Source organism: Eschrichtius robustus, chromosome 13, assembly GCF_028021215.1.
Source record: "Eschrichtius robustus isolate mEscRob2 chromosome 13, mEscRob2.pri, whole genome shotgun sequence".
Classification (NCBI taxonomy): domain Eukaryota; kingdom Metazoa; phylum Chordata; class Mammalia; order Artiodactyla; family Eschrichtiidae; genus Eschrichtius; species Eschrichtius robustus.
In genome coordinates this window covers 69,650,527-70,803,959 of record NC_090836.1, presented here as the reverse complement: position 1 = coordinate 70,803,959, position 1,153,433 = coordinate 69,650,527, and the positions used below count along the sequence as shown (strand labels likewise).

General features: G+C 36.6%; 1 protein-coding gene and 1 pseudogene across 2 annotated transcripts; both read right to left on the bottom strand.

The window, feature by feature from the left end:
• Positions 1–223,581: 223,581 nt before the first annotated feature.
• On the bottom strand, positions 223,582–1,116,268 carry TMTC2 (transmembrane O-mannosyltransferase targeting cadherins 2). Of its 2 annotated transcripts, XM_068561154.1 has the most exons (14): positions 1,116,081–1,116,268; positions 1,115,506–1,115,615; positions 960,517–961,087; positions 916,171–916,999; positions 893,659–893,773; positions 857,466–857,551; positions 856,799–856,983; positions 855,640–855,718; positions 829,197–829,318; positions 797,441–797,522; positions 775,234–775,348; positions 763,852–763,915; positions 280,337–280,402; positions 223,582–223,655 (listed from the first exon to the last, which is right to left on the bottom strand). In XM_068561154.1, exons 1-13 carry the CDS (start codon positions 1,116,156–1,116,158, stop codon positions 280,370–280,372), a joined length of 2,469 nt encoding a protein of 822 aa, XP_068417255.1. In that variant the 5' UTR covers positions 1,116,159–1,116,268; the 3' UTR covers positions 223,582–223,655; positions 280,337–280,369. The 2 variants fall into 2 exon arrangements, with proteins under 2 accessions (XP_068417255.1, XP_068417254.1); XM_068561153.1 differs by lacking the exons at positions 223,582–223,655; positions 280,337–280,402 and adding an exon at positions 706,785–709,424 and having other exon boundaries at positions 1,116,081–1,116,267.
• Positions 806,627–806,727, bottom strand: LOC137775961 (U6 spliceosomal RNA; annotated as a pseudogene).
• Positions 1,116,269–1,153,433: the final 37,165 nt, after the last annotated feature.

Here is a 1,153,433-nt window from a genome sequence, read left to right as displayed (position 1 = left end):
TTTTAAAAAGAAGCAAACTTTTTTTTTTTTAATTTATTTATTAATTAATTTATTTATTTATTTATGGCTGTGTTGGGTCTTCGTTTCTGTGCGAGGGCTTTCTCTAGTTGCGGCAAGTGGGGGCCACTCTTCATCGCGGTGCGCGGACCTCTCACTATCGCGGCCTCTTGTTGCGGAGCACAGGCTCCAGACGCGCAGGCTCAGCAATTGTGGCTCACGGGCCTAGTTGCTCCGTGGCATGTGGGATCTTCCCAGACCAGGGCTCGAACTCGTGTCCTCTGCATCGGCAGGCAGACTCTCAACCACTGCGCCACCAGGGAAGCCCACCACCACTTATTCTTTAATCTTCTTATTTATACTTCTCTGTTCTAATGCACTAATTAAATTTATTTTTTTCTGCTTATTGATTACCACGTCTTAAACCGACTTGAATAGGAATTCCATGAGGTCAGGAATCTGCCCTCTTGGCTCATTTGTTCACTGATTTTCCTCTTTCATTCACTGGTGAATCTCAAAAGATGCTCAATAAATGTTTTTGAAATAACAAATAAGTCCAAGGGAGGTTCTGTCTCAAGCCCAAGATAGAATAGGGGTACAATTCAAAAATTAAAATTGCTGGATTTTCCACTTAACTATTTCAGTCTAAATCTTCCTCTGAGTATAGTTTATATGTAATTTTAAATTTAAGTTTGTCTTTATTTTCTCCATGTATGGTTTATTCTATTCCTCAAATAAGTTATTTTATAAAACTGAATAAAATACAGAAATAAATAAATAATAGATAAAATCAAGACAGGACCTCCTCCTGGTGCTGCACAGAGAATGTCATACACAATCTGGTCAGCCACATGATATGGCAGTGGAAGGTAACTACAAGTTAGAATTGAAAGTCAGTGGAGGGGAGATTAAAATTCAGTGACTTAGAAATTCACCCCTATAATCTGTGAAATTCTTTGTATCTGCCAGTCTTCACAATCAGACTATACACTTCTGATGGTAAGAAGTATACAGTACACATTTTAGTTTTATAGTGGCTTTTTGATAGTCAAGGAATTAATATAGCATGTTATGAAGAAATACTTTTTACTATTTGTAAGAAGTGCTAGCTAGCTCTGTCAGTTACTTACTGTGTGACTTCTTTCAAATTAGGTTGACAATAATGCTAAACCTTCCTTTAGTGAGATTCAGGAGAGAATTACAGTAGTTAAGAACCAGAACTCTGAAATCAAACAGTACTGCAACTACATCTTGGTTGTGGAATTTACTACAGGAGTCAGACAGTTTATTCATCAACTGATAGGCTTAGTTTCCTCCAAAATAGTTGATGATAGTACCAACCTTGTGGGATTACTGCAAGGATTAAATGCAAGATTGGACATAAAGCATTTGGCACAGTGTCAAGATCTTAATACACACACACACACACACACACACACTCTTATTAGGAATTTTTAAGTTACAAACTCAGAGGGTTGTAGATATTAAGTAAGATAACGTGTGTCAGTCACCAACGTAGAGAAAGTGTTCAGCAAATGGCAATACAAGATTCATGTGAAATATTCTACACTAAATAATACATGCTACTATAAATAAAGAGGAGATAGGGAGAGAGAGGAGGGGAAAGATTAGAGGAGAGGAAAGGAAGCGATAGAGGGAGGGAGTAAAAGGAGAGGAGACAGAGGAAAGGGGTTTATCATCACATTTCAAGGATGGGAAAAATGTGATTTTAACACTGAAACTTTGTTTTACTCTCATTTTGCTAACTTTTAATTTTTTCCCCTTTATCATCTTTTGTAATTTGCTGGCCAATGACTTCAAGTAAGAGTATTCCTTTGTCGTTGTGACCCTTAAAGATCCTAGAATTTAATAAATTTCAAAGCAGAATAAGAAATAGAAAAATCAAAATCAAAGGCAGAATTAAAACTTAGAATTATATTTTGATAAACCCATCATCAAAACAGGACTAGATACTCTTGGGTCATGTACCTACAGTTATGATATTTCAATATGCAAAGTCAACTACTGAAGCAGTGGTGGCACAATATTGGCCTAAAAGTTAGATGACTTATTTTTTCAACATGGCTTTTTCTTTATATATAAAGAAACATTACTTTCTTCCAGTTTTATTGAGGTATAATTGACATACAGCACTATACAAGTTTAAGGTGTACAGCATAATGTCAAACAACTTACATACATCGTGAAATGATTACCACAATAAGTTTAGTAAACATCTATCCTCTCATATAGATATAGCATTAAAGAAAAGAAAAAATAATTTTTGCTTGTGATGAGAATTAATGATTTACTCTCTTTTAATAACTTTCAGATATACCATAGAGCAGTGTTAGTTATATTTATCATGTTGTACATTGTCTTTTTGATGCCATTCTGACGGGTGTGAGATGATATCTCATTGTGGTTTTGACTTGTATTTCCCTGGTGATTAGTGATTTTGAGCAACTTTGCATGTGAATGTTGCCCATGTGTGTGTCTTCTTTGGAAAAATGTCTATTTGGACCTTCTGCCTACTTTTTAATTAGGTTGTTTGTTTATTTTGATGTTGAGTTGTATGTACTCTTTCTGTATTTTGAATATTAATCCCTTTTTGGTGATATCATTTGCAAATAATTTCTCCCATTCAGTGGGTTGTCTTTTCGTTTTGTCAATGGTTTTCTTTGCTGTGCAAAAGCTTTTAAATTTAATTAGGTCCCATTTGCTTATTTATGCTTTTATTTCCTTAGCCTTAGAAGACATATCCAAAAATATATTGCTACAATCGACATCAAAGAGTGTTCTGCCTGTTTTCCTCCAAGAGCTTTATGGTTTCCAGTCTATATGTAGGTCTTTAATCCGTTTTGAGTTTATTTTTTTATACGGGGTGAGAAAATGTTCTCATTACATTGTTTTACATGAAGCTGTCTAGTTTTCCCAGCACTACTTATTGAAGAGATTGTCATTTCCCCATTATATTCTTGCCTCCTTTGTTGTAGATTAATTGGCTATAAGTGTGTGGTTTTACTTCTGGGCTCTCTATTCCATTCTGTTGATCTATGTGTCTGCTTTTGTGCCAGTAACATACTGTTTTGACTAATGTACCTTTGTTTTATAGTCTGAAGTCAGGAAGCATGATACCTCCAGCTCCATTCTTCTCTCTCAAGATGACTTTGGCTATTCGGGGTTATTGTGTTTCCACATATATTTTAGAATTATTTGTTCTAGCTTTGTGAAAAATACCATTGGTATTTTGATAGGAATTGCATTGAATCTGTAGAGTGCCTTGGGTAGTATGGTCATTTTAACAATATTAATTTTTCCAAACCATGAATGCTGTATATATTTCCATCTGTTTGTGTCATCTTCAATTCTTTCATCAGTGTCTTATATTTTTTGGAGTACCGGTCTTTTGCCTCCTTAGGTAGATTTATTCCTAGATATTTTATTCTTTTTGATGTGGTAGTAAATGGGATTGTTTCCTTAATTTTTCTTTCTGATACTTCATTGGTAGTGTATAGAAATGCAGCAGATTTCTGTATATAGTTTTGTATCCTGCAACTTTACCGAATTGATTAATGAGCTCTAGTAGTTTTTTGGTGGCAACTTTAGGATCTTCTATGTATAGTATCATGTCATCTGTAAATGGTGATAGTTTTACGTCTTACTTTCCAATTTATATTCCTTTTATTTATTTTTCTTTTCTGATTGCTGTGGCTAACACTTCCAATACAGTGTTGCATAAAACTGCTGTGAGTAGGCATCCTTGTCTTGGCCCTGATCTTAGAGAAAATGCTTTCAGCTTTTCAGTCTTGAGTATATTTTAGCTGTAGGCTTCTCATATATAGCTTTTATTATGTTGAGATATGTTCCCCCTATACATACTTTGTTGAGAGTTCTTATCATAGATTAATGTTGAATTTTGTCAAAAGATTTTTCTGCATCTATTGAGATGATCATATTTTTATTCTTCAATTTATTAATGTGTTGTTATATATTGATTGATTTATGAATATTGTACCATCCTTGCATCCCTGGGCTAAATCCCACTTGATCATGGTGTTTGATCCTATTAATGTATTGTTGAATTCAGTTTACTAATATTCTGTTGAGGATTTTGGCATCTATGTTCATCAGTGGTATTGGTCTATAACTTTCTTTTTTGTGATATATTTGTTTTTGGTATCAAGGTGATTACTGGCCTTGTAGAAGGAATTCAGAAGCATTCCCTCCTCTGCAATATTTTGGAATAGTTTGAAAAGGATAGATATTAACTCTTCTCTAAATGTTTGGTGGGAGTCACCTGTGAAACCATCTGGTCCTGGAGTTTTGTTTGTTGAGAATTTTTCTTTTTTTAAAATTACTACTTCTATTTCATTATTGGTAATTGGTCTGTTCACATTTTCTATTTCTGCCTGATTCAGTCTTGGGAGATTGTACATTTCTAAGAATTTGTACATTTTTTCTATGTTATCCATTTTATTGGTATAAAATTGTTTGTAGTAATATCTTATGATCCTTTGTATTTCTGTGGTGTCAGTTGTAACTTCTTTTTCACTTCTGATTTTATTGATTTGGGCCCTCTTTTTTTCTTGATGAGTCTGGCTAAAGATTTATCAATTTTATTTATCTTTTCAAAGAACCAACTCTTAGTTTCATTGATCTTTTCTATTTGTTTTGTCTCTATCTTATTTATTTCTGCTCTGATCTTTATGATTTCTTTCCTTCTCTAAAATTGGGTTTTGCTTGTTCTTTTTTTAGTTCCTTTAGGTTAAAGGTTAGGTTGTTTAATTGAGATTTTTCTTCTTTCTTGAGTTAGGCTTGTATCCCTATAAACTTCCCTCCTAGAGCTGCTTTTGCTGCACCCGATAGATTTTGGATTGTTGTTTTTGTTTGCATTGCTCCCCAAGTATTTTTTTATCTCTATTTTGATTTCTTCAGTGATCCATTGGTTGTTTAGTAGCATATTGTTAAGCCTCCACATGTTTGTGCTTTTGCAATTTTTTTTCTTATAGTTGATTTCTAGTCTTATAGGGTTGTAGTCAGAAAAGATGCTTGATATGTTTCAGTTTCTTAAATTTACAGAGACTTGTTTTGTGGCCTAGCATGTGATCTATCCTGGAGAATATTTCATGTGCACTTGAAAAGAATGTATATTCTGCTGCTTTGGGGTGGAATGTGCCATATATATATATGGAACATTTGATCTAATGTGTCATTTAAGGCCAGTGTTTCCTTCCTGATTTTCTATCTGGATAATCTGTCCATTGTTGTAAGTGAGATGTTAAAGTCCCTATATGGTTGGTGTTACTGTCAATTTCTACCTTTAGGTCTAGTAATGTTTGCATCATGTATTTAGGTGCTCCTATGTTGGGTTCATGTATATTTACAATTGCTATATCTTAGGTTGGTCCTTGATCATTATGTAATATCTTTGTCTTTTGTTACAGTCTTTGTTTTAACATCTATTTTGTGTGATATAAGTATTGCTATCCTGGCTTTCTTCTGATTTTTATTTGCATGGAATACCTTTTTCCATCTCTTCTCTTTCAGTCTGTGTGTGTCTTTAGATATAAAATGAGTCTTGTAGGCTGCATATATATGGAACTTGCTTTTGTATCCATTCAGCCCACTCTATGTCTTTTGATTGGAGCATTTAGTACATTTAGATTTAAAGTAATTATTGACAGGTATGTACTTATTGCCAGTTTTTAAATTGTTTTGGGGTTGTTTGTGTAGTTCTTTTTTGTTCCTTTCTTCTTCTTTGGTTCGCTTCCCTTGTGATTTGATGACTATCGTTAGTTTATGTTTGGATTACTTTCTCTTTTGTATTTGTGTATCTATAATAGATTTTTGGTTTGTGATTACCATGAGGTTTATATACAAATATATGTGTGTGTGTGTGTGTGTGTGTGTGTGATTATTTTAGTTGATGATCTCTTAATTTCAGATGCATTTTAACAGCCCTACATTTTTTACTCCTCTCCCCTCATAATTACTGTTTTTAACATCATATTTTACATCTTTTTGTTTTGAGTATCTTTTAACGATTTATTGTGGAAATAGATCACTTTACTATTTTTGTCTCTTAACCTTCCTACTAGCTTTGTACGTGGTTGATTTCTTCCTTTACTGTATACTTGCCTTTACCAATGAGATTTTTCCTTTTGTAATTTTTATATTTCTAGTTGTGGCCTTTTCTTTTCCACTTAGAAAAGTCCCTTTAAAATTTCTTGTAAAGCTGATTTTTGTGGTGCTGACCGTTTTTACGTTTTGCCTCTCTGTAAAACTTTTGATCTCTCCATCAAATCTGAATGAAAGCCTTTCTGGGTAGAGCATTCTTGGCTGTAGGTTTTTCCCTTTCTTCACTATAAATATATAGTGCCACTCCCTTCTGGCCTGCAGAGTGTCTGCTGAATAGTCAGCCGATAGCCTTATGGGAGTTCCCTTGTATGTAACTTGTTGCTTTTCCCTTGCTGCTTTTAATATTCTCTCTTTATCTTTAATTTATGCCATTTTAATTACAATGTGTCTTAGTATGGTCTTCTTTGGGTTGATCCTGTTTGGAACTTTCTGTGTTCCCTGGACCTGGAGGAAAGGTTTCAGCTATTATTACCTTCAGATATGATCTCTGCCCTATTCTTTTTCTCTTCATTTTCTGGGACTCCTATAATGCAAGTGTTAGTACAACTGATGTTGTCACAGAGGTCTTTTAAATTTCCTCATGTTTTTAAATTTATTGTTTCTTTTTCTCTGTTCATCTTGAGTGATTTCCTCTATTCAGTCTCAGTTCGCTTCACAGTTCCTCTGTATCACCTTATCTACTGTTGACTCCTTCTAGTGTAGTTTTTATTTCAGTTATTATATTCTTCAGCTCTGTTTGGTTCTTCTTTATATTTTCTAATTCCCTGTTAAATTTCTCACTGTGTTCATCCATTCTTCTCCTGAGTTCTTTGAGCATCTTTATGATCATTACCTTGAACTCTTTATGGGATAGCTTGCTTATCTCCACTTCCCTTAGTTCTTCTTTTGGAGTTTTATCTTGTTCCTTTGTTTGAACACGTTTTGCCTAATTTGTTGTTTTTATTTCTACGCATTTGGTAGGGTGTTTATGTTTCCTGATCTTGGAGAAGTTTCCTTTTTTAGGAGACATCCTATGGGGCCCAGCAGCACACTGCCCTCTGGTTACCAGAGCTACATGCTCTAGGCATGCCCTCTATGTGGGCTACATGTGTCCTTCTGTTGTGTGGGCTCACTACTGTGGGCATGCTGTTAGGTGTGGCTGGCTCCCAGTCCTGTTGGTTGCCAGGCCCTGCCTACTGGTGGGCAGAGCCAGGTCATGAGGCAACTGGCTGTGGAGCCCCTGAATTTCCTGGGAATAGTTCTGGCCCACTGGTAGGTGGAACCAGATCCTGGGTGATGGGCTTCAGGTCCAGGTGTCCTGGAGCTAGTTCCAGCTTACTAGTGTGTCTTGCCTGGTCTTGACATGGATTACTGTGTGGCTGAGATGGTTTTGGAGCTACTGTTGGCCCATTGGTAGGTGGAGCCAGTGCCCAGGGGGTCCCCAGGGCTGGTGCCTGCCCACTAATGTGTGAGGCTGGGTCCCTGGACTAGTGCTGACCTGCTGGTAGGCAGGTCCATGTCCTGGATCTGCTTGTGCCTAGGAGGTCCGACAGCAGCTGGCTTGCTGTGGGTGAGGCTGTTTCCTGCCTAGCTAACAACTTGGCCTGGGGTGACCCAGGACTGGTGCTGTCTGGCTGGTGGGCGTGTCTGCATCCCATCACTAATAAGGTAGACGGAGGATTTCCAAAATGCACTTGCCAGCAGCAGTGTCCCCATAGTGGGCTGAGCTCCCCCAAATGGCTGCTGCCAGTGTCTGTGTCCCTGGGATGAGTCCCTACTGCCTCCTGCCTCTCCAGGAGTTTCTCTAAGATCACAGGTGGGTCTGAGCCAGGCACCTTTGAAATTATTGTTTCTGCCCTGGGTCCTGGAGCATTTGCAATATTGCATGTGCCCTTTAAGAGTGGTGTGTCTATTTACCACAGCCATCTGGGCCTCTGAAAAGTAAGCTCCACTGTCCTGGAAAGCCAAACATTCTGGGGTTCATCTTCCTGGTGCAGGATCCTGGGGCTGGGGAGCCTGAGGTGGGCTTGGAGCCCTTGTTTCTTTAAAAGAAACTCTTTAATAGCTACTCCGTAAATACTTGTAATTTTGGTGTGCCCATGGGAGAAGGTGAGCTCAAGGTCTTCCTCATCTGCCATTGCAGCCAATGATCTAGAGTGATCTAAGTTAAAAAATAAAATGAAACTGTATTTAAAGCATTCTAGTTAACAATCCAAATTTGTGTGTAAACCATTCCAAAATTTTGTCACATAAAATGACAACTATTTTACTCTCGTTATGGATTCTCTGCATCAGGATTTAGACAAAATACAGAAGAGATGGTTTATCTCTGATTCACGATGTCTAGGGCATCAGCTGCCATTTCTCAGATAGCTAGAGGAGACTCTCACAGCTGGAGAATCATCTGTAGGTTTCTTCATTCACATGTCTGGTGCCTCGGCTGGGAATACTTGAAGGCTAGGCTTAGCTGGAACTATTAACTGAAATGCCTACATATGGTTTCTTCTTATGGCTTAGGCTTCCTCACAGCCTCAGAATAGTTGTATTGTACGTTGATTTTTACTTAGATATAATAGATATAACATTGTAGTAGTTTAGGTGTCCAATATGATGACTCAATATATGTATATATTGCAAAATGATTGCCACAATAAAGTTAATTAACATCCATCATCACATATAGTCATACGTTTTTTTCTTGTGATGAGAACTTTTAAGATCTACTCTGTTAGCAACTTTCAAATATATAATACAGCATTGTTAAGTACAGTCACCGTGCTGTACCTTACATCCCAGGACTTACTAGTTATATAACTGAAGTTTAAGGAGGTCATTAAGATTAAATGAAGTCGTAAGAGTGGGACTGTAATCTGATAGGATTGATCTCCTTTTAAGAAGAGGAAAGGACACCAAAGATCTCTCATGCACACACAGAGGGAAGTCCATATGAGGACAAAATGAGAAGGTGACCTTCAGCAAGCCAAGAAGAAAGGTTTCACCAGAAACCAGTGCTGCCAGAATTCTTGGACATTCAGCCACCAGAACTATGAGAAAATAAATTTCTGTTGTTTAAGCCACCCAGTCTGTAATATTCTGTTGGCAGCCCCACAAACTAATACAGTAGGGAAATATTGGAAGATTTTAAGTAGGGAATTGACAGATTTACATTTTAAAGTGGTCACTGTGTCATATGAAAATTGGAGAGTGAAAGCAGAGAAAATTTTAAGGGTTTGGAAAAATGATAAGAATAAAAATTGGTACAATCATTTTGGAAGGCGGTTTGGCAGTGCATATAAAATGTTTATAAATGCATAAAAATTGTTGAAGAAATTCCATTTTAACTTCTTTACAGATGAAGTCGCACAATTATCCAAAGAAATTTATAGCAAGATGTTCATTGAAGCATTATTTATAATGCAAAACTGGGTTTATCTAAAACTCTAAGAAAGCAGTTAAACCAATTATTGTATAACCATAGGGTACAATAAAATACAGTAAATGAAAATGATTAAATGATTTTTATTCCTCTAAATATACATATATACATATATAAGTCAAAGTCTACATAAGATATTGTTAGCAGTTGTTACCTATGGGAGATGGAAATGGTTAGGTGTGTGAGTATAGTGAATCAAGAAATTCAGCAATCAGGAAATTGATTTTCCTTTAATGCACATCCACACTCTCTTAATTTCTTATGAATATGATTTCCATTAAATAAATTGATCTACTTTAAACAATGAAATATTAAAATTATATATCAACCTTTTCTGTGTAGTTAGGGTCCTTAAATATCTGGGTTTGTATGCATTAGCTACATAATGATTTGGTTTCAGTTTTGCTGTGTACAGTACAACAACAAAAAACCCCCATATTTATGGAGAAATTTGTTAGCCAGACAGCTGGTAAATAGGAATGCTTGACTACATAATGAATATGATTTTAAATTGACAATGCAAACAATGAAGCAGGTGGAAAACACCATATCATTTTCATAAATTTTTAAAAGACTATATAGTTACTTTTTATCAGAGGACCTTAAATAGGATGCCTGTGTGACTAATTGCCTCGTTAATCACTAGGATATTACCTGTGATCTTTATTAGGGACTTTTTGTACTGCTTTATCATCTTAAATGGAACATGTTTCTTAATTTCTCAAGACAATTACTTAATTTAAAAAAGACAACTGTGTTTAAGACAGTAAAACTTCTACCACATATTTGAAGCACTATAACCAATGTGGTTAAATACATCTGTATCATTAAATCATTCTTAGTGATCATACCATGATGTAGCAATTTATTAATTTAATAAGCTGAATGATTACTTACTCATTAATCTTCGTTTGCTGTTATCTATTAATATAGCGTCCGTATTGTCAGCCTAAGTCGTAGTGATATGGGTCATCATTATTTTAGAATAAGATGATGCTTCAAATTGTATTGTTCTCCTGTTTCATGTCTACTCTCATTTTCTTTGTGATAGCACGTTTTTCTATACCTACGTTGTTCATTTTATTGTTCAATTTCTTCTCTTGCATTGCCTCATTTTAAAGACCCTAACTTACGTGTGTATAGTAAATCTCCACACCATCTTCAGTAATCTTCTATGAGCCATCTTGTGCAGTAAAATACATTTGCCATACGATATTATATTGTGCTCATATTTTATCTGAAAAATTTTTCTGGCTATTGAACATTTGTTAACATTTGATGGTAAATAGACCAGACATTGTTTCTTTCTTTTCTATCTTTATCGTTCTAGTAGAAGACAGTATAATTGGATATTTGAGAGTTCCTTAGGGATGGAAACACATGCCCCCTTATTCTGCCTTTCTTCCTGAGAGATTGTATTATTTCAAAATCATAGTATTTTTAGTAATTTTGATGTAGATTGGGAAGTCATTAAACTGTCTACTTGTCTTGGTACTCATGCTTTAAAGTGTAATAAAAATTGTAATTTTGCCTGTGTCTATAAAAACTCCACCTATGTACACATTGACAGGAGGCTTTAATATACAGTAAAAATGCACCCAACCAATTTGTCCATTTGTCCACTCTTTGCCCATGTGGCTAGCCATTTAATTTAGGGATTAGTAAATTATGCTTTCTAAAATTATGACTAAAAGGAGACCTTTGTTGTTTATTATACTATTCCAAGGATCCCTGGGGGAATCCCTTAAGGAAATTTAAAACTATAAGCTATGTTGTACCTGCTTAATTAAAATGATCGTTATAGGTTTTATCTATGCCAAATGCATGCTAATTTATGGTCATTATCATTTTCTAGTACTAAGTGTTATTCTAAATATATTATGCTCCCATTCACTATAATGATTTCTCAGGTGTTATAATCATGATCTTTGCTTAACAAGTCTGTATTAAGTGGGATATATTAGGGTGAAACTAAAGTAGATGAGGTCTGTCTTGGGCACTTATACATCTCTCTTTGATAAACCATTTGATCTTGATGGTGCCTATATTCTCTGGTATAAGGTATCTTCTTCAATTTCTTTGCTATTGCTGTCTTTTACGCCTCTATCTATAACCTTTCCCCTGTGATTTTACTACTCATAGGTCATAGAACTCTTTCTATGGCAAATAATTAGATACAGTCATTCACATCTTAGACATTTAGGCAATATAAACCTCAGAAGAGAGGCCTTTCTTGGCAAATATGGAAAATATAGAGAAAAAAATGAATCATTCATCCATTTTTGTTTTCCTTCCTACCATGGGCTAAGCACATATTTTAATTTTTCTAAATAAAATTTACATCTTAAGGTAAAATATGAAAATTGATGTACTTAATTTAAAACTTTTAGAAAATTGGATAAAATTGAAAAAAGATTGTAGAAAAATTCTTAAACCTGTAGAAGATACCCCTGATCATCATCCTCTTTTTCATCTTTTCTTGTATATTGCTGCCTAAATAAATTTTTTGTAATAAAAATTACATTAGAATCTTATATGCTTACCATGTACTGGCATGATTCTAGTTAAAACAATTCTAAAAATTATAAATATTGTTTTAATTATTTATTTCATTGTTTATTGTAAAAACTTAGAAACGACTGAAAAATAGAATAAAGTAGGGAAAAATTTTTAGCTAAATCCTATTAATCAAAGTCAACCACTGTTTTCAATGTTATAATTTTCTCATTTTCTATCTTTGCAAAATAAATAGTTTATATATAATTGTGTATTTTTCCACTTATCATTAAAATGTCAGTTTTATCCCATGCCCTTAAAACTTAAGTATGACTTCTAGTAGCTACTTAGTAATCTATTAAATAATAGTAATCTATTAACTAAGTAAATATGATATAATTTACTTAAATAACTCACGGGTAAGTTTATTTTTATTTTTTTTTTTACTATTTTACCATCACAAATAATTACATAATGAAAGTGAGCTTGCATATATTTTTGCTTATGAGTTATATTCTTTTATTAGAATTTACAACTAGAAGTAGAATTACTGGGATAATATGATATGAATGATTATAAGATTCTTGATATATGTTAACATAATACTTCAAAGAAGACTTTTACAAAGTGCATATGGTCAAATTTATTGATAATTTTCTTTGTGACTTTCTCCAGACGTTAATTTTAAAAGTATTTCCCTGTCATATACCCCTTCATCTCAGATTTGGTCTAATACTTCATGGGCATCTATTTGTTTGTGAATGGGAACAATTCAAAATAATGTTTATTTCAAATTTAAAAGATCAATTACCTAGAAATATAAGTTAGTTTTCCCTTTTGATTAGGTATTTCATTTTTCAAATATTAAAGTTATTTTTTTGATTAACAGCTTTAAAGAAAGATAATTCACATCCCATACATGAACAATTCAATGGTTTTGAGTATATTTACAATGTTGTGCGACCAACACCACAATCAATAAAACATTTTCACTACCCGAACAAGAAACCCCATACCCTTCAACAGTCACTCATCATTTCCCCCAAATCTCAACTAGCCCTTAGCAACCACTAATCCATTTTCTGTCTCTAGAGATTGGCTTATTCTTTATATTTCATTTGAATGGAATCATACATTATGTTGTGACTGGCTTCTTAGAATGTTTTGAAGCTACATCCATGTTGTAGCATGTATCAGTACTTCATTACTTTTTATTACCAAATAATCTTCCTTTATAGAGGTATAACATTTATTTATCTACTCATCAGTTGATGAACATTTGGAGGTTTTCTACTTTTTGACTACTAGTATAATGCTTCTTATAGATATTCCTGTACAAATTTTGGGGTGAAAATATGTTTTTGTTTTACTTGGGATATACCTAAGTGTGAAACTGCAGGCTCATATGGTTACTCTATGTGTAACCTTTTAAGGAGGTGTTAGTTTTTCAAAGTGACTGCACCATTTTATGTTCCCACCAGCAGGGTATCAGGGTTCCTATTTCTTTACATCCTTGCAAATACTTGTTATTGTATGTGTTATTTGTTATAGCCATCATTGCAGGTGTCAAGTGGTATCTCATCGTGGTTTGATTTGCATTTCCCTGATGGCTAAAAAGTTGTGTTTAAAGTTTATATTCTATTTCTATTATTCTGCCACATTTATATATCTTTCCTTGCCCCTGATATATATTTTGATTAATTACTATAGTTCTATAATATGCTTTAACGTTTATTTCCAGTTTCCAGTATAACCCTTTTTATACACATTTCTTGTGTATACATCCTTGTTTCTTAATTGTTTTAGATTAACATTAGAACTATTTCTTATGGTTTGAAAAACACAATTGCCAATTCTACTTCCAAGTATTTATCCAAAAGAAACAAAAGCAGGAACTCGGGTATTTGTACACCCATGTTAGTAGAAGCACTCTTCACAACAGCCAAAATGTGGAAGCAACCCAAATGTCTATCAGTTGATGAACGGATAAAGAAAATGAGGTATACACATAAAATGGAATATTATTCAGCTGTTAAAAAGAAGGAAATCTGGCACATGCTACAACATGGATGAGTCTTGAAGACATGATGGTAAGTGAAATAAACCAATCACAAAAGGATTGTATGATTCCAATTATATGAGGTACCTAGAGTAGTCAAATTCATAGAGACAGAAAGAGAATGATGGTTTCCAGGGACTTCAGGACAGAGTTTCAGTTGAGGAATATGTAAAAGTTCTGGAGATGAATTATGGTGATGGTTGCACAACAGTGTGAATGAACTTAATGCCACAGAACCGTACACATAAAAATGATTAAAGTGGTAAAATTTCTGTTATGTATATCTTACCACAATAAAAAAAAAACTAGGAAAAACAAAATTGGAAACTCCAGTAGAATTTCATGAAAGCAATTAACCTAAGAAAAAGAGTTGACATGTTGTAAAATTAGTTTTCACTCTAAGGAAAATTCTGTCTCATTTGACATTGAATTTAGTTTTGTTATTGAAGTTTTGTAGTAGTTTTCCCAATATTTCTTTTATTATGTCTATTCCAATCTCTTTTACACTTATATTGCTATTATAAATAATATTTTAAAATACAGCTTCTAGTAGTCTATTGGTAGTATAAATAAAAGATTATTCTTGTCTGACTACTCATTAAGTTTTATATTTTAAACTTATATATCTTGAATTTTCCTGAAGCTTGTTTACTCAAGAAAATTCTCAATGTTATATGGTCATCAATTGAAAACTGTAGTTAAAACAAGAGATCTTAAAAATAATACACCTATATTTAAACATTCTAATGAAAACATACACATGGGCATTTACTCACCACTCCATTTAGATAAGGCAAAGGTCATATTTCTTAGTGTGGATCCGCCTATTTTAGTTTTGTATAGTCTTTCTTACCTAAATTATAATCCATCACATATTTTTTTTGAGTGTGGTTGTTGAAAATCATCTGGCCATGATGACAAGAATCATTCTAAATTCAGGTTCATTAAGCTCAAGTCAGTCTTTTGTGCTGCCCAAGAGTCCTATAACATTGCCTGGTCCAGGTACTTTGCCACTCTCTCAAAAAACTCCTCTCCCTTCCAGCGTCCAGTATTGCCTTCTCATCCATGCTTCCAAGTGATGACTAAGCTTTCTCTTTCATTGAAAAATAAAGAAGAGAAATGATTTGCGTTTCCACTGCCACACCAACCAATTTCTTTCCATAGAACACTCTTCTTAGTGTGAAAACTAAATTTTACAAGATGTCAACTCTTTTTCTCAAATTAATTGTTTTCATGAAATTCTATTGACATTTCCAATTGTGTTTTTTATTCTGGTAAAATAGACATAGAAATTTACCTTCATCTTTTTCTCTGTACCTATGGAATGGATGATCTCTCCATTCTGCTAGGACCAAACTTATCACATGTGCACCAGATCTCTCTTCCTTATTCAAGAGCATCCCTTCAGCAACTTTTCCTACTCTAACCTAAATCATCCATTTTTCCTTCCCATTGATTGGATCATCCCTATGAGCATATGAACCATTTGTTATTTCTTTCATCCTACGACAACCATCTTTTAGGCTCACATTCTTCTGCAACTACCAGCGTCTTTAGTTTTTTTGCTTTCTGTTTAGAGAAAGTAGACAAAACAAAATAAAACTTGAATGAGTTGCATAAGCCAGTTTCTAATCCAGGGCCACCTGTCGTTCCTGATTTTTATGTCTGATAAATCCCTTTTAATTAACATTAAGCTTTTTTAAATGTAAATGACTATTGAAGAGACAAGGCTAGTTTTTCTGCAAAAATATATATCTTTTTACATTTCTAAAATTTAGTCATGGAAAGATGTGAGCATGCAACTAAGTGACTCCTATGAACAAGGCTTTTTCATTATTTTGTCCCTAAAAAGCACATTCTACTTGAAATTAAAAATTCTTTTGGTAAATGTGGGTCTTATCTTTTTTGTTCTTATAGTCGGTGGGCAACATCCACGGGCAGGTGAGAATAATGATAAAATAAAACATTGAAAACTTTTCTAGGCATACGTCAACAGATCAACAAAAATCTCTGTTTAGCCGTCTGGATATTTACTCTTTATAAGGTGTGTTTTTCAATTTGTGTGAAATATAAAGAGCTCTTTTTATTTTCTCCACAGCATGATAGTCAGGGACAATTCTCTTGCTAATTCTGTGGTTTTGACCTCTTAACCTAGTTAGTGTACAGGGAATAAGGAATAACAACATGCAGACCTTTGAGAACTGAAGCCCAAAAGACACATCTGGTCATCAGAAGGGAATATAGTATGCCAATAGCAAATAGTCACACTTACATGATGCCATCTGCTTTAGCAGAACTAATGGAGGAATGAAAAGAGATAATTTGAAGTAAATGACATATAAGTGGATTGCTGATCCAAATAGAATGGGGTGAGGGATGCCACTTTCCCATATTTGGTTCAGTTTAATATGTGGGCAGTGACTTTGATAACCTGAGTGGTGTGCACTCTTCAAGTTCAAGAAGATTTCAAGTGATAAACATCTCAGGAGAAATCAAACCTTTGGAAGAAGCAAGTATGTCTCTTAGCATGAGCCAAGAAACTTGGGATTTTAGAACAACAAACTTATTTAGATTTTGAATAAGTCAATCATCTAGTCAAGTAATGCTTAGAAAATAATAATTTTTCCAAGATGATGATGTTCATCACCATCAAAAATACTATCCTTTTTCTCTGGAAATGTGAAAAGTTGGCAGAATATTTCTGACATATACAAAATTTTTGGCAGCAGGGAATTTTTTTTTTTTCTGAAAATAGAGTGTTGACCCAGCCCCATTTTCACTCAGTTTAGCTGTTTCAACTTCTTTAAAAGTGAGATAAAATATGTGAAAGTTGAGGTAGGTTAACAGAAACTCCTATGTGACTTAAAAGAGAAACAGATCATTGAGTACCTTGGACGGAAAATAAAGTTTGAAGCATTGCCTTCTTGAACATTCTGTTGACGATTTCTCCAGTGAACAATTTTATTTGGAGTTTAAGAAACGAAAAGTCTGCTAAAACTAGCTGGTTCTGCAACAGTAATATTTAGGCCTCAATATTCTTAGAGCTGTAAGAGTCAATGAAAGTGTCAAAGGATTGCACAGATTTTTGAGTCCAGCCAAAGAAGTTTCAAGAGACCCTCTGGCATTGTAACGGTGGTGTTTGACATTGATTTAGCATTCGCTGCAGCTTCTTACATGTATATAATCATATATGTTAACAACTCACAAAACTTTACTAGAGCCCTAGTATTAGGGCTCTGACAATAAGAAGATTGGATTATTTTTTCCCTTATAGTAGCAATTAACTATTCATTCTCTGTCTTCTTGCTTTATATCATGAAATTGCTTCTGGATATTATTCCATTAATCAATACTGAAATATGATAATCTTGCAGTTAGAGAGCCATGCTAAGTGCATGTCTTATGCCATGATCCATGCACACTTAGCAAAGAGCAAGCTCCCTAACCATTTAATCCCTAAGACATTTGAGCCTCAACTTATTTTTAGGCAGCATACTGATACGTAAACAGCATGGACATTGTCTTAAAGTATAAATAATTTTTTCTTTCTTTTGCATTTCTCTGTAGAACCAAGTGCATTGCCTGGCCCAGGGTTGGCACATTTTGAATATGTGTAGTTTAGCCTTCCTTTATTTTTTATTTAATATAACTTCATTTAAAAGTGTTATTCATTTGACCTTTGTTATGCTAGTGTGTTGGGGATTATTTTCTCAATACCTATTTTAATAGGGCTTATATTATTATTCACAGATGGGGGAATATCATGTCTTTGAAACAATGTATTACTCAATGGATCTAAAATGCTGTAAAGGCAGTTATGTTTCTCTGATATATATAGATTTAAATTTGGTGAACATATGTAAAAGCACATGAAACCACTGTAATAACATACAGGCAGATGCTAGAAAATGCTCCCACTTACATTAGAGGACAAGAAGAATTAATTTGTAACATTTTTGAACTTTTAGAATATTTTTTGGAGATAGGTCCCAATTTTGAACTTGTATATATGTGACTTTCAAGGGCAACTTTTCAAAGTAGTTATTTTGTACCCTTTTTTCTTCTTTTGGTGTGTCTGGCAACAATTTTTCCCTAGTTTTTTACAGTTTCTAAAAATATATCTTGAGATTCTCAAAATACATGAAAGCAAATTCCCAGCTAGTTCCTCACTTGAGTATATTTGCAATGGTGGTATGATTCTAAAAATAATATTTATGTTTAATGTATCCTGCTTTGAGATTTGTATGAGGTTTTATAGCTTTGTGAGTTGTTAGCATATATGATTATATAAATTTAAAAGCTGCAGCCAATGCTAAGTAAATGTCAGTGTGGTTGTGAGGGGAAAATGTAATCATTTACATCAGCTACCAAGTCTAAACATTGTATAAATATGGTAAAACCTTTTAAGAACTGCTCCTGATAAAGAGGACAGAATTTTGCAGCTATAGATTCTGCAGAGGATGAAATAAAGGACTAAACTAATTTTCCCTGATTTGGGAAGCTTTGGCAATCTCAAGTTATGAACTTTAAATGTAGAGAAAATTAAACTCAAATGACACTTGAAAAATAAAGCAATAGTTTCATACACTTAGCAAAGAATAAAGTGTGTCACAGATTCTTTTGGTGCCATACATTTTCATGTGTAGCACTGTTATGGCCATTTTTCATTCCCTCATTTTTATTCATTACTTTTGATGGTAAGAGTTTCCTCTTCAATCTCAAATCTTGATAATAAGGAAGAAGTAGAACTCATTGCCATTCCTAAAAAATAGGGCAACTTAATTATTGTTTAACTTGAAAACTGACCTGTTCATTCTATTCTCCAAGCAAAAAAAAAAAAATAGATTTCTTTTGTTGTTGATGATGATAATTTTTGTTTCATTTTTAACTGTTTACTCTGCAGCACGATTTCTCAAGCATGGGACTATTCATATTTAGAATCAAATAATGATTTATTGTGGCAGGCAGTCTTATGTGTTATAGGATGTTCAACATCATCCCTGATCTTTACTCAATAGATGCCAGTCCCACAGAGTGTGACAATCAAAAAATGTCTCCAGACATTGCCAAATGTCACCCAATGGACGTTGAGAACAAATGATCTTCAGGATAGTTTGGGACTTCGGGGGCTTACAGTACTAGACAGAAATGTAAAGGGAATATAAACACAGCATTTTATTTTACAATAGAAAACATAACCCTAAAAGTAAGAAAATCAGTGTAGCAGTTGTCATATATATACAATATCCCTGTGTTCCAAACATGTAATTGTCACAGATAACTTACTAAGCAGAGAAGTACTTGTCAGGACAATGAGACATTTGAAATCTAGATTCTCCTAGCATGGCAAATATGTTAGGCTTTGCTTCTTTTTACCTCAGGAAAGAGTGAAAGAGTAGTGGGGTAATTTATGATTTTTTGGTCCATTTATGGTTTGCTCTTGCCTCACCATAGGTACTTAATACTCTATTTTCATAATATATGTGCAGTATAGTATGGTATTTTAGAAGTCTATTGATACAGAAACATCAGGAAATGAGCTCACCTTTGCACAAACTCAATTATTAGCTTTGAGGTATTCTATTATGTAAAACAGTTTATACTGTATGCTAATATTGTTAAAAATATTAAACAATGTAAAAAATCTACATTTCTATGTTGACAATTACAGAGCATTAGTTGATTTTATCTGTTGAAAGACATGAATTAATAAAACCATGTTTCCATGACAACAATGAATCGCCTTTGCCCTAATAGCTGCAGTTTTAATTATAGCTTATATTCTCCTAGTGATAACTCTTCACTGTTTCCTCACTACTTTCTATACTGAATGTTTTATCTTGGTGCCTTAGCCATTAAAGGTCCAGTTTACCAAGGCTAAATGTCAGGTTAATACACGTTAAAGCTGGATTTATCTCTTGGATACTACACCTTGACAATTAACACTAGAAAGAGTGACATTAAAGCACATGGATAGTTTCTAATGTAGAGTTCTCTATGTGTATAGCATTATTATTGAGATTTCAACATTTATTTGTTGCTTCCACTGAGCAGTAATAAAATAAAAATTAAGTACATTATAATATGATTTTAATAGTGTATACTTCAGACTATCAAGAAAATCTTTACAACAATATTTAGAGAAACTTTTGTTTTAAGTTAAAAAAACTATATTTGGGTAGACTGTGTCTTTTGGATGACCCCTTTGGACAAAGAATGTCACTGCCATATCAGTAAACAAAGGATGTTGCAGCCATCAAGCCATCAGCCACTGCAGCCATTGCTGCCCCTAACCCCCTAACTCATGAGGGGATTCAGGATGGAGAAAGCAGGATAGTGGTCCTAGATAGTTAAGGTATATATCAAAGAAATGATTTCAATGAGTCCAGGCTCTTGCATCTTCCCTTACATAGAAAAGTGCTAAATGCATTACCTTGAGATGTCTGGATTTTCTTTAATTAACAGTAATCTTTTGATGTTCTGACTAACTGTTTTTTTTGTTTGTTTGTTTGTTTTCAAAAACTCTATATATCCTGACGCCTCCCTTACCTCTTTCGAACAGTCCCTCAGAGCTATCTGATTGGCTGTCTCCTGGGCTTAAGTCCTCAGTATGTCTGCTCAATAAAATAAAACTCTCAACTTTTAGGTTGTGCGTTATTTTTCAGTTGACACTCCCTAGTCTGTGTCTTTATTATTTTGTTATTAGGCCTCCTCTGCTTTCTCACGTGTCACCCTGTCATCCAGGATTTCTCTGCTTTGTTCCAGGTATTATGTTGCTCTCCCAATGTCAAGAGTTTGAACCTGTGAGCACTATCTAGGCTTGAATTCATTTCCCCTGCCTCCAGTGCTTCATTATCAGTGTGCCTATACCAGGTTCAAGATTCAACAATAGTAAGTCCCAAGTATTCTTGGGCGCTTTCACAAATCATCTTACCTCATCCTATCAGCCTCTAAGCTACTTAGTGCCACTTTCAATTTGATGATGATGAAGCTGAGGCTTTGAGTGTTTTGACTCACCTGGCCATGGGCACACAGCTTTTTCCTCTGAGCCTTTCAGAGTTTGACTCACCCATCTGATAAATTCATCTCTGCTACTGTGGCCACTAAAGACCACCATGCCCCTTTTGGTAGAAATATTTTTCATGGTGGGGGGGTGGTGGTGGGATGAATTGGGAGATTGGGATTGACATATATACACTAATATCTATAAAATGGATAACTAATAAGAACCTGCTGTATAAAAAAATAAATAAAATAAAATTAAAAAAAATTTTTTCAGAGAATCTTTTAAAATACTGTGACTTAGATTTTGTTTAACCAAAAAGGAAAATAATGGTGCTAATCTCAGATCAGGTGAGAAGGACTCTGTGGCTCTGAGAAGCAAAGAAAAGAAATGCTAAATCACAAATGACAGATCTTCTCTGGGTTTTGAAAGAAGTTATATTCATATGTTGTGATGCTAATGGCAGTTTAACTCACAGAGATGGTTGCAATGTTTTATACCAAAGTTCATGGAATTACAATTAGAATGGCATGTTCTAAAAAAAAGCACTTGCAATTTTTGAATCCTTGATAAGTCAGATTAGCTATGAACTATGTATGAGGCATATTTAATAATTAAGGGCCCATTTTGTCCTTGGCTTTTCTTCTGGACAACTCAGCCCTTGGAGGTACATTATAAAGTATGAATAGATATTAAAACTGTAATTTTAAAGTAGAAATGAAGTGAGGCCTCTGCCTAGAAGGTGACTTGTCTAGGTTTATTATTCAGATAGTTAAAAAGCATTTTATTGAGAATACAAAAGGTAAAAACCCTGATTTTTAAGTCTCTCTCTTAGAAATGAATAAAATATTGATGTCCCTACAAAAGGATAATGGTGGAAATGTTAATCATATACATTATTAATTTTATGAAATCAATGTAGTTATTTTGGGAAATTATAGATTTTTATGGAATATCCCTTACTAGATTACAAAATTTATGAAGTCACAATACACATTATGGAATTAGGAGGCTTGTTCAAAAATAAATTCTGTTCCTCTTCAGAAAATGAAGGCCCAAAGCATAAGGATAAAGAGTAAAAATTCTATTATTCAAGGGCATAATAACTATCATGTCAGTTATAATTATTTGTGGGTAAAAAAATTTAAAGACATCTGAATGGTCTTTAAAATTTTTTTTGTCGACATATATTACTGACCTTAGGCACAGATTGCTGAAATGAATATCAGAACATTTGTTAAGGGTGGTAAATATTATAAACTGATGTAAGAAAAAAAATTTAAGTATATTAGAATAAATTATATTAGACAAGTTTGCTAATTACCATAATTTTCAGGTAAGCTACTCCAAGTCACAATCTCTCAGAAGGCGTTACAGAGAAGTGTAAAATAGGAATAGCAAATTGCACTTTACAAACTTAGTATATGGAAAAATTCTACAATGGCACTAATAGTATAGGCCATAAGAAAGCAGCCTAAAAAGTTAAACACAAGTCCAGTGAATTCTATTCTGGGGAGGTTTGAACATTAGGTACAAAAATTTATCAAAGAATTCAAAAACTTCTGCATAGTGACATGATTTTCTAAGTACCAGCCAAACTATTGGCAGTTGTTTTTCTCAAACTGAAAATTGTTTTTGTCCCATCAGAACAAAATCAGATGCTATAAAACTCTATTTCCCATAATAGTGCATTGAAAGAAATGCAGAAGTGGGCATATACAAGGATAATGGTGTGAAGTAGAGAGCCTTGACCCAGAGCTAGAAAACCCATAGTGTGTGAGTGTGTATGTGTCTCTCTGTGTGTGCGTGTGATAATAAGCAGAGGTATAGGCATTTTCAGTGCTACTGAAAAAGAAGTTTATATTCCAATATTATATGAATGCATAAATCAATTACAGAGAAATAGTTAATCAAGGATCTTTTAGAAAACAAATTTGGAGGACTGATGTGATAGCAAAACAATAATTTGCAATTGATATTAGAACCCATGCTATAATTTCTCTCCCCCTGCACCTCCCTGCCCTGCTAGATGCAGCCAACCAGTGATCTGCTTTCTCTCACTAACAGATTAGTTTGCATTTTCTGGAATTTGATAGAAATGTAATCATATCATATATCTTTTTAAAGAATTTTTTTGGTATAGGCTAGAGTGGGATGTAGACAATGTGGACATAGGTTTGTGCATGATGTCAAGATAGATTGCAAAAAAAGAAAATCTGATGGAGAACAGGACAGTGATATGAAGATACTACCTGGATAAAAATTTCCACAACTCTTTGTAAAGGAGCAATTAGAATTTACTATCAGAACAACATTGTGTATTACTTTTACCTTGTTTATAAATATTCATACTTCCTTTAGTTATATATTTAAATACATGTATTTTTGTTTTTATAGCCTAGGTTCAGAGGTCCTTCTAACAGTTTGGTAGAGCTAGCATAAAAAAATACCACAGACTGAGTGACTTAAATGACAAAAATTTATTTTCTGACGGTTCCGGATGCCAGAAGTCTGAGATCAAAATGTCAGCAGGTTTGGTATCCTCTGAGGCCTCTCTCCTTGGCTTGCAGATGGCTGCTTTCTCTCTGTGTCCTCACACTCTCTTCCCTCACTCTGTGTGTATCTGTAATCTAGTCTCTGCTTTAAGGACACAAGTCATATTGAATTAGTGCCCACCCATGTGTTCAAATATAGTCACATTCTGAAGTACTGGGAGTTAGGACTTCAACATATGAATTTTAGATCATTAAAATCCTCAATTATCTTTTTCTTAACCTTTACAAAATGCTAAATTAAAGGAACCTAGACCTAGATCACAACCGACAAATTCAATTGAAAATCTTCTGAGCTTTTAGAAGGATGCTTCTAAGACTTGGATGTGATGATTATTACAATGAATGCTTTCTGCTACAGGAAGTACTTGTAAACTATAAAATATGTGTCATTTTCATTTAACCCGCAATTAGATTCTTCTGTGTAGTAGTGACTGCTATATAAAATGTATCGCTTTGTTTCATCTTTGTTCTGGGAAGTATGTTTACAAATGGTTCATATAGAGAATATAGTTTTATTACTAATTTTGTAAATTATCACTATTGCATCTCTAAATAATTTATCACTGTATTTTCAGGTAATGTCATTTTTCTAACTTTTTATTTCCTTTGATAACCATAAATACTAACTCTTCTCTCATTTGGGGGGTAGCTTTAAAAAAATTCACCAGAATTAAAATTTTTAAATGTGTCAAGTTTTTCAATTTCAAATTTTAAGACACTAAGTCTGAAAACTATGATCTTTCTCCAAAAGATATAGTTGGCTGTCTTTTTGAGACAACACAGTTTGTTTTAAAAAAAGGAGATACTTTAAGTTGTTTAATATCTGTCTGTGATTTTATAACATCAAAAATGATCTAAGATTGTGATCACAGTCATTTATAATGAATGCCAAATATTTTTTATTTTCTATAAATACAGGATTGTAAGTGGGTAAATAAAGCACTTTCCTCTTATGCATTGCATCAGATATTTTACATGTTTAATGAGATACATGGTGCATTTACTTAAACCATCCATTATTTATTCTAGGCATTGTGCTTTATAATCTCTAATGTTTGTATATTATATATATAATATACATATATATCCAAATAATAAACTAAAAATTTCCAGCAAATTTAAGCACACATGGTTTCAGAAGTCCAATTCTTAAAACTTACATTGTTTGCTTTAAGTTTAATTAATAGTTGATCTTATTGTTTTAGACACTGTGAAAAGAATGGTTACTATTTATTATGAAACCGATAAAACAAAAGCAATCACTTAGTACAGTATACATTACTAAATTTAATCTACAAAACTTCAGATACTTGACTATAGTAGTGAAATGATATGTGCCTAAAAGCCACATGAATAACAACTGCATATTGCACAGATAGTGCAATCACTTTGTGATAGATTTTGTTATGGGATGAATTGTGTCTCCCCAAATTAATATGATTAATATGTTGAAGCCTCAACCCCCAGTACCTCAGAATGTGACTGTATCTGGATCATATTTTTAGTGAAAAAATTTAAAGTGTTAATAGCAGCTTTCTATAGCAGTGGATATATGTGCAAATTGATTTGGCTTAATCCAGTAAATAAGCAAATCACCTGTGTCCTTTGAACACACACACACACACACACACACACACACACACACACACACACACACACACACACACACACACACACACACACACACACACACACACACACACACACACATCTATTAGGTTCCCATTATGCTAAGCCTTTCAGCTGATTTCTTCATCTGTTTGATGGCTGATTTTGAGAGGTTTTAGGGGAAATCTAATTAGAGAGAATGTGTGAAGAGAAACGTGCAAACCAGGCTTTCCTTGCTAAAGCTAAAAAGACTATGCTTTGCTAGTGAACAATGTGGGATGGAGAGTCTGCTGTTGCCGACCCTTCACCTCTCTGACTCTGGTGGTCCTGAACCTTTCTTTGAGCATTGAGCCACTCTGTTCTGATGGTGATTTCAGGGCTGCCTACCTGCTCTCAGCATCTGCAGGCAGTCTGCACACAGGAGACTTTGCTTGCGCATAAACCACTACACCTTTCAAAGTGAGCACAGATGTCCTACACCACCCCACCTTCTGTTTGTTCTGGGTGAATCTTTTCATCCATTTCTCACATGACTTGGTCACTTATTCACAGTAATAAATGATAGGAAAAAAACTAGAATTGCTTCTGGGCCACATCCTAGGCTTGAAATGTGTGTGATTTTTACACGATAGTTTATAATAGATGATTGATTTTAAAATACATGTCTCACTTATACTTTGACATGAAGACTGGCAATTTCATTTTCAAATCTTCTGTATGGCAAAATTAGAAATTGATTTTAAAATTAACATATGCTTTCCTATAAAGATCTGATAGGTGTGTTTAGGTTACTTTCAGGATGGTAGAGACTCAGAACAGTCCTTTAGCAAAGTGTTACAAAATGCACGTATACATTCCATACTTTCTGACACCTAAGAGTTAACATATACTTGTCAAGTCAAACCATGACTTCAATTTGAGACTTTGAGTTGTCTTTGTAATTTATCTTGTTGATGTTAATTCACATAGAATGATATGGGTAGGTTAGTCTTTGGAAAGTAATAGAAAGGACTTGGGTGTTTTTATATCCTTTGTATGTTAAAAATACATTATGACATGATTAAGTATTGCTTTTGTTCTTTCAAGCATTCTAAGGCTGGGTTTCTTAACAGCAATACCTTCGTTATTCTGGGCTGGGTAGTATTTGCCGTGGAAGGTGTTCTGTGCCTTGTAGGATGATCAGCAGCAACCTTACACTGTATTCACTCGATGCCAGTAGGACAGCCTCCCCGCGCCCCACCCCCCCACCCCGCGCACATACACACTGTGTGGTAACAACCAAAAGTGTCTCCAGCCATGCCAGTGGCCCGTGGGGAGAAAAACCACATGCAGTTAAGAACGATGGCTCTAAGGAATTTATTGAAACATCATAGCATATTAGAAAACAAGAGTTTTTAGTCTGTATAACAGAATTTAATCTCAACTTTGCTACTTACTAGCTTTGACTTTTAGTGTGCCACTTTATTCTTTGGGATTTTATTTTCTCATTTAAAATTTGAGGGCTCCCTTCATCCACTGCTTAGAAAATTTAGAATCAAATGCTAACTCCTTAATGTGGTTTTGAAGGAAAACACAATCTATGATTAGGGAAAATAACCCAAGGAAACTAATTTAATTTCGTTGGTCAGAAAGAAACCTCTCAAAGGTGGCACGTAAAATGAAACATGAAAGAATAAAAATGCAAGTCTTGGGATTAAGAGGATGAAGAGTGGTCTGGGGAGAAAAAAAAAAGCAAGTACAAAGACCTCAAGGTCTTTGTCTAAAAGTACATGTGATTTTTCTCCTATTCTATAGAGATTTTGTCTGTTTGTTGAAGGAGATCAGAGTGTCACACTGAAATTTGCTACTTTGGCATATGGATTACTTTGAGCTGATGGAAGTTGAGACACAGGAAGAGCTCTATGCCCTCCCCTCATCTGCCTAAACAGGACATCAATTCCCCTTGTGAAGATGTCCTCCACTCTCCTATAACAGGAAGAGGGGAACAGCTCTTATCACCAGAGAGGGAGGCAGCACGGAGATGACTCTGCATGAAGTAACCATACCAAATAACCCTTATTTACCATTAGTTTCCCTCGTATATTTACCGTCCCACAATTTACTACCCTGATAAACCCAAACCCCCTTTCCTTTTTCTAGTCACTTGTCCACAATTTATCATTCTTTGTTAAAAAGATATATGAGCTCTCGTGTCTGACCACTTCTTTGAGATTTTCACTTTTGTGAAGCCTCTGTGCACATAAAAATATATTAACATTAAGTAAAATTGGCATTCTTTTCTCCTGTCATTCTGTCTTTTACCAGTATGAGTCACAGGCCCCATTTATAGAACCTAACAGAGTAGAAGAAAAGCTTTTCCTCTCCTACAGGCATGATATGTCTACTTACCACCAGAGATTCTGGCATATATTAGGGTCTCACTAATTACTTGTTGAATAGATAAGTGTATGAGAATAATATTGACATTTATTTCTAGGCCTGATGTCAAAGGAGACACTGCATGTGAAAGAACTACAAGAATTATATAGTGTCACACATAGCTGATGGTTATTATTACCATTTTTGTTTTCACAGTTTATTATATTGATATTACACAAGCCAGTATAATACATATAGTGAAGAAACTTTTACTTCATTAAGTTTGGATTGGCATAATTTTGAATTTAGGATTACAGATAGAATCTTACCCTTCTATGTAACGTGGTTCCAACCACATTCCTGTTATATTTCATTCTTGGTTTCTAATCGAGTAACTCATCAAAGTTTATGCTTAAGAATGTGATTCCCATATTCTAGAATAGGCATGTTATAGTTGCTGTAATTTTAAAAACTGTAAACATACCGTACTCTGTAAAAAACACAAACTTAGTCAGGAACCAATTTTGGTTCTTAAATAGCATGTTTTGTTAAAGAATCCCAGGCTTTTCAAAAACATTACTTGTATTTAACATATTTAGAGAATTAACTCTTATAGGCTATGTAGCATTTACCACCTTATTGATGCTACTGAGCTACAAATATAACTATGAAAATTTCATTTTTCATATTAAGTTGGCTTTGACCATCCCTTTGATGTCTAATTGAAGTGTTATTTTTGCCCTAAACTCCTGATTTTGTCTCCATGTTTTCTCCTTGAGTTTACTATTCCTTATGAACCTTTTCAGCTGCTAATAATTTTATATAAGTGTTGAAATTAAAGATATGCAGCTTATAAATCTTAATAATTAATTCACCTAAGACTGTTTCTCTATATGGCATGATAAAACCATTGCGTGATATTTCCAAGTGTAATGTTATGAATGGGAAGATAAAACATATTGTTTACACATTCAAAGACAAGAAAGAATTATAATTTCAGCCACAGTGGTTATCTGAGAGTTATGCTGTATGGACACTGGCAAACTGAGGCTAATCTATTCCTGAATCTAGATACTGATATTCTATTTTATCTATATCTAGAAGTAAGTAAGAGAATGGACCCTAACTGCTGCATTAAGCCTCCAGAGACAGATAAGGTAAATTAAATAGCATACTTCCCAAACAAATACATTTGTTCGATAATATACCTGTATATCCTGGGCCCAAGTGGAAATTTCATAAATAAACATATTTTATTAGGCACAAATTAAATATAAGGGGAAGTTAAGAATTATTTTCTCTATGGCCAAATAAACAAAAATACTGAGTCAGAGGATAAGATGGTTTCCGATTTCTGATGCTTCATCTTTTTAATCATTGTTATTGGAAGTACCTGATCTTAATCAAGTTATAGGATTTACAGTTGAGTTCTGTAAAATAAAAGGAGATTGCTATGATATTACTAAGCTTTACTATATCTTCCTAAATTCTGTATTTACATGAGAAGAAAAAAATCATGAGATCTAATTTGTTTCCATAGTCACAAAAGATTTACTAATTTCTTTGCCTAAAATTATCTTCAGTTCACATCTTTTTCACTTTTACACTGGAAGAGTCTTATCATATTATGATACCTATTTTTTGGTGTCTGTGGTAGGCAGAATTCGGAGGTGACCCAAGTTTCCTGCACCTTTGTGTAATCACCTTTCCTTGAATTTGTACAGAATGACAAATCACTTTGTGATTATGTTTGGTCATATGAAATTTTGCAGACGTAACTTAGGTTCCTAATCAGTTGACTTTGTGTTAATCAAGAGGGAGATTATCCTGGGTAACCTGGTCTACTCAACTCAGGTCTTAGAAGTGATCAGAGAGATCTGAAGTGAGATTCTCTTGCTGGCCTTACAGGAGCAAACTGCCATATTGTGGAGAAGGCTATGTGGCTAGGACCTGAGAATGTCCCCTAGTTGGCATCTAGCAAGAAAACAGAGACCTCAGTCTTACAACCACAAGGAACTAAATTCTGGCAATAACCAATGACCTTGGAAATGGACCCTGAGCTCCAGATGAAAATATAGCTAGAATGACACCTTGAAAAAAGAACCCAGTTACAACATATCTGGACTTCTGATCCATAGAAAAATATGAGATAATAAATGTGTGCTGTTTTAAACCCTACTTTGGAGTAACTTGTCTAAAGTCACTAGGTTTGAGGTAGCTTGTTACACAGCAACGGAAGACAAATATTGTATCTTTTCTCTAATAACTCCCATTTCTAAAGTGTAACAGAAACTCAATGAAATTTGGCACTTCAAGGAATCATTATCCCTGTCAGTTCCCAGTTTTATGTTCAATCTTGAACATGTGTTTAAATGTAGTAAAGGAGAGAATAAAAGGCCTGGATCTATCCTGCTTAGAAGTATGTAACATCCTAGAAATTTAAAGAGGGGTCTTAACTTATATTGGGTCAGACACTCAGTTTACAAGGGAAAAACTGAAGGACCTGAATTTATTTTTTAATCAACACTTCAAAAATTTGGGGTAAAAATATAAAGTAAGATTAAAAAATTAGTGCAAATAACCAAGTAATTAAATTATTTTCAAACACATTTGAATTCTATTATGATTTACCTATAGGTGGATTATTCAGATCCATTTGTTTCTTATCCTTGTACTACTTCTTTCTTCTTTCTTCCTGATTTCTGATTATATCATTGCCTGTGAGCAGAAGTGAGCAGTGCCAGAGAAATTCTCTGTGAATATCTTTTAAAATTTATTAGCATCAGTGATCAAAGATTTAGTGAAGGACAAGGATGAAATTAATGCTTAAAAATTAAGTTATAGTACTTTGGGTAATATTGCAAGTAAAAACAAAACAAATCATAAAAATTTTAACTTTGAAACATGGTACTGCAAATCCTTTTCATAAAAGCTGCAAAATGAGAATTTTTAGCTAATGAGTGAGACTTGGCAGGACATAAATGGAAATATGTTTCATTGGCCAACATGTTCTGGAGGCATATGAGTGTTTAAATAGATGACGCTCAAAAGAATATTTTTGGCATCAAAGTGCCTCTAAACATTTTGATCAGGAATTTGATTGCCATATGTCCGTATCCTCCAACTTAAATGATGAACATACTTCAGGTCTCTTGGGATTTTTTAGTTCCTGGCAGTACTGACTATTTAACCATTAAGAATTTTGTCTTGCAAAATACGTTCTTTTCCTCTCTTTCATAATTTTCCTTGTACATTGATCATTTCAGTATAGACTGTCTGGAATTCAAGTTGAAGCAGTGATTTTTGAAGCTCAGTATTGAGAGAAGCAGCCATGTTTAGGGTTTGCTTTTGAACAGTGCTTATGAATTCCACTGTCATGACACTTAACCATTAAGCTTCCATATACAGATTCATCTTTAGTCTTAGATGTTCATTTTTTTAAAAAAAAATTTTATTTATTTATTTGGTTGCACTGGGTCTTAGTTTTGGCAGGCGGGCTCCTTAGTTGCGGCAGGCGGGCTCCTTAGTTGTGGCATGCGAACTCTTAGTTGCAGCATGCATGTGGGATCTAGTTCCCTGACCAGGGATGGAACCCAGGCCCCCTGCATTGGGAGCTTGGAGTCTTAACCACTGCACCACCAGGGAAGTCCCAGATGTTCATTTTTTATCTAAACTCCTAGATTATAAATGTTAAAGTGCATAATATGTCATTTTCATCTTTGTTCCCCCACAGAAACTTTCAAAAGGAAGGTATCAGAAAATATTTGCAAATACATTACTGAGTGCCATATTCAGTAATGCTAGATATTTCATTTGTTTCAATAAATCACATTATTTTAATAAAACATGCAAATGTCACCAAAGGTAGAGATCTGAGTTTGGGGGGAAGATAATTGGACCTGAAACTTTTCATTTCGTTTTCTTTTGCATTAGAAATCCTCAAATTACTTAAAATGTATGAGGAAGGAAACATTTTGTTAATATTTTTCCAATTCACCTCACCATTTTCTTCCATTTTTTTTGGATACCATGAATATATTTAACATTTGTGTGTATGCACAAGTAATCCTGCAATATGGAAGTTAGGAGTAGCCATTTTTTCAGCTAACTTTCTAGATCCGACAGTTCTAGATATGCATTGTAGGCAATTGATGGTTGTATGTTTTTTAAATGAATAGACTTTATTTTTTTAGAGAAGAAGTTGTGAGTGCAATCCTCTTTATGACACGATGTTAATTAAGCCAACTATTCTCTCAATAAGAATGTCTGCAGGTTATATCCTACAGCCATCCATCCTACCATTCATCCATCTATCTATCTATCTATCTATCTATCTATCTATCTATCTATCTATCTATCTATCTATCTATCATCTATCTACATACCTACCTACCTACCTATATCTTATCAATCATCTATTTACCTAAATCTGTTTTCCTTAGACGTACCTCCTGTAAAATCTTTCAGTGTTTCTTCATTTGCCTCTACTAGCTACCAATTTATCTTTAAAGGTTTTTTAATATTTTGCTGCATAGTACTAAAAGAAATGCCACTTCTTTCAAGAAAAGACTTACCATTTTCTCAAGTCTTATTTCATCTCCATACCTCTCTATGGCTTCTCCATTATATCACATACTAGACTATCTGTCTAGTGTTTTTGCCTTATTTCCTGACTTCCTAAACAGATTTAAGATTCTTCACATCAGAGACCATATTTTATTTGTTTTTGTATCCTTCATTTTTCCTCACTTAGTGCCTTGTGAATAGTCAGAGCTAAATAAATATATACTGTGTTAGTGATAAAGAGTATCATTTACATTATTATGCTAACTTACTTTAGAATATAAATATTTTTGTGCATCTATAATAACTCATAGTTGTGAATAAGACTAATAATCATGAGTTCCTACTACGTCAGGCTCTGTGCACATACTTCATACACATTGTTGCGTTGGTTTCTGAGCTGGGAGATTCAAAAGCATAAGGAAGCTGAGGGTTATGGAGGTTAAGAGACTTGTCCAGATTCAGGGTGTGGTACAAATAGGATTTAATTCCTGAGCTTTAAGGCTCCCCATATAGGGTTTGTAACTATTGTACTATACTTTGTTGTAACTGCTTGAGTTGGGCATGTGAGATAGTCATTAAAATGTTCATCATTCTAGCCATCTTCCTTGTGGACACATGATCCAATTGACTTTTCCCACCCCACTTGATTTTAGCACGGCTATGTGATTTCCTATGCCATAAAACATAAGCAGAAGCTATGGTGCCCTTTCTTACAGAAGACTTGAGTGCCAGTTTGTGATCTGTCATGTTCTCTTACCACTGCTGACGTGACTTTGGAAAATTCCATCAGTCTGAGCCTTTGAGTAACTACAACAAGCATAGCCCTAACGCTGGTCTATGTTGTGCCTGTACCATGAATGAGGAAAAAAAAATTATTGTAAGTCACTGACATAATGGGGTTGTTTATTACTGCAAATTAACCAAGTCCATCCTGATATAACAAGAAATTCTTCTTCTTGTAAAAGATCTTTTTCCATGCCTTTTTCTTCAGTTACCTGTTTCTTGTTTGAACAGCAATCTATTTATGGACAGATACATGATTACAATGTTTTATTCACTGATATGCCACAATAGTTGGAAGGCCAATTCTTATGGAGAATTGAGAGACTTGAGGACCCTTTTACCAGAATCATCTGGGAGCTTTTAAAAAAAATACAGAGTCTGCAATCCACCCTAAATCTACCAGATCAAAATCTCTGAGAGTGGGCCACTGAATCTTGATATTCACTGATACCTTAAAGGAGTGTTACATACAGTAAAGTTTGAGAATAAATACCATGGTTAGTAGAAGGCAACATTTTTTTCCATAGCTAAGTCCTGAGCTCAGTTTCCTTCTTGAGGCATGGCAGGAGTTATTCCGAGGCTTTGCCTTAATATCTTTTTGGTAAATGGCAACCATAAGCAACAACAAAAAATTAACTTGCAATGCAAATTAGAAGTTTAAGAACATTTCAGTATTTTCAAGGTAAAGTGAGCAGGATGTAATGAAAAAGCATATTTAGAGAAATGAAATTGAGATTCAGAATGTAATTACTTTCAGATCATGTTCCTTGAGCAAGAATCCAAGTAATATGCTTTCATTATGGAAAATATATGGATATAAACTACAGATAAGAAAAATATGAAAGAAATAAAAGTAAGCTATAATGTGGTATGTCTTTCCAGACTTCTTTTTTTTCTTCTTTTGCTATGATATCTCTACTGGATATATAATGGCACCCATATAGCATAAGTGATATCATACATTATAATACTTTTATTAACTATTCTGTGAGATATTGTTTCCTTTTATTATTTTATTGTTTTTAATAATATTGTCATGCTTATGATAGTGAATACTGTTTAATGTGTTTATAATATATTCAAGTTTTATAATCTGCTATTACCCTCTATAATTTCTCAGTTTGAAGGCACCTGGAAGATATGGCTTTGAAGGCAGCTCTGCTACTAATACATGTGACCGTAACTGAGTCACTTAAATCCTCTGAGCAATCTGTATATTCCTGGTACCATACAACCCTTACTTGTCCTCTTCAGTCCTTGCCGCACCCCTCTAAAATAAGTATCTTTATCTCTTTTCATAGAGGAGGACAGAGTACTCTAGAGACGTCACGGAGCCAGTAATTAAAGTTGTGTTGTCTACTTCTAATGCGTCCAGACTTCTTCCCACAGCTTCAGCATGAGGCTAGTTGTCTTGATTGTCTTTTTTTTTTTTTTTCTTTTTAATGGACTCTGCCTTCAAACATGAGAAACACGTCATTGTAAAAGTTAAGAATGTCTTGTTTCCTCTTTGGATGGTATAATCAAAAGGGTACTGTCTTTGGAACAAAAAACTCCCAGGATTCAAATATTCCCCTCTAGCACTTGCTAAGCTCTGTGGCCATGGTCAAGTCCCTTTTCCTGTACAAAGGAATGTACAGAATGTGGATTGTCAGAATGTAGCTTGGTTGAAAGATTGGCTTGATTATAAATAAGGAGCATGCTCTTTGCATTAAATGGTGTATGGCTAAGCAGGCTGGATTCATTTGACTTCCCAGACAGCCAGAGTTGGATTCAGAAGCAGCTAATTGCCTTGGGGACCTTCCTTTGGCATCTTGCCCAATGTACTCCTCGTGGGAGAAGCAGCTTCACACAGAGTGCCTCGAAGCATCTGGGTTGCTGCTGTTCTGAATGCTACTGCTGACAGATTTACCATCTGCCTTTGAGAAAGACAGCAGTCTGGGGAACTTTGATACTAAGCATTCACATGATAGCCTTTGACAGTCAAAAGCCCTCATTAAATAAGATACCAAAATATGTTCCATCTAAGCTAAACAAACAATAAAACACCAGCTTTATTTTGCTTTTCATTCTTTACAAACGTAACGTGGAAATTCACTGATGGCAGCACATTTACTGAACACTAACTTTGTTCCTATGCTAAGTGCTTCACATTTTCATGTTTAATTTATAAACACAACCACAAACTTGGGTAGGTAAAATTTTTATCTTTGTTTTGAAAATAAGGAAACTAATACTTAGAGAATAAAAATTGTGTCCAAGCTTACTTTAGATAGCGTCAGAGCAGGAATTTGAATCCAGGTAGTCAAAGTCGGTTTACCATAAGCTTCATCTCTGCATATACTACATTTTTAACCATTTTCTCCTGGAAGTTGATGTTCTGGATTACCTTAGCATAGGTTGATTATTTAATTAATGATGCAGTTGCATAGTATATTTCTATTACAGTAGATTATACAGTCAGGATAGATTACTCAGAATGTGGTTATATTGAGATCAAGGTTGCATCTGATCTTTTCTTGACTCATTAGCTTCTCCAGAAGAAAATGTTATTCAGTGAGAGATGGTATCCCTAATCCTTAAAGATGCATGTCAAAGGTCAGACCAGGTTGACAAAAGTGCACTTTGCCTTTAAAACAAACAGAGTACTTGTCACAGTGATGTGAAAGTACTTAAAAAAGTAAAAACTGGGAATTCCCTGGTGGTCCAGTGGTTAGGACTCAGTGCTTTCACTGCTGTGAGCCCGGGTTCAATCCTTGGTCAGGGAACTAAGATCCCGCAAGCCATGTGGTATGGCCAAAAAATACAGTAAAAGCTCTATGTAATTTTAAGTTATATCATATCTGAAAGATGGCACATTTGGTTAGCCTAATGTTTATTAACACTTGCAATTTACAGAATAGCTTTTTATCATCATTATGTCTTGCTTTCTTAGAGGACTGATAAAATATATACTCTTAGCAAGTGAGATGTGATAGGCATGTATAATTATATTTGCACACAACTGCAATTACATACACTGCTTTGCTTAAACATGCTTGGCCTGCTCTTTAAACACTCAAAAGCTGATGATCTCAATGCCATTAATATCTATGTTAACTTTAAATGGCAATTTAATTTAAAGTCCCTAAACAGAAATGCATGGATACATTTAAAATTGAATTGCATCTTTTAAAATAGCTCTCTGTGGACATTTCTTTATGTTCCTTAAAAGTCGGGCACATTCCAGCCCTAAGCACTTGCAGTTGGAATGCATGTCATGACGGATAGTTGCCCTGCTTTCTTTTCCCTTCGGGAAATCCACCAACCTGGTTGCAGACTGTCAGTAGGAAGATAGGTAGAATGATTTATAACCAGCCTGTGGCTGTTTATACTACAGTGCATATAGCCAAAGCACACTGGAGGGGAACATGGAGTGGAAGATATTGATTCATATTTTTTAGGACCAGCTCTAAACCCTATAAGCACAATCAATATTGAGTCTATTAACTTATATGTAGTACACTAATGAATAGTAGAAAAACTTGAGAGCAATAATCTTAAATGTAAAGGGAATAATACAACATACAAAGATGACGTGCATGAGTCTGAAACTCATGATTTAAGATTACTCTGTATAAATGAAATATACTTCCCAATTATATTTGAAGACTCTGGATCCTTTTCTGGTATCGGGCAAAGAAAGAAGTTAATTTATTTGTTGGATATAAAAGTTTACAATAAATCAAGTCAGAGATAAAGGAAAAGAGAAAATGTCTGGATAAATTAAATCTAAGGTAATGTGTATGCATATGCACTAATCCACAAGAGTGTGGTATAGTGACAAGAATTGTGTCATATGAGTCTAGTTTCACCAATGTGGGAAGAATTCTAGGATTTGAAGACAAATACACGTGAGGACAAATCTTGATTTGGCCACTTGGTAGATGTGCATCTCTAGATAAGTTGCTTAACTTTGCCTCTGATTTCTCTCTAGTTGCAAAATGGGATAACACCAATTTCGTATTTTTCTTGTGAGGTTTTTTTTTTTTTAATTAATTAATTTATTTATTTTTGGCTGCCTTGGGTCTTTGTTGCTGTGCGCCGGCTTTCTCTAGTTGCAGGGAGCAGGGTCTGCTCTTCGTTGCGGTGTGTGGGCTTATTGTGGTGGCTTCTCTTGTTGTGGAGTACGGGCTCTAGGTGTGCTGGCTTCAGTAGTTGTGGCTTGCAGGCTTTAGAGCGCAGGCTCAATAATTGTGGCACACAGGCTTAGTTGCTCTGTGGCATGTGGGATCCTGTGTCCCCTGCATTGGCAGGCAGATTCTTAACTACTGCACCACCAGGGAAGTCCCTCTTGTGAGATTAAGATAAGAGGAAATGAATTGGTTGCCACATTGAAAGCAGTGAATCGGTACCAGTTTCTGTCTTTGCTCCATATTTCATTCCTTACTGAAAATGTCTTAGTCTCATGTTCAAGGCCTTTCCTAACCTGCTTTTACCCATTCCTCCAGCTTGATGTCCTATAATGCCCCTTTCAAAAGTGATACTTTCACTGGATTGGTTGGTAAGTAGTCCTTGACTTTCTTACATTTTGTACAATTCCTGCTTTTTCACATTAAAAGTGAAAAGGTGTTTAAATCTTTGTCAATTTAAAACCAGTCTTTCTGTAAGTCAGCTGACCAACAATCATTTTGAGTTGTTTAGAAGAGACTACCCGTCGGTAGATTTCTGTTAGTCAGAATGCCTATGTTTCTTGGGTTTTTGGTTTTTATCTCCTTTTTAAAAAAACAATTCTACAGAATTTTTTAAACTGGATCTTCAAAATATGTTCAAGACCGTAATAAAATAAAGATTTTTCTCCTGTTCAGACCACATTCCAGTGGCCTGAAGGGATAGGAGCATATTTATGTAACTTATATATCAGGCTTCTGTGTAAGGTTTCCCTTACTAAAGGAAATTAAAAGAAACAAACAAAAAAACCAAACCAAAACAAAAAAATTGTGCCTTGAAGGAGTTCCATATAGTGGTCTAGAAATTCATATCAGCAAACTGAGTAGATAGGTTCAAACCTCAGGAATTTTTGGCCTTATATTAAAACTATTTAGATCAATGGTCCCAAACACAAGTGTTTTCAAGGTTAAGAAGAATAATATAATGGAGGGCAGTAGACCAGTGTGATATGACATGGAGTGCTGGCAACAAAGGCATATTGGAGAGTGGAGGATCCACCTATATTTATAGCTCTGTGTCTCAGTATCTCTGCTTCTCTACCTCTGTATCTATCTATCTATCTAGCCATCCATCCATATAATTGTTCATGCCAGTTCAAACTTTATCTACAAGACAAATTCTTCCAGAGTCCAGCCAGTTTGTGACCTTTGTACTAGTGCAGATAAAGAAGCTACACTACAACAAACATACACATACACACATTCATAAATTTACTTGTAATTATTGAATTTTAAAGGGAAAAGTATTTTGCCTTGAGATGATATAAAAAAGATTGAATCAAAATTGGAAGTCATATCATTCCCCATACTCTCCTCTTCCTGTCTTCTTCTTTTTCTTTTTTCTGTTCTTCATCATATACATCTTCCATGATCTGTTTTTTCTCCCATATTCCAGCAGTACCCAGGCATATCCCTTTTCTAGGGCAGAGTGGAGAGAGGGAAAGAGAAGGACCCTCACTAAGGGAGCGGGATGTCCAGGCAGTGTGGGTGTCCTATCAGGGGAGACTGTCCCCTTTTTAGAATAGTTAACAGAATCTATAAGACTAGCCAGTGGGGATGCTTTCTGATCACTGCCCTTATTGCTTAAGCTTGGCCGAGCCATTTCAAATATTGCTGAAACAGAATTATTTTGTTAAAATAGTATGTTAAATGCTATTATATATGTACACATATTTGTTTCATTTTTATAATATATAAATCTACTGTTCAACTTTTATACTTTTGGCTTTCAGACAGAGTTTCAAGAATATGTTGGGTATAAAGTAGAGGATTTCCTAAAGTTCCCAGACTTTCCCTCTCTGTCTCTGACAATCAAATCCTGTATATGTCTCCCAGACCAACTCATTTGCCATTTGACTCCACAGATTTTTTCCTATCTAATCAGAGCAAAAAATTGCTGGCTCCTCCCGTAAAGCACTATATATATTTTTTTACCTTTTTGTGGCACTTATTTGATAGTTTATATCATAATTACTTGTGATTATGCTAATCTCTATTCTAATGCCACCTTTTCAGAGACCTTAGACATCTTTCTAGCCCACCCTGCAGATGCTTTGTGCTCTGTGCTGAAGCAAATATGAAAAATAATAATTGGCTGCTATAATACTTTTAGAAATTGGTAAGATTAGTCAAATTAGATTATCTACAGGATTCTTTTAATAATAGTATGATGTTTGATGAGTTTTCATCAATATTAAGAATCAGTTAATGCATTTCGAGTCAAATAAGAAGTTAACAGAAATAAACAAAGACAAGATATGCATAATGTATCTCATGCATTCATGGTCTCTTTAACTTTAGACCCCCAGGTATTCTAGAGCAAATTTCCTAGTATGTATATTTTTTCCTCAGTGATCCATAGCTGTCTTCCATTCAAATTTCCAAGCATGCTTTTGTCTGCTATTCACTCCTTAGCACACTCTGACACAGAAATTACAGGAAGGTATTTCCTCTATTTTTATCCCAATTCAAAACAGAACCTATATTATTGCATCCTTCTGTCTGTCTCCTTTTGTCTATGTATAAGTTTAATACATTCAGGACTTGATGTCATCTTCACGTCTTACAATTTATTACTACACGTTGGCTTAACTGCTAAAGCCATTAGGTGAGGTGTGCATGCATTTGAGGAGAAAATGTGGTTGTTAATCTCAAAAGGGATATTCATCAGCCTCTTTTTTTTTTTTAATTCAAAATTTTAGCAAGGTTAGTACTACATAAGTTCTAGAAAAGTAATTAAAATCTTAAGGACAGGGTTATAATTATGATTTCTTGAGGAATACCCGTATAAATTCAGTTGAGTATTTTCCAAATCTTGAGATTTGCATTAAAAATAATGCTTCTTTTTGACAGAAGGTGTCAATAATGAAATAAAAAATAGTTACCAGTTTAATCTTCCCTGTAGGAAGCAAATTATCTCGTTTCTTTCTCTGAAAATTAATAGATTTGAAAAGCAGGCCTTGTAAAAAGCCTCACTTGCATTATTAAAATGGGCATCTAAAATTGAAAAATAAAAAAGTACTTTATAAAAATATTGATGTGGTAATGGCTTTGCAATTTTGGAGCACGATAGAAAAATCTCTTCATATAGCTACTATTCCATTTTGCATTGTTGCATCACAGTTTTAAAAATACCTAGTGCATTTCAAAAACACACAAAGCAAAATCATGTTAAGAGAGGGGGAAGTAAATTAAGGAAAATCAAGGAAGCATCTGTTGCATGACTGGAAACTTTCATGACTGTTGTTAATAATGTGAAGGAAAATTGAAAGGTTGTAAGCTTTTTACTGAGGATATGGTGAGTCATATCATGCTTTTCTTACATTATTTTATCCCATCCCCAAAGTAAATTGCTAAATTGAGTACTGTCCAGTTTTACAGAGAAAAAAAATGGTGGCCAGGAGATATTAGGGTGTCATTTGCACAAGATCACGCATATAGTAAGTTGCAGGCCAGGAATTAAACCCATGGCTCTTCTTTTCTCACTGTTTTTAAATATTTTTTTTAATATCTTTATTGGAGTATAATTGCTTTACAATGGTGTGTTAGTTTCTGCTTTATAACAAAGTGAATCAGCTATACATATACATATATCCCCATATCTCCTCCCTCTTGCGTCTCCCTCCCACCCTCCCTATCCCACCCCTCTAGGTGGTCACAAAGCACCAAGCTGATCTCCCTGTGCTATGCAGCTGCTTCCCACTAGCTATCTATTTTACATTTGGTAGTATTTTTTCTGAATACCAAAGCACATAAAGATATTGCTGAATTGTTAAGGGTCAGTAAATACCAATGGAATTATTCATCCCAATAATGTGATATCAGAAGAGCAATTTTGCAAGATTGAAATATATTATAATAAGGCAAAGAGGATGATATGTATTTACTTTTCAAATATGTTTGTCTATTTTCTATGTCTATGACTGAAGAATATAATATAAAGGTAAATGTGGTAGGTTTTTAAAAATATTTTTTGAAAGTAAGGATTATTACTTTCTTCACCTATTTCCTAAAGTGGTTTAAAGGGTTTTCTTGGGAGATTAATTTTCTTTCTGTTTGTCAATGTAATCAAAATATGGCTGCATGTAAATGGAGAGGATTGACAATAGCACAGACTGTTTCAGAAACATGGCTCTATGGTATATTATTGTATATCAAAAACTCAAAAATTTTTAAATCAAAGTTTACAATACTTTACTGAGTCATCACTGTATAAAAATATTTCATCACTCTTATTTTTATGTTCCTTTAATATTTTTTAAAATTTAATGTTACCTATAGAGCTTTTTGTTTTTGTTCTTGTTTTTGTTTTTTTTTTTTTACAAACTATCAATTATTCCATTAAGCTTGCTCTACAGGAAGTAAAATACTTATTAATTGATTAAAATATTTAACAGGCACCAGAAAATGCACTATTCTAGGGTTTGGGCATATCCACAAATCAAAAGAGCAACAAATTGTATGCTCATGGTGTATGCTTTGTAGTGAGAGACAATTTTCCCTGGCAATTATGCCTAACTGTCATTACTATCATTAACTGTCATTAATTTAAATATTTTAACTATTTCCTTTGATCTGACTCCAGCTATCAAAGGCCTTAGCCTTTACAAGTGTGGTATTCCCAGAATGCACACTTGGGAAAACAGCTGTAAATAACCTAGCCACAGGATAGAAATATTCAAAGTATAAATGACAAAATTTAGATTTTGTTTTGTGTTTATTTACTGGTTTGTTTTGGTTTGGTTTGTGGCAGTTGTCTGTGGGTTTTATTTGCATTGATTTACTTTTGTAGGCCTTGCTTGGCCAGAACAAGATTTGGACATAATGGTTTCATCAAGGTAATGCCACCCTGTGAAACATGACATGGCCAGATGGTAGGCCTTTCTTAATCACATTGCTTCCCCCCATCATGGCCTTCAAACTGCAACATTAACTATACTGTTTAAACTTTTACCACATGTTCTTCCATAATGTTTTAAATAAATTGTCTGTTAAGTGGGCTTCGTGTTGGACGCTTCTCCAGATACAAAGAGAATTGCATATGTAGCCCTAATAATTAATTTTAGCCAATTGATATTCAGTAAAATTGTTAAAATGACAGAAATAAAATTGTTCTAAATTCTTGGTTTTTAGGTAGTTAGTCTGATTGTTTGGAAAATATTAAATGGTAAGTTTAGGACAGTGTTATGAAAAACTGTGGTGTGAAATAGCATAATTTAATAAATTCATTGCCTCTCTAAGGCCATTTTATATCTGAATATTATTGCTAAGTATTATAGAATTGCTTCCTTTTGAAAATGTTTAAGGGTATGCTAAAGAATTCATTGAGAATGCAATTAATTTCTTTTCAAAAATTGCTAAAGTATGGGCTTAAGGACCCTTGATTATGGTTCTAATTTTTTCAGTCAAATTTCCAAGATCAGGAGTAGAGTCTGATGTCAGTATCTAAGTTCTTAGTGGGTCATTCCAACTGTAATACCATGAACTACTTTAAAATTGCTCTCTGGTGCTCTGACATTGAATGCAAATAGAGTAAAAATTATATTACCTCTATTGAGCTTTGTCATTTCAGAAATTTTGTTAATTTTATGTATTATCTTATTTAATAATAATAGAAGTGAGAGACCTTAAGTATGCTGAATTATTCCATACTCTCAGCTCCCTTGCAAAATATTATTATTTCCATTTTACAGTTTAGGATCAAGTAAAGTAACTTGCTAATTATCAAAGAGGTAAATTTACTTGCCCCAAATTGCACAGCAAGTATTGAAATTACAATTCAAGCCCAGGTCTGTTAGATACCCCTTTGTTTCATAACTATGCCATGTTATCTTAGTACAAATAGAAAGAGCCAGAAGGTAAAATGTAGAAGATCCTTTGATGCCAGTTTAAGGAATTTGGTTTTATCTGGAAAGCAATGGGGAAACCTGAAGCAGAAATTCCTCACTTTCTCTGAAGCCTCATTGTGTATCACTCTCTCTTTTTCTGAGTGTGCTTCAACGTTTTCAAGCCCCTTTGAGTCTCTGGGTCTTTTCTAATTCTATTGTTCCTGTACTTACTTGCTACACATTCTTTAAATCTCAGCTCTAATATTATTTCTTACATAAAGTCTTCCCTCACCATCAGGTCTCCTGTAAGCCACTGTATTTTATTTTTTTGTTTATAGCAATTAAATATATATGTTAATGAACTAATAAATGAATGAGGTACATATTATGAGTGCAAAGTAGAATATTAAGAAGAGGTGATTCTACAAGAGTATATTTCAAGAGCTAGAGAGACAAAGTAATGGTTTTCATCAAAACTGGAAGGCTTGACTGCAGTGGTTGAAGAGGGAATTGAAAGGAAAGGATGGGTAAGAAGGATGTGATAAGGGATGTTATATCAAGATTTAAAAACCTAGGAAAATAAGAGACTTATGGCAAAAAGAGAAATAATCTTAAAGGGTTACTACTTCGACAGTAAAAAGAATGATTTTGGTTTAGGACATTGAGGTAGCAGGCGTGTTGAATTTAAGGAATTTGAATATACAAATTGTACTGCTCAGTAAAGAATTAGAATTAATGAGGCAAAATACTTATAAATATCTTTTAATTTTTCAGACTCTAAGGAATTCAAAGCAAATAATTTTAAACCACACACATTATTGAGTGTGTGTATATGATTCAGTGTCTTGCACTTGTGCAACTTGGTGGTAAAGTAAGAAATCTCAAATCTGAAGTGTTTGTGAGTGAATTCTAGATAATTGTTCTAGCCTGGCAGAATCATTATTTGGCCAGTAATACCGTGTGTTCCACTATTTGTCAGTAGTAGTTGTGTGTGGTTGGGGACTAAGTGCTGAGGTTTGAGGCAAATAAATGGCAATGTTAAAAATATTTCAGTCAATCAACAAGTATATATTAAGATCTTTTTGTGTGTGTGCCTAGCAATGTGTTGTTTGCCTTTCATAGACATAGTCCACGGTGTTTATTAGTGAACCAAAACACAGTCCAAGGATATTCGTTCAACCATCTCAAGTAATGATTGTGTTTGTTTGATGACAAAAATGATGCTACTTGGTGAATCAGAAAGCATAAAGAAATGTTTCAAAATTATGCTGGTGAGGAAATGGTAACCTAGATCTCTTGAATCTATTTCTCATTTTACACAGGCTGTCTTTGAAATCCTAGTGCTCCCTAAAGGCAGAGGTGAGAATAAGTACATTTCATATTATCAGGTCCATTGCTTTGATAAGCTATCTATATTATTCCTTCTTTTTCTCAAAGAGACCAAGATGGTCTTAATATTACTGCACTACCCTCCATTTTCTTTTACCTATTTTATCATATGCTATATTTATGATCAGAAGATCTTATCATAGGTACGAATTAGAAATATCGTCTAGGGGAATTTTAACAATTAAACTTAAAAGATCAAGCTCATTCTAGCTTTTTCCCCAGATATATTGCTAGGATAAGAAAAGCAGTGGTATTATGGTGATATTATGGTTGGTATTACGTTGCTACCAGAACTAACCAACACACACACTGCAGCATAACCCCTGACAGATTTTTTTTTTCTTTTTTGTAACACAAGTGCCTGACTTAGGCTTTGATTGCAGATGCATCTGTTCAACGGGGCAGCCCCTTCAAAGACTGAACATACTGTCAGCTACAGGACTAGACAAAGGGCAAGTTGCCTCCCCAGTCTGAGCCTCTTTTATTTTAGAGATCTTGGCTGATTTTACTAACGGACCATTTGGGCTACTTGTTTTTGGTTCTCTTCCCACACATTAAATTATTGCTCTTATGTTTTAAATTCATCAATAAAGAGTGAGGCCATGAAACCCTAGACCACCACCCTCAACCCCAATAAAAGCAGAACTCTAGGCCCATGTGCTCTCTTTCTCTCTACCCTTGACTTTGTTGTGTGGCCCCAGGTGTGCTCTGTAATTTCCAGGTCTTGTAAGTAATAAATCTCAATTTGTTTTTCAAAGTTTCCTGATGGTTCTTAACTGAAGGGCATCTCACAATCATAATAAGAACCGCAAGAGCTGGTCCAGCCACAGCATGTTATTGATAGGCTGAAACCAGCACAATAGGGACACACACACACATACACACACCCTGAAATATCCAGTGAAGTCTATTCTCATCTGATAAAATATTTACACTCCCCCCACTCCCTAACATAAATTGCAGAGTCTGAGGTAAATTTTTCTAAATGCTAAATATTTAGGAAAATTGATTTCGAAACTAAATATTCAAATGGGCTAAAGAACACACTGCTACATTATGTTGCAACAGCAGTTATTCTTATTTGTGAAATCAATATGATACACTGGGTTGGCCAAAGAGTTCATTTGGATTTTTCCGTAAGATGTTACAGAAAAACCCAGACGAACTCTTTGGCCAACCCAATACTTTGCTCAACATTTCACATTCAGTAGTATACTCTGATGATCCTATAAACTTTTCTAATGCTATAGAAACCTTCTAATTGTCTGAAAAGGAAAATTCCTGAGACTATATTCATTTGGGTAAAAAATTATAAATTATTATATGGGCTTTGTATTAGTTTTTAAATGTATTGATGTGAGGAGTGCAAAGAGAAAAGATAGTGTATCACATACATGTGACATTTTCCAGAATTATGGGTCAATGGGAAATTCTTAACCTCTCTGTGTCTCAGATTTATCATCTGTGAAAAGGAAAAAGTCATGCCTACTTCAAATATTAAATTATTTCATGCAGGGTGACTGGAGGATAGGGGAAAAGGAGAATTACTATCATTATTCTGTTACTTTTTAAATTGGTTTCCACTTTAAACATATGCTACCCATTACAGGGAGTTTTCTCTATCACTTTCCTTTTTTCTTGCTTTTTATTCCTTCTTTATATGTTGCCTTTATACTTATTCTTCAAAGCCATTTCACAGGAAAGAAGGGATGGAAAAATCCAATATGAGAGTTGGTCAGAGTTTGAAAGGGCAACCACTTTCTTTATCCTCCGTAAGTCCAGTAACAATAGTGACAGCTAAAATATTATGTTCTTCATTGTTTAAGAAATTCTTTAAAAGCTGACTCAGTCTTTGAATTATGAAGGATGTTTTTATAATGCCTCACAATATAGTCAATCACAGATGTATTAAAGCAAAAATGGAGTGTTAATTACATAAACCATATAGTGTGCACTCTGGCTCACCAACTAAGCTCCCATATGCCATTCCTCCATCCTAACAGAACTCTGACTTTTTCTGGATTTCTACTCTTCTCATGCAGAATCTATTTGGCTCAGGGGAAATCAGCCCCAGGAGTTAGCCTCAGATGGTTTCAGCGAATTAATCATTGCATTACCTTAAAGTCACAGGTTCAGTAGAGGCATATGGCCAGAGCGACCTATAAAGTTAAGGATGCTTGATTGGAACACTGAGATTGAAGCATTCTCTCTATTTTTCCTTCTTCTGGAAGGTGTTATACATGAAAGTGGGACTCAAAATGGCTGCAGTTATTTTATCACCCATGTGAGGACAAAGCCAATACACAAAGAAAACAGACTCAATAAAATCATAGGAACTAGAGTCAGAATCTGAGATCTTCTATCCCTCTGGACTTCACGTTATATGAAAGAGTCAAATTTCTAATTTTAAAGCCAATTTGGGTTGGGTTTTCTATTACTTACACACAAAGCCATCCTAAATAATAAAGGATAGGATTTGAAAATTTTAACGTAATGAGAAAAATTGAGGCTTGGATTAAGCAATGTGATGTGTCAGGTCCAACAGTTAAGTTGTTTGTTGCAGAATTAGAAGTTGTCCTCAGATCTCCTCACCCATTGTTATGCTCTCTCACAGTAAGTGCCTTGCAGTAAAGCTCATAAAAAGAAAGTATAAACAATAGAGTTCCAATGTTATCATATTTTTCCACTTTGCTAAGAAACAGATAAAAACCCTCAGTTGATTTCAAAGGGAATCGTGTCTCCTGTTCTTGTCTCCATGGACTTAATTACATGCTTACCACTTCAGAATTTATATCTTAAGTCCAAATATTTCAGCTGAACTCCTCACCGACATACTCACATATGTCGTTTAACTTAGGCAGTGTGTTACTGAGACTAGTAAAACCAGCTGAAATACCAGTATAAAGAGGAATGAGAGGACTTGTGATGTGTGAGATTGTTTATACCCCGACCCTTTGGAGATTTATTCCTGACTTGATGCACTAATAATTGTTCTTCAATTTTTTTTTAAATACCCCAAATTTAAAACATGTTTCTGGCTAATTTCTTTGACTTACAGTTCATAAAACTGTTAATCAATCTTCTAGACACAATAATGTGTTTGATACCCTTCCTGACCATATTAGTTATTGCTATAATGTGCTACCCAAAACTTAGTGGCTTTTAAAAAAAGCAATTAAACAAGTAAAGTAAGAGAAACAATATTAAAATTTAAATTACAATAAACAAAGAAAATGAAGAAATAAACAAAGCAACAAAAAGAAGAACTAAATACATAAAAAGGAGAAAAAAACAAAAAAAGAGACAAAAGAAATAAAAAGAAGACAACAATGCTTGTCTTTATTTATGAGGCTACATATTGACTGTACTGTTCTGCCGATCTGGGCTGGATCACCAAACTTTTTGTCCTTCTTCATGCATCTGACATCTGGACAGTGAGAACATCAATTGGGATGATTGATTCATCTCATCTTTTAGGAGAATAGTCTGGGTTTGTTCTCATGGCAGAGGCAATATTCCAAGAAAGAACAGAAGAGCTCTAGACCCCTTGAGGTCTAGTCTCAGAACTGGCATAATGATTTATTAGTCATGTATTTTAAATTTGCTCAGTGTCCTAGCATAAATTTCTTTATCATCAATTTTTTTTTTTTTTTTTTACAAAGTTTAGAGTCATTAGACCGGCATTCATCTCTCTTTATAAGATGAATAGGCAAAGAACCATAGCATAAGGACTGCCCCCATCAATAACAAAACAATGACAACAATAAATCATTACTCTGAAGACAAAACACTGTTTAAGTTCTGGAATATTTGAACTTCTCTTTAAAATACATTTAGGAAAGGATCGAACATTTTAGGAAATACTAGTTCCTTGCTCCTGAAAAGATTTAAGATGATATTATGAAGAAAGAACAGGATGAACTAAATAAAAATTGTTAGAGTGAGAATTATGACAGAGGCCCTATGACCAGCCACAGGTTTAGTGCTTTGCTTAACAGGCTCACAGGACTCAGCATATAGTAATACTGAATGGCTAAGATTTATTGCAGTGACACAGCAAGGATACATAGCTGATTCAGTAAGGGAAAAAGACACATCAGGCAAGGTCTGGATGAATTCATGGGCAGACTTCCCAAGCACTCCCTGAGAGGGCCTCACAGAGCGCATCCTCCCTTCCAGCAGCGAAATGTAGTTAACACATGCACAGTGTTTCTACTCAGGAAAGAGCTGTTTGATTCTATTGTTTTCACTGGGAGCTGGTTACACAGACACAAAATCAACCGTAATTACTGCAATTCTATGCTCCCAGAAAGGAAAGCAAGTGTTTAGTGCCCCAAACTGTTCAAAAGCCAATGTCCCAGGGAGCCAAGGACCATCCCTATAAGCAGGTGTTTCTAAGGAAAACAGCCCACCTATTACCTAAATTAAAAGATCGCTGGAAGCCAAATAAAATAGAATCAGCAATGTTCCAAAGGTAATCAGTGATTTGGAAAACAAACTTGAGAAGAATGCCTACAATATTTAATCAACAAAGATAAGAGACTGTGGAAAACATAAAAATTGAAAAAGTAAAACAGAAAGTAGAAAACAAAATGCATGTAAATTTTTAAAAAAAAATCTTTACTCCCTTATTTTTCATAAGAGAGTAAAATAACAAAATGTAACAGAAACAATGATCTAACTTAAAATAGGGGGGAAAGGCTTTTCTAATGTAATACAGGTCATTAGTTTGAAGGTCACCATGTTTATGGCAAAATTTAAGAAAATTAAAAAAAAATTATAAATATATTAAAATTGTGAATTCTAAGAATAAGAAAGTAAATACTTGGTTTTGTAGAAATATGAGGGTGTTTATGTTGCTTTTTTCATTCAAAGAAATGAAAATATCTTTAAAATTTTTTTAAGAATGAGAGTATGAACATGACAACAAGCTTGTATATAATAAATGCATAAATATATCAAAATTTGGATCTAAAAGATGATGGCATCCATCTCTTATCTTGAGCACAGTGTACCTTTGGATACAGAATTAAAAGGCTACAAAAAAGTCCCACTAAATTTTCTTAAACTTGGTTCGCAATGAGTCAGGTTACTACTGAGAGCAGAGTGACAGTCATTCTATACTAGGATGAAGGGGGAGTATGCAATGCCGCTTGTTTTTTTAAAATCAGCTTCCCTATAACAATAGACTAAAAATGGTTCTGTTCTAAAACTGGCGCCAGAATTGAAATCCAAAAGGATTCTCACATAGAACCAGAGGGCTAATTGCAGAGTATTCATCAGATTTTGTGGGAACATTCAATTATTAAACATCATATTTCTTCTGCCTTGCTTCTTCTTCTCTTTGACCCTGCCTATCTTCTCACCAGTTCCAATGCTGAAGGATCAGATAACTGTTCTCACTTTCCTGATCAAGTTCCAAGGATAAAATTAAGAAAGCATTTCCATAAATGAAGATAGGACTTAAAGAGAACACACACATAAAGTCCCAGAGAAAATGGCATATCTGGATATAGCCATCCCCATTAAAAGATAAAGAGTGCTCAGAAATAAATCCAAAATGGGGTCTATCATAAATGGCATTTTAAAGCAACACACACACACACACAGAATAAAAAGTAGAGAAAAATAATAGCATCAAAGGCCTAAAAATTATTTACTTTGCAAGAAGAATTTGTCTAGGAAATTAAAGACAGTTTTAGATTGAAACCTTTCTACTTTCTAAAATAAATTTTAAAATAATACAGGCTTTTTAAAACAAAACTAAGCATAAAAGAAAATAAAATCTAAAAGGACAGATGAAAAGACAATGGAATGAAATGATAGCTGGTGGTACAAATTAAACATAACGAAGAAAACATTAAAACCATTCCAGAAATTAAATAAAAGAAAAATTAGAAGCAGCAAAATGTAAAGTCACATGATAAAAATAAAGTTAGTCATAGAGGATAACTTTGAGAAAAATGGGAAAAGATCAAAAAGCTGTCAAAATTCAGTAAAGAAGTATGAAAAGCTCAAAATGAAAGTAGAGAAAATGATACATGGAAGGCAGACAATGATATAAACATTTAATGCATAAAAGTGCGTATTTTAAAAAAGCAAGAATAAAATATGAAAAAGAGATATTAAAATATATAATGGAAGAATATTTTTTTGCAAATTTAAGAGAGAGTTTTACAGGAGATTTAAAGGGTATAATGTGTATTAGAAATGAGAAAAAATGAAAGGAACAGTAAACCACAAACAACACGACATCCTGATGAATTTACTGAACCTTAAAACAAAAACAAAAGAATACTATAAACATCTAGACAGAAAAAACAGATCATTTACAAATATAAAAATGTCAGTGGTATCTCGTATTTTTATACATCCACAGTGAGGGCATAATAGAGTGTTGTAAATTCTAGGCAGTTTAAAATTTTTAAAAAGAATGTGGCATAATTTTTTAGTTCTTTTAGCCACACTATAAAAATTAGATTTACAGGCAGTATCAGGAAGGCAGGCCCAGGAATGCTCTGCCCTTTCATTATCGGTCCAGATTTGGGGGCTTGGCCTCTGTGGTCCATGCTGGAGGAATATGATTTGGGGTCTGTTATATTACTTGTCATGTGGGAAAAAGCTCCTGAAATGAGGAGAAATAAAACCAAGAAGGGCTAAGGAGTGATTGAAGTTGGATATAAGGAAATACTGGCTAAGCTGAATCTTAGTTTAGTCATCAAGGCTACATTTTGGTAGCTGCTTCCTCAATCCTGTGAGTTGCACTTGTTCTTTGGGCCAAGAAATTTTCTTTTATCCTTCAACTAGTTAGACTTATTTTGGTACTTGCAAATGCAGGAGTCATGGCTAATAACCCAAGTAAATGCTTTAATATTAGAAACTAACAGTTGTGATATTAGTATTAAAAGTTTTGTCTACAAGGTACAAAACGCTCAATGAAACAAAGAAAGTCACTTTATCATAACCAAGAGCAAAATGAACAATGGCAATATAGGTGCCAAGAAAGTTTTGGCAAGAGTAATTCCAGAGCAAAATATGTAAAGCAAGAACTATATAACATATAAAAGAGAAATCAAGAGGTATAGAGTAATTTTGGAGGAAATTTAAATATATTCCTCTCAACATTTGGCCAAATCAAGTAGGTATGAAATAAGAAAAGTCATAAAGGCTTAGAATTATATAATTAATAAAGATGATTTATTAGATTTTAACTGTATGTGTATATATATATATATGTTTATAAATATAATAGTGAACTTTTAACTTTCACTCAGAAAATTTAAGCTTAATCCATGATTCGAGGAAAATTTTTTAGTTTTACATGCATATATGAGAAAAGGAGAAAGATGAAATTCAGTGATCTAAGCATCAGTCTCAAGAAGTTAAGAAAAGGGCTTCCCTGGTGGCGCAGTGGTTGAGAATCTGCCTGCCAATGCAGGGGACACGGGTTCGAGCCCTGGTCTGGGAAGATCCCACATGCCGCGGAGCAACTAGGCCCGTGAGCCACAATTACTGAGCCTGCGCGTCTGGAGCCTGTGCTCCGCAACAAGAGAGGCCGCAGTAATGAAAGGCCCGTGCACCGCGATGAAGAGTGGCCCCCACTTGCCGCAACTAGAGAAAGCCCTCGCACAGAAACGAAGACCCAACACAGCCATAAATAAATAAATAAATAAATAAAAAATTGTATAACTTTAAAAAAAAAAAAAAAAAGAAGTTAAGAAAAAAAATCCCAGCAAATTAAGTTTAAAAAAAAAAAAGCCAAAAAAATAAATAAAGGCAGCAATCAATGAAACAGCATCAAACACACAAAAGAGAGGATGTACTAATAAAATGTGTAAAACTTCCTGGCAAGTCTGATCAATAATATTTTCCTTGAGAGAAGACTGGTTTTTGTTTATGGCCTGAAACACTTGAGGCGAATTATCCTCAGTCCGAAGATGGACTGAGAGGGTTACATACTCTACTCCTGCTGACAGCTAGTCTGTTTCTGGTTCACCCTCATTCCTTTAGGGCGCCCACTAGAAGCCTGCAATTTTTACCAGGGGCCCTTCTCCTTCTCAGACTTTTGACTTTTCTCTCAAGCCCTATGAGACCTCTAAAAACTCCACTTGGTTTATTATCTTTTCTGACACCAATTTCACTTTTAGAATCAGCAGTTGCTTAAGGGGAAAAAGTGGCCTCAAGGTTTGAGTTAACTTCTCTCATCTTCTCTTCTCTTCTTAGCCCAGAATATTCTCACTGTTGGTAATTTCCTGAGGCTTCCAAAGAGATTAAAAAACATATTTTGTCCAGTTTATTGAAATATTCTCAGCATGAGCTACAGTCTCAGACAGTCTAGCCTATTATTTTTGAATGTGAGATCCCATCTAAGTAACTTTTAGGTCAGATTAAATAAAAATAAAACTGCAGTCCATGGTACCGAGACAGAAACTATGAAACCGCTTAAGAACTTTCCCTGTTGGATGAATTTTATTTCCCTATTTTACATCTTTATGGAGCCACAGAGGGCATTGAATTTTCTATCTTCTCATTCTGACCCTGACTCCATCTCTACATTTCATTATCTCAGTGCCTGTCCTTGTTTCTCTGAAATTATCCCGGTGTCTGTCCTTGTTCACTAGCTAGCACCAGTCTATCAGTTTGCATGCTTCAGAAACTGACATCAGACTCCCTGCAGAGATCTGACAACACATTGTAATCAGTCCTGGACAATAGATGAACTATGGCCTTGGAGCTTTGTTGCCACCAGTGGGTACAAACACTGATTTAGTATTAACATTCCGGCTGCTTTTATTTAAAGGCTATCTTCCTAGTCTCTTCTTTATATAGGCTGAAGGTATGTAGTTGAAAGGGTGATGTGTAAGGGCTTAGCTTGGCTACATTTTAGTGACCCTAGATGAAGTATTTTGGCAGTTCCTTGACACTCTGTGGAGTTATTTTGTGACTATTGATAATCACAATTTTGGAGCTCTACAGAAATTTCCAGAGTAACAGGAAAAATTCCCTACATTTGCTTGTATTAAATTTAGTTAATTTTGGTTTGAAGTATCTGCTGAATTCATTAATCTGAGACTTCAGAAAATAATGCAGAATCCCAAACAAGACTCTGGAAGTCCTACACAGATATGCTTTTTTGCAAATGTAGTCATAACTAAATATTTGTTATACAGCCCTGATGCTGTTTGACTGCCGGTTCCTTTATACTAAGAATCAGTGTCTCTCCAGAACATGGTTAGTGCTGTGATTCTTTATTTTTTCCGACAAAGAAGTACTTAGAGCTAAGGAGAATGGGCAACTATCCCGAGAATTTTGCATTGTATTTAAATCTTATGCAGCTTGTAGCACTCCCTCACTTCATACTACCCAACATTTGAATAAAACTGCCTCACCAGAAAGAATGAAGTGTTTATCTGGTGTCTTAGTGAACCTTCCTCCTCTGTGTCCCACAGTGACTGTTCTCTTTGAGAAGAGCAATCTCAGAATAACCAGTCACTCTAGGGTGACTGCATATCAATATCAAATCATTTAATATTTACAAAAGCATTTAACAAATGAGGAAACAGAGGCACAGAGATGTTGACTAAGTTTGCCAGCATGGTAAATGGCAAACCCAGAGTTCCAGGAGCCATTCAGTCTCCATATCTCCTGCTCTAAGCCCCTGTGCTATGTGGCCATGGTTCTGGTACTAGTCCTTAACTGCCCTACTGTTCCGTACACTGCCCTTCCTCCTGCCACAATATTTTTTTCTGGTATATAGGATTCTCAGACTCTTACAGCATTTGCTTATCCTTTAATTTTTAACAGCATACTTTTTCGTTTACACAAAACATGTTGGGAGAGTCTCTGTCGATACCTAAACTTGACCACTCTTTCTTTGATGTACCTCTGTACACTTCTATCATAGAAACTAGAGCACTTTTATAATACACTTAGTGTTGCCCCACTAAACTGTAAGATCTTTGACTCCTAGGACCATGTCTAATTTAACTCTATGTTCCCCACACCCTGCATTGCATCTGATACCTTCAGCCTGCTCAACAGATGCTCAAAGAATTAAACAATTCAAATGTGCTTTACCCCTAAAATCTCTCTGTACTCTTGTTTCTGCTCTTTCGGTCATCCGTTTCACTGCATTCTCTGCACTTCATACTTCTGTACATTAGGTCTCGTCATGCCGAGACTTTCTGTGAGGATTCTTTGTCATGTGGGAGAGCTAGAAAGCTGCATTTTCTCTTCTGACACCTTCCTCCAACGGTAAGATTATAGACAACCGGTTCTAGTCATATTATCATTGCATGATGACCTCCTGCCTTCCAGAATTTCCCCTTGGGCCTAAGGGCATTGATGCTGTTGGTCAAACTTTTGTCTAGTATGATTATGCAACTATTCTCAATATACTGGTTTTATTGGCCCTCTGTCATGTCCAAGGAATGTGCACTGACAACACTGCTATCTCTTCTGTCTATAGAGTCTCCACATGATTGAGTTTGTCACCGTTCTGCAAATGAGAAGGGAATTCGTTCATATTCTGCATCCATCACTAATTAGGAAATGGGCCCTTACCAGACACTGGATCTGCAAGTGCCTTGATCTTGGACTTCAACCTCCAGAACTGTGAGGAAATTAATTTATGTTATTTAAACCACCAAGTCTGTGTTTTTTATATGGCAGCCCTAGAAAACTAATATAGAATTCAGTTTTTATCATTCATCGCCATTATCATATATTGTTGCTTAGAATTATTATTACATCTTTCCATATGCACAGCTTGTCTTCCCAACAGATTAATAGCATTTTCAAAGGCAGGAACTTACCCTGTACTTTGTTACTTTCTTAACAATATTACACAATACAATGCACAAAACAAAAACTTAATGATTATTTTTGTTAAGTCAGTTAATGACTGACTTGGAGTAACATTTATCTTACTGGTAAAAAGTTTGACTAATTCACAAAACATGGAAGTGAAATATTTCATATCTATCTCATTTCTACCTTTATATTTTATTTTTAATAGGGAATGAGAAAGGAAAATCAAGAAAAATTGATTGATCAGGCTTTCATACTTTTACATTTATGTCATAAAATTTATCTTTACCCATACTTATTATAAAACCAAGATAAAGAAATGAAGCAACAAAAGAAGAAAAAAATTCTCCTTTTAGGAAACAGCTTTAATTTTCACTGGTTTTCTTCCTTAATTCCATCAAGACTTCAGGGTATGGTAGTGTCTGAAGAACAATAGAATATCAGCTTTTAGGTCACTGGAGTATTATTTAATGGAGAGAAAATGTAATTTTCAAGAGAAAACAGTATACTAATCTGGTAATGACAAATGTTACTGAAAAACAGTAAGTTTTGTACTGTCTGTAACAAAATGGAGAGCACGTCATTTGAGCTCCTCAAGACTGAATCAATTTACTCCTTTAACATTGGTGAATAGTTTGGAGACTTAAAGACAAAGCAACATTAATTGGTATAAGTTACCTACGATGCTTTACGTTGTTCATTTTTATGTCAGTAATGATATTTCCTAATGGTTGTAACTGACTTTATTTGGTGAACAAATATTAAATGAGCTAGCAACAATGGTTCTATGATTTAATTCCAAGCATAAGTTACTCAATTATGGTCGGCTAAAAAGGCTATAAATGTATATATCCATGGCTAAATCAGACCTGGCACTAAAAATTTCATCCTGATTAACTTGAGTTTGTCCTATTATCATGTGTTCATTAGTCCTAGGATTGTTATTCATATATTGAGCCATGGAATTGAGTCAACCGTGATTTTACTTAATGTAATTTATATATATTCTAAAGTCATCTGTTGTCTTCGAGTATATAGTATCTTTTAGTATCAAAAAAAAAAAGGATAAAGAAACTAAAGATCGCCAGCAAACCACCAGAAGCTAGGGAGAGGCAAGGAAGGATTGATTTTCCTCCTACAAATCTCAAAGGGAGCGTGGCCCTGGCAACATCTTGATTTTGGACTTCTAACCTCCATTTATCTTACAAATACATTTGTAAGACAATACATTTCTGTTGTTTTAAAGCACACACAAAGAAAGTGGACAGAGATTCTGAATTGTGGTAAAACAGAACATAATTGTGGTAAAACAGAATATAAAAAAATAAAATAAAACCAGTGAGTCAACATGGTAATTAAATAAATGATTGGTGTTGAGTGTGTATAACCACAAATGAAAGTGAAGACTCAGCATCTATTCTCAAATAAACTTTTATTTTTAGATGGCAGGCAGAATATAAATGCATGAAGCATATTTAGTATAAATATATTTAACGTAAATATATTTATCCTATATGAATATATAAATGCATGAAATATATTTAGCATTTATAAAATTACAAATGTGTGAGTTAATTGGACACAAATTTAGTAGGGACATTGCTGATGAAACTGAATAATCAGTCATAGCTTTCTATATGAGGCCACCTTGATGATTCTTTTTAAATTGTATTGTGACAAGACTTTCAAGAAGAACATTTTTAAGTAATATCTTTGGTGGCTACATAAATATAAGATCTGAAGATAAAGGTATTCCTGCCAAAGCTTTTGATGATTAAATTTGTATCAGCTTCTCTCTCTCTCTCTCTCTCTCTATATATATATATATACACAGAACCCTACTTTACTGCTATTTCTTCACCTTCTTATGATCATTCACATTTATATTCTAATTAGGAAAACACAATTAACAACAATATCTAATATGAGAGATTAGTAAAATAATATAATGCTCTGTGTACTTCCTTTTCCTCTTTTAAGACCAGTGCACCTGTTGCCTCTGTGAGTAGGAATATTGGCTTCTTATAACTTATAGGTGCATCTTTCTGGAAATTGCCCTTGGCTAAAAAGGAGCTATCTTGCCCAAGACACAACACGTACCCCAAGAGAAACCTGTATCCAGTGACAGGCCAATAGTGAGGTACAATGCTTGGCCATTTGTCTTGGTTGAGAACAATTCCAAAGTACTGATCTTTCTCCAGAAGTCACTGTGGGATGGGCTGAGGGTGCTGCTGTAACTGCTTTACAATTCAGCTTTTCTTGCTGGCCTCTCCTCCTTCCTCACAGGTGTTGCTCCTGAGAACATTCCCCAAAATACCTGTGGCATTCAACTCCTCTCCATCTCAGAGTCTGTATCCAGGGAATCTGGCCTAAGATTAAATGAAGGTGGTCTATTATCATACTTACAATTTGAATACTTGAGAAATAGAACTCCTTCTTTGTGTACAATATTTGGGGAAAGAAACAAAAGGTTTGCAGTTTTGGAAATAGTATGCATATATATTTTTAATGATTAGAGTCGGTATGTGGACACATGGGAGCCAAGGGAGAAGTAAAACAACATGAAGAGTCCTGTCTCCTATCTCTAGATATTTGGCATCTCTCCTACTTTATTTTATTTTATATTTTATTTTTTAAGTGAGATGAAAATTTATTGAATGGACACTAGCATACTTCATAGAATTGAAGGAAGAACTGTGGGCATCAGTGCATTTCTGAAATACTGAAACTTGATACTCTCAGGATGGTCTCTGCTGTCTCTCTCTCTGATTTTCTTCTTTTGCAGCTTCATACTCTCTGTGTGATGGGGAAATGTGCTCTGGGGTTATATCCATACAGCTCTATGACCATAGAAAAACAAGGTATCTCTACCCCACTCCACATGCATGGACATGCAATACCTCCAACCCCATTATACAGGTACATTAATTCCAGTTAAAAATCAGGGAAATGACTCCAATTGTCCTTTCTTGGATTATTATGTCTACCTCTGGACAAATCTTTTGAAGCTAGTTTATAGATTTTGAGTCTTCCAACTTAGGTCACATGCCTGGGGTCAGGGATTAGATTCTGTCACCAGAAGAAGAGAGGAGGAGTGCTGGGCAGACAAAGACAGTAGGCACCACAATAACTGAAATGAACATGTTAATTAGAATAATTTGAATAACTGCTTTAGTTCTCTATTTTTTTCTTCCCTCTGGGCAGAGGTATTAGAAATAATTTAAGTATATACAAGCTTTGGCATTCACAAGGGCAAGGCAAGAGGGAAGTGGGCATGGAGAGAGCCTAGTGAATCTTTGGGAACCAATTTAATTTCAAAACTGTTGTAAAAATTGCCAGTACTTTAATGTTTATTCAAGTATTTGCAATATTTTGCAATTTTAAATTACATTAAATGAGACCTTACTATTTTTATGTTTACAAAAATAGACCATGGGTTTGTAAAGGTTTAGAAAAGTGATGTAACAGGACTTGTTCTGCTGAAGAAACATAAACTTTGAAATTGATCCCAAAATAATGCTTAGAAGTAAATTTGCTAAATGTCAGCAATGAACAAGGCTTAACTTTCCACTTACTTACCACCCCATGTCTAGTGAATACTCAGTAAATCTTTTGGATATTGCTTCATGAACTCTAATGTCTCATTGAACTTTAGATAGCATCTCCACTCTCTCGCCTTTTGTCCTTACCACTTCATTACTAAGAAGGACAGAAAGTACAATATTAGCAGCGTCCCCAACAGATGTGATTTTCAATTTTTTTTTCAATGGAAGAACATTCCTTGATCTTCTCTGTGAAATTTCCAGTACTATCAATTTAATTTAACTTTTACTTGTTGAAGACATAAACTAAGGGAAGGACTTTAATGAGACAATCAATCTCCTTAAATATTTAATAAAATTTTGTGCCTGTGGACTGTGCTTGTTCGTGCATACACATATATAGAAAGAATTTCCAAGGCATCTGTGAATCAAAAATATTTTAAAATGGCAGTAAAGGATGTGGGAAACAAACAGTTATTGCTTATTTAAATAAAAATATTTCAGCAATTTTCACACTTAAGACCTGGTTCATTCCATTGGCGGTCTACTATATACACTGAATAATAGTAGTAACACTATATGCAAAGATATATCAAGGACTTGCTCAGAGCTGAGCTCTGTTCTGAGCACATTCCATACATTACATAATTTAATCATCCCCATACTACAGTTGAGAATATTGCAGCTTAGAACAGTAAGACTTGCCCAGAGTCATATAAGAGTGAATGAAAGAGTCAGAATTGATATTCATTTCTGGTTCTAAAACCCATTTTTTTTTTTTTTTTTTTGCCAGGAATAAGGTAGACACTAAAAAACGTGAATTGAATTAGATTAAAATTTTGATACAAGAAATGTGATAAAAGAGAAATGAAACATATTTACCATTTATTAAACTGTCCTTCAAGTAAGTAACTTATAATATTCCTTCTGCCCATCTCGATCCCATAATTTTTTTTCTAATAGCTTTAAAATATGTGATAAGGGATTGCTCTCTTTAAGCTTCACTTATTTATTCAAAAAATTATCAAACTACCATTGTATGCCAGGCATTTTATTGTGAATTCAATGGGGGCATAAAGAAGACATGTTCTTTGTCTTTTGAGGACCTACAATCAAGCAGGAGAAACAAACAATAAACAATTTTAAAATAAACAAACCACGTAGCTTTAGCTATAGTGTTCAAGGAAGCCCTATCCTTTTTATTATTTAAAATTAATTATTAAATTGCACTAAACTTATCAAATGAGTTCTTCAGTTTCTAAGGGACTGTATGCATTTTTTAAAGAGGAAGGATTTTGAATGTATAAATCTAAAATCATCTCATAAATATCTGTTCAATACTTTAGACAGAAAGTGAACTGTGTAGTTCATTTTGTTCAATCTTTTCTTTTTAAAAATGAGGAAACAGGGTTCCTCATTAGTTAAAAGACTTGGGAATTACATAGCCAGAACTGGGACTAAAAGCCTAGTGTCATGTATTCTGGGCTAATGTTTATTCTGTGACACAGCAGAGTCTTTGTCTAAGGTCTTACGGAATTGAGGAGTTCTGAAAGGAAGCTGGGCTTTGCCTAATGAAAATCACAGGAAAGAATGAGTGAAAATAATTTTTCATTGGCTTTTCCTTCTATTCCTTTAAGTGTCTTGGGACGTTTTTTTAGAACCCTTGTGCTTCTCCAGGTACATGGAGTTCCAAAGAGAATGGTCTGGGATTTACCACATTGGAAATGATGTCCTGGAGAAAAAACTAGAGCCATCAGATTGCAGAAAAGAAAAAAGAAATAACTTTAAAGTCATATAATGCATTGCCCTCTTTTACGTCTAAGAAAATCAATATGCAGAGAGAGAATGAATGATCCTCTACAAATTTAGGCTAAGTCTAAGGACTTTTATGAGTGCCTTTATTGTGACAAACATAGTCCAATGTTTGATGTAAATAGATACTTAATGAATGTTGAAAAATGGATGGACTGTTAAATATTGGAATGATAAAAATTTCCTTAAGCTAAAATTTAAAAACAAAAACGATCAAAGTTTTCATGTATTCTAATGTCTCAGAGTGGTTCTTACCTGAGGTACAAAGAATAAATGTAATAGTTCTTATAGAATGTTTTATATTATTCTTTGTTTCTTATTCTGTTTTCCTTTTGGGTTTATATAAACCTTGGTCAACCTAAGTTTTTATGGAACATGTGTAGTATACATATATGTACAATGATTAATCTTAACCATTTCCTGATTTTCTGCAATGAATTCTATTCCTAAGCCATTGCTATGCTTATATTCTCTTGTCTGATAGAAACCTTTCCTACTATGGAATATTTAAATGTACAGGAACAAATTTAAACCTTTCTTTGATTTAATATTCAACATGGGGATTAATGAAGTCATAAATTAGAATAGAATTTGGGCAAATAGCTGTTCCTATGTTCTAAATTTTCACTTATATAGACACATGTACACATATACACACACATGCACATGTACTTTATGCAAATTTTAGCTTATCTAGCTATTTTGGATCACATTTCTTTTCAAATGGTTTGGCTTAAGAAAATTGTTTTAAAGTGATGTCAGAGTAATGAAGCATGAAGGATGTTTAAAAGAAGAGCAAAGTAAGAACACTGAAGACCAAGAAATAAAATAGTCATCCTACTGGATAAAAAGTGCACAAAGATATTTGGTAATTTTATGTATTGATGTCCTTAAATAAAACATTTTAGGACTGAATTTCCTGAGTAAGTTTGTAATACGTGATGTTTTGCTTCCATGTTGCTCCTGACCAAGTGGTTTCAAGGGTTCTTACAAACCACTCTAGGGCACTCTCTTGCACCAGTTTTGTCTTAAAGTATACGAATACACGAAGAGAAGGTATGAGCAGAGCTTAAGTACAGTCAATAAAAGTTCAAAGATTTGATAATGGCACACAGAGATGTCTCTCAAGTGACCTTTTTTTTTTTTTTTTTTTGAATGAGTGTTATTAAGAGCCAAAGCAGAGTCAAGGAGGTAACGATACAAGAGCACAGCATGAACACTACAGCCCAAGAGAGCCATAGGTTTTATGTTAGATGTAAAGGAGTACACAGAAACTTGTGACAAGCAAGGAAATGAGCCTAATGACATACAGGAACAAGTGATAGAGATTTGACATATGAAATAATAAGCCATTGCAACTTAGCCTCCCCTACATTTTTTTTTTAATGAATGTTATTTAGAGTCAAAGCAGAGTCAAGTAGGTAATGATACAAGAGCATGGCATGAACACTACAGCCCAAGAGAACCATAGGTAGCACCACCTATGGTGCTACTGTAGCACCATCATGCTACATTAACAGTGAACGTTTGAGGGCCTCATGGCTTAGCTAACAGGTTTTAGTGGTAAAAATTCAATGAACTTCAAAAATAGATAAATTGTGGTTAAGGTAAGGAGTGTGTGGTCACAAATCAAGGCAGATATGTTTAGGAAAAAAAAGAGGTTTACTTAGCTACTCTGGCCTTGTAAGCATGTGGTATGCTCCTGCCAAGCCTTGTTTTAAAATTAATCAGAGAAATATTTCTTTTGAATTTAAAGAAGATGCACCAGAAAAGCCAGTATATTCCAGTTATGTTCTAGCCAAACTGGGGTGGCTTTGATGTGGCATTTTGTGGGTTTTGAAAATACAGTCAAGTAAGTGCCCATTTACAAATATTGTTAAAAAGCTCAACCTATCACAGTTGAAAAATCTATTTAAAGGAAAAGAAACAACAAAAAAAACCCTGATGTTGAACAACCCACATACTGATTTAATACTTGTGACAGCTCTTAGAATCTGTTAACATTGCCACTTTATCTTAGCTTTCCTCAGAGTGGGTATATAATATTAGCTATGTGTTGTGGCCTGATGATGAAAACTGTGATAAGTTTTGGGGTCTCTTAAACCTTAAAAGATAAATTTAATCTTTATTGTCTTTAAAAAAAAAAGAAAAATGTCTAAAGCAAGTGGGAAAAAGCCATATGGTACTCCAAACCACAAGGGAAATTATACTTCTTTATATGAAGCATTCCCACTAGAAAAAAGGGTAACCCTTCTGTTTATCATTATATTTTATGAGGTAACTTCAATGAAATCATGGAAGCTTTATCACACGAACAGCAAAGGATAAAATCTCTTTTGCCAGGGTCCTCAAAGGATAGGAAATTTGGAATATGGCACAATTGGAACTTATTTTCCACACTGCAAATGAGGTTCAAGATGTGGTGTGGGTGAGTGACAGAAGGTTTCTTGCCATCAAAGAAGATGGTCAGCATTTTCAAAACTTTCATGTGGTATATGAGGGTATATTTTATGGGCCCAATACAGGAACTAAAATGTACTTTTAATACAGTTTACGTTGATATTTTATGTGGGAAGAGTTTGTTGACTCAAATGTTCCAATGTGTGAAGGAAGTATCAGCAAACATGCACAGGGAACTCACTAAAAAAATTACATGTAGGGATGGTTTTTAGAGGAAAATTGATGAAGTCATAGCAAGGGTATTTTCCATCAGATGAAAACTACCAGTGCTGTCTATTCATTTCCTTTGGAAAATAGAAGATCAAAGAAAATATTTTAGTAGAGTGTTTCTTTTCAAATATAACAAAGATTCTTTTGCAGTAATAATGTCTCTTTCTCCTTTCCATATGCTCATTTATGCCCTCATCAAATATGTGCTATGTGACACACACTGTGCCATATTATAGTAACAGCAGTCAGCATTTACACACCCTTTATTATGCCACTTAGCAAGATCAGTGCTCCATGCCAATCTATAGCCACAAGAAAACTGAAGGAAGTGTTCATGTTTTACAGCTGAGGAACGTACAATTTAGCGAGGTTTTGGAAGTGATTTTAAGCCTTATTATGGAACCAATATTTGAATTCAGGATATTGATTTCATAGCCCAAACCTTGATGACTTCCCTCCCCATAAATAACTTGTGTCTCAAGAGAGACAGAGATTATTATTCAGTCATCAAAGACATAGAACATTTATAGGTAATTCACAAGGAAATAAAAGGAAAGTGCTTTGAAATCCATAAAAAAAAAAGGGACATGATAAAATCCGGCATGCCAGAGTCACTTTATTAATTATCATTATTTTTAAAAATAATAACTTGTATAAGGTAATTCACTACATTAATATACTACATGCACTAAAGCAAATAATTTATTTTCCACTTCCTTCTACAGCTGTACCAAAATGCACAATGTGGTATGACTGACTCTTTGATTTGAGCAGAACCTGTATAAGTAGACCACTTGAATGGCTACAGAGCATAAATATTTAATTTCTGACTCTTTGATTTGAGCAGAACCCGTATAAGTAGACCACTTGAATGGCTACAGAGCATAAATATTTAATTTTCTCACTCTTAAGCAAATAAAGCTCTATGTACATAAAAATTAAATTTACCCAGCACCAAAACCAGTTTTAAATATGGAATAAAAATAAGTCCCTGGATTGAAATAATTATAAACTGACCAAAAAAGGTTTTCATCTAATTACAACCATAAAAATGTTGCACAGGTGAAGTAGTGACTTCATCTGAGAAAGAACTAAGTATTTAGGATCAAAGTTACATTAATTATCACTTATTGTGAGCAGTTTCCTTGAAAATACATACATTTTTACCTAGGAAAACTTTTTGTCTCTCTAAATCACCCTTTAACCAGACTCCAATAGCATTGTCTCCTCATCTTCAGCTTTTAAGTGACAATTCTCTATAGAAAACACTGTCCTGAATAAATTATTCCATTACCTTATAAAAACTCTTTGTTCTTTAGAATTTGGAACCTAAATAAATTTTTTGAGAATTAGAGGAAAAAAACCCTTTCTCTTTCCTAAAAAAAATTGTAAACTGTTTCATCATTGCTTATGAGAATGCAGAGTTGTACGTTCATCTTGAAAAATATATTGACAATTTCTTACAAAACTAAACATTCTCTTGCCATATGATCCAGCAATTGTACTCCTTGGTATTTATCTAAAGGTGTTGAAAAATTATGTCCACAAAAAAACTCCTGCGCACAAATGTTTATAGCAGCTTTATTCATAATCACTAAAACCTGGAAGTGAACAAGATGTCCTTCAATAGGTGAATGGATAAACTGTGGTACATTCACACAATGGAATATTATTCAACAATAAAAAGAAATGAGATATGAAGCCACAGAAAGACATGGAGCATATTTAAACGCGTATTGCTAAGTGAAAGAAGACAACCTGATGGCTACATATTGTATGATCCCAATTATGTGACATGGTAGAAAAGGCAAAACTATGAACACAGCAAAAACGATCCGTGGCTGACTGAGGGTCTGGGGAAGGGAGGTGATGATAAATAGGTAAAACACAGAGGACTTTTCAGGCATTAAAGCTATTCTGTGTGATACTTTAACAGCAGATACGTGTTATTATACATTTGTCAAAACCCATAGAATGTATAACAGAAAGAGTGAATCTTAAGGTAAACTATGGATTTTAGTTAATAATGACGTATCAATATTGGCTCATCAATTTTAATAAATGTAGCACACCAACGTAAGATGTTAATGATAGGAGAAACGGGAGGTGGGGAAGAGGAATATATGGGAACTCTATACTTTTTGCTCAAGCTTTCTGGAAACCTGAAACTGTTCAAGGAAATAAAGTCTGCTAAAAAATTGTAATGGAAGAAACAAAGGTTTGATCTCAAAAAATATACAGTTAATAATTTGAACATGGGTCAAATCAGTTATATAAGATATGATTCAATAGAAGTCTGCTGTGAATAAAATCTGTTAAAATTAAGAAACTTCCCACAAGGCTAAGGAAAAAAAAAAAAACCAAGACAGGAAAATGCATGTTCCCTTTACTGTTTCTGTATGGTTAAGCGAAAGTAAGGTTTAGTGTGCATTACACTTAGGATTGAAATAAACATTCAAAGGGGATATTTTGTCTTTTAATTGTGATATCTATTCTAAATATAATTTCTTACTTTAGTTATTTGATTTATAGCACTAAAATTTTCAGTATTATTTTGAAAGTGGAGTTGTTCACAATATTTCTTAATAGATTGAAGTAAAATTTGGTAGTGGTATTAACTGGAACTTATATTTTGGTAAAGGTAAAAACATACAATGAAAAATAAAGTCTAATAATTACTGAACATTATCCATGTTCCAGATATTGTGAATATCTCATTTACTCTTAGTTGGGTTAAGTACCTATTGGGTTGTGTTACTACATCTTCCTTTTCAAAGATGGGGAAAAAAAGCTTAGAGAAGTTAAGTAGTAACTTGTTCAGTGTCACAAGGTTCATAATTGATGCAGTTGGAAAGTCAATTTGACACAGTCCCTACTTGACAGGGAATTTGACACAGTCCCTGTTCTTAAAAATAATTTCCATTGTTGCTATAGAAATACTGCAGAAATAAAAATGTTATTATCATTTAGCAATGCAAGCATGCATTTCTATTGCACAAACAATATAAAAATCTAAATTCAAAAATCACCTCTGTATCACAAAAATATCACTAACAAAATATGACATAGAGAACAAACATATGGATACCAAGGGTGAAAGTGGGGGTGAATTAGGAGATTGGAATTGACATATATACACTATTGATACTATGTATAAAATAGATAACTAATGAGAACCTACTGTATAGCACAGGGAACTCTACTCAGTGCTCTGTGGTGACCTAAATGAGAAGGAAATCCAAAAAAGAGGGGGTATATGTATACGTATAGCTGATTCACTTTGCTGTACAGTATAAACTAACACAATATTGTAAAGCAACTATACTCCAATTTAAAAAACTAAAAAAGAAAAAAATATATGAACTGTATGGAAATACATATATACCAAAACCTAGCTTCCAAAAATGTAACTTTTATGTAAGTCATAGAACAAAAGTCTCATGGTTGATTTGCCAGTATGCATGGGCTAATATGATCATTCAGTAAATAAAAAAATACGTTCAGTATGTAATGTTAACTGCAAATTTGCCTAATAAGTGGTAATTAAACACATTTAACTAATAATTAAAACACATTTTAAGTGATTCAGAATTTCTTTGAGTTATAAAGTAATATAGTCTGATAATGCCAAGTATCACATTTATATGATAGTTATATGTGTGTGCAAAATCTAGTTAACAGGCCACATTGATCAATTATAGAACAATATATGTCTGCCTGTAACTCATGGCATTTCCATATTCAGACTATTAATTGAATGCAGTTATTTTTAGCAGTTGTAAATTACTTTGTTATTTAGACATGTGTTAACTTCATTATGTGATTTAGATAATTTCAGGCTCTGAAAAATTTTTAATGAGAACACTATAATTACATATTCTAACATGAGGCAGTTTCTTTTTAAAATATTTGTACACACTGCTGTATTTAAAATAGATAAGCAACAAGGACCTAGTGTATAGCAGTGGGGAACTCTGCTCAGTATTCTGTCATAACTTAAATGGGAAAAGAATTTGAAAAGGAATAGATACATGTATACGTATAACTGAATCACTTTGCTATACACCTGAAACTAACACAACACTGTTAATCAACTATACTCCAGTATAAAATAAAAATTATAAGTAAATAAATGGAAATTGAAAAAAAATATAAATACAATATTTGAGCCTTAAAATTTTGTTTTTGTTTTTGGTAAGAGAGACAGTTCCACTCTTAACTCCCAGTAACTTCCATTTCCAATCATGATCATTCATAATGAGCCCCAGGTGTAATAGCTTTAGCTGTATTCTTCAAGCCCTCACCTACCTGCATTTCTTTAAGGAAATCTAAACTCCTAAATTAGGTCTCCCTTTGATGGCATAAAAAAATTGAACTTTGTGTATTCTATAATGTAGAATTTGAAAGAAGTCCTTGTGACACTTTAGAGAATTTTGTATATTAATATTTCCTTAAGAATATCACAGGGTAAAACATTTTAATGTTCTATGTTTATGTGTACGTCAAATATGTGTTTCATTTAAATAAACAAAAAATCCAGTGTCTATGCTACCATGTACTTTGTAGTGATATGTCTACCTTTTATCATAATCTATTCACAAACTTTCTTCTTCTTTAACATTTCAGGTATTAATGTCTCCCCACTAATGGTAACATTGGTAAATTACTATGACTACTTTTAAACCACATATTTTCCTTTGTGGTGGGACCTTTAATGCACACCTCCTATTTTTGTTTTGTGTTCTCCTACAATATTTATGTTATGTGTTTGAAATAATGTAATTCTTTAATACAAATACCATGTATGAAATTTATTCTCATAGTTGTCTCTACTAGAACGTGTACTTTGGAATCAGATAAAAACCAAACAAAACTAAAAATGGGTTTAAATCTTTAATCTACAATTCACTAGGCACATGACCTTGGGTAATTTGCCTAACTTCTCCAAGCCTCAGGTTTCTCATATAAAAGAGAGATAAAAATTCCTAAACTATAAAGTTGTAAGCATTAATGTCTTATCAAGAAAATATCTGGCATAATTATAAGCTTTCAATAGTATTTTATTTTTCCACCTCCTCCTTCTCTTCATCTCTTTATCCTGAACATTGAAATGACACCATAAAACCTTTTCTCTATACTCTAAGCATTCATTTAGCTATGATACTCTCCCTCTACTTCTGGGCAAGAATTACACCTTCACCAATAATAGTATCATATTGTAGCAGGAAAGCCCTAAGCAAGGGAATAAGATTAACATAACTCACAGAGAAATCAATTGTAGAAAAGAGAATTGAACTTTTGTGCATTTTAGATTCCATTCTTGAATTTTTAATTGTGATGACTGAGTTTATCAATTAATTAGAAGAAAAATGTCATTTTTAAATGCTGAGTCATCTCAGTGAGATGACTCAGCATTTAAAAAATGACAATTTGAGTTTGTTTTATACATTTGAGCTTGTCTTTTTCATATCAAGAAACTGTAAAGATCTTGCATTATATAGTTAGCATTATTTCTGTGCACATTGATGTCTTTATTTCCTATAGGAATAAATTTTTTCCTATTATATTTTAAATACCATTGTCTGTGATTAAAAAGTTATTGATATGGGTCCACCTGATTTTGTTTTTCTGGTCACCTAACTGAAAAGTTTAAAAGAACAGATAATTCATAGATTTTTGTATTTTCCAGTAAAAAAAAAAAATATTGTCTACAACTCATGATATCTTTGTCTCTTAATTTCCAATCTTGATCTCTTATTTTCTTGTCTTATATCAGCCAGATCCCCACTATGATATAAAACTATGCAGCACTACTGATGCTTGTCTTATTTCTCAATTTAATGGAATATCTCTGATGTTACACCATTTTGCAAATACTTTTCTGGTATATAGATATTTTAATTGTGGTAGAAAATACATAACATGAAATCTACCTTCTTAACAAATTTTTAAGTGTATAGAACCATATTGTTAAATATACACATATTGCTGTAGATAGATTTTTAAAGTACATTTCTATTTCTAGTTTGCTAAAATTCTTTTTAATTGTGATTTGAATTTACTTTCATTAAATTCTTAACCTGTATTTATTCAAATAAATATATATATACAAACATATTTAAATATATAAACACATTTCTATGTATATTATATATTTCTCCTTTGATCTATTAATAAGATATATGAATTGATGAAATATACATATTTTAATGTTGAAATATCTTTGTATTATTGAGATAAACTCAATATGATTAGGATTTATTATTCCGTTAGTTTACTGCTCGATTTGATATGCTAATAATATAAGGGCATTTGCAAAGGTAAAAGTTATTTAACATTTTTGTGTCTATGTCCTATTCTTCTCTAATACTGTATCTGTGTCAGTGTCTTAAGATGGGTTGAATAACTGCATGACTTCTTTTTGTTTTAATGTTTTATTTCTTGAAAGTTTCATAGACTTCTATGAGCCTCTCTGGACCTATAGTGTAGGTAGAATAATGACCTCTCAAAGTTGTCCTTAAAAGGACATGAGGGGGCTTTGGTCAAGATGGCGGAAGAGTAAGACGTGGAGATCACCTTCCTCCCCACAAATACATCAGAAATACATCTACATGTGGAACAACTCCAACAGAACACCTACTGAACGCTGGCAGAAGACCTCAGACCTCCCAAAAGGCAAGAAACTCCCCACGTACCTGGGTAGGGCAAAAGAAAAAAGAGAAAACAGAGACAAAGGAATAGGGATGGGACCTGCACCAGTGGGAGTGAGCTGTGAAGGAGGAAAGGTTTCCACACACTAGGAAGCCCCTTCGCGGGCGGAGACTGCAGGTGGCGGGGGGGGGGGGAAGCTTTGGCGCCACGGAGGAGAGCGCAGCAAAAGGGGTGCGGAGAGCAAAGTGGAGAGATTCCCGCACAGAGGATCAGTGCCGACCAGCATTCACCAGCCCAAGAGGCTTGCCTGCTCGCACGCTGGGGTGGGTGGGGGCTGGGAGCTGAGGCTCAGGCTTTGGAGGTCGGATCCCAGGGAGTGGACTGGGGTTGGCTGCATGAACACAGCCTGAAGGGGCTAGTGCACCACAGCTAGCCGGGAGGGAGTCCGGGGAAAAGTCTGGAGCTGCCGAAGAGGCAGGAGACTTTTTCTTGCCTCTTTGTTTCCTGGGGCACGAGGAGAGGGGATTAAGAGCACCGCTTAAAGGAGCTCCAGAGATGGGCGCGAGCTGCGGCAATCAGCATGGACCCCAGAGACGGGCGTGAGACACTAAGGCTGCTGCTGCAGCCACCAAGAAGCTTGTGTACAAGCAGAGGTCACTATCCACACCTCCCCTCCTGGGAGCCTGTGCAGCCCGCCACTGCCAGGGTCCCGTGATCCAGGGACAACTTCCCCGGGAGAACACACAGCATGCCTCAGGCTGCTGCAACATCATGCCGGCCTCTGCCATCGCAGGCTCCCCCCGCACTCCATACCCCTCCCTCCCCCTGGCCTGAGTGAGCCAGAGCCCCCGAATCAGGTGCTCCTTTAACCCTGTTCTGTCTGAGCGGGGAACAGACGGCCTCAGGTGACCTACGTGCAGAGGCGGGGCCAAATCCAAAGCTGAACCCCAGGAACTGTGCAAACAAAGAAGAGAAAGGGAAATTTCTCCCAGCAGCCTCAGTAGCACCAGATTAAACCTCCGCAATCAACATGATGTACCCTGCATCTGTGGAATACCTGAACAGACAATGAATCATACCAAATTGAGCAGGTGGACTTTGGGAGCAACGATGTATATATTTTTTTCCCTTTTTCTCTTTTTGTGAGTGTGTATGTGGATGCTTCTGTGTGTGATTTTGTCTGTATAGCTTTGCTTTTACCATTTGTCCTAGGGTTCAGTCTGTCCGTTTTTCTTTGTTTTTCTTTTTGTTTTTTGTATAGTTTTTAGTGCTTGTAATAATTGCTGGATTTGTTTTTTAGTTTGGTTCCTCTCTTCTTTTTTTTTTTTTCTTTTTTTATTACTTTTCAATTTGTTAAGTTTTAATAATTATTTTTTATTCTAAAAACTTTATTTTATTTTACTTCTGTCTTTCTTTTTTTCTCCCTTTTCTTCTCAGCTCTATGGCTGACAGGATTGTGGTGCTCCAGCTGAGTGTCAGGACTGTGCCTCTGAGGTGGGAGAGTTGACTACAAGATATTGGTCCACCAGAGACCTTCCATCTCCACATAATATCAAGTGGCAAAAGCTCTCCCAGAGATCTCCACCTCAGCGCTAAGACCCCGCTCCACTCAACGACCAGCAAGTTACAGTGCTGCACACCCTATGCCAAACAACTAGCTAGAAAGGAACACAACCCCACCCATCAGCAGAGAGGCTGCCTAAAATCATAATAAGGTCACAGACATCCCACAACACTGGACACGGACTGGCCCACCAGAAACACAAGATACAGCCTCATCCACCAGAACACAGGCACTAGTCCCCTCCACCAGGAAGCCTACACAACCCACTGAACCAACCTTAGCCAATGGGGGCAGACAACAAAAACAGCAGGAACTACAAACCTGCAGCCTGAGGAAAGGAGACCACAAACACATTAAGTTAAGCAAAATGAGAAGACACAGAAACACACAGCAGATGAAGGAGCAAGGTAAAAAATTTACCAAACCAAACGAAGAGGAAATAGGAAGTCCACCTGAAAAAGAATTCAGAGTAATGATGGTAAAGATGATCCAAAATCTTGGAAATAGAATGGAGAAAATATGAGAAAATTTCAATAAGGAACAAGAAGAAATAAAGAGCAAACCAACAATGATAAACAACAAAATAAATGAAATTAAAATTTCTCTACAAGGAATCAATAGCAGAATAACTGAGGCAGAAGAAAGGACAAGTGACCTGGAAGATAAAATAGTGGAAATAACTACCACAGAGCAGAATAAAGAAAAAAGATGAAAATAATTGAGGACAGACTCAGAGATCTCTGGGACAACATGAAATGTATCAACATTCGAATTATAGGGGTCCCATAAGAAGAAGAGAAAAAGAGAGGGTCTGAGAAAATATTTGAAGAGATAATAGTTGAAAACTTCAATAATATGGGAAAGGAAATAGTTAATCAAGTCCAGGAAGTTCAGAGAGTCCCATACAGGATAAATCCAAGGAGAAACACGCCAAGACACATATTAATCAAACTATCAAAAATTAAAGACAAAGAAAAAATATTAAAAACAACAAGGGAAAAACAACAAATAACATAGAAGGGAATCCCCATATGGTTAACAGCTGATTGTTTAGCAGGAACTATGCAAGCCATAAGGGAGTGGCAAGACATATTTAAAGTGATGAAAAGGAAGAACCTACAACAAAGATTAGTCTACCCAGCAAGGATCTCATTCAGATTTGACAGAGAAATTAAAATCTTTACACACAAGCAAAAGCCAAGAGAATTCAGCACCACCAAACCAGCTTTACAACAAATGCTAAAGAAACTTTTCAAGACAGGAAACACAAGAGAAAGAAAACACCTACAATAACAAACCTAAAACAATTAAGAAAATGGTAATAGGAACATACATATCTATAACTACCTTAAAAGTAAATGGATTAAATGCTCCAACCAAAAAGACATAGACTGGTTGAATTAATAAAAAAACAAAACCTGTATATATGCTGTCTACAAGAGACCCACTTCACACCTAGGGACACTTACAGACTGAAAGCGAGGGGATGGAAAAAGATATTCCATGCAAGTGGAAATCAAAAGAAAGCTGAAGTAGCAATTCTCATATCAGAAAAAATAGACTTCATAATAAACACTATTACAAGAGACAAAGAAGGACACTACATAATGATCAAGGGATCAATCCAAGAAGAAGATATAAGAATTGTAAATATTAATGGACCCAACATAGGAGCACCTCAGTACATAAGGCAAATGCTAACAGTCATAAAAGGGGAAAACAACAGTAACACAATCATAGTAGGGGACTTTAACACCCCACTTTCACCAATGGACAGATCATCCAAAATGAAAATAAATAAGAAACACAAGCTTTAAATGATGCATTAAACAGGATGGACTTAATTGATATTTATAGGACATTCCATCCAAAAACAACAGAATACACTTTCTTCTCAAGTGCTCATGGAACTTTCTCCAGGATAGATCATATCTTGGGTCACAAATCAAGCCTTGGTAAATTTAAGAAAATTGAAATCGTATCAACTATCTTTTCTGACCACAATGCTATGAGACTAGATATCAATTACGGAAAAAATCTGTAAAATATACAAACACAAGGAGGCTAAACAGTACACTACTTAATAACCAACAGATCACTGAAGAATTCAAAGGCGAAATCAAAAAATACCTAGAAAAAAATGACAATGAAAACACAACGACCCAAAACATATGGGATGCAGCAAAAGCAGTTCTAAGAGGGAAGTTTATAGCAATACAATCTTACCTCAGGAAACAAGAAACAGCTCAAATAAACAACCTAACCTTACACCTAAAGCAATTAGAGAAAGAAGAGCAAAAACCCCCCAAAGTTAGCCAAAGGAAAGAAATCATAAAGATCAGATCCAAAACAAATGAAAAGGAAATGAAGGAAACAGTAGCAAAGTTCAGTAAATCTAAAAGCTGGTTCTTTAAGAAGATAAACAAAATTGATAAACCATTAGTGGGACAGATCAAGAAAATAATGGCGAAGGCTCAAATCAGTAGAATTAGAAATGAAAAAGGAGAAGTAAAAACTGACACTGCAGAAATACAAAGGATCATGAGAGATTACATCAAGCAACTATATGCCAATAAAATGGACAACCTGGAAGACATGGACAAATTCTTAGAAAAGCACAAGCTTCAGAGACTGAACCAGGAAGAAATAGAAAATATAAACAGACAAATCACAAGCACTGAAATTAAGACTATGATTAAAAATCTTCCAACAAACAAAAGCCCAGGACCAGATGGCTTCAGAGGCGACTTCTATCAAACATTTAGAGAAGAGCTAACACCTATCCTTCTCAAACTCTTCCAAAATATAGCAGAAGGAGGAACACTCCCCAACTCACTCTATGAGGCCACCATCACGCTGACACCAAAACCAGACAAGATGTCACAAAGAAAACTACAGGCCAATATAACTGATGAATATAGATTCAAAAATCCTCAACAAAATACTAACAAATAGAATCCACCAGCACATTAAAAGGATCATACAATGTGATCAAGTGGGGTTTATCCCAGGAATGCAAGGATTCTTCAATATACTCAAATCAATCAATGAGATAAATCATATTAACAAATTGAAGGAGAGAAACCATATGATCATCTCAATAGATGCAGAAAAAGCTTTTGATAAAATTCAACACCCATTTATGATAAAAACCCTTCAGAAAACAGGCATAGAGGGAACTGGCCTCAACATAATAAAGGCCATATATAACAAGCCCACAGCCAACATCGTTCTCAATGGTGAAAAACTGAAAACATTTCCACTACGATCAGGAACAAGACAAGGTTGCCCACTCTCACCAGTATTATTCAACATAGTTTTGGAAGTGTTAGCCACAGCAATCAGAGAAGAAAAAGAAATAAAACGAATCCAAATTGGAAAAGAAGTAAACTGTAACTGTTTGCTGATGACATGATACCATACATAGAGAATCCTAAAGATGCTACCAGCAAACTACTAGAGCTAATCAATGAATTTGGTAAAGTAGCAGGATACAAAACTAATGCACAGAAATCTCTTGCATTCCTATACACTAATGGTGAAAAATCTGAAAGAGAAATTAAGGAAACACTCCCATTTACCACTGCAATAAAAAGAATAAAATACCTGGGAATAAGCCTACCTAAGGAGACAAAAGATCTGTATGCAGAAAACTATAAGACACTGGTGAAAGAACTTAAAGACGTTACAAACCGATGGAGAGATATACGATGTTCTTGGATTGGAATAATCAACTTTGTGAAAATGACTGTAGTTCTCAAAGCAATCTACAGATTCAATGCAATCCCTATCAAACTACCACTGGCATTTTTCACAGAACTAGAACAAAAAATTTCACAACTTGTATGGAAACACAAAAGACCCAGAATAGCCAAAGCAATCTTGAGAAAGAAAGATAGAACTGGAGGAATCAGGCTCCTGGGCTTCAGACTATACTACAAAGCTACAGTAATCTGGACAGTATGGTACTGGCACAAAAACAGAAATACACATCAATGGAAGAGGATAGAAAAGCCAGAGATACACCCACACACATATGGTCACCTTATGTTTGATAAAGGAGGCAAGAATATACAATGGAGAAAAGACAGCCTCTTCAATAAGTGGTGCTGGGAAAACTGGACAGCTACACATAAAAGAATGAAATTAGAACACTGCCTAACACCATACACAAAAATAAACTCAAAATGGATTAAAGACCTAAATGTAAGGCCAGACACTATCAAACTCTTAGAGGAAGACATAGGCAGAACCCTCTATGACATAAATCACAGCAAGATCCTCTTTGACCCACCTCCTAGAGAAATGGAAACAAAAACAAATATAAACAAATGGAACCTAATGAAATTTAAAAGCTTTTGCACAGCAAAGGATACCATAAACAAGACGAGAAAACAACCCTCAGAATGGGAGAAAATATTTGCAAATGAAGCAACTGACAGAAGATTAATCTCCAAAATATACAAGCAGCACATGCAGCTAAATATCAAGTAAACGAACAACCCAATCCAAAAATGGACAGAAGACCTAAATAGACATTTCTCCAAAGAAGATATACAGATTGTCGACAAACACATGAAAGAATGCTCAATATCATTTTTCATTAGAGAAATGCAAATCAAAACTACAATGAGGTATCACCTCACCTCATACCAGTCAGAATGGCCATCATTAAAAAATCTACAAACAATAAATGCTGGAGAGGGTGTGGAGAAAAGGGAACCCTCTTGCGCTGTTGATGGGAATGTAAATTTGTATAGCAACTATGGAGAACAGTAGGGAGGTTTCTTAAAAAAGTAAAAGTAGAACTACCATACGACCCAGCAATCCCACTACTGGGCATATACCCTGAGAAAACCATAATTCAAAAAGAATCATGTACCACAATGTTCATTGCAGCACAATTTACAATAGCCAGGAGATGGAATCAACCTAAGTGTCCATTGACAGATGAATGGATAAAGAAGATGTGGCACATATATACAATGGAATATTACTCAGCATAAAAAGAAATGAAATTGAGTTATTTCTAGTGAGGTAGATGGACCTAGAGTCTGTCATACAGAGTGAAGTAAGTCAGAAAGAGAAAAACAAACACCGTATGCTAACACATGTATATGGAATCAAAAACAAAACCAAAAACAAAACAAGGTTCTGAAGAACCTAAGGGCAGGACAGGAATAAACACGCAGACATAGAGAATGGACTTGACACGGGGAGGGGGAAAGGTAAGCTGGGACGAAGTGAGAGAGTGGCATGGACTTACATATACGACCAAATGTAAAATAGGTAGCTAGTGGGAAGCAGCTGCATAGCACAGGGAGATCAGCTTGTTGCTTTGTGATCACCTAGAGGGATGGGATAGGGAGGGTGGGAGGGAGATGCAAGAGGGAGGAGATATGGGGATATATGTATATGTATAGCTGCTTCACTTTGTTATAAAGCAGAAACTAACACACCATTGTAAAGCAATTTTACTACAATAAAGATGTTTAAAAAAAAAGAATATATGCAATATTCCATTTATTTAATGTTCAAAGCAGCTAAATCTAAAATATATATTTTAAGATCATATACATGAATGTTGAAGAATACATTGATTGCTGGTACTATTTGATGCCACTGCCTTGATTTTTGCAAGGGGCCAGTTGATTAACTCACTGTGGTAGCCAGCCTCCAGAATGACCCTCCATGCTTCTCATTTTCTGCTATTAACACCATTATGGTAGTACCTTTCTTCATTGAATAGGGATGAAGTGTATCAGAAATAGGATATTGTGAAAGTGATGGTGTGCATCTTTGGAGGCTAGATCGTAAAAGACCTTGACATTTCTAGCAGGTACTATTGGAGAAAGCTAGCTGCCATGTTGTGAGGACAATCAAACAGCCCTGTGAAGAGGCCCACATGGGGAGGAATTAAGGTCTCCTACCAGTAGTTGGCACCATCTTGCTAACCGTGTGATTGAGACTTTTTTAAAAGAGCATCCCCCCAGTCTGAATCAAGACTTCATGGTACATAGCCCTGTCCAACAGCTGACCAAGTTTCATGAGAAATTAGCCAGAACCACCCCCCCAAACCACTCATGAATTCCTGACCCACTGAATTGTAAGAAGTAAAACATTGTTTTATTTAACGACTAAGTGTTGGAATGGTCTGTTACACGGTAGCCAACATATTCACCATCACTTTAGCACTATCAGTGCAAATGTCAACACAATGAAAATTACAGCATCTCATTATTATTATAAAAATAATTTTAGCATTGAAAACCCATGAAAGGATCTTGGAGGCCTTAAAAGTCTGCAAACCACATGTTGAGAATTTCTTCTATGATATATTAACTTTTCTTTTTTTATTTGAATCTACTACAACATATTTAAATATTTCCCCACTGGTAGACTTTTTTTTTTAACATCGTTTTTGGAGTAAAATTGATTTACAGTGGTGTGTTACTTTCTGCTTTATAACAAAGTGAAGCAGCTATACATACACGTATATCCCCATATCTCCTCCTGCTTGCGTCTACCTCCCACCCTCCATATCCCACCCCTCTAGGTGGTCACAAAGCACCAACCTGATCTCCCTGTGCCATGCAGCTGCTTCCCACTAACTATCTATTTTACATTTGGTCGTATATGTAAGTCCATGCCACTCTCTCACTTCGTCCCAGCTTACCCTTCCCCCTCCCCGTGTCCTCAAGTCCATTCGCTACGTCTGCATCTTTATTCCTGTCCTGCCCCTAGGTTCTTCAGAATCTTTTTTTTTTTTTTTTTTTTTTTTTAGAATCCATATATATGTGTTAGCATACAGTATCTGTTTTTCTCTTTCTGACTTACTTCACTCTGTATGACAGACTCTAGGTCCATCCACCTCACTACAAATAACTCAATTTCATTTCTTTTTATGGCTGAGTAATATTCCACTGTATATATGTGCCACACCTTTTTTATCCATTCAGCTGTCGATGGACACGTAGGTTGTTTCCATGTCTTGGCTATTGTAAATAGTGCTGCAATGAACACTGTGGTACATGACTCGTTTTGAATTATGGTTTTTCTCAGGGTATACGCCCAGTAGTGGGATTGCTGGGTCATATGGTAGTTCTATTTTTAGTTTTTTAAGGAACCTCCCTACTGTTCTCCAAAGTGGCTGTATCAGTTTACATTCCCACCAACTATGCAAGAGGGTTCCCTTTTCTCCACACCCTCTCCAGCATTTATTGTTTCTAGATTTTTCAGTGATGGCCATTCTGACCGGTGTGAAGTGATAACTCATTGTAGTGTTGATTTTCATTTCTCTAATGATTAGTGATGTTGAGCATTCTTTCATGTGTTTGTTGGCAGTCTGTGTATCTTCTTTGGAAAAATGTCTAGGTCTTCTGCCCATTTTTGGATTGGGTTGTTTGTTTATTTGATACTGAGTTGCATGAGCTGCTTGTAAATTTTGGAGGTTAATCGTTTGTCAGTTACTTCATTTGGAAATATTTTCTCCCATTCTGAGGGTTGTCTTTTCATCTTGTTTATGGTTTCCGTTGCTGTGCAAAAGCTTTTAAGTTTCATTAGGTCCCGCTTTTTATTTTTGTTTTTTATTTCCATTTCTCTAGGAGGTGGGTCAAAGAGGATCTTGCTGTGATTTATGTCATAGAGGGTTTTGCCTATGTTTTCCTCTAAGAGTTTGATAGTGTCTGGCCTTAGATTTACGTCTTTAATCCATTTTAAGTTTATTTTTGTGTATGGTGTTATGGAGTGTTCTAGTTTCATTCTTTTACCTGTAGCTGTCCAGTTTTCCCAGCACCACTTATTGAAGAGACTGTCTTTTCTCCATTGTATATTCTTGCCTTCTTTATCAAACATAAGGTGACCATATGTGTGTGGGTGTATCTCTGGCTTTTCTATCCTCTTCCATTGATGTGTATTTCTGTTTTTGTGCCAGTACCATACTGTCCAGATTACTGTAGCTTTGTAGTATAGTCTGAAGCCCAGGAGCCTGATTCCTCCAGTTCTATCTTTCTTTCTCAAGATTGCTTTGGCTATTCTGGGTCTTTTGTGTTTCCATACAAGTTGTGAAATTTTTTGTTCTAGTTCTGTGAAAAATGCCATTGGTAGTTTGATAAAGATTACACTGAAACTGTAGATTGCTTTAGGTAGTATAGTCATTTTCACAATGTTGATTCTTCCAATCCAATAACATAGTAGAACTCTCCATCTGTTTGTATCATCTTTAATTTCTTTCACCAGTGTCTTATAGTTTTCTGCATACAGGTCTTTTGTCACCGTAGGTAGGTTTATTCCTAGGTATTTTATTCTTTATGTTGCAGTGGTAAATGGGAGTGTTTCCTTAATTTCTCTGTCAGATTTTTCACCATTAGTGTATAGGAATGCAAGAGATTTCTGTGCATTAGTTTTGTATCCTGCTACTTTACCAAATTCATTGATTAGCTCTAGTAGTTTTCTGGTAGCCTATTTAGGATTCTCTATGTATAATATCATGTCATCAGCAAACAGTGAGAATTTTACTTCTTCTTTACCACTTTGGATTCCTTTTATTTCTTTTTCTTCTCTGATTGATGTGGCTAAAACTTCCAAAACTATCTTGAATAATAGTGGTGAGAGTGAGCAACCTTGTCTTGTTCCTGATCGTAGTGGAAATGGTTTCAGTTTTTCACCATTAAGAAAAATGTTGGCTGTGGGTTTGTTATATATGGCCTTTATTATGTTGAGGCCAGTTCCCTCTATGCCTGTTTTCTCAATGGTTTTTATCATAAATGGTTGCTGAATTTTATCAAAAGCTTTTTCTGCATCTATTGAGATGATCATGTGGTTTTTCTCCTCAATTTGTTAATACGGTTTATCTCATTGATTGATTTGAGTATTTTGAAGAATCCTTGCAGTCCTGGGATAAACCCCAAATGATCACGTTTTATTATCCTTTTAACGTGCTGTTGGATTCTGTTTGCTAGTATTTTGTTGAGGATTTTTGAATCTGTATTCATCAGTGATATTGGCCGTACTTTTCTTTCTTTGTGGCATCTTTATCTGGTTGTGGTATCAGGGTGATGGTGGCCTCGTAGAATGTGTTGGGGAGTGTTCCTCCTTCTGCTATATTTTGGAAGAGTTTGAGAAGGATAGGTGTTAGCTCTTCTCTAAATGTTTGATAGAATTCATCTATGAAACCATCTGGTCTTGGGCTTTTGTTTGTTGGAAGATTTTTAATCACATTCTCAATTTCAGTGCTTGTGATTTGTCTGTTTATATTTTCTATTTCTTCCTGGTTCATTCTCTGAAGCTTGTGCTTTTCTAAGAATTTGTCCATGTCTTCCAGGTTGTCCATTTTATTGGCATATAGTTGCTTGATGTAATCTCTCATGATCCTTTGTATTTCTGCAGTGTCAGTTGTTACTTCTCCTTTTTCATTTCTAATTCAGTTGATTGGAATCTTTTCCCATTCTTTCTTAATGAGTCTGGTTAATCATTTATCAATTTTGTTTATCTTCTCAAACAGCCATCTTTTAGATTTATTGAACTTTGCTATTGTTTCTTTTGTTTCTTTTTCATTTATTTCTTATCTGATCTTTACGATTTCTTTCCTTCTGCTAACTTTGGGGTTTTTTTATTCTTCTTTCTCTAATTGCTTTGGGTGTAAGGTTAGGTTGTTTATTTGAGCTGTTTCTTGTTTCTTGAGGTAGGATTGTATTGCTATACACTTCCCTCTTAGAACTGCTTTTTCTGCATCCCATAGGTTTTGAGTCATTATGTTTTCATTGTCATTTTTTTCTAGGTATTTTTTGATTTCCTTTTTGAGTTCTTCAGTAATCTCTTGGTTATTAAGTAGTGTATTGTTTAGCCTCAATATGTTTGTATTTTTTACAGGTTTTTCCTGTAATTGATATCTAGTCTCATAGCATTGTGGTCGGAAAAGATACTTGATACAGTTGCAATTTTCTTAAATTTACCAAGGCTTGATTTGTGACCCAAGATATGATCTATCCTGGAGAATTTCCATGGGCACTTGAGAAGAAAGTGTATTCTGTTGTTTTTGGATGGAATGTCCTATAAACATCAATTAAGTCCATCTTGTTTAATGTATCATTTAAAGCTTCTGTTTCCTTATTTTCATGTTGGATGATCTGTTCATTGGTGAAAGTGGGGTGTTAAAGTCTCCTACTATGATTGTGTTACTGTCATTTTCCCCTTTTATGGCTGTTAGCATTTGCCTTATGTATTGAGGTGCTCCTATGTTGGGTGCATAAATATTTACAATTGTTATATCTTCTTCTTGGATTGATCCCTTGATCATTATGTAGCATCCTTCTTTGGCTCTTGTAATATTCTTTATTTTAAAGTCTATATTTTCTGATTTGAGAATTGCTATTCCAACTTTTTTTGATATTGCATGCAATATCTTTTTCCATCCCCTCACTTTCAGTCTTTATGTGTCTCTAGGTGTGAAGTGGGTCTCTTGTGGACAGCATATATACATGTCTCATTTTTGTATCCATTCAGCCAGTCTATGTCTGTTGGTTGGAGCATTTAATCCATTTACATTTAAGGTAATTATCGATATGTATGTTTCTATTAACATTTATTAATTGTTTTGCATTTGTTATTGTAAGTCTTTTCCTTCTCTTGTGTTTCCTGCCAGAGAATTTCCTTTAGCATTTGTTGTAAAGCTGCTTTGGTGGTGCTGAATTCTCTTAGCTTTTGCTTGTGTGTAAAGGTTTTAATTTCTCTGTCGAGCCTGAATGAGATCCTTGCTGGGTAGAGTAATCTTGGTTGTAGGTTTTTCCCTTTCATCACTTTAAATATGTCCTACCACTCCCTTCTGGCTTGCAGAGTTTCTGCTGAACTATCAGCTGTTAACCTTTTGGGGATTCCCTTGTATGTTATTTTTGGGTTTTCCCTTGTTGCTTTTAATATTTTTTCTTTGTCTTTAATATTTGATAGTTTGATTAATATGTGTCTTGGCATGTTTCTCGTTGGATTAATCCTGTATGGGAGTCTCTGAGCTTCCTGGACTTGATTGACTATTTCCTTTCCCATATTAGGGAAGTTTTCATCTATAATCTCTTCAAATATTTTCTCAGTCCCTTTCTTTTTCTCTTCTTTTTCTGGGACCCCTATAATTCGAATGTTGGTATGTTAAATGTTTTCCCAGAGGTCTTTGAGACTGTCCTCAGGTCTTTTAATTCTTTTTTCTTTATTCTGCGCTGTGGTAATTATTTCCACTATTTTATCTTCCAGGTCAGTTTTCCATTCTCCTGCCTCCGTTATTCTGCTCTTGATTCCTTCTAGAGAATTCTTAATTTCATTTATTATGTTGTTAATGATTGTTGGTTTGCTCTTTAGTTCTTCTAGTTCCTTGTTGAACGTTTCTTGTATTTTCTTCATTCTTTTTCCAAGATTTTGGATCATCTTTACTATCGTTACTCTGAATTCTTTTTCAGGTAGACTGCCTATTTCCTCTTCATTTGTTTGGTCTCATGGGTTTTTACCCTGCTCCTTCATCTGCTGTGTTTCTCTGTCTTCTCATTTTGCTTACCTTTCTGTGTTTGTGGTCTCCTTTCTTCGGGCTGCAGGTTTGTGGTTCCTGCTTTTTTGGTGTCTGCCCCCAGTGGCTAAGGTTGGTTCACTGGGTTGTGTAGGCTTCCTGGTGGAGGGGACTAGTGCCTGTGTTCTGGTGGATGAGGCTGTATCTTGTCTTTCTGTTGGGCAGGTCCGCATCTGGTGGTGTGCTTTGGGGGGTCTGTGACCTTATTATGATTTTAGGCAGCCTCTCTGCCAATGGGTGGGGTTGTTTTCCTGTCTTGCTAGTTGTTTGGCATAGGGTGTCCAGCACTGTAACTTGCTGGTTGTTGGGTGGAGCTGGGTCTTTGCGTTGAAGTGGAGATCTCTGGGAGAACTTTCGCCACTTGATATTACATGGAGCTGGGTGGTCTCTGGTGGACCAATGTCCTGTACTCGGCTCTCCCACCTCAGAGGCGAAGGTCTGACACCTGTCCAGAGCACCAAGACCCTGTCAGTCACATGGCTCAGAAGAAAAGTGTGGAAAAAAGAAAGAAAAAATAAAATAAAATAAAGTTATTAGAATTAAAAATATTTTTTAAAAATTTAAAAAATTAAAAATTAAGAAAATAAAAAAGACAGCAGAGAGCAACAAAACCAAAAACCAAATGTACCAATGATAACAAGTGCTAAAAACTATCCAAAAAAAGAAGAAAAAAATGGACAGACAGAACCCTAGGACAAATGTAAAAGCAAAGCTATACAGACAAAATCACTCACAGAAGCATACACATAGACACTCACAAAAAGAGAAAAAGGAAAAATATATATATAGTTGCTTCCAAAATCCACCACCTCACTATTGGCATGATTCGTTTTCTATTCAGGTATTCCACAGATGCAGGGTACATCAAGTTGATTGTGGAGATTTAATCCGCTGCTCCTGAGGCTGCTGGGAGAAATTTCCCTTTCTCTTCTTTGTTCGCTCAGCTCCTGGGGTTCAGCTTTGGATTTGGCCCCACCTCTGCCTTTAGGTCACCTGAGGGCGTCTTTTCTTTGCTCAGACAGGACTGGTTAAAGTAACAGCAGTTTAGGGGGCTCTGGCTCACTCAGGCCAGGTGGAGGGAGGGGTACAGAATGCGGGGCGTGCCTGCAGTGGCAGAGGCCGGCATGACGTTGCAAAAGCCTGAGGCATGACGTGTGTTCTTCCGGGGAGGTTGTCCCTGGATCATGGGACCCTGGCAGTGGCGGGCTGCACAGGCTCCCAGGAGGGGAGGTGTGGATAGTGATCTGTGCTTGCACACAGGCTTCTTGCTGGCTACAGCAGCAGCCTTAGTGTCTCATGCCCATCTCCAGTGTCCGCGATGATAGCCGCGGCTCATGCCCTTGTCTGGAGCTCATTTAGGCGGTGCTCTGAATTCCCTCTCCTCGCGCACCCCGAAACAATGGTCTTTTACTCTTAGGCAGGTCCAGACATTTTCCTGGACACCTTCCCGGCTAGCTGTGGCACACTGGTCCCCTTCAGGCTGTGTTCACTCAGCCAACCCTGGTCCTCTCCCTGCGATCTGACCTCCGAAGCCAGCACCTCAGCTCCCAGCCCCCGCCCGCCCAGGCGGGTGAGCAGACAAGCCTCTCAGGCTGGTGAGTGCTGGTCAGCACCAGTCCTTTGTGCGCAAATCTCTCTGCTTTGTGCTCTACATCGCTGTTGCTGCGCTCTCCTCCATGGCTCTGAAGCTTCCCCCCCATCACCCCCTGTCTCCGAAGGGGCTTCCAAGTGTGTGGAAACTTTTCCTCCTTCACAGCTCACTCCCAGAGGTGCAGGTCCCATCCCTATTCTTTTGTCTCTGTTTTTTCTTTTTTCTTTTGTTCTCCCCAGGTACGTGGGGAGTTTCTTGCCTTTGTGGAAGTCTGAGGTCTTCTGCCAGCGTTCAGTAGGTGTTCTGTAGGATTTGTTCCACATGAAGTTGTATTTCTGATGTGGGGAGGAAGGTGATCTCCATGTCTTACTCCTCCACCATCTTGAAAGTCTCTGATAGACATTTATACTTTTTCCAAAGTCTTCCAGACAATGTCATAAATATATCTTTTCTTATATTTATTTTTAAAATAATCTTAGCGTAAAATTGTGTTTCCCAAACATTATATTTGATTTGTTGGATTTTTAGCTTCTTGGAAATATTAACACAACAACAACAAAAAAACACTATCACAAATTTGCATCATTAGATATATTGAATCAGACAGTTTGAGATAGATAACTACAGAGAAAGAGAGAGAGTGAGAGAGAAAAAAATGCTTTGTTGGCTCAGCTGTATATAGATGACAGCAGACAAGTTTTCAAATCTAGCTCAATTAGTTACTTGCCAGTTCCACTTGAATAAATTTCTCTACGTTTTAGTTGCTTCATCTGTGAAACGGGGAAAATAATAATTCTGCATAGCTTGCACTGTATAGGTTTTAAGTATGCTAATGGATGTAAGTACCTGTTACAGTGTTTGGAACAGAAGAAATATAATAATTGTACATAAATTACCTCATTACCTCCACAATATGAAGTCTTATTCTAGTTTTATACCCGTTATGGGTTCTGACTGGGCCTCAGATAGGACTCAGGGTCTCGTTTTATTGAACACCCAGTGGACTGATGCCACTGGGTACCAATTCACCTTAACTGATTTTCCATAGGTATGGAGGCCTGTAAAGAGGAGGAGGATAAAATGAGGAGTAATGGGAGAGGACAGGGACAAATAGTCCTACAGAGGGCACCAGTGGGAACCCCACTCTAGTCATTTTTTATTTGCAGTGATATCAAATCATGAGAAGACTAGAGGCCAACAAATGTAACAATTATCTTCATAAGCACAGTTGAGACATTCCTATGGTCTCCAAAAAACTGGGGAAGACTGAAAAGGAGCTAGATGTTCTGTAGTGCATGAACATGAGCAATTATCCAGAAAATAATTGCTAGGGAAATACAGTTACACACAGACAAGAAACAGCACCTCCAAGTAGGAAAATAGTTTATCCAAGTATATACATCTAATAAGGGCAAATTTTCAATCTCAGGTCTTTCTGTGTGCAAAGTCTATGCTCCTAAACATGAAATTAGCCACAAAACACCTTGCCTCATTGTTCAAATACATATATGTGCGTGAGTATTGTTCAGTAACAGATTTCTGCAAGAGAATACTGGCTTCTTCTTGAGAATTTTGCTTTTAGGTGATGCTTAAATAAAACATGGAACCAACGTAGGATTATCATTCCCAAGATATTTTCTTGGGGATTATTTCAGCATCTCAATCCCTTCTACATCTAATTGCCCTCATCCTCACAGCTTCATAGAGTCAAACTTTTTATTGTGAACCTCCAGAGTCACCTGAGAGACATCTCCCTAGAGTTTTTGGATTTGTCTTTCATTCTCTGAAGAAGAAACTAACAAAAAACCTCACATAGCATAAATAAGGATGAGATTATTTGGGAGCTTCCATCAAAGCAACTTCAGGCAAAAACTACTCAATCAGATTTAAGGTAGGAGCACTGGATATTGGTAACAGAGAGATGAGATTCTGTGAAATTTGGGGGTTGAAGGAATACAGTATAATTTAAAACCAACTATGGATATTTTATATCCTACTCTGGGTAATAGCATAATTTTACATATAAAATAATGTTTAAGATGATTTGGAATCAAGCTTACTTTATTTTATTTAAGATAAATCTAGAGCTTTGAAAAAGAGTTAAGCTGTCTTTCTCAATATAGTAAATTGCCATCATTTATTTATTAATTTTTATTTCATTTGGTAATCACTGACGAGGTTTCTAAAAGTAAATATTTCTTCAATATCTGGTCTTGATAGTAGGATATTAATTTTTGCATAGCTTTAAAATTTGCAATTATGGGAGCCTACTAATAAAAATACTCTAAAAATATAAGATTCTGAATGTGGGAAATTGTGCTTTGTGTTTTCCATTTAAAGTCAAAAGGCCAGAAAGGGCATAGAGTTTTTAAACAAATGACCTTTATCATAATGTGTCTCGTAAACTGAATTTCAAATAGAACATGCTGGTTGAAAGGCAAAGAAATGACTGTCATTGAAACACAGGAGTCATCAAGTTATAGTGTCAACTTAGTAAAGAAAATGCTTTCCTACGTTCTTGTCAATTGACAGGCTGTCATCACATATTAAAATCTGACAAGGCATTGATGAATTAGGTTGTTTTTAATATGTCCAAAGCAACTAACCTTCAAAAAAGCAGAGGGTATTGCTCATCGGTTAAATATACCATTTTTTGACTTTATAATTATTTTAAAGAAAAAAAAGTATTTAGATGAACTTGTAGAATTCTAAGTAGGTGTAGAACATAATTATACATTATTAAATTGTTTTAAAGAGCTTAAATACTAATAACTGTGAAATTGAACACATATCACATGTATCAAAGAATATGGATATTGATGATAGAGGAGGAATATAAAGCTTAATTTAAAAACAATAATTCTATTCTTTATAAAACATTTCTATAAACTACAAAGTACAAAATGTTTGGCTATTTAAAAAGTCAGTAATTTGTTTAGCTGATACGAAAGAAAATACAGTGAAAGAAATTCAAGAGTAGACAAATAAAATTTCCAGTGTACTGGAAATTTCTTTCACCATTTTGATGCTAGATTTTTTGATACCTGGCGCTATATCCATTTTCTTAATTTACTCCCTTAAGATGGTAAAACATATCTTCCAGTATCCTTTTAAGAAGGTATTCACACATAATAAATTGTTGATAGCATGATGTTTAAAAATGCCTGTTTCATCCTTACACTTGGTGAAGTGTAAATCTAAGTAGAAATCATTTTGCCTCAGAATTCTGAAGGCATAGCTCTATTGTCTACTAGCTTTCACTTTTGCTGACGACTGAAGCCTTTCTGATTTTTGACATACTGTTTATGGTCTTTTATTTTTCCTCAAATAAAGGATTTGATGATTCTCATCTTTATATTTCTTGATCTGAGTTTTCATGAAGAATGCATTGGTGTGGATCTAGTGTTTATATTTCTGTGTGTGTGTGGGTACATGTGTAGATCTTTTTAATGTGGAGCATTATGTTCTCTAGGTGTTGGAATATTTTTTTTCTATCTTTGATTATTTCTTTCCCTCCATATTTTTGAGCTCTTATTAATTAATTCTAATATTTATATATCAAAACTGCTAAATGACAGTCTGTATTTCTTTTTTCTAATATTTTTAAAAATCAGGTTTATAGTGATATAATTTGCATACAGTAAAATTTACCCTTTTTAGCTGCACAAATCTATGAATTTTAACAAATATATAAAGTTGTGAAATCACCACTACAATCAGAATACAGGATAATACTATCACCTCTAAAAGTTCCTTCATACTGCTTTGCAGACAGTTGTCTCTTCCCACCCAAGACCCTGGCAACCATTAATCTATTTTCTGTCTCTATAGACATACCTACTTTGGACATTTTATATAAGTGGAATCATACAATACATGGCCTTTAATATTTAGCTTCTCTTAATTAGAATAATGCTTTTTAAATTCTTCAATATTATTATATGTTTCAGTAGTTCATGTCTATGTTTCCTCAGTGGAATTTACTTGCATAGATATACAGCAATGTTTTATTCATTCACCGGTTGATGGCCATTTTGACCGTTTCCAGTTTGGGGAAATTAAGAACAAAGCTGCTATAAACTTTCTTTAACAGGCTTTCTGTGGACATATGATTTCATTGCATCTTCTGCAGCAGTGTCTGAGAGTTCTCCCTGCTTACTACACATATTTGTCAGCATTCAGTACTTTCAATCTTTTCTTACTCTTTCATTTATTTCAGTTTATTTCAGTTTGGTTTTATGTTTAGCCATCCTAGTGGGTCTGTAGTGGTTTCACATTGTGGTTTTAATTTTCATTTATCTGATGATTAAAGATGTTAAGCATCCGTCCATTCCTTCTGTGTGCTTATTTGCTATTCTTATATCTTCTTTGATCTGTCTGTTCAAAGATTTTGCCCCTTTGAAAATTGCATTGTTTGTTTTCTTATTAATGAGTTTTGAGGTTTCTTTATATATTGTTGAAGTGAGGCTTTAACCCTATATGGATTTTGCAAAATTTTTTTCTAGTCTAAGGATTGTATCCAGACTTGCTAATAATGCTTCTTAAAGAGAAGTTTTTTACATTTTGATCATACCCAATTTAAAAACTGTTATAGTTTATTTCCTATCTAAGAAATAATTGCCTATTCCAAGACCATAAACATATTCTCCTGTATTTCTTCCAGAATTTTAGGTTTTACATTTAGGTCTATAATCCATTTCAAATTAATTGTTGATATTTTTAATGTGCAAGTTTTATATCATTGATTTTTTTCACTATTGCCATTATGTTCTTAGTTTCATTGATTTCCTTCTAAATATTGTAGTATCTGTGCCCTGCTGTGATATTGTGATTTATAAGAAGAAATATATATATTTCCTCTTCATTCCCATTTCTAGGACAAAGTTCCTAAAACCCTTGGAATTTCCTAAGTGATAAGAGCAACAAAGGTGTCTTTTGTTTGTTAATGAGGTGACTTTTGGATTCCACCTAAGGATGGGGGCTGGTTGCCAGGGGATTACAAGGTAGGAACTTTAAATCCTACTCTCCTGACCTCCAGGGAGAGGAGGGGGGCTGAAGGTTGAATCAATCACCAGTGGTCAGTGATTTAACCAATCATTCCTTTGTAATGAAGCTTCCATAAAACCCAAAAAAGGACAGGATTCTGAGAGCTCCCAGTTGGTGAATTGACTGAAGAAAGTGGTGCTCTGAGAGAGCATGGAAGTTCTGTGCCCTTTCCTCATACCTTGCCCTATCCATTTCTTCTATATGGCTATTCCTGAATTACAGCTGACTCTTAAACAACTCAAGGGGTTAGGGGCACTGACCCTCCATGCTGCTGAAAATCTGATTATAACTTTACAGTCTATATCAGTTTTGTAGGATGGAGCCCTTAACTGGTGGGATCTGATGCTGTCTTCAGGTAGGTAGTGTCAGAATTGAGATGAATTCTCAGACAGCCTGATGGTATCCAAGAACTGCTTGTTGGTGTGAGGAAACCTCCACATCCACCCCCTACTCCCACACACACAGGTTAGAACTGGGTCCCAGAACCATAAGACCTGCATACTTTATATGTTGTTTTTATTTTTACTCAATTCAAAATATTTTTTAAACTAACTTTGATTTTCTCTTTGATTTATGAGTTATTTAGAAGTATGTTGTTTAGTTTCCAAATGTTGGGACATTTTAAGATATCTTCCTGTTACTGATTTACAGAATTTAGTGATGATGAGAGAAAATAAATTGTATAATTTCAATTATTCAATTATTTTAACTTTGTTGGATTTATTTTTATGGCACAGATATGGTATATCTGGTAAATTGTTCATTTTAGTGTCCTTGGATTGCCTTATATTCTGCTTTTCTTGGGCAAGGTGTTCCATAAATATCAATGCCAAGTTGATGATGTTTCAGTCTTACATAGCCTTATTATTTTCTGTTTGTTTATTCTAGTGATTTTTCAGTGAGGCCTGTTGAAATCTCCAAATATAATTGTAGATTTGCCTATTTCTCCTTTCAGGCTACCAGTATTCACTGCATGAATTTTGAAGCTCTGTTGTTAAGAACATACAAATTTAAGATCATCATGCCTTCTTGGTGAATTGATCCCATTATCATAATGCAATGTCCCTCTCTATTCCTTATAGTGTTGATTGTTCTGACTTCTCAATATGATCATTCCAAGTGTATTATTTAACAAATATATTGTATACTTTATGAGTCTTACTGTATAAATTAAGTACCTGAAAATACGGTCTAATCCTCTAGTTGTTCACCATCAACTCTGATGTAAGCCAGGTTCCAAAATGGATTATAGTAGTAATATACTGTCAACGGACAGCTAGTGCTGTATAATTTATTCTGCCTAGAGAAATCAGAGAAGGTAGCACAAATAGATGATATCTGAGTTAGACTAAGTAAGGGAGCTATCGCATTCCAGACAAAGGAAGGTAGCTGTAAATGGAGAGCTATTCAAGGGATCAGTACAACAATTACCTAGGGTCCATGGTGGAATGGCATAAAATCATGAAGTAAGCCTGAAAAGTAGTAAGCTATTTACTTCTATCTTCTTCCTAACTGTCTGACTACTTGGACATTAGTAAAAATGATTAAGTTTTCCTTTTTTACTCTGTAAAATAGGAATAATAAAAGCTACTTCTCAAGATAGATGTAAAGTTTAAAGAAGAATTAAGTATATATATAACATCTTGCACAGTGCCTGGCAGTTAAAAATTATACTATCTTCAACTGTTGTTTTTATGTTTGTTGTTGTCATTATTGTTACTATTATTGAGGTCTCCAAAAATTTAGGATCTTCCTTGCAAGAGTTTTTCAACATAGAGCCTCATTTTATTATTCCAATTTTATAACAGAAGTAAAAAATAAAAACAAAGATTTTCTTAACATATTCCAAATGAATAGTAACTAACCCTCATAGAGCATGTATTATGGGCTAGCTGCTGTTCTAAGTGCTGAAAGGTGGCAGAATATGCCACCTCAATGTATGTCACTTTGGCATAAAAACTATTTTGATCCAAAGGCACTTAATAAAATAGCAGATGCAGGAAGGGCACTCTAATCTCCCCTTTTCTTCCTGAAAGCAGGAGATTAAAAACTCCCATGTGAAAGATGCCCTTTCTGTACCGCGAGAAAAGAAACATTCTTCGATACGAAGTCAAAGCCAAGAGAATTCTATACAAACAGACCTTGTTAAAGTAATTCTTATCTTTCTTTAGCCTCCCTGTATTTTAGTCACTTTTCCACAATTGCCTCTCTTTGGTCAATCTGGTATAAAAGCATTTAGGTTTTGCCACTTGTTTGGGTCTTTATTTCCTTATGAGAGCTCTTATGTCACCTAAAACATATAAATGTGAATGCTTTTCTTCTGTTAATCTGTCTTCTGTAAATTTAATTCTCATGTCCATCTGAAAAGCCTTAAGAAGTTAGAGGTAAATGTTACCTTCCCTACAGTGCTTTACAAATTTTGTTCATTTAATCTGATACTATGGAGGTAGGTACTATGGTTATCATCATGATCACTATTTTTCTCAGGAAGAGAGACTCAAGAATTTTAAAGAACTGTCTCAGTTACATAGGAAGTAAAAGGGCCTGGTTTTGAACCTAGGAAGATTAGGTCCAGAATCTGTGCAGTAAACATTCTGCTATATTGCCAAGCCCAAGAATTTTGAAGGGAAAGAGGAAAGTGGAGACATTCAATAAAACTCTTAAATCAGTTGACAAAATGATTCAACATGATGGCTTAACTCTTATCCAAAGACATTATCTTTGGCTCCTCTTTCCAAACTTAAGTTCCAATGAAAAGATGTTTAGAGCGCTCTCTCTCTCTCTTTTTAACATTCATATATATTTTTCCTTTGGAATCAGGTATTCTCCTGGTAACAAATTCATTTTAAGGTGAAGTAGGTGAGACATAATCAAATTCTCTAGAGAGGGTCTATGGTTTGGGTATGAATATAGTCAACATTATTTCTGTGCTTTGTTATGTTACAGGATTGCCTCAGTCTCCAGGGAATGAACATATCATCCATCCTCTAAATGGTATTTCAACGTGTGTTTTGTGTGTCTACTTTAAAACCCTAAAACACAAACTGCTACAAAAGGAGGATTTTTGTCTATTAAATAGCATTAACATGAAATCTCTTTGGACTTGTTTAATAATAACCTCTTAGTAAGGTTGAAATGTGAAAATACAATTCAAGATTATTCCAAAATCGTTTTTCCTTTCACCAAAAAACACTAATATGAAATAGAAAAGGGGTGGTTTACATCACCAAACCCCAAATTCTATGTAGTAATTTTATTATCATGTGTCATCAACAAATATCATTATCAAAAGGAAATCTACTTCAAATTAGTGTCAGATTTAATTGGATATCCTACAAAATAATCTTTAGTAAATTTATAAAGATCATTATGAATCATGAGTTATTCTCTGAATATTAAGTAGAATGTTGTTAAATCCTTTTAAAATTTAAATCTGAAGTGTAAGTGTTCCTTCATAATCCATCAAGATATGAAATCTACCCAAATGAAATCATCCTCTTTCTATGCTGTTTATTTCAATCCAAACAAAGTCAGTCTCCAAGAAAAAAGAAAAGTTGAAAATTCAATTAAAGGACAAGTTCTAGGTGATTAAATGGTGAGGCATTTTGAATCAGAGACTCTCCTACTGCAGAATGCCTTTCGCAGGCTCAGTTACTTTTTTGAATCCTGTTGTAATTTTAAATTATTTTAACAAAGGACAAGGGCATAGGAACTGGTTCTCCTTTTGTTTTTATGACCTCAAATAACAGTGTAGAATACTTAAAAGGAAAAATGTTGGATTTTTTCAAGAAAGCTTTTCCAAAATACTGACTGAAATATGCTTGAGGATCTGGAAGAATGATCATTGCTTACTAACCTATAAGAGGGGAGTAGTCTGTACAGATATTTCTAGCAAAGTTTATTATTTTCCCTGCAATATCTGTTCTTTGACAAAGGTGAATATTTCATGGCAATGATGTTTGTTTGTTTGTTTTTCTTGGGAAATAACATAACAGGCTATGACATAATGATATTCGATACAACCTTATTTTTAAATGTTAGGCAGACTATAAAGAGGCAATAGAAATAGTCTTTTGAAAGAGACAGTGATTTCTTTGTCATATACTTCAAATAATTATTTGAAGTTAATACTTCAATTGATTGTTGTTCTTATTTGATTCTCTCAAACTTCTTTCCATTTATCTCTACATTTAGTCACTAATTTCCAAGTTTTATTTTTTTTCTCATTTACTTCTTCTGTACCTGGTCAGCATCAAACAAGAATTTTCTTTAAACATGAATTTCGATGGACTTTAGACCTAGTTGAAAAACTTTTTATAACAAAAGTGAGACTAAGTCAAAATCCCTGAATAGATACTCTTTATTCTTTCTGAAAAATTCCTTTCAACATATATTTTCAATGATCAAAGTAGTGCAATTTCATGGAATCAGCAGTTCACAGATTTTTAAATTAAAACTCTACTTTTGTTACAATCTAATTTTCTGACTTAGTCTCAGTTTTAAAATGAGAATTAGAATAAAAAGTATAAATGACCCAATGAAATCTTAAATATGGTGCCAAATATTAGGCAGTTAAAACTAGTGTCTTAATATGTATTGTCCCAATTTTAATTTAACTGTTTCTTTAATTACAAAATGATAGGAATTCTTTATATATTTGGTATACTAATTTTTTTCTCATAATATATAATCCAGATATCATTGCTTGTTCTTTGGCTTATTTTTTCACTCTTTAATATATCTTAGGATGAATATAATTTATTAATTTTTATGTTGTCTAATTTATCAACATTTTCTTTTATGGGCAATACTTTTTGTTTTTATATTAAAAGATTTTCCTTAAATCAAGGTGATCAAAATATTTTCCTGGTATTTTATAAAGCTTTATTGTTTTGCCTTTCACTTTAGGCTTGTAATATTTCTAAATTTAACTTTGAGATTTAAGTCTCTAGTTTTACTTTTTTTATACTGATAGCCTCTTATGCCAGTGACAATTTTCAATTTTTAATATATTTTTAAAATATCTACCTTCTTTCTCCCACCCCCCAGTAAATATCCATGGATGTTAATTTCTTATATATTCTTCTTTGTATAATTTTAATGCACATAGAGGTAAATAGAAATATAGATTCTTTCCTTCAGCTACTTTTACATAAAATGTAGATTACCATATCTACACTGTCCTTCAACTTATTTTTCTTAACAAATAATATATCTCAGAGGTCTTTCATATTAGTAGAAAATGTTTTTATTATTTTAATGACTACATATTATTCCCCTATATCAGCATAATTAATGGAAAATTCTGCCTGTTTTGCACCACTTTGCAGTCTCTGTCACGTCACATAATGACAAATGTATGGAACTGCTTCTTTTTTCTCCATATGTTAAGTTGGTTTATTTTTAATCTCTTCACTAATATCCCATTCTCTTAATACTGTAATTTTAAAACAATTCTTGGTATATGAAAGAACAAGGACCTTTTATTATTTAATTAGCTGTTTAATACCTACTTTAAAGAAGTATTTTTGCTTTTTATTTATCCCTCTATTTTATTTATTTTTTAAATTTCATTAATTTAGGCTGTTAGGTTCTTATTTCTTTCCAACTACATTTGTTTATTTTGTGCTTGCTTTCAAACATTTTAAGGTGGTCAGTTTGCTTGTTACTTTTCAGCTCATGCTCTTCCAATGTTAATTTTAAAGCTATAGCTTTTCTTCTAGACACAGTTTTAGATGCAACCCACAAGATATGATATGTAGTATTTTCATTAAAATTCCTTTATGCATTCTCCTTTGACCCATGGATTATTTAGATGTATATACTTGCAAATATATAGTGATGTTCAGTTATATTTTATTGTATATTTCTAACTTGATTGCATTGTGGTTTGTAAACATGTGTACACTTTCAAAATCCTTTGAAATTTGTTGAAACTTACTTTATACCCTAGCAAATGATCAAATTTTTTATGTGTTTGGTGTTTGCTTAGAAAAAAATGGTATTCTGCAGTTGTTGTGGGTAGGATTCTAATTATGTTCCTTAGCTCTTGTTTTCATCAAGTTAATCAGACCTTCTAGATCTTTCCTAAAATTTCTTTTCTGCTATTATGAAGTTTTTTTCATCTGTTACTGAGCAAGATTACCACTTGATTTTGGATTTGGCTGTATCTTCTTACATTCCTCTAAGTTTTTGGTTATTAGAGGCTATGTTATGGGATGCATACAAATTTAAATTTGATATATCTTTCTGGAAAGTTAAACATTTCATCATTCTACCATGTTTCTCCTTATCTCTACTTTTTAAAAATTTTAACTTCTAAATGGTCTTTAAAATGTCTACAAAAAGATATATCCTCTATCCATCTTTTAACTTTGTCCATATTTTCCATATTTTAATGATCAAACCTTCTGTGTCCTTTGTTTTAGGTATGCCTTTTTAAAACAGCATTCAATTGGATTTGGTTTTTAGCAGAGTCTACAACCCTCTTCCTTCATAGCAAAATGTTTAGACTGCTAATTACTGCTATATTTGGATTTAAGTCCACCATCTTATTTTCTATTTCTATTGGTCCCTCTCTTGGACATATTTTTTGCTGTTTTTTTAACCTTTCATTGAATTAGTGTACTAATTTTTATTAATGTAATTTTCCTGATATCTATCTGTTGACCTAAATTCAAAGCAAATATTTTGAGAGGATACAAAATTGTAAATAGAACTTAATCAGGGGATTAGAACTGCACTGAAAGGTAAAAAGGAGCTTCAAAATTTGATGTTTACATTGTTTGGTTTGATTTTTTTTTTACACTGGGCATATATTTTTATACTGACTTTTGGAAACCAGATCTGCAGACTACAGTAATTCCACTAAAAGATAATTCGAAAAATGCATGCAAAAACAAGTAGAAATTGTTTATTCCTTGAATACTTTAGACTATCTGTTCAGCTTTTCCCCACTATCTACTTACTCTCATGCCTAATAGCATAAATGTAATTTACGTAGCAAAAACATTCACAGAAAAATAATGTAGCTTTTATAATATGTTTCTCAGCATATCATTGAGTGTTTTTTATGCAAAGTGGCTTCACTGGGTTCTGACATAGGGTCTTCAGAACTGCTCTGGCCTTTGCATGACCCCTTGTTTTCATTAAGTGATGAGCTCTTAGTAAATGTGATATAGGAAGAAAGGCTAGAGTAGTGAAAAGATCACAAAAAAGTTTGGGGTTTTTCAGTTTTTTAATTTTTGGTTTGTTGGTTGGCTTTTGTTTTTGTGTTTTGACCTTTGTCAAGTCTTGATACATCTGTAGGCTTCATCTGCAAATAAAAGTGTTAAACTAGAGTTGTATGATTTTAGGCCCCCTACCAGTCATAAGTACATAACAATGGAAATATTTTGAAGACAGGCAATCTAGTCTTACTTTCACATTCTGCTCCTTCCTAGCTCTATGATTTCGACAGTTACCTGATTTCTTTGGAATGTGTTTCTCTTTAATACAACTTGAGTTATTCTGAGTAAATTCCCAGTAAATCACTGAGTTATTCCCAGTAAAGCACTTGGGGAAAATCTAAGTTCTGTCCTATAGAACAGAATTATTATTATTTATTTTCATCTTTCTAGCAGATAGTAGGCAAGGGATGATTATTAGTTTCTACTTCTTACTGACATCCTAGAATTGTAAGGAAATTGCAAATTAGTTCTATGAAAGATTGATGTAATATTTCATTGTCTAACCTGGAATTTACAAGTGCTCCCCCCTTGCACATTAATAAAATGTGAAATATTAATATATATTATATAGAACAGTTTTCAACAAAAGATGTGAATCCTTATGCATCCATGACTCTACATTAAAACTTTAACAAGTTTACACATTTAAGTAGTGATATAATCTTATAAACAATATATAAATGGTATATTGGCAAAGGCAATATAAAGAATCAGGAAAAACACAACCAAGTAGAAAATTGAATGTAAAATTACTTGAGATTAAAAAAATCTTACTACCATCATAACAGCTTTTTTTATCCATGTCATTTCTTATTTTGTATTGTCATGTCACAATTATGATAAATTTTACTACAAAGTGGTCAATATCATATTTGAAGGTCACTTTGGTCATTGGAAGTGAGTCTCCCAAAGTGATGGCAATTAGAAAGCACAACATTTTACTTTCATGAATGCAATGATTTAGCTCTTTGACCTCTAGTTGGTTAAGCATGATATATAGTAGAACATTTCACTTCTGATATATGCACGTGAAACCCTGACAAGAATTAAAGGCAGAGTGCAGATTTAAACTGCTGGCATCCCTCACTCTGCTTGAATAATTGCTAAAGTTACTTTCAAGTACCTTAGAAAGAGAAAAAAAAGAAAAAAGAGAAGGAAGGAAACGAGAAATGAAAGAAACATCAGAACAAAAAAAAGAGAGGGGAAAAAAAGGGAAAGAAGGAAAGAAGGGAAGGGAAAGGGAGGGAAGAATGTAAAAAAGTAGTCAATTTGCTTATTTTCCTTTCTACACAAATAGCATCCTAAAGAAAAAAATATATATTTGAAAGGCTTTTAATGTAAACATGGACAGCTGTTTTAGACATTGTAACATGTGCACATTTGAAAGACACATCATGAAAAAAAATTCATGCTGAAATGTCAATTTTATAGCTCTAAGATAGAGGTCCTAAGGTTTAGAAGTTAAAAGTAAGTTAACTCCTTGCTTATTCGAACATTAAACTGTCAGCATGGAAGTAAATTTAAGACTTATGATGGTCCGAAAATGTGGTGCTAAGTGAAGTCTGAAGACCTATTAACCTGCCTGAGATGTAAACCAGGAACTATTACACTCTGCTCTTCAGCATGTATTCAAGTACTTTCTAGTAGTGTGTGAGCTATTAAGAGGTGAACAAGGAAGCTGAATAGTATCTCTTTTTTCCTAAATGTAATGATAATGTTAGCTATTTTCAGTATTCATTTAGGAATTGCATGCATGTAGGAAATGGAATACTTGCTTAAAAAGGATTTCTTCAGTTTTTTTATTAGTAATGCAAAATTGACAATCCTTTAACAAATTGGCCAATAATCAATTTTTCCTTTGTTTTACGGCTTTATAGGGATTTAAAGGTAAAACACAACATTTGTAAAGATACATGTAGGTGGTAGACACTTTAGATAAGCACTTTTGACAAATTATTCATTTTTTTTTACTTTCGTTAAAAATTTTTTTCATTATGTTAATAATAAAATATTTTAATGAATGAGCTCCTTAAAGTATTTAAACTTAATAAATTCAATATGAGATAAAAATAATAGTAATTAAATTAGTTAGGTAAGGAATATGATCATCTTTCCTTTTGCAGTTAAAATGTTTCTACTTAATATTGTTATGTCAAACAAATATACTTTTAAAAAGCTTCACTAGGACATTTATCAGTTATTTTAAGATAGCATATCAATTATATATATTTGATTTACATTTGAAAAGGCAGAATGGACTAAATCTGAATTACCTCAATTAAAATTAATGGTGAAATAAGCCTACTGACTGAGAAGACATATTTTGTTATGAAAATATCCTTTTCCCAGACCGCCCTGTTTATGGGTTTTTTAATTCAAGTGGGAAAGACAATAACCATTTTTGTTCCATACAACACTGTTAGAAATATATTTTCAAAGAGGATTACACCAAAATATTTGAGTAAGAAACCAAAGAGTTTCTTTTTCTGGTTACTAGAGAACATTTATTCCTGTCTTATAATAATTAATTATTCCTTAATTAATCTTAAGACTTAATCTTAAGTCTTACAAGCATTGTTTTAGGTGTTACGGAGTAAAGCAAGAGAAGGCTATGACACACTTGTTCCTCACAGAGGTTATAATCAGCCTGTGGAGAAGAGATAATGAAGGCAAAAAAAGATAATAAAAGATATTAGCATTCCAGGGCCTAAGTACTTGATACACACAATAGGTACTAGGAAATGTGAGAAGGGAAAAGATGAATCTAGGGCACCATAATGTGACCTAAACTGGACTTTGAAGAATAAATGAGACTGTTGTCTCCTACAGAATTGACAAGGAATTGGTCTGTGATTTCATCTGGTTCTGGAGTATAACAAAATGTGGAAAGTACTGAAAATGTGGAAAGAACCTCAATGACATCTGAGCTTTGATCTTGTGTCAGCCCCTTTGTTCTTTGATGAGTGTTTGATGCCCACCAGCAGGTCTAGAACATGGATAAGACACCTAGTTAACACTTTTAATTTGCTGAATGGCTTTGTTGTCAGCCTCTGCTTCTCAGTAAATTGCTCATTTTGTGTGGGCAAAATGTGCATTTATTTGATTTTGCATTTATTTAGCTACCTCCTGTCTTACTGCAAAAGTAATTTAAGAAAACTTTTTAAAAAGATGAAAAAAAAAAGGGTAAGGAAAGTAAAGTTGAGGTTGGAAAAAAAATAAGAGAAGAACAAAGCTTGTGTATTTAAATACACAAAATAACTTCTATGTACTCCAATATAGTTTTCCAGCCTCTCTGCCATAAGTCCCATTCCTTTAAAGTTTTGCTCTCTTCTAAGGAACAGATGAATACTATTATCTTAGCAAGAATTAACTTGACATGGACTTTAGAGGGCAATGCCATAACCTAACCCCCAGAAGAAACATGAATTCAGTTATGATGGGTACAAGTGTTTTAGTTCTATTTAATCCAAAGATGTCATAGAAAGTAATTATCGTAAGTATTTATATGAGATATCAGACTATGTAGTTACAAACATTCCACTTACTGCTCATTGAGTAAGTGATCTAACTTCTCTGTGCCTTAATTTCCTCAACATTACAATGACATAATCATTTAATTTATCCCAGGGGGTTGTTGTCAAGAATAAATGAGATAATCCATATGACACACCAAACTTAATATCTGGAACGTCTGAAGCAATAAATAAATGTTAACTCTTTTTAATTTTATAACATCATAATAAGAATAAATGAGATAATCCATATGACACACCAAACTTAATATCTGGAACATTGAAGCAATAAATAAATGTTAACTTTAAAAAATTTTATAACATCATAATAAGGTAAATTTTTGATTCGCTTGTCTTCTAAGTTTGATACAAGTATCACTCCAAATGGAGTATCGAAGAAAGTTATATCTTTCGGACTTCAAAGTGTCCATATCATTATTCTGCTAAGAAGCAAGTGGAGTAAGTGGCAGCAATACTGCTTTTCTCAGTCCACTTGTTCCTGTATCTTCTTTGCTGCACTCTGACCCTCAGGACTGAGTGATACTAGTCAAAATTCTACTCATGACTACCTCCTTTCCACCCAGAGTTCACCATAAAATATGTATGTATTACGCCATTTTGATGCTGTCATGGAAAGTGGAATGTGAATTATTGCTTCCCTACTCAAAATGTGGTCCATTGACCAGCAGCATTAGCAACATTTGGAAGTCTGTCAGAGATACATATCTCAGCCACTCCCAGCACTTGCTGAATCAAAATATGCATTTTAACAAGAGCTCCCGCTGATTCAATGAATATCAAAGTTTGTGTTGTATAAGATATCCTACCAGATAATGCAGATTGTTGGTAATGAGAAATGGGAATTTGGTGGTGGCAGTGGTCATGGTAGCACTTTCAAGTGCCCACATTTCTGATTGAAGAGTGATGATCAAAGTAATTGTCTCTGTTTTAATCTCTCTGAAATTAGAGAATACTATTTTTTTTTATCTACTAGAACATATCCTATGTTAATTTCAAGTGAGATCCTCCACCTCTCTCTCTCCATGTTTCCCATTTAAAATTATTATTTTTAAATGTATTACTTAACTTCAGAGTTCTCCATAGATGAATAATTAGTTCTCCTCAAGTGTAATTTTACTTAGTGATATACCCTTGTTGTCTAAATAAGTGCTATTTTATAAATATTAGATGTAAATGCTAGACATATTAATGCTAATGATTTCATGGGCCAGGAGGTTTATTAACAGGAAAAAGGGAATAAAACTTAGCTATGCAATGTAGGCAAATAAGGTTAGAGGACAAAGATCCAAATATGGGAGAAAAACTTCACATGAATTAGCCAAAACAAAAATAATTATGTTTTAATAAAATAGGGACTGAAAAGAACCATTGGGATATTAAGTCAATAAGCCTATGAAAAGATCTTCTTAATAAATATTTTTTTGTGTGAAGTTTATTTTTCTTATGGTATAAAAAAAAGAACAATAATCTAGAACAAAACTGGGTATTTCTAATGTTGTATTATTATAACATGACAAGACTTTAAGAGACTGTTAAAAATGTTGAGACTGTTAAGATTTCTATAGCCTGTAACAATGTTCTTCCATTCTCACACATTATTCTTTCCTTAGGTAAATTTGTTTCAGGCAAATTGATTTCTTTCAGTTTCTTGAAGAAGGCATGCTCCCTGTGACCACAGAACCTTTGCATATACTATATCATTTCCCTCTGCAAAGACTGTCCAACCATTTTCATTCCTGAACTCCTGCTCAATGTCCAGATTTCAGCTCAATTATCAATCGGAAAAGTCTAGATCAGGCTCCACTTTTACTGAACCTTGCCTCATTGTGTATTACTTTTCCTCAGTTTTCTACCTCATAGGGTTTTATGGAAACTAAACAAGTAATACTCTTAAGGCACTTTCCACAGAGGCAAGAACACAGAAAATGCTCACTAAATATTAGTGATTTTAAACATGGCTTATACTGCTTGCATCAGGTAGTAGTTTCCTGTATTTTAATAGATCCCTAAGTAAGATACCAAGCTCTTTCTATAAAGAAACTGCCTTCCCACAGCAATAATTCAAATTTATTCCAAACTTCTTAACACGTGTGTTGTTAAATAGATTTCACTTCCCTGGATCAGGCAGATCTAGGCATTTATTGCCTCTTGTTTCTCAATAGATTTTTTTTCACTACTTCTGTGACTCTGGGGCCTTCAGTACTTCTCTAATCTCTGTCCTCTATTCCTTTTAGTTTGATGCTTTATTCTCCTTCCTATCCTCCTCCTCCTCTTCCTCTTCTGCTGCTCTGCCGCCTTCTCATCTGCCTCTTCTGTCTCTTCTTCCTACTCCCCCTTTTTCTTGTTTTTCGCCTTCTTATGTTGCAAGAACAATGGAAGATAGTATTCCGCAGTGTCTTCTGATTTTGGATTACATTCTAGGTTGGGTATGAGTTATATATAAAAACAGACCACCCATTACACAGAAATATTGATGCCATAACTTTCATATGCAATACCATTAAACATCTCCTTTGGTTATCTCAGCATTGCATTTTATTGTTTTGCCTGTTTACTCCTTTACAACGTAGACAATAGTTACCTTGGGCAATTTTATATTGTCAGAAATAATAGTTTTTTAAAGGCTCCTCAAGCCATATAATATTCATAGTTGGAACAACATTCTTAATTTTACAGATTAAACTATCTTTTCTACAGACAATTAAACTACTTTTTGAGGATAGTTATAAAACCTGATATTTTAAAGAAAAAACTCTAGAGAGTTGATTGATAGTTGCCATCAGACATGAGATCATCATGATAATAATCCATCCTTAAATTTGAAGAACTTTGCTTCAACTTTTCACTACTATGCACCTGCGGCTTGTTGATTAGATAAATGCAGTCTTTCCTGGCTTGATGCTTAATTCGAAGTGATCATCGTTACAGATACAGATATCGGTATAAATCTTATAGATATTGCTATAGATATATTTGAATGTGAGTTGTAATTAATACTGTGCAATTCATGATATTTTATCACATCACCAACAACATTTTCCATATCACCAAAGTCAACATTTTTTTATTGTTCTGAGTGGTTGGCTGTCCCATTCTCCATCCTATTTCTATATATAGATTTAAAAAGGAATTTTTGGCCCACTAAGTTTTCTCATGGTGACACATGTTTACTTGAGTCGACTGTCTATCGGAGTTTCTTCCCTAAGCAGATGCAGAATCATTGCAGAGATAATGTCCACTGTGCTGGGTTGGAGTTTAAAACTCTTAGCATGATTTGAAAGGGAATGGTTGGTGATGCTTTCTGTAGTTTCTGCAAGAGTTTCGCCAGTGATGGAGGCAGGGCAGTGCCATCACTGTTGCCGTAGTCAGCTTTCCAACTTTTCATGTGGTAAAATATATGTAACAACGCTGCTCCCAGTCTGTCACACAACTCAGACTGTCATGTGAATCAGATCTTGTCATGGTGTCCCAACTTTCTTCTCAGCTTTTCACATATATGAAACAAGATTTTGCTAATGGAATATTGTACAAAAGTACAGAAAACTGTCACTACCTCTGGAGTTTATAGGTGTTAAAGCACTATGTAAAGTGTCAGATTTCGCAGGAGGAAGTTTATACACCTGGAAGGAGCTATTCTATACCCTGTAATTCTACAAAGTCATAAAAGTTGAGTTGAGACAAGTATTATTATTTTGATATATAAATGTCCTGTGACTTTCTCAGAAGAAATCACATACTCAGATATTCATGACCCACTCTTACAATTAAATGCACTGTAGAACAGACTGTATAGTTTAGGGTCTTGTTCTACTAACATGATTCCTTGTTTTCTCAGTGGAAAAGAGGTCAGTGTGCCTGTAAATACCAGTTCACCTTGCTTTAGTGAAACATATGGGCAACAGTTTCTTTAAGGAACTTTTAAATTTTAATCTCTTCACAGGAATGAGAATGAAATCTAGGTGTAAGAACAGTGAGGAAAAAAATAGCGGTAGAGAAAGGTAATAAAAATCACTTTTGAACAGGATATTCATTTAGGCAAAAATAAAGGTGATTAGACTGGTTTATGTGAAGGAATTAGAACTGCAACAGTGCATGCTTTCACATAAATCTCCTAGCACATATTTAAACACATAAAAATAGGGAAAAAAGATGGTCTTTAAAATTCTACTATAATTTCAATTTTTACTTATCAATAATGGAATAAAATAAAAAATAAAATTTTCTCTTTATTATTAGATATATTAATTGTATTTTATCATAAATAAAATGGAAAATACTTCACAATATTATCACTATTTTCTCCTTTCACCTCCTAAACACATACCCATACACAGAAACATATAACCATCCAGGGAAAGAAAAGAAGTATCTTTCCTGAAGTTAAATTGTTTTCTTTAAAAATAAAGTGCACCATTAATTCATCCCTGGAATGTTAAATTTAAGATAATGCAATCCTCTTTAGGCAAGTAGCCTCCTTCAGAAATGCTTTAAAGAATCCGTTAAATCTATTCAAGGTCTTTTATTTCCACGAAAGTTGCAACTGCTTTATTTCACCTGTTAAACTGTCCCCCAGGATCCATTCTCACCCTTTTTCATTCTAGTAGTGGAATCTGCCCCTCCCTTCTCCCTCTTCACTTGCTCCCCGGCCTCCCTGGGTTTGAGCTGGGCTTATTTCCCAGCCTCTCTTGCAGTCAGGTGTGTCTACCTAAGTTCTTACCAATGGTATACAAACAGAAGTGATGTGCACAATTCACTGGTCTTTTTCAACTTAAAGGCAAGTTGTGTGCCCTGACTCCTCTTTTCCCTCTTCTTCTGACCAAGGAACCACAACTGCAGATGTAAACTTTGATACAGAGATGGAGTCATGTTTTGTGTAGAGCTGGCTGGCCCAGAAGTAGTCATCAGCCAGAGCCTGCCTACACTTATATTGTAAAATGAGAAAGGCACAAACTTCTAGTTTATTTACTCAACTGTATTTTTAGGCCTCTTTCGTATAGTAGCTGACTCTGTATCCTGACTTATAACACACCAAAGTATAAGCTTAGAGTAATTGTGTTCTTGAGGCTTAAGTTATTGGTGCATAAAACTGATGTGAAAACAGTACTTTAAAAAGTGGAATGCAAAGCAAAATCAGCATTTGCTTTTCTTTTCCCCCAGAGATCTTCTCAGCAGTTTGTACACTTAGTTTGCATTCCACGAGGAGTACTGTATAGTCAAAGTAAATCATGTATCTTGAGAATAATAATACATATCTATTGCACAGTTGAGAAGAATGAGCAACGTACACTATATACCTCTAAGATCACAATGCACATGTGGTGAGCATTGGAATGAGATTCTTCATAGCATTCAATAGCCATTCCTCTGTGCTTTGCTTCATCATTGTAAATCCATTAGTGTTCATATCTGTGGTCCTCAAAGTGTAGTCCCCAAACCAGCAACATTACAATCACCTAGGAAAGCATTAAAAATTCAGCACAGATGTATTGAATTAAAAATACCCAGTAGGGCCCAGAGATCTGTGGTTCAACAATCTCTCCAGGTGATTCTGGTGCATGATAAAAGTAGAGAAAAATGGCTGTATATCAACAAGCTAGTAAAGTAGAATTGGCAGTCATTAATAGAAGACATTTGTCGAAATTATATTGATTTTAAAACACTGATCTCAATGTGTGTTTTCAAAATGTCTCAACCTGAGTGATTTTGACTTCTGACACTCAATTTATCTTATTTAATTCTATAAAAATTCTGATTTTTTAAAGTTTCTAAATATTGCAAATGGCAAAATGCTTTATTTTTTCAGGTTGGAATAGGCAACACTACTTAAATACTATATTTATTCTCATTCATGTATTATGTCAAGACTTTCTCTTTTCTGCTATATATATAAATGGTACTCTTAAAATTCCATTAAGCTCTACTATATTTTAGAAAATACACATGATTTTTATCACCATACTTTCATGTTTATGTGATTGCCCTTGCGTTCCTGTATAATATTCAGAAATAATAACTTAAATTGTTTAGTATTTTACCTTACACACATTTTCATACTTATTAACTAACTTGAGGGTGCTGTTGTGTTAGCTCTGTATTCATGTAAGAGCAAACAAGAAATTTAGAGAAATTGTGAGATTTACCTAACATTACACACCTAGTAAATGAAACAGCCAAAATTAACATTAAGGACTTTTGAATCCAAACCTAAACATTGTACTTGCAAGGAAATAAAAATAATAAGTAAGATACAAATTCAGTCTCATAAAGGATAGTGTCCCTATAATTAGTGTTGCAAACAAGCATATTATTACAAAGGAAAGTACAGCTGGGGCATTGCTAGACCTCATCTTTCTTATGATCTCTCATAGATCCGCTGCAAACCAGCTGAATCATGGTGGGTAATTAATTTCAGTGAACTTCTACATCTGGGGAAAGAAGAGGATTCTGGGAAAAAGCTACTATGGAAGGTGAGAAAGAAGTAAGTCGACTCAGCAAGTTTGTTTGTTTATGTGATACAGCTAGGATATCCATTTGGCATTCTCTAAGAAAGATCAATAAATATTTAACTTGCTTTTCCATTGCATTAACTGACAGTAAGGTATGTCTTTGAATGCAATTCAGTTCCAAGGTTAATACCAACGTGAGAGCAAACTTATCTTTTCCTGATTAAACTGATATTAAGTCAAAAATAAATATATTAGGCAGTAAAATACCAACTTACAATGAAAATTTAGGATATATTACGCTATTTCAAAGGAATATCATGCTTACTGCTGCATTGGATTTTGTCCTCAGACTTCCTGCTGCAAAAATTCACTCTCTTCTCCCCTTGAGGAATCCTGGTGGAAACAGGTAAGAGGCCTTGGGCCAAAGATTTATAATATGATTTAAAACACATAAAAATTCTTTATGTGATTATTTAAAATATTTTTCAATACGAAAGTGAAATTATTGCTATAAACTGGAATCAACCTTCAAATACACCTACTCATTCATGAATCAGAATAAAAATGCTATTTTACTTGGTAGGTGGGATTATTAGTTGTTTCCATCAAATGTCCAAGACCTTGTTTCCTACAAGTGTAATGTAGTCAGTATAAGGGAGCGTGTCTCCTCCACCGTCCTACTGAATTTGTACAGGTAACCTTGTCTACCCATCCTTCAGCTTAGTGGCAAGTTTTTTATCTTATTTTGTAGGTTGCTCTTCCCTTGGCTCATTCATATGCAGAATTGACTTTGTATGTGTTTATTTCTGTCCACTTTTTATGAATATGTTGGCACTAATGAATCCAATAGTGACCCAGTTGAATCGAGTCTGCTACCAGCTGTGCCACCACTGTAATAACTGCCAAAAAAAATGCATTTCTCTCTTTCATTCACCTGGGAGTTGGTTACTTCCTACCATCCCTGAGTTCACAAGAAGAGGCAGGTACTAATTTTCTATTATCTCAGTGCCACATTACAAGAGTAGCATTCCAAATGAAGATGAACAAACCTGGACTCATCATCTTTGTATAGAAAAGTGAAAGATGTTATGGAATTAGCTGGTATTAATCTTTTAGGAGGCTTGCCCCCATCCACCCAAATACTTTGAAAGTCCATTTTGGATGAGGAGTTTTGATCCCTGAACTGACGGTTTGTAAAGATGATGTGTAAACAGTGTTAAAGTTCTCTTTATAAAGAGTTAAGAAGAATGTTGGTACTGGATCAAACAGCAAGAGGGGAGAAGGTAGAAGAAAAGGAGGTCACCAAGCTGGAGTGGGGAAAGCTGGTACTCATGGTAAATAACGGAGAGTAAGAAATTCATTATGATGTGGCCAAAGAATCTATTAGAATCCATAGATTTACTATTCAGTATTAATTTATACATGCAGGTACAATAAAAAGTCCTTTTGTCCCAGTCTTTAATGGAGTATACCAATTAAGCACATGCTTTGTATGAATGATTTGGGGGAAATCAAGGAAAAATTCTTATATTTTAGTGGTTCTGAACATATGTGCCTGGAACAGCAACATCGGCATCACCTGGGAAATTGTTAGAAATGCAAATTATCAGGGCTTAACCAGACCTAGTGAATTAGTAACTGAGTAGAGCTTAGCTTTCTGTGCTTTAAGGAGCCCTCTAGGTGATTCTGACACAGGGTATGGTGTGAGAACTACTGTCTTATTCTGTATCTAGGTTTATGTGGAGCAGAAAGAAGGGGACAGTTATAGGAGATGAGATGCTGCAGAAATTAAGAAATCTGTCAAGTAGGAATCTGGTGTTAAATTACTAAGGACACACGAAAACAAAGTAAGAATTATGAAGTTCTTGGGAAACGCATGGTGGCATATCCTACCATATAGTAGGTAGTTTAAATCTATATAACCAAATATAAAAATTTTAAAAGAGAGGCTGACTCTAGCTTTGGATAATATTTTTAAAATATAAAATTATTCATATTCGATGCTAATAATTCTCCTGTTGTGTATAATAGATTGGTGGGAAAACTTCCAAGAGCACCAAATGATTTTTATCAAGGAAAAGTTTTGACAGGTCTATCAGTTCCTATATTGTCTACCATAACAAGCTGGAAACGTCTTTTGAAGAATATTTAAAGTTTCTTTTAATGTTTTAAGATCCACATCTTCCAACCTTTCTGCAAACAGTAATAGGCATTCAATTTTAAGGCACAGTTAAAACTACCTTAAATATTTGGATGAAATACGTATTTTAGACAAGAATATCCTTTTCTTTAACATCTTTATTGGAGTATAATTGCTTTACAATGGTGTGTTAGCTTCTGCTTTATAATAAAGTGAATCAGCTATACATATACATATATCCCCATATCTCCTCCCTCTTGTGTCTCCCTCTCACTCTCATTATCCTACCCCTCTAGGTGGTCGCAAAGCACCGAGCTGATCTCCCTGTGCTATGCGGCTGCTTCCCACTAGCTATTGGTTTTACATTTGGTAGTGTATATATGTCCATGGCACTTTCTCACTTTGTCCAGCTTACCCTTCCCCCTCCCCGTGTCCTCAGTTCCAGTCTCTACGTCTGCATCTTTATTCCTGTCCTGCCTCTAGGTTCTGCAGAACCTTTTTTTTTTTTTTTTTAGATTCCATATATATGTGTTGGCATACGGTTTTTCTCTTTCTAACTTACTTCACTCTGTATGATAGACTCTAGGTCCACCCACCTCACTACAAATAACTCAATTCCATTTCTTCTTATGGCTAATATTCCATTGTATATATGTGCTACATCTTCTTTATCCATTCATCTGTCAATGGACACTTAGGTTGCTTCCATGTCCTGGCTATTGTAAATAGAGCTGCAATGAACATTGTGGTACATGACTATTTTTGAATTATGGTTTTCTCAGGGTATATGCCCAGTAGTGGGATGGCTGGGTCGTATGGTAGTTCTATTTTTAGTTTTTTAAGGAGCCTCCATACTGTTCTCCATAGTGGCTGTATCAATTTACATTCCCACCAACAGTGCAAGAGGGTTCCCTTTTCTCCACACCCTCTCCAGCATTCGTTGTTTCTAGATTTTCTGAAGATGCCCATTCTAACTGGTGTGAGGTGATACCTCATTGTAGTTTTGATTTGCATTTATCTAATAATTAGTGATGTTGAGCAGCTTTTCATGTGCCTCTTGGCCATCTGTATGTCTTCTATGGAGAAATGTCTATTTAGGTCTTCTGCACATTTTTTGATTGGGTTGTTTTTTAATACTGAGCTACATTAGCTTTTTATATATTTTGGAGATTAATCCTTTGTCTGTTGATTCATTTGCAAATATTTTCTCCCATTCTGAGAGCTGTCTTTTCGCCTTGTTTATAGTTTCCTTTGCTATGCAGAAACTTTGAAGTATCATTAGGTCCCATTTATTTGTTCTTGTTTTTGTTTCCATTCCTCTAGGAGGTGGGTCAAAAAAGATCTTGCTGTGATTTATGTTAAAGAGTATTCTTCCTATGTTTTCCTCTAAGAGTTTTATAGTGTCTGGCCTTACATTTAGGTCTCTAATCCATTTTGAGTTTATTTTCGTGGATGGCCTTAGGGAGTGTTCTAATTTCCTTCTTTCACATGTAGCTGTTCAGTTTTCCCAGCACCACTTATTGAAGAGGCTGTCTTTTCTCCATTGTATATTCTTGCCTCCTTTATCAAAAACAAGGTGACCACATGTGCATGGATTTATCTCTGGGCTTTCTGTCATGTTCTATTGATCTATATTTCTATTTTTGTGCCAGTACCATCCTGTCTTGATTACTGCAGCTTTGTAGTATAGTCTGAAGTCAGGGAGCCTGCTTCCTCCAGCTCCGTTTTTCTTTCTCAAGATTGCTTTGGCTATTCGGATTCTTTTGTGTTTCCATACCAATTGTGAAATTTTTTGTTCTAGTTCTGTGAAACCTGCCATTGGTAGTTTGATAGGGATTGTGTTGAATCTGTAGATTGCTTTGGCTAGCATAGTCATTTTCACAATGTTGATTCTTCCAATCCAAGAATGTGGTATATCTCTCCATCTGTTTGTATCATCTTTAATTTCTTTCATTAGAGTCTTATAGTTTTCTGCATACAGGTCTTTTGTCTCCTTAGGTACATTTATTCCTAGGTATTTTATTCTTTTTGTTGCAGTGGTAAATGTGAGTGTTTCCTGAATTTCTCTTTCAGATTTTTCATCATTAGTGTATAGGAATGCAAGAGATTTCTGTGCATTAATTTTGTATCCTGCTACTTTACCAAATTCACTGATTACCTCTAGTAGTTTTCTGGTGGCATCTTTAGGATTCTCTACGTATAGTATCATCTCATCTGCAAACAATGACAGCTTTACTTCTTTTCCGATTTGGAGTCCTTTTATCTCTTTTTCTTCTCTGATTGCTGTGGCTAAAACTTCCAAAACTATGTTGAATAATAGTGGTGAGAGTGGACATCCTTGTCTCGTTCCTGATCTTAGAGGAAATGGTTTCAGTTTTTCACTGTTGAGAACAATGTTGGCTGTGGGTTTGTCATATATGGCCTTTATTATGTTGAGGTAACTTCCCTCTATGCCTGTTTTCTGGAGGGTTTTTATCATAAATAGGTGTTGAATTTTGTGAAAAGCTTTTTCTTCTTCTGTTGAGATGATCATATTGTTTTTATTCTTCAATTTGTTAATATGGTGTATCACATTGATTGATTTGCGTATATTGAAGAATCCTTGCATTCCTGGGATAAACCCCACTTGATCATGGTGTATGATCCTTTTAATGTGCTGTTGGATTCTGTTTGCTAGTATTTTGTTGAGGATTTTTGCATCTATGTTCATCAGTGATATTGGCCTCTAGTTTTTTTTGCTGTGACATCTTTGTCTGGTTTTGGTGTCAGGGTGATGGTGGCCTCGTTGAATGAGTTTGGGAGTGTTCCTCCCTCTGCTATATTCTGGAAGAGTTTGAGAAGGATAGGTGTTAGCTCTTCTCTAAATGTTTGATAGAATTCGCCTCCGAAGCCATCTGGTCGTGGGCTTTTGTTTGTCAGAAGATTTTTAATCATAGTCTCAATTTCAGTGCTTGTGATTTGTCTGTTTATATTTTCTATTTCCTCCTGGTTCAGTCTTGGAAGGTTGTGCTATTCTAAGAATTTGTCCATTTCTTCCAGGTTGTCCATTTTATTGGCATATAGTTGCTTGTAGTCATCTCTCATGATCCTTTGTATTTCTGCAGTGTCAGTTGTTACTTCTTTTTCATTTCTAATTCTGTTGATTTGAGTCTTCTCCCTTTTTTTCTTGATGAGTGTGGCTAATGGGTTATCAATTTTGTTTATCTTCTCAAAGAACCAGCTTTTAGATTTACTGAACTTTGCTACTGTTTCCTTCATTTCTTTTTCATTTGTTTTGGATCTGATCTTTATGATTTCTTTCCTTTGGCTAACTTTGGGGGGTTTTTGCTCTTCTTTCTCTAATTGCTTTAGGTGTAAAGTTCGGTTGTTTATTTGAGATGTTTCTTGTTTCTTAAGGTAGGATTTTATTGCTATAAACTTCCCTCTTAGAACTGCTTTTGCTGCATCCCATAAGTTTTGGGTTGTTATGTTTTTATTGTCATTTATTTCTAGGTGTTTTTTGATTTCCTCTTTGATTTCTTCAGTGATCTCTTGTGTATTAAGTAGTGTATTTTTAGTCTCCATGTGCTTGTTTCTTTTACAGAGTTTTTCCTGTAATTGATATCCAGTCTCATGGAATTGTGGTCAGAAAAGAAACTTGATACGATTTCAATTTTCTTAAATTTACCAAGGCTTGATTTGTGACCCAAGGTGTGATCTATCCTGGAGAATGTTCCATGAGCACTTGAGAAGAAAGTGTATTCTGGTGTTTTTGGATGGAATGTCCTAGAAATATCAATTAAGTCCAACTTGTTTCATGTGTCATTTTAAGCTTGTGTTTCCTTATTAATTTTCATGTTGGATGATCTGTCCATTGGTGAAAGTGGGGTGTTAAAGTCTCCTACTATGATTGTGTTACTGTCAGTCTCCCCTTTTATGGCTGTTAGCATTTGCCTTATCTATTGAGGTGCTCCTATGTTCGGTCCATTAATATTTCCAATTGTTATATCTTCTTCTTGGAATGATCCCTTGATCATTATGTACTGTCCTTCTTTGTCTCTTGTAATAGTCTTTATTTTAAAGTCTATTTTGTCTGATATGAGAATTGCTACTCCAGCTTTCTTTTGATTTCCATTTGCATGGAGTATCTTTTTCCATCCCCTCACTTTCAGTCTATATGTGTCCCTAGGTCTGAAGTGGGTCTCTTGTAGACAGTATATATACTGGTCTTGTTTTTGTGTCCATTCCCCCAGTCTGTGTCTTTTGATTGGAGCATTTAATCCACATACATTTAAGGTAGTTATTGACATGTATGTTCCTATTACCATTTTATTAATTGTTTTGGGCTTGTTATTGTTGGTCTTTTCCTTCTCTTGTGTTTCCTGTCTAGAGAAGTTCCTTTAGCATTTGTTGTGAAGCTGGTTTGGTGGTGCTGAATTCCCTTAGATTTGCTTGTCTGTAAAGATTTTAATTTCTCTGTCGAATCTGAATGAGATCCTTGCTGGGTAGAGTAATCTTGGTTGTAAGTTTTTCTCTTTTGTCACTTTAAATATGTCCTGCCACTCCCTTCTGGCTTGCAGAGTTTCTGCTGAAAGATCAGCTGTTAACCTTATAGGGATTCCCTTGTATGTTATTTGTTGTTTTTCCCTTGCTGCTTTTAATATTTGTTCTTTGTGTTTAATTTTTGATAGTTTCATTAATATGTGTCTTGGCATGTTTCTCCCTGGATTTATCCTGAATTGTACTCTCTGCCCTTCCTGGATGCTTTCAACTATAATCTCTTCAAATATTTTCTCAGTCCCTTTCTTTTTCTCTTCTTCTGTGACCCCTATTATTCGAATGTTGATGTGTTCAGTGTTGTCCCAGAAGTCTCTGAGACTGTCATCAATTCTTTTCATTCTTTTTTCTTTATTCTTTTCTGCGGTAGTTATTTCCACTATTTTATCTTCCAGGTCACTTATCCGTTCTGCCTCAGTTATTCTGCTATTGATTCCTTTTAGAGAATTTTTAATTTCATTTATTGTGTTGTTCATCATTGTTTGCTCTTTAGTTCCTCTAGGTCCTTCTTTAACATTTCTTGTATTTTCTCCATTCTATTTCCAAGATTTTGGATCATGTTTACTATCATTACTCTGAATTGTTTTTCAGGTAGACTGCTTATTTCCTCTTCATATTTTTGGTCTCGTGGGTTTTTACCTTGCTCCTTCATCTTCTGTGTGTTTCTCTGTCTTCTTATTTTGCTTAACTTACTGTGTTTGGGGTCTCGTTTTTTCAGGCTGCCGGTTCGAAGTTCCTGTTGTTTTTGGTGTCTGCCCCTAGTGGCAAATGTTGGTTTAGTGGGTTGTGTAGGCTTCCTGGTGGAGGAGACTAATGCCTGTGTTCTGGTGGATGAGGCTGTATCTTGTTTTTCTGGTGGGCAGGACCGCGTCCAGTGGTGTGTTTTGGGGTGTTTGTGACCTTATTATGATTTTAGGCAGCCTCTCTGCCAATGGTTGGGGTTGTGTTCCTGTCTTTCTAGTTGTTTGGCAAAGGGTGTCCAGCACTGTATCTTGCTGGTCGTTGAGTGGATCTGGGTCTTAGTTTTGAGATGAAGATCTCTAGGAGATCTTTCGCCAGTTGATTTTACGTGGAGCTGGGAGGTCTCTGGTGGACTCGGCTCTCCCACCTCAGAGGCACAGGTCTGAAACCTGGCTGGAGCACCAAGACCGTGTCAGGCACATGGCTCAGAAGAATAGGGAGAGAAAAAGAAAAAAGAAAGAAAAAAATACAATAAAACAAAATAAAGTTATTAAAATAAAAAATACAAAAATTATTAAAAATAAAATAATTAAAAATTAATTTAAAAAAAGAAAAAGAGAAGGAAATAAAGAAAGAAGGGATCAACCGAACCAAAAAACAAATCCACCAATGATAACAAGCGCTGAAGACCATACTAAAAAAAAAAAAAAAACAGGCAGAACCCTAGGACAAATGGTAAAGCAAAGCTATACAGACAAAATCACACAAAGAAGCATACACATACACACTCAGATAAAGGGAAAAAGGAAATATATATATATATATATATATCTATATATAAAAAAAAAAAGGAAGAGAGCAACCAAATCAATAAACAAACGTACTTATGATAATAAACTCTAAATACTAAGCTAAGATAAACATAAAACCAGAAACAAATTAGTTGCAGAAAGCAAACCCCAATTCTACAGTTGCTCCCAAAGTCGACCGCTTCAATTTTGGGATGAATCGTTGTCTATTCAGGTATTCCACAGATGCAGGGTGCACCAAGGTGATTGTAGGGATTTAATCCACTACTCCTGAGGCTGCTGGGAGAAATTTCTCCTTCTCTTCTTTGTTCGCACAGTTCCTGGGGTTCAGCTTTGGATTTGGCCCTGCCTCTGTGTGTAGATCGCCTGAGGGCATCTCTTCTTTGCTCAGATAGGACTGGTTTAAAGTAGCAGCTGATTAGGAGGCTCTGGCTCAGTCAGGCTGGGGGGAGGGTGGGGTACAGAATGTGGGGCAAGCCTGCAGTGGCAGAGGCCGGCATGACGTTGCAACAGCCTGAGGCACACCATGTGTTCTCCCTGGGAAATTGTCCCTAGATCCTGGGACACTGGCAGTGGTGGGCTGCACAGACTCCCTGGAGGGGAGGTGTGGATAGTGACCTGTGCTTGCACACAGGATTCTTAGTGGCTGCAGCAGCAGCCTTAGCATCTCATGCCTGTCTCTGGTGTCCATGCTGATAGCTGCAGCTTGCGCCCATCTCTGGAGCTTGTTTAGGCAGTGGTCTGAATCCCCTCTCCTTGTGCCCCCCAAAACAATTTTCTCTTGCTTCTTAGGCAGGTCCAGACTTTTTCCCAGACGCCCTCCCAGCTAGCTGTGATGCACTAGCCCCTTTCAGTCTGTGTTCACACAGTCAACCCCAGTCCTCTCCCTGGGATCTGACCTCCGAAGCCGGAGCCTGAGCTCTCAGCCCCCACCTGCCCCAGCAGGTGATCAGACAAGCCTCTCAGGCTGGTGAGTGCTGGTGGGCACCGATCCTCTGGGTGGGAAGCTCTCCACTTTGCCCACTGCACCCCTTTTGCTGCACTCTTCTCAGTGGCTGTGAAACTTCCCCCCAGCCACCTCCCATCTCTGTCAGTGAAGGGTCTTCCTAGTGTGCGAAAACTTTTCCTCCTTCACAGCTCCCTCCCAGAGGTGCAGGTCCTGTCCCTATTCTTTTGTCTCTGTTTTTTCTTTTTTCTTTTGCCCTACCCAGGTACATGGGGAGTTTCTTGCCTTTTGGGAAGTCTGAGGTCTTCTGCCAGTGTTCAGTAGGTGTTCTGTAGGAGTTGTTCCTCATGTAGATGTATTTCTGATGTATTTGCAGTGAGGAAGTTGATCTCCACGTCTTACTCCTCCACCATCTTGAAGGTCTCCAAGGAAATCTTTTAAAATGGAGTATGTGTACTCTCTTTAATATTTCATCTCTGTATATGTCTAGAACTAAATCATTATTTCTATTACAATACTCTTTTGCTGATGCTATTAGAACAAGTAAATGACCAATTTATTTTTTTCAGAAACTAAACTTTATTTTTTATTTTTTATTAGGGTAGGGTTGATTTATAATACATTAGTTTCAGGTATACAATATAGCAGTGTAAAATTTTTGTAGATTATACTCCATTTAAGGTTATTATAAAATATTGGCTATATTCCCTGTGCTGTACAATGTATCCTTGTAACTTATTTTACACATAAGAGTTTGTATTTCTTAATCTCCTATCCCCCATCTTACTCCTTTCCTCTTCTGTCTCCCACTGGTAACCACTACTTTGTTCTCTATATCTGTAGTCTGTTTCTATTTTGTTATATTCATTTGTTTACTCTTTAGATTTCACATATAAGTGCTAATGCACAGTATTTATCTTTCTCTAACTTATTTCACTAAGCATAATACTCTCCAGGTCCATCTCCTTCCATGTTGCTGCAAATGGAAAAATTTCTTTTTTATGGTTGAGTACTATTCCACTGTGTGTGTGTCATTCATTTTGTTTATCCAGTCATTTCTTGATGGACACTTGTGTTGCTTCCATAGCTTGGCTATTGTAAATAATGCTGCTATGAACCTTGGGGTGCATGTATCTTTTTGAAATAGAGTTTTTGTTTTCTTTGGATGTATAACCAGGAGTGGAATTGCTAGATAATATGGTAGTTCTATTTTTAGTTTTTTGAGGAATCTCCATACTGTTTTCCATAGTGGCTGCACCAACTTACATTCCCACAAAACAGTGTGTAAGTGTTCCCTTTTCTCCACATCCTTACCAACATTTGTCATTTGTGGTCTTTTGATGATAGCCATTCTGACAGGTGAAATCTCAATGTGGTTTTGATTTGCATTTCTCTGATTAGAGATGTTGAGCATCTTTCCATGTACCTGTTGACCATCTGTATGTCTTCAGAAATGTTTGTTCATGTCTTCTGCCCACTTTAAAATTTTTTTTTATATTGAGTTGTATGAGGTGTTTATATATTTTGGATATTAACCCCTTATAGGTTTTATCATTTGCAAATACTTTATCCCATTCAGTAGGTTGATTTCTCCTTTTGTCAATGGTTTCCTTGGCCATGAAAAAGCTTTTTAAGTTTAATTAGATCCTGTTTCTTAATTTTTGCTTTTGGTTCCTTTGCCTTAGGTGAGACATTAAAAAATATATATTGCTACGATTCATGTCAATGAGTGTTCTGCCTGTATTTTCTTCTAGGAGTTTTATGGTTTCAGGTCTTACATTTAGGTTTTTTTTAATCCATTTTGAGTTTATTTTTGTATATGGTGTGAGAAAATGTCCCCATTTTATTCTTTTACAAGTATCTGTCCAGTTTTCCCAGCACCACTTATTGAAGAGACTTTTTCCCCATTGTATATTCTTGCCTCCTTTGTCATAGATTAATTGACCATAAGTGTGTGTATTTATTTCTGGACTCTCTGTCCCACTGATCTATGTGTCTTTTTTTGTGCCAGTAGAATACTATTTTGATTACTGTAGCCTTAGAGTATATTCTAAAGTCAGAGAAAGTGACTCCAGCTCTGTTCTTCTTTCTCAAGATTGCTTTGGCTATTCATGGTCTTTTGTGTTGCCATACAAGTTTTAGAATTATTTGTTCTAGCTTTGTGAAAAATGCCATTGGTATTTTGATAGAGATTGCATTGAATCTATAGATTGCCTTGGTAGTATGGTCATTTTAACAACATTGATTCATGATCACTGTTTATCTTTCCATCTGTGTTGTCTTCAGATTTTCTTAAATCAGTGTCTTATTGTTTTCCAATTACAGATCTTTTACCTTCTTAGATTTATTGTTTTCTTAATTTCTCTTTCTGATAGTTCATTGTTAGTGTACAGAAATGCAACAGATTTCTGTAAATGAATTATGTATCCTGCAACGTTATAGACTTCATTGATGAGCTCTAGTAGTTTTGGGTGGCATTTTTAGGGTGAATAATCAATTAATTTAGAAACAAAGATTGAAATACAGGATAAAAAGTATTCATGATCAAATAGTTTATTTTATCTTAAAATGTAAAAATGTACATTTTATTTATCAGTTGTTTTATGAATGGTCAAGATTTCTTAAAAAATATGTCTGTTGATTAAAAAATTCTGTCATCCTTGGTATGTAAACTACACCCACAATTGCACTCTTTTTTGATTTTTCACAGCAGACCCAGGATCTTAAGATACAATATAAAACAATTTGCATGCAGAATTATTTTATCACTTTTAATGGAAAATCACAAATTTGCTTGTTATCCTTGTAGAGAACACATGTGGAATTATTTAAATATTTTATTTTTCTCAAACTTTTACGATTATGCCACCCACACCTAATTAGATAGCAATTTTAAAATTGGCTCATCTTTATTAAACCATTCCAAAACATTCAACTTTGTTACCATAGAAATAACATTTTTAGTTAAAGTAGTATTAATTACAATATGTAATTAGAATAACATGTTTATCTAATATAAAACAGTTTGAGGAACACACATAACAGTGTATTAATTGCATTCAAGTCAGCTGGAGGCCGCTGAGTTGTATGGACAGGCTGGAGAGCCACCGCCAAGGTCAAGGCACTGAACGTATAGTCAGTATCTCGCATAGTGAGAATGGAGAGGGCTAGTTAATCTAGAGTCAAGAATGTGGACTAAAAGTGGTTCTTCATTGATATTTCCATAATCTAAAGTTCTGATATTTATATTTTTAAAAGCCTCTAAGTGAGTAAAGGTTATTACTTTTAAATTATATTTTGATTATTTAGATAAATCAGGTTTAAATAAATATATTTTATTTAAGTATAATTACCTCTAAATTATAATGTCCTTTGAAATCATACTGACTTTTTGCATCTTTTATGGAAAAAAATGGTTGTTGGGATGAATTGACAACCTTCTGAGAGATCTGTGCTTTACATGAGGTATTGCCACTGTTCAAAACGTGCTACAAGACCTGCCACACAATCTTCTGACTAGAGAGGAAGTCTCAAGGCCAGGATCAGTATTTTATTTGTGCATATTTCGTAAGTGCCTATTCCAAAGAGGAGCAATGAGTAGGCACTGAGTAATTGTTGAATAAGCAAAAAAGAAAGGGAGAGATTCTGTGATATGATTTTTTTTTCTTACTACCCTTCTGATTTTTTTCTCCTGATTTCTTTCCTTTTATTTTTTCTACATGCTATCTTATTTTTAATGTAATATTCCTTTCTTCATATTCTAATCACAAGATAGTTATTCCACCTTGTTCTCTTGTTCTGAAGAGACATAAAAGCAGAGATAGGCTATACCTTGCCTTGTAGAATAAGAATAGAAAAATGACATTCTGTGAACATCAGTTTATCATATATCCTACGTGTGCTGTGTCTTGCTTTGTGGTCTGTCATCTAAAAAGCAATTTTTATTTAGAAACATGCTTGTTGGAAAAATAAAGTATTATATAAGGTAACTCACAATATTTATAGACTTAGAGAAGATTTGGAGTAAAGAAAATGCATGTTTGATTAAAGGTATTTTTCTAACTTTAGATTGAGGATTCAGAAGCAATTTATAAAAGGTATCAAACATTAATTTATAGAAGATGCCAAAATATCTGACTTTTGAAACCTAGAAACAAATATTTCTTTTCCTCATCTTATGGAAAGTAATGAGATCCATAGAACAATATGTCAAATAGTTCTGGTACTCAAATATTCACCTTGAAACATTATTTAAATTTTTGTAAATGTAGTCATAATTAAAGCTATATCACCTTTTAGTTTTCACACTCACTTCTCTGGCCTCGTCATATGTTAATAAAATTCACAAGTGGATTCTACACACGTGGCATCTATTTCTACGTCATGAACTTCCTCCATAATCTCTTAAAATATGCTTTCTCTTCTTAATCTTAAAATTTAATTTAGTTGTATTCAATTCGAATAATACATAGTATATTTTATAAAAAGTAATTTAAAAATTGTTATATTGAAATATTTTTAAGAATTAATTTTGAGAGTAATTGAGAATTATTATGCAAATACTTGACCACACCAACTGAAAAGTTTAGGTGCATATGTAATCTAGTGGTCTAGAGCTAGAGATGCCCTGGTTAAAGGCCTCATTAATATGCATCTGCTCTGGAGGGTAACAGCCCAAGTCAGGGGAAATTAAAGATTTTGACTTTTTTTTACTGGAAAGATGCAACATTGAGGTTATTCAGATATTTTTTCTGCCTCTATAATTATTTTCACCTAATTTATTCTCTACACAGCTTAGGGAGTCAGGGCTGGCTATGCATAAAGAAATGCAAAGTGATATAAGCCCTGATTCAAAAAAGAAAAAAAAAAACACTCAAAGGTACTAAAACGTAAGACATTTCCCTCTAAAAACATGTCATAATTTGTAAACATAATAGAGGTAATAGGGGTACATGAATAACAACATAAACCTACAAGTCGCCCCCCAGACCTTTGGTATGTGTATCCACCTCACCGTCCTCCTCCTGACTTGGAATCTTTGCTAGGCTTTTCGACATTCTGCTCTCTCCATTTGTTTAGCATCGATTTATCCTCCAGGTTGCATTTTAAAAGTCACTTCCTCAGGGAACTCATTATTTACTTTACAGAAGCATCTTTTATTTTTCATTCAGACACATCATAATAACTATTTATATAATCATTTAATGTTCTGTACCCCATTGGATTGTCATCTTCTTGAGGGCAGTACACATTGTTTTGTCATTCACTCTCCTCTCAGGGCCTGGAGTAATGCGTATTGTATATTTTTATTTTTAAAATGCCTATGCATGCTGTGAGTTGAACAAACAATTGAATGGATAGAGGCCCCAATATATAATACTTGGTGAAGTGTTTGTTACTCTCCATGAGGAGGCTGTCAATCAAGGGAGCAAATAACCACCGCTGTGACAGCTGCACAGCCCCACTTCCCACTCTGTCAAGGCCGGTATTTGACATTGTGGAATAGAGCGTAAAAAAAAAAAAAAAAAAAATCTGTGACTCCAAGATTGCTCATTTTCAGCTTTATGAATTGGGAAGTAAAAATAGAGCTGAAGAGATTCAGATATGAACCTCCCAATCTTATTTAATTTTGGGCCTAGACAGAAATGTTGATTGGTAGCTCTACCATCTCCAAGGGACAAAGACCAAATTACTGGCATTAGGAGGTTAGTGAAAGTGTTGAGAAGAGAATAATATCTTGGCTGTGATACCAGCTACTATGGAGGTAAAGGAGTATCATTAGTGAATTCTGTAACCATTGCCCTAAAAAGGAAACAGTGAGAGCCTGCAGTTGGCCTTATAAGCAAAAGCCTAATGCCCTCAGGTGTAGATAAAGATGCACGAATACAAGCAGCCAGGGAAATGTCAGAGATGTAAGATTAAATTTGGGAATTTATGAAAAACTAGAAACTAGAGTTTCTGGAATAAGAAATTGGGGGTATAGAGTTCTCCTAATAAAATAAAGTAAGAAAAAATTGGATTATTTGGTTGATACCAGCCTTTTAAAAGTAATTAACCCATTAAAGTTGAGTCTGTTATAAAGAATATGACAATGGAACTTACTTTGGAACATTACCAGCATTTTATATAACCACTATAGTTTGTTGCAAATGCTTGTGATAAATATTACATATTTCAGATCCCATGATTATTTCAAAAGAAATCATTGTTTCAATTATTTTGTAAATTTTCATTGGTACTGTTATCACATGTATTGCCACACTTTTCACAGAAGCAAATAAACATTTCTCAAAGAAATGGAAGATTTTGAAATGATTTAAATTTAGAGGACCTAAGAATAAAGAATGTTAAACCTTTCTCTTGCCTGCTACTCAGGACTAGAATACTGGAAAACAAAGGCCTTGATTTTTGATCCTATCCTTTTATGATTAAAATGAAAAGGACAGCTGTACAAAAGAGATTCCTTTTTCACACATCACTTCTTTTTGATATCTTTCTAGTTGTGACTTTGCCCTTAGATACTTTAGAGCAGCTTCAATAAGGGTATGCATTCCTGTTAGGTGTTTCCTTAAATGCAGACAGCTCTGGGACTAGACTAAAGGAATCTCTGCTTTACAAGCCTACACCTCTTACCAAGTGGTGAGAACAATAAGCAGGATTACCTCCTGAGGCCAATTAATCAAGAAGAAATTGGGTAGCCTGGAGCTTTCTTTCTAGCTGACAGCACAAAGTAATAATTCATCTTAAGCAGTTAGAACCTTCTGATTCTTTGCATTTTTCCTCTATTTCCTTAGTTCCTCTATTTGTCTACTATATATATAGTTTCGTAGTTACACAGATTTGATTTTCCCCATGTATTTAGAAGGGTCATATATAACTATGCTAATTTTATAATTTAATTCTTGATACGCTTTGCAATTTTCTGATATGGTATTTGGAGCCACATCCTATTTTAATTTTTTGAACATTGTTGTGTTTCTAATTTAATGATTTTATTTTCCAGTATCAGCTTTTCAGTCTTAGGTAATGACATCAAAAACAGAGGTCCAGAATTGGTCTTTAGATGGGGTCCATCTGACTTAAATCTTGGGACTTAAATTTTTGCTGCCAGAGCCATGACTTTTCTATTCATTGGAGGAGGAATTCATGCTATTTCTAGTCCCCATAAAAGCTAATTAAAACTTTCTGAAAATAATGTGGCTATGTATTGCCATGTCTTAATCTCTACATCATAAGATTGAAAGGGACTTAAGAATTTCAGTGACCATACATCCTTTTTCACTTGAGGCAGTCCAGATTTACAATTATTGCCCATCAGAATAATTATTGTGCTCCCATTTAGTCTTTTTCACTTTTCCCAATGTGAATGAAAATTTATTTGGCCCCCTCAGTTAGATGTCATTTTTCCCTTCTCTCACATGTCAGAAATCTCTTCATGGGATCACTGATAGGTAGTTAATTTTTGCTTGAGAAATTCTAGAGCTACAAACCATTACTTACATAGAATGGCCTGCCTTCCTTGTATAGCTCCATCTGAAGTTATTTCTTATATTGAGTTTTCATTAAGCTAACTACTATTAAGCTGAGTTTTAAAACAAAATACTGTAACTCTTTGAAAGAGTGAATAGGGACTTCTAATTCCTGGTTCCAAGGAACTTGGAAGTTGCCACTCTGTCCTAATCAGTAAAAAGCTGAACAGGCCGAAAAATCCACAACTCTTCTTAGAGCCATAAGAGAAGTGAGTTTACAGGGCAAGCCACTGCCCCCAAGATTGTACAGGCAGTCTGTCTTACCAGAGCAGAGTCTCATGATTGGAAATGCCCTAGGGAACTAGTGCGGGAGTAGGAAAACCTGAACTGTAAGTGACAAATTGCTAGAGGCTCAGTGCAGACAGCAGTGAGAGTTAAAAACAACGGGGGACCCACTCATAGAGGGTCCACAATATACTGAGATCCACCTCCAGGAGCTTTACCAGATTCCGATAGTAAATATTAGAGAAAAATGCCCTCAGCCTTCTGGAAGGGAGAAATGAAAAAAAAAAAAAAAAAAAAAAAAATTTTGAAATATGCCAGAGCACTCTGTTCTTTTTAACAAGGCTTGCATTAAGAGAAACTAGTTAACCAGAGCCTAACCTGCTGAGGTATTATCAGAGCCTAACTGATCTGAAGAAGAGGAATACCCAACTCCAGCCATCCTACCTACCTACGGGGGGAGAAAAAACTGAGAAATGCTTTTGAAGTTCATAATTAGACACACAGGCTCAGTGAAAGACTAAGATCTAATCAAGGACTCTAGAACACGTTCCTCCCCCCACACCTCACTACCACATTACTAAGGGCTATTTTTTTTTTTTTTTTTGGCTGCACCTTGCAGCTTGTGGGTTCCTAGTTCCCCAACCAGGGATTGAACCTGGGCCCTCAGCAGTGAAAGTGCAGAATACTAACCACTGAACTGCCAGGAAAGTCCCACTAAGGGCATATTTACAGCAGCTCCTTTTACCCAGTACATGATTTTCACCTATCAAGAAAAAGTTACAAGGTGTACCAAAAGGCAAAAAACACAATTTAGAGACACAGAGCAAGCATCAGAAACAGACACGGTAGGAATGTTGGATTTTTCAGGCCAAGAATTTAATACTACTATGATTAACACACAAAGGGCTCTTGGATCAAGTAGACAGCAGGCAAGAAGAGATGAGCAATATAAGCAGAGAGAAGAAAATCCTAAGAAAGAAACAAAAAGAAATGCTAGAAATTTAAAACTTAACAGAAATGAAGAATGCCTTTACTGAGCACATTAGTGACTGGACATTGGATGAAGAAAGAGTTTATGATATAGAGGATATCAATAGAATCCTCAGACTGAAAAGAAAAGAGAGCAAAGACTGAGAAAAATCAGAACAGAGTATCCAAGGACTGTGGAGTAACTACAAAAAAAAAAAAAAAAAATTGTAACATACACATAATGGGAATACCAGAAGGAGAAGAAAGAAAAGAACAGAAATATTTGAAACTATAATGCCTAAGAATTTCCCCCAAATTATAGTCAAACACTAACCACAGATCCACAAAGCTCAGAGAACATCAAGCAGGATAAATACCCTGCCCTCCCCCACCCCCGAAAAAAGCCCTACACTTAGGCCTGAGGAATATCATCTTCAAACTACAGAAAATCAAATTAAAGAAAAAATCCTAAAGGAAGCCAGAAGGTAAAAATACCTTTACCTATAGAGGAAAAAAGTTAAGACCTCTACCTTCTCCTTGTAAGAAGGGAGTGGAGTGAAATATTTAAAATGTTGAGAGAAAAAACCCCCCACCAACCTAGAATTCTGTACACTGCAAAATTATCCTTCAAAAGTGACAGAGAAATAAAGACTTTCTCAGCAAATAAAAATTGAGGGAATATGTTGCCAGTAGACTTGTCTTGCAAGAAATGTTAAAATAAGTTCTTTAGAGTGAAGGAAAATAATATATATCAGAAACATGGATCTAATTAAACAAAGGAAGAGCATTGAAGAAGGAATAAGTAGAAAAGTAAAATAAAAACTTATTTTTCTTACTCTTAACTGACCTAACAGAAAAGTTTGTTCAATTATGTAGCTTTAGGTATATATCTTGTTTGTATACGTTTATGTATATATATATATATATATGTATATATATATGTATACTTATGTAGGCTTATATATAAGTAAAATGAATGACAGCAATGATACAAGAAATGGGAGGAAGGAATTAGGATTATTTTGTTATTATAAGTTACTCATACTATCCATGAAGTGGTATAGTGTTGTTTAAAAGTGTACTTGAATTAGCTGCAAATATATATTGCAAATTTTAGAGCAACTACTAAAAATTTTTTTTAAGTATAACTGATATGCTAAGAAATGAGAGAAAAATGTAATCATCGGAATTCTCAATTCAAACCGCAAAAGGAAGAAAACATAGTGAAAGACAAAAATAGGAACACGAATAAGGGGAACAAATAGACAACAGTAATGAATATGTTAAATTAATCCAACCCCCTCAATAATTGCTTTTAATGCAATGATGTAAATGCACCAATGGAAAGACAAAGATTGTCAGAATGGATTAAAAAACAATACCCTCCTATATGCTGTCTAAAAGAAACCCACTTTGAATATAAAGACACATATGAATTAAAAGTAAATGGTTGGAGAAAAATGTACTATGCTAACACTAGTCAAAAATAAAAATAAAAACAGGAGTGGCTATATTATTTTCAGGCAGAGCTGACTTCAAAATAAAGAAAGTTATCAAAGAAAGAAAGGTATTACATAATAACAAAGAGATCAATTCTCCAAAAAAGACGTAACAATTCTTAACTTATATGTGTCTGACAACAGAGCACAGACTACCTGGGAGAAATACTGATAGAATTTCAAGGAGAAAAATAAGAATCCACTTTCATAGTTGGAGACTTCAACACTCCTCTCTCAGAAATGAATAGATCCAGCAGGCAGAAAATCAGTAAGAACATAGTTGAACTCAACGACACCATCAATCAACTGTATATAATTAACATCTGTAGACTGTTTCATCCAACAACAGCAGAAAACACATTCGTCTCAAGCTTTCATGGAACTTTCACCAAGATAGAACACATTCTGGGCCATAAAACACACTTGAACAAATTTAAAGAAATAGAACTCATACAGTGTCAGTTCTTAGATCACAATGGAATTAAACTAGAAATCAATAAGAAAAAAGAAACTGGAAAATTCCAAATATATGGAGGTTATACATACTTCTAAATAACACATGGGTCTTAAAAGAAATCTCAAGGAAAATTGTAAAATATTTTGAGATAAAATAAAAATACAAGTAATCAAAATTTGCGGGGTGCAGCAAAAGCAGTGCTTAAAGGGGAATGTATAACATTGAATGCTTATATTAGAAAAGAAGAAAAATCTAAATTCAATCATCTAAGTTTCCACCTTAGGAAACTAGGGGAAAAAAAGAGCAAATTAAATCCCAAGTAGGAAGATTAAAATAATAATAATAATAATAATTAGAGGAGAAATCAATGAATTTGAAAGCAGAAAATAGAGAAAATCAATGAAACAAAGAGCTTGTTCTTTGAGAAGATAAGTAAAATAAATGAGTCTCAAGCCAGAGAAAGAAAGAAAACAAATTACTAATATCAGAAATAAGAAAGGGGACAACACTGTAGATCTTATGGAAATTAAAAGGATAATAAATGAATTTATGAACAACTCTATGCCCACAAATTTGATAACCTAGATGAAATGGACCAATACCATTACTAGTTATTGTCTTTCAGGGATTATCAAGCAAATGTTTCTGCATGTAATTATCAGGTGATTGTATTATAGATTTCAGTTTCTTACAATGGAAAGGAAAAAATCAGTGCATATGTTTTCATTGTAAACTTGGTCTTTGTTTTCCCTTTTCTGTTCCCCTCATTTCCCCATCCTCTCTAGCTCATGTCTGTCTCTTCCCTTTTGCTCCTCTGCGCCAGATTCTCTTTGCCTTACCTTGTGAGTACACATTCTGATACTTAGTCTTAATTAATGCCCAGACAGTATAGGGTTGGGGTGAAAAGTGTGGGGGCCTGGAGACGAACTTCCTGAATGTGAACACACATTACATCCCTTGCTAATTTTTAATTTTTCTTGCTTCCCTGGGAAAACTGCTTAAATTGTCTGTGTTTGAGGTTCCTGTAAGATGGAAATATTAGTCATACCTACCTTGAGGGATATTGGGAGGAATAAATGGTTTCGAATTTTCCTATTCTAACACAGTCCTTAGACCACACATCTGAAACACACACTGGGAGTGTGTTAGCAAGGAGCTCCCTAGAGACTTACTGAATCAGAATCTCCATTTTTACACAATCCCTAGGTGATTTGTATGTATGTTAAATTTTGAGATGTACTGGTAGTACATGTAAAACATGACTGTGTTTATATATAATGTGTCCTTACTAAGTGCTGTTCTAATTATACTATAAAAATATGGATAGAGAAAAAGTGTGGTATTATTAATAGAAACAAACTTGTTCAAAGCTTTTTCTTATCCACTATCTTGTTATTTACACTAACGTTATACAGTTTAGGGTTTGGGTTGTGAGTTGTGCATGCACACATGTGCATGTATATGTGTTTAAGAAAGTGAGGAAGAGAGAGGGAGACAGGGAAAGGGAAAATATAAGACTTCATAGTCGGTAAGGGAAAAAAAATGTTATTGTATTGATTCCAATTATTCTCTTTAGAAAAAGATTAGTGAATGAGTGTCTTAAATTGCCCTTAAAATTCCACCTATACTACTTTTAAAAGAATCATCTTATCATTTCTCTATTTTGTCAGATGTGTTGAATCAAAAGTTTTCACGTGATGACTCTGGTGTGGATACATTATTTAAAGCAAAGTATCCACACTTTGGTATAGAATTACAGGAAGTAATATACACTTGTATTTCTGAAAACTTAAGATTGACAATATTCTTATGGTTGTACAAATCTTAATAGGAAAGACATTGACTCCTTTTACCATAAAAAGAGTTTATTTTCTTTTTATCAAATATATAAATAAAAACAGGGTTTAAAGCATTTTAAGAATAAATCATCTAGTGTGCTTATGTACCCTCTACCACAGAGAATGAAAAGAAGGAAAGCATCCATTTTTAAATTAAACTTTTCCGAAATACTGTTCACACAGGTTACTACATTGGTTAACAGCCTGTTCAAATTAAGGTAAGGGAGCAATGATAAATATTCATTTTCTACTTTCCCACTGCACCAAGATGTAAATATAGCTAACTGTGGCCTGTTAAATGCAATTATTAATCAGTTTTGCAGCAACATGTTATTTATGCCCAGATGTATGCAAATATTCAGGTTCACTCTTCCTCCAGATGATGTTCATTAAGTTCAAGTAATCATATAAGCAAGTGCTCTACCGTGTTGTTCCCTCTGTTCACAGGAAGGGAAAAGCAAAACAAAACTAGCATCCAACAGCCCTGAATTGCTTAATGTTCTTGATGCACTAGAAATTTTAAGAAAATTAAAAGACCCAGAGTCGTCTGAACTTTCAAAAGCTAGGCTGTGAAATGAAGTAACCATACTGCAATAGTACCCACACAATAAAATTTCATTCCTTCTGAATTCCCAGATAAAAAAATCAGACTAATGCATGAAGAACAATACTTTCTAGTTGTGATAAGCAGTCATACTTTGTTATCTTGAGTATAAGATTATCTATATTTCATCTTTTAGTTTGAATTTTCTTCGGTTTTGAAGTTTTTAAAAATAATTTTGTTACCATTTCATATTTGGGAGCAGAATAAATTAATCCTGTCATACCTATTTTAGTTGAAATGTAAAACAAAGATCTGGAAGACCTGCAGTAATAAAATAACTCAGGTTTTCATAACAAAATACATTAACTTCAGTATACAGGAAAATTTCCCATGGATATTTCAAAGTTAACTTGACACAAAAATATTTGAAAATTTTGTAAAGGACAAACAGGTAACAGCATATTTTGAAGTATATATGTGTGTCTTCATTGCATATTTCATAACTCTAATGATTAGAAAAAAATTTGAATCTCTGAATCCTATTAATAATAGGTTTTAATGCCCTTTGCCTAAATTATGTAGGTTTAACTATTTTATTCATGAGAGGGAAAAAATAACACACCTCTTTTATAATGCTTTTATAAGCTCCATGAGGATAGTGATTATTTCTATCATTTATTTTAACCTTTCAATAGCAATGAGTAATGGTAATATTTAGTGAGTAATAATTAATTTGAATTTCATCTCTCAATTCCTACCATAACACTATAAGCATGGTGTTATTTCCCTTACTTTACTTGCAGCATTTTCTTTATTGTTGTAAAAACTTGATTTCAGAGAAGTTAAATAATTTGATGAAGTTAAAAGACTAACAAAAGACAGAGACAATTTTAAATCAAAGCATTTTGACAATAGAACCCATACTCTTAACAATTACCAAATCAATTCACCTCCTTCTTTCTGATATTTGATATGTAAATCAATCTGTAGTCATTTAAACTGTAGGGTGTTCCTAAGTAAGTGCCGTTTTTTTCGTTTTTTGGAGTCACGGATGAGGAGACTAACGCACTCTGAGGGCTTAAAGAAAAAGATGCCTTAAGGAAGTTGATGACCTACGGTTAAGTTGATTTGTGACCATATTTGCCTTTTTACTTAATTAACAATATTGGTGACCAAAATGAAATTAATTTAGAAGCACGACTTAGCTGAATTAAAAGTAAGGTTTCCATATCCATGTATGCTACCCTGGTTATTACTTTTAGCTTTTTTTTTTTTTTTTTTTTTTTTGCTGTGCTGCATGCGGGATCTTAGTTCCCTGATAAGGGATCAAACCCGCCCCCTGCAGTGGAAGTGCAGAGTCTTAACCACTGGACTGCCAGGGAATTCCCTACTTTTAGCATATTTTTTGAAGTTGATACTCAGAAGAAATCAAGCTTTCATCTTTGTCCTTTATTATATAGTATCGTTTACTTAGTAATTTAAAGAATAAAAAAGTTACTACTTCTGTAATACTTCCTTTGTGCCAGGCACTGTTCTAAAATATTTATACATGTTATTTCATTTAATTTTCACAGTAACACTTTGTGTTGCATTATATTATTCTCATTTCCATTTTATACAGAAATAGGAATGTTTTTAGGTTGAAACTATCTGATAAGCTATTTGAATATTTAGTGTCTAGAAGCTCTTACTACTGCATTATCTTTAATAGCCTTCCCAGATATTTCCATTTACTGGTGATAGGAAGGAAATAGTCACTCTTAAATTTTCATTATAAAAGAAAGCATGGAATTTTAAGGAATATGGCATAGCACATTTAGTTTATCTAATTGGCAGTGTTACATGTTCTCTTCTATAGTCTACAGGAGCACAGGTTTTTCACTTATCTAGAGAATTACTGGATTAATACAAATATTTGCTTGATGAATTTGCCCAAAGAAATTGTTTCCCATGTAAGTGATGAAAATGAAATTGGTCACACATCATCTGGGAAAGATGCACCCTGTGTTAAGTTCTAAATGCTTTGTAAATTGCTATTCCTTATTGGGGTTAGATGCCTTTTTGGACACTTGGTTAAGTAAGTTATTTAAGTGACCCATAAACTGTCAGACATAGCAACAGGATGTACACACAGGAGGTATCTTAGTTTGCTATCTATCTCATCAGTAAGCCCAGGTATACCATCTGTAAGATATTTGGTTTCCAGCAACTAAAGGAGTTGTCTCTACTTTCTTTGGCTTGAAAAATACCGTTCCTAGGAGAGGGAAACTAAATGAGATCTACTCTTTAAGCTACTATTTCCTAGGTTTCCTGAAACCCTTTGTTTATTCCTTGGTCTCAGAACTTAGAGACTGAAACATGACTGGCTCTCTTCTACTAGACTGTGAATATTTGGAGGACAGGAATTTTTATTCATCTTTGTATTTCAGCACTTATTTAAGTAACTGACACATAATCAACTCTCAGTATTGAAAAACTAAATACAGTAATTAATGAATAGTAAATGACTCAGAAATATAAAAGATATGTGAGTGTAACCAATTAATATAAGCTGAACTAAATAAGCAATCCCAACTATTAAATTATGTGGATCTTTCTGTTGAGCTCATTATAAATGACACAAATGGGTTCATAATTTTTGTAGCTATTAAACTCAGTTCTGATTAGGTTACATTTTCTGTACTTTCCCTTTTCTCAATTTCTGTGATACACTCAGGTTTTTAAAATATTTTCTCAGAGACCAGATATTAAAGTATTTTTCAGCTTTTGCCATGAAACATTCCCTATTTTATTTGAATTGCTTTCTCTTAGTCACTGCAAATCTTTGTTCATTGAATACCTTATAATGAGTTACATTCCCTCTGTTTTCATTTTGCGGGTTAGACATCCGTGCTCAAGTTCAAACTTTCCCTTGATGATTTGTTTCCCTAAATGATAAATTTCAGGTTACTGACTATTCTGTAGAGTTCCACTGTGGTCCAATGGTCAAGAGGTAGTGATTTCACTGCTCACATCCTTCTGGTATGAGTTTGTTCAAAGATGTGGTTGTGCTGTCCAGCTCCCTTTCACTGGCCATAATAGATAATGGTAATACTCGCTCCCACATTGTGCTGAACACATTTCTAGTCTAGACTAGACATTCCTAAGTCCCGTTTTTAGTTTTTTTCTATTCTCATCACTAGCTAACTACACTGTATTTCTCCAAGAACATTATCCTTGTGATTTGCAATTGCAAACAAGAAGAATACTACCAGAAAGATAAATGTCTTAGAAAATATTGTTTTGTTTTAACACTCAGTTTCTTCTGCTATCTTCTCTCATAATTCTATCATAGCTATGCCTGGCTGAAACTCTACCAGTGCTATGGGTTGAATTGTGCCCCCTCCCACCCTCAAATTCATATGCTAAAAAGTCTTAATCCTCAGTATTTTAGAGTGTGAACTTATTTGGAAACAGGGTAATTGCAGAGGTAAGGAGTTAAGATGATGTCATAAAGGAGTAGGATGAGTCCCTAATCCAATATGACTAGTGTCCTAAATAACTCCTAACAATGAATATTTTGGACTTTAGGATTGTGGTATGGAAACCAGGAATATGACATGCTATTACCTATTTTCCACTTTACAATTTCTAGAGAATAATACTTGCCTTTCTTGTCTTTCACTTATCTCTAACCACCAAATTAGCCATCATATATTAAGGAAAGAAAGCCTCTCTAATAATTTCACAAATGAGATACCTAAATTAGCTTTCAGTTTGATTAACTTCAATTATAACAAATTTCATTTTCAAATGTGATATTTTCACTTCTTCAAATATGTGTTTTACCTATTTTCTTTGTTTTTTGCTCCGTACTAAGGTTTCATTGGAAACACGGTATCTGATGCCAAAACACTTGAAAAACCAATGATCTGGTTATTTACAATGTATAAATAGTATAAATGATAAATTTAAAAACAATACACAAAAGCATACTTTACCTGAATTTTTATGTTAATTTATGGACTTTTAGATATAATAGGATTATGGAGATTATTAACATCAAATGCAAAGGCCTACAAGAGGAAGAAATAGTCAAAAATTTTAGCTGTCTTGTACAAGGTCCCAGAGTGAATTAATGATAAACTAAGGATTAGGACCCAAATTTTCTGATGATGTTCTTTTCAAAATACAATAATGCTTGTGTCTGTAGTAATCATAGTTTCCTAAATAATGAACTGGTCTTTGGTCAGTACCATTTTATTACTTTGCATGTTTACTTTTACAGAAGAAACTTTTAAAGCAAAACATTTGTGATTGAGTTTCTTTATTCTGACTTCACAGGAGGAAATGTTGTTTGGGGTGGTTTTCTGTGATACACCTTAAAATAAGCATTCTAGTCTTAAATTGAACATATTGCATTTATATTCTCAGTTATCAAAGCCTTTATAAATGGTCAGTTCCCTCCTGCTAGGAAGTAAAAGGGATTTATTATTTCAAATTGGGAGGTTTATTTAAATTTCTAAATTAATTCATCACTTTTATTTAGCAGAGCTAAAAACTGGCTTTACATAGACATTACAGAAAAATTTTGATATTCTTCAGTTGTCAAATTCCTTAACAAAATATACTTAAAACCAAATACTTGCTAGAGCCACTTGAAATCAAAAGATAGACACTATGAAATGATCCAGACCTTAGCTCAATGAATATGCTGGCATTTATGACTGGGGAAAGGGATGAAATTAATGGTTTTATGGCAATCACAGTAAATTAAAAGGAAAACAACTGGAGAATTTTTTTAAATGATTACAAGTATAGAAATTATATAATATAAAAAGTCAGATGATTTTTAAATAAGTTCTTGTCTGCGTTTTACATCCTGCTCAATATTTAAATAATTGAGGCTAAATATGACAATGACCTATTGAACACAGTCCTCAAAATTTTTGGATTTGGTTTCCTGAGTGTATGATACAACCTTTTTGCCATCTGGCATTTCATTTGGGATCATAGCCTTTGCATGAAGAGGAGAATTATCACAAGCTAAAATTATAGTTAATATAGGGTAAACTATAGTAACATCTGTGCACATGACAATTTATATTTAGTTGTATCAAAACTTCTTTGGAATTCTAATGACCATGTTGAAATTTTACTAGTTTGTAGGCTAAAATAACATTTATTTTCCAAGGAAATTGGTTTTCTTATTTATCTTCTCTGATTTCAATATAGTATATGAGCAATCAACTACAGATTGACTTTGAAAATGTTCTTTGATTGTTGCCAATTCTTTTTAATCTTGAATTTAGGAATTTTTTGAAATAAATGGCTCTTTGCATTTATCCCCATTACCAAATACCCTGAGTATTTTCACATCGAACTGGCACAAACATGTCTTATCTCCTCACTACTGCTGAATTTACATATTATACTATTTCACATCACTTTTTAATTTATTCATGTAGCAAACATTTAAAGTGTACAGATCATGAGTGTATACCTTGGCAGATTTTAGCAAAGTGAATATACTTGTGTAATCATATTGCCAAATAGAAATTTGTAATTTTATTCTATTTCATACTAGAAATAGCTTCCTAAGAAGTGCTTCATAGGAGCTCTCTTATACTCCATCCCAGTCACTATTCCTCTCCTTCCCAAAGTTTGTCACTATCCAGACTTAATTATCAATTGCTTTGTGTTAGAGCTCTAGATAAATGGAATTACAAAATAGGCATTATTTTGAATCCAGCTACTTTCACAAAATATTATATTTGTGAGATTAATTCATGCTGTTGTGTATAGCAGTAATTAATTTTGTATAGTATTCCATGGTATGAATGTAAAACAATTTCTCTTCTTTTGATATACATTTGGATTGCTTCCAGATTATTACAAATGAGATTGATAAAACCATCATTCCTGTGTTTGGCTGACATCTATATGCATTTCTATTAGTAATATACCTCAGAGTAGAGTTCTTCAGAGGTTCTATATTTGTCCAGAAAATTGATTTTCCAAAGTGTTTGAAAGAGTTCCAACTTATTTACAAATATGGTTGTATAGATTTACTTTCCCATCAGTAGAGTGTGAGTTCCAGTCACTTCACATCCACACCAGTACTTGATAATATCAGTCTTTTAAATCTTTCTGGTGTATGTGTTGTGATATCACTTTGGAAAGAAACTTATTGCAGAGAACATTCTCCTAACTGCTGTGCTATGATATTAATTTTCTGATGTTCAACATATATCAGGATCTTATATCTTTACCACTTTCACTTCTAATCCACAAAAGCAAAGAAACCTGATTAAAATAAAGGCAAGGAAGCTGACTGATGTGCTATATGATGTATATATTGATTCTTGCTCTGATTTTTTAAAAAAATTCAACCTTTTAGTTAAAATTCTGGATGCCATTCATATTTATGAGACTTCAGCAAACTACTATGTACCACCCTATGAACATGTTGAAGTATCAATTATCTTAATAACAAACAACAAAAAGGAAGTTGTTTTATCTGTTTCTCCCATTTTTCATGTTTTTACTTATTTTCTACTCACCATATTTCTTATAAGTGAAGTTATCTTCCCTTCTTGAACATCCATCCATTCCTGGATACAGTGTAGTCTGGTTTATGTCACAACTACATTCAGCTATGTCATGAATGATATTATGGTAGGTAGAATAATGGCCCCCAAAATGTCCACATCCTAACCCTTAGAACTTGTCAATATGTTTTGATACATGGCAATAGGGAATTAAAATTGCAGATGGAATTAATCTTGCAAGTCAGCTACCTGAAAATAAGAGATTATCCTGAATTATTGGGGTGGGGCCAATGTAATCACTAGGACCCTCTAAAGGGAAGAGGGGAAAAGGATTAGAACCAGAGAGATGACATCATAAAAAAACTTGAGTGGCCATAGCTGGCTTTGAAGATGGAGGGAGGCCATAAGCCAAGGAATGCAGGCAATCTCTAGAAGCTTGTTTAAGGCAAGAAAATTAAATATTCTCTACAGCCTCCACAAATGAATGCAACCCTATCAACACCTTAACTTTAATCCAGTGAAATTCCTCTTGGATTTCTGACTTCCAGAACTGCAAAATAATACATTTGTATTGTTCAAAGTGACTCTATTTGTAAGGAATTAATATTGCAGCAATAGGAAACCAATATAAATTCTGGTTTTTGAAAAGTGGGGAGCTGCTGTAACAAATACCTAATAGTGTGGAAGGGACTTTTGGTTTGAGCAATTGGCTCTCAAATTTTGAGGAGCATGGTAGAATAAGCCTAGATGGCCTTGAACAGACCATTAGGAGAAATATGGATATTCATTCTGCTAGTGGTAACTGAGAAAGAAGTGAGAAGATTTTATATTCTTGTCCTATTTTCTATGGCAGCATTTGATAATATTGAACACTCTTTTCAAGAAAATCTTTATTCCTTTAATATCTTTACATGTTTCTTTCATACTTCTTCTTCAAACCTGACTATGCCTTTTTGATTTTCTCATTTAATTCTGTGTATATTGGGCACACTTTTATCTTCTGCAAATCTACATAGTTTCCCTAGATAATAGTATCTGCTATGAATGACTTCATCTGTTCCTACACAGAAATGATTCACAAATATTTGTCTTCAATACAGACCCCCTCATTGAACTCCTGATTGAAAATCCAATTGCCTAATGAACAAACTTAATTAGGTGTCCCTCAGGTAATTCAAAATCAACATGTTAAACAATGACCTTATTATTACCTTTCAAATTGGTCTCCCTCTCTAGATTGGTGCTGCTATCATCAGGCCAAATAATGGAACAAGAAATTTGAGGTTATCTTCTACTCATTATTCTATGATTTTCTTTATATCCCCCAAACCAACAGATTCTGCTTTTTAATTTTCTTATAGATATTGATCACTTATCATGCGCCAGTTACAGGTTTTCAAAGAAAAACACATGTACTAATTATTTCAATTCTAATAACAATCATATGAGGTATGTTCTATTGTCATCCTCATTTTACAAATAATCTGAGACAAAGGAAACCATTACCCAAGGTCATGCAGAAGTGAGTGGACAAGATGGGATTAGGAGGCAGGGAGCCTGGCTATAGGGCCTATGATTAAATAATAATGCTGTACTGTTATCTCTTGAATACACCCTTTATTTCATTCAGAAAATAGTTTCTTGCTTTTCTAATCTGAATTTTTTCTTCATTTTTTTTCTGCCCTTGTTTCTGCCTCTCTCTCTCTCTCTTCCTTCCTCTTCTTTCCCCTTCTCCCTCATCCTCTTTTTTCCCTTTCTTTTTGTCTTGCCTTCTTTTCTTCCCTAAAAGGCTATCTCAATTTTAGTCTATCTCTACTGAGATTCAAACACTACACCACTGTCCAAGCAATTATTTTAAAATAAAAATCTAAGTCACTCCCTTGCTTGATACCCTTTAGTAGTTTGACAGTGCCATCAGAATAAAATCCACTATTTTATACAACATTCAAAAGATTCAACAGATTTCACCCCGTCTTTAATCTTATTTCCTCTCTCTTTTCCTTGCATCTTGCTATTGATTTTCTTAGTTGCTAGTAAATGCCACATGGGTTCCTTTGCCTTTCCAACTTCATATGTCAGTTAATAACTTCTTTATAATTTTTATCTCTAGATGATATGATTTGTGTGTTTGTTTATTGTCTCTCTCTACTACTAGAATGTACCCTACCTGAGGACAAGGATGATATCTGTCTTATTCACTGCTTTACCCCAGCATGTAAAACAATTCCTGGTATGTAGTTGGTGCTCAATAAATGTTGAATCCATATGTTGAATGGATAAATTAATCAAAAATCAACAGAAAAGCATGGTGCTTTGTCTTCTTTGTAGTAAGACTGAAATATGTAGCTGCCCCAAATAAGAGTTACTTTGTTACAGTTGCCATCACTCAACATTGTGCAGGTACCTATTTGTTTTATCATATTCTTTACAATAATTGCTATGATTTCTTTACAACTATATCTCCCCTACTTGATAGAAAACTTCCTAAGGATATGATGCTCATCCTTTCTTTCCTAATCATAACTTAAAATCTCCAATCGTACTCTAATATTTGACTTAAGATAATCAATAAATATATTGTATATATAGCTAAAGTGATACCAGTTCCATTTAATTTTAGCAACATGTCTTCTTTTTTAACCTCATGAAAATTTTTTTATACTTACCTACTCAGATGATAGTGCAATCTGATTTTTCTTTCAGGTATTTGTTCAGTCCAGTTTAAAGAATAGCTTGAAGAGCCTCTCTAGCTTCTCCTAATCAAATGTTAATTTTAGGAATAAAATACTTCTAAATAAATTGATAATTTTTCATAAACAAGGACAATGTCTTTTGTTCTTTTAAATCTCTAAATATTAATTAACATTGTTCAAATTTAATACATAGTAATGGTAAAGAAAACTGTGTTACTGGCCGTGACTACAATATTCTGTTTTCCTCTTTCCAAAATGACCATTTCAAACCCCCTTTCTTCTCTCCTCATGCTCCTTTTATTCTCACTCCCCTTAACTCACAGGTAAAGCAAGTAGACATAATAAACTCCCTGATCTTCATTGTACCTAATCTACTATCATACCGGCATCTGTATTCAAACTCCTTGCCTACCTGTCTGTTGCCCTAAAGGTAATATTCACTGACTTTTTAAAAAAATTTTTATTGGAGTATAATTGATTTAAATTGTTGTGTTAGTTTCAGGTATACAGCAAAGTGAATCATTTATACGTGTACATATATCCACTCTTTTTTAGTTTCTTTTCCCATATAGGTCATTACAGAGTATTAAGTAGAGTTCCCTGTGCTATACAGTAGGCCCTTATGAGTTATCTATTTTATATCTAGTAGTGTGTACTTGTCAGTCCCAGTCTCCCAATTTATCCCTTCCCCCTTATCCTCTGGTAACCATAAGTTTGTTTTCTACATCTGTGACTTTATTTCTGTCTTGTGAGTTCATTCGTATCATTTTTAAAAATTCTACATATAAGTGATGTCATATGTTATTTGTCTTTCTCTGTCTGACTTATTTCACTTAGTATCATAATCTTTAGGTTATCCATGTCACTGCAAATGACATTATTTCATTGATTTTTATGGCTAAGTAATATTCCATTGTACATATGTACCACATCTTCTTTATCCACTCCTCTGTCAATGAACATTTAGGTTGCTTCAATATCTCGGCTACTGTAAATAGTGCTGCAATGAACATTGGGGTGCATGTATCTTTTCAAATTATGGTTTTCTCTGGATATATGCCCAGAAGTGGGATTGCTGGATCATATGGTAGTTCTACATTTAGTTTTTTCTTTTTTAAGGAATTCCTTTATTTTTATTATTTATTTATTTTTAGCTGTGTTGGGTCTTCATTTCTGTGCAAGGGCTTTCTCTAGTTGCGGCAAGCGGGGGCCACTCTTCATCACGGTGCGCAGGCCTCTCACTATTGCAGCCTCTCTTGTTGCGGAGCACAGGCTCCAGACGCGCAGGCTCAGTAGTTGTGGCTCACGGGCCCAGTTGCTCCGTGGCATGTGGGATCTTCCCAGACCAGGGCTCGAACCCGCGTCCCCTGCATTGGCAGGCAGACTCTCAACCACTGCGCCACCAGGGAAGCCCGACCTTTAGTTTTTTAAAGAACCTCCATACTGTTCTCCATAATGTTGTAACAATGTACATGCCCATCAACAGTGTAAGAGGGTTCCCTTTTCTCTGCATCCTCTCCAGAATTTATTGTTTGTAGATTTTTTGATGATGGCCATGCTAACCAGTGTGAGGTGATGCCTCATTGCAGTTTTGATTTGCATTTCTCTAATAATTAGTGATGCTGAGCATTTTTTTTATGTGTTTTTTTGGCCAATAATTAGTGATGTGGAGCATCTTTTCATGTGATTTTTGGCCATCTGTATGTCTTCTCTGCAGAAATGTCTATTTAGGTCTTCTGCCCATTTTTTTGATTGGGTTGTTTGTTTTTTTGATATTGAACTGCATGGGCTGTTTGTATATTTTGGAGATTAATCCCTTGTCAGTTACTTCATTGCAAATATTTTCCCACATTTTGAGGGTTGTCTTTCAGTCTTGTTTATGGTTTCCTTTGCTGTGCAAAAGCTTTTAAGTTTCATTAGGTCCCATTTGTTTATTTTTATTTTTATTTTCATTACTCTTGGAGGTGGATCCAAAAATATATTGCTGCAATTTATGTCAGAGAGTATTCTGCCTATGTTTTCCTCTATAAGAGTTTTATAGTGTCTGACCTTACATTTAGGTCTTTAACCCATTTTGAGTTTATTTTTGTGTATTGTGTTAAGGAGTGTTCTAATTTCATTCTTTTACATGTAGCTGTCCAGTTCTCCGAGCACCACTTATTGAAGAGGCTGTCTTTTCTCCATTGTATATTCTTTCCTCCTTTGTCATAAATTAGTTGACCATGGGTTTATATCTGGACTTTCTATCATGTTCCATTGATCTATATTTCTATTTTTGTGCCAGTACCATACTGTTTTGATGACTGTAGCTTTGTAGTATAGTCTGAAGTCTGGGAGCCTGATTCCGCCAGCTCTGTTTTTCTTTCTCAAGATTGCTTTGGCTATTCAGGCTCTTTTGTATTTCCATACAAATTGTAAATTTTTTGTTCTAATCCTGTGAAAAATGCCCTTGGTAGGGATTCAATATAATCTGTATATTGCTTTGGGTAGTATAGTCATTTTCACAATGTTGATTCTTCCAATCCAAGAACATGGTATATCTCTCCATCTGTTTGTATCATCTTTAATTTCTTTCATCAGTGGCTTATAGTTTTCTGCATACAGGTCTTTTGTCTCCTTAAGTAGGTTTATTCCTAGGTATTTTATTCTTTTCGTTGTAATGGTAATGGGAGTGTTTCGTTAATTTCTCTTTCAGATTTTTCATCATTAGTGTATAGGAATGCAAGAGATTTCTGTGCATTAATTTTGTATCCTGCTACTCTACCAAATTCATTGATTAGCTCTAGTAGTTTTCTGGTAGCATCTTTAAGATTCTCTATGTATAGTATCTTGTCATCTGCAAACAGTGACAGTCTTACTTTTTCTTTTCCAATTTGGATTCCTTTTATTTCTTTTTCCTCTCAGATTGCCATGGCTAGAACTACCAAATCTAGTGACTACCAAAAGTGGCAGGAGTGGACATCGTTGTCTTGTTCCTGATCTTAGAGGGAATGCTTTCAGTTTTTCATAGTTGAGAATTGTGTTAGCTGTGGGTGTGTCATATATGGCCTTTATTATGTTGAGGTAGGTTCCCTCTGTGCCCATTTTCTGGAGAGTTTTTTATCATAAATGGGTATTAAATTTTGTCATAATCTTTTTTCTGCATCTATTGAGATGATCATATGTTTTTTATTCTTCAGTTTGTTAATGTGGTGTGTCACGTTAACTGATTTGCCTATATTGAAGAAGCCTTGCATCCCTGGGATAAATCCCACTTGATCGTGGTGTATGATCCTTTTAATGTGTTGTTGGATTCGATTTGCTAGTATTTTGTTGAAGATTTTTGCATCTATGTTCTTCAGTGATATTGGTCTGTAATTTTCTTTTTTTTGTGGTATCTTTGTCTGGTTTTGGTATCAGGGTGATTGTGGCCTCATAGAATGAGCTTGGGAGTGTTCTTTCCTCTGCAATTTTTTGGGGAGAGCTTCAGAAAAATAGATGCTAACTCTTCTCTAAATGTTTGATAGAATTTGCTTGTGAAGTCATCTGGTCCTGGAGTTCTTGGGGGAGTTTTTTTTATTATAGTGTACATTTCAGTAACTGTGATTGGTATGTTCATATGTTCTTTTCCCTCCTGATCCAGTCTTGGAAGGTTATACCTTTCTAAGACTTTGTCCATTTCTTCTAGGTTGTCCATTTTATTGACGTATATTTTCTTGTAGTAGTCTCTTATGATCCTTTGTATCTCTGCAGTGTTTGTTGTAACTTGTCCTTTTTCATTTCTAATTTTGTTGATTTGAGCCCTCTCCTTTTTTTTCCTGATGAGTCTAGCTAAAGGTTTATCAATTTTTCTTATCTTTTCAAAGAACCAGCTTTTAATAGTTTCATTGATCTTAGCTGTTGTTTTCTTCAACTCTATTTCATTTATTTCTGCTCTGATTTTTATGATTTCTTTCCTTCTACTAATTTTGGGTTTTGTTTCTTTTTCTTTCTCTTGCTGCTTTAGGTGTAACATTAGGTTGTTTATTTGAGCTTTGTTTCCAGAGGTAATATTGTATTGCTATAAACTTCGCTCTTAGAACTGCTTTTGCTGCATCAAGTAGGTTTTGGATTGTTGTTTTTTCTTGTTATTTGTCTCTAGTTATTTTTTGATTTCCTGTTTGAATCTTCAGTGATCCATTGGTTGTTTAGTAATGTATTGTTTAGCCTCCATATGTTTGTGTTTTTAATGTTTTCTTTCCCTGTAATTGATTTCCAGTCTCATAGTGTTGTGGTCATAAAAGATGCTTGATATGATTTCAGTTTTCTTAAATTTACCGAGCCTTGATTTGTGGCCTAAGATGTGATCTATCCTGGAGAATGTTTCATGTGCACTTGGGAAGAAAGTTTATTCTGCTGCTTTAGGATGGAATGCCCTGTAAATATCAATTAGTTCATCTGGTCTAATGTGTCATTTAAGGTTTGTGTTTCCTTACTGACTTTCTCTCTGGATGATCCGTCCATTGGTATAAATTGGGTGTTACTGTCAGTTTCCCCTTTATGGCTCTTAACATTTGCTATATATTGAGGTGCTCCTATGTTGGGTGCATATATATTTACAATTGTTATATCTCCTTCTGGGATTGATCCCTTGATCACCATGTAGTGTCCTTCCTTGTCTCATGTAACAGTCTTTATTTTAAAGTCTATTTTTTCTTATATGAGTATTGCTACTTTCTTTTAATTTTTATTTGCCTGGAATATCTTTTTCCATCCCCTCACTTTCAGTCTGTATGTGTCCCTAGGTCTGAAGTGGGTCTCTTGTAGACATCATATATTTGGATCTCGTTTTTGTATCCATTCAGCCAGCCTACATCTTCTGGCTGGAGCATTTAATCCACTTACATTTAAGGTAATTATTGACCTGTATGTTCCTATTGCCCTTTTCTTAATGGTTTTGGGTTCATTTTAGTCAGTCTTTTTCCTTCCTTCCTTCTTTTGCTCTCTTCTCTTGTGGTTTGATAACTTCTTTAGTGTTTTGTTTGGGTTGCTTCTTCTTTTTTGTGTCTGTATCTGTTGTAGTTTTTTTGTTTGCAGTTCCCATGAGGTTTTGATATAGCAGTCTATATATGTCCAAGGTTGTTTTAAGTTGCTGGTCTCTTAATTTCAAATGTAATTCCTATTGCTGGCATTTGTACTCTCCTCTTGTCACAGTTCCTGGTTTTGATATCATATTTGTTACTACTACTTTTTTACTACTACTACTACTTTTACCGTATGTTTGCCTTTACCCGTGAGCTTTCCCATTTGTGATTTTCTTGTTGCTTCCCCCCCCACCCCCAGCCTATAGAAGTTCCTTTAGCATTTGTTGTGATGCTGGTTTGGTGGTGCTGAATTCTCCTAGCTTTTGCTTGTCTGTAAAGTTTTGGTTTCTCCATCAAATCTGAATGAAAGCTTTGCTTGGTAGAGCATTCTTGGTTGTAGGTTCTTCCCTTAAATCACTTGAAATATATCAAGCCACTCCCTTCTGGCCTGCAGAGTTTCTGCCGAAAAAACAGCTGATAACCTTATGGGGATTCCCTTGTATGTTATTTGTTGCTTTTCCCTTGTTGCTTTTAATATATTTTTTTTTTTGTATTTAATTTTTGTTAGTTTAATTACTTTGTGTCTCAGCATGTTCCTCCTTGGATTTATCATGTTTGGGACTCTCTGCACTTCCTGGCCTTGGGTAACTGTTTCCTTTCCCATGTTAGGGAAGTTTTCAGCTATAATCTCTTCATATATTTTCTCAGGCCCTTTCCCTTCTCTTCTTCTTCTGGGACTCCTATAATGCAGATGTTGGTGCATTTAATGTTGTCCCAGAGGTCTCTGAGACTGTCCTCATTTTTTTTCATTCTTTTTTCTTTCTTCTGTTCTATGGCAGTGATTTCCACCACCCTGCCTTCCAGCTCACTTATTCATTCTTCTCCCTCAGGTATTCTGCTATTGATTTCTTCTACTGTACTTTTCAATTCAGTTATTGTGCTGTTCATCTCTATTTGTTTGTTCTTTAAATCTTCTATCTCTTTATTAAACGTTTTTTGTACCTTCTTGGTCTGTGCCTCCATTCTTTTTCTGAGATCTTGGATCATCTTTACTATAATTATTCTGAATTCTTTTTCAGGTAGATTTCCTATCTCCACTTCACTTAGTTGTTCTTCTGGGGTTTTATCTTTTTCCTTCATCTGAGACATATTCCTCTGCTGTCTCATTTTGTCTTAACGTTGTGTGATTGGTGTTTCAGTTCCTCAAGCTTCAGGGTTGTAGTCCTTCTTGCTTCTGCTGTCTGTCCCCTGGTGGGTGAGATTAGTCCAGGGGCTTGTGCAGGCTTCATGGTGGGAGGGACTGGTGCCTGCCCTCTTATGGGTGGGGCTGGGTTTTGTGCCTCTATTGGGCAGGGCCATGACGAGGATTGTATTTTGAGGTGGCTGTGAGCTCAGTACAACTTTAGGCAACCTGTTTGCTGATGGGTGTGGCTGTGTTCCCTACCTTGTTGGTTGTTTGGCTTGAGGCGTTCCAGCACTGGAACCTGCAGGCTGTTGGTTGGGGCCAGGTCTTGGTGCTGAAATGGAGACCTCCAGGAGAGCTCATGCCGATCAGTATTCCCTGGGGCCTCTGCTCACAGTGTTCTTGCCCCCACAGTGAGCTACAGCCAACCCTCGTCTCCCCAGGAGACCCTCCAAGACCCTACACCTAGGTAGGTGTAGCCCAGTTTTTTATGGAGATACTGCTTTGTTTTGCTCCCAGTGCATGTGAGACCTTGTGTGCACCTTCCAAGAGTGGGGTCACTGTTTCTCCCAGAAACAGTGTGGCGTGTGGAGCTCCTGCACTCAAGCCCCGCTGGCCTTCAAGGCTAGATGCTCTGGGGATTCTTCCCTCCAGTGCCAGACCCCCAGACTGTCTTGGGTATTTTTATGTGGGAACATCCCTGTGTAACCTGCATGGGTTAATATTTTTTGGTGCAAGGGCTGTTTTTAGTATGGATGTTTGCCACCTTTTTCCTCAGTGTATGCTGGCCGTTATCCCCTTGATAGGAGGTGTGACTGATGTGGTGACCTGAGCCAGCACTGGATATTGAGCAGCACCGCCCCTTTGCTCTGTTGTTGTCACTGCCCTGTCAGAGATGGTGTCTGCTCCCTAGCTGTTGGAGTAGAGGCTTGCGTTGAGAATACAAATAGTAAGATTTTAGGGTCATAGGATATGCATAAGTTCAGAATTAGTGGATAATTAAACAGTTTTCCAGAGTGTTCGTAGAAATATACACTTTCACCAGCAATATATGAATTCCAGTTTCTCCACATTCTGGCCCAAACTTGGTATTTTTCATTTTTTTCATTTTAGTCACTCTAGTGTGTGTAGTTTCCAGTACAACTTAACTTTTTTTTAGCCTTCTACCATGTCAATCCAATTTATGGGTTTTGATTTTTTGTCATTTTTTTGCTTGCTTGTTCTCTGCCATTATATCTATGTTACATTACCCATCATGGGTTAACACGTTTTAAAAACTTCTTTAATGTTATTTATGAGGGTTTTGACAAGGGATGGAGTTAAATGTATGTGCACAATCTATCTTTCACTAGATGTCCATTAAACCATTTTCAGTTAAAAAAGAGATGCAGTAAAAATGCACTTACCTTAAAAACAATGCAAGTATCATTCTTAAGTGGAATACTTTGTTTTTTCAAATGAAATACTTAACATTAAATATACCTTTCCTTTCCTGCTCTAGCAAAGTCCATTATATTAGGTAGAAATAATTTAACTTCCTATATTTTAGGGATTCTGAATTACTTTAAACTTATTTTAGTCTATGTGCATTTATTCCCAATAGATCCATTACAATTGTAACAATATTTTAAATTCAGGAAATCTAGAACTTGATAATGCTCTGTTTTTTGTTGCTAATTTTAACATACCTACAATGCAATTACGTCCTTCAGGTTCACTTCTCTGATCACACAAATGCAGTATACTGAGTCAAATAAAACAATTTCTTGGTCTATGAAATTCCAATTAAATCAGTTCTGATTTTAGAGCCTACTTTTGAAGACCACACTGTATAACAATTTATGACTGTTTTAATTTCAAAAAGTATTATCTTTAATGTGATGATAAAATTTTCTGGTGAGTGAACAGAGCAATCAAGTAATTGGCCATGGTAAACAAATCATTTTGACATTTTAATAAAACTCAATTTTAAGCACTTCCCAGTTATATTTTTAAAGATACCCTAAATTCTATCTAGCCATGAAGTTTTCCTTATTCATGAGCACATGGAAAATAGATGCTGTGTTTTTATAATAGGCCTTCTTTAGCAGACACTTTAATAGAAAATATAATATTTATTTTTAGGGGGTTTAGGGAAAGTATTGAAGCCCAGACCCTACTTCTTATTCCTTTTCTTCCAAATTTCTCTGAGTCAATAAACAAAAAAATATAACGAATAAGATAATACTTTTATAAATCACCAAACAATTTCCCAATATCCAATATTCCAAGTGTAGACTTGAGATACAGTTCATATAAGAGACCTAAGCAGGGTTTCCTAATTTATTCTGATTTAAAATGAGAATAAATGCATCTGAAAGACAGACTAGAGTTCATTTTTCTGAGTAGCAGAATGAACAAGTATGAGCAGACTTTTTAAAGGGATAAAAGATGTATGCTTATTACAGGGGTGGCGGGGAGAGAGCACAGAATGCATGAACACTGGCTTTGACTAGAGTGATATAGCTTGCTGGTAAAACACAGCATATACTGAAATTGAGAACAAATTCATTAATTTTATTTTCTGGAGGAGAACCATGAATAAAACATCAAAAGTTCTTTCAATTGTTTCCTCCAAACAAAAGAGGGTGTATTCATTTGCTAGGGCTGCCATAACAAAATACCAGAGACTAGGTGGCTTAAACAACATACATTTATTTTCTTGCAGTTCTGGAGGCTGGAAACCCAAGACTGAGATGATGGCAGGTTTAGCTTCTCCTGAGGCCTCTCTCCTTGGCTTATAGACAGCTGCCTTCTCTCTCTGTCTTTACATGGCCTGTCTCTGTTTGTGGACATCCCTGGTATCGCTTCATCTTTTTTATAAGAACACCAGTAGTATTAGATTAAGGCCCATTCATCTGACCTCATTCAACAGTTATTACCTCTTTAAAGGCCCTGTCTGCAAGTATAGTCACACTCTAAGGTACCAGGGGTTTAGGACTTCAACATATGAATTTGGGGGGAGGGTAACACAATTCAGTCCATAAAAGACAAAATTTTGGATAGATGTTTTCTATTTATGAGGTAGGCATGCCCCTTTTCCCTGTCTCTTAATATATACAATACTAATTTGAATACATGCTTCCATTGCATCAATGGATACATGCAATGTATACAATTAGTTGTATTCCTTTTATCAATAAATCACTCTGAAAGGGAAAGCAAAGCACAAACTATCTATGGCTAATGAAATTTCTTCCAATAATTTTAAACTATGGAGGTGGACAGGAAATTAGAAATATGATTCCTGTGGGGCAGAAATAAGTGTGTAACTGATCTTTTAACCCAGACAGAACACTTTGTCTAATACATACTAAATACTGATATCTATTTTTCTGGTCAATGATAGTGAAATGGAGAAAAAGGTAGAAAAATCCAGGTGGTATAGTAAAAATCTTATTTATTCTATTTAAAATCTACCAAATATCCATGGGCACTTCAAAGTCATCAGTTTCCACCTATACCATGGTTACTCCTCCCAAATTCAATTTCTTAGGGAATGGAATCACGATTCCCTCCCTCATGCCTGTCAGGAACTTAGGAACCATTGTTAACTTCTTAAACTCACAATTCCAGTCATAAAGCCCTTTAAATTCTACCTCCAAAAAATTGTCATGCATATGTTTCTCTCCATGCCCAATGTCACTGTTTGTATATACTATTTTATATATAGTATTTTAACCTGCTTTACTACATTATTTACCCAGCTATTATACCAACCTCTATCTCTGATACCCTTATACCAACTTCCCAGTCTGTTTCTATTTGTCAAACAGAAATCTGATAATACCAATAATTAACTCCTCTTGTGGCATACATATCTTGTCACCCAGCTCCCTGTTTACATTTCTGACCCTTGTCATAGCTGGACATCTGTCATGCATATATAATAAAGTTATACTAAATATTTTATAGACTGGGTCCTTAGGTTTTATATATTAATCCCTCTGTCAGGAAATATACTTATTGACATTTTCCTTCCTGTCTATCTCTTCCTTGTCCTTCAGAATGAAATAGTTTCCTCCTCATAAGAAATTGTTCGCATTACTACCCCTCCTTTTAGGACTTAATTACTTGCTTATTATATTGTTGTTATTACTTGTTTCCTATAGAAACCCCATGTATATCTCTGCTGGATTAACACTGTACCACAGTTGTTTGCTAGCTTGTCTGAATCTCCATCTAGAATGTGTATTCCCTGGACTCAGGATTAATATTTACTGTTTTTATTTGTTTGCTTACATTATTGTTTGTCTTTCTTTTTTTTTCAATAAATAAAAACTGGATAAGAGCAATAAATATTTGACAAGACAATACTTGGAAAACTCACTTCCTCTAACAAAATAAATCTCAGTTCTATTGCATGATACAAGTTTAAATTCTAGGTTTCAAAATTTCTAGGCAAAGTATATAGAAAATATTACCTATATTCTAAACGTAAAATAAACAGATCTTCAGAGGTGGAAAATGTAAACAGATCTTTATAGGTGGAACTTTGAATGACGTGAGGAATACTCATAAATTAGAAGGTTGCTTGGATTGAACATAAATGCATTATACATAAGTGTATCATACTTAAATACATGGTAATGAAACTTTTTTGGATTCTTACTATTTTTGTTATCTATTTATTGGTGTATCACTTAAAATAACTTCCATTTATTAGCTGTCATAATTCTCTGGAATTGACTGGGCTTAGGTGGACTAGTCTTGTTTGTTCCATATACAAATTGTCCCCAACTTACAGTGGTTTGACTTTATGATGGTGGGAAAGCAGTAAACATTCAGTAGAAAGCATACATCAAATTTTGAATTTTGATCGTTTTCCAAACTGGCAATACGAGGTACATACTTTCTCACGATGCTGGGTAGTGGCAGCGAGCCACAGCTTCCAGTCAGCCAAGTGATAACGAAGGCGAATAACCGATACACTTGGTAATGGCAATGGTTGTACCCATACAACCATTCTGCTTTTCACTTTCAGTACAGTACTCAATACATTACATAAGATATTTAACACTTTATTATAAAATAGGCTTTGTGTAGATAATTTTGCCCAACTGTAGGCTAATGTAAGTGTTCTGAGCACGTTTAAGGTAGGCTAGGTTAAGCTCTAATGTTCAGTGGGTTAGGTGTATTAAATGCATTTTCAGTTGACAATCTTTTCAGCTTATGATGAGTTTATCAGATGTAACCTCACTGTAAATCGAGAAAGATCTTTTCTACCATCTGGACTGCTTTCATCTAGTGGCTTAATCAGGGCTGAGACATTCAAGATGACTTACTCATGTAAGTTACGATTGGTGCTGGCATTGGCTGGGGGTTCAGGCATGGTTTCTATGAGAGAGCTTTGATTTACACAGTATGGCTAAAATAGGTAAATGAGAAAATCTGGTTTAAAAAATTAGATCATAGACAGCTTGTATGTCATGTTCAGGAATTTGACTTTTAATAATCATTTTAATTATCATTGGAAGGTGATGAAATATACTAAGCAGAAGATTGACTTTTAAAATGTCATTTTTTTTATGAATGTAATTTTAACAACTGGATAAAAGATACTTGGGGGTAGGAAGCATGCCATTGACATGTATTAGTTGAGCGTTTACAAAAGACAGATATAAAGCAGTAACATTTTTGGAGGAAAAAAAAGAACATTGAAAGGCATCATATCAAAATAAGAGGATTCCATTGACGGTCTCAGGGAGAAATAGGAGAGATCATGTTTGAGGATGAGTTTGAAGCTTTAAGCTTGGGGAAGTAGATAGTTCTGACATCGTTCATGGAGACAGAAAACAGAAGAAGGCATAAAATTTGGGGGGGAAGATAACAAGTCCAGTTTAGTTTTTAACCAAATCTGAGGTGGCTTTGGTACATCTGTGTACTTTGAAATATGGCTCTCAGCATGAAGAGAAAGAGGGGATAGAAATACAGATTTTGCAGTTACCAAGAATGTGCTTTGGAAAATAGCGTTACTCAGGATGAGACTGGCAGTTTTATATATTACTGTAGGACTGTAAATTTATTCAACAATGTTCTCAAATAAATTAGATAGCATGAAAAATGTTCCCATTAGAATAAGTAGGGGGGAAATATCCTAAGCTAAATATGTAATATGTATTCAACAATTGTCTTTTAGTTCATTGATTGAGAGGCCGCATCTTGTGTTTCTCCTCCTTGCTGCCTCCTTTTGAGCTAAATCACATATTCTGGGACAGTGTGGATAATGAAAATTTGCTTGTATGAGTAAATTGTACAGCGCTTCAGGCCTACTTTTCCAGTTGCTCTTTGTATTAAACAAAATGTAGATTTTTAAAGATATAATGAATGTATAACAACAGGCTTTTTCATTACAAGTATCAAAGTAACCACTGAAGGAAAAAATTAACTTTTGATTCCTTCTTTTTGTAACTAGACATTTGATGATCAATTCGAGGATTAGTATTAAGGGACCCAGAAACCATTTGCAGAAAAATTTTAAGGAGTGCTTCCTCAAAATGTCAATATAATAGCCTGAAGTGTTTATAGCAGAGGGCAGAAAACCTTTTCTAATATTCCACATAATAACTACCTCCAAGCCAGATTTTGACTATAACACCAGGACCAAAGCTCAGGATGAAAACCATAAAGCTAGGATTCATTAATAATAGGTATATAGAGAGAGTTTAAAATAAATATCAAAAGTAATAAAAATGAAATTATAAAAACTTCCAAAAAATAAATTTTATATAAGATAGAAACATTTCAATATAGCTAAAGAAATGTGACATGTACATTTTTAATGTTTTTATTAAGCCAAAACATTTTTTATGATTATATGAATATACTAATATTTTTTGCTGAAAACTCTGAAATTACAGAAAAGCATAAAAAGTGAAATTAGTCATTCATCATCCCCATATTTAAAGGAAATCTCTACAAAAACTATAGCTATGTATATTACCATATGCAGTATAATGATTATGCATATATATTATGCACAATGTATTATTTTTTTTTACATTTATGACAAAAACTTACCAATGAACTATGAACATTTTCATATATTACCAAATAATCCATTTATCTTCACAGAAGTCAATTTTATGGCTTTATCATAATTTATTTCTTAATCTTGAGAAAGTATAATTTAAAATTATCAGATGGCAGGCAGTGATATAGTAGTGTATGAAGCAGTTATCAAAGAAATTGTCTCGAGAACCAAAGATACTAAAAGCAAAATGAGAATAAATTGACCATAGAATGTTTGTATGTAACAGTGATTAGCTAAAGCTGGTGGGAGGAGGGAGAATAGGTGGGGAGAGTTAAAGAAGGACTTTGAAAGCCACACTTAAAGAGTTCACATTCTATCCTGAGGGCATGTTTGTGTACAAAGGCATACTTTAATAAAATCAATGTTTTTGAAAGTTTAATCAACTGGCCATATGTTATGGGAGTGGAGTGAGGAGAGACTGAAGACAAGCAGACATGTAAAGTGGTTACTGTATTAATCCCAACAAGAGATGAAAGGGATGGCATAGGGAATGGAAAGAAAAAGACAGATTAAGAGAAATGTTTTGAGTAACAATGTCACATAACTGAGTCCCTCTGATCGGAGAGGAAAAGCAAACATTACATTGGTTTTGAACAGGAAATTTGAAGCTATGGCAAACCCCCAACTCAAAATTGTGGTGGCTCTTTGGAGTATAGTAAAAGAGTCTGTTGCAGTTCTGAATAAGTAACAAGTGAATTTAACTGTACAGAAGTTACCTGCAATATTGGAGCCCTGGGCAAGAATAAGCTAAGGATAAAAGGAGTGAATAGCAAAAGTTTAAGAAGTACATGGAGGGAATGTCCATAGTAAGGAAGGCAAGAGGAGGAAGATAACCAGGAACTTTTGATCCTTCTGCCATCCCCAGGATAAATGGAAGACATAATACATAGAGCACCGGTTAGCTGAGGGAGAAGCAGGCATGCTCACACTGTCTGTACAGAGCTTCACAATTGTGTATCACACTCTCTGAGAAATTTCCTGGACTCTTTTTCTTCCCTATGATCCAGTGTCTAATCTCTGTTGTAGCAGTTGGTTATATAGCACTTTGACATTTAGACAATATCCTTTATTACAATATATAAGATTTAGCATATATTTGCATTTCTAATTATGGCATAAGGTTACTGATGTAAATTTAAAAATGTATATAGCCAAAGGTGTTGTAATGAAAGAGAACTGGACATAACTTGAAATACGTGCAGTGTAAACCAGCAACTGCCCCTTAATAAATGTGACAGTTTAACCCCTTCAAACTCTATTGCTCTTTTCAGTCCTACATCTTTTCATTATGTTTGGTGTTTTCCTTCATTTCCTGAGACTTGTTTGGCCTCTTTCCAATTTATAATTTGTAAATTCTCACTGTGATAACTTAGTGGCTTTCAGCCCAGGAGACTCAATTTTTCTTCTAAATACATATCAAATAGTATCTCAGTAGGCTGCCAACCTGTTTAAGTTTAAATTCTAGGGAGACTGTGATCACTAGGCTCTTGCCACAGATTCCTGGGATCAAAAACTGATTAATCCATTCTTTTCCAAAGTCCGCTTCACATTGTAATCATCTGGGAAATCTTTTTCAAATACTGATTCCTAGCTCTCACTGCATACATTGTAATTTAGTTTGTATGGAGGGTAACCTGGGAATCAGATTTTTTTTTGAACTCTCCAGATGATTCTAATGTGCAGAGAAGTTTGGAAACCACTGGATTACCCTTTTGTCTCTGTGTCTTATAGTGCACATGCACCCACCTTATCGCTGAGCATAGAATCATGACACCTGATTTCTACCCTTCTGGGATCTCCTTTTTCCTCTTGAGATAGGGGAACCAATGCATTTAAACATTTCCCACTGTCATAGCTTGCACGATAGAACTAGCACGGAGCTCTTCAAATATTCTGGTACCCCAGCCTTGCCCCAGTCCAAGGTATCTCTTAATGCTTTAGATAAGGAAGTGTTTTCTGGACTTTCTTAGGGTTGGAGGGGCAGGTTACTCAAAAAAAGCCTGCTATTTCAGCAGCCTATGAACTCCTTTGCCAATCCTGTGCTTTTGAAATTGCTGCATTTCAACCACATTGATTGTAAATAATTGCTTAGTCCAGGCTTTGCTCGCCAATCCAATAGACTATTAATAGTAACATCAATCACAGGTGCTTACAACAACACATTAAAACCCAAATTCTCAATGAGTGCTTACCAAGTTAACGAATTCATCCTGATCAAGTCATGATATATGATCATGATGTATGATTATGTCACGTATCTCTTCTTCCATACAGTACAACACTTTTAGATTGCACTCCATAATACTCCCCAGTTTCCTGCAGATACAGATGCTTAGAGCTTAGAACATTTTTGGTGTAATAGCTATCTCTTTCCAGGTAGAAAAGCGTATCTGTTTGAATTAAATAGGACTCTAAGTCTATATATACACCTGAAGACAATACTCTGGAAAGAGATTATCTTGAGGAGATTTGGCATTAACTTATGAGGTATCTTTCTCAGAGTTAACTATGGAATGGCTTTTAGGCATAGGAGAGCAGCTTCCTGGGGAAGAGAAGGGCTGCCTTGTCCAGGAAGAACTCAAGAGAATCTAGAAGTTGTCAGACTCTTCCATGTATGCCCCCAAATCCCTATCCCACATCCCAAGTTCTGTTCCCCTACCCAATTAGCACTGTAAATCTGCCACTGCTGCAATCCAATCTAAACTTCTTCAGCCATATCTGCTCTTCTATTACTGGAGATAGGATGCTTTGTCAAAGGTTTCATGCAGGGCTTCCCTGGTGGCGCAGTGGTTGAGAATCTGCCTGCCAATGCAGGGGACACGGGTTCGAGCCCTGGTCTGGGAAGATCCCACATGCCGCGGAGCGACTGGGCCCGTGAGCCACAATTACTGAGCCTGCGCGTCTGGAGCCTGTGCTCCGCAACAAGAGAGGCCGCGATAGAGGCCCGCGCACCGCGATGAAGAATGGCCCCCACTTGCCACAACTGGAGAAAGCCCTCACACACAAACGAAGACCCAACACAGCCATAAGTAAATAAATAAAATATTAAAAAAAAAAAAAAGGTTTCATGAAGGCTCTCTGCTTCTTATTTTAAGATTGTAGATTTTAGTTCTCCTTTTCCCTGTGTAAACTCTCTAGAGCTATGGGAAACAGCCAACTGATTGCACAAGCTTTATAACCACTACTTCTTGTACCTTCAGGAACTTGTTCTCCCAACCTTCTTTCTTTCATCTATGCTTCCACTCATGCCACAAGAGATAATAATTTAATTGGATCTGATGCCACTTCTTTTTTTTTTTTTCTTAACATCTTTATTGGAGTGTAATTGCTTTACAATGGTGTGTTAGTTTCTGCTTTATAACAAAGTGAATCAGTTATACATATACATATGTCCCCATATCTCTTCCCTCTTGCATCTCCCTCCCTCCCACCCTCCCTATCCCACCCATCTAGGTGGTCACAAAGCACAGAGCTGATCTCCCTGTGCTATGTGGTTGCTTCCCACTAGCTATTTTACGTTTGGTAGTGTATATATGTCCATGCCACTCTCTCACTTTGTCACATCTTACCCTTCCCCCTCCCCATATCCTCAGGTCCATTCTCTAGTAAGTCTGTGTCTTTATTCCCGTCTTGCCACTAGGTTCTTCATGACCTTTTTTTTTTTCCCCTTAGATTCCATATATATGTGTTAGCGTACTGTATTTGTTTTTCTCTTTCTGACTTACTTCACTCTGTATGACAGACTCTAACTCCATCCACCTCACTACAAATACCTCCATTTCATTTCTTTCTATGGCTGAGTAATATTCCATTGTATATATGTGCCACATTTTCATTATCCATTCATCCGATGATGGACACTTAGGTTGCTTCCATGTCCTGGCTATTGTAAATAGAGCTGCAATGAACATTTTGGTACATGACTCTTTTTGAATTATGGTTTTCTCAGGGTATAAGCCCAGTAGTGGGATTGCTGGATCGTATGGTAGTTCTATTTGTAGTTTTTTAAGGACCCTCCATACTGTTCTCCATAGTGGTTGTATCAATTTACATTCCCACCAACAGTGCAAGAGTGTTCCCTTTCCTCCACACCCGCTCCAGCATTTATTTTTTCTAGATTTTTTGATGATGGCCATTCTGACTGGTGTGAGATGATATCTCATTGTAGTTTTGATTTGCATTTCCCTAATGATTAATGATGTTGAGCATTCTTTCATGTGTCTGTAGGCCATCTGTATATCTTCTTTGGAGGAATGTCTATTTAGGTCTTCTGCCCATTATTGGATTGGGTTGTTTTTTTTTTGTTATTAGCTGCATGAGCTGCTTGTAAATTTTGGAGATTAATCCTTTGTCAGTTGCTTAATTTGCAAATATTTTCTCCCATTCTGAGGGTTGTCTTTTGGTCTTGTTTATGGTTTCCTTTGCTGTGTAAAAGCTTTTAAGTATCATTAGGTCCCATTTGATTACTTTTGTTTTTATTTCCATTTCTCTAGGAGCTGGGTCAAAAAGGATCTTGCTGTGATTTATGACATAGAGTGTTCTGCCTATGTCTTCCTCTAAGAGTTTTATAGTGCCTGGCCTTCCATTTAGGTCTTTAATCCATTTTGAGTTTATTTTTGTGTATGGTGTTAGGGAGTATTCTAATTTCATACTTTTACATGTACCTGTCCAGTTTTCCCAGCACCACTTATTGAAGAGGCTGTCTTTTCTCCACTGTATATGCTTGCCTCCTTTATCAAAGATAAGGTGACCATATGTGTGTGGGTTTATCTCTGGGCTTTCTATACTGTTCCATTGCTCTATGATTCTGTTTTTGTGCCAGTACCATACTGTCTTGATTACTGCGGCTTTGTAGTATAGTCTGAAGTCAGGGAGCCTGATTCCTCCAGCTCCATTTTTCATTCTCAAGATTGCTTTGGCTATTCGGGGTCTTTTGTGTTTCCATACAAATTGTGAAATGTTTTGTTCTAGTTCTGTGAAAAATGCCAGTGGTAGTTTGATAGGGATTGCACTGAATCTGTAGATTGCTTTGGGTAGTAGAGTCATTTTCACAATGTTGATTCTTCCAATCCAAGAACATGGTATATCTCTCCATCTATTTGTATCATCTGTAATTTCTTTCATCAGTGTCTTGTAATTTTCTGCATACAGACCTTTTGTCTCCTTAGGTAGGTTTATTCCTAGATATTTTATTCTTTTTGTTGCAGTGGTAAATGGGAGTGTTTCCTTAATTTCACTTTCAGATTTGTCATCATTAGTGTATAGGAATGCCAGAGATTTCTGTGCATGAATTTTGTATCCTGCTACTTTACCAAATTCATTGATTACCTCTAGTAGTTTTCTGGTAGCATCTTTAGGATTCTCTATGTATAGTATCATATCATCTGCAAACAGTGACAGCTTTACTTCTTCTTTTCCAATTTGGATTCCTTTTATTTCTTTTTCTTCTCTGATTGCTGTGGCTAACACTTCCAAAACTATGTTGAATAATAGTGGTGAGAGTGGGCAACCTCGTCTTGTTCCTGATCTTAGTGGAAATGGTTTCAGTTTTTCACCATTGAGGACGATGTTGGCTGTGGGTTTGTCATATATAGCCTTTATTATGTTGAGGTAAGTTCCCTCTATGCCTATTTTCTGCAGGGCTTTTATCATAAATGGGTGTTGAATTTTGTCTAAAGCTTTCTCTGCATCTATTGAGATGATCATATGGTTTTTCTCCTTCAGTTTGTTAATATGATGTATCACGTTGATTGATTTGCGTATATTGAAGAATCCTTGCATTCCTGGAATAAACCCCACTTGATCATGGTGTATGATCCTTTTAATGTGCTGTTGGATTCTGTTTGCTAATATTTTGTTGAGGATTTTTGCGTCTATGTTCATCAGGGATATTGGCCTGTAGTTTTCTTTCTTTGTGACATCTTTGTCTGGTTTTGGTATCAGGGTGATGGTAGCCTCATAGAATGAGTTGGGGAGTGTTCCTCCCTCTGCAATATTTTGGAAGAGTTTGAGAAGGATAGGTGTTAGCTCTTCTCTCAGTGTTTGATAGACTTCGCCTGTGAAGCCATCTGGTCCTGGGCTTTTGTTTGTTGGAAGATTTTTAATCACAGTTTCAATTTCAGTGCTTGTGATTGGTCTGTTCATATTTTCTATTTCTTCCTGGTTCAGTCTCGGAAGAGTGTGCATTTCTAAGAATTTGTCCATTTCTTCCAGGTTGTCCATTTTATTGGCATAGAGTTGCTTGTAGTAATCTCTCATGATCCTTTGTATTTCTGCAGTGTCAGTTGTTACTTCTCCTTTTTCATTTCTAATTCTGTTGATTGGAGTCTTCTCCCTTTTTTTCTTGATGAGTCTGGCTAATGGTTTATCAATTTTGTTTATCTTCTTAAAGAACCAGCTTTTAGTTTTATTGATCTTTGCTATTGTTTCCTTCATTTCTTTTTCATTTATTCCTGCTCTGATCTTTATGATTTCTTTCCTTCGGCTAACTTTTGGGGTTTTTTGTTCTTCTTTCTCTAATTGCTTTAGGTGCAAGGTTAGTTTGTTTATTTGAGATGTTTCCTGTTTCTTGAGGTAGGCTTGTATTGCTATAAACTTCCCTCTTAGAACTGCTTTTGCTGCATCCCATAGGTTTTGGGTCGTCGTGTCTCCATTGTCATTTGTTTCTAGGTATTTTTTGATTTCCCCTTTGATTTTTTCAGTGATCACTTCGTTATTAAGTAGTGTATTGTGTAGCCTCCATGTGTTTGTATTTTTTACAGATCTTTTCCTGTAATTGATATCTAGTCTCATAGCGTTGTGGTCAGAAAAGATACTTGATACGATTTCAGTGTTCTTAAATTTACCAAGGCTTGATTTGTGACCCAAGATATGATCTATCCTGGAGAATGTTCCATGAGCACTTGAGAAAAATGTGTATTCTGTTGTTTTTGGGTGGAATGTCCTATAAATATCAATTAAGTCCATCTTGTTTAATGTATCATTTAAAGCTTGTGTTTCCTTATTTATTTTCATTTTGGATGATCTGTCCATTGGTGAAAGTGGGGTGGTAAAGTCCCCTACTATGACTGTGTTGCTGTCGATTTCCCCTTTTATGGCTGTTAGTATTTGCCTTATGTATTGAGGTGCTCCTATGTTGGGTGCATAAATATTTACAATTGTTATATCTTCTTCTTGGATTGATCCCTTGATCATTATATAGTGTCCTTCTTTGTCTCTTGTAATAGTCTTTATTTTAAAGTCTATTTTGTCTGATATGAGAATTGCTACTCCAGCTTTCTTTTGATTTCCATTTGCATGGAATATCTTTTTCCATCCCCTCACTTTCAGTCTGTATGTGTCCCTAGGTCTGAAGTGGGTCTCTTGTAGACAGCATATATATGGGTCTTGTTTTTGTATCCATTCAGCCAGTCTGTGTCTTTTGGTGGGAGCATTTAATCCATTTACATTCAAGGTAATTATTGATATGTATGTTCCTATTCCCATTTTCTTAAATGTTTTGGCTTTGTTATTGTAGGTGTTTTCCTTCTCTTGTGTTTCTTGCCTAGAGAAGTTCCTTTAGCATTTGTTGTAAAGCTGGTTTGGTGGTGCTGAACTCTCTCAGCTTTTGCTTGTCTGTAAAGGTTTTAATTTCTCCATCAAATCTGAATGAGATCCTTGCTGTGTAGAGTAATCTTGGTTGTAGGTTTTTCTCCTTCATCACTTTAAATATGTCCTGCCACTCCCTTCTGGCCTGCAGCGTTTCTGCTGAAAGATCAGCTGTTAACCTTATGGGGATTCCCTTGTGTGTTATTTGTTGTGTTTCCCTTGCTGCTTTTAATATGTTTTCTTTATATTTAATTTTTGATAGTTGATTAATATTTGTATTGGCATGTTTCTCCTTGGATTTATCCTGTGTGGGACTCTCTGTGCTTCCAGGACTTGATTAACTATTTCCTTTCCCATATTAGGGAAGTTTTCAACTATAATCTCTTCAAATATTTTCTCAGTCCCTTTCTTTTTCCCTTCTTCTTCTGGGACCCGTATAATTCGAATGTTGGTGCGTTTAATGTTGTCCCAGAGGTCTCTGAGACTGTCCTCAGTTCTTTTCATTCTTTTTTCTTTATTCTGCTCTGCAGTAGTTATTTCCACCATTTTATCTTCCAGGTCACTTTTTCGTTCTTCTGCCTCAGTTATTCTGCTATTGATCCCTTCTAGAGTATTTTTAATTTCATTTATTGTGTTGTTCATCGTTGCTTGGTTCCTCTTTAGTTCTTCTACGTCCTTGTTAAATGTTTCTTGCATTTTGTCTATTCTGTTTCCAAGATTTTGGATCATCTTTACTATCACTATTCTGAATTCTTTTTCAGGTAGACTGCCTATTTCCTCTTCATTTGTTAGGTCTGGTGTGTTTTGACCCTGCTCCTTCATCTGCTGTGTGTTTTTCTGTCTTCTCATTTTGCTTATCTTACTGTGTTTGGGGTGTCCTTTTCGCAGGCTGCAGGTTCGTAGTTCCTATTGTTTTTGGTATCTGTCCCCAGTGGCTAAGGTTGGTTCAGTGGGTTGTGTAGGCTTCCTGGTGGAGGGGATTAGTGCCTGTGTTCTGGTGGAAGGGGTTGGATATTGTCTTTCTGGTGGTCACGTCCACGTCTGGTGGTGTGTTTTGGGGTGTCTGTGGCCTTTTTATGGTTTTAGGCAACCTCTCTGCTAATGGATGGGGCTGTGTTCGTGTCTGGCTAGTTGTTTGGCATAGGGTGTCCAGCACTGTAGCCTGCTGGTCGTTGCGTGAAGCTGGGTCTTGGTGTTGAGATGGAGATCTCTGGGAGATTTTCACCATTTGGCATTACATGGAGCCGGGAGGTCTCTTGTGGACCAGTGTCCTGAGGTTGGCTCTCCCACCTCAGAGGCACAGCCCTGATGCCTGGCTGGAGCACCAAGAGCCTTTCATCCACATGGCTGCTAGTGTTGGAGGATCTCCTGCAGAGGCGGAGAGTGGCTGTGTCTCACCATGAGGATGAGGAGACTGGCAGTGGAAGTTCTGGGAAGTACTCCTTGGCATGAGCCCTCCCAGAGTCCACCATTAGCCCCACCAAACAGCCTTGTAGGCTCCAATGTTGCCTGATGCCACTTCTTGACATAGATTATGCATGGCCCTTTTCTCCACCCTACCCTCCACTAGCAGTGAATTTATGCCAGTAATTATTTACTCTTTAACGAATCCAATCCCAGAATGCCATTATAAGTGTCTCTTTCCTGGGGTCAGTTCATGTACCAATTACCCTACCAATCAGGGCCTCAATAGGAGATTGTTGGCACATTCAGGATCATTTGAGGATAGTTTGTTTTCAGAGAGACTATTTATAAAAGTCTGCATGTGGTAGAACCATGAGGGTTAGTGCTGGACTTAGTAGTATCACTCCTCTTACCATTCCTAGTCCCATTGGAAAAAGGGATAGGGGTAGTGGTTTTGGGAATCTGGAAGTAAATAATTCTATAGAGTTAGCATGGGCCTTCAGTCAAAGGAAATAGCCAGTTCTCTGCAGAGAAGGATCCAGGGGAAAATAACCTGGCCACTTTGTTCTCCTATTAGGCTTTCCTGTTGGCCAAACCCAATCTGAAACCAAAAGACATGGGAACTTGCTAATGTAGTTCTTACAAATGTGCCTCACAGAGCAGAGAGCAAGGTTTAAGAGAGTTGAGAGCAGATATGAAGATTAAGATGCCCCATCCACTCTCAATTTAGAATAACTGCTTGGAACTTATACATTTCATGCCTACGAAAGAGATTTTTTAAGAGGAAAGAATTGTCCATATTTTAATAGTAGAATTATTTTCAAAGACATCTTAATCAAAGTTTTACTACTTAGGATTTGCATAATAATGAGCTATGTTTTATTGAGTGTGTCCTATAGGTCAAGCATATTCCAAATTTATTTTATTTATTGTCTAATTTGATTGTCAAACAATTCTATTGCTATGTATCCATTGTTAGGGTACTGTTGTGCCACTTTTGTGGGTTTGGAACTGGTGCTTGATGAGATTAGCTTGTTTTTAGTCAGTAGATTGTAAGTGGGAATTTAGGATATGACTTCTGCTTTGTTTGACTCCAAAGCCAGAACACTACATTAGTTGGTATAATATTGGGGAAATTTTTCAGCGATTATCTCTTCCTATGTACACTTTACAGTTATTCACTGGGCATCTTCTATGAGGCAGACAATTTAACAAGGATCACAGTACATATGAAGAAGGATATAACACAGACCTGGTTCTTGGCATGAATATGGTGTTTTGGAGAGTCAGTGTGCTTGCACTGAAGAAATATATGTGTAAGAGGCATGGGTGGCAATGTTGTGGTCATAGTGTGACCTGCAGCATTATATCAGAAAAGCTTTCAGTGACCAAGGAAACAATTCCAGCTTCCCTGAGTAAGGACAACAAGCCTCAGAAAACCAGGTAGGATTTAGATAGGTTCCTCTTCTAGTAGGATGACAAATAAAATCAAGAACTCAATATGCACTTGAAGGTATAAATAAGCCTTTAGCTTATTACTAAATTTGTAATTTTAAAAAGGAAACAGGGACTTCCCTGGTGGTGCAGTGGTTAAGAATCCACCTGCCAATGCAGGGGACCAGGGTTTAATCCCTGGTCTGGGAAGATCCCACATGCCGTGGAGCAGCTGAGCCCATGCACCACAACTACTGAACCCGCGTGCTCTAGGGCCCTGTGTCACAACTACTGAGCCCATGTGCTGCAGTTACTGAAGCCTGCACACCTAGAGCCTGTGCTCCACAGAAAGAGAAGCCACCACAATGAGAAGACCGCCCACCACAACAAAGAGTAGCCCCCGCTCACAGCAACTAGAAAAAGCCTGCACACAGCAACGAAGACCCAATGCAGTCAATAATAATAATAGAGATAAAAGCAGAAACCAGTAAAGCAGCAACAACAACAACAACAAAAAAAGGAAACAGTCCAAAATTATCTGGCATTTGAAGAAATTTCAGAGAGGGTAGGATAGGGACATCATTGAGGAAGAGTGTCCAGCCTACCCTTGGTACTCTTGTTTTCCCCTCTCTCATCTTCATGACTTTGAGTCACACCCACCTAACCCAGTTAACAAGAATGTAAAATGAATGTACCTGTAGTTTCAGATGCACTCATTCCTCATTTAGTCATCTCAGATCTTTACAAAGAGAGCTCTGTATTTACCCTGTAGTATCATTGCTTTTGGAAAATATCTGAAAGGGTAAATCTCAAATACTCAATGTGAAAAGTGTGTGTTTTATTTCTCATCATTCAGTAATGGGTTGGCTACTTGCAGATATTGAAGAAAAAATGCAATTATTTTGAAATATCCGTTCTCATAATCATTTAGGAAAACACATACACACACACACACATTGGTCTTAGTGACAAATTCAATGATAAGCAATAAAGACAAACTCTTTCTTTTAAAAGTTTATTCTCATAAATTAGCTCACAAAATTACCAAATATATGTTGATGTAGTATGTTCTTGCTTAATTTCCTAATATCCATTTCATCCCCAGTGATTAATCAAAGCCCATCCTGGCATGACTATTTTATTGGTGATAATTGTCACATGATCCAACCAGGTTATATGCATGATACAACCCTGACCAATGAGAACTAAGGAGAAATCTGCTAAAGGTTTCTAGGAAAGGTTTATGTACTTCTGAAAAGGAGAGGTGAAAAAAAATATGTACATGTTCTTCATATGGACACTGACAAATAAAGATGTTCAGCTTGGAAGTTCCATGGCTATCTCACTATCAACCCAATAAAATAGCCACACACAAGGAGAAGTACAGACCAACAGGAACACTGAGGAGTGGGAACTGTGTACCAGCAGACCCTGCGTGGAGCTCCATTAACTGTCATTTATTTTTGAGTTTATACATTTCCTTGTTGCTTAAGTAGGCAGAATTTTCTGCTACCAGGAAATGTACCCACGTAAAGCTGTAGACATAAATCAAGGATGTCTTGAGTGAGATTGTTTTCACAAATAGACACTACAGAAAATAATTCCAGCATTTACTAACTGTGCTCAGAGATCATATAGAGGTGCCTGTATTTCACCTCCACAACTTTTCTGCCCACACATATTCTGTAATATCTGGTACTACTCAAGAATAATATCTTGTTTTTTGTATGACCTGTATTTACTACATAGTCTCGCCTGACAAATCTTCAACAAAAAATGCATCATATGCAGTTCTTTGGGGAATGTGGGTCATTCTGTCTTTTGACAACTACTTTGATTTGGAGAATGCACCAATTCCCCCATGTAGCATTTGCCTGTCATTCCCTAAGACAATAGGGGCACATGGGGGAGATTAGAAGACAAGGATATAATGTTCTATGGGAGAGCTGGGCATACAGGTGAGAGATAAAAGGAAAGGAAAGTATGTGAACCGCAACAAATAAGTGGTTTGTATATATGTGTAAATAGGTAAATAACATTTTACAAAATAAATAAGTCAATAAAAATTGCCAGGAAGTACAGAATCTTCACTGGAAAAAAATAACATAAAAATTCCAAGTTCAGAGTTACTGTTTATTATTTCGATGACAATAGATTAATTTCTATTGAAATATCTCCTAAGACTGACTGAAAGTTGCTTTTAAAATAGAAAAAAGAATTATAGGCACTAGTATTTTATATTTCAATATCATGTGTTGATAGCTTTCTAAAGTGATTAAAAATTGAGTGGCTATCATTTACCCTTACTGTGATTGAATGGCTCTGGAAATCATTGTAATGTTACATGGATTAAGGCTATGATCCAATTTATAACATTCTACCATAAGTAATAAACAGAGATGAATTTTCATAATGGCAGGTGTACAATAAAAGGGACCATTTTACTTCTTTCATGGCTTCATTTCATTTTCATCACATTCAAATGACTAATCATGCCTTTTTTATTAATAAAGTCCATTTTGAAGACATTTTGCAATCTGTTAAATGGACAGAATAAACTTGCTTAGGACAATTTGGTTGTTTTGTTTATAGTGAAGTTAACAAATAAATATCAACTTCAAGGAGTTTCTAAAAATAATACTCATTACTTAAACAGTATAAGAATAATTACCTAGTAAAGGTGGATACATTGAACAGCTCTCTAAATGGTTATTCATAAAACACAACTAAGAACACACTCAGAATATAGACATTACTAAAGACATTATTTCAGTAGATGGGATTACATTATACTAGATACATTTGAGTTTCCTCCAACTCTTTGATCCTCTGTCACTTTATTAAACACAGAATTATATTGTCTTCCCTTGAAACCATCCAGTTTTTAGTTTCTACATTTTGGAATATGGGTACTCTTAGAATAAAACTTAATTGAGATATTTTGTTTAATTAAGATTCAATTTTTGAGAATAAAATGTGGGGTAAGGAGAATCTCAAATTCTGTCTCTGGCTTCTGTTGGTGAAATGACAGCCATTTTTATGAATTTATGAAAGCTACACACACACACCCGAACACAAGAGACCTTTCCTCAAGCAATATATAGTCTATTGGTGACTGGGGCAGTTATGTAGGGTAGTTGGTGTTATGGAAGACATACAAGCAGAAGAAGAACTCTAATGCAGATTCAGTGAGTCAAAGAAAGGTTCTTTGGGGAAGGGATTCTGAAGATAAAACCAGGAGGATATATTAGAATTAATCAAAAAAAGCATATTAGCAGTATAGGAAATGATGGATGCGAGTGTTACAGATCTCCAAGGATTTGAATCCAGATGAAGAATAAAGAGCAAGGGGAGGGAAATGGAGTGTAGAGGCAGGCTAGAAATATGCTATGGAAGCCTTTGATGTCTTAATAATGATGCTTTCCCAAATATTTTCAGGAAGTATTGGAATAATTCAAAACAGTGAAATAACCTGTTCAGATTTGTGTTTATGAAAATACATGTGGATAAAATAATGCAGGTAAATTGGAAAGGATTAACTATAAATAAAATTTGGGGAGCTATTCTGGGCAAGAAAATATGTAATTGTATTGAGGTTTGTGATATTGGAAATGAGAGAAAAGGATGAACTGCAGCAAACTTAAAGAAATATTAAGAAGACAGAACATAGTGATTGATTCTGTGAGAGAAAGGTGGGAATTAGGAGGGTGGGTTAGGAAACATAAAATTCGTACCAAGGTCTGAGGATATCCATAGGGATAATGGATATGGTTATGACATTCCCTTAGATGATTTTTAAGTAAGTTTCAGAATACCTCTGTGACTTTTCCAGACATGCTCAGTAAATAAATGATACCTGAAATGTAAGGAAGATATTTGACTCAATTATTCATAGATAACATAGTCAATGAAGTACAAGTTAGCATTTAAAGAGTCTCTGAAGATTAAATGCTGAAATTGTCTATTTAAACAAAGTTTGATGTGGAATCTGCATGTCTGAAACCTGGTATTTCCCTGAACATCCATCAGGTATTGCTGTATAACAAAACACACAAAAGTGTGTATAATACATACGTAAACTATGTGCCCTGACAATGACACACTGTTTCTTATGTATGAAGCCAGTCTGGTTATGGTACAGACCTGGATTTCTGAAGCTTTCAGACCTCTCAAGGCCATGGTCATGGCATTCTCTTTGCTATGGGATGCTGTCTGCCATAGGCAATGTTCTACCTTTGCAGCCTGAGCTCATAAGAAGCACCTTTTCATAACTGATCCACCACTGCTCTTTACTTTCTCTTTGATGTTGCATTAAAAATAGCATTTAGCTAAAGCTTTTCTCCTTAGATATTTTGGAGCTGTAGTAAAAGGCACAAATTTTAGGAGGAATGACAGGGAGGGAGGGGGATTGTGTGTGTGTATATATGTATGTGTTTGTGTGTGTGTGATGGGCTATGGTAAGATGCTTGTAAATTATATTTTCTCTTTTAAACAAAATTCAAAGACCTTCCATGTCCATTATCTCTGCTGGGTGTCTTTTGGTGGACTGATTACAATGGTACAGATTTTCCAACCTTCCCTGTATTCACAAATTTTGCAATGTGAAAAATTTCTCCTGTTCTTTCCATTATGAGCTGGAGTTTATCTCCCTGGTCCTTGAATCTGAGCTGTGACTTGCCTAGGCCAGCAGAATGTGTAGGAGTGACAGTGTGCCAGTTCAGAGCCTAAGACTCAAGAGTCCTTGCATGCTTTTGTTCTCCCTCTTGCTCTTCTGCCTTCGCTATGAGAATAAGCCTGTATTAGCCTCCTGGAGGATGAGAAGGCACATGGAGGGGAGCTGATTTGCACAGTCAATGGTAGACTGATTCCAAACATGTGAGTGAGTCCAGACAAAATTAGCACAGCTGCATATCCGTCCCACAGCTAACTACAGATGCATGAGAAAGCCCAGATAAAACCAGAAGAACTGCCAGCCATAGGATAGACTAGTAAGCAATAAGGCACAGGTATCATTTTCAGCCACCAAGTGTTTGCATGGTTTGTACAACAACAATAGCTGACTGATGAAGTTCTTTATGTGCCAGAAGTATAGAGGTACCATCTTAGTACCATCACTTAGGTGGATGAGATTACTGTGACTTTATAGGTTGGTTGTACCCTGAAAAGTTTTTCAGATTCCATGAATCATATCTTCTTGGTTTATTTAGTCACTCCTAATTGTATCCCAAATTTTTCTGCTGATGGGTTATGGCTAACAATCCAAGTCAATTTATAAATGCTATAAAGATAATGTCCTTTGCCTTCACCCTTAAGGAAACAATATTAAATGTATTTACACATGTTTATTTAATTTATTTATTTAATTTATTTTTTTAACATCTTTATTGGAGTATAATTGCTTTATAATGGTGTGTTAGTTTCTGCTTTATAACAAAGTGGATCAGCTATACATATACATATATCCCCATATCTCCTCCCTCTTGCGTCTCCCTCCCACCCTCCCTATCCCACCCCTCTAGGTGGTCACAAAGCACCGACCTGATCTCCCTGTGCTATGCGACTGCTTCCCACTAGCTATCTATTTTACATTTGGTAGTGTATATATGTCCATGCCGCTCTCTCACTTCGTCCCAGCTTACCCTTCCCCCTCCGCATATCCTCAAGTCCATTCTCTACGTCTGCATCTTTATTCCTGTCCTGCCCCTAGGTTCATCAGAACCACTTTTTTTTTAAGATTCCATATATATGTGTTAGCATACGGTATTTGTTTTTCTCTTTCTGACTTACTTCACTCTGTATGACAGACTCTAGGTCCATCCACCTCACTACAAATAACTCAATTTCGTTTCTTTTTATGGCTGAGTAATATTCCATTGTATATATGTCCAATATCTTCTTTATCCATTCGTCTGTCGATGGACACTTAGGTTGCTTCCATGTCCTGGCTATTGTAAATAGAGCTGCAATGAGCATTGTGGTCCATGACTCTTTTTGAATTATGGTTTTCTCAGGGTATATGCCCAGTAGTGGGATTGCTGGGTCATATGGTAGTTCTGTTTTTAGTTTTTTTCAGGAACCTCCATACTGTTCTCCATACTGGCTGTATCAATTTACGTTCCCACCAACAGTCTAAGAGGGTTCCCTTTTCTCCACATCCTCTCCAGCATTTATTGTTTGTAGATTTTTTGATGATGGCCATTCTGATTGGTGTGAGGTGATACCTCATTGCAGTTTTGATTTGCATTTCTCTAATGATTAGTGATGTTGAACATCCTTTCACGGGTTTGTTGGCAATCTGTATATCTTCTATGGAGAAAAGTCTGTTTAGGTCTTCTGCCCATTTTTGGATTGAGTTGTTTGTTTTTTTGATACTCAGATGCATAAGATGCTTGTAAATTTTGGAGATTAATCCTTTGTCAGCTGCTTCATTTGCAAATATTTTCTCCCATTCTGAGGGTTGTCTTTTTGTCTTGTTTATGTTTTCCTTTGCTGTGCAAAAGCTTTTAAGTTTCATTAAGTCCCATTTGTTTATTTTTGTTTTTATTTCCATTTTTCTAGGAGGTGGGTAGAAAGGATCTTGCTGTGATTTATGTCAAAGAGTGTTCTTCCTATGTTTTCCTCTAAGAGTTTTACAGTGTCTGGCCTTAAATTTATGTCTTTAATCCTTGTTTATGTTAATTACAATTTAATTTTTTTAATTACATGTTCTTTTGCTAAAATATACTTTGAGTAACAGGCCCATGCATCCCCTTTTATCCATTACTGATGTTTTTCAACCAAAAGAGCTCAGACATTTTTCTCCTGAAAATATATTTTGAATCTCTACCCCAGTTTTCCTTTCTGTTTCATGATATTGAGAATGCCAAAACTTTTACAGAGTGTCAAACTATTGACACCTTGTTGGAACCATCATCAATATTTCTCAACACAGCCATTCCCTTTGTGAACTAAATCAAGATTGTTTAATTCTAATTCAATGTGTTGTTCTCTTATGTGAAAAGTGATGATGTGCGTAAATACACGTGTGTGTTTATTCCAAAATATGCCTGACCACATCATATAATTATAACATTTTACCTAGGTAACCCCTAATAGTGTTCTCTCTATATTTAACAACATATCTCTATTGTTTAAAACTATTACTCTTCATCTACTCTTTTAATCAGAATGACTAACAATTAATAGTGATTAACTGATATAAGCCATGAATGTATCTTTTCCTTACAGTATGAAAAACTTAGCTTACAATTTTTTCTATTTGACTTCACTAACCAAGATAGTTTTTTTAACTACCAGGTAGACATTACAGACCTGTAGGTGTGGGCGAGAAGGAGAGAGGGGGGTGGGGTGGAGCAAGAGAGAGAGGGAGGGAAGGAGACAGAGGGAGAAAGAAGAACTCTTGAGAACTATCTAAAAGGTCATATTGAGGTGATTACAATGAGAGACATGTTCCATACTGCTGGCTCTGTGGATGAATCTTGTCTGGAGATGTGTTTTGTTTGGCATACACATTTTTTAAAACGAACTTGAATTAATTGTCACAATTAAAAATAGGGGAATTTCCCCAAAATGAAAAAAATTTATCTTCTCTTGAAAAATCAGAAAATACATCCACACTGGGCCTACATGCTTGAATTACAAATGTCTGCTGGAGCCTAATAGTAGCTGCACCCTCTGATGGGGGATGAACTCTCCAGATCCATCAACGTCAAGTGTTCTATTGTTTATAGCATTTGGCTAAGACTTAGAAATTCTTATTTTTTAACAGTAATATTTTTATTCTTTTGCAGAGACAAAATTTAGAGATTTAAGGGCTTTGGAAAACCAGGAAGTAAGGGGGTGAAAACTATTGTAATATTTACCTGGCTAGTTTAACCCATTTGCTTGCCTGGTTCCTCTAGGCCTTTTGGTTTCAATCCCTGATTTAAGGTTTTATAAGGACTGAAATAGTTAATACTTTGGGGTCATAGGTGGCAGGAACCAACTCAAATTTCTTTAAACAAACAAAAAGTGGGAAGTTAATGCTCACATTATTTGTTCTAGCAGTCATCAGTAATCTATTTCTTTTGTTCTTCATTTACTGATGCCGTTGTGCTCCCTGTTGGCTACATTCTCAGTCTGGTTCTATCTGTGAGATGAGAAAGACAACTGGTCCCCCCAGGCTTACAGCATCTTTAATTTCCATAATTCTACATGGAAGGAGAGTATAACCCAGTAATTCCAAAGTGACACCTTGGAGGGCTTTCATTGGCCTGTGTCAGGCCACATGCACAACCCAACCAATCAGTATTGCTATGGGGACTGTGGTATTTTCATTCACCAGGTCCAGATTCTAGGTTATCTGCTCATCTCTGAGGCAGGATCAAGAAGACTTAAAACTCATGAAATAATATGCCCATAGTAAAGAAGATTTCTGTTTATAGAAGAAGGGGAGATTTAAGTCAGGCAAAATGACTCCAAGATAATTGCAAATTAGGTTACAACACTAGGTAACTGTGTAGTTATTCAGGAATGAATATTTGAGTTGCTAAATGAGTTGATAAAATAAAAATGTTACTCACATGTATTTTCCAAGAAATAAGGTATTTATAAACATATCATATATCTTTGTACAAATGGGCCACTGAGGAACATAAGAGTTGTTATTAAGGAAGTTAAATCAATCATATTGTAAAAGAAAAAAATAATGCAGTAGGAGACAGATATTGTAGATACTATCACTGACAGTGTTACCTTAACTATGCCATTTATTCCTTTAGGACCTGAAGTTTCACATTTTAAAAAATTGTCGTAGGAATAGATAGGAATGTACAAATGTACACACATACTTTAAAAATAATAATAAAGCAAACACCCTTGTTACTACCACTCGGTTTAATAGTGAAAATATTACCCTTCACTTAGAACCCCCTGAGATAACCTCATATATATTATATATCCCTAAAAAGGTCATTTAGTTTTTTTTTTTTTTAAACATCTTTATTGAAGTATAATTGCCTTACAATGGTGTGTTAGCTTCTGCTTTATAACAAAGTGAATCAGTTATACATATACATATGTCCCCATATCTCTTCCCTCTTGCATCTCCCTCCCTCCCACCCTCCCCATCCCACCCCTCTAGGTGGTCACAAAGCACCGAGCTGATCTCCCTGTGCTATGCGGCTGCTTCCCACTAGCTATCTATTTTACATTTGATAGTGTATATATGTCCATGACACTCTCTTACCCTGTCACATCTCACCCCACCCCCTCCCCATATCCTCAAGTCTATTCTCTAGTAGGTCTGTGTCTTTATTCCCGTCTTGCCACTAGGTTCTTCATGGCCTTTTTTTTCCCCTTAGATTCCGTATATATGTGTTAGCATACTGTATTTGTTTTTCTCTTTCTGACTTACTTCACTCTGTATGACAGACTCTAACTCCATCCACCTCATTACAAATACCTCCATTTCATTTCTTTTTATGGCTGAGTAATATTCCATTGTATATATGTGCCACATCTTCTTTATCCATTCATCTGTCGATGGACATTTAGGTTGCTTCCATGTCCTGGCTATTGTAAATAGAGCTGCAATGAACATTTTGGTACATGACTCTTTTTGACCTATGGTTTTCTCAGGGTATATGCCCAGTAGTGGGATTGCTGGGTCGTATGGTAGTTCTATTTGTAGTTTTTTAAGGAACCTCCATACTGTTCTCCATAGTGGCTGTATCAATTTACATTCCCACCAACAGTGCAAGAGTGTTCCCTTTCCTCCACACCCTCTCCAGCATTTATTGTTTCTAGATTTTTTGATGATGGCCATTCTGACCGGTGTGAGATGATATCTCATTGTAGTTTTGATTTGCATTTCTCTAATGATTAATGATGTTGAGCATTCTTTCATGTATCTGAAGGCCATCTGTATATCTTCTTTGGAGAAATGTCTATTTAGGTCTTCTGCCCATTTTTGGATTGGGTTGTTGGTTTTTTTGTTATTGAGCTGCATGAGCTGCTTGTAAATCTTGGAGATTAATCCTTTGTCAGTTGCTTCATTTGCAAATATTTTCTCCCATTCTGATGGTTGTCTTTTGGTCTTGTTTATGGTTTCCTTTGCTGTGCAAAAGCTTTTAAGTTTCATTAGGTCCCATTTGTTTATTTGTGTTCTTATTTCCATTTCTCTGGGAGCTGGGTCAAAAAGGATCTTGCTGTGATGTATGTCATAGAGTGTTCTGCCTATGTTTTCCTCTAAGAGTTTGATAGTGTCTGCCCTTACACTTAGGTCTTTAATCCATTTTGGGTTTATTTTTGTGCATGGTGTCAGGGAGTGTTCTAATTTCATACTTTTACATGTAGCTGTCCAATTTTCCCAGCACCACTTATTGAAGAGGCTGTCTTTTCTCCACTGTATATGCTTGCCTCCTTTATCAAAGATAAGGTGACCATATGTGTGTGGGTTTATCTCTGGGCTTTCTATCCTGTTCCATTGATCTATATTTCTGTTTTTGTGCCAGTACCAAACTGTCTTGATTACTGAAGCTTTGTAATATAGTCTGAAGTCAGGGAGCCTGATTCCCCCAGCTCCATTTTTCGTTCTCAAGATTGCTTTGGCTATTCGGGGTCTTTTGTGTTTCCATACAAATTGTGAAATGTTTTGTTCTAGTTCTGTGAAAAATGCAAGTGGTAGGTTGATAGGGATTGCATTGAATCTGTAGATTGCTTTGGGTAGTAGAGTCATTTTCACAATGTTGATTCTTCCAATCCAGGAACATGGTATATCTCTCCATCTATTTGTATCATCTTTAATTTCTTTCATCAGTGTCTTATAATTTTCTGTATACAGGTCTTTTGTCTCCTTAGGTAGGTTTATTCCTAGATATTTTATTCTTTTTGTTGCAGTGGTAAACGGGAGTGTTTTCTTAATTTCACTTTCAGATTTTTCGTCATTAGTGTATAGAAATGCAAGAGATTTCTGTGCATTAATTTTGTATCCTGCTACTTTACCAAATTCATTGATTAGCTCTAGGAGTTTTCTGGTACCATCTTTAGGATTCTCTATGTATAGTATCATGTCATCTGCAAATAGTGACAGCTTTACTTCTTCTTTTCCGATTTGGATTCCTTTTATTTCTTTGTCTTCTCTGATTGCTGTGGCTAACACTTCCAAAACTATGTTGAATAATAGTGGTGAGAGTGAGCAACCTTGTCTTGTTCCTGATCTTAGTGGAAATGGTTTCAGTTTTTCACCATTGAGGACGATGTTGCCTGTGGGTTTGTCATATATGGCCTTTATTATGTTGAGGAAAGTTCCCTCTATGCCTACTTTCTGCAGGGCTTTTATCATAAATGGGTGTTGAATTTTGTCGAAAGCTTTCTCTGCATCTATTGAGATGATCATATGGTTTTTCTCCTTAAATTTGTTAATATGGTGTATCACATTGATTGATTTGCGTATGTTGAAGAATCCTTGCATTCCTGGGATAAACCCCACTTGATCATGGTGTATAATCCTTTTAATGTGCTGTTGGATTCTGTTTGCTAGTATTTTGTTGAGGATTTTTGCATCTATGTTCATCAGTGATATTGGCCTGTAGTTTTCTTTCTTTGTGACATCTTTGTCTGGTTTTGGTATCAGGGTGATAGTGGCCTCGTAGAATGATTTTGGGAGTGTTCCTCCCTCTGCAATATTTTGGAAGAGTTTGAGAAGGATAGGTGTTAGCTCTTCTCTCAGTGTTTGATAGACTTCGCCTGTGAAGCCATCTGGTCCTGGGCTTTTGTTTGTTGGAAGGTTTTTAATCACAGTTTCAATTTCAGTGCTTGTGATTGGTCTGTTCATATTTTCTATTTCTTCCTGGTTCAGTCTCGGCAGTTTGTGCATTTCTAAGAATCTGTCCATTTCTTCCAGGTTGTCCATTTTATTGGCATAGAGTTGCTTATAGTAATCTCTCATGATTGTTTGTATTTCTGCAGTGTCAGTGGTTACTTCTCCTTTTTCATTTCTAATTCTATTGATTTGAGTCTTCTCCCTTTTTCTCTTGATGAGTCTGGCTAATGGTTTATCAATTTTGTTTATCTTCTCAAAGAACCAGCTTTTAGTTTCATTGATTTTTGCTATTGTTTCCTTCATTTCTTTTTCATTTATTTCTGACCTAATCTTTATGATTTCTTTCCTTCTGCTGGCTTTGGGGGTTTTTTGTTCTTCTTTCTCTAATTGCTTTAGGTGCAAGGTTAGGTTGTTTATTTGAGATGTTTCCTGTTTCTTGAGGTAGGCTTGTATTGCTATAAACTTCCCTCTTAGCACTGCTTTTGCTGCGTCCCATAGGTTTTGGGTCGTCGTATCTCCATTGTCATTTGTTTCTAGGTATTTTTTGATTTCCCCTTTGATTTCTTCAGTGATCACTTCGTTATTAAGTAGTGTATTGTGTAGCCTCCATGTGTTTGTATTTTTTACAGATCTTTTCCTGTAATTGATATCTAGTCTCATAGCGTTGTGGTCGGAAAAGATACTTGATACGATTTCAATTTGCTTAAATTTACCAAGGCTTGATTTGTGACCCAAGATATGATCTATCCTGGAGAATGTTCCATGAGCACTTGAGAAAAATGTGTATTCTGTTGTTTTTGGGTGGAATGTCCTATAAATATCAATTAAGTCCATCTTGTTTAATGTATCATTTAAAGCTTGTGTTTCCTTATTTATTTTCATTTTGGATGATCTGTCCATTGGTGAAAGTGGGGTGGTAAAGTCCCCTACTATGATTGTGTTGCTGTCGATTTCCCCTTTTATGGCTGTTAGTATTTGCCTTATGTATTGAGGTGCTCCTATGTTGGGTGCATAAATATTTACAATTGTTATATCTTCTTCTTGGATTGATCCCTTGATCATTATGTAGTGTTCTTCTTTGTCTCTTGTAATAGTCTTTATTTTAAAGTCTATTTTGTCTGATATGAGAATTGCTACTACAGCTTTCTTTTGATTTCCATTTGCATGGAATATCTTTTTCCATCCCCTCACTTTCAGTCTGTATGTGTCTCTAGGTCTGAAGTGGGTCTCTTGTAGACAGCATATATATGGGTCTTGTTTTTGTATCCATTCAGCCAGCCTGTGTCTTTTGGTGGGAGCATTTAATCCATTTACATTCAAGGTAATTATCGATATGTATGTTCCTATTCCCATTTTCTTAAATGTTTTGGGTTTGTTATTGTAGGTGTTTTCCTTCTCTTGTGTTTCTTGCCTAGAGAAGTTCCTTTAGCATTTGTTGTAAAGCTGGTTTGGTGGTGCTGAACTCTCTCAGCTTTTGCTTGTCTGTAAAGGTTTTAATTTCTCCATCAAATCTGAATGAGATCCTTGCTGTGTAGAGTAATCTTGGTTGTAGGTTTTTCTCCTTCATCACTTTAAGTATATCCTGCCACTCCCTTCTGGCTTGCAGAGTTTCTGCTGAAAGATCAGATGTTAACCTTATGGGGATTCCCTTGTGTGTTATTTGTTTTTTTTCCCTTGCTGCCTTTAATATGTTTTCCTTATATTTAATTTTTGACAGTTTGATTAATATGTGTCTTGGCGTGTTTCTCCTTGGGTTTATCCTGTATGGGACTCTCTGTGCTTCCAGGACTTGGTTACCTATTTCCTTTCCCATATTAGGGAAGTTTTCAACTATAATCTCTTCAAATATTTTCTCAGTCCCTTTCTTCTTCTCTTCTTCTTCTGGGACTCCTATAATTCGAATGTTGGTGCGTTTAATGTTGTCCCAGAGGTATCTGAGACTGTCCTTAGTTCTTTTCATTCTTTTTTCTTTATCCTGCTCTGCAGTAGTTATTTCCACCATTTTATCTTCCAGGTCACTTATCCTTTCTTCTGCCTCAGTTATTCTGCTATTGATCCCATCTAGAGTATTTTTAATTTCATTTATTGTGTTTTTCATCGTTGCTTGGTTCCTCTTTAGTTCTTCTACGTCCTTGTTAAATGTTTCTTGCATTTTGTCTATTCTATTTCCCAGATTTTGGATCATCCTTACTATCATTATTCTGAATTCTTTTTCAGGTAGACTACCTATTTCCTCTTCATTTGTTAAGTCTGGTGTGTTTTGACCCTGTTCCTTCATCTGCTGTGTGTATTTCTGTTGTCTCATTTTGCTTATCTTACTGTGTTTGGGGTCTCCTTTTCACAGGCTGCAGGTTCGTAGTTCCTATTGTTTTTGGTATCTGTCCCCAGTGGCTAAGGTTGGTTCAGTGGGTTGTGTAGGCTTCCTGGTGGAGGGAAGTAGTGCCTGAGTTCTGGTGGATGAGGCTGGATCTTGTCTTTCTGGTGGGCACGTGCACGTCTGGTGGTGTATTTTGGGGTGTCTGTGGCCTTATTATGATTTTAGGCAGCCTCTCTGCTAATGGATGTGGCTGTGTTCCTGTCTTGCTAGTTGTTTGGCATAGGGTGTTCAGCACTGTAGCTTGCTGGTCATTGAGTGAAGCTGGGTCTTGATGTTGAGATGGAGATCTCTGAGAGATTTTTGCCGTTTGGTATTACATGGAGCTGGGAGGTCTCTTGTGGACCAGTGTCCTGAAGTTGGCTCTCCCACCTCAGAGGCACGGCCCTGATGCCTGGCTGGAGCACCAAGATCCTTTCGTCCACACGGCTCAGAGTAAAAGGGAGAACAAATAGAAAGAAAGAAAGAGGCTATAATATAGTGAAGTAAAATAAAGCTATTGTAAAGCAAAACTATACAGACAAAATCTCACCCAGAAGCATATACATATACACTCACAAAAAAAAGGAACAGGGGAAAAATTAATATATCCTGCTCCCAAAGTCCACCTCCTGAATTTGGGATGATTTGTTGTCTATTCAGGTATTCAACAGATGCAGGCACATCAAGTTGTTTGTGGAGTTTTAATCCGCTGCTTCTGAGGCTGCTGGGAGAGATTTCCCCTTCTCTTCCCTGTTCGCACAGCTCCTGGGGTTCAGCTTTGGATTTGGACCCGCCTCTGCGTGTAGGTCGTCTGAGGGCGTCTATTCCCCGCCCAGACAGGACGGGGTTAAAGGAGCAGCTGCTTCGGGGGCTCTGGCTCACTCAGGCCGGGGGGAGGGAGCGGTACAGAGAAGGCGGGGCGAGCCTGCGGCGGCCGAGGCCGGCGTGACGTTGCACCAGCCTGAGGCGCGCCGTGCGTTCTCCCGGGGAGGTTGTCCGTGGATCACGGGACCCTGGCAGTGGCGGGCTGCACAGGCTCCCGGGAGGGGCGGTGTGGAGAGTGACCTGTGCTCACACACAGGCTTTTTGGAGGCGGCAGCAGCAGCCCCAGCGTCTCACGCCTGTCTCTGGGGTCCGCGATGATTGCCGCGGCTCGCGCCCTTCTCTGGAGTTCGTTTAGGCGACGCTCTGAATCCCCTCTCCTTGCGCGCAGCGAAACAAAGAGGCAAGAAAAAGTCTCTTGCCTCTTCGGCAGCTGCAGACCTTTTCCCGGTCTCCCTCCCAGCCAGCTGTGGTGCGCTAACCCCTTCAGGCTGTGTTCATGCCGCCAGCCCCAGTCCTCTCCCTGCGATCCAACTGAAGCCCGAGCCTCAGCTCCCAGCCCCGCCCGCCCCGGCGGGTGAGCAGATGAGACTCTCGGGCTGGTGAGTGCTGCTCGGCACCGCTCCTCCGTGCGGGAACCTCTCCGCTTTGCCCTCCGCACCCCTGTGGCTGCACTCTCCTCCGTGGCTCCGAAGCTTCCCCCCTCTGCCACCCTCAGTCTCTGCCCGCGAAGGGGCTTTCTAGTGCGTGGAAATCTTTCCTCCTTCACAGCTCCCTCCCACTGGTGCAGGTGCCGTCCCTATTCTTTTGTCTCTGTTATTTCTTTTTTCTTTTGCCCTACCCAAGTACGGGGGGAGTTTCTTGCCTTTTTGGAGGTCGGATGTTTTCTGCCAGCGTTCAGTGGGTGTTCTGTAGGAGCAGTTCCACGTGTAGATGTATTTCTACTGTATCTGTGGGAAGGAAGGTGATCTCCGCGTCTTACTCTTCCGCCATCTTCTCTCCTGGTCATCATTTAGTTTCGTATGATATTTAAATTTATAAAAATGGAATCATAGTATAGGTTTATCTCTATGACTTATTTTGCTTTACATTTATATGTTTAAGTATCATTAATGCTAATGCTTATAGCTGTTATTAGGGTACATAGACATTCCACACTGCACTATCTTTCTCACAAATTGAATTTTTATTTACTATAAAATGAAACTCTTTATCTTTGATAATGCCTTTCCTTACCTTCTGATCTCTCAGTAAATCTTACAGCAACCCCTGTTCCTTTTGGTTAGAATTTTCTTGACTCATCTCTTTCCATTCTTTTACTTTCTATATACATTGATTTTTTAAAAACTTTTTCTTTTTTTCTTGCAGTTTTATTGAGATATAATTGATATATAGCACTGTGTAAGTTTAAGGTGTATAACATAATGATGTGACTTACATACAGCATGGAGTGATTACCACAACAAGTTTAGTGAACATCCATCATCTCATATAGATACAATATTAAAGACATAGAAACAAAGTATTTTTTCTTTGTGATTAGAACTCTTAGGATTTACTTTCTTAATAACTTTCATATGTAATTTTTGGCAGTGTTAATTATATTTATTATGTTGGACATTACAGCCCTAGTGCTCATTTAACCTATAACTGGAAACTTGTACCTTTTGACTACCTTCATCCAGTCCCCCCCCAATCCCCACCTCTGGTAACCACAAATCTGATCTCTTTTTATATGTTTGTTGGTTTATTTGTTTTTGAAGTATAATTGATCTACAACATTATGTTAGTTCCTGGTAAACAATATAGTGATTTGACATTTCTATACATTTCAAAATGATCACCATAATAAGTCTAGTTGTCATCTGTCACCAAGCACAGATATTACATAATTATTGGCTGTATCCCCACACTGTACATTTCATACCCATGACTCATTTATTTTCTAACTGAAAGTTTGTACCTCTTAATCTCTCTCATTTACTTCTCTCCTCCCCTCCCCCCTTCCCCCAACAACCACCTATTTAATCTATGTATCTATGACTCTGTTTTCTGTTTAGTTATGTTTGTTCATTTGTTTTTTAGGTTTCACATATAAGTGAAATCATACAGTATTTGTCTTTCTCTGTCTGACTTATTTCACTTAGCTTAATTCCCACTAGGTCCATGCATGTTGTCGCAAAAGGCAAGATTTCACGCTTTATGGCTGAGTAAAATTCCATTGTGTACATATACCACATCTACTTTATCCATTCATCTATTAATGGGCACTTGGGTTGCTTCCATATCTTGGCTATTGTAAGTAATGCTACAGTGAACGTAGGGGTGCATATATATCTTCAAATTAGTGTTTTCATTTCCTTCAGATAGAAACTCAGATGTGAAATTGTTAGATTGTATGGTAATTATATTTTTAATTTTTTGAGGAATCTCTATACAGTTTTTCATAGTGGTTGCATCAATTTATATTCCCAGCAACAGTACACAAATGTTCTCTTTTCTCCACATTCTTGCCGACCCTTATTTCCTTCTTTTTGACAATAGCCATTCTGACAGGTGTGAGGTAATAACTCATTGTGGTCTTAATTCCATTTCCCTGATGATTAATGATGTTGAGCATCTTTTCATGTGTCTATTGGACATCTATATGTCTTCTTTGGAAAAATGTCTATTCAGGTCCTCTGCACATTCTTTATTTGGGTTGTTTGTTTTTTTGATGTCTAGTTGTATGAGTTCCTTGTATATTTTGGATAGAACCCCATGTCAGAGATATTGTTTGCAAATATATTCTCCCATTCAGTAGGCAGCCTTTTAATTTTATTGATAGTTTTATTCACTGTGCAAAAGCTTTTTAGTTTGATGTAGTTCCATTTGTTTATTTTTGCTTTTTTTCTCCTTGCCTGAGGAGACAGATCCAAAAATATTGCTAAGCTCAATGTCAAAGACTGTACTGCCTATGTTTTCTTCTAGAAATTTTATGGTTTCAGGTCTTATAATTAAATCTTTAATCTATTTTGAGTGTATTTTTTTTATAAGATGTGAGAAAGTAGTCCAGTTTGATGATTTTGCCTGTAGCTGTCCAGTTTTCCCAGCACTACTTATTGAAGAGGCTGTCTTTTCCCCATTGTATATTCTTTCCTCCTTTGTTGTAGATTAATTCTGATATATGTGTAGATTTATTTCTGGGGTCTTCATTCTGTTCTGTTAATCTATGTGTCTGTTTTCGTGCCAGTACCACACTGTTTGGATTATTATAGCATTGTATTATAGTCTGAAGCCAGGAAGCATGATGCCTCCAACTTTGTTCTTTTTTTCTCAGGAGTGGTTGGTTACCCAGGGCCTTTTGTGTTTCCATCCAAATTTTGGAATTGTTTGTTCAAGTTCTGTGAAAAATACCATTCATATTTAGATAGGGATTGCACTGAATCCATAGATTGCCTTGGATAGTATGGTCATTTTAACAATATTGATTCTTTCAGTCCATTATCATAGTAATCTTTCCATCTGTTTGTTGTCTTCAGTTTCTATCATCAGCATCTTACAGTTTTCTGAGTGCTGGACTTTTACCTCCTTAGTTAGATTTATTCCTAGATATTGTATTCTTTTTGATGCAACTATAAATGGGATTATTTTCCTAATTTCTCTTTCTGATAGTTTATTTTTATAGTATAGAAACACAACATATTTCTGTATATTAAATTTGCATCCTGCAACTTTACTGAATTTATCAGTGCAACATAGTGGAAGACACAGTAGTGGAAATCACTGAAGCTGAACAGAAAAAAGTAAAAATAATTTTTAAAAATATGAGGACAATTCATGTTATAGGGGTCCAAGAAGGAGAAGAGAGAGAGAAAGGGGCAAAGAACATATTTGAAGACATACTAACTGAAAACGTCCATAACCTGGGAAAGGAAACAAACCTTCAGGTCAGGGAATCTTAAAGAGTCCCAAACAGGATCAACCCAAAGATAACCACATTAAGACACAATGTATTAAAATATCAAAAATTAAAGATAAAGAGAAAATATTAAAAGCAGCAAAGGAAAAGAAGTATTACACACTAGGGAACTCCCATGCTACCATCAGATGACTTTTCAGCAGAAACGCTACAGACCAGAAGAAAGTGGCACAATATATTTAAAGTGATGAAATGGAAAAACCTACAACCAACAATCCTCTACCTGGCAAGGCTTTCATTCAGATTTGAAGGAGAGATCAAAAGTTTTACAGACAAGCAAAAACTAAAAGAGTTCAACACCACAAAACAAGCTTCAGAAGAAATGTTAAAGGGACTTCTTCTCTAGATGGAAAAGAAAAAGCCACAACTACCACAGTGTGAAAATTACAAATGGAAAAATCTCACTGGTAAGCCAAGTATACAGTAACAGTAATAGCTCAGCCACTTATAAAGCTGGTAGGAAGATTAAAAGACAAAAATAGTAAAATCATCCCCTTATATCCACTATAAGCAGTTAGGGGATACACAAAACAAAAGGATGTAAATATCGTGTAAAAACAGTAAAAATTGGGGGGAGGGCAGTAAAAATGCAGGATTGTTAAAATGTGTTCAAACTTAAGAGATCAGCAACTTAAAATAATGAGGTATATATTGCTAAATAGAGCCTCATGGTAACCACAAACCAAACATCGATAATAGATACAAACACAAAAAAACAAAAAGAAACCCAAACATAACACTAAAGACAGTCATTAAAACACAATAGAAGAGAGCAAAAGAAGAAAGGATCAAAAAACTACAAAAACAACCCAAAGTCAATTAACAAAATGGCAATAAGTACCTACCTATCAATAATTACTTTAAATGTAAATGGGAAAATGCTTCAATCAAAAAACATAGAGTGGATGAGTGGATACAAAAACAAGATCCATATATATCCTGCCTATAAGAGATTCATTTCAGATCTAAAAACACACAGAGACTGAAAGGGGATAGAAAAAGGTATTCTAGGCAGATGGAAATGAATAGAAAGCCAGGTTAACAATACTTATATCAGACCAAGTAGACTTTAAGACAAAGACTGTAACAAGAGATAAAGGACAATACATAATGATCCAGGGATCAATCCAAGCAGAAGATATAGCAGTTGTAAATATACATGTATCCAACATAGTAGAACCCAAATATATAAAGCAAATATGAATGGACATAAAAGGAGAAACCAACAGTAACACAATAATAGTAGGGGACTTTAACACTTCACTTACGTTGATGGACAGATCATCCAGACAGAAAATCAATAATGAAACACTGACCTTAAACAACACATTAGACCAGATAGATTTTATATATATATATATATAAACATTCCACCCCAAAGCAACAGAATACACATTCTTTTCAAGTGAGCATGGCCCTTCTCCAGGATAGATCACATGCTAGGCCACAAAACAAGTCACAGTAGATTTAAGACTGAAATCATATCAAGCATCTTTTCTGACCACATGCTTTTAGACTAGAAATCCACTACAAGAAAAGATCTGCAAAAAAAAAGCAAACACATGGAGGCTAAACAATATGCTATTAAACAACCAATTGGTCACTAAAATCCAAAGAGGAAATCAAAACATACCTAGAGACAAAAGAAATTGAAAGCACAGTGATCTAAAACCTATATGACAAAGCAAAAGCAGTTCTAAGAGGGAAGTTTATAATGATACAAGCCTATCTCAGAAAACAAGAAAAACCTCAAAAACAACCCAACCTTACACCTCAATGAACTAGAAAAAGAAGAGCAAACAAAACCTAAAGTTAGTTGAAGGAAAGAAATCATAAACATCAGAACAGAAATAAATGAAATAGAGATTAAAAAACAATAGAAAAGATCAATGAAACTAAGAGCTGATTCTTTGAAAAGATAAAGAAAATTGATCAACCTTTAGGCAGACTCATCAAGAAAAAAAGGGAGAGGACCCAAATCAATAAAATCATAAATGAAAAAGAAGTTACAACCGACACCACAGAAATACAAAGGATCATAAGAGATTACTATGAACAATTATATGACAATAAAATGAACAGCTAGAAGAAATGAACAAATTCCTAGAAAAATATAGTCTCCAAAGATTGAACCAGGAAAAAAAAGAATAGGAAATAAGAACAGACCAATTACCAGTAATAAAATTGAATCAGTAATTTAAAAACTCCCAACAAACAAAAGTCCAAGATCAGAGAGTTTCACAGGTGAATTCTACCAAACATTTAGAGAAGGGTTAACACCTATTCTACTCAAACTATTCCAAAAATTTGCAGAGGAATGAATGCCTCCAAATTCATTCATGAGGTCAGCATCACCCTGATACCAAAATCAGACAAAACACACAAAAGAAAATTACAGGCCAATATCACTGATTGAATGTAGATGCAAAAATCCCCAGCAAAATATTAGTAAACAGAATTCAAAAATACCTTAAAAGGGTCACACATCCTGATCAAGTGAGATTTATCCAAGGGATGCAAGGATGGTTCAGTATCCACAAATCAATTTGTTGATTCACCACATTAACAAATTGAAGAATAAAAATCATATGATCATCTTAACAGATGAAGAAAAAGCTTTTGACAAAATTCAACATCCACTTATGATGAAAACGCCAAACAACGTGATTACAGAGGGAACAGATCTCAACATAAAAAGGCCATACATGACCGACAGCTGACATCATACTCAATATGAAAAGCTGGAAGCATTTCTTCTAAGATCAGGAAGAAGACAAGGATGCCCACTCTTCCACTTTTATTCAACTCTTATTGGAAGTTTTAGCTACTGCAAAACTTATATTGTCCTTCCAGAACAATATAAGACCCACAGAACACTTTAATTTATCTTCCTCTTGACAAGTTTTTCCTGTTCTGTATTTGAAATCTATGTATATAATCCCATTAAACATTGTATTATCTCTTTGTTTCAGTAAGTATTTGTTTAAATTTATTCACGTGTTTGTTACTTCCTGTGCTTTTCTTCCGTTCATTTCAGCCCCTTCATCTGGGACCTCTTTCTGTTTACATAGTGTATCCTATAGATTTCAGTGCAACTCCACCTGTGATCAACTTTATTAGTTTTGTCTGAAAGTATCTTTATTTTGCCTTCGTACTTAAAATAAGTTTTCAGATTCTCACTGAAGGTATGAATCTCCACTCTTGTAAAGGGGAGAAATCCTTGTAGGGAGAACAAGTATCATTGAGTTATGAATATTTGGGTTTTATATACTTAGTGAATCACAATAAGGTGGTCCTAGCTATAAGTGAACAGGCTTGTTGTTAATCCTACCCAACTGGTTGTGAGATTTACCTGTATGTAAATCAGGCAACTCTAAAGTGTTAACACTTGGTGTGATTTATGTACATCTGGCTCTTATACCCCAGCCACCTAGCTCCAGTTTTGTTTTGTTTTGTTTTGTTTCTTAGCTCCAGTTTTATGTACATGCAAAACTGGCAGACATTCTATGGTGATGTTGATTAGATGTGATGTCTTTTCGTGGTGGCAGTCAGTACTTTTGTGTTTGTATTGATATAGTGAGACTGAGATTTATCTCACATACACACACACACACACACACACACACACACACACACACACACACACACACACTCTATACACTCTCAACTCTGCTATTGCCAAATCACTTTTCTTAAAGTCCCTTGGGATGGGTTTACTCTCGACTCACACTACACTTACATTGAGAATAGCCTTTGAGGTACTAGCTTTCTTGATGGAGGTATATAGATGTCTCCTGTTACACTCCCTATCATAGGAAAGCCTAGGGCTTTGGGTTTTGGCCATGCCGCGTGGCATGCAGGAATCTTAGTTCCCTGACCAGGGATCAAAATCATGCCCCCTGCAGTGGAAGCATGGAGTCTTAACCACTAGACCACCAGGGAAGTCCCAGGCTTTGGGTTCTGTTTCAGTGTCTTATGAGATCAAAAAAGCATCAGTACAATATTATCATGGTTGGAAAATATCTTTAGGGATAAAGTGGGTTTCTGTGCTCTGCTTGCTTCTCTGTGTAATTTTATACTAAGATTTTGACACGTTAATTTCTTTTATCTCTATTCTATGAAACTTGAAAAATAATTTCTTAAAATATTTTAATCAGCCTTTTAATTGATTTCAGAGGGAGGAATAATCTGAATAGGAATTCTGATGGTTACCAAAGACAGGGTGACAATTTTTTACATTGTCAATATCTCATAGTAGGGTGGATTGGTAGGGCTCCAGCTCTGTAATTGTGTGACTCAGTGATTAGGTGGAATCCAAAGATTTGCTTCTTCCTCACTCTTTTTAGCTCCACTATAGAGTACACAGAATTTCTAAGACAGTCTCTTCTCTTGTTCTAGTAGTAACTAGCAAAAACTAGAGGTTGACATCATTGCTTGGTAGCTTAGAAATTTCCCGTAATCACTTATTATAGAAATTCCTGTACTTCAGAGACTATTTTCTCTACAAATAAAATTATATGACAAAATATGGGTGGTATTTGGCTGATGAAAATTAACCACAAAAATCTGTTACCAAGATGTGAAAAGCCTTAACAGTACTAACTAAATTCAAAATCATATTATATTTTTGCTGGTTTTATATTTTAAATTATGCATTATAGCTTAGCAATATTTAAGTGCTATTCTCTTCTTCCTTAGAAGGAATTTTACACATTAGCTATAGGATTAATTTTTGCTGATTATTCATTGTAGAAATTTGCATGATGCATGTGTTCTTGTTGTATATTGGGTTGGGGGTAGTGAACATGAACCAACTTAAAATGAAGGTCATTGGGTATATTTTATGAACATGTCTCTGATATTGAATATATGAGGCAGTTTTATACACTAATATGCAATTTTATGATGTTTTGCATTAATATTCTATACTATAATAATATTGGGCTTTATTTAACAGCTTTTGCTGCAAAAGGGCTCTGTAACAAATAACCTTTGACTTTCAGTGGCTTATGTAACTGTAGATTTATTTCTCTCTCACATTTTATGCCAGTGCCTGTGGGTTAGATGCTGACTCTTGTCCAAGTTCAATGTCAGATGTAGGTCTGCTCCAATATGTCCTCTAATTCCAAGACCAGCATGATGCAGATTCCCATATGAGATGTGATGTTTTCATGGGAAAGTAGACGAATACAAAAGGGGCACAGAAACTTGCCCTACCTTTCACAGCTTTTACTCACATTGTACTGACCAAAGCAAACCTTATGACAAAGGGGCACATGAATGTGTTGAGAAAGATATTCTTCCCATGAAGTGTGGCAAGGGGATAGTGAAGATTTGCAAGTAAGAAAATCTACCTTAAGGACACTTTGGTTATTGTTTTTGTTTATTTTTTAAAAATTTTTAATATTTCTAACAGAAATAAAACTATAGAGAAATAACATAAAAACCAATATGCCATCCAACAGGTTTTAGCAAGATTAAATATTCTTCCATGTCTGCTATGGACATTATTCTTTAAAAAAGCAAGCCTTCCAGAGATGGTTGGAATCCATGTTTAACTGTTTACCATTCATACCATTATCATCTCTTCTTTCCCAGAGTTAATTACTATCTTGAAATTAATATTTCACTTTTTCATGCATATGTACACATTAACTAGATATGAGTACTTAAGCGAGAAAGTACAAATGTGAAATTTTTCATCAATATAGAAATATTATTGTATGTATAGCATTCTACAAATTGATTTTTTATCCTAAAATATTTTCCATGTTAATATACATAATTCTAGTTTCATTCATTTTAGCTACTGTGTAGTATTCCATTGTGTGAACAAGTGACAGTTGTTTAATCCATTTACACAGTGTTGAACATTTAAAATTTTCTATTTTTAAAAACTGATTTTGCTTGATTTGCCTTATCTTTGCTGTTATAAATGTTTTGGTAAACATTTTGTGCATGTCTTCCAGTACAACTATGTGTTATTAAAATATTACACTTCAAGTGGATTTGTTAAGTCAAAGGGTATGTACATTTTTAACATAGAGTTTTCCTTTCCAATTTTTATAATTTTCCTTTCTTATCAACTTGACTGGAACATCTATTACAAAGTTGAATAAAACTGGTGCTTTATTCTGAGCTTAAATAGCTGGCTTCTAAAATTTTACCATTAAGAAGGATGATTTTTGTATGTTTGGGAATAAATTTATCAGATTATAAACATTACATTTTTTCTTAGTTTGCAAAGGCTTATTTTTAAAATCATGAATAAGGGTTTGATTTTATCAAAGGCACTGTTTTGGACATTTTTGGATAGAGTTTTTCCCTTTGTTAATATGCTAATTTTTATTCAATTTTCTGATGTTGCTTGCCTTTAACATTGTTGACTATGGTCTACTGTTTTAAGTTACTGCTAGATTAAATTGCTTTGCCTTTTATTTAGATTTTTTTATATAGTTTCATAAGTGGGATTACTCTGAATACATTTTCTCTTTGATGTGTTCATTTCTGTTGTTTGTTAGCAAAGTTTAACTTGTAAAATTAGTTGGAACACTTTCCTTCTTTTCCTATTCTCTGGAAAAACAAAATGTATATAACATATGTAATATCTACTCCTTGATGATATAGAAAACTCCCTTATAAAGTTGACTGGGCCTGTTTTAGGGAATAGGGGCCACAGAATATATTTGAAAATGGATTTGATTTCTTTAATACTTAGTGCTTTATTTAGATTTTCTGTATCATTTTGAATCAACTTTGGTTATGTTTTTTAGAAAATTATGTATTTTATCTAAAACATAAAATTTACATGTTTCATTTATGATTGTTTAATGTCTAGTTAATCTGTAGTTATAGCCTTCTTTTCATTCTTAGTGCTATTTTTTTGCTATTCCTCTTTTTCCTAGTAATTTATAGTTTGGGGGGGAGGGTGCTGTGAGTTTCTCTCTGATTTGTTTTTATTTTTTCCCCAATAAGCAGCTTTTGGTGTTAAAATTTTGTCCACTCTTTTATTTCAAGTTTAGTTTCCATTGTTTCATTTCTAGTTTATTTTGTTTCTTAATCTTTGCTATTTCTTTTAATTAAAATTTTTTTCTTTCATTCTTTTTTTCATAAATTTTGTGTAGAGCATATAAGTATTATTATATGCTTTTAAGCCTATACATTCTGATCTTTAAAAGGCTTTTCCCTTAAATCCTACAAGTTTTTATATTAAGAATTTTTAGTCTTCTAAATATTTTAGAATTTTAGTCTTATTTTTCTCTTTAACCCCTTAGTAATTTAGATTTTACCCTTCCAAACTCATGGATGTTTTTAGGTATAATATACTTTACATTTTTAAATTTCTAATCAATCACATCATGATATCCAGGTATTAAGGACTTTGCAGACCCAGTCTTTGAGACAGTGGGCACCTTGGTTTAATTGTTGGTCTTTTTGCTGACAAAACCCCAGTCTTGTCACTGAAGGCTCTTTTCTTTGCTTTCTTTCATTGAGCAGGATTGGGATCAAACCCTGCTCAAATGCTTGGGCCTAGCTCTGAGGTCCTGTCTGACCAGAAGCCCTTTTAGTTCTCTTACCCAATATGGTGGTTCAAATTTCTGGTGGCCACTTCATGCTTCCAGAACTTGAACCTAGCAGGGCTGTGGCAGTAGCCTTGCTCTTTACTTTCCATTTGTGGTCTTTTTTAAGTCCAGTGAGAAAACATAATCTTATTTTTAGGCGCAGATATGTCCTACTGGCTTTCCATTTTTATATATATATATACTTTTAATTTATTTATTTATGTATTTATTTATTTATGGCTGTGTTGGGTCTTCGTTTCTGTGTGAGGGCTTTCTCCAGTTGCGGCGAGCGGGGGCCACTCTTCATTGCGGTGCGCGGGTCTCTCACTGTCACGGCCTCTCCCGTAGCGGAGCACAGGCTCCAGACGCGCAGGCTCAGTAGTTGTGGCTCACGGGCTCAGTTGCTCCGCGGCATGTGGGATCTTCCCAGACCAGGGCTTGAACCCGTGTCCCCTGCATTGGCAGGCAGACTCTCAACCACTGCGCCACCAGGGAAGCCCCATTTTTATATTTTATTCCTCACTGCTTTGTGTCTGGAACAGATTGTTTCTGATTAAATATTAATTCACTGTACAATATCAAACAGAAATTACACCCCTTCTTAACATATGCAATTTTATGAAGCACCCGTGTTTTGACATTCCATGGATAATTAGTGCCAAACACATAAATCAGTCATTTCTTTAGCAATATTTTTAAACATGTATTTTCTTTTTAAAAACATTTATTTATGTATTTTTATCAAAGTATAGTTGATTTACAATGTTGTATTAGTTTCAGGTGTCCAGCAAAGTGATTTAGTTATACACACATATATGTTTTTTCAGATTCTTTTCCCTTATAGGTTATTACAAAATATTGAGTATGTTTCCCTGTGCTATACAGTAGGCCCTTGTTGTTTATCTATTTTATATATAGTAGTGTGTATATGTTAATCCCAAACTCCTAACTTATCCTCACTTTCTCCTTTGGTTACCATAAGTTTGTTTTCTATGTTGTGGGTCTGATTCTGTTTTGTTTATAAGTTCATTTGTATCATTGTTTTTTAGATTCCACATAGCGATATCATATGGTATTTGGCTTTCTCTGTTTGACTTACTTCACTTAGTATGATAATCTCTAGGTCCAACCATGTTGCTGCAAATGGCATTATTTCATTCTTTTTTATAGCTGAGTAATATTCCATTGTATAAATATACAACATCTTCTTTATCCATTCATCTCTTGATGGACATTTATGTTGTTTCCATGTCTTGGCTATTGAAAACAGTACTGCAGCAAACACTGTGGGCATGTATCTTTTGGAATTACAGTTTTCTCCAGATATATGCCCAGGAGTGGGATTGCAGGTTCATATGGTAGTTCTATCTTTAGTTTTTTAAGGAACCTCCATACTATTTTCCATAGTGGCTGTACCAATTTACTAACAGTCTTCTGAAAGATGTTACTAGTATTTCTTAGGTCACTTCCATATGTATTATGTACAATGAATCCATTTTTAAATACTTGTCATGACTCAAATATGGTTCTCTCCTCAAAGAACTTAGGCTGTTGTTGAAAAAGAGAATTGAAAAGAATTAGGAGAGTATGTTGTTAAGAAAAAAAAAAGGTCAAATTAACATCCTTAAAGAACAGAAGATGCACCTGGTCTTCCAAGGCTGGAGAAAAGGCAGTGAGGGCAGATACAGTTGTAGAGGACGGCAATTTAAATTAATTCAATTTAACAGCCATGATTGTTTCAGTGAATGTAGAAGGTAACCAGTTGTAAGAGGTGAGGCAGCACGGAGAATTTGTGGAGATTATAAAAGTTTTATCTAGAGACATAAAATTTATGTGTTAAAAATTATTTTTTAAAGTTGAGTGCCAACTGGCTAATGATACTTGAAATCAAGTGCTTGAGAGGTGTTCACAACTAGTAAATATCAGAGAATTGGTGATTGGACTGCCTTCAGTCTCCAGGATTGTATGCAGTTCTGTAACATCATCCAGAAGCCCAGATTTAGGAGCAAGGGAAATCGAATCACATAAATTAGAAAGTGTAGCATTTTGTGAGACAAAAAGGCAAAAAAATGAGGACATAGAATGTTAGCAAGAGTGACTGTGGTGTTGCATTTTATTGACTAGGGAAGGTGAGGAAGAAGGAGAAGAGATTATTAGTCACTTCCATTTCTGTTTCCTATGCTTGATTTTGAGTAATTTGAGATCAGAGTTATATTTCTTTTTGCTATGTATCCACAGCACTTTCTCTGACATACAGTAGGATTTAATAAGTGGTTATTGAGTTGAATTTAATTTGTACAAAGATACTTTTGTTCAAAAATTGGCAAATGAAAACTTCCACAATTCATAAAAAGTGTCTCTTTGAACACTGAAAGTGAATTTAAACCCCAGTATCCAGATAATCTTTCATAACCAGGTATTTGTGAGGCAGTGGAAATTGCTTTCTGAAATGTCACAATGATTTCTATTTCCAGGCAGAAGTCCACTGACAGTCTAGAATTTCTCACCTGGATCTCTCCAAAACCATGCATGTTTAAACTGTTTTTGGAAGTTTTTGAATAAAGTTGTCAAAAGTAGAAAGACTAACATACAAAAGAATGACATGATACATTATGTTAATCTTTTTCATGTGTGAAATGTAATGGAGGTAGAAAGAAAGAATAGTCACTGATAATATTTAACAAAAACCAAGTGAGAAACCTTAGTGTGGGTACATTTAAAATTCCTAAATATGAAAGCAAAGTAATTACCCATCATGAAGTTAACGTCTTCTTTGTTCTGCTTCTGCTTTCAAATACAGCATGTGACGTTGTTCTGCAATAATAGGAGACTTAAAAGAAACATAGTACTTGAAGCAGAGCTTTCAAATTTGCCCATTGAAGAGAGCATTGTGTTTGCTATGTTTTTTTTTTTTTTTTCTGGGTGTATTTTAGTGGCATTTTACAATACAGCTAAAGGTAATGTTCCCCCAATATATAAAAAATAAATAGATCTATCAAAAGGCAACTCTTTTATAGCATTAATATTTTGTAACAAAATAACTGAATTATATTGCTGTATTCTATTTTATTCTAGTAATTATAATGTTAAATTAATACAAGTTTATTCTCTATCTGATTAACTTTAAAAGCTCAAATTTATTATAAGAATTCTAAAAATTGTATGTTTGTCAAGGAGAGGTAGATTTCTACAATCAGGGTGAAAATGTTCTGAGAAATTAGAGTATATTTTTCTCTCCAAAATATCTTATTTTTATTTCTCTAGTATCAAATTTGGGTTTTGTTTCAAAATGTTCTTTTTTAAGAAATTTACAAGAAATCAGGAACATATTCATTATGTACATTTTATTTAAATATAGATTATATAGAGTCATTAGGTATTAAAGATAAGAGTTCTTAAAGATCATCTAGAAAAATTCTTTCACAGCTAATGAAACTGTGGCTCAGAGTGATAAAACATTGGAAATACATTGATGTATTTTTAAAATATTTGAAATTTCTGCCTATTTATCCAAATAGCAGTTGATGTAAATTAGTTTCTGAGACAAAAAATGGTTCTAAAGAACAAAACATACATAAATTGAAAAATTAATGAATACAAAATAAATAATGAACTTCTATCAGTGAAGAAATAATATTGCTTTGAATCTGATCAATTTGATGTTCTGCTTTAATAATATTTCCAATGAGTTAAGTCTGTTTCAAAATGTTAATTTGAATTCTGAATAATTCTATCAAGCATTACCGGATTAGCACTTTCATTTGGTAAAACTTCTTTCTAATTTAATTGGGGAAGGTGGTACGGTTTTAAGCATTGTTTTATCCCATAGCTGACATGTGATTTTCAGGAAGTCACTTAATTTGTCTAAGTCTCAATCTTTAATTCTGTAAAGGAATGTATCTCATTTCTTTGGGGAGATTACCAATCATGTCAATAACAGCTTCTTCCTCTGCCTTCCCTTGTTTCCCCAGTTCATTCATATTGGTGGGATTTTTTAATTTTAATTTTATAGAGAGAAGGTTGTCAAGAGAGGGATTCATGGGGAGAAGAGGAAGACACCATGTGTATATAATAGAGTACCTACCCCCCAGCAGGTTTCTTATACTGGTTTTTGAACCAGGGAATGTAGGGATTAGGTATGTTTAGAGGCAGAGCTAATAGAGCATTCAAAATTTTTGTTATAACTGGGCACAGAAGAGCTTGGGGCCAATGGTGACAATGGACACAGAAGAGACCCTCCCCCCTCTACTTTTACATGCACACCAGCACTATTTTGGTACCGGGAAGAATAGAAAGTTGGGGACCATCAATACCAACAACCGCAGCTGAGATGTCAGAATTCTCCTGATGGGCTCTGATGCTAATGAAACTTCTTTAGCAAGCATCTCAGGCAGCAGAAACGAGTCAGCGAGACCAGAGAAGGATGAAGCACATTAGGGCAAAATCTGAGTTGTGACATTAGGCACCAAACAGATCTGTAGATCCGTGTGTGACATCTGTTGGGGATGTCCAGAAGTAACTCTGAATCCTCAAATCCAGAAGAATCTCTCTCTGTTTCGGGTCCTGATTGCATGTATGGTCAGAAGTCTGCCTTTCAGTACATCATATATGCTAATATCCTCCATTTAACAAGAACGTTAGCATCTGGAAGGCAGATTAGTTTCTTAAACTTTTATGTCCCTTAATATCTAGGAAAAGGGGAAACAAAAGTTATATAACTGATATATAAGTATGGATATATTTTAAGGTGGCAACAATGATATAATTTATTTTCACAAAAGTGATATTGTGGCAAACACCATACTATATACATTAGGTTATGATTATTTTATTAACCTGAGGAGAAGTTTCAAGGAGGGGAATATAGGAAGGTGTTTGTGAAGAGAACAATAACATTAGTGCCTCAATGTAAAATCTAAAAATAATTACATGCCTGCCTCAATCTGGCTGAGAATGTACACTCCTCCTGAATTTATCTTGGCAATAGTGTGAGAAAAAGACCCTAAAAGACAGATGTTTGAGGTGGAAATGGAAATACTTCTGGATTAAGAGAGAGATGTTTTAGTCACAATTTTAGCTGTGCCGTTATTATTCTCAGATCCTTGATAAATTGCTTTCCCTCATCATGTAAGATTTTCTTTGTTTGCATTTGTAATTCATTCTTAATTTGAATAATGGTTAGCTATGGCATAAGTCATGGGCAGTGGTTGATAGGCCAAAAAGGCTTCAGGGCACTTATTTTGACTGTGGTCTGAACTTTCAACTTGATATTAGACTAACTCAGAAAACGCTCTGTTTCTCCAATTGCAGAGTGACAAAATTATGTCAAGGAGATGTGATTAAAAATGGTAACATAACAAAAAATAGTAGACAGAGGATAAAAGTACGTTTGGAAAATCTTTGTGCTCTTATGGACAACAAAAATAGATTGACTCCTTACTTTTGATGTTTTTCTGAATTAAAAATTAGAAAAAGCAAAATGGACTGATATGGTACAATACTTCCACACTGCTCCTTGTCAGATATTTGGAATTATAATTATGTGTTAGTATACCTTTCTATATTTCCAGTTTTTGAAAATATGAATATAAAGCATACTTGCATATATGGGTTAGTTTAACTATACTTTTTGACTACTTATCCGAATACTTTTTAGAAAGTGAAGAGGAATAATGTCAGTCAAGTTTACAGTTGCTTCCTCAGTGCCTAGAATTGTGCTTGGCTTTGAGTAATAGTTTAGAAAGAATGAGTAAATGTTTAAAGGCGGAAAGATAAGCAGGCTCATATATGGTATACATTCATTATATCTAACAACAGAAGGCATCTTTCTAAAGCTTAACCAAGTTATAGTGTCCCTAACCCAATATATTTTTTTAAAAAATAATTATCATTAGTTAACATTCATGATAGATTTTGAGCTTATTTTAATGCTGAGGTAAACAATAGAACCATTCAATTTAAAGGAACCTGAGGTCATCTAGTCTCACCACATCATTTTGTAGCTGAAGCTGGAGGCCAACACCAGTATGTGACTTATCTGTGATTATCCAGCTAATTGCAGAGAATGGGGACTCTTGTCCTCTTCCTCTTTCCCACTCCAGTGTTCCTTTCACTAACCAACACTATAGACAAGCTAGAAAGCTCTCATTTTCCCTCTAATTCTAGCTTATTTCCTGTTGTCCTATTCATTTTCCCACATAAGCCAGAATCACTAATGTTTTTTTTAAATGGTCTTCAACTAATGGGCATCTACCTAAAGGCAGTTTGGCTAAAGTAGTTCTTGTAGGCAATCTTAAGTCAAATGCACATAGCTATCATTTTTTATTATTGAGCACTTACTGTAGGCAGACCCACTCTGAGGGACATAACACTACCCTTTTCTTTGACTTATTCCTCATTCTAACCCTATGAAATTAATTCTGTATCATCATCAATATTTTGACTAAAAGAAATTGAGAGTGGCTGGGGAAAAGTTAAATGGCTTGTCTGAAGTCACTGTTAGTAAATGGGAAGACTAGGATATGGTTAGTAGAGCCAGTTACTTCCAGAAGCGTTTGAGAAGTTTCCTTTGTGTAGCTAGCTTGGTCATCAAGTCACAGGCCAGATGTTTCACACCCTGAATGGATCTCAACCAGTTCCTTTAACTCTGTTCCAGCCCAGCCCTACACAGGATGCTTGGGTGGCAGCTAATGCCATATTATTGAGACCTATTTTGCAATAATATGTAACTTTTACACAGTTTGAACACAATGAGTGTTATAGAATATCATATTTTAAGGTAAATTCATGAATTTTTATTATTTCAAACAGAATTTGCCCACCTGGGTCAATGTAAAGAAAATTGAAAACACTTTATAAACTGGTTATTGACTTCTTGGACTGCTCAGAGCTCTTACAAAACACCATTTAAATAAACTAAGTGTAAATATACTGGAAACATATGAATTAAATTTCCCTTGAAATGCACTGGGTTTAAAAATTGGGAGGAAGAGCGCTTGGCCAAGGCATTTTATGTTTTGCCAAACCCCAAATGTTTGAAAAAATAGTTTTAAAACATTTTATTGAATCAAAATGCTACTGAGTATACACATTCCTTAAAAAATCTGTGTTTACTTATTGAATCATAAGCCATATTACGTTGGTACAAATTAAGTGATTATGGGGCAATGTGTCAAACTATTCAGAACATTAATGTAAAGTGTTTGATAACTTAGCAGTGGTCAGAGATTGACAAAGCTATACAAAGTGTCCTCTGCTCGACCTAATAGCTATAGAACAGCACAGCCACAGAATTATTTTCCAGAGAAGTAGCATAGATAGTCATTTTAGAGAACAAAAACATGTTCTCAAACTTAATGACTCTAATAATTATGAAAAGAACTTTAATTGACTAAAGGGGAAAGGAAACAATTTTAAGAATGACCTGGTCACAGCAGAACATTGATCACTGTGTGTGTGTGTGTGTGTGTGCGTGCGCGCAATTTACTCAAATTAGAACCAAACACATTTTTTTGTATAAATAATCAACAGATTTCAAATTCCTTCAGTGTGTAAGTCTCAATTTTATATGAACCCTAATGGGAAAAGATTTACAAAACTAACTTCTGTAACAGTGGGTGGGCATGACCTACCCAACTCACTCTTGCTGGGTGATCCATTAGCGCGTCAGTCCTTTGAATCTGAATGGATTTATGGTCTTCTTGTGTCCACTTTTAAAATAGAATTACCCCAGGGTGTTAGATCATTGCCATCTAGTTCCTTAGCAAGAATTGTTTGAAACTATTGGTGGTTGGATTGATAGCTAGCTAGCTGGAAACAGAGCTTTGTGGGAATAGGCTTTAGCCCAAGAGTCAGATGGGAAATGTCTGAGACATCTAAAACTGCAAGTATAAATGGTATGCAGTATGAGAAAACTTGCCTGGCTCTTTTAGTCAGAAATCCATCAAAAAGTTCTCCATGTGCTCCTCTTGGCTCTTTATGGGACACAGTACTTTCCCATGACTGCATCAGGGTACACACTACAATGTTCTTTTCCCAACACTGATCTTAGCCAGCAACTTCATTCTTCTTTCACTTTTCAGATTAAATTTTGCCTACCGAGTAAATAGCTGGATGACTGACTCTCTCTTAAGTAGGTCCTCAGTTATCTTCTATTTTAGCTTCTTTTTTGTTTCCTTTATAGCATTTACTAGAATTTTGAATTATTATATTTATTGCTTAAGAATTTTAAATTTACCTCCCTCACCAGAGGAGTTCTATGGAGAGAGGTAATGTCTGTCAAGTTCACAGTTGACTCCCTAGTACCTAGCATTGTGCTTGGCATTGAACAAATACTTCTGAATGAATAAGTGTTTGATGGCAGAAAGATGAACAACAGGCTCATATGTGGTATATTCATTGTATTTAGCAATAGCAGTCATTTGCTAAAATTGAAGCAAATTATGGTGTTACTGCAATGCAGGAAATTAGCAAATTAACTTTGAATGAACTGAGCCAATGGCTGCTGATATGATACTGTATTCTATTTCTTCACTCAAGGTATGAGCTTAATAAAGCTATCTCCTGGAAGGAGTTTCAAGAAGGCTGGGAGATTTCCTAATAAGGAAAGCTAAAATGAGAGAAGAGACTGAGTAGGGCAGTGGGGAAGTGTGGGGGAAATGCTTCCTCTAAAATTTTCTGAGTATTCGTCTACTTTTGAAAACAATATATGTCCTTTCTGAGCTGAAATCAGCTCATTTTCCAGGCAAAGATTTCATAGGAAATGGTGGCCAAAAATAAGTGAGATTTGATGGAGCCTTCTTGCCATTAGAACAAGCTCTGATTATTCTCTCAACATAAGGTCTATTTGGACATTCAACTGAAAAATAAATTCTGAGGGTTTTTTCTCTAATTGCCATAGTCAAGATCTGTCTTCTAACTCTTTCTCCTATATCTCACCCCAATTTTATACTATTGTCTGATTTCCTCTCTTCCTGTCTTGCAAATATTATTTTAGCATCTATTATGTATCCAGAAATTGGGAGTATAGTAAAAAAAAATAAGATGTGTTCCCTTTTCTCAAGGAGTATATACCCTTTCCTATGAACCTCCACTACCTACCAATATATTCATGGGTTGGAAAATTAGAGGCAGCCTGGTTTTTTTTAATAATTTCACTGGTTTTGAGATTGGTCCTTGTACTTCTTACATTGAAAGGGCTAGATGCAAAGAAAGAATCAGGGAGACTGCCAAATTCGTGCATAGTGTTCTGTGTCATTTTTCTGTTGCCATAAAAGGAAAAACATAGCCCCAGTGGGTGATGAGCAAGAGTGCAGCAAGGACATGTCAGTGACTATGTGTGGTGTTAGGAGGTGCCTCTAAGAACAAGTTGGCAAGGAAGCCAGCGTCCTCTCCATCCTTGGCAATTAGATTGCCAGCACTGCCTTGAGTTTTCTACTAGCATTTCTATCCCTCTCATGTTTCTATCCTCAGTTTTTTCCTAACTTATGATTCTTAGAATCCATTTGTCATATTTGAGTTAGAAATTCAAATTTTGATCATTTTCTAATAAAAAATGTTACAATTTCAGATTGAACTGAAACTGGCTCTTAGATTCTCCATAGAGCATCATACAGTACCCCTGGTATATGTTTTGAGATGCCTGAAATCACATAAGCAATTGAAAGAAGAGGCCAAAAGTGTAAGGAAGAGGCAAGAACTCTTAGTGGCTTCTCTTTATAGCAGTTGTAGTGAAAGCTAAAAACCAGTTAAGATGGAAAATGTTGATTTGTCCCATAAGAATGCCTTTATATCAGGAATTTACTAGATGTTTAATACTTTTGATTGGCATGCAATTTATAGACTATAGTAGGTCAACAGTAACATTGGAGTTAGCAAATATCATCAAAATGACAGGGGTGGTATATATTATAAACACTTTTTTGGTATAAGTGAGATGGATGTGTTAAAAAATAAAATATTTGCCAATCTGTTCTTTGTATAGTCTTACAATCATTCTGCATCTTGCAAATATATATATATATTTGCCACTGTTTTTCTCATTGGCCACATGAACTTGCTGAAATTTAAGCTCATTATAGCAATAAAAGGCTATTTTACTTGCTTATTAGTCTTGTTACTAGTTTAAATTCCTTTTTTTCCCCCTGAAATGGAAGAATTTAACCATTTCTAAAAATATAACATAAGGGACTAATAGAATGGGAATTTGCTATGGTATGCCTGACAGGTCCACATGTATGTATTAAGTTTGTATTCAAATTAATTTAAGTGTATTTTATCAATGTATGGTATTGAGAGGGAAACCACCTCTCTCCTCCACTCAGAGAAGAGCTTAGAGCAATACTTGGCCTCTTTCCCCATTACTCACATGCTCATCTCTATAAGCACAGAATGAATTATCTGCTAAATTTTGTAGTAGGAATTATACACATTCAATCCCTCTCCCTTTCCCCTCTCTGTTTTGGTGCCAGCCTCAAAAATAACAAATTTTTGTGCCTTTAGTATGAAGCTTGCCAGGGGAAGCTTTGAATTTTTCAGATCTATTCAAGTATGTTTAATAATAGTTTGAAGTACTAGCAGGCCCTCTATGCTGAAGATTTAAAGCAAATTCTCTAAACAGCCTTACTGTGATTAAAAGCTGATATTTTCATCTCAGTGTCTTTGACTCTTATGCTTTATTATCATAATCAATTCCCAACCCAAGAGGGGAAGAAAAAGATGTTATTTATTCAAACTTAAAAACCCCAACACAAAGAAATAGATTTCAGTTTTACTTTTTATTTACAGTACTATGGTGAATATTTCACATATTCACCTAATGCACATGTGGAAACACTAAAATGTGTGTGTGTGTACATACACAGGCATCCACACACTTAGGAATCCACATAAAAATTTTCTATGAGATAATATTTTTCCATTTGAAGAAACTCTCAGTTGAACAATAAGTTACAAGTTTCTGTTCTGATTGAAACTTGATTTCCATAGATTTTGGTTATATATAACTTAAAGGTGACTTTATTTTCCTTCTGCCTGAAATGTTTGAGATACTTTCATAGCAAAGATTCCATGTATTTAAATTGTACTTAGGTTAAGAAGATGAAATAAAAGAACTTAGATGAAAATATACTTAAGAAGAACTTCAAAGAGAAAATTGATCCTTCAGTATAATCTTCATCTTTGTAAACTATTTTAACTAAATTTACTTAAATTATTTTACTTAACCTAATTAATATCTGTCTCTGGTTTTCAAGAGATAACATTATATTAAAACTGTGTATACTAATTCACAAATATTTTTCAAAGATAAATCTGTGTTTACATAAAGCAATTGTTTTGAAATTCTTAAACCTCAAAGACCTGTATTCTTAATTCTCCCTCACAATTTTTTTTCATTGAAATCAGTTTATTAATGCTTAGATGCTGAAGAGTTGATAGAATTTATCAATTAATTATCCAACAGAACACTTTTACATTAAAAAAATGGCAAAAATTACATTAATAGGTTAAGTTGGAAACAAACATAAATATGGAAGCTTCTTTATAATAAATAAAATGGACATTTCAGGTTTCAATTTATTTTATTTTTAGCAGCATTTGACTTATTAAATATTCTCTCTCATTTGGATTCCTCTTCACCTGCATTGGTGGAATTATATCGGTTTTCCTCCTACATCTCTGGTGTCTCCTAGGTCGTCTACTTTGTAGGCTCACTGTCTGCTACTTGGTCATTAAAGTTGGACTTCCTTAAAGGTTAGTCCTAAGTCTCCTTTCTCCTCACTTCACATTCTCTTTCTTAACCATATGCACGTATTCCTCATGAACTTCTCTAGCTGAGGAAGATTGCTTTGTATTTCCAGCCCTAATCCTTCCTCTCAGCATGGATGGATATAGTCACCCCTTGTTTGGCATTACTGCCCAGTTATTTAAAGTAACCTCACACCTCATTCTCTTTCACTTTTCCACTGAGCATCCCCACTATTCCTTCAGTTTCACATTTCAGAAAGTGAGTCCTCATTGACAACTTACTCTTCCTTATTCTCTGTATCCAATCTTTTATAAATCTTATCAAATGTGTCTTTCAAATCTCTTTCATCCATTCACCTTTTCATTGTGACCATTCTAGTCCAAATTCCCATTATTTCAGACATTAATAATGGTGATTTAATGTGATATTAATATTAATTATTAATATCTATTTTAAATATTTATAAGTTAATTTCAGTAAAATATAAAGAGAAAGCTACACAGAAGACAGACAATTTTGGTCATGTAATATTATGTCATTAATATGATTTTAGTCAGGAAACTGGGGAGTACTAATTGATTCATTTCTCAAGAGTAAGGATTACTATGGACCATAAGTAATCCATAAATCATTTATTGTTCTGGTGACTTCTTAGGCCAATATCCTATAATAAGTTTACCTAGATGAAGATCTTTGGTTATATTTAAAATGTAGTAGATATTTCACTAAAGACCTTAATTATTATATTTTATTTATTATTATTAGACTTTCTTCTCTCCGTGTATCCATGGCATTTCTTGGAGGACTTTGTGACTTACCAACAATGTGTTTCAGGAGAGATCACAGAGGGATGTGTTAAGTAGTGAGAAAGAGCTTTGCATTTGAATTAGATCAGAATTTAAATCCTAACTTTGGTCACTTAATTTTGTCGAAACTTGCATGCCTTCTTTAATTTCCAGCTCAATTTCCCCATCTGTAAAAGGGGGACAATAATACTTTCTCTTGGCTTATGAGGAATATCAACTAAGATACAATTCATGAAACACATTATGGGGCTTACATCATGACCTCATATGTTCTTGGACAAAACTAAAACTATATGTTATGGGAAATATTTTAATTGTCTTTAGCTGTACTTTACATAAAGATTAGAACCTAAATTTAGCCCTAAATAATCTGAATTCCATGAATAAAAGCATCTGGTGTGTGGTTTACTTCATTAATATATGCTTATTAACTTATTGGATATGATCCTTTTAAGTTACTTTAAATTCTTCGTGGGAGCTATGTAGTGCATACGTTGTAAACTAATGAATTAGATAAAATCTTGCTCCTGTTTTTTGCATGATTCCTAGTCTGTCATACCTGTGTAATAAGTTACCTTAGAAAGTGCAACTCATGTAACGCATGCTTATCCTTACAAACCAATAGTAAAAGACCAATTATGTAATTTTTTGCTGAATCTTTATCACCTGAATTTTGAATCTGGAAATTTAAACCTGAAAAGACCAATTAAGTATAATTCGCCTGTTCAGATGGAAAATTCATGCAATTGTTCTGCTTACTTTTTTCTAAGTAGACAGTTTCGTGCCCAATTTTCTCCATTCAATGCATTTTACACAGAGCATATGGAATAGCTTTTTTACATCTTCCATCAAGCATGTGGAGGTTGGTGAGAAAATAGATCATAAGAAAACATTAAAAAAATACATGAAATACATTCAAGATGTATAAGGAAAACCAAATGCAGATTTTTCATGGCCTGGCATATTTAGGAGTGAGAAAACCATTGGATTCAAAGCCTTGATTTCACTTTTGCTCAAACTACTAAATATGAGTAAATAGAAAAAGAAATATTTATTTTTCCATAATTTTCATGAGACAAGAAAAAATAATCCAATTAAGAGTTGAGTTAGGTTACTGATTATATCTATATTTCAAGAGTCTAATAATATTTATTTACATCAAGCAGAAAAAGCAAATCTAGTTCCTTTGGAGCAACACCTGTATAATAATCACATATCATTAGAGATTAGAAATGATAGAACTTACCAAACAAATAATAAAACAAGAAGCAGAGAAAATGCAGGGGAAATTTTTGAAAGTATTTCATGTTCCTTTAGCATGGTTTCTGAACATGCTAAATAATGTTTAATTGTAAACTTTTGTAAAAATAAATAGCATATTGATCTCTGTAGCTTTTTAAGTTCAAAGTTCTATGCTAATAACTTTATGTACTTTTTATCATTTAACTCTTATAGCATAATTATATGGTGGTATGGTATAATTAATAAAATTTCTTTTTCTCCAGTCAAAGAGACTGAGGCTTAAAGATAATAAGAATTATGTCTAAGATCACACTTCTATAAATTGGTAGAGTTGGAATTTGATTTCAGTCTTTGGATTTGAGAGCTTAGATTTTAAATCACTAATGTATACTACTTTTTATATGAGAGCATTTTGATAACCTGAGAAAAGTTATTATATCTTATTACTTTCACATACAGCAACATATCTGTAATTACATATACTATATATTTTCTCATTATATTCTCATTATATTTTTAAAATGATCTGTAACTATCTAATCTCAAATGAGTTTTATAGATAATACAATTTAGATTTTAAGCTAGATTTGTTTCAGATCAAATAGAGAGTAAGTAGCAGAGTTGAAATTTAAGCTTAAACCCTCCGATTGGAATGTCTTGGAATGGGTTGTTATTCTAGTTGTATGAGTTGTTCATTTTATACTGATTCATATATATGCCTTTGTATATTTCTTCCTTTTGAGCATTCCATGCATTTATAAGATTACTAGGTGACATTTTTTTCCCTTTATTTCAACAGAACTGTGTTTACTTCCTACTATTTGCCAGATATATATTGTTATGGATATAAATTTTTTTAAACCGAATCTAGCCTTCAAAACCATAAAGCCCAATAAAAAATACAAGTAAACAACCAGTTGTAATGCAGTGGGTTAAGTACTTTCCTTAGCAGTATAAAAAAACTGTTATGGAAGTGGGGCAGTCCTCATTCTGCCTTGCTTTGGAGCAGCCTGGAAGAAGAGATTATACTGAAGCTCTGGGATAGAGTAAAGCTAATTAATTACTAATTTGGCCTAATAAATAGTGTGTGCCTATCCTTTGAGTTAATCAACTACAAGATTACTCAGTCAATACATATGCTTTAGGCAGCTCTGTTTGAGAAATCTTACAAATGGCTCTGTTGGTCTGTCACTTGGCTGCTGCCCTCAAAGAGTTCACAATGAAGCCAAAGAAATGAGAGGCCACACTTCAAAAAATGTTTGTTCCATAAGGACAGGGGATTTTCTGCTCTGTCCATGAGTATATTCCAAGCTATTTGTAAAGTCTGGTTCCTAATAAGCAGTCAAATAATTATTGAGTGAAGGACTAAATGATTGAATGAGTGTGAAGGAAAATGTAGACTTTGACACCTGGGTTCAAACCATCATATCCTCCAACTACTAACTTTTTGACTGCAGGCCTTTGAGGAATAAATGCATCTAACTTATATGGTAGTTCTGATGATTAAAAATAATGTATGTGAATTATAGGTTTGGGGGTAATTATTCGTAAATATGTATAAAAATTGTTCAGCAATATCATGAGAAAATTGTAAACCCCAATAAGTTGTAGAGAGGGTTGTGCTGAGTGAGTCGAAGAGACAGTGGGTGAACTGAACTTGAGCTTCATGGATAGAACTTCGTTATGTTTCTGGTTTCTGAATTTCCTGCTTCTCCTTCAAGCACGTTGTTTGACTTTGCTATAAAGCTTAGATAGTAATACTTACCTTACGGGGATTAAAGATCTGGAGCATGACTAATGCAGGGATTTCATAAAAGGTATCTAGCTAGTGATCATTGTGGATTGGAACAGCTAAGGGAAGTTTTACACAGGAGAAAAAGGTAAATCAAATTAAAAACAAAACAGAACAACAACAAACCTAGAAAAGTACTCAAATAGAGAATGGAGGCACATAATAAATTTAGCATACTTGTACAGAAAAGTTAAAGTGTTTATGTTGCTTAAAAATTTATGGACGTAAGAAGCAGCAGCGATTTTATACAGTACTACGGCTGTTCTGCAGCCATAGCTAGCTTTGCTTGAAAAAAAAATGTATTAATTAATTTGTGATATATATATTATATATAAGTATAATATATATTATAATTTGAAAGCCATTCCATTATCTATAAGAATTCAGATGCTAGCCCAGTTTTTTAACATCATATTATGTAAGTTAACTAGGTTGCCTTCAGTTTCCTCATCTACGAAGGAGAGAAAATAAAAGTATCTGTTTCATACAATTATTTTGAGGATTAAATAAATAGGCATGTATAATTCGCTCAGAACAGAGTCTGGAAAGTTTTAGTATTCAATAAAGTTAGCTACCATTATTATTTGTCATTTCGTTCAAGATTTCCTTGAGCTAGAATGGGCCTCAGAGACCAGTTTATTCATTTTAATCATTACTCTCTTCACATTAATTTTCTAAGACTGAAGAGTCCTAATCTTCTGGTTTTTCATGGAGGCATTCCATCATCTTGGCCATTTAAATTACATCTTCCTGAGCTGCTTCTATCTGCATTACATCTTTCATTTCACTAGCAATCACAGTATAGAACATTGCAGGGGAGCCTCGCAATAATTTCAGAGTAGGATAAGCTTATGTTTGTGTCAGTTCCTTACCTTTCCTAATGCTGCCCAACCTTTTTAGTCTTTTTGTGCACCCTAAGGAGAAAAAAAGCTAAATCATTGTTTCCTTTTCCTGGATTGGAACTAAGAGTTCAGAACCCATCATCTAAAAAAATAGTGCTTACACTTGTTTTCTCTAAATGCATTATCCTAATTAAAATAAAAATAATTTATATTCTTATCGTGCTTTATGATTCAGAAAATCCATTTGATCAGAAGCCATAAAGGTACCATCTCATTATGTATTTTTACTGTTATACAGCATTTCTTAAGCACACACACACACAGATATAAAGCCAAACCAAATATTTTTTACCCCTCATTCCAAATCTTACTCTACAACTAATATGAGGTGGGATTTAGAATGATTTCTGTAGTATGTACATCCTGTATGTAAAACCCCCCAGAATTTTGGAGGTATTTTTTGAAATGTTCAGAATAAAATGTATGTATCATCAATTACTAGTTTGGATTAAACCAAAATCTCCTGATAACCAATTACATTCTTAAAATTGTGCTCAACTGAGTCTTGGTAGAGCCACAGAGATGCCCCTGGACAGCTCAGCTCATGAGGGTGGGTAGAGCAGTGAACTCCGAGCAACCAGCCCCTTTACCAGAATAACCCAATTTCAAGTGTTTTTATCTGGCTTACAATTTCACTTGAAGAAAAGATGCCATGGTTAAAACTGGATTGAAAACCACTATAGTGGGTAATAGACAAAGGGTTTTAAAAAACTCCCCATCCTCAGAAATCAGATCGACAAAAAATTTAGTAAGTCTAGTTAACTGACAACCCTAAAATCTCAGGGGCTTAAAACTATGAGATATATTCAGCAGAGGGCTGTGCTCCATTTTGTCCATGTTTAGAGACCTTCCTATGGCATCTCTGTTTACTCTGACAGAGAAACGTAGATGGCAAATTAGTCACTACCTTCCAAGGGTGACATTGCTGAGTGCACCTGCTGACATTTCATCAGCCAAGAAAATCACACCGTCATGCCTAACTTCAAAACATGTGAAAGTTTGCTTCTACTCTGTGTGTGATGGAGGAAAACTGGAGGGATGAGCAAACAGATGTAATGACCACCACAGGAGCCAACTTTATGTAAGCGAGTAGGCTGAATAAAATGTAAAATATAAATACCTACACAATTCCTAACCTCACAGATCTTAGAGAAGTAAGTAGTTCTGTTGGTACAGGATTTATAGATAAATCATGTGCTTTCACCATAATATGGACATATAGAAGCAGAACCAACCAGAATATAAAAAGTGGACCATTATGGAAAATGAGACCTTAAAGGTCATTGATCATGTGTGCCATCATAAAATCCTTCAACCTCTCTGTTTCCCACTCTCCTTGTTATAAATTGTAATTAAAATTAGTAGGACAAATATGACTATGGTTAGAACAATGATTTCAACTTTCAGAAAGAAAATTCCATTTTTATAAATATACTCAAATATTTTATAAAATATCAAGTAAAAGATGACTTTTTTTAAACGAGTGCTTAATTAGCTTTAAAAACCACATTCTTAGATTAACAATTCATGTCTTAAGCAAGGAAATAATTGGCCTTTTTTATATACTTTCTGTAAGCCTGTGATTAATCATTTATCAATTCCACAAACCTGAACCAAGTGAACACATTTTGATATCTAATCCAAGAAGAATTGTAAGAGTCACTCATTCATCAAAATTTCTTCCAACATTATTCTAATTGCCAGTCTTGAGGCAACAGAGGATGATATAATTGAGCATGATAGATTTTTATTACAAACAAATATCTCAGATGAACTTACTACAAAGTTTTAAGAAAGGGAAGTCTGATCTCCTCAGACAGTGGAGGAAGGGTACTTCTGCTGGTACCCAACTTTTTTTAGACTTGTCCGTCTTCTCAGCTTTTCTCATCCCACTCTTTGGGCTCCACTCCTTCCAAGGCAATGCCCAAATCTTAACATAAAAATCATGGCAATGGTGAGCATTTGAGTTCTGTTTTAATTCCACAATCAGCCTAATTCAATTGTGGGTAAGACTTTGAACCATGACTGCCTTATACTGACAAAGAAAAGAAAAAGGATATTTAAGGCAACAATGGAAACTCTCTCTTGTTCTCTGATTTCTTGAGATGAAAGTCTGAGTTTATCTTTTTAAAAGGTGTTCATAATTGTTAGAAGCAGCCAACAAATACTGGACACCTCAAAGCTTTTCCCTATATTGGTATTTCATCTCAAATAACTAAAAATAATAATATGTGATAATATAGATAATCCCCATGCATCTGCAAGCCATAGATATCAGCAATGCATTTTTCTTTAGCCAAGAAAGCTCTTATGCGGTCAAACTCCAAGAGGAGAGAAATCCAATCCCAAAATCCCATGTTGAGAGTCTCCTGTGGAGCTATTCCTGGTACTAAGCCTGTATTAGTAAAGGTTTAATTAGCAAAACAGCCCGTCCTAAGTAGTTCAACAGAATGAATGAATTACAGAAAGATAGATGTGCTGGAAAACCAAAGGATGGTGAGGTAACCAACAATTACTAACAGCAGGAGACCATGATCACTTTGGAACTGGAGAAGCCGAAGTGGGAGATGGTGTGACCAGAGTCAGGTCCAGCTAGTGGAAATTGGAACTCTGAGGGAGGCTGCCTGAGGAGAGCTGGAAAAATGGAGTAGAAGCAGGAAGTGCTGGTTATTTCCTTCCTCAAGTCCTCCAAATTCCTTATTGTGTGTCTATTGGCCAAACTCAACTAGAATCCTCTTGGTAAATGATCCTTAGAAAGATAGTGTGAAGGATTCAGTGCCAGTCAATTCAAATTAGGTTGGGAGAAATTCAGGAAATTAACTGAGAGCAAATGGGGGAAGTGACAAGCATGCTCATTGTCATGACCACTTTCAAAGATTAAAGGATAGTAATATATTTGAGTTTGTAAGAGATGGTCACAACCTTTTATAATTTAATTTTTTAAATCATTTTGTTCTGGAAGAAAGATTGCTTCAAAACTTTCCTTGGTAATTAGCTACACGGTCTAATCATGGCTCCTTGAATCAGGGAGTTCTTAGTTCTGATTCTTAATCATTTGAAACCAATATCTATTATTTTTATCAGTTAAGAAAAATGATTATGAAACACAGCCATGTTCATTTTTATCCTTGACTTCTTAGTGTTGGTACAGTAGTGCTTTGCACGCTTATCTGATATATGTGTTGTATCTTAAAATAATCAATACGTATTCTGGAGGCTCCCATTTTCTCTCTAATGCTTTTCCTGTACTATTTATGATTTCCTATATTGATTCTAAATTACAGTATCTGCCTTTATGAAATAGACATCACATACACGAAATTGTTCAAATGGAGGTTTCAGTTGGTCTGGCAACCTTGAAACACAGCATAGCAGACTTACTAAAGCTCAGCATAAGCTTACCCTATGACCAACAATCTCCCTACTCAATAATGTTCATTAAAAGACACGTGAAAGAAGACTCATAGCAGTGTTATTTGTAGTAGCGCAAAACTGGAAACTATCCAAATGCCCATTAGTGATAAAATAGATAGACAAATTGATTTATAACACAATTTATTATTGTACAACAATATGAATTATCTATAGTTATAGAAGCTAATTGAAAAGAAACTAAACACGAAAGAGCATATGATATATGATTCCATTAATATAAAATAAAAGAGGAAAATATTGAATCTATGCAAACAGAAATCAGCATATATTTCCCTTGGTAGCACAGGGGTAGTGGTCAGAAGGGAACATAAGAGGGGCTTCTGTGGTGCTGGCAATGGTGTGGTTGTGTGTGAAAATTTTACCAATCTCTACATGTTGTTATGGGCTGAATAGTATCCCCTCTAAATTTATATATTGAAGCCCTATAACCCTTAGTACCTCAGAATGGGGATGTATTTGTAGATAAGGCCTTTAAAGAGGTAATTAAGTTAAAATGAGGGCCTTACGCTGGACCCTAATCCAGTTCGATGGACGTTATTATAAGAAGCGGACATTAGGTCAAGCAGACACCAGAGCACAGTGAGAAGACTATGTGAGGGCACAGGGAGAAGGCAGCCATCTGCAAGCCAAGGACAGAGGTCTCAGAAGAAACCAAACCTGCCAACACCTTGGTCTTGGCCTTATAGCCTCTAGAACTGTGAGGAAATAAATTTAGGTTGTTTAAGCCGCCCAGTCTATAGTGTTTTGTTATGACAGCCCTAGCAAACTAATACACATGTGTATTATTCTTTATGTATATTATACTGCACCTTTTAAAAAACTTATTTTGACATGTATACCACTTACTATGTAATACTCAGGAAAGTCTAGGGTAATACTCTTTAACCACATTGATAAATCTATAGCAAACCATATGGCTATTCAGACTAAGTGGGATAAATAAAAGTTATAAATAGCCTCACTTCTGTTTGTGTCAGATTTAGCTGCTCCATGAATTTTGGCATCAAACTAACAAAAAGAAAAATTTTTTAATCTAAAAAAAAATTTTTAATGTTTTTAAACTAAAAGTCCTTTAGTTTTTAGAGCTCTGTGGATTTGGAACTGTGGATAAGTCATTGTGGATCTGATCTACAATCATTTTAAAATAAATGTGCAATAATGTCTATTTCCAACTGCTGTTCTCCACTGTAGTAACATCAATTGCCTTCTAAAATAGTCATGGAGATTTCACATTGTCATTTGAACTACAGGACCCTTAAAATGTTTTAAGCAGCTTGAATTAGAGCACAGTAAATATAAATACAGGGTCTTTGTGAGGACATAGGATCTACTCTGAACCTCATAGTATAATACAGCCAATATATTAAAAAGGCCAATAAAGTAAGGCTGAAAGAATAAAATAACTTATAAAGTACCATGAAATATGCCCCTGGAAATTATACTCCTCTGAGTCCAACTTCAATTCCTAGTAAAACTATGGCATTAACATAAAATAGTATTGGGACTATTAAATAAGTTTAAAAATATCATGATAGTCTTTTATAGAGATAAAATGAAGCTGATAGAAAAAAAACACTTTTATGCTTACTCAGAAAGTCACTTGATGATGTCTCAGGGCAAATGCCCTGATCTCGTTTCAGGCCAAAGGAGGCATATGCCATCCTAAGCACCAATAATTAATAAACGTTCTGCTGGTTTTATTTTCATCTTACATGGTCAAATCCATGTGATACTGAAAACAATTTTTACTTTTATTTGCTGTACTGTATGTTTCCTGTATAAATGAAAAAGTTTCACAAATCAAATCGGCATTTAAGTAAAATACCAAATACTTGTATGTGTGGCTCACAAACTGTGTGGGTTGTTTTTCTTCTGGGAAGTGAGACGGTGTTGAAAATATCTGTGAAGACCACTCTAAAATAGAACTTGTGTTTCCTATGGGAGGAGAATACTAGAAATCTAAGTTAAAGAAAGGATCATGAGAGCAAATGACATTTTGAGAAAGAGAGATGATATTATGAAGTTTTATCTGATATCCTTCTGCCCTCTTTAATTCATGCATGAGACCATTTTTGTAACAGGCATATTCTAATGGCAAAATCATAGCGTATGTTTATAGCAACAAATTTGTGGCTCAAATTTCAAAAGTTGAGCTCCAGATGTAATATAAAAAATGTTGGAAGAATGCATGATTAGGCAGAATCAGACTGCATATTCCTCCCATATCTTTCAGTTTGGAACAGGGAAAACTTGACAGGAGTTGCCCTCAGTACCATATTAGATTGCAAATGACTGAGACAGTTGTGAAGGCAAAGAACATTCTCCATCTTGCACTGGTGAGAGAGTAGACTACATATCTATAATTGATCTATTCACTATTATGTCTACTATGTACTGTGCGTTGTGCTGAAAATTTACATAGAGTATCTTTAATTTATAAAGCATGGATGTTTAGAATAATTAAGCAACTTGCCCATGTTTCCCTAGCATGACATTGACAAATCTGGAATTTGAGCCTGGCTATTCTGTCTTTAAAACTCATGATGAGAATATATAAGAGGAGAGGTGGATATTTAGAAATGAGCAGCAGTTTATGGGAGTTTGGGAAAGATGGCTATGGAGTCAATTCTAACAAAGTGGGCAAGAAAGAAAATTCACGTTGAGAAAATTAAATGTCAGGCACATTTTGCTCACTAACAGAAATGTTAGATCTAGAACAGGAAGTTGAATTTGAAACAAAGAGATAATTGAGGTATTCTTGAAGGTAAGGATTGGATCATGTTTTGCTCTACTTTTTCTGGTACTCTTTGGATATTTCATATTCTTGTGGAATGAATCAACAGGCTATGAGTATTTTATTGGAATATCAGGCATATATTTAAAAAGCTCTGTTTGGAGAAGCTAGATATTGGAAAAAGAATTTTAATGTTTCCCTTCCTTGGGATAAAATATACTCTTATTATTGTTAGAAGTCAGAACATGTTCTTTCATGGTTTGGTTCTCTGAGAAACCTCACAAATCCCCAATGATAAGCTTCACTTATTTCTATATATTCTTCTAATAACATTTATCTTAGCCTACTCTGTTAGGTGCCATATAGTAAATACTAAAAATATCCAGAATATGTCCTCTACTTTTTAAGCTATTTTCCATATTTCTAGATTATAGTATGGAGGAGGGGTAAGCATAAATCTCTACAGTACTTCTGACATGAAATGCAAATATAACTAAAAGAGGAAATGAATGGATTTGCTGAAGCCCTCACTTAGAAGGCTCTAGAAAAGAACGAGGTACAGAAGAGGAATGGAAATTTTGATAGTGCTGCCAAGAAAGGGAACCCCATGTAGAGCCACAGAGAAGGTGGTGTTGGGAATTATAAAATCACAGCACACTGCTTACTTTACAACCATTTAGAAAGTTCAAATATCTAGCTCGAGGTTATTAAGTTAATAGATCTTACGTTAGACCACAAAACAAGTCTTAATAAATTTAAGAAGATTGAAATCATATCAATCATCTTTTCCGACCTCATCGTTTTACATTCTTGCAAATCTCTTCAATGTTCAGCTTAATAGAAAATGAGTGGAATCTCGTATCTGCTTCCTTCCATCTCTTGCAATAAGACACATCATATAGTCTCTAGAAAACTCCATTATACATTCATAGAAAATGAAAGATAAAAGAGCAAATGACATCTTAGTATTTTTGTGAAATTAGTTTTGATTTGTAAAAAGTTTTTAGAGGCCCCCAAAGGAACTCAGACCTCACTTTGAGAACTACTTCTGTAGCAGATATTTAAAATAACATTCTGGCACTTTTCTATTGCTTGTGTAGGAGGCTGTAGCCAAAATATGTTTTTCTTCCTATATCTGAGTTCTTTTACATAGCTAAATGTGTATAAGATTCTTTCTTTGTACTTGAATTTTATTAACTTCACCAAGATATGCTTTGTTATTTTTTGTTCTTTATCAGTTTATCATGACTAAGCTCTGACCTTTTAGACAACAATTGAAGGCCCTCTTTCATACAAGACACTTATTCCTTTATGTTTATGTCAGACCTTCTCTGTATGTCATAGTTACTTAAGAATTTCTGTTGATCTTTTAAATTTTTTATGGTGATATATTCTGCAAGTCTGTCATCCATAATTGACTTTGCAGGCAACCCATTTCTCCTTGTTTCTAGTGTGTACTCATTTTTGGTAATGACAATGTTGTAATCTACAGTTTGATGAGCACTGCTCTCTGTTCTCACGTTTGATGTTATTCTTTTATCTTATTAGTTGTTCTCTGAGCAATATCTTATGGAATCAAGGGATAGCTTATTTTCAATAGTTTTAAGAATTTAGGGTATTATTTGCTTCTAAAATGTCGTCTTTTCCTGGAACAACTTTCTTTTTTTTTTTTTTAGTGTTCTGTCATTTACGATACCTCCTTTTTCTGTTAGTATATAGAAGTAGATATCATGTTGAATCCTTATGCTTATTATTCATATACAAATGGAAGGGGTTTTTAACCACTTTATTGAGGTATTATTGACAGGTAAAAAGCTGTATATATTTAATATATACAACTCAATGAGTTTGGATATAAGTATACACCCAGAAAATCACCACCACCATCAAGACCATAAACATATCCATCACCTGCCAAAAATTTCTCCTACTCCCTTTATCATCATCATCATCATTATTGTTTCTGTGTGGTAATAACACTTAACGTAAGATTTATCCTTTTAGAAAACATTGTGCCCATAGGTAATAATAATAATAATGCTATCGTAACATTTTAAGTGTACGATAGCATTATTATTATTATTACCTATGGGCACAATGTTTTAAAGTAGCTCTCCAGAACCTATTTATCTTGCATAACTGAAACTTTGTACCCTTTGACCATCACCTCCCCATACCCGCCTCCCCACAGCCCCTGACAGCCATCATTCTATTCTGTGCTTCTAGGAACTTGACTATTCTAGATTCTACATATAAGTAAGATTATAGTGTTTTTCTGTGTCTGATTATATCACTTAGCATAATGTCCTCCAGGTCCATCCATGTTGTTGCAAATGGCAGTATTCCCTTCCTTTTAAATGTTGAATAATATTTCATTTTCTTCTCCTCCTCTTCGTTATTATCATGATTAATATTATTATATTTCACTGTATTGTGTACCTCAACATAAAAAAAGGCTATATACAAGAAGCCCACAGCTAACATTTTCCTCAACAGTGAAAAACTAAAAAAAGGATACCCTGTCTGGCCATTTCTGTTCAATGATTTAGTGTTTATATTTATCTGATCAGCTGACTTGGGTTAGCAGGTGGGAGGCTGACTACAAGTTTCTTTCTGTTCTGTACTTTTTTATCTTCAGCCTGCTTCTCATGAATAATAGTTTGAAGAGGGGAAAAAATAGTGTATCTATAGCAGTTCCAATTCTCAACTTTGCAGTGAATTTAGTTGTTTCTCCTATAACTTCTCTCCCATATCCCTACTCTTTATAACTAAATTTAAAAGTTTCTTTACATCTTTCAGAACTTAATTAGTTTTATAAAAATTTTTATCCTGCTAGAGATCAAAGTGAACTGTATTATTTTTTTATATTGATAAGATTGAATACACTGCATGTTTTTGTTTTTGCAAAAAGTGTCTAGCAATACTGCACATGTCTTGAGGGTAAGAATTGTGGCTATGGACGCTTGAAGTCTACAAATATTGCAATTATTGAAGCATAGTATTATCCTCGTAATATAATACGTTTCCTAAGTTCATTAGCAATGAGAAAAGTAGCCATCTGAAACAGGGGTTAGAAAACTACAGCTCATGGGCCAAATCCTGATCATGGCTTTTTAATAGATAAAGATTTATTGGTACACAGCAACACATTTATTTACATGTCATCTATGGCTGCTTTTCTTTTACAACAGCAGAAATTAGTAATTGTGACAGACCCATGGCCAGCAAAACCTATAGTATCATTTGTCCCTTAACAGAAAATAATTGCTGACCCCTGATCTATAAGAAGAAGGTAAAATGAAAAGTTATTGAAATTACATGAAGATTCTTCTCCTGCTCTACTGAGCTCAAAAATTTTGTATATCTAAGAAAGAGGAGAGCTCAAGATTTCAGGAAAACCTTATTAAAAAAGGAAAAACTAGTAGATCGTTATAGGCAAAGATTCTAAGCATGCTAGGGGAGACACATGTATATTGGCATTCAATTTGAAAGAATTTTTGTGCAAAAATATAGTATAAATAAAAATAACTGAAATGTGCAAATATAGCCAAGGTCAAAATGGAATTGGCAAGCTCTGAAACATCAATCACAAAATAATTTTCTGTACAAGAAACAGAAATAGCTAAATAAAAGGCACATCTCACATATAGGATGATGTTTCTAAGCCTTTCCTTAAGTCTCCAATGTCTTTTTAACAAACAAAAGCAAATCCTATTTCAGATGGAAAACAGTATTTTCCTGAAATAAGTAATAGGATTGTTTACAACAAAAAAGGAATTCAATGGAAATGACAAAATAAGCTTACTGTTTAAGGAAGCAGAACATTTACTTCTGCTCTCCTTAGAGACCAAGTTTATAATTTATTTTCCTGCATGTAAAAAGCAGAAAAAGATAAAGTAAAATTCACATATACTTTATTACTAGACAGCCATGAACTATATGCATAATTTACAAGAACAAAACAGCAAAATATATTTTAAAATCCCAATATATGGGTATTAGATTTAAGCTTCTAATGTTGAAAACAAAAGGCAATTTCAAGTTCATTCAAGAGGTTTTATTTATTTTTCTGAATTTTTGAAGTTTATTTTATTTATTTTTTTATACAGCAGGTTCTTATTAGTCATCCATTTTATACACATCAGTGTATACATGTCAATCCCAATCTCCCAATTCATCACACACCCACCCACCCCCACCCCCCGCCGCTTTCCCCCCTTGGTGTCCATACGTTTGTACTCTACATCTGTGTCTCAATTCCTGCCCTGCAAACCAATTCATCTGTACTATTTTTCTAGGTTCCACATATATGTGTGGAACAAATATACGATATTTGTTTTTCTCTTTCTGACTTACTTCACTCTGTATGACAGTCTCTAGATCTATCCACGTCTCTACAAATGACCAAATTTCGTTCCTTTTTATGGCTGAGTAATATTCCATTGTATATATGTACCACATCTTCTTTATCCATTCATCTGTCAGTGGACACTTAGGTTGCTTCCATGACCTGGCTATTGTAAATAGTGCTGCAATGAACATAGGGGTGCATGTGTCTTTTTGAATTATGGTTTTCTCAGGGTATACGCCCAGTAGTGGGATTGCTGGGTCATATGGTAATTCTATTTTTAGTTTTTTAAGGAACCTCCATACTGCTCTCCAGAATGGCTGTATCAATTTACATTCCCACCAACAGTGCAAGAGAGTTCCCTATTCTCCACACCCTCTCCAGCATTTGTTGTTTGTAGATTTTCTGATGATGCCCATTCTAACTGGTGTGAGGTGATACCTCATTGTAGTTTTGATTTGCATTTCTCTAATAATTAGTGATGTTGAGCAGGTTTTCATGTGCCTCTCGGCCATCTGTATGTCTTCTTTGGAGAAATCTCTATTTAGGTCTTCTGCACACTTTGGGATTCGGTTGTTTGTATTTTTAATTTTGAGCTGCATGAGATGTTTATATATTTTGGAGATTAATCCTTTCTCCGTTGATTAGTTTGCAAATATTTTCTCCCATTTTGAGGGTTGTCTTTTTGTCTTGTAATGGTTTCCTTTGCTTTGCAAAAGCTTTTAAGTTTCATTAGGTCCCATTTGTTTATTTTTGTTTTTATTTCCATTAATCTAGGAGGTGGATCAAAAAAGATCTTGCTGTGATTTATGTCAAAGTGTGGTCTTCCTATGTTTTCCTCTAAGAGTTTTATACTGTCCGGTCTTACATTTAGGTCTCGATCCATTTTGAGTTTATTTTTGTGTATGGTGTTAGGGAGTGTTCTAATTTCATTCATTTACATATAGCTGTGCAGTTTTCCCAGCACCACTTATTGAAGAGACTGTCTTTTCTCCATTGTATATCCTTGCCTCTTTTGTCATAGATTAGTTGACCATAGGTGCGTGGGTTTATCTCTGGGCTTTCAATCTTGTTCCATTGATCTATATTTCTGTTTTTGTGCCAGTACCATATTGTTTCGATTACTGTAGCTTTGTAATATAGTCTGAAGTCAAGGAGTCTGATTCCTCCAGCTCCGGTTTTTTCCCTCAAGACTGCTCTGGCTATTCGGGGTCTTTTGTGTCTCCATACAACTTTTAAGATTTTTTGTTCTAGTTCCGTAAAAAATGCCATTGGTAATTTGATAGGGATTGCATGGAATCTGTAGGTTGCTTTGGGTAGTATAGTCATTTGCACAGTATTGAGTCTTCCAATCCAAGAACATGGTATATCTCTCCATCTGTTGGTATCATCTTTAATTTCTTTCATCAGTGTCTTATAGTTTTCTGCATACAGGTCTTTTGTCCCCCTAGGTAGGTTTCTTCCTAGGTATTTTATTCTTTTTCCTGCAATGGTAAATGGGAGTGTTTCCTTAATTTCTCTTTCAGATTTTTCATCATTAGTGTATAGGAATGCAAGAGATTTCTGTGCATTAACTTTGTATCCTGTACTTTACCAAATTCATTGATTAGCTCTAGTAGTTTTCTGATGGCATCTTTAGGATTCTCTATGTATAGTATCATGTCATGTGCAAACAGTGACAGTTTAATTCTTCTTTTCCAATTTGTATTCATTTTATTTCTTTTTCTTCTCTGATTGCCATGACTAGGACCTCCAAAACTATGTTGAACAACAGTGGCTAGAGTGGACATCCTTGTCTTGTTCCTGATCTTAGAGGAAATGCTTTCAGTTTTTCACCATTGTGAATGATGTTTGCTGCGGGTTTGTTGTATATGGCCTTTTTTATGTTGAGGTAGGTTCCTTCTATGCCCACTTTCTGGAGAGTTTTTATCATAAATGGGTGTTGAATTTTGTCAAAAGCTTTTTCTGCAGCTCTTGAGATGATCATATGGTTTTTATTCTTCAATTTGTTAATATGATGTATCATTGATTGATTTGCATATATTGAAGAATCCTTGAATCCCTGGGATAAATCCCACTTGATTGTGGTGTATGATCCTTTTAATATGTTGTTGGATCCTGTTTGCTAGTATTTTGTTGAGGTTTTTGCATCTATATTCATCAGTGATATTGGTCTGTAATTTTCTCTTTTTTATAGTATCTTTGTCTGGTTTTGGTGTCAGGGTGATGGAGGCCTCATAGAATGAGTTTGGGAGTGTTCCTTCCTCTGCAATTTTTTGGAAGAGTTTGAGAAAGATGAGTGTTAGCTCTTCTCTAAATGTTTGATAGAATTGACCTTTGAAGCCATCTGGTCCTGAACTTTTGTTTGTTGGAAGATTTTTAACCACAGTTTCAATTTCATTACTTGTGATTGGTCTGTTCATATTTTCTGTTTCTTCCTGGTTCAATCTTGGAAGGTTATACCTTTCTAAGAATTTATCCATTTCTTCCAGGTTGTCCATTTTATGATGCTTTGTATTTCTGCGGTATCTCTTGTAACTTCTCCTTTTTCATTTCTAATTTTATTGATTTGAGTCCTCTCCCTCTTTTTCTTGATGAGTCTGGCTAATGGTTTATCAATTTTGTTTATCTTCTCAAAGAACCAGCTTTTAGTTTTATTGATCCTTGCTATTGTTCTCTTTGTTTCTATTTCATTTATTTCTGCTCTGATCTTTATGATTACTTTCCTTCTGCTAACTTGGGGTTTTGTTTCTTCTTCTTTCTCTAGTTCCTTTAGGTGTAAGGTTAGATTGTTTATTTGAGATTTTTCTTGTTTCTTGAGGTAGGCGTGTATAGCTATAAACTTCCCTCTTAGAACTGCTTTTGCTGCATCTCATAGGTTTTGGATCATCGTGTTTTCATTGTCATTTGTCTCTAGGTATTTTTTGATTTCCTCTTTGATTTCTTCAGTGATCTCTTGGTTATTTAGTAACGTATTGTTTAGCCTCCATATGTTTGTGTTTTTTACGTTTTTTTCCCTGTAATTGATTTCTAATCTCATAGCGCTGTGGTCAGAAAAGATGCTTGATATGATTTCAATTTCCTTAAATTTACTGGGGCTTGATTTGTGTCCCAAGATGTGATCTATCCTGGAGAATGTTCTGTGCGTACTTGAGAAGAAAGTGTAATCTGCTGTTTTTGGATGGAATGTCCTATAAGTATCAATTAAATCTATGTGGTCTATTGTGTCATTTACAGCTTGTGTTTCCTTATTAACTTTCTGTTTGGATGTTCTGTCCATTGGTATAAGTGAGGTGTTAAAGTCCCCCACTATTATCGTGTTACTTTCAATTTCCCCTTTTATAGCTCTTAGCAGTTGCCTTATGTTTTGCGGTGCTCCTATGTTGGGTGCCTATATATTTATAATTGTTATATCTTCTTGGATTGATTCCTTGGATTGATTGATCATTATGTAGTGTCTTGTCTCCTGTAACATTCTTTATTTTAAAGTCTATTTTATCTGATATGACTATTGCTACCCCAGCTTTCTTTTGATTTCCAGTTGCATGGAATATCTTTTTCCATCCCCTCACTTTCAGTCTGTATGTGTCCCTAGGTCTGAAGTGGGTCTCTTGTAGACAGCATATATATGAGTCTTGTTTTTGTATCCATTCAGCAAGCCTGTGTCTTTTGGTTGGAGCATTTAATCCATTTACGTTTAAGGTAATTATCAATATGTGTGTTCCTATTACCATTTTCCTAGTTGTTTTGGGTTTGTTTTTGTAGGTCCTTTTCTTCTCTTGTGTTTCCCTCTTAGAGAAGTTCCTTTAGCATTTGTTGTCGAGCTGGTTTGGTGGTGCTGAATTCTCTTAGCTTTTGCTTGTCTGTAAAGCTTTTGATTTCTCCATCAAATCTGAATGAGATCCTTGCCAGGTAGAGTAATCTTGGTTGTAGGTTCTTCCCTTTCATCACTTTAAGTATATCATGCCACTCCCTTCTGGCTTGTAGAGTTTCTGCTGAGAAATCAGCTGTTAACCTTATGGGAGTTCCCTTGTATGTTATTTGTCATTTTTCCCTTGCTGCTTTCAATAATTTTTCTTTGTCTTTAATTTTTGCCAATTTGATTACTATGTGTCTCAGCGTGTTTCTCCTTGGGTTTATCCTGTATGGGACTCTCTATGCTTCCTGGACTTGGGTGGCTATTTCCTTTCCCATCGTAGGGAAGTTTTCGACTTAACTCTTCAAATATTTTCTTGGGTCCTTCCTCTCTTCTCCTTCTGCGACCCCTATAATGCGAATGTAGTTGTGTTTAATGTTGTCCCAGTGGTCTCTTAGGCTGTCTTCATTTCTTTTCATTCTTTTTTTTTTATTCTGTTCCGTGGCAGTGAATTCCACCATTTTGTCTTCCAGGTTACTTATCCGTTCTTCTGCCTCAGTTATTCTGCTATAGATTCCTTCTAGTGTATTTTTCATTTCAGTTATTGTATTGTTCACCTCTGTTTGTTTGTTCTTTAATTCTTCTAGATCTTTGTTAAACATTTCTTGCATCTTCTCAATCTTTGCCTCCATTGTTTTTCCAAGGTCCTGGATCATCTTCACTATCATTATTCTGAATTCTTTTTCTGGAAGGTTGCCTATCTCCACTTCATTTAGTTGTTTTTCTGGGATTTTATCTTGCTCCTTCATCTGGAACATAGCCTTCTGCCTTTTCATCTGTCTATCTTTCTGTGAATGTGGTTTTTGTTCCACAGGCTTCAGGACTGTAGTTCTTCTTGCTTCTGCTGTCTGCCCTCTGGTGGATGAGGCTATCTAAGAGGCTTGTGGAAGTTTCCTGATGGGAGGGACTGGTGGTGGGTAGAGCTGGCTGTTGCTCTTGTGGGCAGAGCTCAGTAAAACTTTAATCTGCTTGTCTGCTGATGGGTGGGGCTGGGTCCCCTCACTGTTGGTTGTTTGGCCTGAGGTGACCCAACACTGGAGCCTACCCGGGCTCTTTGGTGGGGCTAATGGCAGACTCTGGGAGGGCTCACACCAAGGAGTACTTCCCAGAACTTCTGCTGCCAGTGTCCTTGTCCTCACGGTGAGACAGAGCCACCCCCCATCTCTGCAGGAGACCCTCCAACACTAGCAGGTAGGTCTGGTTCAGTCTCTATGGGGTCACTGCTCCTTCCCCTGGGTCCCGATGTGCACAGTACTTTGTGTGTGCCCTCCACGAGGGGAGTCTCTTTTTCCCCCAGTCCTGTCGAAGTCCCGCAATCAAATCCCATTAGCCTTCAAAGTCTGATTCTCTAGGAATTCCTTCTCCCGTTGCCAGACTCCCAGGTTCAGAAGCCTGACGTGGGGTTCAGAACCTTCACTCCAGTGGGTGGACTTCTGTGGTATAAATGTTCTCTAGTTTTTGAGTCACCCACCCAGCAATTATGGGATTTGATTTTATTGTGATTGTGCCCCTCGTACCATCTCATTGTGGCTTCTCCTTTGTCTTTGGATGTGGGGTATCTTTTTTGGTGAGTTCCAGTGTCCCTGTCGATGATCGTTTAGCAGTTAGTTGTGATTCCAGTGTTCTAGCAAGAGGGAGTGAGAGCACGTCCTTCTACTCCACCATCTTGAACCAATCACATTCAAGAGGTTTTAAAAGGCTATCTGTGATCAAAACTCTGAAAAGCTTACACTGCAAGTGTATAGTTGAGCATATTTAGCATAACTGACAGTGTTATCACAAGTTGAAAAAATATTCAAATTGAATATACAAAAATAATAACAATTTGCCTATGTGTTAGGATACATTATTCTGTTGTACACTACAGAAGTCCAACTCAAACTATTTTAAGCACTAAAAAAAAAAAAGGAATTCACTGACATATAAATAAAGTAATCCAAGATACTGTTCAAAGTCATATGAAAATACTTGGATTCAGGTGACGTCATCAGAATTTAGATTTTCCTCAAACATGTCTCTTTGTGTTAGATTTATTTTGCCCCCCATAGGGAACCCTGGCTACTATAGGCTTATATGGCCTCCTTGCTCCACAGTATAAGAAAGAGAGCTTCTCATTCTCAGGAGTTCCAGAAAAGGTCCCTGCGTTACTATAGTCCTATCAAATTCCTAGAGTTTAAACAGTTAAAATTCTCAGTGCTGGCTAAAGCCTAACAAATTGCATTGTTTATGGGAATGGAAATTAGCAGAACCATTGCAAAGAGTAATTTTTCAGTATCTGAGAGGGAGGCAGGATATTATGAGGAACATGAGTAAACTTCTTGAAGTCAAATAGCATCTTTAAACTTAAGAAACTTTGGCCAAAATATCCAATTTCTGGAATATAATCTTGAGAAATAATCAGAATAAAAATATTTATTCATCAAAAAGTTAATCAAAACCTTATTTATCATTAGATGAAAGAGCTTCAAGGGTGCTATTATAATACTGTTTTCTAGAGTTATACATATAAAAGGTTATAGCCATCTAAAAATATCCAAAATATTTTTTAACTTCATAAAGAATAAATGATCATCTAAAATATAAATATTAATATACTTTAAATAAAATCCTTATAATTTCAAAAATTGGAAACAAAATATTCAATAATATGGAAACTTTAAATTGTGGCACATGCTTTCAAAAAATATCAATACTGTCATAGCACTAACTATTATGTATTCTAATTTTTATTTTGCCATTGATCTAAATATATAGATACAGGTATCTTTTTGTTGTCTTTTTATCTAATTCTGTAGTGTTATTTCTTTTATTACCCTCCTTCCTGCTTGTGAATTTCTTCTTCTCCTTTCCTATTTTTTCTGCATTTTTTTATACTACTATGCAGTTCATCAAATAGATCTTATTTTCTATTCAGCAGTAGATTATATTCTGAGGATTTTTTTCCTTTTAGATTACTGAGTGCTTTGTCCAATATCTTTCCTTATACCCATGGCACTTTTTGCTCATGGGCCCTATGTTGTTTTGTGTTACTTTTCTTCTTACTCATCGTCAGTCAAGACTCAGTGTTTGCCAACAGAAAGAATGGAGAAATTTTTCTTGATCTCAGTCTACATTTGTATGGTGGTCCATTTTCAGATCTACAATTGAACTACCCAGGGGTCCATCCTATCATTTAGCAATTGCCACTTCAAACCAAGAAGTTTTTCTGTTCTTTGTTTTATTGTTATTTTTTTAAATTTGAAGACTCTGCATGTGTGCAGCAATCATTTCTATGAGAGCTGAAAATAACAGTGTAGAGGGTGCACCACCATCACCAAACAGTTGTTGAGGAATAGAAAGAAATACTTTGTGTTCCTGAGTTAGAAATTGACTCCCAACCGTGTGCGTTTTTTCCAGGCAATCTCTGTACATTGATCTGTTTTTGCTATGAAACAAACAACCTCAGTATCTCAGTGGCTTAAAGTAACATGTAATTTGCTTGCTTCTTGGTTCATTGGTCAGCTGGGTGGTGCTGCTTCAGTCCTGTTCCATGTGTCTCCCACCATCCTTGTATCTAGCACATGTCTTTCTCATGGGGACTGATAGAAGTGTAAAAAGAACAAGTAGAAACAGTATACTTCGTAATATCTTGGTTTAGAAGTGGCACATTGTCATAACTGTCCACATTTCATTGGCCAAGGCACGTTACATGGTCAAGTTCAAAATAAATGGGGCAGAAAAAGATACTTTGCCCATTCTAGTGAGAGCAACCTACTGCAAAGTCAAATAGGAGCATGCATCAATTAATTCTATTATAGAGAGGGAGTGAAGAATTGGTAATCAATTGGCAACACCTACCACATTCTGTTTCATGAAGCAAACCCAAGCTTCATCTTGTGTTGTAGCATAAGCAGATTTTATTGTTAATAAATCTAATCTGCTTTATAATGTATGTCAATTTCTTTCAGATTCTCTCATTAAATTATCTGTCAATCTGGGCTTTTTGTGCTGCAAGGTTTTATCTTACTCTGTGTGTCCAATGGTATGTTACTGAGAAAATGAATGAGATCTTGTTGGACCTTGTTAGAAAGTCATAAGGTTGAACTGATGACCTGCATTCTGTTTTGTTTTTTAAAACTGGAGTTGAACTAGACTTCTGTTTAAGAAGGATACAAAAACAATTTTCAAGTTATATGTGGAAATATATAACTTTTAATCCTATAGATAGTACAAAGCAACTTTGTAAACTGGGATAAGCCTAGATTCTCTCTTAGCTTCAGTAGTTTCATCTGTAAAGAAAGAAAATTAGAGTTATTGAATTTAAAACTTGTGTAATGGCATATTCTTCAGTAATGTAGTAAACAAATATTTTCCAATAAATTGTTAATCATGTGCTATCAAACAAATGAACAAATAACACTTTCTTATCTGTAAATTATATCTTTGGAAAAAATCTCATAATTGTTCAATTACTCTAGTTATTAAAATGCATTAAAATTAAAATTCTAATTAAAATTAAAATTCTAATATTATTTCTGATTTGTCTCCTCTGGGAAGAGGCTGGAGGGAACCTTATAGGGTATGGAAATATTCTATGTCTTGATAGAGATGTGGGTTACATCGGTGTATGCGTTTGTCAAAAATAAAAAAAAGTGTACATTTAAAATTTGAACATTTCACTATATGTAAATTTTATTATAAAAAAAGAACTACAAACAATTTTTTAATTAGTAAGTTTGTTTTTAACAATGGCATGGGTTATCAATTCTGAAACTACTTTTTGTATATCATATAGGTTTGAACAAATAAGTAAATCCATTAAAAATAAGAGGAGTCAGGGAGAACATTATTGAAGAATTTTCCTCAGCTTGTCCACTGAGAGGGTATAAAACAGTGACATACCAATAACAATGGGCATATTCAGAACCCAGATCTTGGTTTCCAACAGTCATTTTCCAATAAAGGGAAACAGGGCTCCTGGAAAATAGACTCAATCTAAGTACAGGAAAAGTGAATCTTTCCTGGAACATTTTGTTATGCCATAAGTGAATAAAATGTCCAAATAATGATGGGAACATATGAAAAGTATATAAATGCTAGCTTTAAGGCATTTAAACTGGACAATCTAGGATATTTTGAACATCAAAATGTGTAAATAACAATAAGGAACTAAAACCCATTGAATAAAACAAGAATCCATGAAGCCATGCAGACAGGAAGGAAGGAAGGGTCGTTCCTTGAAGGAGACTGTTCACAAATAATAACAGAGGAAGTGATGGGCTAGAGGCAAAAGAATACTTGGCAATGCGGGAAACCTTGAGAAGCTCACTGAGGCTTCCAGTGTAGACTGTGAAGTCTGACTGGATGAAATGAAGGTAAAGAAGTAGGTAGTAGCCTAAAGGGTCCTATAGGCTGAGTTAAGGGTCTTGGATTTTTTTTTTCCTTTAAGAGTCATGGAGACCCACTCAAGGACTTTAAGCAGGGCATTGGCATGATCAGATCTGTACTTTAGAATTATCATATTCATGTCAATGTGAAGCACAGAAGATTCGCAAAGAAGCTACTGCAGGAACATTGCTGAGAGTTGATAATGGCCCAAGTTGAACTAGTGGCAGTGTGAATGGGTAGGCGGGGACAGATTTATGGCTGTTAGGCAGCTGGAATTTATAGGACTTGGCATCTGACTAGATGTAGGGTAGAGGGAAAGGTGTTCTGGTTTTCTGGTTTGGACAGCTAGATTGACAGTGAGTACTACTCAAAAGGTAGAAAACACAGAAAAAGGAGTGAGTTTCTTAATCTGTGTGTTTCTTTATCTGTGAGGTTGGCATTATTTTAATTATCTTGTAGGGTTGCCTATACTACACTAAGAACTAAATCCCTGGCACAGAGATGTTCAATAAACAGCAGCAATTATTTTTATGTACAAAGTTGCATAGAAGCAGTTAGCCATTGGCAGCGGGAGACAAAGTGGTTACCAGGCATGTCAGAGAAGGCATTGCAGGGCTATTGAGCTGGGCCTTAAATGATGAGTAACAAATCACCAGGGCATAAATGGAGGGATGGGTGATGGGAAACCAAGATGAATGTTCTTCCTCTGTGATCCCATAGCACCTGGGCATCCTTTTCTCTTTTCCTGTGAGATCTTTGGGACCAGGGTCTGTGGACTTACTCACTGTTGTATCTGTACCTAACACAGTACCTGCCACAGAATAATGACATGGAATAATCATTTGTTGAATGCCTGAATGAATCAAAGAATGAACAAATGGACAAATGAAAGCAAAACTAAAAAAAAGGCAGCTTGAAGTATTACAAGAGAAGGAATTTAGAGGTTTATCACACACATACGCTTGCCTTTGTCCTCTAGGTCAAAAAACATTGTCCTTTCAATTCTCCGAAAGCACTACACTAACTCCAACTGCAGGGCCTTTGCACCTGCCTGAAATACTCTTTCCCCTTCTACCCAGAGTTAATGCCCCTTATCCTTCACATTTCAGGTCAGTCACCCTTTCAGCAGGGAAGGATTCTTGCCAATACAAAGTCAGTCCCTCTACTATTTTACCCTCCTAGCACCAGGCATCTGTACTGTATCATTCTCACTTAAAAGTAGCTCTATATTTATGTCTATGACCGTTCATTTAGTAACTGTTTCCTTCAGTAGACAGTAAACTCCAAAGGACAGAATCATGTCTGTTTTTTATTCACCATTGGATTTCCAGTGCCTAAAGTACAGTGCCTGACACATAAAATAAAATTTGTTAGATACATGAATTAAAAATGGTCTCATCAGCAGTTAGTTGGTTCATTTCAGCACTCTGTATACAGTAGGGCTCAGTAAGTAAGAGTTGTTTGTTAAATGAAAGATTAGAACTGATTTTCTTTCCCAAATTTGTAAGCAGTTGTTAACTAGTATGCTTGAAGTAAATAAATTCATTCCTACAAATTAAAAAAAAATAGAAATGATGGAATTAGAAAATCAATGAATGCTAAAATGATTGAGTATAATTTTGCTAAGAAAAATGGTATTTACATAGTTTCAAAATATCTCCTCACAAAGTATTTAATAATTATGAAGGGGAAAAGGAAATATAGTGACTTCATAGTAGATAAGCTTTGCTGATAACCTTTAACCATATGATCAAATTAATATCACATGCCTTTTACATGATGCCTTGAGTAGGACACAATATCCCTTCTGTGATATTCCTGACAAAAATGTAATAGCTGAAACTGATCATAAACATCAGACAAATTCATGTTGAGGTATTTCACAAGATAGTGACATATATATGTGTGTATACACACACACATGCATACACACTGTGTATTAGAGAATTATGTAAAATGTTAAATATCCTGATCTTGATAATTATTCAATCATTACGTAAGGGAATGTTTTTATTCTTAAGGCATAAAAGTGGAAGGATTTAGTGGTAAAAGAACATGTGGATATACAGCAAGGTCCTACTGTATAGCACAGGGAACTATATTCAATATCCTGTGATAAACCATAATGGAAAAGAATGTAAAAGAATGTATGAATATGTATAACTGAGTCACTTCACTATACAGCAGAAATTAACACAACATTGTAAGTCAACTATATTTCAGTAAAAAAAAAACATGTTTCCAATTTACACACGCACAAATACACACAATTTATTCTGTTCTCCACCTTAGGCAAGACTCATGGGTTAAGGAGTTTGAAGTAGGAGCAGGAACACAGTCTATACTCTCATTCCTCCTTTTTTCTGCAACTGGCAAGGAATGGTCAGAATAAGGGAGGGGATAGTGTTTGGCTAATAGTTGAGTGTGGCAGGGTTCATTGTACAGCCTCTTAACAAATCCTGAAAAGTAGTTATGTCTCCAGTTGTTTGTTGGTCTCTTTAGAAAGCCTCTGTTTTCAGCTGGGGCCCCATCTGTCTATTAAGAAGGAACAAGAAATATCCCATTTATCATTCTGTGATATCAGCTTACATGTCTAACATTCAAAGTCTGGGTGAAGTAATTACATCCTTATATAGTGTGTGTAAAATACAGATTCTTTACAAGGTTGCACTCACTACATACACTGACCCTAACCTAAACATCATTCCACATTTTTATATATATATATATATAATATATATATATTAAAATATGAATATGTATGTATGCATATATATGTATATTTAAAAATAAAGCCTATATATATATATATATATATATATATATATATATATATATATATATATATAGGCTTTATTTTTATATATACAGCCCAGGTCTGATATTTGAGTCAATTAACACTGCTACTAGAAATCTTTATTTATAAAGCAAAATTTGTGTTGTTCCATAGACGTTACATTTCCCGGATACTCTCATGGTCCTTAGAGAGCCACTGGCAAAAACTATTACCAAGTAGAAAGAAAGCTAAAGAAGTCACTGAAGCGTGGTGTCAGAGAGCTCTAAATAAACAAGGAAAACAAAGACTTATAGAGTAACTGTGGAAAGAGAACATGTGGGTGTGAAGAATAAAATTGGCTCTGGAGGTTTCACTACAAATATATTGCCACCAATTTTTCTGGAGAGGAGGTAGAAGATTGCCTGATGACATTAAAATGCAGTGCAGATTGAAAGCAGCAAACATGTAGGAGACCAAAATAACCCCAAAATAAAACTTTACCTCATTCATAATATTTATATCTATATAGCCGTGAACCAGCAATCTACTTGCCAACTGCATTTTCCTTTCGTAACCAGATGATGTGTGTCATATAGACATCAAATTCCACCCAGAATTAGGATATGTGACTCTACAATCAAACACTTAATATTTGGAGCAGAAAAGGTTATGTTTGTCTTCTGTACAAAGAAAATAATGTTTCTCTGAAACAGTCATGCAGTCATTCAGTATGTAACATACAACGGCCGCTATGAAGAGAAAATATACTAAACAAATAACCATTAGGCCAAGCAAAGTAATCTGCTTTGGATTCTACTACTCATAGTCCCAAGACTGTAAACAAATAACTTTTTTGTCTTAGTATACTTATTTGTAAAATAAGATAATTTCAGGGTCATTTTTGTCATTTCTAACAATTGTGAAATTCTGATTTCAAATACTGGTAGAAAATACCTTTTAGAGCCTCTTATTCCAGAGAGAAAAATAGTCAATTTTAAATTCTTTAGGTCATTATGAACCCATTGCAGCTTTTTTTTAATTAGCCTACTACAACAAAGAAGGTGATTTGTTCAAAATTAAGAATATGCAAGGTCCTCAACTAAGGCAGGCACCTTGAAAGATGATGCTTGCCATTCTTAAAACCTTACCTTTCCTTGTTTCTAGAGCAATAACTGGGGGCAAGTCTCAGCATGGCCTAACTAAGGAAATACCATGCCTAGGGCGGGGGGGTGGGTAATTTTTTTTTCTTTGCTCCATCTGTTGAAAAGGTCTATTATTATTATATAATAATAAGAACATCTACAGGTCAAATATATTTTTCTAAATACAATTCTCCACTAAAAGGAACCCTAGGCTCCTTAGAAGAAAAGACTGATTTTAGGGCTGAGGAAGGGAAGGTACATGAGACTGGAACATTTTCTCATGCTAGAAAATAAGAAAATGCTCTAGGAATGATGGGACATGTCAAAAGGACACAGGGATTATCTTGAGGGACTCATACAGGTCACTCTAAGAACAACAAACAATAATAACAATAGATTTTAACTCATTCAAGAAACAGTGGTCCATAAGTCCATAGTGACTTACATGCATGCATGGATGTGTTTTTTTTACTGAGGTTGAATGCCAAATAAAAAGTATAGAAAAAGTTGATTCTGTGAGAAAATCATCAGTGGATACTTAAACAAGAGGGTAAAAGTTAAATGAAGGATAGAATAATTGCATAAAATCAAAGTCTATATCTCTCCCACATTACCTAAGAACAAAGGAGGAAAGTGGAATTTTATAGTGGAGAAACGCTTATAGGCAGATGCCACCTTAACCACATGATCAAATTTACTATACTGGAGCAAATTAATACCATGCATTTCCTGATATAATGTCATGAGAAATATTCCACCCCTCTTCTGTCATATTCATGTCCCCAATACATAATCTAAGTCTAATCATGAGGAAATATTAGAAAAATCCAAATTGAAGGACATTCTACAAAATAATTGCCCTCTACTTTTCACAAAAGTCAAATTCAAAAATGACAAAGCCTGTGGAACTCTTTCACAGTAATGGAGACTAAGGAGAAAGGATACTAAATGCAGTGTATGTTCTTGCATTAGATCCTGGACTGGAAGATATAACAGCTATATATGAAAAACATTATTGAGACCACATTATGGAGATGGAATCTGCATATGGTGTCAATTTAATATCAGAATTATATTACTGTCAATTTTTATTTTGATAGTTGTGCTATGGTTATTAAGAGAATGTCCTTGTTCTTAAGAAATAAACACTTAAAACATTTACATTAAAGTGGGTGCATTATCTCCAACTTACTCAAATAATTCAGACAAAATTTCACACACACATGGAGAGAGAAAGAATAAAAATGCAGTGAGAGCAAAATATAAACAATTGGTGAATCTGAGTAAGAGGCAAATAAGAGAGCTTTGTACTATCCTTGCAACTTCTTCTTAATTTTTAAAAGTATGTAATAATTTTAAAAATACAAAAAATGTCAACAATGTAGCAACAGAGAGATGATATAGTTTACTACAATGGAAAATAATGAAACCCTCCCCTAGTCTTTACAGTTGTCTCAGTTCTCAATCTTAGAGCCAATCAAAGGGGTGGCTGTGTTCTCTCGAGGAAGAATCCTACAATGCCCAGCAAGTTTAGGCAATACTGATCACTTTCACATTTTCCCAGAGAGACCTATGGCAATTTACCAGAATAACTGTCTCTGTGGAAAGGAGAATGATCAGATTATTCAATGGCTGTTGCTTACAAGAAATAAGGTGATATATACACACACACACATATATATGTATACATACATATATGTCTGTATGTATATTTAAAGGGAAGAGAATGGGTCATGGTGTACTGGTAGGCTAGCTTTCTGGGGGAAAAAAAATTCCTAATTTATAGTGTTTGTTGATTTTTGAGGCATAAATCCTCCCACCATGGCTAATTTCAAGCTACCAACAGTTAACAACTGGCTTATAAATTTTAAAAAATTTTTTCTAATTTTTAACTTTTCAAATATTTTTATTATTGAGGTATAATTGACATAAACCATTATATTAGTTTTGGGTGTATGACATAAGGATTTGATATTTGTATAAACTGCAAAATGATCCCCACAATAAATCTAGTTGACATTTGTCCCCATACATAGTTACAATTGTTTTCTTGTGATAAAGATACTTTTAAATTAATTTTTATTGAAGTAGAGTTGATTTACAGTGTTGTGTTAGTTTCTGCTACACAGCAAAGTGAATCAGTTATACATATACATATATCCACTCTTTTTTAGATTCTATTCCCATTATAGGTCATTACAGAGTATTGAGTAGAGTTCCCTGTGCTATACAGTAGGCTCTTATTAGTTATCTATTTTATATATAGTAGTATGTATATATATGTCAATCCCAATCTCCCAATTTATCCCTCCCCCCACTTCCCCTTTGGTAACCATAAGTTTGTTTTCTACATCTGTGACTCAACTGCTGTTTTGTCAATAAGTTCATATTTTTAGGTTCCCCGTATAAGCGATATCATATGATACTTGTCTTTCTCTGTCTGACTAACTTCACTCAGTATGACAATCTTTAGGTCCATCCATGTCACTTCAAATGGCATTATTTCATTCTTCTTTATGGCTGAGTAATATTCCATTGCATATATGTACTACATCTTTATCCATTTCTCTGTCGATGGACATTTAGGTTGCTTCCATGTCCTGGCTATTGTAAATAGTGCTGCATTGAATATTGGGGTACATGTATCTTTTCGAATTATGTTTTTCTCCATATATATATGGAGGAGTGGGATTGCTGGATCATATGGAGCTCTATTTATAGTTTTTTAAGGAACCTCCATCTTGTTCTCCATAGTGGCTGCACCAATTTACATTCCCACCAATAGTGTAGGAAGGTTTCCTTTTCTCCACACCCTCTCCAGCTTTTATTGTCTAGATTTTTTTTTGATAGCCATTCTGACCAGTGTGAGGTTATACCTCATTATAGTTTCAACTTGCATTTCTCTAATAATTAGTGATGTTGAGCATCTTTTCATGTGCTTTTTGGCCATCTGTATGTCTTCTTTGGAGAAATGCTTATTTAGATCTTCCACCCATTTTTTGACTGGATTGTTTGTTTTTTTGATGTTGAGCTGCATGGGCTGTTTGAATATTCTGGAGATTAATCCCTTGTTGGTCACTTCATTTGCAAATATTTTCTCCCATTCTGTGCGTTGTCTTTTCCTTTTGTTTATGTTTTCCTTTGCTATGCAAAAGCTTTTAAGTTTAATTAGGTCCCATTTGTTTATTTTTGTTTTTACTTTCATTACTCTAGGAGGTGGATTGAAAAAGATCTTTCTGTGATGACAGAGAGTGTTCTGCCTATATTTTCCTCTAGGAGTTTTATAGTATCCAGCCTTACATTTAGGTCTTTAATCCATTTTCAGATTATTTTTGTGTATGGTGTTAGGGAGTGTTCTAATTTCATTCTTCTACATGCAGCTGTCCATTTTCCCCAGCACTACTTATTGAAGAGACTGTCTTTTCTCCATTTATTTTCTTGCTTCCTCTGTCATAGATTAGGTGACTATAGGTGCATGGGTTTATCTCTGGACTTTCTATCCTGGTCCATTGATCTATATTTCTATTTTTGTGCCAGTACCATACTGTTTTGATTACTGTAGCTTTGTAGTATAGTCTGCAGTCAGGGAGCATGATTCTGCCAGCTCCGTTTTTCTTTCTCAAGATTGCTTTGGCTATTCGGGGTCTTTTCTGTTTCCATACAAATTGTAAAAATTTTTGTTCTAATTCTATGAAAAATGCTGTTGGTAATTTAATAGGGATTGCACTGAATCTGTAGATTACTTTGGGCAGTACAGTCATTTTGACAATATTGATTCTTGCAATCCAAAAACATGGTACATCTCTCCATCTGTTTGTGTCATCTTTGATTTCTTTCATCAGTATCTTATAGTTTTCTGGTACAGGTCTTTTGCCTCCTTTGGTAGGTTCATTCCTAGGTATTTTATTCTTTTTGATGTAATGGTAATTGGGATTGTTTCCTTAATTTCTTTCTCATCTTTCATTATTAGTGTATAGGAATGCAGGAGATTTCTGTGTATTAATTTTGCATCCTGCAACTTTACCAAGTTCATGAGCTCTAGTAGTTTTTTGGCAGCATCTTTAGGATTTTCTATGTGTAGTATCATGTCATCTGCAAACAGTGACAGTTTTACTTCTTTTCCAATTTGGATTCCTTTTATTTCTTTTTCTTCTCTGACTGTCGTGGCTAGGACTTCCAAAATTATGTTGAATAAAAGTGGAGAGAGTGGACATCCTTGTCTTGTTCCTGATCTTAGAAAAATGCATTCAGTTTTTCACCATTGAGAACGGTATTTGTTGTGAGTTTGTCATATATGGTCTTTATTATGTTGAGGTATGTTCCCTCTATGCCCACCTTCTGGAGAGTTTTTTTTTTTTATCATAAATGGATGTTGAATTTTGTCCAAAGCTTTTTTCTGCATCTGGATAAAGACTTTTAAGATCTACTCTCTTAGCAATATTTGAATATGCAATACAGTATATTATATTAACTGCAGTTGACCCTTGAAGAACACAGTTTTGAACTATGTAGGTGCACTTATCCATGTTTTTTTTCAGTAGTAAATTTGACAGTACTATGCCATCTGTGGTTGGTTGAATCAAAAAATGCAGAGTTGCGGATATGAGAAACTACAGATATGAAGAGGTGACTATAAGTTATAATGTGGATTTTCAACTTCATGCGGTTTTGGTACCCGTAACCCCCGCATTGTTCAAGAATCAACTGTATAGTCAGCATGCTATGCATTACATCCCCATGATTTATTTATTTCATAACTGGAAGTTTGTACAATTTGACCCCCTTCCCCTATTTTACTTAACCCCCATGCCCCCACCTCTGTATCTGTGAGGTTGTTGGTTTTTTTAGATTCCATATGTGAGATCATAAGACATTTTTATGTCTTTGACTTATTTCACTTGGCATAACACTCTCAAGGTCTATCCATGTTGTCACAAATGGCAAGATTTCCTTCTTTGTTATGACTGAATAATATTTTATTGTATATATACATGCCACAGTTTCTTTATCCATTTGTTAACTGATAGACACTTAGGTTATTCCTGTATCTTGGCTATTGTAAATAATCCTGCAAGACTGTGAGGGTGCATATGTCTTATTGAGTTAGTTTTTTTCATTTTCATTGGCTACGTACCCAGAAGTATAATTGCTGCTTCTATTTTTTACTTTTATTGAAGAATCTTCATACTGTTTTCCATAGTGGCTGCACCAATTTAAATTCCCACCAAAAGTGCACAAGGGTTCCCTTTTCTCCACATCGTCACCAATATCTGTTATTTCTTGTCTTTGATAATAGCCATTCTTACAGGTGTGAGGTAATATCTCATTGTGGTTTTGATTTGCATGTCTCTGAGAATTATTGATGTTGAGCATCTTTTTATGTACCTGTTGGCCATCTGTATTTCTTCTTTGGAAAATGTCTATTCAGATCTTCTGCCTATTTTTTAATTACATTGTTGCTGTTGTTGCTATTGAGTTGTATGAATTCTTTGGATATTAACTCCTTATCATTATTTTCTCCCATTCAATAGGTTATCTTTTCATTTTGTTGTTTATTTCCTTTGGTGAACTGTCTCAATTTCCTGAACTGTGGATTAAGAGCTATTGTGATACAAAGTCCAAGTGGAAAGCCTTAAAATGCACACATTTCCCTTGCCAAATAGTAAGAAGTACAGTTGACCCTTAAACACCACAAGGGTTAATCCACATGTAATTTATAGTTGGTCCTCCATATCTGCAGTTTCTCACATGTGCCAATTCAACCAACTATGGACTGTGTTGTTCTGTAATATTTACTACTGAAAAATATCTGTGTATAAGTGGACCTGCACAGTTCATACCTACATTCAAGGATCAACTGTGATATCATATTCCAGGTGTAATGGCAGAGATTAATTTTATCACCCTGTAAAGTGTCACTAAAGTGTGCATGAATAATTGTCCCTATCATAATGCTCTTAATTTACTAGTATAAACCCTGCAAAATCCAGAAGAATAATGGTGGTAATGGTGAATGTATTAGATATTTATTGCTGCAAGATGAATCACCACAAACCTAGTGGCTAAAAACAACACACATTTATTATCCACAATTTCTGTAAGTCAGAAGTCTGGGCACAGTTTAGCTCGGCCTTTGGTTTCAGGGTCATAGGAGGCTATAATACATGTGTAGGCTAGAGGGTCAGCTGTGGAAATATCTGCTTCACAGCCCCTTCAGGTTATTGGCAAAATTCATTTCAAGTGTTTGCATGACAGAGGTTTCAGTTTCTTGCTGGAGAATGCTATTCCACAAAGGGGCTACACACAGTTCCTTGGATGTGGGATTTCTAACATGGCCTTTACTCCATGGCAGCTTGCTTCTTCAAGCCAACAAGGGGGTATCTCTAGTACATTGGTTAGTAAGATGGAGTTCAAATATACCATAATTACAGTAGTGACATCCCAGTATCTTTGCCACGTTTCATTGTTTAGCAACAAGTAAAAGGAAGAGCTTATATAAGATCATGAATAGCAGTAAGCAGGAATCGTTGGGAGTTACCTTAGTGTTCAGTAGAGTGGACTTCTTAACTTTCTTAATCATAGCCACTGTTATACTAGCTATAGTATATTTGCTTGAACAGAGAGGGATATTTCATAATGATATAGGAATTTCCTCTCAGGAGGATATTATAATGCTAAATCTTTATGTACCTGATAACATAGCTTTAAGTTGAAGCCTACCAAAATTCTTATAAACAACAGAATGGCTAAATTATGGCAGAGCCACACAATGGAATACTACAATGCAATGAGACTGAACAAACTCCAATATGGTATATTTCAAAATGTTTCTAAAAACCTATCTAAAATAGTTATGCATGTGTATTTTTACAGAAATGAGAGAACAAAAACATTGACTTCATATGAAACAGAAATCCAGACAAAAATTATATGTAGTTTATTTTTACTGCTAAAAGTATGAACTACCATGAATATTTATCTTTTATGACACCAGATAACTTCAAAACATAATAGCAACAGTTTCAAAACATGACAACTAAGAGTACACAAAGAATAAAGCCAATTTAGTTTTAGCTTAAAGCAGTCCCTTTAGTATTTCTTTCAAGACCAGTCCAGTGGTGATGAACTCCTTTAACTTTTGCCTATCTAGAAAACTCTTTACCTCTCCCTCAATTCTGCAGGACGACCTTGCTGGATATATTATTCCTGGCTGGCACTTTTTTTCTTTCAGCACTTTGAATATATTGTATTACTCCCTTAAGACATGCAAAGTTTCTGCTGGAAATTGTGCTGATAGTCTAATGGGGTTCCCTTATACATAACAAGTTGTTTTCCCTTGTTGCTTTAATATTATGTGTATCCTTGTAAGTCTTTGGGGTTTGCTAGATCTGGATGTCTATTTCCTTGATCTGGTTAGTGAAGTTTACAGTTTTTATCTTTAATATAAGTTTTCTGCCCCATCTCTCTCTCTTCTCCCTCTAGGACCCCTATAGTTCAAATGTTGTTCCATTTGATGTTGGCCCCTAAATCCCTTAAGCTATTTCACTCTTATTTATTTACTTATTTATTTTTTATTTTTGCTTCTTTGATTAGGTAAGTTCTACTGCCCTCTCTTCCAGTTCAGTGATTCGTTGTTCTGCTTCAACTGGTCTGCTGTTGAACCCCTCTATTGTATTCCTTATTTATATATTTTAATTTTTATCTTCTATTGGAGTATAGTTGATTTACAGTGTTCTGTTAGTTTCCGGTATACAGCAACATGATTCAGTTACATATATACATATATCCCTTCTTTTTCAGATTCTTTTCCTATATAGGTTATTACAGAGTATTGAGAAGAGTTCCCTGTACTATACAGTAGGTCCTTATTAGTTATCTATTTTATATATAGTAGTGTGTATATGTCAATCCCAATCTCCCAGTTTATCCCTCCCCCTGTCCTTTCCCCTCTGGTAACCATAGGTTTGTTTTCTACATCTGTGACTCTATTTCTGTTTTCTAAATAAGTTCATTGGTATCATTTTTTTAGATTTCACATATAAGTAATGTCATATGATATTTGTCTCTGTCTGACTTACTTCACTTAGTATGATAATCTCTAGATCCATCCATGTTGCTGCAAATGGCATTACTTCATTCTTTTTTATGGCTGAGAAATATCCCATTGTATATTTGTACAACATCTTCTTTATTCATTCCTCTATTGATGGACATTTAGGTTGCTTCCATATCCTGGCTATAGTAAATAGTGCTGCAATGAATATTGGGGTGCATGTATCTTTTCAATATGGTTTTCTCTGGATATATGGCTGGGAGTGGGATTGCTGGATCACATGGTAACTCTATTTTTAGTTTTTTAAGGAACCTCCATACTGTTCTCCATAGTGGCTGCACCAATTTACATTCCCACCAACAGTGTAGGAGGGTTCCCTTTTCAGCACACCCTGTCCAGCATTTGTTCTTGGTAGATTTTTTGATAATGGCCATTCTGACTCCTGTGAGGTGATACCTCATTGTAGTTTTGATTTGAATTTCTCTAATAATTAGTGATGTTGAGCATCTTTTCTTTATGGCCATCTGTATGTTTCTTCAGAGAAATGTCTATTTAGATCTTCTGCCCATTTTTTGTTTGGGTTGTGTGTTTTTTTGATATTGAGCTGCATGAGCTGTTTGTATATTTTGGAGATTAATCCCTTGTCATAGCATCATTTGCAAATATTTTCTCCCATTCTGTGGGTTGTCTTTTCATTTTGTTTTGGTTTTCTTTGCTGTGCAAAAGCTTTTAAGTTTACTTAAGTCCCATTTGTTTATTTTTGTTTTTATTTTCATTACTCTGGAAGGTGGATCAAAAAAGATATTGCTGCAATTTATGTCAGAGAGTGTTCTGCCTATGTTTTCCTCTAAGAGTTTTATAGTGTCCAGTATTACATTTAGATCTTTAATCAGTTTTGAGGTTATTTTGTGTATGGTGTTAGAAAATGTTCTAATTTCATTCTTTTACCTGTAGCTGTCCAGTTTTCCCAGCACCACTTATTGAAGGGACTGTCTTTTCTTCATTGTATATTCTTGCCTCCTTTGTCATAGATTAATTGACCAAAGGTGTGTGGGTTTATTTCTGGACTTCCTATCCTGTTCCATTTATCTATGTTTCTATTTTTGTGCCAGTACCATACTGTTTTGGTTACTGTCGCTTTGTATTATAGTCTGAAGTCAGGGTGCCTAATTCCTCCAGCTCCATTTTTCTTTCTCAGGATTACATTGGCTATTTCGGGTCTTTTGTGTTTCCATAAAGATTAAAAAAATTTTTTTTGTTCTATTTCTATGAAAAATACTATTGGTAATTTGATAGGGATTGCATTGACTCTGTAGATTGCCTTGGGTAGTATAGTCATTTTGAAGATAGTGGTTCTTCCAATCCAAGAACATGGTATATCTTTCCATGTACTTGTGTCACCTTCAATTGCTTTCATCAGCATCTTATAGTTTTCAGAGTACAGGTCTCTTGTCTCCTTAGGTAGGTTTATTCCTAGGTATTTTATTCTTTTTAATGCAGTGGTAAATGGATTGGTCATGGATGGTGAATGGATGGTAAATGGGATTGTTTCCTTAATTTCTCTTTCTGAACTTTTGTTGTTAGTGTATAGAAATGCAAGAAATTTCTGTGTATTAATTTTGTATCCTGCAACTTTACCAGATTCATTGATGAGCTCTAGTAGTTTTCTGGTAGCATCTTTAGGATTTTCTATGTATAGTTAACATGTCATCTGCAAACAGTGACAGTCTTACTTTTTCTTTTCCAATTTGGATTCCTTTTATTTCATTTTCTTCTCTGATTGCCATGGCTATGACTTCCAAAACTACGTTTAATCAAGGTGTCTAGAGTGTGGACATCCTTTTCTTGTTCCTGATTTTAGAGGAAATGCTTTCATATCTTCACCATTGAATATGATGTTAGCTGTAGGTTTGTAATATATGGCTTTGATTATGTTCCCTCTATGCCTCTATGTTTTTATCATAAATGGGTGTTGAATTATGTCAAAAGCTTTTTCTGCATCCATTGAGATGATCATAAGGTTTTTATTCAATTTGTTGATGTGGTGTATCACACTGATTGATTTGTGGATATTGAAAAATCCTTGCATCCCTAAAATAAATCTCACTTGATCATGGTGTATGATCCTTTTAATGTGTTGTTGATTTGGTTTACTAGTTTTGATGAGGATTTTTGTGTCTATGTTCATCAGTGATATTGGTCTGTAATTTTCATTTTTTGTGGTATCTTTTTCTGGTTTTGGTATCAGGGTGATGGTGGCCTCGTAGAACGAGTTTGGGAGTGTTCTTTCCTTTGCAATTTTTTGGGATGGTTTCAGAAGAATAGGTATTAACTCTTCTCTAAATGTTTGAAAGAATTCGCCTGTGAAGACATCTGTTCCTGGACTTTTGTTTGATGGAAATTTTTAAATCACAGTTTCAATTTCAGTACTTGTGATTGGTCTGTCCATATTTTCTATATCTTCCTGGTTCAGTCTTGGAAGATTGTACCTTTCTAAGAATTTGTCCATTTGTTCCAGGTTGTCCATTTTATTGGCATAAAATTGCTTGTAATAGTCCCTTATGATTCTTTGTATTTCTATGGTGTCCGTTGTAACTTCTCCTTTTTCATTTCTAATTGTACTGATTTGAGCCCTCTCCCTCTTTTTCTTGATGAGTCTGGCTAAAGGTTTATCAATTTTGTTTATCTTTTCAAAGAACCAGCTTTTAGTTTCATTGATCTTTTCTAATGTTTTCTTCATCTCTGTTGTATTTATTTCTGCTCTGATCTTTATGATGTCCTTCCTTCTACTAACTTTGGGTTTTGTTTGTTCTTCTTTCTCTAGTTGTGTTAGGTGTAAGGTTAAGTTGTTTATTTGAGATTTTTCTTGTTTCCTGAGGTAAGATCATATTTCTATAAACTTCCCTCTTAGAACTGCTTTGCTTTGTTCCCATAGGTTTTGGATGGTCATGTTTTCATTTTCATTTTTCTCTAGGTATCTTTTTGATTTCCTCTTTGAGTTCTCCAGTGATCCACTGGTTGTTTAGTAATATGTTGTTTAGCCTCCATGGGTTTGTGTTTTCTACAGTGTTTTTGTTTTTGTTTTTTGTTTTTTTGTAGTTGATTTCTAATCTCATAGTGTTTTGGTCTGGAAGGATGTTTGATGTGATTTCAATTTTCTTAAATTTATCGAGGCTTGATTTTTGGCTCAGCATGTGATCTATCCTGGAGAATGTCCCATGTACACTTGAGAAGAATGTATTAATATATTCTGTTGCTTTCAGATGGAATGCTCTATAAATATCAGTTAAGTCCATCTGCTCTAATGTGTCATTTAAGGCCTGTGTTCCCTTATTAATTTTCTGTCTGAATGATCTTACATTATGTCCATTGATGTAAGTGTGGTGTTAAAGTCTCACACTATTATTGTGTTACTGTTGATTTCTCCTTTTATGGCTGTTAGCATATGCCTTATGTTCTGAGGTGCTCCTATGTTGGGTGCATATATATTTACCATTGGTATATCTTCTTCTTGGATTGATCCCTTGATCATTATGTAGTGTCCTTCTTTGTCTCTTTATTTCAACGTCTATTTTGTCTGATATGAGTATTGCTACTTCAGCTTTCTTTTGATTTCCATTTGTATGGAATACCTTTTTCCATCCCCTCACTTTCAGTCTGTATGTGTCCCTAGATCTGAATGGGTCTCTTGTAGACAGCATATATACAGGTCTTGTTTTTGTATCCATTCAGCCAGTGTATGTCTTTTGGTTGGAGCATTTATCCATTTACATTTAATGTAATTATTGATATGTGTTCTTATTGCCATTTTGTTAATTGTTTTGGATTTGTTTTTGTAGGTTGTTTTTCTTCCCTTCCTCTTTTGTGATTTGATGACTATCTTTAGTGTGTTTGGTTTGCTTTTTCTTTTTTGTGTATCTGTTGTAGTTTTTTAGTTTGCATTTCCCATGAGGTTTTGATAAAGCAGTACAAGATTGTTCTAAGTTGCTGGTTTCTTAATTTCAAATGCATTTCCAATTTCCTGAATTTTTACTCTCCTCTTCTCACAGTTGCTGGTTTTGATATCATATTTGCATGTGGATGATTTCCTACCTTTCCTGTATGTTTGCCTTTACTGGTGTATTTTTACATTAATAATTTTCTTATTTCTAGTTGTGGCCTTTTCTTTTCCACCTAGAGAAGGGCCTTTAGCATTTGTTGTAAAGTTGGTTTGTTGGTGCTGAATACTTTTAGCTTTTACTTGTCTGTAAAGCTTTTGATTTATCTGTCGAATCTGAATGAGAGCCTTGCTGGGTAGAGTATTCTTGGTTGTAGGTTTTTCCCTTTCATAACTTGAAATATATCATGCCATTCCCTTGTGGCCTGCAGAGTTTCTGTTGAAAAATCAGCTGATAACGTTATAGGAATTCCCTTGTATGTTATTTGTTGCTTTTCATGTTTTCCCTTTGTTTGTAATTTTTGTCAATTTGATTAATATGTGTCTTGGCATGTTCCTCTTGGGTTAATCCTGCCTGGGACTCTCTGTGCTTCCTGGACTTGAGCAAGTGTTTCCTTTCCCATGTTAGGGAAGGTTTTGGCTATTATCTCTTCAAATATTTTCTCAGGTCGTTTCTCTCTTTGTTCTCCTTCTGGGACCCCCTACACACCCCCCCATGGTGTGTTTCATGTTGTCCAGAGGTCTCTCAGACTGTGTTCATTTCTTTTCATCTTTCTTTATTCTGTTCTGCAGCAGTTAGTTATTTCTACCAATCTGTCTTCCAGCTCACTTATTTATTCTCCTGCCTCATTTATTCTGCTATTGATTCCTTTTAGTGTATTTTTCATTTCAGTTATAGTATTGTTCATCTCTGGTTTATTCTTTAAATCTTCTAGCTCTTTGTTAAGCATTTCTTGTATCTTCTCAGTCTGTGCCTCCATTCTTTTTCTGAGATCTTGGATCATCTTTACTGTCATTATTCTGAATTCTTTTTCAGGCCGATTGCCTATCTCCACTTCACTTAATTGTTCTTCTGAGGTTTTTTATCTTGTTCCTTCATCTGAAACATATTGCTCTGCCATCTCATTTTGTTTAACTCTGTGTTTGTGGTCTTCATTCCACAGGCTGCAGGATCATAGTTCTTCTTGCTTCTGGTGTCTGCCCACTGTGGGTGGAGCTTGGTCTTGTCTATCTGGTGGGCAGGGGTGTGTATAGAGGTGGCTGTGGGCTCCAGACGACTTTAGGCAGTCTGTCTGTTGATGGGTGGTGCTGTGTTCCCTACCAGTTGGTTGTTTGCAGAGGCATCCCAGTACTGGAACCTGCAGGCTGTTGGGTGGGGCCAGGCCTCAGTGCCAAAATGGCAACTTCTGGGAGAGCTCACACTGAGGAATATTCCTTGGGGCCTCTGCCATCAGTGTCCTTGCCCCCACAGTGGGTCACAGCCAACCTGCACCTCACTAGGAGATCCCTCTAAGGCTCACAGGTAGGTCTGGCCCAGGCTCCTATGGGGCCACTGCTTTACCATGGGTCCCAGTGCATGTGAAAACTTGTGTGCATCCTCCAAGAGTGGAAACTCTGTTTCCCCCAGTCCTGTTGAGCTCCTGCACTCATGCCCTGCTGGTCTTCAAAACCAAATGCTCTGAGGGCTCCTTCTCCCATTGCCAGACCCCCAGGCTGGGGAGCCTGCCATGGGGCTCAGAACTCTCACTCCTGTGGGAGAACCTCTTTGATATAATTATTTTCCAGTTTGTGGGTCACCCACCCACTGACCATCACGAAAGTGCCCCTCCTACCATCTCATTGTAGCTTCTTCTTTGTCTTTGGATGTAGAACATCTTTTTTGGTAGTTTCCAGTCTGTCTTTTTTGTTGATGGTTGCTCAGCAGTTAGTTAGTTGTGATTTTGGTGTTTCCATGAGTGGAAGTGAGCTCAAATCCTTCTACTCCGCCATCTTGTCTCCCTTCGTCTATTGTATTCTTTAGCTCTGTGACTTCTATTTGGTACTTTCTTAGATTTTCTCTATTCATCCATTCCTCTGCAGAGTTTGGTTAGCATCTTAATGACCATTATTTTGAACTCTTCATCTGGTAAATTACTTATTTCTGTTTTATTAAGGGTTTTTTTTTCTGTAAAGTGTTATTTTGTTCTTTAGTTTGGAACATATTCCTCTATTTATATTTTTCTTGACTTTGTGTGGCTCTTATGCATTAGATAAAACAGCCACCTCTCCCTGTCAGGAAGGAGTGATCTGATGTAAGATATAAACCTTACCATTCAGTACTGCCCTAGCTCTTGGTTGTCTCTTAAACCTCTGTGACCCTCCAAGCAGCCTATTTTATTTACAGTGATTCCCAGTAGACGAGGGTGTGCCAAGACATGTCAGTGTCCCAAAGGGGAAGATCTCAGTTGGCACCTAGATTATCTTTCTACATTTTTAAACTCCTTACTATCAACAAATATTAGTTTTATTTTTTTTAAAAAGTATTCACTCTTTTAAAAATGTTCTTCCTATACACCAAATAAAACATCCATCTATTTTTGCTAAAACTCAAAAGATATTCACATACATTTTCTGCCATCTTAGTCATCTCAGACTGAGAACAGTCATATCTGTTTAATATAGAGATAATTTATTGACTCAAACACAGGTCTATTATAAATGACTGCATGGCACCTGACTTCTTTGATTAACATAATTTTGTCTATGGAACAAAATCAACAACAAAAAAGGACAAATTAGTTCATACCAGAAGATACTAAAAACATATAACATTATAAATATTTATAAGAATGAAAACATTTCAAAATCAACATCACAAAACAACAGCCTTTTTTACTTGAAATGAAAAGGTTGCATTCTAGTAGTTAATGTATAAAATAACTTATTTTCACAGTTAATGTTTCCTGCTTAAGATACCTCAGCATCTCCAATTATTCTTTAGGTAAAATCCTTATCTATTTTGTTACTATACTCATCTGAGGAATTGCTCATAGAATACCTTTAGAGTATTTAGCCATTAATAAGAAAATCAGGGTGAGCCTCTGAATTCCATTTCTGATATAAAATTGTTAAGTCAGCAGGAGTAAATTTATGTTAACTAGGATGTGCATTTATGCTTCTTCAGGGAACAGAAATAAAGACATCAAGAGTTAGCTACGTGAAAGAGAAAAGAATGCTATTAGAGTTCCCTTTGACACACTGAGTGGTTGCTTAGAGAAAAAGATCTGATGTCTTTAGCTTCAAAAAACTAAATGAATGAGTCATGTCCTTTTCTTTCTAACAAACACCTCACACCCAAAGATATGACACTGGTAATATTTTAGTTAAATCAATTGGAAAAACTTCAATGGAAAAATCTGTAGATTCTGTACTTCAAGGAATATTACTTATTTTGGAGTAGATCAGACCTGCTAGTCAAAATAACAATATTTATTATAGCTAATATTTGAGTGCCTACTACCTGTAGACATAATTATCTCTTACTACAATATTACCTATTTAATCCTTATCAAAAAAAAAAAAAAAAAAAAAAAAAAACCAAAAACAAGAAGAAGAAGAAATCAAGGGACAGGTACAGGGAAGTCAGAGGGAAGTCAGAACTTATCCCAGGTCACATGGCTTTGAACGTAAACAGATTCACTCCAGAGCTGGAACTGAAAATGGGCATCCTATAAGCAAAGCTACAAAAATAGGATTATAAGACTTAGGTGTAGAATAAGATATTTTGATTCTTTATGCTTTTTTTCAATTATATGAATTTTATATAGGGGAGTTGAAGATACAGGATAAAAGTTTGGCCAAAAGTTTGGAGCTGACATTATGATGAACCAATTATGGACTCTGGAAAATAATAGGAACCAGGGAAAGCTTTCCAGCAGAGGAACAGTAAAATCAAAGTGGTGCCTTAAGGAGAAAGAAGACTAAAATTTAAATTAATGTCAACGATTAAACTGCTGTTAAACTATAACCTTGGAATCACATAAGATGTGAGAGTATTGAGTATGCTTTTGAGAAATAGCATTACTTCATGGTTCCACTCAGATTTATAATGAATAATGAAGCACATTTTGGCACCTGTTAGGTATCTTATGAATAATCTGCAACTGGATAAATTACTTGGATGGACTTCTTGGGTAACAGATACATAATGTAAATCCAAACTAATATTAATAATATCCTGATAACATTTAAAATTTATTAATTAAAAAATTAAATATCCTATAATTCCCATCATTTTCCATTTCTATTATCACTAACCTAATTCAGGCTGCTACAACCTCATGCACCAAAACAGTGCATCAGCCTCCCTAACAGTGTCTAAGTTTCAATCTATCACCTTCTAATTTACTATTTATCTCTACAACTAAAATCCCATGATTCTCCTCAAAAAGTTTTGACTCTCAATAACTTACCAGTGTAATTTCAAACTTCTTACTCTGGCATTTAAGATTTCCAAAGTGTCCCTCAACCTGTCTGTTCAGTTTATCTCAAATTACTATGTCATTGCCAGGTTATTCTATAAGATGGTTATCTTGCTTTCTCTCCACAGAAAGAAAAGAAGGATAAAATTTGGGAACAGAAATGAGTTTGATTCTCAGTCATTTACCCTCTTGAGCCACAGTTTGCCATTTTATTAAAACAGGTTTTTCATACTTCACTCAACAAGTTATTATAAGGATTAAAATAAATTTAAATTATTAAATTAAAATGTACTAAAATACATGCATTTTTCCAACAAACAACATTACTGTGTTCCAGGATTTGGAATAGGCACTGTGGCTGCAATGACAGTGTTCTAGAGACTGGTATATAAAAGAACATGGACTAATGTTAGAATTTGAGAGGATATAATAATTATACCCATTTTCCCCTTCTAATCTCAGAACCAATGCAGACATAAAGAGGCCAAAATATCAATTTTGTTACTAATAAAATTGTGAGAGGGTAACTTAGTCTTAAAGTCCAAAGACCAGTCCTACCATTCTCTGCACCTATAGGAATATACATCAGATGCCTGTCCCATCTGAGAGGTATTTTGCTTCTAGAAACAGACATATTTGCCCAATAAAGCTGCCTTCCATTAATATGTGATGGACTATCCAGTCCTAGTGGGTATTACATTCAACCTATGTATTTAGGCAGGAATATTTCACTATATTGTGTTTAAATTCCTGGCAGAATCCAGTAAAAGTATTAACAGTGGTAGATATTTCACTGGTGGCCTAAGTAGTAATCTAATTAACTTTTCTGTCCTCTTCTCTCCAGGAGGGAGTTAATTCCCAAGTATTACTTGCCACTTCCCTATTTACTTCCAAACAACTATCTTTAATTCCCTAAGATGATAGTCTGTTTATTTCCTGATCTTTATCCTCTGATGTGGACATTAATAGAATAATTCTATCATTTGCTTTATCGTTGATGGCCTCCTTCATACATCTATTGAAATTTCCTGACATACACCAGAAAATGTAAAGAATAACAATCATATCAACTGTATAAGTTGCTCCCAAATGCAGTTTTGCACTGCCATATGTTTCAGGTGTATAGACTAACATTTATTTGCTAAATCTAATTCATTTCCCCAGGACTTTCCCATTTATAAAAATTTCCCATTTCAATTTCTGGCTACCATGGAAGCAGTTGGATTTGGTATTTGCTTTAAGTCCTCTATAACTGCGTGATAACCAAATGACTTGTCTTCTAAAGAGGGACCCTTCTAAGAGTAAAACATGGCTGTATTAATAGTCACACAGAAACAAGAGTAAGACAAGACAGACAGTCCCAAACTGGGTACAAGATTACCCTCCCTAAAAATTGAACATAAGTCTCTAAAGTCCCATTTGGCTTCTGTACAGACAGACAATTGAGTCAATATATGGTGCAGGAGCAAGAGATATCTGTCCTTTTTTTGTATATCCATTTCAATTATTGATTCTTATGATACACTGTTCATGGTTCATTGGACGGCCTCCTAGAACTTCCACCTATATAAAGGAGATGACCACTACTGGACCCAGACATCTATTTCTTTACATGGTATTCATCTGAAATCTCTCTCAACTTCCCAGGATTTAATAATCATGGATGCACAAGAAACGGGTATGACATTATTCAACCTCTATCAATTTGTCTGTTGCACAAATCTATGATGATTATTAATTCAACTAGACCCCTAACAATTATTAGGCTAAGAGGACCTCACAAGCCTACATCTTCTACATTCAGGTTTAAATTTGCCTCTTTGAACTAGATATTGTGAATTCTCATCCTGTCTTCAAGGAATCTTTCTAATATTAAAAGATTTAACTGTGGAAAGTAAAAACTCAGTATCAACAGTAAAGTCCCATAGATTTCACTGCGTTTAAGGTAGACACCCCAGGCCTAGCAAAGTGCAAGGGCCATAGATCTGGTCTGCTTCCTCTCTCATTGGGTTTATGTTGTCCCAGTTGGACTCTTACCAGTTCTTAAAAACACCGATTTCACCTGAGTGGGGTAATTTATAATTACAGTGGATACTTGAACAACACAGGTCACTTATATGTGGATTTTTTTCAATATTTACTTCAGTACTACAGGATCTCTAGTTGTTTGAATCCACATATGCAGAACTCCAGATATAGAGAAAAAACTAAATTTATACACGTATTTTCCATTGTGTTGAGGGTAAGTGCCTCAAACGCCACATTATTCAAGGGTCAGCTGTATAGCAGATAATTACATTGACAACATTTATAGCTCTAAAACTTGGACAACCCCAATCATTTATTGCCTAAATAGTGCTCTGACCTCACCCAAGCATTCATGGTTATCTTCAGTTTCCCAAGGCCTCTGAATTCCATCAATTTTATTGTATTTATTCTTCTCCCTTGGAAAGAGTGTTCATCTTTTGGGTCCCTCTGATCTACATTCCTGCTCTCTACTTAGAGAGATGTGCACAAAGTTTAATGATAAATGATCTGGCTCTGAGTAAACAGCCAGATCAGAAGTATGAAGAACACAGGTCACAATTTCTTGCACCAGTAGACTAGGTGATGGGTCATTTCATCATTTAAGGGTACTTTTTTGCATCTCAGTTACAGTTTCTGTGTTTTACTTCTAATGCATTATGAGGTTAACACCTGGTCTGGTCATGAACTACCACTCATAGTTCAGAAACATCTTACCTCTTCTGGGTAGTTGGAGCTAGAGGAAATCCCCTCATTCCAAAATCTACCCCAGGATTTATTTCTACTAATTGTAGCCTTCCCTGTTTGCCCTTTACTTTTACATCATGCTCCTATAACTTCTCTTAGATTTCTAATTCCATAAATGTCTTGAACATTTTTCCTCAGGGCACAAGCAACATCTGAGTTTCAATAAATGTCAATTTGGGGGGACATTTGTTTCTTCTGGGTTATTTATTCCAGGTTTCCCATGAGCTCTCCCCTTTCTTTTCTTGGATCTCTTTGAGTTATCATTGACTGCCCTAACTGAGCAACCATTAAAATTACTTCTTTCTAATGATAAGACCATTAAGGGGTTAATATCCAAAATGTATAAACAAACAGCTCATACAACTCAATATCAAAAAAGCAAACAATCCAATTAAAAAATGGGCAGAAGACCTGAATAGATATTTTTCCAAAGAAGACATACTGATGTTCAATGGGCACATGAAAATATGCTCATCGTTGCTAATCATCAGAGAAATGAAAATCAAAACCACAGTGAGGGCAGGCAGAGTCAAGATGGTGTACTAGGAGGATGCAGAATTTGCGTCTCCTCACAACTAGGGCACCTACAAGGGACTGGTGGGGGACCACGAAGAACTAAGGGGACGGGAGGAACCTGCAGCAACCGGGTAGGATGTGGGGCGTGGGTGGAGTGAAGGGGGAGGAGAAGTGGAGGTGAGATGGGACTGGCGCCCCTGAGGGGAAGGGATCCCAAGCCCAAAGGAGGAAATAGGGGAACCATTGGGAGGGCAGAAGATCAAAAGGGAGTGTGGCCAAGTTTCCCCTGCCCCGTTGGACCCCCAGGAACCTGTTGAGATCCCAGGCCTGATCCTCTGCCCACTGAGACCCCTCCAGCTGCACAGGTCCTGAGGGAGTGAGAGGGAAGGGGCTGCAAAAGTAAAGGCTGGACCTTGGGGACTGGCACCGCTGAGGGGTGGCTGGGGAGGGGAGGAGTTCCTACACCCAGTGGGAGCCACCCACAGTTAGGGGTCCAGCAGTGATGGGGGAGTCCCTGGGGGAGAGGGTGGGGGAGGGGCATGAAAGAAGGGAAGGGAACAGGGCCAGCACTTTCCCTGTCCACTTAGGCACTGGGGAGCCTGTTCAGCTCTGGGCCTAATCCTCTACACTCAGAGCCTCCCTCCTTCACAGAACCCAAGCCCCACCCCTACACTCAGAGACACCCCCCCCCCAACGAGCTGGGCCTGAACCCCACCCACACACCCTCACTCAGGGCCCTACCTCCAAACTCGGGAGCTCCACTCTCCAGAGGCCCTCCTTTTGATGTGCTGCCTCTCCCCTTCTGTGCAGGTCCTAAGCAGAGGCCCCACCCCATGCTTGAACGTTGCCCCCAGACCTGCCTAAGTCCCGCCCCACCCAAAACTGTGCCCAGGTTCCACCCACCCCCACCTAAACTCCACCCTCACAGCCAAGGCTTTTTTCTCTTCTTTTCTGTTTTCCTCTTTTAGATTGGGGGTCCTGTTTTACCTTGTTGATTCATTGTTGTTGATTCTTTTATAATTTTATTTTTCCTAATCTTTTATTTTTCTAATTAATTTTATTTTATCCATTATACTTTGTTTGTGATCTCTTTTTTGGCTTGTTTCCCCCTGCCCTTTTTTTTTTCTTTGTGGTTTTATTTTACCTGTTGCAATTGTTACAAATGTAGTTTTATTTTTCCTAATATATTTTTTATTTTTCTAATTTTATTTTGTTTTTTATTCTTTTCTTTGATATTGTACTACTCTTTTTTTCTTCCTTTTTTGTTTTTTACTGTGCTACAAACTTTTCAGGATCTTGGTTCCCAGGCCAGAAGTAGGGCCTGAGCTACTGCAGTGGGAGCTCAGAGTCCAAACTGCTGGACTAACAGAGAACCTCAGACCCTGGGGAATATCAATCAGAGTGAGGCCTCCTGGAGGTCCTCATTTCAGCACCAAGACCCAGCTCAATCCAACTGTCTGCAAACTCCGATGCTGGACGTCTCAGGCCAAACAAACAAAAAGATAGGAATACAGCACCACCCATCAAAAGAATAAACAATGAAATGACAAAACAAATTCTTACACACAAAGGAGCAAGGTAAAAACCTGCAAGACGAAATAAATGAAATATGCAACCTACCTGAAAAAGAATTCAGAGTAATGATAATAAAGATGATCCAAAATCTCATAAACAGAATGGAGAAAATACAAGAAACATATAACAAGAATCTAGAAGAACTAAAGAGCAAACAGTGTTGAACAACACAATAAATGAAATAAAAATTCTCTAGCAGGAATCATTAGCAGAATAACTGAGGAAGAAGAATGGATAAGTGACCTGGAAGATAAAATAGTGGAAATAACTACTGCAGAACAGAATAAAGAAAAAAGAACGAAAAGAATTGAGGACAGTCTCAGAGACCTCTGGGACATTAAATGCACCAACATTCGAATTATAGGGGTCCCAGAAGAAGAAGGGAAAAAAAGAAAGGGTCTCAGAAAATATTTGAAGAGATTATAGTCGAAAACTTCCCTACCATGGGAAAGGAAATAGTCAAAGTCTGGGAAGCACAGAGAGTACCAAACAGGATAAACACTAAGAAAAACACACCAAGACACATATTAATCAAACTATCAAAAATTAAATACAAAGAAAAAACATTAAAAGCAACTAACATACAAGGTAATCCCCAAAAGGTTAACAGCTGATTTTTCAGCAGAAACTCGGCAAGCCAGAAGGGTGTGGCAGGACATATTTAAAGTGAAGAAAGGGGAAAAACCTACAACAAAGATTATTCTAGCCAGCAAGGATCTCATTCAGATTCGACAGAGAAATTAAAACCTTAACAGATAAGCAAAAGGTAAGAGAATTCAGCACCACCAAACCAGCTTTACAACAAATGCTAAACGAACTTCTCTAGGCAGGAAACACAGGAGAAGGAAAAGACCTACAACAACAACCCCAAAACAATTAAGAAAATGGTAATAGGAACATACATATCAATAATTACCTTAAAAGTAAATGGATTAAATGCTCCAACCAAAAGACATAGGATGAGTGGTTACAAAAACAAGACCTGTACATATGCTGTCTACAAGAGACACACTTCAGACCTAGGGACACATACAGACTGAAAGTGAGGGGATGGAAAAAGATATTCCATGCAAATGGAAATCAAAAGAAAGCTGGAGTAGCAATTCTCATATCAGACAAAATAGATTTTAAAATAAAGACGTTTACAAGAGACAAAGAAGAACACTACATAATGACCAAGGGATCGATCCAAGAGGAAGGTATGACAATTGTAAATATTTATGCACCCAACATAGGAGCACCTCAATACATAAGGCAAATGCTAACAGCCATAAAAGGGGAAATCAACAGTAACACAATCATAGTAGGAGACTTTAACACCCCACTTTCACCAATGGACAGATCATCCAAAATGAAAATAAATAAGGAAACACAAGCTTTAAATGATACATTAAGCAAGATGGACTTAACTGATATTAATAGGACATTCCATCCCAAAACAACAGAATACACTTTCTTTTCAAGTTCCCATGGAACATTCTTCAGGATAGATCATATCTTGGGTCACAAACGAGCCTTGAAAAATTGGAATCATATTAGGTATCTTTTCTGACCAAATGCTATGAGACTAGATATCAATTACAGGAAACAAACTGTAAAAAACACAAACACATGGAGGCTAAAGAATACACAACTAAATAACCAAGAGGTCACTGAAGAAATCAAAGAGGAAATCAAAAACCACCTAGAAACAAACAAATGACAATGAAAACACAACAACCAAAACCTATGGGATGCAGCAAAAGCAGTTCTAAGAGGGAAGTTTATACCAATACAATCCTACCTCAAGAAACAAGAAACAGCTCAAATAAACAACCTAACTTACACCTAAAGCAATTAGAGAAGAAGAATAAAAAAGCCCCACAATTAGCAGGAAAGAAATCATAAAGATCAGATCAGAAAGAAATGAAGGAAACAAGAGCAAAGCTCAATAAAACTAAAATCTGGTTCTCTGAGAAGATAAACAAAATTGACAAACCATTAGCCAGACTCATCAAGAGAAAAAGGGAGAAGGCTCAAATCAATAGAATTAGAAATGAAAAGGGAGACGTAACAACTGACCCTGCAGAAATACAAAGGATCATGAGAGATTAGTACAAGCAATTATATGCCAAAAAAACACAACCTGGAAGAAATGGATGAATTCTTAGAAAAGCACAATCTTCAGAGACTGAACCACAGAAAATATAAACAGACCAATCACAAGCACTGAAATTGAAACTATTATTTAAAATATTCCAACAAACAAAAGCCCAGGACTAGATGGCTTCACAGGTGAATTCTATCAAACACTTAGAGAAGAGCCAACACCCATCCTTCTCAAACTCGTCCAAAATATAGCAGAGGGAGGAACACTCCCCAACTCATTCTACAAGGCCACCATCACCCTGATACCAAACCAGACAAAGATGTCACAAAGAAAGAAAACTACAGGCCAATATCACTGATGAACATAGATGCAAAAATCCTCAACAAAATACTAGCAAACAGAATCAAACAGCACATTAAAATGATCATACGCTGTGATCAAATGGGGTTTATCCCAGGAATGCAAGGATTCTTCAATATACGCAAAACAATGTGATACGCCATATTAACAAATTGAAGGATAAAAACCATATGATCATCTCAGTAGATGCAGAAAAAGCTTTTGACAAAATTCAATACCCATTTATGATAAATAGCTCCAGAACGTAAGCATAGGGGGAACTTACCTCAACATAATAAAGGCCATATATGACAAACCCACAGCCAACATCGTTCTCAATGGTGAAAAACTGAAACCATTTCCTCTAAGATCAAGAGCAAGACAAAGTTGCCCACTCCCACCACTATTATTCAACACAATTTTGGAAGTTTTAGTCACAGCAATCAGAGAAGAAAAAGAAATAAAAGGAATCCAAATAAAAAAAGAAGTAAAGCTGTCACTGTTTGCAGATGACATGATATTATACATAGAGATCCCTAAAGATGCTACCAGAAAACCACTAGAGCTAATCAATGAATTTGGTAAAGTAGCAGGATACGAAATTAATGCACAGAAATCTCTTGCATTCCTATACACTAATGATGAAAAATCTGAAAGAGAAATTAAGGAAACACTCACATTTACCACTACAACAAAAAGAATAATATACCTAGGAATAAACCTACCTAAGGAGACAAAAGACCTGTATGCAGAAAACTACAAGACACTGATGAAAGAAATAAAGGTGATACAAACAGATGGAGAGATATACCATGTTCTTGGATTGGAAGAATCAACCTTGTGAAAATGACTATACTAACCAAACCAACCAACAGATTCAATGCTCTTTCAAACTACCAATGGCATTTTTCACAGAACTAGAACAAAGAATTTCACAATTTGTATGGAAACACAAAAGACCCCAAATAGCCAAAGCAATCCTGAGAAAGAAAAACAGAGTCAGAGGAATCAGTCTCCTGGACTTCAGACTAAACTACAAAGCTACAGTAATCAAGACAGTATGATACTGGCACAAAAACAGAAACATAGAGCAATGGAACAGTGTAGAAAGCCCAGAGATAAACCCAAGCACATATGGTCACCTTACCTTTGTTAAAGGAGGCAAGAGTATACAATAGAGAAAAGAGAGTCTCTTCAATAAGTGGTGCTGGGAAAACTGGATAGCTACATGTAAAAGAATGAAATTAGAACATTTCCTAACACCATACACAAAAATAAACTCAAAATGGATTAAAGACCTAAATGTAAGGACAGACACTATAAAACTCTTAGAGGAAAACTTAGGAAGAACACTCTTTGACATAAATCACAGCAAGATCCTTTTTGACCCACGTCTTAGAGAAATGGAAATAAAAACAAAAACAAACAAATGGGACCTAATGAAATTTAAAAGTTTTTGCACAGCAATGGGAACCACAAACAAGACGAAAAGACAACCCTCAGGATGGGAGAAGATATTTGCAAATGAAGCAACTGACAAAGGATTACTCTCCAAAATATACAAGCAGCTCATTTTGCTCAATATCAAAAAAACAAACAACCCAATCCAAAAATGGGCAGGACATCTAAATAGACATTTCTCCAAAGAAGATATACAGATTGCCAACAAACACATGAAAAGATGCTCAACATCACTAATCATTAGAGAAATGCAAATCAGAACTGCAATGAGTTATCACCTCGCACTGGTCAGAATGGTCATCATCAAAGTCTACAAAGAATAAATGCTGGAGAGAATGTGGAGAAAGTGGAACCCTCTTGCACTGTTGGTGGGAATATAATTTGGTACAGCCACTATGGAGAACAGTATGGAGCTTCCTTAAAAAACTTAAAATAGAACTACCACATGACCCAGCTATCCCACTACTGGGCATATACCCTGAGAAAACCGTAATTTAAAAAGAGTCATACCACAATGTTCATTCCAGCACTATTTACAATAGGCAGGACATGGAAGCAACCTAATTTTCCATTGACAGATGAATGGATAAAGAAGACTTGGCACATATATACAGTGGAATATTACTCAGCTATAAAAAACGAAATTGAGTTATTTGTAGTGAAATGGATGGACCTAGAGTCTGTCATACAGAGTGAAGTACGTCAAAAATAGAAAAACAAATACCGTATGCTAACACATATATATGGAATCTAAAAAAAAAAAAAAAAAAGGTTCTGAAGAACCTAGGGGCAGGAGAGGAATAAAGATGCAGACGTAGAGAATGGACTTGAGGACATGGGGAGGGGGAAGGGTAAGCTGGTACTAAATGAGAGTGGCACGGACATATATACACTACCAAATGTAAAATAGATAGCTAGTGGGAAGCAGCTACATGGCACAGGGAGATCAGCTCAGTGCTTTGCGACCACCTAGATGGGTGGGTAAGGAGGGTGAGAGGGAGCCGCAGAGAGACAGGATATAGGGATATACATATGCATACAGCCTATTCACTTTGTTATACAGCAGAAATTAACACAACACTGTAAAGCAATTATACTCCAATAAAAATGTTAAAAAATATATATATGCACCTCAGATATGGAAACAACCTAAGTGTTCATCAACAGATGAATGAAGTTGTGATGTATGTATATATATATATATATATATATACATATACACACACACACACATATACACAAATTAATATTACTCAGCCATAAAAAAGAATGAAATTTTGCCATTTGCAGCAACATGTATGGACTTTGAATCCTTTATGCTAGGTGAAATAAGTCACACAGAGGAAGAGAAATACTGTAGAATATCACTTATATGTGGAATCTAAAAACTACAGCACACTAGTGAAGATAACAAAAAAGAAACAGACTCATAGAGAGCAAACTAGTGGTTACCAGTGGGGAGAGGGAAGGGGAGAGGGGCAATATAGGGATGGGGGAGTGGGAGGTACAAACTATTGGGTGTAAGATAGTCTTAAGGATGTATTGTACAACATGGGGAATATAGCCAATACTTGTAATAACTGTAAATAGAAAGTAACCTTTTAAAAGTGTATAAAAATAAATTAAAACCTTTAAAAATTATATAAAGAATTTATTTTAAATAAGTAAATAAACAAAACTATGTGTAAACAACCTATTCTAAAAAAAAACAAAAACAAACCACAATGAGATATAACCTCACACCAGTCAGAATGGCTATCATCAAAAAGAACACAAATGTTGGCAATGATGTGGAGAAAAGATATCCTTTGTGCACTGTTGGTGGGAATGTAAATTGGTGCAGCCACTATGGAAAACAGTATCGAGATTTCTTAAAAAACTAAAAATAGAGTTACCATATTGATACAGCAATCCTACTTGTGGGTACATATCTGACGAAAACAAAAACAGTAATTTAAAAAGATACATGCACTTCAACGTTCATAGCAGCATTACTTACAAAAGACAAAATAAGGACGCAACCTAAGTGTCTATCAATAGATGAATGGATAAAGAAGATTGTGTATATACAATGCAATTCTCCTCAGCCATACCAAAGAATTAAATTTTGCCATTTGCAACAACATGGATGGACCTGGAGAGTATTATACTTAGTGAAGTAAGTCAGACAGATAAAGACAAATATTATATGTTATCACTTATATTCATTCTTCTGCCTTATTTTTAGATTCTACATATAACAAAAAAGAAACAGAATCACAGATACAGAGAACAAATCAGAAATTACCAGTTGGGGGGTGGGCAAGATAGGAGTAAGGGCTTAAGAGGTACAAACTACTGTGTATAAAATATATGAACTATGAAGATATTACACAGCACAGGGAACATGGCCAATATTTTATAATAACTTTAAATGCAGTATAATCTATAAAAATTTTGAATCACTTTGTTGTTCACCTGAAACTGATACAATATTGTAAATCAACTATATCTCAATAAAAAAGCACCATAAAAATGAATCTCAAAAATAATATTTACTTCTTTCTAGCATTATTTCTAAAATTACATCTAGGTATATTTTAAAAGCATGTATCTTTTATTTTTTTTTAAACATAGGATTGATTGGCTTTAAAATCTGAAGTCTCCTATGAAGTTTATCAATTTTTTCTATATTCCTCAACTCCTCCCAAATGTATTCTTTACTATTTCCAGAACAAAAGCATTAAAAAAAATTATCCTAACAGCCATCTATTTCATTAAAAATAGTGGTCCTCAACCTAGAGAGGTGACTAGAAATGTGGGAAACACTTTTGATTGTCACACTGACCGAGGGAATATTTGACATATGCAGAGTTGGGGTAGAATGTCAAATACATTATCATAAATAGGATTCTCTCTCATATTGGGACAGTTTCCTGACTAAATGCAGGTACCAAGTACACATCCATGGAAGAACACTAATCTGAAAATAATCAGGTTTTTAATCGTCTAAGTATATTCATTCCTTGTAGGACAATCTAAATTCCCAAACTGTGATATCCCAGATACAGATACATTTTACTTATTTGTTTTGCATTTTGGTTTGTAACGATTTAGCTTTCTTTCTACCATTGTTCTAATAAGAAAATATTCCCAATGATATAGGGGTCCAAGGTAGTTTTATTTGTGGTTATAGCCCTCTATATTTATGTGGGTAAAAGTCACAATCTAGTGTTCAAGTTTCACAACCACTATTTACAGGGAAGAGTAAAGTCTCAAAGAATACGTGGCTTAGTCTGTAATTTCTACATAAATCTATTGGTCTTAAAAGAAAATGATCTTTTAATGAAAAAAATATTTTGTAGTACAAGAGACATGGCTGAAAAACAAACACAACCACAGAAACCAAATGATTCTATCAATGAATTTTTAGATACTCAGAAGCAAATTCTAAATGAGTCTAACCAACTCATAATGACTGTCAAATATATCCAGAAGGGGATTCTGGAAAGATGGCAGAGTAGGTAGGACAAGATAAGGATGCCCACTCTTGCCACTTATTCAACGTAGTTTTGGAAGTCCTAGCCACAGAAATCAAAGAAGAAAAACAAATAAAAAGAATCCAAATTGGAAAGGAAGGAATAAAACTGTCACTGCAGATGATATGATAATATACATAGAAAATCCCAAAGATGATACCAGGAAACTACTAGAGCTCATCAATGAATTTGGCAAAGTTGAAGGATATAAAATTAATACACAGAAATCTGTTGCATTTCTATACACTAACAACAAAATATCAGAAAAAGAAAATAAGAAAACAATCCCATTTACCATCAAATCAAAAAGAATAAAATACGTAGGAATAAACTTACCTCAGGAGGTGAAAGACCTATACTCTGAAAACTATAAGATGCTGATGAAAGAAACTGACAACGACACAAACAAATGGAAAGACATACTGTGTTCTTGGACTAGAAGAATCAATATTGTCAAAATGACAATACTACCCAAGGCAATCTACAGGTACAGCTAAATCCCTATCAAACTACCAATGGCATTTTTCACAGAACTGGAACCAAAAATTTTTAAATTTGTATGAAAACACAAAAGACCCCAAATAGCCAAAACAATCTTGAGAAAGAAAAATGGACCTGGAGGAACCCTGCTCCCTGACTTCAGACTATGCCACAAAGCTACAGTAATCAAAATATGGCACTGGCACAAAAACAGACATGCCCAGAAACAAACACATGCACCTATGGTCAGTCTATGACAAAGGAGGAAGGATTATACAATGGAGAAAATAAGTGGTGCTGGGAAAACTGGAGAGCTACATGTAAAAGAATGAAATTAGAACATTCTCTAACACCGTATACAAAAAAAAAAAAACTCAAAGTGGATTAAAGACCTAAACATAAGATCAGATACTATAAAATTCCTAGAGGAAAACATAAGCAGAACACTCACGTAAATCATAGCAATATTTTTTTGGCTTCATCTCCTAGAGCGAAGGAAACAAAAGCAAAAATAAACAAATGGGACTTAAGTAAACTTAAAAGCTTTTGGACAGCAAAGAAAACCATAAACAAAATGAAAAGACAACATACTGAATGGGAGAAAATATTTGTAAATAATAAGACTGACAAGGGATTAATTTCTAAAATATAAAAACAGCTCATACAGCTCAATATGAAAAAAAGCAAACAACCAAATGAAAAAATGGGAAGAAGACCTAAATGGACATTTCTTCAAAGATGACATACAGATGGCCAACAGGCACATGAAAAGATGCTCAACATCGCTAATTATTACAGAAAGGCAAATCAAAACTACGGGTCAGATGGCTATCATCAAAGTACAAATAATAAATGCTGGAGAGGGTGTAGAGAAAAGGGAACACTCCTACACTGTTGGTGGGAATGTAAATTGTTGTAGCCACTATGGAGAACTGTATGGAGGTTCCTTAAAAAGCTACAAATAGAGTTACTATGTGATCCAGCAATTCCACTCCTGGGCATATATCTGGAAAAGACAAAAATTCTAAGCTGAAAAGATACATGCACCCCAATGTTCCCAGCGGCACTATTTACAAGAGTGAAGATATAGAAGCAACATAAATGTCCATCTACAGAGGAATGGATAAAGAAGTTGTGGTATATATATATATCACACACAATGGAACATTACTTGGCCATAAAAAAGAAAGAAATAATGCCATTGGCAGCAATATGCCTGGACCTAGAGATTAGCATACTAAGTGAAGTAAGTCAGAGAAAGACAAATACCATACGATATCAATTATGTGTGGAATCTAAAATGTGATACAAAAAAAATGTGTTTCCAAAACAATAATAAACTCACAGACATGAAAACAAACTTACGGTTACCAAAGGGGAAAGGGGGGGGGGGGAGGATAAATTAGGAATTTGGGATTAACACATACACACTACTATATATAAAACAGATTAACAACAAAGACGTACTGTATAGCACAGGGAACTATACTCAATATCATGAAATAACCTATAATAGAAAAGAATCTGAAAAAGAATATATATAGATATATTAATATATGTATGTATAAAAATCACTTTGCTGTACACCTGAAACAGTAAATCAACTATATCTCAATAAAAAATGTTTAAAACCAGAAAATCATCATTTAATGAAAAATATATCTCATAGTACAAGAGACGTGGCTGAAAAACACAACCACAGAAACAAAATGATTCTAACAACAGATTTTTAGATACTCAGAAGCTAATTTTAAATGAGTCTTACCAACTAAAAATGACTGTCCAAGTCAAAGAAATAATCCAGAAGAGGATTCTAGGAAGATGGCAGAGTAGGTAGCACCAAGAATCTGTCTCCACATCTGGACAATTCCACCAGAAGGATGTATCTAATGTAATTATTTAAACTCTGGGGGCTGTTGAAGGCTTGCACTTCCAGGGGAAGACTTGGATGGAAAATTGCAATTAATTGAGTTCAATTTCAGCTCCTAGCAAAGTAGCAGCTACCTTTCCTCCACCCCCAGCCATGTGGCAGGCAGCTGTGCTCCACATTACTAGAAAAGCTGTACACAGCTTGCTGGAGCCAGGATGGACAAAGAAAGGAACCTGGTCTCCAAATACTGGGGATCCCTGCTACTGATCACAGAGGTACAGACAAAAAGTGGGTGGCATCATTGTTGTTGCACCACCCACACTGATGCAAGCCCATCTCCCTCCAGCTGAAGGACTTCCAGGGGATTTAAAGTTACAGCACCCCTTTTTCCTCTTTCAGGAGCCAGATATTAAAAACATGGACATTCAAAAGCAACAGCATATACAGAGAAAATCAGAAAGTACTTGTGCATGCCCAAAAAAAGAATGAAAAAATACACAATGAGACCTTAAGTTAACATCTGCGGCTGATCCACAGCACAGAGACAGTCTAAAATAATCAAAATAACAAAATCAATAACAACAACAAAAACAGTAAAACCTGGGGAGGGTAGATAATCTGATGTCCAGAGTTACCACAATGTTAGAGTCAAATGTCCAGTGTTCAAGAAAAAAAAAAATCACAAGGCATGCAAAAAAAAAAAAAAAAAATGAGTATGGCCCAATTAAAGGAAAACAAATCAACAAAACTATCCATGAAATAGTAGTAATGGCAGATGTACTAGAAAAAGACTTTAAGTATCAAGTATTGTTTCTGACCATAATGCTATGAGACTAGATATCAATTGAAGGAAAAAAAAAAACTGTAAAAAATACAAACACATGGAGCCTAAACAATGCACTACTAAATAACCAAGAGATCACTGAAGAAATCAAATAGGAAATTAAATAATACCTAGAAACAAATGACAATGAAAACACGATGACCCAAAACCTATGGGATGCAGCAAAAGCAGTTCTAAGAGGGAAGTTTATAGCAATACAATCCTAACTCAAGAAATAAGAAACAGCTCAAATAAACAACCTAACCTTACACCTAAAGCAATTAGAGAAAGAAGAACAAAAAAACCCCAAAGCTAGCAGAAGGAAAGAAATCATAAAGATCAGATCAGAAATAAATGAAAAAGAAATGAAGGAAACAATAGCAAAGTTCAATAAAATCTGGTTCTTTGAGAAGATAAACAAAATTGATAAACCATTAGTCAGACTCATCAAGAAAAAAAGGGAGAAGACTCAAATCAACAGAATTAGAAATGAAAAAGGAAAAGTAACAACTGACCCTACAGAAATACAAAGGATCATGAGAGATTACTACAAGCAACTATATGCCAATAAAACAGACAAGACAACCTGGAAGAAATTGACAAATTCTTAGAAACGCACAACCTTCCGAGATTGAACCAGGAGGAAAAAGAAAATATAAACAGACCAATCACAAGCACTGAAATTGAAACTGTGATTAAAAATCTTCCAACAAACAAAAGCCCAGGACCAGATGGCTTCACAGGCGAATTCTATCAAACATTTAGAGAAGACCTAACACTTTTCCTTCTCAAACTCTTCCAAAATGTAGCAGAGCTAGGAACACTCCCAAACGCATTCTATGAGGCCACCATCACCCTGATACCAAAACCAGACAAAGATGTCACAAAAAAGAAAACTACAGGCCAATATCACTGATGAACATAGATGCAAAAATCCTCAACAAAATACTAGCAAACAGAATCCAACAGCACATTAAAAGGATCATACACCATGATCAAGTGGGGTTTATTCCAGGAATGCAAGGATTCTTCAATATACGCAAATCAATCAACATGATACACCATATTAACAAATTGAAGGAGAAAAACCATATGATCATCTCAATAGATGCAGAAAAAACTTTGACAAAATTCTACACCCAGTTGTGATAAAAACTCTCCAGACAGTAGGCATAGAAGGAACTTACCTCAACATAATAAAGGCCATATATGACAAACCAACAGCCAACATCATTCTCAATGGAGAAAAACTGAAACCATTTCCACTAAGATCAGGAACAAGACAAGGTTGCCCACTCTCACCACTATTATTCAACATAGTTTTCAAAGTTTTAGCCACAGCAATCAAAGAGAAAGAAATGGAAGGAACCCAAATTGGAAAAGAAGTAAAACTGTCACTGTTTTCAGATTACATGATACTATACATAGAGAACCCTAAAGATGCTGCCAGAAAACTACTAGAGCCCAGCAATGCATTTGGTAAAGTAGCAGGATACAAAGTTAATGCACAGAAATCTCTTGCATTCCTATACACTAATGATGAAAAATCTGAAAGAGAAATTAAGGAAACACTCACATTTACCACTACAACAAAAAGAATAAAATACCTAGGAATAAACCTACCTAAGGAGACAAAAGACCTGTATGCAGAAAACTATAAGACACTGATGAAAGAAATAAAGGTGATACAAACAGATGGAGAGATATACCATGTTCTTGGATTGGAAGAATCAACCTTGTGAAATGACTATATAACCCAAAGCAATCTACAGATTCAATGCAATTCCTCTCAAACTACCTATGGCACTTTTCATAAAACTAGAGCAAAGAATTTCATAATTTGTATGGAAACACAAAAGAATCCGAATAGCCAAAGCAATCTTGAGAAAGAAAAATGGAGCTGGAGCAATCAGGCTCCCAAACTTCAGACTATACTGCAGGGCTACAGTAATCGAGACAGTATGGTACTGGCACAAAAGTAGAAATATAGATCAATGGAACAGAATAGAAAGCCCAGAGATAAACCCACGCACATATGGTCACCTTATCTTTGTTAAAGGAGGCAAGAGTATACATGGAGAAAAGACAGCCTCTTCATAAGTGGTGCTGGGAAAACTGGACAGCTACATGTAAAAGAATGAAATTAGAACACTCCCTGACACCATGCACAAAAATAAACTCCAAATGGATTAAAGACCTAAGTGTAAGGCCAGACACTATAAAACTCTTAGAGGAAAACATAGGCAGAACACTCTATGATATAAATCACAGCAAGATCCTTTTTGACCCACCTCCTAGAGAAATGGAAATAAAAACAAAAACAAACAAATGGGACCTAATGAAACTTAAAAGCTTTTGCACAGCAAAGGGAACCATAAACAAGACAAAAAGACAACCCTCAGAATGGAAGAAAATGTTTGCAAACAAAGCAACTGACAAAGGATTAATCTCCAAAATATGCAACCAGTTCATGCAGCTCAATATCAGAAAAACAAACAATCCAATCCAAAAATGGGTAGAAGACCTAAATAGACATTTCTCCAAAGAAGACATACAGATGGCCAAAAAGCACATGAAAAGATGCCCAACATCACTAATCATTAGAGAAATGAAAATCAAAACTACAATGAGGTATCACCTCACAGTGGTCATAATGGCATCATCAAAAAATCTACAAACAATAAATGCTGGAGAGGTTGTGGGAAAAAGGGAACCCTCTTGCACTGTTGGTGGGAATGTAAATTGATACAGCCACTATGGAGAACAGTATGGAAGTTCCTTTAAAAACTAAAAATTGAACTACCATATGACCCAGCAATCCCTCTACTGGGCATATACCCTGAGAAAACCATAATTCAGAAAGAGTTATGTACCACAATGTTCATTGCAGCACTATTTACAATAGCCAGGACATGGAAGCAACCTAAGTGTCCATCAACAGATGAATGGATAAAGAAGATGTGGCACATATATACAATGGAATATTACTCAGCCATAAAAAGAAATAAAATTGAGTTATTTGTAGTGAGGTGGATGGACCCAGAGTCTGTCATACAGTGTAAAGTAAGTCAGAAAGAGAAAAACAAATACCATATGCTAACACCTATATATGGAATCTAAAAACAGTGGTTCTGATGAACCTAGGGTCAGGACAAGAATAAAGACACAGACGTAGAGAATGGACTTGAGGACATGGGGGGGAAGGGCAAGCTGAGTCAAAGTGAGAGAGTAGCACTGACATATATACACTACCAAATGTAAAATAGATAGCTAGTGGGAAGCAGCTGCATAGCACAGGGAGATCAGCTCAGTGCTTTGTGATCACCTAGAGGGGTGGGATAGGGAGGGTGGGAGGGAGGTGCAAGAGAGAGGAGATATGGGGATATATGTATACATATAGCTGATTAACTTTTTTATACAGAAGAAACTAACACAGCATTGTAAAGCAATTACACTTCAATAAAGATGTTAAAGACGTTAAAAATAAAGACCTTATAACAACTACCTTTAAAATACTCAAACTAAAGACATAAAGTCAAGAAAATGACATGTGGACATAGTGGAAATATCAATAAGAGATAGAAAACCTAAAACGGAATGAAAAAGAAATTCTGGAATTTAACAGTACAATATCTGAAATAAAATATACACTACAAGGATTCAAGGTAAATTTGAGCAGGCAGCAGAAAACTTGTAGAAATATGGAAATTATTGAGCCTGAGAAACAGAAAGAAAAGTAAACAGAGCCTAAGGGACCTGTAGGATACAATTAAGCAGACCACATACTCATCTGAGAGTCTCAGAAGGAGAAGAGAGAAAAAGGGGCAGAGAGAATTTTTGAAGAAATAATGGCTGAAAAGTTACCAAATGTGACAAAAGATATGAATGAAGCTCAGCAAACTCTAAGATCAACTCAAAGAAACCCACACTGAGGCACACTATAATCAAACTTTCAAAAGCCAAAGGGAGAATCTTGAAAGCATCAAAGAGAAGCAAATCATCATATACAAGGGATCTTCAATATAATTATCAGATTTCTCATCATACTCTCTGGGGGTCAGAAGACAGTAAGCCAACAGATTTTTATTTTAGCACTTTGAATATATAAACCCAAAATCCTATATACAGCCAAATTGTCCTTCGAGAGTGATGGAGAAATTATGACAGTCTCAGATTAACAAAAGCTGAGGAAAGCTGCTAGACCTGCCCTGAAAGAAATGCTCAAGGAAGTCTTGCAAGATGAAATGAAATCACAGTAGTCTGAAGCCATATGGAAAAATAGCTATCTTAGTAAATATGTGGACAATTATAAAAGTTAGTATTGTTGTAACCATGGTTTGTAACTTGTGCCTTTTGTTTTCTACGTGATTTAAGAGACTGATACGTTACATGGAAAAAACAAAACAAAACAAGTATTAGTTTGAAAGCTAGTATTACTGTAACTTTGGTTTATAACTCCAAACCTTGTTTTCTACATAATTTAAGAGACTGGTGCATTTAAGAGAATTATTAGTTTATGTTTGGGGGCACATAATGTATAAAGATGTAATTTTGTGTCATCAATAACCAAAAGGGGTGGGGAAGGAGCTATAAAGGAGCAGAATTTTTGTATGTAATTGAAGTTAAACTGGTATAAATTCAAATTAGAGTATTATAATTTTAGGATGTTAATTGTAATCCCCATGGAAACCACAAAGAAAATAGCTATGAAATGTACACAAAAGGGTGTGAGAAATCAATTTAAATATTTTACTACAAAAAATTAACCAAACACAAATGCAGCACAGTAATGTAGAAAATGAGACACAAAAGTGCTATAAAGTATATAGAAAATAAATTTCACAATGACAGAAATAAATCACTTATTATCAGAAACTACTATAAATACAAATAGACTAAACCCTCCTATCAAAAGACAGAGTTTGGTAGATATAACAACTATGAACATGTATGAACCTAATAACAGACCATCATAATATATGAAGCAAAACTGACAGATTTGAAGACAGAAATAGACACTGCTATAATAATTGTTGGAGACTTCAATATCTCACTCACAATAATGGATAGAAGAACCAGACAGAAGATTAATAATAAAATAGAGGACTTAACACAATACACCAAATGTAACTAGCTGACATATACAGAAAACTCTACACTACAACAACAGAATGCACATTCTTCTCAAGTGTACATGGGACACTTTCATGATAGCCCTCAATATATTTGAAACATTTAAAATATTAAAATAAATATAAATAAATATTGAGATGTAAGTCTCAATAAATTAAAAAAGATAGATATCATGCAAAGTATCTTTTCCAATCACAGTGCAATAAAGTTAGAAATCAATAACAATGAAAAGTGGAAAATTGTAGAAGTTAAATGACGTACTTTTAATCAATCTATGGATCAAAGAGAGAGAAATGAAATTGAGAACAAAATATACCAAAACTTATGGGACACAGTAAAAGTTGCACTAAGGGGGGAATTTATAGCTGTAAGTGCTTACATTAAAAAATAAGAAAGATTGAAAATCAACAACCTAACTTTACAACATAAGGAATTAGAACAAGAACAAACAAAACCCAAAAGTGGCAGAAGGAAGAAAATAATAGAAAAAAGTAGAGAAAATCATTGAAATCAAAAGTTGGTTTTCAAAAAGATCAACAGAATTGACAGACCTTTAGCCAGATGGACTAAAATGATAGAGAAGATTCAAATTACTAAAATTAGAAATGAAACTGCAGTTGTTACTATCATTTCTACAGAAATAAAAAAAGATTATAAGAAAGTATTATGAACATTTGAATGCCCACAAATTGAATAACCTAGATGGAATAGACAAATTCATAGAAAAACGAAACCTGTAAGATTAAATCATGATGAAATAGGAAATCTAAATAGATGCATATGTAGTAAGAAGATTGAATCAGTAATCAAAAATCTCCCAACAAAGCCACTGGCTTCACTGGAGAATTCTACAATGTACTTAAAGAACTAATGCCAATCCTTATCAAACATTTCTAATATTGAAGAGGAGGAAACAAATCCTAACTGATTCTGTGAAGCCAGCATTACCTCAATACCAAAGCCAGAGAAAGATACTATTGATGAAAGAAGGGAGAAAGAAAGAAGGAAAGAAGAAAAGAAAAAGAAAGAAAGAAAGAAAGAAAGAAAGAAAGAGAGAGAGAGAGGAAGAGAGAAAAAGAAAGGAAGGAAGGAAGGAAGGGAGGGAGGGAGGGAGGGAGGGAGGGAGAAAGAAAGAAAAAGAAAGGAAGGAAGGAAGGAGGGACGAAAAAGAAAGAAAGAAAAGAAAGAAAGGAAGGAAGGAAGGAAGGAAGGAAGAAAGAAAGAAAGAAAGAAAGAAAGAAAGAAAGAAAGAAAGAAAGAAAGAAAAGAAAGAAAGAAAAAAGAAAGAAAGGAAAGAAAGAAAGAAAGAAAGAAAGAAAGAAAGAAAAAGAAAAAGAAAAAGAAAAAGAAAAAGAAAAAGAAAGAAAGAAAGAAAGACTACAAACCAGTGGTCAAATGATTGTTGGCAAGGGTGCCAAGACCATTCAATGAGGAAAGAACAGTCTTTCAACAGACAGTGCTGGGAAAATTTGATACCCACATGCAGAATAATGAAGATGGACCCTTACTTACCACCATATATAAAAATTAACTCAAAATGTAAGACTAAAACTATATAGCACTTAAAAAAATACATAGGAAAAAGCTTCATGATACTGATTTGGCAATGATTTCTTGGATATGACACCAAAGGTACAGGTGACAAAAGAAAAAATAACAAAATGGACTTTATGAATATTAAAAATAATTTATCCACAGAATAAAAGGCAATCTCCAGAATGGGATAAAATGTTTGCAGATAATATAAGGGATTAATATCCAGAATATATAAAGAACACTTAAAACTCAACAACAAAATACAAACAACTCAATTCAAAAATGTCTATTCTGTGTCTATTTCTCAAATGTTATAGTGAATATACCAAGTGTTGGAAATAAATAATATCTTTTTTCAGAACCAATTGGGAGAGAAATACAATAAAAATCAACATATATTCTTTTTTCCTATTAAGTTGTTGGAGAACATGAACAGTGAGACTCATGTGGGTTAGTTGGCTCTTCTTGAAACACTCATCAATTTAAAAATAGCCACAGGAAATTTTGGCTCCATAGAGCAAATGCACATAGCCAGAGTGGCTGCTCACACTAATCGGAGGTGGAAAGAGAAGTCAGAGACCAAATCCATAATGCTCATATCTTTTACACACGTTAGCTCTACCTAAGTGAAAAATATGTACTGACGCTTGGCATTCCACAACTAAGAAAGTCACTCCTTCATGAGGGGGAGTAAAAGTGGAGCAAGAGGTCCTGAGTGTTGTTCTGGTGGGGAGCCTTTGCATGTACGACAAGCCTTTCTACCTTAAAAGCTGTAGAACACCAATGCTTATTGCAAAGCTGAAATAAAGTTGCAAATGATCGATTTTTCTTGAAGGAAAGCATGCTAGAGGAGGTTGCATAAATTTCAGAATTCTAAAGTACTATTAGAAGTCCATCAGGTGGCCCATGCAGAAGAGTCCTTCACAGAAAGAAACTGACATGGGCAAAGCATGGAAGCATAAAATAGCAGTGTGTGCATGGGGCACTGTAAGTAATTTGGCATGACTGTTGAACTAAAAACACAGTTGGCGGAAAGATTTGGCAGAAATGCACTAAAACAAGCAGGAGGAGGACAGTTCAGTTAAGGCCTTACATGCCAGCTAAAGAGTTTGAGCATTATTGCAAAGGCCATAGGGGAAAATTACAGTTTTTAAGCTGGCTTGAAAATCAGATTTCAATATTAGATCATTTTAATTCCTTTATGAATGAGGGATAGAAGGTTTGGGGGACTGAGAGTGTAGTAATGAAAATTAGAAGACTACTCCCAGGCCCAAAGGAGAAATGATGAGAGTCTAGACAAGTCAGTGTTGATAAGGAGTTAAATTTTAAGAGCTGTTTAGGAGGTGACATAAGACTTGATCAGAGGAAGGAGTCTTGGCTTACTTCTAGATTTCATTATTTATGATTGATTGAATGTCAATGCCTATGGGCATAATAAGGAGAAATGGAAAAATGTGGGGAAAATACAATGAGTTTGTAAATAAAGCTATTGACTTTCAAATGCTTCAGTAAATGCAAGAAAAGCTATTCAGTACGATCATTTTGGATCTTGGAAGATGGGACCCAGGTGGCAATATAGATTATTAGCATATGGGGTTATTAGCATATGGGGTTTATGAAAGGTAATTTGGAGAAAACAGAATGAAAAGAGAACATAACCAAGAAAATGTTATCATTTAAGAATGTGGTTAATAAGACACTGATGAAAGAAATTAAAGATGATACAAATAGATGGAGAGATATACCATGTTCCTGGATTGGAAGAATCAACATTGTGAAAATGACTCTACTACCCAAAGCAATCTACAGATTCAATGCAATCCCTATCAAACTACCACTGGCATTTTTCACAGAACTAGAACAAAAAATTTCACAATTTGTATGGAAACACAAAAGACCCCGAATAGCCAAAGCAATCTTGAGAACGAAAAATGGAGCTGGGGGAATCAGGCTTCCTGACTTCAGACTATATTACAAAGCTTCAGTAATCAAGACAGTTTGGTACTGGCACAAAAACAGAAATATAGATCAATGGAACAGGATAGAAAGCCCAGAGATAAACCCACACACATATGGTCACCTTATCTTTGATAAAGGAGGCAAGCATATACAGTGGAGAAAAGACAGCCTCTTCAATAAGTGGTGCTGGGAAAATTGGACAGGTACATGTAAAAGTATGAAGTTAGAACACTCCCTGACACCATACACAAAAATAAACTCAAAATGGATTAAAGACCTAAGTGTAAGGGCAGACACTATCAAACTCTTAGAGGAAAACATAGGCAGAACACTCTATGACATACATCACAGCAAGATTCTTTTTGACCCAGCTCCCAGAGAAATGGAAATAAGAACACAAATAAACAAATGGGACCTAATGAAACTTAAAAGCTTTTGCACAGCAAAGGAAACCATAAACAAGACCAAAAGACAACCATCAGAATGGGAGAAAATATTTGCAAATGAAGCAACTGACAAAGGATTAATCTCCAAGATTTACAAGCAGCTCATGCAGCTCAATAACAAAAAAACCAACAACCCAATCCAAAAATGGGCAGAAGACCTAAATAGACATTTCTCCAAAGAAGATATACAGATGGCCTACAGACACATGAAAGAATGCTCAACATCATTAATCATTAGAGAAATGCAAATCAAAACTACAATGAGATATCATCTCACACCAATCAGAGTGGCCATCATCAAAAAATCTAGAAACAATAAATGCTGGAGAGGGTGTGGAGGAAAGGGAACACTCTTGCACTGTTGGTGGGAATGTAAATTGATACAGCCACTATGGAGAACAGTATGGAGGTTCCTGAAAAAACTACAAATAGAACTACCATACGACCCAGCAATCCCAATACTGGGCATATACCCTGAGAAAACCATAGGTCAAAAAGAGTCATGTACCAAAATGTTCATTGCAGCTCTATTTACAATAGCCAGGACATGGAAGCAACCTAAATGTCCATCGACAGATGAATGGATAAAGAAGATGTGGCACATATATACAATGGAATATTACTCAGCCATAAAAAGAAATGAAATGGAGGTATTTGTAATGAGGTGGATGGAGTTAGAGTCTGTCATACAGAGTGAAGTAAGTCAGAAAGAGAAAAACAAATACAGTATGCTAACACATATATACGGAATCTAAGGAAAAAAAAAAAAAAAAAGGCCATGAAGAACCTAGTGGCAAGACGGGAATAAAGACACAGACCTACTAGAGAATGGACTTGAGGATATGGGGAGGGGGTGGGGTGAGATGTGACAGGGTAAGAGAGTGTCATGGACATATATACACTACCAAATGTAAAATAGATAACTAGTGGGAAGCAGCCGCATAGCACAGGGAGATCAGCTCGGTGCTTTGTGACCACCTAGAGGGGTGGGATGGGGAGGGTGGGAGGGAGGGAGATGCAAGAGGGAAGAGAAATGGGAACATATTGTATATGTATAACTGATTCACTTTGTTATAAAGCAGAAGCTAACACACCATTGTAAGGCAATTATACTTCAATAAAGATGTTTAAAAAAAATTAAAAAAAAAAAAGAATGTGGTTAGCAACAAATAACATAATAGGATACCCAATAAATAGTAACCTTTAAAAAGGCTTCCAAAATATGCAAACAGCTCATACAATTCAATAACAACAACAAAAACCCATACAACCCAATTGAAAAAGGGGAAAAGACCTAAATAGACATTTCTCCAAAGAAGACACACAGATGGCCAATAGGCACATGAAAATATGCTCATCATCACTAATTATTAGAGAAATGCAAACCAAAACTACAATTAGGTACCACCTCACACTGGTCAGCATGGCCATCATTAAAAAGTATTCAAATAATAAATGCTGGCGAGGGTGTGGAGAAAAGGAAACTTTCTTACACTGTTGGTGGGAATGTAAATTGGTGCAACCACTATGGAAAACAGTATGGAGGTTCCTCAAAAAACTAAAAATAGAGTTGCTATATGATCCAGCAATCCCACTCCTGGGCATACACCCGTTCCTCTGTTGATGGACATTTAGGTTGCTTCCATGTGCTGGCTATTGTAAACAGTGCTGCAGTGAACATTGGGGTGCATGTATCTTTTTGAATTATGGTTTTCTTCAGATATATGCCCAGGAGTGGGATTGCAGGATCATATGATAGCTCTATTTTTAGATTTTTAAGGAACCTCCATACTGTTCTCCATAATGGTTGTACCAATATACATTCCCACCAACAATGTAGGAGGGTTCCCTTTTCTCCATACCCTCTCCAACATTTACTATTCATAGAGTTTTTGATGCTGGCCGTTCTGATCCGGGCACACACCCAGACAAAACTGTAATTTGAAAAGATACATGCACCCCTATGTTCACAGCAGCAGTATTTACAGTAGCCAAGGCATGGAAGCAACCTAAATGTCCATTGGCAGATGAATGTATAAAGAAGATGTGGTATATGTGTACAATGGAATATTACTCAGCCATTAAAAATAATGAAATAATGCCATTTGCAGCAACATGGATGGACCTAGAGATCATCATGCTAAGCGAAATAAGTCAGAAAGAGAAAGACAAATACCATATGATATCACTTATAAGTGGAATCTAAAATACGACACAAATGAACATATCTACGAAACAAAAACAGACTCACAGAAATAGAGAACAGACTTGTGGTTGCCAAAGGTCGGGGTGGGGGAGGGATGGATTAGGAGTTTGGGATTAGCAGATGCAAAATATTATATATAGGATGGATAAACAACAAGGTTCTACTGTATAGCGCAGGGAACTATATTCAATATCCTATGATAAACCATAAGGGAAAAGAATATGAAAAAGAATATATATATATGTATAACCGAGTCATTTTGCTGTACAGCAAAAATTAACACAACATTGTAAATCAACTATACTTCAATAAAATTAAAAAATAAAATAAAAAGGCTTATTCCTCTCACATAACTAGAAATCCAGAGACAACCACTCCAGGGGTTTTGCAATGGTTTAACACCACCTTCAAGAACCTGGCTTGTTTCTGTGTTTCTACTCTGAATCTACCAGTGTGTTGGCTTTCATGTTCACACTTGCTTCTTGATGGTTGTAAGATGGCACTGCCTCTCTGTCTCATATCCACATTCTACACAGAACAAAAGAGAAAGAGGCACTTTCAATATAAGAAGAGGAAAATATGTTTTTCAAAAAGTCTAAGATACACTTCATTAACCAAAATCGTCATATGACTATACCTGAAAGAAAGGAAAGCACTCTATTTTGATCTCAGCACATTGCTACTCAAAGCCACTTCCATTATTAAGGAAAAGAGTAGGCAGTGCTAATGGTAGGCAATTCATAGTCTCCAAAAAAAGTAAAAGAAATTTGTTCCAACAATTAGCAGAAGAGGCAGCCCTTGTGAAGTATATTGAAAAGGAGTAGCCCAAAAGACCATGAGAATCTTAGAATTATGACATATAATTCAAACAAATAGGAAGTGAGCAGCAGTATATATGTGTGTGGAGTTCATGTACAAGAGAACTGATGAAAACGTATGTTGAAAATGCTCTGAAAAGAGTAACTTGTTGTCTTGATTGCTCTATTTAATTTGCACATGAACTGTCCTTCACTTTGAAAAACTGCTCTTTTATCTCTATCTTTTGAAATCCTGCATATTTTCCAGGTTCTGCTCTACTTGTTTCTCTGTCTTCTATGATGATCTTTACTTCTCTAATGTCTTAGTGAACTAAATATATTTAATCATGTGGGTCCCTATAATCGCTTCTTTTGAAACACTTTGATAATTTATTTGTATCATCTGACCTTGAACATAATAGCATATTGGAGATTGTGGGGCCTCTCGGAACTAAAACACGTGTTCGTCCTGATGCTGAGCAGGTAACTGAGACCAAGGCAGACATTACGTTTATCTGAAAAGTGCCACCTCCACCAAGGAAGCTTGCTTTCAGTGCTTGATGTGGGTTATAAATATTCCCCCTTTTCTGATCCCAATTCTAGACAACTCTACACTGCCAACTCAGCTCCAGAGCTCTTCTTACAATCACAGACTGACTTCTCCCTTGACCTAATGCTGCTTTCTTCACTTGACTCCCAGGAGTTTACCTTGAGAGTACTCTCCAATAAACTTCCTAACCATTAGTCTTCATCTCAGATTCTGCATCCAGGGGAACTCGTAAGTATTTCATTGACTTTAAAAATATATACTGGTCTCTGATTGATTCCTTTCTTTCTTCTTTCATCCAATACATATATGTGTGAAGCACTATTGTCTGTCAGGCAAAATTCTTTTGCAATAAGGAAAGAATAAAACAAATGACATCTCTACCTTGTGATGCTTATGTTTTAGTAGAGGAATACAGATAATCAGTAAATAAAATGTAGTTGTACTGTCTGTCTAGACTGTCAGATAATGAGAAGTCCTGTGGGTGCCACTGCCATGAATTGAGATACCTATTAGGCATCCAACTATAAAAGTTGTATAGGCAGTTGGATAAAGAAATCTGGAGTTCAGGGTGAGATCTTTATTGAAGATGTGTATTTGGGAGTCAGCAGCACACAGATGGTATTTAAAATCAAAAGAGTAAATATTAGTAGAGATCCGATTGAGTCTTGGGCCATCACCGTCTACAGAGAATAGGGAGGTGAAGAATCAGCAAAAGAGCCTCAGAAGGAGTGACTAGTAAAATAGAAAGAGAACCGAGAGAGTATTGATCCAGAAGGCAATTTAGACTGATAGGTGAGTGGAATACAGAACAGTGTAATGGAAAAAGAGTGAGGAGGTAAAATGGATTAAAAATAATCACAAAATTCTTATTCTCTGGCAGTAAGCAGTTAGAGAAAGGAGAGAGTAAGTGGAACTGGAAAGTCGTGAGAAATACTGGGAGAAATAAATTGATGCCGCTTAAATTTGCATTGAATTTTGGATAAGAGGGTGAGAAATAAGAGTTATGCCTTAATTGTTTTTATCTGTCCTCACGCTCTGCACACTGTTTTGGTCATCCTGGGTAGGTGATGAATAGTTGTTGAATCTCTCTCTTCAAACAGCTCCACCTCTAATTTTCCCATTTTGGTTAATGATTTCTTTGTCACTAACCCTCATTAACCAAAATGGGAGAATTGGAGGTAGAGCTGCTTGAAGAGAGAGATTCAACAAGTATTCATCACGTACCCAGGATGACCAGAACAGTGTGTTAAGCACAAGAACACATAAAGACAATTAAGACCTAACTTTTCTTCCCATGAAGATCATATCAAGTCAAGGGTATGTATGTATTATGTAAAAAATCTTCAGTGAAAGAATAAAACAGATGGCTTAACAGAGACAAATTCAAAGACTGTGTTGAACATGAACAATTTGTATACCATTTTATCATGTCCTAAGGATACCAAGATGAATAAGTTACACAGTCAACTACTATCAATAGAATTTCAATCCACTTAAAAAAGGGATAACGTGTATTTATGATGATGGCCACCTTATGTGTAGCAACAGCCATTTGCTTTACAATGTACACATTTAGTCTCTGTTCTTGCAATGTGAAATATAGGATTTCTATCTCCATTTAATGGACAAAGAAACAGGGCTAGAATTAACTATCCAAGATGTTGAGTAATGGTATGAAGATTTGGAGCCAGAGATATCGGAGCTCAACCCACATTCTTTCACTATGCCATATCCCTTTTAGTCACAATGTGAATCTGTGTATTTTCCAGAGGAAGAGATGGTATTCAGTTGGATGTGTCAGGAAGGAGTCAGGAATTAAGAAAATATTTGTGAGTTACCACAGCCATATTTACGCTTGCCTTTGTATTATTCTATTTAAAATATTTAAACAATCCATATACTAAATTTTAAAGAAACTTTGGAGATTGCCTACTTGTGGCTACTTAAAATTTTCTATCAAGACATTGGGACATCAAAGGATTGTGAGAAGGTAAACCCAGGACCCACCACAAGTATCAAACTTTTTTCAAGTCAATCTTTGGTCTTAAAACTGTATATACTCTTTCATTTTACTCCATAATATGACTATTTCTATAAGTACAGAATTTTGATTTCAAAACATAAACATATATCCAGCATTATGCTTCACCTTGGTGTCTCATATGCCTTGCTAGCTCCCTCTTAATCCAAGAGTTAGATTTTCCATAATTGGAAGAAAACTCAGTTGGGTTACCAGTCAGAGAGCCTTGCAAAGTTCAAGGTACTAGAATTCGATTCCAGTTCAAATGCGCTTATCTGTGAGTGACCAAGAGTCCATTGTTATCATCTGAGTTTGGGCTGTATTAATAATTAAAATTATTTTAATTGGGAAGTGAACAAAGTTTCCTCAGAAAATTATCCATGCAATTTAGATAATATGAATTATAAAAACTGAGTTGAAGTGTGAATGAAACGTTTATCTGTGATATTTTGATCTCTTTCTGTGTGGGGCAGGAAACATCACATACTTGTATTTTATCCTCTCTTAACACTCCTTTAAAAAAACTCTCATCCTAAATGGAAAAAAAAAAAAGTTCTCAGCCAAAAGGAGTTTATTTTGTTTCTGTCTGAGTTTTGAGGGAGATGTCTAGTGGTGTTTATTGTTTCTAAAATTTTTGGCAGGACAAAGAAAAACATTTTTGCTTATAAAAACCATAGGGGAAATTTAAATTAATAAAAAGAGAATGAGAGCAAGTTTAGGCCATTCCTTTGAAGCTGGCTAGGCAATTCAAAGTCACAGGGTAGGGCATCAAAGAACCACTGCCTAGAAAGGCCTCTCTCCACCAAATCAAGATTAAATATATTTGGAATAAACTGTATATCCAATACAATAAGCTTAAAATATTTTATTTCATGTTGGCTGGGGTTGGAGTTATTGTCCTTTTCATTACTTCAACGTCATTTCTCTTTGTGTCTTTTTCCTCCCTGGTTGCCCTAGTTGATCTTTTCCAAGTCCCTTGTACATAAATATATCCTTCTCCAAGTATCTTCCTTCTCACCTCTGCTACCTCTGCCTTCTGATATTTTTTTGCCACTGATTTAACTCAAAAAATGATATGTACACATTGTCATATACACAACACCCCACACCTTTGTGTTGGTAAATTTGACACAGAATTCCAACCAAATAAAAGCAGGCAGAAAAACAACATATTTTTTAGCTTTAAAAGATAATGTGTTCAAGAAAACTTAATCTGTAAATCTGTGTTCTGTAAACCTAATCCACTGGCATTTTATATTAAATGTGTCAAATTGCACAATGAAAATGATAACAGATAAAGAACTTCTTTTGACCTTCTCTTCAGGTTCTAAGGCCCTTCATAGAGGGATTTGACATAAAGAGGTCAGAGAAAAGTTCTTAGAGGAAGTGATATGTAAACTCAAAGTTGTAGGATGAGTAGAAAATATCTAGTTAAGAGTGGAAAAAGGAGTGTTCAAACCAAAAGGAGCAATATATGCGAATAGTGAGTATGAAGGATGGGAAGAAAGACAGTTGGGCTGAGAGGAAGTAGAGGAAGACTGGTACAAGATGAAGCTAGAGCAGGAGGTAGAGGTCGCATGACACAGGGTACTGATGGCCATGGTAAGAATTCTACCCTTTATCCTGAAAGCAGTATGTATCATTAAAGGGTAGCAAGCAGAGGGGGGAACACGATCAGAAACATATTTGGACAGATCACTCTGCAATACAGTATGGAGAATGGATTAAAGGAAAGTTTAGAGAAGTTTGGGGAAATCAGTTTGTGGGCTATTGAGAATCCCAAGATTGCAATAAGTACAGAAGGGAATGTTGTGTTGGCCATGCACATGAAAAAAAAAAAAATCTGAGATATATTTAGGAAACGTGACTGACAGGACTTAGTGATGCTTTAGATTTGGAAGGTGAGGAAGAATGCTGTGTCCAAGATGACAGCTGTTATTTGCTTGTAAAAATAAAAGGATTGCAGTGCCATTCATGGAGATCAGGAAAGCTGAGAAAGGAATAGAACTGAGGGAGAATATTATGAGTTTATTATTTTTCATATCCTATATCTGAGGTGATTTCGAGATTGCCAAAAAGGGATATCAGAGAAGGGGCCTGGGTAAGTGCATCTGTTCTCTCTGTATAGCTAATAATAATTGAAGTCATAAAGTTGAATGAAAACATAAGAGGTGAAAACAGGAGAGATTCTACCATTAAGCTTAAGGAACTTCAATATTTAATGGCCTATAGTGATGAGCCTTACAACAAATACAGTGAGGTAGGAAGAAAATCAAAGGGTACTGTTGCAAGAAATTCAAAAGATGAGAATTTCACAATGCAAGAAAGTAGAAGATAGAGCTGAATGTTATTGAAAGCAGACTGAGAAGGGTATTAAAAATATTCTTTGGATTTAGAGACAGGAATGTGATTACTGATCTTCTCAATAACTGTTTTGGTAGAGACGAGGTGCCTGATGCCAGATCAGTTTGAGGAGTAAGATAATAAATGAATGCAGCAATCATACACACCTCGTTTGAGAACACTGTATTAGGATTTTCTTGCTCTACATTTTGGTGAAATGACACCAAAACTCATACCCATGTTAGAAACATGAGTGTTAATCAAGATTCATATTTCTAATTTACTATTCTATTCTCAGTTTGCTTTGAAATCTGCAAAGTTTTGTCCTTAAAGACTTTCATGGCAAGCAGCATCTTAGACTAGAAGGAATTTTAGCCATGGATTTGAATCCCAAATCTATCAATGACTAGCTGTAAACCCTGAGTAAGCTACTTAACCTCTCTAAGCCCTTATTACCTCATCATAAAACATAACTAATAAAATCTCTCTCATAGAACTTCTTACAAATTAGAGAGATTACTGTAAAGTGCTTATTAAAATGATAGTCATTTTAAATACTAAAATTAGACATCTTTTACCCTTGTCTCCTTTTCCTTCCCCTATCAATACTTACGTTCGGGTTTTCATCAACTTTTGCCTGGTTTACTTCACTTTTCTCCTAACTAGCCTCTCTTCAATTCTCTTCCAGACTGTTGCCAGGATGAACTTTCTAAAAGGCAAGCATTATCATATTGCTGCCTGGCTCAAAGCCCTTCAATAGTTGCCACTAACTTCCAGAATAAAGTTCAAATTTATCAGATTATCATCCAGGGTCCATCATGTCGTGATGCTTGCCCTAAAATCCTAGCTCTGTTTCCTGCCATTTGCCCATGTGAACACTTCCAATCAACCCCACAGAACTTCTTGCCATTCTCAAACAAATAGACTGTATTCCTCACATTATCACACAGGTAGTTCCCACTGTTCAGAGAGCTGTTCTTCCTATTCCTTCTTCAAAACTAAACTGAATCTCCACTGTAAAGATTTTCTTGAATCTGATTGGTATGGATTTTCTCTATGCTCCAATAGCATCCTGTGCATTTTCCTCTCTTGTATATGGGTTAAAGCACAGACATTGGGTAGATTGCCTGGGTTCAAATATTGGCTCTGATATTAGTTGTGTGCCTGTAAGCTAATTATTTTACTCTCTCTGTGACCCACTTTTCTCATCTGTAAAATTAGGGACATATTAAAAAGGTCACCTTTTTGGATTGTAATAAGGAATAAATACATGTAAAGCATTTAACACTCAACTGTTAGATGTTAATATGGAGGTAGCATGACAGCTGTTAGCTGTTAACACAGAGGTCTTGATAGCCTACTATACGATGAGCTCCTTGGATCAAAGGCCTTCTATTGTTTGCTTTTATAATACCAATATGTCACAGTTGCTCTAATGTCTATTGCTGCTCAAGTAATACTGAATAATGAAATAAGTAGATGTAATAAAGAATAAATTTCAGTACATTTCATCTGAGATCTGAAAGCACCTATATGAAACAAGGACTAATATGGACACTGAGAAAAATCTCTTCCTTTGTATTAATAAATTAAGGAAAAGTGCCTTTCTAACATGGCTGTATGCTACATCCCATTATTTACTGTTTGCAGAAGAAATGAACTATTGTAAATACCAGAAATAAACATTCCTTGAAGAGAGATAAATTACGTTTTATGGGAATTTGAATATGTCTTAATTGTAAATTTACTGTTATTAACAGAATAAATAATCATTCTTAAAGCATCATTATTCATATAAATTAGATATATTTTCAATAAAAAAATCTAGCTTCCATTTTTAAAAGATATTCTATTATTATATATATATAGTTTGCTAATATGTATTATATATTGTATTATTATTATTAAATTTTCTTGTGTGTTCACATGAAATATTCAGGTGTTAATTAAGCATATTATGAATGGACCAAAATGTGGTATGCATTGTGGTCACTAAAAATATCAGTGTACTTTCTTATATAAGAATAAATGGAATAAAAAATGGTTTGGTTTCCTAATTTATTTTATATAATCTGAACTGAGCCCAGCAGTTCAGAGCATATTCTCTAATTTCTAGTGAATCAATTTCAACAATCTGTCATTCTTCACAGTAAGGTCAATTCTCAGGAATCAGAATTATTTGTTTTACAAATTACAAGAATAATTTATGAGTGACCATCTTAGAAGATTTTGCTCTCACCAAACAACACAAACTGATAAGTGACCATGAGCTAACTTACCTGTGTGAAGCATAGTGAATACTTCTCAGTTCCTATTTTATAACTGTCTTTTGTCATATACTAGAAAATTTTGCAAAGGAAAAATGCAGTTCCAAAGTTTTTAATTTAAGAAAACAGAATCATGATCCACAAAGCCAAAATAGCAACACAAACTTTTTTTTTAATGGTCACTTATCAGTATAGAATCTAAGGCCGTACATAACCTTTTGAAGATTCTTTTTCTCCAAATAACTTTTCTATTCTAAACCTACCTATGACCTGGTTGACATGGACCCTTGCTTCAAAATCATAATCCACTGAGAAGAGTTTTGACCTCTTTACCTTGCTCATGGCCAAGTCCTGGTGTTTTCCATATTCTTCCCTTGAGTTCTTGAAACTTCTAGTCAATTTGATATTTTATCACTTGCTTCACGTACTATTGGTTGCTCTATACTCAACTTTCATATCTGACATTAAACATTACTCCCCCTTGTAATGACCAAAATTCCCAAATCTGATTTACCTTGCTCCTTGGAACTGTGCCTGCTGTGGTCACTTATCCAGCAAGAAGCCTAGCAGAACTCCATCCCTGGGAATAAAGATAAGATAATTTTTAAAGACAGGGAATAGAGAGTTTTGAGTATGCATACATTTCTAGACATAAAGTATATTAAATTACTTTTCTCCAAGTTTGAAACATACTGATTTAAGCATTAATACTGAAAGGCAAGTTTAGATTTTAATATTCACCTTAAGTAGTAAAATGCATGTTTTAAAAAATAACTTTGCAGGAGTTTGAAAAATTGAGAATTATTCTAATAGATATGATCTAAGACTACATAAATATGAAAAAAGGTATTCCACATATTTATCCATTAAATGCAGAACTTGAGCAAAGTAAATATTAAGACTGAAAAATTAGATCAAAAAAGTTTTAAAAAAAGCATTCAAATCAACGTTTCAGCTATGTTGAGCTGAGCAAGCTAGACCTAGCCTTTTATGGGTACTTGTTTTCAAATTATATCCATAATTATCACCAAATGTTTTATATTCCTGAATAGGAAAAAATAAATAATCACACAAGTCACTTTAAAATATGTGTTCTTTACTAACCAGAAACAGAAGCTGTTTAAAGTAGAAGTATGGATATCAAAAATATAAATAATTCTGCTCTAAAATATAAAATTACCCATATTTTATCATAATAGGTATAATGTGAGAAAATTTATCCTGACTCCATTTTTCACAATATCAATCTCTAAAACGATTTTATTAGTAATAAAAACATTAACTACACAATTCTATCTTGTATTTTTCTCCCAAGAAAATGCTACAGTATCTTATTTTAATATTTTGAAATTTCTCAAGCATCTGTTGAATTTGGAAAATATGGTCTAAATATGCCAGGGACACATATAACTGTCTATAGTCAAAAAATGATAAGAACTCAAAGGAAACATGGTTTATGGAGTGTGATATTTCAGCCATTCTTTCAATTAATACTAATGGATTTGGTTTGAGCTATAATCATAATTATTAATATTAAGCATGATCATTGTTTCTTACTCAAAATCACCTTATGATTTTGACAGAATCATCAAAACCTTTTGGTTGTTTTCCTGAATTAGGTAGATTTTGACATCAGTAGTATCAAGACCATAGCAACCAAAATGGATTGATTACCTGCTCATTTTTACAGGCAGAACCAGATTCCATTTCAGAAACAATGTGTTCTTTAAATTTGGGTACTGGAATATATTTAAGGGACCTTGGGTATATTTTCATTTATTGCACTTTCTGTGTCTACTTCTTTCACAGTAGATAGCGAATACAGTCAAAAGTTCACAAAATCAGATACGTAAAATACAACTTTGTTTATAACTGCAGTTACTGTTATTGAGATCCCAATTCCATGGATGTCAAAAATGTTTAACTCTACCAGTTCATGGTAATTAAATTATCCCCGTTTTAAAAATGAGTCTTGGGCTTCCCTGGTGGCGCAGTGGTTGGGAGTCTGCTTGCCAGTGCAGGGGACATGGGTTCGAGCCCTGGTCTGGGAAGATCCCACATGCCGCAGAGCAACTAGGCCGGTGAGCCACAACTACTGAGCCTGCGCGTCTGGAGCCTGTGCTCCGCAACAAGAGAGGCCACGATAGTGAGAGGCCCATGCACCGCGATGAAGAGTGGCCCCCGCTTGCCACAACTAGAGAAGGCCCTTGCACAGAAACGGAGACCCAACATAGCCATAAATAAATAAATTAATTTTTTAAAAAATTCATTAAAAAAAAAAAAAAATGAGTCTCTCGGAATTCTACCACCCACACACACCACCACCATCACCAAGCACACACAAACATACAGAGGTGTGGTTTGCCTTAATTTCTCACTGAGTCATCAAAATCCTAGGGTGGAGCTATATATCATCCCAGCATTAGAATCGAGGCATCTGGTCCTCATGCCTCTGGCTTCTCTGGTCTACACGGAAATGTAGTTTACATTCATCTGGCCCTCACTACTCTATTACCTTCACTGATCCAGTTCATGTCTCCATAACACTGTTTTAATTGTCAGAACCATATAATGCACATCCTCTTTGTCCCAAACATAAGTCTTATTCTGGTACCTTGATCCTCCCAACAATTCTGAACCTTTGGTGGGGATTGGTTGCTCAGGAACATTGGTTATCGTCCCACACTACTCTGGGAGTTCATGACTTTCTATAGTTGAACTCATACTGATGTGACTAATAATCTCCTTCAATCACTGCTACACTAATCCTGGGTGCCATTTGGATAGTGGGTTTTCCCATAAAACTTGCTGATTTCTTTATTATACTGTGGGAAGCCAAGTAATTAGTCTTTTCTGGGGGTTTACATCATCTCCTCCACTCTCTGGGGCTTGGTCCAAAACTCAGGGGATGGGCATTTCCCAGAGAACCATTGTTTCTAAGGTCTAGTCACATTCCTTTGTGATCTCTCTTGCCATAAGCTAATCAGTCTAAACCTCCCTTTCCTACCCTAAGATATCAATTCTTGGCTCAAATTCCATCAGGCACTGGCTCTTCATACTTAAATGGAAGCTTCTGGCAGTGAAAGAAAAATACACATTTCTACCTCAAGCACAAATTTCTTGCAATTAAAATCCAGTCTTTTCAAAACATTGTCTCCACCATAGGTTTTCAGACATTGAGAGATGAAGAATTTGACTCCTGTTTTTTTTCCCTTTTGTTTTATTCTTATCATCTCTGCCCTGAAGATACAGTTTATAGAAACACTTCCTGCTGCCTCAGAGGCTGAGCCCATGAGAAAGGAATGGAAAAACTTGGTTTCAATATCAAAACTCTGCCCAGTGCACTTGCCACTGTCAAAGTAATTTAGACTAGACTCGAAAGCGTGGGTATTTAACGGCCCACTCACATGTGCTTTTTGCCTCTGTAGTTGTTCACAGGATTCCCTCAAGTTCTTCCCTCCAGGTTTGTATATTCAAATCCAAGCTATTCTAAGCTCAAGTCAAATGCTGCCTCTTCCATGAAGCATCTCTAGTCAATAGAAAGAGTCAAGATGGTCTCTTCTTCACTAGAAATTATTATGGTGTCATATCTGTACCACTGTTATGAAGTAGAAAACTTCTCACTTATATTGGAATACTCTTGTTATGTTTTTTTCTTATATATTTCTTTAGTAATATTTTAAGTCCCCGAAATGTAGTAATTGTGTCTGAGTCCTATATTTATCACTAGCCATGATTGTATCTGAATGAGATATTATATCAGTTTACTTCATAAATTGATCAAACCATTTAGTTTTCTCCAGGGCCTATTAAAATATACAGTATGTATTCTAATATTAAAATACATAATTATATGTTAGTTTCCTAGGGCTGCTGTAACAAAGTATCATAAACTACATGGCTTAAAAGAACAGAAATTTGTTCTCTCAATAGTTCTGGAGACAAAGAAGGCCAAAATCAAGGTGTCAACAAGGCCATGCTTCCTCTGACACCTGTAAGGGTGAAATCCTTCCTTGCCTCCTAGTTTCTGGTGGTGGCCATTAATCCATAGTGTTTCTGGGCTTCCAACTGCATTACTTCAATCTCTGCCTCTGTTGTCACATGGCTTTCTCCTTGTCTGTTTCTGTCTTCACATGGCTATCCTCCTTTTTGTGTGTGTCTTTGTCCAAATTTCCCTCTTAAGGACACCAGTCATCTGAATTAGGGCCCACCCTAATGACCTTATCTTAATTTGATTATATCTGCAAAGACCCTATTTTAAATAAGTCCACATTCCATAGAAACCATGGATTTGGACTTCAACATATCTTTATGGGGAGATACAATTCAACCCATAACAACAGCTGGTGATGTTTGACACATAGTAAATATTTAAAATATATTTGAAGAATAAAAAAAAGTTGGTTTAAAAATGAGCGTTTTCATAATTTAACAGTACCTACCTTATATATGCCAGCTTATCAGCAACATATAGCAGCATGATCCTTGCATTAATCAAATGGTCCATTTGAATTTAAACAAGTCTCCCTCTATATTACTGCCTAGTAGTTCACTTTCTCCCTGAAAGCGTCCTTCATTTTTATTTTAAAGCTTCTGATCTGAAACTGACTGCTATTGTGAATTTCCTGTTAAAGGTCCAAATCAAATCCATTTAATCAGTAATGGAATTGGGCCCATTAATCTACTTCATTACACATCACAGAGAAAAATCAAACTGAAAAGAAATAAAAATGATGCTGTACAATATATTCACTTGCCTCTCTTAACCCAAGCCCTTGGTTCAGCTGTTCAATTTCATTGCAAATGACTGAAGATAATGGATATGTATCAGCCTTATATTTTGTCTAGATAGTTGTTGAAGCATCTCTATGAGATACACCACTGTACTGACATAAAAATATTAAAAACCTAGCTGTGAAAACTGAATAGCACTGCACCACATAAATGGTATTTGTGTTTACTGATAAGATATAAACATTCAAGGGTGAGTAATTAATATTGTGGATGAAATGATATCTGAGTGGTGATCTCAATTAAAATTGCTTAAAACAAAAGAGTGAATGATTAAATATTATCACATTCCTACTGCAAAGTACTAAATTCCCACAATATTAAGTTCTTTCCAGTTGTATCACTTATATTTGGCATTATTTTAAAATACCATTCAAAATAATTTAGGTGCTGGGAAAACTGAACAGCTACATGTGAAAGAATGAAATTAGAACACTCCCTAACACCATACACAAAAATAAACTCAAAATGGATTAAAGACCTAAATGTAAGGCCAGACAATATAAAGCTCTTGGAGGAAAACATAGGCAGAATACTCTTTGACATAAATCGCAGTAAGATCTTTTTTGACCCACTGCCTAGAGTAATGAAAATAAAAACAAAAATAAACAAATGGGACCTAATGAAACTTAAAAGCTTTTGCACAGCAAAGGAAACCATAAACAAGACCAAAAGACAACCCTCAAAATGGGAAAAAATATTTGCAAACGAAGGAACTGACAAGGGATTAATCTCAAACAGCTCATGAAGCTCAATAACAAAAAAAACAAATAACCCAATCCAAAAATGGGCAGAAGACCTAAACAGACATTTCTCCGAAGAGGACATACAGATGGGCCAAAAGCACATGAAAAGATGCTCAACATCACTAATCATTAGAGAAATGCAAATCAAAACTACAATGAGGTATCACCTCACACCGGTTAGAATGGCCATCATCAAAAAATCTACAAACAATAAATGCTGGAGAGGGTGTGGAGAAAAGGGAATGTTCTTGCACTGTCGGTGGGAATGTGAAGTGATATGGCCACTGTGGAAACAGTATGGAGGTTCCTTAAAAAACTGAAAATGGAACTACCATTGACTCAACAATCCTACTCCTGAGCATATTCCCAAAGAAAACCATAATTCAAAAAATTACATGCAGCAACATTCACTGCAGCTCTATTTACAATAGCCAGGACATGGAAGCAACCTAAAGGTCCATCAACAGAGGAATAAATAAAGAAGATGTGGCACACATATACAATGGAATATTATTCAGCCATTAAAAGGAATGAAATTGGGTCATTTATAGAGAGGTGGATGGACATAGAGACTGTCATACAGAGTGAAGTAAATCAGAAAGAGAAAAACAAATACCATACATTAGCACATAAATGTGGAATCTGGAAAAATGGTATAGATGAACTTATTTGCAATGCAGAAATAGAGACACAGATGTAGAGAACAAACATATGGATACCATAGGGGGAAATAGGGAGTGGGATGGATTGGGAGATTGGGACTGACATATATACACTACTGTGTATAAAATAGATAACTAATGAGAACAGACTGTATAGCACAGGGAACTCTACTCAATGCTCTGTGGTGACCCAAATGGGAAGGAAATCGAAGGAAGAGGGGATGTATGTATACATGTGGCTGATTCCCTTTCTGTACAGCAGAAACTAACAAACACAACACTGTAAAGCAACTATATTCTAATAAAAAAAAATGCTTTATACCCATGGCAGGAGATCCATATGGCATTTACAACATAGCAACGCATGAGAAAGTAGCACAGAGATAATGTTTGATATAAATAATTTCGAAAGCATTTCCACCTGCAAGTGTAATATAACTCTTAAAGAACCACAAATAAAGTGTCTTGAATATTCATATTAATTCTATACCTTAGTGAGAAAATATACTGGTAAAGAGTAAAAAAGGAAGAATGAGTCATAAATACATTTCACAACTGAACTTTTTCATACGACAATACAAAATAAATGATGACATGTTTCTAAATATCTCATTTCATTTCACAAAGTATGTATTGTTATTCACCATTATAAAATTTGAAACTGATGACAAAAACAACCGAAATCTCTTTTTTTTTTTTTAGGTTTTTTTTTTTAACATCTTTATTGGAGTATAATTGCTTTACAATGTTGTGTTAGTTCCTGCTGTATAACAAAGTGAATCAGCTATACGTATACATATATCCCCATATCCCCTCCCTCCTGCATCTTCCTCCCACCCTCCCTACCCCACGCCTCTAGGTGATCACAAAGCACCGAGCTAATCTCCCTGTGCTATGCAGCTGCTTCCCACTAGCTTTCTATTTTACATTTGGTAGTGTATATATGTCAATGCTACTCTCTTACATCGTCCCAGCTTACCCTTCCCCCCACTGTGCCCTCAAGTCCATTCTCTACATCTGCATCTTTATTCCTGTCCTGCCCCTAGGTTCGTCAGAAACATTTTTCTTTTTTAGATTCCAAATATATGTGTTACCATACAGTATTTGTTTTTCTCTTTCTGACATACTTCATTCTGTATGACAGACTCTAGGTCCATCCACCCCACTACAAATAACTCAATTTCGTTTCTTTTTATGGCTGAAGAATATTTCATTTTATATATGTGCTACATCTTCTTTATCCATTCATCTGTTGATGGACACCTAGGTTGCTTCCAAGTCCTGGCTATTGTAAATGGTGCTGCAATGAACATTGTGGTATATGACTCTTTTGGAATTACGGTTTTCTCAGGGTATACGCCCAGTAGTGGGATTGCTGGGTCATATGGTAGTTCTATTTTTAGTTTTTTAAGGCATCACCATACTGTTCTCCATAGTGGCTGTATCAATTTACATTTCCTCCAACAGGGCAAGAGGGTTTCCTTTTCTCCACACCCCCTCCAGCATTTATTGTTTGCAGATTTTTTGATGATGGTCATTCTGACGGGTGTGAGGTGATATCTCATTGTAGTTTTGATTTGCATTTCCCTAATGATTAGTGATGTTGAGCATCCTTTCATGTGTTTGTTGGCAATCTGTATATCTTCTTTGGAAAAATGTCTATTTAGATGTTCTGCCCACTTTTGGATTGGGTTGTTTGTTTTTTTGATATTGAGCTTCATGAGCTGCGTGTATATTTTGGAGATTAATCCTTTGTCAGTTGCTTCACTTGCAAATACTTTCTCCCATTCTGAGGGCTGTCTTTTCTTCTTGTTTATGGTCCCTTTGCTGTGCAAAAGCTTCTAAGTTTCATTAGGTCCCATTTGTTTATTTTTGTTTTTATTTCCATTTCTCTAGGAGGTGGGTCAAAAAGGATCTTGCCGAGATGTATGCCAAAGAGTGTTCTGCCTATGTTTTCCTCTAAGAGTTTTATAGTGTCTGGCCTTACATTTAGGTCTTTAATCCATTTGGAGTTTATTTTTGTGTATGGTGTTAGGGAGTGTTCTAATTTCTTTCTTTTACATGTAGCTATCCAGTTTTCCCAGTACCATTTTTTGAAGAGGCTGTCTTTTCTCCATTGTATATTTTTGCCTCCTTTATCAACGATAATGTGACCATATGTGCGTGGGTTTCTCTCTGGGCTTTCTATCCTGTTCCATTGATCTATATTTCTCTTTTTGTGCCAGTACCATACTGTCTTGATTATTGTAGCTTTGTAGTATAGTCTGAAGTCAGGGAGCCTGATTCCCCCAGCTCCGTTTTTCCCTCTCAAGATTGCTTTGGCTATTCGGGGTCTGTTGTGTTTCCATACAAATTGTGAAATTTTTTGTTCTTGTTCTGTGAAAAATGCCATTGGTAGTTTGATAGGGATTGCATTGAATCTGTAGATTGCTTTGGGTAGTAGAGTCATTTTCGCAATGTTGATTCTTCCAATCCAAGAACATGGTATATCTCTCCATCTGTTTGCATCATCTTTAATGTCTTTCATCAGTGTCTTATAGTTTTCTGCATACAGGTTTTTGTCTCCTTAAGTAGGTTTATTCCTAGGTATTTTATTCTTTTTGTTGCAATGGTAAATGGGAGTGTTTCCTCAATTTCTCTTTCAGATTTTTCATCATTAGTGTATAGGAATGCAAGAGATTTCTGTGCATTAATTTCGTATCCTGCTACTTTACCAAATTCATTGATTAGCTCTAGTTGTTTTCTACTAGCATATTTAGGATTCTCTATGTATAGCATCATGTCATCTGCAAACAGTGACAGTTTTACTTCTTTTCTGATTTGGATTCCTTTTATTTATTTTTTTTCTCTGATTGCTATGGCTAAAACTTCCAAAACTGTGTTGAATAATAACGGTGAGAGTGGGCATCCTTCTTTTTCCTGATTTTAGAGAAAATGTTTTCAGTTTTTCACCATTGAGAACAATGTTGGCTCTGGGTTTGTCATATATGGCCTTTATCATGTTGAGGTAAGTTCCCTCTATTACTGCTTTCTGGAGAGTTTTTATCATAAATGGGTGTTGAAATTTGTTGAAAGATTTTTCTGCATCTATTGGGATTATCATATGGTGTATACCCTTCAATTGGTTAATATGGTGCATCACATTGATTGATTATATTAAAAAAAAAAAAAAACAAACTAAGCAGGCTGTTTTAAAGCTCAGATGGAAAATATAATAAATATGGATAACCAGGAAAATTCTTTAAAAGAAAGCCAATGAGGGCCATTAGCCCACTAATATAAAATATAATATAAAGCTTTCATAATTAAAACAAGACAGTACATTAATAGACTGTTGGAGTAGATGAAAACATACAGAAATACACACACACTAACATGAACATGATATTTTAATATATGAAAAAAGTTGGATCTCAAATTAGTGAAGAAAAAATAGCTCATTCTATAAAAGGTTTTGGGAAAACTGGGTAACCATCAATACAAAAATAAATCTGGAACTGTATTTCATATCATACATTAGAAAAAAATTCAAAATGAATCAAATACTGAAATGTCAAATTTTAACAATGGCATGTAGTACAGCTGCGAAATGAATGCCCCTAATTTGGTCTTGCAAAACCAGAATGACCTAATTACAGAATCCCATTTTCTAATTCTTGAACCACTGGACATATTTGAACATTTTGCAGCTATTCATTTCCATTTGAAACACTCTAATCTTTGGCTTCAGTGACTTCATAGTTCAGTGCAGACTCAGGTCAGGCAGACAGTTACTTGTTCAAGATGCCAGTACATAAAGAACACTAAAATATCACTGAATAAGTGATGAGAAGAAAAATTAATTCCCAAGATATTTCCTAGGTATATTATTGATTAAACTGCTTGAGTCTGAGGGAAATTCTTCCTTGACTCACCTTTCATAAACAATGTTTTACAGAGGTAGGTTTTTAAACTCCAAGGTTTGTTTTGCTGAGGATTAAGCAAACTGAGGCATGTCTTTTCCATCATCCTCCCATTCAAGGATTTAGCCTCTTCTCTGAATAAATAAGAAACAGCCACTTACAGAGTGACATTGGAATAGACATCCAGCTATTGTCTTGTATTGTAGACACTAAATCTTCAGATTTCCCTGGTCCTTTAAAGTCTTCTTCCCTGGGGTCTTTAATGTTTTTAAATATTACTGTTTTCCCCAGTTGGGTCCCCCCCTTCAGAGATCTCATCTACTCTCATAATTCAAAAATAAAAAAATATAAATTGGCGACTCCAAAAGCTGTAATTATATCTTTAGTCTAGAAAACTTTTAGCTCCAAACCATTATTACCAATTTCCTGTAAATTGTTGTCTCAAGTCAGAGACAACCACATGAAGGCAGTTTAACATAGTAGTTAAGAGCTTTGGAGCCAGACTGCCTGGGTTAAATCCCAAGTCAGCCAATTACTAAATATGTGATCTTGCACAAGTTGCTCAGTTTCACTGAGGTTCAGTTTCTCCAGATAGTTAAATCATTTAATATTTATAAACCATGTATAACAGGTTATAAGACAGAGTAAGAGCTATTTAAGTGTTAAATAAATATAAATAATAAATAAGGAAAATTTACAATGGGGACCTCCAAGGAACTTATCCATGTGCTTCATTAGAAAGCCAACAGTTAGATATCTGTCACCCAGGACTTTGATGACCCATCAGCCTTAAGGAAGGTGACAGTAAAAGAAAGAGTACTGCTCATGCAAGCCCTATAAAGAGACTTGTCTCTTTATTATCTGTTCCTAGAGCAGCTAGAGACATAAAAGCATAAGATAGAAGGTGGGGAGGTGTCCTAAGAGACATACTATCACCTTCCATTTGACTCCTGGTGAGAGTAAGAAAATGAGAGAGCAGACCACACTTCCTCCCCACTCCAAGTCCTTTGGCCCCAAACCAGGGCTGAATTGTGATGGGGAGAGGATATGAGATTAGAGTTGTAAACTAGACTTTTTAATAACTTAAAGTAGAGAGAAGTTCTAGAATCTGCCCAAGACATCATTAAGAAATCTGCTACCCAGCAGAGAAGGAAGATTTGACATCACACAGTTGGGAGCAATGATTAGAGAAAATATAAATCCTTTTCAAGTGTGTACCCTATAAAGCTCAGACTCTCCAATAAACCTGTTATACTATACACAGCTATAAAGAGCTTTGACATGTGAGAGGCAGGCTGTGGCACTCAAATGGCTCTGGATGGATAAACTTCTGCAAAATTTAAAATATTTTCATCAAGTCAAAAAAAAATCAATAACATTTGACAGAAACCAGGAGTCACTTAAAATGGCTTATGCTATAACTGATTTTATTGCTGTAACAAAAAAGTCTACTATTAAAAATGACTCTTTTGCCCAATATAGTTTCATTAAACTCAGGAATTTCTAAAGATATGTCTTAACACACACACAGTCATACACAAACGTAGTCAAAATTTGGAAACTAAGTCATATTTTTAGCAAAATAAAAATTATGTTCTTAAATATTCCCCTCTTCATTCATTGTTTCATATGAATTACGTTATATAAGGAGGATACAAATAAAAGTGATAAAAAAAAAAGGTAGGCAATAAAAAAAGGGTGGACAACCACCTCCACAGTGCTGTTTGAAAAATGTCAAAACTTCTACAGATGCAGAATTATATTTTTCCTATTCCATTTATTGAATAATAAATTGATTTTCTCATCTTTCAGCGTTGCTATTAACACCACTCTGGGATTAGAATAATAAAGCTGGGGTGGGGGAGGCATTATTTCAAAAAGACAAATTAAATCAGGTTGTTAACATATAAAACACTTAGTAGTGCAACAAACATTAAATATATGTACCAAGCATTAAATATATGTAAATTTTTGGCTACTATGGTTAATGGCGGGGATGTGGGGGAGCTTACATATTTCCATCAAAGTCCATTAATTTATTAATTTTGATGGTTGAGACTTTTGCTTTTCTGAAGAACTGTGACAGAGAATTGAAAACTCTCAATTTTAGATTAATGAAAGAGTAAAGAACATAGAGCAGACACATGAGACAACATGAGGATATTAAGAAATAGATCACAAATGATCCTCTGCAAAAAGCTAGTCTTTGGGGGAATCACACACAAAGGAAAGGAAGACCCAACTAATTCCTTCACCACTTAAGAGATTTTTACCAAAAGAGTTTTGTTTTCAACTTAACTTTCATAATAACACCAATAGAAGACACAGAAACAACATGAAAAATGAATGATACAGGGAGAATGCCATGTGATGGCAGAGGCAGAGATTAGAGTGATGCAACTGCAAACCAAGAAATTGCAAGGATTGCAGGCAATCTAGAAGCTAGGACAAGGCGAAGAAGGAGCCTGCCTTTCCCCCATGTTGATTTGGGGTTTCTACCCTCTAGAACTATAATAGAATAGATTTCTGTTGTATTAGCCACCAAGTTCATGGCACTTTATTAAGATGACCCTAGAAAACTAATACATATTTTGGTTATAAGAATCTGCCTGTTATATAAAGACCTCTAATCACAATGGAGATGGAAGATCTCTGCTTTGTGTTAGTTTCTTTAGGTCTTTCTCATGCCCCCAATACAGTTGATCCTTGAACAACACAGGTTTGAACTGTGCAGGTCCACTTATATGTGGATTTTTTTTCACTAAATACATACTATAGTACTACATGATCCAGGGTTGGTTGAATTAGCAAATGCCGAAGCACGGATACAGAGGGCCTACTGTAAAGTTATATGTGGATTTTCGACCACACATGAGGTGGATGGGTCAGCACCCCTAACACTCTCATTGTTCAAGGATCAACTGTAATCCTCTCTAAATCTGAATCCATAAATACAATAGAAAAATTTACTGTAAACACCAATTTTTCCAAATCAGCTTCAGCTGGTTCCTTCAGGCATTTCAGGCATTCTGTATACTTTTAGAATCTCTACAAATGTCAGCACCCTGGTTGTTCCAAATCCTCTCCCCCTTCTTCCTCCTCCTCCCTGTCCTTCTCCCTATTCTTTTATCTTTGTCTCTATCTCTACCTCTTTTATTGTTGCCACTCCTTTCTTAGTTTGTCAAATTTTAAGTATGAAATATTGCCCAGAAAACACTTCAGGACAGTTTCTCTGACAACTGCCCACTTCTCCAGCTAGTATATACAGCTAGGAGGGCCCAGGTCTCACCCCTTAACCTGTTCTATAGAAAACTGTCACCCCAGTTTCCCAAGGTCTCTCTGGAAGAAAGTCAAACAACAGAAGGAGATGGCCATCATCCAGACATTCTATAGATATGTGGTTCACAAATTGTGCCCCAGACTAGCAGAAAAAGTAATACTTGGGGGTAAGTGAGGAGTGCAAAATTTCTAACCACATTCCAGACCTGCTAAATTAGAAGCTCTGGGGTTGAGGTCCTGCCATTTTTGTTTTAATAAGCCTCCAGGTGATTTTGGTGTATGTTAAAGTTTAACAATTACTGCTGTAGATGATGTTCAGCAAAGTAACTCTCCATGTATAAAAGCTAGTTAGTAGATGAGTCAGAGGAATGATCTAGAAATAAATCAACACAGTTAATTAAGAGAGAAACAGTGAAAAGGCTAGACCTATGTACTGTAGTTCCTTTCCTGATGTTTATTCAAATGGCTCACAGAGGTAGAAGGGGAAATTGTACTTTAATTAGAATAAGTAAAAGGATCATTATCAACTAGTTATGATGAAAAGATATAAATTTCTATTTATGGTTTGATATAGTCATTTATTTACTCAGCAAATATTTCTTGAAACTTTTTCTAGACAATGAGAATACTGCAGTCAAGAAGACAGAGACCTTACTTCATAAAGTTAAATCCTAGTAGGTATAAGGAAAGAACATCCCTTCCATCCTCTTCGAGTCTCCGGCTAAGCCTAAGAATTAAACTGACATAAGATGGATTAACAGGAGAAAAGCATACAAGTTAAACCAAAGTTTTACGTACACATGGAAGCCTTTACAAGAGAATGAAGACCTGAAGAAGTGACCAGAACAGAAAGCTTTTATACCTTATAGACAAAGAAAATAAATTTGTGAAAAATTGACAAGACAAAGGAGTTTGGGCTACAATAATAAACTGTTGAGAAGTGATCAGAAAGTAAGGGTTAATTTAACAAGGCTGGTTTGTACAGATTTTTCAGCCTCAATTCCCCATCTCTGGTGATAAAAATGTCTTCCTTCCTTGTGGTACAGGAAGGGTACCTTTCACATGGGAGTTTTATCTCTGGCTTTCAGGAAGAGGAAAGGAGGGTCAGAGTACCTTTCCTGTACCTGCTGTTTCTCAAGTGCCTTTAACTTAATCACTATGCCAAAGCAGCATATTTTGGGGTGATATGCTCTGAATTCCTTCATAGCAAAGAAAGAAAAACTAAATATTGTATAATTTTAGGGAGTGGTAAAAGCGATAAAGGAAACTTTGTAAGGGATTAGTGATGACTGGAACTAAATGATGGATGAGCAGAAAAGACGAATATTTAAACAGAAAAAGGAATGAAGTTTGGGATGTAGACTTCAGTTTGGGGATAATAGATTCTGGCAGAGAAAACAGAAAAATGCAAATACCTTGGACTGGACTGAACTTATACATTTCAAAGAACAGCAAGAAGGCCAGTGTGGCTGCAGCAAATTAGCAAAAGGGGAGAAGGTAGGAGATAGAAGTAGAGGGAAGGGCCGAATCATGTAAGGCTTTGAGGACATCACCAGGATTTCAGATTTTATTCCAAATTTGTTGTGAACTCATTGGAAATTTTTCAATGGGAGAATTGACATGATTTACTCAACTGCTGTGTGAAGAAGCTCTAAGTGTAACAAAAGTAGAAAAAAGGTAAGACCATTTAGAAGTCTAGTGTAGAGGTCAAAACAAGAGTAGGTGGTAATTTGGATGAGAGTGGCAGCAGATGAGATAAAAGGAACAGTCAGATTATAGGTGTACTTCAAAGGTGAAACTAACAATTTATGGATGGATTGGGTGTGAAGTGTGATAGAACAAGGATATAAGGATTACTTATAGGTTTGGGGGCTGAAGAACTGCAAACCTGATAGTGCCTTTTATTGAGCTGGGAACCAGTATGGCAGCAGCAGGCTTGGAGGGGGATATTGAGGTCAATTTTGGCATGTTAAATTTGTCCATCCAAGTAGAGATGTCGAGTAGAGAGTTGGATATATCATGCTGGTGCTGAGGGGAAAGACAAGACTAATGAGAAAAACTGGGAGGAATTCATGATTTAAGAGAGAATAGTTCTGAAGACAACACAATCCATAGGAGGAAAGGAGGGAAAGAGTTTGTAGGTAATTAGGGAGATACTGAACTTTTTTGGTGTGAAAGTAAATGTTCACCAAGAAACTGAGAGCAGGATTTCAGGTAAGCACCCAATAATATTTGTTGACATCTGTTCACATGTGTGACTCTGTTCACAAATGTGTGTCTGCCTAGTTTGATAAATTACTAGACCAATAGGACCTCAGATTTTCTCTCCATGATCACCTTTCAGTGAACTGCAAAAATTCACAGAGATTTTCTACCAATTAATCAGGGTTGGTAACATTTTAATTCAAAGACAAAATAGGGAAGGAAAACTGCCTCAAAGGAAAAATAGTCTAATTTTAGATGTGTGTTTTTTTATGTGGAAAAGGGCTAGAAGAGAATATTTATAGCAAATATACTATTATTAATTAAAAAACTTACAAAAACCCATAGATCTACAGCCAAGCTTTAATGATTTATTTAATGTATTACATATTGTCAAGAGAGTTTAATAAATATGTTCTATTGCCCATTAATAGAGTATGCAGAAAAAAATAAAATGATTTAATATATTTTCTTAAAATGTTTCTATATATCTTCCTGGCCAAGTTATTAAAATAACTTGTAACTCTAAATATTTCTTCCATTATAGCCTAAAGCCAGAGAATCTATTTTTGTAAACTTGTTGAAATGTACATATTAAATGACTCTAATATTTGTATTTGAGAAAATTAATTAATGAATATTTGTCCTAAATGGTATTTGAGCATTGTAATTTCAAACAGCTGACTTTTGCTTCTAAGGTAGAAGAAATTTATAGTAACCATAAAGAAAACCCCAGAAAATATAAAATTATAGCTAAATAAGAAAGCAAAAAACTAATAGTGAAAAGTCCAATTAACATCATGGCTTTTTCCAACAAGTATATTGGAATATGTAAATCAGTTTTTAAAATATTGAAGGGGAAAAAATTCTTTCATAAACAATACTTTTTGGTTACAAATTCACACTAGTAATTTCATAGCAAATCTATAACACGTGAACCACCATGAAGACAGGGCATGCTGTAATCAGGCTGATTTGTGAATTTACTATAACAAAATGATTAGACACTGGATTTAATCATGCCACATCTGGGATTTGGCATTCTAACTGTAGAATTTGGCACTGTAGCCCAGCTGCCAGCCCTGCCACAGTGGTAGAAACTTACCAGTCCTTTGTAATAAGCTTCTCTGGAGCTACTCCTTTGATTATTTTCAAGAGAGAGAGAGAGAGAAAGAATTACGTATATCTCCTACATGTGCAGAGGTGGCATGACTCATTTGTGACTGGAGGCTTTCTTACATATCTTACTACCCAATGATATCCGTATGAGTGATCACTGCCGTGAACTCAGGAAATGAATATCTGGATAGTTTTCATGATGATACTAATAAATTATTCTAGTGAATTCTGATGAGCAGGAACTAATACAATAATCTCACAAATTTCAAATCATATTATGCTGGACCATAGAGTAGCTTGCTGTAGCCTTAGCCAGCTGCCTTTCCAAGTTCTAAAGTGATGTACTATAGTATAAGTATTATAATAAGGAATTTGATTTTGCTGCCAAATCATATCTGCTAAAATGTAACAACTGAATGTATCAAATACCTGTAAAAGAGTTAATTCTCCTATGGTCGGATTTTGAAATGCCCCTGTTCTCAGTCTCACCAAAATCCCAAACTAGAGAGGTTACATCATATTTTCTTTTTTGACAACTAACTTCTGGAATGATGTTGTTAACAGAAAAACAGAAATGTTGCAAAGGAGAACTGATTTGAGGGGAATGTTAAGATTCCGTTTTGAGACTTTAGAATTTTAATTAACATTATATTATACAGATAAAGATTGAGGAGATAATTTGTAATTATCTTACTGGTGTGCCTGAAATAAAGTAAATGATGCTAGCTGCTGTAATAACAAATCTGAAAATCTTAGCAGCTTCATACAGTGTATGTATTCCTTGCTCCAATGCAGATATTCCTGTTGGCAAGCACTTCAGGTGATTATTCAGGGGCAGGCACTTTATATCTTCTTGCTCAGACCATGTCGAGTATCTCCATTTATTTGCTGAATAAAGATTAGGAAAGTCAAGTATTGTGTATGAAAGATTTTTAGAAGCTGGGTTTTGAAATGACATACATGAATCACCCTTGTCCACCACTGTGTAAAACTGTAAGGAGGTTGGAAAATATAGTCTACTTGTGTGCCTAGGAGTAAAAGGTGAACACACAGACTCTCTGCCACATTTTGTTTGCTTAAGAGGTGAGGAATTGTGATGTGAACCTGAGCCGCAGAATGGAAGTGACCGTGAAAACTTGATGATAGGTGGGGATTTTGAAAAAGTGTGTGTACGTGAAAAAGCCAAAGTTTAAACAGCATCTTATAATTCTTTGATACATGTGGGGAAAGAGTAGATATAATTTTTAAAGTATATTAGTATTAAACTAATCTTTGTAAATATGAATCATATTAACTAAGCATTTCTGCCAGTAAGATAAATGAGATCAACACATTGAACTGGTTGAAGGGATCCAAGTTCTTTTCTTTAGTTTTGTTCATCACTTAATGTGACTTCTGGGAAAACATTCTTTTTTTCTGGAAATTAAATTTATTTTTTTCTAGTTTGAGCCTCTGTGGAGCTATAGCTTCATGTTAGACCTGCAAAGGAGGACTCTTTATTTTAAATCCTACTTTCCGCAATATTAAATACCGCTCCTACACTTTTTTCATAGATAATGTTGTAGTTCCTTGTTGTGTTAAGTCAAAACTATGCAAAATAAGAGACTAGTGATATTGTTTGGCAAGGCAAACAAACAGAATCCATAAATAGATATAGTCAGCATTTCAAATTAAATATCACATAAAAGTAGCTTTGCTCCTACCGTGTGGTGCAATACTCTGCACATTTCATGGTAAAGATTGTTAACTGAGATTTACAGTGGAAATTTATCTCAAAGTCTGTTTTTTTTTTTAAATGACATATTTTCCAGTATATGAGTGGGTTTTTTAACTGGCACATTCTAATATGCTCAATGTTCATTTCAATTATAGACATATTACTCTGACAGATGTTTCCAAGGGAAATGTTTATTTCAATATTAGCAGAGAAACATCTGCTGTTGGAAGGAGAAAGAATGCCATTTTATTTCTCCAAATCTTACAAAGGCCAGTGGCTCATTACCAAAACCGTCTACCATCCATCTTAAACAAACATATTTATATTATTAGCAGTGAGCAGCAATTTCCTTAATATTTCCTGGAACTCCAATTGTGTTCTGCTGAGATACATAAAAATGATTTTTGCAATTCTATAATCTTTTTATTTGCCTATATTCATACAACCCAAAACTAACAGGGGTAAGATAGACTTATAACTCAGTGAAAAACCATTACAAATAGAGTAATGGAAAGAGAATACCTACAATATAAAAGGCAATCGACCTTTTTATTGATACTTATCCATCTGAAAATAACTTCAGACTTGGAAGAGGTTTTTCTCATTATAAATTAAAGGTTAGAAACACATCTGGTGTTTTCTTGAGTTCTGTGGTTGTAGAGAGAAGTTTTATCTTGACCTGATTTTTATCTTGTAAAGAGTTTTAAAAGGAAACGGAATTGCATAACCCATGGCATACACCTTCCTATCACTACTTTTTAGGAGAAAATCAAACTTGGTAAGCTTTTATTTAGTAAATACCTTACAAGTAATGATCATTTTTTAATAAGTAAAACCTAATGTTCCAATATAAAGACTCTTAAATATGACTGCTAACTCTCTAATGAACTGTGACATAATACTAAAGAGGAAAAGTTTACATTTATCATCGCTTCCAGCAGTAGAATATCTGAACATAACAGAAGTAATAGCTGTATTGATTTGAGTCCATGTGTTTTTGTCTAAGCCAAGTAAAAATTAATAACATCATTTTTGCAAAGTAAAAATTGTTTTTCCAACCCAAGTAAATATGATGATTATATCTCTTTACACAATGTATTCTTTCCCCTCAGAGTTACGACTAGTCCCCAAGAAGCCTAGAGGGTAAGACTTGTGTGTAACGTTGAGAAAAGGAATTAACAATTGGTTCAAGAAATTCAAGTAGTTCGTAGCAATGGCTGCTTTGACATAGGAAAAGCGATGATTGCAGCAGGAAGTTTAACAAGAGAATTTGTTCTCAAGTTTACTTACAGAAATTCAAATCCCAATTCAACAGCTGTCTAGCTCTGTGACTTAGACAAATGACTTAACCTCTCTATTCTTCACCTTACTTATCTGTAAAATGGAAATAATGATAATATAATTTGCGGTATTGTAAGTACTAATTTTGCAAAGTCCTTACAACAGTACATAACATATAGTAAGCTATTATTGTTATTAATTTTCTGTTCAAGTAAGAGAGATTGTAGGAGAGCACAAAAGAAATATATAACCTGGTGTTATTCTTCTATTTTAGATCAATGAGATTAAATTACATTACACATGAATTTACTCACCTATTTAATAAATTTTTTGATTCTTTTTTAATTGAGGTATAGTTGATGTGCAATATTATATAAGTTTCAGATGTACAACACAGTGATTCACAATTTTTAAAGGTTATATTCCTTTCATAGTTATTATAAAAATATTGGCCATATTCCTTGTGTTGTACTATATATCCTTGTAGCTTATTTATTTTACATAGTAGTTTGTACCTCTTAAACCCCTACCCCTTTCAAGTCCCTCCCCCCTTCCCTTTCCCTACTGGTAACCACTAGTTTGTTCTCTATATCTGTAAGTCTGTTTCTTTTCTATTATCTTCACTAGTTTGCTGTATTTTTTAGATTCCACATGTAAGTGATATCAGGCAGTATTTGTCTTTCTCTGTCTGCCATTTAATACTTTTTAGTCATAGCCTGTATCAGGCTATTTATTAGGAGCTTCAATTCTAGCAATGAACAAGACAGAAGTGGCCTGGCCCTCAGACAACTCAGAGAATTCCACCACTAGAGAGTATTATACAATTGTATGCAATTAAGAGTTACAACTGCCTTGAAGCAACCACTATGTGCTATGTCTTTATAATTAATAAACATAGCAATACTGTGTTAATTTTAATCAACAGTTATTTTACATTTATATCTCTAACTTTACAACAACCATAGGGTACCTATTACACCCATACTATAAATAAGGACCTTGAGATCGCACAGAATTTAATGGCTTCTCTGAGCTCATGCAACTAGTAAAATGACAGGGCCAGAATTCACGTCTCTGCCCTCATTCACTGCACTAGCTATTATAAAGCAGAGGTCTCTTAGAAATCCCTAGACTCTGTACTCTGCACAGTTTTATTGTTTTGTTTTGTTTTTTGTGTGTGTGTTTTGTTTTGTCTTGTTTTGTTTATGCTGAGTGCTTTCTTCCCCCTCAGGGAACCATTTTCTATTTTCACCCCAAATCAAAACGCAAATTTTTTAACCAAGCTATTGGTTTTCAAACCTCCCTGCACATTGGATTAACTCTTAAAAAATACTGATATATTGTTCCTACCACCAGATTTAATTGGTCTAAGATATTGCCTGGATATTGAATTTTTTTAAGTCCCTTGAGCGATTTTAACATATTTTGAAGGTTGATAACCAAAGAACTAAGATATAAATAACTTCGTGGGTGGTGCTTAAAATAGGGATCAGAGATATAAATTAAGGGACTAAGTTTATATAATTTGGAGAACTATAGTGAAAAATAAAATAATAAAAATTACAAATTCAATTTTACAGGAAAATTATTTTGTAGTATTTCTATAAAGATTAGAAAGATAATTAACACATATTTTCTTACTATTGATAGGTTCAACAAGACAAAAGACATAAAATCTCCCCATATATTTTATATGTTCTATGATTAGATTTTCCACAAACTAGCTTCTGCCTTCACACATTTCAAACTTGTATTTCCTCTACTATACACATTCTTTGGGGGGCACTGAGAGCCATAGTATGAGTTCACAGTTCAGTACCACCTCTAGCCCTGTCAGGATGCTCTGGCAGATTTGTATAATGGGCAGTAGTAGTATTCCTGAAAGCTATTCATACCTGGCACAGCTAGCCATTATTTAGCTATACACCAAAGATACCATGAACTGTTCAAGTACATCCTGCTAAACCCAAAGTACATTTATCCCCAACTCAACTTTCCCTTAACTAGATCCCAATAAGCCTGTGCCTAATCCACAGGTACTATACTAGGGAAAATGTAATGGAGGGGAAAGTCATGTAGTGAAGAGACAATGGTCTCAAATGATTGTAGTTATTATACTACTTTTGAAAATCTTACCAAAAATTCATGACCCTTAAGGGACCTGTCTGAGTGAGGGATCCTGACAATTTAGCTTTATGATATTCATGGTAAATCCATCTCTAAATATTAGCCGCTATTATTGTCAATAGCATCTCCATCATTTCAATAGAGGGTAATAATCTGGTTAGAACATGTAGATAAAAACTAATATTAGTAAATGCCATTCTAAACATTTCACAGATATTAATGCGTGTAAGCCTCACAGGAACTTTGTGTAAGTAATATTATGATCACCAGCTCTCAGATGAAGAAGGTGAGACCCACAGAGGTCAATGACCTTAACTCACAAAGCAAGTAAATGGCAGATATGATGTGAACACAGGCAGCCCGACTCTAAAGGGCATGTTAGGGATCTCTATAAAGTTCAGCCTCTTAGATTATTCTTGAAGCTGAAAATGCATAGCCCTTTACCCTAGTTTGAGGAACCATCAAATATTTATTTCAAATAACTGAATAGGGAATGTGGTAGCTGATGAAAATTGTGGAAAACTGCTTGCTTGAAATGAAAGATAGGTGGGTCTATGGGGTCACTATGGGAGTCTGCCATATACTGTTGAGGCAGCTCACATAACACATAAAGGAAAACTTTAAGGTGCGCCTAACAAGGGAAAAGGGAACAACTGACAGAAATGCCAAGCGAAAGGAAAACTGAGTCAATGTCTTACCTTGTGTCGAAGCAAAAGCCCAAAGCAAAGAACATTTACAATGTGGTTTACAAAGATACACAGGATCAATGTGCAAGACAAGTTCCATATTTGCTATTAAGATAGATACATCATAATGTAAAGGCATTACAGGTCCAATCAAAGAGCTTACAAAGTATGGAATGCAGTGTTAATTGTGGTTCACCCAATCAGAAATCAAGAAGTGGAGTGTGTTGTGGATAACTGTATCCGTTCAACGTAAAATGTGTAATAGTTATGTTAACTGTGTGGTTTGAGAAGGTAAGAGGGGAACTGGGACTAAATTGAGGTTCAATGTCACTCTGAGAGAGAAATTTAACAGACTAATTCCCATTTATCCTAATTCAATTCAAAAGTCAGGAGACAAAATCAGATCCACCAAACCCTGACACACTGCCTGTTCCTCGTCTCTGTCTCTGTCTGTTTGTCTCTCTCATAACTTATCAGAGCATTTAGCATTTATCATAATCATTTAAGTGCTTATTTATTTGCCTGTCTCCTCCAAAACATAGAGACCTCACTACTGGCAGATCTTATCTTTTACTTCTGTGTTCTGGTCTTTTCACCTTGGAAGTGTTCCATAAACCACAGAGTGATGAATGAACAAATCAGTGGGGGAGGGAATAAATGCAATGTCTCACGTCCTGCTTACTATACGTCACAGGGTTTTAAATTCAGCACCGTTGAACACAACACTGAGCAATGGCCAGGAATGTGACTTCCAAAACTTTCCACAAATATTGTACACTTCCAACCACCCTTCGAACACTTGGAACACTTTTATTCTCTTATAATATTTATCATATCCATTCTCCAACAAATATATATATATTATGACTATGTGATAAACACTATTTCAGGCAATAGTGTAAAAGTGTTGGACAAAATGATTCTACTTTGTGTTCTATTTATAGAAATACTGTTCCTGTCTAATTCTTCTATATTAAAAAAATTCTTATGGCCTACTCAACGTTGTATCACCTATAATACCTAATAATTCATCTAAAACATAAGTCCCCTTTTTAATTGCTAAGTGAATTTATACTGAATAAAAGCAAAACTATGTGTTCAAATCTTGCAAGCTAAATTCATAGTGAATGGATATAGTTATGCCCTCACTAGTTCCATGGGAAACTATTTATTAACTGCAGAATAGTCTTTCCTGAGGAATCTGTGTGTGTGCACTGCTGCTACTGAATCAGAACCTATGATTTAACAAAAGATAGGATATTACAGAAGCACTCTTCTGAGATATCACCCCATCGATATACAAAAATCCTTGATCTGCAGATACTGAGGTAGCCAAGCACCAAATAATGTGGTATAATTTTTGAGCACCCCCTAGTGTAAACAGTAACTTCCTCACTAAGTCTGTGGAATCAGAATACATCATATGTTATTACTGAGATCTGAAATTCCAATTTCTCCATCAATTTAAATAATTTATTTCTAGGCTATGAAACGATGGCCTGATAATACTTTTAAAATCCTTTTTTGTTTTATTTCAATAGTGTTTTTTAAAAAAGAATTCTGAATTTTTATTTTAAAAAAATTACTACGTTTAAAACGTGCACTTTCAAGCATTCAAACTCTCAATCAATTTATGAGCACTGTCTCAGTGTTCCTGCCGTTCAAGTCCTGCCAAATGTTCTTTTGTGTGTTCTTTGAGAAATGAATGCTGTCTTCTCTAACGGGACCAAAAAGTTTTCCTGTGAAGTCAGTGTTCATTTCATTGTTTTGATTTTACCTCCCCACTTCCCCCAAATGCAAATATAGTTTTATAATTTTATTTATATCTAAGGTTTCGCTTGTTCCTTCTAGGAATAATACATGGAAAAAACAAGGTTAAAAAAGCTATATGTTTTACAATTAAGTAAATATTGCTAGGAATTTAGAAGACTAAGAAACATGAACTCTGAAACATTTTAATTCTTACCATCCCTCCTATTTTGAAATACATATAGTACAATATGTAATTCTATTGAGAATATTCTCTCCATGTGGTAAAACTCAACATTAATTAACTCCTTACATGTCTATAGATATAACTTTTAGTAACTTTCCTTTCCTATAGTGGAATTTAAGCAAATTGAGTCCAGTCTAAAGATGAGGTTCTACAATGCCTTATCTACTTCATATTGCTTATTAGTTATTCTTTCTTGAAATACTCGCCAAATTATTGTTTTTTTAAGAAAAATGGATATATTTTAATGTGTGACTTTGGGCAAGCTGGTAGGCTTTTCAAAGTCAAACATTAACTAATATTCTCTCATCTTCTCATTTTACATTCCTACTCATATTCCTTCATGTGCATACAAATTCCACTAAGATTAAGGTGTGTCAGTTCATATCTATTCATCTCCATTAATTTCACTATCTTTACCTAATGAAAGGATTAACTTCATAGTTTTAATATTGCTAAAATCATAATTGATTTAGGCCATGGATAACTTTATGGAAATCAGAAATATGTCTGCTTTACTCATTGCTTGAAAAAGACTTAACATTTATTCAGCAGTAGCAAAGGTGGAATTTATTTCTTCTTTATAAGTAAAGATATGAAGCTCATTTTTCATATTTCAATACCTGAATCAAGAATGCTAATGAATTCCTTAAGATGATTCTACAAGTAAGAAAACTTCTAGAATCTAACAGAATATTTAACATTGCGTGAAAAGAAAGAGAAGGTCAAAAAACAGCCCAAATTCTAGCGACATCCTAAAATGGTACCTTGGAGAAATCACTTGTACTTTAATAATTTATGAAGGTCTAAATCCATAGTAAGCAAATGTTAATAACAAACTCCCATGCTGTGCTCAAGAACAGCTCAAAAAGCATTTTATACAACATATTGCTGTAAGTCAGACTGAAATCCAGAGTTAACATGTGCTTTGTTTTCAAACTAGAAGATACAAAAACATAAACGCAAAATTAAAATATTGTTTTACTGGCTGCCTCTGTTAGCAAATTGTTTTGCTCCAAGGGAGAAAATAAAATGTGTGGGTTTTGTGTGTGCTTTCTTTTAAACCTCTTCTTAACATTCTAAGATACTTTAGTATCATTACAACTTTAATATTACTACTAAAGTAATGTTTAAATAATACTACTAAAGTATTATTACTTTAGATTTAGATTTGGGAGTGACCAACTAAGTACATGGTCATTAAAACCTTCAAAGTAAATGCAAACCCTTAGACAAACTGAAAAAAGCATAGTGAGAAAAGAGGTGAAAGGAGAAATTTGGGGAAAACTATTTTTAGGGGTCAAACAAAACAACAAACAGAAAAAGAGACAAAGCTAATGAGCCAGTAGAGAGGGCCAGCGAGTTTGAAGATACAGAGAAAAAAAGGAGTCGATTGATTCAGGAGTGTTTTGGAGATGGAAAGGAAAGGGGTTTAGTCATGGGAGCCAGAGGATAAAGTATAGAAATTAACCTTGACTAGAAGGAGAAATACCTCATCTGCATAGAAACCATTTAAGCATGGATGGATTTGGATGTGGATGTTGCCTTGCAGGAATGGCAGTAGAAGAATTCAGAAAAAAAAAAGTCACACACATTGTCATGTTGGTGATAGTTAAATCATTATCTATTTTAAAATATCTATAGTAAGAAATAAAATGGGAGTTTTCTAGGAGCATGTGGATGAATATGAGTGTGGAAGACTGTAGCCATAAATAGACTTCACTTTCCAAGATATCTGTGATGGAGAAACAGATTGATGTTTTTTTACTGATTAAGAAGTTCAAAGACTTTTCTTTGTTGTTTGTCATCATCATTGTTGTTCTGCTGTTGGGGCATTTCAGAGGGAACAGAGCATGAAAAGATGAAGAATGCAATAAAAATAGTAGTGGTGCAATTTTAGATACATGGGATTTTTAAATAGGCTAGCTTGCTTTTCTCATGTGTAAATCCTTGTGCTTGACCTTCCTCCATTCAACCACAAGTATCTTGGAGAGAATTAAAATTGATAACGAAAGGAAAAAGTTAATGAACAGCTTTGCCTTTCAAATTCTTTTGTGGGGCTTGCCTGGTGGCGCGGTGGTTGAGAGTCTGCCTGCCAATGCAGGGGACGCGGGTTCGAGCCCTGGTCTGGGAAGATCCCACGTGCCGCGGAGCAACTAGGCCCGTGAGCCACAACTACTGAGCCTGCGCATCTGGAGCCTGTGCCCCGCAACAAGAGAGGCCGCGATAGTGAGAGGCCCGCGCACCGCGATGAAGAGTGGCCCCCGCTTGCCACAACTGGAGAAAGCCCTCGCACAGAAACGAAGACCCAACGCAGCCAAAAATAAATAAGTTAAAAAAAAATTGTCTTATGAAGCTCATTTCATTGAGGGACAAGTAACAGCAAAAAAAAGTTTTATTTTGCAACAGCAGAGATCGTCAAGAAGGAAAAACAGGATGAGGATCGAGCATCAAAAATCAAAGCCCTGAAGGAACATAGCATTAACTTGATTCATAAACATAGTTTTAAGAGGTAGATGAAGAGCAGTATTTTATAGTTATTCTTTGATAGTGTTAGTTCTGACTGAAAGGCCAGGAAAACCCATAAGGCAGAAAAGGGAGAGTCTCCCCAACCAAAGTGGACCATTCTTGTTAGGGAATCCCCACTTCTTCCAAGAGCAAGTACTATCTATACTAGCCCCGGTAAGAGGGAGACATTGCCTTGCTGAGGAGCTATGTAAGCAGTCCTTCATACTGCAGGTAGTAAGGGGAAGATAGCCTTTATAGATACCAGCGTGATGCTGGCCAATCTTCAGCAGGATAAATTCCCACCCCAACTATTCCCATTAGACAAGCTGTTCTTCAATGTCCTACAGCACTGACATGCTCTCCAAATAGGATAAGGTCCTGGATAACCAGAGAGGCACTGGAAAGTAGAGGGAAGGACAAAGCACCATATGCCCCTGGGCTTGGAGGGGGATAAGCAGAGCCAGTTCCAGAGTCCCCACATTCCCCAACAGGGGCAGTGTTGAAGTCTATTCCAGTTACACTTTTTAAAAAGAGGACAATTGATGTAAAAAGATCTTAGGAGGGACAATCTAATCAAGAGCAAAGGTATATGTCAAGTCACATATAAGGGAGCAGGAACATGCTTCTTCTCAGGTGGGAAGGAATCAAGGGGAATTAAAATACAGAGGAGCAAATAAGGAAAGTGAGGGGACTATCAATATATTCACATAAATATAGGAGACTAGATAATTTATGAGAAGATGGTGTTGGGAGGATGGCTGGTCTATGTTTTGGGGTTTGAGAAATTTAGGGAATCTTGGATAATGTGACATGCTTTAAATAAGACATATTACAAAGGTCCAGCTGAAATTAGGTAGCATAAATTTGTAGTTTAAAAATCATTAATTACCAAATTATAGCAACATTCACCGTGGTTCAATTTATTTTGGTTTAATTTATTTCCCTAGTAACAGATGTCCATGTTATGTGCTAGTTGCCAAACCACATGATTCTGTTTTGATAATAACTCTGGTGCTTATTTAAAAATATGATTTGTGTTATTAGACATAAACTGAATATTTAAATGTCACAAAGTAAAAAATTTTTTGAAAACGAAGGCTACAGAATTCCAGTGAAATTACTCACACTTCTCCCATCTGTTATGCAAAAAAAGTCCAGGCTTAAAAAATGTTAGTATATATAAACACTTGACTTGCAGCATTTGCCTATATACTGTGATTTACTAAATTGTTACTTTAAAAGAACAGAAATAATAAAATGAAAAGGGAACCAGCAGTAATAGACAAGTTTTATTAGCCCAGAGAGGCATCATACAGAAATGTCAAAATGACCACCTACTGAAAATGGCTGGAACCCTCACTTATTTCTAAATGTCACCAACTGTTCAAAATAAACACTATGGATGATGTATTAGCAGCCTTATATGATGTTCTTTTAATGTTATCCATACTTCATTCACTCTTTTTCCCTCCAAACTTCAAGTAACACTGCATTTTATTTTGCTTTTTCCCTAGCAGCATGCCATAAAACTCTTGCTTTCCTCTCCTAGATGAACTTCTGGAACAGTCTCCTTCAATAAATCCATCCAATCCTTCAAGGCCCACTCCAGCTCAACATGAAAAGGCACAACATTTAAAGTCAGAAAAGTTGAGTTCAGAATGCACCCTTTGCTAGTTATGTGGCCCTTGAGCAAGTCTCACTCTGGACTACAGTTTCCTCCTCTGTAAAATGAAAGGATTCTGAGTCTCATCCTTCAACCTTTAACAGTCTGTGATTCAAATACATAACCCATTAATACTAAGAAGCTCAGAGAAGCAGCAATATACAACCAAATTAGGATCAAAAAGCATGCCAAAACTGTCATAGAAGGGAAACCTGGGCTTCTATACCAATATTTTTCTACCAAATTCCCCAGATTTCCCCTTTTGGGTTTAAACTTTCACATGAGTGAGACTATCATTGATAATGTCAGGAAAAAAAAGATTAATTTGTGTATATATATATGTGTATGTGTATATATGTGTATGTATATATTACATATATATGTGTGTGTATATATATATATATATATATATATTCTAGAAACCATCTTACAATTCACTGAAGTCAAAAGGCATTCACAAAGTACTGGTTGGCAATGTTAAGATTTGCTTACTTGATAAACCATATCCAACCATATGATTGCTAGGAAAGCAGTCATATAAAAACATCGGGTATGTTATTTGTATAAAAAAATATGCTTTGAATCATAAGAACAAACTAGTGCCAAGAACTTGTTATGATTCCTAAATATTTAAAATTATTTTCATGTAAGTGTATGCCATTTAGGAAATTACAATAAATGTGCATTTACGTTATTTTTTTTAAATCTCTGAAATAAAACTAAGCTATTTTGTTTAGTATCAAGAAGGAATGTTTACAGAGTATTTTTCCAAAATAACTAAGTTCAATGAATTTGCTATTTAGTTTCTGCAAAAAGTACCATTTATATGCTCATATATGTATACACATGTAGGTAAAATAAGTGATAACACCATAACATATTCATCAAACTCCCATAACTTCTTAATATTTCATCAATCATTTCCATGTACTGAGAATGCATTTTAGAGCAAAAATCAAGAGTCACAGCAAAAATTTTTAAATGCACTTTTGAAGCTTATAAATGCATAAAAGCTATAGGCAAGGCCAAGGGCTAATTTATAAAGATCACCAAAATAAAATTAAGCAGGACAAATCAGATCAATTCTAAGAATCATTTTGCACTGATAAGATATTGGTTTAACCACTGTCTCAAAATTATCAAAACTCGTTAAATCATCTCTTACTGTATTGTCTTCATGTGTGTCAATGTTTTGCGGGGTCCTATATATAAAGACAACTTTGCACATTAATCCTCCAAGCCTTTATGGCTTCAGTAAAAAATTATTCAAAATTGAGTTATGGACTAGATTTTTAAAAATCACATTAATACGGAATATCTCAATGAAGAGCCATTTACACAAGAGTATACACTTTTACCTTTATCATTATTTTAGAGTTTACAAATGCCATCTCAAAAACAAGGTTCATACGACATGTGAATTGCACATTCATCTTTTTAAATTATTCATATGAGAAGGAAGAATGTTACCTCTCAGTGCAGGCCGCTGCAGTGGCAAGTCCAGCAGCTTATGACTTAGAATCCTGTAATAGCTAATTTACAGTATTCTTCTATTTCAAAGTGCTTATTTCTTAGATGGGTTCATACCTCTCAACACAAATTCTTATGTTTCCAGCTCACTTAACTCTAATCATTAGTCCCACTCCAATAACTCTTCAACCCATTGGGAACACTAATTTATTTATCTATCACTCTTTCATTGGCAACCAGCCCCTCATTTTCTTATTTTTTAAAATATCCAGTTTAGATTCCTGGTCCACAACTCTCATCTAGTCTTTGAACAAAACCTGAGCTCCTGAGCCGGAGCTTCAAGATGGCAGAAGAGTAAGAGGGGAAGATCACCTTCCTCCCCACAGATACATCAGAAATACCACTACGTGTGGAACAGCTCCTACAGAACACCTACTGAACGCTGGCAGAAGACCTCAGACCTCCCAGAAGGCAAGAAACTCCCCATGTACCTGGGTACGGCAAAAGGAAAAAGAAAAAACAGAGACAAAGGATAGGGACGGGACCTGCACCAGTGGGAGGGAGCTGTGAAGGAGGAAAGGTTTCCACATACTAGGAAGCCCCTTCGCAGGCGGAGACTGCGGGTGGTGGAGGGGGGGAGCTTCGGAGCCACGGAGGAGAGTGCAGCAACAGGGGTGTGGAGGGCAAAGTGGAGAGATTCCCACACAGAGGATCGGTGCCAAGCAGCACTCACCAGCCCAAGAGGCTTGTCTGCTCACCCGCCGGGGCGGGCGGGGGCTGGGAGCTGAGGCTCGGGCTTCGGAGGTCGGATCGCAGGGAGAGGACTGGGGTTGGCGGCGTGAACACAGCCTGAAGGGGCTAGTGCGCCACAGCTAGCCGGGAGGGAGTCCGGGAAAAAGGCTGGAGCTGCCGAAGAGGCAAGAGACTTTTTCTTTCCCCTTTGTTTCCTGGTGCGCGAGGAGAGGGGATTAAGAGCGCCACTTAAATGAGCTCCAGAGACGGGCGCGAGCCGCGGCGATCAGCGCGGACTCCAGAGACGGGCACAAGACGCTAAGGCTGCTGCTGCCGCCACCAAAAAGCCTGTGTGCAAGCACAGGTCACTATCCACACCTCCCCTCCCGGAAGCCTGTGCAGCCCGCCACTGCCAGGCTCCCGTGATCCACGGACAACATCCCCGGGAGAACGCACAGCACGCCTCAGGCTGCTGCAACATCACGCCGGCCTCTGCCGCCGCAGGCTCGCCCTGTATCCATACCCCTACCTCCCCCCAGCGTGAGTGAGCCAGAGCCACCGAATCAGCTGCTCCTTTAACCCCATCCTGTCTGGGCAGGAACAGAAGCCCTCAGGCTACCTACACGCAGAAGCGGGTCCAAATCCAAAGCTAAACCCTGGGAGCTGTGCGAACAAAGAAGAGAAAGGGAAATCTCTCCCAGCAGCCTCAGGAGCAGCGGATTAAATCTCCACAATCAACTTGATGTGCCCTGCATCTGTGGAATACCTGAATAGACAACGAATCATCCCAAATTGAGAAGGTGGACTTTGGGAGCAAAGATATATTATTTATTCCCCTTTTTCTCTTATAGTGAGTGTGTATGTGTATGCTTCTGTGTGTTATTTTGTCTGTATAGCTTTGCTTTCACCACTTGTCCTAGAGTTCTGTCCGTCCGTTTTTTTTTTTTTTTACTCTTTAAAATTTTTTTCTTAATCATTATTTTTTATTTTAATAACTTTATTTTATTTCATTTTACTTTATTTTATTTTATCCTCTTTCTTTCTTTTTTTCCTCCCTTTTATTCTGAGCCGTGTGGATGAAAGGCTCTTGGTGCTACAGGCAGGAGTCAGAGCTGTGCCTCTGAGGTGGGAGAGCCAACTTCAGGACACTGGTCCACAAGAGAACTCCCAGCTCCATGTAATATCAAATGGCAAAAATCTCCCAGAGATCTCCATCTCAACGCCAAGGCCCACCTTCACTCAACGACCAGCTGGACACCCTGTGCCAAACAGTGCTGGACACCCTGTGCCAAACAACTAGCAACACAGGAACACAGACCCATCTATCAGCAGAGAGGATGCCTAAAATCATAATAAGGCCACAGACACCCCAAAACATACCACCAGACGTGGACCTGCCCACCAGAAACACAAGATCCAGCCTCATCCACCAGAACACAGGCACTAGTCCCCTCCACCAGGAAGCCTACACAACCCACTGAACCAACCTTAGCCACTGGGGACAGATACCAAAAACAACGGGAACTACGAACCTGCAGCCTGTTTAAAGGAGACCCCAAACACAGTAAGATAAGCAAAATGAGAAGACAGAAAAACACACAGCAGATGAAGGAGCAAGGTAAAAACCCACCAGACCTAATAAATGAATAGGAAATGGGCAGTCTACCTGAAAAAGAATTCAGAATAATGATAGTAAAGATGATCCAAAATCTTGGAAATAGAATAGAGAAAATACAAGAAACGTTTAACAAGGACCTAGAAGAATTAAAGAACAAACAAACAATGATGAACAACACAATAAATGAAATTAAAAATTCGCTAGAAGGGATCAGTAGCAGAATAACTGAAGCAGAAGAATGGATAAGTGACCTGGAAGATAAAATAGTGGAAATAACTACTGCAGAGCAGAATAAAGAAAAAAGAACGAAAAGAACTGAGGAGTCTCAGAGACCTCTGGAACAACATTAAATGCACCAACATTCGAATTATAGGGGTCCCAAAGAAGAAGAGAAAAAGAAAGGGACTGAGAAAATATTTGAAGAGATTATAGTTGAAAATTTCCCTAATATGGGAAAGGAAATAGTTAATCAAGTCCAGGAAGCACAGAGAGTCCCATACAGGATAAATCCAAGGAGAAACTCGCCAAGACACATATTAATCAAACTATCAAAAATTAAATACAAAGAAAACATATTAAAAGCAGCAAGGGAAAAACAACAAATAACACACAAGGGAGTCCCCATAAGGTTAACAGCTGATCTTTCAGCAGAAACTCTGCAAGCCAGAAGGCAGTGGCAGGACATATTTAAAGTGATGAAGGAGAAAAACCTACAACCAAGATTACTCTACCCAGCAAGAATCTCATTCAGATTTGATGGAGAAATTAAAACCTTTACAGACAAGCAAAAGCTGAGAGAGTTCAGCACCACAAAACCAGCTTTGCAACAAATGCTAAAGGAACTTCTCTAGGCAGGAAACACAAGAAAAGGAAAAGACCGACAATAACAAACCCAAAACAATTAAGAAAATGGGCATAGGAACATACATATCGATAATTACCTTAAATGTAAATGGATTAAATGCTCCCACCAAAAGACACAGACTGGCTGAATGGATACAAAAACAAGACCCGTAGATATGCTGTCTATAAGAGACCCACTTCAGACCTAGGGACACATACAGACTGAAAGTGAGGGGATGGAAAAAGATATTCCATGCAAATGGAAATCAAAAGAAAGCTGGAGTAGCAATTCTCATATCAGACAAAATAGACTTTAAAATAAAGACTATTACAAGAGACAAAGAAGGATGCTACATAATGATCAAGGGATCAATCCAAGAAGGAGATATAACAATTGTAAATATTTATGCACCCAACGTAGGAGCACCTCAATACATAAGGCAAATACTAACAGCCATAAAAGGGGAAGTCGACAGTAACACAATCATAGTAGGGGACTTTAACACCCCACTTTCACCAATGGACAGATCATCCAAAATGAAAATAAATAAGGAAACACAAGCTTTAAATGATACATTAAACAAGATGGACTTAACTGATATTTATAGGACATTCCATCCAAAAGCAACAGAATACACATTCTTCTCAAGTGCTCATGGAACATTCTCCAGGATAGATCATATATTGGGTCACAAATCAAGCCTTGGTAAATTTAAGAAAATTGAAATCGTATCAAGTATCTTTTCTGACCACAGCGCTATGAGACTAGATATCAATTACAGGAAAAGATCTGTAAAAAAATACAAACACATGGAGGCTAAACAATACACTACTTAATAACCAAGTGATCACTGAAGAAATCAAAGAGGAAATCAAAAAATACCTAGAACAAATGACAATGAAGACACGATGACCCAAAACCTATGGGATGCAGCAAAAGCAGTTCTAAGAGGGAAGTTTATAGCAATACAATCCTACCTCAAGAAACAGGAAACATCTCAAATAAACAAGCTAACCTTGCATCTAAAGCAATTAGAGAAAGATGAACAAAAAAACCCCAAAGTTAGCCGAAAGAAAGAAATCATAAAGATCAGATCAGAAATAAATGAAAAAGAAATGAAGGAAACGATAGCAAAGATCAATAAAACTAAAAGCTGGTTCTTTGAGAAGATAAACAAAATTGATAAACCATTATTAGCCAGACTCATCAAGAAAAAAAGGGAGAAGACTCAAATCAATAGAATTAGAAACGAAAAAGAAGTAACAACTGACACTGCAGAAATACAAAGGATCATGAGAGATTACTCTAAGCAACTGTATGCCAAAAAAATGGACAACCTGGAAGAAATGGACAAATTCTTAGAAAAGCACAACCTTCCGAGACTGAACCAGGAAGAAATAGAAAATATAAACAGACCAATCACAAGCACTGAAGTTGAAACTGTGATTAAAAATCTTTCAACGAACAAAAGCCCAGGACCAGATGGCTTCACAGGCGAATTCTATCAAACATTTAGAGAAGAGCTAACACCTATCCTTCTCAAACTCTTCCAAAATATAGCAGAGGGAGGAAGACTCCCAAACTCATTCTACGAGGCCAACATCACCCTGATACCAAAACCAGACAAAGATGTCACAGCGAAAAAAACTAGAGGCCAAATTCACTGAAGAACATAGATGCAAAAATCCTCAACAAAATACTAGCAAACAGAATCCAACAGTACATTAAAAGGATCATACACCATGATCAAGTGGGGTTTATCCCAGGAATGCAAGGATTCTTCAATATACGCAAATCAATCAATGTGATACACCATATTAACAAATTGAAGGAGAAAAACCATATGATCATCTCAATCGATGCAGAGAAAGCTTTCGACAGAATTCAACACCCATTTATGATAAAAACCCTGCACAAAGTAGGCATAGAGGGAATTTTCCTCAACATAATAAAGGCCATATATGACAAACCCACAGCCAACATCGTCCTCAATGGTGAAAAAGTGAAACCATTTCCACTAAGATCAGGAACAAGACAAGGTTGCCCACTCTCACCACTATTATTCAACATAGTTTTGGAAGTTTTAGCCACAGCAATCAGAGAAGAAAAAGAAATAAAAGGAATCCAAATCGGAAAAGAAGAAGTAAAGCTGTCACTGTTTGCAGATGACATGATACTATACATAGAGAATCCTAAAGATACTACCAGAAAACTACTTGAGCTAATCAATGAATTTGGTAAAGTAGCAGGATACAAAATTAATGCACAGAAATCTCTCGCATTCCTATACACTAATGATGAAAAATCTGAAAGTGAAATTAAGAAAACACTCTCATTTACCATTGCAACAAAAAGAATAAAATATCTAGGAAAAACCTACCTAAGGAGACAAAAGATCTGTATGCAGAAAATTATAAGACACTGATGAAAGAAATTAAAGATGATACAAATAGATGTAGAGATATACCATGTTCTTGGATTGGAAAAATCAACATTGTGAAAATGACTCTACTACCCAAAGCAATCTACAGATTTAATGCAAGCCCTATCAAACGACCACTGGCATTTTTCACAGAACTAGAACAAAAAATTTCACAATTTGTATGGAAACACAAAAGACCCCGAATAGCCAAAGTAATCTTGAGAATGAGAAATGGAGCTGGAGGAATCAGGCTCCCTGACTTCAGACTATATTACAAAGCTACAGTAATCAAGACAGTATGGTACTGGCACAAAAACAGAAACATAGATCAATGCAACAGGATAGAAAGCCCAGAGATAAACCCACGCACATATGGTCACCTTATATTTGATAAAGGAGGAAAGAATATATAGTGGAGAAAAGACAGCCTCTCCAATAAGTGGTGCTGGGAAAACTGGACAGGTACATGTAAAAGTATGAAATTAGAACACTCCCTAACACCATACACAAAAATAAACTCAAAATGGATTAAAGACCTAAATGTAAGGCCAGACACTATCAAACTCTTAGAGGAAAACATAGGCAGAACAGTCTATGACATAAATCACAGCAAGATCCTTTTTGACCCACCTCCTAGAGCAATGGAAATAAAAACAAAAATAAACAAATGGGACCTAATGAAACTTAAAAGCTTTTGCACAGCAAAGGAAACCATAAACAAGAACAAAATACAACCCTCAGAATGGGGGAAAACATTTGCAAATGAAGCAACTGACAAAGGATTAATCTCCAAAATTTACAAGCAGCTCATGCAGCTCAATATCAAAAAAACAAACAACCCAATCCAAAAATGGGCAGAAGACCTAAATAGACATTTCTCCAAAGAAGACGTACAGATTGCCAACAAACACATGAAAGAATGCTCAACATCATTAATCATTAGAGAAATGCAAATCAAAACTACAATGAGATATCATCTCACACCGGTCAGAATGGCCATCATCAAAAAATCTAGAAACAATAAATGCTGGAGAGGGTGTGGAGAAAAGGGAACACTCTTGCACTGTTGGTGGGAATGTAAATTGATACAGCCACTATGGAGAACAGTATGGAGGCTCCTTAAAAAACTAAAAATAGAACTACCATATGATCCAGCAATCCCACTACTGGGCATATACCCTTAGAAAACCATAATTCAAAAATAGTCATGTACCACAATGTTCATTGCAGCTCTATTTACAATAGCCAGGACAGGGAAGCAACCTAAGTGTCCATCAACAGATGAATGGATAAAGAAGATGTGGCACATATATACAATGGAATATTACTGAGCCATAAAAAGATACGAAATTGAGTTATTTGTAGTGAGGTGGATGGACCTAGAGTCTGTCATACAGAGTGAAGTAAGTCAGAAAGAGAAAAACAAATACTGTATGCTAACACATATATATGGAATCTAGGAAAGAAAAAAAAAAAGGTCATGAAGAACCTAGGGGCAAGACAGGAATAAAGACACAGACCTACTAGAGAATGGACTTGAGGATATGGGGAGGGGGAAGGGTAAGATGTGACAAAGTGAGAGAGTGGCATGGACATATATACACTACCAAACGTAAAATAGATAGCTAGTGGGAAGCAGCCGCATAGCACAGGGAGATCAGCTCGGTGCTTTGTGACCACCTAGAGCGGTGGGATAGGGAGGGTGGGAGACGCAAGAGGGAAGACATATGGGAACATATGTATATGTATAATTGATTCACTTTGTTATAAAGCAGAAACTAACACACCATTGTAAAGCAATTATACTCCAATAAAGATGTTAAAAAAAAAAAAAGAATATTACAAGAATAAAAAAAAAAAAAACAAAAACAAAACCTGAGCTCCTGTACTTAAGCCGTCACCGGTACTTACTTGAAGAAAAAGAAAAAAACCAATCCTCAATCCTAATTAAATCCAACTCTCTTATCATACCATGCCTGTACCCACCCTGCTCAACATGACTTTAGAAAGCACACACAATCACATGGGCTAGTCTCACTCTGGACCTCAGCAGTGCTCTGGAATTCTAATATACATCCCCAGTGAGTTCACTCTCCTAATTACAAAGATTATCTCATACCACTTTTCATCTCCTCAAATTTTCAGCACCCACTTCTTCTCCCCACTCTCAGGTGATAACCACATTCTTAATTCACTGAACAAACTGAAGCAACCAAAACAGACCATCTCCTCCTCCCATGCCTATGTCTCTATTGATGAATCCTGAAGATCCTTTTTGTTACACTGGATGACAAATCTCTGCATCTATCTAAGGTTAACCCATTCACTTATATGCATTTCAAACTTGTCTCCATCTCAAGGACTTTGTTCCTTTAGTTATCACTTCTCTCTCAAACATAAATTTTATTTTTTCTCAGATTACTGGATGGTTTCTATTTGCACACCAATGTTCTATAATAACTTTCACTAAAGAAAAAAGAAAACTATACCTATGTGTCATTTAGTCACTGCTTAAATTCTCTGCTTGCATCTTGGCAAACTTTCTCAAAGGGTTTATTTATGTTTGCTGCCTCCTTTTGATCTCTTAGGGCTTTGATCACAACCATTCCATTGAAATTGTTTTATTCAAGGATAATGACAATCTCCATGTTGGTAAATTCCATGGTTATACGGTCTATATGTAGTTTTAATTTTACTCAATGTTTCAGCAGCTTTTGACTAGATATTTCCTCCTTCTTGAAACATTTTCTTGTCTTCAGTTACAAGACACTACATAATCTTGGTTTTTATTTTACTGTTTCTGTTCAGACCATTCTCTGTATTTTCTTCCTCTTCCTGACTATTAAGTACTGGAATGACCTAGAACTCAATCTTTGCCTCTGCTTTCTCTATCCACCCTCACTTCTTAGGTAATGTCATCCAGTCTGAGGGCTTTGGAAACCATCTATATAATTTGATAACTCCTAAATTTATATCCTCATCTTAGAATGTCCCCACTATCTCTTGACTGTTCATCTAACTGCCAAATCTCTCTCCTCACTTGGATCTTTAATAGACATCTCACACTTAACGTTTCTAAAATAGACATTTGATTATTTCTATCCCTTCAAACCTGGCACCACAAGTTGCTGTGGCCAAAAACTTTGGAGCATTTTTTTTTTTTTTTACATCTAAAATTCAAATCCTAAATCATGAACAATTACATTGTGCTCAGTCTTTAGAATATACCTGAATGTACTTTTTTTTTTTTTTTTTTTAACCTCCACTGCTAGCACCTTAATCTAAGATATTACCTTCCACAGTAGCTGGAGGGATCTTTTAAAAATCTGATTATGACACTTCTTATGTCAAAAACTCCCAATGGCTTCCCATCTGGTTCACCTTGGGGACCTTACATCATGGTCTAGTATATTCTCTATGACCTCTGTCTTACCTGTCCCTTTAACCTTATCTCCTAATGTCCCTCCCCTATTTTCTGAACTCAACATATTTACACTTATTTCCTCTTCCTTAATTCCTTTCTTCCTTATATTGAGAAGACTTGTTCATTCACTTTATTCAGGTCTTTTGTCAAATTTACCTCCCCAGAGAATCCTTTCATGAACATCCTTTCTAAAATAATCTTCCCGTTTTATTCTCTACCTTTAATCTGCTTTATTTTTCTTCATAACACTTATCTCCAAGAAATATTATAATAGTATACATATCTACGTATTTGCTTAATTATTGACTAACTCTTCCAATGGACTATAGACTCTTAAGGACTTACTCTCTGTCTTGCTAATTCCCCTGTCCCTAACACAGTACTTGGCACACAGTGAGAGCAAAATAATCATGTATTGAATGAACAAATGATGATAAAACAAACGAATTTAGATAAATCCATTACAAAATTCAACAATTCAAACTTATTCTATTTAAGATTCTATTACCTATTCTCATGTGTCATAAGTAGTGCATCCTTGGTGGCTTAAGTGAAATGTTCTTTAGTATTTTTATCATTAACTATGAATTTCAAATATAGGAGTTATCTAGAGTTTCTTTAGTCTCGCTACTTTAGCATGATATTCAAAGATGAATCCCATTCAAATATCATGACATTCACCCTAGGGTCTCACCTGCCCTTGTTCTAGAATAGTATTTCATTGTAGTTTTGTGTCAAAATACCTGACCTCCAATACAGACTCAGCTCATTATTAGTTGTGTGACCTTAAACAAATGATTTAACCTCTCTGTGCCTGTTCCTTCATCTGTACAATGGAGAAAATTCCCATAATATAAATAAAGGATTAAGAGATATAATGCATATAAGGTACCTACATATAGTACCTGGTCCCCAGCTTGCACTCAAAAAATCTCAGGTATTATTACACATATATTTCAGAAGGTCTTGACTGCTTTGCCCCTGACTTAAGGTAAAATATTTCTGGGGACACTGGCTTCCTTCTCACTATAAATTATTTTGTGAACATAGGTGGTAGACAAGGATTGAAAAAAAATCAGGAGTTCTAGGATTAAAACTTGCCAGTGTTACTTGGTTATGATATTAGGTTCTGAATATCTGATCCTCAGATTCTGAATTCTGCTTACCTTTCTACTTCAGAGATCTGCCAACTTCTCTCTATTCAGGAGCCCTCCCAGGACTTGCCTACTTTCCTTTATCTACCGAATACTTACTTACTTGATAGTCAAACACCACTGCCTGCCATTTGCCAGATCTTTGTACATCTTAAATCTAGCACCTTTATCTCTCTGCCACAAACTTTGTAAATCATATTTCTGGCTCTGTTTCTGACTATGTTTCATTACAAGTTTGTGTATTTATTCTGATAGGTCAATATGATATACTTCTTAGCATAATTTTATATTATGCTCTTTGGAAAATTTAGTCAGAGATAGAAAAACAACTAAATTCAAACTAATGTCAGCATCTATGTTAATGTTTCTTCATCTATTTTATTTTTATTTTTCAGAGGATTCTTTTCTCCTTTACATAAATTTTATCCCTCTACATATCTCTAAAACAAATGCTCTTTATTGAATACAGTAAATAATTTACATGATTAAAAATCAAGAGGATTTTTCTATTAAAATGGATTTCATTTGTTATTTTCATAATATTTTATGAGAGGGCAGTTATTCTCAAGCAACTAGCTAGTTCCTCCTAAAATCTAGTATGTGCTATTATGTTGTGTTACACTCCTTGATTTAAACTCTAAACTAGAAGTGAAACAAATAAAATAGTTATAGGTTATTTACTAAATTAAAAATGCAGTCTTTCAAAATATATTTCTATTGCCACTCTTAAAGTTCAACAACCCTGTCTTATTGGATAGATTTGAAACATTCAGTCAGAACAAGGTAATAAAGAGGCATTATTTTTCATGTTTAAGTGAGCATATTACTTGAAAATTTGAAAAAAAAGACTTTAGCATAACTATTTCAATGTATACACTACCCGCTGATGCTTGTCTCTAAATTTTAAAACTCTTTACATATTTATAAATTTGAAGGTCAAAAAAGTAATGGAAGCTTTAAGAGTGAAAAGAATAAAATTCACCTTATATTTTACACTAAGATTTAATACCTTCATAGTGCTAAATTACAGTGTGAAAATGCAGGCATTTGGTACTTTAACTGGATTAGCAAACAACATACAAGTAGACAGCAGAAATGAAACTGAATGCATATCAAATACAATACCCAAGCAAATAAATAAGAAGAACAGTGTGTTGTAAATCTCCCCAAATGAAACTGACGTATGGAAGGTCATGCTGACTTACATGCTAAATAAATATAAATCAGTAGTGTGATTCAGCATTTAAAGCTAATGAGTTATGGAGGTGCTTTTATAGTATTTAGAATAGCAGCGCAGATGTAAAGTGAAGCTTTCTAAATTACCTAAGCAAAGAAAAACATACAAGGGTTAGTAAGGAGTCAGAGGAAAGATCTAGAATAAAAGTTTGAGACATTAGAAAGACTTCATAATACATCAGAGAATCATGAAAAATTGTTCCTAAAGTAGATTGCAGAATGATCAAGATATAAGATAAAGGAATAGCACAAGATGGTCATATAGTGAAATATTTTGACAATAAGGATAGTTAAACACAAGACTAACTTTAAGTTGTGGAGTCATTTGCTTAGAGAGATTTTAGCATGGACTAGGTCTTCATAGATGACATAGCTGGAACATAGTTCTTTCAAAAATGCTAAAGTGTTCACCAGACCACTTAGAATATGTTTGCAATTCCAAAAAATAAAACTTGGAATTCAGCGTCAGTGAACCTGATTCTGAATTCCAGCTGAACCAGTGTTTCTTCTCACTCATCATGGCCGAAGTATAAAGAAGTAAAGTTTGTTAGTGAGAAGAAAGAACACAGACATGCACACTTATGTCACGGAGAGAGACAGACACAGACATACACATCCAGGAAGCCACAGCCATTACCATTCATTAAAAAATACGTATATAAACACATATAAATGTAAACATTTAAAAAAATAAGCTCCCAGCCTTTGTGATATGCATATTGATAGGAGGGACACAAAGTCTTCTATATAAATCACAAATAATGTCTCATTATTTTATTAATGTATATTTATTTATTAAATACATAATAATACAAAATTTAAACATGATTATTAATACTGGACCAAATTCAAAAGCAGATATCCCAGTCCAGAAAATCATAGTTGTGAGATTTAGAAGAGGAAAAAGTAGAATTCAGAAGAATAATCTCAATCATACCAGAATTGGGACCAGTCCCTTGGTTCTGAGGTTAATAATTATAAGTACTTTCCAGGTGGGAGGAAACTAGAAGTTGATTTCAAAATCCCAATCTATAGACACCTAGTTATTCACCATGATACCTGAGTAGAAAATATGCTTATTTCTTATTCCTTAATGGGTTCGGTCATTGCCAACAAATCTTTTTGTCATCTTCAATAAATCCTAAATCTAAGAAGAAAAAAAATACTCTCCAGGTATTGCTATACGAATATCCATGAGTTAGATTATCTGTTCCCAAATATTTTAACCTGAAGTAAAATATAATAATAATAACAAAAGGTAAATACTCTTTAAGAAGACCATCTTAAGCAGGCTTAACTTTGTTTGGATGATCCACAAATGACAAAATTAAGATTAGTAGTTCTCGTATTTGGTAAGTATCTGAAGAATTTAGAAAGAACTATAAAGCTTTATTTAAAATACCAAGTTTCAGTATTTAGTACTAGAAATTTTAAGATTAAAAATATGGGATGGCACTCTTTAATGTTTACTGTATGGCTCCCAATTGTTTGCGATACACAATTAAGATACACAAATACAAGTAAATATGTATTTAAAATTAAAGCCATAAAGGAGAATTACTCAAGGATTGAAACATTTATTTCCTAATATCTTCTACAAATATCATGTTGAAATATATGAAATTGTCATTTTTGTAGTGCAGAAGTAGTTGAATATTGGCGATTTCATAATGTTAAATTTAACATTTATTCAATCACATTTGTTTTTGAGGATCAGTTACAGGCACTGAAGATACAATGTGAGCAAAATTAGAGTCTGATGTGTAAATAAATTAACCTTCTTCAGTTTTCATGGCCTTTTAGTATGTCTATATCGCTCATGGATGACTGTTTTCAGTCCATCCATCCATTGGTTCATCCATGCATTCATTCTACAAATGTTTATTTGGCACTTGATACATGCCAGGTATTTGTCTAGGTATTAAGCACACATTCATTATCAAAAAAAAAAAAAAAAAAGCCCACACATAATCTCTGCCCTAATGAAACTTAAATCTTAGGAAAACAGACATCAAAACAAACAACCCTCACAACATTATGAATATAAACATTGTGATAAGTATATTAAAACATATGTATAAGTGGCTTTATGAAAAGAGTAACCAGGAAAATCTTGTCTGATTTTTGAGGTTTCACATTTTGTAATCAGTAGTCCACATTCTTTGAGACATCTCAAAACTGCAAGGGGGGAACCTGTAATAATGCTTAATAGCCAATGTAACTTGGGTTAAGTGCTTTACAGATGTTTTCTCATTTAATCGTCACAGCAAAGCAGACACAATTCTAGTCCCCATTTTACGGATCAGGAACCAAATCTTAACGGGTTAAGTAATTTGCCTAAGAGCACAAAGCTAATGAATGATCTCAGAATTTGGACTCTAGCAGGCTTTCTCTCCATTATCTCTGTTTTCAGCCTTTGCTTATGTTGCCTCCTATAGCTCAACTCTGATTTATCCTGTCTGGCCTGGAACTCCAGGGCTAATATAACAGCCCCAGGACACAACTTTTCTAGAAAATATCCCTAGGATTTTTCAACTAAGCCCTTTTCTTTGTGTGCTGAGATGTAATTGGGAAACACAGGGCAGGAGAAGGGTGAGTTGATCTCATGGTCAGTCAGCTGAGAAACGACTGAAACTAAGGTGTCTCAAGCAGTCATCATCTCTGTTCACATAATCCTATGAAATGTGATCTGAAATTCCCTTTTAGTTTAGGACTGATACCTGATATTCAACAGTTATGAATTGAAGCAACCTTTACTCAAACCCAAAAATGCATACTCCAAAGATGCTAAAGTTTACAAACAACTGTAACATAAAATCCTCAGAGTCTCACAATGCCTCTTTGTGTAGCATTGAAATGGAAAAAAAAAAAAAAAAAGAACATCAGCTTCAAATTTTAGCAGACAGGGTTAAAACTTAAGAACTAGGTGAAATACACAATGTTAAATCCTTAAGCAAATTTAACATAATTTGGACAAGTGAAAGACATCTCAGAATACTTGACAGGAATTTTTCTATTAAATTTCATGGCAAATGACCCTTATTTACCTCTTCTCATCACTCCTGATAAAGAAGTGATACTGTGAACACTACCATTTAATGCACTTACTCTGAAATATAACATTAAAAATAACCTAATTATGATTACAGTCAGTAAACACCAACTATAGAAGACAAAATTTCCCATACCACCAAATTCCCTCTCTTTGATTATCCACCTCTCCCATAAGGCTAAGAATAGGAATTTAATCTTTACCATTTTCCCCTAGGCCTCATTTGTAGGAAGCATTTCCACTATGTCCAGAAACCATAAATGCATATTTTTTATGGATGTCTTCATCTGTATGAAGCTGCCAAGTTTACTTTGAAATCTACCACACTCAACATAGTAAGATGAAACATTATTTATAGCACTGTAAAAGTTGTTACTAATGTGTGGTATATGAGTTTATATATGACACAGGTTTCTTTGGTTGCAAGCAACAGAAACCAACGTGGACATTCTAATGAAAAAAGGAATGTGTTGGAAGAAGATACAAGAGCTCACAAGATCCAGGGAAGGTAAACAACCAGATTTAAAACTGACAAGAAACAGGCAACTACAAATCCTACCAGACCTTCCAAGTCACCACTGCTGCTACTAGGATCAAATGCCAATCATTTGTTCTGCTTTGAATTACTCTGCTCAAGTTTCAAATCCACCCCAGCCCCCAAAAGAGAGAATCTGGCTGAATAAGCTTAGATTATAGACCTCTATCTTTTTCCTAGAGAAAGGAGAATTCTAGTTAAGTCCTAGTAAAAAAGCCCCCAAAGGCCCCTTCTGTTTCTGGAGTAGGAAAACTTGATTTATTGCATTAAAAAAAACTACATACTGATGGTGGATCTTTCTCCAAAAGGAAATCAGAATGCAGTTAAAATGACAAATCACTGTTGATTGGCAGAAGACAAGAAAACTAAATAAAACAATTTTTCCCCTAAACTGTAGAATATATGCATCCCCTTTGACCCAACAATAGCACTCCTAGACATTCACCAAAAAAGAAATGCATACATATGTTCACAAAAAGTATGTACAAGAAAATTCAGAGCAATATTCTTGGTAGTGGGCAAAAAATTGAAAATTATTCAAATGTCCATTAACAGTAAAAAGGGTAAACACTACATGCATAACAAGGTGAACCTCACAAGTATTCTGTCGAGGGGAAGAAGCCAGTACTAAACAGAACCTGGTGCGTTATCTGATGCATTCTTCTGTTATCAAATTAAAAACAGGCAAAACTAACCTGAGATGTTAGAAGTCAACATATGAGTTACTCTCAGGGAAGGCAGGAACTAGAGGGGACAGGAGGAAGTTTCTAGGGTGCTACTGATGGTCTGTTTCTTGATCCAGATGCTTCTAAATGCTGTATTCAGTTAGTAAAATTCTATCCACCTGTGTATCTTTATGATTGGAGCACTTTTCGGTGTGAGTGTGTGTATCACTGTATATCTACATAAAATTACATAAAGGAAATAATGGTGACATAAATTATAGAACAAAAATAGAAAAGATTAAAGGAATCCATATAGCCATCCTAATGCAGACATGACCAAAAAACAAAATGGAAGCAGCACAATATGTTCATTAGTTTGCATGTAATATTTATTGTGAATCACATACATGGCATTATGCCTTTTCAGGAAAAAAGGCAGACTTGAAGTGATTTGCCTAAGATGGCATTACTAATAGTGGCAGGCACATGGAATAGGCTTCCTGAATGCCTGATGACAGTTTTCTTTTGTTCATATCACACCTCTCCTATTAAGCAGTTCCCAAAGTTTATACAGTTTCCATTTACAGAAAGCAGGATAAATGAGGTCCTACAATGCCAAGTGTAATGACATAGAGCCGAATGGATGTCCCTGCTTACAGCACACCTAGAAGGAGAAGTCACATGCCTGTGACCAGCAGCTGCTTATGTACACTTAACAAAGAGGAATTGCCATTCAAGTCCACACTGATCATTGATTATATCATTGCACTTAGGGGGCCTGTCAGGGTGATGCCGCCTCTTAGGTAGAGGCAAGGGTCATTTTCTAAAATCAAAGTCTTAAGTGAAAGCCACATGTAGGTAAACATTACCTCGGAAAAAAATTCTTATCACCCACGACTTAACAATATACATATTCTCTGTGTGTGCTCTTATAGAATAATTCTTGATAAAGAATTAAAGTCTAAACTAGCATAAGATAAAGTCTAAACTAGCATAAGAAGAAAATCTAGGTATAGCAGCCAGAAACTCAAATAGTTTTGACTATTATGTATTGATCATATTCCTAGTAGCAAATGAATGAGGGGCAAATTGAGAACTATGAAATATCCCTGCTTGTTTCATTTTATTTTCAATATTAAACCTCTAAAATGTAATCAATTTGTTTGTTATGATTTTATAAACTAGTGTGTTCACACATTGGAGGGTGAAATCGGTTGTTAAGACAGTGTGAAATGAAATGAATTCATGACAGATGTCTTATGATGATGTCATCATAGTATTGAGCTTTAAAAATACCTTGAGCAGAATATGGTGTATCCTCTGCCTATAGTTCACATATTCCCTAGACTTCTCATGAGATGACTGAAATGTCTCTAGGAAATGCAAATTGTAAGCCTGAAACCACAGTTGCCATTATAAATAAAACAGATTTTTCCACAACCAAACACTCCCAATACATAAATCAGAGAGCTTCGTAATCTAGACCCACTGGGAAGATATGTAATATATAGAATATGTGCCGGATTACATTAAAAAATCTAAGTCACAGTTCTAAAAATCTTCTGAATTCTGAAACCCATCTGAGCCCAAAGATTTCAGATAAGGAATGATAGACCCTTATAATTTAGTAAATTATATAACTGCAGATTTAAAAGAGTATAATATTAGATTGATGAAATTATTCTTTGTGTAGATCAAAATAATCCAATATCAACACTTTTATATGGTTCAAACTAGTTGTTCCTCATTCCTCATACTTTCAATTATTGGTGTAACAAGATATTAGAATGTACCTGGTTCTCAGTTTCAACTGAGGCTCCAATAATCAGTATGGGTCAGACTCACCTTACCGCCCACCCAAAGGGATTTTAAAATAGGAATGCAAGAGAACCTATTCTGTGGTCCTTGGGACACCTGATCCAGATCAAAGATATTTATTAAAGAGGAGAGAACGGAAGGCTGCTTAAAAGTCATGAAATCCTACTTCTAACTCCTAGCACTAGTAAGATGAGATAGGGCTTCAAGTCCCCTACCTAGGAAAATTGTTTTTGAAATATGTTTGCTGAAATTGTTGGATACAGAGAGGGCTGGTACTTGGCTCAAGCTTGAGAAGTCTAAACTATAAATGGGATGTGGCTCCTCCCTATAAGAGATGTGCTCCATCTTTGCTTAAAAGATGAAGCCAGGAGAGTGAGACTTTAGAAGGATCAGCTTGCACTTCAGAGTGTGGTAGGTCACGAGATCCAAAAAAAAGTGTTACCTACAGACAAGTGAAGGCCATACCAGGAAAAGAGCAGGCAAGGAGCCATCTTGGGTCTGTCCCTATAAGGCTGTCTGGAGGGGCCAGAGACCTCTGGAGAAAAAGGCCAGAGTTATAGCAGTGGATGCTCAGAGGCCAAAGAAGTCATCTAAGGGACCTTTCTCAATAGAGAGGTTTCCTCCACAGAAAAGGGGGACCAGAAACGAACCTGGGAGGAACCCAAAAGCATACCCCACTGTGCAAGCCATGGTGCAGGACAGAGCTTATTACCAGATCACACCAACCGAAAGTTGTTCTTGTCCTAGTCCCTGACCAAATCTTCCTTCCCCTTATTAAGGTCAAAACAGCAATTGTTAGAAGGAGAAACCTGTCTCACTGATCATCCCTGCTCCCTTTTTCCTGATAATTTCCAGTCTGAAACAGACCTTTGCAACAGGGAAGGGGGGTAGGAGAAAAGATTTAATACATGCAAATTCAGTGTTTAATTACAGGTATTGAACATTCTAACCTGGGTTGAGATTATATGCAATTTAGAGGGACTAAGGTCTATGCAGAAAACCCATGAGGTATGTTTCTTAAGCATATTTGTTTATATTTATTAAGCAAGATATAAAATGAATAATAATAACTCAATCATGGACTAATCACATGAATATGTAGACAAAATTTGATTTTTCCTAAATAACTTTTTCCTGTGCAAAAAGAACAAGAAGGACATACAGTACAATTTCTGTGAATGCAAGAGAAACTCCCAGAAATGCTGCATTAAGATTATTTTTTAATTACAGTATGGAGGTTCCTTAAAAAACTAAAAATAGAACTATCATATGACCCAACAATCCCACTCCTGGGCATATACCCAGAGAAAACCGTAATTCAAAAAGATACATGCACCCCAATGTTCATTGCAGCACTATTTACAATAGCCAGGACATGGAAGCAACCTAAATGCCCATCGACAGATGAATGGATAAAGGAGACATGGTACATATATACAATGGAATATTACTCAGCCATTAAAAAGGAACGAGGTTGGGTCATTTGCCAAGATGTGGATGGACCTAGAGACGTCATACAGAGTGAAGTAAGTCAGAAAGAGAACAACAAATATCGTATATTAACCCATATATGTGGAATCCAGGAAAATGGTATAGATGAACTGATCTGCAACACAGAAATAGAGACACAGACGTAGAGAACAAACATATGGATACCAAGGGCGGGGGATGGATTGGAAGATTAGGATTGACATATATACACTACTATGTATAAAATAGATAACTACTGAAAACAGACTGTATAGCACAGGGAACTGTACTCAATGCTCTGTGGTGACCTAAATGGGAAGGAAATCCAAAGAAGAGGGGATAAATGTATAAGTGTGGCTGATTCACTTTGCTGTACAGCAGAAACTAATACAACATTGTAAAGCAACTATACTCCAATAAAAAATAAATAAATTATTGTTAAATTATAATTATTAAGAGTAGAAATACATGCAGTTAGTAATTGCATACAATTAGTAAATATCAACTTTAATTCCATAAACTATCTTCAATATGAAATGATCATAAAATATTGGTCATGAGTCAAATGTTTTAAATGTATCTAAAGACTTAGTAAGGCTTTGCATCAGAAAATAAACACAAGGTAATTCAGACTGGAAACTTCATTTCCTGTTAAGGTTTAAACTTCTATGAGAAACATAACCACATATTTCAAGCCCACAGCTTGAAGATTTTTATCTTATATTTATCTGCACTCAGAGCTACTGTGTTTATGTATGTAATCTTCTCAACTAATGCCTCACATTCATTAATTCATTCTACACATATTCTGAATACCTACTTACATTTCAGATGTTCTAGCCAATGGGTAGATATATAATAGTGAACTAGACATGAATGTGTAGACTGCTCTCAGGAAGCATTGCACAATTAATAACAAGTATGACACATGTCACAAAATGGTAGAAAGCATAAGAATGCTTCAAGGAGTGATGCATAGTTCTATTGGGGAGCAAAGGAGGGTAAAATGTCGCTCATTATTTTTGTGCACAATCAGAAATGTGGTCACTGCAATAGATTCACTATGCTCTTAAAATGACAATCAAAACATAATAATTGTGGTACTGATAAAAAAAATAATGTATATATGGGACTAAATGAATGATTTCAAGTCTTTTTTTGGCATTATTTTCAAACAATATTTTCAAAGGTGGCTCTGCTATATTTTAATCCGAAAGTTCAAAAGAAATACAGTTGACCCTTCAACAACACGGGTTGTATAAATACTCGAGTCTACTCAGAAGTGAATCTTTTTCAATAGTAAATACTACACTACCACACGATCCATAGTTGTTTGAATCCATGGATGTGGAACCATGGATATGGAAAAAAATGTGTATAAGGAGGGCCAACTATAGGTTGTACTTGGATTTTCAACTGCAGGGAGCGTCAGAGTCCCTGACACCTACTTTGCTCAAGGGTCAACTGTATTTTATTTTTCATTCTGTGTGATGTCACAGAAATTTTACTTGGAGAAATGTACGCCTTTATCTCACAACAGTTCACTCAGACTATTATCCTCATTGCTGATTCAACTTTTCGACATGCTTCTGTATTATTTTTGTTTTATTTTTTCTTAAATTCCCTAAACATATGGCTACGATCAGCACAGTTTTTTCTGTCCATCTCAGTGACACAGTCAGAAGATAAATAAAGATACGAATGACCAAACATGCATCCACTGAAAGTATCTCAAAGGAGGCATATTTTAAAAGGTACCCCAAGGCACACGGGAAGTTAATTTTGGATTTGAAAATACTACTTCAGAAAAGCAATATTGTTTATTTGGAAGAAAAATTGAAGGAAAAGAACAATGGGTTAGGTGGAGAGCAAAACAACCTACTATAAAAATAAGCATCAAAGAGAAAAGTAAAAATATGTCATGCGGAAACACATATTTCCCCAATGTGTTGTGAAAAGTAGCAAATACTGCTAAATCATACTGAGGAAGAGACATTCTGTCCTAGTGATTTTCTACAGATGTCAGCTGTGGCAGGCCACTAATTTATGTTTAGAGAAATAAATAACAATAGGTTTAGTTGAAGAATTTTTAGGTTTGATGCTTAAGTTTTCTTGGAAGGATCACTGGTTGTTTGTTATGCATAAAGAATACTTGCAACCAACAAGGACCTATTATATAGCACAGGGAACTCTGCTCAATATTATGTAACAACCTAAATGGAAAAGAATTTGAAAAAGAATAGATACATGCATATGTATAACTGAATCACTTTGCTGTACACCGGAAACCAACACGACACTGTTAATCACCTATACTCCAATATAAAATAAAAAGTTAAAAATAAAATATGTATTCTAGGCAAAAATTAATTAATTAATTAAAGAATACTTGCAAACACACACTCGAAGTAATCTTATTTGTGATATGAAGGCAGTAATGATCTGTAAAAGGTGCATGCATCACTATGGTAATAAAAACAATCAACCTCAGTCTCTCTTCTCATCCCTTCTTACCCTCCACTCACACAGTAGTTATTCGTTTTCCTGTTTCTGCTAATGGTATCACTATTTTCCTGCCTTCCAACCCTGATAGCAGCAGTTTAGATCACAGGTTTGGAATTAGACAACCACCCGAGGCCCAGCTATGTCACTAGCTGGGCTAGTTACTTAACCTTGAGCAAATTACTTAACCTCTCTCAGCCCCATTTCTTTACACAACAGAGATCACAATATCTTGCTCACTCCGTTTTTGTAAAGATCACAATAATACATGCAAACCAATATAGGAAGCATTCATTACATGAGCTAGTATCACTATCACCATGATTATCCACCCTTCCTTAGCAACACTATGATATTTATCCTTCCTTCTCCTTTCCTATTCATCTTCATTCTGTCACCGAGCCTCTGACCCTCACTTCCTACTGTCTCTATCTCCATCTCCCAGTGTTCTTCTACCCTCCTCATAAACAAAACCAGAACAGAAAGAATATTCCTCCGTTGTACACCTGGTTTCTGCTACAAATACAACCTGTCCCTTCCTTCCCCTTGCGAAGCCTGCTCAAATGTGACACCCCATCTGCATGAAATCACAGGCTAATAGGCTATCCAGCCTAAAATGTTTTCGGATGGGGAAGCCTAGAATTACTACCTATCCTATCTGGTAAGTAGAGTCTTGTTCTTTCTGAACAAGATTACTCTCTGACATGAGGCATTTAACCTCTGTCAGTACCTTTCATCAGGAGTTCACCAGACCTCCACTCATAGAAGCCCTGGTACTCATTGTAAAGAAGAAAACCTGAGCAGAGAAAAAAGGGAGTTTCTCTTTTTCCACAGATATTACAGTCTCAACACGTATGCTGTAAGTGTTCCCTTTGGTTCCTTACCACAGGCTCCTTGGAGGACAAGAGGTCATGTTGAGCTTTGGGTTTTTCCCCTCCCTTTCTTTCCCTTTCCCTCCTCTCTCTGCCTCCTCTCCCTCTTCCCTCCCTCTTGTCCTCCACTCCTCCTCTTCTTTTTCTCCCCATTCTCCCTCTTCCTCATCATTATACCTGGATGCCTAATGTTTTTTTCAGATGATCCTAAGCATGTCTGAGTACATCAAAGTGCATCTGGCTTGAGCAATACTCTGTCAATCACCCAGCAGAGCATCTAAAATCTCCTGTTCTGCATGGATGACATAAAAATAGGGCAAGGTATAAATATTCAGCCAGCCAGGTTGGATAAATGGAATTTAACTCTGTGTGTTTTATTTCTGCCTTAACCGCCTTAGAAAAACTAAACCCATTCTAAGAGAAAGTAAAGGATAAGGTGTATAGCCAGCTCCTACATCACTTGTCTTCGAATAATATGAAAATATATTACCTCACTTCTAGGCAGAGAATAATGGCTACATATAAAGTCTCCTCCGCCCCACTGTCACCCAGGAGCGGTCTGGGAGGAAGAGTACTGCAGATATAGATGACTTAATATACCAGGTCGTGCTGCTTTCTCATGCTTATCTGTGGCAAAATGTCAATGTCACTTCAGAATATGATTGTGGTCTATTGAATATAGTCTACTGGGAATTGTGTTGTTCCTGCTTTTCATAATGCACTTTCCTGTGTGCCATTACTTCATCAGTTGAAGCGTAAGCCCAGGTGACCAAGGGAACTACTAGACTCTACAAACACTTCAGTACCTCTGACACACCATTATGCTACATTTTACTTCCACATCTTCCTTCATTCTACCCATCCTCTTTCTCTTCTTAATCATAAATGCTTCCCTCTGTCTGGGATCATTTCCACCAGATAAACATTCTGAAATATCTCCCATATCAACACAAAACAAAAACCCTCCTGTGATATTCATATTCTCCTTCAGATAACATCCAGTGTCTGTGCTCCTCGTTTAGCAAAAAAATATTTTAAAAGTTTTTATCATCTCTGTTCTACTTCTCTCATTCTCTCTTGAATCCAATCAGGCTTTCATCTTTGCTTTCCATTGAAACAACAGTTGACAAATTTGGCAGTTATCTCCATTGTTGCTAAATACTGTGGTTGTTCTTTGGGTCATCTTCTTATTTGTTTTAGCAGCAGCATTTGACACAGTTGATCATGGTCTCTTTCTCATAACAGTTCCTTGACTTAGCATTTTACTCTGCCAGATTCTCATCTTCTCAAATTCTAATTTTTGGAGTTCTCCTGGGTATAATTTTTGGGCTCTGCCTCTTGTCTCATGATTTTATATCATCTATATCCTGCTAATTCCTAAATTTATATCTACAGTCCAGTATCCCTCCCCCACAAATTCACTTCATGAAATAAAATACTTTAAACCTGTTTTAAACTATTTTAAGTGAAGTTATTTCTCTACTCTAAGCAGTTTATTCACCTATGATTGAAAACAATATCTATATTTTAGGGTTGTCGCAAAGTTGAAATGAAATACCTTAAGTGGACATATTTTTATTTTAAAGTGCTAAAAAATATAAAGGATTAAAAATTAGAAAATATCTTTAATGTTACTTCTCAAATACGCCCAGATATTAAAAATTTTAGTGGTACAAATATAGTGCTACTTTTCAAAATGGCATTCCTCTATTCAATATATAATGAATATATCTTGTAAGAATATGCATTTTCTATGGAACTCATTAGAGTAAAATTGTATGTTAACTTTTAACATGTATCTGGCAAACATCTTTATTTTCTCTGAACTGATCCTTCAGGGAAAAAAATGTGTCCCTCAAAGAAATTAATGTTACTAATGAAACAGCACCAGATCAACCCAGTTAAGACACATTACTCCATTCATAATATTTACTTTCTGATTAGTCTTTGTAGAAAACTTCTAGGGAAAACCATAACTAAAAGAATTCATTTATTAGAACAATCAAGAAAATTGATACTTTTTAAAACCTTAAAGTTCAAACAGGAGTTGAATGAATTTTTTATACTTTCAAACAGTTATTTTGATGACACAAAGACATGGACACAGTGGATGCTGCAAGATGTTCTTGCTCTGTAAGTCTAATTACACAAGCTTGCTCTAAAATACAAAAGGGGGTAGCAGGGGACACAGCTGACTAATAAATGTGGATGAGATTAAAGCAAACTGTACAAACCAAATACTGTTTTTGCAGCCTAATGATTTTTGAAAACTACTTGCTGGGTAATTATGATTAATCCAAAAGAAAATCTGGCATCCAGTGCTTTTAATTCAATTTATGAGTGATTAGGGCATTGAGAAGGTAAGATAATAGCTCTCTTGATGGGGTGGCTTTTAAGCACAAAATTACCTTTTGAATGCTTGAAGAAAAACATTTCAAGATTTAAAGAACCTTGTAGTGATTATTCAAACCTCTGACAAGCATTCTCTATGCTCTAATAATCAAACAAAATAGAAGTTCTTTGCCCTACTTAGCTTTACCCTTTCAATCCAGGTCAGCCAACCCACCCACGTTGTCACATCTTCAACCTCATCTTCATTACAAGCTCTATAATCTCTAACTTATTTTCCCCCTTTGAGCACAACTTCTTGTCTTTCCCCTTTACCAGTTCTTTAATATTACAGAATCTGATCATCAACCCCATCATGATCCCTCATCCCTCTACTTATTTTTGCTATCCTCAACTCTTTATTTCACTTAACTCTATTTCCTCAACCTCTCTACCATAGACATACACTTCAATCAAATTCTCACCATATCTCTCTTGAGAGTCTGCTACAACATGCAGAGAGAACAATCAGAGCCTCAGTGGATAGGGCCGAGGTAACTGGCAAAAGGTCACTGTGATTATAAAACAAGGAGAGATGGACACAAATAACAGCAGCAAGGCAAAACGAAATACTGGGGTAGAAAAGAACCAGGACAACACGACCAAAAAAGATCAGAAAAAGCAGTTCAACAGGAGAGAGATCTGGGTGAATATTAGATCTCTGTGGCATATATGTGAAAGCTGGCTATATTGAAATAGCCAAGGATAGAATAGATCCAATTACCCACACTGGGCCCCTTTCTATGCCCTTGAGTTCACCTGTTGGAAAGCTTTGGCACAGTCTGGCTCATTTGTCAGATGGGCTGTGATCTCTTGTGATCATTATTCCGAGGCTTATGTCTTATCTAACAAGTCATTGGAGTTATTTATTTATAACTCCAGTAGTTATAAATATTTAGTTATCAGATGGTATTAATGGTGGAAGATTGGATCTTATTATTTGGTATATGGTTCAGGGAAAAATAGCTGTTTAGCCATCCCTCTTCCTTAAAGATACACACAGTACAATGTTGAGATTATATATATTACAGTAACAAGACAAGATATGACTGATGTGGGCTCAAGACATAAACAGAGCCTCTAATTTTCCCTAAGTAAAAATAATATACATGGGATTTCCCTGGCAGTCCAGTGGTTAGGACTCCGTGCTTCCACTGCAGGGGGCGCGAGTTCGATCCCTGGTTGGAGAAATAAGATCCCTGAATGGGGCGTGGCGCAGCCAAAAAATAATAATGATAATAAAAATAAAGACATGTTAAAATATATAAATATACATATATAAATACACACACACACACACACACACACACACACACACACACAACCAGTCAGGGCTAGCTTCATAGTGTGTGACCTGGGCAATCACAAAGAGCGTCATGCTCTGAAGGGACCCAGCATGCTTTAATGCTCTGTTGTTGCCTTCTTCAAATGCCTAATAATTTTGTCTTTGAACTTGTGTTTTGCTAGTGAAAACTGATGGGACAATGGAGCACGCATGTTACCAGAAAAGACATGCACACTGTACAAGTGCATCTCTTTTCCTGCTCACGCCATTTGCAATACTTCATGACACAGAATTCTGGTGGACACACAATGCATGCGAGTTCCATAAGACTCAAAGTTAGCACAAGATACCTGTGTTACATCTACAACTGAATAAGCAGAGCATGCCAGACCTGAGAGGTCACACTTAACTATTAGAACAAGAACTTGGTTCAAATGCAGACAGAAGGCAATGGTATTCTAAAAAACACGAAAAACCAAGAACTCCTACAGTATCTTTTCATATATGTGTTACTTCCATGTACGAGCTACACATTTACACTGAAAATGATGACATATGGAAAAAAAGGGAAAGATAGAGCAACCTGCAGTTCCTTTTCACTTTCTTACCAGAGAGCTGAAGGCAATAGATTAATAGAATGTGTGCATATCAAAACGTAACATAAGAACAAATTTTGTGCAGCATTTCCATATGTATGAAGTATGAATTGTATACTTTTGGTGTTTCTAACAAATTAAATATGTTGCTATTTCTATGTTATAAACTGGCATTGTGTAATATAAATATGAGCAGTAAAATTCAAACTAATAATTAAAAATTTAATTTTTTTTTACTTAAAATAACATTAAATAACCAATACAAAACACAATGTCAAGTCAAGACAGAGACTATGGAAGAAAAGAAAAAGCTTCATGTTCTGTTACCTTTAATTGTATTTTTGCTCCTTTTTGAACAGGGGGTCCTGCATTTTAATTTTGCACTGGACTCCACAAATTATGTAGCCAACTCTTGAACCAGTTTACAAATAGAGAGGGTGGAGCATGTTTAATTGTGTGTGAAAGAGAAGAAAGGAAAAGAATATAGCTAGGCTTATCCTTGGGGTTAACCTTGCTTGATTACATATTTGGACATAGGAAGGTAGGATGAACAAAATATGCTTATGTAGTCACAACATTTTAATATACGTGCCCAGAAAGTTTCCAATTTAGAGAGATGAAAGCTGTGGGATGAAGCAATAGTTTTCTTCTGTTCCCTATCTAATTTCCCCTCCTCCCGCTTTTGAGAGTAAAATGAGTATTTATTACAATTTGTGGAAATTTTAAGAGATGATTAATTATATTATTGAAAATCTAACCTTTTGTAAAGAAATCTGCTGGTTAACATTATACTCATCTATAGGAGAAATACAATGACAGGGGTAGGTGGATTATACAAAACAGCAGGTAATTCTCTGAATTTCATTCCTCTTCAACATGACGATTGGGTTTTTCAGATTTTCCCAGGTATGGATACTTATAAATGATTGCCGTGCCACTTAATGGCGTTCTATAACAAGCGCTCTAATAATACAGAAATTTTCCAGAGTTTAGTCAGTTATGTTGTCCTTCATTCATCCCATCACCATTGCTCAACATTTAAGCTAATCTTGATTTATTTGTTTTGACATCTCTTTCCTTTACTCAGTGCAGATGGAAATAAGTTCTTTTAGAACCTGGAAAAACCTTTAATTCCTATCAACTAAGGAAAAAATACAAAACATTGCCATTTCTACCACATTTAGAAACAGGCAAAAACTACCTTTTTCTTTTCAAATTTAGTAGTTCCTAAAAGCAAGTATGCAGTATTTGTCTATCAGAATAAGGTAATTATTAGTGGAAATGATTAACATTTGCATGTACCTTGCCCTCTCAAACTTCTCTTGTTTTTTCTCACACATACCAGGCTGGTGCTCAGTAACTGTGCACCTAGGGAATCCTTCACATACTGTAGTATTTCAGTATGCACCTCCTTGCTTCTCATGATTGCACAGAAGCTTTGGTTCATAGGTGCCCTGTGGAAGAGTGTTTGCCTATGAAGTTGCAGGTTTTTTTATAATCATGTCAAGGTCTTACTCTTTTCAGGAAAAAGAAAAACAAAAAACACTGACTTTGTTTATAGTTACATGTATTATCAATACTTTGCTTTCCTAGGAGATCTTCAGCATCACTAGTCAGTTTTCTTATAGATAATGGACTCAGACTTAACTTTTGGAAGGTGATAGAGTAAACATTCTTTGAGAAACACGTTGGTCAGTTTTTCTTTGCCTTTTGTTTCCTAAAAGATATAAGATAAAGCCCTCATCTTTCTATGGTTCTATAAAACATTGTTTGTAATATATTTATCATATTTATTTTAAATATTATCATAAAAAACTCTTTGTCCTCCCTCAAAACTGTGAGCTTTTGGCAGGATCCAGTAGGGTAGGATAAACAGAAATTATTTCTTGTTCATTTTGTATTCTCAGTACTTAGCAAGTTAATTTATATACTAAGCACTGAAGAAATGTTTGTTGAATAAATGAAATGGTTGAATTTAAACCTAGATTTCCCCAGGGAGATCATATTCAGAGTTATAATCCAAATGTCACTGGTCTGCTCTATTTACTTATCTACTGCAGGAATTTCAGCTTCTTACTGTGGTGTGTGGTTATATATGGTGATGACTCACATGGGCTCATAAACAGTGTTGCTGTTGCCTTCATATAAAAATTACTTGAGGCCTTCCCTGGTGGCGCAGTAGTTGAGAATCTGCCTGCCAATGCAGGGGACACGGGTTCGAGCCCTGGTTTGGGAAGATCCCACATGCCGCGGAGCAACTAGGCCCACGAGCCACAACTACTGAGCCTGCGTGTCTGGAGCTTGTGCTCCACAACAAGAGAGGCTGCGATAGTGAGAGGCCCGCGCACCGCAATGAAGAGTGGCCCCCACTTGCCGCAACTGGAGAAAGCCCTCGCACAGAAACGAAGACCCAGCACAGCCATAAATAAATAAATAAATATAAATAAATAAATAAATATAAATAAATGTAAGTAAATAAATAAAAATATAAATAAATAAAATATAAATAAATAAATAAAAATATAAATAAATAAATAAATATTTAAATCTAGCATGGTGCCCTTCTTAAAAGAAAAAAAATTACTTGAGATGGAAGCTGCACGTTGTTGGAACGTTATGGCTACCATTCACAATGACACAGTCTTCTTGCTTAGGGCATTAATTTCCCAAAGCTAAACCCTGAAGCTACCAAAGCAGCACTGGGTTCTCTTCAGTCAATACTGTTCAGGTGCTCTACTGTTTTCCATATAAAAATGGAACTCTGTTCTCTCCAAATAAATGACAGACATTGTCATCATTAATTCATGTACTCAATTAACAAAGCTGTGTTGAATGTCTTCTATGTGCTAAACACTGCTCAAGGCACTGGAGATCAAACAATGTACAAAATAGTAAAGGTAAAATAATGCACAAGATAGCAAAGGTACCTGTTCTCATGGCATTTAAATATAAGTAAGACAAGAGATGATAATACTTGACAAATCTATGATTTTAGATAGTGATATAGCACAGCCTGTGCTCCATATCTCAAATGCCTCATTTCTTTCAATCTGAGTCACAAGTTGCCTTCATATTTTATGGCTCTTAAATCAGGATGTCTATTACATTGATATGTAAATTTAATGCAGTGCATCCTTTTAAGTTGCTTTCTGTGAAAACTTTTTATTGATAGTGTTTGTGATGAAGAATGGCTTCTTAAGATGAAGGAAATATTGCAATCCCTTCTGAAGACACCACTTTTAAGTTCTGCCTGCTACAGCTCTCATGGAGCACTGAAAACCAATTCATTCAATCAAGCTGAGAAATAGATAGCACTCTGACCAACGACTGTCTTTCCTCTAAGGTTCTTTAGTCAAACATTCCCATAAAGATCCACCCCCATGGGTGGATCTTATCCCCAGCTCATGGGATATATTCTTGATGGGTCTGTGTCACCTCTTCACTAGATATATTCAGACATACCTCAGACTTAACCACAAGCTCTACTTCGGCTCAAGCTGTAACAACATTTTACAGCTGGAAATTATCTCATCCAATCCTCTCCTTTTACAGATAAGAAAAGTGAAGCCTCAGAGGTTAGGTAAGATGTTCAAAGTCTACTCCCATGTCAGGATTGGAGCCTATGTACTCCCAACTTGGAATCCATTTATCCATTTAGCTACCAACTACTTTAAATAGTTAAAAACTTCTTTCACCTTGCCTCCAGACATTATTCTTCCTAAGTAACATACGTGAAATCTTCAAAATAAAAATATGCAAGACCTTGAAACAAGCTTAGAAAGATATCATTGGACACCTCCTCTGTAGTGGGGTTACAGGATATATGAGAATGTGTAAGAAGCTGCCTCCTTGAGAATCACGGTGTCATGGTCAGTTGAATAGCAGGTATTGTAACTTACAATCATCTTCAAACAATGCTTGCTCAAGAAGAATATATTAGCGTTATACCAACAATTTCTGTTTAATAACTTAAAACGATTGTCAGTTGCTGGTCCTACCTAGGTTGGATCCTATTAAACACAAAGGACACTATAAATTCTGGGTGATCTATCAGTGTAGGCTTCATGTTTGATGATAAAAAAGAAAAGTTATATAAAATGCACTGCAGGGGTCTTCATCCCACTCTTTCTCTAAAATTCATTTCCAGCCAAGCAGTGGTAAAGCTAACAAAATTCTCCCTTTATGGAAAGGCCAAGAGTCACATCTATTTTCTCTTTCCTAATAGTCTACGTGAACAAAAGCATCAATGGGAAATTATGGTGGGAGATTCTACTCAAATAAAAGATGATTTTTTTTTTCTGAGAGCTCTGTGAGAAAAAACTATGTGAAAGATTTCAGCCTTTGTGATTTATATTTTAAAGACATTGAATATGAATAATGCTATATTTTTATAAAAGGTAGAAGGATGACACATACTTAGTACTAAAAGGGTTTTGGAAGAAACCCTCACTCTTAACCACTCTTTAATCTTGATTTTAGAATCATGGGTTTTGTCAAATATCACCCAAGTATTACATACATCATCAAGCAAATATTTGATAGGAAGTCTTGGAAAAGAAATCTATGTTTCCTGTCCATAATTTGATGAACTTGGAATTCTACTTAACATTCCTCCTGAAGACAATGATAAGAGAATACATGTGAGGGGTGCAGTAGCTAATGAAATCACGGAAAGTTCTACACTTCTTTCCTAAAGGTTAATATGCATATTAGCAAATATGTTACTTCACTAGAGCTGCTGTAACAGTACCACAAGCTGGGTGTCTTAAAACAATAGAAATTCATTGTCTCACAGCTCTGAAGGCCAGAAGTCTAAAATTAAGGTATCAGGGAGGTCATGATCCCTCTGAAGGTGTAGGGTAGGATCTGTTCCAGGCCTCTCTCCTAGCTTCTGGGAGGGAGTTCCTTGGCTTGTGGCACCATCACTCCAATCCTCACATGGTGTTATCCCTGTGTGCATGTCTGTGTCCAAATTTCCCTTTTATAAGGACACAGTCATGTTGGATTAGGGGTCCTTCCTACTCCAGGATGACCTTCTTCAATTTAATTAATTACATCTGCAATAACCCTATTTCCAAATAAGTTCATATTCTGAGGTCCTAGGGATTAGGATATCAACAAATAAATTTTTAGGGAACACAATTCAACCCATTACAGCATATTAAAATCTTTTGGAATACCACTAAAGAATAGCATTTAATTTTGGTTTATTTAAGAATTCCTTTTATTTATTTTTTTTAGAATAGAACACTTCACTACTATATTCCTGTTAGCATCTTATAAAACAGTATAAGAAAGAGGCAAAAGGGAAAAATTAAGGCGCAAAATGTAGACAGCACCTGAAGTTAAGGTGGTGGTAGTGTGAATGGAAAATGGAATTTGAGAAGGAAGCTGTGTAAATAATTGCTGCAGAAATAGAAAGACAGAAGTGCAATGAATATGAAGGGAAGGAGAGATATCAACACAAAGAGGATACACAGTTGGTATCTTGCCTGTATCAACTGGCTTTTGCCACATAACAGCTCACCCCAGATCACAATGGCTTAAAACAGTAAACATGTATTTCTCATGTGTGTGGAATTCAGCTGCTCTCTATGCTGAATTTGGCTGATCCCTGCTTATTCCCTCATGCTTCTGTGGGTTGGCTTTGTTCTATGTGTCTCTCAGCCTCCTCCTGGGATTAGTAGGTTAGCCAACATGTCCTCTTTGTTCAATGGTTGAGGTAAAGAGAGCAAGTGGAAATATCTAAGGCCTCTTGAGGCCTGGGCTTGGAAAGGCACAACTCTGCTTCTGCCTCATTCTATTAGCCAAAGCGAATCATATCACTGAGCCCAGAATCAGAATGAGAGGTCATTCATCTTCACATCTGACATCCCACCTGAAAGCTAGAGGCCAAAGGAAGCTAATTAGCCCTATCCTACCACCCACAGACGCATCAACTGCAGGATCTTTACATTTTTAATTTATCTCTTTAACCTGGAGTGCCTCCTTCCAGTAGCAATTATGGGCTTTCGTAAAGCCAGTACCTAGGAAATCTAAAGGCTACGCAAGGGAATATCTGGTGCATATGTTCATGTTTAACAGTGATATAAATAAAGTGTATGTAAATGGGTACTGAGCTGCAGTATATATAGGTATAATATATACATATATATATACATACACACAAACACTCAACACACGTATTTGTTTTGCACACTGATAGACTAAAACTTTGGCCTCTTCAATGTAACCTCCCTCTTTATTCCCTAAGTCTACCTTCTTATTTTTTAGTACAGCCAGTGTCTTTCACCTCTTCCTGTTGGACCATATATTCTGATATGCAGTACTCCAAGAAATAGTTCAATGGCCTGATATATAAAACCTGAGAATATCATTGAAGAGCTATACAACCCTTCTGAACACATGGCTGTGTTTTACTTGCATAAAATTAGCTATGACATGGAAATGGAAAATTCAATGCATAACAAATTAGGATAACTATGCATTCATCTAATATTTATTGAACACCTACTGTACATCAAGAATTGTTCTAGCTCTGGGAAGAAAACTTATATCACTAAAACCATCTATTTCATAGGACTTTTTATCATATCACATTAAATCAGCTCTGACATAAGAAAAAATTCAATACATAATACATTTGATACTTGTTGATTCATCTAATATGTATTGAATGCCTATTATGTTTCATTCACTATTCTAGGCTCCGGAGATATTTCAGTAAACTCAGCTTAACGTTTCAGTGGTAGTTATAGACAAAAACCAAATAAATATAAAAATAATTCCAGGTTACTATATGTGCTATGCAGAAAAGCTAAAGCAGAGTTAAAGGGTAGACTGTGATGGGTAGGTGCTATTATATATGGATCTACCCAAGATGATAGACCAGGGGACACTGGAACAAAGTAAAAATTACATAGGGAGAGAGAAAGCCAAGAGAATACCTGAGAAAAGACTCTACCAGACAGAGATAACAGCAGATACAAAAGCCTTGTAGTGGTATTATGTTTGACATATTTAAGAATATAAAGAAGAAGGCCAGAGTGGCTACCAGAGAGGGAGACAGCATCCAGATCAGGCAGGGGATCCATTAGAGGCCTTGTCAAGATTTGGAATTTCCTCCTAAGTGTTAGGAAGAGTCATTGGATGGTTTTGAATAGTGGTTGTAGAAGGATAGTGAGTCATTATTCTTGTTATTAAAGAATGCTTTTACTCTGTCCATCCAAACTCTACAACCTGGAACCAATCAATCTACCTTCCAGACTTATCTTAACAACATTATTCCATAAATCTTAATTCTCTAGGAAAAGATCCTGTCATCATTTCCCATTACTTCTGTCATTGCTTATCAAAATCTTCTCATCTTTCAAGGCCTCCAAGGATAAATGCCACCTCCTTTACAAAGGAATATTTCTGATTGGAATAAGTTCTCCATCTTCCACTTTTTATCTTTTTGATCTCTCCATGAGTTTTTATTTCTATGTTAGTCCCTAGAGGTCCTGTTATTCAACACAACTGTCCAGTAATCAGTCAAATAATTGAAAAGGTCTATAAAAATGTGGAATTTTTAACATTGAGACATTCACATCATATTTTATAGTAAATTAAAATATGTAATTACACATTCATGAATATTTTAGCGTAGGGCCAAGACCTTTTCTTTGAGTGTGGATCTATTGATTAAAGTTTTGCACAATGCTCTCTCCTAAACCATGCTCATAATGCTTTGCCTACTCGTCTCAATTTTACTTAATATTGAGCAGCAGGGGCTTCCCTGGTGGCGCAGTGGTTGAGAATCTGCCTGCCAATGCAGGGGACACGGGTTCGAGCCCTGGTCTGGGAACATCCCACATGCCACGGAGCAACTAAGCCCGTGAGCCACAACTACTGAGCCTGCGCGTCTGGAGCCTGTGCTCTGCAACAAGAGAGGCCGCGACAGTGAAAGGCCCGCGCACCGCGATGAAGAGTGGCCCCCGCTCGCCGCAACTAGAGAAAGCCCTCGCACAAAAAAAAACGAAGACCCAACACAGCCCAAAATAAATAAATAAATTTATAAAAAAAAAAAAAAAAGTATTGAGCAGCAACTTAAAGAAACCCATATATAAATCTTAAGGTAAAATCTTTGAAAGTTTATCAGTTTTCTGTCTTTTAGTATTTTCCAGAATCTTGCTGCTCAAAGTATAGTTTATGAACCAACACCCTCATCATCATACCTTGGAACTCATTAGAAACACAGAATCTCCGGATCTTTACCAGAATTAATTTAATGTGAATCCATACTTTAACAAAATCTCCGAGTGATTCTTGTAAACATAAAAGTTGGCTAAATAATGGTCTAGCACTTATCCAATTCAACTGCAATTTTTAAAAAACTACCTTTATTAAATCTCTTCAAAATATTGAGCTTAGTTTTCATAGACACAACTACTTTCTCTCTTGATCTCTATTTTTTCTGCACTCATATTTCATTTGTATATGAGTCTGCAAAAAAGACTTAATAACATAGCAGGCCTGAGACTGTTCTCCTTAGAAAGTCCTGCTTGCAAAGCTGGCCCTTGGCTGGTGTTAGGGTGTTTGACAGGGAAACAATTCTCTACATTGGTATAAAGTTGTCTCGAAATAGTAAAAGTGGCTCTCTATGCTTAAACTGTGCCAATGATGTAGTTTATGGTGAACACTTGCTCTCCTTCTGAGAGTCTGCAATTGTGATGTATGCTAGGTAGAGGATGCCTATGTGACTGACTTTCAAAAACCCTGGACTCCTAGGCTCATATAGGTTTCCCTCGTAGATAACACTTTACATGGGTTGTCGCAACTAGTTTCAAGAGAAATTAAGTGTATCCTGTGTGATTCCACTGGGAGAGGACTCTTGGAAATTTGTGCCAGGTCTCCTAACTCTGTACCATTCACCTTTTCTGTTTGCTACTCTGCCTTGTGTCCTTCCCTGTAATAAATCTTAGCTATGATTACAACTATACACTGAGTCCTTCTAGCAAATCACCCGAGTTGGGAACAATCTTAGGGACTCAAAACACAAAGTAATTCTAAATTAAATTACCATATTACTAAAATAAATACAGCTCATTTTGGAACACACAAAACTGATTTTTAGTGAGCATACATCCTAATTAACAAGAGCAAAAGTGCATGGATCTCAAGAGTCACCAAGGGCAATTAGTACATCTCAGACATAGATCAGCATATTTTCAGAGAGATGAGGAGATAGTATTGGTTAATCCTCCAAGGATATAAAGCTCTCCTTAAGGCAAGATCTAAGCTTAACAGACCTATTTTCCCCCACAGAACATAACACTGTGCCCTACACATAATAAGCTATCAGGGAATATTTATTAAAGAATTATATAACTGTTTAAATATTTGACTGAATTATATTTTAAGCAAGGTAAAAGAGTCACTAAGATATTTATAAATAAAGGAAATGTAAATGACATGTACAGGTAAATCCAGTTTGCCTATAAATATTTTTTTTTTAAACATCTTTATTGAAGTATAATTGCCTTACAATGCCTGTAAATATTTTTAACAAAAGAAAACATACTATGTTTCCAGTTTTTCACTATCAACTTACTATGTCAGTAGTTTATTCCCAACATAAAGCAAAGTACTGTGTTTTTATTTTATTGGCTGCCTGACTATTTCAGGTTTTATGGTTTTTATTCTGGATCACTAAAGCCCTCTAAGGCAGAGAAAAATCACAGGGGTGTTCCTGCTCCAAAACAAATCTGACATTCCCCAAAGCCATCATTCTTCTTAACTGGTCAACAGATTCACTTCAATTTGTTGTACTGATATAAAACCTGAACTATGAAAACTAAATACCCCAGGAAGCTATGATCCTTCTATGATAGTTTGAAGGGCTTTGCCATTTAGACAAGTAAATGACTCCATTTAGAAACTATTATGAAAACCAAGAACAACTGTTAAAATGTTGATTTATCATAATGTAGGTAAATTGCTTTACTTTGCAGCTAACATGATTTCCCACAGCCTTTGGTCATCCAGAGAGGGTTAACTTTAAAAACATTAACTTAGAATGGCCTCTGATATACATGTGCTAAAAATCATTTCATTATCATTTTTTTCTGAATTAGAACACTTTGAATACCTAGACATCTGGTACCAACAAAGTCTATGTGATCATAATTTTGTCTGAATCCTCAAAATTACTGGTCAACTTCAACTTGTATTGGGCTGACATATGTAACCCTGTGGAATGGAATACTGTTATATACAATTTTCCACCTAATCTGATGCAGAATCTTTTGTACTCATCATATATAAAGGGCCACAAAATAATATCTTGCTAAAGACATTTAGAACATTTATGGACAAGGAAAACTAATTATAAATTATAGATTTCATTTTAAGTTGACTAAAGCTGTATCTTCCTATAGGATTTTTCTCCTTGGCTTTAACCATAGATTTCACAAAAATGTTAGCATACTGAAACAATTTGAGATAGTTATAAAGGCAAGAAAAGGGTCTTCTGCTATCCTAAGGAACAAATAAAGTGGTTTTTACATGAATCATTTTTCATTCATATGCTAATAAGTTTAGAACAATTAAAAAATTCCAGAATAACTGTATTTTAAATTTACCTGAGCATCATTCAACAATATATATATATATATATATATATATAATATATATATATATATATACATATTTTATTAAGATGTTGAATCTAACATATTGATTCGGAGACCAGTCTAGTAGTTGATGCATAAAGGAACAAAATAAATATCTCTTGAATAAAAAAATAAATGAAGGCATTAACAAATAAATGAGTGAATGTGTAAATTAGTGAGAGAATTTTACAGGGATAGATCCTGACCTCTCTGAAACTACAAAATTTACTAGGAGAAAAAGAAGAGGTGTCTAACATAGTACTTTTTTGCCTTTAACATATTGTTAAAATAACAACACAGACATTGGGATTAGGAGAACAAAACATCGTGCTGTATAGCAATTCTTGGTGATGCATGATTCACCCCTCAGTTCTTAATATCTAAATCAAATAAGAGGCTACCATACTATCACAGATGTTTCTAATCATGGGTTTATTTACCAACCTATATAAATAGTATGAAAAGTATTTGTTTGTAGAACATGTACGTGTATATCAGAATTCCCAATTTCTTTTAAATGTGTTTTTCTAAATCCCCATAAGGGTCTTTGTTAATCACTATACTCACTTTTAAAATTGGAAAATTGGAGATGAGATAATTACATGACTTGCAAAAGGGTTTAAATCAAGTAGATAGAAAATCATGCAATAAAATGATTTTATGCAATAAAATCATACAGTGTGATGCAAAGGTGTTAACTATTCTTCTAGTCATCAATGCTACTGTGAAATAACAGATCACAAAGTAGTTTTTTTAATTCTTGATTTTGGAATTTAAAAAATTTTGGATTTTAATTCTTGGAAAATTCAAAAGAGAGACAAATGCATCAACCATCAATGTTAAACCACATGGAAGTTCTTTGTCAAAGAAGATAAAGCAAAATGTCAGTAGACTGTCTTTCAAAAATACAGTAAAACCCCAGGCCTGAAAATATACAGAGAATGAGATGTGTTTTGCTCTGATTTCCAAAGCCTGAGATCTGCACATAATACATCAGCTTTGATTTATTTCCATTCCTTGACTTCCTCAAATACCTGGTACCTAATTCTGATGTTTTCTTTCAAAATTAGTATTTTAGTGTCCTTATACACTTTATATGGGGGCTATTTCCACTATAATCATTTTCTAGTGGAAGAGAATGATGTGATTCAGTCTGTGCCTTGGGATGATACTTTATCACTTGTCTTTCCTTCCAGTATAAACAACGTGTTAAAGTGTTCACTTGGTGCCTGAATGGAAAGTCTGGAGTATTTATATTTATGGAGTGAATACATGAAAAAAAGAAAAAGATTGCAAATCATTGTCATAAAAAGAAGATTCACTCCACAAACTATGCAGGAAAAATTGACTGAGAATTTACATATATATTTTATATATTTACATATGTATTTTAAATTTTTGTATGTTGTTATGTCAAAATAAAATTGTATGTAGTATGTAAATGATTTGGTTGTGATGTCAGTAATATTTGGATTCTTGGCAAGTCAGGAGGGCTAGGACAATTTTGCAGGCCTCAGGTATTGCAACCATCAGGGTTGTCTCCTTCATTCTTGTCTCTGCATTCCTTTGCATGTTGGCTTAATTCTCTCTTGCTGCTAAGATAAACCTTCTGCCACTCAGGGGCATGGCATTAACAAATACTGGGCTCAAATTTTCACATCTTAGTGACAGAACTGAAACAGCTCTTCCTCCATCAAAAGTTGGAAATACCCCAGTGAAGGGGTATGACTGGCTGGGCTTAGGTTTGTGGCCACCTCTCAAACCACTGCCATGGCCAGGGGGCAAGTTCCATAGAAAATATATTAGTTCTCATTTGGACCACAAGTTACAGTTAAGATGGAGTTACTTTGCTCAATAGAGGAGGAGATGCTGGCAATCAAAACAATGCAATCACAACATAAATGTCCAGCATTATTTACATTAACTATTAGCAATAAAAATGTAAAACAAATTGCCTATAAACAAAATTAAAATATAGTGTTATGTATATATTTGCTCACACAAGTGAATGTGATCATTTTATTTCTCTCTTTTTTCACTGCAAAATAAGATTCATAATTATTTTCTAAAAGGATTATTCTGAAATTAAAATACAAAATATCTTTAAAGTAACAAGGGCTTACCTTGACATGAAAATCATGACTCATAATTTGTTGCTAATTGTTCAAAATTTAAATGGCCACAATCTATATTCACTTTGAAAGAATTCTGCTAATCTTGCCTAAGCATTATTTTCAAAACAATATGCTTTGGGGTTATTATATTTGTTAATAATAATGCCACTCCTCATTTTGATATTCTGGATCATATTGGCATTTGCATTTGTAGAATACCAGCATAAGTGAATACACATATCGTATATAGATAACTCAAAGTGATAACTCAATAAAAGGAAAACTGAATAACAAAAAAAATTATCTTTTACTATTGATATACATTTCTTCTACCAAGGTGTATATTTAGCATGGTGCTTTTATAAGTAATCTACTTTTATAATTTCTCTCCAGAGATTATCACCTCGGAGAAGCAATTCTACTAGAAATAATTACTCTGGCAATATTGTGATTTTCTACATTAGCTGGGCGGAGTGAAGGTGAAGAACCTTGCCTTCCAGTCAATGAAACAAGAAAAACTTTCCATAGCTCAATATTACTGAAAAGAAGGACTCTGTGCATCTCAATTATATGAGTAGGAAGTTGTGATGTGTTTGAACATTTACAAAACCTAAGTCTATATTTTCAGATTTTCTCTGCATTTCCTCAGTTTACCTTTCACCTAGGAGTGTTTCATGGGATAACTCTTTCCTAAAGTTTAATTAAGAAGATAATTTTTTGTAAGTACATAATGACCAACCATGTACCAATAACTTAACTGTCGCCTCAAGCCACACCAGCCCAAGAATTGATACGGGGACTTATTACCAGTAAAAAGCTCCATTCATTGTTTGCTACCACCATATACCAAGCTGCAGTCCCCTGGTCCCCTCAGGCTTCCTCTCCATGCAGAATTAGGGAGAATTCCCAAGCGGTAGCTGAGGCCATCTCTCAAACAAATTTAGGGAACTTTCTACCCATAATTTCTGTGGCTACACTGTAAATCCTTCAGGTGGCGCTGTTCTCACCACGCACTGTTAACCTGTTCTGGACACCACTATTTCCTTTGTATGCCTTAAAGTCCAGTGGTCATCAAAGCCAGCTCGACTGCTGGCTCTACTTCCAGTTACCCTTAGACACAGCTATGACTCCCCGTGGGCAGTATCAAAACTATCAGGCACTATCTGTTCCAGGTATTGTGACAAAAAGACAAAATTAGAGAATGTCCATTAGTGTTACATTCTGAGCCAAGTTCTAGAGCAATGCTTAATAACAGGTATCACTATTTCAGCACTCACAATGTGCTAGGCACTCTGCTAAATCATCTCATCCAATGTTCATTATTTAAAAATTAAAGTCTGAAGCTAAAATTATTGAGTAAATTGTTCAGGATCACTCAGTAAGCAGCAGTGCTGATTTCCCCACCTATGTTTGACTCCAAAACTCAGCTTCTGAACCATGCTCCTAAATATTTACAGAGGTTTCATGAAACATTCTTTCAGCTTTTATTTAAAGCCCTTTCTTAACCTCTAAAGTGAGTCTATGAGCTGCTGTGCTGTGAGAAATCCAAATGAAAAGCACTATGTTGTATGCAAAATCTTTCTACCCCACAACCCTGATACTGTGTTAAAGAGCTAAGCCTGTTGTATCTGATTTTCTCTTTGGAACAAGTTTCTTCCCAAGATTGAGTTACTTTGCTCAATACAGGGCTAGATGCTGGCAACCAAAACAATGCAATTACAACATAAATGTTCAGCATTATTTACATTAACTGTTAGCAATAAAATGTAAAACAAATTGCGTATAAACAAAATTAAAATATAGTGTTATGTATAAATGCTCAGATGCATAAGATGCCTAAACATCTTATATAAATAGATATAAGTTCTAAACCTTCCTGGAAATATCTTAGCCCAGCAACGGGTAAAGCTGGTATCTGTGTATCTGGTATCATCTGGTCTAGAGTAAAAATTCTCCAACTTTTTCATCCTAGGACCCCTGACCCCCTTAAAAATTACTGAAGACCTCAAAGAACCTGTGAGTTATGTCTGTGTATATTTACCATATTAGATATTTTTTAAGTGTAATATCTTAAATAGAACCACAAATTCTTTGCAGTTCCTTCAAACAATAGAGTCTATATCAGAACTTTGAATATTTGCTAGCCTTTTGACTTGCTTTGGCCAGAATAATGCAGCAGAAGTGACATTCTATGACTTCCGAGACTAGGTCTTAAGACAATTTGTAGCTTCTGCTTTTGCTCTTTTAGAATTCCAAAACCACCATGCCCTGAAGAAACCACACCTAGTTTATGAGATTACAGGCCTTGTGGAGGAGAACTTAGATGCCCCAGCTTACAGGTAGCACCAACTAACAGACTTATGAGTCAGGACATCCTGTACTTTGTAGCCCAGCCAATCCTCAGCTGACTGCAGCCTCATTATTGAGCTTAGAGGAAACCAAGAGAGGAAACTCTCATTTATCCCAAATAATATGGAGAAATAATAAGTCACTGTTGTTTTAAACCATTAAGTTTGGGGTGAGTTTTTACACAGAAATAGACAACTGTTATGGAAATCTTATGCAGTCTTAGAGTAGTTTTGGGTTCCTAAAAATTTGAAACACAAAGAAAATTAGATTCTAGTTAATGAAAAAAATATAATGCTACTTTAAATATAATTCACCCAAAGTGCTTTTTTCAACTTATTTCCATTTTTTTCCCGAAACCTTTGCTCTTCTGATTTTCTGAAAACAAGAACTAGCTTGATTTGAAAAGACAGCTTACAGACTGGGAGAAAATATTTGCAAACACGACCAACAAGGGATTAATTTCCAAAATATACAAACAGCTCATACAGCACAATATCAAAAAACAAAAAACCCAATCAAAAAATGGGCAGAATATCTAAGTAGACATTTCTCCAAAGAAGACATACAGATGGCCAACAGGCACATGAAAAAATGCTCAACATCACTAATTATTAGAGAAATGCAAATCAAAACTACAATGAGGTATCAGCTCACTCCAGTCAGAATGGCTATCATCAAAAAGTCTACAGATAATAAAAGCTGGAGAGGGTATGGGAAAAAAAGTGACTCTCCTACACTGTTAGTGGGAATGTAAATTGGTACAGACACTATGGAGAACACTATGGATATTCCTAAAAAAACTTAAAATAGAACTACCATATGATCCTGCAATCCCACTCCTGGGCATATATCTGGAGAAAACTATACTTTGGAAAGATACATGCATACCAATGTTCATTTGCAGCACTGTTTACAATAGCAAAGACATGGAAGCAACCTAAATGTCCATCAACAGATGAATAGATAAAGAAGATGTGGTATATATATATACAATGGAATATCACTCAGCCATAAAAAAAAAAATGAAGTAATGCCATGTGCAGCAACATGGATGGACTTGGAGATTATCATACTAGGTGAAGAAAGCCAGACAGAAAAAGACAAATATCATATGATATCAGTTATATCCGGAAGAAAGATACAAATGAACTTATTTGTAAAACAGAAATAGACCCACAGACATAGAAAACAAATTTATGGTTACCAAAGGGAAAGACGAGGGGGCAGGGATAAATAGAAGGTTGGGATTAACATATACACACTACTAAATATAAAATAGATAACTAAAACAACCTGAAAAAGTGTGCGTGTGTGTGTGTGTGTGTGTGTGTGTATAAACTAAATCACTGTGCTGTAAACCTGGAACTAACATGACATTGTAAATCAACTATACTTCAAATAAAAATAGATTAAATTAATTAATCAAACAAGCAAACAAAAGAACTAGCTTTATTTACACAATAGCTTTTGGGAGGGTATAAAAAATTTTCCCAAGACTCTTCAGCTATTCCTTCAAGTGATGTGTGTGTGTGTGCACACGCACATGCATACATGTGTGCTTAATATTCAAATTTTTGGCAACTTCTGCTGATTATTTGAATAGTTGAAACATTTTAATGTCCCTTTTGTATATGTAGCAAGAGTTAGTATAATGGTGCCCAGGATCCTTAATTATTATATTAATACATTTTTCGATGTGTTCTAGTTTTAAGTGAAATGTACAGATTCTTTGACACTGAGGCTTTGTAAGAACAGATCTAAATTAAGCACAGAGTTGAGACAATTATCTGGCTAATCAATTCCCAAACCCTATTATTAAGAAAAAGCAGAGGTTTGAAGTTTAACATTTTCAGATTGGCTGTCTACATTGATTGAGTCATCCAGCTTTCCATTATCCTTTTTTGCAAACATGATTCAAGTCTTTTTGATACAGAATACCTTTAGGTACATCTATATCCATATAATAAAATGGAGTGAAGTAGTTATGTATTTAACTTGGTCTCATATCAGCAATTGTGTATTTATTTTTAAAATATGTAAGGAAATTGCCTCCATTTGGGGCTTTACTTTGAAAAGATGCCACCTTAGTGTGGTATTATATAAATTCAATTTAAAAACAAACATTTGAAGGGGTAAAGGATCTTTTATGAATGATGATATAGGAACTAGATGACACTGGAGAATACTAGATACCATATATTTGAACATGACCAACCTCTAACCTGTGAGTTATCTTCTAAGAGAGGAAAAATAATGATTATAGCATTGATTAATTACCTGTTGTTCTATTCTTTTAGCACGATATTGGCTTTGCCATTAATTATTTGGAGATAAACTTATTAACTAACTCATTAACTCTTGTGACATTCATAGGAAGTAGATTTTTCTTTCCCCTGAAAGAGATTGTATATAATGTGAAAAGTGAGAGAAAAAAATGACAAATTTCCAATTAATGCAATTGACACAGAAAGTCAAGGACTAAAAATCAGGAGCCAAATATAGCTTTTCTCATGAATGATTTACAAAATCATATGTCACAACTCCCCCATAATTTTCAAAATCCTTGATCACTCTTTAATCTTCATATAAATGGAGCACACTGTAGCAACCAAGCCCATGTCTTTCTACTGACTTTCCAATGGTAAGCGCTCCATATTTATTTATTAATTTATTGAAAGAAAAGAAGAACTTTTATCTTTACTTTCCAAGATTATTCACACCTAAATATCCTACCAACAGATGAATCCCTTTTCAAAGATTGTGAGAGAACACCAAAGTGACAGCAAAATCTACTTCTTTCATTCACTTAGATCAGACTCTCCATGGCTGTTATCAGTGGTGACTATACATCTTGAGTCAACTGAGAGAAGCATAATTTATGCCTCTTGTAGCAGAATAAATATTAACCACCTCCCCTTTCATTATCAAAAGTGTTCAAGTTTGGATAATAGCATAGAAGGTCAACCAATGAATAGCTTTTTCCCTGGGACTCCATCTCTCATGAATATATGTCTCCTTTCAGAAATTCTCTTCAGTCAGAAGGAGGAGAGTAGGTCAGTAGTTCTGTGATTTTCCTCTACCTCTTCCTTCTCCTTTTCTCTCAACCCATTACTTAATCCAGTCCATCCCTCCCTTATATATTTATCTTTCAAGGAAAGGCCAGCTGTATCCTTGGCTTTGTAGCCACTTGAATTGTAACAGAAACAGTATTATTTAGCAGACAGGTGAGGATGAGCTCTTGAGTTGGAGCCAACCTGCCTGAACTTTCTTAAGACTCAGTTTCCTCACCTGTAAAGGAAAATAGTAAACTGTCTCATAAGGAAGTGGTAAGAATATGTCATAAAATTGTTTTAAAACTAAAATAGGAAAATGCATATACTCTGATTTATGTTACAAATTAAAGCTAACTTAATTTAGGAGTAAAAAGTATTTTTCCAGGACTAATTTTCTGGAAGTTAACAAATTTTAAGTTCTTTTTCAGAATTATGATAAGTAAACTGTTAGTTTTACAAGTTTTTCAGATTTCTGAGAAGTACAGAATATAAGCACTGGAAGGGACCCTAAAAATTAGAAGTGGGTGGAACGAAGGGAAGAAAAGGGAAGGGAAAGGAGGAAGGAAAGACAAAAGGAAATAAGAGGAAAAGAAACATATAAAGAACTATCATACCTAGAAAAATAATAGGAATAAATCTCAAGCTGAAATCCTAATAATTGAATGATAAAAGCTTATATAAGATAAAGCCACATTATTATTTTTCACATGAAAACTAAAAATAAACTTGAAAAAGTCACATTAGGATAAATTCTCAAAGATTTATGAAGGATGACAGATACATAACTGCCTCGAGGATCAATCAGTACAGTTCCTTCATTACATCTGAAATTTAGCATCATATTTTACACTTTGAGCATAATAAGCTCTCAAAACATGTTTGTAGTCAAATAACATAAAGCTGTCTTAGCTAGAGGGAAGGTTAACAAAAACATGAACCAACAGAAAAGTGTTGAAAAGTGGACTTCAACATTTTGATATAGCATTATTTAAAAGTTATTTATTCAAATGGTCAGCAAACATTTCCTATATTCAGGTTCAACAACAAATAGCTAATGATCTATATAAACTATATACAAGACAATTTATAAAACAAAAAGTCACTGCCACACAAAGTGTATAAAATCAAGTTGAGAAGAAAGAACATTTATGTAGAAAGATTTTTTTAAAAATAAGGTGGGATTTATGCTTCTGACCAATTTGGAGTATTGGGGGCTAGATTTATCCTCCTGTCTAAAACCACATGAAAAATAAGCAAAATATAGGAAACAGTATTTTTAAAACACTGGCCATCAAGTGACAAAGGACAATGTGATCTCTGAGAGCAACAAATGAGGTGAGCCCCAGGATTGCACCCACATACTATATTCAGAGTCATTCCAGACCATGACACAGAGACAGTAACCCAGATGGAGCCCAACAGTCTTCTTAAATTGAGGAAATGGAGCTGAGAGCCAGGGGGACCAAAGTGGCTAGAATTCACAGGGCAGACTCCTGGTGAGGGGAGAGTTGCACAGAATAAATACCCCAGAGATCTGCAGAGGCCCCCCCACTTTGAATATTCCACAGAGTATTGAGCGGCACATGTGTGTGAAATTACTCAAAGCCAGGAAAGAACCACTCAAAAAGATTAAAGGAAATAGTACTCAGAGCAGACACAGGAACAGCAATAATGTGTATCCTTTTGCCAGAATGAAAACCTGTTAACTCATAGGACATTGGAGATTACACTCGGAAAGATCTTGCCTCGGTAGTGGGGAATAAATAATTAGCCATAGACTAAACACTGCTCTGGTTCTACCTAATAAATCTTAGAGGCAAGACCTAAAAGTATCAGTTTTCCAAGTAACTCAACTATATCCCAGGAACAAAGCTCAAGAATACGTCTAGGAATATAAAAAAAATACCAACATCCAACGAGGTGAAATTCACAATGTCTGTATCTAAACAATATATTGAAGAGCACTAGAAATACTATGTTGGTAAATACATATGATTTTTTTTCATTTTGTAAGTTTACTTAAAAGAGAAAACTGGACTTCTGCTTCCAGGAAGATGCAGTAGAAGCACTTTTCTTTATTCCTTTGCTAAGTACAACTAAAAACTCTGAATGTTATATAAAAAACAAATATAAAAAGACTTCGAAAGGTAGAGAAAAGTCAGACTGGGTAGGGAAATAGGGACCCAAGGAATGACATGGTGGTGAGTTCCCTGGGTTTTCTTTTTGCCTTATAACATTACAAACTTGGAGCTACAGAAGCCAGCAACCCACAGAAAGGATATTTATGTAGAAAGTTATTATTTTTGAAAAAGTAAGATGGGATTTATGTCTGTGGCCAATGTGGGGTATCAGGGACTGGATTTATCTGCCTACCTAAAAGCACATGAAAAACAGTCAAAGTATAGGAAACAGTGATTTTAAGAACAGTGGACATCAAGTGGCAAAGATGTTTAAGTGTGATAACACACATACCTGCATACACACACACACACACACACAGCTTCAAAGAAAGTCTGTGTGTTCTAATGATAAGGCAGAGAAAAGGGGCAGCCTAGTAAGACAGTAAAGTTTTACACAATAGCTGTTCTACTCCAGCCAAACATGACAGAAAAAAAAAAAACAAAAAACAAACCTGTGGTCACATATCACTGACTCCAGGAAAGGCTGATTGCAGAATCTAGACTTCTAACCTAGCCAGGATGTAATGAGTCATCCCAGCCCCTCCCCACTGCCAGGGTGGTGTCAGAGAAGCACAAGTAGGAAGCCAGGACTTTTATCCTTTCTAGGTGGTAAAAAGCCTCTACCCAAAGAGGTATCAATGAAAACCACCGGAGGAGCAGTAACAAGAAACCCCTGTCTCTCCAGCCAGGTTGATACAAGTGGGGGCCCAGAGGGGAGCTAGAACTCCCATTTCCATGCAGCAATAATTAGGAAACATTTTCTTTTATGTCAAGAGGCTGTGTGGGGAACCTTCACTGTAAGTCTCACCTTGCATAATGCAGTGATGCCCTCTTGCTTGCTAAAGTTAAGGTCAGAGAAAGCCAGCTAAAATGGAAAGTTTAAACAAGAACCAGATACTCATAACAAAGAAACATTCAGATTCCAATTGAAAATCATTTGTCATACCAAAACCCAGTAAAATTTCTACTTGAAGGAAAAAAACACAAATCAATAGATGCCAAGACTACATGACAGATAATTTAGAATTATCTAACAAAGATATAAAGCAGTCATCATACAAATGCTTCAGTGAGCAAACAAAAACACGCTTAAGAGCAAATGAAGATAGAAATTCTCAATAAAAAAATTAAAAGTATTATCAAAAAATAGAGAAAATAGTAGATAATAAAAAGAAATAAATAGAAATTTTACAACTGAAAAATACAAAAACAAAAACCCAGTGGAGGGGATTAACAATAGAATAGACAGGATAAAGAGTCAGTGATGTTGAAGATAGAATAGAAATTTTCTAACATGAACAACAGAGAAAATAATACAGATACAGAACATCAGTGACCTGTGGAATTAGAACAAGAGATCTTACATTTGTGATATTTGGGTAATAGAGAGTAAAAGGGGGCAGGATGGGAAAAATATTCAAAGAAATAATGACAAAACTGCACATTTGGCAAAAAACGTAAGCCTAGAGATTCATAAACCTGAACAAACCCCAAGCAGGATAAACCAAAAGAAATCCACACCAAGACACATTTTAATCAAACTTCTGAAAAATAAGGACAGAGAAAAAACTTTAAGGCAGTGAGAGAGAAATGAGAAGTAGAGGGAATACTCCCAAACTCACTTTATGAGGCCAGCATCACCCTGACACCTGAGCCAAACAAAAACACCACAAGAAAAGAAAATTACAAGGTAATATGTCTGATGAACATAGATGCAAAAATCCTCAAAAAAATACTAGCAAGCTGAATTCAACAACACATAAAACCATGATCAAGTGGGATTTACCCCTTGGGATGCAAGGTTAGTCTAACATAGGCAAACATTGATCAATGTGATGCAACACATTAACAGAATTAAAACATAAAAACTACATGGTCATCTCAATAGATGCAGGAAAAAGAATCTGATAAAGTTCAACATCCATTCATGATAAACTCTCAAAAAATAGGGATGAAGGAAACTAACTCAACACAATAAAGGCCATGTTATGAAAATCTCACAGCTAACATGATAATCAGTGGGGAAAACGGAAAGCTTTTTCCTCTAAGATCTCATATAAGGCAAGGATGCCGGCTCTTGCCACTTCTATTCAAGAGTACTGAAAGTCCAAACAAGAGCAATCAGGTAAGAAATAGAATGCATCCAAATTAGAAAGAAAGCAAAATCTCTGTTTACAAATGACATGATTCTATATGTAGAAAACCCTAAAGCCTCCAAAAAAGTCTGTTAGAATAAACAAATTCAGTAAAGTTGCAGAATAAAAAATCGATGTACAAAAATCAGTTGTATTTTTTTACACCAACAATAATTATCCAAAAAAGAAATCAAGAAAACTATCCCATTTTATGTTGGTATAAAATAGAATAAAATACTTAGGAACAAATTCGACCAAAGAGGTGAAAAATATCCACTGAAAACTGTAAAACACTGATGAAAAATATTGAAGAAGAATGCAAATAAATGGAAAGATATCCCATGTTCATGGATCAGAAAAATTAATAGTATTAAAATGTCCATACTACCCAACATGATACAGGATTCAACACAATTCCTATCAAAATTCCAATGGCATTTTCACAGAAATTTTTTAAAAAAATTCTAAAATATGTATGGAACCACAAAAGACCCTGAATAGTCAAAGCAATCCTGAGGCATCAAATTCCTGATTTCAAGTTAGATTACAAAGCAACAGTAATCAAAATAGTATGGTACTGGCATAAATACAGACACGTTAACAAATGGAACAGAATAGAGAGCCCAGAAATAAACCCAAGCATATTCAGTCAACTAATTTCTGACAGGGGTGCCAAGAATACACAATGGGGATAGGAGAGTCACTTAATAAATAGTGTTGGGAAAACTGGATAACCACATACAAAAGAATAAACTTGGACCTCTATTTTAAATCATACTAAAAAATCAGCTCATAATGAATTAAAGAATTAAACATAAGACTTGAAGCCATAAAAATCCTAGAAAAGAAATAGGGAAAATCTCTTAGACTTTGGTTTTGGCAATAATTTTTTAGATATGACACCAAAAAAAAAAAAAAGAAAAGAAAAAGAAAGGCAAAAAAGCAAAAATAAACAAATGGGATTACATCAAACTAAAAAGCTTCTGCACAGCAAAGGAAATAATCAACAGAGTGAAAAGGCAACCTACAATATGGGAGAAAATATTTGCAAGCAATTTAGTTGCTAATGGATTAATATCCAAAATATATACAAAGAACTGATACAACTCAGTATCAAACAAAAAACAAAAAACAAACCCCACAACTAACTCAATTAAAAAATGAGCAAAGGATCTGAAAAACATCTCTCCAAAGAAAACATATAAATGGTCAACAGGTATATGAAAAAAATGTTTAACGTCACTAGTCATCCGGGAAATGCAAGTCAAAAACACAGTGAAGTGATATAACCTCATGCCTGTCAGAATTGCTATTATTAAAAAAAAAAAAAAATTCAAGTGTTGGCAAGGATGTGGAGAAAAGGGAAGCCTCATGCACTGTCACTGGGAATGTAAATTGGTACAGATATTGTGAAAAAGAGTATAGAGGTTCTTCAATAAGAAAAAATAGAATGACTGTATGATCAAGCAATCTCTCTTCTGGGTATATACCCAAAGGAAATGAAATCAGTAACTTGAAGAGATATGTTCATTCCCATGTTCAGTGCAGCATTATTTACTATAGCCAAGATATGAGAACAACCTAAGTATCCACTGGTAGATGAATGGATAAAGAAATGGTATATATATATATTCAAACTTAAAAAAGAAAATCCTGCTATTTGCAACAACATGAATGAACCTGGAAGACATTATCCTAAGTGAAATAAGTCAGACACAGGGGAAAAAAAATGTATGATCACACTTACATGTGAAATCTAAAACAGTCAAATACAGAGAAGCAAAGAGTAGAATGGTGGTTACAAGGAACAAGGAGGTGAGGGAAACAGGGAGATGTTGCTCAAACGGTACAAAATTGCAGTTATGTAGAAGGAATGATTCTAGATGTCTAATGCACAACGTGATGACTATAGTTAACAATACTGTGCTGAGTAATGGAAATCTGCTGAGAGTTGATTTCAGGTGCTCTCATTACACACACACACACACACACACACACACACAAATGGTAACTATGTTAGAAGATATATTAATTAGCTTGACTGTAGTGATAATTTCACAATGTGTATGTTTATATATATATATCAAATTATGCTGTAAACCTTAAATATATACAGTTTTTATCAAAAAATTAAAACAAATTATAAACATAATACTTGACTAAGTTATTGGAAGATTTTTCAAAGTATGTTTTGGCAAATTGATTTTCTGAAACTTTTATAAAAAACCTATGAATCTGATATATCTGATTAAATTTAACTAAAATTCCTAATCGCACATGTTGCAACTGTGAAATACTGGATTTTGAAGGTCATTGTGAAGAAAAATCTAACACACCTTATTCATGATTCTGATGTGGATTATATTTTAAATGGATAATATTTTGGATTTTCTGGGTTAAGTAAAAATGTTATTAAAAAATAACAATAATATTAGCATATAATGTAAGTGGTTTAAAACCCTTCAAATAAAAGGCAGAAATTGTCAAATTGAATAAAAGAGAAAGTGCCAACCACGAGAAATTCTCTTTTAATATAAAGACATATAGGTAACAGGTTTAAGAATGGATAAAGATATAACATGACAGCAATAATCAAGTAGAGTCTCAATGTTAGTATCAGTCAAGTAGATCAGAGCTAAGAATATCATCAGGGATAAAGAAAGTCATTTCATAATAATAAAGGAGTCAATTCATCAAAAGAACATAACAGTGTTCTTTATGCACCCAATAACATAATATTTATGCACCCACTAACAGAGCTTTGAAATGCATGAAGCAAAAACTAGAACAGCAAAGAGACAAAAACAAATCTGAATTACAGCTGGAGAATTCAATAATGGTCTCTCATAAATTATGGAACAAATGGACAAAATATCTGTAAGAACAAAATATTTGGGTTTTTAAAATGCATTTGAAACTAAGAGATCAGCAACTTAATCATATATATATATGAATTTCCCGGATGACTAGTGACGTTAAACATTTTTTTTCACATATCAGCAACTTAATCATATATATATATATATATATATATATATATATATATATATATATATATATATATATATATATATACAGTGTTCATTAACAGATGAATAGATAAAGATGTGATATGTATACACAATGGAATATTACTCAGCCACAAAAAAGAGTGAAATTCTGCCATTTGCAATAGTGTGGATGGATCTAGAGAGTATTGTGATTAGTGAAATAAGTCAGACAGAGAAAGACAAATACTCTTTTTTGTTTTTGCTTGTTTGCCTTGTTCTGAAAACTGTGAACATCTGGCAATGCTAGGCACATTTTCCCCCAAGGAAACACCTTTGTCACTTTTCCAACTAAGGCAGTTACACTGGCCAGTTCTACAGTAGCTGCTCGACTTTGTTCATTGAGTATTAATTGCCATCTACCATCATAGTCACAGTGTTATTTTCCTTACAGTAAAGAGGAAAAAAAAAATGTTTCTCATGAGCTTCATTCACTAAGATTCCCTGCTTTGGTCCTGGGGCATTTTACTTTCAATGCCTGCTATATAGACTGTTATTAAGATCTTAACTGATTAAAACTTTGATTTTTCTTGGTCTTCTTAGGGTAATACACCCAATGGCAAGCTCTGTACCCATGGGTACCTCTGTACCCCTGGGCTCGACATCTGTGGACAAAAACGAAACACAGAACAAAAATGTTCTGAAAACAAATTCCAGAAATTTCCAAAAATCAAAACTTGAATTTGCCATGCACCTGTAAATAGTTATGTAGCATTTACATTTTTAGGTATTATAAGTAACCTAGAGATGATTTAAAGTATACGGGAGGATAAGCATAGCTTACATGCAAATGCATCTTTTTATATAAGGGACTTGAGCATCTGTGGATTTTGGTATCCAAGGAAGGTCCTGGAACTCATCCCCCCTGTATACTGAGGGACAACTGTATACTGTAACAGTAACATTGCCAAGTAGGAAACATGCAAACTGGTACCCTTGGAAGTATACTGATGTTGCTGCATAGGAGACCTGTATTCGGTTTGGGGGCTCAAAAGAAGCATCTCTTCCTTGACAAATGGAGCAAAAATAAAAGCTTTCCCTTTGCCCCTCTGTGATAGAGAATGGAGTTAGCAGAGAGAAATTGTGGTTAACAAGTAAAGAACAGGAAGTCAGTATTTTATAAGACATATTAGAGGGAAGAAAGTCTTTCATAGAAAACAAAAAATAGTCAATGCGAGTTAGACTTTAAACACTGGCAAAAACAATAATAAATGCTTACTGTGAAATATAATTTGGCTCCTGATGGGACAACTATAAGTCTGAGAGTTATTTTTAAATATCAGTGCTTTGAAAAATAATTGAGACTGGAAAGCAGTAAGAGGACCCTTGATCAGAGGGGCATTTGAATCCTTCCTTAAAAATAAGTCTAACATTTATGTGAGCTAGGAACTATGCTAATCCTCACAGAAACTCTCTTAGGTGCAATTTCTTCATTATTCATATGAAGAAACTGAGGCACAAAAGGGTAAGGAAATACCTGTGCCAATGTGCAAATTCAAATCCGTATGATCCCAGAGCTCTTGTTCTTGCCCACTTCACTGTACTACCTTTCTCTTCCCTTCATGTCAAGGAACAGAATACTGAAACAAGAACTCTAAGTACACTGCTTATGTTTGTTGTATGTATATATTTATACTTAAATTGATACACAACCATCAAATCATTATACTCATTCTAAGGAATAATTGATCTTCTCCAGGCAGAAGCCATTACGATGAAAAGATTCCTGGATCAGTCTGAAAACAACCTAGGACAAGTGGATGCAAAGTTGTCAAACGAGCCTGGAATCTAGGAGCGTTCAGATAACTCAATTTGTCTATGACCCTGTATTGGGACACAAACACTGTTTAATACTCTCAGATTCCCTCAATTGCCTCATTCTTCCTCTCCTACAAACCACACTGGACTCAGATGAAACATCACACCATGGGTTATAGGATCTGGTTTTCTGATTTAACTAGCAAGGCACTTTCTCTCTGGGAGTAGAAAAGAGTAAATGTTGACCACAGGAAACGAGAGATTTACTTTCCTGATGACTACTCCCAGTGACAGTTTCTCCTTGCACTCTGATGAAGTTCTGACTGCCAAGCAAATAAGCATAGTGAGCGGCCTGCTTATTGTGAGACAGGAGCCTAAAGGCAATGCATAACATCTTCCCTTTATTGACTTGGCTTTCCTTTTTCCTTGTCAGTACTCTGGGTCTGCACTTCCCAGATACCTATCAGTCCTTTAATCCTTACTTTAGACACAACTTTCCAGAGGACTCAGCCTAAGAAAATTGATACTGGAAATTGTTATATAAAATTGAACCTTGGGATAATGTTTTACAATTAGATGGCTCACTTGTTTGAAAACAATTTCTTGTAATAAGGCGGATAGTATGAGCTGCATATACACTGCTGCGTTAACTCGTAGAGTACCTACCTCCACCTTATTCTGTCCAATCCCATTGTCAGTAGTGCTGAGGCTTTCCAATCTCACTAAAACATACTGTGTTCATGGAGCTTGCTTGTGTTCAGAAGATTGGATAAGATGTGGTCCACAAATCATATGGCAATCAGGAATGGCAGACAAAGACTAGGCAGACACTGCATAGCCATTGGTGGTTGGTAGTCTTCATTCATTGATAGCTCAGTGCTGAAGCAGCATTTACTATCTCTCTGATCCTAGAAATAAAAGGTCCATCTTTCCATGCCCCATTTAATTGACATCTATTTGGGGACAGCTTCTGGCCATGTCTCTTTTACCATGAGTACCTTTTTAATTTTCTTTGCATATCATATGACCTGATACTCCTTTCCAACTAATGAGACAAATAAAATGGTATAGAAACTTTGTTTGCTAAGACATGACCTGAGTCAGCTCTACCCACCACCAGAGCCTCCCATCAAGCCTCTTAGATAGCTTCAACCACCAGAGGGCAGACAGCAGAAGCAAGAAAAACTATAATCCTGCAGCCTGTGGAACAAAAACCACATTCACAGAAAGATAGACAAGATGAAAAGGCAGAGGGCTACATACCAGATGAAGGAACAAGATAAAACCCCAGAAAAACAACTAAATGAAGTGGAGATAGGCAACCTTCCAGAAAAAGAATTCAGAATAATGATAGTGAAGATGATCCAGGACCTCGGAATAAGAATGGAGGCAAAGATCGAGAAGATGCAAGACATGTTTAACAAAGACCTAGAAGAATTAAAGAACAAACAAACAGAGATGAACAATACAATAACTGAAATGAAAACTACACTGGAAGGAATCAATAGCAGAATAACTGAGGCAGAAGAACGGATAAGTGCCCTGGAAGACAGAATGGTGGAATTCACTGCTGTGGAACAGAATAAAGAAAAAAGAATGAAAAGAAATGAAGACAGCCTAAGAGACCTCTGGGACAACATTAACCACAACAACGTTCGCATTATAGGGGTCCCAGAAGGAGAAGAGAGAGAGAAAGGACCAGAGAAAATATTTGAAGAGATTATAATCGAAAACTTCCCTAACATGGGAAAGGAAATAGCCACCCAAGTCAGGAAGCGCAGCGAGTCCCATACAGGATAAACCCAAGGAGAAACACACAGAGACACATAGTAATCAAATGGGCAAAAATTAAAGACAAAGAAAAATTATTGAAAGCAGCAAGGGAAAAACGACAAATAACATACAAGGGAACTCCCATAAGGTTAACAGCTGATTTCTCAGTAGAAACTCTACAAGCCAGAAGGGAGTGGCATGATACACTTAAAGTGATGAAAGGGAAGAACCTACAACCAAGATTACCCTACCTGGCAAGGATTTCATTCAGATTTGATGGAGAAATCAAAAGCTTTATAGACAAGTAAAAGCTAAGAGAATTCAGCACCACCAAACCAGCTCTACAACAAATGCTAAAGGAACTTCTCTAAGTGGGAAACACAAGAGAAGAAAAGGACCTACAAAAACAAACCCAAAACAATTAAGAAAACGGTCATAGGAACATACATATCGATAATTACCTTAAACGTGAATGGATTAAATGCTCCAACCAAAAGACACAGGCTTGCTGAATGGATACAAAGAAAAGGCCCATATATATGCTGTCTACAAGAGACCCACTTCAGACCTAGGGACACATACAGACTGAAAGTGAGGGGATGGAAAAAGATATTCCATGCAAATGGAAATCAAAAGAAAGCTGGAGTAGCTATACTCATATCAGATAATATAGACTTTAAAATAAAAAATGTTACAAGAGACAAGAAAGGACACTACATAATGATCAAGGAATCAATCCAAGAAGAAGCTATAACAATTATAAATATATATGCACCCAACATAGGAGCACCTCAATACATAAGGCAACTGCTAACAGCTAGAAAAGAGGAAATCGACAGTAACACAATTATAGTGGGGGATTTTAACACCTCACTTACACCAATGGACAGATCATCCAAAATGAAAATAAATAAGGAAACACAAGCTTTAAATGACACAATAGACCAGATAGATTTAATTGATATTTATAGGACATTCCATCCAAAAACAGCAGATTACACTTTCTTCTCCAGTGCGCACGGAACATTCTCCAGGATAGATCACATCTTGGGTCACAAATCAAGCCTCAGTAAATTTAAGAAAATCGAAATCATATCAAGCATCTTTTCTGACCACAACGCTATGAGATTAGAAATCAATTACTCGGAAAAAAACGTAAAAAACACAAACACATGGAGGCTAAACAATACGTTACTAAATAACCAAGAGATCACTGAAGAAATCAAAGAGGAAATCAAAAAATACCTAGACACAAATGACAATGAACACACAACGACCCAAAACCTATGGGATGCAGCAAAAGCAGTTCTAAGAGGGAAGTTTATAGCTATACAAGCCTACCTCAAGAAACAAGAAAAATCTCAAGTAAACAATCTAACCTTACACCTAAAGGAACTAGAGAAAGAAGAACAAACAAAACCCAAAGTGAGCAGAAGGAAAGAAATCATCAAGATCAGAGCAGAAATAAATGAAATAGAAACAAAGAAAACAATAGCAAAGATCAATAAAACTAAAAGTTGGTTCTTTGAGAAGATAAACAAAATTGATAAGCCATTAGCCAGACTCATCAAGAAAAAGAGGGAGAGGACTCAAATCAATAAAATCAGAAATGAAAAAGGAGAAGTTACAACAGACACCGCAGAAATACAAAGCATCCTAAGAGACTACTACAAGCAACTTTATGCCAATAAAATGGACAACCTGGAAGAAATGGACACATTTTTAGAAAGGTATAACCTTCCAAGACTGAACCAGGAAGAAACAGAAAATATGAACAGACCAATCACAAGCAATGAAATTGAAACTGTGATTAAAAATCTTCCAACAAACAAAAGTCCAGGACCAGATGGCTTCACAGGTGAATTCTATCAAACATTTAGAGAAGAGCTAACAGCCATCCCTCTCAAACTCTTCCAAAAAATTGCAGAGGAAGGAACACTCCCAAACTCATTCTACGAGGCCACCATCACCCTGATACCAAAACCAGACAAAGATACTACAAAAAAAAGAAAATTACAGACCAATATCACTGATGAATATAGATGCAAAAATCCTCAACAAAATACAAGGAAACAGAATCCAACAACACATTAAAAGGATCATACACCACGATCAAGTGGGATTTATCCCAGGGATGCAAGGATTCTTCAAGATACGCAAATCAATCAATGTGATACACCATATTAACAAATTGAAGAATAAAAACCATATGATCATCTCAAAAGATGCAAAAAAAGCTTTTGACAAAATTCAACACCCATTTATGACAAAAACTCTCCAGAAAGTGGGCATACAGGGAACTTTCCTCAACATAAAAAAGGCCATATACGACAAACCCACAGCAAACATCATTCTCAATGGTGAAAAACTGGAAGCATTTCCTCTAAGATCAGGAATGAGACAAGGATGTCCACTCTCACCACGATTATTCAACATAGTTTTGGAAGTCCTAGCCATGGCAATCAGAGAAGAAAAAGAAATAAAAGGAATACAAATTGGAAAAGAAGAAGTAAAACTGTCACTGTTTGCAGATGACATGATACTATACATAGAGAATCCTAAAAATGCCACCAGAAAACTACTAGAGCTAATCAATAAATTTGGTAAAGTTGCAGGATACAAAATTAATGCACAGAAATCTCTTGCATTCCTATACACCAATGATGACAAATCTGAAAGAGAAATTATGGAAACACTCCCATTTACCATTGCAACAAAAAGAATAAAATATCTAGGAATAAACCTACCTAGGGAGACAAAAGACCTGTATGAAGAAAACTATAAGACACTGATGAAAGAAATGAAAGATGATACCAACAGATGGAGAGATATACCATGTTCTTGGATTGGAAGAATCAATATTGTGAAAATGACTATACTACCCAAAGCAATCTACAGATTCAATGCAATCCCTATCAAATTATCAATGGCATTTTTTACAGAACTAGAACAAATCATCTTAAAATTTGTGTGGAGACACAAAAGACCCCGAATAGCCAAAGCAGTCTTGAGGGAAAAAAACGGAGCTGGAGGAATCAGACTCCCTGACTTCAGACTATACTACAAAGCTACAGTAATCAAGACAATATGGTACTGGCACAAAAACAGAAACATAGATCAGTGGAACAGGATAGAAAGCCCAGAGATAAACCCAGGCACCTATGGTCAACTAATCTATGACAAAGGAGGCAAAGATATACAATGGAGAAAAGACAGTCTCTTCAATAAGTGGTGCTGGGAAAACTGGACAGCTACATGGAAAAGAATGAAATTAGAACACTCCCTAACACCATACACAAAAATAAACTCAAAATGGATTTGAGACCTAAATGTAAGACCGGACACTATAAAACTCTTAGTGGAAAACGTAGGAAGAACACTCTTTGACGTCAATCACAGCAAGATCTTTTTTGATCCACCTCCTAGAGTCATGGAAATAAAACCAAAAATAAACAAATGGGACCTAATGAAACTTCAAAGCTTTTGCACAGCAAAGGAAACCATAAACAAGACGAAAAGACAACCCTCAGAATGGGAGAAAATATTTGCAAACAAATCAATGGACAAAGGATTAATCTCCAAAACATATAAACAGCTCATTCAGCTCAATATTAAAGAAACAAACACCCCAATCCAAAAATGGGGAGAAGACCCAAATAGACATTTCTCCAAAGAAGACATACAGATGGCCAAGAAGCACGTGAAAAGATGCTCAACATCACTAATTATTAGAGAAATGCAAATCAAAACTACAATGAGGTATCACCTCACACCAGTTAGAATGGGCATCATCAGAAAATCTACAAACAACAAATGCTGGAGAGGGTGTGGAGAAAAGGGAACCCTCTTGCACTGTTGGTGGGAATGTAAATTGATACAGCCACTATGGAGAACAGTATGGAGGTTCCTTAAAAAACTAAAAATAGATTTACCATATGATCCAGCAATCCCACTACTGGGCGTATACCCAGAGAAAAACATAATTCAAAAAGACACATGCACTCCAATGTTCATTGCAGCACTATTTACAATATCCAGGTCATGGAAGCAACCTAAATGCCCATCAACAGACGAATGGTTAAAGAAGTGGTGGTACATATATACAATGGAATATTACTCAGCCATAAAAAGGAATGAAATTGAGTCATTTGCTGAGACGTGGATAGATCTAGAGACTGTCATACAGAGTGAAGTAAGTCAGAAAGAGAATAACAAATATCGTATATTAACGCATGTATGTGGAACCTAGAAAAATGGTACAGATGAGCCGGTTTGCAGGGCAGAAGTTGAGACACAGATGTAGAGAACAGACATATGGACAAGAAGGGGGGAAAACTGCGGTGGGGTGGGGATGGTGGTGTGCTGAATTGGGCAATTGGGATTGACATGTATACAATGATGTGTATAAAATTGATAACTAACAAGAACATGCAGTATAAAAACAAACAAACAAACAACTAACACTAAACTTTCATTGGGTTATTTGTATGGAAATATGTTAATATAAATGTTTCAGACATTACATGAAATTTCTAAAAATCTTATATGTTCTGGTATAATGTTATAAGTCATAATTCTAGTTATTACTTTAAAATGTATATCTCAGAAATAAAAAAAAAAAAAGACATGACCTGTGATGAATATTGAAATTAAAGTTGCTTTTATGGCCATTCATCACTGAACCTTAGCATCTGTATGGACAATGATTATTTGTAAGTGAATTATTGTAGTTTATTTTTCAAAAAGCAATTCAATTTACAAATTTCTAAAATCTGTCTGTAATGGTCCATGTTATGGTAAATAATTCCAACTTGCAAGTAAAGAACTGAGTCTTAATTTCAGACTGATCATAATTAGCAAAATCTAATAGAACCCATTTCCCAGCCTCATCTTAATGGACGTCAACTTCTCTACATTCTCAAAATTGCCACCTGTAATAATGGTGAGTTAGTAAGATCCATGGAAGCCAAAACCAGAGCATTTAAAACACAATTTTCCCATACTTTAAATGCCTGTCAGCATCTTCTTCCATTCATTCCCAAGTTTCAAAAAGATCTGCAGGTCTTGAACACAGTATTTTCTTTCTTAGATGGCACTGGGCTTTCTTTTCATAGTTCTGAGGTAAGTCATTGAATCACTTAGTGTTCAAGTTATATTCTCCAAAGCTCCCTTAGTAGCCACTACTCCCCCAAATGTTTGAAATATCTGTAATTAGTAGGTCAATATCAATTAGTGACGGTGTATATTTTTAAGGGTTGGTGCTCAATGAGTGTTTAGATACTATCAACCCTATCTTTCATGGAATCATGGAATAATCCATGCCTAAATCTACAGACATCATAAACCTATATGCCACGTGTAAGCTAGCACCTATAATATCTTTGCTGTGTTTTAGTATCTCACCAAATACGTTATTTAAATGAATAATACTTCAAAAAATTCATACCTCAAAATTAAAATTAATAAAATTTAGATTAATAAATTATAAGAGGAAGTTCTTTTGGTGGTGATAGTGGAAGTTTTTGTTTGTTTGTTTGTACTTACTAGCCATTGGGTATCTGCTAAAAATTACTTAAGTCCAACATTGGCTACTGGTTCCCAAGTAAAGAGTTCAAAGCATCTTAAATTTAGGGTGTGATGTGTTCACTCACTTTAATGCAACTCTGTTTTGCCTGATTCTTTTTCCTCTATCACCATCAATGGAGATTTTACTGCTAATTTTCAACGTGCTTCTTCACCTTCTTGGTTTCAGACAACGCAATATCCCTAAAGTTCTCCCCAAATTTCCTAAGTTTATTCAACTTCATCCTATAGTTCCCCATGGAAAGAGAAGCCATTTCTTCTGTCTTGGAGTGTCTTCCATAGATTTTCTTTCCACTGTGAACATATTGAGGAGCCTTCCAAAATCAGTTTTTAGGCTTTTGTATGGGGAATACTCTAGGTACCACCGAGGATGAGAGTGAATTAGGACATAATGACTAGTCTATCTGTTCTGCCTCTCTTGCATTAGTACACAGAATGTGGAAAGAAAGGGCATCCAGGGCTTCCCTGGTGGCGCAGTGGCTGAGAATCTGCCTGCTAATGCAGGGGACACGGGTTCGAGCCCTGGTCCGGGAAGATCCCACATGCCGCAGAGCAACTTGGCCCGTGAGCCACAGCTGCTGAGCCTGCGCGTCTGGAGCCTGTGCTCCGCAACAAGAGAGGCCGCGATAGTGAGGGGCCCGCGCACCGCGATGAAGAGTGGCCCCCGCTTGCCGCAACTAGAGAAAGCCCTCACACAGAAACGAAGACCCAACACAGACAAAAATAATAAAGAAATTAATTAGTAAAAAAAAAAAAAAAAAAAGAAAGGGCATCCAGTTATTGGATGCCTTCCTGCTGCTGACAGAGTTGAACTTAAAAAATAATGTTGGAATTCATTGCAGTCAGAAGTGTCTACGCTTCTGAACTCTTTCCAAGTCTGGGAATATAAATGTGGCAGTATCTACCTACTGAATGCTGCTATTATCTGGTAAGGAAATTCCAATTAAATGATACCATTACCTAGATATGGATGGGTTCCAGAATCTCAGCATAAAGAGAGAAAGAGAGAGAAAGAAAGAAAAACAAAATAAAGCCAAAGTCTAAATCTGGAGATGTCTCTCATGTTTTTGAAAGAACTAATACTGCTCTCTGGGACCACAGAGTTTCTTCCCTGTCACCATACTGCTTCACTACTTGGATCCATGATCATGGATCAAGGTGGTATATCTCAAGTATCTCTCCTGGGCTATCTTAAGACATGTAACACCACTATTGGAACTTATATTTGTTTTGATATATTCTCATTGGCAGTAGTAGGTTTAGATCTTGGCCAGTGTCATTTCCACATGGCCTTCTAGGGAATATTTTTATACCCTCTCTCAGCTTGCCTTCAACTTCTGCCTCCTTTCCCTCCTTGATCAGCTTTAACAACTAAAAGAAGTTGTAGGGTGAGGGGGAGCAATCATACTCTGCTTTTTAGATAGAGCAATTTACTTGGAAAAGCATGAGCTAGGAACTGATCCAAAAAAATATTTGAACTCATATCCAGATTCCATAGCATTTTTAGGTTGCAAAGACATATTTTCTCCTAGCATTCTGGGAAGTTATTAAGAAATTAGCTAGAACTGCCCTCCAGCTCTCTACACACCAAAATGCCCACTTGAAGGCATTTACACATTCTGCCACATTTACTGACTTTCTTGCTTTTTTGATTTGTTTTGATTTGGCCTAGCAGTCAAGTACAGAGTTTTCTAACTCTGCTACTTCTGTATCTAGCAACAACTCAGGAAAACATGCTGGGGCACAGTTCAAAAGGTCCCTGACCTGATACTGGGGTAGGATTTCCTGAAACCAATCCCAGCTTTTGGTTATGGTTTCTTCCAGTAAAAGAGGAAATAAGTATCCTGAAGCCAAGATGCATTCATCAGTTTGGCAAAGTATTTTCCGACTCCTCCAGATTACCTGCCTGAGGCTCTCTCCTTTTTTAAAGGATGCATGAGGAAAAATCTGATCACTTTTTATTGGACTCCAGACTAGCTTCCAACAAACTCTCTTTATTTCAATAGGCCAGCACACAAGGTAGATAATTAATTGCATAGAAACTACTCCCTTTGGTACAGCCTTCCTAAGTACCCATGTCTAATATGATTTTAATGATGCTTGCAACATTCCATAGATCCTATTCACAGTTGGTCATTATTCCTATCACCAGAAATGTGAATATCAAAGTTGACCTTTATCCCTATGCATTATCCCTGTATGAACCTGGTGCTAAAGAAGGAGAAATATATTTAATTCCAGCTTAGAGATAATGTTACTGTGAAGTAATTCAGGTTTTACTCAGGACTTTCTACATTGAAAGGTGAGCAGATGTGTAAATCACCTAAGAAGAAGATGGAAAGATAGACCAAAAGAGACAGGGCCTACAGCTTTTACCTGGCACATGGCAAGGTTATATCTGTGTATCATGGAAGGGCCCCCCAGATTAATGGGGATGGTGCTGACTCGGCTCAAAGACTTCCCAGCCAACTCTGTAGTTAGGACAAGGCTTTCATTTCAGGCCACTATTGCAGGTGGACTTACTTTCTCCCCATGCTTTCTAAGTAGCACATAAGGCAGAATTTAGTATCAAACCATCATTCCCCTGGGATAATGGATTATCACAAGCTCTGAGACCTCTGTAGAGACTGCCCATATGCATTACCTTCTACTCTACCACCTACATGGTGGTAATCCATTCTGACAATGGCTGCAAATCAACCTTACTCAGTTGTTACAGGAGAATTTCTAATGCCATACTGATTGTCAACTCTGATTCTAGTAGCCCACTAACTGAGACTTACCTGCTTTCATCAGGCCCCTACTCTAATGTCAGCAAGTCTGCCTCTGAACCCTGACCCAGGGCAATAACAATGTCACATGAAGAAAACCTTCTCAGATGAGCTCTGTTAGTCTACCTGGATTATAGGTATCACCAGTGATATGCAGGTGTGATGGTTAATTTTATGTGTCAACTGGGCTAAGGTATGCCCAGATAACTGGTAACATATTATTTTGGGGTGTGTCTGTCAGGGTGTTTTCAGAAGAGATTAGCATTTGAATTGGTCAACTGAATAAAAAAGATCACCCTCACCAGTTTGGGTGGGTATCATTCAATTTGTGGAGGGCCTGAATAGGACAAAAAAGCAGAGGAAGGGTGAATTTGGTCCCTGCTCAAACTGGGACATCATCATTTCCTGCCTTTAGACTTGGCTCTCCTTGTTCTCGGTGCTTTGAGTTTTGACTAGAATTTTACCACAGACTTTCACAGGCCTCCAGCAGGCAGAGGGCAGATTGTGGAACATCTCAGCCTCCATAATCACATCATGATTTGTAGTATAAACCAATTTCTGTAAATATTCCTACCCTGGCCAGTTTAAATCTATCACTGTATCATTACTGAATGCAGAGTTGTGCACTGGTGGCCGGCATGAGCAGATAAAACTAGCTCCAGCACACCTATCTAGATTACCCATGATTCCTTTCTTCATACTCCACTTCTTCATCTTGGAACCTCTTTGTCAATTATTTTACCTGAACTATAGAAGTGAATGACTTGTACATTGTGGAATCCACGCAGCCCACCCCCAACAGAATGTCTGTGTGTGTAAGTAAACTTCCCTGTTCAAGTAGGCCATCAACATTGCCATACCTATTCTCACTATGTGCTCAACACAAGACCCAAACGTACAGGTTTAGTGCCAGACCCTGATCCTGGATATTTCACCAATACATCATTAAAGAACTCTAAAAAATAACAGGACAAAATCAAGAATGCTAGAATATATTTACAGTCTTTGTATTTTAGGTCAATTAACATCAAATTAAGTTGATTACCGACTACCAATAAATTGTTTCATACCAATAGTGTGAAAACAAATGACTCCATGTTATTAAACTATCAGAAGCACTCATATGAAGGGTTACGGGTTTCAAATTTTTTGGCTACCATTTGTCATTAAATAGTCTAGCAGGTTGTCCTATTTCTGAGCTTCGCAGTGAGTAGCCTAATTGAGGGCACAGCTGTTCTTGTGTAATTTGTCACTGTCCCTCTCCGACCATACTGAGTACTGAGTTTCTTTTCTCTGATATTATCTAAATTAAAAGTAAATCAACACAGATAGAACACACGAGCTGGCTAGCTAACAGGGTGAGTAGAATTTTAAATCAACTAATTAATCAAATGGAAGACATCTGGTAAAACAAAAATGTAGTAGAGGAAAATGGTTAAGATCTAGACTTCCTGAGCCAGAGATGTGTTTCAATCCCCACATCTGCCAATATCAGCTGTATGATATTGAACAAGTTACTGAACATCTGTTGGCAGAGGCTGCCAGCTGATCACCATAATGACTTTCACTTCTTCTCGGTTTCTGGCTAGACTATATCTCTCATCTGACCAATATTGGCAATGGAACAGAAAAGCAACAGATGCTACTTTGGGGCTAAGAATGTTAAGAAGCCAGTATTCATCCTCCATTCTCCTTTTTCAGTACAGACTGAAATACAGATTCAGATGACAATAAAGACTCCGAGGGATGGTGAAACAAAATGGAACAAGCCTGGTTCCTTGAATCACCACAAGGAGAACAGTCACCTGCAGACCAAGGCCATCACTTTGACTTTTCCTTGAGTGCACTGTCTTTGAACTTCGACATATCTGTTACATCAGTTCAGCCTACCCAAATGAATACAACATCTGTTTGAATGAAAGTATAATACCACTACCTGCCTTAATTAACATTGTCTTGGCTGGGAGTAGCTAAACTTCACTGAAGCTACACCAAGTTAAATAGAGAAATTTTCGGTAATGAAGTGGTAGTCCAGGAAAATACCTGTCTCTCTAGCGGCAATAGAAACAATCAGAAAAGTCATTTAAAATCTAAGAAGCCACTTTTAAAATATCTCTTATCTCTGTATATGTTCATTATTCTATCTTTCCATGTAAATGCCACTCCACAGGTTGATTTTACACACCCATGTTCAAGAAAATAACATCTCTCAATTGCAATTTCAAACTCAAGGGAATAGAATCTATTTGACCCATCTTAGGCTAAATGTTCACCATTTGTCCACTTTAGAACAAAGCAATGAGATCACAAAATACTAACATCATTGCCAAAGGCCCACTCCTATGTGTGAGTCAAGAGGGGCGATTCTCAATGTAAAAAGGTTTGGGGTAAATAGACTCAAAATGGGTCAAGTACACTATCTCATGAATTATCATAAAAATTAAATGAAATGCTCCTGAAATCCTTAGCAAAGTTCCTTACACACAGTAAGGAACTTGTTATTCTTATGATTATTATTATTAGACATTGTACCAGTTTTCTGTTGCCATAACAAATTATCAAAAACATAGCAACTTCAACAACATTCATTAAACAACATCCATTTATCTCACAGTTTCCATGGGTCAGAAGTCTGGGCACAGTGTGGCCTAGCTGGTTCCTCTGGTCCAGGTCTCACAAGAACCAAATCAAGATGTTGGCAGGACTGTGTTCCTTTCTAGACGCAGATTTTTGGAGGCACTTCAAAGCTCTTTTAGTTTGTTGGCAGAATTCAGTTCCTTGTACTCATAGGAAATAGGTCCCTGTTTCCTTGAAGACTGCCAACTATGGGCTGACTTTATCTCCCAGAAGCCTCTCTCTGGTCCTTGCAGTTGGCCCCCGATAGCTCAGGACCAGCAATGGTGCTTTGAATCCTCACTCGGAATCTTTGCCTTCCCCTTCTGCCGCATCTTTCCTGCCTTCTCTTCCACTACATCTCTCTGACTCCAGCCAGAGAAAATTATCTGCTTTTAAGGCTTATGTGATTAAGTTGGACCCACCCAAATTATCCAGAATAATCTTCTCACTTTAAGGTTCATAACCTTAATTACACCTTAATTACATTTGCAAAGTTCCTTTTTTTTGTTGGAGTTGCATACATTTTTTTAACTGAAAGAAGTTAGCCTCCTAAGTATTGCTCTTACAGGTTTATCGAAGTCAAGTATTCATACCACTTATAAATTTTAAAATATATGTATAGAAAGTAATTTACACATAAAGGCAAACACAAATTGTATGCTTACATAATATTTAAAAGTCATTACAGTCGTGTTTATACCATGACCTGCTTCAAAATTTCTTCAGAACTATTCAAAAGTAAATGGTAGTTGGGTCATATATGTCTATCATAAATTCTAAATTAGAGAAGTCTGGAGTAGTAATATTTAATGTCTTTCTGTGGTAGGTAGAATTGCCCCCCAAAAATGTCCATGCCCTTATCACTGGAGCCTATGAATGTTATGTTTTCATGTTAAAAGGAACTTTGCATTTACTTCTGAATAGTTCTGAAGAAATTTTGAAGTAAGTCATGGTAGAAACATGACTGTAATGATTTTTAAATATTATGTAAGCATACAATTTGTGTTTGCCTTTATATGTAAATTACTTTCTATACATGTATTTTAAAATTTATAATTATTCTCTTTGTTAAGTAACACATCCTCTGATTTATATATTCATTTCACATATTTTTTTTTACATGCTCACAATTTCAGGTGCTAGAGATACAGTCCTGGCCAGCACAGTTTAGAGTCCTGTGCCGTGCAGGAGCCTACACACTAGTACCGATAGACAAGCAATAAGCAAGTTAACTTAAAAATCAAGGTAATTTCAGATGGTGATAAAACAGAGTTATGTTTTGGAGAGGGCCCAGAGAGCTAGGTAGGCAAAAGGCAGCTCTCTTTTAGATTGGCTGGTCAGGGCACATCTCCCTAAGGAGGTAGGATTTGAACATTACAGGTAAAGGTACAGTAGAAGAATGTATCCACAGGGAAGAGAACCAGTTTGAAGTGACGTGGCAACAAGCTTGGGAAAAAGTGACCAATGGGAGAAAGGTACTAGATGAATTCAGAGAGGGGGACAGAGGCCAGATCACTTGCCTAACACTTTTAAGTTCTAATTGTCAATATAGGTACTTAAAAATTACAATCTGATTTTAAAGCCATAAAACATACAAATAATCAGTTCAAACTAAACTTCGCCAAACTTGTCTGCTTGGATACAGTATTTCAATCAAATATAAACTTATAGTTGAAAGAGAAAGTTATAATGATTAATTTCACCCCAATGTTCCCAAGTCCACCTAGTCCTATAAAATCATTCTTCTCCTTCAAGTGTAAATAGAACACATATTCCTTCATGGAAAAGATGTCCATGTCCCATCTGTAATGGGAGAACTAAGAATCCTTCTTTTTCCTCATGCCCTTTCCCACGAATCTTTAGAGTTCATGTTTCTTCAAGTCAGTTTGCCCTAATTTATTGCTTCTGCTAAATTTTAGTTTCACTTATATCTGTCTTCTGTTTTTTACTTCCTCCCCAATTAGGAAAAGAACACATTTTCCTTAATTTTCTTCAAATGCACTCTCAAATTCCTCCCCCTCCCCCCAACAGTTATATGTAATTGTAACAGACTGGTTATTTATAGGAAAGAAACAGGAGTAATACTGCAGCTACTTCAAACTTAATAATGGTCATCCCTGTTCCAAATGACATTGGCCATTCCCAGCTGGGGGGTGGGAGTGTTCATATTGTTCTCTTAGCCTTCAAAAATGTTGCACTCTGATTTCTTTATTCCTCTTCTATCACCTTAGCCCCTTTCTCAGGATTGTCAAAGGAAATCGGAATCAGTTATCCCCATAGCTGCCACGTCATAAGAGTACCTCAAGGTTTTTCCTTAAATGATACTTCTGTCTTTAACAGGAATTCTTCTGTTGGACTGTTTTTTTCTCCTTGCCTTATAAACTATGAAGACTTTTTTGAAACACATAGATAATTTATTTTTCCTTTAGGCACTAACTTTCTTCATTATGCCATACATCACACACACACACACACACACACAGACTTTCAGAGGAAACATGCTCTATGAATGCAAAAAGGATAATGATAATTATTATTCATAGTTTCTTGTGATATATGCTAGAATTCATCTGTAAAATGATCTGTTTCTGAGAGATGGACAGAATGAGAGGTATTTAAAACCTTAGAAGGAAAAAAAGATCTAGTTGAAATGTGTAAAAGTCTTATTTTATTCAGCACCCCAACTTAAAAATGGCATTGTTAAAAAGCTCTATTCAAATTTGCAGTGAATAGAGATCTAAATTTAATTAATCTGTTGGCTTGAGAACTTTTAGAACATTTTATCTTTCTTACAGAGTCCTAAAATATGGTCTGTAAGCAGCCCTTGACATTTTTGTACATTCGAACCATATGTCTCTTGTTCAGACTCCCACTTTTTAACATTACATAGTTTAATGCCTTAAATACCTTGGAAAAAAACCCAGAATTCTGACTCTTATAAATCAAATGATAAATACCACAAGTTGTTAAATGACAATTCTGTCTGTTAATCAACATCTTAATATAAATGCTGTGACCATTTTTCAGAGAAATGTGTATTTAAATAATTTATGAAATCTCATCATCGTTTTGACAAGGGGCATATAAGATTAAGGCCCAGCTCTGTCTGGGTATTAATTCCAGTTCTGTCATTTACTAGTAAGTTACTTCACTTTTTGTGTTTCCATCTCCTCTTTTGTTAAATAGGCAATATTTCACACAGTTGTGTTAGAATTCAATGAGTTAATACAAGTAAAGAAGTTCTTAGATCAATGCCTGGCATGCAATGGCATTTTAAAAGGATTAGCTATGAAACTATATGAGATATGAAACTATATGAAGATATTAAATTATTATATTAAACTTCACAGAAATGGGGAAATGAAAGTATTGCTTCTACTGAGAAAACATTAAATCGAGTAGGTTATCCAAAACTTTGCCCTTAATCAAGTGCCAACTGGACTAATCTTCACAAGTGAATGATCAAATTATGAAGAAAAAAGTTGTACGAAGTGTTGGGAAAAGTTTATTGTGTCTAAATTATAATACTGTCAGCTCTCAGCAGACAGAATCAAACCACCACTCATATCATATAAATCTCTTAATAGTACATAAAAAAGAATTTGTTACTTACTTTCTTCTTAGTTCACTTTTTTCCCTATGTTTATTTCATCATCAATATATTCTCTAAAATAAAATGAAGACTTTTTTGCAGGCTCAAATCTAAATGCATTAGCAAGATATACATGTAATTCACAATTTTTAGGCCTCTAGAGATTTTTTTTCTCCTCCAGAGATTCCCAAGTCACTGATACATTTTTTTTTCTTCAGGGGTAAAACAAATTTCATTATCTTTACTTACAAGTGACTTTGCCTTTCACAAGTTATAGTCTATAATACAACTCTGTTTTAAAGGTAAGCTACAATTTAAGAAATTCTGATGGTTGATTCAAGCATTTTAATTTTTAAATGTACACTGGCCTTTTTCTTAGATTATCCATGATTGTCAGTGAAGATTTACAGATATCAAAATTTTAAAAGGAAGAAAGCCATAAAATGAGATAAGTGGCCATGTCACTAAAGCTATAAGGTTAAGAGTCATGGCAACACAAACCAATCATACGTCTCCTGCCCACTGCCCACCCACAGCAAAGCATGACACAGGAACAAAATTCAGGGAATGTTAAGAACAGGAGAAGACTTAGATCAACTCTGATACTTTTTTTCACAGGTGAGGATCCCCCTGGTTCAAACAGAAAATGTGAGTAGTTCAAGTATAAAAAGGGTTCAGACTTTTTACATCTGAAATTCACTTTACAACACAAGAGATATTTTACTATTCTCTCTTGCCCCCATAAAAGAGAAAATCTTATGTGGGCCTTATCCTGGGAAAAGAAGTGTTGCTGCAGTCTTGTTTTCATTCCCTTTCTTCCTCCCTTCTTGCCTTCCTTCTTTCCTCTTTCTTTTGTTCATATACATATAAAGATATATAGACATAGATAGGTAAAGATATAAATTTTAAACAAACACAACATTAACAGTTACATTACTTTTACATGTTGTGCTACCTTTGCCTCCCTTTTTTGTTTTGACACTTGTTTTATCACCATCTGAAATTACCTTGATCTTTTATGTGTTATGATGTTTATATTTTCTTCTCGTCTCTCTCTTCTTGTCACATAATCCCCCTCCAAAGAGCGTAGTGGTATGAATCATTCCATATTTTTTGCTTGTTGGAATAACCACACACAACGTGAACACAAAAAATGAACATGGGTGTGTGTAAGCATGTATGCATTTCTCTGTCATTCAAAGTTAGGTAAACTCAGCAGTGAACCTACTTAGTCATTTTCTTGATTGATCCTGAATCACCTTTCCATTATCTTCCAGGTTGATTTATTTACTGAAGTATTCTACATCTTCTTGGGCAATTTTGGGCATTTTTTAGTTTGCTGGGCTATCATCCATTTCTTCTAGGTTACAAAATAGATTTGACTGTAGTAGCCTCTTCTAACTCTTTTCATCTTCTCTGTATTTGGGAGTTATGTTTTTCTTCTCATTCCTAAGGTTTCTCATTCCTTTCATATTTGATTAATCAAATGAACAAGTAGTTTGTTTAGGTTATGCATCTTTTAAAAGAACCAGATTTTATATAATTTAATATCTGTACTATTATTTATAGAATTTTTTCATTCATTTTGGTTTCTACCCAAATAATCACTGTTTTTAGAAATATATCATTTTTTCAAGGTAACTACCTCAGAATCCTTTAAGAAAACAGTATTAGCAAGATATCTAATGTATGACTGCCTTTTACCAAATTATAGATATATATTTGTGCAAATTATTAAGCACTGAATCTCTGAGAATTAAACATGTTTGTGTCTTTTACAATTATTTTTGTTTTTATTATGAAGTTATACTTTAATGGCATTTTGGATTAAAAGAAACATGAATTTAAAACTATTAAATCGGATAGGACCTTCAGGATGGCAGAGGAGTAAGACGTGGAGATCAACTTCCTCACTACAAATACATCAGAAATACATCTACATGTGGAACAACTCCTACAGAACACCTACTGAACACTGGCAGAAGACCTCAGACTTCCCAAAAGGCGAGAAACTCCTCACGTACCTGGGTAGGGCAAAAGAAAAAACGAAAAAACAGAGACAAAAGAATAGGGACGGGACCTGCAACTCTGGGAGGGAGCTGTGAAGGAGGAAAAGTTTCCAGGCACTAGGAAGCCCCTTCACTGGTGGAAATGGGGGGGTGAGGGGGTGAGGGAAAGCTTCGGAGCCATGGAGGAGAGCGCAGCAACAGGGGTGCAGAGGGCAAAGCAGAGATATTCCCGCACAGAGGATCGGTGCCAACCAGCCCTCACCAGCCCGAGAGGCTTGTCTGCTCACCTGCCGGGGCTGGTGGGGGCTGGGGGTTGGGAGCTGAGGCTCAGGCTTCGGAGGTCGGATCCCAAGGAAAGGACTGGGGTTGGCTGCGTGAACACAGCCTGAAGGGGGCTAGTGCGTGACACCTAGCTGGGAGGGAGTCCAGGAAAAACTCTAGACCTGATTAAGAGTCAAGAGAACATTGTTTCGGGGTGCGCGAGAAGAGGAGATTCAGAACACCGCCTAAACGAGCTCCAGAGATGGGCTCAAGCCACAGCTATCAACACAGACAACAGAGACGGGCATGAAATGCCAAGGCTGCTGATGCAGCCACCAAGAATCCTGTGTGCAAGCACAGGTCACTATCCTCAACTCCCCTCCCAGGAGCCTGTGAAGGCCACCACTGCCAGGGTCCCATGATCCAGGGACAACTTCCCCGGGAGAACACATGGCACGCCTCAGGCTGGTGCAACGTCACGCTGGCCTCTGCCGCCACAGGTTCACCCCACATTACGTACCCTCCCTCCCCCCGGCCTGAGTGAGCCAGAGCACCTAATCAGCTGCTCCTTTAACCCCGTCCTGTGTGAGTGAAGAACAGATGCCCTCAGGTGACCTACACGCAGAGGCGGGTCCAAATCCAAAGCTGAACCCCCAGATCTGTGCGAACAAAGAAGAGAAAGGGAAATTTCTCCCAGCAGCCTCAGGAGCAGTGGATTAAATCTCCACAATCAACTTGATGTACCCTGCATCTGTGGAATATCTGAATAGACAATGAATCATCCCAAAATAGAGGAAGTGGACTTTGGGAGCAACTGTAGACTCAGGGTTTGCTATATGTGACTGACTAGTTTCTTATTTTTATGTGTATCTTAGTAAAGTTTTTAGGGCTTGTTATCACTGGTGGATTTGTTTATTGGTTTGGTTGCTCTCTTTTTTTATTACTTTTTTTAATTTAATAATTTTTTTACTTTTTTATTTTATTTTATTTTATTTATTTATTTTTCTTTCTTTATTTTCTCCCTTTTCTTCTTAGCAGTGTGGCTGACAGGGTCTTGATGCACTGGCTGGCTGTCAGGCCTGAGCCTCTGAGGTGGGAGACCCGAGTTCAGGACACTGGACCACCAGAGACCTCCCGGCTCCACGTGATATCAACTGGCGAGAGATCTCCCAGAGATCTCCATCTCAACGCTAAGACCCAGCTCCACTCAACGACCAGGAAGCACCAGTGCTGGACACCCCATGCCAAAAAACTAGCAAGACAGGAACACAACCCTACCCATTAGCAGAGAGGTTGCCTAAAATCATAATAAGCTCACAGACACCTCAAAACTCAGCACCAGATGCAGTCCTACCCATCAGAAAGACAAGATCCAGCCTCATCCACCAGAACACAGGCACCAGTCCTCTCCACCAGGAAATCTACACAACCCATGGAAACAACCTTACCCACTGGGGACAGACACCAAAAACAACGGGAACTAAGAACCTGCAGCCTGTGAAAAGGACACCCCAAACACAGTTAGTTAAGCAAAATGAGAAGACACAGAAATACACAACAGATGAAAGAGCAAAGTAAAAACTCACCAGACCAAAAAATTGAAGAGGAAATAGGCAGTCTACCTGAAAAAGATGCAGGTAATGATAGTAAAGATGATCCAAAATCTTGGAAATGGAATGGAGAAAATACAAAAAATGTTTAAAAAGGACCTAGAAGAACTAAAGAGCAAACAAACAAACATGCACAACACAATAAATAAAACTAAAAATTCTCTAGAAGGAATCGATAGCAGAATAACTGAGGCAGAAGAAAGGATAAGTGACCTGGAAGATAAAATAGTGGAAATAACTACCTCAGAGCGGAATAAAGAAAAAAGAATGAAGAGAATTGAGGACAGTTTCAGAGACCTCTGGGATAACATTAAATGCACCAACATTCGAATTATAGGTGTCACAGAAGAAGAAGAGAAAAAGAAAGGGACTGAGAAAACACTTAAAGAGATTATAGTTGAAAACTTTGCTAATATGGGAAAGGAAATAGTCAATCAAGTCCAGGAAGCACAGAGAGTCCCATACAGGATAAATCTAAGGAGAAACACGCCAAGACACATATTAATCAAACTATCAAAAATTAAATACAAAGAAGAAATATTAATAGCAACAAGGGAAAAAGAACAAATAACATACAAGGGAATCCCCATAAGGTTAACAGCTGATCTTTCAGCAGAAACTCGGCAAGCCAGAAGGGAGTGGCAGGACATATTTAAAGTGATGAAAGGGAAAAATCTAGAACAAAGATTACTCTACCCAGCAAAGATCTCATTCAGATTTGACAGAGAAATTAAAACATTTACAGACAAGCAAAAGCTAAGAAAATTCAGCACCACCAAACCAGCTTTACAACAAATGCTAAAGGAACTTCTCTAGACAGGAAACACAAGAGAAGGAAAAGACCTACAATAACAAACCCAAAACAATTAAGAAAATGGGAATAAGAACATACTTATCAATAATTACCTTAAATGTAAATGGATTAAATGCTCCAAACAAAAGACATAGACTGCCTAAATGGATACAAAAACAAGACCCGTATATATGCTGCCTACAAGAGACCCACTTCAGACCTAGGGACACGTACACACTGAAAGTGAGGGGATGGAAAAAGATATTCCATGCAAATGGAAATCAAAAGAAAGCGGGAGTAGCAATTCTCATATCACACAAAATAGACTTTAAAATAAAGACTATTACAAGAGACAAAGAAGGACATTACATAATGATCAAGGGATCAATCCAAGAAGAAGATATAACAATTGTAAATATTTATGCACCCAACATAGGAGCACCTCAAAACATAAGGCAAATCTGAACAGCCATAAAAGGGGAAATTGACAGTAACACAATCATAGTAGGGGACTTTACCAGCCCACTTTCACCAATGGACAGAAATGAAAATAAATAAGGAAACACAAGCTTTAAATGACACATTAAATACGATGGAATTAATTGATATTTATATAACATTCCATCCAAACACACCAGAATACACTTTCTTCTCAAGTGCTCATGGAACATTCTCCAGGATAGACCATATCTTGGGTCACAAATCAAGCCTTGGTAAATTTAAGAAAATTGAAATCGTATCAAGTATCTTTTCTGACCACAACACTATGAGACTAGATATCAATTACAGGAAAAAAAAATCTGTAAAAAATACAAACACATGGAGGCTAAACAATACACTACTAAATAACTAAGAGATCACTGAAGAAATCAAAGAGGAAATCAAAAAATACCTAGAAACAAATGACAATGAAAACACGACGACCCAAAACCTATGGGATGCAGCAAAAGCAGTTCAACGAGGAAAGATTACAGCAATACAATCCTACCTCAAGAAACAAGAAAAATCTCAAAAAACTACCTAAACTTACAACTAAAGGAACTAGAGAAACGAGAACAAAAAAACCCCAAAGTTAGCAGGAGGAAAGAAATCATAAAAATCAGGTCAGAAATAAATGAAAAAGAAATGAAGGAAACAATAGCAAAGTTCAATAAAAGTAAAAGCTGGTTCTTTGAGAAGATAAACAAAATTGATAAACCATTAGTCAGACTCATCAAGAAAAAAAAGGAAAAGACTCAAGTCAACAGAATTAGAAATGAAAAAGAAGTAACAACTGACACAGCAGAAATACAAAGGATCATGAGAGATTACATCAAGCAACAATATGCCAATAAAATGGACAACCTGGAAGAAATGGACAAATTCTTAGAAAAGCACAACCTTCCGAGACTGAACCAGGAAGAAATAGAAAATATGAACAGACCAATCACAAGCACTGAAAATGACACTGTGATTAAAAATCTTCCAACAAACAAAAGCCCAGGACCAGATGGCTTCACAGGTGAATTCTATCAAACATTTAGAGAAGAGCTAACACCTATCCTTCTCAAACTCTTCCAAAATATAGCAGAGGCAGGAACACTCCCAAACTCATTCTACGAGGCCACCATCACCCTGATACAAAAACCAGAAAAGATGTCACAAAAAAAGAAAACTACAGACCAGTATCAGTGATGAACCTAGATGCAAAAATCCTCAACAAAATACTAGCAAACAGAATCCAACAACACCTTAAAAGGATCAGATATCCTGATCAAGTGGGTTTTATCCCAGGAATGCGGGGATTGTCCAGTATATGCAAAACAATCAATGTGATACACTACATTAACAAATTGAAGGATAAAAACCATATGATAATCTCAATAGATGCAGAAAAAGCTTTTGACAGAATTCAACACCCATTTATGATAAAAACCCTCCAGAAAGCAGGCATAGAGGGTACTTACCTCAAAACAATAAAGGCCATATATGACAAACCCACAACCAACATCATTTTCAAAGGTGAAAAACTGAAACCATTTCCACTAAGATCAGGAACAAGACATCATTGCCCACTCTCACCACTATTATTCAACATAGTTTTCAAAGTTTTAGCCATGGCAATCAGAGAAGAAAAGGAAATGAAAGGAATCCAAATCGGAAAAGAAGTAAAACTGTCACTGTTTGCAGATGACATGATACTATACATAGAGAATCGTAAAGATACTACCAGAAAACTGCGAGAGCTAATCAATGAATTTGGTAAAGTAGCAGGACACAAAATTAATGCACAGAAATCTCTTGCATTCCTATACACCAATGATGACAAATCTGAAAGAGAAGTTAAGGAAACATTCCCATTTACCACTGCAACAAAAAGAATAAAATACCTAGAAATAAACCCACCTATGGAGACAAAAGACCCGTAGGCAGAAAACTATAAGACATGGATGAAAGACATTAAAGATGATACAAACAGACGGAGAAATATACCATGTTCTTGGATTGGAAGAATCAACATTGTGAAAATGAGTATACTAAACAAAGCAATCTACAGATTCAATTCATTCCCTATCAAGCTACCAATGTCATTTTTCACAGAACTAGAACAAAAAATTTCACAATTTGTATGCAAACACAAAAGACCCCTAATAGCCAAAGCAATCTTGAGAAAGAAAAATGGAGCTGGAGGAATCAGGCTCCTGGGCTTCAGACTGTACTACAAAGCTACAGTAATCAAGACAGTATGGTACTGGCACAAAAACAGAAATATAGATAATTAGAACAGGATAGAAAGCCCAGACATAAACCCACACACATATGGTCACCTTATCTTTGATAAAGGAGGCAAGAATATACAGTGGAGAAAAGACAGCCTCCTCAAAAAATGGTACTGGGAAAACTGGATAGCTACATGTAAAAGAATGAAATTAGAACACTCCCTAACACCATACACAAAAATAAACTTCAAATGGATTAAAGACCTAAAGGTAAGGCCAGACAGTATAAAACTCTTAGAGGAAAACATAGGCAGAACACTCTGTGACATAAATCATAGCAAGATCCTTTTTGACCCACCTCCTAGAGAAATGGAAATAAAAACAAAAAGAAACAAATGGGACTTAATGAAACTTAAAAGCTTTTATACAGCAAAGGAAAACATAAACAAGATGAAAAGACAACCCTCAGAATGGGAGAAAATATTTGCAAATGAGGCAACTGACAAAGGATTAATCTCCAAAAGTTACAAGCAGCTCATGCAGCTCAATAACAAGAAAACAAACAACTGAATCCAAAAATGGGCAGAAGTTCTAAATAGACATTTCTCCAAAGAAGATATACAGATTTCCAACAAACACATGAAAGGATGCCCAATATCACTAATCATTACAGAAATGCAAACCAAAACTACAATGAGGTATCACCTCACATCCGTCAGAATGGCCATCATCAAAAAATCTACAAACAATAAATGCTGGAGTGGGTGTAGAGAAAAGAGAACCCTCTTGCACTGTTGCTGGGAATGTAAACTGATATGGCCACTATGGAGAACAGTATGGAGGTTTCTTAAGAAACTAAAAATAGAACTACCATATGACCCAGCAATCCCACTGCTGGGCATATACCCTGAGAAAAACATAATCCAAAACGAGTCATGTACCAGAATGTTCACTGCAGCTCTATTTACAATAGCCAGGACACAGAAGCAAGCTAAGTGTCCATCAACAGATGAATGGATAAAGAAGATGTGGCACATATATACAATGGAATATTACTCAGCCATAAAAAGAAACGAAATTGAGTTATTTTTAATGAGGTGCATGGACCTAGAGCCTGTCATACAGAGTGAAGTAAGTCAGAAAGAGAAAAACAAATACCACATGCTAACGCATATATATGGAATGTAAAAATTAAAAAAAAATAAAAGGTTCTGAAGAACCTAGGGGCAGGACAGGAATAAGGACGCAGATGTAGAGAATGGACTTGAGGACACGGGAGGGGGAAGGGTAAGCTGGGATGAAGTGAGAGAGTGGCATTGACATATATACACTACCAAATGTAAAATAGAGAGCTAGTGGGAAGCAGCCGCATAGCACAGGGAGATCAGCTCTGTGCTTTGTGACCACTTAGTGGGGTTGGATAGGGAGGGTGGGAGGGAGACGCAAGAGGGAGGGGATATGGGGATTTATGTATACGTATAGCTGATTCACTTTGTTATACAGCAGAAACTAACACAACATTGTAAAGCAATTATGCTCTAATAAAGATGTTAAAAAAAAAACAGGAAAAAAATAATAAAATAAAACTATTAAATCCATATATTTCAGAAGCTTTTGATATCCAAAATAAAGTAATTTACTGTGCTCTACAGTCATGATTTTTTTCAAGATCAGGTAAACTTTAAATGATTCTTAATTATTGGTTTTGAACTATAGACAACTAGGAATCATTTTCTGTCTTTTCTAAATAAGGATATGGCAGAAAATGGCATATGTAAAAAGCCATCAATTTTCATTAAGATAAAATCATGTTATTTGTTTGTTGTAACTCGTAATATTAGGTTTTAAATGTATCTGTTGTATATATATAAGATGCTATTTAACTTTTATGATAATCATAAAGGTCAAGTAAATGACAAGATAGCTTTATATTATCATTATATAAGAGGCCATATAGATTAAAAGGTGAATAAATTAAATCAGGGAATACTAATGATCAATTCAGATAGTATAAGAAAAAAATAGATTAGAAATTCAGTATAAAGTGAAGGAATTAAACATACTCAAGACTTATCATTTATCAACAAGCTCTGAGAATCGTCGAGAACTTTCATATGAGAGACAAAAAGAAGAAGGAAACAATCTCTCTTAAAAATAAGAACATGCACAATTTTCAAAAACAAAAGCCCTGGATTTTCTAAAAAGAAACTAAGATTACAGACCCTTATTAGGTGTAAACTTGAGATACTGTTACTCTTGACTGTATTTGGACTTATCTTTACAATCAAATTACTTCCTGAACAGCTCTTCCGCTCTGAACCATACATAGGCCATTCACAAAGAGGATACGATGATCCACCCAGAGTTTCGTACTTTGGTAAATACAAGACCGAGGAGATCACCTCTTGTGAAAGGTCCCCCATGTCAGCAACTTAGGAGAGCACTTACAGGAGAAATGTACTTAAGAAATGCCAGGAATCAAAGAGACCAGTTTATCTTTTAGAGAAAAAAAACACTAACTCAAGACTGTTTTTTTTTAAAACAAGAGTAAACACAAGCCAATTCTGTCCACCCTCTAACACAATTAATGTGTCTTAATGCTTAATTTCTTTTTTAAAAAAAATCGAATTTGCCTTTATTATCAATATGTAATTAGAAACACTAAAGTACCTTCTCATAAGATGGTTCCTATGTCAGCTCTGGGTTCTGTTCTTTGTTTAACCCACAAAAAGAGGAAGGAAGAGAAAGAAGGAGGGAAGAAGAGAAAGAGGACAGGACAGAGGAAGAGAAAAATAAGTCCAGCAAGTTACTCTGAGCCTTTAATTGTGCCTTAATCATCTGTAGCAAATTAGAGTAAGTCATCAGGACATTGTGACTCTCCTCAGAAACAGGATTAAAGTTTCAGAAATCAGCATGGCATGAATCATCTTGGATTGAGACAAAGCATTCTACTTAAATAGGAGGAATTATAAGGAATTCATAGCATCTTTAATCTCAAATGTTTGAACAAAGAGAAAGATCAAAGTGTAATTTTTACCCACAGCCTTTGAAACCTTAGTTTTGCTTCATCTTTGGAAGACAAATTTTGGACAAGAACAGTTGTTCCTTTAATTTTACTACAGCCCCTCTTGAAACAATAGGACTTATCATCAGAATTGTTTCTTCTCAGAATCTAAGTCCTTATTTTTTAATGTTTAATAATTTATTAAAAATGAAGACAAATCACTTATTTTAAATACTAGTGTGAGAACATTGTCTGGAACGCTAATTCCTCATTAATATTTGTGAGACTACTATACATTAATTCATTATTGAAAATGTTTTAAGGCCACATGTGTCACGTGTTAGTCAATTCATAGTTTTTCAAAAGAATCCCCTTTGGTTTTCCTCACTTTATAGACATGAAATCTCTTAATTGAACAGCTGGATACTTCATAAATGGCTGATTTTGCAGCACAAATCACATTGTCTCTCCCATTAAAAGAGAGCAGAACCTATATAATCCATTGTTGTTCTGATATTTTATGATTTATTATATTACAATTTATTGTATTATTTAAATACATTCAGAATTTTGTCCATGTTTTGCAATTTTAACTGTTATATATGCATAATGCTCAGTTTTGTTTGGAATTATTTTACAAATCTCCATACTAACGTTTTAAGGTCTCAATATCAAATTCTACAAGTCTCCATGATGCTGTTCCCATAGTCCAAATAAAAAACAACATATAAAATATTTGAGAGCTGGCACTTTGGTTAAATGTTTCATTGCCAATTATGAAGTTCTAACTAAACAATTTTTCTTTTTTTAAGCCAAGACTTCATCATAATTAAAGATGTTATAGAAATCCGACTCAGCAAGCTTAGAAGTAATTTTGGAAAGCAAAATTAAAAAAAACATAAATGAGCAATTTGCATGTTTTTCTCCTCTATTTCATTGCCATAGTGGTGGGAAAATAGACAGTTTATGGATTATGGTGGTAAATCAACTGACTGACCAAAGTCTCCAGAAAGTTTCATGGTTCATGAAGTTTTAAGTTACAAATTACAAATTCTCACATCATCCATCTTTCAATTTATAGCAGCTGGAGCAAAAATCTAGTTCTAAACAATTAGCTCAGAAAGTGCTGACCCCTTTTTGTTTGATTCCATCAGTATCATTCTTGAATGTGAATCCTAAGTCTCTAAGCCAATTCCTTGGCGACTTCTTAAAAGGGCTCCAAATATTTGCTCTCTTGGACTCATTATTCACTGACAGATATTTTGATAGCATTAGCTTACATTGATCACAAATATTTCATAGCTTTTGTGTTTCTGCTTGTGTGTTGACTTTTTTTGAGAGGGAAACATTGCAGTGAATTACAGGAGAAAGAAATGAAATATATTAGATAGTAATTGACTGGCAATTAAACAAACTGAAGCATATGCACTCAAGGGCATGCCCTAATTTGCTGCTTATTGTTTTGTAATTTATGGCCTGAAAGGGTCAATATAAGATAGCTGCTGCTTAGATATCAAGTACGTATATAGATTATTGTGTCCTCAGCTTATGTGATATCTCAAAACTGTTTGGTCCTAAAGGCAAATCCCTACTCCCTGAAATACTCTTTTCTCTTCTGTGATATGTTAATTTTTTTAGGGAGGTTTCTAAATACTTTACCAGTTATTCCTTCTCTACCGTGTTCTACTGCTGAGTTTCCCTGTGTTTGGTATTGAGCCCTATACCTGGTAGTTGTACCTGTTCCCATAGTGTTAAATATTATCTCTATGCTGACAACTCCAAAACCGTATCTCCTATTAAGACTTATCCTTGGATTCCAGGCACCCATATCCAATTTTCTATACAGTATTTTTAACTGAATGTTTCACAGCCATCTCAAATAAGTCCCCCAAAAAACTCTTATCTCCCAGCCTTCAGCAAATTGTTCTCTCCCAGTTTTTTCTAGGTATATAGGGTACCATCACATGCCCAAATTGCTGAAAGTGATATCATGTAGGTGATACTAGAAAACTGGGAGTAATCCTAAATTCCTTCCTCTTCCTCACCACTCACATTCAATCTATCAGCATATCTCATGATTTCTGCCTCAAAAATATATCTTGATTAGGTCTGCTTTTCTTCAGCTAATCTCCTACCACCTTTGTTAAAACCCCTTCCAGGGCTACTAAAATAGCCTCCTTACTGGTGTCTCTGCTTTTCCCACGGTCTTCCTCCATCCTATTGTTACACAGCAGCCAATTAAACATGAACCAGATCAGGTCAGGCCTCTTTGTAAAATCCTTTTAACATTTCCCCGTTGCGCTTCAAATCAAATGTTCCAATGTTGGCCTACAAGTTTTTGAAAAGTCTGACTCTTGATTATGTCTCCAATTTTACATATCTTCTTCATTACTATTAGCATCACTTCATCTCCTAGAATAGTCACTTGATCACTTTTCTTCCCTACCTAGGGACATAGTACTTATTTTTCATGGTACCTGAAATGCTATTGTTCTCCAGGTTCTGAACATGGTTGGCTCTGTCCCATCCTTCAAGTCTCAATTTAAACATCACCTCACCAATGAGACCTTTCCTCACCACCCTGCCCATGCCATTATGCTCTACCAAAGTTCTCTAGTAAGATAAGCTGAAGCATGAAGATGACACGCTCTACCCAAGCTCACATCCCAGCTTTACCTCTTCATACTGTAGAATGCTGGACAACTCACTTGACCTCTTTGTACCTCTGTTTCCTCATTTTTAGAGCACAAATGACAATAGCACCTACCTCCTAGATTACTGAGAAGATTAATGAAAACTGGTTCTGGCACTGTTGTGTCAACGTTCAATTCACGTTAGTTTTCTTCACAGCACTTCACAATTTGCAATTACTCATTTTTTGGTTTGCTTGATTTTGTTTTAGTTTATAGTCCGTGTCCTCCAGAGGACTAAGAACTCTATTAAGCAGGGTATATTTATGTGTGTTCTTTTTTATATCATTGTAAACTCAGTGGCAAATGTAATATCCAGGACACAGTAGATGTGTAATAAACAATTATTGAATCAAGAAATTATTTTTGAATTGGGTTTACAAACTCACACTTAAAGATACATACATCTGGTTTCGTTTTTCCTTTGACTATGGGAAAAAAAAATGTGCGGTTGCTTTAACCAGGTATTAATCATTCACTGATGATTAACATAGATATACATGTAAAGAATTATATTTTATTATGTAACTATGCTCTTGTTTTTAATCCTAAATTCACTCTTACTAAACTTAAAATGTTTTAGCCATGAGTCACCAGATCCATTTACACTTCATTTTCTCTTTATTCTCTACTTTTAATAAATTTTATCCTTAAACATGGGGCTTCTGTATTTTATGTAGCATCAGGGGCTTTCATTGTAGGGTTTCAGACCACATCTGATCTTTCAGAGATACCAGGGTTATACTTTAAAGGCCTCTAAAATTTAGGCAAAAGTTCTATGTTACTGTTGTCACTGTTGAAATTGAAACACTTTCTCTTGACCTCTGCATACTTGAGCTCTGCAGAAGGATGTTTTAGTCTTTAGATCACAGGGTTTTCTTTTCTTTTTTTTTTTTTTTTTTTGCTCTTTGTTTTTTACTATATTTACTTTGAAGTTTGTCTTTGACCATCTCTTATCCTGAGATAGATCTCAAGGTTTCCAGTCTTCAAAAGGACTGAACCCTTAGCCTTATGTCCATTGCATGACCTGTCTTCCTCTGCACTTCCTGAAAACATTGGCTATACTCACCCCTTGCCATGCCGTGAAAAGTCTACATCAAGCTTCTTAGTGACTGATCAAGTCTGCTCGTACTGTAACACTGCATCGCTCCATTTTAACCTTTAGTTTTCCTTACCTGATAAAGTAATATACTAGTAAGAGTGAGATGTCATTAAAAAAAAAAAAAGTGGCCCTGGAAATAACTTGCTTCCTTCCTATAGCCCCTCCATCTCGTCTGGTTACAAAGACTTAATCTCACCCTTGCATTGGCAAAGTTATCTTCAAGTTAAATAAAATTTAGATATATCTAAGTTTATTTTTTAGCACTTCCATCATGTCACTTGTTTTAGCACAATTATATAACCATATATGAAGGGAGATTACAGTAAAGGAAACACACATGATAAATAGAAAAAAATTTGCTAGCCTGTAGTCATTATTAAGGAAATATCTCTTGAAACAACAATGAGATTCCAATTTTTCACATATTTGATTAGAAAACATTAAGTTTGATGAAACCTACAATGGACACAAGTGTGCATTATTGGCTGAAATATAAATTGAAGCACTCATTGGGGAGAAAAATTTGGAAATATCCAGGAAAAGTTAAAATGTATATATACATTTACCCAGCATTAGTACTTCTAATAATATACCTAGCAAATAGCAAAATACACAAATTTAAAAATTTACAAAGATTTGTGTACAACCTACACAAATTTACAAGACTTACCAGTTTCTTACAAGGAACTGGTAAGCATTTTTTTCCTGTTCCATCTACCATCTTAGTTCATGTTCTTTCAGTAGTGTTGACATCCCATACCCCAAAATTGAATAATCAGAGAATCACTTTCCATAACCCCAGCAATTGGTTAAGAGAAAGGCTTATGAATGAGTCATACTCAAACAGAGTAATTTCTATCACTTTTGCTTGAGAAAACAGAAGAGAGTGTCTCTCTTTTCTGCTGGTTTCCTGGGACAAGGCTCTGAGTCTGAAACTGCTGGCAGCCATTCTGCCATCTTGAAAGGGGAGCCAGCCTAATGAGAGAATCAGCCCAGAGGGGAGGCAAGCCAAAGGATGGAGAGAAACCAGTTACAGATGATATTAATTGAAGCTGTAGACCCAAACACACTCAAAGTCAGTTGTACTTCTGATCTTTTTGAGCTCTGATGGCAAAAATTTCCTTTTTTGTTTAAGCCAATTTTAATTGGGTTTTTATAACACTTTACAACAAAAAGCCCAATAAAAATATCGTATTTTAGCACACAAATGGAAAAAAACATCTCTGTAGAGAATTTTAATTATGACATACTTAAATGAAACACAAAACAGCTATTGAAGATAATAAGATACAGCTATAGATATTTCTATAGACAGACACACATCCAGGATATAATAAAGTTCTGGAAACAAAAGTATATTATTGTGCCACTTAAAAAATGTTAAAATCTATATACATATATATTTACATAGACTTGTATAGAAAATTGCTGAAATAGTGAATAGTGGTTACTTTCACGATTTCTCATTTAATGGCATACTTTTTATTTTATATTCATCTGTACTGTTTAAATATTTTACCATGAACATGTACTTAAATTTATAATAAAGGTATATTTAAAAAAAATAAAGACATAGAAGCAACAAAACATGGAAGTACTATTTTTTTTCTAGCCTAAGTCAAGGTGAAATCAATCTACTATAGAAGAGGGAGTAAGATCTAATACCATTTACTATTTCTTTCTCTGCTCAGGAATTAATGGTGTATATATCATACAACTGTGACAAACTGAAACAGAAAATAAGGAAAGATGTCAATGTATCAAGCCAAAATATTTTTATTTTTCTTACTGTAGTCAACATAACTGATGTGGTGTAGAGAACACAGACTTTAAGATGGTCCCCTTGCTTCCATCCCTGGTGTTCTTTCCCTTGAGTATGACTTGCTTTTAACCAACAGAATGTGGCAAATGTGATATAATGTCACTCCCATGATAATGTTGCCTTATACAGGAAAGGGGATGGAATGGCACTTCCGTGATTATATAAGACTCAGTCTTACTAGTCAACTCACTCTCAAGTCTCAGGAGCTCCCTCTCTGTCTCTGTCACTGGTTTTGAAAAAACAAGCTAACATGAATCCTATACTCACAAGGAAATGAATATTGCCAACAACTAAAAGGATCTTGGAAGCTGATCCTTTCTTAGTAGACCTTCAAAACGAGAACCAGCTAAGCTATGCCCAAGCTTCTGACCCATAGAAATTGTGAGATAATAAACATGTGTTGTCTTAAGTCATCACATTTGTGGTAATTTGTTACACAGCATAGAAAGGTAATATAGATGAGACAGACTTGAATTCTAAATTCCATGCAAAATTTTGTGACTCTTCTCTCTATTTTAAGATAAAAATATTCATTACATACCTGTTCAAAAACATATCAATAAGAAAGCTAAGTATTTTTAAGTTGTATATTAATTAAAAGGGGACATAAATAGCAAAGAAAAGAGATGACACCAGGGACAAATTATATTTTCTTTTGGGAATTTATAAAACCCAACTTTGCTATACTAGTTCCTGGCATAAAATGAAATTCAACACTAACTATTTTTTAGTAATTCCAAAACCTAAAACATAAAATTCTGGTGCTTTCTACCAAAAAAGGCACTTACACCCATTAAAAAAAAATGGAATGATGGGAGAGGATAAAATAAATGTGTACACACCAAAGGGAGATGTAAGAAAGGTTTGGCTTACATAAAAATCATTTAATATAATTTAAATTCTTGCCTTATAAATAATGCAAATTTAGTAAAATAGTCTATCCTAAGATGCACAGGTAAAGCTCTCAGTAATTTCAAAGGACAACCCTCAGAATGGGAGAAAATATTTGCAAATGAAGCAACTGACAAAGGATTAATCTCCAAGATTTACAAGCAGCTCATGCAGCTCAATAAGAAAAAAACAAACAACCCAATCCAAAAATGGGCAGAAGACCTAAATAGACAGTTCTCCAAAGAAGACATACAGATGGCCAAAAAGCACATGAAAAGATGCCCAACGTCACTAATCATTAGAGAAATGAAAATCAAAACTACAAGGAGGTATCACCTCACAGTGGTCATAATGGCCATCATCAAAAAATCTGCAAACAATAAATGCTGGAGAGATTCCCACTGTTGGTGGGAATGTAAATTGATAAAGCCACTGTGGAGAACAGTATGGAGGTTCCTTAAAAAACTAAAAACAGAACTACCATACGACCCAGCAATCCCACTACTGGGCATATACCCTGAGAAAACCATAATTTATAAAGAGTCATGTACCAAAATGTTCATTGCAGCTCTATTTACAATAGCCAGGACATGGAAGCAACCTAAGTGTCCATTGACAGATGAACGGATAAAGAAGATGTGGCACATATATACAATGGAATATTACTCAGCCATAAAAAGAAACGAAATTGAGATATTTGTAGTGAGGTGGATGGACCTAGACTCTGTCACACAGAGTGAAGTAAGTCAGAAAGAGAAAAACAAATACCGTATGCTAACACATATATATGGAATATAAGAAAAAAAAAAAAAAAAGTCCATGAAGAGCCTAGTGACAAGACGGGAATAAAGACACAGACCTACTAGAGAACGGACTTGAGGATACGGGGAGGGGGAAGGGTAAGCTGGGACAAAGTGAGAGAGTGGCATGGACATATATACACTACCAAACGTAAAATAGATAGCTAGTGGGAAGCAGCTGCATAGCACAGGAAGATCAGCTCGGTGCTTTGTGACCACCTAGAGGGGTGGGATAGGGAGGGTGGGAGGGAGGGAGACGCAAGAGGGAAGAGTTATGGGAACATATGTATATGTATAACTGATTCACTTTGTTGTAAAGCGGAAGCTAACACACCATTGTAAAGCAATTATACTCCAATAAAGATGTTAAAAAAAAATTATGACATAGTATTCTGTAGTGTATAGTATTCTGTAGTGTATATATATATATATATATATGTATATATCTCACAGTATATCTGTATCTATGTTAGCTAACCTTGAACTTGTTTTGTATTTCAAACAAATTGCAATAAATGTCCTGACATATATAAAAAAAAAAAAAAAAAGAAGTGACAGTGTCAGGATATTATACTCATTCTTACAAGTTATTATAATGTAGTGATATATAATTGACAGATAAGTTGTAGAAACTTAAATTTCAGACTAGATGATCTTCAATAACAATAAAACTTTAATCCTCTTGTAAGTCAAAAAAAAAATTTTCAAAGGGAATTGTGCTTGCATATGTACTGTCTAAATTTTCTCTCTAAAAAGCAACAACAAAATCATGTCTATATTTATAGATATATTTAGAATGTGTTGTTTTCTCTAATATTTAGTAAACTACACACATACTTAAACACTGATTTTAAAATATAAAATAAGATCCTTTCCAATTTTGAATGGATTTTAATCAAGTCAACCGACACACAAAGTCCCACATAAAGACATATTTTTACATGAAATATTTTCTTCCGTAGAGTTCACATAAACATAGTCTCTCAGACTTTTTAGTAACTGTGGCAAAAACAAAAATTATGATTGGGAATTTATTTTTCTTACAGCTTGTATATGTTTTCTTTTTCTTGGATTGTCTGCCCTGGTAGTGGGGGATTTGAACAATTCTTTCCACAATGGTAACAGAGTCAGAGGTCAAAAGTTTCCAAGCATGGACTAAACCTAAATGGCAAGAAAAATATCAAGATGTATGCAAAAATATACAGAAATGTTATTGATCTCATAAAAGCAAAACATACCAGAAAACTGCCTTAAGAAAATAAACCTTGTGTTTGTCCAAAAAAAGCCTATCAAGAAGTATGTAATAATCACATAAACTGACTTAAAAATTTTATTTAAAAAACAAAAATAGCCATATCTATAGAATGAACAGTATCAGGCCAAGAAAAAATTTAATGCCCTGTTCAGACTGATAATAATGGAGGAACAGATAGCGGCCAGTTTAATTTAGGAAACGAAAACCAATCAAGTGGAATAATTGACAACTAAATTAAAACAAAAAAAATCAAACTAATGTTGTGTATAAAAGTTCAAACTAATGTTGTGTATAAAAGTTTCCAGAATAAAGTGGAGAATTGAAGTAATTATCTGGATAATTAAAGCTCAAAAATGTAAATCTTTCTGTCCCATTGTTTAGGTATTTCAGGAAAATTTTTACCTGGAATTTTCACGTTATGTGACTGTACTGCTGTATTTCATGAATTAGTATTTCTCCAAAGAGGCTGAGTAAAAACTCAAGGGTTGAGAGTAATTAAAGAGAACTCAACATAGATACATAAATGTCTTAAACTTCATACTTCACGCAACTTCAGAGGCCTCTGAAAGCATTATAAGGAATTGGGGCTTTATCCTAAGGCTAAGGGAAGACATCCATATATCATATTTGCATTTGGAAAAATGCACTCTGGCTATAATATAGAGAACTTGTCAGAACAGAGGTGGAAGGGCAATAATATAGATGCCAAAGTAAGAGAATATGAATGTGCTACTTGTTTCACTCTTCTGTACTTCAACTTATTTTCTCTGCTTCCTTTTCTCTTTGTTCACATTTTCAGTTCAAGTGTCATCCTTTTTATGGAACAAATTCATAAAATTCCAACCTGTTCTGTAAAGTCAACCATTCCTGCTTTTGTTCCCCATTAAACTCAGGATATGTTTCTACCCTCTTACATAAACCATTGAGTTGTATACTTAAATTTGTCCTTCTCCTACTCAATAAGTTCTTAATGACACTTATTTTCTGTTTCCAGGATCTAACACAACGTCTGGACCTGTGCTTATCAAGAAAATTCTGATTGACATCAGAAACAATTAGTTTGTTACTATTTTCCATACCCGCACTAAAGACCACTCTTAAAAAGACATTTTGAAAATGCCATTTTGGTAAATACTATTGAGCTACTTCAACAGCACTATAATTTAAGTTGCTTAAGGAAGATATCTTGTCTGTGTTGTTCACACTGCATCCGCTGGGCCTAAAACAATGTCTGTCTGTCTGTCTGTCTGTCTCTCTCACATGTGCACACACACCCGCCATTCATCTCTGAAAGAAAAGTATTTATTTTCAATGTTCAGAGGCTAAACAGTTAAGGTCTGTATTAGAGAGGAACACACACCTGAACAACCGAGGCAACAATAACAATATCACTACAATGTTATGCAGAGGGACGTTAGACTCCATCACTACCCATCTGTATTAGTTTCCTGGGGCAGTGGTAACAAATTACCACTAATTGGGTGGTTTAAAACAATAGGATTTATTCTCTCAAAGTTCTAGAAGCTGAAAGATGTCAAGCAAGGCCATGCTCTCTGAAGGTTCTAGAGGAAGATCCTTTCTTGCCTCTTCCTAGATTCTGTTCATTGTTGGCAATCTTTGGCATTTCCTAGTTTGTAGATTCATCACTCAGATCTCTGCCTCCTTTGTCATAGGGTGTACTTCCCTCTGTGTGTATTTGTCTTTGTGTCTCTTCCTTTCTTCTTATAAGGACACTAATCATATTGGATAAAGGGCTCATCCTAATCCAGTGTGAATTCATCTTAGAAAACTATATCTACAACAACTCTATTTCCAAATAAGGTGACATTCTGAAATTCTGGAAAAGATATGAATTTGGTGGTGAGGAGGGTGCTATTCAACCTAGTATACCATTTTGAATAAACCTCTTTCTAAGCTGTGCTAAGGCTCTGGTACCTATCTGTAATAGCAAAAGGAACCACTACGAGAATAGTCTGTAACAGAAATCTGCAGAAGCTTTAAAATCACAGCATTAATTTTTCTGAATTCAAAATGAGGATGGTATCTTACCCTGAAAGTCTAATATTATATGCAGGTGATAACATATGTGGAAATTCCATAATTTTTTCACATGGAGGATATTGCAAAACTCCTTGTCATAAAGCTAGTTTGTGGCCCACTCTCTTGTAAATATATACAGAATCCAGATTATTTTTCCTTAACCTTGCCCATATGTAAAGCCTTATGAAACTTCTCTCTAGTCCCCCTGCCTTGGGAGCTCTTTCTGCAGCTGTACACTGATTAAAAGGGCATTTTGTTATATAGAGGAAGTCCAGAACACATGGAGATTGGGAGTGTTTGTGGTCTTGCCCTTTTCCCAGATTAGCTTAAGTAAATCTGGGCCCAGCAGCTTCAGAGGAGGACTCTACTATTTATTCTTATCCTTGTAGGAAAGTGCCTGTTCATCCTTGTTTTCTGTCACTAAGCTAATTGCCTATCCATGACTAAACAATTTCTCCCTGGACCCACCTCAATTTCATAGTAACTCACATTCTTAGAAAATAGCCATTGATGAGGAACTTTGCCAAAATCTAAATGAAGTCTAAATAACACATATTCCCTAACCCTCACTAATTCATTATTTTAGTAATCCACTCAAAGATCTATAGTAGTCAAGCATGATTTCATTTTACTAAAACCAGGTTCATTTCCTACTAGAAGGTCATATTTATTTATGCTTTCAGCATTCTTACTTTTTATCATAGATTCTACTGGCTTATTGGCTCCAAACTTTACACTAGATAAAACATAAATAGTCCTAGAGAATTATTTACATTTAAAATGTCAATAGAGTTTATATTTATACATCACTACATATTATTCACATAAACCTTATAAAAATATATTTCAAGAAAGAAAAGTAAAATCACCCCAGTTTCCTCAGTCGAAACCAAGGCATGAGCAAACTAAATAAGTAAAACGTTCATGACAACATAGATTATTCAAAGACAGAATTGAAAGACAGAATTATCACTATTAAAGATAAATTCCCCCAAGACTAGAGATATTCAAGCATATAGTGCAGATAAACAAAGTGTCCTAGAAGATGAAGAAACTGAGGATGAAAGTGAAAGCAAAAGAGTAGCAAAGTATGTTAGATCACCTTTACGATTCTGAGATTTTGTGATTCTATTAAATTATTCCATATTATCTCTATAGACTCCTGCTTATTTCACAAGAGCATAACTCCCCCCTTAAAAAACAATGTTATTTTATTTTGTTATATTACGTATGTCGTGTAATAAATGCTTAACTATTTTCTAGGAAACTAGATTTTACTATATGGGTTTTCTTATCTAGTAGCTTTGAAAATACTATTACTACCCTACATTATGTTTAAGAATAATGTTCTCTATTTTAAAACCATTGCACTAACATATTCCCAAGAGTTGAAATTGTTTCATGAATCATAGCAATTCCTTCTAGGTCAAAACTGGCAAACAATGGAACAAATATCTCTTTGTGCTCTCATAATTAAATCTTTTTTGTGTGATTTGTCAAAGATATGTGCCCCAGAAAGGGCATCTGTAGTTTTTTCACTTAGCATGAATACTCTAAAATATTATTCCTCTTTCCAAACCACCTTGACAACTAACTGAACTAGTCAATTACTTTGTCCAATTAGAATTCAGAAATTCACATTTGCATTTACCAATAATTTACCATTTCTTTCCTTCCAACTCTTTCTATTACTTGAAATCTGCTTTTATTTCTTTGATTTTGATTCCATGATTGTCCTTTCACATGGCATTTTTTTTTAACAACACTCGATACAAAGTGATAATAGAGACTATCTCTAATAACTGCCTAAGAGATTTAAATTCAGTTTCTTTTCCTCTTTATAAGGCCCATACTAGATTAACATATTTTTTTTCCTATTCCAGTCACTGGTTTTCCTTCTGCATAATTATTCTTTTAATTATACAATACATGAATGTCATTCTCATAATAAACTGAAATGTTACAGAAAAACTAAAATCCCCTTCATATCATCGTCCATACCACTCCTCAGATGTAACCATCATTTTTTACATAGATACTCTATTGTATTTCTGTGCATTTACACCCATATATGCACCCATAGAAAATACATAGTATGGTTATGTGGGTTTAAAAAACAAAACAAAACAAAGTCTTAGAGATCTATCACAATACCTCTTTCTTTTCAACTCTTACATCATAATCCATACAATGGACATATTATTGTTTATCTATTCTCTTACTGGTGAGCATTTAGTCAATTCAAAATGTGTATCAATAGTGTTATGGTGAATATCCTTATACCTGCTTTCTTAAGCACATAGCATTTAATATTCCCTCCCTTCTCTTCTTTACCTGATGTTCTATTAAATGTCTTTCAGGGTATCTCAAATATTACTGATCTCTGGAACTCTGTATAATAGTATTTTTTTTTGACTCTCCTTAGAATATGGTTGACTTTTCAGTTTGACACTTAATGTAGCCCAGTTTCTTTTACAGTTATTTGTAAAATATCCAGATAATTTTGGATATTCTTCTACTTCTTGGGATATCCAGATAATTTTCTTAAATTTCATCCATTAATGAAATCTTTATAAGCATGTTCTATGTCACAAAGAACTGTTTTAAGTACTAGGAATGCAGCAAGAAACAAAACAATATAGGCTCTCCCATATGAAAAAAAAAGGACCATCTCCTATATCTTGATTCTCTTCTAGTGCTGAGCATAATGTCATAATTGATATTAACGTCCAATAAATCTTTGGTAAGGCTGACTTATGCTCATGATATGATATAAATAAATGAGCTAAGATAACTATATACATAGTGTGATAGTTAATTTTATGTGTCAACTTGCTTGGGCCATGGTGCCCAGCTTTGTGGTCAAACATTATTCTGGATGTTTCAGTATGGATGTTTTTAGAAGAGATTAACATTTAAATCACTGGATTTTGAATAAAGCAGATTGCCCTCCATAATATGGGTGCACATCACCCAATCAGTTGAAGACCTGAATAGAACAAAAAGCCTGACATCCCCCAAGCAAGAGAAGATTCTGCCAGTAAATGTCCTTTGAACTTGAACTGCAGTAGGTCTTCTTCCCTAAGCCTTCAGACTAATGAACTTTGGGCTTGAATAGATTTTGGACATGCCAGCCTACATAATAACATAAGTCAATTCCTAAAACAAACACTCATGTGTGCATGCATGCACACGCGTGCACACACACACACACACACACCCTATTGTTTCTGTTTCTCTGGAGAACCCTAACTAATACACAGAGGGAAAATAGTGAAATAGTTTAGCTCTTACTCTGGGACCATGGAGAGGCTTTTTATTGATAGTAACCTCTATTATTGCTGCCCCTCCCTTTCTGAGGATGGCCAAAATCAGACTTGACTATGTACTTAGTTAGGAACCCTTCCCATGGGAAAATTGTACTTCCCCACTCTTTTAACAAAATAAAGCTTGCCCATGTCACTCACTTTGGCCAACAAATGAGTATCATCTATGCCATTTGCAAGTATATGCTATTTTCCCTCTGCCACACAAGCAGCACGTCACTGAAAGAAGACTGCTCCTTCATACTGAACCCCAGAGTGAAAAGGCCTAGAAACTAGAGCTGTGACTAATTTATAAGTGCTGAACATAAATGTTAACAAGAGATAGGCCTTGCTTGTTTGAATGATTTTGCAACTTCCATTATTATAGAAAAAGTAGCCTTAATGGACTAGTACGGGTGACCCTTGAGCAATTAGGTGGTTAGGTGTGTCAACCCTTTGAAGAGTCAAAAATCCCCATATAATTTATAATCAGCCCTCCATATATGTGCTTCCTTCATATCTGCAGTTCCACATCCATGTATTCAGCCAAACATGAATTGTATAGTATTATCATATTTACTATTGAAAAACATCTTGAAAAGTAGACCCTTGCAGTTCAAACTCATGCTGTTCAAGGGTCAACTGTACTGTCTCAGTGGATTATTGAACTAATGCCCTCACGCATCACCAAAAAACTTTATAAAAAAGATTTTGTGTGTGGATGGATGGATGAAGAAATGTATTCCTCCTCCCACTCTAGGGAGAGGGTCCACATATATCTCATTGAATTCTTAAATGGTTTTGTATTAAAAAAGATTAATAATCACTGCAAAATACAGGCTGGAAAAGAAAGAAGATGTTCACAATAAGTTGTGACAAGTATTCTAAGGAAGAAGCCTTCAGTAGCCTTCAGTAGACATCTGCATTATTCTGATTTACTCTGTATTTTAGAAGTTCTCATATGAGGAAAAAAAATTACTGTGCCTGCTTAAGGCATACAGCTCTAAGACAGAATTCACTCTGCTAAAGCATATGGGAGGCACTTGTGACAAAGATAAACATGGTCCCTGGACTACTGAAGCCTGTATTCTAGAGAAAGACTATATAAAGCTAGAGGTTTTTTTAGCATAGGAAATAAAGTAATTCATGGATCTAAATGTCAGCCTTCCTAAGAGTAGTAAATATTAGTTAAAACCTTGACATTTCCTGTCAACTCTGCCCATTCCCTATCTATCCCTTACTGATTATCAGTTTGTGAGCTAGATGAACAAAGACTAATGTGGAGCTGTTTAATATGAAAAAAAATAGTATAAATTTTCAATAAAAACACATTTACTAAAATATATATATATATATGTAATTTCTGTATCTTTGTCAACCACTATGTTGAACATAAAATACATACTCAGTGTTCTTGAATAAATTTCATTTTTCATTCACCCATCAAGTCCCTAAGAATAGTACCTAGCAAACTAGGTGTTGGTTTGCATCAGTGACAGAGTTAGAATCACGTGAATATAATGTAGGTGGAAAGAAACATGTAAACCATGAATTACCAATGCTCATAGGCATCAATAGTAGCATAGGTAATTCTAAAGAAATAGTGGAGATTCCATTCATACCATTCACTCATCCATTTCTTGGGGGAGAGGTAAGGTAACCCTCAGGGCACTACCAAAACAATATAGAACTGCTGGCAACTACTTAGATGTCTAAGGCTGCTATTTAAGTGGGGGCAGAAGGAGCCTTGCTGAGAATTTTACAGGAAATCCTAGAGAATTACATGACTAGGGAACTTCGAAAATCTCCAACAGGACATATTCTGGAGTATTGAAAGGATGTACACATGTCTAGGAGAGACCTAGGACAGAAGAAGGCAGCAATTGCTCACCTGTGGTTGATATTGAGGCCTGCACAATCGTTGTGAAAAGCTAACCCTGTCCTGTAAAATGTGAGAAGTTTGAGGTGAACCTTCTTACACAGAACCCTTTGGGAAAGGGTGGAAAACATACAGGTAAGGCATATAAGGAAAACTGACTGATGATTGACAGAACATTAAATTATACTGACCTAGGTGTGACCTCTAGAAAGCAGGTTTAAAAATAAAAACAAGAATTTAAAAACAAAAAGCTAGTAGAAAACTTAGTGTCTACATACTACAGGGAATACAGAAGCAAAAGAATTAGTCCAGGAAGGTTGCTAAACAATAGGCAGCAACAAGAAAAAAAAAAAAAAAAGCAACAATAAGAAGTGCTAGAGAGTGGAGAAATTTCATACCAGAGTTGATACATTTCTAAAATGCCCAGTTTCAATCAAAACTTATGAGACATGCAAAAAAAAGTAAAGTATGCCACAGCAATTGGGGGAAGCAGCCAAAAGAAAATGTCCCAGAGGGAAGCTCAGATATCGGAATTAGTAGACAAAGACTATTATCAGCTATTATAACCATGTTTTAGATTTTTTTTTTAAAGAAATGCCTAACTCATGAAAGGAACGTAGGATCATGACATCTTGTCAAAATAGAGAATATCAATATCAAAAAATAGTCCTAAAAATTATAAAAAAGACCAAATAGAAATTCCACAGTAGCAAGTACAATAACTGAAAAGTTCACTGGAGAGGCTCAACAAAAGATTCAAACTTGTAGAAAAAGAATCTTTGAATTTGAAGAGACGTCAATTTAGACTTTTCAGTCTGAGGAACAGAATCAAAGAATAATCAGTAAAAATGTACCAAGCCTCAGCAATCTATGGGTTACCACCAAATATACAAATATACACCTGATGAGAATCCCAAGTGAAGACAAAGTAGAAAAAACATTTGAAGAAATAATAGCTAAAGACCTCACAAACTTGGTGAAAAATATTAGTCTACTCATTCAATAAGTGTGAAAAAATAAAAGAGATACACACTTACACACGTCTTAGGCAAATTGGCAAAAGTCAAAGACCGAGGGAGAATCTTGAAAGCAGCAAGAAAATAATGAATTATCACATACAATGTACCCTCAGTAAGATTAATAGCTCACTCCTCATCAGAAACCATTCAACCAAGAGGAAAATGGGATAACATCTTCATAGTTTTAAAAGAAAAACTGTCAATCAAGAATTCAATATGCAGACAAATTCTTCTTCAAAAATGAAGCAGAAATTAAATCACTCTCAGATAAACAAAAACAGAGTATTCACTGCTAGCAAATGGGCCCTATAAGAAATATTAAAGGGAGTCCCTCAGGCTGAAACAAGAGGGCATTTGATGGTAATTCAAATTCAGACAAACAAATAGAGTACCTGTAAGAGTAACTGCATAGGTATTATAAGAATCATATGATATATATGATAATATATTTTTCATTGTGTCTATTCCCTTCTATCTATTTTAAAAGATAACTGCATAAATAGTTGTAAAACATTTTTTTAACATCTTTATTGGAGTATAATTGCTTTACAATGGTGTGTTAGTTTCTGCTTTATAACAAAGTGAATCAGCTATATATATACATATATCCCCATATCTCCTCCATCTTATGTCTCCCTCCCACCCTCCATATCCCACCCTTCTAGGTGATCACAAAGCACCAAGCTGATCTCCCCGTGCTGGCGGCTCCCCACTATCTAGTTTATGTTTGGTAGTGTATATATGTCCATGCCACTTTCTCACTTCCTCCCAGCTTACCCATCCCACTCCCCATGTCCTCAGGTCCATTGTCTACGTCTGAATCTTTATTCCTGTCCTGCCCCTAGGTTCTTCAGAAACATTTTTTTCTTTTTAATATTCCACATATATGTAGTAGCATATGGTATTTTTCTCTTTCTCACTTACTTCCCTCTGTATGACAGACCCTAGGTGGATCCACCTCAAATAACTCAATTTCATTTCCTTTTATGCCTGAGTAATATTCCATTGCATATGTGTGCCACATCTTCTTTATCCATTCATCTGTCAATGGACACTTAGGTTGCTTGCATGTCCTGGCTATTGTAAAGAGAGCTGCAATGAACATTGTGGTACATGACTCTTTTCGAATGATGGTTTTCTCAGAGTATATGCCCAGGAGTGGGATTGCTGGGTCATATGGTAGTTCTATTTTTAGTTTTTTTAAGGAACCTCCATACTGTTCTCCATAGTGGCTGTATCAATTTACATTCCCACCAACAATACAAGAGTGTTCCCTTTTCTCCACACCCTCTCCAGCATTTATTGTTTGCAGATTTTTTGATGATGGCTATTATGACCACTGTGAGGTGATACCTCATTGTAGTTTTGATTTTCATTTCTCTAATGATTAGTGACGTTGGGCATCTTTTCATGTGCTTTTTGGCCATCTGTATGTCTTCTTTGGAGAACTGTCTATTTAGGTCCTCTGCCCATTTTTGGATTGGGTTGTTTGTTTTTTTGTTATTGAGCTGCATGAGCTGCTTGTAAATCTTGGAGATTAATCCTTTGTCAGTTGCTTCATTTGCAAATATTTTCTCCCATTCTGAGGGTTGTCTTTTTGTCTTATTTATGGTTTCCTTTGCTGTGAAAAAGCTTTTAAGTTTCATTAGGTCCCATTTGTTTATTTTTGTTTTTATTTCCATTTCTCTAAGAGGTGGGTCAAAAAGGATCTTGCTGTGATATATGTCAAAGAGTGCTCTGCCTATGTTTTCCTCTAAGAGTTTTATACTGTCTGGCCTTACATTTAGGTCTTTAATCCATTTGGAGGTTTCTTCTGTGTATGGTGTTAGGGAGTGTTCTAATTTCATTCTTTTACATAAAGCTGTCCTGTTTTCTCAGCACCACTTATTGAAGAGACTGTCTTTTCTCCATTGTATATTCTTGCCTCCTTTATCAAAAATAAGGTGACCATATATGCGTGGGTTTATCTCTGGGCTTTCTATCCTGTTCCATTGAACTATATTTCTGTTTTTGTGCCAGTACCATACTGTCTTGATTACTGTAGCTTTGTAGTATAGTCTGAAGTCAGGGAGCCTGATTCTTCCAGCTCCGTTTTTCTTTCTCAAGATTGCTTTGGCTATTTGGGGTCTTTTGTGTTTCCATACAAATTACGAAATTTTTTGTTCTAGTTCTGTGAAAAATGCCATTGGTAGTTTGATAGGGATTGCATTGAATCTGTAGATTGCTTTGGCTAGTAGAGTCATTTTCACAATGTTGATTTTTCCAAACCAAGAACATGATATATCTCTCCATCTGTTTATATTATCTTTAATTTCTTTCATCAGTGTCTTAGTTTTGTGCATACAGGTCTTTTGTCTCCTTAGGTGGGTTATTCCTAGGTATTTTATTCTTTTTGTTACAATGGTAAATGGGAGTGTTTCCTTAATTTCTCTTTCAGATTTGTCATCATCAGTGTATAGGAATGGAAGAGACTTCTGTGCATTATATTTGTATCCTGCTACTTTACCAAATTCATTCATTACCTCTAGTAGTTTTCTGGTAGCGTATTTAATATTCTCTATGTATAGTATAATATCATCTGCAAGCAGTGACAGCTTTACTTCTTCTTTTCCGATTTGGATTCTTTTTATATATTTTTCTTCTCTGATTACTGTGGCTAAAACTTCCAAAACTGTGTTGAATAATAGTGGTGAGAGTGGACAACCTTGTCTTGTTCCTGATCTTAGAGGAAATGGCTTCAGTATTTCACCACTGAGAAAGATGTTGGTTGTGGGTTTGTCATATATGGCCTTTATTATGTTGAGATAAGTTCCCTCTATGCCTACTTTCTGGAGGGTTTTTATCGTAAATGGATGTTGAATTTTGTCAAAAGCTTTCTCTGCATCTATTGAGATGATCATATAGTTATTATCCTTCAATTTGTTAATATGGTGTATCACATTGATTGATTTGTGTATTGCAGAATCCTTGCATTCCTGGGATAAACCCCACTTCATCATGGTGTATGATCTTTTTAATGTGCTGTTGGATTCTGTTTGCTAGTATTTTGTTGAGGATTTTTGCATCTATGTTCATCAGGGATATTGGCCTGTAGTTTTCTTTCTTTGTGACATCTTTGTCTCATTTTGGTATCACGGTGAAGGTGGCCTTACAGAATGAGTTTGGGAGTGTTCCGCCCTCTGCTATATTTTGGGAAGAGTTTGAGAAGGATAGGTGTTAGCTCTTCACTAAATGTTTGATAAACTTCGCCTGTGAAGCCATCTGGTCCTGGGCTTTTGTTTGTTGGAAGATTTTTAATCACAGTCTCAATTTCAGTGCTTGTGATTGGTCTGTTTATATTATCTATTTCTTCCTGGTTCGGTGTCAGAAGGTTGTGCTTTTCTAAAAATTTGTCCATTTCTTCTAGGTTGTCCATTTTATTGGCATAGAGTTGCTTGCAGTAATCTCTCATGATCCTTTGTATTTCTGCAGTGTCAGTTGTTACTTCTCCTTTTTCATTTCTAATTCTGTTGATTGGAGTCTTCTCCCTTTTTTTCTTGATGAGTCTGGCTAATGGTTTATCAATTTTGTTTATCTTCTCAAAGAACCAGCTTTTAGTTTTACTGATCTTTGCTATTGTGTTTCCTTCATTTCTTTTTCATTTATTTCTGATCTGATCTTTATGATTTCTTTCCTTCTGCTAACTTTGGGGGTTTTTTGTTCTTCTTTCTCTAATTGCTGTAGGTGTAAGATTAGGTTGTTTATTTGAAATGTTTCTTGTTTCTTGAGGTAGGATGGTATTGCTACAAACTTCCCTATTAGAACTGCTTTTGCTGAACCCCACAGGTTTTGGTCATCGTGTTTTCATTGTCATTTGTTTCTAGGCATTTTTTGATTTCCTCTATGAATTCTTCAGTGATTTCTTGGTTATTTAATACTGTATTTTTTAGCCTCTTTGTGTTTGTATTTCTTACAGATTTTTTTTCCTCTAATTGATATCTAGTCTCATAGCTTGTGGTCGGAAAAGATATTTGATATGATTTCAATTTTCTTAAATTTACCAAGGCTTGATTTGTGACCCAAGATATGGTCTATCCTGGAGAATGTTCCATGAGCACTTGAGAAGAAAGTGTATTCTGGTGTTTTTGGATGCAATGTCCTATAAATATTTAGTCCATCTTGTTTTATGTGTCATTTAAAGTCTGTGTTTCCTTATTTATTCTCATTTCTGTCTACCAGTAAAAGTGGGATGTTAAAGTCTCCTACTATGATTGTGTTACTGTCAATTTCCCCTTTTATGACTGTTCAGATTTGCCTTAGGTATTGAGGTGCTCCTATGTTGGGTGCATAATATTTAAACTTGTTATATCTTCTTCTTGGATTGATCCCTTGATCATTATGTAGTGTCCTTTTGTCTCTTGTAACATTCTTTATTTTAAAGTCTACTTTATCTGATATGAGTATTGCTACTCCAGTTTTCTTTTGATTTCCATTTGCATGGAGTATCGTTTTCTGTATCCTCACTTTCAGTGTGTATGTGTCCCTAGGTCTGAAGTGGGTCTCTTGTAGGCAGCATATATACAGGTCGTGTTTCTGTATCCATTCAGCCAGTCTGTGTCTTTTGGTGGGAGCATTTAATCCATTTACATTTAAGTTAATTATCAATATGTATGTTCCTATTCCCATTTTCTTAATTGTTTTGGGTTTGTTATTGTAGGTCTTTTCCCTCTCTTGTGTTTCCTGTCTAGAGAAGTGCCTTTAGCATTTGTTGTAAAGCTGGTTTGGTGGTGCTGAATTTTCTTAGCTTTTGCTTGTCTGTAAAGGTTTTAATTTCTCTGTCAAATCTGAATGAGATCTTTGCTGGGTAGAGTAATCTTTGTTCTAGATTTTTCCCTTTCATCACTTTAAGTATGTCCTGCCACTCCCTTCTGGCTTGCCGAGTTTCTGCTGAAAGATCAGCTCTTAACCTTATGGGGATTCCCTTGTATGCTATTTGTTCTTTTTCCCTTGTTGCTATTAATATTTCTTCTTTGTATTTAAATTTTGATAGTTTGATTAATATGTGTTTCACGTGTTTCTCCTTGGATTTATCCTGTATGGGACTCTCTGTGCTTCCTGGACTTGATTAACTATTTCCTTTCCCATATTAGGGAAGTTTTCAACTATAAGCTCTTCAAATATTTTCTCAGTCCCCTTCTTTTTCTCTTCTTCTTCTGTGACCCCTATAATTCGAATGTTTGTGCGTTTAATGTTGCCCCAGAGGTCTCTGAGACTGTCCTCAATTCTTTAAAATTTTTTTTCTTTATTCCGCTCTGAGGTAGTTATTTCCACTATTTTATCTTCCAGGTCACTTATCCGTTCTTCTGCCTCAGTTATTCTGCTATTGATTCCTTCTAGAGAAGTTTTAATTTTATTTATTGTGTTGTTCATCATTGTTTGTTTGCTCTTTAGTTCTTCTAGGTCCTGTTAAACGTTTCTTGTATTTTCTCCATTCTATTTCCAAGATTTTGGTTCATCTTTACTATCGTTACTCTGAATTCTTTTTCAGGTAGACTGTCTATTTCCTCTTCATTTGTTTGATCTGATGGGTTTTTACCTTGCTCTTTCATCTGTTGTGTGTTTCTGTGTCTTCTCATTTTGCTTAACTTACTGTGTTTGGTGTCTCCTTTTCACAGGCTGCAGGTTCATAGTTGCTGTTGTTTTTGTTGTCTGCCCCCAGTGGCTAAGGTTGGTTCAGTGGGTTGTGCAGGCTTCCTGGTGGAGGGGACTGGTACCTGTGTTCTGGTGGGTGAGGCTGGATCTTGTCTTTCTGGTGGGCAGGACCACATCCGGAGGTGTGTTTTGGGGTGTCTGTGGCCTTTTTATGATTTTAGGCAGCCTCTCTGCTAATGGGTGGTGTTGTGTTCCTTTTTTGCTAGTTGTTTGGCATGGGGAGTAGCAATTTTCATATCAGACAAAATAGACTTTAGAACAAAGACTATTACAAGAGACAAAGAAGGACACTACATAATGATCAGGGATCAATCCAAGAAGAAGATATAACAATTATAAATATATATGCACCCAACATAGGAGCACCTCAATACATAAAGCAACTGCTAACAGCTATAAAAGAGGAAATCGACAGTAATACAAGATTAGTGGGCGATTTTAACACCTCACTTACACCAATGGACAGATCATCCAAAATGAAAATAAATAAGGAAATAGAAGCTTTAAATGACAAAATAGACTAGATAGATTTCATTGATATTTATAGGACATTCCATCCAGAACAGCACATTACACTTTCTTCTCAAGTGTGCACAGAACATTCTCCAGGATAGATGACATCTTGGGTCACAAATCAGGCCTCAGTAAATTTAAGAAAACTGAAATCATATCAAGCATCTTTTCTGACCACAATGCTATGGGATTAGAAATGAATTACAGGGGGAAAAAAACGTAAAAAAACACAAACACATGGAGGCCAAACAATACGTTACTAAATAACCAAGAGATCACTGAAGAAAGCAAACAGGAAATCAAAAAATATCTAGGGACAAATGACAATGAAACATGATGATCCAAAACCTATGGGATGCAGCAAAAGCAGTTATAAGAGGGAAGTTTATAGCTACACGAGCCTACCTAAAGAAACAAGAAAAATCTCAAATAAACACTCTAACCTTACAACTAAAGGAGCTAGAGAAGGAACAAACAAAACCCAAAGCTGGCAGAAGGAAAGAAATCATAAAGATCAGAGCAGGAATAAATGAAACAGAAACAAAGAAAACAATAGCAAAGATCAATAAAACTAAAAGCTGGTTCTTTGAGAAGATAAACAATATTGATAAACCATTAGCCAGACTCATCAAGAAAAAGAGGGAGAGGACTCAAATCAATAAAATTAGAAATGAAAAAGGAGAAGTTACAAGAGACACCGCAGAAATACAAAACATCCTAAGAGACTACTATAAGGAACTCTATGCCAATAAAATGGACAACCTGGAAGAAATGGACACATTCATAGAAAGGTATAACCTATCAAGACTGAACCAGGAACAAATAGAAAATATGAACAGACCAATCACAAGTAATGAAATTGAAACTGTGATTAAAAATCTTCCAAGAAACAAAAGTCCAGGACCAGATGGCTTCACAGGTGAATTCTATCAAACATTTAGAGAAGACCTAACATCCACCCTCCTCAAACTTTTCCAAAAACTTGCGGAGAAAGGAACAGTCCCAAACTCGTTCTATGAGGCCTCCATCACCCTGATACCAAAACCAGACAAAGATACTACAAAAAAGAAGAATTACAGACCAGTATCACTCATGAATATAGATGCAAAAATCCTCAACAAAATACTAGCAAAAAGAATCCAACAACACATTAAAAGGATCATACAGCATGATCAAGTGGGATTTATCCCAGGAATGCAAGGATTCTTCAATATACGCAAATCAATCAATGTGATACACCATATTAACAAATTGAAGAATAAAAACCATATGATCATCTCAATAGATGCAGAAAAAGCTTTTGACAAAATTCAACACCCATTTATGATAAAAACTCTTCAGAAATTAGGCATAGAGGGAACCTACCTCAACATAATAAAGGCCATATATGACAAACCCACAGCAAACATCATTCTCAATGGTGAAAAATTGAAAGCATTTCCTCTAAGATCAGGAATAAGACAAGGACGTCCACTCTCACCACTATTACTCAACATAGTTTTGGAAGTACTAGCCACGGCAATCAAGAAGAAAAAGAAATAAAAGGAATACAAATTGGAAAAGAAGAAGTAAAACTGTCACTGTTTGCAGATGACATGATACTATATAGACAGAATCCTAAAAAATGCCACCAGAAAACTACTAGAGCTAATCAATGAATTTGGTAAAGTTGCAAGATACAAAATCAATGCACAGAAATCTCTTGCATTCCTACACACTAATGATGAAAAATCTGAAAGAGAATTTAAGGAAACACTTCCATTTACCATTGCAACAAAAAGAATAGAATACCTAGGAAGAAACCTACCAAGGGAGACAAAAGACCTGTATGCAGAAAACTATAAGACAATGATGAAAGAAATTAAAGATGATACCAACAGATGGAGAGGTATACCATGTTCTTGGATTGGAAGAATCAATATTGTGAAAATGACTATACTACCCAAAGCAATCTACAGATTCAATGCAACCCCTATCAAATTACCAATGGCATTTTTCACAGAACTAGAACAAAAAATCTTAAAATTTGTATGGAGACACAAAAGACCCCAAATAGCCAAAGCAGTCTTGAGAGGAGAGAAGATGGCGGAAGAGTAAGACGCGGAGAACACCTTCCTTCCCACAGATACAGTAGAAATACATCTACACGTGGAACTGCTCCTAGAGAACACCCACTGAACGCTGGCAGAAAACGTCCGACCTCCAAAAAGGCAAGAAACTCCCCCCGTACTTGGGTAGGGCAAAAGAAAAAAGAAATAACAGAGACAAAAGAATACGGACGGCACCTGCACCAGTGGGAGGGAGCTGTGAAGGAGGAAAGATTTCCACGCACTAGGAAGCCCCTTCACTGGCAGAGACTGCGGGTGGCAGAGGGGGGAAGCTTCGGAGCCACGGAGGAGAGTGCAGCCACAGGGGTGCGGAGGGCAAAGCGGAGAGGTTCCCGCACGGAGGAGCGGTGCCGAGCAGCACTCACCAGCCCGAGAGGCTCGTCTGCTCACCCGCCGGGGCGGGCGGGGCTGGGAGCTGAGGCTCGGGCTTCCGTCGGATCGCAGGGAGAGGACTGGGGCTGGCGGCATGAACACAGCCTGAAGGGGTTAGCGCACCACAGCTGGCTGGGAGGGAGACCGGGAAAAGGTCTGCAGCTGCCGAAGAGGCAAGAGACTTTTTCTTGCCTCTTTGTTTCGCTGCGCGCAAGGAGAGGGGATTCAGAGCGTCGCCTAAATGAACTCCAGAGAAGGGCGCGAGCCGCGGCGATCAGAGCGGACCCCAGAGACGGGCGTGAGACGCTGGGGCTGCTGCTGCCGCCTCCAAAAAGCCTGTGTGTGAGCACAGGTCACTCTCCACACCGCCCCTCCCAGGAGCCGGTGCAGCCCGCCACTGCCAGGGTCCCGTGATCCCCGGACAAATTCCCCGGGAGAACGCACTGCGCACCTCAGGCTGGTGCAACGTCACACCGGCCTCTGCTGCCGCAGGCTCGCCCCGCCTCCTCCGTACCCCTCCCTCCCCGCGGCCTGAGTGAGCCAGCCCCCCCGAAGCAGCTGCTCCTTTAACCCCGTTCCGTCTGGGCGGGGAATAGACCCCCTCAGGCGACCTACACGCAGAGGTGGGTCCAAATCCAAAGCTGAACCCCAGGAGCTGTGTGAACAGGGAAGAGAAGGGGAAATCTCTCCCAGCAGCCTCAGAAGCAGCGGATTAAAACTCTACAAACAACTTGACGTGCCTGCATCTATTGAATACCTGAATAGACAACGAATCATCCCAAATTCAGGAGGTGGACTTTGGGAGCAGGATATATTAATTTTTCCCCTGTTCCTTTTTTTTTTTGGGAGTGTATATGTATATGCTTCTGGGTGAGATTTTGTCTGTATAGCTTTGCTTTACAATAGCTTTATTTTACTTCACTATATTATAGCCCCTTTCTTTCTTTCTTTCTTTCTTTCTTTCTTTCTTTCTTTCTTTCTTTCTTTCTTTCTTTCTTCTTTCTTTCTATTTTTTCTATTTTTTCTATTTTTTCTCCCTTTTACTCTGAGCCGTGTGGACGAAAGGCTCTTGGTGCTCCAGCCAGGCATCAGGGCTGTGCCTCTGAGGTGGGAGAGCCAACTTCAGGACACTGGTCCACAAGAGACCTCCCAGCTCCATGTAATACCAAACGGCGAAAATCTCTCAGAGATCTCCATCTCAACATCAAGACCCAGCATCACTCAATGACCAGCAAGCTACAGTGCTGAACACCCTATGCCAAACAACTAGCAAGACAGGAACACAGCCCCATCCATTAGCAGAGAGGCTGCCTAAAATCATAATAAGGCCACAGACACCCCAAAATACACCACCAGACGTGGACGTGCCCACCAGAAAGACAAGATCCAGCCTCATCCACCAGAGCTCAGGCACTAGTTCCCTCCACCAGGAAGCCTACACAACCCACTGAACCAACCTTAGCCACTGGGGACAGATACCAAAAACAACGGGAACTACAAACCTGCAGCCTGTTTAAAGGAGACCCCAAACACAGTAAGATAAGCAAAATGAGACGACAGAAAAACACACAGCAGATGAAGGAGCAGGGTCAAAACACTCCAGATTTAACAAATGAAGAGGAAATAGGTAGTCTACCTGAAAAAGAATTCAGAATAATGATAGTAAGGATGATCCAAAATCTTGGAAATAGAATAGACAAAATGCAAGAAACATTTAACAAGGATGTAGAACAACTAAAGAGGAACCAAGCAATGATGAAAAACACAATAAATGAAATTAAAAATACTCTAGATGGGATCAATAGCAGAATAACTGAGGCAGAAGAAAGGATAAGTGACCTGGAAGATAAAATGGTGGAAATAACTACTGCAGAGCAGGATAAAGAAAAAAGAATGAAAAGAACTGAGGACAGTCTCAGAGACCTCTGGGACAACATTAAAGGCACCAACATTCGAATTATAGGGGTCCCAGAAGAAGAAGAGAAAAAGAAAGGGACTGAGAAAATATTTGAAGAGCTTATAGTTGAAAGCTTCCCTAATATGGGAAAGGAAATAGTTAATCAAGTCCTGGAAGCACAGAGAGTCCCATACAGGATAAACCCAAGGAGAAACACGCCAAGACACATATAAATCAAACTGTCAAAAATTAAATACAAGGAAAACATATTAAAGGCAGCAAGGGAAAAAAAACAAATAACACACAAGGGAATCCCCATAAGGTTAACATCTGATCTTTCAGCAGAAACTCTGCAAGCCAGAAGGGAGTGGCAGGATATACTTAAAGTGATGAAGGAGAAAAACCTACAACCAAGATTACTCTACCCAGCAAGGATCTCAGTCAGATTCGATGGAGAAATTAAAACTTTTACAGACAAGCAAAAGCTGAGAGAGTTCAGCACCACCAAACCAGCTTTACAACAAATGCTAAAGGAACTTCTCTAGGCAAGAAACACAAGAGAAGGAAAACACCTACAATAACAAACCCAAAACATTTAAGAAAATGGGAATAGGAACATACATATCGATAATTACCTTGAATGTAAATGGATTAAATGCTCCCACCAAAAGACACAGGCTGGCTGAATGGATACAAAAACAAGACCCATATATATGCTGTCTACAAGAGACCCACTTCAGACCTAGAGACACATACAGACTGAAAGTGAGGGGATGGAAAAAGATATTCCATGCAAATGGAAATCAAAAGAAAGCTGGAGTAGCAATTCTCATATCAGACAAAATAGACTTTAAAATAAAGACTATTACAAGAGACAAAGAAGGACACTATATAATGATCAAGGGATCGATCCAAGAGGAAGCTATAACAATTGTAAATATTTATGCACCCAACATAGGAGCACCTCAATACATAAGGCAAATACTAACAGCCATAAAAGGGGAAATCGACAGCAACACAATCATAGTAGGGGACTTTAACACCCCACTTTCACCAATGGACAGATCATCCAAAATGAAAACAAATAAGAAAACACAAGCTTTAAATGATACATTAAACAAGATGGACTTAATTGATATTTATAGGACATTCCACCCAAAAACAACAGAATACACATTTTTCTCAAGTGCTCATGGAACATTCTCCAGGATAGATCATATCTTGGGTCATAAATGAAGCCTTGGTAAATTTAAGAAAATTGAAATCGTATCAAGTATCTTTTCCGACCACAATGCTATGAGACTAGATATCAATTACAGGAAAAGATCTGTAAAAAATACAAACACATGGAGGCTACACAATACACTACTTAATAACGAAGTGATTACTGAAGAAATCAAAGGGGAAATCAAAAAATACCTAGAAACAAATGACAATGGAGATACGACGACCCAAAACCTATGGGACGCAGCAAAAGCAGTGCTAAGAGGGAAGTTTATAGCAATACAAGCCTACCTCAAGAAACAGGAAACATCTCGAATAAACAACCTAACCTTGCACCTGAAGCAATTAGAGAAAGAAGAACAAAAAAACCCCAAAGCCAGCAGAAGGAAAGAAATTATAAAGATCAGGTCAGAAATAAATGAAAAAGAAATGAAGGAAACAATAGCAAAAATCAATGAAACTAAAAGCTGGTTCTTTGAGAAGATAAACAAAATTGATAAACCATTAGCCAGACTCATCAAGAGAAAAAAGGAGAAGACTCAGATCAATAGAATTAGAAATGAAAAAGGAGAAGTAACCACTGACACTGCAGAAATACAAAAGATCATGAGAGATTACTACAAGCAACTCTATGCCAATAAAATGGACAACCTGGAAGAAATGGACAGATTCTTAGAAATGCACAAACTGCCGAGACTGAACCAGGAAGAAATAGAAAATATGAACAGACCAATCACAAGCACTGAAATTGAAACTGTGATTAAAAACCTTCCAACAAACAAAAGCCCAGGACCAGATGGCTTCACAGGTGAATTCTATCAAACATTTAGAGAAGAGCTAACACCTATCCTTCTCAAACTCTTCCAAAATATTGCAGAGGGAGGAACACTCCCAAACTCATTCTGCGAGGCCACCATCACCCTGATACCAAAACCAGACAAAGATGTCACAAAGAAAGAAAACTACAGGCCAATATCACTGATGAACATAGATGCAAAAATCCTCAACAAAATACTAGCAAACAGAATCCAACAGCACATTAAAAGGATCATACACCATGATCAAGTGGGGTTTATCCCAGGAATGCAAGGATTCTTCAATATACGCAAATCAATCAATGTGATACACCATATTAACAAATTGAAGGAGAAAAACCATATGATCATCTCAATAGATGCAGAGAAAGCTTTCGACAAAATTCAACACCCATTTATGATAAAAGCCCTGCAGAAAGTAGGCATAGAGGGAACTTTCCTCAACATAATAAAGGCCATATATGACAAACCCACAGCCAACATTGTCCTCAATGGTGAAAAACTGAAACCATTTCCACTAAGATCAGGAACAAGACAAGGTTGCCCACTCTCACCACTATTATTCAACATAGTTTTGGAAGTGTTAGCCACAGCAATCAGAGAAGACAAAGAAATAAAAGGAATCCAAATCGGAAAAGAAGAAGTAAAGCTGTCACTATTTGACGATGACATGATACTATACATAGAGAATCCTAAAGATGCTACCAGAAAACTCCTAGAGCTAATCAATGAATTTGGTAAAGTAGCAGGATACAAAATTAATGCACAGAAATCTCTTGCATTTCTATACACTAATGACGAAAAATCTGAAAGTGAAATTAAGAAAACACTCCCATTTACCATTGCAACAAAAAGAATAAAATATCTAGGAATAAACCTACCTAAGGAGACAAAAGACCTGTATGCAGAAAATTATAAGACACTGATGAAAGAAATTAAAGATGATACAAATAGATGGAGAGATATACCATGTTCCTGGATTGGAAGAATCAACATTGTGAAAATGACTCTACTACCCAAAGCAATCTACAGATTCAATGCAATCCCTATCAAACTACCACTGGCATTTTTCACAGAACTAGAACAAAAAATTTCACAATTTGTATGGAAACACAAAAGACCCCGAATAGCCAAAGCAATCTTGAGAACGAAAAATGGAGCTGGGGGAATCAGGCTTCCTGACTTCAGACTATATTACAAAGCTTCAGTAATCAAGACAGTTTGGTACTGGCACAAAAACAGAAATATAGATCAATGGAACAGGATAGAAAGCCCAGAGATAAACCCACACACATATGGTCACCTTATCTTTGATAAAGGAGGCAAGAATATACAGTGGAGAAAAGACAGCCTCTTCAATAAGTGGTGCTGGGAAAATTGGACAGGTACATGTAAAAGTATGAAATTAGAACACTCCCTTACACCATGCACAAAAATAAACTCAAAATGGATTAAAGACCTAAGTGTAAGGGCAGACACTATCAAACTCTTAGAAGAAAACATAGGCAGAACACTCTATGACATACATCACAGCAAGATTCTTTTTGACCCAGCTCCCAGAGAAATGGAAATAAGAACACAAATAAACAAATGGGACCTAATGAAACTTAAAAGCTTTTGCACAGCAAAGGAAACCATAAACAAGACCAAAAGACAACCATCAGAATGGGAGAAAATATTTGCAAATGAAGCAACTGACAAAGGATTAATCTCCAAGTTTTACAAGCAGCTCATGCAGCTCAATAACAAAAAAACCAACAACCCAATCCAAAAATGGGCAGAAGACCTAAAGAGACATTTCTCCAAAGAAGATATACAGATGGCCTACAGACACATGAAAGAATGCTCAACATCATTAATCATTAGAGAAATGCAAATCAAAACTACAATGAGATATCATCTCACACCGGTCAGAATGGCCATCATCAAAAAATCTAGAAACAATAAATGCTGGAGAGGGTGTGGAGGAAAGGGAACACTCTTGCACTGTTGGTGGGAATGTAAATTGATACAGCCACTATGGAGAACAGTATGGAGGTTCCTGAAAAAACTACAAATAGAACTACCATACGACCCAGCAATCCCACTACTGGGCATATACCCTGAGAAAACCATAGGTCAAAAAGAGTCATGTACCAAAATGTTCATTGCAGCTCTATTTACAATAGCCAGGACATGGAAGCAACCTAAATGTCCATCGACAGATGAATGGATAAAGAAAATGTGGCACATATATACAATGGAATATTACTCAGCCATAAAAAGAAATGAAATGGAGGTATTTGTAATGAGGTGGATGGAGTTAGAGTCTGTCATACAGAGTGAAGTAAGTCAGAAAGAGGAAAACAAATACAGTATGTTAACACATATATACGGAATCTAAGGAAAAAAAAAAAAAAAAGCCATGAAGAACCTAGTGGCAAGACGGGAATAAAGACACAGACCTACTAGAGAATGGACTTGAGGATATGGGGAGGGGGTGGGGTGAGATGTGACAGGGTAAGAGAGTGTCATGGACATATATACACTACAAAATGTAAAATAGATAGCTAGTGGGAAGCAGCCGCATAGCACAGGGAGATCAGCTCGGTGCTTTGTGACCACCTAGAGGGGTGGGATGGGGAGGGTCGGAGGGAGGGAGATGCAAGAGGGAAGAGAAATGGGAACATATTGTATATGTATAACTGATTCACTTTGTTATAAAGCAGAAGCTAACACACTATTGTAAGGCAATTATACTTCAATAAAGATGTTTAAAAAAAAAAAAAAAAAGCAGTCTTGAGGGAAAAAAAACGGAGCTGGAGGAATCAGACTCCCTGACTTCAGACTATACTACAAAGCTACAGTCATCAAGACAATATGGTACTGGAACAAAAACAGAAACACAGATCAATGGAACAAGATAGGAAGCCCAGAGATAAACTCACGCACCTATGGTCAACTAATCTATGACAAAGGAGGCAAGGATATACAATGGAGAAAAAACAGTCTCTTCAATAACTGGTGCTAGGAAAACTGGACAGCTACATGTAAAAGAATGAAATTAGAAAACTCCCTAACACCATACACAAAAATAAACTCAAAATGGATTAGAGACCTAAATGTAAGCCTGGACACTATAAAACTCTTAGAGGAAAACATAGGAAGAACACTCTTTGACATAAATCACAGCAAGATCTTTTTTGATCCACCTCCTAGAATAATGGAAATAAAAACAAAAATAAACAAATGGGACCTAATGAAACTTAAAAGCTTTTGCACAGCAAAGGAAACCATAAACAAGACAAAAAGACAACTCTCAGAATGGGAGAAAATATTTGCATATGAAGCAACTGACAAAGGATTAATCTGCAAAATTTACAAACAGCCCATTCAGCTCAATATCAAAAAAACAAACAACCCAATCCAAAAAACGGCAGAAGACCTAAACAGACATTTCTCCAAAGAAGATATACAGCTTGCCAACAAACCCATGAAAGGATGCTCAACATCACTAATCATTAGAGAAACAGAAATCAAAAGTATAATGATGTATCACCTCACAGCAGTCAGAATGGCCATCATCAAAAAATCTATAAACAATAAATACTGGAGACAGTGTGGAGAAAAGGGAACCCTCTTGCACTGTTGGTGGGAATGTAAATTGATACAGCCACTATGGAGAACAGTATGGAGGTTCCTTAAAAAAACTAAAATTAGAATTACCATATGATCCAGCAGTCCCACTACTGGGCATATACCCAGAGAAAACCGTAATTCAAAAAGACACATGCACCCCAATGTTCATTGCAGCACTATTTACAATAGCCCGGTCATGGTAGCAACCTAAATGCCCATCAACAGATGAATGGATAAAGAAGATGTGGTACATATATACAATGGAATATTACTCAGCCATAAAAAGGAATGAAACTGAGTCATTTGTTGAGACTTGGATGGATCTAAAGACTGTCATACAGAGGGAAGTAAGTCAGAAAGAGAAAAACAAATATCGTATATTAACGCATATATGTGGAACCTAGAAAAATGGTACAGATGAACCGGGTTGCAGGGCAGAAATTGAGACACAGATGTAGAGAACAAACGTATGGTCACCAAGGGGGGAAAGCCGCGGGGGGTGGGTTTGTGATGAATTGGGAGATTGGGATTGACATGTACACACTGATGTGTATAAAACTGATGACTAATAAGAACCTGGTGTTTAAAAAAAATTAAATAAAATTCAAAAATTCAAAAAAATAATAAAAAGACCATATTGAATATCCTCCAGGAGAGATCATACGCTGGGTCAGAAAACAAGCCTTAATAAATTTAAAAGAATTGACCTCACACCATTTATGTTCTGCAACCACAATGCAATTAAATTACAAATCAACAACAGAAGAAAATCTGTACTAGATACCACACTAAGCATTGAATATAACAACATGATGAATGCAACTTACTCTTGATAAACCTACAACTGAGGGAGGAAACAGACATTGTATCTCTTATGTTTAATAAAACTTAAATACATTTTAATCAAAATCTTGCCTCTGCAAGATTTAGTACATTTTAAAATATTTACTCTATAATCTAGTTGGCAAAACCAGTTCACATAGTGAAATCAGTCAATCTTACTTTATGTCAGGAAAAAATTATGCTAACTTTATTTTTCAATTCAAGTTTAATGAATTTTACAAAATACACCAAAATAATTAGATGTAGTCAGATAGATAAAATATAGTAGTAAAAGGCATTATGTTAAAGTAGTGCTACAGATCTAATACAGTTAAATTTTTACAATTTCGAAAACTAATATATCAATATCTTGTTTCTTATTATTTTATAATAAACCAATGCAATGAGTAGCTACTATTAAAAATTATTTATGAGGTGAGGAATTCCTTTGGGGAATGTATTTGTTTGCACATGCATAAATTCCTCAAAACTGGAGTTGAGCTTTTATGAATGATTAAATAAGAAACAAGAACAAAAATTAACTATCAATTTCATTCTACATGATGACTCTACTTTCCTAGTTTCATTATTTTATTGTAGTAAGAACACTTAACATGAGATTTACTCTCTTAAAATTGTTGTGTACAATGCATTATTTTTGACTATACATACTGTGTACACAGATCTCTAGAGTTTATCTTACTTAACTGAAACTTTATGTCCCTTGACAAGTAACTCCTCATTTCCCCCTTCACCCAGCCCCTGGCAACCACCATTTCACTCTGGTGCTATAAATTTGACTATTTTACATTCCTCATATAAATAGAATTATGAAGTATTTGTCTTTCTGTGACTTGTTTATATCACTTAGCATAATGTTCACAAATGGTGTACCATATGTCAGAATTCCTTCTTTAAGGCAAAATGATATTCCATTATATGCACATACCACATTTTCCTTATCTATTAATCTGTTCATGGACATCTAGGTTGTTTCCACCTCTTGGCTGTTGTGAATAGTGCTGCAATGAACATGGGAGTACTGATATCTTTTTGGGATTCTGATTTCAATTCTCTTGGATAAATACCCAGAGGGGGATTTCTGGTTCTATGCGACAGTTCTATTTTTAACTTTTTGAGGAAACTCCACACTATTTTCTATAGCAACTGCACCATTTTGAATTACCACCAACAATGTGCATGGGTTCCAGTTTTCCACATCCTGGTCATCACTTTTTCCTTTTCTAATAGCCAACCTGATAGGGATGAATGGATATCTCACGGTGGTATGAATTTGCATTTCCTTGATGACTACTGACATTGAGCATTTTTTATGTACCTTTTGGCCATTTGTATATATTCTCTGGAGAAATGTATGGTCAGATCCATAAGCCATTATTTAATCTGGTTTTTCAATTTTTCCCTATTGAGTTGTCAAATTTCCTTGTATGTTTTGGGTATTAACCCCTTATATATGGTTTGCAAATATTTTCTCCCACTCCCTAAGTTGTCTTTTCACTCTGCTGTTTCCTTTGCTGTGAAGAAGTATTTTAGTTTGATATGGTCCTGCTTGCTTACTTGTGTTTTTGTTGCTGTGCTTTTGGTTTCATAACCATGAAATCATTCCCAAGACCAAAATCTGTAAGCTTGTCCCCTGTTTTCTTCTAGAAGTTGTACAGTTTCAGGTCTTGCATTTAAGTCTTTAATCCATTCTGAGTTGTGTATAGTGTAAGAGCCCAATTTCATTCCTCTACATATGACTTTTCAGTTTTTTTCAACCAGTTATTGAAGAGACTATCCTTTCCCCATTGTGTTTTCTTGGCACTCTTGTTGAAGATCAGTTGACCTTATATGTTTGTGTTTATTTTGCGGCTCTCTATTCTGTTCCTTTGGTCTATATGTCTCTTTTTATTCCAGTCTTGTACTGTTTTGATTACTATAGTTTTGTAATATAGTTTAAAGTCAGGCAGCATGATGCCTCCAGCTCTGTTCTTTTTTAAGACTGATTTGTCTATTTGTGAACTTTTATGATTCTATATAAATTAAAGAATTATTTATCTGTAAAAAAAATGCCATTGGAATTTTGATATATCACTTTGGGTAGTGCACATTTTAACAATATTGTTTTCCAATTCATGAGCACAGGTTGTCTTTCCATTTGTTTGTGTTTAATTTCTTTCATCAATGTTTTATAGTTTTTGATATAAATGTCTTTCACCTCCTTGGTTAAGTTTATTCCTAAGTATTTTAGTCTTTTCTATGCTAGTGAAAATAAAATTATTTTCTTAATTTCTTTTCAGGTAGTTTGTTGTTAGTGTATAGAAATGCAACTGATTTTTGTATTTTGATTTTGTGTCCTGCAACTTTACTCAATTTGTTATTAGTTCTAAGAGTTTGTTTCTTTATGGAGTTTTTAGTGGTTTCTATATATAAAAGCATGTTATCTGCAAACAGGGGCAATTTTACTTCTTCCTTTCCAATTGGGATGTCTTTTCCTTTTCTTGTCTAACTGCTCCAGCTATGACTTCTAGTCCTATGTTGAATAGAAGAGGTGAGAGTAGGCATTCTTATCTTGTTGCTGATTTTAGAAAATAAGCATACAGCTTTTCACCACTGAGTATGATGTTAGCAGGGGGATTTTCATATATGGCCTATATTATGTTGAGGTAGTTTCCTTGTAATCCTAGTTTGAGAGTTTTTATTGTGAAAAGTGTTGAGTTTTGTCAAATGCTTTTTCTGCATCTACTGAAATGTGTTTTAATTCCTTATTCTGTTAGGATGGTACATCATATTAATTGATCTTAATATGTTGAACCAATTTTGCATCCCAGGGATAAGTTCCACTAGGCTATGGTGTGTGATCAACTTTTACATCTATGTTCCTCGGGGATACTGACCTGTAATTTTATTTTCTCGTGGCATCTTTGTCTGACTTTGGTATTAGGGTAATGCTGGCCTCATAAAATGAGTTTGGAACAATTCCTTCCTCTTCAGTTTTTTGGAAGAGTTTGAAGAGGGTTGGCATCAATTACTCTTTAAATGTTTGATAGAATTCATCAGTGAAACAAACAGCCTAGGCTTTTCTTTGTTGGTCAGCTTTGATAACTGATTTATTCTCTATATCAGCTATAGGTCTATTCATACTTTCTACTTCTTCATCACTTAATCTTTGCAAATTGTATATTTCTAGGATTTTATCCATTTCTTCTAGGAAATCTAATTTGTTAACATATAATTGTTCATAGTAGTCACTCATGATCTTTTCTATTTCCGTAGTATTAGTTGTAATGTCTCCTCTTTCATTTCTGATTTTAAGTGTTCTTTTTTCCTTAATTTAGCTAATGGTTTGTCAATTTTGTTTCATTTTGAAAAGGTAACTTTTAGTTTTCCTGATTTTTTCCTATTATTTTTCTGTTTTGTTTATTTTTGCCCTAATCTTTGTTATTGCCTTCCTTCTGATAAATTTGGATTCAGTTTGTTCTTTTTCTAGTTCCTTGGCATATAAAGTTAGGTTGTCTGAGGTTTTTTTTTTTTTTTAAGTAGGCACATATTACAAACTTCTCTCTTAGTACTACTTTTGCTGTATCTTTTATGATTTTTATGTTGTATTTTCATTTTTGTTTGCCTCAGGGTATTTTCTAATTTCCTTTTTGATGTCTTCTTTGGCCCAACGGTTGTTCAAGAGTGTGTTGTTAAATTTTCACATATTTGTGAATTTTCCAGTTTCCTTTTGCTATTGATATCTAGTTTCACTCCACTGTGGCCAGAAAAGACACTTGGTATGATTTCAATCTTCTTAAAATCTTAACTTTGTTAAGATTTGTTTTGTGAGCTAATATTTAATTTATCCTGGAGAAAGTTGCATAAGTGTTTAAGAATGTATATTCTTCTGCTGTTGGGTGAAATGGTCTGTATATGTCTATTAGGTCCAATTTGTCTATATTATCATTTAAGTATGTTGTTTCCCTATTGATCTGTCTAGATATTCTAGTTTTCTGTTTTTAACCAAAGCAAAAAGCATAATGTGCTGAATATTGTGTCTACTAGCTAAAAAATTTTGGGTAAAAGATATTTGTCAAAAAAAAAGCATAAAATATTGGGTTTCCCTTGTGGTGCAGGGAATCCACCTGCCAGTGCAGAGGACATGGGTTCGATCCCTGGTCCAGGAAGATCCCACATGCCGCGGAGCAACTAAGCCAGTGCGCCACAACTACTGAGACTGTGCTCTAGAGCCCGCGAGCCACAATTACTGAAGCCCATGTGCCTAGAGCCCATGCTCCACAACAAGAGAAGCCACTGCAATGAGGAGCCCATGCACCGCAACGAAGAGTAGCCCCCGCTTGCCACAACTAAAGAAAGCCTGCACACAGCAGTGAAGACCCAATGCAGCCAAAAATAAATAAATAAATAAATTTATGGGGAAAAAAAAGCATAAAGTATTAAGCATTTTGTAGAAGGAAATAACGTGAAGTTTGACTGTGATTGGGACATATTACACATGATTTGATAAAGATCCGTTTTTGCTACCTTTTAAAAATATATATATTAAGTCTTGAAAAAAAAATACAAGTTTTATCTTTGGATTTTATCCAGCATACCTAGATCATTTTTGTAACCCCAGAAAATACTTTAGTGATTTTTTTTAAAACTAACCTATTCTGCTTCAACTTTTGTGGCTGTTTTTATTTCTAACTAATTATACAACCCAGAGATTAGGGTCTAGAATAGTTAAGAATTGCTTATGTTTAGATACTTGAAAATGCCACTTTTAGCAGTTAGTAATTTTTGCTCCCAAGGACTCTTCCACCCAGGAAGAAAAAAAAAAGTATTTTTTAAAATGGTGGAAATGGGGATGGAGGTAAGGATAAGGAGGCAAATTATTAAAAAGAGAGTTGCCCTTATATTCAAGACCATATACGACCATATATCTGAATAGAGAATATCTCAAAAGACCAAAATACCCAATTTGTAAAAATCATGCTTCAATCTGAAAAAGATAAATACACAAGGAAAGGAAAAATGGGGAAGCACTCGGACTTTAGGCTACCTTAATTAACCATTAAAGGATACCTCTCATTTGTTTGTATCCCAGAGGTTTTTATATACAGGAGCAATGCTCCATAGCAAGATTGGGGAGCAATAAAAGGGATGGTCAGAGGTTTGAGGATTATCTTACATCTGTAAAGGAAGAGCGCCATTGTGAGTCCAGGAATATCTCAGGCAGAACGATATTAGGAAAGAGAACATAAAGTTGATGTAGAAATTGCCTATGGAATTCTCAGTTTGATGACCACTGATTTAAAACATAAATTTTGGGAATGGGAGAAAGCTGATAAAAGAGGGAATAGAAGAGAAGCAGGAAGGAAAGAAGCAATGGCTTAACTTGGCAATAGGTCAGAGTCCAGCAGAAAGCTGCAAAGGGAGAAATTCATGATCCAGGAGTGACCAAGAACTTTTAACATCATGGTGGTTGGTTCCCAGGGATTCTTACCTCCTGGTATTCATATCCTTGTGTAACATCATTTTTTGAGTGAATACTGGACCTAGGGAGTTGCTGCTAACAGATAATACTTCAAAAGCGATTCGATGTCAATTCCAAGATTAGATACAAAAAGACTTTGACTTCAGTCCCTGTCTCTCCCTCTCACACATGTACACCTCACTGTGGGGGGAAACAAACTGCCATGTTGTTAGTAACTCCACACAGAGGTCTTCATGGCAAACAACTGAGGTTTCCCACCAACAAACAGCTAGACCTGAGGCCTGCCAACAGCCATGTGCATGAGCTTGGAGGCTCCCCTACTGAAATATCTATAGCCCCAGCCTGTCCCTTACATTGCAAGTATGTGAGAAACTTGGAGTCAAAGGCATATAGCTAAGCTGTGCATAGATTCTTGACCCCTAAAACTGTGAGACAATAAATGTTGTTTGAAGCTGCTAGGTTTTGAGGTAATTTGGTATACAGTGATGGATAGCTAATACAGACATGATTATCTAATATGCTATATTTAAGTACTTACTTCAACTATCAAGTAAGAAACAAAAGACTAGTATAGAATTCTTAAGAATCAATATCAGAAATCTTATGATTTTTAACAAAAATACACAGATGTACACATACGTATGCAAAATAAAGTGAATTCTGAGAGCTAAAGTCTCTGATAAGGCTTTCTAATTCTCATCTATAAGGCTTTCTAATTCTCAGTTAAAGTCACCTTTCTTCATCTTCAGTTCATTCCCTTCTACATGTCCACTTTCATTTCCTGCAATGCAGACACAGTGCATACGTAGGCACACACACCGGAGAAGCATGCTATATCACTAGCTAGATTTACTGTTGCTGTTGGATATAGGTTAAGTGCTTTATGAAGCACCTGAGATGATTCACATCATAATTCAAATTTAGAAAAAATTTGCCATTTTTTGTTGTTTTCTACAACCATCCTGACTCATGAAAACTAATCTAAATAATTCCTGCCACAATTCCACCTATTTTTTAACCTATGAAATGAAATTACATACCTGTCATCAAAGAATTCAGAGGAAAAAAATGACTACATTTAATAAAGCTGATAAGAACGTCCCTTTATAGTATATTTGACTTCTGATTTCTTAGTTTTGATGAAATAATGTTTCCTATCCACAGCAGGAGCTCTCTTTTCATAATGTTCCAGCAAAATGTCAGCACCTCCCATGGAGATGGCTGTCAACTTTACATCCTGAGCAGAGATACTGAAAACGATTGGGTTATTTATTTTAAGGTTTCAAAATACTGTGAGGTAACATTCATTCCACATGTCATACCTTACGAATGGTTTTATTTATTCATATAAACTTCTTTATAACACTGTCCTCAGATTCCTTGCTCTAAATCTCATTGCTTTATACCTTTTCTTTTTGACCTTTGAGTAATTCATATGGAATCCATCACACACTCATTCCACACTGCATTTCATACAATAAATAAGATTGTTTTAATCCTAAAATATATTTTAAGATATATGTTTATTATGAAAGAATTTCTTCTCTTGTGGAAGTGTGTACTATGCACAAACTAAACCACATTACTCACACTTAGTCTGTTCATCCATTTGGAATATGCTTATGTAGAAGAATTTTTCCATCAAATAAGAAAGAGCCACAGATTTTATTCCGAACGAAGGAATGCATTATACATTTAAGTAAATCTGACTCTGTTTAAACAGTCTCAATGCTTTTTAAAATTAAACTTGGCTGATTGTTTGTTTTCCAGGGTGATCATTAAAGGACAAAGCAAAATGTCAGCGCAAAGTGTTATTGGCAAGCTTTGCTAGTTTGCTTCTCTCTGTAAATGAGCAGCCAATGGAACTTCTGTGCTTATGACAGTGTTCCAAGCCATCTTGCTCAATCTAACATCCATTTATCTACTAAAGTCTTATTTATCATCAATTCATCCTCTTCTCTTCATGTCCATTGCAGCTACCTTACTTCAGACTCTAATCATTTTTTTCCTTTCTCTTAAATGTAAATGTTTTATATTTTGAAATAATTTCAAACATATAGATAAGTAGCCAGAATTCCCATATTACCTTCAACCATAATATCCAATTGTTAACATTTTACCACATTTGCCCCATTGTGCCCCCCTCTATATACATATATACATATATGTATATACACATAGACAATATGTATATATACATGTACATAGATACACACAAATATGTCTAAGTCCTTTCCAGAACCTTTTGAGAGTAAGCTGCAGATGTAATACCACATTATCCTTAAATACTTCAAACACTCCAGTGTGTATTTCTTTAAAACTAGAACACACATCTATATGAACTACCATATAACCCTCCTAATGAGTTATTCAACATTGATAACACTGCCACCTTTTCAGACCCCATTCCAAATTTGCTTACTGTACCACTGTGGTAGACCAAAGATGACCGCAATGACTTTGCTATTTCTCCCATCAAGATGTGTTGTCTAATTCCTCTACCCTTGAATCAGTTGACATTAATGATTGCTCATCAGTACTGTGTGTGGTGTCCTGAGCTGCCATATAAAGAAGTCTGATTTCCTGAGACCACTATGCTGGAGCTGCCACAGGTAAGCTGTCCCTCTGAAATCCCCAGCTGAGCCCAGTCTTCCAACCATCCCTGCCAAGTCTTTAGAAGTATGATTGAGGCTGTACTGGGCCCTCCATTTCTGCCCACCTGCCAACGTTCAATACCACATTGCACAGAAGAATTGTTCAGGTAAGCCTGGCCAAATTCCTGACCTAAAAAAAATCATGAGATATAATACAATGGCTTTTGCTTTATATCACTAAGTTACGGGGAACACTTTCCCCCAGAAATAGATAAAACACCTCACAATGTCCCTTTTCTTGCTAGTCTAAGATCCTAGAAACATGCTTATACTTAGATATTGTGTATTATAGACTCCTTCAATCTGGAACAATTCCTGAGTCCTTCTTAGTCTTTCATATTCTTACAGTTTTGAAGAGAACAGGTCTTATAGCCTGTAGGATGGTTTTTAGCCTGGGCCCATCTACAGAGTCTTCATGACCAGACTCAGACCATGCACTGGGAGGGAAACCACAGAAATGATGCTGTGCTCTTTGTGGTACATCACATCAGGAAGCACACAATGTCAACCTGTCCCAAATGGTATCACTGCAGATGACCTGGTCTTAGTGGTGTCTAACATCTTTCTCCACCTTAAATTCACAATTTTCCTGATTGTAATGGATTAGTATTAGTATTGTAATGGATTAGGTGTTCCAAGATTACATTAATACCCTGTTCCTCAAATTCTACCTACCAGCCTTAGCATCCATGGACAACTTCCAACTGAATCAATCTCATCTGATGGCTGTCAAATGGTGATTCTCTATTTCCAACACTTACTTGAACTCTGAGGAATAGCTTTCTATTGCTCTGCCATTTACCTACTTGCTTGCTTAATTAATATATATTAGCATACATTAATAGGTTTTGTTTTATTAAAATAATTAATGACTATCATTGTTTTGATACTCAAGTCCCCTTCTATTCATCTATTGAGAGTGCCTTCAAACTGTTTATCATTTTGAGACATTTTATTTTTGAGGACTTACTTTTTTTGAATAACATGTTTAAGGCACATCTTGGACCTTCTCTGCCCCAACCTGTCATTAGCCATTTCTCCTTTAAGGGAGGATGATACTTAGAAAGCAAATTCTGGCCACTTGGGACACTCATTGCTCCTGAGACATCATTGTTTCTGAGCCCTCTCAGAATGAGGAAACATTTGTATTGCATCTATATAATTACAACTATATAATATCACATATGTAATACATGTGCATACTAGGAGTTTACCTGATGCCCCATACTATCATCTAACAACCAAGAGTTCTTCCAAGTCTTCCCCATATGCATGATTGTATTATATCTCCTCCAGGATTGAGAAACTTGACTCAGTATATTTATTCATTTGCTCAATTTACTTATTTGTCTGATGTATCCCATCTTCCAACACATAAACCATCTCCTCCCATTGCTACCCCTGCAGCAGCCCCACATGGTCCCATGTCCTCTTTTTCCAGGCCTGCCATCTCATGCATCCATGGAGCTCCTCAACTCTGGACTGATTCTTCATCTAGCTCCACAGTCCTCCCCCCTTGCTCCATGTCTTTGGCTGCGGTACTGACTGTGCCAGGAAGGAAGTAGAAGACAGTAAAAAAGGGGAAATGGGAAGTGAGGAGATGCCCTTGTTCCCTCTTGTGACACTGAATACATTCTTAACAGTTCTCCTTTTCCTGATTCATCCCCTATCTCATCTCTTTCCTATCCTACAAACTGCAGACAGAGTATTCTTAGAAAGAGTACGATGTGTAGTGATGAAAATAGGAAGTTGAAAATAAACATTCCGATTATGTCTTCTTACTCTTTCACTTACTTATTGTTACTATGGACCTTTGACTTATCGGAGCCTCGGTTTCAAATAGGGAAATAATGCTTATTTAGAAGATGCATTGTAAAGTTTCAGATTGAATATGCAGAATGCCAAGAACATAATTGTAGCTGTTCTGGCAGTTATAATTATCGTGAAAAATTTCTAACATGATTCTGAAACTCCTGCTCAAAACACCTTAATGTAAAATACAATAAAAAATTTAAAACCTTTCAATATATCTCATCACCTACAGTATAAAATCTAAACTCTTCTGTGTTATTTTAAGAGATTTTCCATGAGCTGGCCTCAGCTCACATCTCCAGCCTCACATCCCAACTCTCCCCAATGTCACTTACACCTCAGCCAACTTAACAGCCTTGCATTTCCTTGACTTTAGTATGTTGTTCTCTTTCTATGCTTTGCACATACTATTGCCCCAACTGAAACTGTTCTGTTCCTAAATATCCAACTATGTTAAACCTTTACTTACACTTCAAGATTCGGAGTTAAGTTCATGTCCTCTGGAAACCTCCCTTAACCATCTCCAAAACAAATAGAGTTAACTCTTCCATTCATGGGGCCGTGACTGTGATTCTTAGGTGCCTTAATTATGTATAACACTTGTCACAACATATGGCAACTAATTATCCACATACACACACACACACACACACACACACACTTGCCTCACTAGATTGTGAGCTCATTGAAGATAAAAAGTACATCTTGTTCATTTTGATATCCCCAAGATATTTTCTGGCCAATAGTTCAGTCTCACCAATAATAAATCTTCAATAAATATTTGCTTAATAAAAAATCCTTATAATGGTTATAATAATCAATAATTATTGATCACATAATAACTACTAATTACTCAGTACTGTGCTAAAGCACTATCAATTTTTCATACAAAGGAAACAACATAAAACCCTGTTATGATCATTCTAGAAGATCTCTATCCTATAAATAAGAAAAATGAGGCTCAGAAGAGTCACTAATTTGTATAAGTTTGCAGCATCTAGTAGAACTGACATCAGAGCCGAAGCTATTGATATATCTATAATGCAGAAAATATGTAATATATACATGAATACCAAGGTAAATATAAAGAAAACTTTCATTTTAAAATAGGCTTTATTATACACCTCATTTTTACTTGGACACAATAAATCATTAAAAATAATAAAAGTAAACGTTGAGGGTGTAGCTAAGCTACTCTATAATACTGCTTCCTTGGCTCCATTGTAAGTGACCAAGTAGCCTACAGAGGATTTGAATGGACACTAACCCCTCCCTGGAGCACATGTCCTAGAAAACAGCCTGCAGAGTCACAAGTAAATGAAAGTTCATAATAAGAATCCTCTAATGGCCCTTGTGATAAACAGTTTCCCTGCCTCCCAAAGCCTTCCCTTGGTGTGCTCCTTAGATAGGACACTCAAGAAGCATATCAAGCCCCTACTCCTTTTGGTTTGAATTGATTAATCTGGACTTAGCCCAAAGCACTCCAGCTATGGACTTTATTAAAGGCATGTGCCCCAGGTCCTGCCATCTCTCTGCCTGCATCCTGCCTTGACCTCTCCATGCGGCCCCTTAAGGCATGCCATGTACCTTCTCCAGGAAGTAATAAACTTCTCTATCTCAATTCCCTTGTGATCTTCTGTTAAACCAAGGCTCACCATCCAAGACCCCAGGGCTCTACTTTAAAAATGATAATTTAATAAGGTCACAAATGTAGACCACATGAAAAGGGAATGTGCTAAACATTTTATATGCAAGAACTCATTTAATGAGTCATAGATGAGAGACCTGATGTTCAGAGAATTTGAATGCCGCACAGCCAGTAAATGGCAGGGCTCAAGATTCTCTGTTCTATCTAATTCAAAGTTTATTTTGCTGAACCACCTTGCAATCCTATAACTTTCAAAATATAAAATACAGCCATCCTTTGTATCCCAGAAGACAAAACATAACATAGATTTGAGTGCAAAAAAATTAGACAGGAAATAAATTTTAAAAAGAGGAATTATTGACAGGCTAAGGCAGGGTTTGGCAGACCTTTTCTGAAAAAGGCCAGTTAGTAAATATTTTAGGCTTTGTGAGCCATAATGTCCCTGTCACAACTCTTTAATTCTATGGTTATAGCAAAAAGCAACCAAAGGCAATACATAAATGAATTAGTGTGGCTGTGTTTCAATAAAATTTTATTTATAAAAGTAGGTAGTGGACCATAGTTTGTGGCCCCCTGGACTAAGGAACTGGATATTTTTAATCATAAAAAATATTGAAAGCTATTGAGACTCACATTGTACTTCAACGCCTATACTCCAAAAGAGCAGTAGGAAGTAGTATAGGAATGACATGATAAAAAACAAGGTTTACTTGCAAGTAAACCTCAAGGCAAATGTGAAAACCGTTGGCTTTCCTGAAAATGCCAAAAAGGAAAACTGCCATTGGGTAGTTAATGTGTAAGATATTGTATAAAGATATAAGCTTGATGGAAAGAGTTTCTCAGAAACATGTGGTCACTAGTTTATAATCATTTAGAAGTCAGAAGCAAATATTTTGTTTCTAGGTATATATATCCATGTAGAATTATTTTACTGTGAAACAATCTTTTAGATTGACATTTGTGAAAACTAAGACATTTGTGAAAACTATTCTCATAAATATCATTCTAAGTGAGAAAAATTTATCTCAAATGTTAGTGGATATTAAAATCACTTGAAATGTTCATTAAACATGTCGACTCCAGAGCCCCAACCCCAGAGATACTGATTCAGCAAGTCTTGGGTAGAGGACCCCAAGTTATTCTCATGAGGATGATCCAGACCACACACGAGAAATTCTTAACTAAAGCAACAATTCCATGTATGGCATCTATTATACCAAACAGCCAGAAGCTTCTGGGAAGCAGAAAGTAGATTCTGCTGGCCACTAGGGATAGTAAACAACCAGGAATAAGACTTGAAAATAACACTGGTTACCTTCTAAGATGGGATGTGGTTCTCGAGAGAGATATTTCTAAAAAGTTTTGTGTTTAGGAATTGGAGATTAAGAAGCTGCTCCCATCCAGATTGATAGTAAACCAGGGATCATTTAGCAACCATATCTATTGGCCTTCTGGGTTCCCCAATGTGTTTATTTCCTACTGCTTCTGTAAAAAATTACAACAAACTTACTGGCTTAAAATCCAAAACGCTTTATAATCTTGCAGATCTAGAAGTTCAAAGTCTGATATGGGTTTCACTGGGCTAGAACTAAGGTCTTGATGGGGCTGCATTCCTTCTGGAGGCATTAAAGACAATCAATTTCCTTGCCTATTTTAGCTGCCGGAGGTCACCTACACTTCTGTGACCCCTTCAGCAATCTTCAGATCCAGCATCACAGCATCTTCACATCTCTGACTCTGACTTTCTCTTCTGAATTCTAAATGGATCTTGTAATTACATTAGGCCTAGACAAATATTCAGGATAATCTACTTTCAAAATCAACTGGTGAGCGAGCTTTACTTCGCCTGTAATTTAATTCCCTATTGCCATGTAGCAACATATTCACAGGTTCTTGGGATTAAGACCCAGACACCATGGAGAGGAGGAAGTACCCATCATTCTTTCCACCATACCCAGAGAGAAGCTTTCTCTCCAACCACAAGAAAATAGAGAGTAGGAAAAAGAAAAGAGATTCTATGAGAACGTGAGAGTAGGCTCCTAAAAATGTTAAGGGTATTGAAGGTGCCCTGTAAAGCAGCACCTATACATTTAGAGTGTGAGTTGCAGCCCGGTACAATTCAGCAGTGGAAAACCCAGAAGGAAGGAAGCAACACACCACATGAAGCTGCAAAGGGAAATTATATGGTCACAGAGCATGAAATGAAAGACCTATTGTCTGAGAAAGAGAAATAAAAGGGTGTTATAGACTGAAGGCTTGTATCTCCCCAGTAGTCATGTATTGAAGCCCTAACCCTGTGTGGCTGTATTTAGAGATGGTACCTCTAAGGAAATAATTAAGGTTAAATGAGGTCATAAAGGTGGGGCCCTGATCCAATAGGATTAGTGTCCTTTTGAGAGGAGACAGCAGAGATCTTTCTCTCCATCCCCATGCAAACACACCAAGGAAGGGCCATGTGAGGACACAGAAGGAAGCTGGCCCTCTGCAAGTCAGGAAGAGATCCTTCACCAGAAGCCAAAGGTGCCAGAACTTTATCTTGGACTTCTAGCCTCTGAAACTGTGAGCAAATAAGTATCTGGGGTTTTTTTTCACATCACCCAGTCTGTGATATTTTAATGACAGCTTGAGTAGACTAATACAGAGGGAAAAGGAACAAAGATAGAGGTAAAGAACTATGAGTCCAAGCAAGAATACAGATTCATGTGGCTATCTTATAGATCTCAAAGTTTGGAAAATACATTCCCACAATTAAGCTACTAAGCCAAACCTTATGCCAGGTCAATAGTCAATTTATTCTTTTTAAAATACATGTTTAGAAATATCCCTTGGGAAACATTTTCTATAATAATATTAAGATTAATACCTTCTCATTCTTGTAATAAAACTCATTTTAAGAAAAAACCAAGTATTTTGGAATATTTATTGTGTTTATCCTTACAGGTTACTAATGTATAAAATATATAAATGTGGATAAATCAATATATTTAGATGCATTCACTTTACAGTTCATTGAAATGCATTTATTCAATAAGATCAAAAATTACTTCAATTTTCAAATTAAAAATTGAAGCCTCACTGAAAAATAAAAAATTCCATTTGTCTTCACAGGTCACTCTTTTTATATTCATGAGTCAATTATTTTCTTTGCTTGAATAAATTTGTTTTCAAAACTAAGTGTTTAATATGCATAACACCTTTCACAATATACGAGGTCAAAGAATCATAGAGCTTTAGAATCTGAAAATAACAAGATATTGTATTTTCCAAATCATTCTACATATTACTAAAGAAATAAGCATTCATAAAACAGACAAAAATAGTCGTATAACCCTTATAACCCTCTGGTTTTCCCCTTCCTTATAATTTTGTTTCAGGCTGGAAAGTATACAGCCATGTCAAAAGCACACCAGGATAGCTTGGGTAGGGAATTATTTAGAAAGGGTTTATGGGAAATAGGCTAACTGGAACCTTATTTGAACTTGAACAAATACCACCTTGCAGGTATCAATGAATTTAGTAAGCTGAGCCTGAACATGTCAGAACTACATAAAATATGCTGCATAAAAGTTAAGTCCATGAACACTGGCCATTTGTTGGTATTCCTTTTACACAGTGTCTAGCGACTTTTACCAAGAAGTTACAGCCATAGTGAACGGGATATGCTGTGTTCAAGGGAAACACTGATTAAAAAAGTAACATTGACTTCTAATAGTCTACTTAGATATTCAAACACATCTGAAACAATGAAATCATAAAACCTTTACATATTTCTATTTATATGTAAGGAAATGCATTATTATAGAATATCTTACTGCTGAGATATTCTCTGCTTATGGCTGACTTTAAGAAGAGATTCTAAAATGCTAGGTTGTGAGATAAATTTAGCAGTACTTTTCTTATCATTACCTTATTCCTTTTTGGGACTAAGAGCTTTGATTAAGAGTGACACATATTCCTTCAGAATGTTCAAGATTTGGACAGAGTAAGATTCAGACCAGTAATTGAGACTGATCATACATATTACTGCCAAAATTGCAGCCTTTTCACATACAACACTAAACACGGGAGAGGGGAAGAGGGGAGGAAGGGAAAGCTAACAATTGATTTTCTTACTCCCCTTGACAAACAAAAGGAAATCCCTAAATGCAGTTGTTCACCTATCCCTGAAAGTGTTACATTCATAGTGATTGAACTTTGTGGCCTCGTAGTTAGGTTTGACCACCAAGAAAAACTACACTAACCCTTTCTGAAATTTGCTTCTTTCTTTACCACCTAATTTGACAAGTCAAGTCAGTCTAACTAGTTAAACCATCTGTCAATACGGATGCCCCCCAATCTACACTATTAGAGCACTGCCCAGCTTGTCTCTCATTCACTTCTCCTCTTGATTCTCATTACATTTTAATGAGGTAAAAGTAGAAAAATAATCATCCACACTTAATACAACCAGCTCATTCTTACCATTCAAAAGAAAAAGGCAATAGAGAAATTTTATAGTGAAAACACTAATGAATAATAGGAATCAACCCTAAGTTGAAAAAAAAGATGCAAAATTGAGACAGAGAAAAGCAGTTTTTATTAAGATCTTAATTTAAACTCAAGAGTAAATTTTAACTAAATATAAATTAGGGTTTTTTTTTTTTAGTGTTCTAATGATATATGAATATTTAAGAATGTAAATAATAAAAATGAGTCATAACCATTAAAATAATATAGTTAGTGTCGTGGTCCAAATGCAGGTTGGAAATGAATTTCCAGACACAAGGCAGAATGTAAAGAAGATAGAATTTATTAGAGGGAAGGGTCGTTGCCAGAAAAGCGGGCCGACTTCCTAGTAGTCTGGGAGAGTAGAGCCCGAACATGTGCTATTGATCAGTTTTTATAGGCAGAAAACAAAAGAATGGTCCTAGGTGAAATTTTCGTTTACTGACTGGTCAAGGCACATATACCTTCCTTCTATAGGGTGGGAGTGGGACAGGGCGTATGCCTTTCCTTATTTGGGACAGGTCCTGTTGCCCAGGTGGGCGTCTCCCAGGTGGGCTCAGGAATTTCTTAACCATCGCAACATGGTGGGGAGGGCTATTAAGAGTCCAGTAGGGGGTGTAAGGCTGAAACTTTTTCAGGCAGGGTCGTCCTTTGTCCTTGAAGCACCATTGTCCTTGGAGTACCACAGTTAGCAGTTCCCCAACCAGAAGTGATGAGATAAAATAAGAAAGAGAAATCATAGGCGCATATCAAGTAAAACTGTTTCTTGTATTACAGGAAATTTCAAAGGAAATGTACATAACTTGTAACTCCTGTAATATTAGCCTGAGAAAGTCATGAGGAAGGTTGTGTACGACATCATGCCTGCTTCACTTATCACCAGCTTGATATCTAGATGTCAGGGTGGTCACACCACATCAACACTAACCCAATCTCCTGAGACAATAAAAAGAATATTAACATAAGCTATTCTCTTAGTCTTCTTCCATTTCAAACTTACTACAGCACCAACTGAGAACTTTGCATACAAAAGCCCAAAATTTTGGCTCTCATTTTCTATTTCAATAGGATGCCACCTCACTGTTGCTTTGTTTACTTAGAATATTTTTTAAAATCACTACCAAACATTATTTATAAAGACACATCAACTACAATAGCAGTCACAGAAGCTCTAACTTGTAAAGGACACAAAGTTTCACTCTACTGGATACAGAGACTATAAAGAAACATTTAAGATGCTAAGTCCTGAAGGACTGCATGAGAAGAACATGGCACAGCTGTGGAGGAAGACGTTTTTGGAGTTTGGGGAAGCTCAGGAAAAACTCCACAGGGGCTACAGGGTAGAGGATTGTGCAGTAGTTTAAAGAAAGATTAGAAGCTGGGTAAATTAAAGAATGAAATTCAAGAGTGAACCTCATGCAGCATGAAGGTGGTGTACAATGATTTAGAAATGTGTCCAAAGGAAAAGAACAAAACCCAGCCTCTCCAGAGAAGAGAATAGAAAGAGAGAATTAGGTAAAAGGCAAAGTAGAGGGAGACAAGATTTCACGTTCAGTATTTAGACGTTTGTTTTTAACCCACATTTCCAAACCTTAGTTCCAATATGAACAAGGAAATAATCTAAATTCCTTGGGTGGAGGAAACAATCTGAACAACAACTACAACAAGACCTAAGAGATAGGTAAAAGAGTGGGTTCACTCTGGAAAATTTTATCACCTTCCTAGCTCATAGGTCAATAGCTGGGGAATGTTTCTAAGCATTGGGAGCAATTGCAGGATTTTAAGCATAATGACAATTTAAATGAGGCATTCAAATTCTTAAACATTCATATATGTTATTTCATTTAATCACTCAGGAAAGAGTGGTATAGGCAAAGCAGTGTTGTGGAAAATTCATCTGGGTAAAACTTACAAAATCTATTAGAAGAAGCAGGAGATACACTAGGAGTCTATCACTTAGAACAAAATAACAACAAAAAAAAAAATTAAGAAGACTGTGGAGGAAGAGACCTGGTACACTTCAGAGAAATAAAGAATTTTAAAGCTACCTTTGGAACCGGAGCACAAGTCAGCCAAATTGAGAATCGTAGTGGACTTAACATCGCCTTTTTGAGGACAGTATTAGTATACACCTCCTGCTTAGCTTTCCATTGGTCCTGAAGATGAAAATACAAAGAAATTCCAAACCATTAGGTTCAGAAACAGGTACCTTGAGGTTTGAAGAAGAGGAGAAAGCAAATGCTACAAGCCGAACAAGGTATATAAACCAACGGTTTGCAAAGCTACTCTACCAGCATCACCTGAGAACTGATAGATATTCAAGTCACTGGGCTCTCCCCCTCATCTACTAAATCACTTACTCCTGCTGTAGAGCCCCTGAGTCTGTAGTTTAACAAGCTGTCCCGGTGATTCTGATGTATGCTTAAGTTTAAGAGCCACTGGTATAGCTAGTGTTATACAAGCAAGGGAAATCATTGATTTCAGTTCAAGATCTGAGAGAGTAGCTTCTTGAGAAAAGAGACCCAGTCAAAAATTCTAATTGGATCATTCCAGAGGGTAATTAGATACTTCAGTTTGCCCATGCCCAAACAATGCAATCTTCTTAGAAATGACCCTCCTGAAAAGGCATAGGAAGAGAAATATAATACAAAATTCAATATCAACAGTATTTTATAACACCAAATCAATTTGATTTTTTATTTCCCTCTCTTTGGAGTTACCCACTGCCAGCTCCACCTCCTAAACACACAATCTGCTATATTAAAAGAAAGAACATTTATGCCCAGGGAAAGGAAGGTATTTGATAAAGTTTTGTTCTATCATAACATGTAGCAATACTTTACTGCAGATTCATACTGAACTGAAGAATATACTCTATAATATTTCATTTAATAATATCTTTTATTAGAACCAAAAAACCCCAAAGATAGCAAAATGAAAGAAATCATAAAGATCAGATCAGAAATAAATGAAAAAGAAATGAAGGAAACAATAGCAAAGATCAATAAAACTAAAAGCTGGTTCTTTGACAAGATAAACAAAATTGATAAACCATTAGTGAGACTCATCAAGAAAAAAAGGGAGAAGACTCAAATCAGTAGAATTTGAAATGAAAAATAAGTAACAAGCAACACTGCAGAAATACGAAGGATCATGAGAGATTACTCCAAGGAACTATATGCCAAAAAAATGGACAACCTGGAAGAAATGAACAAATTCTTAGAAAACTACAACCTTCTTAGACTGAACCAGGAAGAAACAGAAAATATAAACAGACCAATCACAAGCACTGAAGTTGAAACTGTGATTAAAAATCTTCCAACAAACTAAAGCCCAGGACCAGATGGCTTCACAGGCGAATTTGATCAAACATTTAGAGAAGAGCTAACACCTATCCTTCTCAAACTCTTCCAAAATGTAGCAGAGCAAGGAACACTCCCAAACTCATTCTACGAGGCCACAATCACCCTGATACCAAAACCAGACAAAGATGTCACAAAAAAAGAAAACTACAGGCCAATATCAGTGATGAACCTAGATGCAAAAATCCTCAACAAAATCCTAGCAAACAGAATCCCACAGCACATTAAAAGGATCATACACCATGGTCAACTGGGGTTTATCCCAGGTATGCAAGGATTCTTCAATATACACATATCAATCAATGTGATACACCATATTAACAAATTGAAGAATAAAAACCATATGATCATCTCAATAGATGCAGAAAAAGCTTTCAACAAAATTCAACACCCATTTATGATGAAAAAAAAAAACACTCTAGAAAGTAGGCATAGAGGGAACTTACCTCAACATAATAAAGGCCAGACATGACAAACCCACAGCCAACATCGTTCTCAATGGTGAAAAACTGTAACCATTTCCTCTAAGATCAGGAACAAGACAAGGTTGTCCACTCTCACCACTATTATTTAACATAGTTTTGGAAGTTTTAGCCACAGCAATCAGAGAACAAAAAGATATAAAAGGAATCCAAATTGGAAAAGAAGTAAAGCTGTCACAGTTTGCAGGTGACATGATACTATACATAGAGAATCCTAAATATGCTACCAGAAAACTACTAGAGCTAATCAGTGAATTTGGTAAAGTAGCAGGATACAAAATTAATGCACAGAAATCTCTTGCATTCCTATACACTAATGATGAAACATCTGAAAGTGAAATTAAGAAAACACTCCCATTTACCATTGCAACAAAAAGAATAAAATATCTAGGAATAAACCTACCTAAGGAGACAAAAGACCTGTATGCAGAAAATTATAAGACACTGATGAAAGAAATTAAAGATGATACAAATAGATGGAGAGATATACCATGTTCTTGGATTGGAAAAATCAACATTGTGAAAATGACTATACTACTCAAAGCAATCTACAGATTCAATGCAATCCCTATCAAACTACCAATGGCATTTTTCACAGAATAAGAACAAAAAATTTCACAATTTGTATGGAAACACAAAAGACCCTGAATAGCCAAAGCAATCTTGAGAAAGAAAAACGGAGCTGGAGGAATCAGGCTCCCTGACTTCAGACTATACTACAAAGCTACAGTAAATAAGACAGTATGGTACTGGCACAAAAACAGAAATATAAATCAATGGAACAGAATAGGAAGCCCAGAGATAAACCCATGCACATATGGTCACCTTATCTTTGATAAAGGAGGCAAGAGTATACAATGGAGAATAGACAGCCTCTTCAATAAGTGGTGCTGGGAAAACTGGACAGCTACATGTAAAAGAATGAAATTAGAACACTCCCTAACACCATACACAAAAATAGACTCAAAATGGATTAAAGACCTAAATGTAAGGCCAGACACTATAAAACTCTTAGAGGAAAACATAGGCAGAACACTTTATGACATAAATCACAGCAAGATCCTTTTCGACCCACCTCCTAGAGAAATGGAAATAAAAACAAAAATAAACAAATGGGACCTAATGAAACTTAAAAGCTTTTGTACAGCAAAGGAAAACATAAACAAGACAAAAAGACAGCCCTCAGAATGGGAGAACATATTTGCAAATGAAGCAACTGACAAAGGATTAATCTCCAAAATATACAAGCAGCTCATGCACTGCAATATCAAATGAACAAGCAACCCAATCCAAAAATGGGCAGAAGACCTAAATAGACATTTCTCCAAAGAAGATATACAGATTGCCAACAAACCCATGTTAGGATGCTCAACAAAACTAATCATTAGAGAAATGCAAATCAAAACTACAATGAGGTATCACCTCACACCCGTCAGAATGGCCATCATCAAAAAATCTACAAACAATAAATGGCTGGAGAGGGTGTGGAGAAAAGGGAACCCTGTTGCACTGTTGGTGTGAATGTAAATTGATACAGCCACTATGGAGAACAGTATGGAGGTTCCTTAATAAACTAAAAATAGAACTACCATACGACCCAGCAATATCACTCCTGGGCACATAGCCTGAGAAAGCCATAATTCAAAAAGAGTCATGTACCACAATGTTCATTGCTGCATTATTTACAGTCGCCAGGACATGGAAGCAACCTAAGTGTCCACTGACATATGAATGGATCAAGGAGATGTGGCACATATATACAATGGAATAATACTCAGCCATAAAAAGAAATGAAATTGAGTTATTTGTAGTGAGGTGGATGGACCTAGAGTCTGTCATACAGAGTGAAGTCAGTCAGAAAGAGAAAAACAAATACCGTATGCTAACACATGTATATGGAATCTTTAAAAAAAAAAGGTTTTGAAGAACCTAGGGGAAGGCCTGGAATAAAGACACAGATGTAGAGAATGGACTTGAGGACATGGGGAGGGGGAAGGGTAAGCTGTGACGAAGTGAGAGAGTGGCATGGACATATATACACTACCAAATGTAAAATAGATAGCTAGTGGGAAGCAGCCACACAGCACAGGGAGATCAGCTTGGTGCTCTGTGACTTAGAGGGGTAGGATAGGGAGAGTGGGAGGGAGATGCAAGAGGGAGGAGATATGGGGATATATGTATATGTATAGCTGATTCACTTTGTTTTAAAGCAGAAACTAACATACCATTGTAAAGCAATTATACTCCAATAAAGAGGTTAAAAAATATATCTTTTATTATTATTATATTCAGAATTGCTCCTCTCCTAATTTTTCAGCACAGTCCTAGCCAACTGTTTCTAAACTACTTTGACTAATGCTATAAAAAATAAAAATAAAAATCCATCTCATAGTACCTATGAACCTTACTATGAGATGGATCAATATTATATACTTGAGTAAAGATATGATTTTATTTTAAAGTGTAGATTGTTCTAATTTCCCCACAGAACATCAGACTTCTCAAAAGAAAAAAAAATAAGAGAAAAACTAAAATCATTAAAGTTTTGATCTCTTACTCATTTCACTCAGTTTCAAAGTCAGGCTAGTTATAAAAGTTCTAGACATGCCACATTATGTTTTATTTCTGCACTATTACTTTACTTTTATATAGAATTTGGGAATCATATCAAAGGAAATATTTTAAACCATTCCAGACTCTAGGTTAGTGTGATGCAGCCTTTATTTATTTATGAAATTTCCCAACCTGTAACTATCCAAGTTTTGTTAAAGTTGGTGATCTGATAAAGAAGGGCCAGTTATCAAACATACCCAAATTGTGAAGGTTTTTATGAAAAGATTCATCCTTCTGCTCTGATCTAGTTGTTTGGTTTATGGGGATCCCCATAAAATTAGTCAAAGAAAACTTGTGCTTCCAAATAGTATATTTGCAAGCTCTTTTGCCAGGAGCAGAGGTGCTCAGAAACCCCTTCATGAGAATCATCCTTTCATTGGCAAGGAAATTCCTCCTGTTGTCAATTCAAAGTCATTTATGCTGTATCTTGAGATTAGATCTTTCACCTTCTACAAAAAGGATGGAAAACATCTAACTATTACTATTACAATTGTTTCCTCAAGTAGCCATCAAAACTTAAGGAGAGGAGGCTTCAAAATATTTAGATGTCACTAAAATGATATTTGTGCTTTCGTAATGTAACAGGGTTATTGAAATGGTTTTTATATATAGAACATTATCACATTTATTCAATTTTATTATAAGTTTTTTACACACATAAACAATGGAAAGGAGAAATGAGATTTCAGAACTTCATATTTCCATAGTACACAGCCATATTGAGTCGTTGAACCTTTATTATACAAGTGATGTAGACGCCAAAGGAACAGCCATATTTTCATTTAAAATCATGCCAAAGTTAAAATTGTTACACCAATAATGTTCTCTCACACTCATACTCACCAAATTTATCTTTTCCCCCATTCTAATTTTGGAGGGAAAGTTAGAAGCCTTAAAAAAGCATTGTTTCCAACATTTAAAATTTAATATCTTCTTATCCTCCTTCTCTTCAAACAAAAGAAGAGGAGAGCTCAAATAACTGAATTTTCCAAATTAGAAACACACACACACACACACACATGCAGACATACACATATAGAAGCCAGGACATATAGCACTTCATACAATTCAGGTAATCAAGAATGCTAGGCAATATTCAATGGCATGGTGTTAAGTAATAGATGAGTAATAGAGAATCTCTGAATCTGGATAGCAAGACTCAGTATTACCAAAAAGTTAATTCTCCCCATTATACTTTATATATTTTATAAATCCACCTAATTATAATTAAAATCCATAGGAGATTTTCTTATAAAACTTAATAAGATGGTGCTGATACACAGCTGTACTAGATAATGTGGGACTATACTCCAGATACAGGGAAAAGAAAACAACCCTATTTAAAACTGGGAAAATTAAACAGAGAGGTAATTTGCAGAAAAAGAAATATATAGAAGATCCTTAGACTTGCCAGTGATCAGAGAATTGCAAATTAAAATAGTAATGGGATATCATTTTTCCACGCAATTCATCCAAAAAATAAAATAAAATACCCAATACCCAATGCTGGTAGAGGTATAGTGAAATAGGCATCAACAGGTAACGTTTCACAGTACCTATCAAAATCTAAAATAATTACATGTTTTGAAATAACAAATTCTTACTCAGAATCTATCCTTCAGAAATATTTAAACAGAAAGAAAAATATAAAAGTAGATTCAACACAACATTTTTACAGGAAAGCATCAGAACAGTAAAGTTCCATGTCTGACAATGGATGACAAAGGGATGGCAATGTGCCCATGATATATAGGTTGTTTGTATTGTTATATTTTCAAAAAGAAACATTATGTGCATATACATAAAGATATGCATGCTATTAAAAAATTTATAAATGTATAGGGAACAATCTGAAAGGATGTTAACAATAACATAAGCATAATAATAAAAATAACTAAGATCGAGTAATCACTATATTTCAGGTACTGTGTTATGTATTTTTTGTATAGATTATCTCAATTAATCCTCCTATCAACCTTGTGACTATGTGGGAGTATTTAATAAATATGGAACCTGAATAAACATCCAAGTTTCCACAATATTACACTGTGGAGTGGAAATAGGGATGAGGGTGAGTACCCAAGTAAGGTAGATTTATTTATACTTTTTACTATTATATTGTTGGAATTTTAAAGAAAGCATGCATATGTTAGTTTACTAATTAAAAATAAAAAACCAAACTAGTTCTACTACGACACAGAACATGTTAAATACTACAAGCCATAATGTGGTAATAGGTTTCAAAGAAGAGAGAGAAGAATTCTGACTGAATAATAAAAATCATTTATGAAGGAAGTAACATTTGAAATAGGCCATGAAAGATGGGTAGGGTTTCAAAAGGTAGAGAGTACTTCAACAGACCCTCAAAAGGTATGACAAAAGGGCAAAAAAGTAAGTACAAGATGAATACAGGGAACAGCAAAGAACTGCTTAAGGGGATCTGAAGAAGTATTTAACAGAATAGCAAGAGAGAGAGGAATAGAGCTATAGGAGGGCTTAAATGGTTCTGATATGTCCAAGAAATGACAAGGTAGAGTAGGAGATAAGGCTGAAGAGTCAAGAGGGCTTAAAGCATTTTGATTTACTTAAAAAATGACTAGAAAGTCAGCCCTTTGGATTAAACTAAAATACAGATTCTTCAAAGAGGTGATTCCCAACCTATAGACCACAGATCTTTGGAACTGGGCAAGGTTTTTGCAAGAGGTTCACAAATCCACAAACTCAATAACTTAAAAAAAAATATCTACAGTCTAATTATCTTGAATTTTCAAAGTGGGCCTGCTTTCAGGCTGGATGTCACCATAGAAAAGGTGATGTGGTCAGTTTCTTATTTTTTTTCCGTCTGAGGCTCTCATTTCTGCGTTCCCACTCCATAGGCTGTATCTAGGTCTTCAGGATTGAAACAGGGGAAGAAAAAGAGGCAAAGGGAAAAAAAAAAAACCTCCCTTGACTGGCGCAGATACAATTTGGTGTTGGTTTCCCTTAGGCTTGCCAATGCAAAAAAAAAAAAAAAAAAAAAATTCTTTCTACAGGAGCTTACTTATGGGTTCTTCAAAGCACTTCCATTGCTGGGGACTCTCATTAGCAGTTGCCTTCGCCGAGGCTCTTCATCCTGTGGGTGAATGCCCTTTGTTCAAGATTTTATAAAAAAGATTTTATTTGGGGGTCACCTCATTCCTCTTGAACAAAAGCTTACATTTTTCCTGGAAAATGGATCATCCTTGGCCTGGAATAACTCTGGGCATACAAAGTGTTCCCAAAGCTACTATGTCTCATTGTTCTATTATGAGAGCTGCTCCCCGGCCACAGTCTCTTATCTCTGGGCCTTCTCAGGTGCAGATATGAAACTATATTCATTCAGCCAACTGGAGACACAGGTGAAATTCTTCAATTTGTCTCTCTGAAGCCCCTCTAGGGCTTACATAAGGAGGAGGAAACAGCCTCTTCAAGGTGGAAGAAGGGGTCAACAGCATTCTAGCAACTCTTTCCATAGAGACCATGTGACTCAAAAAACCTAAAATATTTACAATCTTTACAGAAAAATTTTGCCAATCCTCATCATACAGCATCAACTTTTTGTGTCTGGCTTCTGCCCCTAGGCTTGTTTTAAAGATTCATCTGTGTTGTTACATATCTTTATGATGTTTCAATTATTCACCCCTTATTATTGCTGAGTAGTATTCCACTGTATGAATATAACAATTTGTTTATCAACTCCTTTATGGATTAAAATTTGTATTTTTTTAAGTTTTGGCTACTAAAAATAATAGGTAGAATATAACATATATATTACAAATAATATAGAGTGCTATAATAGCAATAGAATGGTATTTTTTAAAGGCTATATCGGTTTAATTCTACCAAAGCCCAATTTATCAGTTTTTAATGTTTAGTGCTTTATGTGACCAAAGGAATCTGCCTACTCCAAGGTTATAAAGAATCTCTACTATTTTTTTTTTAGAACTATATTTATTTTGCTTTTTCATTTATTTCTATAGCCCATAGCGAATGTATTCTGTGTAAAGCACTAAGTCAAGGTTTTGTTTCTGTTTTTTTTTAATTCAGCTATTCAGTTGTCTCAGCATCACTTGTTGAAAATTATCGTTTCTTACAAAGAACTACCTTGGTAACTTTGTTGAAAATCAGTTAATATACCATGTGTGGGTCTAATTCTGGAATTGCTCTTCTATTCCATCAACTTATAGGTCAAGCAGAAATACTACTCCATTTTTTTTTTCTTTGTAAAGATTGTTTTAGCTATTCTAGGTCCTTGGCACTTTCATGTAAATTTAAAACTATCATTCAAATTTTTACCAAAAGGACAAAAAGGATCTGCTAGAATTTTGATTGTTATTCCCTTGACTCTTCAGATGAATTGAGGGAGAATGGACATCTTGATAATGCTGAGGTTTCCAATCTATGAATTTGGTATATCTCTTCCTTTGTTTGTGTTTTCTTTCACTTCTCTCAGCAATGATTAGTAGTTTTCAGTTCACAGGTCTTGAATATCTTTTGTTTAATCTTACACATTTTGTATCTTTTTATTTTATTGGAAATGCTTCTATATTTTTATTTGATTTTCTATTTCTTAGTTGCAGTATTTAAAAATACTATTATTTTCATATTGGCCTTCTACCCTGTGGGTTTGCTAATTTGACCTAATTCCAATAGTATTTTAGAAATGTCTTGTGATGTTCTACATAATGTTGTCTATTTATATAGAGAGTTTTAATTCTTCCATTCCAATCTTTTTTTTTTAAACATCTTTATTGGAGTATAATTGCTTTACAATGGTGTGTTAGTTTCTGCTTTATAACAAAGTGAATCAGTTATACATATGCATATGTCCCCATATCTCTTCCCTCTTGCATCTGCCTCCCTCCCACTCTCCCTATCCCACCCCTCTAGGTGGTCACAAAGCACCAGGCTGATCTCCCTGTGCTATGCGGCTGCTTCCCACTAGCTATCTATTTTACATTTGGTAGTGTATATATGTCAATGCCACTCTCTCACTTTGTCCCAGCTTACCCTTCCCCCTCCCCATATCCTCAAGTCCATTCTCTAGTAGGTCTGCATCTTTATTCCCATCTTGCCCCTAGGTTCTTCTGACCATTTTCTTCTTCTTTTTTTTTTTTTAGATTCCATATATATGTGTTAGCATATGGTATTTGTTTTTCTCTTTCTGTCTTACTTCACTCTGTATGACAGTCTCTAATTATGTCTCTTTTTTCCCATGCATTCCTGGAGTGACTAGGACAATTTATTATGTCATTATTTGTCTCCCAAGTTATCCATTGTGCATTTTATGAAATATTGAAAACACAGGTCACTCTTTTCCAGATTCATGTTTCTTCCCTAGCTAACAATAGAAGAAATGATATATATTTTTGGCTTTGGGTTTGGGCAGCCCCTCACTTCCAGTATCAATTTCCCTATGAGTCAAGTGTGCTGTAATTACAAACAACTTCAACATCTCAATGACTTAATATTTCTCTTGTTCATGTTATATAAGAGCTGCTGGTTGTCTGAAGCTCTATTTAGCTGTAGTTCCACTCCATGTATTCTTTATTCTGATCCAGGTTGAAGGAGTAGTCCCATTTTGGCAAATACCCATTGTAGTGCCTTGTACTATCCATCTGTTAAGCTGAGAACTGTTTTCCAGAATCTACTTCCCTCTAAAGCTCCATACTAGAGTTGGCCAGAAGAAGATTTTGCTTTATATCTGCAAAGCAGAAGTGAAACTGTGGCCATTACTCTCTGAAGAATGTCAAAGTAAGATACCATGATGGATAGATAAGGGAGTCAAAACTTTATGTACTCAATACAGATAGACTAGTTATGGATAAACTGGGTGTACTCTAATTTACTCTTGCTCTGTTTTGCTCTGAATTTAAGTATCCTTTCTGAATGTCATCTTGTTGCGCAATAGTGGTGTCAAACTCACCAGTAAACGTTTGGTTATAGATGCAGATGGCAAAAGACCTCCCCACAAACTTCCCCTTCTATGGCCAGATGTACTTAACTTCTGAGCTTCATTAATGACTTCTCTGATACTCAAAATCTATGTCTATATCTTCGATTCTTCATCTCTTTCCACTATGTAAGTTCTAATTCTTAAAATAAATTCCTCATTTTATAAAACTCATAGTAACTGTTCCCCTTTTAAATCCTGACTGATAACACCCATTCTCTGACAGGACATTTAAAGTAATCGTTTGGATGTGGCATAGATCATCACTCTTCACATACCATTGGCATTGGCCAAAACATATTACATGACCAAGCTGAACATCACTGATATGCAGAAGAATCCTTGCATGTGGGTATGAGGGTGTGAATACTTGTCAAAATAATATAATCTACCATCCTTAATTGTCCCTGAAGCAATCACTAGGTTATATGTTTGGATTAACTATTGAGAACCCTCAGAAAGGTTTGAGGATGGACACAATCTTACTCAAGTTACATGACTGACTAGATGGGAAGGATATTTTCCAGAGTGAATTCAAGATATGGCTACAAGAAAACAAGGAAAATCTATAAGAAGCAGTGACTCACAGGTGTTCACCATGATTAATTGGTAACAAATAAAATAGTTGTTCATTTCATAGTAAAGTTTCAACTGTCCTTAAATAATCTTTCCACATTCCTTTTTAAAAATCCAGAATCAAAGAGCTCCTTGGAGTGATGTCAGCAACAGAGCTGAACAAAACACCCTCTTGTATCCCTTCCCCAACAATAATTTGGCATTCATCCACAGATAAAAGTACCTTTGTGGGAGCTACAGGATTCAACACAATATGCCACAGGACCCAGAAGGAGCCTTGCCCATCCATGCACTGGATAACAGGCACATAGACCTCAGTCCCAGCTGTGGACCCTGCAGTGTCTTATGAACTGGCTCCAGCCCCTCTTCGCCACAGTCCAGGAGCCTTTGGAGAACACTGTCTTAGACAATCACTCACAGGCAAAGAGCTTTTGTGGAAGTATAGCTTTCCAGTGTAGATGTTTCAGAAAACCATTGGAGAAAAAAAATAGAAGTTTGGACACATTAGAGAGAGTAAGAGGAACAGTTTGACTTTATCTGCATTATCCTCTCCCCCGACATGGCACTGCTCAGTGCCAAGAGAGATCATCTCAGCCTGTGATTTCTCCTGCAAGGAAAAGTAAAAGTGTGTGAGTGAGTACCTGGCTTCCCCAGCTGTACAGGATCTTGCCAAAGAGGCCCATTTCTCTCTCACCCCATCCATGAGTCCGGGAAGTGAGAAGAGACTGAGAAAGCAGCAGATAGGACCTTCAGAAGGTGTTAAAGGGACATGGATCCTACAAACTACCTTGCAGACTCTATTAATAAGCTTGCCCATGAGCCACTGGGGATGCCTGGTGCATAGATCCCCCAACCAGGCAATGGGCACCCCCAGTGCTCTACACATTTTACTCATATATACCGCCATCCTGTAGCCAGCTCCTTATGCATGCTCCCAACAGCAATGACAGCAAGGTTTGACAGACACCTAGTGAGCATTTGCAGAAATCCAGCCAGAATCTGTGGGCCAGGGAGGAAACAACAAGCTTGAGCTTTACCTCTGCCCTTGGGAAAGTAAAAGGGAGGCTGTCAGCACCCCGGCTGGTGCTTTGCAGAATTGAGAAAAGGTATACAGGCTTAAGCATTCTGTCACAAGAGTGAGAAAGAAACATCAAGCAGGCATATCCATAGGAGGTCTGAGAAAGCCTCAGAATTTCTAGCAGCTGATAGAAGGTATTTCTTTCCCAAAGAGAGTTAATAGAGACTAGAAGAGATAATCACTACTTCAAATGTGAAGACAGCAATACAAGACTTCAAGAAAAGTGAAAAATCAGGGAAAGAACACACCACCAAAAGATCACAATAATCTTCCAATAATTGACTACAAAGACATGGAGATGTGCAGTTTATAAAGAATTCAAAATATCTGCTTTAAGGAAAGTCAATGAGCTACAAGAAAACACAAAGAGACAATTCAATAAAATAATGAAAATTATACATGAAAAAAATGAAAAGTTTAATTAAGAGATAGAAATCATGAAAAAGAACCAAACACAAATTCTGGAGCTGAAGAATACAATGAATGAAGTAGGGAAAAAATGTAATAGAGAGCATCAACAGAAGAATCAAGCAGAAGAAAGAATCTGTGAATTAGAGTTCAGGATCTTTGAAGTTGTCTAATCAGATGAGAACAAAGATAAAAGAATAAAAAAGAGTGAAGAAACACTACATGGTCTATAGGATACCATCAAAAGTAATAATCTTCTAATTATTGTAGTCCTAGGAAGGAGAAGAGAGGGAGAAGGGGGAAGAAAACTTATTTAAAAAAAATAATGGCTGAGAACTTTCCAAATTGGGGAGAGATTTGGTATCCACAATTCATGAAGCTCATAGGTCACCAAACAAACTCAATTTAAAGAGATCTTCTCCAAGACATGTTACTATAAATCAAAGACAAAGAAAGTATCTTAAAAGCAACAAAAGTAGCTTGTACCTAACAAGGGCACTCCCATATAACTATAAGCATATTTCTCAACAGAAACCTTACAGTCCAGGAGAGAGTGGGTTGCTAAATTTAATGTGCTGAAAGAAAGAAAAAAAAAAAAAAACTACCAACCAGAATACCAGCAAAGTTTTTCTTTGGAAACGAAGGAGAGATAAAGACTTCCCAGATAAATAAAAGCTGGTGGAGTTCATCACCACTAGACCTGCTTTATAGGAAATACTGAAAGGAATTCTTCAAGCTGAAAATAAAGGACTCCAATCAGTAACATAAAATATATGAAAATATTTTTTAAAAAGAAAAAAACTCCTGTTGTAATGCTGGCAGCAAAGTGAGAGGTAAGGTTAGTAATGAGGGGCCAACTCCAAGGTTTAGGGTGATGGAACAGCACTGAGCTGCCAGTCTGTGGTCCAGTTCCTTTTCCTTATTCAGCAGATGATTACTGAGCTCCTCCTCTCTGGAACCTGTGCGAGGATTGTATCAGAAGTAAAGGGGTGAATGAGAGGCTGTCTCTTACTTACATAACTGACAACATAGGGTCCTACCCTTCCAGTTCATATCCTAGTACTAGTCTACTATCCCTCAAGTACTCTCTAAGCTTTAACCATACAAATGGTTCAGCACGTAACACTGATTTCGGCATGACCTGGGCAGTGCTGGTTTTGCAATTTAGTAGTTGTATTACTTTGGACAACCTGTTTAAACTCACTGAATTTCCATTTCCTCATCTGAAAAGTAGGGTTTATAACACTCACTTCTTCAGAAGATTATCATGAGAGTTAGAGATGGTTTACATCAAGAACTTAGAACACAGTCAGATATATACTAAGTGGTCAATACTCAGTACACTTATTAATATGTTCATTGTAATCAGGCTTTTGAGTTATTAACAATAACAAATACCATTATTTGGAATATTATTCAGCCATGAGAAAGGAGGATATCCTGCCATTTGCAACAACATGGATGGACCTTGAGCACATTATTTTAAGCAAGTACAGTATGATATAACTTATATGTGAAATCTAAAAGAGCCAAACCTGTAAAAAACAGAGAGGAAATGGTGGTTACCATGGGGGGATAAGATTGATGGTGTTTAAGGATACAACTTTGTAATGAGGAGTAACTAAGCCATAGAGCTCTAATGAGCAGCATAATGAATATAGACAATAATATTATGGTATAATTATGTAATGTGATAAATATTGCTACACTGGCAATTATATTACAATATATAAATGTATCAAAGTAACACACTGTACACCTTAAACTTACACAATGTTACATGTTAAATTTATTGAATAAGAAATTAACAAAAAACCATTAAAATATATGGCAAACCAGTAAAGGTAAATATATAGTCAAATTCAGAATACTCTAATAATGTAATATAGTGGTATATTAAACACATATACTCCAGCATAAAAGCTCAAGGACAAAAGTATTAAAAAATAACTATAGCTACAATAATTTGTTAATAAATACACAATATAAAGAAGAAGAAAACTGAGACATCAAAAATATATGTGGGAGGAATAAAAGGATAAACATTTGCATGTAATCAAAGTTAAGTTGTTATCAGCATAAAAAGACTGTTATAACTATAAAATGTTTTATGTAAGCCTCATGGTAACCACAAAGCAAAAACCTACAGTAAATACACAAATGATAAAGAGAAGGAAATCAAGTTTATCCCTACAGAAAATCAGCAATTCACAAAGGAAAGAAGCAAGAGAGGAAGGATGGAACAAATGAACTACAAAACAGCAAGAAAACATTGAGATGACATTAGTAAGTCCTTACTTAACAAAATTACTCTAAATGTATATGGATTAAATTCTCCAATCAAAAGGCAAAGAGTGGCTAGATAAAGATTTTCGAAAGACCCAACTATGGGCTGCCTACAAGACACTCACTTTAACTTTAAAAATGCACATAGGCTCAAAGTTTAGGGAAGTAAAAAGACATGCTATGCAAGTGGAAACAAAGACAGTGAGGGTGCCTATACTTATAGCAGACAAAATACACTTTAAGCCAAAAACTGTAACAAGAATCAAAGAAGGTCATTACATAATAATAAAGGCATCAATTCATAAAGAGAATATAACAAATGTAAATATATATGCAGCAAACATCAGAGTACCTACAAATATTAAGCAAACACTAACAGATGTGATGGGAGAAATAGACAATACAACAGTATTAGGGGACTTTAATACCCCACTTTCAACAATGGATACATCATACAGACAAAAAACTTAATAAGGAAATGTTGGACTAGAACTACACTTTAGACCAAATAAACCTAATAGACATATATAGAACATTCCAACCTATAGCAGTAGAATACACATTCTTCTCAAGTGCACACTAAACATTCTCCAGGATAGATCATGTGATAGGTCACAAAACAAGTCTTAGTAAATTTAGGAAGACTAGAATCATACCAAGTATCTTTTCTGACCACAATCGTATGAAACTAGAAATCTATAACAGGAGAAAACTGGAAAATTCACAAATATGTGGAAATCAAACATACACTTCTGAACAACCAGTGGGTCAAAGAAGAATAAAAAAGAAAAATTTTTAATATCTGGGAAAAAATGAAAATGAAAACATAACATACCAAAACTTGTGGGTTGTAGCAACAGCAGTTCTAAGAAGATAGTTTACAGGGGAAAATGTCTACATTAAGACCAAAAAAGGATTTTAAATAAACAATCTAACTTTACCTCGAGGAACTAGAAAATGAAGAACAAACTAAGCCCAAAGTCAGTAGAAGGAAGGAAACTGCAAATATCAGAGCAGAAATAAATGAAATCGAGAATAAAAAAACAATAGAAGATTAATTACACTAAAAGCTAATTTTTTAAAGATAAACGGATTTGACAAACCTTTAGCTAGATACCTTTACTGAGAAAAAAAGAAAGAAGACTCAAATAAATGAAATCAGAAATGAAAAAAAAGGCATTATGACATACCAAAGAAATACAAAGAATCATAAGAGACAACAGTGAACAATTAAAGCCAACAAATTGGATAACCTAGAAGAAATGGATAAATTTCTAGAAACATACAACCTACCAAGACTTAACCATGAAGAAATAGAAAATCTGAAGAGACCATTAACAAGTAAGAAGGTTGATCTGTAATCAAAAATCTCCCAACAAAGAAAAGCCCAGGACCAGATAGTTACCTTGGTGAATTCTACCAAACATTTAAAAAATACTGCCAATCCTTCTCCAACTCTTCCAAAAAATAGAAGAGGAGGGAATACTTCTAAACTCATTTTATGAGCCCAGCATTACCCTGATACCAAAGACAGATAGGACACTATAAGAAAAGAACTATGGGCCAAAGTCCCTAATGAATATAGATGTAAAATTTTTCAACAAAATAGTAGCAAAAAAAAAAAAAATTCGACAGCACATTAAAAGGGTTACAGACCATGATCAAGCAGGATTTATCCCTGGTATATAAGGATGTTTCAACATACATAAATCAATAAATGTGATGCACCACATTAATAGAATGAAAGATTAAAATCATATGATCATCTCAAAAGATGCAGAAAAAGTACATCCTTTGTTGATTAAGAACTCTCAGCAAATTTGGTACCTCAACATTATAAAAGCCATACATGGCAAGTCCACGGTGAAAGGTTTAAAGTTTATCCTATAAGATTAGGAACAAGACAAGAGTACCCATTCTCACCTCTACTGTTCATCATAATACTGGAAGTCCTAGCCAGAGCAACTAGGCAAGAAAAAGATATAAAATGCATCTAAATTAGAAATGAAGAAGTGAAATTATATGTCTGCATATGATATGACATTATATATAGAAAATCTTACAGACTCCATGAAAAAAACTGTTAGAATTAATGAAAAATTCAGTAAAGTTGCAGGATACAAAATCAACATACAGAAATCAAATTCATTTCTATACAATAACAACAAAATATATGAAAAAAATAAAGAAAATAATCCCACTCACAATAGCATTAAGAACAATAAATTACTTAGAAATAAATTTAACCAAGAAGGTGAAAGCTTTGTACACTTAAAACTACAATACAAGGTGTTGATGAAAGAAACTGAAGAAGATACAAATAAATGAAAAGATATCCCATGTTAATATATCAGAAAAGTTAATATTGCTAAAATACCTACAATACACAAAGTCATCTATAGATTCAATGCAATCCCTATCAAAATCCCAACGGTGTTTTTCCACAGAAATAGAAAAAACAATCCTAAACTTTATATAGAACCACGAAAGACCCCAAATAGCCAAAGCGATCCTGAGAAAGAAAAAAGCTGGAGGCATCACAATTCCTAATTTCAAACTACACTACAAATAAAAACAGTATGATACTAGCATAAAAATAAAAACATAAACCAACAGAACAGGATCAACAGCCCAGAAGTAAGTTCTCCCATATACAGTCAACTTACTTTGACAAGGGAGCCAAGAATTCTCAATGGGGAAGGCATATCTCTTCAATAAATTCTGTTGGGAAAATTGGATTAGTCTCCAAAATTTACAAACAGCGCATGCAGCTCAATAGCCAAAAAACAAACAACCCAATCAAAAAATGGGCAGAAGACCCAAATAGACATTTCTCCAAAGAAGACATACAGATGGCCAAGAGGCACATGAAAAGATGCTCAACATCACTAATTATTAGAGAAATGCAAATCAAAACTACAATAAGATATCACCTCACACCAGTCAGAATGGCCATCATCAAAAAATATATAAACAATAGGGAATTCCCTGGCAGTCCAGTGGTTAGGACTCCACACTTCCACTGCAGGGGGCATGGATTTGATCCCGGGTAGGGGAATGAAGATCCTGCAAGACACACGGTGCAGCCAAAAAAAAAAAAAAAAATCTAAAAACAAATGCTGGAGAGGTTGTGGAGGAAAGAGAACCCTCCTACACTGTTGGTGGGAATGTAAATTGGTACAGCCACTATGGAGAACAGTCTGGAGTTTCCTTAAAGAACTAAAAATAGAGCTACCATATAATCCAGCAATCCCACTCCTGGGCATTTATCCAGAGAAAAACATGTTTGAAAATATACATGCACCCCAATGTTCACTGCAGCACTGTTTACAACAGCCAACACATGGAAGCAACCTAAATGTCCACTGACAGATGAATGGATAAAGAAGATGTGGTACATATATGCAATGGAATATTACTCAGCCATTAAAAAGAATGAAATAATGCCATTTGCAGCAATATGGGTGGACCTGGAGATTATCATACTAAGTGAAGTTAAGTCAGACAGAGAAAGACAAATATCATATGATATCACTTATATGTAGAATCTTAAAAAAAAATGATACAAATGAACTTATTTACAAAACAGAAACAGACTCACAGACTTAGAGAATGAACTTATAGGGGGAAGGGTGGGGAGGGAGGGATAGATTGGGAGTGTGGGATTTGTACGTACACACTGCTGTATTTAAAATAGATAATCAACAAGGACCTACTGTAAAAATAAGGGAAAAAAATTTTGTTTAAATACAAAAAATATAAATAAAACAAATAACTAATAAGGACCTAGTGTATAGCACAGGGAACTCTACTCAATACTCTGTAATGACCTAAATGGGAAGAGAATCTGAAAAAAGAGTGGGTATATGTATATGTACAACTGATTCACTTTGCTGTACAGCAGAAACTAACACAACATTGTAAATCAACTACACTCCATTAGAAAATTAAAAAAAAATTCTACTGGGAAAATTGGATAATCACATGCAGAAGAATGAATTGGACCCCTACCTTACAGCACACACAAAAATTAACTCAAAATGTATTAAAGACTTAAACAGAAAACTCAGATGCATAAAACTCCTAGGAGAAAACATAGGGAAAAATTTATTGATACAGATTTTGGCTATAATTTTTTGGATATGACACCAAAAGCACAAACAACTAAAGCAAAAATCAACAAATGGGACTACATCAAACTAAAAAGTTTCTGCACAGCAAAAGAAACAAATTACAAAATAAAAAATGCAATCTACAGAATGGGAGAAAATATTTGCATATCACATTTCTGATAAGGGGTTAATGCCCAAAATATATAAAGAAAACACACACACACACACACACACACACACACACAATCTGATTTAAAAATGGACAGAAGAACTATATAGACATTTTCCCAAAGAAGACATACAAATGGTCAACAGGTACATGGAAAGATGCTCAACATTAATTATCATGAGAGAAGTGCAACTCAAAATCACAATGAGATACTACCTCACACTTGTTAGGTGATTATTATCAAAAAGGGATAGAAAAGTATCAGAGAGGATATGGATAAAAGGAAACCCGTGTGCACTCTTGATGGGAATGTAAATTGGTATAGTCACTATGGAAAATGGTGTGGACGTCCCTAAAAAAATTAAAAGTAGAGCTACCATACGATCCAGCAATCTACTTTTGGATATTTAGCGAAAATAACTGAAATCAGAAACCTGAAGAGATATCTGCATTTCCATGTTCACTGCAGCATTATTTGCAATAGCCAGGACATGGATACAACCTAAGTGTCCCTCTGCAGGTGAACAGATAAAGAAGATGGGAGACAGATGATAGATAGATAGACAGACAGGTAGATAGATAGATAGGCAGACAGACGGATATAATGGAGTATTATTCAGCCACAAAAAAGAAGGAAATACTGCCATTTGCAATAACATGGATGGACTTTGAGGACATTATGCAGTGAAATAAGACAGGCAGAGGAAAACCAATACTATATGATATCACCAACATGATATGATATCACTATATAAGTGTTTGTAAAAAAAAAACAAACAAACAAACTCAGAGAAACAGAGATTAGAATGGTGGGTGCCAGGGGCAGGGAGGAGGGAAAATGAGGAGATGTCAGTCAAAGGGTACAAATTTCCAGTTATAAGAAGAATGTGAATATGTTCTGGGGAATCTAATGTACAGCATGGTAACTATAGTTACCATGCTGTATTATACACTTGAAAGTTACTAAGAGAATATAGATCTTTAATGTTCTTAACAAAAAAAAGAAAAAAGAACCGATAATTACATGAGGTGATGGAGGTGCTAACCAACCCTACTATGGTAACAATTTCTCAATAATAAGTGTATCAAATTATCACATTGCACAACTTAAACCTACACAATGTTATATGTCAATTATATTTCAATAAATCTGGAAAAAAAATTTATTAAAAAAATCATTAAAGGTATTCTCAAGGGTAATTACTTGAACTAAATATGAAAGTACTGAAATACTATTCTTGTTCAAAGATTGGTATACTATGTAAATATTCCATATCACCAAAAAATTAGTTTTGGGGGTTTAGTTTGGCCCCCTAGTTTGGGGCTAGTTTGCACTTCATGTTAGAGAATGTTATTCTTGGTAAACAGTGCAACCCTGTCTCTCTGTAACTTTTGTGTGTGCTTGAACAAGAATTTAAAGGCAATAGGTTCTTAGCAGAAGGTGAATGCTACATCTTCTCCATGCTAGTATTCCTTACTTCTTTTTCTACTGCAGTTAAAATCTTACTTCTGAAACAGGGAGCTTGAAGGCTCTTCTCACTTGGGTATAGTTAGTAACATACATACCTTCCTAAGCATCCTTAGGAACAAACCGAACAACCTAGTTCAGGTGGGCCTACAGCCACCTCTGTAGGGTTGTCCCTTTCTATGCCATTTTAATTGCTTTCTGACTTTCACAGAAAACTGGCATTTTCAATGAAGACATCAACACCCAGGCAGAGCCAACACCCATGGCTTTATACTGCCTCATATTTCAGGCTCTAACAGATATTTTTAGCTGGATCAAGTCCATAGTGCTAAATATGCTCTATTACATTCATTCCCATGGAAACAGACACAATGTCACAAATACAGGATTATAAATTCACTGTCTGATGGTGGAAACAAAAAAAAAAAAAAAAAAGAAAAGAAAATCTTCTTTGGCTGAAAGAATAGAGCTCTATTTAAACAAAAAAAAATCCTGTAGCGGGAACAAGGAAGACATAGGAAACAACCGAAAAATTACCTTTTCTTTCAAAATATTGAGTTTTTCCAAAAGGAAAGACTATAGCTTGAAAGCTGCAATTGACCTATTAGATACAAATTTAATGAGAAAATAATTTCAAGTGATGTCAGCTACTTAAGGCTGGAAGTTATTTTCAGGGCTAGTCATTCCATTATTTATTTATTTTTAACTGAGCAGCTGCTTGTATGGAAAACCATACTTAGTACAGCAGCCCACGTATGGACTATGACACCAGCCTCTTAACTCTGCCTCTCTCCTTTCAACCGTGTCACTCAGAACCCCTAATCACTCTCCTCATCTCACAAAATAACATGGAAACTCCATCATCTGGCCTTCAAGCTTACCCAGAGTCTGACTCCAAGCCCACTTAATAACTTCAACTTTTAGGACTTTATTGTATGTACCTTCTGTGCAAGTCAAGTCAGATTGAGAGGGTTGGCTGTGCTCCCTTCTTGTGCATTTCCGCCATCCATATTTAGCTCCTATTTTTCCCTCTGAAGTAAAAGTTCTGACCTATCATCCCATCATCTCCACATTTTAAAATCCACCTATACTTCAAGTCATGCATCAAATGTGACTTCTATTTTCATAAACCTAAGACTCACTGCTTTGAACTGCCTTTCTTTCTTAGACATTTTTTTTCCTTCATCACTAGACTGTAAGCCAATGTACTGAATTCAAAAAACACTTATATATGTAATAAATGTTTAGTAAATATTACTAAAATAACCAGCAATTAAGATGCTGAAATTTTCATCTACATAAAAATTTAATGTAAATGTATCAAATTCAGGTAGAAATTAAACTGGAAAAAAAATGGTTCTTGTAAGTCTCAGTGCTGCATTGAAAGGACTGAAAAGTCCTTTTCAGTCCTGAAACACTCATATTTGATTCAGAAAAGCTTTGATAAGTCATGGTGAAGAGGGTGGATGTTTTAGCATCTTTCTTTTATGAATGAGAAAATGTATATGCAGAGAGGCTATATGGTTTACCCGGTCACAGTGGAAATCAGAGCTACACATTCAGGCCAATGGCGTCATCCACCCAGCCATACCTCTAAGAAGCCATTTCTAAGCCTCCAACAGAGTGGTTCTGAACTCTCCCATGATAGTGAGTTGTTTTGTTTTTAATTTGAGTAGTTCACATACCTCAATATCCCCACTGAAAATCAGTCCCAGGAAAAGTAAGAGAACACGGGGAGTCAGGAAGCTAGTATTGGCATGTGGTTTTATTTATTTATGAAATCATTAAAATATTTCCTCTGATATGGGCTGGGAAGTCTATAGAATTCAAATATTCTACCTCACTTCTCTAACAGACATGCAGACCTCAAACCTCAACTACTGGTAATAAGTAAATGCTAAGGAAGAAACATTTTCATATCTCTATTGCCAGAATTGGCTCCAGATCAGAGATGACTGATAAATGTCAGGGTTACTGCCCTTCACAGATCAATCACTTATTTTGCTATAATTTGGGTACCCTAAAGTAATTAAAAGAACATGTCCAATTTTTAGGATATTTGCCTAGGATCAGTTAAAGGGTCTCTAGCTACTTACAATTAGCAATTTAAAACTTAGACACTACTGAATGAAATAAAATCCATTTTCCAAGCCTACTGCCCTCAGTAATTTGATGATTACTTTTCTTCTTATTGCAATTGATCTCTGTTTAACCTATGCATGCCTGATAGAAAAAGAGATAAATATTTTTACTTTAAAAGGAATCACATAGCTGAGATTTTTAACTCAAGTATGTATAAACTGAGTTTATGAGTGGACATAACTTCAACATTATTTGTCAATCAGTCAGTCATATGTAAAAGAGCCAAAGTCTAGACAAGGTGAATTTAGGTAGTATAGTATGCAGCTTTTGACATGGTTCACAAGGATCCCTGCCTCTTGATATTCATCCCTTTGGGTAATACCCTCCCTGTGCGTGTGTGCTGGACCTAGTAATTTTCTTCTAGTAAATGGAATATGACCAAAATGCTGGAATGACACTTCTGTTATTAGGTTGTAAAAATCCTATGACTTCCCTCTTGCTGGTATTCTTTATTGCCTTCTTGATTTGCAGCTTTGATGAAACAAGCTGTCATGCTGCAGAGGCCCATGTAGCAAGGAGCTGAGAGTTGCATACATCCAATAGCTAACAAGGATCCGTCAAGCCAATAATGCATGAGGAACTGACTTCTGCCAACAGCCATCCAAGTGAGCTTGGAAGCAGATATTTTCCCAGTTGGGCTTTGAGATGACTATAGATAGTCCCCACTGACACCTGAATTCCAGCTTGTGAGAGACCCTGAAACAGAGAACCCAGTCAAGACATGCCCATATTCCTGACTCACAGAAACTGTGAAATTATAAATGTGGTTGTTTCAAAACAGTGTTTGAATTGTTTTTTAATACAGCAATAGATCACTAATACCATGTACAGTAATGTTCCCAGGAAGCTGATACCATCATTGGAACCAGGGGTAGATCAATGGCTCACAACCTTGGCAAAGCAATCAGTATATTTCATATCTAAATGCACGGTGACTGGCTTAGATTAGACATGTGACCTAAACTGGACATTCGTAGTGAATCTTAAGCCATCGTAGAGAATGCTGATGGACATACTTAAGGAATCATGCAGCCCTGGGAGTAGCTGATAACCCTCTTGGGGCCACAAAGGGAGGCAATCTTACAATGAATTTGAATCCAAAACAGACAGAGTGACAGAAAGAAATTTGGTCCCCAATGATATTACCAGACACTAGATCAAGCCTTGCTTGAAGTGAGTGAAGCTCTGGGTTTTTCAGTTAAATTAATTGTTATTTAACCTAGGATGAAATTAGTTGACTGATAATTTGCCCCATTAATATTACCCCAAATAGCATAACTCTTGCATTCTTCACACATTTGACTAATTAAAACTAAGAATTTTAAAAGGCCTTAAAGAGCACCCGGAAACTTTTCCAATTAAGTGATAAAATATACCTCCCATAACAGTAACAGACATAAAAAGCATATAATACAACTAAATATTGATATATGATAATTGAACTAGAATGAATGTCAATGAAAGTAGCAGGTAAACAATTCAAGAAAACATCAACACAATTTTTTTTTTTTATAATAGCTTTTTTTAAACATCTTTACTGGAGTATAATTGCTTTACAATGGTGTGTTAGTTTCTGCTGTATAACAAAATGAATCAGCTATACGTATACATATATCCCCATTTCTCCTCCCTCTTGCATCTCTCTCCAACCCTCCCTATCCCACCCCTCTAGGTGGACACAAAGCACCGAGCTGATCTCCCTGTGCTACGTGGCTGCTTCCCATTAGCTACCTATTTTACATTTGGTAGTGTATATACGTCCATGTCACTCAATTTAATTGTGTTTAATTGCTTTGTAATAATTAAACATCAAAGTCAACACATATAAAAGGATACTTCTGAAGCAGCCACATAAAGTGCCTCAAAGCCAACTTTCTTTGAAGATAAGCTATGAAGTCTCTTACACAGAAAAATAAAAATGCTCCCTGTGTAGAAGGTTTGGAAATTGAATGGAAGCTTAAATAGCTTTTGAACTGTCTAAACTGTGGGGGGGGATTTTCCATAACTTCAGAGAATTTTCAAACAATTCAATATTATACTTTTTTCCTCCTAATTCCCCAACTTATTAATAAAAATTTCTATTAGACTACATTATCCAAAAGAATGAAAAGAAAAATAAATCCTGAAAGTTACAAGAACAAAGAAAGGATATTCAAGCCCTCATTAGTGATAAAATGGATCAGAGTTTCCCCTCTGTGATGGGAAATAATGTCTGCATAGCCACCCACCCAAGTAGCAGAGCTCTTTCCACAGGTCTAAGTCTTTTAGGATGGCCAGCTAAAGAGATCATAAATAATCTGACCCAAATGTTCTGTCCTATTTGCACAAACCATACAATTTTTGAAAGTTCTAGAAACCCCTAATATTTCCCTGTGAAATTGCAAATGTCAAGTATTTTTATAGCAATGTAAAGAGTTCTATTAAGACAAATATCAGGCAAATTTGTTTCTCCCTAAAATCTACTCAGCCAATTCTACTGCTAGGAGGTAAAGGAATTAAATTTAATGAGAGCCTACTATGTTCTAGGTACCATTCATTTTCATATTACTTGAAAATAATTCCTGTGGTGGTATACTTTTGTTATTATCTTTCTACATTTTTCTACAACTGATGACATAAATACACCCCTTCTCCCCCCAACAACTATCCCCAAGGAAAACAAGTTTTCCTCCTTAAGATAAGTCTATAAATCAACTCATAATAAATCCGGATAGACATATACAAAGTCACCTTAAGAATGCTGAATGACTTCCAAGTCAGGAAGTCTATTAACATATCTAAACATAGTCTGCCTGAATTAGAAGAAGAGTTGGTCAGCTATGGAATCATAGATAAATCAAAAAGCAAAGTGGTACCTTCAAGGACTACTCAGATCAGAGCTGAGTGGGTCTCTAACTTGCTGCTCATTGATCTAAAACTAATTTTAGATTAGCTAGTTAGCTAATTTTAATTAATCTGGGTTGTGCCTAGGACACTGTTTTTGTTGTTTGTTTGTTTGTTTGTTTAAAGCTCCCCAGAACTGCTATCTTATCTCCAAGCTGTGATCTGACTTGCCGGCATATTGTAGGAATAAACCCATAGGTTACTGGGAGAGGTAAAGAATGCTTTTCCCTATGTGTTTCATATTATAGAGGTATGGCATAGGATACCAAGTCATGTTGTGTTTGGAAAATGAAAAAAGTGAACACGGTAACTGGAAAAGAAAGGATCTGAAACCTATTAAGATACAAGGTGAAATTTGAAACAACAAATTCCTAAGATGTTTCCTCTACCCTCACCCTTTCTTATGAATCTAGTGGCTACTATGGAAGGAGGAGACTGAAAAAATTATGGTAATTTGTTAAATGAAACTCTGCTTAACTTCTCTAGGGCACCATATAAAATGTGGCTAAATCATCATCATCGTGGTCAGCTTCATTACCGTCATCGTCATCAAACTTTCCTCCACCCACCTGGTTTCTGCTTTAATTTACATTAAATTAAAACTCCAGGAGTCATAGTTACAGGGAGAATGAGAATAACTCCTGGACATCTTAACTCATTAAGTAGAGTGAATCTTGGAAAATACCAAAAATAGAGATACTCAACAAATATTGTCTCTTTTTTTCTATATCAGAAGGGTCTAAGTCCAAATGTGCAAAACAGCTTCAATCATAATCCTCATCATACAAAAGTTTATACTTAAACTCTTTTTTACCAGGTATTTAGATATTTAATAAATGTTAAATATGTGAATTAACTTTTTACTCTGCACGTGTTATGAAAAAACAATATCGATAGAAAGCTTAAAAAGTTGATTATATGATTTATAAATCCATCCAATATTGAGGAAAGAAAAATCCAACAGGGGCATACAGTAAAATGAAAAATAAAGAGTTGCCTTACAAATTACCCAGCCTCAGAAGTTACTTCACTGTTTCCATTTATGCTGAGATTATAATCTCTCATTTTTGTAGAATTACACATTTTTCTCAGTGTGATTAAGAAATACCCTATTTGAAATCAATATGTAACTAATATTTTCTCAGGTTCGACCAAACTGTGGATTCAAAATAAGTCACATAAACAATAAGAACTCAAATTTCAGTCATATGTTGCTACTACCTGTCTAGTCCCTGATCTCTACTCCCATCCCTACATTATCATACCCCTCATCCTTAGGCATATTTCAAATGTGTTCATTGACACTATTTTGCCTCAGTTCATCATTCATTCCAGACATATGTTTGTGCACCTTGCATGTACTAAGTAAATCCCTTCATTAATATTTACCCTTTGAGGATGTTGACTCCCATAAGCTCCTTCCACTGATCTATTCTGAAATAACTCTGATTATTTATTCATGTCTCCCATTTGTCCCCAGAGGTTCCAAAGAAAGAGGTGACAAAAATGGAACTGAGTGCACTTCATCCTCACTGGGCCGAGCTGTCTTGTCCTCTACAGATATGGGGAAAATACCCAGTTTTTTGAAGGTCTGTGTCATCTCTCATTATCTGTCCATTAAGGCCATACAGTTTGTGTGTCTGCCTCAGATTCCTTATAAAAATTAGAATCTTCAGCTTCTGCTTGCCATCTCTGTTTTAATAAGGCTCATACGCACACCTGAGAGTTGGGATAGAAAATACCCACCCTCCTTCGGTCTCTGTCTTCAGGAGCTTACCTTTTCCAGTTTTCTTTCTCTAATTCAAATCAATGCATCCAAATAAAAGCCTGGAAACCATTTGTCCTACCACTTTATCACCCATTCCCAACTGCGAATGACAGTTTTGCCTCAGAGAGGACTCTGCTGTACTTGTAAACTTATATATCACTTTAAGTGACAAGACTGATGCATATAAATAGCAAATAATATTTGATTGTATAAAAAGTTACCTTCTACCTGCCTAATACAAATAATAAATAAAATTATTCGATTAAAAAAAACAAGAATCTAATCTAAGATAATATCAGGCTTGCTACCTTGCAAACAGGCCAAAGCAATCTGCAGCAATGAGGAAATTACACGTTGAGGTAGATCAGAGTGTTACTGGCTGAGCATGCTTTGGCCAGATCTCAAGAAAGCAACACAATTAGTTAAATTGATGAATAAAGCATATTGATCATGAAAGGAGGATAAGTCAGGCATAGTTAAAAATGTAGCACACAACATATCTTCATAGTGAAGAATGATAGAATATATTATGCATTTGTTCCTATTAAAGAAAAGCTATTTCATGACTCTGCCACCCTCGCCACAGATCACGGGTCCAGTGTTGGGTATCAGACTAAAAAGCTAGCAATCTATGTAGATCACTCAAAAGCTGACTCAAAAGCTAGCAATCTTATATAGATTGATGGATTAATGAAATCAACGGGATTCTCTTTCTCAGGGAGTTTGAATATATGACTTAGAGAGAGAGCCAATAGGTTTTAGAAAAGGCAAAACGACAGAAACAAAAAAATCATATAAAAAAAAAGAAATGGAATTGTTGATAATGGCCAGAGAGTAATCAAGTCACCATTCTGATGCTGACCTGGAGGAAGGATGGAAGGTGGGGGAGGGTAGGAATGGTGACACATTACTTACTAAAGGCCAGCCACCACCCTATATGTGCTTAACATGTAGTAATTCATTTGTTCTTCAAAAACATATTAGAGGGACTTCCCTGGTGGTCCAGTGGTGAAGAATCTGCCTTCCAATGCAGGAGATGTGGGTTTGATCCCTGGTCAAGGGACTAAGATCCCACATGCCATGGGGCAACTCAGCCCACGCACCACAACTACAGAGCCCGTGTGCCCTGGAGCCCGCATGCCACAGCTAGAGAGACAAAACCCACATGCCACAACTAGAGAGAAACCCAAGCAGACCGCACGCCGAAACCAAAAGATCCCACATGCCTCAACAAAGATCCCAGTGTGCCGCAACTAAGACCCAACGCAGCCAAAAAAAATAAGGAAAATAAATAAATAAAATAAATAAACAAAACCCAAAACGTATTAGAAAGATACTATTTTTATCTGCATTTTACAGCAATTGCAGCACTTGCCCAACATCTTAGAGCTGAGAACAGGTTGAGGGTGTGGTTCTGAGATAGACTGCCTAGCTTCGAATGCTGGCTCTGCTGCTATGACCAAATGAGTTAATATTTGTAAATGTGCTTAATATATTGCCTGGCACATAGTAATCACTATATAAATAAAGAACAATTACAAATACAAAAGCAAATATGTAAAAATATGAAGCCACGCAGTCCAAGTCTATATTAGTCAGAGATTTCCAGAGAAACAGAACCAATAGGATATATAGAGATCTCTATAAAGAGGAATATATTATAGGAACTTGCTCACATGGTTATGCAGGCTGAGAGGTTCCACAATCTCCTGGAGAAACAGGAGAGCTGGTGATACAATTCGTTTTGAATCCGAAGAACCAGGGGAGTTTATGGTGTAACTCTCAGTCTAAGACTAAAGGCGTGAGAACCAGAAGGGCTGCTGGTGAAAGTACCAGAGTTTGATGGCCCAAGAACCGAGAGCTCTGATGTGCAAGGGCAGGAGAAGATGGATGACCCAGCTCAAGGAGAGAGAGAGAATTTACCCTTTCTCCACCTTTTTTGTTCTATTTGGGCCCTCAACAAAGTGAATGATGCGATCCCACATTGGAGAGGGCAGATCTTCTTTACTCAGTCTACTGATTCAAACGCTAATCTCTTCTGGAAACACCCTCACAGACACCTCCAGAAATGATGTTTTACCAGCTATCTGGGCATCCCTTAGCCCAGTCAAGTTGACACATGAAATTCATCATCACAGATTCCATACCTATGCTCTTAGTCACTACGGCTGTGTTGCAGAGTGAGAGGAAAAATTGACAGCAGCTATCTTGAGGGTACAAAAAATAACAACCAAGGTGTTAAATTAAATCTAGCCATTTATACAGTCTTCTGGCTTTTTAATGAGAGGAAAGGAGAAGGGCAGTTTGGCAGGTTCTGTAACCTAATATATTGGAGTGTCTCCCTCAGCCATCAGCTCTGCTTTTGGCTTATTTTGCATCAACCCATCAGTAAGAAAAAAACTTTCCAGCATTTAGTCCTAAAAATGTCTTTTTCTGGGCTTCCCTGGTGGCGCAGTGGTTGAGAGTCTGCCTGCCAATGCAGGGGACGCGGGTTCGAGCCCTGGTCTGGGAAGATCCCACATGCCGCGGAGCAACTGGGCCCATGAGCCACAACTACTGAGCCTGCGCGTCTGGAGCCTGTGCTCCGCAACAAGAGAGGCCGCGATAGTGAGAGGCCCGCGCATCGCGATGAAGAGTGGCCCCCACTTGCCGCAACTAGAGAAAGCCCTTGCACAGAAACGAAGACCCAACACAGCTAAAAATAATAAAATAAATAAATAAATAATAAAAAATAAATAAATAAAGGAATTCCTTTAAAAAAGAAAAAAAAAAGTCTTTTTCTCCTTGATGTTTGGTGTGTGGAGGATTCTCCAGTGTACCAGATTCTACTGTTTCATTATGTGGCAAATAATCTGTATTGGTAAATAAAATTCTCTTTTTAAATGCCTCAGAAATTATCAAAAATTATATGCACATGACATTTCATTGGTCGGACAAGTGAAAATAGGTCCAGGATGTATATTCTTTTAATCAAGACATATTCTAGAGGAATCATTTGGGGGGAGAAAGGCTTTAAAATTATTAATATATTTTTTGGAAAAAATAAGCATATTCATTAAGCATTAATAATCAGTAGAAATACTTAAAGATAGAACTTCTGAATCTTACAGTTTGTATTTAAAAGTTTCTCAAACTGAGAAATTTATAAATTATTACTGAGGAAATACCTAACCATTTCATAATGATTTCAGTACAGAGATATTAGAAGCAGAAAAATTCTTAGGAAAAAAGATTTGTTTTATGTATTTATAAAGACCATAAGTTGAGAAAACATGTATAAAATTAATATTAAGAATAATTTCTCAAGTTAAGTCTCTGCAAACACCAACAAAATGAAAGGGTGGGTTTAAATACAGAGGTCGGCATAATAACCCCATTTTCCTCAATTATGTGAATAATTAGGTAATAGAAAAGATTGTTCTTGAATTGCCCAGACACTTGTGTCAAACTGGCCAAGGTTAACAGTATTATGTCTATAGCAATTGGAATACATTCATGACAGTACAGCCAAACTATTTTTCTCCTATTTAAAAATCCATGTAGATAGTTGCTCATGCATTCAACTGTGATGTATCTGTAAACACAAGTCAGTAAGCCAGAATGGGCAAATTCAGCTAGATCCCAGTCTGGAGCTATGGAAAAAAGAATTATTTCTCTGTTTCCTGACCCTACTGAGATAAGAGAGGGCTCAGTTTCAGTGACAATTAATTCCCATGTGTTTCTCAAAAGCTTGGAGCAGAATTATTGTTTTATCTAATGCCAAATTTATGTATCCTTTCTTCTACACCAGCTGGTTGATCAGGTTCAAAAATAAATCCTCTTTTATTTAATATGAAATTTAAAGAGGGAAAGATTATTTCTGTAGTTTCTTTTCTTTCCACTGATGTATTTTAGAACAAAACAAATGAAATGGTGCATACAATCAAGACTTTGAAAAACATCCCCAATAAGGAAAGTTTTATAAATATCAGGAATTCTCTACAGGAATAGGAACATAATGAGATGTTATTTCTGAACCTAAATTGGAAGAAGACAAATTATAGGACAATATTGTAAAACTGTTCATATCATTTTCCAACCCCTTTATTTTGTTCCCTGTCTGACTTAAATAAACCTGAAAAGTCGATGCTATACTCATCTTAAATCACTAAATTTAATGGACTGAATAAAAAGAAAATCACTAACACATATTCATCAGATTTAACAAGAAGTCCTGAATTGATCTGTAAACAAAAATTGTAAAATTATATGACGTTTCAGGCTCACAATAACATAATTTAAGTAAGACATATTTATTCCACTATCACAAAAAATAATCTGCCAAATTTTAACCCTCAAAACAACAATTTCCCAATTCCAAGGTTTTGATTGACATATATTTCTTGAAGGGGATTTCAATTATTACTTATAATAGCAGTCATAATAGTTTAAATTATGGTAAATTTGGGTAAAATTTACCAAATTTTGGTAAATTTGGGCAAAATGGCACTCATGAGCATATTAAAATAATTAGATTTCGGTCCTCAACTACTTTATTCGGTCTATACTGGCATTAACTCTCGAAAGGGAAAAAACAGCCTGCGAGTAGAATTATTTGCCTAAAAACAAATACATCTGATAGCAACACGGAGTTCTAAATAATTTGTTACTCAAATTTAGCTAAACTGAACCAGGAAAATGAATCACTTATTTCTGTGATGAAACATATGGTGCAGCAGTGTGCTTGAGCTGGCCCATACCAACTCACAAAAACTGATTAATTCTCAGGAATTTTGCAAGCTGGTTGTTAAACACAGCTATTACTAAAAATTACATCATATAAATTTACAATTCAGTAAATTTTATAGGTATTAAATGCTCAAACCTCATCACTTCCCAATTATCTTACTGTATCTTACAATTATCTTTGATTTTGATATTATTTACCTCTCTTATTTCTATATATCAGAAAAATATAGTGTGCCACTACACACCTCTTCCCAATTTCATGCTTTGTCATCATGTTGGTAGCCTGAAGTCAGCCATTGCAAGAATATTTACACCAGAGTAACTGGCAAACCCTATAAACTAAGGCTTGATTAATTGATTTATTAATGGCCCAGACTTAAGTAATAGAGAAAATGTTAATATTACAGGGTAAACTTAAAGTATACTATGGCTGTATCTGTTCCATTGTGAATAGCACACAATACTGAGGAAAAATTCTTCCAGTACTTGAAAACCATTATCTGATTCAGCAAAGAAGTTGGTAATGTCATTAGCAAATGAGTGAAATTCCAACATACGTCTTTGTAGTTTCATTTTGTCTTATTCTTAATGCAGATGAAAATATCAACCAACAGTCATGTTGGAAAGACTTTCATTGGTTGCAACTATAGCTTGTCTGTGGATATAAAAATTGGGCAAAAACCACAGAGCACTATGTGAGAATCAATTGGCTATATTGTACTTACAATAAAGAGTATTGTATACTTTATTATTATTTGTAAAACATATGCTAGTTATTGAGCTCTGACCGCCACAGCAACACTCAGCTCTACCCACCACCAGAGCCTCCCATCAAGCCTCTTAGATAGCCTCAACCACCAGAGGGCAGACAGCAGAAGCAAGAAAAACTACAATCCTGCAGCCTGCGGACCAAAAACCACAGTTACAGAAAGATAGACAAGATGAAAAGGCAGAGGGCTATGTACCAGATGAAGGAACAAGAAAAATCCCCAGAAAAACAACTAAATGAAGTGGAGATAGGCAACCTTCCAGAAAAAGATTTCAGAATAATGATAGTGAAGATGATCCAGGACCTCGGAATAAGAATGGAGGCAAAGATTGAGAAGATGCAAGAAATGATTAACAAAGACCTAGAAGAAATAAAGAACAAACAAACAGAGATGACCAATACAATAACTGAAATGAAAACTACACTAGAAGGAATCAATAGCAGAATAACTGAGGCAGAAGAACGGATAAGTGACCTGGAAGACAGAATGGTGGAATTCACTGCTGCACAACAGACTAAAGAAAATAGAATGAAAAGAAATGAAGACAGCCTAAGAGACCTCTGGGACAACATTAAACGCAACAACATTCGCATTATAGGGGTCCCAGAAGGGGAAGAGAGAGAGAAAGGACAAGAGAAAATATTTGAAGAGATTATAGTTGAAAACTTCCCTAACACTGGAAAGGAAATAGCCATCCAAGTCCAGGAAGCGCAGAGAGTCCCATACAGGATAAATCCAAGGAGAAACACGCCGAGACACATAGTAATCAAAGTGGCAAAAATTAAAGACAAAGAAAAATTATTGAAAGCAGCAAGGGAAAAACGACAAATAACGTACAAGGGAACTCCCATAAGGTTAACAGCTGATTTCTCAGCAGAAACTCTGCAAGCCAGAAGGGAGTGGCATGATATATTTAAAGTGATGAAAGGGAAGAACCTACAACCAAGCTTACTCTACCCGGCAAGGATCTCATTTAGATTTGATGGAGGAGTCAAAAGCTTTACAGACAAGCAAAAGCTAAGAGAGTTCAGCACCACCAAACCAGCCCTACAACAAACGCTAAAGGAACTTCTCTAAGTGGGAAACACAAGAGAAGAAAAGGACCTACAAAAACAAACCCAAAACAACTAAGAAAATGGTCATAGGAACATACATATCGATAATTACCTTAAACGTGAATGGATTAAATGCTCCAACCAAAAGACACAGGCTTGCTAAATGGATACAAAGACAAGACCCATCTATATGCAGTCTACAAGAGACCCACTTCAGACCTAGGGACACATACAGACTGAAAGTGAGGGGATGGAAAAAGATATTCCATGCAAATGGAAATCAAAAGAAAGCTGGAGTAGCTATACTCATATCAGATAAAATAGACTTTAAAATAAAGAATGTTACAAGAGACAAGGAAGGACACTACATAATGATCCAGGGATCAATCCAAGAAGAAGATATAACAATTATAAATATATATGCACCCAACATAGGAGCACCTCAATACATAAGGCAACTGCTAACAGCTATAAAAGAGGAAATCGACAGTACCACAATAATAGTGGGGGACTTTAACATCTCACTTACACCAATGGACAGATCATCCAAAATGAAAATAAATAAGGAAACACAAGCTTTAAATGACACAATAGACCAGATAGATTTAATTGATATATATAGGACATTCCATCCAAAAACAGCAGATTACACGTTCTTCTCAAGTGCGCACGGAACATTCTCCAGGATAGATCACATCTTGGGTCACAAATCAAGCCTCAGTAAATTTAAGAAAATTGAAATCATATCAAGCATCCTTTCTGACCACAACGCTGTGAGATTAGAAATCAATTACAGGTAAAAAAAACGTAAAAAAGACAAACACATGGAGGCTAAACAATACGTTACTAAATAACCAAGAGATCACTGAAGAAATCAAAGAGGAAATCAAAAAATACCTAGAGACAAATGACAATGAAAACACGATGACCCAAAACCTATGGGATGCAGCAAAAGCGGTTCTAAGAGGGAAGTTTATAGCTATACAAGCCTACCTCAAGAAACAAGAAAAATCTCAAGTAAACAATCTAACCTTACACCTAAAGAAACTAGAGAAAGAAGAACAAACAAAACCCCAAGTTAGCAGAAGGAAAGAAATCATCAAGATCAGAGCAGAAATAAATGAAATAGAAACAAAGAAAACAATAGCAAAGATCAATAAAACTAAAAGTTGGTTCTTTGAGAAGATAAACAAAATTGATAAGCCATTAGCCAGACTCATCAAGAAAAAGAGGGAGAGGACTCAAATCAATAAAATCAGAAATGAAAAAGGAGAAGTTACAACAGACACCGCAGAAATACAAAGCATCCTAAGAGACTACTACAAGCAACTTTATGCCAATAAAATGGACAACCTGGAAGAAATGGACACATTTTTAGAAAGGTATAACCTTCCAAGACTGAACCAGGAAGAAACAGAAAATATGAACAGACCAATCACAAGTAATGAAATTGAAACTGTGATTAAAAATCTTCCAACAAACAAAAGTCCAGGACCAGATGGCTTCACAGGTGAATTCTATCAAACATTTAGAGAAGAGCTAACACCCATCCTTCTCAAACTCTTCCAAAAAATTTTAGAGGAAGGAACACTCCCAAACTCATTCTATGAGGCCACCATCACCCTGATACCAAAACCAGACAAAGACACTACAAAAAAGAAAATTACAGACCAATATCACTGATGAATATAGATGCAAAAATCCTCAACAAAATACTAGCAAACAGAATCCAACAACACATTAAAAGGATCATACACCACGATCAAGTGGGATTTATCCCAGGGATGCAAGGATTCTTCAATATATGCAAATCAATCAATGTGATACACCATATTAACAAATTGAAGAATAAAAACCATATGATCATCTCAAGAGCTGCAGAAAAAGCTTTTGACAAAATTCAACACCCATTTCTGATAAAAACTCTCCAGAAAGTGGGCATAGAGGGAACCTATCTCAACATAATAAAGGCCAGACATGACAAACCCACAGCAAACATCATTCTCAATGGTGAAAAACTGAAAGCATTTCCTCTAAGATCAGGAACGAGACAAGGATGTCCACTCTCACCACTATTATTCAACATAGTTCTGGAAGTCCTAGCCACGGCAATCAGAGAAGAAAAAGAAATAAAAGGAATACAAATTGGAAAAGAAGAAGTAAAACTCTCACTGTTTGCGGATGACATGATACTATACATAGAGAACCCTAAAACTGCCACCAGAAAACTGCTAGAGCTAATTAATGAATATGGTAAAGTTGCAGGATACAAAATTAATGCACAGAAATCTCTTGCATTCCTATACACTAATGATGAAAAATCTGAAAGAGAAATTATGGAAACACTCCCATTTACCATTGCAACAAAAAGAATAAAATACCTAGGAATAAACCTACCTAGGGAGAAAAAAGACCTGCATGCAGAAAACTATAAGACACTGACGAAAGAAATTAAAGATGATACCAACAGATGGAGAGATATACCATGTTCTTGGATTGGAAGAATCAACATTGTGAAAATGAGTATACTACCCAAAGCAATCTACAGATTCAATGCAATCCCTATCAAATTACCAATGGCATTTTTTACGGAGCTAGAACAAATCATCTTAAAATTTGTATGGAGACACAAAAGACCCCGAATAGCCAAAGCAGTCTTGAGGCAAAAAAATGGAGCTGGAGGAATCAGACTCCCTGACTTCAGACTATACTACAAAGCTACAGTAATCAAGACAGTATGGTACTGGAACAAAAACAGAAACATAGATCAATGGAACAAGATAGAAAGCCCAGAGATTAACCCACACACCTATGGTCAACTAATCTATGACAAAGGAGGCAAAGATATACAATGGAGAAAAGACAGTCTCTTCAATAAGTGGTGCTGGGAAAACTGGACAGCTATATGTAAAAGAATGAAATTAGAACACTCCCTAACACCATACACAAAAATAAACGCAAAATGGATTAGAGACCTAAATATAAGACTGGACACTATAAAACTCTTAGAGGAAACATAGGAAGAACACTCTTTGACATAAATCACAGCAAGATCTTTTTTGATCCACCTCCTAGAGTAATGGAAATAAAAACAAAAATAAACAAATGGGACCTAATGAAACTTCAAAGCTTTTGCACAGCAAAGGAAACCATAAACAGGACGAAAAGACAACCCTCAGAATGGGAGAAAATATTTGCAAACGAATCAACGGACAAAGGATTAATCTCCAAAATATATAAACAGCTCATTCAGCTCAATATTAAAGAAACAAACACCCCAATCCAAAAATGGGCAGAAGACCTAAATAGACATTTCTCCAAAGAAGACATACAGACGGCCACGAAGCACATGAAAAGATGCTCAACGTCACTAATTATTAGAGAAATGCAAATCAAAACTACAATGAGGTATCACCTCACTCCTGTTAGAATGGGCATCCTCAGAAAATCTACAAACAACAAATGCTGGAGAGGGTGTGGAGAAAAGGGAACCCTCTTGCACTGTTGGTGGGAATGTAAATTGATACAGCCACTATGGAGAACAATATGGAGGTTCCTTAAAAAACTAAAAATAGAATTACCATATGACCCAGCAATCCCACTACTAGGCATATACCCAGAGAAAACCGTAATTCAAAAAGACACATGCACCCGAATGTTCATTGCAGCACTATTTACAATAGCCAGGTCATGGAAGCAACCTAAATGCCCATCAACAGACGAATGGATAAAGAAGATGTGGTACATATATACAATGGAATATTACTCAGCCATAAAAAGGAACGAAATTGAGTCATTTGTTGAGAAGTGGATGGATCTAGAGACTGTCATACAGAGTGAAGTAAGTCAGAAAGAGAAAAACAAATATTGTATATTAATGCATGTATGTGGAACCTAGAAAAATGGTACAGATGAGCCGGTTTGCAGGGCAGAAGTTGAGACACAGATGTAGAGAATGGACATATGGACACCAAAGGGGGAAAACTGCGGTGGGGTGGGGACGGTGGTGTGCTGAATTGGGTGATTGGGATTGACATGTATACACTGATGTGTATAAAATTGATGCCTAATAAGAAACTGCAGTATAAAGAAAACAAACAAACCAAAACAACTAATACTAAACTTTCATTGGGTTATTTGTATGGAAATATGTTAATATAAATGTTTCAGACATTACATGAAATTTCTAAAAATCTTATATGTTCTGGTATAATGTTATAAGTCATAATCCTAGTTATTACTTTAAAATGTATATCTCAGAAATGACTAATTTTCTTGTCAACTGCATTATTATGAACTTTCATCAAATCTTTAACTGTGGTCATTTTTAAGTCTTTTGTCATTTACAGACAGTTCTGGGTGTACTCTGATGCTTTTGCAAATATGTTCTTATAAAAGGGTTTCATCTTCAAGAAATTCATGGAAAAGACTCTGACAAGTACAGGTTTCTGGTAACTGACTGTACTGCTGAACTGAATGAATAAGCATTTTCAGAACTCTAATGAAAAACTGATGAACTCATAAAAGTGCTAACAAAAGATCAAGATGAAAAAAAAATTAATTACATGGGATTGAGTGAACTGATGAGGATGAGTATAATTTTTGTGACTTTCTGTCTGAATTAAAAAAAAAAAAAATCCCACAAGGACTCAGAGGCAAAGAATATACAAATCAATTTTCACTGCAAAGTAAAGGAGCTGTTACAGTGGAGGATTACTGGACTGAATGTCAATATTATGACATAGTATGAGTGTGTTTCATGTTTGGTAATTGCAATCATTGTTACTTTTGTTGTGGTCATCCATGTAAAAAAAAAAAAATATGCTATACATTCTTTATATCTGTAAAATTTATAATAAATATATAAATATGCACCATTTTGTTTTATCGTAGGGAAACCAGTTGTTAAATTTTTACCAGTACACCAAAGATTCTGTGTCCCTATCTTGGCCTAACATAGCTGGTGAGTAGCTTTTTAAAGTGTGTTCTGGACTTGTATGGAGCAGCTAAGTCACCCCCTCCAGATGAGTGTCATCTAGATCTTTCCTAACTGCTACGAAAGTCCCTGGATGTTTGCCAGTTAAGGGAAGGAATCTTCCCTATCACAGCTGTGCCCACATTTGACTGTAGAGGAAAGTTTATGATAAACTGAGGTGAACAAATGGTAGATATGGTAATTGCTCTGACTGAATCACCTATCCCAACAGAAGGGATTAGGAAATTTCAAAGGTTATTAATTCAGAAAATTACAATGTAGTCACGTTCTTCCATCTTTCTTTTCTGCCATTCTAATTATTTTGGTTTTTGTCTTTCAAATGGTTGAAGCAGCTCCCAACCATCATATCCTCACACTGAAACATGCAACAAAAGAACAAAAATCTTTTCCTTACTTTGCTTTTTAAAGGCAAGAAAAACTCTTGCAGTAGGCTCCCAACAGACTTTCTCGCATTTTGTGCTGTATTACACACTCCAAACTCAACCGCTGCCAAGGGGATTAAGTTACCTTGACTGATTCCCTCTCTGTGTCATACTCCCCTGAAACATAAAGCATCCTGACACCTGAACAAAATTGAAGTTACAGGAGAAAGTGAGGTTTGTAAGCAACAGTGTCTGCTGCAAGAATATTCTCACTTTAAGAAAACTATTTCTGAGCCTTTGGATGGAGGAAAGGAGGAGGGGAAAAAGAAACCTAAGCTTTGGTAAAAGAACCCTTATTTATTAAATTATTTAATGTACACATGGAGTATTTCCTACCTATTATACTTTTTACCAGATGCTGGGAATGCACAGATAGAAGACCAAACTTTGCCCTCAGAGAATTCAATTGTTTTTATTAAGCAGACAAGTAAATGAACAATTACAAGACACTGTGATAAGAATTCTAGTAGATATTCCTCAGCTGGGTCATCTCTACATTGACTGTGAATTGAAACAAAAATGAAATCTGTGACATCAGCAAACATGAATTTAAAAAATATCCTACACGAATAAATTCTGATGGGTGGGCCCAAAGTTATGAGAACGCCAAACTAGGTTCAAATCCCAAGTTCTCCCCATAACGTCATGTGTAACATTAAGCAAATTCTTTAAATGTCTGGTAATTCAGTTTCCTCATCTTTAAAAAGTGAATGAATGTATTAAATCAAATTTAAAAGCAAGAGAAAAAATAATGTACATGTAGTGATATCTTACGGGACTACAATGAATGATAGCTAGTTTTGTAATAATGGAAGGGTTTTTTTTGCCTCCCCATCAAGAGAAAATATGTATAAATTTTAAAGCAGAGAAACATTGAAAGTGCAGAGATACTTTCAGCTAAATTGAAATGTTCTTATTAGATTAACTTAAAATTAGGGCTCTCAGAGTAAGAAAAGTGTATATAGAAACTAAAAAGCAAGAATGTGAGAGAAAATTTGTCAGAGAACGTTCCATTTTAGCATCAATATACTTTCACCTTGCTAAGATTTCAGCTGTTCAACTGACAAATATGTATTGTATGAGATGCTTTTCAGATTATTCACTGTTTTCTCTAGTCATCAAGACTCCAGACAGATTATGGCCCTGGAGGAAAAGAAAAGGACATCCCCTAATAGTGTGTAACATGATTAAATGGATGAAATAGTGAATAAATGAATTTCTTCATGGTGGCATACTTCTGTCACCTTATGGCTAAAAGCCAAAATTACAGGATCAGCTTTTTAGACACGAGCCAGAAATTTCTTCTTTCCTATTTGCTTTCTTCCTTTTTCCTTTCATCTGCCACATTGTAATTGCAGGCATCATGTGCAACATTGTGCTAGGTTCCAGGAATGCAAACAATTTTCACCATGATCTTAACTGTCAGAAAATTACTATCTAGTGAAAGAAATAAATATATACCCCAATGCAACATATTAAATACTTCAATGGATGCATGTGCAGCATGGTATAGGAGCCCACTGGAAGGCAAATATAATTTTTTAAGAAGATATCAGATGACCGTGTAATAAATAAAACTCTTAGAAACGTGTTATCTGTCTCTGTGCTTAATTTAGGGAGAACTAACTTCTCCCTATCTATTTGAATACGCAATATCTGATTCAATAAAATCATTGAACCATAAATGAGAAAAACACCACAACTTTCATCTCTTCAAGGGATTCAATACCAGGCACCACTACCTAAATCATTCAAATCATATAGTTGTCTATCAAATTTAGTGATTCCCTAGGGATTAAGAATTCACAGCAACCTAACAACCCCTGGTAACCTAGGTCAGCATTTGATCTACCGTACCAGCAAAGACATCTTCCCCATGTGTGAATTCCTCCTTCACAACAAATAAAGTCCATTTTTTTTTTCAGTCCACACCTGGGAAGATGAAGAACAAATGAGCGAAAGAATGTCACCTTATAAATAGCTTTTTTTTTCGTATACAAAGACAGTTATTCATTTACCCCTTTTGATTTACCTTTCCAGAATAAATAATGACAACTTCTTTACATTATTAGCCTAAAAACAATTTCCCCACCCCTCTAATCACGTTAAATGCTCTCTAGCCTGTTTCCTCATTTCCTGAAATGTATGATTTTAAATTGGACACAATATTTAGGTAAAGTTCTCTTTCAAAGATCTTGTAATAAATGGTTTTTAGAAGGGAAAATAGAATTATATTCTTTTGGATATTATTAAAATATATACAAGTTTTTGATGTTAAAATAATATTATTTTAAAACCAAAGATAGAAAACCATGTATAAAGGTATTCCTTTAACATAAAAAAAAAAAAAATCAAAGGCTATATGAGAGGTTATTTTGCATTTCCAAGTGTCAATCTGTGGGAAATCATTATTATGTTCCTTATCATACACTAGCTTACTGGAAAATATAATTTTCAAAGAAAACTTTCAAATGATTGGTCAAGTTATAACTGCTTTGTGAACTGATTTTGAATTTTGATACACTTCAGCTTTGACTTGGCAGACAAACTACCCTAACTTAATTTCTTGTTCAGAATTCTGACTAATCGTTAGTCTATCTCCAGCGAATTTAACTTTCTGTGATAGACTTATTGACTAAGAGCACAAAAGCTTTGAAAAGTTTCTAAAGAAGTTAGAAAGTTTGGGCACACAACATTTATTCATCCATTCACTTATGTACAACCTTTACCCACACTCACAAATTTGAGATACCTAACACACAAGGATATAGAAATAAAATTAAAGAATCAAAACCAAAAAACTAATTTCATTCTTTTACATGTAGCTGTCCAGTTTTCCCAGCACCACTTATTGAAGAGGATTTCTTTTCTCCACTGTATACTCTTGCCTCCTTTATCAAAGATAAGGTGACCATACATGCATGGGTTTATCTCTGGGCTTTCTATCCTGTTCCATTGATCTATATTTCTGTTTTTGTGCCAGTACCATACTGTCTTGATTACTGTAGCTTTGTAGTATAGTCTTAAGTCAGGGAGCCTGATTCCTCCAGCTCCATTTTTCTTTCTCAGGATTGCTTTGGCTATCCGGGGTCTTTTGTGTTTCCATACAAATTGTGTAATTTTTTGTTCTAGTTGATACAGCCACTATGGAGAACACTATGGAGGTTCCTTAAAAAACTAAAAATAGAACTACCATATGACCCAGCAATCCCACTACTGGGCATATACCTTGAGAAAACCATAATTCAAAAAGAGCCATGTACCAAAATGTTCATTGCAGCTCTATTTACAATAGCCAGGACATGGAAGCAACCTAAGTGTCCATCAACAGATGAATGGATAAAGAAGATGTGGCACATATATAGAATGGAATATTACTCAGCCATAGAAAGAAATGAAATTGAGTTATTTGTAGTGAGGTGGATGGAGTTAGAGTCTGTCATACAGAGTGAAGTAAGTCAGAAGGAGAAAAACAAATACCGTATGCTAACATATATATATGGAATCTAAAACAACAAACAAAAAAAAGGTCATGAAGAACCTAGGGGCAAGATGAGAATAAAGACGCAGACCTACTAGAGAATGGACTTGAGGATACAGGGAGGGGGAAGGGTAAGCTGGGACAAAGTGAGAGAGTGGCATGGACATATATACACTACCAAACATAAAACAGGTAGCTAGTGGGAAGCAGCCGCATAGCACAGGGAGCTCAGCTTGGTGCTTTGTGACCACCTAGAGGGGTGGGATAGAGAGGGTGGGAGGGAGGCAGACGCAAGCGGGAAGAGATATGGGGACATATGTATATGTATAACTGATTCACTTTGTTATAAAGCAGAAACTAACACACCATTGTAAAGCAATTATACTCCAATTAAGATGTTTAAAAAAAAAAACTATTAGAAGAGAAAGTCAAGTTTCAAAAAGAATTCCAATATATAAGTCATAACAGGGTATATAAAACTGAGTTTCATTTTTGTATTTAAGCTCCTTGATAATTAAAGTGAAAGGAGAATAATGTGCTCATTTACTATATATCTCAGAGAGTCTTTTTTGTTGATAGGATTAAAGTGTAAAGAAAATGTTTTACATGCTGCTTTAAACTCCACGACCTTAAGTGGTCATATGGAAATAACCTTAAATTATTCCAAAAGCAAAGAGAGCAACAGAATTTCACAAGATGCCAACTTTCATTAACATTAAAACACAGCTCAGTGAACAAGTTCTATGGATATAAGAGCCTGGCTTTCATATATGGAGCTGGTCACCTTGCATTAACAAGAACACACACAATTAATATTTGAAATGCTTGAACCTATTAATGAAAATAAGTTTACTGAGTGTTCTTCTGTTTCTGATAATCCCTTATTTTCTTCTTAGTATTTTTACAAATGGAAAAATACTTCTTTATCCTTTCAGGCTTATAGCGAGAGACCAGTTTATCTCAGATCTTCTTCCTTTGGGGGAACACTGTGAGAAACTTCTGGACACCTGCATAACTAAAGATATTTCTTATCTGGGATAAGATAAGAGATCAAGAGATGAAGCCTCTTGTCACTTTCAGCTTAAACTAGCTTTCAGCAAAAGGCCTTCTACATTAGAGAGCAGATAATGCAAGTAGCCCTTATCACATTTTATGTTGCGTAAATGCTAATAAAAACAAACATCTCTTACTTTTCCTGTAAAAGCTTGCTATATTCTCTCTTTTGAATCCATATATTATTGGGTTGGCCAAAACTTTCCTTTTATTTTTAAGTAAAAATAAAAGACGCATTTTTCATTTTCACCAAGAGCTTTATTGAGCAACATATTCACCGTTTTGATCCACTACCTACTGCCATTTTTCAGGCAACTTCATAACTCCATCTTCCCAAAGCTTTTTATCTTTTTGAGCAAAGAACTGATCCAGGTGTCTTTTACAGTCTTCCAGAGAATTGAAATTTTTTCCATTAAGAGAATTTTGTAAAGACCAAAATAAATGGAAATATGAAGGTGGAATGTCTGATGAGCACAGCAGATGAATCAGAACTTCCCAGACAAGCTGTAACAGTTTTTGCTTTGTCATCAAATAAACATGCGGTCTTGCATTATCCTGATGGAAGATTATGCCTTTTCTGTTGACTAATTCCAGACCCTTTTCATTGAGTGTTGCTTTCAGTTGGTCTAATTGGGAGCAGTACTTGTTGGAATTAACCGTTTGGTTTTCTGGAAGGAGCTCATAATAGAGGACTCCCTTCCAATCCCACCACATACACAACATCACCTTCTTTGGATGAGATCAGCCTTTGGTGTGGTTGGTGGTGGTTCATTTCACTTGCCCCACGATCTCTTCCATTCCACATTATGGTACAGTATCCACTTTTCATCGCCCGTCAAAATTTGTTTTAAAAATGGAACATTTTCATTATGTTTAAGTAGAGAATCACATGGGGAAATACGGTCAAAAAGGCTTTTTTCTCTTAACTTACGTGGAAAGCAAACATCAAAGCGATGAGCATAACCAAGCTGGTGCAAATGATTCTCAACTCTTGATTTGGATATTTTGAGTATGTTGGGTATCTCCCACGTGGCATAATGCTGACTGTTCTTAATTAATGTCTCGATTTGACCTCTATCAACTTCAACTGGTCTACCCAACAGTGGAGCATTGTCCAGTGTGAAATCTCCAGAACAAAACTTCGCCAGCCACTTTTAACATGTTCAATCAGTCATAGCACCTTCTGCATACACTACACAAATCTTTTTTTGCATTTCAGTTGCGTTTTTACCTTTCTTGAAATAATAAAGCATAATATGCCAAAAATGTTGTTTTATGCCATTTTCAATATTAAAATGGCTACACAAAAATTCACCAATTTTGATAAGTTTTTTTTTTTAATTCATGCTGATATGACGCTGTCACAATACAATCTAACAAAATTGTTTCTAATGTAGTTAAAGACAACTAGCACTACTAGAGCCATCTTACGGAAAAAAACAAAGAAACTTATGGGCCAACCCAATACAATGTAAGGGCAGATTTCAAAAACAATGAGGTAGTGCATCTCTGATTTATCATGCACAGTTTTTAGTGCTAAAGACTAAAGTCAGGCAGAGAAAGACAAATATCATATGACATTGCTTATATGTGGAATCTAAAAAACTGGTACAAATGAACTTATTTACGAAACAGAAATAGAGTCACAGATGTACAAAATAAACTTGTGTTTACCAAGGGGGAAAGGCGTGGGGAGGGATAAATTGGGAGATTGGGATTGAATACATACACTACTATATATAAAATAGATAACTAGTAAGAACCAACTGTATAACACAGAGAACTCTACTCAATACTCCATAATGACCTATATGGGATCTAAAAAAGAGTGGATATGTGTATAACTGATTCACTTTGTTGTACAGCAGAAGCTAACACAACATTGCGAATCACCTATACTCCAATAAAAATTAATTTAAAAAAAAAGAATGCCCAGACCAAAAAAAAAGACTAGTGTCCCTACCCATATTTTAATATTTAAAAGTACCTACTAGGATTACCCAGCATGGCCAACACAATACTGAAATAGAAGAACAAAGTTGGAGTTCTGGCACTGTCTGACTTCAAGACTTACCATAAAGCTATAGTAATCAAGACAGTGTGGTATTGGGGGGGAGGGGGGGAAAGACAGATTAATGGTATAAAATAGAGAACCCAGAAATAGACCCCATAAATATAGTCAACTGATCTTTGAGAAAGGAGCAAAGACAATATGATGAAGAAAAGATAGTCTTTTCAATAAACAGTGCTGGACAACTAGACATCCACATGCAAAAACAAAAAAGAAAAAGAAAAAAAAAGAATGTGGGCACAAACCTACATCCTTCACAAAAATTAATCTGAAATGGATGGTAGACCATTTGTAAGATGAAAAATTATAAAACTTCTAGAAGTTAAAGTAAGAGAAAATCTAGATCACCTTGGCTTCAGCAATGACTTTTAAGATACAATACCAAAGACACGATCTATGAAAGAAAGAATTAATAAGCTGGACTTAATTAAAATTAAAAATTTCTGCTTAGTGAAAGACACTGTGAAAAGAATGAAAAGGTAAGCCAAAGACTGTGAGAAAATATTTGCCAAAGACATATCTGATAAAGGACTTATTTAAAATATACAACGAATTCTTAAAACTCAACAATAAGAAAAACAACTGGTTAAAAAGTGGGCCAAAGACCTTAAGAGACACCTCACCAAAGAAGAGACAGATGGTAAATAGCATATGAAAAGATGTTCTATGTCATATGTCATAAGGGAAATGAGAATTAAAACAACAATGAGATATCACTACATACCTATTAGAATAACCAAAATCCAAAACACTGACAACACCAAATGCTGAAGAGGATGTGGAACAACTGAAACTCATTCATTGCTGGTGGGGATGCAAAATGGCATAAACACTTTGAAAGACAGTTGGTGGTTTCTTTCAAAACTGAATTTACTCTTACCATATAGTCCGGCAATAGTGCTTCTTAGAATTTAACCAAAGGAGTTGAAAACTTATGTCCATACAAAAACCTGCACACAAATGTTTACAGCAGCTTTATTTGTAATTACTAAAACTTGGAAGCAACCAAGATGTTCTTCAACAGGTGAATGGCTAAACTGTGGTATATCCAGAAAATGAAATACTCCTTAATGCTAAACTAAAACAAAACAAAACAAAAAAACATACACACACAAAAATGAGCTATCAAGCCATGAAAAGACATGGAGGGACCTATTCACTTACATATTACTAACTGAAAGAAATCAGTCTGAGAAGGCTACATGCTGTATGGTTTCAACGATGTGACATTCTGGAAAAGGCAAAACTACGGAGACAATAAAAAGATTGTGATTGCCAGGGGTTAAGAAAGAAGGAGAGATGAAGAGGTGAAGAACAGAGGATTTGGGAGGCAGTGAAACTAACTCTGTATGATACTATAATGATGGATAGTTGCCATTACACATTTATCCAAACCCATAAAAGGTACCACTAAAGGTGAATCCTAATGTAAACTATGGATTTTGAGTGATAATGATGTGTCATTGTAGGTTCATCAGTTATAAGAAATATACCACTCTGGTGAGGGATGCTGGTAATGGGAGAGGCTATGTATGTGTGGGGGTAGGTGGTATAGAGGAAATCTCTCTACCTTTCACTCAATTTTGTTATGAATCTAAAATTGCTCTAAAAATTTTTATTAAAAAATAAAAAGTACTTGGGATTTATCCCCAGGCAGACCCAGGTTTTCTGTGAGGCTAAAGTAAGCTTACTGAGAAAAATCTTAAAATTACATGATTGGAAATTTAAAGGAATAATGTATATGACTTGATTAATAAAATTTAATTCCATTATAAAAGTCAAATTTAAGTTTATTATACATATTGTATATATTCTTATGTCAATGCTCTTGCCATATAATAACATATTCAAATAACTTTAATAATATTATGCTAACATGCTTGGATATTTACTATTTATTTGCCAAAGAGTCAGCTGAATATTGTACATGTTATTTCATTTAAATCTCATAACAATCCTTAAGGTGAGTATATTGCTGTTTTCCCTAAAGGGCACTGCCCTTTGTTGTGGTGAAATAACCCACATAAAATTGACTTCCATTTTTCTTTTTACTGTAAGACAGATACAGAAAATACTTGAGCCTTTCGTGCAAACCCTCTTAATAAAATCTTTCATTTTAAGGTTGATTCAATACCTCTTCCTAATTAAAAAAAAAAACAAAAAAAACTCTTAATCAAGGTTCTTTCAAGAAACCCCTTCTTAACAACTTCCTGCCACACTCAAAATAAAACCTAAAGTGCTTATTACGAAGTCTAAGTCTAGACGGTCTGAAGCCTCATCAGCTTTCAGATCTTTGAAGATCATGTTCTTCTTTAAATATGCCAGATAAACTATTATCTCTGGGCCTTTACATTTGCTGTTTCCTCTTCCAGAAACAACCTTTGCCCAGGACTTACTCTTTCACATCCTCAAGGTCTTTACTTTCAGTGAGTTCATCCCTGGCTACCCTATCTAAAATCAACCCATCCAAACATCTCAATCCATTGCCTGGGTACTTTTTATCCTTAATGTTTACCATTGACTAACTTAATAAATCTACTTATTTATCTTATTTATCCTCTGCCTCTTCCTCTACTATCTCCAAGTTTACATGGCCCATATTAGGTGCTTAATAAATATTTTTGAGTAAACTACTTCAACAGAAGCCAATATTCTGCTTAAAAGTGAACAATTAAAATAAAAAAACAAGAAAATGATACCTATTTTATCACTATGTAATATTGTTCCAGGAGTTCTATATATGCTATAAAACGAAACAATGACATCTAACAATTAGAAAGAAGAAAATAAAATCTGTTTTTAGATGGTTATGACCATCTTTTTTGTATTATAACCTACAGCTTTCATACAACATACAAAAGTAGAATAAAAAAACATTAATATTCGTTAGGGATTTCAATAAGCTGACCAAGTATATGTAATAATTCATATCTTGCTTATATTTTAGAATAAAATAAAAAGTTGGAAGACCAGTAGACCTTATCACAATAGCATCCAAGATACATATCTTAAGATAAAATTTAAAAGAAATTATAGACTTCATATGAATAAAACTATGAAAACTCAGTGAGAAACAAAAGAAAGCATTAATAAACTGATGAGAAAATACAATATTATTAAGATGTCACTATATGCAAATTAATTCCATATTAATTTTGGCCAGAGTAAATTCCAGATCAATTACACCATGAAAAATTAAAAGATTAAACCAAAAATAAGTAGAAAGATAGAAAATTATTTCTCCAATATTAAAGTTAGGGTAGCTACCCTCAACATGAAAGTAAAGAAACCAAAACCACAAAGGCAAATTTTGATGTATTTAAACTATATTTTAAAACTCCTATTTAAAAATCATGTTAAGCAAAATATATACAGACAACAAACCAGGAAGAACTATTTGTAACATATGGGAAAGCCAAAGGTTGCTTATTCTCACTATGGAAATTGTACTTGGAAAAAAATAAGAAAAATATGTTTACCTCCTATGTCAAGGAAAATAGATATTCACAGAATAAATTAAAACAACCCTGTAACATATTACAAACGTTTTTCCCTTACAAGGAACGAAGATATGTGAATGGAATACCTAGTGCTGCTGAGCTTACATTACAAAGGGCACCTGCGTACTATTTGTGGGGCTATAAAGCAAGACTACTTTGGGGAGACAATCTGGCAAAGTGTTTCAAGACCTTATAAGTGTTTCTATGATTTATCCCATTGATTCACTTTGGAAAGTGTGTTTCAGGAAAATGATCATAAGAATATAAGAAGGGCTTCCCTGGTGGCGCAGTGGTTGAGAATCTGCCTGCCAATGCAGGGGACACGGGTTCAAGCCCTGGTCTGGGAAGATCCCACATGCCGCGGAGCAACTAGGCCCGTGAGCCACAACTACTGAGCCTGCGCGTCTGGAGCCTGTGCTCCGCAACAAGAGAGGCCGCGGTAGTGAGAGGCCCATGCACCGCAATGAAGAGTGGCCCGCGCTTGCCGCAACTAGAGAAAGCCCTCGCACAGAAACGAAGACCCAACACAGCCAAAAATAAATTAATTAATTAATTAAAAAAAAAAAGAATATAAGAATATTTTTTACTATTTTTATCTAGAACTGTGAAAAGTTGGAAACAATCTAAAACTTTATATAAATAATATAATATATAAGCTTATATTTTAAGGACTTTGCAAGAGGAAAATTCTCATGATGTAAAGTTAAATGAAAAAGTGGACCTCAGCAATGTACTTACTGATGATCTTAATTTTACACAATACGAATATATATTAGCTATTAGATGTACCTAATATATAAGCACCAAATAGAAATTATTGTTTTTAAAAGCTTTTGCGTGCTATTTTTCTTGATAAGCATAAACTTACTAATTTACTTTGGTTTTGAAACAGAAGTTTATGAATATATTTTACATCGGTTGGGTTGGGGAAAGATGGGAATAAAGGTGATTGTGTCCTCTTTCCATCCTAAGAAATTATGGTGTTAAGTGGAGTGGGTAAGATGAGTGATTCAGGAGTCAAACTACGGGCTCCCATCCCAACCAGCTTCCTATCAGCTGTGTGAATTCAGACAATCACTGAGAGTCTCTGCCTCAGTTCTCTTACCTGTAAAGTGGGAATAATAATAATAGTGGCCTCATTGACTTGTGGGAGCACTGAAATAGTTAATGCCTATAAAGCTCTTAAAACCATCTTAGGACATAGCAAGCACCACGTTAAGTGTTAGCAATTATTATCATTGTTAGCACAACTCTACTGAACTGACAGAACCCTCAGGCAGTCATTTATTCCAATCCCCAATGTCTAGTCTCAATCTTGTGCTTTGAATATTATTTTAAGGAGTGAAAATGTATTAGGAACATCATGCCACAGTGATGGATGGCAGTATTAAGTCAAGTCAGATCAAGCTGGCAACTAAGTTTTATATGCTCTGTGAAACCAAATTTGTCTCAAAGGAAGAATTTTTTTTAACAGATGTCTGAGTAACATGGAAGGTGGATGGTGGACTACTATTTACTAGATTTAATAATATGTGGCTCAATAGCCATGAACTTGCTGATAAAATCAGGATTGTTGAAAGGTACAGCTCATTTAGAAATACGCATGTACTAGAAACAGCACAACGTACACCTCCCTACGTGGTTCACTTGCCTGCTGACATTTCTCTGTGAATCAGACACAAAACCTCTGGATTGGAAATGATTGAACCAATGCACATTTTTCCCTTTGTGTGTGTTCCATGTTCTCTTTTCAATGTATAATTCCAAACCGAACTATGGGTACAGAGACGTTAAAAATTCCATGTGGAATTTTCAAGCAATGAGGCAAGGTAATTTATTGAGCTATTAATTTGTATTCTGTTCTCACTGAATTTTTCCATCCCTACATTCCCGTCAGGTATCCAGATCTATTTGCCCCTTTATCACAAAAGAGGTTTGTGGTTACAGGGCTCAAAGCATTAATTGCCTGCAGATTCCCTTCTCAGCTTTTGTGTTTTGAAAATTAGATTTCAAGGATGAGAAGGTAATGATAGGGTAAAGAGGAAGAATATTTTTGACAAACGTAGGAAAAAGCAAAAAGCAAAAATAAGAGGGAAAATGCTGAGAGTCATCACAACTAAGGGTAATGGAGGTTGCTGTATCCTGAGAATAGTTGGGAACACATTTCCTATCTCTGGCAGCACCCCATTATGTGGCAGGACTTCAGCTGGAGACTGCATTAGGGAAGTTGGACCTACCACGTGGATTATAGTCTTGGAAAAGATACCCGTCCCCACATTTGAAATAAAAGCAACAGATATGATTATCCCCAAGTTTCAACAAGCAGTGTATCAGCAGCTACACAGACAGAGTACCATCTTCTGTTTGCCAGGTTTTTGTAGAACACCAAGAAGAGAGCATGCCCCCAATAATCAAATGACTGTAATTTTACAAGTCTGACTTCCTATAAGTTCCAAGTCTGACTTAATCATATGTGTATATGCGTGTATGACATTTCTTGCCCATCTGAATTTATAGACAATGACTCATAACTTATAAAAATGTAATATAAATATCAATATGACTGCATATGAGAAGCATACTCATAACACATATGAAAAGTTCCAAACTTTTATCTCCATGATTCCCAAGTTGTTGCAAGACTGAATGAGAGCTTATGTTGTGTCTTTGGATCAAATGTAGAAGGGTAATAATAAAAATATGATTGCATTCTATTTTCCACTTTAAAGAAAATGATAGGTTTCTTTTCAAAGTCACAAGTTAAATTGCCACATTGATTTTTTTTTAAAGGAGCAGAGTTGAAGCTAAATGATACACTACTTGTGTATTTTATGAACTATCTAGTAAAAGGAGTCATAATACTGAAATTTAGCATCCTTTATTATCTATTGAGCAAGTCAAGCCCATTCTTTACAAAAGACTGTGTGACAGCATTGAAGAATAAGTAACAAATCATTATGATTTCCTTTGCTATTCATTGAAGGAATGATAATCATAATTAATGTGCATGTAATCTGTAATTTCATAGACGTGAGGCCATACATTAAGCATTAATTACAAGACTTTCAATTCCTTCATCTGTTAAAATGCCCAGCAATTCCCTTTAAGTCCCAGCTTTCAAAGAACCACTTGGCCATTCTCTTACTTTCAAGGTGAATCTGGGGTATGATAGATCTTTCAATCAGTAAGAGAGAAAAGGAAATGCAAATTGTTTTGCCGAATCTCTGTGCTCTCCCAGCATCATATTAGAGAAATGTTGCATAACTTTCTTAGTCTGGCACAACCTATATCTCTGACAGAGGAAGAGAAATTTTTTCACTCCAAAAGTACCCACTTAATGATTGGAAAAGAGTAAGGAAAAGTCGCTTAGTCTTCATGAAGCAACTTCTCCTGTACTGAAAGCATCTCTCCAAGAGAACATGTCTTTTGAAATCCTGATTCTAGAGTTATTTTCCATAGTCGACTATTTTGATGCCTAAAGTTTACTGCTCTAGTGTAGATTGACAACAAGGAGTATTACTGAAAATTATTGGGTTTTTTGTGAGAGATTTAAGACTGGGTTCAAATATATAAGTTAACTTTACCTAAAGCACTCATATCACCTTTTACTTTTGGAATAAGCTGTATCACAGTTCACAGTGATTCAGATGCTTAAGTCACATTATTTTCTACGGTTGACAGTACAAGAGCTAGGCTTCAGACAGCTTCTCGTGTCCAAAGGCCTGATCTGCTCTGTCAATAAAGCAAGAGCACTGTCATAGCACATTATGACGTCTGTGATTTGTCTTCCTGACAACATCACAGTCTTTTGATTTACATGGACAGGACTTAAAATAAATGAGTGGAATATTCCCCAAGGCATATAATCAATTGCATCTGTTGCAATCTTGGTATTTCCTTTGCCCTGTTTATACCATTACTGCCTCTACTGAAGCAGTATTATCATTAAGTGTTTCCATGAATATGTCCTGGCACCAGCTCATAGCACCACTGCTATCCTATAAACACTCTCAGCCTCAAAGGACCACGGCTGTATTAGCATTACTCCAATACTATACTGATTGTGATAAATGTCATGAGAGAAAAGAATATACATTTCTTATTGCATTTCTTTGTATTTCTGTGTTTGATGACATAACAGCAAACTGTGTGGAGACGAAGTCATCTGTGAGGTAATCTTGCTGTACTGCAAAATAATGTAAAAATAAATGACTGGGTGTTTCTGAACAATATTCTCTGAAGTCTATAAAAATTGGAAGCATTCGACTTTGTTGTAGTAAGATTAGGAAATATCAGACAGGAAAATGTGCTTTGCATTTAAAACAAACATATGGTGGAATCAGACAATATTTGTGCAACAAGATGTATTCCTAGAAAATGACTATATCTTTGTATATATAGTTTAATCAGTTTACCTTACTGACAGGCTCTACTAATTTAAATGCCCTATATCCATTTTTGGCATCCAAGTGGATGAAAAAGATTAAGCTGAAAACAAGAGGGATTAATATCAATAGGAAAAAAATAGATGAAAGAAAAGCTATTCTTTAAAACTAAACAAAAGAAATGAAGCCTATAAACTTTCTAGGTTTCCCTGAATGTTTGCTTTAATTTAAAAATAGTATCATATACCTTATTATATGTTTTAGTACTTAGGATGGCTCATAAATAAAGACATGGTTTCACAAAGATTTTTTTTTTCGTAATTAAATGAGTCATTATTCAAACCTATATAAGATTTTCCTAGTAAAAATGAAACCTGGTAACGAAATGATTCCATTCTATGCAATATAAGAATCCTTTGTATTAAATTTTATATAGAAATAAGATTTTGCTTTTCATGTTGGAAAATATATTAAAGTTTTATTGTTCTACCGATTTAAAAATATATCCAGTAGCTTATGTTAGATTTAATATGACTTTGCAAATGCTTACTAAGAAATGAAGAAAGTAGTGGTTAGGGTATTTTTCAAATAAAAGAAAAAACTTCAATGTTAAATGAATGTTAAATTTTTATCCTTAGTTTGAATACCGCGGATGCAATGAAATATCTTCTTAAATTTCTGCTAGTATTTAAGATGAAAAATTCTCTAAATTAATCTGACTGAATTTCCTACTATGAGTAACATCTTGTATTAAAAACTTTCAAAACTGAACCTAACAGTTAGTAAAATATTCAAATATTTCACATTTAAAACATTATACAGTAGAAGTGTTTTTATTTTCAAAATAAATTTTAGAGGTTTTCATTTTTTGTTTTATCTTCTCATTTCCTAATCCCAAATGTAACCAAATACAGCAAAATATAAGTATAAAAATATACATCTTGGGCTTCCCTGGTGGCACAGTGGTTGAGAATCTGCCTACCAATGCAGGGGACATGGGTTCGAGCCCTGGTCTGGGAAGATCTCACATGCCGCGGAGCAGCTGGGCCCGTGAGCCACAATTACTGAGCCTGCGCATCTGGAGCCTGTGCTCCGCAACAAGAGAGGCCGCGATAGTGAGAGGCCCGCGCACCGCGATGAAGAGTGGCCCCCTCTTGCCACAACTGGAGAAAGCCCTCGCACAGAAATGAAGACCCAACACAGCCATAAATAAATAAATAAATAAATAAATAATTTTAAAAAAAATATATATATATACATCTTTATTAGTGGCAACCTAATAGAGTCATTAAAATAAAAATAAATTCAAATGTATATAAATATACATATTTGTATAATGCATTAGTGTTTATTTGTGCAAAGGGAAAATCTCTGATTTATTAATGTCACCAGTTTCACCACTATCACACGACTTTATCATTATGACATGACTAGAACCATCCTGTAAAGTTTTGTCAGTAGCCAGCTTCACATTTTTAAAAAGTTTTTTATTTATTCGAGACCAGGGCTCAAACCCGTGTCCCCTGTATTGGCAGGCAGATTCTCAACCACTGCGCTACCAGGGAAGCCCAGCCAGCTCTACATTTTATCCAAGGAACAACAGGGTCATGGAGAACAGAGACTGGGGCAAAGAAACACCGGAGGAACCAGGGCAAACAATCGCCCTCTCAATCTTGTTAACTGACTAGCAAGCTTGAGAGAGAGCTGCACGAAACCCTCCAGTGGGTTTCCATGTCCCTCAGAGTCAATGTCGAAATTCTTACAATAACCTACAATATCCTACATGATATGACCCCATGAGTTCTGTGACCTTGTACCCTCTACACACCCCTTGCTTTTCCATCTCCAGTCCCACTGCAATGCTAGAAGCTCTAAGAACTTGCCAAGTGTACTCCCACTCAGGACTTTGCACTTGTTCTTCCCTCTGCCTGGAACATTCGTGCCACAGGTATATCACTGTAGCTCAAACCCTCACCTTCTTCAAGTCTTTGCTGAGTAGATTTTTTCAGTGAAAACATCCAGTGCCACTAGCAACTTACCTAACTACCCCTGAGCACTCCCTACCCTCCCCTTCTGTTTATTTCTCTTTAATAGACAGTATACCTTATAACTTACTATATAGTTTCCTTAGTTTTTAATGTATTGCCTGATTTCCCCACCAGAATGTAAGCCCTTTAAGAATGGGGATTTGAGGTGGAGGACATCTGTGTTTTACTTTCTTATACCCCCAGCACATTGGGCACAGAGAAGACACTCAAAATATCTGGTAGTATGTTGAATTGGGAAGATTGTGGAATAAAAATCAAATTTAAGAATCAAAAAGTATTTCATTTTCTTGCTAATAAACACACCAGAGGATTGCTTCTTATGAAGCAAACTTCTGAAAATGCAGTATACTGATTATTCCTTTTTGGTCACTTCCAAGATGGCCAAAGCTTGAGACCAAGTTGCTTTATTTTAAATGATGAAAATACTGTACAACAAAGTCTGGGCTGTAAAATTCTCTGACTCCAGGTTTTACCCTTTATTCTGTCACTGGCAGAAACTGGATTATACCTGAGCATCCTTCCAACCGCTAAAGAACACTCTACCAAAATACTGATTTCTTAAAGCTGTTGTATGCAGCCAGGGATTTTGTGATATACAACATGTTTACAGTCCAAAAGATAACCTACTTATAGGGGTACTTCCATTCAAGGTTACTGGAATATTTACACATAAGATCACTGAAATATTATAAACTGCAAATCAAAAGCCATGAGTGTGTTATGGCATTCCCTGCCAATTGAAAAGGAAAGGTGAAGCTCATTCTATCTTAGGAACTGATACAAGGATAGAAAAAAATAAGTTCTATAAATATAATCTTGGACCTGGAAAGAACCAAGGAGATCATTTTCCCTAATTCCTTCCTTCCATAAATGTCCAGCATATAAGAGACAGTAAGGAAATGTTTGAGGAATAAAATTAAGGAAATTGAAAACAATTATATGATTTGTCTTAATTCATATTAAGTGGCAGAAGCAGGAATAGAACCAGACCTCCTGATTTTTTACTCACAGCAATAATTTGAAGAAGTAGAAAGCTGAAATGAGAATTATAAGAATTAGTTAATTCTGAAGTATAATCTTCCTTTTTTTTAAAAAAAAAAAGGGACAATTCTGACAAAGACGAAAATAGACTAGAACAGTGTTTCCAAACTTATATAATTAAAAAAAAAAATCCATATTCCCTAAAGTCCCATCATGGACAAGGCAAATCAGAGTCTGAAGGGGAGCAACCTAGAAATATGTCTTTTCAACATGTACCCCCAGTGATTGAACTTAACCTAGATTGGGAGACAATATTGGGAAACCATAGACAATGGCCAGGTAATTCCATTCCTTTTGATCCCACAACCAATCAATGACAACAATTAAAAAGACTATTTTTGCTAACAGATCTGTTATGAAGAGTGAAGAACCAAAAATTGCACAATTTACTTCGGGATGAATCCTCACCCACCAGCCGTAAGACAAATGACTTATCATTAATGCTTCAATATTTTGTACTCAAGCCACAGAGGATATGTCTTTGTTTCTCCCCAACCCCCTTCTCTCTAGCTTTCTTTTTCTGAGTTTCTTAGTCCAAAGAAAGTCCTCGGAATCTATAGATAGAAGCAAAGTTTAATCTCAAAAAATCTCAGCTATCTGTAGTTAAGCTTGAGAGTATTAGGAATTCATGTTAATTTGCCAAAATTCAAATACAATGTGTACTTTCTCAAATGTTGCATACTTCTCAACAGATGTTCATACATCCATAGAGCCATGCTAACTTTAGACACAAGTTTTAGTTTTGTGGAGTTTGTCTACCTTAATTCAAAGAAAAAAAAAGATAAAGACCTATTAAAAAATGAACTAGTTCTAAATATAATTTTTAAAAATGTTGTCTTATGAATTGTTCCTCATGATGATTATTTCCCTGTTTATTTTTATTTGAAACAAAATTTTCAAAAGCACTATTGGTTTGTCAAATTATCATACTTGGTCTTTATCTCTACTTTCCTATAGACAAAAACTCCAGAAAAGAAGGAAAAAAGTGTCAGATAAAATTTTACATAAAATATCCATAGTCATCATCAATAGCATTATCACTGTTCAACACATCAAGTGAGAAGTTAGAATTAATTTTCCATGATGCAAGGATGATCACAGTAGAGAAGAACATGACATATTCAGGAAAAAAAATATGAACTAAAAAATGTAGTAATTTCTTAAAGAAAGGGAGGGATTTTTGAAAGGCTTTTCTGAAAAGCATGCCAGAATAGGCCTTTAGGCAAGTGTTCACAAACTTTAGGAAGTATAGTCCCCGATTTACGATGGTTCAACTTATAATTTTCTAACTTTATGGTGGTGCAAAATCGATATGCGTTCATTCAGTAGCAACTGTACTTGAATTTTGAATTTCAACCTTTTCCCAGGCTAGCAAAATATGGTACCATACTCCCTTGTGATGCTAGACAGAGGCAGTGACTGACAGCTCCCAGTCAGCCACGTGACCATGTGGGTAAACAACCAGTGCATTCACAACCATTCTGTACCCATACAACCATTCTGCTTTTCACTTCCAGTACAGTATTCAATAAATTACATGAGACATTCAACACCTTATTATAAAATAGGTTTTGTTTTAGATAATTTTGCCCAACTATAGGCTAATGTAAGTGTTCTGAGTACATTTAAGTAGGCAAGGCTAAGCTATGATGTTCGGCAGGGTAGGTGTATTAAATGCATTTTTGACTTACAATATTTTCAACTTAAGATGGGTTTATCAAGACACAACCCTATCGCAAGTCAAGGAAGATTTGTACAATAAAAACAACAGTCTTCTCTACATATACATATTTTAGGGTTTGGACTCCATAGATTCTGATTAAATAGATTGGTCATGTAACTCAGGAATCTGCATTCTAACAAATACCTTAGGTAGTGTTGGGACTAAAAGTTTGGATATTTCAAACTATAATTTAGCTTATTTAATTCAAACAATATCACTTTTGAAAATTACACAGCAGACTTAAGAAAACAGTGGTGTACTTGGGTACACCATGTTCCCAACTAGGTGTCTCAGTGCCACAAACACTCTTTACTGCCCGAATTCACTCCCAAACATAAATGGAAAATATAACTATCCATGTTCTGTTCTTGGTCCTAATACTAACAAAGTAACATTTGGCCTGGGCTGACACCTCTTCTCACTAGATCAGAAAACGCAGTTTCAAACAAAGATCTTTAGAGTCATGTTTTCTCTGGATCATCCAATTCTGACTCCCAATAAAATCAGAAAGCTTATCTCTTAAAACGCTCATTTCCGTATCGGATGGCTTGTTTGTTGAACACACTGGACCGAGTGCAAACCATCGTATGCCTCCTAGGTCCAATTTGCTCATTTACAAGATGCTACAAAAAAGAATGTATTATGAATAGTAACCAAATATGGAGTTACTTTAAGAAAAGTTTTATGAGAAAGTCCCTCCAAGCTCCTCCTTTGGACGTTAAGCAATTTCTTTCAGTCTACTCTTTTATTTATACTTATGAAACCAGTTAGAGCCACTTCCTTTACTGAATAAACCCTAGCTCTTAAGATAGGTGTTTTACAAACATCAAGGGAGGTGGTAACAAACACTCCCGCCTACCATGCCTTTCCTTTTCACAACCGTGCTTCTCAGAAGAGGTCAAGCTTTGTCAGAATTCAGGGCACTCATAATGATTTTTCTTTTCCCTCAGATCATACTAGATATAAACCAAAGCTGGTAATAAGAATCAAGGATTTCATCAGGTATAGTAAATATATCTTCACCATTCCTGTCATAATGCAGAAAATGCGAAGTTTAAGTATTTGGAAGGAGGCAACTATAGAAATTAGATTTGTCCTTTAAAATTTATGAATACATGACTCAATCTAATGTAAAAAATGAAAAGCTCCTATTAAACATTAACATAGAACTTTAAATAAACTTAAGAAAAAAAACTTCTGGGTTGAAATCTCTAGCTTTTGGTTAAACATGAAAAAGAGATTATAGGTAGAAGCAGGATATTTTAATAGCCAGGGGATTATTTGTTCGTCATAGGCAGCATTTATAAAACCATGGTAAAGAGACTTAGATTCTAGTTTTAAGTTTTTGACTAACTAGGTACATGACCTGGAACCTCATTTACTTTCTTTAGACCTCACATTCCTTATCTTTAGTGATAAGTTTATTACTGTCAGCAATCTCTAGGTACTTTAACAAGTTGAAGGCACTCATTCTAGATTAATCAGAGAAGGGTTTTTACTGCTACTTTCATTGAGCAGTTTATAAAAAGAAATGCCTGCTCTGGTTAGCAAACAAGGAAAAGAAAATAACTTCCAAGAGACTACTCAGAATCACTTCAGAATCTTACTTCTTAAGCCAAGTGACTGGATATATGTTACGTTGATTTAATTTTGATAAAAACATACTCTTCAGCATCTAATGGAAAGAAAATTTAGCTGATTAAAGAGTGTTCAAAGAGCTTTAGGACTTCAAACAGTTCTTACAAATCATTTCACTGATTTTAAGTATTTGATTCCAGCATGTAGGTTAAATTGTATAAGAGTATAAACAGGTCAAATATTAAGCTAGTAAAGCCTTGAGAAAAAATAATTTAGGTTTTTGCTTGCTCCCAGTTGTCTGTAATTGAATTATCTGCAAATGTGGAAAGGTTTTCCTGTCCCTTACATATACTACAAAACTTAACAAAATGTCAGATTTTTCTGTCCTTCTTCACTTATTATTAAAATATTTAACTGAAAAAAGACTTAATATAGATGAAAATCAAAAAGTCTCATGAATAATTTTTGACTGCTTTAAGGAACATTCTAATTATGTAACTTTAGGTGAGGGGACACTTTAGAATCCATGTATCTGCACTCTTCAATTTATAGATGAAAGAAACAAAGCACACTGAGGTAAAGTGACTTATCCAAAATCAGATATTTAGTGACCAAGCAAGGCTAAATTAGGGTCTCCTTACACCTAAAGCTCTTCTCTTTTCACTATTTTGTTATTGCCAAGGTTTTATAAATTGGTAAGGGAGAAATAGGTGCCAATGTCTGAAAAGTATGGAAAACGCTGCATATTTATTCCTCTTCTCAGAACTTCACTAAGCTCTTTAGCGAAAGAAAAATTTCACTTACTTGGTTTTGTTCAAGTCAATGGCCTCACTCTTCCTCTGCTACACATTGTCACTGTGCCTACATATATTGCTATTTAATATATTACTACATTTACTATGCAATCCTTAGATTATGTGCCTCAGCCTATAGCCAAATTTTGTCCTAAAATTTATAAACCCAAACAGCTATACTATTTTACTAAAATTAATCATAGAAATGTAGATAAAATACCTGGAAACGGATTTTAAAAAATGCCAGTCCAGGGAATGAAGAACATAAATTTAGGCCAAAGTTATCTATACAGTTATACTTATCAGGAATTCTGGATTGAATGTGTTAGAGCAACTGAGCACACTTCTGATATTTGTTCAACTGACTGCATGAAATGAACTCACCCAAGGCCTAAGCTTAATAATTGAGGTTCTAGAACTTATTTGGTAAAATGTAGATGAAAGAATTCAAAGACTTAGGAAGATAGGATTGTTGACATGGATTTACCATATAAGACCTAGTCATGCATCCCCTAGATGGCTCAGAACACTTTCCTTATCAAAGCATTGAGAGCTAATAGGGGAGGGAAGCACCAACATGCCTTGAGAAGTTCACTGTCCTCTGTAGAACAGACCTTCATGTCGTCAGACTCAACATCCTACCTATTGAGAAGGGATCCATTCTGCCTTTATGGATCACAAAATGGATACTATCTGCACTGTCTTTGGTGATGGCTAATTCAACATGGGATCTGTTTCAGACAGACTCTGGGGTAACCCTAATGAGTCCCACCTCCTGGTGTTCATCTCTTTGTGTAACACCTTCCCCATGAGTATGGATGGTGTCTATGACTTGCTTCCAACAGATACAATATAGTTAAGGTAATGGATGTCTCTTTGGTGGTTATACATTATATGGCTAAGGTTATGGGCAGCCACTCCCATTATATAAATATAAATAAATAAATAAATAAATAAATAAATATATATATATATATTGCATCTTGCTAGAAGACAGGCTACGGACTCACTATATGGTCTTTGATGAAGCAAATGGTCAGGTTGGAGAAGTCCACAAATCAAGAAACTACAGAATACCTCTAGGAACCAAGGGCAGCTCCAGTTGATAGCCAGAAAAAAAAATCTGGGGCCCTCAATCACAGAGCTACAAGGAAATGAATTCCAACAATTTGAATGAGTTTGGAAGTGAATGCTCTCCTGGTTGACCCTCCAGATGTGAGTACAGCTTGTTTGATTTCTTTACTGCAGCCCTGTGAGTCCCTGAGCAGAACACACAACAAAACCATGCCCAGATCCCTAATCCATGGAAACTGTAAGATAATAGATGTGTGTTGTTTTAAATGGCTAAGTATGTGGCAATCTGTTATGCAATAAAGGAAAACTAAAACAGAATTCCTAACACTGAAATAGATGGATAGCATTTAAGGGGGGGGGGGAGGAAGGGAGGGCTGTAGGATCTGAACAAACAAACACAAAGACAAAAAGTCTAGGTCTAAGAAAATGAGGCCTTGTTTGATTTCACACAATGAAAAATCATAGCCCTTTATCCAAATCTTTTTTCCATGTTATTGCATATTTCCCTTAAATGAAAGTGATTCTAGAACCAGAAAAAAGAATTTGGTAACTCTACCACAAATAATGTGGCATTCATGGGTTGCTAAGACTAGCAAATTATGTGGGTCAGGTGATTGATGCAGTTTTGAAATTAATTTATCTTCATAATAGGTTAACTGACTTTAAAAAACTACCCTATAATTTTTCCCCAATACCTGAGAGTATGGTTGGGATGGGCTTGCTCAGCAATTGGAAGGTCTACCATATTGACTCTCTGATCCGTGAAAGTGAGAGCTGCAGTGATCAGAAAATCAGAAGAGCCATATGTAAGTCCCTTTGAAAGTGCCCCTTCTACCAAAATATATGTATGTATATAAATATGTGTGTATATCAATACACACACATATATATAATATATATGTATATAATCTTCAATGGAAATCAAATACAGTGTCACTAGGAATGACTTCAAAGATGCAGATGATTTCTAGCATAACCTTTTTTAACTCACTTGTTTGTCCTATCAGAGGATGAATGGATCTTTGAGAATTACAATCAGTTTTCAAAAACTTAACTATTTAGTGACTCCAATTTCACTTGCTGCTATTCTAGGTATAGTCTCTTTACTCAAATCTTTCCTTGGAACCTGGTATGCAACTACAGATCAGAAAAAAAACTTTTTTTTTTTTCCTACCTCAATAAACGTAGAAGGACTTTCCTGGTGGCACAGTGGTTAAGAATCCGCCTGCCAATGCAGGGGACAGGGGTTGGATCCCTGGTCCGGGAAGATCCCACATGCCGCGGAGCAATTAAGCCTGTGTGCCACAACTACTGAGCCCACATGCGAGAACTACTGAAGCCTATGTGCCTAGAGCCCATGCTCTGCAACAAGAGAAGCCACTGCAATGAGAAGCTCATGCACCACAGCGAAGAGCAGCCCCCGCTCGCCACAACTAGAGAAAGAACACGCATAGCAACAAAGACCCAATGCAGCCAAAAATAAATAATAAATTTTAAAAATAAAATAAAATAAAAAAATAAAAAACAAACCTAGAATACCAAAATCAGTTTACTTTCACCTGACAAGAACCACAGGTCACTTCCACTGTCTTATTTCAGGACTATATCTACTCTCTTACACTTTGTCATAATTTACTTCTCAGAGACTAATACCATTTTCCTGATTGGCTACATTGATAATATCATGCTCATTGGAGCTAATGATCAGAAAGTACACTAGGTATCATGGCAAAGCTGACATATCCCAGGCTTGGGAAAAACTCACAGAGAACATAGCAACTTGTGCTCATTTAAATAGAAATATTCTAGGTATGCATTTGCCTAACAGGCCTGACATGCCTTTGCCACCATCAACAACTGAGAACTTTATGAATCCCTTATTCATCTTCATGGCATTCTGACTTTGAGACTTATTAGACAGCATAAGTATGCCAATAGTATGATGCCCTGAAGACTCATGATGTTAGCATATACCTCAACACCCCAAAACAGCTGGAGTTCAAGGTCTTGTTGATGAATCAGTTACAACAACTGGGGGACAGCACCTTGTGTGGCTGCGTGCTTTCCTACATACTGCAATTTGCTCTGCATCAGTTATCAACTTATGGTGGAGTTATGGACATAACAAGAATACACAGAACTTGGAATTAAGAGGTAGAAATAACAACACTACCTCTCACTATTGCACCCAATAAGGCCAGCACACAATTTTGCTTCCTGCCCACAGGACTCTGCCTGGTTGATTTTTAGGTTTTAGAAACCTGACTACCTCCTGGAGACACAGCAATTATTCCACTGAACTGGAATTCGAGGCTGCCACCTGGTCATTTTTGGATCCACATGCCAATAAACCAACAACCAAAACGAGGAGAGGACTCTAGTATCTGGTGAACTTGATTCTGAATATCATAAATAAAAATCATTATTGCCACAAATGAGGGATGAAGGGAGAGCAGTTTATATCTGACATTTCCTACATTTGCCATGACCAGTATTAAATGTTAACAGGAGACTACAGCAATCCAATACAGATCCAAAATCACTCAGCTCCCTGAGGAACAAAGACATGTGTCCCCACACCAGGAAAACAACCAAACTGTCTAAGGTATTAGCTAATGACAAAGAGTGCGTGGAATGAGTCAGGGAGAAGAAAGTTACAGAACTCAACTATGGGCTCATGACCAGTTATAAAAATGAGGATGGAAGTAACTCCCTACATTTTCCTTCGTATGAAATGTTCTTCCACATATATATACATTGTATTAGTTATGGAAATCAATACCTCCAGTGTCAGCCCACTGAATCCAGCTCCTCCAGTACTTTCAAAAATTTCATAACACACAGCATTACTTAAGCACAGTATTTTGTAAGCACATTATTACAGTCCTTTCTGCTTAAAATATCTAGATTGCTCCAAGCTTAGGAAAAGAACAATTGTTCTTAATAGGATAAATAATGCTTACAAAAAGAAAAAAACAACTATAAGAAACATATCCTCAATGGTAAAATATTGCAAACTTTCCCTTGAGAGTGGGAACTAGTAAAGATGCCAACTACTATCAATTTTATATTTGATATAAACTAAATTCTTAACCAGTGTAATAAGACAATAAAAAGAAATAAAAGGCATAGGATCAGTAAGAAAGAAATAAAATGTCATTATTCACGGATAACATGATTCAAAAGATTCTACAGACATCTACTATATTTCAAAAGTTTATAGAATAAGTGAATTTATCAAGGTCTTTGTATACAGTGTCAGTATACAATAATCAATTATATTTCTATATTCTGACAGTAAACAAATGGAAAACGGAATTTTTAATAATACCTTGAACCATAGCATCAAAAGTCACCAAGACCCTAAGACTACCTAATGAAATATGTGCAAAACTTTAAAGGAAATTAAAGATGATGAAATAGAACCACTGTTCTTTTTTCTCTCCTATACATCTATGAGTTCCTTGAGAATAGGGGCTAGGTCGTTTGTACTTGTATTCCCTCAGGATCTGGCACACTGCCTGGTATATATTAAGTGCTTGAACAGTTGAAATACACTTAAACACACAGAATTTTATATTATTTTAACCATTATTTCTCAATCCCTATAGGATATGATACTTATATTGAAATCTGCCATCTCCTATCTTTTCACAATTTTCTATTCTAAAGAATGACATCATGGGGAAAGACATGGGGCTAGTCAAGGAGAAAATAAAAGTTTTAAGAGAAAGGCAACCCATAGCACCTGGTGAAATGAGACTGGGTTAGGGGTAAGAAGGAGTATAATCTCCAAATCTTAAATTTAAATATCTCATTGCTCTGTAGGAAATAAATTGCACATTAAAAAAATCTGCTTTTTTAAAAAACATGCAGGTTTTATGTAAATTGCATCTCTGTTCCCTAATTATTTTAGACTGCTACCTTTGATTAAATACAGTAGGGAAATAATATAACTCCTTAAATTGCTTTTCATCTTAAATTTACTGTCAAAAAGATTGCCAGCTGAACTGACAACTTAAGTGTTGTTATTCCAATTAGATGTTTGGAACCCCAAATTTCATATATTCTGTTGCACTAGTACCTATTGAGATGGTTTCATGAAAAAACTGTTGGTTTCCTAGAAGTTTTAAATATTGGAGCTGCTAAGGAATTTAAGATCACAGCTGGTGTGGTCCCTTTGGACAGGGGGACCTCCCCACATCTCCTAATAGCTCTGAGGTATGGGGTAAGCACCTTATGACATAAATAATACTATTAACATATATCATTTGTTTACTCCTGTGTTACATGTATACTAGTGACCCTATTAAACATTGTCCTTCTTTGTATCAATGGTATCCAGAAAACAGTAAAATTTTTTTAAAAATTTTGATGACTGAAGAATGAATGAAGAATGAATATTACACCTTTATTGTTTCATATAAATAAATAAGGCAATAATGCCCAACATAATTAATTTTTTCTCCAACATACTCCATGTTACACCACCAGAACATTCCAAAAATATATAAAATTTATATCTTTTTACCTAAACTTATCTCATATTCTCCCATTTATGCCTGGTTTTAGAAAATGTCTTACAAATACCAAAAAAATCAGTCTCATTTGGTTTAAAACTCAGTTTTCCTAAATTAATTTTTAGTCAATTTAGGATTCTCCCACTGCTGCTGCTTCTTGCCTTTTCCCTAGATGGCATCTAGATTTAGAATAAGTTTATATATAATTTCATGCACCAAGGAGGGGGGACGTAGATTGTGGAAATCAATAAAGACCACCCAAATAAGAGCAAGCAAAGGCTATTTATTCAGGGCTTGCTATAGCAAGGGAGTTAACCATCATCACTCACATTTGGCAGAGACTCAAAGGCAGACAGGGAATTGGAAAGCTTTAGAGCAGAAAAAAGGGAGGCTTCAGGTGTGCTGTGATTGGGAATTGTTGGCATAGGGAAGGTAGAGGTGGGCTAACTAGAAGCAGGGCATCCAATGTGATTGGTTAGGGAAACCCAGGGGTGTAAAAACTTGGGAAGCTGGCAGTTATTAACCCAAGTATTAAACTTTGGGGGCAGATTGCTACAGAGAATGTGGTTTGGCTTCCTGGACTGGTTGTCTCAGGGATTGTGGGCCAGAGTTCCATTTTTATATATGGTTTGGCCACTGTCCATTTGTATATGCACTATCTCTACATTTAGCCCAGGATGGTTTTCTGCCATTTCTGGCCTCTGCTGAGTTGCTCTTGGTTACCCCAGGTGTTGGGCTAAGTCATCGGCCCCAACTAAAAAAGTTATGTTTGCTGTAGCCCATAAGCTCCAGTCATCAGGAACAAGCACATTGTGAGGTTCCTTCCAGGCATCCCACCCTCCTAGCCATTTCTAGACCCCGCCTAGGGAGAGCAATGGGATGTGGAGTGGGCTCTGGGATGCTGCTCTCAGACACGCTGGATTCTGGCCATCCCAACATCATCTCCACATGACCAGGTTACACCAAGTTTATCCAGACAACAGGTCTGTGTGCTAAAGAAGTTGGCTCCCCTAACTTCTCCCGTGTTTCCTTTGAACTTTCTGTCATTCTGCTTTTCTTCAGCATTTACCATAGCAAATAGGACACTAGATCTTTTCTTAAACCAATAAACCCCAATTACTTTCCCTCTGATTCTTTTACCACTTTTTAATGAAAAAAAGGGGACTTTTGTATCAAAAGTGTTTCTCATTCTACAGTTTATGGAGTCTATTCTAAGCTCTGGGTTCTTTAGGGTTTGGTGCTGGAAGTTTAAAGCAAAAATTCTGGAATTAAAGCCCGGGTAACAACCATATCTTCTCCTAGCAGATAGTGGCATCCCTATAAAATTGACCACCAGGGCTCTTGGTGCAAGTCCTTTTCTAGATCTTTCCTGTAATCTTCTTAAGGGATCAAAAGTCAAGAATTTAATTCATTGTTGGTTCTCTAGTGTTCCTATGTGACAGCAGTGAAAAGAAAGCCATCATTTCCACATTACTGCTAGAATGGCATTAGGGAGAGAAGGGCAGGCCAGATAGGTGACTGCACATGGAAAAGAGAAGAGGTTAATAAAAAGAATTGAAAAAATATATTAAAATCTTTCCTCATATCTCTTTTAAGCACCATTTTTAAGGTGCTTTCATATTTAATCAATGTGATTAATTTGATTCTCAAACAGTCCTGCATAGAGATAGAGCAACCACTTGTACTAATAAAGAGAGAGGTCCAATGCCTTCACCAAAGGTCACATAATTTAAAAATAGCAGAGAAAAGATTAAAATTCCAGGGGCTTCCCTGGTGGCGAGTGGTTGAGAATCTGCCTGCCAATGCAGGGGACGCGGGTTCGAGCCCTGGTCTGGGAAGATCCCACATGCCGCGGAGCAACTGGGCCCATGAGCCACAACTACTGAGCCTGTGCGTCTGGAGCCTGTGCTCCGCAACAAGAGAGGCCACGATAGTGAGAGGCCCGCGCACCGCGATGAAGAGTGGCCCCCGCTTGCCGCAACTAGAGAAAGCCCTCGCACAGAAACGAAGACCCAACACAGCCAAAAATAAATAAATAAATAAATAAATAAATAAATAAATAAATAAATAAATAAATAAGATAATAATAATAATAGTAAGAGTTACTATTAAAAAAAAAAAAAAGATTAAAATTCCAGAGAAAACACTTCTCCTTTAACAAACTTAGAATATATAATAGGTGTACACAGTAATGAAGGTGGCTTTTGTTACAGCCATTTCTTAATAATGGGTTTAGAAAGCTTTTCTTTCATTAAACATTCAATATTCTTTGCCTTATTTGGAGGGAGCACACTTTCCAGGATAAAGTAGTATCTGAAAGGGAAACTGATCCTAATTATCAAGAGAGAATATCAAGGATAATCAAATTGTCATTGCACTGTTTTTTAAAAACTCTGGTTGCAAATAAATATCTTACATTTATGATTTATAATATTTAATTTTACCTTTAAAAATTTCTCAGCCACTTAACTATAAATAAGTGTTTCATACTCTTCAAAAAAATTCTTTTCTAGAAACGAAATGGAGTTATTTGTAGTGAGGTGGATGGAGTTAGAGTCTGTCATACAGAGTGAAGTAAGTCAGAAAGAGAAAAACAAATACAGTATGCTAACACATATATATGGAATCTAAGGGAAAAAAAAAAAAAAAGGTCATGAAGAACCTAGGGGCAAGACGGGAATAAAGACACAGACCTACTAGAGAATGGACTTGAGGATATGGGGAGGGGGAAGGGTAAGATGTGACAAAGTGAGAGAGTAGCATGGACATATATACACTACCAAACGTAAAATAGATAGCTAGTGGGAAGCAACCGCATAGCACAGGGAGATCAGCTCGGTGCTTTGTGACCACCTAGAGGGGTGGGATAGGGAGGGTGGGAGGAAGGGAGATGCAAGAGGGTAGAGATATGGGAACATATGTATATGTATAACTGATTCACTTTGTTATAAAGCAGAAACTAACACACCATTGTAAAGCAATTATACTCCAATAAAGATGTTAAAAAAAAATTCTTTTCTAAATCATAATTCAAAAAGAGTCATGTACCACAATGTTCATTGCAGCCCTATATACAATCGACAGGACATGGAAGCAACTTAAGTGTCCACTGACAGATGAATGGATAAAGAAGATGTGGCACATATCTACAATGTAATATTACTCAGCCATTAAAAGAAACGAAATTGAGTTATTTGTAGTGAGGTGGATGGACCTAGATTCTGTCATACAGAGTGAAGTAAGTCAGAAAGAGAAAAACAAATACCACATGCTAACACATATATATGGAATCTAAAATTAAAAAAGAAAAATGGTTCTGAAGAACCTAGGAGCAGGACAGGAATAAAGATGCAGACGTAGAGGATGGACTTGAGGACACGGGGAGGGGGAAGGGTAAGCTGAGACGAAGTGAGAGAGTAGCCCTGACATATATACACTACCAAATGTAAAATAGATAGCTAGTGGGAAGCAGCTGCATAGCACAGGGAGATCAGCTCAGTGCTTTGTGACCATCTAGAGGGGTGGGATAGGGAGGGTGGGAGGGAGATGCAAGAGGGAGGGGATATGGGGATATATGTAAACGTATAGCTGATTCACTTTGTTATACAGCAGAAACTAACACAACAATGTAAAGGAATTATACTCCAATAAAGATGTTCAAAAAAATTATTTTCTAAATTTATTTATCTTATTATCTTTCTTTTAGAAAGTGAGATACAGGAGCTTGGAATAGCAGTTTCAGAATTTAATTTCTATTTTAAGGTTCTTTCCTATGTAAGTCTTCAATGGCTCTCCTAGCAGTCATCAAATAAATATAAATTAAATCAAAAATTATATAACACCTTTTCTGCTATTAATTGAGCAGATTTTTTAAATGATAATATTTAATGCCAGGATAAGAAGGTGAGCCAGGACCTAATATAAACCGCTATTGGAAGTGTAAACTGGTATAACCTTTAAGAAAATTTATGTTTCAGTGGAAAACTGTATCTGTTATAGCACATTCTTATGGATTATCATTTTCTAGCCCTGTCTGCTGTCTTGAAGTTATTTTGTAACTCTATGTAAGTTGTAGATAACTAATATAGATATATAAATGCTATCCTGCTAGTGATTTTAATTGCCTTACCCCCTCTCTGTGAAAAAAAAAAAAAAATCAGTGTTGTCTCCATTTGCTGTTCAGTTAGGGATTCATTTACTTCTTCATATACATTTGTGTTATTTTGACATTTCCTTTGAAATAGTTATAACATTTGCCTGGTTCCCTCACTTCTTATAAGTAAATTATTTAATACGTATTCATTTTACATCTGTGCGAAAGTTGTGATTTTTACCTTTTCCTGAAAATTTATTAATAAACCTTTCTGGAAAATTATTTGGCAGTACAGCTGGCCTTCTGTATCAATGGATGCCCAACCTGGGGATATGGAGGGCTAACTATGGGCCATTTTAAGGGAATTGAGCACCAACAGAAGTTGGTATCTGCGGAGGGACTGGAACCAATCCCAGGAAGATACGGAGGGCTGACTACAGTTACCAACAGTCATAAAAATTTTCAGACTATGTGCCCAAATAACTTCACGTCTAGGAATTTGTCCTAAAGATGTAGTGAGAGATATATTTTCAATGATGTTTGTTTCAACATTATTTACGATAACAAAATGTTTATTTTGGAAATATTTATTTTTAAAAATTAGAAAAACTATTAAATAAATTTTGGTTGTGCATAAAAATAAAAGTTGTGAACTATTAATAAATAAACTCGGCAAATTTGAAGGATACAAAATCAACATACAAAAATTAAGTGCATTTCTATACACTAACAATGAACCAAAAAAGAAATTGAGAAGATAAGAAGATACATTTCCAGTACTATCAGAAAGAATAAAATAGTTGGGAATAAAATTAACCAAGGAGATGAAAGACTTGTACACTGAAAACTACAGAACACTGCTGAAAGAATTTAAAGATACAAATAAATGGAAAGATATTCATGTTCATAGGTTGGAAGACTTAAAATTCTAGACGTCAACAGTACCCAAAGTGATCTACAGATTTAACACAACCCCTATTAAAATCCCAGCAGCATGTTCAGCAGAAATGTAAAAAAAAATCCATCCTAAAATTTATATGGATTCTAAAGGAACCCTGAATAGCCAAAGCAATCTAGAAAAAGAAGAGCAAATTTGGAGGTCTCACACTTTCTGATATCAAAACTTATTACAAAGCTACAGTCATCAAGACAGTGTGATACTAGCATAAAGAAAGGCATAAAGACAAACATATAGACCAACAGAACACAATAGAGAGTCCAGAAATAAATATATATACATATAAAATATATACACACACACATAAACATACATATTCAAATGATTTTCAACAAGGGTGCCAAGACCATTCAGTAAGGAAAGCACAGCTTTTGAAGAAACAATGTGAGAGAAATGGATATCCACATGCAAAACAATGAAGTTAGACCCTTACCTTAAACCATATACAAAATTTAGCTCAAATGGATAAAAGACCTAAATGTAAGAGCTAAAACTACAAAACTCTTAGACGAAAACATAAGCGGAAGAAATTCATAACACTGAATTTGGCAATAATTTCTTAGATAGGACACCAAAAGCACAAGCAACAAAAGAGAAAAATAGATAAATTGGACTACATCAAAATTTTAAACTTCTGTGCATCAAAAGATACAATTAACAGAATGAAAAGATAAATCATAAAATGGGAGAAAATATTTGCAAGTTGTATATATGATAAGCATTTATATCTATATCATATAAAGAACTCCTATAACTCAACAACAACAACAAAAAATAATCCAATTAACAAGTAGGTCAAGGGCGTGAATAGTCATTTCTCCAAAGAAGATATACAAATTCGAAAAAGCTCATGAAAAGACGCTTGACATCGCTAATCATTACGGAAATGCAAAGCAAAACCACAATGAGACACCACTTCATACCCATTAGGATGGCTATTAAAAAAAAAAAAAAAAGAAAAGTATAATGTTGGTGAGGATCTGGAGAGATTGGAACGCTTGTGCATTGATGGTAGAACTGTCAAATGGTACAGCCACTGTGGAAAACAGTATGGTGGTTCCTTCAAAAACTTAAAAATTAAATTACCATGTAATCCAGAAATTCCAGGGTCTTGAAGAGATAGTTGTACACTCATATTCACAACAGCCAAAAGGAGGAAGCAACCCAAGTGTTCCTCAATGGACAGACGAATTTAAAAAGTGTAGTGTATACATAAAATAGACTATTATTCAGTGTTAAAAAGAAGGGAATTCTAACACATGTTACAGGACATCATGCTAAATGAAATAAGCCAGTCATAAAAAGATCAATACAATATGATTCCACATATATGAGGTCTCTAGAGTAGTCAAATTAATAGAGACAGAAAATATAATAGTAGTTGCCAGGGGCTGAGGTGAGAGGGGAATGGGAAGTTATTGTTAAATGGGTATAGAGTTTAAGTTTTGGAAGATGAAAAGAGTTCTAGAGATGGATGGTGGTGATGACTGCACAACAATGTGTACATACTTAATACCATTAAACTACACACTTAAAAATGATTAAGATGGTAAATTTTATGTAATGTGAATTTTACAATTAAAAATTTTAAAACAAGTAAACCATGAAGTATTATCTAAGGTGTGTTTACTCTGTGCATTTTCCCATTTAGAATCCTTATACTCACTCTGGGAGGTATGCTGGGTTTTCTTTTGTTTTTTGTTTTTGGTTTTTTAATAGATCTTTACTGGAGTATAATTGCTTCACAATACTGTGTTAGTTTCTGTTGTACACCAAAGTGAATCAGCCATGTGCATCCCTATATCCCCTCCCTCTTCAGCCTCCCTCCCACCCTCCCTATCCCACCCCTCTAGGTGGACAAAAATCACCGAGCTGATCTCCCTGTGCTATGCAGCTGCTTCCCACTAGCTATCTATTCTACATTCGTAGTATATATATGTCAATGCTACTCTCACTCGCCCCAGCTTCCCCCTACCCCTCCGTGTCCTCAAGGCTATTCTCTATGTCTACGTCTTTATTCCTGCCCTGCCCCTAGGTTCATCTGTTTTAATACAAGGAGACAGTATGATGCAGTCGTTAAGAGCACATGCTGTGGAGGCCAACTACCTAAAGTGTGAGCCTGGTTTCACCATTTTCTAACTCTATATCACTAAGCAATTACTAACTTATCTGTGCCTCAAATTCTTCATTTGTCAAAAGAGAAAAATTGATTTCATGCATGTGAAGCACTTAGAACAGGGAGGCAAATAACATTCAATAAACGTGACCCATTATTATCTCCAGGAATTAGATAACTTGTCCAAAATCGGACAGCTAGAGGATTGTGGAGCCACAGTATGAATGCAGATGTACTGGATTTTAAAAGCCAAGCTATTAAACATCAAGTGAAACAACATCTCAGGTGAATGTCGTCATTAAAATGATGTTTTAAAAAATGTGTAACAGGAGCGTGTATATGTGCGTGCATCACTCATATATATTCCTGTTACATAGTCACACATCTATTGAAAAAATAGAGGAATTAAAATTTTCAGGTGAATAATTTTTCAATAAAAATACATTTATGAAATATAGAAGTTTCTATAGAAAACAGTTCAGATGGTGTGATAAAGCTACCCTACCACATTATATAGAAGTGCTCACAGAAAAATTTGATCTAACACATCATAATTAGCTTTTAGTGTATTTTTATTTCCATTTCACATATCATAATTTATACTGCATAGAAGTAATTGAATGATAATGTATAATTATTAAAATTTGAAATGGATAAACCTCAAGTTTCTCAGTTCTTTCTTTGAGAGCTTATAGAAATTCTTCTCCATCATTTAACTGAAAAGCTCACATAGAAAACAGCTGGATTTAGTGTTGAGCAGTTTTTGTTTGTTGTTTTTGTTGTTGATATTTTTAGTTTTCAATTTTCCATGTGTTTAAAGCAGAACAAGACCCCAGATGCTTTTATCTGGCTGCTCCTCCTTTTAAGGAGCCTTCGATGGGATGTGTGAACATGTGGTTGTACATCTAAAGTCAGCTGGTCATTGTTTATGTCAGGGAAGCAAAAGCCTGAGTCTTGCAGTCATTGCCTTTATACTCCTGTGAGGCACAGATTATCTCCAGAAGGTAACTTTGGTTGTACAGTCAGAAGAAAGAAATCAAGACATAGAAAACCAGTATGGGAGGAAAGTTGATGTTTCACTGTAAGACCTTTTTTATCTTCTGAATTTTATAACACATACAGGTATTATCTATCTTTTTAAAAATGATAATAATTAAAATGTTTAAAATTTGGGAAAAAAATTATTGTCTAGATCATACCAGCAAAGAGTTTTTTATGGTACAAAATCATTGCCATTTACTTTTATCAAATGCACAAAATGTTTCTTCATGATACATGTGAAAATAGTTTGTTGACATAATAGCTAATTATAAACTATGATATAGTGATTACATACTAAAACCAGTAAAGTTGATTTTAAAGCATACAATTTAATAAACATCTGCTTGGCCAATATGGAAACAGAACTCGGTTAGATATGGAGAACACAGACTTACAATACATCCACCTTCAAGAAACGTATTCTGATTAGAGAAAAAGACATGCCTGTTAATCCAGATTTTAAAATGTACTAACAAAATGATTGATCATTATGTGTTAGGCACTATTATAAGTGCTTGAAATATTTTCATCTACTTAATCATTACAATAAACCTAAGAGGTGGGTACTTTTATTAGTCCTAAAGTCCAGATGGGGAAATGAAGGCATAGAGGGTACAAATAACTTGATAGTTAAGGTCACAGAATCAGTAAATGGTAGAGAAAATATGGATCCAAATTTGGATCTGAAGACAACACTCTTAATTATTAAGCTAAAGTTCCTCCTGATTTCTGAGATATAGTTGTTAGTTGAAGTCTCCCCGCCCCAGGAGAGCACACTAGGATTCCCTCGATATCCCCAGCTGTGCACCTGTAGGTCTAGAAACTGTTGCAGATAATTTTAATTTCCCAGAGGCTTGGGTTCCTGTGGTTCCCTCTGATTCTGGTCTCTACTATCTCTAAATCTTGTCTTGCTTCTTTGTTATCATGTATGTAAAACTGAGCTCAAACTCAAGTTAGGAAGAAAAATCTTCTTCAATCAATTTTAATGAGTTAATCTTTAATGAAGACATAGGTAGGAATCTGAGAGATTCCTACCTATAACATAACACTGTATGTATAACATAACACGATTTCCCTTTTCTCTCAACTCCCCTCACTCATCTCTCTCTTTACCTCCTTCACCCCACACAGCCATCAAGCCATTTTTACTAAGAAATACTGTTTTCCAAGAAGACTTCTGCTCATCAAAAATTACCTTCACTATGTTTTCCACACAATGTAAAACAAAAATATAAAACTTATTAACATGCATTGAACATGTACTATTGGCCAGGCCAGAAAGATCTTTGCCTCCAGGGCATTTAGATTTTGCTGGGAGAAGAAAGATAATAACACATAAATAAAAGAAAAATATTATAGAATGACAAGGGCTTTGCAAAAAAAAAACAAAAAAAATTACAGTAGGCTTCGACTCAGACTGTAAATTGGATGGACAAGTAAAGCCTGTCTTGGAAGATGACATCTGAAGTGAGAGCTCAAGAAAAGGAGTCAGCCAGATCAGGCAAAGGCAAAAGCTAATACAAAGCCCTAAAGTTGTAAGAATCACTATGAGTTCTAAGAACAGAAAGAAGGCCAGTATGGCAAAATAGAGGGTAAAGGAAAAAGTGGTCCATCACAAGGTCAGAGATGGTTGCAGAGGTATGTTGAAGTACAGTTTTTAAGCTAGAGTGAGAAGTTTGGTTCCATTCTAAGTTGCATCAGTTTGGGCCAATCAGAGAAGCAGAACCACTAGGAATGATACAATACAAGGGATCTTAGTGCATTTGTGGGAGCTTGTTAAACAGTTTGTCTTGTTGTTGCTTCTCTGTCTGGCTGAGCTTGAGCTCATTAGAAGAAATATTTGACAGGAAAAGACAGGCATAAAGTAAGGGTGTATAAGGACAAATTGGATTTAATGATGATGACCAAGATTGAGCTGGACACCGCAAGGGCAAACTGAGCAGGCTGTGGCAACAATACCTCTCTCTACATTGACCTCTGGATCATAAAAACAGCTGCTGCTTCACTTCTCTCTTCCAAGTCTCAAACAAACTCTTTTGTGGCCAATGCTAGCCCAGAGCCATATAGGGAAAGGAATTCTGGGGGACACAGTCCCAACTTAGTGGACACAGTGCAACACTACTACAAGAGTATAATGGGAAGTCATTGGATAGTATTAAGCAGTGGAATTACATCATCTAATTTTTAAAAATCATCATCATGACCATTGTGGTGGTAATTAAATTGGGAAAGGAGTCAAGTCTAACCAGTGGTATTCCAGTAAAGGTTAGCAACCTGCTACGGGAGGAGGAAAGGAGTATTTGTATGTTCAGCAAGTTCTGTGGTATAAAACCTCCCACCATGGCCAATTTCAAGCTACCAATAGTTTAGCAACTAGTTCACCAAATTCCTAAAAATTTAACAGTTAGTTCTCATGTGCTGGTACTGAGTTTAGCTGAGAGATGAAGACTAGTTGAAAATGAGTTTCTGATATTTGAGACTGAAAGAGTCACAGTTGATACTATACTCCACAGTGGTCCCTCCCTGTGCCCTGAGCAAGCTTGGGCACCTTGACTCTGTCTTTCTTGAGCATGAGATACTTTCCTGGGAGGTTCCTTCAGCATTCCTGCAAATATGCCCCTCATGTACAATTTCAACGTGCCTTTTAAATACTGTAAACTCAAGCAGATCTCCCACTAGAGAACAAGATGAAATGAGGCATGGCTTATTATGTTCAGCCACTGCACACTGACTAGAATTTGGAAGAAAAAAAGGCTAAGTCTAGGTGCAACAGACACAACTGAGCTTCTCACATCTGGTTACCTACCTATACTTTGAACAAACTAAAGGCTAGCCCTTGGTCCAGAGAATCATAATTAATAACCTATACTCATGTGCAGGTTTTGAATTAGCAACTTCAGTTTTGTCCCTGAGACAATATTATCTAACTAGGCTTTGCCCCATAAATCATCATTTTGAAACGCACAGAGCTCACAGCAAGGCAAGAAAATGCAGAGTTGCTCTAACCAACAGAGGGCATCCTTAAGGAAGGAAGAGAATGTTCCCCTTCTACAAAGAGGAGCAAATACAAACCATAAATTATCGCTCAGGATGCAGGAAAATGATACAATAGTGAGAGTCACTTCATGAAATGGCATTCATCATTCTTTATTTTTATTTGCTACCTAGAGAAAAATCTTGTGATTTTTACACTGTCACAGAACAAGGAGAAAAATGAGATGACTCGTAATTTATATAGCTGATTTAATGATTTAACTCTCACATTTCTGAGAGTTACAAAAATCTTTCTTTCACTCTGGGACAACAGGCAATAAGCCAATCATGTGGAGTCGTGGCTCCTCTTGCCCTCCCTCAGCATTGCTATGCTGATGGAGGCTATAATACTTCAGTGAGTTTTGCACAGAGAGGCCTATTTGCAGGATCTCAGAGAAGACACAGCGCTATTTTTATAAACTGATCTCTTGTTTGGGGTGAATCCTAGTTTTTTCAAGCAGAATGCTATACAACAAGCCTCCAGGCTGGGAAAGTCATTAAAAGGAAATTTAATTTACCACCCTCATCTAATGTTTGTACTACCTATGTAGTATTTCTGTGTACCTTTGAACATCTTCAAACTACAAACTAAATGCAAGTCTTCTGGTTTCTCACCATTTTTTCATTACAGGTATTCATCTCTGTGTCCTTCACTTCTTAATGGAGTCTCTCTTTCTCTCTCATACACATAGATAGATAGATACATACATACATACAGATATGATTAATAATGGTATGGTTATATGGGTGGTATCTATAAAGCCCTAGGTATGTGGAGTTCATCAAGGCTACACTACTTAGCTTGTATACTCAAGATGAACATGCTCATGAGAGTCAAGCAGTCCCACAAAATTAATTGATGAAGAGGTAAAAGTAAAGTAATTAAGATGATGGTCTTGGTATCTAGTCACCTTGCAATCCAGCATTAGTAGACAGATGGCTAAGAATGACCAAAGGATTGGGAAGTTGCTGAAACTTCTAAGGTCTTTACTTTTGGATAACTCAGAAGTCAGCCTATTATAGAATTGGGCTATGGGTCTGTGAACAGAAACAGGGTATTTTAATTACTATAGCTGCAAAATAAACCTCCCCAGACTTAGTGGTATAAATAACCATTGTACTATGCTCACAGATTCTATTTGGTTAGGCATTCAGAGCCAGGAGAGCTTCTTTCTTTTTCTGTTTCCACATACACACAATGTCTAGTGCTTTAGCTAGGAAAACTCAAAGGCTAGAGGTAACAAAATGTCTGGAAGCTGAAATCATCTGAACGCTTGTTAACTCATATAGGAACTCTGATAGGAAATAAAGGCAGCAGGCTCCAACCTTGGCTAGGGCAATTTTATTTGAGTTCTAAGAGCATCAACCCCAAGAGGACCAGGCTTTCCTGCCTTTTATAACCTACACTCAGAAGTGACATGCATGTGACTTCTATTGCAATCACAAGTGCACACACATTCAATGCGGAAAGAAAATAGATCCCCACGTTCTCAATGGGAGGAGTGTCAAGGGCACATTTAAGAAGAGCATGTGGGAGGTAAATATATTTGCAACTAATTTTGAGAAACACAATTTCCCACTGTCTGCCCATTAGGCCCCCAAATTCATATATTCATGTGGAAAATGTGCTCTTAATTCCCTCTAAAATCCCCAAATCTAATCCAATTATAACATGAGCCTCAAAGTTAAGGGTCTTATTATCTAGATCAGGTCCAAATACATATGGGGCTCTTTAAATGTGACTACTTGGATACAGCTCCTTCAGTACCATTTCTGTCAATCTGAAAAACTGCAAACTAAAGTTATCTGCCCTAAACACACCCAACATACGGTGGTGGGACATTCGTAGGATAACTGCTATAGACACTCCCGTTTAAAAGCGGTGAAAACAGAAGACACAGAGCAAGCTCTGTCCTACAGCTATTTTGAAATCTAGCACATTTCTTGATTAAATTAAGTCCTACTGCCTGAGAGATGTTCTCTATGGCTCTTGGCTCTTCCCTCGAAGTTCCTGGTTCTACCTTCTGGGCTTTTGACTTTGCCTTCCAAGTCTTCCTTTTCTATAAGAAACAGCCCATGTTGGCAGCTGAGTAGTTCTCTCAGCCTGCTTCCTTATAGCACAGTGACTGGGTTTCAAGAGTGAGTGTCCCAAGAGAACGAAGAAAAAACTGTGTTGTCTTTTATAACCTAGCCTTGGAAACCGCATAGCATCATTTGTGCTATAGTCACAAGCTCTCCAGATTTTAGAATAGGGAACACCATAGCCCCTACATCTGTGTTAAAGATAAATTTTGAGATTAGCTTGTGGGATTGTACAAAATGTTTAAGGCACTTTTGGAAAATATGATCAGCCATACTGGGGATTCTGTTTGTTTGGTCATTTTAAACTGAAGGGTTTTGACTCAATCTTCGGAATCTTAATCCAGCTTAGCTAATACTGAGTATATATAGGTGTAGAGACAGTCTTACATGGAGGTAAAGTGGCCAACGACTTCCTATATGTAATAGGAAGCCCTATTCAAAAAAATTTACCCCTTTTCCCTTGTGTTAGTAAAGATAGGCTAGGATGAAAGAGGAAAAAAGCCTCAAAAATATAATGTCTCTAAAAAATAATCATCTATTCCATGCTTTCTTCTGAGTGTTCTGGTTGATAGTTAGCTCTGTTCCATGTAGTCATTTAGGGATCCATGTCTTTAGGAACAGTCTACCATCCTCAGTAGTTGAATTCCAAATTATTCTTGCAGGGGCACCATGCAACACAGCAAGAAGTAGAAAGGGAAGTAGAAAACAAAGTACTTACAAGGTTTATATAGGCCAGATCTAGAAGTGGTCTGAGTTTACTCAGTTTCCATTGCCAGAACTCTGTAATATGGCATACCTAATTGCAAAAAAGGATAGGAATAGTAGCATAGTTTGTTCCCATGATGAAGAGGCCATATATTTTCTTGAAAAGTAGTATTCAACTTCCCCCAAATACACTCCACCAACTCTTTAGCAACCACCATCTTCCTATTGTTAGGGTACAGCAAATCTCCAACTTTGACTATCACTTGTGTAGTTTAGTCTCTCTTCACACCCCCTGGAGATCCACAATGCACCCTTCTCTGTCCTGAGCTGTGCCCTGAGAGACTGATCTTAGGGCTTCATCCCCTAGGCTCGCTTGCCCTCTGGCTTCTGGTTGGGTTTGTCCAGTGGGAGACGGAGAGAGAAGATCTAAAGATAGGAGGAAAGAGGTCAATGTATTGATTCCCTTCCCCTATTCTCTTGCAGCTTTGCTGTTGCTCTAGCAGCAGCTTCATCCTAAGGCTGGAGCTTCTAGAGGGTGACCAGTTTTCCATAACTCCAGTCTCTTCTGGACTCCAATAACACCATTCCCTTGTCTGGCCCCTTTAGGTCTTTGGTGTTAACAGCTTCCCACTAAGGCTAGTTTCTTAGTATTTCTCTATTTTTTTGTTGGTTGTCATAACCTTTCCCACCCCTCTCTAAATAGTTCCTTCATTAAATGGTTGTTAGTTAAACTCTTTGAGATGTCGTCTACTTCCCATCTTGCCCTTGATCGATACAATCATTCGGTGGACTTAATTTGATTCAATATATAATTATGAGGTGCCTATTTGTGCAAATATGGGGTACATAAAATAGAAATAAAAAGGGATCATCTCAGTTTTAGTCATCTATTGTGTGCAATAAATTATACCAAAATTTAGCAGCTAAAAAAAATTTAATATTTCTCAGTTTCTTTGGGTAACGTATCTGGGTACAGCTTAGGTGGGTCCTTTGGCTCAGGGTCCCTCACAGGTTACCATCCAGCTGGCAACCAGGGTGCAGTCATCTTAAGACTTGACTAAAAGAGGATCTCCTTCCAAGCTCACTTGTATGTTAGTGAGAAGTCACCCTCAGTTTCTTGTCATATGGACTTTTCCATAGGGCAGCTCATACATAGCAGCTGGCAACGTTCAGAGGAAGCAAACGAGAGAATAACAAAGGACAAATAAGACAGAGACAGAATCTTTCTGTAACCCAGTCTCTAAAGTGACTTCTCATTGTTTTTGCCATATTTTACTCATCAAAAGCAAGTTACTAGGTCCAGCCCACAGTCAAGGCAAGGGGATCATATATGGACAGGAAAATGAGGAGGCAGGCCTCACTGGGACACATCTCAGAAGCTGCCTACTATATTCCCTAACCTGCCCAACATTCTTGCTGGGTCCCTCCCTGCAGTTTGCAAGAACTACCAGTAGGGGCTTTTGAGAGTATGGCCTACAAACACTTCTACCTCTCCCTTTCCACATCAGAAGTCAACATAGCTAACTGCCCATCATCAGAAGTCAACACAGCTAACACCGTCACTGCAAAGATATATGTATGTATGTGTATGTGTGTGTGTATATATATATATATATACATATATATATATCTCAATTAGAACTGCACTGCACCACTTTTAAATGAAAATCATTGCATAAAGAAAGGAAAAAGATAGAATCTGGGTCTATACAAAACTCTCAATCAGTAATTTCTTGACATTAATCGCTAAGTAACCACTCCTATTCCACATTCTAATGGAATCTCTAATTGTACACAGTTCCTTGCTCTGGTCTTCATCTCCTTATTCAGGGTGGGCAAAAATATCTATATACTCATTTGGGTATAGATTAACTCTCTGTTGGGAACCACTGAATAAACACAAAGTTAGAATAAAGTTACTTTTTTTTCCCTTTGTTATAGCCTACTATAGTCACGTCTATTTTCTAAAGCCATGCCATCTTTTCCTTGAAAATAATATTTGTATGGTGGAAGGGATTTATTGAGTAAAATTAGATTTTCAAAGGGATCAGCAATAGCGGTAGACTTCAAAGGAATGTAATTTACGCCACTGAGCTTCTTTTGACCTGTAAATTTACAACAGGCCTGCTGTCGCTTTCTTGCTCAATCATGAGAGATGTGCAGCATCAGTCTTTGAAAGAAGACAGACGACCTCACAACACACCAGGTCTCCAGGGCTCCTCAACAATAGGGTATCAGAAGAAATTGCATTTTGTTTTTGAAGTGCTAGCCAATAAATGACTCTGCCGCTCTGAGTCCTTTTCTAATTCTCTTAAATCTCAAAACCAGCTAAAATATCAGAACTCTCTTAAGAAATAGTATAATACTGAACAGATTATAAATTAACAGCCAGCAAATTTAATTGGGCCCACTTTAACCTGGTGAGCCTAAAGAGATATTTTTAAAGTATAAAGAAAAAGGAAGAAGAAAAAAGTGTGCTCACTAGGCCAGCTTTTCCAATCGCTCTGGGCATTAATTTTGTCCTTTTTAATAAGGAGTTCCTATTAGCTACTGCATTTTCAAATGATAAAACATCACATTCAAAAGAGCTCATTTTAGCACCGATTTTCATCTCCTGAGTTCTTAATAGAAAAATTAGATTCAAAACACAGCAAACTGTACCACTCTATGAGACTGGTACCTTAACATCACTTCCTATATTGGTTTCTTCCTTTTTTTTCTCTTAAATTCAAATCTCTCCTCCATTTCAATACATGCATTATTCTGAAAGTCAGATTTATATTCACTAACTTCCCTCTCATAGTCTTGACTCCCAATATGGTTAAATGATTAGCCTTGCCTCCCTCCTTAAACCACCATCTTCAATCTTATGTTATCATTCTGCCAAAACTCAGAAATTTAACAGCACTTTGATCCAAACCAGGTGGACTTTCTGACTTTGCTCCCAATTCCAGATCTCTTCTTTGCATTTGATTACACTTTACCAAATCTTAAAATGTGCTAATTTCGCTCAAACAGACCACCCTTCCTTTGAGTCATTTCTTGATCCTCTCTTTCATTATCTCCTGAGCTTTTCTACATTTCCATGTTTCAGTCACCATTATGGTCTAAGCTCTCATTACTCTGTGTCTAGATTAAGGCAACACCCTCCTCGATGATATCCCTGCCATTTGCGCCTCCCACCAGTTGTGTGCTGGAGTCAGTTTGTAACAGTTTATAAGAGTGGTTTGTTAAGTTTTCAGGAATTGTGCCAGCTGGTTTTTAACAAAGTATTAAAAATTAACATATATAAACTTACACTGAAATAAATTATATTTAAAATAAAGGTAATAAATACGTATATCTCACCACTTCCCACTTTGCTACATTTTACTATTTTCTGTGGTCTTGAGTTTATCTATAACTATTATATCTGTAAGCATGGAAACAGATATATAATGAAAGACTACTGTATACCTCTCCCCAATTTTTCATTAAATGATGTCTGAAATTGACCATGGTGGGAGAAACTGGTAAATCCTACAAATCAGGACATGGATTTTTAGAGTGAATGTTTTTGAACATTTGCCACCTATCACTGTCATCGCACCGTGACACATCAGCCTCCTCTGCATCATCTTTTCCTTGGCGAGGAGCTCATGACTGGATATGGGTGCTGTATTAGTTAAGGTTCTCTAGAGAAACAGAACCAATGGGATCTATAGATAGATAGATAGGATGGATGGATGGATGGATGGATAGATAGATATAGATAAAATAGATAACATAGATAGATAAGATATATCCATACATAGTGTATCTATATAGAGATATAGATATACAGACGTAGCTATAAATATGGATATATAGCGATATAAATATACGTAATAGGAGATTTATTATAGGAATTGGCTTACACAATAATGAGTCTGAGAAGTCCCAGGATCTGAAGTCTGCAAGCTAGAGAACCAGGAAAGCTGGTAATGTCATTCATTCCATGTCCAAATGTCCGAGAGCCAGGGAAGCTCCACCGTAAGTCCCAATCCAAGTCCAAAGGCCTGAGAACCAAGAGTGCTGTTCTCCAAAGGCAGGAGAAGATGGATGTTCCAGCTCAAGCAGAGGGCAAATTCATCCTTCTTCTACTTTTTTGTTCAATTGGAGCCCTCAGTGGATTGGATGATTGCCTATCTGCACTAGGGAGGGCAACCTTCTGTACTCAGCCCACTGATTCAAATGCTAATCTCTTCTGGAAACACCCTCACAGACACACCCAGAAATAATGTTTTACCAGCTATCTGGGCATCCCTTAGTGGAGTCAAGTTGACACATAAAATTAACCCTCACAGGTGCATCTGGCCAGTCACTTATTGAAGAGCTGCAGGTATGTCTGGCCTGTAACTATAGTTTCAGGTAAGACAGAGACACAGAGACAAGGGACAAGATGGAACAGAACATGGTATAAGGTTGTTAAGTATGAGAAAGATAGCTTATAAGTTGTGACTATAATTTAAATTAGAAGACTTTGTGGCTGTATCTTGAAGTATAATCAGCAATTACGAATTGGAAAATTCCCATTCAATACGTGTGCTTCAATCTCTTTGGTGTTCACTGTATAACTTCTCTGTCTCACATGCAAGATGGTTAGGACTTTCATCCTTCGTCCTTTCTTACTTAGTACTTGTGAATCATTGGTTTTGGTTGAAAGCATTTTTAGCAGAACTTTTTAGGAAAATGCTTTATATTGTGTTATATAATACCAGCTACTTGACAGTAACTTTATCATCCAAAATAATTTCAATAGTCTGAATTGTCATTATATTTTATATATTATGTTACACTAAATTTTCCTAAATGAAATTGCTTTCTTAAAAACTATAAAGATCAAATTCATTATTATTTTATGATAACTACTTTGATAAATCACTATATCAAAAAAGGCAACAGTTAATTTAAATGTCTCATTAAAAATGTTTCATACAGGGCTTCCCTGGTGGCACAGTGGTTGAGAATCTGCCTGCCAATGTAGGGGACACGGGTTCGAGCCCTGGTCTGGGAAGATCCTATGTGCCGCGGAGCAACTAGGCCCGTGAGCCACAACTACTGAGCCTGCGCGTCTGGAGCTTGTGCTCCGCAACAAGAGAGGCCGCGACAGTGAGAGGCCCGCGCACCGCGATGAAGAGTGGCTCCCACTCGCCACAACTAGAGAAAGCCCACACACGGAAACTAAGACCCAACACAGCCAAAAATAAATAAATAAATAAAATTTTAAAATGTTTCATACATATTATTAGTTAGCTACTATGTATGCCTTTCTTCATTTTACTTTCTAAAACCTAATAAGAGTAAGTTATAATATTAATATTTCATAGCTCTGAATTCCATAGCAATGTTTTCCAAATTTCAAGACATGTCCTCTAAAATCAATTTTCCTTCTTCTAGTTGACTACATATAGAGAAAGAATTTTCTATAAATAAAGACAATGCAAAAGTGAAAAACGTTTGAAATTAAACAGTTGGAGCTAATGGAACAAGCAAAAATTTTTTTATTGTTGTATCTCTCTGACTTATTCAAATTTGTTACAATGAACACTCACAAAAAAAGGAATTGAGAGGTGATTGTTAAAAACAACTTTATTATATAAATAATTATTTTTATAGTGTATTAGCAAAGGATTAACATTAAACTGATGGCCTGGTAGCAACCAGAAAACAAAACAAATTAGTAACATATATCTTTCTGCATTTCTTTCAAAATCTCAGCACCATGTCCTATTTGTTGGAAGAATAAGTCAAAATTTTGTCTCCATTTATATGCACTTAAACTTTTTTGTCTTCCACATTTTCTTTAATGAGAACTTAATGTTAGTAAGGGTCAATTTCCACTGAAGTTTGTTTGCATTTGTGGCTAAAATCCTCCCAAGTTCTCTGGGCCCAGTCATCTTGCATCTTAAAAATTAAGTAGAGAAACCAGCAAGAGGGTGGAAGTAACTAAATCAACATCTACATATCTGTAATCCTAAACAAAGACACAAAACATGTGGCCTTTTGATGACGGTTCAGTAGCAGCAAATACAAAGGACAGCATAAGCAAGTGGGGTGAAAACAGTAATGTTACTAAAGTCAGCAAACCTAGGTGTGAAACGTACATGGACAACTGGCAGCTTTATGCACTCAAAGGAGTGACTCAACCACTCTGCTCCTTGTTTTAAAAATGCCATGAAAGGATGCTATGTAAATTAATTCGTAACATATAAAAGAAACCCCATCTTAATAATAATTGTTAATTCACACAATCTCTACAAATCTCTTATCTCATCTCACAGAAGTTCTCCACAAGTGCCACCCTAACTGAAACAAGCCTTTACCTTTACTTCAAGCATTTCACTAACAAATATTTTTACAGCCTCACTAGTCTATATTAGGTTAGAAAATAGAAAATATTTGCCAGACCTTTAAGATAGAGATCACTTCCTCCTAATGAAGGTAGTAAGAAGTAGTGGAAAGAATACTGGCCTAAATATTCTGAAGATGATAAACCTAGCTGATGTTGACAATACTATATTAACTGATTGCATAATTTTTCCATTTCACCAAATAATTTTCTGCATCCACTAGGGTGCTGGGGATACAATAATGAGCAAGAAAAAATATTCCTGCCTTTCTCCCAGCTCAGAGTCAAATGAGAATAACAGACAACTAAACAAGTAACTACAGTTACGTGTGATATCATAGGAGAAATAGGAGCTCTAGTGGGAATGCATACAGGGATGCTCAAGAAGATCTAGAAGCTGGGGTGCCAGGAAGATTTCCTTCCATCCTCCCGCTAGCTCACTATGTTCTGCTCCACAGGCCTTTTTTTTTCTTATTCCTTGATCACTCAGGGCCCTTCCTTTATTGAAATGTTCTTATTCCAATTCTTCAAGTAACTGGTTCCCAATCAGCATTCAAACCTCACTTAATGTCCACTCTTCAGAGTGAACATTCTGAGTCTATATCTTAAGCAATCACTAACACGTCACCCTGTTTTATATATTATTCTCATCATTACATGTATACGTGATTAAAATGATCTTCACTTCGGATTGGTTTAACCAGATGGTATCTATTTCTAGTACTAGGATAGGAGCTCTAGGAAGGCAGCAGTCCCTGTTTAATTTAATCACCGTTGAATGATCAGCACTGAAAACACTGTGGGTGATAAATAATTATTTGTTGAATAAATGAATTAATCTGCCTTGATTATCTCACACAATGTTTAGAGAGTCAAACAAGTAACAATTAATCACAGTAGCAAAAGCCCTGACATTTTTATATACTATTTTTCAGACTAAAAAAAATTTGATATATATCATCTCATTTGAATCTCCTGTCCTATTCTGTGAAGGAAGGCTGGCACGACTGAGGAAACAAGAGCTTGTGGAGGTCAAGTAACTTCTTTAAGCTCTCAAAGATAGTATGTAAAAAAAAGGCAAAGCTGAAATGAAACTATAGATCTTCAGTGGACAATCTGACTCTTTCACTGTAACACATGGAAAGGTGAACATTTTGTATACAAAGATGGTAGTTCTGCACAGCCAGAATCCTAAATGAACAATAAATTAGAAACTCACCATTCACCTCTTAATTCAGCTTAACTGGCAAACACCCCTAGATATTCATGACAAATCCATGCATTTGCTTCCCTTCCCCCACACAATATGTTATTACGTTCTGACAACAGTAGCATGTTTTTTGCCATAGAAATGTTCCTTACACTGAATGAAGAGAAAAAGTAATTATTCATTAGCTATTAGTCTGCACAATTATGTAGCTGCTCATTGTACGTCAGATGCCTAGATGAGACTTGGCAGAGAAACGTGGAATTGAATAGAGAACTGAAAGTGCAGTATTCTTCAAATAATGTGTGAATATAAGTAAACGGCTCAGCAGCAATGCGAACTAATCAAAGAACACTGCAAATTATTCTATGAAGAGAGGGTCAGGTCTTCATCTCAACAGGTCTCAATGACAGGTAGCATTTGGGATAAATTCATTAACACTCACTCCAAATTTTCCCTTGGAATACTCAAATTTGATGCCATTTGGAAATCTAAAAATGTAATGTACTTTAACTTTCTAAAAAGTAACACAAACTTATGACTACTGAGCTTTTTTCCTAAGTATATATCTTCCTACTGTGAAGAGTAAGAACTGTGGAAGGGGACTGAGGAGGGAGGCTGGCAAGTCCACCTTTTAATCCATTTTTCACTCAGGACAGGAATAAAACCTTAGAGAATTCGGATTCTTTTAGGCAAAAAAAAAAAAAAAAACTATCTTATGTGCTAGACTAGCATTAGTAGGGAAAGTACTTTCTCTGAATCACTGAAAGAAAACATTCCTTCTGGAATCACTGAAAAGCCAGAGGATCAGTGTGATTCCAGCAGAAACATGTGCAAAACTAAATAAAATAAATAAAAGTGCTTTAAATGTACACATTTAGATCCAAGTTTGGAAATGTGCTATTTCTTAATATTGTTCAAGACCAATATATAGCATTCTTATTATATTTTATGAATGTTTCAGTAATTAACCTTTATTGGTCATATTAAATATAAAAATTTAACACAATATTTATCTAATTCCATTGGTTATGATCAAAATGTAAAAAAGAGGCAATTACTCAATAACCATCCAGAAACTTGGTTTCTACATGAAATATTAATAATAAAGTTTATCAACAAAAATTATGTCAGCCTTAAATCAAAAGTATACAGCAATGCACAAAATATTTTTCTGATGTCACTATTTTTTCAAAATTATTTAATAGTGTATCTTAAATAGAGTTCAACAAGCCTTTATAGAAAACAGACAACATGTCTGCTATTGTTCTTAAGATACAAAGATGAAAAAGATCCTGAAGCTGTCCCCAAAGACAAAATATAAGCCCACCTGTAATCATACATAAAATTGCCCCCTCCCAAAATATGATCCTGATGAAAAAGTTTTACCTGGTGAATTTAAACAAATAAAAAAAGTTCATTTTAAAGCAAATGTGATCGTAAAATTCCAAAATTTTCTTGGGAGATTTATTTTCTGGCTAAGGTTGCCCCACATAATTATCTTCAACAGTAAATATAATTTTCCTCAACATGCTGACCTTTCTAAAGCTATGTAGGTAACAACACAAAGTAAACCAGTGTTTATATGTCTATAAACACTTCATGTATATTCTCTGATACTGTATACTGTTACCTCTGTTTCATAGTCCTTCAGGATGTAAAATAAATATTCTTATTAAAATATATGGCTTTTCCAATACAAGCCTACCTCAAGAAACAAGAAAAATCTCACATAAACAACCTAACCTTACAACTAAAGGAACTAGAGAAAGAAAAACAAACAAAACTCAAAGTTAGTAGAAGGAAAGAAATCATAAAGATCAGAGCAGAAATAAATGAAATAGAAACTAAGAAAACAATAGCAAAGATCAATGAAACTAAAAGCTGGTTCTTTGAGAAGATAAACAAAATTGATAAACCATTAGCCAGACTCATCAGAAAAAAGAGGAAGGGGACTCAAATCAATAAAATTAGAAATGAAAAAGGAGAAGTTATAACAGACAACGCTGAAATACAAAGCATCCTAAGAGACTACTACAAGCAACTCTATGCCAATAAAATGGAAAACCTGGACGAAATGGACAAATTCTTAGAAAGGTATAACCTTCCAAGACTGAACCAGGAAGAAATAGAAAATATGAACAGACCAATCACAAGTAATGAAATTGAAACTGTGATTAAAAATCTTCCAACAGGGCTTCCCTGGTGGCGCAGTGGTTGAGAATCTGCCTGCCAATGCAGGGGACACGGGCTCGAGCCCTGGTCTGGGAAGATCCCACATGCCGCGGAGCAACAAGGCCCGTGAGCCACAACTACTGAGCCTGCGCGTCTGGAGCCTGTGCTCCGCAACAAGAGAGGCCACGATAGTGAGAGGCCCGCGCACCGCAATGAAGAGTGGCTCCCGCTTGCCACAAATAGAGAAAGCCCTCGCACAGAAACGAAGACCCAACACAGCCATAAATAATTAAATAAATAAAAATTAACAACAACAACAAAAAATCTTCCAACAAACAAAAGTCCAGGACCAGATGGCTTCACAGGTGAATTCTATCAAACATTTAGAGAAGAGCTAACACCCATCCTTCTCAAACTCTTCCAAAAAATTGCAGAGGAAGGAACACTCCCAAACTCATTCTATGAGGCCACCATCACCCTGATACCAAAACCAGACAAACATACTACAAAAGAAGAAAATTACAAACCAATATCACTGATGAATATAAATGCAAAAATCCTCAACAAAATACTAGCAAACAGAATCCAACAACACATTAAAAGGATCATACACCATGATCAAGTGAGATTTATCCCAGGGATGCAAGGATTCTTCAATATATGCAAATCAATCAATGTGATACACCTTATTAACAAATTAAAGAATAAAAACCATGTGATCATCTCAATAGATGCAGAAAAAGCTTTTGACAAAATTCAACACCCATTTATGATAACAACTCTCCAGAAAGTGGGCATAGAGGGAACCTACCTCAACATAATAAAGGCCATATATGACAAACCCACAGCAAACATCATTCTCACTGGTGAAAAATGGAAAGCTTTTCCTCTAAGATCAGGAATGAGACAAAGATGTCCACCCTTGCCACTATTATTCAACATAGTTTTGGAAGTCCTAGCCACAGCAATCAGAGAAGAAAAAGAAATAAAAGGAATACAAATTGGAAAAGAAGAAGTAAAACTGTCATTGTTTGCAGATGACATGATAGTATACATAGAGAATCCTAAAGATGCCACCGGAAAACTACTAGAGCTAATCAATGAATTTGGTAAAGCTGCAGGATACAAAATTAATGCACAGAAATCTCTTGCATTCCTATACACTAATGATTAAAAATCTGAAAGAGAAATTAAGGAAACACTCCCATTTACCACTGCAACAAAAAGAATAAAATACCTAGGAAGAAACCTACATAGGGAGACAAAAGACCTGTATGCAGAAAACTTAAGACACTGATGAAAGAAATTAAAGATGATACCAACAGATGGAGAGATATACCATGCTCTTGGGTTGGAAGCATCAATATTGTGAAAATGACTCTACTACCCAAAGCAATCTACAGATTCAATGCAATCCCTATCAAATTACCAATGGCATTTTTTACAGAACTAGAACAAAAAATCTTAAAAATTTGTATAGAGACACAAAAGACCCCAAATAGCCAAAGCAGTCTTAAGGGAAAAAGACAGAGTTGGAGGACTCAGACTCCCTGACTTCAGACTATACTACAAAGCTACAGTAATCAAGGCAATATGGTACTGGCACAAAAACAGAAATACAGATCAATGGAACAGGATAGAAAACCCAGAGATAAACCCACGCACCAATGGTCAACTAATCTATGACAAAGGAGGCAAAGATATACAATGGAGAAAAGACAGTCTCTTCAATAAGTGGTGCTGGGAAAACTGGACAGCTACATGTAAAAGAATAAAATTAGAACACTCCCTAACACCATACACAAAAATAAACGCAAAATGGATTAGAGACCTAAATGTAAGACTGGACACTATAAAACTCTTAGAGGAAAACATAGGAAGAACACTCCTTGACATAAATCACAGCAAGATCTTTTTTGATCCACCTCCTAGAGTAATGGAAATAAAAACAAAAATAAACAAATGGGACCTAATGAAACTTCAAAGCTTTTTCACAGCAAAGGAAACCATAAACAAGACAAAAAGACAACCCTCAGAATGGGAGAAAATATTTGCAAACAAATCAACGGACAAAGGATTAATCTCCAAAATTTACAAGCAGCTCATGCAACTCAATATTAGATACACAAACAACCCAATCCAAAAATGGGCAGAAGAGCTAAACAGACATTTCTCCAAAGAGGATATACAGATTGCCAACAAACACATGAAAGGATGCTCAACATCACTAATTATTAGAGAAATATAAATCAAAACTCCAATGAGGTATCACCTCACACCAGTCAGAATGGCCATCATCAAAAAATCTAAAAACAATAAATACTGGAGACAGTGTGGAAAAAGGAACCCTCTTGCACGGTTGGTGGGAATGTAAATTGATACAGCCACTATGGAGAACAGTATGGAAGTTCCTTAAAAAACTAAAAATAGAATTACCATATGACCCAGCAATCCCACTACTGGGCATATACCTAGAGAAAACCATAATTCAAAAGGACACATGCACCCCAATGTTCATTGCAGCACTATTTACAATAGCCAGGTCATGGTATCAAACTAAATGCCCATTGACAGATGAATGGATAAAGAAGATGTGGTACATATATACAATGGAATATTACTCAGCCATAAAAAGGAATGAAATTGGGTCATTTGTAGAGACATGGATGGATCTAGAGACTGTCATACAGAGTGAAGTAAGTCAGAAAGAGAAAAACAAATATCGTATACTAACGCATATATGCGGGACCTAGAAAAATAGTACAGAGGAACCGTTTTGCAGGGCAGAAATAGAGACACAGATGTAGAGAACAAACGTAGGGACACCAATGGGGGAAAGTGGCGGGGTGGGGGTAGTGTGATGAATTGGGAGATTGGGATTGACATATATACACTAATATGTATAAAATGGATAACTAATAAGAACCTGCTATATAAAAAAATAAATAAAATAAAATAAAAAATAAGAGAGAACAAGAAATCCAAAATTCTATACACTAAGAAAGATACAAATGATCACTCTCTGAATGCATATAATTACCATGATTGAGACTGAATTTTGAGTTCACTTCCTCATTTATTTGCTTATGCTTAAAGTACAGTATGTGTTATGCGATGCTCATTATCTTTAAAAAATGTTCTACTGGTATTAACTTCTAAAATAAATTTGTCTTATAAATCCTTACACAAGTGACAGACATTTAACACCTAATATACCACATCTCCTGACAAGTTTTATAGCTTATTCAGGTATATTCTTCATAGTGTTGTTTTATGTATCAATTCTCAATGAGAACCGAATATACAACGTTAAACACAATTTAGTGAAGATTTTACTTCAAGAAGATAAGCTAATTAAGTTTTGGGTTAGACATTACAGGTTTTATTAGCTTGGTAGGGACATATAGCATATAGACTTCCTGTATTAGATATGGAAACTAGCAGATCTTGGGACACAAATAATCTACATTCATGATGTGTCTGGCCAACATTTAAAATTGAAAGAATTCACACATCAGTAGTGATTCACAAATGCTCTTGAAACAGAAGATTCTCCCCCACTGGGCTTGCACTCCTGTATGTCCACCATCTGCTGGAGCTGAGTAAGGACTGCACCCTTTAGATACCACTTGAAGCTGTTCCTTTGTCTGTCACCTGACCCCCTTCGCTCATTTTAATTACCTGCTCAGGCCTTTTAGACTAAAGTCATAGAAAGAAAGAGTGTGAACTGAACAGCTATCCTGTGCTCAAGATGCATTTCAAGATTCACTTGTAGTCCAAAACACACCAGTTTTACACATTTACTTCTCCAGCATTTTTGTTGGAGGCAAAGAAATATTCTTAAATTCACAGAATTTTCTTAAACTACTATAAGGCCTATTTGTCACCATCTCTGACTATGTGGTATACACACATATGTACAAACCAAAACATGCTGCTAAAATACAATGGTAATTGCTTGTGATCGGGCAGAGAAAAAAAAAATTATTTCACAAGACTCCAATTCAAGATCTTTCCTTGAATACAATTCAGAAAAGTCCAATCTATTCATTTTTTAAAAAGCAATGAATGAAAAAATTCTGCTGATGGGATGTCAAAAATGGAATTTTCACACTTCTCAAAACTTGATGCCTTTAGCATAAGTTTTTCTGTTGTGTTGAATTGCACAAATATGTTTCTTTCCACTCTTGCTTGCTAATTTCTTAGAAGTTATTTCTGTGAGATTCAATTCCAATTTGATTGTTACAAAGCAAAATTTTAGAGACTGTCACAAGAACTTTTAAAATGCTTATAACAATTTGGCTGTTTTAAAATTACAACTGCATTTTGATAGAGTTGAAATCTCTCCTGGCTTCTTTAGGGGGGCAGAAATTCTAAGAGGGAACTGTGTCACATTTCCCCTTCCTTCTCAGAGTGTTCATATTTTTTTGTTTAAAGGGTTCATACAGAATACTCTGATAAAAAAAAACTTTTGTGATGAGCTGAGAAAATGTCTTAAAAAAATAGATTTCAGGAAAGTTTTCAATCCTCCAGCAAGTGTCAAAACTGAAAACTTGGCAGATGTCTAATTATTATTGCAGTTTTTCAAATAGACTTTTTATGACTCACCAAGACTATGAAATCAGTTCCATTTAAAGACCTTTCCTATATTATTATGTCAGAATATCCTGATTTATATGTTATCTTCTGAGACTCACTGTGCTCAATCTGCCTTTGCTGCAAACATGGCAATATATCTTGTTCTCATAACTTGCTCCTGCTCCCCCTCTTCCATCTCTTCTTCCACCCACTCATCAGAGCCTCTGAGGCAGTAAATATCAATTGTTCCCTTTAAGAGGTAGATAGAATAACCATATTTCCAGGAACTCCCAGAACAGCTAATGTCACCACAGTCCACTTGTAATAAATGGATACTTAGCTTTCTGATGCTATAAGGCTAAGTACAATGTATGATGGAGTCTTTATTCACAGATATCCAATTAAAATATCTAATGAAATTACCCAACTCTAATACTCAGTTCAGCAATTACCTAATATCCTTAGCATTGTTCTCTCAGAAAGAGGATATATGGCTTTTGAAATAAAACTTATGAATGCAATTTAAATCTGTTTAAAATGCACAAACTGTTAGGGTTACCAGTGGATTGTAAAACTGACCTTGAATTTTCCTTCAAATATGTTATAATCAGGTGGGAAACTAAAGTGTTTTAAAGTGCTCTGCTCAAGGGAATTTAGAGGGAGACAGAAGAACTATGAATCCAGCTACAACGTATACTGTGTTATAAATATCAACAGAAGACTCTTAAATTCATCTAAAGGAGGACTGAATCTGCATAGGATCACTACCACATTGGATCATATTGTCAAATCAGTTGTGAACAATCAGACCTCTTACCCATACAAAGTAATATCGAAAGGCTCAGAAGCAGCAGCGAGAGGTTTAGGACGCTGAAAGCAGTTCCTCAGGTCCTTCTCTCTCGTATCATATGTGGGTATTTTGGCCCAGAATAGATGTGGTCTCTAAATGAGGTTCTTGCGTTCTTCACACAACTAGAGGTGTTTCAGTTAGGTTTCAATTATGACACATCTTCATCTAATACCCCAGAGAAGTGCATGGCTTACATGGCATTCTCGAAGGAGCCTTGTCTCTAGAACATGGGTTCGATTTCCTACAGGTAATTCTTTGCCAGAGATATCCTGCAAAAGGCATTTCTGATATGAGGTTTCTTCTTCCTAACAAATATCATTAGTCTGTTTACCCAGAGGGCCAGCTGACAAAACCATAAGACTCCTTTTTTCTTCCTCTGGGGAAAAGAAATGAATGGATAGCAGTCCAACTGTCTTAAAGCCCTTCTCTCAGGGATCCAGCCACATATTTCAGAGAACCCAAATACCCAAAATTAAATGACTTCTGAAAATTCCCATCTCAACCTGGTGAGATTTAAACTTTAGAATCACAGGATCATATAAATTATGATGGTACATCATGTAAAGTTTCAAATGATTGCAGTCCAAATCCACGTATCATATTGCAAATTATCAATAAATTCAAAATACAAATATAATAAAGCATATACATGTTCCCTATACTAATAAACATCACTGTCCAAAGATGGAGTTGCTTTTATTAGTTTTTTACTGAACAAGTAAATGCAATCACAGATTGCCTGAAACTGTATAATATCCTGAATTTATAACAAAAAACCAAAATGAGTTTCCTGCCTTCATTTAGCTTATAATTTAAAATAGCATAATTATAAATAAAAAAATGTGAAGGGAAAAAATAACTCTTATGAGGGAAGGCTTGGATGCTGTTGAAAACCCATGGCAACAATGTTTAACCCAGATTTAATAACTGAGACAAAGTTTCACGAGGAAAAGCTTCTCTAAGGAATTTTTTAAAGAAGGCCAGACAAGACAGCAACAGTCAGCTCTACCCACCACCAGAGCCTCCCATCAAGCCTCTTAGATAGCCTCAACCACCAGAGGGCAGACAGCAGAAGCAAGAAAAACTACAATCCTGCAGCCTGTGGAACAAAAACCACATTTACAGAAAGATAGACAAGATGAAAAGGCAGAGGGCTATATATCAGATGAAGGAACAAGATAAAACCCCAGAAAAACAACTAAATGAAGTGGAGACAGGCAACCTTCCAGAAAAAGAATTCAGAATAATGATAGTGAAGATGATCCAGGACCTCAGAATAAGAATGGAGGCAAAGATTGAGAAGATGCAGGAAATGTTTAACAAAGACCTAGAAGAATTAAAGACCAAACAAACAGAGATGAACAATACAATAACTGAAATGAAAACTACACTAGAAGGAATCAATAGAAGAATAACTGAGGCAGAAGAACAGATAAGTGACCTGGAAGACAGAATGGTGGAATTCACTGCTGCAGAACAGACTAAAGAAAAAAGAATGAAAAGAAATGAAGACAGCCTAAGAGACCTCTGGGACAATATTAAGCACAACAACATTCGCATTATAGGGGTCCCAGAAGGAGAAGAGAGAGAGAAAAGACCCGAGAAAATATTTGAAGAGATTATAGTCAAAAACTTCCCTAACATGGGAAAGGAAATAGCCACCCAAGTCCAGGAAGCACAGAGAGTCCCATACAGGATAAACCCAAGGAGAAACACACCGAGACACATAGTAATCAAATCAGCAAAAATTAAAGACAAAGAAAAATTATTGAAAGCAGCAAGGAAAAATTGACAAATAACATACAAGGGAACTCCCATAAGGTTAACAGCTGATTTCTCAGCAGAAACGCTACAAGCCAGAAGGGAGTGGCATAATATACTTAAAGTGATGAAAGGGAAGAACCTACAACCAAGATTACTCTACCTGGCAAGGATGTCATTTAGATTTAATGGAGAAATCAAAAGCTTTACAGACAAGCAAAAGCTAAGAGAATTCAGCACCACCAAACCAGCCCTACAACAAATGCTAAAGGAACTTCTCTAAGTGGGAAACACAAGAGAAGAAAAGGAACTACAAAAACAAACCCAAAACAACTAAGAAAATGGTCATAGGAACATACATATCGATAATTACCTTAAACGTGAATGGATTAAATGCTCCAACCAAAAGACACAGGCTTGCTAAATGGATACAAAGACAAGACCCATCTATATGCAGTCTACAAGAGACCCACTTCAGACCTAGGGACACATACAGACTGAAAGTGAGGGGATGGAAAAAGATATTCCATGCAAATCGAAATCAAAAGAAAGCTAGAGTAGCTATCCTCATATCAGATAAAATAGACTTTAAAATAAATAATGTTACAAGAGACAAGGAAGGACACTACATAATGATCAAGGGATCAATCCAAGAAGAAGATATAACAATTATAAATATATATGCACCCAACATAGGAGCACCTCAAAACATAAGGCAACTGCTAAGAGCTATAAAAGAGGAAATCGACAGTAACACAATAATAGTGGGGGATTTTAACACCTCACTTACACCAATGGACAGATCATCCAAAATGAAAATAAATAAGGAAACACAAGCTTTAAATGACACAATAGACCAGATAGATTTAATTGATATTTATAGGACATTCCATCCAAAAACAACAGATTACACGTTCTTCTCAAGTGCGCATGGAACATTCTCCAGGATAGATCACATCTTGGGTCACAAATCAAGCCTCAGCAAATTTAAGAAAATTGAAATCATATCAAGCATCTTTTCTGACCACAACGCTATGAGATTAGAAATCAATTACACGGAAAAATAACGTAAAAAACACAAACACATGGAGGTCAAACAATACGTTACTAAATAACCAAGAGATCACTGAAGAAATCAAAGAGGAAATCAAAAAATACCTAGGGACAAATGACAATGAAAACACGACGATCCAAAACCTATGGGATGCAGCAAAAGCAGTTCTAAGAGGGAAGTTTATAGCTATACAAGCCTACCTCAAGAAACAAGAAAAATCTCAAGTAAACAATCTAACCTTACACCTAAAGGAACTAGAGAAAGAAGAACAAACAAAACCCAAAGTAAGCAGAAGGAAAGAAATCATCAAGATCAGAGCAGAAATAAATGAAATAGAAACAAAGAAAACAATAGCAAAGATCAATAAAACTAAAAGCTGGTTCTTTGAGAAGATAAACAATATTGATAAACCATTAGCCAGACTCATCAAGAAAAAGAGGGAGAGGACTCAAATCAATAAAATCAGAAATGAAAAAGGAGAAGTTGCAACAGACACCACAGAAATACAAAGCATCCTAAGAGACTACTACAAGCAACTCTATGCCAATAAAATGGACAATCTGGAAGAAATGGACAAATTCTTAGAAAGGTATAACCTTCCAAGACTGAACCAGGAAGAAACAGAAAATATGAACAGACCAATCACAAGTAATGAAATGGAAACTGTGATTAAAAATCTTCCAACAAACAAAAGTCCAGGACCAGATGGCTTCACAGGTGAATTCTATCAAACATTTAGAGAAGAGCTAACACCCATCCTTCTCAAACTCTTCCAAAAAATTGCAGAGGAAGGAACACTCCCAAACTCATTCTATGAGGCCTCCATCACCCTGTTACCAAAACCAGACAAAGATACTACAAAAGAAGAAAATTACAGACCAATATCACTGATGAACATAGATGCAAAAATCCTCAACGAAATACTAGTAAACAGAATCCAACAACACATTAAAAGGATCATACACCACGATCAAGTGGCATTTATCCCAGGGATGCAAGGATTCTTCAATATACGCAAATCAATCAATGTGATACACCATATTAAAAAATTGAAGAATAAAAACCATATGATCATCTCAATAGATGCAGAAAAAGTTTTTGACAAAATTCAACACCCATTTATGATGACAACTCTCCAGAAAGTTGGCATAGAGGGAAACTACCCCAACATAATCAAGGCCATATACAACAAACCCACAGCAAACATCATTCTCAATGGTGAAAAACTGGAAGCATTTCCTCTAAGATCACGAACGAGACAAGGATGTCCACTCTCACCACTATTATTCAACATAGTTTTGGAAGTCCTAGCCATGGCAATCAGAGAAGAAAAAGAAATAAAAGGAATACAAATTGGAAAAGAAGAAGTAAAACTGTCACTGTTTGCAGATGACATGATATTATACACAGAGGATCCTAAAAATGCCACCAGAAAACTACTAGAGCTAATCAATGAATTTGGTCAAGTTGCAGGATACAAAATTAATGCACAGAAATCTCTTGCATTCCTATACACTAATGATGAAAACCCTGAAAGAGAAATTATGGAAACACTCCCATTTACCATTGCAACAAAAAGAATAAAATACCTAGGAAGAAACCTACCTAGGGGGACAAAAGACCTGCATGCAGAAAACTATAAGACACTGATGAAAGAAATTAAACATGATACCAACAGATGGAGAGATATACCATGCTCTTGGATTGGAAGAATCAATATTGTGAAAATGACTATACTACCCAAAGCAATCCAAAGATTCAATGCAATCCCTATCAAATTACCAATGGCATTTTTTACAGAACTAGAACAAATCATCTTAAAATTTGTATGGAGACACAAAAGACCCCGAATAGCCAAAGCAGTCTTGAGGGTAAAAAACGGAGCTGGAGGAATCTGACTCCCTGACTTCAGACTATACTACAAAGCTACAGTAATCAAGACAATATGGTACTGGCACAAAAACAGAAACATAGATCAATGGAACAACATAGAAAGCCCAGAGATAAACCCACGCACCAATGGTCAACTAATCTATGACAAAGAAGGTAAAGATATACAATGGAGAAAAGACAGTCTCTTCAATAAGTGGTGCTGGGAAAACTGGACAGCTACACGTAAAAGAATGAAATTAGAATACTCCTTAACACCATACACAAAATAAACTCAAAATGGATTAGAGACCTAAATGTAAGACTGGACACTATAAAACTCTTAGAGGAAAACATAGGAAGAACACTCTTTGACATAAATCACAGCAAGATCTTTTTTGATCCACCTTCTAGAATAATGGAAATAAAAACAAAAATAAACAAATGGGACCTAATGAAACTTCAAAGCTTTTGCACAGCAAAGGACACCATAAACAAGACGAAAAGGCAACCCTCAGAATGGGAGAAAATATTTGCAAACGAATCAACGGACAAAGGATTAATCTCCAAAATACCTAAACAGCTCATTCAGCTCAATATTAAAGAAACAAACAACCCAATCCAAAAATGGGCAGAAGACCTAAATAGACATTTCTCCAAAGAAGACATACAGATGGCCAAGAAGCATATGAAAAGATGCTCAACATCACTAATTATTAGAGAAATGCAAATCAAAACTACAATGAGGTATCACCTCACACCAGTTAGAATGGGCATCATCAGAAAATCTACAAACAACAAATGCTGGAGAGGGTGTGGAGAAAAGGGAACCCTCTTGCACTGTTGTTGGGAATGTAAATTGATACAGCCACTATGGAGAACAGTATGGAAGTTCCTTAAAAAACTAAAAATAGAATTACCATATGACCCAGCAATCCCACTACTGGGCATATACCCAGAGAAAACCGTAATTCAAAAAGACACATGCACCCGAATGTTCATTGCAGCACTATTTACAATAGCCAGGACATGGAAGCAACCTAAATGCCCATCGACAGACGAATGGTTAAAGAAGTAGTGGTACATATATGCAATGGAATATTACTCAGCCATAAAAAGGAACGAAGTTGAGTCATTTGTTGAGAGGTGGATGGATCTAGAGACTGTCATACAGAGTGAAGTCAGAAAGAGAAAAGCAAATATCGTATATTAACGCATGTATGTGGAACCTAGAAAAATGGTACAGATGAACCGGTTTGCAGGGCAGAAGTTGAGACACAGATGTAGAGAACAAAGTATGGACACCAAGGGGGGAAAACTGCAGTGGGGTGGGGATGGTGGTGTGCTGAATTGGGCGATTGGGATTGACATGTATACAGTGATGTGTATAAAATTGATGACTGATTAAAAAATAAAAATAATAAGGCCAGATAAGGTTAGAGAAATGATTGTTCAAGTTCAAGAAAACAATGAATGAAAAGCCCTGTGTTCAAAGAAACACGATGCATTTGAGAAATTGAAAGCACTTCAGTTTGGCATAAGGCAAAGCTGGAGAACTGAGCAAGGGCTTGATCAGGAAGTTCTGTTAATACATTTGAACTTCAGTGTAAGTACAATGGATTCCCACTGAAGAACGTTAATCAGAAGCATGGCATGATGCCTTTGGGAAATGTGCAATCCAGAAAACGGGATGGGACAACATTAAAGGAAAACAAATGGGGATACTGTTGGAGGAATCCAGGTGAGAGATGGTAGTAGCCCAAGTATGAGTTGTAGCTATGGGGAAAAACTGCCTGGGTTGAAAGATTTGTAGGAGACTAAACGGCCAGAACACAGAGATTGAATGAACATAAGGAATGAAGAAGACAGAAGTCAAGAATAACACCAAAGCTTATGGTTGGGCAACTGAGTAAATGATTTGCCATTGATCATTGATTGAGGTACAAAACACGGGAAGAAGAGAGAATTGCAGGGAAACTATGAGCTTATTTTGTTGTATGTTAAACTTGAAAAGTCAGACAGAATAACTTCATGAAGTATCCTACAGGAAGTTGGATGAGTAGATCTGACGCTAATGAGAAGTATCTGGTTAAAATTATTTATTTGGAAATCATTAGCATGGAGCTGGGAATTAGAGTCATGAAGTTGGATGCAACTTTTCAGGGGAATTTTCCCTCAAGAGAGATGAGAATGGAACATAAAAATTGCAGTACCAAGTGGAAGAAGAACATGTAAGGAAATTGTCTAAGAGCAAAGAAATAAGAAAGAAACAAACTAGTATGGTGTCATAGAAGCCCAGAAAATAGAAGGGCTTCTTCAAGAAGGGCAAACTCAATAGTAGTACATGATGCCAAAGGCAACTGAGAAATACCCGTTGCAGCTTCTAAAACAAATGCGGTAACTTTGACAACAGATATAGTAATGGGAACACTGGGGGACAGAAATCAGATGGCATTAAAAGAGAAATGCATGAGGAGGTTAACAAGCCAAGAAGGCAAGTAGAATAAACCAAGAAAGAAATAATTTTTTTAAAAAAAGTAAGTAGACAACTCTTTCAAGACAGTTGCATGCAAAGAGAGAATTAGGGAGGTAACAGGAGGTATGCAGTAGGTCAAAGAATGTTATTTTATTTCGCTTATTTAGTTTTATAATAAGAGAGACAGTCCTATTTACAGATTGATGCAAAGGAAAAAGGGAAGCAGAGGAAGGAAAGGAAAAAGAGAGGGAGGACTCCACAGAATATGGTTCCTAGAAAAACAAGTGGAAGGATGAGTCTTGGAAAGGAGGAGTGAAAATCAGAGATGAGTGTCTTTGTCATTTAACGATAGGGAAGAGAAAATTGCTATTTTACAGCATCATGTTCTCATTAAAATAGGATACACAGCCATTGCCAAAACTGAAGGGGGCTCAGGAGTTTGAAGAGAATGGAGAAGGTTTAAAATCATGTTTTGTGGAAATTAAGTACAAAACTGCTGACTTGAGAAACAAACAAACTTTTGGAGACATTATTTGAAGACATTGTAAAGTAACCCACTGATGGGATTAGCGGGTAGAGGGATTTCTAATTCAAGAATGAGTCAGCCATAAAAAAGAACAAAATAATGCCATTTGCAGCAACACGGACGGACCTAGATATTGTCATACTGAGTGAAGTAAGTCAGACAGAGAAAGACAAATATCATATGATATCGCTTATATGTGGAATCTAAAAATATGGTACAAATGAACTAAACAGAAATACAGAACAGAAATAGAGTCACAGATGTAGAAAACAAAATTATGGTTACCAAAAGGGAAGGGGGGGAGGGATAAATTGGGAGACTGGGATTGACATATACATACCACTGTATATAAAATAGATAACTAATGAGGACCTTCTGTGTAGCACAGGGAACTCTACTCAATACTCTGTAATGACCTATATGGGAAAAGAATCTAAAAAAGAGTGGACATATGTATACGTATAACTGATTCACTTTGCTATACAGCAAAAACTAACAGAACATTGTAAATCAACTATACTCTAATAAAAATTAAAAAAAAAAAAAAAAGAATGACTCACTCCCTGTTGGGATATTCCTCCTTGAAACCACAAAAAGTTTCATCATCCTATTTTAAACCTTACCTTAGAACAGCCCATTTCAATCAATTATATAGCTCAGGAATTGTGATAGTAAAAATAAATGGCAAGCTACAGTTTGCCAGAAATACTCCTTAGAATTCTCCCACCTAGACAGGACAAGTGGCTTCCCATCATATTGAATAATTCTATCAGAAATGTAAATATTGTCTTCCTTCATAAATTCCTAATATTTCCTACGACCCTCTACACTTTCTTCTGTACTTCTTATCTCGGTTTTTCACTCCAAAAGCTTGGAAATATATAAACTCTTAAATACCAAATGGTATTTACTTTGTTAAGGTTAGATACAGATTTTTGACTCCAAAATGCCTGAGTTCAGGCCCAAGTTCTGCCACTGACTACTGGACGATTTAGGCAAGTTACCTCTTCGGAACCTCATGGTCTCGCTTGTCAAATGGAAAGCATCATCTCATAGGATATTGCAGATTTAATACATTGGAGGGTCTTAAATCGGCGCCTAATACATAGTAAGCTCTCAATAAATGTAAATTATCATTACTTTGCTGTATCTGGGGAATAGGACAGGGGTTTGTGTCACAGGCTGGCTGTTCATCACTCTGTGCTCTTCTTCAAGGAAGATATTTTGATTTGGGGCACAGTTCGGTCCGGCAAAAGTTCCACATTGTAATAAGAAACTGCCTCACCAGTTTAATAGGTTAAGACTTTTCAAAAAGGCTGATAACCAAGAAAACCAAAAGTAAAAGTTCTGGAAAGTAGAGCAAGAAAAAATTAATTTTTTTAATCCCATCCCATTTTTAAAATTAAATCCACTGCCTATCTCTTTCTGGGACCAGTGTATTTCATCCAGAGACTATTTTCATGGCTGGGTTAAATAGCAAGCAGATCTTACCGACTATAAAGGCTGGCAGACCTGGTAATGATTTACAGAAGGAGACTGTGGTGCCTACTTGTCTGAATAATTTTAAGGACTTGGCAGATAATTCTCGAGGACTTTTTAATTGTAGCCCTCAGAGAGCCAGAGGACAGGCTAATGACCTTTGAAGATTTCTTTCATTCTTGACTTGGTAACAGCAAATTTTTCGTTTACCCTAGTATGATATATTTTAAATATAATGTGAATATGATTCATTCTAATTGGACATAGCATTACTGCCAAGGATGGTCGTGGATAGAGCTCCTTCCTGTATTCTATGTAAGGCAGTGGCCCTGACTGTTGTTTAAATTAGCCTTTCATGCAACCACTAACTCAAGTCTAGTGATGATTCAAGCCAGAAACAGTAATTTTATTTATATGATGTCTTGCATAGAATGGAGGGCAGGCTAGTAAAAGAAAAACAAATGTGGAATGGACAATGAATTAAATCAAAGCTGCTTTGTACTCGGGATACGTACGATAGAGTCTATCTACAGAGGTTTATAATGACTCTGCCAATATTAATTACTCACCATGCAGCTTACCATTTTCAGGGAACCTGGGCTAATGCTAGGAAATGTAGTTCTCGGGGTAATATCTTCCAGCTGAATGATACAGAGCACAACAGCTTTAGCTGTCATGTCACTAGTTGAAAAAGGCATTTTCAAGGCAATATTTCAGTGGATAGAATAAGTTCAGACAGTTCAAAAGTTCATAATAAACATACTTCATAGCTCCGTTCAAAATGGTGAAGGAAGGCTTAGTGAGGGAAATACTTCCATCTGATTCCACTGGGAGGGCCCAGTGTACATGGTGGATTAAACATAATTAGCCCCTGTCTACTTTAAGCTTTCTTCCCTTGCCTTATACCTATAAATGATTTCACTGACTGAAACTGCATTTTATGTCAAATGGAAAATAAACTGACTTGTTGGTTGGGTTGGCAAAAACATGTTGCCATTTATTGACAGGAAACCAAAAGCCTGTTTTCGTGAATGAAGTCATACGTAATTCTGTTTGATGGGAAGAATTCCATTTGAAAGTAGTATTTAAAAAGACTCTGGGTTTTTGATGGATGTTAATAACAGCATGAGAAAAAGGCTCTTCCCAGTCATGTTTTATTGCTTTATTCTATCTTCAGGATCTAGCCTTTCAAAATGTGATGTAGTCGCCTGAGCAGTGGAAAGGCCTTTCCCCAAAGAGAAAAGCCATGACAGCCTTGTCTTTGTTCATTCAGTGAAATGCTGTTTGGACTGACCGTGTGAATGTATCTTTAGATTTGGCATTTCTATAATGGAAATAATAATAATAATAATAATGCTTTGTTTTCCTAAGTCTCCTTTCTTTACAACTAACCATACTCAGGAGAGCTATAAAATATAAATTAAATGATTTTCTTTTTAAATATCTAAGTGAATGACTGTCTTCAGTTAGGTTATTTTTGAAAACTTTTAAATCCTTGGCTTTTTACATTATCTTAGAATCACTCTTTATAGTCGGAGCAGCTGTATGAAAATGTAAATGAAATTCATATTACATTTCCTACAGTTGGACTCTCACTCACCTTAACTGTATTAAGTAATCATCAGGGAGATTCTATTCTTTGAGTCAGATTTGATTAAAACTGTACAGAATCATTCTCAGGAAGGACTAAAGAACGATTTCCATGTAAAATACATCCTTGAGCTTAAAACAGACATTAAGCCTGATATTCTAGCATTATTATATGTAAGAAAGATGTGTTAGAAAATAAGATTTTCCCTAAAAGCCAGTGGTAGGAGTTAAGAAACAGGAGTTAATGAGCTAAAAGGAATTTTTAAAGTTAATTAGAAATGTGTTCTTCATAATAAGACGGGGAAAAAATTAAACATTTTGGGGAGGAGGTTTAACCACTTTTTAGTTTATTTCACAGAAAGAGGTAATCTTATAATCAGAACAACCTTTAAAAATACTCCAGTTAATCACTAAGGTCTATAGTTAATTATAAAATTGGGAGACAATGGAAATTATCATATTGTCAAAAGTTTTTTTAGAATTAGAAAAGCTTGTGCTAAAGTCAGCATAGGAAAGGTGGATACGTGCTGGAATCTTTTTTTTTTCAATGTTTTAAGATCAGTTTGCTCATTTCATAAATGCTCAAATATGAAGAAAAGAAGACCCACTTAATAATTAAATAGAAAATGCCAGTGACAAGAGTTCTTGACACTGCGATTGTCCAGATTTTCTTACTCCGTAAAATATAAACATTTTGAAAATTCATGTCTTTTATGTGTATGCAGATGGGTAAAAAGTTATGCAGAATGAAATGAGGAAGCAGTCCATATTATAGGATTTGTGAAAACAACCGCATCAGTTAAAATATTTGACTTTGAGTAATTTGAAACCTCCTACACTGACACTCCAGGTTAAAGTTATGATCAGGCAAGTGTTTCTACATTACCATTGTATCTGACCCTAAATGCATTTTCCTTATCTTTTTTCCTAAGCTAATACACTGGGACTTACCAAGGCATGAAGACATGATGAATATATGCAAGCAAGACTGATCACGGAAAGCCAACTGGGAAACATTTACCTCCAAGATGCTTCTTAATATGGCAAAGATTAAAAACATTTGTAATGCAGTTTAAACCCTGTCAGTCACAACCCAGAGGGGTAGACAGAGGAAGAGGGTACATGGTCAGCAATCATAGGAAGATGCTGTAACTCTTCCCTTTTTATCCTCTTCTGACCTCATCCCACCCCTGACCTTTAGCTCCTACTTTATTCAGTACACACAGCCCTGGCTACTCTTGTACATAGAGACACGGGTAATGTAAATTGTTCAAGCTGAAGATCCACAAAAGAACAGACTTGTGTCCACTCTCAGTGGGAATCAATGAGGTTAGCAAGTTATAGTGTTCACAGGTAAAAAGGTGTTCTTCCTCATATGTGTTGTGCTACAAGTCCACTGACAGTAGGATATAGACATTAAATGCTGTGTAAATATTTCTTGAGACAACTAATCAAGACAAACAAAAAGCGCTTAGCAAATGTTAGTTTATGTTATCTTTAAAGCTCAATAGCAAGAGAAAGAAATAAAAATGTTTGTGTACTGCTCCCAAATAATGGCACAGTCTCTTTAGTTTACTAACTCAGGGTATTTGCTACAGCAAAAGAGGTGAATTAATGGGATTAACTAACAATTACTTTAATAATTTATATTTATTGAGTACTTAAAACTCCTTTAGGCTTTTTCATACATATTTTCCTCTTGCATATTATAGATTATTAATAAGTGTGTACATTAACTAGATGCATAACACTGTGTTAAATAAAATAGAGAATATATGGAAGTATATCATACAGTCTACACCTTCAAGGAGTCTGCATCTTCTTAGAGAGACAACAAAATATACCCATGGGGAAAGTTAAATGGTAATCATATGTTAATAATGATGAGTATAAACATTATTTCTTATTTGGCCTGTACACAAACTTAAGATGTTAATACTATGCAGATACTAAGGGAGATATTAATATCGTACCTATGGGAGATTTAACATGCAGAAAGTGCTAGGACTTATATGATTTTTTCCAAAAAATTGCCCCAAACTTATTGTAGGAATTTGCAGGTAATTCCATTTTCTGAGAAGGGATATATATTTTTTCTGTTGCTCACTATCAATGTTCAAGGATAATAATGCTGTAATATATTACCTGTATGCATATTTATATTTGAAAAAGTCATTGGATAATTCAAGGTATTTCTTTTAATATAGCAATGTTTATCTCTAGGACTTCCCATCAAAAACATTTCTGATTTCTTTCCTTATCGATTTTCAAGTTAATTCATTTACAGGATTTTTTCTTATCCCCTTATCTACCAACTAAATAAATCGAATTCTTCATTTTTAAAATTGAAGCTACTTCCTGGTCTTCATCCTTAGAGAGTACTGTAGCTGATTTACTGGTTCCCAGATCCAACACACAGCCTCTGTTTTCTCCAACTATTTTTTCTCCAACTGATGTTTACAGAGAGCCTTTCCTGGAATCACATTTTTAACAATCCTGATCAAATTCTGAACACCAAATTGTCTTTCCTTGAAAAATGTCTGAGGGCTGTACATGTAAGATAAGATAGTGGAAGATAACATAGTATATGCAATTTGTCTACAGAAATCTTCACCAAATGATCAATGACCACCTCTAACGGAAATATGGTTTCAATTCTCCCTTTGACAGATGGTCTAGTCTGCATTCCCGAGAGATATGTCTTCCCTGTCAAGCTTTTTTTTTTTTAGTGTATGTGCTGGTGTTTGGGGCCAATTTAACAACTATATTACCCTGTTGGTGCTATTCTGAAGTACCACATCTGCTTTCACACTGAGTTTGTGTTTTTCCTGTAACGTGATATATATATATACATATAGTCCTATACTAGAAAGTATTTTCAACTCAGATTTCAATGTGGTCATTTCAAATCTAGAAGGAAAACATTCAAAAATTCAATGTGCTTTTCTTTTTTTTTTTTTTTTTTACCACTAAGAGCTCTGACGCATCAACAGTTACACAGATAATTTAGTGTAAGTTGGTTAATTGTTTCAAGAGAATATAATGCCCTTATCTTTAACTTTGACATAATTCAATCAAAAAGGATTTGGGGTCATCCATTATGGTGTCAAAAATCACTTCCCTCCTACTGCCTCTCAGACCACAGCACTCAAGTGCTCAACCTGACAATCAGATTAGTTAAATTAAGAATCAGGTCCTGCCTTAAGCGGATTGCAGACATGTTACTGTCCTAGGACAGAGGGTACCAGTTACGAAAAATCTTCAAGTGATTGTTGCTGCCTTTCTAGCTATTTATCTTGCTTTCTATTTCAGTGACTATATATCACCTTCTTATCTGCCTGGAATTTTGATTTCTCTCTCAGTTCCCAGCTGTCTAGACTTAGAATCCTCTCCTTGTTCTGTTTCTTGGTAATTACTTTTCTCTTACCTGGGAAAAGTTCAAAACTGGAATTGGATTTTTAGAAATCAAAGTTAGGGATGTGGTTTTCACTATGCTCAATCATTATCAGATACAATGCAATTTCATTTAGGGAAGATATCTAATTTAAGGGAGCAACATGGTAGTTTGTTAATAAGTTGCTTTGCTTCAATGGGTCTATGCATTTTTATTTAAACAGTGGATGACAAAGGGAATGGATGTGAAAAAATGTAAAAGCAGTTGAAATAAATACAGTCCGGTGTTGATATAAAAAGAAAGATGATTATTTTTCAGAAAAACCTTGATGTAACCAAATGCTATTTGTTCGATGATATTTAAATCTTCCATAATACATATATATGTTTAAACTATGATTTGAGCCTAAAATTTTCAAGTTAACATCTTTTTCTGCCTAAAGCATTTAAAAAATTATAAATCTATCTATTGAGATGAGGAGCTTGATAAGCTTGAGTTTTGCCTGTCCATGTGGCTTTGGGCAAGGAAGTGATCTAAGCCTATGTATACATATGTCTATGTATACCTTGATTTAGCTTAAATATCAAAATTAAAATTAAACAAGTTTATTCAGATACTTACCTGATCTTTCAAGCCAGCTTAAAGTTCCCTAGGATCAGTTCCTTGACCTCAATGGTTCCTAGTCTCATGGTGAGAAAGATATTAGTTACTACACTGTAACAGTGGTTTCTGAAGTCTGACTGTACATAAAAACCACCTGGTGGAGATTTTTTAAAAATATATTAAATGGTCAGTATCACACCAAATGAGCAAAATCAGAATTTCTGTGGGGAAAATCTAGATATCAATACTGTTAAAGGCTCCTTAAGCTTGAGAACTGCTGCTCTATTCAATATACAGCTCTTGCAGCAAATATGACCTGCCCTCCAGGGTGTTATCATCTCCCTGAAAAGATAATACAGTTAAAAAAATGTCAGTGACCACTGGGAGATAATTTTGATATAGCATGCACTCTGGAGTCAAATAAATATGCATTTAATTTTGGGCTCTGCTGCTCACTAGATATGTGACCAAGAGCAAGTAGGTAAACATCTCAGAGTCAATTGTTTCATCTGCAAAATGTTGACACCACAATACCTCAAAAAGTTGTTGTGAGAATTAAATTTCAGAAGGTATTAACCAGCAAATTAGAGACCGTGTAATGTCTATATTGTGATTTAACAAATAGTTGTAGTAAAAGATTCCAGCGAAGACTGTTAGGTGAATGGGGAGCTTAACATGGATCAGGAAATATGTGGAGAAATGTTATATAAATTTAACTGTAGCTGTGCCTATACAGAATTATGGATCAATAAGGTTAACTACAGTGACCAATTAAGTTAAAGCACCTGCTAAATTGTTCTTTTAACAGAATTTACCCTCCTGATTCAGGGTTTTATATATTGACTATGAAGTAACCTTTTCTATGACTTTAATTGAGATATTTAAACCTCATTCTAGTACAAGGATAGAATTTCAGCCAAATGGTACTGAAAGAGTGATATAAATCTTTCTTTTTATATCAACCCACCCTAAGGATTAGGGAGTTACCTAGAACATGGGACTTTCACTGCTAAAACCACAATTATCTCAAGCCAACTGGGGCTGGTATTCTAGATGCTTATAATCACACTATTGCCTCCTTGCCTAATCCAGTTCTCTCTGTATAAGCTACCCATTATCCAGATCAGCTCTATCCAGATCCTAGCTGTGTATCCTACAGCTGAGCCACATTTGTTCCCTTCTGATTTCCTCAACTGGATTTTCTAGACTTTCCAATGATTCTTCCCATGATTCTTCCTTTTCTAAATTAAGTTGAATTCATTAATGTTACTTACAACTACAATTCTGATTAAAATAGCCAAATCAACAAGGAGAATTCTGAGATATTATACTTACTATGCATTTTCAAATCTTTTCCATGACTGCAAGTATGTTTTCTGAGGCAGTGATGTCAAATGGGGTCATTGCACACAGTAGGTGCTAAAAAAGCAGCTGTTCAATGACTAAATACATTTCCTCATTTGAGAAACTTGATACCCACTAGCTAGTGCACGAACAAGTCTGTGATAAATCTTATAATCACGGCAGAGGGAAAAATCAGGAACAGAGAAGCTGGAAACAGCTGGAGAAACTCACTATGTATTTAAAAATGAGGTTTTAAAAAAAACTAAGAACGAGAATTTGAAGATTTAGGAATGACCATGGAAAAACCATGAAAACAAAATGCCCCATAAGTAAAAAAGTTGTGTGTTTCCAGGTGTTAGAAAGATTGTGGGAATAAATAATAGCTGAGAAAATCAAAGCAGCAAGTTTTTCAAGTTGTGGTTCTATGGTTAGTTAGAACACTCACTACATATGCCTCCCACCTCCCCAGAGTATTATCTCCTCATAAATGTCCACTGAAATACAGTTATCCCCCATTCATTATTTTTTCCTTAGGAGAATCTTGCCTGACTCTCCACACTGCTCTATCTTTTTCAGATATATCTATTCTCAGCCTATTTGTTTTTGTAATGTTATGGTCCAATGTCTAATCAAGGTTTGTGTTTGTCAGGTCACTTTTATTTTTAAGCTCAACCTTTCAAAATACGAATGTCAGGGCATTTCCATTTTTAACTTTTTTCAAGGCTCACAAACTATTGGGAGTTTCTGGATTCTTTTGTCCTTAGAGAGTTTCCTTTTAATTTACTCATACTGTTTTAATTAAAAATGCTCATTTAAAAAAAATATTGGACAGCATATCTCTCGGTAGTTAGCCAAATGAAATCAAGAAATCCATGTAATCATTCCTTTCCCCTTCAAAGATTTCCCCCTCAAAGATTACACTGAAAAACGGTGTAAAGAGCAAATGTGGAGTCCAAAGACACTACTACTGCCATTAGAGAAGAATGTTAGATTTTAAGGGACAACCCAGGTGAAGGTACACATATGGAAACTAAAAATATATCCTGTATTTTACTTTATTAATCCAATCCAATCACTACATTACCCTGATAAAGTATCGTATTACCCTAGCTTTAAAATAATCTATATAGCCACTATTTTCCTTGTGCAAAATTAATAGTTCTTTTCTTCCCTCCTTCTTTCTTTCTTTCCTTAGCAAATCAGACAAAGAGCCATTAGACAGTCCCAATCAAGGAAGGAGAAAAGCCTGGCAGGGCTTGAGGTCATGGAAACTTCCAAGTGGGATAGCAGCCCAATGGGACTGGGAAATTGAACAAATAAATAAATTGAGCTTTCTCACTGAAAGAAAAAAAATTGTAAACATGAAAAAAGGGAAACCTAGATGATAAATAGACATATATTTATCTATTTATAAGATATATATCTCCACTAGCTCTGGAGAGTGAGAGGGTCTGGGAACAGTGATACCCCAATAGCAATCAGCACACACTCACTAAGACCTACTAGGGCTCCTTGGATTAAAGAACTAATTCTAGAGCTAGGGCAAGAAAATCACAGAATAAACCTGGAAAATGTTATGCCAGCAATTATGGAAATGCACAAAGAATGATGGTATCCTGTCAGACAGACACAGAAGCTAGCTTGTCCCCACTGGCATAATCTGGGACAATTTTGTATCAAAAGACTTAGTGATAGTAACAAATCATATCCGACTGAATAATATAGGAATCCGTAAGTCCACACTGAAATAAATAAATAGATAGATAGCAAAGTCTACCATATAGTAAACTGACAACAAATAAATGTAGAAGAAATAATGAAATTTGAAAATTACCATTTGTCAACCATAATCATAATAATTAATTCAGGCAAGAAACATCAACAAAACTAGTGTGTGAAATTTGAATGAAGAATAGGATATTTATGTAAAGTATCTCCCCACAAAATATATACTAATTATAAATGAGAAAAGAATAGCTTTACAGGGGAAGACATCACCTTACTCAAGTGATCAAGGTTAAGGCTACCAGTGATGAGACAAAGCAACCCAAAGAGCCATCTGATGTCTTGCAGTGAAAAGGGCACAGAATCGCTACTATTTCATTCATAACCTGACTCTAGTAAGAGGAAACACCAGACCTTGTCAAATTCTACAAAATAACTGCCCTGTAATCTTCAAATATCTTAAGGTCATGAAGATCAAGGAATGAATGAGGAACAGTTCCAGATAAGACAACTACATCCAACATGGGATCCTGGATTGGATCTTTTTACTGTAAAAGACCGTATTGTAACAGTGGGTGAAATTGTTTTTATGAAAAAGCATTTTATGGGAGTTTTCTATAGTGTTCTTAGAACTTTCCTATAAGTTGGAAGTTATTTCAAAATACAAAGTCCAACTTCATAACGTTTTATGGACAAGGAAGCAAAGGCAAAATGTCTGCCATGTCAAAAAGCTAATTAACATCTGAGCAGGCACTACAATTCCAGCTTACCATTCCAGTCTTCTTTCCACTCTTTTGTCCTCAAGTAAAAAGGAATATCATCCCATAAGGTCAGGGGCTTTGCTGTCTACACTGCTGAATCCAAGTGCCTACAATTGTGGCAGGCTCCTATTTGGTGACAAAAAAATACTCTTTGGATTACTGTACTTTAGTTTGAGTACTTTTGACTATAAGCAATGCTTTTAATCTCCATTTCCAAATGGATATTTCTGATCATAATCAAACAATAAGGAAAAATGTTCACTGCTGCTCTCAGTCTATGCAACCTCTGAAAACTAAGAAGGAAAAAAGGAATTTTCCAGTGTTTTTCAGGATGCAGAAGTAGATCATGTAAACAGTAAAATAACCTATTGAGTTTTCTCTATCCTCACCCACACCTCTAAAGGTTGTTCCAGTCCATTCATGCACTCACTATAAATGTCACTCTTTGCCCTTTACGATCTGCTGTGGCCTCCAAGAGTGAGTGTAGACAGGTTAGTTTCCTCATTCCTTCTAGGAGAATAATATTGAACAATCACAGATACTTATAAATGCTTTATGCTAACTCACATAACTATAAAACCAAAACAAACTCATAAATTAGGCATGGAAAAGACCACATAACCATTAAAATTCAGTTGATAATATCATTTAATGTCATAGATCATGTTGTATTCCTGACACTACATCACCAGTTTTGAATTTTAAAGTAGAAAGGTATATTTATGAGTTTAATTGGTCGCCTGTCAACTTGATTCTTTAATTTTGGGCAAGAGAAACCATCTATCCAAAATACAAATGCTGCCCAATGAAAATTTTTTGGATGAGTATTTATAGCTGATGGTGGTAATTTACTGCTTCATTCACTCAGTTAACAAATATTTATTGTGTGTCGGTCACTCTTTTAGTTAATGAAACTATTGCCAAGAAGAAGTACAAACAGAAATGGAATATGGTAAGACAGCTGCTGAAAAGCTGAGTAGGCTACTGTCACAGGTTCTTTTTGAGTAGTGTGCTTATAGCACTCACTACTTTTATCAAATTATTGTAGAAACTTTATTGACACGATGCTTCCTAAAGTCAATTCATTTCCTTTTAAGGGAAGTCTATTTTAAGTCCCAACACAAATGAAATCCTTATTTGCCATGACACTCAGTTATATTTTAGACTTAATTATGGCATATGTATGGTATAATTTATGAATGTATCTTATCTATACTTTAAGTTTTAGCATCTTAACACAGGGCATAACATATTATTGATAATAAACACTTATTGAGTTAAATAATGGAGTGAATAAATAAATGTTTGTGTCTCTTCTGGAGCTCTAATTTCTTAATTGAAATAGTATATTTAACCAAACTGAAAGGCTGCCATCATATGGCTACTTTTGTTAATGTTTGCAAATATAAATGAAGAGTCACATGGCTATGTGCCCACTACTCTTATGACTTTTAAAAAAGTGTTTAAGGATACAGGAAATCTTAAAGTTTTGCTAATTTATTGGAATTGGAGGGGGATTTTGCATTGGATGGGATTTCTAATTTAAAAGGATCCCTTCCATGATTTATCTAACTTGCCTTTCCCTGGATGCCAAAAAGCACGCAAAACAATCAACTCAGAGGGAGCAGCATGTTCAGAGTAAAAGGACTCATAAAATCTTAACACAATTTAAATTAAAAGGAAAACAATAACAGACGATATTTTAAAGTCTAAAATAAATCGTTGCACACAGTTTGAAGAAAAACATGATTTCAGAAGTATTATCATGTATTTCACATGAGGAAATCAATTATCCATGTATACTCATCATAAGACAAGTAAAAGATTCTTTTACATCCTGATGACTCACTTCATTAAAAGGAAAACAGCTTCCAGAAGAAGTTATGCTTTTAAAAAATAAGAATAGTCTCTAAACAACAAGGTCCTACTGTATAGCACAGAGAACTACATTCAATATTCTATGATTAACCATAATGGAAAAGAATATTAAAAATGAATATACATATGTATAACTGAATCACTTTGCTGTACAGCAGAAATTAAGAAACACTGTAAATCAACTATACTTCAATAAAAAAAAGATAAAGTAAGAATAGTCTCACTTTAGGACTCCATCTGTTCTCAGACAGAGTAGAACCAATGAAGTAGATAACTCTTCAAAGAATACTAATCAGATTTGTATACAAAAAGAGCTGCACTCCAATTCCTGGCAGTTTGGTAACCAAACATGTTACCGGAGGTTCTACATTTCTTCAGAGTATTGGGGTGGGGACAGGGGAAGGTGATGGGGAGAGTTTTTCTTACAGTGGGAACTAAGCAACTTCCAAAGTGAAAAGATAAGCTTGCACTTTATCTATCTCAATGTGTTTTTGTAAGCATCAACTCCCATAATGCCATCCTGTAAGAGCTCAATTTATGTAGACACTATATTTTGATGATCAACGCACAGGATTTCTCTTTTCCTCCCTGATATTGTTACAAGTGGTGAAGTCAGAGTAGGAGAGGAGTCACTTTTCATGGTTTGTTGTATTTGAAATGCCAATACGGATGCCAATAAAAATTTTAGAAATCAAAGGCATGTTTCTCTTTTCTCTTTGTGATATCTAAGTGTTAAACAAAGTATTGTTGCAACTTAACCTCCTGAGTCACTGAATACTGATTATATATATACTGCAATTAATTAAAAGGTTTTTTTTTTGGTTTTTTGTTTTACTCACAGGATGATAGAATAATAGAATCAGCCCAGCCCTCTGACTTGTCACAGGAGCTTAACTAAACCAACCAAGGCAAAGGGTTATCCATTTGCTTCCTTCTCTCTGTTGGGCTTCTTCCTCTTTAATTTGTACTTGTACAGTCTTATTCTATTGTATTCTCTTTTCTTAAGCTTTATTGAGGTATAACTGACAAATAAAATATTCTATTGTATTCTCACACAAACATACCCCAAGCAATTTCTAGAAGTAGGTGAGATGTAAAAAATTAAAATGAAAAATAAAGTATCACTTTTAAACTATTTTTTGTGCAATGTATTTACTTGTTTCCAAAAGCACACTTATTAAGCTTCTATTTTGTGTCAGGTACATTCCTGCATTTCTGCTTCCTCTCTCAAAAAATAGGAAATTTTATGAAAATTTTAATCTGAATATAAATTTTAATCAGAAAATTACATTAATATATAATCATGATTTTCACTACCACAAAAGAGAGTTATACATTACTACAAGATAGTTTAGTAGCATACTGGTAATGTTTAAACTGGTATCATTTGATTAAAGAATCAAATGACACCAACATTTCCCTTATCAGAATATTTCAGAATACTGTTCATTCAATCCATGGCCAGATTAGGTAGATTCTGTATATTCTCCATATGTATTTTTTAAATCCAATTTCTCATTTACTTAAATTCAGGTTCTTGCCTAGATCAACACAACAGCTAACCTAAATGGCTTCTGACTGTATCTCAAACCATTTCTACTAGAGTTACTATCACTAAAAAGTGTTACTTCTATAAAATGCAAATTTGACCATAACATAGAAGAAAGAAATGGCCATGAGCTGACAATTTTTGAAGCTGAGTAATATGGAAATGGAAGTTCATTATAATATAATTAGGATTTGTGTATATGAAACTTTTCATAAAAATAATTACAAAACCACCTTACGTGGTGATAACTGTCGGATGAGACAATTCCATCTCACAAACATTTTTTTCAGATACATATTGATATTAAAAGCTTTGCCTAGAATCAAACAGAATCATGTATTTTATACCCTAGTTTAGATTTCTAATGGCATCCTGATCATTCATATTAATAAATCAAATTTCAACTTTTCCCTAGAGAAAAATTAACCATAAAGGGAAAATAGGAATAAGGAAGAACAAGCAAAATAAGAAACCAAAACAGAGTTTCTATTTCTATCGCAGCCCATGTGAATCTTGAAATGAATTATTTAACCTTTGAGAACGGTCTCCCTGTGCATCAAATTATAGTTATTATTTATTCTAAACACCACTGAAAATGCTTCCTACAGTGGTGTCATTATGTAAGTGCAAGTTGTAGTTAAATAAAAGTGGAACACAATTTTGTAAAACAAACTGAGCAAAACTTTGCAAATTGGCACATGTTCAGAAGATGACTAAAAAGTATTAGGAAGAACAAGTAAAAATTTTGATAATTTTGCTCAGATAGCACCAGTCATCTACCTACAAGAACATAAATATTGCTCTTAGTCTTGACAAACCTTCTATGATCCTTCATTAGGCTGGTTCTGATGACCTTAGAACTGATAAATGACCTTGTGAGATTACTGAAGACAGTCAATAAAAACAATGGACCTGGGATTCCCTGGTGGTGCAGTGGTTAAGAATCCGCTTGCTAATGCAGGGGACACAGGTTCGAGCCCTGGTTTGGGAAGATCCCACATGCCGCAGAGCAACTAAGCCCGTACACCACAACTACTGAAGCCTGCGCGCCTGCAGCCCATGCTCTGCAGCAAAAGAAGCCACCGCAACGAGAAGCCTGCGCACTGCAATGAAGAGTAGCCCCCACTCTCCACAACTAGAGAAAGCCCACCTGCAGCAATGAAGACACAACACAGCCAAAAATAAATTAATTAATCAAAAATTTTAAAAAAACAATGGACCTTCACATTGCCTTGCCTCCAATCCCCCTTCAAGTAATAAAAGCATCTCAAATTTCCTTTAAGACGCAAACCCTCCCCAACTTTTAGTCCATGAAATTCAGGTTGAACCAATACTACCCCCTTCTTGATGTAAGTTTGACGAATAAGTGAATTCCATCCCACTGGTTCCAGCAATCAGTTCAGGGACAACATTTTTCCCAGGTCATCCTAAGACTTGTGTAGCATCTACTGGGAAAGAGAATGTTTCTTTCCACCAAGGTTAACAAGCTATAAGAGTATGAGTCTGAAGCTACCAGAAGCCACCATGGGATAGGCTTGGGAGGTGGGAGAGTTGGGAAAGGGCCACGCTAAGAATAAATCCAACTCAGAGGGAAGCAAAGAGAAGAAAGTAAGTGTTATATAACCTCTTTGAAGAGCCTGAACTCAGCTGTGCTAGACAACACTCCCCTGGACACTCCTACTACATGAGCCAAAAAGCTTGTGTTTTTGGTTTCTGTGCCTTGTTGACAGAATCCTAACCAATAAACTGCTCTATGGCTTACTATGTCTTTGTTTTCTTATCTGCAAAACTGATATAATAGTTCTACTGAAAGGAGTAAATGAATTAATACATTTAAGGCTTCAGTCCACTGCTTGCATATAGGAAGTGCTTATTAGTATTACATGTAATTATGATAGTTATTTTTAAAATATTTAAATTTTATACACCAAAATAGACAAATGATGGCTTTACCTGTGACACCATCAGCACTAGTGAGTACTAAGTATTCACGTAGTAGAATCACTTCATATTTTGAACACACAGAGGTGCATTCCCACAATTTCACCAAATGTAAAACACAGTAATTGACTCCAGTAGAATTGCTATTTATTGAGATTAAATAACTGCATTTCTCAGAAATTAAAGAAATAGTTTCTAATGACTCTGGAAGTTACTTTTAATTTTATGAGTGGATCTTGTCTGCTCTTTGCCGGACTTACTACTATTGCCTTCAAGTCCACTCACTCTTCTAATATGCCCATTTCCATCAATTACTTGCCAACACCAGGACCTCTGGTCCAGTGACTTACACACTTATCACTATCTACCAGCTCCCTCACTTCCTCACTTCCCTCCTTAACCAGTGAAATTCCTAAGGTCCCTTCTGTAAAAACTCAAGTCCCTCATCCTTTTCTCCTGTTGTAACACTCACCTGGCAAAACCTCAAACCTGGCTAAATATAGGGTTGGCCAAAAAGTTTGTTCAGGTTTTTCTGTAACATATTAAGGAAAAAACCCAAATGAACTTTTTGGCCAACCCCATATAATTCTTCACCTATTTTATCTGTATGCATGAATAAGTAGCTGAACTGGCTATAGGAAAATACCTCTGAAGACTGTGCTGATTGGACTCACTTTATTTTTATGACATGAAGTATCAGGTAGGCTCTCACCACTCCGAGGCATCCTTTCCCATTTTCCTAGTTATTTAATTCCCCCATCCACAACACACACACACAAGCACTATTTTACACCATCTGTTTTTTCTTCAATCCTCCATTACTTTTACCCCTTTCTCACTCTCAACTGAAGGCTTGGCTTCACGTTTCACTAGAAAATAGAAATAACTAGATGAGAACTTCCTCATTCTCCTCGCACCAAACTAAAACTTACCTGCATTTGCAGGCAAATATTTAGCCTTCTGTCCTATCACAATGGATGAACTATCCCTGCTCCTATCTAAGGACAAACTCTATATTTATGTACTGCACTTAGATCCCTTCTTGCATACTCATGGAATTTGCTTCTAGGATTTTCCTTCCCCCTCTTACATCCTCAAATTTTCCTCATACTAACATTCCCATCAGTTTGTGAACTCCAACATACAAACATCCTCTACCATAGCAACAGGGTTGGAAGGATTGATCCTGGAGAATGCTATTGTTTCTAATTACCTGGGTTGAATTACCGTCTGCACACCTTACTAGCTGTGTGACCTTAGGCAACATACTTAATATCTCTGTCCTCAAATTTCCACTAAAACAGAAATAACAATAGTGTCTCCATCCTACAGTTGTTAAGAGTATTAAATTAGATGTCTGTAGAACACATAGAAAAATGTCTGGCACATTGTAACTGATATGTGGGTTTATTAAAATAATAGTAATCATGTAAATAAATCCCTTTAGCAATACACCCGCCTCTGGGTATTGATCAATTTATCTAAAGAGCTGTGCTGTGTTTGCACTGCCCTTACTTTCATACCCAGCATTTTCTCTTGAACTCCCACCACCCAGGCTTCGGTCTTCACCACCACACTAAAACCACCCTTACCAAGGTCATCAACTGCTCCATGTTTCGAAATCCAGTAGTGATATCTGTCTTCATTATACTGTAACTTTCAGCAGCATTTGAATCAGATGAGATGATCTTTCTTTTTTTTGAAATACTTTCTTCAGTTGGCCCCTGGTACATGCTCTCTTGCCTCTTTTACTGACTCAGTGGTTATGTCTTCTCAGACTTCTTAACTGGCTTTTTCTAGTTTTTCTGACCTCTACACTGTGCAGTGCTCAAAAATGTGGTACTTCGCTATCTACTCTCATTTCCTAAGTGAGCTCATCCACTCCTATGGCTTAAATACTGCAATAGGCTGATAATGTCCAAATGCATACCTCCCTTACTGTCTATTCACCAAAATCCAGACTTGTAAATCCAATTTGGCCAAAGGAACATGCTACAATTGAACTCTTGATTTTCTTTTCTAAGCTCCCCCAGGACTGCTCTTTTTGTCATTTTCTCCATTTTGACAGAGAAGCAACTCCATGTTTCCAGTTTTTCAAGGCAAAAGCTTGAAGTCGACCTTGACTCCAAAGTTTCTATCACATCCCACATTCAACCCATTAACAATTACTGTTCATTTCACCTTCAAAGTACATCCACAATTTTTTCTCAAGATCTCTTCTCCCACTAACCTAATCTAAAGTACCATGATCTCTTACCTGAATTACCACAATAGTCTCTTAATTCATCTCCCTTTTCCCATCTGTTGCAGGTTGGGTTCTCCAGCAAGCAGACACTGAGATGGAATCAGGAATGCAAAAAGTGCCTTGGGCAGAAGTTGTTGCTGTACAGTGATGCCCACCTGATGACCTGATAAAGTCTCTGCCAGCCCAAGATGGGGGTCTGAAGCAAAGGTTGCCCACTAGAGGTGTCCCACATTGAGCAGAAATGGCAAGACCCTTGTACCACCACCTTGCTTAGTAATTGGCTGGGGTCACTCCAAGAAGAGTGTGACCCCACTTAAAACTGAGGCAGAACCTGGATGAAGCTCACAACTAGAGCTTATCAGCCAACCACACACTTCAAGCTGGGCAGTGAGTCCCTTCTAAAAGGGATTTAGAGTAGCATAAATCTCCATCTTCCAGAGCATCTGTGCTCCTCACCATCTAGTGTTACTCCTCTACCATTTATTCTGCACACAGCAGCTGGTGTTATTTTTAAAATGTGAGGCAGGGACTTCCCTGGTGGCACAGTGGTTAAGAATCCGCCTGCCAATGCAGGGGACACGGGTTCGATCCCTGGTCTGGGAAGATCCCACATGCCGCGGAACAACTAAGCCCGTGCGCCACAACTACTGAGCCTGCGCTCTAGAGCCTGTGAGCCACAACTGAGCCCACGTGCCACAACCACTGAAGCCTGTGCGCCTACAGCCCATGCTCCACAACAAGAGAAGCCATCACAGTGAGAAGCCCGCGCACGGCAACGAAAAGTAGAAACTAGAGAAAGCCTGCATGCAGCAACAAAAACCCAACGCAGCCATAAATAAATAAAAATATATAAATAAATAAAATGTCAGGCAGACCATGTCATTCCTCTGTTCCAATACTTTCTCATGTCACTCGACATACAACTCCATGGTCTAGAAGCCCCTACCACCTCTCCCTTCACTCTCCCTGTGACCTCATCCAACCACTTCCTTTTCATTCCCTCCAATCCAGCCCCATCTCAGGGGCACTTCCACCAGGATCTTGGTACTTGATGTTTCCTCATTCTCAAGCTTTCTTCCCCAAATATCTTTATTTTCTTCTGGTCTTTGCTTAAATGTTACTTTACTTGGATCATTCTCCCTGGCTCTTTATATAAAACAGGCCGTACACCTCCCCCACCATTCTCTATCCCTACACTTTATGTTAGTTTTCTACATACTGACATGTAATAGATCACATTTATTTTTTACATAAACTTCATGAGTGCAGGGATTTTTCTTTTTTATTCACTAATGTATCTTCAATTCCTAGAGTAGGCATATAATAGACTCTAAACAAATATTCTGAATGAATGAATTTTCTCCCTGCTTCCTCCCATATCTTCCAAAAAGCTCATCTCAGTACAGCAGCTAGAAGATAACTCTAAATGTAAATCAGGTCATTAGGGCTCAAAGCATTCTAATAGCTTCTTCCTGCAGTTATAATAAAGTCCAAAGTTCTTACAATGCTCTAGGTGACCTGGCCCTTGGACACCATCTAATATAATTACCTTCTGCTTTTCCTCTTTCTCATTCCACACCAGCCACACGGGCTTTTTGCTGCTTTTTGAGCACACCCACCATGTTTGACAGCCATTGAGTGCCTTTGCACTTCCTCTTCTCTTATCCTAGAATTCTCTTCCACAAAGACATTTACATGGTTTTCCTCAGGACTTTGCCCTAAAGCTCTACCTTGAAGAAGACTTGTCAATCTGACTACCTATAATAGCATCACCTCCTGCCATCTTCTGGTCCTTACACACTTATCACTACTTGATACATGTATTTATGTTTATATGTGCCCCTCCTACCAAAATATAAGTTCCTTGAGGGCAGAGACTTTTTCTGGTATTTAATGATAAACAAAGCAAGGACATTTATTTGTATATCTACCCTCACAACAAACACACACTTGAAAGATCAGCCCAATTGTTTTGGAAATAAAGTCTAATGGCAAGACTTAGACTACTTCTGGTAGAATTATAGCACCTGAAATGTTTGGATTTTTTCTCTTTTGGTAAATTTTCCCTCCACGTTAATAATTATTATTGCAATATTTTATTCTCACCCAAAAAATAAAACAAAAAGAAACAAGCTCAAAAATTCCATCTTTTTGAAACGTTGCTGTATTTTTTATATTAACTGAAGGAAGTTATTTCTAGATCTAATGTGATACAAATTAATATTCCTTGTGACTTTAATTACCTTCCACAATATAACACATGATTTAATGGCTAATGAATTTGAATGCATTTCAGACCTCCAAAATGTTAAAATATTAAAGGCATACATACATTCTTCACCCCCCAGGTTTCCATGTGGAGGGGCTTTGCTGGAAAAAATTTCTGGCCTGTAGCCTTACCCTTTACTCACTTTCCTGCAGGAAGAAGGAAACCTCATCTGCTTGGTAGGTTTGGAAGGAGGAGCCCAGCATGCTCCTTCATCTCTCCCTTCTCTTCCTGAGAGGCAGCTGTCTGCAGGAAGCACATCATCACTGCTTTTCCTTGCCCTGAATTTTACACAGTCAGGTGCCCAGACAGGACGTCAGAGGCTTTTGATCAATGCCCATGACTTTGTAGGTAGGTTAAATTCACACATGAAGTAATAGCAGGGCTTCTTTGGTACAGGTCAAGCCACATTTCTCCAAATATGATTTCCAGACATAATTCTTATATCTGTTTCTCAGGTGCTTCTAAATACAAGCAGAGGGAGTTGTGTTATGCCTTGACCTACCAAGGCACCAACAACCGCATCAATCTTCTTTTCAATTTGATAAATAATATGGCAGTTTAATTTTTAAAAATGTGCAAGTATCTTCTTATCAAAGCACTGTGACTTTAAGATATTTAAGTAACATTTTTTCTCGTGTCCCGTTTTTTTCTTCCTATAAAGGTTCAAAGACATTTTAATAAAGTAATAAGAATAAAAATGAATTTAGAAGATGAACGAAAGACAGGCTTTGGTATCATAGAGTATAGCCTCTTTAAAGACTGGCTTTCTTTTCTTTTGACTATTATGGGTTGTCAACCTGCATTCGGAAGAGAATAAAGAAAAGCACTGCTCCCTTGAAATTCCAACCTCACCTTGCCTGACCTTGAAGTCTCACATCCCTCATATCAAATCAGTGTGATAAATGACACCCAGCCCTGCTCTTACTAGAATTTCAATTAATCATAACTTTTAAATTCTATGATTCTCAGTCCTTTCTCACTCTGTCTCCAAGGAAATTTGAGACACCTCGATAATGTTTAAAAGCTGAATTTTTCATGGATATTTTCACAGTCATCTCAATAAGCCTGTCTACTATTTTCAAAATAGAAGTGTGTCTGGAATTTACTGCCTATTGAAAGAAGAATCCATTCTATAAGCATTAATTATAAAATAAGTGATATATAACAAATCTGTAAAAAAAGGGGGTTGGGAGTGGCCTGCAGGGGGAACGACCTTGACAGCAAACAAATTGTCAGTAAAAGCTTTCATGGAATTACAAAGCATCAAGTTTCAAACCAAAATCTGGAACAGAAAATTAAATATACATATAATGTCTTTTGGGGACTATTACATATACGAATGTAATTTTAAAGTGTGTATTTTTATGAAAGACCTTAATACTAGATTAAATTGTGAAATGACAGTTTGAGAGTAAGATCCGATAGGAAACTGCCATATAACACAGTGGATGCATGCTATGTATCTTGAGGTTTTGTTTTTCTCTCCAGAAAAATATCCAAATTTTTTTTGAGTTTGATTCCCCCAACCCACCATCCATAAAAAGCTCTCATTTGCCAGAATCCAGCAGAGAATAAATATATCAAGATTCAATGTTATCTTAATGAAAATTCACATGTATTAGAATTCATATGTACAAATAATTTGGAAAATGATATAGACGTGAATAGACATGATACAGACATGAGTAGATAAGGAGAGAACAAAAATTTGTAACTCAAAAATTCAGTAAAATAAAAACAAGTAAAATTTAGAACTTTTAGAGCAAATATCCATGTTTAATAAATATATATTGAATGAATAAATGAATTAATGTTTGAAGAGATACATGGATTGAGGAATAAATAAACAAACATAATTCAATAACAAATTGCTAAAAGCTGAAGAATTTTTTTCTTACAACGTTGTGTGTATGTGGGTGTAGAGAAAGAAATATATATAATGCATATTTTATTGGTAGCTCTAATTACAGAAAAGTAAATTGGAATGTCCTAATAAAAATGGTATCCACGTTTATTACATAGGCCCATCATATATATTATATATTCATCTACTTTATGAAAACCAGCATGGTTTAGTAAGTCACTTTTTGCAGAGTTGAAAACTTTATTATGAGTGGTGTTCTAGACAGAAAATACCAATTTTAATTTTTAAATGCCTGTTCAAAATGCTATGACCAATATACATAGAAGTTTCTACCCATATAAATCAGTCTCTAGTAGAAATAGAAAAAAATAATAATGTGTTAGTGCTTGTTTTATAGCCATATAGCAATTGGAAGAATTTACGTTTTTCATATCACCAGGCTTGCTATCAAATTGTTTTTGTCTCATAAACATATCTCAAAAAAGCATCATAAAAGTTTATAAGATCTTATCCAAATATTTTTCTTATTTAATATTATAGATGGTGTTGATACACTGGGTTATAAAATACAAATATTCCCAAATGAGTGAGGTTATTAATAATCAAAGAAAAAAACAATCAAAAACAGATTATTAAAGCATCATTTGAACCTGGAAACAGGTTCACATCCAACAGCAATATTCATCACCATAATCTTATAAAAACTGGCTACAAATGTTTTCCCCAACTTCTACCCTTAACTGGGCACCAATTATTATTTTAAATCTCTTCAGTTTGCAGGGGATAATAATGAGCCTACAGATTAATATGAAGTGTCTGTTTATTAAATTTAACTAATGAGACTTTAGGTTTTTGTCTTACCATATTGAAATATTTTATAAGAAATATTTATAAATTTATGTAAAATATGTAATGAAAAACTCATAGCATACATCAGAGAGAGCTTTGAGCTTTCTTGACAAGGGCTATGCAATGTAAAAAAATTGCCTTTAAAGAGATAAACTATAAACAACCTGCCAGCTTCACTTTCTACCCCTGGTAGAGCCACTGTGAGTTCTTACAGAAGCAATAAACTCCTTCGTATTGTTATTTACAAAACACCTACTTAAAATTTACAGGTATTTACACCTTTTTCATAACCACCTCAGATATTAGCTCATCCTGACCTCCCAAGGGCCCTGGAAGGTACATCAAGTGTATATTTTTACTTCAATATTAGAGGTTAGGAAATAAACCAACTTATAATAACTGTCTAGGTGGGGCCATTTAGTCATCTGTTCACATGAGGATAATAGCACTCCACTGTATGTCTAGATCCATTCCAAATTCAAGAATTCCTATAATTTTTGTATCCTCACTTAAAAAATATAATATATATTAAGGGTCTGGAGTTATTTTTAAATGTTTCTAGTCTTTTACTCTTTCTGGTCATATATGACATATCTAGACTGAATTGCTTCTTTCTAATCTGTTACATCCTAATATTTTGGGAAAAGCAGCCTTAAATACAGATATTTGCAGGCCAGTTTATGTTTTCTCTCAAAGAGTCACTGTGGTTTTATAACTAAGAGACAAGCCCTGTCCCTCCCGACCCTGTCCCTTCTGTTCCTCCCATGCCATATTTGCATACATATGAGATGTTTTCTTATATACCTTTGGCAAGTTGCTTTTCTCATTGAAAGTCAAATGCAATAATAAATTTCCTCACTATGTTCTTGTATATTTTACTTTCCTTCAAAAATACTCCTCTAGTACCATCCAAATGCAAACAATAATTCATTATTCTTAAATTTCTCAACCTATACAGGGGTGTGGGTTAGTAGCAGAGGAGAAAGAACACTAGACTAAGAATCAGGCCCCTAATTAGTTATGAGATACTTGACAAGTCCTTCAGTGTCTCAGTTTCAGAGGGGATTCAGCCAGATAAACACTAACCCTTCTAGCTCTAAAATTTTATGGTTGTTCAAAATGAAAAGAAATTGCTTACAGAATATGTGTTATTTACTTACAACGTGCAAAAATAAGGATAAGAAATAGCACAGAGTGTAGGGTGTTAGTAAGAATATGACCCTCAGATTGAAAGTCTGTTTCTGCCACTCCATTTATCAATCAGAAGTTTCCATCACTTATCAAACTTAAAGTATAAAAACCAAATTTTCCATTTCTTATCAAACCTAAAGTATAAATCAAAACACATATCCTAAGTAGCTTTAAACTGATGGTCCTAAATGGAAATTTTTAACAAGGCAACATACATCTATTTGAAATAAACAACATCATCAACTATCAATAATCTATCTAACTCCCTATCTATCTCTATATTTACATCCATAATCAATAAAAGTCATGTCTTGATTGTTGTTCTTTTACTACATGACAACAAAAAAGGTTGGGTAGATTTTCACCCAAGTTGAGGTTTTTGAAGTCTGAAGTATAATCTCTTTAGCATATGCAGAAAAGTCTCTTGGGATGCCCATGTTAGGCACCCCAAAGATAGGCAATCCTGCAGGGTGTCAAGGGTGGGGCATGTGAACTATCAATCAATATGTACCATCCAAACATTTTAAGTCAGAGAAAACAAGATACTTTTAAATTTGAGCATCAGGTCAAAATTATAAAGGCAGACATTTGGAATTGGCAATAACTTGCTATTAGAGTCTTTTTCAAATGGGGAACTCTTGGTATTGCTCAAAAGTTAACAGCAACAGAATTTGCTACACCCAGTTTATGATGATTCCTCTAAACAATGGAGAGAGAGCTGGTGATCAAAGTATTTATTAACTGCCCAGAGATGACATAAAGTTCATGTCTAAACACACTAGTTCTAGCTTATTCATTCACCAAAAAAATTTGTTTCTGGGAATTAAGTGAGACAAATTAGGTTAGAAAGAAAAACAAGATGTGTGAATGCACTTACATTTTTATACAAAACTTTATCAACCATGAATTTTATCTCATACCATAAACAAACATGAAAATGAAGTAGATCAATCTAAAGTCTCTTTGGTAAACTAAGACTATAAGACACTAGAAATGAAAAACAATATAAACATGTCCCTTCAGGATATTTCATCATCTTCACAATATTGGTTGCGGGTTTAAAACCTGTTTAATGGTCTGAGCAAAATCTGAAATACACTCAGAAACTGGGTCACCTAAGTTAGAGTCATCCCAGAAATATTCTCAGTAATGACATAAAAAGTAATTTAAATTTAAAACAATTACATCAATGAATTATAACTTTTTATTAATCAGAATCAGCTAGAATAAGTTAGATAACAAGTGACCCAAATACTCAGTGAGTTATGACAACAAAGGTCAATTTTCACCCAAACTACGTATCTGTCAAGAATTTTAAAGCTCAGCGGCATGTTGTCTCTTTCCAGAACTCACGTCTCTATCTGGAATACTGATGATCTTTGGCAGAGAAAAACAAAACATGGAAAACTACACACAGGCCCTTAAAACTTCTGCCTGGAATTAACACAGTCATTTTCACCCATATTTCACTGGCTAGAGAAAGTTGCAAGACCATTCCTGTATTCAGAAGGAGTGGGACAGAATATTTTCCCACAGGATGGGGACACCACAGAGTGGAAATTCTACAGGAAGAAAAATTGGAATACAGGAACATCCTATTCAATGCCCACACATTGTTGTGTTAGTGTTGAGTTTTGGATATGTAAACATAAGTTTTCCATTGGCCAGAATACACTGTACACTCTATGAAGTTGATCGATCCAAATCAAAAGGCTTTCCACAAGAAAAACATGAACAGGGCAGCTATCTATGTACTTACTATGTCTGTATTTACTGAACAATATTCTAATTTAACCCAGAATTCTAGATATGTTAGCCCCATTTTACCATGCACATTCTTTCTTTTGTTACTTTTATATTTTAGATTTAAATTTTATATTTTGTTACATTTTAGAAGTTAAAATGAGGCAATAATTCTATTGTTTACAAGCAGATTGACTGGGAACTCTACTCAATACTCTGTAATGACCTATTTGGGAAAAAATCTAAAAGAAGAGTGGATATATGTATATGTATAACTGATTCACTTTGCTGTACACCTGAAACTAATGCAACACTGTATATCAACTATACTCCAATAAAAATAAAAGGAAAAAAAAGCAGAAAGGGCAGACAGCAGACGCAAGAAGAACTACAATTCTGCAGCCTGTGGAACAAAAACCACATTCACAGAAAGATAGACAAGATGAAAAGGCAGAGGGCTATGTACCAGATGAAGGAACAAAATAAAACCCCAGAAAAACAACTAAATGAAATGGAGATAGGCAATCTTCCAGAAAGAGAATTCAGAATGATGATACTGAAGATGATCCAGGACCTCAGAAAAAGAATGGAGGCAGAGATCGAGAAGATGCAAGAAATGTTTAACAAAGATCTAGAAGAATTAAAGAACAAACAAACAGAGATGAACAACACAATAACTGAAATGAAAACTACACTAGAAGGAATCAATAGCAGAATAACTGAGGCAGAAGAACGGATAAGTGACCTGGAAGACAGAATGGTGGAATTCACTGCTGTGGAACAGAATAAAGAAAAAAGAATGAAAAGAATTGAAGACAGCCTAAGAGACCTCTGGGACAACATTAAATGCAACAACATTCGCGTTAGAGGGTACCAGAAGGAGAAGAGAGAGAGAAAGGACCAGAGAAAATATTCAAAGAGATTACAGTCGAAAACTTCCCTAACATGGGAAAGGAAATAGCCACCCAAGTCCAGGAAGGGCAGACAGTCCATACAGGATAAACCCAAGGAGAAACATGCCGAGACACATAGTAATCAAATTGGCAAAAATTAAAGACAAAGAAAAATTATTGAAAGCAACAAGGGAAAAAGGACAAATAACATCAAGGGAACTCCCAAAAGGTTAATAGTTGATTTCTCAGCAGAAACTCTACAAGCCAGAAGGGAGTGGCATGATATACTTAAAGTGATGAAACGGAAGAAACGACAACCAAGATTACTCTACCCAGCAAGGATCTCATTCAGATTCAGTGGAGAAATCAAAAGCTTTACAGACAAGCAAAAGCTAAGAGAATTCAGCACCACCAAACCAGCTCTACAACAAATGCTAAAGGAACTTCTCTAAGTGGGAAACACAAGAGAAGAAAAGCACCTACAAAAACAAACCCAAAACAATTAAGAAAACGGTAATAGGAACATACATATCGATAATTACCTTAAACGTGAATGGATTAAATGCTCCAACCAAAAGACACAGGCTTGCTGAATGGATACAAAAACAAGACCCATATATACGCTGTCTACAAGAGACCCACTTCAGACCTGGGGACACATACAGACTGAAAGTGAGGGGGTGGAAAAAGATATTCCATGCAAATGGAAATCAAAAGAAAGCTGGAGTAGCTATACTCATATCAGATAAAATAGACATTAAAATAAAGAGTGTTACAAGAGACAAGGAAGGACACTACATAATGATCAAGGGAAGAATCCAAAAAGAAGATATAACAATTATAAATATATATGCACCCAACATAGGAGCACCTCAATACATAAGGGAACTGCTAACAGCTCTAAAAGAGGAAGTCAACAGTAACACAATAATAGTGGGGGATTTTAACACCTCACTTACACCAATGGACAGATCATCCAAACAGAAAATTAATAAGGAAACACAAGCTTTAAATGACACAATAGACCAGATAGATTTAATTGATATTTATAGGACATTCCATCCAAAAACAGCAGATTATACATTCTTCTCAAGTGTGCACAGAACATTCTCCAGGATAGATCACATCTTGGGTCACAAATCAAGCCTCAGTAAATTTAAAAAAACTGAAATCATATCAAGCATCTTTTCTGACCACAACGCTATGATATTAGAAATCAATTACACGGAAAAATACGTAAAAAACACAAACACATGGAGGTTAAACAATACATTACTAAATAACCAAGAGATGACTGAAGAACTCAAAGAGGAAAACAAAAACTACCTAGAGACAAATGACAATGAAAACATGACGATCCAAAACTTATGGGATGCAGCAAAAGCAGTTCTAAGAGGGAAGTTTATACCTATACAAGCCTACCTAAAGAAACAAGAAAAATCTCAAGTAAATAATCTTACCTTACACCTAACGGAACTAGAGAAAGAAGAACAAACAAAACCCAAAGTTAGAAGGACAGAAATCATCAAGATCAGAGCAGAAATAAATGAAATAGAAACACTAGCAAAGATCAATAAAACTAAAAGCTGCTTCTTTGAGAAGATAAACAAAATTAATAAACCATTAGCCAGACTCATCAAGAAAAAGAGGGAAAGGACTCAAATCAATAAAATCAGAAATGAAAAAGGAGAAGTTACAACAGACACCACAGAAATACAAAGCATCCTAAGAGACTACTACAAGCAACTCTATGCCAATAAAATGGACAATCTGGAAGAAATGGACAAATTCTTAGAAAGGTATAACCTTCCAAGACTGAACCAGGAAGAAAGAGAAAATATGAACAGACCAATCACAAGTAATGAAATTGAAACTGTGATTAAAAATCTTCCAACAAACAAAAGTCCAGGACCAGATGGCTTCACAGGTGAATTCTATCAAACATTTAGAGAAGAGCTAACACCCATCCTTCTCAAACTCTTCCAAAAATTTGCAGAGGAAGAAACACTCCCAAGCTCATTCTATGAGGCCACCATCAAACTGATACCAAAACCAGACAAAGACACTACAAAAAAAGAAAATTAGAGACCAATATCACTGAATATAGATGCAAAAATCCTCAACAAAATACTAGCAAACAGAATCCAACAACACATTAAAAGGATCATACACCACGATCAATTGGGATTTATCCCAGGGATGCAAGGATTCTTCAATATATGCAAATCAATCAATGTGATACACCATATTAACAAACTGAAGAATAAAAACCATATGATCATCTCAATAGATGCAGAAAAAGCTTTTGACAAAATTCAACACCTATTTATGATAAAAACTATCCAGAAAGTGGGCATACAGGGAAACTATCTCAACATAATAAAGGCCATATATGACAAACCCACAGCAAACATCATTCTCAATGGTGAAAAACTGAAAGCATTTCCTCTAAGATCAGGAACAAGACATGGATGTACACTCTCACCACTATTATTCAACATAGTTCTGGAAGCCCTAGCCACGGCAATCAGAAAAGAAAAATCAATAAAAGGAATACAGATTGGAAAAGAAGAAGTAAAACTGTCACTGTTGGCAGATGACATGATACTATACATAGAGAATCCTAAAGATGCCACCAGAAAACTACTAGAGCTAATCAATGAATTTGGTAAAGCTGCAGGATACAAAATTAATGCACAGAAATCTCTTGCATTCCTATACACTAATGAGGAAAAACCTGAAAGAGAAATTAAGGAAACACTTCCATTTACCACTGCAACAAAAAGAATAAGACACCTAGGAATAAATCTACGTAGGGAGACAAAAGACCTGTATGCAGAAAACTATAAGACACTGATGAAAGAAATTAAAGATGATACAAATAGATGGAGAGATATACCATGTTCTTGGATTGGAAGAATCAATATTGTGAAAATGACTATACTACCCAAAGCAATCTACAGATTCCATGCAATCCCTATCAAATTACCAATGGCATTTTTTACAGAACTAGAACAAAAAAGTCTTAAAATTTGTATGGAGACACAAAAAACCCTGAATAGCCAAAGCAGTCTTGAGGGGAAAAAATGGAGCTGGAGGACTCAGACTCCCTGACTTCGGACTATACTACAAAGCTACAGTAATCAAGACAATAGGGTACTGGCACGAAAACAGAAACACAGATCAATGTAACAGGAATAGAAAGCCCAGAGATAAACCCATGCACCTATGGTCAACTAATCTATGACAAAGGAGGCAAGGATATACAATGGAGAAAAGACAGTCTCTTCAATAAGTGGTGCTGGGAAAACTGAAGAGCTACATGTAAAAGAATGAAATTAGAACACTCCTTAACACCATACACAAAAATAAACTCAAAATGGATTAGAGACCTAAATGTAAGACTGGACACTATAAAACTCTTAGAGGAAAACATAGGAAGAACTCCTCGACATAAATCACAGCAAGATCCTTTTTGATCCACCTTCTAGAGTAATGGAAACAAAAACAAAAATAAACAAATGGGACCTAATGAAACTTCAAAGCTTTTGCACAGCAAAGGACACCATAAACAAGACAAAAAGACAACCCTCAGAATGGGAGAAAATATTTGCAAACAAATCAACGGACAAAGGATTAATCTCCAAAACATATAAACAGCTCATGCAGCTCAATATTTAAAAAATAAACAACCCAATCCAAAAATGGGGAGAAGACCCAAACAGACATTTCTCCAAAGAAGACATACAGATGGCCAAGAAGCATATGAAAAGATGCTCAACATCACTAATTATTAGAGAAATGCAAATCAAAACTACAATGAGGTATCACCTCACAGCAGTTAGAATGGGTATCACCAGAAAATCTACAAACAACAAAGGCTGGAGAGGGTGTGGAGAAAAGGGAACCCTCTTGCACGGTTGGTGGGAATGTAAATTGATACAGCCACTATGGAGAACAGTATGGAGGTTCCTTAAAAAACAAAAAAAAAAAACCAAAAAAAAACAAAAACTAAAAATAGAATTACCATATGACCCAGCAATCCCACTACAGGGCATATACACAGAGAAAAGCATAATTCAAACAGACACACACACCCCAATGTTCATTGCAGCACTATTTACAATAGCCAGGTCATGGAAGCAACCTAAATGCCCATCGACAGATGAATGGATAAAGAAGATGTGGTACATATATAGAATGGAATATTACTCAGCCATAAAAAGGAACGAAATTGGGTCGTTTTTAGAGACGTGGATGCATCTAGAGACTGTCATACAGAGTGAAGTAAGTCAGAAAGAGAAAAACAAATATCGTATATTAACACATATATGTGGAACCTAGAAAATGGTACAGATGAACCCATTTGCAGAGCAGAAATTGAGACACAGAAGAAGAGAAAAAACCTATGGACACCAAGGGGGGAAAGCGGCGGGGGGGTGGGTGTGTGATGAACTGGGCGATTGGGATTGACATGTATACGCTGATGTGTATCAAATGGGTGACTAATAAGAACCTGCTGTATAAAAAAAATAAATAAAATTAACTAAAAAAAAAAAAAAAAAAAGGAAAAGCAGATTGGCTGGAACCAGACTTCAGCAGTTCAGATACCTGCTCTGCTACTTACTAGCTATGAAACCTTGACCACCTGACTTAACTTTTCTGTATTTTAGTTTTCCCATCAAACAAGGATAGTAATATTATCTTTCTCACAGTATTGCTATGAAATTTAAATGAGATAGTACACAGAAATGCACTAGAATACATCCTGGAACCTAAGAAGCCCCATGTAAGTGAAGATGATGGTCTGAAGTTAAAATGAAATCTCCCAGGTGACATTAAAACAACTTATTAGAAAATTCAAATATGATCAAAGTATTACTTGGCATCCTGTGAGAAATAATTACCTGCATGACATTTTTTTCTTGCAAAACACCACTGAAGTCAATTTGAATAGGTCAGGAGATAATCAATGAACTAATATAAGAATCTAATATGAGTATGTCTGATGAATTTTCCAACAGGAAGAATCAAGTTTAAAATTGAGTTCAGATCATACACAGGTTGGACTGAGAGGGTGGTATCACAAGATACACCTAATATAAATTATTTTACACTTATGAAGCATAACTACAGAAATTTTGACAACAATTTGTCCTTCAAGCATTTGCTTGCCCAGTTATTTCCTCTCATTCCTACCTTCAATCTTATCTCTCCACAGATTCATACCCTTCTATCTAAGAACACGTCCCCAAAAGAAAAACCTTCATTTGATACAGCTCACTGTCCAGCAGCCATTCCATATCTTCACATCCCACTTTAAGAATTCTTATAGAATTCCTTAAAACAATTAACTCTTTAACACATGCATTTGACATATTATGGAGACTTCACTCTGGTTGTCTAATCATATTCCTATTTTCTTTCTTTTCTTTTTTTTTTTAAAGTGTTCAATTTTTTATTTTTTATTTTTTTTTAGTTTTTTTTTTAATTCAAACAGAAAGTCACAAAAATTATAATCATCCTCATCAGTTCACTCAGTCCCATGTAATTAATTTTTTTTATCTTGCTCTTTTGTTAGCACTTTTATGAGTTCATCAGTTTTTCATTAGAGTTCTGAAAATGCTTGTTCATTCAGTTCAGCAGTACAGTCAGTTACCAGAAACCTGTACTTGTCAGAGTCTTTTCCATGAATTCCTTGAAGATGAAACCCTTTTATAGGAACATATTTGCAAAAGCATCAGAGTGCACCCAGAACTGTCTGTAAATGACAAAAGACTTTAAAATGACCACGGTTAAAGATTTGATGAAAGTTCATAATAATGCAATTGACAAGGAAATTTAGTTATTTCTGAGATATACATTTTAAAGTAATAACTAGAATTATGACTTATAACATTATACCAGAACATATAAGATTTTTAGAAATTTCATGTAATGTCTGAAACATTTATATTAACATATTTCCATACAAATAACCCAATGAAAGTTTAGTATTAGTTGTTTTGTTTGTTTGTTTTTTTATACTGCAGGTTCTTATTAGTCACCAATTCTATACACATCAGTGTATACATGTCAATCCCATTCGCCCAATTCAGCACACCACCATCCCCACCCCACCGCAGTTTTCCCCCCTTGGTGTCCATATGTCTGTTCTCTACATCTGTGTCTCAACTTCTGCCCTGCAAACCAGCTCATCTGTACCATTTTTAAGTCTTCAATTTCCTTTACTTCTTAAAAACATGTAATACTCTTGACCAAAATCTACTTTTTGAAAGTAGATTCCTCCTCTTTCATATATGATATCTCAAAGCTTAGGTTAGTTCCCTCAGTAAATCCTTCCTTCTTCTATATTCCTGAGTCTCTAGCAAAAGTACTATATTTAACAAGATAATAAAGATGATGGTAGATACATTAATAAACTATATTCCTAATGGCAATAGCTAGTTAGAAATGGAAATGATATTAAATATTCAATTTGCAAGAGTGAAAAAAAATCTATAAACTCTTATTGAAGGATGAGATAACAGTTGAACAATTGGAAATATCATGTCCTTGGGTGAGACGGTCTGTAATGAAAAAGCCAATTCTCCCCCAAATTAATTTAATGTAACGTCAGTTATAAACTTAAGGTGTATTTGTTTACTTCCTTGTTTTTAAAACTTGACAAATTGAATTTAACATAGAAGAATAAATTTAGCAAAAATGGTTTAGAATATTCAGAGGGAAACAAAGAAAATCAAAAGAAGGATGAAAGTAGGTAGCTTTACTTTAGATACAACTTAAGTGTACTTGAAAGCCACTGAAATAAAAACTGTTTGGTGCTGGCATAGAAAGCAAATAAGAGGAAAAAATGAAGCAAGGCCTGCCCAATCATACCCAGGGAGACTAATTCTGTTTTATTTTTTCTGAAGAGAATTTTGTTTCCTGATGTGAGCTTAGCCAAAATAACATTGTCAAGAGATTACACAGTTTATGGTAAAGAGCTAACCACACTTGTAGCTTGAGTAACCAAAGAAAGTACCTGTTGGTACCAATTAATATCCTGTTAATGATACTAAGAAATACCAAAAATAAAAAAGATATCACACTTTTTTCTTGTACTGCAGAAAACAGTGGAAATGAAAATTTCTCAAGCTAGGTGTCAGAGGCCCACTGTACCAAAACTTCAGAGATCCATTTCTGCTCCATGATCAATTAACTGTTGGTTATGACTGAGCCATCACTCCTGTCTGAGTCTGGACAGTCATACCTATCACAAAGAAGGTTGATAATAATAAATGAGACAATTTATGTGAAAAGTCCTGAGCATAATACCTAGCATATATAAAATTGTCAATGTATTGGTTTGCTTTGGGCTTGGTGATAAATGTCCAAAATAATTTTAATTTTCTAAATTTTATGTTTCTTATAAACCACTTGGGCTACGTTCCTTTCTATTTCCTTAGTAAACCAAATCCCAACTCTGATATGTCTGAGTTTTCTTTGGCACATAAAGTTCATTAGTTTTGTAGCAAACGGATTTTGGGTGACAGTCTTTTAACCTCCAATTTTTTTTGACTGAGAATACATTCTGCTGAGCAAAAATAATAATGTCCCAAGCTTGTTTATTCAGCAGTATAACTTCAAGACACATTAATAGCCCTACGAGCCAAGTATGAACCTGTTGGATTTTGCTTATGGAATCTGCTATTACAGCTTCTAGTTATTACTCTCTCAAGAGTCTGGGTAGAGCATTGTGCTATGTGTTCATGATTCATCTTTCTCAGTGTGAACAGTTAGTGACAAGATAAAAAATATGAGCTTGAAAATGAAGCTGAATTTTCAGTAAAAAGTTTAGCCTTGTTAAGCATGCAGTTGGCATAATTTCAGATAAAGAACAAAACAATTTGCTTCCTTGCATAAATAATTTAAGAATCAGCCACTATGGTAGCAGCCACAGTGAATGTAAATTGCTCTTTCTGCAGATTTAAAGTTCTCTGGTAACAATAATAGACTCTTCGACCACACAGCTCTCACTTTCAGGCAACACTTAAGAGATAAAGTTTCCAATTCAAATATCTCTTGTTTATTTCAAAGAGTGGTTTTTAAACACTTGCTCTAAATGTTAGTACTATAAGATCATTTGTTACATAAAAAGCTAGCATGGCAGAAAATTTAAAGTGTCATTGAGGGGTTAATAAAATCAAATCTACATGGTTTCAATAAAATTATGGTTTATGTGGATAGTCTTCTTTGATTTTTTTTTCTGTGTTTTATCTTTTCTTTTGAACAAGGAAGAGTGAAATTTAGGTCTCTAGAAACTACAAGCTTATGGGATAGACCAAGAAGTCAGGGTGAACAAAATCTATGTGAAACCAGTCTATAAAATTTAGTTGTATACATCTTTAGTGTAGAAGGGAGTGTAATAATTTCCTTGACTTTACTGAGTTTTTCCTTTATTCCTTTATATTCCTGTCATTCTGATAGAAAATAAAGTTCTAAGGTGATAAAATCCTTGTGATTCATACACAGACACACACACACACACCTCTTGTATCAGATGAAGTGTAGTTCTACCAGTATCTCCACCCCTGCCCTCACCTCACCCCCACCCGAAGAGCTCTTTGGCATTTTGTGCAGTGCTGAACAGTAGGACATAGAGTTTCCCTGGTCCTTACCCACTAAATGACAGTACTGCTCCCCTCTCAATACAACAACCAAAAAACAACCCTACACATTTAAAACCAACACCCTTCCCAAGAAGGGAGAGCAGCTGTCATGCACAGTAGCCAAGTTATTAATTATTGGATACTGTCTGGTGGAACGCAGTATGTTAAAAATCTCCTATATGGCGTTAGCTGTTATAATTGCCCCTTTGCTGAGTACTTTAAGGACAAGCAGAAGTGAGAATCTATGACTCTCAAACAGGAAAAGAGAAACAGATATTTATCTTCTCCCTGAGCTCACCTCTTCAATGATCCCATGGTTTCTTCTGAGTAGATGTGCTGGTAGTTAGATAGTCGGGTCATTCCTTTCCTCTTCTTCATATATCTCATCCTCCTAATGATCGTCCTGAAGTTACCTGCCCCCCTTTTTAACTCTTTTTAATATTATGAAATAGTTAAGTAACTCAAAAGTATAAGGAAAATGGGGGACTTCCCTGGTGGTCCAGTGGTTAAGACTTTGCCTTCCAACACAGGGGATGTGGGTTCAATCCCTGGTTGGGGAGGTATGATCCCACATGCCTCACAGCCAAAACACCAAAACATAAAACAGAAGCCATGTTATAACAAATTCAGTAAAGACGTTAAAAAATGGTCTACATCAAAAAAAAATCTTTAAAAAAAAAAGTATAAGGAAAATAAAATGAAGTCTCACCTACCAGCTTAAGAAATAAAATGTTGTAAGTAAAATTGAAGTGCACAGAATAAGCACTTAATAATTGGTAGCTTCCATTATTTTTGGTGCTATTGTTTCATTTATCTGTGGGAGAGTAAGCAGAGATGATTCTCGTTTGGGTACATCGATTCTGACCCCTGGGATACACCCCAGCCCAGCTTTTATATTGACCATAACATTTCCCTCCTCCAGTCTACATTTTAGGTTTTGCCAAAAAAGACAGAGGGGATGAAAAATTATTTGAAAAGAGATCAAAGGACAAAAGCTCATAATAATCAATAATAACAATAAATAACAATAATCACAAAATAATAGAAGTTGTCTTCAGAAGGACACTACATAATGATCAAGGGATCAACCGAAAAAGAAGCTATAAAAATTGTAAATATATATGCACCAACATAGAAGCACCTCAATATATAAGGCAAATGCTAACAGCCATAAACAGAGCAACTGACAGTAACACAATAATAGTGGGGGACTTTAACACCCCACTTTCATCAATGGACAAATCGTCCAGACAGAAAATCAACAAGGAAACATAGGCTTTAAATGACACAGTAGACCGGATGGACTTAATTGATATTTATAGAACATTACATCCAAAGGAAGCAGAATACACATTCTTCTCAAGTGCACATGGAACATTCTCCAGGATTGATCATATGCTGGGCCACAGAGTGAGCCTCAGTAAATTTAAGAAAATTGAAATCATATCAAGCATCTTTTCTGACCACAACACTCTGAGATTAGAAATCAACTACAAGAAAAAAACTGTAAAAAACACAAACACGTGGAGGCTAAACAATATGCTACTAAACAACTAACGTATCACTGAAGAAAATCAAAGATGAAATCAAAAAATACCTAGAGACTAATGAAAATGAAAGTACGATGATCCAAAACCTATGGGATGGAGCAAGAATATTTCTAAGAGGAAAGTTTATAGCAATACAATCTTACCTCAAAAAAACAAGAAAAATCACAAATAAACAACCTAACCTTACACCAAAAGCAACTAGAGAAAGAAGAACAAACAAAACCCAAAGTTAGCAAAAGGAAATAAAACATAAAGATCGGAGCAGAAATAAATGAAATAGAAACAAAGAAAACTATAGCAAAGATCAATGGAACTAAAAGCTGGTTCTTTGAAAAGATAAACAAAATTAACAAACCTTTAGCCAGACTCATCAGAAAAAAAGGGGGAGGGCTCAAATCAATAAAATTAGAAATGAAAAAAAAGAAGTTACAACGGACACCACAGAAATACAAAAGATTATACGAGACTACTACAAGCAACACTATGCCAATAAAATGGACAACCTGGAAGAAATGGACAAATTCTTAGAAAGGTACAATCTTCAAAGACTGACCCAGGAAGAAATAGAAAATATGAACAGACCAATCACAAGTACTGAAATTGAAATTGTGATTAAAAAACTCCCAACAAAAGCAGGACCTGCTGGCTTCACAGGTGAATTCTATCAAACATTAAGAGAAGAGCTAACACCCACCCTTCTCAAACTCTTCCAAAATATAGCAGAGAAAGGAATACTACCAAACTCATTCTATGAGGCCACCATCACCCTGATACCAAAACCAGACAAAGACACTACAAAAAAAGAAAATTACAGACCAATATCACTGATGAACATAGATGCAAAAATCCTCAACAAAATACTAGCAATCCGAATCCAACAATACATTAAAAGGATCATACACCATGATCAAGTGGGCTTTATCCCAGGGATGCAAGATTTTTCAATATCCACAAATCGATCAGCGTGAGACACCACATTAACAAATTGAAAAATAAAAACCATGTGATCATCTCAATAGATGCAGAAAAAGCTTTTGACAAAATTCAACACCTGTTTATGATAAAAACTCTCCAGAAAGTGGGCATAGAGGGAACCTACCTCAACATAATAAAGGCCACATACGACAAACCCACAGCAAACATCATTCTCAATGGTGAAAAACTGAAAGCATTTCCTCTAAGATCAGGAATGAGACAAGGATGTCCACTCTTGCCACTCTTATTCAACATAGTTTTGGAAGTCCTAGCCACGACAGTCAGAGAAGAAAAAGAAATAAAAGGAATCCAAATTGGAAAAGAAGAAGTAGAACTGTCACTGTTTGCAGATGACATGATACCATACAGAGAAAATCCTAAAGATGTTACCAGAAAACTAATAGAGCCCATCAATGAATTCCGTAAAGTTGTATGATACAAAATTAATACACAGAAATCTGTTGCATTTCTACACACTAACAATGAAAGATCAGAAAGAGAAATTTAAAAAACAATCCCAGTTGCCATCACATCAAAAAGAATAAAATACTTAAGAATAAATCTACCTCAGGAGGCAAAAGACCTGTATTCTGAAAACTATAAAACACTGATGAAAGAAATTGAAGACAACACGAACAGATGGATGGATATACCATGTTCTTGGATTGGAAGAATCAATACTGTCAAAATGACTACACTACCCAAGGAAATCTACAGATTCAATGCAATCTCTATGAAATTACCAATGACATTTTTCACAGAACTAGCACAAAAAAATCTTAAAATTTGTATGGAGACACAAAAGACCCCAAATAGCCAAAGCAATCCTGAGAAAGAAAAACAGAGCTGGAGGAATCAGGCTCCCTGACTTCAGACTATATTACAAAGCTATGGTAACCAAGATAGTATGGTACTGGCACAAAAACAGAAATATATATCAATGGAACAGGATAGAAAACCGAGAAATAACCCACACACCTATGGCCAATTAATCTACAACAAAGGGAACAAGACTATAAAATGGAGGAAAGACAGTCTCTTCAATAAATGGTGCTGGGAAAACGGGACAGCTACATGTAAAAGAATGAAATTAGAACATTCTTTAACACCACATCCAAAGATAAACTCAAAATGCATTAAAGACCTAAATATAAGATCAGATACTACAAAACTCTTAGAGGAAAACATAGGCAGAACACTCTTTGACATAAATCACAGCAATATCTTTTTCAATCTGTCTCCCAGAGTAATGGAAATATAAACAAAAATAAATGGGACCTAATTAAACTCAGAAGCTTTTGCACAGCAAAGGAAACTATAAAGAAAACGTAAAGACAACCCACAGAATGAGAGAAAATATTTGCAAACGATGCAACTGACAAGGGATAAGTCTCCAAAATTTACATACAGCTCATGCAGCTCAATATCAAAAAAACCAAACAACACAATCCAAAAATGGGCAGAAGACATACAGATGGCCAAGACACACATGAAAAGATGACTCAACATTGCTAAGTATTAGAGAAATGCAAATCAAAACTACAATGAGATATCACCTCACACTAGTCAGAATGGCCATCATCAAAAAACCTGCAAACAATAAATGCTGGAGAGGGTGTGGAGAAAAGGGAACCCTCTTGCACTGTTGGTCGGAATGTAAATTGATACAGCCACTATGGAGAACAGTACAGAGGTTCCTTAAACAACTAAAAATAGAACTACCATACGACCCAGCAATCCCTCTACAGGGCATATACCCGGAGAAAACCATAATTCAAAAAGAGTCATGTACCACGATGTTCAAGCGCCCTTTTTTATTTTGTTTCAAGTCAATACAGTTCTCCACTGGTTGACTTGCCATTTCAGGAATGAAAAATGGAACATCCATTTATATACTCATTAAGAAGCTTTTTCGCCCTCGACTTACATACCACAAATGACAACAATGAGATTTCCCACAGAACAAAAGAAAAACCTTTCAGACCCCAGCAGTGACTTCAAAGAATGAACACATGAGAAGAAAGCTGTGTGCAGCAGCTTCCGCCCCCCCCAGGTCTGCAGCGTGATGTATGGCAGGTCACCTTCTTCCTTGCATTTTAGTATCCCTAGATGCTACTAAGGAGTTAATAATGCTTATCACTGATCCCCTTCAGGCAAGGCTAGGAGGCTAACGAGAAAAGACTATAAATCAGTGAGTTACCAAAAAAGGTGCTCTGGAGATACAGAGCCTCCGACTACAAACAAACCTGCTACTTTTAGAAATAAAATTACACAGAGCCTAGTGCATACCCCTGGCCCAGCCCTGCACTGTATAACATACAAGCCCCCTCCCAATGGTGCTGTACCATATCCATGTGCACAATTCTCATTAGCCCCTCACACAGAGAAGCTCTGCCCTACAGCCAGCCCAATTAGATCGGAAAGAAGAATAGTTTGATCATCTATTCATTCTGTTTTTTTGTAAAGTTGTAAATTCCTAACCATAAAATCAAACTACACAGTATGAAAACCAGGCCTCATGGGCTCATTCTGGCTAGTGGTCTGAAGAGAGTTCAATTAAACTGACATTCTAGCTCCTTGCCTGTGTGCCAACATCCCGCAGGAGACACACTCTGAACAGGTGAAGCCCATAGAGGGGAGGGCAGGTGACTGAAGGAACAGAGTACACTCTGCTCTTAAAGGTTACCTGGTGTATTAGTCAGGGATTTCCAGAGAAAGAGAACCAATAGAATGTGTATGTGTCTGTGTGTGTGTGTGTGTGTGTGGGGGGGGGGGGAGAGAGAGAGAGAGAGAGAGAGAGAGAGAGAGAGAGAGAGAGAGAGATAGAGAGAGAGAGAGAGAGAGATTTACTTTAAGGAATTGGCTTATGCAACCAATGAAAGCTGCAAGTCCAAAATCTACAAGGTGGGGCAGCAGGCTGGAGACCCGGATAGGAGCCAGTGCTGTAGTTCAAGTCAGAAGGCTGTCTGCTGGCAGAATTCCTTCTTGCTCAGGAAGTCAGTCTTTCTTCTATTAAGACCTCAACTAACTGGATGAGACATACCCACATTATGGAGGGCAATCTGCTTTACTCAAAGTCTGTGGATTTAAATGTTAACCTCACCCACACAAAAACACCTTCCCAGAAACATCCAGAGTCATGGTTGACCAAATAGCTAGGCACTGTGGCCCAGCCAAATTAACACATAAAATTAATCATCACACCTTGTAATTATGTACTTACAGCTCCATTTCATCTGTTACATTGAGGAAGCAAGGGGTATGAGAGTGTCTTCACTGCCTTTGAATATTTAAGGCCTAGCCTAGTACTCAGTCCCCAAAAAGTGTGCAATAAATATTTATTAAACTGAAAAACGTTGTGTCTTGTCTCAGTACTTCTTTACGCTACTACACAGCATAACCTTAAGATTCTTCCTTGTGAAGTTACCTAGTGAAAGGTATCCATCTGTTATGGACTGAATTGTGTCTCCCCAAAATTCATATGTTGAAACTCTAACCCCCAATGTGACTATATTTGGAGGTAGGGCCTTTAAAGAGGTAATAGAGGTTAAGCGAGGTCACGAGGGTGGGACCCTAATCTAATATGACTGGTGTCCTCATGAGAAGATGAAGAAACACCAAAAATACAAACACACAGAAAAAAAGCCACACGAGGACAGAGTGAAAAGGGACTTGTCTGCCAGCCAAGGAGAGAGGCCTCAGGAGAAACCAATCCTGCTGGTAACGTGATCTTGGACTTTCAGCCTCCAGAACTCTAAGAAAAAAAAAATTCTGTTATTTAAGTCACCCAGTCTGTGGTGTTTTCTTTTGTGGCAGTCCTGGCAGACTAATATACCCTCCAAGACGCTGTTCCCCAATTCATTAACAAACAAACCAGTCCAGTCCTGGCTCTGGGTCAGAATAGGGGCCTGTAAAAGTTGCAATGAAGGAAGCACAGTTGGTTTCAACTGAATGGAGCTGGTATGATATGTGGACTGGGCAGAAATTGCAGTGAGGTCCCTTTGAGGAAACTAAATAAAAATCTAAAAGAGGTGGATACACGCACATTGCCTTCCTTTCCAAACTTGCAGAATACAAGGTAAACTTTCATTTTCCCAAAGTAATAAATGGCATAATCCCCTTCCTGGGATGTTTTGTTGTTTTTTTGAAAATTTAAATATCTCAGAAAAGTTTTAGGAATATCAGTCATTCACACCTCAGTCTGAATTTGTTGTGATCTGCTTTCTCAAATAACTGAAATCTGAGGAAAAGAAGGAGAAAAAAATAATTTTGAATCAAAAGATCTTTAGTAGGGTGATACGGAGAATAATTTAACATGATCTTAATTCAGAAACATACTAGGGGGCTTCCCAGGTGGCGCAGTGGTTGGGAAGCTGCCTGCCAATGCAGGGGACACAGGTTCGAGCCCTGGTCTGGGAAGATCCCACATGCCACGGAGCAACTAAGCCCGTGCGCCACAACTACTGAGCACGCATGCTGCAACTACTGAAGCCCATGCGCCTAGAGCCCATGCTCGGCAGCAAGAGAAGCCACTGCAATGAGAAGCCTGCTCAGCGCAACGAAGAGCAGCCCCCCCCTCGCCGCAACTAGAGAAAGCCCGTGCGCAACGAGGACCCAACGCAGCCAAAAATAAATAAATTAATTTAAAAAAAAAAAAGAAAGAAAGAAACATACTAGGGATATAGGGACTTCTTCCAAAATTTACCTAGGGTTGGCCTTATTATCCCCTGCACCTTAGAGACAGGCCAGAGTTAAAGATCTTTAAAAAAAATTTTTTTGTGTGACGATTAAGTTTCTGCCTTTCAAAATAGAACCAGTAAGAAGAACCTTAATGCTACTGCATCTACTTTAAGCATTCTTTTTCTCATTATTCCTCTAAAATTTATCAAGCTTTCCTACGTCAGATCCTTTGCTGTTCACAGTATTTTCTTTAAAAAAGGCTCTTGCTCCCCTGCCCTCCTTAGCCATCTAAATCTTCACCATCCTTAAAGATATGGATAAGCTACCAGAACCACTGTAAAGCCTTCCTTGATCAGTTCAATGGAAAATTCCCTTCCATCTTTCACCTTTCTGTCCTTCCTATTCACTTGACACTTGAAATGTATACACAACATTAATTGTCTTTTCATACGTTAGTCTTAATTCAATGATTAGATGATAAGTTCTTTTGCATCAGGGAACATTTTGCACATTTAACTGCAGACTACATAAAGCATTGACTAAGCCTCAAAACACATAACATCTTCAAAATTTCTGCACTGATTGATGAGTGGGTGAATGATTAAATAGCAGTCTATCCTTGCTCCCAAGAGTCTGCTTGTTTTTTAAGCATAAATTTCATGCTTATAATAATGTTTGGTATGTGAATATATGCTACATGGGGGTGTCTGATGTGTAAAGAAGTAAGGCACCAAAGAATTCTAACGGGTTATGGAACTTTCTTTATCTTGGCTTTTGATTTAGTACAGATTTCTCCTCCAGCAGAGATCTGTATTCAAGGCTAATATATTCTGGGGACAATACAATCATTTATTCATTAAATATTATATTCCTGTGAGCGCCATTAACTCTGAGAGGTTCTGGAAATTAGTCTTCATGGAACTCATAGTCAAGGGAGGAGATAGCCATTATGAAAAACTATACAAAGGAGGACACCAGGAACAAGACCCCAACCTAGTGCCTCTCCCTCAATCCATCTTTCCATTCATGTAATATTGCAATCACTGAAGTCCTACAAGGGGAGTTATACTGATCTACAAGAGCAGAGAGCAAGGGAATTTGGTCAATGTGGCAGGCAGCATCTAAAATGGCCCCCAGTGATCCCTATCTTCTGGTATTCACATCCTGATGCATGAGCTGAACCTAGTGACTTGTCTCTACTAAAGAGAATACAGCAAAATTAGGTTTGAAAGACGATGAGTTCTCCCTTTTCTCACCATAAAGAAATTGATATACCACTGAAATCCTCCAAGACTGGATATGAGTCTGGTTCTAATCAGAAGTATTCACTCTGAACCACCTTCCTTTCGCCTGCACACACATACCCTTCTCCCATCAGACTCACAAAGTTTTTGTTGAACTGGCAAAATAGTTTGGTATCAAATATTGTTTTACAAATACTTATTGAGTTGAATATAGAGATAAACACAAGAATGCACTTTGGTTCCCAGTTAGTCCCCTTATCAAGTCCTCATTAAATTTATGGGGTATCAATTAAATAATGAATGTTGGGAATATTTTGCTTTAATTATATTACACGTTTTCATCGTGTGTTTTACAAATGTGTCATAGAGGAGGAGAGGACCAGATCCCAGAAGTCTGAAAGATAGCCCACATGTAAACTACCTTAACTGATATAATAAACAACAAATCAGATATCAACTTAATGATGGGTTGCATGGTAAAAAATATAATAACAATTTTGGGGGGGGAAGATATATTTGGAAAACTTTATCAGTTTTGTTAATTCTCATAAGAACAAGAATTTAAATGGTTTTGTTATACAATATGCTAAAAGTTATTCTTAGTCTGTTATAGAAATTTTAGGAGCATAAACACCCTATTAAATGGTCTGGCATGGAACACTTACAGTAAAACCAATCTGAAGATAATCACTCCCCAAGCCAAGGAAAAAATGGAATGGAAGGGCCATACCATCATAACAAGACACTAGATGCTAGCAACAGATGATACAGTCCGTTTGTTTGTTCTCTCAACCATACAGTCATTTATTCACTTATTCATTAACACTGAGTGCCTTTTTCAGTACTAAGTACTAAGCTTGGCACCAGGGTCTTAACAATGAATAAGCCTTGTGTTTGATGGTGATTAGAGTATAGTCAAGTAAACCACATTTGATGCAGAAGCAATTGCAGAGATATTGAAGATACTGGAGAATCTGATAATAATTATAGACTCCCTTCCAAGAAAATGCATATTCTAATTATACCAAAGTTTAGTATACAATTGCAGAGGTTTCCAGGACCCTCAAACATTCATCCACAGACCACTAAATACTACCACAGAGTCAGAACATCTGGTTTACAGAGTCTCCTAATTTGTATTTGTGGTGTCCAACTGTAGGACAGCAGCACAAAAAAATTTTCAGTGACATGTGAACATTTTCTGTAGATATACTTCTCTGTGGATAAAAATACCCTTGCCATGGGCCAGCTGCCTTTGGCACAAAGTAAGTTCTAGAGACTTACCACAGTTAGCTTAAAGTTTAGCAATGCATGCCCTGTTGTGCTTACATAATCATCTGTTTATAAAGAGCTGATCCAACAAGCATAAAGGTTATTTTTATTTACCTTGTTTCCAAACCAGGTCATCTACCAGAAGAATTAATTTATAAGGTAAGAAGAAAGGACAGTCCAATAGAATTGGCTCTGATAAAGTATCTGCTTGTGGTAAAAAAAAATACTTTGTTGATATTTCTGGATTCATTCAAACCTAAACCCAGACCTTTTTTTGCAGCTTAAATCTCCATGTTTAACATTTTGAGGTTGCCACTGTAGAGGTTGCTAATTAAAAAAATAACTGAAGAACGCTAAAATAACTTTCTAATTGTCAATTCAAACCTTCCATGAATTTAGTTAGAAAAAAAGTTTCTTCCCCATTTTTACACAAATTAATAAAAAATATCCAATTGAAATGCATTTAGGTATAGATCAAGATACTCTTGAAAATTAGCTGAGTTTCAATCAAAAATAACAAGGAATAACTGAAGCAAGCAAATGTTTCTTTTGGAAGGAAACTGATTAACTAAATAAAGTAGATTTATTTTTATAGAATGAGAAACCGAAGCTCAGATTCATAAAAGGGGACTTGGTTACAGGGAAAATGATATAGTCTTACAGACAAAGCTTTCCAATTCTATCAATATCACTATTTATACTAGCAAATGCTTTTGTTTTCAATTTTATTCAAATTCAATTCTGTAGGCACAGATTTAGTTAAAGGAAAAATAAAGCAAAACAGGGAATTTCCTTGAGGTCCAGTGGTTAGGACTCCACACTTCCACTACAGGGGGCATGGGTTCAATCACTGGTTGGGGAACTAAGATCTCACATGCTGCAAGGTGCAGCAATAAATAAATAAATAAATATTTAAAAAATAAAGCAAACACTCTTCATTCATTTTACATAACATGCATCCATTTATCATGCATTTACTTATCCATCCAATCAGTTAATTTAATAAGTATCTATTTAGTAACTTCCACATGGTCTGCCCAAGGCTTGGAAAGGAGATCTGGCTAGAGCAGTGAACTAGGGAATTGGTGCTAAGACATGAGGTTGGAAATGTAGGCAGAAGCCCATCCAGAAGGCCTTGTTGGGATAGAAGAGAGTTCAGATTTTCTTACAAATGCAAGATTAACCTATTCAAATGTATTTAGATAAGGATGTGATACAAACCAACCTGTTTTAAATCAATCTACTCTTAACTTTGAACCTTCTGCTCTAGTAAAATTACTTTACAATTTCTACTAAAACATACCTTGCACTTTTCCTTCTCTGTGGCACACAACTTCTTCCCATGTGGAAACCTTGACTTTTATACCAATTAAACATTTAATGATATGAAAGTTTGAGGACCTAAAATACATGACCTTTGAAAATAATTTAGGAAAAATATAGTTGGAGGCACACTCGAGTCAGAAGATTTTAAGTTCAGTCCAGACTGTTAGTTTCCATGACTAGGTGACTACAAAAATGCTGCGTCCACTTTACCTTGACTCTAAGAGCCTACTGATTTGTGGCTACCTCTTCAAACTGGCTACAAAAGCATGCTTCTTGATTATCTACATATTGTCTTCCTTACACTTCTGCTCTCAGGGTCACAGTATTTTCTTTCTCTGCCCTGCTGCTCCTTCATATCTCTTATTACTAAAGTCAGCAAATGTATCATGCAACCAAGTTTATCAAGAAACTTCCTCATACTAAACACTATGGAGGATATTACAAAGGATACAGAAAAAGAAAAGTCTTAGGGAAGAAAAAGAGGAAGAAAAAAATAACAAAATATATTTTGGGCAAAGGAGTAAATAAGAAGATGATAAAGAAAGTGAAAATAATCTTTGCATTGCCAGCAACTTTATAAGGCAGACATGCATTTATTGAACAACAAGTATGTGTTTCAGCTATTAGCAGCTAATAGCACCAGATGATTACTAGGCATCAAGGAGTGTGCTAAGCACTGTGCATACATGATCTCATGCAACCCTTCTAGCAGCTCTGTAAGTCAAATAGATGGGTACTATCATTATCCCATATGATAAAGGAGGTTGGACACTTCACCCAGACTCTTCTCAAACTTCTATTAGAATAAGAATCACTGGGCTTCCCTGGTGGCACAGTGGTTGCGAATCTGCCTGCCAATGCAGGGGACACGGGTTCGAGCCCTGGTCTGGGAAGATCCCACATGCCACGGAGCAACTAGGCCCGTGAGCCACAATTACTGAGCCTGCGCATCTGGACCCTGTGCTCCGCAACAAGAGAGGCCGTGACAGTGAGAGGCACGTGCACCGCGATGAAGAGTGGCCCCCGCTCGCCGCAACTAGAGAAAGCCCTCGCACAGAAACGAAAACCCAACATAGCCAAAAATTAATTAATTAATTAATTAATTAATTAAAAAAAAAAGAATCACTTGAAGAACTTGTTAAAAATACAGAAACATGAATGCTATCATTTTTAGCAGATTCTGAGATGAGGCCAAAGAAAGTGAATTTTTACAAACTCATAAGCCACCACCAATCATTACTGCCACCACTACCAATCACCCTAACCCAAATTCAATGATTCTACTATTGATGATCCTTTAATTACATTTGAGAAACCTTGTGCTATGGTACACTGTGTCCCCCAGCACTGTGTTAATTAAATTTTAGGTGCACACATTCGTCAGGAGAAAATGATAAAATATTCTGATTCAATAGGTCTAAGGTGAGCCCTGAGATCCTGTATTCCTAACAAACTTAGAGGTGATGCCAATGTGGTCAGTCTAAGACTCACATTTTCAGTAGCCAAGACCTAGTACAGTACCAAAAGATTTAAGGTTAAATATAAGAAATGTAATTCTTTTCCATAAAGAATTTATAGTCTCCATCAACAAAATGAAAAGTTAACCTCCTGAATGGGAGAAAATATTTGCAAATAATATATCTGGTAAGGGGCTAATATCCAAAATACATAAAAGAACTCATAAAACTACCAATAGTGAAAAAAACAATCTGACTAAAAAATGGGCAGAGGACCTGAATAGATATTTTTCCAAAGAAGACATACAGATGGCCAATAGGTACATGAAAACATGCTCAGCATCACTAATCATCAGGGAAATGCAAATCAAAACCACAATGTGATACACCTCGCACCTGATAGAATGGCTATTATCAAAAAGACAAGAAGGGAACTCTGACACCCAGGGAGACAGGAGGCACCCAGAGTGAACCAGTAGGACATAGAGGGACTGAGGGGGAGGAGAAGTGGAGGCTGACAAGATCAGCGCCCATAAGGTCAGGGAGATCAGGAGAGGCAGGTTGGAGGGACTCTCCCGGAAGAGTGGGAGAGGGGCGGAGGGCGATCACCTGGCCCACTGGGGCTGGGGAACCTGCTGAGCTCCCAGGCTGATCCCCTGCCCTCAAGGCCCCCTCCAAACCACGTGGTTCCTAGGGGCATAGGAGGGAGGCTGGGGAGATCAAGAGAGGCAGGTGGGAGGGACCCTCCCTTGGGAGGGACCCTCCCAGACCCCAGACCAGAGCAGCAGTAGAGGAGAGGAGAGAGTTTGCCCTGCCCACTCGAGCCCAGGAAGGCTGCTGGGCACCCAGGTGAGGTCCCCTGCCCTCTGAGACCAGGCGTGGGTGCATGGCTGGGCCCCTTCTGTTCCTTGAGACTAAACCCCACCCCACACAGCCCCAAGGGTCTTTTCCAGCCCTGTGGGTCCTGAGCATAGGCCCCACCCACCACCCAAACCTTGCCCTTGCTTAGGCCCCCGCTCTCCACAGCCAAGGCCTTTCCCCCCACCCTTTTTCTTTTATTTTTCTTTTCCCTCCTCCTCTTTTTTACTATTGTGGTACTGATGTATCTTCCATTGTTGACTCATCTATATTTCTATTTTTACATTCTTTCTAACATACCTGTTAGTTTCCTAATCTAATTTTATTTTTTACTTTGTTATTGTTCTTTTTTTCTTTTTTTGCCGCCCCAGGTGGCTTGCAAGAACCTGGTTGGCGAGCCCGGGGTCGGGCAGAAGCTCCTGCAGTGGGAGCTCTAAGTCCAAACCACTGGACTAACAGAGAACCTCAGACCCCAGGGAATATTCATCAGAGTGAGGTCTCACAGAGGTCCTCATCTCAGCACCAAGACCCAGCTCTACGCAATAGCCTAAAAACTCCAGTGTTGGAAGCCTCAGGCCAAACAACCAGTAAAACAGAAACACAGTCCCACTCATTAAAAAAAAAAAAAAAATGAGATGGCAAGAAAATATGTCATGGGGCTTCCCTGGTGGCGCAGTGGTTGAGAATCTGCCTGCCAATGCAGGGGACACAGGTTCGAGCCCTGGTCTGGGAGGATCCCACATGCCACGGAGCAACTAGGCCCATGAGCCACAATCACTGAGCCTGCGCGTCTGGAGCCTGTGCTCCGCAACAAGAGAGGCCGCGATAATGAGAGGCCTGCGCACCGCGATGAGGCGTGGCTCCCACTTACCGCAGCTGGAGAGAGCCCTCGCACAGAGGCGAAGACCCAACACAGCCATAAATAAATAAATAAATAAACAAATATTAAAAAAAAAAATGTCACAGATGATGAAGCAGCAAGGTAAAAACCTACAAGACCAAATAAATGAAGAGGAGAGAGGCAATCTACCTGAAAAAGAATTCAGAGTAATGATAACAAAGATGATCCAGAATCTCGGAAATAGAATGGAAGCACGGATTGAGAAAATATAAGAAATGTTTAACAAGGATCTAGAAGAACTAAAGAACAAACAAAAATGAACAACACAATAACTGAAATGAAAAATACACTAGAAGGAATCAATAACAGAATAATGGAGGCAGAGGAACGAATAAGTGAGCTGGAAGACAAAATGGTGTAAATAACTGCTGAGGAGCAGAATAAAGAAAAAAGAATGAAAAGAATTGAAGACAATCCCAGAGACCTCTGGGACAACACTAAACGTACCAACATTCGAATTATAGGGGTCCCAGAAGAAGAAGAGAAAAAGAAAGGGACTAAGAAAATATTTGAAGAGATTATAGTGGAAAACTTCCCTAACATGGGAAAGGAAACAGTCAAGTCCAGGAAGCACAGAGAGTCCCATACAGGATAAACCCTAGGAAAAACACACAAAGGCACATATTAATCAAACTAACAAAAATTGAAATCAGAGAAAAAATATTAAAAGCAGCAAGGGAAAAACAAAAAATAACATACAAAGGAATCCCCATAAGGTTATCAGCTGGTTTTTCAGTGGAAACTCTGCAGGCCAGAAGGGAATGGCAGGATATACTTAAAGTGATGAAAGAGAAAAATCTACAACCAAGATTCCTCTACCCAGCAAGGATCTCACTCAAATTCTATGGAGAAGTCAAAAGCTTTTCAGACAAGCAAAAGCTAAGAGAATTCAGCACCACAAAAACCAGCTTTGCAACAAATGCTAAACAAACTTCTCTAAGTGGGAAACACAAAAGAAGAAAAAGACCCACAAAAACAAACCTGAAACCATTAAGAAAATGATAATAGGAACATACATATCGATAATAACCTTGAATGTAAATGGATTAAATGCCCCAACCAAAAGACACATACTGGCCGGAAGGATCCAAAAACAAGACCCATATATATGCTGTCTACAAGAGATGCACTTCAGACCTAGGGACACATACAGACTGAAAGTGACGAGATGGAAAAAGATATTCCATGCAAATGGAAATCAAAAGAAAGCTGGAGGAGCAACGCTCGTATAAGATAAAATAGACTTTCAAGTAAAGAATGTTACAAGAGATAAGGAGGGACACTACATAATGATCAAAGGATCAATCCAAGAAGAAGATATAACAATTATGAATGTTTATGCACCCACATAGGAGCACCTCAATACATAAGGCAAAATGTTAACAACCATGAAAGGAGAAATTGACAGTAACACAATAATAGTAGGCGACATTAACACCCCACTTATACCAATGGACAGATCATCCAAACAAAAAATAAATAAGGAAACACAAGCTTTAAATGACACAACAGATCAGATAGATCTAACTGATATTTATAGAACATTCCACCCAAAAGTGGCAGAATACACTTTCTTCTCAAGTGCACACAGAACATTCTCCAGGATAGATCACCTCTTGGGTCACAAATGAAGCCTCGGAAAATTTTAAAAATTTGAGGTCGTATCAAGCATCTTTTCTGACCACAACTCTATGGGATTGGAAATCCATTACAGGAAAAAAACTGTAAACAACACAAAAACATGGAGGCTAAACAGTGCGCTACTAAATAACCAAGAAATCACTGAAGAAATCAAAGAAGATATTTAAAAATACATAGAAACAAATGACAACAAAAACACGACAACCCAAAACCTATGGGATCCAGCAAAAGCAGTTCTAAGAGGAAAGTTTACAGCAATTCAATCTCACTCCAAGAAACAAGAAAAATCTCAAATAAACAATCTAACCCTACACTGAAAACAACTAGAGAAAGAAGAACAAAGAAAACCCAAAGTCAGTAGAAGGAAAGAAATCATAAAGATCAGAGCAGAAATAAATGAAATAGAAACGAAGAAACAATAGCAAAGATCAATAAAACTAGAAGCTGGTTCTTTGAGAAGATAAACAAAATTGATAAACCCTTAGCCAAACTCATCAAGAAAAAAAGGGAGAGGATGCAAATCAATAAAATTAGAAATGAAAGAGGAGAAATCACAACTGACACTGCAGAAATACAAAGGATTATAAGAGACTAGTACAAACAACTATATGCCAATAAAATGGACAACCTGGAAGAAATGGACAAATTCTTGGAAAGGTACAATTTTCCAAGACTGAACCAGGAAGAATTAGAAAATATAAACAGACCTATCACAAGTTATGAAATTGAAACCGTAATTAAAAACCTTCCAACAAACAGAAGTCCAGGACCAGATGGCTTCACTGGTGAATTCTATCAAACATTTAGAGAAGACCTAACACTGATCCTTCTCAAACTCTTCCAAAAAACTGCAGAGAGAGAAACACTCCCAAATTCATTCTATGAAGCCACCATCACCCTGATACCAAAACCACAAAAAGATATCACAAAAAAAGAAAATTACAGACCAATATCACTGATGAACATAGATGCAAAAATCCTCAACAAAATACTAGCAAACAGAATCCAACAGCACATTAAAAGGATCATACACCATGATCAAGTGGGATTTATCCCAGGGATGCAAGGATTCCTCAATATATGCAAATTGATCAATGTGATACACCACTTTAACAAATTAAGGAATAAAAACCATATGATCATCTCAGGAGATGCAAAGAAAGCTTTTGACAAAATTCAACACCCATTTATGATACAAACTCTCCAGAAAATGGGCATAGAGGGAACCTACCTCAATATAATAAAGGCCATATATGACAAACCCACAGCGCATCATACTCAATGGAAAAACTGAAAGTATTTCCACTAAGATCAGGAACAAGACAAGGATGTCCACTCTTGCCACTCTTATTCAACATAGTTTTGGAAGTTCTAGCCACAGCAGTCAGAGAAGAAAAAGAAATAAAAGGAATACAAACTGGAAAATAAGAAGTAAAACTGTCACTGTTTGCCAATGACATGATACTATACACAGAAAATTCTAAAGATGCCACCAGAAAACTACTAGAACTAATCAATGAATTTCATAAGGTTGCAGGATACAAAATTAATGCACAGAAATCTCTGGCGTTTCTATACACCAACAACGAAAAATCAGAAAGAGAAATTAAGGAAACACTCCCATTTACCACTACAACAAAAAGAATAAAATACCTAGGAATAAACCTGCCTAAGGAGGCCAAAGGCTTGTACTCAGAAAACTATAAAACACTGATGAAAGAAATCAAAGATGACATAAACAGAGGGAGAAATATACCATGTTCTTGGATTGGAAGAATCAATATTGTTAAAATGACTATACTACTCAAAGCAATCTACAGATTCAATGCAACCCCTATCAAACTACCAATGGCATTCTTCACAGAATTAGAACAAAAAATCTTACAATTCGTATGGAAACACAGAAGAACCCAAATAGCCAAAGCAATCTTGAGAAAGAAAAAGGAGTTGGAGGAATCAGGCTCCCCGACTTCAAATTATACCACAAAGTTACAGTAATCAGGACAGTATGGTACTGGCACAAGAAAAGAAATATAGATCAATGGTACAGGATAGAATGCCCAGAGATAAACCCACGCCCATATGGGAACCTAATTTATGGCAAAGGAGGCAAGAACATACAATGGAGAAAGGACAGCCTCTTCAATAATTGGTGGTGGGAAAACTGGACAGCTACATGTAAAAGAATGAAATTAGAACACTCCCTAACACCATACACAAAAATAAACTCCAAATGAATTAAAGACTTACATGTAAGACCAGACACTATAAAACTTTTAGAGGAAAACATAGGAAAAGCACTCTTTGACATAAACCACAGCAAGATCTTTTTTGACCCACCTCCTAGAGTAACAGAAATGAAAACAAAAATAAACAAATGGGACTTAATTAAACTTAAAAGCTTTTGCACAGCAAAGGAAGCCATAAACAAGACAAAAAGACAACACTCAGAGTGGGAGAAAATATTTGCAAATGAAACAACAAAGGATTAATCTAAAAACTATACAAACAGCTCATGGAGCTCAATATCAAAAAAGCAAACAATCAAGTTAAAAAATGGGCAGAAGACTTAGACATTTCACCAAGGAAGACATACAGATGGCCAAGAGGCACATGAAAAGATGCTCAACATCACTAATTATTAGAGAAATGCAAATCAAAACTACAATGAGCTATCACCTCATGCCAGTCAGAACGGCCATTATCAAAACAGCTAGAAACAATAATTGCTGGAAAGGGTGTGGTGAAAAGGGAAGTCTCCTACACTGTTGGTGGGAATGTAAATTGATACAACCACTATGGAAAACAGTATGGAGGTTCCTTAAAAAACTAAAAATAGAACTACTATACGACCCAGCAACCCCACTACTGGGCATATACCCTGAGAAAACCATAATTCAAAAAGAGACATGCACCACAATGTTCACTGAAGCACCATTTACAATAGCAGGACATGGAACCAACCTAAATGTCCACCAACAGATGAATGGATAAAGAAGATGTGGCACATATATACAATGGAATATTACTCAGCCATAAAAAGAAATGAAATTGAGTTATTTGTAGTGAGGTGGATGGACCTAGAGTCTGTCATACAGAGTGAAGTAAGTCAGAAAGAGAAAAACAAATCCCGCATGCTAACGCATATATATGGAATCCAGGGGAAAAAAAAGATGGTACCGATGAACCTACTTGCAGGGCAGGAATAAAGAGGTAGACATAGAGAATGGACTTGATGACATGGAGTGGGAGGGCAAAGCTGGGGTGAAGTGAGAGTAGCATCGACATATATACACTAGCGAATGTAAAATAGTTGGCTGATGGGAAGCAGCAGCATAACACAGGTAGATCGGCTCAGTGCTTTGCAATGACCTAGAGGGATGGGATAGGGAGGATGGGAGGGAGGCTCAAGAGGGGGGGGATATGGGGTCATGTGTATGCATATGGCTGATTTGCTTTGCTGTGCAACAGAAACTAACATGGTATTGTGAAGCAATTATACTTCAATAAAGATCTACTAAAAAAAAAGACAAGAAATAACAAGTGTTGGTGAGGATGTAGAGAAGGGAGAACCTGTGCACTGTCAGTAGGAATTTAAACTGGTGCAGCCACTATGGAAAACAGTATGGATGTTTCTCAAAAGATTAAAAATAGAACTATCATATCCAGAAATTCCACTCCTGGCTATTTATCTGAAGGAAAAAAACACTAATTAGACAAGATATGCACACCAATGTTCCTTTCAAAATTATTTTCAATAGCTAAGATACGGAAGCAACCTAAGTGTATCCATCAATAGGTGACTGGATAAATACACACACACACACACACACACACAGGAACATTACCCAGCTATAAAAAAAAATAAAATCTTGTAATTTGCAACAACATGCATGGACCTAGAGGGTATTATGCTAAGTGAAATTAAGTCAGACAGAGAAAGACAAATACTGTATGATCTCATTTATATGTGGAGTGAAAAAACAAAAACACTAAGCTCATAGATACAGAGAACAGATTGGTGGTCCAGACACAGGGACTAGAGGATGGACAAAATTGTTGAAAGGGGGGTTCGAACTTCCAGTTATAAAATAAATAAGTCATGGGGATGTAATATACAGTATCATGACGATAGTTAATTATGCTATATTGCATATTTGAAAGTTGCTAAGAGAATAAACCTTAAATGTTCTCATTACAAGAAAAAAATTGTATCTATGTATGGTGACAGATGTTCACTAGACTTACTGCGGTGATCGTTTTGAAATATATACAAATATTAAATCCTTCTGTTGTACACCTGAAACTAATATAATGTTATATGTCGATTTTAGCTCAATAAAATAAAGTATTTACAGTATAGAGAAGCAAATGGAGATATAGCCAGATGCTTTGGGAACATGAGGCATATGAAGGGGGAAGTGTGAGAAAGCATACTAGAAAAAGATCCTTGAGCTGAGAGTTGAAGGAAACAATCTCATTCAGTTACATGCTCTTTAGGAATTTATTTAATATAAGAAATGAGGCAAATACAAAAACAACTAAAACAAGTAATTTAAGGCAAATATTTCTATAACTAATAAAAACATATACTGTAGACCTTCAAGGAAAGAGATAATTTCTGATTATCTCTCCTATAAATATGCCATACATCTACCAATGTTTTATACCTCTTTACCAACATGTCTTTCCCAGTGGACAGAATTCGTGGGGAGCAGAAACCACCATATTCATCGTGCCATCAATATCCATCCCTTTGGCTCATATACAACACACTTTTTATAAATCTATGTTGAATGACAACTGCAGGCTTCAAGGAGGAGGTAGGTTTGTTTGTTTTTCTCTTTCTGACTTACTTCACTCTGTTTGACAGTCTCTAGGTCCATCCACATCTCTGCAAATGACCCAATTTCGTTCCTTTTTATAGCTGAGTAATATTCCGTTGTATATATGTACCACATCTTCTTTATCCATTCCTCTGTTGATGGACATTTAGGTTGTTTCCATGACCTGGCTATTGTAAATAGTGCTATAGTGAATATCGGGGTGCATGTGTCTTTTTGAATTATGGTTTTCTCTGGGTATATGCCCAGGAGTGGGATTGCTGGGTCATATGGTAGTTCTGTTTTTGGTTTTTTAAGGAACATCCATACTGTTCTCTATAGTGGCTGTATCAATTTACATTCCCACAAACAGTGCAAGAGGGTTCCCTTTTTCCACAGCCTCTGCAGCATTTATTGTTTGTAGATTTTGTGATGAAGGCCATTCTGACTAGTGTGAGGGGATACCTTATTGTAGTTTTGATTTGCATTTCTCTAATGATTAATGATGTTGAACATTCTTTCATGTGTCTGTTGGCAATCTGTATATCTTCTTTGGAGAAATGTCTATTTAGGTCTTCTGCCCATTTTTGATTGGGTTGTTTGTTTTCTTTGATATTGAGCTGCATGAGCTCTTTGTATATTTTGGAGATTAATCGTTAAGCCATGAAGCAGAAGACCCAGGTAGGCCATGCCCAGGTGTCTTTTCTCACAGAAATTGTGATATAGTAAATATGTATTGTTTTCAGTCACTATATTTGGGGCTAATTTGTTACACAGCAATAGATTACTAATACAAATGGTTAATGTATGTGAAGGACATTTTATCTTTCTTTCCCCAGGAATCTGTCTCCATTTAATCTAATGTGACTATGTTTCTGTTACTTAAAAGCTAAATAGCCACAGCTGAGATATGGAAAAGGGAGGGATTATTTCTCCCTGAGTACAAAAGTAGGGAAGTTTTCACAAAGAAGAGGACACATGTATAGGGATTTATAACTGAGTAGAATTTTACCAGGCCATAAAGGAAAGACAAGCACTGAAAGCAGAAGAAAGAAAATGATCAAAACATACAAGTAGTAAGCTTTTCAACATCTTATTCCTTAAATTATTATTCAGAAGATGATATATGACCCACAGTGGCAAGAATGGTGGGAAAGCATCAAGAGAATACACTGAAAAGATCAGTTTGTAATAGGATTTGAAATAGGACAGGTTAGAAACAGGATAGGTTAAGGAATTCAAATATGTTTTTTATGGCAATGAGAAACTGAACTGAAGATTTGGTAATAAGAATGGAAAGAAGAGGATAGATCGGGAAAAGACATTCTAAGGTAGAATTAGGAGGGCTCGCTGTTGATCTGATATATTGAGTTAGTACTGGGTGGGAAGGAAATTAGAAAGCAAAATGAGATGAAGAATGATGTGGAAACCTGGGAAATACCAACAATTAAGAACAGATTCAAAATAGTATGTTGAGGATGCTGAGAATAAATTAATATGAGAAATAGGAGTAGCAGTCGCCTGAGGGGAGTCATCATTATAAATTCTATACATGTCAAAAGGATAAATTTTAAGAAAAGATCATTAGATGTTGTAACCAGAGCAGAGTTGTTGACCACTGAGGGCAATTTCAACAGAAAGGTATATTCAGATTACTGTACGTTGAGGAATGACTAAGGGACTGAGGTGGGCAACAGTGATGGTGAATTTGATATTTTTAAGAGGTAAGAAGAAGGAAAGTAAACTTGTGAACAAATGTAGGTCAAGGGTTTTTTTTTTCTTTTTTAAAAAATTTATTTTGCATAATTTTGTGTTATATGAGAGAGTCAGTTATGGTAAGAATCTGAAGAGAAGGAATCAATACGAAGAAAATGGAAGATGTTATAGAAAGAGGGAGTCAATAATGGGGCAAAGCCACAAAAGAGATGGGAGCAGATGAAAAGAGCATTTTCTTAGACAGGACTAATAGATGTAAAAGTTGGTAAAGGTATAGTTTGGAGAAAATTGGAGCTAGCCCATTTTATTCTATCAAGACCAAAAGGTCATCTTTTGACAGTGAAGGCTCAAGGAGGGATTGAAGAGCTTAAGGAAAATGCTAATGGTTTATGTCAGAAACAGGAAAAGGAATTGTAAAAGGATAAAGTTGCCAAGCAAAAGTGTTTTTAAAAAGGGCAAAAGAAGAAGTGAATAGAAGCGTATTATTTTACTAGGGTTAGAAGGGAAAGCTTATCAGACATGTGGCTGAAATTAGATAGATCCAAAAGAGCAGATACCTCTGAAATATGAGAATGTCAGAGAATCTTAAAAGCCATGTTTTCTTATTTCCCAAACACCCTCAGTTGTAAGGCACATCATCAATTAACTGACAAATTTAAAGGATTAAAAAAAAATTTAATTGTGACTGGCAACATTCTCCTGTAATCAAAGGCTCATCCAGGTGCTAGAAATATTAAAATATGTTTGAGGAAATTCATTCACCTCCTTAAGAAGACAGGTCTTTTCTTTGAATCCCTTTATATTCTCAGCAGACCTGCAACACTCAGCGTAGGATCTTCCTAAGTTTATTTTGATACGTTAGCTCTTGCTGATTTATAATTTTTCATTCCAGTGAGATAAACTCCCAGATGTAACTAACAATGAGTAGAATGAAAAAGAAAAAGTTGTCATTTCTCCTAATGTAGAGTGACAAACGAATGTTTCTAAGAAAGGTTCATTTTGGACTCTAGAAATCTGAGATTTGTGACCATGTAATTACAGCACTAACAGAAAGAAAGTTGATTTTTCACAACGCATAGAGAAAGGCTTAACTAAGCACAGCCTAAATGCAATTGCAAGGAAAAACATTTTACCTGAGTAGGGAAAAACTATTTTAAAGTACGTTAGAAGCAATAAAGAATATGAAATCACATTATGTTCTAATTACAAATCCATGGCATCTATTCTTAAGACCATTCCTAAGGGTTTACTGTTGGGCAATAACTTTGATGTCCTAGATACTACAACAAAGACATACTTAAAAGTAATAAAACCATGTCCTTCAAGTTTTCTGTGATTGTGTCTGCTCTTTATTTCAGAGGCTCTTCCCCAGGTTTATTCTGCATTAATTAGAAGGTGAGTTCTGCCTAGATAGTTCAGTGTTCTGAATAAACCCCCTGCCCCTCTGCCCAGCCCGTGTCTCAGCTCTCCATCAAATCATCCAACACAAAGCCTCTCATGTCTGCCTGATAACTCTGGTCTAGATCTGTGAGCTCATACCTAGATTCTGCCTTGTCCTTTTGGAATGATGCCTCATTGGACTATCTGTGTCAAATTTCATTTTCAGATTTGTTCCCTCAAAACTACCTTTTAGATTCTACTGGCTATCATAGTCTAGGGCCTCCAAGTCAGTCCTGTGGATCTCTCCTGCCTACATGGTGGCTCAGACAATGCCTCTGGGGCTCACTTAGACTCTGAGTTCCATGAGAACAAATACAGTGGCTGATGTGTATGAGAAACTCAATTAATAATTAATTAACAAATAAATCTAGTCCACGCCCAGCAACCAGAGTATCTGCTTCTCCAGGGAAGAAATTCAGACAAGTTCCCCCTTTCCTTGTCCCCTGGTACAAAATCAATGTTGCATTCTGAATCTACAGAATTATACAGCAATTAGGTTAGCACTATTTCCTGTCCATTTAGCTTCCAATAACTCCAGAACAGATCTAAGGTTTTTGATGCAGATACTGATGAGCAAAAATGGCTGAATGTCACTTCCAAAGGACAAGGATCTCAGAATTCCTGAAAGATTGCACAGTCCTCCTGCTTGTGAGACCCAAAAGGTAAATTTATGGGATGTAAACCCTGTCTGCTTTTAGATATTCATGTTCTGAATCACCAATTTAAGCCACAATTGGAAGCTTTGAAGCTTTTCCAACAAAAGTTTCCTGGAATTTTTCAAACAATTCAGTTTAATTTAAGGCAGAATGTTAGCATCTTCAATGAACTTTAAGCAAAAGAGAAGGAGGTCATGTAATTCAAGGCTCAGAAACTGATGAGTACTGTACTTCAAAGAAAATCTCTCTCTTCTGTGAGTCTGACAAGAAGGCCATGATAGGAATCTGTACGTGAAAATGTGGTTAGTGAAACAGAGTTCAACTGTATTTTTTCCCCAAAGAATGTCCTCTCCATCTGGAGCCTAGAAAGGCGAGCTCTTCATGGAGAATATCTTTCTAAAGAGCACAACAATCAGGGTAAAGGTCATCTTCATTAATCATCCTCATATAATAGAGTCAGCTGTAAAAAATTGTATTAAGGCTAATTTCCTGAAGAGATGATGAGGAACCATGAAGCTTAAACAACTATCAGGCCTAAATGTTAACTGAAACAAGACCCTTTCTTCACGTGCCTCTGACTGTTATGGCTTCTGCAGTTGTCTCTTTTTCCCCATCTTCCCCTCTCCCCACCATGCTTTATGGAAGAACAAAATCAAGGAGAAAACCGAAAATGACCCTTAAATAAAAAGGTCATTTTAGAGAGAAAAGAGCAGTCTGAAAAATCCTCTATTTTGTCAAATGGGATTTACTTTTCAATCTACCCAAAATTCTATAAATATCAAACTTAAAGTAATCTGTGACAGATTATAACTTGCATATTCTTTTCTGATCGTCACAAAAAGGAAATATTCCAATGCAACCGACTATAGTGACATAGAACTTGGAAATGGCTCTTCAATTCATTGACAGTGTTTTCATGAACAAAAATACAATTTCTATTTAAGCTATTTCTGTCACCTTTAAATAGCACAGGGACCATTATCCTTTACTAGCCTTTAAGTGAAATGACAAGTCACCATTTGTTTACTTAGTGTAAAATCAATAGAAATATTCACATGGAACGGAGTAATAGATTGAAAAATGAACACAACAAAGGTGCAATTTACTGTCAGGAAGACCAAATACACACACAGACACAGACACAAACCCGAAAACAGTACCAACAACAAAAATCCTTATTTTAGCTCAATCAGTAAAAATCTGTAACAGAGTTAATAAAATGAGTATATATAAAAGAATAGTTTTGTTTTGCAGACTTTTTCTGTAAAAGGCCTAATAGTAAATATTTGGGGTTTTGTGGGCAATATACTCTTTCATAGTCAACTCTGCACTGTAAAATGAAAGCAGCCATAGACAGAGGCAACCAATACGGTGTGGCTATGTTCTAAAAAGATTTATTCACAAAAATTGGTGGCAGGTCACGTGTAGTCTGGGGACCATGGTTTGCAATCCTTGATTTATATCAGTGAGCGCAAGTTGTCAGGCAAGTAGTACACACTGGCTAAAATTTGAATGAATAAATAGGTACGTTGTAGATAGGACTTTTGATCACTTACATACAAATACATGTTTCAACAGGGAGGAACTGTTTCATGTGGTGTAACTAAATAATAGAATCTGATTTTTAGTATTGGAAATGGCCTTAAAAAAGTCTTAATATCATCTCATTAATTTTATAGATGAGGACCCTGGAGCCAAGAACATTCAGATGGCAGGTACTATGCTACATAGTTTTTTTTAAAAGGAAGAATGTTCCAAAAAAAAATCATAAGTAAAACCTAAGAAATAAATGCCAAAATAGGACCTCTCTAGATGCAGTGATAATGAATAAGAGAAACATTATTGTCATGGGATTTTATTGTTTGTGATCAAGACAAGCAACAATTTAATGTTTCTGTTATTTTGTTTTATTGCTCTACCACAATTTGCCATAAATGACATTACTGAGAGAAGTGACTTTTTCTAACAAAAATAAACTAAGTTTCCATCTATTATCATTGTGAACAAAATTGTCAGGTACTGCAACAGGCAAAGAGGCTCAATTATCTGAGTAAGGTAGTATCTACTAATGTTTATCACCCAATTTCCCACTGTATGACTTCTTTGGTTATCAGGCACATAAATTATTTTATCTACTATATGTTGCTGTTTCTCTAAAGGGAGGGTCTGCATATGGAAAGATTATACACATATCTATATTGATGGATCAATAGAAAAAAAAGGTATTTATACTTCTATTCAATGGCCATTAAGGAAAGTAAAAAACCTTGGGTATAGATGAAATATTGGGAGAATTTTAAAGGATAAATGCACCAAAAAACCAAAACAAAACAAAAACCCAATGCTATCTTGTCATTGCATTAGTTTTTCATGGTATTTTAGGGAAGAACAGAGGAGGGTCTTAGGAATAGTTACTAGGGGTAGAATAAAGCATAGGTCAGTGCTAAAAAAAACAATCAACTGATAGTTATTTGGGAGAAGAGCCAACATTTGATACCTATCTCTATTTCACAGTTTCTTCTTTAAAACATTTCTTGTAAGGATGTTCATAGGTCACGGGAAAACAGTCAGGCCAATTAATTAAGAGAAAGTAAATACACTTAAAAAAAACAACCAAATATGCCAACCTCAAGGTTAAGAACATGTGTAAACTTACATAAACTTGTTTACCTGAAAGAGAAGTTACCCTCAGGATAAAGCATCATGATTCCATTAAAAACACTGCTTTGCCAATCAAAGTGAACAACCTGGAGCCAAGCACTTACTCTTCCTCTTTTTCAATATTCTAGTTCCTGAAATGCAGGTTTGGACTAGATGTTCTGTAGGTTCCCCAGAAGTCTCTAATTTTATATGTGTTTGCACAAATGCTTTTTTTTTTTCCTAAATCATTATCCAACTAAACGAAACACTACCTGAACATAATCTGAACTTCGATGAGCTCATGGAATGAGGGGATATTGGCCATTTCTCATTTATCTTTCATGAGAAAATGACTTTTATCCAGAATAAATTTCAACAAGAACCTTTATATCACAAACTGAATGACAAAGCAACATAACATTTTAAAAGATTTAATGAATTAATCATGTTTGGAGAACTTCCTAAACCAAAGGATAATGCTTCTTTTTATAAGGTAGCACGTTTTTCTGATTAATGTTGTCAAACAACAAGGACTGCATGTTAATAGAAGGAAATTCTGTTAGTTCATTCAGGTATTACAGTGTCATTGTAGATTAGAATATGGTATTTGGTACAGTATATCTCTGAAAAATTTTAACTGAGTAAGGTAGTTAAATTTTTTCTCTACAGAAGGGTTACTGCCTCTGTGCTCTTGGGTTGAAAGCTCTGGAAACCAACATGTATGTTTCAAAAGGTTTAACTTAAGCAGAACTAGTACACGTTTCTAATCTTCACCAGTATCAATAAACTTCAAAACTGTTAACTGATTTGCCTACTTCTTGTAAATCACTTGTTCTAAGGGCATCTTTCATAATTTTATTTAATCAAGGGCAGAGTTATTCATTCACTCCTTTTTTTGGTTGTTCATTTGCTTGTTTAGTAAATATATATTGAGCATAAACTGTTTGCCAAGTATATATGGCTTTCTGATGTCTACTACAACACCCAAAAAACTAACTGAGGGGGAAAAAAAAACTTTTGGTCCTATTAGAGCTAGGTATTTAGTCACATAATTTTTTTTTCTTTTTTTGATTAATGGTTCTTCTTTTACCATTAGCTATGTATGTTTTGCTTAATAATGACTTCAATTTACTAATACAGGCATACCTCAGATATTGTGGGTTTGAGTCCAGACTACCACAACAAAGCAAATATCACAAAATGAGTCACTTGAATTTCTTGGTTTCCCAGTACTTAGAAATGCTTACACTATACTCTAGTTTATTAAGTGTGTAATAGCATTACATAAAAAGAAAAATATGTGTATACCTTAACTAAAAAAATACTTTATTGCTGAAAACTGCTGACCATCATCTGAGCCTTCAGCAAGTCCTAGTCTTTTTGCTGGTGCAGAGTCTTGCCTCTATGTAGGTGGTGCTGACTGAGCAGGGTGGTGACTGATCAGGCTGCTGAAGGCTGGGGTGGCAGTGGCCATTCCTTAAAATATGGCAACAGTGAAGTTTGACCCACAGATTGACCTTTCACATTTTCCCTGTAGCAGGCAATGCTGTTGGATAGCATTTTCCCCACAGCAGAATGTCTTTCAAAATTGGAGTCAATCCTCTCAAACTCTGCTGCTACTTTATAAACTAAATTTATGTAATATTCTAAATCCTTTGTTGTCATCTCAACAGTCTTCACAACATCTTCACCAGGAGTAGATCCCATCTCAAGAAACCACTTTCTTTGCTCCTCCATAAGAAGCAACTCCTTACCTGTGAAAGCTTTATCGTGAAGTTGTAGCAATTCAGTCACATCTTCAGCTCCACTTCTAATTCTACTTCTCCTGCTATTTCTATCACATCTGTAGTTCCTTCCTCCATGGAAGTCTTGAATCCCTCAGTCACTCATGAGAGTTGGAATCAACTTCTTTCAAATTCCTGTTAATGTTGATATTTGACCTCTTTCCATAAATCATAAAAGTTCTTAATGGCATCTAGAACAGTGACTACTTTCCAGAAGGTTTTCAATGTACTTTGTCAGATCCATCAGAGGAGTCACTATCTGTAACAGCTATAGCCTTAGAAAATGTTAGCCTTAAATAACAAGACTTGAAAGTCAAAATTATTCCTTGATCCATGGACTGCAGAATGCAGGCATGAAAACAACATGAATTTCATCATATGTTTCTATCAGAGCTCTTAAGTGACCAGGTGCATTGTCAATGAGCAGTAATATTTTAAAAGAAATGTTTTTTTTCTGAACAGTAGGTCTCACCAGTGGGTTTAAAATATTCAGTAAACCATGCTGTAAACAGATGTGCTGTCATTCAGACTTTATTATTCCATTTAGAGAGCACAGACAGAGCAGATTTAGCAAAATTCTTAAAGGCTCTAGGTTTGGGTAATGGTAAATAAGCACTGGTTTCAACTTAAAGTCACCAGCTGCATTAGGCCCTAACAAGAGAGTTAACCTGTCCTTTGAAGCTTTGAAGCCAGGCATTGACTTCTCCTCTCTAGCTATGAAAGTCCTAGATGGCATCTTCTTCCAATATAAAGCATTTCATCTACATTGAAAACCTGTTGTTTAGTGCAGCCACCTTCATTAATGATCTTAGGTAGATCTCTTGGATAACTTGCTGCAGCTTCCACACCAGCACTTGCTACTTCACCTTGCACTTTGATGTTATGGAAACAGCTTCTTTCCTTAAACCTCATGAGCCAACCTCTGCAGGCTTCGAACTCTTCTTCCGCAGCTTCCTCACCTCTCTTGGCCTTCATGGAATTGAAGAGAGTTAGGGCCTTGCTCTGGATTACGCTTTGCCTTAAGAGAATATTGTGGTTAGCTTGATCTTCTATCCAGATCACTACAACTTTCTCCACATCCACAGTAATGCTGTTTTGCTTTCTTATCATTAGTGTGTTCACTAAAGTAGCACTTTTAATTTCCTTCAAGAACTTTTCCTTTGCATTCACAACTTGGCTAACTGTTTGGTGCAAGAGGTCCAGCTTTTGGCCTACCTCAGCTTTCGACATGCCTTCCTCATTAAGCGTAATCATTCCTAACTTTTGATTTAAAGTAAGAGATGTACAACTCTTCCTTTCACTTGAACGCTTAGAAGCCACCGTAGGATTATCAACTGACCTAATTTCAATATTATTGCATCTCAGGGAATAGAGAGGCATGAAGAGAGGGAGAGAGACTGGGAAGGGCTGGTCAGTGGAGCACTGGAACATACACATTTATCAATTAAGTTTGTCAATATATAGCACAGTTAGTGGTGCCCCAGAACAATTACGATAACATCAGAATCACTGATCACAGATCACCATAACAAATATCATAATAATGAAAAAGTTTGAAATATTGCAAGAATCACCAAAATGTGAAACAGAGACATGAAATGAGCAAATGCTGTTGGAAAATTAACACTTGCTGGATGCAGCGTTGCCACAAACCTTCAATTTGTAAAAACCATACAGGACCTATGAAGCACAATAAAGCAAAGTGCATTAACATAAGATATGCCTGTATCTTTAAAACATAGATGGAAAACTATACCTCCATAAAGTAGTAAACCTAAATGCTTCATCGTGCTGAGGACCCTCAGTCCCCAGGTATGATCTTCTGATCTCCCTGTTTCTGATCTTTGAGCCAAGCCACTCGGTTTCCTAATTCAAAGTCCTTGGATCTCAGTGCTAGGATCAGTAGTCCTAGAATCCACAGGTACTTATCTCTTAAGACTTCATAGACAAGAGTTCCACAGAGGATAGCGCGCAATGGCAGGGAGGTAGATGTTAGAAAGAAACAGAGATGGTGGTAATAAAAGCTAATATTAAGTGCCTCCCTGTCTGGCACTATGCTGCATTCTTTGTATATAGTATTGCATGTAATCTGACAATTAGAAGGTATCATCACACCCATTTTACAAATGGGAAAAGTGAGATTCAGAGTAAGCTCAGAACTAGCTAGGTTGAATACTATTCCATCTGACTCTGAGACTTCTGCTCTTTCAGAATATTCCAGAAGCATAGATAGACCAGGAAAGAGAGGTAGAAGAAACAAATCCAAAGAAATGTACATATATGCTGCTCCCCCAACCAATGTCCCATGAAAGCAGGAATCGGATTGCTGTTGCTATTCACAGCACCTCGCTGGGGACATTGTAGCCACCTCCTAGACACTTTTACATAAATGACAGTTTACTGGTATATTCTTCCTTCCACCTTTACATAGTGCCTTTTATGTTTATCATGGACAAAAATCAACAAGTAAAATAAATATAAAATTATACATGTATATGCAGGGTTGTACATTTATCACAATAAGAAATGTTGAATATTACAAAAGTAGATATAAGAAAATATGAGCTTGGGGCTTCCCTGGTGGCGCACTGGTTAAGAATCCACCTGCCAGTGCAGGGGACACGGGTTCGTGCCCTGGTCCGGGAAGATCCCACGTGCTGCGGAGCAACTAGCCTGGGTGCCACAACTACTGAGCCTGTGCTCTAGAGCCCACAAGCCACAACTACTGAGCCTGCGTGCTGCAACTACTGAAGCCTGGGCCCCTAGAGCCTGTGCTCCTACAACAAGAGAAGCCATTGCAATGAAAGCCCACGCACCGCAACGAAGAGTAGCCCCCGCTCGCCCACCGCAACTAGAGAAAGCCCGTGTGCAGCAACGAAGACCCAACACAGCCCAAAAAAATAATAAATTAATTAAATAAAGAAATAGAAAAAAAAAATTTTTTAAAAAGATAATATGAGCTTGAACATTTTTAAATGAATATTAATTGGCCTTGGCTTCAAAATTGTCAGAGAAGGATAATGCATAAATATACAAAGCAGCAAAAAGAACAAAGAGTTATTGTTAATTATCTCAGAAGACTTTATTCTTGGCTAATTTCACCAAAATCATGTACCAGTTGGATTTATCATTTAGATGATCTTTCTGCTTTAGAGAGATACATTTATTAGAAAAACTGTGCTTATGATTCGCATTCTCTTCCAAAATGATTATTCCCTCACTATGCTGTAATGGGGCAAAGATTATATTTAAAAATAGAAATTTGCACCTACTGAGGTTGAGGATGATTGTCATTTTTCCATTGGGACTCCAAATTTCATTTTTAGAACTGAATAGAACAGGTTCAAAATTCCAAGCTTTCTCATTAATGTATGCAGTAATATCAGTCTCTAAGTGTAAACAGGAACTGAACAATGGACTAGCAAATAGTTGGTCTCTCAAACCTAAACAAAATATCACAAAGTTGAATTATCTGTATGACCTCATTGCCAGGAATGAATGGGCTTAGGAAAAAGGGCATATAACAAGTAGAGACAAGTAAAGGAAAGAAAAAACTCCTCCACCCAAGTATTCAGCTGGGTAGGTGGACTGCAGCAGCAGCAGATTTGTGATCCTCTGTGAAATGCCAGGGGTGCAGGCTAGTTCTTTGGCATTCTTCTTGCTTCCTTTCTTGTCTTCATCACAGGAACTTTGTTATAGATTCTGTGCAATGTATTTAAAGCAACCAAAGAAACAAAAACAAAAAAAAACATGGAGTTTGGAGGTAATCAAACTTGGTCAATCCAGGCTCTACCACATAATTTGACTTGAGGACAGTAATTTCTCCAAAATTCAATTTCTTCCTCTTGAGATTGGAAATAGTGCAAGTTTACAGTTTTTTTGGGGAGGATTTGAAATAATGATTTTGAATGTCAAGCACTGGCATAGAGTAGATGCTTCTAAATTGATTAAAACTACTGCTGTTCTTGTTATTAGTAGTAATAATAGTGGTAGCAGTAATAGTAGTAATAGTAGTAGCATTAGTAGTAAACTACTTAGCTAGTAACACTAGAATGCACTCTCCCTTTATTATGTAAAAAGAGACTTCAGTGGTGCTGAGCTAACCACGTCCTTCTCTTCCCCATTCTTGTATATGGAAATTATGGTGTCAGAGCCTCGAGTTCATTCTTCTTAGACAATTCAGGTTCCCTCAATGTACCTTAAAACTAATGGCCTAATCACATAGTCTGAGACCACTTCTAGTTACTTTGTCTCAGGTAATGTGGTGCTTAAGCCAGTTTTCGCATTTGTGACAGATGGGCTGCTCCAAGTCCAAACCTAGCTAGGGTCACACTCCCCAGTAATTCACTCCTCAGCTGATAGAATGATAGTGATTATGAACAAAATTTCAAATTCAGTTTTAATTTATAGCTTTTCTTAGACCAAGCCTCAATATTTAATTCTGCAGAAAATTGTAGGAAAAAATACAATTGGGCCTTGACAACCACTATTAAGTCTGCCCAGTCACCATAATTGTAGCTAAAGACTTAAAAACTGCTAAACAATATCTATATTGTATAACAGAACCATGTGGGAAGAAAGACTTTGATTAGAATTCAACCCTCAAATTCAGAAAGTGATAGAATGAAAGAAAATTCCCAACACACATTATTGTAAAAGGCCTTTATTTTATTTTTATTTTTTTTTACATTTGGACAGCACATCAAGCAATTTAAAGTTTGTTCCTAACAGGACTGTAAAGCTTGGGAACTCTTATTAGTCCTCTGCCTTTGCAAAACTGTGATAGCACTTTCCACTAAATTAGAAACAATCCGAACTGATGAATCCATAGTCGCCTACTTTTTTCTTTGTAATCGCTTCTTTCTGAATTAAGCCATCAGTTTGGAGGATCTCAAAGAGGTATCCTCCGCACTTTCCAGTGTGTGTGATCCTACTTTGAATTTATGTGAATTGATGCTATGCAGAGTACACTCCAGTTCAGATACAAGAAAGATAACAGCCCAGCTTGGGAATCTTCTTATAGCCAGGGTTGGCTTTCTGTGAAAGAAAATGGACCGTTCCCTCTGGCAATCTCCTCTATTCCTCCTTTAGCTGCACTATTTGGTTCTATGTGCTATTTGTTTCTGGTTCTCAAACCAGGACCCCAGACCTCTCTCTGTCAAATCTCAACTGGGGCCAGTTTTGCTCCCTAGGGATTTGGCAATGCCTGGAGTTATTTTTGATTGTCACCACTAGAGGGCGCTACTGGCATCTACTGAGTAGAGCCCAGCGATGCCACTTAACATCCTACAATGCACAGCACAGTCCCCCACAATAAGTAATTCTGAGACCACGAATATCAATAGTCCCATTGTTGAGAAACTCCACAAAAAGGAAGCAATGGATATTTTAAGTGTCAGAAAGAAAGAAAGAAAGAAAGAAATTTTCCTCTACCCTTTTAAGTTCTTCTATCTTGTCTATGAATTAATCTGACATTAGATAGATTAACAGGAGAAAATCAAAAAAAGTTTAACAATATGTATACATGAGAGAGGCCCAGGAAAACTGAGTAACTCACCAAAGGGCCAAGACCCTCACTTTAAATACCATCTTCGGCTAAAGACAAAAGAGGATGTGAGGGGTAGTGGTTTGGGACTTTAAAAAGGAGGAAGACAATTCACAGGGTGATGGAAAAGCAAGTATTTGGTAAACAAATGTTTGCAGTGCCATGCAGAGACAATGGGACATAGCATGAACTCTGATCCCTAGGTCCTGGCAGTTTCCCCTACCACATCTTGCCCATATTCTTTGTAGATACCTCTGTGATAGCTCTATTCTAGGGACAGATCCCTTATAAAAATTCTTTTAAGCAGTTAAGGGGGAGGTATCAAGAAAAACTTCCTGAGTCCTCTGTTTCTTAGAAATAATCAGCCTAAACTAATCCTCATGTCAAAGAGACACATTTTGGAGTGGCAAATTTTGCTCCTCTATGTAAGCTGTTTTCAGTAACATTTATTTATTTATTATTATTTTTTGTATCTTTATTGGAGTATAATTGCTTTACAATGTTTTGTTAGTTTCTGCTGTACATTTCAGTAACATTTAAAAGTTGAACAAAATATGTGTTATCTAAGATCACAATGCACAAGCTAACCAGAATTTAAATTTATTTTGTTTTCAGTTGAATTCTTAATAAACTGGTGTGATGTTGCTTTTCCTGCTCATGAGAAGCTCTGATTGGCAACTGTCTTTCATTATAATATATAATGAGAAACGATTATTAATAAATGTAATTGAACTAGCAATTTTTTTTTCCAAAATATAAGGTCAATGGAGGAAAGAACAAGTGGAAGCCATAATGACTACTGGTAAAGTCGATAACCACTGACATAGGTCTTAGTTATCACAAAAGACTATTTCATCTTACAAGAAAGATAAATAATATTTTTTCTGAAAAAAGATTAATTTCCAAACTTTTTATTTCTATTTTGAATTTCATGATAGTTTCACATAGTAGTTTATAACCTGTAGTTTCAGTTTTGATTATCTCCCTGCTCACTTTTTACTACCTGTATGGGTCTCTTCATTGGACTTTCAAACTTGAAAGCATTTTCTCAGTTATGAGTAAGAAAATCGTTTTCCTGACCCAACCATTCTGCTCTCCTATGTCTCTCTCCCTTTCACTAAAGTTTTCAAGTGAAAATTCTCCTCTGTTCTCCTATGGTTTGATTTTATTATTTCTGATCTACAAGAACCACAATGACCTAGGTCAACAACAAATCTTTCTCTGACTATTTATAAAGTTTCCTTGCACCTTCACTTGTCTTGATACATAAGGCAGGCAAAGAAAGTGAGAATGGGAAGGACAGTTGGTGACCCATTTTTAACACACAAGTCCAGCAGAGTTATGCTATTTCCAAGTTAGAATCTGTGTGATATCCTTTCATCCCCACAGCCTATCCTCATCCTACTCTTGCTGCGACTTCGCTAAGTTTCTTTACTTTGTGTGAATCATCTTTTTGTAAAATTCTGAAATACACACTTTTTTTTTCTCTTTGACATCCTATTCTCTAGACTATATAAGCTTCTGCTGCCTCTTAGAAGAGCAGAATAGCCACCTCAGCCTCCAAAGAAGATGAAATTCTAGAAGACCTGCAATTTTGGGAGGCTCAGAATTAACATAAAGATATTTTTTTTAAAGAGATGACAAAAATCACATCATGGTCACTATCAAGATTGTGGTTCCTAAAATTTAAAGACCATGGGTTATGAATTTTCATTAAACCATCTAACCAACTAGCTGACTGTAATGTGCCAGTGAGACAGGAGGGAAGGGGGCAGTGCACAACCTTTAAAAGAATGACACAGCTGTTGAGGATATGACAGAAACTGGTTAGAATCGATTAGGCCCAAGATGGCAGAAGATTCGACTTCCAGTTGGCCTTGAGCCTTATTATACACTCATTGTAATACATTAGCATATGCTAAGTGATACAACCACAGGTGCCATGACAGTTCTGAGGCTGACTATGAAAGGCCAAAAAGTGGCCGGTGGCCCAATTCCTGGAAATCTCCGACCCCTTCTCCGAAATAGTTGGAGTAACCCTCCCACTCATTAGCCTATGAAATTACCCAGCCCATAAAAACAAACCACCCCATATTTCAGGGCCTCTCACCTTCTGAGATGGCCCACACTCTGTCTATGGAGTTTGTATCTCCCTAAATAAACCTACTTTCCCACTTAGCTCTTGGGGCAGAGCCCTCTTGCCTGCCCGCCTGTATCCTTCACAAGCATCCTTTTTTAATAAATCTGTTTCTTACCTATCACTTTGCCTTTTGCTGAACTCCTTCTGTACTGAGACATAAAGAACCTGAGCTTCATTAAGTCCTGTGACCAGGTGTGCAGTTTCTGCTGGGAGATTGCGGGTTCGAGTCCCCTCCTAAGCCTGAGATTGTGGGTTTGAGTCCCAACTGAGGTGTGATTGGGTTTGAATCCCAATCTGAGTTGTGCAGTTCCAGCAGGACCCAGGCTAGGTGCTCATAAAACAAGCATGATCCTCTCTCACGGGGCTCATATTCTGTTAGACGAAACCTATAGTTAAGGAAATGACTGCTAATACAATGTGACATATGGTATACTAGAGATATACACAGAATGTTGAAATATACACCTGTAATAGAAGCATAAGGGGACAGCAGTCAATCCTACAGAAGTAGGAGAGGGGAAAGTCGGGGGAAAGGGAAACAAGTTGGGTCTTGAAATACTTGAAGTAGTAGTTTATCAAGCAGAGGGAAGAGGTCTTCCATTTACACTTTCTTATTTCAAAAACAAGAATACTTTAAAACTGGAAAACTTTTTTTGCAAACAAAAGAGAAAAAGACTATGCTCATTAGATCTTCTATTTAAAATGTTCTATAATACTATATTATTCCCTCAATCTCTGTGTAAGATGCAATTTACTCCCTAAATAAAAACTACCAGTGTCTCTGATCTCTCCTCCTTTTTCCTTCAGCTCTTTATATTCTTCCCCATTTCCTCAATTAAATTTTCTCTGGACCCTTTCTTGACAACTACTCTTCAATTATCCAGACACATCTTTCTCCATTTCTAACCATGTAACTGCTATCTCAGTAGCAAAATGTCAGATTGGGTGCAACTTGACCTCCAGAGCACTTCTGTCCAATTGTCAGAAGAAATAAATTTAGTTCGGGGAGACTTTTATTCTTTAGGCATGAATTCTACTCTCCTTTTACTCCAACTGGGCCCATAGAGAGGACCCAGTTTTCCAGCTGGATATTTTGTCTCTGCCTCAACATGTGACTTAGGAAGGTTTCAGAGAGAAGGAAGACACAAAAGTCTTAGTCAAGGCAAATTTTCACTCACAAAATAAGATTTTATGGGAATAGCCCAGTTTAAATTTTGCTTTTATTCTATAAATATATTCAAAAGTCACTTAAGCTTCCTTTGAAACTTTCTAGAGCTAATCCTTTTGTAGAGTCCCTCTGGTGCTTAAGCAAAGGGTTAGCACTAATTGTTTCCCACCTTGGGGAAAACATTTTTCGCGGAAGAATAAACTAGATCTACAAAGCAGCTACTTTCTTATCTTGGACTCCTACCATCTCTAATCCCCACAATGTTCTGACCCTGGAGCCCATACAGGTGTGGTGTTTTTAGTATCCCTCCCTAAAATATCCTCTGAAAAGCAGCTTATTTGATTTGGAAAATAATATATTTGTTAAGTGTATTTTAACAATAATAATCCCTTGCTTTAAATATCATGTGTGTTTGTACTATATACACACACAAACACAAATTTAAGTTAAATTAGAATAACATACAATAGCTTGCAAGGAAATTAAAAGAATAATATGCTAACCATGCTTTCATTTTATAGATAAAGCGACTGATATCCAGAAACTCGGTAACTACTCCAAGTTATATAAGTTAATTGATAGCAGAATCAGTTTGAACTGATACCAGGAACTCCTCACTTCTACTCCAATGCCTTGTTCACATTACATATTTTACAATTAACTTGTGGGATAGAGAGTAGGGATTATTAAATGAGAAAATGCTTATAAAGTACAGTGCCCAAAATATAATAATCAATAAATGCCAACTTTTGTGGTTGCTATTGTTGTAGCTGTTTTGATTGTTATTATCACTCAAATGTTGTAACTGCTATAAAGATAGGTGCCAGAATTATTTATGATCATATCGTTTCAGCCAGCGTCTTGCCAATCAGGGATTCTTAGCTTAGGGTCAATGAGCCTTAAGATTTCATGAAGTGTTTAAGGAGGCTCATAAACGCCCAGAAATGTATGGTAAAATTTTTGTGTCTGTATATTTGGAAATTTTTTTTTCTGGGGAGAGAAGAGATAGTTTTCATCAATTCTCAAGGTTTATCCATGTTGTTGAATGTCTCAGTATTTCATTCCTTTTTATTGCTGAATAATATTCCATTACAGGAACTTTGAACTGTGTGGGCCCACTCATATGCAGGTATTTGTCAAGAGTAAAGACTATAGTACTACACAGTCCATGGTGGGTTGAATCTGCGGATGCAGAGGAACAGTGGTATGGAGGGCCAACTGTAAGCAATACACGGATTGACCTTGTGTTGTTCAGGTCAACTGTATATGGATAGATCACATTATGTTCATTCATTCATCAGTTGAACATTTGGGTTGTTTCCACGTTTGGGGTCTCATATTTAATACTACGAATATCTGTGTCTTAGTATTTCTGTGAACATTTATTGGCAATTCTTTTGGAGAACTGCTTAGTCAAATGATAACTCTATGCTTAACTTTCTGAGGATTTGCCAAACTGTTTTCCAAAGGTGCTACACTATTTTACATGCTCACTAGCAATGTATAAGAGTTCCCATTTCTATACACCTTTGCCAATATTTGTTATTTCCTTTCTTTTTTTTCTTTAACTATAGCCATCTTAGTGGGTGTGAAGTGATATTTTATGGTGGTTTTGATAGACACGTCCCTGATGAATAATGATATTGAGAATCCTTTCATGTGCTTATTGGCCATTTGCATATCTTATTTGGGAAAAAAAGGTCTATTTAGATTTTGTCCATTTTTATTAAGCTTTTTTGATTTAGTAGTAAAAGTTTTCATATATTCTGAGTAAAAGACCCTTGTCAGAAATGTGATATGAAATTATTTTCTCCCGCTCTGTGGGTTTTCTTTTCACTTTCTTAATGATGTCCTTTGAAGCACAAAAGTTTTTAATTTTTAGAAAACCCAATTTATCTATTTTTCAATTGTTTATGCTTTAGCTGTCATATTTTACACTTGACCTTAACCAAAAGGCTGAGAAGTGATTTAGCTGCATATTTTAAAAACCATTACCTAATCCAAGGTCATGAAGATTCACACCTGTTGTTTTTCCAAGAATTTTATAGTTTTTGCTCTTACATTTGAGGCTGTGCCCTGTTTTAAATTTATTTGTATGTATATGTCGCAAGGTAGGAATACACCCTCTGGAATACTAATGCAATACACTACGAGACAGTTGAAGCCGATACCCAAATGATCTACATTATTATACATAAAATCTCTTCTAACCAAAGGTTTGGTATAATAACTTTCAGTTTTACATATGGGAAAATGGAAAATATGTATATTGCAATTTTTAAGTGTTTAAAATTTTTTTAAATTATCCTAAATGACATGTACATAGTAGAGCTACAGAGGGAGTGTCATATTATTAGCATTTCATTCAATCTGAGTTAATCACCTTTCAGATCACATAATCTCAAGCAGCTCACAAAGTATTCACAGCAGAGAGACTAGCTACAAAATAATGGCAAAGAAAGAAAGCAATCCCTTAAGAAACAACTAGAAACGGGTATTTTGCTGACCATATTGTGTAAAGTGCATCTAAGTATCAATGAAACAAACTTTGAGCAATTACAAATGTCAAAAGCTTAATTATTTTGTAAATAGTAACTTAATCTCAATTCAAGAAAGTAGTATCCTAGCACAAATCAAAGCAGGGCACTCAAAGCCTCAGTAAAATAGGCAACTCCCAAAGAGAATTCAAGACTGAACTTCAATAGAGATAATCATAGTTATAACTGGATAGGTACCTACTCAGAGCAAATTCTCTCTAGACTGCTACAGTCTTGATTCCAGTTTTAATATTAGGCAAACCAGGTAAACAGCCTCACAAAAGATAGTTATCTGTAAAGAGGGGTGAAGGCACCCATCTGTGTATGCAAAATGATCTATTAGAAAGACAGAAAAAAAACATTGGAATCTCTACTTAACACTTTCAATTTAAAGAATGAGAAAAACCAATATTTACTAGTACTTAGCTATTAATATGATTTCATATTGATGTCCTCACTCAGTCTGTATCAGATACGTAATTCAGGTAAGTTCATGTCATGTGGGATTTCTATCCCAAAGAGAGTAGAAGCTCCACAATGGAGAGTTTGACATAGTGGTTCCCACTCATCCTTTTGCTTTCAACAGAGAGTATCATATTTCAGTGGACAGGTAACCAAGAAAGAGATGTGTGTATTATATTATCCAGTTGTAAGTAAACTAATCCTCATTAAATGGGTACAAAACTACAGACTATTTTTGTAAAAAATCATGGATTGGTAATATGGGGAAGAGGTAAAACTGAATAAAGAATGGCAGACTAAATCTTCTTCTAATCTCTAGTACCAGCTCCTCATCAGCCACATTGAAAGATAAATAATGATAATCTAATCAAATCAGACAAGAAGCTGCCCAAAATGTTGAAATTATCTAGAAGGCTTTTGAAATGTGAATTCATATATTATTTACAATGAACATTTTTACAGAGTGTTTGTGACTTTAACAATGAGTGAGAAAGCAATTAGTTTCTAAAATAACTTCATGTTATGAAGAGAACGTTTTGGAGAACATTTTGGAAATATCTCTCCTGATGTGCAGTTACTGTGAAAATGTGTGCATATCAATATGTTAAAAGAAAAGTTTATGTCTGTACATTTTCATTCAAAGAAATGGTTTTAGATATTTACGCCAATTGTTCGAAATCTAGATTTTGTTTGCAAGAATGAATTTTTGACTCCCGGGAGAGATTAGAATTTATAAAATGAATTCAATCTAGGAATCTTTGCATAATTAGTGAAAGCAGTTTAAAAGTGAATATCACGTTGTATTAGCTGCAGCCAATGAATTATTTCTTCCTTTTCTTTACACGTGTTTTTAAATTTTTTTCGAGCTTTATTGAGATATAATTGGCATATATTATTGTGTAAGTTTAAGGTGTACAACATGATGATTTGATACATGTATATACTGCAAAATGATTACCACAATAGGGTTAGTTAACAGCTCCATCACCTCACATAATTACCATTTTGTGTATGTATGTGTATGATGAAAACATTTAAATCTATTCTCTTAGAGACTTTCAAACAGATAATACAGTATTATTAACTATAGTCACCATGCTGTAGTTTAGATTGCCAGAACTTATTCATTTTAAAACTGGAAGTTTGTACACTATTTCTTGCATTTAAATGTCCAACTTCTATGACAGCCATTAAAACCAAGAATCAAACTGAATTCAAAACCTGACTCTTAAATCACTTTAAATGATATTTAAACAAAGATTTTCAAAAATAATAAAGCATATTAAAACATAGTATATTCTCTGCAATGTTATTAATAATAATGTTGGATGAAAACAAAAAAGGATGTTTGTGTTAATAATAAAAATGAATGAAATTATTTTAAAATCTTATTACTCTATATTATTCTTTTAAATTTCTATTATGAAAATTATATATATTGTACTTTAGTAAGTAATTTATTATTAAACAATTTTAGGTATACTAAGAGTATTCTCAGAATTGCTCATTAGTGTGTGTTATCAAAAAAGTTTGGGAATCACTGCCACAGAGAATGTTGCACAACATAGGTTTATTACTCTCTGAATATGCTTTATGGTGCACAATCATCTAATAAAATGGAAATAGCCCAGCACTGAGTGACGTAGATTCTAATCCAATTTAAAAAGTTGTAAAGTCCCAGGCAAGTCAACTCACCTCTCAGGAACATTTTTGCCCATCTGTAAAATAAAATGGTTGGACTGGCTGATCTCTAATGGCCCATCTAGCCCTAAAATTCTGGTTTCAAGATGTTCTTCGTATGAGACTATGAATTTACAGCTATGTATTATTTGATCATAATTACATAATAATTTATCATAGGCTTTAATGATGACAAAGGACAAACAAAAAAGCAAAAATTAATTTTCAGAAAATGAATAAAAATTCATATTAAATACCAGCTTTCAAGAGTATAATCAATCTGATTGATCATTTTACAAGTGCTGTTTCCTGCCAAATGTTAGACACAGTGTTTTGCTTTTGGAGGGATGCAAAGATTAATACAATGTTATCCCTCTCAATTACATTCTACATAATACTTTGTAAATAAGTAATAGCAGCACTGATAGAAAGCTTATATCATTGCTTAATTCTCAGTTTACAATTGTGCTTTCTTTTCTTTTAAGTAGAGTTACATCCTAACATGCAAAAGGAAGGAAATAAAGCAACCTATATAGATGACCCCAAATAAAATGCATTAGAGGGAGTTCTTGTTTCTGGGTAAAATGTAAAAGAAGTTTTCATATATTATTGATCTAGGCTTTCTTTCAAAATTTTCTCATATATATATATACACACATATATATATACATATATATATACACATATATGTATATATATATATATCTTCCCAAATCCTACTTTTGGTCACAAAGAACTAAATGTGTTGTTCTTTTGGCACTTTAATGTTTGCAGTCTTCCTACAGAGGGTGATCAAAGTAAGTAGGCAGGTCTACAAAAGTGTCACTCCACCATAAAAGATAATATGCCTAATTTACTATAGTTCATTATTTGTAAACTTACTCTAAAGGAAATACTTACCCCAAAATGTGCATGCTTCTGAGATGGTTTCAGGGAAACCATCTTGTAGATATGATTGAAAGACATAGTTAATCTGATATACAATAATATTTTAAGGAAAAAAAAATGACTCCCTAATTCATTAGAATTATTTTATTCACTCATCAATTCAACAGATATTATCTAACACTCACTCTACATTGTACATTGTTGTAAACCTGGGGCATGTATTATGAACAAGACAAAACTCCTATCCTCCAAGAGTTTCCATTCTCAAGAGAGAAATAAAGTTATTTAGCAAACAAATAAATAGTATAATTCTTCATAGTGATAAGTGTTCTAAGGAAAAATATAGCTAGTTTTTAAGAGGAAGAGTGGCTAAAATATAATGAGAAAGGTAGGATTCTGATGAGGTGTTTGGAAGATTTAGTTATGGAAGAGATTGGAGAAGTTTGGAATTTCAGATGTTGTAGAATTTCAGATGATCTAAAAATCTATGGTCTGACCATGTAATGAGTAGAAGCATATAGCTTACATGGATTGGAATAGCAAACTCTGAAGGCATCAGTTGGGCCAGCAACAGGAATATTGAACCAGGGGAAGGGATGACAAGAGAGATTAAGGCAAATCACCAAAATGCTTAATATACATGGCGGGGGGGGGGGGGGGGTGTTAATTGATGTTAGAAAAGAGCCATGTTTAAAAGTAGGAGAGATAACCGGACTCCATTAGTCTGGAATAATGAATGGGTTTTTACAGAGAGATGGAAGAATGATAATCTCTATAATTACTCAAAAAATATTTAAAGAATGCTTAATTGATCTAAAAAAATATAGTAAATCTAAAAAAACATGGGCATGTAGGAGAACGAGCAGCATTTAGTTTAAATGACTGTATAGACCAAGTGTCTTCAATGCACAAAGGAAATTAAGTCAACTAGGAGAAAGGATGCGAGAAGCATTCTGTGAAGAGGTAAAACATGTATGGGAACAATAGAAAGAGTTGTGTGAAAAATTAGAAATGGAAGCATGAATCTTGGATAGAGGAAAGCAAATAAGAATTTAAGTTCTGAAGGGGATAAGTAATCAGAGGGACTTATGTCCATAAATGACAGGAATGTAAATGAGTAAAGAGATACAAAAATATAAAGTCAATTCAAATTACTAGACCCTAGCAAACATATAATATAAAATGTAATACATATCAGACATATGTAATGATATGTATACTTTTTTCTTCATAAGATGTTTAAGAGGCTTCATTTATTCATTCACTCATTATTTCAAGAACAATTTTTTGAGCACCTACTTACTAGTCAAAAGCATAATCAGGAAAAGTCTGTTGAACATGAACACAGAAACATTTGATAACCTCAGGTTTCCAGACCACTGTGCTAAAACAATGAAGTAAGCATACACGGTAAAATAATAAAATAATTTGAGTTACTTCCCTTCTCTGATCTGGTTCCCTTTATTAATACCTGATTTAGTGGTTGAAAAGGATTAAAGGGTGTGCATTTATTCACAGAAATCTAACTATTACAACTTTCACTAAGTCCTTAAGTTTAGACTCTTACGCTTGTGGTAACACAAACCGAAGTGGCATATGAACATGTATTGTTAACCAGTTCATTAACTTTACAATCATTTTCCCATTTTTTCTATCATCTTTTATGAGTTGATTTAGAAAGAACTCTTTCTAAATGTCTAAATGATATACAAGTATAAATGATTATCCCATAGCCCAGATGAGTCATCCTGTGGCTAAAACTTTTTAACATGGTACCTTTTACTTCCTGAGGAATTTATTATTTAGCAAAAGAGTCCATTACCAAGAAATGTCTAGGTAAGTATTTATAGTTAATGTGTTTTAGTAGTAGCAATCCTTTCCCCACCTCCAGTTATTAAGTTAAAACACATGACACGCTAAACTACTACAAGTGAAAATCAGTTTGGAGCACTCTTAGAGGAATAGACAGATTCTTACCACCAATCCACCTCCCTAAAAACGCTATGAAAATGATCAGGATAAAATCTGATTTATACTGAGTAAGAAAAGACAACAAGGAAATGCAGAAAACCAATCAAACAACAGAAAAGATAAAATTGGTTATTTGGTCATTTCAGTCAAACAACACAAAGTGTCAGTAAAACTGGCTAATGGACTCCATTTTTTGGAGTGAATTAGTTTATCTTTTCAGTCACTGTGACCAGAGTATCATTAACAATTTAAACCCGTGTTTATGCTAAAATTGTCTATACAATATCGGTGATTGATATTACGACTCCAAAATTCCAGAAATTTAATATTTCTTATGGGGAGAGAGAGAGAGAGACTGTTTACCACAAGTGTTTGCCTTGTACATAATCCAGGTAAATAGCTTAAAACTAGTTTAGTGTAACAAAAGAAAAAATTTTTTTTTCATTTTCTTTTCTACCACTTAGTTTTCACTGAAAAAGCTTCCTAAGACACTCTTTCAGTAAGTATCTAAGTAATATATGAACTCTTCAAGTCAACACCATCATGCAGGCTATACGGGCTTTAGGGTCATAAAGGAAATTTTACATCTTAAAAGAATGCACTGGTAATTAAATCAATATCTATGCTACACGCAGGAACAAAGACAGCAAAAAGGGAGAAAGACATTTCCTGAGATCACTCCCTCCTCTCTGAGCAGTTTCCACCACTCTGTTAGCAAATATATCATTCTTTTGTTAACTGCAGATAAATTCTTGGTCTTCCTCCTTGCTTGTTTTTCCACCCTTTTATTCTACCTGGAGGGCTGCGTTTGTTTTTTCCTGACAGCATTTGAGATTTCTAAGCTACCGCAGGGGTGCCAGCGCATACTGTGCACAGTAAGTGAAGAAGAAACAATCTGGCTGTTGTTTTAATACTTTGCAAATAGCAACTTGTTTCTTCTGCTTGATTTTTGCCCCTGGACATCCGACAGAGCAATAATCAATCCAGGAATAAAAGATAGGTTTCCCTTTCATCTTCCCCACGCGTAAATTTGGCAAATTCAGATGGATATTTACAAGTCAAAGAAAAATTTCGTTTTTTAACCATGCATTGGCATTCTTTTACACAATAAGAAAATCTGTTACCTTCCTCAATTTTTTAAACTGAATTTGAATAAATCACTCTTTGGAATTTATTCCAACCACAACACCTAAGAACAAGGCTTTTTTTTTTTTTTTTTTAAATGGGTCCAAATGACAAGATTCTTCATCAAATTAACTATGTTGCTAAACATTATAGCAAACTATCAAAGGACAAGAAAACCATTCTTGTTATTTTGGTGCAACAAAATTATTTATTAAAATGAGTACTTACTAAGTTTGTCTATGGAAGCAAAATTTACCACCCAAAAAATGTGTCTCTTTGGCATGAGGATTAATTTAGGCTGATTATTTTTAAGAAACAGAAAACTCAGGAATTTTTCTTGTTAATTCCCTCTTAACTGCCTAAAAGAATTGAGGTAAACGGCCTGTTCCCAGAATAGAGCTATCACCAGAGTTATCTGCCAAGAATATGGGGCTAGGTGTGGTGGCGGGCACTAGAGATCAGAGTCTACTCTGTGTCCCACTGTCTCTGCATGGCCCAGCATACATTTGTTTACCAAACATTTGCTTTATTACCTCCATGTGAATTTTCTTCCTCCCTTTTGAAGTCCCAAGCCACTACCCACAGCATCCTCCTTTGCCTTTACCTGAAGGTGGTAATTAAGGTTAGGTTTTCAGCCATTTTGGCAAGTTACTCAGTCTTCCTGGGTCTCTCCCATGTATACACGTAATTAAACTTTTAAAATTTTCTCCTGTTAATCTCTCTCATGTCAATTTAATTCTTAGATCAGCCAGAAGGACCTAACAAAGCAGAGGAAAATTTCTTCCTTGCAAACAGTTGGTGTAGTCGGCAGGATTCAGCTTTTCTCCCTGAGGCTGCTGCAGCCAGGAGGAGATCCTGAGACAAATGACAAAGGACAGCAGAAAGTAAGAATTCTTACCATGTCAGTCTCCCTGATCTCTGCCTGCAAGTCCTGTTGGAAAGGAGAATGAGTAGTAAGACTCTTTTTTCTTCTTCTAAAATTAGATTAGCAGGAGAAAATATTTGTGGAACTAGTTCCTTGGACTTAGCAACTCTGGTAAATTTCATAGAGTAATTTATGGCTTTATTGATCGTTTCCCTCCTGGAGATGGTCACTGTTTTTCTTTGTCTCTGTTGTGTTTTTTGTCTTGTTCTATATCCTGAGAGTTTGACTTTTATGACCAGTGAGAATATACTTTCTGGTCTCTGCCATCTGGAAGGTGCACGTACTGACGTGCATTTGGTGGTCAGTTGAATAGACCTGGGATCTAAGCTGCTGTAGCCAGTTGATCAGAAGTAGGTAACAAAGCGACTGGCATCTGTTTGTCTACCCATGCCACTCTCAGGGGAGTTTGTCATAAGGGGTCCCAGTCCATAAGGGATCTTTGTCATCTCAACCTTTGTTGCTTTGTGCGTACACTTGTGCAACTTTGTTAAACTATTCTTGGGAGCGGACTTTCTGGACCATCTGAGGGCTGCATCTTTTTGCACTGTCCTTTGGGGATGCTTCTTGTGACCATGATTAAGCCATAAAAAAGCTTATCATTTGAGTCACTATTAAGAGTCTAGGGGCTTCCCTGGTGGCGCAGTGGTTGAGAATCTGCCTGCCAATGCAGGGGACACGGGTTCGAGCCCTGGTCTGGGAGGATCCCACATGCCGCGGAGCAACTAGGCCCGTGAGCCACAACTACTGAGCCTGCGCATCTGGAGCCTGTGCTCCGCAACGAGAGGCCGCGATAGTGAGAGGCTCGCGCACCGCGATGAAGAGTGGCCCCCGCTGGCGGCAACTAGAGAAAGCCCTCGCACAGAAACGAAGACCCAACACAGCCAAAAATAAATAAATTAATTAATTAAAAAAAAAAAAAGTCTACTCATCAATGGCCAGTGAGTCCCTTAAATTGGAAAAACTTCTAAATTGGTAAATTTTTCAGAGAGCTCTCATTACAAACAGCTGATTTTCTTGGTACCTAGGAAAAGATCAAATTAAAAGGTGGATACAAAGAAATAGAATAGCTAGTCTTAAGAACTCTCTTGATTAAAAAAAAAAAAAACAGTTCAGGAAATCTCATCAAATTTGCCTCTCAGCTTCTCCTCTTGGGCCTTACAGATGCTAATCAGGTTAATTAACAAAAGAACGGGAAGAGGCCAAGGGGAAACCTAGGGACTCTTCCCAACAAGTTGGAAATTTTTGAAGGGTTATTAAGAAATAAAGTAAATAAACTAAATATTCAAAGAGGCAGAACAAAAAGGAATCAGAAAGGGAAGAATCATGGGACTCACCCCAGCAGGGTAAAAATTTTTAGATGGTTATTAAGAAATGGGATGAGGGCTTCCCTGGTGGCGCAGTGGTTGAGAGTCTGCCTGCCAATGCAGGGGACACGGGTTCGAGCCCTGGTCTGGGAAGATCCCACATGCCGCAGAGCGGCTGGGCCCGTGAGCCACAGCTACTGAGCCTGCGCGTGTGGAGCCTGTGCTCCGCAACGAGTGAGGCCGCGGTGGTGAGAGGCCCGCGCACCACGATGAAGAGTGGCCCCCGCTTGCCACAACTAGAGAAAGCCCTCACACAGAAACGAGGACCCAACACAGCCATAAATAAATAAATTAAATAAATTAAAAAAAAAAAAAAAGAAATGGAATGAATAAAACAGACATTGATGGGGTTAAAACAAAAGTTTTAATACAGCACTACTGAAGGTTGGGTGGGTCAAAGGGACACCTTGCTGGTCGCCTAGCACTAACGGGTCCCAAACAAATGCACTCTATTTACCCCAGTTTGGAGAAACTTCAAAATCCAGAAGGCAGAATTTACAATGAGAAACCTAACCAGCAATGGCTTGGGGCAGCAGTTAGGCTGATTAATTAAAGATTGACAAAAGAACCTGGGTCCCTTGGCTTGACCCCTCACTGGGGACCTAAGGTCTTTTACACAAAAGTAGGTAAAAGGGCCTGGGGGTAGAAAGGAGAAGTTTCCAGGATTCCTTGATGCAGTAACCCCATGAGCTTTGGTACCAAAATCTATTGGTGGGGCCTGGCTACAATTAGGGTTGATATGATTATAGAGGTTGGACTATTTAAGTGGGTGTTATGCGAGGAGGTTATGTCAACATTGCCTTCATGTTTTCTGGGAATGGATGTTCTGTCTGGCCAGTAACACTTCCCCTATCTAGGGTTGTAAGACCAAGACTTGTTGATGGGGTCCTAGTGAAGCCAATGGTTAAAAGTATAAGAATTGATGGAAGTGAGGTGAAAGTATTTGAATGGGCTTTATGTAATGTGGTTGCCTATTTTTTGCATGATTGTATTATCAGGATGGGTGTCATGTCTCACTGGGGAACATTTCCCCTCCCTGGTATTATAAAACAGAGTATGTAAATCCCCCCCCCCTTCCATCTTTGTTAGTTAAACAAATGCTCAAGGGAACCAGTGGGATTGCCTGAGCTCACATAGTGTAAGGTAGAAGCTTGGGGCCAATGTTCAAGGGTTAACGGAAGCAACTATCTTCGTCTGGCAAATCTATACAAAATCAGAAATGTAAACACAGCCCACAATCTCCTAAGACTGAGCCCAGTTAACTCAAGCAGTAGAACCTAAAACCAAAGAAAAAAAGAGGGGGAAAGAGACCTTTTAAAAACACAAACCAGTGAAAGGCTCCCTCACTCAAAATCTAATTCAAGATTAGATATCAAGGACAAATACAAATGATACAAGTCTTTCCCACCAATAGTAAAACGCCTTAGCCACCTGAACAGATAAACTTAACTTATTCCAACTGTTATTTATAAACTAGTGAATTTTGTACTATTGCACCTGTCTCCTAAGGTTTTTTTTTTAATTAAATGAAAGCTGTAAGATCTGTTTGCATCTGTCTATATGTGTTTATGTGTCTATTGTAGATGCACAATATTTTTTTTAATCCCCCAGATGGTATCACTAAAATTAATTTATAAAAGGGCTCTATTTATTAAGCTTAAAAGTAAGCACTTATGAATTAAACATTTCTAAATCTCAGAAGTAGAATAGAAACTAAGCCAACTGTTTTTCAAGTTCACGTGATCTAGAATTAAACTTCAGTAAATTAAAACAAGTTTAAGGTTTTCGTTTAATTAAAACAGATGTCTTTAGAGTTATCAGCATTAAGTACAATTATTTTATTCTACCTAGGTCTACTAAAAGTCAAATAAGCTCATGTTATCTGTTAGAAAATGTGTCAGGAAAAAGAAAAACAGCTTAAGATGATAGTTGATTTTGATGTCTTATGAAATTTTAATAGGTAATCTAAACATAATTGTAAAGAACTATAACAGGGAAGAGCGAAATCGGACTCCATGTTGGATCTGTTTCTTCGACTTTAATCTTTGCTTTTTGTTGCTTTTGTTATTATGATCATACATAACGGCCTGCCTCGGGGAACCCTGCCCCTCTGCTGTTCAGCTCACCGGGGGACAATCTGACCCTGCTCACCTGTGGATGGCTGCAAGAAAGAAGAAACTAATACATCCCCTCACCCACGGAGGCTGTTCATTCCAGGAGATATTTTGCAAGACTGATGGCCCTTTGACTTTACTTCCTCACTGCCTCTCCCTCTCTGATTGTATGCAAGAAACTGGCATCCAGACCTTACTAAGATGGTTTTTCAGAGACACTAGTCTGCCATCTTCTCAGTCTGCAGGCTTTCCGAATAAAGTCCCATTCCTTGCCTCAACACCTCGTCTCCCGATTCACTGGCCTGTCATGTGAGGAGCAGAGCAAGCTTGGACTCGGTAACAGAACAAGTAAAATTAAATAGATTTAAGCAGGATAAAATGTTTTGAGGTGAATATTTTAATAATAATTATGTGTTACAGTATGTGTGTATGTAAAAATAACTTCCAAAATCTTTTTGGTTACTAGCAACCTTAAAGTTTTGCTAAGTTAAATATTAAGTTAACTTCACTGAATATCTAGGTCATTTCCAAATAAGATTAAATAATGAAACATTTGTTACTGTATATAGGTTTAACTACTGTTTGCTTACTTTTACAGAGGAATTAAAATATTTGGGTCTATTACTAAGCATGTCTTATGCTGCACTGAGAAATTTTTTATGAGAAAGCACATATTTCTAAGAAGTACTGGCTTGGCCAAAAAGTTCATTCGGTTTTAAGTAAAAATAAGACATTTTTCACTTTCACCAAGAATTTTATTGAGCAATGTTATACACAAACGGAACGAAATTTTTGGCCAATCCAATTTACAAGTATGCCAATCCACAGAATGCTAATTTAAAAGACAGTTCATAGGGCTTCCCTGGTGGCACAGTGGTTAAGAATCCGCCTGCCAATGCAGGGGACACGGGTTCGAGCCCTGGGCCAAGAAGATCCCACATGCCGCAGAGCAACTAAGCCTGTGCTCTAGAGCCCGTGAGCCACAACTACTGAAGCCCACATGCCACAACTACTGGAGCCCACATGCCTAGAGCCCGTGCTCCACAACAAGAGAAGCCACCACAATGAGAAGCCTGCGCACTGCAATGAAGAGTAGCCCACGCTCCTGCAACTAGAGAAAGCCTGCGCGCAGCAACAAAGAACCAACGCAGCCAAAATAAATAAATAAATTTATAAGAAAAAAAAAAGACAGTTCATAATTGTTTACCTCTTACTTTTCACTAGAAATTAAAAGTTTCTAAGGGTTAAGAAATCTAATTAATATGTCATTAAATCTATTAGAAATAAGGAAAGCATATCTGTATGTAAAGAACGTACATGTATATTGGGGTAAGAAAAATACGAGGAATAACCTTCTTACATTATATTGTAAGAACATTTCTAATGTTCTAGAAATTATATGAAATTCCTAAAATTCTGCTAATGTAATGGTAAAATGTTATCAGTCATAATTCTACTTATCTTCAAATTCTATGTGTTGCAGAAATAACTAAATTTACCTGTCAATTGCATTATAATGAATCAGACCTTTACTATGCTTTTGCCATTTATAGACAATTATTTTTTTACTTTGACACTTTCGCAAAAATGTTTCATCTTCAAGAAGATTCATAGAAAGGATTTTTGACAAGTACAAGTTTCTGAAAACTTTCATTTTATACCACTGAACTTAGAAAGAAAATACAGAATTCTAATGGAAAACTGATGGCTTCATAAAACTGTTAAAAACAGATCAAGAACAAGAACTACTTACAGGGGAGTCAATGAACTAATGAATATGATTACAATTTTCATGACTTCTTGTCTGAAATATTACTGGTGTTTAATCTTTGTTTTCCATATATAAAGAAACCTTTCCCCTTATGCTATGACTTGCAGCAATTTGGCAAATTATACTTTTATAAACAGAACTGAAACATTTATCTTTTCCTCCCTACCTGATCCCTCCAGAATTTGGCGAATTTTAATATTCTTATTTTCATGGTGATATAGTTTTTTACATAAATTCACTAAGAATCTGTTCTGCTTGTAACAGGACACAATTGGGAACACTGCTTATATTACCAAAGATTTGACTGGAATATCATAACTGAGAATGTGCCTTGAATCACATGTGACTAGACAGATTTAAGAAGCTAAGGTTGACTTTATGAAGTCAAAAAGTCCCTTGGAAAAACAGCCTGGTACATTGCTTAGAGGGTGTAAGCAGCCTCACCAGGTGATTAAAGAAGGTCACTTCCTGGAAGGTACAGGAACCAGAGGAAATCTGGGGGACCTCAAGAAGAGAAGAGTTCTCCCAAATCCATAAGTATTACATATGAGTCTGCTGCAAGTTATTGACTTGGTTTCCTGGCCTCAGAGGCATATAAAAGTTCAGTCTGGCGAGTCCTTATGAAAAGTTCCAGCAAAGGATTTTTAATGGAGTCTATATGCTCAATCACTATTCTTGCTGGAATTATGTAATCAGGCCAGGTTTATTAAAACTAGACTTATTTTACAAACAGATTAGCCTTAATTTGGCTCTCTTTGGTAAAAATAAGTGTGATTTTATAGTGGAAAAAAACAATGTGTTTCAGTAGAAACTATAATACACAATTGTGGATATTAAATTCTTGTTCTGTAAATCATCTTCATTTTTCTACCTGTAAACTGGACTTGGTCCTATTTCTAGTTTCCTCAAATATCTGGCTACAACTCTCCAAACTAGTGTTTCCAATATTTCACCTACATTTTACTTAGAATGATTGAGAGAAAAAGCTGTCCTTCTCCTGAAGCCCTGCAAACAGAAGCTGAACAATTTGATATAGACTTCAGAGAGACCACAACAACAGTCCATGTTTAGACAATATTTGAGCCTGTTGCTATGTAAGCCACTCAGAAAATTTACCCAAACACTCGATGACATCATCAGAGACACTTAAAATATAAAACAGGAAAATCTGTCAGATTGCCCTCACTCCAGCTGAAGATGCTTTGAGCCTGACATCTAGAAATCTCAACTGGCAGCTCTCAGGATCCAGAGACTGGTTTTATAATTTGTTCCAATCATTAACCACTGTTTTTCTTTCACCTCCATAGAAATGCATCTTATTAAAATCCTGACTGCTTGCATATTATAGGCCTAACTTTGAGAACCCACCTGCATCAGCACCTCTTGAAATGAATTTAACTGGACTGACCTATTGTCAGGACTAAGTGACTCAATAACATGGAACAATCTACCAACTCAGCTTCTGGACTGTGAAATTTCTTGGAGAAGTTTCAAAGGTGGGAGTGTAGGGGAGCAAAATGTGCCACCCCAAAATGTGTCCTTTTGGCATTAAGATTAATTTAGGCTGATTATTTTTAAAAAATAGAAGACTCAGAAATGGTGGGATCAAGATGGCAGAGTAGGAAGACTCTGAGTTTACCTCCTCACAGATACATCAAAACTACAACTACAAACAGACCAACTCTAAAAGCAACAACTCTAAAAGCAACTCTAAAAGCAGAACAGCTCGTCTACAATTAAGGATATAAAGAAAAAGCCACACTAAGAAGCAGATATCACAAATTTGGAAGTCCTCCCTAAGGAGCAAGAGGTTAAAGACCCATATTGCACACTCCAGGCCTGGGGACTGGCACCAAGAAAATGAGCACCTAACATAGGAGCACCTAAATATATAAAGCAAATATTAACAAATATAAGGTAAGAAATTGACAGTTATGCAATAATAGTAGGAGACATTAATACCCCAGTTACATCGATGAATAAATTATCCTATCCAAACAGAAATCCAATAAGGAAACATTGGCCTTAAATGACACATTAGAGAAGATTAACTTAATAGATATCTATAGAACATTCCATCCAAAAACAGAAAACACATTCTTTTCAAGTACATGTTGAATATTTTCCAGGATAGATCACATGCTAGACCACAAAACAGGTCTCAATAAATTTAAGAGATGGAAACCATATCAAGCATCTTTAGCAACCACAATGGTATGAAATTAGAAATCAATTTAAGGAAGAAAATGGGGAAAAACACAAACATGTGGAGACTAAAACAACATGACACTATAAAACAAATGGGTCAACAAAGAAATAAAAAAGGAAATCAAAAATACTTTGAGAAAAATGAAAATAGAAACACAACTTTCCAAAATCTATGGGATGCAGCAAAAGCAGTTCTAAGAGGGAAGTTTATGGCAATACAGGCCTACCTCAAGAAACAAGAAAAATCTCAAACTTAACTTTACACCTAAAGGAATTAGAAAAAGAAGAACAAAAAAACCCCCCAAAATTAGTAGAAGACAGGAAATAACAAATATCAGAGTGGAAATAAATGAAATAGAGACCAAAAACAATAGAAAAGATCAGTAAAGCTAAAAGCTGGTTTTTTGAAAAGATAACAAAATTGATAAACCTTTAGTAAGAATCATGAAGAAAAACAATCATAAGAGAATACTACAATTATATGCCAACTAATTGGACAACCTAGAATACATAAATTCCTAGAAACATACAACCTATCAAGACTGAATTGGAAAGAAACAGAAAATCTGAACAGATTGATTACTAGGCATTAAATTGAATAATTAAAAACTACCAACAAACCAAAGTACAAGACCAAATGGTTTCACAGGGGAATTCCACCAAACATTTAAAAAAGAGATAATACCTATCCTTCTCAAATTATTCCAAAAAACTGAAGAGGAGAGAATAATTTTAAACTTATTCTACAAGATCAGCTTTTCCCTGATACCAAAAACAAAGACACTCTAAAAAAAAAAAAAAATACAGATCAATATCCCTGATGAACATAGATGCAAATATTTTCAACAAAATATTAGCAAACCAAATTCAACAATACATTAAAGGATCATACATCATGATCAAGGGGGTTTTTATCCTGGAACGTGAGAATGGTTCAATATGTGCAAACCAATCAGCATGATATCCACATTAACAAAATGAAGAATAAAAATCACATGTTCATCTCATTTGATGCAGAAAATGCATTTGACAAAATACAACATCCATTCATGAAAAAACTCTTAACAAAGTTGGTATAGAGGAAATATACCTCAACATAATAAAAGCCATTTATGACAAACCCACAACTAACTTCATACTCAATGGTGAAAAGCTGAAAGCTTTTCCTCTAAGATCAGGAACAAGACAATGATGCTCACACTCACCACTTTTATTCAAAATAGTATTGGAAGTCCTAGCCACAGCAATCAGACAAGAGATAAAAATAAACCCAAATTGGAAAGGAAGAAGTAAAATACTCACTGTTTCCAGATGACATGATTATTATACATAGAAAATCCTAAAGATGTTACCAAAAAACTACTAGACCTCATCAATGAATTCAGTAAAGTTGCAGGATACAAAATTAATATATAGAAATGTGTTGCATTTCTATACAGTAATAATAAACTATAAGAAAGAGAAATTTTAAAAATCCCATTTACAATCAAATCAAAAAGAATAAAATACCTAGGAACAAATTTCACCAAGGAGGTGAAAGGCTTGGACTCTGAAAACATTAAGACATTGATGAAAGAAATTGAAGACAACACAAATAAATGAAAATAATTTTTTGTGCTTGTGGATTGAAATTAATATTAAAATAGCCATACTATCCAAAGCAATCTAGAAATTCAATGCAATCCCTATCAAAATACTCATGGCATTTCTCACAGAACTAGAACAAAGAATCCTAAAATTTTTATGGAACCACAAAAGACCCAAATAGCCAAATTAATCTTGAGAAAGAACAAACCAGGAGGCATTACACTCCCTGACTTCAAAGTATACTACAAAGCTATAGTAATCAAAAGAGTATGGTACTGGCATAAAAACAGACACATAGATCAATGGAACAGATTAGAGAGTCCAGAAATAAATCCATACACATGCGGTCAATTAATCTACAATAAAGAAGGTAAGAATAGGCAATGGGGAAAGACAGTCCCTTCAATAAGTAGTGCTGTGACAACTGGACAGCTACATGTAAAAGAATGAAACTAGACCATTTTGTCACACCATGTACAAAAAAGAAACTCAAAATGGATAAAATGCTTAAATGTAAGACCTGAAACCATAAAACTCCTAGAAGAAAACATAGGCAGTATGCTCTTTGACACTGCTCTTAGCCTATTTTTTTCATATGTCTCCTCAGGCAAGGGCAACAAAACCAAAAATGAAAAAAATGGGACAACTATATCAAACTAAAAAGCTTTTGCACAGTGAAGGAAACCATCAACAAAATGAAAAGGCAACCTACTGAATGGCAGAAGATATTTGCATATGATATGCATGATAAAGGGTTAGTTTCCAAAACATATGAAGAACTCATACAACTCAACATCAAAAAAACAAACAATCCAATTAAAAAATGGGCAGAGGAATTTTTCCATAGAAGACATACAAATGGCCAGCAGGCACATGAAAAGATGCTCATCTGTCACTAATCATCAGGGAAATGCAAATCAAAACCTCAATGAGCTATCACCTCACACATTTCAAAATGGCTATCATCAGCAAGATAAGAAATAACAAAGTGTTGGTGAGGATGTGGAGAAAAGGGAACCCTCATGCACTGTTGGTGTGTTGGTGGAAATTGGTACAGCCACTATGGAAAACAGTATAAAGATTTCTCAAAAAATTAGAAATAAAACTACCATAAGATCCAGCAATTCCACTCCTGGGTATTTATCCAGAGAAAATGAAAACACTAATTTAAAAAGATATATGCACCCCAATATTCATAGCAGCCTTATTTACAATAGCCAAGATATGAAAGCAACCCATATGTCCACAGACAGATGAATGGATAATAATTATATATATATATTAATATTTAAATATATAAAATCTGTATACACCTCTCTCTCTCACACACACACACACACGATATGGAATACTACTCATACATTAAAAAAATGAAATTTTGCAATTTGCAATAATATGGATGGACCTAGAGTGCATTATGCTAAGTGAAATAAGTCAGAGAAAGACAAATACTATATGTTTTCACTTATATGTGGAATCTAAAAAACAAAACAAATGAACAAATAAAACAGAAACAGAGGGCTTCCCTAGTGGCGCAGTGGTTGAGAATCTGCCTGCCAATACAGGGGACACGGGTTCGAGCCCTGGTCTGGGAAGATCCCACATGCCGCGGAGCAACTAGGCCCGTGAGCCACCACTACTGAGCCTGCGCGTCTGGAGCCTGTGCTCCGCAACAAGAGAGGCCGCGATAGTGAGAGGCCCGTGCACCGCGATGACGAGTGGCCCCCGCTTGCCGCAACTAGAGAAAGCCCTCGCATAGAAACGAAGACCCAACACAGCCAAAAATAAATAAATAAATTAAAAAAAAAAAAAATCAGAAACAGACTCATAGGTATAGAGAATGAACAGTTGGTTGCCGAGGGGAAGTGGGTTGGGGGATGGGTAAAAGGGATTAAGAGGTACAAATTACTAGTTATAAAATAAATAATTCACAGGATGTAATGTACATCAAAGAGAATAGAGTCAGTAATATTATATTTTTCTGGAGTGTAATCTATAAAATTATCAAATCACTATGTTGTACATCGGAAACTAACATAAGTCAACTATACTTCAATTTTTAAAAATTAGATAAAAATAAATTTTCAATAAATAAATAAATAACAATGACTCAGAAAGTTTTTCTTGTTATATCCTTCTTAACTACCTCAAAGAATTTAGATAAAGGGCCTGTTCCAGATAAGAGCTATCAGAGAGCTCTCTATAGAGAATATGATCCAGGTATGGTAGGGAAATTCAACCTGGCCTAAGATCAAAGTCCACTCTGTCCCATTGCCTCTGCAGGGCCCAACAAACATTTACCCAAAATTTGCTTTTCCATCTCAGTGTGATCTGCCTTCCTCCCCTCTGAAGTCCCAAACCCCTACCCCCAACATCCTCTTTAGTCTTTAACTGAAGATGGTATTTAAGGTGAGGGTTTTGGCCATTTTCAGGGGTTACTCAGTTTTCCTGGGTCTCTCCCATGTATACATATTATTAAATTTTTTTTCGCCTGTTAATCTGTCTCATGTAAATTTGATTCTTAGACCAGCCAGAAGAACTTAAAAGGGAAGAAAAAAGTGTCGCCCTCATCAACACTTCCATTTATACGCAGTAGAAGTCTAACAAGTGCTCAATAAAATAGCCTCTCTGATGGAAACTACTGATTTCTCCTAGTATCAACTCTTTTTTAAGTATTTTAGGCTATGAATCTTAATATTTGATGTACAAATTAATTACCTGGTCTTATTTAAAACTGATATTTTTGCCCCAATCCTAGAGATTTCATTTCAGTAAATATGTGAGTTCAGAAACCCCTGAATCTGCATTTGGTCAGATGAGTTGAACAGAGACGGCTCAGAAACTGAACTTGAGAAACGTCCTCGGCTACTCCTTATTGGCTTACGGCCTACTATGAGACACACAGGGTTATGAAATGAATTGTTTCCCTCCCCTCCAAATTTATATGTTGAGGTCCTAACTCTCAGTGTGGCTGTCTTTGGAAATAGGGCCTCTAAGGAAGCAATTAAGGTTAAATGAGGTCATAAGTGTAGGGTCCTGCTCTGATAGGATTAATGTCTTTATAAGAAGAGACACCAGGAAACATTCTCTCTACACATGCACCTAGGAAAGGCCATTTTGGGATATGGCAAAAAGGAGGTTGTCTGTAAGCTAGGAAGAAAGTCCTTACCAGAAACTGAATCAGCTCGAACCTAGATCTTGGTCTTCTAGCCTCCAGAACAGTGAGAAAATACATTTCTTTTTTTGAAGCCACTGTCACCTATAAATTGGCACTTGCCGTCTACCTCTACAAGGATCAAATTATGAGCCACTGCAGCTACTGACCAACACCCCCTGAAAGGAGTTCAGGATGGTGATCAGGAATGAGGCACTCTGTGCTCTGGGAAAAACTGGCAGAACAGGTCTTTTAGATAGCTATTTTCAGAAGAAGATTCTATGAGCCCAATTCTTGCATCTCCTCATATCTAGAAAAGCACTAAAATCCTTCATGGTGATATCTGCTCCTTGTGACTAGCAATAACCTTCATGAGACTAGCAGAAAACTTCTGCAAAAAATACGTGCTTGATTGCATGTACTCCCCCTTCACCAAAATCACATATATATTGACCTTCCCCCCCCCCCCCCACATCTTTGGAGCAGTTTCTCAGAGCTACCTAAAATACTGTCTCCTGGGCTACAGTCCTCATTTTGCCCCAAATAAAACTTAACTCACAACTCGCACACTGTGCTTTTTTTTTTTCAGTTGACACCAACCAATTTGTGGTATTTTATTGTGGCAGTCCAAACAGACTAATATACACAGTTCTCATCAGAAGTTGTTTATTCTGGATCCCTGGAAACTTCTCCAGCCTCCTCCTCCTTGTTCCTCTCCTTAGACAACTAATCCCTTCAGACCAGTCTTACTATTCTTCAATGAACTCATTAACCTACCTGGTTCCCTAAATACTTTATTTCATCGAGGGTATGTAATACATGGAGTACAGTTTTCAACACTTCAAATCTGCATAATAAAAAGACACAAAGCTATAGAAATACACAGAAAAAGTGGTAGAAACTAGTCAAGTGGCTGAATCATTCACTATCATTGTAGTCTACTTTTTCCTTCTTAAGACTTTCAAATTTGATTCATTTGGTAGTGAAATATTATATTCTTAGCCTGGGATCAATGCATAAATTCCAAGAACACTCAAATATTGTTTGTAAAATGTTGGGTACATAGAAATTTCTCTGGTCAAAGAATCTCAATGGGATCTACTGACAAGACTTCCCTTAAGGTATAAAAATCTACCTACTTGAAGAACGTGTTTTTCCAGGTGTTAGATATATGAATAAATGTTTCCATTTTCAACTTAGCCTGGTAAAATAGTCCCACGACAAAAGAAAAAAGTCACCCATAAAATGTTTAGAAGCTTGGGGCTTAACATAGAGAAGGAAAAAGAAGAATAAGTGTAATAGACTATTTCAAGTTCTGTCGCCTCCTTGGATCTTTCCTGAACTCTCCAATTCAAGTGTGGTCATCCGTTCCTCAAATACTCTATTTTCTTCTGTTTGTGCTGCCCAATTGATGCTTATACTCCATATCCAGCTATTGCCAGTTTAGCTTTCATTAGCAGATATTCCTTCACCTTTGCAATACTTATAAGATGCAGGTTGGAAACCTTGCTGGAATCGTGAATAAAGTCAAAACAATGTTTGAGAGAAAACCTGCACAAGGGCTACAGAACAGGATTTCTTTTTTTAATGCAAACACTACATTAAAAAGAAACAAGCCTGGAGTCACTTCTGCTAAACCTCACCTAGACTTAGTATCTAACCCAACTGCAGTTTCAGCCTCTCCCAGGAATGGAATTTTAAACCAATCAGTGTGGAATTTCCTTGTCAGCACTAATGAGGTAATCTGCTTGATAAGACTCCCTGCCCTTCCCTCTAAGGAAAGGTTACCCAGCCTGAAACAATTCTTTTTTGGTTTTGTTTTGTTTTTTGCTAATAACCTCCTTGTCCCACCTGATATCTAGAAAAGCCTTCCAATTTGCAAAACTCCTTGCAGCACCTGTTTACTAGGTGGGTTGCTGCCAGATTCATGAATCACTGGATAAAGCCAATTAGATTTTCAAATTTACTCAGCTGAATTTTGTTTAACTAATACATGTTCTCTTTTCATTGGACTTAAAGGTACTGTTTATAAGCTGCAGTGTCTTATTCATGCAACAAACTACACTGTCATGGAAAGAAATGAGTGAAACAAGGGAATATTATCTATCAAATTTAAAGACAAGAAAAAGTTTCAAGAATAATATTTAAAAAGCAACAGTTACCTTCTATAACCAAACTGACAATGGTATTAGAGTACATGTCATGAATTTGACAATTTGAGAATATAATAAGGTAAGTTCAAATCAATTAGGTTCATAAAATCAACGTTTCTTGATAATTGAAAGAAAAGTAAAACATTTAAAGGGAGCAATATAGAAAAACAATTTTTAACAGGGAATATCATTTGAAAAGCTGAAAGATATAATTTGAGAAAAAGAGTTTGAAAAAGTTTTAAGTTTGCCTTACGTAGTACTGATTCTACTGTTTAGCAAACATTTATGGTGGATTTCCTGAAGTCAGTTTACAAAAACAAAAAAGACAATTGGGGCTAAAGCAATTTTTTCGATTTGAAATTCTTTTAGAAATATTATAACAAAAACAGAAGAGACTTTATCAAGACACTGAATTAATTAAAGCTAATTTCGATCTAAAATCCTAAATCGAGCTCATCCAATGTTGCCTCTTAAGGTTTGCAAAATTTTTCAAAAGTAATTTTAAAGCATTTTTTGCAATAGAAATTTGTTTAACACTATATGAGAATATATAGTCCTGATTAATAACAACTTACCATAAATAAAATCAACTATGCCACAGTAATCATTTTTTTGAAGAAAATACAAAATAATCTTTACAGGTAATTAAACATGACATTTAAATTAGTTCATGATCTATAACTGACAACTCACAATAAAATAATCTTGGATTGGACCACTTATCTTAATTCTTGAGTTTTCAGTGCGTTTTTACTACAAGGGAGCTTTATTTAAAGTTTTTTAAGAAAGGAAATGCTAGTACTCTAACTATAAATTCAATATTAGATGTCATTTATATTACTTAGTTGTAATTGGAATGTGGGTAATTATGAATTTACAGCTGACCCTTGAACAATCTGGGGGTTAGGGATGCCGACCCTCTGAACAATCGAAAATCTCATATAACTTATTATGGTCAGCCCTTGGTATCCAGGGTTCCTCGTTATCTTCAGATTCAACCAACTTGGGTCATATTTACTATGGAAAAAGAATCAGTGTATAGGTGGACCTATGCAGTTGAAACCCGTGTTGTTCAAGTGTCAACTGTATCTTGTGTTATCAAATTAGTTCTTCTTCCCCACAGACTAAATGTCCCTGAAGGACATCTTGAAAGAAAAATAATGAGAAAGATGACACAGTACTGATTTAAATGAAAGCTAGATAACAGCAGCCCCTTGGAAACAATTCAAATAACTTGGTCTGGCAATAACTTGGATTCTCACATAAAGTATAAAATTGAGAGAGGCGGTATGACTAGGAAGCAGCTACCTGGCAGCCCTAACATTTCATACACTTTCAAAATGAAGAAATCACCCAGTTTCTTCTTCCATATGAGAAATCACAGTGTATGGCTATCAGTTGGGCCCAGAATAACCTCTCAAAAAGACTGAGGTTGACTTCCATTTTTAGCAGTATGTCAGACAAGTCCTAAGAAATCTTCTGGTACACAATACCTAAGAAGAGTGCACATGTGGTGACCTAGACGGGTGGGATGGGGGGTTGGGAAGGGAGGTGTCAGAGGGATGGGATATACGTATACATATAGCTGATTCACTTCGTTGTACAGCAGAAACTAACACAACATTGTAAACCAACTCTACCCCAATTAAAGAAGCAAACAAACCAAAAACCCTTAAAAATATTCACTGATGAGCTGGCAGAAAAACAAGGGAAATTCTCTGAAGCCAGAATTGTCAACAAAGTACAAACCCATAAAGCCCTGAAGCACTAGAAATGACATTCCCAAGGATGTGATTTTAATTAACCATAACCCTGACTTAGGGGAGCATTAATAAAAAAGTTTAGGTCCCCTGAAAGTTGGGAAGTCAGAATGGAGACCTCCACATAATGCTGGACACCAGAAAAGCATTCAACTTTGCTGGATGTGACAGAAACAGTATTATATGTTGATCATAATCCTTTCTCTTCCTGGGCACAGAGGAAGGCCCATTTCCCACCCTCCCTTGCAGTTTTTTGGGGACTGTGTGACAGCATTCTGGCCAGTAGGATGCGGGTGGAAATGATGTTCTCTATTTCCAGACCTGGCCCTCTAGAGGTAATGTATTCCACACAGTACAGTTTAAAAATGTGAGAGGACAGCCCACTCCACATCAGACTTGGCATGAGGAAAATAAACCTTCATTCTCTTAAGCCATTGAAATTTGGGGGTTTACTTCCAACTACATTTAGTCTAATAATTTTGATTATTAAAATAACTGAACCAGGAAAAAAAAAAAAACTAGCTCCACAGAGAGAAATAATTGGAATACCTGCCCTCAATAGGAATACGATGCTGAAATTAATACTCACAGCTGTGTTGGGGGAAAAATAAAAAGACTCCAAACAAAAATTAGTTCAGAGTGGCCTCAAACTGTTAGAGCCCCCCAGGTACGTTGCAGATGAAATACAAATTCTCTCTCTGCAAACAAACTTTAAATCTAGGATCAAATATTCTCAAAGATACAGTTCCAGGATTATTTTACAAATAAAAATAATAAAACATAGAAGGAGACAAGCCACCATGCACAAGAGAGCAGAAAAAATAAACTGCAGAAGTAGAAATGCAAAAGCAACAATTATTAGAATTATCACAGGGATAATAAAAATGTTTCTATTAATAAAATACTATATTAATTGTTACATTAAAATTGTAATTAAACAGTAACAGAATTTCGAGATTTACCATGCAGATTTGGAAAGAACCAAACGTGATTTCTAGAAATAAAAATGTAATAATTGAATTTAGAAACTCCAGATTAGACACTAATTAAATTCTGAAAAGAGAATAAATGAATTGAAAAGATATAAAAATAATATTTAGAATGTAGCACAGAAAAAAATATATAAAACATAAAAGAAGGGTTAAGAAAATAAGATAGTCATGTGTTCTAAAATATGTTCATAAAAGTTGACCCTAGTGATTGGAAATAGAATCAAACAGAAACTCTGAAGATTTAAATCTCTTTGAATCAATTTAACAGCAGAATAGACATAGTTATACAAAGAACTAGTAAGCTGGTGGGTAGGTCAGAAGAAATTATTCCTAATGAAATTGGGGGAAAAGATGCAAAATACAGATGAGAGTAAAAGATTTAGAACATGTAGTGAAGCAATATAATAAACATTTCATTGGACTTCTAGGAAACCTAGTGAGAAAGGGCAGAAGGAATATTCAGACATAATAAAATTTTCCAGAATTGATAAAAGACTCCTATTCTAGATTCAGGAAGCAAAATACATCCTAAGCACAATAAAATAAACAAATCTATAGTCAGAGCCATCCAAGGAAACTGAAAAACACCAAACGTAAAAAGAAGATTTTAAAAGCCCATCAGAAAAACAGAACAACTTACAAAGAGCTTACATTTACACCAACAATATATTTCTCAACAATGGAAGGCAAGAGAGAGTTGGATTAAATCTTCAAGAGAGAAAATTCAGTGTATACCCAATTTAACCATATTTCAAGAATTGGGGTGAATTAAAGACATTTCTATGCAAACATTTACTAAGAATATTACCATCAACAAACACTCCTTAAAGGAACTTCTAAAGAAAGTACTTCAAGAAGAAAGAAATTGACCCAAAAGAAAAGCTAAGTTGTAATAAATAAATTCAATTCAAATAAATCATTGAAAGCTTGATTTTACCAAACCATAATATTAACAATGTATAACTGATGTAGTTAAAAACTAATGACAAGCGTTCTGTTTTAAAATAGGTCAGGACAAGAAAGCACTTTTGCTGCAAAACTGCACAAAACCAGGTAAGTTATAAATATCATATTTTAAAAGCATCAGAGAACTTTAGAAGCAACAAACTAAAATTCCAGAAAGAAGAAAAACTCTTTTTTGTGAGCAAGGATTTTTCTCTTTCTTTCTCCTGCAGGCGTTTTCTAACTCTGGGTGCTTGTGGAGGCTCTGGCTTGATCAGTCAGGCCCTTTGCTACAGAAAAGAGAAACTAGCAAAAATTTTAGTGATTCTGCAGGAGTAGTGGAACAAATTGGAAACCTGGGGGTTTTCAAACTCGCAACTGCTCCTCCTCACAGAACATTTGCTAAGTTTTGGTGCTATACAGCAGGCTGAGAACTAGGCCAAAAGCTTCCTGAAGGCAAAGTGAAATCTCCAGAAGTCTTGTGGAAATAACCTAACTCAATTATTCTACTAGTCTTACCTTCAAGGAATTGGCCATATTTTGAAGCAAGGTAAGCAGGAAGACTGAAGAGCTGGGTTGAGATCTCTGAAGGACATATAGTTGAATTTTCTGCAGTCCTCCAAACTGGAGGAGGCAGAGACTTACCGACTTAGAATCAAAACCCTGTGCAGGCAGAGAGGGAGCAGAGCAAACATGATGAGCAGGCGTAAAGCAGGCGCAGGCGTAAAGCAGGCGCAGGCGTAAAGCAGAATCAGGCTGGGTTTACATAAAACAGAAGCCCAGCCCCAACTTTAATTAACGTGTGATTGGATTCAGGTGCTCCAACCCTCACTCTACCAAGAAAGGAAGATAACATAATGTAGAACTTCAAGAGTTAGAGCACAATGTCCAACATGCAACAAGAAATTACTACAAGTGTGGAGATGAGAAACTATGACCAACTCTCATGAGCAAAGGAGAGGAGAGATGAGCCAGATACTGGAGTTAGCAAACAAGGCCTTTCAAAAACCTGTGGTTAATGTTAAAAAAACAATAGAGAAAAAGAGAGGCAAAGCAGATCAAAGGGTGGAGAATTTAAAAGAGAATTAAAATCTATAAAAGAGAATGAAATGAACATTCCATAAATGAAAAAAAGAAAATATCTGAAGCTAAGTAATTAATGAGTTGAACAGCCGACTGAACGCAGCTGAAAACAGTGACTAGAACTAGGTGCTAGTGAACTAGAAATTAGTTTTTAAAAAACCAAAGCAGAAAAAAAGAGGTATGAGAAAGCACACACATACAAAAATGTAAAAGACTGTGGGACATTGTCTTTGTTCAGGTACCCCAGAGAAAGGACTTTGATGAAAAGATTTGCATTCAGGACATTTAATAGTGAGAGCTCTCCAGAAAAACATTGTTAGGAAGCAAAGCATGATTGAGCAGAGGGAGAAATTGAACTGAAATTCAATTGCAAGAGAGGCCTTAGTCAATCCCGTAGAAGTTTTGGAACTGGGATGGCTCTTCAAAGATGTCCCAAATTGAGGCAAGGAAGCTGGGCATTTTAACCTCCATGTTGCACCTGTCACTGAATGCAGTATCCTCTGCGAAGGAGCCATAAACTTGGGCAAAGCTGCTCTCTTTGGCTGCCAGCCACGCCAAGCGGGGCCTCAGCTGTGAGTTGTCAGAAGTCAACATTCCTAGTGGTTGGGGGAATGAGCGAGGCATCTGGATTCACCACAAGCTGGTTCCCCATAGCCTCCACGATTGCCCACACTTGGAGCTACCTGCTTCATATAAGTTCACCTCCCTGGAAACAACTCCAGGATTCTTGTTTATCTCTATTCCTGTGTAAATTTGCAAGGACAAAGTTAGTGGACATATTACAGCCCTCACGATTGCAACAGTTCCTGGAGATATAATTGACCTTCATTGTCTCTCTACTCTACTGACCATTCCAGATTCACCCTTGGCTACCCCACCTACTGGTTTAGGTGCTTTATGCGTGGGGTGACAAACACTTATTCTGAGCATCTGTTCACTAAGCCTTTCTCTAGCCGTGGCTGCTGCCCTCATCCATTCACCATCAACACTGGGCAAAGAAATGACAAAGGACACACACCTAGATCATTTGGGTGGTAAATATAGTCTCTTCCACCTTCATCGTGTAACAGAAGCTCTAACTTCGCCTAAGGATTAGAGTCAATTACCCTTGCCAATATAGCGACTTCTTGTCTGCTGGTCTCTTGGGCTGAGGAACACAAAGTGATTAGATGGCAACCACGGAATAAAAGTTCTTAGGAATCTGTGTCCCCTGATGGAAGCATTCCTTCCCTGGGAACCAGGCTCTCTATAAACTTAGAATTGGGGGTTCAGTTAATATAAAATCCCCAAGTAGATCATCGAGAGTGATGGTAATTGAGGCCACTCCTGTTTCCAGTTCTTGGTTCTAGTTCCTTGCGTTCTAACTACTCAGGACAGAGCACCTTTTCATGGTTGCTAGTTAGGGTGTATGCTGTGTTCTGGAGGATGGGGCCCTATCCTTGTAGAATACCATCTTCCAGGCAATACTCAGGTCGTACCCTTAAAATCCATTCCATTGCTATAGCAGGCCAAAAATTTCTGGGTGGTTTGGTAGGTGATCGGACCAGTGGATATCAAGTCATGTGCCCACAGCTACAAATCCTCTGCTTTAGAGGGTTTCTTAGTATGAGGCACGTTATATCACATATCTTCTTAGTGAATCAAACAACTATAAACCCTCATAGAGGGGTGCTGCCTAAGGCTCTCTGCAGGCAAGTTAAACAAACAGGAGTATGGAATACATGTCAGTTCCAGACAAATCACTGTCAAGACAAATCACTGACTTCCAAGATGTAAGGAATCTGGTGTACTCAATTTCCTACCAATTAACTCTTTGGTCTCCTCCAGGGATGGGGCCAGACTGAGGTACAACAATGGTCTCTTGCTGGCAGGTAAAACATTCATTCACCAGTGGCACCCTTGGTGAATGGGAGCCCATGCAAACCCCATCCTGGCCACCATTGCTATTTCATCTGAGCTCACTGTGCTAGTAGCAGAATGGTGGGTGACAGAGGTTGGCTGGCATCAAGTTTTTTTGTCTATTTTGCTGTTTAATGCCTACTGTGTCAGTTTTCCATGTATGGCCTCTTAGCTCTTAGCTCTGAATGTCCCTTTCAATATATGCATTGTAACCAATAACAGATTCCTTTAAGATTTTCTCCTTTAAAATGAGCTTGATGTTAAGCTTTCTTGGTACAGGGTGCTAGAGAAATCTTACAGGAAGAAGAGAATTCCTGGAATATTCAGTGTGGGCTGGGGGTCAGCAGTGTGGAGGGGAGGACATCCAAATAGCCTATCCCAGTCATAGGCCTAGTGCATCTTCACTGCATTGCCTCAAAGCTATTTCAATTTTCATATTCTCTACCATAATCAACCCACAGCAAACTTGTTCACTTTCTCATCCCACCCTGGTTCACTATGTTGTGGCCATCATGCCAATTGGATCTGCTGAGTAGGATATAGCTAGCACCTTGGGAGATTATCAGTACCAGAAGGAAATAAACTCTATACCATTTCTGAGGCCCAGCATCTTAGTCAACTTTCTAGAGGTTCAATGATCTACAAAGTGCTAGGAAATTCCCTTTAAGAAAAATTGTTATACCCAGCTCCACTTAGCACTGAAGAAGAGTCATAATGTTTACTAGGCATTTTTGGATTTTGAAGGCAAAAGTCACATTTGAGTGTTCTTCTCTGATCCATTAAACAAGTAACCATAAGTCTGAGAGTTATGGGGCTTAAAGCAAAAGAAAACTCTACATTAAGTCTGACCATAGTGAAATGTGTTTATCAATTGGATTTTATGACCCAGCAAGTCCAATGATATTTAAACTGTCCAGGGCAAGGAGGGCTCTGTACAGAGCCTTTAGCCAACCCAAATAGGAGAATCACATTGCAAACCCCCAAGCAATAGAAGTAAAACCATATCTTCTTCTGCAAACAACAACTCTGCTTGCTACTAGGTCCTGGAAAAGACTGAATATCCCACCAGAGAGCATCCAGAGACCTTGAAACATGTCATGGACTGTTTTTTTTAACTGATTTAGCAAGTGTTAGTTCAGTCATGCAAAGCAGCAACTCAAAACCAAGTGGAAATGGTATAAAAGATGTCAAGCTAAAGCAAGTCTTCAAAGGCACAAGTAAGTTGAATGACCAGATGGCTCAGATGTCTGCAGCAACTAATCCTGTTGCATTGCCCCTCCTGCCTTAACCCACACTTACAGCCTTATAAGATTTCCTTAATGTTCAATTGACAAGAAAAAGCATAGGCCAGGTTTACAGACAATATTAAGATACCACAAGATATTACAGTAAAATGGTTTATGTTGATACAACAGAATACTATTCAATAGTGAAAATGAATGAACGGTAACTACATGCATCAAATAGATTCAACTAGAAAATTTAAATCATTGAAATACTTTATGTAGAAGAGTATATTTATATAACTCCATTTATAAAAACTTCTAAGGCCAGAAACCTAAAAGTTAAAATATTTGGAGATACATGAGAGAAAAGCAAGACATGATTAATACAAAGTGTAGGATATGTACGCTTTTGTACATGTGGGGTGAGCAGTGGTGGTAATTCTGTTAGAGAAACACAGAGGCCTTCAAAGGAATTGGTGATGTTATATTTCTTAAGCTTACGATGCATATATGAGTATTAATCTTATTGTCATTCTTTTTGCTAGTGGCTCTCAATCCAGGCTGCACTTTGGACTCTTCTAAAGAGGTTAAAAAACCAAGAACAAAACCCAAAAACAGATGCCCTAGCACCGACTGATTTATCCTGAGGTATTTGGGTTCAAATGCTTTCCAAGTGATTCTAATACATAACTAGGTTTGAGAAACATTGCTGTGCACTCTTAATATACTCTTTTGTATTTTTATATATTTCATATTTTTTTAGAAGACCAAAGATACTGGAAATGAAACAATTCTCTACTTAGACTTGTTGTGATGTATTGACCCATTATGCTCCATGGCAGCCAGGTCATGTGTTAGTTTATTGGCCTTTAGAGACAAGCCACATAAATGTTCTCATGAGGTAATGACTATTCCCAGCCTAACTCAGTCAACCCCATTTGCTCCTCTGCTTAGCAAACTTCCTACATCAAAAACACAGGCATTTTTCTTTGTGCTATCTAGGTATTCTCTGATTTTGTATGTTTCTCTTTTCTCTCTTATTATTTCACTTTTCCCTGCCTTTATGCCTTCAGGCTGTATCACTGTGGCTTTCTTCTTCCCTTGCTGACAATCCCATTTAGTGCTTTTTCCATTACTTTTCCTTCATGGAAATGTCTAAACATTGACTTAGGTCTCTTTCTAAATGAAGATTATTTTAGAAAGAAAAGAAGAGTTAAAATGCATTAACTAAGACAGTTACAGAAAGACAGACAAGATGAAAAGGCAGAGGGCTATGTACCAGATGAAGGAACAGAAAAAACCCCAGAAAAAGAACTAAATGAAGTGGAGATAGGCAACCTTCCAGAAAAAGAATTCAGAATAATGATAGTGAAGATGATCCAGGACCTCAGAAAAAGAATGGAGGCAAAGATTGAGAAGATGCAAGAAATGATTAACAAAGACCTGGAAGAATTAAAGAACAAACAAACAGAGATGACCAATACAATAACTGAAATGAAAACTGCACTAGAAGGAATCAATAGCAGAATAACTGAGGCAGAAGAACGGATAAGTGACCTGGAAGACAGAATGGTGGAATTCACTGCTGCGGAACAGACTAAAGAAAAAAGAATGAAAAGAAATGAAGACAGCCTAAGAGACCTCTGGGACAACATTAAACGCAACAACATTCGCATTATAGGGGTCCCAGAAGGAGAAGAGAGAGAGAAAGGACCAGAGAAAATATTTGAAGAGATTATAGTAGAAAACTTCCCTAACATGGGAAAGGAAATAGCCACCCAAGTCCAGGAAGCGCAGAGAGTCCCATACAGAATAAACCCAAGGAGAAACACGCCGAGACACGTAGTAATCAAAGTGGCAAAAATTAAAGACAAAGAAAAATTATTGAAAGCAGCAAGGGAAAAACGACAAATAACATACAAGGGAACTCCCATAAGGTTAACAGCTGATTTCTCAGCAGAAACTCTGCAAGCCAGAAGGGAGTGGCATGATATACTTAAAGTGATGAAAGGGAAGAACCTACAACCAAGATTACTCTACCTGGCAAGGATCTCATTTAGATTTGATGGAGAAGTCAAAAGCTTTACAGACAAGCAAAAGCTAAGAGAATTCAGCACCACCAAACCAGCTCTACAACAAATGCTAAAGGAACTTCTCTAAGTGAGAAACACAAGAGAAGAAAAGGACCTACAAAAACAAACCCAAAACAATTAAGAAAATGGTCATAGGAACATACATATCGATAATTACCTTAAACGTAAATGGATTAAATGCCCCAACCAAAAGACATAGACTGGTTGAATGGATACAAAAACAAGACCCATATATATGCTGTCTACAAGAGACCCACTTTAGACCTAGGGACACATACAGACTGAAAGTGAGGGGATGGAAAAAGATATTCCATGCAAATGGAAGTCAAAAGAAAGCTGGAGTAGCTATACTCATATCAGATAAAATAGACTTTAAAATAAAGAATGTTACAAGAGACAAGGAAGGACACTACATAATGATCCAGGGATCAATCCAAGAAGAAGATATAACAATTATAAATATATATGCACCCAACATAGGAGCACCTCAATACATAAGGCAACTGCTAACAGCTATAAAAGAGGAAATCGACAGTAACACAATAATAGTGGGGGACTTCAACACCTCACTTACACCAATGGACAGATTATCCAAAATGAAAATAAATAAGGAAACAGAAGCTTTAAATGACACAATAGACCAGAGAGATTTAATTGATATTTATAGGACATTCCATCCAAAAACAGCAGATTACACTTTCTTCTCAAGTGCGCACAGAACATTCTCCAGGATAGATCACATCTTGGGTCACAAACCAAGCTTCAGTAAATTTAAGAAAATTGAAATCATATCAAGCATCTTTTCTGACCACAACACTATGAGATCAGAAATGAATTACAGGGAAAAAAACGTGAAAAGCACAAACACATGGAGGCTAAACAATACGTTACTAAATAACCAAGAGATCACTGAAGAAATCAAAGAGGAAATCAAAAAATACCTGGAGACAAATGACAATGAAAACACGACGACACAAAACCTATGGGATGCAGCAAAAGCAGTTCTAAGCTGAATTTAAAAAAAAAAAAAAATCCCAGAAGGACTCAGAGGCAAAGAATATACAAATCAATTTTCACTGCAAAGTAAAGGAGCTGTTACAGTGGAGGATTACTGGACTGAATGTCAATATTATGACATAGTATGAGTGTGTTTCATGTTTGGTAATTGCAATCATTGTTGCTTTTGTTGTGGTCATCCATGTACAATGTTTGGTGTCAGTCTATTTATCTCTTGTAAAAATAAAATACAGTGTGTGTGTGTGGAAAAAAAAAATGCATTAACTAATAAGGACCTTGTCTTTTGAACTGGTAAAAGAAAAAAATAATTTAATGAGGATATTAACTCTGACAGCCCTGCCTCAGGTTTTTCTCTACTTTTATAAGTTCCTAAAAATTATACAGGAGTGGAATCAATAGCCAAAATCTTAAATGTCACTTCTTCAGCATGGTACTTTAATATCACTAAGAAACAGTATATTTTAAATATCCTTGAATCCAAATCAAAGATATCAAATGTGTAAAAATGAAAGTATGATCATTTAAGATGAAACTCAAGGAACTGAGCCCAATAAAATCAATACTAGCTTTATGTTTATCATGTAAGCAAAGTGTGAACATTCAAGCTAATAACACATTGGGGAAATTTAAGACATGAAACATTTCAAATTCCCACTACTGAATGTGAGATGCTTAAATGTTAACGGTATGCTGAGAATAACTGCGATTTTTCACCAGCATTTTTGAGAACTATACTGGGACATTTCATGGCTTATGCAAGCTATTCCAAATGAAATATTTTTCTAACACCTTTGAAGGGCCAATTTGTCATCCTAAATATTTAATAAAAATAGAAATAGAATAATTTCTGAAATGGCTCTAATTTTTCAGATAATTTATTTTCAGAGTGCAAGCATCTTGAAAAGAAGGAAATATACAAGGTTTATTCAAATATTTATGACATTTTCCAAAATATTTTCTCAAAATATTTAATAGAAACAAAGGTTAGAGATCTTAGTTTTCCAAACATAATAGCATAACAAGAAAAATACCAGTTGCCAAGAAACTAGAATAATTACGTAAAAGTAGTTAACCTTTGAGATAAGACTGATTCATTTAAGTATGTTTCAAAAGATTCCTAGCTTCCAGACAGGAAACTTGTATAGGTCAAAATAGTCTTTTCAGGAATGAAACTAAGATTAGGCAATTAACCTTTTAATCCACTTACCAGTTCAAATACCCTTCATTTTAAAGTTATACAGGCAGCACAAAGATAATTGTTGGAGTTTAAAAGAGTTTTTATGAAAGAGAGAGATTATGGTGGGGTGTGTGTGTGTGTGTGTGTGTGTGTGTGTGTGTGTGCAGAGGATTTGGTAATTAAAAGTAAAAAAGACAAGGCTATGTGGGGAGATGTTTACCCTATAAAGATGTTTTTTATGAAGGTTGAATTTGAGGTCATTATTTTTATGCCTCAATAATTTAAAGTGGTGATGAGTATCATATCCTGGATTTAAAAAAAAAAAAAAAATATATATATATATATATATATAGACATTACACTTGGATAAACAAAAATACCTACTTAATTACCTAGTAGAATCCAGTGAGATACATACAAAGATGACCTAGGGCAGAACTAAAGCACATAGTGTATTCTTGGAAGTGGATGTGAGAAGAAGGTGAATATATCAAATAGTGTCAACAAGGAAGTGTCAGAATCTTTATGCTTCTATCCAATTGGGGATATTTGCTTTTAGCTTAAGTAGACCTCAAATAGGTACATTTCAAACTAGAACAACTTTTAAATGTCCAACTTTTTCTGATAATCTAGAGACTAAAATTAGCTTAAACAGCTAGAATATTGACTATCTCACATAACATGGCACCCAGAGGAGAAGCAGACTCCAGACTGGTTGACTCAACAGCACAATTACATTTTTCAAGGCTCAGTTTGGGATTTATCTTTTTCTCAACCTTTCTGTAGTTCCATCCTTCATGTTGTCTTCATGTTAGGGCTCATAGTAAGGTGGCTGCATAATTTCCAGGTGCTGGATCCAGATCCAGCAACATGCCTACAAAGAAGCCTCTTTTAAGAGTAAGAAATATTTTCCCTAGAATCCTCCAGAACTTCTAACATTTCATGAGACAGAATGGCCATATTCTTTTTGGAACAAGTCACTGACAAGGGGTAATTTAATACCATGTGGCTAGCCTATTCATTTGGGGTAGGGATGTTGGGGAGAAAACTCTAGTATTTAGTACATATTTCAGCACATATGGTATTCATTATTTCATTTATTTAATAAATACTTCTTATCTTAGGTGTCTATTATGTGTCACTAGAGATATAGTATTAAACAATGCAGTCATTGGTTTGATCTCATGCAGTTAACGGTCTAGCTGGAAAGGTAGATAGTTTTTAAATTTTTAGAAATAATTGAATGACTAAATTTTTAAAAATACTGTTGGATCTAACAAAATATGGATAAGATCTATATGTGAAAAACAATCAAGCTCTGCTAAAAACAAAACAAAACAAAACAAAACTCAAAGAATTAAATAAATGGAGAGATATTCCATGCTCATGTATAGCAAACTCAGTACTGTTAAGATGTCAGTTCTTCCCAACTTGATCTATAAATTCAATGTAATCCCAACCAAAATCTCAGTAAGTTATTTTGTGGATATTGACAAACTGATTTTAAAGTTTATATGGAGAGTAAAAGACCTAAGTAGCCAACACAATATGAATGGAGAATAAACTCGAGCACTGACACTACCAGACTTCAAGACTTACAATAAATCTACAGTAATCAAGACAGTGTGGTATTTGTGAAAGAACAGACAAATAGATCAATGCAACAGAATAGAAATCTCAGAAATAGATCCACATATAGTTAACTGATCTCTGACAAAGAAGCAAAGGCAATATAACGGAGCAAAGATAGTATCTTCAACAAATAGTGCTAGAACAACTGGACATCCATATTGCAAAAAAGTGAATTCAGACACAGACCTTATACCCTTCTCAAAAATTAACTGAAAATGGGCCACTGACCTAATGTAAAACACAAAACTATAAGACCCCCTAGAAGATAATGTAGGAGAAAATCTAGATGACCTTGAGTATGACAATGACTTTTAGATACAACACCAAAGTTGTGATCAATGGAAGAAATAATTGATAAGCTGGACTTCATTACAATTAAAAACTTCTCTCCAAAAGACACTGTCAACGTAATGAGCAGATGAGCCATAGACTGGAAAAAAAAATTTGCAAAAGATATATCCGATAAAGGACTGTTATGCAAAATATATAAAGGATCCCTAAACTCAAGAATAAGAAAACAAACATCCTGTCTAAAAAATGGGCCAAAGACTAGCAGACACCTCACCAAAGAAGATATATAGAGGCAAATAAGCCTTTGAAAAGATGCTCCACGTCATATGTCATCAGGGAAGTTAAAATTAAAGCAATTCGATACCATTATATATGTATTAGAATGGCCAAAATCCAAAACACTAACAACTGATGAGGATGTGGATCAACAGGAACTGGAATGTAAAATGATACAGCCACTTTAGAAGAGGGTTTGGCACTTTCTTACAAAAGCTAAACATCTTACCATACAATCCAGCAATTAGTCTCTTTGGTATTTAGCCAAAAGAGTTGAAAACTATGTCCACACAAAAACTTGCACTGATATTTATAGCAGCTTTATTCATAATTGCCAAAACTTGGAAGTAACCAAGATGTCCTTCAGTAGGTGAATGGATAAAAAGACCCCAGTACATCTGGACAATAGAATATTATTCAGCACTAAAAAGAAATGAGCTATCAAACCATGAAAAGACATGGAGAAGTCTCACATGCCAATTACTAAGTGAAAGAAGCCAATCTGGAAAGGCTATATGCTGTACGATTTCAACCATATGACATCTGAAAAAGGCAAAACTATGGATACAGTAAAAAACAAACAAACAAGTGGTTCTAGGGGTTGTGAGAGAGGGAGGAATGAATAGTCAGAGCACAGAAGATTTTTAAGGTAGTGAGACTACTTTTTTCTGTATGATATTAGGCTGGATACCTGTCATTATACATTTGCCAAAACACATAGAATGAATGCCACCAAGAGTAAACCCTAATGTAAACTATGAACTTTGGGTGAGTATGAACAATATAGATTGTTCATGGATTGTAACAAATGTACCACTCTGGTTCAAGATGTTGATAGTGAGGGATGTTGTGCATATGTTGGGGCAGTGGGTACATGGCAACTCGGTACTCTCTGCCCAATTTTTCTGTGAACTTAAACCTGCTCTAAAAAATAAAGTCTATTTTCTGACCCCCCCTGACTTCAGTCAACTAAAGCTTGGACACTGTCAACCTTTGCCTCAATTCTATGCTGAATTTTCCTCTGCTCAGGCCCCTTCATGAATATGCACGTAGCCTTAGCTTAAAACTTCCCCAATTTCGCTGTTTGGGGAGACACTGCTTTGGGAAGTGTTCTCCTTACTTGCTGCAAGTAATAATAAATCCTTCCTTCTCCCTATCTTTGGTTTGGTTGTGCCTACTGGTTTGACACTCATCGAGAACCGAGCCCAGTTTTCTGGTAACAGCTAGGACAATGATGTCACATAACATATGCTTACTAAAGGTTTAGAATGAATAAATGTCAAGCATTATGCTACTTGCTACAAATAGAATGGCAACCAATATAAATACAATCCCTGCTTTCAGGGAGCTTACGATTGAGAAGATGAATAATAAAATAGGAAGTTACCCTACAATAAGTGTGGCAAGCTGTATGTTAAAGGGAATATAGTGTGCAATGCTTTTTTTTTTTTTTTTAAGCTTATCACTTTTTTCTGGGGTCAGAGAGTTTGGAGTTTGCATCGTTCTATGAATTAACGGTAATGACTATTGTTACAGTTGACCCCCAAATGTTTGACGGTCCATATTATTAAATCACTTGTTGCCTTCCCTATTTGAGATTGTTCTCACCTCCACACTCCATATCAGTGTTGTATATACAATACTCCAGCCATGCAATAGACTTACAATTAACTGGTCTCTCCACTGGTGACGTCTAGGCAATAACATTATTGATGGAGATATTACAGAGGCCAGTTATAGAACTAAAATAAGTCTGGGGTTAGTTTCTGCATGGATGATTCACATTCATTCAGTTGCTACTGTCATTTTCATATCTTCAATTTGATTATAAACTTCCTCAAATCACTGTGACTGGTAATATATTAGTGGCCTAATTAATATTTGGTGAATAAATGGACTGAAGCTCTATTGGTATCACACTGTAAATACCTCCCAAGGACAGGTGAACTGGATTGAATTCTCTTCTGTTATTAAGCACTCCATCAATGAATAGTGTACTGCCTGAGTAGCAGAATTTGGCAAGTGTTTAAACCTACACTGTTGGCACAATCCTTTGGCTGTGTTCCAGTACTGTGTTCTAGCAAGCTTAAAATCAGTAATAGGAGGGTTAGTTCTGGAATCTTCTCCATCCTTAAACTGAAATTGACTGCTCTGTAATAAAAAAAAGTCACCTTTGTCTACTTATTTATATACCTTTTAGGAAACAATGCTTGAATGCGTGTATTTTGTATGCATAGTATCTATAAAATTTACAACCATCTTTGCACATGGACAACAGTTTCTTGTAGAGCCACTCAATTTTTTTTCTTGTTTCCACAGAAAATCTGTGCCCCAGTCTCGGACTTTTTTCTTTTTTCTTCCTTCATGACACTGTTTAGAACACTGAGGATGTTTGCTATGATAAGAGGATTCCAGCAAGGACTTGTCATAAGCAATTGCATGCAATTTGGTTGAGTATGAGGTTGTGGGTGTGGATTTTGTTCTTGACATAACGTCTCTGCTAAATTACTGACAGTAGTTTGTGGCTGTTCTGATTGTTCAGGGATATCAAGCCCTGAAATATATTCTACTCTTCTTTTTAATGTCTGGAGACACACTAATTACTTTCTAACTGATTCTTTCCCTTTCAGACTCATTTCTTGTCTCAAGCCAACTCTGTTATTTCCTTACTCATCTCTCTGTTTCTTACTCTCTGCCTTAAATGTACTTTCTTTCCCAAAAAAAAGACATTTTTTCTATTATGTTTTTTCCTTGTGATTCCACAAAGAGCAAGTACTATGAAATACTGTTTTCCAAGAATAACCTAAGGATGATTCCATGGCTCAACTGATTTGAACCAGAAGTTCCATCCTTCTTATTTTCTTATATGTGAACTTCAATGGATAGTTTCCTCCGGAAATCTCATTTATTTTTTCTGACATTTTTCTTGAACTGCTTTGGTGTTAAAAGGTCTAATAATAATATAAATAATAATTACAATTTATCTTTCATCTATAATTTTAACAGAAAGTATCTGACAAGTAAGCACATGTGCATATATTTCTTTGAAATTTTAATACAGCTTGTATTTCGTTTTAGGAGTAACTGTCCTTTTAAAAATATTTGCATAGCACTTTCCTAACTTTAGAATTAGTTTTTGTAATATCTGCTAGATCAATGTTCATCAAACTTTAACGTACCTATGAATCACCTAGGGATCTTGTTGAAATATAGATTCTGATTCAGTAGGCTTGAGGAGGGCCTGAGGTTCTGGATTTTTAACAAGCTTCTGGAGCATGCCAATGTTATAGTATGCACTGCTCTTTCAACGGCAGAGTGCTAGATAGTAAAAGCTACAAAAGAGCAAAGACCTTGACATCTTTGCTCATCACCACATCTGTTTTATCTACTGTAGGGCCTATTACATGCTTGGTTTTAAATAAATATTTATTAAGAGAATAATGAGCTCCCCAAATGATCCACGCAGCACTGGGAGAGAGTAATGGCAAACACTATGTTCCAACTTTACAGAAGTTCCAAAAAGTAAAGTGATCTGTCTGTAGATTACACAGTAGCAGAACCATAGCTTAATCTGATTGTGCTGTTAACAAAAGATAGTAACTGCTCCGTTTTCCAGTGTCTGCTTACTTAATTTTTCCTTAGAAGACGCCAGAGTTTCCAGTGATTTTGGAGTACGTAACTCTGCATTTGATTTCCATGAGTTGCAGATGAAGTCGTCTAGGAGGAAGCTAATTTATCTCTGAAGTGCTTTTATATCCACTCATGGGGTCATGTATAAAAGCCCTTGTAAAACTCTGCATGGATTTTCCCAGAGACCATCTGAATGGTAAAATTTGGGAATATCTTTTAGGAGGGAGGAAGATTTAAGATTCCAATTAAAAAATAGGATTCATTTAGCATGACCCTGTCACTCCTCCTAAAAAAATTCACAAAGTACAAAAATTCAAGGATATAATCACCTTGTTAAATTTGGAATTGCAAAAACAATGTTATCAGGAAAGAACATGAAGCTCTCCCATCAAGGTTGTGATTTAGGGGCTACTAGTAGTAACTTCTGGAGCAGTGGGAGAAAATCATTTTCAAATGTTGGAAGCCAATTAACTGTAATGAAATATTGTTAAATAACAATCAGTAATTCTACTTCAAAGTATAGTAATGGATGGAAAATAAACTTTCCAAAGACGCACATTCATTGTGCTGTTCTTTAAAAGACCACTTTGTCAGGCCGTTTTTGATTCAAGGTGTTCTAAACCATATTTTAGCAGGAATTCTGACAGCTGGGAAAAATCCACCTGCTGAGTTACTACCTTTTAATTACCCAAATAAAGAACAAAGTAGAAAGCATGTCAAACTTAAATAGAAAAAGTGAATTTAAAGTTAAGAGAGATATTACTCATGCGTTCTAAGGTTAACTTAGCTCTCCCGTGTATGAGAGAGGAAAACGACCTTTATTATTCACAACTCTTCCTGATTCTTTTCCTCTCTAAGGAGAATAGATCTTAGGGAAACTCATTTGCCCTCCTGAGTAGAGTGACAAGTAACGATAATTTTGGAAAATGAAGGGGAGACAGGAGGCAAGAAGAGAAATAAACCATTGCTAAATTGTTCCAAAGAAATGGAAGTGTGAATTTTATGAGAGGAAGGGTGGGTCAGCCAGAAGACTGGAGTTGTGGAAATAGATGTGACAGCTGCCAAGGACAGAGAGCAGAGGTAATTAAAATGGATTTTTTTTTTTTTTCCGGCCACGCCGTATGGCTTGCAGGATCTTAGTTCCCCGACCAGGGATCGAACCCAGACTCTGGCAGTGAAAGCACCGAGTCCTAACCACTGGACCGCCAGGGAATTTCCAAAATGGATTTTTAAGGAAGTTTTATAAAGTGATAGATTTTATAAGGTCCATATCCCTCCAACCTAGGGTTTCTTGGCCTGAGCATATTGACATTTGGGACGGGATGGCTCCTCATTGTGGGGACATTCCTATGCATTCTACTAACTTGAGCAGCAGGGGCTCACCCCTAGAGATAGTAGCACTCTTCCCCTAATCGTGACAACCAAAGTGTCTCTAGACATTGCTAAATGTCTCCTGGGGGGCAAAATCACCCTCCCTTGAGAACCACTGATCTAATCTCAAACCTTTTTTTTCTTAAATTAATTAATTAATTAATTTATTTTTGGCTGTGTTGGGTCTTCGTTTCTGTGCGAGGGCTTTCTCTAGTTGTGGCAAGCGGGGGCCCCTCTTCATCGCGGTGCGCGGGCCTCTCACTATCGCGGCCTCTCTTGTTGCGGAGCACAGGCTCCAGACGCGCAGCCTCAGCAATTGTGGCTCACGGGCCCAGCTGCTGCACAGCATGTGGGATCTTCCCAGACCAGGGCTCGAACCCGTGTCCCCTGCATTGGCAGGCAGATGCTCAACCACTGCGCCACCAGGGAAGCCCTCAAACATTTTGATAAAGGTCTACACTGGTTATCTGTGCTTTCAGGGTTTAGTAGGTATATGTGTGTAATGTTTTAATTTATGTTAAAGTTCTCCTTTGTTTGTTTCCTTGGATGTGCAAGTTGGTCTCAGTGCAGCCCAGGGCAAGAGCAGAAGTTTCCAAGTCCAATTACATTCAGATTAACCCTTGAGGGTTTCTGTCTAGAATATTTACCCTAAAATGAAAGTACAGCCACAACTCAATTTGAATTATCAACTTAGAATTGAGGCAACATTGCATCCCTGTAATGACTGTGAGGGGCAAGTCAGTGTATATTGAACTGACAAGAGGTGTGATGACAGACCACATCAAATGTAAATTAAGAGAGTGGAAAACACCCATCAATCATGCTTTCAGTTTTTCACAGGTTAGAGAGTTAAGGAAGTATTCAGGACTGGCCGTTTCCATTGAAAAAGCAGATGAACACAATGCTATAAAATCTTACTCTAATAAAATAATCCAAGGGAATCCATGTGAAATCCTAGACTGAAAATTGCAGTTTAACCCAACCTTTCCATATGTGATGTGTCTTAATAAGTTATATTATTTCCTGGAAAAGAAAATCAAAGAAAGATCAGGTATAAGCTGATGTATGCCGGCAAATGTGCTAACAAAGTATATTAAAAAAAAAAAAAAAGCACTCACTTGTAACATACGTTTGCCGATTTCTGCAGTGTAAATACTACCACCATGGCCAAGTTCAACATTGATATTGTCACTAACATGATGTCACTGAAGGCAGGGTTACAAATAATTGCACACCATTGTCTCTCCTGAGTCAACAGGTGCAGGTGCTAACACACTAGTAGATCTGAGGCAGGCATGTTTGCGCTGGTTCACAGCCTTGTTATGCTTCACCTGCTCAAAAGTGATCCCTCGGAAAGAGAAGCTGTGGGGTATATTATGAAGTAAGTTTTAAAAACACTGATCCACTAGCCTCTTTGCCATTTAAAAATCTTCCCCTTTGGTGTCTCTTATCTTTCATTTTGTAGAATAATTTAGTGATCTTTAACACTGAAATCTCTGGGGATGTTATTATCTGGTATAGACTAACTAGAAACGCTGGGGCTCAGGCAAAAATTTATTTTAGGTATGTAACATATTTATAGTTAGTATGCTACACACCTAAAACACTGAAATGTGAAAATACACACAGGCATGGGATGTTGCCTTCCGAGTCATGATTAGAACATACTTCTGGGTATTATATTGTATATCAAGCCTCACAGGTAGACAAGTAACAGAGATGACCTAGGAGTTTAGAGGATTTCAGTGCTGTAATTATATGAGAACTTAATACCCCAAAGCTCTAGGTCTATAGAAGAACATTGCATTTCATTCAAAAGAGCTTAAGAAAAGATGGAGAGATGTGCAGATTCTTATATTTATAAGCATATGTAAACTTTAGAGAGAGATTTGCCCTGAATGTTTATGCAGAATCAAAAGATTCTGGTAGCAAGATTTGAAGATTATGTAGATTGTAGTTTAAAGAACTGGAAATGACTGGAACAAGGCAGAATCAACAATGTATCAGCACATTGGCACAAGGGACTGAAAAAGCTTAGGATTCCCCAGAGCCTGTACTGCTCTTACGGATGAGTGAAACCAAATCAGAAAGAAGAGGGAGAAAAACAGAAGGTGTTTACTCTGAAAGAATAAGAAAATCATGTGAAGCACCAGTGCAGTAAGCTGTTGTAGGCCTGCCTTGGAGACCTGAGGTGGGCTTCCTGACCACTGAGGCCCCCAGGCAGGAGGGTCAATTTCCAACCCGATTCCAAAGCCTCCTCAGAGCCAGGCTGGGCCCTGGAATCTGCATTAAATGTGGTGAAGTATGATGAAAGCAAGATCATCATGATCGCTCAGGCACTGTTCGCTTAGAACTAGACCACAAGGCTGATGGGAAAAGTTTAAGAAGTAACCCAATATTGCTCAACTCTTGGGAGATGGAAATCCTCCCAGATTTCATTGTCAGAAAGTAACTCTGAAAAATACTATCTGATTCCTATTGAAGACACAGGTAGAGCTAAGAGATAAACTGGGCAGTTATTACATGCAGACCCATTGAAATTCTTATACCAATGGATTTGCCTGAATCACAGGGTCAGTTTCTGCTATAACATCTCTGGAGGTTTCAATGATAAGGGGGGTAGAGGTTGTCAGTAAATAGTGTAGCTCAGTGTAAAGAAGATTAAGAAGTTGTTTTGTTTTTTGTTGTTATTGTTTTTGTTTGTTATTGTATTGTATTTTGTTTTGTTGACTAAGAAGAATATGATGGAAAAAATATTTTGTTACATACCTAAAATAAGAAATACATATTATTGCAACCTAGTCCACACACACACACACAATTGTAGCAAAGGTCTTGCAAAACAAAACCTCCTTATTTTCTGATCTATTATAGTTCAGAGAAAAAACAATGGTCTTACCCACCTTGGTTTCGGGATTCATTAATTGATAAATACCTATCTTTTGGAAAGTATGTTACATAAAACGTCCTGTTTCAAGGTGCATTGATCCTAAAGTTAAATTTTTCTACATAATAAAAGATTAGAGAGGAGCTTCAAGATGGCAGAAGAGTAAGACGTGGAGATCACCTTCCTCCCCACAAAAACATCAGAAATACATCTACATGTGGAACAACCCCTACAGAACACCTACTGAACGCTGGCAGAAGACCTCAGACCTCCCCAAAAGGCAAGAAACTCCCCACGTACCTGGGTAGGGCAAAAGAAAAAAGAAAAACGGAGACAAAAGAATAGGGATGGGACCCGCACCAGTGGGAGGGAGCTGTGAAGGAGGAAAGGTTTCCACACACTAGAAAGCCCCTTCACGGGCGGAGACTGTGGGGGGCGGAGGGAGGAGCTTCGGAGCCACGGAGGAGAGCGCAGCAACAGGGGTGCGGAGGGCAAAGCGGAGAGATTCCCGCACGGAGGCTCAGTGCCGAGCAGCGCTCACCAGCCCGAGAGGCTTGTCTGCTCACCCGCTGGGATAGGTGGGGGCTGGGAGCTGAGGCTCGGGCTTCGGTCGGATCGCAGGGAGAGGACTGGGGTTGGTGGCGTGAACACAGCCTGAAGGGGGCTAGTGCGCCACAGCTAGCCAGGAGGGAGTCCAGGAAAAAGTCTGGAGGTGCCGAAGAGACAAGAGACTTTTTCTTGCCTCTTTGTTTCCTGGTGCGCGAGGAGAGGGGATTAAGAGCGCCGCTTAAAGGAGCTCCAGAGACGGGCGCGAGCCACGGCGATCAGCGTGGACCCCAGAGATGGGCGTGAGACGCTAAGGCTGCTGCAGCCACAAAGAAGCCTGTGTGCAAGCACAGGTCACTATCCACACCGTCCCTCCTGGGAGCCTATGCAGCCCGCCACTGCCAGGGTCCCATGATCCAGGGATAACTTCCCTCGAGAACACACAGCACACCTCAGGCTGGTGCAACGTCACGCCGGCCTCTGCCGCCGCAGGTTCGCCCTGCATCTGTGCCCCTCCCTCCCCCACCCCACTCCCGCCCCGGGTCTGAGTGAGCCAGAGCCCCCTAATCAGCTGCTTCTTTAACCCCGTCCTGTATGAGCGAAGAACAGATGCCCTCAGGCAGAGGCGGGTCCAAATCCAAAGCTAAACCCCAGGGGCTGTGCAAACAAAGAAGAGAAAGGGAAATCTCTCCCAGCAGCCTCAGGAGCAGCAGATTAAATCTCCACAATCAACTTGATGTACCCTGCAACTGTGGAATACCTGAATAGACAACAAATCATCCCAAATTGAGGAGGTGGACTTTGGGAGCAATGATATATATATTTTTTCCCCCTTTTACTCTTTTTGTGAGTGTGTATGTCTATGCTTCTGTGTGTCATTTTGTCTGTATAGCTTTGCTTTTACCATTTGTCCTAGGGTTCTGTCTGTCTGATTTTTGGGGGGTTTTTTTTAGTATAATTTTTGGTGCTTGTTATCATTGGTGGATTTGTTTTTTGGTTTGGTTGCTCTCTTCTTTCTTTTTTTTTATTCCTTAAAAAAATTTTATTTAATAATTATTTTTCATTTTTTATTTTAATAACTTTATTTTATTTTATTTTACTTTATTTTATTTTATTTTATTTTATTTTATCTTCTTCTTTCCTTCTTTCTTTTTTTTGTCCCTTTTATTCTGAGCCATGTGGATGATAGGCCCTTGGTGCTCCAGCCAGGCATCAGAGCTGTGCCTCTGAGGTGGGAGAGCCAACTTCAGGACACTGGTCCACAAGAGACCTCCCAGCTCCACATAATATCAAATGGCAAAAATCTCCCAGAGATCTCCATCTCAACACCAAGACCCAGCTCCACTCAATGACCAGCAAGCTACAGTGCTGGACACCCTATGCCAAACAAATAGCAAGACAGGAACACAACCCCATCCATTACCAGAGAGGCTGCCTAAAATCATAATAAGGCCACAGACACCCCAAAACACACCACCAGACGTGGACCTGCCCACCAGAAAGACAAGATCCAGCCTCATCCACCAGAACACAGGCACTAGTCAACTTGACCAGGAAGTCTACACAACCCACTGAACCAATCTTAGCCACTGGGGACAGACACCAAAAACTACGGGAACTATGAACCAGCAGCCTGCGAAAAGGAGACCCCAAACACAGGAAGTTAAGCAAAATGAGAAGACAGAGAAACACACAGCAGATGAAGGAGCAAGGCAAAAACCCACCAGACCTAACAAATGAAGAGGAAATAGGCAGTCTACCTGAAAAAGAATTCAGAATAATGATAGTAAAGATGATCCAAAATCTTGGAAAGAGAATGGAGAAAATACAAGAAACGTTTAACAAGGACCTAGAAGAATTAAAGAGCAAACAAACAGTGATGAACAACACAATAAATGAAATTAAAAATTCTCTAGAAGGGATCAAAAGCACAATAACTGAGATAGAAGAAAGGATAAGTGACCTGGAAGATAAAATAGTGGAAATAACAACTGCAGAGCAGAATAAAGAAAAAAGAATGAAAAGAATTCAGGACAGTCTCAGAGACCTCTGGGACAACATTAAACACACCAACATTCGAATTATAGGGGTCCCAGAAGAAGAAGAGAAAAAGAAAAGGACTGAGAAAATAATTGAAGAGATTATAGTTGAAAACTTCCCTAATATGGGAAAGGAAACAGTTATTCAAGGCCAGTAAGCACAGAGAGTCCCATACTGGATAAATCCAAGGAGAAACACGCCAAGACACATATTATTCAAACTATCAAAAATTAAATACAAAGAAAAAATATTAAAAGCAGCAAGGGAAAAACAACAAATAACACACAAGGGAATCCCCATAAGGTTAACAGCTGATCTTTCAGCAGAAACTCTGCAAGCCAGAAGGTAGTGTCAGGACATATTTAAAGTGATGAAGGAGAAAAACCTACAACCAAGATTACTCTACCCAGCAAAAATCTCATTCAGATTTGACGGAGAAATTAAAACCTTTACAGACAAGCAAAAGCTAAGAGAATTCAGCACCACCAAACCAGCTTTACAAAAAATGCTAAAGGAACTTCTCTAGGCAGGAAATACAAGACAAGTAAAAGACCTACAATAACAAACCCCCCAAAATTAAGAAAATGGTAATAGGAACATACATATTGATAATTACCTTAAATGTAAAAGGATTAAATGCTCCAACCAAAAGACATAGACTGGCTGAATGGATACAAAAACAAGACCCGTATATATGCTGTCTACAAGAGACCCACTTCAGACCTAGGGACACATACAAACTGAAAGTGAGGGGACGGAAAAAGATATTCCATGCAAATGGAAATCAAAAGAAAGCTGGAGTAGCAATTCTCATACCAGACAAAATAGACTTTAAAACAAAGACTATTACAAGAGACGAAGAAGGACACTATATAATGATCAAGGGATCAATCCAAGAAGAATATATAAAAATTGTAAATATTTATGCACCCAACATAGGAGCACCTCAATACATAAGGCAAATACTAACAGCCATAAAATGGGAAGTCGACAGTAACACAATCATAGTAGGGGACGTTAACACCCCACTTTCACCAATGGACAGATCATCCAAAATGAAAATAAATAAGGAAACACAAGCTTTAAATGATACATTAAACAAGATGGACTTAATTGATATTTATAGGACATTCCATCCAAAAACAACAGAATACACATTCTTCTCAAGTGCTCATGGAACATTCTCCAGGATAGATCATATCTTGGGTCACAAATCAAACCTTGGTAAATTTAAGAAAATTGAAATCGTATCAAGTATCTTTTCTGACCACAACGCTATGAGACTAGATATCAGTTACAGGAAAAAATCTGTAAAAAATACAAACACATGGAGGGTAAACAATACACTACTTAATAACCAAGAGAACACTGAAGAAATCAAAGAGGAAATCAAAAAATAGCTAGAGGGCTTCCCTGGTGGCGCAGTGGTTGAGAATCTGCCTGCCAATGCAGGGGACACGGGTTTGAGCCCTGGTCTGGGAAGATCCCACATGCCGCGGAGCAACTAGGCCCGTGAGCCACAATTACTGAGCCTGCGCGTCTGGAGCCTGTGCTCCGCAACAAGAGAGGCCGCGATAGTGAGAGGCCCGCGCATCGCGATGAAGAGTGGCCCCCGCTTGCCGCAACTGGAGAAAGCCCTAGCACAGAAACGAAGACCCAACACAGCCATAAATAAATAAATAAATAAATTTAAAATAAATGTGATTTGAATAAAATATAAAAAATCTGGTTTAAAAAAAAAATAGCTAGAAACAAATGACAATGAAAACAAGATAACCCAAAACCTATGAGATGCAGCAAAAGCAGTTTTAAGAGGGAAGTTTATAGCAGTACAATCCTACCTTAAGAAACAAGAAACATCTCACATAAACAACCTAACCTTACACCTAAAGCAATTAGAGAAAGAAGAACAAAAAAACCCCAAAGTTAGCAGAAGGAAAGAAATCATAAAGATCAGATCAGAAATAAATGAAAAAGAAATGAAGGAAACAATAACAAAGATCAATAAAACTAAAAGCCGGCTCTTTGAGAAGATAAACAAAATTGATAAACCATTAGCCAGACTCATCAAGAAAAAAGGGGAGAAGACTCAAATCAACAGAATTAGAAATGAAAAAGGAGAAGAAACTACTGACACTGCAGAAATACAAAGGATCCTGAGAGATTACTATAAGCAACTGTATGCCAATAAAATGGACAACCTGGAAGAGGTGGACAAATTCTTAGAAATGCACAACCTGCTGAGACTGAACCAGGAAGAAATAGAAAATATGAACAGACCAATCACAAGCGCTGAAATTGAAACTGTGATTAAAAATCATCCAACAGGGGCTTCCCTGGTGGCACAGTGGTTGAGAATCTGCCTGCCGATGCAGGGGACATGGGTTCGAGCCCTGGTCTGGGAGGATCCCACATGCCGCAGAGCAACTAGGCCTGTGAGCCACAAGTACTAAGCCTGCACGTCTGGAGCCTGTGCTCCGCAACAAGAGAGGCCACGATAGTGAGAGGCCCGCACACCGTGATGAACAGTGGCGCCTGCTTGCCGCAACTGGAGAAAGCCCTCGCACAGAAATGAAGACCCAACACAGCCAAAATAAATAAATAAATAAACAATTAGGAAAAAAAAAAAAAATCATCCAACAAACAAAAGTCCAGGACCAGATGGCTTCACAGGCGAATTCTATCAAACATTTAGAGAACAGCTAACCCTTATCCTTCTCAAACTCTTCCAAAATATAGCAGAGGGAGGAACACTCCCAAACTCATTCTACAAGGCCAACATCACCCTGATACCAAAACCAGACAAAGATGTCACAAAGAAAGAAAACTACAGGCCAATATCACTGATGAACATAGATGCAAAAATCCTCAACAAAATACTAGCAAACAGAATCCAACAGCACATTAACAGGATCATACACCATGATCAAGTGGGGTTTATCCCAGGAATGCAAGGATTCTTCAATATACACAAATCAATCATTGTGATATACCATATTAACAAACTGAAGGAGAAAATCCATATAATCATCTCAGTAGATGCAGAGAAAGCTTTTGACAAAATTCAACACCCATTTATGATAAAAACCCTCCAGAGAGTAGGCATAGAGGGAAATTTCCTCAACATAATAAAGGCCATATCTGACAAACCCACAGCCAACATCATCCTCAATGGTGAAAAACTGAAACCATTTCCACTAAGATCAAGAACAAGACAAGGTTGCCCACTCTCACCACTATTATTCAACATAGTTTTGGAAGTTTTAGCCACAGCAATCAGAGAAGAAAAAGAAATAAAAGGAATCCAAATCGGAAAATAAGAAGTAAAGCTGTCACTGTTTGCAGATGACATGATACTATACATAGAGAATCCTAAAGATGATACCAGAAAACTAGAGCTAATCAATGAATTTGGTAAAGTAGCAGGATACAAAATTAATGCACAGAAATCTCTTGCATTCCTATACACTAATGATGAAACATCTGAAAGTGAAATTAAGAAAACACTCCCATTTACCATTGCGACAAAAAGAAAAAAATATCTAGGAATAAACCTACCTAAGGAGACAAAAGACCTGTATGCAGAAAATTATAAGACACTGATGAAAGAAATTAAAGATGATACAAATAGATGGAGAGATATACCATGTTCTTGGATGGGAAGAATCAACATTGTGAAAATGACTATATTACCCAAAGCAATCTATAGATTCAATGCAATCCCTATCAAACTACCAATGGCATTTTTCACAGAGCTAGAACAAAAAATTTCACAATTTGTATGGAAACACAAAAGACCCTGAATAGCCAAAGCAATCTTGAGAGAGAAAAACGGAGCTGGAGGAATCAGGCTCCCTGACTTCAGACTATACTAAAAAGCTACAGTAATCAAGACAGTATGGTACTGGCACAAAAACAGAAATATAGATGAATGGAACAGGATAGAAAGCCCAGAGATAAACCCACGCACATATGGTCACCTTATCTTTGATAAAGGAGGCAAGAGTATACAATGGAGAATAGACAGCCTCTTCAATAAGTGGCGCTGGGAAAACTGGACAGCTACATGTAAAAGAATGAAATTAGAACACTCCCTAACACCATACACAAAAATAAACTCAAAATGGATTAAAGACGTAAACGTAAGGCCAGACACTATCAAACTCTTAGAGGAAAACATAGGCAGAACACTCTATGACATAAGTCACAGCAAGATCCTTTTTGACCCACCTCCTAGAGAAATGGAAATAAAAACAAAAATAAACAAATGGGACTTAATGAAACTTAAAAGCTTTTGCACAACAAAGGAAACCATAAACAAGAGGAAAAGACAACCCTCAGAATGGGAGAAAATATTTGCAAATGAAGCAAATGACAAAGGGTTAATCTCCAAAATTTACAATCAGCTCATGCAACTCAATGTCAAAAAAACAAAAACCCAGTCCAAAAATGGGCAGAAGACCTAAATAGACATTTCTCCAAAGATGATATACAGATTGCCAACAAACACATGAAAGAATGCTCAACATCATTAATCATTAGAGAAATGCAAATCAAAACTACCATGAGATATCATCTCACACCGGTCAGAATGGCCACCATCAAAAAATCTACGAACAATAAATGCTGGAGAGGGTGTGGAGAAAAGGGAACCCTCTTGCACTGTTGGTGGGAATGTAAACTGATACAGCCACTATGGAGAACAGTATGGAGGTTCCTGAAAAAACTACAAATAGAACTACCATACGACCCAGCAATCCCACTACTGGGCATATACCCTGAGAAAACCATAATTCAAAAAGAGTCATGTACCAAAATGTTCATTGCAGCTCTATTTACAATAGCCAGGACATGGAAGCAACCTACGTGTCCATCAACAGATGAATGGATAAAGAAGATGTGGCACATATATACAATGTAATATTACTCAGTCAAAAAAAGAAACGAAATTGAGTTATTTGTAGTGAGGTGGATGGACCTAGAGTCTGTCATACAGAGTGAAGTAAGTCAGAAAGAGAAAAACAAAAACCGTATGCTAACACATGTATATGGAATCTAAAAAAAAAAAAGAAAAAGAAAATGGTCATGAAGAACCTAGGGGCAAGATGGGAATAAAGATGCAGACCTAATAGAGAATGGACTTGAGGATACAGGGAGGGGGAAGCTGGGACAAAGTGAGAAAGTGGCATGGACATATATACACTACCAAACCTAAAATAGATAGCTAGTGGGAAGCAGCCGCATAGCACAGGGAGATCAGCTCAGTGCTTTGTGACCATCTAGAGGGGTGGGATAGGGAGGGTGGAAGGGAGGGAGACGCAAGAAGGAAGAGATGTGGGGACATATGTATATGTATAACTGATTCACTTTGTTATAAAGCAGAAACTAATATACCATTGTAAGGCAATTATACTCTAATAAAGATGTTAAAAAAAAAAAAAAGATTAGAGACACACAAAGAGAAAGATTTAGAAAGGGCAAGGAGACTGGTGGATCAACACTAGAAATAGAAAGAGGCAGGAAAAACTGATTAGAGCGAGAGGAGGGAAGTGGATGATGTAATACCTACCAGATTAAGAGGCACTTTGAGGACTTCCCTGGTGGCGCAGTCATTAAGAATCTGCCTATGAATGCAGGGGACACGGGTTCGAGCCCTGGTCTGGGAAGATCCCACATGCCATGGAACAACTAAGCCCGTGCGCCACAACTACTGAGCCTGTGCTCTAAGAGAGCCCATGAGCCACAACTACTGAATCCTGCACGCCTAGAGCCCGTGCTCCGCAACAAGAGAAGCCACCACAGTGAGAAGCCCGCGCACCGCAACGAAGAGTAACCCCCCCTCACCGCAACTAGAGAAAGCCCGCACGCAGCAACAGACCCAACGCAGCAAAAAATAAATAAATAAATAAATTTATTTAAAAAAAAAAGAGGGATTTTGAGAAAAGAACAGATATGATTAAAATTGATTTAAAGAAAATTTTACCATATTAGTAGAATTTTAAAGCCATCCTTCTCCTGGAGAATAATATGAAGCATTCCACATTATTAATATGGAGTAAAACTCCATATTATTCTTTACTGCTTTTAAAAGAGATATTTTGGTACCATAAAATCAATTTTTTGGTCCACCACCAGCATTTTAAAAAATAGAATAGAATAGAAAATGTCAGTGAGCACTGCACATATTATTATTTTGTAAAAATATTGTTTTAGTTATATGTGCATATACATGTGTGGGTGTTTGTATGTGCTTGTCTGTGTACTGCACTACAATGTAAAATGAATTCTTTACTGAGGGTGGGAGTCAAAACAGTTTAAAAGCCACTGCCCTAGAATATTCTTAAACATGTATCCTAAGAAACACAAACCTTCATAGCAGCATTATTTATATCTTAAAAAAGTGGCAACTCTGAACATCCTTAGACAGGAAAATGGATAAATAAACGGTAGCATTTTTATATCATGGAATACTAGACTGCAATAAAAATGAATACACTACAGCTTTAGAAAACAGCACAGATAAATCTCAAAAACATGTCAAATGAAAAAACCACTCACAGAAGAGGATACACAGATTTACTCCACTTACATAAAGTGCTAAAATAGTCAAAATAGAAAATATATGGCTTAGTGATATACACTGATATGAGAAAACTTTTTTTTTTTAAAAAAGGAAAGGGGTGGTAAATACATCAGAATTCTGATTACATCTTGGAGCCTGAAAGGACAGACAGACATTTAGGGAAGTGTGTTGTTTCCATTTCTTAAGCTGATGTGGAGTGTATGTGTTTGTTTTTTGTTATACTTTAAACAATATATACAGGTTATGTGTACTCTTTTGTATGTATATTTTATAAAAAAAAATTTCTACAGTGAAATTACTGTTGTTAGAACAACATTCTTTTAATTAACAATAGAAGAATTATTGGTTTTGAATATTTTATATCTAAGACTTTAAAGAATACCTCAATATTTGAAGAGCTTTATTGTTAATTTTGGGTGGGGTGTAGTTCTAGTTGTATAGTCATATCATCTGCATATAACAATAATTTTGTTTCCTCCTGTTTGCTATAGTTCTTTTTGCTGTTGTTGTTTTATGTCAAATTGTTTAATCTAGAAGTTCCAGAAAAATTAAAAACAAAAGACATTTTTTCATTAAAAAATAAAATATTTTCTTTTATTCTACACTGTAAAAGAAATGACATTTCACTACTGAGTGTAAGGTAGATCGTTGCTTTAGGAAAATGTCATTTATTATACAGGATGATGTTATGAGCTGAAATGTGTCCCTCCAAAACTTGTATGTTGAAGTCCTAATCCCAAGTAGCTCAGAATATAACTGTGTTTGGAAATAGGGCCTTTAAAGAGGTAATTACGGTAAAATGAGGTTTTATTGGGAAGGCCCTAATCCAGTACGACTGGTATCCTTAAGAGAAAAAGAGATTAGAACACAGCATGTATGCACAGAGGAAAGACCATGTGAGGACACAGTGAGAAGGCAGCCAGCTGCAAGCCGAGGAGAGAGAACTTGGAACACCAAACCTTGATCTTGAGCTTCCAGCCTCCGGAAATGGGAGAAAATAAATTTCTGTTGTTCACGTCACCTGGTCTCTGGTATTTTGTTATGGCAGCCAAGCAAGCCAACTCAGATTGTATATCCTTGTGGTCAGAAAAAACTATGCTGAACACCTGGTTCTAACACAAACTAGCTATGTGGCCTTGGCTGCATTACTTGAGCTCGCCAATGGTTTTAAGTGATGAATAATAATAATATCTACCCAAAGGGAGTTATGAGAAAATATGCCTGAAGTATTCATAGTAAATTTAGCTATTATTAAAAGTTGTCTAATTTTTTAAATGCTATTTCAACACATCTCAAAATGCATAAAAATATCCCTATCATGAGGTGCAATGGGAAGAAAATGCAGACAAAGATATACACCACAAGATATTAGTCACAGCGTGGTTTATATTAACATAGAGTGGAAATAATCCAGGTATTTTAAAATAGCATAACAGTAAGTAAGATATAACTGTAGACAGAATATTTTGTAGCTATTAAAAAGCACTGTGATAATATTTACAACACATTAAGTACAAACAACAAAACCTTATATTATGGTATGACCTTAACAAATTAAATATACCTAGAAAAAAGACTAAAAAGAAAGAGAGCATGTCAAGATTATTAATAGTGGTTCCATTTCCCTAAAAGCATAACCTGTGTGTGCATATTGCCTATCCAAAAACTAAATAAAATTTAACTGTAAATAACAAACTGTTAGTGAATATCCTATTTTTAAAACACAAAATAGAATTCAGATCTGTTTTGATAATTCATATGGCATAGAGTATAAGCACTGTAGGACTTAATAATTTGGAGAAATATTTCATTTCATGTCAACAAAATTTTATTAGCTACCTGTTCTGTGATAGATTCTTATATACTAAGAATTCTAGAGATGTAGTGGGTCTTCAAAGGAGAACTACGAATATTCCAGGAAGTGAGAATAACACAAAAAAAGAGACAGCTCTGTATTAATAGAGTCTAAGTAGCCTACTGTATTATCTACTATGGAAAATAAACACTTTGCTATAAAATTTGAACTATCTATAGCCATATTTCATAATAATTTCATTTGTATCACTCACAAGTTTTTATTAATTTCAAATGGCTATATAAGTGAAAAATTACTTTATTATTTTTATATTTCCTTCTTTCCCTTTATTATTTATAAACATAAGATTTATCATCATGACCTGATATTCAATCTTATGTAAAAATAAATAAGATCACAATGTAATAGGAAAGACCAAAAAGTAAGTAAATTATTGCACACGAAAATTGATGCTATTTACCAGCACATTAGTACTTAGGCTTTTATGAGTGAAAAATTAATAAGAAGGAATAATATAATTATTGTTTATTTTGTTAACAGTATAAGAGTGAACGCTGAATGGTGTGAAACATTGTTAGACAGTCGTTAAGCCCATCACTAATTAAAACTCTTCCAAAACTTGCTGTATGAATAAGTACTTAAATAGAACTTGACTTAGTTCGATTAAGAATTTCTCTGGGGCTTCCCTGGTGGCGCAGTGGTTGAGAGTCTGCCTGCCAATGCAGGGGACACGGGTTTGAGCCCTGGTCTGGGAAGATCCCACATGCCGCGGAGCAACTGGGCCCGTGAGGCACAATTACTGAACTTGTGCGTCTGGAGCCTGTGCTCCGCAACAAGAGAGGCCGCGATGGTGAGAGGCCCGCGCACCGCGATGAAGAGTGGCCCCCACTTGCCGCAACTAGAGAAAGCCCTCGCACAGAAACGGAGACCCAACACAGCCATAAATAAATAAAAAAGACTTTCTCTCTATTTCACTGTCTTTAAAAAAAAAAAAAAACCAAAAAACAAAAACCACAGAGCATCACCCCACCCAAAAATGCACTGTACACACACACACACACACACACATACATGCACACATGTGTAAAATTAAAAAAAAAAAAAAAAGAATTTCTCTTTTTATGGTTCTTCATAGATGCCTTGTTTTTAAAAAACAAAGAATGTGATAATACTACAAATTGCAAATTATTATTTTAATCATGCCAATCTTTGCATAATTGGTAACTGTTAGACACATCATTTATAAGAAATGTCAAAGAATGTCTTCTGTTTCCATTTCCTTGATATTTTCAGGTTGCAAAACAGAAAAAGTCATAATAATTGGACTGGTTTTTTTTCAAGTAATATTTCATGAGCTATACAATAAGGACTATGCTAGATGCTAAGTGAGTAAAACTGACAAATTCCTTGCCTGTATGGAGATGTCATTCTAGTGGGCGAGTTAAACAATAAATAAGGGAATAAAATATTATCAAGTTAAACGTTGCTGTAAGTGCTGTGAAAAATAAGAGCAAGTGGTAGTGAAACAGAAAAAGAAGTGAGGATGTACAATCTATTTAGATGGTAACAGAAATCATTCTGAGATGAAGACCTCCGAATTGAAACCTGAAGAATGAGAACTTGACCCAGCATGGCTGACTTTTAGGACCAAGAGGTAAAGCACCATGATGAGGTTGGAGATGTAGGGAGGGGCAGATCGTGCCAATTCTTGGATTTCATTTGAGATACAATGGGAAGTCAGTGGAGGATCCAAGAATGGAAGTGCCATGACTAAATTTATATTTTTAATATGTTGCTTTTTGCTGCCTTTTGAGAGTAAGTTGGAATGGGACAGGAATGGAAGTAAGGAGAGCAATAAGGAGGTTCTTACAACAGTCTAGATGAGGTATTGACATAATGGTAGCTTGGACCAGAGTGGTATCCATGGGAATTGAAAGTTCTGAACATTATGTAGACATCATAGCAGGATCACTTATCATATTTGTTCCAATAACCTGCTGACATATCTGTACCATGCATCAATGTGAACCACCTGCGGACGGGTACGTTTCTTATTCATCGTTGTCCAGCAAATTTCTGATGCTCATTATTGAATAAAAATACACATGAATGAAAGAACGCTCAACATCACCAATCATCAGAGAAATGCAAATCAAAACTACAATGAGGTATCACCTCACACTGTCAGAATGGCCATCATCAAAATATCTACAAACAATAAATGCTGGAGAGGGTGTGGAGAAAAGTGAACTCTCTTGCACTGTTGGTGGGAATGTAAATTGATACAGCCACTATGGAGAACAGTATGGAGGTTCCTTAAAAAACTAAAAATGGAACTACCATATGACCCAGCAACCCCACTACTGGGCATATACCCTGAGAAAACCGTAATGCAAAAAGAGACATGTACCACAATGTTCATTGCAGCTCTATTTACAATAGCCAGGTCATGGAAGAAATCTAAGTGTCCATTGACAGATGAATGGATAAAGAAGATGTGGCACATATATACAATGGAATATTACTCAGCCATAAAAAGAAATGAAATTGAGTTATTTGTAGTGAGGTGGATGGACCTAGAGTCTGTCATACAGAGTGAAGTAAGTCAGAAAGAGAAAAACGAATACTGTATGTTAGCACAGATATATGGAATCTAAAAAAAAAAAAAAAGTTTATGAAGAACCTAGGGATAGGACAGGAATAAAGACGCAGATGTAGAGAATGGACTTGAGGACACGGGGAGGGGGAAGGGTAAGCTGGGACGAAGTGAGAGAGTGGCATGGACATATATACACTACCAAATGTAAAATAGATAGCTAGTGGGAAGCAGCCACATAGCACAGGGAGATCAGCTAGGTGCTTTGTGACCACGTAGATGGGTGGGATAGGCAGGGTGGGAAGGAGACGCAAGAGGGAGGAGATATGGGGATATATGTATATGTATAGCTGATTCACTTTGTTATAAAGCACAAACTAACACACCATTGTGAAGCAATTATACTCCAATAAAGATGTTTAAAAAAAAAAACCATATGCATGAATGAATAAATCCTATGAACTTAAACCCCAGGCTTGAACATGCACATTTTTAATTGCACCATATAAGAATTAACAATGTTTAGCCTTTTTTTTTTTCATGCTGCCAAACAGCTGTGTCAACTTCTAAAACTGAGATTAAGATCTAGAAAATATTTTAAGAATCACCTAATAAAACTCCTCTTTTCACAGGTCAGGAAACTGGAGCTCAGATAAAGAGTTACTCGAGATTATATTTGTTAGTAGCAGAGTTAGAAGTGGAACCCAAGAGTTCTTATTCCACAACTGGTGATCATTCTACTGCTCTATACCCTTCTGATCAAAATCGTGTGAAAACGGTTCAACCAGTTTGCATGGCATAGATATAACTAAAAGTTTCATAGAAGATCATGAACACTGTTTAAATTATAGACTTGCTTATGAAATAAACTCGCCTCAAAAATGACAAACTGTGGAATACCAACACACCACTTTTTAATTTACTCGCTCAAAGGACTCCATAAATTAAAGAGAAAAACACCCATATACACATTAAATGACTAAATGTTCTTTGGTTTCCAAGGAATTCTCTCAACAGGCCTTAGAGTAGAGACGTTTACGATGGAAAATGAGGTCACTTTTAAAAAGAAAACATTGGTTCTTTTGAATCCATGGAAAAGCGAATGTGTGTCAATATGCTGCTGACTCAATCAGACCACAGTAACCATATGAGAATATTCTGCAGTGTTCCCAGACTTCTGAATACTTATGACATTTTCCCAAACTAAGACTATGACCAAATGACAACAACAATAAAAATTTGCATAACATAAACATTGCCACACTTAAGAAGGCACACCACAGGTTCTGTATTTCCAGTCCAGGGTTGATGAAACCTGTGTCACAGACTATACAAATTGTCCGTGAAAAATGGAACTCTTTATTCTCACATTGTCATTTATAGAGAGCTAAAATGTTAAATACCCAATTCTTCCTTCAGGGCTTAAGAACCCAACAAATTTGGGAGTCCATGAATGCTTCTGACACAGTTATAGATAGCTAAGCCTTAGAATATTGCCATTGTATAAGGTTCTTTCAAATATGCTGGACATAGTTTAAGAAAACAGCATTGGCTCCTTGAAACTGACTTATGCCTTATATTGACTGTAAATTCAGACATGTGTGGCACACCTGGAAGGGGAGTCTGTAGGAAGAAATGAGGAGACTCTTGTGAAAGAATTAATCCAAAGGGAATAGAGCGTAGATACACAAGTGTGGTCCAAGGACAATGCACCACCGTGAATTCACAATTTCCAACCTCAACTTGAAACTAAAAAGTGACAGAAATCCTATGTTGTTTCCTGATCCAGAATTCATTCCAACACTCCACAACTATTGCAAACTCTGTTCACCTAAAACCTCTAAGTCCTACCCCTCCCTCTCCTTTCTCTCGGCAGATGGTTTCACTTCCCACCTCAGAGAGATAACAGAAGCGATCAGGTATCAAAACCCTCAGCTCACTTCTACCCAAATCAGTAAACCTATTGATGACCACGGCCATTTTTTTTATGCTTTACTGCTGTTTCTGGAGAAATGACATCCTTCTTCCTATTCATGCATCAATTAATTCAACAATAAATCATTGTAGAATGCTTTGAATTTCACCTTCTTTGGGGAAACTCACCCATTGGTTATCTTCTCCTTTTTCTATATCTTCAGTCTCTTCCTCCTTACTGAATCTTTCCCAGCAGCATTTAAACACGTTCAAATTTGCCTCATCTTAAAGAAACAAATGTACAAAAACAAAACAATTATTCCTTTCACCCTAGCTTCCTAGTCCCCCAGTTCTTACCCATGGTTGTCCTTTCCTTCCCAAACTACTCATATAAGATGTCGCTTCCTCTTGCTTATCTCCACTTCTACTCCTCCATTTACTTCTCAACCTACCCCAAATGGCTTTCAGCCCAACCATTCTCCTGAATATGCTCACTTTTATATCACTAATGACTTCTATAGAGCAAAATCCAACAGAGCAAATCCCAAAATTCAACTTTTCATCCCTTCTCTTGCTTGAAGTATCATCAGCATTCAAAATTGTTAGCTGCTCCTTTTTTTCTGGAAATAATTTGCTTCCTTGGCTTCTCTGATTCCATATTCTCTCCCATCTCTTTTCCCCCCGTATTTCTATGGCCTCTTCCTCTCAGCCTCCATTGAGAGCACTACATTTTAATGTCTCTCAGGGCTCAGTCCTAGGCCATCTTTTCTTCTCATCCCGTGTGTTTAATCAATTCTACCTACTCTTACAAATTGAATGACCTCCCATAGTATATGCTGAGGATGCTCAAACTTTATCTCCATTTCGGAATTCTCTATTGACCATCAGGTCCATTTCCCATCTATCCCTGACTTCTCTAGTTGAAGAAAGCAACCCCACTTCAATTTTCAAACACTGGATTTATTACCTCCGCTCATTCCCAGAGCTGTCAATGCAATCCTTGTTCCCTACATCAGTAAGTAGAAGCACAAGTGACCAAGTTACTCAAGCCAGAAACTTATAAGTCACTTGCCTCCTTTCCACCCTTCACACCCTCATAGCCAAACACGTATCCTAAAAATTCTACCTTCTAATAGCTCTAGAATCTGTCTACATTGCTCCCTAATCAAAGTTCCAGTTATTGTTCAACTACTCGACTATAATATAGTAATATATTGCAATATACTCTACTGGTATACCCTTGTGATTGCATTCTTAAAACTGTAGCCAGACTGAGCTTATAAAATGCAATTTCTACTGTATATCTCCCTGCTTAGAAGCTTGAATGTTTTTTATATTTTCACTATATATATTTGCTTCCATAAATAATAGATACCATTTTATTTATGTATTTAAATTTTTTATACATGAACTATATACTAGATATTGCTTTGGAACTTGCCTTTCTAACTAAACATCTTATTTTTTAAATGTTATCCTCAACAATTCATAAGCTCCAAGGCACTTTTTTTCAACTCATGAACAGGGTTCCACTGTATGACTAAACCAGGGTTTCTTTATTTACCCCTCTACTGAGGACTATTATGTTAGTCCCACTTTTTCATTGCAATAAAAAATGCTGTGATTAAGTTTCTTGAAAATGTCTCTTATGCATATATGTGAGGTCTCTAAAATAGATACCTAAAAGACAAATTGCAAGGTCATGGGGATTGCACTTTTTGAGCTTCACTAGATACTACATCATTACATAGGACTGATATACTCCAACTTCAGGATAGTGGTTATCTGGAAAGATAGGGAGGAAGAAGGGACATGAGTCCGGGATTTTAGCTGAAGTGAAATATTTTATTTCTTCAAACCCTGTGAGGCAAATGCAAAATACTAGGCTCGATGATGACTACAGAGGTATCTAATGTATTATTTTTTTTTACATTATTTTGTCCTTTTAGAATATTTAATAATTTAAAATATTTTTAATCAAGCTTTCAGTGTTTCTCATTATCTTAGAATAAAAGTCAAGCCTTTTCCTGTGACTTACAAGGCCCCCCTTGATCTGGTTTTCATTGGTCTTTCCAGCCTCATTAAAGAAAACACAGTGCTCTCATTTGACCTCTTCAAATGGGGTTTGATCTCTGGGAATGCAGGGTCTTCACACATTTTCCTGATCCTAAATCACTGAATATACTGAATTCTCACGTTTTACCTGGTTGTTTTAGTTATTCTGTTAATTATTTCACTGCCAGAATATCATTTTTGAACATGGCTGAGGCACCCTTGCTTTTCCTCCAATTTTTCCCACGGCCACTTACTTACTTAATTCCTTCTCTGCTCTCAGATCTCAGCCTAAATATTACTTCCTCAGGAATCCTTTCCTGACCCTCTGAGGTTGTTTAATTTCCCCTCAATATAACCTTTCATACCACTCTTTACTTCCCATTTTGCAACATCCCTTACATTTGTAATTATTTCTTCAATATCTATCTTTAAACAATAATTTATTGATTGATTTACTTGTTTGCACCTATCACCCCCATTAGACTCTAAGCCCCCTTAGGACAGAAACTGTGTCTGTCTTGCTCAAAACTCTATTTCCAGCACCCAGCACAATGCTAAGCACATACATGTTCAAGCAATAGTCACTGGAGAATGAAAGTGTCAGAGAAACAGTGTTAGGCAGGGTGTGCTGGATCTTCCAGATCAGCTCCCAACCCTCAACAGAGCTGTGGAGATCTAGGGCAAGGGGCATGGAATTTTAAAAAATAATAATAAAATGAGAATCACATTGCCACAGATCTGTGAGATACTGACAGCATAAAGCAGCAAGACCTTGGGGCCCATATGAATACATGTGGTTCAGGTTGATGTTAAGTCAACTTTCCACATCTGGGTGTGAGAGTTGGTGCAGGATGGAACAAGAATGGGACACACAATGGTCTGAGCCACAAGCAAGACCAACCAGATGTGGGACCAAACACTAGACTTTTGAGGGACAGGAGACATCATTGGGATGATCAGAGAAGTGACCAGAATGGCAGAATGTCCTGTCTTAGTCAGGAGCTCTACATTTACAAGCCCTTGTGAGAAGGTATCAATTTATCACAGAGTGAGTAGGGGCAGAATCATAGAAACAAAGAACTCTTATTATTGCTGCTCTATCACACAAACACCTGATTATTTTGTCACTGGATCACAAAATGAAGACTAGATAAGTGAAATATTTTCATAATTCTATGTGACGTGGCAGAGCTGGAAGTCATAGGTCTATGCTCTTAGTTTTATCTAAAATACAGAAATATAAAGTGTGTTAGATCTTTAAGTAAGGGCAGATCTAAGGCAAAGAGAGTTCAAGTTTGCAAACAATCTATGGCTTTCAATAAAACATCTGTTTTTAACTTTGTATGTACCTGATCAGTTGCTGCAAGTTATCTACATCCTAATAAAATACTTATTTATGCTATGTATACATGCAGAGTTGAATAAAACATCCAGAAATATCTTTCCCTTCAAATATTATTTTTTTAAAATGAGTTATTTTGTCTACCTGATCCTAAATCACTGAATTGACTGAATTCCCACATTTTAGCTAGTTGCTTTAGTTATTCTGTTATTTCACTGCCAAAATATCATTTTTGACATAAACCTGGCATAGAAAATGAAAACTTAAGCTGTCTGAAGAAGCAACTCTTTAAATCCACCAGTTCTCTCACACCTCTTGCAGTTACCCTAGTGATGTTATAAAACATATTACTTTCCTGACCTCCTAAGACATTCTCTGGGGCCAGTACCCTAGACCCCATAATTCACTCAAAAGCTAAAGCTATTGTCAAGGCACCAGTAATGTACCCAAGAGTCTCGGTAAATAATTCATTGAATGCATTCATTTCCAGAAGATGCACTCGGCTATGAACCTGGTTCTTCTTCAAGACAGTGCAAATACTGCCTCAAAATTGAAGAGCTAGTTCAACATGGAACACCTATTGGGAAGGCTGAGGTAGAAAGACAAATTTTAGTCTACAAACAGTAAAGTAGATTGTACATGCCTGTTAACTTGCAATTGTATTGCTGTCTTCCAGAGCAGCATTTGCAACCACAGGGTGGGAGAGGCAGGGAGAGAACCCACAGCCTGGGGAATGAATAGAAGGTTTGTGGATCCTACAAGCACTTCCTTGTGACGGCCCAGGGAGGAAGCCAAACCCCCAGATGGCTGTGGCCTCTAGAGGTGAGGGGGATCCAGAATCACTGTGTCACCTATTTCCTCCTCTTTGGCTGATGTGCATTCACTGCTTCTCTAGTTAGCCTCACTGAAAGAGCAGGTAAAAATCCTTGTCACCTGCCATTGAAGCAAGTGGAATTGTATTCAGTGTAACATTTCTCACGTGAGGCATACTGTATCTTTCTGCAAAAATAACGATCATCTGTGTGGCTTTGGCACACTGCCAGCATTTTCACTGGGCACTGCCCTCTTCTTGCCATACCTGCTCATCATTAAGTCGGGCATCTGTCCTCCCTGGTTACCACAGAGACATAAGCTGGACTAGCCCATGTGGTCTCTCTGGTCTGAAGACTTCTGCCTCAGAGTCACTACTGGAATGTGGGAAACTTTAGAAAGGCTAGGAGGCCATGTGCCTAGGATATTAAGTCCTTGGGAGTGACATCCGAGGGAAATCTTTGCCTCTTTGCCGAACCTAACACAGTGTCTGTCAAAAATACCCGATCAATCATTCTTTTCAATATTCTGTCTTTTCTATTTTGAATATAAGCCACATGAGGGCAGAAACTATATCTTTCTTGCTCACTATGTGCCTGAAACATGGTAGTGATGTAAGAAATATATGGTGAGTGAATAAATGTTTAGGGGATGGCTGGATGGCTGGCTGGATGGATGGATGGATGGATGGATAAATGAATGGGTGATGGGCAAACATTTTCTCATGGGTCTTTGGGTTTCACAGAGTTCAGTATTATTTGAAATGAATCATCCCAATATCCCTACAAAATGGCATTAAGAAAGAGGAAGAAAGCCTTGTTAAAGACTCCGCTAAGTACAATTAGTGATACAAAAAAAAGAAAGGCCCTTTAAGACCTCTGTGTTTATTAACCTCACTAGTATTCCTAAACTGAATATTATTCGCATTATGTAATCTGAACATGTTTAATTCTAGTAAATTAACATATGAGCAGTTGCTAGAGTAGGAGGGACTATTTGTGTTTTCCCTGGGATCTGCCCTGTCAATCACACCTCTAAATGCAACTACAATAATTAGCGCCTTTAATCAATTTCCAGACCTCTTTGTTCCATAGACTGTAAAGTTCAGGGAAGGCATTTCATGAGTGAGACTATTGTGAAGACTCATAAATAATATCTTCCACGGCAGTGGGCGTGTGCATGAGGAAGGAGAGGGAGGTTCCCCTGTTCTCAAGCTTTCAAATCCTGTCGGTGGTGGAGGCAGCAACACAATCAGAACTATGTCTTTGAAAATCTAAAACATCACTTAGCTCTCTCCCAGATGCCTTAGTGCCCCTATCATATTAGCTCTGTTGGCATTTGGAAGGAAGAGAACTTCTAAGGCATTTTATTTTCCGTGAACTTGGAGCCACGTGCAAATACAAATTTTTTTTTTCTTTTTTGATGAGGAGTCCCTGCTAATGTTTAATAATGTGATCCTGTGCTATGAAAACAGTTTCTCCGGTTGAAGAATAAACATAGGCGACATTCTAGGGCAGGCAAGGCCGAAAAACTTATTATTATTATTACTATTTCACCTGAATAATACTAGTCTGAGGCAACTAGTTTCATGGAAAATGTGTGTGGACCCGCACGCATAAATAAACACTGCCAGAAAATTGCAGAAACATTGAACATCCACTCAAGGACCAAAGAAGAAAACTGCTAGACTCATTAATGACACATCTTTCAGGGTTATTGGTCCTTAGGAGACCAGCTATTTTAATTTTTTGGTCTTCTTACATTTGTTAGCAGTTATGCTGAAAACTTTTGTACCTGCCCAGAGGAAGGGACAATAAACAAGAAAACAAAATCTCCGTTACCACCAGGAAAAAGAAATACTAGTGATCTGATGAGACGTGGTAAAAGAAAAATCTGGAAAACTGGTAGTTTGATAGAATTTGGTGACCATTTTTCCTAAAATGAAATAAAAATTTAAGGAAATGTGTTGTTGCACTTTGACCATCACCACTCCTAGAGTTCCAGTACACTGTAAAATCTGTTCTCCTAATTTCCATCTTCATCTTCGAGATTGCAGTAGCCTCCCAGGACTTTGTCTTATGCATAAAGTTATTATCCCCTTTTGTATCAGGTCTGTTGTAAATGTTCATTATAATCACTGCTGCTTAATTTAGCAGATGGTTGGAACTGAACAATTCTTCTCGGAGGAATTAAGTATGGTTATGTCATTTCCCAAGTTGATTTAAAAGAAGTAATTTGAGATCAAGCAATGTTTCAGTTTCCTTGCTAGTTCAGAATCATTGTCATAGATGTTTTCTTTTCTCCACTTCTGTAATTTTGAATATCTAAGATGAACTGCGTTGATGTTCCAATTTTTTACGTTTAATGTTCTTCAACAAAGAAATAAAGATGAATAAATTATTGTACCCAAATCCCACATTTTACTATATGATTGGTCAGGAGTCCCCAAAGGAATTTTCCTATTGTGTTTGCGTTCTCATCTGTTGTCAGCAAATACAAGGTGGATAGAAATTATTTCTCACAGCAAACTTCTGATCTACCTCCCATGAATACCTTGCACTGCTCTCAAGGTATCGGTGGTCAGATATAATTAGCACGAAACAGAGAGGCTTCATCTAAAAAAATGTCATCTATGTTTTTTGTTCAATGGATATTCAATTGGCTGAGAATTATTTTAGCAGGATCACACATTTTCAAAGACAAGAAACTGAAAAGGAGAGATTGTTCCTAGTCCCCAGTCTGTCTCTAAATAACAGGGTCCTTCTCCCCACCCTAGCATCTCTTCCAAAAAGGAAGTATTTCTAAACCAAGATTTCACCATTCATAAGGACTTATTCTTAAATGTTATTCAACTGTTTTGAACTTCCAACTTCTATGCTCTCCCAGCCACCTACTGTTCCTGTTGATTTTTACTTTGGACACTACAGGAGGCAAAAGAGGGGTAATATTTGAGGGTGGGCATAGAGGGTTGATACACTCAGGGGAGCTCATTACTATGCCATTATATTTTGTATATAGAAGCTTTCTTCTGAGGAAGTAAAGAATCTTAATTTCAAATAGGAAGTCAGCTTTGCAATTGCCCTGTGAAACTGGCAAATTATATTAAAACAGGCAGACATCTTCTAGCGAGTGCTGGGATTGTAACAGAAGGTAGTTAGGTGACCTGGGTTTGTGTTTGTGTCTGTCCCTTGCTAGCACTTTAGACTTCAGATTTCTCTGTTTTCATATCCTCTTCATAACCACAAATTATGGCCATGAAGAGGAATAGAATAGCATATGTGTATAATAATGTATATGAATAATATATACACATTATTTTATATATGAATATTTATATATATTCATATATAAAATAAGGTATAGCATATAAATAATGTGTACATAAATAATATATATAAATATATATATAATAATGTGGATACATTCCATATATATTCAGACATTCTCTATGAATGATAAAAATACTGTTTGTGTAAAGATATTTTTAACATTATTTTTGTCAGTAACCTCTCCCCTCTCTGCAGAGAAGTTGAGAGAAAGGAATGGTAAGATGCCATCCACGGGCATCCTTGTGCCCTGCCTCAGATGGTTTTCACCACTGCTGCTTCCCTCCTCGGCACCCCCCAAGGAGATAAAGGAACAGATGTACACTCTTCCCTGTGCTTGGTCAGCTACATGCTTTGTATCCCAATCATGAGGATGGCAGCTACTGTGGTGGTGATAAATAGTAGTCCAGCCCGGCTGAAATAGGTTTGCAGCTGACTTCCCAAGAGAAACTGTCTCTCAGCCTGGCAGAGGGGAAACGGCATAAGTTTTATAGTCAGACAAGCTCATTTTCTAATCATGGTTTATCGCTTATCTACCAGCAGTTGAATCCTGGGCAGTTACTCAATCCTTGTAATTCTTGTAATCTTGATTCCCTCCTACTAGATTAAAAAGAACTGAACTACCCTTTTAGGATATTGTAAGGCTTAAGTAAGAAATCAAAGTGAAGCTTCTGATGTAGTTTTGATCACTAAATAGGTCTTTAATACATGGTATATCCTGTCTTTATTCCATCTTCAATTCTTTTTCTATTCTTCTGGCAGCATCCAAGAAGCTATCAGGACCATTCATTGCAGACTCCTTCTCTCTGAACCAGTATTCCTCAGCCCATCCCCCCACAAACCAGCATCTCCCCTAGAAAAAGTGTTTGGTTTTTCTTCCTATAAACTTCAATGACATTCATTGGAAAAGTTATCCTTTTGTCATAATTTCTTGTGATCCAAAGTAGCTTTCCAATTAATTCTTTATTAGGATTATTATTGTATTTTGCAAAACAGATGATGGGAGAAATCATCTCCCATAAGAGCTAAAGAGCTCTTATGTGCTTTTCCTTTACACTGCAGCATTTTGGTTTATAAATTTTTGTCTCAAACTTAGTTTCATTTGAAACCAAGGAAAGCTTTTCATCTGCAGCCTGTTCTTTTATAAGGATTTACAAACGTTTATAGTCAGTTTTGCTGTCAGTTTGCATTTATTTTTCTTGAGTTCCCTAGTGGTTATGCCAAGAATATAATCGGTTGTGTGATTCACAGATAAATTTTTCTAGCAAACACTGATAAAAGAGTAATGGTTATTAAAATTTCATATGATAAAGAGTTAATTCAAAGAATCTGAATTTGAAACTATATGAGACCTTCAAGATCACTTGCTTCGATACCTTATTTTTAAACAGCTACCGTGATAGAACATTTGCAAATGTCATGGTGTGTTCTACTAAATGCATCACATATTGTCTAAATTCCACATGATTTCCATTTAACAGATGAAAAAGTTGAGGATCTGAAAGGTTTAATAAATTTTCCAAGGTCAGGTGGCAGAGAAAGATCTAGACACTGCTGATTCTTAACCTTGGCTCTTTTCACTAAGCAATGATTATTGTTTTATGTGAGAGGAAACTGAAACCTAGGGCTCGTCATTGATTGGAAGGGGGTGATGGAGCTGGGATGAGACATCTCGGCTCTTGAAAACCCAATTTAGTCTGCATTTTGACCTTATCACCCATTAAGATATTACGAGATGGGCTTCCATCATATTTTTCTTGAGGGTTTTCATCTATATTGAGGAATTAAACACAAACATGGTTCCCTGTCTTTCTACTTTGTCTCAGTTTTCCATTTGTGTTCATGTTTTCTTTTTTATAATTCTCCACTTCTAATTCCATTGTATTATTTCTTTTCATTACATAGGGCCTTTTAAATCTTCTCCATAACTTAAGGGATAGGTAAGGAATGAACGAATGAAGTATAAATAGCCCTATAGAGAAGTGAAAAATGCATGAGCAGGGCTTCCCTGGTGGCACAGTGGTTGAGAATCTGCCTGCCAATGCAGGGGACACGGGTTCGAGCCCTGGTCTGGGAAGATCCCACATGACGCGGAGCAACTAGGCCTGTGAGCCACAACTACTGAGCCTGCGCGTCTGGAGCCTGTGCTCCGCAACAAGAGAGGCCGCGATAGTGAGAGGTCCGCGCACCGTGATGAAGAGTGGCTCCCGCTTGCCATAACTAGAGAAAGCCCTTGCACAGAAACGAAGACCCAACACAGCCAAAAATATAAATAAATTAAAAAAAAATGCATGAGCAAATGAAATAGTTTAGGGCTTTAAAAAATGTGATGTTTTGAATATAAATGATGCTTCTTCTCCTCTCTGCCCTATACTTCACTCTCCTCTATATGTTAAAGCATCATAGTCTACTGCATGTCCTGGAGAAGTAGAGCCAGGCTGAGGTCCACAAGAAGTAACCAGGAACACTTTGGGAATTTTTACAGCAATTGCGTGAACAACCTAGATTTGCTCAGGACTTTTCACCCACTGCTTGGTTGGATCCAGGTTCCGATTTAGGGCTCTTTATGCTGGCTTTCGATTCTACCTCTAGTGCTTAGACTTGATGGCTGAGTAAGTCTGACTGTCCAGGCTTGGGTCTTCCCAGCTTTCCCAGGCCTTGGCTGAAGCATACTACTAGAGCCTTCTTCTCCTTTCTCCTTCAGGATCCATTCCTCTCCTGGCCTAGCTCCCAGGTCTCAAAATCCTGCTCTCTGCTCAATGGAAATGTGTTCAAGCCAAGACTGTTCGTCCCTGTTCATCAGACATATTTCCCCAAGGCAGTGATGAATTTATCCATGTCTTTCCAACATTATATGGTCTCCTCAGCATAGTAAACGTTAACACAATGCAAAGCACAATTTTTAAAAATCCAGGAGGTTGGTAAAGAATGCGGCCATAAAGTAAAATGAAAGTCTTTATATGAGCAGTAACTTTGATGTGGGTGTAATAGACATAGCTAACCACTTGATCACACAGCACCAGGGATCATCTTCAATTCAAGGGGAAAAGAAGTAGAAGTGTATGGTGCCACCTATCTTACCTCCCAAATGCTCATGGTGCCCACTCCTGCTACACCACCTTTCCTCTCTCAGCCTGTATCTATGGCCTCACGGGGAGTTCCCTATATTCAGTTGACAGAGGAAGAGAATCCTGGTTTACAGATGGTTCTGCACAATATGCAGGAACCTCCTAGAAGTGGACGCTGCAGGATCACAGTTCCTCGCTGGGACATCCCTGAAGGACAGTGGTGAAGGGAAATCCTCGCTGAGGGCAGGGCTTCAGGCAGTGTACCCGGATGTTCACTTGGCTTGGAAAGATAATTAGCCAGACATGCAGTTATATACCAATTCATGGACTATGGCCAATGGTTTGGCTAGATGGTCAGGAAGGAATATGATTGGAAAACTGATGACAAGGAAATTTGGGGAAAATTGATGACAAATATTTGGACAGACCTCTCTGAGTGGGCAAAAATGTGAAGATATTTGTGTCCCATGTGAATGCTAACCAAAAGGTGACTTAGCAAAGGAACACTTTGATAATTAAGTGGAAAAAAATGACCTATTCTGTGGGTACCAGTCACCCTCTTTCCCCAGCCACCCCTGTCATCAACTAATGGGCTCATGAACAAAGTGGCCATGGTGGCAAGGATAAAAGTCATGCATGGTGTAAGCAACATGGACTTCCACTCACCAAAGCCAATCTGGCTGTGGCCTTGCTGAGTGCCCAATCTGCCAGCCGCAAAAGACCAACACTGAGTCCCCCATATGGCACCATTCCTCAGGGTGATCAGCCAGCTACCTGTAGCAGGTTGACCATATTGGATGGCTTGTATCATAATAAGGGCAGCATTTTTTTCTTATTGGAATACACACTTACTTTGGATATGGATTTACTTTCCCTGAAATGCTTCTGCAAAACCACCATCCGTGGACTTATAGAATGCCTTATCTACTGTCATGTTTTACATTGCTTCTCATCAAGGAACTCAATTCACAGCAAGTGAAGATTGGCAATGGGCCCATGCTCATGTAATTCACTGGTCATCCTGAATCAGCTGGTTTGATAACTGGTGGAATGGCCTTTTGAAGACTGAGTTACAGTGACAGCTAGATGGCAATACCTTGCAGGACTGCAGCTAGGTTCTCCAGAAGGCTGTATATGCTCAGAATCAGCATCCAATATATGGTGCTGTCTCTCCAATAGCCAGGATTCATGAGCCCAGGAATCAGAGGGTAAAAATGGAAAATTCACTACTCATCATTACTCCTAGTGACCCACTGGCAAAATTTTTGGTTCCTGTTCTCTTGACCTTATGCCCTACCAGCCTAGAAGTCTTATCCAGAGAGAAGAATGTTTTTACCAGGAGACACAATAATTCCATTGAACTGGAAGTTAAGACTGCCACCTGGCCACTTTATACTCCTCATGCCTCTGAATCAACAGGCAAAGAAGGGAATTATGGTGTTGGCTGGGGTGATTGACCCTGACTATCAAGGGAAATTGGACTATTATTCCATAATGGAGGTAAGGAAGAGCATGTCTAAAATACAGGAGACCCTGTAGGGCATCTCTTACTATTACCATGCTCTGTGACTAAGATCAATGGAAAACGTCAACAACCTAATCCAGGCAGCACTACTTATGGCTCAGAAGCTTCAGGAGTGAAGGTTTGGGTCACTCCACCAGGTAAAGAATCACGACCAGCTGAGGTACTTGCTGAAGGCAAAGAAAATACAGAATCGGTAGTAGAAGAAGATAGGCATAAATATCAGCTACAACCATGTGACCAGTTACAGAAACATGGACTGTACTGTCATGAGTATTTCCTCCTTATTTTGGTATGGATATTTGTGTGTGTGTGTGTGTGTGTGTGTGTGTACAACTTGTGATGGCTAATTTTACATGTCAGCTTGACTGGGCTACGGGGTGTTCAGACATTTGGACAAACATTACCCTGGATGTGTCTCTGAGGGTGTTTCTGCATGAGATTAACATTTGAATTATAGACTGAGTAAAACACAGTGCCCTCCCATGGGTGAACTTCACCCAATCCACTGAGTGTCTGAATAGAACAAAAGGTTGAGTAAGGGAGAATTTGCTTTCTCTGCCTGACTGTCTTCAAGCTGGGACATAACTATTCTGCTGCCTTTGGACCCAGACTCAGACTGGAACTTATACCTTCCACACTCCTGGTTCTTGGACTTGAACTCGGACTTGGACTGGAACGGTATTGTTCCAGCTGATGGTATTATCAGCTCCCCTAAGTCTCCAGAAGATCTTGGGACTTCTCAGCTTCCACAATCTTGTGAGCCAATTCTCCTCATGAGCCAATATATCCTGTTCATTCTAGTTCTGTTTCTTGGGAGAACTCTAATATACCTGTTCAACATTTAATCACTACTTGTCACTTTATATAAAATTATTTGTGAGATCATTTATGGTCTGACTACATGTCCCCTGAGTGTATTACAATAGCAATAGCTATTGTTAGTATTATTACAATGTAGTAATTACCAAACTACCCACTACAGCGACAGTAATGACATTCAACCGTTGTTTTACACCTAAAAAAATGTCAGGCACTGTTTTTAGTACTTTATATGTATTAATTCATGCAATCCCTACAACAAACCTGTGAGTTAGATATCATTATGATTCGAATTTACAAATAAGGAAACCGAGGCACAGAGGGATTAATTAACATACTCAAATATTGGGTTGGCCAAAATGTTCGTTCGGGTTTCTCTGTACCATCTTACAGAAAAACCTGAACGAACATTTTGTCCAGCCAAATTCATGCTGCAGCCAGGACTTGAAACCCAGCAGGCTGGACCTAGATCTCTATCATGCAAACTGTAGCTTATATTATTTTGCTTTGGAATTCCATAATGGAGGGCAGTAGTCTTCACACTATATTCTCCGCACCTAATACATCAGAAAGGTAGCTTGAAAGTATAGTAGTAAGTAAGTAAGTAGTATCCTGAAACTAGACCTATTGGACATGAATCCCAGTCCTAACTCAATCACTTTTAACTGTGTGATTGGAGGCAAGTTACTTAACCTTTCTGTGCCTCAGGTTTTTCACCAGGATTTTTGTTACAATTAAATAAACCAACACTTATAAAGTGCTTAGAACAGTATCTGGCGTTTAGTAAGTACTCAGTAAATGTTAACCTTTTCTAATGATGCTGGTTTTATTCATCAATTTATCCATTCCCATCACCCAGAAAAAGGCATATAATAGAGACTCAATAAATATCTGATAAATTAAAGAATATATTTGTTTTATTCCACATCGCATTCTTTTATCTGGCAACAGTACTGCCCACTTTCCTTCCATTCACCCCTTCATCACCTATAATGTATGAGGCACTGTGCTAGAGGCTAGGGTGACAGAGCGAATAAGACATGATGTTGCCCTTGAGGCACTTGGAGCTGAGTACATAAACTGACATAATACACAGAATATGGTGTCATGAGTGGAATAACATTCTAACCTGAACCTTATGGGAGGACAGAGGGTGGAACATCTATCTAACTGGGAGGGAGGGGGAGGGGGGCCACCACCAGCAGCAATGTAAACGACCTTCTGCTGTGAGCTACTTGTACTAAGGGAAGTAGACTGTTCTCATAACCATTTCCCCAAATATCAAGATAATGCTGCTGAGGACACTGGTTTGTTAGGATGAGCAAATTCAGGTGCGACCTTACCGGTGGAAAGATTAGATGGCTACCTACTTCCTGCCTATTGAACGGATGCCAGGAAGGGTCTCCTGGCCCCCACAACTCTTCTTATACAACTGAGACCAAATAGGTTCTAGGCCTAAAGGAAAGAAAGAGGGCACGTCAGTCAGAAAGGCATTTGCCTGCTAGTGACTAAATGCCCAGTGAAGACTGCCTTACAGATGGGGGTGATTTTTCTCACATAACAGGAAGTCTGGCAATAAGCAGGTATTGGCCTTGATTCAGCTGCTTAACAATTTTATCAGGAACTCAGGTCTTTTCCTTTCCTCTAAGGTGCTAGCTTTGGCTTTTATATTCATCACCCCATGGTTGCAAGACGGCTGCTCTCACCTTCAGATTTCACTTTCCTATTCAAGACCTGAAGGGGCAGTTAATATGCCAGCCTTTTATGAAGAAAGCAAAGCCTTTCCAGAATTCTGCCTAGCAGACCTCTGCTTGCATTTCATTGTCACATGGGCACTGCCAGCTGGACTGGAGCCTGGAAAAGCCAGAGACAGTACTATCACAATTCGCTTAGACGAGGGGTTGGTAAACTTTTTCTGTAACAGGCCAGATAGTAAATATTTTAGGCTTTGTAGCCCATACAGTCTCTGCTGTAATCACTCAATCCTGCCATTCTAGCCACCGTAGACAATCTATAAATGACTGAGTGCTGCTGTATTCCAGTAGCACTTTATTTATGGACATGGAAATTTGACATAACTCTCACATATGATGAAATATTATTCTTTTGATTTTTTTAAACCATTCAAAAATGTACAAAACAATCTGAGCTCACAGGCTATATAAAAACAGATGGCGGGCCTGATTTGGCCCAGGAGACCATAGTTTGCTGACCTCTGGCTTGGACCAATGATAACCCATCAATCGGATCTGGGCAAAAATCTATGACAAAGTTGGTGTTCTCATAGTGGAACTATTAGAGAAATGACTACTGGATAGGGAACTAACAATGCAGCAATAAAGGGTAGCTTTAATTTTCTATATGAAATAGGATGTATATAAAGTACTTACTGTATGATGAGGACATATTTTAGTTCCTTTCACTTTCCTCCATTTTCATTTAAAATTCTTTCTTATTCATAAAGGCCTTTTCTCTGCTCCATGAAAACAGCTGTTATCCAGACTCTGATTTTTAAAGAATTAATATCAGGAAAATTTTTTTGGGGGGGGGCGGGTATCTATCTTTCAGTCAACAGGGGATTGATTACTTCCTGTTGCTGCACTTTAACGGAAAGCTAAAGAGCCCTAAAATTTATGAACTAGAAACTCTATTTAAGTTTCATAAATGTTTCACAGTTTTCTTCCTGGCTTCCAGTGGTGAGGGAAATACAAATGGAAACCTAGCATAGAGAAAGATATCCTGCGTTCTGCTTTTGCCCAACCTCATTATACATTCTCCACTTATAAGAGAGAAGAAAAAAGAAAAGATTTGTAACAAGCAAAAAATAGGCTCCCTCTTTATATATTTAATTACAAAGGCAATTTCCTTTATAGCCTACTTACAGGAATACCTCTTCACATGTTGCCAAAAGTATCACAACTTGTTTATTCAAAGGTTATGTGTGAATGAGAGCTTTTTGATATTAATCAAGTAATTTGCTAGCATTGCTGGGAAAAGGAAAAAGCTTTATCCTGAAAAATGAAACAGCCCATTAATCATGTTCACTCTATTGAAGACAATTATGGAGAGACAGAGGGCAAACAGACCCTTCAGATAAGAAATTCCTAAACTGATGAAACTTTTAATAGGGTTTGGCAGAGAGTTCTGCATAGAAAGTGATGAAGTAAACTAACTTTAATCAACTTACAAATTCGATATATCAGGTATTTATGGATTCAAAAGTTACCGCTTGATATTAACCGAAAAAACCCCAATAAATATGCCAAATTCAAGAGCAAAATTCTTGCATATGGACTTTTTTGTTGGTGTTCATTTATTATCTCCAGTCAAAGTTAAAAGGTGAAACAGAATATGACTGTCCTTAAACATCTATCTCATTTTTTTGGTTCCCTCAGCATCACACTCTTTGTAGGTTTGAGACTGGGTCTCCATCCATCAAAATTAAATTCTGCAGTAGGAAGCATTTAAAACTATTTGAATAACTGTAGCTGAATAGATAAGGTTGCAAGATAAGGGATATGAAAAATAACTCTGTTCTGAGGCAATATGGTACATTAGGAGGGGTCCTTTTCCGGCATGATGAATTGCAACAATCCATTAGTCAAACACCAACAAAGAGTTAAGTTTTATAAGCCAGGCATTATCTGAATTAGTTAATAACATTAAAGCGAATTGAGAGAAAAGAGAAAAAGTTTCCATAATATTGTCAATTATTTCCTCAATTTGTTTGCAAACTTCATTGTTACTAAAATTAAAAAATTTTTAAATGGTATGATGTTAGCCATCAGGGAAATGCAAATAAATACCACAATGAGATATCACTTCCCACCCAGTAGGATGTTATAATAAAAAAAACAAGAACATATCAAGCATTGATGAGGACATGGAGACGTTAGACTCTCATATATTGCTGATGGGAGTGTAAAGTGGGGCAGCCACTGTGGAAGACAGTTTGGCAGTTGCTCAAAAAACTAAATGTAGAATGGTCCTATGACCCTACAGTTTTACTCCTATGTATCTATCCAAAAGAATTGAAAACAGGTGTTCACATGAAAGCTTGTACATAAATGTTCGTAGCAGCACTAATCATAATATCCAAAAAGTGGAAACAACTCAGTTTTTTAAAAATGGTGTGATAGAACCTAGTCCTAAAGAAATTTTCAAATATTTAAAAAATTCTAGGTAAACCATCATCTTTGAACATTTCGGGTACACTTTTAAAAAAATTTTATTTATTTACTTATTTGTTATACAGCAGGTTCTTATTAGTTATCTATTTTATACATATTAGTGTATATATGTCAGTCCCAATCTCCCAATTCATCACACCACCACCACCCTCTTCTCCCATTTCGAGTACACTTTTATAAGATCATGTAGTGGAGAAACAAATATATTAACAGCAGATGTCAGAGTCACCTGGTAAGGGAGGAACTGACTTTGATTAGAGCAGGAGTTTTGAACTCAAATGCCTCTAGAGGCTGAGCAGAAGCGGGGGGGGGGGGGGGGGGAGGGGGGGGGGAACCGTGACCCACCTGCGAGTAAAGTCCTATCTGAATGGAACAGCCCACAGAGATGTGGTCCCAGTTGCCAGATATTTTGTATTTCAAGGAAAACCAGAAACCCAAGTTTGTTTTTATTTTTGTTTTTTTTTAAACTCTAGATTCCTAAATATTTGTTCACACTTTAAAAAACATGTGTGGAGGCTAAATTCAGCCTATAGGCTGCCAGTTTTCAAACTCTGTTTTACGAAAAACACCTGGATAATCAGCTTTCCTTATAGGAGGACAGGTCTGGAGGCCTTTGCATAAGCAGGTAACGGGAGTTTTGAGATTAGGATGAGCACAGGAGAGAGGACCCCCTGAGAGGGGAGTGAAACCCGAGGAGAGACGTAACCAGTGAGAAATCCCACTTGCTGGGAGAGGCTAGAGAAATACAGAAAACAAGGATGTTCGTTCATATTCAATTTTAAGTTATTTGATTAAAACCACTGTGCCACCAAAACCTTTAAAGCTGGCCACGTACACAAATGCAAATGGTTTTAGGGGAAATCAGAAAAGAGTCTTCTCTGAATGGCAGAGCAGTAAGAAGAAAAAGCCAAGAGAGAAGAGTGGAAGCCGAGGCTCAGAGCCTCAGGATGTGAGAGGCAGGTATTCACAAGAACTAGGGAACTGCACCAAACATCCCATAGAAGATGGGGAGGCCAAACATCGGCTGAGCTCAGCTGACACCTGAATTGCAGGAGAAAGCTGCAATTGGTACACTTTGATTAGAAGCAATTCATGCCAACCCCCCACTACTGACAAGTAAAGAAAGAGAACAAAGTGACTGGAAAAAAGCTAAATTATTTTTGTGACCCATGTATTCTCATTGTACAATTGAATGATCCTCTCCTCCTCTTTCTACCCTCTCACCATGTAGGGATGCAGGTGGAATTGGTCTCTAGTTTTCAGTGAAAGTCTTTCAGACGGAAACACTCCTCAATCACATCTGATCCTCAGAGACTAAGGGAATAATGGTGTATTGATTGCGTCCATACCCATCAATGCCTGCCCAGGATTTAGACTAAAGTCATAAAATTAGGAGAAAGACCTGCTTTTGTACTGAACGTGATCTTGAATGAGTCGTATGGCCATTCTAAGCTTCTGAATCCTCATCTGGAGTTTGGATTTGAGGGTAATTATGATTCTCTTGTCTACTTTGTTAAATTGTTTTCAAGAGCTAAGTATAAAAATGATATGAAGCCTTTTGAAAACTGCAAAACGCTCTGCATGCAAAAAAGATAATTACAACAGGAACACAAACTTGAGAGTGAAAAAATGAAATAATTAACTCTCTTCGTTCAGATTTATATCTATGGGAAGGACCCCACTGCCCTGCAATTCCAAGGAGCAAGTTGAATGCCATGTATGGCATATAACATCACCCAGAGAGCTAAAGCCAATGGAGAAAGGTGATATAATTGGGGTGCTCCAGTGGTCACCTCATTTTCAGCAGTGCTTAGAATTACTGACTGTGTTGCTTCCTGTATTAGAGAATTCGTATTGCTTAATCATTTGGTTAAGGTCTCCAAGATGAAATACGTTTAAAACTAAGATATTTAAAGGTCATTTTGGCAATTTCTCTTATCCTGAAAATGGAGAGCAACAAATCTACATTTGCCATGTCTTCCCATGATCTGAGTGGTATTTCTTTTCCAGAATGAGGACAGGAAAGTGCCCTAGATAAAGGAGTGATTCAGCTTGGTTGTTGACAGGCACAGAGGAGAGTGTGAAGAGATATGCCAAGGTGTTTACAACAGTAGCTTAAGAAGTGCCTGCCCTCATCTCCTTTGGACGCTTGCTTGTCTGGATTTAAATCGCTCACTGAAGGACAAAAGCTTTGATCTCACTTTATTTCCTCTGCTAATCAAAACATTTCAAAGTATGTCTCAATCCTCATGACTTCCTCTCCTGGAGGATCAAATGAACAGACACTTATGTTTGAACTCAAGTTTAGTTGTAGACTTTCCAGCCACATAGTGAGTGAGTTAGAGTGAGACTGTGTGTGTGTGTGTGTACATGGACGTGTGTGCAAGCACGTGTGTGTGTATAACAGAGAGAAGGTGGACAAGTTTGGTGAAAGGGAATCACACAGATTAGTCAATGATCATAAAGACTTGTAGCAAATGTATTTACTGTTGTTACACTGCAACAGGGAAATGGCATGTTATTCATATTTTACAATTATTCTCTGGCCTATAAAAAACTTTCATCTAGCTAGTGCACTCCAAATAGAAGAGCCTCAAGTAAAATAAAGGATAAAACGCTAGCCAGGGGCTTCCCTGGTGGTGCAGTGGTTAAGAATCCTCCTGCCAATGCAGGGAACACAGGTTCGAGCCCTGGTCTGGGAAGATCCCACATGCCGTGGAGCAACTAAGCCCGTGTGCCACAACTACTGAGCCTGCGAGCCACAACTACGGAGCCCGAGTGCCACAACTACCGAAGCCCGCACGCCTAGAGCCCATGCTCTGCAACAAGCCACCCAATGAGAAGCCCACGCACCACAACGAAGAGTAGCCCCTGCTCGCCACAACTAGAGAAAAGCCAGTGTGCAGCAAGAAAGACCCAACGCAGCCAAAAATAAAAATAAATAAAATAAATAAATTAAAAAAAAAAAAAAACGCTAGTCAATTTCATCATGAAGGATCACATCCAATTTGGTTATGTCTACTGAAATCTTGCACATTGTGCCTGTTGAAATCGCTAATGAACTTTGGATCACTGATCCATCATGGCCAGGTCAGAAGAAATAACCAAGCAGTGTCATCAGATGACAGGAATGGATCTTTAGAAATGGTTTCATCGACCCTAATGCTTCTCTGTACCACTTTTACTTAGACCAGCTGTGTTTTGTTAGGCATGGTTCATAAATTTATCCTAAAATGAAGAGTTCATGTCTTAAATCAGGGACCCACACTGAGTTTAGTGATTAGGAGTTTCAGTTAGTAATATCTTCCACGTATGCAATCCATAAAGAATCCATGAGCAAATCTTTGCTGGTGAGCTTTGTGTCTACCCTCTCCTCCAAAGAAGAGATGTTTCACAAACTCTAGATGGCTGGCATTGAGCCATGTAGGATGTAACCTGTAGCTAGGACTCGACACTTTACCTGCTATGTTTGATCCCTGTGAATGTGTAAGCTAAGCTATGTCATTTGACTGCTATAAACTACAGCTTCTTCATTTCAAAGTGCAGAGGTCAAACCTAATATTCTCTCCTGCTAGTGAGCAGGAGAGAATATTAGAATTAAAAAAAAAATTTATTTGTTTTATTTGTTTATTTATTTTTGCCTGCGTTGGGTCTTTGTTGCTGCGTGCGGGCTTTCTCTAGTTGTGGCAAGCGGGGGCTACTCTTCATTGCAGTGGGTGGGCTTCTCATTGCGGTGGCTTCTCTTGTTGCGGAGCATGGGCTCTAGGTGCGTGGGCTTCAGTAGCTGTGGCATGAGGGCTCCGTAGTTGTGGCTCACGAGCTCTAGAGCACAGGCTCGGTAGTTGTGGCACGTGGGCTTAGTTGCTCTGTGGCATGTGGGTTCAGGTTGCTGTTATGATTTCCATGAATATCACTTTGTGGCCACTTGAGAAATAGTAGCAAACTAACTTATCTTTAGCATCATTCACAGAGCAAAATTTTGGAATGAATACAAGTCCAAGCAAAAATTAGTTCTATAAACAGAAGTGACAAAAAATTAACTGATAAAGTTCCTTGACTCACATTATAGAGAGATATGCTTTGCCAGTATAATCACATTTTATTAATATCATCAGTAGGGAATTGGGAGAATAGACCCAATGGGATATAATAAAACAATATTGATGTACACTTCTATATCATTTAATGCAAAATTATTCAATTGAAATCTAATAGAATACTACGTAGTAACAGCTAAATACTTGGTGGTATAGGACAGATTTCTAAAAAGATACTTTAAAATATCATAATTCCAGTGAAATTTCCCAAACAGCCATCATCACAAAGTATAGGCAAAGGAACATTTACAGAATAATAGTCTATTGCAAAGGAAACATAAAATATCCAGACATTAAGCATAACAACATTTTAAAAATAACACAAAAAGAACTAAAAATGAAAACATATTGAGATTATTAATTGGCTTTATGTAATTTAATAAATTGATGTCGGCAGAATTAAAAAGCTAATTATCGCCAGAGTCAATATGGCCATTACTTGCTAAATGAGATTAGAAAAGGGCCTACATTAAAATCAAAGGTAGGGACTTCCCTGGTGGCACAGTGGTTAAGAATCTGCCTGCCAATGCAGGGGACAGGGGTTTGATCCCTAGTCTGGGAAGATCCCACATGCTGTGGAGCAACTAAGCCCGTGCGCCACAACTACTGAGCCTGCGCTCTAGAGCCCGTGCGCCACAACTACTGAAGCCCGTGCGCGTAGAGCCTGTGCTCTGCAACAAGAGAAACCACCGCAATGAGAAGCACGGGCACCACAACGAAGAGTAGCCCCCGCTCTCCGCAACTAGAGAAAGCCTGCACGCTGCAACGAAGACCCAACGCAGCCAAAAATAAATAAATAAAATAAATAAATTAATTTAAAAAAAATCAAAGGTAATCACTTGTTTCTATTCCTCACACACAAACTCACCCCTCTCCTCCCTCACCAATTCTGATTCTCTGGTAACAAATGATCTTTTACACAATACTGGAGGAGTGTCCAGCTGAAAAAACAAAAGGCCTTTTAATTCTTTTATGACATTTTTAGTATTTTTGGAAAGAAATTACTTTGCTTGATTTCTCTCTCAATATGTTTTTTAAACTTTCATTATAGTCTCTAGCTGCTCAATGATGTTGCCAAGAGAAAGTTCTCAGAGGAGTTATTTTGAGTCTTCTGGGATGGAAAAGAAAGATACATGATAGAAAATTATTAGAAAAAGTGCTTCTAGGAGTCTTGAGCTATTACTGAAATATAGAACTCTATTCTCTCCATCTGACTTGAGAATGGCTGATAGCTTTGTCTTGAATGAGGGATATTCCTGTCAAATCCAAAGGAGGTAGGAGAGAGAGGTAGGTACACGTGGCTAATGTATAATCAATAATAATCATTAATTTGTAGTAGTTATAATAAGGGTTGCTGATATCAACAGATTTTCTGTGTTCAGAAAAGATGACATAGTTTCATTTTATTGGTGAACTATAGAAAAGTGTTAATATCCCAAGCAGGGCCAAATTCCCTACTTCAAACACCGTTCTGGTAAAAATGGCCATATTTAGAAGACCCCGATTCTCTAGTTCTGATCCTGGAGGAAAGCACAACTCTATTCTGCTGAGAGACATGGGTACAGCACATTCAGGAGTCAGTTATAAGGAAAGCTTGAGTTGTTGTTGAGTAGAACATAAAATACAATAGACAAGGTAAAAACTGACAGAGAATTCGATTATCTTGTTAAAATTTTTATATAATAACAAAATTATATATTGCCTAATTCCTTGATTATAGGATAAAATTTAGCTATAAGGATTTTATTTTATGCCAAACACCCTGTGGATGTGTGAGGTTATGTTCCAGCTTTACAGTTAAGGAAACCAGGGCTCAGAGGTATGAAATAACCTGTCCATGTCCCAAAGCTAGCAAGCAGCAAGCCTGTCCCCATGCTGCCCTATGCTCACATGTCCTGTGTCATGAGAGCACTCAGGCAGTGAACCTGAGTCCGGAGGTGGTTTCCCCGCTCCCTTTGGTATTTCTCTAGCTATTCCATCTTCCACAAATCACATTCTCTGCCTCTCTTACTACAGATTGATCATGAAGATGAAAGGAGGTTGCTATGGTCTGGATATTTACATTCCACCAAAACTCATATGTTGAATACGTAACGCCCATAGGTGATGGTATTAGGAGGTGATTAGGTCATGAGGGCAGAGCCCTCATGAATGGAACTAATGCCCTTATAAGAGAGGCTCCAGAGAACTCTCACCCCTTCCATCATGTGAGGGGGCACAGGAAATCTGCTACCCGGAAGAGGGCCCTCACCCGACTATGCTGGCACCCTAATCTTAGACTTCCAGCCTTCAGAACTGTAAGAAACAAATTTCTGTTATTTATAAACTACCCAGCTTGTGGTGTTTTGTTATAGCTGTCCAAACAGACTAAGACAGGTAAGGCATGAAAAACATCTGAACAATTTAAACTGTGAGAGCCAAACAAGACTTCAGTGAACATGTAACTAAAGCCATTTACTTTCCACCTGAGGAGTATAAGGCCCCCAAGGTAAGTGATTTAACCAAGTTCCCAAAACTAGTTAGTGGCAGTTATACAACAGGCTACAGAAATGTTAGATATTAAGTCGTCTTAGTATATGAAATAATTGCATAATTGATTCTATTCTAAAATCAGGGTAGAGTTTTAACTTGGATTGAGGCACTACGCTCTGAAACCAGTGAAGGCAGGGGCCATGTCTTTCTTTTCTCACATTGTTTTTCTAGTCTGGCACACTGTGGAGTAGAAAAACATAAAATAGACCATAAATGAAAATTACATCTACTACTTGCTCATGATCAACATGATATTTTTGAAAATCACTTTCTAAAAAGTTGAGATTTGGGGATGCAATGACTTTTCATTTGATGTTTTCACAAATGAAAGTGATGACAGTTTTCACATAGTATACATTTCCAGTACAAAGAAAGGAAATGCATCTAAGGCTTGGTTATTCTCTTACAAGGGAAAAACTGGGTTTCTGTGGATAATTTAAGAATTGCAATCATTCCAATTCATTTCTATGTACCTTTGGAATATGATTTTTCACTTAATTTAAGTATTATTTCCAATACCATAGAATTTGCTTCCTACTATTTAACACTCAACTCAGTTTAATGAAGGGGTATTGCTAGAAAACTTGGCTTAAGCATTGGAACTGCCACAAGCTGAAATGGCAATGCAACCAGGGTAACTCTGTTATACTTAGTTTTGTAGTAGAGAAAGGTGCGTACGCACCTTCCTGTGTGATTTTGGGTGGTCTTCCTGCAGAATGCAATCAGAGAAGACTTTGAATTGGCTTTCATTCCCTCTGCCACTTCACCACATATTGACCTCTTGTTGTTGTTATTCCATAGAGATTTGAGATGTATTTTGCCCCCTGGGGTACTGCAGGAATTTGAAGCTTCTTGTTCACTTGAAATTTCTGTGAAGTTTTTCTCCTAAATTTTCCAAAACATTCCCCCAACTTCTTACAACTGCTCTCTGATGTTATTGTGTTAGTTCATTGTCTACTTCCAAAGAGTGGAGTGAAGAGCTTTTGTTTAGCAAGTAAATCGTGGATCAAATGAGAAAGTTCCAAATATGTGAGACAACTTGATGAGGTCATTAAAAAAAACCTAAAGGAATCTACAAAGTTAATATCTAAAATGGTGTTTGGGAAAAGTTTCTGGAGATTTCCAGCTTTCTCATCGGTCTGTTAAAATCCAAGACAGTATAAGTGTTGTTGCTGTAGACGATTTTAAAAAGGCTCATAGGGCTTCCCTGGTGGCGCAGTGGTTGAGAATCCGCCTGCCAATGCAGGGAACACGGGTTCGAGCCCTGGTCTGGGAAGATCCCACATGCCGCGGAGCAACTGGGCCCATGAGCCACAATTACTGAGCCTGCGCGTCTGGAGCCTGTGCTCCGCAACGAGAGGCCGCGATAGTGAGAGGCCCGCGCACCGCGATGAAGAGTGGCCCCCGCTTGCCACAACTAGAAAGTCCTCGCACAGAAACGAAGACCCAACACAGCCATAAATAAATAAATCAAAAAAAAAAAAAAAAAGGCTTATAAACGTATTTGTTATCAATGCTTTATTGTTGAAAACAAAATCGAAATTCTCTGGCACATAAAACAATTATTTCTACAAAAGGAAAGCCTACAAATCTTGATAATTTATACAAATAACAGTTTCTCAAAAAATAAAATTTTAATTTAGTAAACTTGTGCTCTATATTTTTAGCACTGTCTGCAATAATCCACCATAAATCCCTGAGCGGAGACATTTTTTGACCATGTTCTATAGACCCCCTTAACCCTCCCCCCAAGGTGGTCAGTTACTAAGCCCAGCCCTGTAGTGAAAGGTGTCAGGGACATTTAGTTGTTAATGATCCATGCAATTTATGACACAGGCCCAATTATTAATGCTACTTGGGAATTGGGTCAACATGAAGTGCCTCTGCTGTGCCATCAGCGAACCTACCAAGAACCAAGTGTGTGTAAAGAAGAACAATAACAATAAAAAGACACAAAATGTTAAGACGAGGAAGTCATCATAGGTCAATAACTATTTAAATAAATAAAAATGTTAGACACTGAATTCACCTCTATATCCTTATATTAAATTCCTTTTTTCCTTTATTAATTTTTTTTTTTGCAATTGCCAATGCACTAGAAGATGAAAAATATACTTCAACCCACGCTTTTGGTTTGACCACGTGTTTGTTGTTGTTAAACATTAAATATCATTCTGAAAACACAGTGATTTAATTATAATTTAACTTTTGGCCCTTCAATGAAATGTTTACCAAATAATATACATATTAGGAGGGCCTTCTTTTAATGCCATCAACAAATCTCTCTCACTATGTTGCCCTTCTCACCAAAACACTAACGCCATAGGAACACTACTTTAATTCTTTATCCCACCTTATTCAGATATGCAGCAAAACATATAAAATACGAAGAAAACATAATATGATCTAATTGCATGTCCAGCTTCCCTTAAATGGGGACGCTGACCATATATACACGGAATGTGAAAGGACAAGAAAAAAAGCTAATTTTAAGTTGCAAAGAACTGGTTTAATGAATCAAATTTTGTTATTTCGCTATGGTAGAAGAATAAATAAATAAATATGTTGGGTATTGTATAGCTACTTTCTCTAGGAAGAAGTTGAGAGTGGATTGTTGTTTTTACAAAGTTAATTTTTAGTAGCAAAGTTTGACTGCAAGTCAAAAAATGTTCAGTAAATGTTTCTCTCTACTTCCCTTATAGTCTTTTACTTGTGAAATTATCACTGAAGTGGTTACTAATAGGTAATGAAATAAAATGCCAAATTTGCTAGTGAAAAATAGTTTTCAACTGTGAAAAGCACTTGGCAGGAGACCTAGAAACACGTGGGCTAATGCTATAGTCTACTGCAGCTTAAAATAAGTCATTTTTTATGTCTTTTGGGAAGAACAAAGTATGATTAAAAATAATTCCTCAAAAACTTATCAGCACTGCTGTTTAGGTACCTATTAGAAAGTGATTAGTATTTCATACCAACTCTTTCCAAAATATCAAATCGTTGGCAACCATCATTATACACCCTCGCGCAGACTTGATTTTTAACCCAGCAACATCTGGAAGGCACAAAGCATCTTCCCTTTTGTCTAATAGCTGCTGGTTAGTTATTGGAACTAGACCATTTGTTAAGCTTCCTTTTGATTTACTGCCTTAGCATGAGCGTTAAACCAGGAATAGCCATTTTAAAAGGCAATTTCAAAAGCCTAAGAATTAATACAATGAATCCTCCTAGGCAGTTTTGGGAAAACGTCAGTAACGTCAAAGTAAAAAATGCCTGCCTGGAACGCATAAGGCCTCCCCAGTCCCTCCTACAACACCAGTGAGAAACATGGTTTGCTCTGTTCTGTATACCCTTTTCAGAACATGAAAAGCAAAGGATGCCCAAATGACGGTGACATCTAAATCATAAAACGTTATGTGCACTAGTCAGGAAACAAATGTAGACTCTGACAGATCCTGACACAGTATTAAAAAAAAAAAAAAAAGTTTTCTAAGTTTTAGACATTGATAAGCAGGCTGTCCCAAAGAGGGAAGACAGCAGCGTCAGGACAACCGGCCAGCTCACCAGGATTCACACGACACTTGAATCACTGCGTGTGAACACTTGACCGTAATAGTTTACCATGGCTGAACAGAAATTCTGACTCCCTCTCACAGTGTTTAAGGAACAGTATAATTTCTAAATTAGCTTTCAAAATTGAACAAAATTTGAAACTCAGACTCCCCTTCCCCCTTTAAGAATGCCAAAAGATCCTGTTTTAAGTGCTCTGGTTTACAGTTCTATGGGTAACAATTACATCCTGCAGGAGGTTTCCAATGTTTCTCTTTTTGGTGTTAACGGCTGTGCCCACAGCAAAGTGGATACTTCCAGAAGTGGCAGTGACCTGAGTGACCTCTGCCCCCCCCCGGTCTTGAAGTCCAAACTAGCTCTTGTCATAGCACTGCTGGGAAGTTCTGTTCGTTAATGAAGCCGGCTTTCAAATATGGAGGAGGATGAGGTACGGCCCTCCTGTGTCAAGTCTTGGAAGTCTTCAAGCCTTGCTTTTCCATGATGTTCCAGAGCTTGCGGAGATTGGACTGCGTGATGATGTCATCCGGCTTGAGCTGCAGTGCCCGCAGGTAGTTGGCCTCGGCCTTCTGGAGTCGTCCATTGAGGTGCAGGATGGCTCCCAAGTTCATCAGAGCAGCCGGATACTGGAACCAGAGAGAGGAAGGAAAACGATTAAGAGGCCATGGCAAGCTTTCCTTCATGGAAGACAAAAATCTTCATCCATTTATGCAAATGATCCCCTTATGTCTGGAGGCATTTTATGGAAGCAATGTAGCAATTTATACAAATAGATAAAACAGGAAGGGAAAAAAAGGTTTTCAAACAGCTGCTGTGTACTTTGTGCTTTAAAGAGGGCAGGCAGTTAGGGAAGTAGCTTTTTCTTTAATGAGAAAGTATAGGTTACCTATGGAGACCTAGTAACCTAGTCACACTGTACTTTCTTGAGAAAAAAGTTAAACGGGATACAATTTTAGATGGAAAGAATTGAACTTTTTTTCAACTCAATGCCAAGAAATAAAAAATTAAGTGGGAAAAGTTGACAAATCTATGTCTACCCATTCTTTGCTTTCTCTCCTTAGCAATATTCTAGGCCATTTCGGCAAACATATATAAAAAAGTAAAATATATTGTAAAATTTTACTGATGTTTTCACGGTGAAAACCCTGAAAAAAATTCAAATGCAATCACTAAAAATGCTTTCCAAATTTAACTCATGTAGTTTAACGAGATAAAGTTCTAATTTTTAAGTCAAACAGCTTTTAAACTTCTAATGGTCGATGTTTACAATCAATATAGCAATATAGTATGTAGCACTAGTTTAATACAAGGGTTTCCATCCCCAAATTCTCAAACATTAGTTAACAACAACAAGGCCTTCCCAAAGGAAAAAACACTTTGCTTGTTATCTACGAATAAGGGCTGTTCCGTTCTTGTCTTGTCCCTGGAACTTTCTGGCTAACAAAGGGCAGCTGATACCTTGGCAGTTACATAAATGTATATTTCAAACATCAGATAAAACTAAAATTGTTTATGCTAAGATTATGTTTTCATTTTACAGATGGCGTCAACTATTAATTGTCTTGGCAACTATGATACAGCCTAAAATAATTCACAATTATTTTTACGGTTTAGTGTTTTCACAATGCAAGCATTTTTTTCAGCTGAATTCATATGACTCCACTCTTTACTGTAAATACAATTATTTCTGAATCAAAAACAATGTTGGGGGGAGGGTTGAATAGCTCAGAGTAAATCAGCTGGGAAAAGATGATCAGATTTGGATTTGAAGAGATCTGGATTTGAGTTCTTGCTCAACCACTGGCTGTGACCTTGGTGAGGTCCCCTAACATATCTGTGTCCCAATTCTTTCATTTATGAAATACTGAATAAACATCAACTTTTTTGCATGTTGTTAGAAAGATAAAATAAGAAAATAAATGTAGCATAGTATTGATACATGCACATAATAAACACTCTACAAATGTCAAGTTCACTTTTTCTTGTCTCATTTTGCTTGAGGTCTATCTAGCACATGCATGTTTATGATTTTTATGTTGTTATACGTACTTTATAGTTTTTATTTCAATGGCTGCATAACATGTCTCTTTGGATGTATACCAAAGTTGTCTTAAGTCTTCAACTGCTGGGTATTATTTTCCGACTCTTCTGTATCCTTTTTTCTTTTCCAAAAATAATGTTGCAAATATAAGCTATTCCTGACCTTCGGAAACCTTTTGGTCAGGATGACTCCATACTTATCAAGAAAAATACAGATGGTCAACTTCTAATTTTAAACACCAATCCAAATAAACATAGCTCTAAATTACATGAGCAGTGACTAGCTCCACGTTGGAAACCTAAAATACCACCACCTACTCTGTCTTCCTAAAAGAACTTTGTTATCGTACCACCCATTGTTAATACTGAGTTTCTTGATGCTGGGACACATTTCTGAATTATGTCCACTCCCAGAGCTTAGCATGACTGTCAATAAACAGCTACTAAATTGAAGGCGAAGTGTGTTCACAGCCTGACTTACTGGAGATGCTAAGTAGATAAAATGTTCAGACTTCCTGCTATCCTGAGTGGGAAGAGAGGAAATGGGGAGGGAGAACCACGGCTGGAGACCATTCCCTACTAACCAGAAATAGAAAAGGCCCAGTGATGGGGCTGAGAGAAACCAGATGGCTCTGTGGGGTAGTGGTTATTTCTTGAACCACTTTATTATCAGAGTCTGTACCTAACTATAATTGCAACTCAAGGGGATTATTAAAAACACTCAGAGGTTACAGAATCACACTGCCTAGGTTCCAATGCCATTTCTGCTCCAGTGACATGTGCACTTAGGAAGCACTGAGACCACAGCTTCTTCTGGAAACGGGATGAGAACAGTACTTGCTTCACAGGATTGTTGATGAGATTACATGAGGATACAAAGTTACCGTCTTTTCCCTCTTCTTTTCTGTCTCCTCATCATCTCACACACACAAAGTAGGATCTTCTTGTCAATATGCCTGAATGACCGCTGAGTCCAGATGCTGAGGATTTGTGAACTGGCTCTGCCTCTACTAGGTTTGTAGCCTTTCTTAGGTTAAACCTGGAAAAGACAGCTGTGAAACCAGGTGGTGAAGTACATACCAAGCCACATAAATAGGCTTTACTACTGTTACTAAATTGCAGCCTGGGGTCCATCTGTCCTTAGATTACTTTGAAGTCACCTTTCTGCTATCAAGTGATGAAAAAAAGTTAATATTATTCAAAGAAAACACAATTAGGAAGTTATATCTGTTATCAAAATGAGTTCGGGATGCTAATTATAATGGTGCTTGGAATGATTCTAGTTTTGCATTATCCATGTTAGTGTTACTCATTAAACAAAAATAATCAAAAATTGACATTATGAAGTTAATGTGGGATAACCGATCTCCTGAAAGCTCACATATACTCATTAACTGTGTCTCCTAAAGAGACAAAATCCAAATAAACTAAAAATGTGCATATTTAAGAACATCATTCAATATTTTTAAGCAGCTATAGATTTCTACATTCAGATGAAACATTTTGGTTTAGATATGTCTATTTTAATAGAGTAAAAAAAAGTTTTTAAAAAAAATTTTAAAAGCCTATGGACATACATTATGTAATGCTTAAAGCATCACTATAGCTTCTTATTTGAATAAATAGAAACTGATGAAATTTACATACTGGTATGCTCAAATGTGACATAAGAGTATCACTGCCTTAGGTAACTGCTTCGATAGTATCAACCATTATTTTGATAAAAAATTTCATGTGTTTGTTAAACATTTATGAATAAAACTAGATATAGAAGACTTTCTTCTTATATGGTTATTTTCTCTCTTCAAAGACAAGGGCTTCTTTATCTTTTAAGCCTGTCATGTCTCACCTCCACAGCAATGACTAGGGTAGCTTAGTGGATGCCCACTGGACTGAATGCCTTCAGGTCTTCTAGCCTTGCTACAAAAATTGCAAGGAGTAGCATTGGCATCACCTGGGAGCTTGACAGAAATGCAGAATTTCAGTTGCCACCTACTGACTCAGAATCTGAATTTCAACAAGATCTCCCAATGCTTTGTATGCTCATTAAAATTGGAGACGCATGGTTCTAGAGGTTATTTCCAGATTCTAGATTACGTCCTTTTAGGGTTTTTGAGATGAAGTTTCCTATAAGAAGATGAAGTTCCTACAGAACAAAAGCGTATCAGATCACATGTCTATCCTTCCATAAAGTAGAATTCTTCTCTTGGCCATGTAATTATTTAAGGTAATAAATGTTCAAATGAAACTTTATTAACAGAAGCCATAAATGACTAAATATTGTTAGACAGGAGGAGAGGGAATGAAAAGTCTTCTCATAACCAAAGAGGAGCATGTAAAGGTTTCTAAACAGATTTAAAGACTACCTCACTATATAACTGAAATGCAAGAAGTCCAGGTGACTGACTGGCTGTCTGTCTGATTACATAGTAGTGTCATTGCTCTCTGCCAGCTATGACTCATGGACTGGGGAGCAGAAACCCGACCACATCTGCTGATGTCTTCCCTCACACACATCCTCTTTTACTAAAGACAGCCGATGAAATTTTCAGCATGTTAACAAAGGCAGTCAAGCAGCTTGCAACCCAGTAACATGGGGCTTGTGGCTCCTCACAGCAAATGACACCGCCTCCTACTTCACAGACTAGAAAGGAAAACCAGACCTTTCTCGTTTCCTTGAAGAGGACAGATGCTTTACATCAAAGGGTCTGACTAGCAGCCATAATGAGGCTATGAATGATGTCTTTTCCAAGTCTCTAGGGAATTATGCCTTTATTGTTACTTTACTGTGGTCTTTGGCTTACTTCTCTAACATTGGAGGAAATAAGCAAAATTAAAATTAATATATATGTAGATGTATGTTGGGGTGGGGTAGAGCAAAGGTAAGATTATGAAGGTCTTATTCTAATCTAATGCCCTTGAGGCTCCCAAGGAACCCAGCTGATCACACAGCATTGGAACACAAAATCATCTTCCTAGCCTTTGCCTATTACATAGTCTTGGAACGATATCTATGGAGGAGGAATAGTGAGACCATAAGGGGATTTAAGATTGGGAATCCATGTTTCTACTGGGAACAGGACTAAAATATAGAACTTTGAACAGAGGACATGGGTGAGGCCTAGGAAAAGGAAAAGAAGGACTTGGTTGAAATGTTCTGGAGTTGTAAACCCACACAGTAACTGGCCTCTCTGTATCCCATTAGTCCCTGAGACCACTTCCCTTTTCTGAAAATAAATCAACAGGCAAGAGAAGCTATGAAAAAGATGAAGACAGAGATAACAGACCAACAGTTCTAGTTTTATAAATACATCAATTATCACTCAAAGTGTTGCTGAAATTATCCATATAGTTGTACATTTACTGTTGTAAGAACTAAATAACTTTTAAGAAAGAATGTCTAAAGTTAGCCTTACCCAGCTGTTATTCAGTTAATACACTACACATTTGGGGGATGTTTTCAAGATAACCACCTTTAACTTCCCTTCTGAATTTGCGAACTTAAATGAGTTTGCACAGTCTGAATTTTTTAATGGATTCTCACTCTTTTTCAAATAGTTACCCAATAACTTAATGAAGGCTGCCTACTGCCATTCAACTGGATTCAGTTGAAAATGCTTACCCAATTTAATTTACTGGAGCAGTAACTGTACCATGATGCTTAAAAATGAATGGTATAAACTTTAAAGAAACATATTCATGAAAAAGAGCATTTATGCATACATTTAAGGCATCTCTTTATATTTACTGTGCCTTGTACATGGCAAATATTTAATAAATAATTACCGAATTAAAGTTTTAAAGATTATCAGGTTTATGGAAAAAAAGTGTGACATGGACTGAGACAAAATTAGATACCCTACTCCCCTCGGTTCCAATATCACTCCTTCTCCTTGGTCCCACTAGCATGCGCAGTGGGCCGATACCAAGCTAGAAACCTCAATACGTTACCCTTGATTCCTGGGGAATGAATACATTCCCCCACGTGCACACATACACATTCATCCAATTGTTTAGTCTTGGCAACTTCACCCTCAAATCTCCCTTAAATCTGTCTTTCAATTATAATTATGCTCCTTTCTCCCAATTTGGCTTAAGCCGTGATCAACTTCTGAGATTGTTTAAATAAAATTATTTTGACAGAAAAGGATAATAAATGAATGGGTAGCTGAAAAGACTGATGGGTGACAGGTTAAATGAATGAACACACAAGTAAAGCCATATGCAGGGTTTTTCTTTATTGTAAATATTTTAGTCATACAAGAATTTCAGAGAATACAATAAAAACTGTGTACCTGCCTAACAAATAAAACTTTATAAAGACAATTGAAGCCCCCAAATATCTTTCAGTGAAACAACCCCCCTTCCTTCCAAGAAAGCCACTATCCTGAAGTTGGTATTTATCATTCCCATGTATGTTTCACACTTTTATTTTTTGTGTACCCATAGCAAATGTATGATCTTATACATTTATAAGTTTTAATTTTATACATATGTCATTATCCATCATGGGATGCCATCCTGACAAGCACTCACTTGGAACTTGAAATTTCTGCTCATCTTTTTGTTTTTCAGATTTATCCTTGTTGATATATGTAAGGTTTTGTTGTTTCACATAAATTCTGTTGAATGACTACCCATTTTCTGAAGGATGGGCTTACAGACTATTTATAAGAGGCTGCCACTATAATTCAAAAAGCTACACGCCCTCCTATGTTCATAACAGCACTATTCATAATAGCCAAGACATGGAAACAACCTAAATGTCCACTGACAGATGAATGGATAAAAAAGATGTGGAACATATAAACAATGGAATGCTACTCAGCCATAAAAAAGAATGAGATAATGCCATTTGCAGCAACATGGATGCAACTAGAGATTATTATACTAGGTGAAGTAAGCCAGAAAGAGAAAGACAAATACCATATGATATCACTTATATGTGGGGTCTAAAATATGACACAGATGAACCTACCTACGAAACAGAAACAGACTCACAGACATAAAGAACAGACTTGTGGTTGCTAAGGGGAAGGAGGATGGGGGAGGAATGAATTGGGAGGTTGGGGTTAGCAGATGCAAACTATTAGATATAGAATGGATAAGCAACAAGGTCCTACCGTCTAGCACAGGGAACTATATTCAATATCCTGTGATAAACCATAAAGGAAGAAGAATATAAAAAAGAATGTGTGTGTGTGTGTATATATATATATGTATAACTGAATCACTTTGCTGTACAGCAGAAATTAACACAACATTGTAAATCAACTACACTTCAATTAAAAAAAAAAACTCTCATCTTAAAAAAAAGGAGGTTGCCGTCAATATTCTTTTTTTTTTTTTTTTAATTTATTTATTTTTGGCTGTGTTGGGTCTTCGTTTCTGTACGAGGGCTTTCTCTAGTTGCGGCAAGCGGGGGCCACTCCTCATCGCGGTGCGCGGGCCTCTCACTATCACGGCCTCTCTTGTTGCGGAGCACAGGCTCCAGACGTGCAGGCTCAGTAGCTGTGGCTCACGGGCCCAGTTGCTCCGCGGCATGTGGGATCTTCCCAGACCAGGGCTCGAACCCGTGTCCCCTGCATTAGCAGGCAGATTCTCAACCACTGTGCCACCAGGGAAGCCCTGCCATCAATATTCTTGTGAATATCTCCACATGTACTTATGGGAGAGTTTCTAAGAGTGGAGTTGCTAGACATGCAGGATCTTCAACTTTGCCAGACATCACCAAATTGCTCTTCTGTGTGGTTGTAGCAAAATGCATTAGCATCAACATGTAACAGGGGTCTCTCTGTTTCCTATCCTTAATACCACTTAGTGTTGTCTGGCTTTTTAAGTTTTGCAAATTGACAGTTGGAAAACAGTATCTTATTCTGTGCTTAGTTTTTTTTCCTGATTACTAGAGAGGTTAATAATATTTTCAGAAGCTTACTAGCTTTTTACATTTCCTCTTCAGTGATCCACCTGTTGTATTTTTTTTTTTAATTTATTTATTTTTGGCTGTGTTGGGTCTTTGTTGCTGCACGCGGGCTTTCTCTGGTTGCAATGAGCGGGGGCTACTCTTTGTTGCGGGGCGCTGGTTTCTCACTGCGGTGGCTTCTGTTGTTGTGGAGCACAGGCTCTAGACATGCGGGCTTCAGTAGTTGTGGCTCGCGGGCTCAGCAGTTGTGGGTCGCGGGCTCTAGAGCGCAGGCTCAGTAGTTGTGGCGCACAGTCTTAGGTGCTCCGCGGCATGTGGGATCTTCCCAGACCAGGGCTCGAACCCGTGTCCCCTGCATTGGCAGGCGGGTTTTTAACCACTGCGCCACCAGGGAAGCCCGATCCACCTGTTCTTTAACATTTGGACAGAATACATTCTGTAGGGATTGTCAACTACATGGTGATATTTGAAAGGTAATTGCTCAGGGCTCCCATCACCTCAGAACAGCTGGTAAATAAGACTGTCTGGCCTGGTGTTTTCTTGGTCAGAGTCACTTTCTCAAGACTAACAACTAGATAACCACTGTTTCTAAGGTGAAAAATCTGTTATACACAAAATGGAGAATCCTTGATATAGGTGCACTTTCCATGCGGTGAGAGGAGGATAACAGAAGTCTGGGCAGCGAGAGGGACAGCAGGAGCCACCAAAATGTGTCCCAGTGACTACGGGGAGCCTGGACCACTGTATGTGGGAGAAGGATGGCTTTTTGCTGGTGCTCCTCGCATGCAGGACAGACTTTTCTTTATGGCCTGCTTCTCTGTCTCTATTCAGATTCCTTGCTTGCTGGCTTCTTAGTTCCTTTTCCCAGGGGCAACAAGCAAATTTAAGATGAACAGTATGTTTCATGTGCTTCCTCTCTTTACTACCCTCCATTTCTACTGGCACTGCCTGGGATAGCATTTAGGAATGGGATGAGATGCTATCAGCCTCCTATTCTCCCCACTTTCAATTTCTTCCTTACTCCAATACCTTCCACCTGACCATGTCTTTCTTAAGCGCAATGGGGTTTTAGAGGGTCAACCTGTGCCGACAGAAAAGAATCCACTCTTCATCCCAGTACTAAGAAACCCTTTACAACTTGGCACCCCAAATAAGCCCTCCACATACATTCTTCATGAGCCACGTGAAACTTCTCTTTCTGCCATGTGCTATTTTGAGCATCCATTTCTTATCAAACTACTATTCTGACAAAGCTCTTCTTCCACTCTCTTTTTTACAAACTTCTGTTCATTTCAAAAACGAACTGAACAATCTCTTATTCATAGCTTACTTTCTATGTTGCCATAGTACTGTCTACACACATTAATTGCAACACTTACCACAATGAATTATATCTATTTGTTGTGTCTGCCTTCTATGCTGGAAGGTAAGATAGTGAATTTACTTTGTTTTTATAGTGCTAGTGCCACGCTCTGGCATGTGAAAGAGACTCTCAGTGAATGCTTTCTGAAAGAAGGAAAATTTGTATGGTTTAGCAAAAAGAGGTGACCTAGGAGAGGTAAATTCTAGTCCAATCTTAGTGTAATTTAACAAACATTTATTAAGCACTTACTATATGTCAAGGTTGCTGCCAGATACGCTATATAAGTGGTGAAAAAGAACAATATATTTTTTTGGTCTGTATGTGTCTTGAGCTAACTTTAATTGCACACTTGGCATTTATCACAAAGTATCAGGAGGTGTACATTCTATTATATATCATTTAGGCTCCTGAAATTTGTGAGGTAGGCAAAACTGATATCCATGCCCTGTTTTAAGAACTATAGGGGATTGTACAGAAGGCTTCACTGCCCTCAAGGAGTTTATAGTCCAGGGCATGAATACAAATTCTTCTACGCCAAAGAAGAATCAGACATGTCTACAAAGGACATACGAAGACTGAGCTAAGGGGTAAAGGGAGATTCCTTCCTTATGGGTGTGAAGCTTTTAGACAAGATAAATGATCAGTTTGCTTCAAATCTTTTATTCTTCCGAAATAAGAATGATACAGAAACTTCTGAAATGAATGGGTCATATCAAAATCAGTTTGTTACTTTTTAAAGCAAACTGTGGAGAGCAGAGCCAGCAGTGGAGAGAAGCCCTCATAGAGCAGGGTCTGCATTTCAATTAGTCTGGAGATTCAGATGTTAGTAGTGACAGCCATGATGTTAACCCTTCTGAGACCAAACCAAAATGGAAAAAAATTTATTAAAAAATGAAATATTAATACAACAAATGAAAGGTCTTTCACAAAATTTTATGACAAAAAAACCCCACAACCAGTGCAATGTTCCCAATTCAGAAATGATAGCTCTTTGTAGTCATACTCTGACTACAGTCATATTTTGAATAAAGCATCTCTGCAAAAAGATTTATCAAACTGTACATCCAGCAAGGGAAAGCAACACAGGAAGTCTAGCAATGGCAAGGCAAATTCTGACAGATAACAGAAATGATTCATTCTGATTCTCAGTTTCAACACAGTATTTGTGTTTTTGAAATAGCTTTGAATAAAACAAAATGATATAGGTGACAAGCAAGACACGACGCAGTAGTTTCAATTTGTCAGTGACAAATTTTATCCTGTGTGCTCAATCCTTATCTCCTACCTCTGTCCCATCCCAGCTGGTATTACAAGAATGTTCATTTAACTTTTATGATGGGTGTGATTGCCACAATGTGGAGTGCTATTCATTTCTATAGCAATCAAAATGCCAACAGCTGTGGTTTGGGGGATAGCAAACAGTGACTGTAACAAAGTCATTTCAAAGGTGGTGGCAATTTCTAACAGATTTTAAAGTACATCTACTAAATTAAGGATATGACCGCAGAAATTATTCTTCACTGAGGATGATCCAATCTCAAAGATAGGTTTTCCTTATGTCCTTAATTTCACAGGAAGTCTCTCACATGATCCAAATGGAAAACCTTGATCCCAGGCCACCTAAGTTTCACTCACAGCTTTTTTTTTTTTTAACCTTTTTTAATTGAATGAAAAAGTCTTTAAATTCTATAGTGCTTTACAGTTTTCAAAAGTTTCACACACACATGATTTCATACAGTCCCATAATAACCCTCTTCTCCCCCTATCCCTTACTCACAGCTTTTATAAAATGCAACTGCGGGGCTTCCCTGGTGGCGCAGTGGTTAAGAATCCGCCTGCCAATGCAGGGGACACAGGTTCGAGCCCTGGTCTGGGAAGATCCCACATGCCGCGGAGCAACTAAGCCCGTGCGCCACAACTACTGAGCCTGCGCTCTAGAGCCCGCGAGCCACAACTACTGAAGCCCGCGCGCCTAAAGCCTGTGCTCTGCAACAAGAGAAGCCACCACAATGAGAAGCCTGCGCCCCGCAACAAAGAGTAGCCCCCACCCACTGCAACTAGAGAAAGCCCGCGTGCAGCAGCGAAGACCCAATGCAGCCAAAAATTAAATAAATGAATAAATTTAAAAAAATGCAATTGGCACACTTTATCTTGATTTGCAACAAGCACGTAGTTCATCATTTGAAGGAAAATGACTAAATAAATTTCTACCTATGTGAGAAAATATACTATGACTTAAAGTGCATGAAGATTAGAAAGATGAAAGTAAGAAGAATTTATTGAAGGTTAAAAACAATGAAGGAAAGAAGTTTAGAAAAAGATCTGCACGGTAGGCAAACATTATTTCTCTCAAACACCAAGAGCTGTCTTCTCTTACTAATCTAGAGAGCTGCTACAAAAGCCCATAGCATCTTCTTCTCCTTTTCTTTGAACCAAAGTCCTTGCCTGTTTCTAGTCCAAATATGAGTTAAGCGACATAATTCACTTTATACTTTATTCGTTTCTTTTTAGCATGAAGGGGAGGCAGGAACACGGGCATGCTTCCTCAATCATAGTCATATTACACAGAAGGATTTCCAGCTGTACAGGCCATCCTAGTGTGTATGTGTGAAGCATGAGTTTGAATATATCTAATACAATGACTGCTCCCAAGGAGTTGAAACATGTCACTGGAATAATCACGTTGTTATTAAAATGTATTTTCAGAGACATGTTGGAAGTTGAGATTTAGACTTATAATATTTAAGAACTCAACTGCCATGGAAGATGGAAGCAGAGAGCTAATTCTTTTTTGTTTGCCGGGCGGGGGGGCCGGCGGCTGGCCTTTTTTTTTTTTTTTTGCTGTGTAAATTGATCTGATCAAAAAAATACAATATAGCAAGAGGTATGGACATACCACATTGACAGAATCAAAGTTATACTGGAGTAAAGACTTGACAGATGCCACAACAATCAGATCCAGGAGATTATTTTTAACCTATGTACATCACTTCTCATAATTAACTTCTATGTTTGCAATAAATAGCTTTGATCTGATGGAGGTCAACTGAGAGACAGTAGTTTGCATGTTGTGGAAATGACAGATTTGTTCCTGAATGGGACTAATTGAAAATATTAATTTTTTTATTATGGAAATAAGCATGTCAGAGACCTTAAAACAGTGGATTAAGATGAAATTTAGGTTAGGCATACACTCTCTAAAGATGGATAACACATTTTTTTTTCCCTTTCACAAAGCAGATGGGGACCCTGGTGTGAACAAGCAGGATTAATGCAAGGTCGACAGTGTCATTCACAGCAATCACATTTCAACATGACATTAGAAGGCAGCAACTGTACATCCGCAGAATGAATAGGAAGAAATACATTTCCCTGGGAGAATTCCGGCACACAGCAAGTGGAAAGTTTTGTGAATGCTCTAAGTTAGGATGACCAGATCAAATGTAACAAGCAGAAGCAAAGCAATTCCTCCCGAAACTATAAATCTTTCCAGGGACTAAAAATAAAATGTAAACACACTGTCTGCTGCATGGCATTCTATTTGCACTTTCCTAGGGCCTAGACTTTGTTGATACATGCTTGTAAAAATAATGATGCAAGCTCTTCACACATCATTTCAGAAAATATTCCATCAGGACACACCAATCAAGGTGAAGCCATGCTGTACTCCAAGCCATTATACTGGCCAAAGTGTCACACCTGCTGAAAATGTAAAAATAAACATGGCTTGTGTGTATCTACACTCATGGCAAATCAAGGGAGGCTAAATGGCAGAACTTCTGCCGCTCACGTAGCCTAAGCTCACATCTCCCCCTCAAGATCTCTGCATTCAATTGCACACTTGGCCTTTGTTTCTGAAACGTTCGTTACCTGAAATTGTCACATTCAGACTGAACCTCCTAACTTAAAGCCTGTATAGTCAGCACATTATAGGAAGGCATTAAAGACTGGCTTGATGACACTTTTCTGCATAATAGCTTCCAAAATTGTAAATAAAACAGATTTTGTATCACCTTGACCTAATCTTATCTCTTCTCTGAGCAACTCTATTTTCGAAAATGCTACACCACTTATTTTCTTGACTCCCTTCCTTGGTCTAAACTATTAATATAAAACCAGTGAGCAAGCAAGCAAATAATAAGCAATCAATAAAGCAACCGCACAGACCAAGAGTCCAAGCAACTGAGAATCTCAAATATATTTATTGAATACTTATTCACCCATGCTCACAAATAACAACCAAAATACTTGAAAAGGAAGGTAGAACAAAATAAATTATTCCAATGATTAAATCTCATATGCCAACTTTGATTTCTTTTAGACTCATCTTCAATACTGAGTTAGGGAACTGTAATGAATATGTGATACATGTCAAATATGTCTACAAAATCACAAAGTAATACATTTTTACTTACTCAAAAAACATAATTTTGTATTGATAATGCAACAACCTTGAATAGTGATTTGATATTTGACTACAGAAAAAACTTGGCTACATTTCATCTCTACCTATGATTTGTATCTGAACAAGAAAACAAAAAGAACTTCTCTAGAAGTATAAGAGAGGCACATCTCAATTATTTCATGTAAGAAATTAGAGGCAAGATCCTTTTCTGCTATTACATATTAGCTAGTCTTAAAGTATCTTATGAATACTTCACTAAGTATCTAATTAAATTATAGGCCATTCGTCTCATAAATGCTTAATGTCCATTACATATAATAACTAAGTCCAATTTCAGTATCTTGAAATGGCTCATAGAAATTAAGCTATGCTCTAATGCCTATAATTTAACACTTTTATTTACTTCAGTCAAAGACAGAAGTTTTAGAACTTTGTGACCTTCTTTGGTTCATCCAAGAGAAGAAGAAATTAAGTGGTAATTATGAAGGCAATATTCTTAGAAAATTAAGTCCTGGATGCTAAGTGAACATGACGGCCACGTGAAAGGGCAGCCTCCAGCAGAGAAGCAGGAGGGCATGTGGTGAATCTACAGGTCTTTTTAATGCCAGAACTTAAAGAACCTGTGAACTAAAGTATTGCCTGCCATATCAGTAAATAAAGAATGTTGCAGCCATCAAGCCATCACATTACAGCTGCCCGGAGAGTGAGCCCTGAGGGAACTCAGGATGGAGACAAATGGGCTGCCTACTGCCAAGCCCATCTAGAAATCAGCTGCTGCAACCACCTCTGACGATGCACCCCGAGGCAACTCAGGATGAGAAAACACAGGATACTGGCCCCAGATAGCTGAAGTGCATATCAAAGGAATGATTTCAGTCAGCCCTGACTCTTGCATCTTCCTATACATAGAAAAGTGCTGAATTTTTAACTTGAGATATCTGGTTTTCTTTTATTAACACTAATGTTAATAAAAGAAATGTTTAGACTACCTGGTCTTTTGTTGCAAAATCTCATATATTGATATATCCTGGATCCCCCCTTGCCTCTTTGGGAACGGTTTTTCAGTGTTATCTGAGATGCTGTGTCCCAGGCTTGAAGTCCTCAGAGCGTCCATTGAATAAAACATAACTCTCTACTTTCAGGTTGTGTAATTTTTTTCAGTCGACAAACCATAGCAGGACAGGAAGCATGGCCATCCCAAGTGTAAGCAGATCACTACATTAAGTATCTCTTACTAAATAAATGGGGGTTTAGGGAGGTTGAAAAAAAAAAACTATAACAATGAAATAATTAAAATTTCAAGAAGAAAGTCACTGAAGGAGACTTGTAAGCTGCAAATGGTTAAAATATCTCTCCCGTAGTTCTGTGACTATCATTTCTAAAATACGTTTGAGTTCTTCATTGATCTCATCCATCATAGCCAAATTTCTTTACTTTCTTTTTTAATGAAATTTGTTCATTCACTAATTCATTCATCTAATTATTGAGCACCTATGTTGGGGAGTCAGCAGTTCACAAAACAGTTCAAAAATCTCAGGCCTCATGGAGCTTAAATGCTACTTCTAAGACATACACAAAAAAATAAGTAAAATATATAGCATGTTATATTGCGATACGATAGGGTAAAAAAAATATAACAAAGAAAGGGTTTAAGGAATGTATGTAAGGAGAGAGGTCAACAAACTACAGTCTGTGGGTCATCTCCAGCACACTGCTGGCCCATTTAAAAACTTACATGTTTTAAATGGCTGAAAACACTCAAAAGAAAGAATAATATATTATGATACATGAAAATTACATAAAATTCAAATTTCAATGCCCATAAATAAAATGTTTCTGGAACATAGCCACATTCAATCATCTATGTATTGTCTATGGCTGCTTCCATGCTGCAAAGGCATGCAAAGAGCTGAATAGCTGAAACAGAGACATTATGACTGCAAAGCCTAAAATATTTACCATCTGGTCTGCTACAACCAAAGTTTGCCAATATTAAATAGGGAGATCAGGAAACGTCTTAAGAGAAGATGGCACTTGACTGAAGAATTGAAGGAGGTGAAGGTGTAAGCTTCTCAAGCAGTGACATGATCTCACTTATGCTTTGAATGTTGTGCTGAAAGTAGACTAATGAAGGACTCAAGTTTAGTATTATAGGTCAGTAGTGACGTTGTTGCCTTTGACAAGGGTAGTTGCAGTGGAAGTTGGTTTATGCGACTAGAAGAATGAGATGATTTACTGCAGTGGGAAAGACCATGTGAGAAGAAGGTGTGGGAAGAAGATCAGGAGCTCAGTTTCGGACTAGTTGCTTGAGGGGGGGGTCCCTGCAAGTGGAGATACTAAGTACATATTGAATAGATTAGCCTGGAGTCCAAAGAAGTGATCTCAGCCTGAGATATAAATTTGGGAGTCGTCACTGTATTTAAAGCTATGAGAGAGGTTGGGATCTCTGACAGACTGAGTATACAAAGAAGAGTGAAGCTGTTCAACAAGAGAGAAGAACTTCAAGGTTAAGAGACTGGAAGGTTGGGAAGGAATCAGCCAAGGGAATGAGTGATAAGACGGACCAGATTTAGGAGGTAGCAGAGAGAGGGTGTGCTGGTAACCAAGTGAAGAAAGTGCTTCCAGGAGGAACGAGTAATTATCTGTGTCAAACGCGATTAATAGGACAAATAACGTTAAACTGAGAACAAACAGATTTAATGATGTTCTGTGCTGTTTTAGTAACCTTGACAGGAGCAGTTTTGGTGACATCATTGGGGAAAAAGCCTGTATGGAGTAGGTCCAAATGAAAATAGAAAGTTTTGCTATAAACAGAAGGAGGGACATTGAGTGGTAGTTAGAGGCAGAAATGGGCTTGACAGGCTTTTTGTTTTTCAATTTTGGGAGACATAATGTCATGTTTAAATGCTGATGGAGAAAACCTGGTAGAGAGAAAAAAATTTGTTAATATAAGAGAGAGTCAGAGATACAGAAACAGAAAAACGCAGAGAGGGAGGAGAGACAGAGGAAGAGGGATGGGGCACATCCTTCAGTCAAGAACAGAGGCATTCAGTGAAGAAAAGCAGAGGTTGGTTTGAGCTACACGTATGGACAGTTTATCCATAATAACGGGAGGAAAGGTAGCATTTAAAGGCACAGATGGAAATAGATGGTTAGATTTTGTGATGGGATCCTGTGGAAGTTCTCTCTGATTACTTCTATATTCTCAGTGAAAGAGGAAGCAAGGCCATCAGTTGAGTGTGATGATGCAAGAAGAGCTGTTGGAAATTTCAGGTGAGACAGTAAAGTGTGAACAGTAATCTAGAAAAATGTCAGACAGAACAGACTAGAAAATTATAGTAGGTTTGCCACCCAGCACTGTGGTCTCACTTGAAGTAGTGATATTGAGCTTAAAGTGTGTTGTCTTCTTCTCGAGCTACGTTTAGCTTCAAGATGCAGATATGGAACAGGCAGAGATGGACTTAACCAGGTGTTGATTGCGCCCAAAAAGTATGATGGGCAAAAAGAAGCAAAGGAGCTGAGGTTGCATGCAAGGTAGTGATAATGATTGACGTTGAAATGTAATCTCAATAAAGAGGAATGTGAGGTATAATGGTCAAGAACATTGAAACACTTGTGATTTCAATGGACTGTAGGTCCTGGGTGTGGCCGAAGCATTTGGGAAATTGGTGCCAGAGTTAGAGATGGTAGGCAGGTACTAGGCTGTGTGAAATGAGATCGTGGAGGTAGAGAAAAGAGCAACTAGTTAAGAGGGCTCTCTTGACAGACCAAAGTTAATACAGTATTTTAAGAGTTGGGGAGTGATTGATGGGTGATGCAGGCAAACGAGGGAAATAGAATCTTATGGGAATTAGATTCTGGGGAAGAGGGATGACTTGTGAGGACGGGGCCTTTTGGGGTGACTTCTGTGAACAGGGATAGAAAACATGACTGAGATTAGTCCTCATGGTACCAAGGAAAAAAAATGACACAACAATTTTGTTAACAAATAACTAGCAAGGAGGGGCATTAATTAGTTAGGATAACTTTTTTTTTCCTTTTTAAAATTTTATTTTATTTCATTTAAACTTTTTATTTTATACTGGAGTATAGTTGATTAGCAATATTGTGTTAGTTTCAGGTGTACAGCTAAAGTGATTCAGTTATACATATCCATGTATCCATTCTTTTTCGAATTCTCTTCCCATTTAGGTTGTTACATAATATTGAGCAAGAGTTCCCTGTGCTATGCAGTAGGTCCTTGTTGGTTATCCATTTTAAATATAGCAGTGTGGGGCTTCCCTGTTGGCGCAGTGGTTGAGAATCTGCCCGCCAATGCAGGGGACACGGGTTCGAGCCCTGGTCTGGGAAGATCCCACATGCCGCGGAGCGGCTAGGCCTGTGAGCCACAATTACTGAGCCTGCGCGTCTGGAGCCTGTGCTCCGCAACAAGAGAGGCCGCGATAGTGAGAGGCCCGCGCACCGCGATGAAGAGTGGCCCCCACTTGCCACAACTAGAGAAAGCCCTCGCACAGAAACGAAGACCCAACACAGCCATAAATATAAATAAATAAATAAATAAATAAAAAACAGCAAACTTAAAAAAAAAAAAAGAATAACTTTCTAAAAAAAAAAAAATATATATATATATATATATATAGCAGTGTGTTCATGTCAATCCCAAACTCCCTAACTATCCCTCCCCCCAACCCTTCCCTCCTGGTAACCACAGTTCTCTAATCTCCAACTCCAGTTTACAGTTATTTCCTTTACCCCTCCCCACTTCAGAAGAGTGGTTCTCATCTCCCTCTTAAAAGCCCAACAGCATTTCAGAAGGAGAACATTATTCTATCCTCTACCAGCAGAGAGAATCTCTATGCTCTGCTACAGTGACTGAAGTAGAAGTCTTTGTGATTATAAAAGTCATTGAAATTTTAAGAGTTGGCTTCAAAATTCAAAGGTGTCATATTAATGAAGTTAGTTAACAACAACTACGGAGTCTGCATCTTGTGAAGACCATTCAAAGTAACGGGGAGTAAAAAGGAAAGTGGATCTTGCTCTCAAAATGTTTTCAAACTCAAGGGAAGGGAGGAAGTGGCAAATACAGATAAGCAACATAAACAAATAAAAGCACACAGACATCTAATTAAACACTTTGACATCCTCCTGGAATGTTATCCACTTTTGGCAGTACTTCACTTTGTTCAGCTTACTACTGAGAACCACTACACAACCCACAGTTTATCAGAAGTATGTAATGCTTTTCCTATAAAGAACACTGACTGATCTGCACTTTGACACAACCCTTTTCTTATATTTCAGTTTGATATCGTGTTGTCAGCAGAGCAATTTGACTTCTTGCCAAGATAAAGTCTAATTTCATCCCCACAAAATGAGAAGAAATTTGCTTTCCTTCCTCTATTCTCTCCTTTCATCATTAAGTAGCAAATTAGACTAGTGACCAAATATATTTTGTTCCTTTCTTCACTTATAGAAAAAGTAAGACGTGGCATACTTTCCATGCTGCTAGGATTGATGTTCACGGGATGGATGAAGGACTCACGTATCTACTCTTCTTGCTGTCTATCCAAAATCAAGCTTTTTCTCATGTGGGTACAAACTCACTTACAGGAATATCTGCACCCTAACGGCCTGAAAGTCTCAAAGGTCTACCCAGTTGCAAGGAGCTAATGTCAATACGTAAGCTAGTCACATACGCTTTGCTGTCAACTGCAAGTTTTTGAATTACCTTTGTAATATGAATTTGTTACCTGCTTTCTAGTACAATTTCCCTAGTGAAAACAGCATTAGCCCACTGTTCACCTTAAGCATGACAAATCATCTTCATCCTCAGTGCAATTTTTTGTTCAAAGGTATTGTATATATAAAGCTCCCAGATCTTTTTTTTAGTCTTAGTGTCTTAATGGGTCTGAAAGTCTGTCTTCCATTATTTACACTACAGGTACTTTACTTTTTTTTTTTTTTTTTTTTTTGCTATTTTTAAATTTTTCAAAGCACATATACTTACATGGTTTCATCCTGAAGGATTCAGTTGTTCAAAGTAACACAGCCAGTGATCAGTACTACTGGGTCCAAAACCCAATTCTCTCCACTCTATTTCCACTCTACTATTCCAACTTATTGTGATGGTGATATGGGGATTGTTTTCATTTCGGTAAACACTGGCAGTGATTCACAATGTCTGTCACAAACATTCGGATAGACTGCACTGACAATATCCTGTAACTATAATTTAAGGGCATAAGGCTAACTGGAAGATGGAGAGAATTAGACAGAGGTATTGACAGAGACAGCGAATCTATCTGCACCAGCACGAATTTTCTATGATTTTTCTGAAACACACTAAACAGTATTTGGGGTCAATGAAATTATTCTTAATTTAGCCTTTACTTCTTGCTTCATGTACTCTAAGAGTGAAAATAAATCACTATCTACTTGAAGAAAGACAAATTTATATGTTTATAATTGGCCCACTGCTCACAAACAGTAGGGTTAAAATTATAATGCTTTGATATTTAAAAACAAAACACAGCTGTCCAAGATTATTTAATCACACCAAATATGCTATTGAAGTTTTATCTTTGAATGCAAAATCGTGTCACGAGCAATCATGCTAAATGCCTGTTTTAATTTACTTGATTTATAAGTTTAATTTTCATTTATCAAGTTCTATTCAATGAAGACTGATTAAAAATATGATCAATATTGTTTTTAGCTAGCCACCAAAGTACAGGGAAAACTAGTTATAAAACACAAACTGCAAAGCAATTCAATAATAAAATAACTATTAATCAATTAGAAGCATCTAGGATGTGCTGGTAGTGCCATACTTACTTTCTGGAAGAAAGTTCCAGAGATTTTGTAATACTTACTTCAGTGTTTATTAGGTATTAGAAGTAGAAAGATCATCTTAACTGCAGCCATTCTTGCTAGTATTTGTTAGTGGAAAAAAAAATAGTGTTCTAGATAGGTAAAATACAGAATTAGCTCCATGTATATATCTAGGTTAAGATGCATTACAATGGGGTTTTTTCCCAAGCTGCCTGATCTACATAATTATATTTTGTTCAGACAGATCATTCTTGCTGAAAATAACAAACAGACCTCAGATTATAAAGGTGCTGATAAATTTATTCCCCAATGAGAAGGAAATGTTTTAAGACAAATATACCAAAACAATATATATGTATGTATATCTCCAAAATGGCAAGTAGGAACAGTTCTGGATTAATAGTAGGAAAATCCAAATTTTAATTTGTACTTTAGCATTTTCTACCTATATGACTTTGGAAAAATTACCCAACATTGCTAAGTCAGTTTCCTAAATGAAAAACAAACAAAAAAACCCCTGCAAAAATAGCTGTTGTTTTTCTCATTAGATATTATGAGGAATAATAAAGTAGGTACAAATAATAAAGTAGGTACAAATAATAAAGTAGGTACACAAACAATTTATAAAACCCTGCAGAAATGTTAGATATTATTTTACAGCATGTTACCAAAAGAAAAGCTGTAATATTTCAGTGGTAATGCGCAAACTTCCAGATGGTACTGTCTTAGTAGAAAAAAAAAACTAGATCAAGGGTGAAAATACATTAGTTATAAGGGTAAGGTAACCAACCCCAAACTGAAAGAAAATCAACATTTTTCTTCTTTTAATTTGTGGAGGAAAATTCTGTTTTGTAAATTCTTTGGTTGAAGAAGAACAATAATAAGCCTCGGAGAATCTCTTAATCTTGCTTATTCCCAAGAGGCGTCTGAGGAGATGTAAATGTATGTGCATAGAGCATATATACAAGTATATTTCATTTCCTTCCTAATGCTGGAGGAATTTGGACTCTGGGAAAAAAGCAAACTATACTAATGGTAGCACAAGGAAATTCAAAGCAGCATATGGTTAAACTTCGGCTCTAAATCACAAGTGTACATTTAAAATCCAGTGTGAGGGGACTGTGGATGTTGTGCACAGTAAGAATCTTATTAGAGAAAAAAAATTAAATTGAACTCATCTGGTTGCCTATGGGGTTGTTTTTATTTAGTTTGGAAAATTTCATTCCTGCTATAAATCTTTACCATAAATGCTAAAGAATAACACCTATGGTGTAAGAAAAAAGAACGAAATTAAGCTTTTAATCAAGAAATTAGGAGCTCCCTGGGAAACAGCTGGGGAAGGAGGAGGCATCATATTTCATTCTTTTGCAAAGTAGGAAAGCCTGAAAAAAATATTGGACCTTTACAGGAGGATACTGGCATTAAGAGAATCTGATGATTATGGAGAAAAATCACTCTCTTCCAGCAACAGAGATAGATTTCTCTCTTAGTATAGCATATTCATTAAAAGAATTCCTTAAAAAGATATGACATACTCTAATTTACTCTAAATTCCTTAAAAGGGTATAACATACCCTAATCTATCGAACAAGTCTTCTCAGTGGGTATTTAGGTTGTTTCTACTTTCTTTGCTGTTTAGAAACAATGCTGCAGTACCCAGGGATGGCATTTGATATAGATTTTCAAGGATGAATTCCTGGGGCCAGGGAGAAGAACAGGGCAGGACCTATGGGCAGGAGAAGAACTTCAGGGGAATGAAAGGGTAAAGTGCATGGAATTTCACAGCATGTTGCGTTCTTGGATGGTGGTGGTACTGGGAGAATGGGAGGTAGTAAAATGAAGTGCCTTGTAGTACCGGGGTTGCCGGCATTGGGTAGGGGCACACTTGCTAAGGTGAGCTCATCTTTTACATCTTTGGTTTCTGATAAAACTTTTGTTAGAAAAAGGATTTTGTTTCTGCCCAAAAAGTGTGGGAAAAGATTATTATCAGCAATGAGAAGTCAAAGAGTATTTATATTTGTAATTGGAAAGGAATGTGTTTTAGATGCAGTTCTCATGGCTAAATTAGAGGATCAGTTTGAGGAACCTGAGATTTGAGACAGAGAGAGAGAGCAGTTAGAGACCTCTTGAAAATGTCATGCCAGGAATTGTGGAACCCTAAGCTAAGGCAGTGAAAAGAGAGATGAAGAAGAGATATTACAGCGAGCCATTTTGGCTGTTATCTGATAGAATTTGGTGATCTCCTGGGGGAGGGGGGCGGAAAAAGAAAAGAAAGGTGAAGCTAACTTGGAAATTATTAGCTTGGCCACTTGAGTGGGGGTAAATGTAATAACTGATGTGAAGAATCCATGAGGAAGAGATGTGCTGGGATGGAAGGATGGAATCAGTTGTTCTCAATATGTCCACTTTCCCCATCTCTACCTAGGACTAAGCCATCACCGTCTACAGCGTAGACTCTTCCAATGGCTGATTAACTGTCTCTCTGCTTCCAGCTGGTCTCTATAATTCATTCTCCATGCAGTAACGCCAGACATCTTTGTAACATATAAATAAAATTATTTTACTCACACTTAAATTACCCAAGAGATTTCCCTCTGTACTTAAAACCAAAGTCATTCCTGCCTACCCCTACTTATCTCTCCAACCTTGGCTCCTGCCCCTCCCTCCCTCTCTCTCTCTCTCTCTCTCTCATATGCTTCTTGCCCACACGGATTTTCCTTCTGCTCCAAGCTTCCTCCCATCTTGTCTTCAGGCCTTTACACAAGCTGTTCGTCTCCACTTTTTTGCATGACTAGCTCCTTGGTATTTCAGTCCCAGATTATATCTCACTTTTTACATATGCTAAACAGTGATTATCCAAACTACAGTATGTGGCCCGCCAATTACTCTTATTTTTTTTATGGCTTATGCTTTTTTTTTTCATAACATGCATCATTCAATAATATTTTATGTTTTTATGTCCTTTCCACGACCAGAATAAAAATCCTTTTTTGTAAATAAAAGGGACTGTATTTCCCTTGTTACTGTTCGTTCCTAAGGCCTAGGGCAGCGCTGACTGTGAATAGATATTCAATACATATTTGGTAAATGAAAGAATAAATGGTGTGCTTGAAGTGCCCCGTGGCACAGCTATGTGCATATAGCTCGGACGTAGTTTTGAGCCCAGAGGAAAGAGAAAGCCTGGAGAAACAGTTAGAGGGATTAGGAACAGTTGTACAATGATTGATTTATATCTTGTAGGCTAAGCTACTACTTGTGTTTGCATGTATGAGAGAGAGAGAGATTGAGAGAGAGAGAGAGAGAGAGTGTGTGAGTGTGCGTGTTTGAAAAGAACGACATCCCCATAATAATTACTTTTAAGTAACTTCATTATATCCTTTCCAGGACACAGAAACAAACTAAAACTCACCTCTCCTTGATTTCTCTTTCAATGACTAGTAGCTTGAATTGGAACCTTGGCTCCACCACTAGTTAGGTGTATGACTTCAGGCAGATCACCCATCTTCATCTATTTATTTGATAGCTATTTACTAAGCGTTCGCCGTGGAAAGATACTGTGGGACTCTGCCCTCATGGAGCCTATACTCTTGTGAGGGGAATGACCAATCAAATCATCACACAACTAAATGAAGATCAACTATGATACAAACTATAAATATGAAGCAAATTGTAGGAAGCAAATGCAGTTCAGAGGAGGTTTCCCTAGATGATGATTGCCAAGTTGAGATCAGATGAATGAGTAGAAATTCACAGATGAGGGAGGTACGGGTAGAAGTTCAAATTCCTGAGTTGGGATGAAGCACAGCATGTGTAAGAACCTGACAGAAAACCAGGCTGATGAGTGCTCAGAGAGCAAAGGAGAGAGAAATGTGAGATGTGACTAAAAAGGTCACTCAAGACCATATCATGAGGGGCTAAAGGCCCCCTTAAGGGCTTAGTGAATGAAGGGCTCCCACATGCTGCCTTTCCGTGGTAGCTTCTCCCACTGATAACAACGTGCATACTTTGGTGTAGGTATAGTAAACTTCCTGAATGTGGCAGAAAACTTACTATCCCAAACAGTGTCTCTAAAAACCATAAACTCTTCCACATATACAGAAGGCTCATGATGTCAAATTTTTATAATAGTAAGAAATCATCAGTCATGACTTCAGATCTAGAGCAGTCTTCCTCATCTGAGTGTAAATTTCCATTTCTAATATTTAGGAAGAAAGAGCTTGTTAAGCAAATTAATATTGTGGAGAGGGTTTCCTGGAGGCATATTTAACCTACCTGCAAGGCCAACTACTTTACAATACATGGTTTACAGGCAAATGAGAAGCTACAAAATGTAAATTAGTTTGTTCATTACAATGGTCTAGTAAGGCTTAGAAACGCACTATCATTAGTTAAGTCACTGTGATAAAGTTATAAAGCTGCGTTTTCTATTAAAATTCATTCATTCTCTATTTCTTTCACTCACTCACTCACTCACTCACTCACTCACTCACCCTGCTCCTTGGGGAGTCTTCCCCATCTCAGGATATGGCAACTCCATCCTTATGAAAGTTGCTCAAGCCAAAAACCATGGAATCTTCTCGACTTTTCTCTCTCACACCGTACATCAAATCCATCAGCCAATACTGTAGGTTCTGCTTAAACATATGTACACGCAGACACAGTCACTCATACACACACCCACGATCATCCCACCTCTTCAAGAATTTGTTCTTGGCCTCCCATCAAGCCTCTTAGATAGCCTCAACCACCAGAGGGCAGACAGCAGAAGCAAGAAAAACTACAATCCTGCAGCCTGTGGACCAAAAACCACAGTTACAGAAAGATAGACAAGATGAAATGGCAGAGGGCTATGTACCAGATGAAGGAACAAGAAAAAACCCCAGAAAAACAACTAAATGAAGTGGAGATAGGCAACCTTCCAGAAAAAGAATTCAGAATAATGATAATGAAGATGATCCAGGACCTCGGAATAAGAATGGAGGCAAAGATTGAGAAGATGCAAGAAATGATTAACAAAGACCTAGAAGAATTAAAGAACAAAAAAACAGAGATGACCAATACAATAACTGAAATGAAAACTACACTAGAAGGAATCAATAGCAGAATAACTGAGGCAGAAGAACGGATAAGTGACCTGGAAGACAGAATGGTGGAATTCACTGCTGCAGAACAGACTAAAGAAAAAAGAATGAAAAGAAATGAAGACAGCCTAAGAGACCTCTGGGACAACATTAAACGCAACAACATTCGCATTATAGGGGTCCCAGAAGGAGAAGAGAGAGAGAAAGGACCAGAGAAAATATTTGATGAGATTATAGTCGAAAACTTCCCTAACATGGGAAAGGAAATAGCCACCCAAGTCCAGGAAGCGCAGAGAGTCCCATACAGAATAAACCCAAGGAGAAACACGCCGAGACACAGAGTAATCAAAGTGGAAAAAATTAAAGACAAAGAAAAATTATTGAAAGCAGCAAGGGAAAAACGACAAATAACATACAAGGGAACTCCCATAAGGTTAACAGCTGATTTCTCAGCAGAAACTCTACAAGCCAGAAGGGAGTGGCATGATATACTTAAAGTGATGAAAGGGAAGAACCTACAACCAAGATTACTCTACCCAGCAAGGATCTCATTTAGATTTGATGGAGAAATCAAAAGCTTTACAGACAAGCAAAAGCTAAGAGAATTCAGCACCACCAAACCAGCTCTACAACAAATGCTAAAGGAACTTCTCTAAGTGGGAAACACAAGAGAAGAAAAGGACCTACAAAAACAAACCCAAAACAATTAAGAAAATGGTCATAGGAACATACATATCGATAATTACCTTAAACGTGAATGGATTAAATGCTCCAACCAAAAGACACAGACTGGCTGAATGGATACAAAAACAAGACCCATATATATGCTGTCTACAAGAGACCCACTTTAGACCTAGGGACACATACAGACTGAAAGTGAGGGGATGGAAAAAGATATTCCATGCAAATGGAAATCAAAAGAAAGCTGGAGTAGCTATACTCATATCAGATAAAATAGACTTTAAAATAAAGAATGTTACAAGAGACAAGGAAGGACACTACATAATGATCCAGGGATCAATCCAAGAAGAAGATATAACAATTATAAATATATATGCACCCAACATAGGAGCACCTCAATACATAAGGCAACTGCTAACAGCTATAAAAGAGGAAATCGACAGTAACACAATAAGAGTGGGGGACTTTAACACCTCACTTACACCAACGGACAGATCATCCAAAATGAAAATAAATAAGGTAACAGAAGCTTTAAATGACACAATAGACCAGATAGATTTAATTGATATATATAGGACATTCCATCCATAAACAGCAGATTACACGTTCTTCTCAAGTGCGCACGGAATATTCTCCAGGATAGATCACATCTTGGGTCACAAATCAAGCCTCAGTAAATTTATGAAAATTGAAATCACATCAAGCATCTTTTCTGACCACAACGCTATGAGATTAGAAATGAACTACAGGGAAAAAAACGTAAAAAAGACAAACACATGGAGGCTAAACAATACGTTACTAAATAACCAAGAGATCACTGAAGAAATCAAAGAGGATATAAAAAAATACCTAGAGACAAATGACAATGAAAACATGACGACCCAAAACCTATGGGATGCAGCAAAAGCAGTTCTAAGAGGGAAGTTTATAGCTATACAAGCCTACCTCAAGAAACAAGAAAAATCTCAAGTAAACAATCTAACCTTACACCTAAAGAAACTAGAGAAAGAAGAACAAACAAAACCCAAAGTTAGCAGAAGGAAAGAAATCATCAAGATCAGAGCAGAAATAAATGAAATAGAAACGAAGAAAACAATAGCAAAGATCAATAAAACTAAAAGTTGGTTCTTTGAGAAGATAAACAAAATTGATAAGCCATTAGCCAGACTCATCAAGAAAAAGAGGGAGAGGACTCAAATCAATAAAATCAGAAATGAAAAAGGAGAAGTTACAACAGACACCGCAGAAATACAAAGCATCCTAAGAGACTACTACAAGCAACTTTATGCCAATAAAATGGACAACCTGGAAGAAATGGACAAATTCTTAGAAAGGTATAACCTTCCAAGACTGAACCAGGAAGAAACAGAAAATATGAACAGACCAATCACAAGTAATGAAATTGAAACTGTGATTAAAAATCTTCCAAGAAACAAAAGTCCAGGACCAGATGGCTTCACAGGTGAATTCTATCAAACATTTAGAGAAGAGCTAACACCCATCCTTCTCAAACTCTTCCAAAAGATTGCAGAGGAAGGAACACTCCCAAACTCATTCTATGAGGCCACCATCACCCTGATACCAAAACCAGACAAAGACACTACAAAAAAAGAAAATTACAGACCAATATCACTGATGAATATAAATGCAGAAATCCTCAACAATATACTAGCAAACAGAATCCAACAACACATTAACAGGATCATACACCACGATCAAGTGCGATTTATCCCAAGGATGCAAGGATTCTTCAATATACGCAAATCAATCAATGTGATACACCATATTAACAAATTGAAGAATAAAAACCATATGATCATCTCAATAGATGCAGAAAAAGCTTTTGACAAAATTCAACACCCATTTCTGATAAAAACTCTCCAGAAAGTGGGCATAGAGGGAACCTACCTCAACATAATAAAGGCCATATATGACAAACCCACAGCAAACATCATTCTCAATGGTGAAAAACTGAAAGCATTTCCTCTAAGATCAGGAACGAGACAAGGACGTCCACTCTCACCACTATTATTCAACATAGTTCTGAAAGTCCTAGCCACGGCAATCAGAGAAGAAAAAGAAATAAAAGGAATACAAATTGGAAAAGAAGAAGTAAAACTGTCACTGTTTGCAGATGACATGATACTATACATAGAGAATCCTAAAAGTGCCACCAGAAAACTGCTAGAGCTAATTAATGAATATGGTAAAGTTGCAGGATACAAAATTAATGCACAGAAATCTCTTGCATTCCTATACACTAATGATGAAAAATCTGAAAGAGAAATTATGGAAACACTCCCATTTACCATTGCAACAAAAAGAATAAAATACCTAGGAATAAACCTACCTAGGGAGACAAAAGACCTGTATGCAGAAAACTATAAGACACTGATGAAAGAAATTAAAGATGATACCAACAGGTGGAGAGATATACCATGTTCTTGGATTGGAAGAATCAACATTGTGAAAATGAGTATACTACCCAAAGCAATCTACAGATTCAATGCAATCCCTATCAAATTACCAATGGCATTTTTTACGGAGCTAGAACAAATCATCTTAAAATTTGTATGGAGACACAAAAGACCCCGAATAGCCAAAGCAGTCTTGAGGGAAAAAAATGGAGCTGGAGGAATCAGACTCCCTGACTTCAGACTATACTACAAAGCTACAGTAATCAAGACAATATGGTACTGGCACAAAAACAGAAACATAGATCAATGGAACAAGATAGAAAGCCCAGAGATTAACCCACGCACCTATGGTCAACTAATCTATGACAAAGGAGGCAAAGATATACAATGGAGAAAGGACAGTCTCTTCAATAAGTGGTGCTGGGAAAACTGGACAGCTACATGTAAAAGAATGAAATTAGAATACTCCCTAACACCATACACAAAAATAAACTCAAAATGGATTAGAGACCTAAATATAAGACTGGACACTACAAAACTCTTAGCGGAAAACATAGGAAGAACACTCTTTGACATAAATCACAGCAAGATCTTTTTTGATCCACCTCCTAGAGTAATGGAAATAAAAACAAAAATAAACAAGTGGGACCTAATGAAACTTCAAAGCTTTTGCACAGCAAAGGAAACCATAAACAAGACGAAAAGACAACCCTCAGAATGGGAGAAAATATTTGCAAATGAATCAACGGACAAAGGATTAATCTCCAAAATATATAAACAGCTCATTCAGCTCAATATCAAAGAAACAAACACCCCAATCCAAAAATGGGCAGAAGACCTAAATAGACATTTCTCCAAAGAAGACATACAGACGGCCACGAAGCACATGAAAAGATGCTCAACATCACTAATTATTAGAGAAATGCAAATCAAAACTACAATGAGGTATCACCTCACTCCTGTTAGAATGGGCATCATCAGAAAATCTACAAACAACAAATGCTGGAGAGGGTGTGGAGAAAAGGGAACCCTCTTGCACTGTTGGTGGGAATGTAAATTGATACAGCCACTATGGAGAACAATATGGAGGTTCCTTAAAAAACTAAAAATAGAATTACCATATGACCCAGCAATCCCACTACTGGGCATATACCCAGAGAAAACCGTAATTCAAAAAGACACATGCACCCGAATGTTCCTTGCAGCACTATTTACAATAGCCAGGTCATGGAAGCAACCTAAATGCCCATCAGCAGACGAATGGATAAAGAAGATGTGGTACATATATACAATGGAATATTACTCAGCCATAAAAAGGAACGAAATTGAGTCATTTGTTGAGACGTGGATGGATCTAGAGACTGTCATACAGAGTGAATTAAGTCAGAAAGAGAAAAACAAATATCGTATATTAATGCATGTATGTGGAACCTAGAAAAATGGTACAGATGAGCCAGTTTGCAGGGCAGAAGTTGAGACACAGATGTAGAGAATGGACATATGGACACCAAGGGGGGAAAACTGCGGTGAGGTGGGGATGGTGGTGTGCTGAATTGGGCGATTGGGATTGACATGTATACAGCGATGTGTATAAAATTGATGCCTAATAAGAACCTGCAGTATAAAAAAAAAAAAAAATTTGTTCTTAGTCACCTCTGTAAACTTCACTTTTAATTGGCACTAATATGTCAAGTTTGGGAATCACAAAACCTCCTGATATCTTTCCATGGACTCTAGGTTTAAAACACTTATTCTACTTGTTCTCTCTGGGTTTTTAAAATAACCTTGACACCTGTATCTCTAGCCCTGATCTCTCCCCTAATTTTCAGGCTTGCATTCAGTTGCCTGATAGGCATCAAGGACATCCAGCAGTCAACGTCAATGCATTGTCTTGCCTATCAGAATGCTCATTTTTCAGGATCCCCTATTTAAATAACAAGTGGCAGAATCCACGTGATCACCCAAGCTACAGCCTCCTCCCTCCTCCTTACTTCCTTGTCCCTATTAAGGAATCACCAAATGCTGCCCATTTGATCGCCTAAATATTTCTCAAATATGCCTCTTCTCCCTCTCCTACTTAACCACTGCCCTAGTTTAAGGGAGCTTATTAGTGTTCTCTTCGTTTCCTGGACCTCAATTTATCTCCTTTGTTCAGGCAAGAAGGGCAGGAGAGGCGGTTCCTCTGTAAAGATGGAGCAGGTACAAGCTTAGTATAAACTCATCTACTGCAATCCCTCGCTACCTTCTAGACTCTCACAAAAACAAACCCAACAAGCTGGCAACTTATTTAATACACAGAAAAAAGTCTGAAGCAAGAGTTATAAAAAATATTTTGGTGCCTCTTCTTCCCTGTTTTATATGATACCTTTGGGAATTCATTGGAGTTCCTGTCTCATTCACTGAACTTGGCAGTTGTAACTCGCAGACACAAAGAAAAAGGAAAAGTCTGCAGATGTCTGTCTTTTTCCTTTTCTTTCCTTCTTTTTTTGGTGAAGTTCAGCCAGGGCAGAAAATATAAAAATACGTAAAATATCACTTACAGACTTGATCACAAGAAATTTAGCTGTGTATCTTACCTTTGCAAGGATTTTCCTCTCTAACGTTGTTACTCATTATTTTGTTGAGCTATTCCATGTCCTAAAGTAATATAGACTCTGATAGAGGAATGTGTGTACACACACACATACACACACACACGCATACACACACAGAGTGACACCCTGAATAGGCAACAGAGTTCCTTGCATGCCTCCCAAGAGATAGTATGGGGATCTCTGAAGCATAACAGTACTTCAGTACTGAACACATCGTATCTTAAAAATGTTCCACATTCCCACCATTAAATTTCAAACCCATGTGCAAATAGCTGTTTGCATAACCGTAGGGGGAAGAACACAGTATGCTTTTATTTAACTTTGCCACTTGTCTATTTCTCAAGACAAGGGACATCCAAGCTTTGCTTGTCTCTTTATAGTTGTAGTAAATACAACTTGATACTGCTTGATAGAGGGATGCCTGATAGGGGACCTATGATAAAGGTTCATTTTTTTTTTTTTTTTTTAAAGAAATTCACGTTCTTTTATTTATTTATTTATTTATTTATGACTGTGTTGAGTCTTCGTTTCTGTGCGAGGGCTTTCTCCAGTTGCGGCAAGTGGGGACCACTCTTCATCGCTGTGCGCGGGCCTCTCACCATCGCGGCCTCTCTTGTTGCGGAGCACGGGCTCCAGACGCGCAGGCTCAGTAATTGTGGCTCACGGGCCCAGCCGCTCCGCGGCATGTGGGATCCTCCCAGACCAGGGCTCGAACCCGTGTCCCCTGCATTGGCAGGCAGACTCTCAACCACTGCACCACCAGGGAAGCCCGTAAAGGTTCATTTTTAATCATGGGGATAGCAAGAACATGGATGCTATTTTTATTTAGCTGAACTATGCAAAACAACCTATTATAAATAGAGACATGTATTTAGAAAGGTAAGAGTACGTGATGAAAACAATATAAATAACATGATGAAGACTGCTGATTGCTCCCCCAGTACAATCTAGTTTTCTCTTCTTTCTGGGTACAGGGCTACCCGCTAGAAACAATATTCCCCACTTTGTCTTGTGGCCATGCTTGGTCATGCAATTAAATTCTCACCAATGAAATGCAAGCAGAATGGATGTGTGTAACTTGTGTAAAAGGAAATCCTTACCCTGAAGTTCCTTTCTTTTGTTCTCCAACACGTGAGGACAGAGCTGTGCCTATAATCAGTTGCGACCATGTAGAAGAGGCTAATGCCCTCTGGGATGGCAGAACAGAATGGAAGGAGGAGTCCCTTAGACTCTCTTGGAGGCTGGGAGGAGTTGGGCCTGGCTTCTGTCTAGGTGAGAATACTGCGAAAGTATACCCTTCGGGAGAAAGCAAGATCATCTCTAAAACACAGTGGCAACCATGAAGGCAGTAGGCCAGTTAGGGATGCCCCACGAGCAGAAGCATGGCTCTCAAAGGCACACAAATGTACTTTTCCAAAGGAGGTTCATAATGTCCATTTCTTCCTTTCCATCCAAACCAACATATACATGTTGGTACGTATTCTCTCACACATATTCTTTCATCCCCCTTCCTCTGTGTGTGTGTAAACTCACATGCCACAGTGGAGAAGATAGACATCTCGGTAACAAGAAAACCTAGTAGAAAAGTGGGCAAAAGATATATTATAGGCAAGTCTCACAGAAGATGCTTAACAAATAATTAATATATAAAACACATTTGAAAAGCTGTGTTACCACAAGAGTAGGCAGAAAGATGCAACTTGAAACAAGAAAATAGCAATTTTTAGTCTTCAGGTTGTTAATAATTATAAAAGATGGCTGTTACTCCAATCTGGCCGCTGGGCTGGTAGGAATGTGAATTGCTGTAACTTTTTTGGAAAATAATCTGGCAGTATAGCAACTATCAACATTTAAAATGTTCATCTTCTTTGACTCAGCAACCGTACTCTTAGGAATTTATCTTAGAGAAGTAAAAACAAAATGTTTAAGGAGCTATGTAAAAGAAGCATTGCAGCACTGCTTACAAGAGCATTTAGAGAAAGGGAGAAAAAAGAAGCAAATGAAACGTTCATCAATAGGGTAAAATTTGACAAGCTGATGGTAATACCTTAGTGAAGTTTTACTCTTCTTTAAAATGACCTTCAGTTATACTCTAGCATCTTAAAATGTTTAAAGCCACATACTAGTGTCACCTGTGCAAAGGGTAGTTTTTTGTTTGTTTGTTTGTTTTTAAAATTTATTTTATTTATTTATTTTTGGCTGCATTGGGTCTTCATTGCTGCGCGCCGGCTTTCTCTAGTTGCGGCGAGTGGGGGCTACTCTTCGTTGTGGTGCGCAGGCTTCTCATTGCAGTGGCTTCTCTTGTTGCAGAGCACGGGCTCTAGGCATGCGGGCTTCAGTAGTTGTAGCATGCGGGCTCTAGAGCGCAGGCTCAGTAGTTGCGGCACACGGGCTTAGCTGCTCCGCGGCATGTGGGATCTTCCCTGACCAGGGCTCGAACCCGTGTCCCCTGTATTAGCAGGCGGATTCTTAACCACTGCGCCACCAGGGAAGCCCCCAAAGGGTAGTTTAAAAAGGGAATTTGAGGCAAAGTATGCTGGGAGAAGAGCAGTGAAGGGAGGTCAAAAAGATGATGTGCTGAGCTTTAGAACAAAGTGGGGTTGGACAGAGAAAGGCTTACTGTGGTGACTAGGAAACCACCCAGACACGTCTATAGAACATGTAGCCATTCTTTGGGGAAAACCTGAAAATAATATGAATGGTTAAGTTCAGCATTGAAATCTGTATATTAAAGGAAATGTGACTTTATTTGGCAGTCACATTATGTTGAGGTTTGGGGGTATCTGGGTTATACTTGATATGACTGAATGTATTAGTTGATCTACCAATGTTTCAATGGAGTAGAGCACAAGAGGAACTCTTGGAGTTCTGGGAGAACTCTTGGAGTGCTGGGTGTAAGAGGAACCTAACAAGTGTGAACTTCATTCAGGAGAGTAATAGGAACACATCTACATTTTAGAAATATCACTCGGCAGCAACCCAGGAAATGGATCTAAGAAGGAAGCAGACAACTCATGCAATGGTAGGATCATCCTGAGGGCCTGTACAAGGGCAATGTGGCAAGAGATGGAAAGGGGGGAAGACAGATTTGAGAAATGAGAGATGCAATGCCTAGCAAAAGGGCAGACTTGTTGCTGCTGTCTATGCCTCTTGCTCAGTGCCGGGGCAGATGATGGCACCATTCACATACTCTGGGAATTCAGGGATAAAAGCTGATCTCAGAAAACTATCTTATCCAAAGAAGTTAACTTTTTGCAGACACTTGTGATATGTCAGCTGCATGACTCTTAGTGCATAACAATGGAAATAGAACCTTCAATATTAAATTAGTGCACATGAGTTTTCTCGCTAAAGGGCATGGACATGACACTCGTAGCAGGATATGATGTTAGAATAAAGTACTTTAGTGATTATATTTCATTTGATTTCTCCAACTGTAATTCATTTCTTTTCTCCTTCACTCAGCATGTGGATTTAAGTAATTTTTTTCAAGACACAGACTAAATCCAGGAAAATGTATCTACATCTAACCTTTCTCTTCTAATGCTTCTGAAAATTAGAGGTTTTAATGCCGCACTTAAAACATCTAAACCACGGTAACAATCTTACAGTATATTATGACTATGCCTAGTCTTTCCAACTTATTAGGGATTTGATGTGAAAAGGAAGGCATAAAAAACGCTAAACATGGGGACAGGAAGATGCTTTTTTCTCTCATGTCCTCTATCACAACTCAAATTTGAGCCCATGAGCCCATGTTGACTGTAATCCTAGGGTATATGCATTGAATTCTGCAAAATATAGGAAGCAGAAAGCACATACACAGAAGCACAAAAAAGAACATAAAAATCTGCCCTGTGGTTTTTACACTATCAAGCCAACCCCTTGCTCTGCCTTTATCAAGTCAAGATGCATCACTGAAAACCCCCAGAGTGGGGTTACAGAAAGGTCATGACTTAGGATAGGTCAGCATTTGGAGCTGAAAGGAGCTTCTTTTGCTCACTACCATGCCATACTTCAAACTGACATTCTCACGACGAGCCTGTAAAGATTTTAAGAATTTAAAATTTAAGGATTTTATGGCTTATGTGTTTGTTCTTATACTTCTGACATAGGCATCATGCTGGCTACAGAGCAGGCTATAGTTATTTGTCTGATTTAGTTTCAGAGTGCTTACTGGGCCCAAGTGATTACTTGGTTTGGCTAAAAGCACATAAAAAATACAAAAATGTGTCTGCTGTATTGTGAATTAGTTATCTTCTGAAACACCACAGCTAATAATAGCAACAGTACCATAAAGTTAATAAAAACAATAATAATAAGTGGCATTCATTGAATGCTTGTGATGTACCCTCCAATTTTTAAAAATTAATTCTCACAGCAACTCGATGCAAAAAATAAAATGAGGAATTCGAGTTAATCTGTATAAGGCAATGCAACATATAAGTGGCTGAACCAGAATAAAAGCAAAGGTTTCACTCAGTTTTATAATATAGTGAAAGCACAAATGAGCAGATGTTCCAGAAGAGCCCAAGTTAGGAAGTATACAGAAGGAAGCAATTCAAAGGCTCATTATTATCATTTTAATTTTAAGAACAGATGATAATGCTGATGACAGCTAACCTTTGCTGAACACTTATTATGTTTCAGGCACTATTTTAAATGCTTAAAATCTGTTAACTCCTTGGATTCTCAAGATGATTTTATGATTTAAGTGCTACTAATACCCCATTTGACAGAAGAGGAAATTGAAAGACAGAGAGGTTAAGTAACATACTCGAGGTCACAAAGTAAATGGTTTAGCTGGAACTGGCTGATGGGGGTAAAGCCAATCGAGAAAAGAATGCTAGCTTTTAAACTAGGGGTCCACAGTCTCACGGCACATTAGAATCAACTGGGTAGCTTTAAAAACTAGGATGATGGGGTTCTGTCTTTGACCAACTAAAATCAGAGTGTCTGGTGAGACGCAGGGCTCAGGATGTTGTAAAAGCTCCTTAGGTGATTCTAATGCAGCTAGGGCTGAGAACCACTGTACAACATAAAGTCAAGACTACTATTTCTATTCTCAGAAAATAACATTTGGGCTCAAGGTCAATGGCAGGAGGTAGATTAAAAACTCAGTAATAAATAATAGAACTATTGCCTTTGCTGTGTTAGAAAATTATTGACATTGATCGTAAGCAAAAACATTATAGAAAACCCAAAACAGAGTCCCAGAGTGAATATAGAATCTTGGGTTTATTTAATGGATGTCAAAGCTGACTTTCTTATCAGTTTTAATTGGATAGTAAATTCACTCTATTGTTTCCAGAAACAGTCCAGGAATACCATGTTAGGAGAGGCCTTGCAGGATCTTTTTTCAATTGGGCTCAAATAGATGGCTAATTTCTAAAGTGTTAATTTCATTCTGTGGGTTCCATTTTTCATGGCATTTATTTCTGATAGACACAGAGGGCAATATTTTCAAGGTATAAGAAATATTCCTCTCAATCCAAGTGAATACATACCACTATCTTACTACTGTTTTATGAATGGGATTTCAAACAACAAATGAAGTCCCAAAGAGAAATCTGGGATGCAAAATTTTTTGTAGCATGATGGAAACTGTCTATGGACAGCCATTAAAAAAATAAATAGGGCTTCCCTGGCGGCCCAGTGGTTGAGAATCTGCCTGCCAATGCAGGGGACACGGGTTCAAGCCCTGGTCTGGGAAGATCCCACATGCCGCGGAGCAACTGGGCCCGTAAGCCACAACTACTGAGCCTGCGCGTCTGGAGCCTGTGCTCCACAATAAGAGAGGCCGCGATAGTGAGAGGCCCGCGCACCGCGATGAAGAGTGGCCCCCGCTCGCCACAACTAGAGAAAGCCCTCGCACAGAAACGAAGACCCAACACAGCCAAAGATAAATTAATTAATTAATTAATAAAAAAAAAAAGGGAAAAAAAAGAAAAAAATAAATAAATAAATAAAACAAACTATGCCCTCTCTCCAGGGCAAACAGAAAGGCTATGAGAAAAAGGTAAGGTAGAAAAAGGATAATGCTTGGTAAACCTTACCTGTTGAGGGAAGGGAGGACAAATACTGGCCCCACCAAGACCTTTACTCAAAGGCATAGTTAAAAAAAAATGTAAGTGTACTCCTTGGTTTTCCACGCTTATTTTACTTTTCCTCAACTGATGGAACTCACAGAAGAATTAATAGCAAATGTAAACTGTGGAGGGGGCTCAAACTGAGTGCTCTTTTCCAGTGATGAAGTGTTGATTCAACAACCCTATTAAAAAGAGAATATTGGGCTTCCCTGGTGGCGCAGTGGTTGAGAGTCTGCCTGCCAGTGCAGGGGACGCGGGTTCGAGCCCTGGTCTGGGAAGATCCCACATGCCGCGGAGCAACTCGGCCCGTGAGCCACAATTACTGAGCCTGCGCGTCTGGAGCCTGTGCTCCGCAACAAGAGAGGCCGTGACAGTGAGAGGCCCGCGCACCGCGATGAAGAGTGGCCCCCGCTCGCCACAACTAGAGAAAGCCCTCGCACAGAAACGAAGACCCAACACAGCCGTACATACATACATACATACATACATAAAAAGAATGTAAGCAGACAAGAATAGCATTAAAAAGATAGAATAAAAAAATAAAAAAAATAAAAATTCTCTTAAAAAAAAAAAAGAATGCAGTGCTGCTGACACGGCTGTCAAAATTACACTTTGGAGATTTATGTATGTAAATATGTGATATTTAGTGCTCTAATAGTAACGCAAAGCTCTACTGAAAAAAAAAAACAAAAACAGAATATCACCACCAAATCCCGACATAGGACATGTGGTCAACACTCTGGCCCTTGCTTCCTGACCCAAGAGACTCACTACCAGGCTAGACACAGTGATGGCAGGAAGAGTCTGGGGAAAAAAAAATACTCTCCCTGGAAAGCACACGTACTAGTTTAGCCAATTTGTTATTTTTGTCTTTAAAGTTATTTCTTAACCACAGTCAGGTTTCTTGAAATGCAGGCAATTTTTCTTTTGGAGAAAAATTGGCCTTTCGCTCATTCTTATGGTTGACACAAACCACTGATTCTCAGGGCTGCGGCTTGTCATATTAGGTTTTGGCACTGTTGCCCTCTCTGTATAGGTGCCTCACCATTTTTTTTGTTTGCTTGTCATTTCCCCTTTCACTGGTATTTTCCTCCTATTGTGGCTCCCAATATCAAAATAGGTCATCCATAGACAACAGCACAGGGAAATTAAACCACAAAATCTAGTCTTTTTTTTTTTTTTTCCTTCATAAAATGGACTAATGGGGAGGACAATTTTTGGCTTATTATTCTTACAAGTTTTCTCACCTACCCTTCTTATTTTTAGCATCAAAATATTTGTCATTGTTTTTTTAAAAAGGTACTCTTATATAAGGTAGATTACCTGTGGAGAGGGAGATATGCCCTCTAAGGGGCTACTTTTTGGAAAATCACTGGCCAGTTTTCAGTAAGGTCTGAAGGGATTTATAAAATCAGCTTCTACCTTATGGTTTACTTTGTGTTCTGCAGAGGAAAGCGAGGCCTGTAAAGGAGGTAGGCATACCATTAGGTCAAACAAAGAAGTTTAAGGGTTATACTGCTTTTCTAGGTAATAATAAATGTACTTTATGTGGATTATAGCGCTATAGACGCCGCTCCAAAGGTTTATAGCTCTTCATTCTATGAGATCTGCTGTCACTTCTACTACAGGCTGAGTTTCAGAATCTGAATGTATGAACACTTATCAAGAGTGATTCTGCATTTCCTGCAAGTACGAAGTCATTTAAAATTCGACAGAGTTCCACAGTTCATTGTGATCACTGTCTCCTAAGACTCAGGTAGAGAGAACCAAAAGACCCAGAGTGGGTGCAAGTTGCGGGTAGACAGAGAAGATTTCAAGGTTCTCCATTCAGTGAGAGTTAAAAAAAAAAAAAAAAAAAAAAAAATCAACATTATTCTTAAACACCTTTCTTAAAAAAATCACTTGGATGGCCCTTGAAGTAAACTACAGTACAGCCTCTCAGCGTGTTCCTGGCAGCCAGTCTCGTTGCTTTTGGTTTTATTTCCAGCACTGTAAAAGATCAACGTGTTTTGTGCTGAGCAGCCCATGTTGTGGTTGGCTTGCATTTAGAGGCTGAATTTCATTGGGGGAGGGGACACGTTGAACACAACATGTTTCAAACACGAGAACCGTACTCAGCGCTGCAAGATGTCCACGCTAGGAAAGGACAGGAAGCCAACACAGCCTGAGAGGACAGAAGCTTCCAGTGAATCCCTTCACAACACTGACCGAGCACCTACTGTCTTCCAGGCACCGCCGCATGTGCTGGGGAAAGCGGAAGTACAGAAAATAAAGTCCTTGCCACCACAGAGCTCCTGGTCTGGACAGCGGACACAGATAATGCACGTAGGTAAGAAAATACATAGGCTGTAGATGGTGATAAAAACCAAGGAGAAAACGTACAGCAGGACAGGATAAAAGAGGTAGGGTATGTTACTGGTACAGAGGTGTTTCCTATGAAGCAGGATGGGAAATCTTACTGATACAAGTTGCTATTTGAGCAGATATTTAAGAAAGTGCCAGAGCTAGCCACGCTGCTATCCGGAGGAAAAGCACAGCAGCTGGAGGAAAAAGTATGATTATAAAGCCCGGAGGAAGGAGCCTGCTTGAGTCTGTGACAGGCGACACCAATTTGTTTGTTGTTTATGTAACCTGGCAAGTGGAATGGACTTATTTAAAAATTATTCTCTCCGTGTAAAGAATATATAGACAAATTCCTGCAATGTAAATAATTTAGCACTAGCTCTGGACCAAGCAGTATTCTAAGTGCTCTGTATGTATTGTTGAATTCCCATAACAAACCCTCTGAGGTAGCTCTTATTACCTCCGTTTACAGAGTGAGCAAATGAGGCTTAGGGATCACACCCAACATCTCAGAGCCAGAGGCAGCTGAAGCCCTGTTTAGTACACCCAAGCCATGTAATTCCAGAGCCTACACTGCTAAGCTATGTTGCCTACCAGGCCTTGTGAAAATGGCATGATTCCACTGGAAATTCACTGCAGAGACTGCTCTTCCCAAACCAGTGAAGTCACTGAAGCATGCTATTTATAGCAACATCTAGTAAATAGACAAACCCTATGTGCTACCCATGTCTCTGTACATTCAGGAAAGCAACACCCAAAGTTTCTTTGTGAAATATCATGTTGGAAGTAGGTATCTTTTTCTTCACTGCTGCCATATGAGTGGAATACACTTTATCCCTAAACATTAAAAATGTTTTGATGCCATTAAGGTACACAAAATATATATTCATGATTAAGTGCTACACTTTTTGAGATATAGCATATATAAGCCAGACCAGGTGGGGTGGGAATAGATATAGGTTCTGGAAAACATGTTAAAATAAAAACTTGATATATATTTGAAGGTGCTACACTAAATAAAATCTACACTATATCAAGGATCATTTAGCACTATACACTGTAATTTTATGAAAACATTTAGTTCAAAATAGGCTTTCAAAACCTGCAGTCATGAATTGCCCTTTGACTATCAACTTTATTGATGGTGTGTATCATGTTTTGTCACCATTCCTGCCTTCACTAGGGATCTTGACTTGTTCTGAGGCTATTGCCAACACGCATCTGGCAGAACTTTGGTTATTCCCAGAGCCTAGCATGTTCTAGCACACTTTAAGTGTTATAGCACGCACATATTTGAGGAGGTAATAAATTTCCATTAAAGCAGAGTTGAAAATTCAAACCAAGTTTTAAAAAGAATTGAGTCATATAATATCTTCATGCTGTAGTTCCTTTTACATAAACATCTTCACCATATCCAGCAGCTTCAACTTAGACATGTAAGAGAAGTACTAGGATTGGATAAATTAAGGACTAAAAGATCAATTCCGAATTACTCAAAAAAAGCTTTTTGCTGTAATACTCTATTCATAACACGTCATTAAACAGATTAAAAACCTACAATCAATTTAGCATATTTCTAAGTAGTTTTTTCTTCTTTTCTAGGGATTTTTTTAAAGGAGAATGTTAATATTACTTTATTTATATGTGGGGGAATTTTAGATTCCTGTGTATTTAAACATTATTGTACTGGAAATCACAATAACCTTAACATACGAACTTTTGTCAAATACATCTCTAGACCGTAATAAACATATAGTAGGAATAAAATAAAAGCTGATATGATACCTGCATGTCATTCTACCATAACTCTCATTTAAAGAACACAAATTCAGTTAACAGCAAAACTTCACAAAGAAACTGCCAGGTAAGTAAGAGTCTACTGTCCAAAGTATCTGGCCTTCCAAATCCTAAACCAACATTTCACTAAATCATTTTGCTTGCTTCAGCTTATTAAAGGAAAGGAAATAAATTACCTTTATGAAAAAATGAGAAGCAGATTTACTGCGGTTGTATGTCAGCCCAAGACAAAGTAATCGACACATTTCAAGCAATACAAAAAACAGTAATTTGTTTGCTATGTTTCTTGAAGTCCCTGAATATTCTCTGAAGATAACACAGTGAGTTCATGAGTTTTTAAGAATTGTTGTATAAGGTATGGAAGATGCAAACTTTCAAGACTCATAAACTATATAAACCACTCATGAAAAAAATTAAGAAACAATTAAATGCTAAGCCTGCATCAGCGACATCTCTGAGAGAGTAGGAATCACAACTTCCTTGTTTCTCATTATATCCCCGGTATTTATTTTTAGATACTGACATATAATAGGCATTCTGCTTGCCTGGGTTTGTATTCTGACTCTACCACTACCTGTGAGATCCCAGACAAACTACCCTGCCTCTGTTTCTCCATCTGTAAAAATGGGGTAGAATTTAACTTTTAATGTTTAACTAGTGTAGATGTTGTTAGGTTGACGCTTCCTAATTTTTTAAAAAAGACGTTTTTCTGGTCTCAACATTATCATGTTTATTCTTCTACAAGTTACAGAGACAAAATTTTTTTGGTAATAATTCATAATAGATACAAGCAGAAATATGGACCTATAATAGTTGTTTATCAACTTTTAACCCACTCAATATTATCACCTCCATTTAGGTGAATGTTCTCTTTTTTAGATCATTAAGTGTGTATAAAAAAGGTTCCTAACTTCCAAACATGCAGACACAGTTTATACAAATTCAAATGTAAATAACAGATTTAAAGCAATCATATGGTACTACAGTGCTTATGGTATAATCCATCATCTGCTCACCATAAAAGTTCCCTACAAGTAGGAAATGTTTAGGAGTTACTGTGTCAATCAGCGTACTAGAAAAGAAAATGATAATGCTATATTACTCAATGAAAGGAAAAATAAGCACATGTGCATGTATCCAGTAAAGATTTCCAAGGCTAATCAAAGTACATAATCTTCCTTCGGCAGCAAAATAATTCCATCTTCCAGATTTATGGAATCTATTGCTCTCAAAGCTAGCCTAAGAAAACTATATCAAAAAGAAGATATTAAAGTGGAGAAAAGCAACTAAACGTAAGTGAGAAATTATAAATTCTACATAGGAATCTCTTTCTCCATAAGAAAATTCAAAAATAAGCACAGATATCCATGTGTTTGGGGTGTGTCATTTAAGTAGAGTGACCTACAGAAATGCATTTTAAAAATCCTTTGTTCTTTCAGTATTTTCATATTGACACTTTTTCAAATACAGTTTTTCACAATTTCTGGTATCATTTTAATAATGCATGTAATCATGGATGAAGAAAAGTATCAGTGCATAGTAAGGATTTATTTATTTTAGTAGCTTTGATTTGCTGATAGATATGTACATTAGCATACTTGTGGTTACAAATAAAAGCTCAGCTAGTTGAAACAGATGAAAGCTATGATTATAAAAATTTAACAAATAGTATGACTCTTTGGGAAAAGATAGTTGAACCTTGTTAAGAAAAAGGGAAAACTACCATTGGTTTCTGTAAACCAATAGTGGAAAATGCACTATATATTTAAGAAAAATAATTTGTCTTGTAGGAAAACTAAATTAATACATATTGAGGATTTTTATTCATTTGTTTTAGTAGTTTTATTAGGATTTGTATATAAACAACCAGTAAAAATTACAGGTGGAATCAAGAAATACACTGTAGTACAAATATAGATTCCATGGGGAAGATCCAGCTATCTTTTATAGGATTAAACAGTTAAGTAGAACAGTTAAGGATACAGTAACTTAGATTGGAGAATAAGGAAAAAAAGTGTTTGAAAGCAGTAGCAGTAGATGTTCTACATCTATCCATTCTTGAGCTTGTTGAGATCTATCATATGATACTATCAAAAACATAGTTGATTATTTCCACATGTAATTTAAGCAATTATTTTCTTTAGTATAAATTGTATATGTATATATACATATATGTAAATATATAAATATATATTTCATAAATCATTCTAACAAATCTTTTCAAAATTGCTTCTCTCTTTAAAATTCAGTATTCCTAATCTGAAGAAGTTACTTTTAAAATGAAACCAATTCAGTGAATTGACCATTTCAAACTCTTGTCACAAGACCTTTAATGGCACCATATTTGCCCTCTTTAAGTTGCCATTTACTCTTCAAAAGGGCAGTGTCTCAGTAGGTCATAGTATGTGGTAAAGCTGCCTTTCTGCGAGTTATTTCGCTACAGATCTCATTTAAGAAAGTGACAAAAACAACAACAAGAACAACAAAACGGAGATGAAAACCACACAGAAATAATGAGAGTAAGTAAAATATAAAGGTCCTATTCTTAAAAAATTGAGTTCTCTATAGTTTCATTTTTTGCCGTAATCACAATGCAGGTTCAGACAACTGATAAAACTCTGAGTACCATACCACAGTGGTCATTTGTTGGCACTTGGTATCTAAGGAAGTAACAGTTGATAATAAGACAAAGACTGAGACATTCTGTAGCATACACATTTTTTTCCCTCTCTTAAAGATGTCATTCTTTTCAGCTCGCTTCTAGGGTTTGTTAGCAAAGATGTTACAGCAATATATTTAAGCAAATTCTTCTCAAGCTGATAAAGGGAAACTCCTGATTCTGACATTATCTAGTGACAAGAAGTTTAACATTATAACAACTCAGTCTGGGAAAATAACGTCATCCAGAATGACACAGACTCTCCTTGACCAAAGAAGACATTCCTCTGAGTCCTCTTTTTGACTAGGCCTCATCCTTGGGTCTTTTCTTAGGCCTGCCTAGGCCAGCTGTAGCAAGAATTCTGCTAAGTTAATTTAGCGAGAATCCCCCCACCCTCGCTATCTGATCATACTGGCTTGCCTTCAGCAAGAATTCTGTAAGTTGGTTTACCAAGAATCCTCCTACCCTTGAGGTCCCTTCTTAGTAATTTTCCATCCACTGACCACCCCCTGCTGTCTCTGCTGTATGCAAGGTTGAACCTGATCTCTCTCCCTTATTTCCATAGTCATGACACTTATCACAATAGTCCTGAATAAAGTATTCATTACTATTTTTAAAAGCATTGGGGACTTCCCTGGTGGTCCAGTGGTTAAGACTCTGCGCTTCCACTGCATGGGGCACAGGTTCGATCCTTGGGTGGGGAAGTTCTGCGTGCCGTGTGGTGTGGCCAAATAAATAAATAATTTTTTTAAAAAAGCATTGGAATGATTTTTTTTTCTTTAACAAAGACACAGGACTTTCAAGAAGAAATTAATCTATCAATCTTCTAATTTTTCAGGATCTGCCCAACTTTTACTTGTCTTTAGGGTAAAGTAAAATATAATTTTATCTGTAGATGTAAATGAGAGTTCAGGTAGATAACAAAGAGTTAGGAGTAGAAGAAAGGTAAGAAAATAGAAGAAAGAGGAGTGGAATGTTACAGGAAAATCAGAAGAGGGAGGGGATAAAGAATCATACACAAACACGGCTTTTTGTTAATGTTTCAGTTATATTTACAAAAAACATGGCCCCATAAGACCAATCAAGGATGAGAAACATAAATGTCTGAAATAGAAATGCGGGAGAAATTTTATATACAATGGAATACTACTCAGCCATAAAAAAGAATGAAATAATGCCATTTGAAGCAACATGGATGGACCTAGAGATTATCCTACTAAGTGAAGTGAGTCAGAAAGAGAAAGACAAATATCATGTGATATCACTCATATGTGGAATCTAAAATATGACACAGATGAACTTATCTACAAAACAGAAACAGACTCCCAGACATAGAGAACAGACTTGTGGCTGCCAAAGGGGAGATGGGGTCGGAGGAGGGATGAATTGGGAGTTTGAGACTAGCAGATGCAAACTATTATATTTAGAATGGATAAACAACAAGGTCCTACTGTATAGCACAGGAAACTATACTCCTGTGATAAACTATAATGGAAAAGAATATAAAAAAGAAAGTCTATATGTGTAGAACTGAATCACTTTGCTGTACAGCAGAAATTAACACATTGTAAATCAACTATACTTCAATAAAAAAAATTAAAAAAAAAAAAAAGAAATGAGAGAGGCCAGCTGTGGAAATAACCAAAGGGGATTATGAAGAATGTGGTGACTGGGGGTGAGGGAAGGTCATATCCTTCTCATGGTAGCAGCCACTGGTCCACCCTAGTTGCTATTCCCAGGTAGGAACATGGGCCAGTGTGGTTAGATTAGCTGAGTTCAAAACAAAACAAAACAAAACAAAACAAAACAAAACAAAACAGGAATCTAGTTTCTCCGGAAGAAAAGGGACTAAAAGTAATTTTAGTGTGTGGCCCCACAGTTCAAACAATTATAGCTATAAATCGATGCAAAGGATACCCTCACAAAGAAATGTGAGTAAAAACAAACACGTTTGGAATCAGAGAACATAATTAAGTGGAATTCCCCAAAGTTTTTGATGTTTCTCAACCCTAAAGTATTCAGGCTGATTTTCTTTATAGCCAAGAGCCACGTAAGTTCCTGCCCATGTCACACCCCTTCATCCTTTTCTGGTTGTGAATCTAAAACACACACACAACACATACATACGTTTTCAAAAAATAGTGCTCAAACGTGATTGCATGTGGATTGTGATGAATAACAATACCCCAAGGATGGAAAAACTGTAAATTCAGTTGAGCCCAAATATCTGATCCCAGTCTAGGCGACAACTAGCCCACATCAACAGCTAGTAAACAAGTGGATTATACTAACGATCTTTGTCTTCTAAGCACGAAGAATTATACAGATGATAAACAAAAACAGTAACCACTTCAGAAATACATGTTTTCTGGTTTATCTAACATTTTCGAAACAGAAGTATAACACAAAGCAACAACAATGTAAGCAGAGAGAAATGAATGCACCAAAAACTCGACTTTGTAACTTGCTAGGAGAAAAGCAACATTTGAATAATTTGGAAAGAAGATCTACAGTAGAAAGGAGTTTGAAGACAGATATGAGTGTCTTCTCATATCTAAAATTGGGGCTAAAATCGATCCTGGCATAACTGAAGCTCTTAGGGAAGTGAGCATCTACTTTGCTGAACTCAGACATGAAGGATTAGATACTTGATTTCCACGGCTGTGTGCATAAATGTCCATAACATCAAAAGGATTGAGCTTATTTATGAACTGAAGTAGAATTAGGGTTTGTTGACTTAATTGGGTATGTGTGAATAACCAACAGTTTTTGTTTCAATGATATCTCTGGGCTCTTTTAATAAAACCAGGTAAAATATAGAGGGAAACTAATGGCAATTTCTCTCTTGATGGAAACCTATTTATTCTGGGTTTGTCAACTTACCTTATTTTTGACTGTAAAATATATAGACGTATTTGAAACTGAAATGACTAGTGAGAGTGGGAAATATATTTACAATATTAAAATGCATTTTACTCATAAAGTCAATCTGGTGATTCTGGGATCCATATATTATTAATGCCTGAGAGTCAAGAGACACATAGTATGTAATTTTCCCACATCACAGAAGCCTGTGGAAAGTTTTGGAAAAGGCCATATGTTTTTTCCTCCATTTACAAGCAGAAATGTGGTTTAACTGCTTCCCAGACAAATTATTATTTACCCTACCATTTTTTTTTTTTTCCCCAGTGAGATGGCAATCTCAGCAATTTCCCCCACCAAAATCCCCTATATGGTCAAATCTGAATCTGTCCTGTTTAACTGAATTTCATGGTCTCTTGTTTTAATTAGGGCTGAGGAATATCTTCCCCATCAGAAAATAACTATAATTCAGAATATTTTCTCTCTCTTCTATCAGAAGGTAATTCTTCCATCAGAAGTTAATTCTTACCCTTTCCCCCCGGATTCTAGTCTTAGTGGTTATTTCTACTGCATAGCCACCTCTCCCTACCCTATCCCACAACCATATTTACCATAAAAAGGGTAGTCCAAGTTGAAAGGAATATATTGTAGAATCTATGTACTAGCTCATAACACAGCTGCACTCTCTTACAGTAAGCTCATTTCTTTGAATCTCATATTTCTCATTTGCTCTTTGACATATAATCATTGCCAAAGAGCCCCAAATGCATAACATCAGCTTTGATTTTATAATAATACTCTGAAATAATTTATGTTCTAAGTGCCCAGGAAAGGTATAATGCATGTATGTAATTTTCTATTGGACAGTCCAATCCTTGGAACACATTCCCCTTGAATTCATATGCAATGGATGTGCACTGGAAAACATTTATAAAATATTATACATACTAGAAATATAAAGGGTGAATACAACAATCAGTGTAAAAGTCAGAGAACTGGATCAAAACTAGAAGCAATCGACCAGTGATTTCAGAACTTCACTGAGAATTATCACAAGATGACAAAGGGCTTAAGGCCAGAATTTCTCCTGGCACTTACTGATCATATATAGATGGTACAGACCTATGGCAAATATTATCTACTGCCTGGCCTGGCATGTTCAGCTCTATCCACAGGCTTTTGGCTTCAAATTCTGCCCTTTTTGCCACAGGACCAACGGACAGCCAAATAAAGATGACAGTAGTAAATTACTACCTACACATGCTCTATTTCTAATTTTTTTTTTTTTCATCCTTATATCTTCATAGTCTACTTTTTCTTTTTCAGTCCCTGGGGAGGAAATAATCCTTTAAGATCTTCTATATTTCCTTTGCTTTCCCCTCTACTTGGACACATTTTAAATCTCATATTTAAACACACACACATACACATACCCTCTAACACCTATTTTTAATATTTAATAAACACATACTTAACCCATATCACTTGCATGAAACTGAACTCATGAAGGTAGCCCGTCATCTTATCCTTTGAAGTCAAAGGACTTTCTCAGGCCTTGTTTTTCTTTCCTGTTTAACAGCAGTGGAAATTGCTCACCAATGTTGATTTCTACATCCTATTGTTGTCTTATGCCTTCCTTACCCTATATTCCCAATACAGTGAGTTTTCCCACTATGGCTGTGAAATGGGCTCTCTTCTCTCCTTTTGTACTTTCCCTCCCTCGGTGATCTTATCCTCTCCTTTGGTACGATGCCGTTTCTGCAAATGACTCCTACATCTCTATGCCTAACAGTGGCCTTTCCCCCAACTGCCCACTTGATAGGAATGTCCCATAGAAAATTAGAATATCTTCCCTCTCACTTAGAATCTGCTCGGTTCAAACTTAACACTTTCTTCTTGAAATAAACACATTTTTTCTGTCCTATTTCTGTTTAGGGGATTTCTTTTTTTCCAAGTTACCTAAATTTAAAATTTTGGAACACTCATTGGGCCAATTAATTTTCCTAGTCATATCCTATCAAATAATATGCTTACTTTCCCTGCATGTTCTTTTCCACTCTACTGTGTTTCTGTACTTTAGGATCTATATTATGCCTTGTCCCTATATTATTCTTTTTCTTTTTAAAGAGAGAAGGCAAGTTGTTGTTGTTTTAAAATAAATTTTATTTATTTATTTTTGGCTGCGTTGGGTCTTTGTTGCTGCGTGTGGGCTTTCTCTAGTTGCAGCGAGCGGACTTCTCACTGTGGTGGCTTCTCTTGTTATGGAGCACAGGCTCTAGGTGCGTGGGCTTCAGTAGTTGTGGCTCGTGGGCTCTAGAGCGCAGGCTTGGTAGTTGTGGCGCACGGGCTTAGTTGCTCCGCGGCATATGGGATCTTCCCGGACGAACGCTCGAGCCTGTGTCCCCTGCATTGGCAGGCGGATTCTTAACCACTGCACCACCAGGAAAGTCCTGCCTATACTATTTCAATGACCTTTTATTTGGTTTTCTCAAAGCTGCATCTGTCATTTCTACTTTCCCAAATGAAACACACATTCTTCATCACATCAGATAAATGGCCATCCTAAATTACAACTTTCATTACATCATCCTGCTGAACACAATCCTGGAATACAAACTCCTCATTTTCCATATGGTATTCAATGCCTTTCATCTGGTTTTATATTATTTTTCAGTTCTATCTTCTCCCACTCTTCCTCTCTTCCCCCAACCGTGGGCAATATTAACCACATCTGCTTACTGTTCCTTGGGTATAGTACATGCTTTCTGAGCTCATGTCTTTGTTCATGCATATGCCTCTACCTGCCAGAATTCTCTCTTTTCTCCTCTTCCTGCTAAAAACTTCACCTATAAACCTCCAATCATTTCAAGATTCTCTAAGTTTGTCAACTGTGACTCAATGTCTTCTAGGATCAGTCCAGCTGAAAGTATTTTTTTTCTCCTGTGCACTTTTCCAGCACCTAGCTTCTGTCACTCACAGAGCACTTATTATACAGCATCTTTTACTGCCTTGAAGTATGAGGATTTGGATCCCTGGTTCTCTCCCTCACTTTCCCCCCGCATTATATAGTACATTTCTCAAGGTCAGGGTTAATTTTTCACAACTTGGAAATCCTACTGCACTTGGTGTAGAATTTTACACAATGTTAGAAGTTAATAATAATAAAAAAAAAAGTTGAATGAATTCAGACCAAAAACAATTACATGCAGAAAAATACAAAATATAAAGACATATAATTCCTCATTATTAGGAATTACCCTCTTCTAACTCTGGAATTTACTAAAAGCCAAGTAGAACTGGGTGACTTTGTACTATGCAAATTCCCCATTCTTCACATTTTATGGAAAATTTAAAAACCTATAAATTAATGCAGAATTTGGCTCACTTCCCACAGGAGGAACAAAACCGTTTCATTTTAATGTTCTCTCTAGTCCTCAAGAGTCAGCAGTTTTTGATGTGCATAAATGGGAGAGAAGACAGAGAAAAGTGTTGTCTTTTTAAAGCAACCTCCACAGAAAGATCAACTTTATTTATAAAAATGGAAAACTGAAAGTGGAAAAACTTAAAATGGCAATTTTGGTAAAGAGTTTTCCCACTACAAAAATGTTTCTCTAAATGTGCACTTAAATATATTTCTCTAAATGTGCACTTCAGTAAATGACGATGTATTCAATATCCCTGATCAAGAAACAATATGAGTCTAACATTTCAAGTTATATGTGCCTGCTAACTGACAAAGGATTAATCTCCAAAATATACAAGCATCTCATGCAGCTTAATATCAAAAAAACAAACAACCCAATCCAAAAATGGGCAGAAGATCTAAATAGACATTTCTCCAAAGAAGATATACAGATTGCCAACAAACACATGAAAGAATGCTCAACATCACTAATCATCAGAGAAATGTAAATCAAAACTACAATGAGGTATCACCTCACACCAGTCAGAATTGCCATCATCAAAAAATCTACAAACAACACATGCTGGAGAGGGTGTGGAGAAAAGGGAACCCTCTTGCACTGTCGGTGGGAATGTAAACTGATACAGCCACTATGGAGAACAGTATGGAGGTTCCTTAAAAAACTAAAAATAGAACTACCATATGACCCAGCAATCCCACCACTGGGCATATACCCTGAGAAAACCATAATGCAAAAAGAGACACGCACCACAATGTTCATTGCAGCACTATTTACAATAGCCAGGACATGGAAGCAACCTAGGTGCCCATCGACAGATGAATGGATAAAGAAGATGTGGCACATATATACAATGGAATATTACTCAGCCATAAAAAGAAATGAAATTGAGTTATTTGTAGTGAGGTGGATGGACCTAGAGTCTGTCATACAGAATGAAGTAAGTCAGAAAGAGAAAAACAAATATCGTATGCTAACACATATTTATGGAATCTGAAAAAAAAAAAACGTTCTGATGAACCTAGGGGCAGGACAGGAATAAAGACGCAGATGTAGAGAATGGACTTGAGGACATGGGGATGGGGAAGGGTAAACTGGGATGAAGTGAGAGATTAGCATTGACATATATACACTACCAAATGTAAAACAGATAGCTAGTGGGAAGCAGCTACATAGCACAGGGAGATCAGCTTGGTGCTTTGTGACCACCTAGCGGGGTGGGATAGGGAGGATGGGAGGGAGATGCAAGAGGGAGGAGATATGGGGATATATGTATACGTATAGCTGATTCACTTTGTTATACAGCAGAAACTAAAACACCCTTGTGGAGCAATTATACTCCAATAAAGATGTTAAAAAAATAAAGTTATATGTGCCTGCTAATTTAGATTTCTTTATTTTATCATTTGGTCACTGGAATTCTTTGAATATGAATAACCCTAAAAGTCAATTAATAATTTTCAAGTAAGTTGTATGGAAAAATAAGACTTCCGTAGAAGAAAAAAATATAAAGCAATTCATCATGGGACATACTGAAGAAATGGAATAGGTATTTTACTAAGAGAGGAATTCATCTCACAGATAATCAGCAATCTTCTTACTACAGTAAGTGGGTAGTACACAGGGTTGCAATAAAAAATTTTACTTCGCATAGTCATGATCTGACATGAGCACTGCTGAAAAATCCACAGAGGACCCCGACATACAGCTACAGACTGTTGTAGTTGAAACTAAACAACAGAAGAAAATGCTTTATGAAAAATAAGAATAAGATTAGGTTACCATGTAGACAAGAAAAATAGAAAAGATAGTGAAACTACTTAAACAGGGAATAAGAGTTGAGGTCTGTTTCCCATGTTCTCATATAAACAGGTAACTGAAATTTATTAAGTACAGGAATAACAAAGAATGTTTTTATGACAAAGGGAATAAACAGCTATGAGCAAGATAAATGTCAGATGGATGTTTTAATTTAGATCACATGCTAACTGCTAATAATTCATGACATGGGGCTATTGTTTAAATAGGTCTCTTCATTTCAGAATAGAAACCTGTGTTATTGTTAAGGTTTATATTTTATCAGTCTTGTCTTGGTGGCATCTTACTTGCCAAATTATGTACAGAAAACCAAACACAATTCATAAAACAGATTAGGGAAAGATCACATCTGTTGATCATCAACTGTAACATCATTTACTTATTGTTAAATACAGACTTCATATCTTATCCAAGTCTATAAAATACTTAATTTATTGTTACCAGATAAGAGAAATATCATGTGAATAAATGCATTTTTCAAAAGCAATCTGCGGCATGTTTATGAAGAAACTTTTTGGGGTTTCAGAAAAAGTGGCTTCGAGTTGGAGATTAAATATTGATTTTATGATTTGGCCAGTCTTTAAAATAAATAATCTTATAAGTCAGGTTTAAATCTTGTGGTGCCTCATTTTCTTTTTCATTTTTGAGGTCAGGTCAGAGAGTTCAGATAGCCCTTTTCTCCCTAATCCATTACAATGTGCTGAAGACGGCCATCTGATCAACCACTTAACAAAAATAAAAGTGACACTCAAGGGACTGCTACTCGATGAATAAAGGTTGAACTTACCATCATTTAGTATATATAATAAGAGCATTATATCATTCTATTAATCATTCTATTATTGAGTCTATCAATCAATTCTATTAATCAAAGAAGGGAAGGAAGGAAAGGAAAGGAAGGAAAGGAAGGAAAGGAAAGGAAAGGTAAGGAAAGGAAAGGAAAGGAAAGGTAAGGAAAGGAAAGGAAAGGTAAGGAAAGGAAAGGAAAGGTAAGGAAAGGAAAGGAAAGGAGGAAAAGGAAGGAAGTCAGTCAGTCAGACAAAAAATCCTGATTCCTGTCTTCAGTGAACTTATAAGTTTAAAGTCTCAAGTCCAACCCTTTTCTTAGAAATGCTACACAAGATGCCCAACTCGGGCATTTACAAAGCTGTGCCTCCTGCATACCTCCCCCTGCACCTCCTAATTTCCTTTTCCTGCTCCATTTTTCTCCAAAGCACTTATTGCTGTCAGACATACTATATATTTTATTTATCTGCTTCTGCTCTGTCTCCTCACCACTAGACTATATGCTCCTAAGGGGCAGAGACTCTTGTCAATTTTGTTCACTGCCGTGTATCCAGTGCCTGGAATAGTGTCCGGCACTTAATAGATGCTCAGTAAATATTTAATGAATAAATGAGAGGACCATTATTATTTTGTTTTTCTAGACTTCTGGCTTGCATTTTCTCTCTAGGATACAACTGCATTTTTTCCATCAAGCTTTCTCTTATACACACAGCAGCCTGGGTTACAATGTGATTCCACTTATTAGCTGTGATACTGGGTGAGTTATTCATTTCTCTGAATTCATTTCTCAAGAATTCACTTGAGGTACTTAGCATGATGCTTGACACATAGCAAGTGTTTAATAAATTTTAGTGCTTATCATTCTTACAACTATTAAATTATTTTCTTCTGTTGCAAACAGCTTACCGATTCTTAAAGTACCTCATAATTAATGAAACTGGGACATTTAGATTCAAGGGCTAAGGTTACATGTGGTTGAGTCTCTTGATCAAAAAGCTACTTCCTGTGTGGGTTGCTTTCAGGAAGCATTAACCCTCCCCTTGTTCCACACTGTATTTCAATTAGTTGATTATGTTCAGTCTTGTCTGCTACATTGTGTGGTCTTTTAGGGTATGAAATCTCTGTATCCTATCACAAAGCAGGTACTCTATAGACATTTGTCCAATAGATGAGTTACTGTAAAGAAATGGGACTGATTCCATTATTTGTAGTCCCATCACACGTGCACTTTCATTACTGTTTGAAAATTACATTTCTCAATAGACGGCGTAGATCTAGAGAGCAGGGTAGAGGTTTTACTGTTGCAGAGTGATGCAGAGCAGTGTGGATGAGAATAAAAGCAATGCCCTGGAATTCAATGATGTACTGTGAATAAAGAAGTGCTGAGAAGACCGATACAAAACCAGTTCTTATTCTCTCGTAAATGGTTACTCTATTTCAATAGCAATGATTTAATTTATGGAAGTGTGACTACCCAGGGAAAAATTCTAATAAAAAATACTTGATAAAGCTGAAAAGCATAGTTACTAGAAATGAGGACTGTGGAATAGGGAAGAGGCACACAGCTTGAGGTTTGACAACACGTAAGAATCAATGAGTTGTTAGGAAGTCCAAAGGTATGTAACACCACAGCAAAAATACTTTCAAAGAACTCATTTTAAAAGTCATCCAAATGCAAAATATCTAATAATGCTAAAACCTGTGTTCAAATGATAAAAATGTATGGTGCTTCACACAGGGTAGTAAATAGCAATTTGTACCTCTGGAAAAAGAAAGAAGCTTGAGACAGGCATATTTTATGGTTGAATCAGCCATTTAACACGTATTCAAAATAAGAGATCAGAGAGAAAAATACCAGTATCACAAGGCTTCTATGTCTAAAACTCTCACACGCTGTGAGTCCATCCCTTTGAATAATGCTTCTCATTAGGAAGGTACTTACATTAGGCCTCAGCTTGGCTGCCAGATCATAATACTTCTCGGCTGCTTCATTGAGGCTAGCCTGCCTGTTAAAGAAAACAAAAACAAAAACAAAAACTATATCATTTATTTTAAAATTTCAGATAGGTGAACAGAATCATTATGTAGCAAAATAATATTAACTTGTAAAAAATTACAATCATGCCAATCAAATAATAAGGTGACTAAGCAGAAAAAGATCAGTAAAAATTGAATGCACACAATGTATTTGTCATGATCTTTAAGGCATTGTAAATAATATCTCAACCTAATCCAACTCAGTAGGCATTATTTTAAATTTACACATTAGGAATTAGAAATGTTATTTTCCTTTTCCAAGCTAATGTAGATAGTATGTCACAGGGTTGGAATTCTCCTGCTTCAATATGATGTCCTAGAAAAATCTTAACTCTTAAAAATAAATTGTCAAGATTACTATTTAGTTGCTTTTGTTTTATGAAAATAGTAAACATTTTCAGGTTTTAGGAAAAAAAAAATCTATCTAGAAAGCTACTTTCTTTACAGTTCAGGAGGGGAACTTTCCATTGTGTGTAGTTTACCCAGAAAAAAAAAAAAAAAAAGGCCAGCCTCTCCCTCTCTTTGCTCTCTCGCCACCAGGGTGGGTACATGAAGTAGCCTCAGCTAATGGGATGTTCTTGCTTAGGACTTTCATTCCTGAGCAAATGACAGAAAGATGAGAGGATGGCTAGAATTTGCTCACAGTGACAGTGGTAGAGGCAACGGGGCTATATCCTGGTCAGAGTCTTCCTGTAAAGAACTGCTATTGGATGTCCTGTTTCTTTGCAGGAAGAGTCTGGGGCTACTTTATTTGCTGCCAGTTCAAGCTATGTCTTCCAGTCTATAGTGAATTCTGTAGTTCCCACAGCCTTCAAATAACTACAGTCAGTTTTTCTTAATTACTACCAAATACCATGAGTGGCACAGGTGACTTATACAAATAAGGTGCAGACTAAACTTTATAGATAAGTTTGTGCACTGTCTATTCTTGCAATTCACAGCAAACTCCTTGGTTCAGCCAATTGGTTAACAGAAGAAATCAAATCTCTTGAGTCCCAAAGAAGCCCAGCCAATTAGCCATCAAAACATTATGCTTTTTGATCATGCCATGCTGCTTTCTGAAAACCTTCCAAGATGGTAGATAATAAAAGCCAGAAGCTCTTGCAGGTTATACTGTACTCTGGTGACCACATTTGTGTAGAAAAGAAATGCTATAGAAAAAGGACAAATTCAACTTCAGATGATGTGTATAGCACAACTATAGTGTGAACAATAGTAGTTAAAGCCGTGCGGTCCTGCAGTTAAAATGGAGTCTTCTCTTGAAACTGTGATGTGAAGAACCTTTTGAGACAAGAAGATTGCAAAGAGGTCAGGAATAAAGAGGAGAAACAAAAATTAACTTTCTCAATTAGAAAACCACTTCTCTCTTTAAAAGAGAAGGCAAACTAGCCATACCTATAAAATTGAATTTGCACTTTGGTCAAGCCACATAAAAACTATAAAGACATATGGCATGCAACCATATAAACTACAGGACTAAGTGAAGATAACATTTCTCTGGAGAGCAGGACATATTTTTCTAATTTTTAAAGGAAAAATAATTAGAAACACTGCTATTTTTAATGGGGTTATAGAGAAAGTAAAAGTCCTTGACTTAAGACTCTACTGGACTTACGACATGTTACAAAGTGCTGTTGCAATTTATATTCTCATAAACGTTGAAGTTCAATTTCAATATGTCAAGAAAAGTACTTCAGTCTGGTATGAAACAGTAAAAATTCTCTCGCTAGGGTATTTAATGAAGGTTCCCTAAACCAAACTATAGAATCACTTTGGTTCAGATTCATTTGGAAATTTGAACCAGAATTCATTAGATCATGCCCTGGAAAGGTTTTCTCCAGAGGAAAATAAAAGGCATGGAGTACGAAATTAGAGTAACTTAATTCTACAAAGAAGTAAGTTACTTTGAAGCAAGATCAACCAATAGATGTCTAACATGGAAAGTATGGTGACCATTAATATTCACCTTTATGGACATTCAGATTCATGAGGTAGATAAGGATCAGAAGAGAAACTCAGGAATTCACTAGGTAAAATGCCTTTAAAATAATAATCAATGCAATTGAAAAAAAGGTTTTTTCCCCCTAAAAAGGTTATTAGTTTTTCAAGTCTTCACTGTCTTCAGTCTTTTTAATTCCCAAAGGAAATATCTAGTTTAGAAGACATAGTTTCTTAAGCTAAAAGTAGAATTGATGATATTCTAATGAAATAAGAAAATACAAACAGAATTTATTATATTTGTCATATAACTGTGAAAATTAATTTTGCCTCTAGGACTTTTCTTCTAATATTAAACGGATTTTACTGACTACTAGGCACTTATGGCAACACATGGAAAACTGTAGGGAAAAGAGTATGTCAGTTCTACCCACTGAATCTTCCTGTATATCCTTGTTTTACTCTCTATAGAGAAAACTCATGAGGAGCTGTCCAATGTCTACTTTATGGTGTAAGCTGTACTGCATACTCCCCCCTCTGCAAGAAGCATCCTGGGAGTACTTAATAAATCTTAATGCAAAAATGATTGAATCATTAGTCAACATTTGAAAACTGAGGAAATTAGCAATATCCTGCCAGTTGCTTAGGGGATTCTAGTAAACACCCTAGAACCTCAACCACTGGATTGTTAGAGATTGATTACAGGACTCAGGTTCCAAAGACTATTGGGATCAAACTATTTAAAGAAGCTGATAAAATATACTTTTCCTGAATACCCATATTTCTTTTCTTTGTTCACTATTTCTTTTCTGAGATAGTAAATTCTCTATGTATCACTTACAAAATTCCATGGATTGATTACGCTATTTTCCAGTTTCAACAATATTATGAATCTATTGCTATTATTGCTATTATTAACCACATTTCAAAGATGGTTAAAATGAGGCTTAGAGAAGCTGACAGTCCCCCAAGGCAACGCAGCTGGTAAGTGGTTGAGCTCAGAATCAAGGGCTCTAAAATAAAATATCTGAATCACAGGATCATGCTGCTATCTTTGTGAGAGCCGGATGTATCAGAATGACATATGGTACATTGTTCTGCGGCAGATGACCACAACAATTCTTACATCAAATACTAAGAAAGCAATAAAACATGCTTTTTGATTATTATGCTTAATTAAAAGCGATGATTTAAAGTAAGGAATGAGAAAAAAAAAAAAAAGAAAAGGGGAGAATATGGAGAATATTTGCAATGACAGGTTTTACTTCCTTCCAATTCTAACTTCCAAACTGATAGAAGTGAACTTCACCAGACCCAGCTGAGCAGAGGATAGTTTTAAGAACAAACAGTGAAATGCACTATAGTATTTTGCCGCATGTACTTCACCCTCTCCCATAAAGGAGGGGAAGAGTAGGAATTCAGGGGAAAGGCAAGGAAATAGGGAATGAGAAAAAGCAAGAAGAGTATTTGGATACTTACTTTCTTACCCCCCAAATCTCCTATTTTGGGGGGCAGTGGTCACAATTAGACAGAGAAGGGGACCATAAGTTTCCCACGTGTCCAAGTAGAAGACTCAGAAGGTGAGTAAAGGGGAAAGTAGTTGGCCCTGCCAAGAGATCTCCCAGGCCGTATGTGGACAACCTTGTGTTCTGGCCACAATATACTTTACAAAAGCCAGGAATGAGATGGTAAGAAAAATTACTCTTACCAGGAAACTACACTGGGTCCAGATGGGTGACTACCCTCATCTAACATGTCACCCTGAGTCAACATAATGTCCCTTATCTAGAGAATAAAGATTAAATCACCATGCCAACAATAGACATCAATTGGAGACTGATACAGTGGCTCCTTTCTTATTAACTCCTGTCCATCACATATGTAAGGCCCTCTCCCTCTGCATATTATCTGTGGCCTCTCAGGGCCACAAAAGGTAAGGAGGTAGAAAAAGCCAGATGGTATTTGTAAACTAGACTATGAAGCCAGATGGTATTTGTAAACTAGACTATGAAGTCAAGTCTTCCTTGACTTCTGAAGAAATCACTGGGTTGCGCTGATTATATTTTTAAAGTCTTTAGATTCAGTTTTTCTGCCGTCAGTGAAAAAGTAGGTTCAGAGCGAAAACAAATAGTAACAAAAGTCACAAACAAATGTCATCATTTGATTACTACAGAATTCCATTTTTGCACATGGGACTATGAAACTTACATCTGTTAAAAAATATAGAAATATATTTCATACAGCTAATTCTTCTCTCTGGTATTATTTTATGACACAAAAGTGTCTTTTGGAACACAGGTTTAGGGCCCAATATTCTTACAAGAAAAGATATATAAAAGAAATTTGGGAATCAATTACGTTATGAAACAACTTAATATACCCCGTAAAATGTTTGAGGAGATTCTGATTAAAAGAATCATTTGTAATTACCTACATTTTTATGTATTCTGTGGTAAATTATAAATTACTTCCTTGAAAAAATGTAGAAAATTAAAACTCAAGTAGCATTTAGAAGACTCTCTTTAACTACAATTATTAATGGTTGTGAATTGTCAGTTTTGAATTAAACTTATTTAATATGGACGATACCCACTGTTTGACTCATACGAAGGACAATATTTTATTTAAGTCTTGGTGATCATTTTCAAGGATAACTTATGAGGATTTTTTTTTAAACTAGAGAGCTGTTTGTTCCTGTATCGTGAAAGTAAGGTGAAACGGTAGCTGATGTTCCTGTGTTCTTGCCAACTTGCTAAACTTACACTTAGCTTTAAGTTACTCAAAGCAGAGGTAAATTTTAATTCTAGTTGATAAACTGTACAGTAGTAATAGAAGTAGAACTGAAATAAACAAGGACATAAAAATGTATGGAAAATCTTAAAATAGCAAAACCAGAGTCACATATATGTAAAAATAATGGAGTAGAAAAAAAATCTTGTAATGAAACTCCTAGAATAAATTATTTATGATCATCAAGGCTTCTTAAATGAAAACTTCTCAACCAAGACATCAAAAAATGGCTTCATGACCTGTAGGCATCTGTCTCAATACTAAATATAAAGGATAGAGAGGCATAGTGGAAATGTAGCAATAACAGAGGAAAAGACTATGCTGCCGGTGTAAGTTTTACAAAATGATTCCTTGAAGTTAGATATTTCTTGATGTCCCATAAGAATTTGAGCCCATCATTTCATGGCCTCAAATCTTTGAGGGCTGCTAAGGACAGGTTAAGCTTATATCTGGAAAGATTACATAATGAAATGTACTGGAAAAATTAAAAGGAAGGAAATGTGTATCCGTAATGTCCACTATAATATTCCTATATAGTAAATTACTACTTATGTTCAAGTTGTCATGCTTGGCTGGGGAGCAGGGGTTGAGAGGGATGACAAGAGGAAAGGCAAACTAGAACTTCCTTGCAGGAGTGGTCCAAGAACCAACATCATAAGCAACACCTGTGACTTGTTAGAAGAGTAAAACCTCAGGTACCACCCACACACTCTAAATCAGAACATGTGATGTAACAAGATCCCTGAGTGATTCACATGAACATTCATGTTGGAAAGGCACAGAGTAGGAAGGTACCTACCTTTAACCTCATCTGCCACACCCCTTTGCTTTAAAGACCTTACATCCCACTATAACCTAGTTGAAATAGGCCCCTCTTGACCAAAAGTTGGCAGTAATGTACAATTTATAAGTAGAAAACCCAATAACTTTTTGAACGGTCTTCGCTAATTTGGGAAGTGTTAAAGAAGAAAGCATATTACTCACAAGGTCTTGGATATATGTATATATATCTCCAACATCCAACGTATGTGTACATGTGTGTGTGTGGGTGTACATTCACAATCTGCTTTGAGAAAATAATCTGATTTTTTCCCTTTATTCCTTAACGTCTATTTTATGTCATTTCCAGTGAAATTATTTGAGAATGAAAATTGAAAGATAATTTTTTTCTCATATATTCACTCTGCTCTCTAGAAATTAGGGAAGCAATGGGAACCAGTTGGTACAGTACAGTTTTGCTTTTCTTACTACCTTAGGAAGCACTTGGGCCCTTAGGCCTAGATAAAAAGAAACTGCACACTTATCTCAGCAGTGTGTCCTTCGTCAGACAATATACCATGATGGTATGTCTAAAAACTTAATGTTCCTTTGAGAGTACAAACTTGGAGTTCTCTCTCCTATGACTATATACCTACTTTCTAAAATTTACCACAAAGGGATAATCTAATAATACTGGAAGGATCTTACTATTTAGGATTTACACATTTGAAAACCTGTTACTCTCTATAAATCCTTTTTCCATCAATAAATTCAGGAATCACAGCTTCTAGGTAATCACCCAGTTATAAAGCTATGAGGGAGCCAATGTGACACAGTGAAAACAGTATTAAACTTGGCAAGAATATGATAAGTTTAAATCCCAGCTTTACCAAGTATGGGAAATACCAACTCTCTTTGAGCCTCAGCATCTTCATCTGTAAAACGGGAATATTAGTGTCTATTTCATATATGTGAAATTATAATTAAGAGGGTGACATATACAATGCAAAATACGGTGCTAGGTAGACAGGAGATATTTGAATAAATGCTACTTTTTTTCCTTCATTATCCTGTAAATGGATTTAAAAAAAGAAAATAAAAGAAAAAAACAACTTTCCACCAGAGCCCATGAATGCTGTGAATGAGTTAAATTTGTTTTCAGTGCCTCAAGACTTCCTCTCAGGTGTCAAATACCTTTGTGCACTTTCTAGCTTCCAGGTCTGGGAGAACACTGAATAAATCCATTCATACAAAGTGTTTCTAACAGAATAATTGATTCAATACTTTCCTCTTATAACTCTATAGACATAACTCTACTGAGTTTTAGTATTTTAAATTCCTTTGATATTTTCCTTTGATGATAACCAATCTGCTTTTTTTTAATGCTCTCATCTGGAAATATCCAGTACTTTTTCCATTTTATTTGAAGTACTAAAAATGTCAACACGTGTAGTCAACCGTTCATTATGTGAGGCCTTCAACATCTGTGATCACCCTCCCTGGAAATATATTTAGTAATTAGCCACAGTGTGCATCCTCTCTTCCCAAACAAGGCAGAAGCCAAAAATTCCCTCATCTTCCAACTTTCTTCCAGCCAAGGCATCAGTACATGACTCAGGTTCCGTCAATCAGATGCAACCTCAAGAGAATCAAAATCAAAAGTAAGTATAATGGGTAGGCAGCTGCACTCAGAAGACTCATCTTCTAATGAATGTGGTGCTTGCTCTTCTTGGTTCCTTGTGGGTGATGGTGGCAAAGCTTTGGATTCTAAAAGCTGCTGAGCCCCAAGGAAAGCTAGGTGGTGGAAATTATTTCTGCCTATGTAGAGCACTCTCAAGCCTATGGGAGAGTCTGTGGGCTATAGAATTCTCTACAATAAATCCTGTTTCTGCTTAAACTGGCAAGAGTGGATTCTTTAGTTTGCAACTAAAAATGGTGACCCATGCAAGAAGACAAGTTTAGGAGTAGATCTATTTTCATTAATTTTGGTTTTAATATGATGATTAAAGACCTCCATCCTATCTTGGAAATTTTTTCTATTTGTTGATAATTGCTCATCTGCGCTATGTTCTCCTTCAGAAATTTTCTATTTATATTAACATTTATACAACAAATAAAATTATATATGTATATATGCCATATCTAACTACATACACATACATACAGCATAATTATATATACATATTTATATATACAGAGACAAAAGTATCACATATTACATAAACAATACCTATATACTGTACATGTATATATAACTATATATACATAGTTGTATACTAAAATTATATATATATAAATAAAATTACTAGTGTATATGTACTATTCTCAATCTATTTGTCAATCTTTTATCCTTTCAGTCATCATTTTCATGTCTTTAGTATTTTTCATTAAGTTCTGGGAAATATCTATAATTTCTATTTAAATTTCAATCTATCAATTTTACATTGCCTCCATTGTAGTTATAAACTCAGAGATCCTATTAATTGCTTAATCTCTTCTGATGTTATATGGCTCCTCTTTCCAACTATGTATTTTATTTTCACAGATATATTCTGATCAGTTAGGATAGGTTAGATTACACTGCGATAATAGACACATCCTAAATCTCAGTGAATTAAGACAAAATTTATTTTGCATTCATTCATCCTATCCAATGCAGGTGAGAAGGGAGGTTTGTCTCCCTTTGCTTATTTCTGGATCTATTTCCACAATTTCCAAGTCAGAAAAAGGGAAAAGCACTGACTCTTACAATTTGGGCTCAGAAATAACATACATCACGTTCACACACATTCAACGACCCAATAAGACCCAGGAAGGTCTTCAACTTGGAAGAAGGCAGGAAAGTGCAATCCGATTATGTTTCTTGAAGTGGGAAGGCCAAATATATTTGGTGAACAGAGTTAATACTTCCACCCCACACAGTGTTCTTGTGAATCACCTTGACAACAGGAATTAGAAATGTTCTAATTCTATAGAAAAAGATCTTTATCCATTACTGAGAATTAAAATGGGTCTGTTAGATATTTCTCCCATTTCAAGCCTCTTGAAGGTCCTAATAAGTTAAAGATTTGCCCCTTGATGGGCTCTTCCAAACTAGTCTCTTCTGGAGGAATGGTTTTTTTTTTTTCCTTTTTCTTTTTGGCTTTTGTGATAAGCAGTTTTTTTCTTATTAATAGATTCTTTGTGTCAATTCGTTGGGAATTACCCAAGGAAAGGGAAGTTAAATAAGTATGCTTCAAAGTATATCTTGAACCATAACAGTTCCTAAATTACTGATTTTGTATATTAGGTCAACCATTGATCCAGCTAACCAAGACACAGCCAGGGAGACATCTGCCCTTTCCCTCCCATCGAACTGATCACCAAACCTTGCCAATTCTGTCTCCTAAATATCTTAGGAAAGAACAGAGCTCTTGAAGGAAAAAAATTAATATCAAACTCAATTTACAACAATTTGGAAGCCCCAAGGGAAATGTTAGATGTAACGCTGAATAAGCAAAACTTGACAGCTAACCATTTTGATAAGGCTGCGTTCAAGGGAGAACCAATAACCTTTTTTATTCTTTTTAGCAAACAAAGTCCTACATGTTCTTGATTAGTAAGGAAAGAGGCTGGTGTTCAGCTTGCACAATAGGCATTCAAGAAATTGTTGAATTTGACAGAGCTAAAAAAATAAGTAAAAACATTCATACGGACTGCCACCAAGTTGAATAAGGATATGACCAGGTTGCTGTGGTCATACTCGCAATCAAGATAGGATGGCGCTGACTAAATGCAACTTAATGAGGAATGCAGACTGTAGAAAACTAGAGAGAATGTTCTGAAAAATAAATCCTAAAGATTTCCACGTCCCCAATGTATAACAAAAACTTTCCACTGGTCTCTAGCACTATGGTAACTAAGGAAAAGTTACAAGCTATATATTTAACAAGGACGTTTTTTGTAATGTTCTTATAACGAGTTTCCGTTGGTAGACCTTGAATTTCAGATACTGATTTAATATATAGCAAAATGCCTTGTTGATGAAAGTATCTATTATGATTAAGATAAATTAGTTTCTAGAAACTTGTGCATTCACATTCTAAATGGTTTATTGTAACTAAAAGCACTGTGTTTTATTCATGAAGAACAAAAAAGTCCTCTTCCCATCATAGCACCTAACCTTGTCATGCAAATTAAAGTATCTTTTAAAAATTTTCCTTCTATTGAAGGTTCCTGCGAACTGGCTACAGTTTATTTTTAAAATATACCAATAGTCTATTGAATCCTGATTTCTCTTTGTAGGTACCTGCTTTAGGAACGCTAAGCATTGATATGGAATGAGGGTATTCAACTGAAACCTCACAGTACACTCTTTCCTCTCAAACAGACTTCGAATTTCTTATTTAAAACTTATTAAAAGCCAAGGAGGAAACCACTAAGATACAGATACAGTAATAATCTCAAATGATAAATCCAAGGTAATTTACAAAACTTGCTTTAAATATTGGTTCCTGGGGGACAGGGGTAGGTGAGGGTATGTGATTATAAAAGGAGAATACGAAGGATGCTTGTGGTGATGGAAATAGTCTGTCTTCTGACTGAGTGATGGATACACAAACCTATACATGTAATAAAAGTGCACAAAACTAAAAACACACAGACACACACAGGGGTACAAATAAAACTGGGGAAACCCAATAAAACCAGTGGACTGCATCAATGTCAAAATACTGGTTTTGATACTGTATGGTAGTTCTACAAGATATCACCTCTTGGGAAACTGGATAAATGGTACAGGGATCTCTCTGTATTATTTCTTAACTGCATGCAAATGTACAATGATCTCAAAAAAAAATTTTTTTAAATGTTCCTCTACTTTTCTCAAAAAGTCCATGCTTTAAAACCATCCAAATGTGGACCAATTCTCTGCTATTTTTCTTCCCATGTAAGAGTAATCTACATAATTAGAAACTTGCCCCTAGAAGCCAAGTTCAGAGCCCATAGTGTGAATGTCACCCAAGGATGCATTTACGTGGAGATTTAATAGAGTGAAATTCAGGTAACAGCATGTGCGAAGGGGTATACGTATGGCTAACAGAACAAACAATGCTTTTTAAACAACTGTATAAATCATTCGAGTTTCTTAAAAACATCCTCCTTTAATGCATTGGCTTTCATTTTATGTTCACACAAAAACCTGTTCATCTGCCTTTTGTTTTGCTATTATTGTAATTAGGCTTCAAAATAGTCTTTCTGAAAACAGAGGCACTAATGGTCTAAAAACATATATTGTTTTAACACACAGCAACAGTGCTAATTATAGGGCCATTCTGAGAATTTGATAGGCCTTAATTATATTTGTATTTGATAATCCTCTCTACTACCAAGCATAATAAAATGTATCCACATGACCCATTCAATATAATTAATACAAAAACACAAATATTGAGATGCAGTTGACTAACTGACATAATGTTTTGTCTTGGAAACATTTAATTAGACAGTTACAAATTTCAATTTTGCAATATTCCTTTTGTATTTTATGGCCAATAATTTTTGAAGGAAAGAGAAAAGGGGCCTGAATAATTTTCAGAGAGTCCTAAAAGTTCATATACCCTATATACTATGCACATAAACTATAATGAATTAAATAGTCCTGACTGATTTTAACATGGTTAAGCAGCATAATTCACTTTTAGAATATGGAATAAGGTGACACATAAGGGGAATTAGTATAATTGATTTAATTATATTATATTAATTTAATAAGAATAAAGCTACAGTGTTGGTCTTCTCAGGCACAGTAGCAAAAACTAACCTGAGCATGTGGGCAGCATTGAAGACCACATCAAACTCCGTGCTATCCAGTTCAGCCGCTTTTTTTGCCATCTCAGCTGCTTCTATGAGGCGAGCTTCTTCCAGAAGAAACTGACCTGCAAAGCATGAAGTCAAGTGAGCTGAAAATTGGAAAATAATAATCCTGTGAAACAACTAAAGCGGCTATAGAGAAAAACGTAAGAACAGTGGTAAGGGTGATACGAAGCTAAGATTTATGTGTACCGTGCATCTACGTGCTCATTATTTAGTCATATTTTATATACCTTCCCCTTAATTGCAGGGCATCGCAATGTACCTAATCTGGTACACTAACAAATTTTTTTCTTAAAAATGCTCCAAAGACTATTGAAGTAAGAATAAAATGAACAAATTTAAAGATATACTACAGATATGTAAAAATGTTTTTAAAAAGTAAAGCAATATAAAAAAGACTACTGGGGAGATTTTAGCTTTCTGATGGTCAAAGAGTTTGGGGATTAAGGCCCTATATTAGTTCTGTTGAATCTACAGCTCGGGTGCGATATATTTCAGTAAGTCACCCATCAACTGGTTTAAACATTAGTTGTTTCACCTATATAAGTCACTATAATCATTATGTTGCATCACTAGTATAAAATTTAATTATTAGCTATAAACCTCTGAGATCCTAAGATGAGCGTTGCTTTGTAGGAAAAAAAGATATATGACAAATATAACTTGAATTGATTTTAATTATTGGTCCTTTAAAACAGTCTTTGTCTCTGATGCACATTCACAAACAGGGCTACCCGTATTAAGATATATTTATTTCTTATATTTAAGTAACACTAAAATTATTGGAAGAACATAGAAAGGTTGGTTTAGCATTAACTTATAGATTGACTAATAAACACGGAAGAATATTAACAAATAACAGATTTCTGAGATTACTTTCAGGTCAGCTTTGCAAGGTTAGAATTATTGCAGATAGAGCCACACAATTCTTCAAAACTGTATCTCGAGAATTGTTATATGATGCTATCCCAGAATCATACTGTAAAGGCAAAGAAAACAACATAAAAGTGGGGCCCAATTTTAAGGCTGTAAGCATGCAACCAGAGAGGGCAGGCTGCTTTTGCATAGCTAAGGATTTATTAGCAGCAAAAGTAATGATGTTAAGCCTTGTCTGATACAGATAATCAAATGAAAACCAAATCAAGGGAGGACAGAGATATGCAGAAACCACCCATGCAATTGATAGGCTTATAGAATTGTTTTCTATTTATTATTTCTCTTTGCTTTCAGATTCCTGTTTGCTTAAAGTTCAGGACTTTAACAACATGAAAAATAGTTACAAAAATGATTGCAAGTCCTAAGGCATACATGGAATCTGAAAAACTTTAAAAATGGTGGGTCCCTTGCTTACTGTTTATCTACTAAATATTACAAATTGTCTTCTGACCTAAAAGGACCAGTTCTTAAAATACAGGGGAAGTTTTCTGGTTTAAGGATTTATAATAAACCACAGCCACTGCTTGTACTTAACTGTTTCTAAACTTCAATCGGTAAAGAGTGGTGCGTAAAGACAGGCCTAGGATTTTAATCCTACTTTCAGACCGGGAGTTGGAGATCCTTCAGTTCTTTCTACAAAAAGTTTTACATCACTTTCTTAGTTTGTCACCTAACATTTGGTGCCTTTCTCAGCTCCCAAAACAAATATAATTGTTGGGTCAGAAAATTATTAAGAAAACAGAGTTGTAAATGGTTATGTTGATAAACAGAAACACACATTACTTATGAAATTCATGTAGACCCTAACCCTACAGACATGTTGATATGAGATACAATTTAAAGTATACGAGGTTTTAAAAAAGTAAAACAAAAATTAGACAATCTGTGGCATACTGAATAATTAATATCTCCTCACATATATCTTAGTACAGGATACCAGGCTAAACCCATATTTCAGTTAGCTATACTTATTACAGATTAAAAAAAATTAAAACATAATGTTAGCACTTCCCTGGTGGCATGGTGGTTAAGAACCTGCCTGCCAATGCAGGGGAAATGGGTTCCATCCCTGGTCTGGGAAGATCCCACACGCCGCGGAGCAACTAAGCCCGTGCGCCACAACTACTGAGCCTGTGCGCCACAACTACTACAGCCACGTGCCTAGAGCCCGTGCTCTGCAACAAGACACCGCAATGAGAAGCCCGTGCGCTGCAACAAAGAGTAGCCCCCGCTCGCCACAACTAGAGAAAAGCCTGTGCGCAGCAACGAAGACCCAACGTAGCCAAAAATAAATAAATTGATTTTAAAAAACCATAATATTAATTGCTACCTGTCCTCAAGGCCTACTTACCTAACTAAATGTATTAATAAATATACTACTTATGTGATATTTAAACAAAGGATAATGTAGGAATTTATTAATTGTTCTTTTTCCTTTTCTAGACAGCTATTAATCCTGAAATGTATTCTGTATTAATAGTAGGAAAATGCAACAATTAATGGAATAATGAAGGTTATTTTCTTAAAATTTATTACTCCAGATGGTAGAGGGAAAAGGAGATAATATTAGCTCTGGTAAAAAAGAAAGAAGGAAGGGAATGAAATCTATGCTGTCCATACAGAAACACAGACGGACACTGACAAGAAGTCTACGTGATGAAGACAATGATACTCAATGGCCTAAGAGGACAGTTGATATGCAATGTCCAGGGCAAAGCCTTCCAAGGTCTATTAAAGCCGAACACATCTCTGTGTTCATCAACAACAAAAAAAAGAGTAACATTAACTAACTGTGTAAAATCAAATATACAATTTTTCAAATATTTAAAAACATTTCCTTATGGTTTAGGTAAGCTTTGCCACAGAACACAGAATTTGTAAGTAGCTTCCAAGATCACAAAACTACACGGAACACATAATTTCTAGTATTGCAAATGGTGACGGAAAGAATTCCTAAACGATCATTTTCTAACAGGAGGATTCAATCATCATATTAACATTCAGAAAAACAATAACACAGCATATTAGTAAGGTATTTGCATAATTCCCTGCACTCAGTTCTCGACAGGCCATAGATCCCCATAGTCCAGGGTTACTGTTTTGCTATGATAAAGCCATAAAACATTATGGAATGCGAATCATTTGGTATCTCTTTTTAAAGTGAATTTGAAAATCTGAACCAAAGTTGAAAGTACGTTATTATTATGCTACTTATATAGTAATCGTTTGTTTGAAAGAGGGCCCAAAATTGACGGAAAATAGGGCAATAAGCATTTCAAATACATAGAACCAACATAAATAAGGAAACGAAGACATACTAGGTTTCTTCTAAATAATTATCCAAAGAGCCTAAATCGATACGTTGTTGGGGGAATAAGAAACAAACAAACAAACAAACAAAAAGATGACCTTAATTGATCCTCTTCCACCAGCTTCTTCTATTATTGCTCCCACCAGACCCTGGCTCCAGACTCTGAACTACTTCCGCTTCCCTTAGTGTAAGCTGCTGCTTCACATCCTTATTTGTGCTGAACCCTCAGCCTCTAAGGTTTCTCTGCCTTGTCCCACCCCAAGCTCCAGGCCTGTCTTGCCTACCTCTTGGACATCTTTCATTTTTATGCCCTAAAACAGTTCCTTCTTGGTGAATCCTTCTTTGACCACTTTCCAATAGTGGTAGAACTGCTTATGATTTAAGTTCACTGTACTATGATTTACCATCTAAACTAGAGTACTTAAAAGAGTGAAAGAGAATGGTATTGTCAACTGTGCTGGAACGAGGGGGAATAAACCAGAATTGTCCCAGTACCGCTGCCCCACTTACAGCATATGTGACAGGCTGTTGATCTCAATCCTCTTGTCTTGATCACTATTGGGAAGTGAACTGTTTTACACAATAAGGCACTGAATCAGTTTTAGGAGAAGTGATCAATACCAGCAAGTGAGCCAGAGGCGCTCTTCACTGAAGAATATAAAGGCCGACAGTTGCACCCACCAAGACAGAGCCAGATCCTGAAGTTCTGTGGGTAGGAGCTGCTACTGGGGCTCTGAGATTGAGGGTACCTCAGTCTGAGACACAATGGAGCTAGGACACTGGGAGGCGTGAAAGGTGTTAGAAAAGGAAAGCAAGAAAACTTGAGAAGGGCAGGCACTTTGGAGAGTCCATCCACATTGGTGGATTCTGTAAGACCTGAAAGGTTGCCTTTCTCTGTGGTTCCCCAGCTTTAGGGCACATCACAGTCACCTGTAGGACTTGATAAAACAGAGAGCTAGGTCCCATCCTTAGAATTTCAGATGCAGCGGGTCTGGGGCAGAGCCTGTGATTTGCAATTTTAAGAAGTTTCCAACTAAAGCGGATGCTGCCAGTGCCCACAGTTTGAGAACCAGTTGTCTTATGGAACAAGAAAATAAATGTTTTGCACCATACTCGGGACTCCATGTTTGGGATTGGCTACCAGTTAGACTGAACTTTTCTGGAAATCAACTGCATGTGGCATGCCCTTCCTCATATTACAGGCATAATGACCAGGTTACACATACATGTGTAGCTAGAAATACATATGTGTATGAATAAGATATACTCATTACATATAAGTTTACTCTCTCAAACTCGAAATAAGGAGATTTAAGAGTTTTATCCCTCATTTGCAGACTAGATCTCTGAGACATCACTTTTCTTTCAGATAGAGTAGACAAACACATTCTTTGTGTTTGATACTTGAGTAGACTTTCAAATAAAGAAACCACAAAAATTTAAGTAAAATACATTTTATTCTCTGGGGTGTATTGTGCTACCACACTTTATCATTATTTCTTTGGTTTGTAATTTGTCTTACCCAAATTAATTATTATCATCTTATTTCATTTCTCCAATCAAAGGGAGAAAAAAACAAGATGAGAAACTGTAAAGAAAGAAAGAAAGAAAAAAGACGTTTGAATAGGAAAAAACAGAAGAGGATATAAAAAGAGAAAGCATTCTCTAGAGGTCCAGATACAAAGAGTGTAAGTCTCCTCACAGGCTAACATGGGAAAAGGGGAAAAGCAGTCAACAGTTTTGGATTCAACTGTTTCAGCATTAAAGGGATACCATTTCTTCTCTGGACAATTCTCTAACTGAACAATTTAAATTACTTGGTAGATTTTTACCAACATATCAATATGACAAGCCTGTGAAGATCAATCTTTCATTAATTCCTGGATTTAAAAAGCTGTCTGAAAGGTAGAAATCCATAAAATTGTAAGCTGGCCTTAAGCCGTAGGCTCAAATACTGCTTAAAAGTTCTGCATAAAAACTCCCTAGCTTAGTGGAACTGTCATTTCTTACTAAAATACTATGAAAAATTCACTCTTATGATCAATGCTACTAAATTAAGGAGATAAAATGATCTGTAATAAGTGTCATAATGATCCAATACTCTTTAGTAAAAAATCATTCATACATAGCTTTAAAAATGGTCAAAGGCAAATGAAAATCTTGTTTATAAAATAACAGCTAGAACATAGCATTTGCATTAAAATAGTTCCCCTTAGAGAGGACATCAGATTAGCAAAATGTATCCAGAATTGTCTTACTTCTACTGATACCACCCTGTCTCAAACCGTCTTCTCCCCCGGGATTACAGCAATAACTTCCTAATGGGTCTCCACACTTCTGCCCTTGGTTCTACAGGGTATTCTCAGCACAGCAGTCAAAGAGATCCTGTCAGATCCCGTCATTCTACAGTTGACTCAGGGAAAGTGAAAGTCGTTACACTGGACTACACTGCCTGATATGACCAGCACGGGGCTCTCCCCCCAACCTCTACATTGGTTCTCTGACCTCATCTCCTTTGTCTTCTACTACTCTCCCCCTTGGTTACTTAATTATTTTAGCCTCTTGCTGTTCATCTAACACACCAGAGTAACAAAGACCCATGCTCCACAGTCTTGCCATTCCCTCTACCTGGAATGCTCTTCCCCCAGATATCACAGTGGCTCACTCTCTTACTTCCTGGCACATGGTGGGGATTTAATAAATACACATTCAATGGCAGGACTGAATTAACTAATCATATTGCTTCATCTTCCAGAGCAAGCTAGAACCTAGTTAGCCCAGGTCACCAGGCACTTGCCTATTCATAGCCTCTCACCTCACAGTGATTTTTAGGCAGGGCTGCAGTGAATGGCCACACATGCTGGGCACTGCACAGTTCTCAAGGGTGCCATTCACAATGATGTCTCTATGAATGTGTCTCTTGGACTTGAGCAACATGGTGGCCGTGGCCATGGTTTTAGAGCTTTGAATTTTCCTCGGAATACAACAAATGATCCAGACATCAATTATACCTTCAGAGATATCTTAATTCCAGAACAGTTCAAACTACCTAAGGTGGCTAAAATTTATTATATTCTATTGTACTATGGAATCACTTGAAAGGTTTGGGAAAAGAAGAAACTGTAGGTTAAAGTATCCAAGCCTTGTATAAACAAGATATGGGGGATATGAAGATAAATGCAACATTTATCCTTGGAATAGTTCCCATCTAGCAGAGGAAAGAGGAGATTATGGAGATAGTTTAACTAGTTTAACTATAAAATGGATATAAATTTGACAAGGGAGGTGTGCAAGGTATCAAGCTAAGTGCATCATTGCTGGATGGAGGTGGACTGTTTGGCTTTGTTCAACTTATAATCAAAGTTAAATATACATAAAGGGCACAAGTAAGTGAATTTTTACAAAGTGACTATGGTCATATATTCAGAAGCCAGATCAGGAAAAAGAACATTACTAGTATCCAGAAGCAATTATCTATACCTGAGGGCTTTTTCCAAAGATTCAGATGACTGGAACAAGGAAAAAGCCACAGTGGAAGGATTTGGGCAGACTGCTTTTGGTGACATCTAACGATAACAAGAAGAGTGGGTAAAGTGGAGCTGAGGTGAGCCCTTCATGGGCTGTTTCTACTAGGGGAGGTGAGTAATGCATTCCTGGTAAGACAGCGTGGGTGATAACCCAATGGTCAGGATTTAGACGAGCTGTTGAAAAGAGAGTCTGCTGAAGACAGGCTACTTGTTAATGTGTGCTCATCATGCCTGGGAGAAGTAAAATTATGGAGGAGAATCTTCTCTCTTGCTTCTCGGAAGAGAAGCTTGCTGAATGTCTGAGTGAGGCATGCTCTCACTCTTCAAACCAATCTCTCTCCCCTGCCCTTCTATGAGTTTTGTTGCTTTATGTTTTTGTGTGTTGGCCGCCTGAGTTAATAAAAGCTCTGGTTTACTGAGACAGACTCAGTGTGATAAATGTGCCACAGTTACTGGCTAAAAAACAGGTGGGCCGGGGAAACAAGGAAAAGGATGCCCAGTGGCTCAATCTGGACTGCTCACTTTGAGGCTAGAAGGCCCTGGATCTGTCCGTAAGATCCAGGGACATGGATGAGGCCAAGAATTTGCCCTGAATTGGACAGGTGGCATGAAAGGTGTCCAGTGCAAAGGAGAGTAGAAGAACAGCAGGCCAGGGCTCTGTGCTCACCTGAAAAGGAGGTCAGGAAGGTTAGCATTGCTTTATTGCATTTATTTCTCCCCTGACTCTTTCCAGAAGGGTTATGAAACTGATGGAGTTATGAAGATTGTCAGATGGGGAATGGGAATTAGTGGGGAGCAAGGAGGAGAAGAGAGGAGACTGGGGAGGAGTTGAAGAGCTCAGAGAGAGCGGAGGAGTGGGGGAAGGGGCACGGAGGGGGAAGCAACCCAATCCCATTATAAGTTTAAGTAATACACAGATTCAATAGAGATCAAGTGTGCTTCGTCAAGAATGAGACGTTCATGCTAAGACTTGAAACAATCTGAGTTTCATCACCTAAAGATGAAGAGAAAGACATAACTAAATGAGGGGTACAACCTAATCAAAGACAGAGGTAAGCAGCCTCACTTTGTTCTGGGATATTGTGTAACCTGAGACAAAGCAGCTGTAAGGAAAGAGATGAGGCAGACAGAGGACTCAAACGCAGACACCGAAGTCACTACAGAAAGGAACATGCCGCTGAGACTAAGTTAAGGCAGGCGGTAATGAGAATGGAGAGAGGTGGTCAAAGAGTTTACATCCTCTTCCTAAGAAGAGCTCAGAGTCTTCTCACAGTGCTCCACACCATCTCTAAGGTCTTTGTGGAGGTATTCACTTACAGATGCATCCACGAAGGTACGGAGGAGTCAATGGCAGGGTACACGAACGTACCTTTGGGAACAACTGTTTTAATTAAGCAGAGGCAGAATGCAAACAAGAATCTCCCAAGTGCATTCGGTCACTAAATCAAATAGCTAAGACTGGAAAAACAGTCTCTGTCTCTTTCTTCCCCACCCTTTCTTTCCCTGTTCCCAATTACTTGTAACTTATAATCTTCTTTCTTCTTATAAGCAATTATTCCCTTTCTCTCTGGTCCTGTCTGCACGTTGACAGGTAAGGATTTATTCTTTTTCTTAATTCCTAGGTTTTTATTCTGTCTCCTCTTCCCCTAATTTCTGTCCCTTGTTTATATATCTTATTCAAAAATGTTTCTATACAATTCATTCATTCCAGGACATTAGTATGGTTTCCACTATAATTTTAAAAGAATAAATGGCCATTATTACAATTTACTGAGCATTTATTACATGCTAGTTATTTTATGAAATTGTAAGTGAACCCTCACAACTTGAGGCAGTAGCAATCATCTCCAGATTGAGAAACTGAGCAGCAGAGAGGCTAGCGGAAGGCGGAACATGCTCAAGGAGATATTCAGCAGTAGGGCTGGGTGTGCCTCATTCCAAAATCCATGATCTGCCGTCCAAAATCCAGTGCATTTTCTGTGCCCTAATCCAAAACTTAATTCACTTCTCGTCATCTTGCTTTTATAGCTTTTTGAGTCCTATACAAAATCTTCAAAAGAATATATGTAAATTGTTGCTATGGTCTGAATGTCTGTGCCTTCCTCCCATTCATATGCTGAAATCCTAACCCCCAAAGTGATGGTATGTGGAAGTGGGGCCTTTGAGAGGTGCTTAGCTCATGAGGGTGGGACCCTCATGAATGGGATCAGTGCCCACATAAAAGAGACCTCGGAGAGCTCCCTTTTCCCTTCCACCACAGGAGAACACAGAGAGAAGATGGCTGTAAATGAGGAAGCAGGCCTCACCAGCACCAAATCAACCTGAGCATGATCTTGGGCCTTTCAGCCTCTAGTGAGGAATAAATTTCTGTTGTTCATAAGCCATGTAGTTTATGGTATTTTGTTATAGAAGCCCTAGTGGACTAAGACAAGAACTTAGGGGCTTCCCTGGTGGTGCAGTGGTTGACAATCTGCCTGCCAATGCAGGGGACACGGGTTCGAGCCCTGGTCTGGGAAGATCCCACATGCCGCGGAGCAACTAGGTCCGTGAGCCACAACTACTGAGCCTGCGCGTCTGGAGCCTGTGCTCCGCAATAAGAGAGGCCACGATAGTGAGAGGCCCGTGCACCGCGATGAAGAGTGGCCCCCGTTTGCCGCAACTGGAGAAAGTCCTCGCACAGAAACAAAGACCCAACACAGCCATAAATAAATAAATAAATAAATTAATTAAAAAAAAAAAAAAAACAGACAAGAACTTAACTGTATCTTTTTCTTAGCAAAACAAGATTTAGTCACAAATGATTTAAACAAGGTAGATTCTATTCCCATGCAAAAAATGGAAGCAGAGATAAGAAAAGGAAAGAGTAAAACCAACTGAAAGCCAGTCTATCCTCCCTTAGTCATTCTTTTATTGAACAAAATATTGACTGACCACCTTCTTTGTGTGAGGTATTGTGTTCAGTGCTGGAGAAAGGCCACCTGGTTATTTTCAAGATTCTCTGGTTTTGAGCCTCAGGTTCCTCACTTTTTAAACAAGGATAACCTCACTGTGTTATCAGAAGGAACAAACAAGGCAGCATGAATAAAACTGCCCAGGGTGGGGGTTGGTGCCTTGCCTCCTGTCTTTTCTTTTCACTCCCCTCTACTTAAGCTCCTTCCCTCCATCTGCCCCTTTCAGGCTCTTTCCCTGCCTTGATGACCTCAAGCTGCCCTTCCTTCCTGAGGCTTTCAAGTACATGATTATGAGAGCTCCGTGGGTTTCTCCACCAGCAGTCCTCCAAAATCTCAGCATTCTGGATCTGTGTCACCTTTGAAGACCCACCAGGCTCATATTTCCTAAGAGTGAATCTTTGAAAGCACCAGGCAAACCATAAAAATATCATGGGTTGGAGATCAGACAAGGTTCAAATCCTTGCTCTTCCAAGTTACTCTGCGTAAGGGCCTTCGATATGTCACTTACACTCTTGATACCTTAAATCTTGCATCTGTAAAACAGGGATAACGTTATTTTAATCTAACAGGGTTAGATTACTGGAGTGACAAACCGTGCATAAAAGCACCCAGCACTGGGTCAGAAATGTAACTGTTTGACACTGAGATTCCATAATAAGAGTACTAGCATTAATGGATACATATGTGCCTGGCATGACACCAAGCACTTTCCTTTATGTAAATTCTGAAAACTCTGGAGTCAGTCCACGCCATATTACTTGAATTGATTTAATCATTCTAGTACTGTGAAGCATCTTATAATCCTTGTATATTTTATAACAATAGTATGCATTTCTTTTTTGAAATATAATAAATATAATAAAACTTGGTAGGTGCTATGGTCTAAATGTTGAAATCTTAACTCCCAAGGTGAGGGTATTAGTAGGTAGGGCCTTTGGATGGTGATTAGGTCATGAGGGCTCTGAGATTTGTGTTCTCATAAAAGAGGCCTCAGAGAGCTCCCTCATTTCTTCCACCGTGCAAGTATACAAGGGGAAATCTGCAACCCAGAAGAGGGCCCTCACCGGACCATGCTGGCACCCTGATCTCAGAATTCCAGCTTCCAGAACTGTGAGAAATAAATTTCTGTTGTGTATAAGTCACTCAGTCTGTGGTATTTTGTTACAGCAGCCTGAATGGACTAAGACAGTGAGCCAGACCTCTGTCATTTTGGAATCTCAGAAGCATGGTATTATGAGCATCTTCCATACGGGGAAATGGGAGCGCTGAGAGGTAAAGACATTTGCTTACAGCTGTACTACTAACAAGGGGCCATTTGTATGACAATGGTGCCAGGCTGCGGGATGCCTGATTGCTATCACCACAATGAGTTGGATTTTAAATGTGTTTTATGAAAAATGCTTATAAAGCTCAAGTATACACTGCATAGGGGTTATAGATTGATATACTATGTACTTAATATATTAAGAGTTTTAGTTGTACTATGAAAACTAAAATTTTATACAAAGTGTTCATATTTTTCTTTTTTTAAAAAATTAATTAATTTATTTATTTATGGCTGTGTCGGGTCTTCATTTCTGTGCGAGGGCTTTCTCTAGTTGTGGTAAGCGGGGGCCACTCTTCATCGCCGTGCGCGGGCCTCTCACTATCGCGGCCTCTCTTGTTGCGGAGCACAGGCTCCAGACGCGCAGGCTCAGTAGTTGTGGCTCATGGGCCCAGTTGCTCCGCGGCATGTGGGATCTTCCCAGACCAGGGCTCGAACACGTGTCCCCTGCATTGGCAGGCAGATTCTCAACCACTGCGCCACCAGGGAAGCCCCAAAGTGTTCATATTTTAAGTAGTATTTTATATTATACTTTCTATAAAAGGTTATTGGAAATGAAATTTAAAAGGCCAATAAGTAGTAGATTCAAAATAATAAATATTATATGTATACAAAATTCTTACTTATTCTCCTTCCTCAAAAGAAAATTCAGATAGAACCAAGAATGGAATATTCATCATAAATGCATGAATTCCATAAAGACTTCTCCCTCTTATTTTCAAGTCTTTTATGGCTTCAGAATAAAAAGGTAAAAAACAACAGAAGAACAAAGACCACCTCATCATTCACTGAAGCTTGGACCTTAAATGAGTTGTCCATGTTTGACAAGATAAATAGAAATAGTCTTCTACCTCTAAATGTCCCAAATGATAATAAAAGGTGAGCGATTCCCAACTTTCAGTGTATCTAATACATATTGTATCATCCACCAATAAAGCATCCATGGATGTAAAATATCTGTGTTCATCTCTTACACTGACATAGAGTTGATGACAGTGCAACACAGCAGTCAGGAGTGTTCTGGTTCAAATGCTGCCTCTATACTAAGTGGCATTGAAATCTTAGGTAATCTACCTTACAGCTTGATGACCTCACCTTCCTCATTGTAAAATGGAGACAGGTAACCTCATCACCTGGCTTTTGTGGGGATTAAATGCGAATTTCTCAGGACACAAAAGCACTTAGTAAATGTTTGTACTGTTATTATATTTGATGAATTCATCATGGAAATACAGTATTTAATAGAGAATTCAGACAAGATGCCTTGCTCTACTTTTTATTCCTTTCTTACTTAATTTTTGTCTTAAGTTTTACATGTTGAGTTCTGTTAAATAATTTTTGGATAATTATTTGGTTACTATAATAATTTTCCTATCTTTTCTACAGACTATCTGAGCAATAGATTAAGATGCTTGTACTTTCCCATTTTGCTAAAGAATTTAGTCCTTCCAAAACTAATATGCCCATTAAAGAAAACATAAAATAGAAAACATTAAGCCTGTTCCCCCCCCAAAAAAAATTGACTGTAAAAGTCCAAAAAACTAAAATATCCCTTCTTAACACTGTTTGCTTGTTTTACTTTGCTTTTTTAATGATATAGCTATTTTGTATAATTTAATCATTATTCATGTACCATAACATAGATAGTTGCCTCTGTTATTATTATTCTTTATAAATTTAACCTAGGGTTTATAATATTTCCTCAAAAGGGGATAACCATAATTTATTTAATTATTTTCCTTTTTGGGGCATTTAGATGATTTTTTAATTTTTGCTGCTAATAAGTAGCAGTGCTGTGGTCTGATTACTATCTTTGTTGATAAACATAGAAAAAAATTATATTTTCTTAAGATATATTACCAAGAGAAGAATTACTGTGAGTAAGTGCTAGAGCAGCTGAAAAGAATTCATTGAATTCTTTAGTTGAATTTGAATTTCTTTGATTTCTAATGAAATTGTATGTTTACCTATCTTTTAAAACCTATTATATTTTTTCTTTTGAGAATTGTTTGTTCATAACCCTTGGTCTTTGCATTCTATTTTCCTCGTAGTTTTATAGAGTTTCTCATGTCTTAAGTAGCCTGATCTTTTACCTTTTGATTTTAAGGAAATTATTTCCTATCACTTTACTGTTTGTCCTTTAACTATATCCCTTTTTTGAAACAAATTAATCATTTAATTTTCCCTTCATTTTTGGCTTGTAAGCTTAGCTAATCCCTTCCCTATTTCTTCCCATTTTACTCATGGGAAAGTTTTAACTCTAAAAGTCTCTGGAAAGTATCTCATATAAAATACACACAGGTAGGAAGATTAAATTAAATTACTAAACACATTGTTATAAGAGGGAATTTAAAAATAAAAAAATCCTAGGCAAGACATGAAATAGTTTGGAACAACATTTAGAAAAATCCAATTCTAATTATACACCTGTAAACTGCCTCTACTGTCCTTGGAGCAGTAAAAGCACACAAAGCACTGATACTTTAGCAAAATGTTTTCATCCTAAGCATTGAATATAACTGGAATCTCAATATAATTTTTTTTTTTTAATTTATTTATTTATTTTTGGCTGTGTTGGGTCTTCGTTTCTGTGCGAGGGCTTTCTCTAGTTGCGGCAAGCGGGGGCCACTCTTCATCGCGGTGCGCGGGCCTCTCACCGTCGCGGCCCCTCCCGCTGCGGAGCACAGGCTCCAGACGCGCAGGCCCAGCAGCTGTGGCTCACGGGCCCAGCTGCTCCGCGGCATGCGGGATCCTCCCAGACCAGGGCTCGAGCCCGTGTCCCCTGCATTGGCAGGCAGATTCCCAACCACTACGCCACCAGGGAAGCCCTCTCAATATAATTTTTGCAAAGGCCAAAAATATATTTTCATTTTTAATCAAGGAAATACCACTAATTAGGTCATTATTTAATTTTTAAAATTACTCTTACAATTTCTGAAGTGATTAAAAATGAAATGTTACAACCAACCTCAGTTCACTGCCATATTCTATTTTAATTACAAATAATAAAAACCATAGGCCTCTCACCAATTCAACCCATTACATAGTTTTCAAGCTTCTTCTTTTAGTGTTCACTGATGAAAAGTCAAACCCAATATTTTAACAATTTTCTCCAGTAACTACTTTTTAAAATGAAATTTAATATATATAAACCATGCTGGAGAAAAACAGACTACAACATTAACAGAAAGTTCTAGACTTAAAAAGTTGAAAGAGCTGGATTTTCAAGTTCTTCTCCCACTACAGACATATGTTGAAAATTTCTGGTCTGGAGAGTCACTTGAAAATTCTGAACTTCTATTATCTTAGTCAAATGTATTGGGATCCATTCCTACCTCACAGGGGTTAGATAATGACCAAAGAAGATCAGGGTCTGAAAACATTGGGTTAGATCATAAATTGTTTGATAAACGTAGTAAGAAGTTTTCAGGATTCTAATCTTGTTGATAGTAATACCTCTAAAAAATAATAAAGATAATTATAGTTTAAAACAGTCCACACTTCTCTGTGGGCCCAAGATGAAAAATGATCAGCTCTCATAATTTGGATTTCCTCACTTTGGATGTACATTCTATGTATCTTCTCTTAGCATCTAACTATGGTCCTAGTTCTGTCCTTGAACTATTCCCCAGACACATGCCATGCCTTCTGCCTCAAGCATTTTCTCTGCTTTAATGTTCTTTATTGCATCCCCTCAGTTCTACACTTTTGTTTGGAGAACTCCTACTCATCATTTAAATAAAGCTTACATGCACCAGGCATGGCTCTCCTGCACCCCAGCCACCCGGGTCAAGGCCCCTTAGTTGATACTGTGTCTCCTTTTAAAAACTAATTGTAATTGTAATTAAATCATTATTTTTATAATTTGTGCCTCCCTCTTCAGTTTGCAGTCTACATTGGAGCCTGTCTTGTTCCCTGTGGTATCCCTATGAAACTGAGCAGAATCCTGTGGCTCCCCACCCCAATTCCCACCCAAGTACAAAGGTCCCTCCATGTCCCCTGCCTCTTGATTGTAGAAAAGCTGAAGTTTCCCAAGCCTCCCTGAGTCACAAAAGAGCAGGCTCAAGTAGTTAATGATAAGGACAATAGCGTCACAGAGTCTTTCAGTGTCTGATGCACATTCCTGAGTTGTTTTACAGATACTATAATTACTACCAGAGGGGAAAAAGCTAACTGCATGATGACCAGATTGTAGCCATGACACAAGCTGCTCCATCTTGAGCAGTACGGAATCTATGGGTAGCCCAATTCCAAGAACTGGCCTCAAGAGAATGGGATTAACACTGTTGCTCATAATAATCTATATCTTTGTGGGCATCAAAATAATTGTAGCTTGCTGTGCCCATATATGTAAGCAGGCAACTAAAATTGTCAGCAAAGAGATGCTACAGAGCCATGTCAACTACTTCTACTAGCCATGTCTTCTACTCCGAGAATATGGTGCCCTATGTCAGCATGAAGAAGTTGTAGAAGATGGACCTTCGTCCCTAATCCCATAGAAATGGAATGATGTCTGACAAATGGGGATTTGTAAGAGCTCTTTTGCCCCTTTCCTGTTTGTCTATTTCTGTTCCCCTTAAACCTTAATTATAGAAACAAGATCACTAGGTAACATTTAACCTAACTCCTGACTTATGCTCTACTGAATGCGCACAATACCTTGCCTAACCTGTTGATTCTTTCCCTAAATTAAAAGAAGTAGGAATGAACAATTAAGTAGTTAAAGAATGACTACCTTTCCACCCCCAGCAGCTCCCTTAGCGATCCTGCAGGCAGTCCACATGGGCAAGATAACATCTGAAGAAAGATCATGAGCAGTCAGCCAGCCTGCGAGCAATGGAAAACGATGCAGAGCTTGACCTCCTGTCTTGATGATTCACTGAGGTTTTTCCCTTTAAAAACTGGCATGGCTGAGCAGAATCTTCAGAGTTAGTTTTGGGACATGAGCCCACCTTCTCCCCAGATTGCCGGCCTTCTGATTAAAGCAACTTTTCCTTTCTACCAATACTTGCCTCTTGAGTATTGGCTTTCAAGCAGCGAGCAGCTGGACCTGAGTTCGGTAACACTTACATCTAGTATAGTGCTTGCTAAATATTGAACTGGAGGAAGAAGATCAGGACTTGTCACTATTGTTGGAAATGAACATCACCCAGAGAAAGGATCAATAATGAAGAAAAAGACACTAAAGTCTTTGCTCTTAGAAACATATGGTTAAGAGTTAGATGGGAAAAGAAGAACCGTCCAATGTCTACATAAAAGAGTACTTCTTCTCATTATCATTTGTCACAACCTGCTCCCTTTTAACTTTTTATGCTTTGGTGCTTAATATCTAATGACTTTCCATCTGCCCCAGATTTATGCATAGTAGGTACCTTATAACAAATATGCATTGGTTTTAGTTGTTTCAGTCTATATCAAATTTACTATTATGCATATAAAGAAAAGATTTATAATATATTCTTTCTGAAAAAATGGTTTTTCCAGTAATTCTTTTTTTTTTTTGAAATTTGTTTATCCATTCACCTGTTTGGTGGACATTTGAGCTATTTCCAGTTTGGGTCTACTAAAGCTGCAGTGAACATTTGAGTTCAAGCTTTTTGGTGGACACATGTTTTCTTTTCTTTTTTTTTAATTTTTTTTTTTAAACTTTGGGTTTATTTATTTATTTACTTATTTATTTATCTATGGCTGTGTTGGGTCTTCCTTTCTGTGCGAGGGCCTTCTCCAGTTGCGGCAAGTGGGGACCACTCTTCATCACGGTGCGTGGGCCTCTTATTATCACGGCCTCTCTTGTTGCGGAGCACACGCTCCAGACGCGCAGGCTCAGTAATTGTGGCTCACGGGCCCAGCCGCTCTGCGGCATGCGGGATCCTCCCAGACCAGGGCTCGAACCCGTGTCCCCTGCATTGGCAGGCAGACTCTCAACCACTGCGCCACCAGGGAAGCCCTCCAGTAATTCTTTAAAAAACAAAAGAAGACAAAGAGACAAGGAGGGACTTGCCTAGACTTTCATTCTTTTGGCAGAAGCTTTCTACTGGAGCCAAAAGGAAATTCATGGAGAATCCCTGATAACAGGCCCACAAGAGACATCAGGGCACCAAATGTTCACCTTTGACATTTATAAATTAAATTCTGTAAAGACTAGACATGATTTGTTTTTTATGGACATGGGAGTACACTGTAAGCTTGATGAGATATGAATACAACATTATACTATTACTGATAGCATAGTTTGAAACCTATTTTTTAAAAATTTTATTTATTTATTTATTTTTTTAACATCTTTATTGGAGTATAATTGCCTTACAATGGCGTGTTAGTTTCTACTTTATAACAAAGTGAATCAGTTATACATATACCTATGTTCCCATATCTCTTCCCTCTTGCATCTCCCTCCCTCCCACCCTCCCTATCTTACCCCTCTAGGTGGTCACAAAGCACAGAGCTGATCTCCCTGTGCTATGCGGTTGCTTCCCACTAGCTATCTATTTTATGTTTGGTAGTGTATATATGTCCATGCCACTCTCTCACTTTGTCACATCTTACCCTTCCCCCTCCCCATATCCTCAAGTCCATTCTCTAGTAGGTCTGTGTCTTTATTCCTGTCTTGCCACTAGGTTCTTCATGACCATTTTTTTTTCTCTTAGATTCCATATATATGTGTTAGCATACTGTATTTGTTTTTCTCTTTCTGACTTACTTCACTCTGTATGACAGACTCTAACTCCATCCACCTCACTACAAATAACTCAATTTCATTTCTTTTTATGGCTGAGTAATATTCCATTCTATATATGTGCCACATCTTCTTTATCCATTCATCCGATGATGGACACTTAGGTTGCTTCCATGTCCTGGCTATTGTAAATAGAGCTGCAATGAACATTTTGCCACAAACATGAAAGAATGCTCAACATCATTAATCATTAGAGAAATGCAAATCAAAACTACAATGAGATATCATCTCACACTGGTCAGAATGGCCATCATCAAAAAATCTAGAAACAATAAATGCTGGAGAGGGTGTGGAGAAAAGGGAACACTCTTGCACTGTTGGTGGGAATGTAAATTGATACAGCCACTATGGAGAACAGTATGGAGGTTCCTTAAAAAACTAAAACTAGAACTACCATATGACCCAGCAATCCCACTACTGGGCATATACCCTGAGAAAACCATAATTCAAAAAGAGTCATGTACCAAAATGTTCATTGAAACCTATTTTTTATATATTCCTTAAAATTTTTGATGACAGTCCACTGAGAAATTAAGTATATATTAGACACAACATGAAATATGAGTTGGAAAACATTACGGAAGCCCACATCAATCCTTTCACTTTATAGATGGGGAATCTTAATCCTAGAGACTATAGGTACCACAGAGTCCTACATTTAACCAACTTATTAAACCAGTTTTAAAAACCTGCCTCGCTTTCTTTCTTGCAAGCCAACATGAAGGAAAAAAGGCAATCTCTAATGCAATCCTTTCTCCCAAGACATAAAACTAGTGGATTCAAAACACAAAGAACTAAGAGTACTTTTAAATACTGCCTTCTAATTGCCATTGCAGCCAGTATAAATTCCTGTAATTTCCTGTCTATTCCCAACTGAATGGCATATTCTAAGTCACTTGTATCATTAACAAGCAAATGAAAAGCACACAGTCACCCAGCAGAGTGAATTTCCAACAGAACAAAACTCACCAACTCTGGCATTTTCATTGGCATTTGCAAAAGTATTAAAAAAAAAAAAAAGACTCAAAACAACATTTACCATTTCATTTACATTACATAAACATTTATTTAACATTAACATTTCATTTAAACATTTAGTTTTAAGCTGAAGAAGTGTTATTATTCATTCAATCCATGGGCATAAATACCCTAAGAATATCCATAACCAGTAAGTTGGAGAAGAACTGATATAAAAATCATAGTATGCGTCTTCTTGGACAAAGAGCAAAACAAATTCTAACAGAAGAAACTTTTAGTCAGTTTTGGAACCTCCATCAAATTCTAAAATTAAGAATATATCTGAGCTCAACATTTATTGCACATTACTGTGACATGGCAATATGCTAGATATTGATGGTACAAAAATGGAAAATAGGTCTTCCCTATTAATTATCTTAGAATTTTCTAAGGAAGGTAAGTGTATAATTTCAATTTAAATATTTGCATTCCCACAACACTCCCCAGCCTAAGCCACCACCATTTCTTGCCTGTGAGACAGCAATAGAGTTCCCCTCGCTGTACTCTGACCTTTCTCTCATCCTGTCTTGCCACATGGTCCCCTCCATTGCTCTTAAAATAAAATACGAACTCCTTAGCTTGGTAACAAAGGCCCCTGGGCTCTAGCCCTGCCTCCTCTCCAAGCTCATCTCCTCCCACTTTCCCGTCAGGTTTAATATGCTCCAGTCACATTCGCCTCTTTCTTTGCTGTGAACACAAGCTTGTTCTTGCCTGCGACCTTTGAACTTTCTGTCTTTTGTCTGAAATGCTCTCATCTGGCTCTTCAAAGAGTTGGCATAAGCTAAGATTTCATATATCACCTCCTCAAAGATGCTTAACCTGACTATTTGGTTTCAAGAAGTACCCTACTGCCCACCACATCACCTTCTAAAAATGACATCATCCTATTTATTGTCTACATAGCACAGACTCACTTTCTGAAAATACAACAGTGCTTTGCATCTTATACATATTAAAATTAATAAAAATCCTTCCTTAAGAATTTTAAGCTAAGTCATGATTTATATGAATTCGACATTCTAAAACTGCACAGAAGGGCTGACTAATCAAAAATATCTATCTACCTACCCAGCCACCTACCTACTTGTCTGTCTCTCTATCTACAATGTTGTGAAAGAAATGGAATACATATTATAGAAGAAAAAGCAATGATGGTTATCAAGGGACCCAAAATTTAGTTACTTACAGCTAACTTGGGCAAATCAACTTCATCTCTCCTGGTTTCAATCTACTTATTTGTACAACAGGGGTTATATTAGATAATTTTAAAAGAACTTTTCAGTTCTAAATTTTAGTCATTTGAAGCAGACTTTTTCCAAATAAACATCATTAATATTCCTTTAAATGTACATTTTTAAATAACCTGAGCACAGTGAGATAGGAATATGAGCCCCTCAGCTTTGGGCTTCCTGTCTGTTTGTAGGTTATTTTGCCTTAATTACTACTTTTTGATGCCTCATCTTCAGTCCTTTCCATTTCCTATTCCAGTGTGGGGAAAAAATATTGAAACTATTTCATAAAAATATATTGAATTATGCACTCATTCCTCCCTTAGAAAATAAGTGTACTTCTAATAATAGGTATATGCCAAAAAATTAAAATAACCCAAGAGTACTAAGAAGAATCAGTTTTACACATGCATTTACAGAACATCTATCACTGTTTTCCAAATAACATACACAATAAAGAATTTGTTTCACTTTCTGTTAAAACTAAATCCCAAAATTTCTCATTGGAGTAATACTCCCTATTACTACCACTGGAAAAAAATTTATTTTCAGGAGAATACTGTAATATAAAAAACGATAATAAATAAAAAGATAGAAGCGGGTAAAGACAGACAAGTCAGAATAATAAATAAGGGGGCTATCTCTTAAAATTAATAAATAGTGACTTTTTTCAGTGGCATTTCAGATGAAGCAATGATGACGTTTAAAGGAATTGAATGTGAAAAATCTAAAGCATATAATAAAATTATGGGAAACAAGCTTAGAAGATGCAGTAAGTAGGATTAGTTTGAGGTACAGAAAATGCAAGCACCAAGACAGGATAAAAAAATCCTATTTCATAAAATGACCAGAGGTCCTTTAGCACTCATAGAAAATAATCAGGGAATTACTTTAGCTCAGTAGGGGCACCCAAAATAATATGCATGAGAAAATCCTAATTTAAAATACTTCATATAAGAAAACCTGAAGAAGTAAACTAAATTCTGCAGCAAACTTAAGTTAGTTGACTACTATTTTAACATGGCAATAAAACTGCATTGTGAAACAAAATCAGGAGTGGTGATGCAATAAGTTGTGTGAAATTACATGCTATGCTATGCTGGAAAGATAAAGTATCACAACCCTAGGTTTATAAACATATACACACAATATAAACAAATGGACCGGTGGTTGGTTAAGTGTATCCTCCATTTTTTTATTTCCATTTTCCACACTCATAGCCTGTCACTGATCTGTTTTTACTAGTTGGGAAATGGAAGAAGAAATTTAATATTATACAAGCATATTAGCTTTATTTTCCCAAGATTTTTCATTTCCATCCATCTTTAAGTTTACTACTTGATAAAACAAACACATCAAAGCCAACAGTGGTCAAAAATTTGTTTTTATTTTCCAAGGGATCAGCAAAAGTAAATGCTTTTAGGCTCCTTGAAAGCCAGTCCAAACGCAAATATGGTAGAAATCAGCACATCTTAACCAACACCAAACCAGCTATATACTTCGCCTCACTGAACACATGACTCACTACTAATGACAGCATGGAGTGTGACAGAGTTGTTATGCAACTTCATTCCAGACTGATTAAGATAAACCGAGTGAGAGACACATCCTTTACAGCCTTTATAGTTTTTATCCTTGACCCCAATATCAGGCATTTAGAGTACAGGCTGGGGTAACTCCATATCTTCCAGAAAGCAAGACTCTGAGGCCAAAATGTAAGCCTCTAAAACTTCAAAATGATACATTCAGTGAGCAATACATTATCATTTAGAATGAAAAGTGAGCTAATATTTTGATTATATACCATGCACCAGGCAAGGAGCAAGATGATTTTCTGACGAGACCTCATTTAAACTCCAAACTGAACTTGAAAAAAAAAAACAAAACTTTGAAAATACCTTGCCCCACTGAAGTCCTATGAAAATTACTAAAAGTAAACATAAGGCATAGCCCTTGTTAACGTGACTGCTTTGAACAAGAAGGCAAGACTAGAGCATGAGGCTACATCTACAACAGCAAAGTCAATGTCGTCTCAAAATGTTCTTTGCCAGCACAACCTAAATCTCATATCAACATTCACTGTAAACGTGGGGGACATGGAAAAAAAACTATCAACCACTCACCATAATGCATGTAACAGTTTCCTTTGGTGGGGTCCAGCTCAATAGCCTTCAAGAAGAATTTTTCAGCCTCACTCTTACGACCCTTGAAAAACAGAGAAAATGGATGATTCAGCAGCGGATCATGAGGGATTCTTCACCTCCTGGGCCCAAATGAAGTAGACTAATGTCTACTTAGTAATCATCATCAAAAAACAGTGTTTTGTTTTTATCTAAACGAGGATGATCAAAGAGAATATGTTGAGAGAGAAGACTGAGGTCAGAATCCTGGGAAACATCAAGATTAGACGAGACAGTGAGAGTGAGTTCATTAAAGACGTCAAAGAGAAGAGACCAGGAGAGCAAGAGAAAAAAGGGAAAAAATGGTTTCACGGAAACCAAAAGGATAAGAGAGTTTTCAGGAATGGTGGGAAACATATTTTCATTTTCTATTTTATTTTCTCCCTTTGATCTGTTTCTCTTCATTCATTTATTCATTCTTCCTTATAAGGAATGATGACTATGTTAGCTTTGAGATGATTTTGTCTTAATGTTCACTTTATTCTATTTATTTATTTATTTTTAACGTTCACTTTATATAGGAAGAAACTAAGTCACAATTTGTTGACTCTCAAGCAACTACTGCTTATCCTTGCTACTGTCATTCAGGACTACAATACTGCTAAATCAGGATTTAATCTAAAGCTAGATATTCTCCCTAGCTACAGTTTTAAGTAAACATTACCGTAATCCTCAGAAAAAAAAAATAAGCAAAAAGTAGGGGCAAAGGCTTATATGCAATAAACTGATTTTTCATGAAATAATATCATAATCCAGGCAGATTCTAAAACTAGACATTCTTTGCTGTGCTATAGCTTCTGCACCAAAATTGACTCTAGAGTAACAAAAAGGGGTGACTCAAGGTAGGAGAACAGCCCAAAGAAGACCTTTCCTAAAACAGTTCTGTCTCGTCCTGCAAGGTTAAAATGAAGATCTATGCTAACTGGGTAGAAGCAAGGCACGGGGTGGTATCCAGAAGCTGTGGGTCTAGAGTCAAGAGAAACAATCTTATCTGTCTGTTCCTTCTAATTTAAACGCTATCTACCACATAAACTTCAGGTGACGTTGTTCTTTCCCCTTCACATATATTTTTTAAAATCACTTTTAAGGAGACAATTCTTCCAAAGATAGAGGTGTATAGTTAAGCTAATATTCTAAATTTCATGCAACTTTGACTCATTTCTCCATATGACTTCTCCTTTTTATTCGTTCACTTAAAAAATTCACTCTGTTGCCCTCTTTCCTTTTACTAATGCTACTCCAGTCAATAACTCCTCTTTAATTCATAAGGCTTGTCAAATTTCCAATAATTAAAAATTAAAAATCTCCTGCGATATTTCTCACAGCACTTTAAGTTCAAAGGAAAGCACAGGCAAAATACTTGCTACACATATCACACTTTGATGAAGTTAGTAAGAATTAGCAAGAATCTTACCCAGTTAGGATTCACTAAATGATCATGCAGTTAAGAGCACAAATGCCAGGAGGCCGAGCAGCTCTCACACTTATGTAGCTACGTGAACCTTGGAAAATAATTTCATCTCCTAGTTATAATTTTCTCTGTTACAAAAAAGAGGGCAGGTGGAGAACAGAGGATTTTTAGGGCAATGAAACTATTCTGCATGATACTGTAATGGCAGATACATGTCATTATACATTTTTCAAAACCCATAGAATATACAACACAAAGAGTGAACCCTTATGTAAACTATGGCCTTTAATTAATAATAATGTATCAGTATTGGCTTATTAATTGCAACATGTACAACATGAGCTCAAGTTGATACAACCAGAGAAGCTGTATAGGAGGGTGGGAGAGTATATGCCATTTCTGTACCTTTTGCTCAATATATTTTTTGTAAACCTAAAACTGCTCTAAAAATAAAGTCTATTATTTTTTAATGAGGATAATAAAATCTATTTCATAAGATTACTGAATTACCTGAAAGGATACACATGAAGTAGCTAGTACAGTACATAGGCATATTCTGAGTTTATAATAAATGTTAACTATTATTTATATGTAGATATATATATACATATACGTATATAGTATGCAATAGAATGCAGAGTTCTGAATGACAAAGAATACGTTTTATTATACACACAGCCTCAAAACACATGCTTAGCCTTTAAATCACCGCTGGAAAATAATGTACAAAGAACTTGCAGAAGATGATAAAAGAAAGATGCAAAATGAAAACTATCATTGGTAAAGAGTCTGTACAAATATTATATGCAAAAATATAAAAGGGTCTGTGAACTTTCTTCCACTTAAGTTTTAAGGACAGAAGAGAAGAAAGTGGCTCATTTATCAATGTCACAGTAAACAGTGTAGTAAAATTCTTATGTGTAGTCCACTGGCAAAGCAACAGTATATAGCTTTAAAAAATAAATCAGAACTCAAAGGCCAGTAGTCTCAGGTTACTCAAATGAACCAGGTTATTAAAGACAGTGAGTCCCACCACCTCCTAGATACAAAACAAATACATCAAAGGTCAGAACATTCTTTTTTGGGGGAAGTATCAAACCATCATGCAAAGACCCATTTTTCTACTTTGACCACTATTTGGTCAAGTGCCAAATAATGAGGAAAATAAAATTCTCAGGACACTATATAAAATTAATTCAAGGGGCTTCCCTGGTGGCAAAGTGGTTGAGAGCCTGCCTGCCAATGCAGGGGACACGGGTTCGAGCCCTGGTCTGGGAAGATCCCACATGCCGCGGAGCAGCTAGGCCCGTGAGCCACAACTACTGAGCCTGCGCGTCTGGAGGCCGTGCTCAGCAAGAAGAGAGGCCGCGACGGTGAGAGGCCCGCGCACCGCGATGAAGAGTGGCCCCCACTCACCGTAACTGGAGAAAGACCTCGCACAGAAACGAAGACCCAACACAGCCAAAAATAAATAAATAAATAAAATTTAAAAATGCATTAAAAAAAAAATTAATTCAAGCAGATGCATAAGCCAACCAAACACACACATCACTGGGTCCTAGGAAGGGTGGTAAGGAGGTCACACTATGTTTAATCAGGCTCTTTTCACTATTATTGTTATAGAGGGGTAGCAGTTAAGAAAGTGGAGAAGAAAAACATCATGGCTCAGCAGGTTTTTCTTGGAGTCTTTTAGATTATGTCAGCCTTTTCTACAAGCAAGCGTTACGGAGTAGCCTCTGGTTATATGAACTTCTCACATCAAGCATCGTTACTCATTTTGTATATTGGTTGGGATGTTTGGACACAGGTGGTGGTTGAGAAAACCAAGAAAAAGGGGCTGTGGTCAGCTGTGACAAATAAGGGAAATGTGAGTGGAGAGGCTGGGTTTCCGCTGCCAGGGCTATGACTTATTTGCGTGTACACTTGTTTTTGTAGGTTAAAAAACTTGTATCGAACGCCTTGCGCTGTTCCAAGTACTGGGGATATAACCATATAACTGAACAACACAGACTGCTCGCTTGCAAGTGCTAGTTGCAGGAGGCACATAGCAAACAAATAACCCAATAAGCAAGGGGATCAGTCATGGAGCACTGAGGGCTAACAATGAATTTCTTCAATTCTCATTGAGAGAACCGGCCCAGAGCCAGACTAGCCTGTGTTTGAATCTTGCTGCCTCTACTTATTTAGCTGTGTGACTCTTAGTCTCTTCTTCCTCATTTGGAAAAATGAACATAATACCAATTTTGAGGGGTTGCTAAAATCATAAGTCAAAGGGAAATAACTAGCTTCGGACCTGGCATAGAGAGCTCTGACATTCTTTGATTTTTCTTCCATCTATCTCCTCAAAAAAATTTTATTCTTTCCACCTTGAATGCCACTGTCTGGTTCCTAATTACCAAAATTCAAAAATCCTTTGCAGAATTTTATGTCATGGTAGAAACTAAATTTCACGATTTTCCTATAAAATGTCTCTCATTCGCAATACTTCCCCCTCCCCCAAATAAAAGGCTCTTCCGGCTCACATCTTTTTTTAAAATATTCTTTCTTTAAAAAAATAAATTTATTTATTTTATTTTTGGGTCTTCGTGGCTGCACGCAGGCTTTCTTTAGTTGCGGTGAACAGGGGCTACTCTGTTGCGGTGCGGGGGCTTCTCATCAAGGTGGCTTCTCTTGTTGCGGAGCACTGGCTCTAGGCGCACGGGCTTCAGTAGTTGTGGCACGCAGGCTCTAGAGTGCAGGCTCAGTAGCTGTGGCGCACGGGCTTAGTTGCTCCGCGGCGTGTGGGATCTTCCTGGACCAGGGCTTGAACCCGTGTCCCCAGCATTGGCAGGCGGATTCTTAACCACTGCACCACCAGGGAAGCCTCTGGCTCACATCTTGAATGTTACAATAGATTTCAGATTTCCTGAGTCACTGAACTTCATTTTACCAGCTTAATAATACTTAAACAGAACTGTTTTCATGTTATGCCATTGCTCAAAAATATTTTAATAGCACCCTGTTTCCACTCATTTTATTTAATAACCAGTCTAATTTTCAAAATATTTCGCAATCTAGTTCAAATCTTCTTGGATAAATTCCTGTACCTTGTCAGGCCAATTTCCTTATGTACCTTAACTGTAGCTCCTATGTTCTTCCTTAACTATTTCTTCTGGTCTGTAATGTTATTCTTTTTTTTTTTTTTCATTCATTCATATATATTTTATGCTTCAAGGCTTGGTTGAAAGCCCACGTTTTTATAAAGCCCTCTGTGATGGCTCCAACTCCCAGTAATTTCCCTTTTCTTTTAATTGTGCTTATATGATTATTTTTTTAGAGTCATTACTATCACACTCGAGTCACACAACTTGAACCCTACAATACTAGACCAAGGGCTTTCATTATAAACTAAGGTGGTTGGCAAGTAGAATTTCAAATTTGCAAACTGTAATTCTCAGAAAGTATTTACAGTTTGTATATAACAATTTGGTGTATTCACGCAGGAGTCAGTTAAACCAGCAAAAACCCAGTATGCGGAAGCAAAGAGCAACTGACAGTGCAAAAGATTAGAAAGTCAATATCAAACAGACCTATAGGAATACTTGGCAAATACTTTAGAAATTTTACCATCAGAACTTTGAACAATTCTAGATTAGACATTGTCTGCAGTTAGCATATTAGTGCTGATATGAAGAATTAACTGGTTGGATCTGAGGCAGCATAAATGACTATGGGATGAAGGGAAAGAGCTAGAAAGATGAGAAAAGAGGAGAACTGAATGGAACCAGTGCAGAGACATATTCCTGGCAAGGGCTGCATGAGTAACTAGGGGTTAGGGATTTGAGATTATCAATATACTTATCCTTATATTCGTATAATATTTGTAGCACTCTACTGAATATTAAAAACAGATTCAAGATTAATATCATTTAAACTCATGAAAAAAGGCATCCTCAATCAGGACTAGGCTTGGTCAGGTCCTCTTCTGACTGGCAGCAATAAAACATACACATGTAAGATAAATATTCAGTAAAGTTTAGATAGCCTGTTCCACAGCATAAGATTAGTTTTCAGCACATTTATTTTGTTTTCTAATTAAACTGTATGCTACTGCGCCTGTTCAGAAAGAGGTGCCCACCTGAGCGGGTATACAAGGCAAACAGTTTCTCTTCTGAGGGTTGATCAACGTTTTTTCCAACTACAAAGTGAAGAAATATAAAAACAGATACTTATATATTTACACACACACACACCCCAAACCTGGAGCTCCTACTCAAGGAAGCACTTGGTAATATTAAACATGAGAAAATTTTATACTATTAATGGCTTCAGCTTGAATTGTCTTATTTTTAAAAGTTAACCATATACCAAATTTTGTACTTATTTTTGGTAACAAATCACTCATTATATCTACCACCCTACACACAGTGTGTTTTGATGCCACAGCTCAGAACTGCTATTTTATTGAATGACCTGAAAACATCAAGACTTGGCATTGTTGCACTGCATTATAAATATATATATAAATATATAATATAATTTAGTGTATTAATCTTGTCCTCTAAACTAGATTACTCCCATAAGACTTTACTTTTTCATCTATAGCCATCCAAGTGTTCTATAAATATAATTACCAGTCAACAACTGAACAGGCTACCACTATTTTCTGGTATACAACTTAAGAGCATATAGTTACTCCTTAGTTATTCAGTTCACATGGTTACATGTTTTCAGTAAACTACAGAGCTATGAATAAAGCAGTGATGTCTACACTTTACTTCTGGAAACTGTCACATGAACCAAGGTCTATAAAACTATAAAAAGTGTTCCTCAGAACTAGCCTGATTCTCAACCAAATATTTATATCCTAATAAGGGACTACCTGTGTCTTCAGCATTGGTAAGAAAACCAGTTAGAATAATATAAAGAACAAACCAGAGGATTTCCCTTAGGTGGCCCTACTCATATTTAGAGGCTGCTGTAAGTTTAGTGTAAAGAGTCGCCTTCTGCAATTGTGTATCCAGCAGTCACTCCCATACATAGTGTCTACTTTGGGGGAAAAGTCTGACAATGGTGAATGTCAGTCATTTTTCACAACCAATGAAAATCACATCTTCATTTCACATTCAAGAGTGTATCTACACAGATAAGAAATAAGAAAGGGAAGCAGCCAATAAAATGGGTCCAAAAGCTTATATGTAGTTTGGTAAATGTGTTGTTTACAGCTGCATTATAGTTTAATGAGTGCAAAAGGAAAAGCAATCAAATAGCCTTGAAAAATTAATTTGTGAAAACCACCACTTACAAAAAGAAGAAGTGTTGTTTCATGGTCTATCTTAACATCACAGTGTTTGTATGTGAAGTGTCTTCAGGATAAAAAAGGTTTTCCTCATCACAAGAAAAATATCATTAAAAAAAAATCTAACAGTTGAACTAATTCTTACTAACCAAGATGATTTACATCAAACCATTTAGTTCTAAAGTCCCTCCAAGTCATTATATATAATCAGCCAGAGATAACCTTAGAGGCAAAGTGAAGGGACAGGGGCAGTGGTAACTTTCATGATGAAATACTTTATCTCCATACTACTAAAATATTTCCCATCAAATTATCAGGGGCCTAAAACTTGACCATGACATTCTTTTTTTTAGGGACAGAATAGCATTTCTTCTGGAAAGCTTTAAAATATAACAGAATAAGGCTACCATAAACAAAAATGAATGTGGCTAAATAGCTTACTGATAATAGTTTGTGTTTCTCCTCCCTGAAATGTCCCTCAAGTTTCACTTTCTATAAATGTCAGGCCTTTTCCTGATCTCTTTTCCTAAACGTCCCAAAGCAGAAGCTGCCTGGAGAAGATACCTGGAGTATACTGTCATAAGCCTAAACTCACGGAAAAGGCATGTCAAATGACATTGAGGGCAGCTAGTGGTGACAGGGAGTGCCCTTTCAGTGTCCAGGGGCTGCATCCAGAGTAGGCGTTGAGACCTCAGCAGGGAGGCATGGCTCTGGGGTACACCTAGAGCAAGGCTGGACCCCAGAACCACAACTCCCAACCTGAGCAAAGCTTCTCTGAAACCCGTCCTGGGTCCTACTGCAGAGCCATCAGACTTCAAGGTGAAGAAATCTGCTCAGACCAAGCTGCCCAGGGCAGCCTCCTTCCCAGCTTTTTGAACACCGTTAAGCCTCCCAGATTTAGGTGAACTTTTGGAAGGGGAGGACGCCACAAAACTGGCTGAAATGAAAAGGCGGACCAAGTGGGATGAAAGACTGCAGTAGACTGAATTTCCCTCAAAGAAGTTAAAGTGGATCATCCGCATGCAGCTGGGGCTCTGGCTCGAATGTTACACGAGCAATAGGCACAAATAAGCAGTTTGCAAATACCAAAAAATAATGTTCGATATCCCTGTAAAAACATATTAAACTTACTCAATATTCAGTTTACCTAAAATGTAAATTAATACATTGAGATGTTATTAATCATCTATCAGTGAAGTTGCCCCAATATTATAGAACTCAGTATTCCTGAGGGTTCATAAAAACCAGCACTCAGCTAACACATAGCTAAAATATAGTAAAAGATAATAAGATCTTCCTGGGAGCAATCTGATATGTATCAAAACTCTTAAGTCATAGGTATATCTTGGCCAAACAGTTCTATCTCTAGGCATTTGTCCTAAGGAAATATCTGTAAATACCGAGAGGTAGCTATTTATTTTCACTGCAGTATTGTTTATACAAATTCAGTGTCTACCAGCATAGACCTGGTTAACCAAATGTCATTTCAGTGAAATATTATGTATCTACTAAAATGATTTTGTAGAAATTATTGAAACTACAAGAGATTTCCATGATCTGTTGCTAAATGAAACAAGCAGGTTGTAAGTTTCTGTTTATGTCCTAATTACATTTAAAAAACAAAAAGAATATTTTAAAAAGGAGGCTAGCACTACCTGTATCACTGGCTCATTTTACTGCAGGATTTCAAAGGTGAATGAGAGGGTTGGTCCTTTGGTATTTCAAGACTGACAGGGAGGGAAGGACACTTCTAGATTAGACTTAAAAAATAGTGCTGTGTTAGTGTCAAACTAAGTGTCCTGAGAACACAGAACAACTTAGTCCACTGAAAAGGGAAAGAGAATGCTTCAGAGATGTGACTTTCACTCCACAGAAATGGATTAAGCTCCTGCTATGTAACAGGCTGTATTCCAGATCCTGGTAATCAAGACGAAGTTCCTGCCCTTTTGCAGTTCACATTCTGGTGGTGAAATGATAGTTCACACATGAGCAGGTGACTCTGTCTGTCTGAAGTAGTTGGTACAAAAAAAAAAAAAAATAACACAGGCTAAGGGAAGAGAGCAACACACACTGGGGTGGGATGATGTCTGATAAAGTGGTCAAGAAAGGCCTCTGGTAACACTGGAGAAGTGACCTAAGTAAAGGGAGTGAGTGAACCATGCGAAGATCTGGCAAGTTTGGAATTTTAGGGACTAACAAGAAAACCAATATGATGGCAGGGGAGTAAATGCCGCAAAGAATCACAGGAAATGAGTGTGAGAGACAGGAGCGACCAGACTGTGTAGAGCAAAGTAGGCACGGTAAGGAGTTGGGAATTAATTTTTCTTTTTTGGTAGTAAAAAAAATCACAGTTTCAACATCGGATGCCACATGTTGCTTTGACTCATATCATTTCCTTGGTGTTAACCAGCAAAGCATCAAACAGCCTCTGGGAACTGCACAAAATATGGAACATCTCATCAATGTGTGTCATCCTTGCGTGGGGGCCATGCTAATCCTCTCTGTGTCATTTCAATTTTAGTGTGCATGCTGCTGAGGCAAGCCCTGGAATTTCTTTTGACTAGGAAGGAACACGACAGAGGATTTTAAATAGAGGTACAACATGATCTCACATATTTTTACAAAAACACTGGAGATCTTGGCTGGAAAACTGACTGTAGGGGGCACAGAAAACAGGGAGACCACGTAGGAGGTTATTAATACTCCATGGCTAAGACTAGGGTGAAAGAAGTGGAAACAGTGAGATGTGGTTAGATTCGGAATATCTCGCAGATAGGTGACTGATGGATTGGGTATGTTCTGTTTGATTGAAATGCTAGGGCAGGAGAGTATGGAGGACTAATTTAGAAAGACTGGCCAGAAAGGAGGTCATAGACCAAGCCTTGGCAAGAACACCAGATATCTAGTACCTTCCCTGAGAAGAAAGTAAAAGAAAACTTGGAAGAATGCCAAGAGGAAAGCAATAAAAGGGCAAAAACAAAACCAAAAAACTCTTCTATTTCAATCATGTTTTCAATAAAAGAGAAGAAAAAGATTTTAAATAACTATTTAAAATAAGTAGCTTGCTTTCCATAAATATTTAAAATATTTGATTAATAAAAATTAAATTCTATGTTGCTTTCTACACAGCTTTGACATTAGGAGTTAAAAGTTAGATTTTAAGGTATAAATACAAATAGCTAATTTCTGAAACATTCTATAACTGAAGGTGTTTAACTTATTCAGATTTCTTGTTATATAACAAGTTTTTACTTCCTTTCTACATCTGTTCACTTGTATATTTTCCCTTCAAGCTTAAAGAGGTCATCCACACACACTGTAATAACATTTCAGTGGAAGGTAATTAATTTGATAGGCTACAACCACATCTTAAGCTCCATCTGGGCAAATTGCTTAGGCTGTTACATTGCATTGCTGTACTAAAGTCAAAGTCAAGTTAAAGCCAACATCTTACTACAACTCTTCTCCATCCATAGTATCAATTTATGAGAAGAGAATTCAGATATTTTATTAAAATGTCTAAGGAAGTTGCGGTGAAGTAAGCAGAAATTTTGTTTGGATCAAATGTATAATTAAATTGCAGATAAATGTATCCTAAAATTTACTTTAAAATTATGTAAATCATTTTTAAATATCAAAATCAGCTATTTTTAGACTTCAGAATAATACACAGAATTTATCTTTGACTCACAGATTAAATAGAAAAATATCTGTTTGTAATTAAAACAATGAACTTTTAGCAGTTCATTAAATTTATTCGTTGATTTCCTTAATCCAACAAATATTTATTGGGAACTGTGTTAAGCGCTAGGATGAAAATGGTGAATAAGGACATAACCCTTGCCCTCCTGAAGAGTCCAAAACTGTAGCTGTTAGGAGTACAACACAAATAAGGGCTGTACATTTCACTTAGAACTAGTTGAAGTATTCAGGAAAGGTTTCCAAAAGAACTCCTGCTTGCTCTAACAATCTGAGAGCTGTGTATGATTAACTAGTTGTATGATCTAGTTGGAGGGTAGACAAAAGTATCTGAAGTAGAGACACAGCAAAGGTAAAATCTCTGTAGCAAAAACACTGCATGAGCCCAGGGTGAGGGAGACAGAGAGAAGGAGTAGAGGTGGGCCATGAGAAAAGTTCGGAGGGGTAGAGCCCGCCTGGCGAATAGATTACAGGAAGGAATTTGTCCTTATCTGCTTTGTCAATATCGCTCTGAGGGTTGTGTGGATAACGGTTGTAATGGGAACAGAAGGGATGCAGGCAGATTAATCCAGGCTTTTAAAAGAGAGTGATGGGGCTGATAATGGAGATGAAGATTAGTGGACTGACAGAAGGGATATTTAGGTAATACAGATAGGATTACATGATGGATAGGAGAGGGATGGGGTGTGAGATAGAGGTCACAAAGGTGACCTCTAGGTTTCTGATTCTGAAACTGAGACAAAGCTGGTAAATAATAGAAAAAGAAAGACCAGATTAAGGGGGGAAGATCATGAGCTCAGTTTTGAGACTGAGGTACCTTTGAGACATCTGAGCTGTCAAAGATGTGGTTTGTTAGGTTGACTCAAGAGGCCTGAGGTAAGGTAAAAGAGTATTTCAAGAAGATAGAAGTAGTCAATTATGTCAATTGTTGAAAATATCCAGTGGATTTAATGACACAGAGATCATTGGTAAGTTCAGTAAGGTGTATTTCTATGGCACAATAGGTCTTAAAGCCAGAAGGAGTGGGGGGAATTTGGGGAGTGGAGCGAGGAAATGGATACCCTCAGTCAATAGTCTGGCTCTGAAGGGGAGGGAAAGTGACCATGTCAGCAGAAGGGAATGAGACATATTGAGTGTTTTGAAAAAGAAAACAGAAAGTCAAAACATAAATCACAACTGGGCATAAAAATTAATGCGTAGGGCTTTTTTCTCCCCTTAGTTTAATTGAAAATTAGAAGAGAAAACCTCAAAATTCCATTTCTAGAGTTCTTAGGTAACTTTCCAATTATGGTCATGGCCAAATTTAAACCAGTCCAGAATTCTTTAAACTGTGTCTTTTCCTCCTGGGTGCCCTAACAGCACTTGATTCCTGCTTTTGTTGTGACACTTACCATATGTACTCTAATTACCACTTGTAATCTCTTCTAATTGTAAACCACTTTATGGGAATTGTTTAGTCAACAATTTGCTAAGGGCCAGATGCATAGTAGGTGGTCATAAATGCATGAAAACGTTAAATATCTTGGAAAAGCAAACACTCAAAACGCACTTCATAAACGCATGCTCTCATTGGGAAGTCCTGTCGCCTTAATGAGGGCGTAGGTTTCAGTGGGTAAATCTGATTACATCATGAGGCCCGAGTGATACCCAGAATGTCACCCCTGGCACTGTTGTCAACACCTCCTCTATACAAGGGGAAAAAAAGAAGGCACAATTTTTATCAGCCTTCTGTGGTCCATGAGACGGCACCACAAGTTCGTAGAAAATAGTTTCCAACAGGAAACTTTAGATGGATAAAGTGGTCCACGTGATCACCATTTAGGGAATCAGTGCCATTGGAAAGCCCCTGAATCTTAGCTATATTAGCAACAACTCCAACCATTTTCTTGCGCTGTTTGTGCAAATGGGTGCTTCTTGCTTGTCATGTGAATTTGCTGGATCACTCCAGCCCAAACTGCTTAGCAACAGCCTGGAAAGTGGCTATGCTGATTGGTCCCCACAGAGCTGGCCTTGGCTCACAGAGCTCAGGGCTGACACTCGTGCTGCAGAAGTTTAAACCCCATGGGGATAGTCAGGAAAGCTGCGCTGTGAGAGTGGAAAAGCAGGAGCCCCAGCAACAGCTGCTTTGCAGCTGGGTCACAAAGGAGAGCAAGCAATCCCTCGACACCATAAAAGGTAGCGGATGATGGGAAGGCAATCTCTGTGCCTCCATTTGTCACTGGCAGGGTGCCACTGGCTCTCAAATCCAAATGCTCTCACAAGAGGATAAAGCCAGATGTAAATAATTCCCTAATTTTATACTTTTTTTTTGGTAGAAATCTTCAGCAGTAAAGGACATAGAGGCTTATTTAATTTATTTAGACGCAAAATTCTTTGATGATTGAACCAGGGTGCTGAATAAAGCACTGGATTCAGTCACAGAAACCTGAGTTCTAATCTGGTTCTGATACCAAGAAGGTGAACCACCAAAGAAAACCCCTAATTTGGAAAGGTTTCATTTTTCTCCTTTGCCAATCAAAGGACCTGGGTTAACTGAACTCTACTGGTTACAATTCTCTGTTTAAAAAATGGAATTCAATTCAGGGAAGTCATCATTGGTTAAAAATTCCGATTAAAGGCAAGTTAAGCTCTTAATTCATGTCATACTCCTTTGCTTCCATTGCCTTCCAATTCATGACAGAGAAAAGGAATTGGCCTTCCCCCAGATCCAGCCAGCCGACACTGAGATTGGGGATAGTAGCTGCAGACCTAAAATCAACTGTAGTTTAATGTACCAACAAATGAAACTAAATGAAGTTGGAATAAATGATCCATTTATCTTCTTCTGAAAGGACTTTCAAAGTAAAGATGCCTATCAAAGGCAGAATGTCCTAGAAAGGTTCTTACGCCAATTAGACCACATACATGTTGAAAGTGTATACTGTGCTTCTGGTTTTGTAAGTAATTCTTGGAAGTAATTCTGGTTTGCCTGAAACTATTCTATGTCCACTGTTCCAGTGGAAAAATAACAGCACCCCCTTCCTGGTTTGAACAAATATTCTATAGTTACCCTAATTCTTGTTTCCCTCTCACAAGTATTCACCTAAATCAGATGAGTCCAACAATGGCTTTATGACGCTGAGATGTCCCAGCAGATGAAAGCAGGAGTCTCCATTAGCAGCATCGGTGAGATCTCAGCTTTCTATTCCCGCCCCACTCCTAACAAAGAAGGCATGAACAAAGACATCCTTTCACAGCACAAGACCATGTGATCTTTGTCAAGAGTAATGAAATTTCCATTCATCTCTGCTTCCCCAAAACAGATTTTTCTGGGTGTCTGTTGTCCTAGCACGTTGCAATTTTCCTTTGTCTTTACAGGTTATATGATAAGAACAGAAACATTATAAAAGCAGCTTACTATGTGCCAGGCGCTGTTCCAAGAGCTTTCTCTGTATCGTCACATTAAATCCTCATATTACACCTGAGATATTATTATTCTCCATTTTACAGAATAAGAAACTGAGTGACAGAGGGGTTAAGTACCTTGCCCAAGGTACAGAAGCTTGATTTGGCAGAGCTGGGGTTCAAACAGAGACAATCTGTCTTCACAGTTTGCGGTATTGCCTTATTGACTTGGTTCAGAAGTTTACTACCAGGAATCATTACGTTATTTAAAGACGAGCTCTATGGAGTAGGTCCACCCACACATTCATGCACCCACCCATCCATCCCTCATCACGTATTCAGAGGGCATCTACCATATGCCTAGCATCGTGTCAGGCACTGGATAATGAAAGGACTGCTGCTCTTTAGACTGAATAATACGATAACTCTGGAAGTGGGCGTTTACCAATTGCAAGATCATACTCGAAAGGGCTCTCGTTAGACATATGCATCCTACATAAGGAGAAAACAGAGACCAACGCATCTATTGTGCCTGAGTGAGTTCGGGGAGGTCTCATAAAAGAGGTGGCATACTTCAGCTGGCTCACAGATGGAGGAAAAGTTGGCCAAGCATCAAGACAACAGACTACCTGCTAAGTCCAAGTGCTGGTGACTTACAAGTTCTCTTTACAAGATCCAAAATAAGAATATTGTTTAGAAAGTCAGTCTAATGGAGAAAATGTTCCTTGTTTTAACAACGTTAGAAGGCCCTGTAGCTTACAAAGGTTCATTTGATATCAACCAACTCAAAACACATCTATTTGAGAAAATAAGGTTATTTAACAACTCCAGTTACCAAATTTCTACTTTCTGTCAGTCTAATGATTCTTGAGCCACCTTCTGTGAATAATAATTATCTGTGCCTTACAAAGAAAGAAAGATCTATTGAAAACAGCATTGTTTAGTATGCAACGCTCATTCACTTTAATTTCTAGAGTGTGAAGTGACCAGAGGTAGTACATATACAATTACAGGAAACTTTAATCTAGGCAAAAATGGGAAAAATACACACACACACAAACACACACAGCAAATGGTCAGAGGCTGGCACATTACCAGCAGAACAAGTTTGTATGTATAAATACATATGACAAGCATATCGCCGGACTGGATCTTTCCCAAGTCCTAGCAGAATAGTGTGCAAGTAAGAAGCATACACACTTGGGTTTTGGCATTATCACAGAATAAGATTCTCTCTTTCTCTTTCTTACAGTAAGAGAAAATGCATAATGTCACAAGAAGATGTGGGTCACTAACAGGAAAAAATCGAGTACAGAGGTGACATGGAGATGGAAAATAGAAAGTCTGAACTTCTCTGCCTCTAGATAGAAAATTTAATAGTGGTTCAGCTCAGGGCTAAATTATCACTGTCAACATCTCAGACCCTCTTGACCTTGGTAGCAAAAATGTGCCACGAAGGCTGCATAGAACTCATTAGACATCAACCTCCCAAATTGTCTTCGTCACAGTCTGCTGTGTAATTGACACCTGAGTCGACAGGTTTATCTGTGAGATTCAAGAGGGGCTGAATTGACACTCCCAATCACAAGAGCATCTTTAAAAGCCATGCGGAGGTCTACAGGAGGGTGGTGGAACACTCCTTGCATGACTGCTATAAATACAAAGCAGCCTTTGGAAGAAACATATTGACCTATTCAACTTCTAAAAATGGAATACATGTGCACGTTGGGGTATATGGTGCCATGCCATGAAAAACACAAACATGGCACTTTGAAGACTTGGGGGAAAATATAAGCTATTAAATTACTAAATCATTTAAAGCGGTATTAATTTTTAAATAAGCATAGATACGTTATAAAAAGAGAAGCAACAGCATAGAGGAAAGATTGCAGGCTTAGGAATCAGATAGGCCTGAGTTTGATCATCTCCTCAAGAACGATCCCTAAAATAGCTGGGCTACTTGGGCAAATTGTTAATGTCTCCAGAAATTCAGCACCTTATAGAGATAAGATGATACCTCCTGATAAGGTTTATAACTGAGACAGTACATGTCAAGCTTTTACAACAGCGCATGGCATATAATAAGTGCTCAACAAATGTTAACTGTCATGATGACTGTGCAATAGGAGCAGCAGTAGCTCTCATGCAATATCTTAAAAGGATTAAATGAAGTAAAATACATTTTTAAAAGCATAGCACAGCAACACATTGTTAGCACGCAAAGAAAAAGTTCTCCTCCTAACTAGACCTCTTATACCTAAATCCATTTACTCAAAGGTGGCTCATGGAAGTAGATGACTATTTTTCATGTATTTTAAGCAGCACTCACTTGTAACACACCCACGTTAAGAACTTTGTGATCCCAAATACTTTGCTATCAACCAAATTATCTCTTGTTCTTGAATGTCTTAGAATATCACAGGCAAAAATTGCCTTTGAGTTCAGAGAATTTGAAGAAAAGAGAAAACAGGGAAAATACCAAAGCTCGAAACTGAAGTTACAGTAAAAAGTACTTATGACCACTTCTGATCAAATTGGAAAACCCATATAAATACTGGCGACAGTTTAAGGATATATTTCCCCTTATTCAGAAATATGTACTTTCCAAAAGGTCCATTTTCACTTTGAAATCTTGACATGATTTGGCAAGCTCATGTTGAACTAGTTAGTGTGGCTTAAGCTGTTACCAATCTTAGAACAATAAGAAAGTAGAAGAATTATAGCTGACTCTTCACTATTGCAATATTCAGATACCTCGTATTTCATGGAAGCAAAACTTGAGTTAAACAAAATATCATTTTATTCAGATCTGTCCTTCTTCACACTTCTTTTTCAAAGTAAATGCCAAATATTATCATATTAATATTTTTTATTTTGTTTCTAAAAACATAATAATGAAATAAGAAGTACTGGATAGGCAATGGAGGGAAAATAAAAGGAAGTACAGACAACACCCAGAGAAGACATTATTTTCAGCAAATAGCTTTTGTACTGAAGGATAAGCAAGAAACAGAGTAGAAAAGACAGTTTTTGGTGTTGCTGGACTTACTAGATTAATGATCAAATGAAGTTAGAAAAGCATAAGGAGACTAAGCTAAGTGCCTAAACAAGGGTCACTTAAAATAAATCATATTACCTTTAAGAAAGATTTTATACAACAGGAAATATTCAGTCTTTCTGGGATAGTGACTGTTTTAGATTTGGGCGGCTTACAAGAATAATAGTAATCCATTCATTTCACAAATATTTGGATATCTGAGATGTCATTATGAAAAGAAAAATTCCTCAGAGTTCCAAATAAAGATTTCTTAAATGTCTTTTAGTACAGTAGCTATTTTACTATTTGTTTCAAATTGAGTAAGTGAGATTGTGTTAATACTTTCTAACATCACAAATGAAGTTCAGCAAAACTATAGCAAAACCATGAAAAGAAAAGCTTGCTTCTTTTATAGTCATCATCAGTGTAAATTCAACCTAATCACTTCTCAGTGAAAATATTTCATGTTGCTCTCCAGCCCAATCAAATTCATGTATCAAGCTGACTCTTCAAGTAAAATTATAGATCTTATGAGAGTTTATATAAAAGATATTATTATTGCTGGCTGCCATACATGATACTCAGTAGTTAAAAAAAAAAACCCCAAAACCAAAAGATTATCTGTATTTTATTGTACCTGTCAGAAGAGCACATATTTATTATCATCACTATCGCTGTTCATGAAATTCTACAAAGTCCCCTGAAATGAATGATTTATATTATGCACTCTACTGAGATTACATTCCAAGGCTATCAGAGCAAAACAGATAGCCAGAAGATCATGCTTCACTATGTCACCAAACAGAAAAAAATAAAGGAATATATTCAATTTTGTGTTTTTTCATTTCTATCTTTCAATAGTAATCAGAATTTCTATATTCATAGGATTACCATATAATTTTTACTGAGACAAAAAAAAAAGAAAGAAATTTCACTCCCCAAAATGTTGTTATCCAATTATTTGACCCTTTAAATTCACTCTTCAATCCCTTTTTAATGCTGAGGGCTTTGACATTTTTAACCAACAGAACAAAAAATAAGTTCTCATATTTTTTATTTACTTGAACTTACTTAAAACATCACATTTTTTCTCCTTCCTAATTACTTGTATAACCCCCTTGCCGTTTATTCCTTCAAACTTTTATTGTTCCTTTCTCTCACCCTCTCCTTCCACCATGCAACACTGAAATAATGTGTCCAGCAAATAGTTATTGCTGTACGAGACCCTCCCTTGGCATCTGAAAAAAATGAGTAAGACCAAGCTGCTCTCAGTCTAGTGGGGAAGACAGACATGAAAATGACTAACTGTAACAGAAGGTGATGGAGTCACTTTCATGAGAGCACAGATAACAGAAGAATCAAGTCAGTGGGGAAGGGTAGTGATGTATCAGTGCTATGCCCTGACAGAAAACTTTTATGTGAATTGGGCCAATCTCTGCTTCAGAGTCATTTCATTTACATTCATTCAATAAATATTTATTGAATAACTATGTGCCAAGCACCAAGCTAGTAATAGTAATGAAGAGACAGGGTCTCTACTCTCACTGCCTAAAAAAAGCAACCAATAGTAATACATTAGTATTCAGCTATCACAGATATTCACGTGCAATAAGAACCCTGGAAGAGAAGCATGAAGGCTGCCTGGAAGAATCAGTCACTGTTTTATGGAACGTATTGTTAAAGATGAAACTGGATGGATGGATAGGGCTTTGCCAAGTGGAGATAAAGGAAAAAGATATTCTAGGCCAAGGCAGCAAGCAGCATGCTTGGAAAAGACAAAGAATGAATAGATTCTTTCTTAACATACTTAGGGAGCCATTAGAAGTTTACTATTGTGGGGGGATAATGGCTGATGAGGTTTAATGAGAAAGGCTGTGGCCAAATAATAAACAATGTTCCATGTCACACAAAGACATAAAGATTTTACTGAATAAGAATCATGATATTGTTCTTACTGTTAATTGCTAACAGTTATTGAGTCCTTACAACATACATACCTGGCAGTATTCTAAATGCTTTTATAATACATTTAGACTCACTTAACTTCTGAACCCTCTCAAGAAGGAAATACTTTTGCCCTCATTATACAAACAGGCAGAATAAGATAGAGAGAAGTTAAATAACATAACCAAGATCACTGAGCTAATAAGTGGTAGAACATGCCAGGCAATCTGGAGCCAGTATTTATATATTACGGATGCATCCCCTCTAAGGTGATGGAGTGCTAATGGAGAAGGGAGGCAAGCTATGTGATCAAATATATTTTTCTAAACATCTGTTTCTATACCTTTGAAATACTAAGAAAATAACTACTGAGCATTTACTACATACATTATTCTTCGAGCCACAGGAAAACAAAAATATACAACACGTCCCATGAATACCTGCAATTCCCAGTATATTCAGACGTAGATTGAGATAAAGAAACAGAAATAGAGAGACAGTCACTGTCAAGATCTGCTTATCTGATGCAGAAACCAATGGAGCCATGAACAGGTAGGCATACTTTAAGTGGTACTTTTGATGACTTGCTGGAGGCAGACTGTGGACTAGCTTGAGAGTGAGAAATTCCTGAAGGCCAGTCTTGAGGGGGTGGGGGGGGTCCCACTCTTTCACGGTCTTTATTTCCAAGAACCCAACCAGGTTCTCATAGTGGAGAACCAAAAAAGATCCCCTCCTGGTGAGGGCAAGGGAAGAAGAGTAATCCTTGTGAAATATATCCAGAGCCTTCTCAATAACAAAGGCCTGACTCTCCAAGGTAAAAGACTTTACTAGAGCCTTTTAAAGAGCTGTGGCAAAAAGGCACTCTCTGACTTCGTCCTCCTCTAGCCTTCTTGTCTCATCTAAGGTGGTGAGGGGGGGTAGCTCTACAAGCAGAAAAACGTGTGAAGGTCATGGGACAGAGACACAGGCTGAATCAAAGACTGAGATTTAACTGAACGATTATAGAGCATTCCCCCTCCACCATACCTAACACCCCTACAACAGGGCTCCAGTATGATAATACTGAAGTATACCTGAAACAGCTTCAAGACACACAGTCTCTCTGAGAAAGAGTATTAAGGAAAGCTTAACACCAAGATGGAGATAAAAACAAGGACACTAGAGAAATTTGAAGCTGCTAGCACCAATAGCTACAACAAACACTAAACAATGCTGAAATCCCAGCCAGATTAACATAAATCTTCATATTAGAGGCCTAATAATTTGATTTCCTATTACGAATTCAACATATCCAACATTCAACAAAAAAATTACAAGACATGACCAAAGGAAAGAAAAACATAGCCCAAAAAGACAAAGCTAGCACTGGAACCATAATAAGATGTTGGAATATGAAACAGATGTTGGAATGGTCTGACAGGGAACTTAAAATACCTATGATTAATATGTTAAGGACTCTAATGGAAAAAGTAGACAACATTCAAGAACAGATGTGTAATGTAAGCAGAGAGAAATTCTAAGAAAGAATTAAAAGGAAATGCTAGAAATCATAACAGACATGAAGAATGCATTTGATGGGATCATCAGAAGACTCAGCATGACCGGAAAGACTCAATGAGTTTGAAGATAGGTCAATATAAACTTCCCAAACTGAAATGTAATGAGAAAAATGAATGAAACGTACAGAACATCCCAGAACTATAGGAAAATTTCAAAACATGTAACACATGAGTAACTAGAATATCAGAAGGGGAAGAAAGACAAGAGGGCAGAAGAAATATTTAAAGTAATAATGATGTTGAACATTCCAAAATTAACAATAGACGCCAAACCATAGATTCAGAAAACTCAGAGAACACTAAGTCAGATAAATTCCAAAAATAATAAGCCTAGGCAGAGTACGTAAAAACTGTAGAAAACTAAAGGCAAAGAGAAAATCTTAAAGTCAGAGGGGAAAAAAAAACACCTTACCAATGGAGCAACAAGGTTAAGAATTTCATTGGACTTCTAATCAGAAACCATCAAGCAAGAAGACAGTAGAGTAAAACACTGAAAATGTTGAGAGAAGAAAGAAACTACAAAACTAGAATTTTATATCCAGCAAAATCTTCCTTAGAAAGTGGAAGTAGAAATAAAGACTTTTTGGACAAATAAAAACTGAGGGAATTCACATGATCATCTCAATTGATGCAGGAAAAGCTTTTGACAAAATTCAATAACCTTTCATGATAAAAAACACTCAAGAAACTAGTAATAGAAGGAAATTATGTCAACATAATAAAGGCCATATGTGAAAAACCTATAGCTAACATCATATTCAACAGTGAAAAACTGAAAACTTGTTCGATGGGTAATGAGTTTCAGTTTTACAAGATGAAAAGTTGTTTTGCAAGATCTGTTGCAAAACAATGTGCACATAGTTAACACTACTGTATTATATACTTAGAAATGGTTATGATAGAAATTTTTGTTTTCTTTTATTACTACAATAAAAAAAATAAGGTGGAAAAAAAAAACAGAGAAGGAAGAAGCCTCTGGTAACAAATGGAAAACAGTTACAAACCTGGTTGATATTAATTCAAATATATCAATTATCACTCTAAATATGAATGGTCTAAATGTACCAATTAAAAGATAGAGATTGTCAGAGTGAATAATGATAATAACAAAGGGCCCAACTATATGTTGTCTACAAGAAATCTACTTTAAATATAAAGACTCTGATAGGTAAAGCAAAGGGACAGATATAGATAAACCAGGCTAACACTAATCAAAAGAAAGCTAGAGTATTAATTTCAGACAAAGAAGACTTCAGAGCTAGGAAAATTATTACAGTTTCTCCCACACTATTTGCTTGCTTAATTTTTTCTAAGGAACACCTAGACGTGCTAATGTCTATGGAATACACTTGGGGAATATATTTTGTACCTTCTGGGAATACTGCTTTAATAGAAACTATCAAAACAATAATGGCAGTGGTAAAATCTTCTTGGTACCCTTAAACTTCACCGTATTTGAAATTCCCCATCTTATAATCAAGTAAAAGCAATCCTTGTCATGTAGCATTACTATTTGAATCAGCTTTGTTATAATTAAAGGGTATCAAATTTAATAAGTGCCATGTATACACAGTTATTTATATAAATAGGTTGAGAACTGCTGAAGTGGTGAGGGGGAGAGGATGGAGGACCCCTCTTCCACACAAGTGGAAACAGAGTGGAGAAGATAATTACCACTTGTGGCAAATGCGCATCCTGGGTGGAAAGAGAAAAACAGACACCTTCAGGAAAACTACCTTTAGCCAAAGCAATAGATTTCAACTTAATCCTTTACCTCTACTGAGGTAATCTCTTTGAGACATGCAAAGATACCTTAAAATAAAATACTCCTGATCAGTAATTTTCTGCTTAAAGTGAGTAAATTTCTGATTCAAGCAGATGGAAATTCTGTTCTTCTTCTAGCTAGTGTTGTTTCATCCCCCAAAATGAGAAATAGAACAAACTTTACAGTGGATAATATCTTTAAGTTCCATTGCTCAGGGACAAAAATTTCCCAGACTGACCATTACATCTACCAATTACACTACCTACTTTTCCATTATATGGCATTATAATACATGGCATTATTTAATGGCCAGTGCCCATCTTAAACCCAGTGCCACATGGTTAATGTCAAAGGGACCAAAGGGTCATATTAAGTGTCAATCCTCCTGCATGTTAACATCGTCCACCTAAAGTATTGTTACTACAATGCACACTGAATTACAGTGTCAGCTCAAGAACGTACGCCATCCTGTCACTTTTGACAAAGAGCCTCAATTACACCTCAGAAATAAGAGTCCTGCAATTTTAAGTCTTTTAAAGGAATTATGCTTTTTACTGTGAGAAGAAATAAATACATTTATTAAATAAATTTGTAGGCCGGTATGTGCTCAGGTGCTCTGGCTTCAACTCACTATCTACCAGTTAAAAGTTAACCAGGTAAAGGTCAGCAGTCACTTCACTCAGGCATCTGACCTTGTGCTCGCCTTCAGTTTGGAATATCATAATGTTTCCTTCAAGACTTAAACTACAAGAGAAACTATACACCATATAAGGTACACCATGTAAACCATATTTAAATTAAAAATTCAACTTTCAACTTCACTATTACTACTTTCTTGTTACTTTACATATATAGATACCTAAATCCTTTTTTGAATTACCCATGTTAAAATTCTTCTTTAATTTAATGATATACATAGAAGTTGTCTTTTCACTTCAGAACTGCATTATAAGAAAATCTAAAAACTGAATAAAGATTTTCTTTAAAAATCAATTTTTACATATTTTGAAGTTAGGCATTTATGCGCACAAGGCACCATATATCCATATTTGATCATAATTAACAAAAGGTTAAAGAGAAATTTAAGTACAGCTTTCAGAAAAACCGAGTATAATGCAAGAGGCTTTGGACACAGGTCTGAACCTCTGTGAACCACAGTTTCCTCATCTCTAGAGCAGGTACCTAGATCGTGGGATTATGTGAGAAATATTAGAATAGCATATTCACAATGTCTAGTTTACTGCATGATAAAGAGTACGAGCTAACTACAGGAAGTACTGCGATTAACCTGATCACAGAAGCGGCAGGGTCAGGGGCCACCCTGTAGGTAATATTTAATTCTTTTTAGGTAGGAAAGCAAGAGATGAGGATTGATGTCAAGGGAGATAGGAAATGAATGAGAAGTTCAGATGGTCCTAGAAGCTCAGGACTTGGGGGAAAAAAAGAGTTGAACTCAGAATTAACTATTGTTTGGAAGAAGTATAATTTTAATAAAAAACTAAGGATAAAATCTACAAGTCTGCAGATGTCATGCTTCAGGCTGCTGAGGCTCAAGCGGCCTCATGTGCAATGTAGATGAATATAAGGGGGAATGCCCAAAATGTCATGGGTTTGTAAACATGTTCATGGATGGGCTGATAAACCTACTTACGAGGCTGCAAAAATGAAAACGTTCACATTTTAGAACAGACGTGGCTTCATTTATATATATGCCTCTGTGTGTGTGTATATGTGTGTGTATGAGTATATGTATACACATCCAGAGGCTACAGGAAAAAATAGGCAACTTTTTTTTGTGAAGTGTTGATCCAACCCCTTGGGAGGAAAGATACTTGCTTTTGAAAATGTATGCGGTCAGTACCACCTTTTTCAAAGGTAAACAGGGGCTTAGACAAGGATGCTGTTTTAACAAGGAAATATACTCAAAGTTCCTTCTATTAAACAATGATCAAACTAGGAAAATATAAAACATAAATTACAAACAGAGTTTAACTCACATTAAAATGTGTTCATGCTTGATTACATGACAGGAGAGTCAACATGATGTAGCAGAAAGGATAACAAGCTGGAAATTGTGATGCCAAGTCATTTCGTATATCAACGGGCTCATGTAACAAATTAAAGGACTGCAAAGTGGGAGAAAAATATCTACTAAGTGGTGTGGAATCCCAGGCCTCTAATAAAAATTAAAAAGAAAGTAAGATTAAGGTACCTACATAATTGTCCTTTCTGAAACAAAAACCATTTCCACCAGTCTTAAGCATGGTAGCCCACCACTGAAGCTACTATAGACAGTTGTTATAATTTCCCCTGAAGAGAATACACTGAGGTCTTCTTGAGACCAAAGAAACGCCCTGCTGGTCTTTGTATCACCACTGTTTATTACAGAACATGACACAACGTTCAGGTTCAGAAAATGTATATTGAATTCAAGTTTTTATAAAGGATTGCTTTTTCAGAGTCCTGCAAGAAAGCCAAGCTATATTTAAGGGCATACGGCTTCTCCATCTGCATCCCTCCAATAACATGGGATAGCAGAGTCCTGGGGGATTTTGAGGCCTGAGCCTGCTGGGCTATTTATTTATTTATTTATTTTTGCTGGGCTATTTAAATTGCACTAAATGTTAACTACAGACCAAATACAGAAATCAAACAAAATAACAATGAAATTTAAGTTAGTTTCAAAGCAGCAGTATCCTATTTACCCCTAAGTAAATATAGGGGTAACAGAGCATCATGATATGTAGATATATAAAGCAGGTAGAATTATTCCACATGACCTTCAATGCCTGAGAATTTGAGTATTTTGATTTTATTATTTCTGAGAATATTATTATTCTGAGAATATTATTTCTGAGAATAATGTTACTTCTGGCAAAAGGAAATATCTGTAACAATGCCTTTTAGTAACTGACATAAGAAAGCAGAATAAAACTCTGGAATACTTTGGAGATACTTGGATTCCTAGGTCACTCAGTGGCAACAAATGGCGTTAATTACAAGATGGATTCTATAAAGATACCTCAATTAAAAAAAAAAGATTGATTCTGTATATCAAAATGCATAAAAAAGAACTATCAGATTCATTATGCTTCAGAGTAAAAATAATACAATGGTAACTTCCAGAATGCTAAATCATAAAGTTTAGATGAGGCAATTTCATATAAAATGTTTAGCTGAGCACTATATTAAATTAAATTTTCTTCTACATGTTATCCAATATTTCAGTAGCATGATATATATGATATATGCCTTCTCTTTTCACAGAATAAATTTGCAACTTCAATGGTATATATCCATAATAATCATTCAGTGAGAGTCACAGGAAAATTTTTTGTTCCCTGCTCCCTCCAATCTAAACATGACTGTGCAGTGATTATAATAAAACAAAGGAACCTAAATGTTAGTCAACGTGCAAAATGGGAAGAGCTTTGCTTTAAAGAGGAGCAAATGGAAAAATAATCTCAGCTCTAAATAGTAATGATTATGACAAAAGGCCCAAGGAAACACACAGCGCTGCGCTCCAGATAGACTACGCTGACACCATTTTAGCCTGGGGTATGGAACTTTTCCATGGAACTTCAAGTACTTTCACAACTGGAGTTTTATGTAGCCCAATTAACTTTGGCTAGACACAGAAATCTGGCTCAGTATTTCCATACAGTAGCCAAAATAAAGGTTTGCTGTATCAAGAATTACTGTCAGAGTCTCCCATATACTTCCTTCTCTCTTACTAACCTAAATCTGGAAAATAAGCTAACAGCCAAGTTGCTTTTACTACAATTTAAGTCAATATTAATTTTACTGGCTCACAAAAACTGCAAAATATTCGGCTGAAATAAATTGAACAAAGACAAAAGGAAGGAGGACGAAAAAAAAAAATCAAAGTAAGGATGTACACACAACTAGAGAACACACACAGGTTTAGAAACAACTATAAAACCATCTGAAACACCGTAATAATGGAAATGTTATTCCTTCTTTTCTCTCTTAATGCATGCCCAATTTTAAATTCATGGCATTAGCCCTAGGTAACAAAGTTCAAACAAGGAATAAATCAATTTTAAAGACAGCTTGTGTTTAGTATTTTAATTGGATATGACATTGGTATGAAAGTTCCATATATTCTAAAGAGATGTCACCCAGGTCCAACTATATGTAACCATGGAGGTTACCAGTGACCCTAAAGCAGAACTAACTATTCTCTAGGGTACCCTGGAACATTTGTATTTGAGTTGTAATGTAGGACCCAAAAGTGCCAATAGCCAAAAGTTAATGTTAAAAGTTAAAAGTTTTGCCAATAGCCAAAACCCTTAGTTAATGACCTATAATGCCTAATAATAAAAATGTGTTTACCCATTCAAACTAAACTAGCATTTAGAGGTAATGTCTAAAAATAAGTTATAAAAAACGGGGATGGGACTTCCCTGGTGGCACAGTGGTTAAGAATCCGCCTGCCAATACAGGGGACACAGGGTCAATTCCTGGCCTGTGAAGATCCCACATGCCTTGGAGCGACTAAGCCCGTGCACCACAACTACCGAGCCTGCGCGCCACAACTACCGAAGCCCACGTGCCTAGAGCCCATGCTCTGCAACAAGAGAAGCCACCGCAATGAGAAGCCCATGCACAGCACTGAGAAGCCCACGCACTGCAATGAGCAGTAGCCCCCGCTCGCCACAACTAGAGAAAGCCCGCGTGCAGCAACAAAGACCCAACACAGCCAAAAAATAAAAAATAAATTTAATTAAAAAAAAAAAAAATGGGGAGGCAGGAGCACTAACTTCCTTTTAGAATCTCTGATCAAGTATAAAAGGAGGGAAAAAGCTCCACACAAAATTATTTAATATAGAATGAAAATTAATGATGCTTAATTCAGAAATCCTTGAGGATGTATCCAATTCTACTATTTAGTGGCTTATTTATTCTTGGGGACATTCCTTAAATCTTTGAAGCTCAGTTTTCTCATTTATAAAAAGAGGACAGTACTCGTTGTAAAGCTACATGAAATAACATATATCAATCACAGGCACTCAAGAGATGTACAATCCTCTTGTGACCACCTCCCCTTCCAGGGTCTTGGAAGATTACACTCTATCCACTCTACAATCATGCCACTCTTATTCATTTATTCAGTATATATCATTGGGAATTAGAGTGATCCCTAGCATGGATTAACAAATCTCAATACATGTGTTGGCAAAATGAAGGGACTAATAAGGACATGAGAATCAGGCTAGGGAAACAGAAATATTAAAAAGTCAGGCACCCTGTATACCTTTCACTTATACAGTACTATATGTCATTATATCTAAATAAAACTGGGGGGAAAAAAATGACCTATGCCCAGCCCTTATGTAACTTAACAAGGGAAATGCAAAAGGAGGGTACAGGGATAGTTATCAAGATACTGAAATGCCATATACTAAAGATATAAAAAGATAAGTTAAGACTTAGTCCCTGTCCCATGTCCAGGGTCAAAAGATAGATTTATGTCTGCCATTCAATCTAAAATGTGCTATCATAGAGATACTGAAACCAGTGCCATGGAAGTACAGAGAAAGGAAAAAATCATTGCTTGAAAGACTCAGGCAAGACTTCACAGAGGAAATAAAATTTGAACAGGTAGAGAGAGGAAAGGGACATTTTTGTCAGAGAAATAAAAAAGGATTTGATCTATAGAATTTGTCAGAGCATTCTGGGAAATTCCAAATCTTTTTGAACTTTTCTAAATACTATACTACAAATTCTTAAAGAAAATTTTGTACAAAAATGCTCGAGTGAATCATTCCACTGGCTATAATAAAAGCACCAATAATCAATTTTTTGTCTAATTTGTCTCGGAAAAATATAATTCTTTATATGAAGTCCTACTCTATAGTCTAAGTCTAATTTTGTTGCACGTCAGTTTTACATATTTTGCCTTTGGTCAGTTTTGATGGAACAGTAAAAACACAATTCCATTTCTATTCTTCTTCCCTTGAGAGTAATAGCCAATTCCATTTTATAATATTTTATATTTAAAGCATTCAGAAGTCAAATGTGTGGTATTTTCTACCTTGCCAATTCCATGTTAAGTCAATGGCATATTACCAGGCCAAGAAACCCAAAATTAGACAAAAGCAATCCACTGGGATCAGAAATTTGCCAAATCTCATAATTCAAAAAGAGACTGTTACGGATGGTTGTGGAGTTTTTGGCACTTTGAGTTTAAGCCATTCCATAATAGGATTTGTATTTCATCTAATCAGCAAGTCGGAAACTACGAAAGTTCTCTTGATGGTGGGGGTGGGGATTAAAATTTGATTGTAATACATGTCTTTCCTTCCCTTCCTTCCATATGTTTCAGTAAATTAAAACTGCTAAATCTTGTTTTTAAAAATACCTTCTGAAAAATAAAGCAGCCTGTAAAATCATATTTTTGGTACAGGAAACAAATTATTCAGGCGTGAAAAGAAGAAGGAAAAAAAATTTAAAAGACACGTAGTTTCTATATCCAAACTAGTGTCACAATCTAGGTATATTCAGAATTAAGTACATTTAAGCATTCAGTTTTTTTTTTCTAAATGATTTTTTTTGGCAGGGAGGTAAATCAGGCATTTGAAACTTTTAGATTCTTTGAAGGTGGCCATTTCCGAATCTAATTAAAAATGTTTCCATTTGAATTCCATAAGGACATCTCAGAGACAGTAGTTGAGGCCAAAGTTATACATGCATTCTATTTTTATATGGAGCTGTGTGAATTATCAGTCTATCAGAATAGGAAATGGAACAGGTTTTCATAAGGTAAAATAATTTTTTTCTAACTGATTAAACTAGACATATTATGATCCTATAGATGGCCAAAATGGCAACTTATACCCTCCAATTCTAAGTAATGTTCTTTCCCTTTCTCTGTTCCTTCTTTTTTTGGGCCCCCATATTAATTTATTTCATAATTTCTTCTTTCATATATTTTTTTCTTCATATTTATGTTTATGTATGAAAACATTTACTCACCTTTATTTTCTTATCCTTCAAATGAAAATTGTTTTACCATCATTTTTTTTTTTAACTTCTAAAAGCTCTTTCTTGTTTTTTCATTATTTATTTTTTATGGCATCCTGCACTTCACAAAATGCTATATTACCATCTCTAAGGATTTTTTTTCTTTTGTTTCCTTCAGTTTCCTTTTGCTAATCATTTGTTTCAGTTCCAATCTTTTACATTTGAGGCTTTCCTAATATGACTGATGATCCTTGGTTGCCCATTAAAAAATAAACTTTTTATTTAAAAGTTAATAAAAGCTGAATGAACTCCTTAGGCATAAGTATGCTTTCTAGACTGGAGTCACTTTTGTTTGTCTGGTTTGGGAGCTAGTCATTTTCAGGGACCTCCAAAGGTAGGTATATGGAAATCTTTCCCCTACAGTGATTCAGCTTCTCCAGATAAGAATGCAACCATTTCTTGGGAGGTGAGGTGTGTGTATATGTGTTGCTGAGTGGGTATGAACTTTGTGTAGCTTGTGTTCTGCGTGTGGCAGGGGAGCGGTACTGACAATCTGAGTACTCCACTGGAAGACATTCAATCAATCCTCTTTTCGGTCCCCTCTGCGTTCCACCTTTGACTGCGCAAGCTGTTCCTGAGTCACAGAGCTCTCTCACCCAACCGCTCCGCCACTGTGAGCATCCGTTCCCCACTTGGAGGTGAGTGCCGGCTTGCTAGCACTGAGCACGTGGGGAGAAACCTGACTGCCGCATATGTAAGTTACAACTGATTACCCTATTTCATACTCCTTAACACACTCTCTTCTATGCCAGCTGCCGCCACGTCTTGAGTCGCTCCAGCTTTCTTCTCATTGTTATCCCGTTCCTAACTCCCTTTAGATGGTGGTTTACTCTGTTCTGACGAATCAGTTGTAATACCTCTTTCTGCTTTCTGGCTTCCAAAAATCAACTTAAATTTCATCTCCCCTCCCATTCTGATTGTCCCTGTGAGGTTACTCCTTCTCAATAGTTTTATTCAGTAAAAGTTTATTCTGATTTACCCACATAATCACCATTTCTTTGTTCACCAGTCTTTTTGCTCCCCACTTAGTAACTTCTTCTAGATTTAACTGTGTTCTTTCGAAGGACACCTTCAGTAACGTCTTCAGCTAGAGGTTTTAGTGGACTGACTAATTTCTTGGCCTAGGAATTCCCTGATCATTCAAGTAAAGTAAATTCAAAACCCAAAGCCTGGTAAAGGGAGGATGATAGTGACAAATTCTCTGCAAAGATTTCAGATTCCATGCTGAGATAGACAAACTTTCATGCTGCCCTCTTGTATCACTATGTGAACTTTTTCTACATTATTCTTTCACTGAGGATGTGAACTTTCCTGCTTTATTTAGGCATCTAATTCCTGGCCTTCTGTTGGTCCAAGGTTTTGTCTCTTATTCCAACAAGAAGGAAAACAAACAATAAGCTCCTTCCCATGGGTTGTTGCAACTGGTAAACTATCCCAAATCAGCTGTAGGAACAGCCTACTGTTTACTGTTCTGGTGTTTAGTTATTGCTTCATTTCCATCCCTGGGAAATTCTCTTTCTACACCTTGAGCTCAGCCATGCATTAAGAGCATATCTGTTGTAGTTTATTAGGCATATCTAGATGTTTTTTAGTGGGATGTTTTCTGGTTACTTAGTCTGCCTATATAATCTCTTTAGTAACATTTTAGTGATATCTTAGAATGGATACATAATACTTTTAAGTGTTTAGCTTATCATCTTCTGTGGGAAATAAAAATGTTATTATTTTCAAATAATTATAAGACACCCTTCTACGAATTCACTTAGCAATCACTTTCCTGACCATTTGCTCTACGTTTTGCTAGTGTTCATTTATCTTTAGTAATATTGGAGAGAGATTAAGGGATATAACTAAAATAACACAGATAATAGATTCAGATTAGGATTGAGGCTAGTTGTACCATTTATCAGCTGGGTGAAAAGTTACTTAAATATTTTGGACAATCCCCGATTGTATAAAATAAAAACATTAATACTACTTTGAGGCACATAAAATTACAGTTTTTGTAAGTCACAAAGGTAGAATATCAACGATTTCTTACGCTTCAAATAATACCACTTTCACAGAAATGTGGCCAAGAGAGCTTGTCACATAGTGGGTGGCCAAATGATGGCTCCACTTCTCTTACAGAATGATTTCCAATTAGTAGGAATTCTAGGTGACAGTGATGGATACACGTGCAGTATCTTATATAACGCTGGCTTTTTGGAAAGAATCAGACTTACTTCCACATTATAGCCAATCTGGGGTTAACACTGGCTTGGAGAACATAGTCTTTATATAAATATTGTTATTTTGACAAGTTCATTATATAATCACACATTTGGAGTTCTCCATTTATACATTTCAATTAAGTTACATCAAGGATACATATCATATTTTATCTATGGCAAACCCCATACCCAAAGGAATGCATTTTTCTATATTTTTCTGTACAGAATTCTAACTTAGTATTATCATCATTAAATCCTAACAATCTGGGTTAACTGGCCAGGAACCAGTACCTCAAACCCTATCTGCCTCAGTCTGCACAGGCAGAACCAGTTTCTAAAGGGTGAGAAAGGGAGTTACTCACTGTTAGAGCAAGCAGTTTCCCATAGGTGAGATGAGCAGGGATGTGGTCTGTCTTGGATCTCAGTGATTCCATATACCAATGTTCTGCTTCAGGGAGCTTGCTTAGTCGCATGTATGCTTCACCTGGAAAGAGAATCATGAAAATCAGTATGAGGATACAGCTTTCCAAGAATATTTGCAACAGATCACATCATCATGTTTATATTCCACACATTTTCAGATTCTGTGGCAAGTACTCTCATCCGTTACCTCATTTAATTCCCCAAAAGTCACCATCATGTCTATTTCACAGATGAGAAAACCTGTGTTTGGAGAAATTAAGTGAAATGCCTAAAAGTCAAAAATGTAGTACATGATAAAGCTTTGATTTTTTTTTTTTAACTTAGAAACATCTAACTCCCAAGAATATGTGCTTTGTCATCATTTCTTTTTTTTTTTTTAAGGTTGGGTCTTCCTTATGTACAATCATTTGTTCTTTTTTATTCACATTCATTCATTCCTTCAGACACTCAAGTATTTATAGGATAACTACTAATTGGAGAGTATTATGCAGCACCTAGACAACAGAAGTTCAAGGTCCTACCCTCTAAGGTTGACAACCTTGTTGAGAAAGTAAGATTAAATGAAGGAGTTAAAAATATTTGGGTTTAAGCATTGGTGCTAGATTTTAGTTTTTTCAGAAATTATTTGCGTTTTATATTTTAATAAGTAAATAAAATTTACCAGTTTCCTTTGGAAGATCCAGTGAATATATGACAGTTACTTAGCATGCCCATCACCATGTGCAAAGCTAGTCTAAGGCCTTTCAGCCATCAGCTGTTACTTTCAAATTACACAAATTTTGCCCACCAAATAGCATTTCACTAACAGCCAAGCAAGAGAAAAAAATCGGAAATAAAGCCAAAAGTGTATCAGTTGCCTGCTTATTATCACCCCCCTCTCCCTTCTATGCTCATAGTATGGTAGACTATTCCCCTGATGGTAAAAGTGTATTTTAAGATGATTTGTGTATTTAAGTTAAATATTATAGTTATAATAAACACTGTAAATGTTGAAGCTACTTAATTTCTGAGACCAGGCAACAGACTGGTGACCTGCATTATTTTTCAAGCAGACTTTTATAGCTTAACTAATCATAATTATGATGGCTTTTTCCATTTAGAGGAATAATCAGAGGCTTTTCCTAAATGTGTTACCCACACTGGTTGTACATCTTTGCTTCAAAGGAAGAGGTAGCTTCCTTTTATTTTAATCAAATTCTTTTTGAATTAGCACAGCATTGTCAATAGAAATATGTCTGATGAATTGAATTGATTTGCGTCTCCAGACCTTTTGAGTGCCCTTTGCTTGACCGGTTAGTAAAAATATTGGTGACAAATTATATGTAACATGCATACAAATGTAGGTACCACTCACACACATCTATGTGTTTCTAGTTCTGAGAAAAGTCACTAAACTATATTATCATAAAAATGATAGCTCGAAAAAGCTTTAGCTCCTAAAGCTTAAAATGTGTTCGCATTTAAGAAGAATTTGGTTAGATTTAATCAAATGCTCAGGGTGAGATGCAAGAAATCCTGAAGCAAAGACCAAAAACTAGAATAAAATATACAAAACATTCATAGTTGTTAGGGTGGTAGGATTAGGCATGGATTTAAAAAACTTTTTACATGTTTCTGCGATAATTATATTTTTTAATTATAATATCTCCTAATAAGTGAAACAATGTCATACAATTTTCTTTTTGCCATGTTGAACTAATAAATATTTCCAAACAAAACAAATAGTAATTTTCCTTAGGGAGAGTGAACCACTTCTTCATACTAAAACGATACTAGATATGATTTATATAACAGAAAAGATATACAATCCTGGATATTAAAAATTGTAAAGCAATTAATGATAAACCAAATCCAACTATTTATCTCTAAAAGGGATTCTAAAGCCAGAAGAAAACACATACTAATTTCAGAGTTAGGGGGTCGGGGCAAGATGGCAGAAGAGTAAGACGTGGAGATCACCTTCCTTCCCACAGATACAGTAGAAATACATCTACACGCGGAACTGCTCCTACAGAACACCCACTGAACGCTGGCAGAAGACGTCAGACCTCGCAAAAGGCAAGAAACTCCCCACGTACTTGGGTAGGGCAAAAGAAAAAAGAAATAACAGAGACAAAAGAATAGGGACGGGACCCGCACCAGTGGGAGGGACCTGTGAAGGAGGAAAGGTTTCCACACACTAGGAAGCCTCTTCGCGGGCGGAGACTGCGGGTGGCAGAGGGGGGAAGCTTCGGAGCCACGGAGGAGAGCGCAGCCACAGGGGTGCGGAGGGCAAAGCGGAGAGATTCCCGCACAGAGGCTCGGTGCCGAGCAGCACTCACCAGTCCGAGAGGCTTGTCTGCTCACCCGCCGGGGCGGGCGGAGGCTGGGAGCTGAGGCTCGGGCTTCGGTCGGCTCGCAGGGAGAGGACTGGGGACGGCTGCGTAAACACAGCCTGAAGGGGCTAGTGCGCCACAGCTAGCCAGGAGGGAGTCCGGGAAAAAGTCTGCAGCTGCTGAAGAGGCAAGAGACTTTTTCTTGCCTCTGTGTTTCCTGGTGCGCGAGGAGAGGGGATTCAGAGCGCCACTTAAAGGAGCTCCAGAGATGGGCGCAAGCCGCGGCTATCAGCGCGGACCCCAGAGACGGGCATGAGACGATAAGGCTGCTGCTGCCGCCACCAAGAAGCCTGTGTGCAAGCACAGGTCACTATCCACACCTCCCCTCCTGGGAGCCTGTGCAGCCCGCCACTGCCAGGCTCCCGTGATACACGCACAACTTTCCCGGGAGAACACACGGCGCGCCGCAGGCTGCTGCAACGTCACGCCAGCCTCTGCCGCTGCAGGCTTGCCCCGCCTCCTCCGTACCCCTCCCTCCCCCCCGTCTGAGTGAGCCAGAGCCCCGAAGCAGCTGCTCCTTTAACCCCGCCCTGTGTGAACGAAGAACAGACACCCTCAGGTGACCTACACGACCTACACGCAAAGGCGGGTCCAAATCCAAAGCTGAACCCCGGGAGCTGTACAAACAAAGAAGAGAAACCAAAATTTCTCCCAGCAGCCTCAGAAGCAGCGGATTAAAGCTCCATAAACAACTTGATATACCTGCATCTGTGGAATACCTGAATAGACAACGAATCATCCCAAATTCAGGAGGTGGACTTTGGGAGCAGGATATATTAATTTTTCCCCTTTTCCTTTTTTTCTGAGTGTATATGTGTATGCTTCTGGGTGAGATTTTGTCTGTATAGCTTTGCTTTCACCATTTGTCCTAGGGTTCGGTCCGTCCGATTTTTTTTTTTTACTTAAAAAATTTTTTTTCTTAATAAATTTTTTCTTAATAATTTTTTTCCTTACTTTTTATTTTAAAAAATTAAAAAAAATTTTTTTCTCAATAATTTTTTCTTAATTTTTATTTTAAAAAAATTAAAAAATTTTTTCTTAATACATTTTTTCTTAATAATTTTTTCTATTTATATTATAAAAAATTAATAAATATATTTTAAAAAATTAAAAAAAAATTTTTTCTTAATAAGTTTTTTCTTATTTTTTATTATAATAGGTTTATTTTATTTTATTTTGTCCCCTTTCTTTCTCTCTTTCTATTTTTTCTCCCTTTTATTCTGAGCCATGTGGATGAAAGGCTCTTGGTGCTCCAGCCAGGCATCAGGGCTGTGCCTCTGAGGTGGGAGAGCCAACTTCAGGACACTGGTCCACAAGAGACCTCCCAGCTCCATGTAATACCAAACGGCGAAAATCTCTCAGAGATCTCCATCTCAACATCAAGACCCAGCTTCACTCAACGACCAGCAAGCTACAGTGCTGGACACTCTATGCCAAACAACTAGCAAGACACGAACACAGCCCCATCCATTAGCAGAGAGGCTGCCTAAAATCATAATAAGGCCACAGACACCCCAAAACACACCACCAGACGTGGACGTGCCCACCAGAAAGACAAGATCCAGCCTCATCCACCAGAACACAGGCACTAGTCCTCTCCACCAGGAAGCCTACACAACCCACTGAACCAACCTTAGCCACTGGGGACAGATACCAAAAACAACGGGAACTACGAACCTGCAGCCTGTGAAAAGGAGACCCCAAACACAGTAAGATAAGCAAAATGAGAAGCCAGAAAAACACACAGCAGATGAAGGAGCAGGGTCAAAACACACCAGACCTAACAAATGAAGACGAAATAGGTAGTCTACCTGAAAAAGAATTCAGAATAATGATAGTAAGGATGATCCAAAATCTTGGAAATAGAATAGACAAAATGCAAGAAACATTTAACAAGGACATAGAAGAACTAAAGAGAAACCAAGCAACAATGAAAAACACAATAAATGAAATTAAAAATACTCTAGATGGGATCAATAGCAGAATAACTGAGGCAGAAGAACGGGTAAGTGACCTGGAAGATAAAATAGTGGAAATAACTACTGCAGAGCAGAATAAAGAAAAAAGAATGAAAAGAACTGAGGACAGTCACAGAGACCTCTGGGACAACATTAAAGACACCAACATTCGAATTATAGGGGTCCCAGAAGAAGAAGAGAAAAAGAAAGGGACTGAGAAAATATTTGAAGAGATTATAGTTGAAAACTTCCCTAATATGGGAAAGGAAATAGTTAATCAAGTCCTGGAAGCACAGAGAGTCCCATACAGGATAAATCCAAGGAGAAACATGCCAAGACACATATTAATCAAACTGTCAAAAATTAAATATAAAGAAAACATATTAAAAGCAGCAAGGGAAAAACAACAAATAACACACAAGGGAATCCCCATAAGGTTAACAGCTGATCTTTCAGCAGAAACTCTGCAAGCCAGAAGGGAGTGGCAGGATATACTTAAAGTGATGAAGGAGAAAAACCTACAACCAAGATTACTGTACCCAGCAAGGATCTCATTCAGATTTGATGGAGAAATTAAAACCTTTACAGACAAGCAAAAGCTGAGAGAGTTCAGCACCACCAAACCAGCTTTACAACAAATGCTAAAGGAACTTCTCTAGGCAAGAAACACAACAGAAGGGAAACACCTACAATAACAAACCCAAAACATTTAAGAAAATGGGAATAGGAACATACATATCGATAATTACCTTAAATGTAAATGGATTAAATGCTCCCACCAAAAGACACAGACTGGCTGAATGGATACAAAAACAAGACCCGTATATATGCTGTCTACAAGAGACCCACTTCAGACAGAGGGACACATACAGACTGAAAGTGAGGGGATGGACAAAGATATTCCATGCAAATGGAAATCAAAAGAAAGCTGGAGTAGCAATTCTCATATCAGACAAAATAGACTTTAAAATAAAGACTATTACAAGAGACAAAGAAGGACACTATATAATGATCAAGGGATCAATCCAAGAAGAATATATAACAATTGTAAATATTTATGCACCCAACATAGGAGCACCTCAATACATAAGGCAAATACTAACAGCCATAAAAGGGGAAATCGACAGCAACACAATCATAGTAGGGGACTTTAACACCCCACTTACCGCAATGGACATATCACCCAAAATGAAAATAAATAAGGAAACACAAGCTTTAAATGATACATTAAACAAGATGGACTTAATTGATACTTATAGGACATTCCACCCTAAAACAACAGAATACACATTTTTCTCAAGTGCTCATGGAACATTCTCCAGGATAGATCATATCTTGGGTCACAAATCAAGCCTTGGTAAATTTAAGAAAATTGAAATCGTATCAAGTATCTTTTCTGACCACAACGCTATGAGACTACATATCAATTACAGGAAAAGATCTGTAAAAAATACAAACACATGGAGGCTACACAATACACTACTTAATAACGAAGTGATCACTGAAGAAATCAAAGGGGAAATTAAAAAATACCTAGAAACAAATGACAATGGAGACACGACGACCCTAAACCTACGGGATGCAGCAAAAGCAGTTCTAAGAGGGAAGTCTATAGCAATACAAGCCTACATGAAGAAACAGGAAACATCTCGAATAAACAACCTAACCTTGCACCTAAAGCAATCAGAGAAAGAAGAACAAAAAAACCCCAAAGCTAGCAGAAGGAAAGAAATCATAAAGATCAGATAAGAAATAAATGAAAAAGAAATGAAGGAAACAATAGCAAAAATCAATGAAACTAAAAGCTGGTTCTTTGAGAGGATAAACAAAATTGATAAACCATTAGCCAGACTCATCAAGAGAAAAAGGGAGAAGGCTCAAATCAATAGAATTAGAAATGAAAAGGGAGAAGTAACCACTGACACTGCAGAAATACAAAAGATCATGAGAGATTACTACAAGCAACTCTATGCCAATAGAATGGACAACCTGGAAGAAATGGACAAATTCTTAGAAATGCACAACCTGCCGAGACTGAACCAGGAAGAAATAGAAAATATGAACAGACCAATCACAAGCACTGAAATTGAAACTGTGATTAAAAATCTTCCAACAAACAAAAGCCCAGGACCAGATGGCTTCACAGGTGAATTCTATCAAATATTCAGAGAAGAGCTAACACCTATCCTTCTCAAACTCTTCCAAAATATAGCAGAGGGAGGAACACTCCCAAACTCATTCTACGAGGCCAACATCACCCTGATACCAAAACCAGACAAACATGTCACAAAGAAAGAAAACTACAGGCCAATATCACTAATGAACATAGATGCAAAAATCCTCAACAAAATACTAGCAAACAGAATCCAACAGCACGTTAAAAGGGTCATACACCATGATCAAGTGGGGTTTATTCCAGGAATGCAAGGATTCTTCAATATACGCAAATCAATCAACGTGATACATCATATTAACAAACTGAAGGAGAAAAACCATATGATCATCTCAATAGATGCAGAGAAAGCTTGCGACAAAATTCAACACCCAATTATGATAAAAGCCCTGCAGAAAGTAGGCATAGAGGGAAATTTCCTCAACATAATAAAGGCCATATATGACAAACCCACAGCCAACATTGTCCTCAATGGTGAAAAACTGAAACCATTTCCACTAAGATCAGGAACAAGACAAGGTTGCCCACTCTCACCACTATTATTCAACATAGTTTTGGAAGTGTTAGCCACAGCATACAAAGAAGACAAAGAAATAAAAGGAATCCAAATCGGAAAAGAAGAAGTAAAGCTGTCACTGTTTGCAGATGACATGATACTATACATAGAGAATCCTAAAGATGCTACCAGAAAACTCCTAGAGCTAATCAATGAATCTGGTAAAGTAGCAGGATACAAAATTAATGCACAGAAATCTCTGGCATTCCTATACACTAATGATGAAAAATCTGAAAGTGAAATTAAGGAAACACTCCCATTTACCACTGCAACAAAAAGAAGAAAATATCTAGGAATAAACCTACCTAAGGAGACAAAAGACCTGTATGCAGAAAATTATAAGACACTGATCAAAGAAATTAAAAATGATACAAATAGATGGAGAGATATACCATGTTCTTGGATTGGAAGAATCAACATTGTGAAAATGACTCTACTACCCAAAGCAATCTACAGATTCAATGCAATCCCTATCAAACTACCACTGGCATTTTTCACAGAACTAGAACAAAAAATTTCACAATTTGTATGGAAACACAAAAGACCCCGAATAGCCAAAGCAATCTTGAGAACGAAAAATGGAGCTGGAAGAATCAGGCTTCCTGACTTCAGACTATATTACAAAGCTACAGTAATCAAGACAGTTTGGTACTGGCACCAAAACAGAAATATAGATCAATGGAACAGGATAGAAAGCCCAGAGATAAACCCATGCACATATGGTCACCTTATCTTTGATAAAGGAGGCAAGCATATACAGTGGAGAAAAGACAGCCTCTTCAATAAGTGGTGCTGGGAAAACTGGACAGGTACATGTAAAAGTATGAAATTAGAACACTCCCTAACACCATACACAAAAATAAACTCAAAATGGATTAAAGACCTAAATGTAAGGCCAGACACTATCAAACTCTTAGAGGAAAACATAGGCGGAACACTCTATGACATAAATCACAGCAAGATCCTTTTTGACCCAACTCCTAGAGAAATGGAAATAAAAAGAAAAATAAACAAATGGGACCTAATGAAACTTAAAAGCTTTTGCACAACAAAGGAAACCACAAACAAGACCAAAAGACAACCCTCAGAATGGGAGAAAATATTTGCAAATGAAGCAACTGACAAAGGATTAATCTCCAAGATTTACAAGCAGCTCATACAGCTCAATAACCAAAAAAACAAACAACCGAATCCAAAAATGGGCAGAAGACCTAAACAGACATTTCTCCAAAGAAGATATACAGATTGCCAACAGACACATGAAAGAATGTTCAACAACATTAATCATTAGAGAAATGCAAATGAAAACTACAATGAGATATCATCTCACACAGGTCAGAATGGCCATCATCAAAAAATCTAGAAACAATAAATGCTGGAGAGGGTGTGGAGAAAAGGGAACACTCTTGCACTGTTGGTGGGAATGTAAACTGATACAGCCACTATGGAGAACAGTATGGAGGTTCCTTAAAAAACTAAAAATAGAACTACCATACGACCCAGCAATCCCACTACTGGGCATATACCCTGAGAAAACCATAATTCAAAAAGAGTCATGAGGGTTTCCCTGGTGGCGCAGTGGTTGAGAATCCGCCTGTCAATGCAGGGGACACGGGTTCGAGCCCTGGTCTGGGAGGATTCCACATGCCGCGGAGCGACTAGGCCCGTGAGCCACAATTACTGAGCCTGCGCGTCTGGAGCCTGTGCTCCGCAACAAGAGAGGCCGCGACAGTGAGAGGCCCGCGCACCGCGATGAAGAGTGGCCCCCGCTTGCCGCAACTAGAGAAAGCCCTCGCACAGAAACGAAGACCCAACACAGCCATTAAAAATAAATAAATTAATTAATTAAAAAAAAAAAAGTTCTAAGGTTAACCTTAACACAAAACAGCCCATAAAAGTGGTAATAAAATCAAGATGCAAAACCTAAAATGCAAGAAAATGATCATGGATGAATTTAAATGTGTTTAAAAGGCAACTCAATAAAGATTCAGGCAACAAACAATACAAGCCCAAGTACTTGCTATATCCCTGGCACTGCCAAGGTAGGAGCCTCATATTTCTCATTTCTAATTCATACAAGGGGTTAGAACACTCATTTGTGAATGTGGAGGAAGGTACAGGAATAATAAGTGACTTAAACAGTTAATAATCCTATCTTAAAAGGTGTGAATGCCTCGAAAGCCCATACTTTTTGCCAATGCATCAAGCTACCTACTATATAAAGTTTATTACTTATTGAATACCTACTAAAGTATTATATATATATATATTTTTGGAGTATAGTTGCTTTACAATGTTGTGTTAGTTTCTGCTGTACAATGAAGTGAATCAGCTATATGTATGCATATATCCCTTCTCTCTTGGGCCTCCCTCCCACTCCCCCCCCCCATTATCTTTATACTTTTTACATTATTCCTACACTCGAATTAGTATTGGTCTCATTTTACAAACAAAGTGACTATGGGTCATTGAGCTTAACCAACTTGCTCAGTGTTCAAAAACAAGCAAATGACAGATTCAGGATTCAGATTAGAGTCTCTCTTTTTTTTTCTACTATTCCACTCTGTCCAAATACCATAAAAAAATAATTAGAGAAGGGATAAAATAACTGCAAAAAGTGCCATCAGTGGATTCAGTATTAGGAAAGAATGGTATACATGTAATCCTTCAAGCTTGATTAAAATATTAAAATCATAAAAATTCCATAAAGGAAATGGCCACAGGAAAAGAAAGTTCAGTAAATTCAATAAGGAAGGGAATGAAGATACTTGATTGGGAATGGGGTGGAGGGAGGAGGGTTAAGTCATCTTCTCTGGTACTATAATTCTTCTTAACTTACAATAATAGAAAAAAAATGTTTATACTACCCAGGAGGAAAGAAGCAATGATGACTATTTTTCTTTCTCACCCTACATACACACACACAAAAATGACATAATAGAGGTACTTTCGTAAGAATTCCAAGATTTGCAGTGTGATGATGTAGTGATCAGGTTCATCACCCAGATTTATTTCCAATTCACTCACAGACAAAAGGGATTTCGATGTCTCCAGGCTGGCTTCAGGCAGATATAAAGCAGTTTCAGATGTAGAACAAATAATGTCACTCTTCCTCCCTAAAAAGCCCTGAATCTAAATAATCCAGGCAAAGACTAACTCCTTAAAGGAAAGAATGCTGGATTATTGATGATGTAAGAGTCCAGATCTCACTAATTTTCATGTTTCAAGTTACTGGACAGCTCCAGCTACCAGATAAAGAATAGAGCATGTAGGGGTACATATTACCCCTATCTGCTAGTGTTACCTTTTGTTTCTCCTGCCCTTGCTCAAGAGAATATATCTCTATGTTAAGATGCAGTTTAGATTCCCTATTTTTTTTTCAGCTTTATTTAGATATAAGTGGCATACAGCACTGTAAAAGTTTAAGGTGTACAGCATTATGACTTGACATATATATTGTGAAATGATTACCACAGTAAGGTTAGTTAATACCCATCATGTCATATGGATACAAAATAATGCTTTTTTCCCTGTTATGAGAACTTTGAGGATCTACTCCCTAAGCAAATACATCATATAGCAGTGTAAACTACAGTCATCATGTTGTACATTACAGCCCTAGTACGTCTTTGTCTGATAACTGGAAGTTTGTATCTTTTGACCAACTTATGCAATTCTTCCACCCTCCAAATTCCCTTTTCTTTAAATTTTTATTTTATATTGGAGTATAGTTGATTAACAATGTTGTGTTAGTTTCAGGTGTACAGCAAAGTGATTCAGCTATACATATACATGTATCTATTCTTTTTCAAATTCTTTTCCCATTTAGGTTATTACAGAATACTGAGCAGAGTTCCCTGTGCTATACAGTAGGTCCTTGTTGGTTATCTATTTTAAATAAAGCAATGTGTACATGTCAATCCCAAACTCCCAATCTATCCCTCCTTCCCAACTTAAAAAAATTTTTTTGACCACAGGTACCAAAAGTAATCACCCCTTTCTCAATTCTTTTTTTTTTTTAAAAACATCTTTATTGGAGTATAATTGCTTTACAATGGTGTGTTAGTTTCTGCTTTATAACAAAGTGAATCAGTTATACATATACATATGTTCCCATATCTCTTCCCTCTTGCATCTCCCTCCCTCCCACCCTCCCTATCCCACCCCTCTAGGTGGTCACAAAGCACAGAGCTGATCTCCCTGTGCTATGCAGTTGCTTCCCACTAGCTGTCTATTTTACGCTTGGTAGTGTATATATGTCCATGCCGTTCTCTCACTTTGTCACAGCTTACCCTTCCCCCTCCCCATATCCTCAAGTCCATTCTCTAGTAGGTCTGCGTCTTTATTCCCATCTTACCCCTAGGATCTTCATGACCTTTTTTTTTTTTTTCTTGGATTCCATATATATGTGTTAGCATATGGTATTTGTTTTTCTCTTTCTGACTTACTTCACTCTGTATGACAGACTCTAGGTCTATCCACCTCACTACAAATAACTCAATTTTGTTTCTTTTTATGGCTGAGTAATATTCCATTGTAAATATGTGCCACATCTTCTTTATCCATTCATCTGTTGATGGCCACTTAGGTTGCTTCCATGTCCTGGCTATTGTAAATAGAGCTGCAATGAACATTTTGGTACATGACTCTTTTTGAATTATGGTTTTCTCAAGGTATATGCCCAGTAGTGGGATTGCTGGGTCGTATGGTAGTTCCATTTTTGTTTTTTTAAGGAACCTCCATAGTGTTCTCCATAGTGGCTGTATCAATTTACATTCCCACCACTTTCTCAATTATTACGGTAATTGTTAAATCTCTTTTAAAAAAGTTCTTAAATAGGGACTTCCCTGGTGGTGGTCCAGTGGTTAAGACTCCACGCTCCCAATGCAGGGGGCACAAGTTCGATCCCTGGTCAGGGAACTAAGATCCCGCATGCCACACGGCTCAGCCAAAAAAAAAAAAAAAATCTTAAATACATATCTTGCATATCAATTTAGGTTAGCCAACATGGATAATGCATATGATGGTAAACCTAAAGGCTAATGAGGTATCAGTCATTCCCACCTTCATGGTACTTACAATCTTGCGAGAGAAATATATTTATCAGTATTTTCCAAAGTTTGATTTTTAGATGCATATGAAACAACACAAAAAATTTTTTAAATTTAGTACTTATAAATTTCATTTAATCTGTGTTTAAAAATGTGATTTCATAGATATGTTTTAGAATGAAGAAAAATATCAAGTAAACAATAAAACAGGTGGTAAGTGGTTATGAGCAAAATCACAGTGAACAATGGAACATGAGTGCAGAAGGTGTGAACAACACTGAATTGCATGTGCCTAGCTATAAGTTGATAAGTTCTAAAAGTTTCAGAAGAATGTTTGTAAAATACAGCGACACCAGCACACTGGGGAGAAATGCTACCTTTGTAAAAGGGCTCATGTAGGTTATAGCGTTTTTCTGGCCTGTAAAGAATAGGAGCATTCAGAAAATAGCCCTACATGATTTCTAGCAGGCTTTCTGTTGCTGATATGGTGAATGCATCTGATTGTCAATATTGCAAGTGTTTTAGGATACTTTGCCTGAAGGTCAGGCGTTCTATGGTAATCTGTCTAATTTCTAAGCTCTCCCAGCTTAAGGACTTGGCTGGTCACTAACGTAATCATTCCATTTTTAAGAAATGCTTCTATTCCATTTAAGATAGCAGGTTTATTTTGTTTTCTTTCTTTTTTTTGGCTGCAATGGGTCTTCGTTGCTGTGCGCGGGCTTTCTCTAGTTGCGGTGAATGGGGTCTAGCCTTCGCTGTGGTGCGCGGTCTTCTCATTGCGGTGGCTTCTCTTATTGCACAGCACGGGCTCTAGGCGTGCGGGCTTCAGTAGTTGTGGCGCACAGGCTTAGCTGCTCCGCGGCATATGGGATCTTCCTGGACCAGGGCTTGAAGCCGTGTCCCCTGCATTGGCAGGCGGATTCTTAACCAATGTGCCACCAGGGAAGTCCTATATTGATGGTTTTTATAAGAAGTGTTTTTCTGTGCTGGTCATTTTTCTTTTAATGAGCACTTTACCCATCTTCAAGTTTACGATTTTTTTTTTATATGTTACTTTTAATTCTTTCCTTAGGAACTAATTTTGCCACATAATTTTAAAATGAAATAAACACATTTTAATTAATTGACTGATTAACTTCGTTTGTCCATCTACCTGTCGAAATTATTTATAATTATGATGCAGCACAGAATTATGAATTATATACCAAAAGAGTAATTAGATGGCTGGGTTTCTAATTCTTACTTTTCCATTAAAACTTTGTATGGTTATAGACAAACAGGTTATTTGACAAGACCTTAGTTTATCATCCACAAAATGAGGGGCTAAGACTAAATAACTCCTTAATCCCCTAAATTATATAATCATTTGTAGATTCATCACTGTCCAGTAATTTACATAGTCATTTCATAAACCAGTGACAATATCCTAATTAGTTTAAAAAGGAACTGTCATATTCATGGATTTTCTAGATGATCTACTCAAGATTGACTAGCCCAAGTCCTGATTAATCCTTTAAAAAATTTTTTAATATTTATATTTATTATCTAATTACAAACATTATATCTACTCATTGTAGAAAATCTGAAAGAGGATAATTTTATTAAATGAGATGAATCCCATCACTCATAGATAGTGATTGGTAAAATTTTGGTGTTTTTCCAGAATTTATTTTATATTTTGAAAAAAATCAATTATAAGTAAAATATTTTGCTAGTTTAAAATATTTGGGTTCCTTCTAGCATTTTAAAACTATATTAAGAAATATGATAAATTTTCCAAAATTATATTTTCTCATTCAAGATCAATTTTTTGTGTATTCAAATTTCCCTCCCAATTTTTTTGCAGGTACTACACCTACTTCAGCAATTATCATCCTTCTTTGTAATTACCTTTTTTAAAAAATTTTTATCTTATTATCTTAGAATACATATATAGCAGTAGAATTCCTGAACTAATGAAAATGCATATATTTTCACAAATTTTTTTAATAAAATTTTAACCATCAATTTTTTAAAATTGTGGGTCACTGTTTAATGGTTTTAAACCATTTTTTAATTAAGACATTTATCTTTTCCTTATAATAGGCAAAAGATGGTAATAGCTTTTCATTTCAGACTATTTTAATTTTTACATATGCAAATCAAGTTGACTTTTCCTTTGTAGTTTAATCACTATCTATTTTGCACAAAATTATTCTCCATCAGAGGGACATATATTCTCTTCTACTTATATAGTTTCATTATTAAAATTAGCTACTTATTCCACATGAAATACATTTTACCATATGGTGCGAGGCAGATATCTAATTTTATTGTTTCCAAACATTTAATCAATTCTCCCAGATCAGCTTTTATAAAAACTCCCTTCCCTCAATCATATTTAATTCCACATCTATTATCTATAAAGATTTAGTAAATTTTGATCTGTTTCTGGGGTCTCCATTCTGTCCTACTAGTCAGATTTTCTGTTTTTATGCCAGGGCAACACTGCTCTAATTACTGTAGCTTCTATTGATACTAATATTTTAATATCAAGTAGAGCAAGTCTCACCCATTATTCTTCTCTAAACCTTCTTGGTTCTATTTTCCTGTTAAGTCTACCAGATAAACTTTAGAATCATTTTGTCAAATTTTTGATAAATTTTTGAGATGTTTATTGCTATCGAATTATAATCCAGGGATCAATTAAAGATGGCAATATTTACAAAATTGACTTTTCCTATTTAAGATTATACTCAATTCTTCATTTATTCCAACTCCTATCTGTCCCCCATCTTTTTAATGTATCTATAGGACTTACCTCACCAATTATAATCTTCCTGATCTTAAATTAGACTATGAGATGTGTAGAGCCAGACAGAAAACACTTCATCTCTTTATCTGTCCTCCAACCTAAGTTCAGAAGTGGCTCCACAGAGTCTTTATAAATATCTGAGAAATAATTGATCACATTATGTATCAACTTGGATTTAGATGTTACATTTTTGCCCAGTATGTCACCGAAGAAAAATTTCCAAGTAACTTCTTTTTCTAGAATCTATAGGTCAGACAGAACCACATGATATCAGGAGCCTATTATGTCAAGAGTTTAACTTGCTGTGATTTTAATTCTCACTTTTTACTTCACGGTATTAGCATTAACATAGAAACATTAGGGAGTCTGGCCTTTATTTATTTATGTCATAAACTTGCTGTAACTATTGGCTGTCAAATTTTGTGAATCTTTTGTATTTCCATCCTAATATTTTCCTCAGCCTCATGGTATCATAAAGATGACAGAGTCCAGTTACCTTGGATATATTAGTCCTGACTGGAAATCCTTAAGAGGTAGTGAACAGAGCAGGCAAAGACAAAGACAAAAATTAAAATGATTACAGAAATTAGGAGGGCTACTTAGTATCTGACAACAGACTTTAACAGCTATAACTTCTTCCTTTGGGGCGGAGTGATTGGAAGTAAATGAAATATAATCCAAGTCTTAAACTGAAGGTTATGAAAAGGTTCAGTACGTAATTCTTTAGCAAGTCCTTACAGCACCAAACTTAAGGGGAAACCCTTGAAGCCAGAAAGGGTAGTTTTAAAGCAAAGAGAGGAAGTGCAGGGGAAAAAAATGAAAATGTGTTTCATTAAGTAAAAACACAAATCATGAAGAAAGAGGTTAAAACTTCAGTGAAAGTTAAAAAGGTTCCTACTACCTAGTGTTACATACCGGAAACATCTGATGTGCCATCAAAATTTAACTTGGAAAATAGCCAGGAGCCTATGTTATTATGTCTCTTTTTGCAATTGGGGATCCTAAGGTTCTCTAGGCTAACCAATTTCCTTTATGTTTTCAAGGAAATTAATCACTAAGAGCAATCAATCAACGAATGTTGGAGACACCCCATAAAATGGTCAGATTTTCCAAAAAAAGAGAAAGTGAGACTGTGTGTCCCCGTATATGTTGGAGGTGATGATCCACTCCCAAAAACTGTAATACTGTCGTCAAGAGAATTACAGTGGAATAAAATAAAACGGCTTAATACAACTGAAATATTTAGGGAATACTAAAAATATATGCAAGGAATTTCTAAATTGTGTTTAGAAAAACCCAAAGTTTACACCAGAAAAAATAAAAAAGAATGAGTAAATGTTGTACTAGCTTGGAAAGAATTAATGAAAATAATAGCATTCAGAGAAATAGGATATAAATATCTGCAGGAAGACCTCGGAAGAGAATAATAAAAGCATTTTCAGTTTTATACACATCTTCTTAGGATTACATTTCGTATGTATTCCTGGATCAAGCAATATGTCTCTATAATATGTAATGAATAATTTATTTTATACTATACATTTTTATATTAATGTTAATTACTAAGATGTATCAAAAATTTTAAAATTCATTCTATTTTTAATGAATCCTTAAAAATAAGATTCTACAACAGCTCACAGAACCCCATACTCATAATTTACATGTTGGCAAAAAAAAGACTTGTCATCTGGAACAAAACTTTGCATGTTCTATTTTAATGCTTTATTCAATTTGAATATGACAATAGCTTCAGTCAGTGTAAATAAAATCACAACTAAGTAACAGTTCATAGGGGAGTTAAATAAGATTTTCATGTAGGAAACAACTTTTCCCTACCTATTAGGAAAAGCCAATATAAATACACACAGAGCAAAGTATGTACAATGAGTAATGTATTTAATTTTTAACTTCATTTGTATTACTGGCCTATTCTAAATATGTGCAACAATTTATCATTTTCTTGACATTGATTTTCAAGATTGTATCCTTCATACAAGATTTTCTTCTTCCCATGATTATGTTCATTTCGTCTCAATGTCATCAAAATTGGCATCTTTTAAGAATGTCAGAATTCGAAATTTAGTTAATTTTCCAAGTATAACATAGCATCACTTTAATTTTCTGAGAACAATCCAACCCATATTTATTACTGAGTAAAAGATTCACTCCGTGGATAGTGCCCAATAAGAGAGTAAAATATACACTTTTTTTTCTCATTTATTTCTATTGAAGCCTCAGAAAACATATTTTTCAAGCAGAACATATTGAAATTATTTGGGAATCAGAGAATAAGGATATAATTAGGTATTAATTTGAATATATTCATTTCCTTATAACTCAATTTAAAAATAAAATTTTTAAGCCTCAGTCTCCTCCTTTACCACTAAACTGGCAAAAGTATGAATTAATGTAACAGGTGGGCTCGTGTGGTTTTAATAGCAGTGAAATATAATCAACTGTCTCATATCATATTTCCAGGAAAGCAAGCAACATCTAGACCTAAGCATGATCCTTAGGCAATCCCAGCACTGGCATGAAAATGTTCAAACTCCCCATAGGGACCATATATCTTCTGGTCCTGAGTTTAATTGAAACTTTAAACAAAATATATTACCTATTTAATGCAGCTGAACTGGAGGCTGGCCTTTGTAGTGTATAGACTAATGCCTAGCAAATTAATGTCTGTAACCATAGTACATAATGTAGAATTTATATCAAGCGTGAATGGTAAAAAGAAAAGAAAATAAACCACAACGGTTTTATAATGAGAAATGAACTTTTAGGAGCAAATTGTGTACATACATTTCATATATTTATTCTTTTTGATACACAGGCCAAAGCTCGTATTTCCTTATCTTATTGGCTCCATATCTTACAAAGTGAATTTCTAAAATCTCCTGGCCCTGGTCTTATCCTTTCTCCTGGTCTTGTCCTTTCTGACGAATGAAAAATGAAAATGCGATGAAAAGATTTATCTTAAAAGTTAGAAGTTAATATTCTTGTAGAGGTACACAGATCAATGGCTAATCCAGTTATACAGTCGTATCATATTTGAAGGGTTGACTCACAGATTTTCAAGAGTGCCAATGGAAGCAATCATAGGAAAATCACCAGAACTCAAAATAGGGGAAGCAGGTGGTATAAAAAGCTTAACACTACTGGAGTGTTAATGCTTCCACACTTGAAAGATGTGAAGTTCAAATCTCACACAGTTAAAAACCATTTCTTTCACAGTCAGCATGCTAAATGCCTTCAGCAATCCACTTAAGAACCACCAGTCACAGAAGAAAACATTACGCATGTGAACCGTCCTGTCAAAAATTTACTCTGAATATTTCTATTCTAAATATACTCTGGAACAAAGTGAGGTCAACACATACACACACACACGCAAATGTGCACACTAGACAAATCCAACAAAAAGAAATTATGCATCTAAAAAACCAACCATACAGAGGCTGAGAGAAAAACAGACTTCTCTGACAGCCAACCTACTAACTGAATTCAGCATAGAGTATACACCCTTCGAGTAGAGTTAGGATAAATTTACAAGTGAGAATTTTTGTGTTTTGTTGTCAGGAGGTACATTTGACATCTTCTTTGTCAGTTCTTACCTAAATGAGAGTAAGGAATCTAAAGGTCCCTGGTAGCCATTTATGACAAAACTTTTTCATTCCACAAGTTTCTTTCTCAAAAATACAAATTCTAAAATTTGGACAAGCTCTTTACTCCAAAAATTGTTATAATAAATTCACTGTGTCTCCTATTTATTGGTTCTTTCACTGTTCTCTCTAACTAGCTCAATGAAATTGGGGAAATCTCTCATAATTGAAGAGCCGTTTTCACAAAACTGAAAATTAAGTCAAAAGATTCCTTCTTTTTTATGAGAGAATGTGAGGAAAAAGCATCTTGTCAATTTGAAACCTATGTAAGTAAAAGACTTGTTAGTTGCAGGCTGATGGAGGAAAAATATATTTTCTAATACTGAGCTAGGATTTCATAAGTAACAGGGATGTGTATAAAAAAAGATCTAGGAATTATCAGAAATAAGAGAATCAAAATGGTAAGATCAAAATAAAGGCAAATGAGGTAATAAATATCAATGATCATTATCATGGAATTCCCCTGGAAGAATGTAATCTCTCCCTAAGACAAAAGCATGTTACCCATAGACATATTTTTTAAAGAACAAGGATATATGAATACATATGCAAATTGTGACACTAGTGTCACATCAAAATAAAATAAAACCTTGAGATTTTTGTTTGTTTTGTTTGTTTTGGTTTGTTTGGTCCAGTCAACATAGTAGGCCTACATAGTTATAAACAAAATATTCTCGAGGCTAGAGTAATACAATTATCCATTTTATTTGTAGGCATTTACTTATTAAGGAAAGATACTAAAGAGCACTAGACCAACTGTGAAATCCCTTAGAAAGTTCTATGAGAGCAGAAACCATATGGACTACTTCCATTTCATCCTACCACCACTATACGCTCCCCCCAACTCAGGACCTGTGACTTAAAGATTTTTTTTTTTCTTTTGCACACAGAGGTTATTCTAAACATAGCGATTGCAGACTGCAACAACAAGGCTGTAACTCTAGACTCTTACTCCATGAATACATTGTGGCTTTTTGTTCTCAAGATATATTACCAAGATGAAATGGCCTAAATTGCTTATATATTGTAATTAAACCAAACAATCACTTTGCACTGAGAAAGCCAAGTAATTTTATATTAAATAGTAAATAGGCTTAAAATGACCTTTGGGATTGGAAGGGCTCAAACTGATAAAACTGAAAGTTACAGCCTATCTTAGTTTCCCATAATCTCTTAGGATTATTCAAAAGCAATGCTTAAGTAGACATAGTAAGGGAAATAAACAATTATAGAGAAAGAAGAGAAAAAATGAGGGTGGTTAAAAATTATCCTACATTAAAAGAATTTTAATATCCTGCATTTCATGCATTCTGTAATGAAACCACAATTTTGTAGGTGTTTCATTCTTTTAAAATGAAAAGGTTTTTAATATGTATTTGGACAAGGAATGATATCTATATCCATATATCTATATATCTATATCTACATATAGATATATATGCTGGTTTTTAAATGGGTAAAGATAAGCTACACTGACATAGTGAAGAATGTGCCAGTTTTGGCAATACAGAAGGACTGAATAGAAAAAGCATTTAAATTTAAATCAGTAAACTACACTTCTGGTTCTAACACAAACTGTGTAATCCTAAACAGATCAACCTAACTCTTTGTAGGTCCTTTTCTTCTCTTGAGTTTCCCACTTAGAGAAGTTCCTTTAGCATTTGTTATAAAGCTAGTTTGGTGGTGCTGAATTCTCTTCGCTTTTGCTTGTCTGTAAAGCTTTTGATTCCTCCATCGAATCTGAATGAGATCCTTGCTAGGTAGAGTAATCTTGGTTGAAGTTTCTTCCCTTTCCTCACTTTAAGTATATCATGCCACTCCCTTCTGGCTTGTAGAGTTTCTGCTAAGAAATCAGCTGTTAACCTTTTGGGAGTTCCCTTGTATGTTATTTGTTGTTTTTCCCTTGCTGCTTTGAATAATTTTTCTTTGTCTTTAATTTTTGCCAGTTTGATTACTATGTGTCTCGGTGTGTTTCTCCTTGGGTTTATCCTGCCTGGGACTCCCTGCACTTCCTGGACTTGGGTGGCTATTTCCTTTCCCATGTTAGGGAAGTTTTCGACTATAATCTCTTCAAATATTTTCTCTGGTCCTTTCTCTCTCTCTTCTCCTTCTGGGACCCCTATAATGCGAATGTTGTTGCGTTTAATGTTGTCCCAGAGGTCTCTTAGGCTGTCTTCATTTCTTTTCATTCTTTTTTCTTTAGTCTGTTCCACAGCAGTGAATTCCATCATTCTGTCTTCCAGGTCACATATCTGTTCTTCTGCCTCAGTTATTCTGCTACTGATTCCTTCTAGTGTAGTTTTCATTTCAGTTATTGTATTGTTCATCTGTGTTTGTTTGTTCTTTAATTCTTCTAGATCTTCGTTAAACATTTCTTGCATCTTCTCGATCTTTGCCTCCATTGTTTTTCCGAGGTCCTGGATCATCTTCACTATCATTATTCTGAATTCTTTTTCAGGAAGGTTGCCTATCTCCACTTTATTTAGTTGTTTTTCTGGGGTTTTATCTTGTTCCTTCATCTGGTACATAGCCCTCTGCCTTTTCATCTTGTCTGTCTTTCTGTGAATGTGGTTTTTGTTCCACAGGCTGCAGGATTGTAGTTCTTCTTGCTTCTGCTCTCTGCCCTCTGGTGGATGAGGCTATCTAAGAGGCTTGATGGGAGGGACTGGTGGTGGGTAGAGCTGACTGTTGCTCTGGTGGGCAGAGCTCAGTAAAACTTTAATCTGCTTGTCTGCTGATGGGTGGGGCTGGGTTTCCTCCCTGTTGGTTGTTTGGCCTGAGGTGACCCAACACTGGAGCCTACCTGGGCTCTTTGGTGGGGCTAATGGCGGACTCCAGGAGAGTTCATGCCAAGGAGTACTTCCCAGAACTTCTGCTGCCAGTGTCCTTGTCCCCGTGGTGAGCCACAGCCACCCCCCGCCTCCGCAAGAGGCCCTCCAACACTAGCAGGTAGGTCTGGTTCAGTCTCCCCTGGGGTCACTGCTCCTTCCCCTGGGTCCCAATGCGCACACTACTTTGTGTGTGCCCTCCAAGAGTGGAATCTCTGTTTCCCCCAGTCCTGTCAAAGTCCTGCAATCAAATCCCACTAGCCTTCAAAGTCTGATTCTCTAGGAATTCCTCCTCCCGTTGCCGGAACCCCAGGTTGGGAAGCCTGACGTGGGGCTCAGAACCTTCACTCCAGTGGGTGGACTTCTGTGGTATAACTGTTCTCCGGTCTGTGAGTCACCCACCCAGCAGTTATGGGATTTGATTTTGCTTGATTGTGCCCCTCCTACCATCTCATTGTGGCTTCTCCTTTGTCTTTGGATGTGGGGTATCTTTTTTGGTGAGTTCCAGTGTTTTCCTGTCAATGACTGTCCACCAGCTAGTTGTGATTCTGGTGTTCTCACAAGATGGAGTGAAAGCACGTCCTTCTACTCCGCCATCTTGGTTCAGGCTCAGATCAACCTAACTATTCGAGTGTAAATTTCTAGCTTGTAAAATAAAAGATTATGTTAGGAGGATTTTAAAGATATGAATCTTCCATCTCTAACATTCTATGATTCTAAAAATCACAATTTGAGAAGAAAAGAGGAGAAATTGAGATTCAATAAAGGCCTATAATAGGTGTCAGAATAAAGAAAAATTTTGACTAAGTCTAGCAGAAAAGTATGTCATGACAGGAAAAGGAGAAGAAACTCTAAACTAAATATGATGATTTCAATTTAAAGGGAACACTCTATTAATGGAATTATTAATTGGGCATTAACTAAGTATGCTGTTTCACTTTTGGTTAATGCAGTTAATGATAAAAGATGGATTTTGACTGTGGTTGTTGAGAGATAAGGGGAAATGGACTTCGAGAGAAAATGCAGCAATTCTAGACGGGACAGAACTAAACAGAATCCCCGTTGGTGACTCCAAGGCCATCCAAGTACGTCAAAACTGTATCTATAGAGAAATCAGATTTACAATGGTAAATACAAAAAGAACTGCCAGAGAGAATACAATCAGTGACTTCTGGAGTTTAAAGCCCACAGAAAGAATAATGATTACAACGGAAGGTAATGTTATGAAACACTTACTAGGTTGGGCATTTGGTCCAATATGCTTTACCTTCATTATCTCAATCAGTCCTCAAACTGACACTACCATTACAAGCACCTTATGGATGGAGAAACTGAGGCTTCAGTTAATTAATTTGCCCAACGTCACTCAGCTGTTAAGTGTCAGAGCCATAATTTGAACCTGGGCTATCTGACTTCACACTATACTGAATCTCCACTGAATCCAACCCATTATCTCAAGAGGAAACTGAGGTCCACAACTGGCTAGGAGTAATTTTAACAGTTATTGTGTGATTTGGACTCTTAACATTTCATGTATTTTCATACCTTACTAATTATAACTGCCACCTAGGCGAAACTTTAATGTTTGTTTATAAAAATGATATATAGTGTCTTTTAAAATATGATTTGTACATGCTCGTAAATTCACTTAATTTTGGATGGGACGATACTCCTCAATTATTGTTACTCAATCGCCTTGATCCTATGAAATCAAAGAGAATAATGAGAATGTATTTTTAAATAGATTTTTAAGTTTATTTATAAATTGTCACAATAAAAACTAAGTCTTATGATAAAATATAGAAAAAATTAAGTTGGGAAGCAAGTAATAATTGATAATCAAACTTGTTATTTTCTGTTAATACACAAATGTGAAAAATAGGCTCATTCGATGTTCAGGATAAGTCAACTACTGGCATGCAGAATAGAGTGATATGTTTTTCATAAAATGTTCAAGGGAAGGGAAAATGCAAAGGGCTGGAGTGTTGGGGTTTTTTGTTGTTTTTTTTTTGTTTTTTTAAGCAGCTGCAATGAATTGAGTTATTAAAGTAATAATAACATTCAAATATAATTGTATTTTTTCATACATATTCCTTTATGTCGCCTAACCTCCAAATAAAAGAAAATAAATAATGTTTGCATTATTTATACTATTACATGCAAGTGCTTGGGGGTAGTGGTCTTGAAGGGGTAAATGAATGAGCCGTGAGAAAAATGAATACTTGCAGGCTAAATCTAGCCAGACGTTATAATCCATCACTCATCCCTAAAGGGCACCAATAATATGCAAATGTGAGAATTAGAAAACACATTCAAGGCTGTTGATAAACTTGATAGGATAATCAGCACATGCTGACAGACTAATGAAAATGATGAACTGATAGGGCAGCTTATCTCCTGGGCCATTTTTTTTTCTTGTCAAATGGAGGCTAATCAAAATGTATTAGGAGTTAAAGCCAACACTCAGAGGATTTCACCCATTTGATTAGGAGGTGAACTCATTCTCAGAGAAAATTATAGTTTCGTGAACAACTGAAACTACAAAACCTAGTAAGCTGACAGACCGTCACATAAAATTAAACAGAAGGCAGCCACTATAATTATGGCAGAAATCTGGAATGATAAATTATATTGGGATTCTCCCCTTGCAAATTGTTAGAGGGCTTTGCAGAGTCTGGGCAAAGCGGCTCCCTCCTTCTGTAATGGAAAATAAGACAAAGGACTAAGCAATCACCCCAGGGATACACTTATCTTTTGCTGCCTGTGTGTGCTCAGCATCTGTGTAACCACATGAGACACAGATCTCAAGGTACCAGCTGAATTTTCAATCAAATGTATTTACTTAAAATAATTGAATGAATTTTCTCGAATCATTAACTATAGTGAATACCACACTTCCTATTAACAATAAAGATGCCATATGCAGTCTGTTGCCATGGATCTGAGTCCTTTCCTAATTTAAAGAAAGATATCTTCTCTGATCATTGAGGAAAATTGGGAAAAAGCCCTTCCCAAGCATTAGCGTTAAAAATAAAATTATAAACTAAAACCACTGTGCCTCCTCAGACAAAATTAGAGAACACAGTTCTTTCAGTATTCATTTTGAAATGAATAACCATCCAGCACTAACACAGAAAGTTAATTCAACTGATAAATCTACATACTCTAGGTACACACTTTATGGACACGTACATTTCACCTGAGTGGATAGATTGATGGTAAAATGTTAGATAGTAAAATGAGTGGTTTTAATTCATAAGAGGATAAAGACAAAAGTACATTTAAGGAAGTGAGATTTTTACCTTTCAGTAATTATACTAAAGAGAAAAAGAAACAGTAACTAAAACTACTCCAGTGTCCTCTTTAACACGAGCATTAAATCACCCTACTGCTGTCCAGGCCAACTGTCAGGATTCCCAGAGACAGGGAATGAATATATAAACCTCTCCCAAATCTTTTTTTTTTTTTTTTTCTATTTACTGACCTGTGCCTTGTTCTAGCTCTAAACTATTTCTGAATTTTCTGTTATTTAAAAAAAAGTAGGGCTTCCCTGGTGGCGCAGTGGTTGAGAATCTGCCCGCCAATGCAGGGGACACGGGTTCGAGCCCTGGTCTGGGAAGATCCCACATGCCGTGGAGCAACTGGGCCCGTGAGCCACAACTACTGAGCCTGCGCGTCTGGAGCCTGTGCCCTGCAACAAGAGAGGCCGCGACAGTGAGAGGCCCGCGCACTGCGATGCAGAGTGGTCCCCACTTGCCGCAACTAGAGAAAGCCCTCGCACAGAAATGAAGACCCAACACAGCCAAAACTAAATAAATAAATTAAAATAAAATTTATAAAAAAAATTAAAAAAAGTAGAAGTGAGTGTCCTTGCCAGGCATATATTTTCTAGTTTGGGAGGGCTTGGGATTTTCTATGTGTACTCAAAGCCATACGGCTACTATCAAATGTCTCAAATCACAGAATATAAAAGCATAAAATAATCCTAGAGATCATGTAGTCACATTTAGTTTATATGCATGAGGAAGGCCTAGAAATACTAAGCAAGTTAACCAAGTTTAATGAAAAAGGAAAATCTGAGTTTGCGATTTGTTGTTCGGAGAAAAAGAAATATTTGATTTGAGGACAAAAGTAACCCCTTATCTGGAAACAGCAAAGTTAACCAATCAGCAGAACATCTTAAACTTTAGGGATTCATTTCAAGAATCACATACCAAATAGGCAATTTTCAGGTGTGTCCACCATCAAATAGCTGTGGTAACAATTTCCTATAAGGCTGCCACGGATCAATTGCAGGTAATAGGCAGCTTATTTTATTAGTAATTCTAGTTCTTGATCTCTTGTACCTAGAAAAATCAATGCCCTAGCTTACATAATTTCTGATTAATAAGAAAATTAAATTATTCAATGTAGAAAAAGGAATAATTGTAGTAGGATATTTACACTCTTCACAGTATTGTTTTTACCCTAAAATAATACCCTGAAAAAAACCTCTTGAGATCCAAGCCTTTATCAGTGAAAACCATACAAGTTGGCTCAGTTGCTCACATTTTTTTTATAAGCATCAAAACCATGAATCTCTACATCATAGCATGTTTATTTTTGAGGAGGCCATTATGATTAAGAAAATAACATGATCAAAAATTATCACAAATTTGATAAATTCATTAAAATCTACATGTACTTTATTCATCATTTTCAATCTCTAAGGTCTAGTTAACACTCAATACCCACTTCAGTTTTTGAGCCCCTTTTGAACAACTCTGGGATCCAGCCAATTGCTGAAAATCACTATGTTAACACATTTATTTCTCTTAGAATAAGTATGCTTTGTAAACATTTGAATGTGACACTCAATTGTGAACAGGGTTTTTTTAGTGAGGATTAACAATATGATTTATTAGAATTCCATTTAACAGAATTACAGGTTTCAATTTTTCCACAGGTCCCTGAAATATCAATTAAAATATTACTATTTTACTTACCCATCATGTTGTACAAGCTCTGTGGGGCAAACTGCCTTGGCATTTTCTGAATTGCTTCCTTGTATACACTAAGTGCATCCTAATTTAAGAAACAGAAAAAGAGCTAAAGTACAGGACTATTCACTGAAAATAAAATAACAACATCCTTCCAAAATTAAAGTCTTCCATTGCTCTTTCTAAATGGTATTTAGAGGAAAATAATTAAGCCGTCCTTTGATATCATACTGCCTCCATTTCATGAATAAAAATATTCAACCCAGTCCGTGAAGAAGGTCATATAAAAATTAGTTTAACAAGCAGTCAAATGTTACCATTGTTCTCTCAATATAAATTTTTCAGTTCCCATAGATTATGCAATAAAATAACCAGAAGTCACCCACAGTCATCTAAAATCTGTAGGTACTTCAAGTCAGGTGATCAAGTAGGATCTAAATAAAATATCAACTAATGAATCTTCTAGCTACTCAGACCTACTGAGATCATTAAATGCAATTATTTTTAAAATTCTATTTTCACCCTCACGTTGCAGTCTTAATACATCGTGTAAGAGTGTGTGTGGGTGTCATTTGAGAGAGGGAGGAGCCATACTGAATGGGAGAGAAGAAACCCATGCAGGCAGGCTTCGTGTGAGAGACAGGGAACACAGGACTGGGCCAACCTCCCAACTTCCCATACAAGACCCTGTCTCCATCACCTTTCCCCTCTCCCCAATTCAAAAACACAATAAAGTCAGTTTTCATTGGGTTATTGTTTTAAAAAGAATGAAAAGAAACAAGTAGGATTTATATCAAATCATTTACTCAATACACAGAGAGTACAAAAATGTATTTTTTTAACATCAAAAAATGGATATAGATAAATAACATGTCTTGAATTTTAAAATCAAAGAGATGGTGAGCAAATAAGCTTGAGCTGCAATGCATGTTATTTCCTTTTCCTGAGGAGTCATAATTACGCCGAGAAATTCACAGTGAAGAAATCCATTAAGTTTTGCTTAAGCAGAGTTTTTTTCCTAAAGAATTTCACCATAAAACTCTTTTAATAAAAACACTTATTAGCTTCTTAAATGATCAGTGTCCCTACAATGAGATCGTAGGTAGAAAACATTGAGACTAGATCAGAACAAGGGGGAGGAATGAGACAGAGGTTTTGGCCTGACCTCATAGTGTCCCTGCTCATGATAGAGTTTCCCCAGGTTGTACAGACAGCTGGTGACCGAGCTCTTATGGGCATGAGGGTCCTTTAGGTTTTCGTCAGGGATCTCAGAACACTTCAGGAATGTGCGTCGAGCTTCTTCTGTCTTTCCTTGGTTCATTAGAATAATCCCGGTGTTTAAATATGCAGCTGAGGGGAGACAAGTGGAAATACAAATGTGAGAAGATGATGTACACTATGGAAACAATAAAGTTATCTTTATTTCAGTTTTGTTTCTATGTATTATTTATGATTTTAAAAGAAAACCAAGAAATAAATACCCAGGGAACAAATATACAAAAGAACAACAGTGTAGTAAGAAGTACAGGTATCACTGAAAAAAAAATATATAATAGTCTCTGCCTTCAAGGAGCCAGAATATTTTGAACTTGATATCTAGATGAATAAAAGTTATATTTATCTTAATATATTAACATGATAAACAGGCACCAAAATATTAAAATTGAGAGAGATGTAATTGTTAAAGTCTCATAATTTGATTGGCAAGTATTCAGAAATAGAGTTACCATGTTTTTTAATCTGTGAGGCTTTAAGTCACCATTTTCATGAAGGGAGGGAGGGAGGGAGAGAGGGAGGGAGAGATACTTTAAAAGGACTTGAATATTACTTACAAGCCAGCGTAGGCCTGCTCCCGATCGCCAATTTATAATAATGTAGTGCTTCTGCAAACCTGCTGTTCTCTTGTAGAAGTAACCCTCTGCATGAGCAAAATAGAAATTTGGAGACAAGACTGTATTACTATACATAAAATCAAATTTTCATTTTATATTTCAAAAATAAAAATGGTTAATGGGGCCATAAAAAGGACGAGGTACTATAAAAATAAATTCTAAATAGAAGGAAATGATTACTCAGGAGAGAAAATACTAGAGAGGGATCAACTGCATTTACGTTGCATTAGAAAGTATTAAGAAGTATTTCCAAAAAGCTCTTTACCCCCGACTGAAATTTCCCCTTTCCAGCAATCTTTTCTCTCCCACTAGAATTACAAACCACCTGGATTTCTCCTTGGAGCATGCACAGTTTTTCATCACTTCAGAAAGGAAACCTGTATAAGGCCCTGATATACATATGTACGTTTAAACCTGAGACGCCTCTCCCACTGGCCATATTGCTTGGGAAATATTGGCCCATGACTGCTTGAAAGGCAAAAGGTAATCTGGATCAATAGTATAGAGTCAGAATCTTATCAGATTCCATCAAAGACTGAAGACCAACCACATTGTTATTTCCGTATTATTTGGATTTGGTCAAATAAGCTTAAATTTCAGAACACTGGGCAAATTTCAGTTCACTGTTGTGAGACATGCATTTGTCTACAGACCCTCAGACTCTGGGCCTCCCTAGGAGGCTCCTTTGGCAGTGCGTGGCCACATGGATTATCCCAGAATTTCCAGGCCCTGCCCTCATGACAAGTGAGAATCAATTATAATCATGTCTGTGAAAATACAGTGTCAAGGAACTGGACTAAGTTCTGAAAGTTCTCACAGAGGGCTTTCTGGCCTATCCCTATTCTCTTATAATCAGCAAGTGTCTTACAGACATTTGGCACCTCTCTTGGACCTGAGTACTACTGTCATCAACCTCAAATTGCAGATTCCATTTGCCAGTTCCTGAGGCCTCCAAAAGGCGGTAAAATGGAGGTTTGCAAAATGAGAAGGCCACTGACAAAAACTTATCATTTTGTAGAGTATTTTAAAATACTCAGCTTTTTACTTAATGGGCATGATTGAAAAATAATGAAGTAAATCATTTTGAAATTAAAGTTTGCTCACTTGTGTCATTAGCATATATTAACCTCGTTATTTCTATTATTTGTTAAAAGAGCCATTTGAATAAATGAAACTGTTCCAAACCACATTAACAGTTACATATACACAGAAATGTACATAGCTGTAGAAAATTTAGAGCAACAATTTGATAATGAAATTGATATGCTTTGCTGTTAAGTGTACTTTTCAGTTGCTAGGAACAAGGAAAAACAAAGCTTCCTGCGGTATTCAAGAGTCTGTGAAAAAGTTCAGTTGTCTTTAAAAGCAAGTAAAACTGATAAAGAGAAAGAACACTCACATACTTTCCAAAAAGGAATAATATTCTTTATAAAAACAATTTTGACAAAATGCTTTCCAGTTAACTAAGCTCATACACATTATCTCATTTCAGAAACATATCTACAACCTTGATTGTCTTTGTCACTTTCCTTTGAGGTTCAGATAAAGAGGTGTTTCTTCTTTGATACAAGGCCAACGTCATCAGAGGAGAAATCCATCTTAATCCGAGTCTTTCTACTTTCCTTAGGAACTAAAGTCCTTCCATGAGCCCCTTTTTATCCAATATCTTCAACCTTTTTCCCCATTGCAATTTCCTTTCCCTTAAGACTACAAAAATGTTTGTGTGCCTCTTAGCAGAGAGCGGAAGATAAAACCCTACCACCTTATCATTCCTGCATCCACCTCTTAACTACCTCTTACTGTCGTTCTTCCCCTCAAAGTCAGATTTCCTTTAAGGACAGTCTGTGGTGCACATGTCCAATGACTCAAATCCCATTTACCCCTAAATCCAGATTAGGCTCTTTCCCAGAATTCTGCTGAAATGTCGTAATCGAATTTCCACTAATTATCAAACTCCCAAAATAGTCTGCTTATATGAATCACCTACTCAACTGTAGCATCTGTGATTATTAAACCCATTTTCCTTCCTGAAACTCTTGTGTTTCCTCGGCTTCTGGAAAACCAGTCTTCCTTATTCTCTATCCCTGAGACTATCCTTCCAAGAATGAAGAAAAGTGTATCTTTATTCATATATTCCTTTAAAAGAAGTTGGTGTTTCCCAGGTCTTTGTCTTTTTCTCCTTTTCTTGGTAAGTACTGTCTCTGCATGACAACATGCATACAATGCAGCTCATATGCTGACTGTTCACAATTCTAAAATAGCTATCCCTCTCCTGACATCCAGATCTGTTGAAAATTCAACAGCTTACTCAACCACATCAATCTAGGTGCTTATTAGCTGGAATTTCAAAACCAACACATCCAAACATTGAAAGCAATATTTCCCACTCAAAAAATAAAGAGATAAATGAAAGAGATAAAAGAAGAAAAAAATCTTTCCTCAACAATTAGAACCATCCTTTACATCAGTTGCTAAAATCAGAAACCTGGTTATCACTCGTGACTTTTCACTTACCCTCAAAATCCCAGGTTTAGAAAGTCTCCAAAGCCTACCAATTCTTATTTTATTTTCTAAGGCTCTTTACTCTGGCCCCTCAAGGTTCACTTTTACAGATCTGGCAGAGCCCTTTTTACCTTTCCTGTCACCTAAATAACTGCAATCGCCCACTAATTAGTCTGCACATAATTACATTTCTAAAGGACAAATATGCTGTTAGGCTAGACAAAAAGAACATGAGGAGATGAATGCATATCTTTGAAACTGTACCTAAAGCCCATAAACCTTGAAAATGATGTATTCAGCCTCAAGGGCTCCCCAATACTGATGTATTACAGTCTGGTCATTTTCCACCTCATAAAATACAGCATGATAACCACACCTAGACAATCCTGTCCAGCCTGCCTCATTCTTTGGAAGAAACTAGTCACACAGAGGGATGGAGCAGCCAAGTCTCCAGGATTATATATAAAGTGGCTCTTTGAATTAGAAAGCATCATCCCCTGTATCATCTGAATAAAGTTAGCAATGGAGTGAGTCCAAGTTAGACGGCTATTGTGACCAATTTCTCATGGCTAAGGACTTAACTGAGCATCAACTATGCTCTAGTACGCACACTGCAAATGTGAACAAGACAGATGCACTCTCCTGTGGATGCACGATCTATTGAGGGAGACAAATAAGAAAATAAATGGTGTGGAAAATTACGATGATAGGGCACAGAGGAGCAACACCACTCTAGCTCAGGAATGGACACAGGAAGGTTCACGGAGTCCAAGTGCCACTGGGCAGAGGCTTGAAAGTAAGCAGCAGTTAGCCAGCAGTAAAGAGTGTCATCATCAGCCCCGCATTACACAGGAAGAAAGCGAGGTCCACGGAGAATTTACCAACTAACCCTAGGTTTTATGGTTAATAAGAGGCAAAGCCAGGACTGCAACACAGTTTCTCTGACACTAAATCCCATGCTCTTTCTAAAAGAAAAAAAAGAAGAGGAGAGAGAAGATAATTCAAGTCTAGATGCATATGTACTAGGTTATGTTTCCTTTTGCTCTAAAATTCTTCAGATTTTGGATAATATGAATTTGAATTCATGCTCTGAAAAGGAATCCAAATGCCATTTTGACAGTTCAGGATGAATTTGGGTCAATTCTAGCACTGTAACAATGAAGCTTCTATGACTGCTGTTTTCCACATTTATAGAACCCAATCTTTATTTTACTGAAGACTGGATAGAAGGATAGAAACCCTTCACATTGTAATAGTTGTGGTTGTAATAATAAGAACAACAACAACAGCTAAACCTATTTGGCACTTACAGTGTTTACATATATTAACTTAATTTACATATATTAACTTATTACTCATCAATAATCTTATGAGGTAGGTTATTATTACAAGTCTCATTTTACAGATGATGAATCTGGGGCAAGAAAAAGTTCTGCAACATACCAGAGGATACACAGCTAGCAAGAAGTGTGCCACAGTTCAAGCCCAGCAATCCGATTGTAAAGGAGGATCTGTATTTTAATAGAGCATTCATACCAAAGGCTTTTCCACAGCTGTTTAAAATTGATGACACAGTTTGTGCACATGCTGATCATGTCAATAAAATCTTCTGGTTTCTATGTATATTAAAAACAACAACACATTTTAATACACCATCAAGCTAGAATCTAATAAGAAATAGTTTTATTCATATTATGTGAAGTTGCTTTACAATTAAGGAAACTGGCCCATGCTATACATTAATGTGAATTCAAAGTGTCTTTTGGGGGAGAAATTGAAAAAATGTTATTGATCTCTAAATAATAAATGGTTGGGTCACTTTTATGTATCTGTGTGTAGGTGGATATATTATAGTGTATTTTAATGGATTCAAATCTTTTACTTCTCATATTTCTCCCCCAGTGATTTATCTTTCAGAACCACAGTCACTGAAATTAAGCAGCCAGTGAAGACTACAATTTGGAGAAACAGAAAGAATAAATACTTGTTATAGTCAAAGGAAGAAAACACATCTGGATAGAAAAAGTACTATTCACTGTAACACTTAAATTCCAGAAGACCACTTTATTTCAAGAAAATAAATCCCTTAAATCCTTTCAGCTTTTTTTTTTTAAACCTGATTTTGACCATTTTCTAGGAATTACCATTAAGTGTGTAGAATTTCTTTTTCTTGTAAAAGTTTTGCCCATCTTTACTCCAGTCTCCTCTAACAACCCTTTCTCTAAAATACCATTTAAAAAAAAAAATCACAATACTCCAAATACTTGATAAATGAAAACCAGTCAAACCCATGGTAACAGTGGATTGGACAGAGTTAAATGCAAACATTAAGTGTAAATAGGCATACAAATCCCTAGCTGATTCTAAATATTGACAGAGTCAGAAGGGGAGCATTTTTTAGTACACTGTTTCTCAACCAGGGGTGACTTTGTCTCCCAGGGGACACTGGGCAATGTTTGGAGACGTTTATGGTTGTCACAACTGGGTGGATGCTATTGGCATCTAGTGGGTAGAGGCCAGGTATGCCATTAAATATGTAAACATGTTAGAAGACACAAGACAGCCCCCCAAAGCAAAGATTTATCTGGCCCCCAATGTCAATAGAGCTGAGGTTAAGAAACCACATTTAGCATTTCATACATACTAACTGCAACACATTTGTTCAGAACATAAGGTCCTCATGTCCTTGCCAACCACATACATGAACTATGTAAAGAATATAGAATGTAAAAAAGCAAACTACAGGGAATAAATTATTTTTTTCAATAAAAATCTAATCTATCATCATTTCTACTGACTTTTCATTTAAAAAGGCAAAAAAATAAATTTTCTAAATTATTTTAAAAAGCATGCCCTTCCCCACTGCTGTCAGTACATCCAAACAAAATGTCAGTGACTCTCTGTAGAAGGTTGCCCTCAATACAGAACTGTCAAAACATACAAATCTTCAAGTAAAGCTACCTTTTGCCTCAGGTTCAAACAAAGGTCTTTAAAAATCGTTGAAATCCGGCATGTTCGAAAATTGGTATTAATAAAGCACATCAGCAGAAGTATACTTTTCAAGAATATGTATTGCAGTAAACAGAAGAAAAGTATAGTTTTCAAGAATATGAATTGCAGTAAACTAAGTGGACATTTACTCAGAACATGGATGAGACAGGATGTGGTTTACAGAGTCATGAGCTGTTAAGACTAGGGAAATTCTAAAGGATAGTACCTTTCTTTCTTTTTTCAATTTCATTAAAGCATCATTTGTGGCACTCCTACACCATATTAAACATTGAGAATAAGATTACCAAACAATAGGTAAATATTTTTTGAATGAACTATCTCATGGTGAAGACAGACGATCAAACACTCACAATACAGTGTAAATGAAGCATAAAGTGTTCTGGGAACCCACAAAAGGGATACTTTTCCACAATGACAGGTCAGGTGAGGTTTGTCGAGAAGGCAAGCATGCAAGGAACGGAGTTCCAGACAGATCAGGCCGCCATGCTTATGAAAACTCAAAGTTACAGAGGATAGCATTTTAATCTACCAGTAGCAGTAACGACAAGCTTCATGGAAATTAAATGACGATCTATGTTAGAAGCCTTATGGAAACTGACAAGCTAAAACAACTTAAAATTAAGATTATATTATTGAGAATATTTCAGTAATAAGTTGTTTGGTTATTCCCTGGGCAAAAATTCTTAGTCATCAAAATAAATCAGATAGCTTAATGTTTACAGGCAGTGGTTCACAAAATAATTGATAATCCCTAAGGTCCAAATACTAACAAAAACATCATGTTCATGTTAAATTGAGACTTTTTTTCTGAATTTTATTTTGTTTGATTATCCTTTAACACATGTAGGTACTCTGAAACTAAGATTTCTTTCCTCAGAGATAAGACATTATATGTTTTAGATGTTCAATGTTTTCCTAAGGTATTCATGCCTCTGAAATTTCTCAACTGAAATTAATTGGCATTGGCTTGGCATCATATTCAAACTTTGCATTAATTCAAATTTAATAATTGATTTTGCTAATTTAGCTAATGACTCTAATAATGAGATTTTATGTAATTTAATTGTGAAATGGCATTACAGTTGCATTTCTTCTGTTTTTCCAAGATTAATGCCTAGTTTTAGTCTATGTTCATAATAGGATATTTGGAAACATAAATCGTTAATCTCTATTATTGGACAGAAGTGATAATTAATAGCATGTCAAACTCATAACACAAAAATGCCCCCAAATCTTGCTTGATAAAATAGGTATCAGGCAAAAATCTCAAGTGACTATCCCAGCAGTAAATGGAATGAAACTCAAAGTCCTTTTTAAAAACAGAGGCTGTAAGTAAAATGAATAAATTACTACTACTTGAATCAACTGCAGTAATGCCAAGGTTTAGGGTGACACAAGAGCTTAGAAATTAAGTATCTAATATGCACAAGCCACTGAATACATACAAAGAACCAGAATCAATCAGTACAGGAGTCTCGGTCATGTGATTAAATTCTATCCAATGAAATGAAAGCACAGTAGCCAGAGCACCTCTAGGAAAAGTCCTCAAAGAGGAGAGAGCATGTCCTCCCTTACCCTTCCTCTGTCCTGCTGACTATAGGTGGAGGCCCAGTTCTGAGGATGGTAGAGAAAAGCCCTGTTCTGAAGATGGTAGAGAGCAAACTGAAAGGAGGCCAGGAAACTGAGCCCTTTATAAAAATTTCCCATGACCCTGGGACTGCACACCTCTGACTTATCTGTACAGAGAATACAATTTTAACTAGTTTAAGCTAATGTTATTTGGGATTTCTTATCACTTACTTTCTTATCTCTTCTCTACTGATAAAAAAGCACATGTAAATGACCCAAGTTCGTTCCTTTTTATGGCTGAGTAATATTCCACTGGGTCATTTGTAGAGATGTGCATGGATCTAGAGACTGTCATACAGAGTGAAGTAGGTCAGAAAGAGAAAAACAAATATCGTATATTAATGCATATATGTGGAACCTAGAAAAATGGTACAGATGAACCGGTTTGCAGGGCAGAAATAGAGACACAGATGTAGAGAACAAACGTATGGACACCAAGGTGGGGGAAAGTGGTGGGGGGTGGTGGTGTGATGAATTGGGAGATTGGGATTGTCATGTATACACTGATGTGTATAAAATGGATAACTATTAAGAAGCTGCCATATAAAAAAATAAATAAAATAAAATTTAAAAATTAAAAAAAAAAATATATAAAAGCACATGCATTGTTTTCTTTAGTTTTTCTTTGTTTTTTTAAAAACTAAAATACGTAATATCAAGTATGGCTCTTATAGAGAATTTTAAGGAAAACTTCTATTAATTATATTTGAATGAATACAAAGTATGCGTTGTCTACTTTTGAGTGATAACCAGATGAGGCAATTTGCCAAGTATGAAATTTGCAATTAAATATTCAATTAAACTTATATAATTTTAGAGTGTAATAGGGGCATGAAATTGGAACTCTTAAATTAAATGTCTAGACAACAGAGTGGTCAGAATTATCACTCTTTGCCCAAAAGAGTGATGACATTAGTAGCATTTTTTAATATAAAAGCATTTTAGTTAATCCTCTCAATCCTCAAATAACTAGAAAGAAGCAGACTCATAGGAATTATCACGTGAAATAGAAATAGGTAGGATTTTCATCTCAGAAAAAAGATATAAGTGAGATATAAGTGATTGAATTTGAGTTCCATGGGAGATTCCAGAGACAAAGTTATATAAATTTTCTGGTCTCACATGGCACATCTATGGCTTTCAGGTCACCCTAGGATAATAGATTTTGTATTTGAGGACCACGCAAAAGAATTCTCTCTACTCATATTTTTTTTTCTCAAATCATAAACTCAACTTTCCTTCTCTCCTTTTCTTTTAATTAAACTAGAAAAGCACTAAGAGAGAAAGGGAATATAAACAGTTAACTTTTTACTTAAAACACACAATTTCAATTTATTAGAATAATAATATGTGTGTTACAAAAAGCATAATTTAATTGATACTAATTTTAAACTACTGCTAAATTATTGTACATGATAATTATATACTGTATGTACTCTGAGCAAAATAAAAAGATGTCACTTCTTGAAAAGGTTAAATCCCACTGAGCAGAGTGATGAGCAAGTTGTTTCCCTGCTCCGTACTTTTATTGCCTGAAGAATGGAAATGGAGATGGAGAAAAAGACAACCACGTAACGTGAACTAGACAGATGCACACACACGATTCTATTACATAGCTCCCCAAAGCTGAAACCCGTTTCACTGGGTATCACCTCTAAGTGTCACAGAACTGCCAAGTAATACAGTTTCAGAAAATACAGTTAAGCCTCCTCTCTGGTATCTTTCTTTTGACACAGAACTGTTTATTTGTTCTAAATTGGATTTTGTTTAGACTTTGACAACTGAATAAAGTACAGTAATGACATCCTATTTCATAAAGATGATTATTTTTTATTCTAACCTATCAAATATGGGGCAGTAGGCATCCAATCAAAAAACTGTTTTTATATTTCCAACACATTACTAAAAACCTCATCAATTCATATTAGGGGGAAGATGAACAAGTTGTAGCTTTTATTAACTTTTTTATTTTAAAATTAGTTTTGGGGGCTTCCCTGGTGGCGCAGTGGTTGAGAATCTGCCTGCCGATGCAGGGGACACGGGTTCGAGCCCTGGTCTGGGAAGATCCCACATGCCGCGGAGCAACTAGGCACGTGAGCCACAATTGCTGAGCCTGCGCGTCTGGAGCCTGTGCTCCGCAACAGGAGAGGCCGTGATGGTGAGAGGCCCGCGCACTGCGATGAAGAGTGGCCCCTGCTTGCCACAACTGGAGAAAGCCCTAGCACAGAGACGAAGACCCAACACAGCCATAAATAAATAAATAAATAAATAAATTTTTTAAAAAAATTAGTTTTTGCTTAGGGTCTAAAGAAAGATAAATGTATCCTCACTATAATACCATGTCTGAAAAATAGATGAAGACTCAGTTAAATGGAGCATTCATTACGAAGATACTTCTTCTGAGTTAGAACCTGAACTACGACATCTAAATAAGCCTTTATCCCATATAAGTCCACTTCTACTCTGTAACAGGTCCTGAACAAAATGCTTCACTATTATTATCTTATGTAATTCTCTCAATAAACCTATAAAGGTATAATCCCCATTTTACAAATAAGGAGCCCCAAAATCAGAATGGCTACTCAGATCCACATAGCTAATTTTTGTTGGAGCTGGGATACACAGACTACATTGTATATTAATATATGCATAATTCACTTTATACCTGTCTTCTGAATATATAATTAAGGCTAGATTTTCCTCTACACGTCATACAATAATAATAGGTGTGAATATACTTTCCTAGTTAAAACACAGTACTTAATAGGAAGTAAGAAAGAGAATTAACACTTGATGTATGTTTTCCATATTATTTCTTTTCATAATTAAAATTAGCAATTTAAAATATTATTACTCTTTTTACTTTAGAGATATGAAAACATCAGAGATAGAAATTAAACAACTTGCCCATGATAACACAACTGGAAAGTCTTAAGATGAGACTCAAATTCAGAGCTGCCAGGCTTCAAGTCACATGTCTTTCCATGTCTTTTCCCATATTGGTCCACTGGGAATATGTACCTGTTCTTAGTTTAAGCATTTATAATTGCCCTCTCTCTCCTGCTCATATACCCAGTGCTTTTCCATTTTCTGTATCAACAAATTTCTCTTCTCTCTTTCTGTATTTATACATGCCCATCCCAATATGTAAACATCTTGGATTTGCTTCAAAGGTGGGTAAACTACAGCCTCCAATGCCAAGTCAACTTCACCAAGAAATGCATCATAACCAATATACTTGGTGTGATAGTTAATTTTATGTGTCAATTTCATTGGATCATAGGATACCCAGAACACTAGTCAAACATTATTTCTGAGTACGTCTGTGGGGATGTTTCAGGAAGATTAGCATTGTATTCAGCAGATGGAGTAAAGCATATTGCCTTTCCCATTGTAGGTGGGCATCATCCAATCTGTTGAGGGTCTGAATAGAACAAAAAAGAGAATAGGAAGATTTCTTTCTCTCTGTCTCAGCTGGGACACTGATCTGCCCTCAGTAATCCTAATTCTCAGGCTTACAGACTCAGACTGGAATTTACACCAGGCTCTTGGTCTTTGAGTCACACCACCATCCTTCCTGGGTCTCCAGCTTGCAGAGGGCAGATCATGAGACTTTTCAACCTTCATAATTTCATAAATCAATGCCTTACAATAAATCTCTTTACTATATACATATATTATATATCTATATTATATATACACACACACACACACACATACACACTATCAGTTCTGTTTCTCTGGAGACTCTGATTAATACAACTTATAAAGGGGTTTCCTTGAGTTATTCTTGTGCTCAAGACCCACTTCTCTTAATGGAAATGTTTACCAGTGAGTGTAAGCAATATCCTCACAAAAGAGAGCTGTGAGCAGTTAGACACGGAATGAAATTAACAGCTAACAAACTCTTTAGCTTTTATTATTATACAATTATATCAAGTTTCCAGGAACTTTATTTAATCCTTGCTACAACACTAGGTGATATCAGAGCCCAATTTTGCAGATGAAGAATAAGGATTAAGCAATTTGACCAAGCGCAGGACCAATAAATGGGAGATCTGAATCCAAGTCTGTTTAATGCCAAAACCCATGCCCTTAATATTTCACAAAGCTGCCTCCACGGTGCAAAGGTGAGAGTTAAATTTTTTAAAAACCGAAACTTTTCCCTTTTCCCCACTCCTTTTCTCCCCACAAAAACAAATATTATTCAGGTAGGTCTATATATATTTTCTGGGACCATAGTCAAATCTCTTTCAAATATTTCCTCATTCTCTAAGAGAATTGTGATTTAAAACAAGCAAAATTAAGAACTAAGGTATACCTAACACAAATTAAAGGCATTGACCACCAGTGATGGAACTTTAAACCTATATACAGACTTGCTTTTATTCTTTGCTATTTACAGGGGCTATCCAAAATCGATGACTAATTATTATGTCATTTTTTGAAGGAGAGACATTTATCAGTTGGATGGTGTACAATCACTGTGGAGGAACCCCAAGCTGGGATAGAGGAGTAGGCCAAAGCTTGACCTGCTCAGTAAAAGTCAATGTAATTAGACTCTTGATTTGTTCATTCATTCATTCATTCAAAATATATTTTGAAAGTGCCATTATAGAGATTTTAATGACTGGCAGAAAAGAGAGATAATTTAAAAAGAAGTAACAAAGTTGTGTACAGGGTACCATGATACAGTCTGACGCACTGTGCAAGTCCACAGCAAGGAAACCTAACTTAAAACTAGTTTGTTCAGGCCCTGGGAAAAAAAAATAATGAACATTTGTGAATTCCACAGGAATCAACACACTCAAAAAAATATTACCAAAAAAGAAAAAAAAAATCAGGGTCTGATTCCATCACAGATATGGTTATAATTTGGGTTAGAGATGTTCCCATGGGCACACAGTGATTTAGTGCAATGAACTCACTTTAAACATAAATGTTCAACAAAGTGGGTGTTTTCTTTGTCCCTTAACAGCAGGGCTCTAACAAAAGTCTGCTGTTGAAGCAATAAATTATGAAAGAGGAAAAGGTATCATGTATCTCACAGACCAGCAGGAATAGGTGTTAGGTCAAACCAGCAGTTTCTAACTTAAGAACAGGCATGAGCAGTTCCAAAAATGAAAGTCTTAGCCTATCTCTTTTGGCCTGGAATAGATTTTACAACCTAGAAACAATTCACTCAGGGGCTTATCCTGCAGTACTTGAAGAACTGAAAGAAAACACCATTTATAACAATGTTCCTAAAACTGCCCTTGCAGGTTTAATTTTGGTGCTGAGAAGAGATGCCCCTTCACCCAACTCAAGGGTCAAGAGAGCAAGGATCTATTTGTGTCAGGAGTCATCATTTACAGGTCCTAGTAGTGGGAACCAGAGGCAAATTAGTGGCTGGAGACAAGGAAAAAGAGCTGGCGGAGCGCCAGAAGATTTGAACAGAATGACGGAAAGTTGGGGATTGAGGTGCGCAATGAAGAGAAAAATGGGTGAATACTTTCAGCACCACTTGCTTTTTATTTTCTTATCTTTTCTGTTGACTCCACCCTCATAGTTTATAAAGGTACTGGCCCTTCCCAGAGAAACTTCTCACCTCTGAATGCTTCCCATTACTTTTTTTAGAACAGAGTCTAGAAATTGGCCAGCTTGCTCATCTTTCCTCGATGTCGGTTGTTGCTTTTGATTACAGTTCCACCCTCTTCTTCAACCCTAAGTTTTAGGAGACTGAGTACTCATTTGGCAGCCCAGGTCTGCACCCACCCCGAAATCTGGTCTTTGAGGAGTTAGAGAATTTTCTGAGAATTTTACACAAATTAGGCAAAGATACAGGGGATACACATGCACACACACACACACACACACACACACAGAGTCATTAAAATGAAAAACCAAAGGCTATTCACAGAATATAAATGGCGTTCAAAACTGGACTACCTTTAGACTTCAGGACAGCTCAGATTAATCCCCTAACCTGAAATTTCTATTCTCTAAGAAAGTGTCTGCCTGTCATTTTCTGAGTCTGATGATGAGATGTGGTTACACTGACCAGGTTGGATCTGGTTGTTCTTCTCTAGATGATTGGCGAGCATTTCCTCACAGTGTTCTCCTTATTATCAGAACTGCAAGATGGGATCACTCCTCCCTCTTGCCATTCATCCAACCCCTATCTAGTCATTTCCAAATACAAGGATCCCTGGGGCAAAGTCAACTTAGGGGCACTGTAATTGCAAGCAATGGAGGAGTAAAGAGAAAGGGCATCCTTCGGTCTCTGATTCTACAGAGGTAAACAGGGACAGAGGAAGAAAGAAAAAGCAGGGAGGGAAGTCTCTGAAATAATCCTTGATGCACTCTTCACACACAAAGAGCTTAAGGAAAATGGATGTACCTAAATCATGGAAAGCACATATAAATATACGTACAACATATATTTATCGAGCTTGCTTCAGGGAGCTTACATGTTAGCAATATACAAAATAAACTATACGTTGTATTTATTTTAATACCATTATATAGAGCTAAATAGGAAATTATAAAGTTCACTAGAAGGTGATAAATGTAATGTAAAAAAAAGGAATTAAGTCAAGGAGAACAGGAGTGTGAGAGCAGTGGAGGGGCTGCAGTTTAAATAGCGCATCTGGGGAGCCCAATGCAATTGTTTGGAGTAAAGAATTGAAAGGAGTGATATGAGATATAATTTAGCCACAATAATAATTTAGTACATATTTATATGAATAACATATAAGAGAAAAATAAGCAGCAGATGACAAGATATTAATTTTTAAAATTCATCATCATCTGAATACCCAGATGGCCTCCAACTTCAATTACACTTTAAGCAACTTCTCCAAAACACAGGCAAAATCAGTTAGGTTTTGTGTAAGAGAAAAAATAAATTAAATGGAAGACAATATTACTTTATTTCCTGGTGTATCTAGGAAATAATTCTTAAGTCATAGTAACTGGAAATCTGCAGAGGACTGATTGGAACTACTCAAATAACAAATTTACATCTGTTCATTTTTTTCAGGAGTAGAGGAAAAAAGACACTTTTTTTTTCATAGTGCAAAACCTCCTTCTGAGAAAACTGAAATTAATTTATTTGAAATTCTGCTGCCTATCAGCCTGCACTTTCCATATGAACATAATTTTAGGAACAACAACAAAAATGCTTCTGGCTATTTGAGCAACTTTCAATCAGTTTTAAAGTTAAACCAAACAAAAGGCATTAAAACAGGATGCAATTATGAATTTCTTTATAAACCTCTTTTATACGCTTTCTAATACATGTCTTCAAATTTACCTGCAGTGCTCTGGATAAAAATGACTATAAAATTAAAGGCCATTTTAATGAGATTTCAGAAAAATGCTTTTCATCGTTTTTCCAACATGGAAAATAGTTTAACTCTCTCTATACAGTTAATTTTGAATGAGTATTTCTACATGGAAAAGCATGACCCATACAATGTCATTTTAAAACTACATTTGTAATAGAAAACCTGTAACACAAACAAGCATAGGAATGATTTAATCTCCTTCTTTCTCTTTGCCAGGCTCCAATTTCTAAAAAGATTCTGATTTCCCTCAATTTTACTTTGGGTTGCAATGGGGAGGGCAAAGTTTAACAGTTAGTTCCAGCACGCAATCCTAGACACCAGTACTACAATGTGTAGTTTCCATTGCTATAAAAGAAATGAGTGTGAAATAATAAGTGGTTTAATTCAGTTCTATCCAAAAGCAATTGTTAGTACCAAGAAGGTGTCAAGGACTTCACTATGTGCTAGAAATAGAGACATAAATAAATTACATCCCCAGTCCCTAAGGAGCTCCTAGTGTGAATTTCAATTCTTTGGTCATTGTGTCCATGGATTTCATAGGATAAAATTATTCTCTAGGATATCTTGTAGCTTTGTGATGGCAAAATGTTATTCTCTACTACATTCAAGAGAAGTGAATAATATTTCCAAGTTTCTAGACCCATGATTGATGCCACTATTTTTTTTCCCCCACAGGGACACAAAAACCTCCTAGAAATACTTAACTTCTCTATAGTACATGATCTTTGGCCATTTTCTCCCTTCTTACTGTCCTATCCATCAGCTTCAATGGCATCAAAGTACCCTGGGCTTCTTTCCTTCTCCTTGAGCACACTTTATGGTTCCACTTTCTCTACCAAGCTCCTTCAATACTGGTATTTCCCAGGATTCCATCCATGGTCCTTCTTTCCTTTATCCTTATACATATTACATACACACACACACACACACACACACACACACATTATTGACAGTCAGTTTCAATTTACACACTTAGATAATTACTCCAAAATCCACATCCTCTACCTCAGAATGCTCTCATGAGTGGTAGAAACACGTTCTAGTTGCCTAGTGGATGCCCAATAGTCATCTGAAACTTATGTAGCCAAAACTGTGCAATTTTCCCCCTAAACAACCTTGTTCATTTGTCTTTCAAGTGCGATTCCTCTTGTCTTTCTCTTTATTATTCTTCCTTTTTCTCCAGCCTGAGTTAAGTCCCTGCCTTCTCATAATAATACAAGCATCTCTCTCTTAGAAGAGATATTACCTTATTACTTAACATATTTTTAAGTCCAAACTTCAAGCTACTTGAGGGCAGAAACTACACTGTCTTTGTCAGCTTATTCCTACCATCTAATAGAATATCTGTCACTCAGAAGGCACTAATATTTGTTGAATGAATTAATGAATCCTTATTTCCAATACACGAACTTACAAACGTGTTCATATATACAAATGTACTCAGAAAATATAATCAGTATTAATCAAACTTTATAATTGGTCATTACATCTCATAAATGCGTGAAAATTAGTGATGTTTGACATAGGTGTTATAAGCATTGGGGGTTTTAGAGTGGCAAGAAAACAGATTTCACCTTGAAAGCTAAACTGTAAAATCAACTCACAATGAATCAGAGAACCAGTGTTCAAAAAATGAACTGTGGAAAGAAGATGGCTATGAAGCTAGCAGGTATGAAGCACTTACTTGTTTAACTATATTAACACAACCACTGAGTACAAAATGTAAAAGTCTGCATGAAAGAGAGGTGGTGTGACTTGGAAGAAAGGTCTGTAAATGGGGATTTACAGAGGCAAATGCCAATAGCACTTATTCCAGCACTTTCCAAGGAAGGAAGAGCTTCAGCCAAGAGGTTTCATAGCATCAGGCTGTCTTAGACTAATGTCATTATAAATTAATCCATCCAATACTCTTTAGCCTGATGTTCTTATAAACTGAATGTTTTTAACACATGGATACATATACTTACCGAACAAACTTATGATTCTCATGCAGATTTCACTGGACTCTGATTCCTTCTAGTACCTGTGACAGTACAGTGGGGGAAATCCCATGAAAACACTACCACCACAGGGGAACTCTGTCACTCTTCTGTGTGTTTTTATTATATAAGTAGGTTGCTCTGGGATTGATCACCCCAGGCAACTAAGCACCCCACGCACCTAAACTGATTGTTTCTTCCCTCAAACTACTTGCAAAAACTCACTAGATATTTGAATACTGTAAAATGAGCCTTCATGTTACCTACAATTTGTAATTTGAACTAATAATTACATATGATGCTTTACACTATAAAACCTGCAATAAAAAATCTATCATATTGTGTTTTTGTCTTTTTTAATTGACCTGGATGTGTTATTAAATTATTTCTGACTTCCTCTTTACCATCCTACAGATGTCCAGGTCATCATATATTAATTCTCTTGCCTTAATCTATCTTGGCATCTTGACAAGACAGGCTTGGCCAAATTTCTTTCTTTTTTTTTTTTTTAAGTATTTTTAATTAATTAATTTATTTATTTTATTTTTGGCTGTGTTGGGTCTTCGTTTCTGTGCGAGGGCTTTCTCTAGTTGCGGCAAGTGGGGGCCACTCTTCATCGCGGTGTGCGGGCCTCTCACTATCGTGGCTTCTCCCGTTGCGGAGCACAGGCTCCAGATGCGCAGGCTCAGTAATTGTGGCTCACGGGCCTAGTTGCTCCGCGGCATGTGGGATCTTCCCGGACCAGGGCTCGAACCCGTGTCCCCTGCGCTGGCAGGCAGATTCTCAACCACTGCGCCACCAGGGAAGCCCCAAATTTCTCGAATAGAGTGTAGCATGGCCAAAACTCAAGGATGGATAATTTAATGCTAAAATATACTCAAGAATTTACATGTACAAATGCATATACATAGTTGATGAAATCATTAAGCATGGTTAATTTGCCCTAGTTTCAAATAATCACTAATTTTTACTTTTGAAAATATTCTCAATAAAGCCTACGCTTATATACTTAGTTCATCCACTTTTCCTGTAGACATGGTTAATGTTACAGGAAGTCTACAAATTAGAATTGAAAATTAGTAAAAGACATTTAAATAATGTGTTTCTATAAAGAGAAATCAGTTGCATAGCCACTTATACATCTCAAGTAGGATTTTAAAGGGACTACTATTATTTTAAGAAACATGAAACATCACAGTTTTAATAAATCAGAATAGAAGTATAGGCTTCATTATTTACTATTTAATTTTTTTCTGATTAACTAATGAAAATATCAGAATTTGTTCTGCTGAAACATTCCTTGGCTGGTTATCCAATTATGTAACATCCATTATCTTCTCTTACCCATTCTGAAAAACAGTTTTCAATATGTTTGTAACAAAGAAAATATTTTGGGTTTGGTGGGAGAAAGGGAAAGAGAACCCAAGTCTTGACACCAGATCATATATTCCAGAATCCTTATCCCACATCAGTATGTATACAATAACCATGTTCGATGTGAGGGAATTTTACTATTCTTACGTTTTTTGGCAGTGACTTTTTTCATAGATATGTATAATGGAAAAAGTTGTGGAAAAAATCAATATGAAGAGTCAAACATGTGAACATGGCCAGTAACATGAGCTGAGAAAGAAGTGGATTGGCTACATATAATGGGCAGGAAATGCTGTCCAGCAAACTTGAACTTTGTTGATTTATTTTCATTCATTAGTGAATTCATTAATCAACTCATTTAATAGTTTATTAACTCATTCACTAATTTATTAATCATAGTTTAACTGACTTACTACTTTCTTAATCATCATATATATAATTTAAAGCTCATGTGCTTGGCACTAGGGATGGAATGGTACCTAAACATTCCCTGGCCTTAAAGAGATTACATCGTGATTAAGGGGATCACATATGTAAATATGATCCACACTAAAAAGAGCCAAGTATTAGTTTTATGGTGACATTAGTATTAGTATTATGGTGACATTTGGGAGCAACTATCTTTCTTCCAACTCTGAAAATAGGAAAGGTATTGAGAAATCCTCCCAGAGAAGTGTATAGGTATGTATAAGTATCAGGCTGGGCAAAAAGGATAGGGAGTAGGGTATAAAGAGGTCATAAGAGGAGAAAACAGTAGAGAATGTTGCAGGCAAAACAAATAGCATGTGCAGAGGCCTCCCAGCAAATAAGAATATAACATATTTAGGAAAATTCCAAGAAAGAACCTTAGACTAAAAATCAGATATATGATAGAGCAACAACAAAATTTGGAATCAAGCATCTTTTGAAAAAATAAAATCTAAATAATCAGGTTCAACCAGTTTAAAGTGTAATGAGGGAAAAAAAGGATCTAATTCACATTAGCAAAAATACTTTTTTGAAAAAATTAAGAATAAATCAACCTTGGGGAGGAGTCAAGTTGGCATACAAGGAGGACACAGAATTCACGTCTCCTCACAACTAGGGCACCTACCAGGCACCAGAGGGGGACCGCGGACACCTAAAGGGATGGGAGAAACCCCCAGTGACCAGGTAGGACGTGGGGCATGGGGGGAGTGAAGGGGGAGGAGAAGTGGAGGCGGGATGAGACTGGCGCCCCTGAGGGATGGCTGGGGGAGGGGAAGGGATCCCACGCCTGCAGTGGGAAATTGGGGAACCATTGGGAGGGCAGAGGATCAAAAGGGAGTGTGGCCAGGTTTCCCCCGCCCACCAAGGCCCCCTCCAGCCACGTGGGTCCTGAGGGAGTGGGAGGGAGGGAAGGCGGAGCAAAAGTAAAGGCCAGACCTCAGGGACCTGCACACCTGAGGGGTGGCTGGGGTAAGGGAGGAGTTCCTACACCCAGCAGGACCCACCCACGGTTAGGGGTCCAGCGGCGCCGGGGGAGACCCTGGGGGAGATGGTGGGGGAGGGGAGCAAAGGGAACTGGGCCAGGGCTTTCCCTGTCCACTTAGGCACCGGGAAGCCTGTTGGGCTCCCAGGCCTAATCCTCTGCCCTCGGAGCCTCCTTCCTGCCATGCAGAACCCAAGCCCCGCCCTTATACCCCCACCCAGGGCCCCACCCCCACACACTCAGAGACCCCCTCCAACAAGCTGGGCCCAAACCCCACCCGCACACACTCAGGGCCCTACCTGCAAACTCCAGAACTCTACACTCCAGAGGCCCTCCAAACTCCGGAACTCTACACTCCAGAGGCCCTCCTTTCCAAGTGCTGCCTCTCCCCTTCCTCGAAGATCCTAAGCAGAGGGCCTACCCCAGGCTTGAATGTCGCCCAGCCTAGGCCCTGCCCCCAGGGACTTTTCCCGTCTACTGGGTCCTGAGCCAAGGCCCTGCCCCATGCTGAAACGTCACCCCCCCACCGGCCTAGGTCCTACCCTACCCTAAACCCTGCCCCTGCCTAAATTCCACCCTGTCTAAACTCCGCCCCCATAGCCAAGGCTTATTTTTTATTTTTTCCTTCTTTTTCTCACTTTTAGATTGGGGTTCTGTTTTACCTTGTTGATTCGTCATTGTGGATTCTTTTATATTTTTATTTTTCCTAATAAATCTTTTATTTTTCTAATTTTATTTTATTCTTTATACTTTGATATTGTTCTCTGCGTTTGGCTTGTTCCCCCCACACCACTTTTTTTATTTCTTTTTTCTGTTGTGGTTTTATTTTACCTTGTTGCAGTTGTTTCAATTATAGTTTTATTTTTCCTAATATAATTTTTATCTTTCTAATTCTATTTTGTTTTTTCCTCTTTGATATTGTACTACTCCTTTATTTCTTTCTTCCTTCTTTTTCTTTTAACTGCACCACGAATCTTGCGGGATCTTGGCTCCCAGGCTGGAGGTCAGGCACAAGCTCCTGTGGTGGGGGCTCTGAGTCCAAACCACTGGATTAACAGAGAACCTCAGACCCCAGAGACTATTAATCAGAGTGAGGCCTCCCGGAGGGCCTCACCTCACCAACAAGACCCAGCTCTATCCAACTGCCTGCAAACTCCAGTGCTGGACGCCTCAGGCCAAACCACCAGTAAGACAGGAATACAGCCCCAACAATCAAAAAAAAAAACGACGAAAAAATATGTTACAGGGCTTCCTTGATGGCGCAGTGGTTAAGAATCCGCCTGCCAATGCAGGGGACACGGGTTCGAGCCCTGGTCTGGGAAGATCCCACATGCCGTGGAGCAACTAAACCCATGCACCACAACTACTGAGCCTGTGCTCTAGAGCCCGCGAGTCACAATTACTGAGCTCACGTGTCACAACTACTGAAGTCCGCGTGCCTAGAGCCCATGCTCCGCAACAAGAGAAGCCACCGCAATGAACAGTAGCCCCCGCCCGCCGCAACTAGAGAAAACCCGCGCGCAGCAAAAAAGACCCAGTGCAGCCAAAAGAAAAATAAATAAAATAAATAAATTTAAAAAAATATATGTTACAGACAGAGGAGCAAGATAAAAACATACAACACCAAATAAATGAAGACGAAATAGGCAACGTACCTGAAAAAGAATTCGGATTAATGATAGTAAAGATGATCCAAAATCTCGGAAACAGAATGGAGAAAATACAAGAAACATTAAACAAGGATCTAGAAGAACTAAAGAGCAAACAAACAATGATGAACAACACAATTACTGAAATTAAAAATACTCTAGAACGAATCAATAACAGAATAACTGAGGCAAAAGAACAGATAAGTGAGCTGGAAGATAAAATGGTGGAAATAACTGCCAGGGAGCAGAATAAGGAAAAAAGAATGAAAAGAACTGAGGACATTCTCAGAGACCTAAGGGCCAACACTAAACACACCAACATTTGAATTATAGGGGTCCCAAAAGAAGAGAAAAAGAAAGGGTCTGAGATAATACTTGAGGAGATTATAGTTAAAAACTTCCCTAACATGGGAAAGGAAAGAGTCAATCAAGTCCAGGAAGCACAGAGAGTACCATACAGGAAAAACCCAAACAGAAACACACCGAGACACATATTAATCAAACTATCAAAAAATAAATACAAAGAAAACATATTAAAAGCAGCAAGGGAAAAGCAACAAATAACATACCAGGGAATCCCCATAAGGTTAACAGCTGATTTTTCAGCAGAAAATCTGCAAGCCAGAAGGGAGTGGCAGGACATATTTAAAGTGATGAAAGGGAAAAACCTACAACCAAGATTACTCTACCCAGCAAGGATCTCATTCAGATTCGATGGAGAAATTAAAACCTTCACAGATAAGCAAAAGTTAAGAGAATTCAGCACCACCAAACCAGCTTTACAACAAATGCTAAAGGAACTTCTCTAGGCAGGAGACACAAGAGAAGGAAAAGACCTACAAAAACAAACCCAAAACAATTAAGAAAATGGGAATAGGAACATACATATCGATAATTTCCTTAAATGTAAATGGATTAAATGCTCCCACCAAAAGACAGAGACTGGCCGAATGGATACAAAAACAAGACCCGTATATATACTGTCCACAAGAGACCCACTTCAGAACTAGGGACACATACAGACTGAAAGTGAGGGGATGGAAAAAGATATTCCACGCAAATGGAAATCGAAAGAAAGCTGGAGTAGCAATTCTCGTATCAGACAAAATGGACTTTAAAACAAAGACTATTACAAGAGACAAAGAAGGACACTATATAATGATCAAGGGATCAATCCAAGAAGAAGATATAAAAACTCTAAATACTTACGCACCCAAGATAGGAGCACCTCAATACATAAGGCAAATGCTAACAGCCATAAAAGGGGATATCTACAGTAACACAATCATAGTAGGGGACTTTAACACCCCACTTTCACAAATGGACAAATCATCCAAAATAAAAATAATAAGGAAACATAAGCTTTAAACGACACATTAAACAAGATGGAATTAATTGATATTTATCGGACATTCCATCCCAAAACAACAGAATACACTTTCTTCTCAAGTGCTCATGGAACATTCTCCAGGATAGACCATACCTTGGGTAATAAATCAAGCCTTGGTAAATTTAAGAAAATTGAAATCGTATAACGTATCTTTTCCGACCACAACGCTATAAGGCTAGATACCAATTACAGGAAAAAAACTGTAAAAAAAAATACAAATATATGGAGGCTAAACAATACACTACTAAATAACCAAGAGATCACTGAAGAAATCAAAGAAGAAATAAAAAACTACCTAGAAACAAATGCCAATGAAAACACAACAACCCAAAACCTACGGGATGCAGCAAAAGCAGTTATAGAAAGAAGTTTATAGCAGTACAATCCTACCTCAAGAACCAAGAAAAATCTCAAATACACAACCTAACCTTACATGTAAAGCTATTAGAGAAAGAAGAACAAAAAAGGCCCAAAGTTAGCAGAAGGAAAGAAATCATAAATATCAGATCAGAAATAAATAAAAAAGAAATGAAGGAAACAATAGCAAAGATCAATAAAACTAAAAGCTGGTTCTTTGAAACGATAAACAAAATTGATAATCCATTATCCAGACTCATCAAGAAAAAAATGAAGAAGACTCAAATCAACAGAACTAGAAATGAAAAAGGAGAAGTAACAACTGATGCAGCAGAGATACAAAGGATCATGAGAGATTACTACAAGCAACTATAAGTGAATACAATAGATGAAATGGATGAAATCCCTGGATGAAATGGACAAATTCTTAGAAATGCACAACCTTCAGAGACTGAACCAGGAAGAAACAGAAAATATAAACAGACCAATCACAAGCACTGAAATTGAAACCGTGATTAAAAATTTTCCAACAAACAAAAGCTCAGAACCAGATGGCTTCACAGGCAAAATCTATCAAACATTTAGAGAAGAGCTAACACCTATGCTTCTCAAACTCTTCCAAAATATAGCAGAGGGAGGAACACTCCCAAACTCATTCTACGAGCCACCATCATCCTGATACCAAAACCAGACAGAGACACTAAAAAAAAAGAAAATTACAGCCCAATATCACTGATGAATATAGATGCAAAAATCCTCAACAAAATGCTAGCAAACAGAATCTAACAACACATTAAAAGGATCATACACCATGATCAAGTGGGATTTATCCCAGGGATGCAAGGATTCTTCAATATACACAAATCAATCAATGTGATACACTATATTAACAATTTGAAGAATAAAAATCATATGATCATCTCAATAGACGCAGGAGAAGCTTTTGACAAAATTCAACACCCATTTATGATAAAAACTCTCCAGAAAGTGGGCATACAGGGAAACTACCTCAACATACTAAAGGCCATATATGACAAGCCCACAGCAAACATCATTCTCAATGGTGAAAAACTGAAATTATTTCCTCTAAGATCAGGAACGAGACAAGGATGTCCACTCTCACCACTATTATTCAACATAGTTTTGGAAGTCCTAGCCACGGCAATCAGAGAAGAAAAAGAAATAAAAGGAGTCCAAATTGGAAAAGAAGAAGTAAAACTGTCACTGTTTGCAGATGACATGATACTATACATAGAGAATCCTAAAGATGCCACAGGAAAACTACTAGAGCTAATCAATGAATTTGGTAAAGTTGCAGGATACAAAATTAATGCACAGAAATCTCTTGCATTCCTATATACTAATGATGAAAAATCTGAAAGAGAAATTGAGGAAACACTCCCATTTACCATTGAAACAAAAAGAATAAAATACCTAGGTATAAACCTACCTAGGGAGACAAAAGACCTTTATGCAGAAAACTATAAGACACTGATGAAAGAAATTAAAGATGATACCAACAGCTGAAGAGATATACCATGTTCTTCGATTGGAAGAATCAATATTGTAAAAATGACTACACTACCCAAAGCAATCTACAGATTCAATGCAATCCCTATCAAATTACCAAAGGCATTTTTTACAGAACTAGAACAAAAAAATCTTAAAATTTGTATGGAGACAGAAAACACCCCAAATAGCCAAAGCAGTCTTGAGGGAAAAAAACGAAGCTGGAGGAATCAGACTCCCTGACTTCAGACTATACTACAAAGCTACAGTAATCAAGACAGTATGGTACTGGCACAAAAAGAGAAATATAGATCAATGGAACAGGATAGAAAGCCAGGAGATAAACCCACGCACCTATGGTCAACTAATCTATGACAAAGGAGGCAAGGATATACAATGGAGAAAAGACAGTCTCTTCAATAGGTGGTGCTGGGAAAACTGGACAGCTACATGGAAAAGAATGAAATTAGAACATTCCCTAACACCATACACAAAAATAAACTCAAAATGGATTAGAGACCTAACTGTAAGACCAGACACTATAAAACTCTTAGAGGAAGAACACTCTTTGACATAAATCACAGCAAGATCTTTTTTGATCCACCTCCTAGAGTAATGGAAATAAAAACAAAAATAAAGAAATGGGACGTAATGAACTTCAAAGCTTTTGCCCAGCAAAGGAAACCATAAACAAGATGAAAAGAAAACCCTCAGAATGGGAGAAAATATTTGCAAATGAATCAACGGACAAAGGATTAATCTCCAAAATATATAAACAGCTCATTCAGCTCAATATTAAACAAACAAACAACCCAATCCAAAAATGGGCAGAAGACCTAAATAGACATTTCTCCAAAGAAGACACACAGATGGCCAAGAAGCACATGAAAAGATGCTCAACATCACTAATTATTAGAGAAATGCAAATCAAAACTACAATGAGGTATCAACTCACACCAGTCAGAATGGGCATCATCAGAAAATCAAACAACAAATGCTGGAGAGGGTGTGGAGAAAAGGGAACCCTCTTGCACTGTTGGTGGGAATGTAAATTGATACAAGAAAGAGAAATTAAGGAAACACTCCCATTTACCACTGCAACAAAAAGAATAAAATACCTAGGAATAAATACTGTGAAAATGACTATACTACCCAAAGGAATCTACAGATTCAATGCAATCCCTATCAAACTACCACTGGCATTTTTCACAGAACTAGAACACAAAATTGCACAACTTGTAAGGAAACACAAAAGACCCCGAATAGCCAAAGCAGTCTTGAGAAAGAAAAATGGAGCTGGAGGAATCAGGCTCCTGGACTTCAAACTATACCACAAAGCTACAGTAATCAAGACAGTATGGTACTGGCAGAAAAACAGAAATAGAGATCAATAGAACAGGATAGAAAGCCCAGAGATAAACCCACACACAAATGGTCACCTTATCTTTGATAAAGGAGGCAAGAATATACAATGGAGAAAAGACAGCCTCTTTAATATGTGGTGCTGAGAAAACTGGACAGCTACATGTAGAAGAATGAAATTAGAACCTTCCTAACACCATATACAAAGATAAACTCAAAATGGATTAAAGACCTAAATGTAAGGCCAGACACTGTAAAACTCTCACAGGAAAACATAGGCAGAACACTCTATGACATAAATCATAGCAAGATCCTTTTTGACCCACCTCCTGGAGAAATGGAAAAAAAAAACAAAAATAAACAAATGGGACCTAATGAAACTTAAAAGCTTTTGCACAGCAAAGGAAACCATAAAAAAGATGGAGAGACAATGGGAGAAAATATTTGCAAACAAAGCAACTGACAAAGGATTAATCTCCAAAATATACAAGCAGCTCATGCAGCTCAATATCATAAAAACAAACAACCCAAAACAAAAATGGGCAGACCTAAATAGACATTTCTCCAAAGAAGATATACAGATTGCCAACAAACACATGAAAAGATGCTTAACATCACTAATCATTAGAGAAATGGAATTCAAAACTACAATGAGTTATTACTTCACACCAGTCAGAATGGCCATGATCAAAAAATCTACAAACAATAAATGCTGGAGAGGGTGTGGAGAAAAGGGAACCCTCTTGCACTGTTGGTGGGAATGTAAATTTATATAGCCACTATGAAGAACAGTATGGTGGTTCCTTAAAAAGCTAAAAGTAGAAGTACCATACGACCCAGCAATCCCACTACTGGGCATATACCCTCAAAAAACCATAGTTCAAAAAGAGTCATGTACCACAATGTTCACTGCAGCACTATTTACAATAGCCAGGACTTGGAAGCAACCTAAGTGTCCATCGATAGATGAATGGATAAAGAAGATGTGGCACATATATACAATGGAATATTACTCAGCCATAAAAAGAAACAAAATTGAGTTATTTGTAGTGAGGTGGATGGACCTAGAGCCCGTCATACAGAGTGAAGTAAGTCAGAAAGAGAAAAATAAATAACCATATGCTAACACATATATATGGAATCTGAAAAAAAAATTTGTAAATGGTTCTGCTGAACCTAAGGGCAGGACAGGAATAAAGACACAGACGTAGAGAATGGACTTGAGGACACGGGGTGGGGGAATGGTAAGCTGGGATGAAGTGAGAGACTAGCATTGACATATATACACTACCAAATGTAAAACAGATAGCTAGTGGGAAGCAGCTGCATAGCACAGGGAGATCAGCTCCGTGCTTTGAGACCACCTAGAGGGGTGGGATAAGGAGGGTGGGGGGGAGACGCAAGAGGGAGGGGATATGTGGATATACATATGCATATAGCTGATTCACTTTGTTGTACAGCAGAAACTAACTGAACACTGTAAAGCAGTTATACTCCAATAAAGATGTTAAAAAAAAAAAAGAATAAATAAACCTCAAATATGTGAAGCCTTTTTGAACCAAAATACAGTATTTTCAATATGGGAAATTTAAAAATGAAATAAATGTAGAAATACGCATATCTAGAAGGGAAACTTGTAGACTATAACAATGTCAGTTTACCTCCCTTGAACATATAGTCACTGGAAAACCAACTAAAAGCCCAAACAGACTTCTAATGCAATTTAACAAGGCTATGATCATGTTCATATTAAAGACAAAACACAGAGGAATAATCGAGAATTGCTTGAAAATAAATAAGAAGAATGGGAAACTTGCCTTAAAATATAAAATATACTAGAAGTTACAGTAAATAAAACAAATTGTTCTTGGTGTGGGTTACCAGAAGACCAAAATAAAGCCCATAACAATGACTCCAGGGTTACATACCAACAGCCTAGGTGAGAAGCATTCAATAAATTATCATGGGGACATTAGTTTTTATTTTGGGGGGGGAAAAAAAAACCTTAATACAAGAAATAATATATCCAGGGTGGGCTAAGTACCTAAAGAAAAAACCCAAAAATAATTCTAAAACTATTCAAAAAATGGACAATAACTTTTAAAAATATTAGCCTATGAATGGTTTTCATAGAGACACAAAATACAGAGGTTCTAAAGGAAAGGGTCTGTGGATTTTTTTATATATATATAGAGAGAGAGATTCAATTTATATACAATAACGATTATCATAAGAAAAGTAAAAATACAAGCAAAAACTAGGAGAAAATACCTGCAGAAAAGATGTTTGTGTTATACATGTAAGTGCGGCAGAGGGACCCATTTTCACCTTAAAAACCCCACAAATCAACAAGAAAAACTTCTCAATAAAGAAGTAGGCAAGAAACCTGAACAATTAATTCCCAGGAAAATTACAAAGAGCTAATAAACAAAATAAACTCCACTGGTAATTACGGAAACATGGTTTTGAAGCAACATAGTTTTGAAACCATTCCATTGGACATTTATTAATGCTGTCTATGTAACAGCCCCAACTGAAACAATGTAATGTTAATGAAAGCAGAGACGGTCATGAAAATTATGACACATTTGTATATACAACCAGAAGTAAAAAAATCACTGGTGATGCACATACACAGCGGAAAAAGTTAAAAGTATGCTTGCATAACTACATGTTGTAACCACATATAGAAATGCTTATGAAAAAAGTGAAAAGATATATACTAGAGGAGGGAAAAAGATGTGTAAGGAATGCAGTAATAACTTTTATGCTTTACTCCTTATTCTTCCGTACTGCTTCAATGTTTTCCACAAGATTCTATCTGAGTATAAATTAAGTGGTAAAAATGATCATTTAAAACAAAATGAAAGTGTGTAATAAGTGTTAGGCTTTGCTCTTGCCATGTGAACAGGTAGGTAGGTACCTGCAAGCTGTCTCACCTCCTTCCAGGAATCACTAAAGGGCCAGATGAGTTGTGTATCCAGATCTCTGGTGACCCCAGGCCAATGGAATTTCACCAAAATCTCTCAGTCCCATTCACTTGATATCAGACATGGCAAGAACCTCCTGGCCCTCCTGTTTGATAGCCTCTCCTGAATTGTCTATTTTGGGAGACCAGTCTGCTTACCTGGTATCCTTTGAACACCTCCCTCCATCCTTTATACACACACATACACACATCCATGGAACTTGGCAGGAAACCCTGCCCTGAACTCTAGCCTTTTGGCCAAGGGTTACTTCCCCCCTCATTTCTACAGACCTCACTTCCACAGGCTTCTCATGCCTTGTTTTCAACAGGGATTCAAGGAATGGCTCGGCCCCATTATCAGATAGTCCCACCACTTCCATTCTGTAATCTCTGATCCCTCTAACCTCTCAAGGGTCCTCAAAAGCTGGTCCTGAGCAAACAAAAAAATCTCTCATTAGAACTAGATCTATGGTGACAACTCTGCACCCCACATTCCCTCACTGCTCTATCCTCCTAAATTACTTCCTTTGAAGACAGAGTTCTCGGCATCATGAGATATATAAACTTGTTGAAATTCTATGCAAATTTTTAGCTTCCTCAACCCCTACCCCCCGTTAAAAACTCATGTGCTTGGCATTGTGCTTGGTACTGGGGATAGGTAGAATGGTACCACTATGTGTCACTCTGCCTCTTAAAATGAAGCTCCCAATAGGCAACTATTGGTTGAATTATGTCTCTCCCAAAAAAGGTATGTTGAAGTTGTAACCCCCAATACCTTAGAATATGTCCTTTCTTGGAAAAATGATCACTGCAGATGTAATGTGATAACAAGGGTGGGCCCCTAATCTAATATGACCGGTATCCAGATAAGAGGATGTGAAGGCAAAGTTACACAGGGAGATCGTCATGTAATGACAAAGGCAGAGACTGGGGTCATGCAGCTGCAAGCCAAGGAACTCCAAAGAATGCCAGCAAACCACAGGAAAGAGGCAAGGAAGGATTCCCCTAAAGGTTTCAGAGGGAGCTTGCCCTGTGGACACCTTCACTGTGAACTGCTAGGCTCCAGAACTGTGCCATAATAAATTTCTATTATTTTAAACCACCTAATTTGCAGTACTTTGTTACAGAAACTAATACACAAACCAACGCTAACATAAATGTCTGTTTCTGAACCTTCAAGATAACAACTCTAGACACCTAATTCAAGAAGGCTGTCATAACCCAGAATTGTTTAATGACAATGATCAACATATACTTACACAATTCAAAGAATGTGGCTAATACCCATTACTAATCTTACCACTTACAGTGACATATGGAATCTCCTCTGTTCTGATATGAATTTCATAATTCATTTATAAAAGCAACAAATAGAGTCAGAACTCCTGTAGATATGGAGAGATATAATGACCAATAAGAAATTGCCACTACTTCATGAGGCTGAATATGAATGGTAATGACCTTTGTACTTCAATATTAAATATGGTATTTCTATAACTTTAGACAGATAATCTTTATGTTGTAGAAGTATTTATTTATTTCTAGTTTATTTATGTCTTGTTCTCTGAGGCAGATGTTGATCGAAAGCCTTCCTGGCACTTCTAGAAATGATCATAAATTTTTTCCTCTTCTGACTTTTTAAATTGAAAGAGTATAGCAATTGAATTGTGGTACTGAATACTCCACTATAAAACTTAGAATCCCATCTGATAGTGGTGTTTTAATCTTTAATATGCTGCTGCATCCACTATATTAATTTTAAGATATGTCTACATTTATATTCATAAGTCTATTGGCCTGTTTTGGTTATTTGTTCTTGCTTGTTTGCTTTTTGTTTTGTTTTTTGAGTTTTGTTGTCGTTATTCTCTTTTGTGTTTTGGTTTTAAGTATCATCAGACCTTTTGCTATCAGTTTTATCTAGCTTCACAAAAATAAGTGAGAAGTGTAACTAATGCAAGAAATACCATTTGATTAATGATTTGATAGAACTTACTTGTGAAATGCCTTAACTTGGTTCCTTGGAGAGACACTTCTTTAATATGGTTTTCAAATTTTTCCAAGGTTTTTGACTCAGATTGCCTGCTTCTTCTTGGGCTAATGTTAATCATTTATATTTTCCCAGAAAAGCATTCATATTACTAAGATTTTCATATACATAACTAACATTTTGTTATTTTAAGCTTCCATACATCTGGATGCAGGCCCTTTCTCATTCTCAGTGTTGTATTGTATATTTGAGATTTTCTATTTTGTCCATTACCTTTGCCATATATTGTTGATCTTTTAAAGGACAAGCTCTTACATTTATTCATTACTTCCCATTGTTCCTCCATATTCTACTTCATTAACATTTTCTTTTTACTTGCCTTAAATTTATTAGTTTACTGTATTGCTCCTTTCCTAGTTTCTCAGATTAGATGATTACTTAGATGCTTACAGAAGAAAAATGACAACTAACTTATGGTGGCAAAATCTCTATTTTCCACAGAAATAATCCCCTCTGCTATGTAAGATAATCAAGAATTGAATAAACCACATTACATTTATCATCTGCATTCTGAAATCTAATGCCTAATGAAATATTCAATGCTCTATTGAATTCCCTGTTTCGGTGGCAATTGGAACAGACTGACTGGGGCAAATCTATAACAGTGAAAGAACAGAGCATTTTTCAGAGGAGAAATCAATTGTATTTCAAATGGCAGTGAGTGGTGCAGTTAAAAGGTTGAAAGTCGACTACGTATTTATAAGATTTGACAGTGTAAACCATTGACTGGTGGTCCGTCTGCTTTGTCCTTGAAAATTTATTATACCTGAAAAGAGAAACCAACATCATAAGGCAGGTCTGTTAAACCTGGTCTTAAAATTACTTGTGGGAACTACTGAATTTTAATAACTTTGATAGTATGAATAAAAGGCTAAATATAAAGCTACGCAATAAATGTACTACATCTATTGCTATTAAGAGTAGAATTGGGGGGAGGTAGGCAAAATGGGTGAAGGGGGTCAAAAGGTAGAAACTTCAGTTATAAAATAAATAAGTCCTGAAGATGTAACGTACATACAGCATAGTGACTAGTTAATAACACCATACCGCATATTTAAAAGTTCCTAAGAGAGACTTGCTAAATAAAAGTTCTCATCACAAGAAAAAAAATGGTGACAGATGTTAACTAGATTTCCTGTAGTAATCATTTTGCAATATATACAAATATCGAATCATTATATTGTATATCTGAAACTAATAACATCTTGTATGTCAATTATACCTCAACACAGAAAAGTAGAACCTAAGCACTGTTTTAAATCTCACATTATATGTCTATAACCTCTAACTATGGATTGAAGTGATATCAAAACAATGGGATAATTAAAAACAATTTCTGCAGTATCTTCTTCTTGAAAGCAACTCTTAGCTCAGTTGTGCAAACCCATGATCTTTTTAACAAAATTCTACAGCATGAGTTCAGTAAACTATCATAAAAAAAAAAAAAATTAACCTACATTTTCTGTTAGATGTAATTCCAAGTATTTTATTTCTATATGAAAAGTGATTTGAATTAATTTTTTTTCTGAATTTGACAGCTGTATACTGTGATTTTTTTCCCCCATACCCTTGGTTTACTTCTGCCAGCTTGAGCAAAAATACAATTGTTGCAGGGTTATAGAGTCAGAACATCTTAAGCTCAAATATTGGCTCCTCTACTGTTTGGGTGATCTTACACAAATTACCTCTGCATTTTCCTCATTTTGTAGGCTTCATGTGAAGATAAACTGTCATAACATATGTAAGGAACTAAGAAAAGTGGTTGGCACATAAAAGTAATTCAAGTAACTGCTCCCAAAGAAAAAATGTTAAAATTATTCCATCATTTTATAAATAAGAAATATAACCATTTATATGTACCTCTTGGATATAACTTGGTATTAATGCTACAAAAAAAATGTCCTCAGTTTTAAAGTCTTTTAATGCAATGTTTCCTAAACTTCAGATATAACCATATATTATTTGTACTATCACTTATTTAATATTTTTCCAAATCATTCCTTTTTTCTCTATTCTCTCCTAGAACAATATTTAGACGTGCTAGTTATATTTTTTAAATATAAACATAAATATAAAATTACAGGGATTAATTTAAAGATTATCTCTGGCCTCTTAGAATCATCCTGTGTCTGGCCAGTGGTAGTGTACCTCTCTTTAGTAATTATTGCTTTGAAGTTACATAATGATGCATGTCTCCAAGTTATATTCCTAATAAAATTTTCTAGCAATAGGAATTTTTTTCAATAATTTACAAAGCACGTAGATCTATGAACATTGAATGCGTTCAAAAAAATCTAGGTTACTGATTTAAAGTTAAGTAGAGGGAACTAACAGGAGTTTATGATTCTCAACAGCTTCTAAAACTCATTAATAAATATGGGTATTCCATGCTAACTAACACAATAGCTTCATTAGTTTCAGGTTTTGGTTATAAAACATCTTTAAGAGACTTAACTTTAACTGATAATATGAAATGTGATTAACACCTGCTGCTACCACAAAGGAATGTTGTTTGGTTAAGTTTACTGGTAAAACTAAGCAAAGCAAACTCCTTTTCTTTCAGGATTTGAAATAGAACAAGGAGCAATTTCTGTACGTCAGAAAAAATTATGTGATGAGGGCTTCCCTGGCACAGTGGTTAAGAATCCGCCCGCCAATGCAGGGGACACGGGTTTGATCCCTGGTCCTGGAAGATCCCACATGCCGCGGAGCAACTAAGCCTGTGTGCCACAACTACTGAGCCTGCACTCTAGAGCCCAAGAGCCACAACTACTGAGCCCACGTGCCACAACTACTGAAGCCCATGCACTGCAACGAAGAGTAGCCCCCACTCGCCACAACTAGAGAAAGCCCGTGACCAGCAATGAAGACCCAACGCAGCCAAAAATAAAAATAAATAAATTTTTAAAATTTGTGATGAAAATAGCATATATATATCTCAAAAAACTTTGTCACATAGTCTCTAACTGTTCATGAGAAAACCTGGCTTTTTTCCTAACTATGTAAATAAACAGAAAAAAAAAAAATAAGATTGCTCCTAGGGACATAAGATGCCAGACATATTTATGATATTACAGGTTGTAAAGTATTTATCTTGGTGTGTCTTATTAATATTTGATTAAAAATCATTGAATAACTCACCTATTTTGAAACATAATTAGTTATGTATCAGAATTCTGTCAACCACATGGGTTATGTAATCCTTCAAAATTATTGCCGACATTTCTTGTGGAATTTAGGCCTCTCCATTTGAGCTAACAGTTAAGTATAGTTAAAAAAACCTGTCACAGTAGTAAAATTATTTTGAAACTATAAATGGCATTATGCCATATCCCTTTTCCTACAAATAGGGGGGAAGAAACCAAATCTTGTTAATAACCACTTCTTCAGCAAGAATTTTTCATTGGGGTTTAGGGAGATGTATCTATATGCTTTCACAGTTTACATGTGCATCCACAGAGTAAGTTATAAGATGCAGCTTTTAAATTTCATGTAAAGTATATTCATCTAATTGAATAAATTTCTCTTCTCAGCAAAGAATCAGCCTGGTTGGACACATTTCCTTTTTCTTTCAACCCTTGCCCAACAAGTAACACCAGAAGGTAGGTAACTTTTCAACCAGTGGCTATAGATGAGAGTGAGAAAAACAAGTTCAAAGAAGGGATGCTGGTTGTTCAGCTACTTTCTCCCCTGACAATGTATGAAGAATGGGCACCAGAAGCAAACTGGCATCCCACATTGCAAGACAAGAGGTCCCTTTGACAACATTACTTTCAGAGGCAAAAAAAAAAGAAAAAAAAAAGAATGTTTGTGTAAATTTATCAAACTGATAAGGTTCTTTTTCATGAAATAAAAATACTATTCAATAATCAATACTAATCAATAATATAGGAACATCACATTATTTAGATGAAGAAGACATGGGGAGAAAGCCTTTGTAGTTGTATCTAGATATATCCATTCAAATAAAGAAAAAGATGCAATCTCAAATTACTTCCGGGAAAATGACGAAGTATGAAACACAGCAGAGAGTGACTATCAGGGGTGTGTAAACTGGAGAGGGAGTGCTCCCCCTGAAGGCATCCCAGGTAAAAAAGAGAAAATTGAACACCGTGCAGGTCAACACAAAACACATGCTGACCTAATTAGACTATAGGCCAGGAGACTGAGACCCCAGGGTTAAAGTCCAGGAAGTTAAAGAAAGGTAAATGTACAAACAGGAAGTTAAACTGAGCTCATCTTGTCTGCTTTCCCTTAAAAATCTAGATATTTTGGTGTTTTTTTTTTACAAAAATTTTTTACATCTGTGCTTTTAGATTTAGCCAGTACAAAAGATTAGACATAACCAGAACACAAATGCACATTAAAAATGAAGCTGACAAATTAAATATTGTCAATATTACATAGCAGTCATTAAACACAAGCAGTAGACATCTTATATGCCTGGTCCCCTCCTACAGGGAACTGGTCCTCCTCCTTTCCATTCCAACCCCAGAGGCACTGTCAATGGAGGGCTCTTATAGCCCCGGACACAGGGCCCAAAGTTTCATTTAAGAAACGATCCATGATCCCAGAAAGGTCAGTCAGAGATCTTTTTCCAGGATTAATAGAGACACCAAGACAACTCCTTCAGAGACTGAGAAGAGTCTATATGCATAAAGGTGCAGGAGTCATTTCATTAACTTAGAGTCCCACAGAGAAAGGAGTGAACCCAAAAGGAACCAAAGACACAAAATGGAGACAAACACCCGAAACATAATAAAACACCTGGATCTAACTGTGCCTTCATCTAGTCAACCCCAGGAATTTTCAGTTATGGGGGCTAATAAATTCTCTTTTGTGTTTAAGCAAGTTTAGACTAAGTTTCTATTACTTATAAATAAAAGAGTGTCATAAATACAAGAGACAGAAAAAGGATTTCAGTTTAATTTGCATTTATCCACTCACATCTAACTGCACCCCCTGGGCCTTTCCATTCAAATAACAGAACAGATTTTTCCCCAGGGATTTTTCTAACCCAACATACACAGACATTCTAAATTATCCCATTATCCCAACCTAATTGTCACTACCTTTGGAGGAGAGGGTGGAAAAAGAAAAGAAAAACATTATCTTATTTGATAACTCCCCAGGTTTAGTACATGTTCTATATATACTTTGACACCAGCAATTCTTTAACAAAGGATAAAATCTATTATTAAAAATCAAGATATCAATTACGTAGAGTATCATACATAGCAGCCTTATTTTACGAGCCCAACCAAGTACTAATGATGTGAACTTTAAAAAAAAAAAAAGCTAAAAGCATTTAAACCAATTTTTATGTTATATGGCATAGTACTTCAAAAAAAAAAAAAACCTCAGCCATATTATATCAATACACATGAATATCAATGATGTGGCCCAAAAGAGAGATCACAAATACCATCCATTTACTAATCTCAGAGGCATGATTCATGAAAAGACTATTTCAGAATATCAGCTACCATCATCTCCATTTGCAGCAGTTAAATCAATAGCTCCTCTCACCACATGTTTCAAAGATGAACCAAACCAGAGAAAGCAACGCATACTCACAAATTATAGAGCATGTCAGCCATGTTGCTTCGGTAATACAAAGCGTTTCTATAGGCGCTTTCAGCTTCAGAAATTTTGCTCTGACTCTTGAGAACATTTCCAAGGTTACCCCATGCTGCCAAAAAGAGAAAGAAGTATTCAGGCTGAGTGTCATTCCAATTATATATGACATAATATCAGGCCGTCAGGAAGTACCACAATGAGAGAAAAAACTCTCATAAAACATTTTTAAGAAAGCAAATTTATTTCCTTTATACTCCAACATTTCATCAAACTAGGGGATTAAATACAATGAAAGCCTAAAACAAAAATATGTCTCAAAGCTGATATACACGTACAGTTCATCATAAGGCCAAGAACTATGTTATCTTAAGATCACCTACAAAGACTTGAAGCTCTTTCAAATCTTGGTAGGGGTCTTCGTGGACTGAAATTATTGTATACTTACTAAACCAGAAACTGTAAGAAATCATCTTAAAATAAAGACTTCATTCAAATACAAAAACACTGATAAATGACATAGAAGAACTGGAAATAAAAAAGAAGATAACTAAGTAGATCAAAGCTATAAAAAGGCTCAATAGTCATCAGAATGTATCAGTAAACACTCTGCTTCTTAAAACAGTTAAGTATACATGGTTTATTCACATATAATGTTCTTTTATACCCTTCCTGTTAATAAATTCATACATGGGAAAATCAGTAACAGTGTTTTCACAAATAGTTACACTTAAAAATCTACATTTTCTGTATACCATTTATGTTTCACTCCAAATAATCATGATTTCTCAATATTATAAGACACCCCATTAATAGCTGCCCACACAGCATGGCTCTCAAACAGACCTATCCCTCAAACTTGGATGCTTCTCTTGTCTTCTTTCTTTCCCATAAGGAGATGGGGTGTCAGGTCCTGAAATCAGAGTCCCTCCCAACTAGAAGATGAGGATGAGAAGGCTCATGGGTACCAAGATCTATTTATTTGGGTAATTAATAGCTGTATATGAAGAACGAAAGGGGTTTTGAGATATCACTTTTTAATGCACAAAAATGTGTAGCCTCTTTCAATCCCAAATTTGCTTATGTGCCCTGTAATTTAACACTCTGTGCCTTTGTTTACTCATCTGTAATATGGGGGAGAATAATATCTCCTGGGTTTGTTGACAAGGATTAAATGAGTTTGTATACGTAGGGTGTTTAAGACAGTGCCCGCCATGTGGCAAATACTCAATAAATATTTTCACACCAAGTTTCACCTTTCACTGCAAACCAACATTCACACGCTACGAATTAGGCCTTGGCACTATGAGTCCACAGAAAATTGAATCCTTATCTTTTTGAAAGATAAAAGTTAAAAAAATACAAAGTATGAAAAACATATAGTAAAATAAATTATGATTATCTTCAAATTTAATAGGCAAAACACCATACGTATTTTATATCCAACCCCCCATCCCACCACCAATATAACAAAGTATGGCTCAATGGAAACTTCTAATAGCCAGGCTGTTTTTCAACCCACCTCACCTCTCCCAAAGTTTTGCTTTGATTGTGGCATTAGTAAATGAAAATATATTTACACTGGGATCATTCCAGAGAAATGCATCCAACTAGTAATTTAAGCACCAGGAAAACATCATTATAATGTTATCCCATCTTACCCATAGTCTTTGAACACAGATGATGAAAAAAATTATAGCAGGAAATTACTTTGAATATTAAGGCATATTTCCAGAGAAACTGATTGACATTTTTTCAAGTACTTATAGTCCAATTAATAGTTAATAGTCAACAAATACATAATTATGTCTAGAATATACATTTACTCATTTGTAGTGGTTCATTTATTAATTCATAAATGTATTTGTTTATTAAGCACCTATTTTGTGCCAGAAACATTACTGGGGGCTGGCACAACTGTACATACATACAAGTTCTCACCCACTCGCAGCTTAGGTTTGAAGTGGGGAGTGGAGTGGGGATGGGAGGACCACACAATAGAAGAAATGAATTAACTTCAGGTGATAAGTGCTACAAACAATATAAAACAAATTAAGATGGAGGGAATGAGGCTAATTCAAACAGGGATATCTTAGAAATAGGGAAATGGGTGTGATCTCTAAAAACTGAGGATAAAGAAGCAGTCTTGCAAAGACCAGCGATTCCAGGTAGGGGGAAAAGTAAGAGCAAAGAATCTAAGATGCCTTCCACAGGGAAAGGCAGTAGAGGAGATGGTTATTTCAAAGTAAGACTACAACTTATAAATTAAAAATCATCAGCAGAGTTATCTGTGGCAAAGCCACAGCGTGTTACTAAGTTTCTTTTGTCCAAACAGAAATCACTCACATATTTATGATTAAGTCATTGCCCTAGGTGACTACAAAAAGAAGAAAATTCCCAAATTAAGTACGTATTTTTTAAACAATTTTAATTGCTTATGGATAAAAGAGGGAGTAGGGGAGAGAGGAAACAAAGGGTAGACTTTGATGTCCTGAACTCATCTGACACTCACCAACAGGCCATTCTGTCCTCCTGTTGTACATACACAACAGGAAACAAGCTGGAGACAAGGTTACTTTGAGACCATGGTAAATGATACCAAGCAAGATCACTTCATAATTTTACTAAACACAAAAAAGAAAAAGGCCACTGTACAACCCACAAAATACCAAACAACCCCCTCTCTTGCTAAATGAATGACTTCTTTAACCAGGCATAGATAGAATTGTCCCAGCATCCGATCTAGAGGACTCCCCTGTTTCCTTAGACCCTTTCCCAAATCACCCAACCAAAATCCAAATCCAATGACAGGACATATAATGAGATTCCCCAGGACCCCAATGGTGCAGTGTTCCTTCAGTGCAAGGAGTAATTAAGCCAACTTCCTTACTACCCGTGTGTTCCTGCTGGTCTCTGCCTGAAAGGCACCGACATAGAGGATTTCATCACATTCAAATATGAAAACAATTCTTCTTCAAAATCCCTTCTTCCTTAGATAATTACTCTTTAGTACTGTGTTTACCAAAAGAGAGTTTCGGTTTTTAAGTAAGAGCTGACAAGACTAAGCCTATAATTTTTGCCTGCTTTTTTTTTTATTGTTACTATTCCATACTTTCAAATTTAAATACTATTGATTTTTGCTTCAATGCTACCAGAAACCAATGCTAACCTAAAGATTATTTCTAAAAATATAAAGCTACCCTATAGAATATAACCTAAAATTAAAAATCCTATTAGTAGTCAACTAAATAGTAATCTTTTCACAAAAGTTGTTCATGTTTCAGTGATAAAACAAAAAGTAGGAAAAAAAACACTGTTGACATATAAACCAGTTAAAATCTAGCTTTTACAGATATATTAATAGTTTAAAGGAAAATACATTAAAATAAACTATAAAAAGTACATCTTAAAAGGGCTAATGTGATGATTTCAAATCTATATAATTAACCTATAGAATTAATCAGTGTAGCTTTAGGGTTTTCTTTTCTATTACTTGACAAATTTGATCATATCAACCAAGTCAACTGTTTTATATCAGATCAATTTTTACACCTAGCTGGTCTGATGACTTGAAAGTATCCAAACCAAAACTCAAAAAATACGGAGAAATATTCCAAGGCTCACAGATGGGACAATTTAACATTAAAAAGATGTCAATTCTCCTAAAATTAATCTATAAATTCTATATAATTCCAATCAATATTTTCGCATAATTTATTAACAAACTCAAAAAAATGTATTCTAATAACCATAATAGAAGAGAAAAATGAAACTGGGTCTTTATAGCATATTCACCATATACAAAGGTAAACTCCAGATGGTTTTAAAAGATAAATGTGAAAAAGTAAAGCTAACAGAAGAATATATAGATTATCTCTGTGGAAGGGAAAGTGGCTTCTTAAAAAGACCTCCAAATAGAGCTCAAAAAGTAAAAAAATTGATGAATTTGAGTATCTCAAAATGAAGGACTTCTACTTATTGAAGGACACTATGGACATGCATTAATACACCAGGAGAAGATATTTCAAACATCTAAACAAATAAGGAACTGTACTTAGAAATAAAAAGAACTCCAAACAAAGCAATAAGAAAATAAGAAATCCAACAGCGGGGGAATAAAATGGGCGAAGGATATGAACAGGAATCTACAAAAAGGGAAACCAAAATAAATTCTAGTATACATTAAATAATTTGAACTAATACTCAAATTCCTTAGTAACCCAGAGAAATGCAAATTATAACAATGAGACTTGAGATTGGCAAAAATTAGAAAACTGGATAAGGCCAAATACTGGTGGGGATGTGGGAATGGACCCTGGGCACTGTGGGGGGCCTTGTAGCCTGGGGAAACCACTGCGTTCTGCCATCTGACAGTACTCTGTCAAATCAGCAAATGTTACTGACGACGTCATGAATAATCCCTGACGAGCAATCCCACTCCCAGAGAAATTCTAAGAGAACATTAAGAGGATGTTTAATGCAAGCCTCTTAGTGTTGGCTGACAGTAGGAAATAATCAACCTGCCCATCATGGGAGTATCATGTGAGACATAAACTTCATGGATTACTATACAGCAGTGAGGACCAGCAAATTCCGTGTAAATACTGTAACATGAATGGACCTTGAAAAGCTTACAAAGATTCAAAATATCTAATGCATTCTTTAAAAAATATTAAAAATTCATTCCCACCCAAAATATCACTACATATTTTACAAGGGTACATTATAAATCTAAGGATGCAAATCAAGTACATTAGAGCAGTTACCTATGATGCAAAGGGAAATTCAAGTTAGGAATAGAGATAAAAGGGAATAAATACATAAATAAAAGAGACGAAATTTGTAGGGATCACCCTGAAAACTGGCTGCAAACTGAGGAATATAATTAACTTCTGCAGCTGGGTAGCAGGGGATGAAAAGGAGAATGGAGGGGAGGGGAGGATAGGAAAGAAGAGACAAAAGGAAAATGAAGGTCACACGTCACATTCTTTTAAAATAGAGATGGGGTTATTCTATATCCTACTTCAGGAATAAAGGGTTTTAACATTCACTAAACTTTTTCTTGTACTAAGACAATTCGAAACAGATGTTTGAGATTATCTTCAAATTTTCACTTGGTAATTATACTTTGGACCAACATGACTTAAAGATCTTGTATTTTCATTAATATTTAATGTCATTTACACTTTTTACATTTTTAATCTCATATATTTTATTGATGCATTTATTTCACTGCAGTGACCTTTAAAACTACAGTTTGATTGGAATAAAATCCCTGAAATTCTTCCAAGAAATTGTGAGTGAAGCCTAATAAAAACCTATCTAGTTTTTTAAAGTCTGTATTTTAATAGACAGTGTGCCCAGATGAATCCAATTCACACATTAAAGCACTGGAGATAATAAAGCAATTATTTGAAGTTTTAAAAAAATGTAATCAGTTTATCCTAAAATCTCAATGTAATTTTTGAAAGTTTTTCCCAACAAACAGCATTTCAAAATATTCAGAGTACTCATTTTATTCCTATTTTTGACACAGTTTATACTATAAGAAGCTGCTCTTGTTGGGGGACTACTGTCCCATTTCATGGGCTTAACATGCACCACTACAAGCCTAGGTAGAGAAAAAGAGAAGGAAAAGGTGAAGGGAGAAGGGGAGGTGGAGAAGGAATAAAAATATATGTATATTGGGATAATAAAAATAACAGTGTTTTCATTTATTTAAAGTTTACTATATGCTTGACAGTGTCCAGAATTTATTTAACACAAAAATAACCTTTGAGGTCCATTACTATACCCATTTCATTGATGTATAAACTGAAGTTAACTTTTTAAATTGCAAAGTTAATGACAATAGAGAACCAGATCTGTTTCCAGGCATCATAAATCTCACCCTCTCAATACTGAGTCGGAATACAAAGTAGATCACATATTAGAGTACTCAATATTTACACATATTTAATTGAGGCACTAGAGTATAATACAGAACCAAGATAAATTATCCAAATGAGTCATCCCCTCAGAACTGGTAGGGACAAAATACTCCAGAAACAACAAACTAAAGCTATCTAGTATCCATAATTCATAATGTGTTTTCTATACCACAGAAAAATTAATGCCAAACAATATATTAAAAGTGTTTTACATTTCTTTGGGAATGGAATTTTAAATGTCACATTTCCTAGTTAATGCAATGGAAAGAGAACAGAGTCTACCTATGTAAATAAATGGTTGTTGCTCAAAGATACTGGGGATTTAGGTACATTTATCAAGGACTCCTAAGTGCCCTGAAGATGCCTTACATGTGACAGAGATTTAAAAAGCATCGTTTAACAAGTACATGACTTAGTTCTTAGGACTAAGCATATATAATGATTATTTTAAGGAAAAGCAAACAGATGCTTCTAGGTATCACTGGATAAGCTTTAGGAAATCTCAACTGTAAAGTTATTTTATTTTCAAAAAGAAAACGAAATTTTTCTTTTAAACAAAATCAGGAAGCAAAGAAGCAAGAATAACTCATATCTCAAGGGCCCTTCACACTGGTATTTAACTGCATCTAAAAGGTATCCACTTACTAAGAAACTTGACCTTAATTCACAAGGAAAGCTTCTCTTGTACTTCGTCCACAATCTGACACAGTTCATCTTATGTTCCTTGAAAGGCAGAAAAACAATTAAATATTCCCGTCTTGCAAAAGTTCTTCTAAAGAGAAAATCAAATGTGAGCCCCTTCTGGAAATGTTAAGTGATCTACAGCAATGAATCTCTCCAAATTTTTTTCAAAGCCCTCATTCAAATACAGCAGTTCTAAGTTCATAAAGTAATTCAAACTTACTGTAAAGTAACTACTGCAATTTCATAGCACTTGATATATTTCACAAAATCAATGCAGGGAGATTTGAGCAATTTTTTCAAGGATATATATATTTTTAATTAATTTAATTTTACTTATTTTATTTTTGGCTGCATTGGGTCTTTGTTGCTGCACGCGGACTTTTCTCTGGTTGGGGCGGGGGGTGGGGTGCTACTCTTTGTTGCCATGCGCAGGCGTCTCACTGCGGTGGCCTCTCTTGTTGCGGAGCACGGGCTCTAGAGCGCAGGCTCAGTAGTTGTGGCGCACGGGCTTAGCTGCTCCGCGGCATGTGGGATCTTCCCGGACCAGGGCTCAAACCCGTGTCCCCTGCACTGGCAGGCGGATTCTCAACCAATGCGTCACCAGGGAAGCCATTCAAGGATATTTTTACTTTACACTAAAAGTTTGGAGATATTTATATTCATTGATTATTAAAAAAAGTTTAAATAATTTTCTTATGATTACGGCATGCATTATTACTCTTTGAAAAATTAGCTAATAAGATGAATGAGGGTTGGAGGCAGACGGAAGAGGGAGGAGATATGGGGATATATGTATATGTAGAGCTGATTCACTTTATTATAAAGCAGAAACTAACACACCATTGTAAAGCAATTATACTCCAATAAAGATGTTAAAAAAAAAAAGATGAATGAATCTCTTAATATTCAAATTTTAGCTACTTAACATTCAGGAATGCAATCATGCCTCAGGGTTATCATACCAGCATTTCCATTTCATTGGTGCAGCGAACACAGCCACCAAAATCAGCAAGGACTCGATTTTTGACTTCTGCCTTCAGCTGTAATTTATTTTTACTTTAGAACTTTAATATATGTCTTTAGTTCCTGTATCAACACCAAGTTCTATGTAAAGATCTGGCAAAATTGAAACATTTAATACTGTTTTAAATAAGGTGATAAATCCTAAATTTTGCTTCCTCCAATTCTAAGTTACTTGTTTGAAATCAGAATGCTACCCCCCAAAAAGGGTTAAACATTGAAATTTGCCAGTTATCTAAGCCAGGCCAGCAGCAAAAGAAAATAAATACAGGAGTGCCTAATGTACCTGTACTGCATGAGGAAACTGTGCCTCAGAGAAAGTGACACTTAAAAGCTAACAGAGCTAAAAGTTATGTCTGCTTGGTTCCAAAGCCCTTGTTAATCACTATGGAACACTTGGACTTCAGATGTGTTCCAAAAATGGTGTTACTAAAGATATAAGTTAAATAAATGTCATTTTAAAATATAAAGGATAATTATGTTAAAATTTCTAATCTCAATGAAAAGGGAAAAAAGAGAAAGAAAGTAGAAGGAGGGGAAAAAAGAGCCACTCAACTGCATGAAACTTAAGATTAATGTGAATGTGGTTTTTTTTCTTGTTAACCAGAATGATTTCTCATTCTATCCATTAACAAACAGTGTAAGGGAGTCAACATTTGTAGCCTGGGCTTTTTACTAATTGTATGATAGTGACTGCAGGGAAATAAGAGCCCTTATAAGCCTACAAGAATTTATTTTTCCTAGTAATTATACCTTGGATTATTACAGAAACGAACATAATGTTAAGTGGGTAAAAAAAAAAAACTGCCTGGCTAAAATGTTAAGTGGAAAAAGTACACATAATTTAAAGATTATGATTCATATGATACCGGAATACACATACTATACACTTTTACACTCTAATTAGAGCAATTTTATAATATGCAATTATTTCTCGTTTCCCTACCTTTGGTTACTTCACACAGACCTGAAAATAAGTTTATTCCTAATAAGGGAAAAAAGTATTAAAAATGAAAAGATAAAATTTAGTATTCCACAAAAAAAAAAAAAATTTAGTATTCCACTGATATGTTAACATTGTCTTGACAGCACTGTTAGTCACTACGTTAGCTATGTGCATATTGTAATATCCACATATACAGTTCAGTGCAGGTTTTTTGGTTTTAACATATCTAGGGTTATTCCTTAGTGTTTCACCATCTGCAATCTCTACTGTATTCTGACTAACTATGAGCCACCCCCAGGTCCACAGTTCAGTGTCTGCTATCAGTACCACGCATGGTCTGTGAAGCTGGGTCTCACCTGTGGAAGCCTTCACTCTTTAATTTCCCATCTGTGCTCAAAATTTTTCCCATTGCCTCTCCATCAAAACAAAACAAATCTCTTTATGTTCCTTTCTGATAGCAATGTGCTCTCTGTGAAGTTTCTGATTAACTAACCCACAGCATTATACATGAAGACAGTAAATACAGTTGCATTTGCAAATATAATGACTGGACAAAGAGGAAGAATTTAGAAGCATCTGAGCTTTGAGGCTCTCCTCAAATCTTACCAACAGACCCTTTTTTTTTTTGCCTATTACACTGTCAATCTAAAACACTTGGTGAATATATAACTGGTATATAGTGACCCTATTTATACAAAAGACATACCAATTCAGCAAAGACTCATCAGAAATTCCTCGCATCTGGCTGATCTCTTAGCCTATGAGGCTGTTCAACCAGTACCATAGGTTGACTGTAAATTCTACAGAGTAGTTGAGTTGCTTCTGATTTCATATAAGGAACATAATAGACCCAAAGAATCTCTTAGAGTTTGTCTCCGACATATTTGGTATCATTTGAGTCTGGCTCAGCTCTAAAAGATGAACAACCTTTAGAAAAGGCAAGAGTTCAGGAATTCTAAACAACTCCAGGGGGAAAACAGAGAAGTGATTTTTTTTTTTTTTTTTTTTTAGTTCTCTCTTTTGTTCCTTTACCATCCAATCTCATAACCTACTTTATCTCACAGCGAATCCTGTCATCATTTGGATGGGTCCCTGCCATTGGATGGGTCCCTGCCATCAAATGGCCCCAGGTTAGTTTCCTATTATGTGTCACTAAAAGGAAATTTGATGTGGAAACATAAACCAAAATATCCCAAACCTAAGGTTTTAGTTCTAGTTCTGTTAACAATTAGATCTGGGTACACTGAAGTAAATTACTGGACTCTCTTATTTCTTATTAGCGGTAGTAAGTAAACATGTAATATGGGCCAAACCCTGGGCTAGGGTGCTACACACACTCTGTCCCACACAGTGGTATTGCTATACCCACTATACAGATCAGCCACTTGACACTCTAAGGACGATGATAACAGCTATTCACGGTCTGGGTTAGGATTAGGACCCCGATCTACCTTACTGCAAAATCTGCCCTACTTACCATGCCTTTTCTCCCTAAGCATTCTATCTGTCTTTTAGTTTCTCATCTGTAAAACAGGTGTAACAATGCTTGCCCAAGTTAAACTCCAGCATCACTGAGATAATTAAATAAGAAAATAGAACTCTGCAAAGTACATTACTATGGAAAAGGAATAATATGTCATTAATAGATCATCATCCATAAAAAGCATAACCAGTTAGATACACACTTTAACAGTATACCTCCCGTATTCAGAATCTATAGTCATGCTATTGAGGATTTCATTGCCAAGCAAATCCAGGCCAAGAAAAACAAATCTCAAAGCAACATTAAATACTCTCAAAGCCAGTTTTAAGAAGAGAAAAATAATAAAAATCAAAGATTACATTTTCTTTTAAAAAAATCAGTTCCTAAGATAAACATGCAGTATATCTCAAATATCCATCAGGATACCATGTTATACGCTATATTACATTAATATATTCAATATATTAATTCTTTTTAATTTATTTTTTGGCTGTGTTGGGTCTTCATCGCTGCTCGCGGGCTTTCTCTAGTTATGGCGAGCGGGGGCTACTCCTTGTTGCGGTGCACGGGCTTCTCATTGCGGTGGCTTCTCTTGTTGCAGAGCACAGGCTCTAGGCACACGGGCTTCAGTAGTTGCAGCACGCAGGCTCAGTAGTTGTGGCACACGGGCTTAGTTGCTCCTCGGCATGTGGGATCTTCCCAGACCAGGGATCGAACCCGTGTCCCCTGCGTTGGCAGGCAGATTCTTTTTTTTTTTATACCATCAAAGCAAAAGCAAGTTTATTTGGGAGCAGAAAAGAACTGCAATTCGAGACACGCAACTATAGCAAACCACATGCAAGTCCAGCAAAGAAAGGAGAGGAAACTTTTTGTTCAGGAGAAGGGAAAGTTGGGAGGGGCTGTTATAAACAAAAAGTCCACTATAGCAGGGGTCCCCAACCCCCGGGCCACGGACTGGTACTGGTCCGTGTGGCAGGCAAATTCTTAACCACTGCGCCACCAGGGAAGTCCAATATATTAATTTTTGACAGTCACTCTTAACTCAGCACCTAGTGCTGAACATGGAAAAAGTAGAGTTAATAACTAGAGAAAACAGCATTTTAAAAAGTGAAAAATGATCAGTAAAAACAAATATCAAGAATAAAATATTTATGTGAGTAGAAAAATATTTACTTATGAATGCTAATGAGAAGAAAAATTAGCTATTAAATAAATACATTTCTAAAAATATCTATTACCTTCCTATATGCACAAATCTTGGGCAACTATTATTTTAATGTACTTTCTTCTGCACTTTCAGCTAACTACAAACAACAGAAAAAAAGAGGGAGGTTAATTTTCTTTGCCTTTTTTGCTGCTACAGGACAAATAGATAAGGGTTCTTCAAAGGCTGTGCAGCCAGTACTTGTATGAGGCATTTTTGCAGCACTTGAGAAACAATATTGAAACAAAGGATGATGTTATTCATTTAACAGCCTTAAACGTACAACTCAGAAAGTCTACTTCCAAACAGCGAAAGGAAGCTAGTACACAGAGGGGTAAAATAAATAGGAAGAACCAGAAGGGTGAATGCACTAAAATGACATTCTCACATCAGTTGAGCACTATGAGAAAGAGGAGGGCTGGCCCATTTTCCTGAAGCTCTAATCTTAACTGGACTGGATCCCAACAGGGAATTTTCAGAGGCCATTAAAGGCTCTTCTACACCAAACACATCTACTGGATACATATTAGTGTTTAATAAATATTACCAACTAGAAATTATGACTAGATATGTGGTTTTAGAGGCATAAACCCCTATATTCCATCCAGGAGTCCTAAGTGGTGTTGACGTTCAGAGGATTTACATTTTAGGTTGATTAAAACCCACAGAGAAGCTGTATTTCCCTATGAAATCATCAGGATTGGGGTTAGGATATACTTCTTTAAGTCTAAACTTTTAACTTAAAAACCTCAAAAGTAAATATCTACTCCAGGCTCAATTTGGACATGAGCTGGGAACCAACAACCATGATCAAAGCAAGGCAGGCCTCTGATCAAAGTACCACTTAAGACTCTTGGTTCTAGAATCGCACCACAGAGCCCAAACGTATGGCACAGAAAGAACTTTAGTGACTGTATCACCTGCCTGAAAAAACTTTCTCAAAATCATTGTCCTAAACTGTAAAAGCAAAAGAGATTTTTTAAATCTTGTGCCACTGCTTCCTAATAATAGAATTGTAAGAGCAAAAGTAATTTCAAATAGTGATTGGAGATAAGAAAAACGCACAACACATGGATTTGTACAATATCATTAATTAATATGCTCATGTTTTCTTTATGTAAACCCAGAAACTTATCTCTACTTGAAAATTGTTTTCAACACTCACATGAATATGGACAACAGCATTCAGTTTTAACCACTAGAGTGAACACGACTTGAAGCTGTCCTTGGGAAATATTCAGATAATATGAAAACAGACTAAGTAGAGAAATGAGGTATTCTATACCAGTTTTGCAAACCACCAAAGCTTATTTGTAAAACTCAAAAAGAATAAGCCAACTGATAAAGTAAAACCAGATATTATCTCAACATATCTCAGACCTCCTGGTCCTTCCTGGTAGTCTCGTGATATATAATTTGAGAAATTTACTCTCTTTTCCCAAGAAAAGAAAAGAGAGGAAGAGAAGAAAAAAAGTTTATCGCATTTCTTTATTATACAAACTCCCAGCTGTAATATGCAGAGCCCCAAACATTATAAGACTGTAAGTTTCCTCTGCCATACAGGGAAAGAGCTGAAAAAAAAGTTGGCTGACACCTCAGTTATCTGTTCTTGTCAAAATTTGACTCAGCTATTGTATTGCATATCTAATCCAGTTCCTTCTTTCTAAACTTCCAATTCCTAGAGAGAAAGTTCTCCTAATTAAAATGTATGCCTACACTACTCCCAAAAAAGATGTTAACGTTGATATTTTAATATAATACCCCATGGTGTTTTACATAGAGAAACTGAATTATGCTGTTTAAGGTGACTGAATAAATGTTCAGAGTGGCAGCTAACATCATTGGGATTTAGACTCCTAAATACAAGACACAACAAAGCCCCTAATAGAGTCCAGCCCTCGAGCAAGGTTTTTTGTTTGTTTGTTTGTGCTTTCTCTCTACTATTTAATCAAGTTGGATTGTAGTGTCTTACTTGGTAAATAATATTATCATTTTAAAATCATATCTTTTAGTGTTTGGTCCTTATTTTTTAGTAAGCACATACATGTTTCCACTAGATCCCCCTGAATGGTAATATTTCTATTTTTAAATTAGAAATAAATTTAACACTAAACTAAAAACTAAAACTAAACGGAGGAGAGATTTCTAATTTAACACCCATATGCATAAAAATAGGGCTCACACTTTGTTTCTCCCATAGAGTTATATATAAACAGTCTTCTACATCCAAGTCTTTTTCAATAATTATACAACTTGGAACATCTCAGATTTTTCCATAATCCTTTGAGACTTAACTGGAATTTTCTTTTACTTCCACCATCACCAGTAATAGGTGTGCACATGTAATAAGGGTAAAACTAAAAAACATGTGTTTGTCTTCTTGAAAATCTGCTATATCTGTGACATTATCTGCAAGTTATATTACAGCAGAAAACAAATATACATTACCCTTCTGTGTTTTATAAGGGTCAAATACCTGTAATTTAATTTTGCTTAAGACAGTGCTCTAATACACTTTTTAGCTTACTTAGGCAATTTGGTTCTCTTTTGTTGAAGGAGAATTTAAAATTTCAAAAATATCTTCTATGTCATAAACAAACAACTCTATTCTCTAACTTCTAACGTAGCTAACCCATTCCTTAATAGATGCTAGATTGAAGGATATTTCTTAGGTGTTTCTCTTTCCGACAGTACAGTGAAACTCAATGTTCAGAGATTGCCTCCTAGTACAGAACACATGCTAGACAGAAATTACAAATATTTGTTAATGAATGCATTAATTGACGGGAAAGTAAGGGGAATCCCTAAGCCTAGAAACTGCTTGAAAGCAGGAATCCAGAAGGTTAAACGGTTCTGAAGATGGTATTCACCTTGCGTATATCTGTGAAACTAAGAGGAACAGGGCTTGGGGTTTAGTTAGCTTCAAAAGGGAGGTCAGATTGGAGAAGCCAAACAAACTCAAAGCCCCTGAAGGGAAGTGCCAATCTCACTCAGGGACATGGGTGAAAAACAAATTTAGAAGAATATAAATTTGATAAAACATTATAAGTAATTTTTGGGCTTATTCCAGGAATGCAAAGTAGGTTCAACATTAGAAAATCTATTAATATAAATCATTAACATAAATAGATTGAGTGGAGAAAATCACCATCATTATCAACATTAATTCCTAAAAAGAAATTTTAGACTAGAAATAAGAGGAAAACTCTACTGACAAAAGCTGTCTACTGAAAAACCTATAAAATACACATAATTAATGGTGAAATATTTAAAACATTCTTTCTTAAACAAGAATAAGACAAAAATCCTGCTGTCATCACTCTTGTTTGAGAGTGTAATGGGGGTTCTAGCATAAAATAAGAGAACACAAATGAAAGAAACAAAACTGTGAAGTAAGAAGAGGTATGGGGGAGGTCATCAACTGTTCTGGTAATAGCTTTCTCTTAATCTGCAAAATGCATGTTTTAGTAGTATCCTTTAAGTGGTTCAAATATGAGGTATGTGTATATATTTCTCAATGAATGAAATATTTCATATATGTTTAATAAAAGAAAAGCAAAGAAATGTCAGAGCATTTTAAGAATCAAATACAAAACTAATACGGAAATCAGAATAAAGTAACTTTATACTTATTTTAATTACATGTGAGTTTCAGTTCCTTTGAAATATAACCACTGGTAAATATATTCAATCTAAGGCAACACTAATTTTAGGTTTGAGGGTTTTCAAAAACCCAAAAAGATTCTAAAAGTTCTGTTACGGATAATCCCAAAGAAACAGCAGTATGTCACCTACTTCACTGGTAATACACCATAGGACCATTTTCACTGAGTCTGTTGTGGTCTGTTTTTTGTTTGTTTGTTTGTTTTCTTCTTCCCTACACAACTGTACTTGCAGCCATTAGAGCTGGAACCAAAGAAAAGATTTATGTGTTACTCCATTCTTAGAGGCAAGGAAACCACATGCTTTTGAACTACTGTGACTTACTCTATCTCAACTGAGAAATGACCGTAGTTGATTTCCTCAAGAATGCTTAAAAGGGGCCTTAACAATTTAGCAGATTTACTTGTTTAAATCCTTTGGTTGAGCCAATGAGACATTTTCATTTTACTCTCGTCAGTCCCATTATTTTATATTTCTTTTTTCTACTCAGAAGAGACGAATTGAGAAGAAACACTGAATTTCTTTACCCTCTGGAAACCTGATTCCACTTTGCATTGTTTTTCTCTCAATCAGCCTTTTAGGGGGCTTTTTGCTAGTATCTCCTACCATATCTGTTAAAAATTAAAATCTGTATTTTACAGCTTTTTAACTCAGGCCAGCCAATCTCATAAGATATTATACTGGTTTTCCTTCCTGACTTAACTGCTTCGTGTTATTTTTCATAAAAATCTATACCTCTTTTGAAGATTTTTCATCTTACTTCAGAAGTAACATGACAAATTAGCTAAGAAATATAATAAGATTTATTACACAATCTCAAAGCTAGCTGGTTAATTGCAATTTACCATAGTTAAAGAAGACAGTCAATTAGAGGTAATCAAAAACTTAGACCATAAAATCCACACGGAATTAGTCAAGTTTCACATGATTTAGAGGTTTAGATTTCACTTAAATTATGAATTTTTTCCTTCATAAAATGATATTCCTTCCACATACTTGTTTCTTGAAATCTGCAACCATGTGAAGTTGAAATTGAAGTGTCAATTTTACAGAAATCCAGGAAAAAAGAAAAATTGTCAAATGTTGCATGGCTGAAACAACTATTTAGTTTCTGTTTTTCTATATCTAAATGGGGAATATTTGTCATTTGCATAAGGAGGCGTCAAATATAGGATGTGTGAGTAATCACCCTTCGAGTTTCAAATACGTGCATCATGATATACACATCTTTTTTATCTATCATTTCACATATTTACATTAGAAAAAGGCATTAAAATAAATGTTTTCTTGTTAAATTTTCCTTGGATGAACGCTGCTTCATTGTTCCTAATTATTTTAAGAAATTGTTTCCAAACAATTAAAAAGCATAGTCGTATGTTCTCTAAAGCAAATTGATATAGAGTTAATAAACCAACCATTCTAAAGAGCTGATTTGATTTTTCATCTATAACTTGAAAAAATGTAAATGCCTTTTAGCACACCAGCTATGCTGCCTATATGTTATCATTCTTTTTTATCTATATGTGCCTACTGATCTGTTTATCTATAATAACTTTGTTAGTCTCTGCTTATGACCTTAATCACTAAGGAAGTCAGTGAGTAGATGGTTTTAGGGAAGCCTGGTGAAGAGTTAGAGATGTGGACAAATCACCCAGATGGAGAAGTCCCACATAGATAGGAAGTCACGGGGAAGGTAACTTAGAAATTCAATGACACATATATTGACCCCGTACTATAACCCAAGTAGTGGTCCAGATTCTATACAGAAAGGAAAATGAAGGCAGTCTTTGGACAGAACCTTGCAGAATGAATCAGTTTGGGGAGGAGGCAAAACCATACAAGAGACAGCTGTGGAAAATGAGAGACAGTCAAAATTGTGTAGTGGCCTTGAAAGCCAGAGAGCAGAAATCAGTGGTGCCAAATTCTGTAACAGCCAAAGACACACAGGGATTTAGATAAGGCCAGAGGCCAAGAAGGAAAGTGATCATACATTTAACCTCCTTGTAATGAATTAAGAAATGCTTGTTGCAAGCAAATGCTAATCAATACAGTTTATAAAAAACGGTGCTTTAAACACACGCTTCAAAAAAAAAACCTTTTAAATATTATGTGGCTTGCTCATTAAAGCAGTCATCAAAGAAAATTTCCTTTTTCCTAAGCACAAAAATGCAAAGAGTTATTGTGAAATCAGCAAACTGTGGTAATCAACTATGTCTAGTATTTTCCTGACATTATCAACCACATAATGAGATAGGACTTGTGGTTTACATAGTCCAAATCAGCTATCCTTTCTCCACTATCCAGATTTAAACCATAAATTAGCAACACAGTCACTATGACAGGCTCTACCCATCATCATTTGCATCCAATCAGTTAATGACTGGCAGCTGTCTGCAGGACCAATTACTGAAGGCAGCAGCTTTCATGTATAATGCTTCATGAGGTTTAAAATCATATTCTGTTAAAGTACACGGAAGACTGAAGTACTCCAAAATTTGCAAAGGCTTTCAAAGGAGGGAAAGAAAAACTAACTCAATGAAATAACTGTCATCTCAGACAACCTTACATAAGACTGGCTTTAAAGAGTTTCTAATCTTTGGCTAGGCTCAAATAACATCAGAGACTTAGAAAAATCTACCTTAAGGAAGATTACTACCAGTCTCATAATTGCTAAAGAAGTCACTGTAGTCAGAACTATATTTATTAGCATGTTATAAACAGAAAAAAATCAGGAACCTGGATTTTAAAAGTTTTGCCTTGTATCAAAATGGAAGCGTATGTCACAGAAGGCACTCGTGGAGTCCAAAACTAACTCCACTCCCAATTCTATCCCTCTTATTATGGAGCATGCCTCAGTACCTGGTATATCAACAGCATATTTTACACTTTCACTTCCTTTAATGCATGCACATTTTATCTCTCAACAGGTTCTCTAAACTCTTTAAGGAGAAGGATTATGACTAACGTTTATTAGTCAGTGTATTCATTACTGAATGCCCTCTCTCTACCAGGCACTGTCCTAGTCGTTACATATATAGCATTAAAAAAAATGCGAAACTCCCTGCCTTCTTGTGTCGTGCATTTTAATGGACACTGACAATGCATTCAAACAATAAACACAGAAACATGGAAAATATAGTATGTCAAATGGTCCTAAGTGTTACAGGAAAAACAAAGTATGGAAAGAGGATAGGGAATGCTAGACAAGGCAGAAGCAGAGGGGTAGTTGCAATTTTTCAAAAGGTAGACAGTTTTACATAAAGCACCTTACTGATAATGCAACACTGGACTGGAGACCTAGAGGAGGTGAGGGAGATAGAGGTGAGACTCTCCTGGGAAACACATTCCAAGAAGAAGCAATGACAAGTGCCAAAGCCCTGAGGCACGGGCTTATCTGGAATAGAGAAGGCACATCAAAGGGGGCCAGTAGGGCTGGAGTGAAGCAAGTGAAGGCAAGGCTGGGAGATGTATAGTGTCAAGTCTCTGATTGTGTGCTTTGACTTTGGGAGAAATGGGTGCCAGTAGAGGACTGGGGGCAGTGAACACCATACTCTGGTTTACGTTTCAAAGGAATCATTAGGGCTGCTGATGACAGGCAGATGCTAAGGATGGAAAACTGGAAGCAGGAGTTCAGCTCAGAAATGCAAAAAGCTTGGAACTCATCACTCCCATTCTTACAACAAGAATACACTAAAGGAACTGCAAAACCAATGGTTTTTCTTGGGGACTTCCCTGGTGGCGCAGCGATTAAGAATCTGCCTGCCAATGCAGGGGACACGGGTTCAATCCCTGGTCCGGGAAGATTACACATGTCGCGGAGCAACTAAGCCTGTGCACCACAACTACTGAGCCTGTGCTCTAGAGCCTGCAAGCCACAACTACTGAACCCATGTGCCACAACTACTGAAGCCTGCGCGCCTAGAGCCTGTGCTCCGCAACAATAGAAGCCACCGCAATGAGAAGCCCATGCACCACAACGAAGAGTAGCCCCCGCTCGCCGCAACTAGAGAAACCCCACGTGCAGCAACAAAGACCCAACACAGCCAAAAAATAAATAAAATAAAAATTAAAAAAAAAAAAAAGAATACGCTAAAGGAACTGCAAAACCAACGGCTTTTCTTGGAACCATCAGTGAATTGAGGTCACTGGGCAAACCATCACCAGGAAATCTGGAGAGACTGGAAAATCCAGTCATGCAGAGATGAGATTACCTGGAGCAGAAACTGATAGGAACAAGTAACTGGCGATTTTGAGAGGAGCTGCTGGAAGCTGAGTTTTGGAAGAGCTTCAGTAAGAGGGAGAAACTCCTGGAGGCCACTGTCTTAGGGGCCTCTACTCTTTTGTGGGTGTTACCTCCAGGGACGCCCGTTCTCACACTGAAGAGCCAAGAAACAGGCCTTCCTGGCTCTACAAGAGGAGGAGAAATATAAATTTTATGAAATAAGCCCTGATCCTCCTTCATAGCAAAGGTCTACTCTCCAGGGGGGTGGCCTTACCCAGAGCTGTGGGGGACAGTCCTCCCTATCACCCCCATCCGCTTTGGCCTTCCTGTCCCAACTAGGAGACACAGGGAAAGCCAAGAAACTCTCACAAAGCTCACAGCCTAGAGGCACTAGGATTTAATCACCAAATAGGAGGACACTTCCCTTCTCCTACATTTAACCAACACACTTACAGGGCTCCATTATAAAAATGGTGAATTTACAGCGGAAAGAGATGCAAAATACAGACTCCGACTTCTTGGGGAAGCCCAAAAACAACAGGGGAGACAAGAACAAGGACACCAGGGAAATACAATGCCTCTGGGACCTATAGCTACAGCAAACATTAAACCCACGCCCAACTCAGAGCCAGATTAACATTAAAACTCACATTAAGCCTATTTACCTAAGTTCCTACTACCTGATACATCATGTCCGACTTTCACAAAAGCATGCTAAAAGGCAAGAAGATAGAAGCAAGGAGATTAGTTTAGAGGCTTTTAATAACAATCTGATGAAAGATGATGGTGACTTTAGCCATGATGTTAGCAGTGGAGGTGGTAAAACGTGGTCAAGTTCTGGATGTACTTTTGAAGACAGAGCAGAGAGGATTTGCTGATGAAATGGAGGTAGGGTGCAAAAGAAAAACAGGAGGTATGGATGACTCCTAAGTGTTGGTCAGAGCTTTTGAGAAAATGGAGTTGCCACCAACTGAGATGGTAAATGCTGCAAGTAAAGCAGCTGGCTGGGGCGCAGGTTGGGGAGGGGGCATTATTCAGGAATTCAATTTCTGATGTCTCAAAAGATTTATACTATTGGTCAGCTGTGTACTCATTTAATAAAATTTGGAGTACCTAAATACTATAGCACTTCTTAAGTACTAAGAAGGAGACATGGAAATATATCAGAAACCAAAGACATGCTTAATAATTGTTTTACTGAGTGAATGGATGAATGAAGAAATGATCAGTCATCTTAACCATGTCACCAAAATAACTTCAGCAAAATCGGAATCATAAGTGTCAGCAGTACAGTAGCTAATGCTGGAAAATATCTAGGAGTTTACAAAATGCTTTCGCTTACTCTGGGACAGAGACTGCTACTTACACTAGCATCTCAGTATCTGCCCTCCCCTTCTTCAAGAGTAATAAAATTTGGCTGGGTGCTTAGCTTCCCAAAATAAAGATAACATTTCTCAGCCTTCCTTGTAGCTAGGTGTGGCCAACAGTCTGGGAGCAAGCATGGTGTGGCAATTTCTGTGATATGCTCTTAAAGAGAACGGGAACACCCACCATTTGTCCTTTCTCTCCCTCTTCCTGTTAGCTGAAGTGCTGATGTGATGCTGAGGCATCTTGGACCACTCGGACAGGGTGACACTACTGAGATGGCAAGGGAACAAAAGCAAAGGAGCACGGATCCAGAAAACCCATGGCGCCATCTTATCAGCGCTGGACCGCACAGGCTTAGATTGTTACATGAAAGAATAAAGCTTCTATCTTATTTAAGCCACTGTTATCTTGGCTCTTTGTTACAGTAGCTTAACCTGAAACTTAACCAATACATTTAACAAATCCTTAGAACAACCCTGTGATGAAATTAATATGCTGGGGTTTTTCTTTTAATTCCTTACTGTGTATCTCTTTCAAACAGCAGGAAAATAAACTAGCAACATAGCCTTGTTTTATATATTTACATGTACCAGTGAAGAAAAACTAGCTGAAAAGCATTCTGTGAGAACTGACTGCAACAATTTTTATAGCAAGATTGGGGTTCAGGCATTCAATAAACTGTGCTGCACTCACTACCTAAAACGCCACATGGTAAAGATTTTTCCAAGAGAACTGAGAAATTCTATGCTCTGTATTAGCTCAATTTTAATGTTTCTACTCCCATTAAAATCTCTGCAATCTATTAAGCATTATAAGTACCAACAATTAGTCCCTCGGCTGAAAGAAATGAATAGTGGTTCACTGAACTCTTGACTTAATTGGTAATCGATAGGGATGCCAGAGTTGTTTCTGGGGCATCTAGATCTTTGGATACATATATATCCTGATACATATCAGCAGGCCATTCCATTCATTAGGAACAGTTTCACACATTCAGTATTTGAATAACTGGTACAGAAATGTGTTGGAAAAATTGGAAAAAGCCCAGTTCAAATGCTATGCAAGCAACCATAATTTAAAGGATAAAACACTAAAAAATGCCTTATGAAGAACAAGACTCTTTGGCACTATTTACTATGGTATATTTCTACACTTAAAATGTACACTTATTTTCATTCAACTGCTCTCTAGCTTCTCTCATCATTCATTGCCTAAACCAGACAGATCACTGAATTAACAGCTTTTGACTATTCATTTATGCTTTAAAGGCTACTTTCTACTCAAGCAATAGATTCTGAGGTTTACTAAAATAATTTTTTAAATCAAAAGCAGTAATGAAAAATATGCTCCATCTTCTCCTTGTATAGTGAAAAGTTTATTTCCTTAAGTGACTTAAGGACTTTCAAATAAGAATATGCGAACTGCTTGGCGATACCCAGATTATTTAGTCTCTGCAAAGCTAAGGGTGACTCACACTTGCACGCACACACACTGATGATACCTATAGACACCATGTCAAGGTTCAGAGGTGGCCTTACCTCCAAATCTTTTAAAGATATCAGTGTGGGTCTCGTGGTATTTCCTCAGGCGGTGCTTGGAAAAGAGAAGAGCTAAACTATACTTACGTGGGATAACGTGACTTCCATTGCATGATGAAAAGAGATGATGTCCGTATCAGTATTTTAGAATGTGGAAACCAAGCCTTTTTCTAAATTCTTAGGATAGTCAATATTTTTACACAATAGGAGCTCTAATTCCTCTGGACAAGTATAGTCAGAAACACAGGAAAACACTTCCCTGTTCCAAATATGGAATGCTGGATGTTTCTAAAATAATGGTACTGCTCCCTCATTTAAAAAAAAACAAAAATTATAAGTATTGAGTAAAAGAACCTCCTCTTCCTTAATACTGTGTGTTTTAAGGCAAGAAGCAAAGATATAAAAAGGCAGAAAAAGTACACCGTCCAGGCAAAAGCATAAAATAAAATATTACCTTTAGCTGGGTTTACTTTTATCCCTGACCTATACAGCATTTCTTCATTCTGCCAGTCTCCGTTCCTGATCGCTGTCTTCAGTCCATAGAAAACAATTAACGTAGCCGTAGCATAAAAAATCAAGCTCTTGAGAAACCGCTTTTGGGCTTTGACATAAAGGGCTCTCGCACCCACTGTAATGAGGAGGCAGAAGCCCATACTAGGAATATACAATACTCGCTCTGCAATTACAAAGCCAACATAGAAAAACAGGTTCGTGGCAGGAACGAAGGGTATTATTAACAAAGATAAAGACAAAACAACAATGTTCTCTGTAGAAGGAAGCCGTGTTCTCTGTGACACATTATTTTTAATGCCATTTTCTACTTTGGATGGAAAGCTGGGCTTAATCTCTGAGTTCCGGTACTCCACCTCTGAATGGCAGCTATGTCCATTTGCATTCTGCTTGCCATTTGTTACAAATTTCCCGTTGCATTCTCCTTCTACGCTTGGGCTCTTCAAACCATAGTAGGCAAGAAGGAGGAGTCCAGTATAGAAGGCCACAGTGTGTAGGTTTCTCCAATCACAAATTGTTTTGAGCAGAGGCACGGCATCCATTGACCAATCAAAACTGAGGGTATCTGGGCAGAGCAACAGCCAAAGGTTCTTGGTTGGCAAGTAGAAGAAGGTGAGTGTCCGAGCCAGGAGGCTATCCGAATCAGCAGCTGGGTTGTCAGAGTTGGAAAAGCTTGGTGGTTTGTTTCCCATCCAGTATAAACGGGCACCCAAAAGGGAAGTTCCCCAGAAAGTTAACAAACTAATGCTGAGAAAAAGAGACAAGTTCTTCCCCTGAAACCAAAAGAGAGGGGGGAAAAAAATTAAGATCATCATCAAGACAACATAGGAATACAACACTTAGAGATGAAAAATACTTTAAATGGGCAACTAAAAACAGAGCATTAGGTTTCAAATACGTGACTTCGTTTCCATCTCCTTTAAACATGCTTACAGACACTGTAAGCTTAAAAAAAATGGACTATGGAATTCTACTGTGCATATAACTTTTGATGAGTATCTTTTCTTCTTGTTCCTCTCTAAATACCAATAACCAAACCTTCAATTTCTTGACCTCTATAAAACGGGTTGAATACATTTCCCTCTCGAAACTGGTGTCAGGTCAAAATCAGACTACAAAGTGGAAGTACTTAGCACTGTATATGGGATATAGTAGACATCTAATAAATGTCTTCTTTCATTTTATAGTTTAGATTCTGGGGAAAACAAAGAGCAGACGTGCCAAAAAATATGGAGTATGACAGGATCCTGCACGGCTCAATCGCATTTAGCTACAGGTATCCCCGCTTTTCAAAAGTTCACTTTATGCCACCTTGCTTTTACAAAAGACCTAAATTAGTACCTATTTTCATTAACAACAACCAACATGCAAAGAGGATTTTCACTTTTACAAAAACGGTGAAAAGTGAAAATAGGTTCAGCATTTGTTTTTGCAGGGAGCCATCTACAGAGGCAGTGCGTACCCCAGTGAGCGGCACCTCCAAGCTCCTTCCCCAGGAGCTATACTCAGCATCAAGCTGCCATAGCTTTAAACTGTTTCTGTGAGCATTTGCACTTTATCTTGATTTATCTGGTACATCCGTTAGCAAGATGTGCCCTCAGGTAATAGCTTATTTGCTTTAAGCCATTTCAGCTTGCAAAAGGTTTCACAGGAACAATCTACTTTTGGATAGTAAAAACCATGGTATGTCTGTGCCAGTCCCCATTTAATAGTCTTGAATCTCCTTGCAGAATTTATAAACTGGGTTATCATCTGCTACCCTGTGCTCTCAGTGACATCAGTGACAGTAAACATCTAATAAGACTCCTCGTGAATCCTAAAATTTTCATGTCGATGATAACTTTTTAAAAATAAAATGACTTTAATAATGGACTTATTTCAAGAGAAAGACAGAAAATTGTGAGAGGAAGGCCAAAGGGCATCCCTGTTAATGAGAAATTTCTGGCAAACTCTTTCAACCTGAATAAGAATTTAGTGACCTCAAATAATTTAAGTCCTGAAGAAGCAGTGGGGAAGGGGGAAGGATGGACACCATATCCCAACTTTAATGATCCACTGCTAATGTGATCTCTTACTGCACACATTCTGGCACTATATAAAACTATCTTCCTCAAAGACATTCAGAAATGTGCTTGGAACTATGCAAAGAATATGCCAAATATTTAGTTTAAAAAACAATCTATAAAAGGCAACAAAAGCAAAAATAAACAAGTGGGACTACATCAAACCAAAAAGCTTCTGCACAGCAAAGGAAACCATCAAACAAAATAAAAAGGCCACCTACGGAATGGAAGATAATACTTGCAGGTCATGTGTCTGGTAAGGGGTTAATATACAAAATATATAAAGAACTCATACAACTTAATAGAAAAAAACAACAATCTGTTTAAAACATGGACAGCGGATTTGAACAGACATTTTTCCAGGGAAGATATACAGATGACCAATAGGTATAGGAAAAGGTACTCAACATCACAAATCCTCAGGGAAATGCAAATCAAAACCACAATGAGATATCACCTCACACCTGTTAGAATGGCTATCGTCAACAAGACAAGAAATAGCAAGTGCTGGCAAGGAAGTGATGAAAAAGGAACATTTTTGCACTGTTGGTGGGAATGTAAAGTGGTGCAGCCACTATGGAGAACATTTTTGAGGCTCTTCAAAGAATTAAAAATAGAACTACCATATGATTCAGTAATTCCATTTCTGGGTATTTATCCAAAGAAAACTAAATCACTATCTTGAAAAGATACCTGCACACCCATGATCACTGTTCACTGCAGCATTATTTACAATAGCCAAGACATAGAAACAACCCAAATGTCCATCAATGGATGAATGGATAAAGAAAATGTGGCACATATATACAATGGAATATTATTCAACCATAAAAAAGAAAAGCCTGCCAATTGCAACAACACAGATAGACCCTGAAGGCATTACGCTAAGTGAAATAAATCAGACAGAGAAGGGCAAATATTGTATGATCTCATTTATGGTGGAATATTTTTAAAAAAGCAAAAAACTGAGCTCATAGATTAAAAAAAACAGATTGGTGGTTGCCAGAGGCAGGGGTTGGGGGGATGGGCAAAATGGCTGAAGGGATAAAGGTGGTCAAAAGGTAAAAACATCCAGTTATAAGATAAATAAGTCGTGGGGATGTAATGTATAGCACGGTGACTATAGTTAACAACACTGTATTGCAAATTTGAAAGTTGCTAAGAGAATAGATCTTAAATGTTGTTGTCACAAGAAAAAAAACAGAAATTTGTGTGTCTGTGGCGATGGATGTTAAAGTAAACTTACTGTGGTACTCATTTTGCGATATATACATGTATCAAATCATCATGTAGTATACCTAAATCTAATACAATGTTAAATGTCAATTATACCCCCCAAAAAGAAAAAAAACCTTAGTCCACAAAACAATATATTTTGAGCATGTACAAGTTCTATTAAAACAGTGTCTGTATTAAACTGTCACTGGCCTCTCCTCCTCTGACTCTCTCTTGTTCACCCCAACTCTGATTGCTGGAAGCCACAGAACTCATCACAGATCATCTGCTCCATCTCTACTCTGAGCCGAATAATCTCAGCAAGGATCGTGAGTTTAAAATTTATTAGTAAATACTAATGACACCACCTTAACTTTCCTTCATCTCCATGGTCATTTATCCAATTGCCTGTTGGGCACAGTCACAGACACCTTAGGTACCTCAGACTCAAGAGGCCCAAAATAGAAATTGTTCATTAATATAGTATCACAGTGTCACTAAATTCACAGAATTAACTGCCTCAGTGTTTTAAAAACATCTGTGGCAGACTGCTGCTCAAAATTAATTCATGTAATGTTATATGGAATTTTGAATGGTTGGGGGAGTAATATGTTCATTCATCACCAAGCTTTCAATTTCAGGTCTGCCCTATCAAAATGCAATGTTTGAAGACTCATTTTCATCTAAGAATAACTTGTGCAAACTATTCTTTTGCTCCCCTGAAATTCTACCTAGCAAAAGTCCTAAAATTTCTTGATTTTAGGGGAAAAAAAACGCATAAAACCATATGTTAAAAGTTGTCATAACTTGTTGGATCAATCACGAAACTGAGTAGTCTTAGATTATGCAAGAGAGAAACACATCATTTGACAAAGACAAATGAGGCCAGGTATCAAGGTATCATAAAGGAGACAGATGTTGGAAAACAATTCAACTTTGAATTTGTACCAAAAGTCCATTTTGTAACTAAGTATTAACCAAGTGTTCTAAGTGCAATTAGGGCCATTCTATTACAGAATCTTCTGGTGGGGGTAAGCAGAGAAGATGAGCAGAAAGAAGAAGGCATTACAAAAAACAAGCTGTAATCAGGCAAGAAAAGCAAGGGAGTAAGAGAACCTTGGGGAGGGAAATTAATCAGGTTTCTTTGCTGGCGTGAAACTCCAGAAGAAGTTAGCCTTAATAATTACATAATTCTATCTGATTCCTAAAGATAGAAATGTCATAAGGCAAAACTACCTTATTCATTAATTTTTAATAAAAGCATCATTATATTAAATTTTAATATATTACTATCAAAATAAAACAAGATTTAAGATATGATCAAATGAGTCTAGTTTAATAATGCTGGAAGAATATTTAAATATACTAAACTACAAAATAAAAATGTGAGTAATGAAAACTATTCAACGATAAATACTATATAAGAAGGCTAAGTGCTGAGAAAATGAGAAAAATGAAAAAGCATAAAAATAAAATACTAGCGTGAAGTACTTTACATTTTAAAACATTTTCACATACAGTCTCTGATTTAAACAACTGACATAATAACTAAGATCAAGAGACATAAAGGTTGTGAAGTGAGATGCTCTGTACACTCATTCTGCCATAATGGTGAAGTCTACAAGGGCTAAATAAATTACACTATTAAAGGAAAACTGAGCTAACAGGTAAAAGAAAAGTGATGTTTAAATGTTTAAAGTAGAAGAGCTTCTAAAGCCTTGTGATAGGTTGATACTTTAAAAAAGTGGTAGCCAAAGCTTGAAACTGCAACTTTCAAGTCTCTTTAATGCCTTCTCGTAGAATTTTGTTTAAAATTATCACCTATAAAAATGGGATTCTGATAAAACCAAATCTCTCTTCTAACCTCACATTCACTATTCCTGTGGAGATGGCCTTAAAAGGTGGGAAAAAAAAAAGCATGAAAAGATTTTATTTATTAATTTTAATCCTTACGTTCTGATTTATGGATTAAATCAAATTAACAATTTTTTATTGAGCTACAACTAGGAGCCAAGTGACCATACAATTAGCCTCAGCATTTCTGCATTGTTTTGTTCTTGGCTTGGTGCATCAAATTGATTCAACACACTTATTTCCAAGATAAGGCATGAGAGTTCTGATGAACTGCCACCACAGACTTGAAAGTCAAAACTAGTAAAAACCACATATAGAAGATGAATTCCAAAGTCCGGGAAATTTAAACATGATCTAAGCATAACCTTTGATTGGGAGCATTAGAAAATGATTGAAGTTTAATAGCAAAAACATAATCAGTTCATTCAACCCATCATTAAGGCTGCTTTATGTGGCAGACACTCTTCTTCTATGTGCTGGACATACACCTGTAAGAAGAAATGAGAGCCCATGTGCTCTTGGAGCTTTGCGTATTCTACCCTGCCTAGAAAAATACTTTGGAAGGAGAAAAATCTTAGTGTTTTCAATGATAGTTTTCAAACCTAAAGGACCATCAATATCAATTGTGAGCTTTTAAAAATACTGATACCCTAGCCTGACTAAAATCTCCATAGGAGATTGTAACATAGGCAAGGCTGAGAATCATCACATATTTGCACAAGTCTAATTCTTATTACTACCACTAAAAATACTGTTGGACTCTGGCTTTCATTTCACAGTCTAAGGCATATTTTCCCCATTCTAAATGAAGAAACCATAATGAAACATAAATAATGCTTTCTTTCAGTCTCTGGGACAAATTGAACTCAGCACAATAAATGAAAGTCAGGCTATAAAGGAATTGAGGTCTTTGGAATAAGTAGAATTCAGAGTTGAAATACTCAAGTCTTGTTGCGACATTCAGAAGACAGAGGGTTTGTTCTCAGAAAAAAAAAAAGTGAGACTTCTAAGTATGAACCACAAAAAGCAAATAATCCAATAGTAAATACAGATGTGAAACTACAGACAGGAAATTCAGAGAAAAGACAACAATAAGCATTTGAAAAGATGCTCAATCTCATTGATTAATAAAATGAAAGTTGAAGAGAAAAGAATATATTTCAAATGAACCTAAGTGAAAAACAAAAAAAAGAATTGGATATTAAAGTCCCTGAAATTGTGTTGAAATGACAACTATCACACATTGTGAAAAACATAAATTGTACAATTTGGGTGGGAAATTTGGAAGTGTTTAGGAAAATTAATAATTTGTATTCCTTATCATTTGGTAATCTGGATTTAGTTACATACTCTCTAACAAAACCTCTTAGATCTAAATACAATGTCATCTAATGCAGCACTATTTATAAAAGCAAAAATAAGGAAATACCTAAAAATTTCAATAGAGCAATATGAAAATAAATTATGGTATAACCATATAATCTAATCTATAAGGTAATTAAAAGGAAGACCATATATATAAACTATATATAATATATATAGATACAAATATTTATATATATGCATACATATATACCAACATGAAAAATGCTATATAGCAATTAAGACAAACAAACCAAATCATTTTAAAGTAACATGACTAGTGAATAATCATTGTGTAAAATATTCGTATCATAAAACCATATTGGCTATTCAGGAAAAAATACCATCTATTTTTCACAAATGCATACATATATATGTAAAGGTTTTTCATTAGCTTGTTTTTGTTTTTTTCCAAGTCTAGAAATAATTACACCAAACATGAGATGATGAAATCTCTGGGACAGGATAGGGCAGGGAGATGGACTGATGGATAAGAGACAAAGGGGGCTTCAAATTTCTGAGTAGTTGCTGTTTATTCACAGCCTCCCAAAATTTATTGTAAAAAACAAGGTTTGACAATTTGATGTGCCTAAACTTATATTTCTTGGGTTTAAAAAAAAATTTTTTTTTGAAATATGCAAATAATGTTAACAAATCTAAATTCTAGTCATAGGCACTTAAGTATCTGATGTGTTAGTTCCTATAATTTTCTATATTTAGTATTTACTGTACCTATAATTCTATAATCGTTTCTTAATTAAAAAATACTTTTCCATGTCCCTATTCAATCTATCTACAATTATTTTGTGACCCTTACCTTAATTTTGCTAGAAAATCTCTTAAGTTCACAATGCACCCTAGGTGGGATACAAAATTATGATAATATTACCCCAAAGCACTCTTTTATATCTGTGGTATAATCACACATCTTTGAATCCCCAGAAGGTAATACACACTCTGACATTTGTAGGTATTCAAATAAATTATTCTTAAACTAACTCTGACCCTCAAACCAAAAGTCTGTTTATACCTATCATCTCACACATTTTGAATCTTGTTATGATAAATCCTCACTCCTAATCCCTTATGAAGCCTCATAAATTAAATATTGCACAACTCCAAGGCTATTTAAAAATAGCTTGTTGTCATCATATACAGAAACTTGGCCTTGTCACCTTTATATCATAACACTTTTTGCTTGTTTCAATCTTTCTCCATGAAAAGTACACACAAAAGCAATGACATATGTTCTGGAGGAACATTTTTCTGACTACAACTTCATTCCAAAAGTAGCATTAGAAATGGGAAATTGATTGCATCCCTAAAAAAATTCTTATCAGACACATTTTATGTCAATTATTATTATTATTTTTTTTAAAGGAACCATTTTGAGATATGTCAGAGCACACGGTTCTTTTTTTTTTTTTTTTTAATTTCATTTATTTATGGTTGTGTTGGGTCTTCGTTTCTGTGTGAGGGCTTTCTCTAGTTGTGGCAAGCGGGGGCCTCTCTTCATCGCGGTGCGCGGGCCTCTCACTATCGCGGCCTCTCTTGTTGCGGAGCACAGGCTCCAGACGCGCAGGCTCATTAATTGTGGCTCACGGGCCCAGTTGCTCCGTGGCATGTGGGATCTTCCCGGACCAGGGCTCGAACCCGTGTCCCCTGCATTGGCAGGCGGATTCTCAACCACTGCGCCACCAGGGAAGCCCCTATGTCAATTATTGAATGGACAGGGTTCCTTCATGGTTTAATTCACTATTTACTTACAAAATGATACAAATCTGCTTTATGAAAGTCTAATTTCTCTAAAAGTTCAAATACATTCATCTTTTAAAAAATTCTTCTTTAACATAAAAAGGGAAATCAGATCTAATCTCCATTTTATTTTAAAGAATTATACATTGCTAATCACAAAATCTTAGAGGGATTTTTTTTTTTTTTTATAAATTTATTTATTTATTTTTGGCTGTGTTGGGTCTTCGTTTCTGTGCGAGGGCTTTCTCTAGTCGTGGCGAGCGGGGGCCACTCTTCATCGCGGTGCGCGGGCCTCTCACTACCGCGGCCTCTCTTGTTGCGGAGCACAGGCTCCAGACGCGCAGGCTCAGTAGTTGTGGCTCACGGGCTTAGTTGCTCCGTGGCATGTGGGATCTTCCCAGACCAGGGCTCGAACCCGTGTCCCCTGCATTGGCAGGCGGATTCTCAACCGCTGCACCACCAGGGAAGCCCTCTTAGAGGGATTTTTATGGAACTGTCAAACATAGTAAATCATAGAATGGAAATCAGCTAAGAATATAAAGTTCATGGTTGACAATCTTATCTCTAGTCTTTGGACACACTAATCGAATACAAGAATGTAGCTACAGCTTAAGCAAATAATGAGAAATTTATCATAGAACATAAAAGTCTTTCCCACACATCACCTGAAATATGAAGGCAAAGCTGATGAGAAGACCCTGCCATATTAATTAGTGGTGATGTCTTTATAGAAGCCCTGTGGTGATTTTCTCCTATGGGGAGTCTTTGACTAAAGAAATAATACAAGAGAAAAGCAAAAATCAACTACAACAGCTCCCCTCTCTATTATTCAAGGAAAACTGCCACTCATGATGGCAACTTCAATACTGTCTTCTGCTCTCACAATTTGTGAGACATAAAGGAAACTGAAAAGGATTATTTTAGACTCAATGAAAGAAAAATGTAAACATTCTGCCTTAGAGTATTAAAACCATCATGAGACTCACTTTTTGGCAAACTAATGAAAATAAATTACTTAAGCATAAGTCCCATTTAATTCCAAATTAAGCCTTTGGCAATGATAGTAGAGTTGTAATAATAACGTAGATAAAAATCAGTATCTGAAAGTTATAAGAATAACTGAGAGAAAAGGCTATCCAGACATAACAAAAATCGAGCATTCCCTATTTTGTATCCACCATTCATCACTGAAGTCATAAGCTTTCACTTTATCAACAATATAGGATTTCTCCTCGCTGTCCTCCTTTCTGAAATAGTTCTCACTGGAGACTCACTCCAAAACATGAATACAAAAAGCAGATTTTTCTGAATATGTGACAAGAAGGAATGCATGGCTAAAAGTATAATTAGAAATATTTTTTCTAGAATATATTCATGTGATTAATCAAAGTTTTGCCATAACCAAGTTGTCAGGTAGTTCTGTTTCCCTTCAAAGGAAAAATGGGTTTCCTTATTAATAATTACCCTCTATACAACATCAGAAACTTTTTTCCATACCAACTAACAGACAAGATAAAAGAATTTTAATGTTTGGTATTTCAAAAGCTATAAAGAGGTTCAATGGGTGGGCATATCCAGTCTTTGTGAGGAAAGAATTTAAAAGCTAAGGGCATTTAAAAAAAAGTATGTTGGTGAGATACTTAACATTTTAGATTATAAGGAATTTTTTCATTTATTCAAGCTGACTCTACAATACACCATAATACTTTGTTAAGTTTGGCCATCTATCAGGAAGTATTTCACATATCCAGAAAAATATTTAGCATCTCAATAAAATCAGTTATAGATTGAAATTCACTGATGAAAACGCACAGATTTTTTTAGACCAGATTATAACTTACCCAACAAGGTTTTCATCAAGGGAGAGTGTAGTTATATAAAAATCCAAAGAGTGTTGAAGCGTATTTCATGTATCTGATATAAGGAATGACACAGGATATTTATCTGAAGTTTAAAATCAAATATATTTGGATCGATTTGGTAGTAAAAAGCCACCAGAAACAACAGGATTTTTTTTCTTATTTCAATTATAACCACAACTATTAGCCTATTTGAAATCTTCTCATATTTCTTCATATATATGATACTAGCTAACATTGGTAAAAATGGACATTTAGAATAGTTTTTAAATGTGATGTAAAGAGACAAAACCTAAGACAACCATCTATTCTTCTTTCATTTAAGCATACTTGAAACACCTCCTTAATTTTACTTAAAATTTTGTTTTATTTATTCCTTAAAAGGTGTTACCTAGTGTTCACATCTTGATTTCAAATACCATTTTCCAATAAAAGGAACCAAGGTTCCTTGGAGAAATGTACTGATTTTAGGACTGGGGCAGGAAATATACAAGATGATCCTAGAGCATCTTGTAGTGCTAGAAAGTAAGAAAGTGCTCAAAACACACACACACACACACACTCACGCACCCACACACACACTCAAGCACCCACCCATGGGATATGGCAAAGTGCCAAAGGGACACAGGAGCTTACTTAAGGAGCTCCCCTGGCCGAAGCCAGAACAATTTGAGCAATCAAATAAGTAGTATTGGGTTATAACCTAAAGTATAAAATATCCATGAGTCCATACTGATAAAAAAAATGATATAATAAAATGATATGAAAAAAGGGGAGCAGGAGGGAATAACTTTACAGTAGAGAAACCTGAAAAACACTATCTCAGCCAAATGATCAAGGTCAACCTGAACAGTGATAAGTCATGTTGATAGCATGTACCTTTCATCCTTGATATTACATGATGCAAATGTCACTTTATCTGTGTGCTTCCTCTCAAAACCCATAAACCCAGTCTAATCATGCAAAAAACATCAAGCCAATTCTAATAGAGAACATTTTACAAAACATCTGACTAGGAATCCTCGAAACTGTTAAGGTTATCAAAAATAAAGTTTGAGAAGCCATCACAACCAAGAGGAGCCTAAGGAGACATGACAAATAAATGTAATACGCTATCCTAGATGGCATCCTGGAAGAGAAAAAGTGCATGAGGTAAAAATGAAGGAAATCTGAAATAACTATGAACTTTATTTAATAACAACATATCAGCACTGGTTAATTAATTGCAACGCAGATACTATACTAGTGTGAGCTGTCAATAATAGGCAAAACTGTATGTGAAATATACGGGAACTCTGTTCTACTCAATTTTTCTGTAAGCCTAAAACTGTTCTAAAAAAATAAAGTCTATTTTAAAGAACGGTTTTTACTAGAATAAAAGTTGCTAGAAACCAAACAAAATTAAATAGATGGCCTTTGATAGATCAATATCTGAAAGCTACGAGCCAAGAAATATTAATGACTGACAATTAACACCAACATAAGTGCCTATTAACATTTCACATGTCTTCAAAATTAAAAGGATAGAACAACACAATGAAGTAAATGACCATTTAATTCAGGTTAAATGACCACAGTTGCTTATATGGATTGTATGAGAGATGATATGCCGATTTCAAATCCTGTTTGGGTTTTGTCTGACACTCTACAGCTTCTGTAGTTTACTAGAAACCCCCAAACAAGAAGCAAATATCAAGGAAAGCACGCTTCTAAACACATAGCTAGGGTGTTTTGGTTGGCATGGTGACCCAGTCTTCCTCATTAAGCTAACATGGGGAAATCAAGCAGTTAGCAATTCCTTGTGTACCCATGGCAAGCTGCTTCCAGAGCTAACTATTAGAAACTGAAGTACCCAAAGAGTTCAATTACTGAAACTGCAAGGGGTGTGCCACAGCCCCTATCCCATTATACTAAAAGCTAGCCTCTGAATGCCAGCCTTCAGAGTAATCTTGTTTAGCTTAAAATAAGGGGTTTAACACTTCCCACCAGGCAGTGCGCTATGGTCAAATCAGGTTAGCCATGAAACAATCCAGCCTTTATGAAGAAAATATGTGAAGAAAATAGCCTTCGTGACCTAAGAAACAAAAAAAGCTTTAAACCAAAGAAGACACCTCTCTATCAAAACACTTTTGGTTCTTATTAAGCTCCTTTGCCTATACTTTAAGATGACACCTAATAGGGGGAGAAATCAAAATAAAAGAGCTCAAAATTAATTGAATTTGGAAAAGGACCTCTTTTTCCATCCATTTCTCCTCAAATGGGCAACTGCATTGCAAATGCATTTCCTGCACCAATGGATTAAACAGCAACATTCTTTTAACTCTGTGTGGCTTTAGTGAGACAAACCAGCCATTATGAGATGCGTTCCAGTCTCATTAATGAGGTAAGCATGTGAGTCCAGCATTTTGGAAACATAAAGAGACAAATTATAATGAGACTTCACTCAGTGGGGAGGCCAAGAGACATCCATCTTCTCTCAAAGAGAATAGACAGCTATTTAATGAGTGTGGGAGTTTTCCTGTGAAGACACAAAAGACACCAATAAGAAAAGGAAGATTTTATATATATATATATGTATATATATACATATATATATATATAAAACAACATACGTACCTAATAGGTAGGTGTTCGTTAATAAACATAAATTTAATGCTTAATGTCTTTACATGGAAATAAATGTGTTCCCATTCTATAATTACACTTGTCTTCTGCTAAATATGAAGAGTAAATTCAATGTCAAAATGGATGAATGATTATTCACTTTCCCTCAGGGTTAAAAATGTAGCCTTTTATCTATATAATTCTCATGTGGATTTTGTCTATATTCGCAAAATACCCACTGATGTATAAAATAACACTTTCTTTTGATTGGGAAACTGAGGTAGAGTAATTAGAGTCTTTGAAAGAAAATGTTCACTTGGGAAAACATCCATCAATTTTTAAAATTCGTCTCTCAATATCTGGTGATTACAACCATTCAGAAAGTCCCAGACAACACTCTGGCACATACTTAGGCATTACAATTATTAGTCATTCAGAGCAGAATTAAACAGAACTGGAATTCTCAATAAGAACACCTGAGTAGAACATTCTGGGTTTACTAAGCAAGGAGAACGGGGGTCATCACCTCTCCTCCCCTTTATCCTTGCCTAACTGAAAACAGAATAAACAAGTGCCCATGCCAGATTTTCAAGTGATCAGAGTAGGAAGGGAAGTTATGGTTATTAGAATCTACTACAGAAAAAAAAAAACCAAAAAACCCTCTACTTTCAAATCTTTTTTGGGTGGACTATTTGGCTTGTTCCCTTGAATATAGGAAGAGATGTGAGGAGTAGCAAAGTAGTGATATCAGCGGTAACCTAAGGCTAGTTATTTGAAAATACCTTAAAAACAAAATTTGAGTCTAGGGATGGGTGATGTGAGAAAAGACGAAAAATATAATTTGAGTTCTTGTGAAAAGAAGAGTCATCGCTCAACGTCTATGCATCTTATTACTCTGAAAATGAAGTTCTTCTGGAAAGTAAATAGTAAACCTAGATGGCAATACTTATTATAAAGAAGTGGGATATCTTTTCTAAGAGCACCAAGTAATATCTGTACCATCAAAGAAGCGTTTTTATTTATTTATTTATTTTTGGCTGTGTTGGGTCCTCGTTTCTGTGCGAGGGCCTTCTCCAGTTGTGGCAAGCGGGGGCCACTCTTCATCGCGGTGCGCGGGCCTCTCACTATCACGGCCTCTCTCGTTGCGGAGCACAGGCTCCAGACACGCAGGCTCAGTAATTGTGGCTCACGGGCCTAGTTGCTCCGCGGCATGTGGGATCTTCCCAGACCAGGGCTCGAGCCCGTGTCCCCTGCATTGGCAGGCAGATTCTCAACCACTGCGCCACCAGGGAAGCCCCAAAGAAGCGTTTTTAAATGCATGCTTTTATTAGCTGAAATTAATCATCAAAAGGGTGACCCTCGATTATACTGACTCCATGAATAATAAACTAGTTGCATGTTTCATGTTATGCAGACACAGAAATGATTCATATAGCTGCCAAGTGACCATGAGCCAGATGTTTGAGAACACACGAAAATACTAGAAAGTTTTCAGTTCAGATTCTGCTCTGATGGCCTCTCCAAGTGTGTCTTCTTGCCAGAAGCAACTTGGCAAAATGCAATATTGGGAGCCCATTGGTGATGGCTACCAATCTAAACAGATGGAATTTTTGTGTAAATATTATCTACCTAATTTCTTTTTTTTCCCTCTTTTATTGTGAGATTTGAACTTAAATTTTAATCATATACTAACTTTTAAAGATTATATAAGTGATCTAAGGTGTTTCAGAAAGTTCATAGGCAGCTTCACAAGAAGATTTTGAAACAGAAAGGAATTTGACAACTGTGAAATCCATGTAACTATTGCAGTATTCGTCTTCCACTTGAATAAGATTTCAATACAACCCAAAAGTTTGATCTTACTTCAAATTAGTTTAAAAAAAAAAGAATTCTGCATTTATTAAATACCTATTTTGAGGGCCATTAAAACTCTCCCCATTAATCTTCCTTTTTAAGCACATCCAGCCTTTGTAGCTATCATTAAAGTATTAGATTTCAAATCTGGTTAAAATCTGGTATTTTTTTTATTAAGATGTAGATCTTTGATTTTTAGCAATATCAATTTTAAAAAATCCTAGAGTTAAGATTTACTGCAAAAATCTCTCAGTGAGTCTTCAAAACACATTTGGATAATTCTTTCAGCCCAACACAGCTCCAATTAGCACTAATCATTGCCATGCCCTAATTATTTAAAATGAAATAAATTGAACTTCCACGTGCAAACATTTTGCAATTCACCCTGCATCCACTTCTCTTTTCAAGTTAACTCATAAGATTAGACAACTTGGTTTAATAGATTATTATCATTGGATTAGATCCAAAAAGAATTCGTCTTATGGGAATTCTGCCTTGCTTTAATAGTTGTGGTTTAGTGGATGCTCCCGGACTAAACTGTCAATCATTTTGATTGGCTCCTGGCCCCAAGAACCCTGCTGGGAGACAAGCAAGAAGCTTTTTTCCAGGTGTGTGACTGGTACTCAATAAGGGTGGACGAAGCAAAGGGGAAGTGGAAAGGACTGGTTAAAATACCTGACCGGGCTGCTCCGGCTTCCGGCGCCATACTTAACACGCCCTTGTTCAAACACGTTACTTATCCCTGTCCCCGCATAATGTGACCAGTTCGGCACCTTCAATACAGCAACGAACCAGCAGCACTTAGAAGTGTACAAACTCATGCAACCCATGCCACGGGCAAATGGAACATTAATAAAACCCACAGTGTATGGTAACACTGTGCTATAACTTCTGGTAGCCAGAAAATAATAAAAATTACAGGATATACTTGAGTCTTTATTTAGCCTCTGTGACTCAAAAGCATTCCCTTTTAAGGAGTATCAGGAAATTCCATTCTCGAACAGGTTCCGTAACAACTCCTAAACACCCCAAAAATTTTACAATGAGGATCATATTTCTCAATAAATCCATTTTTCTTCTATTCTGGACCATCAAATCAACCCACGTTATCTTGTTCCTTCAATAATCTAAACAAATGAAGGTCATCCAAATGATATGCTAAGGTGAGTACAAATTAAGCTCCATTCTATTTTTCCATGAGAGACCAGATATTATGAGGAAAGAAAGAATTGTGTGTAACTGCCTAATGAATTCAAACACCTGTTAAGTCATTTTATCCCTCCCAGAAGAGGCCCCGGCATCTAGTGAAGAGAGCAGTGTCTAGAAAACAACATTCTATTTTGTCAATATATTTCACTGTGAAATGCGGGGCAAAATCATTTATTAGTAGGAGTAACACTAATTATGAAGGTTTAGTAAACATTTTACAGAATGTTTTTACATATATTATCTCAAGGGATTCTTTCTAAAACCTTGTTTGTAAACTTTGTGAATTTGTATTTTACAAAATGGTAGGTGGGGGCTTCCCTGGTGGCGCAGTGGTTAAGAATCCGCCTGCCAATGCAGGGGACACGGGTTCGAGCCCTGGTCCGGGGAGATCCCACATGCCACGGAGCAACTAATCCCGTGGGCCACAACTACTGAGCCTGCGCTTCGGAGCCCACGTGCCAAAACTCCTGAAGCCTTGTGCTCCACAACGAGAGAAGCCATCGCAATGAGAAGCCCGCGCACCACAACGAAGAGTAGCCCCCGCTCGCCACAACTACAGAAAGTCCGCGCACAGCAACAAAGACCCAACGCAGCCAAAAATAAATAAAAACATAATAATAATAAAAATTTTTTTAAAAAGGGTAGGTGGAACTCCGAGAGACGAAATGGGTTGGTCAGAATCCCAGAGCTAATGGGTAGAAGAACTAGGACTCAAAGTTATGTCCTTTAAAAGTCCAGGGTGCTATGGCCTACCCCTCCCCCCAACCAAACCGCACAGTTCCCACTCTTCAACCACCATCTCCAGTCCTTCACCAGCCAGGTTCCTTAACCTGCTCTCACGCTCTCCAACCTCCAGGTGTTATCCAACATAAAAGACCATCACTTCCACAGGAGAGGCTCATAAAACCACAGATAGGTAAATGCTAGAAGAGGTCTAGAGATCAGAAATCTCTGTTTGTAAAATCCCAGAACTTCAGAAATTATCTCCTCAATGTTTAATTTTGCAGTGAGGAAATGGACGTCCATAGAGTTTAAATGTGTTCCCCAAACACAGAGAGCTATTTGGTTGAGGTCAGGACCACAAATTTCATCTGCCTTTGTGTTTGTGGCAAGGAACTTGATCCCTTTGTTTCTATTTTTAATCACTACTCTGTAGCAAGAAACTATAATAATTCAGGAATAATCAGATTCCAACGTTGTGGACCTAGTATTCAAAGCTGTCCAAAATTTGGCCCATCTTTACTACGTAAACTTCAAAATTCCCTAAGTAATATATATATATATATTTTAATAGATCTCTACTGGAGTATAATTGCTTCACAATACCATGTTACTTTCTGTTGCGCAACAAAGCAAATCAGCCATATGCATACACATGTCCCCACATCCCCTCCCTCTTGAGCCTCCCTCCCATCCTCCCTATGCCACCCTTCTAGGTCATTGCAAAGCACCTAACCAATCTCCCTGTGCTATGCTGCTGCTTCCCACCAGCCAACTATTCTACATTCGGTAGTGTATATATGTCGATGCTTCTCTCACTTTGCCCCAGATTCACCCTCCCACCCATGTCATCAAGTCCATTCTCTATGTCTACCTCTTTATTCCTGCTCTGCAACTAGGTTCATCAGTACCATTTTTTTTTTTTTTTTTTTTACATTCCATATATATGTGTTAGCATACGGTATTTGATTTTCTCTTTCTGACTTACTTCACTCTGTATGACAGGCGCTAGGTCTATCCACCTCACTACAAATAACTCAATTTCGTTTCTTTTTATGGCTGAGTAATATTCCATTGTATATATGTACCACATCTTCTTTATCCATTCATGAGTCGATGGACATTTAGGTTGGTTCCATGTCCTGGCTATTGTAAATAGTGCTGCAGTGAACATTCTGGTGAATGTCTCTTTTTGAATTATGGTTTTCTCAGGGTATATGCCCAGTAGTGGGATAACTGGGTCTTATGGTAGTTCTATTTTTAGTTTTTTAAGGAATCTTCATACTATTTTCCATAGTGGTTGTATCAATTTACATTCCCACCAACAGTGCAGGAGGGTTCCCTTTTCTCCACACCCTTTCCAGCATTTATTGTTTCTAGGTTTTTTGATAATGGCCATTCTGACTGGCCTGGGGTGATAGCTCATTGTAGTTTTGATTTCCACTTCTCTAATAATTAGTGATGTTGAGCATCTTTTCATGTGCCTCTTGGCCATCTGTATGTCTTCCATGGTGAAATGTCCATTTAGGTCTTCTGCCCATTTTTTAACTTGATTGTTTGTTTTTTTGATATTGAGCTCCATGAGCTGTTTGTATATTTTGCAGATTAATCCTTTGTCTGTTGTTTCATTTGCAAATATTTTCTCCCATTCTGAGGGCTGTCTTTTCATCTTGTTTATGGTTTCCTTTGCTGTGCAAAAGCTTTTAAGTTTCATTAGGTCCCATTTGTTTATTTTTGTTTTTATTTCTGTTACTCTAGGAGGTGGGTCAAAAAAGATCCTGCTGTGGTTTATGTCAAAGAGTGTTTCTCCTATGTTTTCCTCTAAAAGTTTTATAGTGGCTGGTCTTACATGTAAGTCTTTAATCCATTTGGAGTGTATCTTTGTGTATGGTGTTAGGGAGTGTTCTAATTTCATTCTTTTCCATGTAGCTGTCCAGTTTTCCCAGCACCACTTATTGAAGAGGCTGTCTTTTCTCCATTGTATGTTCTTGCCTCCTTTGTCATAAATTAGGTGCCCATATGTGCATGGGTTTGTCTCTGGGCATTCTATCCTGTAACATTGATCTATATTTCTGTTTTTGTGCCAGTACCATACTGTCTTGATTACTGTAGCTTTGTGGGATACATTGAAGTCAGGGAGCCTGATTCCGCCAACTCTGTTTTTCTTTCTCAAGATTGCTTTGGCTATTTGGGGTCTTTTGTGTTTCCATACGAATTGTAAGATTTTTTGTTCTAATTCTGTGAAGAATGCCACTGGTAGCCTGATAGGGATTGCACTGAATCTGAATTGCCTTGGGTAGTATAGTCATTTTCACAATACTGATTCTTCCAATCCAAGAACATGGTATATTTCTCCATCTGTTTATGTCATCTTTGATTTCTGTCACCAGTGTTTTATAGTTTTCTGAGTACAAGTCTTTTGCTTCCTTAGGCAGGTTTATTCCTAGGTATTTTATTCTTTTTGTTGTAGTGGTAAATGGGAGTGTTTCCTTAATTTCTCTTTCTGATTTTTCGTTGTTGGTGTATAGAAACGCCAGAGATTTCTGTGCATTAATTTTGTATCCTGCAACCTTATGAAATTCATTGATTAGTTCTAGTAGTTTTCTGGTGGCATCTTTAGAATTTTCTATGTATAGTATCATGTCATTGGCAAACAGTGACAGTTTTACTTCTTATTTTCCAGTTTGTATTCCTTTTATTTTTTTCTTCTCTGACTGCTGTGGCTAGAACTTCCAAAACTATGTTGAATAAGAGTGGCAAGAGTGGACATCCTTGCCTTGTTCCTGATCCTAGTGGAAATGCTTTCAGTTTTTCACCACTGAGGATGATGCTTGCTGTGGGTTTGTCATATATGGCCTTTATTATGTTGAAGTAGATTCCCTCTATGCCTATTTTCTGGAGAGTTTTTATCATAAATGGGTGTTGAATTTTCTCAAAAGCTTTTTCTGCATCTATTGAGATGATCATATGGTTTTTATTCCTTAATTTGTTAACGTGGTGTATCACATTGATTTGATTTGTGTATATTGAAGAACCCTTGCATCCCTGGGATAAATCCCACTTGATCATGGTGTACGATCCTTTTAATGTGTTGTTGGATTCTGTTTGCTAGTATCTTGTTCAGGATTTTTGCATCTATGTTCATCAGTGATTATTGGTCTATAATTTCCTTTTGTGATACTTTTTTCTGGTTTTTGTATCAGGGTGATGGTGGCTTTGTAAAATGAATTTGGGAGTGTTTCTCCCTCTGCAATTTTTTGGAAGAGTTTGAGAAGGATCGGTGTTAGCTCTTCTCTAAATGTTTGATAGAATTCGCCTGTGAAGCCATCTGGTCCTGGACTTTTGTTTGTTGGAAGATTTTTAATTACGGTTTCAATTTCATACCTTGTGATAGGTCTGTTTATATTTTCTAACTCTTCTTGGTTCCGTCTTGGAAAATTGTACCTTTCCAAGAATTTGTCCATTTCTTCGTGGTTGTCCATTTTATTGGCATATAGTTGTCTGTAGTAGTCTCTTATAATCCTTTGTATTTCTGCAGTGTCATTTGTGATTTCTCCTTTTTCATTTCTAATTTTATTGATTTGTGTCCTCTCCCTTTTTTTCTTGATGATCTGGCTAAGGGTTTATCAATTTTCTTTATCTTCTCAAAGAACCAGCTTTTAGTTTTGTTTATCTTTGCTATTGTTTTCTTCATTTCTATTTCATTTATTTTGGCTCTGATTTTATGATTTCTTTCCTTCTACTGACTTTGGGTTTTCTTTGTTCTTCTTTCTCTAGTTGTTTTAAGTGTAGGGTTAGATTGTTTACTTGAGATTTTTCTTGTTTCTTGAGGTGAGATGGAATTGTTATAAACTTCCCTCTTAGAACTGCTTTTGCTGCATCCCATAGGTTTTGGGTCATCGTGTTTTTGTTGTCATTTGTTTCTATGTATTTTTTGTATTTCTTCTTTGATTTCTTCAGTGATCTCTTGGGTATTTAGTAGCGCACTGTTTAGCCTCCATGTATTTGTGTTTTTTTACAGTTTTGTTCCTGTAATTGATTTCCAGTCTCATAGCATTGTGGTCAGAAAAGATGCTTGATATGATTTCAAGTTTCTTAAATTTTTCGAGGCTTGATTTGTGACCCAAGATGTGATCCATCCTGGAGAATGTTCCATGTGCACTTGAGAAGAAAGTGTATTCTGTCACTTTCAGGTGGAATGTTCTATAAATATCAATTAGATCTACCTGGTTTCTTGTGTCATTTAAAGCCTGTGTTTCCTTATTTATTTTCTGTTTGGATGATCTGTCCATTGGTATAAGTGGGGTGTTAAAGTCCCCTACTATTATTGTGTTACTGTCGATTTCTCCTTTCATGGTTGTTAGCATTTGCCTTATGTATTGAGGTGCTCCTATGTTGGGTGCATAAACATTTATAATTGTCATATCTTCTTCTTGGATTGATCCTTTGATCATTACATAGTGTCCCTCCTTATCTCTTGTAACAGTCTTTATTTGAAAGTCTATTTTATCTGATATGAGTATAGCTACTCCAGCTTTCTTTTGGTTTCCATTTGCATGGAATATCTTTTTCCATCCTTTCACTTTCAGTCTATATGTGTTCCTAGGTCTGAAGTGGGTCTCTTGTAGACAGCATATACGTGGGTCTTGTTTTTCAATGCATTCAGCCAGTCTGTGTCTTCTGGTTGGGGCATTTAATCCATTTACATTCAAGGTTATTATCGATATGTATGTCCCTATTACCATTTTCTTAATTGTTTTGGGTTTGTTTTTGTCGGTCTTTTTCTTCTCTTGTGTTTCCTGCTTAGAGAAGTTTCTTTGGCATTTGTTTAAACCTGGTTTGGTGGTGCTGAATTCTCTTAGCTTTTGTTTGTCTGAAAAGCTTTTGACTTCTCCATCGAATCTGAATGAGATACTTGCTGGGTAGAGGAATCTTGGTTGTAGGTTTTTCTCTTTCACCACTTTAAGTATATCCTGCCACTCCCTTCTGGACTGCAGAGTTTCCACTGAAAAAATCAGCTGATAACCTTATGGGGATTCCTTTGTATGTTATTTTTTGATTTTCCCTTGCTGCTTTTAATACTTTTTCTTTGAATTTCATTTTTGTTAGTTTGATTAACATGTGTCTTGGTGTGTTTTTCCTAGGATTTATCCTGTATGGGACTCTGTGTTCTTCCTGGACTTGGGTGACTATTTCCTTTCCTATGTTAGGGAAGTTTTCCACTATAATCTCTTCAAATATTTTCTCAGACCCTTTCTTTATCTCTTCTTCTTCTGGGATCCCTGTAATTCGAATGTTGGTGCATTTAGTGTCATCCCAGCGGTCTCTGAGATTGTCTTCAACTCTCTTCATTCTTTTTTCTTTATTCTGCTCCCTTGGCATTTATTTCCACCATTTTGTCTTCCAGCTCACTTATTCGTTCTTCTGCCTCCATTATTCTGTTATTGATTCCTTCTAGTGTATTTTTCATTTCAGTTATTGTGTTGTTCATCTCTGTTTGTTTGTTCTTCAGTTCTTCTAGATCTTTGTTAAACATTTCTTGTATTTTCTCAATCCGTGCTTCCATTCTATTTCTGAGATTTTGGATCATCTTTACTATCATTACTCTGAATTGTTTTTCAGGTAGATTGCCTATTTCCTCTTCATTTATTTGGTCTTGTAGGTTTTTAACCTTGCTCCTTCATCTGTGACATATTTTTTTGCCATCTCATTTTTATTTTTTTATTTTTCTTAATGAGTGTTGCTGTCTTACTGGTTGTGTGGCCTGAGGCTTCCAACACTGGAGTCTGTAGGCTACTGGGTAGAGCTGGGTCTTGGTGCTGAGATGAGGAACTCTGTGAGACCTCACTCCGATGAATATTCCCTAGGGTCTGAGGTTCTCTGTTAGTCCAGTGTTTCGGACTCAGAGATCCCATGGCAGGAGCTTCCGCCCGACCCTAGGCTAGCAGATCAATATCCCACAAGCCGCATGGGGTGGCCAAAAAAAAAAGAGAGAATAATAACAAAGTAAAAAATAAAATTAGACTAGGAAACTAACCGATATGTTAGAAAGAATGTAAAAATAAAAATATAGATGAATCAACAACCGGAAGATACATCAGTAGCACAATAGTTAAAAAGAGGAGTGGGGAAAAAAAAAAAAAAAAAAAAGAGCATGCCGGGGGTTGGGGGGAGGCCTTGGCTGTGGAGAGCGGGGCCTAAGCAAGGGCGAGGTTTGGGTGGTGGGCGGGGCCAATGCTCAGGACCCACAGGGCTGGAAAAGGCCCTGCGGGCTTTGGAGTTGCGGCTTAGCCTCAAGGAACAGAAGGGACCCCGGCATGCCCCCCACCCCTGGTCTCAGAGGGCAGGGGACCTCACCTGGGAGCCCAGCAGGCTTCCTGGGCTGATGTGGGCGAGGCAAACGCTCTCCTCTCCTCTCCTGCTCCTCCAGTCTGGTGTCTGGGAAAGCCCCTCTGGCCTGCCTCTCCTGATCTTCCTGGCCTCCCTCCTATGCTCCCAGGACCAATGCAGCTGGGGGGGTCGGGGAAGAAGGGGACTTGGAGGGCAGGGGACGGGCCTGGGAGCTCAGCAGGCTCCAGTGCCCGAGTGGGCGGGGCAATAGCCCTTTGTTCCTCTCCCACTCCTCCCAGAGGGCCCCTCCTGCCTGTCCCTCCTGATCTCCCCGGCCTCCCTCCTATGCCCTCAAGGACCCATGTGGCCTGGAGGGGGGTTTGGAGGGCAGGGGATCAGCCTGGGAGCTCAGCAGGCTCCCTGGGCCTAAGTGGGCCAAGGCAATCGCCCTCCGCCCCTCTCCCACTCCCTGGGCCTAAGTGGGCCAAGGCAATTGCCCTCCGCCCCTCTCCCACTCCCTGGGCCTAAGTGGGCCAAGGCAATTGCCCTCTGCCCCTCTCCCACTCCCTGGGCCTAAGTGGGCCAAGGCAATCGCCCTCTGCCCCTCTCCTACTCCCTGGGCCTAAGTGGGCCAAGGCAATCGCCTTCCGCCCCTCTCCCACTCTTCCCGGAGAGTCCCTCCCACCTACCTCTCCTGATCTCCCCCGCCTCAGGGGCACCGATCTTGTCTGGCCTCCACTTCCCCTCCCCCCTCAGTCCCCCTACATCCTACCAGTTCACTCTGGGGTTCCTCCCGTCTCCTTGGGGGTCAGAGTCCCCCACCAGCGGCCGGCAGGTGCCCTAGTTGTGGGGAGACACTAACTCCGCGTCTTCCCACACCACCATCTTGGCTCCTCCCTCCCTAAGTAATACGGATCTCTTTTTTTGTTTGTTTAAAACTTCAAAATTCCCCCAGGTATCAGTCTCATTAAACAAATTTGCATCCATCTACCTAATGTCTTAAATGTCTACACTATCTTAAATGTTCTCTGTCATCTCCAGTTTAAATTCCAGTTCTTCCACAAGACATCCCCAACTTCTCCTGGCTACATAATCCCTGACTTCTCAAAGTTCTCTACTCTTACAAATTTGTACCATATATGAAAGATACATTGTAAAGGTCAAGTCTAAGTTGTTAAGGCCCAAAGTGACACTAAGCATATATAATCTTAATGATTATCACACTCTTCAGAAATAAGTCTCACTGCTCCTACAGGAATACAAGCTCCTAGAGGACAGGGATTTGTCTGTTTTCTTCACTGAAGTAAACTATCCATAGCAACTGGACCAGCACCTGGCACAGGGCAGGCACTCAACACTAGATGGATGAATGGGCACATGAGTGATTGCGTAAATGACTGATTGAATGAACAAAAGAACAATGAACCAAGACAGCAGTCTAGAAGGGAGCTGCAGGGCAGATATGAGCGCAGTATTAGATACACCAGAATGTTGATACAATGATTGAACTGTCCAATCTGATCTCTCTAGTCTACATACCTATAAAGGACAATACAGAGAGGGGATTCTTTACCCTGGGATTTTTTGAAGTCTACATGGCTAGGTGATAATGCAGCTCCTCATTTCTTTAACTTACATATTTTATATCGCTGTCCATACCTTCTTTAACAAATCGTTTATTTTTCCTGGTGGGTACTCTATTAACTCAGGAGTCAGAACAATGGTAAAGCATTTAAAGGTCCCGGTAGCTAATAAGGCCTGTCTTCCTTACTGTAGAAAAAAGTTCAAATGTTTTTTAAATATATTTGAAACATGAAGCCAGGTCAAGTTCCAAATCTTTAGGGCTCTTTTTAATCAATGAAGAATAGGAGAAGAATATACTGTCTTAAAGAAAAGAAAAAAGGAGAGGGAGAGACAGAGAGAAGGAGGCAGGGAGAAAAGGAGTCAGGAAGACAAGACTTTTAATCATTAGATTTGTAAGTTCACCTGAACAAGATGACAGTATTCAAATTACAAAAAAAACCTCTGGGCATCATCAGCTCTAAATGAAGAGCCTTAAAATATCCACTTCCCTTCCTGAGGTCTTCAGGAAGTGATCTGTAGTATTAGGAAGGCTTGTAAAAAAAAAAAATATAACACTGGACAAATGTAAGACATTACAGGTATGAGGGATGGATATACTTGAAACAGCAATGTTAGTTCCTTCAAAAGGATGCTATTGTGGGATGTGAGAAACTTCTAGGTAACTGCATACCTCCCAGTGACGGGAGACTATGGTCCTAGGGAGGAAGCTATTTTTAATCTCATTTCTAAACATTCCTGTTGAAAATGCAGTCACTTCCTAGTTTAGTGTCATACATAGAGAATAACAAAATTTAGCAAATGATAAATATAAAAATGGACTAACATCTTTGCAATGTTAGATAATAGTATCAGAATATTCACATTTACTGCAATTCTCTAATGAACTCTGACCTCTAAAAAAAAATATTAAAAAAAATAACAGGAAAAACCATTCTTATGGCACATACTTTAAAATTAGCCAATTTGCAGAGAAGACTAACCGTCTTAAAACAGAGAAAAATAAAACCAGCTCACATTAATGGAGCACTTAGTGTGTGCTAGGCATTCAGAGATTTCTACATAGTAACTCATTTAATCATCAAAAAAACCCTAGATTTGAGGTGTACTGAGACACAAAGAGACAGAATCAGAATGTCCCGGTCAGGGCACTATTAAAACAGCAGGCTTTATTTATTCATTCCCTCATGCAACCAGCTGCCTCATTAAGATAGGGACGAAAATATTACAAATCATCGCTAAAAAATCTGAAATAACTTTGAAAAGGGCCAAATGTAACGTTGCACTCAAAAAGAACAATTAAACGTTACTTATTAGAATGTATTTACAGAACATTCAGAACTGGAGATTTTGGCTTGATGAGTTTGAAAGAAAAGAAAAGAGATGCCAAATTCACATGGATCCTTACAGATCTAGTTATCTTGGATTTTTAAAATTCTCAACCAATACTTCTAATGATGTTTGATTGCCCCAAGTGTTCCTCATTCAGACAGAAGGAAATGGCCAGTTTTCAAAAAGACAGGATGGGAGAATTATAACACAGTAAATATAACATTGTCAAACTTTCCGCTACCGCCCAACTGAACTATGTCACAGCCACCAACACATCGATCACCAAGATACTAAAAAAAAAAAAATCACTGCCAAAGCAAATAACTTCTTATCTACTAGGGACGTAAACACAGTAAGACGTACACCATCACTCCACTGCCACCAGTAACAACACCAGCCAAGAAAAAAAGATTATGAAACCGGTATTTACTTCTCAATTTTTTTCCAGTGACAGCTCCCCTTCACGATAAAAGTGCTTGGCCTTTGTATTAAGAGCAATAAATAAATATCCTCGACATCTCTTTCTAAATAATTTGCAAAAAAAAAAAAAAAAAAAAATCAAGGAAGATGCAGAAAAAGAAAAATTCAAGTACCCTTATATTACAAGCTAAATTTCTACTGAAGATATATTTTTACAGCTGCTATGAACTTCTAGAGCTGGTTATTCTTGGAAACCACCTTCTGCTTACTTGGGCTTCCTTTAGGGGAGAATTGTTACCAAAGTTTACTTTGCATGATTATTTTGAATGAATTTAGTATCCAGAGAATAGCCAGAGTGCTAAATTTGGACTTGAATTTACTTTCAAAATATAGGGTAAAGGAGAGCCCACTAACACAAAGCAGCATAGGAGGTATCTTCTCCGTGAGCTCTCTGGTACTTGGATAAAGTACAGAACAGGAAAAGAGAGGATTTGTCTTCTCAGGGTCACCTCAGGCAAACTTCACCACTCTAGATTTCCTCCACTATAAAGGAAGAAGATTAACGTCCTCTTGACAGAAGTATTAAAGATCCAGATAAAAATAAAAATGAATGTGAAATTCCTTTGTAAAATGCATGTGACATGTAGGAAATTGAATGAATGATACTACTATAAAGATATTATCCCGAAATTGGATAATAGTCTCTCTGGAGAGCCTGTATGATTTAACTCACGTGGGTGTGTGTATCAGCTAAGGTTCTAGATAAAGTCAGCAAACTAGAGCCTACTGGCCAAATCTAGTGCACACCTGTTTTTCAGATGAAGTTTTACTAAAACACAGAACATCCAGTTGTTTGCAGTAATCCAGCAGAGCTGAACTGTTGTCATGGAGTTCAAATGACAGAAAATATTTACTGTCTGGCCCTTGACACTGAATGTTTGCTGACCTCTGAGACAGAGAATACAATATGGCAAGCTCTCAGTCTAGATCACCGTTTGACACTTGACAATATTATTTCTTTTAGTTTTTTTTTTTCTTTTAAAATTTCCCTATAGAGAATAGCAAATTCAATTTGGTATTTCAAGAAAACATGCTCTTTTTCTTGCATGGAGAAAAGGATCAAAGCCAATTTCTAATTACGGGCCTAAAATGACAGTACTGCTCATGTGAAACGACATAAGGAAACAATTATGGGGACGAGAATAGGGAATTAAGAATTAGAAAGTATGATGGACTTCTAGGAGAATCCATTTCAGAAAACCAAGTGTTAACTGTATTTGAGTTTAGAAGATAATGAAAAAAGTAACTTCAAATCATCATGATAAAAGGGAGATACGAAGATATTTTAATACAGATTCCTCTGAAAGGTGAAACAAAACATAGAGCCCACTTCAGTTTGCAATAAATGCTTGGTCCTCAAAAAATATTATTATAAGTACTTGGGGATCTAATCTTCTGTTCTGGCAGTGAATGAAGAACTTAATACCTGCATAATAATTCCATTTTTCCAATCAGATTATTTCAAAGACAGAGAAAGTTATGCTTTTACTAAAAAAAGATTAGCAATAAAATTATGTTTTAAATTATGATTAAAAATAGTATGATATAATTTGGTTCCTGAAGCATCCCCAGAAACTCCCATATTAGGAAAATAACCCCTGGAGAGGTTAAATGACTTGTCCACAATTACACAAGCAGGTAGTGGCAGAAACTGTGAGAACCCAGGCCTCCTGATTAGAACTGCAGGATTTATGTCATTATGCTACATGGCCATACTTTTCACAGCGTGCTCCCTTTTCTCTGAAATCACAACTTCTCTCAAATGTCTAACATTTTTCAGTGGCTCGCGTGTAATTAACCCAGAAAAAGGCCACCAGCAGGATGCAAAGGTGGAGCTTCAAACAACCTTTATGTAAGTCTGATGTAAATCAGCAAATGTCTTAATGGCATATTAAATTTTTATAGAATCGTTCTCCCATAATTAACTTGATGTTGTTTCTCTTTTAAAGCTGCTCAAAAGTAAATCTACCTCTAGGAAATAAGCTGGGACATATTTTAGGATGGCCATTTCTTTAAAGGGGTAAAGAAATACTCCAAATTCTGTTCCATCTTTAAATATGTTTAGTTTGTCTAAAAATATGCTTCCTCTTTTAAAAAAAGTAAAGGTATGGAAATTGGGTCTATCTTAGATTTTAAAAGCACCTTTACACTTTGATAAAACCCCTGGTCACAGCTAAAAAAAGTCAATAACATGCACTTAAATAGGACACAATTACTTCTGCATGTGTAAGACATATGTAATACACACTGAGAGGCAAATATATGGAAAAGACTTAGAAGTACCTAGATTCCTATTTACACTATAAGCCGTTGTTACTCATTCAAGAACCAAGGGCTGCGTGTACAGAACACACAGTCAAGAAAGCAATCAAATACTGATGTCAGATTCTTACTGCAGAAAATTGCATTTATGTAGGGGCCTACAATTTATCATAATTTTGAAAAAACAAAATAAGGATCCAAGCATTCTGACCTAAACATAACCCCAAGGAAGATACCTTGATTACCCAAACTCCGTAACCAATTTGTTAAACAGTAAATAAGACAGGCAAGCATATTAAAGACACCAGTGAAAACATGCAGGAGTCTCAGTAAGACTTTAACCAACTACATGGATTGAGGTCAGAACTTTTTTCTACAGATCTTATTAAACTTGAAAAATTTTTTTTAAAAAAAGGGAAAACAACAACAACCCTACATCTTTTAAAAACAGTAACTACAGCTCCAAACTCCCTCATTCTTAACTTCAAAATATGGAATTAAGATTATGGTGATAGTTGCAAAAACTTGGTAAATACGCTCAAAACCAACATAAACTATACACTTTAAATAGACCAATTTTATGATATGCGAATTGTATCTCAATAAAACTGTCAAAAAAATACAAAAAAAGCCCAACCTGAACTGACATGAGGCTATTTACAGTCTTTATGCCATTTATTGTAAATATTCATATATTTCCCTTCAGAAATACTAAAAGTTTCTTACTTTGAAATGCTGCCACGTTGGGGGTGTTATCTAATACAGAGTTTATGTACCATTACTTCCAAATAATTTTTTAAAAAAACAGAATTACATCTGGCCTCAAAGGTTATGGGTATTGCATCAGGGAACTTAGAGTCCTTTTTTTATAGAAATAGAGGAAAGCTCAGATTCCAAAAACACTCTTTACAATCTTCGTCCAACAAGACCCGACATCCTGTGCAGGGTAGGACCCACTAAGACACATAGGCACTTGTTGGCATCAAAACATCGCTAGTTATTCTAAGCTGTTTCATAATTTTAATGAAATTTACAGGAAAAAGTTTTTAACCTGAATTATAAAACAACCTCTGTATCACAGACTCATCTTTTCTTTTATAAAGCCATTAGGAATGCATTGCCTATACACGTAAATAAGTTAATAAGGTTGATTAGCAGTGATGCGGCAATATGAAATTCGGAGCCAACCCAAATGTTTTACTGTGAACTGACTCCAGATAATTCTTTTTTGCATGCTTTTGAGAAACACCATGCATTTCAGAGGAGGGAGAGGAGCTGTAAGGAGCTTCAGAAGCAAATCTAACCCAGTCCAACCTCAAAGGAGGTATGTACAAGGCCTCTCTTTTCAATCTGTTCAGTGTAGGACAAAGCCATGGTGGACATGCTATGCCCTTGCAAGCCAATGGGATGTTGATGATCAAGCTCAGAATACTCAATGACTATTTCTCTTCTGGGACAGGAAGATGCAAAAGAAAAAGAGTATCCAGTCCTTGTTCTAAAGGAGGCTTCTAAACCAACTACACACACACACACACACACACACACACAATCAGTATTACTCATATAATACCTTAAATCATCAGGCCACATTTTACTTGAAGGAACTCAACTGAAAGATAATGAGCTGCACTGGAAATGATCACTGGATTTACCATCAGCACTGTCTTTGAAATCCAGCTTCACTGCATGCTAATCAATTCAGGGGAATTCACTCCATCTCTTGTAAAATGGGTACAAATAATGACCCCACAGGGTTACTGTGACAGTTAAATTAGAAAACAAATGTAAATTCCAAGAGAAGAGAAATTTTGTCTGTTTTCTTAACTGCTTTATCCTCGACATCTAGAAAGGTGCCTCATACCTAGAAGACACTCAGTACCTATTTTTCAAAAAATGAAAAAATAAGAAAGCATCTAGCAAACTTCTAGTCACATGACAGGTATTGAGGGAGAAAAAAATGGAAGTTGACTCTGAACCCAAGTTAAATGCACCCACATGAAATGTTTCTAAAAATAATTGAAACAGAACAAAATCTTGGATGAGCAGAGCTACTGAGATGCCACTGCTTTTCTGTCACTCAAGACTCTTCCCTCACCAGACTAAATAAATTTGTCAGACACGTGTGCACTTTATATGAAATTCTATTAGCATTAAGGCAGAGTGATATAATTTGTACACATGTCTTATACTTCCTAGGGACTGGGATAATACATTATCCATCTTTGTATTTTTAGCACACATAAAATCAGCTATTGCATGTGGAAGTGCAGGTTATTTGTATTTAAAGCTATTCCAGGTAAACAGCATTGGTCCCAAGACCAAGTAATACGAAAGCGGTTGATTCTTTCATCATCCTATTTGCATCTTCCATTTTAACCAAACTTGTACAAAAACAGTATAATGGAAAGACCACGAGCTTTGGTGTCAAAACTTTGGAAGGAGATCCCTTCTCCCCTAGGCACTCTCTGAATCCTTGGACAAATTATTTCACTCCTATAAACCTTAGTTTCTTTATCTGTAAATGAGGTTAATAATACCTACTCTCATAGAATCGAACAAAGAAATGCACAGAGGACACTTTGCTAGCACACCACGGTAAGCCTTGATCAATGGTGGTTGTTATCGTAATTACCACCAGCTCTGTGTATATGCAAATGAAGGCTAATGAATTCAAATTGGGTATTTCTCTTCCTCTTTAAAGAATATGGAAGTCAGCAGAGCCATGGAGAAGATTATACTGCAGAATGCAAAAGAATCAAACTACAAATTACCCTAACCAAGAACCAGAAACTTTCGGCTGTTGCTTTGACAGCTTCAATTCAGCCCTTTTCTCACTCAGCCTGCCCATTTTTCAATTGGCACCTCTGCATTTTCTCCTTTCTGGCAATTTTACCTTCGTTTTTGGAACCATTCTCACTTTGACATTAGGGTTGTCACTCATTCGAATATCCACCCTCACTCTTTAGTGAGAAACTAAAGTCATATCATATGGTCAGAAGAAACTTTAAGCATCTTAAAGACACAAGTGGTGTCCACCACACTCCTGGAATTGCAAGCGCCAGGGTGAATGATGATACACCAAGCTGATAAGTCTACTGCTAATGCCTAAAATTTTTCTTCTCCAAGTTTGAGCCGTGGTACCTTGGAGAGTTGGAAAAGGGTTTCAAAAAGGAGGTGCCCTGCTATTTATTACTTCTCCACCTTTAGACCAATCTCAGACTCGTCATCCTCAAAGAGAAGATCCCTCTATTGAGGGGTAACCTATTCCAAACATAATATCCTGTTAGTAAAGGAAATTCACCAAATCAGGAAGAAAAATACTCTGATTTTAGTCACTTTGTGTTCAGCTTCTGGTAGCTACAAAAGTATATGTTCCTATTGAAAGCAAGCTTAAATCAAGCTGGAGCCCTAAAATGGCAACAGGACATTTGAGCCCTTAAGTGAAGCTAGTTCAGGGGGTGGGGGAGGAAGGGGCAGGGATAGGAAAAAGATGGGCCTGGCAAACAATAACAAAACACAAACCAACTCAATTTCAAAAGGTGCCCTGGAATTATTAACACAGCAAAAGAGAAAGAACCTAGGGTGAAATAAGAAGGGCAGAGTCTTAATTAATGACGTACTTGAGGGACGGTACATAGCAGTCCACTACAAGTCTCTAGTCTAAAGTGGCCAACAGAAAAGTATTTCCATAGTAACAAGTTTTTTATAAATTAAAGGCAGGGAAGCAATGTGCACAGTGGTAAGAGCACTGGACCTGGAGGACAAGGTACCGTGCCAACTCTATGCTCGACTTATCCTGTGACTAATTTCTGTGGGCCCCAAACTCTGTGAAAAGAGATGGGGTAGCATATGGATAGATAATTTCTAATATCCTTCTCCAGCCACAAAATCTTGTGTCTTTATGAATATCTTATAATGTTTCATAATATTGTATGGGGTATCAGATTCTCGATGTGCACCAGTGGGTCCCAAACCCAGCTATTCATCAAAATCACAGTGAAATCAGCTCTTTTGCCCTTTTCCTGTTTGCCCATTTCTGTTCCCCTCTTAACAGTAAAAGAATCTAATTATAGGAATGAGATCAGTAAGCAATTGAAACTAACCCCTGACTTACGCTCTCCTGAATGCACACTATGCCCTGTCTAACCTGTTGATTCTTTTCCTAGTTAAAAAGAAGAATGAAGAATTAAGCTGTTAAAAAATGACTAGCAATAGCCCCCTTAGCAATCCTGCAGACAGATCACACGGGCAAGGTAACGTCTGAAGAGACAGCCACCCAGTCTGCACGCGATGAAGAATGATGCAGAACCCAACCTCCTGCCTTGATGATTCACTGAGATTCTCCCCCACTCCCCCATTTTTTCCCTTTAAAAACTGCTATTGGGCTTCCCTGGTGGCGCAGTGGTTGAGAATCTGCCTGCCAATGCAGGGGACACGGGTTCGAGCCCTTGTCTGGGAAAATCCCACATGCCGCGGAGCAACTAAGCCTGTGCACCACAACTACTGAGCCTGCGCTCTAGAGCCCGTGTGCCACAACTACTGAAGCCCATGCATCTAGAGCCTGTGCTCCACAACAAGAGAAGCCACCGCATTGAGAAGCCCACGCACCACAACAGAGAGTAGCCCCCACTAGCCACAACTGGAGAAAGCCCGTGTGCAGCAACGGAGACCCAATGCAGCCAAAAATAAATTAATTTAAAAAACAATTAAAAAAATTAAAAATTAAAAAAATAAAAAATAAAAAATAAAAATAAATAAATTAATTAAAACTGCCATGGCTGAGCAGGATCTTCAGAGTTGGTCTCTGGACACGAGTCGACCTTCTCCCCAGACTGCCAGTTTTTCTGATTAGAGCACCTTCGCTTTGTACTGACACCTGCCTCTTGAATTATTGGCTTATGAGCGGCAAGTAAACAAACCTGGGTTTGGTAACAACAGCAGGAACTTTTTAAAAGGAGTTTCTTGGGAATTTCCTGGTGGTCCAGTAGTTAGGACTCGACGCTTTCACTGCTATGGGCCTGGGTTCAATCCCTGGTCGGGGAACTAAGATCCTGAAGGTCGTGCACCGCAAACTGTGAGGTGCGGCCATAAATAAATAAGAAATAGTAGTTTCTTTCCTGCAACCTCTCCACCAGCTCCCCCTCAACACCTCAAAAACAAACTAAAAATAAGCAGAACAAAATATTCTTACTCAGTAGCTTCCAGTTTGGGGCTATAATCTCTGGTTTAAAACAGTTTCCCCAGGAGAGGCTGATGATCATCCCAGTTTGGAAGCCCATAATGTATCCTCATCTTTAAACAGTCACCATCCCCCACCTGCCCCTGCTATTACCTGTCAATTAACCCAGATTTTTAAATACTGAATTTTCTGAAATCAAAACCTAATTTTACCTATAGACTTTTCTCAGCAAGCCCAAGTTACCAGATTTAAGTTTCTGTAAAAATAATTTGGTCTGAATGTTATTAAGACGCCTGAAATATTTCATAAAATTTTTGGCAGCCAGAAAATAGTAATGCTTTAAAAAGAAAACTTTTTGCTTTCTCTGCTCTCCCTAGGAGGTAGGGAAATAAACTAAACTGTGTAACAGCAGCAATAACAACAGCAAAAAGCAGCCTCAATGTTTCCCTGAAAAGGTTTGTTATAAGAGATTCTGGAATCAGCTGCCACAATATTGGCTGCCAGGCTGGGGAAGAATAGGAGGAAAGAGATGCACATTCACCCTTAGGTGATAACTGCTTCCTCTTTCTCCAAAGAATGAGACTTGAACGCTGCAAGCTATTGCAGCTACTGAACTAATCTTCCTTACTATAAACCTTACCAAAAGGAAATATACAGGAAACAGGGCAGTGGGGGGGGAGCAGACCAGAAAAGGCCCGGCTCCCCTCCACTTTCATATATATAAGCAACAGCACCATCCTGAGCCTGAAGGGGAAAAATCAGGCTATAAAAGTATGAGATGATGGCAAGATATTATCAACGGAGAAAAATTAAGGAATGAGTATGTGTACTTACTTTCAATCAAACAAAAGATAAACGATCAAATCGTGCTGTTCAGAAAAATCATCCTTAAAAAAGGTCTTCTTCTCAATATTCTTTAAATGGTCAGCATTGGTGAATAGGATAGCAAACAAGTTGATTGACATTTCACCCTGCATCCCACTAGAAAAGCCAGAGTTATGCTAATTGAGTGCTCTGTAAAACAACAGACAAAAAGTTCACTACTATTGAAATGCTGTGGAAATGCAGTAAAATGCTGACGATCGTGATACGTACTATAGGAAAGGAACTTGGCTGAAGAGTGTACACTTACTATATTCATATCTGGCAATAACTTGGCAAGGCAAATATTATATTCCTAGTTCACAGACCCTGTAACTGATGTTCAATACGTTTAGTACTGTATCTAAAATCATACCATTTAAATCTAAATCTGCATGTTCCAGTCCTACAGCCTTTCCAAAATAGCCTTACTTGCACCTATACGTGAGAAGACTAGCCAATCACCAAGTCGTTCTTCAAAGTGAACATCACTTGTTTTTATGTTTTTTGTTTAACTTTTTATCACACTATGTCATGAGATTTTAAGAATGAAACTTCACTCGATGGAACACGTAAACTGGCAAATTTTTTCCTGAATCTTCAAATTAGAAAAAATAATCCTATGTAATTTGGAGCTTTCCATTTCATAAAAGTTATGGAAATACACTCAAATCATTCATGTATAACTTAGGTAAAATCCGACTACATTACATAAACATGTATTCTGATAGAACACACAAAACACACACACACACCCTTTTATAGGGGGAAGGGACTCAGTGTCTTATATGTTAAAAACTAAGACAATGCCCTCAAAAGGTTGGGTTGGTACTGCTAACAGGTATAATGACTCAAAATTCATAAAATTAAAATATTAAGGTTTTTTCTTTTTTGCTGTTTTTAAATACATAAAATTTAATTATTTTTAAGCAGTCACAAATGATGTTGCATATAATCAAAGACTATTAAATGTACTTGGTATGTAGTTATCTTCAGCAATACATTAATGGAAATTCTAGATATATCTTCCATTTCTTCATATACTAAAAGCTAAGAGTCATTTATTTGTTTTTACATGTCCTTCATTTTTCTCATATTGTCCCTGCTGTTTTCTTTGAATCTTATATTAATTATAAGCAAAACGACAACCACATACCCAAAGGCAGGTATTGCAGATTCCCCTATTATACCAAAGAGAAGCATTATGATCTTTGCATTTTATTTGATTTCCTGAAATGAAATGAATAAACATGTGGAGAAAGAAAGAAAGTGTCCTCTGGAACAGAAACACTGACTTCACTAATCAGGGCATAATTACTGAGGAAACATGTATTAAATTCTGAATTCATGCTATTTCACTTGATGCAAGAGTTGTAATCAGACCAACAGAGCATACAGGAGCCATCTGGGTGCTGCAGAGTTGTAAAGACAAACCCTGAGAGCAAGGGCACATCGACCTTCCTAGCACCAAATCACTGCAGACTTTTGTTATTAGAAAGTGCTGTTCTTCCCTTTTGATTTCTTATTTTCCTTTTTGAAGAAAGGAATACTGTGATCAATAGGTATGAAACTGGATATAAAAAATAAAACATCACACCATGCAACCTTTACCATAGTATCATATATCACAGATATTCTAATGATCAATGAATTTGATTTAATATTCAGTTTTATCCAACCCACCTCCCACCCTGCTCACACCTTTTAAGGAATCTCTAATGTACTCTGGAAATCCAGCTTTCTATAGCTTAAGTTTCATTTGAGAAATCAACACTAAATTAGCATTTCCATTGTTCCAGACATTTAAGACAGGAATCTGACTTCTAGGCAATGACAATGGATTTCAAATTTGTGCAAACCACATCATTTTCTGTGAAACTGACAGAACCCAGCTGAATATGAGTAACCCGATAGTCATGAGATCCCGTCAGTCAATTTGATTCCTCTGAGGCAGCAGGTTATCGAAAATTGAGCCAAGTGATGTAATATGCATCCCAGACAGTGTTATGAGAACAGCAGAGATGATTTCAATGAGACTCATTATTTATTCATCACAAGGTCCAATTTGCGTGTCATTTTCACTGACAGTGTACTCAGTTAACTGGTTGAAATTTAGTGCTGATAGGGTGTTTTATTCCGTCCTGTAAAAAAATGTTTTTTTCTGTCTTCCTTTGTGAAAGAGTACAAAACAAAGAGGGATTTTGTATTTGTGGCCATTCACAGTAATATCTGAACACGTTTCAGGAATACTGGAAAAACGGACATAGGAGAGAGCCCTTAAGGACTCCCTGTTTTTCTCATTAGGAGTATATAATAATATGCCAAATATTACAGAGTAAGAAGTACGACAATATTAGCCTTCAGAAAATAACTGCTTTTCTTTTAAATGCTAAAGAACGAGATAAACACTGATAGGAGACACACTCACTGAATGAGATACAACTTCCACTCCTGAGGCTGATCCTTAGTCTCATCACCCAAGGGACCCTCTCTCAGGTTTAGGGGAAGAACAGAAACGAAAGTTCTCCAAGAGGCAAGAAGAGCTGGCCTATACATTCCTGGGCTTCTCCCATGGACCAGTCCAAGGGCTAGCACAGTTGAAAGCCATGCATCATTTCCCATCGTTGTCGGGGTGACAACCTATCTTAAAAGGCCCCGACATCATTAGACACAGTAGCTGTCTCAGTCTACCTTTCCTGATTCATTTTCCTCTCTAAGTTCCGGTGCTCTGTGTATCTGCCAAAAGGACCTCTCAGTGCTCCGCAGTAACTTCCTCTGAGCGGCCCTCTGTGTAAGGCTCAGGCTCCACTCTCCACTCTTCCTCGTCTGTCCAATTATAAATGCCCATATCCCAAGAATCCTTTGGGGTCCGCCTCACACACCTTTGCTCCTGAAGGTACTTCAGCTGAAAGTCACCTCCCCTTCCTCTAAACTGCCCTAGTGCTCCCAGGGCCTCCCCTCCAGCCCTCACCACTCTCCAGCTTGAATTTCAGCTCTACACTGGCAGGCACTATTCTCTACTTCCTACTACTCTCAAATGTCCTTCAGGGCAGAATTTTTTCGATTCCTCTTTGATTCCCCACATCACCTAACACAATGCCTTGCACAAAGATGAATCTTTAAAAAAATAATCATAATTTGTGAATAGCTCACTGTCCCAGGTACTGACACTCTAATGCAAGCATTACAGAAACCTGCAAGGGTAGTCAGCTCCCCAAATTTAAATAACTGGAACCTAAACCACAACTAGAATACAGAATCATCTTAAGTCAGCTGAGCGAGGAAGCCAACCTGCAGGAATAAAATACCCTATTAATCTTAGACTTTTTGAATTGTAAAATATTTCTGAACCTCGACTTTATTTGCGGTATTATCTGGTTAGCGGTCTTGGCAGCAGTTCGAAGTTTTAAAGTACTACAGGTCATGAATATCAAATGCTACAACAAGTTTACTTGGAGGAAATCCAGATTCATTTGTAACTGCATGACAAACAGTCCTCCAGTTTCAATAATGTGAGGAAATACCGTGATCGGAATCGGAGCATCTTGCTATATCTGGATTCTCACAAAGTCAAGTGTAAGGCAAATGCGGGAAAAGACAATCCTCAGAAAGCAGGGACACTACTTGGAGTGGCACAGATGGTGATTAAAGACAATCAGAAAGAGCAAACATATCCTATTTCATTCAAGGCAATGGATAGGAGGGTCACATCTTGCATAAAACCACAACCTGGTCTAGAAAGAAAAGGGACAGAGACATAAATGGTAACAGATTCCACCAATGTCATCCGAGCAGCTAGTCAAATAAAAAAAGCACATGTGGATTCAATGTGCAAATACCTGCGGGCTATGCGCTGGCTCTTCTGTACACAGGGAGTCACACAAAATAGTCTGATATACAGAAGCACCGCGTTTAATGTCTTCAGTGTTCCGACTGCGACAAACCCAAACCTTCAACAGAACATAAGCCCCAAACCTCGGAAACCATTCTCAAGATAAACCCTGTGAATGGTTTGGAAACATGGGACTGTTTGTTCCTGTGGGTCTGATCACTGCACCCCGCTGTAGAGCCCAGCTTACATAATACCCAAGATAAAGGTAAACTTGCTCAACAAAGGCAACCTCCATCAAACACATCCTGCTTAGCATTAAAATAAAGTTATTTCTAGACAGAGATGACTTGTGTTTTGAAAGTGGCAATGCCTCCCGTTTCCCTCTCTAATAATATAGTCTCTTTATCTTGTTTACATGAAATAGAGCTCAAGATTTTATTTGAAGGAGGCTGTCCAGATAATGCACATCTTGGAAGCAACTACAGCAAAATTAATGCAGTCATCTTTAGAGAAAGTCTTAAAAAAGATCAAACTCAAAGGGCTTCATTTTTCCAAATTATTTTGGGATATAATTAGAATTGTTACACCCACTTTCAGATTTCCTTCCTTTTTAAATTTTTTTTCCCCACCTGTAACTGAGTAAGTCATTATGAGGCTAATAAAGTGGGGGGAAAAAGATGTTTCCACACTAAAACAGTTAACAGATGTTAAATAAGCACAGAAAATGGCCACTAGGTAAGCAATGACTGATGTTGGGTAAGTAAGAAAAATGTTGTCTTTACTGATTTTATTACCCATGTACCTCCTGGGGTCATGGGAGACTTGTAAAATATTTTGTGGGCAGATAAAAGTCTAGCATTTATTTGCAAGGCTAGTGTAAGTGTGTTTCAAGGGTTCCCCACTCCCCTTACTTAGTTTTATGTTGTCAAAAAGTAAGTGAAAATCATCTAAGAAAGGCTAAAATAATCATTTGGTGAGAGGTCAAGAAAACTCATTTTTCAACATTTTTCTGACATGCATTTCTTCCAATCCCACCTTCCAGACCTCACTAACCAGTAATGAAATCCTCACTGTAGAAAGGGGAGAGTATAGGATTTCACTTTACCATTACAGGCACATCCTTTTCAAAAGTCAATCTTAAACAAGGGTGAATTCAATAATTTACTAGGTACCTACTATGTGCCAAATGGTGCACTAGATGCCAAGAATAATGTAGGAAACATATTAAATAGATGCTGAAGTGAAGATCTAGAACATTTAACAATTTTCAAAAAAATAGTTATGAACTCTAATTTTGTTCGTACACATTCCTGAAGATTTTATATTGTTTTCTTAGAAATCTTCCTAACTATTGAAAACTATATTATTTCATATTATATTCAACCACATTATTTCATAAGTCATATTACTCTCTTGATAAGCATTTACTAAATAAGTTAAATGTGTTAATATTTTTGACATATTCAGAACAGTGCCTGGCAGATATAAACACTACACATGGTTACCAAATACTAAATAAAATATCTATGATTTTCTGGGTACTTACTGTTTTTCAAACACTTCACCGAAGAAAAAACTTTCGTATTTCTTTTGCAGAACTACAAAAAATTTACATGTCATATGGACACGGGCATTCCTTGCATGAATCTTAGAAGTCAAAAAATGGCAGCCAAGACTTCTGGCCAAATTCGGTCATCCCAAGGATATTGTCTGGCCCAAACAGGGCATATTTGTTCTTAAATTAGTAGCCAATATTAAATAACAGGAGATGTCATAGAAAATCCAGATGTCTGTCTGTCTTAGAAAAATATTAACCTCTACGAAACTGAACCCTGTATTTGCTTATTGCAATAATGGTATGGAGAGAAGTACGAGTGGGAGAGCATAACCTCTAGTTCAGCAGAGTCCCTTCTGCCTGGTCCTGGTGTGCATTTGACTTTGGGGCCTGGATCTGATAGGCCTCTAACTTCTGACATTTCTGAAGAAATGTGAAGGGAGAAGCTGAGTGTGACTGCTATGAGAAAAACATTACGGACAAAACTATAAAAATGGAGAGCCTTGCCCCTCTGGTTTTAATAATTTCCAGCTTGAGGAGGACCACCATCTTTAGATTTTTGAGTATTTGGCTGGTTCTCTAGTTTGCCTAATAGAGGTAAACATTTGTGCACTGGATTTTTCTGTTTATATATAAGTTATGTTTTAATAAGGCAGGGAAGTTTATTTCATCTGGCCAACTATGATAACTCTGATGCAGAGTTAATTAGTAAGATATTTAAGACGATTATTCATTTAAGGTTGAAAAGTCTTTTAATCCACTTCCTTCAGAGTCTCTTCTAACTCACCCCAGGCATAGAAATCTATTTATTTTAAAGACAGAATATGGAATTTTTCTATAACTTCCATATGTAATCTATGCCGGTGTTTGTAAGTCCCATAGTCATGAAATTCTAAATGAAAGTTTTTGCTTAAATATTCATGCTTCAGCTTTAGTTGATTCCGAATTCATATGCTTTCAAACCACTGCATGGTTAAAGACTAGTAGAAATTTATCTTTTGGCCTTCTCTTTCTTGAGATAAAGAATTACAATTTCCACTGATATTTCTTCTCCCCCTTCAACTAATGTGCATTAAGTGACTTCCAAATATTGGGCACCCAGTTCACAACGAACACTCTACAGTTTCACATGATCTTCCTAACATCTCTTAGCAGAGAACATTAATTATCTCTATTTCTACATGAAGAAACAGGTCATTGAACTAGTCCAAGGTGACTCAGCCAGTGCACGTTAAGAGTCAATGCCTATAACTTTCTTCTCTACTGTGGAGTCATCTGACTGCTTTCTTTATCCATCTTCACACCTTCACAGTGTAAGATCACTAGACAGTCACAAATATGTCTTCTAGTCCTAGTGATTCCACCATTTTCCAGGTGACTTTCACATCTCTGGTTCTCTACACCTCAGCTGGAAACAAGGGGACTGGCATAGATGGTCTCAAGGTTCCTTAAAAATCTGTAAAGTCTGTTATCCCAATGTCCTCATTAAGCTCACTGGCCCAAAACCTAAGAATGAAAGAAAAAGCTAAGTTGAGATAGCAACTATCAGATGAAGTGTTTTGCCCCCCTGACCACTTCCCTTGCCCGCAAGCAGTGGCTGCCAGACAGCCTGGGCAAGTTTCCATTTGAAAACTTCTCAAGACACTGAACGTTCAAAGCATTAAGTCCTTTCCCATAGTGTGGGGGACTTCACACTCTCTACTCTTATGAATTCCTTCACAGTGATGGGGTTCGGGGCAGGCTGCCGCAGAATGTGCCACTTTGGCATGTGGATTATATGGAGCTGAAGACAATTAAGGCCCAACAGACTCAAGAAGAAGTTTTTACTTCCCTCTTAAATGCCTGAAAGAAGTTAGTTAGTTAGCCTGTGCCAGGAAGAGAGTTATTACCAAAGATAACTTTTTTACGTAAGGGAGACTCTTTGGTCTGGCGTGGCAAACATTTGCTCATCCTGTCTTCCTGTGAATCGTCTTCCTCCCTCTGAAGTTCCAGACCCCTCTCCCTTTTCCTTAGCTCAGGATGGCATAGAAACCTCAACTGCCTAACTGTTGAGGAGCTTCTCCTGTCTTTGCGGGGGTCCTGTATGTACAAAACTAAAGATTTGTTTTTCTCCTGTTAATCTGTCTTAGGGCAATTTGATTATTAGGCCAGCCAAAGAACTTAGATGGAGAGAAAAGTTTTTCTCCCCTGCACTAGTGGCACTTCTCATTTTCTGAAGCAGCAGTTGCAGGAGTAAGGCTGCCAAATAAAATACGAGATGCCCAGTTATATTTTAATTTCAGATGAACAAAGAATAATCTTCTATTATAAGTATGTCCCAAATACTGCATGGGACATATTTATAGTAAGGAGATCAATCAGCAACTTAATCCTTGAAAGCAGGCTTACAGACCTGAAAATTTCTCCAAAGAGAACCTCAAAGGTCCTAAAAGCAAGTCCTGAATTGACATACCAAGGTAATTTCCTAATTCATGAGATGGTAACGTGAAAATTCTGTAGGAGAAACCACGGTGTTTCACAGGCTATCAATGCAAGGTCTTAAAACACCCCATCTGCATCCCCAAATAGTTCTCACCCTGCATAGGACAAGGACCATGACTTACACTTACTCTATTTGTATTTCCAGTAAAACAAGAAAACTGGCTATTGTTGATGGCATGGTTTTCAAAGGAAAGAAAAAGATTATTTTCCCTAAATTTCCTTGAGAGACTAATTAAAATCGATTTGAAATTAAAAGCTTGACTTTCAAACCATATGTTGTTTGCAAAGCATCAAACTCTAACCAGAGTTTCCTTTTAAAGTTTCAGCGTTTAACTGAAATCACAAAAGAACTTCATTAAGCACTTGATACTGGAGTTCCCTGCAGAGCAGAGGCACAGCAGTAATTACTCTGCCTCCTGCGTTAAAAAAAAAAAAAAAAAAGTCATTTAAAAATAAATAAATGTTTCTGAGGACTTCCCTGGTGGCGCAGTGGTCAAGAATCCACCTGCCAGTGCAGGAGACATGGGTTCAAGCCCTGGTCCGGGAAGATCCCAAATGCCGCGGAGCAACTAAGCCCATGTGCCACAGCTACTAAGTCTGCACTCTAGAGCCGGCGAGACACAACTACTGAGCCTGTGCGCCATAACGACGGAAGCCCGGGCGCCTAGAGCCCATGCTCCCCAACAAAGAGAAGCCACCTCAATGAGAAGCCCATGCACCACAACAAAGAGTAGCCCCCGCTCGCTGCAACTAGAGAAAGCCCGTGCGCAGCAACGAAGACCCAACGCAGCCAAAAATAAATAAATATATTTTAAAAATAAAATAAAATAAAAATAAATAAATGTTTCCATTTCCCTCAATTTTGTTCTTTATTTCAATTTCTTCCCAATTGAATTCTAAGTAAAATTAAGAACTGAGAGGAAAAAAGTGGTAAAAACTAGAAAACTTGACAGCTTTCTCAGGGTCAGTATCCTAAACCATAATTCCTTGCTTAAGCGTGTCCAAAAGGATGGAGGAGCTGGCAGAGGTCCATGATTTAGAAAATGGCTGAGGTCTGCAAACACTGGCGAAGTTGTCTTTATACTTAAGTTAAAGCAAGGGTGAGTTTATTGTCTGGGAGGGAGGATGGGGAGATGGGAAGGAGGCAGTTTCTAAAGAGGTGTTGGTCCACCCAAACACACCAGCAGAAAACTGCTCAGTTCCTTTTAAGTACTTGGGATCCGAAAGTGCTTCCGTGACCTTCAGACGACATTGCATTTGAAACCACTAAGGGGATACAGAAGAACACATATTAAGCCCTGAAGCAAAGGTCTTAATTGGCCTCAGGGCAAAACTTACAATAACCACTTTCTGTTTTGACTCTTCTATTCTTATACACTACATCAGGAAAAGGTGAATATGACTCATGATTTAAGAATGTGAGTTCCCAGTGCACTGCAGAGAGGGTTGTTTTCCAAAGTCAGCTCAGGAAAAGTAGTATTAACAAATAGCAGAGAATTTCCTCTTGACAGAGTCGAGCATCTAGCTCTACCATCAGCTGTGTTATTTTTTTCAAACACCTCTTAGAGGCAATTTATTGGATTACAGGGAATTAGGGCTGAAATCGAGGAGTAAAAGTAAATAAATAATAAAGATGCATATTCTTTACAAGGCAGAATTGTCCTTCTACCCCCTTGGAAGTCATGAAAATAAGTTAAGAAACCTGAGAAATAAAATAATCCGTGACTGACACCCAGTTAGTAGGGAAAGGTCAGAGAGGACACTTCCACCTCCCGAAGATCAAAAAGTAACTTACTTTAAATTCTCTTTGAAGAGGAACACATTTGCTTTTTAAATGGGGAAAAGGGACCAAGCAAGGAGAGGACTCAATAATCCAACGCTCAAGCACCAACAATCACTTACTTTGTAAATGGTGGGTAAGATCTGTTTCATTTTCAGCCTGTGAAAGACAAAGACGTCATAAACGGCTGAAACTGCCAGGACCGTCACTCCTTGTTCCTTCCACAGCATGCTGCATCCGGCACACAGTCCTGTCCCCAGGAACCAGCCCCAGGTCCTGGCCGAGGCGCCTCTTGTAGAACAGTGTTTCATGTAGCAGAGCAAGGAGAGGAGGAAGAAGAGACTGGCCCCCACGTCGGCCCGGCCCACGATTCCTGCCACCGCCTCCGTGTGGATGGGGTGAGAGGCGAACATCAAGCCAGCCATGAAGGTCCAGTACCCATCCCCAAGCAGGATCTTGGAGAAGCTCGTGAAGAGACCAGTGACCGCCGCATGCAGGAGCACGTTGACGAGATGGTAGCTCCAGGGATTCAGCCCTCCGATGGCATGGTTCAGGCGGAAGGAAAGAGTGCAGAGTGGCCGGTAGGACTTGTGGCTGCCGCTGTGGGTTAGCAGCGTTCCCCAAAAATCATTGTAGAAAATGTGGGTCCATGGGGTTTCTGGGAGAAGGTCCTGATTAGTCTTGATAGCACGGCTAAAAAATAAAATGTCAAAACAGAAATCTAATGTAAAATACAGAAAGAAAGAAGAAAATTCACTGTTAAAATATACTGCTGAAACACGGCCTTCCTTCCTAGCTTTGTCATCACGTGGCTTTGTCATCACGTGGCTTTATGATGGGATTCCAGGTATACATGATTAATGCAAATGAGCCTTGGAGGCGGCTTTACAGGTAGATTGAATTCAGATCCTCCCCTTAATGCTTACTAGATCCGCAATTAGGGTTGTATTTCTCTCCCTCAAAAGCTTTCTTCCTTGTTTGAATGCAAATACCTTTAAAGAATAAATGCAGAGTTAAAGGCTTAACGCTTAAGGTTCAATAAAGCAGTTGCCAAACAACTGCCCGCGTGTGGCATGTTGGCTAGAAATCCAGATTTCAGGTGCCAGGTTGATATGAGGCCTGAGAATCTGCATTTCTTAAGAAAGCAAAGTCTCAGGTGATACTGGTGCAGGGGATACACTTGGAGCAAGGACTAGCCCCCCGCTAGCAGAAATAAATTTTAGGTAGAACATCTGTGCCCAGAGCAATGCTTCCCATACACGCAGATCACCTGGGGATCTTGTTAACAGGCACGTAAAGGTTCTAATTCAGTAGGTCTGGGGAGGAGGCCGAGATTCCACATTTCTAACCCTTGTAATTGTTCATTTGTCTACTGTGTGAAAAAGCAAAGAAAACTGCTTTGCAGATACATGAGTGTTCTGGAGACCTAGGGCAAAGAACATCTTGACCCTGTGAGCTGCTGCTATTATTATTCTACAAAGACTGTATTCTAATCTACAAAAAGTCCCTTATAAAATTCAGTTTGACCCACAACCTCTGAAATTAGGTGCACCTGGGGGCTGGAACGAAAACAGACATCAACATACATTAATAGTAGTTGGTTATCTACTCTGCCAAACACTATGCGAGTCCTTCTGCGTATATTATCTACTTATGAAAAAGAGCTGACTTTTCTAGATGCTCAATAAAAGGCAGAAAGTCTGTTAAAATCAGGTTTTAAAAAGTACTCAATGTTACAGACAGTTCTCCAGTGTCTATAGTCTCCATTTTCCCATACTCAAAACACCTTTAGTTTTTAGCTGGGTACATGTCTTCTGGACAAAAAATTATCATTTCCTATCTTCCCTTGCTGCTAAATATGGTCATGTGACTAGTATTTGGCCAGTGACTAATATTTGGTCAGTGGAACATAAGCAGAGTGCTATGCACTACTTCTAGAAAAAAGTATCCTTAAAAGGAAAAAGCTTAGTATTCTTCTCTCTTCTACCCCTACCCCCTTCCTGCTGGAGCACAGATGTAATAGCTGGAGTTCCAGCGGCCATCGTGACTCATAAGGTGTCCTTAGGAATAGAAGTCATGCCAACAGAGCAATAAGACTGAAGGAAACCGAGTCCCTGTCATGGTAGACCATACCAGCCCTTGGCAAACTACCTGAATATGAGAAATAAATTGCTATCTTGTTTAAGCTGCAATATTTTGGGTGTTAGCACAGCTGAATCTACTCATCAATGAAATCCTTTGTTAACAGAAGACCTACTATATCACAGTGGTTTGATTTTCCATTTTGATTTTGATTTTTACAAGGCTCCGTGTATTGACTGTGTATAAATGAATTTCCATATAAATTGGCTTTTAAAATATTAGAAACAGACGTTATTCTGGATCCATTAAACTAAAACACCCTGTTATGACATTCATCAAGAGTCTACCCCAGAAGTAATTGCTTAAGACTTGATGGGTTATAATTAAAATTTTAAAGAAATATGAAAAACTGCCAAACTGCCAGTGTTGTTAGAGAGAGCTGATTTCAAGCCATTGAGAATGAAAAGCCAACTGGCCTCCACTAAACATTAACCTAGATATTGATGTGAATTTCTCTAATATCAATGCAGAAACGTTCATACTATCAAAGTCGGGGCAGCAGAAAGTTCAACAGCAAAGCACTATGGGATAAGGCTTGGCTAATTTAGCGAGAAAAGCTGAAAAGCACATTTTGTTTAGGACAATACTTCACCCTTTCAGTGGCAGATCCTTATATAATGGAGACGCATGTTCCCTAAACCAGGTTTTCTACATGCTATTAGTTCAGCTCCATAACTAACTCTGTAAAGACTTTTTGAGGGAAAGGGAAAAAAAAAAGAAACACACGTTTAAAAATCTGTTCAAAGCTGCCAGAATTTCTTATATCCATAGCCATAAATCTAGTAATCTGCAGCAGCCAACAAGATATACTATGTCTAACTCTCATGAAACAAGTATTTCAAAACAAAGAACAAAACTAACAAATCTCATAATTTCATTGTGAGAAAAACCTTTGATGCGGCACAGCCCTAAATTTACACTGTAGAAAAAGAATTAAAGGCAAACTGTCAATAAAACAATAATAGAAGAGCAAAGGAACATCCCACCCATGTTCAAAATACACTGCACTAAGGGAGACTTCGGTCTGATAAAATTCTCTGACGGGCATTATCTTATTATTAGCCAGGTTTTTATTTACTTGATAAATGTTACGGCAAAAGAACATGAAATAAGACTAAATTGTACTGGGCTTTTTAGTACATAAGTCACGTCACACATGCAAGTCAGTGATAAGGGATGCATAATGCATCCCTCACATCATATTAAGAAAGATACAGACCAAAAGGGATTTAATGGAATCTGAATAATCTGCCAGCAAAATGAGAAGGTAGTCGCTCAACACTCAACATAATAGATTCTCATCTATTTGCATTTTCTTATGCAAGTCCAAAACTGAAAGAGGGGAAACCTGCTATTTCTCAGTCAATGAAAAGGCTTAACTCAAAACAAAATGTCATGCTGATATAATTTCTGATGTTACTTCTGTGAGTGGGTATTGAAAATTCAGAAAGACACTAAGGAATTGGGAAATTTTCCACTCCAGGAAAGGTGAAGAACATTGAAGCAGCAGGTGTGGAAAAGAAACAATTGTAGGCAGAATTCTCCAGAGAACACAGGCCCAAGATACTCTTTTGAAGCAAAAAGATCCAGTCCCTCAAGCTTTCAAGGAGGTTTTAATCTGTTTTCAGTTTTGTTCATTTGTGGCTCTTTGTTTTTTGCTGCATTATGATTTTTCCTTTAAAAAATGTTGACAAAGGCCAACGCTATTGTAAAACATAAAACGGATGAATGATATGACACTGCCATCCCAACTGTCCTCGTGTGGGCTTCTCTCACTACTACTTTTTCTGTCCATTGACCTTTTCAGTCATGAGCACCCACAAAAATGATGGCCATCAGTCCTTCAGAGGAGGAATGATGCTTAGATTCTCCAAACATCAAATGGCACACTCTTCCCAAGTACTTTCAAATTGTTCTACTAAAAAGTAAGTAAAGGCCAAACTCTATATTTAAAAAAAAAATTTTTTTTTTCTTTTAGGTGATGGGTTGAAATTTGTTCTACAGGAGAAAGAAGAAAGAGCATGGCCTTTGTTAACCTGCCCTGCTTCAGTGCTACCCAAGCACACCTATCTATGCCCAGAAAGGGCAGTGAAATGCAGTGGTTAAGAAAACTGAGTCTGGAGCCAACTGGACCGGAGTTACTCCACCTCTCTGTACCTCAGTTTTTTCATCTGCAAAATAAGGATAATAACTGTACTTGCCTTATAGGACCATTTTGAGGAGTAAAGGAGTTAGTAAGCAAAAAGCACATTGTTATATGTAATATACGTAACACGTTAGCTGCTGTCATTATTAGTATTATCACCATTAACACCAAACAACTAGTGCTAGCCATCAATGCAAAATCAGTGCTCTTTCTTCATATTTATAGCCTTCAAAAATCTATGTACCATGGTCCTATTTCACTTAAAATTCCTTTAAGCTTTTATGACACTCTCAGCACAAAATAATAAACATTTATGAAGTCTTACCTTGGGTCTTTAACACATTCCTCTTCCCACTCCCCTCCTATCTTTTTTGACTTCTTTGCAACTCTCCTTGGCTAGCATCTCTTTCAGATTTTTCTCCCAAATGTGGATGTTTCTCTCTCGGTTCTGTCTCCTGACCTCCCCTCTCTCTACACTTTCCACCTCTGTGGTCATCATCTTTGACACCTGCAACTCAAGAGATGCTTTCTCCACCTACGCCTCCAGTCTGGGTGTGGCTCACAAGCCTACACTTGTACTGCCTCAGGTGACAGCCACACCTGAATGATGCACTCCCGGCTCCTCTACTAACACCAGAGTCTTACCTTTGACCAGTTAACCTCTCTAAAGCACAGCTTCTTTGCCTACAGTTGGTAGATAACAATGCTTCTCACAAATTGTTGTGTTGAAGATCAAATGAGGCAATGTTAACTTAAAATGTTTGAAAAATTACTTAGCCTGGTGTCACGGACTGGTTTTTCCAGACCCCTTCTTCTTAGTTAACAGTGTCCTGATCTTCCTTCTGAGAACAGGCCACATCCACCCTCAGTCCATGTGCATAGAGTGAAGCTGTTATCCCCACCTCCTGATGAAAGGTTATCATTTGATTTGGCCAGTTAGCGTACTATATCCCCCCATCCTCATTTCCGGCCACAAGAACTGACTTAGCCAGCCAGGTCGGTCGGAGTCAAAACAGCTCCAACAATCTACTGGGAAAGGACATCTTCTTTTAAGAATGAGATGAAATCCTAGGGCTACTAAAGGATTCCCTGAAGACAGAGCCTAAGAATGAAGCCAACACAAAAAACCCAGATCAAGGAGACAGAGGCAATTCTTAGTGCAGCTGGATCCCGTCATGCCTGAAGCTAACACTGCTAAATAAGCCAATAACTAAATAAGCCAATAAGCCAGTACACTAGTTTGAACTGTTATTCTGACATGTGCAACCAGAAGAGTGCTAAATAAAATAGCACTGTGTAACTATCAAGTAATATTGTTAGTTGCCCTTTCAGTATCTTCAGCTGAATAAGACTGAATCCAAATAATTTTCTTTACACACCACCTCCTTTTTCATACAAGCCCCTCATTAAGCACCATCATTCTTGCACCACTGACACCGAGGTTGTGCATGAGGGGTCCTTCTCTCTTTGCTCCTACATCTACTTTTAAATTGGTTAAGGATATGTTGACGCCAGTCAGGATCTCAGAGAAAAATCCAACTCGCAAGTTTCCCTTAAATTCACCTCTAACTCCTCTTTTCTCCTTCCCCCGCCCCCATTCAGGCTTCCATCATTTCCTACCTCTATTGCTTAGCAGGCTTACTAAAAGTGCCTGTTTATTATTCTGTTTCTTTCATTAGCCTCAAAGTCCCCTCATGGAAAGAGTATATTTTCTTCAATGCCCAATACATATTAGGCACATAACAAATATTTGTAAAACTGAACTAATAGTCATCCCTGCCTGCTTTCATTCCCCTTTTGATCTATTATACATGCTGTGGATAGAGAAACTTCCTGAAATATAACTCCTGAAGTATAACCCTAACACCATCACTCTGCTTCCCAAGAATCCCTCATCACATCCTATTTCTTGCCAAAATAAACACCCTTCCCAGCCCAGCATTCAGAGCCAACCCCATTATGACTCCTAGGCCAATCTCCCATTACTTCTCTATATGCATCCTAATGTCAACCGAACTTCCCAGCTTCTAGGCCTTCGCTCAGATCATTTTTTTCCCTTCCTCTGCCTGGATTGCTGTTCTTCGACCAGTTTACATCTGTCCAGATATACTTCAATTGCCAACGCTCGTTTGTGATGGCCCAGTCTCTCCTAGTTATTGTTGCAAATCGGCTCGATTTTAACATTGCTCATTGACACATTCCCATTAATAACACTGACTTCTTACTACCATCATCAGGGATCTTAAATGGGATGAGATGTGGAAGACATTTCAGAAGGAGTAGGAGGAAATATATGCATTGAAATCAGGGCATTTTAACAGTCCCTCTTCTCTACCCTATTGAAAATCACAACTCAACAAAATGGATTGATTCTGTCTTAAGAAAATTATTCACTCACTCATTTATTCATTCATTCTGTGATGGGCTAGACTATAAAGGGCACTGCAGATAGAATGGTGAGTAAAAACAGATGCACTGACTTTGAGAAACAGCCTAGTAGAAGAGGCAAAGATGTGTAGAGGCAATTTCACTGCAGTATGATAAATACCACTCTAACACGAAATCCTGATTGCCTTGGGAGAACAGAACAACTCCCGACAGCCAGCGGGTCAGGAGCTTCCTGGAGGAAAGCATGTCTACATACACAGAAGGGGTTAAGCAAAGGAGTAAGGGAGTTGGGATGTTGCCAGACTGATGGGCAATATTTTCAAGGACCATGAGGCAGGAGAGAAGAAGGTGGTGAACTTGGGACCTGAAAAAAATGCAACAGATTGGTTTGGCTGGAGTGAAGTTTGAGGGATGGTGTGGCAGGAATCACTGGCATTACTCTGTCCTGTACTATTGTCCTTCATGGGATGGAGAGCAATGTGGCTAGACATCAAGCTCCGCGATGGTCTTCAGGTCCGATTCAGCTTGTTAGGACTTGCTTTATCTCCCCAATGCACTGTTAACTCCTAAGAAACAGAACAGTATCTTATTTATCTTTTGGAGCCTTGCACACAGTAGGCATTCAATATATATTTGATGAACTGAATTCTAACTAGAATTGATTGGTATTGATAAGCTGCACTCACCTTTTAGAAAAATTCTACATTGTTTTAAGTATATAGGGAATTATCACTTGCATCTAAAAGTAGTTCACTCACTCTGGGCACTAAATTCTGTTCACTCAATGATAATTAACTGAGAAAAACCATCAGGTTAATTGGCTTACCCAAATGTCTTTGGCACGCATTTCCCACTTAACCTGTAATCCCTTCATTAGAGTCTCTCTTTAGGGATAAGCCATTATATTTAGAAAGCTCCAGTAAATATGCAAATACTTAGCTACCAGGGTAGGGAAATGAGAGATATATTGTAACATCTTACAGCCTGTCTTAGTCTGGCGAGAAGCAATGCATTTCAGATTCATAGAGGAATGTCAGGTAGGGCAAATAAATTTCGGTGTTAGCTTTCTTGGTCCCTGCAGAAATGGAAGGCACTATGCTTTAGGCATGAAATTATCATTACACATGTAACACATTCCTAAACTTATTTCCATCTTGATCTCCTCCCACTAAATTGTAAACCCTTCAACGGCAGAGATGATGACTTCCTAAGCAACTGGCACTTTTTAAAAAATGCGAATTGTCACTGTCTAGATGTTGAATGAAAAGAGGCCACAGGAGTAACAAAGAGCCTGCTGTCAGACATCCAAGGAACAGGGCCCCCCGAGTAACTGCTCGCTTTGTGAGAAGGTAAGTCTGAGAATGCTCAGCCTTGTAACTAGAGGAATATTCTTAGTGGACTCCTCTTCCATCCCTTTAGGAGTTTTTCCTGTAAGCAATAAAGGAATTTTATGAGCTACATCTGACACAGCAACCCTCTCCAGTTCCCCCCACCCCCAAACAAAGAAAACTAAGCCTTCTGATTAAATGTGGCCCCAGCTGCAGCTGAACTAAGCTGAACTAAGCTGCTGGAGATTCGGATTCACTCTCTAGAGCTTCCCAAGTCTAGAGTTTGCCCAGACACTCTTCTTGTCTTAGTGGGAGAAAATGAAAAGGATGAACCTTAGCTAAATAAGTGTCTTTAGTTCCCCAAATAAATCAATGCTGCCATTTTCAGAGTTTCTACAGGAAATGGTCAAGAAAAAACTTTAAGTAACCCTGAAAACAAATTAATAATCCATTTAAAAGAAAGCTGATGATTTAAAATTAAAACTTCTGGGAATTCCCTGGCGATCCAGTAGTTAGGACTCCACACTTCCACTGCAGGGGGCATGGGTTCAGTACCCGGCGGGGGAATTAAGGTCCCGCATGCCACACGGTGTGGCCAAAAAAAATAAAAAACTTTTTAAAAAAAAATTATACAATTAAAACTTCTGTCACTAAAAATGTTTTTTTAAGTATTAATATGAAACGCATTTGACAAGATTAAAGCAAAAACTAACAGCATGAGATAATCATGAAAACCATACTCCAAGCATTTAATTTCACTGATTAAAATAATCCTCTACCTTAATATTAGCTTCTTAACAACTTGAAATATTTTTCATTTCATCTTGCAATCTGCATGATGAAAAACAATATTAATGTTTTCCACACAAGTATTTGTTCGCTATGTCCATATCATGCCACCCTAACATAAAATATTATACTTACAATTCACCTCCTTCCAGCTGTACTAAATTGAATCAGTCTCAACTTAAAAGCTTAATGAAAATATCTTTATTCTTAGTTTTCCAGACTTGAAATTAGTAACCACTGGAAGAGGTACTAGGAAGCTTTTTCACTCCCAAAAGTTTTTCACTCCATGAACTCCAAGTTTATGAACCACTTTAGTACACTGCTGTATATAATTTATGAATTTTAGTCAGTTTCATAGGTTTTCAAAAATTCATAGTTCTATAAAAAGGTGATTAAAAAATTTTGGTTTTCTTACATTTCATACTACGTTTCCCTTACGATGGGGTCTTGACCACTAGTGATATGTTTTAAAGTATGACTGGTTCCTTATAATTCTATTTTTAAAATACGACAAATGTTTGATTTTTTTTAAGATGAGAAATGAATATGAGATTATAGTTTTCAAAAATGACTGGGCTCTATTGGACACCAGAGTCCAAGAAAGAGAACACAGGTGTAACCATGAGATTCCAAGAACACCTATTTTGTGCATGGTCTTGTTCTATGTGTTTTTACAGAATAAAAGAAGATGATGTGCTTTGTGCTTAAGAATCCAAATGCATTCTAAATAGGTAGGCATGGCAAGCTGAGAATACACTTTTTCAATTAAAATACTTGCCTATGTATATAAACATGCTGTACAAATTTCAGAACAGATATCCTAAAGTACATGGAAGTTTTCCCAACTACTCAAATATTACCTTAAAAAAAACAAACAAACAAAAAAAAACACATCCTTGATGAGGTGTGATAGAATCTTCACTTAAGGTAAATAGGAAAAGTGCCTTCCGGCTATGGTACTGCTTGGAAACCCACTAAGAGTTCTCACTGCCAGACCATGGAAGGTAGGGGGAAATTTTTTAAACCAAGAAACTAACAGTCTTTAAGAAAACAGGCTCCATTGGGAGATGCGAAGATATTCACCCACATCATCCAGATGTTTGGCTTATCTGTAAGCCTCACTCCTGTCTTCTCTGAATTAAGTCTTAACCAAATCACCTTTCTTTATTCACGCCTCTCCTTCAGCCAAACAGACTAGCCAAGAGGCTTCTTTAGCAAATATTTGCAATGATCCTTTGTCTTTTCTACTTAAAATTTTCCACATGTTGCCAATGTATCCCTCACAGGTATCCATGTTACAATACCACCTTGCATTTGTATCATGCTTTTATATTTCACCAAATGTGCTCATGTTCACGACTATCTTGAATCCTTGTCACTGCCCCGTGAGTAAGCAGATGTGGACGTGACAAGTTAGGAGTCCTGCGTGAGACATCTGCATCGGTACAGATCAGAGCTGCCCACGCTGGAATCCAAACTTCAGTTCCTTGTCTACTGCCCTCCCTATGTTACGGGCTGAATTGTGTCCCCCTAAAATCCATATGTTGAATCTCTAAGTGCCTCAGAATGTGACTGTATTTGGAAATCGGAGCTTTCAAGAGGTAATGAAGTTAAAATGAGGCCTTTAGGCTGGGCCCTAATGCAATCTAACTGGTGTCCTCATAAGAAGAGGAAATTTGGACACACAAAGAGACACAAGAGGCATACGTGCACAGGAAAAAAACCATGTGTGGACCAATGAGAAGGTGGCCATCTGCAAGCCAAGAAGAGGCCTCAGGGGAAACCAAACCTGCCTACACCTTGATCCGGGACTTTCACCCTCTAGAACTCTGAGAAAATAAATTTCCATTGTTTAAGCCACCTAGTCTGTGGTATTTTGTTATGGCTGTCCTAGGAAACAAATACACCCTACTATACCATAGCGACCATCGTACATAATTACATACACTCTCCTGTTTATCCTTCAGAGTTACATAGAAACTAGATTCCACACAAAAGCTATATTTGTCCAATACTATGTCTGGTACTCTGTTTTTGATGACAGGGGTTGAACTGCTTTGTGAGTATAAATAGGACTTTAAGACGTATCTTATTCTTAGTTCTGCCAGGATTTGTCTACATGCTTTACCAGAGGGAAAAAAAAATCCTGATCATGCCAATAGGGCATTAACTCTAACTAAACACACGTAATAAAACACAAGTGCTACTTCATATTTACATTGAGATCACAAAACTTACAAAGCACACACACGTTATCTCATATTATCCTCACAATACTGCTATAAAATAGAAAACTATGCTGGATGGCTTAAGTTAGTTAAAGAAGAGCACATACTTAATAAGAGGCAGAGGGACTTCGCTGGTGGCACAGTGGTTAAGAATCCACCTGCCAATGCAGGGGACATGGGTTCGATCCCTGGTCTGGGAAGATCCCACATGCCACGGAGCAACTAAGCCCATGCACCACAACTACTGAGCCTGCACTCTACAGCCCGTGAGCCACAACTACTGAGCCCATGTGCCACAACTACTGAAGCCCGCGCGCCTACAGCCTGTGCTCTGCAACAAGAGAAGCCACCGCAATGAGAAGCCCGCACACCGCAACAAAGAACAGCCCCTGCTCGCCACAACTAAGGAAAGCCCACGCGCAGCAACGAAGACCCAACGCAGCCAAAAATAAATAAATATAAATAAATTTATTTAAAAAAAAATAAGAGGCAGAGAAAGACCTTGAACACTGTTCTCCAAACTACTCCATTTAACCTTCAAAGCAGCCCTGTTCCTCCACATGGACAATAAATCTCCCACGAGAAGTGTTTGTAAGATGATTTGAAAGTAAAATCCTAGTCTATTATTGCATTTTGTCTGGAATCCATATATCTGCCCTCAGGACTCAATAAATATAAAAAATGCTTTTGTGCCACATTCTTTTAATTTCTGCATTTCAAAAAGAAAGTCTTCTTTTAACACTAAGGAGTCTTGGAAAACGTGAGTCAAAGGAAGGTGTTACTTGTCTCCCAGTGACGGGTGAAAAAGGCAGCTTCATGAAAGCCAAAAACTAACCTATAATTTCATATTACAAAATATAATAGAAAACATATTCTGGCAGAAATTTTGCTGCCTGCATCCCTTTCAGCCATAAAATAGTTATACACACACACATACATCTGAGAAAGATCAAACTTTAAACATATTGCAGCAACACACACACACAACATGGGAAGTTTCACCAGGGTTGCCTGTGATGACAGGATACACAGACATCCCTACAATAAAATCAGCCTCACAGCTAAATCAGAGAGTCTTTTTGGACACAAGAATATATGAGCCCTGATGAAAAACAGATAGGCAAGGGGGAAAACACTCTAATTTAAAACTAACACAGATGAGCCTACACAAAGTACCCAAACATTTGGTCCACAAACCACCAGCAAGCCTCTAATTTGACATGGAAGGCAAGAGATATTTCATCCCAGAAGGAGGAGAGAAAGATATTGACCCCACCATGAAAATTTATTGGCATTCCAAAATATAGTACTTTCTAATATAGATGTCATTCATTGACCAAACTAATTATCAAGAAACAAATCAAACTTCAGGAAGCCCTGACACTTTCTGCTCTGTGGCCCTTTAAATAAATCATAATGGTAGGCATTCAAAATACTTACGCTGAATAATGAAACTATTAGCTCTCTCAGATCTTGTGTTATAAACAGACAAATTATGAAGCACCGACATGTCCCTTTAAGACTCTTAAGCATGGTATTATATTTTACCCTTTTGCTGGCACCCAAATCCTCAAACTTGGAAGAGTTAGATATGAGAAGGGTCTGTTGTAGCCCTCTGTATTTAAGACTGCTAAATCCTCCACAAGATTAGAAATCCCAAAACCAGACCACAGGATGATCTGTATTCAATCTTGACCATCAATGCCTTCACTAAACAGTTTCTGTCACCCTGTCCATTGTCAATAAAAGAAATTTTTTTTCAACTCGTAAGTATCCATGCTAATTAAATTCACAAGTAATGAAGCGAACAAGCAGAACCTAAGTGTAAGAATGGGAGACAGTATTTAATCAGAGGAATCTAAGCATAACAGATCTAATTTTTCACTCCAGTCTGTAAAAAGATAATCTACATCTTTTATCTGAAGCAACTCCTAAAATCGATGTTCAGTATAAAATGCACACACGCACACACTTGAGTCAGCCAAATCTCAATTCAAATTCTTCCTCTTGAATATACTAACTGTATGATTCAGTGTTCTCATCTATAAATTGCTGTTCCTGGTGAAGATAAAATAATAATTAAATAAGATAAGGAGGTTAACTCCTGACACAGAGTAGTTGATTCACAAATGACTGCTACCACAATGAATCACCTCCCTTGCCTTCCTGGACCCCATAGCATACACTCCACAACACAGCATTCCATCTAGCATTCAGTATCGTTTATCTTTTCTCTTAGCATATTCTTCAGGTCCTTTGTTCCTCTTTCCCCACCACAGCCACCTGAAATTGTGCCTGTATTCATCATAAGTTAAGCCCATTAGCCAAACTAAGAGCGCAAGAATGATGGTCACAGCGGTCTAACTCGTCTGGAAGAAAGGATGACAGCGAGGTTATGTGAGGGGACCAAAAAGCGTAACAGAAAGAAAAAGAGTCACGGGACCTATGTCATAGTGCGCAGCCTAATTAGGATATTCTGGGAAGCAGCCTCATAGGAAGGACAACAGTTATATATCATCAAAGACGCTAGGCTTGGGTATTTCTTTTTGACAGAAAGATCATCAATTCTAATAAAACTATAATGTGATCCGCGAATTTTTTTTTTTTTTAGCTTCCCAAGGCCTATTTTTTCTTGCACAAAGTAGGAAAAGGATTACTTCAGGCATTTCTAATCACTCACACACACACACACACACACACACACATCATTATGTTTTCAAAGACAGCAACTTCTAAAAAGCAGGACAATATATATTAAACCATTTATATCTTTGCTAACAAAAAGTAAAAGTCAACATAGTATTTGAAAAAGTCCTCCTTATATTCTTCATATAAGCCAATCTTAGGCAGGTGGGCAGTAAATTGACTGTAATTTGTGATGGCCTGGAAGACAATCTAGAAAAGTTTAAGATCAGAAATGTAATCACCTTGTGAAAAAAAGCAATGTCACACACTCTGTCATGGTCACTCCACTCAGAGCGGATGGATTTTCACATTGAAAAACTAACACTAAAAGTTGCCTTGGGGAGGATAATAGAATAGGCATCCCCAAATGCTATATCGGTCCTGCCTTCTAATGGTTTCTTTTTTGAGGGCATCCTGGAGAGAAGTTCAATCTTTCTAATGGGAATATAACTGTACTACAACCCTCCAAGGGCATTTACCACTTTAAAAAGGAACTCCAAACTCTGCTGTCTTTAAAAGGCAATAGGTCATTGGGAAAAGTCATTTTTCAAAGCTCCAGTGAACTGCCACTCTGCTTTTGGCCAGTCACAGAGATAAGGCATGCAGTCTCAGCAACAGAATTACCTTACTTTAACTTTTAATACCTGTGCATTTCAGGGCTCTCAAGAGGAATCAATGACTTACTCATGGCATCATCAATGTCTTAGACTATCTGTATGCATGCATTTTGACAAAGCAGAAAGGAAAATCATCCACCACCTATTAATTTTGGATGAACATTTGAAATAGGTTACAAGAGGACAACATAAAGGCATCTTCCTCTCCGTCCCCCTCAAAAAAGGAAAAAAATAATAATCTCATCATTGTCACCTCTCAGAATTTAAGTGAGAATAAAGCTCCTAGAGGGGAAGGCATGTGTTTTTTATTTCCCATTCTGAAAGCGCACACAGGTATCAACTCAAATGGCAGTGAATTCGTCTGGAATGTAAAAGACCATGGGGTTCACACGTATAAAGATCAACAGTTGTTTTAGAAATTAACTACACCACATCTTAAACTTCTACATCAGTTTTAAACTGATCCAGGTGTTATCATCAGGGTAGAAACAGATGCAGTGTTAGCACGTTAAACTGTGAATCTAGCTCCAACACCGCTTAATGGGCTCCACATGCTGAAAATGATCATCATGGTAGGAAGTACACTCCACCAAAAGCCTAACTTTCAAACCAAACGAGAGTTTCATTATCTACATTATGCTCATACACAACTACTCTGGGACTAACACTGTTTTTACATTGATTACAGTGCATTAGTAGTTTTGAGGGTGGAACTGATATTAGGAGAGTGATGCAATAACAGAGAAACAAAGCCATGGTTGTCAAAAGTGTGTGGACATCGTGACATCCATGCTACCACCACAATAAAGTCAATACTGGTCGCACCAGCCTGTCTTAGCTTGTGACTCTCTTTGGATCCCCAAAGTGGCTAAAGGAGGTGAGACGAATGATGAGGAAGTTTACATAAGAACCAACATGACTTAACATACGTATAGAGCTTTCTAGTTTTCAATGTAGTTTTATATGTATCACGTGATGTCACAAATGCTTTTCCCATCTTTTTAGTGAAGAAAATAAAGACTCTCATCCAAAATCTCATAGTGAGGAAGGAGCAGAATTAGGAAAAAAAATCAGATCTTTGGACTAGTGTTCAAGTGTTACTTCTGCAACTCCAATGTCTCCAGTCATGAAATTTCTGCACTGGGGAGGCCCTTGCCCCCATTTCACTTACAATTAAACACACACACACAAAACCAATCAAAAGTTTTTGAAAACTTGTGTTATACTTGAAGAATAATAATGTACAATAAAGCAGCACAACTGCGTTTCAGTCAATTCCCTTTGGCCAGCACCATTTATTTTGCAATTCACAGCACTGACGAAAAGGTCTAAATGATGCTGAATTAGTGTAACATACTAGAAAGCTGTCTGGAACAGAAAGGATTTCACCATGGAGCGTCCTGCATTTATTGACTTTTCTATCGACCAAAAAGCCTTCCAGTCTTTAAATAACAACTTCAAAAACAGACTATTAAAATCATGCCAAACTATTCTTTATAGTTTTTCCACTTCTAGAGTTCAACTTTGATGAAAATTAATTGAATTTTTAAACTCTTCTGAGAAGTCACTACTGTACATTTCTTGAATCAAGTCATTTAATTTTTAAATCCCTCCTATTTCCTGAGCTTCAGCCTTAGTACTTATTTTGCACCAAGCAGACCTCTATAGACAGTTTACCCCAAGGCAAGCTAGCTTCCAAGTATAACTCACATGAAGAATAAAAGCTGCTTTTGTGACAAGGAGACAGTATCTAAATCACATCTCGGGGGGGGGGGGGGCGCTTCAAGAATAGGTATTAGAGTTTTCGTGAAAAGATCCTTCTGAAAACTGACTTCTATTTTTATTTTTAATCTAACAGGGTCTTATTTGTTGTCCCTTTTGACTAATGTATATATCACACACATTAGAAACTAAGTAATCAGAGGAGGAAAAAGAAAAAGAAAAAAAAAAAAAAGGATGGCAGAGTAGAAGAAAATTTTGAGTAGATTTGCGAGAGAGAACACCAGCCACACAAAATCTCAAGCATTCCCGTCTCAACAATGATGGAGGAAGGTAGTCAGGTCAAACGGTTTTGTTTCTTCTGTCCTCTGGCTTGTACTTATCAGTATAAGAACTGAAGCTAGATAACCTTAATTATAGGCAAAAAAGGTGATATCGGTGTCTGTATTATGTTCCTATTGTTACTGTAATGTAATGTGATCATGAGTTTCCTATTGTTACTACATACTTAGGGGCAAAAAAAATCACAAATTTATCATCTTCCAGTTCCAGAGGACTTAAGTCCAAAAGCGGTTGCCCTGGACTGAAATCAACATCACGATTGTGCTCCTTCTAGAGGCTCTAGAAGAGAATCCAGCTCCTTTTCCAGCTGACAGAAGCCATTCCTGGACTCATGGGCTCTTTCTCCATCCTCAAAGCCAGCAATTAATTCCATCACACAACCTCTGCTTCCATCCTTTCTTCTCTGACTCTGACTCTCCTGCCTCCCTCTTTCCAATACAAGAACCCTCGTGACTGCACCAGGTCCACCCAGATAACACAGGATAATCTCCCATTTTAAAATCCTTATAGTCTCTTTTGCCAGCATATTCACCGGTTCTGAGGATGAGGACGTGGCTATGTTGGGGAGGCCTTTATTCTGCCTACCATGGTGTCCCACTTAGCTAGGCTTAACCCAGCATATTAACAAGGTGATGAAAATTATTTCCTGACTAAAGTACACATGGTACTCCATCTCCATAGGCCCGTCTCCATAGGCACACAGGAGCAAGAGTCAACAGTCTATATGTGCACACAAACCAACAAAAATTACCATCATTTCTTACTTTCTATACTAACCAAAGGAAAACATGATACAAATGGCTGGAGCAACACTCTGATAAGACAAAGTAAAGTGGAAAATAAGCTGATAGGTTAGAACAGAGAAAATCCCAAAGCTTTTCCTGATTTGAAGGAGAGGAACAATTTTCATAGCAAAGCTCCACACAGCTTTCATCACTCAAAACTCCCTCTAAAATCCCTCCTGGGCCTCAAATACAATCTGGAGAACTAGACTTTGTAATTAAGGTAATTAAGGTCAGTTCATGGCTGTGGATTTCACATATGTTATGTTATACCCAGGGATGATATTCAAAATATTATCAACTACTAGAGAATGGGCAGTACTGCAACTGGGTTTTATAGGGCCTCTGCTATGTTCAGCATTAAACTTTAAGTAGTTGGTCCTTGGGGAGGTCCAGGTGCTCTCGGGTGAGGGCACAAGATGGTCAAGGAAGAGAAGAGCCTCAGGGGGGCAGGAGGCGATAGCTATTTACCAACTGCAACTGTCAAACCAGTGAGAACTGGCTAAATATTAGTGTCCCAACAGAACTGATTTAGTTGGCCAATGACTGCCACAATGCGTATGCATCCCATTCCTAATGAGGGAAATAAAGTCAGATGGAAAAGAATGCCCAATTCTAAAAAAAAAGAATGTGTTGATACTATTTTAAGCAGGGGGATGATTAGATTAACAGAGTGCAGTATCCAAACAGATCCTGATAGAATGGATGACCAACTGAAATAAACAAAGTGAAGTTTAATAGGGATAAGATTAGATCCTAAGATCTAAAGTTGGGCTCAAAGCCAGGAGCTACAGGATGGAAAGACGTGAGTCAGCTACATATGCATGGAAAAATAGTTGGAGATTTTAGAAAAAAAGGAAAACTCAATGAGTCAGTGTAATGTGGCCACCAAAGAAAAAAGAAATCAAATGCAAATTCAGACGGCAGTAAAAACAAATACAATACATAATCAAAAGCTACGGTACCTACAATAAGGATAAAATAAACTCAAAACATCTCAGTATTATTATATATTACAGAGAGCTATTATCACTATTACTACTGACTATTGCTATTATACATACTAACAATAAAAATAAGAATGATGAACTAAAAATCACTAAACTGCATACTTTAATGGGTGAGTCATATGGTATGTGAACTATATCTCAAAAAATGCTTTTTAAAAGAAAAAATGAAAAAAAAATTAGTGATGAGAGATATTTACTAATTAGTTTTTGTGACAGACTTTATAACAGAAGTATTCAAATTCACCATCTACTTTATAGGAGGTTGTAAGATTTAAATTAATATCCTCATCTTCAGAATGATTAAGTCAATTACCCAAGGTTACCTAACTTCAGGAAACCATTTGGGAAGAGACCTTAAAACCAGAAAACATTCAAAGACGCAAACAAAATGACATGTGGATCTTGGAACCATGTCACTTTGGGAACTTTAGAAAAGACTTACTTATCCAAGTAAAAAGGCCTCTGGAAAAGGCTTATTTATCCAACTTAGAAGAGAGAGAATAAATTTCTTCAAATTATCATCACACCAAAGAAGAATTTAGACTTGATCTATACTTACTATGAAGACAGACAGAGATCATGGAATTACAAACAGCTTGATGTTGAGCTACATGGAAGAACTTGAACGGTTAGATATATCTCTAGTGATAGAACACTCCACCTTAGGGGTTAGTGAGTTCTCCATCAACAGAAGTCTAAAAACAGAGGTGAGATGGTCATGATAGAATAATATTAGATGAGGGCTAATATTAGAATAGTAATATTATTGTTCTTAGCAATAATATCCATGGACTATCTGACATGCTAATCATATTTTTAATAAAAACCCTTAAAATAAACATTAAAATCAAATGTTTAGGTGAATACCTCCTAAAATCAGAAGCACACATACCAGACTTAAACACACTGTTGTAAGTTCTCAGTTACAAAAGTGCATACATTTTTCTACTTAGAGACTTTTCCCCCTATCTCTAAGCCTTGAAAATCCCCTTTAATTACCTGGTGGGTAATTATCATATTTTGCTACAGTTGTGGTATTGTTGCTGTGTTTGTTTGCTTCGTTTAAGAGTGGACAATGGAAAAACATTTCCCAGGCTTCCTACTTACTTGGCTGTATTTGCCTCACATTTTGGAAACCAATTATTCATATAATGGCCAACAGCCTTAAGTGTCAAGACAGAGCTCTGGTCACCATTAACTTTTCTTAAAGTTGAGCTCAAAAGTCTTGAATACATTATAGAACTTATCAATATTCCAATTAGCTAACAGATTAACAGCTGTATATTTGGCATATTTGTTTGGGATTTTTGCTTTCCTTACAGACTTATTTGGCAATATCCCATACATTTAGTGAGAGTGAAACAGCTCAATGAATAAAGAAGCATTTTGAGAAAAAGAAATAAGATGTGTCTAACTGCTTTTCTTCCACAACTACCTTGAGAGACTCTCAACAAAGGGCAGAGACTTCTCAGAGACCAAACTACCTACATTTTAAAACACAGAAGCTTTTAGTAGACTTACTTTTAGTTGACACTGCTTTGTAGCCTCACTAGCAATTTTGAAAATATCTGCCATAAACTGAAAAAAAGGCTCTTCACACATGATCAAGGTTTGAATGGGGATTCTCACCCAGCTTTAGCACCTACTTTAGTTGACAAATGTTTGTCCAGCTGGTTTTCCTGGTTTATTATGCTGTGGCGGAACAAAACATTTTCCACCTTGCTACCTTAAAAAATAAACAACTTGGTCATTAAAAAACGCTTTAGAAAATATGGCAGCATTATATGTTCTACTCCATAAAGTTTATTGACATTTTGGAAAAGAAGACAAAAAGGGAAGAGGAAAACCTCCACTAAGAGAAAGCAGCCAGGTCTAACTACAATTAGACGGAATTTGGTGCTAGACTGAAGCCATCTTGGATAGTCCTTGGATGGCATTAAATCTCTTGGACAGCGCCTTCCTTGACCATGACCCAAACTTTATATTCAATTTCTACTGGGGGTGGAAACAGCAGGGAACTGGGACTGCAAATCTGGAACTAAAACATTTGCTTCCTAAGACAGACCTTTTACATCTCTTTCTGTCCTCCATCCCTCTTTCCTCCTTTTAAAGAAGTTTTTTCATTTCTTTGAATGACAAATTAAGTTAAAGCTATAATTCAGAGAATTTTAAAACTTTCTGCTAGGCTTCAAAAGCTGCTTTGAATTAGTAGCTGCCACTGGCATGCAATTTATTTATAGTGAAGACTTGTGCCTTTCAGTAGATTTTTTTTATTTTTGGTCTAAGCCTCATAAATTAATAAGAGTTTAATAAAACTTCACCACTGCTTTGCAAAAGAAATGCTGTTGGGATTATAGAAGATATACCCCAGGCAATAATGTAGGACAAATTATCACTCAGGACAAAACATAGAGGTACTTTAAGCCACTTACAAAGATAACATTTGCAATAAAAATAACTGTTAAAACAGTCCACAGTAGTATATTATTTATTCAGCCTGAAAATGTGTAACACAAGTTCCACTTATAAAAGAATTGCACACATAATTAAAAACAGCAACTGTATCTCAAATAAAACGTACATCACGTCTGGCTAGGGTGAAGAAGGAATGAGGGAGAAAGTTTGGCAAGAAATTTTGCTGTGCGACAACTCAGCTTGCAAAGTTACATTTTAGGATTTTTTTTCTTTGTAACGTCACACTTGAAATGAATTTGGCTAGATGTCCAGTACAAAAAAAAAATTAAGACACCAAGCAAGCTTGATTCCCTGAAGAGAAGTGGTTATTAACCTGCTTATTCAGCCTGAGAAGCTCACCCGTATCTTTAGGTCACTTCAAAATGGTAATGGTTGGGTACTGCACACATAAAATAGTCTATACAAGCCATTTCCTATCAATGATAAAGGCGACACTGAGCTACGAGTCCAATTTTAGGCAAGTGATGACACAATAATAGTAAGGAGCCAAGAGGACTTCTATACATCTCTAAACTTTTCTTAACACATCTTTCAGTTCTCAGTACGATCCTTTAGGAGAGTTATGGTGCCAGTTACATTCTTTGAGTGTCCACAGAGAGAGACAGACAGACAGAGAGGGAGGGAGGGAGAGGTAGAGAGAGCACACTGGAGCAGAAATCGAGGGCTAGGAGTTTCAGTGTTAGTACCACCATAACCTGTTTGAACATCTACTCCCTCATCTAGGAAAAAAAAAATTTTGAGACCAGTGATCTCTCAACTCCCTTTTGGCTCATTTAAACAAACAAAAAAACTATGAACATTTCTACACTAAGCATTTCAGAAAAAAAGTACATCATCGATAAAGACTTTGGCCTGAAGATAAAGATAACACACAAACCCACACCTCACAGAATTACTGTGACAATCCCATTGCCCTTTACTAAAGATAAATCCATTCAACCAATATTTATTAAGGACCTACAATCTACCAGGCCTTGTACTATGAGAGGACTTAGCCCAGGCTCTGGTCAACGAGACATTATAAACTATTCTGGGAAATATTTTCTCATTGATAAGAGAGAAAAGCACTCCTCATCCCTTCCCCCTCCCAGGTTCGTGACTTCTTATGAGAACGTGATGTGTGGAGCTGCAGCCACCTTAAAAACAGGAGAGGAGGGGCGTCCCTGGTGGCGCAGTGTTTAAGAATCCACCTGCCAATGCAGGGGACACAAGTTCGTGCCCTGGTCCGGGAAGATCCCACATGCCGTGGAGCAACTAAGCCCATGCACCACAACTACTGAGCCTGCACTCTAGAGCTCGCGTGCTGCAACTACTGGGCCCGTGAGCCACAACTACTGAAGCCCGGACACGTAGAGCCCGCACACCGCAACGAAGAGTAGCCCCCGCTTGCTGCAACTAGAGAAAGCCCACGTGCACCAACGAAGACCCAATGCAGCCAAAAATAAATAAATAAATTTATTAAAAAACAAAACAAAACAGGAGAGGAACTGCTGAGCTATGAGGATAGACGGACCATGAATCCTTGATATCATGGTTAAGTCACCAAGCCAACCCTGAGACCACCTTCCTCCAGACTTCTTAATAAATAAAGAAATAAACTTATTATAGTTTAATCCACTTTTAATCAGCTGTTATTGGTTACCAAAGTCAAAGCAACTGACAATAGCCTTATTTATCTATTCGATATTCCATATATATCTCTCACCATCTAGAACTAACAAATATTCAATTTTTGTATTATTTATTTCAATTAGGCTTTTCTTTTAGAACAAAAAGATATAATTACGGTTTACTTTTTAACCTATCCCTAGCCTATTCCTTACCTTCCCTTTCAGAAGTTACCACCATCTTGAAGTCAGTATGATTCTTTACTCCATGTTTCTGTGTTTTTATATTTTTACCACTTAAATATTTTCCATGTAAAATAGATGGTGTTCTGTGTACACTTAAAACTTACTGAAATATATTATAAACTAAGCTTCATTCTGCAACGTACATTTTCAACCAACAGGTGTCTGAGATTTGCCCCATATCTATACAACTTCTTCATTGTAACTACGTAGAGTATTTCAGTGAATGAAGATTCTACAACTCTAGAGTACTGGCAGACATTTAGATCATTTCCAGTTTTTTGCTTGACATGGTTTTTTAACACATAAAACTCAAAGCTATTGCTTAGCCTTCCAATTATGCACTAGATAGGGAAAAAATAAACCTGAAAACACACTGTACATATCCTGGGAGACTATTAGGGCATGGTAAAATGGCATGGTAAGAAAAAAAGGCTACTGGACATACTGTTCTTTAGGAAAGCACCACTGTTATCTGATGTTCTACTAACATTATCTCTAAGCTATTTTATAAATTAGTGTCAGTATCACCAAAACACTGTTCGCAACACTGAAGGACAAGATATAATGTGCCTCAATGAGGCCCTAAACAGCTAGTTCACCTATGCTGCAGACATTTATATTGGCTAAGGGAAGTCTAGATCGATAAACACATTAAGGCCACTGTGCTAGGCAGAGACACAAAGGTGCAATTATAAAAACACAATAGAATTCAATTTGAGACCATACAGTTTAGCTTGTGAAAATGCTGTTTCAAACCTTCCAATCTTGCATTCAACATTTAGGAAACAAACAGATTCCCCTTAGAGGAAAAAAAAAAAAAAGAAAAAGCTGTCAGGTTGCTTTTGCAGCAGATCTGCAAACCTCATCTGTAACTCCGTGCTTTAAAATATTTTTAAGTGCATCCCATTGCTCTTGGGATAAAAAAGAAAACCTTTAACATTGTCTACATAGTTCAGGATTACACGGTCTCTGCTCACCTTTTCGGCTACATCTGAGGCCAGTTCTCCCTTAAGATCAAACCTTCAGTCACATCAGACTTTTATCGCTTCTCTTACAGAGTTCATAATGCCCTAGGTATCTTTCTAAAGACCCTCTAAAGCTTTTCCTCCTATCTTAACCCCATCCACCTTTACCTTGCAAACTCCCTCTCCTCCTTCAAAGTTCAGCTTCAAAGTTGATTTCAGAAACCTTCCTAACATTTCTGAGTAGCTGAAGTCTCTTTGTTTTACATTTATAACACCCATCACAATGATAATTATTTGCTTAATGATTCTCTCCTCCACTAGACCAAACGGCTGGAAGGGCAGAGACTATGCTTTGTTTTTCCACCAGTATATTCCTATATCCTGGAAGAGTGCTTGAAACATATTAAGTGCTCAAATAACTTCTCAAAACCAATAAAAATACTGCAAGGGAAATTGTCATAGGTTTTGACACGGTAGACACTCTGTAAATGCTGGCTGAGTAAACAAATCTCAAACAATACCAAGTGCCAAGTAAGACACAATTTTAAATTCAAATGCAGCGTTGGCACCTCTATAGAGTACAAATTCTGCAGGACACATTCTGGTCTTTTCTTTCTCAGAAACATGAATATAACATTATGACAATCATCATCATTAAATAAAATGACTCTTACAAATACTCTCATTCACAGACGTGAATGCTCTATAATTATTCTGTCCTGATATGTGCACAGTCTGTATTTCCACTGACAGTTAATCTTATTCTATTTGCAAATGACATAAACTGAATTTAAATAAATTAGGGCAGAATAAAGGTTAAGGGTAACTATGTACATTATAAAAGATCAACCCTTTACTATTTCTAAATTATACTTTTTAATTTGGCAATTCAGAACATTGGGATTTAAATTTTTTTCTCCTATCTCCTCTCCCTAAAGAACTAGAAAGCATAGATCATGTAACACCATCTATTATATACTTAATATTTATTTATTTATTTACTTAGAGGTATAATTGACATATAACATGATATTAATTTCAGATGTACAACATAATGATTCGATATTTGTATATACTGCAAAATGATCACCACATAAGTCTAGTTAACATCCAGAATTACTTATTTATTTAACAAAGCCTTTATATCCCTTGGTATGTGCCAGGCACTGTTCTACCTTTACAAATAAGAACTCATGTAATCTTAAGGTTTAAGAGGTTGAATAACAAATAATAATAATTATTATTATATATAAACAGCACTAAGTTGTCTATGTATAACTTTTTTAAACTAATATGGATCAATTAGGGGTGATATTTGCCAAAATTAGCTAATGGCATGCTTATTAGTACTGATTTCTATCACCAAGCTTGGATTGCCTTGATGCCTCTTTTCTTAAAGTGAATGATCTCTTCACTTGTAAAATACTTTTTAAAATATTCACAAAAACCAAAAACTTGTTGGCATAAATTCTCTTTTAAATGCCACTCATTAAACAAAATTCAAATAAACAAAACTTCAGCAGATAATCCCTGGTCTGCTACTCACGAGCTGTGTAGGAAAAGGCCTTTTCTTATCTTTATATAAATAAGGGATCAAGACAACTGATTTTGAGTCTCCTTCGAATTCTAGCACTCTATGTTTCTACAATATTATCATGAAAATAAGCCAGACACTAGGAAGTAGGTTTGGTTCTGACTGTGGATTTATGTGAGGATTCTGAAAGGCTATCTGAATCAGGTCTCTGATTTCTCAATTGTAAACAAAAGAACAAAAACTAAAGAAGGTTGATGAAACCATAGCGCAGCCAGGAAATGAAGTGTTTCAGAAGTACTGCCTTATCTGGAGAATCCTGATGCCACCTAAAAAATATTATTGTCAAAATAACATAAACCCTTGGACTGCACATTAAACACTTTATTCATCGAAGTACTCACATGACTATAATTTGGTTCTATAACAAGTTCTGATTACTTTTCCCATTTTTGTTTTCCTGAAGATTACTGAGAACACTACTGCTTTTCAATAAATGCTAATACTTCTGCATGTATTTTCATCACTGTATTAAGCAGTACACAACTTCCCAAATGACCGCCCCTGAAAATAGCAACTTTCTGAATTTCAGTCTCTTGATTGTTTTATCTTAACATCTAATTTTTTTTTCAAGTTGAAACACCTATCATGATGTGCATTAGCTAACTTAGCATTGTTTGGGAGCTGCATGTATGGTCCAAGGGTTCTATGGGTGCTGATAGTGTACCCCAATTAAATTGCAAACATTTTGAGGACAGAAAAAACCCTTTATAATGTTTTTTTTCTCTAAACAACCTAGTAAAGTCTATCACTCATAATATAGATAAATGCTTAAATAGTTGCCTATTTTACAAAGAATATTTTTCCCTAGAGTATATCAAGGCCCTTCAAAATTGAAAGCATTTAAGATGTTCATCCTTGTGCTATATCAGTCAGGCAAAGGCATGGTTACTAGTGGACCTTGCCCCCATAAGAAACTTCCTCACCTTCTCATAAAACTCTATATCTCCGATCTATTCTCCTATAATACAACAGGATAAAATTTAACCTGGGTTATTCAAACTAAATCATACCTCCAAAATTCACAAAAGTTGCATACATATTTCCCTCTTATATTTAAAGGCCATATCATTTGATGCAAAGAACAATAAAAGTTCGAATGCCAGCAAGCACGAGACCTCTCTCAGCTTGGTCCCTTACTAACTGAGTGAACTTGGGCCATTTCCTTAACTCACTGAGAACCATTTCCTCAACTGCTTGACAAAGGGTAAGTGGTTAGTTAATATGACTTACCTTCTTCTTGCCCTCCTCCCTACAGAAGAGAGAAAAGAAGTAGGTATTACACCTTTACAGATTTTAACTCTATACAAAACAAACCAGCTTAATATTGTTCCTTAATTAAGACATCATGGTTAGCTAACTTCCATTGTCTTTGATGTTTTACATCTCACTCCTAATATTCCTTTTGACCATTTATTAATTGATATATTACTAGACCTAGCTATTTTATAATTTCACATAATAAAATTTCAGTGTTGGATTCAAGTCATAATGTCAGCAATTTTAAGAATTGCTTTATGCAAACCATTTAGCATCATTACACTCGAATCTTTGCATCAGTAAAATAAGGGAATTGGGAATCCCTAAACTCTTCTTTAGCTCTAACATGGATACATAAGATTTAAGATGAAATATGTTGATCTAATAAGTAAATTTTCAGGAAAAAGGAGGCCAAATTGCAGGCACTAATACTTCACAAATACAGACAGGGCTTTAGGCATTAGGCTTGAAAGCTTCTTACAGGTTTGGTCACCAAAAAGATATTCAAAACCCCAGTAAACAAGACTGCATGTTAGATGGCCATGTAAGAGAGAATTTCAAATAGCTCATCAGGAAGGCCACGTATATTCAACCAGAGGAAAAAAAATCAGTCCATCCAGTAATTAAGAAATACTTTCTACTCCCACCAAAGATGTGCAATGATTTGAAGCAAATGTTGTTGTATAATTACATATGAACATAATTGAGGCTCTCCATTTCTGCAAGTCTTTTTATGTGAGTAAGTGATTTGAAATGGAATGCAAAATTTAAAATACCTTTTCTAAGCAGACCATTAAAATTATACTCTGGGCTCTAAAACTTAGCAGCGAACAAGAAAAAATCTTTAGAGACGTGGCGTAAAAAGATAAAAAGGTAGTACAAAGTTAAAAAGCAGAAGATTACATACTTAGTAAAGCCATTATTGGGACAACATTAGCACGGTCTTCTAGGGGTCTAACTACGGAAGCAGAGAGCATGTCAGTATACTCCCTTCCTTCATAATTATCCTTTTAATCTATAATCTTCATAAGAAGGAAGGCTACACCAGGATGAGTATAAGATATACAGTACTGTAATGAAAGCTCAAACCACAATGAAACATGTACTCATTTACCAATTTCCTTCACGAGATGAAAAGACATTCAAATTATATTTCAGGGTAGATTAATGAATTTGCTTAAACATCTTTTTTTAAATGAAGTTTGAAGATCAACTTGATATATGTAAATGTACCCCAAACCAGAATCATCTGCCGCTTCCTCTCAACTTACTACAAACATCAATCTGAAATAAGTTTTTTGAACCTGTGGTGAAATTTTCAATTAGTTATTATTTATTTATGTGTACTCTCTCACTTAGTATTGAAGAAACCTGGTTATCTCCAGCAACCTGGTGGGGTGTTTTGTTTGGTTTGGTTTGGTTCGGCTTGGTTTTTTAATTACAGAGTGAACAAACCGGAAGACTTATTAAGGAAAGTTAAATATAAAAACTCAAAATAAACAAAATTTCTTATGATAGGAAAACTTCCATTTCTTCAAGTTAAGTCTTTCTCAGAGTATCCCGATGATTTGGATAACTATATGTTCATAGCATATGTAAATATACACATCTATTTGATAGAGTTCTTTTGTTGTGGTGGTGGCTCTTTTTAAAATACATAATAGGGTTTTTTTCATCCTACCAGGTTGGAGAGATAGACTCTCAGAAGAGAAGGGGTTAGAAAAGGAAGCAATTATGTATAAAATGCGTGAAAAGCAGAAAAGGAAGCACCAGTGACAAGAGAAACTAACAGTGAAGCATTGAAAACACTTAGTTGAATAGAGAAATTGAAATTACTTTAAAAACAGCAGCGTTGTTCCCCCATGTGTCTTGGTTCTTCACTGACTGCAAGTCTCTACTCCCATGGCTGACTGTATCTGGGAGTTCTGCCTGCCCTCCCCATTCAGGTTCAGCCGGAAAATAAGGGGACAACCCACCTCACATTTCCAACTGTCTTTGTCCCATTATAAATATCTTCCGTTTCCAATGCTATTAATAAATCCAAATTTTTTTCAAATAAAACAACTTCAGAAAACAACTCTGACTCAATGTAAGAAATAAAGTTTTCGTAGTTTCCTATCTCTTCTGTCAAAGGAAGGGCTGAATCATAATGAAACACATACAGTGGCTTCTAAATTACCCATCTATTTTTAATAGATTATTTCCTGAAAACAATCTCATCAATAATTAGCCTCCCCCTCACTTAACTAGAAAACTTAAAATTCATATGCAAATTTCAACGATCACAAAACATAGGATCTACGCCATTCATTTCTAACATCCTAGTGAAAAGTGATTTCTCAGGCCATTTAATTTTACCAAATTTTTACAGGCATGAAATTCCTATGAATTTCTTTGTAATCCGTTCTGTATCTTTTCATTTTATCAAATACTGGCAGCATTCCTTTTCTGCAGACACTGATAGATGTGATAGAAGTTGATTTTCACCCAAATACCTAACTAGCATTTCACTGCTATTCATTCACACATTTTTATTGAGTGCTTGCTATGTGCTAGACACTTTTAACAGGTGAGTTATAGAACAGTCTTGAACCAAATTATTATAATTAATAATGTACATTTTTAGTGTATCAAGGTAACACTCTGACCTAGTCTGGCCACCAAACTCACTAGCAAAAGGTCTTGGGCTCTGCTAATGCACTCAGCCTGTTGCATAATTATTATGTATTCTCTCTTTAAAGGTCAAGCCTCTGCAACAGAAATTGTAAGATCCAGACAGAATACCCGTTATTTAAGAAATGGAATGACAACCAGCACCTAGACCAGCACTTAATATTTACACGTTAACTCTTCCTCTCTCTCTTTTTTTGGAGGGAGGACAGGGGGAAGAGAGAAACAGAGTGGAGGAACAAGGAAATTAGAAGAAGAGACTCAAGACTGGAACACAGGCAAAGATAAGAAACATCTACCCATCTTCTTTGGTACAAGAAGATACTCAGGACTAGAACATCAGAGCAAAAGAAGAAATAGCTACCCATTCCCCTTCTCAGCGCCAGGGCTACGTGGGTCTTCTCTGTGGAAATAATGAAGGGGAGCCAACATTAGAACTATCAAAGGTCCAAATCCTCAAATAACTGTATATTCTCCCACTGCAGATTTTTACCCATCCTTCTTTGAGCCAAGGAAAATATGTATGCTACTGATTATCCACTCACTCTTAAAAATACTAACTAAATACTTTTATTTTTCATTCCACAACAAATTGGTTTTAACAAATCAGGAAGTGTGGAAAGCCTGGTATAGTACTCATACGAAGAGCAAGAAGTAACAGCTGGCAGCATAATTATGAAGGAAAAAATATTAAGGATTTTTCTATTAAATACCGAAATCAAACTAACAGTCTGGGGTCACTTTGTGTAGTGAAAAGTTTTCCTATACATATAATGAGTTTCTGAATGTGTCTACATATTAAAACAAAAAACAATATGCAATGATCACAATGATGGTATTGAGTCATGTGAAAGAATAAATCCAATATACTTCAATTATGATGGTAAGTATGGAATATATTTTGTAAGGATTTCCCACCAATTTGCTAATGTTTCAGAATAAAAAAAGCTAACATTAATAAGAGAATTAACTTATGGAATATATCATTTCCTAAAATCAACAACGTGGTAGATGAACAGGTTAATTTCAGTTCCATAAAAGGACACTGAAGTAAAAGTTAAAAATGCTCAGAATACTCTAGGCTTTCTTTTAACATCATTTCAAAGAAGGCTTTTAGGATGCTCCCTCCATTCCTCCTTCTTTTTTGTCTTTTTCTAGCATTTTCTCCCACACCTACCTCTAGACTTTGGCTCGCTCTCAGGCTGTGTAAGGATTATGAGGCTAATTTGTTTGGTCACGGCTAGACCACCACATGGAAAACGAAAACACCCCACTCTGTAACGTGCTCTGCTATACAAAGGACAAAATAGCGACACCACAGTACGAGAGCCACATGCATTTTAATAAAACTATTTCAGATGTTACCTATTTTTAGTAACACTGTCAAATTTTCCATTTGCTACTGGGAATTTGAAGGAGATGTTCACTGGAAATCAAGTTTGTCACAAAATAATCCAGGAACATTTTCCTTGGTATTACAGGTTGATAAGGTTAGATCTGTATACACAGGGAATACATTGTCAGGGGGGCATTTGAGCTTTAGTTTAGTCTTTCATAAATCCTTCATGGTCTTTGTAGACCCTCCCCCCAAAAAAGGGAGAAATATAGGCTATATACTACTTTTTACAGTAGTTTCAAGTTCACAGCAAAACTGAGCAGAAAGTACAGTGTTCCCATATACCTACTGTCCCCCCACATCAACATCACGCACCAGAGTGGTACATTTGTTACAGTCAATGAACCTACACTGACACATCACTATCGCCTAAAGTCCATAGTTTACATCAAGGTTCACTCTTGGTGTTGTACATTCTATGGGTTTTGACAAATGTAAAATGACATGTATCCACCATTAGAGTATATAAAATAGTTTCACTACCTTAAAAATCCTTTCTGCTGTGCCTATTCATCTCTCTTTCCTCCCTAACCGCTGTCAACCTCTGATCTTTTTATGGCCTCCAGAGTTTTGCTGTTTCCAGAATGTTATATTCTTGGAATCACACAGCCTTTTCAGATTAAATTCTTTCACTTACGCATTTAAGGTTTTTCCATACCTTTTTATGGCCTGATAGCGCATTTCTTTTTAGCACTGAATAACATTCCATTGTATTAGAGCACTTCTGATGAAAATTTTATAGCACCTTGCAAGAGGTACAAGGCAGAGTCCACATCTACTTTTTTTTAAAACTTCCATGTTCCTATCACATAACAGGTATCCAGTAAATGAATTGCTGAATGAATATATTATTGATTAGATGAATGTGCATATGAAGTTACTTACTCTTGCTAAGCCTCATTTTCATTTCCTGTAAAAAGAGGCTAATACCGTCTCTCATAATGCTATATGAAAACTAGAAGAATACCTTTAAAAGAGTTATTAGCAATAGCAACTATTATCATGAATTGACTTAACTAAAACAATATTTTCAATTTGGGGTCATGAATCTTTTAGTTCCAGGAAAATAAAATGGTGAAGGAAAGAGGAAATCAAGGCCAGAACTAGGGTGAGACACCTAAGGCACAAAATTTAAGGAGGCTCTCACTCTCCTGTTTGCTGTGTCAAGATCCAAAACGTTTTCAACAGACTAGTAAAAAGGACCAAAACAAGCAAAATGATATTTAATGTCCTTGAATATAAAAACCTAGAATCCAGATCCACAAATCAAATGCACCAGTAAAGGACAAGGGAGCTCTGGTTTAATAGCAGAAAACATGAGTATTTTAATTATTCACAAGGTTATTAAGAATATTATAATCTGTTTGCAAAAATAATCTGTTTACATACATAAGGTGAATTACTAAAAATAAATAGTAATATATAATATAAATATAATAATATAATATAATAGTAATAAATATAATATAAAACATATGTAATATATAAAATAATATTTCTTAGTAATAGGTCATCAGCAGTGTCTAGTTCTGAATACTACATTTCAAAATGAATGATGATAAATGGAGATTTTCATAATATCAAATCACTTTCTTGTGTACCAGGAGCTAACACAGTGTTGTAGATCAATTATACCTTAAAAAAAACCAAACTCATAGAAAAAGACATTAGATTTGTAGTTACCAGAGGTGGGGGGTGATGGGGAAGAGGGAGAATTAGATGAAGGCAGTCAAAAGGTACAATCTTCCAGTTATAAGATAATAAGTACAAGGGGTGTAATGTACAACATGATAAATATAATTAACACAGCTCTATGTCACATATGAAAGTAGTTAAGTAAATCCTAGGAGTAAATCCTAAGTAAATCCTAAGAGTTCTCATCACAAGGAAACAATTTTTTTCTATTTCTTCAATTTTACATCTATGTAAGTAGATGTATGTATGTATGTAAGTATGATGTATGTAAGTCACATCTTTATGCGGTACACCTTAAACTTAACCTGTGCTGTATGTCAATTATATCTCAATAAAACTAGAAGAAAAAAAAAGAAATGAGGAAAACTTTACTGAGAGAACTGTTAAACAAAGATAAGAATTATTAAAGGGGGTTGCAATATCTACTTTTCTGAAGGGCGCTAAGCAGGGTAAATTTCATCTTCTATAGCCGCTACTAAATTCATTTAGGAAACTAGAGACAAAGGAGTGAAGAAAACTAGTTAAATTTTAGCCACTCTTAAGAATAGTATATCGTAAGAATGTTTATAAAGGAAAAATTCAAATACTAAAGAGAAAAAAGAAAAACTAAAAGTATCTTAAAAGCCAATAATGTTACTAAAAGGACCAAAAACAGAACTAAAAAAAGTTAGCAAAGAAAAAAAAAGAGAAAAATACAGAATAGAAAAAAGAACTGAGGTTATCCAGTGTTTTTTACATCCCTAGAAACAGTATAAGTTAAATATAAATAAATGAATAAGTAAGCACACATACACACTCATATACCCACTTTTAATCAGTTCATTTAATAAATACAAGGAAAAAAAAGGGAACCATGATAAATTGGAGATTATCTAAAAGAATAACAGAAGAATAAAGGATCTAGGAACCATGTTATCTAAATGGTTAGAAAATGAGAGATAAGTCTGATAAAAGAGCCACCATGTCATATGAGAAATTAATGTTGAAAGTAATGAGGAAGAAAATTAACTTTGAATTGAAATAAAAATTTTTAATAATTAGAGTTGTTCAAGAATGGAAAAAATTGTATCCTAAAGTAGTAATCTTCCTTTTTTCCTTTCAAAGAAAGCATTCAAACAGGGGCTAGGTGACCATCTCTAAGTCATACTGAAGATGCTGTAACTCTAGCATTTTCCTCAAATTTACAATGAAATATAAGTAATCCTAAAAACTATGTAAAACACTCCTTAAACACTATGGGATGCCCACTAGACTAATTCTTATGAATTATTTAGAAAAAGTTAGATCTTAACTTTTTACGCTTACTGTGACTTTGGTCTGTAAGTTTATTTTTATACAGCACAATGAAAAATAATAAAAATGCATGATAGTGGTAAGAAAGCTTATCCACTGTAACTATTTCAGATTTGAGATGAAGTCTATGGCTGCACATTTAGCCAACAAATGATCCACTTTTTATTTTCGTATTAAATTAAATTAAATTAGCTTGCAGTTCATGTGGTTCAAAACAGATCTCTTTTCAGGATCTGTCATCATAAAATTCTAAGAGGCTGAACACGAGAGAGCAAATAAATGATGGCTGAAAATACTAGAACACTATTTAACACCATATTCATTAAGCAGATATTAGTGAGCACTGCCATACTAAGAATTACAGAGATTCAAAGAACCCTAAAAATGCTGACAATCAAACCAGGGGATGCCCTTCTCTCGATACACTTACACATGAAATACTTCACCTACATCTGTGATCATTGTTACCAGTGATCTAGAGAACCCTGCAATTAACCTTTCTATTGTATCATGGTCTATGGCATCTGGCCAAGCACATGGGAAGAGTTAGGCAAAATATTGTTACATGTTTGAAAACAATGGAAACGTTAAAGTTAAGCCATCCATCATTTTTTTAGACCTCCCATAAATAAGAAACAGTTTTAATTTTGCAAAGATTTACTATGGAAAACTTATATTGAGAAGAAAAGACCACAACATGAACATGGACAAAAGAAATTATTCTTCTATAATATTCATCATCTGGAAGTATTTGGAGTTCTACTTTCCTTCATTGATTAACTTAAAATATAAAAAAGAGCCAGTTAGCAGGTCTATGAAAATTACTAGAATAAAGTAAAAAATTAAAACTTAGGTCCAGGAAGTCCAAAACTTAAGACTCTGTAAGAAATGCTAAATTATTTTCAGAAGAAAATAGAAGAAAAGATGAGATACAAGTAGTGAATGATGAGACACAAGGAAAAATTAGCAATTTTACTTGCATCTTAAAATCAAGCTCCAGTTCATTTCTTCCTTTAAAGTGTAAATGTAAGTAAAATGTGCTGCTTGATACAATACAGAAAATGCTACCAAAGACAGAGAAGATAGAAATTGGAGTCTTAAAATTTTCTATTATCACAAAGGTCAACCTACACACCCATGATGGCTAGCATGTGCCACCAAACTTGAACCTACCAGTGAAGAAACTGACACTTCAGTTCTCTATAATATGGACACCCCTACTACCAAATGAGCCTGAATTGATTAGTTGACCCTAGTAATTGTTACTTTTTTAAATTCCAGAATCAGTTGCCTTTTGCCTCTCTGCATTTTCTCACTGGTAGGCTCAAGCCCAGTGGCACATGCCAGTGGTTCCTGGATGTATACGTTGATCTTTGTGATACTGAAAAATTTTAGACTCGAATTTCTATCTTCTCTACTGCAGAAAGGCAAAAGGCAACTAACTGATCGGGAGTTTAAAAAGTTAACAGTATCACAGTCATCTAATCAACTTGGTTCATTTGGAAATAAGGGAGTCCTTATTATGGAGTAACTGAAGTGCCAATTTCTTCTTTTATTACCTCACTGTGTGCACGCTCATTGAGGAATAAGACAAAGTGTAATGACTAAAGACACAAATGACCTAATGAATAAGGGTGAAGAATTTGATTCAAACAAGTCACTGGTAGTAAACACACACACACACACACACACACACACACACACACAGTGATTCTTTTTTCCTTTGCCAAGGGCAATAGATTTTAACAGCACAAATGGCCTTTTGTCATTCCATGTACAGAGACCCATATTCAAGAATTATTACATGACATAGGCCAAATTGTATTACACAGAATTATTGAACTACAGGCTCAATTCCCAGAAGAATATTATATAACAGTGAAATTAATACAAGACGGTTTTAGGGAAAGGAGAAAACTTCTTAGATACCAAGTAAAATGGATGAAATTGATTTTTATAGAAGAAAGAAAAATTCTTATTTCTTCTAACTTGTGTTCCTATGTTCATACACTGTTCTCTGTCCACTTCAACAACTCAACCTAAACTATTTCTAGAGTATGGATTGGAATAAGCAGAAGACAAGTTTTATTTGCCTAGACAAATCTTATCCAATCTTTCTTCCAAGAGAAGATTCCAATTAGAATCTTCTCTAATTTTTCCTACCTCTACTAAATACTTCCAGTACTTGGAAATTTACTAACTTGCAAGCCTGCCGTTTCCATTCTTAGAAACAACAAACAGTCAAAACAGTCCTCTCATCTGTAGAAATCAATTTCTAGGCCCAAGATGGAGCCACTCCTGTCCAGGGTGCCATATCAGCAAACCCAAACTTAGATAACTTTCGTGTTCCTGTAAATGCTCTGCTTGACCAGAAATTCGGTATATCCAGTCAGCCAATCCCCAAATGCCAGGCCAATTCTGGGCCTTCTCACCCCAAACTAGCCTGACTATGTGACCTCAGCCAATCAGATATTTTCTATGTTTTCCTGCTTTTTTGCTCTTTATCCCATATAAAAGCTACCAACTTTCTGCCCCATTTTACAGTTCTATGAAAGGAGACTGTCCACTTCAGGAAGTGTTAAAGTTTGTATCACCTAAATGGTCTTCTTTAATCATTTTTTAAACATGTCTTAACCTCAGCCTAATGTTATTTGAAGTAAAGCCAGCAGATTCTTAGTGGTCCTGAGGTAACAGAACCACTCTCTACACACATGCAGGAAGATGAAAGTCTATTGTACCGGACATACACTCTAACTTATTACGAACTCATACTGGGTCTCAGAGGTCACAACATTTTAAAACCATCACCAGGGCACTATCTAATCGGGGGTTTCCTGGTGGACTCTTAAAAAGTCTGTGGCCCTCAACGAGTCAATGAGTATTAAAGGAGCCCCTGATTCTAGGGTGATGGGAATAGAGTATGTGGATTGCATATGTGCATCAAATAAATGCCTTTCAATTTTAAATAAATTCTTCACGGGTAAAGCTTAATTTCACTAAAAGAATTTGAGCTACTATGTTTGGTCATTCTGGAATGATTTAGGTTTTCTTGATGTCCTAACGTTTTAATGTCTTAAGGTTTATAAATTTTTTAGCAACTAGAATGGAAAATTTCCATGTTCACTTCTAAAATGAAGAATTAGAGAAAGCATAACCAGCACATTCAACTCAACAAAATTTTTTAAAGGGGCAAACTTCCTTTTAGACAAAATTTGTTCATTCATATATATAATTATTTAATACATACCTACTATATCAAGTATTATGCTCAGTTATGGAAATAAAGATGAGCACCATCTCCTTATAGAGGGAAGAGAGATGAAGTTAATATAGGTCTATTAGAATCCTTAAGGAAGTAAAGGGAGGTAAAGACTTGCTCAGATTAAACCACTCCCACTCCAACCTCAACCCAGGCACCTAAGAAGAATCATCCTGTATAATGGAAGCTAATGGAGCCCATATTCTCTCCTGGGAATGGGTAGTATTATCCTTCAGACTGATTCAACATGTCACTCTGAAGCATATGGGGCTCTTCAAATTTGCTGGGTCACACCTTCACTGTGCAATGAATTAAATGTTTTAACCTGCAGACTTTCACTCCTGCTTCTTCCTGGACTAGACTAAGCAACAATGTATTTATCTTCATCAGAACACTTGCCAACATCAATACAACTTGAAAGAGAGATTTCCCACAATGGGGATTGACTGTTATGATCCCTTTAAAATTCAAGGATTAAAAAAAAAAAAAAAAAAAAAAAAGTCAAGGATAATAGAGAATTCAATTCCTGACCCTAAATGTCAGAGGAGCTACATTTTTCCCTCCAATGTTAAATGTAAGGTTGGATCAAGCCTCAAGGGAATTCTTAATTGTGTCTTTAAAAACTAGAAAAGTAAAAATATAGTATTTAAAAGAGTATGGTTTTAAATATTTTCCAATACAATAACCTTACCACTAATCAGTATAAATCTGATTGGTTGCCAGTGGCACGTTAGGCCATGGGTTTCTAAGACTCTGAAAATCACACAAGAAATCCCAAAGAAATCATTTCCAAACAATATAAATCAAGCTACATTTTGCCATATGGATATCCTACAATGCTTTACATGTACAGCAACCTCAATGAAATCAGTAGACGCAGCCTACCTGATGGTAAAGCAAACATAGGACTGTGGGCTACAAGATGCTAACCAGAAAGGAAACATTAGGAATATGGAATCAGAAGAGACGATAGAATTTACAGGTTACAAAAGTTAAGAGTTCAGAGAAATAACCATGACAAATTTCAGCCAAGTGATGAAAGGAATGATAATAAGACAAGGATCTGGTTGTTAAATTTAAACTAAAATCTGAAACGTTGGCAAAGATAATGGAATTAGCATCTGGTCTTCGTAACGAAGTGTTTGAGGTTGACCCACTCATGGAAAGAAGCATAAAAATCAGGAAATGCATGAACGAACAGCTTCAATTGAAATTACATACAAAGTCCTTAAGAAAATGGCCATGCTGTTACCTGTCACATACTACTCTCAGAAAATCCCATTGGTCATCTCAAGTTTAGGAGCACCTGCCATGTCCCCTCCCTCCTTCATGCCCTCATACATTGTTTCACACCTACCCCTTTACATCTAAAAGTGGTTTACATGTTTAAAAAGAAGAAACAAATAACAGGTCCCGAATGGAGTCACTTGTGCTGAGCCCCAGGTCAACAAACCAAGACAATATCTAATCTAATTATAGTTTCAGCCTATCCCAGAAATGTGACCTATAACCAGGTAATCTGGAATTAAGTGATTAGCACTAGTGAAGTAATCTGCATGACAGACCCCAGCCCTTCCCCCAAAGGAAAGTGACCTTGTCTGAAACAATCCACTTTTTGTTAGAAACTTCCTTTTTCAGCCTCCTTCTGTCTTCTATCCCTAAAAGCCTTCCATTTTGTATAGTTCCTAGGACCACCTTTCTACTTTCTAGATGGGCTGCTGCCCAATTCACGAATCATTGAATAAAGCCAATTGGATCGGTAAATTTATTCAACTGAATTTTTTTCATTAACAACATCTCCGCTTTTATCTTTTCTTCCATATCACTGATTCTCAAATTTCCTATTAGATCTTTCCATCTGGATTTCAAGCAGTACTTCAAACTCAACATTTTTAAATACTCCTCATACTCCTCAACCACATATGACTAGTTCTGTGAGCAGCACCTTCATTTTCAGTTCTCGCTGACTCCAATTTGATTTGGTTTCAAAATCAAACAATTCAAGCAATGCCCTGTCTTCTGTATCTGTTCTTTACTTTCTGTTCCTTTCAGGAATAACTGGTAATTCTGGCTCTCATTACATCTTAGTCTGATTACTGAAATAGCCCTAATTTGTTTCCCATCTGATTGTTTTCTACATGCTTCCTTTCTACTCCTCCCTAAATACTACATCAAGATTATATTGTCAAGGCATGAGATGACTATGTAACATACCTGTTCAAAAACCATCCATAATTTCCTTTTACTTGCCAACAAAACACACTTATTTTGGCTTGACATGAAGGGTCCTCAACAATCGATCTCTAGTCTTTTTTCTATCTCATTGTCCTCAACATGCCTATGCCTATGTCACATTATAGCCAAACTAGATAAACAGGATACCCCCTTCGATGCTTTGTACTCTCCCATCTTAGTAGCTCTACCTGGTGATAACTTTCTAAGCTAGAAACATCTCCCTCAAAAGCTAATTTCCTCAAAGAAGCCTTGGTCATTCATGCTGAAAAACAAAACCTTCCCCTTACTTAAATTGCTAAGACAGAAACAAGGAGTTATAGAAGAGTGATTAAGACAATGGATTTGGCATGCGAATCATCTGGATTCTAAAGCTAGCTCTGCCAACCACTAGCTGACCATCAGCAAGTTACTTTATCTCTATAAGCCATAGTATCTTCATCTGTAAAATGGGAATAATAATAATACCTGTATTTTAAGGATTGTTGTGAGAGCTAAATGTACCAGCACCTGGGAAGTAGCCATAATTGCCAACCATCATCATCATCATCATCATCACCATTCCCCATTCCCTCTGGTAGTGTAATCAGTGTACTGTGACACCAGAGGAAATACAGTTGGTACTACATCTTGATCATCATGACCTCCTAGCACCTACTAGAATACCTGGCACATAGGAGTTCAATAAATGATGGTTAAAAACACAACTGCACATAGATAAGACAACAGAAGGAAATATAGCTTAAAAGAGCAGGGCTGGTAGGAAAAAATTTTACCAAGCCCAATAGTGTAAACTGGCTGCCAGAAAAACTTATGAAACTGCAAAAACATAGTTGATCGATCAAGGGAAGTAGTAGTTTCATGGTATAGTGCTCAGTCTAGGGCCACATATTAATTAAATGTGGTACTGATTAAATGGAATATGTCAAGAGAAAGGTGATCAGAATGGTTAAGGATATAAAAATAAAGCCAAATAAGAAACTTCTGAACAAAGGAAATGGAATATTTAAATTGAAATTGAAAAGCTCAAGTGCAGATAGGACCATTGCCTTGAAATATTTGAAAGACTGTCACTTGTAAAAGGGAATAGCTGACCTCTGTGTGGCTTCACAGGGAAAAGCTTAATAAGGAAAAATGTAGTGGAAAGAATCTTTTGACTTAATAAAAATAGAACTATTAAAGATGCCCAGGAATATATCAGCCTACTCTTACAAAGTAGTGAGTCCTCCATAAACATAAGCATTCAAGCAGAAACTAGATAGCATCTGCCAGAAACGCTAGGAAATTTTAAAATATATATATTGCCCTAAGTACTATGTAGTTGAGTTCCTATACATTTTAAGGAAAAGATACTAGTAAATATTATTACATTGAGGCTAGAGAATAAATGAATGTACTGGTCTGATATGTCTGTTAAACTTTGAGTTTCCACAGAATGATAAAACTGGGTATACAATATGATTGCAATCAAGTAAATTATACATACCAGTTAAATCTAATAATAAAAAATGAAAACTGTTTTTCTAGGGATAGAGGCTATAAGCGATTTCACTGTTTCTTAAAATTTGTCTTTAATTATAAAAAAATCATGCTCTAAATCAGTCACATTTCTTGCATAAAAGAAACACCTAATTCTCAATATTTTTCTACAGGCTTACAAGATATTTATAGAAGAAATAAGGAAGAATAAAAGAAAGCAAAAAAGGGAGGGAGGGAAACAGACCAAGCCAGTGAAGGATTTATAATCTAATGTGTTCATTGATTTCAATGAGCCTAGAGATGACTTTTTATCACATATAAAGGACAGCCTCAAAAATTTTATCATAACTGTCTTTGACAAAGCTATTCCACATGATACAGAAAAATATCCAATAAAGTTAATAAAACTCCACTTGATCTTAGTTCTGTCTATATTTCACACCGATTTGATGTCACTTTAAATGCCCCTTCCATTTAAAAGAATTAGTTAAGTCTGTTGACATTTTCCATTAAACAAACTAGCTGTAATACATGCAGATTTCCAGTTTTGCCATTATTTTAAAGTAATTCCTTACCTCCTATGGAGTTTCTCTTTAATTCTCAAGGAACTTAAGGATTCATGAATCAATTTTCTCCGTATAATCACTATGAGAGAGATGCAGCTAAAATAACATCCAATGACAGAGAGTCTAAGACAACTACAATAACTGATTTTGTTTCTAGTATGTTTCAGTGAGATATAGTAGCCACTGAGGAAGAAAAATTAAGGCATCAACAATCTCCTAAAATTTCAGATATGTTTAAATAGCTTAGGAAGCAGAGCATGCTACAGAAAACTTCAAATAGACCTCGACAAAACCCATTCAGTGGGACTTCCCTGGTGGCACAGTGGTTAAGAATCTGCCTGCCAATGCAGGCCACACGGGTTCAATCCCAGGTCCAGGAAGATCCCACATGCTGCGGAGCAACTAAGCCGGTGCACCACAACTACTGAGCCTGCGCTCTAGAGCCCGCGAGCCACAACTACTGAAGCCCGTGCGCCTAGAGCCCGTGCCCCACAACAAGAGAAGCCACCGCAATGAGAAGCCCACGCACCGCAACAAAGAGTAGCCCCCGCTCGCGGCAACTAGAGAAAGCCCGAGCGCAGCAACAAAGACCCAATGCAGCCAAAAAAAAATAAATAAAAATAAAAGTAAAAAAAGACACATTCAGTAATTTTCCTATAGCAAGGATCTAATATCATTGTATAAATGGTTCCTTCATTCAGATAAATGTAAATGAGCTCTTACCACTGCAATTTAAAAAACTGTATTTTGAGTTTCTAAAATAATTTGCAAACATATGAAACTTCCGACCTGTCCTTTGTTCAAAAATAATAATTTAAACAATTTTTTCCCTGAGTATTCCTTATAACATATCCATTTACACTGATTTTTCCCATTTGTATTGTTTCTAACACTGATTATAATTTACACATAATATTAGCTTAAGAAATATGTATAGTAAGCAGCCAAATTAATATCATTCTTATGAAATACTGGCTTTCCCTGGTGGTCCAGTGGTTAAGACTCCACGCTTCCACTGCAGGGGGTACGGGTTTGATCCCTGGTAGGGGAACTAAGATCCCACATACCGCATGGCACGGCCAAAAAAAAAAAAAATCATTCTTATGAAATATAAAAGAAATTGACCAAGCCTCACTAATTCATTAGAATATAATTTCCATGAGGGCAGATTTTTCTGTACCACAATGTGTAGAAGTACTCAGTCGGTGCTCAATAAATATTTCCTACATAAAATGAATGAAAAACATTTGACTTCCATTCTATAAAAAGTCTTGTTGGAAAATATAAAATTTCCCATGCTTTAAAGATGTTATGGACCCAATTTGGAGATCAATATGTTACGTGTGAAATGTTTGAGTTTTTTCCCTAATAGTTCTGTTATTAGTGTAAATTATAGTTAATTTCTACGTTGTTTAAAACTAAAACAGCTTGTAATGTGGAACTCACATGTACATGGTACCCTCGCCTTTTACATGAAAGACAATTTAAAATCTCATCCATGATACTTCAAGGAAAATCAAAATCTTCTAACATTTGACAGTAATCAGCATAAGCTTCCTTTGACCACAGCAAAGGGAAAAAACATCCACTTTTACTTTTTTAAAGAAAGTGGTATGTAAGAACAACTGATTGTACTTCACTTCTCTCTTATTAAACAGGTATAGATTTTGATTATGAGCGACATTTTCTCTTCGTATACAAAGGTAAATATCATTACACACGACCAAAGCATTCCAAGTTTCTTCAGAAAAAGACTCTGCACATAAATTCTCAGTTTCAGCTCCTCCAAAATGGAGAGATTAAGGTAAAGTACATGGAAAGGGCTGGCCTAATTTAGATAACATACAAAATATACAAACCCATTTCACACACATTTCTACCTAATACAAAGGACAGCTGAAGAAAATTCTGTACATCTCGGGCATGGGATTCCTATGTTTCTTCTCAAAGTCACCAATCCAGAGAATGTTTGTAAGAAAGGATTACTTCTTGTCTATTACTCACCCCTGACATGAATCCCCGACTCTCTCTCACGTTCCAGTCCCCCAAACCACTAGGCTCCAGGCACCTGTCAAGGAGCGATTGATTACATATATAGAATCCACTCCTACCTTCAGCCCCTATCTATGCCCAGAGACCATGGGTTCAAAAAGTAAGAAACAATGCAAATGAATAAGTGTTTGTGAGAAGGTCTAAAAGCAATAAAACTGATTTTTAAATCATTTCTATATCCATTTATAGCCTGTATCTTTATACTATTTCTGTGCTTTTTTTCATTCTGTGGCACCACCTCAAGGTGTCCATTTCCCCCACAGAAAATCTCCTCCTTGAAAACGAGTTCCAATGCAACTTTCTCCTTAAACCTACCAAAACTGCACCCAGAGGATTGAAGCATTCCTTCTTCTGTGCAGTCAAAATGCTTGCTGCGCTTGTTTTACTCTCCTTTGCAATATTAGCTATATAATATACAGTGAATCTCTTCCCAGCTAGGGTATAATGACATTAAAAGAAAGATCTGAGGCTTTTTCTTTTTATTTATCTTATAAACTACCTAGCATGATACAGAGTAGACATTCAAGAAAAATCTATTGAACCAGATTTGGAATTTTCTTCCAATGTATATTACTTATGCCACTGTATATTACTGATAACTAGCTGTTAATATTCTTTATTTCTCACGATGGATGCTTTCATTTACTATTTCTAAATATTGGCAGATTTATAAATGAATAATTTCGGAGTCAATCATTTTCTCTCATTCAGGGTAGAAAGTTAATTGAGATATCTTTCTTTTTTCATTAAAATAAATCAGTGAGTAATGGATTAAAGAGAGTAAAATATCTTGAAAGTGGTGGCTAATACCGAATGGAGAGAGAGATTATATAAAAGCTTAAGTATAATTTGATATTGTAATGGACAAAACTTTTGACTTATACAAATTTACATTTGAAAAAAAAGTTGATTATAGAACACCTATATGCAAAAGTGTTAACAGAAAAGAAAATAATATATCTATTATAAAATAAAACTAATTAGAAACTCTGTTTAGTAAAAAGGTTTGTTATACTATCTGAACAAAATAGACAAGAAGGGATTACTTAAATTATAATATTGAACTTTGAGATGCAGCAAATAGCAGCAGAAAAGAACACTGGACCAGATAAAAGACTCAGTACAAGCTTTACCTCCAGTACTTAAAAAGGACCTCATGGCACACAGAGGGTGATCAGTGAGTATCTGAGCAATAAATAAGTAAACAAAGAAAGGAATGAGAGTGTATAATGCTTGATGATTAATGTATTTGATCTTCCAGTTCAGTTTCCATATCTACAAACCAACAGCAATAATTCCTTCCTTATCTAGGAATTTTAGAGATTAAATAAGATTATAAACATAAAAGAGCTTTTAACACTACAAAGCAATGTACAAATAAAACTCACTTTATTGTAATTATCTTACTATATGTAGAAATAAAATTATATTGCCAACTATTTTTCAAGCAAGCATAATATCAAAAATTCTGAACAAAAAATTTAAAGGATGTATGTACTCTACTTATATTACCATCCACCTCTTTTTCTGAAGCATTTCAAAAAAGTTCATGTTGTTTTAGGTAATTTAGTTAATCATCTCTGAGGTATCTAGAATTTTAATAAAATTTTAGTTCAATTTATATCAATAATTTCTATTGCCTTTTAATCCCCAGAGAAGAAGCCACAAACCATTTCTTGAAGACTGACTCTAGAGATGTCAATTTCTACATCTAATTAAATTTTACCCAAGTCTTTATCAAATAAAACTTGACATTTCTTAGAGCCCATTATAAGTTAAGAATGGGCTACTCACTTTCAGATAGCTACACATATAAATTGGATAATTCTGCTTTTAATCATCCATCTATATTTTAAATAGTTTTCCTTTTACTCACTCATATATTCACATAAATTCATACAATTCCTTTCTAGCCTAAATCTCAATATAAGTCTGTGTATTAGGGTGACTCCAACACCTAGTATACCAATATTCTGTCGTTGGTCTATTTATGATCTCCTAGAATAAATTAGTCTGGATATTTTGTGTTTGTTAGTTATTCCAGGGAAGGTGGATTTTGCCTCATATGACGCTGCTTCTGTACCCTCATTCAATTTGGCCACACATTCAGAAGTCATATATTACTTATCTAAGGTCCAAGAACAGATTTATGGAATATTATTTACATGGAGTCACAGAAATATGCTTTGCCTCACATTACCCTTCTGGCACATCTAAGTCTACATTTGGTGCGTATGTCACAGATGAAACTGAGACTGAACTATATCTACTTTATCTCATAGAGGTAGCACTCACACATGATAAGAAAAGGAAAGATTTTCCCACCAATCGACACTGAGCCAAAGGGAACTAGTTATCCCTCTGTTTTGCTCCATATGAATAATGCAATTTAGAGGCTTGTTCCTAACACTCTGGTTTAAGCTTCTCTGCCCCTCCAGTCTTCTGTCAAGGAGTTAATGGTCTGGAAACTAACACTTAAATGAACTGGGTAAAATACCTAATTAAAGGAACCCTGGGTGAATCCTTTTATAAAAAGAAAAATCATTTGGCAATGAACACAATCACCTCCTTACATGATATTTCATAGGTTTAAAAACTGTATGTTGAGTGAGGCAGCACATCTGTATCTTAGAATATTTCTATTAATTATTTAGAATTTGAAGATCTACCTTCACATTCCTGTTTGCTTCAAACAACCTCTCAATCAGTCCTATGTATTAAGGCTCTGTTTTGAACTGAAAGGGGTTGATTTTTCAACCAAAGAAATTCCTGAAAATTTTAGGGAAAAAAAGTCAGTATAAGCAGTTTTTATTTTTTTTAACATTTACAGACTCCTTAACTCCATATACTTCGACTTGGACCCCCCTCATCTGGGCCAAAACTGTTTTCTAAAAGGTGGCCAACCTCCTTAATCTCACAAAAACATTTAATGCTATTGTCTACTATATTTGTTTTAAAACCCTCTCCTCTACTATTCTGTGAAGCTGTACTCCTCTTTCTGCTCTCAGAAGCTCATTTTCTCTTCTCTTCTGTTTCCACTTCCTCCTTTAAACCAGAAAGCTTTTAACTATATTGTTTTCTTCGATTTACCACCCCACAGAACTCAACGGTCTTATCTTGTCAATGAGAATGAGTCCAATATTTTTTCCACCAAGAGTGTCTTTCATATTTCCAATTCCAACCTGTTAGGTGTATGCATCTGGATGTCATGATGTCATCATGGCCACTCAAACTCAACATATCCAAAATTTAACATCTTTTTCCTGTATTCCTGACACTTGCTAATGGTACCCAGTCTTCCCAGACACCCTGGATCAAAACACTGGGGCTACCTTTGACTCTCTCTCATATTCTAACCTGCATCAAGTCCTGCTGATAATACTTCTACAGTATTTCACACCTTGCCATTCTCTCTATGTGCCAGCTTCCATTAACAACATTCAGGCCCTCATGGCTATAAGCCAGGAATACTACAGAAGCTCCTTAAAGGCTTTCCGCATCACCAGACCATCTTCTGTAAGTACCCTACACTGTCAGACTAGCCTTCCTACTGCAGGGCCTCTTTAAAGAGGTTGATCCTTATTTCCTTACCACAAGGTCTAACCCACTTACCTGCCACTCTAAGCTTCCATAATCCATTCTCATTCTGCCTTTCCAACATTATCTCTAACCTTTTTATTCATCAAACCAAGCAATTCACTTTTCTGTACGTCATGCACTTTACTTGGAATTCCCTCCTTTTCATCCTCTTTTCTTCGTCAAAATCAGTTTCATCCTTCAAGGAGAAAAACTTTAAAAGTTTCTTTGAATTCCCCACTTGGGAATCAGTTCTTCTCCTTCAAGTGCCTTCAGCCTACTGCCTTATGTCCCTTATTACACTGGAAGCTGCCCTCATCCCCGCCCTGCACATAGAGCCTTGCATATAAGAGATTCTTAAAAATGATGGTCAAATATTTTGAAAGTTGTCAAAACCCTTGCTTCCCCTTTAAAAGGTTTAAAAATAAATATAGTGATACAAAAATACACAAAATTTACAAAAATATAGCCTGGTACCCAGCACTTCCGTGCACTTGCTTTCTAAGCATGCCAACGTGTGTTTATGATTTAACCCCCTCTTTGTTGTTTAAAAATGATCTACAACCAACTGGAACAGCTCTAAGCTACACACAAACACATTCCATATTTCCCAGTAAATGCTAACAGGAAAAATGTGTTTGTATACGATTTGACTCTACCAATCAAAATGCAACAAGGACAAACCCTGTTTTCTCCTTACCCCTGCAAAAAGTGTGGACATGACATCTTTATTATTTCATCAATGAGAATCATACATTTCCAAGTCCTCGAGTGTGGGAACTCTAAAACTACTAAAATTTGGGGGAGGGGAGCGTTAACTAGTTTTGACTATTTTCAGAGCTTAAGTGAATTCTGACGTTTATACTTTTTTCCCCTTTTCCTCCAATAATCTGCTTTAATGACAAAAATATGAGCTCTGAAAACACAACAAAGAAAACAACTTGAAAGAGAAGAAGGAAGCCTGCTGTCCAGCTGGGTGCCAAGTGCTAAGATCAAGTGCCCAGACACACAGTTGAAGAGAACAGAGACCGTGGCAGAGTCGGAGTTGTAGTAGACGCAGGTGAGCAGCGCTGCGAGGTAAGAAGCCAGATGTTTCCTGCCACTCTGGGAAATGCCTGTTTCCCAGCATCCTCAGGGGCCGCGGGTCTTTTTGTTTGCCTTCTTATGAACTGTCCTTTAGTGTGCTCGTACTACAGGCCAGGCACTGTACCTAGAGTTTAAGAGTATTATCTGATCCAATCCGCAAGCAATCCACAGTGAGGAAGATACTATTACTACCTTTGGTTTACAGATGAAGAAATTGATGCTCAAGAAGTTAACTGCTTGCCTGAGATCACACACAGCTAGTAGTTGCCACGTTAAATTCTTAACCTCTCTGCTTCATACCTACAAACAGATTATATTAGTTTTTATGTTTATATTTATTTGCTTTATCATTATTATGTTATTACTTATTCCTATGTGTGTCTCATAAAAGGCCAGAGAACTTGACTTGACCTGAGATTCTTGGCAATAAAACAAGCCTGACTGCAGGCACGTGTGCTGGTTAAAGCTTCGCCATGACGCTCCTTCATGCTCCTCGGTGATACAACGCCCCAGTAAGTAACACTGAGGGCTTCACCAGCAAGACCCCTGTTATGGGTTGAGCTGTTTTCTTCCGCAAAAAATATGGGGGAGTTCAAACCCCTAGTGCCTCATAATGCAACCCAGTCTGAAGATAGATAGGGTCTTTACAGGGGTAATCAAGTACAACCCGAATGAAGTCATTCAGGTAGGCCCTAATCCAATATGACTGGTGTTCTTATACAAAAAGAAAGTCATGACACAGACACACACACACACAGAATGCCATGTGAAGATGAAGACAGAGATCACAGTAATGTTTCTACAAGCCAAGGAATGCTAGACATTGCCAGCAAATCAGCAAATCACTGGAAGCTAGGAGAGGGGCATGGAACAGATCCTTCCCTCATGGCCCGCAGAAGAAACCAACCCTGCTGACAGCCTGATTTCAGTCTTCTAGAACTAGGTGTCTTTTTCCTGTATTACCCAGCTTGTGGTACAGTGTTATGGCAGCCCTAAGAAACTAATACACACCCCCACCCCGCTTCCAAAAATTTAAAAGACATGTGGCCACAGTAGCAAATAAGAGACCATATTTCCATTCTACCTGTGCATGTATTCCCTAGGAAATGCCTCTTAGTATATTAAATTCACTTCTCACCTCTGGGAAACAGCAGGACACAGCCTCTCTTCCTGCAATAGGCACCCTGGAAGGGAGAGCCAAGTGATTCCCGAACAAGGCAGGCTTTGCATCATCAGTCTGCACCAATCTGCACTCTGGTTTGCAGGACTGAGTTCATTTTTCACCACTGAGTGTATTTCTCATCAGTGTTATCAAGAGTGTAGTAAGTCTAGGTAAGTTTCAAAATTACAGATAGCTACTACAGATAAGTTAATTACCTGGTAGTAATTCTCCCATGGAAATATTTTATAAGCTCGAATTTCAGCTAGACTGATGCACAGGCTGGCAGAAGGGAGTGACCTCATGTTGTATATCGGGGAGGAATGATATTTTTTGCTGGAGTTATGAATGCAGTGTGGGCTTTTCTGAGTGCCTCAACCAGAGATCATTGCTCTTGAAAACAAAATTTTGCCTGCAAATATCATCATTGCTTGGATTTGTTTCAAATGTATATTTTCTTTACCTCTAGCTGTTCACTAGTCACAATTTCTCTAAGTAGAAAACCTTTATATCTTTTATAATAAAAATTAGATTGGTTATATGAAGAAGAATTACTCTTGAAAAAAATGCTTTGCCAACAAAACTTTAGAGATATCCACAGTACCTAGGAACTATAAGTGTCATAGCATTTCATAGAAATCACATGATCCAATCTTCCCACCGAGCCTAAAATGACTCAATATTGTCCTGGTTCTGTCTATGTAAAACCCTTCAAAAACATGTACTAAATATATGAATAAGCCAGCGAGCCATGGTCAGATACTTCAAAGGCTGATGAACTACAGCCTATTATCTTAGAAAGTGGATTTACTGTCCAATGCACAGAATTGGACAACAAAGGTACTGAGGTATGTTTTCACATAAGTTTCTGACATGACATTTTTTTTTTTTTTTTGTCTCCGTAGACCTTATTTCACACAGCAACCAATATATATGATGGCACTTGAAGAAAATAGTGATACTGAAACAACCACATATCAGCCTACCGCATGGTCATTTCTACGAGAAATTCGGCCAGCCTATTCACTTTAACAACCTATTAAGAAGGTCGGTTAGGATGGTTAACCTATCCGGTTAAGGAGGCCTATTTCTCTTAAGTCCATAAGAGTGACTGTCTCCTTCATTATGCTACAGAAGTGTAAGGATTGCCTTCGTGAATAGAGCAACGAATGAGAAGACAGCCTCCACCCCTTTTATTGAAATTATACTTAGCAACACATAACTTCGCAGTAGCACCTTGGCTTTACAGGAAGTAATATTTCATCAAATCATTTTCCAACGGTAAAAATAAAAACTCCATAATCACTTGCAGAACATCCTTAATGTTATGAAAAACGGCAATCAGTATTGCAGAAAACAAGGCAGGGAAGATAATAAACAATATAATATATGAACAGTATAGTGTAAACAGTTTGAGTTTGAAAGGCAACTAAATCGATTGTTTCAGATACTCTTTTGATCTAAATCACAGCATGAACCAACATGTAGCCTTCTATTACACAGACATATCTTAAATAATAATTTTTTATTATTAAAGCTAACTTTTATTGTGATCTGATTATAGCTAACCAGATGATGATTTAAATAGAATTTCACAGAATTGTGAAGCAGAAACTTTTATATCCCCATTTTACAGGTGTGGAAACTGAGGCCTAGAGGAGTAGAGTAACCTGCCCAAGGTCTTAACTAGTAGCTGGCAAATTGCAGAACTTGCACTTACATCCCAGGCTCCCAAGATAACTTGCTCTGGATTTTTAGGCCACATTGCTTCTTAACAGACATAGCCTAGAAAGAAAGGGGCTTGGGCAGAAGTTTCAACCAAGGTTTCACCAAAGAGGATGATGAGGATGATACTTACAACCTCAGATAAGGTCTCTGAAGAAAATACTGAAACTGATCCTGGGTGGCCTTTCTGGGCTTACCATGGCTTTGAACAGTGGGGCACCCCCAGATGTATCCATATCCTCAGTAGGTACAGGAATCATCCTGAGGTCAGCCAGGGACACCCCAACTACAGAGCAGAAGAGAGGACTGCAGGGCAGGAGTCCTCCCGTGACTCCAAAGCTGTTTTTCTACTTCTGGTAACAAAGTCTCTGACAATCTAGTGGAATGCATATTCTTGGTTAATTAATATAGGTATTTAGCTATATTAAGGGTGTGTGAGGGCAGTGATGACAGGCAAAGGTAAGAGACTAAATGAATTCAACGTACATCTATGTATCTACATCTGTTAGGCTAGATGCTAAATACTGAGCAAAGCACTTTCAAGTACACTATCTAATACAGTAGAAATAGAGGGAACTTTTTTTCCCCCAGTGATGTCTTTGTGCCCAGGTACTATGATGAACAGTTACCAAATAAGTATACTGAGGTTCACAGAGGTTAATCATATTCCTCAGGGTGACAGGGCTACTAAGAAGCACAGGCTCTAAACCCAGGCCTGGACTTCATTACACCACTGTGCCATACCCCAAGAGAACACAATGATTACCCAGGACGTGAAATGGCTCTGGACTGCTGTGAGATTTCAATTAACCCCTGCACACCCCATCACCTTGGCTCTAACTCATAAAATCGCCATATTTTTCAAATAATACTGTATTATTCAAATATACTACATTAACATGGTCCTAGTAAAGAAAGATAAAGAATGAAAGCTAAACCATGCATCTAATGTATACTCAAAATTAAACACAAATAGATTCGCCACTTTCCCCTCACAAAATTGTTTGCCTTATCAACTAAATGTATACTACTCTTCTACAATTCTTTGCCACCTACTTTTTTTTAATTGAAGTATAGTTGATTTACAATGTTGTGTTAATTTCTGCTGTACAGCAAAGTGGTTCAGTTACACAAACATAAGTATATATATGCATTCTTTTTTATATTATTTTCCATCATGATTTATCACAGGATACTGAATATAGTTCCCTGTGCTATACACTAGGACCTTGATGTTTTGCCAGCTACTATTTTAAAGTCTATTCTCCAGAGGTTACATAGATTACAAATATCACTTCTTAAAATACTGTTTTTTAGGATATATAGAATTATGCCTAACTTCAGAAAGACACATTAAATTGAACGCATCTGTCACTTAGTACAACTTTATTAAATGTGCTATGCAGAATACATTTTTCCCCCTAAACTAACCATCCCAACAAAGTTATTCTTAGACCAACTACTTAAATTGCTAGAAGAGGCTGAAGTTAATTTTATCAATTTTTTTCACCAAAAGTTAAAGGAGGCCGTTGAGTAAGTTAAAATATATGTAAAGGACTGGAAATAAGTGGTCATTATATGTATTAAAGTAAATCCCACTAGCTTACCCTGAAGTTTTTTCACTAGTAAAACCAGAAGCCAAAGAGTTCAATTTACCACCAGCCCCTTCAGCTGGTATCGGTCTATTATAAAAGTCCTTTTTTTTTAATAGCAAATAAAATCATTCTTCAGCCTTGTTTCGAGATACCTTAGTAACCAGCTCTATTCAGCAAGCATTACCCCTCTCTAATGCTCAATGCTTTCACGAAAATACTGGCAAAGAATCTGGCCAGGTCACCTTGGCTACAGACACCCTCTCCTTCCAACAACCACCCTCTCCGCCCTATCTTATTAAAATCCAACAACTTAAAAGGCTCATAGGAGGCCTCTCATACTCATCTCAGATACACACACTCGGTGTCTTCTGTGTGGCTGGCACTGCTCTGGCGCTCAGAACACTCTGGTATTCTAGCACATCTTATTACCTCCGAAAGGACAAAATCGCTGACATAAACCTGTATCTATGGATACTACATAAGAGGAGAAAGCAGGGGAAATTATTTAATCATGCTCCCCAACTATAAACCTGCAGAAGCCAACATTCATGTAAGGCAACCCAATCTCGACCCTACAGATACAAACACTAGGCTGAATACGGGACCAGGATATCAAGATGCGGGTGAGTTGTAGTGAGAATTTATGGAATGAACAGGCTGCCTTACCATATAATTTTCTCAACTTCTTCCATTTCAAGAGATTCATTAATGAACTATTCCAAGTTGCCTTACATTTCTTAGGACCCTAGGCTCCTTCTCTTTATTTTTCCAAAAGATTTCTATTGGCCTTATTGCTACCTTCTCTGCCATGCTTACTACAAGGCAGAGACTTACCAGTAGCTTTATATGAATATTCACGAGAATCCCATGATTACTGTCTTTTTTTTTTTTTTTTTGCAGATGGAGAAACTAAAACTTAGAGCAGTTAAGTAGTGTGTCTGAAGTCAACCAGTCAGTAACTAAGGCAAGTCTGCCTTCCAACTCTAATCTTGTAACAAATATACTGTCAAGAGGTGGTTAGATTCACCTTCTCAAATTGGAATATCATATATTACGGTAATTGAAGGATCATTTTCGTATGTTTATAATAGAATCCTTTATATAAAGTAGGAATACAAGTAACTCTTTTGACATAACACAAAATAAAACTGTAGACGCTTTTACTTAAAATGTAAAACAGCTGAATTCACAGGAGGTACAGTCCTCCATTTGTCTGTGGAATCAACATTCTCTAGGTAGGCAAGGCAGGGCTTGGCCTGTTCCCTGAAATGTCACTAATGATATACCTCAATTTATTTCCCCTTTTTGTGTGTCAGTGGATAGATGTAGTGGAAGAGGGGAAAACGTGAATCATTTATACCTTTCGGGAACAAAAGGGGAACCACAGCTCCATGACAAGCAGTCAAAAGCGAGAGGACAAAGGCTAAAGGGAGGAGCTAGAAAGAAGGCGTGCGCCCCAGGCGTCGGCACTAGCTGAACAAATTGCAGGGCTGTGTCCTGTCCCACACGCCAGCCGAGGGCAGACAGTTGCCCCAGGACCAAGTCACATGTCCCTTCTTCTCACGCATCAACAGACCCTGTGCAAATAAGTGAACAGCTGCAAGTGAGTGACTATGGCACCCTGGAGCCATCAAATTGTAAAGAAGGTTTTCTATCAGAAAGCTGGAAATCAAACACGTGAAATTTACATTGTGGTTACAAAGCAGCTAACGCTGAAAAACTTCCCGAGAGATCAAGCAAGCATAAAAGTCAAGTCATTTTCCCAAGTCTCATATACAGTAGATAAGCCTATTAAGAACATCGTAAGCGATGCTAATTGGTTCAGGGGTTACATATCGCTTTTGTTTGTTCCCATTGAGCCTTCACACACTGCAGTGAATTGGGGAGAAAGACAGTGTAATAAATCTATCTGAAACAAAACACCACTGGGGTTTGGAAGATGCTAATGAGCTCCAGTGTTCCAACTTGAAAACCTCCCATGCCCACCCCGACACCATATTACTAACTCCTAAGTCATTTCTAAGGGGAGCAGGAAGAAGGCGTGTAAAAATTCAAATCCTCATGCTGTTAATTCCTTATTACAATGAATACGTTTAAAGGGAAATCAAGTGTCATTTGAGGCAGTAATACTAATTTAGTCATTTAGAATGAAAGCATGTTCCTCAGCGTCTAAAATATTAAGGATAAATTGAATTTGTATCATTCCATTGGAAAACTCCATCACCGTTAATTAAATAATGCTTCTTAGATGTTATTATCTTCAAAGTAAATATGTGCTTAAATTTAGAACTGAAGCTGTGTTTTAATTAAAAAAAAAAAAAAAAAAAAGACTGAATCAATCACTTTATTATCCTGGGATAAAGATTAGTGAGACATGTAAATGAAAAAACTACACAAAATACAAAGTCCTTTACAAATGTTAAACATTATTTTGAGAGCTTAAGAACCCAAGACCTAGAAGGTGAAAGAGAGGGGATCCTAAAAAAGAAAATAGTATTTTATCCTTTACATACCAATAGTCAGATTTGTGTAAATACCAAGTAGTGAGGACATTGTGGAAACTATTCAGAATTATTAACCCATGCAGCTATCCTGTAACTAAACAGTGAAATGGTTGTGTGAATTTATGTATGTGTGTATCTATTCAGTCAAAAGGTACCCTGCTAAAGGAAAGATAAACATACAGCACACTTGCAGAAATCACAAAGGGATTACAAGGACTCCACAACATACACTAATTTCACTTGACAAAAAATAGACCATGCTTTGTGGTCTGATTCAGATACTCAGCCCATTTTAATTTATCATAATTTAAAGATGAATTGTACATATACTACATGGCAAGCACTCTGTATCTTTAGAAAATCAAAGATGAATACGATAATATTCCTCCCCTGACTTGTCTGTCTAAAGAAGGAAAGAAGGAAGAAAGGCAGGGAGGGAAGGAATTTTTTCAAACCCACTGAACCTGGTCCAGTGATTTACTTCTCCTCAGCAAATGTCAGCAACCCCTTCTTCTTTTTTCTTTTTTTTTTAGTATTTTATCATTTTATTTTTAAAAAAACTTGAAAAACTCCAACGCCATTTGAAAGGTAGAATTTCTGGTGTTGTTTCACTGGAATGCCAGATGGATGAATAGACTAATCTCTCTCTCTTGAGCCCCTACCATTTGGAGAGGAAGATAAAATACATTCTTCGTAAGAATGTACGTAATGATATGCTCACCCTTCCTGACAGCCTCAAGAAAAAATAAGCATAAAGCAAATGATAACAGGATGGTATTTACTTAATTTCCACTTCCTTACTTTACTCATATTTGTACAAAGGACTGCCACACCCAGTGACTCACATCATTTTTTTACCGAAATTATTCTTGCTGAGATTTTTTTTCTCTCCTTTCTTTTTCAATATTCAATGTCTTAAGAAGGAAGGTTCAAGAAAGAGGGGAAAAATGCAAGAGAAAAAGGAAACAGAACTACCTACCTGTAGTCACACAGCATCCCCTTCTTCTAAAGAGAATCCATGAGAGGGGGAAAAATAAAGTGTTATCAAATGACAATTCCAAACCAAAGCAAAACAAACTACTAATATTAGAGAAATTTCAAATCTTGAATCTTTCAAACAGGAACAGGAAACTACAGCCAGAGAGAAAACTAACTCCTACCAGCCCAACCCATCCCTCCACAAATGTGATAAAGTCTTGGGCTCAACGTCAATAAGCACAGTACTCTGGCCCTGACAGCATGACCTTGGGTAGTTCACTCATTTTTCTGAGCAGTTTCCTCCTCTGTAAAATAAAGGATAATGTTAATAATACCTGCCTTGCCTACTCCACAGGTTAAATGCGAAAAGCAAATACAATGCAACATAGAAAGCAAATGGAAAGCATAATCTATCACAAACTCTTATGCATTCCTATCATGATCTCACAAAAGACTCAAGGTTACACTCAAAGGGAAGATGAATCAAATGCCCATTAGTCAGAATTCTTTCTATAGCATTAACAGCACAAATTTCTTCAGATTCCTTGGCTTCTTTCATCACTGCTGTTTCGTCAGAGGTGATCAAGAACCAGAGTTGTTTGCATATCTTAGTAGAGAGACTGACTCAGTCAATATTTCTACATAATTCTGAATCAGGTATGGCATTGCACTTCAAGTCAATACTGTTCATATATAGATGGAAAGACAAACTTTGTTTAACGAATCTGTTCATTGCTCATGTTGCTAATGCCATTAATATACCATAGTAATATTTATTTATAGAGTCCACATGTGTTTGTTTATTTCTTATTTCAAATGTTTCTTGACCAAAATAGTATACGTAAACCTACTGGATCTTCCCTCTTTAATAACAACGTCTGGAATTCAGCATATGCATATTTAGAGCCTACAGGATGCAATTCTTCTTCTCCCCAGACTGTTTCGGATGCTCTTGATCATTTGGCAAAGCCCTACTTCCTACACCTGCCATTCAGAAGATTAAAAACAAAAAACGCTTAACTTTGTTTATCCCATGTTTCAGTGGCTGGTTTCAAAAAGACAAAAGGAATGAATCTAGAGATTTTAGGAAGCCATTTGGCACAAGGAAACACTTTATCACCTGAAAAGAGCATCCCTCAGTGAGTTAGGAACATCTGGTGACAGACAGAAATAGGAAACAGGCTTTCCTTTAAAAGTTAATTCAGAGCTCCTTGGTTCTGAAAGTGAAGAGAGGGAAAAGCTGCAGGGGTTTAGAACTTCAGAATTCTAGGCAAAGGAGACACAGAATAGGCCAAGAACCCAAGAGCAGTTAAGTGCTCACGGTTAGTGCAGTGTGAGATGTTAAGGACATAATTGTAACATACACTTTCCAGAGTCCCTAAAATGTCGGCTGGAAAAGATGAAGACATTAGTTCTTGAACATGAAAAGGCTCTGGGAGAGATGTGAAGGAAAGAAAGGAAAGCAAACTAAGCTAGTAATTGTTTTTTTCTCATCATGCTAGGGAGATTGCAATTGAACAAACTGTAAAAAGGTAAAAAGACATATGCAAAACACAAAGGAGCACGTAAGAAGGGGAACTGCTGGTGGGAGGGGTGAGGGTAGACTGCAAAGGGGAAAGGGGACATATTTACCATCCCAGCATTGCCAATCCCGCACCCTGGCAACCCCGCTATGCACATTCCTGCAGTTCCCAGCCTACCAAACGTTGCTATTAAAAACAAACCCCGTAACCCCGAGAATTGCGTCCTCAGTAAATATATGCCATCTAACCTCAAGTTTGCTAGTAGCTACAGGTACCTGCAATGATGTAAGAATGTTGAATATTTCCATTGAATTTGTGGGAAAATACTTATTTTTCTTATTCCAAATATCTATATAAAGGGTCAGAAGAAGTCCTGTCATGTCATCTCTGTACCAGAATAATATTGCTATAAACTATTCTTTCCCAAAATAAAAAGCACTTTACCCAAAAGATGTTTCTAAAATGTTACATAATAATATAATAATAGAAGGGTTTTTTTTGTTTTTTTTTTTAATCAAGTCATATTTGAAATACAGAAGCAGACCTGCCTTTTTTTTTTTTTTTTTAAGGAAACCCATGACAGACTTTTTGTATAGAAATCACTGGAACACTACTGGGACACTGGCAAGTCTATTCCTATCTCACCAAAATGCCATTTTGGGAAAGCACGTATTACTCTCTTAAAAAAGGAAACACACTTTATCAGAAGGGAGCGAGGAAAGACAAGTTCAGCCCACTGTTCCTCTAAGGACATGTAATGTTCAATGCCTGTTTTTAATCAGCTAAGAGAATTATATACACACAAACCTGTACCGATATGATAAAATAAATTAGCTCAAAGATAACTGTAAAAGATAAAGACCTTAAGAAGCAAATCTAGCAAAGAGCAGTCTTGGAAGGTTTAGCAAATCCTAACACTACAGGGAAAAATATAAATTCATTTATATTTACAGATGGGTTCTGTATTATTCGAACACTTTTAGAGTGAAAGTCTAAACATCATTATAAACAATTCCTTAATAGTATCTCCTTTCCAATTCAGAAACAGTTAAATAGCAAAAAAGGCATTACACGTAAAGTGGAAATTCAGTTCAGAAGATAAGTCCAATGACATTTCATAAATAATACCCGTTAGCCATCCCATCCAACTCAGCCCACCTAAAATTAACTCTGGGAGGAAAAAACACAGGAATATAGAAAATGATAAAAACTGCTTCACCTGGTATAGTGAAAATATAAAAAGGAAAAACATTTTTACTGGTTTTCATTGGGTATAATCATTAAAATGTACAAACCCACCATCCAACCAAGACGTAACACGTGTTAGAAAGAAACAGCCCGACGAAGATCACTGGGCAAACAAAACAGCAGCAGAGCTAAACACAAACTGTATTGTTATATAGTCTTCTACAGCACAATAAAGACAAATTTAAAAAATGAAGCACTTTCCATTTTCTCCATCTTGGGATAAGAAAACTGCACAAAGAATTCATTTTTAAATGCTATAGACATAAATCAACTATAGCATAACTGAAGAGTAAAAATGTTCTTAGAAATAAAAAAATCTACAGGATCCCTTGGAGTTGGTGTTGTTCCCTCTCCAAGGTCCTCACAGAGACAGAGGAAAATCTCTCAGGAAGAGCTCTAAGGGGCCTGAGACATCTTATTCAAATGTGATGGAATAAGTCACTGCTGGAAACAAAAAGAAGAGATGCAGCAAGCAATATTCTAATCAAGGAATCCCCAGTAAATGAGAGTCAGCAAAGTCCACATTTCAACACTCATCATCGGCACTACTTCAAAATAATGACAGAGGCTCATTTTTCCCCAAAAATGTAACCAAAATCTGTTTCCCTATCAGAAATACCAGCTGGTGAAAATGACTCTCAAAGTACAAATTGAAGGAAATTAATTCAGTGCCACTGATCTCAGTGTTAACATGAATAAAATGATGGCAATGAAAGAAATAAAATAATTCTCACTTCTGAACTGTGAGAACAACTACAATTTATTGGGCAATATCTAGCGTACTACACCTTGTGACATCTTTCCATTATTGCCTTATACTGTAATTGAAATTGGGGAGGGGGAGATAATTACCTTTCCAGGTGTATATGTCATAATTTCTCAACTAGATCATAATTCCTTTGGAGAAGGAAAGTAGAAGTTTAGATACTTATTTTTTTTTTCCTAACACTCTGCACACATAGAGGTAGAAACATATAGAACCATCTGATCTATTGTTTCTTAATAGAAAGGAAACCTCAGCAAACAGAACACAAGGAAATCAGAAGAAGCTATCAGCCAAACAACAGTCAGGTTATCAGGGCAGCTTAATTTTCTATATTGTTCTACAGGCAAAAAATTTAGAAACACCTTAAAGACTGTCTCTGCAGTGACCAAAACTTGGAAAGAAATCTAAAAATCAGAGAGGATACAATAAAAAGCAGTCTTGCCTTCTCTCAGAATTTTAGTATTTACTTAAATCTCAAATTGAAACAGAGACATAAACTCCTACCCAGGGCCTTCCACTTATCAGAGAGTGAACAAACATCTGCAGAAATGAACCAGCTCCTTCAAGGGCCAAGGGTCAGCTCTGAGTCCTAGTCTCTAGAATCCTGAAGACCAGAGAATCTTAAAGTAACAAAGAGAACCAATCGGGACTTCCCTGGTGGTGCAGTGGTTAAGAATCTGCCTGCCAATGCAGGGGACACGGGTTTGATCCCTGGTCCGGGAAGATTCCACATGCCACGGAGCAACTAAGTCCGTGTGCCACAACTACTGAGCCTGTGCTCTAGAGCCCGAGAGCCACAACTACTGAACCCATGTGCCACAACTACTGAAGCCTGCTCGCCTAGAGCCCATGCTCTAGAGAAGTCATTGCAATGAGAAGCCTGCGCACCGCAACGAAGAGTAGCCCCCACTTGCCGCAACTAGAGAAAGCCCGCATGCAGCAACGAAGACCCAACACAGCCAAAAATAAATAAATTAAATAATTCTTGTAAAAAAAAGAGAACCAAGCTTTAGGCTTGCAAGTCAGATTCAATGGTGAGAGACTGTCATTTTTTCCTTCAATGTCACTTCAATTTTCTTTAGGGCATTTGGGATATTACAATGAATGTGGTAATAAACATTCTTCCGTTGCTGCTCTATCTTGTGAAGTCTGCTTACACTATGCACTCTAGTAATAAACAGATATAGTTATATGTAAGTATGCAAATACACATAAAAAATACACACACACATATATATACATACATACATATATGTAAACAACTGCAAGTATATCTCTTATAAAAACTTAAATTCTGCATCCAAGAACCAACTCCCCCCACCTGAAAAAAGTAAGGGGGATGGGGGAGATAGAAGGAACAGTCTCTGTGGCAGTTCTATCCATCAAGAAAATAATAAGTTTTCTATGGGTTTAAATTTATTGGCAAAGTTAATAATTGGTTTTTAAAATTCCATCAAAGGACAAATCATGTTCGAAATGATACTGATAAGAACAAACTCAATAGCTTTTCTTAATAAAAGGATTAATAAAATATAAGTAGTAACATTACAAAATATTGGAAAGATTTCTTCAATTCACAATATTTTTCATATAATTCAATCATGTGGGGAAAAAAAAAACACCTCTCAACCAAATAGTCTTTTTTATTTTTTGCAACATGTATTTTCCTGTTTGAAAGCAAAGAGCTTTACTGCCAGTGACTTGGTAAACCAACTAATATTCACAAGACACAAAGAAAAGAAAAGTTAAATTCTCACATCCCAGTGCAGAAGAACATGCTCTGATTTGTTCTGTTTTGTTTTGTTTTTAGATTTTTTTCTTTTAGATTAAAAATTAAAATAGCTGATACAAAGAGAAAGAAGAAGAGGGCTCAGGATTAAGCACAGGACAGGGGAATTTCTTTTCCAATAAATTTCCCAATTCTGACAAAAATCAAAGCAAAATGCAATTTGTTCTCTACATCTTCCCAATCTAATGTTTTGGTGGTCAAGAAATTCTCCAGCAGCTTCAGGCCCTAAGGAGAGCTTGCAAAGTAAAACTGAGTCCTTTCCCATTGACCTGTATCTTGATGAATCTTCCATCGCTGTAGGTTTAAGAGAAACAAAAACCACAAGGAAGGTATGGTAAATTTCTTCCCTTCTGGGCCAGGTAAGAGCCTTCGACTACTCACTCTTATTCCCAAATGGAAATGGAAAATAAAGAAGACATAAAAATTATAACCTAGGTTATTTTCTGAAAAATCTAATGTGACTGGAACAAAACACACACACACACACACACACACACACACACACACAGAGAAGATAAATCGATGACCCACAGGAAGCTCCAGGGCAGAATTCTGCAATAAAGCCGATGTTCTCCACTAAGGAAATTAATATGCTGTTAACTCTAGCTGAATATGTGCTGGGAAAATTAAAGACCAAAAACCAATAAATGAAGCATGGAATTACCCTGACAAAACGCTAACCTCACATTTCCTAACCACTTTCAAACTTCCAGATAGAATCCAAAAGGAAGTCAGCCTTGGTCTACAGCTAGAGGGAGAAAGAAGTGAGGTGGCCTTAAGATACTTGAGAGAGAGGGAAAGGCTAGAGTGTTGCTTCCTTTTAATGTGCACCAAATCAGCCAGGCCATCGGTAGTGAAGCAGGACACCATGGCACATGAACAAATTGTGGCCCTCTATTAATTTCTGACAGGGTAGAAGGAAACATGAATTTTATCAAGCCATAGGAGCATAGCAATTACATCAGACCTAAGTATACTCCACCTAGGGGGTATACTTACCAACAACGTACCATGTCAACTTCATTCTACTTTCTAAATGTGCAGTCCTTCTACAACACAGCCCGTCTTCTCCTGGGTACAATGCCCTAACCAATGCCTTTAAAGGGGGTTTTCATACTCCCAAGGAGGAAAGTTGGTACAAGATAATCAACTGGGGTATGGGAGAAATATACTGAGGCTTCTATCTGTATCTCTTTATTTTAGTTTCCATTTTTATAGGCTTGTCATATACAAGATATATTACTACAGTATTATATGTATATAATGTATTTTCCAAATATTTATAGTGTACATGTGTTCCAAAATATTTTTGGAATGGTAGAGCAAATTGGTCAAAACAAGGGAAGAATAACTACTAGCATACAGGCAGGCCTACTCTATATGTTCCTGTTGGCTGAGGGTAACTAATGTCAAAAATGGCTGTGGTCAGAATTCTCCTCATCCTTGTGTATTCCATTCTTAAGTCTCCAGAGGACTGTTATAAACGTTATCTCATTACAACTTCTCTCAACTCTGTGACATAGCAGGTAGATGGGGTGCAGTCCCAGTTCTTAACAGCTGAGAAAACCAAGAAATGGGAAGGACAATGTGAGGTTGACTCGGTCCTCTTCCCCAGCCTCCTCCTCCACTCCTCTGCTAGAGGTTTGTACCCCTTGTACAAAAAATCACCTCCTTGAGGATCCTTCAAGTGCTGGAAAAACGACAGTAAAATATACTCCTCCTGAAATGATAACTTGGTAGTGAGCCTTCCGCCCCCAGATTTTCACAACAACATAACCATTCTTCCAGCCAGATTAAAAATCATGAGTGTCAGTCCGTCACTGAGAAGAATGTGAATTTAGGTAGAGAAAAAAATCAGTGACCTACTAAAGGAAGTGCACAATCAGAATTCCACAGATGGAAAAAAAAAAAAAAATTCCACAGATGGGACACACTTCTACTCTCTGAGCTACAAATATCCTAGTGTCAGGTCACGGCCAACGAAAAAGAAGGTCTGTCTCCATCCACCCGCTTCATGTTTGTATTTGAAAAGGAGACAAAGCCGAGGGGCAAGAGGAAAGGGAGGATCTTTAAATTGGCCTTAGGACCACTCAGTGTCCGTCTGTCCCTTTCTCCCTCTTTCCTTCTCTTTCTCTGTCTCTGTGTGTCTGTCTCTCTCTCTCTGTCTCTCTCTCTCTCACACACACACACACACACACACACACTCACACATCCAACTTCTTGTAGAAAGAGCTACCAAAATATTACTTAAAAGCCAAAAACCTGGCCTACAACTAGAAAATAGGTTTGTCTTCTCATGCCATGAACTAAGTAAGGACTTTTATTTAATACATGACCTGCCTTACTTACTTTTTAGGGTGTATTAAGTTTCCCCCAGATCCAGGAAGTTACTCAAATCCATTTAGCATCCAATCTCATTTGCCCTTAATTGAAGCATTTCTAATCAAAAATGCCTCAATTAAGCATTACCCAATCTTCATTGTAAAAGAAATTGCATAAACAAGCTTATCAAGCCAACTAGCCTGTCAACATGAGATTTATTGCGCTCATGAAAGAAGAAGTGCAAGCATCGCCCCCCCCCGCCCTAAACTCCACATACTCTTTCTGTACATAAAGGGGCATTCAATATTTTTTGTTAATTTCATTGCAATAAATATGTCACACTATCAAAATTAGGAATAAATAGGCTACTCAGAAGTAACTCAAAGGTACTGTGTATCACACAAGCTTTGAATCCCAGCCCTTTAAACAGCCATCTACATTATACTTCGTCAGGAAAGGATAAAGAATATCAATGGCCACAGGACACAGATTTCTTGCCACTGTCCTCTTTTCAGAGACAGTGTGCTTCAGTGACTATGCCAAACACTGATCTCAGAGGTTCTGTTTCAAAATGTGGCTTTGTAACCAGCACCCCAAAGTGGTGGCAGGAGAGGCCTTTGACTTGCACTGGCTTCAGTCAACACGTCCATAAGACGAGAATGGCAGTGTTGGTCAAAGAGGTCTGTAACGCTTTCCTGATCCTTCCATTAGCCAAGCACCAGGAAGGCGCACAGAACTCTCAGCTGAAATGCAGATTCAGTGTCTTTCAAATAAAGCCAGAAATAAATTCTGGGGCCTATATTTACCAAGGTCAAACACACACCAAGCATGAGGTCCACAGAGTTTTTTCTTTTTGTTCAATCAGTTTCATCAAACAGTAGATAACCATATTGTAAATATTTCCTAAACCTGAGGTCATTGAACCTGTTCTCTCTTTTTCAGCACTCTTATCATACCTTTATCCAATATTCATGGTCCGCAGTGTTAATGTGAAGGCTGAGATCATATATTTTTTAGGAACCCAGAGTTAAAGATTAAGGATTAAAGCAGCTTCCTTAAGGAGCATCTGTCCAAAATTAAGAAGCATTGAGGCCAAAAATTCAGTTCTTCACTGTTTGTTTATTTATGTTAATGATGTGATTGCTACGTATTTCGAAATAAATAGAAATGTTAAGAGGCTCTTCTGGGGGGGGCGGGGGGGTCTTCAATCCTAGTAGTTCAGTTTAAGACCACCAATGTGGTCTTTGGAGAGGGCCCTGCTTTCTAAAGCACACAGTTGTAAACAGCAACTGGTTGAAGGACTAATTAGCATTAAACAGGCCCCACGAATGAACAGCAAGATGACAAGGGTCACTAAACTAAAGAAGAGGTCAAGGTACCCCAGTCCCACAGGACAATGCCCAAGGTACCCATGCAAATTAGGGAAGCAGCCCAGGCATGTAGGGGATGAGCAGTTGGACAGAAAATCTCCAATCCTCCTTTCACTTTGTCTCCTAAAAAATAAAAGAAAAAAAAAGAAAAAAAGAAAGAAAGAAAAGAAAAGAAAACCAAATGGCCCACTTCTTCGGTGCAGCAATAATTAGTAATCACTTCTGTCCGGGAGAAACAACAAAAAAAAGGCAGCTAAGAACATCGCAATGGTAACTAAGAAGAATTAAAGAGTACAATTAAGCATCCGTGTTAAGATGGGCAGCGGTTTTCTCCCACGACATCCCAGTATTTCTACCACAAAGAGGAAATCGGTGCAACTAACTGCCAACTTGTTGATTTTTTTTTTCTGTTGAAGAAAATAATAAAGAACAAACTCCACACACATCCTCTATTCAAAAGTGACAAAGAACCCCTTTTTCAAAATGTACTATGGGACTGTTGGTTTTTTCATTCTCCAAGCAGTAAAAACCCTTCCTTCTTCAAATTACTGCAAGATAACTACAGAAATTTGATTTGGAAAGTTTGAGAGAGATATTTTCAGCATTTGGAACCCTGTTAACTTTGATCTGATCATCAACCATAATCCCCTGCCCTGTTTTGATTTGTTGGGTTTTTTTTTTTCTTTTAATCCTACTTTTGTTCATAGCCAACTTGGGGAAAGTTTTAGCTGCCCTGAATGAGAATAGACTTTATATCAGCCATCAAGTTACTTAAGGTCAGAAAATATTTATAACTGCAAAGGCAAAATTTTTCCAAGATAACACAAAAAGAAACAGAAGTTCAGAAAACTCAAAATAAAATGTAACATTCATTAGTCATTCATTATTCTAGCCCTACTTTCTAAAACAGAAAGTTGTTTTTATAACAAAAACAAATGAGAGACAACCCTATTAAGAACCTTTTTCCTCCAACTAGACAGCAACTTAAGAGCAAGTGTTTGCAGCCAGGAAGCGCATTAATTCTACTTAAAAAAAACAACTTCTGATATGTTGAAAAATCAACAACAAAAAAGGAAGATGAGATAGAACATTTTTATTCAAATACGTAAGTACATTTTGTGTCCCATGCATTCTCTGAGAACACAGATATATTCTTATCACAAAACTGAAAAGTGTTAGTTCAAATTTCTCTTGGGGAACACACTATTTTTTTGGTTTATATTTCTAAGATACTTTTTAAAAAAGTCTAGAGACTGTCATACAGAGTGAAGTAAGTCAGAAAGAGAAAAACAAATATCGTATATTAATGCATGTATGTGGAACCTAGAAAAATGGTACAGATGAGCCAGTTTGCAGGGCAGAAGTTGAGACACAGATGTAGAGAATGGACATATGGACACCAAGGGGGGAAAAGTGCGGTGGGGTGGGGATGGTGGTGTGCTGAATTGGGCGATTGGGATTGACATGTATACACTGATGTGTATAAAATTGATGCCTAATAAGAACCTGCAGTATAAAACAACAAACAAAACAACTAATACTAAACTTTCATTGGGTTATTTGTATGGAAATATGTTAATATAAATGTTTCAGACATTACATGAAATTTCTAAAAATCTTATATTTGTATTTGTATGGAAATATGTATGGAGATATGTTAATATAAAGGTTTCAGACATTACATGAAATTTCTAAAAATCTTATATTTGTATTTGTATGGAAATATGTATGGAAATATGTTAATATAAATGTTTCAGACATTACATGAAATTTCTAAAAATCTTATATGTTCTGGTATAATGTTATAAGTAATAATCCTAGTTATTACTTTAAAATGTGTATCTCAGAAATAACTAATTTTCTTGTCAACTGCATTATTATGAACTTTCATCAAATCTTTAACAGTGGTCATTTTTAAGTCTTTTGTCATTTACAGACAGTTCTGGGTGTACTCTGATGCTTTTGCAAATATGTTCCTATAAAAGGCTTTCATCTTCAAGAAATTCATGGAAAAGACTCTGACAAGTACAGGTTTCTGGTAACTGACTGTACTGCTGAACTGAATGAATAAGCATTTTCAGAACTCTAATGAAAAACTGATGAACTCATAAAAGTGCTAACAAAAGATCAAGATGAAAAAAAAAATTAATTACATGGGACTGAGTGAACTGATGAGGATGAGTATAATTTTTGTGACTTTCTGTCTGAATTAAAAAAAAAATCCCACAAGGACTCAGAGGCAAAGAATATACAAATCAATTTTCACTGCAAAGTAAAGGAGCTGTTACAGTGGAGGATTACTGGACTGAATGTCAATATTATGACATAGTATGAGTGTGTTTCATGTATGGTAATTGCAATCATTGTTGCTTTTGTTGTGGTCATCCATGTACAATGCTTGGTGTCAGTCTACTTATCTCTTGTAAAAATAAAATACAGTGTGTGTGTGTGAAAAAAAAAAAAAAAAAAGTACATTTCCTAATTGTTCTCCGTCATTCCATTTGACTGTGAAAGAATGTGCAAACTAACTTTACGAACTTCCCTTATATGCTACTTATGCTTTTTATATATTCATATCACAAGGTATCAGTATAATACATAGAATTTATACCATGTATTCAAGAGTATCTGCATTATACAAACTTTCAATAAAAGAGGTAGGGATTGCTGTCAAAAAACAGCACTGAGTCTGATATTTTAGGGGACTTATCTCAAAGCCATCTACTCTATATTTTTCACAAAAGGGAAAAATGAAATAAAGTCATTTTATTGCTCTTTGAAGCTAGAGAAAACTACTTTTCTTAGATGTTAGAATGATCAGTTAAACTCATTAATGAAAATGAGCAAGATATTCTCCTTCACTCTAAGATTATTCAAGGCAGACAAGTAAACAGCAGTTTTGCATTGAACACTTAAAATAAAGGTTTAAAAAGCAGATACTGGCAAATGCTCATATTGTGCTTTGCTCGATTCATTAATGATCTTACAGTGGGTGTGGATGTGCTAAAAGGGAAACAGAAAAGACGGAGAGCAGATAATTAGTCAAAATAATCTTTCCTGTCATAAAATATTTACAGATAAATGAATGGTTCAGAAAGGAACTTACAAAACATCCATCTTTGAAGGAACAACCCCTACTCTAGAGGAGAAATGTGATCAGTGAGACTCCATTAATGCTAGAACCACTGCATGTAACATCCTAAGAATGTGGCTATTTTGTTTCATTGCTATGCTAAGTGAAATTGCTAAAAGATCCCATCTATTGTCACATCTTCACTATTCTTGATTACAGTACAACCTATACTTGCTAGTATAAACTTTCTGAATAACAGAGATATTCATAAGCTCATCCTGGCAGGTTTTACAATGTACAGCTATGCCCTGAATATTGTTTCTCAATTATAATAAATGTGAGTTACATCTGAAAGGCTTATCATGTGAAATATTCTTATTTGCTATCTTCTCTGAGTGATTACATTAGAATAATCTATTTAATAGATCCTATTTGACATTTTACAACCCCTGCCTAAATCTTTCAGCATCTCCCCATGGGCAAGGTTACCATAAACCCATCAGCATCTGGTTTTTGCCAACCTTTCCCACCTCGCCCCCATCACTACCAACATAATCATGCAGCACCGCAACCATTTCCAACTTCCTTACACTTTCCACTTTGCCACGATGTTAGGATTCTTTGCCTGATCGTGTTATGTTCTCTGTCTGGAATGTCCTCAGCCACACTGCTTGCCCGGAGAGCTACTCAGCCTTGAAGTGTAAGAATTCTTAAGTGACCGACAAACGCAATAAAAGGAACTCTCCAGTTTAATACTTAGCAAGCCTTATTTCAAACTTCTTCAGAAAAATGAAGCTGAAGAAGAGAGAAGACTTTGGACAGACCTAGAATGCTCAATATTTAATAACGTGCCTATCACAGCTCTCTAGGCATGGCTGAGAGCTCATGAAACATTGCAAGATACCGTCTCCGCTTTTAAACAATGTAAAATATCATCGGGGCAGTAAGATTCTTGTACATAAAATAATTAGTAGACACTAACAAATTTGACCAAAAAACAAGGGATGGGAATAAGAATGATGAAAATGTATATACTATTTTACAATGTATACAGTAATTTCCATATATTACCAAATTTAATCCTTGTAACTTAATGAAGGAGTGATTTTATAGTATACCCAACTTACTGAAAGTAAAAATGAGTCAAAAGGTTATACAACTCTTTTTAGGATGGATCTGGGACATGATTCTAGGACACTAATATAACTCATTCGCACTTCACTTTCTCAACATGGTACAACCCCATAGAGAAAGCAGACAGAAAATAGCTAAGCTTTTCCACTGAAAAACAATGAAAATAGTATGAACATCAATAATTTTGGAGACAGTGAAGAGAGGAATCTGCAAGAGCAACACATTCAGCTGGGGAACCAGTACCTAAAGAGATGCAAAGCCAAGAAAAAGCATTTGGAAATGAGATAGTATATAAGTCTGCAACTGGCAGTTTGTGAGCAAGTCAACATCAGATTTAAAGAATTTGAGAAAGACGTTTTAAATAATAGCCTCCAGTACATTTTATTGGGAAAACCTCACCAGGATTCACTATGAATTTAACAGTTTAGCTGCTGGAGAAACTTGGACTTAAACACATAAAGGCGTGGAACATCCTGCATCCTTTGTAAAAATGGCCACAAAACAAAAAAATAAATGCACCCTCTAAAGATTTCTTTTAGACGTTACACAGTATGGAAAGAGGAACCCATTCTTAGGATATTTCACTTTGATTCCTTTGTTTCACTGCCTTATTCTATCAACAGAAATGTTTCAAACAGAACAACTTATTTAACCTATTTTAATAACCAACCAAGTGGTATATACTGATTGCTACAAGCAGGAGAACCGTGAGTGCCCGGTTTTCTAGAAAAATCTGAGTTCGTGTTTGCTATTCTGCTGTAGTTATTAATTATGTCCCCTTTCACTCTCAAAATCTAGCTTAGACAATAAACGAGAAAGTCTTTCTAGCTAGAAGATACTATAGTGAACACAGCAATTTCAAGGCCATGATGGGAGACTTCCTATTACACAACCCTATGGGGCACCATTCACACTGAAATCTATGAATATGGCACCCCTGGAGCTGTGTCACACAGAGGAAGAGGGAACCGAGAGATCAAAGCATGCTGGCTGGCTCCTACTTTCAGAACAGTTTAAGGTATACTTTGCAAAGCTTATTTTACATGACGCACCTTTGTCCCACAGATTTTAGTATCTAAACTAAATCCCCAGCAGGAAACAAACAAAAATAAAATGTGCAGGTGACCTCAAAACTAGGATACACCCAGAGTGGAAACAGGACGCGGTGCTAGCATTCCCTGGGGACTTGTAGCAAACCACACCTGGTAACGCCCAGGAACCATCAGGAAGGCCTACACTGGCCCTTTCCTCTCTTTGCTCCATGCTATGTTATGTTTAGCATATATATGTTTAAAAAAAAAAATCTAAACATAAAACAGGTACCATAGGAAAAGCTAACATGAATAAGCCAAGACATTCCTAACATACATTAGCTAATATTGATATTTATGTACGTATCACTGGAAACTCAATAAAAGCTGGTTCAATTCAATGGGATACTCTATACATACACATACTTAATTTTCTTGGTAAAACCAGAAACAGGGTTTAAAGCACACACATACAGACAACCCATTTCCAGTTTTTTCCTAAATTATGTTTCCTCTTAAAAGGAAAGAACACGATCCTCTCAAAGAAAAATCTGCCAAGCCCTCAACTTGAGACTAAAGAAACTGAAAGATTATAAATATGTCAGAGAAAAATCAAATCAAGCATAAAAGCAAAAAGGGCTGAGTTTTGTCTCCTTCTACTAGATATGACTTGGTACATTTACATTCCCTACCACAGTGCTATTAAAAAAGGAAGAAATATGAGCATCATTATACATCACAGGCTTTTACTGCTACTAGAGACTAAGGCTGGCCTCAAGCAGAACATTTTTATTCTCCAGGAAAAATATTTTTCTTTTTGAGATTGCAGAAGAGTTCAGTGACCATTATTAGTTACCTAGAACTCCATGTACTTCATGAGACCTAAAATCAGCTATAATCACAGCTGAAGTTCTCTCTTAAGTTTCCCTTCATTTGCACCTCTCACAAGGTTTACTCTTCTAGGCCCTCACCCATGGCTCCTGAGTATGGGAATCCTGTTTCTAACTATTCGATTCAGGCCCTAAAAAATAGGCAGCCCCGCTTTAATTTTTTTCCTTATGGTTAAATTAATATTTTCATTAGTAGCAAAATCAACCCTAAAATAAAATCCTATTTATTAATGGCATTCTGGGGTCAATCTTACCGATTGCAATATTCACAGTTTATTTGGAAGTTGAGTGGAAAGCAAGTAGTGGGTTTGTGGCAGAAGCACCATGCTGTTGCTGATATATTTCCCCTTATTGCTTTACAACAGAACACCCGGTTTGGGCCAAGGACATGAAGACTCAAAGACTATTTCTCAACCTCCCTGGTAGCTAGCTGTGCCCATGTGATCAATTTCTAGCAAAGGGGACCCAGTAGAATTGATAAGGACAATTTCCAGGTCCTGCCTTTGGAGGAAAGTGGTGCCATCCACTTTCTCTTCCCCAGTACTGCCTTGAGTGGAGACACAGTGCTGGAGGGCATGGCAGCCATCTAAGAAATGAGATAAAAGCCCAGTCTTGAGGACGGATGGAAGGAGTTCTATCAGCCTTCGACAGGAATTTTATATGAGAGCAAAATAAACTTCTATCACCCTGAAGTCACTGTTACTTCAGCTTATTTTAAAAATAGCAGCTTTGGGACTTCCCTGGTGGCACAGTGGTTAAGAATCCAACTGCCAATGCAGGGGACACGGGTTCGATCCCTGGTCAGGGAAGACCCCACATGCTGTGGAGCAACTAAGCCCGTGCGCCACAACTACTGAGCCCGCATGCCTAGAGCCCGTGCTCCACAACAAGAGAAGCCACCGCAATGAGAAGCCCACGCACCACAACGAAGAGTAGCCCCCGCTCGCCACAACTAGAGAAAGCCCGCGCACAGCGATGAAGACCCAACACAGCCAAAATTAAATAAATAAATAAATGTATTAAAAAAAAATAAATTGATCTTTTAAAAAAAATAAAAATAAAATAAAATAGCACCTTCAGTCTATAAATTGATGACTATATCAACTGCTCTCTTCATGTCTCTTCATTTCTAGGTAAAATAATAGAGGAAAAAGGTAAAGATATCCTGTATGAAAGAAATATTCTTCTTAACCATTGGCAGGGCAATACCAATTCTAAAAAAATGCAATTCTCACACTTAAAAAATACATTTACGTATAACAGCACAACAAGGGATTATTCTTCATTCTGACACAGAAATATCTTCCCTAAAATTCTCATCTCTGAAATTGCCTGGGAAAAAGAAAAGGTAACATCTACTTTAAGAAAATGGAAAAAGAAAAAAAAAAGATCTCCAGGGGCCACTTCAGGGCTCAAGCATTAATGTTCTAGCTAAAAAAATATCCCTTCTCATTTTGCTGTGGATAAATTACATGCTAGAAAAGTTTTCTTTCGTCCTCCACACATAAACCACTACCTAGGAAACTCCAACAGTCCAAACAATATTCCTTATTTATCACAAATCAACAGATTTTTTATCACAAACTGCAATACAATCAAAAGAACGTTAGGTCGAGCAGTAACAGATCACTGCCAAGCTTTGGACTGTATATAATTTGAAACAAGACTCTAAAACTGCCAAAAAGACATAGAAGCTGGTAGTCCCTGGTGACAACCAGTATAACTAACTCAGGAATAAATGTGAAGAGAAGCGTGTGGGAGAGAGTTTAGAAACAACCAATCAACATATAACATTTTCACTTGGGCTCAATTTTTCCAGCAAAAAAAAAAACAACGTGGCATATAAATGATATGAAGAAAAACTATAATCTACACATACATCAACATACCAAACTACATTTAAAACTAAACAAAACAAAACAAAAAACCACCTTCTTTCAAATCTATGTCAATAAAGAAATATAAGGACAATTTTCTAAAGTAATCAGTAATTACCCTGCCTCTTTGTTTTACACCTAGGAAAGAAATACCCTGGGCTTCCCTGGTGGCGCAGTGGTTGAGAATCTGCCTGACAATGCAGGGGACACGGGTTCGAGCCCTGGTCTGGGAAGATCCCACATGCCGCGGGGCAACAGGGCCCGTGAGCCACAACTACTGAGCCTGCGCATCTGGAGCCTGTGCTCCACTACAAGAGAGGCCGCGACAGTGAGAGGCCCACGCACCGCAACGAAGAGTGGCCCCCGCTCGCAGCAACTAGAGAAAGCCCACGCACAGAAACGAAGACCCAACACAGCCAAAAATAAATAAATAAAAATAAATAAATTTATAAAAAAAAAAAAAAAAAAAGAAACATCCTCACCTAGCCCAGCATCACTTTCAACAGCTGAATAATTCGACAGATGATTAATGAAAACAAAGACCCAGCAGAGAATTTCAATACTTAAAAAATTCCACAATTTCTTGGGGAATTAGCATTATTTGGCTTAGCTTTTGATTCCAGGGGAAAAATAATTCAATTTATTTGAGGGTAGGGAGGGTGGGGACAGGAAATACTCCAAATTAATTATTCACTGTTCACCTTAACAGAAGTCAAAATTTTCTACCTCCTGCAATGATGTAAACTACTTCCTATGTCTACCATCACTAGACAGCAGAACCATCAGTAGAACGTTATGCAATAACGGAAATGTTCTGCACTGTATAAGCCACCAGTCAAGAGAGTTTAAGGAGCTCTGGAAATGTGGCTAGTGCAATGAGGACTGAATTCCTTATTTCTTGAATTAATTGGAACATTCGGCCAGTGGCTACCATACTGGAAACACAAGTCCAGATGGAGTTCCATTTCCACCATCTTTCAAGTCTCCACTCAAACACTATCTTCTCTACGAAATATTTCCAGATCCTGCAGCCTAGAAGTTAGACCTCTTTCCTCTGGTATGCCACAGCAATTTAAATATACAGAGAGAAGTTGCATGGGGTTAGGTCAGCAAATAAGGCAAAAATTTAGTTTAATCAAAATGACTAAGAATCCCATATACAAAGAAGACCAGTAATTCCTAAGCCAGTTTTTCTCCCAAGTTGGAAACACATTCCCAATTGTTCAACACCATTCCTTATTTGTTAAACACCAAATGCAGTAGCAGATTTACATTTAAGGGCCGCAATGTAAGATCAATCCGCATTTAGATATCCAACTGACAGCAGCAGAGGGAGAGACACAATGTGAATGAAACTAATGTGAGAATCACAGGTATTCTTGTGCAAACATGAATGCAGTACAGAGGAACCCATGCAACAGCAGCTCGTCCTCTTTCCTTATCTATTGCTACTCCCCTTTTTAAGCTTACCTACCTTTCTTCCTTAACTACCTACTTCCTTTCCAGCCTCCCTCTCTCTATTCTGCAACCATTCTAGATATTTGAATTCATGCAAATTAAATGCAGGTAATGGAGTTCCACTAAAATAGTGCTTATCACTTTCTATTGTTCATTATTTATTTATAACCTCTCTGTCCTACTCAATTATTTATCTTTGTCTTACCCATGTCAATATAATTCGTATTGTCAAATGCAAAGGTGTTGCATTTAAGCCAAACCATTATTTGTTCTTATTTATAATGAAATTAAGGACTGGTTTGAAAGCAAGGGTATTGAACTCCTAAGGCTTCAGTGGCCAAGGAGGTTTAAGAAAAAAAGAAAGGTGTTCTGCCTAACATGTGACAGCCATTACCCAGTCCTGCTGGTGATGCCACGTGGTGATGTAAGGCCAGGCTTGCCAGCTCTTTCAAGTTTGCAAGGGAAGCCAGAAACTCAGGTGTTTATTTAAAACCAAATTTATAAATGTTTAACTTATTCAATTAAAAGGGGAAGAAACAAAATAAAACAAAAAAGATACTGAATGTATCAAACAAATATCCTCTGGCAAGATCCTGCCATGGATTTCTGATCTCTGCCCTACGGGATAAGCTCTAGGCAAATTCACTTTCTTGCATTCAACAGACCCTTTACTGCGCACCCAGCCAGGAATACTTTGGTGAACAGGACAATTTAGGTTTTGATAGAGCAGAGAGATAATAAACAAGAAAACAAATTAATAAGGCAATTTTAGATAACCATAAAGGTTCCACCTAAAGTAGGGCAGAATGATTAAAAGAGTGATAGGCCCATTTAGATTAAGTGCTTAGGGCAAATCAATCTCCCCCCTTGGCCTTTCTTGTACAAATGAAAAAATTATCTCAAGGGAAGGCTCAGGGGTAGCTACTCTAAAGGTCAGTGGTTGTGATTATTTACCTTGCTTTGAGGAATAACATATCCTCTTTTGTAGGCTATACTCTATGGAGGAAAGTTATTGAACCCTCAAACGGACAGAAAAATCTTGCTGAACTAAAACAGAGCACTCATTTCTTCCAACATCCTGTAACAGAGTAAAACATAACAGGTATCTGAAAATCTGAAACCCTAAAACTTTCAGATACCCTTATAAACCATGGACCAAGAGCTACTAGAAGCAAATCAACTCATCAAATGCATATCTTTAAGAAATTTAATTGTCCAACCATTTACTACAGTCATAATGTATTAAATGGGATACTAAATTTCACAGACTGGAAGGTTTATTATTTCCCAGGCAAACTGAAGTAACAGTCACAATCTGGCTTGCAGTTATACATTTTATAAAGGGTATGATAATAAATTACTCAAAGATACTTAAATGCTAATGGAATTCACATCCACACACAAAATTAAACTCTAGTAGTAGAATTTTATACTTGGGGTAACATAGATAATTTTCAATAAAAAGTCAGAATACAGGCATCTTGGTTCTTCAGATTTTGGAAGGACTGCGTTAAAAGAAAACAAAACTTAGCCCATGAAAAATAAATATTCTTACGTCACTTCTCACTTTTACGCTCCAGAAACATCTAGGGAAGACGATGGCTTGAACATATATAACTTCTAGGTCATCACCATAATTGTTCAGTAGTTGCTCTTAATTACTTAACAGCTACATCTCGCTGCTACTGGAGTAATATTGCCAGACTCTCGTGGCCCCTCAACTGGTCCTCCTTAGAGAAATGGAGAGACTTGATGGATGGGTGAACTGTGGATGGAGCTGGGCATGGGTGGGTCAGTCCTTCCTTGGTCTGCTTTGGGATCTACTTGCCTGCAGAGATTGTATGTTTTGGTATGTTCTCTAGGCCACCCAGCAGCCAGGCAGAATCTGTCCTTGGAAAAGAAGGTCTCTGATTGCCCATGTAGCTTGTGGCTGGGTGTGGAAGCCTTGTTAAGGAAAAAGTATTAGTTCTTCAGATTGTCACAGTCTATGCCGCATTCAAACAGCTTTATCGGTAATTAAGCAGAGTGTGATCCCCACCTGATTCCCATACTCTCTCTCTCGATTGGTTCTGATTCTAGACAAAAACAAAAAACTTTAGTGACCACCTAGAGGGGTGGGATAGGGAGGGTGGGAGGGAGGGAGATGCAAGAGGGAACAGATATGGGGATATATGTATACGTATAGCGGACTCACTTTGTTATAAAGCAGAAACTAACACAACATTGTAAAGCAATTCTACTACAATAAAGATGTTAAAAAAAAAACAAAACTTTAGGCTCTCAGAGCCTCGACCATAATGACCAATAAATATACCACTGTAGAAAATCCTGCATCCACACTATAAATTAAGGAAGCACCCCTATCAAGATGCCAGAAACTTTCAGGAATTTCTTCTGGAAATATCACATAAGGAACCTAATTAAAAAGACATTAAAGACCTAAAAAACTGGCCACACCACCAGAAAACCAGCCAGTACTGTAGGAAGTACGCAAAGCAGGTTTTGCAGAATTCCACTGATGCATCTTAAGTTGCAGGGTTGGGAGCTGGAAGTGTGGACAGGCCCTGGGAGATGGGGCATGCACCGTTCAGTGTAATGCAGAGCAGCTGTGCTGGGAGGCCCACTGTTCACACAGCCAAACAAGTGTCCTAGGGCCTTTCCTTCTATAAAGAGCTGAAGTACCAGAAACGGGGTTAGACACAGCCATAGTTCAAACTTGGCTCTGAGGTCAAAGCAAAAACACAGATACTAAGTGTGCCTTCGGACACTACAGACACAGCAAACAGCAGAGGGAAAGAAGCAGACACAACATTCCTCTGCTGGACTATGTAGAGCTCCACCTTCCTCTCTGCTTCTTTAACTTCTGAAACCTTCATTCTACAGTGTTGATTTTTATCCCCTCGCTCCCCAGCACAAGTTCTCAGAGAAGGAGCCTCATGGAAATCCTACAGGACAGGACAGCAAGGTAAACTATGGTTCTCAACAGACCTCTCCATTTGCAAAGACAACGTAGCAGGAAAAATATATATACAAAGTAACTTTAAAATGTAAAAAAAACTTATTTCTGAAACAGAATTACTTCAGGTAACAAATTCTTAAACTCACCTTTGGATTTTCAATACCACTTGAGAAAACATGGTCTCTACGAACCAGATCTGAGAGTCTAGAATGAGAGTTTACATAGGACCAGCTGCGAAAGCAGCAGGATTTAAAGGTGGTTGGGTTTCTTTAGGAAGCAGTTTACTGAAACTGAAAATTCCATACCAGCATTTAACTCCTCACAGGATGAAATAAACAGAATCAATCAGTAGAAAACAAACTTCCTCCATCCCAAGGAAAAGAGAAAGAAAAATCAGATGAAGAAGAAGGGAAAGCTGGGTAAGGCATAAAAAAAACAGAAACCAACCTACCGGTAACCTTGAAGGGACAGACCAAGGAAAAGGAAGAAAATATCAAACATTTGGGAGGAAGAAACTTCCAGAGGCTGATACAAAGCTGAGGACTCAGGACAAGGAAATGATCAACACCAGCAAGATTAATGAAAACTAACCAAGGTCTAGCTATATCCTAGTTCATCTTTGAGGTGTAAGAATTAAAAAAGAATCCTAAAAGCATCAAGACAGAAAAATGTTTAAACTACAAATAGACTGGCTTCAAACTTTCCCAGAAGCCAAGGAAGCAACACTGTATGTAACTCAAGATTAGCATACACAAGTTGTTCATTCATGATGAGGAAAAAAAAAAAAAAAGTGACAGATATGCAAAGGCCCTTATATATTTGTATACAAAGGTGGTATTCATACACATACAGAGTCAAGAGAGAGATGAAAAAATAGCTATTGTAAATGTGGTCATGAAAGAGAGTGCAGGGCTTCCCTGGTGGCACAGTGGTTGAGAATCCGCCTGCCAATGCAGGGGACACAGGTTTGATCCCTGGTCTGGGAAGATCCCACATGCCGCAGAGCAACTAAGCCCCGTGCGCTACAACTACTGAGCCTGTGCTCTAGAGCCCGCAAGCCACAACTACTGAGCCTGTGTGCTGCAACTACTGAAGCCCACGTGCCTAGAGCCCATGCTCTGCAACAAGAGAAGCCTCCACAATAAGAAGCCCACGCACCGCAACGAAGAGTAGCCCCCACTCACAGCAACTAGAGAAAGCCCGTGCACAGCAACAAAGACCTAACGCAGCCAAAATAAATAAAATAAATATATTTTTAAAAAAAAGAGAATGCAAAGACACAAAACATTTTAAAGAAAAAATATAAATACATGAAAACATAAAAAGAATAATAAAATGCCAAAAAGAAATAGAGGGAGAAGAGTGGTAAAAGAGAGTAAATTTGTGTAAATATTGCCAGTTTTAAAAGAGGATACCAATGTATCTTTTCTTATATTAATAATGAATACAAAAATATATGTTCCTGTGCTTTAAAAACTTAAGGTAGGTATTATGGAAACTAAAAAAGATGAGCATTCCTCTCAAATAACTTAAAAAATAATCCATCAAGAGCATTGAACTACATGAGAAAAAAAGACACAGATTTAGTCAAGGCAATATATGTGACTTATACTCCTATATTTAAAGACAGTTTCTTAGAATGAAAAGATAAAATACAAATGAAGATACACATACACACAGGTGGGTAAATAAGGGTGTGTGTGTACAGACGGAGGAAGACGAGAAGGAGGAAGGGAGACACATACATACGTATAACCTATCCTATTGAACAAATGTAAAGACTGACAAGAATGTTTACATAGGACATCTGAGCATGACTAAAATCTGTGCAGTAGGCATTACCTACTAAAGGTAGGTAAATGTAAATGAAAAATTTGCAAATGAGAGAGGTTTCACGTAGCAAAAACTAAAGTATAAAAAAATACATAGGGCTTCCCTGGTGGCGCAGTGGTTGAGTCTGCCTACCAATGCAGGGCACACGGGTTCGAGCCCTGGTCTGGGAAGATCCCACATGCCGCGGAGCAACTAGGCCCGTGAGCCACAACTACTGAGCCTGCGCGTCTGGAGCCTGTGCTCCGCGATAGTGAGAGGCCCGCGCACCGCGATGAAGAGTGGCCCCCACTTGCCACAACTGGAGAAAGCCCTCGCACAGAAACGAAGACCCAACACAGCCATAAATAAATAAATAAATAAAAATTAAACTTTAAAAAAAAAAAAAACATAATAAAAGAGAATAAACGTAGAAACATAGGAGGGAAGGAAATATTAAGGGACCTCTTTCTTTTTCCATTTACACAGGCAAAAGAAACGGATATACAGATAATCTGAATATTAGAACTGATAAGGTTGCTTTAACAAATATATATTAAGTTCTATATGCTATAAAAGGTACACCTTTGATTGTTACGGAGTACTTTTAAAACTACTCTTGTATTATAACAGAAGAAAAATCAGCACATTTGAAAAAGGAAGTCTTTCCTTTATCACAATGAATTGAAACTATAAATTGCCTTAAGATGTATAAATTAAAAATCTGTAAATTAAATATTACTTTATTAAATAATAAAAATAAAAAACATTAAAAAATAATGATAAAATTAACACCTATGCTTTGTTGCCAAGTAGTAGTGAGAGGCAAATTTATAACAAAAAAGCTTTCATTTCTAAGCACTTTAAAGTAGAAAAAGGTAAATAAGCATTTAACTACAGAAATTAGAAATATAACAAGAAAAAAACTAACATAAAAAGCAAGTCAGACATTCATTAGAATATAGAAAAAACATTGTAGAACTGATTAGTACATCCATGAGTAAGTGTTATGAAGCAAAAGTATGAAAAAGAAAACCCTCTAGATCAGTAGTTCTCAAAATTTACTGCACCTACAGATCACTTGGAGAAATTATTAAAAGTATGTAGACTCACCTGCAAGGGATAGTATTCAGGACTGTCCACTTTAAACTAGCATTCCAGTGGTCCTGATACCTGTGGTCTGAGGACACCCCTTTGAGAATTAAGAAAATGTTTTATACCCAGAGCTTATGTCTGTTAAAGATAAATAAAATAATAAAACAACTCAATAAAAAGAAGGAGACAGACAAAAATACGGCAAGGGTATCTCAAGGTATAAGAAAACACTATTCACCATTTTATCCTAATAAATTTTAAACACTCAAAGACATAAATTACTCTCCAGGAAAAAAAAGAAAAAAATGAATGATTAAAGAAGAAAAATAAAACTGAACAGATCAATAGCCACAAAAGCAGTAAAAAGCTGTCAATTAAATACCTTCTGAGGAGCACCAAGCCAAGATGGTTACATAGATACATGCATACAAACCCAAGGGACACATACTCGTGTCATATAAAAACGTTTCAGAGAACATAAAAACTTCCCAAATGGTTTTATGATGCTAGCATAATCCTGACAAATACGGCTTAAAAAAAGAAAACCACAGTCCGATCTCACTCATGAAAACGAATACAGAAACCACTTGCATATAGACTCTAGCAATGTATTAATACATCACCCTGTACTTCTGTTGGTTTTAGTGTCAGGTGCAATATTCATTTAGTTATAGGAAAATTATTAGCATAGTTTTTACATCAACACGTGAAGGTAGAAAAATAGATGCGTGTGCATGTATTTTTTTTTTTTTAATGGAGGCTGTTTGTTAAAGACAGCAAAGTGAAAACACATTATTTACCTCTGCTCTCTCACAAAACCCCAGTGAAACAACAGTAAAGAGGCATAAATGCTCAAGGACACTGTTGAAAGACCACACTTTGCCCACATACTCACAGCACCTTTCGGTATCATGGTATTTCATTCATTCAATAAATATGTATTAAAATTTAGTCTGTGTCAGATAGCATGTTAGGTGTTCTCTCCTTCCTCCAGGTAGATTATTAGCTTCCTAAAGCAGGTACCCTGTCAGCATAGTCACTATTTTCTCATCCTGGTCATATCAGTGGGGCTCAAAAAGTATTTGTCAAAAAAAGAAAAAAAAAAAAGAATGGAATAAAAGTTAGAAAGAATCTAACTAGCAAAAGAAAGCACTCAACAAAGAGATTATCAAACAAGATTTTTCAGATTTTTAATTGCAAACACTGTAAAATGTTCACGAACTCAGTGGGTCTCAATATCACTGAGCTCTCACTAGACAGGGATTCTTTGGGGTGCGGTTTCCTTTGGATGCAGACTAGCACTGAAGCCAAGCTAAAAGAGCTTCAGGTCCTGGCCCGGGTTCTGGTGGCCTAGGACTCTGTGACAGCTTTAGAGTTAAAAGCCTCTTGCTGCTTTGGATCATGAAGTCTTAGAAGTTTCTCTGTGTCTGGGCTTTCAGTGCTGATGCAGAAAATGCTCCAGCCTTCCACTAGTTACCAACATCACAGGGCTGAGGAGTCTTCAGATGTTCTCCGACCCCCTCCTTCTGCCTTCGGGCTGCACACTTTACACTGTAGGCTTCCTGGAACATCCGGACAAACGTGTATTCTTATCTGTGACTACACACTCCTCTTGCTGGGAAGAATCCCAACCAAGTTACTATGTCTCCCCCAGCTTCCTGTTTTTCAACAAATAAAAGCCCCAAAGAAAAAAGATGGTGTCGACTCACTGCCAATTCCTGTGATGATCCTTATTTAAGCCGGGAAGAGCCGACAGACATCTGCCCGGTGACTGATCACTCTCGTTATACTGTTTTGACTTAGTTCCTGCACTTCATTTCCGTCTTAGAGGAACCACAATTAACAGCAAATAGGTTTTGCAGCTATCTGCCATTCCACAGTTGCATTTTTCGCCTCCTTCTTGTAAAGATAATTAGGTATTCTAAATCTAGCCTGATGAAAATGTCAAATACGGCAAAGAGTTCCTGAATATTCAGATACCATGTCAGTTTCGTTTACCAGTTATCCCTTTGCATTGCAGGCAATGCTATTCTTTTCGTGCCCCAGTCTAGAAATTCTGTACTCATTGTTGACTCTTTCTTCTTTGTCCCTTATATTCAATCTCTCAAGTCTTATCAAAGGAAATAAAGAGGTTAAGTGGCCACAGCATTCCCCTTGGGAAGGTAAGTGTTTGGGGAATAAGGCTGGTGTTTTGTATGTGGTGAAGACCAGGATGCTTTGGGACAAAACACTTGAAGAGCTCTGCAGTAGCCCTGCACAAGCATTTGGGAGAAAGAGGATGAGTGAGGTCACCAGGAGAGAGAAGATGGCCAGCAATCTGGTAGATGGCCAGTCCCTGAGTACACAGCCAAAAGAAGCAATGAATGAACACTCCCCCAGAGCAGTAATCACTGAGGGGCTTTAAAAGACTGATATTTCTAAGGGTCCGTTTTAAGTTGTTGCTGCGTTGTACTGTAAACCCCCTCGCTCACATCAAACCTTCATTTAAGTCTGGGTCCAAAGCACTAACATCAGCAGGGCTCTGGGAAATAAAGAGAACGCTTCAGCTAAGCGGGTTGCCAGGGGGTGGAAAAGAGACACCACAAGTAGGAGACACAATGTGTAATGCGACCCAGATCGCAGCAAAAGCAGAAACTTAGAGTTGGCAGCAACTAGGAAAATGTGAGCCTTCTATGAATCCCTACAGACAGTAAGGTCACAGGGAATTCCAACCTATGTTGGACAGGGATTCAAGTTAATACTTATTTGAATCTGAGAATGGGGTGGCCACAGCTTGGACTGCACGTTTCTCCCTGTTGAGCCATCTCCATTTCAGCCAACACAGTAATTGTCCCACCCTTCACTGCTCTGCAATTTCTCCTACCTGATCAGGTGCATGCCTCATGAACCATTACCGAGCATCATGACATGCCAGGCAGACAGGTAAGCACTTTGTATCAGCATCTCCTATAACGTTTAGTACAGTGAAAAATACGCTCCCTTCTGTCAGAGGTTAGAAAATGGAGACTCAGAGAAGTTACCAAACTTGATCAAGATCACATTGCTGCTTGAGTGGCAAGGATAAAACCTGAACTCATCTTCCTGAGACAAAAACCCATGTTCCTTGCTGCTCCCTGTACTATATCCTCAAACTAAGATGTCCCTTTTATAGGTGAATCCTGGACTTCAAACTACCAATTTGCCATTGAAGGCTCTCCAAAGAAACCTGGGGCACAGTGCAAGCTAAAGCCCAGTGAGGAATAATTTTAGTAGATGATTTAATATTCTCCTAAAGCTAAGAAAATATAGTTATTGAATGAAAATCTGAGAATACGCATTTGTGTGTTTTTTTACACTGGCTGCAAATGAAAAGATAATGCCAAATGATGTCAGAAATCTTGCTAGGAAGATGCTACAAATATCTGTGTAGAGATTCAACTAAATGAGAATACCTCAAAAATGCTGACTACACATTTTAGAATAACTAGAAAACCTAGGTTTTGGGGGTTTTTTTTAAATATAAATTAGTTATGTCCCAAATTTACTTGGTTAATAATTTGTTCTTCTAATTCTGAGACCCGACTTTGGACAGAAGTGATAGAATGACTTGAATAATGAAGAAATTAGAGTTAGGAAAGAACAAAACACAAGAAATAATCCAGTGGCATCACCATTCACCATATAGTTATTTTAGACATACTTCTCTAAAAATGAGGTTAGGGAAGTACCCCAAAATCTGTTAAAATAATACTGTTTGCATTTAGTTTAGAGGAGCACCAAAAGTTTAAACACCCTCACATTTATCTAAATCACTTTATCTATCAACTCCCAGGTTTCCAACCCACAGGCATTCATTCACCCAACTGGAGTTGACATTTACAAGTCATTTAGAATTTACAAACTAGTTTTGGGGTTGTCATCTATAAAAGGGCATGGTTCTCATTTGTTACCAGAGCTTGGAAAATTTGTCAATTTTTTTAACTTTTTATATTTCCAGCTTTTCACACAGCAAGATTTTTAAATTATTATTAACAGAGTTTATAATATATCAATCAAGTACTGGAATTTTCCCAGTACTTGAGTAGAACTCAGTGCTTATATACTAATCACATCAGATAGCTACTGACACATAGGATCAAGATTTCAATATTACAGTGCATTCTCATTACATAAAAGTGTTTTTGTATAACCCTTGGGACTTTTTTCCCTAAAGAGCAAGAATTATTCAAAATTTACAATGGAATCTTACCTCTCTTTTAAGATAAGTTTTAAAAAATCCACTTGAAGGAGGCAAAGTTACTTTAAATTCTTAAGACAGCTTCTTGCTCATTTTATGTAACAAAATAAAAGCAAGATTAGGTATTAAGCAGGGTTCAAGGCATTCTTTAAACAAGCCTGTTTCAATATACACCGGGCCACTGAGACATATTCTCTTGATATAAATGTTCAAAATACATGATCTGGATTTGCCTCCTAAAGCAGGGTTCTTCAAACAACAGTGATGGTAACAATACTAGTAAGTGGTTTACACAGTACTTTATCACTAAAGGAATCTTCCCGTATTCTATTTCACTTAATTGACATACAGCCATGGAAGCAAGTCTGATATCATCACGCCTGTTTTACCAATGATGAAACTGATGTTAAGAGGTTAAGATCAGATGTGGCTTCAGAGGTGAAGCACTTGTATAGATTCCAATTCTTGACACCCAATCCAGGATTCATCCCTTATGGCTACGCTATCTCCTACAGTGACATCTTATACAACGGTTTGCATTTCTCAAGTCAAGTTCATGGTAAATATTTAGCAGATGGGAAGCTCTACTGGATATATATTTACAGCAAATAATGCTAAACTAACCAAAATTACCTTAATCTTCAGTGTTTTATTATTGTTAAAATCTATTTTTACTATAAGGGATAATATGCTTTGAGTTTAAATTGGTGTTTGAATAGAAAATAATTATTCCACAGTTTTATTTTCTCATTAACAATATTAGTTATCAGTCACACATCTAACCTTCTGTACTACACTTACAACACTTATTAACACTGTCATGGATAATTTTATAAAATTTATAATTCAAATTTAGCATTCTAGATCTAGGATCTATACCTAGGAAGGAAACTATACAAATAGTTTAATAAGTTAATGCTAAATTGTTTTTCAAAGTTTTATACCAATTTATACTCACACTTGTAAATATATGAATTCCCACGGATCCATACCAAATCTTAGTACTGTCAGTAATATTGCAGAATATTATACAGTAGTATAAATCAGTAAGAGAGTCACGTATCACAACAAGGATGAATTTTTTAAATATTACATTGAGTTTTTAAAAAGCAAATGACAAAAGGCTTTATAGAGCTCAATATCGTTTTTATAAAGCTCAAAACCAGAAAAATGTAAATACAGAGATATACACATACATAATAAAACTACTTTTAAAAAATAGCAGAAGAATAAACACAAAATTCTGGATGGGGTTTTCTTCCTGGTGAAAGCAGAAATATGGGATTTGGGTGCAGTAATTAAATATATTTTACTATATTCTTTTGTAAGTATAAAATCATGTAAAATTTGTATTTTTATTGAAATATAGTTGATTTATAATTTTGTGTTAGTTTCTAGCGTACAGCACATTGATTCAGTATTTTTGCAGATTATATTCCATTATGGTTTATTACAAGATAATGGCTATAATTCCCTGTGCTACATAGTATATCCTTGTTGCTTACCTATTAAAATTTGTATTTTTTAAAGTGACAACAGTACCATACAAGTCTTACTTTACATTACAGCAAAATCTTAGAAAACACTATTTCTGCCAAAGTAGTCAAGAATTTGGATCTTCTAGAGACTCCTGACTAATCCTTTGATATTTCAATCATACTCTTTTGAGGGGTCTCTCTTGTCATATCCGTAGTGATAATTGCCCGATCCAATCCCGTTATACCCCCATTTATCTACGGGTTTACGTGTTAACTCAGATCTTACTGAGCCACTTCCACTGACTTCATGGAATCCCAAATACTTTGCAAGATGTCTAGTTTGTGTGCATTTTGCATTGCATCTGCATGCGATTTTGAGATGTTCACAGAAGACAGCAGAAGACTTATCGACCTGATGCCAAAGAGCAGAGATGCTGGTAGGATTAAGCAGAGAGGGATCCATGAATAAGGAGTCATTTATTAACGACAAATCATTAATAAATATTTTCTTGGTTTGGAGAGCAACCTCATTCCTGCAGGAACTATGATAATAAGCACCGTACAAGTTGGACTCCTAGCACTGAGTACACTTCCTAACCTTTGTAGAGCCTCAAATTGCTCTTCAGTGAACTGACTGACGGAAACATTAATAAACCGCTGGCCCCTCAACGTTGCTATAAAGAAGGCGAGGCAATTTATATGAAAAACTCTGTAAACATTCGAGCACATTTAATCAAATATTAATATTTTAAAGAGATTTGTATTCATGAGCGAACTGCCAGAGAAGGCAATTACACAAATGAAGCAATGTTTATTTCAACTTGGAAGCAAATGAACAAAGTACATCATAACAAATAATAGAGGAATAAAATCAGCCCTCCATTTCTGCAGGTTCGGCATCTGTGGATTCAACCAACTGTGCATTGAAAATATTTTAAAAAAAAAAATTCCAGAAAGTTCTAAAAAGCAAAACTTGATTTTGCCCCACAGTGGCAACTACTGACGTAGCATTTACATCATATTAGGTATTATAAGTAATCCAGAGATGATTTAACATACAGTATAAGGGAAGGTGTGTGTAGGTTATATGCAAATATTACATCATTTTATATAAGAGACTTGAGCACCTGGGGTCCTAGAACCAATCCCCAGTGGATACCCAGAGACAACGACTGCTAAGCATGTCCCAACTTTCACTAGAGGAGGCTCTCACTGGCTTCCTAATAGAATCCCAGTAAAATTATTGAAACTGCAAGCTCTTCAACTATGTGGAAAATGGGATTGACTTATTTTCAACTTTGCAGGAACATACCTATATTAGATAAAGTTAAGGTCATCTATATACTGGTAAGCCAGGACAAAACTGAGACTATTTAGGGTTTGTCATGTATTTTCTTTTTATCCCTGGAAATCAGGGTTTGTTTTAGGAAAAGAACCTGGACTAAAAAACACAAGAGGTTTTAAGTAAAATAAAGCTTCTAAAATAGCAATGTTTTTATTACCACTGCTAACACAAGGATTCAAATTTTCTTCACAGGAAGGAAAAGGCCCTTGAAGGCAAAGGGCTCAGTTAGAGCCATTTGCATGAATCCTCCTGTAACAGTGTGATATTTGGATTGGTAGTTGCCCATCTGTGTGTACAAGCAGTAGGGCTATCACTTCTGCTATGTGGTTGATTCCCTTCAACAAAAAAACCAAATGCTGTTAGGCCAAAGGAAAATGCTATCAAAATCCACAAATGCTTCCACATTCAATGGAGCTGGGAATGATTGCTAAATAATTTTCCAAAGCCAAATCTCTCCAGGTTCTCTATCTGCTTGCTTTGTTGATATCCCATCACTGTTCAGGATACTACTACACTGGAGCTAATTATTCAAAGGCAGGAAGGAGGTCTGTATATTCCTTTGTCCCATGCTGTGACCAAATCTGGAAGCAGTAATACCTGCCAGAAACAGCAAGCCCACAACAGTAAGGTGAAATCCTCCCACAGCTTTACCGGCAGGATGATTGCTCCCAAGCACACCCAACCTCTTCTTCTATAAAGAAAATACAGGGTTTCCCCTTAACTTTTTGACACAGACTAACAACCCAGCTACTCTTGTTAATCAAGGACTACTCTGTCCTCAGAAGTGTTTCATATACCTCAAAGTCCTGGAATTGTAAATCATTATAGATGGGAGGGACATGGAGGGCTGGGTTGTTCAATTTTTTTTACAATCTTACATACTTTTATTAGTACATAGAGAAAATATACCAAGCACCCAACCTAAGAAGTTAGAAAGATAAGACAAAAAAAACAAAGAAAATATAAGGAAATGATAAAGCTGTGACTAGGTGGTTTTAGAGATAACTTTACCACACATTCAAAGAACAGGTAATTCCACTCTTACACAACTTGTTTTGCAGAATAGAAGAAGAGGAAATGCTTCCTCCACTCATTTTATGAGCTACTGTAACCCTGTCTCCCGAACTAGACAAAGGCCACCTATGTCACTTGTGAGCAAGAATGTAAGAGTTTTGGTTTTTTCTATTATGCCATTTTACCTTTAGTAATTTACTTTTTGTATTGTAATAAAAAAACACTTTTATTTTTTAAGAAAAATTAAATTACTGACCAAAAAAAAAAAAACCCAGTATACTGGCCCTAGAGAGTTAAGATGCATATCTAAGGAATAATTTCAATGAGCCCAGACTCTTGCATACATAGAAAAGCAATAAAATCATTAACTTGAGATGTCTGTTTTTGTGACTAGCAGTAATCTTTTGATGTTCAACTACATTTTTTTGTTCTTCTTATTGTTTTGGTTTTTTGCTCTTTGGGGGTTTTTTCCCAGCAAAAACTCCTGTATATCCTGATTTCTCCCTTACCTCTTTGGAACAGTTCCTCAGACCTATCTAAGAGGCAATCTCCCAGGCTATAGTCTTCAGTAAGGTACTGAATAAAACACAATTTGCAACTTTAAGGTTGTGCATTTTTCTTCAGTTGACAATACATACACCCAGTTAGTTTTGAGGATGAAGGTGGATTCAACATTAAATTAATAAGAGTGAATCAATTAGGTCTATTTGGGGTACAAGTGACAGAAACCCAACCCAAACTGGTTTACAAAAAATAAAAAAGAGAGAGAGAGAGAATTCATTGGCTCACATAACTGATAAGATATTCATACTAGGCTGTCAGGAGTCTGTATTTCCAGCTCAAGCTCTGCCTTCCCCTCAGAAATGATGGGAGCTCCCACCAACACCAGACCATCTTGCTTACTACACGCTAAGAAATTCCAGGGGAAAAAGTTAAAGTCTCCTTTCCAAAAATTGCAACAGAAAGTCCAAGAATTGAGTCTCACTTGACCAGTATTGGTTACTTAGCCATCAATTAGTCTCTGTGGGCGGTGGATGGGTCCCTTGTCCATCATAGCAAGGGGAGGGGTGCAGGTAGCCCCTCTTGAACTACAAAGAATATACGAGGAGAGGTTTCCCAAATGAAATTCCAGATACTATAAGGAGACGAAAGGGAAACTGATGTTGATGCTGGAGAAGCACAAACAATAGATACCCACCATAATCAACCACTGCTCCAACCTTAAAAGAACAAAGGAAAAACAGAGGCACTGAGCAGCTCAACTTACCTGCCTAAGGACGCCTCTGTAATCAGAATTTCAATTACATTTGCTTACAACACTGATGAATCTGAAGAATTTTCCCCTCAAAGTGACTGCAAGTTGGAATGTTGGTAGGCACTCCAAATACAATAGTATACAGATGAACTTTGATTGTAACCTCTTATTTCGAGGAAGCTTTGATTTGTGAAAGCTGCTTGCAGATAGTACTTGGAAAATAATTATGCCTCGCATGACATTTTTTTCTGGGATGCTTTCTATAGCTCATTTAACCCATCCTCAAACATTCCTGTTCACAAGGAGATGAGTGCAATTGTACTGTACTTTGAGAAAATCAAATACAAGAAAATCCAACTTCCAGGCCACATAAATTCAGGAGTGCTTTTTTACATTCCAAAATGATACAGCATTGCAGGAACTGACTCAGCTGAAGTACTTTTTAAAAGTATCTCTAGTACAGTCCAAATACTTAATTTACAAAGCTGTGTTCTACAAATAAATTAGCAAAGCCTATCTATTGTTTTAACTGAGGGCGTCCCTTTCTTATAATACAAAGTTGCTAAGCCTAATGCCCCATGGGTTTTTGTTTTTTGTTTTATAACAGTTTTCTGAACTCAGTGAATTAAACTACTGGTGAGAAAATCAATAACAGAATTATTTGTTTCTAGAAGCCACTAAGAAAGGAGTGCATTTAAAACAATGCAATTACTCTTGATTATTATTGTCAAAGAAATGCCTTAGTTTCTCAATCATCTCTCCATTTATCTGATAAACAAAAGGCAGAATAATGGAAATATGAGCAGATGTCATTCTCTCGGGGTATCTCCTGGAAAAACAGGTGGACTCCAGGCATAAATCTCAATCTCCTCATTCTAGTGACATCTCCATTTGTCCCTTTCACAGACGTGACTGTAGGATTCCAGCATGTCCCAATGCCCGCAAAAACATGACCTACTAAGACTCCTGAGAGAATCTGCTCAATGATGGCTCTAATTCCATCAAGCTTTTCTAATTAATGTAGTACAATTTATTTTTACCTATATTTTCCTAGGAGGGCCAAACAGTTTCATCGACACAAGACACAGGCTGACATTTGAAATCAATTAACTTTTGCATCTAAAAGCTAGAAATGCATTTTAGAAGACCTTTGAAAATTTGAACAGCTTTACACACAATCAATTGGGTCTCACAGAGAATGTATTATGCCTTTGGCTGTCTCACATGAGAGACCTAAATTTCAGAAGTTATGTGTAAAGTTTTCAAACCTTCTTTAAAAGAAATGAGCTCTTGAAGTTGCTGTTTTTTATAGATTCTTCTCAATTCAGCAAACAGAAATGAACGACTATTTTCCTAGTCAGTTTCCTCCAGTTACAATTACTAAGCCACTCAATATATAAAACAGTAGCCAATACATAAAACTAGTCGTAAACACTTGTTATAATAACATCGTATTTACTTTTAAACTTTAACCCTACACTCAGTAAAGCCACAAATGAGGAAATCATTTAAAGAATGTTTACACATGGTTGGTCTTTTTGCTTTTACAAAACTTCTTCTTTCCTTTATTCTTTTTTTAATTTTTTTTTTTTTTTTTTTTGGCCACTCCACTCGGCTTGCGGGATCTTAGTTCCCCAACCAGGGATTGAACCCATGTCCACAGCAGTGAAAGCACGAAGTCCTAACCACTGGACTGCCAGGGAATTCCCCTCTTTCCTTCATTAAAAAAAGAGCTATTCCGTTTTCAGTGAGCAAACTGGCATGACAATATCAAGACTGCACCAATAAGTGATTTCCTCCTTGTACATTTTGTTTAAAAAAAAAAACTCTACACAGTTAATCTGTGGAGCTACTTGGCTCCTGAGGGTAGGAGGGCAAGAGTAATGAGTAGAAAAGATAAGCTGCCTACAGGGCCAACTGTATCTGGTAGCTGCGGGCTACTGGAATAGAAAAGCCAGGGGGCCAACCAGGTATAGGGCTCTAACTTGTTGGCTTAAGAGAACAGAGCTCATTCAGAAAGGTGAAGGAAATACCTGGAGATAGAAACCCTCACTATCGCAGCCCTCAAGGACAGCAGGAACAAATGATCCAGGTGCCTGGAACCTGGGTGTCTAATGACAACAAGACAGTAGTAGCACCTGATGTGGGAGATTTCGGAGCCAGCTGTGCTACCTCACAGCACGGCTACCAACAGGGATAAAGAGAAGACAGAGGGATAAACCTTAATATATTGCTAAACCTACTCCCCCAAAGTCTTAGATTATTATTTATGAAGTTCGTTGCTCCTATTTAAAGCAAAGCCCTACTGTAGTGCTTAGTTTCTTTAAAGTTCTACATACTAGATATTTACTCATGTCGACTAAGGTAACCAACTAGAGTTTAAAAAAAAAAAGGAACTCCCAATAAATGAAAAAATTGACAGTCTACGGAGAAGTGTATTTAGTTAACAACAATTTGGAAAAATACTTAACTTCATCGAAAATACAGACTGCAAGTTAAAACGGAATGCCATTTTTCCCCTGTAAAAACTGCAATAATTCTGAAAACCAATAGCCAATAATATTGGTTAGAATAAAGTATATGTTCACAATATTCTAGAAGCAGTGGAAATTGGCGCAATCTTTTTTTGAAATACCTCGGAATTCTGTTCACCCTTTAACACAAAACTACTTGTCTGGAGACGCCCTAAATATGTAAGTCTCAGAAACATATTTCACACTCCATACAATGTAAGTGTTCATAATTCCAGATATTTTTTTCTAAAAGGGAAAAAAAAAGCATTGGGAATAATGGTAGGTGCTAAAATCAATAAATTTTGAAAATCCATATTTAATTATGCAAAACACTGGCAAATTTGCTAAAACTATACTTTCAATTTTTCCTTCTTTAAACGGACTAAAAACATTATCGTGTCACAGAATCTTGATATAGTCATATACATTCACATAAATATTAATATATTCCTATACATTCCTATTTTCCTATAAATAAGCAATACACACATTTTTCATGATTTCTTCCAGATCAGTCCTTCTAAACCCATAGCTTTTCCATTAAGAGATGATTTACAACAGTTACAAAATAAATTTTTGCACAGTTTCCAAAACAACATTATACTTTTTATTTCAGAAACCTGGAATTATGCAACATTGTGCCTCAGAATTTAACATTATCCCAGAAATCTGTCAACAAAAAAATAACTCTCATAGAACACAGGTAAAGATCACAGCTCTGAAGTCATACTTGCCTGGGTGCAAACCCCAGATTCACCACTTGACCTTGGGCAAGTTATTTAACTTCTCTTTAACAGTTTCCTCGTCCAAAAACTACAAATTTGTTCATTCAATAACTATTTACTAATTACACAAGGCACTATAATAGCTGCTGTCCTAGGATTTAGCCCAGAAGAAGAGAACAAAGTCACTGACCTTATACACTGGTGGGATAATAATAACTCAGAGGGCTGTGGTGAGGAACTAGAAAAATAATACAGATAAAGCACTTTGTGTGGTGTCAGAAACAAGCATACACTCAAAAGATGAGGGCTCTAAAGTCATAGGATTGATAATAGTTATTATTATCTCACAGGGCTGATGATAGCTATAATTACCTCAAGGGATTTTTGTGAAAATTAAATGAGCTAATTCATACAAAGTAGTTAGCCTTAGGTTAAAAAAAAAAAAAAATCTCTATACATACCAGCTATTATTATAAAATAATTAACATCATGATTATTTCTAATATAATCTCTATTCACTGGGGGTGGTAGGTGGGGAGAATGGGGTGATGATTGCCAGGAGGGTCTTTTAAGTGCTTTAAGAAACGGCAAACCCCATGCTGTGTCAGGTCACCTCTCAAAAACATGAGGAAAGGATGTCAAGGGCCTTCTCATTCCTTCATCTCAATCATGCATGTTGGTCCCTAACAGAAGCCTGCCTGATTGGGTCAGCAGTACAGGAAGTACTTAACATACATCATTCTTTGTTTAAAAAATGGTTTTAACTTTTAGAGCTCAATGATATAAAACTTCGGAGGCACTTCATAACTTGAACCAAATATGATTAAAGGGAAGGAAAACAAAAGTTCAAATAAGTGCATGGTGTGACACCACACAAGCATCAGAACGGGCCGAAAGGAATGGAGACACTGAGTTCTCTGTGCTGAGGCCGGGCCTCAAAGTCAGGAATTCAGCAGCTATACATACACAAAAAAAGCACCAGGTGTACAAGGTGGAGCTGTGCCCACATTTCAGACTCAGGTGAGAAAGGCTGAGCAGGTAGATTGTGATAAGAAAAAATAGTTTTTCATCTGTCTCTCTCACTAGAATGTAAGTTGAGGAGGAAAACAAAGATGTTATTTTCTCACTGTGTAATATAAATGAATGAATATTTGTGTCTAAAGTGGAAGCAAGTCCAAGTTGAAAGAGTTTGGCAAATCTTAATTGTTCCCAACACTAGAAGAAACGATAATGATGTGATGTGATAGAGGCGTTAGCTAACGCTACAATGGCCATCATATTGCACTATGACTACATCAAATCAGTATGTTGTACATCTTAAACTTACACAATGTAGCATGTTAAATATAGTTCAATTTAAAAAAAAAAAAAAAAAGAGTTTGGCACACTCAAGAGAAGCCAGAATGATCCCACACTAACATGGGTCCACTGGAAAAGAGGGAAAACATGGTTACAAAAACAGAGAACAGCACAGTCTACCTCCTATAATGAGCAGACACACCTCAGGCCACCACCAAAGAGGTTCTACACAGCTTCAGCACCAAATCAACAAAGAAAGGAATTCAGTGGGGAATTCTATTTCTTGGGTTCAAGTAAAACAAGAAGCTACTCTTACTCATCAAACCTGAACATATAATTTAACTTTCACTAAAAATAACATTTTGAAAAACAAACTATGCTTAAGCACAAACTATGCATAAGGTTTCTATGTAAGAGCTTTACATAACTAATACTTAATCCACTCATTTCATTCATTTATTGAATATCTCCTATGTGACGGACATAAAGTTAATGCTCCTGCCTCCATTTTACATATTAAAAAATCAGGGTCTGAAGAGGTTAACTCTCCCAGGATCCTACAGATAGAAAGTTGTCAAGTCAGGATTCAACTCTCTCCAAAGCACATGTTCTGTTTAACTACTTATCAGAAGCAACTGGGTACTTATCCCAGTCATGTGAACATTGTTGCAAACGACTTTTAAACTTTCTTTAAAACTGTGGTCCGTTAGATTTAAGAAACAAATAGGAAAGCCCATCTTAATACACGATAGCAGTGTTTTCTTTTTTATATTACCCAGACCAATTTTCTTACGTATTACCCAGATTGATTTTCATTAGATTATTCATACTGATTACCAAATCTGATTTGTCATATTAGAACCAATCCAAAAGCTATTTGGAAACAATATCAAATAAACCCTCAAGGGTAAAGCAGCTGCCATCACTGAGAATGTTCAAAAGAAAGTGCTAAATGTGTTTAAAGCAAAAAAATACATCAAATAACTGCAGAATCACTGGGAGAGCTCAGCCAGGGCTCAGTTTGGAAGGCAACGCTACTCCACTGAATGAGTCAATGTTCTTATGCTGGTTTACAAACGAGTCACAAGCATGTACACCATACTTCATTCCATGCTTTAGAATCTTTAGGGAAAAAAATAACAGTGGTCTCCTGAAATTACCTTTTTTGTCCTATTCCTTTCCTTCCTTACATTTGGCATTATGACAGAGTAATTGCCATTATCTGGCTTTGCACTTTGGTTCCAATTTAAAGCTAGAATTCATTACGCACCACAGTGAGATATAATGGAAACAACATTGAACCTTGAATCAGGATATGAGTGCCTGCCCCAGCTCTGCCTCTAGCTAACTCTAAAACCTTAGACAAACTCATAACTTCTCTGGACTTCTATTTTCTCATGTGTACAATTAGAATATTGATGGTAAATCTAAAACTCTGATAATGTTATCCAACTCTTTTTTTTTTTTTTTTTTTTGGTGTCCTGAAAACTGAAATTAATTCGGTATCTCTAACATCTCCTAGCACAGAGGAGAGGACCACCCTGTCTATCTGCATGTGTATTAGTTTTCTATTGTTGCATAAATTACCACAAATGCAGAGGCTCATAATGAGCCAATATATTAGCTCACAGTTCTGGAGGTCAGCAGTTCAGCATGACTCAGCTAGGTTCTCTGCTTAGAGTCTCACACAAAGCCAAAACCAAGGTGATGGCTACACTGGCCTCTTATCTGGAGGTTCTAAGCAAGAATTCACTTCTGTGCTCATTCAGGTTGTTAGAAAATTCTGTTTCCTGTCTATTCTAAGAGCTGGGAACTGCTCTCAGCCTCTAGAGGCTGTCCACACCTCTTTCCACATGGCTCTTCCACCTTCGAACCAGCAACGGCCAGGTGAGTAAAGTCTATCTCAGGCTTTGAATCTCTCTGACTTCCTCCTTTGCCACTGCCAGAGAAAACACTCTGCTTTTTTTTTTTTTAATTAATTAATTAATTTGTTTCTGGCGGCGTTGGGTCTTTGTTGCTGCATGTGGGCTTTTCTCCAGTTGCAGCGAGTGGGGGCTACTCTTTGCTGCGGTGTGCAGGTTTCTCATTGCGGTGGCTTCTCTTGTTGCAGAGCACGGGCTCTAGGTGCACGGGCTTCACTAGTTGTGGCACACGGGCTCACTAGTTGTGGCTCACGGGCTCTAGAGCGCAGGCTCAGCAGTTGTGGCACACAGGCTTAGCTGCTCCGCAGCAAGTGGGATCTTCCCGGACCAGGGACCTAACCTGTGTCCCCTGCATTGGCAGGCGGATTCTAAACCACTGCGCCACCAGGGAAGTCCCTCTCTGCTTTTAAAGGGCTCACCTTCTGGGGTCAGGCCCATCTGGATAATCTCCATATCTTAAGGTCAACTGATTTAGGACTTTAATTCCATCTGCAAAATCCCTTCACACTAGTGCCTGGATTCACGGTTTACAGAAATAGCCAAGGGATGGGAACCTAGGAGGGCCATCTTTAGAATTCCAACTACAATGTGTGTGTGTTGATATGTACATGTGTGTGTCTCTTCACAAAGCTGGAAGCCACAGTCATTTTTTGTATCTCCATTATACACATAAGTGCTGAAATATGATGCATACCATAAATATCTGTTCAATTCAGCAAAATACCACCCTGTAGACAAAAACACACATGGTGCTAAATGCTGCCATTAATTGAGCCCTAGCACTCAGATGAAACAGAAATGTGATGTACCTACCTCAAAGTAGATACTTTATTAGCCAGATGGATAAAATGTTGATTATGTATTAGTTGTTTCAATAGGAAAATGCCAGATACGAATAAAAAGCTAAATAACTGAGCAAATGAGGAAAAAGAATTTTAAAAATGCACATACAGAGACCTTCAAGATGGCGGAGGAGTAAGATGTGGAGATCACCTTCCTCTCCACAAACACATCAGAAATATATCTACATGTGGAACAACTCCTACAGAACACTTACTGAACACTGGCAGAAGACCTGAGACTTCCCAAAAGATATATAATTTTTTTCCTTTTTCTCTTTTTGAGTGTGTATGTGTATGCTTCTTTGTGTGATTTTGTCTGTATAGCTTTGCTTTTCCCATTTGTCCTAGGGTTCTGTCTGTCCGTTTTTTCTTTTCTTTTTTTTTTTCTTTTTTTTAGTATAGTTTTTAGCACTTGTGATCATTGGTGGATTTGTTCTTTGGTTTGGTTGCTCTCTTCTTCCTTTCTTTCTTTCTTTTTTTTTCTTTTTTTAATTACTTTTTAAGTTTTTTATTTTTAATAATTTTTTTATTTTAATAACTTTATTTTATTTTATTTTTTTCTTTCTTTCATTCTTTTTTTCTCCCTTTTATTCTGAGCCATGCGGCTGACAAGGACTCGGTGCTCAGGCTGGGTGTCAGGCCTGTGCCTCTGAGGTGGGAGACCCGAGTTCAGGACATTGGTCCACCAGAGACCTCCCAGCTCCATGTAATATCAAACGGCGAAAGCTCTCCCAGAGATCTCCATCTCAACGCTAAGACCCAGATCCACTCAATGACCAGCAAGCTCCAGTGCTGGACACCCCATGCCAAACAACTAGCAAGACAAGAACACAACCCCACCCACTAGCAGAGAGACTGCCTAAACTCATAATAAGGTCACAGACACCCCAAAACACACCACCGGACGTGGTCCTGCCCAACAGAAAGACAAGATCTAGCCTTATCCACCAGAACACAGGCACCAGTCCCCTCTACCAGGAAGCCTGCACAACCCACTGAACCAACCTTAGCCACTGAGGGTAGACACCAAAAACAATGGGAACTACGAACCTGCAGCCTGCGAAAAGGAGATGCCAAAAACAATAAGTTAAGCAAAATCAGAAGACAGAAAAATATACAACAGATGAAGGAGCAAGGTAAAAACCCAAGATGAAACAAATGATAGGAAATAAGCAGTCTACCTGAAAAAGAATTCAGAGTAATGATAGTAAAGATGATCCAAAATCTTGGAAATAGAATGGAGAAAATACAGGAGACATTTAACAAGGACCTAGAAGAACTAAAGAGCAAACAAACAATGATGAACCACACAATAAATGAAATTAAAAATTCTCTAGAAGGAAACAATAGCAGAACAACTGAGGCAGAAGAATGGATAAGTGACCTGAAAGATAAAATAGTGGAAATATCTACCACAGAGCAGAATAAAGAAAAAGGAATGAAAAGAATTGAGGACAGTCTTAGACACCTCTGGGACAACATTAAACGCACCAATATTCGAATTATAGGGGTCCCAGAAGAAGAAGAGAAAAAGAAAGGGACTGAGAAAATATTTGAAGAGATTATAGTTGAAAACTTCCCTAATATGGGAAACGAAATAGTCAATCAAGTCCAGGAAGCACAGAGAGTCCCACACAGGATAAAACCAAGGAGAAACCCACCAAGACACATATTAATCAAACTATCAAAAACAGTTCTGGGGATTCAGTTCAGAGGGCCAAGGTGAGAATCAATGAGAGTGAGGGAGCATAGCGCAATACTGAAACATACTGCAGTTACTGTGGGAAGAGTGCAGATGGCGAGGGTTACAGGAAAGAGGAGAGCAGGCCTTCAAAAGCAAAAAAGAAAAGGGACGGAGGGAAGGAGGCAGGGGAAAGAGGGACAGAGGGACGGAGGGAGGGAGGGAGGGAAAGTAAACGATGCTGCCCACTGGTTATTCAAGAGTGCAAAGGTCAGAAATATCAGAAGTTGAGGAGACTGAAAAACCCTGTACTTCCAAGACATGTTTCTGCTGCCCTGCCATTGTCAAATCTGAAAGAAACTACCCAATGACTCCCCTGCAGGCAAGGCAGGGCACAGCACAGCAAGGCACAGCAAGGGCAGGGGTCCTACCCAACTCCAAACAAATGGTTTCAGGGATGGTATGGAATATATACATGTGAACATGTTTGACTCCAAAAAAAAAAAATTAAACACAAAGAAAAAATATTAAAAGCAGCAAGGGAAAAACAACAAATAACATACAAGGGAATCCCCATAAGGTTAACAGCTAATCTTTCAGCAGAAACTCTGCAAGCCAGAAGGGAGTGGCTGGACATATTTAAAGTGATGAAAGGGAAAAGCATACAACCAAGATTACTCTACACAGCAAGGATCTCATTCAGATTCAGTGGAGAAATTAAAACCTTAACAGACAAGCAAAAGCTAAGAGAATTCAGCACCACCAAAACACCTTTACAACAAATGCTAAAGGAACTTATCTAGGCAGGAAACACAAGAGAAGGGAAAGACCTACAATAACAAACCCAAAACAATTAAGAAAATGGTAATAGGAACATACATATCGATAATTACCTTAAACGTAAATGGATTAAATGCTCCCACCAAAAGACACAGACTGGCTGAATGGATACAAAAAAAAGACCCATATATATATTGTCCACAAGAGACCCACTTCAGACCTAGGGACACATACAGACTGAAAGTGAGGGGATGGAAAAAGATATTCCATGCAAATGGAAATCAAAAGAAAGCTGGAGTAGCAATTCTCATATCAGACAAAATAGACTTTAAAATAAAGACTATTACAAGAGACAAAGAAGAACACTACATAATGATCAAGGGATCAATCCAAGAAGAAGATATAACAATTGTAAATATTTATGCACCCAACATAGGAGCACCTCAATATGTAAGGCAAATGCTAACAGCCATAAAAGGAGAAATCGACAGTAACACAATCATAGTAGGGGATTTTAACACCCCACTTTCAGCAATGGACAGATCATCCAAAATGAAAATAAATAAGGAAGCACAAGCTTTATATGATACATTAAACAAGATGGACTTAATTGACATTTATAGGAAATTCCACCCAAAAACAACAGAATACACTTTCTTCTCAAGTGCTCATGGAACATTCTCCAGGGTAGATCATACACTGGGTCACAAACCAAGCCTTGGTAAATTTAGGAAAACTGAAATCGTATCAAGTATCTTTTCTGACCACAACGCTATGAGACTAGATATCAATTACAGGAAAAAATCTGTAAAAAATACAAACACATGGATGCTAAACAATACACTACTTAATAACCAAGAGATCACTGAAGAAATCAAAGAGGATATCAAAAAATACCTAGAAACAAATGACAATGAAAACACGAGGACCCAAAACCTATGGAATGCAGCAAAAGCAGTTCTAAGAGGGACGTTTATAGCAATACAATCCTACCTCAAGAAACAAGAAAAATTTCAAATAAACAACCTAACCTTACACCTAAAGCTTTTAGAGAAAGAAGAACAAAGAAACACTAAAGTTAGCAGAAGGAAAGAAATCATAAAGATCAGATCAGAAATAAATGAAAAAGAAATGAAGGAAACAATAACAAAGATCAATAAAACTAAAAGTTGGTTCTTTGAGAAGATAAACAAAATAGATAAACCATTAGCCAGACTCATCAAGAAAGAAAGGGAGAAGACTTAAATCAACAGAAGTAGAAATGAAAAATGAGAAGTAACAACTGACACTGCAGAAATACAAAGGATCATGAGAGATTACTACAAGAAACTATATGCCAATAAAGGGACAACCTGGAAGGAACGGACAAATTCTTAGAAAAGCACAAGCTTTTGAGACTGAACCAGGAAGAAATCGAAAATATAAACAGACCAATCACAAGCACTGAAATTGAGACTGTGATTAAAAATCTTCCAACAAACAAAAGCTCAGGACCAGATGGATTCACAAGCAAATTCTATCAGACACTTAGAGAAGAGCTAACACCTATCCTTCTCAAACTCTTCCAAAATATAGCAGAGGGAGGGACACTCCCAAACTCATTCTATGAGGCCAACATCACCCTGATACCAAAACCAGACAAAGATGTCACAAAGAAAGAAAACTAGAGGCCAATATCACTGATGAACATAGATGTAAAAATCCTCAACAAAATACTAGCAAACAGAATCCAACAGCACATTAAAAGGATCATATACCATGATGAAGTGGGGTTTATCCCAAGAATGCAAGGATTCTTCAATATATGCAAATGAACCAATGTGATACACCATATTAAAAAACTGAAGGAGAAAAACCATATGATCATCTCAATAGATGCAGAAAAAGCTTTCAACAAAATTCAACACACATTTAGCATAAAAACCCTCCAGGAAGTAGGCACAGAGGGAACTTACCTCAACATAATAAAGGCCATATATGACAAACTCACAGGCAGCATCGTTCTCAATGGTGAAAAACTGAAACCATTTCTTCTAAGATTGGGAACAAGACAAGGTAGCCCACTCTCAACACTATTATTCAACATAGTTTTGGAAATTTTAGCCACAGCAATCAGAGAAGAAAAAGGAATCCAAATCGAAAAACAAGAAGTAAAGCTGTCACTGTTTGCAGATGACATGATACTATACATAGAGAATCCTAAAGATTTTACCAGAAAACTACTAGAGCTAATCAATGAATTTGGTAAAGTAACAGGATACAAAATTAATGCACAGAAATCTCTTGCATTCCTACATACTAATGATGAAAAATCTGAAAGAGAAATTCAGGAAACACTCCCATTTACCATTGCAACAAAAAGAATAAAATACCTAGAAGAATAAATCTACCTAAGGAGACAAAGGACCTGTATACAGAAAACTATCAGACACTGATGAAAGAAATTAAAGATGATACGAACAGATGGAGAGATATACCATGTTGTTTGATTGGAAGAATCAACATTGTGAAAATGACTGTACTACCCAAAGCAATCTACAGATTCAGTGCAATTCCTATCAAACTACCAATGGCGTTTTTCACAGAACTGGAACAAAAAATTTCACAATTTGTATGGAAACACAAAAGACCCCAAATAGCCAAAGCAATCTTGAGAAAGAAAAATGGAGCTGGAGGAATCGGGCTCCCGGACTTCAGACTACACTACAAAGCCACAGTAATCAAGACAGTATGGTACTGGCACAAAAACAGAAATATAGATCAATGGAACAGGATAGAAAGCCCAGAGATAAACCCATGCACATATGGTCACCTTACTTTTGATAAAGGAGGCAAGAATATACAATGGAGAAAAGACTGCCTCTTCAATAAGTGGTGCTGGGAAAACTGGAGAGCTACATGTAAAAGAATGAAATTAGAACACTCCCTAGCACCATACACAAAAATAAACTCAAAATGGATTAAAGCCCTAAATGTAAGGCCAGACACTATCAAACTCTTAGAGGAAAACATAGGCAGAACACTCTATGACATAAATCACAGCAAGATCCTCTTTGACCCACATCCTAGGGAAACGGAAATAAAAACAAAAATAAACAAATGGGACCTAATGAAACTTAAAAGCTTTTGCACAGCAAAGGAAACCATAAACAAGACGAAAGGACAACCCTTCAAATGGGAGAAAATATTTGCAAATGAAGCAACTGACAAAGGATTAATCTCCAAAATTTACAAGCAGCTCATGCAGCTCAACATCAAAAAAACAAACAACCCCATCCAAAAATGGGCAGAAGACCTGAATAGACATTTCTCCAAAGAAGATATACAGATTGCCAACAAACTCATGAAAGGATGCTCAACATCACTAATCATTAGAGAAATGCAAATCCAAACTACAATGAGGTATCACCTCACACCAGTCAGAATGGCCATCATCAAAAAATCTACAAACCATAAATGCTAGAGAGGGTGTGGAGAAAAGGGAACACTCTTGCACTATTGGTGGGAATGTAAATTGATACAGCCACTATGGAGAACAGTATGGAGGTTCCTTAAAAAACTAAAAATAGAAGTACCATATGACCCAGCAATCCCACTACTGCGCATATACGCTGAGAAAACCATAATTCAAAAAGAGTTGTGTACCACAATGTTCATTGCAGCTCTATTTACAATAGCCTGGACATGGAAGCAACCTAAGTTCCATCGACAGATGAATGCATAAAGAAGATATGGCACATATATACAATGGAATATTACTCAGCCATAAAAAGAAATGAAATTGAGTTATTTGTAGTGAGGTGGACGGACCTAGAGTCTGTCATACAGAGTGAAGTAAGTCAGAAAGAGAAAAACAAATACCGTATGCTAACACATATATATGGAATCTAAAAAAAATGGTTCTGAAGAACCTAGGGGCAGGACAGGAATAAAAACACAGACGCAGAGAATGGACTTGAGGGCACGGGGAGGGGGAAGGGTAAGCTGAGACGAAGTGAGAGAGTGGCATGGACTTATATACACTACCAAATGTAAAACAGATAGCTAGTGGGAAGCAGACGCATAGCACAGGGAGATCAGCTTGGTGCTTTGTGACCACCTAGAGGGGTGGGATAAGGAGGGTGGGAGGGAGACGCAAGGGGGAAGGGACATGGGGATATATGTATACATATAGCTGATTCACTCTGTTATAAAGCAGAAACTAACACACCATTGGAAAGCAATTATACTCCAATAAAGATGTTAACAAAAATGAACATACAATTCCTGGTTATTTCCAAAACTCCAGTGTCCCATACCTTTTTCTAACATTATAATAAAAGCTCTTTGTTTCACCAGAAGAAACTTCTAATGTGAAAGCAAGACCTCGCTACAAAGATTCATAATGCTTTCAGTAGCAGCGTAGTGCCCTCTCCAGCCAGGGCCAATAAGTAATACAATTTAGGATCAACACCTTGAATAGTGCCAACAAGCAAACAGACGGCCCATGGAAAGAGCAGGACAAAAGAAACAAGTCATTCAGCCACAGTTCCTAGTTCAGAAGGCTGAAGCATTTTGCGGTATTTCTTAAATTTAAAAAGGGGGAAAGTTAAAAAGTATGCACTATATTCCAAGATGCTCTGAATAAGCCACGGAATTCATATCAACTCAAATAATTTATTCTTGAGCCCCTACTAGCCTGCTTTGCATCTTCATGAAAACAAAATGGTATTTTTTCCAAAGCATAAATAATCCTGTTCTTTTGCAGGCTGATGTGACATCTGCATAAAGATAATTAATGCCCATCTTCCGCTATTATCTATTTGTCCATTACCAAAGGGCAAGTGGTGTTTTCCCTAGGTTCTTGTGTGCTAATGCACAATGTTTACTGGTAATAAGCATTTCGAGCTATTGAAGAGCGGCTTCAAAAGGACATGAAATTAGCTAAACACACATCACAACACTTTGGTATTTACAACAGGCTCCCATGGATAATGAAACTTCACTTAGGACACGATTTCTGTTCAGTCGACACATATCAAATACTATTAAAGGGATCGCTACCTGCAAAGGACCTCAGCTGATCTAATTTAACTTTATCTTGTAACACAGGGGAGTTAGAGCATTCTTTGTGACAGTCGTCTTTTCAGATTCTACAAAAGGTTTTTCTGCAACAACTGTTATCTGTCCATCTCCAGAACAGCCAGATCAGATTTAATCATCATGTGCGGCACGGCATGAACTGCTTTAATTTGGGGTTGCCTGAGCTCTGCTTGAGGAATGAAAAAATTAAAGGGCACACACATGAACAGAAGGGAAAATAAATCCCTGTCGTGTCTTTCAAGATGCTCACTGATGCCTCACTGTTTTGTTTTTTTTTCCTTCCAGAAATAAAACTGGATTTATATTCTAAGCATTTCTCCAATCCAAACCTGAGATTGCAATATCTTTTGCAGACAGTCTTGGACAATAAAAAGAAAGCCAACAAGCATCAGAATCCCCCCCCAAAAAAGGTATAAACGCCCCTTCAGAAAGTTAAATTAATAGTTTCATTAGCCTAAAGTTATTTTTTCTGAGAGATAACTAGTAGAGGGCACTTTCAAAATGGGGCTTTAGTTGGGAAGATACCTACGTAAGCTGTTGCTTAATATTTGGGTGGGGTGCTGTTGGTGTCTGCCCCAAGCCCCGTCAGCCCCCTGCTCCCAGCCACCCTCCAGTGACGGGTCACCATGTGGCACAATTCCATGCAAGGAAATGTAAGTAGAGGTTTGCAGGTGGAAGTTCCATAAAAGTTTATGACGCCTCTATAAAATAAAAAAAAATTTAAATACCTGGCAGATGTGCCCTTTCCTACACTTTGCTCCCTCCACTTCTCTCTGCCCAGAATATGAACCTGACCCTTAGAAGTGTAACAACCAGCATGCAAGAATGAAGTGACATGGTGAGGATCTAAGGCAACATGCCAAGGATGCTGGAGGAGAGAGGCTGGCCCTGGTATGTAGTGTGGAGCAACCCCCGACACCGGCCTCCGAATCTCTTGTTATTGGGGAAAACAAACCCCTTATGTGTTTAAAGTCTCCAGAGGCAGGTTTCCTATTATTTGCAAAGAAAAGCATTTGAAACTGAAACCATACTTGACTCTTATTCCCTTTGATGAGAGTACTAAAAGTTCACACTTCAGAAGGTTGTCATAATATTTCTCTCAAACACACGAATACTACTTTTGATAGATATTCCATAAAGAAGGTTATGGAAGTCTACCACGTGTCATTTAATAGTTATTGCTGGTCAACAGTAGTCAAAGTCAAAATCTCCAGAAAATATTATGGAACAATTGGTTACCAAGCACTTAATATATGCTTGCATAATTACAAAAAAAGGGCAAAAAGACAACAAAACTTTTATCTCCAGGAGCATACTATCTAGTTGAAACAGCTAAGGAAAACCATGGAAAATGGGAAAATAATTGGAAACAATGAGAAAAAATACAAAATATACACTTGAAATATATGTCACAATGCATTGTGACTAAGGAGTCCTATTTTCTATGGTGCTATGAGAGTTATGTTTTCTATAGTGTTAAGGTAGTTAAAAGAAAGGCCACATTATTGGGAAATAAAACTATCAGAAAGGCACCAGTAAAATAAATAAGACTTGCAATGAATTCTAAAGGCAAAGGGGGACACGGAATGTTTAAGAGACTAACACCACCGCTCCGGCGGAAAGGGAAGGCTTGTGTTGGGAAGCAATGAAAAGGAATAATAAAAACTACCACTAACTGAGTGCCTGGTAGTCCTTCCCTGGCATGGTGCTAAAGGCTATATATCTGCTCTTTCATTTCATCCTCACAATAACTGTATGAAGCAGGTATTATTATCCTTATTCACCAATGGGCAAACCAAGGCTCAGAAAGAATTAACCAGCCAAATGCCACATAGCAACTATTGTAGCTGCAAAACAGATTTCATAATAAAGATGGTGAAAAGGTATAGACAGTCAAAATAGTCATAGAAAGGTAACTGTCTACATATGAAGCAAGCACAATACACCAGAATGGGTAAATACTAGAGGCAAGGTGGTCACATGGTCGGGGTATGGATGATGAGTGGGTGGTAATAAAAATAGACTGGATCTAGGGAATGAAGAACGTACAGGATATAGTGGAAAGTCATCCTCTTTAGAAGTCTACTTCTAAACTAATGTTTTCTCATTTGGACTATCCCGTTGCTTCATGTTCCAATCTACCATGTAGTGATGGCATACAATGTAAATATTAGATATCACAGTATTTTTGAAAGACATCTTTGTCTCATTTAAGCTTAGCCTTGTGTCATTTAGGTTCAGTCATGAGGCTGAAGACATAAAGGAAGCTGACATGACATAGGTGAAGTCTCCAGAAGGAAATAAATGAAAGCATGCTTCTATCTTAAAGGATTTTGGTCATAAGGATGCAGAGCACAGAAGAGTTCGTGAAAGTCAAGTACAGTGGTCCTGCACTCAGTGGGAAAGGGATGTGCTTTAGGAGGAGCGTCAAAACATTTGGGGGAATGACAATCCCCTTTGGCCATACTAGGCTCATGATGACCTCCCCATGGTATGCAGTGGACCCAGAATTTTATGTGACCCAGGAAGGGAAATGCAAATGTTAAGAAATATATGTAGACTGGAAGAACGATACTAGGATCCAAACAAAGGGATCTGTCCAGATTCTCTCAATAGAAAGACAAAACCACTTACATCTTAGCAATCACTTTTCCTGATCACAGGAACAGATGAGAATTCCAAGGGCTCCATACAGATCTAAGGACCGCATCTCTCCCTCTATCCAATGTCTCACTTTCTCTCCCATATACCCACATGACTTTTTTTTTTTTTTGTAATATTTACTTATTTATTTGGCTGCCTCAGGTCTTAGTTGCGGCACGTGAGATCTTTGTTGCAGCATGAGGGATCTTTTGTTGCAGCCTGCAGGCTCTTCGTTGTGGCACACGGGCTTCCCTAGTTGTGGCACGGGCTTCTCTCTAGTTGTGGCACATGGGCTCTAGAACACGGGGGCTTAGTTGCCCTGCAGCATGTGGGATCTTAGTTCCCCGACCAGGGATCGAACCTGAGTCCCCTGCATTGGAAGGCGGATTCTTAACCCCTGGACCACCAGGGAAGTCCCCCCAAATGACTTCTTGAAGACGAGAAGAGAGATAGGAAGGCAAAACCTAGAGCCTCCCATTTTACCTAAAGATATGACTTAATTGCATTGGACTAAGTTTCTTCTACCTGACTATGTAGTGGTTCCCTTCCCTACTATCCAGGAAGCAAGGAAGGCCAGATCAGTTAACAGGGTAATAAAAAAGCTCTCATTTTCTCTGCACATCTGGACTGAGTTTGAGTCATTTAACCATGCATTGAAATTCAAAAAAAAAAAAAAAAAAACAATCAAAGCTACCCCTAGGAAAGCCCTCTTGAGGGAACACAAATAAATAACTTTTGAAAAGCTTGTGTAACTGGATATTAAAATAAGTTTTGGTCGAGGCCCCAGATGATAAATATGAGATACACAGGGAGGTGCAAACTAAAATGCAAATTTCAAAGTATGCATCACAGAAGTACCTGACCCGTCCCTGATGTAGTGGGCACAAAAGTGTCGGGTAATAGAGAGGAGAAAAAGGGGGAAAGTGATACCTCCTTCATCTCAAGAAAAGAGGAACCTCAAGGGCACATTCAAAGCTTGTTATGTTGTCTCAGGGTTGGAAGTCACCATTTAGTGGTGTCCCTAACCTGAGAAATACCGGGTGGCCTGGGGCGGCACCACAATGCTGTACCTGGGAAGCACCGATGGTTTCCCTTTCCAAAGGGAGGCCAAAGATGGGCAAGCGTTCCCTGTGGGTCAGCAGCAGGTCTGGCAGCTTGGAGCGGTTTTGAATTTTCTTAAGAAGTCCACATGGTACGGTCACCAGTAGAGACTGTGACACAGACCATCAAAACACAAAGGCTGAGGGGAAAGTGTCAGCCAGAGGGAAACACAAAACACTCCAGGGGAGCTGTGGTCAGCAGATCCCAGCAGGGAAGGCTCTGATGGACTCAGAGACACACCCGTAAGAAAATGATTCAGCTCTGAGTATCCGCTAGGTCTCAAGTATGCAAAGCCAGTGTGAATCCACAACACACACAGAAACAACTTTCCTGTGGACGCTTTACACGATTCTTATATTTCAGAACAGTCTCTGACAGAAGACAGGAGAAGAAACAGAAAGGAGAGAAGTATGCTCCAAGAAGCAGGGGGTCCTCTCTGTTTTGTTACTTACTGTATCCTCAGCCTAGAACTAGTAGGTGCAATGAATGAATGTCTATCACACTCCCCGTCCAGAATGCAGATCCCCTTCCATAGCAAGGTCCACCAAAGGCAGAGGATTTATTTCCCAAATGAGACTATCATTGCAAGTCAAAGGGGTTATAAGGCTTTCTAGTACCAGAAAAGTCAGAGGACTTGCTAGAATTTTGATTAATAACAGGGGATAAACTTCATCCTTTGAATACATTTTAAAGATTTTTTTTTTCTTGAATCTGGACCATTTTTGAAGTCTTTATTGAATTTGTTACAATACTGCTTCTGTTCTATGTTTTGGTTTTTTGGCTGCAAGGCATGTAGGATCTTAGCTCCCCGACCAGGGATCGAACCCGCACCCCCTGCATTGGAAGGCGAAGTCTTAACCACTAGACCACCAGGGAAGTCCCATGAATACATTTTAAATGAATAGTAGGAAGCACAACTTAAATTTGCCTTAGGATTTCATCCCATGACTTATATGTGTTCAGAATACTAATTAGCCAGGAAATGATTTACAAAGCAAGTTGCCACACATATTCCATTTCATCTTTATATCAATCCATCACACTTTCATAGTTTAAGGAACTAGGGCTCAATGAATAGTAAGCAGCAATACTGGTTCTATGATACACATTTTGAAAAGCCACCTCTTGTACTCTTTCCAGTACACCTCCTGTTTTCCTTTAAGTTTTTCTGAGTCATTCCTCCTGGATCCCTATCTAGCCTCTCCTAAAGATAGATAACCTTGGACACTTGCCTTAATTACACCCCAGTTATTCCTAACAGATGGCCCTTTCATCCATTATTCAGTTGACTTAGGCTTTGTGGCTTCCTGACCAATGATTAAGAAATCTGGGGCTTCCCTGGTGGTACAGTGTTTGAGAATCCGCCTGCCAATGCAGGGGACACGGGTTCGAGCCCTGGTCTGGGAAGATCCCACATGCCGCGGAGCAACTAGGCCCGTGAGCCACAACTACTGAGCCTGCGCGTCTGGAGCTTGTGCTCCGCAACAAGAGAGGCGGCGACAGTGAGAGGCCCGCATACCGCGATGAAGAGTGGCCCCCGCTTGCCGCAACTAGAGAAAGCCCTCGCACAGAAACGAAGACCCAACACAGCCAAAAATAAATTAATTAATTAATTTTAAAAAATATATAGTTTAAGAAATTTGTCTCATTATATTTAACATAGGGTTAACTTCAGCAAAAATAAATAGAAATTCCAAAATAATAGTGACACACACAAGATGGGATTTCATTCCATCTACATAAATATATGGTCCAGTGCTAGAAACGGCAGATTCCTCATAATACAGGACCGGTACAGAATCCTATCTTGTTGCTCTGCTATATTCAACTCAAAACATCTGCTTTTTGGCCCATCTTGGTCCTACCACCACACCTACACTCCAGCCAGCAGGAAAAAGGAAAGAAAATGAGGCCTATCAAGTTACACACATCTCTTCTACTTACATCCCATTGGCCAGAACAAAATCATATGGCCACATCTACCCACAAAGAGGCTGGAGAATCTGAGCTCTTACAGAGCAGAGATGTGTCTTATTTAAGTGTTCAACACGTAACTGACACTGTTTAAGACACTGGCCACTATGATTTTTACAATCACTGCCACAGTCATTCACACAACAAGCATTTATTAAACAACTTTCTATGTATCACTTTTAATTAACTAAAGTGAAGACTTACTAAGGATCATTTTACTAATTTTTTTCATCACTGATCAAAACAGCTATCACTGACATTAAAATAACTAACAATAATAGTTGGTTCTGCTCTGCCACAATAGCCTCAAAATGTTTAAATATTTGGTGGTGAGTGATCTGGAATTCTCACTCCATATGAATGAGAACATATTCAACTCCTACATTTTCCTACTAGGTCAAAAGACAATTTATTCCAAGTGAGTCAGAGGAAAATGTTCCCAAGTCTTAAATAAAACTCATCATACAGCACTAAAACCTGAAAAATACTATGAAACTAAAATGAACACAAGAGCCAGCCCGTTGCTTATATCTATTTAGGAGAGAACATAAGTAACTATTAACAATTCTTAGTGTGTTGATTTGGAATGCAAATGTCTCTGTATTCAGCAAGTGATCACAAAATTTAAAAGATCACTCTTCTTAATCAAAGTCACAAGAAATACTCTCATAAACTAACTGAAAGGTAGAAAGTCTGATAAAGCAGCTAAAACCATAGGATAAAAATCAGTTCCTCCATGACATCCAGGCCAACAACTCACCCTGGGGAAAGATGTAGTTTTATGAATAAAGAAGACACTCGCCTTTATCCACTAAAGATGATATAGGTTCGTCCCTGGCGTACTAATTCAAGGGAACACAATCATTTTTGCCATTTGTCCTTTGCAAACTTGCAAATGGATAGAAAAGAAAAAAAAAGTACTAAATTATATTAGATCAAATGACTTAGAGTATTTTATTTAACTTGGAACTATTAGAAACTTCTAAGAGAGGCAAAAAGAAAAATACCAGAGCAACTCAATGTCTCCTGTAAATTACTATTAGGAAAGTTGAGAATTGAAAGCTTGCTTTCCACACCAATGCACTTTCTTCCCTTCTCCCAACATATATTTATTATTCCACATCATTGCCTAAAAGGCTTTCTTTTGAATGTGATCCTTTGAAGGACATCAGGGAATTGTCTTCCTTTGGGCGCTGGTATTGAGAGTAATATATTCCCTCTTTAAAATGCACACAGAAAAGCTCAATAGGGTGCTTGTGGCTTACTCGCAGGAAGCTTGAGCATCACAGATTTAAATCAACCTCAAATTTCTTCACAATCAATCAAATCTGTAGTTGGAAAGTTCTGTGTTTTTTTAATCTTTAACTTCTGACTATTTATCCATTTTTATTTCCTGAACTATTTGCAATATGTATATAAACAAAGCCTAGAGGCAAGCCTATTATGTTGCATACAGTGGCATATACTTCCTGTTCCCTTCCTGGGGTAGGCAGAGCTGCCTGCCATTTTAAATAAATATATTAATCATATGGCTATTTTTAAAAGTTTCCCACAGAGTGGTTGCTCTAAAGCAGTAAACAGAACTGTCTAGTCTCCCAGTGTGGATGCTTTGAGTGTAGGTTCAAATTCATTTCTAAACAGAGCTGCACATAACAATTTTAATTATTAACTTGACTCTCCCTGTAGTGTCATTTCAGACCTGACATTTTAAAAAAACACACGTTAGACTGTTCAGTTGGACATAACATAGGAAGAAATTATTTGGATAAATTAGTGTTATATTTACCGTTATTTAACTTTATCATTACCTCAATGTGATTTTAAGTTTCTCAAAAGGATGGAGATTAAACAATACCATAATTTTACAACTCTAGTCAAAATTTTATTAGGGAAAAGACTCACGGCATTAGTCATTCAAAGCTTATCACCATTCAGCACAATTTCTAAATGGATCAATCAATATTACCTCCCCTTGGACGTTTTCTCTTAATGGTCGTAAATTCTAACCAATCTTTAGTTGCTTGCATTTCATATGATTTAAGAATGTCTCAAATCATGGATACATTAGTGTATAAAAGTGGAGCATTTGTTCATCTGTAAGGTAAAAGGGAGATTAATACATCTCCCCACTAGATCTTAAAAGCTGTGTAGCTGGAACGTTCCTTAAAGTTAAAGACTTCATTTCATCTTGGATTAGCTGAAAGCAACAAATATTTTCCTTTTCCAACTGTCTATTCTTAGGTAAAGTCTATTGTTTGGAATACATTCAAAACGGCAAGTGGCAATCTTGGTTTGTACTTCTCAGAAATGTTAAAATGCTAGCTGTAATATAGCAATCATGGGACTAAATATCCATCATGGGAATAATGCCCAGACCATAGAAAACATAGAAAATGTTAGCCTTTTCAGACAAGGCCAAGGAAGAAAAGCGCAATGGATTAAAGGTTTGTAATAAAAAAATTATTCTGATATTATGTTGCAGTTGCCCTCATCATTTATATTACTGGAAAGCATGCATAATAGAATGTAACAGCTAAAAGCAATGATGATTATAAAGCCACTGAAATCAAAGAGGAATTAAAAAAGTCAAAACTAGCAGACTTTTTATTATATGAACATTGTCATGGTACTTTATTGATACTGGAAGATGTTTAAAGCAACTCCAAGACAAAAGAAATTGTTTGTATACATAGGACATGTTTGCCAAAAAATAAGTTAATCACCTTGACAATTGTTGATAATTATTTTAATAAATGAGGAAATGGAAGAATATTGAGAATGCCAGAATGCTAACCTAAAATAATATTTAAATGTAGTCAAAATAATATTTAAAGTTAAGTTTAACTTTGATTAAATTTTCAGTACCATTTATTCACCATTTATGTTCTATCACTCACTTCCGAGGTAACTCAATGGAAAAGAAAAGACTTATACTGAGTGAGCAGGGCCTGGGCTAGGGTTAGGTGAGAAAGGCTTTCATCTCAGGTGCAAAACTTAAAATTCAGTAATCAAGATAAAGGAATTAATGCAATATTTTTAAAATCAAGTTAATGCAAAAAAAAAAAGTTTAAATAAACACAAGATCAATATTGTAACTGAGCAGGACCCTATGGGACCCTCCCAGGACAGACCCCCTCTATGTCTTCTGCCTGTCTCTTTTTGCAGAAAAGCTAGTCGCCCAGGCCTTCCCTGAGTCACAAAAGCCTGGTTCAAGAATTAATGACTGAAAGGATATGAACAGGTAGTAACAAAAGTAGCAGTTGGGCCAGGAGAACTGGTAACAATTTAAATAGTAAATCCTCCATATGGCAATCACAGAATCTTTAGTTCCTCCCTGAAGTACATAGATAACAGTATCTGATACACATTCCTGAGTTGTTTTACAGATACTGAAACTCCTACCGAATGGAAGAAGTTAACTACATGATGACCATGAGCATGTAGCCCACAGACCTGCTAGAGCCCAAGAATTGATAATGTTAACCCCTATGACACCACGCTATTACCCCACCATCAGCCAAGCAGAGAACTGTGCATGAGATGATCACACACCCTGTGACACCCCTCCCTCACCTTGCCTTTAAAAATGCTTCCCCAAAACACATCCAGGAGTTCAGGATTTTTGAGCATCAGCTGCCTAGACTCCTTGTTTGGTGCCTTAAAATAAGCGCTGCTCTTTCCTTCACCACAACCTGGTGTCAGTAGATTGGCTTTACTGCACATGGGTGAGCAGACCTAAGTTTGGTTCAGTAGCAGTATTACACTGCTGACTTCTCCTTTTGCCTCAGACTGAAATATGGCTCAGCACAAGTGGTTACTGATTCTGCCTTTATTTGGATATTTGGTTCATTATTTTGATTTGGCATTAATTTGATTTTTTAAATATTACATTAGCATATAATTTACCTTATTACTGAGTTTTTGGCACTACCCCTTGCCCCTAAAATTTTGTGCTTGAGGCAAATATCTCCCTCACTTCCTCCTAGTTCCAGCCTGCTGTTTAGGATTCAATAAATAACTGTTGAATGAAGGACAGAATGTGTGAATTAACTTATGTCAATATTTCCTTGCCACCTGCAACAAATCTCAGACTCTTTTCCAATATACTCTCTTGATAGCTGCGCTTATGAGCACCCCTCTTTGTCAGGTACTTTATTTATATTACCTCTAATTCTCACAAGAACCCTTCAAGGTAAATATAACTCTTCCCATTTTATGACTGAGGAAAACGAGTCTCTGACAGTGACTTTCTCCTAACACAGGCCCTCAGTAAATACTGGTGGGATAATAATGACAAGGCCAATAAGCAGAGACCTAGACTTTAACCCAAGTACATGTTCCTCTGGCTCAGCAATTATCAACCCCATACAGCCATTCTTAAACCTCTCTCATTGGATTTTGGTGTTCGTCTTCTGTTTCCAGTAGCAAGGGTGGTAGGCGGAATATTAAGATGACCCTCACAATCTTTGCCCCCTGGTGTCACTGCCGTGATCACGGCAAAAGGGTGATTATATGGGTGGGACTAATACAATCACATGAGCCCTTCCTTCAGAAGCAATGAGTGTCTCTAGCTGGTGACACAGGATGTCAGAGAGATTTGAAACACAAGGACTAAACACGCCATTGCTGGCTTTGAAGAGCATTGCCCCCAGCTGACAGCCAGCAAGGAAATGGGAACCTCAGACCCACAACCACAAGAAACTGGACTCGGTCAACTACTAGAATGAGCTTGGAAGCAGATCTTCCCCAGAGCCTCCAGATAAAAATCCAGTTGATTCCTATGCTTTACCCTTGTTAGACTGTGAGCAGAGAACACAGCCGAGACTGCTAAGACTTACAGTAATTGTTTAGGCAGCAATAGAAAACTTATATATCAACCCCTGCACAACTTCATCATAATATTACAAAGCATGGCAATTAGATAATTGTTCATCTGAGCTCCTTATTATCAAGGCCTAGGGATTAACCCACACACCCTGGTGTGACTTGCCCAAGGCCAGACACGTTAGAGGCACACAGCTGATGTTGAAGAGATGAATGAATTCGCACACTAGTTCTTCAATAAAGATTTAAGGTATTGACAGTAATGATGAAAAAGAAGCAACTTACGTCTGACATGGGGCCTCAATCAGTATTCGTGGGCTAAACTTTGCCATTCTATATACCGTGTTATGTAATTGAAGGAACACACATTTCAAAGACCAGTTCCACAACTATGCAAACTTGGGATACTTACTTGGATATAATCTCACCTTCATTTTTTAATCTATAAAGAACTACACAAGGTTAGATATAGAAGGACTTTTACACTGTATCTCCCACAAAGAAGATAGACAAAATATCCTTAATGTCACCACGTTCCTTATTTCTCTTCACTCCAATTGCCCTGCCTTCCAGCTTCATCACTGCCATCAGGGTGACACCCAAAATCATAATCTCTGAAAAAACTTCCCTCAAAACTACTTCTACCTTCCCCTTGTGCACTGCTGGTGAGAGTAAACATTGGTGCAGCCACTATAAAAATAGAACTACCATATGATCCAGCAATTCCACTTCTGGGTATTCACCTGAAAAACACAAAAACACTAATTCAGAAAGATATATTCACCCCTATATTCATCACAGCATTATTTACAATAGCCAAGATATGGAAACAACCTAAATGTCCATCTATAGATGAATGAATAAAGAAGATGTTTTATACACATACACACACACACACACACACACACACAATGGAATATTAGTCAGCCATAAAAAAGAATGAAATCGTGCCATTTTTGACAACATGGATGGACCTAGAGGGTATTATCCTAAGTGAAATAAGTCAGAGAAAGACAAATACCATATGATCTCACTTATATGTAGAACCTAAAAAACCCAAACAAACAGACAAAACAAAAAGACTCATAGATACAGAGAGCAAACTGGTGGTTGCCAGAGGGGAGAGGAGGGAGTGGGAGGCAAGATAGGTGAAGGGGATTAACAGGTACAAACATCCAGTTATAAAATATGTAAGTCATGGGGATGTAAGATACAACATAAGGAATATTGTCAATAATATTGTAATAACTTTGTATGGTGACAGAGGGTTACCGGACTTATTGTGGTGATCATTTTGTATTTAAATGTTGAATAACTATATTGTACACCTGAAACTAATACAATATTGTATGTTTACTTCAATTAAGAAAAAGAAAAACTTCTATTTTCTAAGAGAAGTATGTTCAAAGGCATGTCATTTACAAGAAGAAAAAAGTAAGAAGTAAACCTAATCACTTAGACTGACTGTCCATAAGCAGTTCTTAGAAAGGTAAAGCCACACACACACAAAAAGAAAAACTCAAATCACTGAATTAGCTGCTTAATGTTGACTTCCATCCATAACCCTAAATTCTACACAAAGGAGGGAGCTGGCATGAACACTGTGTATGTATTCATCTTTTAATCCCAAATACTTATCGTGATACCTAGTAACACAGTAGGTACTCAATACATGTTTTTTTTAAATGTGTGTAATCTCATTTATTTTTATACAATTTTTAAAGGTTACACTATATTTACAGTTATTATAAAATACTGGCTATGTTCCCCGTGTTGTACAATACATCCTTGTAGTCTATCTTACACTTGATAGTTTGTACCTCCCACTCCCCTACCCCATTATGAACCCTCCCCCGTCTCCCCACTGGTAACCACTAGTTTGTTCTCTGTATCTGTGAGTCTGATTCTTTCTTGTTATGTTGTTTAGATTCCACATATAAGTGATATCATACCGTATCTGTCTTTCTCTGTCTGACTTATTTCACTTAGCATAATGCTCTCCAAGTCGATTCATGTTGCTGCAAATGGCAAGATTTCATTCTTTTTTATGGCTGCGTAGTATTCCATTGTGTGTGTGTGTGTGTGTGTGTGTGTGTGTGTGTGTGTGTGTGTGTGTATCTACATATAGATATATATACCACATCTTCTTTATCCATCCCTTGATGCACATTTAGGTTGCTTCCATAGCTTAGCAATTGTAAATAATGCTGCTGTGAACATTAGGGTGCATGTATCTTTTCAAATTAGTGTTTTTGTTTTTGTTTTTGTTTTCGGATATATACCCAGAAGTGAAATTGCTGTCAATACATGTTTACTGAACTCAAATAGCACTAAAATCTGTGATGATTTTTGGTATCCTTAAACATATATGCTACCGTCACCTTACAGCAATGAATTCACTATTTATAATTCAGCAGGCTTAAAATAAATATTTTCCAATATTCACTCTTTCTTAACTGCATTTCTATTATTCAACTTGCTTTCTTAACTGCATTTATGAATAGGGAACTGCATAATGAATAGGGAAAGTGCTTCACCAGTGGAAAGTACTGTGAAGCAACTAAACAGATGCTAAGAAAAATTAAAATCAAAAAATTCTGGGGGCTTCCCTGGTGGCGCGATGGTTGGGAGTCTGCCTGCCAATGCAGGGGACATGGGTTTGAGCCCTGGTCCGGGAAGATCCCACACGCCGTGGAGCAGCTGGGCCCTGTGCGTCGCAACTGCTGAGCCTGCGCTCTGGAGCCCGCGCACCTGGAGCCCGTGCTCTGCAGCCGGAGAGGCCACCGCAGTGGGAGGCCCGGGCGCAGCAGCGGAGAGTGGCCCCCCGCTCGCCGCGGCTGGGGGGACCCCGCGTGCAGCGACGGGGACCCAACACAGCCAAAAATAAAATAAATAAAATAAATAAATTTTTTTAAAAAAAGGAAAAAAGAAAATACATTGTTCCCATTCACATTCCCACCAACAGTGTGATCAAAGCTCCTTAATATAAGGGACCATTACTATAAATTCTATCTTAAAAGTGATTTTCAAAAAAAAAAAAAAAAATGTTTTTAAGATTTTTTTAATATATTAGTCAAAGCCTTTAATTGCTATAATTATGTAAATACAGCCTACTATCATGATTCTGGTATTAGTATCCATGCTTTGACATTCCCTTACAAGGTCCTCTTAGGGCAATTAACCTTTTTTGGATGGCACCCAAGAGGAATCTATGTTTTAGCATATCCTAAGCTCTAGCTAACAGTGTTTTAGGTAGGTGCTGGAATATTCTGAATTAGAACTATAAAATTACTTAATTGTGTGACCTACAAAAATACAGATAAACTGTGCTTCCACACAGCTGAAAACCTAAATTAGTGCTCGTCTATCTGTGAATAACTACCACGTTCAATTGTTCACTGAGACTTTAAGCTCAAGAGAACCAAAATGCAAAGAGGTTATAGCTGCCCTTCAATAAAACAGTAGCCAGAATAAATTTTTTTTTAAAGCCCCAATGAGACATTTAGTCTGACAAAAATCTGTATAAAAATCCATAGTAAAGCATGATAGAGATTTTTAAACTTCCAGAACCAGTATTACACAGCCAGAGTCAACTTGAAATTTCCTTTGGTAAAGAAGGCTGAATAATTCTTCAAATACATAAAAAACAAATCCTGAAACTTAACACCAGCAAAACATTTTAACAATTCTTAGCTTCCAAAAATACCAGCCACAATCGCTACCAAATAAATTTCCATTGCTCTCCCACCCCAACATTTCTAAGCATTACCTCCCAGTTGACATGAAAATAAGAGGGGAAGGGGGCGAGGCAATGAACAAGGAAGAAAAAGAGAAAGCCCTCATGACTTACAAATTAAACTTCCTATTAATCAGGAATTGGCTCTATGTTGTTTTTGCATATATTAGCATGATCCAAGAACTAAAGCTGAGCCATTTAGTCATTTATTACACATACTATTCCTCATAAAATAGAACCTTGCCAGCTAAACACTTAACTTGGTTTACTAGTTCCTGAATACACAGCAGTCTAAATGCAGTACACATGCATAACTAAACTGTATAGCTAAGATATTACTTTCGCCAAATCCCACATTTGTTCTTTTTCTTGACTTGGCCAAAAATAAAGCCTATTATTTATAGTTCAAGCCTGAAACTTTCAACAAATTGATAAGTAAACAAATTAATACATATACCAAGTATTTAAATAGAGGCTTCTGATGCCTACAGTTTTAAGAACACACAGCTATAAATTTTTAGCCCCAAATCCCCACTGTTCTAAAATTTGTATATGACCTACTAAGTACTTCTCACAAATTATATCCTGACAGCATGTTATTTCTCCTTACTGAAAATATTACTGTACTCACTAACATATAATTTTCTTTCTTAAAAAGATGAGGAAAAACCCTGAACTCCTACATGCCAAGCCTTACCACCACACGGCCAGACACTCTGGAGCCCCACATTGGCAACCTACAAAGTCACATTCGCTCAGTTCAGCGATAAGCCTGTTAGGTTGCCTGACACAATCTTCTGTGCTACACATTACACAGCAAATTTAAGTGGTGACAACTATCAAGTACTGTGCTTTGCAAACTCTGAAACAATGCACATTTGTAGAGGTAGCAGCCAATATTCAATAGATTTTTTTTTTCACTTGTTGAATATATAAACACTGATAACCCTGGCACTTGATTCTAAATTCGCCAACTGTAATTACAAACACATGTGCGCATTACATAGCTATGGATGCACTTAAAATAATTACCTTATTGAAGATGTCTGCTTCTCCACAAGCTACTAGAAATAGCTGCAGAGCTACTCTGAATGCAATAGCTTTCCATGTGCAAACACATTAATCAGAACAACTTATATACTTGGAAAGGCAATATAGATATCTGTATAACACACCTCTTCATTTTTTTACCTCCCTAGAAAATTTTATTCCACTGTTTCCAAGCAGATCTCACTTTGCAAGTGTGCCCATTCGAATTCTACAGGATAGGGTGGCTACAATAATGTAAAGGGCACTGAGGTATGGTCACAGCTTCCTTTTCAGGATGTCTCCCGTAAATTTTTCTCATCCCATTGTCTCTGATTCTGAGATTACTTAACCAGTTCACTCTTAAACTAATGGCTTCACTGAAGAATATTTATGTGATATATATAAAACCATACAATTAACAGGCTAAGATTGTTAATCTCTGCAGTGGACATGAGTTGAAGAGAACGGGCAATAGTCAAGAGCATTTACTGGAGACCCGAAAATCTGTCGCTGCTGAAACAATGTTGTTTAAGTGGACAGAGCTGTGGGCTGGGTACCCACCACCACTTCTTTCCTAGGGCACATAACTGAGAAGCGGCCCTGGGGCCACCCTCTTATTTTTCCAACACAGATAATCATCCAGGAGAAGAACTCGAAGAGGTGAAAGTAGCTGGTTGGGGGAAACCCAACTCTGGAGTGGATGAGGCAGGGTCTGTTTTTCATTAAAAGTCTTACAGTATCTTTGACTTTTCAAATTAGAAGGATTACTTTAATAAAAACAAACTTGTTATAAAAATTAAGAAAGTTAAATAATCTCAAAACCAGTTTTAAGTAATAATGTTCCTACTGCTTAACAGGCTCCAGGGGTACACAAAATAGGAAACTGAGCAGGAACTCCATCTCTATTACCAAAGTTCTCACAACCAGCGGGCCAGCACAGAAGCAGGCACTCCAGTTAGCTACGTGATAATGGTGGCCGCGAGGGGGCAAGAGGGCCTGGTATTTCCAGTTATTCTGATATGTGTGTTCCAAATGCTGGAGACTTCCTGGTACCACCAGGAATCAAAAGAAATCGAAGACCACATCCTTAGTTGTGGCTCTGCCACTATGTGAGGTATTCTACATTCCTGATTTAGGCTCTCAAAACTCGACCTCAAGTGTTAAAAGGAGACGCCAAAATAACAAACATAAAAGTGCTTAACAGCTATAACTTGTATGGCAATTTAATATTCTGTTCTGCCACTTTGTTTTTTCTCTCTTTCTCTCTTTTTACTTTTCTTTTCTTTTTTTTAACTTGTTGGACTATCCTGTCACTGGTGTGCTTTCAAGTGGAGCTGTGTTATGGAGTGATCTTTTCCCCCACCCCTCAGATTTCTGGGTAAAGTCTTGAATTAAAACTAGATTTTTTTTTAAGTTGTGTATCCCCTGTGTTGAGAATGAGACAGTCATTTCTGGAGAAGATTCATTCATACCAATAAAAGAGAATCAAATTGGAAAATTCAAAGGCCCAACAAACAGAATGCAAATGGCTCTGAATAAGTAGTGTAGTTTAATCTCAGTACAAGAGATAAATCAATACATATATAAAAAGGATTAGAAGAAAATATAACAGAGGGTTAAGAATGATGATAGGCTTGAGGTGGTAGAATTACAGTTTAACTCCTCTTTTTTTGTTTGTTTTTTATAATGAGCATTATGACTGGGGAAAAATAAAATAAATGTTACAAGTGTTTTTTTTTAAATTGTTTTAAGAAAGCCAACATAAAAGATCAGAATTAGAGGGCAAACAAAGAAAACATCAGACTTTCCTTATTTAACAGGTCACTCAACTGTGTATCAGTCAAGAAAAGGGACTTTCCTAAGGATACAGAGCAATTCAAAGGTTGTATGGTATAATTGGTTAAAAGTAGACTATCTGAGCCCAAATCCTGCCTTTGCAACTTTCTAGCTATGTGACCTTGGGCAAATTACATTACATCTGGTGGCCTCAGTTTCTTTATCTGTAAAATACAGGTAACAACAGAACCTTCCCGCCAGGGTCATTAGGAAGTCTAGGTAAAGTGCCTGGGCCAATACCTGGCACATGTGAAAAACTCAAACAATGTTTTTTTGCTAGGAAAAAGAATCACACTGTCATTACCCTCTCATTATCATCATCTGGGAGGTAGGTTTCACACATACTATTCAGTCATCTATGGCTTTCCCTGTGTTTTTAATCTCAATCTGTGTGCACTATAAACAACTGGGGACCACCTCCAGTCAAGGGCAAAGAGACCCAGAACTATTTTTCTTGACAAATCTTGTGAACTACTCATCGAAAAAATGAAATCCATAAATCATAATTTCAGTTTTCTAAAGCAACCTGATCAAAGGAAAATTAATGTTCAGAACAAATAAATTCACACTTAATGAAAACACCTCCAGCTATTAGGAAGCTGACAGAAAATACAAAAGTCTAGAAAAGTGACTGGTAAAAAGAAAACTTACTTTGAATACACAGATTAGCAAGATCTTTTGAAAAAATAATTCCCCCAACTCCATTTCTAAATCTGGATGTATTCCAAAAAATATTTTCTACTGATGGTTTTTTAAAAAAGACATTTTATTAACATCTATTTTTAAAAAGAAAAAGGCTTCTTGCTCTAAATCTCGTTTATAATCTCCCTTCCTGCTCTCCTACACTAGAAGAGAACATTCTGAAATTTTGGATAATTAATAGGAAGAGCTCTCAAAAATTCAAGGCGATTAGCTTGTAATGACCTTTGCCTTTCCTGATTCCCTATGGTTCACAGGTATCATCTCCTCAACAACAAGAGCAGAGAGATGTTTACTGCACAAGCATAATACCATCAAAGGTCATGAAGTCACTCAATATTTTTCCTAGGGAAGTATAAATGGATACTGCTATCTACAAGAAACAAAATATAAGACAATAACGTCACTCAATAATAGCCGTATGTTCTCAGAGAGTCATAACAGTTCTACCTCTAAAAGATTTATGATGGAATATAAGCCTGACAACTGATGATCAGTCTCTTTCCAAGTCTCCATCCAACAATTTTATTTCCTTCAAGTCTAACAAGTAACATAATTGTTATGTCCTTCCTATTTAAGACTGCCAGATGAGAGGCTCTGACTAAATAGCCAATCTCCCTTCACTCCTCATTAAGGTAATGATAGACTCTTAATGCACACCATGGCACTTTCATATGACTCCAAAATTAATAAATGATTGTTTCTGAATTTCCAGTCTAGCTTGCATGTCTCAATGCTCAAAACTGAGCTACATCAGAAGGAAACTGGACAAGATTTTCCTTCCCCAGGGCAATTAACCTTGATTATCACTAATTCTCCTAACAAATTATACGAATAATTGATTCTTATAACAAATCCAGAAGTTCTTTGTGTCTTCATTTTCCTGATGAGGAAATCAGACCACAGAGAAATTAACTGAAATATCTCGGGCTGTAAGTAACAAAGGCTGGCACTCAAATGGTTACTTGGCAAGAAAGCCTATACTCTGCCTTTCAGTGCACTGAGCAGGCTAGGTGTGTTTTCAAAAGTCCTAGGATGCTTTGTAATGTACTCCAGCCTGTGCTTTGGTTTGGTAAGGCACAAAAGGCCATATTAGATCCTATCTCCCAGAAGGCCTTGCACAACCACAGCTAATAGGGAGCAGAAAACTGCAGTGGGAGTTCCTACATTGAAACAAATGGAAACCTCCATGCCACAAGCTTTCCCCTCACAAGCAGGATCCCGCTTCTGAGTAAGTTAACTGTACCAGTTAACTCTCAGCTTCAAACCCACTCTTGCACCAAATTATAAGACTTGATGTGTCATAATTGCTATAGTTATATATTTCTCTTCAATTCTATGGCTATCAATCCTAATTCACTCATGCAGCCTGTATTTAATGAGTGCCTACGATGTATCAGGCTCTGTGGTAGGTGCTATGAAGATGCAATGAACAAACACATGCCATGAAAAACCTACAGTCTTATAGATGAGCTAGATGGAACATGTTAAATTCAAAGGATTATAACAAGAGGCAGAAAGTGAGGGATGCTTGTCAAAATGTGCTTTGTTTCTTAGGATGGATTTTATTGACACTTGATAAAGTCAGGGTGAAAGAACTAGAATAGACTTTTTTAATGCCACTGAAGTTAATTTTTCTTGAAACTATCTCTATTCCACAGCTTAGTAAATCACATCCTCTCGAGGTGGCAACATTGTATGAGGTTTCACATTAGTATTTAAATCATTCTTTCACAAACAATTTTAGGGGAAAAGAAAAACATGTAAGAAGTAGTATGTTTCCATGTGAGAATACTACTTAAATCCAAGTCCTCTGATTTTTCTTTCTTAAGTCAAATGCTGATGCATAATTCATTAGGAGAGTCTTTATAATGGCAGGAGTTGGGAGAGCTGGTGACCAATTTGCAAAATATACAAAGGAAAAAACCTTGTAGTTCTTCCAGCAGCAATCCAGCAGAAGTGAAAACAGCCACAGAATGTGTGAGAAAAAGCACTGATGATGTCAGAGGACCCAGATTCTAATCCTTGCTGTAACCAGAAGACAGATTTGGGTAGGTCAGAAGACAGATTTGGGTAGGTCAGAAGACAGATTTGGGTAGGTCATTACCATCTTGAGACCTCAATTTCTTCATCTCCAAAGTGAGGATAAAACTGCTTGGCCTAAATGTAAAATAGATAGCTATCAGGAAGCAGCCGCATAGCACAGGGAGATCAGCTCGGTGCTTTGTGACCACCTAGAGGGGTGGGATAGGGAGGGTGGGAGGGAGATGCAAGAGGGAGGCGATATGGGCATACAGGTATAGCTGATTCATTTTGTTTTAAAGCAGAAACTAGCACACCATTGTAAAGCAATTATACTCCAATAAAGATGTTTAAAAAAAAAAAAAAAAACTGCTTGGCCTATTTACACCACACAGTTCTCATGAGGAGTCAAACACTATAGAGGATGGGAAAGCACTTTGAAAAAAATATTACATCCTACATAAATGGTCACACATATCATCACAGAAATCTCAGAAATTTAGTCAGAGCAAGGCAATGACTTTTCAATAAATCTTTAAATAGCTTGCATATTTTAATCTCTATTTCTGTCACTCTCACCAAAATTAACTTGGAATTTTTTTTCCAAGGAGTTTGCTAAAATCAATCAATTGTCCTCTTCACAATTTTTAGAAATTACCTCATAGTCAACTGTTGGATGCATAGTCTTTTTCAGACAATGGGTTCATTGCGTAATTGTAGACATAGTTTCTATTCAGTAGGAAACTATAATAAAGAAGTCATTTCTCAGTTCTTTAAATGTTAATACTCAAAGTACCAAAAGAGAATTTGTGGAATTCAGAAAATAAAGAACATAACTGAAGCTATTATGAAGACTGAAGTAAGCAGAAATCTTTTTTTTTTTTAACTTTCTCTGCTCCTTAGTCAAAAGGCCCATGTTTTCTAGTCCAGAAGAAAACTAAACAAGCATGAGTTTCTTCTCTCACTGGGTGGCATACACTAGTGAACCCACCCAGCACTGCCACTCACAGAAAGCATGGGAAACAAGGAAGTAAAATGCTCTTCTGAAGAGTAACTTTTACTCACCAGAAACTGGAGGGGAGAGGAGGGATTTTAGCTATTTTGCTGGAAGGTACACAGATTAAACCCAATGACTTGTGTGTCCTTTCAAATTAACTCCATTTAGAAAACCTCTCATTAAATGTAATCTAATTTAAATGCATATGGGAACCACTTATATTTAACTCCTCTCTTGATGAGCAATTAGTTTTATTCTTGCTTTCCTTTCCTGATCTACTTACAGCTAAAATACAGCAGAGGTAAGAAACATTTATTAAATTATCTTTTGCTGAGCTTTCTAGATCCAAACAAATCCTTCTCCCCCTCCAACCCTCACCTCAGCCATTAGGAGGTGGACAAGACAAGACAAAAATTAGGTTTTTGCTCTCTTCACAAGTCATAATCAAATGATAAGGAGACATATAAAAAGATGCTCAACAGCACTAGTCATCAAGAAAATGTAAGTCAAACCCACAACAAGATAATCATTTCACATTCACGACAATGACAAGAATGACAAAGACAGATAATGACAAGTACTGATGAGGTGTGGAGAAAATGGAACACTCACAGACTGCTAGTGGGAATGTAAAATAGTGCAGCCACTTAGGAAAATAGTCTGGCAGTTCCTTAACTGGTTAAACATAGAGTTATCACATTACCAGCAACTCCACTCCTAAGAATATACCCAAAAGAACTGAAAATAGGTACTCAAACAAAAACTTGTAAAGGAATGTTCATAGCAGCACTATTCACGATCACCAAAAGGTGGAAACAATCCAAATGTCCATCAACTGATGCATGGCTAAACAAATCTGGTGTATCCCTACAGTGGAATCCACAGTGAAATATTAGTTGGCCATAAAAAAGGAATGAAGTACTGGTGTATGCTACAACATGTTAAACCTTGAAAACATTTTGCTAAGTGAAAGAAGTCAGCCACAAAAGATTACATATTATATAATTCCATTTATATGACTAGTCTAGAACTGGCAAATCTATATAAAAAGATTAATGGTTGCATAGGACAGGGGGATGAGGGCATAGGGGGTGATGATAGCTAAAGGATATGGAGTTTCTTTTTGAAGTGATTAAAATGTTCTAATCATTGTGGTGACAGTTGCACAGATCTGTGAATATATTAAAAACCCTCTTCTGGGTACATACCCAAGGAAAATAAAATCAGGATCTCAAAGAGATGTCTGCACTCCCATGTTCATTGTAGCATTATTCACAGTAACCAAGATATGGAAACAACCCAAATGCCCTTCAACAGATGAATGGATAGAGAAAAATATATGTATCTGTATAAAATGAAATATTATTCAGCCATGAGAAAGAAGGAAACCCTGCCTTTTGTGACAGCATGGATGGACCTTGAGAATATATGCTAAGTGAAATAAGCTAGAGAGAGAAAGACAAATACTGTATGATCTTGCTTTTATGTGGAATCCAAAAAGAAGAAAAAAATCCAACCACAGACACAGAAAGTAGATTAGTGGTTACCAGGGGCTGCGGTAGTGGGGAGAATGGGGATTTATTGGTCAAAGGGTACAAAGTTGCAGTTACGTAGAACAAATAAGTGTAGATATCAAATGTACAGGCATGATGACTATACTTAATACTGTATTGAACACTGGAAAACCGTTGAGAGTAGATTTCAAGTGCACTCATCACACACAAAAATGGTAATATGTGAGGAGATATGTTAGTGGGCTTGACTATAGTAATCATTTCACTATGTATGTATGTATCAAGTCATCATATTATACACCTAAAATATATACAATTTTTATTAAAAATACAGAAATGGGAAAAACACTGACTTGTACAATTTAAATGGGTGAATTGTATGATATGTGAATTAAATTTCAATAAAGCTATTGCCAAAAAAAAAAGAAAACAAGAAAAAAGAGCAGAAAGTATGCAATTTTAGAGATCAGGTAAACTAATCATTGTAATTCAAAATTCAAATCACTTTAACTGTAGAAATTTCATTATGAAAATCTTTTGAACAAACAACAAAAATAATAATAAAAACTACCATTTATCTAGCATGTACCATTTGCTGGGAACCTTACACACTTCATCTCAAACTTTCTTAACATTCAGATGTTTTTATTTCCATGATGCAGTTAAATGAGAATCTAAGAAAAAGCATACGTTGCTGTGGTCACACAGTTAGAAAACCAATGGCACCAGAACACGTACCCAGCATTACCTGACACCAAAGCTGTGCTCTTTCTCCTACATTATGACATCATAATTAAAAGAGACAGAGTCATGTTTTCTCTATCAGGCCCAAAGAAAATTACTACATGAGTAATTTAGGTATAAAGAAGGGAAAAAGCATTCACCCAGTGTTAATTGTATCTGTATTACATGATATTTTCATTCATTCTTTAAATATATTTCCTGAGAGTCTACTATCTGTAAAACAGAGAGATGGTTGTAAAACCTTTTTAAATGAGTATTTTATTCATTTGCAGTCTTTGTTTAATTTATCTTGTTAATGTATCTTATGATTCAGGCTTATTTCAAATATAATCATCAAAAAGCCACAGAAATGTAGTAAGTTCCATATCACTCCAAATGTAGTAAGCACTCAATATTCTGAATATATATGCCAAAATAGAAAAGTGATGCTTCCTATTTGTAATCAACAGGATTAAACTCTCCAGAATCCAGAAGGGGTATGAATGTGGTATTTGCAGGTCTAAATCCTAAGTCTGTATGCTTATTTGGATCCACAACTTCGAACTGGATCTTAATAAACTTGCCCCAAACTTCCTATTTCCATTTTCCTATGAAAGGTTAAATCTCTATAAACATAAAGGAAAACATATCAGAAATCATGGTAGGGACTTCCCTCGTGGTGCAGTGGTTAAGAATCTGCCTGCCAATCTACAGATTCAATGCAATCCCTATCAAACTACCACTGGCATTTTTCACAGAACTAGAACAAAAAATTTCACAATTTGTATGGAAACACAAAAGACCCCGAATAGCCAAAGCAATCTTGAGAACGAAAAATGGAGCTGGAGGAATCAGGCTCCCTGACTTAAGACTATAATACAAAGCTACAGTAATCAAGACAGTATGGCACTGGCACAAAAACAGAAATATAGATCAATGGAACAGGATAGAAAGCCCAGAGACAAACCCACACACATATGGCCACCTTATCTTTGATAAAGGAGGCAAGAATATACAGTGGAGAAAAGACAGCCTCTTCAATAAGTGGTGCTGGGAAAACTGGACAGGTACATGTAAAAGTATGAAATTAGAACACTGCCTAACACCATACACAAAAATAAACTCAAAATGTATTAAAGACCTAAATGTAAGGCCAGACATATCAAACTCTTAGAGGAAAACATAGGCAGAACACTCTACGACATAAATCACAGCAAGATCCTTTTTGACCCACCTCCTAGAGAAATGGAAATAAAAACAAAAATAAACAAATGGGACCTAATGAAACTTAAAAGCTTTTGCACAGCAAAGGAAACCATAAACAAGACCAAAAGACAACCCTCAGAATGGGAGAAAATATTTGCAAATGAAGCAACTGACAAAGGATTAATCTCCAAAATTTACAAGCAGCTCATGCAGCTCAATAATAAAAAAACAAACAACCCAATCCAAAAATGGGCAGAAGACCTAAATAGACATTTCTCCAAAGAAGATATACAGATTGCCAACAGACACATGAAAGAATGCTCAACATCATTAATCATTAAACAACTGCAAATCAAAACTACAATGAGATATCATCTCACACCGGTCAGAATGGCCATCATCAAAAAATCTACAAACAATAAATGCTGGTGAGGGTGTGGAGAAAAGGGAGCACTCTTGCACTGTTGGTGGGATTGTAAATTGATTCAGCCACTATGGAGAACAGTATGGAGGTTCCTTAAAAAACTAAAAATAGAACTACCATATGACCCAGCAATCCCACTACTGGGCATATACCCTGAGAAAACCATAATTCAAAAAGAGTCATGTACCAAAATGTTCATTGCAGCTCTATTTACAACAGCCAGGACATGGAGGCAACCTAAGTGTCCATCAACAGATGAATGGATAAAGAAGATGTGGCACATATATACAATGGAATATTACTCAGCCATAAAAAGAAATGAAATTGAGTTATTTGTAGTGAGGTGGATGGACCTAGAGTCTGTCATACAGAGTGAAGTAAGTCAGAGAGAGAAAAACAAATACCGTATGCTAACACATATATATGGAATCTAAGAAAAAAAAAAGAGGTCATGAAGAACCTAGGGGTAAGACGGGATAAAGACACAGACCTACTAGAGAATGGACTTGAGGATATGGGGAGGGGGAAGGGTAAGCTGTGACAAAGTGAGAGAGTGGCATGGACGTATATACACTACCAAACGTAAAATAGCTAGCTAGTGGGAAGCAGCAGCATAGCACAGGGAGATCAGCTGGGTGGTTTGTGACCACCTAGAGGGGTGGGATAGGGAGGGTGGGAGGGAGGGTGACGCAAGAGGGAAGAGATATGGGAACATATGCATATGTATAACTGATTCACTTTGTTATAAAGCAGAAACTAACACACCATTGTAAAGCAATTATACTCCAATAAAGATGTTAAAAAAAAAAAAAAAAAGAATCCGCCTGCCAATGCAGGGGGCACAGGTTCAATCCCTGGTACAGGAAGATCCCACATGCCGCGGAGCAACTAAGCCACATGCACCACAACTGCTGAGCCCGCATGCTGCAACTACTGAAGCCCACGCGCCTAGAGCCGGTGCTCCACAACAAGAGAAGCCACCGCAATGAGAAACCCACTCACTGCAACGAAGAGTAGCCCCTGCTCGCCGCAACTAGAGAAAGCCCACGCGCAGCAACGAAGACTGAACGCAGCCAAAAAAAAAAAAGAATCACAGTAAATAGGTGGATCTCTTTAGAAGTACTCACTAAACCACATGAAATTGCTGATCTTTGACCATTCTTGACAGACAAAATGGCACTACCATATGGTTCATACTACACTTAAGAATTACACATTTTCTGAGTTCAGGCTTTATATTCAAACTGTTGGCCAATTCTTGACCTTCATTGTGTACCAAGAGGTCCAGCACCAGCGTCCAGGGGACCAGGATTCTAATCCAACACGGTCACTTAGCAGACTTGTGACCATAAGTAAATTATGCCCTGAGCCTCCAGAGTTCCCCGTTCTGAAACCTGGGAATTAAAACATCGGCCTGGATTTACAGGTTTATTTTGGGGATATACTAGGAAAGCTCAGATTTCATAGATTTAAAGCACTGCCACATGTAGGGAATATTAGTTTCTATCTTGCTTTGCTTTGCAACTTCCACAATACTCTGCAACATGAGAGAGTAGAGGAGCTTTTTTGGTTTTTAACTGGATTAGATGAAGTTTGAAATCTAACTCCACAACAGCTCATTTTGTGTCCTTGGGTATGCTGCCTAACAGTGTTCCTTAAACTGTCTCATCTATAAAACTGGTAATGAGGGGACAGCCACTCTTTTGCTCCTGATAATTGGTTCCATGCAGGAATATGAGCCCACGGTTGTCAAATTCTTTTTAATTTTTTTTTAAATTAAGAAAGGTGTAAATATGCACCGGGGAGTAAAGTGTCCTAATTTTTAGATGTTGGCTACCTACTGTTTTTTTTGTTTTGTTCTGTTTTCCTTGGCTTTTTATTTTTTTGTAACACAATTCAGAATAACCAAAAAACGAGGCTGCCAATTCACAACTTCAGAAATGTACAAAATGCCCGATATATTGTCAGTGCTAAACAATGTACTGAATGAATGCCCTCTGGATAATTAAAAGAGGTCCCTTGAAGATTTCAAGGTGTTGTGTTGTTCATTTCCTGCTTCGGATTTTCCAATTGTTTCTAATTTTTTAAAGAGCCGATTTTTATTTGCTCAATTTAGGTGCCTAAAATAAGCCTTTTAAAGTACACAATATAAAATTACCCTTCACCTATTACTCTTAGGAGTAAAATCAGCAGATAATAAATTTGCCTTGGGAGCAGGTTCACAAGGTGGTGAAGAATTTTATCACTGAATTGCTTTAAGGTCCTCAACTTCCAGGCATACCAGGGTAGGGGTGATAAATTCCTCACGGATACAAACACCCCAGCATTCTAAATCACCCTCTCATCTTCCACCCTTACATTTGTGACGCTTTAAATATGAATATGTTAATTTCTCAACAGACTGTGTACAGAACAATGCTGGTATATGAGAAGCAGAAAAGGCTCATGGGCATTTCAATAACTAAGTCTTGGTCTTACATATAAACCTCCTCATGTTCTACATAATGAATGATGCAACACAGGGTACTATGGTGCACAGCCTTAAAGACCACTCTACTTGATTCAATGATAAATCCAGGCACCTGACATATGTCTGTCCCCACAGTTAACCGGCACTCGCAGAAACAATTTACCAAATATTCCAAAGCATCCAAATATGAATGCACCATTAAAACTTGACAAGCGTCCACTAATTCTGATAATAGCACCATTATCATTTTTAATTCTACCACCAGCAATTTGTGCCATTCTCTGATGGCGCAAATAAGAATAGATGATTACAAAGTAAAAGCTTGTTCCTTAGAACACGATATTTACATTTTGTGTAATAAAATATAATGAAAAGTTGACATTTTACCCAAAGATGTACCAGGTTTGCCAAAGATTTCCCAGAAAAGTCTACTGCATTCAAAACTGGATTCATTTGACCAAAAAAAAAAAGAAAGAAAGAAAAATGATTTACACACCGAGTTTTCCAAAAGAAATAAAGCAAAAGAACCAAAACACCTATTACCCTTCTTCTATTCAGTTTTACATAATATTGGATAATTTAATTTTCACTATTTCATAATGACAAAAATAGAACTATATGATACTAATGTCATCGGATTTGGGAGGGGGTGGGGAGGGGGAGAGGAGGAAGTAATTGCTTTTGTTGTCATTATCTTTTAGAGGTATCTTCACTAATACAGTCAGAGGCACCCTTTGCATCGATGGTAACAAAATGTGAACTTTCTAAACAAGGTTGTGTCCTACTCATGTTCAAGTCCCATGAGCCAAGAAACAAACCAAGACCAATAAACAGAGGAGCAATCCTGTAAAGATCCTTCCTGGTTACTCTAAAGGAAGACTCAGAGTCCCACTGAGTCATTTTTAATATTTAATTTTAGAATGCCAGTTATGAGAATATTTTAATTATCTTTTTCTTTTTCTGTCTTTTTTTTTCTTTTTTTAATTCCTAGTCCTTAACACAGATCTTGAATATAGAAGGAAGGGAGCGAGTAAAGGCGAATCTAGGGGAGGCAGAAGCCAGCTTAGCCATCTTGCACATTATCCCAAAGGAGACCAGAAACAGCAAGTTACAAGAGGCAACAGGAAAATGCTTCACAGATCCTAAACAAGCAAATAGCTGAAAGACTGGCATTAAAAAAAAAAAAAGACAAAAACATCTTTTTTTTTTTTTTTTTTTTTTTTAAAGTCCAGGCACAATTTTCAGGGCGCCGTTTCTGAAGCACTCTGACGTGCCTTGGTACCTCTTAGAGCGCTTTTCTCTTACAGTCCAGTGAAAACAACAGCTAAAATAAAATATTTATAATGATCCCAACTCCAAGCACTTTTTTTTTACAACTTTATTGAGTTTTACTTTATATCATAATATTCACCTATTTCAAGTGTACAATTCAATGATTTTTATTAAACTGACTGGGTGGGGCAGCCATCACGATAAATCAGTTTTAGAATATTTTCACAATCTTATTAAGATCCCTGATGTTTATTTGCATTAATCCCATTCCCACTCCCAAGAAGCCACTAATCTACTTTCTCTTTTCTACAGACATTTGCCTTTTCTGGGCATTTCACATGAATGGAATCACACAATATTCTATCACTTTCTAAATATGTAAAATCACTTAACTTTGCTATGCCTCATTTTCCTCACAATGATCATACCTATATCTCACAGAGCTATTATAAGGAATAAATGAGATAATCCATGTAAAGTGCTTAGAACCCTGGCTGGCACATATCAAAGGCACAATACACTAACTTAAAGTAGTTAATACCCTACTATGGTTTGCTGTCTACTACAGATTCTATGTCAGCAGAGCCTCAAATTCAGCATGTCCAAAAATGAACTCTCCCTTCAAAACTGCTTTCCTCCTAAGTCTCTTCACACAGAGAACACTCTGAGTATCCAGACAGTTATCAGAAACTTCCACAAATTCTTTCATTCTTTCCTACCCATTCTCACATCCAGTCAGCAAGTTCTAGAGTCCTCTTTCCTCCCTTGAATTTGCCTCTTTATCTTCATTCCCTGAGCTTTAGTCACAGTTCCTCAATTTTTTTTTTCCTGATTTAGTGCAAAAGCTTCCTACCTGTTCTCTCTACCTTCAGTGGTGTTTTCCTCCAATCCATCCTGCTTCTGTCAAAGGATTCTTTCTTAATATGCAAGTCTGATCATCTCTCTCTCCTTCAAGGGCCCCCCTAGCTTTCAGTTGAGCTCCTTAACGTGATACCCAGGGCCCATCACAAACTGATTTCTACCTACTTCTGTATTTCCGTCCCTGGCCAGTCTCCTAAATATGCCCTTGGTACTGGTCGTTCTGAACAACCTGCAGTTTTCTCAATGTGTGAGCCAGTCTTAGGGCTTCAGGCAAGCTAGTCAGTTCACAGCACCCTCGAGACGGCCATTTGCCTTTCCCAAAGCTCAGCTCAAGTATCACTTTGTTAATCAGATTCCCGGTCACGAATCACCAAGCATGATTTGGAGGTACCTTCTCTGTCCAGAGTTGAATGAGGTAATACTCAAAAAGAAGCTTTCACAGTGCCATCAACTCAGTGAAGTGGCTCTTCTTGAGCCCAAGTTCAGCATCACTTGACTTTGGTGAAGGGTAGGGGTGGGGAAAGTATGGAGGAGGGAGGCAGGTGTGTGGGAAAGGGAGGAGAAGCAGAGAGAGGAAATGGGGAGAGGAAAGAGAAATAGGGTATGAAAGGACAGGAAGGGAGGAGGGAAAATGGAAGATGATAAAGGTAAAGCATGCTCCCTGAGGACAAAGGATGTTGGAGGAGAAAGAGGAAGAAGGGGTAAGACCCACATCTCCGAGGGGGGGCTTTTCTTTTGGGCATGAGCCTTTAGTAACAATGTGAACCCTTTCTGTTTCCCCTTCCTGTGATGATAACCATACCATTTTTCTTTCTATTTTTCTGATTCTGAAACACTACCACTCACAGTGATTCTAGCCCTAAAGTGGAGGAAAAATTTACACGCTTCCATCTGCTGGAGACAACATTTCATTTCCTTTCTAAAGCATTCTCCACATTAACTGTCAGTCAACCAAGAGTTACTTTTCAGGTTCTCCATCTGTTTTCATTTTTTTCATTTCTTTCATCAGAATCCACGGAAAACTAGACTTATTTCAATACGCCATAAATATCAAGGATATTTGGGTGAAAGAATCAGAGTTAAAAGAGGTATTAGAGGGCTTCCCTGGTGGCGCAGTGGTTGAGAATCTGCCTGCCAATGCAGGGGACACAGGTTCGAGCCCTGGTCTGGGAAGATCCCACATGCCGCGAAGCAACTAGGCCCATGAGCCACAATCACTGAGCCTGCGCGTCTGGAGCCTGTGCTCCGCAACAAGAGAGGCTGCGATAGAGAGAGGCCCACGCACAGCGATGAAGAGTGGCCCCCACTTGCCGCAACAAGAGAAAGCCCTCGCACAGAAACGGAGACCCAACACAGCCAAAAATAAATAAATAAATAAATAAATAAATAAAAATTTAAAAAAAAAAAAAAAAAAAAAGAGGTATTAGAGGTTATCCAAATCAGCAGTTTCCAGTACTTTCTCCACAGGCCCCTTTAAGTATATCCACCTGCACTCAACCCAAGGCCTGGCTTTCAAATAGTTTCTACACCTAACTTTGTCTTTTCACAATGCAGCTTTCAATTTTAGTAACCAAAAATCAAAGCTAACAATCAGATTTTCTGATAAACATAAGCTACTCAGTGCTAAGATCCCTGAATTTATATAATTATTAATCAAAACCCAAGACAAAACAAAATCTCAACATTTTGTTAGCCTATATGATCCCATATTGGATAACTACAAGCTTAGGGGTTTTAATGGAAGTTGATGGTGGATTCTGATGGTGAATTTCCATGTCCCTTCCCAGGCTTCAAGCTACTGACTCCAGCCAAACTCTTCCAAGGTTAGAGAGGTGAAAGCCCAAGAAATCTTAGAGCTCTCAATACTGCTGATGATCCTTCTTTTCTGCACTGTTTCTTCACAGGACCTTAATAAGTGTCTTCTTATCCTGTTCTCATCTTGGAATGCACAAAGAGAATTTAAGGAGTCCATGAACTTGGATGGAAAAAAAAGTACATCTTAGCTTTCACTAGTCATAAAGAAACTTAGCAATGCCTTTAATTCTGAATAAAGGCAACTAACCATGGCAGTGATTTCATCACCAGTAGGAAACACAGATGCTTTTCTATCACAGTACAATTGTTGCAAATTTCTCAAAAAATCATTTACCCTCATCACCACTTTGATATTATTGCAGTTAATGGATCTACCACCTGGTTTTGTTATTAAATAGATTAATAAAGAAGGATATATTTCACTATACAATAACTTGGTATTTTAGTATCTTGATAAATATATTTCAATTTGGGGGCTTCTATATGTTTTGTTTTATGCAAGTAATACAATTTTTTAGGAAGAAGTCCATAGGTTTCAACAGATGGACAAAGGGATCCACGACACAAATAAAAGCTGCTTTGAAAGCAAAATTCACTCAAATGCATCTCTGTGTACCCTGCGATAACAAGATGGGGTAATAAAAAGTAAGTACTTCTTTGAGTGCAATCTAACACAGTTAGTGGGGAAAAACAGGATTCAATTTCAGATCTCCCGAACTCTCGTGTATTCCGATGCTTTCATAGAGGGGGTCAGGAGCCTGAGCTTCAGAGACAGACGTGTGTGGTTTCAAATCTGATTCATCATTTAATGGCCAATGACCTCAGGCAAGTTACTTAACCTCACAGAGCCTGTGTCCATGTTTATAATAACTGCCTTATTGGATTGAGAGGATGAACTGCAATGAAATATGTAAAGAACTCACTATGATATTCTGCACATAATTTAATTATTAAGAAGATATAATAGGGACTTCTCTGGTGGTGCAGCAGTTAAGAATCCGCCTGCCAATGCAGGGGACATGGGTTCAATCCTGGTCCATGAAGATCCCACATGCCGCGGAGCAATTAAGCCCATGTGCCACAACTACTGAGCCTGCGCTCTAGAGCCTGCGAGCCACAACTACTGAACCCGCCTGCCACAACTACTGAAGCCCGCGCACGTAGAGCCCGTGCTCCACAACAAGAGAAGCCACTGCAATGAGAAGACTGCACAACACAAGGAAGAGTAGCCCCCGCTCACCACAACTAGAGAAAGCCCATGCGCAGCAATGAAAACCCAACACAGCCAAAAATTAAAAAAAATTAAAAAAATAAAAAATATAATAATCTACTTCATGCCTAAATATCTTTATGGAGTTTTTCAAAATATTATTTATATCCCACAAAGCTTTACCATTCTCTAAAACTTTACTGCCAGTATGATGCCACTCTCCACACAACCCTCAAAATCAGAGCCTACTTTCTTCTCAAAAGAACTCATGGCCCCAGAAGATCTGAAGCTAACAGCTAGAGCACCATGGCCCTGACCCTAGTTTCCATCTTCAGACTACTAATAAGTCCATCTTTGAACCCCACATGAAGTCACACTACTTCCTCCTGCCTACTCCCTCCTGATCATCACCCTGGGCAGCTTGATGTTTTTCATCTACCATTATCCATGCCGAAGACACATGCAAAACTCTGCAGTAACAGTTTTGAAGTTTCCATCATTCTAACAACCTGACATTTCCTCCATGAATCCATATGATTCACCATTTGCATGCCATTCCACTAACAGAGCACCTGACGGATTAGACAGAAAATTAAAGTGTATGAAGCTGAATTGGATTTCATGCTCATAACAAGCCTATGAGATCAGGAATTACTGTCTTCTTCATAAATGAGCAAGCCCAGGTTCAGACAAGTCACTGACTTGCCCCCTGTAACACTGCCAGAGAGTAAAAAATTGAAGAATAAACTCAAGGACTCCCACTAGTCAATGATCCATCACACTTGATTTTTCTTCCCTTTATTAAGAGAAATATTTAGCCCATTTTCTCAATTTCTTATTCCCCTGGAGAATTAAATATACAACTTCAAAATATTTCTCTTTTTAATGCATTATTCAGGTATTATGTTCATAATGATCGTGATTCGTTCGGATCCTGAGTTAAGTACACAATAGGCGAGCTGGAAATGACTTGAGATGGAAATACTGGACTGCCTAGAAAAGAAAGAAGCATGCTGGCAAAAGCAAGAATCCAAGCAAAAGAAGAAAGAACCCAAGCTACGACAGCCGGATCAAAAGAGGAACAACTAAAAGGGAGACTGTAGTGTACTTTGAACTTTGTGGAAGAAAACAGGGTACCCATGCTGGAAGCCACATTCTCCTTGATGTAGCTCAAAATGATCAATGTGATTAGAGCAGAGCCAATAAGATGTCTAGATTCAGACATGAACCCCTGCCAGCGGGGAACTGTGTCTCAATTGATCACACAGCACCAAGCCAAACCCTTAAATCTGAAATGTGAGTTGGGAGGGTAACTTCAATATAAACACTGATTTTATGGATATGATTTCAACAGTACACATTTTCCTATTACTCCCATAGAGTATTTCACTGATATATAAATACCTCCAAGCTTTACATAATGTAAGTGCTTGGACACGTTCACATATCACCATATCTTTGGCTCAGAGCAGCATTAGCAATTCACCACTTGCATATTGAAAAAACTACAGAATTACAACAGGCCTAGAATGGCTGCCAACAAATTTACTGCCTCTGTGCTATTTGTAAATTGATTGTTTCTTCTTTGGCTTATGGCAAGTAGAGAATTGCGTATAAACGCATATATATTACATATCTACTCATAAAATTTAACATTAGGATTGAACTTTCCCCAAACTCAGAATATTGTGATACCCTTTAAACAAGGGTATCACAAGTAATACAATATATTAAACAAGTATTATAATATATGTTTGATTTAATGTGTCTCTTCTAGCTTAATGTTTTTTAATTGATTTCACTAGCTCCAGGTCAAAACCTTTCTACCTAAACGTCTGCTTTCACAGAAACTGTTTATTACCTGGCTTATGAATTAAGAATTTTTAATAGGCCCTTATTGAAAATCAAATGAACAGGTTATTTGGTGTTGTTTTTAAGCAGAACATGTGGCTACTGGCTAAAATGTATTCTACTTACTTATCAGGCCTCCCAAGTTCATATCACATGCAAACATAATTAGTTATTCTTCAACTTAACTATTGAAAATAATACCAAAGGCAGCATTTTCCACTCAGTAAGGATTAATCTGTCTATTATTTTAAATTTGCAAACCAACCTTCGAAGTACAAATTTTGAAAAGCCAGGTACGACTGCTTTGTAAATCTTACACTTCTAGCCTCACAAGTTAACAAGACTCCTGAAAAGTTTAAGAATCAGATATAATCCTGCAGTAGGCAATCCTGGTCCTGACACCGAATTTTCTACCTGAAGACAACCACGTCCAAACCGCAACCATTTGACAAGTGGAGACTCTAAAAGAACGTGTAAAATGGCAATCCAGTTCAAAGCAGAAACATACGGCCTTTTTCCTTGCCAATAAGAAAAAAACCAGCGCATTACTGAACACATTTTATCAAGGGTGCCTCTTGGGGAGCCCAGAGAATGAAAAAGCATCAAGACGAGGCTGTCAACAACCAAGCAGTGACGCAGTCACTTTGTAGGTGTCAAAACCTCAATCACAGAAAACCAGGACCAGTGGGCCGACCCCATGAAAACTAGATACCAGAAGAATACCAAACAGCTGCTTAGGGCTGAGCTAAAGCCAGGCCCAGACCCCGATCCGGTGGGGGAGGTCAAGCAAAACACTTGGAGAACAGGTTGAAGCAAAGCCTGAAACAATGTAACAAAGCAGCAGACAGCTGGGCAACAACTGCTGGGAAACGCAGGCTTGTGGCTCCAGAGGCAGGGGAGCCAGGTTCACAAATAGCTCCGGCAGCGTTCCCTAGGCGGCCGCTCTGAGATGAAAGCAGTGGGCGCTTCCTTGAGGCCCAACGGGACTGCCAGGCTGCATGGCAGGGGCTGGGGCACCAGCTCACAAAGACATATTGTTGCCTGAAAACCCGCTGCTCACGAACGCACACACTCAGGATCCAGGGACCAGTTAGGACAAAACCCATAAACGACTGCAGACATGTGGCGTCCATGCCATCTAGTCACTTACTGCTATTCTAGACAAACAGGCCGCAGTTGGCCAAGTTCTACCAAAAATCACCGGTGAGGACTCACTATAGTGTCATCCAAGAGAAAGGGAAGTCAGTAACATTTTACATCTGTAAGACTGACCTTGAGTTTTAACTCCTAACAAGTGTATCTTAGACCTGTGTTTCCCATCAAATATCAGGGAACCCCTGAGAGGGCCCAGGGACCAGTAAGATCGTCCCCTGCTCTCAGGGACCAGTAAGATCACTGCTGGAAGAGCTTTATAAGTATGTGTTTCCATTTAGATCAGGAGGTGGCAACCTTTTTGGTTAAGGGCCAGACAGTAAATATTTCAGGCTTTGCGAGCCCCAAGGTCCCTGTTGGAACTACTCAACTCTGCCATTGTAGAGAGAAAGCAGTCAGAGACAACAAATCCACAAATGGGTGTGGCTGTTTAAAAAACAGGCTACAGGGTACACTGGCCCACAGGCTGTAGTGCCTACTCCCAATTTTGATGATAGTCCAGAATACACACACACACACACACACACACACACACCCCCATATGAATGAATGTTCTACCTCATATGTGTGACCACCTCATAACTGAGTAAGGCCACATGACTTCTGAGATTGCATTTATGATCGAGTTGGCACCAAAGAGTACTACTCAAATGCTTAAGGGTATTAACAGACTGGAAGTGGACATCACGGGTCCCATGGACATGTGTGGTCTCCCCCTCTTCACAGAATCCCTTTTCCTTCCTTCTAATGAACGCCCTCTATCCTATACTGCATATGGCATGGGCTAGGCAAACCTGCTTCCTCTTCACTCCGATGCCAGACCAGAGGTACATTTCATGGATGAGCTTGAAACCTAAGTCAGGATAACTAAGATCCCCTCTGGAGCATTCTGGGAGAGCTAGGGAAGAGATCTTAGGTTGCCACTGGCCACAGAGACCACCAAGATGGCCAGACCAAGAGATGGAGAAAGAAATGAAGTCCTCAGGCCTCATCAGGGCTCTTAGGTTCAGACAAGCAAGAGGTTCTGCCTCTTCTGAACTGGGCTTTGGGCACTTGAAACCTTATTATCAAAATAAACCATGCTAGCAAAACTAAAGGGCGGATGACAATGTTTTAGCAGCAATTCAAAGCAGCAATACAGGCATGCCAAACTCCAAAGCACCCACAGCATCTCCATGCTGTGACAGCTCACTGCTTCTTCTTACTCACTGAGGAAAATAAGCACATCCCTCCACCATCTTTCACCCCAAACTGATCTACATGTCTGCTTCCTTTTTCACCCACTTGCTCCAGACAGAAACCTGAGAATAGTCCCTCTCCTACAACCCTCCACATTCAGCTTGTTACCAAGTGACGTCAACTTTTCTTCACATTTTCCTTTCTATTTCACCCCAATTTTTTTCACCTCTGTTTCTACCTTATTTTAGCCCTCATCGCGAACAGGAATACAAATCCTCCAATATAATCCTATAATGGACCCCTTTCTGGTCTCTCTGCTTTGGATTTCACCCTTCTTCAGACAGTTCTCCAAATTTTATCAGGGAACACAAGACCCTCGGTGATCTGGCTCTCGCCTACCTTGCCAAGTCATCTCTTTTCCCTCCCGCTCCCTACCCTCTACTCTAGCTTTATGCCCTGCTCTTTGGACACCATGCCTTTCTCTTTCTGCACATTTTTTTCCCGAAATAATCCTCCCTCTCTCTCATTTTATTAAGCTATTTCTTATTTGTTCTTCAGGAATCAGTTCTCACAAGTGCCTCCCTCATCCTCCCTCCCAGTCTGGGGTCAAGTGCCCCTCTTACGTACTCACAATCATAAGCATGTCTCCCTGTTAGGGAAACTGTCTGTTTACTTGGTCTCCCCACCAGACTCTAAGATCCTTGAGATTATGGACTACATCTTCTTCAGGGTCAGTGCCCCCCATATTAAACATGGTTCCTGACATAGCTAAGCATTTACAAATGCTTGCTAAAGGAACACAGGAATGACAGGGGCATCCCACACTGATGCTTTCTTGGGAGATAACGCACTTCTAGATAAGAATGACTTAACACTTTTAAATCAAAGGCGAATGTCTATTCGAGTGGATTTCCTGAATTTAAAATAAACCACATCAAATATTTCTCCCAAACCTTGAATAGAATTATCATATTTTTATACTGTAATTTGCAGAAATCAGGTTACTTAAATGGTAAACATACCCTTACCTTTTCTTTCTCTCCATCACTTCTAGTAACAACAGCTGTTTCTGGTCTCTGAGGTAAGTGACCAGAATACACAAAACAATTTACAATGTTATTACTAAGTATCCTTAAATCTTTTGGTTGGTGTGTGTATAAGGAAATTATCTCTTTACCAGTTTTGCTGCTTTCTTAATTTCTATTCGTCTCCTTTTTTCTAAAAGCAATGCTGATAGAATAGAAGTTAGCAGGAACTGATATGATTTTTCTTGGGAAAAAAAAATCCTTAAAATAAAATTAATCTCCTTTAAGTGAAGGAAAACTGATAATATTTCACAAAAGAAATCACTCATTAGCTTCCATTTACTCAAGATTATGACAGAGAATACCATGCTGGTTTTCAATAAAGTTATAGCTACAATGTTACTTTGGCCACTTTCTACCAATTTCAGTTGATTCTGGTAAACTCTTTCTGAACACACAAATAGCCTGCAGACATACACAAAAGATTTTCTTCAAATGCAGTAGGTAAGCTGCATGCAAAACATTTACTCTGTTTTTATATAGATTCCCAGTGATGCTCAAAGAAAACACATTCGGGATAAGTTCTGGTTTGTGTTTAAGTTTTTATTCCGGTTTAGAGAAAACTTTAAAGTAAATAACGTTCTTGTCACATCTTAGGTTTTACAGGAAATCTTTGATCTTCATTTTCAACCAGTTTTCATAAATAATGATGACATAAAAAGAAATAAAAGTGAAAATCTAAACTTAAGATTATTCTTAGTATTGAAAACAATATTAACTTTTAAATATCATATATGGTCTACCTTAAATCTACAAGGTTTGCGTATATGAATAAAGTGTCCAATTTAACATTAAATTTGCTAATTCTCTCAGGCTTTAGTTTGAAAAATAAACCCAACCCCCTCCCCAAAATAATGAATTCTCAGAATGCAAATTCTAAGTACACAAAGATGAACATCTGGGTATTTATTATGATAACTGCCTTTAAAAAAAAAATACAAACAAGCTGCTATTTTATAACACACACCCCAAATTCCGCATGCAATCAAAATCTACCAGAGAATTTTTTGAAACACCAAAGACCTACTTTCCACAAATACAGTTGAATTCAGAGGATTTCCATTCTAACAACCTGTCTTGATTCAACCTCAAGAAGCTGTCAATCAGTTGCTGCTCTGGTTCTAATCCACAGAGGTACCAATCAAAATGACCCATCTTCCATTGCAGTGCCTCTGTTTTCCCCTCACGAAGAAAGGTCATCCCAATTCCTCTATAATGATCCCTCCTCTATACCATAAAAGGAAAGCACTGTATCATAAACAAGAAAGGGGCAAAATACTCTTCAAGTCAACTCCTCTCAATTTCACCAAAGTTCATTTATAGGGATGTCAAACTTAACCTTCTCCTTCATAGTAGATAACCCGTCCTTTCCATCCAACTCCTCACCCTGGAGAAATCCAGCTGTTGGTCTTTTCTTTAGTCTTAAAAATCAACTGCTGAGGCATGTTTAATAAGGTCCTGAATTATTGGTTTCTTGTACTTATTTAAATTAATCCCAGAGAGTTGAGAGCCATCGTACAGAAAGCATTTGTCGTTTCCCTTTAATAAATTAAAACAGTATGACGGATCTTTTTTTAACCCATCAGTAACAGAATCTGGTTTCTTAAAATACTGGATGAAATTTTCACCTGAACATTCTAAAAATGTTCCAAGGAACAGATGTGCACTAGAGAAAACTAGGCTGCTATCCAACAAGAACCAAAAGTGCTCTCCTTTTTAGGAGCTTGCCACTTGCTGTTAGAATTTAGTTATTAATAGGAACAGAGTAATAAACATTCCAACCAATAAGAAGGTAACACATGAGAAATAAAATGATGATCATGGCTGAGGTAAAAACATCTGTGGTTGATATGGTTTGTTGTATTAATGCCTCATTTTCATTTTCACTGTAAAACATTAGATCCCTAGTTGATCTGGCATGTGTAGCAAAATGCCCAATGTTTTACTGAAAACATTATCAATTGCCTCCAAATGGCCAATATCATATATAGTTCTTAGGCAAATGAGCCCAAACCCTAAACCCGGTAACTGTGACCTGCTTTAAGCTGGAAGAACCCTAGAGGATCATTAGAGCCTCACCCTGACTTTAAAGAGGAAACCGTGTTATAAATACAGTAAACCTTCAACATGCTAAGCTTACTTGGACTTTGAGGGGGAAAGTATTTTCTTTTTTTGGGGGGGGGGGGAGTGGGGGAGAAAGCCAGAAATGTTAGTGTCAAATGGTAAGTAAACATGTGAAAGATCTGTTTTAATCAAGAAAGAGATCAATATTCTTAAAGGCAGAACTACTTGTAAATAAATTAATGTGAGATGTAGGTCCTGGTGAGAGAGCAAGTTAGAGAGCAAAAAGCTTCCCAGAAAAGGCTTCAAAGAACAGAGCTTTTCTATCCAATTTACTCACTGTAAAACAAAAGATATATAAAAAGTATTCCTGGGATTTGGGCTAACTCTCTACTCAACATTATCTTTTGCAACATAACCGAAAACAACTCCATATTTTCATTAAGATTTTTCTTATTAATATTAATAAGGAATAACTTAATATTAAGATATGTCCTTAAACAATGATTTTCCTTAAAAATCTAAGCTACACATCAGAGAGTGAAACAATTCTTATAAGATGCTAAGAAATCATAATTTTGCCTACGCTCCTACACACAGTAAGTATTATCTAATCTAAAGAAGAAAGTCACTTGAAGTGAAGAAGATGGGAGATATCTGAGTTCTGGGTTTCGTATGTACTTTTTTTTTAATTGGTTGTTCAATTAATTTTTTTTTATGTTTTAATTTTATTGGAGTGTAGTTGACTTACAATGCTGTGTTAGTTTCAGGTATACAGCAAAGTGATTCAGTTATACAGTTAAGTATATACCACAAACATTTTATTGCCAAAATTTGTGTGTGTGTATGCACGCATGTGTGTGTATATAATGGTTAAATTTCAACATCATTTCTCCAAACCCATAACCCAAGATGAAAATTAAAATTTTAAATTAGTAATTATTTAATATACTTCACCGAACTTTTCAGTGACACTAAATCTATCTGCAATACCAAGTTAAATATTATTGGAAATAAGTTTAAATTTTGAATATTGGCTTTAATGAAAATTCCCTAAGTGCTCTACAATATTTTTAGATGTTGTAACGATTTTAAAATATCAGCTATAAAGTTAATGAATAATTTCTTGATCAAGAGAAATACTTAATAAGTATCTCAGATACCACTGTACCAGGCATTTTATAAAACTTATTAAATTCTCCCAAGAACTCTAGGTATTACTATCCTCATTCTATAGAACAGGAACAGAGTTTTAGTAACACAATCAAAATTACACAATTAGCAAGTAACAGTTCTGGGATTAGATCCCTAGTTTATCTGGTTCTAAAACTCTTGTGGTCTTTGTACTTTTTGCCACCTTGTTGCTTGGAAAGGTCTAAAAGAAAAAAAACATTTTCTAATTAGTTACAAAAATGTATCACCAGGTTTAGATATTAGATGTCACCATCTAGTACATGTGCTAAGCACACTTACTACAGATTCTCAGTACACCACTGATTAACACAAACACTTCAATGCAGAAAAACTTCAGCTTATCTGACATCTATCTTTCCTAATCACTGGGTTGCCAGAACTGCTCTAAATCTGAACATACTCCCAAAAGAAAAGGGGTTTCATTGAAGAGAGAGATCATGAGTACCCAGTAACAATATACCCTGCCAAGCAGAACCAGAGTACCAAAGATTATTCACACCCGATGCACTGCAATTGGTCCTTTCACCCTGCAGAAGGAAAGAAGTGCTCAGATTGGCCAGAATATCTATTCAAAATAAGCACAGAGACCAGAAACAAAGGGAAAGCAGCAGAAAAGAAATACAGGAGAGCGAAACCTGCTTCTACAGTGAGACCAGGGACAGCTGACCAAAAGGGTGGCCAGAGATTAGAAGCAGAGATGGGGCAGGCAATAGAAGCTGAGACCACAGGAGCTCAACCATTGACTCTGAGTGAAAAAGTGAGCCAGGACATGGAGTAGAACACAGCTCTGTTCTCAGGGGAGAAGAGAGTGAGATGCTAACGTACGGGGATAACTGAGTCATTCATCCTCTGGTCCAACACCGTCTACATCTGACTGCAACATCATGCAGCTTTTTAAACACACAGAAAACATTCATCAGACTATTCCATTCGGTCCTCACTCGGTGGTTGGCAGCTGTTATCATCATTTGCACTTCCTGACCAATTACAAGACCAAGTTTTAGAGGCTTAGTAGCTCAAGTACTAGTTAATTAAGTGTTATTTCCGAGACTAAAGACCTCTCCTCTTTTATCTTGGCCCAGTGTTCTTTCACAATACTGCCTGTAGTACAGAGGACAGTGTTTTAAAAAGAAAGAAAGAATTATAACTTATTTTAGAATAAGTTCTTTAAAAAGATTTCTACTAAGTAGGAATGGAAAACTTCACATATATATGGTATTCACCTATTCAGAAATCCACCAAAGCGCCCAAAGGCTGAGGTATAGTGTACCAGGTTAAAAAAAAATCAAAGGGGCCCAAGCATTTCTAATACTATGTAGATATACCTTTACCCAGTAGCATCACGCAGTGCCTGAATATCATTAATAAATCTTTATCTTTCCTGCTCTCAGCTGCCTAATGCCTATATTTTGCCACCTGCCTGACATCTATAATCTTCATTCAGTGTAAGCCAAGTTTCCTTACAAGGGATTGTTCAACAAAAGTACAAACTCATCAAGGCACTGGCTATAGACTCAGTTTAGGCATCAGCATCTATTCAAGTCATAAGCCTAAGGCAACCGCCTATCAGTTTATTTGTAAAACTCAGAATCCAACATCTGTCTCCACAGTAACTACAAAGAAGATGATACTGTAAATACAAGTTGGTGACAAGATATTTCAATAGAGATCATCTCCTAGATTTTAGCAGGCTCTCTACCTTTTCAAAATGTACACAATATCTTAAACTCTTAAGATCAATTTAAAGATGTCATGATTGAACAAATATAAAACAAAACAGAGAGATTAAATAAAATGGCTAAACTCATACGCTTTTGAGATATAAAAGATTATCCTAAATCTTTTTTAATACAGGAATTTAGGCAGTCTTTTCCGAATATCTGTAAAACACACTGAACTAATGTGTACATTACATGAACCAGCCGTATCTATCACACCTGGGAATGACAGAAATGCAGACTCTTAGACCCACTCCAGGCAGAATCTGCATTTTAACAAGCCCGGGTGATGTGCAGGCAGATTGAAGTTTGGGAAGCGCTGATCTAGAAACATATACATATACATAGATGGAAAGAGATCCAACAAGAGGCCCAGCTCAAAAATGTCCTTTTAGGAGAGGTACCAAAATATCCATCTGGTTCAAAGAAACTGAGAATTTGAACTGCATTTTAAAAGATTTTCTAAAAGGTAATCACCCATATCAAAGGATGAAGGTAGGGTGTGGAGGTGGGGGTTTATGAGAGAGGACCAGGTCTAAAGCCCCCTGGCCTACCACAGGCATCCTCAGTATCATATCAGGCCTGAATTTAAAAGAAGCTACTAAATACTCTCTCACAGAAATGGTTTACTTTATGTTAATGACATACAAGAGGTTTTAAAACAGTGAAATTTCATTTTCTGTTCAACATGGAACGAAAGCCAAAAACACCACTGTTTCTAAAAGAAAAAATACAAAGACTCTTAAAAATATAAAGGTGGAGGAAACCAAAAGAGATCATTTCAATAGGATATTTTAAATAGAAGACTAGGTATCTGTGGCAAACTACAGTTGGTAATTTCAGGCTGGACACTGGTGTCTTTATAATAGATTTTTGTTCAAATCTCAAATTCATTTTCTTTGGTTAAGTCAGTACATATCCCTATAAGAGTGGGTTAAATTGTAAAAACCTTATTTCTTTAATATAAATTCAGTGACACAACTCAGCTCCATTTTTTTTCTTTCAATAGAATAACAAGAATAACCTTCCTATTTTAAATAAGGTTTACCAAATGAATTCAGGTATACTAGTTTTTCACATCAGTTAGAAGTAATTGCCTCCCACTAAAGGGCCTATTTCTGCAAATAAAAATGTCTTTTTGCCTGATTAAACTTCTTCATCATCGGAGAAGTTTTCTTCTGCAAACTTGTAGTTGGAAAATTTGCCATTAGAAGCTTGCTTTGTCAAAATGAGCTCTTTTCAATTTCTTTGGGAGAGCAGTCCTGTAGTTAATTATTTGGAGGAGGAGGGAAACATCCTATTCTAAAAGTACACCTGACAAACTATTCGGACCCAAGTATTCTACCTTAAGACATCTTTTACAACCCAAAGCAGCAGGCTCAGTATTTATAATACCTTTAAAAACCTGAAGATAGGAGGGCAGAGGTACACAAAAGATAGTTTATAAAACAAGGAGAATGGTCCCCAGGGGAACAACACAGCTGCCAGCCTTACCCCCCTTTTCCCAAATGGCTCTGTAATGACAATATACAATTGTTTCCTAGTTAAACCATAATCATAAGACTATAGTGAACTTGCTTTTTTTTTTTTTTAACTTCATGCTCCTGAGGAATAATCACACATTTATTATAATAAATTCCACAGAAATAAAGACCAGTCATCAAAGACAAAAGGAAAGACACATTTTATTTGGACACAGCACCTACCACATAGCTGCTATTCCAAGGGCACTGATGTGTGTTTCATTTGACAAATCATGTAATTTAGTCAGTCTCCTTGACAATAACTATATGCTGTGCCACGCTTCAGACCCTGCCTCACCCTGATATCACAAAATGCCCCAGCAAAGAAATCAAGAAACAAAAGCTTACACCAATTTATCATAAGCAAACAGCATCTCCTCTGCCACGTACTAAGGTACTTTTAAAACAGATACAGTAGCACTGCCCTCAAGCAATGCGGCATGTTTATAGCCTCGGAATAAGTAAATGTACATATAATTTCACTTATTTCCATGATAAAATGGAATCTAAAGGTGGAGTTAGGGTTTTGAATTCTAATCTCTTTTCCAAATTAATTTTTTAGACATCAGCAAGTCAAAATCTCTCTCCATCTCATCTTTAAAACAATCATTTCTAGTTACTCAAATTAACTGTATCTTATGAAGTGCCCTTAAATAAAATAAATTACTTTAAAAACACAACAGAAACTTTTAATGTAGAATCTTGAAAACAAATCATTTCAGTGTTCCCGCCTTCTTCAAATTTCTCCTGAATAGATAGGCTTACTCAATTCTTTCCTACTTACCTGTAAAGAAAAAAGCTCACGGATGAACCCAAAATTGTAATTCCCAAAAGTTTCTAAAAGACTGAAACAAACACCTATAACTTTTATTCTAAGAAACCTTGAGTACCAGAGAAACTGACAAATGTAACTGAAAAACTAAACTGTCAGAGTGGAGGAAAAGAGATCAATAGAAATTTGACAGTGCTGCATCTTGTTGGAATTAACTGCCTAGAAAATACAACCAAAATAATCTCTAGGCAAAAGTCTTCAATCCCTATGACCAGTCAAGGCAAATCTAGTTAACTCAAAGAGTTCAGCCACTGCAGACCTCCAAGGAAAACAACTGACCTGAACAATTAGGAAGGAGCCATTTGGGAAAGGTATTCTAAAGCTTCCACAGCTATGAATAAACTGCCAATGAGCACCAGATCAAGAAGAGGTCCAGTTCAAACCATCGACCATGTATCCTCAGCAGAGATGCTCTGGGAAAGAAGCCAACAGAATCCCAATAAAAGTTTAAAAATACGAGTATCAATCAAAATAAACATGAGTCAATGCAAGTGAAATTCTGCTAAAGGACAAGCTATCAGCATTTTTTATGTCCATCACCAGATTCCCAGATTCAAACACTATATAGTACCTGGTAAAGTACAGGTAGGAAAGGACGGACAGGGACGCTCACTGACAATGGGGAACAGCTGCTGTTTGTATTATGCACCATATATAAGGGAAGCCCATGTCTAGTGGTGTTCATAATTAGTGAATTAATGACTGTAGTCCTTTATTCCTCAAAAACACATACAAATCAAATCTTCAAAGAAACCATCTAGCGTTGTGCATAATTACACCTGTAATGATTCAAAACATTACGCCTTTTTCAACCCGTGAAAAATAGGATGTAGCTCCTGGTGACAGGCCTCTCCACTTTTTTCAACTAGGCTCTTAATGAGGACAGCTATTCATAGAGGGAAGGTCCTTACGTTCAGCAACCCACTTGTCCCTTCCATCAAGGCTGCCACACTTGTCACTTTTGTGAAGCCATTAAAGGAAGGACCCAAAGCTCATGTAAGACTTAGCTTCCAAGAGAGGACCAAAAAATTTAAGAGATGAATGTTAGTGTTGAAAGCATGCTGGGTGAGAATAATGAAGTTATAAGAAAGTAGGTCTGTCAGCCACAGATTTATCGGAGCGCCTTAAGGGTAAACTTTGTCCTTTCCTAATGTTATGAAGGTGCCTGTTTTAGAGAAAACGAACCCTTCGCCTATGATAAACAGCTGCACCATCAAGGGCATTTTAAACAAGTGCTTTTAGCACGCTGAACAGCAACAAAGAGATTAGGAAGACAAACTGCTCTTAACTCATGTTGGAATCCAAAAGGTTGTAGCTATTTCAGAATTATAGCAGCAGGGAATTCAGTGTTACTGTAGGGACACGTTAGCTCTGAAAAACTAAGTGCAGATGATGAGATGATGTAAACTAATAATGTGCAATAAATGCAGTCCCTCCCCCAAATATAGTGTATTTATAAATGAGAAAAACTAAGAGACAGATGGCTGGCAAGCAATTTCCCCTATGGCATTTGCACATGTCCGTTCAGTGCTTCTATCTGGGTCATTTGCTAGGATAAACCCCATGTGACAAGCTCGATGGAGGTAAGGCAAAGTGGTCCATACCTGCTTCACCGAATTTTAATTTTAATTTACTGTTAAGAGATGAACTTATTCAAACAGCAAAATGAACCTTTTCCACATAGATCTGATTAAACAATCAAAACTTAGCTAGAAAATAAAATGTCACATAAAATATTTCATAATATTTCATAAACTATGAACTGTACCCACTGGCCTTTTTTTTAGTACATTATCAACTGGGAAGGAAATGAGAGTAAAATAAAACTCTTGTACACATTAGCTTCTTCCAATAAAGACCTGAAGAGACAACCTTTGATGCAAAGCAAACTTCTCCCTTATTTACTTTGATTTTATAGTAATTCTTTCTAAACATGGTTTTACTAAATACCAGACATGCCTTCAGTGGTTGAACATACTAGAATTTTAAGATAACAAACCCAGATTGGTCCAAGGCAAATTTATTAGAGAGAACTTTTCAGAGAGACGTTAGAGGGACTGATCATTTCACAAGCTATTCTTATACCAGGTCAAAAACCAAACAGATAATAACACTAAAAGACCAAGTAGAAAGTATAGTTGAATATCTTCAGGGAAAAAAAAAAAGTTTTTCTAAAAAGCTTGTCAATATACCTTAAATCCTCTATTCCTTCATTTTAAATACTGTTAACCAAACTCTTTATAACATTAAGGGAAAAAAAACCTTAACAAGTGTTTCTATAAAACTGAGATTTACATTTACACCTGAATGAATAACTAAATTAGGGATGTGCTACTGAAAGTTTGGAGTAGGTTTGATTTCAAGAGTAGAAATTCCTGCTGTGGAGTTGCTTCTCCAAGTTTCACAAAATTACTGCACACCAATAACTAAGGAACCTAAAGGTAATGCTAATGATCATGGGTGAGTTTAAAAGTTGCAGAATGGGCAATAAGGAAAAAACTTTTCAAAGCAGCCACAAACGCATTTCCCACTTTCAAAAACTCAAATTGTCTTTTTTTAAAAAAACTAATGCATTATTTTACTCACATGAGACTAAAAAGATGTATTCGGTGCATTATGTTCTTACTTATCTATCACAAAGGGCATGCCGTCAATTAGACGATATGTGCCAAATGAAATCACACTACGAAACAGCAGTTATATTTTACTTTTGTTGCTTTGAAGTAAACTGACTCTTCTTTTAGTGCTATCTTTATGCAAAACATAGCAGGACTTCTAAAGAGGATGCAGGGGAAGTGATGCAATGTTATCCTCGACAAATATGTAAGACAGCAGAGAATTCGGGGTCAGCAAGTTTTTCCCACTGACCTAACATCAAATTTCTCCAGAAAGGGAGACAGTCCTTCACGAAGTCACACGCAGCATGACTTCAACTTTGGCAAAGACTGCATGTTTATAATTCCAATTTTACTCTAACCACAATTTAAGATTCAATACAGTCTTTACTAGATTGAAGGCAAGGGGGGAGGGGAAGAAGCTGAAACTGTATATGCTTTTTCATCAGATATGATGAATTCTACTCTTCTACTGTTTGTTTCATCACATCAGAGCCATAGTCTTACATTTAGCACAGAAACACTTGTAAACTATTCAATTTTACCATAGGGAAATTGATTTTGCTCGAAGAAGGTTTCAGATTACCACTTAATCTCAACCAAGCTACATCAAACACTGAATATAATTACATATATAGTTTATAAAGTAAACCTGAGCACTACATTTAAAAGAAATGATAACTTGGAGAAGTACCACAGCAGTAATGTTTAAGCTGAAGCAATAGAAAGCCCTCCTACAGTAAATGCCAGATTCTTCAGCTAAAATGCAGAGTCTTGCTTTAGTTAAGCAAGTCGAGCGTAAGAGCCACCTCCCTTCCTTGAGCTGCTCCTCCACTCCCAGCACTGCCCTCTCCTTGAAGAACCATATTTCACAAAAGTTCCTAGGGTGGTGGGGGGGGGGGGGGGAGTGAAGGGGAGTGGGCGGTATTTCGGCAGAAGCCACAGATGTAGTTTAAACAAAGTTTTACACTTGAGTCTTTGTAGTATGAAATGGAGTGGTGGAACTAAACACATTATCATCATCCTACAGTTTCCACTTGACTCCCCAGCTATTTTCCCTGCTTCTCACACAAGCGAGTTAGAGCAGTGAGACAGAAGAAACCTTGGCACTGAATCACCTGAACATGCTATGCAGACACCAAATATGTGCCATGCTTCTACTAATACATATTTCATAATTTCTAGGATTCATAAAAACCAAGTGTGACACTTGTAAGATTTCATACTCTCAAGAGTATGTGATTGCATACGCAGTTCTGCTACCAAGAAAATTAGAGTAAAATACACTTTTCGAATTGTAACTAAGTGTAATGTATATTTACAGGTCTTTAACATCATAATGGTATATATTGTCTATATGTCATACATTGGGCATGCTATCAATTAGATGATACGGGCAAATCATCACATTAAATTCATCTATGCAGCTAGGTATAACTCAGGAATTTTGACGCTCCATTCAATCTATAGCAGGTAAAGAACTTATAACAATTGCCAACTATCAAAGCACAACTAATTTATCATCACACTCACACCATTCTGCCGAGTTACAACACTAACACTTCTGACTGCTGATTAAAGAACACAAAGTAAGCATTAAGTCTACAGAGAAATGTACATGCAAATGTAGTTTAGTTCCAGCCTTAATCTTTATTAGGATAGTTTCTTCTGACATGTACTTTTTAAAGAACTGGACAGCAATAAAGAATAGCCACACCATGCTATTTGCTTGATTTATCACAGTGTTCTACAATAGTTACAGTATTACAGTAAGTTACTTTTTTATATAAGCCCTAAATTATTGGTTTAAATGCTTACTCTTCAAACTGTCCCCAACAGTGCCAGTAACTGCCCAGATTCTTCCCTGAGCTCGCTTTAGTGAAAAGTCACCCAACTTTGGAAGCAAGAGCTTTTCCTGCCAATATTCTAGAAATAGCAGGTGCAGAGTAACACAAAATTGGAGGGCACAGAAGCAGCTGACCTCACTCTTACACACAGACCATTTACTTCTCGAAGCACGTAGCAAAACTGCTGAAATGTGTACACTGCTTAAAAGTTGAGGAAAAGTTTATGTGTAACAGTGGCTTCCTATCAACTAGTCTCTGATAGACACTACATAAAATGAATTAAGAAGGGTTTGCTGGATGTTCTTGTACCTATTATCAGGGTATTTCATAACAGACATGTGGGTGTGAACCAAGATTCGCTGACTGAAGGCATACATCCATGAACATGCTTTTAGCTGTAGAGTGGGCACACGAGAGGATACAGAATATGGCTAAGCACCACCGGGAGAAAAATTTGCCTTCCTCTCCCCTCACTGTCAACCACTTTGCTTAAGTTCACTCACTGCCTCGCCCTGACCCTGAGGATCCATTCACTTTCCATAACCCAGAGAGGCTGCTGAAAAGCTGTCAAAGCAAATCTGTGCTCACTTTTTGGATGGTTTAATTTCAATGGAGCATGAAAACACCCCAGGACGGTTAATAAGTTTAGCCAGGCGGGCTGTTCTCCCTAATATATTTTAATTATGCATCTGTTTTAATTGTAATCAGATTAAGTCACCGGAAAGGCACAAATTGGAATTTTCCCTAATGGCTATTAGAGCTTTTCATCAGTTTCTAAACACTAACAACGTTTAAAAAATAGGTAGAGACACGAGCACAACTGTGACATTTCCCAGAAATCGATGCAGTTTCTTTGACAACACAGTTCAGGTCTCATTAGCCACCCAAACTAACCCAAACGCAGAAGACAACTTCAGTCTCTAGGGGCGTCTTCTTCCCCAATTAGCACAAAAGAATCGCTAACGTCTAATGTAAAACTCCCAAACAGAAACGAAAACCCAGGCTTTTACAAAGTGCTACTCCATCGATCGGTGAGGGAGGCGGGGGAGCGTAAGAGATGACCAGCAGCATTATCCTGGCTCAAAGTAAAGTACACCATACGTCAAAAGGGAAAGTTGAAACAGAGTGCGATTTCTCCACTGTTTTGGCAACTGTCAAACGTATGTTTTAACCTCGGGAAATAAGTGTCCCATCAATAAAAGGAAACATTACAGGGAAGATCTATTAGGGGACGGGGAGCAGCTTCCTTCCAGACCAGACGTAAAATCGCTCAATGTGCTTTTGTTGCACCATGGAATACCTAAGATTATTTTGTAATACGTTCGTTAAAGAGTTTCCCAAATTGCTGTGATTTCCGCTAAGAAACTTAAGCGTCTGCCAACAGCCTAGAAGCAAGGGAGAGGAACCTGCTGCAGACTAGGAACCCAAACTCCCTCAGCCCGTCCAGTGCGCCCGCGTCCCCGGCGTTTGCTTTAGGTGTTGATGTTTATGCGTCTCCGAAACCTTCAGGTGCTGGACCAGTCCCCCCAAGACGCACTTCGAACCTTAAAGCAGGAAGCTTCAGAGCTATCGCGGAGTCCCCAAGCAGCCCGCCACCCCTTCCTCTCACCCCCTTACCTGTCATCGTAGCAGAAATCCGCACGCAGGGTGTTGAGATACAAAGCGAGCCCCAGAGCGCTGCTCACCAACTCTGCAATCATCTCTCCACCGCCTTCCCTCCGGCTCGGCTACCAGCGCGAGGGCAACAGCGGCAACAAAAAACAGAAGCATCAATCCCCACCTTCCGCCGCTTTCTCCTCCCAGCTTCACTTTTCCCTCGCTTCCCCACCCTCCCTTCCTCCCTCGGGTCCTTCCAATCCACCGTTCTCCTCCTCCTCCTCGCGCCCGTCTCCGCAGCTCCCGCGTCCTCCCCGGGTGCGGGCTCACACCGCGCTCCCCATGCCCTGAGCCGACGAGCGGCGAGCGGCGTTCGGGCTCCGCGCCCCCCGGCGGATGCACAGGGCTAGTCCTTCGCGCGGCTCGCGCCCCCACCCTAACCCATGGCAGTGCAGGGCGCCCTAGGTGAGGAGTGGGACTCGGAGGAGGTGGAGGAGTGCGGGGTGGGGACGGAGGGACCGGACCGAGCCGGGCTCTGAGACCAGCTGGAGGAAGAGAGAGAGAGAAAGGCGGGTGGGAGGGACAAGGCGAACCACCTCCCCTCGCCGCCTCCCGGTCGCACCGCTCCGGTGCCGCTCGGGCACTCTCCGGCCGCCACAGCGGCTGCAGCTCATTCACTCTTTATTAGCTCCCCTCCCGGCCCCAGCCCCTTCTCCAATGAAGTGAGAAGCGGTGGCTGGAGACTCCAGAAGCTCCCGCGTGGGGTTCTCGGAGCTGCCCCCCGCGCCTGCGTGGCCAACCCTCCACCGGGTTTGCCCAGCCCCTTTCTCCACCCAGATCCGCCCCTAAGGTTCCGCCCACGCTACCCCCTGGGCTGAAGGCTCCTCCCACTCTCTCCCCCGGCCGGAGGCTCCTCCTCCCCACCTCCCGCCCTCCTCTTGTTTCTTTCACCTTCGATTTCACTCTGGGAAGCCCAGGGAACCCAGGGGCGACGGCTGGAAGACAGCCCAAAGAGGTAGCTGGAGTGCGCCCTGGGCGGGGCAGCTAGAGGAGGAACGAGACCGAGGAGGACGCAGTCGCTCGCCCCGCTGTTGCCTGGCGGCGCCTAGCACCGACTGGATCTCAACCCCAGCGCTGCGTGTGCCAAGCGCTGCCAGGCGTAGGTCCGGTCAGCTGGAGAGACTTCTGGGGACCGGGAGAGGAAGAACAGGTTTGGCGAGTGCTGCAGACTTGGTTGCCACAAACGCACACGCGACCTGTCACACACCCTCACTGTGCGTGAGCCGAAACGGTGCGGGGGGCGGGGGGGGGGGGGGCGTTGGAGAGCTTGACGGGTATATTAGGAGGGAGAGATTTCAGCTCCGAGCCGACCGTTGTCCCGAATGTCAATGGAGAGACATGTGGGGAGGGAAATATTCCCGCAGTCAGGTTAAGAAAAAGGACCCCGAAGAGGGAAGAAAGACTAGCGCACACACATCCATACCCCGCTGCTGCGGGAGCTTTTCGTGGTTTCAAGGGAGCTGTCAGGATGACCCCAAGAACACGGAGAAGAGACGCCTGTACAACCGAGTACAGCGCTATCCTTACACCTAGGAAAGCGGGAAGCTAATGCCCTTTCCTCTCCGCCCGGATGCAGGACTGGATGGAAGACGTCCAACATGATGAAATATGGTGTAGAAGAATGGTCTGTGTAGAACGAGCTCTGGGTACTAAAGTTGCAAGACCAAAGAGGACCGTGGGCTGCCTGCCACATCTCCTCCCGGCTTGGCCCCTTTCTGGCTGGACGAGTGGCTCCCGGGACCGCGATGAACACTACTGCAGCGCCCCCTGCTGCATGACAGCCACAATGCATGGAAAACAGACCTGTAGAGGGCTGAGTCCCTCCCTCCCCCCCCATACCTCGGCCATAGCTCCAAAGGCAGCACCTAACCAGCAAGCTCTCCAAAACGGAGGCAAGAAATTGAGCACCCCGGATGTCTGGCAGTGGCCTGAAAAGCAAATACCGTGGTTTGGGTGTCTGCAAAACAAAGTAACATCTTTTCCTGATTTCACAAGGAAACCTATGTATTCACGGGTGAAATTATGAATATTTATTATACCTATTATGCCATGCACGAAGGGCCCGTTTTTGTGCCCTGGGAAAGACATAAGTAAACGCACATAAGAGGGAACTGTATCTTTAAAGGCAGAGACTGATCTTTTACCTTTTTTTTTTTAACCCCATAACCTCTGCTCACTGTCAAAAAGTTTTTAAGATCATATCAATTGGCCCGTCAAGGTCCTCTGTGTCCCTCCACTGCACTTACATGTTGATACTGGATCCTAGGACACTGGAAGAAGGGCACCCTCCTCTAGAATCAGATGCTTGAGTTTGCGTCCCCACTCTGCTCTTACCATCTGGGTGACCTTTGGCCAGTCACCTAACCTCTTTGTGCCTCAGTTTTCTCACCTATAAAACAGTGACGATAATAATACCTATCTATGGGCACTATTATTATGAGGTGAAAGTAGTTAACATGTGTAAAGCACCTAGAAGCGTCCTAAATGCAATAGAAGTGGTAGCTGTTATTTATTACTACTACTACTACTACTATTATTATTATTCTCTCCAACTCCCTCTTATCCTTTAGGTTGTCAACTAACACCTAGGTGTTTACCTCCAAAACATACTCCCATCACATCCGCACTGCTCCAGTCCTAATCCAAGCTACCCATGTTCCCTACACGGACAAATGCAGAAGCTCTCTAAGTGCTCTCCTTACCCCTACTCCTGTAGTTCTCACCCCTCGCCAGTCATAACTTCAGGTATTAGACAGAGGATTCTTTTGAAACCCTATGATCTCCCTGCTAAAAGAAAATGTTCAATGATTTCCTGTTATACACAAAATAAAACTCGAATCCTTACCACAGCTAGCCAGCCCTCCGTCTGGCCCAATGACTCTCGCCCGTCTCACTGTGCTCCTGTGTTCCAGCCACAGAGACGTCCTACTCCTCCGGAATCTACACTTTTCTTCCCCCCCCACGTGGAATGCCTTCTAGCCAGACCTTCTCCAGCTCCTTCTCAGCGTTCAAGTCTTAGTTCAAAGGTCATCACAGGAAGGCTTTCCCAGCCCACACTTTAGGAAGTAGCCTCTCCCCCAGCAATCTCTATCCCATCAGGCTGCATTATTTTCTTCATAGTACACATTAGTATCTGGAATCACCACCAGAATTGTGGCTCCAAGAGGCCAGGGACCTTATCAGTCTTGTTTTCCATGTAATGCCCAGCACCTATAAACATCTGGACAGGTAGAAGAAAAAAAAGTTCACAGTTACTGAACAAGTAAATGTGCTCAGCAGAAACTGTAGAACCACTGAAAATCCACGAATTTTCATCATGAGAGAATAGGGTAAATGGATTAACTGTCAATGTTAAAAGACAGTAAAGTATTAACAAAGGAACGAGGGAGGAAGCAGGTTAAAACTTCTTAAGAACGCATTGACTCTTCAGGAAAGTGGGAGTGGTGGGAAGTCACAGGCGGCTCCCTTCAGTAATTAAGAGGAAGGACTCAGATGCAAGAAAGCTTGAGAGAGATGTGGGTTCAGCGTGCTGAAAGCTTGTAAGCATTTTCCAGAGCTGTCTTCTTTCTCAAGGAGCCAACAGATTTAAAGAAATATTTTCTACACTGCTCCCTCACCTCCTCCTTTTCTCCTCCCCCCACCCCCCAACTCCTCTGAACTAGAAGCACAGGAGACTGAGAAATGCCGCAAAGTGGCACGTCTCGCCATCCCTGATGAATGGAAGGCTGAAAATCCAGCTGTATTTGAGAAATCCAGTTGCTTTCAACAAATTTTCCTACTATAATTTAACGTGGGTCTCAATATTCTTCCAGGGCATTAAGCCTTGGTCTCTTTCACACTGCTCTCCAAGGGCTGAGAAGCAGCCAATGCCTGCATTTTTGACCTTCCTTGAACAACTTTGGGGGGGAAATCAGATTAAAGATGTAAGGATGTCATCACTCTCCTGGAAGATCATTTCAAACCTGAGGACATTGCTATTTAATTTACTAAGGTATACTTACCCATTGTGAGATTGCTGCCTGGGTTTTGAAAAAATATATATATATTTTTTTTTAATTAAAAAAAATATATATATATACACACACACACACACACACACACACACACACACACATATATTCTCTTTAAAGCTACTGTTTCTCTCCACAGATGAAGGAAATTAGGCTGACTGAGTTGAGTTTTCTACCTTAGACACCAGCCTGTCCAAAAAAGTGCTAAGCCTTTATTTTCCCCAAGTAGGTTCCACACATCTGCTACCTCACCACTTCCTCAGTGAATTATTTTTTATAGTTGCCCCGACCTACCCTGCATTTGTTCTGCATTTCCAGCCCTTTGTTGTACAGTTCATACCTTTGCAGTGCCAGCTCCTTGGGGTAAAGATTTCCTTATTTGCCTAAGACATTTTTAGTTTATTGTGCAATACTATCTTCCCTTTGGGTGTTGCATAACTATTAACTAAAAATCCACATCTGGTCTTGGTTGTCATTTCTATTTGTCCTAATATAATTTCTCTTTGAACAATTCATTTGTAAAGTGTGCCAAGGGTGAAATGTGGTACATAAATTCTCCTGCTGCCTAGAATGCCTTTTAAAGTGCCCACAGATTTGGTTATTTATGAACAGAAGATTTGCACCTCTTCCTTGCTCTCTCAATTCTAAAAATGTACCAGGCCAAAGTAATTACAATCTCCCATATGTTTTGTGAAAAGGTATCCAAGAATCTCCTGCTAAAATCTTAACAGATTGACTAGGAAGCAGAACAGCACTAGCCCAGCAGGTGAAACTGCCTGTTTAGGGAGGTCAGAACAGAGCTCTCTGCTGGGGGACTTGTAAGCTCTGGGCTTTACTCAGGAAATAACCCTGCAGGAGAAAAACAGCAGAGCGTGGATGAAATGTGGGTCAGGGAGCTGAAAGAGGCACCAGGGCTGCTTGGTTAACTAATGACAGTAAATGCATCGGCTACACATGTTACCTTTCGAGGTTTCCCAGCGTACCTTAAAATGCTACCCTGTAGACATTACAAATGTAACATCGCTTTATCCCAAAACTTGCGATCCATAACGAATATAATTAGGACGATGCAACCATGGAAAGAGATCCTGTCGCCTCTGCCACAAACCGAGGGCTGTTAAGAACCAGCTGCTACTAAAATAAAGATCACTTTAAGAATCTCCCAGTCTCCCAGCTTCCAATTCACAGGGTGTCCGGGTGGAGGAGGAGAGGAGGCGGAAGAAGAGTGTAGAAATAACATGTTGATAACTGGATATGGATAATTGCAGAGATGATGAGGCTAATGATAGAATTCAGAAACTCAATCAAGAAAAGCAAGGACAGTCTCCTTCATAGAACCTCTCTGAATACATTCACATGCACTGGTATAAACAGTGATCAAAAATATTCTAACGGCTTGAAAATGGCACAGAATTTGGGTAACAGAGTTTTGATAAGCCTCAGATTCTGTAAAATAAAAGATAAATCAAAGAGTAGGTAGAAGACTAGTTTTGAGGTGGACCTTAGGTAAATTAACCAGTTATTCATGAACATTGCCTCGATGCTTAGCCCAACATGGACTCTTCAGAGCCAGCATCGTCCAGTAGAACTTTCTGCAAAAGTGGTTTTACACCTGTGCTCCCCAGTGTGGTAGCCATCAGCTACATGCGGCTACTGAGCACGTAAAGTACGGCTACTGTGACTGAGGAACTGAATTTTAAATTTTGTTTAATTTTAATTAGTTTAAATGTAAATAGCGACATTGGCTAGTGGCTACTACATTGGACAACACAATGAGTTCACTTAAAAGCCAGTTGCCTACTCCTCCCAGTGGTCAAAGCTTTAGCCTGGAACTTCCTGTTCTGTTCTCCTCCACACCCACATGTGACGTGCTTTTATGAAATAGCTACCAGCTATTTCATAAAATACATTTTTTAGGTATTAGGCATTTTTTGGAGCACAATCTATGTTCATGATCTCATTTAATCCTCTCAATAGCCCTGGGAGATAGGCACCTTTACCACCATATTTTAAAGATAAGGAAATGGAGGCTCAGAGAGGTTGATAAATTGTCTGTAGTCTTACAGTCTCTAAGTGATGGACCTGACATTTGAATATATGTCTTTTTTTTTTCTTTAATATTAGAGTTAATATAATCTCTCTCTCTCTTTTTTTTTTTTAATATTTATTTATTTATTTATGGCTGTGTTGGGTCTTCGTTTCTGTGCGAGGGCTTTCTCTAGTTGTGGCAAGCGGGGACCACTCTTCATCGCAGTGCGCGGGCCTCTCACTATCGCGGCCTCTCTTGTTGTGGAGCACAGGCTCCAGACGCGCAGGCTCAGTAATTGTGGCTCACGGGCCCAGCCACTCCGTGGCATGTGGGATCTTCCCAGACCAGGGCTCGAACCCGTGTCGCCTGCATTGGCAGGCAGACTCTCAACCACTGCGCCACCAGGGAAGCCCTGAATATATGTCTTTTAACTCCAAAGTCTATGCTTCACCTGCTACTCAGTGTAGTCTTCCATTCAAAAGGCCACATCCCCATTAGGATCTATTTCAGGAAAGGGAATTCCTGGCTAGAACCAAGGTGCTTTGATTAAATTCATATTCTTCCTGCTCTACTGTCCCTCAGAAGATCCAGGATAAAATACCGTGGAAGTCTTTCTTTGTCTACACTTTTGCCTGATTTTTCCCAAATCTGATATAGATACCTGCAAACACTACACTCTAACCTGTGATAGAAACCCTTCCCCATAAAATATACACACACACAATACATTTTTAAGAATAAATGTATTCAAAGCATGCATAGACTTTTTCCTAACATAATCCACACCACCTATGAGAAAAATAATTGGGATAAGCATAACCCAAACTCCGACACAATAATGAAAGTATTAATGTAAATTAAAATTTGGAAAACCAAGTAAAGCATTTATAAAAGTGACTTAATATTATTATATTAAAAACACCACTACAAATTTGCACATCATAAAGCATGTTTAATCCACTTATTATTCCTATTAAATGATTAGAAAGTCTATTTGCAGTTTGGCCTATTCATCTAATAATAAATGACTGAAAATCAATGCATTTAAAACTTTTGCAATAGATTTAATTAATTTGCCCATTTGAATGAATAAATAGCTTAACATTTATAATACTTTATTTAATAATAACAAGTAGATTCCATATATATGTGTTAGCATACTGTATTTGTTTTTCTCTTTCTGATTTACTTCACAATGTATGACAGACTCTAACTCCATCCACCTCACTACAAATAACTCAATTTCGTTTCTTTTTATGGCTGAGTAATATTCCATTGTATATATGTGCAAAAAAAAAAAAAAAAAAAAAGGTCATGAAGAACCTAGTGGCAAGACGGGAATAAAGACACAGACCTACTAGAGAATGGACTTGAGGATATGGGGAGGGGGAAGGGTAAGATGTGACAAAGTGAGAGAGTGGCATGGACATATATACACTACCAAACGTAAAATCGATAGCTAGTGGGAAGCAACCGCATAGCACAGGGAGATCAGCTCTGTGCTTTGTGACCATCTAGAGGGTGGGATAGGGAGGGTGGGAGGGAGGGAGATGCAAGAGGGAAGATATATGGGAACATATGTATATGTATAACTGATTCACTTTGTTATAAAGCAGAAACTAACACACCATTGTAAAACAATTATATTCCAATAAAGACGTTAAAAAAAAATTATGGGATTATAAAATAATAATAATAATTACAAGTAAATCATATATTTATGGCCTTACATATAGCCTTCCACCATCCTGTATTTTTCTTTCCAAATGTTCTTTATCTCTTTCATCTTTCTTTTTGTCCTTTTCATTCTATTCTTTCATTTTTGCACATTTTGCTCCAACAAAAGGATTTAAATCTCAGTGCACAAAACAATAGTCACCCTCCCACATGTGAAGATCTTGCCCTGAGATATATAAACTAATAAGAAAACAGGTTGTCTGCAATGGTAGATTCGAAGTTAAGACATTTATTTTCTTGGTAGTCAGTTCCAGAAAGGCAGTCCTTGCATTGAAATGGACAAATGATGACAACACTGAATTAATCATTTCCAAGCTGAGCACCAATGGGAACCTGGGTCAGGAGCCTCTCATTCCTCTATACCTCCTGCCTGAAGTTAATCACATGCCAGTGCTAGGCTGGAAGGTTATGATCCACTACCTTTGATAATTTTGGCCAAGTGTCTCCCCCGATTTATACTGCAAACGTGTGATACAGGCAATTACTGATCTGCTTTCTGTCAGGAGAGATGGATTTTCGTTTTCTAGAATTTTACATAAATGGAAATAACACTATGTACTTTTTCAGGGGTGAGGGTTGCTATCTTCCACTAAGCATAATTATTTTGAAATTCTTCCATGTATTGTGCATATTAGTAGTTCATTTCTTTTCATCTCTTTCTCTGAGTAATATTCTATTTGTATAGCTATACCACAATTTGTTTATCCATAGATCTGTTGATGAACATTTGAATTGTTTCCAGCTTTTGGCTACTACAAACAAAGCTGCACTGAACATTTATGAGAAGCCTTTGTTTGGACATAAACTTTCATATCTCTTGGATAAATACCTAGGACTGGGATGGCTGAGTTTTTTGATTGGTAGTGTTTAATATTTTAAGAAACTGCCAGACTTTTTCCAAGATAGTTATAACATTTTACATTCCCACAAGCAGCTTAAGAGAGTTCCATTTATTCCACATCCTTGACAACACTTGATGGGATCAGTCTTTTTAATTTTAGACATCCAACTAAGTGTGTAGTAGTATCTCATTAAAGTTTTAATTTGTATTTCCCTAATACTAATGATGTTGAGCATCTTTTCATATGCTTATTTTCAACCCATACATCTTTGGTGATATGTCGGTTCAAGTCATTTCCTCTTCTTCCCCTCCTCCCCCTCCCCCTCCTCCACCTCCTCTTCTTCTTCATTGTTGTTAGCTGCTTGAGCAACACAAATTTATTAGCTCACAGTTTTCTGGTCAGAAGTCCAGCATGACTCAACTGTGTTCTCAGTTCAAGGTCTCATTTGATGGGAATTAAGTGGTTTAGACAGGTGAGCTCTCATCTGGAGGCACTGGAGAAGAACTCACTTCCAAACTCATTCAGTTGTTGGCAGAATTCAGTTCTTTGCAGTTGTAGGACTGAGGTCCCCATTTCTTTGCCTCTTAGCTTTTATTTTTATTTATTTATTTATTTTTTGGCCTCACCGCGTGGCATGTGGGATCTTAGTTCCCTGACCAGGGTTCGAACCCATGCTCCCTGCAGTGGAAGCAGGGAGCCCCAACCGCTGGACTGCCAGGGAATTCCCTGCCTCTTAGCTTTTAGAGACTGTCCCCTTCCTTCGCACGAGAACAGCAGTGGTGCTTGGGGTCCTTTATATCCTTCAAATCTCTCTGCTTTTTTTTTTTTTTTTTTTGCCCATTAAAACAATTACACTGTTTTCTTCTTATTGGATTTTGAGAGTTCTTTATTCAAAATATAAGTTCTTTGTAAGGTAAGTAATTTGCAAACATTTTCTCTCAGCCTGTGGCTTGTCTTTTCATTTTCTTAACAGTGTCTTTCAAAGAGCAGAAATTCTTAATTTTGATTAAGTTGAATTTATCTTTTCTTTTCTTTTTTTAAGATCCTGTTTTTGGTGTTGGATCCAAGAAATGTATGCCTATTTCAAGGTCACGAAGATTTTCTCCTGTTTTCCTCTAGAAGTATTGTAATTTGTGGTTTTAGAATTAGATCAATGATCCATTTTGACTTAGTTTTTATATATGGGATGAGGTATGGCTCAAAGTTTGTTGGTTTATTGGTGGTGGTTTTTTGGGTGTTTTTGTTTTGGGGTTTTGTTTTTGGTTTGGTCCTTGGATATCCAATTGTTCCAGCACAGTTTGTTAAAAATTCTGTTTTCCGGGCTTCCCTGGTGGCGCAGTGGTTGAGAATCTGCCTGCCAATGCAGGGGACACGGGTTCGAGCCCTGGTCTGGGAAGATCCCGCATGCCGCGGAGCGACTGGGCCCGTGAGCCACAATTGCTGAGCCTGCGCGTCTGGAGCCTGTGCTCCGCAACAAGAGAGGCCGCGATAGTGAGGGGCCCGCGCACCGCGATGAAGAGTGGCCCCCGCTTGCCGCAACTAGAGAAAGCCCTCGCACGGAAATGAAGATCCAACACAGCCAGAAATAAAAATAAATAAATAAATAAACAAAAGTAAAAAACAATGCGTTTAAAAAAAAAAAAATTCTGTTTTCCTCACTGAATTGCCTTTGTATCTTTGTTAACTGACATATATGTAGGTCTCTTTCTGAACATATAATCTGTCCATCGATCTTTCTGTCTATTTTTATGCCAATATCAAACAGTCTTGAGTACTGAAGCTTTATATAAGTCTTGAAATTGGGTAGTGTAGTTCTTACAACTGTTCTTTTTCAAAGTTGTTCCTTACCTCTATTTAATTACGAAATTTTTAATTGTATTTCCCTTTGTTATTATGAGCCCTTATAATTGGCTCTTGTTTTCTTTCGCTTCTTCTTGATTTATTTATTAATTATATTTATATGTTAATACGTGATTATGTATATGTGGGCATTTAGGTATGTAAATGTATCTGTTTCCTGAGTGAGTTTCTTTGAATGAGAAGTAGAGTGAATATTTATGGTTTATGATACCAGTTAGTAAAATAGGCAGCGCATGATTAAGATATGCAGGTATCGGGCTTCCCTGGTGGTGCAGTGGTTGAGAATCTGCCTGCCAATGCAGGGGACATGGGTTCAATCCCTGGTCCAGGAAGATCCCACATGCCGCAGAGCAACTAAGCCCATGCGCCACAACTACTGAGCCTGCTCTCTGGAGCCTGCATGCCACAACTACTGAGCCCGCGTGCTGCAACTACTGAAGCCTGCGTGCCTACAGCCCATGCTCCGCAACAAGAGAAGCCACCGCAATGAGAAGCCCGTGCACTGCAACGAAGAGTAGCCCCCGCTCACTACAACTAGAGAAAGCCCGTGAGCAGCAGTGAAGACCCAATGCAGCCAAAAAACAAATAAAATAAATAAATTTATAAAAATAAATAATTTTTTAAAAACTTTAAAAGAAAAGATATGTTGGTATCACTCCTTCTAACCAATATCCTTAAAATATTTATTCAACATGTATTTTTCTCTGTGTTCCAAATGAAAAAATTATTGTACACTTTGAAAGTGATACAACACTTTAACGTAGCTGGGATTATCACTCATATCTATACTGTCATTGGATTGCACTAATCACCAGCTTTCACAAGAGATAAGTGATTTAATGGATATAGTTACAAGGGTTTTTTTCCTAGTATTTAAATTCCCTGCCCCCCTCACACGTTCATGCCAACAAAACATTTCCCATTTTTCTGTGGTTCCTGTTCTGTCATCAGTTTTACTTTTGTGAGGTTTCAGAACAAGACAACATCTTCGGAAACATCTTACAGTGTCTAAACTTTAGTTGTAAATCACTGGTTCTCAGCGAACAGCATATATCATGTTTTGTACTCAGTTTTACCCTTTCGGCTGACAGGAACTACAGACCTCAGTCTCAGGGTTATTGCACCAGGCTCCCTACTTACAGAAGCAGGCTACAAAAATACGCATTTTGAGACAGGCTGATTCTGACCCAAAGGGACTTTTGAGTTGCAATTCAAGGGATCAATCATCTTTACAGCTTGCCAGTTATGAAAGGAATCAAATATGCATTACATTTCCAATTTACTTCAGTTGTGATTTTGTATCCCTAATGGATCAGAGCACTGGGCAACTGCCTGGCTGACCCATCTTTTAACCTGGCTCTGGGTACATGTGACAATTCCACTGCCCAAATAACACTACTAAAAGCCAAGCGCTGCGGCTGCCCGCATGTATGCTTCTACCTTGTTTGAATACGTTGTTTTTCTTTATCCCTCCTCCCCGTCTCTCTTACATGCTGCCAAATTAAACTGGGTTTCTGATGTAGGGACAGAGAAAAAAAGAAAGTGCTTATATTTGTTGAGCATCTACTGTCTACCGGCACTATGCCAGCTATTTTAAATACACCAGGTAGCTTAATTCTCTGTCTCACCAGATAGGTATTGTTATTGTCTTTTCACAAATGACAAAACCGAGGGTCAAAGATACCAAATAACTTACGCTAGATGATGGCACAAATAGTAAATGACGACCCAGGATTCTATACCATGTCTGTCTTGTTCCAAGAGGCTTTATTTTTTTAAAATTGTATACGATGTCCATTTTATTAACAATATTGAGAACCATCTTCAGAATGAAGTGACTTTTTCAGATTCTCTCTTTCTTTAAGCCCCTTGTAAGATGATGAAGAACATCTTTGGGGAGGACTTCAAAGTGTTTTCTTTGCTCTGCTGAGATTTTTGTGAAATAATGGAATCAAAGGAGATAGACTCATGGGCCATGCAAACACAACCACGTTTAGGTTTTGCACAAATAAAAAATGAAGGCAAGTCCAGATGGCTACTGAATTTGGGGCAGGATATGAAGAATTTGGAATATAAAAGATAGAAACACTAGTGGGAGTGAATTCCTACAGAGAACACCAAGAAGCTAAGATTCATTCTTGAAAATGCTATATCCAATAAGGGGCTAATGTCCAAAAATACGAAGAACTCATACAACTCAACATCCAAAAATCCAAATAACCCAATTAAAAATGGGCAGAGGATCTGAATAGACATTTTTCCAAAGAAGACATACAGATGGCCAACAGGCACATGAAAAGATGCTCAACATCACTAATCATTAGGGAAATGCAAATCAAACCACAATGAGATATCACCTCATACCTGTCAGAATGGCATTATCAAAAAGACAAGGATGTGGAGAAAAGGGAACCGTCTGCACTGTTGGTGGTAATGTAAACTGGTACAGCCACTATGGAAAACAGTAAGGATATTCCTCAAAAATTAAAAATACAACTATCATACTATCCAGCAATTCCACTCCTGGGTATTTATCCAAAGAAAACAAAAACACTAATTAGAAAAGATAAATGTACCACTATGTTGTTCACTGCAGCATTATTTACAATAGCCAAGATATGGAAGCAACCTAAGTGCTCATCAACAGATAAATAGATAAAGAAGATGTGAGATATATTTATATATATACATATTCCATTGTGTATATATGTACACATATATGTAATAATATAATGAGATATATATTATACATATGATGGAATATTACATATATTACACAAATATGTAATAACAATGTGATAATGTAATATAATAATGTAATAAATAATATAATAATGTAATATAATAACATTGTGTGTATATATATATATACACAGTGGAATGTATATACATGTGCACATACACACACACACGTACACACACAATGGACTATTACTCAGCCATAAAAAAAAAGAATAAAATCTTGCCACTTGTGAAAATATGAATGGACCTAGAGGGTATTATGCTAAGTGAAATAAGTCAGACAGGGAAAGACAGGAACAATATAATTTCACTTTTACATGGTATCTAAAAAACAAAACAAGTGAACAAACATAACAAAACAGAAACGGAGTCATAGATTCAGAGAACAAACAGGTAGCTGCCAGAGGGAAGAGTGGTGGGGGGAGGAGAAAAATAGGTGAGGGAGATTAAGAGGCACAAACTTCCAGTTGCAAAATAAATGAGTCATGGGTATAAAATGTACAATGCGGGGAATATAGTCAATAACTATATAATATCTTTGTATAGTGACAGATGATAACTAGACTTATCGTGGTGATCATTTTGAAATGTATAGAAATATCTAATCACTAAGTTATATAACAGGAACTAACATAGTGTTGTAGATCAATTATACTTCAAAACCAAACAAACAACTCATAGAAAAAGAGATCAGATTTGTGGTTACCAGAGGCAAATGGTCGGGGTAGTGGGGACTGGATGAAGGCAGACAAAAGGTACATACTTCCAGTTATAAGATAAATTAGCAGTAGGGATGTAGTGTACAACATGATAAATATAAGTCACGCTGCTGTATATTATCTATGAAAGCTGTTAAGAGAGTAAATCCTAAGAGTTCTTATCACAAGGAGAATTCTATTTCTTTAATTTTGTATCTATATGAGATGATGGAAGTTCACTAAACTTATTGTGATCATCATCTCACAATGTATGTAAGACAAGTCATTATGCTGTACACCTTAATCTTACACAGTACTGTGTGTCATTTATGTCTCAAAAAAACTAGAAGAAAAAAAAATTTATTTTTTTGGCCACGCTGCGTCACTTGCGGGATCTTAGTTCCTTGACCAGGGATTGAACCCGGGCCATGGCAGAGAAAGTGCCCAGTCCTAACCACTGGACCGCCAGGGGATTCCCAAAATATATATATTTTTTAATTAATTAATTAATTTATTTATTTATTTATTTTTATTTTTGGCTGTGTTGGGTCTTCGTTTTTGTGCGAGGGCTTTCTCCAGTTGCGGCGAGCGGGGGCCACTCTTCGTCGCGGTGCGCGGGCCTCTCGCCGTCGCGGCCTCTCCCGTTGCGGAGCACAGGCTCGCAACGCGCAGGCTCAGTAATTGTGGCTCGCGGGCTCTAGAGCGCAGGCTCAGTAGTTGTGGCACACAGGCTTAGTTGCTCCACGGCATGTGGGATCTTGCCAGACCAGGGCTCGAACCCGTGTCCCCTGCATTGGCGGGCAGATTCTCAACCACTGCGCTACCAGGGAAGCCCCCCAAGATATTTTTTAAAGAAGCCATTTCAGGCAGAGAATGGACCAACTCTCACCGTTGGAAGTTTTATCTCTCAATCTAGTATTGAGAGCCAGGTGAGGGGATGTCACTCTGCACAGATAGACATCAAGAAATACCTATTTAAACTCTTTCATAGATAGAGAAAAATTAGCCTTTTACCTTGAGGCCCAATACAGACATTACAGAACACAACACATACACAAAGATGTACTAATTACATTTCCTATCTCTTCATCTTATTAAAATCACCTCTTATAAAAAATATTTTTATAACAGAAACACCAGGTAACAAAGAAGTAAAACTTGGCTATCCATCCTTGGAAAGCGTTCAAGGTTCTGGAAGCAATTACTCAGTAAAAGTGACTCAAAACAACAAAAAAAATTCTTAATAATATGTATAGATACTTTTGGAAAATTCTAGAACTGTATAATATTAAATAAAGGATCATTCATGAAAAGTGATGCTGAGAGTGGTTGCCAGGGGCTGGGGGGAGGGGGCAATGGGGAGTTCCTTTTCAATGGGTACAGTTTGTCATGCAAGGTGAAAACATTCTGAAGATCTGCTGTCTTACAATGTGCATATAATCAACAATACTGTACTGTACACTAAAAGATTATTAAGAGGGTAAATTTCATGTTATGTGTTTTTTACCACATTTAAAAAAAGAAAGAGATGTTGGGAAATCAACTTTAAGTGATAATTAATGAATACTTGCAGAGTACCTCTTTTAATGCCATTTCAAGTTGTCAGATATTATTGGAATTAAGAATTACTATTCACTGTATATGTTTTTTAATGTTACCCTACTAAATATATTTTAAAAATATACATTACAGCATATCTCTGTAACACCAACACTTATTTCAATAAGCTGATTGTTGGCAGAATTATTTCAGCAAAATAGATCATGTATTTAGAGGAAGATTAATCTGTTTACTATTCTTCTAATGCATTTAGCAGGAAATAATATGAAACTACAGTTAAAATCAAAGTGTTTGCCTGAATATCAGATGGAGCTATCACCAAAGTGGTTTTTTAGGAGAGGTCATTTCCTATCTCAGATCAGTCAGTGGAGCTAAAATATTATTTAAGATAGGACCTTTTCAGGAAAAACATCAATAAAAGTAGCTTCCATTTCCTCTGATTCACTAATTGCCACTTGTTATTAGAGGGCCGAGCCTCCAGATCTAAGTGGCTACTTGGCTCCTTGATTATGCGTCTCCTGTGTCATATAAAAACAAAAAAGCCTTTGGAATGTAAAAGTCAGTAAGAACAGGCAAATACTCCACTCTCCTCGCCAGTCCCTTGAAGTCCAAATTCCAAATCCAAAGATCTTTTCGAAACCTCATATAACATCAGTATTACTGACAGAATTGAAAGCCATCTTTTGAATGTAACCTAGAATTACTTTTCAGGACATGAAAGAATATACCTTGTCTTTCTTTAAAGATCTTGTATTCAGAAATGTGCATTTTCATGGACAGAGCTGATCCATGGATCAGCTTAGTTTCATAATAGAGATATGTTTTTATAGTTGGTACTAAAAATGCAGCACACAATTTCAGCCATTCAACATTGTCAGAAAAGCCATCCATGTTAAGGAAATTGCAAACTCATGAGACCCCAGATTGACTCACAGGGAAAAGCAGTTTCAAGAGTCTTAAGATGTATAATAAAGATTTTACAAAATTGATTTTATAATATACATTCACTTAAATTAATGAAAACTTGTATAATATTTTAATAGGGAATTTACTCATAAATATCAGGTCAAACTGTCATCATAGTTACACTTCACCAGGGACTTCCCTGGTGGCGCAGTGGTTAAGCGTCCACCTGCCTATGCAGGGGACACGGGTTTGATCCCTGGTCCGGGAAGATCCCACATGCTGTGGAGCACCTAAGCCCGTGCGCCACAACTACTGAGCCTGCGCTCTAGAGCCTGTGCTCTAGAGCCTGTGAACCACAACTACCGAAGCCCACGCACCCTAGAGCCCGCACGCCGCAACTACTGACCCCATGTGCCACAACTACTGAAGCCTGCGTGCCTAGAGCCCATGTTCTGCAACAAGAGAAGCCACCACAACGAGGAGCCTATGCACCACAATGAAGAGTAGCCCCTGCTCACCACAACTAGAGAAAGCCCACATGCAGGCAGCCATGAAGACCCAACGAAGCCAAAAATAAATTAATTAATTAAAAAAAATAAAAAATAAATTAAATTTCACCAATATATTGGACCTATAGATTAAAACCAGAATAAATAATTTCCCGAACAATCACATATATGCACTTCAAAAAAGTATGCCATGCCGTGGCACTACTTTAAAATTATTCAGCCAATGTCTTCTTGAGCTCCACTCAATGATAATGACAAATGCCCTTTCCATTCAGATTCGACCTCAACCAAAACCAGGAACAATTCTCACCATGGCAGAAAATACATCTGCACCATCAGCAAGTGGAGGGGACCTGGGGTCCACATGCTTCCTATTTCACCCCTTCTATTTGCCTGCTGAATCAGTGCTTTCACCCTCACCCTGGTCGTGTTGGTTGAATCTATGCATATATCCAGACATCTGTTTTGGTTTTCTCTCATCATTTCAAAACCCATCTGGATGTAGAGCTTTTCCCTGCACCCAAGCCCACTTGGCTGGAGCCCTGACATCCTGCCTAGGTTTGACAGGACTGTCTTTGGAGGCTGAGCTCTGTTACCTGGACCCTCCCGCTACTCAAGGAGGTTCTGCTATATATCACGTGAAACCACAGTTCCATCCCTCTCTTGACTTCTAGTAGAGCCTGATGCCTATGGACTCCTTTGGCTGTATTCCCACTCAGCAGACTGGGTCTCCTCGCACAACCATACCTGCTGGAATCAAGCCCAAGTTCATCAAACATCTTCGGACTCTGTATATTGGACAAGAGAGTCCCCTTATGAAGTCACCCAACAGCTGGGGGAAATTTTTGTTTCATGGTAACAGTTTTTTCACCACCTTCAATCTTGCTGTACTGATTAGGTCCCAGTGCGCCTCGCTTCTTTATATATCTCCATTTGCCATTCTGTCCATTCTCACAAATTTAGTGTGATAGTCTCAACTCTTGCACATGGCAGCTAAAGAATGTTGTGGAATATTAAACAATTCATTTCTTTTATATTTATATTTGAAGTCTAGTAATAAAATGTGATACCGACTCTTTACACTGGCAGCCACAGGAACCTTGAATGGTGGGATCATTAATTGATTGATTTTTATAAAATTATGTAATGAGATTTATTTAAATCATTTTGATTTAAAGTATTTATATTTACTAATAATAATTTGTATTTTTCCTTATGAGTATTTTAGAAGAAATATCATTTACTTTGAAAACAAAATAATTTGTATGTATTTTTTTACATAAATTTATAGTTTTGATGAAAATACATTCAAATTTTGTACACTTTAAAAATAATTGCATATTTAGTTCCTTAGATCATTACTGTTATTAGGAAACAAATTATGTGAAAATCTTGATTTCAAAAACATAATTAATGAGTTTGCTGGGATGAAACATGAATACAAGGAAATAATATTATAAAAAACATATAATAATGTGTATATTATGATTGTTTATTTTATGATTTACCAAAACATCACTGTGAACGCCCAACTTGAGCAATAGTAATTAAATTCATTCAGCTTTGGTATTTTGCCAAATTTCAGTCATGTGGAAAAACAGAACTTTACACATATTTCTCAATTTTGTTGATATGAAAGTATATTTGTCGCAAAAGGAAAACTGTTTGCTTGATTTAAGAGGTAGATGGTATTTGTTTATTCTCCATTTATACTCTTGCCTTGGGCTCCGCGAATGTTAGGGGCAGGCCTAAGTTCCATTTTATATCAGAAGAACTGAAAAATAATATGTACTTAAAATAGAGTAACAGAACTCTGTCCCTAACTTCTCTTAGCTTTGGTGGTTGTTGTTATTTGTCTGTTTTTGTTGGTGGAGGTGAAAGTGGGATGCTACTTTCTAGCGTAGTGTTTATGTGAGCCTCTGATTACCGATGTTAAGAGGCATTTTGAGCTGCTTTCTAAAGAATGCCACAGAAAGACTCATTTGTTTTGCTTGATTCGTCTACGGAATACAGTATTTCACAGGAGAAGATGATTTCTCTTCATGGGTAGGTCTCCCGTACTTGAATCAAAGACATACTGTGACTTGTCAGGATGTGATGCAGGTGGAGGGTTTTTGTGTGTGTCATAATCTGTGTATCCTCATTTCTTGGCAGCTTTGTTGTCCAATAGAGGGAAAACTTAAGGAACAGCTGAAATCTGTTTCTTATCATCATATTTTCCAGAGAATGGAGCAAGTCCTCTTGTCATCTGTTGGCTCAGTATCCGTCTCTGCTGTTTGTTCTGTAAGATTTCCCTTGAGGTAAAAATGTTGAAAGACAGCTTCATTCCTTTCCTGCTCCGGTCCTTTGCATAACACCTGCTCCATAAATGCTCATCACTTGAGTAAGGTTGTAAGTCGTCCAATTATCAAGTGATCTGTTTTAAACTTTTAATTTGTAAGATAAAAATATTTTATTTAATCCTTTCAGCATACTATAACCCAACTATTTGATCTGTTCTTTTATCTTTCCCTGTGTATCCTGTACACATCTGGTTTTATAAACTATGAAAATGGCTGTATGCAAAATGTACATTTTCAGAAGATGGCATTCATAGATCATGCAGGGCACTTTTGAACCATCCTAGGCCATGACAAGGCATTATGAGGAGAGGCAGAGGACTGCCTGGGAGAGAAGGACTTCAGCTGAGTTGATGGTGGCTTTGTGCAGTGATATACCCCTTTTTCTAAAGAAAAATGTTACCTGCAATATCCTGGCCACATTCCCAGTTGGTCAACGGTGTGCTGTCTCTCTAAATTCTGCAGCTTCAATTACATTCACTGTCCTAATGCACTTTCTGTCAGGAATGGCTGTGTTGATGTGCCAGTTAAAACAGCTGTTGCGTCTGATGTGTGAGAAGCTGTGATCAGGAGAGCAAAGAGACTCTCCTCTACAATGCCAGTGCAGAAGTTAGAGATTTGCCAAATAAATAAATATATATAAAACAATTCTTTTGAAGTATTCCCAACTGCTCTTCATTTATTTAAACTTATTCCTTCACGCTACCACAACTTGTTCGTTAATTTTCAAAAGACATCCTGGTTATACTTATTTTGAGCTTTCCAGATTTCCCAGACATTTTAATCAGAGTCAGCAGACTGACTCCTCTTGATGATTACACTATCGTCTGATCGCTTTGGTCAGTTGTGTTGTGTATATAAAAATAGCACTACAAAAGCTGTACATTAAACACTTTTTGTTAGCATGATGCTGTTTTACCTAATATATGGTTCCTGCCTTTAGGAATACCAAAAAACTTGTGGCCAAATAGGTATTTTGATCACAAAATAATCTTTATGGTTTTTTTTTTCGTTAAATAATAAAATGATTTGTCTATTTTTCCATTTCCAGACAGAGAAGAAATAAGAACCATGTTCTGACCACAGTTAAGTATGCATATTTTTTGACCTTTTCCTCCACCTCTACATTGAGCATAAAGGTTTTTAAAAATTCAAACGGCCTGCAAATATCCAAGTAGACTGAAAAAAACACAGACATTTTCTTCTCTTATTATGGTTAAAGGCAAATTCCCAAAATAGTGCTGGCACCCAGTGGTTACATAGTAAGTGTTCACTGGACTGAATTATTGCACCCTTTCCCTGCATTTATCTCTACAAGGGGTAGTTTAAAATAAAGTATCAATTTAAGCATTGATTTTTTTTCTGAAACACTTGGCTTCTATGAAAAAGTCCATATGCTAATAATAGCATATGTTAAATCATTAACTCTATTAGAAAGTGATGAGTACCAACAGTGGAGAGAAACATGCTGTAGTTACTTATTTATACACAGTCTTCCTATTTTTTTTTTCAGTTACTAAAATGGAATCATAAACCAGAGGGCAACACATTCCTTTTCTCTACCACCAGATGCACATAAAAGAACTATGGCTCAAAAGGAGGACGCTTGTTATTTTTTGTGTGATCATCAAGAAACAGATGGAGAGTGATTATGTGTTCTATGTCCTGCTGACTGTTTTAAAGCAAATAAACATTAATCTGTATTCTCTGAGTTTGGATTTGTAAACAGTGATCACTTAGGCTGAGCAAGACACAACTTCAGATTATCAAGGATATAAAATGATAGTGGGAGTTTCGGCCCATTTAGTTCTGCTACACAAATCCTGGACCATTGTTTAATGTATAGTGAAGTATCTGTAGGAGATGTCCCAAAGTTCTTGTGTAAAGTGGGATTCATTAGATAATTCAACCCACCGTGTGCTTAGGGAAGTTTTGAGTACATTCTTTCACATGATGCTAGCGGTATAAAGATGAGTATGATGTAACACAGTTCCTATCATCAAGGAATGCAAAAATGAGGTGGCTATCATTGCCCTTCTGGTAGTTTGCCATGGATGCCACTGCTTAAGCCAGTCTTCTAAGAACATAGACACTTGCTCAATTGTTGTCCAGTAGGTGACTATCATGCAGAAGTTATGGTAACTCCCCTCAGGAGTTAAATTAAAAGGATTAATGAGAATTCATGACTTTTGCCCTTTGGCATTTAACCCCTCAGTCCTCCTGCTCTTCAGACATATTTTGGCATTCTCTCCTTCTCTCAGGTGAAGACTTTGCTCCTCTTCCAATGGTCTATCACATTTGGCATAAATCTCTCTTCCCTCCCACCTCTCCCTCTAATGCTATTTTGGTGGATGAGAATCTTAGTTCCCCAAACAAGGTATGTAAGGAACATCACCTTGTTTAAATAATTCAAGTAAAAAAGAAACCTAACTGGAGTCCTACCGCACTGGGTTGTTTGGAGATTAAAACACAATCATTTGGTGGACAACTGCTTCTTTTACCTGGGCTCTCTGAGGAATCCCGTGGCTCATGTGTTTGACTGAAATGGAAGGGGAACTCTTCATGTTCAACCTGTCATGGTTGCTGCAGGTAATTCCCATTGCTGAAGCCCATGTGAGCCCTTGAAGGTCAGCAGCCTTTCTGCCATGCTTGGGGCCTAAGAATCTCATTGGTGCCCAAATCTCAGAGCCAAATGTTCAAACCTTCAGAATCCACAATGCTTTTTTTTTAAGATTTTGTCACTTCCTTCAGGTACTGCAAGGGAGTGGGTTGAAAATGGCTGAGAATCCCCACTAATCCCATAAGACTTTAATCTTAGCAAACATTTTTTAAATAATTTTTTATTTTTTTAAAGATTTATTTATTATTAATTTATTCTATTTTTTTGGTTGCATCGAGTCTTAGTTGTGGCACATGGGATCTTCATTGAGGCACGCGGGATCTTTTGTTGCGGCGTGCGGGCTTCTCTCTAGTTGTGGCATGTGGGTTATCTCTTCTCTAGTTGTAGCGCTCAGGCTCCAGGGTTCATGGGCTCTGTAGCTGTGGTGCACAGGGTCCAGAGCGCATGGGCTCTGTAGTTTGCGGCACACAGGCTCTAGTTGAGGCACGCAAGCTCAGTAGTTGTGGCTCTCAGGCTTAGTTGCCCCACAACATGTGGGATCTTAGTTCCCTGACCAGGGATTGAACCCACATCCCCTGCATTTTACGGCAGATTCTTTACCACTGGACCACCAGGGAAGCCCCAACATATTTTAATTTACTACTTAGACAGGAAGTGGGAGTTGTCTTCAGATACTTTTCTTTTAGTCCCACAAACTCCTCTTAAGACAGGGGAGCCCAAAGGCCCTGGATAACTTCTTAGATCTAGGGAAGGGATAGAAAATTATAAAGAACAAAACACAATCTCTCATAATCATTATGTTTCTCTCTCTCTCTCTGAGGACTTAACCTGTCTGCTGTTTCTGTTTTCTTTTTCTTTCTTTTAATGCAGTGATTGAATGCTTGCTAGGGGTCAACCTCACAGAAATCTTTAGAGATCAATATTATTAATCCTGTCTGAGAGTTGAAGAAACTGGAGGGAAAAGATAAATAAAATAGCAGAGCTGAAATCTGACATTGTGTCTGCTTACCGATTTCAAAGAAAGAGTATTTAAATGGAAAGAAACGTCTAACATGGGGTTAGGACTCCTGCATCGCGCCCAAGCTCCTGCAGAGTGGGTGATCTTGACAAAGTTGCTTAACCTCCTAGATCCCTAGTGTGCTTATCCAGAAATTGAGGTACTTGCTCACAGGGTTTGTCTGGTTATTAAATGAGATCATAGATGATAAACTACTTTGTGAAGTTGGAGGCACTGTACAAATGTAAGAAACTGGGGTCATTCTATAACATTACGGCTCCACAAGTTATACATTCAAGGTGATCAATATTTGGTAGTTAGCCAATGAGCTGATTGGGCTATTCCCAGGAAATCAGCAAAAGAGAATCTGTGTACAGAATAAGAGGAGTCTGATTCTTAAGTGTGGAGGAGATGTTAACTCAGCAGAGAAACAAGAGCATTAAAAATAATGTTCACAGATGCAAACTATTATATATAGAATGGGTAAACAACAAGGTCCTATTGTATAGCACAGGAATTATATTCAATATCCTGTAATGAACCATAATAGAAAAGAATATGAAAAAGAAAAATATATGTATATATAACTAAATATATATATGTATATATAACTGAATCACTTTGCTGTACACCAGAAACTAAAACAACGTTGTAAATCAACTATACTTCAAGAAAAAAAAAGAAAAAAGAAATCATGTTTAGTGATCCCCGACTACTAAGGATACAAGAGGTAGTCTACAAGCATGGCTGAAAATCAATTAAGAAATATGCAGAAACCAAGTGAAGAGCCATCTGTGAAGAATCTATGCACATTAAATTCAAATTTAAAAATCTAAGCATTCTGACAGAGGAAGTTATAGACTACAAATGATAGTAGAATGACACCATGTGTTATGACTAAAGACAGAATGAAACACAAACAAAAAATTAAGGCCCTAAATTGAGGAGGATAAAAACCAGAAAATCTGTAATATTTTCTGTTTTTATCATATCTAGCATGTACCAGGCACAGTGCCAGGTATACGTGAAGGTAAGTGTTAGATGATCAGTGATGTGACTCTGTTCCTTTTGCATTCAGTCCAAATGAGAAATTATAGACAGAAGTCAGAGAGAAACAAGATCTTTTTACTAATAATAAGTGTTCATTTTTATTGAGCATTTACTTAGTGAGTTATAGGGATTAATTAAACTAATCTCCTAATAATGCTTTGAGGTATATTCTATTTTTATCCTCATTTCACAGAGGAGGAAATGGAGAAAGAGAGAGAGAAAGAGAGATTGACTTTACAAAGGAATGAAACAGGGACATATAGTAAGTAGCAGACCAGTATTTGAACCCCAAAACTCTGGCTTCAGGAGAGGGCGCTTAACCAGTATGTTGTGAAGTCGGACTGGAGAATTTAACACTGAATCCGGAAGAGGCCTCCTCATATAACAGTCCAGATGTAGATCTCTGGGCTCACACTTTATGAATTTGGGCTTCCAGAGCATCCTGGGGAATTACTACCTGCCTCAAAGCCCACCAAGCTCAGAGAGGCCAAAAGGCCGAAAACCTGAGAAACTACTGGATTTTTACCTAAATCTCTGAGGTGTGCCATTCTGAACCAAGGCTTCTAAGAAGGGGTTTTTGTCCCTCCTCACTGTCTTTCACTTTCTTCCAGTGGGATGCAGATAACAACAAGGCTAGAGAACAGCAGAACCACAGATGAAAGGATTCTCAACCTCTGAATCACGATGTGCTGGAAATGCACTCCGCTCTAACCCCGGCAACCAGGAACACCTGCCTTGGACTGTTATAGAAAGAGAAATAAACCTTTATTGTAACTGAGCCACAGCACACATTAGGGGTCTGTTTGTTACTGCAGCTAGCTTTACCCTAACCAAAATAGAGGAGCAGAGAGAGAAAGGCCATATGTGTACACCAAGCTTTAACACATTATCCCTGCCCAATAGAGCACAATGGATTGAATAGTGAATGCCAGACGCTCTTCATTTCACCAGTTATATAAATTCCTTCTCATCCTGTGGGGACAAGCTAATGAGAAAGGTGAAAGGAGGAGCAGAAAGCCTTAAGCCAATATCTCTAAGACAGAGAAGTTTCTATTTTTTATTTTAGGCAGAAACGTGAGAACAGTGAGAAAATTGTTTTCCCCATTCTGTAGGTATTATTGTCCTTGTTTGAGATGAGAAAATTGAGGTACAAAGCGATTAAGTACCTTGTCTACATTTGCTTCTATTTATACTTTTATTTGTAAGACATAATTTGATTGCATGGCCCAAAACAAAAGGCCTAAAAGCAAAATATGTCAAACGTGAACATAATTATGGAGATATGAACATACATTCATGTTCTAAAGACCAAAATTAGGGAAGAGCTTTTTTAAACAAAATGCCTTTGACAAGAAAAGAATAAACCAAAACCCAGTAGATTTGTCCATTATACTTCCCTACTATAAACATTAATCCCTGTTAAATATTTAACAATGAGCTGCTTTTCTCTCAATAAGAACATCTAGAGAACACAATAAAGAAATTAAGGCTTGCCTCCTTGGTTTGGGGGAAGAAATTCATGTAATAGTACAATCCAGGTTTTCCACAAATTCAGAATCTCTACCTTAAACTGGGTCTTTACTGCCAGGCAATTACTAATTCATACTTCGTGTTGATTCCCTAGAACTTCATATAATGCTTATTAACCAAGCATTTCCATCTTACTCAAGGTCTGTGTCTCTCCAGAATCTCTAGAGGATCTTGTGATCTAGCAGGATCTTGCTTTCAGCTCCACAGATACTGAAAGTTGGGATGTGAAAATAAGTATTATGGGAGCTGAAAGTGGGGTCTATAGGAGGGAGAGTTTGGTCAGATGTGTCCCTCTGAAAGTGACCAAGGCTCTGAGACTCTCTCCTGTGGGTTCTGAGAGACTGACTCACCGTATCTGAAATGCACAAAAGTGAGACAGCAGCAGAGTGCCAATTTACTAATTTAAAATACAAAATATAACCATCTCATTCACACAATCTGTACATTCTCCCCTCGTGTGCAAATTTACATGAGAATCTACATCATTCTCAGGAACAACATTTGAATTTATGTTGTGGAAATGCTGGCACAGGACTGAAGCCACTTGATCTCCCTAGGATGAGGGTTTTCTCTCCCTGGAGTTAGCTCACCTTGAATCTGAAGTTTGCTTGGAAGGCAGGAACCAGGGATGGGGGGTTGGAATAAATGTTGAACATTCTCCAGCTTTCCTCCCTGGCCCTCTTCTTATTCTGTATCTTCCTCCAGGCTATCTCACCCACACACATAACTTATATCACGGAATAGAGGCGGATGACTCACAAATTTGTATGTTGGCCTCAACCTCTTCTCCGAGTTGCAACCCCTCTATCTGCCTGCTTTCTTGACATTTCCCCTTGAATGTCTCAAAGGCATCTCAAAATATGCACATCTCCCAAACCAACTAATGAAGTTCCCCCTCAAAGCCATCTCTCCTAGGGTTCTGTCTCAGCGAATGGCACTGCCTTTATCTGGCTGCACAAGGTAGGATCACAGGAGTCACCCTGGATAAGATTCTCTCCCTTACAACCCTCATAATTTATTCTTCTCGAAGTCCTGTTGATTCTAGCTTCTAAAAAAAATCTCACCGACGTCTATACTTCAATGTATCACCGTCAACAAAATGGTGTTTCAATTACCCTCATCTCTCACCTGGGCAATTACAATAGCCTCCCTGATCTCCACGTTTCCATTCTCCAATTGATCCTTCATATTATAATTATAATGGTTTATTAGAACATTTATCACTACCCCAAGCCCCTTCCAGCAATGATTTCCCACTGCTGTTGGGACACATGATACAAATCTCCTAAATGCCACTTGAGGCTCTACCTGGTCTCAGTGCCCCTCTCCAACTTCATCTTCCTCTACATGCCCCAGCCCCACAGCTCCTACCACCTGGTGTTTCTGGGTTTCTTATTTGCTGTAGTTCCCCAAGCCCCAGCAAGACGGCACGCACAGTTCCTCCCCTCTAGCACCCTCATGCAACCATCCCTTCTTCACGGAGTCACTGCTTCACAGTTTTTTTCAGATCTTGGTTCACATAGAGCATCCCCAAGGAATGCTTCACTGGCCTCACTGACTCGGACAAATTGCCCTGGTCTAGGCTCTCCTGGCCCCATTTACCTTTGCCTTTACCTTTTCACCATTAGCGTTTGTCACCATTGCCGTCTTACATCTGTAAGCTCCATGATAGAAAGAATTGTATCTGTTTTTACTCATGATTTTGTATCCCAATGATCTGCACAGTTTTCCCCATAAAAGTTATTCAATAGTGTTTGTCAAGTAGTAGATAAAAAATGATGAGTGGAAATAGAACTACCATACGACCCAGCAATTTCACACCTGAGTATATACTCGAAAAAACAAAAACACTAATTTGAAAAGATGCATGCACCCCAATGTTCATAGCAGTATTATTTACAATTGCCAAGACATGGAAGCAACCTAAGTATCCATCGACAGATGAATGGATAAAGAAGATGTGGTATATATAGACGATGAAAGACTACTCAGCCATAAAAAGAATGAAATTTTGCCACGTGCAGCCACATGGATGGATTTGGAGGGCATTATGCTAAGTGAAATAGGTCAGAAAGACAAATGCTGTATGATATCACTTACATGTGGAATCTAAAAACTACAACGAACTAGTGAATAAAACAAACATGCGGCAGACTCACAGATACAGAGAACAAACTAGCAGTTACCAGTGGGGACACGGAAGGGGAGAGGGGCAACGTAGCGGTAGCGGGGAAAAAAAGTTATTATGGGATTATATGAAATTATGCGTGTGAAACTTTTGCAAATTGTAAAGCACTATAGACTTTTTTAAATTAAAAACTAATAATAAAGTTGGCAAAACTGGGGGAAAAAAAAATGATGAATGAAATATATGCTGGAGGCACCAGGATGAGATTGCCCAATAAACACCTCTCTCACTCTAACCGCAGGCACGCATTAAAACAGAACACTTGAAGGCAGGTATCTTTGTTGCTTATCCGAGAATGCCCTGCTAATGGGTCCTGGAGCCAGACCGTCTGGATTAGGACTCATACTCCATCACTTAGTTGTGTGGCCAGGGCAAGTTATTTAGCTGCAACTAAACCTCTGTCTTCTTATCCATAAAATAGGAATAATTTGGTACTTAAATAACTGGATGACTATGAGAACTAAATAGGACTGCGGCCGCACACACGCAGTTCCCACCACTTTAGCTGTTATTAGCATGATCAGTTTCTCTCTTTTTCTGTACTTCTTTTCCATTACTTCTTCTGTACTTCTAAGTTTGATCAGTGGCTTCATAGTCTGACTGACTTAGTCTTTTGGTAATTACATTACTATCTAAAGTCAGTAGCCCCTGTCCTTTGAGAGATGGAAGCTGGATCTGGTTTAACGTAAAAGGATAAGCCCCAGCCCCACTCGCCCAAAAGGCAGCGCCATGCTTCTCACGCACAGGAGAACGGACTTGTGATCTGTGTCATTTACAATCTGATCTTCCTTACGACCTCTCCTCTGAAGGGCTGGTCCTACTGCAGAGGGGTTATGATGACTTCCCAAACCTCTTCTCCAACAGAGCAACCCCAGTTATTCCCCAGATAACACTACTTCTACAATCTTCATAACCATGTTCACAACCTGGTTCAGTTACATTCCCTCTCAGGGATGATGTGCCCAGAACTGAGTACAATGCTTGAAATGTGGTCTAATGAAGTGCCTTGCTCACCACTGGCCAGTAATAAATAACTCGTGACTATGTTTATAGGTACAGCTCCATAACTATATATAGAGTGCACCTTACGTCCAATCGAGAGTCAGGGAACGTGTATGGGATTGAATAGCGTCTCCTGCCCCCTCAATTCATGTCCTTCCCATAACCTTAGAGTGTGAACTTATTGGGAAATAGGTCATTGCAGATGTAATTAGTTAAGATGAGGTCATACTGGAGTAGAATGGACACTTTATCCAATATAACTGGTGTCCTTATAAAAGAGAAAGAGAGAGAGATTTACATAGGAGAATACCATGTGAAGACACAGATGCACAAAAGAAAGATGGCCATGACAGAAGGAGATTGGAATTATGCAGGAATGCCAAGGATTGCCAGCAACCACCCCAAGCTGGGAGAGAGGCATGGAACAGATTTTCCCTCTCAACCCCTCAAAAGGAGCCAATCCTGCCAACACTTTGAATCTGAACGTCTGGCCTACAGAATGGTGAGAAAATACATTTCTGTTTTAAGCCTCCAAAGTTTTTTTAAATAAAAAAATAAAGTCAGTATTCCCTGTAGGTATCTTCCCCCCTGCCTCCACCCCACCACCCCACATGTACCTTGAAACAATGGACCACTTTATGGACCACTTTAGGTGACTTTGCACATCTATGCTTGGATCTACCATCTGTTGGTCTCGAAATTCCCCAGTATTCAACTTCTTGGGACCACCTGCTCATAGCCCTCAGAGCTAACCACAAAAAAAAAAAAAAAAAAAAAAAAAAATGTTGCTGGATCTGTATTTAATTCTTACCACAGGCATTTGCATTAATGCTGCACTTGAAGACTCTAAAGGTTTTCAAAAAATGAAAGAACTTTGTTTATGCTCCTCTTATATGATTCCCCAAAACACATATTTAAGCAAAATTGGAAATATGGACAGATTTGCCAGTCCTCTGCCTGCCCCTCCATTTGGATTATCATATTTAGGTGGGAAAATTAAATGTTGGCATATTCTTTGCAGGCGGTCAAGAGTACAACATTCAGCTGGTTCTGCTTTCTCTTTAGCCCCATGAACCTCTACCTCCATTGCTGTTCTGGCGAGCTCTCTGCTTGCCAACTCTGGTAGCCCCTCCGCTCCCTTTTGTACAGGCTGAGCCTGGGAAATCTTGTGGTCTTCATTTTCATTTCAATTACAAGGCTATCTCTCTAAGGAAATGATTTAATAAAGCACGCCGGTCTCACCAACCTGATGCTTCTCAGAGTGCCCCCCCACCCCCACCCCTTTCTACTGTGAGAGGGCAGGGTTGCTGCTGTGATCCTGAGTCAGACTTCCGACCATCACCAAGCCACACTTGGCTTGGTTAGTGGCAGCAATTAATTCTTGAGAGCTTGCTGTGCTCCAGGCATGGGTCATGGTAATAGAATTCTCCTTTATTCAGGGGCCGGGGAACAGTGGCCAGAACAGGTCCGGACCTGAATAAAACATTTCTGACTACACGCATATCTTGAAGAATCTTCTACATCTATAGTAACGTTGCAGCTAGAGAGCCAACAGACATCAATATATTGCTATAAAACGGGATGCCAAAAAGTAAAAACCACAATAAAAACCAGTGGCTTTGCAGTCTCAGTTAAGGGACTGTCAGAAGGAAGAACTGTTGCTATTAAAAAATTATGGGAAAAGCAGAGACATTAATTTTGCATGTCTTACATTACTGTGCTTACAATCTGTTATGTTTCAGATAAAGGTCTAGAAAATATTTCTCATACTGTGTGTGCAGCTTAGTTTCAGTGTACTCCTCCATGGAAAAAGAATTAGAAGAAAAATCAAATAAATATGTTTGTGCATAAGGAACAAATAATTTGCTTGCCAAAGGGAAAATTTATCAGGTTGAAAGTTATTCTCTAGAGATAGTTTTTGTGAAATCAAGGTTTGCTTTTTTTCTCCTTCAGAACTTCTTTGATCTTCCATTTTGTCATTTGTGGAGAAGTTCAATGTCATGAAAAGTGTCAGAATATATAATCATTAAAAGCCATGGGTTCTGAAACAAAACATATGTAAAATATCAGGAATTCAAGTCCTTAAAAAAATACCTAATGTATCCAAAATCAAAGCAGTCTGTTGTATCATTAAAATTAAGGCAAAAAGAGCAAAACACTCTTTCTATGTTTCTTAGAGCAGGAGGATTTAATCTTCTATCTCTAGGGAATCTATGTTGGATGATGGACTTCAGGGGATCCCTGAGCCTCATGAATTTGATTACAAAATTTTAGAGGTGGGCATATTCACTTTCTTTTGAGACAAGGGTCTACTATTTCATCAGATTCTCAAAGGTCCGTGACATCTCAAAATTAAGATCCACTGCAAAGTAAACTCCATTTGAAAGCTTGAAAATAAAAATTTGGATTATTATTACTAAAGTAATAATTAAATGCTAGAAAATTGAAATACTTATTTTCTTTGGAATATGAGGAAAAAATTACAAATATTGACTAATTTTCTTTCAACCAGGTAAAGAACAGAAAAAGAGAAGTAGAATATTTTCTTTTTAGAAAAGGGTAGTATAGCTACAACTTAGGTGAAAGATTGAGAGACAGAGAGTCAAGGAATACTAAAACTTTCAATAAATTTTCCTAAAGCATATGATATCTTTCATCCAGTATCTCCCAGATTAAACACAATACCCACTTTTGCTAAACTCTAAACTTCTTAAAAATCATCTTCAATTCTCATTCTATTCTCTCTCCTCCATACTCAGAATGTACACCACTATCTGTTCTCTAAAGATCCTTATATTTCTCATGCTTAGATCTCGCTTCAGAGAGGCAGAATTTTGTGCACCTCTACTTTGTGATTCAACTAGTTGGGTGTCTCGTCTAAAAGTCTTACCATTCTTTTGCATGTGGATAACCAGCTTTCCCAATACCAATTGCTGAATGTGTACTATTCAACACCATTTCCCCATGTATATTCTTGGCTCCCTTGTTGAATATCAGCTGACTGTATATACATGGGTTTATTTCTGGGCTCTCTATTCTGTTCCATGGGCCTGTAGAGCCGTTTTTATGTCAGTACCATACTATTTTCAATTACTGCAGCTTTGTAACGTATCTTGAAATCAGGATGTGATACTCCCAACTTTGTTTTTCTTTCTTAGGATTACTTTCGCTATTCACGGTCTTTTGTGGCTCCATATGAATTTCAGAATTTTTTTTTTCTTTTTCTGCACAACATAGAATATATAGTGTATATACACTTAGAAATGTATTAAAAAGGTAGGCCTCATTTGAAGTATTCTTACCACACAGAAAAAAATACAATATGATAAAGGTCATATTGAAGGAGCATGTCCTAAAGGAAACATATGCTGTTCCCCTTTCTAAATCTGGACTTCCTCCAATTGTTCCTGCCTCATTAAAAGCCTCATACAGTTGCATAATCTGGAAATTAAGGATCCATTCTGGACACTTCCCTCTCCCTTATCCTCATATTCTATTTTTCACAAATTCCTGCCAATTTCAAACATCTCTCAAATTTGTCCCCCTTTCTCTATCTCTACTATCGCCATCCTGGTTCAGGCTACCATTATCACTTGCCTAGATGAGAAACAGTCTATCCTGCTAGCTTCATGCCTGTTGCTTTCTTACAAACCTTTCTTTCTTTCTGTGGCAGCCAGAGTTTTTCAGAAACATACATCTCGTCATCACATATCTGTTTAAAACCATTCAGTAGCCTCCAACGGTTCTTGAGATGATGACCAAAATGTTTACCATGGGTGCAAAATCCTGGCCAGTGTTCCTCATGTATCTTTTACCATTCTCCTTGCTCTCTACAATCCAGTTGCAATGGTTTCTAGATTTCTCAAAACTGTTAAGTTCTATGTCTCCTCTAGGCCTTTGTACATTTTGTGCTTTGCTTGAGACTTTCCTACAACCACACTACATGCTTTACCTATTCCCACTTCTGCTCTGAGTTACCATTCCCTTCCTTCAAACCTTGGCACATACATCACTTTATGAGGAAGCTTCCACTGGCCCCTTCCAAGGTCAGTAGCACCCCTACTTCCATGCTCAAAGTGTCCTCTATTTTTCTTTTAAAACAGGTAAGACAGTTTGTAGTTGTACATTTGTTTGATTATTTGAGGACTGTTTCCCTCCACCTCCTCCTACTCAGCTATAAGATCCAACATTGTCTGTTTCGCACACCAGTATAATAAAACCACTGTTTTATTCCAAATAAATATTGAATAGTAAATGAATGGGTGGTTCTGATCTCTATGAGGAAACTATATACTATGAGGGTGAGAGCCAAAACGCATAAAGAGGGAGAGTGCAGAAAACCCCACTGGCTACCTCCTTTCCTTTCTTCATGGCTATTTTTGTGTATCATCAGAGTAGAACTTTCAGCTCCATTGAACAGATCTATTTGTTTTACCATTAACAAAAGATAAAAATGCCCTTTAAAAACATTTGCCTGGGGATACTGTGTCAGAGTTCCAGCAGAAAACAGAATTCATTTCCAACGGAGAGATTTGTTGAAAAACTTCTCATAGAAGTACCTATGGGCAAATGAAGGAAACAAACAAGGGACGGTGATGGTCCAGAGACCAACATCAGCTGGAGACCATTACCCTTAGTACCAAAGAGAAAAGAGGAGGAAATATGGACCAGGGGCCTCCCAGTGAAAGCTATGGTTAAAGAGGAATGTGGAATCAGCCCTATGTAAATATAGCGCCAAAGTAGGGAAGGTGCAGGGGAAAAAGTACTCTACGCTCTCTCTCTTTCCACCCTTACCTCCCATTGGTTGAACACATTTAGAAGCCAAATGTAAGCAAGCCAGGGATTTATAGTCCACAGGGGCCAGCTTCTTGTGCAAACAATGCATGACAAACAAGAGCAGAGATTGGACCTGGGGCCGAGAGTGGACATAGGCACATATTTTCTATTTCTGCCACTGGGGAGAAAGTGTCCCCATTAGGAATGGAGACTTTCATTTTACTTCAGGAAAGAGGTGTTTAAAATGTCAAAAGTTATGGGAATTCCCTGGTGGTCCAGTGATTAGGGCTGTGGGCTTCCATTGCAGGGGGCATGGGTTTGATCCCTGGTGGGGGAACTAGGATCCCTTATGCTGTGCAGCCAAAAAATTAAACAAACAAACAAATAAATAAATAAAAGTTCAAAAGTTCTGAAAACCTAGAGAAATGTGGTTCACAGTAACTGTGTACTAATCAGATCTGTGTCACAAAGGTGGGTTAGCCACATAGGAAGACTTTAATAAAAATTCAAATTCTTTTAAAACAAAGCATTCTTCACCAAAACCAAAAGATTTAGTGAAAAGAGATAGAAGAATGAACTTAATTTAATCAGCAATGAAGAGCTAAAGGATAGGTAGCAAAGATACAAATATAGTTATGGAATGAATCTAAACACGGGTAGTGCCAACTTGACATTTGTAAGCCTCAGTTTCTGTGGTAGGCAGAGTAGTGGCCCCTCAAAGATGTCCAAGTTCAAATCCTTGCAACCTGTAAATATGTTAGGTTACATGGCAAAGGGGAACTAAGTTTGCAAATGGAATTAAATTTGCTAATCAGTTGACCTTAAAATAGGGAGATTGTCCAGGATTATCAATGTGGGCCCAATGTAATTGCAAGGTTTCTTAAAAGTGGAAGGGGGAGGCAGGAAAGGACATCAGGATGACGCTGTATAAGAAAGACTTCAAAGCTGCTATTACTGGCTTTGAAAATGGAGGAAGAGATTGACAAGACAAGGAATGTGAGCAGTCTCTAGAAGGTGGAAAAGGAAAGGAAATGGATTCTCTCCTGGAGCCTTTAGTAAGGAATGCCAGCCTGGAGACACCTTGATATAGCCCGATGAAACCCGTCAGAGGTATGACCTATAGAACTGTAACATCATAAATTTTTGCTGTTTTAAGCCACTAAGTGTGTGGCAATTTTTTTTACAGCACAAACAGAAAGCGAATACAGTGTCCTCATTTGTGGAATGGGGGCTAATAATACTGCTCTTGAGAAGAAATTTAAAATATGACTCAGCTCCTCCTCAAAACAAATATTTTAATGGTAAGAATTGAGGCTTATGAAAAGATGGTTGGCTTCATAAAGACATGTCTTCATTTCTAGAGCAGAGAATTTCTCTAAATGCATAGCTGGCTGAATTACAGAGAAGTCTGTTGAAAAGATTTTTTCCCTGCTTGTGGAGCACAACTGATCTAAATCAGTCAGCCAGACATGATCCTATTTCTTTTAATTAATTAAGTATGTATTATTACTTATTTATTGTTAGTGACAAGAAAAAAAACTGCATATGTTTATAAAATCAATTATAAAATACAAAGTAAAATCTCTAATGTGTTCAATTAGTTAGGGTAGAGTAGCCTGTAGTACCAAATAGATTTTGAAATCTCATGTTACAGTCCAGGGCAGCTACTCAAGTAGCCAGAGTAACTCTCCTCTGGGTTCTGTCCTTCTCTGGTCCACCTTCTTCTATGCCTTGTCACTGTGTCCATCCAGCCAGTGGAAGAGGAAAGAGCTTGGAGCAGCATGCACATGGGGGAGGCTTGTGGGTAGGGTCTAGAAGATGCACCTATCCCTTACCATGTATTAAAACTTAATCACTTAGCTACACTTTACAAGAATGCTTAGAAATGTAGTCTAGCTGCATGTGAGTCCACAAAGAAGAGAGATGGAACTTTATGAATAGCCCGAAGTCTTTACCTCATGCATAATGAAACAAAAGCTAAAAACCTGGCACTGTCTATATAAAAAAAATCATGTGATCATTGGTTCAGCTCTGAGACTTCAACAATAATTAGTTGAGGTTTCAGTAGTAAAGCCATTGTTGGACTATCAATTATCAGTGGAAACTGGTTGCTTTCCAGTTTCTCTCTAAGGCCCATCTCATAGTCTTTGAGGATTAAAAGTGGTTCTATACATGTCACTTATCATAGAGCTTGGCACACAGTAAACGTTCCAATAAGTTAGATCTAATATATTACTGAAATTTTTGCCACAGTTAAAATTGTCATTATTTAATTTGTGATAGAAAAGGGAATAAAACTGATAAATTGAGATCAAAAGCAATAACACAATAATAGTAGAGGAGTTTAACAGCCCACTTACATCAATGGACAGATCATCCAGGCAGAATGACAGAAAATCAATAAGGAAACACTGGACTTAAATGACACATTAGACCAAAAAGGAATATATTCATATATATGTATGTATGTCATATATATATATATGACATTCCATCTAAAAGCAGCAGAATACACATTCTTTTCAAGTGCACATGGAACATTCTCCAGGATAGCTCACATGGTAGGCCACAAAACAAGTCTCAGTAAATTTTTTAAAAATTTGAAATCCTACCAAGCATCTTTTCCTACCACAATGCTATAACACTAGAAATCAGCTATAAGAAAAAAAACTGCAAAAAACCCAAACACATGGAAGCTAAACCATACGCTACTAAACAACCAATGGATCACTGAAGAAATCAAGAAATACCAGGAGACAAATGAAAATGAAAACACACAAGCTAAAATCTATGGGAGACGGAGATTCAAGATGGTGGAGGAGTAGGTGGATGTGGAGTTCATTTCTCTCCACGGATGCATCAGGTATACATCTATAGATGCAACAATTCTCACAGAACACTGGCTGAAAACTAGCAGAAGACCTTGGACACCAGAAAGGACTATAAAGATCCCTGCATAACTGGGTAGGACGGAAAGAAATAAGGGAGAAAACTGGGTAGGACGGAATAAAAAGAAGGGAGGAGGAGGAGGAGAGGAAGCCGGACAGGACCTGCACACTGTGGGAGGGGGAGCTGAAGCAGAGGAGAGATTCCCTAATTTGGGGAAACGCCCTCTCCACAGGGAAATCCATTAGGACAGAAGGGAAGCATTTGAGGCCACTGGAAGAGGGTGAAGCAGCCGATCTGTGGCAGATGGGACAGAGTGGGAAATACACAGATGGTCCGTACCTTGGCCCTACGTGCCCTGGACTGGGACGTGTGTTCTCAGGTGTGCAAGAGGGCTGGGAGCTAGTGCATGGGGCTTGAAGAAGAGGCCCAGAGCGGGGGCTGCTGTTGGGTGTAGGGAGATGGGCTGGGGGGACAGGAGGGAGGAAATCTGCAGCTGGGAATGCCTGTGGAGGGAGACTGGATTGCCATGTGAGCAGGGCGCTACTGCTGAGTCACACGCAGGGAGAGGAGCCACTCTTGTAGCCTCTCTCTCCTCACACGCTGGCGCGTGCTGACGACAATAAAAGAAGCCCCCTCAGAAAAGGCCCTCACTAGGGCCATATCTCTCGTGCCCATGACCGCCAGCTTCCCTGCATTTGGCACCACCGGGACTCCCGCGAACCAAGCAGTCATACCACCTCTGTGCCCGGTCCTCACAGGGGCGACCCAAGACCTGCAAGGCAGCCTCAGAACCAGGCTTCTGTGGGTGGACCACATGCAGAGGTGGGGATACAACCAAAGCTGAACCCCAGAGACGAGGTGATCAAGGAAGAAGATTGAAAATCTTTCCATCAGCTGTACAAGCTGCAGATTAAATCCCCGCGATCAGCTAGGTAGACCCTGCATCTACAGAATATCGGAGTAGACAATCAGCGTTCCCACAAATGAAAAAGGTCTAGCTCTGGCAGCTGTGGACTTTGGGGGCAGCACATGCAGGAATTGGGCCAGATCAGAGTCTGAGTGGTCCCCACAGGGCCCACAGCAGGTCTAGAGACCAGCCCAGAGGCAGAGGAGAGCCTCTTGGGGAGGCGGAGGTGGGCTGTGGCTCACAGCGTGTGCAAGGACACTCACAGCAGAGACCCCAGGGAAACATAATTATTATAATTAATTTTATTATGTTTTGATTCATTCTGTTGTTGGTTCGAGCTTTTGTTTGTTCGTTTTTCTTTCTTTTTTTCTTTTGTTTGTTTGTTGTCGTTTTAGTCTTTTTTCTTTATTTAGTATTTTGGGATCTCCATGTTTTATAACATATTTTTATTTTTTATTTTATTTTTTATACATTTTTACTTTTACTTTACTTTTCTGTTGTTCTGTGTTCTTTTCCCTTATATTTTATTCCTCTTTTTCAATAATATATTTTTCTTTTCTCTTCTTTTTTTTTTTTTTTTTACTATATTTCCATTTCTACTTTGCTTTTCTGTTGTCCTATGTTTTTTCCCTTTTTATTTTATTTTATTATTATTATTTTTTAAAACATTTTTATTGGTTTCTTCTCTTTCCTTGCTT

Excerpts from the sequence above, each read along its gene's own strand:
- TMTC2 (XM_068561153.1), bottom strand. The coding sequence starts at position 1,116,158 with ATGAGCTGCAGCCGCTGTGGCGGCCGGAGAGTGCCCGAGCGGCACCGG. Across the intron at positions 893,774-916,170 it reads AAAAGTAAACCCAGCTAAAG|CATGGGGTAACCTTGGAAAT; the intron begins GTAATATTTTAT and ends TCTTTTTGGCAG. Across the intron at positions 709,425-763,851 it reads CAGCCAAGCTGAGGCCTAAT|TATCCGGCTGCTCTGATGAA; the intron begins GTAAGTACCTTC and ends CTCTGGTTCCAG.